Source organism: Dendrobates tinctorius, unplaced genomic scaffold (genome assembly GCF_039654945.1).
Source record: "Dendrobates tinctorius isolate UK_male_01 unplaced genomic scaffold, ASM3965494v1 ptg000175l, whole genome shotgun sequence".
NCBI lineage: Eukaryota > Metazoa > Chordata > Amphibia > Anura > Dendrobatidae > Dendrobates > Dendrobates tinctorius.
In genome coordinates this window covers 224447-1377879 of record NW_027361842.1, presented here as the reverse complement: position 1 = coordinate 1377879, position 1153433 = coordinate 224447, and the positions used below count along the sequence as shown (strand labels likewise).

At 45.8% G+C, this 1153433-nt stretch overlaps 3 protein-coding genes and 1 long non-coding RNA gene across 7 annotated transcripts in view; 1 reads left to right on the top strand and 3 right to left on the bottom strand.

The window, feature by feature from the left end:
• Nucleotides 1-191151: 191151 nt before the first annotated feature.
• On the bottom strand, nt 191152-244511 carry CILP2 (cartilage intermediate layer protein 2). Its single transcript, XM_073551328.1, has 8 exons — nt 244393-244511; nt 243309-243578; nt 230988-231173; nt 221432-221581; nt 215294-215566; nt 211230-211338; nt 193986-194143; nt 191152-193906 (listed from the first exon to the last, which is right to left on the bottom strand). Exons 1-8 carry the CDS (start codon nt 244409-244411, stop codon nt 191526-191528), a joined length of 3546 nt encoding a protein of 1181 aa, XP_073407429.1. The 5' UTR covers nt 244412-244511; the 3' UTR covers nt 191152-191525.
• Nucleotides 244512-414054: 169543 nt separating this feature from the next.
• On the bottom strand, nt 414055-1068535 carry YJEFN3 (YjeF N-terminal domain containing 3). 3 transcript variants are annotated; one of them, XR_012221368.1, is made up of 7 exons: nt 1068377-1068535; nt 746296-746404; nt 745787-745897; nt 581092-581205; nt 546034-546184; nt 545033-545249; nt 414666-414772 (listed from the first exon to the last, which is right to left on the bottom strand). XR_012221368.1 is itself a non-coding variant. In XM_073551326.1 (6 exons), exons 1-6 carry the CDS (start codon nt 1068430-1068432, stop codon nt 414573-414575), a joined length of 741 nt encoding a protein of 246 aa, XP_073407427.1. In that variant the 5' UTR covers nt 1068433-1068533; the 3' UTR covers nt 414055-414572. The 3 variants fall into 3 exon arrangements, 2 of the variants coding, with proteins under 2 accessions (XP_073407427.1, XP_073407428.1); XM_073551326.1 differs by lacking the exon at nt 545033-545249 and having other exon boundaries at nt 414055-414772; nt 1068377-1068533; XM_073551327.1 differs by lacking the exons at nt 545033-545249; nt 581092-581205 and having other exon boundaries at nt 414055-414772; nt 1068377-1068533.
• A 35072-nt stretch (nt 1068536-1103607) lies between these two features.
• LOC141054139 (uncharacterized) lies at nt 1103608-1107794 on the top strand. Of its 2 annotated transcripts, none has more exons than XR_012221366.1 (2): nt 1103608-1103960; nt 1105580-1107794. It is a non-coding gene; the product is annotated as an uncharacterized lncRNA (long non-coding RNA). The 2 variants fall into 2 exon arrangements; XR_012221367.1 differs by having other exon boundaries at nt 1105577-1107794.
• A 31747-nt stretch (nt 1107795-1139541) lies between these two features.
• NDUFA13 (NADH:ubiquinone oxidoreductase subunit A13) overlaps nt 1139542-1153433 on the bottom strand; it is a 74532-nt gene continuing 60640 nt past the window's right edge. Inside the window, exon 5 of the mRNA XM_073551325.1 lies at nt 1139542-1139706. Coding sequence (XP_073407426.1) covers nt 1139587-1139706 — 120 coding nt within the window. The 3' untranslated portion in view covers nt 1139542-1139586. The remainder of the gene's footprint in view (nt 1139707-1153433) is intronic.

Genomic DNA, 1153433 nt, shown 5'->3' with positions numbered 1-1153433 from the left:
GGACGCCCAGATCCTGAGTTCACCCCACCACTACCTGACACTTCAGGTTAATGACAAACGCACCGCTGGAATTGGCAATGATGTTCGTTCTGGAGGCACCACTCATCTCCACAGTGCCGACCTGGGGAACGAGGTTATGTATGTATATGTTTGCTATGAGCTGATCAGACTCCACAACACACTTCTACCAGATGTTTTTTGGTGGCCATCATACATGCTCGTTCACACACAGGTCCGGACCTGAACGTTTATTGCACACATTCGTTTGTCATACTTTGGTGAACTCATTCTGGACTCGACAACAGAGGCGTCCCCCCGCTGTCACCACACTCACACCCCCGCTATTCACCAGGGGACACCACCCTCCAACCCTTTCACCATGAGGTCTGCACCTCCCAGGGTTGGTTAATGGCGAGGGTTGAGATTTGTCCCTACTCCCCCCCAGCACACCTGCAGCTCACACCAGGAGGAGAGGGAACGGATATGGAGGAAATATACACTCACTGGTCGCCTCCACACGACCAGGAGGGGACGGCATTAAAGATTTGGGGTGAGCCCCGCGGACTCTACACCAGTCTGCTCATCACTGGAACGTACCCCTTCACCTCGGGGAATACCAAGCAGCTCCGTGGGGCACCATTCCTCCAACCTGCCTGGGTACGCCCGCGTGCATGAGCAAGTCCCGCTCCCCAGCAGCGACTCTAGGGGCTTTTAGCCAGATCACAGCCGCCATTTTGATTTTCTGGTTGAGCCAAAGGAAAGGCCCCAGACCCTGATAATTGCTGCCGCAGCTGCTTCAACACCATGCAGCTCCTCACTCACATCAGTGAAGCCCAGCAGCAATTGCTCACAGGTCTCCACATGGCCAAAAGCTCACCAGAAAAAAGGTAAGGCTGGTGATAATGTCACGGTCACTGTGTGTCTGGACGCAGATGTTACCGCAAGGCGAACCCATAACACACGTGACCTTGGATACAGCGCCTCCAGTGGGGCGAATTTAAATAATAAAGCGTGCAGATGGATACACCGCCTCCACCTGGCGAATTTAGGCATTGCACGTTAATATAAATTCTGGAAACCCCGCCTCCAGTACGGCGAATTTAAATAATAAGGGGGACCTGGGAAACATTAACAATGGTGGGCCCTGTGATAGGGAAAAGGGAATTGGAGACCTCCTGAGCTCCCCTGAGCCAGTGTCCCTGCACTCCTAACGTTCCCTATGCCGGTTCCGCACCGGGCGCCGCACGTGTACCTCAACGCCCTTGCTCGCCCTGACCCTAAACCCTCACTAGGGAATAGGGCGATGCAGAGACTAATCCCACCACTGCACTAACAACACACATGAGGGAAAGAGACAATACAGGGGGACACCACTTAGCTTTATGCTCTGTGCTTATGCTCCTGCAACAGAGCCCTCCACCTGCGTGCGTCTTCTCCTCCACCCGGATCCATCACCATAACAGGATCCTTCACCATAGTGCAGCCTTGGAGCAGAGTCCACCACCAGTTGCTGCTGCTTAGTAACAGAGTCCCAAAGATGAGTTCAGCTTCTGCCACGAAGGCAAGCATGCTTGAGTCCAGCTCAGCAGCCAAGTCCCACATGGTGAGTGCCACTCTCCATAGTCGCCACTCCACCAGTCCATGCAGACACTTCCTGCCGACACCATCACTGCGACCCCACCACGCCATGCCAGCCCTTCGTCCAGACACCATAGCTGACACTCTTCCCCCTGGCTAAGCTGCACAGGACTCCTCCTCAGCTCCATCCTACCACCAGGCTCTCACCAACTCAGAATCCATGAAAGAATGAATCAGTATCACCAGCAGTGATTGCACACCCTGAGACTCATTTATAGAGCTCCACACCTGAATCATAATTACAGAGAACTTTAAACTGAAAACCTAAGGTGCGATACCACTAACCACCACCGGGGACAGTCAAGTCACCTTGGCAACTTGCCAAAAGGAAAAAAGTTCACTCTGTGCTTTTAAAACTGTCAGATCACTTTAGATCATGACAACAGCCCTGGGTGGGCGACCCATATGCCGACTGCTGATCGGGCGGCGTTATTCCCACGAACCTCCAAACAGCGTCCCTGAAGGCAAAGTTTTTGGTTTCCGGGGGCAGTATGATTGCAAAGCTGAACCTTAAAGGAATGTCCAAAAGGGCACCACCAGGAGTGGAGCCTGTGGCTTAATTGGACTGCACCCGGGAAACCACTACCATACAAGCTACAGAAAAGATGGACAGATTGCAAGCTTTGTCGATTCTGTGTGTGGTGTGGTATGTCCGTTTATAGTTGTGCTAGCGATTTCTCAGCTTTATTCCGTTAACGACCGAGACTCCGGCATGGTCCCGCGGTACGCGTCAAGCTTACTAGAGGGATACGCGAGGCTGTGGCACGTGAGATCGAGCAATAACAGGTCTAGCATTCCAGTACATGTCCGGGGCTGCATGAACACTACACTGAGAAGACCAGCTTTTGTCGCTTACAGGTGCAGATAACCTGCTGAACTCCGTTAGTGATGGGGATCTGGGATTCAGATTATTCCCCGCGAACGATGATTTCCCAGTAAGTTCAGGTCAACCGCAATTCCGGAGTTAGGCCTAACCGTCATTCCTGAAAAAAATTACGTGTCCAAACCACAGGTGCTGTAGCTTGCTTAACAGCTCGGCAGCCGTTCTCAGGCCCAGTATGGATTCAACAACATTGTAGAAAGTTGATAAAGAGTACAGTTTCACCGGATAACACGTATATATGTAGCCTAGTTTACACATTAAAAATATATGTCTATAGATCAGGAGGCAGACTCAGATGTTCTCAGGCCCAGTATGGATTTGACCAGATTGTACAAAGTTGAGAAAGGGTACTTTATCACTGGATAGCAGGTACATATAGCATAGTTTAAACATGTAAAATCTCCGTGTTCTCAGTATGGATTACACAGCAATCTAAAAAGTGGAAAAAAGGAAATGCATTTGAGGCGTACACAACTATATACTTTTGGTGTTATTTTTAAATCTTCATATATATTTCTGTCTCAGTAATACAGTCCAGCCTCTCCGCAATAGGAAATGAGATGCATACAATTAGTGACATAAAGGCTATTGATTGCAGAAATCTAGGAATTATTATTCACGGGAAAAACTTCCATCACAATTCTCATAGGCGATGCTGACCCTCAATTAATTTGTGTGTTGAGACAATGAAAACATTTTTTTGTGAATAAAGTCTTGCTGTATCGCACTTCTGTTGATTCCATCACTGTTACTCATCTCAATCCAATTTTTATCACAGGGAGCGATGTAAACATGGTGCTCACTGACTATCATGATCTGTCACGTAACTTTGGAGTGCAAAAGACAGAAGCCACAGGCCATAGGCGATTCTATTTGATTGGCATGAGAGGGCACATTTTGAAATGTGCGCCGGAATGTCACACGTTTGTGAGTAGGAAAACTGTGAAAGCTGATGATAAACCACCACTGCATGTAATTGTGAGTCGACGTCCATAAGAAATGGAAGCCACTGATCATCTGGAGCTAGAGCCCGGCCAGCAGGACAGGGCATAGCTACATCTTAACCATCATCTTTCAGTTCAATCAATTTGTAGTGGCAGTCCCAGTGAAGGATTTGACAGCCCAGACTACACAGTGGAGGAGCAGGGAGAGGTAAACATTGCAAATGCTGGGGCCCTGCCCAAGCAAGAGGGGCACACTCGTGGGCGTCGGTACTGGCACTGGGCCCCTCATAGTATGGCGGTGTGTCTGATGGCGGGTGTGCACCACCACTGTCAGAGACACTTGATTGCACTATGAGGGACCCTATGCCAGTGCCCGCGCCCAAGAGTCGGCCTACCCACCTGTCCAGGGCAACGGCACTTGCACGGTTTTGTGCGCTAGGTGGTGGCCCCGGCCATGGGGGGGGGCCGCCCACTTAGGGAGGTTTACAAAGTGGCATATGTAGATGTGGGTCATTCAGCTGCTGCAAAAGGCGAAATAGGTCAAGTTCGCGGAATAGGAGGAGGACCAAAGCAAGCCATTTTTCTGGCAACCCATGTGTCATCAAGGGAAGGTGGGACAAAATCCTCGGAAACCCATGCATGGTTCATTTTAATGAAGGTTAGATCATCCACATTTTGGGTTGACAGACGGGTCCTTTTTTCTGTCAGGATTGATCCAGCTGCACTGAAGACTCTTTCCGATAGCACACTTGCAGCTGGGAAAGCGAGCTCCTGTAAGGCATATTGTGCCAATTCAGGCCAGGTGTCCAGTTTAGCAGCCCAATAGTCAAAGGGGAATGACCTGTGCGGGAGAACATCGATATGGGAGGAAAAGTAGTTGTTTACCATAGTTGACAACTGCTGTCTCCTGTCACTTTCCATCGATGCAGTATTACCAGTTGTGTGAGCGGTCCGTGAAAAATCAGTCCACAACATTGTCATGAAACCCCAGTCTCCAATGCCACTTCTGCTGTGTGCACCACGAACACCTCTGCCAAGCTGCCCCCGGCCCGTACGGCTCGTGTGAGAACCATCACCACTGCTGTGTGCTGGGAATGCCTCAACCAACCGGTTAACCAGAGTTGCTTGTTTAGTAGCCAATACTAGGTCAAGGTTCTCCTGTGGCATGATGTTTTGTAATTTGCATTTATAGCGTGGATCCAGGATGCTGGCCAACCAGTAGTCGTCATCGTTCATCATTTTGGCAATGCGTGGGTCTCTTTTTAGGATCTGCAAAGCATAATCTGACATGTGGGCCAATGTTCCCGGTGTCAATGATGCACTGCGAGTGCTGGGTGGAGGAGCACTTCCTGGCAAATCCACATCCCTCCAGTCACGCACAAACCCTGTACCAGACCTTACCACACCAACATTTTCACTTGCCCCACGAGATGCATCCTCCTCCCCTAAGTAATCATCCCCATCATCATCCTCCTCCTCCTCTTCTTCCTCCACCTCGTCCAGGAGAGGTCCCTGAGCAGACAATGGCTGAATGTCATCAAGGATTCCCTCCACCTCTTCCTCCTCGTCAACATTGGCTGCAGACGCCTGCTCCTTAAGGTGCCTCAAAGTTTGCATGAGCAGACGCATAAGTGGGATGCTCATGCTTAGGATGGCGTCGTCTGCGCTTACCAGCCGTGTGCATTCCTCAAAACACTGAAGGACTTTACAGAGGTCTTTCAGCTTCGACCACTGCACACCTGTCAACTCCATGTCTGCTCTCAAAGTGCCTGGCCGTGTATCCTCCCACAAATGCATTGTGGCCTGCCTCTGCTCGCACAGCCGCTCAACCATGTGCAGGGTGGAGTTCCACCTTGTTGCAATGTCGATAATGAGGCGGTGGTTGGGAAGGTGGAGCAATCGCTGCAGCTTCTGCATACGAATGGAGTGTACAGGCGACCGGCGGATGTGCGCGCACCTTCTGGAGCAGGGCTGTTAACTCCGGATAATTATTGAGGAAGCACTGCACCACCTGGTTCAGGGTGTGAGCCAAGCAAGGTATGTGGCTGAGTTTTGAAAGGGCTATGGCTGCCACAAAATTACGGCCGTTATCACTAACTACCTTGCCTGCCTCAAGATGTACACTGCCCAGCCATGACTCAGTTTGTCGCTGAAAGTACTCGGCCAGCACCTCGGCGGTATGTCTGTCGCCCAAACACATCATCTGCTACACAGCCTGCTGATGCTTTCCACTAGCTGCTCGATAGGAGGACACCTCGTGTGCAACAGTGGCAGCTGCAGATGGAGTGCTCGTACGACTGCGCTCTGTGGACGAGCTTTCGCTTCTGGAGGAGGAGGAGGAGGAGGAGGGTCGAACGCCTTCAGCCAACTGTTTCCTATACCGTGGGCTAGGCAGCACTGTCCCACCACCGCTGTCCCCTGTGGACCCTGCATCCACCACATTAACCCAGTGCGCAGTGATGGACACGTAACGGCCCTGGCCATGCCGACTGGACCATGCATCAGTTGTGAGGTGCACCTTTCCACTCACTGACTGCTTGAGTGCATGGACAATGTGGTCTTTCACATGATGGTGGAGGGCTGGGATGGCTTTGTGAGAGAAGAAGTGGTGACTGGGTAGGTCATACTGCATAGGCCATGAGTTCGCGGAAAGCTGCGCTTTCCGCCAACCGATAGGGCATCATCTCTAACGAGATTAGTTTGGCAATGTGGGCGTTCAAATCCAGTGTACGCGGATGAGAGACTGAGTACTTTCTTGACCTACTCATAGTGTCTGGGAGGGTGAGCTGGACTTGAGAGCTGCATAAGGTGGAAGTAGCGGTGGACAGGGCGGACTGAGAGAGGGTTGATGATGGTGATTGAGTTGGTGTTCTTTCTGATGGCCTAGATTCAGTCTTTCGTTGATATAACAGTGGGATTCCCTGACTGCTGTGGCCTTGCAACGACACCTCAACATTTGCTGCTGTGCTAACCGGTGGGCTTACAGTGGGGGAAACAATGTAGCGTTGCTGACTACCTTCTTTGTGATCAGTTGCACATGTGGTACTTGAGGTTTGGTGTTGTGTCCATGCTTGCAAGTGCATGCTGGTTAAATGTCTAAGCATGCAACTGGTATTCAAATTTTTCAGATTTTTCCCTCGGCTAAAGGTCTTTACGCACTTCTTACAGATAACCTTGGCCTGATCATGAGGATTTTGTTCAAAAAAGTGCCACACTGCACTCTTCCTACTTTGGCAGACATTTTGCGGCCTAGCACGCTGTGATATTTTGACCCTCTGGACAAGCTGTCCAGCAACTCTTTTGATTTTTGGAACCTGTCTTTGGAGTGCTCCGGGCCTGCCAGATAACAGCTGTTGCGATGTCGATGTCTGCTGTGGATGCTCCTCCTCCTCATCTGAGCTATTGGAAGCAGCACCCTCTTCCCCCAATGGATGCCAATCTGGGTCAACAACTGGGTCATCCATCACCTCCTCTTCAATGTCATGTGAACCTTCCTCTGTGTCACCGTGTATGGTGGTATAGTGTGCGGGAAGGGGCACCTGAGTCTCATCAGGGTCAGAATCTGGCTCTGTACACTGCGAGGACAATGTAGTGCTCTGAGTGAATGTACCAGCAGAATCATTTATCAGTGGCTGTGCATCAGTGCACTCCATGTCAGATTCATCTTGGCCTGGGTAATTCACCATTTCACTTGATAATCCAGGCATGGTATGTGAAAACAGCTCCATGGAGTATTCAGTAGTATGGCCTGCGTCATCCTTCAATCTTGGTTGGGGTGAAGGACACAAGGAAAGGTGTGGTTCATGAACATGAGCCTCCAATGACAACTCAGTGCTTTTATTTTTTACAACTTCAGAAGAGGAGGCGATAGAGCTGGAGGCTGAGTCAGCAATGTAAGACAAAACTTTTTCCTGAAGCTCTGGCTTTAAAAGCGGTTTGCCAACTCCTAGAAAACTAAGCCTTCGAGGCCTTGTGGAGCCAGACGATGACGCAGGCTCAACACCTCCTGCATTTGGTCCTATTTTGCTTTTGCCACTACCATCAGATCCACCACCAACACCATCATTACCAGCTGCCAACCCCCGCCCAATTCCACGGCCTCTTCCACCAGCCTTCCTCATTTTTGGTAGAAATGTAGACAAAATCCAACAAACTATATAGTAATGTAAAACAAGGTACAAGGTGTCTATAGGACAGGGGAGATTTTGAATTTCTGCACACACTTGTGGACACTGGACACTTTTGGATTGTGTGAGGCCCACTGAATATCACAGCGCTATGTCACAGGCTCGATGTCGCAGGTGTGAAAAATGTCACTAGAGGATAGCGGAGATTTTGAATTTCTGCACACACTTGTGGACACTGGACACGTTTGGATTGTGTGAGGCCCACTGAATATCACAACGCTATGTCACAGGCTCGATGTCGCAGGTGTGAAAAATGTCACTAGAGGATAACGGAGATTTTGAATTTCTGCACACACTTGTGGACACTGCACACTTTTGGATTGTGTGAGGCCCACTGAATATCACAGCGCTATGTCACAGGCTCGATGTCGCAGGTGTGAAAAATGTGACTAGAGGATAACGCAGATTTTGAATTTCTGCACACACTTGTGGACACTGGACATGTTTGGATTGTGTGAGGCCCACTGAATATCACAGCGCTATGTCACAGGCTCGATGTCGCAGGTGTGAAAAATGTCACTAGAGGATAACGGAGATTTTGAATTTCTGCACACACTTGTGGACACTGGACACTTTTGGATTGTGTGAGGCCCACTGAATATCACAGGGCTATGTCTCAGGCTCGATGTCACAGGTGTGAAAAATGTCACTAGAGGATAACGGAGATTTTGAATTTCTGCACACACTTGTGGACACTGGACACTTTTGGATTGTGTGAGGCCCACTGAATATCACAGCGCTATGTCACAGGCTCGATGTCGCAGATGTGAAAAATGTCACTAGAGGATAACGGAGATTTTGAATTTCTGCACACACTTGTGGACACTGGACACTTTTGGATTGTGTGAGGCCCACTGAATATCACAGCGCTATGTCACAGGCTTAATGTCGCAGGTGTGAAAAATGTGACTAGAGGATAATGGAGATTTTGAATTTCAGCACACACTTGTGGACACTGGACACTTTTGGATTGTGTGAGGCCCAGTGAATATCACAGCGCTATGTCACAGGCAGAAATTGGCTAGTGTATGACAAACTACAAGGTGTATATAGAATTGGGCAGAATAGGAATCTCCCTAGAGTGTAGGTCTGTAAGAACGGAACAAGTCCTCGACTTATCCTTACAGAGCGACACACAGATAGCTTCACTGTGGCAGTGATAACAGCCATTACACGGTACTGAGAGAGGAGCGTGCACGTACACGGCTGTCCGGTGTACGTAAAATTGTCAAGCTCCGTGTTTTTTAAGTATACGGACTGACACACGCTGTCTCTCTATAGTTTTGAATGTGATCAAACAGCAAATATATTTAACTGTTTGAAAACTAGACAAAACTAGAAGGTGCAGGTCTGTAAGAACGGAACATGTCCTCGACTTATCCTTACAGAGAGACACACAGATAGCTTCACTGTGGCCGTGATAACAGCCGTTACATGGTACTGAGAGAGGAGTGTGCACGTACACGGCTGTCCGGTGTACGTAAAATTGTCAAGCTCCGTGTTTTTTAAGTATACGGACTGACACACGCTGTCTCTCTATAGTTTTGAATGTGATCAAACAGCAAATATATTTAACTGTTTGAAAACTAGACAAAACTAGAAGGTGCAGGTCTGTAAGAACGGAACATGTCCTCGACTTATCCTTACAGAGAGACACACAGATAGCTTCACTGTGGCCGTGATAACAGCCGTTACATGGTACTGAGAGAGGAGTGTGCACGTACACGGCTGTCCGGTGTACGTAAAATTGTCAAGCTCCGTATTTTTTAAGTATACGGACTGACACACGCTGTCTTTCTATAGTTTTGAATGTGATCAAACAGCAAATATATTTAACTGTTTGAAAACTAGAAGGTGCAGGTCTGTAAGAACGGAACATGTCCTCGACTTATCCTTACAGAGCGATACACAGATAGCTTCACTGTGGCCGTGATAACAGCCGTTACACGGTACTGAGAGAGGAGCGTGCACGTACACGGCTGTCCGGTGTGCATAAAATTGTTAAGCTCCGTGTTTTTTAAGTATATGGACTGACACACGCTGTCTCTCTATAGTTTTGTATGTGATCAAACAGCAAATATATTTAACTGTTTGAAAGCTAGACAAAACTAGAAGGTTCAGGTCTGTAAGAACGGAACATGTCCTCGATTTATCCTTACAGAGTGACACACAGATAGCTTCACTGTGGCTGTGATAACAGCCATTACACAGTACTGTGTGAGGAGTGTGCACCGCTGTATGGTGTGAAAAAATGCACGCTCAGTACCTCACCAGGACAAAAAAAAAATTGGGATTGCTTTTAAAAAAGCAGTTTGCAGAGCAGTGGGTAAACAGCAATGCAGCCGTCAGGAAGCCTTAGAAGGCAGCCTAATAACCAACACCGCTGATCCAGCAAAATATAGCCTCCACTTGCACTGCACACACAGTGACTGGTGTGTTGTACAGGCAAAATCGCTAGCAGCAGAAGCAGTTTTTGGTGTCTTCTTCCCTGCCTAACGCTCTCCCTACAAAATCAGTAGCAGCAGCAGCTCTACCTATTCTGAGATCAGCATGAGTAACATGGCGGTCGGTGTGCACGCCCTTTTATACCCCCTGTGACGCCCACCAAAGGAAGCCAATCACTTGCATGCCCTTCTGAAAGATGGTGGTGACCCCTGCCTATGTCATCACGTTGCCCACAGTGTCCTTGGATCCTGATTGGCTGAAAAAGAGCGCAAAACAAACTTTTGAAACGCGACTTTGGCGCTTAAGTCGCCGACCTCGTGGCCGACCTCATCCTAGGGTCGGGTTTCGTTTCATGAAACCCGACTTTGCCAAAAGTCGGCGACTTTTGAAATTTTTCTACCCGTTTCGCTCAACTCTAGTTGTAGTTAATGGAATGGAATAGTTCGTGACGCCACCTGTGGTGCTCGGCAAGGGAGGTGTTAAGCTGATGCTGCAGACAGATCCTCTGGGACAGATGGTAGGATGCAGCAGTGATGGTATAGCCCTCCACAGGCAGGGCTGGTGTCCCAGGGCAGTGTAGTTGTAATGGTTGTGGAAAGGCGCAGGCATCGTAAAGGATGGTACCCAGATGTAGTGGTGCTGAGCGGGTTGGCGCAAGAATGAATGGAGGACACCAAGGCCTGCAGTTCCAACGCTTTACTCACAGTCTGTGGTACACAAGGATGCCTGCCTCCGGGCCGTGTCCTCCGGGTCAAAGACTCAGCCAACCTCCAGGCCAGATGGGAAGCTCCTCTCCAACACTCCGCCAACATGTACCTTTCCTGAACGACTTCTCTATTGCGCCTTAAATTGTGAAGATCTCCAGTACCGTGGTACTCTGGAGTTCCTCCTGTCAAATGTTCCTAACAATTCTACTCATATGGAAGACAGCTGTAGCCTCTCTCGGGGACTCCTCTCACTGGAGTCTTGGCTCACTATTCAATTGCTGTTGTGCCCCAAGTCTTAGTTGGGAGTAGTGCATTTACAGCCAGCTACTCCACCGGTGTCTGCTGCAGAACCATAAGTGTCCATACAACCTCGGGGACCGGGCCCCGGCCTTACGCTGAGAACCTATAGGCAGGGTTCCTCTTCCAACCCACGTCTCCTCTCTGTTCTCCTACTCCTTTGTTCCGTACTGATCCTTCTCTCTCTTATGGAAGCTAAGGTTGCAGTTCTACGTCTTTCTCCTTCTGTTCCTTTCCCGTGCCAGCTCGCTCAGATCACTGAGGCAGCTGCAGCACTCCTTCCTCCATCCCTTCTTCCAGGGATTCCCACTCCTCCCGAGTGGCTTCCTTCCTCACTGACCTTCTGTCAGACTGCCCTGACTGACTGTACTGTAATCCTACACTTTCCCCCTCTTTTATATATCTCAACTCCACCCACCTCCCAGCACATCCAGTGTTCCAAGCAGGGGTCCACCAGAGGTGGTCTGCTACTCTCTAAGCACTGAGCCACAATGTGGTTGTGCAGAACTACCCTGTTGTTTGGGGTGCGAGTGTTGGAGTGTGGAAAGGAGTTCCCCCCCCTTACCTAGATGGTGGGGCACTACACCTTAGGAGAAGGTGCAGTACCTCTGTGGCGACTGAGCCTCAGGGGCACCACAAACGCATTTCTCGTACTTAGCACACAGGCGTTTCTCAATGACTCTTTGCAAGTTTAGACGAACATTTATTCTATGAGGAGGCAGGTCAGGAGAGAACACCAAGATATTGTCTAGGTACACCACCACACAGGAGTAAATCAGATCTCTGAGGACATCGTTCACGAACTCATGGAAGACAGCAGGGGTGTTACTGAACCCAAATGGCATAACACGGTATTTGTAGTGACCGTCTTGAGTGTTGAAAGAGGTCTTCCACTCATCTACTTGGCATATATGCATCACATTATATACTCTCGTAAGATCCAGCTTGGTGAAAATCAAGGCACCTCTTAAGCGATCAAACAATTCCAAAATCAGGAGTAGCAGATAATTATTTTTAGTTGTAATCTGGTTGAGACCTCTGTATTAGATATGTGGTCGAAGAGAACCATCCTTCTTCTTGACAAAAAGAAGCCAGCCGCAGTTGGAGAAGAAGACTTCTGCATGAATTCCCTAACCAGATTCTCTTTTACATATTCAGACATGGCTAGGATAAATGCAGTCTCGAGGAGGTGAAGATCCTGGGAGCAAGTCAATGGAACAATCATATGGCCCCTGTGGAGGTAATGTCTCCGATTCTTTTTATCGAAGAGATCTGCGTAAGACTAGTAAGTGGACGGAAAACCCAGAAGATTAGATGGTGTTACATGCAGCCGCACAGGACATGCAGGTACAAAACACTTTTCATGGCAAGACTGTCCCTATCAGAGCATCTCTCTGGATCTCCAGTCTAAGACTGGTTCATGTACATGAAGTCACATTAGGCCCAGGAAAACAGGGTGGTTACTGGTTAATAATAACTGGAAAATTATAGGAGAACTGGTTAATAAACTGTCATGAGTGTGCTGCACCCAGCTGGAACCTGTGGTGCACCTGGAACCAAAAGATCACCGAGATTGGTTGATCACAGGTTCCCTTTGGAACCTATGAAATCATTCATGTAAGTGGTGCATCTTTAGTCTTTCTTTTAGTATGGACGGGGTTAAGGGTCCTTGGTTTAAGTCAGCTGAGATTCTATCTGTTTTTTTGTCTCAGCTGCTGCTTATTGGTACACTCCCCTTCACTATTTAAACTGACTTCTGGCTTCCTCCCATGTGAGCTATAGGTTTTACTATCCTGAGCCTTACTAATCTGGAATAGCTGTTGTGTTCCTGTAGAAGTCAAAGAGTTCCTGGAGAAGTTGTTGTGTTTCTATTGATTCCTGTGGATATTCTTTGTTCCATGTTTCCTGTCTGTCCCTTTCCATGAGTTGTCTTATTGTAGGAGTAAGAGACTAGTGTCTTGCTGCCAAAGCTTACAATCTAGGGCGGGGACCCAGGGTCAGTCAGGGTTTAGGCACATGACGGTGTGTGGGGGGAAGGACCTGTCTAGGGTGATAGGAAGCACAGGTCTCAGGATAAGGTGAGTGTTGAGGCGTCACCATCTTCCCCCTCTCCCTACCATCAGGGAATCCCCTTTATCAGTTCCCTCACCCCCTCCCCTTGCGTCACACACCAGGCTTCTCCTTGTGCTGGCGTGACCTAAATCCATGGCACTGCTTGGGTCCCTGTTGAAATGTGGTGAAGCAGACAGATGGGGAGCATGTCCTGATGCTTGAATTGCAGGCTGTGTAGCAAATTTTGCAAATTGGACTGGAGTGGCCTATGTCATCGTGCTCAAACAAGTATTCACTGTCCGCAGATAGGACAGAAATTTTTCCTGCTGATCACATGGCAGGGACATCTCTTGGAATAATTCTGAGAGAGGAGAGGTCTTTAAATCATCAGTGTCCATTGCCTGAGCAAACTGTCATGCTTGTGGATCATGGATGCACTGCGACACAGACCGGGGAGTGCCTGGAGGGACATTAGTAAATTCCCATCTGAGTTTTCACTGATGGTGGGGTTATACTTGGGTCCAGGTGGACATCAGGTGCTACTACAGGACAGATCCCGGTACAGCAGCAGCTGATCTCATGGGTCAGGACAGCAGAACAAACTAAGAGTCCAATGTAGGACCAGATACAGTGGATGTAGATGCAGCCGCTCGTTCAGATAGGATGGATACCGGTACTGGTACTGGCAAAGTGTGATTCAGGCTCAGGTACCGCGGTTTCAGGGTTAGATACCGTCAGAGCGGATTCAGCTTCAGGTATCGCCGGAGTGGTTTAGGGATCAGGTACCGCCTGAGCGGTTTGGGGTTCAGGTACCGCACAGACAGGATGGCAACAAGAAAGCAGAACTGGTACTGGTATAGATTAAACTGGTCAGGTACAGGGACCTGATCACTAGCTAGCAGCTTGCATACTGACTAACTACAATTGTTACTGAGGCACCTTCCAATGGGTGGAGGTGCCTTAAGTATTTATTGCCTTTCAGCTATTGGCTGGAGACACATTAGGAGTGTGTGCACAGTCTCTCTAAGAGACAGGAAGTACATGTGTGCCCTAAGCAGTCAGACAGAGAACCTGCTTGATGCGCGTTGACCATGGGACACAGAAGGCAAAGCGGGAGATACAGAAGGGCAGCATAGGCGGTGAGTGAGTCTACGTATCTGCCGGATAGAAGGCGCAGAGGCATGTAGGGACACTGGTGTTACACTAACAGCAAGAAAAAGTATAATTCAATCCATTATACTTCCTGCTCCTTTTCAATCCAATCCTGACTTTGGATTCAAAAATTGCACCAAAATACACATGTGTCTAATTTTAGATTAAACAGGATCAGCCATTTTTTTGCTTCATTTACCCACATGAATTGGATTACAGACTGCTTGAACAGTTATTTTATTTCTGAAAATATTGCACACGCATTTTTTCGGTATGGCTAAAGTAAGGATTAAATTACAAAGCTTCCGCTGTAGTTTGCACTTATAAACACATAAAGTACATGGATGGCACATGTATGCCATCTGTGTGCTGTACGTGTTTTTTACAGACCCATAGACTTGTATTGGCCCTTTTCATCCCTGCTGTCAAAAAAATGGACATGTTTCCGTGTGTGTTGAACAGACACACGGTCCGTGTAAAAACACATATGTGTGCATAGCAGCATGGGTTATAACTGGTACATGTGGTATCCATGAAAAAAACAAATGCCAAATGTACTGGAAACAGGGATATGTGGAGGAGACCTTAGTTCAGAAACTCCTGCCTTTCCCTTCTCTACCTCTATTTCTCCTTGCAACTTACCTAGAAAAGTGAGGATAACTCCCTTTCAAATTCATATTTGCCGACTGACAAATTTTCCACGAAAATTTGATTTGCAGTGAATAAATTTGCCTCAAATTGCAATGCTGCCAAACCTGCCACCTGAAAATAGCACTCAGGTCAGAGTCACACTAAACGTATGAAAAATCGGTCCAAGTCTTCCTGCCGAGAGTCGCACGAGAGTAATGCAAATGTCTTGCGAGTACAATCTGATTTTTGGCACCTAGCATCCGATTTACATCCGATTGCAGTGCAATTTTAACATGAGCTTTTACATAGAGCAAGTCCTTTACACATCGTTTTCAAAGGAAATATTCATGAAAACACACACACATATACAGGTGCTTCTCACAAAATTAGAATATCATCAAAAAGTTAATTTACTGCAGATCTGCAATACAAAAAGTGAAACTCATATATTATATAGAGTCATGGCAAACAGTGATCTGTTTCAAGTGTTTATTTCTGTTAATGTTGATGATTATGGCTTACCGACAATAAAATTCCAAAAGTCATTATCTCAGTAAATTAGAATACTTTATAACGCCAGCTTGAAAAATGATTTTAAAATCCAAAATGTTGGCCTACTGAAATGTATATTCAGTAAATGCACTCAATACTTGTTCGGGGCTTCTTTTGCATTAATTACTGCATCATTGTGGCGGGGCATGGAGGTGATCAGCTTGTGGAACTGCTGAGGTGTTATGGAAGCCCAGGTTGCTTTAACCCCTTCACTACCAAGGGTGGTTTGCACGTTAACTACCGGGCCAATTTTTACAATTCTGACCACTGTACCTTTATGAGGTCATAACTCTGGAACGCTTCTATGGATCCTGGTGATTCTGACAGTTTTCTCGTGACATATTGTACTTCATGTTAGTGGTAAAATTGCATTCAAATAACTTGCGTTTATTTGTGAAAAAAACGGAAATTTGGCGAAAATTTTGAAAATTTCGCAATTTTCCAACTTTGAATTTTTATGCCCTTAAATCACAGCGATACGGCACACAAAAAACTTAATACATAACATTTCCCACATGTTTACTTTACATCAGCACAGTTTTGGAACCAAAATTTTTTTTTGTTAGGAAGTTATAAGGGTTAAAAATTGACCAGCGATTTCTCATTTTTGCAACACCATTTTATTTTTAGGGACCACTTCACATTTGAGCCCACTTTGAGGGGTCTATATGATAGAAAATACCCAAAAGTGACACCATTCTAAAAACTGCACCCCTTAAGGTGCTTAAAACCACATTCAAGAAGTTTATTAACCCTTTAGGTGCGTCACAGGAATTTTTTGAATATTAAAAAAAAAATGAACATTTAACTTTTTTTCACAAAAAAAATACTTCAGGTTCAATTTTCTTTATTTTACCAAGGGTAACAGGAGAAATTGGACTGCAAGACTTATTGTGCAATTTGTCCTGAGTACGCTGATACCTGATATGTGGGGGGGAACCACTGTTTCGGCGCATGGCAGAGCTCAGAATGGAAGGAGCGCCGTTTGACTTTTTCAATGCAAAATTGGCTGGAATTCAGATCGGACGCCATGTCACGTTTGGCGAGCCCCTGATGTACCTAAACAGTGGAAACCCCCCCAAGTGACCCCATTTTGGAAACTAGACCCCCCAAGGAACTTATCTAGATATGTGGTGAGAACTTTGAACCCACGAGGGCTTCACAGAAGTTTATAACGTACAGTGGTACAATTAAAAAATCATATTTTTTCCACAAAAATGATCTTTTCACCCCCAATTTTTATTTTTCCAAGGGTAACAGGACCTAAAAGTTATTGTGCAATTTGTCCTGAGTACGCTGATACCCCATATGTGGGTGTAAATGACTATTTGGGCGCATAGCAGAGCTCGGAAGGGAAGCAGCGCCATTTGACGTTTTTGGCTAGAATTGAGATCGGACACCATGTCGCGATTGGAAAACCCCTGATGTACCAAAACAGTGGAAACCCCCCACAAATGACACCATTTTGGAATCTAGACCCCCCAAGGAACTTATCTAGATGTGTGGTGAGAACTTTGAACCCCCAAGGGCTTCACAGAAGTTTATAACGTACAGCAGTACAATTAAAAAATCATATTTTTTCCACAAAAATGATCTTTTCACCCTCAATTCTTATTTTTCCAAAAGTAACAGGACCCTAAAAGATATTGTGCAATTTATCCTGAGTACGCTGATACCCCACATGTGGGGGTAAACCACTATTTGGGCGTATGGCAGAGCTCGGAAGGGAAGCAGCGCCATTTGACGTTTTTGGCTGGAATTGAGATCGGACACCATGTCGCGTTAGGAAAGCCCCTGATGTACCAAAACAGTAGAAACCCCCCACAAATGACACCATTTTGGAAACTTGACCCCCCAAGGAACTTATCTAGATGTGTGGTGAGCACTTTGAACCCCCCAGTGCTTCACTGAAGTTTATAACGTCCGGGCGTGAAAATAAAAAAATCATATTTTTTCCACAAACATGATCTTTTAGTCCCCATTTTTTTATTTTCCCAAGGGTAACAGGAGAAATTGGACCCCAAAAGTTGTTGTCCAATTTGTCCTGAGTACGCTGATACCTCATATGTGGGAGAAAACTACTGTATGGGCACACGTCGGGGCTCGGAAGGGAAGTAGTGACGTTTTGGAATGCAGACTTTGATGGAATGGTCTGCGGGTGTCATGTTGCGTTTGGAGAGCCCCTGATGTACCTAAATAGTGGAAACCCCCCACAAGTGACCCCATTTTGGAAACTAGACCCCCTAATGAACTTATCTAGATGTGTGGTGAGCACTTTGAACCCCCCAGTGCTTCACAGAAGTTTATAACGACCGGGCGTGAAAATAAAAATATCGTATTTTTTCAACAAACATCATCTTTTAGTCCCCATTTTTTTATTTTCCCAAGGGTAACAGGAGAAATTGGACCCCAAAAGTTGTTGTCCAATTTGTCCTGAGTACGCTGATACCTCATATGTGGGAGAAAACTACTGTATGGGCACACGTCGGGGCTCGGAAGGGAAGTAGTGACGTTTTGGAATGCAGACTTTGATGGAATGGTCTGCGGGTGTCATGTTGCGTTTGGAGAGTCCCTGATGTACCTAAACAGTGGAAACCCCCCACAAGTGACCCCATTTTGGAAACTAGACCCCCTAATGAACTTATCTAGATGTGTGGTGAGCACTTTGAACCCCCCAGTGCTTCACAGAAGTTTATAACGACCGGGCGTGAAAATAAAAATATCGTATTTTTTCAACAAACATCATCTTTTAGTCCCCATTTTTTTTATTTTCCCAAGGGTAACAGGAGAAATTGGACCCCAAAAGTTGTTGTCCAATTTGTCCTGAGTACGCTGATACCTCATATGTGGGAGAAAACTACTGTATGGGCACACGTCGGGGCTCGGAAGGGAAGTAGTGATGTTTTGGAATGCAGACTTTGATGGATTGGTATGCGGGTGTCATATGCGTTTGGAGAGCCCCTAATGTACCTAAACTATTGAAACTCCCCACAAGTGACCCCATTTTGGAAACTAGACCCCCCACCGAGCTTATCTAGATGTGTGGAGAGCACTTTGAACCCCCAAGTGCTTCACAGAAGTTTATAACGCCTGGGCGTGAAAATAAAAAAAAACATTTTTTTCCGCAAAATTATATTTTTGCCCCCAATTTTTTATTTTCCTAAGGGTAACAGGAGAAATTGGACCCCAAAAGTTGTTTTGTAATTTGTCCTGAGTAGGCTGATACCCTACATGTGGGGGTAAAACACTGTTTGGGCACATGGCAGAGCTTGGAAGGGAAGGAGCACCATTTGACTTTTTCAACGCAGAATTGGCTGGAATTGAGATCAGACGCCATGTTGCCTTTGGAGAGCACCTGATGTGCCCAAACAGTGGAAACCCCCAATTATAACTCCAACCCGAACCTCAACACACCCCTAACCCTAATCTGAGCCCTAGCCCTAACCCTAGCCCTAACCCTAGCCCTAACCCTAACCCTAACCCTAGCCCTAACCCTAGCCCTAACCCTAACCCTAGCCCTAACCCTACCCTAACCCTAACCCTAGCGGGAAAATGGAAATAAATACATTTTCTTTTAGTTTTATTATTTTTCCCTAACTAAGGGGGTGATAACGGGGGGTTTGATTTACGATTTATGGCGGTTTTTATGTTTGGCGGCTGTCGCACGCTAAAAGACGCTTTTTATTGTAAAAATAGTTTTTGCATCACCACATATTGTGAGCTATAATTTTTCCGTATTTTGACCCACCGAGTCATGTGAGGTCTTATTTTTTGCGGGACGAGTTGACGTTTTTATTGGTACCATTTTCGGGCACGTGACATTTTTTGATCGCTTTTTATTCCGATTTTTGGGACGCAGAATGAACAAAAACCAGCGTTTCATGAATTTCTTTTGGGGGGGTGCGTTTACACCGTTCCGCGTGCGTTAAAATTGATAAAGCGGTTTTATTCTTCGGGTCAGTACGGTTACAGCGATACCTCATTTAGGTCGTTTTTTTATGTTTTGTCGTTTTTTTACAATGAAAACTATTTTATATAAAAAATAATTATTTTTGTATCGCTTTATTCTGCGAGCTATAACTTTTTTATTTTTTTGCGGATGATGCTGTATGGTGGATCGTTTTTTGCGGGACAAGATGACATTTTCAGCGGTACCATGCATATTTATATGCGTCTTTTTGATCGCGCGTTATTGCACTTTTTGTTCGGTGGTATGATAATAAATCATTATTTTTTGCTTCGTTTTTTATTTTTATTTTTTAAGGGGTTCGCTAAAGGGGTTAACTAATGGGACAGTTTTATAGGGCAGGTCATTACGGACGCGGCGATACCAAATATGTGTACTTTTATTGTTTTTGTTTTTTTTATTTTGAAAAAATGGATTTATTGGGGAATATTTTTTTTTTTTTACTGATTTATTTAGCGATTTTTTTTAAATTATTTTTAACACTTTTTTTTTTTTTTTTTTTTACTTTATTACCTTGTCCCAGGGGGGACATCACTGTCCTGTGACAGATCGCTGATCTGTCACATCACAGATCACTGTGACAGATCAGCGATCTGTCACAGGCACTGCTGCAGACTTCCTCATGCCTGCGCTTTGCAGGCAGTGAGGAAGTCAGCTCCCTGCAGGCCCCCGTCGCCATCTTGGATCCGGGGGCCTGTAGGGAAAGAGCCCCCTGTAGGGAAAGAGCCCCCCGCAGCAGCGCTGCACATTGCGCTGCCGTGGGGGGCTCAGGGAAGCACGGAGGGAGCCCCCTCCCTGCCGATGCTTCCCTTTAACCCCCGGTACACTGCGATCGCGTTTGATCGCGGTGTGCAAGGGGTTAACGTGTCGGGGGCGGTCCGTGACCGCCCCTGACACATTGTGCCGGGTGTCAGCTATGATAATTAGCTGACACTCGGCCGCGATCAGCGGCGCTCACCACGTGGGCGCCGCTGATCGCGATGACATAATGTTCCGTCCATGGTAATTAGGTCCATGGTCACATGGACGGAATATTACGTCAATTGTAGGTAAGGGGTTAATAGCAGCCATCAGCTTGCCTGCATTGTTGGGTCTGGTGTCTCTCATCTTCCTCTTGACAATAACCCATAGATTCTCTATGGGGTTAAGGTCAGGCGAGTTTGTTGGCCAATCAAGTACAGTGATAGTGTTGTTTTTAAACCAGGTATTGGTACTTTTGGCAGTGTGGACAGGTGTTAAGTCCTGCTGGAGAATGAAATTTCCATCTTCAAAAAGCTTGTCAGCAGAGGGAAGCATGAAGTGCTCTAAAATTTCCTGGTAGACGGCTGCGCTGACTTTGGTCAGACCCTTGATGAAATACAGTGGCCCTAGACCAGCAGATGACATGGCTCCCCAAACTATCACTGACCTCAAGCAGCTTGGATTGTGTGCCTATCCACTCTAAAGGGCCTGTCACACTAAGCGATATCGCTAGCAATATCGCTATAACGTCACTGGTTTTTGTGACGTTATAGCGATATTGCTAGCGATATCGCTATGTCTGATACTTACCTCCGACCGCTCCCCCGCTGGTTATCGCTGATCGCGCGAGAACGTCCTGGGCCGTTTCTCGTTGTCAGCTTCCTGCTGGGCTTCCTGCTGTGGAGACGAGCGACGCGTGGACGCGGGCGGGAGGACGTCAGGATCGCCTTGTCTGACAGGTAAGTAGCAACCCCCGACCCCTGCGATGTCGCTGGTGAGATCTGCATGTGTGGCAGCTCACTAGCGACCACATAGCGATGCACCATAATAATAATAATAATCTTTATTTATATAGCGCCAACATATTCCGCAGAGCTTTACAGTTGAACAGTTTCAAACACAACAGTCATGAGTAATAACGTTAACAATACAATAATTAAAGCGAAATAAGACGACCCTGCTCGTGGGAGCTTACAATCTACAATGAGGTGGGGGAGATACAAAGCACAGGTTTGTATTTACAATGATGTTTTTACAATGATGGTCCAGCCATCTTCAGGGGGTGGGGGATAGATGGAGATAGTGAATGGGCCACACACACACAAGCATAAAATGACTTTGATTACTGAATGTGATAGGCCGCTCTGAACAAATGTGTTTTGAGCGAGCGCCTAAAACTATGCAAATTGTGGATGGTCCTAATATCTTGGGGTAGAGCATTCCAGAGGATTGGCGCAGCACGGGAGAAGTCTTGGAGTCGGGAGTGGGAGGTACGGATTAGGGCAGAGGTTAGTCGAAAGTCATTTGCAGAGCGCAGTGGTCGGTTAGGCCGATAGACAGAAATGAGGGAGGAGATGTAAGGGGGTGCTTCATTGTGGATAGCTTTGTGGGTGAGAACAAGTACTTTGAATTGTATCCTGTAATGAATGGGCAGCCAGTGTAACGACTGGCGAAGAGCGGACGCGTCCGAGAAACGATTAGCCAGATGGACAACCCTGGCTGCTGCATTAAGGATGGACTGGAGAGGGGAGAGTCGAGTGAGGGGGAGGCCAATTAATAGAGCATTACAGTAGTCCAGGTGGGAGTGGATCAGGGCGACAGTGAGGGTTTTTGTTGTTTCCATGGTGAGAAAAGGGCGGATTCTAGAGAAGTTCTTTAGGTGTAAGCGGCACGAGCGGGCAAGAGATTGTATATGGGAGGTGAAGGAGAGATCGGAGTCAAACATAACGCCCAGACAGCGCGCCTGCTGACGGTGTGTTATTATGGTGCCACCCACGGAGAGGGAAATGTCAGATTTAGGGACGTTAGTAGATGGCGGGAGCAGAAGAAGTTCAGTTTTGGAGAGGTTGAGTTTCAGATAGAGAGCAGACATGATGTTGGAGACTGCAGACAGACAGTCAGTGGCGTTCTGTAGTACAGCGGGGGTAAGGTCAGGGGATGATGTGTATAGTTGTGTGTCATCAGCATAAAGATGGCACTGAAAGCCAAATCTGCTGATGGTCTGTCCAATTGGGGCTGTGTAGAGAGAGAAGAGAAAGGGGCCAAGGACTGAGCCCTGAGGTACCCCGACAGTTAGAGGAAGAGAAGATGAAGTGGAGCCAGAGAACAGAACACTGAAGGAGTGGTCAGAAAGATAGGAGGAGAACCAGGAGAGCAGTGTCCTTAATGCCTAGTGACTGGAGCCTAGAGAGTAGGAGAGGGTGGTCAACAGTGTCGAAGGCTGCAGAAAGGTCGAGAAGAATGAGCAGAGAGTGGTCACCATTACGTTTTGCTGTCAGAAGGTCATTGGTCACTTTGATGAGTGCAGTTTCTGTCGAATGTAGGGGGCGGAAACCGGACTGTGAAGGGTCTAGGAGGGAGTGAGTGGAGAGGTAACGGGTAAGGCGGGAGTATATCAGGCGCTCCAAGAGTTTAGAGATGAAGGGGAGATTGGAGACTGGTCTGTAGTTGTTTGTGCAGGATGGGTCGAGGGTGGGTTTCTTTAGTAATGGAGTAATGATAGAGTGTTTGAAGGAGGAGGGGAAAATGCCAGAGGAGAGGGAGAGATTAAAGATTGTAGTTAGGTGAGTTGTGACGTCTGGAGAGAGAGACTGGAGGAGATGTGAGGGAATGGGGTCGGTTGTGCATGTAGTCGGACGAGAAGAGGAGAGGAGCCTGGAGACTTCTTCTTCTGTGATGGGATCGAATGTGGAGAGTGAGCCAGGGGAAATGCAGGAAGGGATGGGAGTCACTGAACTTGGTGATTGGGAGCGGATTTCCTGGCGGATATTGTCTATTTTCTCTATAAAATGGGAGGCCAGGTCATCAGCACAAATGTCTGTGTTAGGGGCTTGTGCTTTTGGCCTGAGGAGGGAGTGAAAGGTGTCAAAAAGTTTCTTGGGGTTGTTGGATAGTGAGGAGATCAGGGTGGTGAAGTAGGTCTGTTTGGCGAGGTGAAGGGCAGAGTTATATGTCCTTAACATAAATTTGAAGTGTATGAAGTCTTCTGGTGTGCGTGTTTTCCTCCATAAGCATTCAGCACACCTAGAGCATCGCTGGAGAAATCGGGTTTGTGATGTGAGCCAGGGCTGTTTCACTCTGTGTTTGGAGGTTCTGAGGGTGAGGGGAGCTACATGGTCAAGGGTGCTTCGGAGAGTGTCATTGAAGTGATGTACAGCTAGATCAGGACAGGACAAAGAAGAGATTGGGGACAATGATGAGTGTAGGGAGTCTGAAAGTGTATGAGGGTTAATGGCTGGTAGATTTCTGACTGAATGGTCGGTAGGAGGGTGCTGGGGTGAGCGAGGATTTGTGAGTGGAAAGGAGAGAATGTTGTGGTCAGAGAGGGGAAGCGGTGAGTTATCTAGGTAGGAGATTGAGCAGAGCCGGGCGAAAACCAGGTCCAGGGTGTTACCGTCTTTGTGTGTTTCAGAGGTTGAGAGCTGTGAGAGGCCTAGAGAAGTGGTTAGTGATGTTGAAGTCTCCCAGGATAAGGGTTGGTAGTTCTGAGGACATGAAGTGCGGCAGCCAGGCAGAGAAATGGTCCAGGAAGTGGGTGGGTGAACCTGGGGGCCAGTATATGACCGCTACTCTGAGGGAGAGGGGATGAAAGAGCCTGATGGTGTGGACTTCAAAAGAAGGGAATGAGAGTGATGGAACTGGGGGGATGACCTGGAAAGTGCATTGTGGGGACAGGAGTATGACGACTCCACCACCAGGTCTGTTTGTCGATCTCGGGGAATGGGAGAATTGTAAGCCTCCATGGGAAATGGCAGCAGGAGAGACAGTGTCAGAATCCGGAATCCAGGTTTCCATGAGGGCCAACAGATTCAGAGAGTTTTTCAGAAAGTAATTGTGTAGGAAAGGAAGCTTGTTGCATACAGACCGTGGATTCCAAAGGGCACAATTAAAAGAAGGAGATGGAGGAGTGCAAGTAATATGAGTAAGATTATTAAGGTTTCAATGTGAGGTAGGGTAGGGGTTGAGGTTGGGGGATGGTGGACCGGGGTTGGGGGAGATGTCCCCTGAAATTAGTAGGAGCAGGAAGATAAAGAGCAAGTAGTTTTTGGAATTGTATGAAGATTGTTTGTGCAGAGTGTTTGGGCAAGATGGGCTGAGGTTTTTCAAGAAGGTGAGAAGTGCATGGGAGCTGTACATGGGAGAAGGAAAGAGAGAGGAGCGTCATATCGCTGGTCGGGATCGCTGGTGCATCGCTAAGTGTGACAGTACCTTTACTCCAGACTCTGGGACCTTGATTTCCAAATGAAATGCAAAATCAACTTTCATCTGAAAACAACACCTTGGACCACTGGGCAACAATCCAGTTCTTTTTCTCCTTGGCCCAAGTAAGACGCTTCTGGTGCTGTCTGTTGGTCATGAGTGGCTTTACACAAGGAATGCGACACTTGTAGCCCATGTCCTGGATACGTCTGTGTGTGGTGGATCTTGAAGCAATGACTCCGGCAGCAGTCCATTCCTTGTGAATCTCCCCCAAATTTTTGAATGGCCTTTTCTTAACAATCCTTTCAAGGCTGGGATTATCCTGGTTGCTTGTGCACCTTTTTCTACCACACTTTTTCCTTCCAGTCAACTTTCCATTAATGTGCTTGGATACAGCACTCTGTGAACAGCCAGCTTTTTTAGCAATGACCTTTTGTGGCTTACCCTCCTTGTGCAGTGTGTCAATGACTTCTGGACATCTCTCAAGTCAGAAGTCTTCCCCATGATTGTGGAACCTACAGGTGCTTTGCAGGTACAGCCTTTGCAGGTGCTTTTTGATAATTATTCTAATTTACTGAGATAATGATTTTTGGATTTTCCTTGGCTGTAAGCCAAAATCATCAAAATTAGCAGAAATAAACACTTTAAATAGATCACACTGTTTGTAATGACTCTATATAATATAGGAGTTTCACTTTTTGTATTGAAGAACTGAAATAAATTATCTTTTTAATGATATTCCAATTTTGTGAGAAGCACCTGTATGTACAGTGCCTTGCGAAAGTATTCGGCCCCCTGGAACTTTTCATCTTTTTCCCACATATCATGCTTCAAACATAAAGATGCCAAATGTAAATTTTTGATGAAGAATCAACAACAAGTGGGACACAATTGTGAAGTTGAATTAAATTTATTGGTTATTTTAAATTTTTGTGGAAATTCAAAAACTGTAAAGGGGGGCGTGCAATATTATTCGGCCCCTTAACGTAATACTTTGTTGCGCCACCTTTTGCTGCGATTGCAGCTGCAAGTCGCTTGGGGTATGTCTCTATCAGTTTTGTACATCGAGAGACTGAAATTCTTGCCCATTCTTCCTTGGCAAACAGCTCGAGCTCAGTGAGGTTTGATGGAGATCGTTTGTGAACAGCAGTTTTCAGCTCTTTCCACAGATTCTCGATTGGATTAAGGTCTGGACTTTGACTTGGCCATTCTAACACATGGATACATTTAGTTGTGACCCGTTCCATAGTAGATTTTGCTTTATGTTTGGGATCATTGTCTTGTTGGAAGACAAACCTCCGTCCCAGTCTCAGGTCTTTTGCAGACTTCAACAGGTTTTCTTCAAGAATGGTCCTGTATTTGCAAACGTTAAACGACACTTTTTATGGATATCTTTGAGAAATGGCTTTCTTCTTGCCACTCTTCCATAAAGGCCAGATTTGTGCAGTGTGCGACTGATTGTTGTCCTATGGACAGACTGTCCCACCTCAGCTGTAGATCTCTGCAGTTCATCCAGTGTGATCATGGGCCTCTTGGCTGCACCACTTGTCAGTCTTCTCCTTGTTTGAGATGAAAATTTAGAGGGACGACCAGGTCTTGGTAGATTTGCAGTGGTATGATACGCCTTCTATTTCAATATGATCGCTTGCACAGTGCTCCTTGGGATGTTTAAAGTTTTGGAAATCATTTTGTATCCAAATCCGGCTTTAAACTTCTCCACAACAGTATCACGGACCTGCCTGTTGTGTTCCTTGGTCTTCATGATGCTCTCTGTGCATCAAACAGAACCCTGAGACTATCACAGAGCTGGTGCATTTATACGGAGACTTGAATACACACATGTGGATTATATTTATCATCATTAGTCATTTAGGACAACATTGGATCATTCAGAGATCCACAATGAACTTCTAGAGTGAGTTTGCTGCACTGAAAGTAAAGAGGCCGAATAATATTGCACGTCCCACTTTTCAGTTTTTGATTTTCCACAAAAATGTAAAATAACCAATAAGTTTTGTAAAATATTCAGAATTGAGAGTCCTCAGTGGTTGATACCTTTTAATGGCTAACTGAAAAGATGGTAACACATTGCAAGACCACAACTATGAGAGTAAAAATGAGAAAACAAATCCAGAAAATCACCTTGTCTGATTTGGCAAGATTTATTTTTCAAATTATGGTGGAAAATATATCTTTTGTTGGCAATGACAGAGGTCAAACGTTTTCTGTAAGTCTTCACAAGGTTGGCACACACTGTTGGTGGTATGTTGGTCCATTCCTCCATGCAGATCTCCTCTAGAGTAATGATATTTTGGGTTTGTCGCTGGGCAACACGGATTTTCAAATCCCTCCAAAGGTTTTCTATGGGGTTGACATCAGGAGATTGGCTCGGCCACTCCAGGACCGTCATATGCTTCTTACGAAGCCACTCCTTTGTTGCCCTGGCCATGTGCTTGGGATCATTATCATGCTGAAAGATCCATCCACGTTTCATCTTCAATGCCCTTGCTGATGGAAGGAGGTTTGTACTCAAAATCTCACGATACATGGCCCCATTCATTCTTTCATGTACATGGCTCTGTTGCCACCCTCATGCTTCACAGTAGGTATGGTGTTCTTTGGATGCAACTCAGCATTCTGTCTCCTCCACAAATGATGAGTTTTGCTTCTACCAAACAGTTCTACTTTGGTTTCATCAGACCATATAACATTCTCCCAATACTCTTCTGGATAATCCAAATGTTCTCTAGCCTGGCTTGGACAATGTGGCGTAGCGCCTACTGTGTGTGTTGGGGAACACTCGCTTGGCAGTGGATTAATGTGGTCAGGCACAGGTTTTTCTTACAAAACAGTTCATATGGTTTATTTAAGCGTCATAAACCGCACCGTAAGCTGGGTTGCACATCACCGGATTACACATAGTCCATTACTTCATCACGTGTGGCTTTACAAAGCATTCACTAGACATGCCGGACTCTCTCCAGTCACCGGGTGACCGCACAGTTCAGTAACAGACCAATGTCAATGCACAAATTTCTTTCCCCATACCTGGGTTACCTATCAGGAGCTCCTGCTCCACAGTCTGACTCCTCGTCAGTCCAAGGTCCTCAAGAGGACATCGTCTTTCTCAGAGTGGAGCCGTCTCAGGCTCTGCACACTCATGTGTCCGGGTGCTATTCAGGACGTTCGTCCAACACCCAGGCCACCAAGTCCAAGGTCTTACCACATGCTCTAGGAATCCGATCCTACTCCCAGGATTTTCCAGCGCAGACCTTCCGGGACCTTGCACCTTGAACCATTCAGGTACACACACTCTTTCCATGTGACCAGACCTCAGTCACATTATATGGGTGTAACCACCCCCATGGATGGGCCGGTACATGTGTGGTTAGTCAATTCCCACCCAGCTCTTTGACTAATCCTATAAGCCCCCCTTATAAGTAATACACAACAAATACTTGTGGAACTATAAGTCCAAGCACAACCATTTAATTTTGGGCTTACAGCGTAGAGAACCTCTGTGACACATACTGGCCATTTACATTAATGCCAGTCCCTAATTCACCATATAACTATACCTCCAAGCGCATCCTGAAGCACATACAGAGCGCACCCTAGCTGTTACAGAGGTTACTGCATCACAACATGTACTGGCTTAAGCAGGGGGACACGTCTGGCACTGCAGGATCTGAGTCCCTGGCGGTGTAGTGTGTTCCTGATGGTAGCCTTTGTTACGGTGGTCCCAACTCTATGCAGGTCATTCACTAGGTTCCCCATGTGGTTCCCCAGTGGGTATGATGTTCTTTGGATGCAACTCAACATTCTGTCTTCTCCAAGCATGATGAGTTTTCTTTCTATCAAACAGTTCTACTTTGGTTTCATCAGACCACATGACATTCTCCCAATACTCTTCAGGATAATCCAAATGCTCTCTAGCAAACTTCAGATGGGCCTGGACATGTACTGGCTTAAGCAGGGGGACACGTCTGGCACTGCAGGAACTGAGTCCCTGGCGGCGTAGTTTGTTACTGATGGTAGCCTTTGTTACGTGGTCCCAGCTCTATGTAGGTCATTCACTAGGTCCCCCATGTGGTTCTGGGATTTTTGCTCACCATTCTTGTGATAATTTTGACCCCACAGTGTGAGATCTTCCGTGGAGCCCCAGATTTAGGGAGATTATCAGTGGTCTTGTATGTTTTCCATTTTCTTATTATTGCTCCCACAGTTGATTTCATCACACCAAGCTGCTTGCCTATTGCAGATTCAGTCTTCCCAGCCTGGTGTAGGGTTACAATTTTGTTTCTGGCATCCTTCAACAGCTCTTTGGTCTTTACCATAGTGGAGTTTGGAGTGTGACTGTTTGATGTTGTGGACAGGTGTCTTTTATACTGATAACAAGTTCAAACACATGCCATTACTACAGGTAATGAGTGAAGGACAGAGGAGCCTCTTAAAGAAGAAGTTACAGGTCTGTGAGAACAAGAAATCTTGCATGTTTTTAGGTGACCATATACTTATTTTCCACCATAATTTGCAAAATAAATCTTGCCAAATCAGACAAGAGGATATTCTGGGTTTATTTTCTCATTTTGACTCTCAGGCTATGTACACACGTTGCAAAATACCGGCGGAAATTTCCCGCACATTTCCCACGATAAACTAGCGTTTCACAAGCGTAATTAGCTTGCAGAATGCTAGCATTTTCCCAGCGATCTGTAGCATCGCTTGGAAAACTGGTTGATCACACTCGTCAAACATAGTGTTTGACTAGTATAACCAACTTTTTACTATTGAGACTGCCTATACAGCATCAGTAGTAAAAAGATATAAAGTTAAAAATAATAAAAAAAATAAAAAATCGTGATTTTCTCACCTTCCGGCGTCCCACACAGCGTCCCCAGGTCTCAGCGATGCTCCCGGCAAGTCCTGTTCCCAGCGATGCCTTGCGACAATGACCTTTGATGACGTAGCATCTCGCGAGATGCTACGTCATCTCGGGTTATTGTCGCAAGGCATCACTGGGACTGGAAGATGCCGGGAGCATCAATGAGGCCTGGGAACACTGCGGGGGACCCCGGAAGGTGAGAATATCACCATTTTTTATTTTAATTCTTTTTTTTTACAGGAATATGGTACCCAGGGCCTGGAGGAGAGTCTCCTCTCCTCTAGACCCTGTGTACCATCCACACATGATCCGCTTACTTTGCGCCTGGTGGCATAAAATCCGCGGGAATTCCAGACTTGTGCACACAGCCTTATAGCTGTGGTCTACCTATGATGTCAATTACCGGCCTCTCTCATCTTTTTAAGTGGGATAACTTGCACAATTGGTGGCTGACTAAATACTTTTTTTCCCCACTGTATTGTTGCTTACAGGAGCTATACACTGAAACCTCTCCATATTTTATCTGTTATATATTTTTGCAATGTTTTGTGTATATTTAATAAAGATGGTGACAGATAGCTTCATTCCTACTACCAGTGCTCCTACCACCACAGCTTGCAGAGCTAGTTACACAACTTGTTGTTAGTAATGGGTCCTCCATCTCTTCTGGCACCATGTCTTCCATGTACAAAGGTTGTCTTTTCATCTCTATCAATAAACCAACTGGAAGAAGTTGTTTTGGTGTAGTATGTTTCTTAGCCCCCAGGATGCTATGGAATAGGGGACTAAGGGGCAGAACAGAAACAGGTGTCATTGATGGAATGGAAATTCTTCTCTGTGACTATTGAGCAGTGTGTGATATGGTGCTAGTCATTTTTTATTCTTGGTTGATCCATGTAAATCGAATCACAAACTGCTTGACTTATCAATTTCAAGAATTTCAATAGGTTTTTAATTCTCCACGGTTTGATTTGATCATCTTTAGCTAGAACCTAATATTTCACACTGTTGGTGATGCTCGAAGACTTTCCTACTGTAATGCTATCAAGACTGCATCTTCTGCTGATCAAGTGTCAGGGTGTGTGCACATGCTGCGGACTCTGCTGCGGATCCGCAGCGGATTTGGCCCTGCAGAACCGCAGTAGAATCAGCTGCGTTGTACAGTACCATTAAAATGAATGGAAAATGGAAACCGCAGTGCAGATGGTGCGGAATTTTCCGTGCTGATTTGCTGCGGTTTGTCAATTCTTCCTGTGGATTCCGCTGCGGTTTGCCATCTGCTCCATTGTAGAGATGATAAACTGCAGGGCAAAACCGCAGCCTAATCCACAGATAATCCGCAGGTCTTCTGACCTGTGGATTTACCTGTGGATTTTACTAAATCCGCAGAGCATTCCGCAGTGCGTGCACACACCCTCAGATTTTAGCAGCAGGACCATAGAGGAGGACAATGAAAAGAAGTTGACAATCACGCCAGGTGGACAAAGATAGAGTTTCCAGCATGAATACACTTGGACTCATAATATACTGAGCAAATTCAGAAAGGATTATAGAGTTATTCTGGAAAGGATCTGTATACTAAGTACACCACCATCATCATCATCAGAGGTAAGAGATCTATTACATAATGTTATGGGGATTATATTGTTAGATTTGCTGACAGATCCTCTTTGATAGTAGTTCTACACAATCGCCAGTCTTATTAGGAACTTAGACATTACACATTGCTTTATTTTTGTAAACTTTTCTTAAAAGCTGTGTTCTTTAAGAAGCTGCAGTTCTTTGGGCAACTCTATCATTCCTTACAGTTTGCGACAGGAATTTACCACCTCATTCTGCTCCTACTGTCAGCCAGAGAATGCATTTGCATAACCTGGTTGGTAATCCGTTGGCCAATGTGCTGTATGACCAGGACAAGCAATTATCATTATTTCCAAAGAATGGAAAAAACAGGTTTCAAAATCAGAATTAAATTGTATTTTATTCCTAATGTGTTATTTACCTTGAAGATAGTATTGTAGCTAGTTTTGTGTGTATATGATCACTTTGTCTTTAGACATGACACAGGACATTGAATTCTTCCAAGGTTTCTGAAATCGCTACCGAAACATCAGGTTTCCTCTTTAGTACAGACATCCATATGGAGTAGACATATGGGCCATCCATCTGTCTACACTGTAACCCTACAAAACAATAGGGACTTTATTACACACAGTGTGCAGAGAAATTTGGTACTGATCATTCCAGCTTTTGAATTCCACGTTGTTCCCTTTGGTTTCATAGTATAAACACATTTCAACAATCTGTCAGTTAAGCAGTAACTATCACATGAAAATGCTATTAAAGGCCATCTATTTAAATTTTCACACATATTTTTGTGTGAAATTAGTTTGCTTTGATTCCATTCTGTGCAGTCTATGATTGACAGAACAAGTATACCTACTGCTACTGCATGAGTCCCATGTAGAGTTGAGCGAAACAGGTCGGTCAATTTAAAAAATCGCCAACTTTCATCAAAGTCGGGTTTCATGAAATGAAACCCGATCATAACGTGAGGTCGGCCATGATGTCGGCGACCCGAGCGCCAAAGTCGCATTTCAAATGATGCTTCCAGCGCCTTTTTTCAGCAAATGACGGAGGACGCACACTGTGCGCAACGCTATGACATGGGCAGCGGCCACCACCATCTTAGAGAAGGGCACTGAAGTGATTGGCTGGCTTTGTGTGGCGTCACAGGCGGTATAAAAGGCTGTGAACGCCGACCGCCATCTTACTTCTGCCGATCTTACAATAGGGAGAGGTTGCTGCTGCTGATTCTGAACAGGGGCAGCGTTAGGCAGGGAAGAAAAAAAAACTGCTTCTGCTGATAGCACTTTTCACTTTACAGTTAGTGTGCAGTGACAGGGGAGGATTTTTGTTGTGTGCAGCAGCGCTGGTGGTGATTAGGCTGCCTTTTAAGGCTACCTGATAGCTGGATTGCTGTGTGCACACTGCTGTTCAAACTGCTTTTTTCAAAGCACTCCAACTTTTATTATTTTGTCCCGGTGAGTTACTGAGCGGTCATTTTTTCATACACCGTCTAGCGGTGTACGCTCGTCACACACTACCGTGTATTCCGGCTGGTATCATGGACAAATAGAAACTATCTGGGTGTGACTCTGGAAGAAAAAGCCGAAGAGTTTGTCCGTTTTCGACACCTACACCTTAGAGTCGTGTCCGTTTTTCAAACAGTTTCAAATATCTGCTTTTTGATTACAGTCAAAACTAGACAGAGACAGCGTGTGTCAGTCCATATACAAATACACGGAGCTTGACAATTTTCCATACAGACATCTAAGGGGCACATTATACACTGGAGCATTAGAAATGGGGCCCATTATATATGGAGCATTATTGGAGCCCATCAGACACTGGAGCATCATCCATGAATCCATGAGGCCCATCATGTACTGGAGCAATGTAAATGGGGCAGATCAGACACTGGAGCAGCATCTAAGGGGCAAATTATACACTGGAGCATTACAAATGGGGCCCATTATATATGGAGCATTATTAGAGCCCATCATACACTGGAGCATCATCCATGAGGCCCATCATGTACTGGAGCAATGTAAATGGGGCAGATCAGACACTGGAGCAGCATCTAATGGGCACATTATACACTGGAGCATTACAAATGGGGCCCATTATATATGGAGCATTATTGGAGCCCATCAGACACTGGAGCATCATCCATGAATCCATGAGGCCCATCATGTACTGGAGCAATGTAAATTGGGGCAGATCAGACACTGGAGCAGCATCTAAGGGGCACATTATACACTGGAGCATTACAAATGGGGCACATTATATATGGAGCATTATATGGAGCTCATCAGATACTGTATGGAACATTATATGTGACCAATTATTCTGTATGGAGAAATATATGGGGCTCATTATTCTGTATGGCGCACAATGTGTTGGCCATAGCACTGTATGGAGTAATATACTGTCCTGTTTTTGAGCTATTGTACAATTTAAAATAGATCAGTCATGTCATGTAAGCAGTGAAGTATGTGTCATTGTACTATACCTATATTTCTGTGGCGTATCGGAGCATCATGAGTTGTGGTATGTGTTAAAGGGACGCACTGACACTCTTTGGCCAGGGCACACGAAAACCTGGAGCCAGCCCAACCCCCCCACAACTTTAGCCAAATAACCCCCAGTTTTCAATGTGTAACTATTATTAGGAAGTAAATTAAAGTTGACAAGCTTAAGTAATAAGAATTGATGTTTTTGGCATTGAAATGGGAACTGTAGGTGTGTTTACTGTCCTCCACTCCCTGCCGACTTTACTTCCCCATTGACTTGCATTGGGTTTCGTGTTTCAGTCGGCCTCCGACTTTTCCCTATAGTCGGCCGATTTCGTTCGACCCGACTTTTGCGAAAGTCGGGTTTCATGAAACCCGACTCAACCCGAAAAAAGGCAAAGTCGTTCATCTCTATTCCCATGTCATGTGTGGATTTATTTAGTGTATATATAAATGTGTTCTAGCTTCTGTCAGAACTCCGCTCTGTGATGTAAGCAGGGGCGTACATAGAAATCATGAGATCTAATAGCAAACGTTCTATCAAAGTCCATTTCCCCCAAAATAAATATTCAGTGGCATTATGGGCCCATAGCACTTAAGCGCAGTCACAGAACGGCATACTTTAAAACTTTTAGACACAGTAAATAGGGACAAGTATTGTGACACGTACGCAGTAATTGTACCCCTACAAAAGCCCTTTACTGCTCTCATCCACTGTAATACCCTTAAATCACCCCCATAGAGTAGTATACTCCGCAAAATGCCCCAACACAGACACTATGACACCTTCACAGTGAATTCATTCAAACAATTTGCTGCCACAGTACTCTCCACAAGCACAGGATAATGAACCCACAGCGCCTCCAGCAAAGTAAGATGTCCCCACAATGACACCCAGCACAACATAAGGCTCCCCACACAGGATGATGCCCAGACAGCCCTTCTACACAAAATAATGGACCACACAGAGTATGATGGCTCACATACTCCCCACACACAATATAATGTATAATATATGATGGCCTCTGCTGAAGCACATTGGTGTCCTCACCCATTCTAAAATCATTTTCTTGGGCCCCATAAAGTAACATACCCCCAAAATGCCTCCTCACAAAGTATAAAACCATCACATTAAATTCCTTAACAAAATGTACCCCACCGTAATCCCACATGAAAAATATAATGACTGCAAATTCCCCAAGTAAAATATCCTCACAATGTCTCCCAACACAGTATGATCCCTCCACAGCTCCCAACACACATTAGGGTCCCCCCACAGACAGTATAATGGCCACCACTGCCCCCTGCACAATATGAAGGACCCTACAGAATATGATGGCCACAAAATTGTTTGTTACAGCCCCCACACAATATTATGGCCTCCACATACAATATGATTGTCGCCACAGCCTTTCACACACAGTATGTTCCCACTGCTCACTACAGGTACTAACTGACATCTCTATATATAAAAATGAATGTGTGTGTGTGTGTGTGTGTGTGTGTGTGTGTGTGTGTGTGTGTGTATCACCAACCAATCACGAAGCATCTTTCATTTCAACAGAGCTGTTCAATAGAAGCTGAGCTGTGATTGGTTGCTATGAGCAACAGTTTTTCTTGCAAACAATCACTAAGCATCTCTCATTTCACCAGAGCTGGTTAAAAGAAGCTGAGCTGTGATTGGTTGCTATGACCAACAGTTTTCCCCCTTGACAACACCTCAGCAGACACTGACATGGTGGGAGAAATATAGCATCCCCGGGAACATAAGCTCCCAGCCATTGTCTGCCCCCCTGAAAGGAGCAGAGAGCACATGACAGAAATGAGTCCCCCTCCTGTGCCCATATACCATCACACATCCTCCATCCCGTAGGCACATCTTCCCTCTTAAAGGGATCATTGGTATGGAAGTCAGAGCAAATCCATCCAGCGCTTTGGTTTTGACCCCAGGCCTCTCTTAAAGGGATCCCCGGTATGGAATTTAGGGCAAATCCACTCTGCGCTTTGGTACTGACCACAGGCCTTTCTTAAAGGGATCTCCGGTATGGAAGTCAGGGCAAATCCATCCAGCGCTTTAATTCTGACCCCAGGCCTCTCTTAAAGGGTTCCCTGGTATGGAAGTCAGGGCAATTGCCTTCAAATGCTTTGGTACTGACCTCAGGCTCTCTTAGGCCGGTTTCACATTAGCGCTTTTTAAGCGCACGCACGGCCGGGGGTAGCTCCGCCCCCGAGCCGGCTCTCTGCCCGGCGTGCCCGCCCCTTGCTTGTATCGCCGCCTACTAGCGGACAGAGGCGCCTGCGATCGGCGCACCCTATCTTTAGCATAGGGTGCGCAGATCGTGCGCAGGCCGTGCGCTAGTTGCGCTTTGACCTGCGCTGCGCACTTTTGACGGTGCGCCGTGCGCGCCAAAATCAAACTTTTCGGATTTTGGCGCGCACGGCGCACCGTCAAAAGTGTGCAGCGCAGGTCAAAGCGCAACTAGCGCACGGCCTGCGCACGATCTGCGCACCCTATGCTAAAGATAGGGTGCGCCGATCGCAGGCGCCGCTGTCCGCTAGTAGGCGGCGATACAAGCAAGGGGCGGGCACGCCGGGCAGAGAGCCGGCTCGGGGGCGGAGCTACCCCCGGCCGTGCGCTTAAAAAGCGCTAATGTGAAACCGGCCTTAAAGGGATCTCCTGTATGGAAGTTAGGGCAAATCCCTAGGCGCTCTGATACTGACCCCAGGGTTCTATTAAAGGGATCATTGGTATGCAAGTCAGGGCAAATCCACTCAGCGCTCTGGTTCTGATCCCAGGCTCTCTTAAAGGGATCCCCGGTATGGAAGTTAGGGCAAATCCACTCAGCGCTCTGGTTCTGACTCAAGTCCCCTCTTAAAGAGTTCCTCGGTACGTAAGTGAGGGAAAATCCAGTCTGCGCAATGGTACTGACCCCAGGCCTCTCTTAAAGGGATCTCCGGTATGGAAATTAGGGTAAATCCCTCAGCGCTCTGATTCTCACCCCAGGCTTCTATTAAAGGGATCATTGGTATGGAAGTAAGGGCAAATCCACTCAGCGCTCTGGTTCTGACGCCAGACCTCTCTTAAAGGGATCCCCAGTATGGAAGTTAGGATCGTTCCACTCAGTGCTCTGGTTTTGACTCAAGGCTGACGGGATGATGTGGGATATTAGGGGTAGTTGTCCGGTACCTCTGGCTGACGGGATGATGTGGGATATTAGTGGTAGTTGTCCAGTAGCTCTGGCTGATGGGATGATGTGGGATATTAGGGGTAGTAGTCCAGTGGCTCTGCCTGAAGGGATGATGTGGAATATTATGGGTAGTAGTCCGGTAGCTCTGGCTGACGGGATGATGTGGGATATTATAGTGAAGGTGGCTATGTGGAGTGGGCCGGGCTCTACACTCAGCTTTATATATATAGAAATAATCATTATAATTTGTTATAACCGTAGTTAGATACTATGCCCAGGCAGCACCGAGCTCTTCAGCTAGTTAAAAATAAATCTCATTTAGCATTGTTCCCTGGATGTGCTGCTCTGGTCTGTGCAGTACTAAATCTCTACACAGCAGGTGCTATCTAGTGTTGTCATTACACCTGCTGCACCATGAATAATATACATGGGCTGAGTAGGGAACTACAGCTGCCCATTCCACGATTGTGCTTAACTGTATCTGCATCCTAAGAATGCAGATACTGTTGAAATTGAGACACTAGGTGGTCTGCTGCTGTTAGCTGTATGCAACATGGGTGTAAGTACTTGATATAGCATTGCCTGTAGCAAAAAAGTCTATGAAAAAGTTGCATAGAAGCAGGGCTGAATAGTGATGAGTGAGCATACTCATTACTCGAGAGTTCCTGAGCACGTGTAAGTGGTGTACCAGGAACGTGTAATACTCCACTCCCTTCCTTAATGTAAATACTCCCTTATTGCAAACCCTTCCTTGTGTATAGCTGTATATATATATATATATATATATATGTGTGTGTTCTCTGTTCTGCTATGTATAATATGGTTAACATAGGGACAGTGCAGTGCCTCAGTTCAGCCACTAGAGGGGGCACAGTGTAGCTTGTAGCCATAGCCCTGGGGGGTAAGGCAGGAACAGTTTCCTGGATACTGTTCCACATCGTTGTATCCAGCACCTGGAAGGCTACTAACCAGATAAGTTTATCCAATAAGAACTCGTTTCTACCTTGTTCCCTGTGTTGCTCCGTTCACTCTATTTCTTTGTTATATTCTCCCCCCATTACTGCAATAATCCTTCAAATGTTATTTCCTCACAAACAGGCAATCCCCACATGTATTCAGGCTGTATAGCAGCCGTTAATCATGCAGCTACGGCGACAGAAACTAAATCTCCGAGCACATCCAAATACTCAGATCACCTGAGCATGCTCGGGAAATCTCGAGTAAGGAGTATACTCGCTCATCACTATTACTTACCCATTTACACACATTTTCCCCCAGACTCAGCAATCTTATTTTTTCAAATTTCTCCTGTTACCCCTGGGAAAATAAAAAATTGGGAACTAAAAGATCATGTTTGTGGAATAAAATATGATTTTTTTTTATTTTTATGGCTTTACGTTATAAACTTCTGTGAAGCACTTGGGGGTTCAAAGTGCTCACCACACATCTAGATGAGTTTCATGGGGGGTCTAGTTACCAAGATGGGGTCACTTGTGGATGGTTTCTACTGTTTAGGCACATCAGGGCTCTCCAAACGCGACATGACACCCGCAGACCATTCCATCAAAGTCTGCATTCCAAAACGTCACTACTTCCCTTCCGAGCCATGACGTATGCCTATACAGTAGTTTACTCCCACATATGGGGTACCAGCGTACTCAGGACAAATTGGACAACAACTTTTGGGGTCCAAATTCTCCTGTTACCCTTGGGAAAATAAAAAAGCGGGGAGTAAAAGATAATTTTTGTGGAAAAAATATGATTTTTTTATTTTCACGCCTGGGCGTTATAAACTTCTGTGAAGCACTTGGGGGTTCAAAGTGCTCACCGCACATCTAGATAAGTTCCTTGGGGGGGGTCTAGTCTCCAAATGGGATCACTTGTGGGCGGTTTCCACTGTTTAGGCACATCAGGGGCTCTCCAAACGTGACATGGCATCCGATCTCAATTCCAGCTACTGTATATACTCGAATATAAGCCGAGATCTTCAGCCTATTTTTGGGGGCTGAAAGTCCCCCTCTCGGCTTATATTCAAGTCATATACACCGGGGGTCGAAGGGGAGGGGGGGTCGGGGTTGTCAGGCCATACTTACCCATCCTGACGCTGTCTCTTGAGCCCCCAGCTTGTCCGCGCTCTCTCTTCCTGCCTTCAGCGGTCACGTGGTACCGCTCATTAAAACTCATTAATATGCGCATATTCATGAGTTTTAATGAGCGGTATCACATGACCGCTGAACGCAGGAAGAGAGAGCGCGGAGAAGCTGGGGGCTCAAGAGACAGCGTCAGGATGGGTAAGTATACCGATACACACCTGTCCTGCGTCCATGGCTGCTTGCTGCTGTCTGTCATCGGTCAGTGACTTCAGACAGCAGAGGGCGCGGTGACGTGATTAGTGCGCGCCGCACCCCCTGCAGTCTGAACGTCACTGACCGATGACGTGGCAGATAGCGGTGAGCAGCCATGGACGCAGGACAGGTGAGTATCTGACACCCAGCGACGGAGAGGTGAGTACGTCATTTTTTTTATTTCTACATGCAGCAGCAGCAGCGGCAGCACATGGGGGAATAATCTAAGGAGCTTCTTATGGGGTCAGCACATGGGGGAATAATCTAAGGAGCTTCTTATGGGGTCAGCATAAGGGGGAATAATCTAAGGAGCTTCTTATGGGGTCAGCATATGGGGGAATAATCTAAGGAGCTTCTTATGGGGTCAGCATATGGGGGAATAATCTAAGGAGCTTCTTATGAGGTCAGCATATGGGGGAATAATCTAAGGAGCTTCTTATGGGGTCAGCATATGGGGGAATAATCTATGGAGTATTTCCCACCCTAGGCTTATACTCGAGTCAATAAGTTTTCCCAGTTTTTTGTGTCAAAATTAGGGGGGTCGGCTTATACTCGGGTCGGCTTATACTCGAGTATATACGGTAATTTTGCATTGAAAAAGTGGTTCCCCCTCACATATCAGGTATCAGCGTACTCAGGACAAATTGCACAATAACTTTTGGGGTCCAATTTCTCCTGTTTGGTAAAATAAAAAAATTTGGACCTGAAGTAATTTTTTGTAAAAAAAAGTTAAATGTTCATTTTTTAAAAAAAAACATTCAAAAAATTCCTGTAAAGCACCTGAAGTGTTAATAAACTTCTTGAATGTGGTTTTGAGCACCTTGAGGGGTGCAGTTTTTAGAATGGTGTCATTTTTGGATATTTTCTATCATATAGACCCCTCAAACTGACTTCAAATGTGATGTAAAAAAATGGTGTTGAGAAATCGCTAGTCAACTTTTAACCCTTATAACTTCCTAACAAAAAAAAAATGTTGGTTCCAAAATTGTGCTGATGTAAAGTAAACATGTGGGAAATTGTTACTTATTACGTTTTTTGTGTGCCATATCTCTGTGATTGAAGGGTATAAAATTTCAAAGTTGGAAAATTGCAAATTTTTCAAAATTTTCACCAAATTTACATTTTTTTCACAAATAAACGCAAGTTATATCAAAGAAGTTTTACCACTAACATGCATTACAATATGTCACGAGAAAACTGTGTTAGAATCACCAGGATCTATAGAAGCATTTCAGAGTTATTACCTCATAAAGGGACAGTGGTCAGAATTGTAAAAATTGGCCCGGTCATGAACGTGTAAACCACCCTTGGGGGTTAAAGGGTTAAACAGCATCAGAGGCATTCCTGTCTTTGCAGCATTTACCTGAATGCTGAGCCCAAAATTACAAATAGGAGGAAAGACAGAATATTATACACTGTGTTATTTTAAGTTGTAATTATACAACATAGCCCATGGTAATTATAGAAAATGGGGACCCACAGTAATGTATTAATTCACAGGCTTTGGGTATGCTAAGACCGATGGGATAATTCTATAGGAAATAGTAAAGTGCATATATTTATTTTATGTGCCGCTAAAGAAATTTGCCACATTTTAATTAATGTTTTTTGGAATAAGACCAATGTATGAAATGCTGTACTTATGTAAGAAGAGGGCAGGACGGTAGTCGCAGCCGAGGACACCGGGGCTCTGGTGTCCTGACCTCCTCCCACAGAAATACTTTCAGCATCTATCGGTGTATCTGTTCTTGTTGCTGGTCCCCACAGTCAGGGATTCCACTGCGCTGTGACCCAGCTCCTACACACTTGATTCCAGTGCATGAAGATGAAATAACGGACACAGATATTGGTTCTGATGCAAAATCAACGCTTTTACTTTCTTCTTCAATGGTCCTGGACACATCAATTACATCACAGTCCACACAGCATTCCTCCTGCTCTTTCCCTTTCTTACTTTCTTCACCCGCACGTACATTATGGGGCAGTAGCACACTTGGTGGCACCTCAGCTTCACTACTGTAGGACCTCAGTGCATAGGGGATCCCGCACATCCGTTTGGCCCCAGACTTGCCAACTTCATCCCTATTGAGGATCTGCCACATCATGAACATTCTGCGCCCAGCACGACTTTTGGACCACGTTTCCTTCTCTGTTCCTGCTGCTGACGTGAACTGTAACTTCCCCGGGTGCTCCTGTCTTATCCAACACCCGCCTGAATGTGCCCGTGCTTCTTCACTTGAACAACGTTACGTAGTTGTTATGTTGTCCTGGGCTTAGAACCCTTGTGGACCTGTCGGGTGTGCTCACCCTTCTGACTAATTCCTACAACCTTTACTTGCTTAAGGCCTGTTTCACACTTCAGTTTTTTTAAATCAGTCAAAATCCGCCAAGAAGTGAAAATGGCGGATCCGCAAAAATTGTGTAAAAACGGATGCCAGCTGATGGTACGGATACGTTTTTTTACGGATCCGCTATACTGATTTTTGTACGGATCTGTCAAAAAACGGATCCGTTCCATCCGCTGGCATCTGTTTTTCCACACCTCCAAAATGGGATGCTCCCAAATATGATTGGCTCTTGGAAAATGCTTCCAAATGTGATTGGATACTGGAAACTAGGGACAACTATATCTAGGGTGTTATTATACAAAATCTTTGAAAGGTTTTAGAGCTAGTGGCAGCGATGGAAGGAGTTAGTGCGAGTATGGAAGGAGTTAGTGCGAGTATTGACAGCTTCTGTGTGGAATTTGATCTTCACTGCAATCGGTTGGCAATTATTGCTCTCGAGAGGGAGAAAAGAAGACTGGAAATCCTGCGTCAGAGGAGACGACGGCAGTGGATTCATCCGATTAATGCGCAGAGGTTTACCCGTGGTGTGTTTTGTACACTATACCTGGAATTGAAGGATAATCCGGACAAGTTCTTCAACTACGTGCGCATGAGGCAGGACTTGTTTGAGCTATTGGTGGAGCGTGTTGGAGAACAAATCCGGAGAAGGGACGCCTAAATGTGGTTTTCTATATCACCGGCTGAGCGTTTGATGGTGACCATTCGGTAAGTTATCTACTTTTTAAAATGTTTCAGATTCTGCATGCTTTTATTGTTATGTTATGGCTTGTAGTATATATTAATTTTACTTTTTTCCCTTTGTTTACCAGATTCCTGGCAACTGGAGAATCATTCACCTCCCTCCATTACCAGTTCCGGATTGGGATTTCAACTATTTCTGGAATTATCCAACAGACCTGCCGGGCATTGTGGGATTCTCTACACGAGTAATACATCCCAGAGCCAACACAGGAGAGGTGTCTGGAGATTGCCGACAAGTTTCAACAAATCTGCCAGTTTCCAAATTGCATTGGTGCCGTGGATGGCAAGCATATCAGGATTGTGAAACCCATCGGATCTGGATCTGAATTTTTCAATTACAAGAAATTCTTCTCCGTTGTACTTATGGCCATTGCAGATGCCAACTGCAAATTTATTGCCGTGGACATTGGTGCGTATGGGCGTTCAAATGACTCTCAGGTCTTCAAGATGTCCGCAATGAGCTGTCGCTTGTATGGAGACAATTTTGACTTCCCACCTCCAAGACCACTCCCTGGAACAACAGGCCCACCAATGCCATTTGTTTGCGTTGGTGACGACGCTTTTCAGCTTTCCAAACACCTACTCAATCCAAATGGTAGTCGTGGATTGACACACACCAAAAAAATCTATAACTATCGATTGACCAGAGCGCAAAGAGTGGTGGAGTGGCATTTTAACTGCCAAATGAAGAGTCCTGTTAATCGCCATAAAGATGAAAACTGACACTGTGGATGAGGTGGTGAAGGCGTGTGTCATCCTGCACAACTTTGTATTTTCTAAGGAACCTGTTTCCATAGAAGAAAATCTTACTGAAACCACCTTGTGGGATTATCAGCAGCCAACTGTTAGAAGTACTGGGTCAGTGGCAAGAATGAGGGACACTTTTGCAGATTATTTTCTGACACCAGAGGGAAAACTTGACTGGCAAGATGAAATGGTCTAATTTATTTTTTTAAAATACCAATTGTGGGTACTAAGTGTTGTGTTTTTTTTTTTTACCTTTGACAACACCGGTATACTGTGAAATGTTATCAAGTGTTGGGTTATACCAAGCGTTGTGTTACCAAGTGTTGTTTTTTTTTCAACTTTTACACTTTGAAATGTTACCAAGTGTTGGGTTTTACCAAGCATTGTGTTACCAAGTGTTGTTTTTTTTAAAACTTTTACACTGTGAAATGATACCAAGTGTTGGGTTTTACCAAGCATTGTGTTACCAAGTGTTGTGTTACCAAGTGTTGGTTTTTTTTTTACCTTGTACACCACCGGTGTACTGTGAAATGTTACCAAGTGTTGTGTTACCAAGTGTTGTGTTTTGTTTACCTTTTACACCACCGGTGTACTTTGAAACTTTCCCAAGAAATAAGTAACAAAAAAGAAACAATAAAGTTCTTTGAAAAAAAAAAACAATGTTTATTAGTGAATTTTTCAAAGTTATTTTTTTTGGAAGCTTTGTTTTTTTTGTATATATTTAACTTTTTTGTTAAATTTTGTAAAACTTTTTTTTTGGTATATATATATATTTTACACTTTTTTTTTAGAAAAAAACAAATTTAAAACATTATAAATGCTGGTACTCTTGGGTGGAGATAGTATTGGAGGGGTTAACAGGGTTGACCACATCGAGGGGGGGGTAGAGGACTGGGAAGGGAGTTGGTGAGGATCAGAAGTGGAAGGGGGGTTGAAAACATGTGGTTGGGATGGGAGTGGATGGACAGACGAGGTTTGTGGGTACATTGAAGGTGTATGTGGGGGTGGGTATGGTGAGGGCATTGGGGTATAATGCAATGGGGAAGGAAGGTACTGGGAAGAATGGAATGGGGAACTAGAGAAAGGAGAGGGAGTGGTAGGAGGAGGGATGGTTGTATGATGGGTGGTGGTGGAAGGATGGACGGGGGAAGGATGGACGGTGGAAGGATAGACAGGGGAAGGATGGACAGAGGGAGGATGAACAGAGGGAGGATGAACAGAGGGAGGATGGTGATATAGAAGAGTTAATGGTTTGCTTTTATATCCCTTTAAATGCCTTTAAGACTTCAATTGCCTTTTGCCTTATTATTGCTAGAATTATTCTTATGTAGACTAGTAGTCTCTGTCTTCAAGGAGACTATACTTGTTATCATATTTGTTCTCAACAACGTGTTCTGGGTATATTGTAAACAAGGTACGACCCTGATGTGATGGTGGGGGCCAAATGAGCTCCATAGAGTCACATATTGTGGTAAATGGTATAAAAACATGTCTTGTATTTCATTACGTCAGATAAAGTGATTTGACCACGGCTTGTGTGTTGAAGTCTCTTTGCCTCCAAGCGCTTGCAACAGAAAGGGCGAAAAACCTCACAATTCGGACTCACTGGTGATCTGGACAGCTGACGCTTGGTCAGAACAAAAGCAGCTACGACAGTTTGACGCCCAACGGGGACCGTGGAAACCAGCCTATTCGGAATCCGTATGTGGGAGCTTCCTGGGAGGTTGAAAATGCAGAATCCAGGCTGCAGCAGGTGAGAACATTTATTCTTACATTGATTCTGCATCTGCAACCTTTCTAAGGATGTCTACATATCTCTGGGTAAGACTGTAACAGCACGGTTCAAAAGAACCCACATCACCAGTGAGTGGTGAGTATGTCTGTATGAGAGTTGAATAATAGAGTAATAAGATAATAATTGTCATCTGTATTATCTGTTAAACTGTTCTGGCAATATACTAATATACAAACTGGTTGTGTACTGGTGTACTGTGTAGCACAAAGTCTGGGATAGACTGTGCAGTTTTGTATGAGGCTGTGGTTTTATGGTTGCTCTGGTTTTCAATGTTTCTTGTTGTTTAAGAAGTTGGCTTTGGTGTTCTCGGAGTGTCAGTGGACACTGCTGTAGGTTAAAGTGTCAATCAAATCCAAAGTGCAAGATAGTCAGGCTGTGTGAATCCTTGTATATAGGTCTATGAGAACCTCTGAATAAGATGAGAGATGAGTAATTGAGTATAAAAAAATCCCTGAATGAGATGAGCACCTATGAATGAATCATCACACATCATTTTTGTGTCAAGAGATTTGTTACCTTTCTAGTTGTGGTGGAATCCCGGACAGATGCGTTATAGATATTTCAAATCTACATCTGAGACTGAATGAATTGAGTAATGATATAGTTCGTGTTATATGTGGCATTACATTGTAAAGTTTCCTGAATGCATTTGGCCAGAAAAAGGGCAAGACTCAGTTAATCTCATTATACAGTTATCTGCTCTTACAGTGAAATCCCGTGATTTTGAGTTTCTTTGTAGAAGTTGATTTTGATAAGTCTAAAGAACTACGGAATTAGTTGAAGTACAACACTACATTCTGATGGGAGGGGGAAGGATGGCGCTGCGCGGTTTCTTTTCTCCCCTTCTCTCGCTCCCCTCGTCTTATCTCTGCTTAGTGTCTAATGAGAGGATTCACAGAGCTGTGCTCAGATTCTCTGTGGTTGTCTTTGATGAAATGCTCGCTATTTGATTTGTGCATTTTAAAGCAACAGTACTTAATTGAAGTTGGAAGTTAAAAGTAAAATATGGTGCCTAATTTAGAAGGAAATTGTAAGTGATTGTTTGGTCATTATAAGTGATTGTTTGGTCATTGTAAGTGATTGTTTGGTAATTGTAAGTGATTGTTTGGTCATTGTAAGTGATTGTTTGGTCATTAATATGTTTGAACCTGCTTCTAGTTGTGTGATTGATTTGTATAGCAAATTGTGTATCAACAGAGGAGGTAGCCGACTGTACGGCTGATAAAGTAGGTCAGAGGCCTATCACACCTGGGCCTTCTTACTTTAGTCAGCGGGTTTTTTGTTGTGGGTGAGAGACGAGGGCGAGGAGCCCTCTGGATATACCTTGGCAGGCTCACTCTGACTTGCTATGTGTGGGCTGTAAGACAGAGGTCCAGACACACAGAAGGGCATTTCAGAAGAAAGGTGAGCTGTCGGCAGAAAAAGGTTGAAACCATGGCAACTTATTCTGTGTACAGTCGGTGCCCCCAATGAGATCCCAGACAGCTATGCAAATTGTAAAAGACAGAGATGAAAGGAAGCAGTGAAACAGGTTGGACCAATATTTAAAAAGGCAAAAATACCAGAGTGTGAATGTTTGGATGTACAAAAAGGCACAGACAAGGGAAGAAAATATCAAGTGAATAAATGATGCTTGAGAATGAATGTGCAGCAGTATGGAAGGTGTATTATGAATGTTTTGATTGACAAAATTTAACCAGAGACCCAGACAAAACAGATGGACTTGTAAACACTGTGATCAGACTCAGACAAACCCAGACTGAATAGCTACTTGTGTGACTTGTGCTACTGACCTAAGCGAGTTGCGCTAAATCCTATCCAGACAAGATCATAAGCTGACATAATAATGTGGATAGTGGGTAGTGGGGACATTGACCTTCGAGGAGTAAGCTGACAGTAGACATCAGACGACCAACCCCATCAGGACCTAGAAGTGCGACTAGAATAAGAAAGATGCAGGTGTATTATCCCTGGAGCCCCTCTGACCAGCTAGCTTTGTTGAAGCAGTTGCCTGACCCTGAAGACCAACCATTCCCGTTTTACAGACACATAAAGGAAGTACAGCAGACATATAAGTGTACCTGGGCAGACCTAGAGAGGTTGGTGAGACATATAATTAAGACACACACAGATGTGACAAAGAATCAGGCTTGGGGCATGGATGATAAATCTGCACGGTCTGGGGAGACGTACTGTGAGTCACTAAGACAATGGGCTACAGTGGAACAATCAGAGCAGTCCGTACTCCTGACTAATGTGACACAGCAAAAAGGAGAGAGGGTAGAGATGTACTTTGGACAGTTACAGCTGAAATGGGCAGACATGGGTACATTTGCATAAACCCACTTGATGTTAGAATACTGGTGAATGCATTCATTGATGGTATGAACAAAGACTTACGAGACGCAGTACAGACAGCCAGACCTGAATGGAGATATGTAGATCCGAAAAGGCCTCCTTAAGGTAGCTAAAGAAGTTGAGCAAACAAGGACAATAAGACGACCTGTCATGTATGCTGGAGTACAAGGAAAAAAGTGGAGACGTAATAAGGGACCTAAGGACATAGAAACAGTGAGGTGCTGGAATTGTGGTACTTACAAAACTTATTGTTAGTGACAATACCCCTATGAATTTACTGGGAGCAGATGTGCTGAGTGCGATCCCGGCCATCATACAGTACTCTTCTGAGGGTATTACAGTCACAAGTCCCCTCTCAGATAAACATTTGTGTAAGATTGCGGCAATGGTGTATATGACAAAAGCGGTGAAACTAACACCTGACACCAAAATGCCTGAGGATGAGGAAATGGGACAGGAAAAAAAAAAAAAGGAACCACTCCTCCTTGTTTTAAGCAATACCCCTTGAGCCTAGCCAAATCAATTGCCCCGAGCAGAGATATTAGAGAGTATGTTAAGGCAGGGGTTCTGGTGAAAAGAACCCTCCCCTGGACTGCAAAGATCTTCCCCCTTCCACACCACTTTGTATCCCATTAGGAAAAAAAGGACTCAAGGGTTTGCTGACACTTACAGAAAGGTTCATGACTTAAGGGCTATTAATGATGATACAGTGAGTGTGACCTCAATCGTCCCTAACACACACACACAATACTGTCACAGATCCCAGTAATGTCAAAATGTTTCACAGTCATTGATTTAGCAGGTGCATTTTTCTCTGTACCCTGCACCCTGACTGTCAGTATCTTTTTCCTTTACTCATAAAGGTGAACAATATTGTTGGACAGTCCTCCCACAAAGGGGGAAAGAAATCCCCTGCCATCTATTCAGCAGCAATGGCAGGGATCCTTGAGTAGTGGCAATCACCTCATCCGCTGATTGTACTATTACAGTACGTGGATGACCCTAAGGGTTGCAAGGTCTCACGTGACAAATTACAGTATTACAAACAAAAGGTGACATTTGTTGGGACATTATATTGCCGAAGGTACCAGACACCTGACAGGAAACAGGCAATTCAAGATCTCCCTCTACCCAGGTCACATCAGCATCTATGCACTTTCCTAGGTTTAGTGACCTACAGTAGGCCTTGGATAAGGTCCGCTTCACAAATATTCCAACCACTTTATGGCTGCTTGTCATCAGAACCGGGGCCTCACACAAAATTGATTGTGTCTGTGCGGTAGGAGCAGCTGCACTACTACTAGGAAAGGCATGTGAGATCACACTGACGTTTCTTTTGACAATCTATTCCCCACATGACATCCATGCCATACTCGTACAAGTTCAACCAAAACATCTGTCTATGGCCAGACAGCTCCGACTTGAGTGTGCTCTACTAATTCCTGAGTATGTCACCCTCAAAAGATGTAACGTTCTGAATCCAGCCACCCTCCTGCCTGTGGATTCAGAAAAAGGAGGAATTGGTGACCGTATTAGCGAGTGAGGAAGGATACTTTGACATGACGCATGAACATGTCTGCATAGAACTAATGAGTCAGGAGATAGTTGGGTTTGCACACGTTCATGAAAAACCTGTTCCTAATGCAGACTTTGAGTTTTTTTTGTAGATGGCTCCAGATACCACCAGGATGGACGATTCTACACTGGATATGCAGTAGTATCCTCACATGAGGTAATCCGAGCGGAACCACTCTCTCCTCACATGTCGGCGCAGGAGGCAGAGTTGAAGGCACTCACTGAGGCGTGTAGAGCCGCTGCAGGTAAAGTCGCTAATATTTTCACAGATTCGAAGCCCATTAAAAATGCAGAGCTGGTGAAACAATTGATGGAGGCATTGATGTTACCAGTCCAGGTTGGCATTGTCAAGGTAAAAGCACACACAAAGGTGACTCCGTGGAGGTAGAGGGCAGCAGAAGGGTGAACAAGGCTGCTAAAGTAGCACAAGGCGGCATAGAGAGAGCAGTGGACGGTGGCGGGGAGTCAGCGTATTCCAGCCACATTGGGTCTAGATGTCCTGAAATCCCTCCGGCAAAAGGCTGCCCAAACAGAGAAGGTACACCGGGGAGACTGGGAGCTGAGCTGAACTCAAATGGAGTATGGGAGAATAAGGATAAATTGTGCCCACCAAAGTCCCTGTTCCCAATCATGGCGCAAGCAGCACATGGCCCCACTCACACCTCAAAAAGTCACATGTGTGCCATGGTAGATGCCTTCTGGATCGCTCCTGGTTTCAGTTACGCAGCCGCGAAACTTGTACAATCATGCCTCATCTGTGCACAGCACAATCCAGGTAAAACAGTAAAAGTCCCTAAGAAAGCGACATCTAAGCCTCTCTACCCGTTTCAGAGACTGCAGATTGACGACATGCAGCTACCAAGGTAGGAGTGTATGCAAATATCCTAGTATGTGTAGATCTCTTCTCTGGTTGGCCGGAAGCCTATCCGGTAAAATGTGCAAATGCTAAAATGACTACAGACAAACTGATGAAAGAACTGATCTGCAGGTATGGTGTCCCAGAAGCCACAGAAACAGATAGGGGTACACACTTCACGGGAGAAATAATGAGGGAAGTCATGCAGGCCCCGGGTGTACAGCAAACGTTTCATACACCATATAGGCCACAAAGTAGTGGGAAAGTGGAAAGACTAAATGGGACACTTAAACTGAAAATTCAAAAGGCCATGGCAGACACAGGAAAGAGTTGGGTAGAGTGCTTGCCTCTTGCACTCTTTCCAGACACACTCCAAATAGAAACACAGGCTTGTCTCCTTCTGAAGTCCTGTTGGTAGTGCACCAAAGACTGGTCTGTACTTCCCACAGGTGCTACAAATGCAACACGGTGCTATGACAGCCTACGTCCAGGCCTTGCAGGAAAGACTTAATGTGGTGCATAAACATGTGTTCTCATACATTCCAGATCCTAATGCCAGTGCAGATGTGCATCAGCTGAATCCAGGTGATTGAGTGGTTATACGCAGATACGTGAGAAGGAGCCTGGACCCACGATTTGACGGCCCCTTCCAAGTCCAGCTGTCCACATCCACTTCAGTAAAACTTGAGGCAAAGCTCACCTGGATCCACGCCAGTCACTGCAAGAAGGTCCTGTCAACAGCAGAATGACTGTTCTCCTCATCACCTTGCTGGCAGTGACAGGGTTACTGCACTCTACAGAGACACAGGACAACCTCTTAAATGCTGATTGGGACAACAAACTTATTCGGCATCATGCTCTTCTTATAAAGGACATGGAAGGACAGAAACCGAAGGACTGTTGGATCTGTACACACAGCCCTGTATCTGCAAGGACTATGCCGTACTTAGCCTTACCTCTGGAGCCATGGGAGGTATTAACCCCACACTGCATACACAATGAGACTTGGACTCAATCTAGGTGTGCCCCAAGATATATCTGCCTCATTGGCTATAGTCGAATGGGCCGCTAATCCCTGGTTTCAGTTTAATATAACGCGGCCTAAAGGTACAAATGTGGTGGCGGGAATATGACTCAGATGTCGGAAATATGGTCGCCAGGAGGAGGACTGAAATCCCTCACTCAGACCCTATTCCCAATGATGGACTGTGGTTCAGTCTTCAACACACTGGAGCAGACACCTGTGGTGAGGACAATAATTGCTTCCGCATATACACTCGCGATCAAACACAGGTTAATGATACGGTGTACCAAGATGGTGTTGAAGGCTGTAAATCACCTACGGGTAAAATAATAAGGAAAGAAAGGGGTAAATGTACATCTGGTGTAAGTGGAAAACAAATGAATAATACTTGGTGCGCCCATAAGCCTATGTCAGGCTTTTGAGTTTATACCAATGTATACAGACCCCTGGTCACGTTTGTGTTCTCCCCAAAGGAGTATTCTTGGTTTGCGGACATCGTGCCTACAGGTGGGTGAGCCCGGACATAAGAGGGGTCTGCACTCTTGCTAAACTGACACCAGCCACTTTCATAGTTCCTCATAGTAAAATAGACACAGCAGCAGTTCCAATTCACACCTTGTATAGAAGGGCTGCAGATAATAAGCCCCGGCCAAATGGTAGGCCGCATCTAGTAGAAATGGGGATAACAAATAAAATATTCAGTAGTATGCTAATATACCCCTTCATAACCCAAATGTGGGATAAATTAGTGGAAGCTACCGACTACCTGGATGATCAGATTTTCCAGATTCTTGAAGTTCTTAATGAAACTAATACAATACAGAGACAATAAATCGTAGTTACTAACCAGCATACTATAGTACTAGATTACCTGACCGCAAAAGAAGGAGGAATGTGTCAAATAATTGGTCCCACCTGTTGTAATTATATCGACCCTGCTGGCAATCACCAAATCAGGGCCAGTATAGACAAAATAGGTGAACTTAGAGACCAATGGTTAAAGCAGCACAGTGCAAACAGAGACTCCTGGTGGGGTAACACATTCTCTTTCCTAAATCCAGCAAATTGGTTTAATAGCTTGGCAGGATGGATTTTTTTTAGCATTGTACAGACTTGTATGCAAATGTTGTTGTTTTGCTTATTATTTTATGTAGCCGTAAAAGCGCTAATATATGTATTACTTAAGCTACTGAATAATGTATGTGTGAAAAAAAGAATCTAAGGCTGAACCTTCTGTAGTGTATCATAGACCCCAGGTGGCCATTGCTGATGGGGAAAGTGAGTGTCCACACTGAGGGTGGATGGGCGAAGCAGATAGGAAGCCCCCTTATGGGTACTAGACCCATGAGAGAGTAGCTCCTTTGTGGACATCAGCTGACCCTGTGGCAAAGGTTATACCATTTACAAAAGGGGGAAATTGATATAGAAGAGTTAATGGTTTGCTTTTATATCCCTTTAAATGCCTTTAAGGCTTCAATTGCCTTTTGCCTTATTATTGCTAGAATTATTCTTATGTAGACTTGTAGTCTCTGTCTTCAAGGAAACTATACTTGTTATCATATTTGTTCTCAACAACGTGTTCTGGGTATATTGTAAAAAAGATATGACCCTGAGGTGATCCTGAGGTGATGGTGGGGGCCAAATGAGCTCCATAGAGTCACATATTGTGGTAAATGGTATAAAAACATGTCTTGTATTTCATTACGATAAAGTGATTTGACCACGGCTTGTGTGTTGAAGTCTCTTTGTCTCCAAGCGCTTGCAACAGAAAGGGCGAAAAACCTCACAATTCGGACTCACTGGTGATCTGGACAGCTGACGCTTGGTCAGAACAAAAGCAGCTACGACAATGGACAGAGGGAGGATGGGATGCTTCGGCTAGTACCTCCACTAGAGCATTCTGACAGGCTTGCATCACACGCATCTGCTGGTGAGTACTTAAACCTTCCATTTGCCGGACAACGGATTGAAAAAAAATATGTCTCGGCGTCTGGTTTGATTCTAAATTCATCTGTTCCATGTATCTTCTGAGTTCCATGATACTATGATTGATCATGGTCAACCCAGAAGATAACTGTTGTCCATAAGTCTGGAAACCATGCTGGACAGATGAGTTCAGACTCAAACAGTCAGACAAGGTCATCCTTTCCTGACTCCTCAGACGCTGCCGGCCAGAACCAAAAGTTGGTCGAGATGTTGCGGCAGTGTCTGAGGGGTGGGGAACAGGGAACAAGTTGTCACCAGCAGCTTCATGTGATGAAGTCTGCCCTGCTGCTCCAGTGCTGGTGGAGGGGATAGAGGGACGAGACAAGAGGGAAGGTAGAGAGGGGTCGGATACCTCGATGTGGTCACCGGGGGCGGTCTCACAAGGGATCACTCCGGAGGGAGGCAACTCTGATGCAGGCTCCTGAGTGCTGTGGATGGTGCTAAAAAAAGAGAAAAAAAAATATATTAAAGATATTGATATTTAATTTAACTGTGCTGAAAAAAAAATTGGTTAAATATGTAAACATTTCTACTACAGAAATTGTTTGTGGAATATTTACCTTCTGGACACCATAGTCGACCGGAGGAACCCCAGGGCTCTGTAATTCTTATACTGGGTTCCCCGGCATCCTCCCGATCCACTCGGGGCCTGCATCTCCTTGTTGAAGTCCCTCTTGAAGCGATCCCTGAGCGACCGTGTGATAACCCTGTCACCTTTGAAGAAAAAAAAAAAGGGTTTAGTATTCAACACTTCACATGCTGTAATATAAGTTACTGAATTTGTAATACTTACGCACTAAATCCCTGGCCCTCGCATTGAGCTCCTCCCAGTTCTCTATAACTGCGGAACACACCTCATCCCAGAGCCGTCGGGTGGTTGGTTGGTTGGCGTGTAAACGGTTTCCCATGTTCCACAGCGGCTCCCGGGTTTCAACCTCATGGATGAGGTCATCCGTGTCGATTATCACACCCTCCTCGAGTGGTCTCCGGGGAGCACGCTGTGAAACCTGTGAAGAAAAAAAAAATACAAAAAAAAAAAAATTACATTCTATTCAAACACATGATGTTCATTACTCAATTATCCAAATAGGGTTACTTTCCGTTTGCCGACCACCAGAGGCATCACCTCGATGACCCTGGGATGTAATGGGAATCGCTCTAGTGCGGGCACCAGATTGTGAAGACTGTAAAATAAAAAAATAAATTTTGTTTGGATGGATGCGTAGTTATTGTGTGTGCGCTGTGATGAATGTTTGTGTTGGGTGTAGCATTATGTATGTATGTCTGTATGTTCTAAACTTACACTCTGCGTGCCCCCTCCTTGTGTCTCTCCACCCTGCATGCCTCCTCCTGGAAGCTCCTCTGAATCAGCTTCCTGTGAAAACATAATACATGGATATAGGGTTTAAAAAAAAAGTAAATAAGAGTTAAAAAAAAAAAAAAAAAATGATTTACCTCAGTTCGCTGATGATGTGAGGGGGAGCTTTCAGGAGAAGACATTCCTGCGGTCTGTCTTGAGGGTCTGCTGCGGCCTTCCTGGCTGGATCTGCAAGTATAAAGACACTTGTTAAACTACTATACAAAGGATATCACAAGCTTTCAGGCCTTTATACTTACTGAGAAAATTTCACACTTTGGTGTGGGTATCCTGCGGCCTTCCTGGCTGGATGGGCTGCTGTGGTATTCCTGTCTGGATCTGCAAGTATAAAGAAAATTATTAAGCTACTATACAAAGGATATCACAAGCTTTCAGGTCTTTATACTTACTGAGAAAATTTCACACTTTGGTGTGGGTCTGCTGCGGCCTGGTGGTTTGGATGCAGCCTGGTGTATCCTACGGACTGGCGGGTGTACGGGACTTCCTGAAATGATAGATTTGAAAGTGAAAACAAAATTTAAATAGCATAAAAAAAATAAATCTTCATTGGTATTTAATGTGTGTAATTCCCTGAAACTGAGTATATGCAGTTTTAAGTGTTTGCATGTGTAAATTCCCTTACAATCTCACTGAAAGTGTAACCACACTGATTGCAGGTGTGTAATTGCTGTGTATACCCACACTGTGTGCTTGCATGTGTTTGAATTCCCAGAAAAACTCTCACCGAGAGTGTAACCACAGTGATGTAAGGTGTGTAATTGCTGTGTATACCCACACTTTGTGTTTGCATGTGTTTGAATTCCCAGAAAAACTCTCACCGAGAGTGTAACCACAGTGATGTAAGGTGTAATTGCTGTGTATACCCACACTTTGTGTTTACATGTGTTTGAATTCCCTGAAAAACTCTCACTGAGAGTGTAACCAGTGATGTAACGAGTGTAATTTCTGTGTATCCCCACACTTTTGTATTTGCATGTGTTTGAATTCCCTGAAAATCTCTCACCGAGAGTAAACACAAGTGCTTGAATGTGTAAATTGCAATTTCTCACTTGAGAGTATAGCCACACTTGTATACCAAAACCCAAAAATTAAAGTATCTTTATGGTTAATAACCATACTTAATTTTACCTGGTTTTAAAATGATACTACAGAGATTTTTTCAAAACAGTTTTTATTTTATTTTTTTTTAGTTTATAATTTTTTTTTTTTTTTACACAAATAGGAGCTACTCCGCTCTTTATTTTAAATACCACAATAAATGAAAAATAAAAAAAACACTGATATACAACAGATACACCACATACATTACACAACACAATCACACCACAATGGAAAATTTGAAAATAAAATACAATACACATGAAGCAGAAAAAAAACTAAAGTATGAAAAAACCACACACACAACACGCATACCACACACACACAGACAGACCACACACACACACAGACACATGCTCCAGGGGTCTTGCAGATGGAAGACTTGCAGCTGGGCAGGCAGGTTTTATAGCTCTAGTTCGGTCTTCTATCAGTCTGGCTGTTGTCGGATGTCTGGCTCTGTGTCTTCAGTGTGGCTGGTGCCGGATGTCTGGGCCCAAGTACACCACATACAATAGCAGCTACACCAAATACAATGCACACAGAACACAATCCAAGCATACTTGCAAATATTACAATAAAATTACAGTAGTATCAAAATAAAATTCTGTACACATGCAACAGAAAAACAATATGAAAAAAAAACACAAACATGCATGACACACACACACACACACACACAGACAGGCCACAAACACACAGACAAGCCACGGACACACACAGACATGCCCCACACAAATAGTTTTAATACACAATTGCAGGATTTTGGTGGCTTGGTAGCAAGCAGGCCTCTCTCTGTCCTGGCTTGTGGCTGGGCAGCTGGGCAGGTGCTGGCAGGCCTCTTGCAGCTGGGGTATGGCAGGCTGGAAGGCTTTCTTTCTTCTGGGCAGGTGCTGTATGTCTGTGTGGCTCTGGCTCTGTCTCTTCTGCCAGGCTGGTGCCGGATGTCTGGGCCCAATGCTTAATTAGCCCACCTTATATAGTTTTGGGACTGTCTGGAAAAGTATCTTTTTTTCCTGAGCATGCTCAGTGCGATTTAGCGGATTCCGCCGGCGGATTCCGCAAAATAGCGGATCCCGGCGGATCCGCCGCCCATAGGCGCCCATTCTATCGCTTGGCGGACGGCGGCAGATCCGCCGTTGTCCGCTATTTTGACGGCGCCAAAAAACGTTGCAAGCTCCGTCCACCGCAGACAAAATCCGCCAGAAATTTGGTGGATCCGCCGAATAGCGGACGTAATGGACGACCATCCGCTACAATCCGCCACTAATGTATCTCAGTGGGAAAAAATGGCGGATCCGCCACAAGAAAAGCGGATCCGCCATTTTCACTTTTTGGCAGATTTTGACTGATTTAAAAAAAATGAAGTGTGAAACAGGCCTAACCCATAGCAGCTCCTCCTACAGTTAACCCTAAGCAAACTTTCTAACATCTATACCTAATAAGGCCCACTAGTATGCCCCCATCTAGTGGCCTGTTTCAGAACTATGCTTACCCATTCTATGAAATCTATACTACAAGTGCCCTCCTCTAATGTTCCCAAAGGAAGCACTATCTTCCCCTAATCTGTACAGAAATACAATACAAAAGACATAATAAGGCATAATATCTTACAGTATGTACAATATGGTAATACATAATGTGGCAATACCAATAGGACAGTCGGTAATACACGGCCATGTAGCAGTACCGAAGTATAGCAGTGTATTTACATTAAAGCTCTTAAAGGGGAGGAGGCAATAAAGGGGTGTTCCAGTCCCCTACATTCACAGTAATATTCTCACGTTTCAAAGTTGTTCCCTATCCATTGGAAGGGGATAACTTTCCGATCTCTGGGGGTCTGAATGTCTTGCGTCTCCAGCAATCCCATGCGAATGGAGTAGTGGTCTATCACGCGTACTTATTGTGAGTTCATTCTCCCCTTCACCTTTCATGTCTGATGAACTCCCTCTGCTGGTGAAGAGAGGTAGTGAAATTGATTGGGATGGGAAGAACCTGTCATCTGAACAGGCGGAGTGTGATTGGACATCTGGAATTTCTGAGTGGATATAAAGCAGCCGACGCCCTGCAGGGCTGCTGGTGATCCTTTCTGCTCTGAGCTCTTGCATCCAGTTTAGTTCCTGTCTACTAAAAGCTAAGTTTTTGCCCTGCTATTATTCCATGAGATTTTGTCTGGTTTCCTTAGTGTTTGTATTCAGCCAGTCCTGGTTGGGACTGGCTGAATTCCATTTTTGTCTCTGATCAGTTGATCTCTTTGCTCTGTTTTCAGAATATACCTGAGTGCTGATATAGTGATTTTGAAGTCTAGCGACTTCAGGGCCTTTTTCCCTATCAGACGGTTGGGACATTTTTGGTAGGGTTTTTTGCGGATTGCAGTCAGCATCTTTTCTGTCCTGTCCTATCTAGTTAGTTGGGCCCCATCGTTTGCTCAGCCTGTCTTTCTGTCTGTGTTTGTGTTTTCATCTGTATTTCACCGACAATACATGTTGTGGGCTGTCTATTGCTTTGGGGTCTGCTCTGGGGCAGATTAGATTTACCTTTCCTTCTTTAGGCTTATGTAGTTCTCCGGCTGTGACGAGGGGTCTAGGTCACCGTAGGAACCCCCCACGGCTACTGTTAGTTGTGGTGTATAGGATCAGGGGTCTGCAATCCGATAGCTACCAACCTCTCCGGTTTTCTGGACTTAGCTTGTATTTTTGTTTTCTCCTCCTCCGGTGACTCATTCATAACAGAATCACCAGCCATACCACAGATTCTAGGGTACTCAATAGCAGGAGAGAATTGTAAAAAAAGAAAAAAAAAAGAAAAAGTGTCAGAATTTTTTTTTTGTGTATATTTTTTCCTCTATTTCTCTGAGGCCGTAGGGGGAATTTTTTCCCAATGGAGATTAAGCAATTGTCTGATTGTTTGGAGCAGCTTGCTGCTGAAGTGTGGGGAATTTCTGCCTATCTTGCTCATTCACATGCTGCTGAACCAAAGATTCCTACTCCTGATGTGTATTTTGGGGATCGGTCTAAATTCTTGAATTTCAAGAATAATTGTAAATTATTGTTTGCCTTGAAGCCTAACTCATCAGGGAGCTCCGCGCAGCAGGTTAAAATTGTCATCTCTTTGCTGCGCGGCGATCCCCAGGATTGGGCGTTTTCTTTGAAACCTGATGATCCTATTCTGACTGATGTGAATGCATTTTTTCAGGCCTTGGGGTTGTTGTATGATGAACCTAATGCTATTGATCAGGCTTATAAGGCCTTGTTGGCATTGAGCCAGGGTCAGGATTCTGCAGAGTTGTACTGTCAAAAATTCCGAAAGTGGGCGGTCCTTACTACCTGGAATGATGGTGCCTTGGCAGCTCTCTTTCGGAAGGGTTTGTCAGAAACCATAAAAGATACTGTGGTGGGATTTTCTGTTCCCTCTGGTCTTGACGATTCTTTGTCATTAGCCATTCAGGTTGATCGGCGTTTGCGTGAACGCAAAAATGCACGAGAGGTGTTGCCACCTGTTGAACAAATTCTGAACCTATGCAATGTGATAGAGTTTTGTCTAGGGCGCAACGTCAGGAGTTCGGAAGGTGTAATAAGCTGTGTTTTTTCTGTGGAGATGCCTCTCATATTATTTCTGTCTGCCCTAAACGAGAGAAACGATTTGCACACACATTTGCTATGGGTGGTGTTCAACCTAAGTTTCTTCTGGCAATTACTCTGATCTGCTCCCTGTCCACATTTTCCGCTAAGGCTTTTGTGGATTCGGGAGCAGCTCTGAACCTGATGGACTTGGATTTTGCTAAACGTTGTGGGTTTTCTATGACACCTCTGCGGACGCCTATCCCTTTGAGGGGTATTGATGCTACTCCTTTGGTGAAGAATAAACCTCAGTTTTGGACCCAGGTGGTAATGCGGGTCGCCCCAGACCATCAAGAAAATTGCAGATTTTTGGTGTTGCATAATTTGCATGATACCATCGTTCTGGGGTTTCCCTGGTTGCAAATCCATAATCCAGTTTTGGATTGGAAATCTGTGTCTGTGGTGAGTTGGGGTTGTCGGTGTGCCCTTAGTGATGCTCTTATTTTCTCCACCTCTCCCCAGTCGCATGATGTTCCTGACTATTTGGCTGATTTTTATGATGTATTTAGTGAGAATGAGTCTGCGTCTTTGCCTCCTCATAGGAGTTATGACTGTGCAATTGAGCTGAGCCCTGGGTGTAAATTTCCCAAGGGTCGACTTTTCAATTTATCTGTACCCGAGCACGAGGCTATGTGATCCTATATTAAGGAGTCATTGGAGAGGGGTCATATTAGACCATATTCTTCACCCTTAGGTGCTGGGTTTTTTTTTGTGGCCAAGAAAGATGGTTCAATAAGGCCTTGTATTGACTATCGTTCCCTCAACAAAATTACTGTTAAATATCAGTATCCGTTACCCCTGATTTCTGATCTATTCTCCAGAGTTAAAGGTGCTTGCTGGTTTACCAAGCTTGACCTCAGGGGGGCGTATAATCTTATTCGCATTAAGCAGGGGGATGAATGGAAGACGGCATTTAATACTCCGGAGGGACATTTTGAGTACCTGGTGATGCCTTGTAGGCTCACTAATGCCCCTTCTGTCTTCCAGTGCTTCATGAATGATATTTTCCGAGACTTTGTGGATAAATTTTTGATCATCTATCTGGATGATATTTTGATCTTTTCCAAGGATTGGGACTCTCATGTGGAACATGTTCGGACTGTGTTCCGGATTTTGAGGGAGAATTCCCTGTATGTCAAGGGATCGAAATGCCTTTTTGGTGTACAGAGGATTTCATTTTTGGGATTTATTTTGTCTCCGTCAACTATTGAAATGGACCCGGCCAAGGTACAGGCCATTTATGATTGGGTTCAGCCCACTTCTTTGAAGGCCCTCCAGAAGTTTTTGGGTTTTGCTAATTTTTATCGTAAATTTATAGCTAATTTTTCTGGTATTGCCAAACCATTGACTGATTTGACTAAGAAGGGGGCTGATGTGATGAATTGGTCTCCGGAGGCTGTTTCTTCCTTTCAGGAGCTGAAGCGAAGGTTCACTTCTGCTCCGGTTTTGCGGCAACCTGATGTCTCACTCCCGTTTCAGGTAGAGGTGGATGCTTCTGAGATTGGTGCAGGAGCTGTTTTGTCCCAAAAAGATCGTGTAACATCTAAAATGAATCCCTGTGCTTTCCTTTCCCGAAAGTTCTCCCCATCCGAATGTAACTATGATGTGGGGAATCGGGAACTGTTAGCCATGAAATGGGCATTTGAGGAGTGGAGACATTGGTTGGAGGGAGCTAAACATCAAGTCGTGGTCCTTACTGACCACAAGAATTTAATTTACCTGGAGTCGGCCAAACGCTTGAATCCTAGACAGGCTAGGTGGGCCTTGTTTTTCACACGTTTTGATTTTGTGGTCTCTTTTCTTCCGGGCACTAAGAATGTCAAGGCAGACGCCCTCTCTAGGAGTTTCTTTGCTGATTCTCCTATTGTGACCAAGTGTCAGTATCTAGTCCTGGAATCTGTTTCTCTTGCCCTTAGACTTGCCCTTAGTTAACATGGATCTTGATGTTTCCACGTCGGCCATCTTGCTTCCTGCCAAAGCTGTATATAAAGCCAGCACCTGCTCTGATTCATTGCTTGTGTATTATGTATTGGACTTTGTGCCTCTGCAGTCCCAAGCCTGGACTTACTATCCCTGTTGGTCCTCTCTTAACGGCGGAGTCCTCTGACAACCTGCACGTCTGGATCCCTGCCTGCTGACCGAGTGATTGCTGAACACTTGACTTCAGGAACCTCTGCCTGACTACACCTGCGGTGAAGTAAGAACTCCAGCCAGCTAGTGTGTTCCTCCGCTCTGCAACAGTCTGTGTCTTGTGCCCGCATTGCTCAGTGACTTTGCATGCTGTGTCGCAGAGTATCAGCTCTGCTATTACCTTTTATCATATTGACTGAACATTTATCTGGACTTATATGCTATATTGCATTCAGATCATTAATACAATATTGCTTGCACAACCCACTGTGTCTGTAGTCTCTTTGACCTAGCCACTGGTGTCCAGTTGTATCCACTAGTATCGTGACAGGATACACAAGCCTTAAAAATGGATGCCGCTGGGTCAGAGACTTTAGAAGTGCGTGTTAAGAAGCTAAATAATATCACTGCCACTGTACACGCTGAAGTGCAGACATGGAAGAGCAGAATAGAAGGCCTAGAGGGGCAGACTAAATATGATATACAAGTGCTCAGTCAGACCCTTCAGGAATTGCGTGGCCGAGTTGCGGCTCTGGAGGCACAATCTCAGGCTTCTGTTCCTACCATCCCCAAACTACCACCATTTAGGTTTGGTGGCGACCGAGACAAGTACCGTGGGTTTCTGAACCAGTGTCGTTTATACTTTGCTGCACATGTCACACAGTTTCCTACAGACCGATCCAAAGTATTGACTATCATCATGTTGCTGACTAATAAGGCCCTTGCCTGGGCAAACCCTCTGATAGAATCACAGGATGCATGTCTGAATGACTTCAATATGTTTATCGCCACCATGGGGCAGATGTTTGACGATCCGAACCGTGGCCTTACAGCTGAGACGGCCCTGCTGAATTTGCGTCAAGGTAAACGCCCAGTGACTGAGTATGCTATGGATTTTAGAAGGTGGGCTCAGGACACCACCTGGAATAGTGCAGCGAAGTACTCTATATTTAAGAAGGGGTTGTCCAGTTCTATCAAGGACGAGCTTGCACGTGCGGAGGCTCCCACTGCTCTAGGTGATTTCATCAATCACTGTATTCGCCTAGACGCTCGCATCTCCGAACGAAAACTAGAAAGGTGGTCTGAGATGAACCGCAGCAATAAATCGCTTCTTCCTTTCCTTCCTAAGGAGATTCCGGACTCAAGTCCTCAGGAGTCCACACCTGAGCCGATGCAGGTAAATTCCCTACGAAGTCGAGTAAGTGACGAACGGAAGGAATTTCGCTTCAAGGAGAATTTATGTTTTTACTGTGGGAAGTCAGGACATTTTATTATCAACTGCCCCAATCGTTCTCGCAGAACAACCGAAGCCGTGGTAGAACGCGACTTCTCTGAATCATACTCCATGACTTCCGAATCAGGGCCACCCGAAATTGCAGCAACCACTCCTGATTATGACTTTTCAGATATGAACTCTGTTACATCCGAAACGATACTACCCATTAATGCGGTTATTCTATCTTCTGCAGTTTCATACCCTTGCAATAAGAAAAAAGATTCACATTGTTACCTTACTATTAAGATCTGGATTGACTCCCGTTGGGTGAACAGTTCCGCCATGATAGACTCTGGGGCTAGCGGTAACTTCATGGACACTTCTTTTGCTAAGGAATATGGAATCCGATCACAGAGAAGAGTGTCTTCAATTCTGATGGAGACTGTGGATGGGTCCCCTTTGACCTCGGGGCCCGTAGACCAGCAGACTGAACCACTGAAGGTCCTCATGGGAGATGATCACCAGGAGAAATTGCCCTTCCTTCTGATTTCCTCTCCACATTTCCCTATTATCTTGGGTTTACCCTGGTTGCAGGCTCAAAATCCCATCATTGACTGGGAGACTAAGAGATTGCGCTTCCCAGCTAAAGAGGTAACTTCTGAGAAATCGACTGATCCATCTCCGGCCAACCCATCATCGGACCTAGAGTTACCGGCAGTTTATAAAGAATTTTCGGACGTGTGCGATAAAAAGAATGCAGATAAATTACCACCACACCGCTCTTATGACTGCCCAATCGAGCTTCTGCCTGCTGCTACCATTCCTTTTGGTAATATTTATCCATTGTCCGGTCCTGAGCTCAAGACTCTCAAAGAATATATCGACGAGAACCTGTCTAAGGGGTTTATACGCCCCTCATCCTCTCCAGCCGGTGCACCCATCTTTTTCGTTAAAAAGAAGGATGGATCCCTCAGACCCTGTGTTGATTACCGGGAAATTAACAAGGTAACCATCAAGAACCGCTACCCCCTGCCATTAATTCCGGAGCTTCTCGAGAGAGTTCATCAGGCCAAGGTCTTTTCAAAATTGGACCTACGCGGGGCATACAATCTAGTTCGTATAAGACCTGGAGACGAATGGAAAACAGCATTTAGGTCTCGATATGGACACTTTGAGTATTTGGTCATGCCATTTGGACTTTGCAATGCCCCAGCAACGTTCCAACATCTCGTAAATGATATTTTCAGAGACATTCTTGATATTTTTGTCGTAATCTATTTGGATGACATTCTGATTTTTTCTAGCTCCATGGAGGAACATCAGCAACATGTCAAGACTGTCTTACAGCGGTTGAGGGAACACCAGCTGTACATCAAGCTGGGGAAATGCGAATTTCACAAGTCGGAGATTCAATTCTTAGGTTATGTAATTTCTCCACAGGGTCTGAGTATGGATAACAGCAAGATCAAGGCGATTCAGGAGTGGCCAATCCCCAAGAACGTCAAGGAGGTCCAACGTTTCATCGGGTTTGCTAACTTCTACAGACGTTTCATCAAGAACTTCTCTGACATCGTCTCGCCCATCACCCGGTTGACACAAAAGAAGACAGCATTTATTTGGTCCCTTCAAGCCCAAGAAGCATTCTCTCGGCTCAAGACCAAGTTCACGTCAGCACCAGTACTGATCCACCCTGACCCGGAACTCGCCTTCATTATTGAAGTGGATGCCTCAAACTGTGCCACCGGGGCTATACTGTCCCAAAGAACAGGTGAGAAGAATTTACTTCATCCTTGTGCTTTTCTTTCCAAGCGACTGTCTCCTGCCGAAAAGAACTACGATGTAGGAAATAAAGAATTACTGGCTATCATCGCCGCCTTCAAGGAGTGGAGACATCTTCTGCAAGGAGCCTCACAGCCGATCGTGGTCCTCACGGATCACCGCAACCTTGAGTTCATCAGGTCAGCAAGATGCCTGACCCCACGGCAGGCCCGCTGGAGTCTTTTCCTTAATCAATTCAATTTTACAATCTCTTATAGACCAGGTTCTCGCAATGGAAAAGCAGATGCTCTATCCCGGATGTTCTCCACTGACGCTGTTCCAGATGCTCCACCTAAGACCATACTTTCTGATTTCAATTTTGTAGGAGTCATTCAGAATCAAGATTTGCTGCAGGTCATCAAAGAAGCTTACAACTCTGATCTTTTCCTGTCTCAGCCATCTGATGAGGTAAGCCTTCTTTTTAGGAATGGAGTTTGGACCCGGGAACGGCGCCTCTACATTCCTGAAGCCGTGAGGTTAAGAGTGTTGAGATTGGTTCATGATTCCAAGGTTGCAGGGCACAGAGGAATTCAGAAGACTTAAGAATTCTTATCTCGCTTCTTCTGGTGGCCAGGTTTTCGGAAGGATGTCCAGAAGTACGTTTCATCTTGTGAGGTATGTGCCAAATTCAAGGTTCCACGTGCCTCCCCTACTGGTCTGTTACAGCCTTTGCCGGTGCCGTCTTGCCCATGGGGATCCATTTCTATGGACTTTATTGTAGAACTGCCCCTTTCTGAGGGAAAGAGTACGATTTTGGTGGTGGTCGATCACCTGACCAAGGCGGCCCATTTCATCCCTTGTTCCGGTTTACCCTCTGCGAAGGACACTGCTGACCTAATTATCCAGAACATCTTTCGCCTGCACGGGGTTCCGGATGAAGTTGTTTCTGACCGTGGAGTTCAATTTACTTCAAAGTTTTGGCGAAGCTTTTGTTCAGCATTAGGCATAGAAGTTAACTTATCTTCTGCTTTCCACCCACAGTCCAACGGGCAGACAGAACGTACCAACCAAACACTAGAGCAATACCTTCGCTGCTATGTTTGCCATTTGCAAGATGATTGGGTAAGGTTACTCCCCTTGGCCGAATTCTCTTATAACAACTCCCAGAGTGCCTCCACCAAGCAGTCACCATTCTACGCTAACCTGGGATATCACCCTAGCATTCTTCCCAGATTACCGGTAGATACATCTTTACCAGCAGTTGCCGACAGGATCTCTTCACTTCAACAGAACCTTGAACTTCTGAAAGAGACTTTGGGTTCCGCACAAGAGAGGTACAAGAATGCAGCTGACAGATTTCGCAAACCAACACCAACATTTAAGGTAGGAGATTTAGTCTGGTTATCTACGAAGAATTTAAAGATGAAGATCCCTTCCCCTAAGTTGGGACAGAAGTACATTGGTCCTTATAGGATCAGTGGTCTGGTAGGTGCTGTTGCATGTCGCTTAAAACTCCCAAGAACACTGAAGATACATCCTGTCTTTCATACTTCCCTACTAAAGACTGTAGTACCAAATCCTTTTCCAGGACGTTCATCTCCTCCTCCCGATCCCGTTCTTGTGGATGGTCAAGAGCAGTTCATCGTTGAGAGGATTCTGGATTCAAGAATCTACAGAAATCGACTGCAGTATTTGATTAAATGGCAAGACTATTCCTCAGAGGAGAATTCCTGGGAACCCGTGGATAATATTAACGCCTCCCGACTGATTGAGCAGTTCCATCAAAGGTACCCTGGCAAGCCTGGTTTAGGGTCGTCCGGAGGCCGTTCTTGAGGTGGGAGTAATGTCAGTATCTAGTCCTGGAATCTGTTTCTCTTGCCCTTAGACTTGCCCTTTGTTAACATGGATCTTGATGTTTCCACGTCGGCCATCTTGCTTCCTGCCAAAGCTGTATATAAAGCCAGCACCTGCTCTGATTCATTGCTTGTGTATTATGTATTGGACTTTGTGCCTCTGCAGTCCCAAGCCTGGACTTACTATCCCTGTTGGTCCTCTCTTAACGGCGGAGTCCTCTGACAACCTGCACGTCTGGATCCCTGCCTGCTGACCGAGTGATTGCTGAACACTTGACTTCAGGAACCTCTGCCTGACTACACCTGCGGTGAAGTAAGAACTCCAGCCAGCTAGTGTGTTCCTCCGCTCTGCAAGAGTCTGTGTCTTGTGCCCGCATTGCTCAGTGACTTTGCATGCTGTGTCGCAGAGTATCAGCTCTGCTATTACCTTTTATCATATTGACTGAACATTTATCTGGACTTATATGCTATATTGCATTCAGATCATTAATACAATATTGCTTGCACAACCCACTGTGTCTGTAGTCTCTTTGACCTAGCCACTGGTGTCCAGTTGTATCCACTAGTATCGTGACACCAAGCCTGCTACCATCTTAGGTGAGGGGGTAGTTCTTTCTGCCATCTCGCTCGATTTGAGACGTGTTCTGGAAGAGTTTCAGGAGGACAAACCTGAGCGTTGTCCCATTGGAAAATTGTATGTTCCTGACCAGTGGAGGAAGAGAGTGATGTCTGAGGTTCATTGCTCCGCATTGGCTGGTCATCCAGGTATTTTTTGTACTAGAGATTTGGTGAGTCGGTCTTTTTGGTGGCCCGCCTTGTCTCGTGATGTCAGGAATTTTGTGCAGTCCTGTGGGACTTGCTCCCAGTCTAAACCTTGTTCTCGCTCTTGTGGGTTGTTGATGCCTTTGCCGGTGCCCTGGAGGCCATGGACCCATATTTCAATGGATTTTATCTCTAATATGCCTGTCTCTCAGAGAATGACTGTTATTTGGGTGATTTGTGATAGATTCTCTAAGATGGTCCATCTTGTACCATTCCCTAAGTTGCCATCTTCCTCAAAGTTGGTGCCCCTGTTTTTGCAACAGGTGGTTCGCTTGCACGGGATTCCTGAGAACATTGTATCTGACAGAGGAGTTCAGTTTGTTTCTAGATTTTGGAGGACTTTCTGTTCCAAGCTGGGAATTCAGTTGTCCTTCTCCTCTGCGTTTCACCCTCAGACCAATGGGCAGACGGAGAGAACAAACCAGACTTTGGAGTCGTATTTGAGATGTTTTATATCTGCTGATCAGGATGATTGGGTTTCATTTTTGCCCTTGGCCGAATTTGCTTTAAATAAGCTAGTTCTGCCACTTTGATGTCACCTTTTTTTGTAACTTTGGGTTTCATCCTCGATTCTCTTCAGGGCAGGTGGAGTCTTCTGCCTGCCCAGGTGTTGACACTGTTGTGGAGAGAATGCACCAGATCTGGGACCAAGTGGTGGATAAGTTGTCTCTCTCCCAGGAAAAGGCCCAGCGGTTTTCCAACCGGCATAGGACCATTGGTCCCCGGTTTAAGGTGGGTGATATGGTTTGGTTGTCATCAAAGAATATCTCTATGAAGGTGGCTTCTCCAAAGTTTAAACCTAGATTTATTGGACCTTACAAGATTTTGGAGATTCTTAATCCTGTCTCTTTTCGATTGGCTCTTCCTGTTACATTCAGGATCCATAACGTGTTTCATAAGTCTCTGTTAAAGAGGTTTGTTGAGTCAGTAGTTCCTGTGGTGGCACCTCCTGACCCTGTATTGGTTGAAGGTAATGTGGAATATGAGGTTGAGAAGATACTGGATTCTCGTCTGGTTAGACGGAGACTCCAGTATTTGGTTAAATGGAAGGGTTATGGCCAGGAGGATAATTCTTGGGTCCCTGCATCTGATATTCATGCCAAAAGATTGGTTCGTGCTTTTCATCGGGCCCATCCTGATCGCCCTAGTGGCGTGGATGAGGGTTCGGTGACCCCTCCTCAAGGGGGAGGTACTGTTGTGAGTTCATTCTCCCCTTCACTTTTGATGTCTGATGAACTCCCTCTGCTGGTGAAGAGAGGTAGTGAAATTGATTGGGATGGGAAGAACCTGTCATCTGATCAGGCGGAGTGTGATTGGACATCTGGAATTTCTGAGTGGATATAAGGCAGCCGACACCCTGCAGGGCTGCTGGTGATCCTTTCTGCTCTGAGCTCTTGCATCCAGTTTAGTTCCTGTCTACTAAAAGCTAAGTTTTTGCCCTGCTATTATTCCATGAGATTTTGTCTGGTTTCCTTAGTGTTTGTATTCAGCCAGTCCTGGTTGGGACTGGCTGAATTCCATTTTTGTCTCTGATCAGTTGATCTCTTTGCTCTGTTTTCAGAATATACCTGAGTGCCTTTTTCCCTATCAGACGGTTGGGACATTTTTGGTAGGGTTTTTTGCGGATTGCAGTCAGCATCTTTTCTGTCCTGTCCTATCTAGTTAGCTGGGCCCCATCGTTTGCTCAGCCTGTCTTTCTGTCTGTGTTTGTGTTTTCATCTGTATTTCACCAACAATACATGTTGGGGGCTGTCTATTGCTTTGGGGTCTGCTCTGGGGCAGATTAGATTTCCCCTTTCCTTCTTTAGGCTTATGTAGTTCTCCGGCTGTGACGAGGGGTCTAGGTCACCGTAGGAACCCCCCACGGCTACTGTTAGTTGTGGTGTATAGGATCAGAGGTCTGCAATCCGATAGCTACCAACCTCTCCGGTTTTCTGGACTTAGCTTGTATTTTTGTTTTCTCGTCCTCCGGTGACTCATTCATAACACGTACTGCTGTTCCATTCACTCATAGTAGGAGTGCCAAAGACTGCTGAGTGCAGCGCTTGGCTGGTCTTCTTCACTCCTATTACATTGTATGGAGTGGCAGTGCGAATTGAGTGGCGTGGCAATGCACATAATTGACCACTGCTCTATTTATACCGGCCTTGTTCTCGAAATCGCTGGAGGCCGCAGAGGTCAGATCCCCAGCTATCAAGAATAATTTTTGACCTTGATAATATCCCTTTAAGTAAATGTTCCACATAGATTCTGCTGAAAACTAGTATGTATAGGAACCTCACAAATGAAATCCTTTCTTACATTGGAAATAATGTAGTCACAAGTACTTGGCAGAAGAACCATTACAAATAAACGTGCACACTTAGCCAAACAAATCTAATGTAGACTGAATGCATCAGTGTGACGTACAAGTGATCGCTAACATTTAACAGTTATATTAACTTGCCTTATATAAAACAGGCCTGATCGCCCCATACTATAGTAATATTTTCCTTTGTAACTAAATGAGCTCAGTATGCTGCTGTTCACATACAGGGTGCAGTTTTTCCTCTAGAAATCATTCTTTTACTGCTACGTTGTTTTCCATTGTAAGCCAAAACAAGCATTTTTCCACCCTGACACTTCCATCTTCAGTCCAACATCAAAGCATTTGCTAAAAGTGAAGTAAACGTACAGTGAACCACAAAGCAATGAAGTGTGAAGTATTTCTGTGGTAAAGCATCTAGTGTTAGCCAGTTCATTCTTCCAAAACAAATTCAGCTATTTTACTAAGTACAATGGAATACAATGCTGCTTTCTTCCGTATACATTACCAAAGGATAAAAACATATGGTGAAATATTACATAAAGTTGGTTAGCAATTTCATTCGTGTTAGATATAGAAGAAAAGTATTTTGGCTGCCTGCTGGACAGCATATCACTATACATACAATTGTAAACTAAGTCCTCTCCCCAGTAGGTGGGGAGGGCATCTATCCAGGTGACAAAGCAGCTCTTTACATTGTAAGTTATTAAATATACCAAAGCGCTATATTTCTTTCAACTCTTATTACTATTGGTTGCCCTGGTCTTTACGCATATGCCGTTACACTGACACCTAGTGGTGTCCTTGGCATTTTCTTGGTAGGGTATGTGCACACTTAAGCGTTTTTTTTTCACAGTTTTACCAAATAAAATGCTTAAACGCTTAAAAGAAGCTTCCCATTCATTTTAATGAATTCTGCACTTTTTGTGCATATTGACACGTTTTTTGTCCGTGAAAAAAACGCATTGCGGAAAAAAACGCAGCATGCTCATTAATTTCGCAGAAAATTCCGCATTTCTAGCTATTTTCTATGAGGCTGAGACCGCTCTGGAAAAAACGCACAAAAAACGCGCTTTTTTTGCGCAAAAAACACGCAGAAAATGCTCAGAAAACGTGCAGAAAAAATGCGTGTTTTCTGGGAAGGAGTCCGATTTTCATGCAGATATTTTCTGCATACATGTGCACATAGCCTTATAGTGACACCTACTGGTGTCCTTTTGCACATGCACTTTATGTATATTTCATATCGTTCTGTGGTTTTGGTGCATGTATTTATATATTTTGATTAATAATTTTGATTGATTTTTAATATTTGATATTTATGAAAAGTACTATTTTTGTGCACATTTTTGTAATATTGCCTAACCATGTGATTTCATTATTTTTAAGCACATAATCACTTTGGTACACCATTTGTCTGGATTGTATTGCCACTTTTTGCATATACGCAATCTATACAATACATTGTTATTTTTCTTCATTATTAATTACCCATTCTTAATAAAATTTATATAATATTATGGGACTTATGGTCGATGTGTTTTCTTGTATGTTACTATAAGACTATGGGGGTGTATATGTATGTGACTATGGAGTCCATTATACTACTATATTTGACTATTGTGGTGTGAATATGTGTATATATATATATATATATATATATATATATATATATATATGTGTGTGTATATATATATATGGCAAAAATTAAGAGACCACTGCAAAATGTTCAGTTTGTCTGATTTTTCTCTTTATAGGTATTTTTTTAGTAAAATGTAAATTGCTCTTTTATTCTATAAACTACTGACAACATGTCTTCGAATTTCCAAACACTAAATTTTGTATTTATTTTCAGAAAATGAGAAATGGTCAAAAGAACAAAAAAAATGCAGTGCTTGCAGACCTCAAATAATGCTAAGAAAACAAGTTCATAATCATTTAGAAACAACATTACTAATGTTTTAACTCAGGAAGAGTTCAGAAATCAATATTTTGTGGAATAACCATGATTTTTAATCACAGCTTTCATGCGTCTTGGCATGCTGTCCACCAGTCTTTCACACTGCTTCTGGGTGACCTTATGTCACTCCTGATAGAAAAATTTAAGCAGTTCTTCTTTGTTTGATGGATTGTGACTTTCCATCTTCCTCTTGATTACATTCCAGAGGTTTTCAATGGGGTTCAAGTCTGGAGATTGGGCTGTCCATGACAGGGATTTGATGTGGTGGTCCTTCATCCACACATTGATTGACCTAGCTGTGTGTCATAGGTCATTGTCCTGCTGGAAAAAAAAGTCCTCAGAGTTGGGGAACATTGCCTGAGCAGAAGGAATCGACTGTTTTTTCCAGTATAACCTTGTATGAGGCTTGATTCATACGTCCTTCGCAAAGATTAACCTGCCCAATTCCAGCTTTGCGACACTGTGGCTTGTATGCCTCTCCAGGTCTCCGTCTAATCATTAGATGACCAGGTGTTGGGCAAAGCTGAAAATTAGACTCATCAGAGAAGATTACCTTACTCCAGTCCTCTATGGTCCAATCCTTATGGTCTTTGGCAAACTTCAGCCTGGCTCTCCTTTGCTTCTCATTGATGAAAGGCTTTTTTTCTAGCTTTACATGACTTGAGCCCTGCCTCTAGGAGCCTGTTACAATCTGTTCTGGCCGTGCACTTCACCCCAGCTGCCATTTGCCATTCGTTTTGTAGGTCACTTGATGTCATCCTGCGGTTGCTGAGTGACATTCGAATACGATGATGGTCAACCCGGTCATTATAGAGTCATTTTTGCCCTCTGCCGGTCTGTAGCTTTATTGTTTCCAATGTCTGATGCTTGACCTTGTTCTAATGGACTGCCATCTTAAGTTTTAAGGATGGAGGCAACATGACGCTCACTGTATCCCTCTGCCAGTAAAACCACAATTGAGCCAGAATATTACTTCTGGGATATTACTAGCACTTGTTTTGCAATCCAGCCTGTCCTAGTGCAAGAGGATTGTGAACACCACAGCTTTGCTTTTTAGGGTATATGCACACGTTGCGGATTCATCTGTGGATCCGCAGCGGATTTGGCCCTGCAGATCCACAGCAGTTTTCCATGGGATGTACAGTACCATGTTATCCTATGGAAAACAAAAACCACTGTACACATGCTGCTGAAAAATCCGCACAGAAACGCAGCGGTTTATTTTCCGCAGCATGTCAATTGTTTGTGCGTTTTTACACCTATTCCATTATAGGAATCTGCAGGTGTAAAAATGCAGGTGAAATCCACACTAAATCTGCTAGAAATCTGCAGGAAATCAGCAGCACAGCTGCAGGTAAAGCGCGGGCATTTTGACCTGCGGATTCTGCAGATTCCGTGCTGAAAAATCCGCAGACAAATCCGCAACGTGTGCACATATCCTTATACTTTCCTTTGTTAAATAAGATTTGGTTCAGGTGATCATCTAATCAGAAGCACATTAAGTAGAACGAGGTGTACTCTGGTTGGGATTCAGCTGACACTGGAATGGAATGGCTGTCAGACATGTAGAGAAGCTGATTTTTATAAAACTGTGTAGTGGTCTCTTAATTTTTGCCAGAGCTGTATATGTAATGTGTGTTTTGAAGAATATTTCATTTTAAAACGATGTGTAAAGGACAGAGAACTGCTGTATGTAAAAGCTCATGTTAAAATCGCATGGCATACGAATTGCATACGCATGTCATACGGATGTTCTGTTTAAAAATCGCTCAGAACTCGCATGGCACTCGTCCATTTTTTTTGGTCCGGAAATCGGACCGTATTTTTTCTCGCATACAGGTATGAGCCCTCTGACTGATATTCAACCACGTAGCTAAAAAGCTAAAATATGTGATACAGCAGGCTTTTTCACATTTAGGCTGCTTTCACATTTGCGTCTGTTTGCGCAGCGTTTCATCCGCAGCAATCCGTATGAGTCATGTTTCCCTATCTTTAACATGGTGTACGCAGGGGCATGCATTTGCATCAGTTCGCATGCGGCAGTGTACGCATGCGTTGTTTTTCTGCGTGTGGCGGGATCCGGCAAACGCAAAATGTTGGATTTTTGGAAGCAGCAAAAATCCGTCAAATATGCGCATTCATGCGCATGCGGATGAGTGCATCAAATAAATACATTACTGCAAGCGTACACAAGGACATGCATATGCACATGTATTTTATACGCATGCATTTTTTTAATAAGTTGGTCCAGGAAGTGATTCATCCACCTGATAATTGAGAGCTCTATAAAAGGAAGTGTGGACACAGCAAGGCTATAACTCTGTGGACTCTGGACGATACCACAACACTGGCTATGTAAGCAGGGCTGCCACTAGGAATTTTGGGGCCCCATACTGGCAAAATTTTCGGGGCCCCCTTGAGACTCCGCCTAGGCTCCACCCCAGCCCCGCCTCAACCCCTCGAACTGTCCACAGTCCCACCGCTCTCTCTTGGAAAAACTCCACTTCTCACCAATCACACATTAACAGTTCCCATCACCAGATCACACATATAGCCGGCAGCTCTTGCTTTGGCCAAAAGGTTTTTGTTTTTTTTTTTCTTTTCAAATAATTTTTTTGGTTTTCAGTCATTAAACAGGGTAAGGAAAGGAAGGTAGGAAGGGAGGAAAGGGAATGGGAAGTAAAGAACCTTGCACAGGTACGGAAAAAATTTAAAACTAGAGAACCCACAAATAGGCATTAAATAGCATATAGCAAATAATAACAAAAAAGGAAAAGAAAATCGACAATCCGTATTATCGGGTAACATTCTTGGAAGGAGATACGACATCCCGGTACTACAACGGCCATGTTTAGGCCTCAAAATATAATACCTCTTAATAGGTGTATTTGATATGGAATTTTTTGTTCCAAGTCTTCTATTTTTTTGTATATTTGTGGAAGTGATGAGGTTAATGTGCTGTGTGACCTGGAACCAGAGGTTTTTGATCTTTGAACAACCCCAAAATATATGGTAGAGGTTCCCTTGATGTCCACAGCCTCTCCAGCACAAGGAAGATAATTCTGTGTTAAAATGTGATAACCTTGTCGGGGTATAGTACCACCTATTTAACAGTTTAAAATAACCCTCGTGAAGACCCATTGATATGTTGGAATTGTAAGTGTTTTTGATGGCATCATTACAGATCTCGAGACGGATATCAGCACCTAAATCGGACTCCCAGCTCTTCATGTATATGTTTTTGTGGTTCGATAGGTCCTTGACGACAGATCTATACAAATTACGCAGACTCCAGAGGTTTTTATTTTTAAGGTTGCACAACAGGCCAAAAGGTTTTTAAGCTGCCATCATAACATGGTAGACACTTTTGACCGAGCTCTACTCTACTGTAACCTATTAAATATTTGTTAAAATATGCAATACAATTTATGTATATTTTTATTTCTTTTTCAATTTTTAAAATGACCAATAATATTACATACAAGGGACAAATATCGCCACACCATGTCCAGACCACATATTACCACCACAGTGACCGAATAATATCACGTACAAGGAACAAATATCACAACACCATGACCAGACCACATATTACCACCACAGTGACCGAATAATATCACATACAAGGAACAAATACCACCGCACCATGACCAGACCACATTTTACCACCACATAGTGACTGAATACTACAATACTGATCAGTAATAAAAAACACAATACTATCACCATAAGTGTCATTATACACAGGAGATCTGTACTTACTATGCAGTTTCTGTGTACAGGTAATACAGTGATCAATGACATTATACACAGGAGCTCTGTATATAATTTATAGGTAATACAGTGATCACTGGTGACATTATACACAGGACCTCTGTATATAGTATAGTGCATAGTGTCAGTGTATAGGTAACACAGTGACTCACCAGTGAACGTCTATAGGTGAAGTCATTCATCTTTGCTTTTCATCTCTCATCCAGCACAGACCGCCATCACTTCTTCCAGGCAGGGCTCGTCTCTGCAGGAAATAACACAGTTATCTAGAGCTCCGCTTGCAGAACACATTACTTATTTTTTTCCCAACTTCTACATTACACCACATGAAAAAAAGGCAACATAGCATCACTCTACACAGTAACAGGACCACCCCCCCATTTAAAACAGTATACTCAAAAAACAACTGCAGTAATCATCACTGCAGTAATAATATCCCTTAATTAGCCCCTAAGGTAATAATATCCCCCATCCTGGCCCCCGTGTGTCTCATTCCTGGCTTCAGCCATGTTCTCTCATCCCGCCTTCATGAGTATCCATTCTGCCCCATATGATCTTATGATCTCCCTATCCTGCCTCATCTGTCTCCATCATATCCATCCTGCCCCATGATCCTGCCCCATCTGTCTCAAACCGTGCCCCATCTGTCTCTAACCCTGCCCATCTGGCTCCAACCCTGCCCCATCAGTTTCCAATCCTGCCCCCAGTGTCTCCAATCATGCCCTCATGTCTTTCATCCTGCCCCCTGTGTCTCCAATCATGCCCCAGTGTCTTGAATCCTCCCCCTTGTGTCTTTCATCCTGCCCCCATGTCTTTCATCCTGCCCCCTGTGTCTCCAATCATGCCCCCTGTGTCTCCATTCTGCCCCGTGTCTCCAATCATGTCCCCTGTGTATACAGTCCTGCCCCATGTCTCCAATCGGGCTCAAATGTCTCCATTCATGCCCCATCTCCATCCTGCCCCAGTGTCTCCAATCCTGCCCTCTGTGTCTCCATTCTGCCCTGTGTCTCCAATCATGCCCTCATGTCTTTCATCATGCCCCGTGTCTCCATTCTGCCCCCTGTATCTCCAATCTTGCCCCTTGTGTCTCCAATCATGCCCCCTGTATTTCCAATCATGTCCCCTGTATCTCCAATCATGCCCCCTGTCTCCAATTCTGCCCCGTCTCCATCCTGCCCCCAGTGTTTCCAATCCTGCCCCAGTGTCTCCAATCATGCACCCAGTGTCTCTAATCATGCCCCCAGCGTCTCCAAACCTGCCCCCATGTCTTTCATTCTGCCCCGTGTCTCCAATCATGCCCCCATGTCTTTCATCCTGCCCCCTGTGTCTCCAATCATGCCCCCTGTGTCTCCATTCTGCTCCCTGTGTCTCCAATCATGCCCCTTGTGCCTCCAATCATGCCCCATGTCTCCATTCTGCCCCCTGTGCCTCCAATCATGCCCCCAATGTCTCCAATCATGCCCCCAGTGCCACAAATCATGCCTCGTGTCTCCATTCTGCCCCCTGTGCCTCCAATCATGCCCCCTGTGCCTCCAATCATGCCCCCATATCTTTCATTCTGCCCCAGTTTCTCCAATCATGCCCGCATGTCTTTCAATCTGATCCCAGTGTCTCAATTCTGCCCCCTGTGTCTCCAATCATGCCCCCTGTGTCTCCAATCATGCCCCCTGTATCTCCAATCATACCCAGTTTCCATCATGCCCCCAGTGTCTCCAATTCTGCCCCCAGTCCTGCCCCATCTCTATCCTGCCCCATCTCCATTCTGCCGGCCCTGGCTTGCCGCTAATTTAAAAAAAAAAAACTTTCCTCTTACCTTGCCGCTTTCCAGCGGTGAGCGATCTGTACCCCAACGAGAAAGCGCACACTCGCCGGCGACTGACAATGATGTCAGACACTGGCAATGTGCATGCTGACATCCTCTGATTGGCTGGCAGCTTTAACTATTGCTGTGCGGGCCCGCACGGCAATAGAGCAACTGAACCTGTGTCCTGGACGCAGGTTCAGTTACTTGATTGGCAGAATCCTGCCACTGGGGATGGGGAAGTGGGGCCCTATGGGTAAAGGTGACAGGGCCCGATGCTGGCCCCCTCTGCTGATAGGGCCCCATACGCCAGTCAGGGCAGTAATGCCCTGATGGCGGCCCTGTATGTAAGTATAGAACCTTAGAAAATGTCATCCTCTCTCACTGCTGTTTGTACATTGTATTAATTTTTTTTCTGTTTACTTTTAGACATGTCGACTGGCCTGGTACAGTGGCTGTCTCCTGGTTGGCTCCTGGTGCAGTGCTTTTCTCCATTACATCTCCTGTTGCTGCTTTCTGTCGTGATGAGGACAACACTGTCTATGTAAGTATAGAAGCTTTGGAAATGTCTGTCTCTCTAAATGCTTTTAATGTTCCTTGTAGACTGGCTGATTCTTTCTGGCGCAGTGGGTGTCTCCTAGTGCAGCGTTTTTCTCCATTTCATCTCCTGGTGCTGCTTTCTGTCGTGGTGAGGACAACACTGTCTATGTAAGTATAGAAGCTTTGGAAATGTCTGTCTCTCTGAATGCTTTTTCTGTTCCTTGTAGACTGGCCAATTCTCTCTGGTGCAGTGGGTGTCTCCTGGTGCAGCAGTTGGCTCTTGTTGCTGCCATCTGTCCCTGGCCTGTGCTGACTGCTGTGGTGTTGGACTACTGCCTGTAATTTAATTATTGCTGTTCTTTTTTTTCTTTTGGTCTACATTGTTTTTGGATCTTTACAAGTTTAATTTTTCTTCTGCTCTTTTCTGAAGAATTTCACTTGACTGCTGCCTGCTCTTCAAAATGTCCTCAAGTGAAGAACAGACTTCTTCCCAGGGTGGACTGGACAAAGATTATGTAATCACATTTGCTATACTGATTGGTATGTATTGACTGGCAATAATCCACATGTGTTAAATCATTTCATTTCTTTACAGGTACATGGCAGTGATGAAGAACAGGAGCAGTCCAATGGAGAGGATTCTTCCCAGGGTCGTCGGGCTCATGTGTCTCAGGAGGAAAGACGGAGTGTAAGTATTCCTTTCATCAGAGTTGTAATACAATTTTTTTTCAGTTTTACTTAAAATTCTTTTTTTCTATTTTATCTATAGGTTTCCTTACGGTAAGAAGCCACACAGGATATAGAGAACGAAAACTAATCCACCTTGTGCAAGAGCGAGTACTGTTGTGGGACACCCGTGATTCGACAGCTCTGGGATGTAGTGGCAACATCGCTGCTGCCTGGTTGGGACCGTGCCACTCCACGTGCCAGAAAGGATTTTGGTAAGTATTGCAATGTGGTCTGAAACAGCAGTGAACCTGTGAATGGATGTGCATTGTTTTCTAATTTTTTTGGCCCCCTTCACAGTGAAGCGAATCAAAATCCATTGGCGCTCAATGAAGGACCGCTTCAACAAGCACATGAGAGAGGAGGTTTGGGTTCAAAGTGGTTCTACTGCAAGGTTCCGCAAATACCAAGTACTACTAAGTATCACCAGGACCTTGCCTTTCTGATGCCTGCGCTTGCTCAGCGAACGTAAGTATAGAATTTTTTTTTCTTTTGACTAATGATTAATTTTTTTTCCACACACAGAACCAGGAGGAGCACAACACAACCTTGATTTTTGCACTAAAGTTTTTCTCTTTTCCACACAGAACCTGGTGCAGCACCACACAACCCGGATCATCCTCGGTTGAAGCGGCTTCTCATCTACCAGCCACTGAACATACGCAGTCCCATTAATCCACCAGTGATGGAGCAACCTTGCAGGCTTCACAGGCTGGGGAAGAGGCAGCCGGTCCATCAGGTTTTCCGCTCTCCCAGCCCTCTGCCTCTGCTTTTGCTGGATCTTCTCGTCAGCGGCAGAGGGCCTGGGAGAGGTCACGCATGCCCAAATTTCTGCAATTAAGCTCTGTCTTCCAGGATGGCGTTAGGTTGATTGCTGACAGAGTGAAGAGTGGGTTCAAGGAAGTCAACAATCGCCTTGACCACCTGGAAGCTGACCTTAGTAGACCGGCATGACATTTTTTTCTGCAATTGAGCAGATCATGTTGGAAAACCTTAGGCCTCAACTCCAGCTGACCATCATGCAGGCCTGCCAGGTTGCTTACAGCCACGCCTTACAGCAACAGCAGCAGCAGTCACAAAGCTACAATCAACAGGCCGGAGGATACTACCAACAGCCAATCTACTATCCAGCTCCCACAGCACCGAACTATCCGCCACCACCACCGCCTCCAGTTCACCGAGCAACCACGCTGACAAGTGTATCAACCCTGCAGCCGGCAGCATCCATCATGCTCCAGAGTCCAGCAACCATGCAGCCAGCAGTATCCATAATGCAGCTCAGTCCACCACCCCTGCCCAGTCCACCACCCCTGCCCACTACAGCACCCTTGCCATTCCAGCACCCCTGCCCACTACAGCACCCCTGCAGCCATCAGTATCCACAATGCAGCCCAGTCCAGCCAGATTACTGCTACAGAGCCCAGCACTCCCACTCAGCCAAGAAAAGCAAGGTCCAAAAAAAATCTTGGCACCAGCACCAAAACCAGGAGCCAAAAAAATCTGCCCACCTTGAACCCACCACCGGCACCGTCACCTACCAGTTTCTCACTACCTTCCCTTGTGTCTCTGTCTGTTCCTTCCAGTTTGTCTATCGATTCCCATGATTTCACTTTGTCATCTATCCTCAGTGTCTCCACTGCCATCCCTGATCCAATCCTTCAATTTGTTTCCCCTTCCCCTGTAGATCCTTCCCTGTAACCCCTTCCTCATCAACTACCACCCAATCCTCGCAGCTCCATACCCTCAAGGTCGTCCCCATTTCACTCTCACTTAAACCCCAAAGAAAAAACTAATCACCCCAACCTTAATCTTGTTTTTTTTGTAAAAGTGTTGAAAATAAAAGTTGTTTAAAAGAGTTGAAAATAAAAGTTGTATTTTGTTAGCACTATATCTTGTGTTTTTTTATCTTTATGCGCTGCCGCCGCCGCCGCAAACACACTTTACTTTTGAGGTAAGGTACGACACAAACACACTTTATTTTTGAAGGAAGGTAGTTTATATTTAACTCAGCAAACATTAGGAGCAAATTACATTACATGTACATATTAACACCACAGGTACATTTAAACATAACAGGTATGTAATATTTGACATTACAAGTGTAGGGAAGGTGGACTGACAGACGGACCTGTCTGCAGAAGGAAGGTAAAGGATGTAGGGCATTGTAGATCGAAAACAGGTAGAGATAAAGAGAAAGGGTGTAATAGTGGAGTTTGACCGTTAGAGGGCAGTGGAGACTGTAAGGATAGGACTAAACATCAGCCATCGGCTAGGAAAAAAAAACGTTGAGTCATGGGAGGCGGAGTTACCAGAGTAGAAGGTGATAAAAGGCAGATGGAAGGTTCTGGAAGAGTCAGTCAGCGCAGGGAGCACAGGAAGCAAGAAGCATGGCTGAGGAGGAAGGAAGTTCCTGAGAGGACTGACAGTTGTGCCTGTTACGGGGAGTGGCCCTGACAGGATTAGCTGCAGACATAGACAGCAGAGGCCACAGACGGAGAGCAAAGAGAGGCCACAGACAGAGACAGCCTGGGGTACCACTAAACTGAACGGACTCGGACTGGTGAAACGCTGTGGTGGTAGGCCTAGGGAAGCCACAGTGACAGAGCCGCGAGGGACGTCCATTTGTCAACGAAAGAAAGTGAAGGTACCCGGGCCTGTGTATGAAGTCAAGCAGCTACTGTGTGTAGCTGAGGGAATTGTCGAGCGGCTGCTGTTTGTGGCTGTGGAGAGCAACGAGCAGCTGCTGAGTGCAGCTGTGGAGAGTGATGAGCAGCTGCTGAGTGCGGCTGTGGAGATTGACAAGTAGCTGCTGAGTGCGGCTGTGGAGATTGACAAGTAGCTGCTGAGTGCGGCTGTGGAGATTGACAAGCAGCTGCTGTGTGTGGTGTCATGTAGCGGCTGTGGGAGGCCGCGGAGGCTGTCGAGCAGTCACGAAATGAGGCTGTGAAGTTGTTGCGTAGCTGCTGGATAAATAATAAAGAAGACCTGTTGGACACAATCCTGTCTCTGTCTCAAGTCTGTCTGCAGCCAGTAACGGACCACCGCCCGGTCGGTTGCCCTCACTCCTACCTTACCTACATTTGGCGTAGTCGGCAGGATCATTGCCGCAAATACATCATCTTCTGCGGCAAACCTGCGCCAGAAGAGCTAAAGGACCCAAGTTGCTTTTTGCCCTTGAGGATTATAAAAAAAAAAAACTGGACTGTGGATTGCTGGCTGTTAACAAGCGGATCCGGAGTGGAAAAGTGGTTTGTTAAAAATGGCTGTGGCGATTTGGCGTCAAAAAGAAGCACAGGAGTTTGCAGCCACCTTGGACTACCAGGAACAGCTGCTAGAGGAGATGTTGCCGACCGTCCGTGCGGAGTCATCGGACCTGGAGGCTGGCCCTGCAGGGTGAAGAACATCGGCTGCAGGAGGAGCTGCGGGATGGACTGTCGGGAGCTGCGGTGCCGGGGAAGGTGAGCGTTACTCTGGCTCAGCCGGCGGCACCGCAGGCAGACCCCGCCCCCATATCCCATGTACAAGACAGGCCCCAGGGCCCTGACACCGGCCTCCCCGCCTGACCTCCCGTTCTTCAGCGACCCCAGCCCTGGATGACTTTGCGGCTCCTGTCAGCGATCCCGAGCTGCCCCGCCCAGCGGCACCTTGTTCCATGTCGCCTGTGCGGAACCGACCTGTGGCCGCCCCTGCAATGCTCCATCTTCCGGCGGCGGCCTATCCATCGGGGCCTGCCGCCATTTCGGCCCCTGCTGCGGCCTGCTCCGGGGCCTACCCGCCGATGCCTGTGGCCGCCTCTGTCCTGTCTATGACTCTGGTTGCGGCCTTCTCCCCAATGTCCGCGGCCGCCTCTGCCCCGTTCTTGATCCTGACTGCGGCCCGCCCACTGGACTCTGCGGCCTACACCGGACCCTCTGCCTGGGATGCGGAGATTAGTGAACAGAAGGAGGCCAATGAGTGGGAGGTGTGGGCACCGTTACACGAGAAGGAAGAGGCAGCCATGACTACCCCTCAATCATATGGGTGGCTTGTATATACTAACACCGCAAAAGGCTATGGATTTATCCGGGACCTCACCACCGGCCACATAGACTACCTCACTGTGACCCCCATCAGACATGGACAGGCTCTGTGAGAGGGAGACCCAGTCTCCTATTACAAAGAATACTGCCCCTGCGGCTGCTATGCGGTAGCAGTCATCACCTACCCAGAGGGGTATGAGCTTCCCTAAAAAGAGACAAGGACTCCTGGGTCTCAGGCATCAGGGACACTCGAGGCCCAGAACATTTCAAGCATCCCGGGGACTTCACGGCTGTGGAGTTCCCTGCTAATTGGCGAAACATCGGACGCCAGGAGGTGGCCCGGAGTATCTTTCTAAATGGACTGCCGGGACTGTTGTGCGCTGTTGCATGACTTAGGGACAGTTTAAAGTCCTCAATTGGGTAATAAGTGCCCATCTTGATGTAGCGGGGATGCATACAGGGGAGTACTCTCTTCAAAGGAAGGGGGAGTTCCAATGTTCATAATATTTATGTTTCGGTTAAAAGGAAAGATGTTATGCCTTTAAAAAAAAATATTTGATAGAATTAAGCATGGCATAGTTAACTCTATAGTTGGTTTTGAAGCTGTTATTCTTTGAAAAGTGCTAAATGGAAAATTTACAGAGTGATAGCCTAGTACGGTTAGAAGAAAGCATAAGATGTATAGTTTAAAAAAAACAAACTGTGTTTAGTATATATAGCCAAGTTTGAAATGTTGAAGTGTTATCTAAAAAAATAAAATGTTCAACAGGTCCCGGGTAGTGCGAGCAAAGAGGAAAACGCCGACCATGACTGAAATTGATGGGATAGAAGAGACAGATGGAATCAGAGCAGACAACAGTCCCTAAGTCAGACCCCGAGTACCAGACGTACACCCCCGAAGGTTAGGAGGACGTTGATGATGACCTGGTAGGTCAGGTCCTTGGTCATGACATTAAGAGGGTGACAGAAGGGGAGAGCAGTGGGAGGTACACATCCGTAGAGTAGTCCGGATGGACCTAACCCAACCTGAAGGAATTGTCATGGTGGCGTATGCGCTGGTGAGTAAGCCGTGAGCTACTCAGAGCATGATTGCTCCCGGTTTGGTTCAGCCCCCATGTATCGCGGGCCTGGCTCAACAACCAGTCTGACAAAAGAAGGCGGGAAAGTTTCAGTATAGAAAAGAGGGAGACCAGATTGTCGAGGATGACAATGGATAAAGGAAGGGGGAGTGTAGGGAAGGTGGACTGACAAACGGACCTGTCTGCAGAAGGAAGGTAAAGGGTGTAGGGCATTGTAGATGGAAAACAGCTGGCGATAAAGGGTGTAATAGTACAGTTTGACCGTTAGAGGGCAGTGGAGACTGTAAGGATAGGACTAAACATCAGCCATTGGCTAGGAAAAGAAAAAGTTGAGTCATGGGGGCAGAGTTACCAGAGCAGAAGGTAATAAAAGGCAGATGGAAGGTTCTGGAAGAGTCAGTCAGCGCAGGGAGCACAGGAAGCAAGAAGCACGGCTGAAGAGGAAGGAAGTTCCTGAGAGGACTGACAGTTGTGCCTGTTATGGGGGGTGGCCCTGACAGGATTAGCTGCAGACATAGACAGCAGAGGCCACAGATGGAGAGCAAAGAGAGGCCGCAGACAGAGCCTGGGGAACCACTAAACTGAACGGACTCGGACTGGTGAAACGCTGTGGTGGTAGGCCTAGGGCAGCCACAGTGACAGAGCCGCGAGGGACGTCCATTTGTCAACAAAAAGTGAAGGTACCCGGGCCTGTGTATGAAGTCAAGCAGCTACTGTGTGTAGATGAGGGAATCGTCGAGCGGCTGCTGTTTGTGGCTGTGGAGAGCGACGAGCAGCTGCTGAGTGCGGCTGTAGAGAGTGACGAGCAGCTGCTGAGTGTGGCTGTGGAGATTGACAAGCAGCTGCTGAGAATGGCTGTGGAGATTGACAAGCAGCTGCTGTATGTGGTGTTGTGTAGCGGCTGTGGGAGGCCGCGGAGGCTGTCGAGCAGTCACGAAATGAGGCTGTGAAGTTGTTGCGCAACTGCCGGGTAAATAATAAAGAAGACCTGTTGGACACGATCCTGCCTCTGTCTCAAGTCTGTCTGCGGCCAGTAACGGACCACACCCCGGTCGGTTGCTCTCACTCCTACCTTACCTACACAGGTATGCTTTAAACATAACAGGTACAAAACATAACAGGTACATTTAACTTAGCGGCTTAAATCATTTCATCTTGCCATGCCACACATGCCATGTCCATTATCTCAAACAAAGTAAGCAGCAAACTTATCCCTCATCTGGGCAACTTCCACTGTGATTCTCATAGGGTGAAATTGGTAATCATGCAATGTAGCGGGTTCCTCAGGTTGTAAGCTTGGTCACTCTTTTTTTCCATGATGTAGTTGTGCAGAACTATAATAATAATATAATAATAAATTTTATTTCTATAGTGCCGACATATTCCGCAGCACTTTACATTTCAGAGGGGACTTGTACAGACGATAGACATTACAGCATAACAATAATCACATAGATCATAACAGATACCAAGAGGATTGAGGGCCCTGCTCGCAAGCTTTCAGTCTATGAGGAAAAAAAGGTAGACACAAAAGGTGGGTGGTAACAATTGCCCTGATTGTTTGGATAAGCCATAATGTTAAGTGTGTAACAGTACAGACACAGAGGGCTGATAGACACATAAAGCATGTGGAAACATGAGACGGGGAACCTGGTTATGGTAAAACTTTTGACTGTGCCACACAGGGATAGTTAGGTTAATGTGTTGAGGCGGTAGGCCAATCTGAATAAATGCGTTTTCAGGGCACGCTTAAAATTATAGGGATTGGGGACTAATCATATTGACCTGGGAAGTGCATTCCAAAGAATTGGCGCAGCACATGTAAAGTCTTGGAGACGGGAGTGGGAGGTTCTGATTATTGAGGATGCTAACCTCAGGTCATCAGCAGAATTGAGGGCACGGGTAGGGTGGTAAACTGAAGCGAGGGAGGAGATGTAGGGTGGTGCTGAGCCATGGAGTGCTTTGTGGGTGAGGGTAATAAGTTTGTACTGGATTCTGGAGTGGATGGGTAGCGAGTGTAAGGATTGGCACAAGGTAGAGGCATCAGTGTAACGATTGGCGAGGAATATGATTCTGGCTGCAGCATTGAAGACAGATTGGAGGGGGGAAAGTTTGGTAAGAGGGAGACCGATTAGAAGAGAGTTACAATAGTCCAGATGAGAATGAATAAGAGAAACCGTAAGAGTTTTTGTGGAGTCAAAGGTAAGAAAGGGTTGAATTCTAGAAATGTTTTTGAGATGCAGATAACAAGAGCGAGCCAGTGATCGGATGTGGGGGGCAAAGGAAAGCTCGGATTCAAGTATGACCCCAAGACAGCGGGCATGTTGCTGGGGAGTAATAGTGGAACCACACACAGAAATGGCAGTGTCGGGTATAGGTACATTAGTAGAGGGAGGAAACATAAGGAGTTCAGTCTTTGACAGGTTCAGTTTCAGATATAGTGAGGACATGATGTTAGACACAGCGCTTAGACAATCGCTGGTGTTTTCTAAAAAGGCAGGTGTAATGTCAGGAGAGGAAGCGTATAATTGGTTGTCATCAGCATAGAGATTGTACTGGAAAACAAATCTATTGATTGTTTGACCAATGGGGCAGTGTACAAAGAGAAGAGGACCGATCCTTGAGGAACCCCAACAGTAAGTGAAAGATGAGAGGAGGAGCCAGCAAAAGATACAGTAAAGGAGCGGTCAGAGAGATAGGAGGAAAACCAGGAGAGAACAGTGTCCTTGATGCCGATGGAGCGGAGCATAGTGAGGAGGAGCTGATGATCCACCGTGTCGAATGCTGCTGAGAGATCCAAGAGAATTAGCATGGAATAGTGACCATTAGATTAAGCTGTTAATAATAGATCATTAGAGACTTTACTGAGTGCAGTTTCAGTAGAGTGTAAAGAGCAGAAACCGGATTGGAGAGGGTCAAGAAGAGAGTTATCAGAGAACTACACATGCTTTCACAACCTCATCAATAGTGTCAATTTTTAGATGAATGGATGTGCACAAAATTCGCCATTTCGATACCAGCAATCCAAATGCACACTCCATGGTCCTTCATGCCCTTGTCAGTCTGTAGTTGAACATTTTTTGTGAGATTTAAGTTCCGACTTGAATATGGTTTAATGATGTTGGCGCACATTTGGAAAGCCTCATCACCAACGATAACAAAATGCATTGGCGGTCCATCAGTGTTGGGCAGAGGTCGTGGCGGCAGAAAATTAAAATCATTCCCATACAGACGTTGGCCCATGTCTGAGTTTTTGAATGTCTGCGAGTCATTGCCTCGTCCAAATGTTCCAATGTCCATGGCAACAAATCTACAATCGGCATCCGCAATAGCTATTAGAACAATAGAAAAATATTTTTTTATAATTGAAGTACTCTGCTCCACTTCCAGCTGGTTTCATAATCCTAATGTGTTTGCTGTCCACAGCCCCCACACAGTTAGGAAAATTGCAAATTTCCTGGAATTTGGAAGCATTTTCAATCCAGAGTTCACTTGTGGGTTGGGAGAGGAATTCTTGCCTCAGAATGCCAACTAAAGCATGACAAGTGTCTAAAATAATCCCAGAAAGGGTGGATAATCTAATCCGGAATTGGAAATGTAACAAAGACAATGTCTCTCCAGTAGCCAGGAATTTGCAGAAAAGAAAATGAAAAACAAAAATCAGTACACTGCTTAGGGTTAGGGATAGAGTTAGGGATAGGGTTATCTGTGACAGGAGTTTCTTTTTCAACACTACGTACCTCAGGGTGACCAAGAGACTTCCTCAGCAGGAATTGCTCAACGGAGCTGTGTGTCCTGCCTGGTGATGGATGTTTGGACACATAGCAGCAAGTCATGGAAGCTTTGTTGCAACATCCTCGTGTAGTCAAAAAACTTCTCCAGGTTTAGCTGCAGCTCGGTGTACAAAGCGTGGTAGGCTCCACAGCTCTCTTGGAGTTCAAGGATGGGGTGTTGCCAATAGCGACGACATCATCTTTTCAGTCTTTCTCTTCTTCTGTGTTCTTGACAATCAAAAGCAAAGGCAGCAGCCAACTTCAATTGTAAATCCAGATCTTCTAGGAAGCTGTCCAGGTCAAGATCCATCTTGCAGCTAGATAAAGCAGCCAAAGATGAGGATTTCCTCAGTGCAGTGTGTCTATATATATATATAGAAATCCCATGAGACACACCTACTGCATGTCTGATGTCAAGGAAAAGCTACTGGAAAAAATTGGAAATTGCTAATGCACGCGCATAAAAAAACACAAACGTATGCAAAAACGCATACACACGCATGTAAATGCTGCGTTTTTTGCCATCATCTATAAGATGATGGGGATAAAAAAAGCTGTATTAACATGCGTTTGCATGCATTTTTGCATTCATTTGAAAATGCAGATGATATGCTGCGGAATCAAACGCAAATGTGAGCATACCCTTAGTGAAAAAATATTATTAAGATTGCTATACTTGTGCATGGAGCACATTAGAAGCAGTGCACAACACGCTTGTCGGATATGTGCCCTGCTGGCTTTGTCTGTGGTCCTCTGTAATGGCAAAAAAAAAAGTGCTGGAAGGTAAATTTAATAGCCACACTGGACACTAGCAAGCTACACTATCTGACTGATATACAACTGCCTAACTAGCTTTAATCTTCCTACTAACAGTGCCAGCGTCAGAAGCAGCCTGTACTAGTGTAGTGTCAAAATGGCGCTAAAACAAGATCTACGCTATTTATATGGAGAGGGGCATGTGATTTCAGCAGCCAAGGACACAAGCCGTTGTGTAAGGACATTGTGGGTGTTTCCTGTGCCCTGATTGGCTAGCCGCAATGTGCACACATACAGTTAGGGAAAAAAAATGACTGCTTACAAGAACGCCATGCCACTGAGTGTTGCAATCCCCTCCCCTCAAACACATGCCAAACGCTCATGATACACTACCATTATTGTTACTAAAGTACTGAAAATACTTTTGTGGCAACGCAAATATTTTCCCGCACTTTTACTGAATCTTACCAATTTGTTCCGATTTTATAAAATTTTGCTCGTGTTTCTGATCACGAATGTGCCATATTCATGCTGAATTTATGTTTGATGATCGTTTTCTGATCAGATTCGCTCATCACTACCTTATGAGGAATTCTGGCACCTCAGGGGCTCTCCCAGTGCATCATGGCACCCGCAAACCATAACAATAAAATCTGCACTATAATATGGTGCTCCTTCCCTTCTCAGCTTTTTACTGTTCCTGAAAAGTTTTTCTCGTTTACATGTAGGGTATCGGCGCACTCAGGAGAATTTTTTGCAACAAACTGTGATCTATTTTTTCCTATTAGCCCTTAGAAAAATTTAAAACTTGAGGCTAAAACAACATTTTAGTGTTAAAAATTGAATTATTCTTTCTTCACTGCCCAATAGTCTTAAAATCTGTGATGCATAAGTGATTTTAAGATGATCACTGCACCCCTAGATGAATTCATTGTGGAGTGAAGTTTGTAAAATGAGGTCATATATGGGGGCTTCTTCTGACCTGGCACCTCAGGGTCTCTGCCAATGTGACATGGCATTCTCAAACCATTCCAGCAAAATTTGAACTACATCATGGCGCTTTTTCTCTTCTGAGCTTTGCCCTGTATCTCAAAGTAGTTTTTGACCACAAATGGGGTATCATTGTGCTCTGAAGAAATTACACAACAAAATTTGGGGTCCATTTTAAATTTGGGGCTAAATCAACAGTTGTGTGGCAAACTTTTTTATTTCATTTTCATAGATCAACGTTATAAAATTCTGTGAAACACCTGGGGGTTTAAAGTGCTCAGCACACATCTAGATAGATTTCTTGAAAGGTCTATTTTCCAAAATGGGGTTATTTGTGGGGGTTTTCCACTGTTTAGGCTCACCAGGGGCTCTTCAAACACAACATGACACCCCCACACTTCTTCCTTTCCAAAGAGTAGTTTTCCTCCACATATGAGGTATCAGGAGAAATTGCACAATAAATTAAAGTACTCTTATGAAAATGGAAAATTTGGGACTAAAAAACATTTTTGTGGGAAAAATGTGATTTTTTTTATTTTTACAGCTCAATGTTATAAACTTCTGAGACGCACCTGGGGGTTCAAGGTGCTTACCACACATTTAGACAAGTTCCCTGCAGGGTCTAGTTTCCAAAATGGTGTCACTTGTGGGTGGTTTCCACTATTTTGGGGATATCCAAACTCAACATGGTGTATGCTAATTATATCAGCAAATTTTGCTTTCAAAATGTCAAATGGCGCTCCTTACTCTTCCATGCCCTGCCATGCGCCCTAACAGGTTTTTTTTTCAGATATGGGGAATCAGCATGCTCAAAAGAAATCACACATCAAATTTTGGAGTCCATTTTTTCCTGATACCCTTATGAAAATAAAAAATGGGTCTAAAGTAAAATTTTTGTGAATAAAATTTAAATGTTCATTTTTTCCTTCCACATTCTAAAAATTCCTGTGAAGTACCTGAAGAGTTAATAAACTTTTTGAATATGGTTTTGAGCACCTTGATAGGTGCAGTTTTTAGAAAGGTGCCATTTTGGGTATTTTTTTGTAACTTCCTAACAAAAAATTAAGTTTCAAAAATTGTACTGATGTAAAGTAGACATGTGGGACATGTTATTAATTAACTATTTTGTGTGACATAATGCTCTGATTTAAGGACAAGCAAATTAAAATTTGAATATTGCACAATGTTCAACATTTTTGACAAATTTCTGTTTTTTTCCAAAAATAAAAGCAAATCCTTTCAAAGAAATTTTACCACTATCTTGAAGTACAATATGTCGCAAAAACATTCTCAGAATCAGTGGGATCCGTTGAAGCTTTCCATCATTATTACAGAATTGTAAAATTTGACCTGGTCATGCAGGTGCAAATAGGCTTGGCAGTAAAGAAGTTAACCACTGGGAGCTGCTATTTTCATTTTGGGAATGTAACTGCCTGAGCAGGTCTGTTACACACTTCACTTAAGGCATCACCAAGGCATTAGAGCCTGCTCTGAGATGGCGGCCACATTTCTTGTATTGAGGCTGCTCGTCCTGCCTCTAGCTGTCACCTGGGCATGCCCCCTGGGCATTCTGTATTCTGTATGCAACATTATATGTGGTCCAGTATTCTGCATGGAGCATTATATGAGGTCCAATATTATGTGTGGAGCTTTATATTATTATTTATTTATACAGCACCATTAATTCCGTGGTGCTGTACATGAGAAGGGGGTTACATACAAAGTTATAGATATCGATAACAGTAAACATATTTACAATGACAGACTGGTACAGAGGGGAGAGGACCCTGTCCTTGCGGACTTACATTCCACGGGATAGTGGAGAAGAAACAGAAGGTTGGGAGTGCAGCAGCTTTGGTGGTGATGAGGCAGCAGCTCGGGCGGTGGTGAGGCAGCAAAATGGTTATTGCAGGCTTTGCTTTCCTGAAAAGATGGGTTTTCAGGTTCCGTTTGAAGGATCCGAGGGTGGTGGATAATCGGACATGTTGAGGCATGGAATTCCAGAGGATGGGGGATATTCAGGACAAGTCTTGGAGGCAAGATTGTGTGAGGAACAAATAATTGTGGAGGAGAGTAAGAGGTCTTGGGAGGATCGAAGATTAAGTGAGGGAAGATATTGGGAAATTAGTTCAGAGATATAGGGAGGGGACAGATTGTGGATGGCTTTGTAGGTCAGTGTTAGTAGTTTGAACTGGATTCATTGGGGAATTGGGAGCCAGTGGAGGGATTTGCAGAGGGGAGAGACAGGGGAGTAGCGAGGAGAGAGGAGGATTAGTCGGGCAGCAGAGTTGAGGACAGACTGGAGTGGTGCAAGAGAGTTAGCAGTTAAGCGACAGAGGAGAGTGTTGCAGTAGTCTAGGCGGGAGATGATGAGGGCATGTACAAGAGTTTTAGTAGACTGACGGCTGAGGAAGGGACGGATTCTGGAAATATTTGAGTTGGAGGCGACAGGAGGTGGCAAGAGTTTGGACGTGTGGTTTGGAGGACAGGGCAGAGTCAAGAGTTACCCCGAGGCAGCGGATTTCAGGTGCAGGACAGTGCGAGATGCCGTTTACCATAATAGACAGATTGGGTAGGGTAAATACGCAAGATGGAGGAAAGATGATGACTTCAGTTTTGTCTACATTTAGGTCCATTAATCTATATGAGGCATTATATGGGTCCATTATTCTCTATATACAGTTGTGGCCAAAAGTATTGACACCCCTGCAATTCTGTCAGATAATACTCAGTTTCTTCCTCGAAAATGATTGCAAACACAAATTCTTTGGTATTATTATCTTCATTTAATTTGTCTTAAATGAAAAACACAAAAAGAATTGTCCTAAAGCCAAATTGGATATAATTCCACACCAAACATAAAAAAGAGGGTGGACAAAAGTATTGGCACTGTTCGAAAAATCATGTGATGCTTCTCTAATTTGTGTAATTAGCAGCACCTGTAACTTACCTGTGGCACCTAACAGGTGTTGGCAATAACTAAATCACACTTGCAGCCAGTTGACATGGATTAAAGTTGACTCAACCTCTGTCCTGTGTCCTTGTGTGTACCACATTGAGCATGGAGAAAAGAAAGAAGACCAAAGAACTGTCTGAGGACTTGAGAAACCAAATTGTGAGGAAGCATGAGCAATCTCAAGGCTACAAGTCCATCTCCAAAGACCAGAATGTTCCTGTGTCTACCGTACGCAGTGTCACCAAGAAGTTTAAAGCCCATGGCACTGTGGCTAACCTCCCTAGATGTGGACGGAAAAGAAAAATTGACAAGAGATTTCAACGAAAGATTGTGCGGATGTTGGATAAAGAACCTTGACTATCATCCAAACAAGTTCAAGCTGCCCTGCAGTCCGAGGGTACAACAGTGTACTGTTATACTATCCGTCGGCGTCTGAATGAAAAGGGACTGTATGGTAGCAGACCAAGGAAGACCCCACTTCTTACCCCGAGACATAAAAAAGCCATGCTGGAGTTTGCCAAAACTTACCTGAAAAAGCCTAAAACGTTTTGGAAGAATGTTCTCTGGTGAGATGAGACAAAAGTAGAGCTTTTTGGGCAAAGGCATCAACATAGAGTTTACAGGAGAAAAAAAGAGGCATTCAAAGAAAAAAAACACGGTCCCTACAGTCAAACATGGCGGAGGTTCCCTGATGTTTTGGGGTTGCTTTGCTGCCTCTGGCACTGGACTGCTTGACCGTGTGCATGGCATTATGAAGTCAGAAGACTACCAACAAATTTTGCAGCATAATGTAGGGCCCAGCGTGAGAAAGCTGGGTCTCCCTCAGAGGTCATGGGTCTTCCAGCAGGACAATGACCCAAAACACACTTCAAAAAGCACTAGAAAATGGTTTGGGAGAAAGCACTGGAGACTTCTAAGGTGGCCAGCAATGAGTCCAGACCTGAATCCCATAGAACACCTGTGGAGAGATCTAAAAATGGCAGTTTGGAGAAGGCACCCTTCAAATATCAGGGACCTGGAGCAGTTTGCCAACGAAGAATGGTCTAAAATTCCAGCAGAGCATTGAAAGAAACTCATTGATGGTTACCGGAAGCGGTTGGTCGCAGTTATTTTGGCTAAAGGTTGTGCAACCAAGTATTAGGCTGAGGGTGCCAATACTTTTGTCTGGCCCATTTTTAGAGCTTTGTGTGAAATGATCAATGTTTTGCTTTTTGCTTCATTCTCTTTTGTGTTTTTTCATTTAAGACAAATTAAATGAAGATAATACCAAAGAATTTGTGTTTGCAATCATTTTCAGGAAGAAACTGAGTATTATCTGACAGAATTGCAGGGGTGTCAAAACTTTTGGCCACAATGGTAGCAATACATGGGACCCATAATTCTGTATGCAGCATTATATGGGGCCCATTATGCTGTATGCAGCATTAATATAGTGCCAATTATTCTGTATGCAGCATTATATGGGCCAATTATTCTGTATGCAGCATTATATAGGGCCCATTATTCTGTATGCAGCATTATATGGGGTCCATTATTCTGTATGGCGTATCATATGGGCTCCAATATTGTGTACGGAGCATTATATGGAGTCCATTATTCTGCATTGAGCATTATATGGGGCCTGTTATTCTGTATGGAGCATTATATGGGGTCTATTATTCTGTTTGGAGCAAAATATGGGGCCATTTGTCACGGGTGTGTCATGTGTGACAGACAGTCATCCTTGATCCGGCTGTAGAAAGTCTTTGCGAATAGCTCAATCACCTTCTGGAATTTTTGCATCTTTGTTATGGAGAGATATCCTTCTCTCGCTAGGACCCAATACTTACTGTCATGGTCTGACAGTTTTAAATTGGACAAAGTGAATTTTTTTTACTTTGTCAAGTGCAATGTGTGACGTGATTGCCCCCGGTGGCCATTGGAATTATCACACGTGGTGTTTTTCATTCATAGTTGCCCGGTGGTGGGGTGTGGTATCGCACCTTAGTGGTAGGTTTAATTGTAATTATAAATCAGGTGTGGGGCTCTATAAATGAGTCTCAGGGTATTCAATCCGGGTTGGTGATAGTTGTTCATTTGCTACCAACCTTGGTGGTGGAAGGAGCTGGAGAGATTGCTCAGCTCAATCTGAGTTCTGATGTGGAAGGAGTCACCGAAGGGAGTTCTTTGCAGCGCTTACTGAACTTGGTGGCAGCTATTCAGGAGGAAGGCTGCAGTCGGTTGCTGGACTCTGTGCTGGAGCATTTGCACAGAGAGAGCTAAGTTTTCTATTTCCCCTGTTTGTGACTTTCCTTATGTGTGATCTAGTGCAGTGGTGGGATTAGTTTCCGCACTGGCCAATGCCCTAGCGAGGGACTAGGTTCAGGGCGAGTCAGGGCATAAGGTTCGCGCGGCGACAGGTGCGGAGCCTGTTTAGGGAACGTAAGGAGTGCAGGGACGCTTCCTCAGGGGAGCTTAGGAGGTCTCCACTTCCCTATTTCCTATTACAGGGCCCACCACTGTAATTGTTCCTGTGTTTCCCCTTATTATTTAAATTCGCCAGCTGGAGGCGGGGTATCCAGTTTTACGTGTACTTTTTAAATTCGCCAGCTGGAGGCGGTGTATTCGGCTGCACGTTCCGGTATTATTTAAATTCGCCCCGCTGGAGGCGCTGTATCCAGGGTCACGTGTGTCATAAATTCGCCCTGCTGGAGGCGCTGTGTCCAGTCACACGTTGATCATTACACTTACCTCCACTTTCTGCTGCTAATTACACAACTGTGCTGTAGGTTTAAATACATTCAATACACCAAAAAAAGAGAATGCATATCATCTCCAAAAATAATACATCGATTTAATGCCACTAGGCAAAAATATATACAAATGAACATGAGGTTCCCAGTCCAAATTCCGATCAGAGTGTATGAAGCCCTCTGCCACTTCACGGTGAACCTCTTAGTTAAACTGGAGTCACACTTAACGTATAAAAATATGGACCATATTGTACGGTTATAATACGCAGAAATGTTCCCTGAATAGTGATCCGTATGTCATCCGTTGTCAAGGTGTGGCTGCGTATTTTGCGCATGTAAGTATCCGTATGTAATCTGTAAGGCACCTGTATGCCGAGATTTTCTCACAGGCTTGCAAAATGGACATATCATGGAGCCCAATGACAGGTTAAAACTCAAACGAAATAATAGATATATACACATAGAATACATATATATATATATTGTACATGTCATTGAGACACATATATACAGTATGTATATATATTTAACTCATCAGTTCACCTCAGGTCAGCCAGGGACGTCAGTGAGGCTGCGCGGAGTCCCCTGGCTTACCTGAGGTGAACTGATGATCGTGGGAAAAAATTCAGAAACTTTCCCACGCTCATTAGTTCATCTCCGTTCAGTCGGGGAGGCTGCGCAGAGAGTAACTAATTCATTCTAGCAGCGATTTAGAGTGGGCTGATCACATTAGCATTGGTCCCATTCTAAACCATTTAACCCCTTCTGATGGATTGCAGCGGGGGGACTTGACAGACCAGCGGATAGGTAAGGATATTGTTGTTTTTTTTGTTTTATTTTTTTTTACAGGTCAATGGTTTATTTATGGATTAGCAGAGTAATAAATCTGGTCAAAAACTTGGTGCCTTTATTTCATTAAAATCATTTTTCATTAATGTCTGTGTGTTTTTTAACCCTTTAAGAGTCTAGGGTTAATAATGGATCGGTGTCTTATTGACACCTCTCCTTTATTAATCGGCTTAATGTCACCTTCTAATAGCAAGGTGACATAAACCCATTAGTATTAACCTATTAGCCACCGCTACGGGGCAATGGGAATAGAGAAGCTAAGTGCCAGAAAAGACGCATCTTATAGATGCACTTTTTCTGGGGTGTCTGGGGGCAGATTTTTGTAGCCGGGGGGGGGGGTCAAAAACAATGGCCCCTCTCAAGGCTATTAATATCTGCCCTCACTCACTGGCTTTCCCTCTCTGATTGCGCATTTACCGCAGGAGCCCACGCAATTTTTTTCGACAAATTAATCCCTTCATTTAACACCTACATGTCCCAAATTTTACCCACAAACCCTAATCTAATTATTAATCTGGGACATATAAAAAAAATAAATGAAATGAAATGGTTTACTGTATGTAAACCATGTGTCATTTCGTGTTGGGTTTTGGATTGATATTACAGAAGCCGGCAATTGAATTAGCGGCTATAATGCTATGTAGAACTCTATGAAATATAAATATATACAGTATATACAGTATATATGTATCTCAATAACATTTATATATATATATATGTGTATTCTATGCATATTTATCTTCTTTCGTTTCTTTATTAAACATGTCAGTGTGATTTTACTGTATCGCAAAATGAATTGCCGGCTTTTGTTAAAGGACACCGGGTGAGAATTTCTCGCAAGTCACATGTCTGGTCTGTGTGTAATCCGTATTTTTCTCGCCCCCATAGACATACATTGGTGCATTTTGGCCATAATATGATGACAATCGCAGCATGCTGCAATTGTCTCGGCCTGTAAAATATGGGCGAGAAATATACGGCTGATGGGAGCTGCCCCATAGAGAAACATTGGTCCGAGTGCAATGCACTGTTTTTACGCCTCTCACTCTTCCGTATTTCTCTCTAGTGTGACGCCGGCCTTAAACTAAGAATCTGTTCAGTTATATATATTTTTGCCTAGCAGCATTAGATCAATGTATGAATTTTTGGAGGTATGGTCCGGTGAGTCTGACTTCTATACCAGGAAAGATCTTTGAACAAATTATTAAACAACATGTATGTCAGTACCTGGATAAGAATGAAGTGATTAAACAGAGTCAGCATGGGTTTGTAACTAATAAGTCATGTCAGACTAACTTAATTTCCTTCTATGACGGTATCACTGATTGGGTGGATCAAAGAAATGCTGTAGATATAGTATATCTTGACTTCAGCAAAGCATTTGACAAAGTCTCTCATACAATCCTTATTGAAAAAATGACTAAGTATGGAATGGACAAGGCAACTGTTAGGTGGATTCATAACTGGCTTAGTGATCGGACCCAAAGAGTGGTCGTAAATGGCTGCACATCCAGTTGGAAGAATGTCTCAAGTGGGGTACCACAGGGCTCTGTCCTGGGCCCTGTATTGTTCAACATCTTTATCAACGATTTAGATGAAGGAATTGAGGGTAAACTGATTAAATTTGCTGATGACACAAAGCTAGGAGGGATAGCTAATACTAGTGAAGAGAGAGAGAGGATTCAAAAAGATTTAAATAAACTGGAGAAGTGGGCAGCAACTAACAGAATGGTTTTTAACAGGGAGAAATGCAAAGTACTACATCTGGGCAATAAAAATTAAAAAAGCATATATAGAATGGGAGGAATAGGGCTAAGTGACAGCACACGTGAAAAAGACTTGGGTATACTAATAGATCACAGACTGAATATGAGTCAACAGTGTGATGCAGCAGCAAAAAAGGCAAATGCAATTCTAGGATGTATTAACAGAAGCATACAGTCTAGATCACGTGAAGTCATTATTTCCCTCTACTCCTCTTTGGTCAGACCTCATCTGGAATATTGTGTCCAGTTTTGGGCACCACATTTTAAAAAAGACATCAACAAAATGGAGCAAGTTCAGAAAAGAGCGACCAGAATGGTGACCGGTCTGCAAACCCTGTCTTATGAGGAAAGGTTGCAGGATTTGGGAATGTTTAGGTTGCAAAAGAGAAGACTGAGAGGAGACTTAATAGCTGTCTACAAATATCTAAAGGGCTGTCACATTGTAGAAGGATCATGTTCTTTCCCCTTTCTTGGACCATCACTCCTCCCATTTGGCACAGGTGATTTAAATGAGCAGGAAGCTGCAGAGAAAAGGGTCCAGCTTATTTTTGCTCTCACTGGAGAGCTTAAGGGTGTGTGCACATGTTGCGGATTCTGCTGCGGCTCCGCAGCAGTTTTACTCCTGCAGATCCGCAGCAGATTCTTCTGCGTTGTACAGTACCTTTAAAGTCTATGGAAAACGAAAAACGCAGTGCACATGCTGCGGATTGAAAAACACAACATGTCAATTCTTTGTGCGGAATTCGCAGTGGTTTGACACCTGCTCCATTATAGAAATCTGCAGGTGTCAAAACACAGGGGAAATCCACAGTCTAATCCGCACTAAATCCACAGGTAAAACACAGGTCATTTTACTTGAGGATTTACCTGCGGATTTAGCCAAATCCACGTGGAAAAATCCACAGGACAATCCACACTGTGTGCACATACCCTTAGGAAGGTGAGTTTCAACGCTCCTTTCATTTGGTAACAAAACACTGGAAAGCAGTCATAGTCCCATTAAAAATGAACACTTTATTAAGTACAAATAGTAAAAAATATATAATGGTGGGGGCAGAAAAAATTGTACACATCATCAGGTGGTCGCACAACAAGTATGGGCATACAGACAAAACACCTCTGCAACTATATATGCTGCAAATTACCATGGAGCATGATGCAGGCAGTATTGAGTAAAGAAAATGCTCATGTGGCGCAAAAATGGTTAAATACAAGCATGCTGCAAACAATTATGAATAGAGAGCTAATGCTCATGTGGCGCAAAAATGGTTAAATATAAGCATGCTGCAAGCAATAATGAATAGAAAGCCAGTGCTCATGTGGTGCAAAGAGGGAGTTAATTTGCAAAAGGCAAGACCCTATATTGTAAAAGCACAGAAACTATATATGCAGGTTGTAGTATAATAGGAGACAGTGCTCATGAAATGACAAGCAACAATTGCATGTTATAACCAACAGCCATGCATGATACAGACCATGCTATACTCAGAGCGAATGCTTATTATGGTGCCAAATGAGTTGCAAGCATGAAAAAGCAGCCATACACCAAAAACAATATTACCTGGATAACAGGGAGATGTTGCAGAGGAGCATGACCTTCAGCCCTCCCCGACGCGCGTTTCGGAGTGCAAGGCTCCTTCCTCAGGCCCCCTTCATTTGGCGCCATAATGAGCATTCGCTCTGAGAACAGCACGGTCTGTATCATGCATGGCTGTTGGTTATAACATGCAATTGTTGTGTCACGATCCATGCTGGATTGTGACAGATAAAAGCACTTGTAACCTTTTTTTTCCTTTAACCCCTTCACCCCCAAGGGTGGTTTGCACGTTCATGACCGGGCCAATTTTTACAATTCTGACCACTGTACCTTTATGAGGTCATAACTTTGGAACGCTTCCATGGATCCCGGTGATTCTGACATTGTTTTCTCGTGACATATTGTACTTCATGTTAGTGGTAAAATTTCATTCAAATAACTTGCGTTTATTTGTGAGAAAAATGGAAATTTGGCGAAAATTTTGAAAATTTCGCAATTTTCCAACTTTGAATTTTTATGCCCTTAAATCACAGAGATACGGCACACAAAAAACTTGATAACTAACATTTCCCACATGTTTACTTTACATCAGCACAATTTTGGAACCAAAATTTTTTTTTGTTAGGAAGTTATAAGGGTTAAAAGTTGACCAGCGATTTCTCATTTTTACAACACCATTTTATTTTTAGGACCACATCACATTTGAAGCCACTTTGAGGGGTCTATATGATAGAAAATACCCAAAAGTGACACCATTCTAAAAACTGCACCCCTTAAAGTGCTCAAAACCACATTCAAGTAGTTTATTAACCCTTTAGGTGCGTCACAGGAATTTTTTTGAATATTTTACAAAAAATGAACATCTAACTTTTTTTCATAAAAAAAATACTTCAGGTTCAATTTTTTTTATTTTACCAAGGGTAACAGGAGAAATTGGACTGCAAAAGTTATTGTGCAATTTGTCCTGAGTACGCAGATACCTGATATGTGGGGGGGAACCACTGTTTCGGTGCATGGCAGAGCTCAGAATGGAAGGAGCGCCGTTTGACTTTTTCAATGCAAAATTGGCTGGAATTCAGATTGGATGCCATGTCACGTTTGGAGAGTCCCTGATGTACCTAAACAGTGGAAACCCCCTACAAGTGACCCCATTTTGGAAACTAGACCCTCCAAGGAACTTATCTAGATATGTGGTGAGAACTTTGAACCCACAAGGGCTTTACAGAAGTTTATAACGTACAGCGGTACAATTAAAAAATCATATTTTTTCCACAAAAATGATCTTTTCACCCCAATTTTTATTTTCCCAAGGGTAACAGGACCCTAAATGTTATTGTGCAATTTGTCCTGAGTACGCTGATACCCCACATGTGGGGGTAAACCACTATTTGGGCGCATGGCAGAGCTCGGAAGGGAAGCAGCGCCATTTGACGTTTTTGGCTGGAATTGAGATCGGACACCATGTCGCGTTTGGAAAACCCTTGATGTACCAAAACAGTGGAAACCCCCCACAAATGACACCATTTTGGAAACTAGACCCCCTAAGGAACTTATCTAGATGTGTGGTGAGAACTTTGAACCCCCATGGGCTTCACAGAAGTTTATAACATAAAGCCATACAATTAAAAAATCATATTTTTTCCACAAAAATGATCTTTTCACCCTCAATTCTTATTTTTCCAAGGGTAACAGGACCCTAAAAGTTATTGTGCAATTTGTCCTGAGTACGCTGATACCCCACATGTGGGGGTAAACCACTGTTTGGGCACATGGCAGAGCTCGGAAGGGAAGCAGCGCCATTTGACGTTTTTGGCTGGAATTGAGATCGGACACCATGTCGCGTTTGGAAAACCCCTGATGTACCAAAACAGTGGAAACCCCCCACATATGACACCATTTTGGAAACTAGACCCCCTAAGGAACTTATCTAGATGTGTGGTGAGAACTTTGAACCCCCATGGGCTTCACAGAAGTTTATAACATAAAGCCATACAATTAAAAAATCATATTTTTTCCACAAAAATGATCTTTTCACCCCAATTTTTATTTTCCCAAGGGTAACAGGACCCTAAAAGTTATTGTGCAATTGGTCCTGAGTACGCTGATACCCCACATGTGGGGGTAAACCACTATTTGGGCGCATGGCAGAGCTTGGAAGGGAAGCAGCGCCATTTGACGTTTTTGGCTGGAATTGAGATCGGACACCATGTCGCGTTTGGAAAACTCCTGATGTACCAAAACAGTGGAAACCCCCCACAAATGACACCATTTTGGAAACTAGACGCCCTAAGGAACTTATCTAGATGTGTGGTGAGCACTTTGACCCCCCCCAGTGCTTCACAGAAGTTTATAATGCCCGGGCGTGAAAATAAAAAATTTGTATTTTTTCCACAAACATGATCTTTTAGTCACCATTTTTTTATTTTCCCAAGGGTACCAGGAGAAATTGGACCCCAAAAGTTGTTGTCCAATTTGTCCTGAGTATGCTGATACCCCATATGTGGGAGAAAACTACTGTATGGGCACACGTCGGGGATCGGAAGGGAAGTAGTGATGTTTTGGAATGCAGACTTTGATGGAATGGTCTGCGGGTGTCATGTTGCCTTTGGAGAGCCCCTAATGTACCTAAACAGTGGAAACCCCCCACAAATGACACCATTTTGTAAACTAGACCCCCCAAGGAACTTATCTAGATGTGTGGTGAGCACTTTGAACCCCCCAGTGCTTCACAGTAGTTTATAACGCCCGGGCGTGAAAATAAAAAATTCGTATTTTTTCCACAAACATGATCTTTTAGTCACCATTTTTTTATTTTCCCAAGGGTACCAGGAGAAATTGGACCCCAAAAGTTGTTGTCCAATTTGTCCTGAGTATGCTGATACCCCATATGTGGGAGAAAACTACTGTATGGGCACACGTCGGGGATCGGAAGGGAAGTAGTGACGTTTTGGAATGCAGACTTTGATGGAATGGTCTGCGGGTGTCATGTTGCCTTTGGAGAGCCCCTAATGTACCTAAACAGTGGAAACCCCCCACAAATGACACCATTTTGTAAACTAGACCCCCCAAGGAACTTATCTAGATGTGTGGTGAGCACTTTGAACCCCCCAGTGCTTCACAGAAGTTTATAATGCCCGGGCGTGAAAATAAAAAATTTGTATTTTTTCCACAAACATGATCTTTTAGTCACCATTTTTTTATTTTCCCAAGGGTACCAGGAGAAATTGGACCCCAAAAGTTGTTGTCCAATTTGTCCTGAGTATGCTGATACCCCATATGTGGGAGAAAACTACTGTATGGGCACACGTCGGGGATCGGAAGGGAAGTAGTGACGTTTTGGAATGCAGACTTTGATGGAATGGTCTGCGGGTGTCATGTTGCCTTTGGAGAGCCCCTAATGTACCTAAACAGTGGAAACCCCCCACAAATGACACCATTTTGAAAACTAGACCCACTAAGGAACTTATCTAGATGTGATAGATGTGAGGTGAGCACTTTGAACCCCCAAGGGCTTCACAGAAGTTTATAATGCCAGGGCATGAAAATAAAAAAATCGTATTTTTTCCAGAAACATGATCAATTAGTCCCCAATTTTTTCATTTTCCCAAGGGTAACAGGAGAAATTGGAACCCCAAAAGTTGTTGTCCAATTTGGCCTAAGTACGCTGACACCCCATATGTGGGAGAAAACTACTGTATGGACACACGTCGTGGCTCGGAAGGGAAGCAGTGACGTTTTGGAATGCAGACTTTGATGGAATGGTCTGCGGGTGTCATGTGCGTTTGGAGAGCCCCTGATGTACCTAAACTATTGAAACTCCCCACAAGTGACCCCATTTTGGACACTAGACCACCCATGGAACTTATCTAGATGTGTGGTGAGCACTTTGAACCCCCAAGTGCTTCACAGAAGTTTATAACACTCGGACGTGAAAATAAAAAAATCATTTTTTTCCACAAAAATGATATTTTTGCCCCCAATTTTTTATTTTCCTAAGGGTAACAGGAGAAATTGGACCCCAAAAATTGTTTTGCAATTTGTCCTGAGTAGGCTGATACCCTACACGTGGGGGTAAAACACTGTTTGGGCGCATGGCAGAGCTTGGAAGGGAAGGAGCACCATTTGACTTTTTCAACTCAGAATTGGCTGGAATTGAGATCAGACGCCATGTTGCATTTGGAGAGCCCCTGATGTGCCCAAACAGTGGAAACCCCCCAATTATAACTCCAACCCTAACCCCAACACAGCCCTAACCCTAGCCCTAACCCTAGCCCTAACCCTAGCCCTAACCCTAACCCTAATGGGAAAATGGAGATAAATACTTTTTTTTTAACTTTATTATTTTTCCCTAACTAAGGGGGTGATATCGGGGGGTTTGATTTACTATTTATGGCGGTTTTTATGTTTGACGGCTGTCGCACGCTAAAAGACGCTTTTTATTGTAAAAATAGTTTTTGCATCACCACATATTGAGAGCTATAATTTTTCCGTATTTTGACCCACCGAGTCATGTGAGGTCTTATTTTTTGCGGGACGAGTTAACGTTTTTATTGGTACCATTTTCGGGCACGTGACTTTTTTTGATCGCTTTTTATTCCTATTTTTGGGATGCAAAATGAACAAAAACCAGCGTTTCATGAATTTCTTTTGGGGGGGTGCGTTTACACCGTTCCGCGTGCGGTAAAATAGATAAAGCAGTTTTTTTCTTCGGGTCAGTACGGTTACAGCGTTACCTCATTTAGGTCTTTTTTTATGTTTTTGTCGTTTTTATGCCATGAAAACTATTTTATATAAAAAATAATTATTATTCGGTCGTCCATGACAGCACCACCTGAGAGAGGGGATCCGCCCTTCAGGAACAGGAAACCTACAGATACAAAAGGGCGGCACCTCTCCCACGCATCAGTTGGTTTCCTGTTCCTAGAGGACGGGACTTCCTTCAGATCGTCCATCATGGAGTCGTCGAGCGATTCCCAGGCCGGCTGACCGACTCAGGTAGCGGGGGGATCTCCTACCTCGGTCAAGCTCGGGGTACCTGGAAGCTCCACGGTGGGGCCGGGTAGGTCGCCACGACAGTGGTTAGAGCAGGCGGAGCAAAGGGTCCGGTGGACAGCCGTCTCCAGAATGCGGGCACCAGGTATGTATGCAGGCCCCTCCTGATGCGTTTTCCCCCGGGGTCCGGTCTCAAACCCCCTCCGGCCGGGTCGGCGGTTGCGTCCGGTCGCCAAGTGCAGGCTGGCGCGCATGGGGGCGGCGGGCATACCGGAGCCGGGGGCGCCGTGCCGGCTCCTTTCTGCGCGCTCCCGCGGCCTCTGACGCGCGGCGGAAGTGATGCGGTGGAAGGGGCGGGGCCGGGAACGCCAAAACCGGAAGTCGGGTGCCGGCCGCCTTCCTAGTGTGCGCCGCGTGTGCGCGGCGATCCGGGGAGACGCGCGGTACCCGAGGCGGTGGGGGGGACGGTTCATGCGGGGGAAGGTCGCGGGAGGCTTCCTGGGGGAGGTGCCGCGCCAGTGCCCTGCTGACCGGATACTGGGAGGCCTTAAAGGGCAGGAGGTGATGCTGCCGGGGTGCTTCTGAAGGCCCAGCGATGGATGACAGAACCCCCATAGAGCAGCAGGACGTGCAGGAGCACCCACAGAAGGAGGCCTCGGTGAAGCCTCATACGAGTGGAAGCGGACGAGTGAGCAGAGCCGCAGAAGTTCCTCCAGTCTAAAGGATTCCCCCTGCCTCCCTCCGTGATCTGGTACCTGCCTCATCTGCATGGGTAAGAGATCTCCGTGAATGTACCCTGATGCAGTGTTCCCTTATGCTGGTTTCGCAGGGGAGGAAAGCTACGGTAAAACAGAAGCACAGGGAATGTGCGCTCTGTAGTTGCCCCTTACCAGACGGCCACCCCAAAAGACTATGTCAGCCATGTGTGCGACAGACGGTAGGGGTTGGAAGGGGATGGGGGCCCAGGCATAGACTGACAGGCCCTTGCACTCTCCCCCATCCTTACAGGGACAGAGATGAAAGCCCTATCTAAAAGGGACTCTTCTAGGGGGAGAGAATTTAGTTTCTCAGGGTCGGAGTCCTCAGCTGCCCCTAGGAACAATTACTCCTCGGATTCCCCGGCCTCCACTTCATCCTCTTCGGATGAAGACTCAAGCCGATTCTGCTTTCCATTAGACCAGATGGACAAGCTAGTTAAAGCAATAAGGTCCACCATGGCAGTAGCAGACTCAAAGCCAGAGCTTTCGGCACAGGTAATGTTCGGAGGTCTAGATCCCAGGAAACACAAAGCTTTTCCATTAAATGATAAGGTCCAGAGCCTGATAGAAAGGGAATGGAAGAGACCCGAAAAAAGGGGCTCCTTACCACCTGCCTTCAAACGGAGGTACCCATTTGATGACCCAGTGGTAAACAGATGGGATAAGGCCCCTAAGCTGGACGCGGCAGTAGCCAAAGCCTCCAAAAAGTCCTCCATACCGTTCGATGATATGGCCTCCTTAAAAGACCCGCTGGATAAAAAAGCGGATTCCTTTCTAAAGGGAACATGGGAGATGTCAGCATGCGCCCTAAGACCAGCGATAGCTGCCACTTGTATAGCCAGATCCGTGATGGTCTGGCTAGATCAACTAGATTCCCATCTGAAGGACGGAGCCCCAAGAGCATCCAGTCGGAAAACTCTACCGATCATCCAGAGTGCTGCGGCTTTCTTGGCTGATGCCTCACCAGACTCGGCAAGGATGGCGGCTAGATCAGCTGGGTTATCAAACGCAGCTCGAAGGGCCCTCTGGTTAAAATGCTGGCCAGGAGATATCCAGGCCAGGTCACGACTCTGCTCCATTCCATATGAGGGGAATATCTGTTTGGCCCCATCCTGGACGAACTTTTAGAAAAAGAAGTTCCCCAGCCTCCCGAATCCTTCTTATAGACGCCCCTTCACCAGGAAAGGATATTTCCATAGAAGGCCGTCCAGAGATCAGGACAGATGGGAAGACAAAAGAAGGAGAGTACAGGTTTCATGTTCGGAGGAGGGGGGCGCCAGGAATGTCCATCACGTGACACTAAAAAACCGCCCCAATAACTAGATGCTGTGGGGGGAGACTAGCTGCCTTCTACCCAGCCTGGTCGCTGATCTCTAGCAGCAACTGGATAATGGGGGTGATAGCTGCGGGTTTACGACTAGAGTTCACCCGGGTTCCCCTAGATCAATTTAAGGTCACCCCTCTCAGGTCTTCCACATCAGAACAAGCTGCCCTGGAGGCCGAGGTTCATGAGCTTTGCCACAAGAAAGTCCTGACTATGGTTCCAGAGGGAGAAAGGGGGAAAGGTTTCTACTCCCCTCTGTTCCTGGTCCGCAAGCCAGACGGCTCCTTTAGGACTATAATTAATCTCAAGTCCCTCAAACGATTTCTTGGTTATACGGCCGTTCAAAATGGAAACAATCAATTCAACAATAAAGTTGTTGTTTCAAAACTGCTTTATGGTGGTGTTAGATTTAATAGATGCATACTACCATATACCCATTCATACAGCCCATCAGCGCTTCCTCAGAGTAGCGGTTCAGTTAAATGGGTCAGTTGAACATTTCCAATATGCGGCCCTCCCCTTTGGGGTGGCAGTCGCTCCCCGGGTGTTTACTAAAGTGGTGGAAGGAAGTTATGGCCCATCTACGTGAATCTAACATTCTAGTAGTCCCCTACTTAGATGACTTCCTGATTATAGGGAAAACGGCAAAACATTGTAAGGAACAGCTACAGAGGGCAATGTCGGCCCTAGAGTGGTTAGGTTGGCTGCTTAATATCAAAAAATCTCGGTTACAGCCGATGAGAATTCAGCAATTTTTAGGCCTGATTCTAGATTCTGAGAAACAGGCTGCCTCCGGAGAAGCTTGTTCGCCTACACTATCAGATCCTAAACGCTGCCAATAACCCCACCATGTCCCTCAAGAAAGCCATGTCCCTTCTGGGTTCCCTTTCCTCCTGTATCCGGCGGTCCATTGGGCCCAGTTTCATTTAAGAACACTACAGGGGAGGTCTTACTGCATCAAAAAATCCTTGGAGGTTACTTGGAGGGCCAGCTAACCTTGTCCCGAAGCACAAGGGAGTCCCTAGAGTGGTGGCTAGAAAAGGATAATTTGTCCAGAGGGGTTCCCTCGGAGTGTGACATATCCCCCATAGTCACTACGGATGCTAGCCCTTCCGGTTGGGGGGCTCATATGGGTGAAGTCCTAGTCCAGGGCCTATGGGACCATCACCAGATAAAAATGTCATCTAATTTGAAAAGAACTGACAGCAGTAGAGCAGGCAGCTAAGATGTTACTTATGTATCTGCAGGGCCATCATGTGCGAGTGTTCTCCGACAATCAGGTCACAGTGGCTTATGTCAACCACCAAGGTGGGACTCGTTCCAAACCCCTGAGGAATGTGGCAGAACGGTTGTTCCAACTAGCAGAACAGCCATTCTAAGCTGAATGTGCATGCCCTCCTCAGAGCGCAGCCGTTAAGCAGCTTGAGGCCGGGCCAGTACCGGCATGGGAGACTGGCTGGGAATCCCTTGTCCTGTTGACATAAATGCCGCAACCTACTAAAACAAGGAGAATGGTCCCTAAACAATTCGATCTTCGACCTGATTATACAAAAATGGAGACAGCCAGAGGTAGATCTCTTCGCCACCAAGGAAATTAAGACTATTCTGCTCCCTAAATCCCAGAGAGAACCCCCTGGCGGTAGATGCCTTTCTGATAAAGCGGGACTTCAGGCTAGCATACGCCTTCCCTCCCCTATCGCTACTACCCTTGGTGTTGAGAAAAATCAAGAGAGACAGAGCAAGGGTCATAGTTATTGCTCCATTTTTGCCCAGGAGGGCATGGTTCTCATGCCTCAGGACCATGTCGGTGTCCGATCCTTGGGTTCTTCCGGACATCCCGGATCTCGTATCCCACGGCCCAGTCTTCCACCCTCAGGTGGCTGGCCTACATCAGACGGCGTGGAGTTTGAGCGGGCACTCTTAAAAGAAAAAGACTTCTCCCCAGACTTGATTAACACCCTACTTAAGAATAGGAAGGCCATTACTACCAAGATCTATGCTAGAATTTGGAAGAAGTTCCTGCAGCGCTCTGAAATAGTTGCTGGGGGTTCAACGCCAATAAATCAGATCTTAGAGTTTCTTCAGAAAGGTCTGGATATGGGACTTTCCACTAGTACTCTTAAAGTACAAGTATCAGCTTTGGGGGCTCTCTTTAGCTGCAACATCGCAGGTAATTACTGGATCAGTAGGTTCATTAAGGCAGCAGGTAGGTCCAGGCCAGTAGTGAAGGATAGATTCATGCCATGGGACTTGAATCTAGTCCTTACGGCCATGACGGAAGCTCCATTCGAACCTATTTCATCAGCTTCCATTAAAAATCTGTCCCTCAAAGTAGCCTTCCTGGTAGCTCTAACCTCAGCTCGCAGAGTAAGCGACATCCAGGCATTATTTAGGCGTCCTCCTTATATACAGGTTAGGACGGGTAATACTCAGACCTGATCCGGCGTACTTACCTAAAGTGGTTTCTAACTTTCATAGGACTCAGGAAATAGTCCTTCCATCCTTCCTCCCTAATCCAGCTAATGAGAAGGAAGAAAAACTACATACCCTGGATGTTAGGAAATGCCTCATAGAATATCTGGCAGCTACCGATCCTTGGAAGAAAGATAATGCCCTATTTATTTCCCACCAAGGCCCTAGGAAAGGTTGTAGAGTGTCAAAAAATACACTAGCCAGGTGGATTAGAGAAGCAATTTCTGTAGCATACACTTCAAAAGGCAGGTCGCCACCTGGGAAGCTGAGGGCGCATTCCACCAGAGCCATGGCGACCTCGTGAGCCGAGAGATCAGAAGTCTCCATCGACCAGATATGTAAGGCGGCTACTTGGTCCTCTCCGAGCACCTTTTATAGTCATTATAGGCTAGACCTGGGTGCTTCCACAGACCTCTCTTTTGGTATAATGGTGCTGCAGGCTGTAGTCCCTCCCTAAATAGTTATTACTCTCTGTAATTCTCTCAGGTGGTGCTGTCATGGACAACCGAATAAAGTCGTAGTTACTCACCGGTTAACGGTATTTTTCGGAGTCCATGACAGCACCCGTATATTCCCTCCCTTTTAGTCTATTTTGGGTGTGCACTCCTTCCTCTTATACGTACACGGGTAATTTAAATAGTCGTGTATAGTATTGTATATAAGTTATGCTATTAACCATTGTGGTCCTCTGTGCTCTGTAATCCAACTGATGCGTGGGAGAGGTGCCGCCCTTTTGTATCTGTAGGTTTCCTGTTCCTGAAGGGCGGATCCCCTCTCTCAGGTGGTGCTGTCATGGACTCCGAAAAATACCGTTAACCGGTGAGTAACTACGACTTTTTTGCATCGCTATATTCTGCGAGCTATAACTTTTTTATTTTTTCGCTGATGATGCTGTGTGGCGGCTCGTTTTTTGCGGGACAAGATGACGTTTTCAGCGGTACCATGGATATTCATATGCGTCTTTTTGATCGCGCGTTATTACACTTTTTGTTTGGCGGTATGATAATAAATCATTATTTTTTGCTTCGTTTTTTATTTTTATTTTTTAAGGGGTTCGCTAAAGGGGTTAACTAATGGGACAGTTTTATAGGGCGGGTCATTACGGACGCGGCGATACCTAATATGTGTACTTTTATTGTTTTTTTTTTTATTATTTCCAAAAAATGGATTTATTGGGGAAATATTTTTTTTTTTTTTCTAATTTATTTGGCGATTTTTTTAAAATTATTTTAACACTTTTTTTATTTTTTTTTTACTTTATTAAATAGTCCCAGGTGGGACATCACTGTCCTGTGACAGATCGCTGATCTGTCACATCACAGATCACTGTGACAGATCAGCGATCTGACACAGGCACTGCAGAAGGCTTCCTCATGCCTGCGCTTTGCAGACACTGAGGAAGCCAGCTTCCTCAGGCCCCCGAAGGCCCCCGTTGCCATCTTGGATTCGGGGGCCTGGAGAAAAGGAGCCCCCCGCAGCAGCGCTGCACATTGCGCTGCCGTGGGGGGCTCAGGGAAGCACGGAGGGAGCCCCCTCCCTGCCGATGCTTCCCTTTAACCCCCGATACACCGCGATCATGTTTGATCGCGGTGTGCAAGGGGTTAACGTGTCGGGGGCGGTCCGTGACCGCCCCTGACACATTGTGCCGGGTGTCAGCTGTGATAATCAGCTGACAACCGCGCCGCTGATCGCGCCGACGTACTATCTGTCACGGGGGCTTAGTTCAACTAAGGCTGAAATACCCGGGGCCCCTGTGGTGTCCCTTTACTAGGGGAAACCCTGTCTGACCCTCAACCCAGGGTTTTTGCTGAAGGTGCAAATGCCTGAGCCTCCGACCTTTCCTTATCTCCTGCTCAGCCCTGCACTTAACCCTCCACCCTCCACCCAGTGAGAAGTCACCACCAAAGCTCCCACACAAATAATGACAGACAGGGAGAACTTAAACTGCACTGCGCCGCACACACAGAGGAATAAACAGTAATGTGAACAGGGCACAACTAAACACAAATATGGGAAGGAGAAAGGATAACGACGGATCATACGACACCAGATATGAATCTCTCTCTCTTGAACACCTCCACTCCAGACCGGAACCACTTGGTATGAAACACAAGCTATAATCGGCGACGCCCATAGGCCAGCATGACTATTTAAAGACCGTGGGCGTGACTAACCATCCAACCTGGTCTCCAGCAGGATTAACCCCCGAGAGCCTGAAGATCAGGCCGGCGCCACTGAGGCTATAGTGGCTGGAGGTGGAACTACCTCTGCCTGCCGGATGCTGTGGTGTGAACAGCGTCCGACATGACAGTACCCCGTCTTCTACGAGGGACCCCAGGGCCCTCAAGACTCATAGGACCCGGCTTGTCCGGATGACGACGGTGAAAAGAACTGACCAGCCGATCCGCATGTATGTCTGAGGCTGGAACCCAAGACCTCTCCTCTGGACCATACCCCCGCCAGTGCACCAAATACTGAAGAGTACGGCGTACTACTCGAGAGTCCACTACCTTGGCGACCTCGAACTCTAACTCGCCATCCACCATGACTGGAGGTGGCATCGGCGTCGTGTCCACCAAGCCTACCACCTTTTTCAATAAAGCCCTGTGAAACACGTTGTGTATCTTGTACACCGCGGGAAGTTCCAACCGATAAGCTACTGGGTTAATGATGGCAGAAATCCTAAAAGGCCCAATAAACCTTGGACCCAGTTTTAAAGAAGGGATTTTGAGTTTTATGTTCTTCGTAGCTAACCACACCCATTCACCCACACACAGGTCCGGACCTGGCACGCGTCTACTGTCAGCCACCCGTTTGTACCTGGCACTCATGCTCAACAAACGCTGTTTCACCCGCCTCCAGACTGATGACAATTGGGCTCCTAGCTGATCCTCCTCCGGGACACCCCCGGAGTCACCCTGACGTAAGGTACAAAACTGAGGATGTTGACCGTACACACAAAAGAATGGAGACTCTCCTGATGACTCTTGGCGGTGATTATTTAATGCGAATTCGGCCAGAGGAAGGAAAGTAGACCACTCCTCCTGGTTGTCGGACACAAAGCATCGTAAATACTGTTCTAGATTTTGGTTCATGCGCTCAGTTTGTCCATTAGACTGTGGATGAAACGCCGATGAATGTGACAACTTGATCCCCAACCTTGAGCAAAAAGCTTTCCAAAACCTCGCCACAAATTGCGTACCCCTATCAGATACTATGTCAGACGGTACTCCGTGGAGTCTGACCACCTCCTTTACAAATACCTGAGCCAACGTCTTAGCATTGGGCAAAGAGGACAACGCCACAAAATGCGCCATCTTTGAAAAACGGTCAACCACCACCAGGATGACCGTGTTCCCTGCCGAGGCTGGCAAGTCAGTGATAAAATCCATGGAGATTTCTGTCCATGGCCTATTGGGTACCCCCAGAGGCTGTAGCGTGCCAGCAGGACGGGTTCGGGGTGACTTAGCCCTAGCGCACGTGATGCAAGCTGCCACGTACGAGACCACGTCCTGCCGGATTTTGGGCCACCAGAAACGACGCGATACCAGCTCTAAGGTGCCCTTCACCCCTGGGTGACCAGCCAGTACCGAATCGTGGTGTTCCTTCAACACCTTAGGCCGAAGATGCAGGGGTACAAATGATTTGTTGGCGGGAAGTCCTGGTGGTACCTCCTCTTGGGCCTCGGCAATCTCCGCCTCTACCTCAGTCGTGAGAGCCGAGACCACTACCCCTTTCTGGAGGATGGGTACCGGCTCTTCCCGAGGTTCTCCCCCCGGAAAACACCTAGACAAAGCATCCGCCTTGGTGTTTTTAGCCCCGGGACGGTACGTCACAAGAAAATTGAAACGAGTAAAAAACAATGCCCAGCGAGCCTGCCTAGGAGACAGACGCTTGGCCGACTCCAGGTAGAGCAGATTCTTATGGTCGGTGATAACTGTGACCTGGTGAGCCGCCCCCTCCAAGAAGTGTCGCCATTCCTCAAAAGCCAGTTTGATGGCCAACAACTCCCTGTTGCCGATATCATAATTCCGTTCGGCCGGCGACAACTTCTTGGAGAAGTAGGCGCATGGATGCATCTCGCTCAAGGACGAGCCTTGAGACAGTACTGCCCCCACTCCCACCTCCGACGCATCAACCTCTACCACAAAAGGTTTAGACACGTCTGGTTGCACCAGAATGGGGGCTGAAGCAAAACTATTCTTCAGACGCTCAAATGCACGTATAGCCACCTCAGGCCATTTCGCCAGATCGGCACCCTTTTTTGTCATGTCCGTGAGCGGTTTGGCGACAGTCGAAAAGTGTTTTATAAATTTCCTATAATAATTCGCAAACCCAAGGAACCGCTGGAGTGCTTTCAGACTCTCCGGCCTCTCCCATTGCAACACCGCTTGCACCTTAGCGGTGTCCATTTTAAAACCAGCTGCGGACACAATATATCCCAAAAAGGGCAACTCCTGGACAAAAAATAAACATTTTTCCAGCTTAGCATAGAGCTGGTTCTCCCGGAGCAACTGTAACACCTGCCAAACATGCTGCAAATGAGTGTCCCGATCGCTAGAATAAATGAGGATATCATCCAGGTATACAATCACAAATCTCCCCAGGACATGAGCAAAGACATCATTAATAAAATGTTGGAAAACGGCAGGCGCGGTGGTCAACCCAAACGGCATAACCAGACTCTCAAAATGACCCTCAGGAGTGTTAAACGCCGTCTTCCACTCATCCCCCTGACGGACCCTTATGAGGTTATACGCCCCCCTGAGGTCCAGCTTGGAAAACCATTTTGCCCCCGCTACCTGGTTGAACAAATCCGGGATCAACGGCATTGGGTAGGGATCACGGATAGTAATCTGGTTTAACTCTCGGAAATCCAGACACGGGCGTAACCCCCCATCTTTCTTCTTAATGAAGAAAAACCCCGCGGCTACAGGCGAGGACGAAGGCCGGATGTGACCTTTGCTCAGACTCTCCGCGATGTAGTCTTTCAGAGCTTGTCTCTCAGGACCAGAAATATTAAACATCCTGGCCTTAGGTAATTTGGCCCCGGGTTTTAACCTAATAGTACAGTCATAGGCTCTATGTGGAGGCAGTTCTGAGCAACCCTTCTCAGAGAAAACATCCGCGAAATCCTGCAAAGCCTCCGGCAGGCTGGGCGTCACGGCGGACACACATGTGGCCAAGCAATTGTCTTGGCAGAAACCACTCCATTGTACTATGTCCTGAGTTTTCCAATCAATTACCGGGTTGTGCCTGGACAGCCATGGAAAACCCAGGACCATTTGAGCTGGGAGATTACGGAGGACCCTACATGTAACCGACTCAGAATGTAGGACCCCAATGTGGAGTTTCACCTCTGCCACAAACTCAGTAATCTCCCCTTGAGGGAGGGGAACAGCATTAATGGTCACCACCTGTATGGGGTGAGGAAGTTTTTCAATCTTAAACCCGGCGGTGTGTGCAAACTCCTCATCTATGAGATTGGTGGTGGAACCGCTATCCACAAACACTGATATAGGTAGCTCTCTGCCGGCGACAATAACCTTGGCAGGGAGCATACATTGAGATACCATCATGGAGGATATGCATACGCTCAGTTGGGTCTCCTCCATACCCTCTGAGCTTAACAGTTTTCCGCCGGTGTGACTCTCTTAGGTAGTACCGGGCAAACGTTAACATAATGACCTCCCTTACCACAGTAGAAACATGCTCCGGACTTCCGGACTCCCGGAGCGCGAGGCTGAACCAGTGCCACGCCAGCAATCTGCATAGGTTCAGGGGACTCATCTACTTCAACCACACCTGCACCTCTGTTTTCCCCCAGAGGTAGCGTCTCCTGTGCCCCCTGACGAAAACGGCGATCAATACGTATCACCAAACTCATGGCAGACTCCAATGATGCCGGAGTCTCATACATCAGGAGGGCTTGTTTCACCCTCCCTGATACCCCATGAATAAACTGGCTCCGCAGTGCTGGGTCATTCCACTGTGTGTCTACAGCCCAGCGGCGAAATTCCGAACAATAGTCTTCTGCCAAGCGCTCCCCCTGGCGGAGGGCGCGGATTTTAGATTCCGCTAGAGCCAGTCGGTCAGGGTCATCGTAAATGAGCCCGAGGGCAGAAAAAACATTATCGACCGAATGAAATGTAGCAGAGTCAGGTGGTAAGGAAAATGCCCATGCTTGGGGGTCACCACTCAGTAATGACAACACCAGCCCTACTCGCTGGGCCTCATTACCTGAGGATATTGGCCGCATGCGGAAGTATAATTTGCAGGCCTCCCGAAATATGACAAATTTGCTGCGATCGCCTGAAAATTGTTCTGGCAGCGGAAACTTCGGCTCTGCACCGATACCTGCAGATGCCGTTTGCACCTTTGCTACTACCAGGCCCTGCTGCTGAACTGCCCCATTCAACTCGGAGACCTGTATGGACAGCGCCGCCAACTGGCGGGTTATGGAATCTAATGGATCCATGGACTCCTGAAAAAATGTGGGCCGATTATAATGTCACGGGGGCTTAGTTCAACTAAGGCTGAAATACCCGGGGCCCCTGTGGTGTCCCTTTACTAGGGGAAACCCTGTCTGACCCTCAACCCAGGGTTTTTGCTGAAGGTGCAAATGCCTGAGCCTCCGACCTTTCCTTATCTCCTGCTCAGCCCTGCACTTAACCCTCCACCCTCCACCCAGTGAGAAGTCACCACCAAAGCTCCCACACAAATAATGACAGACAGGGAGAACTTAAACTGCACTGCGCCGCACACACACAGGAATAAACAGTAATGTGAACAGGGCACAACTAAACACAAATATGGGAAGGAGAAAGGATAACGACGGATCATACGACACCAGATATGAATCTCTCTCTCTTGAACACCTCCACTCCAGACCGGAACCACTTGGTATGAAACACAAGCTATAATCGGCGACGCCCATAGGCCAGCATGACTATTTAAAGACCGTGGGCGTGACTAACCATCCAACCTGGTCTCCAGCAGGATTAACCCCCGAGAGCCTGAAGATCAGGCCGGCGCCACTGAGGCTATAGTGGCTGGAGGTGGAACTACCTCTGCCTGCCGGATGCTGTGAACAGCGTCCGACATGACACTATCCCGTCCATGGGCATAGGGGCCCAGGGCACATGGACGGGATAGTACGTCGGATGGCAGAAAGGGGTTAAGCTGTTTGCTTAAAGTTAGTTTTGCCCCCAGTGGCCATTAGGGTCATTACTCAGTGGTGTCTTTAGTTCTAGTTTTGCCCCCTGTGGTGGCTAGTATTATTACATGGGAATCACTAGCAGGTGTGATTGCTCTGGCTCTTGCCTATAAATGAGAGTCAAGTGGTCTCACTCACTGTTGGTGATATTGGTCATTTCCAACCATCCTTGGTGGAGGAAGGAGCTAGAGAAGAGTTCCTTTAAGCTCAGTCAGAGTCCTGGTGTGGAAGGAGATACAGTGAGGTGTTCCTTGCAGCTCTGACAAAGCTTTGGTGAAATAGCAGCTATTCAGGAGGAAAGCTGTACTCAGGTGCTGGACTCTGTTGCTGGGAGCAATAGCAACAGAGCAAAGCTAAGTGGTTTTTCACTGTTTTGTAACTTTCCTTATGTGTGTTTTAGTGCAGTGGTGGGATTAGTTTCTGCACCGTCCAATTCATTAGAAAGGGATAGGTGCAGAGCAAGCTAGGGTTAGTAGGTATCCTGCTTGTCGCCAGATGCGGAACCTGCCTAGGGATCATCAGGAGAGTAGAGACACTGACTCAGGGGAGTGCAGGAGGTCTCCACATCCCCGTTCCCTATTGCAGGGCCCTCCATTGTATTGGTTTCTCTGGTGTTTCCCTTAACTCTGTAAATTCGCCCTGCTGGAGGCGGTGTATCCAGATACAAGTGTAATTATTGAAATTTGCCTGCTGGAGGCGGTGTATCTGGCTGCACATTACATTATTTAAATTCGCCCTGCTGGAGACGGTGTATCCAGGGTCACGGGTGTCATAGAAATTCGCCCTGATGGAGGCAGAGTATCCAGTCACCCGTGACATCACATGTTGCTTGTCATTTCATGAGCACTGTCTCCTATTATACTACAGCCTGCATATATACTGTATTTTTCGGACCATAAGATGCACTTTTTTCCCAAAAAATTTTTGGGGAAAGTGGGGGGTGCATCTTATGGTCGCAATATACTTACTTGTGACCATGGCTGGTGGCTGGTGTGGGTGCCGCGGGGCTCTGTGGTGCGGTGGTGGCAGCGGGTTGTGCTCTGGTGCAGGGGTAGCGGCTCTCTGTGCTCTGTGGGGGGCTCTGCCGGCATTTCCTCGAAGCAACATGGCGGCAGCCAGCAACGGATGTGCGGGGGCCTCAGGGAACATGGATGCCGGGAAGATGGCCGCCGGTCCGGGGACGGCAAATGCGCAGGTTCAGATCTCGTCCCGAGATCTTGGGAGACGAGATTCAAGTCTCGGCAACGAGATCTCGTCCCCCGAGATCTCGGGATGAGATCTGAACCTGCGCATGTGCCATCCCCAGACCGGCGGCCATCTTCCCAGCATCCATGATCCCAGAGGCCACCGCAACATGGCGGCAGCCAGCAACGGATGTACGGGGGCCTCCGGGCTTTGAGGAAATGCCGGCGGAGCCACCGCCCCTGCACCGGAGCACAGCCCGCCACCACCCTCACCCCACAGAGCCCACCTGCCCCAGCCCAGCCCACCTGCCCCAGCCCAACACAGCTGCCCCAGCCCAGCACAGCCCACCTGCCCCAGCACAGCACTGAATGACCCCTGTGACCACTCCTCCACCTGTGCCGGATCCCTTCCCAGGTAAGCTGAATCCGGACTGTAAGACGGACCCCCATTTGACACATTATTATTTTTTTCCCTATTTTCCTTCTGAAAATTGGGGTGCGTCTTATGGTCTGGTGCGTCTTATAGTCCGAAAAATACGGTAGTTTCTGTGCTTTTACAATATAGGGTCTTACCTTTTGCAAATTAACTCCCTCTTTGCGCCACATGAGCACTGGCTCTCTATTCATTATTGCTTGCAGCATGATTATATTTAACCATTTTTGCGCCACATGAGCATTAGCTCTCTATTCATTATTGTTTGCAGCATGCTTGTATTTAACCATTTTTGTGCCACATGAGCATTTGCTCTTTATTCAATACTGCCTGCATCATGCTCCATGGTAATTTGCAGCATATATACAGTTAGGTCCATATATATTTGGACAGAAACAACATTTTTTTCTAATTTTGGTTCTAGACATTACCACAATGAATTTTAAACAAAACAATTCAGATGCAGTTGAAGTTCAGACTTTCAGCTTTCATTTGAGGGTATCCACATTAAAATTGGATGAAGGGTTTAGGAGTTTCAGCTCCTTAACATGTGCCACCCTGTTTTTAAAGGGACCAAAAGTAATTGGACAATTGACTCCATGGCTATTTCATGGACAGTTGTGGGCAATACCTTCGTTATGTCATTCTCAATTAAGCAGATAACAGGCCTGGAGTTGATTTTAGGTGTGATGCTTGGATTTGGAAGGTTTTGCTATGAAGGAAACATGCGGTCAAAGAAGCTCTCTATGCAGGTGAAACAAGCCATCCTTAAGCTGCAGAAACAGAAAAAACCCATCCGAGAAATTGCTACATTAGGAGTGGCAAAATCTACAGTTTGATACATCCTGAGAAAGAAAGAAAGCACTGGTGAACTCATCAATGCAAAAAGACCTGGGTTCCCACGGAAGACAACAGTGGTGGATGATCGCAGAATAGTCTACATGGTGAAGAGAAACACCTTCACAACAGCCAACCAAGTGAACAACACTCTCCAGGAGGTAGGCGTATCAATATCCAAATCTACCATAAAGAGAAGACTGCATGAAAGTAAATACAGAGGGTTCACTGCACGGTGCAAGCCACTCATATGCATCCAGAATAAAAAGGCTAGACTGGACTTTGCTAAAAAACATCTAAAAAAGCCAGCACAGTTCTGGAAGAACTTTCTTTGGACAGATGAAACCAAGATCAATCTCTACCAGAATGATGGAAAGAGAAAAGTATGGCGAAGGCGTTGTACAGCTCATGATCCAAAGCATACCACATCATCTGTAAAACACGGCGGAGGCAGTGTGATGGCTTGGGCATGCATGGCTGCCAGTAGCACTGGGTCACTAGTGTTTATTGATGATATGACACAGGACAGAAGCAGTCGAATGAATTCTGAGGTATTCAGAGCCAAACTGTGTGCTCAGATCCAGCCAAATGCAGCCAAACTGATTGGTCGTTGTTTCATACTACAGATGGACAATGACCCAACACAAAAAGCCAAAGCAACCCAGGAGTTTATTAAAGCAAAGAAGTGGAATATTCTTGAATGGCCAAGTCATTCACCTGATCTCAACCCATTTGAGCATGCATTTCACTTGTTAAAGACTAAACTTCAGACAGAAAGGCCCACAAACAAACAGCAAATGAAAACCACCGCAGTGGAGGCCTGGCAGAGCATCAAAAAGGAGGAAACACAGCGTCTGGTGATGTCCATGAGTTCAAGACTTCAGGCAGTCATTGCCAACAAAGGGTTTTCAACCAAGTACTAGAAATGAACATTTTATTTACAATTATTTAATCTGTCCAATTACTTTTGGTCCCTTTTAAAACAGGGTGGCACATGTTAAGGAGCTGAAACTCCTAAACCCTTCATCCAATTTTAATGTGGATACCCTCAAATGAAAGCTGAAAGTCTGACCTTCAACTGCATCTGAATTGTTTTGTTTAAAATTCATTGTGGCAAGGTCTAGAACCAAAATTAGAAAAATGTCTCTGTCCAAATATATATATAGACCTAACTGTAGTTGCAGAGGTGTTTTGGTCTGTATGCCCATACGTGTTGTGTGACCACCTGACGTGTACAATTTTTTCTGCCCCCACCATTGTATATTTTTTAGGCTATGTGCCCACGTAGCGTTTTATTCTGGACACTAAAAACCGGACTCCTTCCCAGAAATTGCGCGTTTTTTTCCCGCACGATTTCACCGCGATTTCACCGCAATTATGATCGCGATTTTGCAGCGATGTTCGCGTGCGATATTCAAGCACTTTCCAAGCGATTTGAAGCATCGCTTGGAAAGTGATTAACAGGTTGGTCACACTCGTCAAACATAGTGTTTGACAAGTGTGAGCAGCTTTTTACTATTGAGGCTGCCAATGCGGCCTCAATAGTAAAAGATAGAATGTTAAAATGCTAACAAAAATAAAAAAATCAGGGTATATTTACCTTCCGGCATCCCGCGCTGCATTCCCGGCCTCAGCGTTCCCAGTAATGCCTTGCGAGACCTGTGATACGTTGGTCTCGCGTTGCTGTAGAGGTCTCGCGAGACCGCTAGAGTCACGCGAGACTACGTCATCACAGGACCGTGCCGCAAGGCATTACTGGGAACGCTGAGGCCGGGAATGCAGCGCGTGACGCCGGAAGGTAAATATACCCCGATTTTTTATTTTTTATTCTTTTTTGTACAGGGGTATGGTTCCCAGGGCCTGGAGGACAGTCTCCTCTCCTCCACACCGTGGGTACCAACCGCACATGAGACGCTTAACTTCCCGCATGGTGGGCATAGCCACATGCGGGAAGTAAGCGATTCTCATGCATTCCTATGGGTGCGGAATCGCGGCAATTCTTTGCGATTCCGCACAAAAGAAGGACCATGCTGCGATTTTTTCCGCGATGCGATTCCGCCGCGGAAAAAAGCGCAGCATTAGCACAGCATGTGCGGAATGCCATAGGAATGCATGGGGGGCGTTCTTTACATGATTTTTAAACGTTTTCACAGCGTTTTTGCGCCAAAAATCGCAGCAAAAACGCTTAAAAATCGCTACGTGGGCACAAAGCCTTACTATTTGTATTTAATAAAGTGTTCATTTTTAATGGGACTCTATTACTGCTTTCCAGTTTTTTCTTAGCATGCTTTTTGCAGTTGGCCCTTCATTTGTCCGCATAATATACACGTTTGGGTTGTAGGTGACAATCTGCCTTGTAATTACTGTGATCATTCCCCACCTACATGTGTTATGTTTACCACAATTTGCTCATCCTTTCATTTGGTGTTGGTGCTGTGTGGCAGCCATTGATGCTGTGGTTTTGTACTGGTGGGGCGGCACGGTCTGTAGCCATACAGACTTTGTCTTGCAGCATGTGCGCTGTGGGGCACCAGGCCGTCCGTGTTGTCGGTGCATTATCGCTGCGGCGGTGGTCGGTGCATGGCTGTGCTCCGTTAGGGTGATAGGGACCCACTAAGAGGTTCGCCGTGACATGGCAGTAGGCTTCCTACAGTCTGATCAGAATGCTAAACTAAGAACCTCATGTTCAGTCATATATATTATTGCCTAGTGGCATTACATCAATGTATGGTTTTTGGAGGTGCTGTCCATTCTCTTTTTTTGGTTAAATACATTAAATTGCTGCAGCATGGTGCTAGTGTTATCTCATACAAAAAAGGGTTAACTATGTACTGTTTTGTATGTGTTTTATGAGCAATGGGAGTTATGCTTTCTCTGCTAGAGTCCACAACACACACCCACAATTCACCTCCCTCCCTCACTTGTCTGAAGCTTAGAGCTTTGCAGACACACCCTAACTGGGAGGGGGAGGAGCAGAGCTGTTGTTGTTTCAGTGAAGAAGAAAGAGGAAGAATGCTCTTGGAAGCCATGTTAAGACATGTGCTCGATCCAGGAGTACAGCTAAAGAAGCATCAGGGAACAGCCCCTAGATCATCCATGCTTTCAGAGCAGGGTGGTAAGCTGAGAGACTGCGTGGGATTATACAACCAGCAGTAAATTGTTTTCCCTCAGAAAAACTGAAACAACCCAGGATCAGTGAAGGATAGTGCAAGTGGGAACTTGAGCTGCTTCACAAAGGATTCAAGCTTCAAAGTTGCTGAAGGAGAAATACACAGTGAGTAGAGGCAATATTGGAAGTTCTAAACTCCAGGAAACCTTGGTACCAGAAGAGATTAGAAAAGCAGGAAGCTTACACAGAGTCACAGCAGAGAGGGAAAGATAACTCCCATTCTCCAGAGCAGACTGTAACCTGGTGAGAGTTGTAATATCTCCTCTGAACTGCACCTGAATTAAATGATAAAGTGACTTTCCTTGTCTCCTGCCTTATTACTTTGTGCCTTCTACTTCCATCACAATCTCTGGGGTCTGCCCTGGTTGGAGTGGGATTAACATCTGCACTGCCATCAACATCTACTCCCCCAGGGATCATCTGCAGTGCCGGCTATACTACAGTCGAACACTCCAACTGGCATCACGAATCACTACATAAACTTTATCCCCACTCAACTCTACCCCTTTTATATGATCGCCTTGGGCCACGGACCGGGTCACTGCCACTGTGACATCTCCCATTGAAGTTAACGGGCCTGGCACCGAGTATCCCACGGCCTCTGGGTCGCATCACATGCCTCTGTCTTTGGAAGTTCTAGCAGTCAGTTAGTGTCTTCCCTGAGGACCCTTGGAGGATTGCTGGCATGACATCTCGGTAGTCTTCTCAAGCTAAGGGTTTCCCCTCATTTGTCTACCCTCTCTGTGTTTAGTTTTAGTGGGAACTGACTAGCGCTCCCTATCCAGGGCTTATTGCTAGGGTTAGGCAGGGATTAGGTTCCTGCTCGGCGATAGTTGCAGAACCTATATAGGGACATTTAGAGCAGACAAGATAATAACAGATCTGCCTAGGTGTCTTTACTCCCCTCTTCTCTAGTGTTTGAGCTCCCCCTTCCCTCTTCCTGTTGTGCACATGCTTATCCTTCACCCAGCATAACACCATTATTCTGTATGGAACATTAAATGGGGCCAATTATTCTGTATGCAGCATTATATAGGGCCCATTATTCTGTATGCAACATTATATGGGGTCCATTATTCTGTATGGAGCATTATATGGGGTCCAATATTCTGTACAGAGCATTAGATGGAGTCCATTATTCCGTATGGAACATTATATGGGGCCCATTCTGTATGGAGCAATATATGGAGCCCATTCTATTTGGAGCATTATATCGAGTTCATTATTCTGCATAAAGCATTATATGACGTCCATTATTCTGTATAGAGAATTATATGGGGTCCAATATTATGTATGGAGCATTATATGGTGTCTATTATTCTGCATAGAGCATTATATAGGGTCCATTGTTCTGTATGGAACATTATATGGGGCCCATTATTCTGTATGGAGAATTATGAGGCCCATGATTCTGTATGGAGCAATATATTTGGGTCAATTATTCTGTATGGAGCATTATATGTGGTACATTATTCCCTATGGAGCATTATATGTGGGCAATTACTCTGTATGGAACAGTATTTGGTGTCCAATATTCTGTATGGAGCATTATATGGGGTCCATTATTCTGTATGGAGAATAAAATATATGGGGCCCAATATTATCTATAGAGCATTATAAGAGGTCCATTATTCCATATGGAACAATATATATGGCCCATTATTCTGTATGGAGAGCTACATGGGGCTCATTATACTGTATGGAGCAATATATGGGGCTCATTATACTGTATGCAGGACTATGTGGTGTCCATAATACTGTATGGAGGACTATACTGTCCAGTCTAAAATGAAAACTTTTGGATCCCCCCCCTGCAGAGCATGCACTGTACGCTGCGAGAATTCACCGGTTTCTGAACTATTGTAGAATTTACAATAGATATCACTCATGTAATGTAAGAAGTAAGTGAAATCTTTGGCATTGCACTATACCTATATTTTTGTGCCTTATCTATGCATCATAAATTGTGGTATGTGTTAAAGGGTCCCACTGAGAATCTCCCTCGGGGCCCACAAGAACTTGGAGCCGGGCCTGCTGGCATGCCAAACCTGGCTTATCACTCTCCACAAGGAGAAAAGTTACCCATAGGCCGGCGTCACACTAGAGAGGAATACGGACGAGAGGCGTTTAAAAAATGCATTGCACACGGACCAATGATTCTCTATGGGACAGCTCCCATCAGCCATATATTTGTCGCGTATTTTATACGGTCCGTGCCAATCGCAGCATGCTGTGATTGTCAGCGTACTACGACCGTAGTACGCCAATGCAAGTCTATGGGTGCGTAAAAAATACGCATTACACACGGACCACATGTGTGACTTGCGAGAAATACGCAGGACTTCTCCTGGTGACAGGAAATGTTCCAAGCAATTATCAGGAAGCTTAGACATGCTAATTAGCTCAAAAAGCGCTCCAGACATCCAGGAAGTACGCCTCCACGGAGTACAGCATCATGGCACCCTACCTGAATCTGAATGTGGAGATGCTAATTGTTCTTGTGCAGGATCGCCCGGAATTATGGGATCAACGGGATGCACATTATGCCGACCGGGCAAGGATGGAGGCTGCATGGAGGCGCATATGTCACCAAATGTTCCCTGATTTTGGTGATCGGCCACGTGAGGAGCAGCAACACATAAGTACGTGCCCATAAATTATGTATGTCAAATTACCTGCCATCAAAAAATTATTTTACAAGTAGGCACCCCACATCCTGTGCTTCTGATATTGGGCACTTGTAGCTTGTATTTTATTTTTGGACCCACTGTTAGACCCTGAGAGAATTTTACCCTGTCCCCAAGCTCAGGGCCGGTTTTAGACAAAGTGGGGCCCTAGGCAAAAGTTTAAAGTGGGGCCCCAAATGGTAACATTGTAAAAACACATATTTAGGTTACAATACATGAGCAGGATGCGGATACAGGTGGCAGAGGGGCCTGGAGCCAGTTCTGGCACTGTGGTCCCCATATTCAGGGGCTTTATATCAGCCAATGGGTCTTCCACTAATAGCATTACACAGGAGCATTGCTAGGGTCAGAAAAGATTGGGGGGCCCAACCCCAAGACAAAGCGTTGTCCCCCAACCCCCTCTTAAAGGGAATCTGCCACCTACTTTTGGCGGGCTATTTAAATGAGGTCGGTCCGGTCCAATGGTTGGTCCGGTCCAATGGGCGGTGTTTCCGATCTTTGCTGCCTCCCCATCCTTTGCCGCCGGCCGCAGTTTTTTCATGAATAGGATTAGGTGTCCGCCATATTTTGCGTGTGCGCTAAGCATTCTTGGCTCGTGCACGCGCAGTAAGCTTTGCCCAACTGCGGGCAAAAATGAAAAGCCTGACTGCGCATGCGCCAGTTAACTAAGCCCCAGAAGTATTTTGCTGTGTTCCTGGGCCCAATTAAGCGGCACATGCGCAGTCAGGCTTTTCGGCTTTGCCCACAGTTGGGCAAAGCATACTGCGCATGCGCGAGCCAAGAATGCTTAGCACATACACGAAAAATGGTGGACACCTACTCCTATTCATGAAAAAACTGCGGACGGCTGCCAAGGATGGGGAGGCGGCAAGATCGGAAACACCACCCATCGGACCGGACCGACCTCATTTAAATAGCCCTCCAAAAGTAGGTGACAGATTCACTTTAATTTGTTTTTTTTAACACTGCAGATAACACAGCAGGGCTCCCAACTGTCCTGGATCCAGCGGGACAGTCCAATTTTGACACTCCCACCCGCTATCCCGGCCGGGATTGCAGTTTTCCCGCGCTGCGAATCAGCCACCATGCCCACCTGTCGTTTCAGAAGGGGCTGTGTACCGATCGCCATATAATTCCCTCTATGCACAACATACTCCAGAACAGAAGCCCTCCCTGGCTCACGTGACCAGTCATATGACTGTGACCTCATCCTATGTAACACCAGAGATAGCAGAGATAACTCTTGGAGAACAGATAATATAGTAGATGTCACCTGTAGTCCTATGTAACACCACAGATAATCTTACTCTGAAACGCTATGGCTATGTTCACATGCATTTTTTTCAGTAGCCAAAACATGTTCTATTGGCAGTAAAAATGTTGCGTTCAAAATACCTGTTTTTCAGCTTGTTTCTGGTGTTCTTTACACTTTTTTCAGCTTTTTTTAAAGTGTGAATGTTTGCTTTGTCTACAGTATGTTAATGGCCACGTTCACACGTTCAGTATATGCAAGTCAAAACCAGGCTGGTGAGAAATCCAGAAGTGGTGACGTGTTTCTACTATACTTTTCCTCTGATTGCTCCACTGCTGTTTCTGCATTACAAATCCTGATGTGAAATCCTGACCAAATACTGAACGTGTAAATGAGACTTAATAGTTTAATTCACCAAAAACACTTAAAAAATTGCAGCGAAAAATGCCGTTGAAATATCTGCAGTTTTTTTTTTATTCTTTCATTGCTTTCTACGGGTGAAAACACACTGAATGAAGTGACAAGCTGCAGATTTAAGCGCATGCAGGAGAATTCGGAAATCTCATATGTTTCACTGGCACTTTATAAAGCAGCTTTTGACCGTGTTCATATGCAGAATTTCTGCAGCTTTTTCGATTGCAAATAAGAAGTTTACAGCATTTTACAGCACAAGCAAAGACTGAGATTTTCCGAGATCTCCTCACACCCTTTTATTTTCTCCTGACTGAATTTCACAACTGCAGCGTTTTTAAATCTGCAGCGTGTCACTTCTTTCAGCAATTTTTTTCACCCGTAGAAAGCAATGAAAAAGTTTAAGAAAAGCTGCAAATGTCGCAACGTTGTTTTCGCTGCGTTTTTGATGAATAAAACAAACTTTATTAAACATGTACTGTAGACAAAATGAACATTGTAAAATAAAAAACAGCAAAGCTCTTAGGGTCTGTGTCCACAATCAGTAAACTCTGGATGCTGCGTACATCCACAGCATCCAACCCGCAGCGGCCAGATGTTACAGCATAGTGGAGGGGATTTCTAGAAATTCCATGTCCACTATGCGTCCACATACGCCTGCACCTCACCCGCAGAAATGGACACGCAGCACGACTCTCCAGACTGCAGCATGTCAATTTATCTTGCATAGATGCGAGTCTCCGCAAGAGAAATCTCACCCGTACAATGTATTGGACGCAGTGATTCCGCACAGTTCAATGAGCACATGCAGACTCACCTGCGTTCAAAAGATGGTAGCACTTTAGATGGAGCACATGTCCGCTGCATCCAAAGTGCTGCCATTTCCGGATCGTCTGCACATACCCTAAAAAATAGGTGTTTTGAAAGCAGTGTTTTTACTGCCAAGAGAGCCGGCTTTGGCAGCAAAAAAAATGCACCAAAAACGCTGATTCCTATGCACACCTGTACTAGTACTATACAGTATATATATATGTATGGTTTACCCTTATTATTTCACATGGGAAATCATTTATTTCTATGGCATAAATCCCCTGATTCAGCAGACAATATCCCTGTCTTGTGTCATCCAGACAGTAGTGACAGGAGGTCGCCCTGTCACATTACAAGCAGTGATTAGTGACTGTGGTCAGAGCTGATGCTGATCGCTGCTGTATGTGTCTGTGAATCCTGATCCTGCAGCGATCAGCACAGAGCTCTAGGACCACAGTGAGTAAATCCATGTACTCTGACCTGTTATTGCTGCTCTTACCAGGTTCTGCGGCTTCACTTATGCACATCCATTCTCAGGACAGTGCTGGGAGCAGCCATGATCAGGACTATGGAGGAGACATACAGAGCTGCAGGCATCTCCTGGCTGTCATTGTGCTGTAATCGACCCCTCCCCCACACTCTCAACTTTTAACCTGACTGCAGGGAGAAAGAGACAGGGGGGGCTCAAGGGGATTTGCGAGAGACGCTCCAAGACTTCAGAGCAATGCACAACATTATTCACTGTTGTACATTGTGTCCAGTTTTGGGCACCACATTTTAAAAAAGACATCAACAAACTGGAGCAAGTTCAGAAAAGAGCGACCAGAATGGTGACCGGTCTGCAAACCCTGTCTTATGAGGAAAGGTTGCAGGATTTGGGAATGTTTAGTTTGCAAAAGAGAAGACTGAGAGGAGACTTAATAGCTGTCTACAAATATCTAAAGGGCTGTCACATTGTAGAAGGATCAACTTTATTCTCATTTGCACAAGGAAAGACTAGAAGCAATGGGATGAAACTGAATGGGAAGAGACACAGATTAGATATTAGAAAAAACTTTTTGACAGTTAGAGTGATCAATGAGTGGAACAGGCTGCCACGAGAAGTGGTGAGTTCTCCTTCAATAGAAGTCTTCAAACAGAGGCTGGACAGACATCTGACTGGGATGATTTAGCGAATCCTGCTTTGAGCAGGGGGTTGGACCAGATGGCCCAGGAGGTCCCTTCCAACTCTACGATTCTATGATTCTAAGCCAACATCCTCTGGGCACTTCATAAATGGGCAGCAGATGCAGGGGGCCCCCTTTGTAGGTGGGGGCCCCAGGCATCTGCCTGGTCTGCCTGGTGGAAACGCCAAAAACAGTTTAAAGAGTTGCTACTTGCCACATGAGCTACTGTGACCCTGTGCAACTGGCCTGGTTGCACCAATGCTATATGCCACCCTGGGTAGAACTCACACCCTAGTAGGTCACATGACTTTGATACTAGTTCAAAAACTTGTTTTAGGCAAATTGTAATTTTTCATTCTTTTAAGTCACATTGCAGTCAAAGATGTGATGAGACGCTGGCGCAGCATCCGTGACCAGTATCGCCGTGAGCGCCAGCAGCGAGCAAGAAGTGGTTCTGCGGCCCCCACAAAGCGGAAATATATTTATTTCGACCGCCTCTCGTTCCTCGCTCCAATTATGGATCTCAGACCGTAAGTATACCAAAAACACCACATGACGCAAAGCTTTATAGGGCCAAATTTTCCTTTTTTATACATTTTATATTTAATCAGAGAACTCAGTTTAACCTCACTGAAAGGGAGACAGGGTCTGATTCAGAGGCCATCCTCGATCCTGTAGGTGGAGGGGTTGAGGTGTCTGGCCCATCTTGTGACCTTCCAAGGAGCCAGGCCCAAGTGACTTCTGCTCGACCTGATCCTGCCCTAGAACCTGGCCCGCCACCAGAAACACCTCCACCAGGAACAGAGCCACTTCAAGGACCGTCAGCTGCAGCCCCACCCGACATCCAAGATGAACAGCGCAACAGCAGCAGCCCAACTGTTCGGCTAGAGGGCTCCCCCCAGCCTGCTGTGCCATACCAGCGAGGTAGACGAAGGCACCATATCCCTGCCACTGATACCAGGACCAATGTGGATACAGGGGACCAAAATTATCTTACCAGAGTTGCCACTGATGATGGGGAGGAGGAGTACTCACGCAGCCTTGCCCATTATCTTCGTTCCCTTCCCTGTGAGGTGCGGCTACGTGTGTGAGGAGCCATTCAGATCCTAATTGATGCAAGCACACCCCCCAATACCCCTTATGAGGTGTTTGAGTTTCTGGAGAGGTGGCAGCTGTCACCCAGGAATCTCATGCATCTTAACCCACACCCCCAAGTGCTTGCTCAATCAGGGTCTGAGGATCCTCCTACACGTGGGCCTACACCTCACCCCCTTCCCCCCCTACCCAACATTGGCAACATCATTCCCAAATGTCAGGGTATAACCCAGCACACCATTATGGCCACTTGTTCCCATCCAATCTTGGAGGCTGGTCCCAATCTGATTGGGGACGACATGGCCATTTTGGTGGTTTAGACTCACGGCCCTAACAGCCCCAACAGGAGAGTCGTCTCCAATATCACAGTGCCCAGTATCCACGTCAAGCCCATGAGCTGGCCCACTACCTCCATCATGGGCAAGTGTATGCCCCCACACAGGCCGAGGGACAAGTTGGCCAAACTAGCCATCAGGCAACACAGGCTGGGCTGCCGCCTTCTCCCCCCCTACATACTACAATTTATAAGTTTGTGTGTTTTTTGTGGTTAATGCTGTATTGTAACATTTTATCTTTTTTTTTGCTCTAAGGCCAATTATGGCCATTTTGCTAAATAACATATGGCTTCACAAGGCCTTGAAAAAAAGGATACATAAAAAGTTTTAACTTTCAATTGTTGTTGTCTTTATCAATGATGCACTTACATCACGCATGCTGCCATATGCTTACACAGTGATTTAGAAACAGAGAAAAGACATAAGGGGTTGTAATATATATAGTTTCCCAAAGGCCAAAAAGAAAAATTTACAACATAGACACAGCATGCTCTTGCCAAGAAGTTTCCCCCTCAGGTGACATAAAGTAATTTGTGAAAATATCACGCACTTTGAGCCCAGAGAGTGGTCTATGTTGAGGGTTGATAGGTGGTCTCACCCTACGTACATTGTCTGACCCACGCACAACACCAGCAGAGGGGGAACAATCATGTATCCTGGTGAAGTTATGAAGAACGCCACATGCTTTAATTACTTCATTTACATTTTGTTCACTCAGCTGAATGGCAGACTGTAGGACCCGCCATTTGGCCCAAAGAATGCCAAAGGAACACTCCACCAGTCGCTGAGCATGTGATAGGCGCAAGTTAAAAATTCTGCGCCGGTGGTCCAGGTTGCGCCGGGGATATGGCCTCATGACATTGCACATTAACTGAAACACCTCATCTGCCACAAGGACAGAAGGGACTGATTCTTGAGTGGAGTCTGGTAGCTGGCGTGGTGGTGGTAGATCCAACTGGTTGGTGCGTAGCCACCGACCCATAATGGATGTATTGGAGACTCTAGAGTCTCCCGTCCTTCCATAGGCCCCAATGTCAACAATTATAAACTTGTATTGAGGGTCAGCCAGAGCCAACAATACAACAGAAAAGTATTGTTTATAATTGAAGAATTGGGAGCCAGAGTTCCGCAGCTTACGCACCCGGATATGTTTGCCATCAAGGGCCCCAATACAATTAGGAAACTGGCATTCCTCCTCAAAGTCCCTTGATATCCTCAACCAGTCTTCCATCCTGGGCTGGGGCATGACGAGTTGATGTAGTCTTGACCATATTTGACTACATGTTGACCTGACTATGCCAGAAATGGTAAATCTTCCAATGAGAAACTCATGGTGGAGGGCGGCATAAGACAGGCCAGTGGACAGGAAGCTAAAGAACAACATAAATAGTACATTTTAGAATGCACAAAATAACAAAACACCAGGTACATACATACCAAACTTGTTAGTGATTCATATCTACTAACACACATATATTTGGTCGCACAATCACTACGTGATATTCAGTACATATTACACATAACATTCTGGTGTGTAAGTTTATATATATCTGGAATAAGATGAGGGCATTAAACTTAGTAAAAAAAAATACATACTTTGGGCAACACAACATGAACATAGAGAATGTGGTTGTGTAGTACATACCGTATTGTGAGTAGAAGTCGCTCCTCTGCAGATATAGGTTTGCGCATCCTTGTGTCCTGAAAGGTTTTCCCAGGGCGCACTGTCTCCAAGAGTAGATCAAATGTTGCAAGGCTCATGCAACAGTATTGGTAACATTTTTCCAGATGATCCCGCAGAGAAGAATAGAGGTGGTGAAAATGACCTCTTGTGAGTTGTTGCCTCAAAAGTGGATGGACCCACATGTGTCTCCTCCTCCTCGGATCCACAATCACTGGGTATGGCTGGCCAAAGCGGCGGGACAAAACCCAGTTGAAGAGAACATGGTCAGTTGGGGAGAACTGAATTGTGTCTGACATGTTTGCTACCAACCACCAAGACACCAACACAAGCATAGCACCAAAATGGGCAGATTGGAGGCTGCCATCTGATGTTGAGGGAATAAATAGGGTTGGTGCTGATGATTTAAATTATGTACAGGCCTCAAAACCGTTAAATGTCCATTTTGCAAGGTTGTGAGAAAAAAACACTATACGGATCACATACGGATTACATACGGATGCTTACATGAGAAAAATACGCGGCCACACCCTGACAAAGGATGACATACGGAGCACTATTTAGGGACCATTTATGCGTATTACGTCTGTAAAATACGGCTCGTATTTTTCTACGTTGTGTGTCACTCCAGCCTGAGATTGCAGTCTTAGACTCTCACCTAGCCAAATCAGATCTCATACTTTGCACTGTCAAAGAGCATTACACTGAAAAACCATGTCTGCAAACTGGGATTCTGGTTTGGCTTATATCCTATCCTGTCATATTGCAAGACTCGTTAAGCCTTTTGCACCAGAACCTGTTTTTGCCTTCGTGACCGGGCCAATTTTTTCAATTCTGACCAGTGTCACTTTATGAGGTAATAACTCTGGAACGCTTCCATGGATCCCGCTGATTCTGAGAGTGTTTTCTCATGACATATTGTACTTCATGATAGTGGTAAAATTTCTTTGATGTGACTTGTTTTTAATTGTTAAAAAAATTGAAATTTGGTGAAAATGTTGAAAATTTCACAATTTTCAAATTTTTATTTTTATGCCCCTAAATCAGAGAGTCATATTTCACAAAATAGTTAATAAATAACATTTTCCACATGTCTACTTTACATCTGCACAATTTTGGAAACAAAATTTTTTTGTTAGGAAGTTATAAGAGTTAAAAGTTGACCAGTGATTTCTCATTTTTACAACAAAATTTACAAAACCATTTTTTAGGGACCATCTCACATTTCAAATGAGTTTGGGGGGTCAATATGACAGAAAATACCCAAAAGTGACACCATTCTAAAAACTGCACCCCTCAAGGTACTCAAAACCACATTCAATAAGTTTATTAACCCTTCAGGTGCTTCACATGAATGAATGGAATGTGGAAGGAAAAAATAAGCATTTAACTTTTTTTCACAAACATTTTACTTCAGAACCAATTTTTTATGAGGCAGATCTCTGGGAAATTTCATTGCTACAAGAAACTTTCCCAGTGACCTCTCTTATTGGCTGGTGTGATGCTGACGTCATCAGGACCTGAACCAATCAGGTCTCGATGAGGTCGTGGGTCATAGGAAGCATTGTGCGCCGGGATCCCCTCGTTATATGGTACGTGGGGGTCCTGGTGGGCCCAAAACCGCCGACCGTAGACAAAGCCCAGCAAGCACCGACGTTTATCTACTGTCGGCGGTCAGGAAGTGGTTAAAGGGTTAATATTGACTTGAAGGATTATTCTACAAGTCTTGTAATTTGTTCAGATGCACCTTAACCCCTTAAGGACCAAGCCACTTTGTAGGTTAATGACCAGGCTTTAATTTTGAAATCTAACCACTGTCACTTAATATGGTAATAACTCTGGAATGCTTCAACATATCCCACTGATTCTGAGATTGTCTTTTGTGACATATTGTACTTTATGATAGTAGTAAAATTTCTTGCGTTTATTTGTGAAAAAAATGTGAATTTAGCAAAAAATTTTAAAATTTCACAATTTTTAAACTTTTAATTTTTATGCCCCTAAATCAGAGCGTTATGTGACCCAAAATAGTTAATAAATAAAATTTTCCACTTGTCTACTTTACATCAGAACAATTATTTAAACATAATTTGTTTTTGTTAGAAAGTTATAAGGGTTAAAATTTGACCAGCGATTTCTCATTTTTTTAACAAAATTTACAAAACCATTTTTTTAGCGACAACCTCACATTTGAAGTCACTTTGAGGAGTCAATATGATATAAATTACCCAAAAGTGACACTGCGACATCTGCTAGGGCCGGGGGTACTCGGTCCGGGCCGGTCAGTTCTTCAGGGGATGTCACAGCAGCAGTGACCCGGTCCGTGGCTCTGGGCATGCAATAAAATGAAAAGGGAGCAAGTTTATAGGGGATTAAGTTGTGACGCCAACCGTGGTGTTTGGCAATAAGAAGATGGCCGACGCTGCGATTCAGATCCACTGGGGCGGTTGATGTTACAGCTCTCCATGAGTAGAGCTAGGTCCCAGGGCAGATATAAGGTAGTAGATGATGGTAATGATTGTAGTGCAGGGCAGATGACACAGTAAATAAATCTGAGGACACAGTGGGGTGCAGTCTTCACACTTTTACTCATGGTCTTTCAAGTTACAATCCCCAGCTGGGATGTTGTGTCCTCCGGGTCGGTGGTCCAGCCAGCTCTCGAGTAATTTGGGGTACACTTTGCTAGAACCCCCCTTCTTAAGTTCCTTCTCTGGTCATCTCTCTGCACTGGCTCCCACCTCTCCTGCCTTGCGCCTCACACCCAGTGTCCCAAGCCAGCAGCCTCGGATCCTGTCGGGTGATGATATCCTGGTCCCCTTGACCCTATATGGCTGCCTTTTCAGCAAATGTGTGTGGATTCGGCTGTCATATATACAGATACTTCAGCCACTGGTTTTCTAGCTGAGTCCTACGGACTCTCCACTAGTCTGGGGCTGATCCCCAACTGCCACCTGGTCCTTCCACCCATCTATGGTCGGCGTGGATTCGGGCACCACAGGTGGATTTTCACTTCCCTGGCCCCTAGGACCCCTTCTTCACTCCACTTTACTCTCCAGTCCTGGGACGAGCTCCACACTCCTTCAGTCCCCTCCAACAACTGTCCTCTCTCTCCCGACTCCTCCTCCAACTGACTCCTGTTACCATGACAACTCTCCACTACCAACTCTCAGCTATCTCTCTAGCTATCCTACCCTTATCTAATTCCTCCACCCACACCTTCTACCTACTTCCTCCCTAGCCTAAAGAGGTCTTGTGTTGGGTGCTAGTGTGGGTACTGAGTAGTGCCCCTTCCTTACCCGAGAATGGGGTACCACACCTCTAGCTGAGGTGTAGTAGCTCTGTGGCGACTGGAGCCTCAGGGTCACCACAACACCATTCTAAAAATTGCACCCCTAAAGGTGCTAAAAACCACATTCAAAAAATGTATTAACCCTTCAGATGCTTCACAAGAATTGAAGCAATGTGACAGGAAAAGATGAACATTTAACTTTCTTTCACAAAAATTTTACTTCGGACACAATTTTTTTTTATTTTGTCAAGGGTACCAGGAGAAAACGAACCACAATATTTGTTGTGCAATTTCTCCTAAGTACACCGAAACCCCATGTGTGGATAATGACCACTCTTTAGGCACACAGCACGGCTCGGAAGGGAAGGAGCACCATCTGAGGTTTTGAACATAAAATTGGATGGAATCGAGAGCTGACTCCATGTCGCGTTTGGAGAGTCCCTGATGTGCCTAAACAGTAGAAACCTCCCACAAGTGACCCCATTTTGGAAACTAGACCCCCCAAGGAACTTATCTAGATGTGTGGTGAGCACTTTAAATCCCCAAGTGCTTCACTGAAGTTTATAACGCGGAGCCGTGAAAATAAAAAATCATTTTATTCCTCAAAAAATTATTTTTTAGCCCGCAATTTTTTATTTTCACAAGGGTAACAAGAGAAATTGGACCCTAATAGTTGTTGTCCAGTTTGTTCTGAGTACGCTGGTACCCCATATGTGGGGGAACCACTGTTTGGTCACACGTCAGGGCTCGGAAGGGAAGTAGTGATGTTCTGAAATGCCGACTTGATGGAATGGTCTGCGGGCATCATGTTACGTTTGCAGAGCCCCTGATGTGCCTAAAAAGTAGAAACCCCCCACCAGTGACCCCATTTTGGAAACTAGACCAACCAAGGAACTTATCTAGATGTGTGCTGAGCACTTTGAACTCCCAAGTGCTTCACAGAAGTTTATAATGCAGAGCCATAAAAATAAAAAATCATTTTTTTCCACAATAATATTTTAGCCCCCAATTTTTTATTTTCCCAAGGGTAACAGGAGAAATTCGACCCCCATAGTTGTGCGAGTTTTCCTGAGTATGCTGATATCCCCTTTTGTAGGGATAAATGACTGTTTGGGCACACATCAGGGCTCGGAAGGGAGGGAACCCTGTTTGACTTTTTGAATGCAAAATTGGCTGGAATCAATGGTGGCGCCATATTGCATTTGGAGACGCCATGATGTGCCTAAACAGTGGAAACCCCTCAATTCTAGCTCCAACCCTAACCCCAACAAACCCCTAAACCTAACCACAACCCTAACACCAGCACACCCCTAACCCTAATCCCAACCCTAACCCTTACCACAAGCCTAACCCTAATCCCAACCCCAACTCCAATGCACCCTAACCCTAATCTTAACCCTAATTCCAATCCTAACCCTAATTCCAACCCTAATACCAACCCTAATACCAACCCCATAGAGTTTTTCACAGTGATTAAAATGTATCTGCAATGAATGGATGAATCTGCTGGCCGGCAGATTTGGTGGGCGCGCTGCGCATGCACCTGCTATTTTGGAAGAAGCAATGCCCATAGAGGATGACGCAGGGACACCGGGACTCAGGAGGTACTGGGGGGCAAGGGGGGATCGGAAGGCAGGGGGAGCGGTAGGCAGGGGAGGAGGAGCATATACGGATGGCAGTGGCAGATCGCCGCCATCAGTCGGTGGAGGGGGCACATTGCCCCCGTCAGTCAGTGGGGTGGTCACATCATGGTCTCCAGCCATGGCCGATGATACTGCAGCATCAGCCATGGCTGGATTGTAATATTTCACCAAATTTCATTGGTGAAATGTTACAATCTCTCTGATTGGCTGTTTCACTTTCAACAGCCAATCAGAGCGATCGTAGCCATGGGGGGGCTAAGCCACCCCCCCAGGGTGAAGTACAAAGCCTCCTGTGCCTGTGGGTCGAGTGACCTTTCAGTGACCCCAGTCACCCGACCCGCAGGACTGCAATCTCCCCATGACGCCACATAGGCATCACAGGTCGGATTGGCACTGACTTTCATGACACCTACATGGCATCAAAGGTTGGGAAGGGGTTAAATCACAGAGATTTGTCACACAATTTTGGAACTAATTTTTTTATTAGGACGTTATAAGGGTTAAAATTTGACCAGCAATTTTTCAACAAAATTTACAAAACCCTCAAGGTGCTCAAAACCACATTCAGGAAGTTTATTAACCCTTCAGGACCTTCACAGGAATTTTTGGACTGTGGAAATAAAATGAACATTTAACTTTTTTCACAAAAAATTTACTTCAGATCCATTTTTTTTTAATTTGACAAGGCTAACAGAAAAAAATGGACCCCAAAACGTGTTGTGCAATTTTTCGGAACATGCTCTTACCCCATATAAGGGAGAAAACAACTGTTTGGACACACGGCAGATCTCAGAATTGAAGGAGCTCCATATGACTTTTTAAATGGAAAATTTGCTGGAACAATTGGTGGATGTCGCATTTGGAGAGCGTATTATGTACCTAAACAGTGAAAATCCCCCACAAGTGACACCATTTTGGAAACTAGACACCTCAGGGAACTGACGTAGATGTGTGGTGAGCACATTGAACCCTCAGGTGCTTCACAGAAGTTTATAACGTTAAGCCGTAAAAATAAAAAAAAAAAATCAAATTTTCCCACGAATATGTTTTTAGCCCAAGATATTGCATTTGATAAGGTTAACAGGAGAAATTCCACCATACAATTTGTTGTGCAATTTCTCCTAAGTATGCCGATCCCCTATATGAGGGAGAAAACTACTGTTTGTGTGCACGGCGGGGCATGGAAAGGAAGGAGCCTCATTTGACTTTTTGAAAGTAAAATTTCCTGGAATCATTAGCGGACCTCATGTCCCATTTGGAAAACCCCTGATGTGCCTAAACAGTGGAAACCCCCCCGCAGGCAACCCCATTTTGGAAACTAGATCCCTCAAGGAATGTATTTAGATGTATGGTGAGCACCTTGAGCCCACAGGTGCTTCACAGAAGTTTATAACGTTGACCTGCGAAAATAATAAAATCAAATTTTTCTCACAAAAATGTTGTTTTAGCCCCAAGTTTTTTAAGGGCTAAAAGGAATTTTTTTTATAACAAACTGAGGTCCATTTTTTTCCTGAGTGTGCAAATACCCTTCATGTAATTGGGAAATATTTTTCAGGCACAGTACAAAGCTCAGAAGGAAAGGAGTGCCAGATTTTACTGTTATGGTTTGCAGGTGTCATGACCCACTGGGAGACCCAATGAGATGCCAGAACAGCAGAACCCCCAATAAGTGACCCCATTTTACAAACTATACCTGTCAATGAATTCTTCCTGTCAAAATTTTGTTTTAGCCACAGATTTTACATCTTCACACAGGAAGTGGGTAAAAATGGCACCATAATTTGTCCCACAAATTCTACTGAACATGGCAATACCACATATGTGGCTGTACAGTACTACTTAGCCATACGGAGAAACTCAGGAGGAATTGAGCGCTATTTGCCTCCTGGAGCGTAGATTTTCCTAGAACAGTTTGCGGACTCCATATACAAAACCCATAATTGCTAGAAGAGCAGAATCCCCCCTCAAATGACCCAGTTTTTGAAATTTTATCCATTTGGGAATTTATCTACAGGTGTAGTGCTGATTTTGACTCCATAGGTATTTTCCAGAAACAAGCAGCAATGAATGTTGCCGAGTGAAAATTGCAAACTGCCATTGTAGTGACCAGTACGTTGGAGTCACCAGTATGTTATGCCCAGCCTGTGCTTCTGGAGACATGCACCTGTAAGTTAGGTGGGCTCTCATTGCTTCAGAAATGCCAAACATGTGGACACTATATGTGGTGTAGGTACATTGTGGAGCTCAGAAGGAAATGGGACATTTGGATTTGGGAACGCAGAATTTGTTGAATTTCTTTTGGAGGGTTATGGAGCATTTTGCTTTCACAGAGCCTTTGTACTACCAGTAACGTGGAAACCCCCTATATTTCTGTTAACAGATGACAGACCTGATTGAAGGCTTGTTTTTTTGTGGATTGAGTTTCAGCTTTTGTTGGGAACATTTTACATAATGTTTGGGATCACATTTATCCAGTGCTCTATGCTGACCACTTACTTTAGGGTTTCCATCTAAATCTCTGAGTGACATGATTCAGATGAAACCGCTAAGGGATTTATTCACTATAGAGTAAAGAGGCAGCAGAGTTACTCTGGATTCCGCCTCGCCTCTGTTTAGCTGTGTCCTTCTTTTCAGAAGTGCACAAAACTGTGGCCGACTGAACTTTTATGCAATCCTAAAAGGACGGACACCGCCGGATCACAGGTCAGACTGCATCCACAGTGCCTCCATCTGCCTCATTATAGGGAATCTTAATTCTGGGGTTCCATCTGAATCATGTATTTCAGAGATTTACACGGAAACCCCGGTAAAAGCGCTCAGCGCAGAGCACAGGATAACTGTGCCTTACTGCAATCTTTGGGAGGCAGAATGAAATAATCAACAGCAGGTGAAGTATTGGTTTTATTTATTTTTCACACCGTTACTCATGCAGTATAAGTGATTAGGCGACTTTATTCTTCTGGGGTTGCTCAGCGGGAGCTCGGGTCCTTACCCTGCATGTTTGGCGCTCTTTAGAGCGCCAATCATCTTGCAGGGATTGTCTGTCACTGTAATGCCGCAGCCATGTTAGTTGTGGCATTACAGTGATTGGCTGGCCGCGGAGTGTCATCAGGTTTATATCAGACCGGGTGCCGCCCTGCTCGTCCCAGTCCGGTCCATTCCATTACTGTCTGCTGCTGCTGTCTATTACAGATATTTACCTTATTTACAGGGTGGGTCATTTATATGGATACACCTGGATGGGCCATTTATATGGATAAACCTAAATTAAATGGGAATGGTTGGTGATATCAACTTCCTGTTTGTGGCACTTTAGTATATGGGAGGGGGGAAACTTTTCAAGATGGGTAGTGACCATGGCAGCCATTTTGAAGTCAGTGATTTTGGATTTCAACTTTATAAATGGCCCACCCATGTATATCCATATAAATGGCTCACCATGTATATAGCCCCAGATATAAGTGACCAGGAAATTTTTTTTTTGCATCTTAATCCTGATTATTTTCTTCAAAAGCATTCCAGAGCACACGGTTTATTTTTTCCATTTGCTTGTTGACACTGCAGAATACAGCCAGATCCTTCCATAGTACAGCGTGAAAATCCAGCTATTTTAAACAGGGGTTTGGACATCACATCTGAGTGCGCAGAAAATTCTGCCATTTCTGTGCTACTGTAAAATTTTGCTGGAGTGTGTGATACAATTTATTGACACCAGTTTGCTGAAAAAAAATTAGTTACCTACAGGTATTTTACACTGGGTTTGTCCACCACATAGGTTGCATATCAGTGCGCCAAAATTGTGCCATTTCAGGCCTCCATTGCATTTTTTGCTGTGTCTTAGCCTAGTTATTGACACCAGTTTGAGGCCAAAAAAAAAATACAGGCAAGATATTTTAAAGTTGTGTATCTCCGTGACAGGCCTCACATATTAGTGCGCTCAAAATTGTTGCATTTCAGGCCTCCATTGCATTTTTTTGCTGTGTCTTAGCCTAGTTATTGACATCCGTTTGCTGCGAAAAAAATACAGGCCAGATATTTGAAATTTGGGTATCTCCGTCACAGGCCTCACATATTAGTGCGCTCAAAATTGTGCCATTTCAGGCCTCCATTGCATTTTTTTTTACTGTGTCCTAGCCTAGTTATTGACACCAGTTTGATGCAAAAAAAATTGTTACTTACAGACCAGATATTTTAAACTGTGGTTTTCCCGCACACAGATCACATATAAGTTTGCTCCAAATTTAGCCATTTGTACTGAAAGTGTAAAATATTGTACTCCATTTAAAATGTACAAGGTGTGTGGCAAGGGACAGGGAAGTGGTCGTGATGGTGATGGTGCATGCAGAGGCAGAGACCAAGCTGAAATTGGGCCACAACAAACACCCACATCTTCTCGCCTGACCTTCCTGTCCCAATTACTAGGGGACCACAGCAACACACCACTATTAAACCCACCACCCTGTCTTCCACACCGTCAAGTCTGAGTAGCCGTGAGCCTGGACCACATATTCCTCAGCCTGATCCTCCTTCCTCCCACCATGCCGAGCGCCCGGAGACAACTGATCCCACACTTGGACACTACGAAAAACTGTTCACTTTTCCATTTATAGATTCTGGCCTCTTGCACGATCCACTTGAAGCGGGGCAGGAGATCACATGTAGCGATGCCCAAATATTTGAGCTGCCACGGTCACATGAATGCGACAGTGAGAAAGTGTCAGAAGAGGTGGACAATGAGACACAATTGCCAGAAAGTCAGGAGGAGGACCATGGTGCGGAAGTGGAGGACAAGGTGGTAGATGATATAGTAACTGACCCAAGCTGGCAGGAGGACATGCAGAGTGAGGACAGCAGCACACAGGAGGAGGGAGGCACAGCCATGGCTTCATCAGCAGGGGTAGCAAAACTACCAGCCTCACCACCACCAGCATGATCAAACACATGGCAGCAAAGCACCTGACTTTGTGGGCCAAACCCCAGGGTCCACGAACTGTGTCTGCAGGTGACACCTCTGCTTGTTCCACTGTTATGCATGAAAGCCAATCCCCTGTCCATGGTGCATGCGAAGATGTCTCCTGTCCTGCACCTATCGTTGCACACACTCAACTAGCACCATCATCAAGCACGTTCACGTCCTTGTCCCAGCGCAGAATTCAGTTGTCCATACTTCAGTCCTTGGAACGCAAGCGCAAATACGCAGCCAACGCCCCACAAGCCACACTACTAAATTCACACATTTCTCGTCTGTTTGCACTCAAAATGTTGCATTTTAGGCTCGTGGAGAAGGAAGCTTTCCGCAACCTGATGGAGGCAGCCGTCCCACAGTACTCGGTCCCCAGCTGCCACTATTTCTCCCAGTGTGCCCTCCCCATATTACACACGCACGTGTCCCACAACATTAGCCGTGCCCTCAACAATGCAGTTGCTGGGAATGTCCACCTAACCAAGGACACATGAATAAATGCTTGTGGGCAAGGATGGTACATCTCACTGACGGCACACTGGGTTAACATAGTGGAAGCCAGGATCCAGTCGGACCTTGGGATGGAACACATCCTCCTGACGCCGAGGATTGTGAGCCCTACATCAATCAGGATTGCCCCCACAGTCTACAGCTCCTGCACCTTATCCTCCTCCTCTTCAGCCTCCATCTCCGAAATGACCACATCAGTCACAAGCTGGAAGCACTGCATCACTGTCTCAGCCAAGCGGTAACAGGCTGTTCTGAAGCGAATATGCTTAGGTGACAAACCTAACAATGCTGAAGAGTTGTGGACAGCTAGGAAAGAGCAGGCAGATCTGTGGCTAACACCGCTGAACCTACAGCCAGGCATGGTCATGTGTGACAATGGCTGAAACCTGGTGGCAGTTCTGAGGGGAGGCGAGCTCACACACATACCATGCCTGGCCCATGTACTTAACCTTGTGGTTCAAATCCAAAAGGCAGAAAAAGGACGGGTTTAATAAACCGCGCTGACCAGAGAAACGCACCTGCCGCAGCAGATATAATAAAAACTTATTTAATGAGCCTACGCATTTCGTGGCTTAAACCAGCCACTTCATCAGGGCATCAAGAGTAATCACAAATTCAAGATATATATACAAACACAAATCGTTTTCATATACCTTCCTTTGACATCATTTCCTGTGAAAACGCCCATATAACATTTAAACATCTAGATATATATATAAAAACATTTTTTTACTTTAGTATACTACTATATTCTAAAAACCAGTAACATTTCTGTCAATAACATCACAATTTTATACACCAAAATTAAAATTAAATATAAAACAGAATACATCAATATATCAGCTCGAACCTACCAATTCAAAAAAAGGCTCAAAAGTATAATTCACATGCATTAACCCACTGGACCACACCAAATGTTTCAGAGTTTATATCCCCTAAAATCCCCACTCATAAATTAAATACGAATCTAATATAAATATCACATATCCCATTTTTTTTATTTTTACCTCAATATATCTAAAAACGGTCACTAATTTCATTTAAACCCATCGGTTGTAATGTATTTAATTTATATATCCAATATATTTCCTTTCTTTTTAAACTTTGTATTCTATTTCGGGTATGTTCACAGAACCCTGATGGATCACTGTGCAGTGACGGGACAAACCATGCTTCATGTATCCCTTACGGATGTTAAATCTATGGGAATTCATCTTCTTATGTAATGGCTGAGATGTCCTACCCACATATTGTTTCCTGTTATGAATGAGTCACCAAGGAGGAAAAAACAAAAAACAAGCTAAGCCCAGAAAACCGGAGAGGTTGGTAACTAGCGAATTGCAGACCCCTGATCCTATCCACAACAACTAGCAGTAGCCGTGGAGCGTGCCTACGGTGGTCCTAGATGCCTCGTCACGGCCGGAGAAAAAAATAAGCCTAAAGAAAGAAAGGGAAAAATTAAAATGCCCCAGAGCAGACCCCAAAGGAATAGACAGCCCCCAACATGTATTGTCGGTGAAACAAGATGAAAACACAGACACAGGTAGAAAGATAGGCTGAGCAAACGATGGGGCCCTCGCTAACTAGAAAGGACAGGAAAGAAAAGCTGCTGTCTGCAATCAAGCAAGAAACCCTGCCAAAAAGAATGTCCAACACGTCTGATAGAAAAAGGCCCTGAAGTCGCACTCAGGTATATTCTGAAGACAGAGCAAAAGAGATCAACTGATCAGAGACAAAATAGGGAATTCAGCCCAGTTCCAGCCAGTAAACCAGACAAAAATTCATATGAACAATAGCAGAGAAAACTTAGCTTTAGGAAGGCAGGAACCAAACTGGAAACCAGGAGCCACAGTCAGGAAAAATCACCAGCAAGAAACTAGGGAGTTGGCTGCCTTAAATTCAATCAGAAACGCCTGATGTCCAATTGCAGTCCTCTTCCTCAGGTGGCCGGTCTCTGCCATTTAGATCAACTTCATTACCTCCCTTCACCAACAGAGGGAGTCCAGATAGAGAACTCACTACTCCTCTGTCAGCACAGCCAGTTCCATAAACCTCACCAGAAGCCAGAGGCAAACCCGAAAATGAGCTCACAACAGTACCCCCACCTTGAGGAGGGGTCACCGAACCCTCATCCACGCCACCGAGCCGATCAGGATGGGCCCGATGAAAAGCACGAACCAATCTATTGGCATGAATATCAGAGGCAGAGACCCAAGAATTGTCCTCCTGGCCATAACCCTTCCACTTGACCAAATACTGGAGTCTCCGTCTAGCCAGACGAGAATCCAGTATTTTCTCTACCTCATATTCCACATTACCTTCAACCAATACATGGTCAGGAGGTGCAGCCATAGGAACTACTAGCTCAACATATCTCTTCAACAGCGACTTATGAAACATGTTATGGATCTTAAACGTAACAGGAAGAGCCAATGGAAAAGAAACCGGATTAAGAATCTCCAAAATCTTGTACGGTCCAATAAATCTTGGCTTGAACTTTGGAGAAGCCACCTTCATAGAGATATTCTTTGATGACAACAAAACCATATCACCCACTTTAAACCGGGGACCAATGGTCCTATGCCGGTTAGAAAACCGCTGGGCCTTTTCCTGGGAGAGAGACAACTTATCCACTACTTGGTCCCAAATCTGCTGCATTCTCTCTACCACAGTGTCAACACCTGGACAGGCTGAAGATTCCACTTGCCCTGAAGAAAATCGAGGATGAAACCCAAAGTTACCGAAAAAGGGCGACATCAAGGTGGCAGAACTAGCTCTATTATTTAAAGCGAATTCGGCCAAGGGCAAAAATGAAACCCAATCATCCTGATCAGCAGATATAAAACATCTCAAATAGGACTCCAAAGTCTGGTTTGTTCTCTCCGTCTGCCCATTGGTCTGAGGGTGAAACGCAGAGGAGAAGGACAACTGAATTCCCAGCTTGGAACAAAAGGCTTTCCAGAATCTGGAAACAAACTGAACTCCTCTGTCCGATACAATGTTCTCAGGAATCCCATGCAACCGAACCACCTGTTGTAAAAACAAGGGTACCAACTCTGAGAAAGATGGCAACTTTGGGGGTGGTACAAGATGGACCATCTTAGAGAAACTATCACAAATCACCCAGATAACAGTCATTCTCTGAGAGACAGGAAGATCAGAAATAAAATCCATTGAAATATGGGTCCATGGCCTCTTAGGCACCGGCAGGGGCATCAACAACCCACTAGAGTGAGAACAGGGTTTAGACAGGGAACAAGTCCCACAGGACTGCACAAAATTCCTGACATCACGAGATAAGGCGGGCCACCAAAAAGACCGACTCACCAAATCTCTGGTACCAAAAATACCTGGATGACCAGCCAATGTGGAGCAATGAACTTCAGACATCACTCTCTTCCTCCACTGGTCAGGAACATACAATTTTCCCATAGGACAACGCTCAGGTTTGTCCTCCTGGAATTCTTCCAGAGCACATTTCAAATCGGGCGAGATGGCAGAAAGAACTACCCCCTCACCTAGGATGGTAGTAGGCTTGGTCACAATAGGAGAATCAGCAAAGAAACTCCTAGAAAGGGCGTCTGTCTTAACATTCTTAGTGCCTGGAAGAAAGGAGACCACAAAATCAAAACGCGTAAAAAACAAGGCCCACCAAGCCTGTCTAGGATTCAAGCGTTTGGCCGACTCAAGGTAAATCAAATTCTTGTGGTCAGTGAGGACCACAACTTGATGTCTAGCTCCCTCCAACCAATGTCTCCACTCCACAAATGCCCATTTCATGGCTAACAATTCCCGATTCCCCACATCATAGTAGCGTTCAGATGGGGAGAACTTTCAGGAAAAGAAGGCACAGGGATTCATTTTAGACATCACCGGATCTTTTAGGGACAAAACAGCTCCTGCACCAATCTCTGAAGCGTCTACCTCCACCTGAAAAGGAAGTGAGACATCAGGTTGCCGCAAAACCAGAGCAGAAGTGAACCTCCGCTTCAGCTCCTGAAAGGCCAAAACAGCCTCTGAAGACCAATTCAGCACATCAGCACCCTTCTTAGTTAAATCAGTCAGTGATTTAGCAATACCAGAAAAATTACCAAAACAGTGGAAACCCCCCCACAAATGACACCATTTTGGAAACTAGACCCCCTAAGGAACTTATCTAGATGTGTGGTGAGAACTTTGAACCCCCAAGGGCTTCACAGAAGTTTATAACATAAAGCTGTACAATTAAAAAAATCATATTTTTTCCACAAAAATGATCTTTTCACCCTCAATTCTTATTTTTCCAAGGGTAACAGGACCCTAAAAGTTATTGTGCAATTTGTCCTGAGTACGCTGATACCCCACATGTGGGGGTAAACCACTATTTGGGCGCATGGCAGAGCTCGGAAGGGAAGCAGCGCCATTTGACGTTTTTGGCTGGAATTGAGATCGGACACCATGTCGCGATTGGAAAACCCCTGATGTACCTAAACAGTGGAAACCCCCCACAAATGACCCCATTTTGGAAACGAGACCCCCTAAGGAACTTATCTAGATGTGTGGTGAGCACTTTGAACCCCCAAGAGCTTCACAGAAGTTTATAATGCCCAGGCATGAAAATAAAAAAATCATATTTTTTCCACAAACATGATCAATTAGTCCCCAATTTTTTCATTTTCCCAAGGGTAACAGGAGAAATTGGACCCCAAAAGTTGTTGTCCAATTTGTCATGAGTATGCTGACACCCCATATGTGGGAGAAAACTACTGTATGGACACACGTCGGGGCTCGGAAAGGAAGCAGTGACGTTTTGGAATGCAGACTTTGATGGAATGGTCTGCGGGTGTCATGTGCGTTTGGAGAGCCCCTGATGTACCTAAACTATTGAAACTCCCCAGAAGTGACCCCATTTTGGACACTAGACCCCCCACGGAACTTATCTAGATGTGTGGTGAGCACTTTGAACCCCCAAATACTTCACAGAAGTTTATAACGCTCGGACGTGAAAATAAAAAAATCATTTTTTTCCACAAAAATGATATTTTTGCCCCTAATTTTTTATTTTCCTAAGGGTAACAGGAGAAATTGGACCCCAAAAATTGTTTTGCAATTTGTCCTGAGTAGGCTGATACCCTACATGTGGGGGTAAAACACTGTTTGGGCGCATGGCAGAGATTGGAAGGGAAGGAGCACCATTTGACTTTTTCAACTCATAATTGGCTGGAATTGAAATCAGACGCCATGTTGTATTTGGAGAGTCCCTGATGTGCCCAAACAGTGGAAACCCCCAATTCTAACTCCAACCCGAACCCCAACACACCCCTAACTCTAATCTCAGCCCTAACCCTAACCCTAGCCCTAACCCTAGCCCTAACCTTAGCCCTAGCCCTAACCCTAACCCTAACCCTACCCTAACCCTAACCCTAACCCTAGCCCTAACCGTAATGGAAAAATGGAAATAAATACATTTTTTTTATTTTATTATTTTTCCCTAACTAAGGGGGTGATAACGGGGGGTTTGATTTACTATTTATGGCGGTTTTTATGTTTGGCGGCTGTCGCACGCTAAAAGACGCTTTTTATTGTAAAAATAGTTTTTGCATCACCACTTATTGAGAGCTATAATTTTTCCGTATTTTGACCCACCGAGTCATGTGAGGTCTTATTTTTTGCGGGACGAGTTGGCGTTTTTATTGGTACCATTTTCGGGCGCGTGACATTTTTTGATCGCTTTTTATTCCGATTTTTGGGACGCAGAATGAACAAAAACCAGCGTTTCATGAATTTCTTTTGGGGGGGTGCGTTTACACCGTTCCACGTGCGGTAAAATTGATAAAGCGGTTTTATTCTTCGGGTCAGTACAGTTACAGCGATACCTCATTTAGGTCGTTTTTTTATGTTTTTTCGGTTTTATGCAATAAAAACTATTGTATATAAAAAATAATTATTTTTGCATCGCTTTATTCTGCGAGCTATAACTTTTTTATTTTTTCGCTGATGATGCTGTGTGGCAGCTTGTTTTTTGTGGGACAAGATGACGTTTTCAGCGGTACCATGGATATTTATTTGCGTCTTTTTGATCGCGCGTTATTACACTTTTTGTTTGGCGGTATGATAATAAATCATTATTTTTTGCTTCGTTTTTTATTTTTATTTTTTAAGGGGTTCTCTAAAGGGGTTAACTAATGGGACAGTTTTATAAGGCGGGTCGTTACGGATGCGGCGATACCTAATATGTGTACTTTTATTGTTTTTTTGGTTTTTTTTTTAAAAAATGGATTTATTGGGGGAATATTTTTTTTTGTTTTTGTAATTTATTTGGCGATTTTTTTAAAATTATTTTAACACTTTTTTTTAATTTTTTTTTTACTTTATTAAATAGTCCCAGGTGGGACATCACTGTTCTGTGAGAGATCGCCGATCTTTCACATCACAGATCACTGTGACAGATCAGCGATCTGTCACAGGCAGTGCAGAAGGCTTCCTCATGCCTGAGCTTTGCAGGCACTGATGAAGCCAGCTTCCTGCAGGCCCCCGAAGGCCCCCGTCGCCATCTTGGATTCGGGAGCCTGCAGGAAAGGAGCCCCCCGCAGCAGCGCTGCACATTGCGCTGCCGTGGGGGGCTCAGGGAAGCACGGAGGGAGCCCCCTCCCTGCCGATGCTTCCCTTTAACCCCCGGTACACCGCGATCATGTTTGATCGCAGTGTGCAAGGGGTTAACGTGTCGGGGGCGGTCCGTGACCGCCCCTGACACATTGTGCCGGGTGTCAGCTGTGATAATCAGCTGACACCCGGCCGCGATCAGCGGCGCTCACCACGTGGGCGCCGCTGATCGCGGTAGACGTACTATCCCGTCCATGGGCATAGGGGCCCGGGTCCCATGGACGGGATAGTACGTCTGATGTCAGGAAGGGGTTAAACGCCATCTTCCATTCATCCCCATGCTTGATGCGAATAAGATTATGCGCCCCCCTGAGGTCAAGCTTAGTAAACCAGCAAGCACCTTTAACTCTGAAGAATAAATCCGAAATCAGGGGTAACGGATACTGAAATTTAACCGTAATTTTGTTGAGGGAATGATTGTCAATACAAGGCCTTAATGAACCATCCTTCTTGGCCACGAAAAAAACCCCAGCAACTAAGGGCGAAGAGGATGGTCTAAAATGACCCTTCTCCAATGACTCCTTAATATAAGATCGCATAGCCTCGTGTTTGGGTACAGATAAATTGAAAAGTCGACCCTTGGGAAATTTACACCCCAGTCTCAACTCAATTGCACAGTCATAACTCCTATGAGGAGGCAAAGATGCAGACTTGCTCTCACTAAATACATCATAAAAATCAGCCAAATAGTCAGGAACATCATGCGACTGCAACTGGGGAGAGGTGGAGAAAACAGGAGTGTCACCAAGAGCACACCGACAACCCCAACTCACCACAGACACAGATTTCCAATCCAAAACCAAATTATGGATTTGCAACCAGGGAAAACCCAGAACAATGGTATCATGTAAATTATGCAACACCAAAAATCTGCAATTTTCTTGGTGGTTTGGGGCGACCCGCATTTTCACCTGGGTCCAAAACTGAGGTTTATTCTTCACCAAAGGAGTAGCATCAATACCCCTCAAAGGAATAGGCGTCCGCAGAGGTGTCATAGGAAAACCACAACGTTTAACAAAATCCAAGTCCATTAGATTCAAGGCCGCTCCTGAATCCACAAAAGCCTTCGTGGAAAATGTGGATAAGGAGCAGATCAGAGTAATTGTCAAAAGAAACTTAGGTTGTACACCACCCACAGCAAATGTGTGTGCAAAACGTTTCTCTCGTTTAGGGCAGATAGAAATAACATGAGAGGCTTCTGCACAGAAAAAACACAGCTTATTATGCCTTCTAAACTCCTGACGTTGCGCCCTAGACAAAACTCCATCACATTGCATAGGTTCAGACATTTGTTCAAAATGTGGCAGCGCCTCCCATGTAGTCTTGCGTTCACGTAAACGCCGATCAACTTGAATGGCTAATGACATAGAATCGTCAAGACCAGAGGGAACAGGAAATTCCACCATAGTATCTTTTAAAGTCTCAGACAAACTCTTCCGAAAGAGAGCTGCCAATGCACTATCATTCCATGTAGTAAGGACCGCCCACTTTTGGAATTTCTGACAGTATAACTCTGCAGGATCCTGACCCTGGTTCAATGCCAATAGGGCTCTCTCAGCTTGATCAATAGCATTAGGTTCATCATATAACAACCGCAAGGCTTGAAAAAATGCATCCACATTAGTCAAAACAGGATCTTCAGGTGTCAAAGAAAACACCCAATCCTGGGGATCGCCGCGCAGCAAGTTGATGACAATTTTAACCTGCTGCACAGAGCTCCCCGATGAGTTAGGCTTCAAGGCAAGAAATAATTTACAATTATTCTTAAAATTCAATAATTTAGACCGATCCCCAGAAAACACATCAGGAGCAGGGATCCTTGGTTCAACAGCATTTGAATGAGTGAGATAGGCGGAAATTCCCCGCACTTCAGCAGCGAGCTGCTCCAAACGATCAGACAATTGCTTAATCTCCATCAAGGAGAAAAAAAAAAGAATCCTCCTACGGCCCCAGAGAAAAAGTGGAGAAAATATACATAAAAAAAAATAAAAAATTCTGACACTTTTTTTTTTTTTTTAAAATTCTCTCCTGCTTTTGAGTACCCTAGAATCTGCGGCATGGCTGGTGATTCTGTTATGAATGAGTCACCGAGGAGGAAAAAGCAAAAAGCAAGCTAAGCCCAGAAAACCGGAGAGCTTGGTAACTAGCGGATTGCAGACCCCTGATCCTATCCACAACGACTAGCAGTAGCCGTGGAGCGTGCCTACGGTGGTCCTAGACGCCTCGTCATGGCCGGCGTAACATAAACTCAAATCCAATGTCTTTTTTGGAGGTCTATTCCCATGCAAATCTTCACACCCACACATAGGTATACGCTTCCTGATTTTGGCTATTTACTGTTTTCCTCCTGTTTCTCCTCATCCTCATCCTCCACCACCATATCCCCAGTTTGACCGTGGTCCGTGATGCAACACCCACATAATTTTATTAAAGGGTGTTTATGATGCCCGTAAAAAATGGTTATACAGTATGTTTAAGTATACCCCCCAGGGGTAAATGTTTGTCAGCCCATACACTTACTGCATGTGCATTACATGTATAGGAGACCTGCTACTTTCTAATGGGAACATTTTTTCATGAGGCCCTCCTCCACGTCTCTTCCAAAGGGAATTGGAGTGCCCCCAAATTTTTGGCAGCTCTTGCATTCACTGTATAGGTAAACACTATGGGAGACCCACTTCCTAATAATGGGAACATTTTTTCATGAGGTCCTCCTCTATGTCTCTTCAAAGGGGCATTGAAGTGCCTCCAAATTTTTGGCAGACCTTGCATTCACTGCATAGGCAAACAGTATGGGAGACCCACTTCCTAATGGGAACATTGCTTTCAGGAGGCCCTCCTGTACGTTTCTTTAAAGGGGTATTGGGGTGCTTCCAACTTTTGGGCAGCCCTGCCACTCACTGCATACACAATAACAGTATAGGAGACCCCCTGTTTCATAATGGGAGCAACAAAGCATAGCCGGCTGATGGCTCTCTAATAATAGTGAGGGCCGACTGCTGGCCCTTGAAGAATAGTAAAGGCTGCCTGATGGCCCTATAAAAATAGGTTTTGTGGCTTTCAGAGTCCCTCCTTCATAAATGAAACAGGATGTGTCTGATGAGGCGTCACATACCACATGGCCAGCTAAGGTTGTAAAATGTTAAAATGACATTTCCCAATGAATGTATTTGTCTTGATTGAAAGCAACGCTAAAGTTCAAAAACGCTACGTGTCAACATAGACCAAGGTGTGGAGGAGCATTTTTGATTTTGGTTATTTAATTTGCCTTATATACACGTCATTACCCTGGAAAGGATGTTCCTTACCATATTTCCCAGGAAAATCCTTTTTGCTTTAGTTTCTGTATGTGTTATTGTGAGTCTGTAAAAGTGGTGTAATACTCTGACAACATTGTTCACAGCAGTGACTTGGGAGTCAGAAATGCTTCCAGGAGCATTCCCCATGCTGTTCCCATGTCTTTTGAACACTGTTCCCATCGATTTCCGCAATTTCTAGTCCCTCTGCAGACGGTCGGGGGGCCACCGGGAAAATGCTTGAGTTTCCTATAGACTTACATTTTTAGGCCAAATTTTACAATTCTGACCAGCGTCACTCTATGAGGTGATAAATCTGGAAAGCTTCAATGGATCCCATCATACTTCCATATTGTACTTCATGATAGTGGTACAAGTTATTCAATATGACTTGCGTTTATTGGTGAAAAAAACGAAATGTGCATGAACTAGTCAAGATCACCAATAATAATATCTAATGATTTTTATTGATAAACACAAAAAACACCAAATTTATAAAAACAATTAAAAAGCCAAAAGAGGCTGAGAAATAACCACCATAAGGTACATGTAAGGACCAACAATCCTTCTCCAAGTGCTTGCTGCAAACAGGGAAACCACAATAAAATGGTTGTACAATAATAAAGTGATCACATAGCAATTAATTGGTGCTGGATCTAAATGAGCCCCAAAAGGCAACAAAATATATTATCTTAATACCTGCCATATATTCACATGTGACTCATATTCTGAGAAATCATGATTATAGCTTCTCAAAAAAATTAATTAATTATACAATAACGTATGGGAGCACAACTCAAATATCAGTATATATGCTGTACCTGGGAATACAAATAAGCAGAGCCAAAATTGAACGAACTGACATACTGTATATGTGTCATGGTTAGGACATGGTTAATGTCCTGTTCTCACAGGGTTAACTTTTGCCGGCCTCTCTTTGGATCTGGGAGGGGTATTTATACTCACTCCAGACTACCATTCACTGTCAGCTATACTGTTATTCTGGCTGTGTGTCTGACTGACCCCCCTGGTGTGTGTAGTCTGCATTGCTTGTTAGATTCCCGTGTATGACCCGGCCTGTTCCCTCACTCTGTACGCCGTCTCTCGTTTTGGTACTATTGTCTTCTCCGGTTCTGACCTCCTGGCTTGGCTATCGTTACTCTGTTACAGTTTGTCCCTATTGCACCGTCTATTGCCAGTTCTGGTTTTCTGATCTATTGCTACGTCCTGACTATTCGCTCTCGCTAACCCTTTCGTACTGTATTGCTATCTCGTGCTTTGACCTGGCTTGATCTGGTTTCTGTCTCTGTCTATGCCCCTTGGTAACATTGTCCTGTAGTTACCTTTCTAGGAGTTTCCCTGCAGCTCCTAGCTCTGTGGAGCTTAGGCCACGCCCCCAGCAGTCACGTGCTTCATGTCCTGGATCATGCATCGTCACTGCTGCTGCCCGCTCCACAGGTATCTTTGAGCACTGTTTTTGTACTCAGGACATGCGCACTGGCTCAGTGAGCAAGTGCAGTGCGGTGTTCCTGACAATATGCACATGGAATAAGTTGGAAATCAAGCTAGGTATTGTATATAAGAAAAGCCTAAAAACATCTTCTTCTTTTGATCTTCTTTCCTCTGAGGAATCCACTCTCATAGGTGGCGATACACGTGGGGCCCTCCATTTAACATCATGCTGCCAGCAGGTTGCAGTATTGACTCAATATTAGAATGAAGCTGATGATCTGTTCTATTATCTTTTTTGGTGTAGTGTGCTAAATTGTGCTTTGGCAATTAGGTCCTGATGTTCCTAAACAGTGGGAACCTCCAGCAAGTGACACCATTTTGGAAACTAGACCCCTAAGGGAACTTATTTATATGTGTGGTGAGCACCTTGAACCCCAAGGTACTTCACAGAAGCTTATAACATTAACCAGTGAAAATAAAAAAAAAATCAATTTTTTCCCTCAAAAATGTTTTTTAGCCCCAAGTTTTGCATTGTCACCAAAGGGTATCAGGAGAAATTGCACCATAGAATTTCTTGTGTAATTTCTCCAGAGTACGTTGATACCCAATATGTGGAGGAAAACTACTGTTTGGGCACACAATACACCCAATTCCCTTTGTCAAGACAATTAAGCAAGAACTAGGGATAAGAAAAGTTTTTGCAAACCAAATAAATTATATTACAATGAAATTGATGAACAGAGCATTACTGCTAATGCAGGCATACAAGGGCATAAATAACAGCAATTGCACCTTACAAATGAAAGTAGTCTGTACAAAATCTACTCTAAGCACAAAAAATTAATAACAAACAAACCCCCGTTTCAATTTATGACCTACTATAGGCAATTTAACCACAAGTGGAAAAACAAAGGGTAAAGTGTCCTAGTGCTGAAAAAAGTGCATCAGTGCTATACTGCATATACAACTAACCTATTAGCATAAGTAGCATGAGTAAGGCTGGTTTTACACTTGCGTTTTTTTGCGCTGCATTTTTGCGCATACATGCGCATGCGTTTTTTTCCTATATTTAACATGGGTGCGCATTGGTATGCATTTATATGCGTTTTTCGTGTGCTGTGTTTTTTTACCGTGTGCATCCATAATTTCCAGACGCTACATGTTGCATTTTTTGGTCCGCCCAACCGCTTTAAAAAAACGCATACGCACGTATGCACACATTTTGCGCAAAAAAATAACATTATAGTCTATGGGTGCGCATACGTACGCATTGGCATGCGCACACATGCGTTTTTTTGCGCATGCGTTTTTTAAGTCAACATTGTCTAGACACATGATAAAACCCCCCCTCCAAAAAAAGCATGTCTATATAAAAGTAGGTGTCTGCCAGAACTGTACCACAACTATAGAGACAGCCTGGAGAGCAGACAGACTGCAAAAGAAGACACCATTTTCAATTCCAGCTTCAGCAGCAAGAATGTGAGTATTATTACATCTAATGTATGCCTGTCCTTTTAAATTGTATATGTACTAATGCTTTGTATTATTTTTACATGCAGTATGTCTTCGGAATCTGAATATTCACCATCCTGGCAGAAACTGGCGCAAGCAGACCGTGAGGTGATTATTTTCGTGCATTTGGTAAGTATATCTGCTGCTTCTCAAAATATCTAACATTTTTTTTTTTTTTTTTCAGACATCGTCATCTTCAGCGGACGCGACTAGTGAGGGCGAACAGCATGAGCAGCCAAGTCCCGGTGGTGATACGGAATGTAAGTATCAAATGATTTGTAATGTCCTTTATTTTTTATCTTCTATCTTTCCTCTTTTCTGGATCTTTTTTAACTTTTTATTCACACAAAATTCAAATGTTCTAATGAATGTTTTTTCTCTAGGTTCCACAATGGGATGAAGACGCCTACCTGGATAATGAGCACCTTATCCGCCTGGTCCAGGAGCGTGCCCCGTTGTGGGACAGCCGTGACCAGCTGTACAAGGACAATGTGGTGATCCGGCGGCTATGGAATGAGGTGGCCGCAGCATTGATGGATGGCTGGGACAGCGCCCCTGCAACCTCCAAAAAGGCGTTTTAGTAAGTATTTCCCTGTTATGCCACAGTGACTATTGTCCTTGATGGCACTGTTGTGTTTCCTGCTAGATATATTCTAGCAGGAAACCCAACAGTGTCATCTGGCTCAACAGTGACTGCTTTGGGTATTGTATTGCTGTATTGTGCTGCATTGACGCTTGCTCGTGATGGCACTGTTGGGTTTCCTGCTAGATATATTCTAGCAGGAAACCCAACAGTGTCATCTGCCTCAACAGTGACTGCTTTGGGTATTGTATTGCTGTTTTGTGCCGCATTGACTCTTGTTCGTCATGGCACTGTTGGGTTTAATGATAGCATATATCGTGCATTATACACAATTGTTAAACGTTGTTTGTTTGTTTTTCCAACAGTGAACAAAGTCCGAACACGTTGGCGCTCGATCAAGGACCGCTTCAACACTGATGTTGGTGTGGAGGGGCAGGTTGGCAGTGGTTCAGTGGCAAAGACCAGAACAAAATACCGGTACTATCAAGCTTTGCAGTTCCTAAGACCGATCCTTGCCACCAGAGCATAAGTATTATAATTTTTTGGTTTTTATTTTTATTAGTCTGTGTTTTTCTATTCCACAGCTGATGCTTCTTGTAAATGCATGATAGTAATGTTTTCCCTTTCTTCCACAGCACCTGGAGCAGCACCCTGCAACCTGGCCCTGGAGCGGTCCTTTATTGGACGACCTCGGACCCGTCTCAGCCATTCGACAGCCAGGAAGCACCTTGCACATCTGCAACACGGACAGCTGCTGACCAGGAAACTGGTCAATCAGGTGTTTCCCTGTCCCAGGTCTCTGCCACTGGTTATTCGGGCACTACCCGCCAGCGGCAGAGGGCCTTGGACAGGAATGTCTTGCCCGAGTTTATGCACTTGAGCAAGGCCTTTAATGCCAGCCTCAAGTCGCTGTCAGACAGAGTGGAAAGCGGTTTTTCACTCATAGAACGTGGTTTTAACCACATGGAACACTGCTTCCAATCTGTCGAACAGCGCCTTGACCGTCTGGAGGCCGACCTCAACAGACCAGCGCACCATTTTTTTAGTAAAATTGAAAAGGGCATGGTGGAACACCTTAGTCCTGAGCAACAGCTGAGTGTGCTGCAGACCTGCAACAATGCTTTCTTGCAGGCTATACAGCAGAATCGGTACGGGCAGCAGTCAGTGGTGTCATTTCCAACTGTGCCACCATTGACTCGCTTCACCTCATTACCGACTTGTGCTGCATACCTGTCATGTCGGACACTGTTCACACCAGGGTGTCCGGCAGACAGCGGTAATACCCTATTCCACTACAGTATTGTCATGTCGGACACTGTTCACACCAGGGTGTCCGGCAGACAGCGGTAATACCCTATTCCACTACAGTATGCTCGGGGACTTTGTTGAGTATTCTGTTCCAGTCGGGATAGGGTTAACCAGGTTGTCATGCTGGCTGAGGGCTGGGCCACGCCCTTGGTCTTTAAATAGTCCGTCCTGACTATGGGCGTCGCCGACTATAGCTTTTGCCTAGTGCTAGCAATACCGGTCAGCAGTGGTGGTTTTGGAGCGTCTGATATCTGGTGCAGTATATCTCTCAGTTGTTCTTTCTCCTATCTGTTATATATATATATATATTTAGTTGCACTTGCACATTATTGTATTCCCTTGTGTATTAACGGTGTGGTGTTTCTTTTACCCCTGTCCATACGTATTTGTGGGGTCTGGTGTCTGGTCCCCTCACTGGGTGGAGGGTGGTGGGTTCAGCTTAGGGCTGGACAGGAGACAGGGACAGGGTGGAGGCCCAGGCAGGCACACCTTCAGTGTAAACCCTGGGTTGAGGGACAGACAGGGTTTTCCCTAGTCTCAGGGACACTGCAGGGGTCCCGGGGTTTTAGCCTAAAGTAACCTAGGCATACCATGACATTATAGTCGGCCCAAATACTAAAGTAAAAAAAAAAAAGAAAGTATAGATAGGGAATATAGGGGTTACTTACTATGGATCCTATACTTTCCCTAACCAAGCAGCTGGAGGCTCTATCCATACAGGTCACTGAACTTAGGGGGGCGGTCCAGCAACAAGGCCTGTCAGCTCCTGCGGTACCTGCTGAGGCTGCAGCCAGGACAGCTGAACCCAAGTTTCCCCTTCCTGAACGATTTGCTGGTGATCGTGGTAAGTTCACGGTTTTTCGTGAATCATGCAAATTGTATTTTCGTATGCGTCCACATTCCTCAGGTAATGAGGCTCAACGCGTGGGCTTGGTGATTTCTTTGCTGAGTGGTGATCCACAGGCTTGGGCCTTTTCACTCCCTTCTGACTCACCGGCATTTGAGTCTGTAGATTTTTTTTTCTCTGCTCTGAGTTTGATCTATGACGATCCGGATAGATTAAACTTAGCAGAGTCTAAGATACGCTCACTACTACAGGGTGAGCGACCAGCTGAGGATTACTGCACGGAATTCCGGCGCTGGGTAGTGGACACGCAGTGGAATGACCCTGCGCTTAGAAGTCAATTTTTGCATGGGGTTTCTGGAAGGGTTAAACAGACTCTCCTAATGTACGAGACTCCCGCCTCTCTGGAGGCTGCGATGGCACTTGTAGTACGCATAGACCGCCGTCTCCGTCAGGGGGCGCTGGTTTCGTTGCCTCCGGGAGGTGGGGGAGTTGTAGGTGAGGTTGCCTCGGGTGAATCCGTGGAACCCATGCAGATCGCTGGTATAGCACAGTCACCGAGTAACAAGCCTAAACGTCCTTGGCACAGAAGGCAGGGGGTTTGTTTTTTTTTGTGGCAAAGGAGGACATTTTATTAACGCTTGCCCCCTGGTACCTAAGAAGGGCGCGCCGGCGGAAAACTGATAGGCTCAGAGGGTTTGGAGGAGTCTAGTCTGAGCCTTTGTGTATCCTCCATCATGGTTTCCCAGTGTATGCTCCCTGCTAGGGTAGCACTTGGGGGGCAAATGCTCTCTATTACAGTGTTTGTTGATAGTGGCTCAGCTGCCAGTCTCATTGATGAGAAGTTCGCGCATACAGCGGGATTTCCGGTGGAGAAATTGCCGAACCCCATCCGGGTGGTTACCATCAATGCTTCCCCGTTGTCTCAAGGGGAGATCACAGAGTGTGTGTTGGATATATAACTCCACATTGGAGTATTACACTCAGAGCGGGTAACTTGTAAGGTGCTTAGTAACTTACCGGCTAAGATGGTTCTGGGCTTTCCATGGTTGTCAATGCATAATCCTGTTATTGATTGGAAGACCCAGGACATAATTCAGTGGAGCAGGGAGTGTCAGGAGAGGTGCCTGGCTACATGTATTTCCGCTTTGACTCCCAGTATCCCGGAGCCATTGCTGGACTATGCGGATGTATTTTCTGAGAAAGGTTGTTCAGAACTACCACCGCATCGCCCCTATGACTGTGCTATTAGGTTGAAACCAGGGGCCAAGTTACCTAAAGCTAGAATGTTTAATATCTCAGGTCCCGAGAGGCTAGCTCTCAAGGAGTACATTGCGGATAGTCTGAGCAAGGGTCATATTAGACCTTCCTCTTCTCCTCTGGCTGCTGGCTTCTTCTTTGTTAAAAAGAAGGATGGCGGTTTACGCCCGTGTCTGGATTTCAGAGAACTCAACCAGATTACGGTTTGTGATCCTTACCCTATGCCATTTATACCCGATTTGTTCAACCAAGTGGTTGGTGCCAAGTGGTTCTCCAAACTGGACCTCAGGGGGGCATACAATCTTATAAGAGTCCGTCAGGGGGATGAGTGGAAGATGGCATTCAATACCCCTGAGGGTCACTTTGAGAGTTTGGTAATGCCGTTTGGGTTGACTATGGCACCGGCGGTCTTTCAACATTTCATAAATGATGTCTTCTCTCATTTGTTGGGGAGATTTGTTATAATTTATCTAGACGACATCCTCATTTTCTCTCGCGACCATGATACACATATAGAGCATGTTAGACATGTCTTGCAGTTGCTCAGAGAGAACAGGCTCTATGTCAAGCTTGAAAAATGTGTGTTTGTCGTACAGGAGCTACCGTTCTTGGGTTATATAATCTCCGCCTCAGGGTTTAAGATGGACACCGCAAAGGTGCAGGCGGTACTACATTGGGATCGGCCTGATAATCTTAAGGCGCTTCAGCGATTTCTTGGCTTCTCCAATTACTATAGGAAATTTATTAAGAATTTCTCTATGATTGCCAAACCACTTACTGACATGACTAAGAAGGGTACCGACTTTTCTGACTGCTCTGAGCCTGCGGTACAGGCGTTTGAATTCCTCAAGAATAGTTTTGCCTCAGCGCCCATTCTGGTGCAGCCCGATGTCTCCTTACCGTTTGTCGTGGAGGTGGATGCGTCGGAGGTTGGAGTGGGGGCTGTACTGTCTCAGGGCCCATCTTGGGCCAAGTTGCATCCATGTGCCTACTTCTCCAAGAAGCTGTCGCCTGCGGAGCGTAATTATGATATTGGCAACAGGGAATTGTTGGCCATCAAATTGGCATTTGAGGAGTGGCGACACTTCTTGGAGGGGGCTGTTCATCAGATTACTGTGATAACCGACTATAAGAATTTGCTTTATTTAGAATCTGCTAAGCGCCTGTCCTCCAGACAGGCTCGCTGGGCATTATTCTTCACCCGGTTCAACTTCATTGTTACCTATCGACCTGGTTCGAAGAATATTAAGGCAGACGCTTTATCCAGGTGTTTTCCTGGTGGAGAGTTATGTGAAGAGCCGGTGCCTATTCTCCAAAAGGGTGTGGTGGTATCTGCCATCACGACAGAAATTGAGGCAGAGATTGGGGAGGCTCAGGAGGAGGTACCGCCGGGGTTGCCTGCTAATAAATCTTTTGTGCCACTACATCTACGCTCTAGAGTGTTAGGCGAACATCACGACACTGTACTGGCAGGTCATCCAGGGGTTAAGAGCACTCTGGAACTGGTATCACGTCGTTTTTGGTGTCCTAAAATCCGGCAGGATGTGGCCTCATATGTGTCTGCCTGTACCACGTGCGCACGGGCCAAGACTCCTTGTTCCCGTCCCGCTGGTAGGTTGCAGCCTCTCGGGGTGCCCAGTAAACCATGGACTGAGATTTCCATGGATTTTATTACAGACTTGCCCGCCTCGGCGGGGAACTCGGTCATTTTGGTAATTGTTGATAGGTTCTCCAAAATGTCACATTTCGTTGCTTTACCATCTTTGCCCAATGCTAAGACTCTTGCTCAGATATTTATTTGCGAGGTGGTCAGACTTCATGGTGTCCCGTCTGACATTGTGTCTGATCGAGGTACGCAGTTTGTGGCAAAGTTTTGGAGAGCTTTTTGTTCTCGCCTTGGGATCAAATTATCTCATTCATCGGCTTTCCACCCTCAGTCGAATGGGCAGACTGAGCGGATGAACCAAAACCTGGAGCAATACTTGCGCTGCTTTGTTTCCGACAATCAGGAAGAGTGGTCAGCGTTTCTTCCTCTGGCAGAATTCGCAATAAACAACCATTGCCAGGAATCGTCTGGGGAATCTCCTTTTTTTTGTGTGTATGGTCAACATCCTCAATTTTGTACCTTGCGTCAGGGGTGCTCGGTTGGCGTCCCTGAGGAGGATCAGTTGGGAGCTCAATTGTCGTCTGTTTGGAGGAGAGTCAAGCAGCGCTTGTTGAAGGTGGGTTCCAGGTACAAACGGGTGGCTGACTGCAGACGTGTGCCAGGTCCGGACCTGTGTGTGGGTGATTGGGCGTGGTTATCTACAAGGAACATCAAGCTCAAGATACCGTCACTTAAGTTGGGTCCCAGGTTCATTGGCCCATTTAGGATCTCCGCAGTGATCAACCCCGTGGCATTTCGTTTGGAGTTGCCGGCTGTGTATAAGATTCATAATGTGTTTCACAAAGCATTGCTAAAAAAGGTCGTGGGTTTGGTGGATGGTTCTCCCGGGCCACCACCTCCCGTCTTGGTGGATGGCGCGTTGGAATTTGAGGTGTCCAAAGTGGTGGACTCTAGGGTTGTGCGTCGCACTCTACAGTACCTGGTCCACTGGCGTGGCTATGGTCCTGAGGAGAGGACATGGGTGCCGGCCTCGGACATTCATGCTGATCGACTGGTTACTATGTTCCATCGTCACCATCCGGACAAGCCAGGTCCTCGACATGGTGAGGTTCCGGAGGTCCCTCGTAGAAGGCGGGGTACTGTCATGTCGGACACTGTTCACACCAGGGTGTCCGGCAGACAGCGGTAATACCCTATTCCACTACAGTATTGTCATGTCGGACACTGTTCACACCAGGGTGTCCGGCAGACAGCGGTAATACCCTATTCCACTACAGTATGCTCAGGGACTTTGTTGAGTATTCTGTTCCAGTCGGGATAGGGTTAACCAGGTTGTCATGCTGGCTGAGGGCTGGGCCACGCCCTTGGTCTTTAAATAGTCCGTCCTGACTATGGGCGTCGCCGACTATAGCTTTTGCCTAGTGCTAGCAATACCGGTCAGCAGTGGTGGTTTTGGAGCGTCTGATATCTGGTGCAGTATATCTCTCAGTTGTTCTTTCTCCTATCTGCTATATATATATATATTTGGTTGCCCTTGCACATTATTGTATTCCCTTGTGTATTAACGGTGTGGTGTTTCTTTTACCCCTGTCCATACGTATTTGTGGGGTCTGGTGTCTGGTCCCCTCACTGGGTGGAGGGTGGTGGGTTCAGCTTAGGGCTGGACAGGAGACAGGGACAGGGTGGAGGCCCAGGCAGGCACACCTTCAGTGTAAACCCTGGGTTGAGGGACAGACAGGGTTTACCCTAGTCTGAGGGACATTGCAGGGGTCCCGGGGTTTAAGCCTAAAGTAACCTAGGCATACCATGACAATACCACTGCATGGACACCTCTATTCAAAGCCAGGACACTCACCGTTACACCACCACAAGTCTGAGTGCTGCTGGTCACTTCACCGACACCACCATGACAAGCGCTGCTCCTGTCTGGAGCACCACCGCCACCCCCATGCATGCTTGGAGCACAGCCACTGTGACCACTCCTCAAACTTGAAACAGCCCTGCCGCCAACACTATAACATGTATTAGCCCTGCCCCACCACTCCGCAAACCTGGACCATCACTGCCACCACCAGTCCTCCTGCAAGGACCAGCACTGCCACTGCCACCACAGAGCATCAGCAGCAGCCACAGCAGCAGCAGCCACAGCAACAGCAGCAGGCACAGCAGCAGGCACACCAGCAGCAGCCACAGCTGCAGAGAGGGGACCCACATTCCTTATTTCCCCCAAGTTCCAGGTGGGGCCAACAATCAAGGCGGGCATTGGACCCAAGGAGGTCCAGGCAGGCCAGTTTAAGGAGACAAAAACAGTTAGGACCACTGTCACTGAACCTCTGTCCTCTCCTCCTAGTGTGTCTAGCTCCATTCCCATCACTGGCCTCCCATCCCCCACAAGTTTTGTTGCCCCTTCCCCTAGAACACCTTCATCCACTATAAGCTGTTCATCTTCACTGCACACCCCCAACTTGCAACCATCTGCCACCAAACGCAGAAAAAAATAAAGTTTTTTATAATTTTTTTGGTTAAAAATAAATTTAAATTTCTGGTTTAACTTAACAAAGTTTGATTAATATTTTTTGCGCCACCTACACACACTGCGCCGTACACACAATGCGCCTTAAACTTTGCAAGGTGTCATAAAAAGTGTTTTGAGCACGGGCTGTTTTTACCATCCCGATTTCACTTATTGTGATACTAGGCCAGGGGGATTATAGATATACCTTGTAATTAACAACATACTCTTACTAAGTGTGTGTTGAATCAACTGATGGGTAAAATACACGTCATACGGCCAATACCGAGGTCTATGGCCAATACCCAGGCCTAGTATCATAACTATTCATCAATCATGGGCAGGTGAATACACATATGATGTTTAACCTGCAGCGTCGCTTACGTACCAATATATTTCACGCAGACTAGCGATGCTGCAGTTTAACTCGTATGTGTATTTACCTGCCCAGGTGTGAGAACATCATGAATTCACAGGTATACATGGGAAGTTGTTTATTTTATTGGAGTCTAAAAAGACATAGTGCACTCGGTACAGGTATCAAAACAGGTTTTTTATTAACATACACACACAAAAACATTTTTACACCATTTCATCTTGCCAGTGCACCCGTCCTACATCAGAGATAAAGTAGGCCGCAAATTGGTCCCTCATTTGGCCAACTTCAACGGATGACCTGAGAGGGTGCTGAGTGAATTCAGGCAATGGGTTAGGAGCAGCATCATCAAGTTCAAAGGTCGGGTGCTCTTTAGCCATCACAAAATTATGAAGAACCACACACGCCTTCACCACCTCATCCACTGTTTCAAGTTTAAGATTAATGGCTGTGCCGAGAATTCGCCATCTGGAGACAAGAATCCCAAAAGCACACTCTACAGTTCTTCTGGCCCTGGTCAGCCTGTAATTAAAGATTTTTTTGGTGTGGTCCAAGTCACGGCTGGAGAAGGGTTTCAGTAGGTTTGCGCACATTTGAAAAGCCTCTTCCCCAACCATTACAAAGGGCAGTAGCGGAGCTTCGGTGTGGGGAAGAAGCCGTGGCATAGGGAAATTAAATTGGTTGCCATACAACCTGCAGCCCATGTCTGAGTTTTTAAAAGCCTGGGAGTCATTACCACGGCCAAATGCTCCAATGTCCACTGCTACAAACATACATCTGGCATCCGCAATGGCCATGAGTACTGTTGAAAAGTACTTTTTGTAATTATAGTACTCCGATCCAGTTCTTTTGGGTTTGATGATCCGTATGTGTTTACCATCAACAGCTCCCAAACAGTTGGGGAAATTGCAGACTGTCCAGAATTTGTCAGCAATTTCCATCCACTTTTCAGCGGTGGGCAGGGGCATAAATTCTGGACAAAGAACTTTCCAGAGAGCCCGACAGGTGTCCGCAACAATTCCAGACAAGGTGGAGATTCCAATACGGTACTGGAAGTGTAGTGAAGATAGGGTCTCTCCAGTCGCCAGGAATCTGTGAAACAGAGAAAGAAGTAAAATTAATATTTCTGTATATGGTTTCTTAAAACAATAAAATAAAAAATTAGTACATTCACGAAAAATAATTAGGCCAGGTTTTGAATAGTACATGTCACAAAAAAAAAAGGAGACCCCCCCTTTGTTTTTAAATATTACGTACCGTAATGTCACCAGGGGCCATTCCTCAGAAGGAATCGCACAACGGAGCTGTGTGTCCTGTGTCCGTATGGATTCTTGGACACGAGCAAGCAAATCCCTGAAGCTTTCTTGGGACATCCGGATATAATCTGTAAATTTATCCGGGTTTGCCTGTAGCTCGCTGTAGATGGTGTGGTACGCCCCACGGCTCTCCCGGAGTTCAACAATCGGATGTATCCACAAATGCCGCTGTCATCTTCGCTGTCTCTCTCTCTTCCTTTGTTCATGGCAAGCAACTGCATATGCCCTAGCCATCGTGATGACCAAATCCAAGTTGAAGTGAAAACTCTTCCAGCGCAGATCCATGTTGACACGAGAAAAATCAAGCAAATGTGAAGAATACGGCTGTAGACAGGGTCTATATATTACCATACCACACCGCCACTGATGTCCCATTGGTGGTGTGTGTTGCAAGATTGTTATCTATTTTTTTTTTTGGTGAAGACAAACAATGTGCAAAAAAACGCAAACGCATTGAAAACGCAAACAAACACTGCGCTTTTTTGCTTCATGCGCACAAAAATGCTGCAAAAAAACATAGCGTTTGTATGCGTTTTTTAATGCGTTTGTGTGCGCAAAAAAACACAAATGTGAAAGTAGCCTAAGGAGTGCACACAATAGTGGGAATTAGCCCACCATCATAAGGTGCAAAAAACATGTAAACAATATAAGGTGCTGGAATAACACTTACATGGAGTAAGGAAGAGTGCTGCCCCAGCCTGCCGCCCCTACGTGCGTTATGCCGCAGCTTCTTCAGGAGCTGAGGAAGCTGCAGTGTAACGCGCGTAGTGGTTGCAGGCTGGGGCAGCACTCTTCCTTACTCAATGTAAGTGTGATTCCAGCACCTTATATTGTTTACATGTTTTGTGCACCTTATGCTTATGATGGTGGGGTAATCCCCACTATTGTGTGCACTCCTTACTCATGCTACTTATGCTAATAGGCTAGCTGTGCACCTTATGTTTATGATAGTGGGCTAATCCCCACGATTGTGTGCACTCCTTACGCTAATAGGCTAGCTGTGCACCTTATGGTTATGGTAGTGGGCAAATCCCCATTATTGTGTGCACTCCTTACTCATGCTACTTATGCTAATAGGCTAGTTGTATATGCAGTATAGCACTGATGCACTTTTTTCAGCACTAGAACACTTTACCCTTTGTTTTTCCACTTGTGCTTAAATTGCCTATAGTAGGTTATAAATTGAAACGGGGGTTGTTTGTTATTAATTTTTTTGTGCTTAGAGTAGATTTTGTACATACTGCTTTCATTTGTAAGGTACAATTGCTGTTATTTATGCCCTTGTATGCCTGCATTAGCAGTAATGCTCTGTTCATCAATTTCATTGTAATAAAATTTATTTGGTTTGCAAAAACTCTTCTTATCCCTAGTTCTTGCTTAATTGTCTTGACAAAGGGAATTGGGTGTATTATGTTGAATTTTTGAGTTGTGCTATAATTTTTGGTTCCTATGATTGGGGAATTTATTTGTGTTTAATATTTGGGCACACAGCAGAGCTTGGAAAGGAAGGAGCCACATTTGACTTTTTGAATGCAAAATTTGATGGAATAATTAGTGGACACCATGTCGCGTTTGGAGAGCCCATGATGTGGTTAAACAGTAGAAAGTCCCCAAAAGTGACACTATTTTGGAAACTAGACCTCTTAGGGAACTTATCTAGATGTGGGCTGAGAACCTTGAACCCCCAGGAGCTTCATAGACATTTATAACATAGAGCCGTGAAAATAAAGAAATCACATTTTTCCCGTTTTTCTTCAAGTTCCAAATTTTGTATTTTCACAAGGATAACAGGAGAAAATAGAACCCAAAATTTGTTGTCCTTTATCTCCTGAATATGCAGATACCCCATGTGATGAAAAACTGTTTGGACATAGTACAAATCTCAGAAGGGAAGAAGCGCCATATTGGAGTTCAGATTTTGTCGGTCTGGCTTGAGGGTGCCATGTCACATTGGCACAGCCCCTGACGTGCTAGACACCATTTTACAAACTACACCTCTCAATTAATTCATCTAGGGGTGCAGTGATCATATTGACACAACAGGTGGCTTAAAGAATTTTATAACATTGGGCAGTGAAGAAAAAAATGATTACATAACATTATTACCAAAATTTTGTTAAAGCCTCAGATTTTAAATTTTCACACTTGGAAATGGGTAAAAATGTCACCAAAATTTGTCCAACAATTTCTGCTGACAGTAGAAGTGCCCTATATATGGCTGTGCAGTACTGCTTAGCCACACAACGAGACTCTAGAGGGATGGAACGCTATTTGCCTCCTGCAGTGCGTATTGTTCTAGAATAGGTATACAGAGCCCCTAAGTGCTACAAGAGCAAAATACCTCCTCAAGTGACCTCATTTTGGAAATTGCACCCCTTTGGGAATTTATCTACAAGTGTAGTAACAATTTTGACTCCATAGGTGTTTTCCAGAAAGAAGCAGCAAGATGTTGCTGAGTGAACATTGCAAACTGCCATTGTAGTGACCAGTATTTTGTAGCAACCAGTACATTGTAGTGCCCAGTATGGTATGCCTTGCTCATGCTTATGGAAAAATGCACCTGTAAATTAGGCGGGCTCTCATCGCTACAGAAATGCCAAACATATGAACGCTAAATGTGGTTTAGGCACACTGTGGGGCTCAGAAGGTTAGGGGGGGCATTTGGATTTGGGAGACAAAATTTGCTGAATTTCTTTTGGAGGGTCACGGAGCCATTTTGCTTTTCCAGAGCCTTTGTACTACCAATATGTGGAAGCTCCCTATATTTCCATTTACTTAAGTGGAGACTTTTTTTGTAGAATGAGTTGCAGCTTTTATTGGGAACATTTTATGCAATGTTTAGGATCATATTGATCCTGTGCACTATGCTGAGGACTTATTTTGGGGTTTCCATCCATCTAAGTCTCCAAATGACTTGATGCAGATGAAACCCCTGCTATTTACTATAATGAGGCAGCAAAGTTACCTCTGTTCATCAATGTCCTTTTTTTAGAACTGCACAAAACTTTGGCGGACTGCGTTTGTATGCCGTCTAAAAATACAGACTCTGCTGGCTCATAGGCCAGACGGTGTCCACAGTGTCTCCATCTGCCTCCTTATGGGGAATCTTGCACTTGGAGTTACATCTGAATTATGTATTTCAGAGATTTACATGGAAAATCTGGCTAAGCAGAGAGCGCAGATAAATGTGAGCCGAACCTTACCGCGAACTTTGGGAGGCAAAATGAACAAATAAATAGCAGGTGAAGAGTTGGTTTTATTTATTTTTTATGCTGTTCCTTGTGCAGTATAAGTGATGATGACTTATTTTTTGGGTCGGTGTCATTACAGCTATAGCAGATTGGGTTTTCCTGTTTGGTTGCTGTGACACACTAAAAGATGCTTTTTATTGTGAAAAACTAGTTTTTGCAGTTATATTTTGAAAGCTATAATTTTTCCATATTTTATACCACATTTATATCTATTTTTATAGAAAAAATGTCACAGTTCCACCCTTCAGGGTGTCTGGGATGCAGTTACTGACAGCTCGGCCATCCATTCCGGTACAGGGGCGTGCTGAAGCTGTCAGTACTGTGATTGACAACATGGCCATCCAGTCTGATTAAGGGGCATGCTGAGCTGTCGATATGTTTATTGACAGCTCAGCTAGCCAATGTGTGACTGCAGGGTGTCGGCTGTCTCATGTGTTCATTATTCCAATTAATGGCCATGCTTCTTAACTGAGCTGAGTTTCCCAGAACACTGCCAGAAGTACATTCATTTTGTGAGGTTTGTGCTTTGTGCTCTCCTTGTGCCTTGAGTTCTACATGCCTGATCTGTTGCCTGACTTTGGACTTTGTTCTGACAATCCGCCTGTTTAACCCCTTCAGCTCTGATCCATTATCCACATGGTACTCTGACCTTGGAACATTACCTGACTATGCTTTTGTCTCTTCCTTCTATTTATGACGTACCCTCCTGGCTTCTGACCTTGGACTACGTGACCACTCTGACTCACGGCTTGGCCGTGAGAAGTGACTAGCGTCACAAAACATATATAGTTTTGCATCTCTTTATTCTGAGAGCTATAACTTTTTCATTTTTCCAGTGATGAGCTGTATGGTGGCTTGTTTTTTGAGGGACAAGATGACATTTTCAGCAATACCATTTTTATTTACATCGTGTTTTATTCCACTTTATGGTCTGTGGTTTGAGGATAAAGCATTGCCTTTTGCCTAGTTTTTTGAGTTGTTCACTAAAGGGCTTAACTAGTGGAGCAGTTCTATAGGTCGGGTCAGATCGTTCTGGATGCTGCAATACCAAATATGTGTACTTTTTTTGTTTATTTTTTTCATAAAAATATTTATTTATGGGTAATATATAGCTCAATGGGAAGAATAAAATCTGTGCCATCAATACATATGCCCTGCCAGTTATCAGATACCCTGCTGGCATAGTGTGCTGGCCAAAAGAACAGATGGAAGCTGCAGATGTGAAGATACGAAATGCATGGAGGTCTCTACCCTAAGTCTAGCACCAACAGAAAGGAGGGTGGGCAAGTCTTGCTAAGCATCCAAGCCACCATCACGGATGAAACAAGAAATATCCAGGAATACATCAGGAAAATGGCACCAAAAGATGAGATGCTGAGAGAAAGCTTAAGACAGCAACAACAACAGATCTGGAAGGAAGAACAGGAACATGAAGCGCCATGGCAAGACAAGCCACTTTATGGGATGTACCATAGAAAGATAATGGATGTGGCTGACATGGAGAAATCCTACCAATAGCTGGAGAAAAGCTAGACTCTGAGACAGCACAGAGGCACTAATAATAGTAGCACAAGAGCAAGCACTAAGTACTAGATCCATAGAAACAGGAATCTACCACACAAGACAAGACCCCATGTGCAGACTATGCAAAGAAACCTCAGAAACCATCCAACACATAATGGCAGGATGCAAAATGCAAGCAGGAACAGCGTATACTGAGTGCCACAACCAAGCAGCGGGAATTGTTTACAGGAATATCTGCACAGCATATGGGCTAAGTCCCCCTAAGTCCAGGTGGGAGACCCCAGAAAAAGTGGTGGAGAATGAAAGGGCTAAAGTCCTGTGGCACTTCAAGATCCAGGTGGTTAAGCAGGTGTTGGCTAACCAACCAGACATTGTCATAGTAGACAAGGATCAGAAGACAACAATGATAATAGACGTGGCAGTGCCAAGTGAAAGCAACATCAGAAAGAAGGAATATAAGAAGATGGAGAAATACCTGGGCCTCAAAGGAGAACTGGAGAAAATGTGGAAGATGAAGGCAACAGTGATTCCAGTGGTGATAGGAGCACTTGGAGCAGTGACCCCTAAGTTGGAAGAATGGCTACAACAGATCCTAGAAGCAACATCTGTGCTCTCTGTCCAGAAAAGTGGAATGCTGGGAACAACTTTGATCCTGCACAGAACCCTCAAACTCCCAGGCCTCTGGAAAGAGGACCAAAGAATGAGGAAGGACAACAAAGACCACCCGACATCCACATAAGGGGGTTGTGCTCACAGCCCAACACTGTCCAGGATGTTTGGCATTTGCCACAGAACACCAAGATTGGCAAATTCACCACTGGTGCCCTGTGCTCTTCACAGATGAAAGCAGGTTCACACTGAGCACATGTGACAGACCTGACAGAGTCTGGAGACGCCGTGAAGAGTGATCTGCTGCCTGCAACATCCTTCAGCATGACCAGTTTGGCAGTGGATCAGTAATGGTGTGGGGTGGCATTTCTTTGGAGGGCTGCACGGTGTTGGGCTGTGAGCACAACCCCCATCTGTGGAAATCGGGCACTCAGACTATCCTCATGGAGTCGGTTTCTAACCGTTTGTGCTGACACATGTGTTGGCATATGCAACAGAAATGGACTTATTGTTTATGTAAAGGAGGACTTTACACTAGCCTGACAGCAGATGGCGATAAAATGTTAAATGTTTGCTGTATTGTGGGGAGGGAAGCTCTCTTGTTGTTGTTACATTTTACTTTTGACTGTATTATACCAGCAGTATGAGCTGTGTGCTTATCTCATGTTTACCCATAAGAAGTAAATGCTGTTTACTCAAGATTACTTGCTCAGTGAAGTTCTCCTGTGCACTGGTAGATTCTCAAAAGATACACTCTGCTACAGGTTATGGGCCCAGACACACAGGACAGAGACCCCCAGAAGATAACTCCAAGCAATAAAACCAGACACCAGAGAAGCAGATAATCTCTGTTAACAGAAGGAGATAAAACCCAGTGAATGGAGGCTGAAAAGAAAAAATCCAGGTACAGAGGGACAAAGGAATTTATGACCCAGGAACTGGAAGGCCGCACACTGGAGATAATTACAGAGAATCACCACACACAGGATATACAGGAACTCTCTGAAGAAGAAAAAAGAAAGAAGAATATCTTCATAAAATAAGTAAGATTATATAAAAATGATGTGCAGCACTGAGCTGAAACTCACAGTAGCTAAGCTGAACAGTGAATATTATCAGTTATGGAAATTCAAAGTAGAGATGTTATCTAAGGATGATTTATGGGAAGTAATCATTACAGAGAGACCTGATGAAGATAATCAGACATGGGATAGAAAGAACAGAAAAGCTAGAGCCACCATTAGCTTATTAGTGGATGATGCTCAATTAATACACATAAGAAATGAATAAACAGCAAAAGGAATGTGGGACGCATTAAGAAAATTACATGAAAGACCCAGTTTAAATCACAAGTTATTTCTGTTAAGAAAGCTTTACAGTATGAGATTGAGTGCAAATGACGACATGCAGAAGCACATATTCTCAATGATGAAAGTAATATCACAGCTAAGGTCTATTGGTGAAGACATTAAAGAAAATCATGTAGCAGCAATTGTTACCACGGCTGGTCAAGAGACAAATTTCCAGGAGTGCACCCTCTGGACCGTGGCACCGAGGGGCCCTGGGTGATCTGCCAGGTGGAGCCGACCCCTATACAAGGATCGTTAGGAGCAGGCCCAGGGTTTCGGGTACCATGATAGCCGGGACCGAGAGGGGCGGCACAGGATGGACTGGAGTAGGAGTGCAGGACTGGAGCATAGACAACAGAACGGAGCAGGAACACGGGAGGCAGGACTGGAGTAGGACTGTAGGACTGAAGTGTGGATAGCAGGATGGAGCAGGAACACCGGAGGTAGGACTGTAGTAGGGTTGAATGACTGGAGTGTGGATAGCAGGATGGAGAAGGAACACTGGAGGGAGGAGTGGAGTAGGACTGAACGACTGGAGTGTGGATAGCAGGATGGAGCACTTACACCGGAGGCAGGACTGGAGTAGGACTGTAGGACTGGAGTGTGGATAGCAGGATGGAGCAGGAACACCGGAGGTAAGACTGGAGTAGGACTGAAGTGCAGGAGTGTTTATAGCAGGAAGGAGCAGGAACACCAGAGACAGGACTGGAGTATAGATAGTTGGACCCACGGAGCACCGGACTACGGGGCTACTGGAGGGACCACGGAAGGCAAGACTGCGAGGCTATTGCAGGAATCACTGAAGACAGGACTGCGAGACTGCAGAGAGCACACGAGGCCCAGTGTGCTAGCAAACACAACGATCAGGCGCCTCCGTCAGGGGGAACGGCCTGATATGGCCCTGTCAGGTCTGCCATTGGCCTGTAGGTGCTTCTGGGTCAGGGCATTGCTGGAGCACAAGTAACAGGAGGGAGGCGCGGCCGCGGCCTATGGCGCATGCGCATTGCATGCAGAGACCCCTTCGGCCGCAAGCCTGTTAGAAGGGACCACCGTGGCTATCGGGTGGCGGGGGGCTGCGGCGTGGGAGCGGAGGCCGGGTGAGTATGCGGAGGCGGCGTGACAGTAACCCCTCCCCTCCCCTAAGCCGCCCTCCCCTGAGATTAGCAAAAAATCTCTTGAGGATACGGGGAGCATTGATATTCTCCCAAGGTTCCCAGGATCTCTGCTCAGGACCAAAGCCCTTCCAGTCAATAAGAAAGAGTCCTACCTCTAACCCTCTTCATGGCGATGATGTCCTCCACCTCAAAGACATCATCGGCACCAACCGGCTGAGAACCAGGATCAGACATGGAACGGAATCGATTCAGTACCACAGGTTTCAGGAGAGAGACGTGGAAGGTGTTCGGGACCCAGAGCGAAGCAGGCAACCTTAATTTGTAGGCGACTTCTTTGATACGTCCAAGAATTTCAAACGGACCGATGTAGCGTGGACCCAACTTGTAAGAAGGCAGTTTCAACCGGATAAATTTGGACGAGAGCCAGACTTTGTCCCCGATACGATACAGTGGGGAATCCAATCTCTTCTTGTCGGCATAATTCTTCATCCGATCAGCGGCCCTCTTGAGTAATGTGTTGGTCTCAGCCCAGATCTTGGAAAATTCAGAGGACAAGGCGTTGGCCGCGGGTACCTCAGAGGCAGGGGTTATCGGAAGGGGAACACCAGGATGTCTGCCAAACACAATGAAATACGGAGACTTGGCCGAGGACTCACCAGCATGGTTGATATAGGCGAACTCTGCTCAGGGGAGTAAGTCAACCCAGTCATTCTGGTGGGCGTTGGAGAAATAACGAAGGTACCCAGTCAACGTCTGGTTGGTACGCTCCACCTGCCCATTGGACTGTGGATGGTAGGCAGAGGAGAAGTCGAGGGAAACGTTCAGGAGCTTACAAAGTGCCCACCAGAACTTGGAGGTGAACTGAACCCCTCGGTCAGACACAATGCGTTGAGGTAGTCCATGGAGTCTGAAGATCTGATGGATGAAAACTTTGGCCAACTCAGGTGCCGAGGGGAGACCGGGCAGAGGGATGAAGTGGGCCATCATGGAGAACCGATCCACCCCCACCAAGATGACTTTACAGCCAGATGAACGGGGTAGGTCGGTGTTAAAATTCATGGCAATGTTCTCCCAAGGAACCGCAGGGACGGGCAACGGAAGCAACAAGCTGGACGGAGATCGTTGTGGCACTTTGTTTTTTGCACAGGAGGGACAAGAGGCCAAGAAATCGAGCACATCTTGGCGAAACGTGGGCCACCAGTAGTGACGCGTGATAAGGGCAAGGGTCTTCTAAGCGCAGGAATAGCCGGTCAGTCTCGAAGGACCTTAAGCTTGAGGTTTTCAGGCACAAGAGTCTTGCCAGGAGGTGGAGGAAGCCAGTTCACTGGAGCCACTGTGATGATTCTAGTGGGGTCAATGATATGCAAAGGTTCCTACACTGTTTCATGTGGCTGGAAGACCCTGGACAGAGCGTTGGCTTTGGTATTCTTGTTGCCGGTGCAAAAACGGAGATCGTAGTCAAATCTGGCAAAAAATAAGGACCATCTGGCCTGACGAGGGTTGAGTCTCTGGGCAAACTGGAGATAGGCCAGATTCTTGTGATCCGAGAAGATTACAAAGGAATGGACAGCCCCCTCCAGGAGATGACGCCATTCCTCTAAGGCCAACTTTATGGCCAGGAGTTCCCGGTCGCCGATCGAGTAGTTACACTTGGTTGGAGAGAAGGTCTTAGAGAAGAAGCCACAGGGGTGCAGACGACCGAAGGCGGATCTCTGGGACAATACTACCCTGGCACCTGTCGAGGAAGCATCCACTTCGAGTACAAAGGGTCAGTTGCTCTCGGGACGATGCATCACCGGGGCCGTGGAGAAAGCCCGTTTTAGGGTCTGAAAGGCCTCCTCTGCCTCAGGAGACCAATCATTGGGAGTAGTCCCTTTACGGGTGAGAGCAGAAATAGGTCTGGTTATTGCGGAAATGTGAGAGATGAATTGCCGGTAATAATGGGCGAATCCGAGAAACCGTTGTATCGCCCTTACTCCGATGGGGTGAGGCCATTTGAGAATGGCAGTCAACTTCTCGGGATCCATCCTTGTAATGAATGAGTCACCGTAGGAGGCAAAAACAGAAATGCTAGCTAAGTCCAGAACACCAGAGAAGTTGGCAGCTATCGGATTGCAGACCCCTGAACCTATCAACACAACTAGCAGTAGCCGTGGGGGGTTCCTACGATGCCCTAGACCCCTCGATCACAGCCGGAGGACTATATAGCCTAAAGACAGAAAGGGAAATCTAAACTTCCCCAGAGCAGACCCCAAAGCAAAAGGCAGCCCATAACATATAATGACGGTGAAGCAAGAAGAAAGAACACTAACACAGACAGAAAGATAGACTGAGCAAAGACGGGGCCCAAGCTAACTAGATGGGAAAAGACAGGAAGGCTGCTGTCTGCAATCCGTGAAAAACCCTATGAAAATGAGAGCCAACAAACTGACAGTGAAAAAGGCCCTGAAGACGCTAGGCTTCAAAAAGGCTATGTCAGTACTCAGGAATATTCTGAAGACAGAGCAACCGGCAAGAGGAGATTCAGCTCACCCCAGCAGGGAATGGCAGAATCCAGAAAAGCAAGGCAAACAAAAACAAAACACAAATGGTAACAGGCAAAGCAGAAAACTTAGCTTTAGAGGAGCAGGAATCAGACTGGTCTCCTAGAAGTCCACAGAGAAATCACCCGCAGGGCAGAAGGGCGTCGGCAGCCTTATATCCAGTCCGTGACTCCACTCAGCCAGTCATCATCATTAGGCTCAGGTGCCTGATAATCAGGCTCATTACCTTCCTTTACCAGAATAGGGAGTTCACCAGACCTCAGTGACGAAGGGGAAAATGAACTCACAACAGTACTTCCCCCTTGAGGAGGGGTCACCGAACCCTCAACCATGCCACCAGGGCGATCAGGGTGAGCCCGATGAAAGGCACTCACCAATCTTTTGGCATGAATATCAGAGGCAGAGACCCAGGAATTATCCTCCTGACCATAACCCTTCCACTTAACCAAATACTGGAGTCTCCGTCTAGCCAGACGGGAATCCAGTATTTTCTCTACCTCATATTCCATGTTACCTTCAACCAATACAGGGTCCGGAGGTGCCACCCCAGGAACAACTGGTTCAACAAACCTCTTCAACAAGGACTTATGGAACACATTATGGATCTTAAATGTGACAGGAAGAGCCAAACGAAAAGAGACCGGATTAATAATCTCCAAAATCTTGTAAGGTCCAATAAATCTAGGCTTAAACTTAGGAGAAGCCACCTTCATAGCAATATTTTTTGATGATAACCACACCATATCACCAATCTTAAACTGGGGACCAATGGTCCTATGTCGATTGGAAAACCGCTGGGCCTTTTCCTGGGAGAGAGATAACTTATTCACCACTTGGTCCCAGATCTGGTGCATTCTCTCCACCACAGTGTCAACACCTGGGCAGGCAGAAGGCTCCACCTGCCCTGAAGAAAATCGAGGATGAAACCCAAAGTTACAAAAAAAAGGTGACATCAAAGTGGCAGAACTAGCTCTATTATTTAAAGCAAATTCGGCCAAGGGCAAAAATGAAACCCAATCATCCTGATCAGCGGAAATAAAACATCTCAAATACGACTCCAAGGTCTGGTTTGTTCTCTCTGTCTGCCCATTGGTCTGAGGGTGAAAAGCAGAGGAGAAGGACAACTGAATTCCCAGTTTGGAACAGAAAGTCCTCCAAAATCTAGACACAAACTGAACTCCTGTGTCAGATACAATGTTCTCAGGAATCCCGTGCAAGCGAACCACTTGTTGCAAAAACAGGGGCACCAACTCAGAGGAAGACGGCAACTTAGGGAGTGGTACAAGATGAACCATCTTAGAGAACCTATCACAAATCACCCAAATAACAGTCATTCTTTGAGAGACCGGCATATCAGAGATGAAATCCATTGAAATATGGGTCCATGGCCTCCTGGGGACCGGCAAAGGCATCAACAAACCACTAGAGCGAGAACAAGATTTAGACCGGGAGCAAGTCCCACAGGACTGCACAAAATTCCTGACATCATGAGACAAGGTGGGCCACCAAAAAGAGCGACTCACCAGATCTCTAGTACCAAAAATACCTGGATGCCCAGCCAATGCAGAGCAATGAACTTCAGACATCACTCTCTTCTTCCACTGGTCAGGAACATACAACTTTCCACTGGGACAACGCTCAGGTTTGTCCTCCTGGAACTCTTGCAGAGCAAGTCTCAAATCGGGCGAGATGGCAGAAAGAACTACCCCTTCGCCTAAGATGGTAGCAGGTTTGATCACCACAGGAGAATCAGCAAAGAAGCTCCTAGAGAGGGCATCTGCCTTGACATTCTTAGTTCCAGGAAGAAAAGAGACCACAAAATCGAAACGTGTAAAAAAACAAGGCCCACCTAGCCTGTCTAGGGTTCAAGCGTTTAGCCGACTCTAGGTAAATCAAATTCTTGTGGTCAGTGAGGACCACAACTTGATGTTTTGCTCCCTCCAACCAATGTCTCCACTCCTCAAATGCCCATTTCATGGCCAACAGTTCCCGATTCCCCACATCATAGTTACGTTCAGATGGAGAGAACTTTCGGGAAAAGAAAGCACAGGGATTCATTTTAGATGTTACAGGATCCTTTTGGGACAAAACAGCTCCTGCACCAATCTCAGAAGCATCCACCTCTACCTGGAACAGGAGTGAGACATCAGGTTGCCGCAAAACCGGGGCGGAGGTAAATCTTCGCTTCAGCTCCTGAAAGGAAGCAACAGCCTCCGGAGACCAATTCAACACATCAGCACCCTTCTTAGTCAGATCAGTCAATGGCTTGGCAATACTAGAAAATTTTGCTATAAATTTCCGATAAAAATTAGCAAAACCCAAAAACTTCTGGAGGGCCTTCAAAGAAGTGGGCTGAACCCAATCATAAATGGCCTGTACCTTTGCCGGGTCCATTTCAATAGTTGACGGAGACAAAATAAATCCCAAAAATGAAATCCTCTGTACTCCAAAAAGGCATTTCGATCCTTTGACATACAGGGAATTCTCCCTCAAGATCCGGAACACAGTCCGAAAATGTTCCACATGAGAATCTCAATCCTTGGCGAAGATCAAAATATCATCCAGATAGATAATCAAAAATTTATCGACAAAGTCTCGGAAAATATCGTTCATGAAGCACTGGAAGACAGAAGGGGCATTAGTGAGCCCAAAAGGCATCACCAGGTACTCAAAATGTCCCTCCGGAGTATTAAACGCCGTCTTCCATTCATCCCCCTGCTTAATGCGGATAAGATTATACGCCCCCCTGAGGTCAAGCTTGGTAAACCAGCAAGCACCTCTAACTCTAGAGAATAGATCCGAAATCAGGGGTAACGGATACTGATATTTGATAGTAATTTTGTTGAGGGCACGATAATCAATACAAGGCCTTAAAGAACCATCCTTTTTGGCCACAAAAAAAAACCGGCACCTAAGGGTGAAGAGGATGGTCTAATATGACCCTTCTCCAACGCCTCCTTAATATAGGATCGCATAGCCTCGTGCTCGGGTACAGATAAATTGAAGAGCCGACCCTTGGGAAATTTACACCCCGGGCTCAGTTCAATTGCACAGTCATAACTCCTATGAGGAGGCAAAGATGCAGTCTCATTCTCACTAAATACATCATAAAAGTCTGCCAAATGGTCAGGAACATCATGCGACTGAGGAGAGGTGGAAAAAACCGGAGCCTCACTAAAGGCACACCGACAACCCCAACTCAGCACAGACACAGATTTCCAATCCAAAACTGGATTATGAATTTGCAACCAGGGAAACCCCAGAACAGCGGCATCATGCAGACCATGCAACACCAAAAATCTGCAATTTTCTTGATGGTCTGGGGCGATCCGCATGACCACCTGGGTCCAAAACTGAGGTTTATTTTTCGCCAAAGAAGTAGCATCAATCCCCCTCAAAGCGATAGGCGTCTGCAGAGGTGTCATCGGAAATCCACAACGTTTAGCAAAATCCAAGTCCATTAGGTTTAGCGCTGCTCCTGAATCCACAAAAGCCTTGGCGGAAAATGTGGACAGGGAGCAGATCAGAGTAATTGCCAGAAGAAACTTAGGTTGAACACCACCAACAGAAAACGTGTGTGCAAAGCGTTTCTCTCGTTTAGGACAAACAGAATGTAATGTTTTAGGTAAAACTACGTCAGAGAGTGGACCCTCTGGATCGCGGATCCGGAGCCCCTGGGCCGAGCACGCCATGTGAAGACCGACCCCTATACAGGGATCGTTTGGGGCAGGACCACAGAGGACGGAGGCGCGACAGCCGGAACCAAGAGGGACGGCTCCACGGACATAAGGGGCTCGGAAGACAGAGGGCTGAGATACGAGCAGGGACCGGAGGCACAGAGGAAAACACAATACGGGGAATGGCAAGAGGACAGGCCAGGGCTGACTGGAGACAGAGGGAAGGGGCACAGAGGATAGCAAGGAAGCAGCGCCTGGACAGACTGGGGAGGGCGAGGGAGACGAGGCCGAGGACGGCAGGGAGGCAGAGCCTGGTGGTCCTGGAGGAGGACAAGGCAGAGGACGGAAGAGCTACAGGAGAACTGTAGTGGCCAGAGGGTGCAGAAGCTACACAATCATCAGGCGTCCTCCTAACAGCGAGGACGCCTGAAATATACTAACCCCCGGAAGTGCGTCCCCCAGTCCAGCCCCTCAGCGCCGCCCACCGCTGGTGAGAGAGAGCGGGAGGGGGCGTGCGCGTGGCAGGGGGCGGGTGCCAGGAGCCGCAGTGAGGGCGAACGTGCGACGGGCGCGCGCCCGGACGGGGGCGCGCAGGTAAGGGGACGCTGCGGCGCGCGCTGCCGCTGGAGGGGCATCGGCGGGCATAGCCGCCGATGTCACACAGAAATAATATGCGAGGCATCTCCACAGAAAAAACACAGCTTATTACGCCTTCTGAACTCCTGACGTTGCGCCCTAGACAAAACTCTATCACATTGCATAGGTTCAGACGTCTGTTCAACCGGTGGCAACACCTCTCGTGCAATCCTGCGTTCATGTAAACGCCGATCAACCTGAATGGCTAATGACATAGAATAGTCCAGACCAGAGGGAACAGGAAATCCCACCATAGTATCTTTTACGGCTTCTGACAAACCCTTCCGAAAGAGAGCAGCCAAGGCATTATCATTCCAGGTAGTAAGGACCGCCCACTTTCGGAACTTTTGACAGTACAACTCTGCAGAATTTCGACCCTGGTTCAATGCCAACAGGGTCTTTTCAGCCTGATCAATAGCATTAGGTTCGTCATACAACAACCCCAAGGCTTGAAAGAATGCGTTCACATTAGTCAGAATAGGATCATCTGGTTTCAAAGAAAATGCCCAATCCTGGGGATCGCCACGCAGCAAAGAGATGATAATTTTAACCTGCTGCGCGGAGCTCCCTGACGAGTTAGGCTTCAAGGCAAAAAATAATTTACAATTATTTTTGAAACTCAAAAATTTAGATCGATCCCCAAAAAATACATCAGGTGTAGGGATCTTTGGTTCAACAGCATGCGAACGAGCAAGGTAGGCGGAAATTCCCCGCACTTCCGCAGCGAGCTGCTCCACATGATCAGACAATTGCTTTATCTCCATTGAGAGGAAAAAAAAATTCCCCCTACGGCCTCAGAGATATAGAGGAAAGAATATACACACTTTTTTTTTTTTTTTTAAACACAATTCTTTCCTGCTATTGAGTACCCTAGGATCTGCGGTATGGCGGGTGATTCTGTTATGAATGAGTCACCGTAGGAGGCAAAAACAGAAATGCTAGCTAAGTCCAGAACACCAGAGAAGTTGGCAGCTATCGGATTGCAGACCCCTGAACCTATCAACACAACTAGCATTAGCCGTGGGGGGTTCCTACGATGCCCTAGACCCCTCGATCACAGCCGGAGTACTATATAGCCTAAAGACCGAAAGGGAAATCTAAACTGCCCCAGAGCAGACCCAAAAGCAAAAGGCAGCCCATAACATATAATGACGGTGAAGCAAGAAGAAAGAACACTAACACAGACAGAAAGATAGACTGAGCAAAGACGGGGCCCAAGCTAACTAGATAGGAAAGGACAGGAAGGCCGCTGTCTGCAATCCATGAAAAACCCTATGAAAATAAGAGCCAACAAACTGACAGTGAAAAAGGCCCTGAAGATGCTAGGCTTCAAAAAGGCTATGTCAGTACTCAGGAATATTCTGAAGACAGAGCAAGCAGCAAGAGGAGATTCAGCTCACCCCAGCAGGGAATGGCAAAATCCAGAAAAGCAAGGCAAACAAAAACAAAACACAAATGCTAACAGGCAAAGCAGAAAACTTAGCTTTAGAGGAGCAGGAATCAGACTGGTCTCCTAGAAGTCCACAGAGAAATCACCCGCAGGGCAGAAGGGCGTCGGCAGCCTTATATCCAGTCTGTGACTCCACTCAGCCAGTCATCATCATTAGGCTCAGGTGCCTGATAATCAGGCTCATTACCTTCCTTTACCAGAATAGGGAGTTCACCAGACCTCAGTGACGAAGGGGAAAATGAACGCACAACACATCCTTAACCCAGCGTCGGAGATAATGTATCCCAGAAACGGCAGAGAGGTCTGTTCAAAGAGACATTTCTCTATTTTAGCATACAGGCGATTCTCCCGAAGACGCTATAACACCAGGCGGACACTCTTTCTGTGGGACGAGAGATCCGGAGAGAAGACGAGGATGTTGGCCAAGTACACGACCACACAGGAGTACAAGAGGTCCCAGAAGATCTCGTTGACGAACTATTGAAACACCGCAGGAGCATTGCTGAGACCAAATGGCATGACCAGGTACTCGTAATGATGGCCGTCTTGAGTGTTCAAAGCAGTCTTCCACTTGTCACCTGCGTGGATATGGACCAGATTATAGGCTCCCCTGAGGTCTAGCTTGGAAAAGACCCGAGCCCCTCTGAGGCGGTCAAACAGCTCCGGAATGAGTGGAAGAGGGTACCTGTTCTTGATGGTAATCTCGTTCAAGCCCCTATAGTCAATGCACGGCCGTAGAGATCCGTCCTTTTTCTTGACGAAGAAAAACCTGGCTCCCACGGGCGAGGAAGATTTCCGTATAAAGCCTTTGGCAAAGTTCTCCCAGACGTACTCGGACATGGCTACGGTCTCTGCGGGAGATTCTGCCCCTTGGGGGGGTTGAACCGGGGACTAGTTCAATTGGGCAGTCAAAAGGCCGGTGTGGAGGAAGAACCTCTGCTTCCTTCTTATCAAAGACATCCACGTAGGAACTGTAGGCTGAAGGAAGGCCCGGAAGTTCTGGAGGTGGCCAAGGAGCGTCCGCTAGAAAGACAGGAGTCAGACAGCGAGCTTGGCACGGGTGCCCCCAGCGGAGTATCGCCCCTGAAGACCAGTCGAGAACAGGCTGATGAGTCCTTAACCATGGAAGACCGAGTAGAATCGCATGGGAGAGCTTGGGAAGAACGTAAAAGGCTATCTTCTCTCGATGTAAGGCTTCGACTTGCAACTCCACTTCCTCAGTGACCAAGGTGACGGTCTCCTGTAGCGGTGTGCCATCCACTGCAGCAATCAGGCGAGGATTACATAGAGTAACCACGGGAATCTGGTATTTGTCCACCTCTTCATGTCGGATGAAGTTACCTGCCGAGTCCGAATCCACATAAGCCGCCTCGGACCCACGTCTCTCCCCTGAAACCTAAATAACAGATATGGTAAGAGGTTGAGAGGAATCATTAGCAGCTAGGGAGGACTCTCTTACCTGACCTAGGTGGAGGAGTTTCCCTGTTTCTCAAGACAGGTACGGACAAAGTGTGACGAGCCTCCGCAATAGAGGCATAGACCTTGTGCCCGCATCTCTCTCCGGCGCAACTCGGCCAACTTGAGGTGATCTACCTGCATGGACTCGAACGAGGAGGGAGACGAAGACCCAGCAGCATGGGGACTGACAGACCTGGTGGAAAAGGACGCTGGCTTGGTGGACCTCCTGTCTCTCGCTGACTCCCGGGCACGCTCCTGGAAGCGTAGGTCAATGCGGGAGGCCAGCAAGATAAGGTCCTCCAAGGTGGTCGGGGTATCCCGACCCACGAGTTCATCCTTTATTCTGCTTGAAAGGCCGCGCCAGAATGCCCCTACCAAAGCTGCGTTGTTCCAGCCAAGCTCAGAGGCGAGAGTGTGAAAGTGGATCGCGTAATGCCCAACCATGAGCGAACCCTGGTGTAGGTTAAAAAGAGACTCAGTGAGAGAGGCTAACCGACCCAGCTCGCCGAAAACCCTGCGAAAAGTATCCAAGAAGACCAGAAGACTCGTCACATTCCCAGAGAGTATTCAGCCAAGACAGGGCCCCTCCCTCCAGATGGAACATAATAAAGGCCACTTTGGCCCGGTCAGAGGGATATTGCTGAGGCAACCATTCAAAATGGAGGCTACACTCATTTAAGAACCCCTTGCTGAGTTTGAGATCACCAGTAAACCACGGCGGCTTGGCGAGGCGGGTCACCGAGAGAGCTGTAGACACGGGGGGAGGAGTCAGGATCGTGGCGGCAGACTGGAGGACCGACAAGCGGCTATCAAAGGAGGCCATGTAACTCAGAATATATGGGCTTGAGTATCTCGTTGCTGACCCAGCTCCTGTTGAAGACTGGCCAGTTGAGGGGCATTTCCAGGATCAGCCACCTGCAGGGCCGACAAACGAGTGTCCATACAGTAGACTTCATGACGGACATGATGCGTCCCTGATTCTCCCGCAAGAAGAGCAACTCCTTTTGGGTAGCAGCAGTAGTACCGGCAGAGTCCATGGCCTGATTGTACTGTCACCACGTCTGGTCAGGAGACAATTCTCCAGGAGTGGCCCCTCTGGACCGTGGCACTGAGGGACCCGGGGGAGCTGCCAGGTGGAGCTGAGCCCTACACAGGGATCGTTAGGAGCAGGCCCAGGGATTCGGGTACCATGATAGCCAGTACCGAGAGGGGCGGCTCTGGACGGACTGGAGTAGGAGTGCAGGACTGAAGCGTAGACAACAGAGCGGGATCACTGGAGACTGGAGCGGAGTAGAACTGCAGGACTGGAGCATAGACAACAGGACGGAGCAGAAACACGGGAGGCAGGACTGGAGTAGGACTGTAGGACTGGAGTGTGGATAGCAGGATGGAGGAGGGACACTGGAGGTAGGACTGGAGTAAGACTGAAGGACTGGAGTTTGGATAGCAGGATGAAGCAGGAACACTGGAGGCAGGACTGGAGTAGGACTGAAGGACTGGAGTGTGGATAGCAGGATGGAGCAGGAACACCGGAGGCAGGACTGGAGTAGGACTGGAGTGTGGATAGCAGGATGGAGCAGGAACACCGGAGGTAGGACTGGAGTAGGACTGAAGGGCTGGAGTGTGGACAGCAGGAAGGAGCAGGAACACTGAAGACAGGACTGGAGTATAGATAGCTGGACCCACGGAGCACCGGACTGCTGGGCTACTGCAGGGACCACGGAAGGGGGGAACGGCCTGATTTGGCCATGTCAGGTCTGCCATTGGTCCGTAGGTGCTTCCGGGTCAGGGCATTGCCGGAGCACAAGTAACAGGAGGGAGGCGCGGCCGTGGCGTATGGCGCATGCGCATTGCATGCAGAGACCCTGTCGGCCGTGAGCCTGTCAGAAGGGACCGCCGTGGCTGTCAGGCAGCGTGGGAGAGGAGGCCGGGTGAGTATGCGGAGGCGGCGTGAAAGCAATATTATTGTGCAGTTTACCAGATTCATATACAGCCTTGATAAATGCCCTAGAGACAAGACCAGAAAAATACATCACATTAGATTTTGTGAAAACCAGACTAAATATCAGAGAAGAAAAGAACAGACAAGTGATTCTTCTACTGAAAAAGACAGTGGAAACACTCTTAAAACTACAGAATTTAAAAAAACCCTATAATAAAGAGACAAGAGAATGTTTCAGATGTAAAAAAAAAGGTCACTTAAAGAAAGACTGTACCATATGGAAAGCAGAACAACAAAAATTACAACATAAAGAGCATACACAGAAAGTGAAAAACAATTTCCAATTCATGAGAGAATAATTGGAATAGCACATTTAAAGTAAGAAACAAGAAATCATCACTTGGCTGGTTTATTGATTCAGGAGCAACGAGTCATATGACAAGTGACAAGAATTTCTTCACTGAACTTGATTTAGATAGGAAAAAAGCCATTTATCTTGCAGATGGAAGCCAAATAACCGCAGAAGGTATAGGACAAGGTATGCTAAACTGTACAAACAAGTTCGGACAAGATTCAAAGATACTTGTACAGAATATGTTGTATGTTCCAAAATTGGAAGGCGGATTGTTATCTGTGAAGCGTTTAACAGCCTATGAACTCACTGTAAAATTCAAAGACAATGAGTGTGCAATTCTGGCAGGAAACAAGGTGATAACCAATGTCAAGGCAGATAAACAATTATATCATCTTGACACACCAAAGGAACAGATGAAGGTATGTACACATGATCACAAGAACTGTATTCACGTGTGGCATAGACATCTAGGACACAGACACCCTGACAGTATAAGGAAATTACAAAGAAAAGAATTGACAAAAGATCTAAAGATATCAGATTGCTCAATTACCGTAAGACGTGAATGTTGTATAAAATCTAAAGCTAATTGTCATCAGAAGTGATAATGGAGGTGAATTTACAGGTCACAAAATAGAAAACTACTTAAGACAAAATGGAATAGAACACCAGAAAACTGTTCCGTACACACCTGAACAAAATGGAGTAGCAGAAAGGAAAAACAGAACTCTGACAGAAATGATGAAATGTATGCTGCCAGATTCCAAACTACCAGAGAAATATTGGGCTGAGGCCGCAATGACAGCTACATATCTACAGAACAGACTTTTTCCAGAAAACTGAAGAAAACTCTATATGAACTGTGGCAAGGTATGAAATCAAGTGTCAATCATTTAAAAGTTTTTGGATGTAAAATTTTTATATTCATTCCAATAGAAAAACGTTCCAAACTTCAAAACAGATCCATGGAGGGAATATTTGTTGGATATAGTGGACATTGCAAGGGATACAGAATCCTAGATCCCAAAACAGACAGAGTCACGGTGAGTAACAGTGTGACATTCATTGAGGATCTAAATGAAGACACTATGATTTCAATTGACTCAAAAAATGAGAAAAACAGCAGTGGCATAGCTGAAGAAGTATCTGATGAGAAAGTAGTTGAAATTGATGATGAACAGAATACTGAAAATGAAGAAATACAACTACAAACAGACACAGAACCAAGACGTTCAATGAGAGAGAACAAAGGTAAACCACCAAAACATATCTCATACAAGACAAGCACAAGTAAAATTTATGAAACCTACTTCTTGGGAAGACATATCTAAACTCCCTAAAGAAGAAGCTAATAAATGGATAGAAGCAACAGAAACAGAAATGAAATCCAACCGTAGTTAGTTACTATGCCCGGGCAGCGCCGGGCTCTTCAGCTAGTGAGGTAATAAAGAGAGATCTGCTTTGATACTCAGTGTATTAGAGTGGCTCTTCAGTGCACGTACACACGTGGTCAAAATTGTTGGTACCCCTCGTTTAATGACAGAAAAACCCACAATGGTGACAGAAATAACTTGAATCTAACAAAAGTAATAATAAATCAAAAATCTATGAAAATGAATAAATGAAAGTCAGTCATAAAAAGGGTTAATATAATAATAACAACCCCTTAACGACCGCCGATACACCTTTTAACGGCGGTAGTTAAGGGTACTTAAACAACAGCGCCGTTAATTAACACTGTGGAAACAAGTGTATAGTGCCTCACAGAGTCGGATTTTCTCCGGGGTCTCGGCGACCAGTGGTAGCCGAGACCCCAGAGAACATGATTCGGGTCGGTTTTTACCGACCCCGCTTTTGCGATCGCAGTTATTAACCGTATAACGGCGACCGCAAAAAAAAAAGCAGCGATTTTGCATTTACTTTCTCTCTGCTCTGATGTGATCGCACATCAGAGGAGAGAGAAATTGGGTCCCTGATCTCCCCTGGTGGTCCTTGGGCCCTCCTGCATCCTCCGGTGGGTGCCGCCATCTTCTTCCGGGAAGAAAATGGTGAGCACATGAGCAGTGCGCCCGCCGTATCGACCGGACGGCAGATTCCATTCATTCATTCCAGGTACATTTTGATCACTGTGATAAACCCTATCACAGTGATCAAAATAAAAAAAATAGTAAATAACCCCCCTTTATCATCCCCTTAGATAGGGAAATATAATGAAATAAAGAAAATATATTTATTTTCATTTTTCCGTTAGGTTTAGAATTAGGCTTAGGGTTAGAATTAGGGTTAGGGTTAACCAATTTTTCGTTCAAAAAGTCAAATGGTGCTCCCTCCCTTCCGAGCCCAGACGTGTGCACAAACAGTGGTTTACCCCAACATATGGGGCATCAGCGTACTCAGAACAAATTGCACACCAACTTTGGGGGTCGACTTTCTCCTGTTACCCTTGGGAAAATAAAAGAATTGGGGGCTAAAGAATCACTTTTGTGGAAAAAAAATTATTTTTTAATTTGACGGCTTCGCGTTATAAACTTCTGTGAAGCATTTGGGGGTTCAAAGTGCTCACCACACATCTAGATAAGCTCCTTGGGAGGGTCTTATTTCCAAAGTGGAGTCACTTGTGGGGGCTTTCTACTGTTTAGGCACATCAGGGGCTCTGCAAATGCAACATGACGTCTGCAGAACATTCCATCAAAATCTGCATTCCAAAATGGCGCTCCTTCCCTTCTGAGCTCTCCCATGTGGCCAAACAGTGGTTCCCCCCACATATGGGGTATCTGCGTAGTCAGGACAAATTGCACAACAACTTTTGTGGTCCAATTTCTCCTGTTACCCTTGTAAAAATAAACATTTGAGGGTGAAAAATTCATTTTTTTTATTTTCACGGCTCTACGTTATAAACTTTTGTGAAGCACTTGGAGGTTAAAAGTGCTCACCATACACCTACATAAAGGGGTGTAGTTTCCAAAATGGGGTCACTTATTGGGGGTTTCCTCTGTTTAGGCACATCAAGGGTTCTTCAAACGTAACATAGTGTCCGATCTCAATTCCAGCCAATTTTGCATTGAAAAAGTCAAACGTCGCTCCTTCCGTTCCAAGCCCTGCTGTGCGCCCAAACAATGGTTTATCCCCACATATTTGGTATCAGCGTATTCAGGAAAAATTGCACAACAACTTTTGTGGTTCATGTTCTCTTTTTACTCTCGTGAAAATAAAAAAAATTGGTTCTGAAGTAAAATGTTTGTAAAAAAGGTTAAATGTTAATTTTTTCCTTCCACATTGCTTCAGTTTCTGTGAAACACATAAAGGGTTAATAAACTTCTTGAATGTGATTTTAAGCACCTTGAGGGGTGCAATTTTTAGAATGGTGTCACTTTTGGGTATTTTCTGTCATATTGACCTCTCAAAGTGACTTCAAATTTTATGTGGTCCCTAAAAAATGGTTTTGTAAATTTTGTTGCAAAAACTTCCTAACAAAAAAAAAATGTTGGTTCCAAAATTGTGCTGATGCAAAGCAGATATGTGGGAAATGTTATTTATTAAGTATTTTTTGTGACATCTCTCTGATTTATGGGTATAAAAATTAAAAGTTTGAAAATTGCAACATTTAAATTTTTTTTGCATTATTTCCGTTTTTTCATAAATAAACGCAAGTCATACCACTAACATGAAGTAAAATATGTCATGAGTTGCTAGAGTCCGATGGGCCCCGGTGCAAGATTTGGACTGGGCCCCCCCACCCTAGCATATATATAGTGTATATATACAGCAGCTAATTTCAGTGTGTAAGCAACGGAAGCGCATGACGTCACTGCCATGCGCCCCCAATCAAGTGAGCCTATACAGGTCTCCACGGCATTTTTGCCCCCCTCAATGGCTATGCTCCCCAATGGCTATACACTTTTTTTATAAAAAAAAAGTTAACTAAGTACCTCCTGTTTTTTAGAAGTATATAGCAATAGTGGAGTGCATGTATTCATTAATTGCAATGTGCTGGTGCATCGTGTATGTATATGTACAGGGGTTGGACAAAATAATGGAGACACCTAACGTTTTGGCATCATAATCTTCGAACATGTTATAAACATGCAAACCGTGACATATGGTAATGTTTTGTAGTTGATTATTTGTGTTATGTGATATGTGTATGTAAATTAACTGTTTGTTTTGCAGAATTGTAAGAACATTGATAAGAACCTGATACCAATGGCAGACCTCTCGAATTTTCAAAGAGGCCAAATTGTTGGTGCTCGTATGGCAGGCGCTAGTGTAACAGAAAGTGCCCGAATGCTTGGTGTGTCAAGAGGTACTGTCTCCAAAGTAATGACTGCGTTTGAAAGAGAAGGAAAAACGTACGCAGCAAAGCACAGGTCCGGCCGAAAGTCGAAGTTTACTGAGAGAGACCGTCGGACTCTAAAGCGAATTGTGAGAGAGGATCGCAAAACCATGGCTCCGAAAATCACTGCTGAGCTCAATGAACACCTACAGAACCCATTTTCCACAAAAACTGTTGGTCGGGAGCTGCACAAATCTGGATTACACGGAAGAGCTGCCATTCGAAACCCACTGCTCTCAATGACAAATGTTTCCAAGCATTTAGAGTGGTGTAGAAACCTCCAGAATTGGTCCCTCAAGCAGTGGAAACATGTGATATTCTCAGACAAATCATTGTTTACCCTATTTCTGACCTCCGGCCGAGTGTACGTTTGGAGACAGCCGAAAGAAGCATTCCATCCAGACTGCCTTCTCCCAACCGTAAAACATGGTAGAGGTTCTGTGATGATCTGGGGTGCTATTTCGTGGAGCTCCACCGTGCCAATGATACCCCTTCATGGAAGAATTAACAGCCGAGATTATTTAGGCATTTTTGGCAACCAAGTGCATCCTATGGTTCAAGCACTGTTCCTGGAGGGGAACACCATCTTTCAGGATGATAATGCACCAATTCATACAGCTAAAATCATTAAAGCATGGCACGAGGAACATTCTAATGAAGTTGAGCATCTCATCTGGCCCCCAAAATCCCCAGACCTCAACATTATTGAGCATTTATGGCCGATTTTAGAGATTCAAGTTAGACGCCGATTTCCGCCGCCATCATCGCTCAAAGAACTGGAGGGTGTTTTAACTGAAGAATGAGCTAAAATTCCTTTGGAAACAATTCACACCTTGTATGAATCCATACCTCAGAGAATTGAGGCTGTATTCGACGCAAAAGGTGGACCTACACCATATTAAACTAACTTTTGTTGATGTTTCCAGGTGTTTTCATTATTTTGTCCAACCCCTGTATGTATATTGGACACTTAGCCTATTTGTATACCTGTACATTAATTCAATACTAAAGGTTTGCAGACCCTATTCTGTTTCTTTTTTTGAAATATCATAATACAATTTCCCCCATAGTTTGTAAAAACAAATAGTAGAGTGTACTGGTTAGCATACACATTCACATATTTAACCTGTGCCAGGGCTATAAACTCCAAAACTGTTTGCCATCTAGAACATAAGTTTTGTCTTGCATAGTCTGGACAAAGACTAAGCTTTATTATTTAGAGATTTGATTATTCTGTCCGACATGTGCTGATGGGAACAGAATCATTGTTAATTCAATTGTCCTGCCCCCATACAAGATCTGAGGCTGCGTACCCAGCCGGGCTGAACTGCGGTGAACTCATTGACTTTTTCCCACGGTGCTGAGGTCACCACAGTTCGACCCAGCTGAGAATGCAGCCTCAGTGACCTGCGGTAACCTTGATGAGGTCAATGCTGCTCACTGATGCTGTGTTCGCAGCAGTTCATTCATCAATGGTTCTCAGCCTGGACGGTGGCATCTTGGCACCATACAGATTGAAAACTATTTATCCCCAGACAGATTGCGGCATGGGACAGAACAACGGTCAGATGAGGGATATTGTTGTTTTTTATTTTTGTTTTATTACAGGAGACGAGGGCTTCAATGGAATGGGTGTTGGGTGAGTATAACTGTGTTTGGTATTTTTAAATAAAAATGGAAAAGTATGTTTTGTTTTTATTTCAAATAAAAAACTTTATACTTGCTGTGTGTTTATTTACTATATAAATATAGGAATGGTAATGGAGAGGCATCTTATAGATGCCTCTCCATTACTTATCCGTGGGCTTGATGTCACCGGACAATACAAGGGTGACATCAACCCCACAAATATGAACCCCACTTGCCACTGCCACAGGTCAGGTGGGAAGAGCCAGGCAAAGCACCAGAATTGGCGTATCTAATAGATGCGCCTTTTCTGGGTGGCTGGGAGCTGCTATTTTTAGGATGGGGGAGCAATATCCATGGCCCCATAGCAGCCTGAGAATATCAGCTTCCAGCTGTCTGCTTTAGCAAGGCTGGTTCTCAAAAGTGGGGGGGACTCCAGGCCGTTTTTAAAATTGTTTATTTAAATCATTTAAAAAAAACAGAGTGGGGAGCCTTCTATTCTTGATAAACAGCTTTGCTGAAGCTGACAGCTGAGGGTTCCAGCCCACAGCTTTCAGTTTTGCCTGGCTGCTTATCAAAAATATAAGGGAACCCACTCTGTTATCAGCTGAATACAACTCTCAACATTTGCCCCTACTAGCACTGATCGCAGATCGAGCAGGGTAGAATGATGTAATGTCTTCAGGACCCTGCGCCAGGGAACAGCGTGAACAGTACCGCTGTTTCCCAGTTACCGGTACATGTGGTACTGATGTGGCACCGGTTGCCACACGTATTCCACAAGTATTACACACATGGACACACAAGTATTGTAATTGTATTTATACTATATAAGCAAGTATTAAAAGTTACAGAAATACAATCTTACAAGTATTACAAGTAATTTAGTCATTTTTTAAAGGAAGTGAAATGTTTTATTTTTTATGTAATCTTCCTTTATTACATTAAGCATCCAATGTTTCCTATTAGCTGTTGGTAAAAGTACAAAGTCACATCTTATATCATTTGAGAAGTTAATTATCAGTTTTAAGCAAGTAAATATATAAATTGTTCTTTAGAGCTCATGCACAATGGCATGAGGCTAGTTTGGCAGTGCATAGAACCTATACAGCTATCATAGGTTCTGTGTACAGACCCATACAGATTACATGCATTTCTGTATAGTCTACATTTGGCCATGTTTAACTGTGTATAGAGATATTCTCCCTTAGAAGAATGATGCTCACACAAATGGAGTCCATATAGAACAAAAATTTAACCTAAAAAAATGTATGCACCTCAGCATAAAAATAAAGGCAACACATGCACTAGTGGTCTCAGCGTCAGCATTACTGTATGTCTGAATTAATACAGCAGAAAAGGAACAGCAGCGTTAACTTGCCCCTTTTCTGCTGTATTAATTCTTGAATTTATGGAGGAATTTTAGTCCTCTTTTTGTTGTTTTGCTATTCAGCTTACTTTATCTCTGTACAAAACTATGTGCATTTCCATTCGGGGTCCATGAGGTATGAATTAAACAGAACTGTTGATAATTAATTGACTAGATTCTTTGTTAAGAAACCAAAGTCAAAGCTTTTGTATAGTAACTTAAACTCCAGGGCAAACAGATAAACAATGCACTTTGCTGAATTGTAACAGCGTGTAATATCTACACTATTAGGATTCGGCTTTGTTAATTGGTTCAAGCACTAGTCACAGTGGCCCCAAGTATACAATTTGCATGTAAGCGGTCATGCGCCAAGTAGATGCTCATTCATTTCTCTCAATGTTCTTTTGAGAGAAGGAGACGAAAAGCTAGTCAGCATGTGACAATATGTATGCAGTTCACATACCATATTTTGCGGTTTATAAGACACACCGGATTAAAAGATGCACACCAAATTTTGAGGAGAAAAATAGGAAAAAAACTTTTTTTAATGAAATGGTGGTGCTTCTTACAATCCGTGCATCTTATTTGTTACCGGGGGTGGTGGCTGCGGTGAAGTGGGGTCCCAGGTCGCTGCTGGCGGAGTAAGGAGTGGGGCGATGCTGCGGACTCCAGACTGGGAGAAAGGGGTGGGAGAAAGGGGTGTTCAGATGTGCGATGCTGCAGGTGTTCGGTGGTGCGGGGCTCCGTCGACATTTTGTGAAAGCCCGAAGTCCCCGTACTTCCATGGTTTACTTTGCGGTGGAGTAAATGGCCGCCGGGGGAGGTGCATGCACAGATGGAGATGTTGGCGCTGAGATCTCAAATCCCGCGATCATGGTGCCAAGATCTACATCTGTGCATGTGCTGCCCCTGGCAGCCATTTTCCTGGAGTCCACTGCAATGTAAACTATGGAAGTGCGGGGGTCCTGGGCTTTCACAACATGTCGGTGGAGCTCCCGCACCACCAAACACCCACAGTGTCTCACCTCCAAACACCCTGTCATCCCAGCCTGCGGTCTGCAGCAACGCGCCACTCTTGCATTGTCAGTGACCCTGGGAATCTGCTCCACTGCGGCCGGTAAGGTATATTAGAATTATAAGACGCACCCCCATTTTCCCCCAAATTTGGGTGAAAAAAAGTGTGTCTTATAATCCGAAAAATACTGTACTTACAGTCAAGTGACGATTTCTTGAACTGGCTAGCAGACTCGAATCCTAACACAGAGTATATTATACTCTGTTAGCATTTGGTAAGCTGTACTGCTTGCTAAAAGTTTGCCCTGGGGTGGAAAACCCATTTCATTGGTCATACATCCACATTAAATTATATTTGTCATTGTTTCTATGGTAGACGAGGTCTTCTCTGGTTGGTAGATGGCTGTCTACTACGTCTAGAAGAAGTTGAATTGGATGCTGGATAAGGTATAATGCGTGACGCCATCTCTATTTGTTCATTCTCTTGCATACCCTGTCGAATTTCACGCAGAGTTTCTTCTGGATTTTTAAGTAAACGTTGAAAGAAACTTTCTCTTGTAATTGGTTTCTCTTGGCAACGAAATATTAATGCAATGCCCACCTGGGATCTCATTTCTCTCGATAACCCATCAGAGGTACCATCAAAACATCTACCAATTGCAATTTCTTTGGCAAGCCTTGGATTCTGGTCAGTGACTGTGTAAATTCCATAGTTATGCCCAAGGGGATCAACTGGAGCCATCATATTGAATGACCCAGTGTCATTACCTAAAGCCAATGGAGGGTGGCGTTTAAGGTAGTCTTCTAAAAGTCTGTTTACCTCAACAATGCGGCAACTTCCTTGAGGAGTCACTGTTACTAAAGTACGATCTAGTAAATCTTGGTCATAAAGCTTTCCACTACACTTAAATTCCAGACAGGCTGCTGAACTGCCTTCTACTGACATATCCCTAACACTCCGGATATCTCTCAATCCATAGAGTTGACCTACAGTCTTTTCATGCATTCCTCCAATATTTCGTGACCGGACCATGTAGTCTTGTTGACCCTTTATTAGAACTTTTAAATAGCAGGCCCGAAACTCTTGTGGATTTGGCCACCAAGATAAATAACCACCAATCCATGAAGTCATGTCTGTTTCAACAAATGGGACAACATTGTACTCATACTTGTCTTCCTCTACTCTATAAAAGCGAAAATGATTATCTGAGACTTGGGCTTCTTCACATGCTCGCAAGTTTCTGTAAGCATATATTGGGCCATTTGTCTCTTCAAAATTATTTGGGTTTGGCTTGGCAATATTGAATTTGAAAGCTGTCTTTTTACCGTCAGAGCTTTCATGATCAGTTCGTTGATAGTTAAGTTTTGATAAATAAGGCTGAGAAACTCCTATTACATTGGGGTTTAATTTAGGGGAAGAAGGAACAGCTTCCAACTCCTCACCACCCATTGTTGCAGTAACATATGCAGAGTAGGCATCTGGTTGCTGAGCATCACAGAAAGCTGGAAGACAAGCTCCATTCCTTCCTGTTATTACGCTGTCAAATCTACCCCAAGCTCTAGGGTTTGATGAGAATCCTGGCATAGGTTCTAGATTTATAAGGGTCACCACAACTCCTTCTACCTGTTCGGAAGGTATAAATTTCTCAGTCATGTAAGCACGTACCTTAACAAAACACCTCCTAAACTCTGGCACATCCAAGTTGAAAAGTCTTCTTTCTCTTATTTCTAACTGTCCTATTAAAAATGACCTTTCCTCTCTCTTTCTCCTCTTACCATCTCCTGCAATGTAAAAAGTATTTTCCTCTTCCCATAATCCAGTGTGTGGATTCAAAGACCAAAGTTTCATTTCTTTCTGATGTTGAGGCATCTTTATTTGCTCTATATCCAACCTCACCTCTACTTTTCCAGTCTGGAGCACAGAGTTAGTGTCTTTTTCCCTGAAGTCCACAGCAAACATTCCATATGTCCTGAGTGGAGAGATATCTCCATTTCTATTGACAAAATTAAGATCACTTGATGCAGCAGATGCAGTGCTGATGTTTCTAGGGTCCAAAAAAGTTAAACTGGCCTTTACTGTACCATTGTAAGATTCCCCTGTGATTCTCGTAAAAGTATTTGGTGGTATTACTAACTCTCCAACTGGATTTTCACCAAGAACTTCTCCTAGGGTAATGATATTTGTCACCAAAGGGTTAAGATGAATTGGTTCTTTCTTTCTCATTATTTTTATATCCTGATAAATAGTATTTCCTTTTGGATCAAATGGAATGATTTTTATAGAGTCTACAAATTTCTCTTTAGGGTCCACAAAGGTAACAACCAATCTCTTTGTTCCAATTGGCACTTCCAATGTAAACTCTCCTTTGTAACCTGTAAAGCCAACATTTACTCCATTCATATAAATTTGACCAAACTGAAGTGGAGCACCTGTGTCATATGCGGTCACCCGTCCACGAATTAACACCTTGTGGTGTGTACACTGGGAACATCCACACTCTACAATAGCCATAATTGGAAGAGTATACCGTTGACACTTAACGTTTTGCAGTTTCATTCGCTTGACTCCACAGCAGTAATCTACTTTATCTTTACACTGTAGGTCAGAGTTCAGATGACCAGCACACTGGGAATTTGGACACTTGCCAACATTGTAGAAATTAGAGCCAGTTTTAGTTTCAGAGCAGTCAGTTGGTAACTTGATTAAATGTTCATGAGGTGACTTGTCACAGTAAGATTCGCCTTTGCCTTAAATAAAAATAGATCACATTTGCAAAAATAATAGAAAATAGAAACAAAGCCCATAATGTATTTATTGGTTTGTTACCTATGACTGTTAGATGAGCTATAGAAGACTTGATGACACCCAGTCCATTATCGGTCTTGCATTGGTATGTTCCAGTATGTGATGTTTCAATATTTCGCAATATTAAGCTTTTGTCATACTTGACTTTGCTTTTGTCCAATAGGGTACCATTGTGATACCTATAAATTAAATAATTCAAGTTAAATAAAATAAATCAAGGATGTAGAGTTTGTAGTCACACATGTGTCCTAGAGCTTAAGGGAGGAGGGTGAGAGAACAGAAGACCAATTCGGTTAGGAAATCTTGATATTTGGGGGCTCTATTGGAGATTTTGCAATTGGGCCCATGAGCTTCTACCCCTGCCTTTTTTTATTATTCTTTGCTTTATTGCTATCATTTTTTGCACTGTTCTAAAAGGGTTCTCAGTGAATAGAAAAAATAAATAACTAAAGGAAATGTCATTATCAACAAATTCCCAAATACCTTTAATTAGCAAATCACATTTGCTTTCCCTTGAGAGGTAATTTCAATAGAATTAAAATGGCTGCTGCTTTATTACAATGACATAAATTTGTCCTAGAATGTTAGGATGGGTACATGTATGTATTTTCAGTAGGAAGCTCACCCATCCCTGCATGTGTTGGAAGTAGTGATGAGCGAATTTCTTTGGAAAACGATCGCCAAACATAAATTCGGCATGAATATGACACATTTGGATTCGTGATCGGAAACACAAGCAAAATTTTCTAAAATTGAAAAAATTGGTAATATTCGGTAAAAGTGCGGGAAAATATTTGCACTGCCACACAAGTATTTTCAGCACTTTAGCAACGATAATGGTGGTGTGTCATGAGCGCTGGCACGTGTTTGATGAGGGGAGTGGGTTTGGAAAACTTAGAGGCGCGGCGTTCTTGTAAGCAGTTAATCCATGGCAAAGAATTATCATCCATCTTCTCTCTTCACACAGGTACAACTCCACATCTTTGCCTGCTGTCTCATCTGCTGCATACCACCTGCAATATAATTTAATTGTACAACTCCATATCTTTGCCTGCTGCCTCATCTACTGCATACCACCTGCAATATATTTTAATGAACTCTGCTTACTGAATATTTACTAAAGTTCATCTCTTGCACTGTTCTCAATACTCACTGTTGTATATCCATGGCTGGGGGGTCATTGTAGATGTTATCTTGGGAAAGGTGTTATAGCATAGAGATGGAGCCAGATCATCTATCCACACCAGGATGTGTAGAGCAGCTGTTGCTAATTTATCCCAAATCAGCTCCCACAATCCCTCTCTCCTGACCCTGTATTGTAGTCTATAAATTTAGAAGCATTCTAAGGGGTGCCCGCAGTTTTGGGTTCATGCACGCATCCCCTATGCAAAGCATACCATAAGCTAAGCATCTAGAAAAAGCAGTTAATCCATGGCAGTTAGTCAGGGCAGGAGACAGATAACCCACACTTTGCTCTCTATTTTAGCCATGTGCTTTATTTCTATCCTCCTGTGTTCCCTTGCCATCCACATTCACCGCCCCATTCCCCCTCCATCACGACTAATACACATCATACCTTCTATACTTCCCTCTCACATGTACAGCTCACATGCACTTCTCACCTTCTTGAAAAACATCAGCCCATCTTGTCCAAACACATAGCACAAAAAAACTTCTTACATTTCCAATAACTACTTGTTTTTTATCTTCCAACTCCTACTGATTTCAGGGGGCATCTCCCCCAAACCCGGTCCACCATCCCCCAACCTTAACCCCTACCCTATCTCATATCAAAACCTTACTAATCTTATTAATATTACTTGTGCTCCCTCATCCCCCTCTTTTAATTGTGCCCTCTGGAATCCAAGGTCTGTATGTAACAAACTTCCTTTCCTGCACAATTACATTCTGAACAACTGTCTGAATCTGTTGGCCCTCACTGAAAACTGGATTCAGGATTCTGACACTGTCTCCCCTGCTGCCATTTCCCATGGTGGCTTACAATTCTCCCATTCCCCGAGACCCACAAACAGACTTGGTGGTGGCGTCAGCATACTCCTGTCCCCACAATGCACTTTCCAGGTCATCCCCCCAGTTCCATCACTCTCATTCCCTTCTTTTGTGGTCCACACCATCAGGCTCCCATCCCCTCTCCCTCAGAGTAGCGGTCATATAGCGGCCCCAAGGCTCACCCACCCAATTCTTTGACCATTTCTCAGCCTGGCTGCCACACTTTATGTCCTCAGAACTAGCAACCCTTATCCTGGGAGACTTCCACATCCACATTAACAGCACCACGTCCACATCTGCATCCCAGCTTCTATCACTAACCACTTCTCTAGGCCTCTCACAGCTCTCAACCTCTGAGACACACAAGGACGGTAACACCCTTGACCTGGTCTTTGTCTGGCTCTGTTCAATCTCCTACCTAAATAATTCACTGCTTGTCCTCTCTGACCACAACATTCTCTCCTTCACACTCACAAATCCTCACCCACCACAGCACACTCCTACCTACCACACAGTCAGAAATTTTCATGCCATTAACAATCATACACTTTCAGACTCTCTACACTCACCACTGTCCCCAATCTCCTTTTTTGTGTCCTGATCTAGCTGTACACCACTACAATTTCACTCTCAGAAGCACCCTGGACCAAGTATTGCCCCTCACCCTCAGAATCTCTGAACACAGAGTAAAACAGCCCTGGCTCACATCGCAAACTTGACTTCTCCAGCGATGCTCTAGTGTTGCTGAATGCTTATGGAGGAAAACTCGCACACCAGAAGACTTCATCCACTTCAAATTTATGTTAAGAACCGATAATTCTGCCCTCCACCTCGCCAAACAGACCTACTACACCACCCTTATCTCCTCACTATCCAGCCAAAAGCACAAGCCTCTATAACAGATGTTTGTGCTGATGACCTGGCCTCCTACTTTATAGAGAAAATAGATAATATCTGTCAGGAAAATCCAATCCCAGCCACCAAGTGCTGCGACTCATAGCCCTCCTTGCATTTCCCCTGGATCTCTCTCCACATTTGATCCCATCACAGAAGAAGAAGTCTCCAGACTCCTCTCTTCTTCTTGTCCGACTACATGCACCCCATTCCCTCACATCTACTCCAGTCTCTCCAGTCATCACAACTCACCTAACTATAATCTTTAATCTCTCCCTCTCGTCAGGCATTTTCCCATCCTCCTTCAAACACTCCACCATTACTCCATTATTAAAAACCTGCTCTCGACCTATCCTGCACAAATAACTACAGACCTGTCTCCAATCTCCCCTTCATCTCTAAACTCGTGGAGCACCTTGTCTACTCCCGCCTTACCCATTACCTCTCCACTCATTCACTCCTTGACCCTTCACAGTCCGGCTTCCGCCCCTACACTCAACAGAAACTGCACTCATCAAAGTGACCAATGACCTTCTGACAGCAAAATGTAACGGTGACCACTCTCTGCTCATTCTTCTCGACCTTTCTGCAGTTTTCGACACTGTTGACCACTGTCTCCTACTCTCTAGGCTCCAGTCACTATTCATTAAGGACACTGCCCTCTACTGTTTCTCTTCCTATCTTTCTGACCGCTCCTTCAGTGTTTTGTTTGCTTACTCTACTTCATCATCATCTCCTCTTTCTCTTGCTGTTGGGGTACCTCAGGGCTCAGTCCTTGCCCCCCCTTCTCTTCTCTCTCTACACAGCCCCAATTGGACAGACCATCAGCAGATTTGGCTTTCAGTACCATCTTTAAGCTGATGACACACAACTATACACGTCCTCCCCTGACCTTACCCCCGCTGTACTACAGAACGCCAGTCACTCTCTGTCTGCAGTCTCCAACATCATGTCTGCTCTCTATCTGAAACTCAACCTCTCCAAAACTGAACTTCTTCTGCTCCCGTCGTCTACTAACCTCCCTAAATCTGACATTTCCCTCTCCGTGAGTGGCGCCATAATAACACCTTGGCAGCAGGTGCGCTGTCTGGGTGTTATGTTTGAAGTCAATATAGAATCACTGCACATGTGAATTATTCTTTAGTGAGCTTTTTTATTTAATTGACGGTGATGAAGCGACAGCTGTCGCTTCATCACCGTCAATTAAATAAAAAAGCTCACTAAAGCATAATTCACGTGTTCAGTGATTCTATATTGACTTCATATTTACGGGACCACAGGCTCCTTTCCACTAGCACCGTACATTCAACTTCCTAGTCGAGTGCTAACCATTTTCTGTATCTACTGGGTGTTATGCTTGACACCAGTCTCTCCTTCACATCCCATATACAATTTCTTGCCCGCTCTTGCTGCTTACACCTAAAGAACATCTCTAAAATCCGCCCTTTTATCACCATGGAAACAACAAAAACGCTCACTGTCACCTTGATCCACTCCCGCCTGGACTACTGCAATGCTCTATTAATTGGCCTCCCCGTCACTCGACTTTCCCCTCTCCAGTCTAACCTTAATGCAGCAGCCAGGGTGGTCCATCTAACTAATCAGTATCGTCCATCTAACTAATCAGTATTCAGATGTGTCTGCACTTCGCCAGTCATTACACTGGCTGCCCATTCATTACAGGATTCAATTCAAAGTACTTGTTCTCACCAACAAAGCTCTCTTACATCTCCTCCCTCATTTCTGTCTATCCACTTAACCAATCACTGCGTTCTGCAAACGACTTTGACTAACCTCTGCAATAATCCGTATCTCCCACTCCCGACTCCAAGACTTCTCCCGCGCTGCGCCAATCCTCTGGAATGCTCTACCCCCAGAAATTAGGACCATTCACAACTTGCACAGTTTTAGGTGCTTCCTAAAAACACATTTGTGTGTGTGTAGCCCATTCACTATCTCTATCTATCCCCCATTCCCTCAAGATGGCTGGACCATCATTGTAAATACACACCTGTACATCTCCCCTACCTCATTGTAGTTTGTAAGCTCTCACAAGGGTCGTCTTATTTTGCTTTAGCTATTGTATTGTTAACGCTGTTACTTATGATTTGTGTTTGAAACTGTTAGGCCGGGGTCACACTAACCAACGCAAAATACGGTCAGTATTTTACATGCGTAATACGGATGAATGGCCCCTAAACAGTGCTCCGTATGTCATCCGTAATCAATGTGTGGTAGCGTATTTTGCGCATGTCAGCATCCGTATGTAATCTGTATGGCATCCGTATGGCGAGATTTTCTCGCAGGCTTGCAAAATGGACATATAATGGAGCCCTATGACAGGGTTTCTAACAGAAACCAAAGATTAGATATAGACACATAGAATGCATATATATACATATTTATATATATATATATATATTCTATGTGTATATATCTATTCTTTTGTTTCTTTATTAAACCTGTCAGTGTGAGTTTACTGTATAGCGCACTGAATTGCCGGCTTTGCTAAAAGACACCGGGTGCGTATTTCTCGCAAGTCACATGTGTGGTCTGTGTGTAATCCGTATTTTTGGCGCACCCATAGACTTGCATTGGCGTACTACGGCCGTAGTACGCTGACAATCGCAGCATGCTGCGATTGGCACGGAGCCTAGAATACGGATGAGAAATATACGGCTGGTGTGAGGGACCCCATAGAGAATCATTTGTCCGTGTGTAATGCGTGCTTTTAGCGCCTCTCACTCGCCCGTATTCCTCGCCAGTGTGACCCCGGCCTTAAACTGTAAAGCGCTGCAGAATATGTTGGCGCTATATAAAATAAAATTATTATTATTATTATTAGTATTATTAAACAGTCATTTTTTCCCCCTAACTTTATGTGTGCACATTGCAGCTAGCCAATCACGGCTTGTGTCATTGGCTGCAGAAGTCACATGTCCCTCTCCATATAAATAGCGGACATCTTGATTTAGCACCATTTTGACACTGTAACAGCGCAGAGAGGCTGCTCCTGATGATGGCACTGTTAGCAGCAAGATTTTAGCTAGTTAGCTAGGCAGTTGTATATCAATCAGTCAGTGTAGCTAGCTAGTGTCCAGTGTGGCTGTTAAGTTTACCTTCCAGCACTTTTTTTTGGCCATTACTGAGGTCCACAGACAAAGCCAGCAGAGCACATGTTCTATAAGTGGGTTGTGCACTGCTTCTATTGAGCTCCATTTATGAGTATAGCATTCTAAATAATATTTTTTCATTAGGTAAATGTGAAACAGCCTGCTGTATCTTACCTTGTCATTTTGTGCTGTGGTGATATAAAACTGCAGACTTAAGTCACATTAAAAAAAAAATAATGTTTCAGTTGCAAAAAGTTAGACAACCCGCCGTATCACACTTTGTCATTTTGTTGGGTTGAAATTAAGCTGTAGCGGCCTGATCCATGGGCCACAAAAAATTCTTCTGTTCCTAGTGTCATACAATAGGAGACCTGACTTTCATATAGTTTGCAGCATCTATTGTGTTATAGAGGCCTGATCCAGGGGCCACCAAAAAGCCTTCTGTTCCTAGTGTCATACAATAGGAGACCTGACTTTCAAATAGTTTGTAGCATATCTTTTTTGTCATACAGGCTTCATCCACACTCAAACAATTCTTTTTTTTGTGACTAACACGACACAGCACGCCATATTTCAACTTGGAATTTACTTAGCTGAAATTCATCTGTTGCAGAGGTGGTGCAGAATTTAAATGGAACGTGTCACCCCCCAGGGCGTTTTTAAGTAAAAGAGCCACCTTCAGCAGCACTAAGGCTGCATTCTGTGAAGGTGGCTCTTCTGTTTCTTATCCCTAGGTCGCTGAAATAAATACTTTTATAACTTGTTCCCCATACTTTTATTGAGTCCCATAGGTATGTTGTCTCCCCTTGTAATAGCCGCCTCCCAGCTGTCCATCAGCCCCCTCTTGTGTCTGTGCGCCGCCGCCTGCATTGCTGTTACATGCCCAGTGCCTGTGCTGTGCAAACAGTTCTCGGGCATGCGCTGCGGGGCTGGAAGGCTGACGCTTGCGCAATGAGGATCTCTGTGCCTGTCCCCAGCTATAGTGAACTGTATGTGGGGAGCTCAGCTGGCAGGTCAGCTCATCAGATGCTGCCGAGGGAGGAAAGAGAAAGAGGAGGAGGGAGATGGGGGCAGGCACAGCTATAGTTGCTCACTGCACAGGTGCCAGATTCCCAGCCCCTCAATGTGACTACATCATAACACACTGCGGGGTGGGATCTGGGGCTTCCGCAACACACAGGCCCGATAGCCTGATGTCAGTTCCCGGGCAGCGTGCACGGCGCATGCCCGAAAACTGTCGGCACAGCACAGGCGCAGGGCATGTAACAGCAACACAGGAGGCGGCGCATAGACACAAGAGGGGGATGATGGATGACTGGGAGGCGGCTATTAAAGGGGGAGACACCATACCTATGAGACTCAATACAGGTATGGAGAACAATTTATAAAAGTCAATATTTCAGTGTTGCTAGGGATCAGAAGCATAAGAGCCACCTTCACAGAATGCAGCCTTAGTGCTGCTGAAGGTGGCCTTTTTACTTAAAAATGCCCTGGGAGGGTGACAGATTCCCTTTAAAATCTAATTTTTTGTTGCTAATACTGTGCTCCTACCACACTGAGCAACATGACTGGGAAAATGACCATGGTGGAAGGGCAATAAGGCTTGGTGTTCAAGGTGTACGTGGGGTAGGTGGTAATGTTTGTGAAATCACTAGTGATCCAACAATGTGATGTCCTATGCAAAGACAACTGACAACTTCTGTTATTGGTCTGGTTACACCACTACCTCTCTTTGGCAGATGCACAGTGGTACGCCTTGTCGATGATGCCCAAAAAGAGCATGTGCTCGAGTGGATGGCAAGCGCAGCTTCAAGTGGCCCCTCCTCCTTTTCCTCTACCTCAACATAACACCCAGTACAGTCCACAGAGGTGGCACCCAAATTCCCCTTGCTTCTCCCCACATCCCAACACTCCAACCGTACAACTGACTGTACGGAACCACAGATGGATGAATATGAATAGCTGCTCACACATTCTATGCCATGGTTATCAGAAGTGTACTCTAAAGCTTGACTCAAAAGTCAAGAGGAGGAAATCTGCACTGTTGCCCAAATTTTTTTTAGCTTGGTTCTGGGGCAGGACGAAGTAGGGTCCGAACAGCATCCTGACCCTTGTCCTTAGATGTAAACCCCTGGGGGGAGGTGATCCTGATGAGACTCAGATATCTGAGGCTCACGCAGACTGTACTGTGCTGTCAGGGCAGGAAGAGAAGAAGGGTGACTCCAAGGGTGAGGAATGTGATAACACAGAGGATGATGAGGAGTTAGATCCCAGTTGGCATGAACATAGAGGCACACAACTGAGTAGGTCATCTGAGGAGGAAGATGAGGAGGTTACGTTGCACCTTCGTCACAGACACGTAGTGATGCAGCTGTAAGGAGAAGTTCCAGAGCCAAGGTGTCTTTTACATGCCGGTGCTGGAACTGCCCCAGGACTGTCACTCGTGTTGCAGGGGGAGACTAAAAGCACAGGACAGACTGGGTCATGTGACTGACTTGAGGAAGGCGGGCAGATATAGAGCGCTGCGTGGGAAAGCAAACAGAGTCCGCGCGGGTAAGCTGAGTGGCAGATCGAGTGCTGTCACTGCTGAGAAGACAGAGTATCTTGTGGGTGCCGAGCATCCTGACAGACCCCCTGCAGTGGTACTCTTGGCTGATAGGCGATCCGCAAACAGACCTCCGCCCTCATCCCTGACAGCTTCCGAACTGAAGTCACTGACCGGACCATTGACTAAACGCCAGGAGAGATGCCAGGCGAGGACAAGTCTTAATAGGCTGGAACTGTTATATGCCGCAGAGCAAAGGCTCGTTCTAGCGGCATCTCATGCTGGACTCAGTACCGTGACAGATATCGTAAGGCAGGGGAAAACTGCCCATCACACAGAGTCTGCAACGAGACGACCTGCGCCGCTGTTGTCGGTGCCACCGTTGGACTCCCACCAAGTCAAGACGACCCGCACCGCTGTTGCCGGTGCCACCGTTGGAACCCTGAACCTCCTCATGTCTGAAGACTACAGTCTGATAAGTTTAAATTCTTTATTACTGAACTCTCGATCGTCCCTTACTTACCCTGTCATAATCCCAGTTCTGCCCCACACCTTTTCCACCCCCTGTCATCCTTTACTCCCTGCGAGGACTATCGTTCTTTGTTCAAATAAATACTTTAACTGTTGATCTGCCTCGTGTCCGTGGCAACATCCCGAGTTCCTGCAATTTCTACACAGCCACGAAGAGCAATGCATCCTCAGCCACAACTCTGCTTGTGACCAGCAGCATCCGCGGGTCTGCAGCTTGCATGAGTGGCAAGGGTTGCATAGCCTGGGCCTTTTTTGACACTGCAAAGGATGAGCCAACTTACGTAATCTGCCAACTTTGCAAAAAAAACTGAGTAGAGGTAAAAAGTGCAATAATTTGACTACAACATGTATGAACCTTCACATGCACAATCAACATGCTTTTCTGTAGGATTCCTAGTGCACAAAAATGCGAACCATCAATTGCATCTGCTGCTTCTTCCTCCTCCTCCTCTGTTACCGTACCAACTATTGAGAATCAGGTCTTCGACTGTAGAACCTCGGTTTCTTTACCTGTTCCAGTCACGCTGACTGAGAGCCCACCGTCAGCTATAACGGAAGTGAACATGCCTGCTGTGTTTGACTAATCTCAGAGAACAAGCACACCACAAGTTTCTCAATCCATCGTAACATCTCCGCCTGCACCTCTCTCATGGTCCAGCAGTTTGTCCGTTTCACTGTAGTCCGCCCTATCTCAGCACTGCAGCCAGTCCATGATTCCGCAGTTGTGGTCGTGTAAAAGATTGTTTCTTCCTACGCATGACAAAGCTAAGTAGTTGAACTCCACCATCTCCAATCTGTTGGCCACGGAAATGCTGCCTTTTCGCATGGTAGATACAGACGGTTTCCAAAAGCTGATGGCCATTGCAGTCCCCCAGTACCAATTGCCCAGTCGCCATTACTTTTCTAAGAAAGCTGTGCCTGTGCTACACCAGCATGTCGCAGACAACATCACCCATTCCTTGACTAAATCTTTGTCTGCCAGGGTGCATTTCACCACAGACACTTGGATGAGTAAGCATGACCAAGGGCGTTACATCTCACTGACTGGGCACTGGGTGACTCTGGTGGCTGTGGGGACAGGTGCTGCATCACAAGTTTTGAAATCCCCAAGGCTTGCAGGAAAAACCTCTACATTTAACACTTCCTCACTGGTTCTGTCTCCTCCTCTATCTCCTCTAGGGCCTCCACCGGCACCCTCAACCTCTGCCTTAACAAGACACGCATTTCAACAGTGCAGAGCGAATCCCCACCACCTCCGTACTGCGCAGCCAGGCAGTATTAAAATTGATACAGTATGCCTTGGAGATTGCAGTCAAACAGCTGAAGAGTTGTGGACAGCTGAGTTTGATCAATGGCTGTCTCCGCTGAACCTGCATCCAGGGAAGGCCGTATCCGATAATGGAGCAAACCTGGTGGCGACAGCATTTTCTCCATTTTATTGTGTCAGCCATGTTTCAGTGAGGCCAAGGAAGGAAAAGTTACGAGAGGTAAAGAGGTCATGAATCACATGGAGTTTATTGCAGACGGAGCGGGCATTCCAGAGTGATCCAGAGAGTGGGAGCAGGGTGGTGGTTGTCAGGGGCACGGATTTGAGGTGGGAAAGATTTCTGGTGTTTGTGTTGGTTTGGGAACGATAGAAGGGGGTAGTAATGAGAGGTATGCGCTGTGGGGGTCCAGGGTTGGGAGATATGTCACCAGCAGTGAGGAGAAGCAGAGAGAGGGAGAGCATGTGGGAGAAGGAGAGTGGGTGGCTCATTGACTTGCATCAATACAGAGGTCTTTGTCTGTGCCAGTTAACAGGTTGATATGTGATGTGCCGACACAGTGGAATTCCACTCTGCACATGTTGCAGCATCTGTGGCAGGAGCAACGAGCGCTGACGCAGTATGTCATGTCGTATAGCCTGGGCCAATGCAGGATGGACGTGGCACATATTATGTTTATAGAGTGGGCTCAGGTAAAGGACCTCTGCGCCATTCTGCACTGTTTCAAAATAGGTACTAAGATGGTTAGCTCTGATGCCGCCGTCATCAGCATCACTATTCCGGTCATCTATATGCTGGAGCAGACTTTGAATAGCCTGTTGGAGGAGATGGTGGTCCCAGAAGAAGAGGAGGAAGCACATGAGGATGCGGAAGGGATAACATTGTCTCTGAGTTCAAGACTGTCATCACACAGGCTGGTGCCAAGATAGGGTGAATTACTGTTAGGTGCAAGATCCGAGGAACACATGGAGGAGGAGGTGATGGGCAAGCAACTGTCAGATGAAGAGGAGAATCCTCTCCTCGTTGTTGTTCATGGTTGATGAGACGGGATGGAGGAAATGAGCTTCATTGTTACCCAGCTACTGATACAGCATGGGCTTGGACCTCATGGCAGAGCCGGACATATGAGTGCCTTCTTGCTGCACTATCTGCAACATGATCCCCGTATAGTTATGATTAGGAATACTGCTGACTACTGGGTTGCCACTCTGTTAGATCCACGTTATATAACCGAATTTTGCCAGATGCTTCCCGCCCTGGAAAGGGAACCGCAAATGCTGGAGTATCGAAACACGCTTTTACACAAGCTTAAGAGAGCTTTTCCCCAATATAGCAGTGAAGCACACAGTTCTCATTGTTGCTCTAGACTTCCAAGCTCCAGAACATCAATTCGTCAACGCCAAAACATTAGCAGCAGCAGCTGGTTTGGGCATAGTGGAAGACCTGTCAGTCCCTATTATACTATTTCTACTCTTGTGAAATTGATGCCACTTCTGTGGTGTAAGGCCCTCACTTGTTTAAATGTTAAAATTCCTGGTTGGGTGTCCATCTGCTGGATTGGGTGTAGTGGAAGACCTGTCGGTCCCTATTATACTATTTCTACTGTGGTGAAATTGTTGCCACTTCTGTGGTGTCTGGCAGTAATTTTTGTAAATGTGAACACTCCTGGTTGGGTGTTCATCTGCTGGATTGGGTTTAGTGGAAGACCTGTCGGTCCCTATTATACTGTCTATACTGTGGTGAAATTGATGCCACTTTGGTGGTGTCTTCCAATAATTTTTGGAAATGTGACCACTCCTGTTTGGGTCTCCTTCATGCGTGTTTTCTGTAGCAGTAGGCCTCCAAGACCGTCAGGCCTCCACTGCTTTGGACTCAACTACTCGTGTTACTATCCTTAAATTTTTCTGATAATGGTAGTCAACAAAACTGATATTTGAGCCACTTGAGTATGGCTCAGCATGAAAGCAGGTAGAGGTGTTGCATGTGATATCAGTGCTGCCAGCAAAGGGGCCCTACACAGATCCCTCACCCACCTCATCTTACTGTGACGTTCAATTGCAAGCTGTAAATGCTGTCCCATACCCCGATACCTCATGCCTAGCTGATTGCTGCAGTTCCATGCTAAAATTTGTACTGTGGGTGAATTGAGGCTACTTTCCTCGTGTCTGTCCCTCATTTGATGTGTTTTGGCAGCATTTGGGGCCGTTGTAAGGTGTTGTGCTTTCATTTGTTTTTGCCTCCCAATGACCTGAATGGCATTCGGTTATGTTCAGTGAATATTTGACAAATTAATAGGCGAATATTGCAGATTCAGCGATCGTAATCCGAACCAAACATTGAAATATTCGCTGATCTCAAGTTGGAAGATGTTCTACCAGTGAATATTCTGATAGAGCACTGGACATACCAGGAGTGCTAAGGTAAAAAGAGTCTGTTCACACTACTGTACACCTTGTCTCTCTGACCTAAAACTGGAGATACCAGGGTGAGCTGAAGTGTTAGGTGTCAGGTTCCTGCAGCAGTTCAACAGGAATCCAGAGCCTTACTTTCTGTGGACTTCCATTATCTTTCGACCACAGGGGACATTGCTCAGCAATCCCGATTTCCCAGATGCTCTGCCCAGACCTGCTCTGTGGGTTTGGCTATTGCTGCCACCTTTGGGTCAGCAGTGGCAATGCAGGCTGCTCAGCAGCAAATCACTCCAGAGGCTAAATCCCTCCATAGCTCTTCTGAGCATGCTCACGAGACGATCTCCCATTGGAGATCGGGAGCCACATGCCCAGGTCCTTCTCCAGATCTGATTGGTCCATCTCAGGGATCTGGAAGCTTCCGGAAGGTCCTGGCTATAAAAGGTTCGCATGGCCGCTCGGCCATGCGCTAGTATAGTCTCTAGTTGCTACTGTGTGAATGATGATGGATGCATGAACCTGCGAAAAACTCATTAAGATCCCCTCCCTCTGATATTATGAGTGTGTATAGAGTCAGCACCAGCCAGTGGCAAGCTATAGCCACAACAAGCATGTACACAGTACTAGCATCCGACAGTGCACCCCCTCTTGTGCATTGTTAACTAGCGGCAGTGTCTGTCGCTGCGCTGCAGTCAGCAGCTCCTTTTGGCGTCCGCAGTTGTGACGCTGCACGCACGGTAGGTCTAGACGGACGCTGACCCTCTGCCTAGGGCCCAGCTCCTGTGATCATATACCGTGCGTGCACTCCTCTGAGACCTGTGACGCTGACAGGCTCAGCCCTTTTGTGTTTTGCACTTAAGGCATCTCCGTGAGTAAAACACAGATTGCTCAGCGCACCTGGGTGACGTTCAACCCGCGTACGTTATACCGCCATATTGTATGTCCGCCTTCAGCTAGCAGCAGTGTTAACACCTTCTGCACGGTGGACCCCAGGTGGCGAACGCACTTTACGTTGTTTTATATTTAGTGTGTTCTGCCGTCCCTAGCAAGAAGTTACTCATACTGCTGTCCATCCTGTCTTTCTGATCTAATAATGAAGATACCAGGTGTACTGAAGTAAGAAGAGGCTGCACACACTGCTGTCCTACGTGTCTTTTTTATCTAATACTGGAGATATCAGGAGTGCTGAAGTAAGAAAATGCTGCTCACATTGCTGTCCACCCTGTGTTTCTGATCCAATACTGAAGTTACCATGCATGCAGAGGTAAGAAAAAGCTGCTCACACTCTTGTCCACCCTGTCTTTCCAATATAATACTTGAGATACTTAAGAATCTAGGTAAGAAGAGACTGCTCACACTACTGTCCACCATGTCTTTGTGAGCTAATACTAAAGATATCAGGAGTGCTGAGGTAAGAAGAAGATATTCACACTGCTATAAATGATGTCTTTCTTATCTTATAATGGAGATTCCAGGTGTGTTGAGGTAAGAAGAGACCATTCTCACTGCTGTCCACCTTGTTTTTCTGATCTAATATTGGAGATACGAGAGGTGCTGAGAAAATAAGAGGCTGCTCACACTGCTGCCCGCAATGTCTATCTAATCTGATATTGGAGATATGAGGGGTGCTGAGGAAAGAAGAGGCTGCTCATACTGCTGTCCACCCTGTCTTTCTGAATGGTAATTTATGGTATAGGTTATCCTCAGATCACTGCAGTGGAGATTTCTACTGCACGTGCTCCCAATAACGTGTCCTAACATTCTAGGACAAGTTTCTCTCTGTGTAAGAAGATAGGACCATTTTAATTCAATAGTGATTACCTCACTAGAAAAAATTATAGTGATTTGCTAGTAAAAAGTGTTTAAGATTTTATTCATATGACATTTTTTTCAGTTAATTATTTTAATTCCTTTAGAATCCCTTTAACTTTGAATAAATCTTTCAAACCAAATAGGGCAAATGTTTTGCATGTCTTTTAATTGATTATTTATCACAACTGTCTATATATACAGTGCCTACAAGTAGTATTCAACCCCCTGCAGATTTAGCAGGTTTGATAAGATGCAAATAAGTTAGAGCCTTCAAACTTCACACAAGAGCAGGATTTATTAACAGATGCATAAATCTTACAAACCAAAAAGTTATGTTGCTCAGTTAAATTTTAATACATTTTAAACATAAAAGTGTGGGTCAATTATTATTCAACCCCTAGGTTTAATATTTTGTGGAATAACCCTTGTTTGCAATTACAGCTAATAATCGTCTTTTATAAGACCTGATCAGGCCGGCACAGGTCTCTGGAGTTATCTTGGCCCACTCCTCCATGCAGATCTTCTCCAAGTTATCTAGGTTCTTTGGGTGTCTCATGTGGACTTTAATCTTGAGCTCCTTCCACAAGTTTTCAATTGGGTTAAGGTCAGGAGACTGACTAGGCCACTCCAACACCTTGATTTTTTGCCTCTTGAACCAGGCCTTGGCTTTCTTGGCTGTGTGCTTTGGGTCGTTGTCTTGTTGGAAGATGAAATGACGACCCATCTTAAGATCCTTGATGGAGGAGCGGAGGTTCTTGGCCAAAATCTCCAGGTAGGCCGTGCTATCCATCTTCCCATGGATGCGGACCAGATGGCCAGGCCCCTTGGCTGAGAAACAGCCCAACAGCATGATGCTGCCACCACGATGCTTGACTGTAGGGATGGTATTCTTGGGGTCGTATGCAGTGCCATCCAGTCTCCAAACGTCACGTGTGTGGTTGGCACCAAAGATCTCGATCTTGGTCTCATCAGACCAGAGAACCTTGAACCAGTCTGTCTCAGAGTCCTCCAAGTGATCATGAGCAAACTGTAGACGAGCCTTGACATGACGCTTTGAAAGTAAAGGTACCTTACGGGCTCGTCTGGAACGGAGACCATTGCGGTGGAGTATGTTACTTATGGTATTGACTGAAACCAATGTCCCCACTGCCATGAGATCTTCCCGGAGCTCCTTCCTTGTTGTCCTTGGGTTAGCCTTGACTCTTCGGACAAGCCTGGCCTCGGCACGGGAGGAAACTTTCAAATGCTGTCCAGGCCGTGGAAGGCTAACAGTAGTTCCATAAGCCTTCCACTTCTGGATGATGCTCCCAACAGTGGAGACAGGTAGGCCCAACTCCTTGGAAAGGGTTTTGCACCCCTTGCCAGCCTTGTGACCCTCCACGATCTTGTCTCTGATGGCCTTGGAATGCTCCTTTGTCTTTCCCATGTTGACCATGTATGAGTGCTGTTCACAAGTTTGGGGAGGGTCTTAATTAGTCAGAAAAGGCTGGAAAAAGAGATAATTAATCCAAACATGTGAAGCTCATTGTTCTTTGTGCCTGAAATACTTCTTAATACTTTAGGGGAACCAAACAGAATTCTGGTGGTTTGAGGGGTTGAATAATAAATGACCCTCTGAATAAACTTTTCACAATTTAAAAAAAAATTAAACAAAGAAATAACATTCTTTTTTGCTGCAGTGCATTTCACACTTCCAGGCTGATCTACAGTCCAAATGTCACAATGCCAAGTTAATTCCGAATGTGTAAACCTGCTAAATCTGCAGGGGGTTGAATACTACTTGTAGGCACTGTAGATATATTTTCTAAATAAAAAATAAAGAAGACAAACATATACTTAAATGTGCTGACGAATAAATTAAAAATGTCCAAAATCATGTATCGGTGTGAAGTATCGTTATGGTATTTTGGATTTTTTTTTATTTATTTATTAATATATGTATGTCTTCTTTATTGTTTATTTAGAAAATGTATGTAATATAGTAGGCGCTACTGTCTGCTCTGTTTTGATATGTGATTAGTATACACACTTCCATCTGACCTTGGCGTCCTTTTTTAATTTTCTTTATGTATATAAACCATGTATGTTTGTAATACCTTGTTCTGATGTATGGTTGTCCAGAGGAAGGAGTTGGTGTGACTCTGAAACGTGTTGACAATAAACCTACATTTTACTATACTATTGGATTCTCGTGACTCAAGAGAGCGCAGAATTACTTCCATTCCTGAAATGTAATTCTGAAAAATTCATGGAAGCTGCTGCATGTGGATTGCAGGCTTTTTAGGTGTTGTGTCTCACACAATCCTATACGGTAAGCGGTTCTTATCTTTTATAGTCTTTTACATGGGTAAGACGCTATTGCGCTTTTGCATCGTTTGTATATATACTCATAATGACAGATGAATAGTGCTAGATTTGGTGTTGAAACCATTGTGAGACTGTCTACTGGATGGAACCAAAGAGTGATGTATGTGTGCAGAACAAGATCTGCTGTGAGACTGGGTAAAGTAACACAGTCTGTGGTCCCCAGTTTATAGCTTGCAAAGTTGTTGTATGGGTCTGCAAGCTTGAATTATACTGCACATTCAATCCTTAGAATGTAATAATGAGACCTTAGAATAAAAAAATAACAAAAACAGCATTGGATTGAATTATTAGTTATAGTCTTATTAATACTCTTAACTCACCAGTAATACTTAGTTGGAACTGGATTCCCAATTGCTTCACAACAGAAGGTCACCTTATGTCCTTTTCTACGAATTTTGGAGTATGGATGTTGTACGATGTATGGTTTCTCTGAAAATGCACAAACAAAATCGAATAGAAATGGAACCATTAGGCTTGGCTTCATTGTTTAGCAGCCAGCACTCAAATTCTTTACTTACTCTTTCTCCATCATGCAACATAATAAGGTAATGCAATAGTAAATGGTACAGTCATAATCAAATTGGGGCAGTGCTGGTTTTGTGTCAAGTACTGTATGTATGATGTTCCTGTACTGCTCTTTTAAATTTCTGCACATAGTTTGCTCTGACGTACTGTGATCATATTTTACAATGCCAGACTAGCAGTGTCATACATGCATACGAGCATGAGTTCAGGTCAGAAGACTCGGAGTCTGGCCAAAAATTGCGGCTGTGACATAGACCCAAGAGGGGCCTGGAAAACTACAGGGAGGTTTAGTTGTTCTGTAAGGGCTCAAACTCACTAGCGAGAGACTTGCACGATTCTTGTGTGAGTCTCTCGCATGAAAACCTGGCACTGCTGCCAGCACTCGGACCGGAGCATGAGGCTACATGTATTTCTATGCAGCCGCACGCTCTGGTCCCAGTACCGGCGGCAGTGCCAGGATTTCATTCTCGTGTGAGTCTCTCGCAAGTGTGTATGAGCCCTAAGAGAGCTTTGTGATGCGAGATCAAAAAGTCATCCAAGGGTCCCGTCCACACATATGTTAACTTGTTCATTCAATCTAGTAGCAGTCTCACATTATGGAACTCGGGCCAAACGTCAGGCCATCTCCACCTACACACTCATATTACCATTAGGCCAGCAGTCCCAACTTTGTCCTGACTATAAAATGCTCCCATTGTTTATTCCAGTGAGTCCACTATAACTTAGAAATGAATTAACCCGCCACACTATAGACTTAGAGCTCATACTCACTTGCGAGAGACTCGCACGATTCTCGTGTGAGTCTCTCGCATGAAAACCTGGCACTGCTGCCAGCACTCGGACCGGAGCATGAGGCTACATGTATTTCTATGCAGCCGCACGCTCCGGTCCCAGTACCGGCGGCAGTGCCAGGATTTCATTCTCGTGTGAGTCTCTCGCAAGTGTGTATGAGCCCTAAGAGAGCTTTGTGATGCGAGATCAAAAAGTCATCCAAGGGTCCCGTCCACACATATGTTAACTTGTTCATTCAATCTAGTAGCAGTCTCACATTATGGAACTCGGGCCAAACGTCAGGCCATCTCCACCTACACACTCATATTACCATTAGGCCAGCAGTCCCAACTTTGTCCTGACTATAAAATGCTCCCATTGTTTATTCCAGTGAGTCCACTATAACTTAGAAATGAATTAACCCGCCACACTATAGACTTAGAGCTCATACTCACTTGCGAGAGACTCGCACGATTCTCGTGTGAGTCTCTCGCATGAAAACCTGGCACTGCCGCCGGTACTGGGACCGGAGCGTGCGGCTGCATAGAAATACATGTAGCCGTATGCTCCGGTCCGAGTGCTGGCAGCAGTGCCAGGTTTTCATGCGAGAGACTCACACGAGAATCGTGCGAGTCTCTCGCTAGTGAGTATGAGGCCTTAGGCTCTGCCAGAAGGTCTATCAGAAAATCTGTCAGCTTTATGCTGACAAGCATCAAACAGTAAAAAAAAAATAATGTATTGCATTGACACAAACAACAATCACGTGATAAAAATCCTAGTGGGTCTTAAAAAATGTAAACAAATGATTTAAATGTTTATTCATTTTCTCACACAGAATGTACTAGTAAGTCATATGCCTGTTTGTGCAACGGGCTGAGGAGCTGACACTGCTCCACACACTGCGGCTGCTGGCTGTGTAATATAGGTGACATCTGCCTCTAACAGAAGCGATTGGAGCTTAAAAACTTGCACCATTTCCCATGGGGACAATGGTATGCCAGACCTGCTGAAACCCCAGCTGGTGCCATCTTAGTGCTCCTGTGATATCTTGGAAATTTCACACTGGCCATAAGGCCTTATACTAGACTTAAACTTTCTGTTCTGTACAGATAACCTTTTAGCAGTCTCATTATCATCAAAGACAAGATTACAATAAAGCTGACACCACTATGCACAGCAGATAACACAGCATCCACCATTCACAATAAGTGCTGTCACAGTTTCCCTTCTACTTCACAATGCTCTGATAAGAGAATGTACATTAAAGGGGTTGTCTGACCTTGGGGTACAAGTCTGCAGTCACTCTCTCTGACTGCAGACATGAGAATCCTCACAATGCGCCCACTGCGCACTGTCAGGGTTCTCCGTCGCCAGTGCCTGCATACAAGCGGTTATGTGCCAACCAGACATGCGCGGCCTCAGTCTATACAAGTGTATTGGCCTGTTACAACTAGTCAGAATGCAACTGGAAGTATACATATCACAAACTTGCAGTCACATGATCGTCCACTCCCAGTGCCAACACCGGAGAATACTCACAGTGCCCAGTGCATGTGCTATGAGAATTCACAAGTCTGCGATGACTTGTATCCCAAGGCCAAACAATCTCTTTAAGTACTTCAAAACAATTCAGTTGGGTCTTTGTCTGCCTAATTTTGGAAATGTCCATAAGCCTAAAATGTCTAATATTAGGTTTAAGTCCCCTATACTCATTAGATTAATGTGGGATGAACCTGCAGATATCAATAGGTTCGGCCGACATATGGGGGTGCCAGCCAACTAATGGTCGGGAGAGATGTCTATCGCCCATGTCCGATTTCGATTGCCGACTGCATTGTCATTGTTCTAACTGAGATAAGTATCCTGCCGATATATCAGACTGGGATTTCTCATAGGGAACAAAGGAACGCTCTGCTGAGTACTTGAGTGTATAGAACAGTTGGCTGAGATGGCTGTTGGCAGAGTGATCAGCCAAAGCATTGTACGGTCAACCGCCATCTAAAGTGTATGGCCAGCATTATTGTTAAAATTGTGTTTGTATTTCAACATAAAGATGAAAAAAAAATTTTTTTTTCTAAATATATTTAACATAAAAATATGACTTACGGTAAATATTTTCTAATGACTGGCTAGTGAGGTTACAGTATTTCATTCTTCACTGATGGCAGTCGTGAACTACAAGACTTAGGAATTGTGCATACAAAATTTTTTTGACGTGATCAAAAACAACAAATTTTCTAGAAAAAAACTGCTTCAGGAAGCACTCATTCTTTTGGAAGTTTTTGGAGAATTTTTTTCATTACCTGAATAACTTTTGAAAAGTTTTTGAAGTATTTTAGGAGAGGTTTTTTTTTTTTAGCAGCCTTTTCATTGGCTAGTAGATAGTTTGGAGGGTTTTCCATCAAGTGACACTTCAAAGACCACCAGGTGGTTTGTAGAAACTGGTGGGGGAAAAGACACTAAAAACACTGAAACCACAGCATATGAATAGCAAAGTAGTTTTATCATAGAAATTATTAGGAAAAGTCTTTCAAGCTCTTTATTAAGTGACTTTCCGGTGGGTTTTTTTGTAGCTCACCTTCTTAAAAAAATATGTGTCTACATACCCTTAATAGTAAAGGCTTCTGCTTGTCTGAGACTTCCATAATGAAAAAATAAACATCTGCTCACTGATGCAAAATGTATAAATTACCAATGTATAGATTCAAGCATGTTTGCAAAATGAAATGGATAGTGTGAGGAGTCTCAGAGTTTGACTACTAGAGAGGCTTTTAGAAAGGAAAAAGGAAGGATCCTCCAGGTGGCTGAGTGAGAAAACAGCCTGAGATAGTATGAATGCAAGAAGTGACTGTCCAGTCTTCCATTGTCAATAAAAGAAGACAACATGCAGAATTAGGAAAAGAAGACAATTTGCAAAATTAGCAGAACTTTTAAAAGAAAGTTATATTTCCAATATGGATTGACTACCGCTACATAGCATAATGGGTACCTACCGTATTTTGTAAGCCTAGTTTTTCTACTGATTAAAACCATGTTTTATCATGCTGACATTCAATTATTTAAAAAAATAAATTTATATGTAACCCACCTAATCTCTTTAAAACAGACTCAAAATAAGAAATGTTGGACTCATTCTTCCAGCTTTGTAAGGTTCCAGTAGAGAATCCATCCATTGTCACTGTGACATTCCTGTACACATCTTTGCAGACTCCTTTCAAACTAAAAATTCCACGGTAATCCGTTGTACCTTGGATTTTGCCATTTATAAAAACTTTGGCATTCTGCTGGACAGATCCTTGTGTACTTTGAACTTTTCCCACCAAAGTGTGATTGGTACAAATGCATCCATGACATGAAGAATCTATGGGTTTAAAAAAAAAATAAAACATTATCAGTTTTATACATGTGTATAATTCACAGTTTACTACTTAACAACAAAAAGTTATTTGGGGGATTACAAAACTAGGTCTTCACATTTTTTTATTTTCCCACAAACAGCACGTTTCTTTTGTCCATAGGTATTATATGGTTTTGCACTGGCTGGACTGCGAGGCTTAAAGGGAACCCAACAAATGATACATGCTTCCAGTCCATGGGCAGCATGTATCAGGCACTGGCTGCATGATCTCATTCAGATATGTTTGACTTTGAAATTCTGCGGCGTGTCATAGAATGATATACTTTAATAGCTACTAGGGACCAAGCCGCACTAGACAAGTAGGTGGGTCCCAGACCAGTGACTAACAGGCTTCTCACTATACATACTTACAAGGAGAGACCTGTCACTGCAGGGGAATGGGTGTGGAGAAGCCACCAGAGACCCACCTGTCCAACTAGTCTACTATGCAGCTTGGTTTTCGGAGGCTTTTAAAATATGTTTTTCTCTGAAACTCCACAGTGTTTCGGAGTGAAACATACCTGGATAAAATCAGTCATCTACTGTCTGATACATCCTATCTGATCCATGGGTATTATGTATCAGCTGTCAGGTTCTCTTTAAGGAACCTCTCTGTTCCTTACTCTCAAAATCTATTATTAAACTTATAAAAAAAAGACTACACATACCATAAATAGTTTAGAAACATATAGCTTTATTATTAACATATAAAAACATTTTACCCTGACGAACGACATGCTACGAAACACATGTCGGGGAGTGCACCACACTTGAACCAAAGACCACCCAGGTAACCAAACATTCATCTGGATCACCCCCAGGGCGAGTGGGGTGGTTGGTTTCACACTTACTCGATACCGGTGTCTTAAAGGGGCGGTGTCACGGCGACGGTGACCCGGTCCGTGGCCCTGGGTGTCCATGTAAAATAGGTGGAATGAATAAAGTTTATGTATGGATAAGTTTGTGACGCTACCTGTGGTATCTGGTCAGAAGGGCGACCTGCGCTGCAGTGCAGATCCTCTGGGACAGATGGTGTGGTGCAGCAAAGATGTAATAGCTCTCCACAGGCAGAGCTCTAGTCCCAGGGCAGCAGTAGTAGATGTTGAGGTAGGTGGTGTAGTGTTAGGCACAAAGATGTAGCGTGTTGATTAACTTGGTGCAGGAAGACGGCAATGACACAGCTGAATGCAGTTCCAATACTTTACTCACGTTTCTGGCATAGGCAGGCGTCCGCTTCAGTGCCATGGTTTTCAGGTTAGGGGCTCAGCCAACTCCCAGGCAGATGGAATACATCCTTCCAGCATTCCCTTCCAAATGTGCCTTTTCTGAAGGTCTCCTTACTAGCACTAATCTGAAGTACTTGTAGTTATGAATTACACTCAAGTTCCTCTTTCTTGCTGTTACTCAGAACTCCACTCGCATGACAGGCAGCTGTAGCCTACTTCGGGGACTCCTTACAATCATGTCTCGACTCACACATGTTGCTGCTGTGTTGTTGAGTCTTAGGTGGGAATAAAGTGGACTCAACTTCTGTTCCTCCGGTTTCTGCTATAGGATAATTAGCATCACACACAACATTGGATACCGGTGCCCGGCCTTTGGCGCATTAAACTTAGAGAAGGGCTCTGCACTAGCCCTAGTCCCCAGTCGCTCTCCTCCTTACGTTCCGTTCTTATCTATCTTCCTTCTGAACAACTGATCTTTCCTTTTCTCTCTTTCCTTGCTAGCAGCTCCAGGACACAGGAAGCTGCTGCAAACACGTCCTCTCTCTCCATCCCCCTCGGGGATCTTCTGGCATTCTCCACCTCTCTGAGGATTCTTATCTAACTTCCTGTCAGCTTTCCCCTCTTAGTGCAATCTAAGCTCCACCCACGACCCAGCACCCTTCATGAACCAAAGCAGCTGCCATAAAGGGTGCTGTGCTGTTTTAAGGTGTCTGTGCTGGATGTAGGTGCTGGAGTCCGGTCAGGTGCTACCATCATACCTGAGGAGTGGGATACTATACCTCAGGAGGAGGTGCAGTACCTCTGTGGCGACTGAACCCTCAGGAGTGCCACACATCCACCTATCATAGGTTTATATGGATGTTGTTCTCATGCTTCATGTTTCATGTATACGCACCTATACCACTGCACAATATTGGAAGTGCCTACCTCTACTTCAGAGCTACCTTCCTAACAGGTAACTATACCTTCCTGGTGTTATACTAGTGTACTGTCACGATCCATTTTTGGATCTGTGTCTGAGTCTGGACTCTCTTATATAAACCTTTTTCCTTTCTGGCCCTCGTGGGTTATATGAGTTTTTGCCCCCGGTGGCCGCTGGTGTTACTACAACTGTAGTTGGTCAGCTGCTGGGTTTCCCCCCCGGTAGCCGCTGGTGTTACTACATGTTTAGTTAGTCAGCAGGTGGTGACTGCTCCCACTTCCCTTTATAAGGCAACCTGGTGCTGCAGATTACAGTTGGTAATAGTGGTCATTTGCTAACCAACCTTGGTGAAAATGTGGCGCCCCTGAGGGTTCAGTCGCCACAGAGGTACTGCACCTCCTCCTGAGGTGTAGTATTCCACTTCCCAGGTAAGATGGAACACCTGACCAGACTCCACCACTCACATCCAACACAAACACTTTAGAACAGCAGAGCACCCTTTGTGGCTCCCTGCTTGGAACACAAAGTGTGCTGGGTGGTGGGTGGAGCTGAGATGAGACAAGAGAGCGGGAGAATGTTAGGAAGTAGTCAGTTGGTGAGAGAAGATCCCCAGAGAGGGATGGAATGAAAGAAAGTGCTGCAGCAGACTTCAGTGACCTGGAGCTGCTGGCACGGGAAAGAGCAATACAAAGCCTGATTCTTCAGAAGGAAGAAAGATTAGTGCGGATTCCATCTGCCTGGGAGTTGGCTAAGCCCCTTGTCTGGAGACCGTGGCATTGAAGCGGGCACTTGTCTGTGCCAAGAACGTGAGTAAAAGAACTGGAACTGCACTCAGCTGTCTCATTGCTTTCTTCCTGCGCCAACCCACTCAGCACTGCTACATCCCTGTGCCTAACACTGCACCCTTTTCCTCAACACCTATTACTACTGCCCTGGGACTACAGCTCTGCCTGTGGGGAGCTTCAACATCATTGCTTCACAACACCATCTGTCCCAGAGAAGCAACCCTGCAGCGCTGGCCAAACTTACCAGAAACCACAGGTGGTGTCACAAATCATCTCAAAAACTTTATCCCCATCACTCTAACCCTTTTACATTGACTGCCTGAGGTAACGGACCGGGTCACTGCCACTGTGACATCTCCCATTGAAATCAACGGGCCGGGTACCGAGTACCCCACGGCCTCTGGGGGCGAGACAAAAACTGGACCTACCTGGTGCAGAGGGGGTTCAGCTTATCTGGAGCAGTGGTGTTGCTGCTGGATGCTGATCGGGTGCCTTACTCTGCTGCTTGGAGCATTGGCAGCAGATAAAGCTAAGTTTTGGTTTTTGGTTGCTTTCACCCCGTGGTGACTGTTTTATCTTTTCTTTGGTTTGTGGTGCAGTTCACTTTATTCCCTGTCTCACCTCCCGGGGGGTGGGTTGGGGGTTTAGCTCAGGGCTTAACAGGAGATAGGGACAGGTCAGGGACTTAGGACTACTATGAATTGTACCCCCAAGTTAAGGAAAGTCAGGCCACCTCCTTAGCCTGAGGGTCAGTTCAGGGACCCTGGTTCCTTGTCCTCTGTTTTCCCACTACTGCCCTGTGACATTATTACCAACCGTCCCATTTTTTCTGGTGAGCCATGGCCCAAATGCAGACCTTTGTCCAATTGCTGTAGACCCTCACTGAGGAGCGTGGGGTGCTGCAAGGTGTGGTGGAGCAGCAGTTGGTGGGGTTAGGGGCCTCAGCTCAGGTTCAGGCTCAACCAGAACCCAAGTTATCTCTCCCAGACAGGTTTTCTGGAGGGAGAGATAATTTTTTGTTTTTTTCAGGAGGCCTGCAAGCTACACTTCAGGCTCTGCCCTCGTTCATTAGGGAGTGAGGAAGAGCGGGTGGGATTCATAATATCTCTCCTTTAATGTGATCCCCTATCCTGGGCCTTCTCCCTGCCGGCCGATTCACCATCTCTACGGTCGGTGGATGAGTTTTTTGTGACTTTGGCGTATATGCCCCCTGTAGTCCTTGCTAGGGAGGAGGACTCATTGGTGCAGTCGGATGACCCCAGGCAGGTGGGAGGAGATGGTTCCCCAACGGTGTTGCCTGTGGTTCATCGTGGTTTGGGGGCATGTTTTTGTTGTGGGCAGACTAGACATTTTTTCAGGGTCTGCCCGGCTCACGCCAAAACTTCTGTACCGCCCAAGAAGCCGCGTCCCCCTAGCTGTGTGGAGGGAGACGACCAGGGAGTGTATATTTCCTCCATTTTGCCCTCTCAATGTACTTTATCAGCTGAAGAGGTGGTTGGCGGGGTACCTGAGGGCATACTGGTCTTTGTGGACAGTGGAGTGGGAGTCAATCTGGTGGACACTCATTTTGTCCAGACCCATGGCCTGAGGTGTAGGACGCTGGCCAAACCCCTAAGGGTCCTGGCCATCGACTCTGTCCCACTGACAGGAGGAGGTTGACCCAAGTCGTAGAAAATATACATCTGTGTATAGGGACTCAGCATGAAGAGTCCCTGTCATGCTACATCTTGGGGGGTATGCCATCACCTATCATTTTAGGCCTCCCTTGGTTGGAAAAACACAACCCGGTGATGGATTGGCGGTCCAGGGAAGTAGTCCGCTGGGGTCAGTCGTGTGAGGGCTGCTGCCCAGGGGATATTGTCTCTGCCGTCATTCTACAACCATCCCCTTCTTCTCTAGTGGGGGCAGCAGAGGTGCTGCCAGGGAGTAGGGGCAATTCTCAACCCTTGCCATTAGCCAACCCTGAGAGGCAGCGTCCTCGTAAGAGGAGCTGTCGGAGGAGGGTGGTGGCTTCCTCTGTGAATTGCGGGGGTGTGAGTGTTGTGACACAGCTGGACGCCTCTGTTGTCAGTTCCTGGAAGAGTTCACCGTCTTGTGGAAAACGTGTGCATGGCAATAAACGTTGAGGTCCGGACCTGTGTGTAAATGAGTACGTATGGGTGTCCACCAAAAGCATCCAGTGGAAGTGTGCTGCTGGGATCTGGAGTTCTCGGGTGATCGGGCCGTATAGGGTGTCGGCCATCCTCGGCCCGGGGACTTACCAGCTGGAGCTACCCCCAGTAATGCCCATACTCAACTCATTCCCCAGGTCGGTGCTCTGGAGTTTTGTGGCGCCTCCGGAGCATACGTTGTCACCTCCATCAGCCCACGTTTGCCATAAACCTGTGAGTCAGGTGGTTGCTGAGGTGAACTCTGGTGGATCTAGGCATCCTCACCGTAGGTGTTTTTCTGGTGAGGTGCAGTATTTAGGGTCCAGAGGCCCCTCATTGAAGGAGGGGTACTGTCACAGTCTGGACTCTCTTATATAAACCTTTTTCCTTTCTGGCCCTCGGGGGTTAATATGAGTTTTTGCCTCCAGAGGCCACTGGTGTTAATACAACTGTAGTACGCCACCTCCTTAGCCTGAGGGGCTGTTCAGAGGCCCTGGTTCCTCGTCCTCTGTTTTCTCACTACTGCTCCGTGACATGTACATCTTCATCCCTTTATTCTAACAGACACCTCTATTTTACCATTTACATATATAAAACAAGAGGGGATTATAGGGAGAAAAATGGGAAGCGCAAGCTTCTAAGTGTAGTAGTTAATTATCAAAGGTATATACCATTTACATATACTTTAGGTTAATTGAAGCCCGTGCATAATTGTAAGCATGCATAATTTTGTATGACTGGATTACTTGTACATGGAGATGTCCCACACTTTTCAATTTGGAATGAAGTACCAGAACAAGGAATTGTATTTCTGGGACACTTTCGACGTCGAACCCTCTTTCCCCCACCACAAGTTTTTGCACAAGGTGTCCAAGTGCTCCAAGAAGACCATTTACCTGTAAAACATAATATGAACAATGAAACAATTGTTAATCTGATTGAACTGTGCTTACAACTCATTTACCCTGACAGAGATATAGAATTTCTATCCTATCCTGGATTTTTTTTTATCTTTTAGTATTATTTGTTCAGGTTTATGTCATCTTTGCAGACATTTTTTAGGCTCTGTTCACATGTCCATTTACGGTAACTTTTATTTGTGTGTTCCGCTTAGAACCGTTAAATGAACAAAGTTAGGATCCAGTGCATTCATGTTCCAAGCGGAAGCAGAGGCGCCCAGTGATCTATTTTTTGTGTCCATCTGGTTTTTGTTTTTTTTTAGAAAAAAAAAGTCCTTCATGCAGAACTTCTCTTTCCTTCTAAAAATAAACAATCATTTATGTAAATCCTCTGTTTACATAGGTTTTACATACAGTTGTGGCCAAAAGTATTGACACCCCTGCAATTCTGTTTGATTATACTCAGTTTCTTCCTGAAAATGATTGCAAACACAAATTCTTTGGTATTATTATCTTCATTTTATTTGTCTTAAATAAAAAAACACAAAAAGAATTGTCCTAAAGCCAAATTGGATATAATTCCACACCAAACATAAAAAAGAGGGTGGACAAAAGTATTGGCACTGTTTGAAAAATCATGTGATGCTTCTCTAATTTGTGTAATTAACAGCACCTGTAACTTACCTGTGGCACCTAACAGGTGTTGGCAATAACCAAATCACACTTGCAGCCAGTTGACATGGATTAAAGTTGACTCAACCTCTGTCCTGTGTCCTTGTGTGTACCACATTGAGCATGGAGAAAAGAAAGAAGACCAAAGAACAGTCTCAGGACTTGAGAAATCAAATTGTGAGGAAGCATGAGCAATCTCAAGGCTACAAGTCCATCTCCAAAGACCTGAATGTTCCTGTGTCTACCTTGCGCAGTCTCATCAAGAAGTTTAAAGCCCATGGCACTGTGGCTAACCTCCCTAGATGTGGACGGAAAAGAAAAATTGACAAGAGATTTCAACGCAAGATTGTGTGGATGTTGGATAAAGAACCTCGACTAACATCCAAACAAGTTCAAGCTGCCCTGAAGTCTGAGGGTACAACAGTGTCAACCCGTACTATCAGTTGACGTCTGAATGAAAAGGGACTGTATGGTAGGAGACCCAGGAAGACCCCATTTCTTAGCCCGAGACATAAAAAAGCCAGGCTGGAGTTTGCCTAAACTTACCTGAAAAAGGGTGAACAGAAAAAGTACAATTACCAAATAAGTAAAATAAAATAGTTTTTATTGCATACACATTAAAAAATCACAATTGAGAATAAATAATAAAAATAGCAACCTCTATTGTGGGACATAAAAGGCTAATCACCCCTTTAAACACACAAATATGGGCAAAAGGTAGAGACAATCATACTATAGCAGCTAACCAGAATTATATGAACAATATTGGGCAAAGTTCTCTCTCACTTACATGCGCTCGGACAAAGCCACAATAAAAAGCCCAGCATCAGCCATAGCTTATACAGCGCTTAGGCTACTTTCACACATCAGGTTTTCGGCGTCAGGCGCGATCCGGCGTCGTGCCGGAACGCCGGATCCGGCAAATGTTTCGTAAAACCGGATGTGACGGATCCGGTTTTCTGGCGGATCCGTCTTTTTCTGGACAGACAAAACCGGATCCGTCTCATCCGGTTCATCCGTTTTTCTATCCGTTTTTCGACGGATTACGCCGGATCCGGTTTTTAAAATTGACCCTTGTGGCCTTCCGAACGGGATTGGCTACTGGAAAACTATATATAGCATGTTCCTACAGCCCTTCTTTGACAGGTTGTAGAGGAGAAAGTGCAGGTTGGAGAGAAGAGCAAGTTACTGGCGAAGATGGATGTTGTCATTGGAAATATTTTGAAGAATTTGGCGGATTTTACAGCGGAGGCAAATCGTTTGAGGGTGATTGTTCTGGAGAAGGAGAGAGCGAGACAGCAGCGCATCAGGCATCGTAGACGACATTTGTGGATCCACCCCATCACAGCCAAGAGAATGACGCGTGGGGTCTATTCTACACTATGCATGGACCTTCGACGAAACCCGGATAAATTTTTTGGATATGTTAGGATGAAAATGGAGAATTTTGATTACTTGGTGGAGCGCATTGCACACCTCATAAGAAAAGCGGACACCTATTGCCGCTTCTCTGTTTCACCCGCAGAGCGTCTGATGGTGACTTTAAGGTAAGCCACATTTATTGGATATGATCGCATCAGAGCACACTTTCACTGCAATCTTGTTGGTGGTAATTTGTATCTCCAAGTGTTATAGGTCAGTTTTGGTATGTAATGCTGTGATTTAAAACTAATTTATTGTTTTTTAATTCCCCACAGATTTCTTGCAACTGGAGAATCCCTTTCGTCACTGCATTTCCAGTACAGACTCGGGATTTCCACCATATCTGGAATTGTGAAGTACACATGCCGTGCACTGTGGGACTCCTTAGCTGAAGAGATTTTACCAGAGCCCACAACAGAGAGGTGGATTGAAATTGCTGACAAGTTTCAACAGATATGTCAGTTTCCAAACTGCTTGGGCGCTGTGGACGGGAAACATATCCGCATTGTAAAGCCAGCTGGATCGGGATCGGAATATTTCAATTACAAGAAATATTTTTCAATTGTCCTCATGGCCATCGCTGACGCGGAATACAAATTTATTGCGGTTGATATTGGGGCCTATGGCCGCTCCAATGACTCTCAAGTTTTCAAACTGTCTGCCATGGGGCGTAAACTGTATGGAAACACCTTCAAGTTCCCACCACCTAGACCGCTGCCGCAAACATCTGGTCCACCTATGCCATTTGTCTGTGTAGGGGATGAAGCCTTCCAGCTGTCAGAACACCTTTTGAAATCGTACTCTAGCAGAGGATTGACAAGACCAAAATGCATTTTTAATTACCGCCTCACAAGAGCAAGAAGAATGGTTGAATGTACCTTTGGTATTCTGACAGCCAAATGGCGGGTCCTATTGACTGCGATCAACCTCAAGACAGAAACTGTGGACGAGGTGATCAAAGCGTGCGTGGTACTCCACAATTTTGTTATCTGCAAGGAACCCATTTCCATTGAGGACACCTCTGAAGAAACCACCTTGCAAGATTACCATGACATTACCACTAGAAGTTCTGTGACGGTTTCAGTAATGAGGGACAATTTTGCACTATACTTTATGTCACCTCAAGGCAGAGTACACTGGCAGGATGACAGAGTGTGAAAGATTTGTGCCCTAACCAAACTTGTGTACCTTCTGTACCAACAGTATATACCTTTGCCAACCAAAGTTGGCTATCTTGTCATGGTCTCTATTTTTAGCTTTAGGCCACAGGTGTGTACCTGGTTGTGTTTTATGCAAAGTATTTCACCTTTTAACAAAAGTTGTGTACATTGTTAGGAAATCACCAACAATAAACACAACTTTTTAGGTGAAATACTTTGCTTCAAACACAACCAGGAACACAACTGTGGCAAAAAGCTAAAATTTACCCACAGTTATATACCTAGTTTTGAATACCATTTCACCTTTTAAATACCCTGTATTTAACCTTTTTCGCCGCAGAAAGAAATGACAGACAACCAGTGTAAAATAATTTAACTTTTATTGAAAAATGTTTTTTTTAGTAAACTTTTTTAAAATTTTAATAAACTTGTTTAATAAAACTTTGAAACTATAAAACTGAAACCATAAAACTGGTCATTTTTATTTAAATACACACATTATAAATCTGTGTAGTGTGTGGTGGAAATACTGCTGTAGGGGCTGCGGGACACTTCGACACTGGGAGTGTGGAGAGAGGACTGGGATCGTGGTGGGGAAGGAACAGTTAGAGGTGAAGGTGTGGAAAAAACTACAGAATGGGTGGACATGTGGGAAGCAGAAGAGGTGGTGGGTGGTGGAGTGGAGGGTTGGGCAGGGACTGTAGGAGCAGATGATGTTGATGGCAAGTTGTATGGGGAAGGAGTTTGGTACGGGGCAGGTTGCTGGAAGTGGGGAGATGTCTGGTACGGGGCAGGTTGCTGGAAGTGGGGAGATGTCTGGTACGGGGCAGGTTGCTGGAAGTGGGGAGATGTCTGGTACGGGGCAGGTTGCTGGAAGTGGGGAGATGTCTGGTACTGGGGAGGTTGCTGGTACTGGGGAGTTTGCAGGTACTGTGGAGGTTGCTGGTACTGGGGAGGTTGCTGGTGCTGGGGAGGTTGCTGGTGCTGGGAAGGTGGATGGTGCTGGGGAGGTGGATGGTGCTGGGGAGGTGGATGGTGCTGGGGAGGTGGATGGTATGTAATAGGAGGGGAGGATGGAAAGTGGCTGGAGGTGGATGGTATGTAATAGGAGGGGGAGGATGGAAAGTGGCTGGAGGGGGTGTAGATGTAATAGGAGGGGGAGGATGGAAAGTGGCTGGAGGGGGTGCAGGTGGAGGAACTACTGTGGTGGGAGGAGGAGGAGGTTGGAAGGTAACTTGCTGGAGAGCAGCGTGGCATGAATGCATTACATGCATCTGCTGGGCAGGAGAGAGCGTTTCCATGCGCTTCACAACAGACCTGAAAAAGGTGTGGTTTGGCGAAGATCTTGCTTCTGAATGCATGGTTTGCAGAAGTGTCTTCACCTCCAGAATGCTGGAGTTGATCTGCTGATAGCCTGCGGAGATTTGCTCTGACAAGACTTTTAGACAGTTCTGGAAAGATGCATTCAGATGCAAGAACTCTGGCGCATAAGTCTTTTCCTGACCCCTCTGCCGCTGCCGCCCAGTACCCGCAGGTGTACTAGAGGTGGCAGGGGCAGAAGGGTGGGGTAAAGGGAAAGCGATCTCCTCACCAGCAGCTTCATGTAATGTAGGCGGCCACGATGCTCCTGTGCTGGTGGATGGGACAGATGGGTCGAATGTGTGGGAAGGCTGGGAAGGTGCAGATGTACCGGGGCGGTCGAAGTGTCCCTCGGTGCCGGTCTCCTCAGGGATCGCCTCAGAAGGGTCCAATCGTGCCGGCTCCCGAGTGCTGCTCACCGTGCTGTGGAATAAAGAGAAAAAAAAACAATTAAAATACTGACATGGTATGGCCCTGGCTGAAAAAAAAATTTACATATAACATTTTTTTTCACATGTGGTGTGTAATATTTACCTTCTGGTGACCATTGTTTCCCGGAGGAACGACAGGGCTTCTGCGTACTTGTACTTGCTCCTGCGTCCTCCAGATCCACTCGGGGCCCGCATCTCTTTATTGAACTCCTTCTTGAAACGATCTCTCACAGACCGCCACCGATTCACAATTCTGTCCCCTGAAACGAGAAAGGAGTGGTTAGTATACAACATCAGTGTTTCCCAAACTCCAGTCCTCATGGTCCCCAGGGGTCATGTTTTCAGGATTTCCATAGTAAATAGAAATCCTGAACACATGATCCGTGGGGACCACGAGGACTGGAGTTCGGGAAACACTGGTTTACATCAAGCAACCGGTACCGTATATACTTACGCTCTTTAATCTGGGCCCGAGCTTCGAGGTCCTCCCAGTGGCCCACAAGGAGCGAACAGATTTCCTCCCAGAGTCGTCGGGTAACGATCAGGTCAGCGTGGCGGCGGTCAGCCATATTCCAGAGCGGCTCCCTTTCTCTGACGAGATCGATGAGGCGGTCCACATCAATCCCTCCATCCTCACCGTCAGAGTCGGGAGCACGCTGTGAAGGCTGTTAAAGAAAAAGACAAAAATAACATAATTAGCCTCCACAAAAGAAATGAAATAAAAAGTGCAAAAAAACAAAGCAAAAATATTTATACTTACACGCTGGTGACCGCCGCATTGCTGTCGCCGATGACCCTGGGAGGCACTGCGAGGACCTCTTGGCCAAGCACCAGATTGGGAAGACTAGAGAAGAAAACAAAAAATGTTATGTCTTTGGATGTAGGCATTTGTTTGCTGTGTGTGGTCTGCAGAACATTGTTTTCTATGTGTTGTGTGTAGTGTGATGTTGTGTTTCTGCGTTTGATGCAAAAAACTTACCAATTGTGAGCCCACTCCAGGTGTCTGTCCACCCCTTCCTTCTTCTTCTGGGAGCTCCTCTTCATCTTGTGATTCCTGTTTTGAAATAAAAGGCAATGAATAGACATATATTACAGAGAAGATGGATTTTGGAAATAAAAACTTACCGTCAAACGCTGACGATGCGAGGGAGGGCTCCCAGAAGATGATGTGCTGTCTTCCTGGTGGCCACACTCCATGCCTGTGGGTGGTGTTCCAGCTGCTGCCATTGCTGCTGCTGCTGCTGCATCTATTGGACGGCTGTTGAATAAAGAGAAACAAAGGGCCAATGAATATCTTGATATTCAATAGCCCTAGTTTGGAGGAATGGGTTATTTGATAATTACCGTCTCTCATCTGCTGCTGGCCTCCCCTCCTCAGCATGTTCTATTTGCTGCTCCATTTGGGGTGGTGGTGGTGCGGATGGTGCTGCAGTGGTCTCCTGCCTTCTCCTGCTTCGCTTGGTTGCTTTCTTGGGTGGCATGTTGGGTGTGGCTGTGGGTCCCACTGTCTTGCTTTTATATATGTCTTGTGGGCAGAGCTACTGAGCATGCTCAGACCAAAAAACCGGATCCGGCGCATTGCGGCGCTCATAGGCTTCCATTGTGTGAAAAAGCCGGACGCGCCGGATCCGGCGTGTCCGGCTTTTTCGCCGGAGACAAAAAACGTTACAGTCACCGTTTTTTCCAGACGCCGGATCGCGACACATTGCCGGATCCGGCGAAAACCGGATGAAACGCATGGCCATCCGGCGCGATCCGGCGCAAATGCAAGTCAATGGGGGGGAAACCGGATCCGGCATTGCATTTCGCCGGATCCGGTTTCTGTCAAAAGCGCCGGATCGCTCCTGACGGCGAAAACCTGATGTGTGAAAGAGGCCTTAGGAAAGAAACAAATGCACTAATTCCTGGCTTTTAGCCATAGAGAAAACTGCTCAAATACAAGTAACTATCCATCAAGATTTGTACCTAAGCTGCAAGTAAAATTATAGCTGTAAGAATATCTCACCTAGCACACTGAAATCGTGTGGAATGAAAGCCGCATCCCTCACCCCGACGCGCATTTCGTCCTCTTCTTACAGCTATAATTTTACTTGCAGCTTAGGTACAAATCTTGATGGATAGTTACTTGTATTTGGGCAGTTTTATCTATGGCTAAAAGCCGGGAATTAGTGCATTTGTTTCTTTCCTAAGCGCTGTATAAGCTATGGCTGATGCTGGGCTTTTTATTGTGGCTTTGTCCGAGCGCATTTAAATGAGAGGGAACTTTGCCCAATATTGTTCATATAATTCTGGTTAGCTGCTATAGTATGATTGTCTCTACCTTTTGCCCATATTTGTGTGTTTAAAGGGGTGATTAGCCTTTTATGTCCCACAATAGAGGTTGCTATTTTTATTATTTATTCTCAATTGTGATTTTTTAATGTGTATGCAATAAAAACTATTTTATTTTACTTGTTTGGTAATTGTGCTTTTTCTGTTCACCCTTTTAATATGGTGTAACGGACGGGTTTATTATGATTGTAGGTGGCACATTAATTTGTTGGATTATAAAGTGATTATAATACAGATGAGACAAAAGTAGAGCTTTTTGGGCAGAGGCATCAACATAGAGTTTACAGGAGAAAAAAAGGCATTCAAAGAAAAGAATACGGTCCCTACAGTCAAACATGGCGGAGGTTCCCTGATGTTTTGGGGTTGCTGTGCTGCCTCTGGCACTAGACTGCTTGACCGTTTGCATCGCATTATGAAGTCTGAAGACTACCAACAAATTTTGCAGCATAATGTAGGGCCCAGTGTGAGAAAGCTGGGTCTTCCTCAGAGGTCATGGGTCTTCCAGCAGGACAATGACCCAAAACACACTTCAAAAAGCACTAGAAAATGGTTTGGGAGAAAGCACTGGAGACTTCTAAGGTGGCCAGCAATGAGTCCAGACCTGAATCCCATAGAACACCTGTGGAGAGATCTAAAAATGGCAGTTTGGAGAAGGCACCCTTCAAATATCAGGGACCTGGAGCAGTTTGCCAAAGAAGAATGGTCTAAAATTCCAGCAGAGCATTGTAAGAAACTCACTGATGGTTACTGGAAGTGGTTGGTCGCAGTTATTTTGGCTAAAGGTTGTGCAACCAAGTTTTAGGCTGAGGGTGCCAATACTTTTGTCTGGCCCATTTTTGGAGTTTTGTGTGAAATGATCAATGTTTTGCTTTTTGCTTCATTCTCTTTTGTGTTTTTTTCATTTAAGACAAATTAAATGAAGATAATAATACCAAAGAATTTGTGTCTGCAATCATTTTCAGGAAGAAACTGAGTATTATCTGACAGAATTGCAGGGGTGTCAATACTTTTGGCCACAACTCTGTAGGTTCCCATTCAGATGAAGACTTCAGTCTAAGTGCGGATTGGCATTAGGTAGGGTCCTGGAAAACGAGAAATACCTTACCGTGGCTTCCAGATACTCATAACTTGGCCATTTTATGCGCTAAACTTTCTCAATTTCTCATACTTCTAATGCAGTAATGCAATTCATTTTTCATGTTTGCATGTTATGGTGCTACAGTAAAACATTTTTAAAACACAGGCAGGGAAATGCTTTACCTCACAGAAAGAATCAGCTGTGATCCTGTACTGTGATGTCTGTATACTCTTTTCTGCCCTGCCCAGGGCAGCAGGGATGATCCGGTCACCGCATACACTATGTAAGTTACTTCCTTTTCCCTTTTGCTCTGTTCATTTTTAGGTCTGTTTGTGACCAATTTATTTATATTGTAGTACTGATACACCAGAGCGTTGGGATATATTTTTTCTGAATACAACGATTTAGTCTCACTTATTTTGATGCACTCAGATTGGTCCATTTATGACCATGTTAAGATCAGCAATTTGGCTGTGTTGCACTTTGCAGTTTTTATAAGGGATGTTTAATATGATGACCTTGATATAGTCTGAGATGATTAATGCACTGTTACACTTTATTATGCTTATTTAATTTGACTGCTGTAATCATTTGTAAAATTAGTACTTGAGTCTGGTGACTTGTCCCTTTTTACTGGCACGCGGCAGCTTTTGTTTAAATGAAAAATTATTTTAGGTTTTTACTCCTTAGTGGTGGTTATTTTCCTCCACTGTTTCTGTGTGTTTGAATACTTATTTGAGTTTTTCCTATATAATTATTTTGGGACTTTTTGTGCTCATATCATACTTTACCGCTGCAGTGGCTACCACAAAGAGGCTCACTCGTGCTCATAGATGGGTGTCCTGAGTCGGAGACCCCTTTTTTGATTTCTATATGGTCATATATGGATTATGGACAATTATTAGCTTTATGAGACTCATTCTTTAACGGCATTTGCCTTTGTGGATTACCTAGTTTGCATGGCGGAGTTATGCAGACTCTTCGCTCAGTGGCTTTCCCTTTACATTTTTCTAAGCTCAGCAACGCTACAGGTTGCGCATTGATGCAGGTACGTTGTCTAATCTGGATACCTTTTGCTCCACATCCTGTATAGGAGCAAGTACTCCATGGAGACCAATGTGACCAAAAGAGAGGATCTGCAATGGCAAAAAGTTATAAAAAGCTGATTACCGTATATGGAACGTGTCAAAATTAAAATATTGGTTTTAATACAAGAGAAGGTTTATTTGCATTTTGAAGTTATAGTCCTGCATTTTACTGCCAGGTTATCCAGTTAGGATTCTCTATCGACTATTTTAGTTTTCCTTTTCCCCTGTGTAGGTCCCCCAGAAGCATCCAGAATTTTTAACGGCAATTTAACAGGAGGTCTGAAACATTATCTAATGATTATTGTAGTAAAACTAGGCTTTTTGGATGACCTGAAAAGAGAATTGTCTCTTTTAATGTAATTACCAGCTGGCCATGTAGTGACTCTAGAGCAGGGATGTCAAACTGAAACACACAGAGGGCCACAATTAAAAATTTGAGCAAAATCGCAAGCCAACCATAACCCATACATGACTGGAGGTATTTTCGGTTTTGTATTTTCATTTTTTGCTCCCCTTCTTCTCAGAGCCATAACTTTTTTATTTTTCCATTAATATAGCCATGTGAGGGCTTGTTTTTTGCGGGACTAGTTTTACTTTTGAACAACACCATTGGTTTTACCATGTTGGAAACTCCAAAATGGGAAAAAAATTCCACGTGTGGTGAAATTGCAAAAAAATTACAATCTCACACTTGTTTTTTGTTTGGCTTTTTTTTACTAGGTTCACTAAATGCTAAAATTGACCTGGCATTATGATTCTACAGGTCATTACAAGTTCATAGACACCAAACATGTCTAGTTTGTTTTTTATCTAAGTGGTGAAAAAAATTCCAAAATTTGTTTAAAAAAAATTGCGCCATTTTCCGATACCAGTAGCGTCTCCATTTTTCGTGATCTCATGTTGGTTGAGGGCTTATTTTTTGTGTGCTGAGCTGATGTTTTAATGATACCATTTTGGTGCCGATACGATCTTCTGATGGCCCGTTATTGCATTTTAATGCAATATCGCAGCGACCAAAAAAATGTAATTCTAGCGTTTTGACTTTTTCCTCGCTACGCCGTTTACCAATCAGGTTAATTCTTCTTTTTATTGATTTATCAGGCGATTCTGAACGCAGCGATACCAAATATGTGTGCGTTTGATTTTTTTTTTATTGTTTTATTTTGAATGGGGCGAAAGGGGGGTGATTTGAACTTTTATATTTTTTATGCTTTTTATATTTTTAAAAACATTTTGGTTTTTTACTTTTGCCATGTTTCAATAGTCTCCTTGGGAGACTAGAAGCTTCCATAACCCGATCGGCTCTGTTACATAGAGGCGATAATCAGATCGCCGTTATGTAGTAGAATTACTCACTTGCTATGAGTGCCAATCACCAGGTGGTGCTTACAGCATCCCGGCAGTGACAACCATAGAGGTCTCCAGGAGACCTCTGGTGGTTGTCATGCCAACAAACTGATGACCCGCGATCTCTTGACGGGGTCACCGGTGACAGCGGCATTTAACGGGTTAATAGCCTCGAGTGGATTGTGATTCCACCCGCAGCTATTCCAGGCACATGTCAGCTGTTCAAAACAGCTGCCATGTCCCGGGAAAGATATGGGTTCACTGCAGGAGCCCACATCAAAGGGAGGGAGTCCCACTTCGGCGTACTATTACGCCCAACATTGAAAAGGGGTTAATATTTATTAAAATGCCTACAATTGAGGACATTTTTCCTTACCATCAAATAAAACAATGAGCATTTTCATATGGAAACAAACTTAAACGTACAAAGCACATTTTAATTAGTAGATCTTAGAATAAAATAAATGCATAATCACAAATGGGGCATACTGGAATAATATAATATGTTATGTAAGAGAAGTAAAAAGCATATGCCATATATGCCACATAGTCCTCCATACTGTATAAAGATCCCACATAATTCGCCATACAGTATAATGACCCCACATTTATAGAAATCTCCTGTCTACTGCATTTTTTTTTCCTCAACATAAATTGACCTGCAGTGCGAGTTTCAAATCCGGAGCATGTCAATGTCTCTTACATGTACGATGAGTTTTATGTGCGGAATTTCCCAATAGACTTGCATTAGATGTGGAAAATCCTCATGTAAAAAACACATGTGGTTTAATGTGTTTCTGCTGCAGAAATACATAAAAAGGCATATAATCCGCACATAACTGTATCAATTAAGTTTTGTCAGAGCCAAATGCCAGGAAGTATTAAAAACAAAGCACCATTTTTTTTTTAAACATGACATACCAAAAAGAGACAAAAACGTAGAGTCAAAATGCATGTAAAAAAACTGAACACAAAAACGCATGCAACAAACCGCAAGTAATCTAATTTACATAGTAGGTAAAGACATTTTTTAAAATCAAAAACTCACCAAAATCTAATCATGAGAATGTATCCTAACACCTTCTGACAGATTAAAGGGAACCTTTCCCATATAAAGAAGAGCCACCACCTCAAAGCCCTTACACAGTATACAGGTATCCATGTATATACTGTATGTCCCCCAATGAGCTCGCCATAGCACAAAAAAGACCTTTTATTATACTCACCTTTGGGGCGGTCTTGTCAAATGGGCGTTGCTGGTCTTGATCCATTGCCTCCTCTCTTCTGCAATCGCTCTTCTCCTTCTGTGCAGGCATACTTCTTTCTGCCCTGTCGAGGGCAGAGCAAAGTACCTAAGTGCGCATGTGTCGGCGCTCTGCGGCCTTTCCCCACATTTGCGCATTACAAAACTTTGCTCTGCCCTCGACAGGGCACAGGTAAGTATGCCTGCGCAGGAGCATGATGGTGGACACTGTATGGATGAAGTAGGATGCATCAGCCACATAAAGCAAGATGGAGAATACAGAACATAACAAGAGAGGAGGAGCCTGATCAAGACCAGCGATGCACATCGGATCGGACTGGCCCGTAGGTCAGTATGATAAAAGTATTATTTGTGTTATGCAGAGCGCATTGGGGACTTATGTACAGCATTCTAAAATGCTGTCACATAGGGCTTACAGGTGCTGGACCTACTTTATATGGCAAAAACCTGGTGACGGGTTCTCTTTAATCCCCACAGCCATTTTTCAAATTTGACTTGTCACTTTTTTTGTGGCAATAATTTTGTAAGGTTTGTACTTAACCAAGTATTTCTGAGATTGTTGTTTTTTTAGTGAATCAGTGTACTGTATGTTCATAGGTAAATTTTGGTTGATATTAGTGATGACAGTGAAGGTGCTTGGATTACATCATATCCTAGCATGCTTGGGTGTTATCCGAGCATCTGGGAGTGCTTGAATATTATGTTCGAGTCTCAGTGGCTGCATGTTTTCATTCAGTTCATTTTTCATAACTGCACTCACAAGAGTTGAAGCAAATTGGAGATGAAATCACTTAATGGGTTTTTAGGCCCTCTTTTTATTATGATGTATTGGTTTTGCAGAAGCCTAAGGTTAATTTTTCATGATGAGTTTTTGATGCAACGTATTTACACTGGAAAAAAGAAATGGATCGTCTTAATGTTCCAGCAAAGTGGATGAGATTTATAGAAATCTCATGTCCACTGTGATTTATATTTCACCCTGCGTAAATTGATCCGCAGAGCATGTTTGAAGTCCATAATAAGTCAATTTCTGTTGCAGAGACACTGAGTTTTACAGTATGTGCAAATTTTCGGCATAGATTTGAATTACATGAGAAAAATCCACAGGTAAAAAAAAACCACATCTGTTTTTAGTACATTTCTACTGTGGAAATACCATGAAACATAACTGTATTAACCCCTTCACACCAGGGCCATTTTCCTTTTTTCCCTCTCCTTTTTCCAAGGGTCGTAACTTCTTAATTTTTACATCAATATAGCCATATGAGGGTTTGTTTTCTGCAGGACAAGATATACTTTTGAATGACAACATAGATTTACCATATACAGTAGTGTAAAACGGGAAAAGAATTTCCAAGTGTGATGAAATTGCAAAAAAGTGCAATTCCACAATTTTTTGGGCGGGGTTTCTTATTTACCATGTCCTGTATATGGTAAAACTGACTCAACAATATGATTCCCCAGGTCAGTTTGAGTACTGCGATACCAAACGTGTATAGTATATTTGTTATTTAAAGGGAACCTGTCAGCAGGGTTGTTCATAGTAACCTACTCACAGTGTCAGGTCGGAGCCGTTTTACTGAATAAAATGATACCTTTGTTGATGAAATCTGTCTTGTGCTTCTTTTTAATCCTTATTTTTAGTTTTTATGTAATGATATGCTCGTGTCCTAAGGTGGGGTTGGTGTATGTGGTGCTCTGATTACATATTCATAATGCAGACTGATGACAGGTCACTGATCCCTCTTATATATCTGCATGTCATCTACTCCTGTATATAGTATATACTTGTATGTCATCTCCCCCTGTATATAGTATATACCTGTATGTCATCTCCCCTGTATATAGTATATACCTGTATGTCATCTCCTCCTGTATATAGTATATAGCTGTATGTCATCTCCCCCTGTATATAGTATATACCTGTATATCATCTCGCCCTGTATATAGTATATACCTGTATGTCATCTCCCCTGTATATAGTTTATACCTGTATGTCATCTCCTCCTGTATGTAGTATATACCTGTATGTCATCTCCAGGTTCCGGTGGAGGTTCAATGTCCCTGTAGCACAGAGCATTTCAGTGCGGCGGCTCCGCCCCCTGAGTGTAATACCATTTAGTTAGAAATTGGAAAGAAGGACCAATTTAGAGTGGCATTAGCTGTAGCTGCATAAATAAGTTTAAAGCGAACCAGGCATTACCAGGTTGGTGCTGTTACACTGATTAAAATGATACCTGGGTTGGAGAAATCCATCTTGTGCTTCTTTTTTTAATCTGTGCTTGAAGTTTTAAGTTAATGAGATGCTTCATGCCAGACAAAGAGAAGTTCCTGATTCTGGACTTCTCCTGCAGTCTGTCAGAGGGTGGTCTGTGTCAGCACAGTAATAAATTGTGTAATTTCCAGCTTTACAGAAGGATGATTTTGGCACCCTAGGAGTTCGGTTGCCACAGTGGCCTTGCCTCCCTCCAGGGGGGAGTGATGTCATGCCTGAAAGCAAAGAAGGAATCTCCTTACCAAGTAGTTCCAGCATACAACACAGTTCCTTCTCCAGGCCAGCAGGGGGAGCTCTAAACCCGACTTCAGGGGAGCTGCTCTCTCTGGTCAGGAGGAGGAAGTTAGTGAAGTTAGTGCCTGAACAGGGTTGAGATAGGACGTGTGGAGAGGAGCTGAGGGACAGGAGCTATAGTTGAGTTCACCCCCAGGCTTGAGCGCCAGAGACCAGGCCATGGAGCCCGAGGCAGTGTGGGTACTAAAGCCCCAGCAGCAGAATCCGGAGGACATAAGACCGCAGATACTCTGTCCCCAACTGATACTCGATGACACAGCAGCACGTGTGAGCCGGAGATGCCAGATAGGAGAGATCCCTGAAGCAGGCTACAGTTGCCTGCGAGTTGTCAAGCGAGTGGAGTTCTACCTAAGTAGAAGACAGAGAGAGGAACTTGAATAGAGTTTACAGCAGCAAGTACCTCAGACAATAGCACTAGAAAGGAGGACTCACAACCCACCTGAATTTAGGAGATTCACAAATTGCTTTTAGGCTGACCGACTCCAGAACCATCTGTAACCTGAGTCCTGGACAGTACCTGCATTGCTCAGTAAAACGGAAACTGCAGCCAGCTGTGTCCTCTATTTATACCTCCGTCACCTACCCAACTCTGCTACATCTATCATCACCACCTCTAACATCTGCATACCAACTGCCCTGGGACAAATCTCTGCCTGTGGAGAGCTGCACCACCTTAGCTGCATTACCATCAGTCCCAGAGGATCTGCTCTGCAGCGCTGGTCACCTTTGACCAGAAACCACAGGTGGCGTCACGAACACTTTATTACAAACTCTTTATTTTTCCCCTTTTTCATCATTATCCCCTTTTATTGGATGCCTAGGGCCACAGACCAGGTCACTGCTGCTGTGACACTGCCCCTTTAAGAAGCGACCTGGTACCGAGTATCCCCACTGCCCTGGTGGGCGATCCACGATAACACCATAGAAATTATAAGAATAGGCCTCAGTTACCACAACTGTCTACAAGGAAAACTGTTGTTCATAGCAATCAATCACAGCTCAGCTTTCATCTTTTAACCCCTTCACCCCCAAGGGTGGTTTGCACGTTCATGACCGGGCCAATTTTTACAATTCTGACCACTGTCCATTTATGAGGTCATAACTCTGGAACGCTTCCATGGATCCCGGTGATTCTGACATTGTTTTCTTGTGACGTATTGTACTTCATGATAGTGGTAAAATTTCATTCAAATAACGCGTTTATTTGTGAAAAAAATGGAAATTTGGCAAAAATTTTGAAAATTTTGCAATTTTCCAACTTTGAATTTTTATGCCCTTAAATCACAGAGATGCGGCACACAAAAAACTTAATAAATAACATTTCCCACATGTTTACTTTACATCAGCATGATTTTGGAACCAAAATTTTTTTTTGTTAGGAAGTTATAAGGGTTAAAAATTGACCAGCGATTTCTCATTTTTGCAACACCATTTTATTTTTACTGACCACATCACATTTGAAGCCACTTTGAGGGGTCTATATGATAGAAAATACCCAAAAGTGACACCATTCTAAAAACTGCACCCCTCAAGGTGCTCAAAACCACATTCAAGAAGTTTATTAAGGTGCGTCACAGGAATTTTTTTGAATATTTAAAAAAAAATGAACATCTAACTTTTTTTCACAAAAAAAATACTTCAGGTTCAATTTTTTTATTTTACCAAGGGTAACAGGAGAAATTGGACTGCAAAAGTTATTGTGCAATTTGTCCTGAGTACGCTGATACCTGATATGTGGGGGGAACGACTGTTTCGGCGCATGGCAGAGCTCAGAATGGAAGGAGCGCCGTTTGACTTTTTCAATGCAAAATTGGCTGGAATTCAGATCGGACGCCATGTCACGTTTGGAGAGCCCCTGATGTACCTAAACAGTGGAAACCCCCTACAAGTGACCCAATTTTGGAAACTAGACCCCCCAAGGAACTTATCTAGATATGTGGTGAGAACTTTTAACCCACAAGGGCTTCACAGAAGTTTATAACGTACAGCGGTACAATTAAAAAATCATATTTTTTCCACAAAAATGATCTTTTCACCCCAATTTTTATTTTCCCAAGGGTAACAGGACCCTAAAAGTTATTGTGCAATTTGTCCTGAGTAGGCTGATACCCCACATGTGGGGGTAAACCACTATTTGGGCGCAAGGCAGTGCTCGGAAGGGAAGCAGCGCCATTTGATGTTTTTGGCTGGAATTGAGATCTGACACCATGTCACGATTGGAAAACCCCTGATGTACCAAAACAGTGGAAACCCCCCACAAATGACACCATTTTGGAAACTAGACCCCCTAAGGAACTTATCTAGATATGTGGTGAGAACTTTGAACCCACAAGGGCTTCACAAAAGTTTATAACGTACAGCGGTACAATTAAAAAATCATATTTTTTCCACAAAAATGATCTTTTCACCCCCAATTTTTATTTTCCCAAGGGTAACAGGACCCTAAAAGTTATTTTGCAATTTGTCCTGAGTACGCTGATACCCCACATGTGGGGGTAAACCACTATTTGGGCGCATGGCAGAGCTCGGAAGGGAAGCAGCGCCATTTGACGTTTTTGGCTGGAATTGAGATCGGACACCATGTCGCGATTGGAAAACCCCTGATGTACCAAAACAGTGGAAACCCCCCACAAATGACACCATTTTGGAAACTAGACCCCCTAAGGAACTTATCTAGATGTGTGGTGAGAACTTCGAACCCCCAAGGGCTTCACAGAAGTTTATAACATACAGCCATACAATTAAAAAATCATATTTTTTCCACAAAAATGATCTTTTCACCCTTAATTCTTATTTTTCCAAGGGTAACAGGACCCTAAAAGTTATTGTGCAATTTGTCCTGAGTACGCTGATACTCCACATGTGGGGGTAAACCACTATTTGGGCGCATGGCAGAGCTCGGAAGGGAAGCAGCGCCATTTGACGTTTTTGGCTGGAATTGAGATCGGACACCATGTCGCGATTGGAAAACCCCTGATGTACCAAAACAGTGGAAACCCCCCACAAATGACACCATTTTGGAAACTAGACTCCCTAAGGAACTTATCTAGATATGTGGTGAGAACTTTGAACCCACAAGGGCTTCACAGAAGTTTATAACGTACAGCGGTACAATTAAAAAAATCATATTTTTTCCACAAAAATGATCTTTTCACCCCCAATTTTTATTTTCCCAAGGGTAACAGGACCCTAAAAGTTATTTTGCAATTTGTCCTGAGTACGCTGATACCCCACATGTGGGGGTAAACCACTATTTGGGCGCATGGCAGAGCTCGGAAGGGAAGCAGCGCCATTTGACGTTTTTGGCTGGAATTGAGATCGGACACCATGTCGCGATTGGAAAACCCCTGATGTACCAAAACAGTGGAAACCACCCACAAATGACACCATTTTGTAAACTAGACCCCCCAAGGAACTTATCTATATGTGTGGTGAGCACTTTGAACCCCCCAGTGCTTCACAGAAGTTTATAATGCCCGGGCGTGAAAATAAAAAATTCGTATTTTTTCCACAAACATGATCTTTTAGTCACCATTTTTTTTATTTTCTCAAGGGTACCAGGAGAAATTGGACCACAAAAGTTGTTGTCCAATTTGTCCTGAGTATGCTGATACCCCATATTTGGGAGAAAACTACTGTATGGGCACACGTCTGGGCTCGGAAGGGAAGTAGGGACGTTTTGGAATGCAGACTTTGATGGAATGGTCTGCGGGTGTCATGTGCGTTTGGAGAGCCCCTAATGTACCTAAACTATTGAAACTCCCCATAAAAGACCCCATTTTGGACACTAGACCCCCCACGGAACTTATCTAGATGTGTGGTGAGCACTTTGAACCCCAAGGGCTTCACAGAAGTTTATAATGCCCGGGCATGAATATAAAAAAATCGAATTGTTTCCACAAACATGATCAATTAGTCCCCAATTTTTTCATTTTCCCAAGGGTAACAGGAGAAATTGATCCCCAAAAGTTGTTGTCCAATTTGTCCTGAGTACGTTGACACCCCATATGTGGGAGAAAACTACTGTATGGACACACGTCGGGGCTCGGAAGGGAAGCAGTGACGTTTTGGAATGCAGACTTTGATGGAATGGTCTGCGGGTGTCATGTGCGTTTAGAGAGCCCCTGATGAACCTAAACTATTGAAACTCCCAACAAGTGACCCCATTTTGGACACTGGACCCCCCACCTAACTTATCTAGATGTGTGGTGAGCACTTTGAACCCCCAAGGGCTTCACAGAAGTTTATAACGCTCGGACGTGAAAATAAAAAAATAATTTTTTTCCACAAAAATGATATTTTTGCCCCCAATTTTTTATTTTCCTAAGGGTAACAGGAGAAATTGGACCCCAAAAGTTGTTTTGCAATTTGTCCTGAGTAGGCTGATACCCTACATGTGGGGGTAAAACAGTGTTTGGGCGCATGGCAGAGCTTGGAAGGGAAGGAGCACCATTTGACTTTTTCAACTCAGAATTGGCTGGAATTGAGATCAGACGCCATGTTGCATTTGGAGAGCCCATGATGTGCCCAAACAGTGGAAACCCCCAATTCTAACTCCAACCCGAACCCCAACACACCCCTAACCCTAATCTCAGCCCTAACCCTAGCCCTAACCCCTAACCCTAACCCTAGCCCTAACCCTAGCCCTAACCCTAGCCCTAACCCTAGCCCTAACCCTAGCCCTAACCCTAACCCTAGCCCTGGACCTAACCCTAGCCCTCACCCTAATCGGAAAATAGAAATAAATACATTTTCTTTTAAGTTTATTATTTTTCCCTTACTAAGGGGGTGATACCGGGGGGTTTGATTTACTATTTATCGCGGTTTTTTGTTTGCCAGCTGTCGCACGCTAAAAGACGCTTTTTATTGTAAAAATAGTTTTTGCATCACCACATATCAAGAGCTATAATTTTTCCATATTTTGACCCACCGAGTCATGTGAGGTCTTATTTTTTGCGGGACGAGTTGACGTTTTTATTGGTACCATTTTCGGGCATGTGACATATTTTGATCGCTTTTTATTCCGATTTTTGGGACGCAGAATGAACAAAAACCAGCGTTTCATGAATTTATTTTGGGGGGATGCGTTTACACTGTTCCGCGTGCAGTAAAATTAATAAGGCGGTTTTATTCTTCGGGTCAGTACGGTTACAGCGATACCTCATTTAGGTCATTTTTTTATGTTTTGGTGGTTTTATGCAATGAAAACTATTTTATATAAAAAATAATTATTTTTGCATCGCTTTATTCTGCGAGCTATAACTTTTTTATTTTTTCGCTGATGATGCTGTATGGCAGCTCGTTTTTTGCGGGACAAGATGTCGTTTTCAGTGGTACCATGGATATTTATATGCGTCTTTTTGATCGCGCGTTATTACACTTTTTGTTTGGTGGTATGATAATAAATCATTATTTTTTGCTTCATTTTTATTTTTATTTTTTAAGGGGTTCGCTAAAGGGGTTAACTAATGGGACAGTTTTATAGGGCGGGTCGTTACGGACGCGGCGATACCTAATATGTGTACTTTTATTATTTTTTTTTTTTTTTATTTCCAAAAAATGGATTTATTGGGGGAATATTTTTTTTTTTTTCTAATTTATTTGGCGACTTTTTAAAAATTATTTTAACACTTTTTTTATTTTTTTTTAACTTTATTACATAGTCCCAGGTGGGACTTCACTGTCCTGTGACAGATCGCTGATCTGTCACATCACAGATCACTGTGACAGATCAGCAATCTGTCACAGGCATTGAAAAAGACTTCCTCATGCCTGCGCTTTGCAGGCACTGAGGAAGCCAGCTCCCTGCAGGCCCCCGAAGGCCCCCGTCGCCATCTTGGATTCGGGGGCCTGTAGGGAAAGAGCCCCCCGCAGCAGCGCTGCACATTACGCTGCTGTGGGGGGCTCAGGGAAGCACGGAGGGACCGGGGCGGAAGCACGTGACCGCCCCTGACACATTGTGCCGGGTGTCAGCTGTGATAATCAGCTGACACCCGGCCGCGATTAGCGGCGCTCACCACGTGGGCGCCGCTGATCGCGCTAGACGTACTATCCCGTCCATGGGCATAGGGGCCTGGGTCCCATGGATGGGATAGTACGTCTGATGTCAGAAAGGGGTTAAACAGCTGTGGAGAAATGAAAGATGCTTAGTGATTGGTTGCTATGGGTAACACAGGCAGTGTAACCTGTTGTGGTCAAGAAGATGCGCCTAAGAAATATATTTATATTAGATATTAGATATATATTTATTAGATTAGATATTTACTTTATATATATATCAGATACTTATTATACAGGGCTTTGCATGTGGAGTGAGTGTGGCTATGTGGCGTGGGTGGGGTTATGTAGAGTGGGCATGGCTTGATACACACACACATATACAATATATATATATATGAGTGTTTATGTATGATTTGTAGTGCTGCATAAGAAACATTTTTAACTTTCGGACTTCTGGGTTAAAACAAATAAATGAATGAGATAATCTCATCATAAATGTTTAAGCATAGAGAAAGCCATAAGATTTTGATTAGTGAGATTCTGACCCATTAAACCAATGCAGATATTGTGAATGATGGCATTCCCAGCAACACATTGTTCAAGGAAATACAACTTGGCTCTTTTCAAAAGATACATTTCCATGCACAATGGAAGCAGTTATTCATCACTTTGCTAGAAATGTGTCATGCCTTTTGTATGCAGAGAAAAACACTTTAATAAATTCCTTTAATCCATACTTTCTTTAGAAAATTCATGTTCCTTTATTTTCCATGTGAGAGAAATCCTGTAAGGCCAGGGTCACACTTGCGAGTGTGATGCGAGAGACTCACGCCAGTGTCTCGCATCACTACCCGGCGCTGCCGGCGGCACTCGGGACCAGAGTGTGCGGCTGCATAGAAATACCTGCCGGGTATTGATGTGCGAGTTTCTCGAATCACACTCTCAAGTATGATCCCGGCCTAAAAACAAATCTTGGCCTTGGATATAGTCATATCTTTCTTACCCAGTGGACATTGAAACCTAACATGATAGTTGGAACAATTTTGTCCTCTCTGTTGCTCTTTGTTGATGCACCAGAAGCCCTTTTCTGGATTAGAGTGTACAACCTCTTTGGTGTCTTTTGGCCTATTCCATTCGGTGGTTCTTGCTTCAAGAGCAATAGGTCTAATGCACAAACGCTGTGGGTAATAAAAGCGAATGGCCTCTACCGTTTCATAATCTCCATCACCTTCTGGATGGTCGACATTAAACCAAGATGTCCACTCTGAAGCACCTAAGAGAAAAAGATATCAAAATAATAGAACGTTACAGAAAGGTAATACTCAATCATTTAACCTTGTATAAATTACATTTCATCAAAACAGTGCTGGTAGCTGACATGAACCTGATCCATTCGTTCATCTGGGGTATGTTATGAAAGTAATGTTGTTGCCCCTGTTATGTAATGGCGCTCAACAGTATGCAGTGGGAGAGACAACTGATACCATTATTGAACAGTGGCTTCTGTTGTAGTTTTGAACACACGTGACTTACAATTTGTTCATATTTTGCACATTTTGTGAAAACAATAGCCTCCTGTTAAATGTCAGACATGAGATGTCTATTAAACAATTTTGAAAACAATTCGAACATTCATGCATGAAACACTTCAGCTTGGTTGCTCTCCATTAATCGATTCAGCCTGTAAACTGTAAGAGGAATTCATCACATTTCTGCTAAAATGTAACAGAATCTGTCAGCGCAGGAAAACATGAGTGACATTCCAGGTGCACTACACCAAGCATCAATAGCATCAGAAAAAAATACTTTCTCTATAAATTTATGACTTTTTTGTATTGTTTGAAATGTGGTGTGAGGTAACGCTGTCCTTTACTTAGGGAATTCTCGCCTGCAGCAAACAAAAACCAGTTCCGGCACAGGATTTTCCAACAAATCATACAGTCCTTGCATTTTATTCACGCCTCATAAACCACAGCAGCAACAGAAAGTTCACTTAACAGCATTACCAGCATAGCATCCATTATAATGCTTCACTCTGGTTACCAATGTCCAATACGCAGGCTCTCTTAGCCTCACAACTGTCTCACCCAAGTCAGGGCTCCTCATGCGGCTTCAGCATTCCGCACACGTTCATTCCCTCCAGGGAACTCTCAGGCACACATCGCCATTGCTCACAGCCACTTCACACGTGCTGCCAGGCAGGAAGTTCCATCTCTGCGGGACCTTCCACACTGGACCAACCAGGTCCCAGCATTCCTCACATGTGACCTACTCTGGCCACATTATATGGTCTATAGCCACACCCACCGGGTCACGTGACTATGACCTCATCACAGGTCCTTCACACACTCACATAGCTTTTTAATACAGGCATTTTCAGACACACCCCTGGGTGGGTTTGTAGGTAACCGGCCCGCCCAACTTCCGAGTTACCTGGAGACTTCTCCCTTATACCTTGAAATAACATGTCAGCAATAACATTGCTGATCAATACGCATAACTAAGTCTCCATCTCAAAGCCACCCACTTTGAGATACATAACCATCCTTCCGAATTCTGCCACACATCCTTTCATTTGGAACCTCCACACAGCACCCCCTAGCGGACACAGTGGTTACTACACCACAGTGGCTTCACTTGTAAAACTTATTCTTACAAATTATGTGGTGTCGCTACAAACTTCGAAACCATTATTACAATTATGCAGTGTTTATCCATGAAAGTGGTGGTCTTCCATTCCAGAAAAGGTTGACAAATCAATAGGACAAGCTAGCACTTTATGATAAGAGGCAATCTGACTGCCATTTTTTTTTTAAGTCAATGAGGGATTTTTGAAGTTTATTACAAAACTGGTGGTGGAAATACCAAAAATGCGGCCCCTTATGTTAGGGCATAGCCCCCAATTTTCCTGCATTCAGAGGAGCAGTAGCGGCTTTTAATACTCGCCTCTCTCCGACATCTTCAGCGCTCTGTAGCTCCTCCTCCTTGGGGCGGAGCCGCATCTCTCTGCATAAATTAAACTATTCCTTTCTTCTCTCCTCAAGACTCAAACTGGGGCTCTCATGTTTGCAGGTAGCAGCTGTAACGATGAGTCAGTCACAGGCCACAATGATGTAGATAGGAGAAATTGGTAATCTTGAACTGTACTGCAGTTCGTGAACCCAGAAGCAGATTATACATCTACAGTGTATACAGCAGGGCTTTTCTATGTATTTGTATTCTACAGGTGAAGAAAGTCAGATTTTTTTTGTTCCTCTAATAATACTAAAAATAATGAAAATCAGTTACAAAAAAGTAATTTTCTCCTCTTTTTATGTGAGTCTCCCTGGGGGACTTCATCAGACAACCTCTATAACTGCAGTTGGGAGCTAAAGCTACTGAACCACAGGCTTTGATAGTGTGAATAGGAGAATTTTGAATCCTTCTGTATTTCAGCCACTAGCACCACAAGCATATTATACTGAGTGTGGTGTAATGACCACTGTGTTGGCTAGGGGGCGCTGTGTGGATGTCCCAGGAGAGAGGATGAATGGCAGAGACATGAATGACCATTATGTATCTCAAGGTGAGTGGCCTTGAGATGGAGACTGATGTGTGTGTTGATGAGCAGTGATACTGCTGACATGTTGTATCAATGTGTCAGGGAGAAGTCTCCAGGCAACTGGGGAGACGGTCGGACCCAGTTACCTACAAACCCACCCAGGGGGTGTGTTTAAGAACGCTATTCCAAAGTGTCTGTGAATGGTTCATGGAGGTCATTGCCCTGTGACCCGGTGTGCGTGGCTACGGACCATATATGGTGGCCAGGGTAGGTCACATGTGGTGAATGCTGGGACCCGGTTGGTCCAGTGTGGAAGGTCCCACTGAGATGGGGCTTCCTGGCTAACAGCCTGTGAAGTGGCTGTGAGTAATGGCGACGTGTGCCTGTTAGTTCCATGGAGGGAATGAATGTGTGCAGCATGGTGAAGCAGCATGAGGAAACCCTGACAGGGTGAGATAACTTGGTGGCTGGAAAGTCTGCGCATTGAACAGTGCATAACTTGTATGACTACCGGATAACAGAGCTGAACTCTGTAATGGACGCTGTATGCCAAGGAAGAATGGGCAAGTATTTCAGTCTCTCGATGTACAAAACTGATAGAGACATACCCCAAGCGACTTGCAGCTGTAATCGCAGCAAAAGGTGGTGCAACAAAGTATTAAGTTAAAGGGGCCGAATGATATTGCCCGCCCCACTTTTCAGTTTTTGTATTTCCACAAAAATTTAAAATAAATTTCATTCATCTTCACAATTGTGTTTCAATTGTTGTTGATTCTTCACCAAAAATTTAAATTTGGTATCTTTATGTTTGAAGCATGATATGTGAGAAAAGGTTGGAAAGTTCCAGGGCGCCGAATACTTTCGCAAGGCACTGTATACTGCTCAAAAAAAATAAAGGAAACACTATTCAATTTGCAACATGCTGTTTGTGTTCCCTTTATTTTTTTGTGCAGTATATATCAATATATCAAGGGGCAGTATCATGGCAAACATGCCACAATAGCATACATTCTGCCATATGTGGGTACACAATGTAGTTATACAGCACAACAGCAACAACTTATAACTGTCCGGCACATATGACAGCAAATATAAAATGAGTGAAAATACACAGTATAGTTGTGCAGCACATCATAACGTATCTATAAATGTCCAAACCACATGGCAGTACAATTTAAGTCTCTATAGTAATAGTAGCATTTCCAAGCGAAATGGACGTCGGGTGTGGTGGGTTCCCGGTTTTGAGGTTTTTAAGGACTCTAAGACGGAGATTAACAGGAGCAAACAGTTTACCAAGTGGACAAGCAACAGGGGCATCCCCCTGAGAGTCAACAAACTCTCTTTCCAGATCGGAGCACATAGACACCATAACCACTCCTTTTTGAAGAATAGGTACAGGTTCACACTTATCTCCTCCCCCAGGAAAAGGCATTTACCTTAATGTTTTTGTTTCTCTTCCTATATGTGACAAAAAAGTTAAACCTGGTAAAGAAGAATGTACATCTTGTCTGTCGAGGTGTTAGATGTTTTGCCGATTCCAAATATACCAGATTATTATGATCCGTGACTACCACAACTGGGTGAACCGCTGCCTCCAATAAATGACGCCACTCTTCATAAGCCCATTTGATTGCTAAGAGTTCCTTGTTACCATTGTCATAATTTCTCAGCAGTTGTCAGTTTTTTTTAGAAAAATAAGCGCATGGTGGCCATTTACCAGGAGATGCACCCTATAACAATACAGCCCCCACTCCCACCTCAGATGCATCAACCTCAACGATAAAAGGATGAGAGATGTTGGCTCTATAAGAATCGTCGCAGAAGAAAAACACCTCTTCAATGTATCAAATGCCTCCCTGGCAGGACTGGACCCTTGGAGAAGTCCGTCCTCTTCCTTGTCATATCCGTAAAAGGTTTGGCTACTACCAAAAAGTTCTTTATGAATTTACGGCAGTTGGCAAAACTTAAAAAAACCTTTCTAACGCCTTCAAATCCTCAGGATAACCCCAATCCAATACCGCCCAGATTTTTGCCGGATACATGAGAAAACTGGTGGAAGACAACACATATCCTAGGAAAGAGATCTCCTCCTTTACATACAATTTATTGTCTCAGAGTATACGCAAGACCTGTCTGACATGTACCTTGTGGGACTCAAGTTCAGGTGAATAAATTAATTTGTCATCCAGATAGATAACCATGAATCTGCCTACCAGGTAACTAAAGATGTCATTTATAGAGTGTTAATTATAAAAAAGGGGGGGACAGAAGCGCACAATAGGGTCTTATCCAATGATATAAACGTTTCAACAGATATGGATCCACTCACCTGGTTCAGTTGTGTGGAACACAACAACCATAAGCACAAATGGGTAGGATCCGATGAACTGCAGCAATCAGCCGGTCACTAGAATTGCATATATAGGAAGGAGAGAAGTCCGGCTTTCAGGATCGCGCTGTTCCAGTCCAAAGTTCACAAGGAGTTAATCCAAGGACCAAGCAGTGATTATAACTTTCTTTTTAGAGTTTTTGGAATAAAAAGAAAGTTATAATCACTGCTTGGTCCTTGGATTAACTCCTTGTGAACTTTGGACTGGAACAGCGCGATCCTGAAAGCCGGACTTCTCTCCTTCCTATATATGCATTTATAGAGTGTTGAAAGACAGTGGGCATGTTCGTCAACCAAAAGGCATCACCAGATTCTCAGTGTCCCTCAGGTGTATTAAACACTGTTGAGATTATACGATCCTCCCCTGAGGTCCATCTTTGAGAACTATTTTGCCCCTACAATTTGATTAAAGAGGTCTGGAATGAGAGGGAGTGGATAAGGATTACGGACAGTGATCGTATTGAGTTCACGGAAATCCAGGCAAGGGCGTAACCATCTTTTTTCTTTACAAAAAAACACCATGTCAATGGGGGATGAGGATGGTCTGATATGACCTCTAGCCAGGCTTTCCGCAATGAAGTCCTTCATGGCCTGTCTCCCTTGGCCAGAGATATTATATAGTCTGCTCTTGGGCAGCTTGGCACCAAAAATGCGATTAATTGCGCAATCATAAGAACAATGGGGAGGGAGTTCTTGGCTCCCCTGCTCAAAGAACACATCCTCAAAATCTGAAAACTAACTGCACAGACTGGGTCTCCACTCTAGCAAACTGGGTACCCAAGCAGTGTCCTTGATAATACCCACTCCACTTTACTACTTCCCAAGTCTGCCAATCTACTACAGGATTGTGCAGAGCTAGCCAAGGAAATCCTAGTACCACAGGAGAGGGCAGACCCTCTAGCTCATAATGGTCTAACACCTCAGTGTGCATGGCCCCCACCTGAAGCTGTAAGTCTCGGACGACTTGAGTAAAATGCCCCTGTCTCAAGGGGGTGGAGTTGACGGCGATTATGGGTATGGACAGAGTATGTGAAATGAGGCCTTGGGCCTGGATGCACCTAGCATTGATCAAGTTAGACACCGCCCAACTGTCCAGAAATGCAGACACATCCACCTTAACCCATGTGGATTAGAGCTGGTAGGAAAAATGGTGTCCTACCCATGGAGGTAATGAGGACACCTAGGTTGCTAACCTCCCCGCAACCCAGACCACCTAGTTTTCCTGGCAGTTGTTTACTATGTGATAGGGAGGGACACATGCCCAATAAATGGCCCTTTTAACCACAATTGAAACAGTCGCCCCTTACTCTGGACAAAAGTTATTTTACCCGAGTGAGGTGCCGCACCCACCTGCATGGGTTCCTCAGTAGGCTCATTGCTGACCTCCCTTGACCCCGGACCTCCTGCACAAAGAGGTGACTCCCTATGTCTCTGGAGAAGATGACAATCAACCCAGATAGCCAGAGACTTGGCTGCCTCAAGGGAGTCAGGAGACTCATACAGAGCTAAAGCATCCTTCACCCTTACTGTGAGCCCCTCGCAGAACTGACTACAGAGTGCAGGGTCAATCCACTTGGTGTCCGTGACCGACCTCTGGAACTCAGAGCAATATTCCTCCACTGGATGGTATTGTTGCTGAAATTGGCGAAGTTGGACTCAGCTAAGGAGACGTGATTGGGGTCATCATATATAAGGCCTAGTGCCAGAAAAAAATCCATTCACCATCTGAAGCGACTGAAAGTCAGACAGGGGAAAAAATGCCCACACTTGGGGGTCCCCCTGGAGGAGTAACATTACTATCCCCACACTTTGCTCCTCTGTACCGAAGGAAACGGGACGCAACCTGAAGTACAGTTTACAGGCCTCCTGGAACACAGCAAACTTGTCTATCCCCCAGAGAATCTGTCAGATGAAGTGATCTTGGGCTCCACTATGGTTTGCTGAGGAGATAAGAGCCCTACACCACATGTATCAGGGTGCTGAAAAACCACCATGTGTAAATCTGCCACCTCCAGACTGAGGTACCGCAGTTGCCCTGTCAGAGCAGCAATTGGATCCATAATGGATCAGAAAAAAAGGGTACGGTCAGAGCTAATGTCACAACACAGCTGTCGGGTGACCGGGGACCAGGGGCTCCTTCACTGTCCTTAACACTAGGGTCACCCTAGATCATCCTACTACCAGGGATGCTTCTGCAGGTGAAGATGCCAGGGCCTCCACCCTTGTTTTATCTCTTAAGTTAGCCCTCCGTCTGTTTTCTTGCCCCACCCAGGGAAGAGGGGAGCTACTGTGCATTGTAGTACACCAACCCGACAATCAAGGCAACACAAACAAGGGTTAACAGAAAACTCCAGGCATACAAAATATTCACTCACATAACAGAGGAATTCACCAGGGCGTGGAGGTAAGGGAATAAACCAAAATAGAGAAGGATAGAGAATTTCCACACCTTCAAACCAAGCAACAGTCACTGATAACGCCTCCAAATCTCCTCATGAACTCCTCTTCCTCCATTAGCCATGCAGCAAATGCTAACTCTGACAAGAATTTGCAACAGAGCCCAAATTATAAAGGGAAAGGAAAGGCTAACCAAACACAACTGTAAGCACAGGGATTTCCAAAATGGCCAATTAACCCCTGTTCTGCCAGGAGAAATAAACTCTTAAAATGAAAGAGAAGTGCTTCTTCTCAGCGCCGGAGTAGGAGCCATCAGACACTGTGATCTTGTGGCTCCACACTGTTGCGGTAACCCCGTGACAGATGTCTCTTGTGGGAGCAGCGCTGGTCTCCGTTCAATCGTTTTCTCCTTACAATGTGCACCGACAGAGCTCTCTGCTGCTGACTCTTCACTTCTGATCAGAGCTATCGAGAGAGCGCATTGTCACTGTACACTAAGAAAAGAGCAGTGCACAGGGATCTACTGAAAATCCATTGGAATTGAAAACAGACGTGTGCTCAGTACAGCAGGGACCATCCCAGCCCCTGAAAAAGAGGTCTCTGAAGACAATTCTTTTGAGGGGGGGGAGGCTGAAGCAGTGACAGGAGCCTTGGCTCCCTGATGATGGTTCATTTCAGTATCGGGTGGCACGGTGGCTCAGTGGTCCTGGGTTCGAATCCCACCAAGGACAACATCTGCAAGGAGTTTGTATGTTCTCCCCGTGTTTGCGTGGGTTTCCTCCGGGTACTCCGGTTTCCTCCCACATTCTAAAGACATACTAATAGGGAATTTAGATTGTGAGCCCCATCGGGGACAGTGATGATAATGTGTGTGCAAACTGTAAAGCGCTGCGGAATATGTTAGCGCTATATAAAAATAAAGATTATTATTATTAGTATCCAACATGCACTGGGGATTCTCACATGAGCCATAATCAAAGAGGAAGTAGTTGAAAAAAAATAAAGCAGTTAGTGTAGTTAAGGAAGGATAGAGAATTTTAAATAAAAGTACATTAGAAAAAAAGATTAGATTATAGCATGAACTAGATTTTAGGATAAAAAAATTTAATTCAGTATTGGACCACCCCTTTTGATCAATCCCTCCCATATTATATAGCATTCCCTGTTTGTTCTATATAGCACTGTCCCTTATTACATAGCATTGCTTTCTGTTATGTATAGCACAGTCCCGTTTTATATAGAATCCTCTTGTTGTAGATAGTGCCTTTTTTATTCCATAATATACTCTATTATGTATAGTGCTATGTTTTTTTATAGTGCTGTACAGTGCAATACATCAGGGGAGATGAGGTGATACATCAATCACTTAGGGGTCCCACACTCTGTAAACTGCCCGGATCCAGGCAACTCTTAATCTGCCCCATACTGTTTAATCCTGTTGAACTTTGTCTGGCAGAAATAATTTTAAAGTCATCCGAATGTCTTAATCTTTTCAGAACAGTATATGAAAAGAACATTTCACATACTGTATTAGTTAGTTTTGTTGTTTTAGTCCATCGAAGTGAAACCAATTTATTACATTCATGAGATACCATCTGAGGGTTTATAGTGGCGTCAGTGCTTAAGTCTCTACAGATTAGACATTTTAGAAAGAGAACACAAAATTAATATTTCTGTTGTATTTAAAGAAAAGCTTTCCCCAGTTGAAAAGTGGTCAGGTCTTGCTCTTATTTTATTCCAGCTGCTCTCAGAGTTGAAGGGAGCTAGTATTTTAACAAGTAACAAAAGGTGGTGTGCAATTTCTTAGGGCTTAGTATGTCAATAAACAGATACAAGAGGCAAAGTCAGGAGAGACAGATCCTTAGAAATCATGCAATGGTCGCTAAATCACAGAAGAACATGTATTCAAATACACTGATATGGTCTCTGGGAATTGAAACCTAGTGGAGATTCACACTCTACCTCAAGCACCTTGACTCCTACTGCAGGCATATTTAAGAAAGTTGGCATCCAATTCAAGAGCATACCACGTGTTACGAGTATGCCACTAGGTTCAGATAGGGCAGGACAGGTCTCATTAATTCTTTGGTACTCTTGGGGAACCGTTACTCAGGCTGACCATGTACTGCAGCTTCCTCAGGCACAAGATGGATCCACTTGCTTACACTTATAAAATTGATAAAGTCCTCATGAACATGAACAGTATACAGTAGTTTAATGTCAAAGCACATTCAGTACAATTCCATTCTCTTAAGCACAGGCTTTATAACAGTACAGCTGCTTCTTAGAGGCACATTGACTAGCAGTCTGCTTTGTTAGCACTGTTCAGCACAGATCAAGACTCTACAAAGGCACAGCAGTACACAGCATTTCTTCTAGCACAGTGAGATGGAGGAGGGGGGAGGTGTTGTGAGTTCATTTTCTGGTCTACCAGTTGTGAGTTCTCCTTCCAGGCTCCCTCTGGTGGTAACAGGAGGTTGTGAGGCTGATTTAATCAGTAGAGATCTGCCACCTGATAATGAGGATGACGATTGGACCTCAGGAATCTCAGATTGGATTTAAGACAGCCGACGCCCTACTCTGGTGCTGGTGATTCCTTCTGCTTGTCAGGTCTTGCTTCTCAGCTCTGTTCCAGTCAGCTCAAGCTAAGTTTTCTGCTAATGTTCACACTTGATTTTGTTGGTCTATTCAGTTTTTTGTGTGGTCAGCCAGCCTCGGCTGGGGCTGTGCTGAATTTCCACTCTTATTTATCTGTATTTGCCAATTTGCTTTTTGTCCTTTATTAGATTGGCCTCTTTTTGCTCTGTCGCAGAATATTTCAGAGTGCTGATATAGTGGGAGAAGTCTGGTGACTTCAGGGTTAATTTTGTTATCAGAAATGTTGGACATTATTTTGTAGGGTTTTGTGCAGATTGCAGACAGTGTCTTTCCTTTCCTTTCCTTTCTAGTTAGTTTGGGCCCCATCATTTGCTCAGCCTATTTTCCTGCCTGTGTTTGTGTTTTCTTCTTGTTTCACCATCAATACATGTGTGGGGGCTGTCTATTCCTTTGGGGTCTGCTCTGGGGCAGTTAGTTTTCCCCTTTTCTTGCTTTAGGCTTATTTAGTCCTCCGGCCGTGACGAGGCGTCTAGGTTCATCATAGGTACGCTCCACGGCTGCTGCTAGTTGTGTGGTTAGGATCAGGGATCTGCAATCTGCATAGTTACCAACCTCTCTGGTTTTTCTGGGGCTTAGCTTGTTTAGGCTTTTTCCTCCTCGGTTAACCATTCATAACAGGGAGGGTTTGCTGAGAGAGATTATCCCTGTGACATGATTCCTAAGTAAGAGTAAGATAAGAGTACTTATCTCCATTCTCCTGATAGACTTTCCCAACCAGCAGTCCAGGGGTTAGCCCAGCTCCACTCAGTACTGGAATCCTGTGCCCCTATTGTTCACTTGCCTGAATGTTTTTGGCAGGGCTGTGGAGTTGGAGTCGTGGAGTCGGAGTCGGAGTCGGTGCTCATTTTGGTGGAGTCGGAGTTGGAGTCGATATAAAATGAACCGACTCCAACTCCTAAAACATATAATAAATTGGGTACAGTAGTTCAATGTAGAATGTGCTGAATATTTTTTCATAGGAATTTGGGAAAGTTATGAAATGTCCTATAGATGGCTGTTCTATTCCTGATCTAAGGCTACATTCACACACAGCGTTTTTCCTGCGTTTTTTGAGGATACGTTTTTCAGTTGCAAAAGCAGATCAGCTTTTCAAAAAAACGCATCACCTGAAAGGTTTTTGAGCTCATAGATAATGTTTTCAATAGCAAAAGCAGATTAGAAATCTGCTCTATCTATCTACCTATCCATTTATCCATATCTGACTATCCATATCATATCTGTACCAAAAAGAATGAAAGATGGATAGCACACAGACTAACACTCCTTTTTTTTTTTTTTTTAGCACCAGACAGGTACACCTCATAGCTGCCCAAAAGGACTCCCAGGACAGGCATTGCTCATCTTCAGTAACACATCAACATCAATTGATAGTTGGAATAAATAGAGTGCATTCATCAAGACATCTTCTTAAGGTGCAGGCTTTATTTTCAAGTGTAGGGGTGTGCAGTATGAGGTTCTGCAGCAGCTGAGGTGTGCAGTATGAGGTTCTGCGGAACAGTATGAGGTTCTGCTCCCCCCAGGTTTGATCCTGGCTATGCCCATGGTGTGAATGTAGCCTGAGGATCTAGGCTTTGTCTTAGCTGAGATAAGTCATAGTGTGTGTGTGTATATATATACATATACATACATACATACACATACAGTACAGACCAAAAGTTTGGACACACCTTCTCATTCAAAGAGTTTTCTTTATTTTCATGACTATGAAAATTGTAGATTCACTCTAAAGGCATCAAAACTATGAATTAACCCTGGGCCTCTGCTAACCACTCCCTGTCTCCTGTAACTGTGTTAATCCCTCTAGTTGCTGGATGCTTTTGAAGCAACAATATTTAGCACTATTTCTGCATGTCACACACGGCGTTGGAATATAGGTATTTAGGTGACCAAACTGGGTACAATCCACCTTTTTCCCCTTGTAATCTTTCATACAACTTAGGAGGTGCTTATAAATCTGCCTGTCACAATGATTTAAAATATCTGAAGGACACTTCCTTTATAAGGAAAGAAAGATTTTACTTTAAGATGATCATAGTAATTTAAGAAGATGAGAAGTGTTTAAAATCTAACAAAATATCTGTGGGGTAAATTGGCAAAAATGTCATATTTGTCAAAAACCTGTGTGTTCGAATCCTTCTTGGCTTCTTGTAAAATGGGCTTTAGAAACATAACGTAAAGGTTGCAAATTTTTACAATGAATCCAGATATTTCAATACATTCACCAAGTATACCAATTTATCTTCAATTGATACAATATATCAACATGATGGTAATTTTAAACATTGTCATAAATTCATAGCCTTCAGAAGTTTATGTATATGTCTTTAAAAAGGTTGTCCGGTCTTCTGCTAAAAGTCAGCAGACACTCTGTGACTGCAAACTTCTGAACTCATAGAGAGCATGACCACATGTCAGGATTCTTCAATGTTGATGGTGAGAACGGGCAGGCGACTTACGTACTTCCGGTGACATTCAAACTAGATGCGCTCAGCCTCTCTCACTACACTTTTATTGATTAGTATTGTGAGGAAAGAGGGAGACACAAGTGCAATATAGGGTCTTATCCCACAAATAAAGTAAGCGGTTTGACAAAAAACTGCTCACCTGGTAGTAGGTATTCAAAGCATATATAGATAAGGGCTGCTGCAGATCCACAAGTAGGTCACCTATATGAAACAGAACTCTGCAAAGGAATACGTGTATTTCGTCCGCGCTGCCCAAATGATGAAATTCCAGAAGGTTAATAAAGTTTGACAGTGGTTTATTCTATGCGTTTCAAGGTTTTTTGCAACCTCTTCTTCAGGAAATACCACCTGAAGAACCACTTTTCTTTTGACTAATGTTTAATTTTTTCCCCACACAGAAACTGGAGCAGCACAACACAAACTTTATTTTTTCACTAATGTTTTTCTCTTTTTTTCACTGAACCTAGTGCAGCACCACACAACCCGGAGCCTCCTCAGTTGAAGCAGCCCCTCATCTACCAGGCACTGAACAGATGCAGTACCAGTCATCCACCAGTGATGGAGCAACCTTGCAGGCTTCACAGACTGGGGAAGAGGCAGTCGGTCCATCAGGTTTTCTCCTCTCCCAGCCCTCTGCCTCTGCTTTTGCTGGGTCTTCTCATCAGTGGCCGAGGGCCTTGGAGAGGTCAGGCATGCCCGAGTTTCTTCAATTAAGCTCGGTCTTCCAGGACGGGGTTAGGTTCAGTGCTGACAGAGTGAAGAGTGGGTTCAAGCAAGTCAAGAATCACCTAAACTGCCTGGAAGCTGACCTTAATAGACCAGCGTGGCATTTTTTTCTGCAATTGAACGGAGCGTGTTGGAAAACCTTACGCCTCAACTCCAGCTGTCAGTTATGCAGACCTGCCAAGTTGCTTACAGCCACGCATTACAGCAGCAGCAGTCCCAATCCTACACTCAACAGGCCGGAGGATACTACCAGCTGCAAATCTACTATCCAGCTCCCACTGCACCGAACTATCGGCCACCACCACCGCCTCCAGTTCACCAAGCGACCACGCTGCAAGTCCTTCAACCCTGCAGCTGGCAGCATCCACCATGCTTTAGTGTACAGCACCCCTGCAGCCATCAGGATCTACAGTGCTGCCCAGTCCACCACCCCTGCCCACTCCAGCACCCCTGCCCACTACAGCACCCCTAATGCGGCCCAGTCCAGCACCATGGCCAATGACCGCTACAGACCCCAGCACTCCCACTCAGCCAAGAAAAGCAAGGTCTAAAAAAAAATCTTGGCATCAGGACCAAAATCAGAAGCCAAAAAAATATTCCCACCTTGAACCCACCACCTCCACCCTCACCTACCAATTTGTCACTAAATTCCCTTGTGTTTCTGTCTGTTCCTTCTGATTCCCATGATTCTACTTTGTCATCTTTCCCCAATGTCTCCACTGCCATCCCTGATCCAATCCTTCAATTGGTTTTCCCTTCCCCTGTTGGTTGTCCCTTCCCCTGTAACCCTATCCTCATCAACTACCAATCCTCACAGCGCCACACCCCCAAGGTCCTACCCATTTCACCCTCATATAAACCCCGAAGAAAAAATAAATCACCCCAACCTTAACCTTTTTTTGTTAAAAATGTTAATAATAAAATTTATTAAATTCTTGAAAATAAAAGTTGTTGTATTTTGTTACCACTATACCTTGTTTTTTTTATGTTTATGAGCCACCGCCGACACAAGCACACTTGTTTTTTGAGGTAAAGTACAACACAAACACACTTTTTCTGGGAGGGAAGGTACTTTATATTTAAATCAGGAAACATTAGGGGTAAATTATTACATGTACATGTTAACATCGCAGGTATATTTAACATAACAGGTATGTAATATTTGACCTTACAGGTACATAACAGGTACAAAACATAACAGGTATATTTAACTTAGGGGCTTAAATCATTTTGTCTTGCCATGCCACACGTCCATTATCTGAAACAAAGTAAGCGGCAAACTTATCCCTCATCTGGGCAACTTCAACAGAGGTTCTCAGAGGGTGAAATTGGTAATCATGCAATGTAAAAGGTTCCTCAGGTTGTAAACTGAGTTGCTCTTTTACCATTAATTAGTTGTGCAGAAGAACACATGCTTTCACAACCTCATCAATAGTGACAATTTTCAGGTTAATGGATATGCACAAAATGCGCCATTTCGATACCAGCAATCCAAATGCACACTCCACGGTTCTTCGTGCCCTTGTCAGTCTGTAGTTGAAAATTTTTTGGTGTGATTTAAGTTTCTACTAGAGTATGGTTTAATGAGGTTGGCACACATTTGGAAGGCCTCACCACCAACAGCAGCAAAAGGCATTGGCGGTCCATCAGTGTTGGGCAGAGGTTGTGGCGGCAGAAAATTATAATCATTCCCATACAGACGTTGGCCCATGTCTGAGTTTTTGAACGTCTGCGAGTCATTGCCTCATCTGAAAGAGCCAATGTCCATGGCAACGAATTTACAATCGGCATCCACTTCCAGCTGGATTCATAATCCTAATGTGTTTGCCATCCACAGCCCTCTAAACAATTAGAAAAATGTGCAAATTTGCTGGAATTTGGAAGTATTTGCAATCCAGAGTTCACTTGTGGGTTGGGGGTGGAATTCTTGCCGTATAATGCCAACTAAATCACGAAAAGTGTCTACAATAATCCCAGAATGGGTGGATACCCCAATCCAGAATTGGAAATGTAACGAGGACAATGTCTCTCCAGTAGCCAGGAAACTGCGGAAAAGAAAATGAAAAACAAAAATCAGTACACTGCTTAGGGTTAGGGATAGTAATAGGGTTAGGGATAGGGTTAGTGATAGGATTAGGGATAGGGTAGGGTGAGGGTTCAACACTACATACCTCAGGGTGACCAAGAGACTTTCCTCAGCAGGAATTACTCACCGGAGCTGTTTGTCCTGCCTGGCGATAGATCATTGGACACACAGCAGCAACTCTGTTGCGGCATCCTCATGTAGTCAAAAAACTTCTCTTGGCTATGCTGCAGCTCGGTGTACAAGGAGTGGTAGGCTCCATGGCTTTCTCGGAGTTCAAGGATGGGGTGATGCCAATAACGATGACGATGTCTTCTCAGTCTTTCTATTCTTCTGTGTTCTTGACAAGCAAAAGCAAAGGCAGCAACCAACTTCAATTGTAAATCCAGATCTTCTAGAAAGCTGTCCAGGTTAAGATCCAACTTGCAGGTAGATACAGTAGCCAAAGACGAGGATTTCCTCAGTGTGTATATACAGTGGGGAAAAAAAGTATTTAGTCAGTCAGCAATAGTGCAAGTTCCACCACTTAAAAAGATGAGAGGCGTCTGTAATTTACATCATAGGTAGACCTCAACTATGGGAGACAAACTGAGAAAAAAAAATCCAGAAAATCACATTGTCGGTTTTTTTTCATTTTATTTGCATATTATGGTGGAAAATAAGTATTTGGTCAGAAACAAGCAATCAAGATTTCTGGCTCTCACAGACCTGTAACTTCTTCTTTAAGAGTCTCCTCTTTCCTCCACTCATTACCTGTAGTAATGGCATCTGTTTAAACTTGTTATCAGTATAAAAAGACACCTGTGCACACCCTCAAACAGTCTGACTCCAAACTCCACTATGGTGAAGACCAAAGAGCTGTCAAAGGACACCAGAAACAATATTGTAGCCCTGCACCAGGCTGGGAAGACTGAATCTGCAATAGCCAACCAGCTTGGAGTGAAGAAATCAACTGTGGGAGCAATAATTAGAAAATGGAAGACATACAAGACCACTGATAATCTCCCTCGATCTGGTGCTCCACGCAAAATCCCACCCCGTGGGGTCAGAATGATCACAAGAACAGTGAGCAAAAATCCCAGAACCACGCGGGGGACCTAGTGAATGAACTGCAGAGAGCTGGGACCAATGTAACAAGGCCTACCATAAGTAACACACTACGCCACCATGGACTCAGATCCTGCAGTGCCAGACGTGTCCCACTGCTTAAGCCTGTACATGTCTGGGCCCGTCTGAAGTTTGCTAGAGAGCATTTGGATGATCCAGAGGAGTTTTGAGAGAATGTCCTATGGTCTGATGAAACCAAACTGGAACTGTTTGGTAGAAACACAACTTGTCGTGTTTGGAGGAAAAAGAATACTGAGTTGCATCCATCAAACACCATACCTACTGTAAAGCATGGTGGTGGAAACATCATGCTTTGGGGCTGTTTCTCTGCAAAGGGGCCGGGACGACTGATCCGGGTACATGAAAGAATGAATGGGGCAATGTATCGTGAGATTTTGAGTGCAAACCTCCTTCCATCAGCAAGGGCATTGAAGATGAAACGTGGCTGGGTCTTTCAACATGACAATGATCCAAAGCACACCGCCAGTGCAACGAAGGAGTGGCTTCGTAAGAAGCATTTCAAGGTCCTGGAGTGGCCTAGCCAGTCTCCAGATCTCAACCCTATAGAAAACCTTTGGAGGGAGTTGAAAGTCCGTGTTGCCAAGCGAAAAGCCAAAAACATCACTGCTCTAGAGGAGATCTGCATGGAGGAATGGGCCAACATACCAACAACAGTGTGTGGCAACCTTGTGAAGACTTACAGAAAACGTTTGACCTCTGTCATTGCCAACAAAGGATATATCACAAAGTATTGAGATGAAATTTTGTTTCTGACCAAATACTTATTTTCCACCATAATATGCAAATAAAATGAAAAAAAAAACAGACAATGTGATTTTCTGGATTTTTTTTTCTCAGTTTGTCTCCCATAGTTGAGGTCTACCTATGATGTAAATTACAGACGCCTCCCATCTTTTTAAGTGGTGGAACTTGCACTATTGCTGACTGACTAAATACTTTTTTTCCCCACTGTATATATATATATATATATATATATGTATATACACTCACTGGCCACTTTATTAGGTACACCTGTCCAACTGTGTGTTAAGACTTAATTTCTAATCAGCCAATCACATGGCGGCAACTCAGTGCATTTAGGCATGTAGACATGGTCAAGACAATCTCCTGCAGTTCAAACCGAGCATCAGTATGGGGAAGAAAGGTGATTTGAGTGCCTTTGAACGTGGCATGATTGTTGGTGCCAGAAGGGCTGGTCTGAGAATTTCAGAAACTGCTGATCTACTGGGATTTTCACGCACAACCATCTCTAGGGTTTACAGAGAATGGTCCGAAAAAGAAAAAAAATCCAGTGAGCGGCAGTTCTGTGGCCGGAAATGCCATGTTGATGCCAGAGGTCAGAGGAGAATGGGCAGACTGGTTCGAGCTGATAGAAAGGCAACAGTGACTCAAATTGCCACCCGTTACAACCAAGGTAGGCAGAAGAGCATCTCTGAATGCACAGTGCGTCGAACTTTGAGGCAGATGGGCTACAGCAGCAGAAGACCACACTGGGTACCATTCCTCTCAGCTAAGAACAGGAAACTGAGGCTACAATTTGCACAAGCTCATCGAAATTGGACAGTTGAAGATTGGAAAAACGTTGCCTGGTCTGATGAGTCTCGATTTCTGCTGCGACATTCGGATGGTAGGGTCAGAATTTGGCGTAAACAACATGAAAGCATGGATCCATCCTGCCTTGTATCAACGGTTCAGGCTGGTGGTGGTGGTGTCATGGTGTGGGGAATTTTTTCTGGGCACTCTTTGGGCCCCTTGGTACCAATTGAGCATCGTTGCAACGCCACAGCCTACCTGAGTATTGTTGCTGACCATGTCCATCCCTTTATGACCACAATGTACCCAACATCTGATGGCTACTTTCAGCAGGATAATGCGCCATGTCATAAAGCTCGAATCATCTCAGATTGATTTCTTGAACATGACAATGAGTTTACTGTACTCAAATGGCCTCCTCAGTCACCAGATCTCAATCCAATAGAGCATCTTTGGGATGTGGTGGAACGGGAGATTCGCATCAGGGATGTGCAGCCTACAAATCTGCGCCAACTGTGTGATGCCATCATGTCAATATGGTCCAAAATCTCTGAGGAATGCTTCCAGCACCTTGTTGAATCTCTGCCACGAAGAATTGAGGCAGTTCTGAAGGCAAAAGGGGGTCCAACCCCTTACTAGCATGGTGTACCTAATAAAGTGGCCAGTGAGTGTATATATATATAGAAATCCCATGAGACACGCCTACTGGGTGTCTGATGTCAAGGAAAAGCTATTGGAAAAAATTGGAAATTTCTAGAGCATGAGCATAAAAAACAAAAATGCATGCCAAAACGCATACACACGCATGTAAGCGCTGCATTTTTTTTCTGTCATGCGTAAGATGATGCGGATAAAAAACCCTGCATAAACATGCTTTTGCATGCGTTTTTGCATGTGTTTGGGAATGCAGATGATACGCTCCGGACTCAACCACAAATTTGAACCTAGCCTTAGCAGTTTACATATTTCACCCACAGACCATGGGGCAGAGTACCCCTACATTAGCAGCTTAGAAATTTCACCCACAGAGACAAACTTTTATCTTCAGTAGCGTACAGTAGAGCAGCCACAGATAAAAAAAAGCTTGCAGATTGATTCTATATACAGATATTAGTGATGAGGGAACATGCTCGCCACTACTCGTTACTCGCCTGAGTATCATGGTACTCAGTGTACTCGGTGAGCACCGAGAATTTCTGGGATTACTCGGTGGGAACTTGGGTCTCCACCCAGCTTTTTTGGCAGACTTTACAGACCCAATCACGATGCAGGGATTGTCTGCCAGGCAAAGAAATGCCGCAGCCATCTTTGTTGTGGTCGTGCAGTGATTGGCTGCCTGCACAGCATTATCAGGGGTATAAGAGACCGGACGCCGCCCTGCTTGGCGCATTCAACTCCGGATTTAGATAGTGTAGGGAGACTGCTGCCGAGATAGGGTCAGAATTGGGAATTTATTAGTCAGTGTGGGGTCTACCATCGTAAACTACTCAAATCCAGATAAACCAACAGTCCTTCTAAGGACTAATTCCAGAGTATATAGATTCCAGTGTTAGGTAGGCAGGGTAGTGTACGTCGTTCTATACACATCAGTGCAAGGCCTGCAGACACTGTATGTGTGTATATAGATCACTGCATACATCAAGAGGATCCATTCCCTTCCTGTGTTCTGGTGCTTCTGCTGCTACCTGTAGGATATATTGGCTGTATATACCTAGCCCCAGGTGTAATTGGCTTGGAAATTTTTTTGGCCAGGGCTAATAGAGTTTTTTTTATTGCAAAGCAATCCAGAGCACTTTTTTCCCTCCATTTGCTTTTTGACAGTGCACAGTACAGCCTGATCCTTTTCCTAGCACAGCGTGAAAATCCAGCAATTTTAAAGGGATCCCAAACATCCCTTCTGAGTGGGCAGAGAAAAATTTAATTTTTATGTGGTACGGTTGAGTAGATTTTTTTTGAGTGTCTTACACAATTTCTTGACACTATTTTGCTGTACCCCCCAAAAAATACATACAGGCCACATATTTTACAGTGTGGTATATCGGTGACATGCCTCATCCATCCGTCTGCTAAAAATTTTGCTCTTTTTAGCCCTAAATTCAATTTTTTTTGCTGTTTGGCACTGTACTTATATACAGCACTATTTACCCAAAAATTAAAAAAATTACAGGCCACACATCTCTGCACCAGCTGATATCTGTGCCTGCTCAAAGTTTGGCCAGTTTACGGCAGTTTTCTTTTTTTGTCCTGGGTGTCACTGTACTTATATACAGCAGTAGAGTTGAGCGACTTTTGGTTTTTTATGGTCGAGTTTCGTTTCGTGAAACCCGACTTTTCCAAAAGTCGGGTCGAGCAAGATCGGCCGATTATAGGGAAAAGTCGGGGTCATCCCGAAACACGAAACCCAATGTAAGTCAATGGGGAATAAAAGTCGGCAGTGAGAGGAGGACAGGAAACACACCTACAGTGCTCATTTGAATGTCAAAAGCATCAATTCTTCTTACTTAAGCTGGTCAACCTTAATTAACTTCATAATACAAGTTACACACTGAAAAATGGGGGTTATTTGGCTAAAGTTGTGGGGGGGGTAGGGCTGGCTCCAGGTTTTCATGTGCCCTGGGCGAAAGAGCGCCCCTTTAACACATAATACCACAACTCATCATGCTCTGATACGGCAGAGAAATAGCGGTATAGTACAATGAAAAATACTTCACTTTTTACATCTCATGACGAGGCCCATCTATTTCTCCATACAGAATCATTGGTCCCATATAATGTTTGAAACAGTATATGATGAGCTCCACATCATGCTACAGTATATGTTGGTCCCCATGGATGAAGCTCCACTGTCTTATGGGCCCAAATAATGCTCCAAACATAATGGGCCCCATTTCTAATGCTCTAGTGTATAATGGGCCCTGTAAATGCTGCTCCAGTGTCTGATGTCCACCTTTGGAATGTTCCAGTGTATGGTGGGCCCCATCTATCATTCTCCAGAGTATAGTGCTCCCCAAAAATTGCTGTCCCAACATTGAAAACAATGAAATAAGTCTCCTTGCTAGGGAATCCCTGTACTAGTCTGAACTCCTCGTCGTCCCCATCTTCCATCTCAAAGCACAGTATTTCAACCTTGCAAGTGCTGTGATCCTGAGCAAGCAGGGGGGGCCCACTCGTTGGCGACGGCACTGGCACAGGGCCTCTGATAGTACGGTGGTGTGTCTGATGGCGGGTGGGCCGAACCTGCACTTTCATCTGCAGCTTCCTCTTTGTCACAGTGTAAGATGGAACTGTATATGGGAAGGGTAACCTGAGTTTCATCAGGGTCAGATTCAGGCCGGGTAGTGTGCCAGGGGAATGTAGTGGTCTGGGTCAATGTACCAGCAGATTCATCGAGCAGTGGCTGGGCATCAGTGCACTTGTGTCGCACCCAGGAGTACGGTCGCCACAGTGGCATTACCTTCCTCCTAGGGAGTGTGATGTCATGCTTGGGAGCAACGAAGGATCTCTCTAGCAGGTTAACTGATTGGGCGGCGTTATTCCCATGAGTCATGACCCTCCAAACAGCGTTCATGAAGGCAAAGTGTTTGTTTTACGTGGGCAGTATGGTTGCAAAGCTGAACCTTAAAGGAATGTCCAGAAGGGCACCACCAGGAGTGGAGCCTACGGCGTAATTTGACTCAACACGGGCAACCTCAACCATGCCAGCTACAGAACAGATGCACACATTGCAAGCTTAATTCCATTAACGAACGAGACTCCGTCATGCCCCGCGGTCCGAGTCCGGCTTACTAGAGGGACACGTGAGGCTCTGGCACATGAGATTGGCCAATAACTGGTGTGTCATGCCCTTACATGTCCGTGGCTGCATGTGCGCTACACTGAAAAGGCCAGCGTTTGTCGCTTACAGGTGCAGATAACCCGCTGAACAACGTTAGTGATGGGGATCACTGATTACAATTATTACTCGCGAACGATGATTTCCCAGTAAGTGCAGGTCAACCGCAGTTCCGGAATTAGGCCTAACCGTCATTCCTGAAAAAAAATGAAAAACTTACGTGTGCAAACCACAGGTGCTGTAGCTTGCTTAACAGCTCGCCAGCCGTTCTCACGCCCATTATGGGTTACACGTGATTGCACAAAGGTGAGAAAGGGTACCGTATCCCCGGATAACATGTATGGATAGCGTACACATTCAAAAGATATGTCTATACATCAGGAGGCAGGCTCAGATGGTGTTAGGCCCAGTATGGCTTGCACGTGATTGCACAAAGGTGAGAAAGGGTACCGTATCCCCGGATAACATGTATGGATAGCGTACACATTCAAAATATATGTCTATACATCAGGAGGCAGGCTCAGACGGTGTAAGGCCCAGTATGGCTTGCAAGTGATTGCACAAAGGTGAGAAAGGGTACCGTATCCCCGGATAACATGTATGGATAGCGTACACATTCAAAAGATATGTCTATACATCAGGAGGCAGGCTCAGACGGTGTCAGGCACAGTATGGATTTGACGGCCCAGACTACACAGCGGAGGAGCAGGGAGAGGTAAAGATTGCAAATGCTGGGGCCCTGCCCAAGCAAGGGGGGCCCAATCGTGGCCGTCGGTACTGGCACTGGGCCCCTCATAGTACGGCGGTGTGTCTGACGGCGGGTGTGCACCACCACCGTCAAAGACACTTGATTGCACTATGAGGGACCCTGTGCCAGTGCCTGCGCCCAAGAGTCGGCCTACCCACCTGTCCAGGGCAACGGCACTCGCACAGTGTCATGCGCTAGGTGGTGACCCCGGCCATGGGGGGGGAGGCAGCACTGTTAGGGAGTTTTAGAAAGTGGCATATGTTGATGTTGGACATTCAGCTGATGCAAAAGGCGAAATAAGTCAAGTCCCAGGAAGAGGTGGACCAAAGCAAGCCATTTTTCTGTCACCCTATGTGTCATCAGGGGAAGGTGGGACAAAATCCTTGGAAACCCATGCATGGTTCATTTTAATGAAGGATAGATCATCCACATTTTGGGTTGACAGACGGGTCCTTTTTTCTGTCAGGATTGATCCAGCTGCACTGAAGACTCTTTCCGATAGCACACTTGCAGCTGGGCAAGCGAGCTCCTGTAAGGCATATTGGGCCAATTCAGGCCAGGTGTCCAGTTTAGCAGCCCAATAGTCAAAGGGGAATGATCTGTGTGGGAGAACATCGATATGGGAGGAAAAGTAGTTTGTAACCATAGTTGACAACTGCTGTCTCCTGTCACTTTCCATCGATGCTGTATTACCAGTTGTGTGAGCGGTACTTGAAAAATCAGTCCTCAACATTGTCATGAAACCCCTGTCTCCAACGCCACTTCTGCTGTGTGCACCATGAACACCTCTGCCAAGCTGCCCCCGGCTCGTACGGCTCGTGTGAGAACCATCACCGCTGCTGTGTGCTGGGAATGCCTCAAGCAACCGATTTACCAGAGTTGCTTGTTTATTAGCCAATATTAGGTCAAGGTTCTCCTGTGGCATGATGTTTTGTAATTTGCCTTTATAGCGTGGATCCAGGATGCTGGCCAACCAGTAGTCGTCATCGTTCATCATTTTGGCAATGCGTGGGTCCCTTTTTAGGATCCGCAAGGCATAATCTGACATGTGGGCCAATGTTCCCGGTGTCAATGATGCACTGCGAGTGCTGGTTGGAGGAGCACTTTCTGGCAAATCCACATCCCTCCAGTCACGCACAAACCCTGTACCAGACCTTGCCACGCCAACATTTTCACTTGCCCCACGAGATGCATCCTCCTCCCCTAAGTAATCATCCCCATCATCATCCTCCTCCTCTTCTTCCTCCAACTCGTCCAGGAGAGGTCCCTGAGCAGACAATGGCTGAATGTCATCAAGGATTCCCTCCACCTCTTCCTCCTCGTCAACATTGGCTGCAGACGCCTGCTCCTTAAGGTGCGTCAAAGTTTGCATGAGCAGACGCATAAGTGGGATGCTCATGTTTAGGATGGCGTCGTCTGCGCTTACCAGCCGTGTGCATTCCTCAAAACACTGAAGGACTTTACAGAGGTCTTTCAGCTTCGACCACTGCACACCTGTCAACTCCATGTCTGCTCTCAAAGTGCCTGGCCATGTATCCTCCCATAAATGCATTATGGCCTGCCTCTGCTCGCACAGCCGCTCCACCATGTGCAGGGTGGAGTTCCACCTTGTTGCAATGTCGATAATGAGGCTGTGGTTGGGAAGGTGGAGCAATCGCTGCAGCTTCTGCATACGAACGGAGTAGTGTACAGGCGACCGGCGGATGTGCGCGCACAGTCTTCGCACCTTATGGAGCAGGGCTGTTAACTCCGGATAATTTTTGAGGAAGCACTGCACCACCAGGTTCAAGGTGTGAGCCAAGCAAGGTATGTGGCTGAGTTTTGAAAGGGCTATGGCTGCCACAAAATTACGGCCGTTATCACTAACTACCCTGCCTGCCTCAAGATGTACACTGCCCAGCCATGACTCAGTTTGTCGCTTCAAGTACTCGGCCAGCACCTCGGCGGTGTGTCTGTCGCCCAAACACATCATCTGCAACACAGCCTGCTGACGCTTTCCACTAGCTGCTCAATAGGGGGACACCTCGTGTGCAACAGTGGCAGCTGCAGATGGAGTGCTCGTACGACTGCGCTCTGTGGACGAACTTTCGCTTCTGGAGGAGGAGGAGGAGGAGGGTGGAACGCCTACAGCCAACTGTTTCCTATACCGTGGGCTAGGCAGCACTGTCCCACCACCGCTGTCCCCTGTGGACCCTGCATCCACCACATTAACCCAGTGCACAGTGATGGACACGTAACGGCCCTGGCCATGCCAACTGGACCATGCATCAGTTGTGAGGTGCACCTTTCCACTCACTGACTGCTTGAGTGCATGGACAATGCGGTCTTTCACATGATGGTGGAGGGCTGGGATGACTTTGCGAGAGAAGAAGTGGCGACTGGGTAGGTCATAGCGTGGTACTGCATAGGCCATGAGTTCGCGGAAAGCTGCGCTTTCCTCCAACCGATAGGGCATCATCTCAAACGAGATTAGTTTGGCAATGTGGGCGTTCAAACCCAGTGTACGCGGATGAGAGACTGAGTACTTTCTTGACCTACTCATAGTGTCTGGGAGGGTGAGCTGGACTTGAGAGCTGCATATGGTGGAAGTAGCGGTGGACAGGGCGGACTGAGAGAGGGTTGATGATGGTGATGGAGTTGGTGTTCTTTCTGATGGCCTAGATTCAGTATTTCGTTGATATAACAGTGGGATTCCCTGACTGCTGTGGCCTTGCAACGACACCTCAACATTTGCTGCTGTGCTAACCGGTGGGCTTACAGTGGGGGAAACAATGTAGCATTGCTGACTACCTTCTTTGTGATCAGTTGCACATGTGGCAATTGAGGTTTGGTGTTGTGTCCACGCTTGCAAGTGCATGCTGGTTAAATGTCTAAGCATGCAACTGGTATTCAAATTTTTCAGATTTTTCCGTTGGCTAAAGGTCTTTGCGCACTTCTTACAGATAACCTTGGCATGATCATGAGGATTTTGTTCAAAAAAGTGCCACACTGCACTCTTCCTACTTTGGCAGACATTTTGCGGCCTAGCACGCTGTGATGTTTTGACCCTCTGGACAAGCTGTCCAGCAACTCTTTTGATTTTTGGAACCTGTCTTTGGAGTGCTCCGGGCCTGCCAGATAACAGCTGTTGCGATGTTGATGTCTGCTGTGGATGCTCCTCATCTGAGCTATTGGAAGCAGCACCCTCTTCCCCCAATGGATGCCAATCTGGGTCAACAACTGGGTCATCCATCACCTCCTCTTCAATGTCATGTGCACCTTCCTCTGTATCACCGTGTATGGTTGTATAGTGTGCGGGAAGGGGCACCTGAGTCTCATCAGGGTCAGAATCTGGCTCTGTACACTGCGAGGACAATGTAGTGCTCTGAGTGAATGTACCAGCAGAATCATCTATCAGCGGCTGTGCATCAGTGCACTCCATGTCAGATTCATCTTGGCCTGGGTAATTCACTTGATAATCCAGGCATGGTATGTGAAAACAGCTCCATGGAGTAATCAGTAGTATGGCCTGCGTCATCCTTCAATCTTGGTTGTGGTGAAGGACACAAGGAAAGGTGTGGTTCATGAACATGAGCCTCCAATGACGACTCAGTGCTTTTACTTTTTACAACTTCAGAAGAGGAGGCGATAGAGCTGGAGGCTGAGTCAGCAATGTAAGACAAAACTTTTTCCTGATGCTCTGGCGTTAATAGCGGTTTGCCAACTCCTAGAAAACTAAGCCTTCGAAGCCTTATGGAGCCAGACGATGACGCAGGCTCAACACCTCCTGCATTCGGTCCTATTTTGCTTTTGCCACTACCATCAGATCCACCACCAACACCATCATTACCAGCTGCCAACCCCCGCCCAATTCCACGGCCTCTTCCACCAGCCTTCCTCATTTTTGGTAGAAATGTAGACAAAATCCAACAAACTATATAGTAATGTAAAACAAGGTACAAGGTGTCTATAGAACAGGGGAGATTTAGATTTTCTGCAGATACTTGTGGACACTGGGCACTTGGATTGTGTGAGGCCCACTGAATATCACAGCGCTATGTCACAGGCTCGATGGCACAGGTGTGAAAAAAGTGACTACAGGATAAGGGAGATTTTGAATTTCTGGGAGATTTTGAATTTCTGCAGACACTTGTGGACACTGGACACTTGGATTGTGTGAGGCCCACTGAATATCACAGCGCTATGTCACAGGCTCGATGGCACAGGTGTGAAAAAAGTGACTACAGGATAAGGGAGATTTTGAATTTCTGCAGACGTTTGTGGACAATGGACACTTGGATTGTGTGAGGCCCACTGAATATCACAGTGCTATGTCACAGGCTCGATGGCACAGGTGTGAAAAAAGTGACTACAGGATAAGGGAGATTTTGAATTTCTGGGAGATTTTGAATTTCTGCAGACACTTGTGGACACTGGACACTTGGATTGTGTGAGGCCCACTGAATATCACAGCGCTATGTCACAGGCTCGATGGCACAGGTGTGAAAAAAGTGACTACAGGATAAGGGAGATTTTAAATTTCTGCAGACACTTGTGGACACTGGACACTTGGATTGTGTGAGGCCCACTGAATATCACAGTGCTATGTCACAGGCTCGATGGCACAGGTGTGAAAAAAGTGACTACAGGATAAGGGAGATTTTGAATTTCTGGGAGATTTTGAATTTCTGCAGACACTTGTGGACACTGGACACTTGGATTGTGTGAGGCCCACTGAATATCACAGCGCTATGTCACAGGCTCGATGGCACAGGTGTGAAAAAAGTGACTACAGGATAAGGGAAATTTTGAATTTCTGGGAGATTTTGAATTTCTGCAGACACTTGTGGACACTGGACACTTGGATTGTGTGAGGCCCACTGAATATCACAGCGCTATGTCACAGGCTCGATGGCACAGGTGTGAAAAAAGTGACTACAGGATAAGGGAGATTTTGAATTTCTGCAGACACTTGTGGACACTGGACACTTTTGGATTGTGTGAGGCCCACTGAAAATCAGAGCGCTATGTCACAGGCTCGATGCAGCAGGTGTGAAAAAAGTGACTACAGGATAAGGGAGATTTTGAATTTCTGCAGACACTTGTGGACACAGGACACTTTTGGATTGTGTGAGGCCCACTGAATATCAGAGCGCTATGTCACAGGCTCGATGGCACAGGTGTGAAAAAAGTGAATTGTAGAATTGGGCAGAATAGGAATCTCCCTAGAGTGTAGGTCTGTAAGAACGGAACAAGTCCTCCACTTATCCTTCCACAGTGACACACAGATAGCTTCACTGTGGCTGTGATAACAGCCGTTACACGGTACTGTGTGAGGAGCGTACACGGCTGTATGGTGTGAATAAATGCACGCTCAGTACCTTAGCAGGACAAAAAAAAAATTGGGATTGCTTTTAAAAAAGCAGTTTGCAGAGCAGTGGGGAAACAGCAATGCAGCTGTCAGGAAGCCTTAGAAGGCAGCTTAACAACCAACACCGCTGATCCACCACAATATAGCCTCCCCTTGCACTGCACACACAGTGACTGGTGTGTTGCACAGGCAAAATCGCTAGCAGCAGAAGCAGTTTTTTTGTCTTTTTCCCTGCCTAACGCTCTCCCTACAGAATCAGCAACCTCTCCCTATGCTAAGATCGGCAGAAGTAAGATGGCGGTCGGCGTGCACGCCCTTTTATAACCCCTGTGACGCCCACCAAAGCAAGCCAATCACTTGCATGCCCTTCTGAAAGATGGTGGCGACCCCTGCCTCTGTCATCACGTTGCCCACAGTGTCCGTGGATCCTGATTGGCTGAAAAAGAGCGCTAAACAAACTTTTGAAACGCGACTTTGGCGCGTAAGTCGCCGACCTCGTGGCCGACCTCATCCTAGGGTCGGGTTTCATTTCATGAAACCCGACTTTGCCAAAAGTCGGCGACTTTTGAAATTGTTCGACCCGTTTCGCTCAACTCTATACAGCAGTATTTTGCAAAAAAATAAAAAAGATACAGGCCACACATTTTTCGTACTGGTATCTCCGTGTCAGCTCATACCTGTCTGGATGGTGCCACCCCCTGACGAAGGTACGCCGAAACGCGCGTCGGGGCTGGCACATCCTGGGGACAGAGGCAGCAGAAAGGTATCCACACTGTGCTCACTTTTTTTATTTTTTATTTTACTATAAGCGCTGATTTACCGCATCACCTGTATCACCGCAGCACATCGCACTTTATGTGCGGCAGCTTATTAGTTTATTTATTTATTTTATTTATTATTAATTATTTCAGCACTTGGTCTTAAATATATGTGTATATATATATATTTATACAGGGATTTTTTGTACACTTTTTTATTCACTATTTTTCAACACATTGCACTTTATTTGTGGTAATATATTTATTATTCATTATTAATTAATCTTTTTCATTGTATATTTATTTTAGTTTTATTTTACATTTTTTTAATATATATTTTTTTACACAGTTCTTTTTTGCTTGCACTTATCATCTGTAGTTTTGCACTTGATATATATGTTTATATATTTATATATTATACATTTATTATACATTTTTGTTTTCACTAGATTTTGTATGACATTATTGTGGGTGCATTTTTACTAAGTATTTACAGCTGTCCCCTGGCTGTGCCTTCATTTTTGGCATTGACCTCCCCTTATTAATCTATTTTAATTATATATATAATGTATACATTTGTTTGTTAAATAATAAAATAAAGAAATTTTAATGATTGGACATTTTCCTCGGTTTTTTCGTTTGTTTTATCTTATTTGTCCGAGTTGTCTTTTTAATATTTTCCATGGGTGCATAACTATGATATTTAGGTGAATTTTATACTGCACTTTCCTTGAGTTATTTTATTTTAACAGCTCATATCTGTGCATGATAAAAGTTTGACTAGTTTACAGCGGTTTTCTTTTTTCATCCTGGGTATCACTATACTTATATGCAGCATTATTTAGCAAAAAAAAAAAAAATACAGTCCACACATTTTTCGGTGTGGTACCTCCGTTTCAGCTCATATCTGTGCTTGCTCTAAGTTTGGCCAGTTTACGGCAGTTGTCTTTTTTAGTCCTGGGTGTCACAGTACTTATATACAGCACTATGTTGAATTATTTTAAAAAACAGGACACATTTTAAAGTGGGGTCTAACTGTGACAAGCCTCATACATCTGTGTGCCAAAAATTGAGGCATTTTAGGCCTAAATTCCCTTTTTTGGGCAGTCTGTCACTCACGTTATATCTAGCAGTCTTTTGCATCCACCAAACAAAAAAAAAACACATATTTTACAGTGTGGTATATCTGTGACACGCTTCATACATCCGTGTGATAAAAGTTGGTGGATTTTACTCTAGTGTTTTCCTGTCTGGTACTCAAGTTATATGGAGCATTATGTTGCATTATTTAAAAAAACAGGCCACATTTTACAGTGGGGTCTATCTGTGACACGCCTCATACATCCGTGTGCCAAAAATTGAGTTATTTTAGGCCTAAATTCCCTTTTTTGGGCAGTCTGTCACTCTTGTTATATCCAGCACTATTTTTTATCCAAAAAAAAGAACATTTTTTACAGTGGGGTATGTTGGTAAAAAGATTTCTGTTTCAAGTTGTTATGGCAGCTTCACGACTGTGTAAAAAGCTCCAACTACTACCACCATCATCATCTTCAGTCACTGTGGAGATAGAAAGTCTGAGTAGCAGAGGGTGAATGCTTAGGCGGTGTTATACTCTGTATTGTACTCTGTCTCTGTATTACGAAGGCTAAATCGTCTTCATGAAATCATGCCTGGAAGAGCCATAGCAAGATAACGTTGAAGATCACGGGGACAGGACTCGCAACTACTGAAGCCTGGTGTTCCTGGGCAGGATTCTGGCAAGCCCTCACCTACTAATACTGAACTGGTTGCACGATGACGTTTAAAATTAGCCCATGCATTTTCTATAACTGAAGCTAGATATTTTGACATTTCGGATGCATTTCCAGAGATGTAAATTGGGGAGCGTGGTGGTCGGAGATGTGACTTCTACACCACCACACGAGCTGCCGCCTTTCTGTAGGAGGAGTCCCCGGTGTGTAACCGGGCCACAACCAAGGGAACTCTCACCAAGGTTCCTAGGAGGACTGTTTCCGGGGGACATAATTAGTGAACGGAGCACAGAGAGTTCTAGAAGGGTTGGGGGTGGAGCCAGTATAAAAGGGGCTGAGGATGCCCAGAGAGGGCATTCGACGGAGCAGGAGAGAAGGAGCAGGGAAGCTAGAGGGCGCCAGAGAGCCAGAGCAAGAGCCAGAGCAAGAAGAGAGCAGTGACTGGAGAGACTGAAGGGAAATGGCACCGAGCCGTCCAGTAGAGAGACACTGACCATCCTGTCTGCTGCCGCCCGCGGCTGCCACCGCTCCAATACAGCCCGTGGCTGCGGCCTGTCCGCTGCCACCCGTGGCTGCTGCTTCCCTCCAGCCCATGACTGTGGCCTGTCCACTGCCACCTGCGGCCCCCATGGCCCGGCTCCGGCCCGCGGCTGTGGCCTGTTCGCCGCCACCTGCAGCCATCGCTGCCCGTCCCCAGCTTGTGGCTGCGGCCTACACCTCCTGGTCCCCGGGCAACGCCGTCTCGCCTCCGCCAGGAGGTGCAATGCAGAGGAACTCTTCAGGGGCCTGATGTGTTCCCACTTCGCCTGGGCGTAGGAACGCCCGAAGTCTCCGCCAGATCCTCGTCGGCTGGGCCCAGCGGCTGAAATGCTGAAGCAGCACCGACAACCACTCTGCTGGATGTCAGAGAGGAAAAGTGACACATTGCAGTTAATATTCAGGACCCGTAGTCGGCCATACCGCGGCCCTATAATGACCGGTCTTGGCCAGGTTAGTCGTTTTCGTGTTACCAGTGTATTCTTGTTTTGATCCCTGCGAGGATAACTGTTGTTAGCTTGTTTGGTTGCTCGAGATAGCCATATAGGCATTTATATATATATATATATATATATATATATAAAAAGTCACATCATAAGTTCATCCCGTCTCCCGTCTCGTCACTGTGTCCCACGTACCTGTGAATACTACATTTGGCGCAGTCGGCAGGATGCAGTCTCCAAGAACGAGCGGAGATGCTGTGTACCAGGGGGGCAACGCTGGGCCCCAGTCCTGTCTATCCTTTGGAACTATGCTGAGTAATCTACCCAGATTCTCCGGCAGCAATACTATGCTGTGGAGCTGGACGGAGCGGATGCGATGGCTATTTAGGATGCATCCGCTGACCCCTGACCTAGAGGCAGAAGTGGCCCTAATGGCGTTGGACGGGACTCCATAATGTTGAGGCCCCCTGGACAGCGAAACACCTTCGTCAGGGTGTTACAGATCTTAGAGGAGACCCATGGGGACCCGACTGATGTGGGAGAACTGAGAACCCTGGATGTTTAGTCGCATGCAGAAAGAGAGGGAAACAGTGACGCAATATATGAATGTTCTGCAGGAATTGTTTGTAGCCATTGAGAGGAAGTATGGGGTAGGCGTGGGGACCGTGGACATTACGTGACTTTATAGTGACCGGGCTATGAGACACCCTGACAAAACAGGCTCTGCGAGAGCGGGTGTGAGTGGACCCGCATCTGACCTTTTCGGAGATAGGAAAGGAGGCACGTGCTCGGGAACAGAAGCAATGGGTGGCAGTCCCTGTGGGGATTGCCTGGAGTATCGAGGCATCCGTAAGTGCCCTGGGTGAACCCCACTGGATACAAGAGATGAGGCAAGAGCTACGAAGTATTAAAGGCGAATTGGCCGAAGTGAAAAAAGGGACCAAGGTCACAAGAAGTCAGCTAGGGCCGGGGAGGGAAAGCGTGAACCATCGTAGCCCTCACCAAAGTCGGTTCCCACAACCACTCGACTGTTACGATTGTGGAGGATTGGGACACTCCACCCGATAGTGCCCACGTTGCACAGGGAACCTGCCCCGCCGGCCTTTGAAACCAGAGGACCCTGAGCTGAGTGGATGCCACTCAGAGACAGAACCCACCACGCGGGGTGGTGGAAGTCACGAAGATCTGGTTGCGAAGTGTCCACTAATTTGGGCAGAGTTCGAAGGCCGTGCGGTACAATGCCTGGTGGATACGGGGTCGCAAGTGACGGCCATGCCAGAGACTTATTTTCGGCAGCACTTTCCTGAAGCAGTGAGACCTCAGTGGGGTCCATGATAAAGTTGTTAGCCGCAAAACCAGCTACCAGTCCCTGTTGTTGGAGAAGTCTGGATGCAGATTTCGTTATGCGGCAAACTGCTCGGCCGCCGAGGAGTGATCCTGACCCAGGGAGGTGCAAACGACAAACATCCGGTTACCCTGGTTATGAACATATTGCAAGAGTTCAGCAGCCTACTCCTCAATGAACCCATACAAGAGACTTTGAGTCAGTGGGGCTACCGCACGCCCCAAGGACAGGTCTTCCAAGAGTTGGTGCGGGGAGCGTGAGTCCTACAGGACTGCCAGGAGGGCGAAATGCTGGGGAAGGTGATCTCGCCGGTGGCCCCTCCACTCGTGCTGCCACCAGGGCAGACGGTAGTGGCTTTGCCTATCAAGGCCCCTGTGCCCCTGGAAGGAGTGGAGATGCAGGTGGAGCCGTGCTTCTTGGAGTGCCTACCCCCTGGAGTCCTGGTGGCCCGCACCTTGGCCACTGTTACAAAACCGGAGAAAGGAAGAAGCAAAACGATGATTACAAAAAATTCAATATTTTTATTTTTAAATATCGTATGAAAAGTGCAGACAGTCATATTAAAGTGCAAATGTCAAGCTGATGAAAACACACCCGACAAGTCCCTCATCCACCCAAGATGGAAAAGTTATCCTCATATACACATTCGTGACATAATGCACAAAGGGTGAAAGCCCAAAAGTATAATGCCACCCCACAAAAGGTTAATAACATGTGGCTCATACGCTCCAGAAGCAATCCCTGAGCAAGGCTCAAAGCAGTAAAGGGAAACCTAGGAGTCCATGGGGTGCAGAAAATCCAAGCACAAAAAAGGGGCGATCAACAATGAAAGACAGATGTATAATTGATACCAAATCTTACCAGAGGATGAGGGGGGAGGAGGGAATCATCTGGCAGTGACCCCCAACGCACGTTTTGCGGCACAGAGCAGCCGCTTTATCAAGGAGATGTCAGCCAAATCGCCACAGGACCTTTAAATACCCTTTGGCCGCTGTCATGTGACTGAGAGCGGCCAATCAGCGCGGCATCATCGGCGCATGCGCTCTGAGTCCGGCAGGCGCCGCTGTACAGGACAGGCATCATGCTGAACACAGGATACAGGTCAAAAAGACCAAAGTGCCCGTGTGCAGCATATAGATACCCCCCCTGCCAGCAGAGTCCATGCCACCGCAGAGAGATGCACACAGCCATCTGTATTTATATCCCATAAATGGGGTAAATAAAAGTCCCCACAATCCATACAACAGGGACAATGATTTCAGGGGGATCATGACCATACAATAACATTCATATAAAAATACAGATGTATAACATGAAAAATTCAACTCGTATATTAAGCATGTAAAAAAATCATCCTATATAGCCATGAATACAAAGATACAAGAAACTGCTGGATCCTAATCGCATAGACATAATATATTCATAATTATATCCCATACATGGGGAAAAGACATGCAAATAGTAAGAAGATTTAAAACAAGTCATGGCATACAGCAAGTAATAGTAATCAAATACATGCAAAAATACATATTACACAGGACATAAATAAATCTCACATGAAGAATGTATCAAAATGTATAAGACAAAAATATGGTCACGATTCCCACAGCTGTAAGGGTCTCTAAGTCCGGTCCACATAGGTATGGTGCAGGGCAATGGTCCAGGGAAAGATATGGTGTCCATAAGGTCACTAAATACAAATTATTGACATTCAGAAAAGATTAGTGAAGATTAAAATAATAAAAACAATAAAAACAACACACTGCCAGAGAAGAGACGATTGTGTAATATGGGCGTGCAGGGGAGGAAAAGACAGGATAGGTTCTTGTTACAAATATCTTATATATAAATATATATCCATATAGAGAGTACTATGGAAAACTGCTCAAAGAAGCAAAAAAACACAGAGGAAAATATATCAGGGATCCATTGATGCGAAATGATTACATCACCACAGGGACTATAAGAATGGGGCGAAACTCAAAGACTCATTGAGTCCATTGGGGGGTCATGGTGTCCAATTGGACAATCCACCTAACTTCCATCTATGACAAGATTTTTTTTATTGTCACCGCCCCTAATCTCCATATGAAGAGCATCAATCCCTCGAACCTTCAATAAAGTCTCATCACTATTGTGACATGATCTAAAATGTCGGGGAATAGTTTTTAAATCCCCAATGTCAGACGCCGTCTTGGCTGCGCCAATGTCCCGCACATGCTCACGCACTCGGATTCTAAGCTCTCTTGTGGTCAAACCCACATATATTTTGGGACAAGGGCACGTGGCATAATAAATCACGTTTGAAGTTCCACAGGAAATCCACTGTCTAATCTGGAATTCCCTTGTCCCATCCGATGAACTAAAGCTAGAGCAGCGCAGGACATTGGCGGCGCAGGCAAGACAACGGCCGCATGAAACTGTTCCCTGAAAGGGACCTCTAGTACCGAAAAAATTGCTAGGAGCAGGAACATAGTGGCTCTGAACAAGCAAATCATTAAGATTTTTGGATCTCCGGGGTGTCATAGAGGGGGAAAGGTCCAGAAAAGTCCCCAGAGCTGGATCAGTTCCCTAAAATCGACCAATGCCTATTTAATATGATCCGCATGTTATACCACTCGTGATTGTGAGTGGAAATGTACCGTATTGGTCCATCGCCCTCAGTATTTTTATTTCTCTTGGTAGAATGTAATAAACTGCCGCGCGGAGTGCGCCTAGCCCTGTCATAGCCCACTGTTGTGAGTTCATTTTCCCCTTCACCATTGAGGTCTGATGAACTCCCTCTTCTGGTGAAGGAAGGTAGTGAGGATGATTACAAAGCACCTGAGGAGAATGATGATGACTGGGTGACTGGAATTGCTGACTGGATATAAGGCAGCCAACGCCCTTCTGCCTTGCGGGTGATTTCTCTGAGGGATTCTAGGAGACCAGTCTGATTCCTGCTCCTCAAAAGCTAAGTTTTCTGCTCTGCTTTTTGCATTTGTGTTTTGGTTTTGTTTTGCCTTGTTTTTCTGGATTTATGCCATTCCCTGCTGGGGTGAGCTGAATTCCTTTTTGCTCTGTCTTCAGAAAATACCTGAGTACTGATATAATCTTTTTGAAGCCTAGCGTCTTCAGGGTTTTTTTCCCTATCAGTCTGTTGGCCCTTGTTTTGATAGGGTTTTGGCGGATTGCAGACAGCAGCTTTTCTATCCTGTCCTATTTAGTTAGCTTGGGCCCCATCATTTGCTCAGCCTATCTTTCTATCTGTGTGAGTGTTTTTTCATCTTGCTTCACCGTCATTATATGTTGGGGGCTGCCTATTGCTTTGGGGTCTGCTCTGGGGCAGTTTAGATTTCCCTTTCTGTCTTTAGGCTATGTATTTCTCTGGCTGTGATCGAGGGGTCTAGGGCTCCGTAGGAACCCCCCACGGCTACTGCTAGTTGTTGTTGTTAGGTTCAGGGGTCTGCAATCCGATAGCTGCCAACTTCTCTGGTTTTCTGGACTTAGCTAGTATTTGTGTTTTTGCCTTCTACGGTGACTCATTCATAACAGCCCGCTTTTATACATCTCCGGTTATAACCGCGTGCCAGGAATCGATTTTTCAAATCTGTGGCTTGTTCCTCAAATTTACTATCAGTGGAGCAGATTCGCCGCATCCTAAGAAGCTGTCCAACCGGGATGGCCCTAATAGTGGCAGAATCATGGGCAGATGTAGCATGTAATAATGCGTTGACAGACGTGGGTATCCTGAAGACGTCCGTCTGGACGTGCCGGCTAGAATCAACCTCCAGACGCACGTCCAGGAAGTCCACAGTCTTAGAATCAAACGCATAAGTCAAATGGATGTTAAAATTGTTGTAATTTAATACGTCCATGAAATCCCCGAGCTTGTCGGTCGTCCCATCCCACAAGAATATAATATCCTCTATATAGCGGTACCAGCACAGCACATGGGAGACGCCCTGCCAAAAATCATTCTCTCCCAGGCACTAAGAAACAAATTGGCATATGAAGGCACGCAGGCCGCCCCCATGGCTGTGCCCCACTTCTGTAAATAAAAGTTGTCCTTGAAGATGAAAAAGTTGTGGGTAAGGACAAAGCTGACCAGATCGAGGATCAAGTCACACAAAGGGCCATCCAGGTCGGAGGTCCCCAGGAAGCAGCGAACTGCATCAAGCCCTTGTCTAATGGTCTATGCAGGTATAGAGGCTCTCCACGTCGGCAGTGACCAAGAGAGTAGATGGTTCCACAAAGGCGCCATCAAACCGTGCCAGGGCGTCTGTCGTGTCACGCATATATGAAGGGAGTGATTCCACCAAGAGTTTTAGGTAAAAGTCAACAAAACAACATATTGTTTCACACATCCCTCCAATACCCAACACGATAGGGCTCCCTGGAGGGTTGAGGGCGTCTTTGTGGACCTTAGGTAAGAGGTAAAAGGTGGGGGTCCTGGGGGATCTAACCACCAAACCATCAAACACCTTCTTATTGATGGTATTGTTTTCCAAAGCCTTATCCAAAATCAGCTGTAGTTCATGCGAAAAAGAGACCTTAGGATCAAAAGCGAGTTTTTGGTGTCAGGATTTTTCAACTGACAAAAAGCCTCCCGTTCCTATTTGCTACTCTGCCAGACCACTATATTCCCCCCCTTGTCTGCAGGCTTAAATACAACATCCCTTAGGGATTGTAGTTGGGAAATCGCTTGTCATTGTTTAAATGTCAAATTATCAAACCTCCTTTTGGAGGAAAGTTTTTTAAAATCCTCACTCACCAACTTGGTGAAGATCTCAATAGAAGGAATAAGAGACAAGGGGGGGGGAATCGTGTCGACCTAGGCCGGATTGAAGGGGGAAATTTACTTGTATCGGGGCCACTCTGTTCCCCAAGCAATTCTTCCAAATCACGAAGTGCGATTCTCTCTTGATCACTCATGGCCTCAGAGGTGTAACTTTTCGCATGAAGCTTTTTCAAAAGAAGTTTCCGTGAAAACAGCTGTAGGGCTTTCAAGGCTGTGAAATAATTAAATGCGTTAGTTGGTGCAAATGTCAGACCCTTCCCCAGGACCTCCACCTGCGCCTCTGAGAGCGTGTGGGTCGAAAGATTGTGTACCTGCAAATCGCTCCGGGAACTAGCCTGGGTCGCTCCTGCCCCCGACGCCTTATTTTTAGAAGACTGACTAGTTTCAATCTTCTTAAAAAGCAGGGTTAGACTTGCCACTAAGTCCCGCATTCACAGGTATAGGATCCTCATCACTGGTGGAAAAATTTGAACGTATAGATGCTGATCTGGATCTGGAAATAGAGGTGTTTCTAGATTTTGAGTGGGAGCGACCAAGCCCATTCCGCCATCTATACACCCTGGACAGCTGTTTGTCATCTATATCTCTTTTAAATTTTTTTGCCTTTGTGGACTGAATGTCCTGGGCCCATTTTTGCAATTCAATATCAATTTGATTGTTAAATTTTTTGAGGGCATCACTTGACATGTCCTTTTGTAAGATAACTTGTAGTTCATCAATTTATTTCTCAATGGCGGTAAGGGAGTCATGGTTCATTTGTTTATGTAAAATCATGAAACCCTTTGAGCAAGTATTGGTCAGTTCCTCCCATTTGTTTTTAAAAATCTCATCTGACACCGGAAATGAGGGAAAGACCTGAATCCGGAGTCCCCTCGGGATCAGGTCTTTTTGAATATATTGATCCAAGAATTCATGATTCCACCAAATCCTGGTTTGTTTGCGCAATAATTCTTTGAAACGAAAAATAACCTCCTGTAGTTCTTTATTAGAACCTCCACATGCCCCATCTGCATTATCATGAAACACTTCTTTAAGTTGTGCCCGCCACGTGCGGTCATGTGCACGGAAATCCATAATAAATTGGGAAAAGCTGTGAAAAACACAGAAACAATTAATATTAACATAAGTCCCATGTAGTTTGCTAAATTGCCAGTTGGTGATATCAAAACAATTTGTTCACCCATGGCATAAGCCACATCAGCTCCAATAATCAGTTACAAAACTGGAGAAAGGAAGAAGCCAAATGATGATTACAAAAAATTCAATATTTTTATTTTTAAATATCATATGAAAAGTGCAGACAGTCATATTAAAGTGCAAGTGTCAAGCAGATGAAAACATACCCGACAAGTCCCTCATCCACCCAAGATGGAAAAGTTATCCTCATATACACATTTGTGACATAATGCATAAAGGGTGAAAGCCCAAAAGTATAATGCCACCCCACAAAAGGTTAATAACATGTGGCTCATACGCTCCAGAAGCAAACCCTGAGCAAGGCTCAAAGCAGTAATGGGAAACCTAGGCGTCGATGAGGTGCAGAAAATCCAAGCACAAAAAAGGGGTGAACACCCATGAAAGACAGATGTATGATTGATACCAAATCTTACCAGAGGATGAGGGGGGAGGAGGGAATCGTCTGGCAGTGACCCCCGACACGCTTTTCGCGGCACAGAGCAGCCGCTTTATCAAGGAGATGTCATCCAAATTGCCACAGGACCTTTAAATACTCTTTGGCCGCGGTCATGTGACCAAGAGCGGCCAATCAGCACGGCATCATCGGCGCATGCGCTCTGAGTCCGCAGGCGCTGCTGTACAGGACAGGCATCATGCTGAACACCGGACACAGGTCAAAAAGACCAAAGCGCCCGTGTGCAGCATATAGATACCCCCCTGCCTGCAGAGTCCGTGCCACCGCAGAGAGATGCACACAGCCACCTGTATTTATATCCGTGCTTCTCGGAGCGCCTACCCCCTGGAGTCCTGGTTGCCCACACCTTGGCCACTGTGCGGAAAGGGACCGTCCTGGTGTGCTGCGTCAACCTAGAAGACCAAGAGATCGTCCTGAAACCACGGCCGAAATAGTAAAGGTAGTGAGACCTCTAAAGGAGGTGCTTCCTACTCCGGTATTCCAGTTAAGAGTGCAGGCAGGGGACCCATGGGCAGTATCTGTCCGATCCCTTCAGACCATCGGGTCCTCGGCCGAAGAGAAGGGCCGAACTATCCTAGAGAAAATGCAAGCAGAACTCTCTGGCCTTACCCTGGCCCAAATACTTCAGGTAGAAGTGCTTTTGGGCAAGTACCAGGAGGTATTCACCACCCATGAGGACGATTTCAGATGTACCACAGCCATCACGCATGGCATACCCACTGCAGGAGTGGCTCCTATCAGAGAACGATATCGACAGATTCCCCCACAACTATACCAGGATGTAAAAACACTACTCGGCCAAATGCTGCAGAAAGGATTTATCCGAGAAAGCCAGAGTCCCTGGGTGGCCCCCCCATTGTGTTGGTCCGCAAGAAGGATGGCACTTTGCGGTTCTGTGTGGAATATCGAAAATTGAACCCCTGTACCATCAAAGACTCGTACCCGCTGCCCCGGATGGAGGAGTCCCTATCTGCCCTGGGAAAGGCAACATACTTCTCGACCCTAGATCTGGCCAGCGGGTACTGGCAGGTGCCAAAGTCAGAGGAAGACCGCGCCAAGACCGCGTTCATCCTACCTGTGGGACTGTTTGAATTTAATCGCATGCCGTTCATGCTGGCCATTGCCCCTGGGACCTTCCAATGGCTAATGGAGCGGTGTCTTGGAGACCTCAACTTCGAGGCCACATTAATATACCTGGATGACATTATTATCTATGCGGCCACATTTAAGGACAACCTGCGGCGGTTGGGGCAGGTGCTCGGTCGGCTGCAAAAGTACAGGTTGAAGGTAAAACCCCAGAAATGCCACCTGTTCCATATACAGATCAAATACCTTGGACATACCGTCTCCGCCGAAGGCGTTAGACCATCCATGGAGAAGGTCGTTGCTATCCAAGGGTGGCCTACTCCCGAGATGGTAAAAGACGTACGAGCCTTTGTGGGGTTGGTCAGATATTATCGTCGCTTCATAAAGAACTTCACCTGTCGAGCCCGAGCCCTGCAAGACCTGCTGAAGGGGTCCCCTGCCAGAGCAAATGGATGGAAGATTCAGTGGCGAGAACCGCAGGAGGAGGCCTTCCGAGATCTCAAAACCACACTTTCGGACACCCCAGTGTTAGCTTATGTGGATTTCTCGCAGCCATTCATACTGCACACCAATGGGAGCCTACACAGGCTAGGAGCTGAGTGGTCACAAACTCAAGATGGCTGGGAAAGAGTGATCACTTACGGCAGTCGATCACTCCACGACTCCGAACGTAATCCCGACAATTACAGCTCCTTTAAGCTCGAGCTCCTCGCGGCAGTGTGGACCATGATGGAGCGGTTTGCAGAGTACCTGGCGGGCTCTGAGGTGGTGGTTCGAACTGACAACAACCCACTGGCCCACCTCGATAATGCCAAACTAGGGGCCGTGGAGCAACGATGGGTGGCTCGAATGGCCAAGTTCACGCACAAGATCATCTACAAACGGGGAGCGGAGAATGTGCATGCTGACGCCCCATCCAGGATTCGACGTACAACCCTGGGGCGAAGTCGAGATGATGAACTAGAAGGAGAAGAGACACCGTTCGCTCTGGCCCCCGCTGGACTCACAGCTACAACCCGAGAACAATCCCACATAGGACCCACTAGGGGCATGTTAGAACAATCCCGGGACAAATGGATCCAGCAGAAACAAGAAGATGGAGAGAAGGGCCCCTGTGTCAATGGGTAGCCACAGGTAAAATACCTAACGACACTCAGAGGCAGACTTTGACTCAGGACACTTTGCTAATGCTACATCAAATGGGAGAAATTGGTAATCAAAGGAGGACTATTGTACCGAAAAGCAGTATCGCGGACGACATCAGCGATAGCTTGGCAGGTAGTAATACCGGGAGCCCAACTCAGTGAACTAGCTTGAGAGGCCCATGAAAAGGGGCTCATTTTGGGGCTCAAAAGACTTTTCAGTGGTTGCAACAAATGGCCTACCATCCTCGCTTGCAGACCGCAGAGGACGAAGCTTGCTGTGCATGCCGCCTGTGTGAGCTAAATAAACCACCCGCACAATGGGTCCCAGTACAGACAATAGTAACGTCAGCACCCCTCGAACTCTTGATGATGGACTATTTGATCATTGGCCCCGCGCACCAGGGGTATGAACACTGTCTCGTCATGGCGGAGTCGGCCGCCTACGTGATTTGTAAAAACTTTATTCAAGTATACAGCTGCCCCCAACGGATCCATTCAGACCAGAGTGTGTGCTTCCTGGGAAAAGTCATGGAAGAACTACACCGTCTATATCGATAAATCCCGGACCGCTCCATACCACCCTCAAGGTAATAGGGCCTGCGAACGATTTAATCGGACATTGATCCAAATGTTACGCACGCTGGAGAGTGACCGAAAGGCCCGCTGGCCTGAATACATCCCTGAACTGGTGTGGGTTTATAACAACCGGGTACACCGAGTCACCGGTTACACTCCTTACTCGCTGATATTTGGCTGGGAAGGCAAGGGAATCAGGGTGGAGTTAAATCCAGAAGAGAAACAACCATGGACAGGGGTCTCCTCGTGGGTCCGGAATCACCGGTATCGGCTGCAAACCCTGCACCGAATCGTCCACACAAAACTTCAGGACCTGCAACATCCAGGGGGGACTCTTCCTCAATCCATCGACCTCCAGGCCGGAGATTGGGTACTCATATGAGATCAGTGACCCCAAAGCAAGTTAGAACCCCGCTGGGAAGAAAATTCCTATCAGGTGTTGCGCCGAGTAAGCCTCGATGGACCAGTGTATGAAATACAATCAGAAAAAGAAGGGGACCACCCTACCCATACCGCACACCGTAATATGTTACTACCCTGTACCTCCACCGACCCCGCACGACCCGAGGCCCCTCCTCAGGTCTCAGAACCTCCACCTGCAGTATGGGATGAGGACGACGAGGAAGACCTCCCAGCGGTACAAGCGGACACTTTGCGAAATAATATTCCAGTGGACCCGGTCAACCCACCAGGCTTGGTCAACCTACCACCTTCCACCACCCCAGAGGACTCCACCACAGTCGAACCATGACATTCCAAGCGGTCAACAGCTGGCAAACCCCCCGAACGCTGCGAACAGGATCAGTTCGTGTGGCAGAAAAAACTTTTGTCTTAAAAGACTAGCCCAGACCTCCCCAAGCCCTCGCCCGAGGACTGGCGAGCATACAGTACAGGAGGAGGAGTCCCCGCTATGTAACTGGGCCGGAACCAAGGGAACTGTCATCAAGGTTCCTAGGGGGACTGTTTCCGGGGGACATAATTAGGGGACGGAGCGCAGATAGTTCTAGAAGGGTTGGGGTTAGAGCCAGTATAAAAGGTGCTGAGGACACCCGCAGAGGGCATTCGACGGAGTAGGAGAGAAGGAGCAGGAACGCTAGAGGGCACCAGAGAGCCAGAGCAAGAAGAGGAGAGGAGCGACTGGAGAGACTGAAGGGAGACTCACCGCAGACAGGAAGGAGAAGGCACCGAGCCGTCCAGCAGAGAGACACAGACCATCCGACCGCGCTTCTCACGGCCGCCACCGCCCGACTCCAGCCTGCGGGCGCCGCCGCTCCACTCCAGCCCACGGCGGCGTCCTGTCCACTGCCGCCCATGGCCGCTGCCGCTTCCCTCCAGCCCGCGGCTGCGGCCTGACCGCTGCCACCAGCGGCCCCCACAGCCCGACTCCAGCCCGTGGCTGCGGCCTGTTCGCCACCACCTGCTGCCGCCGCTGGCCGTCCCCAGCTTGTGAATGCGGCCTAGAACTCCCGGTCGCCAGGCAACGCCGTCCCGCCTCTGCCGGGAGGTGCGACGCAGAGGAACTCTTCAGGGGCCTGTTGTGCCCCCACTTCGCCTGGGCGTAGGAACACCCGAAGTCTCTGCCAGATCCTTGTCGGCTGGGTCCAGCAACTGAAACGCCGAAGCAGCACCGACCGGCGACCACCACTCTGCCGGACATCAGAGAGAATAAGTGACACATTGTAGTTAATACTCAGGACCCATAGCCGGCCATACCGCGGCCCTATAGTGACCGGTCTTGGCCGGGTTAGTCGTGTTTGTGTTACCAGTGTATTCTCTTTTTGATCCCTGTGAGGAAAACTGTTGTTAGCTTGTTTGGTTGCTCGAGATAGCCCTATAGGCATATATATATATAAAAAGTCACATCTTAAGTTCATCCCGTCTCCCGTCTCGTCAACTGCATCCCACGTACCTGCGAATACTACATCTCCACCACCCGAGGTGCCGCACTCACCACCTTCTGTCTCTTTCCCATTCTCCCACAGAATGAAAGTCTGCAAGGACAAGGTCCTCTCCCTGTAACTGTCATTGTAATTTTTTTGGGGGGTAAACGATATCTATTACTATGTATGTAACCCCTTGTCATGTACAGCACCATGGAATTAATGGTGCTATATAAATAACTAAATAATAATAAAAATATATGGGTGTTTCCACTAGACAATCTATCAAAGGATATTGAAGGATTTTTTTATTTTCTGACTACTCTGATCAGCTGTGCACAAACTATGTCATCTTGGTAGCTATACCCTAGTGGGTGTTGGCACAGTGTCATGTTGACTACAATCCCCAGATGTTATGTAGGTCCCTAATCTCACCTCGACTTCAGCAGCATGATGAATTAAGAGGAAAAGCATGTGGTATTGGTGTAGCTGTTGTTTTCTTGACAAAGAAACTCAATAACATCAATGAGGTGGTTAGCCGCACACAGAATGGAGAAATAGTAAAGATGACAATTGACAACTAGATTCACATTTGAGGTAAAACAAACTTCAACAAGTTGCTTTAACTCTTACAACATTATATTCCAAAGCCTTGAAGAAAAAGATTAATATATTGTGAACCAAGTAGGTATGAATAATTAATCACACAAATGATGTAACATAATTCTAAACATACATAAGCTATCAGTGGGGAAATTATTTTCTACCAAAAATTTTAAGTATGAGACTAGTGTCATCTTGTGGAATGATATGAGCCACACAGTCCTTCAAATTGAAAATCTGGATGTACTGTACAATTTTCTCTAGAAAATTGGAAGTACATGCCTTTTATGCTTGCATTAAAGAACTGATTTGACAGATATGTATGGAGTCAGGATGACCGGGCTGCAGGTACCTGTGCTGCGCCTTTTCTGGAATTGTCAAGGCTGCATCCCGTTTCCCAGCAGAAGGAATAGGGTGATGGACAGGCCCCATTACACAGAAAGAGGGGTCGTGTTTAGACAGGGAACCTGGCCGGAAGCTGAGGGAAAAAAAAGCAAAGCAGGAGTGAGCCTCCAGCTGTGACCGTGTGAGAAGCAAGGGGGGCAGTGCACTATGCACCCGAAGCGCCGACGCTGTGGCAAAATGCAGCAGACAGACCCAGTGACCTAGAAGCGTGGGGCCAGCTTAAGAGAAAGTGGGCAAGACATCAAAGATTTTTGGCGTTGAATAGCAGCACTTAGGAGGCTGAGTTGCGTGCTCCGTCTTTAGAGCAGTGGCGCTGCAAAGGACAGTTCCCATTGTCTCCCGCCACTAAAAGCAGTACTACCATTTACCAAGGCGCAGTAACCGCCAGAGAGCGAGGCGCCATGCGCTCCTTGACCGTGAGTACACCGCATGTGCGTAGTAGAGAGAGCCAGTTCATGCCACATGTTCAGCGTGGATAACCAATAATTAGAAGGCACAGAGGAATGTCAGAGGACGTTGGTACGGTCAGCAAGGTACTCTCTCAGCATTTTCAAAAACTTGCACTCCATGTGAGAGTCCCCTGCACCTCAGGGACAGGGCGATGGGAGGGTCTGAGAAAACTCTCCCCAAACTTTGCCAGTGTTCCACTGCCTTTGCTGGCTTGGAGTTGTGTCTCTCTCACCTGTACTCCTTGTTTGGCCAACAAACTTTTACCTCTGCTGCCGTCGTTTTCAGATGTGATTCTTTTTAATAATTCTGCAAGAAGGGCCCTCTGTTCCTCCAACGTTTTAGTACACCTGTCTGCCTCTGGAATAAGAGATGTAAAGTTCTCCTTGTAGCGTGGGTCTAGAAGTGTCACCAATCAGTATTGCCCATCACCCAAAATTTTGATAACGCGAGGGTGAAGGGAAAGGCAGTGTAACATAAACTCAGCCATGTGTGCAAGACTGCTAACAGTCAATACTTCCGTGTCCTCACCAAGAGGACGGCTGACCATGCTCTCCTCCTACTCCTTGTCCTTAGGCCTCAAACACTTAGAACTAACCTCAGTAATATCATTGTACAAACATCATTGTACATACCTTCTTGTAAATACACCACTGAATTTTTTATCTCCCCCACTTCATTTTAGATTGTAAGTTGTCACGAGCAGGATTGTTTTGTTTGGGTTTAATTATTGTTAACATTGTTACTTAGTGTATTTTGTAAGCTGTCACCAGCAGGGTAGTTTTGTTTTGGTTTAATTATTGGATTATTGTTATCGTTGTTACTTAGGACTTTTGTGTTTGAAACTGTTAAACTGTAAATATGTTTTCGCTCTATAATAACTCTATCTTCAAATTTAGAACACAGATAAGCAGGATGGAGACGTTAATTATGGTGTCATTGATGCTCTCCCTCTCTGTGGATTCATCAAAGTTTTGGAAGATGTTACATATGTCAGACATCCATGTTCACTCCTCACATGTTATGTGTGAAGACAGAACTAAATACCGACAACCTTGTTGATGCTGGTAAACTATTCACCAACTGCACTCTTCTGCTCACAAATCCTTTCCAACATCTGCAGTGTAGTTCCAAGACCTGGGGGCATCACATACCAGTCGTTGAGCCAGAATCTGCAAGCGCTGCTGAATCACGGCAAGGGTGGATAAAGCTGTAGCTGACTTTCTAAAATGGGTATTTAGAGCGTTGCACTTTTCCAAGCAGATCTGCCAGCTCCGTGTCGCTTTTCAAAAAACGTTGACCAATTTTGTTAAGCGCATGAGCCAGGCATGGCACATGTGTGAGCATGCCTCGCCACAAAGCAGCCACCAGGTTCCAGCCATTTTCACACACAACCATGCCTGGCTGTGGGTTCAGCCTTCTCAGCCATCGATCTACCTGCTCTTTCAGAGCTGTCCACAACTTTCCAAGTAACAGCATTGTGGAGGGCACGGGTAATGTGGGACACGTGCCTGTGCAATGCCGGGATGGCACACCGGGACAAACATTCCCGCATGTTCGTGCCCTCGGGGTGATACTCAATTCTGCCCTCTCTTTCAAGCTAAGATCCAAGCCCTTGCCTCCTCCTGCCCATTACAACTCAAAAACATTTCCTGGATCCGTGCATTCCAAGAAAAATAAAAAAAAGTTTGTGTATGCCCTCATGATCTCCCACCTCCACTATTGCAACCTTATACTCTCTAGCCCCCCTCTAGCACTCTTGCACCACTTAAATCTATCCAAAATTCTGCTGCCAGAGTAATCCAACTGTTCCTCCGTTATTCCCCAGCCTCTCTTCTCTGCCATGCCCTTCACTGCCTTCCTATTGCCCATAGACTACAGTTCAAAACCCTAAATATGACATACAAAGCCTTCCAAAACCTGTCTCCTCCATATATCTATGACATGGTCTCCCAATGTCTGACTGGGTCACGATTTCTTCTATGCAAACCCAGTGTGCCATCAGTGAGATGGACCGTCCCTGCCCACAAGCACTTGTACACGGGTCCGTGGTAAGGTGCACTTTCCCTGTAACAGCATTGTTGATGGCCCGGGTAATGCTGTGGGACACGTGCTTACACGTGTAATGTCGTGATGGCATACCTGGAGAAATAATGGCAGGTGGGGACCGAGTACCTTGTTACTGTCACTGCCATCAGGTTGTGGAAAGCGTCCCTCTCCCATGAGCCTAAAATGCAACATTTCGAGCGCAAGCAGACTAGAAATTTGTGAATTTAGTACCGTTGCCTGTGGGCCGTTGACTGCATATTTCCGCTAGCGGTCCAATTACTGGGGTATTCTCAACTGAAGGCTGGGCTGGGACAAGGACGTGGACATGCTTGATGATGGTGCTATTTTACTGTGGTCAACGGCAGGTGCAGGGCAGGAGGCATCTTTGCATGCACCGTGGACAGGGGATTGGCTTGCACGCACAACAGTGGAAGAAGCAGTGGTATCACCAGCAGACACTGTTCATCGAGCCTGGTGTTCAACCAGCAAAGTCGGGTGCTTTGCTGCCATGTGACTGATCATGCTGGTGGTAGTAAGGCTGGTAGTTTTACTACCCCTGCTGATGTGGCCATGGCCGGTGTTGCAAATGTCCGTTTTGGGGTTATCGGCAGAGTCTTTAAAAAAACAACAAGACTGGTAGTGGGACATTCACTGTCTCCCTCTCCCGCACCACCTCCTCACCTCGACACCTGTCTTTTGGTATTCCCCAAGGCTCTGTTCTAGGACCCCTGCTCTTCTCCATCTACACCTTCGGCCTGGGCCAGCTGATGTAATGGCACGGTTTGCAATATCATCACTACGCCGATGACACGCAGATCTACCTATCTGTACCTGACATCACCTCCGTACTGACCAAAATTACACGTCTTCCCTCTATATCATCCTTCTTTTCTGCAAGCTTTCAAAAAGTGGACATGGACAAATTAGAATACATCATCTTGCAAGCATCTCACGCTGAGTACACCTGACAGCTGTGTATGCTTCATTCGGTAGCACGTAAGAGGTAAACTTTGCCCTAGAGAAAATGATTTTCCAGACATTCACTGCCTTTTTCGCACATTTTTTGCAGCTGTGATCTTCATCTTATTGGTGTGGATGTGGTACATTTCTAAGTCGTCATCAATACCATCATCGTCCATATGTTGTAAAGAGGAAATCAGGTGTTTCCAAGGGTCATGGTTAAGTACGTTTTGTGCCATTCCTTTAACAGTGTTCATTACACTAGGACAATTTATTTTAGACTGGAACATTAGGATATTATTGATAATATGTATGAGTGAAGATGAAGAAGCTTGTGCCACGGGTGTGTTTCTAGTTACAAACGGTGTACTCCTCTTTAAACTTAGTTTTTCACGAGCATCCATTAGTTTGGTTGGTTTTCCTCCAACACTGATCTACTTTCTCTAATTCAGCATCTCACGAACTTGTTGCACTCTGCCCTTTATACAGACACGTGCGTCTTTGGCAACATATTTTGGATGGGCATTTCTTAGGCCGAGTCTCACACGAGCATCTGTTACACCAATCTTCAATTGGGCATGAAACCGATTCTGGTAATTGATGGTGGCTAAACGATGAATCATTGTTGGCTGTATCCTGGATCTCATACCTTCCATAGCCACTGCTGCTATTAATCATGTACTTTCCCATTCCTGTCATCACCATGCCCCTTTTCCAGATCACTTCGTTCGCCATATTGTTACTAAAAACATGCACCTTCCCAGCAGCAACTGCGCAGGAAACCACGTTACAATTTTGCATGGTGTTTATGATGCCCCTAAAAAAAGATTGTACACACTATGTTGATATCTACCCCAAGGGGGAAATGTTTTCCAGGCCATACACTTACTGTATGGGCATTCCAAGTATAGGAGAACTGCTCCTTTAAATTGGCCATAATTTTAATCATGCCTTCGTCCACATCTCATCATCTGCCACCACTAGATCACCAGCGTTAATGTGTTCCATGCTGCTACAGCCAGTGTCGAATTCCAAACAAGGGTGGGTGGTTTTGATGGGCCTGAAATACTAGTTATGGAAAAGGTTGAAGTGTACCCCACAGGGGAAATGTTTGACAGCTCAATACACTTAGTGTATGGGCATTACAAGTCTAGGAGACCTGCTCTTTTAAATTGGGCATAGTTTTTAATCAGGCCTTCCTCCACGTCTCATCATCCGCCACCACTAGATCAAAAGGGTTTATGTGTTCCATGCAGCTACAGCCAGTGTTGAATTATTAACAAGGGTGAGTGGTTATGCTGTGCATAAAATACTTGTTCTGAAAATGGTTGAGGTGTACCTCACAGGGGAAAATGTTTGTCAGCCCAATACACTTAGTGTATGGCCATTACAAGTCTAGGAGACCTGCTCCTTTTAAATGGGACATTTTTTGTTAAGAGGCCCTCCTATATCTTTCTTCCAGGGGGGATTGGGGTTATTTGGGTGCATATGACTTGGCAGCAGGGCAGGCCTTGCAGTCAATGCATGAGAAAAAAGAATGGGAGTAAAAAAGGAATAATGTGAAGTGGATTTTCCTGTGCCCATCTAGTACCTGGGTTCAAAGGCTTATTGAGGTGCATATTACTTGGCAGCAGGGCAGGCGTTGCAGTCAATGCATAAGAAAACAGAATGGGAGTACAAAATGAATAATGTGAAGTGGATTTTCCAGGGCCCATCCAGTACCTGAGTTCAAAGGCATATTGGGGTGCATATGACTTGGTAGTAGGGCAGGCCTTGCATTCAATGCAACATTTTTTATGGAAGCCCTCCTGGACTTCTCGTGAAAGGGGTATTGGGGTTCGTCGTAATTCTTGGCAGCCCATCCACTTACTTCATAGGCTATAACTGTTTAGGAGACCCACTGTTTAATAATGGCCCTTTAAGAATATTAATGCCGCCTGATGCCCTGGTAAAAATAGGTTCTGTGACTTTGAGTCCCTCATTCATAAATGATACAAGGTGTGTCTGCTTATGTGTCACACACCACATGGCCAGCTGGGGTTGGTAAATGTTACAATGATATTTCCAATTAAATGTATTTGTATTGGTTGAAAGCAGTGGCGGATTAAGTGGACTATGGGCCCGGGGCTGTTCATAAAACCTGGGCCCCTGTACCCCCCTTCCCACCTGAGCGCTGCGGTCCCCGTGCGGGAATTGACAGCCGTACGGACCGCAGCACTTGGTTTGCTGCGGGTCCATACGGAAAACCCGCCACCATTCCACCACGTGTGGACATGGCCTAAAAAGACGTTGCACATAAGCTGTAGGCCTACGGCCAATACGCACAAAATCGCCCAACGTGATCCTGGCCATAGGGGATCTACTTTAATGTCCCCACTTTAATTTGAAGTCCCCTTACTTCATCCATTGCAGTCCCCTATCACCCACTCACTTCATCTGCAGTGCCGCTTCATCATTTGCAGCACCTTATCCCCCCTTCCATTTCATCATGTGCAGTCCCCTTCCCCCCCATCATCATGTGCAGTTAATTTTACCCCCACATCATGTGCAGCCCCCCTTACCCCCACTTCATGTGCAGTGCCCCTTACCCCCAATTCATCATGTGCAGTCCCCCTTACCCCCAATTCATCATGTGCAGTCCCCCTTACCCCCAATTCATCATGTGCAGTCCCACTTACCCCTTAATTCATCATGTGCAGTCCCACTTACCCCTTAATTCATCATGTGCAGTCCCCCTTATCCCCCACTTCCTCATGTTCAGCCCCACTCACCCCCCTTCATCATATGCAGCCCCACTCACCCCCCTTCATCATGTGCAGCCCCACTCACCGCCCTTCATCATGTGAAGCCCCCACTCATCCCCCCTTCATCCTGTGAAGCCCCCACTCATCCCCCTTCATCCTGTACAACCCCAGTCACCCCCCTTCATCCTGTACAACCCCAGTCACCCCCCTTCATCCTGTACAACCCCACTCAACCCCCTTCATCCTGTGTAGCCCCACTCACCCCTTCATCATGTGAAGCCCCCACTCATCCCCCCTTCATCCTGTGAAGCCCCCACTCATCCCCCTTCATCCTGTGAAGTTCCCACTCATCCCCCTTCATCCTGTACAACCCCAGTCACCCCCCTTCATCCTGTACAACCCCAGTCACCCCCCTTCATCCTGTACAACCCCACTCAACCCCCTTCATCCTGTGTAGCCCCACTCACCCCCCTTCATCATGTGAAGCCCCCACTCATCCCCCTTCATCCTGTGAAGCCCCCACTCATCCCCCCTTCATCCTGTACAACCCCAGTCACCCCCCTTCATCATATACAGCCCCCAGTCACCCCCTCGTCATCATATACAGGCCCCAGTCACCCCCCCCTTCATTGTGTACAGCCCCCACTCATCCCCTCCCCCATTTAATTCATTTTATAAATAAAAAAAATAAAAAAAGTTCCCCATACTTACCTCACAGCCGGCTCGCTTCCCAGCAGCGCCTCTGCTTTCAGCATCCTCCGGGACATGTCGGCGCGTGCACGATGACGTCATCGCGCACGCCCGACATCTGACCCGGAAGTACAGCCGGAGGGAGCCGAAGCTGAGCAGCCGTCAAGGTGACGGCCGTGCACAGCTCCCGGCCCCGGCCTCATAGAATGTGACGCGGGCGGCTGTCTGCTGCCGGCGGCGTCATAGCACAGGGCACGGCCGGCACTGTACAGGTGCTGGGGGAGCGGTCCGGGGGGCATTTGCCTCTCTGACACCCGGCCCAGCCCGCCCCTGCCCCTGGGCCCCCAAAAAACCTTGGGCCCGGGGCGACCGCCCCATCCGCCCCTATTAAGATCCGCCATTGGTTGAAAGCAATGATAAAGTTGAAAAACACTTAAAAAATGCTGCGTCTGAACATAGCCTAAGTGAGGGAGGAACATTTTGGTCTGGGGTTAATTATTTTGCCTTATATACAAGTCATTAAATTGGAAAGGATGTACCTTTACATATTACCCAGCAAAATCCGTTTTGGTATGCTTTTTGGTGCATCGGTAAAAATGGCATGAAACTCTGACAACATTGCTTAAAGCTGTGAACTAGGATTCAGAAATGCTTCCAGGGGCGATCCCCATGATGTCCCCTTGTCATTTGAGCAGTGTTTCCATCATTTTCAGACGTTTTTAGACCTTAAAATGACCCCCGGGGATCGCAGTAAAAATGCTCGGGTCTCCCATAGACTTACATTGGGCTCGTTGTTCTGTCCGAGTACCCGAGTATTCTAATTTGCTCGACCCGAGCAGCGAGCATCCGAGCATTTCAGTGCTCGCCCATCACTAACAGATAACCGCGATGAGGCTTGGTACAACCAGTCGCAGCCTCTTTGCCTTGGAACGCCTCTCCAACGCTGTTGCCTTAGGATCTCTTACTTTAGTGCTTACTTCAAAAAAATTATTGTTCAAAGCAGGCAACCACGCCTGAATACTTCGGCTAGGGATAATGTACTGTAATTGTACTCCATTTCTATTTTTTCTTTGTTCGAACTGGGGCCATGATTAAGAGGGGACCTGGTGGAACACAAAGTGGAGGAACTAGTGCCACTTTCAGCCATCTCCTCTCAAACCGCCCACATGCGGGGTTTCAGAGTAAGCGTATAATGGAGAATCAGGTTTCTATTCCAGAGAGGCAACCTGCTAAAGGTGTACCGCAACCAAGGAAAGCAGCAGTCAATCAAATTAACCACTCCTCACCTGATTCAGCAGTTGATGTTGCTAGACAGAATAGTCATCCATGACAATTTAGAGTCTCTGTAACTGGAATGAGTAGTTAAATCCTTTAATGAGCATTAGGCTGGGCCACAAAGGTAGAGTACAAATAATTTTTAGGCACACTACTCATACAGACACAGCTGCAGAGTACACAAAGGTTTTTGGCCACAGTACCCCCACAGGTGATAACAACATATTTCACCCACAGAACATGTTTCCACATTTATCTCACAAATGCTGATAACAAATTTCACCCACGGAGAATGTTTCTGTAAGGGTGTAACCGGGGCTGTCATATGCCCCTCCCTCTGTAAACAGTGTTTGTACAAAAAGTGTGCTGACTTGTGACTGTTATAATATGTGGTGCTACGTTGAATTCTATGAACACTAACTAATGCATGTGGGTATTGTAATAAAACTAGTCCACACGATATAAGGAATTCAAGAGAGAACGCTTTAACTATATTTTATTCTTCTCCTTCTTCCTCCAGCACACAGCATAACATTTCTCTCCTCAGGCTAAACTGAAACTGAAACTCTCCCCACCCACTTCCTGTCTATATCCTTCTAGTCACATGATTTCCTTTCTTAATCATTTCATGTCAGAGCCTGTTTTTGTCTTCGTGACCAGGCCAATTTTTTCAATTCTGACCATTGTCAATTTATGAGGTCATAACTCTAGAACGTTTCAACGGATCCTGCTGATTCTGACATTGTTTTCTCGTGACATACTGTACTTCATGATAATGGTAAAATTTCTTAGATATGACTTGTGCTTATTTGTTAAAAATATCGAAATTTGGTGAAAATTTAGAAATTTTAGAAATTTTGAAAATTTTAATTTTTATGCCCTTAAATCAGAGAGTCATATCGACCAAAATAGTTAATAAATAACATTTCCCACATGTCTACTTTACATCTGCACAATTATGGAAACATAATTTTTTTTTGCTAGGAAGATTTAGAAAACCATTTTTTTAGGGACCACCTCACATTTGAAGTGAGTTTGGGGGGTCAATATGACAGAAAATACCCAAAAGTGACACCATTATAAAAACTGCACCCCTCAATGTACTCAAAACCACATTCAAGAAGTTTATTAACCCTTCAGGTGCTTCACATGAAAGAATGGAATGTGGAAGTAAAAAATAAACATTTAACTTTTTTTAACAAACATTTTACTTCAGAACCATTTTTTTTATTTTTACAAGAGTAAAAAAAGAAAATGAACTACAAAATTTTTTGTGCAATTTCTCCTAAATACGCCGATACCCCGTATGTGGGGCTAAACCACTGTTTGGGCACACTGCAGAGCTCAGAAAAGAAGGAGCACCATTTGACTTTTTCAATGCAGAATTGGCTGGAATTGAGATCGGACGCCATGTCGCATTTGGAGAGGCCCTGATGTACTTAAACAGTGGAAACCTCCCACAAGTGACCCCATTTTGGAAACTTGACCCCTTAAGGAACTTATCTAGATGTGTGGTGAGCACTTTGAACCCCCAAGTGCTTCACAGAAGTTTATAACATAGAGCCATGAAAATAAAAAATCATTTTTTTTCCACAAAATTGATCTTTTAGCCCCCAATTTTTTATTTTCACAAGGGTAACAGGAGAAATTGGACCCTAAAAGTTGTTGTCCAATTTGTCCTGAGTACGCTGATACCCCATATGTGGGAGAAAACTACTGTTTGGGCACACAGTGGGGCTCAGAAGGGAAGTAGTGACGTTCTGGAATGCAGACTTTGATGGAATGGTCTACGGGTGTCATGTTCCGTATGCAGAGCCCCTAATGTGCCTAAACAGTGGAAACCCCCAATACTAAATCCAACCCTAACCCCAACACATCCCTAACCCTAATCCCAACCCTAACCATAACCCTAACCACAAACCAAACACAAACACACCCATAACCCTAACAACAACCCTAACCTCAACACACTCCTAACCCTAATCCCAACCATAACCCTAGCCCTAACCCTTGCCCTAACCGTAGCCCTAACCCTAGCCCTAACCGTAGCCCTAACCCTAGCCCTAGCCCTAACCCTAGCCCTAACCTTAGCCCTAACCCTAGCCCTAGCCCTAACGCTAGCCCTAACCCTAGCCCTAACCCTAGCCCTAACCTCCATACCTGCTTTTTCTCTTTACTTTTTTTGTGACAAGATCGCTGCCCTGCGATCTGACACATAGTAACGCCATTTCTCCTTTGATCTCAAACTGACAGGAGATCAGAGGAGAAGCAGCGTTACTATGTGACAAGATCGCTGCCTGGCACATAGTAATGCCACTTCTCCTCTGATCTCGCACTGACAGATGATCAGAGGAGAAGCAGTGTTACTGTGTGACAAGATCGCTGCCTGGCTCAGCTGTGCCAGGCAGCGATCAGCTGTGCCAGGCAGCAATCTAGTTACACAGTAACACTGCTTCTCCTCTGATCATCTGTCAGTGCGAGATCAGAGGAGAAGTCGCGTTACAATGAGTCAGATCGCCAGGAAACAAGCAGCTTTCCCAGCGAGCTCTCTCATTGGCTGCTGTGACGCTGACATCATCAGGACCTGAACCAATCAGGTCTCGATAAGGTCGGGGGTCGCAGCAAGCAATGTGCATCGGGATCCCTGCATTATAAGGTATGTGGGGGTCCCGGGGGGCACAAAACCGCCGACAGTAGATAAACATCGGCGCTGCACAAAGCCCAGCAAGTGTCGACGTTTATCTACCGTTGGCGGTCGGGAAGTGGTTAAAGAGACAGGTCAAATCATTATTCATTACGTCATCCCTCTTTCTTTTTTTTTTTTACATGCTAACAACCTCAAAAAAAATATCGTCAAGGCAACGACACGAAAAGAAGAAAAAGAAAAGAGAATAGAACAAAAAAATAAGAAAACATCCAAGAAAAGACATATGTCTGTATTGTCTTATTTGTTCATTTCCAAATCAGGCATTTTAATTAAATCTCTTCAATAAGTCTCGATGGAGCCCTTCTTTATCATGTAGGGTAATGTCTGGGTTCATTGGGGGTGTCCATTGCTGACGGATCAACTACCCCCTGTTGGCCCTCTCCACCGTCGTGTACCAAATCTTCCACCTGTGGAAGTTCATTACCATTGTTCGGTGGTATGATTTTAAAATGTGAGGAATTTCGGGTTATAGAGTGTCCATCTCGCTCAGCCGGGACCATGTTGCCTCTTCTCTCAGTAATATTATATTTTGCTGGACTATATGCAGCTGAAGTTTTGTTGGTTGATCTTTGACGCACAACAACGATATCACCTCTTTTAATAGCACTTGGCTGTGCCCTTCGCCTTCTGTCTGCATAGTGTTTCATGGCTTGCTTGTTAGAGAAATCTGTTGAGCGCACTGAGGAGTCACTTGGTAGGGGATGGCTGGTCACATCAGGGATCCATATACGAAGAGTTCTGCTGAACATTAGATGCGATGGAGCAGCAATAGTGGTGGAATGTGCGGTAATTGCGCAAGAATTTGTATAGTGACTGTTTCAGTGGGGTGTGCTCCAGACTAGCTGCCTCGATTTATTTTCACATAGTGCGCATGAAACGTTCTACAATTCCATTGGCTTGCGGCCAGCAAGGTGTGATTTTCCTGTGGCTGAACCCAAAGTATTCAGAAAACTGTGTAAATATATGTCCATTGAATGGAGGTCCATTGTCTGTTTTAACCACTCTTGGAATGCCATATGCAGAGAATATGTCGTCCAGTTCTGGTATGACACTATTAGCAAACGTTGAAGAGATAAACAAAATAACAGGGTATCTAGAATATTCATCAATTGTTACTAGAATGTATTGGCCATTTGGTAATGGTCCATATATGTCGACTGCCACTTCCTCCCAGACAGCAGTGGGTAAAGGAGACATTTGTAGTGGCTCTAAATTTGATGATGGAGTAATTAATTGACAAGTGGAGCAGTGTCTAATCTTCTCTTCCACCAATTGATCCATATATGGGAACCACACTTTTTCTCTGAGTAACTTTTTTGTACCATCAATTCCCTATAGATGACCGTCGTGTGCTATCTGTATGACTAAGTTGCGCAAAGCCTTGGGTATAACCAGTTTGGTACCTCGAAGGATGAGGTGACTGACAATTCCTCACATTCATTTGAAAATAGTTTTAATTCCTTCAGATCAATCCCAGAATCAGGAAATTTTTCCTTTTGAATTTCATGCCACCTTCGATTTTGGATGATTTGTATTAAAACACAGAATGTCTTGTCACTTGTTGTTGTATTCACAAACTGATCAACTGAAAGTGCTTTAGGCACAGCGTGAGCTGCAACAAATTGTATGTATTCTTCCATGGAGGAATGCCCAGGTATATCATCATTCACAGGATGTCTTGAAAGATAATCAGCCGGATTGCTAAATTTTCCAAGTTTGTGAATTTTTTGTAATTGAAGTCCTGTAGAAGTAGACCCCATCGTTCCATCCGTGCAGGCATTTTAGCTTGGGGATTTCCAAAAATTGTAAGGAGAGCTTGATGATTCATGACAATGGTGAAGGGTGCTCCATAGAGAAATAAGTGAAAGTGTTCACATCCCCAGACAACTTGCCAAGCTTTCTTTTTCAGGCTTTGAATATTTTCTTTCAGTGCTTGTTAGGCTTTTGCTTGCATAATAAATGATGTGGAGACTTCGATTGTCATCCTTGTATTGTGCTAAAATAGCACCCAATACCACCGGACTGGCATCCACAATCAGTTCAGTTCGAAGAGGTGGGTCAAAATAGGCCATGGTGGTTGTTGAGCAGAGTTCATTTTTGATTGTTTCAAAAGAGGCCTGACAGTCCTGGGACCATTGTAAGACACAACTTTGTTTTGTAAGTTCCCTTAATGGAGTGCTGATTGTTGAAAAATTTGGAATGTATCTAGCACAGTAGCTGGCCATTCCAACAAAAGAGCGCATTTCACCGGCATTCTGTGGAATTGAGGCTGCTCTAATGGATTCCACTTTCTTGGGATCAGGTCGTACTCCTTCCGCCGAGATGATGTGACCTTAGAACTCCAATGAACTTTTATCAAATTCTCATTTCTCTTTGTTTAAAGTAAGTCCAACAGAGAGCAGGCATTCGAAGATAGCATATAGAGCACGATTGTGTTCAGCTTGAGTTTTCCCAGTATGTCATCACTATAATTAAAGGCATTTGGAATGTGTTGAATGATGCTCCTTATCGTGTCTTGAAAAATTTCTGCTGCTGAGCAGACCCCAAAAGTCAATCTTTTGTATCTTCTGAGACCCACATGGGTGGAAAATGTTGTCAAGTATCTGGATTCAGGACTCAATTCTAATTGATGATAGCCCTTATTGAGGTCAAGCTTTGAAAAAACAGTTGCTCCATTTAATAAATGAATGATGTCATCAATTTTAGGTGAGATATGTCTTTCTCTCTGAATAGCGGTGTTGGGCAGGTGCATGTCAACACATAGTCTCACCTGCTCTGGAGTCTTTGGTTTTGGAACTACCACAAGTGGAGAGACCTTTGGAGTGGGACCAGTAACAATTTCAATAACGTCCTCATCCATGAGCAATTGGAGTTCCTTTTCTACCTTCTTTCTCAGGTGAAATGGAATATGCCTGTCAGCCTGGGCTACTGGACGAACACTGTCATCTACATGAAGATGCACTTGAGAGTTCTTTAGTTTTCCCAAACCACTAAATAAGGAGGGAAAGCTGTTCACCATGGCATTTACATCCAGATCCACTGGGTCGGTTATAGTATGAATAATCTGGATGAGTCTTAGCTTCAGGGCAGTGTGATAGCTAAGAAGACAGCCTCCCCATCCTTGTAATGTGTGAAAAGTGGCTTTCTGCCTATTTTCTTTATAGCGAAGTTCAGCGTCAAATTGTCCCAGTGTAATTAGAGGTGTTTTAGATCCATATGGAAAGATTTTAGTTTGCACTTGCTGTAAGACTGGCTTTGTTTTCTATTGTTCATATGCATTGCTGTCTATGATATCCACTGAAGCTCCCGTATCTATTGTAAAGGTGAAATCCCTGTTTCAGATAGTGTGATGCAGGGAGACACACATAGTTCTCAGCCTCAGACATTTCTTCTGTATCCTGATTTACCATTTTTATGTTTGCGGGCTTTGTCATAGACAGAGGAGCCTTGTTGTGCGCTGATTTGCAGACTGCTGCAAAATGGTTCCCTTTTCCACATTTACTACATGTTTGTCCCATAGCTGGACATTTGTTCAGGTGGTGAGGGAAATCTTGTCCACATCTATAGCATTTCTTCTGCTTTGGGGCTTGCTTGTCTTGTGCACTTTTATGTTTGCGATTATGCACATGTAAATTATCCCCATTCTCCATTGCAGTGGCCTGATGATCTGCTATCTCCATAGCAAGGGCCATCTTGAGTAAATCATGCAGAGAGCGATCCTGCTGCAGAGCTTTACGCCTTATGTTATTAGACGAGCAGGTGACAATTACTTGAGTTAGAATTTCATCATCTACAACCGTAAATGCACATCCATGTGCTAGCTCTTTTAGCCTTGTGACATAGGTGTCTATGGATTCTTCTGGAAGCTGCTTAGCAATCCTGAACTTGTATCTTTCATATCTGATGTTCTGTTTGGGGTTGAAGTAGTCAGTGAGAGCTTTGGTGCAGTTGCTGTACGTGTCTGTCTGCTGCAGGTAATGTGCTGTATATGTCATATACTCCTGTGCCTGCGCAGTGCAGGAGCACAGCTCTCTTTCTTTTCTCCTCTTTTATGTCCATAGCTTCCCGGAAATTCTCAAACCGGTTTAGCCATTTTCTCCAGTTATGAGAGATTAATGTCATCAGTCATATCAAACTGGGGGAACGTGTGTAAGTAGTCAGCCATGATGGAGTCTCTCAGTGGCACTGGCCTGTGAAGCGGTAAAGCAGGGGTTAGTACTCAGAGCAGCAGGTGATTGAATCCCATCCTCGTCGCCAGTTGTAATGTCCACACGTTATAAGGAATTCAAGAGAGAACGCTTTAAATATATTTTATTCTTCTCCTTCTTCCTCCAGCACACAGCATAACATTTCTCTCCTCAGGCTAAACTGAAACTGAAAACTCTCCTCACCCACTTCCTGTCTATATCCTTCTAGTCACAATATTTCCTTTCTTAAAGAGACAGGTCAAATCATTATACATTACTGTTCTGTCTCCGACACTTAATTCACAACCTTTGACTGTCCTTTTGATAATAATTCCAATGATGTATTGAGAATATATAGGATGTCCAGTTTTCTACAGATTCAATTGTTTTCATTGTTTCTGGCTCCATCTAGTGGCCAGAGTCATAACCGCAGTGTTATTCTATTTTACTTTCATTTTTGCTTCTATTTTCCCTCCGTTCACAATGTATTCTTGGAAAGTTGCAAGGCACCATGGTAAGTTTTGCAAAGGATCTTGGTTAGTCCATCCCCCATTTTCCCTCCAGTTCTCCATTTTCTCTCAGCCTGCATCCTGGCAGCATCTAATTTCTGTTCTCCCCTTGTGACAGCATCGCTGGTAAGCAAACATGTTTCCTGTGTCTAATTTCTGTCTCAGATCAGCCTGCTCAGTTAGTTTCCCCCTCCTCAGCTAGTAGTGCAGATGTTGATTCTTAATGTGTTATGTATGATATGTATCCCTGATGTACCCTGTATTGACTCAGTGTACTGTATGTATATGTTTTATTTGTAGTTTCACCGCAGTTTGACTCTGGCCATTAGATGGAGCCAGAAGCAATGAAACCAATAGACTCTATAGAAAACTGAACATCCTATATATTCTCAATACATCATTGGAAATATTATCAAATAGATAGTCAAAGGTTGTGAATTAAGTTTCGGAGACAGAACACTCCCTGTCTGGCATCAAACGGATGTCACTATTGTTATTCTCCGAGGACAACAATAGGACCAGCTCAGTTAGTGTTCTGGAGAATGTCTTAAGTTCATTCCCTTTGGCCATCCTAAGTGGCCACTGGTTCCGATAGGCCTGACAGTCTTTCACAAGGAAAGGGCACCAATCCACAGATTAGGCCTGGTAGATTGCCACTTCGTCCGTGGCTGCAGGGTAGACAAATATTATTTGTGCCACCTGTCCCAGAATGTATTGGCAAGACTTTAAACCTGTCTCCATTGGCGCTTGTAGAGGTCCTTGGCATTGAATCCTCCTGGAGGGGCACTGGATAGTCCTGTTTTCTGGGTGAGGAGAGTAGCTGGAGTCAATAACAAGGGCTCCTCAGGCTCATTAAGGACTGGAACCAAGGGCTTTGCATTGATTATAGCTGCAGCTTCTGCCATGAAGGTGGTCAGGCTTTCGAGGGTAAGTCTTGCTGCTCCTTCCTGAAGAAGGGTAGAGTCAAGAATTCTCCGTACTAGACCAATCATTCGCTCCCAGGATCCACACATATGCGAGGAGTGAGGTGGGTTGAATGACCATGTGCAACTTTGATCACTGAGGAACCTCTCTAGAGTCTTATGGTCTAGATTTCAAGGTAATCCCAATTCTTTTGCTGCACCAATGAAGTTGGTACCTCTGTCTGAATGTACATGTTTGATCTGACAAGCCCAACCTTTACTATTAGCTTGTCCGCCTCTCGTGTGACGAGAAACATCTGACCAAGGCCCAAACACATCGAGACCAACGCTGGTAAAAGGAGGGTCTGGGCTGAGTCTATCTGCTGGTAGGTCAGCCATCTTTTGGGTTTGAGTGGAACCACGAAGCCTATGGCAGGTAATGTATTTGTAGATGTTTCTTTGCACTGACAATCCACAGGCCAGCAGTTCTGATGGCTCCTTCTGTAAATAGTCTTCCTGGGTGTTTGACTAGATTGTGGTAGTGTTGTACAATTACGTAGGTAACATGACATTTTCTGGGAATGATAAGAGGGAATTTCTCCTCAAACTCCAATTTAGCTTCTTTGAGTCGGCCTCCTACTCTCAGCAGGCCATTGTTCTCGATTAATGGGTCGAGTTTTCTTAGTTTTCTTAGTGCGCTGCTCGCTGGTATTGGAGCCTGGTATTGGAGCCTTGTTAATGAGACATTGGATTTCCACAGAGTAGGTTTCTCTCTGAACAGTGAAGATGATGTGGTTTCTAGAAGATTCCAAGTCGGAGGTAACATAGGTGTTTTTACAGAGATGCCAACCTTTACATATTTTTCTGGGTAACAAGCTCTGGTGATCTTGAATGAGTGAGCTATATGAGTCAGGCAGGTAATGGCTCGAGTAAGTGACTTCCAACTTGAAAATTTGTCAAATCTGTGGGATCCAAGCTGGATAGCAGAAGTCATTGTATGAAGTGTAGACACCTGAGGGTGGATTTCTGCATCTGGGTCCTCTCCTACTAGTTCAAAGGTGTCTGAACAACATTCCTCAGTGTACAATAGTTTTGGTCCTGAGAGCCATGTTGTTGTTGTGCTTCTTAGTTGACTTGCATCAACTGCTCTAGTTGCATGAACTGCAGGATTTTGTTCCGTGGGAATGTAATGCCACTGTCTTGGATGAACTGATTTCCTAATTTGTAGCACTCTGTTGTTGACATAAATGTAGAATTGTCTAGTTTAATTGTGGATGTATCCAAGGACTACTTTGCTGTCTGAGTAGAATTTGGCTTGTGTCAGGTCGATATCCATCTCGGATGCAATGAACTCTGCTAATTTGATGGCTAAGACTGCAGCACAAAACTCCAACCTGGGTATAGTGTGCTCTGGCTGTCGAGCAAGTTTGGCCTTCCCCATAACAAATCCAATGTGACTTTGACATTTGGAGTCCACAGTTTTGAGGTAGGCAACAGCAGCGATTGCTTTGACAGAAGCATCTGCAAATACATACAGTCTTTGGCTTTGTATTTCTGTAGACGGTACAGGGGTGTGTGGTCTTGGAACATTCAGGTTGGAGAGGGCTGCTAAAGAGTTCTTCCATACTTCCCACTGGACTCTCTTATCAGGTGGCAGAGGTGTATCCCAGTCAGATGTTTCCTTAGTTAAGTCTCTTAGCATGGCTTTGCCTTGTATAGTAACAGGAGCTGCAAAACCCAAGGGATCATACAGGCTGTTGATGATTAGAAACCGCAGCAAATCCGAGCGGAAAAATCTGCACCATCTGCACTGCGGTTTCCATTTCCCATATGATATAATGGTACTATACACCTCAGCAGAAACTGCTGCGGATTCACAGGACCAAAACCGCTGCGGATCTGCAGCAGAGTCCGCAGCGTGTGCCCACACCCTAAGAGAGGTGTTCACACTAGACACATAGGTTTCCAGCAAATCCAAGTTCACCTTGCTGTTGGCTACTGGACAAGCATGAATTGGCCAAATTATTTGCTAAGCGTCTCCATCTTTTCTTCTTATCTAGCGCAGTAATGCTATTCATATTTCATATATTACATATTTACATGCTTTAGCACAGCAGAGTGCAACTTTGTTTATGTGCTGTACTGTAACTGTCATGGAAGCTATGATCTTGTTGAGTAAAGTTAATATGTTAAAAATGGACTTGGAGTCTGTCGCTCAATGTGTGGTGTAGTCTAGATCTGGGGCTGTGGAACCCATGGAGACTTCCAGCGCAAAAGTGCATGTTATTCATTTCACAAAAGCCACTCAAAAGATTGGACACTATTTAATTGTGCGGTGTCATAGAGTGGGATGACAGCTGCTCCTAGACCCCTACTACCGCCATATGCCCCTTACAAATTGGTGCATTGTCTGTACATTTCCACATTTATCCCACAGAAGCTGATAAGAAATTTCACACCAAGACAATGGCCCACAGTACACCCACGGACAGGATTGCAAAATACACACAGCGGCTTTTGGCAAAGTAATCCCACAGATATGTGTTAAAAATACAGCGATTTTTGGTACAATAATATCACAGACATGGTTGCCAAAGAGCAGAAATATATATTTACACACATCTCACTCCATCCGACACAGTTAAAAATGATAAAAACATTTGTTTATGCACGGTAGCATCAAATACATGGGTGTAGATAGTGTTTTTGTAAAACTGTGGACACGCAAAACCTAATACTACTGCTCGCTACAGCTGCATAATTTATTTATGCTAAGCAGATTAGAAAATTAGGGTCTTGAAACAGGAGGAAGTGATCCAAGTAGAGAAACTGGCATAAATGGCATGCTTAGGCCATGTGTCCAGTTTGGAGACCTAGAAGTTAAATGGGGCAGAACCATCTGTTTGTACATGGAAATGTGTAGGCACTCTTCCGATGGTGGTGTTGGATGTTGTGGCGTGCTCGTAAAGTTTTCCACATTTCGGCTAACTCTGCCTTCCACGATGGTGGTGGTGTCCCAGCAACGTTGGTGACTTCCTCCACCTCTTGTTCCACTGAGGCCCCGCTGTCAGGTGGGAAAGCCATTAGTAGTTTTTATATCAGCGTGTGCTTGTATTTGCGCATTTTGCGATCCCGCTCCAGTGACAGAAGGAATGATAGTACATTGTACTTGCAATAGGGAACCAGAAGGGTGGCCATCAGTAATCTGCATTGATAACAATATGGGCAACTCGGCAGTCATTCTGCAGACACTTCAGCATGTATTGGCTCATATGTGCCAGGCTGCCCAGAGACAAATGCAGGGGGGTACGGAAGCTAGTTCATGCCCCACACTCCTTGCATACGTCCCTGAGAAGCTGGTATATGTTATATGTCTTATAATATTGCCACGTTGTGTAATCTATTGTATAAATATATATATATATTCTTGTGTTAAACAGATATAGGGAAAGTGTAGGGTTTAGATTTAGCCCACTAGGAGGGCACAATAGAGTAAGACAGGAGTAGGTTAGACTAGTAGGATTTAGTTAGGAGTGGCAAACTGGGAGTAGTTGGGGAGCTTCCTGGGGTTAGTCGGTAAGGGCTGGGAGCCAGGACAGGACAGTTGTGTCCCGTAACGTTCAAGCCGGGGAGCCCAGCCGTCCAGGGCCAGGGGCCAAAAGTCACACACAGTGGAAAAATACAGGGCAGCATCAAGATGGCAGCAGCTAACTTCGTGGGAACAACCCTAAACGTCCGGGGTCTACGACCTAGCAAGGAATGGAAGAGCCATACTTCAACTTCACCTTTGGAGAGGGAAGCTGGCGGGGGACCCCTAAAGCGGGTTAGTCTGACCAGTCAGGGAGCTGGGGTACCGAAGTCGACGGTACGACCCTGCGATTTTCCTCGAGAAGTGAGTGACAGTACAGGGAACAGAATGGTGATATTTTGTGAAGAACCTTGTGCTGTTTCTGTGACTAAACTGGATGAGCTGAGTAAAGTTGTTTTGTTGAACCTGGATTTGGACTCTGTCATTGTGTAGTGCTGAAGGAAATGAAGTCCCAGCAGTCCAGGGAGGACCACGCATGCACGCAAGTGCACTACAGAAGGGACAGTGTGCTTATGTGGCACCCCTGAGGCTTCAGTCGCCACAGAGGTACTGCACCTTCTCCTAAGGTGTAGTGCCCCACCATCCAGGTAAGGTGGGAACTCCTGACCACACGCCACACCTGCACTCCACACACAGGATAGTTCAGTGGGGCGACCTAACAGTTTCAGGCTGGGGGTTAGCAGAGCACCCCTCGTGGAACCCTGCTTCGTAACACGAGATGTGCTGGGAGGCGGGTGGAGTGAGATGATATAAAAGAGTGGGAAGAGTGAGAGTTAGGGGTTAGTTGGAGAGAGAGAGAAGAGAGAAGATGGGTGTCTGAAGGACGTGCTGCAGCAGGTCCCAGTGATCTGGGCTGCTGGCACGAGAAAGACCAGAGAAAGAGACTGATAAGATTGATAGCCTAACCTTCTATAAGAGAGATAGAACAGATCGGAACGAAGGAGAATAGAAGGATGGTGGGAAGCTGGTTGAAGAAAGATAGAGAACCCTTCCAGTCCAGGGGCCCGGTCCCTGAGGTGGATTGGATCTTTAAGTCCGGCAACAGACACGGGAGGAGTAGTGAGCCGCTAACGCCTTGCTCCCATCATAGACTTGGGACACAACAACAACTGAGCCGGGACGCAGTGAGGAGTCCCCGAAGCAGGATACAGCTGTCTGTCATACAAGGAGAGACTTGCAACACCTTGAGAGAGGCATTCCAGGGTAACTAAGTACTGGAGTGCTTCGCACCTAAAGGCGCATTGGAGGAGTCGTTCAGTAGAGGTACATGTTGGCGGAGTGTGGAAGGGAGAACCCTATCTGGCCTGGAGGTTGGCTGGAGCCCTGGCCTGGAGAACACAGTACGGAGGCAGGCGTGTGTGTGAACTGCAAACAGTGAGTAAAGCCTTGGAACCGCACACCCTGGTGTCCTCCAGTTATTCCATCACCGCTACACCTGGGTAACAACATCTATACCATTCTGCGTCTCTCCTCATCCATTGCACCTACACTGCCCTGGGACTACAGCTTCACCTGTGGGGAGCTACACCTTCTTTGCTGCACCACACCATCAGTCCCAGCAGATCTGCTCGCAGCGTTGGCTCAACATCTTACTTGCCAAACACCACGGGTGGCGTCACGAACTATCCATACAAACTATATTACAACATCACCGCCATTGATACTGGGTGCCCAGGGCCACGGACCAGGTCACTGCTGCTGTGACATGCATCCCCCTGACACCGGCCCGGTACCGAGTACCCCGCTGCCCTGGGAGAGACAGGGCGACCCATTTATGTGACGAAAGGCCAGGCAAGGATGTGACAGAGCAGCCACCGTTAGCCACGACTACCGACTGGCCTCCGTTTCACATTGACAAGCTGTCTTTGGGGGAGATATATTGTCTGGGTATTCTGCCAAGGTCCAGTGATGCCAGCCAGCTGATCTGAGTATCACCCTGGGTTGTTCCTCCCCTGCTCCCTCCTCCTCATCCTTCCAAACTGTCCCTTGGCTGTACAGTTGGGTACCTGGCTGATATTAGGACAGTAACCTACCCTCCAAGCCATGTGTGGATGACAGGCCTGATAATGGTGTGGATTGGCTCTCCTCCTCCTCTTGCTCCTTTTCCTCCACCTCATGGACTGAATTATTTTTTCCACAATGTGTGCCACAGCTGAATTTCCACTATTTCCTGAAGCTGCTTGCACAGTCACTCCATGTGCATAGTGGCAGGGACGGACACTGACAGCTTGGGGCCCCTGTCCAAGAAATGTGTCTTGGCCCCCCCTCCTTTTATGGCGACAAAGCTACATATATATAGCCACACACACATACATGTATATATACACTCACTGGCCACTTTATTAGGTACACCATGCTAGTAACGGGTTGGACCCCTTTTGCCTTCAGAACTGCCTCAATTCTTCGTGGCAGAGAGTCAACAAGGTGCTGGAAGCATTCCTCAGAGATTTTGGACCATATTGACATGATGGCATCACACAGTTGGCGCAGATTTGTCGGCTGCACATCCCTGATGCGAATCTCCCGTTCCACCACATCCCAAAGATGCTCTATTGGATTGAGATCTGGTGACTGAGGAGGCCATTTGAGTACAGTGAACTCATTGTCATGTTCAAGAAACCAATCTGAGATGATTCGAGCTTTATGACATGGCGCATTATCCTGCTGAAAGTAGCCATCAGATGTTGGGTACATTGTGGTCATAAAGGGATGGACATGGTCAGCAACAATACTCAGGTAGGCTGTAGCGTTGCAACGATGCTCAATTGGTACCAAGGGGCCCAAAGAGTGCCAAGAAAAAATTCCCCACACCATGACACCACCACCACCAGCCTGAACCGTTGATACAAGGCAGGATGGATCCATGCTTTCATGTTGTTTACGCCAAATTCTGACCCTACCATCCGAATGTCGCAGCAGAAATCGAGACTCATCAGACCAGGCAACGTTTTTCCAATCTTCTACTGTCCAATTTCGATGAGCTTGTGCAAATTGTAGCCTCAGTTTCCTGTTCTTAGCTGAGAGGAGTGGTACCCGGTGTGGTCTTCTGCTGCTGTAGCCCATCTGCCTCAAAGTTCGACGCACTGTGCGTTCAGAGATGCTCTTCTGCCTACCTTGGTTGTAACGGGTGGCAATTTGAGTCACTGTTGCCTTTCTATCAGCTCGAACCAGTCTGCCCATTCTCCTCTGACCTCTGGCATCAACAAGGCATTTCCGGCCACAGAACTGCCGCTCACTGGATTTTTTTTCTTTTTCGGACCATTCTCTGTAAACCCTAGAGATGGTTGTGCGTGAAAATCCCAGTAGATCAGCAGTTTCTGAAATACTCAGACCAGCCCTTCTGGCACCAACAATCATGCCACGTTCAAAGGCACTCATATCACCTTTCTTCCCCATACTGATGCTCGGTTTGAACTGCAGGAGATTGTCTTGACCATGTCTACATGCCTAAATGCACTGAGTTGCCGCCATGTGATTGGCAGATTAGAAATTAAGTCTTAACACACAGTTGGACAGGTGTACCTAATAAAGTGGCCAGTGAGTGTATATTACATAGTCTCCTTTATTGTGTACATTGCCATCCCTTATACAGTTCCATCTCTTGCTAATAACAGCACCGTCCCTTACATATTGGATTTTATAGAGCCCTGTTTTTTATCACATACAGTCCTCTCTTATTAGATATATAATGCAATGAAGGCTGATGCAGCATGGGAAAGCTCCACAAAAGAGGAAACTATGTAACTAAGGATGGTGTTACACATAATAAATGAGTACACTATATGCTAAGGGACTGTGCTATACATAAAAAGTGACCACACTATATACTGAGGCATGGCGCTATACATAATAAGATAGTAAGTACACTATATACCAAGGGAATCTGCTATACATAATAAGTGAGTACACTATATACTAAGGGACTGTGTTAAAAGGAACCCGTCACCTGTTTTGGCCACTATAAGATGTGGCCACTGCCTTTCAGAGCTTATCTACAGCATTCTATAATGCTAACATACAAAATCTCCAAATCATAATTTTAGTCTAATTATGGTGCAAAAAATTCCAACTCATATACAAAAAAATTGCATTACAGCAGCAACTCATATGCATATATTGAAAAAGCAGAGAAACTGAGTCTATGCTAGTTTATAAAAATATTACATTTTTTTCAGCAATATTAAAAAACATAGAAAATCAAAAACATGCAAGAAACATTTGTTAAGAATTTAGATGAGCTGAGGAAAATATAGGAAGTCTAGACATCAATAAGTGACCACTTTACCCTAGATGGTAGCATGAGTACCCTGTTTCCACATTCATACATGTGGGGTATAGAGATAATCCCTCAAAGTATATTGCACTCCACTAAACATTAAGGAACCAATGGTGAAAATCCCAATAGGGGAATATATATAAACACTTGTAAAGTGTTTCCTGGTTATTGGCTGCTGGATGTAACCTGATGGACCAGTATTTCTACATTGATCCTATATAGTAGTCAGGACAAACCAAAATCAAGGAATACACCATGTTATTAGGGGCAAAGCATACTGCGCACGCGCGAGATACCATTTCAATGCACACACGCAAAATCTGTATGCGATCTCCGATATTCACAGCAAAGAATGCGTACAGCAAGCTGAGGGCTGGAGTGAGGGAACAGAGGCAACACCTATCGGACCGGACCGAACAGATTACCATACAGCACAGGAGCAGGTTTTTATGGGTGATACACGGGAAGTCAGGGGGTTTCAGAAGTAGTTGTGGAATGCATAGCTGACACTGAATTAACTGTTTTTAGCTGGTAGGCAAAGGTTCCCTTTAAACATAATAAGCGATAATAACATTTTCCTTCACCTACCCCTGTTCCTAAATCCATTATAAATCCCCCTTCCTAATCCCCCACACCCCTCATTGTCCTCCTTCCCCCCACATCCCATTATTGTCCTCACCCCACCTCCATCATTGCCTTCTCCCCTAGCAGCCCATCATTGCCCTTTCCACCACATCTATCATTGCTTTCTCCCCCACCACCCCATCATTGCCCATTCCACCACCTCCATCATTTCCTCCTCCCCTATCACCCCATTATTGCCCTTTCCACCATCATTGTCCTTTCACTACCACCATCATTGCCTTTTCCCCACCACCCCCATCATTGCCCATTCCATGACCTCCATCATTTCCTAGTCCCCCACCACCCCATTATTGCTTTTTCCACCACGACCATCATTGTCCTTTCCACCATCACAATAATTGCCTTTTTCCCCACCACCTCCATCATTGCTTTGTCCCCCACCACCCCCATCATTGCCCATTCCACCACCTCCATCATTTCCTCCTCCCCACCACCCCATTATTGCATCATTCCCCTCTCCTTCACACACACACACTCACTCACCTCACCGCACGCTCAAACACAGCATCACCTTCACCTGCAGCTTCCTCTCTCTGGCACAGCCATCAGCTGTGGTGCTGGGTGACGTCATCCAGCTGCATCGCTGACTGCTGTGACAGAGGCAGAAAGCGCGTCCTGGCAGTGAGCAAGATGGATCGCTGCAGCTCCGCTGCCATTTTCTCTTGTAGGCAGCGGAGCTGCAGGAATCTCTCCCTGCCCACCGCACATGAGGGCAATATGGCCAGGGGTCCCCCGCAGCCCCGGGGCTGGATAAACAGGCCAGATTGCCCTCATTATTAGCCGCCATGCAGGAGCCCCCTGGAGCCTCTTGGCCACTGAGCAGCCACACTGGCTGCACATGCGATGTGTCCACCCATATATAGTCGAGTTCCACCTTGTTGGTACGTTTCATACCAGCCAATGACCGCAAAGTTAGAAATGACTAGTGTTGAGCATTCCGATACCGCAAGTATCGGGTATCGGCCGATATTAGCTGTATCGGAATTCCGATACTTAGTTCCGATACTTTTTTCATATCGAATACCGGAATCAGAAGTTCCCATAATGCTAGGAGCCCGCTCGATTTGATTCAGCCAATGGGGATCCTCAGAAGTGTGGGCATATCCTGTTAGGCATGTAGGCATGTTAACTACTGGCATGGCTGTGATTGGCTGCTGAAATGATGTCATGATGCACTATAAAAAGCGCTGCAGCCGCCATTTCTGGTCACTCTGCTGTGAATTCAGTTAGGGACAGGCTGCTGTTGAAGACTGTGAGGGACAGTTAGAAATAGCGATTCTAAAAACAATATTGTGCTTTATCCAGGCTACATAAACCACCACTGTAGCTTGCTTTTCCCTAGCAGCGCTGTTTTCACAGCTGTCTGCAAGGGCTGTGTGAGTGCAGACCCACGCTGTGTAGTGTGTCCTGCAGGCACGTCTGCTTGTAGGCCGGCCAGCGTTTGTCTCTGCCTCATACACATTTTTCTTTTATTGCTGTTTTTTTTTTCTCCTGTATAGTGTGCTTCCATACGTATCCATATACGTTGGTTGCAAACGCTAAAGGAGTGGACAGCGGAGCCTTTCAGCAGCCTTTCAGTGCTATAGCCCATTTCTCTGCACTGTTTTTGGCTGTCTGATAGGTCTCTCTGTGTGTGAGTGCAGCTCACGTTGCAGTGTGTTCTACAGCCACCGCTAGCTGTAGTCCGCTCAGCGTGCGTCACTGCCTCATACATAGTCCTTTTTTTGCAGCAAATTTAGCCAGATTTTTGCTCCTATTTTAGTGTGCTTCCAACCGCATCCATTGTCATTGGTTGGTTGCAAACACTATATAGGATTAGATAGAGGAGCCTTTTTGCTGGCTTGTGCCCTTCAGGGCCAGCCAGGCTAGTATCACCCTATTTTTTGGAGCCTCATCAATTGCATTGTAGGTTAGCTTCCTGCATTGTAATCGCTCCAAAAAGTTTGTGATACTATAGCTTTCAAACTTTGGTCACATCCTTTCCTTTCCCCCAACCCAAAAAAAAAAAGGAAATAAAGTTCACCAAACACTCCACTTTACAGTTGTCTAGGCCACATTAGATCATATTAAAGTGTAGTACACACACTCTTAGCCAAATTAGTGTTTCTTATACTGGTTAGCAGGTGTTCAGGAATAAGAACACTAAGCCACCCCTTTTTTACTTTTCTGCCTATCTTTATCAGTCTACCAAGATGAAGAAGGCAGGGAGTAAGGCACGTGGTCGTGGCCGTGGAGTTTCAGCAGGGAGAGGATGGGGGGATTCAGCAGGGAGAGGACGTGGGGATTCGGTATCTGCTGCGGCCACCAGTGACCCGGCATCCCCCACTTTTACCAGGCAACAGTCCTTCATGCACAGCTTTGTAGGACCTCGCCGTACCCCACTGCTGCGTGACAAACAAATTGAAGCCGTTGTCGGATGGATGGCAGCTAACACATCCACTTCAATGACTTCCGCATCCTCCCAAGGCCAGAGCACTGAAGAGCAACCATCTGTCTCTTCACCACCTGCCAAATTGCCCAGGCAGTCTGAGAGCCCTGTACAGGAGCCATCTCAATCTTTACTTCTGTTCTCAGAATCTGTTGGCTTGGAAAGAGGTGGCCAGCCAAGCAGCATTCTAGAGCGTGAAGAAGAGGGAGTATGCAGTGATGCTCAACTGCTTTGTCCCTCTGAATCTGAAGAGGCGGGTGGGCCAGTGCCTATGGTCAGCACACCTCAGTATGCATCAGATGATGATGAGACTCAGTTGCCAATTTCTGGTGCGTACGGTGCTGGCGAGACAACCCAGGACCAGCCGATGCTTGAAGAGGGGAGTGGAGATGATGAGGTCCTTGACCCATCATGGCGTCAGCCACAGGAAGGTGGTGGGAGCAGCTCTGAGGAAGAGATTCCCCGAACGGCCAAAAGAGGAGGGAGAGGGCGGGGGCAGACTTGGTTGCCTGTAGCCTCCACTTTGGCACCCGTGAGGAGCAATCCTCTTCCAAAACACAAAACGGGCGCTCCCAGGACTTGTAGTGCGTGGTCTTTTTTGACACAGTTGCAGATGACATTTGCTTTGTCAAATGCAAGCTGTGTCATCAGAAAGTGAAACGAGGCAAAAATGTGAGCAACCTCAATACCACAAATATGTGGAAACATGTGCGTACCAAGCACGAGGTGGAGTTACACAGACACACTGAAGATGTAGGCCAACCTTCAGCAGCACCTACCACCTTTTCAGCTCATGTGGGGCCTCTTCCTCCAGCTCACACACAGCTGGTTCGGCTTCCTCACTGGAACGCCATGGAAGAACCACTGCCACTGTTGTCCAGAGACCCAGTGAAATTCCACCCACTGAACCACGTTCGCAGTCATCAGCACCCTCCCAGGCCACTCACCAGCAATCGGTAGCACAGGCATGGGAGAAAAAGCGGCCATACTCGGCAAACCATCCCCGAGCACTGGCTCTGAATGCCGGCATTGCCAAACTACTGGCCCTTGAGATGCTGTCATTCAGGCTGGTGGAGACTGACACATTCCGGAACTTTATGTCATTGGCAGTTCCACAATACAATGTGCCCAGCCGCTTTTATTTCAGCAGGCAAGCTGTCCCTGCCCTGCAAAAGCATGTGGAGGGAAAAATTAAAAATGCGCTACTAAATGCCGTCAGTAGCAAGGTCCACCTGACCACCGATGCGTGGACCAGTAGCCATGGACAGGGACGATACCTTTCCCTCACTGCCCATTGGGTCAATGTTGTGGAGCCGGGTACAGATCTGGAGAGTGGCTCTGTACGTATTCTGCCAACTCCAAGGATTGCAGGAATGCAGTCTGTACATATTGAGTCCTCCTCCTACTTTAGTTCCTCGGAATCAGCACTGCATGAGCCTGTTAGGCCAGATATGAGCACAGGTGTGGCCAAACGTCAACAGGCCGTCCTTAAATTAATTTCTTTGGGGAATCGGAGCCACACAGCACAGGAGCTCTGGGATGCCATCAAGCAGGAGAGCGATGTGTGGTTTGTGCCAGCGAATCTCCAGCCAGGTTTGGTAGTGAGTGACAATGGCCTAAATCTAGTGGCAGCTCTGGGCCTAGGCAACCTCACTCACATACCATGTCTGGCACACGTGCTCAATTTGGTCGTGCAGAGCTTTCTGAGGGACTATCCGGATCTTGATGCACTGCTGCACAAGGTTCGCCTAGAGTGTGCTCACTTGCGGCGTTCCAGCATGGCAAGATCGCGCATTGCATCTCTGCAACGCCGATTCCGCCTGCCAGAACATCGCATCATATGTGACCTCCCCACCAGGTGGAATTCAACGTTACATATGTTGGAGAGGTTGTGTGAGCAGCAGGCAGCAGTAATGGAGTACCAGCTGCATCAGGCGCAAACAAGTCGCACTGTGCGCCGGACACACTTCACCACCACTGAGTGGGCCACTATGAGGGACATCTGCCAAGTTTTGCGTGCCTTCGATAACTCCACGCGGATGGCCAGTGCAGATGATGCACTAATCAGCATGACTGTCCCCCTCATCTGTCTGCTTCAAAAAACCTTACAAGCACTAAGTGAGGAGGTTTTTGAAGAGGTCGAGGATGAGCAGTCAGAAATGCCATCTGCTTCTGGCAAGTCTGCGCAACGTGCTTCCACACAAAGGTCCAGGCAGGGGACACTTAGTGAGGAGGATGACGAGGAGTCAATTTAGGAGGAGGAACACATCTCTCCAGAGGAGGGAGGTACACAAGGCTCTAGTAGTCAGTGTGTACAGCGAGGGTGGGGTGATGCTGAGCAGGCAGAGATGCCTCAAGCTGGGGACAGCATTTCCGGTCCAGTTGGCAGTCTGCAGCACATGGTTGATTTCATGCTGCAGTGCTTGTTAATTGACCGCCGCATCGCCAACATTCTCCACATGGCTGATTATTGGGTGTACACCCTCCTAGATCCTCGCTACCGGGACAACTTACAAAGCCTCATACCACAGTTGAACCGGGAGCAAAAAATGCGGGAGTACCAAAAAACACTTGTGCAGGCCATCATGTTCTCCATTCCCCCCACAAGTGTTGCTGGTAGTGCTTTTCAAAGCAGCCATGTGGGTAGAGGCAGTGGAGGAAGCTCTGCACAAAGAGGTAGCAGAGGCAGTGCCGCAGGACAAGGCAAGGCCAGAATGGCCCAAATGTCGAAAAGTTTTGTGGGACCGCCACTAACGGCTACACCATCACAGACGGCTCCAGTCAGCAGGAGGCAACGTTTCCGTCAGATGGTGACAGACTACTTGTCGTGCCCTGTTAGTGTTCTCCCAGATGGCTCTTCCCCGTTCAAGTAATGGGTCTCTAAGCTGGATACATGGCCAGAGCTTAGCCAGTATGCATTGGAGGTGCTGGCTTGCCCTGCTGCCAGTGTATTATCGGAACGTGTCTTTAGTGCTGCAGGTGGTGTGGTAACAGACCGTCGCACGCGACTATCCGCCGATAATGTTGACCGGCTTACTTTTGTGAAAATGAACAAGGCCTGGATCTCACCTGAATTTGCCAGTCCTCTTCCAGAATAAATAATTGGCTGGCAACAGGATCCAGGTCTCCTGTTGTGTTCATGTTTCTATGACCTGAACTTTATTTCCTGGGCTACAGCAACGCCCGTTGTTGCTCAGAAGTGCTGTCCGCACAGACAAAACACTCGCTCATGTGTAAGTGGGGTTCGGTAATGTCAGCTGATCCCCTGCTGTGTGTACGGCAAACTCTCCTGCTGCCTACAACTTCTGACTACCTCTGATTTAATATGTTCTCTGATTTGCCCTCTGTCTCCACTCTGTTTTGAGTATTTCCTCCGGCCTACAAGTGCCGTCTGCACAATCCACACTTGTTCCTGTAGTACCTGGGTCCTGTAACATCTGCTCATCTCCAGAGTTGAGCATGGCAATGTCTCCTGCTTTGTCTACATTCCCACTACTTGTAGTGGAAATGTGGACAGAGCAGGAGACATTGCCTGACTCACCTCTAGGGAGAAGCTGCTGTTACAGAACCCCAGTAACACAGGAACAAGTGTGGGTTGTGCAGACGGCATTTCAGAGCAGCAACTGGCGTGGTTGGAAGCCAGCGGAAATACTCGAAACAGAGTGAAGACAGAGGCCTAATTGGAGTACGTTGACAGTTTGTAGTAGTCTAGAAACAATCGCAAACTGCCACCAAGTAGGCCTCGGCCTACTACCTGATTTTCCCTGGGCTCCGACACCGCCAGTTGGTTCTCAGAAGTGCTGTCCGCACAGACAAAACACTCGCTCATGTGTAAGTGGGGTTCGGTAACGTCAGCTGATCCCCTGCTGTGTGTATGGCAAAGTGTCCTGCTCCCTCCACAGTCAAACAACCTCAGATTTACACCTGGCTCCAAGTAGGCCTCGGCCTACTACCTCATTTTCCCTGGGCTCCGACAACGCCAGTTGGTGCTCGGAGGTGCTGTCCGCACAGACAAAACACTCGCTCATGTGTAAGTGGGGTTCGGTAACGTCAGCTGATCCCCTGCTGTGTGTACGGCAAACTTTCCTGCTGCCTACAACTTCTGACTACCTCTGATTTAATATGTTCTCTGATTTGCCCTCTGTCTCCACTCTGTTTTGAGTATTTCCTCCGGCCTACAACACCGCCTGTTTCTGCTCTCAAGTGCCGTCTGCACAATCCACACTTGTTCCTGTGGTACCTGGGTCCTGTAACATCTGCTCATCTCCAGAGTTGAGCACGGCAATGTCTCCTAGTTTGTCTACATTCCCACTACTTGTAGTGGAAATGTGGACAGAGCAGGAGACATTGCCTGACTCACCTCTAGGGAGAAGCTGCTGTTACAGAACCCCAGTAACACAGGAACAAGTGTGGGTTGTGCAGACGGCATTTCAGAGCAGCAACTGGCGTGGTTGGAAGCCAGCGGAAATACTCGAAACAGAGTGAAGACAGAGGCCTAATTGGAGTACGTTGACAGTTAGTAGTAGTCTAGAAACAATCGCAAACTGCCACCAAGTAGGCCTCGGCCTACTACCTGATTTTCCCTGGGCTCCGACACCGCCAGTTGGTCCTCAGAAGTGCTGTCCGCACAGACAAAACACTCGCTCATGTGTAAGTGGGGTTCGGTAACGTCAGCTGATCCCCTGCTGTGTGTATGGCAAAGTGTCCTGCTCCCTCCACAGTCAAACAACCTCAGATTTACGTACAGCTCCAAGTAGGCCTCGGCCTACTACCTCATTTTCCCTGGGCTCCGACAACGCCAGTTGGTGCTCGGAAGTGCTGTCCACACAGAAAAACACACTCGTTCATGTGAAAGTGGGGTTCGGTAACGTCAGCTGATCCCCTGCTGTGTGGCGGGCAAACTGCTGCTGCCTCCAAATTGTAACTACTTCAGATTTAAACATTCTCTGATTTGGCCTCTGTCTCCACTCTGTCTCTAGTATTTCCCCTGACCTCCAACACCGCCAGTTCCTGCTCACAGTTGCCGTCCACGCATTCCACACGTGTTCCTGTGTTACTGGGGTTCTGTTACATCAGCAGATCCCCCAATGTGTGTCCGCCACTGTCTCCTGCGCTGTCCACCTTCCCACTTCAAGTGGTGGGAATGTGGACAGAGCAGGAGACATTGGCAGACAAACATCAGGGGATCTGCTGACATTACAGAATCCCAGTAACACAGCAACACGTGTGGATTGGGCAGACGGCTACTGTACGCATAAACTGGCGGTGTTGGTAGTCACGTGAAATCCTGGAAACAGAGTGGAGACAGATGCCTAATTGGAGCACGTTGACAGTCTGTTGTAGCCTACAAACAATGTAAAACTGCCACCAAGTAGGCCTCGGCCTGCACCCTGGTTCTCCCTGGGCTCCAACAACGCTAGTTGGTGCTCAGAAGTGCTGTCCACACAGAAAAACACACTCGTTCATGTGAAAGTGGGGGTCAGTAACGTCAGCTGATCCCCTGCTGTGTGGAGGGCAAAGTGTCCTGCTCCCTCCAAAGTCAAAATACCTCAGCTTTACATCTGGCTCCTAGTAGGCCTCGGCCTGCACCATGATTGTCCCTGGGTTCCAACAACGCTAGTTGGTGCTCGGAAGTGCTGTCCACACAGAAAAACACACTCGTTCATGTGAAAGTGGTGTTCGGTAACGTCAGCTGATCCCCTGCTGTGTGGAGGGCAAAGTGTCCTGCTCCCTCGAAAGTCAAAATACCTCAGCTTTACACCTGGCTCCTAGTAGGCCTCGGCCTGCACCATGATTGTCCCTGGGTTCCAACAACGCTAGTTGGTGCTCGGAAGTGCTGTCTACACAGAAAAACACACTCGTTCATGTGAAAGTGGGGTTCAGTAACGTCAGCTGATCCCCTGCTGTGTGGAGGGCAAACTGCTGCTGCCTTCAAATTGTAATTACTTCAGATTTAAACATTCTCTGATTTGGCCTCTGTCTCCACTCTGTCTCTAGTATTTCCCCTGACCTCCAACACCGCCAGTTCCTGCTCACATTTGCCGTCCACACATTCCACACGTGTTCCTGTGTTACTGGGGTTCTGTAACGTCAGCAGATCCCCCAATATGTGTCCGCCACTGTCTCCTGCGCTGTCCACCTTCCCACTGCAAGCGGTGGGAATGTGGACAGAGCAGGAGACAGTGGCAGACACACATCAGGGGATCTGCTGACATTACAGAATCCCAGTAACACAGCAACACGTGTGGATTGGGCAGACGGCAAATGTGAGCAGGAACTGGCGGTGTTGGAGGTCAGGGGAAATACTAGAGACAGAGTGGAGACAGAGGCCAAATCAGAGAATGTTCGCATAAACTGGCGGTGTTGTTGGTCACGTGAAATCCTGGAAAGAGAGTGGAGACAGGTGCCTAATTGGAGCACGTTGACAGTCTGTTGTAGCCTACAAACAATCTAAAACTACCACCAAGTAGGCCTCGGCCTACACCATGATTGTCCCTGGGCTCCAAGAACGCCAGTTGGTGCTCGGCAGTGTCTTTGGCACGGGGAATCCCTGTTGCCCAGCCTGGTTCCAGCACGCCTGCTGTTTCCGGGTAGTGTCAAGGTCACTATGCCACCAATCCGTTGACCTGTCGTCTTGCGGCCGGGTTAGCCGACTCTACGGTGCCTGCAGTTTAGGTGACTCCTATGTGGGCTGCGGGAACTGGCACTGAAGGCTGGATCCGTAGTGCCAATGGGACATGGACCCCCTGTAGGACTGTGGGTTTCGGTAACTGCGGCCGGCTTGCGGCCTGGCTACTTTGCTTTCAATGGGTACCTTCTGCTACCCACCCGGGTTCCAGCACTGTCTGCTGGTTCTCGCCAGAGCCTTTGGCCTAGGTGCCTCCATCTCGGTATCCGAGGTCCAGCACCGTCAGCTGGTCCTTGGTAGTGCTTTCTAGCACAGGTACCTCCTGCCTAGTAACCGTGGTCCAGCACCGTCAGCTGTTCCTCGGTAGTGCCATTGGCTCTTGTAGCTTTTGATACCCATCTGGGTTCCAGCACCGTCAGCTGGTTCTCGGCAGTGTCTTTGGCATGGGGACTCCCTGTTGCCCAGCCTGGTTCCAGCACGCCTGCTGTTTCCGGGTAGTGTCAAGGTCACTATGCCACCAATCCGTTGTCCTGTCGTCTTGCGGCCGGGTTAGCCGACTCTACGGTGCCTGCAGTTTAGGTGACTCCTATGTGGGCTGCGGGAACTGGCACTGAAGGCTGGATCCGTAGTGCCAATGGGACATGGACCCCCTGTAGGACTGTGGGTTTCGGTAACTGCGGCCGGCTTGCGGCCTGGCTACTTTGCTTTGAATGGGTACCTTCTGCTACCCACCCGGGTTCCAGCACTGTCTACTGGTTCTCGCCAGAGCCTTTGGCCTAGGTGCCTCCATCTCGGTATCCGAGGTCCAGCACCGTCAGCTGGTCCTTGGTAGTGCTTTTTAGCACAGGTACCTTCTGCTTAGTAACCGTGGTCCAGCACCGTCAGTTGGTCCTCGGTAGTGCCATTGGCTCTTGTTCCTTCTGCTACCCATCCGGGTGCCAGCACTGTCTGCTGGTTCTCGCCACAGCCTTTGGCCTAGGTGCCTCCATCTCGGTATCCGAGGTCCAGCACCATCAGCTGGTCCTTGGTAGTGCTTTTTAGCACAGGTACCTTCTGCTTAGTAACCGTGGTCCAGCACCGTCAGTTGGTCCTCGGTAGTGCCATTGGCTCTTGTTCCTTCTGCTACCCATCCGGGTGCCAGCACTGTCTGCTGGTTCTCGCCACAGCCTTTGGCCTAGGTGCCTCCATCTCGGTATCCGAGGTCCAGCACCGTCAGCTGGTCCTTGGTAGTGCTTTTTAGCACAGGTACCTTCTGCTTAGTAACCGTGGTCCAGCACCGTCAGTTGGTCCTCGGTAGTGCCATTGGCTCTTGTTCCTTCTGCTACCCATCCGGGTGCCAGCACTGTCTGCTGGTTCTCGCCACAGCCTTTGGCCTAGGTGCCTCCATCTCGGTATCCGAGGTCCAGCACCGTCAGCTGGTCCTTGGTAGTGCTTTTTAGCACAGGTACTTTCTGCTTAGTAACCGTTGTCCAGCACCGTCAGTTGGTCCTCGGTAGTGCCATTGGCTCTTGTTCCTTCTGCTACCCATCCGGGTGCCAGCACTGTCTGCTGGTTCTCGCCAGTTTCTCAGCCTTCTTGTACCTTCTGCTACATTTCCAAGATCAAGCTTTTTGAAATTGTCTTTGGTAATCCTTATTGATCTCCATGACGATGACCCTGATGATGACGACCCTGAAGACCACACCAAAGAAGACCAGAAATATGACCCTAAATAATAAGACCAAGAGGACAAAGAACATGAAGACAACCACCAAGATACAGAACAAAAGACAGAAGAACAAGAAGCAGAAGAAGCAAAAGCAGAAGAACAGAAAGCAGAAGAACATTAAGCATAAGACAAAAAATCAGCATAGAAGAAATCAAAATTATAAGCAGAAGAAGACTAAGCAGTAAATGGGGGTGAGTCCGTTCCTCCTCGTGGTGCCCCTGGAAAATGCCTGCTGCTGCAGGCCAAACTGAACGCGGACAAATCCTGTTGTAAATCTTTTGTGACAGGCAGAACGTAAGGTGTAATCTTATAACTTTTATAGATAAGTACTACAGGAATGCCTGTCACCATAAGAAAATGAAGAAAAAGAAGAATAGGAAGAAGATGAAGAAATAGCATATGAAAATTAATAATAGCTGAATAAGAAGAATATGAAGAATGGAAAAAAAAAATTAATGGGAAGAAGGTGAAGAAGAAGAAGATGAATAAGGTGAAGAAAAAGTTGATGAAAAAAATGCTACTGCTGCGGATCATGAAGGAGAAAGTGTGGGAGAAGTACAAAAGAAGGTGAAGAGCATGGAAGTTGCGAAACATACATATCTGACTAAATATAAAAAAGTTAACATCGTCAATATCTTTTTAACTCCGAACGTCTTGAAAAAAAAATTTGGAATTAATGCTATGCCATGTGATTTGAATAAACCACTATGCTTTTAATGTCTCCTCCACCTCCCACAATACATTCTACATGATTCTTATTTGTTTTCAATTATGTAGAATTAGCCAACAAGGAAATAAAGGCCTTTTTTTAATTCCGATACCGGAAGTCCCATTGACTTGAATGGGACTTCCGGTATCGGAATCGGCGATACCCGATATTTTTTTCGTATCGGGCGATACCATCCGATACGATATTTTTGGGTATCGAACGGTATCGCTCAACACTAGAAATGACACTGCAACACAGACAGATGAGCAGAAGCAGGGTGAGAATGACAAAAGTGCGCACACACTGCCAGCACTTTCAGCAGCAGCTACGACATGCATGGGTACTTTTTCAGGAATCTCTGCACCACCAAGTTTAGCCCATACGCTATGCAAGGGATGTGCATCAAACTGGCTAGGCCCAGAGCTGCTATGAGATTTCGCTTGTTATCACACACGGCCAGGTTGGGCTTGAGGTTCACCGGAACCAGCCATTCATCTATCTGCTGTTTGATCCCAGACCACAGCTCCTTCACATTGTGGGATTAGTCCCCCAAACAGAGGAGCTTAAAAACAAGCCTTAGGCCTGGTGCACACGATCTTGAACTAGCAGCACTTTGGACGCAGCGCATGTTCGCTGCGTCCAAAGCGCTGCCGTCTATTGAACGCAGGTGAATCCGCATGTTTTCACTGAACCATGTGCATTTGTGACACCCCAGAGTCCGGTTGTCACAGTGACATTACATCCCTCTAATGGGTAAAGTCATGCTTGGAAGCAGGAAAGGGACCCCATGCCAGGCAGCAGAGATTAAATCACAATTTTGTGCTGCAGGTCAGAAAAGGGAACTGCCTTATAAATTCTGGCCAGCAGAGGGGGTTGGTGAGTCAGCTAGAAGTCAGCTGAGGGGGTTGTCATGAAAACAAAACAGCTGTGAGCTGTGAGGAGAAATAACAGTTTAAACGTGAGGAGGTGAGGAGGAGATATCTTTCTGGAAGATCCTGTCAGATGAAGACAGGGAGCTGATCTGTGAAGAGGGAAATGACAAGAGCAGAGACTAAGAGACTCTAGGGAAGCTAAAATATTGCATATAGCAGACCCCTGAGTGAAGCGCTAATAAAGAGAAAAGGGACATCAGAGTCCTAGGCTGACAGGAACTGTACACCCTGATAGCCGAATCTGAAAGTACAGGGGATTGTAAATTCCTGTGCACATTAATCACCTGAGGGCACAGCAGCGGATAAAGAGCCCGGGGCTGACGGTGAAGAGAACGGTACCCATGGAATAGGCTCACACTGACAGCCGTACAGGTTAGTGAAACCATCACGAATAGGGGGTCGCAGCATAGTTATATACAGCGGAGACCCACAAACAAAGCGCAGAAAGGAAGGTCCTAAATCCCCACCTGGCAAGCTGGATCCCCTGAATGCCTCTAGGTGAGCCGGACTCATTCCATCACCTGTATGTGGTACTCTGGACTACAACCAATTACCAGTAAAAGGTAAAGGAACTGCACCTCTCTGTGTCTTTCTCTCATTTCTCTGCACCCCAACGTTCACAGCCATTTTTATTATTTATTTAACATCTTTGCCCTGGGACTACAGCCCTACCTGTGGAGGGCTACAACATCATAGCTGCTCCCAACATCCATCCCAGAGAAGCAACACCGCAGCGCTGGTCACCTCTGACTAGAATACCACAGGTGTGCCTTTCTCTCATTTCTCTGCACCCCAACGTTCACAGCCATTTTTACTATTTATTTAACATCTTTGCCCTGGGACTACAGCCCTACCTGTGGAGGGCTACAACAACATAGCTGCTCCCAACATTCATCCCAGAGAAGCAACACCGCAGCGCTGGTCACCTCTGACTAGAATACCACAGGTGGCGTCACGTATTTCGCCATCTAATAACTTTATTTTCATTTTTTTACCACATAAATACCACACAACTTTCCCCTATTTTATTATTGGACGCCTCTGGGCCACGGACCAGGTCGCCGCCGCCGTGACACCATCCCCCATTGATGTCGATGGGCCCGGTACCGAGTACCCCCAGGCCCTGCGGGGCGCTCCAACTGGCGTCACGAACAGGATTTAGTGAGCCTAGCAAAGTTGGGTACAAGGAGCCTGGCAAAGATGGGTACTGTGTGCCAGAGACTTTAATGCACTTTCAAATAACCGCCATAACTGCGTCACACAGTGCGTGCGAGCAGAGAGGGACATGCAATTGTGGACAGAGCCAGAAAGAAAGCACGACGCGAAGCCCCCTGCCTGTGCTTTGACGTTGGTGAGCAAGTGAAAAAGCAGGAAGAAAAATGCCCAACGTGGGTGAAGATTCAGCGGCGGTCACAGCCGCAGCCTCCATAATGCCGCTATCAATGCCATTTATACCAGGATCAGCCTGGTTACCTCAGTACTCAGGGGAGTCGCACACCCTGAGCAATTTTAAAGAAAGACTTTGTAGTTTGTTCAAAGTGTACCCCCTGTCAGAAAGCCAAAAAGTCAATATCCTCATTGGACAGTTAACTGGTGCAGCTCAGAGGGAAGTAAAGTCCTGGCCGGACCGGACACTGATAAAAGAACTGTCAAACAAATCTTAGCCAGACTGAAAGACATTTTGATACCCGTACTGCAACAGAAATAAAAATGAGATTTTTTGGGTGCAAACAGAGAGTGCAGGACAGTATATAGGACTATGCCCTTAATCTTCAGGAGGCACTACGGGCTGTAAAGCAGATTGATCCTGAGAGCGTGCAAGATGAAGATAGATTAACAGAGCAGTTCATAGAGGGACTCCAGTCTAACAACCAAAGGACACAGCTGCGCATAATGGCCCTACAAAATCCTGAATTGGACTTTGCACACTTTAAGGATAGAGCCATCAGAGTGCTGCGTGAACCGAACCCTAGCAGCACAGAACCCTAAAAGCATCCTGCAATTACATAGCAGTAGGAGACAGCATCCTTTCCAAAGACCCCTATTGAGACTGACAAGCTGTCCCAAGATGATGATTCTGCTGCAGACTTATATCTCCAAGTCGAGGAACTAACTAAAAGTGTGGCTACACTCACAAAAACTGTGCAGTCCCTGCAAGTGATTCCAAAGAAGAAGATCCAGCTGGCCTCCAGTCCAGAAGTCGTCCCGTGGTGACAGCAGAAGAGGATCCCGCTGATCAGAGGGAGAGACAGCGATCGCTACGAAGAGGACGGACAGCCCATCTGTCGCCGCTGCAACAAGGCAGGACACCTAGCAAGATACAGTCATTTAAACAAGCAACCCCTGGGGCAAAGGGCCAACCCCCAGGAGTAAGTTGACCATGCCCACCAAATTGGCGAGACAAGTACGTAGGAGGATGACCAGTCTTGCCTGTCGTGATTGACGGTTTTCCGATGAACGCTTTACTGGACACCGGTTCCCAGGTGACAACGATACTATATGTTCTTTTTAAGCAGTACTGGGCAGATTCAGACATTATTCATAGCCCAGATAAAGACCTTGTCATTTTTGCCAGCAATGATCAGCCCTTGCCTCAGATGGGGTATAAAGAGGTGACCATCAAGATTGGCCGAGTAGAATTGCAATCGCAAGGTTTGATAATAGTTGATATTGACAAACGAGAATGCCATCCTATGATCGCTTTAGGCACTAATGTAATTGAAAATTGTCTTGGAGAAATTATTGTTTTGTTACAACAGGAAGCCGAGACCGCCAGCTCCAGTCAGCAGCGGGTCCTGCAAAAGGAGATCAGTGCCCTGATGCAGAGACAACAGGTAGAGCTGTCTGGTGGAGAAGTCAGCAGTGTCAGAGTAAGCGATCCTTTCCCCATTGCAGTACCTCCCAGAAGTGAAATTTTAATTTGTTGTCGGGCAGCAATAGGCCTAAGGAGTCAAGATTACCAAGCCTTGGTAGAACCCATGTATTCTGATAGTAGGCCCACTATCCTGACAGCCAGAAGGGTAGTTGACGTCCACAAGGGGAGAGTACCAATACGCATCTTAAATTGTGGGGAGAGAGAGGTCCAGTTACCCCGGTATGCCACCCTTGCAAAATTGTTCGCAGTCAGTAACAATGCAATAGAGGCACTAGAACCCTTGCTTCCGTCTGACAAGGTGGAAGAGAATGGCTCTGAAGGGCAACAGGAGGATTGGTGTCAGCAGCTACACATAGGCACTGACTCCACCCCTTCACACCAAAAGCATGGGGCTTACCGGGTGGCTCGAGAATTTGAACGGGTCTTCAGCAAGCATCCTCTAGATTTTGGGCAGGCAAAAGGGGTTCAACATCATATCCCCACCGGAGATCATCCACCCATTAAATAGAGACACCGGCCTGTACCCCCAGCACACTACCAATGTGCCAAGAGTATGTTATGAGAGATGAAGGAAGCTGGGGTAATCAGAGATAGTTGTAGCCCCTGGGCAGCTCCATTAGTCCTCGTTAAGAAGAAAGACGGTACTATGAGGATGTGTGTAGACTACAGGTGGATTAACAGCATTACACATAAAGATGCGTACCCATTGCCTAGAATTGAGGAATCATTAGCTGCACTTAAAATTGCTAATTATTTCTCTACCTTAGATCTCACCAGTGGGTATTGGCAGGTTCCTGTGGCAGAGGCAGACCAAGAGAAGACGGCGTTTACAACACCAATGGGCCTCTGCGAGTTTAACTACATGCAGTTCGGGCTCAGCAATGCACCAGGAACATTTCAGCGGTTAATGTAATGCTGCCTTGGACATAAAAACTTTGAAACCGTTCTGCTGTACCTGGATGACATCATCGTCTTCTCCAAAACCTACGAAGACCATTTGAAGCACCTAGCCGAGGTATTCGAAGCCCTGTCAAACTTTGGCCTGAAAATAAAACCATCCAAATGTCACCTTTTGAAACCCAAGGTGCTGTACCTAGGCCATGTGGTGAGAGCGGAAGGTGAGGCACCCGATCCTGACAAAGTCACCGTTATCCAGGAATGGAAAAGACCCAGCAATATCCATGAAGTGAGGCAGTTTCTTGGGTTAGTAGGCTACTACCGAAGATTTATCAAGAACTTCACAAAGATAGCAGCACCGCTGCAAGATCTTCTAGTGGGCCAATCCAAGAAGGCCAAAAACAAAAATCTTCAGTTTGAGTGGAACAAAAGGATAGAAGAGTCTTTCACCAAGTTGAAAATGGGCCTTCACAGGAGATGAGGTCCTGGCCTACCCTGACTATGACCAACCATTTGTACTTTACACTGACGCCAGCAATGTGGGATAAAGAGCAGTGCTTTCACAAGTGCAGAAAGCCAGAGAGAGAGTGATTGCCTACGCCAGCAGGAAGCTTCGTCCCACTGTGAGGAACCCCGACAACTACAGTTCCTTTAAGCTGGAGTTCCTAGCCATAGTCTGAGCAGTAACAGAGCGCTTCAAGCACTACTTGGCTTCCACAAAGTTCACCATCTACACGGACAATAATCCGCTAACCCACCTTGAGACGGCAAAGCTTGGGGCACTTGAGCAGCGATGGATGGCCCGGCTGTCCAACTACGAGTTCACCATCAAGTACCGAGCCGGACATAAGAACGCTAATGCGGATGCGTTGTCCAGAATGCCTAATTCACCAGATGGGGGAGAAGATCCAAAAGAACTCGAAGAAATCGAGTTAACAGCCTACCACCGTCCAATTGCAGCCCAGCGCTCTCAAGGAGTAAGGAATAAGCGCTTTGTCGTACGAGAGGTAACGCTGAATCCATTACCCCATCAAGAGTGGGCAGAGACACAAGACAGTGACCCAGCTGTTCGCCTCGTAAAGGAGTGGCTGGCAGAAGCTGATGCACACCCTGGTCCAGATGACCCTCAGGAAGCACAACAGCTATAGAAGGAAAGAGACAAGCTGTTCATCTACGAGGGTAAACTGTGTCGGAGGAACATCAACTCGCGCACACACGAACTGGTCTGGCAGGTGGTAGTCCCAAAGAGGGATGCGCCAATGGTCTTGGAGGCGTACCACAATGGAGCAGGTTGGAAGAAGTTGGAGGACCTACTTCGTGAAAGATTCTATTGGGTTGGCATGAGGAGTTCCATTGAGAAGTGGTGCCGAGAATGTGGCCCATGCAACCTACGCAGAAAAGACCGAAACAGCCAGAGAGCCCCATTACAGCCGATCATCACAAAACAGTCGCTTGAACTGGTAGCCTTGGGTTACGTGAAGTTAACTCCGAGTAGGAATGGCTACACCTATGCTTTGACCATCATGGACCATTACTCAAGGTTCTTGGTAGTCGTACCTGTTAAAGACCAAACAGCGAAGACAGCAGCCAAGGCATTTCAGCAGCACTTTTGTTGACCGCACGGATATCCTGAACAAGTGCTCACCGACCAAGGTCCAGCCTTTGAGGCAGAAGTGTTCCAGGAGTTCTGTAACATGTACGGTTGCAAGAAAATCAGAATGACGCCGTACCATCCACAGACAAATGGCATGTGTGAGAAGATGAACCAGGTGGTAATTGACTTATTAAAAACCTTACCTCTGGAAGAACGAAACCAGTGGCCAGAGAAGTTGCCAGATCTGATAGATCTATGTAATCATATACCGGTAATCTCTACAAATTGCACTCCGGCATACTTGATGAGAGCGAGACCTGGCAAGTTACCTATTGATTTAGACATGGGAGTCTTAACACCTGAGACAATATCACCAGATGCAGATTGGGATACAGAGCGGCAGCAACAATATCGCAAAGTGCAAGAATGTGTGGAGAAAAGTTTGTCCCAAGCAAGACAGAGACAGGAAAGAAAATGAAACCAACACGCCCCTGCAGTTCCCTTGACACCAGGAGAACAAGTACTTAAAAGAAAGAGACATGTTCACAAACTAGATGACCAGTGGGATGCAGAGCCATACACCGTGATACCTTCAGACTTTAATAACACCAAGGTATGTATCATCAGCAAAGATGGAGGAGAAACCTTTGAAGCAGTTTCAAGAGATCATCTAAAGATGTTCCCTTATCAATTGAAGGACAAGAAAGGAGTCCAAGACACTCCACAACCCATAGTAGAAGTGGAAGAAAAGATTCAAACTATACTTGGAGAATTTCCTCGGACGTGGACACAAATAAATCAGGCAAAAGTAGTACAAGTACTAACCTTTCATCAGCCTACTGCACCAGATGAAGAAGAGACTCTAAATGAAATGGCTCCAGTAACAGATACCACATCTGCAGATAAATGCGGAAATCTGTCCCTTGCTAACAGCGAATCTGACAATCTCATGGTGAGTCTAGAAGTAGAAAGAAGGCAGTCTAGAAGCCTACAGAGACTTACTGTAAGAACATTTTTAAGTATTAACAATAACCGTTTAAAGGACAATTGGGCCACAGGATTATGTGTGGTCAGAAGTTTTATTTGTAAATAGTTACTCCAAAAGGCCTTTGAAATAAGGCCAAAAAACAGGCCCATCTACAGAGTGCCCTGTAGCCACGCCCAGGGACGGGACGACACACAAAGTGGGTTAAGGCGGTTCCCACCAACTAAACTCCAGGTACAAGCACAAAGACAATTCCTGGACAGCAGCGTAATGACTGGTCGCTGCAGTAACTATGCTATTGTTTTCTTTTTCTTGTCTGGTTTTTGATAATTTTTACATTTTTAAGACTTTGTAAATTTTCGTTAAATGTTGTTGCTAACAATTCTTGTTATGTTTCCTCAGTCCAGGAGTACTGAACTTAACTGGGGGGAATGTGACACCCCAGAGTCCGGTTGTCACAGTGACATTACCTCCCTCTAATGGGTAAAGTCATGCTTGGAGGCAGGAAAGGGACCCCATGCCAGGCAGCAGAGATTAAATCACAATTTCCTGCTGCAGGTCAGAAAAGGGAACTGCCTTATAAATTCTGGCAAGCAGAGGGGGTTGGTGAGTCAGCTAGAAGTCAGCTGAGGGGGTTGTCATGGAAACAAAACAGATGTGAGCTGTGAGGAGAAATGACAGTTTAAACGTGAGGAGGTGAGGAAGAGAGATCTTTCTGGCAGATCCTGTCAGATAAAGACAGGGAGCATATCTGTGAAGAGGGAAATGACAAGAGCAGAGACTAAGAGACTATAGGGAAGCTAAAATATTGCATATAGCAGACCCCTGAGTGAAGCGCTAATAAAGAGAAAAGGGACATCAGAGTCCTAGGCTGACAGGAACTGTACATCCTGATAGCCGAATCTGAAAGTACAGGGGATTGTAAATTCCTGTGCACATTAATCACCTGAGGGCACAGCAGCGGATAAAGAGCCCGGGGCTGACGGTGAAGAGAACGGTACCCATGGAATAGGCTCACGCTGACAGCCATACAGGTTAGTGAAACCATCACGAATAGGGGGTCGCAGCATAGTTATATACAGCGGAGACCCACAAACAAAGCGCAGAAAGGAAGGTCCTAAATCCCCACCTGGCAAGCTGGATCCCCTGAATGCCTCTAGGTGAGCCGGACTCATTCCATCACCTGTATGTGGTACTCTGGACTACAACCAATTACCAGTAAAAGGTAAAGGAACTGCACCTCTCTGTGTCTTTCTCTCATTTCTCTGCACCCCAACGTTCACAGCCATTTTTATTATTTATTTAACATCTTTGCCCTGGGACTACAGCCCTACCTGTGGAGGGCTACAACATCATAGCTGCTCCCAACATGCATCCCAGAGAAGCAACACCGCAGCGCTGGTCACCTCTGACTAGAATACCACAGGTGGTGTCACGTATTTCACCGTCTAAAAACTTTATTTTCATTTTTACCACATAAATACCACACAACTTTCTCCTATTTTATTACTGGACGCCTCTGGGCCACGGACCGGGTCGCCGCCACCGTGACACTGTCCCCCATTGATGTCGACGGGCTCGGTGCCGAGTACCCCCAGGCCCCGCGGGGCCCTCCACATTCACAGCGTCCAATACATTGTATTGGTGAAACTTGTCTTGCAGAGACGCTAATCTCCTCAAGAGAAATTGACATTCTGCGGTCTAGAAAGATGCATCACATGTCAGTCTCCGTGGGCAAGCCCCAGGCATCTGTGGACGCATTTTGGACATGGGAGGAAGAGGCCGATACCACATCATAAGAGGGAGCAAGAGGAGGCTAAGATCTGTCATGCTTTATAAAGTGTGTACTTCAGATTCCTTGTCATACAGGGGGTGCTCTGATTCAGAACATTTATACTTCATTTCAGGGTCTGACTGCACAGAGTGAAAAGCACCTGTTGCTTGTTGGCAGCAAATTCCCTGAAGAAGTGCCACGTGAGGGAAATCTTTTGAACAGTCTTTGGTATGCTTACTTCAGCGGCGTGGAGCAGCAGCCAATGTACTGTCTAGGGGCTGCCCACTGTGCCTTTGCACCCTGCTCCCTCTTTTGTTGTGCTGCTATGACAGCATAGCCACCTCTTTTTCCTTCAAACTGTACATGTCACTAGGATGGCCTCTGCTCCATGTGGGGTCTAGGATCTCATCATTCCCCACCAACTCCTCAACCCTGTCCCCCCTTGCCAGTCTGCAAACTGCAGAAAGATGCTCCAGTTGGCAACGGATTTTTGGCATCATCTGACATGTGCACTAGCCCTCCCACATACTCATCCTCCAAACTAACAAGTGGTTGGGCATCAGTGCAATCAGACTCTCAAACTTCTGAAGCAGGTGCATGTGAATGGGCCACAGAATTGCAGCCATCGGAGTCATCAAGAAGCAGAAGAGACTGCTGCATGACTTTGGGGTAAGACTGCTTGGCCGATCTGCAAGGAGGTGATATGGAAGCCAGATGACCATGGTCTTCAATTCTATCTGTGCACGTTCTGTACTGGACTGGATAGATGATAATGCAAAAGAACTGGAGCCACTCTCAACGATCCAATTAAACACCTTTTCAACATCTGGTGGCTTCAAAATTCAAGCAACAGTATTCAGGCCTACAAAGGATGCATAATGTCCTGTTGCTTGCATGGCAGATGTTGTATTTGAGCACGTAGCAGGTACAGAATGATCATGTCCTCTCCCTGCATCAGCTTCACCACCATCACTGTCAGCAGCTATACCAGCACTACCATGGCCACATCCATGCACCTTATTTGATGCTCGCCTCAATTTAGGAAGTTGATTTTCTAAACACTTCTTGCAAAGAGATGGCAGGAGAGTAGATTTATTTTTTGCAACAGTGCTAGAAAAAACACAGTGGACCTGAAAAATTATTTCTTTGGCCTAGAAATGGCAACAAGTTGGCTGATGCCAATTATTTATTTCCCTGACTAATTAAAAAACACACCAGCCCAGAAAAATTATTTTTGGGTTTTAGAAATGGCAACGAGTCAGCTGATGAAAATTATTTATTTCCCAGACTAATAAAAAACACACATCAGTCCATAAAAACATTTTTGGGGCCTAGAAATGGCAAAGAGATGGCTGATGTGATATATTTATTTGCAAAACTACTAGAAAACACACAGCGGTCCTGAAAAATTATTTATTTGGCTTACTAATGGTAATAAGATGGCTGATGTCAATTATGTATTTCTCGGACAATTAGAAAACACACACCAGACCAGAGAAATTATGTTTTAGGCCTAGAAATAGCAAGTACATGGCTAATGGCAATTATTTATTTTCCAGACTAATATAAAACACACACCAGTCCAGAAATATTATTTTGCGGACCTAGAAATGGCAATGAGACAAGCAGCAGATGCAATATATTTATTTGCATAACTACTAGAAAACACACAGCAGTCTCAAAAAATTATTTCTTTGACCTACTAATGTCAATGAGACAGCTGATGCCAATTATTTATTTATCAGACTACTAGAAAACACATAGAGGCTTAAAGTAACAGTACTCTCACAGGCAGGGGAGTGCAGAGTGCACTCAGCGGTTTAAAGGACAGTACTCTCACAGGCAGGGGAGGTGCAGATTACACACAACAGCTTACAGTATAAATGCTTGTTGATTGCCCATGCTTCAGCCTTTCAACAAGCTTTATTAGACTGCTGAACCCGAACAGGAAACCGAACATACAGTAAAAAGTCCATGTTCGAGTTTCGGTAATGAACACTACGAGCCCTGAACTTTCCAGTTCAGGTTCGCTCATCCCTTCTTACAAACTTAGCATCTTGTCTGTCAGCTTGCAATGTGAAAGTAAAATGTGCTCCAGCTACATACAGTGAGTGAACAGGATTTTCCTGCTTATTTTTTTAGCAATATACTGTATTATTGGCAATACACCACTATGGCTAGAGACAGAAGCTCATGCAGTAGTAAATAGTAGTTGGTGCAATATATACAGTAATACGCATTATTCCAACAAGGTTGCTATTTATTGAGTTCAAAAGCTGGACATACACACAATATTACTTTCATTGTTTACTTGGCAGTCAGAAATGTTATCTTTATTCACCATGTTGACAGAATTTCAAAAGCGAGAGAGAAATGAATGTGTCAGCCAGAGTCCTCTAAAAAATTAGCATCCCCAATCCCTCTTTCCTCCACATCTACCAATAGACCAGAGCAGGGAGGAGGCTCCCATACATGTGAAATTGTAGCACAATCTTGGTGAAATAGTTGAGTTTACTTTTCTTTTAAAGTTCTCCACGAAATAGTCAGTCACTCCAAAATTCTTATTAAACTAGCTCTACAGAGATGTAGGTGACGTAGCCCCTATAAAAATCATGCTAGCTATCATGTACATTGTAAGTGGTACAGTGCTTGAGAAAATTACCGTACTTTTAATTCAAATTCAAATGAGGGGGCTTTGATGCACACATGGTGTGGCCTGTGTGTGTGCACCAACACTGCTTAGATGTGGTCATACATACTGTGTCATTGCAGGCGTGTACACTGTGTGGACAAGTGCATTCTCTTTCCTGGCTTCTCTCTACTGCCACTGCTCACTACACTGATACACTCATAAGTGGAGCGAACGAGAGGCTTCAGCAATGAGCCAGAAAGAAGAACACTGAAACTGTGTGCGTATGGTCGGGCTCAGTGTCAGTGTAGACATGAAGACATGAAGGCTGACTTAAGGGATCTTGCTCACTTGCAATGAAATCGTACAAATTCAATCTAATAAAAAATCGGATTGAATTTGTACCAGTGTTAACCCCTTTATCCCCAAGGGTGGTTTGCACGTTAATGACCGGGCCAATTTTTACAATTCTGACCACTGTCCCTTTATGAGGTAATAACTCTGGAAAGCTTCCATGGATCCCGGTGATTCTGACAATGTTTTATTGAGACATATTGTACTTCATGCTAGTGGTAAAACTTCATTGATATAACTTGCGTTTATTTGTGAAAAAAACGGAAATTTGGTGAAAATTTTGAAAATTTCGCAATTTTTCAACTTTGAATTTTTACGCCCTTAAATCACAGAGATATGGCACACAAAAAACCTAATAAGTAACATTTCCGACATGTTTATTTTACATCAGCACAATTTTGGAACCAATATTTTTTTTGTTAGGAAGTTTTAAGGGTTAAAAGTTGATGAGCGATTTCTCATTTTTACAACACCATTTTTTTCTTAGGGACCACATCACATTTGAAGTCACTTTGAGGTGTCTATATGATAGAAAATACCAAAAAGTGACATCATTCTAAAAACTGCACCCCTGACAGTACTCAAAACCATATTGAAGAAGTTCATTAACCCTTCAGGTGCTTCACAGGAATTTTTTGAATGTTTAAAAAAATGAACATTTAATTTTTTTTCACAAAAAAATTACTTCAGATCCAATTTTTTTTATTTTACCAAGGGTAACAGGAGAAATTGGATTGAGAAACTGGATTGCAAATGTTATTGTGCAATTTGTCCTAAGTATGCTGATACCTGATATGTGGAGGAGAACCACTGTTGCGGCGCATGGCAGAACTCGAAAGGGAAGGAGCGCCGTTTGACTTTTTCAACGCAAAATTGGCTAGAATTGAGATTGGACACCATGTCACATTTGGAGAGCCCCTGATGTGCCTAAACAGTGGAAACCCCCCACAAGTGACCCCATTTTGGAAACTAGACCCCCCAAGGAACTCATCTAGATATGCGGTGAGAACTTTGAACCCTCAAGGGCTTCACAGAAGTTTATAACATACAATTAAAAAATCATATTTTTTCCACAAAAATGATCTTTTCACCCCCAATTTTTATTTTCCCAAGGAAAACAGGACCCCAAACATTATTGTGCAATTTGTCCTGAGTACACCGATACCCCATATGTGGGGGTAAACTACTGTTTGGGCTCATGGCAGCGCTCAGAAGGGAATGAGCGCCATTTGACTTTTTCAACGCAGAATTAGCTTGACACCAGATCTCATTTGGAGAGCCTCTCATGTGGCTAAACAGTGGAAACCCGCCACAAATGACACCATTTTGGAAACTAGACCCCCCAAGGAACTTATCTAGATATGTGGTGAGAACTTTGAACCCCCAAGGGCTTCACAGAAGTTTATAACGTACAGCCATACAATTAAAAAATCATATTTTTATCAAAAAAATGATCTTTTTACCCCCAATTTTCATTTTCTTAAGGAAAACAGGACCCTAAAAGTTATTGTGCAATTTGTCCTGAGTACACCGATACCCCATATATGGGGGTAAACCACTGTTTGGGCGCATGGAAGAGCTCGGAAGGGAAGGAGCGCCGTTTGACGCAAAATTGGCTGGAATTGAAATCAGGCGCCATGTCGCGTTTGGAGAGCCCCTGATGTGCTTAAACAGTGGAAACCCCCCACAAGTTACCCCATTTTGGAAATTAGACCCCCAAGGAACTTATCTAGATGTGTGGTGAGCATTTTGAACCCTCAAGTGCTTCACAAAAGTTTATAACGCCTGGGCGTGAAAATAAAAAATCATATTTTTTCCACAAACATGATCTTTTAGTCCCCAATTTTTTTATTTTCCCAAGTGTACCAGGAGAAATTGGACCCCAAAACTTGTTGTCCAATTTGTCCTGAGTACGCTGATACCCCATATGTGGGAGATAACTACTGTGTGGGCACATGTCGGGCTCGGAAGGGAAGTTTTGACGTTTTGGAATGCAGACTTTGATGGAATGGTCTGCAGGTGTCATGTCGCGTTTGGAGAGCCCCTGATGTGCTTAAACAGTGGAAACCCCCGACAAGTGACCCCATTTTGGAAACTAGACCCCCCAAGGAACTTATCTAGATGTGTGGTGAGCACTTTGAACCCCCAAGTGCTTCACAGAAGTTTATAATGTAGAGCCATAAAAAAATCATATTTTTTTCCACAAAAATGATATTTTTGCCCCCAATTTTTTATTTTCCCAAGGGTAACAGGAGAAATTGGACCCCAATAGTTGTTGTGCAATTTGTCCTGAGTAGGCTGATACCCCATATGTGGGGGTAAACCACTGTTTAGATGCATGGCAGAGCTTGGAAGGGAAGGAGCACCGTTTGACTTTTTCAACGCAGAATTGGCTGGAATTGAGATCAGATGCCATGTTGCATTTGGAGAGCCCCTGATGTGCCTAAACAGTGGAAAACCCCCAATTCTAACTCCAACCCTAACCCCAACACTCCCCTAACCCTAATCTCAGCCCTAACCCTAACCCTAGCCCTAATCCTAATGGGAAAATGGAAAGAAACATATATTTTTTTAATTTTATTATTTTTACCTAACTAAGGGGGTTATAAATGGGGGTTTGATTTACTATTTATGGCGGGTTTTTATGTTTGGCAGCTGTCACATGCTAAAAGACGCTTTTTATTGTAAAAATAGTTTTTACATCACAACATTTTGAGAGCTATAATTTTTCCCTATTTCGACCCACAGTCATGCGAGGTCTTATTTTTTGTGGGACAAGTTGACGTTTTTATTGGTACCATTTCGGGCATGTGACATTTTTTGATCGCTTTTTATTCCGATTTTTGGGAGGCAGAAAGAACAAAACCAGCAATTCATGAAATTCTTTTAGGGGGGCGTTTACACCGTTCCTTGTGGGGTAAAATTGATAAAGTGGTTTTATTCTTCAGGTCAGTACGTTTACAGCGATACCTCATTTATATTTTTTTTATGATTTGGCGCTTTTATACAATAAAAACAATTATAACAAAACAAACAAAACAAAATAATTATTTTTGCATCGCTTTATTCTGCGAGCTCTAACTTTAGTATTTTTTCACTTATGATGCTGTTTGGCAGCTCATTTTTTGCGGGACAAGATGACGTTTTCAGCGGTACCATGTTTATTTGTATTCGTCTTTTTGATCGCATTTTATTGCACTTTTGGTTCTGCATTATGATGATAAAGCATTGTTTTTGGCCTTTTTTTAAGGGGTTCACTAAAGGGGTTAACTAGCAGGACAGTTTTATAGGGCGGGTCGTTATGGATGCAGCAATACTAAATATGTATACTTTTATTGTTTTTTTTACAAATAAAAGAATTTATTAGGGAATTTTTTTTTATTTATTTAGGAATTTTAAAAAAAATTTACACTTTTTTTAAAATACTTTATATTGTCCCAGGTGGGTACATCACTGTAAAGTGTCAGATAGCCTAGAGAGGGATCATGGTTATCCCCCCCCCCGGCTAAAAACATCTTCCCCCAGCCACCCCAGAAAAGGTGCATCTGTAAGATGCACCATTTCTGGCACTTAGCCTCTCTCCCACTGCCCTGTAGCGGTGGCATATGGGGTAATAAGGGGTTAATGTCACCTTTGTATTGTAAGGTGACATTAAGCTCGGCTAATATTAGAGTTGACTTCTATTGGAGGATGCGATCTGATGTGATCCGTTTTGTGATTACAATTGTGTCATGCTGCAATTTTTTTCCAGCCTGGTCTTGAGCTGATCCGAGCTGGAAAAAAAACGCAGATGAACACACCATCATAGAGTAACATTGGTACAAATTCAGTCCAATTTTTTATCGGATTGGATTCATCCGATTTCACTGCAAGTCAACATGAGCCCTTAGGCAACGCTCGCTCTGAGAAAGCAAGTGTTGTCAATCAGAACCAGAGGAAGTCTCTAAAATGCAAATTGACGTGATAGTGTTCTGAGTCCTTGTCCTAGAAAAGTACAGTATTAGTGTGTTTCTCATAGGGGCTAAGTCCCCTATATACTGTACGGCTAGTTTAATATGCCTTTTGGGGAGCAAACTCCCTTGAAGTTCCCTTGCTGAGTGTTATTTAAGGAATAAACTTTTTTGCGAATTTTTCTGCAAACTAATTTCTAATTCATTAGGGGACACATTTATTAACCTTTTGCACTGGTCAGAATTTAGACACATTCATTAATCACCAGGTAAAAGTGTTGCCACGTTTTTGGACAATCTTAATTCAATAGGTAAGATTGTGATTATTCAGTAAGTAACTCTACTGCTTCTACTGCTACTTGTATAGTCTTATAGGAAATCTAATCCCGCAGGATAAATAATGTTAACTATAATAAAATATGAGGAATTCATGTGTCAGTTTTGTAAGGCTCAGAGTTACAGGATTATGTAAGCACTTTATAAAGTGTGGAAATAATAAGGTACTTCATTTTCTGTAACTCACTTTCCAACATGCAACCTAATTATTTTCTTCTCGTGTGCTAAATATACACATGATGCCAGCTGACTAAAGGTAAAAAAATGATATTATTCCAGACTATTTCCTACTCTTGATGGAGTGACAACTAAAAGGAATGTAAAAAAAAAAAAGAAATAGCCAATATATTGGAATAATCACACGGAAATTGCAACACCAAGAAGCAAAAGTTATGGACTTATGAAAATAAGAGGATGGATAGACAAGTTAATAATATGCAAATATTGAAACAATGGAAACAATATTTTCCAAACATCTTGATTTATTCAGCAATAAGTATGAGCACCACGTGCAGAAATACATGCACTGACAAGCCTTGGCATGCTATCAATCCCCCATCCATCACATACCCCATAGTAGTTACCTGATGGTTGCCCAGGTATGGGTACCAAGAGCAGGAGCTAACACGCATCCTGCCTGTGTCTATGTAAAATGCGCGATAGTGGTATTTATGACCGAACTGCTGTCTGGTTATGCTTTGGCATTTTACAGACAAACTGTGTCCCAGTCCTAGTGTGCTGTCAAGTGTGGAGTGCATCCCACTCACTTGTAGGCCACAGACCTCCATTGCCACCAGACTTCCATCTTCAGGAGTCACCATACACAATTCAGGGGACACTAAGCTCTTTAAAACAGGCAAACGTTTACTGGTCAGTTCAAGTTCATCAAGTGGTGACATGTGGGATAGGACACAGCAATTCATGTTTTCTTCCTTTTTAGCACAACTCATGTTCAGACCTACCACTCATTCATTCTGGACTTCCCTGGATTTTGCGCTGGCTTCATCAGCCTCAGGTATTTCCTGTCCACTTCAGCAGTGCACCCAGGACCGGCCACCTGCTCCCAACGTAATTCCACGTCCACCGACCTCGAGCTGTCAGAAGATCAGACCCACTCTTTGGTACCTGGCCCGAGCCATAGGCTCCAGACGTTACAGGAATGTCCATCAGGGATCTCAGTTCTGCCTACCACTGCTTCGAACGATTGGCCCATACTGCCCCTATTAGCTCACTGCACCTGAACTTGACCTTGACACCACACTTCTCTAACACACTCACAAACAGAAAATGACCCCTTTTAATAAAACTAGTTCCCACCCACTGGGATAGTTCTATTATTAACTAATTCCTATCCTATGGGCTAAACCTATTGTTCTTATCCTAATGTGCAATGGCCATTCACGCCATTGTCCTATCCCCTGATGACTCCGCACCTGTTGTGAAACATGTTTGTGGGACAAGTGCTATAATCCTGATTGCCCTATTCAGTCAAAAAGTGCTGACACCCTGGTGTTTAACCCTATGCAAATGTCCTAACTTCAAAGTACTAATATAATCTATAGGCATATTAGGGACAATCTTTTCAACTTTTTAATTTTTGTTTACCCTCAAAATTTTAACAGGTTAAAATAAAAGTTAATTTTATGGTTTAATAGAGAGGGATTTTCTTGGGGTCCTCTCTAATTTGGGATTATTATTGTTTGTATCCTTCCAAAACCAATTCGCTCCTCACTTTTTGGTTTAGGCCTTGTATAGTTCTGTTGACAAAAAGCTAAAAAAGTTCCAGCTATCAGAGAATGAGATGGAAGACAAATTATAGTTTGTAAAAAAAAATATTTTAAAATACACGAGACGCAAAGCATATAAAAGCTATATAAATCTGGTATCACTGCGACTGTAATGACTCGAAGAATAAAGTTGCCTGATCGCTTTTACCGCATTGTGAATGTCATGAAAAAAAAATAATAAAAACCATTTATGAATTTCAGGTTTTTGTTCACCCTGCCTTCCAAAATTCGAAAAAAAAAGAAATAAAAAATGTTATGCAGTCTAAAATAGTACGAATAAAAACTTCAACTAATCCAGCAAAAAACAAGCCCCCACACAGCTGGTTCAGCGAAAAAATATAAACATTATAGCTCTCAGAATATGGTGATGCAATAACAAATATTTTCAGTGTTTTGAGTACAAAAATAGAACATGATAAAAATACTAAATTACCTTGGTGTTACTGTAATTATACTGACCTGAAGAGTAAAGACGTCATATCACGTTTACTGCACAGTAACCAACGTAAAAATAAATGATAAACAATTGTTGAATTGCTTTGAATTTGTTCACTGTGTATCTCAAAAACTGGAGTAAAAATCAAATAAAAAATGTTATGTACAGGGCGACGCTGAAAAGAGATGTATACCATGCAATATGCGTCTATTTATAGTTGGTCCCTATGGTGGACGGATGCTTCAGGATTAAGGATTAGCAGACCTGTGGAAGTTTGGGTTCTGGTAACTGACACAATCTTTATTCCAAAGTTCAGTTTGAGTATCAGAATTGTACAAGAACTTGTTCTAGAACCCGAACCCCATTGTAAAGTTTTAAGTTATACTATATGGAGGACTATGAGCTTTGCAATATATTATGTGAAGGATATGGGCTGTGTATTATACTAACTTGGATGACTATGGGCTATGCATTATACTACATGTATACATGGATGACTATGAGATATGCAGCATATTATACGAAGGGCTAAGGGATGCATTATACTGTATGGAGGACTAAAGGGGGTGCAGTATACTTCTGCTGTGGAACCCCATGACTTCTATGAACACCCCTGGGGAGTATAATGTTTTTTTTCTGTACATTAAAGAACAGCGGCAGAATGGGGGACATATACCAAGATGGGGGTTATGCAGTATACACCAGGATGGGGCCCAGGATAAAGGACATATACCAAAAGGGGGCGATATATATACCAGGATGGGGCCAGGATGAAGGACATACATACGAGGATAAAGGGCACATATATACAGTGGGGAAAATAAGTATTTGATGCACTGCCAATTTTGCAAGTTTTCACACCTACAAAAAATTCAGAGGCCTGTAATGTTTGTCGTAGGTATACTTCAACTGTGAGAGACAGAATCTAAAAATAAAAAATAACAGTCAATCACATTGTATGATTTTTAAGTAATTAACCCCTTTACCCCCAAGGGTGGTTTGCATGTTAATGACCAGGCTAATTTTAACAAATCTGACCACTGTCCCTTTATGAGGTAATAACTCTGGAACGCTTCCATGGATCTTGGTGATTCTGACATTGTTTTCTCGTGACATATTGTACTTCATGATAGTGGTAAAATTTCTTTGATATTACTTGCGTTTATTTGTGAAAAAAATGGAAATTTGGAGAAAATTTTTAAAATTTTGCAATTTTCCAACTTTGAATTTTCTTGCCCTTAATCAGATAGGTCACATAAAATACTTACCATATATACTCGAGTATAAGCTGACCCGAGTATAAGCCGACCCCCCTAATTTTCCCACAAAAAAACTGGGAAAACTTATTGACTCGAGTATAAGCCTAGGGTGGGAAATGCTCCATATATTATTCCCCCATATGGTGTCCCCAGAAGAAGCTCCATAGATTGTTCCCCCATATACTGCCCCCATTAGAAGCTCCATAGATTATTCCCCCATATGCTGCCCCCATTAGAAGCTCCTTAAGATTATTCCCCCATGTGCTGCCGCTGCTGCAGCATGTAAAAATAAAAAAAATGACATACTCACCTCTCCGTCGCTGGGTGTCAGATACTCACCTGTCCTGCGTCCATGGCTGCTCACCGCTATCTGCCACGTCATCAGTCAGTGACGTTCAGACTGCAGGGGGCGCGGCGCGCACTAATCACGTCACCGCACCCTCTACTGTCTGAAGTCACTGACCGATGACAGACAGCAGCAAGCAGCCATGGACGCAGGACAGGTGAGTATCGCTATACTTACCCGTCCTGACGCTGTCGCTTGAGCCCCAAGCTTCTCTGCGCTCTCTCTTCCTGCGTTCAGCGGTCATGTGATACCGCTCATTAAAACTCATGAATATGCGCATATTCATGAGTTTTAATGAGCGGTACACGAGACCGCTGAAGGCAGGAACAGAGAGCGCGGAGAAGCTGGGGGCTCAAGAGACAGCGTCAGGACAGGTAAGATGACCTGACACCCCCGCCCCCTCTCCCCCTCTGACCCCCCGGTGTATATGACTCGAATATAAGCTGAGAGGGGGACTTTCAGCCCAAAAAAACGGGCTGAAAATCTTGGCTTATATTCGAGTATATATGGTAATAAGTAACATTTCCCACTTGTTTACTTTACATCAGCACAATTTTGGAACCCAATTTTTTTTTGTTAGGAAGTTATAAAGATTAAAATTTAAACAGCGATTTCTCATTTTTACAACACTATTTTTTTAGGGACCACATCACATTTGAAGCCACTTTGAGGGGTGTATATCATAGAAAATACCCAAAAGTGGCACCATTCTAAAAACAGCACCCCTCAAGGTGCTCAACACCGCATTCAAGAAGTTTATCACCTTCAGGTGCTTCACAGGAATTTTGAGAATGTTTTTTTTAAAAAAATGAACATTTAACTTTTTTCACAAAAAATTTACTTCAGATCCAATTTTTTTCATTTTACCAAGGGTAACAGGAGAAATTGGACCTCAAAATTTGTTGTGCAATTTCTTCTGAGTACGCTGATACTCCATAAGTGGGGCTAAACCACTGTTTAGGCGCATAGCAGAGCTCGGAAGGGAAGGAGTGCCGTTTGTCTTTTCAATGCAAAACTGGCTGGAATTGCGATCAGATGCATGTCGCATTTGGAGAGCCCCTGATGTGCCTAAATAGTGGATTCCCCCCAAAAGTGACATCATTTTGGAAAGTAGACCCCTCTAAGGATCTAGATGTGTGGTGATCACTTTGAACCCCCAAGTGCTTCACAGACGTTTATAAAGTTATTGTGCAATTTGTTCTGAGCATGCTGATACTCCATATGTGGGGTAAACCACTGTTTAGGCACATGGCAGAGCTCAGAATTGATGGAGCAAAAGATTTTACTATTATGGTTTGCAGGTACCAAGACCCACTGGGCGAGCCCATGAGGTGCCAAAACAGTAGAATCCCCCATAAGTGATTCCATTTTACAAACTACACCACTCAATGAATTCATCTAGGGGTGCAGTGATCATATTGACACCATGGGTGTGTCACAGAATTTTATACCACTGGGCAGTGAGGACAAAAAATGTCAACAAAATTTGTCCCACAATTTCTACTGAATGTGGCAATACCCCATATGTGGCTGTACAGTGCTACTTAGCCATGCAGAGATACTTGGGAGGAACGGAGCGCTATTTGCCTATTCAAGTGAATGGGTCTGTACACATGTCAGTGTGCTTCCATGGACTGTGTGTCCGTGGGCAAAGCATGCTGACCTGTTTGTTTTTTATGTCAGTACGGGCCACAAAACATCCAGCACATGTGCAAATGCATAACATACATGGATGTCATCCATGTGACACGCATCGGCGCCGGGGAAGAAGCGTTACAGCAAGCGCTGTTCCCCAGCGCCGGGTGCTGAACACGGCTCTCATCATTCTCCCCTGCTTGTGCCGATCGCTGGCAGAGCAGGGGAGAATGATGAGAGCCGTGTTCAGTACCCGGCGCCAGGGAACAGCGCTTACTGTAACGCTCCTTCCCTGGAGCCTGTCCTTGTGGTACTGATGAGGCACACACGCCACACGTGTGCCGCAAGTATTACACACACAGACACTGACATCTCCAGCACCTGAAATATCAGGATGTGTGAAAGAAGCATTATAGTGGGTTTTTCTGTTTGGCTGCTGTCACACGCTAAAAGACGCTTTTTATTGCAAAAAATAGTTTTTGCATCACCATATTTTGAGAGCTATAATTTTTCCATATTTTGGCTCAGAGTCATGTGAGGTCTGTTTTTTTGCTGAACAAGTTGACTTTTTCATTGGTTCCATTTTCGGGCACATGGCATTTTTTGATCACTTTTTATTTCAAATTTGGGAGGCAGAATGAACCATCATTTCATGAATTACTTTTGGAGGGGGGGGGGCATTTATACCATTCCGCCTGTGGTAAAATTGATAAAGCAGCTTTATTCTTCGGGTTAGTACGATTACAGCAATACCTCATTTATATATTTTTTATGTTTGGCGCTTTTATGCAATAAAAACTATATAATATAAAAAATTATTTTTTGCATCGCTTTATTCTGAGAGTTAAAACTTTTTTATTTTTCCAATGACGGAGCTGTATGGGGGCTTGTTTTCTTGTTTTTTGTGGAACAAGATGACGTTTTCAGCGGTACCATGTTTATCTATATCTGTCCTTTTGATTGTGTGTTATTCCATTTTTTGTTCAGCGGTATGATGATAAAGCATTGTTTTTTGCCTTTTTTTATGGTGTTCACTAATGGGGATAACTAGTGGGACAGTTTTATAGGTCGGGTCACTACAGACACAGCGATACCAAATACGTCCAGACAGAAGGAGCCATGAGTCATGTCATCCGTGTCTATGTGTACTTGACAAGCGACCTGTTGAGGTCACTAGTCTGCACACAAGTTGAGGGGGGGAGGGGTTGTAATCGAGTGCCCCCATCCTGTTTTCATCCTGTTTTCATGGATCATACTGTAATCAGGCCTACATTAGCATTTCCTGTTCTGCATCTGGTGGGAGCATGTGCACCTTGTTCCTCATTGCAAGGGGCTTCCCTAATACAAAGCCCTGAAGATAGGCAAGAGACTGGGCTTCTGGAACCTTCTTCATACTTTGAGCCACATGTAGCAAATGTTTAATGGGTGGGTGTGAGCACCTTTGCTAAACCAGGGGCTGATCACAAGAGAGGTAGAACAATCACACACATGTTTGGATTGGTAGTCAATGCTGTTTTTTGTGAAGAGCAAGGATCTGTTGCTATGGTCAGGCCCTGGTGTCAGTGTTTGGACTATTAGGGTATGTGCACACGTTGCGGATTCTGCTGCAGAATTTTCTGCGCAGAATTGTGTAAATCCGCAGGTAAATACGTAGGTCAAAAGACCTGCGGTTTATCTGCAGATTTATTGCAGATTAGCCTGTACTTTTCCCCTGCGGTTTGACAGCTGTCATGGAGCAGGTGCCAAACCGCTGTGGTTTTTCAGTTTACATAGACTAAAAGGGTGCTGTACCCAGGGGTGAACCTAGCCTCTCTGCTGCCTGTGGCGAACAGCAAAATGATGCCCCCCCCCCCGCACACAAAGTAGATTTTTATATCTATCCTGTAAAGCTGAGTACAATAGTGGACATTTTGATTTAGATAAATAGAAAAAAAAGGTGTCCAAACACACAAGGATGTCAGCGCCATCACACTCATATACAAGACCAACACAGAAGTATCCAGAACAAGGGTCATGGTAGGCCTGGCACAGGGCCGGACTGGGAAACAAATGCAGCCCTGCTGCACAAATCCCACAAACCCACAAACTATAACATTCCTCACCCCAATCAGTGAATTTTTGCTATACTTTGTCATCCCCTCATCACTCTCTTTAAGGAGTTATTTGAAGAGCCACATGTGAATGGCACTACAGTGCGTATGATTGACCACAGCTACATTTACATGGTGCTCTTCAAAGCTACGTTTCCCAGGATCATGGAGGTCCCAGCGGTCAGATCCACAACAAACAGAAAGTCATCCCCTATCCCCACATAATGCTCCATACAGTATTATGGGCCCCATATATTACTGCATACAGTATCATGGGCCCCATACATTACTTCATACAGTATAATGGGCCCCATACATTACTTCATACAGTATATTAGGCCCCATATATTACTTCATACAGCATAATGGTCCCCATATATTACTTCATACAGCATAATGGGCCCCATATATTACTTCATACAGCATAATGGGCACCATATATTACTTCATACAGTATAATGGGCCCCATATATTACTTCATACAGTATAATGGACCCCATATATTACTTCATACAGTATAATGGGCACCATATATTACTTCATACAGTATAATGGGCACCCCCACCATCCTGTAGTATATAAGCATGAAAGGGCAGGGTCCTCTCTCCCCTCTGTATTAGTCTGTCATTGTTAGTTTGTTTACTGTAAGTGATATCTGTAATTTGTATGTAACCCCTTCTCATGTGCAGGACCATGGAATCAATGGTGCTATATAAATAAATAATAATAATATATTACTTCATACAGCATAATGGACCCCATATATTACTTCATACAGCATAATGGGCCCCATATATTACTTCATACAGCATAATGGGCCCCATATAATTCTTCTCCCCATACCCCGCTGCTCTGGTCTCCTCAGTGTATTCTGATCCTCCGCACTGCTTGGCACAGGGACATCATTAACTTTACGTTTATAATTTTCCACTTGGACTGATAGTAATAGTGATTTGTTTGTACCCTGTTGTCTGGGGCTGGCCCACTTTATGGGGGTGCTCAGGGCATATGATTATACACCAGTAAAAAGTATGAGAAGCTCAATGTGACCAATGCCTCCTAGTTTCCTACCTCTCTTATTCTACTGGTACTGTGGGCACACTGACTGGTACTGAGGAAAAGAAAGAACGAACAAAGAGAGAGAAAAAAAAAAACAGAGAGAAAGAAAGAACAGAGAGAGAAAGAAAGAGGAGAAAGAAAGAAATGAAAGAAAGAACAGAAAGAGAGAGAGAGAAAAATTAGAGAGAGAAAGAAAGAACAGAGAAAGAAAGATTCTATAAAGATACTATAGCAGCCCAGCTCCCATTGTAATGCACACCTGAGCCTCCCGATGCAGGACATATCATGATCTGCTCACATGGCTGGCATCCCCGAGTCCAAAGCGATCCCGCTGTACGCGCTGTTGGAGGAGGACATGGTGATGGATCTGAAGCATTCCCTGAAGTGCCTCCATGGTTCCGTCACAATCTCCTCCCGAAATTACCTCATTTCAGGTCAGCTTCTAGCACGTCACTTCCGGTGGAACGTCACGTGCAAATTTTAAAGGGCTCCTCGGGGCTCCGCCGTGTACTCCTGTGTCCGTCGGAAAAGTAAGCTCTCGGCTGGGGCAGTGGGGAAGACTCTCTCTCAAAATCGGGACTATCCTGCTGGGAGGTATGAATGCTCCCCACCATACACCTTATACACGTATGGCTCCGCAGACCTCATACACACACGATTCCGCTTTTTATGCCTCGTACACACATGGCTTCGCTCTGTACACCTCGCACACACACGGCTCATTATAGGTGCGCCCCTGTGTACAATGCAGCAGAAACTGCTGTGGATCCACAGGGCCAATTCCACTGCGGATCCACAGCAGAATCCGCAACGTGTGCACACACCCTTAGAGATTGGGGATCAGTTTCCACATGAGTTTTTGATGTCTTGCCCATCCTGCTGGATTTGAGAAACTAGTCTAAGGACTGTTGTTCTCTTTTCCCCGGGTGGCACCCCCAGATTTGTTCCTTTTGCTGCAGCTGCATTGCAGACTTTATGGAATCCTCTGTTTAGTGTCATATTCTCCCAGTTTCAATAAAGGTCTTTTAGATTGTTTGCCTACCTGCTGTCCCTGCCTGATCTGTCACACACTCTGTCACAGTATAGCTATCTGATTTAGGCCACGTTAACATGTTCAGTATTTAGTCAGTATTTTCCATCAGTAATTGTAAGCCAAAATCAGGAGTGGAACAAGCAAAGGAAAAGTATATTAGAAACATTTGCACTACATCAGAAACCACCGGAGCAATAGCCGCAGGAGGGCATGACTTTGGGATGGGCAGATCTTTTAACGCCTGCAGTTTTGTGTGTATAGCGGTGTAGATTTTAAGCAAGATTTTGTGCTTGGTGTGCCACTGTGAGGAGGGTGTGGCCTATTTAGGTGGGTAACTCTTTCTCTTTTGTGAGGATGGTAGAGGCTGGTCTCTCTCTGTGAGCTGGGGGGTGAGGGTTTATATAGAGGAGGTAAATTGTCTTTTTACCTCTTTCTTTCACCAGATGAAATGGAGAAGACATGACCAGCCCTCCTGCCCCGTTATAATCCCGGTCATAAAACGTTTTTATTATTACTTGTATATTGATGAGTGCTTTATTGTATTTTTTGTTTTGAATTTGCTATTGTATATCTTTTACCAGGTTCAATTTTATCATGATTATAAAGAGTTAACATTGGCATTAACCTTCTAAGCCCATGGGAAGGGCCATCCTTCAGCCATGGTTCCCTAGAGGTTTCCTCCACAGGGTTTTTTCCTGTCCTGAGTGCTGTAGGATGACTCTTTGTGAGTCAGAGGTTTGCCAAGTTTACTTTCCTTAACCCCTTAACGACCAAGCCATTTTGTTGGTTAAAGACCGGGCCTTAATTTTGAAATCGGACCACTGTCACTTTATGTGCTTATAACTCTGGAACGCTTTAACGGATCCCGCTGATTCCGACATTTTTTTTCATGACATATTGTATTTCATGTTAGTGGTAAAATTTCTTTGATATGACTTGTTTATTTATGAAAAAAACAGAAATATGGCAAAAAATTTTAAATTTTGCAATTTTCAAACTTGTAATTTTCATGCCCTTAAATCAGAGAGATACAGTACAGACCAAAAGTTTGGACACACCTTCTCATTCAAAGAGTTTTCTTTATTTTCATGACTATGAAAATTGTAGATTCACTCTGAAGGCATCAAAAGTATGAATTAGCACATGTGGAATTATATAATTAACAAAAAAGTGTGAAACAACTGAAAATATGTCTTATATTCTAGGTTCTTCAAAGTAGCCACCTTTTGCTTTGATTACTGCTTTGCACACTCTTGGCATTCTCTTGATGAGCTTCAAGAGGTAGTCACCGGAAATGGTCTTCCAACAGTCTTGAAGGAGTTCCCAGAGTTGCTTAGCACTTGTTGGCCCTTTTGCCTTCACTCTGCGGACCAGCTCACCCCAAACCATCTCGATTGGGTTCAGGTCTGGTGACTGTGGAGGTCATGTCATCTGGCGCAGCACCCCATCACTCTCCTTCTTGGTCAAATAGCCCATACACAGCCAGGAGGTGTGTTTGGGGTCACTGTCCTGTTGAAAAATAAATGATGGTCCAACTAAACGCAAACCGGATGGAATAGTTTGCCGCTGCAAGATGCTGTGGTAGCCATGCTGGCTCAGTATGCCTTCAATTTTGAATAAATCCCCCACAGTGTCACCAGCCAAGCACCCCCACACCATCACACCTCCTCCTCCATGCTTCACGGTGTGAACAGGCATGTAGAGTCCATCCATTCACCTTTTCTGCGTCATACAAAAACACGGTGGTTGGAACCAAAGATCTCAAATTTGGACTCATCAGTCCAAAGCACAGATTTCCACTGGTCTAATGTCCATTCCTTGTGTTCTTGTGTCCATTCATCCATATTACGCCTGTAAACGACGGACCGTATTTTGCGTCGGTTAGTGTGACCCCGGCCTAACAGTTTCAAAACACAAGTCATAAGTAACATCGTTAGCAATACAATAATTAAAGTAAAATAAGATGACCCTGCTCGTGAGAGCTTACAATCTACAATGAGGTGGGGGAGATACAAAGTACAGGTGTGTATTTACAATGGTGTATTTACAATGATGGTCCAGCCATCTTGAGGGAGTGAGGGATGGATGGAGATAGTGAATGGGCTACACACGCACACTTACACATAAAATGACTTTGATTAGTGAACATGATAGGCCGCTCTGAACAGATGTGTTTTGAGAGAGCACTTAAAACTGTGCAAATTGTGGATAGTCCTAATTTCTTGGGGTAGAGCATTCCAGAGGATTGGCGCAGCGCCGGAGAAGTCTTGGAGTCGGGAGTGGGAGGTGCGGATTAGTGCAGAGGTTAGTCGAAAGTCTTTTGCAGAGCGCAGCGGTTGGCTAGGCTGATAGACAGAAATGAGGGAGGAGATGTAGGGGGGTGCCGCACTGTGGAGAGCTTTGTGGGTGAGAACAAGTACTTTGAATTGGATCCTATAATGAATGGGCAGCCAGTGTAACGATTGGCTAAGAGCAGACGCGTCCGAGTACCGATTAGCCAGATGCATGACCCTGGCTGCTGCATTAAGTATGGACTGGAGAGGGGAAAGTTGAGTAATGGGGAGGTCAATTATTAGAGCGTTGCAGTAGTCCAGGAGGGAGTGGATCACTGCACCCCTTGCCGTGCCTGATAGCTGTCATAGACAGCTGTCGGCACTGAACTGTCACTGTGTGTTTACACGCAGTGACAGTTCAAAGGCATGACGTGCACAGTCTGTCCTGGTGCGGTAAGTTACAACCGCTCAAGACGGACTGTGCCCCTCCATAGACTTTAAGGGGTTAATGCTTTTGCAGGGACTTTTAGTTTTTAAGTTTACAAAAAAAAATGTGACTTGGAATTTGTAACCCGTCACTGTTTTGCGGTTTAGGCGTCAGGTGACAAGTTAAGGTGGACTCATTTTAACTAATATAGGAGGTAAAAACCTCATGGTTGTGAACAGGTTAGGCTTTGGTGGCCTGTCTCAAAGATGTTGTAATGGTAATGTCAATCTGGGGCAGGCACAGTGGTTAAGCACAGGAGTGAGGATAATAGCATCATTGGTACCCTGAAAGTTTATTTGCTATGCTTGAATGGCAAGCCAGGGCGTGCCTCCCCTTTTATGGCTGTCTGTCCTGGTGCTATATGTCAGACAGCTGGGGGTATCACAGTACTTGTGAATTCCAATGTACAAGCACTTCACTTGACTCCTACTGTGGTTGTTTTAATCTTGTGATTTAAATAAAGCTGTGACCAGTTTGACACCCAAAATAGTGTGTTTTGTGTATTTATTCTAGTGCCTTGGTTTACTGTAGTTACGGTTGTTTTAAGATGGAGTGGGGATCCATCCCATATGCAAAAGTCATGCATTTTTCACCCACTCCTGGTTTTGGCTTACATACACTGATGTGAAATATTGGACATGTGAACGTGCCTTTAAGTGCATACCAATTCATTAAAAAAAATATTTTTTTCTAAAAAATTTTTACCAAAATTTATTTCATGAAAAGCAATCTCAGAATCACTGCAATTTGCTGAAGGATTCCAGAGTTATCATATAAAGTGACACTGGTCAGGATTGAAAAATTTGGCCTGGTCTCGACAGTGAAAACAGAGGCTAAAAAGGTGCATTAAAATGACATTATTGTAATTGTTTTTCTTTTTTTTTTGTAATTTTATAGGAAGAGAAAAACAATTACTTTTCTTTCTCTCTAGACTACAAGAACATAGAAATATACTGCTATGTACAGATGTATCTCTATGTATCAGTATCATCTGCCTGTGGGTTCAGAAGCTGCAATGCAGCTTGAAGTATAGAAAATTTTCCCAAACTTTTCAGTGCAGATTGTAGCCCATATCTTTAGCTGCTGCCTACAATGATACAGGTTATGGGTTCAATTTCTGGGGAGATAAGAAGAAAATTGTTTATTTAATCAATGTGTATATGATGAAGATGCTGGAGAGAAGACACTGCATGGAGAGAGTGAGTGGAAGGTCGGGACAAAGCCCTGACTTGCCAGGATAGGACTGCCTCCTAAAAATGGGACAGTCCCACTGGGTACGGGATGGTTGGGAGCTGTGGAGTGCCACATAGCTACACCACACAGGCTTCTCACAGTTGCACAAACAATATGAAAACTAGCATCATGTTGAACCAAACAAGTGCTCCTGGAACACTTTGGTGAAATGGCAATACCACTCCTTCAATAGATGCATTCTGCAAGTGAAATCGGCCAACACAAATCAAGCCTAAGAGCTCATTCAGATGTCCATTTTTCTTGCATTTGAGAAAAACAGACTGAAGACAAAGTGTGGTCAGATTGTCATCAGTTTTTCTTGTATATGGAAAAAAAAAGGTTTACCTACCTTTTTCTTTTCGGCAGAATGTGAAAATCAGATTGCACTCAGATGTCAATTGAATGCTGTCTGATTTTCTTGAGGACCTATAGACTTGCATTGCCATTTCTCTAAAGTGCCCACGTACATTTTTTAACCCAATGTGATGTTGCATGTGGCTTTTATTGCTGTGAGCAGCCTGCCTAAACATCTTCCATGGCACGCAGTATCTCCGGACTAGTCCCCCATCGTGCACATTTGAGATACCATTTGTCCGCAAGTGCAAAGGAGATGCCAACAGAAGATCTTGATGATTTGCTTATCTAAATGCATTCTGTGTGGCAGAACATTCCTTAGTTAACCATTAATACCTTCATTAACAGCAGCCAAGACATGCAAGTATGTGTATTTCGCTCATACTCTATACTGAAGAAATTGTGATGTTTTGAAAATTTGTTTTACATTTTTTCATAATTTGCAAATAATTATCATGTCTATAGATGCTAAGTTTCCAAAATTCCGTAACTTTTCCTTCTTGATGTTGCAACTTCAATGTTGAGGAGTATATACAGTGGGTGAAATAAGTATTGAAAACATCAGCTATTTTCTAAGTAAATATATTTGTAACGGTGCTATTGACATGAAATTCTCACCAAGTGTTGGTAATATCCTATCCAATCCACACAGGCAAAGAAATCAAACCATAGGTGTCCATAAATTAATGTGTAATAATGAGAAATGACAAAGGGAAGAAAGCATTCAACACATGAAGAGAGATGCAAAAAGATATGGAAATTCATGACACCAGATGATATGTATCAGTAATTAGTAGAAAGCAATGCTGTCACTTAGTGAAAAATAATGGCCTATAAAAAGGTCTCTCTTTACTTAGATTACACATAAGAAACACCTCATGATGGGTAAACCAGTGAGCTGTCTCAAGACCTCCTTAACCTTATTGTTGACCTACAGAAGGTTCCACTGAGCACTGTTGGGGCCATAATCCGGAAGTGGAAAGAACAATTTACCACAAACTGACCAGAACCAGGTGTTTCCCACACAATTTTATTCAGATGAGTGAAAAAAATTATCTGAAAAGTAGTCTAAAGGCCCTATCACACTAAGTTCGTCACTGGTTTTTGTGACGTTATAGCGATATTGCTAGCGATATCGCTATGTCTGATACTTACTTCTGACCGGCTCCCCTGCTGATTATCGCTGATCGCGCAAGAACGTCCTGGACCGTTTCTCGTCATCAGCTTCCTGCTGGGCTTCCTGTGGCGCCGATGAGCGACGCATGGACGCGGGCAGGAGGACGTCAGGATCGTCTCGTCTGACAGGTAAGTAGCGACCCCCGACCACTGCTATGTCGCTGGTGAGATCTGCCTGTGTGGCAGCTCACTAGCGACCACTTAGCGATGCACCAGCGATCCTTACCGCGTCATATCGCTGGTCGGGATCGCTGGTGCATCGCTAAGTGTGACAGTACCTTAAGATCCAAGGACCACCTGTGGAGCACTACAGAAAGACCTGTAATCAGCAGGTGCAGTTGTTTCAAAGAAAACAATAAGTAATGCACGCAATTTCCATGGCCTGCATGCACACTCACCACGCAAGACTCCATTGTTAAGCAAAAAGCATGTTCAAGCACGTGTAAAGTTTGCTCAACAACACTTAGATAAGCCTGCAAAATTCTTTGAGAATATAGTCTGGTCAAATGAGACCAAAATTGAACTCTTTACATACCATAATATACACTATGTTTGGAAGCTAAAAGGCATATCACAGGCGTACGAAGACATTCTTGAAAAAAATCTGCTGCTATCTACCATGATGATGAAGGTGAAATCAGTGTGGACATTTCAACAAGACAATGATCCCAAACAAACAGCCAATGAAATTCTCAACTGGTTTCAGAGAAAGGAAATAAAGCTGCTACAATAGTACAGCCAATAACATGACCTGAATCCAATAGAAAGTGCTGTATATACTCGTGTATAAGTCGACCCGAGTATAAGCTGAGGCACCCAATTTTGCCAAGAAAAACTGAGAAAACTTATTGACTCAAGTATAAGCCTTTCTTACAGCTGCTGGAAGCCGGTGGCTGCAGCTGCAACTGTGCGCACTATAAGAGAAATGAATTGCCAGTGCAGTGAATATTCATTTTTCTTTATCAGCATGCACAATTACTGCTGCAGCCGCCGGCTGCTGCCTCCTGTGACCCACTGCTCCACCGCTCCCCTACCAGCTTCTGGGACAATGACTCGTGTATAAGCTGAGTGGGAGGTGTTTTCAGCACAAAAAAATGTGCTGGAAAAACTCGGCTGATACACGAGTGTATACGGTATATGGAAGGAACTAAAGCTCAGCGTTTATAGAAGGAGGCTATGGAACCTTCAGGATCTGAAGAGTGTTTGTGTGGATGAATGGGCTAAATTCACACCTGAGCAATGCAGGTGACTAGTTTCTCCATACAGGAGGCATCTTGAAGCTGTCATCACCAACAAAGGCTTTTGTACAAAGAATAAATTTAATTTCAGTAAACGTGTGCAATACTTTTTCCTGTGTCATTTCTCATAATTGCACATAACTTATGGACATCTATGAGTTGATTTCTATACCCTTGTGAATTGGTTGGGTTCTGGTGAGAAATTCATATCAATAGCACTTTTAGAAATACATTTAATTAGAAATTTGGTGACGCGTTCAATACTTATTTCACCTGCTGTATATGCAGGACATGTAGTCCTATACATGTATGAATCTTAAAGATGGTGGTAATCTAGTAATATAGAATACATAATCTACAACTTTCATATATGCAGGATAACGGAGATTATATCACATTATTAGATGAAATAAGAAGACCATACAGAACAAGGATTCACTTGTACAGAAGTGTTCCAACCCTATTCAGATGAATTGGATAGTCTTACAATTTTCTGAAAGAAAACTGTTACCTGTGATAACATAGTCTTACTACCTTTCCATAGGTACATGCCCAAAACGTTTAGTAGAGAATACCTTGATCAAACATATAGTCATTTCGGAAGTTGCTACATTTAGAGTGTGGTCACCTGGGAATGATACTCTGACTCTGAAACCTTACAGTTTTTGTTTCTGATTTCTTTGACAAAAATGTTGCAGATATTCGGTGAAGCTTCACAAGCATAAACTGACATGTTGTGGATTTCATCTCCAACCTATTTGCTATACAGGAAAATACCCTAAACCATTCAAATCTCTATATTTTCAGTGCTATAAAAAAGTCGCTGTTACTTATATCGATGGAGGAAGTCAGTCCTACCCAGGGGCTGAGTAGGTGGCAGAAAAGTCAGAATGAAATTAGATTAAAAATAATAGAATGTTTTGTATCACTTACCAAAAGAGGCTGAGATCTTCAAAAGCACAGTTAGCAGCAGGGCAGGGTGGCAGGCTGGCATGTCTGCCCCAACTAACACATGAACCTTCCTCTCTGGTGCTGGACAGGTAGTGATCTGAATTTAAACCCTCTTCCAGCCCCAAGAAGAGGGGTCTGCTTACTAGAGAAGAAATAGGAACCCAACTAGAATGTGAGAGGAGCTGGATGCAACTCAAAATGTAAGCCAACACTAACAGTTTGTGTGCATCACTTCTTTTCTATTTAGTTGCTGTAGACAGTTCTTTTTTCAGTTTTTTTCCTTTTGCTTGCTGTCATGATTTACAAGACATCCTTTTACTTATTTCTGTATGAAATCTCCTAATTTACAGTAGCGCCACTTATTGGAACTTGTAAAATTCCTTACCCTGTCACCTGATCAATGCTGCCCAAACCACTGGCAGCATTAATTAGAGCCTGGCTGCACGATTCCAGCCAGGTATACGTTTCTTGTTTTTTTACAGAGAAAATTTACGTTAAAAGTCCAATGCTGGTAGAGGTGATTGGCAAGTCTCTTCCATAATGAGATTAAGCAGCAATGAGAAAAGCCATGCGGGGGTAGAGCCTTACTAGTATCATCTCTGGCTTTGTTTTCTGTAGATTTTCTCATAAACGCTGGGTGTTTCAGAGAATTGTATTCTTTGTAGGAAAACAAAGGGGAGTGGGCGCCACAAAAAAATAAAGGTAAGAGTGTTACTAATACTGTGCAAAAAGCAGATATGGGGGAGAAGAAGAGAAAAATTGCACAGAAAAATACATGTACAGATACACACGTGGTCAAAATTGTTGGTACACCTCATTAACCCCTTAGCGACCGCCTATACGCCTTTTAACGGCGGTAATTAAGGGTACATAAACCACAGCGCCGTGAATTCACGGCGCTGTGGAGTAAGTAAATAGCGCCCCCCTGTGTCGGATTTTCTCCGGGGTCTCGGCTGCAGGGGTAGCCGAGACCCCAGAGAACATGAATCGGGTCGGTTTTACCGACCCCGCTTTTGGGATCGCCGCTATTAACCCTATAACGGGGATGGCAAAAAATAAAAGCCGCGATTCTGCATTTAAATTCTCTTTCCTCTGATGTGATCGCACATCAGAGGAGAGAGAAATAGGGTCCCTGATCCCCCCCCGGTACCTATCCATGCTCCAGGGTCCCCTCCCGGTGGTCCTGCGTCCCGCCGGCGTCCTCCGGTGGGCGCTGCCATCTTGGATCCGGAGAAAATGGCGGGCGCATGCGCAGTGCGCCTGCCGGGAATCTGCAGGGTCCGGCTGGCAGATTCCATTCATTCATTTTGATTACTATGATAAACTATCATAGTGATCAAAATAAAAAAAATAGTAAATAACCCCCCCGTTTATTACCCCCTTAGTTAGGCAAACATAATAAAATAAAGAAAATATTTTTTTTTTCATTTTTCCATTAGGGTTAGGGTTAGGGCTAGAGCTAGGGTTAGGGTTAGGGCTAGGGTCATGGCTAGGGTTAGGGCTAAGGCTAGTGCTAGGGTTAGGGTTTGAGCTAGGGTTATGACTAGGGTTAGGGCTAGGGCTAGGGTTAGAATTAGGGTTAGGGTTAGAATTAGGATTAGGGATTAGGGTTGGGATTAGGGTTAGGGTTGGGATTAGGGTTAGGGGTGTGTTGAGGTTAGGGTTGGAGCAATAATTGAGGGGTTTCCACTATTTACCAACTTTGGAGGTCTAAAAATTGGGGGCTAAAAAATCATTTTTGTGGAAATAAAAAAGACTTTTTATTTTCACGCCTGGGCATTATAAATTTCTGTGAAGCACTTGGGGATTCAAAGTGCTCAACACACATCTAGATAAGCTCCTTGGGGGGTCTAGTTTTCAAAATGGGGTCACTTGTGGGGGTTTCCACTGTTTAGGTACATCAGGGGCTCTGCAAACGTACATGACACCCGCAGACCATTCCATCAAAGTCTGCCTTCCAAAATGGCACTCCTTCCCTTCCCAGCGCTCCCATGCGCCCAAACAGTGGTTCCCCCCCCCACATATGGGGTATCAGCGTACTCAGGACAAATTGCACAACAACTTTTGTGGTCCGATTTCTCCTGTTGCCCTTAGGAAATTAAAAAATAAAGGGCTAAAAAATCATTTTTGAGGAAAAAAAATTATTTTTTATTTTCACGGGTCTGCGTTATAAACTTCTGTGAAGCACTTGGTGGTTCAAAGTGCTCACCATATATCTAGATAAGCTCCTTGGGGGGTCTAGTTTCCAAAATGGGGTCACTTGTGGGGGGGTTCCGCTGTTTAGGTACATCAGGGGCTCTGTAAACGCAACATGACGCCCGCAGACCATTCCATCAAAGTCTGCATTCCATAATGGCACTCCTTCCCTTCCGAGCTCTCCCATGCACCCAAACAGTGGTTCCCCCCCACATATGGGGTATCAGCGTACTCAGGATAAATTGCACAACAACTTTTGTGGTCCAATTTCTCCTGTTACTCTTAGGAAAATAAAAAAATAGAGGGCTAAAAAAATCATTTTTGAGGAAAAAAAAAGACTTTTAATTTTCACGGCTCTGCGTTTATAAACTTCTGTGAAGCACTTGGGGGTTCAAAGTGCTCATCAAATATCTAGATAAGCTCCTTCGAGGGTCTAGTTTCCAAGATGGGATCACTTTTGGGGGGTTTATACTGTTTAGTCACATCAGGGGCTCTGCAAATGCAACGTGACGCCCACAGACCATTCCATCAAAGTCTGCATTCCAAAATGGCACTCCTTCCCTTCCAAGCTCTCCCATGCACCCAAACAGTGGTTCCCCCCATATATGGGGGTATCAGCGTACTCAGGACAAATTTCACAAAAACTTTTGTGGTCAAATTTCTCCTGTTAGCCTTGTGAAAATAAAAAATAGCGGGCTAAAAAAATCATTTTTGAGGGAAAAAAAATTATTTTTAATTTTCACGGCTCTACGTTATAAACTTCTGTGAAGCACTTGAAGGTTCAAAGTGCTCACCACACATCTAGATAAGTTCTTTAAGGGGTCTAGTTTCCAAAATGGGGTCACTTGTTGGGGGCTTTCCAAACGCAACATGACATCCGATCTCAATTCCAGCCAATTCTGTTGAAAAAGTCAAACAGGCTCCTTCCCTTGCGAGCTCTGCCGTGCGCTGAAAAAGTGGTTTACCCCCACATATGGGGTATCATCGTATTCAGGAGAAATTGCACAACAAATTTTGTGGTTCATTTTCTCTTTTAACACTTGAATGTGTTTTTGAGCACCTTGAGGGGTCTAGTTTTTAGAACAGTGTCATTTTTGGGTATTTTCTGTCATGTACACCCCTCAAAATGACTTTAAATACGATGTGGTCCCTAAAAAAATGGTGTTGTAAATTTTGTTGTAAAAATGAGAAATCGCTGATCAACTTTTAACCCTTATAACTTCCTAACAAAAAAAATTTTGCTTCCAAAATTGTGCTGATGTAAAGGAGATATGTGGGAAATGTTATTTATTAAGAAATTTGTGTGACACATCTCTCTGATTTAAGGGCATAAAAATTGAAAGTTTTAAAATTGCAAAATTTTCAAAATTTTCGCTATATTTTCGTTTTTTTCATAAATAAACACAAGACTTATCAAATAAATTTTACCACTAACATGAAGTACAATATGTCACGAAAAAACATTCTCAGAATCAGCAGGATCCGTTAATGCGTTCCAGAGTTATAACCTCATAAAGTGACAGTGGTCAGAATTGTAAAAATTGGCCTGGTCATTAAGCTGCAAACTGGCTCTGTCACTAAGGGGTTAAGGCTACTTTCACACTTGCATTTTTTGCGCTGCGCACCATGCGCAGTGCAAACGCAGATATAAAAAAACACACCATTCGTTTGTGTGCTTTTTTTGCGGTTTTGCGCATGGTTTTTTTGCGCTGACGTGCGCATTACCATGCGCACGTCAGCACACCCATAGACTATAATGGGTGTTTGGGTGAATTTTGTGCGCATTGCGTGCGCAGGCGGTTTTTTGGGACAAGTCGGATGCACAAAAAATGCAACAGGATGCATTTTGTGCGCCCGAGCGCACACTACAAAAAAACGCATGCGCATACAAACGTGTATGAATTCATGTGTATGCGCATTGCGCACCCATATACAGTATAGGAAAAAAAAGCATGCTTTTTTGCGCAAAAAAACGCAAGTGTGAAACCAGCCTTAATGACAGAAAAATCAACAATTGTCACAGAAATAACTTGAATCTGTCAAAAGTAATAATAAATAAAAAATCTATAAAAATGAACAAATGAAAGACAGACATTGCTTTTCAACCATGCTTTAAAAAAATAAAACTCATGACATAGGCCTGGACAGAAATGATTGTACCCTTAATTTAATATTTTGTTGCACAACCTTTTGAGGCAATTACTGCAATCAAACGATTCCTGTAACTGTCAATGAGACTTCTGCACCTCTTGAAAGGTATTTTGGCCACTTCTCAAGAGCAAACTGCTCCAGCTGTCTCGTGTTTGAAGGCTACCTTTTCCAGACATCATGTTTCAGCTCTTTCCAACTATGCTCAATAGGATTTAGTTCAGGACCAAGTTTTTTGACACTGGGCAGTTCATTTCTCGCTAGAATCCCTTGATAGTCTTGAGATTTCATTGTACCCTGCACAGATTCTAGACACCCTGTGCCAGATGCAGAAAGCAGCCCCAGAACATAACAGAGTCTCCGCCATGTTGCACAGTAGGGACAATGTTCTTTTCTTGATATGCTTCATTTTTCCGTCTGTGAGCATAGAGCTGATGTGCCTTGCCAAAAAGTTCCATTTTTGTCTCATCTGTCCATAGGACATTCTCCCAGAAGCTTTGCGGCTTGTCAACATGTAGTTTGACAAATTCTAATCTGGCTTTTTTATGATTTTTTTTCAACAATGGTGTCCTCCTTGGTCGTCTCCCATGAAGTCCACTTTGGCTCATTCAACGACAGAGGGAACAATCTGACACTGATGTTCCTTGAACTTGAAGTTCACTTTTAATCTGATTAGACGTTTTTCTAGGCACTTTTGTTACCATTCGTATTATCCGTCTCTTTGATTTGTCATCAATTTTCCTCCTGTGGCCACATCCAGGGAGGGTGGCTACAGTCCCATGGAGCTTAAATTTCTGAATAATATGTGCAACTGTAGTCACAGGAACATCAAGCTGCTTGGAGATGGTCCTATAACTTTTATCTGTTAAGGGGAGAATATATGGCATATGAATATAGCAGAACAATTAAGATGAGAACACACGCATTCTGTGTGCCATAACATACCTTTAACATGTTTGTTTATAATTTTCTTTCTAATCTCCTGAGACAATTCTTTTCTTCACTTTCTCTGGTCCATGTTGAATGTGATACATACCATGTCACCAAACAGCACAGTGAGCATTTGTAGCCCTCTGTACAGGCCCACTCACTGATTCCAAGATTGTAGACACCTGTGATGCTAATTAATAGACCCACCTTGATTTAACATGTCCCTTTTGTCACATTATTTTCAGGGGTACCATGATTTCTGTCCAGTACCAATTTCATGAGTTTTATTTTTTTAAATTCTGTGGAAGCATGGTTGAAAAGCAATGCCTGACTTTCATTTGTTCATTTTCATAGATTTTTTACTTATTTCTTTTGTCAGATTAAAGTTATTTCTGTGGCCATTTTGGATTTTTCTGTCATTAAATGAGGGGAACCAACAATTTTGACCACGTGTGTATGTACTGTGTAATGGCTGCAGGGCTGCCACTAGCAATTTTGGGGCCCCATACTGGCAACATTTTCTGGGTCCCCTTGAGAGTCCTCCCAGGCTTCTGTCATGATCCCAGTGCAGGTTTTTGAGCTGCACACCGGGGGTTAATGTCTGGAGCTCTGTGCAGGTTTTGACCTGCACACTTGGGGTTAATGATTGTGGCCTCTTTCTGGTTCTGGGAGAGCTTCTTAAACCCCTGGAAAGCTTCAATCCCTGACAGTTATACTTTTGCCTTTGGCCTAGTGTGCTGACCCCCGTGTGCCTGTTTGTTGCTATAGCTTGTTTATATGGTTCTGACCCGGCTCTGTTTCCCGTTGGGAGTTTGCCTATTGATTCTGTACTGTGTTATTATCTGTGTATGACTCATTGCCTGTGAACTGACTACTCTCTGCTCGCCCCTTTGGTACCTTGCAGCTATATCTGTGTGTGACTCATTGGCTACGTCCTGACTATTCTCCTTGTCTATGCCCCTTGGTAACTTTGTCTCGCAGTTACTCTGCTAGGAATTCTCTTGCAGCTCCTAGCTCTGCGGAGTTTAGGCCACGCCTCTAGCAGTCACGTGCTTCAAGTCCTGTGGCTCTGAAGTACGCATCTACTCGGTTGCTGCCCGCTCCACAGGTATCTTTGAGCACTGTTTCGCTTTACTCAGGACATGTGCACTGGCTCAGTGAGCAAGTTCAGTGCGGTGTTCCTGACAGCTTCACCCCAACCCTACCTCCACCCCTCGAACCTTGCACAGTCCCACCGCCCTGTCTTGGAAAAGCTCCACTTCTGCACCACATCCTCACCAATCACACATTTACAGTTCTCATCACCACATACATAACCAGCAGCTTTTGTTTTGGCCAAAAGATTTTTTAATCTGCCACTATGACAAGGTAGAATCTTTTGGCCAGGCTTTACTGTAACTTACCAAACATTTGTTAAACTATCCAATACAATTTCGGTATATTTTTATTTATTTTTCAATTTTTAAAATGACCAATAATATCACAAACAAGGAACAAATACCACCACACCATGACCAGACCACATATTACCACCATTAGTGATCAAATCGTACCACATTATACGCAGGACCTCTGTATATAGTGTCAGTGTATAGGTAATACAGTGATCACCAGTGACATTATACACAGGAGCTCTGTATATAGTGTTAGTGTACAGGTAACACATTGATCATCAGTGACCTTATACACAGGAGCTCTGTATATAGTATACAGGTAATACAGTGATCACCAGTGACATTATACACAGTAGATCTGTATACAGTGACAGTGTACAGGTAATACAGTGATCACAATACATGTGCTGCATGTATACTAACTCAAATCAAGCTCAATTTTTGTGTTTTTTCTTTGTATTATTGCAATCTGTTCAAACCGGGTTGTGACCTCCCTCTCCTGAGCTGGAAATTGTATTTAAAAGCTTCTCCTGACTGGTGTCCACTGGTTGGGACCTGGTCCTTTTGTCTGCCCTTATTCATACACTAAGGTCAACTTTGACAAATGGTAAGGTTTTTAATATTTGACAGTGTAGGACCGCCCCGATGAGAGTCATCTTGTTGATGGTGGGACGGCTTTTATGCTATTTTTTATCAAAAACAGTATTACTAAGAACTCTATTATTTAAATGCACTTTTACTTTTTACTTATTTAGCTACAGCAGGGTTTTTGCTCATTTTGTTTCTGGTAGGTTTTGAATTATATAACAGAGGTAAATGGATTTTATATGTGGAGCGCCCGACCAGGGTCGGCGGGGAACTCGGTACCGGGCCCGTTGATCTCAATGGGAGTTGTCACGGAAGCTGTGAATCGGTCCGTGGCCCTGGTGCTCCATGGCAAAAAGGGGTGAATAGAATTTATGAATAGTTCGTGACGCCACCTGTGGTGTTCGGCAAGTGAGATGTTAGGCCGACGCTGCATGCAGATCCTCTGGGACTGGTGGTGTGTTACAGCCAAAATGGTGAAGCTCCCCACAGGTGGAGCTGTAGACCCAGGGCAGAGTAGATGTAGGGGTAGCTGGGAGGCGCAGGCAATGTAGAAGCTGGTACCCAGATGTAGCGGTACCCGGTATGTTGGCGCAGGAATGAATGGAGGACGCCAGGGCTTGTAGTTCCAAAGCTTTACTCACAGTCTGTATTACACACAGGTGCCTGCCTCCTTGCCGTGTCCTCCGGGTCAGGGACTCAGTCAACCTCCAGGCAAGATGGAATGCTCCCTTCCAACACTTCGCCAACATGTGCCTTTCTGAACGTCTCCTCTATAGCGCCTTTAAGTGCCAGTACTGCGTTACACTGGAGTGCCTCCTGACAGATGTCACTATCCAAGTTGCTGTTGTGCCCCCAAGTCTTAGATGGGAGTAGTGCATTTACAGCCCACTACTCCACCAGTGTCTGCTGCAGAACCATTAGTGTCCATACAAACTCGGGGACCGGGCCCCGGCCTTGCACTTAGAACTTCTAGGCAGGGTTCTTCCTCTAACCCACGTCCTCTGTGTTCCCTTTTACTCCTACATTCCGTACTTGTCTTTCTTTCTTATGGAAGCTCAGGCTTCAGTTCAATGTCTTTCTCCTTCTTTCCTTTCCCGTGCCAGCTGGCTGAGATAACTGAGGCAGCTGCAGCACTCCTTCCTCCATCCCTCTTCCAGGGATCTCCTTTCCTCACTCCTCTCTGAGTGACTTCCTCCCTCAGACTGACCTGTAATTCTAAACCTCTCAGCTCTTTTATGTATTCTCAGCTCCACCCGCCTCCCAGCATGTTTCGTGTTCCAAGCAGGGAGCCACCAAAGGTGCTCTGCTACACTCCAAGCAGGGAGCCGCAATGTGGCTTTGCTGAACTACTCTGTGTGTAGGGAGCGAGTGTTGGAGCGTGGTCAGGAGCCTCCAACTTACGTGGATGGTGGGGCACCACACCTCAGGAGGAGTTGCAGTACCTCTGTGGCGGCTGAGCCTCAGGGGCGCCACACTAGCGCTTTTAGTATGCAGTGAAAGGGGAGGATTTTTGTTGTGTGCAGCAGCGATGATGGTGATTAGGCTGCCTTTTAAGGCTACCTGATAGCTGCATTGTTGTGTGCACAGTGCTGTTCAAACTGCTTTTTTCAAAGCACTCCAACTTTTATTATTTTGTTCTGGTGAGTTACCGAGTGTTAATTTTTTCCCACACCATATAACTGTGTACGCTCCTCACACACTACCGTGTACTGGCTGGTATCACGGACAAATACTAGCTATCTGTGTGTGACTCTGGAAAAACAAGCCGAGAAGATTTTCCATTTTTCCAGACCTACACCTTATGGAGCTGTCCGCTTTTCAAACAGTTTCGTATATCTGCTGTTTGATTATGGTCAAAACTATACCGAGACAGCGTGTGTCACTGCGTATAAAAAAAGCGGAGATTGACAATTTTCCATACAGACACCGTATAGCGGTGTACGCTCCTCTCACACTACCGTGTACTGGCTGGTATCACGGACAAATACAAGCTATCTGTGTGTTACTCTGGAAAAACAAGCCAAAGAGATTTTCCATTTTTCCAGACCTACACCTTATAGAGCTGTCCGCTTTTCAAACAGTTTCGTATATCTGCTGTTTGATTATGGTCAAAACTATACAGAGACAGCATGTGTCACTACGTATAAAAATAGATGGAGATTGACAATTTTCCATACAGACACCGTATAGAGCTGTCCGATTCTCAAACAGTATTGTATATCTGCCATTCGCATTACAGTCACATCTATACAGAGTCAGCGTGTGTGACACTCCGTAAATACATATACGGAGATTGTTAGTTACACAAAAAACGTATACAGCTGTACACTTCTGAAACAGTTCCGTATATCTGCTTGTTGTATTACGGTCAAATACATACTGGGAGAGTGTCATTGACTGAGAAAATATATACGTAGATTTAATTTTTTATTAATACACCTAACACAGCTGGACGCTCCTCATACAGTACCATCTCTCTGCTGGTATTTTTGGTACATTTTCCCAAACATGAGGAAGTATGGTGGAAGAGGCCGCGGACGTGGGCAGGGGGACGCAGCTGGTACTGATGGTGGTGGTGCATCGGCTGGTTCTGGCAAAAGCACAATAGCAGCTAAGGCAGGAGGTGTTGAGCCTGCATAATCCTCTGGCCCAAGAAGGCCTGTAAGGTTCCCTTTTCTTGGAGTAGGAAAACCGCTTTTAAAGCCAGAGCATCAGGAACAGGTTTTGGCGTACATTGCCGAAACAGCCACCAGCTCTATTGCCTCCTCTTCTGAACGTTCGAAACCTGCAAGCACGGACTCATCAGTGCAGGGTTCTGGTCAGGAAAAACACCTTTCCTTGTGTCCTTCACCCCCCACCAAAAATTAAGGACGCAGCAGCCCACACTTCAGATTACTCTATGGAGCTCTTTTCACATACCATGCCTGGGTTATCCAGTCAAATCCTGAATTCCCCAGTCCAAGATGAATCTGACATGGAGTGCACTGATGCACAGCCACTGCCAGATGATTCTGCTGGTACATTGACCCAGAGCACTACATTGCCCTCGCAGTTTACTGAGCCAGAATCTGACTCTGATGAAACTCAGGTGCTCCTTCCCGCATACTATACCACCTTACATGGTGACACAGAGGAAGGTAAAGAGGAAGGTGCAGATGACTTTGAAGAGGAGGTGATGGATGACCCAGTTCTTGACCCGGATTGGCATACATTGGGGAAGGAGGGTGGCGTGGCAATAGCTCAGATAAGGAGAAGGATCCGCAGCATTTATTGACATCGCAGCAGTGGTTATCTGGCAGGCCCGTAGCTGTCCAAAAACGTGGACCAAAAACCAAAAGATTTAAACAAAATGATACTCGCGCTATGAATCAATGGAGAATAAAAAAAAAAAAAAAAAAAAAAAATATATATATATATATATATATAGTTACCTGTAGGATCAAGGCAATAAACTCATAAACATTAGATGTTAGAGGGTACTGAGTATTGATGGATCAAACTCTGAATAGGAGTGCAGTGGGAAACGCCCGATGGTTCACTAATGTGAACAGACTTTTAAACAGTAGAGTATTTTTTATTCTCCATTGATTCATAACGCGAGTATCATTTTGTTTAAATTGTTTATTTTCACCCCTGGTGGTGTGGGGGTTCCTTACTCGCTGCTGAATCAACCCTGCACACTAGCGCCATTGGTATATTGTATATATATTTATATTTTATCCAAAAACCAAAAGAGTTGCAGGACAGCTTGGCCAGACGGTCAACTTAGCACAGTGTGCAAGGCCAGAAAATGTATACCATAGTAGGAAGAGTGCAGTGTGGCATTTCTTTGTCCAAAATCCTACTGATGAGGCAAAGGTTACCCATAAGAAGTGCGGAAGTACCTTTAGCCGAGGTAAACAACTCAGAAATTTGAATACCAGTTGCATGCTTAGCACAAAAACATTATATAAAGAGAGGAATATAACATAATATTTTAGTGAACATGTATTCCCATAAAATTTAGTTTTATTCAATTGAATTAAAGAACACCTATGCCCGTGAATAAATGAAAAAAAGACAAAAAATTATTAAAAAAAGCCCTATTAAAGGCTACAATAAACTATCTGTACCCTTCCTTGCCGTGGAGGTTGGCACCCTAATAGATACGATTGTTTGGCGCCCCCACGTCGACTGACCCTGTCTCCTCTGTCTCACCCTATTTTCACAGGTGGGAAAACAATGCCAAATAGATAAGATATGAAGTAAGGGAAAAAAGAATGGATAAAAAACCTAAATATACACAGAATGCAATGCGAGAGTCACCAGGGCAATAGGCCCACAAGTATGATTATAATAGAGGTAACCCTTAATTGGGGCTACTAATGCTAGCCCTCACAAAAAAGCAATAATAATTTGCCTATTATTACACAATGAGCCAAAATCACCATAAATTGCTACCAGCATGATTGATAATATAAACATGCAAAAAAGGACATAATGTCCAAGCAATATATTAGCAATATATGGCAGAAAAATAGATAATCGCCTCTATTAATATCATGAAGAGACCACTGATCGTGCATATAAATAGTCATAATATTACATTGTTCCATAGTGAACAAATAAATGAAAAAAATAGATAGGACACCACCCAGTGGTTTACTTATCATAAAAGTCGCCTTTTATGATAAGTAAACCACTGGGTGGTGTCCTATCTATTTTTTTCATATACTGCTCCTTATGATACAGTATATGTTGTTCACCATGGATGAAGCTCCAGTGTCTTATGGGCCCAAATAATGCTCCATATATAATGGGCCCCATTTCTAATGCTCCAGTGTATAATGGGCGCTGTAAATGCTGCTCCAGTGACTGATGTCCACCTTTGGAATGCTCCAGTGCATGGTGGGCCCCAGATATCATTCTCCAGAGTATCGTGCTCCCCAAAAATTGCTCCCAACCTTTAAAACAATTAAATAAGTCTCCTCACAAGGGAATCCCTGTACTCTGGACTCCTCGTCATCCCCATCTTCCATCTCTCTGCACTTGGACTGTTTAGGCAGAGGGCGTACAGACGTGATGTCATCGTGCTCTTTGACCAGAATGTCACTGTCAGGAAAAGTGTTTGGTTTCCGGGGGCAGTATGGTTTCAAAGCTGAACCTTAAAGGAATGTCCAGAAGGGCACCATCAGGAGTGGAGCCTGCAGCTTAATTGGACTCAACACGGGCAACCTCAACCATGCCATCCACAAAAAAGCTGCACAGATTGCAAGCTTAATTCCGTTAATGAACGAGACTCAGGCATGCCCCCGCGGTCTGCGTCCAGCTTACTAGAGGGACACGCGAGGCTCTGGCACGCGAGATCGGCCAATAACAGGTCTGTCATGCCCTTACATGTCCGGGGCTGCACGCGTGCTACAATGAAAGGACCAGCGTGTATCGCTTACAGGTGCGGATAACACGCTGAACTCCGTTAGTAATGGGGATCTGGGATTACAATTCTTCCCCGAGAACAAGCATTTCCCAGTAAGTGCAGGTCAACCGTAATTCTGGAATTAGGCCTAAACGGCATTCCAGAAAGAATGTGAAAAAATTAAGTGTCCAAACCACAAGTGCTGTAGCTTGCTTAACAGCTGGGCTCCTCTGCTGAGTAGCACACAGTTCTTACATAAACAGGCGGCATAGCTTGGTTCATGGGTGGCCAACTCTGCTGAGTAGCATACACAGTTACTATGCCCAAAGTATTAAGTGTTGTAAATGCAGTCAAAAAATGGTTCTTTCATAAACAGGCGGCATAGCTCGGTTCACGGGTGGGCTCCTCTTCTAAGTAGCAGACACAGTTACTAGGCCCAAAAGGTTTTTCAGGACAATATGCGGTAAAAAATTATTAGAAACACACACAAACCATTATTAATGTGAAAAAAAGATACGCTTTTGTTTAACAAAACGTTCTCGAACGTAAACTCGAACAGTCAAATTTTAATCAAAGTGTTGTAGTTCGACGAACGGATCTAACACCGCCCAAAACAGCTAGAATTTGAACTTGGCCAACAGTTCCACTCAAACACCACTCATCTGTAATCAGAAGGCAGACTCAGGCACAGTATGGATTCGACAAGATTGCAGAAAGTTGAGAAAGGGTACAGTATCACCGGATAACAGGTATATATAGCATAGTTTAAACATTTAAAATCTCTGGGTTTATTTCCGGAGTCCGACAAAGACACTCACAGCCTCAGTATGGATTAGACAACAATCTAAAAAGTAGAAAAAAGGAAATGTTTTTGAAGCGTACACCAGTATTCACCGTTGGGGTATTTTTAAATCTTCATATATATTTCTGTCTCAGTAAGACAGTCCAGACTCTCCGCAAGAGGAAACGAGATGGATAAAAGTACAGACATAAAGTCGAGTGATTGAAGAAATTTAGGAATTACTAATCACGGGAAAAACTCCCGGGAGAATTCTCAGAGGCGATGCTGACCCTCAATTACTTTGTGTGTGGAGACAGCGAAAACAGTTCTTTGTGAAGAAATGGTTGCTGTATCGTAGTATCGTTGATCCCATCACCGTTACTCATCTCCATCAAATTTTGATCACAGGGAGAGATGTAGACATGGTTCTCACTGCCTATCATGATCTGTCAGGTAACTTTGGAGTGCAAAAGACACAAGCCACAGGCTGTAGGCGATTCTATTGGATTGGCATGAGAGGGCACATTTAAAAATGTGGGCAGGAATGTCACACGTGTGTGAGTAGGAAAACTGTGAAAGCTGATGATAAACCACCACTGCATCTGATTGTGAGTCGACGTCCATAAGAAATGGAAGCCATTGATCATCTGAAGCTAGAGCCCGGCCAGCAGGGCAGGGCATAGCTACGTCTTAACCATCATCTATCAGTTCACCAAATTTTTAGTGGCAGTCCCAGGGAAGGATTTGACAGCCCAGACTACACAGCGGAGGAGCAGGGAGAGGTAAATAATGCAAATGCTGGGGCCCTGCCCAAGCAAGGGGGGCCCACTCATGGGAGTTGGTACTGGAACTGGGCCCCTCATAGTACGCCGGCGTGTCTGACGGCGGGTGTGCACCCCCAACCATCAGAGACACTTGATTGCACTATGAGGGACCCTGTGCCAGTGCCGGCGCCCAAGAGTCGGCCCACCCACCTGTCCAGGGCAATGGCACTCGCACGGTTGCATGCGCTATGTGGTGACCCCGGCCATGGGGGAGGGGAGGCAGCCCAGTTAGGGAGGTTTAAAAAATGGCATATGTTGATGTTGGACATTCAGCAGCTGCAAATGGAGGAATCGGAGAAGTCCGAGGAAGAGGAGGACAAAAGCGAGCCATTTTTCTGGCAACCTATGTGTCATCAGGGGAAGGTGGGACAAAATCCTTTGAAACCCATGCATGGTTCATTTTAATGAAGGTTAGATCACCAACATTTTGGGTCGACAGACGGGTCCTTTTTTCTGTCAGGATTGAGCCAGCAGCACTGAAGACTCTTTCCGATTGCACACTAGCAGCAGGGCAAGCGAGCTCCTGTAAGGCATATTGTGCCAATTCAGGCCAGGCGTCCAGTTTAGAGGCCCAATAGTCAAAGGGGAATGACCTGTGAGTGAGAACATCGATATGGAATGAGAAGTAGTTTGTAACCATAGTTGACAACTGCTGTCTCCTGTCACTTTCAATCGATGCAGTATTACCAGCCTTGTGAGCGGGACTTGAAAAACCCCTGTCTCCAACACCACTTCTGATGTGTGCACCACGAACACCTCTTCCATGTTTCCCCCTACGGCTCGTTGGAGAACCATCACCGCTGCTGTATGCTGGGAATGCCTCAAACAAACGGTTTACCAGAGTTGCTTGTTTGTTAGCCAATATTAGGTCAAGGATCTCCTGTGGCATAATGTTTTGAATTTGCCTTTATAGCGTGGATCCAGGATGCTGGCCAACTAGTAGTCGTCATCGTTCATCATTTTGGCAAAGCGGGGATCCCTTTTTAAGATCTGCAAGGCATAATCTGAAATGTGGGCCAATGTTCCAGGTGTCAATGATGCACTGCGAGTGCTGGGTGGAGGAGCACTTTCTGGCAAATCCACATCCCTCCAGTCACGCACAAACCCTGTACCAGACCTAGCCATGCCAACATTTTCTCTTGCCCCATGAGAAGCATCCTCCTGCCCCAAATAATCATCCCCATCATCCTCCTCCTCCTCCTCTTCCTCTTCTTCCTCCATCTCGTCCAGGAGAGATCCCGGAGCAGACAATGGCTGACTGTCATCAAGGCTTCCCTCCTCCTCTTCCTCATCCTCCTCGGCTGCAGACGCCTGCTCCTTAATGTGCGTCAAAGTTTGCATGAGCAGACGCATAACTGGGATGCTCATGCTTATGATGGAGTCGTCTGCGCTTACCAGTCGCATGCATTCCTCAAAACACTGAAGGACTTTACAGAGGTCTTTCAGCTTCGACCACTGCACACCCGACAACTCCATGTCTGCCCTCAAAGTGCCTGGCTGTGTATCCTCCCACAAATGCATTACAGCCTGCCTCTGTTCGCACAGCCTCTCAACCATGTGCACGGTGGAGTTCCACCTTGTGGCAACGTCGATAATTAGGCAGTGCTTGAGAAGTTGGAGCAATCGCTGCAGCTTCTGCATGCGACTGGAGTGTACGGGCGACCGGCAGATGTGCGAGCACAGTCTTCGGACCTTCTGGAGCAGGCCTGTTAACTCCGGATAAATATTGAGGAAGCACTGCACCACCAGGTTCAAGGTGTGAGCCAGGCAAGGTATGTGTCGGAGTTTTGAAAGGGCTATGGCTGCCACAAAATTCCGGCCATTATCACAAACTACCTTGCCTGCCTTAAGATGTAGACTGCCCAGCCATGACTCAGTTTGTCGCTGCAAGTATTCGGCCAGTACCTCCGTGGTGTGTCTGTTGTCGCCCAAACACATCATCTTCAACACTGCCTGCTGACGCTTACCACTAGCTGTTCGATAGTGGGACACCGAGTGTGCAACACTGGCAGCTGCAGATGGAGTGCTCGTACGACTGCGCTCTGTGGACGAGCTTTCGCTTCTGGAGGAGGAGGAGGAGGAGGGTCGAACGCCTACAGCCAACTGTTTCCTATACCGTGGGCTAGGCAGCACTGTCCCACCACCGCTGTCCCCTGTGGACCCTGCATCCACCACATTAACCCAGTGAGCAGTGATGGACACATAATGGCCCTGGCCATGCCTACTGGACCATGCATCAGTTGTGAGGTGCACCTTTCCACTCACTGACTGCTTGAGTGCATGGACAATGCGGTCTTTCACATGATGGTGGAGGGCTGGGATGGCTTTACGAGAGAAGAAGTGGCGACTGGGTAGGTCATAGCTTGGTACTGCATAGGCCATGAGTTCGCGGAAAGCTGCGCTTTCCACCAACCGATAGGGCATCATCTCTAACGAGATTAGTTTGGCAATGTGGGCGTTCAAACTCAGTGTACACGGATGAGAGACTGAGTACTTTCTTGACCTACTCATAGTGTCTAGGAGGGTGAGCTGGACTTGAGAGCTGCATATGGTGGAACTAGCGGTGGACATGGCGGACTGAGAGAGGGTTGATGATGGTGATGGAGTTGGTGTTCTTTCTGATGGCCTAAAATCAGTCTTTCGTTGATATAACAGTGGGATTCCCTGACTGCTGTGGCCTTGCAACGACACCTCAACATTTTCTGCTGTGCTAACCAGTGGTCTTACAGTGGGGGAAACAATGTAGCGTTGCTGACTACCTTCTTTGTGATCAGTTGCACATGTGGTACTTGAGGTTTGGTGTTGTGTCCACGCTTGCAAGTGCATGCTGGTTAAATGTCTAAGTATGCAACCGGTATTCAAATTTTTCAGATTTTTCCCTCGGCTAAAAGTCTTTGCGCACTTCTTACAGATAACCTTGGCCTGATCATGAGGATTTTGTTAAAAAAAGTGCCACACTGCACTCTTCCTACTTTGGCAGACATTTTGCGGCCTAGCACGCTGTGATATTTTGACCCTCTGGACAAGCTGTCCAGCAACTCTTTTGATTTTTGGAACCTGTCTTTGGAGTGCTCCGGGCCTGCCAGATAACAGCTGTTGCAATGTCGATGTCTGCTGTGGATGCTCCTCCTCCTCATCTGAGCTATTGGAAGCAGCACCGTCTTCCCCCAATGGATGCCAATCTGGGTCAACAACTGGGTCATCCATCACCTCCTCTTCAATGTCATGTGCACCTTCCTCTGTGTCACCGTGTATGGTGGTATAGTGTGCGGGAAGGGGCACCTGAGTCTCATCAGGGTCAGAATCTGGCTCTGTACACTGCGAGGACAATGTAGTGCTCTGAGTGAATGTACCAGCAGAATCATCTATCAGTGGCTGTGCATCAGTGCACTCCATGTCAGTTTCATCTTGGCCTGGGTAATTCAACATTTCACTTGAAAATCCAGGCATGGTATGTGAAAACAGCTCCATGGAGTAATGATTAGTATGGCCTGCGTCATCCTTCAATCTTGGTTGGGGTGAAGGACACAAGGAAAGGTGTGGCTCATGAACATGAGCCTCCAATGACGACTCAGTGCTTTTATTTTTTACAACTTCAGAAGAGGAGGCGATAGAGCTGGAGGCTGAGTCAGCAATGTAAGACAAAACTTTTTCCTGAAGCTCTGGCTTTAAAAGCGGTTTGCCAACTCCTAGAAAACTAAGCCTTCGAGGCCTTGTGGAGCCAGACGATGACACAGGCTCAACACCTCCTGCATTCGGTCCTATTTTGCTTTTGCCACTACCATCAGATCCACCACCAACACAATCATTACCAGCTGCCAACCCCCGCCCAATTCCACGGCCTCTTCCACCAGCCTTCCTCATTCTTGGTAGAAATGTAGACAAAATCCAACAAACTATATAGTAATGTAAAACAAGGTACAAGGTGTCTATAGGACAGGGGAGATTTTGAATTTCTGCACACACTTGTGGACACTGGACACTTTTTGATTGTGTGAGGCCCACTGAATATCACAGCACTATGTCACAGGCTCGATGTCGCAGGTGTGAAAAATGTCACTAGAGGATAACAGAGATTTTGAATTTCTGCACACACTTGTGGACACTGGACACATTTGGATTGTGTGAGGCCCGCTGAATATCACAGCGCTATGTCACAGGCTCGATGTCGCAGGTGTGAAAAATGTCACTAGAGGATAACGGAGATTTTGAATTTCTGCACACACTTGTGGACACTGGACACTTTTGGATTGTGTGAGGCCCACTGAATATCACAGCGCTATGTCACAGGCTCGATGTCGCAGGTGTGAAAAATGTCACTAGAGGATAACTGAGATTTTGAATTTCTGCACACACTTGTGGACACTGGACACTTTTGGATTGTGTGAGGCCCACTGAATATCACAGCGCTATGTCACAGGCTCGATGTCGCAGGTGTGAAAAATGTCACTAGAGGATAACGGAGATTTTGAATTTCTGCACACACTTGTGGACACTGGACACTTTTGGATTGTGTGAGGCCCACTGAATATCACAGCGCTATGTCACAGGCTCAATGTCGCAGGTGTGAAAAATGTCACTAGAGGATAACGGAGATTTTGAATTTCTGCACACACTTGTGGACACTGGACACTTTTGGATTGTGTGAGGCCCACTGAATATCACAGCGCTATGTCACAGGCTCGATGTCGCAGGTGTGAAAAATGTCACTAGAGGATAACGGAGATTTTGAATTTCTGCACACACTTGTGGACACTGGACACTTTTGGATTGTGTGAGGCCCAGTGAATTTCACAGAGCTATGTCACAGGCAGAAATTGGCTAGTGTATGACAAACTACAAGGTGTATATAGAATTGGGCAGAATAGGAATCTCCCTAGAGTGTAGGTCTGTAAGAACGGAACAAGTCCTCGACTTATCCTTACAGAGCGACACACAGATTGCTTCACTGTGGCCGTGATAACAGTCGTTACACGGTACTGAGAGAGGAGCGGGCACGTACACCGCTGTCCGGTGTCCGTAAAATTGTCAAGCTCCGTGTTTCTTAAGTATACGGACTGACACACGCTGTCTCTCTATAGTTTTGAATGTGATCAAACAGCAAATATATTTAACTGTTTGAAAACTAGACAAAACTAGAAGGTGCAGGTCTGTAAGAACGGAACAAGTCATCGACTTATCCTTACAGAGTGACACACAGATAGCTTCACTGTGGCTGTGATAGCAGCCATTACACGGTACTGTGTGAGGAGTGTGCACGGCTGTATGGTGTGAAAAAATGCACGCTAAGTACCTCACCAGGACAAAAAAAAAATTTGGGATTGCTTTTAAAAAAGCAGTTTGCAGAGCAGTGGGTAAACAGCAATGCAGCCGTCAGGAAGCCTTAGAAGGCAGCCTAACAACCAACACCGCTGATCCAGCAAAATATAGCCTCCACTTGCACTGCACACACAGTGACTGGTGTGTTGTACAGGCAAAATCGCTAGCAGCAGAAGCAGTTTTTGGTGTCTTCTTCCCTGCCTAACGCTCTCCCTACAAAATCAGCAGCAGCAGCTCTCCCTATTCTGAGATCAGCATGAGTAACATGGCGGTCGGCGTGCACGCCCTTTTATACCTCCTGTGACGCCCACCAAAGCAAGCCAATCACTTGCATGCCCTTCTGAAAGATGGTGGTGACCCCTGCCTATGTCATCACGTTACCCACAGTGTCCGTGGATCCTGATTGGCTGAAAAAGAGCGCAAAACAAACTTTTGAAACACGACTTTGGCGCTTAAGTCGCCGACCTCGTGGCCGACCTCATCCTAGGGTCGGGTTTCGTTTCATGAAACCCGACTTTGCCAAAAGTCGGCGACTTTTGAAATTTTTCGACCCGTTTCGCTCACCTCTAGTGGTGACCGCTGCCTATGTCATCGCGTTGCCCACACTGTGCGTCCGCCATCATTGGCTGAAAAAAGGCACTGAAGCACCATTTGAAACGTGACTTTGACGCCATGGTCGCCGACCTCGTGGCCGACCTCACGCTTTGGTCAGGTTTCGTTTCATGAAACCCAACTTTTGCGAAAGTCGGCGACTTTTGAAATTGACCGACCCGTTTCGGTCAACTCTACTGCCTAACCCACGGTATAGGAAACAGTTGGCTGTAGGCTTTCGACCCTCCTCCTCCATAAACGAAAGCTCGTCCACAGAGCGCAGTCGCATGAGCACTCCATCCGCAGCTGGCAGTGTTGCACGCGAGGTGTACCACTATCGAACAGCTAGTCGTAAGCGTCAGTAGGCTGTGTTAAAGATGATGTCTTTGGGTGACAACAGACACACCGCGGAGGTACTGGCCGACTACTTGCAGCGACAAACTGAGTCATGGCTGGGCACTCTACATCTTGAGCCAAGCTAGGTAGTCAGTGATAACGGACGTAATTTTGTGGCAGCCATAGCCTGTGCAAAACTCACACACATACCTTGCCTGGCTCACACTTTGAACCTGGTGGTGCAGTGCTTCCTTAATAATTATCCGGAGTTAACATCCATGCTCCATAAGGTGCGAAGACTGTGCTCGCACATCCATCGCTCAAACATCCACTCCACTCGTATGCAGAAGCTGCAGCCATTGCTCCACCTTCCCAAGCACTGCCTAATCATAGACATTGCAACAAGGTGGAACTCCACCCTGCACATGGTTGAGAGGCTGTGCGAACAGAGGCAGGCTGTAATGCATTTGTGGGAGGATACACGGGCAAGCAGTTTTAGGGAAGACATGGAATTGTCAGGTGTGCAGTGGTCAAAGCTGAAAGACCTCTGTAAAGTCCTTCAGTGTTTTAAGGAATGCAAACGGCTGGTAAGCGCAGACGACACCATCATAAGCATGAGTATCCCACTTATGTGTCTGCTCATGCAAAGTTTGATGCACATTAAGGATCTGGCGTCTGCAGCGGAGGAGGAACAGGAGGAGGAGGAGGAGGGAAGCCTTGCTGACAGTCAGTCATTGTCTGGTTAGGGAACTGTCCTGGACGAGGTGGAGGAAGAAGAGGAGAAGGAGGATGAGGGGGATGATTATTTTGGGCAGGAGGATGCTTCTCAGGGGGCAAGAGAAAATGTTGGCGTTCCAAGGTCAGGTACAGTGTTTGTGCATGACTGTAGGGATGTGGATTTGCCAGAAAGTGCTTCTCCACCCAGCAGTGGCAGTGCATTATTGACACCTTGAACATTGGCCCACATGTGCGATTATGGCTTGTGGATCCTAAAAAGGGACCCCCGTGTGGCGCCCCTGAGGCTCAGTCGCCACAGAGGCACTGCATCTCCTCCTGAGGTGTGGTACCCCACAATCCAGGTAAGGTGGAGACTCCCAACCACACTCCAACACCTGCACCCCACACTGCAAAGTAGTGTAGCAAAGCACCTTCGGCGGCTCCCTGCTTGGAGTAGAGCAAAGCACCCATTGGTGGCTCCCTGCTTGGAACACGAAACGTGCTGGGAGGTGGGTGGAGTTAGTTTATATTACAAAGAGCGGGAAGAGTTTAGGGATTCATTAATTCAGGCATTCAGTCGTTCAGTCACTGGGAGTGAGTGAGGATGCTGAAGGACAGAGAGTGAGACAGAGAAGATCCCCGGGAGAGGGATGGATGAAGGAAGTGCTGCAGCTGGCCACAGTGACCTGGGTCTGCTGGCACAGGAAAGAGACATAGAAAGGAAACCTGATTGTTCCATAGAAAGAAAGGATTAGTGCGGAACGTGAGGAGTAAAGGAGAACAGAGGACGTGGGTTAGAGGAGAACCCTTCCTAGAAGTTCTAAGCGCAAGGCCGGGGCCCGGACCCCGAGGGTGTATGGATACTAATGATCCTGCAGCAGACACCGGAGGAGTAGAAGTTAACAATACTTTATTCCCACATCAGACTTGGGGGCACAACAGCAACTGAATAGTGAGCCGGGACTAGGAAGCAAGGAGCCCCTGAAGCAGGCTAGAGCTGTCTGCCGTACAAGGAAAGTTCATAAGAACATTGGACAGGAGGAACTCCAGTGTAACTCAGTACTAGGAGTACTTCATATATAGGCGCTATAAGAGGAGACGTTCAGAAAGGCACATGTTGGCGGAGTGTTGGAAAGGAGTATTCCATCTGGCCTGGAGGTTGACGGAATCCCTGACCCGGAGGACACGGCATGGAGGCAGGCACCTGTTTGCACAACAGACTGTGAGTAAAGCTTTGGAACTACATGCTTTGGTGTCCTCCACTTATTCCTGCGCCAACACACCCGACACTGCTACATCCTGGTGCCCGACATTGCCTCACCTACTCCTTCCCTTTGCCTCTACACCTACACTGCCCTGGGACTACAGCTCTTCCTGTGGCGAGCTATAACATCTTTGCTGCGCCATACCACCAGTCCCAGAGGATCTGCATGCAGCGTCGGCTTAACATCTCCCTTGCTGAACACCACAGGTGGCATCACAAACTATTCATTTAATCCACTACATTCCACCATTCAATCTCCCTTTTCACTGCTGCTGTGACATTCCCATCTGAAGACCGGCCCGGTACCGAGTACCCCACAGCCCTGGGAGGGTGACCCAACTTGGCGTCACGAACAGGATGACGAGACCCGATGCTATCGGTTTCTGTGTGCCTAAGACTCAAAGTTTTTGAAAATGTGCAGAAGACCCAATTTAATAGACTGTAAAATGAACGCTAAAAATGGCCGCTGGCGCGGTGAAGAAGGGCGTGACAACATGGGTGGTCCTAAGAAAAGACCGCGAACTGTCCTGGGCCTCCCCTGTCTGAACTTCTATGCGACAGCAACATGGTCCACCCCCTGAGGGGTTCGTATACTGGCCTGGTATGGAGGAGTTGGAAGAAGACGCCGCCCCCAGAAGGAGGCGCAGAGGCCAGTGGCGGGAGAAGAGTCCAGACAGGAAGAAGAACGCCAGAACGCCATGATGGAAGGAGGAAAGAAGCCAGAAGAACAGGGGGAGGAAAGGCAGCTTGCTCCCAGGCCGCCCCTGCGGAGTATACGATCGCTGAGACACCCTCCGCAGCGCCTGTCACCACCTCAAAGCAGATATTGTCACTGGCTGAGGCCTGCCTGGAGGAGGTATATGAGGGTTCCAGAGCAGAATGGAAAACCGGGACCGCGTCCCCGTCTGGACCGGGCGCGGCCGCGCGGGCCCCTGCCGATGGCCTTGGCAGAAACCAACCTTGCCCCTGGCCGGATCCTGCTGCGACCTGCCCCGCCGGCAACTCCGGGAATTGCGGCCGCCACTGTGCACTACCATGCACCCGTACCGGGACCGGAGCCTCAGCAGGGAGCGCAAGGTATGATTACCGCTCTGGATATGACCTTGGTGTTAGGAATAGAGCCAATGAATCAGAATGGCCTGATTGACCCTTGCTGGCAGCCCCAGGCTACGGTACCCATCACTGAGGTCCCGATGGAGCTGGAGGAGGACGATCCAGTGGTGCCGGCGATAACACCTGCTGAACCGCTGACAGCAGCAGAGGTACCCCTGGAAAGTGCTGACACGCCATCCCCCGAGGCAGTCGATGTCTCCATGGCCCTTTCGATTGCCCTGACCGGTCCTAATCTTACCCTTTGGGAGGCGGAGTACCTGCGATTAGCAAGCAATCAATCACAAGAGGAGGACACCCAGAGCATCTCCTCTGGAAGCAGCCCAAGCAATCAGCTTCCAGACCCCCAGGAGGGGATCACCACTAACAATTTACAGTAAACTAACTTTGTTGCCCAGGAGGGTATTTGCACCATTGTGCCTGTTTTTCAGTTTTCTAATATTTTTCTATTTTTGATTATGTTCTCTGTTGATCCAGTTGTTGGCTAGGTCCATTGGTAGCCTTTACACTTGAACTGTGGAGATCATGGACGCTGAGTGATCCAGAACTGTACTTGTAAATAGTTTGCACCTCTTTAGGTGCTCTCTCTTGGTTTTACATAGGAACCTTCCCTTGAACAAGGATTACCTCATAATAAGGACATTCCAAGACATGATGGCCGGACCAGTGTCTACTCTTTGCACTTATTAATAATGCTTAATATTTTTAAATAAGCAGCTAGACAGTGATAGTGTGAAGTGAAAGTATTAATGACAGATTTAAAATATAGTGAATGTTTTACAGAATTCGAATAAAGATGTGAGCGTTAAATAAAAATGTGAAAGATAAACAGAAAAGGAATGTGTCGCTAGCAAATGTGTTTCTCAAGTTGATAGTGAATCTGTTGCTATAGCACTTTGAATTAGGTGGCATAACTTTAAATATAGATAGGCAGTTAACTTGTTTGTAACGTTCAAGAAACAGTGCCTCCCACATTGGTAAGTTTAGTATAAGGAATGTTCGTTATGCAATATAAAAATTTTGTATGTTCCTGTATTGTCAACTTTGTTTACCTTGCAGCCCGCGGACGTGCTGTGTTTAACGGGGGTGTATGTGGCGCCCCTGAGGCTCAGTCGCCACAGAGGTACTGCACCTCCTCCTGAGGTGTGGTACCCCTCCATCCAGGTAAGGTGGAGACTCCCAACCACACTCCAACACCTGCACCCCACACTGCAAAGTAGTGTAGCAAAGCACCTTCGGCGGCTCCCTGCTTGGAGTATAGCAAAGCACCCATTGGTGGCTCCCTGCTTGGAACATGAAACGTGCTGGGAGGTGGGTGGAGTTAGTTTACATTACAAAGAGCGGGAAGAGTTTAGGGATTCATTCATTAAGGCATTAAGTCATTCAGTCACTGGGAGTGAGTGAGGATGCAGAAGGACAGAGACAGAGAAGATCACTGGGAGAGGGATGGATGAAGGAAGTGCTGCAGCAGGCCACAGTGACCTGGGTCTGCTGGCACTGGAAAGAGACATAGAAAGGAAACCTGATTGTTCCATAGAAAGAAAGGATTAGTGCGGAACGTGAGGAGTAAAGGAGAACAGAGGACGTGGGTTAGAGGAGAACCCTTCCTAGAAGTTCTAAGCGCAAGGCCGAGACCCGGTCCCCGAGGTTGTATGGATACTAATGATCCTGCAGCAGACACCGGAGGAGTAGAAGTTAACAATACTTTATTCCCACATCAGACTTGGGGGCACAACAGCAACTGAATAGTGAGCCAGGATTAGGAAGCAAGGAGTCCCTGAAGCAGGCTACAGCTGTCTGCCATAGTGTTGGAAAGGAGTATTCCATCTGACCTGGAGGTTGATTGAGTCCCTGACCTGGAGGACACGGCATGGAGGCAGACACCTGTTTGCACAACAGACTGTGAGTAAAGCTTTGGAACTACATGCTCTGGTGTCCTCCACTTATTCCTGCGCCAACACACCCGGCACTGCTACATCCTGGTGCCCGACATTGCCTCGCCTACACCTTCCCTTTGCCTCTACATCTACACTGCCCTGGGACCACCTGTGGGGAGCTATAACATCTTTGCTGTGCCATACCACCAGTCCCAGAGGATCTGCATGCAGCGTCGGCTTAACATCTCCCTTGCCGAACACCACAGGTGGTGTCACAAGCTATTCATTTAATCCACTACATTCCACCATTCAATCTCCCTTTTACTTGGGCGCCCAGGGCCACGGACCGGGTCACCGCTGATGTGACATTCTCATCTGAGAGACCGGTTCGGTACCCAGTATCCCACAGCCCTGGGAGGGCGACCCACCCGCATTGCCAAAATGATGAAGGTTGATGACTAGAGTTGAGCGAAACGGGTCGGTCAATTTCAAAAGTCGCCAACTTTTGGCAAAGTCGGGTTTCATGAAACGAAACCCGACCCTAGGATGAGGTCGGCCACGAGGTCGGCGACTTACGCGCCAAAGTCGCGTTTCAAAAGTTTGTTTTGCGCTCTTTTTCAGCCAATCAGGATCCACGGACACTGTGGGCAACGTGATGACATAGGCACGGGTCACCACCATCTTTCAGAAGGGCATGCAAGTGATTGGCTTGCTTTGGTGGGCGTCACAGGGGGTATAAAAGGGCGTGCACGCCGACCGCCATCTTACTTCTGCCGATCTTAGTATAGGGAGAGGTTGCTGCTGATTCTGTAGGGAGAGCGTTAGGCAGGGAAGAAGACAAAAAAACTGCTTCTGCTGCTAGCGATTTGGCCTGCACAACACACCAGTCACTGTGTGTGCAGTGCAAGGGGAGGCTATATAGTGGTATATCAGTGGTGTTGGTTGTTGGGCTGCCTTCTAAGGCTTCCTGACATTCCTGCATTGCTGTTTACCCACTGCTCCGCAAACTGCTTTTTTAAAAGCAATCCCAATTTTTTTTTTTTGTCCTGCTGAGAAGACAAAAAAACTGCTTCTGCTGCTAGCAATTTGGCCTGCACAACACACCAGTCACTGTGTGTGCAGTGCAAGGGGAGGCTATATAGTGGTGTATCAGTGGTGTTGGTTGTTGGGCTGCCTTCTAAGGCTTCCTGACATTCCTGCATTGCTGTTTACCCACTGCTCCGCAAACTGCTTTTTTAAAAGCAATCCAATCTCCCTTATCCTCTAGTCACTTTTGTCACAGCTGTGCCATCGAGCCTGTCACATAGCGCTCAGATATTCATTGGGCCTCACTAGAGTTGAGCGACTTTTGGTTTTTTAGGGTCGCGTTTCGTTTCGTGAAACCCGACTTTTCCAAAAGTCGGGTCGAGCAAGATCGTCCGATTATAGGGAAAAGTCAGGGTCGTCCCGAAACACGAAACCCAATGTAAGTCAATGGGGAATAAAAGTCGGCAGTGAGAGGAGGACAGGAAACACACCTACAGTGCTCATTTGAATGCCAAAAGCATCAATTCTTCTTGCTTAAGCTTGTCAACCTTAATTAACTTCATAATATAAGTTACGCACTGAAAAATGGGGGTTATTTGGCTAAAGTTGTGGGGGGGGGGAGGGCTGGCTGCAGGTTTTCATGTGCCCTGGGCGAACGAGCGCCCCTTTAACACATACCACAACTCATCATGCTCCGATACGGCAGAGAAATAGCGGTATAGTACAATGAAAAATACCTCACTTTTTACATCTCATGACGAGGCCCATCTATTTCTCCATACAGAATCATTGGTCCCATATAATGTTTGAAACAGTATATGATGAGCTCCACATAATGCTACAGTATATGTTGGTCCCCATGGATGAAGCTCCACTGTCTTATGGGCCCAAATAATGCTCCAAACATAAAGGGCCCCATTTCTAATGCTCTAGTGTATAATGGGCCCTGTAAATGCTGCTCCAGTGTCTGATGTCCACCTTTGGAATGTTCCAGTGTATGGTGGGCCCCATCTATCATTCTCCAGAGTATAGTGCTCCCAAAAAATTGCTGTCCCAACATTGAAAACAATCAAATAAGTCTCCTCGCTAGGGAATCCCTGTACTTGTCTGGACAGGTGCTGTAGCTTGCTTAACAGCTCGCCAGCCGTTCTCACGCCCAGTATGGATTGCACGTGATTGCACAAAGGTTAGAAAGGGTACCGTATCCCTGGATAACATGTATGGATAGCGTACACATTCAAAATATATGTCTCAGGAGGCAGGCTCAGACGGTGTTAGGCCCAGTATGGATTGCACGTGATTGCACAAAGGTTAGAAAGGGTACCGTATCCCCGGATAACATGTATGGATAGCGTACACATTCAAAATATATGTCTCAGGAGGCAGGCTCAGACGGTGTTAGGCCCAGTATGGATTGCACGTGATTGCACAAAGGTTAGAAAGGGTACCGTATCCCCGGATAACATGTATGGATAGCATACACATTCAAAATATATGTCTCAGGAGGCAGGCTCAGACGGTGTTAGGCCCAGTATGGATTGCACGTGATTGCACAAAGGTTAGAAAGGGTACCGTATCCCCGGATAACATGTATGGATAGCGTACACATTCAAAATATATGTCTATACAGCATGAGGCAGGCTGAGACGGTGTTAGGCCCAGTATGGATTGCACGTGATTGCACAAAGGTTAGAAAGGGTACCGTATCCCCGGATAACATGTATGGATAGCGTACACATTCAAAATATATGTCTCAGGAGGCAGGCTCAGACGGTGTTAGGCCCAGTATGGATTTGACGGCCCAGATTACACAGCGGAGGAGCAGGGAGAGGTAAAGATTGCAAATGCTGGGGCCCTGCCCAAGCAAGGGGGGCCCACTCGTGGGCGTCGGTACTGGCACTGGGCCCCTCATAGTACAGCGGTGTGTCTGACGGCGGGTGTGCACCACCACCGTCAAAGACACTTGATTGCACTATGAGGGACCCTGTGCCAGTGCCCGCGCCCAAGAGTCGGCCTACCCACCTGTCCAGGGCAACGGCACTCGCACGGTGTCGTGCGCTAGGTGGTGACCCCGGCCATGGGGGGGGAGGCAGCACAGTTAGGGAGTTTTAGAAAGTGGCATATGTTGATGTTGGACATTCAGCTGATGCAAAAGGCGAAATAGGTGAAGTACCAGGAAGAGGTGGACCAAAGCAAGCCATTTTTCTGTCACCCTATGTGTCATCAGGGGAAGGTGGGACAAAATCCTTGGAAACCCATGCGTGGTTCATTTTAATGAAGGTTAGATCATCCACATTTTGGGTTGACAGACGGGTCTTTTTTTCTGTCAGGATTGATCCAGCTGCACTGAAGACTCTTTCCGATAGCACACTTGCAGCTGGGCAAGCGAGCTCCTGTAAGGCATATTGGGCCAATTCAGGCCAGGTGTCCAGTTTAGCGGCCCAATAGTCAAAGGGGAATGACCTGTGTGGGAGAACATCGATATGGGAGGAAAAGTAGTTTGTAACCATAGTTGACAACTGCTGTCTCCTGTCACTTTCCATCGATGCAGTATTACCAGTTGTGTGAGCGGTATTTGAAAAATCAGTCCACAACATTGTCATGAAACCCCTGTCTCCAACGCCACTTCTGCTGTGTGCACCACGAACACCTCTGCCAAGCTGCCCCCGGCCCGTACGGCTCGTGTGAGAACCATCACCGCTGCTGTGTGCTGGGAATGCCTCAAGCAACCGATTTACCAGATTTGCTTGTTTATTAGCCAATATTAGGTCAAGGTTCTCCTGTGGCATGATGTTTTGTAATTTGCCTTTATAGCGTGGATCCAGGATGCTGGCCAACCAGTAGTCGTCATCGTTCATCATTTTGGCAATGCGGGGGTCCCTTTTTAGGATCCGCAAGGCATAATCTGACATGTGGGCCAATGTTCCCGGTGTCAATGATGCACTGCGAGTGCTGGGTGGAGGAGCACTTTCTGGCAAATCCACATCCCTCCGGTCACGCACAAACCCTGTACCAGACCTTGCCACGCCAACATTTTCACTTGCCCCACGAGATGCATCCTCCTCCCCTAAGTAATCATCCCCATCATCCTCTTCTTCCTCCACCTCTTCCAGGAGAGGTCCCTGAGTAGACAATGGCTGAATGTCATCAAGGATTCCCTCCTCCTCTTCCTCCTCATCAACATTGGCTGCAGACGCCTGCTCCTTAAGGTGCGTCAAAGTTTGCATGAGCAGACGCATAAGTGGGATGCTCATGCTTAGGATGGCGTCGTCTGCGCTTACCAGCCGTGTGCATTCCTCAAAACACTGAAGGACTTTACAAAGGTCTTTCAGCTTCGACCACTGCACGCCTGTCAACTCCATGTCTGCTCTCAAAGTGCCTGGCCGTGTATCCTCCCACAAATGCATTATGGCCTGCCTCTGCTCGCACAGCCGCTCCACCATGTGCAGGGTGGAGTTCCACCTTGTTGCAATGTCGATAATGAGGCGGTGGTTGGGAAGGTGGAGCAATTGCTGCAGCTTCTGCATACGAACGGAGTGTACAGGCGACCGGCGGATGTGCGCGCACAGTCTTCGCACCTTCTGGAGCAGGGCTGTTAACTCCGGATAATTTTTGAGGAAGCACTGCACCACCAGGTTCAAGGTGTGAGCCAAGCAAGGTATGTGGCTGAGTTTTAAAAGGGCTATGGCTGCCACAAAATTACGCCCGTTATCACTAACTACCTTGCCTGCCTCAAGATGTACACTGCCCAGCCATGACTCAGTTTGTCGCTTCAAGTACTCGGCCAGCACCTCGGCGGTGTGTCTGTCGCCCAAACACATCATCTGCAACACAGCCTGCTGACGCTTTCCACTATCTGCTCGATAGGGGGACACATGGCTTTGCGAGAGAAGAAGTGGCGACTGGGTAGGTCATAGCGTGGTACTGCATAGGCCATGAGTTCGCGGAAAGCTGTGCTTTCCACCAACCGAAAGGGCATCATCTCAAACGAGATTAGTTTGGCAATGTGGGCGTTCAAACCCAGTGTACGCGGATGAGAGACTGAGTACTTTCTTGACCTACTCATAGTGTCTGGGAGGGTGAGCTGGACTTGAGAGCTGCATATGGTGGAAGTAGCGGTGGACAGGGCGGACTGAGAGAGGGTTGATGATGGTGATGGAGTTGGTGTTCTTTCTGATGGCCTAGAATCAGTCTTTCGTTGATATAACAGTGGGATTCCCTGACTGCTGTGGCCTTGCAACGACACCTCAACATTTTCTGCTGTGCTAACCGGTGGGCTTACAGTGGGGGAAACAATGTAGCGTTGCTGACTACCTTCGTTGTGATCAGTTGCACATGTGGCACTTGAGGTTTGGTGTTGTGTCCACGCTTGCAAGTGCATGCTGGTTAAATGTCTAAGCATGCAACTGGTATTCAAATTTTTCAGATTTTTCCCTCGGCTAAAGGTCTTTGCGCACTTCTTACAGATAACCTTGGCCTGATCATGAGGATTTTGTTCAAAAAAGTGCCACACTGCACTCTTCCTACTTTGGCAGACATTTTGCGGCCTAGCACGCTGTGATCTTTTGACCGTCTGGATAAGCTGTCCAGCAACTCTTTTGATGTTTGGAACCTGTCTTTGGAGTGCTCCGGGCCTGCCAGATAACAGCTGTTGCAATGTCGATGTCTGCTGTGGATGCTCCTCATCTGAGCTATTCGAAGCAGCACCCTCTTCCCCCAATGGATGCCAATCTGGGTCAACAACTGGGTCATCCATCACCTCCTCTTCTATGTCATGTGCACCTTTCTCTGTGTCACCGTGTATGGTGGTATAGTGTGCGGGAAGGGGCACCTGAGTCTCATCAGGGTCAAAATCTGGCTCTGTACACTGCGAGGACAATGTAGTGCTCTGAGTGAATGTACCAGCAGAATCATCCATCAGCGGCTGTGCATCAGTGCACTCCATGTCAGATTCATCTTGGCCTGGGTAATTCACCATTTGACTTGATAATCCAGGCATGGTATGTGAAAACAGCTCCATGGAGTAATCAGTAGTATGGCCTGCGTCATCCTTCAATCTTGGTTGGGGTGAAGGACACAAGGAAAGGTGTGGTTCATGAACATGAGCCTCCAATGACGACTCAGTGCTTTTACTTTTTACAACTGAAGAAGAGGAGGCGATAGAGCTGGAGGCTGAGTCAGCAATGTAAGACAAAACTTTTTCCTGATGCTCTGCCTTTAAAAGCGGTTTGCCAACTCCTAGAAAACTAAGCGTTCGAGGCCTTATGTAGACAGACGATGACGCAGGGTCAGCACCTCCTGCATTCGGTCCTATTTTGCTCTTGCCACTACCATCAGATCCACCACCAACACCATCATTACCAGCTGCCAACCCCCGCCCAATTCCACGGCCTCTTCCACCAGCCTTCCTCATTTTTGGTAGAAATGTAGACAAAATCCAACAAACTATATAGTAATGTAAAACAAGGTACAAGGTGTCTATAGGACAGGGGAGATTTAGAATTTCTGCACACACTTGTGGACAGTGGACACTTTTGGATTGTGTGAGGCCCACTGATATCTGAGCGCTATGTGACACGCTCGATGGCACAGCTGCCTGTGACCAAAGTGACGAGAGGATAATGGAGATTTTGAATCTCTGCGCACACTTTTGGACACTGGACACTTGTGGATTGTGTGAGGCCCACTGATATCTGAGCGTTATGTGACAGGCTCGATGGCACAGCTGCCTGTGACCAAAGTGACGAGAGGATAATGGAGATTTTGAATCTCTGCGCACACTTTTGGACACTGGACACTTGTGGATTGTGTGAGGCCCACTGATATCTGAGCGCTATGTGACACGCTCGATGGCACAGCTGCCTGTGACCAAAGTGACGAGAGGATAATGGAGATTTTGAATTTCTGTGCACACTTTTGGACACTGGACACTTGTGGATTGTGTGAGGCCCACTGATATCTGAGCGCTATGTGACACGCTCGATGGCACAGCTGCCTGTGACCAAAGTGACGAGAGGATAATGGAGATTTTGAATCTCTGCGCACACTTTTGGACACTGGACACTTGTGGATTGTGTGAGGCCCACTGATATCTGAGCGCTATGTGACACGCTCGATGGCACAGCTGCCTGTGACCAAAGTGACGAGAGGATAATGGAGATTTTGAATCTCTGCGCACACTTTTGGACACTGGACACTTGTGGATTGTGTGAGGCCCACTGATATCTGAGCGCTATGTGACACGCTCGATGGCACAGCTGTGACAAAAGTGACTAGAGGATAAGGGAGATTGGATTGCTTTTAAAAAAGCAGTTTGCGGAGCAGTGGGTAAACAGGAATTCCAGCGTGTCAGGAAGCCTTAAAAGGCAGCCCAACAACCAACACCACTGATACACCACTATATAGCCTCCCCTTGCACTGCACACACAGTGACTTGTGTGTTGTGCAGGCAAAATCGCTAGCAGCACAAGCAGTTTTTTTGTCTTCTTCCCTGCCTAACGCTCTCCCTACAGAATCAGCAGCAACCTCTCCCTATACTAAGATCGGCAGAAGTAAGATGGCGATCGGCGTGCACGCCCTTTTATACCCCCTGTGACGCCCACCAAAGCAAGCCAATCACTTGCATGCCCTTCTGAAAGATGGTGGTGACCCGTGCCTAGGTCATCACGTTGCCCACAGTGTCCGTGGATCCTGATTGGCTGAAAAAGAGCGCAAAACAAACTTTTGAAACGCGACTTTGGCGCGTAAGTCGCCGACCTCGTGGCCGACCTCATCCTAGGGTCAGGTTTCGTTTCATGAAACCCGACTTTGCCAAAAGTCGGCGACTTTTGAATTTTTTTGACCCGTTTCGCTCAACTCTAGGCCTCACACATTCCAAAAGTGTCCAGTGTCCAAAAGTGTGTGCAGAGATTCAAAATCTCCCTTATCCTCTAGTCACTTTGGTCACAGCTGTGCCATCGAGCCTGTCACATAGCGCTCAGATATCAGTGGGCCTCACACAATCCAAAAGTGTCCATCCAGTGTCCAAAAGTGTGTGCAGAGATTTAAAATCTCCCTTATCCTCTAGTCACTTTTGTCACAGCTGTGCCATCGAGCCTGTCACATAGCGCTCAGATATCAGTGGGCCTCACACAATCCAAAAGTGTCCAGTGTCCAAAAGTGTGTGCAGAGATTCAAAATCTCCCTTATCCTCTAGTCACTTTGGTCACAGCTGTGCCATCGAGCCTGTCACATAGCGCTCAGATATCAGTGGGCCTCACACAATCCAAAAGTGTCCATCCAGTGTCCAAAAGTGTGTGCAGAGATTCAAAATCTCCCTTATCCTCTAGTCACTTTTGTCACAGCTGTGCCATCGAGCCTGTCACATAGCGCTCAGATATTCATTGGGCCTCACACAATCCAAAAGTGTCCAGTGTCCAAAAGTGTGTGCAGAGATTCAAAATCTCCCTTATCCTCTAGTCACTTTTGTCACAGGCAGCTGTGCCATCGAGCCTGTCACATAGCGCTCAGATATTCATTGGGCCACACAATCCAAAAGTGTCCAGTGTCCAAAAGTGTGTGCAGAGATTCAAAATCTCCCTTATCCTCTAGTCACTTTTGTCACAGGCAGCTGTGCCATCGAGCCTGTCACATAGCGCTCAGATATTCATTGGGCCTCACACAATCCAAAAGTGTCCAGTGTCCAAAAGTGTGTGCAGAGATTCAAAATCTCCCTTATCCTCTAGTCACTTTTGTCACAGGCAGCTGTGCCATCGAGCCTGTCACATAGCGCTCATATATCAGTGGGCCTCACACAATCCAAAAGTGTCCATCCAGTGTCCAAAAGTGTGTGCAGAGATTCAAATCTCCCTTATCCTCTAGTCACTTTTGTCACAGCTGTGCCATCGAGCCTGTCACATAGCGCTCAGATATCAGTGGGCCTCACACAATCCAAAAGTGTCCAGTGTCCAAAAGTGTGTGCAGAGATTCAAAATCTCCCTTATCCTCTAGTCACTTTGGTCACAGCTGTGCCATCGAGCCTGTCACATAGCGCTCAGATATCAGTGAGCCTCACACAATCCAAAAGTGTCCATCCAGTGTCCAAAAGTGTGAGCAGAGATTCAAAATCTCCCTTATCCTCTAGTCACTTTTGTCACAGCTGTGCCATCGAGCCTGTCACATAGCGCTCAGATATTCATTGGGCCTCACACAATCCAAAAGTGTCCAGTGTCCAAAAGTGTGTGCAGAGATTCAAAATCTCCCTTATCCTCTAGTCACTTTTGTCACAGGCAGCTGTGCCATCGAGCCTGTCACATAGCGCTCAGATATTCATTGGGCCTCACACAATCCAAAAGTGTCCAGTGTCCAAAAGTGTGTGCAGAGATTCAAAATCTCCCTTATCCTCTAGTCACTTTTGTCACAGGCAGCTGTGCCATCGAGCCTGTCACATAGCGCTCAGATATTCATTGGGCCTCACACAATCCAAAAGTGTCCAGTGTCCAAAAGTGTGTGCAGAGATTCAAAATCTCCCTTATCCTCTAGTCACTTTGGTCACAGCTGTGCCATCGAGCCTGTCACATAGCGCTCAGATATCAGTGGGCCTCACACAATCCAAAAGTGTCCAGCGTCCACAAGTGTCTGCAGAAATTCAAAATCTCCCCTGTCCTATAGACACCTTGTACCTTGTTTTACATTACTACATAGTTTGTTGGATTTTGTCTACATTTCTACCAAAAATGAGGAAGGCTGGTGGAAGAGGCCGTGGAATTGGGCGAGGGTTGGCAGCTGGTAATGATGGTGTTGGTGGTGGATCTGATGGTAGTGGCAAGAGCAAAATAGGACCGAATGCAGGAGGTGCTGACCCTGCGTCATCGTCTGGCTACATAAGGCCTCGAATGCTTAGTTTTCTAGGCGTGGCAAACCGCTTTTAAAGCCAGAGCATCAGGAAAAAGTTTTGACTTACATTGCTGACTCAGCCTCCAGCTCTATCGCCTCCTCTTCTTCAGTTGTAAAAAGTAAAAGCACTGAGTCGTCATTGGAGGCTCATGTTCATGAACCACACCTTTCCTTGTGTCCTTCACCCCAACCAAGATTGAAGGATGACGCAGGCCATACTACTGATTACTCCATGGAGCTGTTTTCACATACCATGCCTGGATTATCAAGTGAAATGGTGAATTACCCAGGCCAAGATGAATCTGACATGGAGTGCACTGATGCACAGCCGCTGATGGATGATTCTGCTGGTACATTCACTCAGAGCACTACATTGTCCTCGCAGTGTACAGAGCCAGATTCTGACCCTGATGAGACTCAGGTGCCCCTTCCCGCACACTATACCACCATACACGGTGACACAGAGGAAGGTGCACATGACATAGAAGAGGAGGTGATGGATGACCCAGTTGTTGACCCAGATTGGCATCCATTGGGGGAAGAGGGTGCTGCTTCGAATAGCTCAGATGAGGAGCATCCACAGCAGACATCGACATCGCAACAGCTGTTATCTGGCAGGCCCGGAGCACTCCAAAGACAGGTTCGAAACATCAAAAGAGTTGCTGGACAGCTTGTCCAGAGGGTCAAAAGATCACAGCGTGCTAGGCCGCAAAATGTCTGCCAAAGTAGGAAGAGTGCAGTGTGGCACTTTTTTGAACAAAATCCTCATGATCAGGCCAAGGTTATCTGTAAGAAGTGCGGAAAGACCTTTAGCCGAGGGAAAAATCTGAAAAATTTGAATACCAGTTGCATGCTTAGACATTTAACCAGCATGCACTTGCAAGCGTGGACACAACACCAAACCTCAAGTGCCACATGTGCAACTGATCACAACGAAGGTAGTCAGCAACGCTACATTGTTTCCCCCACTGTAAGCCCACCGGTTAGCACAGTAGCAAATGTTGAGGTGTCGTTGCAAGACCACAGCAGTCAGGGAATCCCACTGTTATATCAACGAAAGACTGATTCTAGGCCATCAGAAAGAACACCAACTCCATCACCATCATCAACCCTCTCTCAGTCCGCCCTGTCCACCGCTACTTCCACCATATGCAGCTCTCAAGTCCAGCTCACCCTCCCAGACACTATGAGTAGGTCAAGAAAGTACTCAGTCTCTCATCCGCGTACACTGGGTTTGAACGCCCACATTGCCAAACTAATCTCGTTTGAGATGATGCCCTTTCGGTTGGTGGAAAGCACAGCTTTCCGCGAACTCATGGCCTATGCAGTACCACGCTATGACCTACCCAGTCGCCACTTCTTCTCTCGCAAAGCCATCCCAGCCCTCCACCATCATGTGAAAGACAGCATTGTCCATGCACTCAAGCAGTCAGTGAGCGGAAAGGTGCACCTCACAACTGATGCATGGTCCAGTCGGCATGGCCAGGGCCGTTACGTGTCCATCACTGCGCACTGGGTTAATGTGGTGGATGCAGGGTCCACAGGGGACAGCGGTGGTGGGACAGTGCTGCCTAGCCCACGGTATAGGAAACAGTTGGCTGTAGGCGTTCGACCCTCCTCCTCCTCCTCCTCCTCCTCCAGAAGCGAAAGCTCGTCCACAGAGCGCAGTCGTACGAGCACTCCATCTGCAGCTGCCACTGTTGCACACGATGTGTCCCCCTATCGAGCAGCTAGTGGAAAGCGTCAGCAGGCTGTGTTGCAGATGATGTGTTTGGGCGACAGACACACCGCCGAGGTGCTGGCCGAGTACTTGAAGCGACAAACTGACTCATGGCTGGGCAGTGTACATCTTGAGGCAGGCAAGGTAGTTAGTGATAACGGCCGTAATTTTGTGGCAGCCATAGCCCTTTCAAATCTCAGCCACATACCTTGCTTGGCTCACACCTTGAACCTGGTGGTGCAGTGCTTCCTCAAAAATTATCCGGAGTTAACAGCCCTGCTCCAGAAGGTGCGAAGACTGTGCGCGCACATCCGCCGGTCGCCTGTACACTCCGTTCGTATACAGAAGCTGCAGCGATTGCTCCACCTTCCCAACCACCGCCTCATTATCGACATTGCAACAAGGTGGAACTCCACCCTGCACATGGTGGAGCGGCTGTGCGAGCAGAGGCAGGCCATAATGCATTTGTGGGAGGATACACGGCCAGGCACTTTGAGAGCAGACATGGAGTTGACAGGTGTGCAGTGGTCGAAGCTGAAAGACCTTTGTAAAGTCCTTCAGTGTTTTGAGGAATGCACACGGCTGGTAAGCGCAGACGACGCCATCCTAAGCATGAGCATCCCACTAATGCGTCTGCTCATGCAAACTTTGACACACCTTAAGGAGCAGGCGTCTGCAGCCAATGTTGATGAGGAGGAAGAGGAGGAGGGAATCCTTGATGACATTCAGCCATTGTCTGCTCAGGGACCTCTCCTGGACGAGGTGGAGGAAGAAGAGGAGGAGGAGGATGATGATGGGGATGATTACTTAGGGGAGGAGGATGCATCTCGTGGGGCAAGTGAAAATGTTGGCGTGGCAAGGTCTGGTACAGGGTTTGTGCGTGACTGGAGGGATGTGGATTTGCCAGAAAGTGCTCCTCCACCCAGCACTCGCAGTGCATCATTGACACCGGGAACATTGGCCCACATGTCAGATTATGCCTTGCGGATCCTAAAAAGGGACCCCCGCATTGCCAAAATGATGAACGATGACGACTACTGGTTGGCCAGCATCCTGGATCCACGCTATAAAGGCAAATTACAAAACATCGTGCCACAGGAGAACCTTGACCTAATATTGGCTAATAAACAATTAACTCTGGTAAATCGGTTGCTTGAGGCATTCCCAGCACACAGCAGCGGTGATGGTTCTCACACGAGCCGTACGGGCCGGGGGCAGCTTGGCAGAGGTGTTCGTGGTGCACACAGCAGAAGTGGCGTTGGAGACAGGGGTTTCATGACAATGTTGTGGACTGATTTTTCAAATACCGCTCACACAACTGGTAATACTGCATCGATGGAAAGTGACAGGAGACAGCAGTTGTCAACTATGGTTACAAACTACTTTTCCTCCCATATCGATGTTCTCCCACACAGGTCATTCCCCTTTGACTATTGGGCCGCTAAACTGGACACCTGGCCTGAATTGGCCCAATATGCCTTACAGGAGCTCGCTTGCCCAGCTGCAAGTGTGCTATCGGAAAGAGTCTTCAGTGCAGCTGGATCAATCCTGACAGAAAAAAGGACCCGTCTGTCAACCCAAAATGTGGATGATCTAACCTTCATTAAAATGAACCACGCATGGGTTTCCAAGGATTTTGTCCCACCTTCCCCTGATGACACATAGGGTGACAGAAAAATGGCTTGCTTTGGTCCACCTCTTCCTGGTACTTCACCTATTTCGCCTTTTGCATCAGCTGAATGTCCAACATCAACATATGCCACTTTCTAAAACTCCCTAACTGTGCTGCCTCCCCCCCCATGGCCGGGGTCACCACCTAGCGCACGACACCGTGCGAGTGCCGTTGCCCTGGACAGGTGGGTAGGCCGACTCTTGGGCGCGGGCACTGGCACAGGGTTCCTCATAGTGCAATCAAGTGTCTCTGACGGTGGTGGTGCACACCCGCCGTCAGACACACCGCTGTACTATGAGGGGCCCAGTGCCAGTACCGACGCCCACGAGTGGGCCCCCCTTGCTTGGGCAGGGCCCCAGCATTTGCAATCTTTACCTCTCCCTGCTCCTCCGCTGTGTAATCTGGGCCGTCAAATCCATACTGTGCCTGACACCGTCTGAGCCTGCCTCCTGATGTATAGACATATATTTTGAATGTGTACGCTATCCATACATGTTATCCGGGGATACGGTACCCTTTCTAACCTTTGTGCAATCACGTGCAATCCATACTGGACCTAACACCGTCTGAGCCTGCCTCCTGAGACATATATTTTGAATGTGTACGCTATCCATACATGTTATCCGGGGATACGGTACCCTTTCTAACCTTTGTGCAATCACGTGCAATCCATACTGGGCCTAACACCGTCTGAGCCTGCCTCCTGAGACATATATTTTGAATGTGTACGCTATCCATACATGTTATCCGGGGATACGGTACCCTTTCTAACCTTTGTGCAATCACGTGCAATCCATACTGGGCCTAACACCGTCTGAGCCTGCCTCCTGAGACATATATTTTGAATGTGTACGCTATCCATACATGTTATCCGGGGAAACGGTACCCTTTCTAACCTTTGTTCAATCACATGCAATCCATACTGGGTCTAACACCGTCTGAGCCTGCCTCCTGAGACATATATTTTGAATGTGTACGCTATCCATACATGTTATCCGGGGATACGGTACCCTTTCTAACCTTTGTGCAATCACGTGCAATCCATACTGGGCCTAACACCGTCTGAGCCTGCCTCCTGAGACATATATTTTGAATGTGTACGCTATCCATACATGTTATCCGGGGAAACGGTACCCTTTCTAACCTTTGTGCAATCACGTGCAATCCATACTGGGCCTAACACCGTCTGAGCCTGCCTCCTGAGACATATATTTTGAATGTGTACGCTATCCATACATGTTATCCGGGGATACGGTACCCTTTCTAACCTTTGTGCAATCACGTGCAATCCATACTGGGCCTAACACCATCTGAGCCTGCCTCCTGAGACATATATTTTGAATGTGTACGCTATCCATACATGTTATCCGGGGAAACGGTACCCTTTCTAACCTTTGTGCAATCACGTGCAATCCTTACTGGGCCTAACACCGTCTGAGCCTGCCTACTGAGACATATATTTTGAATGTGTACGCTATCCATACATGTTATCCGGGGATACGGTACCCTTTCTAACCTTTGTGCAATCATGTGCAATCCATACTGGGCCTAACACCGTCTGAGCCTGCCTCCTGAGACATATATTTTGAATGTGTACGCTATCCATACATGTTATCCGGGGATACGGTACCCTTTCTAACCTTTGTGCAATCACGTGCAATCCATACTGGGCCTAACACCGTCTGAGCCTGCCTCCTGAGACATATATTTTGAATGTATACGCTATCCATACATGTTATCTGGGGAAACGGTACCCTTTCTAACCTTTGTGCTATCACGTGCAATCCATACTGGGCCTAACACCGTCTGAGCCTGCCTCCTGAGACATATATTTTGTATGTGTACGCTATCCATACATGTTATCCGGGGATACGGTACCCTTTCTAACCTTTGTGCAATCACGTGCAATCCATACTGGGCCTAACACCGTCTGAGCCTGCCTCCTGAGACATATATTTGAATGTGTACGCTATCCATACATGTTATCCGGGGATACGGTACCCTTTCTAACCTTTGTGCAATCACGTGCAATCCATACTGGGCCTAACACCTTCTGAGCCTGCCTCCTGAGACATATATTTTGAATGTGTACGCTATCCATACATGTTATCCGGGGAAACGGTACCCTTTCTAACCTTCGTGCAATCACGTGCAATCCATACTGGGCCTAACACCGTCTGAGCCTGCCTCCTGAGACATATATTTTGAATGTGTACGCTATCCATACATGTTATCCGGGGATACGGTACCCTTTCTAACCTTTGTGCAATCACGTGCAATCCATACTGGGCCTAACACCGTCTGAGAATGATAGATGGGGCCCACCATACACTGGAACATTCCAAAGGTGGACATCAGACACTGGAGCAGCATTTACAGGGCCCATTATACACTAGAGCATTAGAAATGGGGCCCATTATGTTTGGAGCATTATTTGGGCCCATAAGACAGTAGAGCTTCATCCATGGGGACCAACATATACTGTAGCATTATGTGGAGCTCATCATATACTGTTTCAAACATTATATGGGACCAATGATTCTGTATGGAGAAATAGATGGGCCTCGTCATGAGATGTAAAAAGTGAGGTATTTTTCATTGTACTATACCGCTATTTCTCTGCCGTATCGGAACATGATGAGTTGTGGTATGTGTTAAAGGGGCGATCTTTCGCCCAGGGCACATGAAAACCTGGAGCCAGCCCTCCCCCCCCACAGTCTGTAGCCAAATAACCCCCATTTTTCAGTGCGTAACTTGTATTATGAAGTTAATTAAGGTTGACAAGCTTAAGTAAGAAGAATTGATGCTTTTGGCATTCAAATGGGCACTGTTGGTGTGTTTCCTGTCCTCCTCTCACTGCCGACTTTTATTCCCCATTGACTTACATTGGGTTTCGTGTTTCGGGACGACCCCGACTTTTCCCTATAATCGGACGATCTTGCTCGACCCGACTTTTGGAAAAGTCGGGTTTCACGAAACGAAACGCGACCCTAAAAAACCAAAAGTCGCTCAACTCTATTGATGACTATGGCTGGCCAGCATCCTCGATCCATGCTACAAAGGCAAATTACACAACATCATGCCACAGGAGAACCTAGAGATAAAATTGGCAAACAAACAAGCAACTCTGGTAAACTGTTTGGTTGAGGCTTTCCCAGCACACAGCAGCAGTGCTGGTTCTCCCACGAGCCGTAGTGGGCACAATGGAAGAGGTGTTCGTTGTGCACACAGCCGAAGTGGCGTTGGAGACAGGGGTTTAATGACCATGTTGTGGAATGATTTCTCATGTACTGCTCACATGACTGCTAATACTGCATCGATTACTAGTGACAGGAGACAGCAGTTGCCAACTATGGTTACAAACTACTTCTCCCATATCGATGTTCTCCCTCACAGGTCATTCCCCTTTGACTATTGGGCCTCTAAACTGTACATCTGGCCTGAATTGGCACACTATGCCTTATGTTATCTGAAAGAGTCTTCAGTGCTGCTAGATCAATCCTGACAGAAAAAAGGACCCGTCTGTCGACCCAAAATGTTGATGCTCTAACCTTCATTAAAATGAACCATGCATGGGTTTCAAAGGATTTCGTCCCACCTTCCCCTGATGACACATAGGCTGCCAGAAAACTGCCTCGCTTATGTCCTCCTCTTCCTCGGACTTGCCCAATTCCGCCATTTGCAGCAGCTGAATGTCCAGCCTACACATCAACATATGCCATTTTATAAACCTCCCTAACTGGGCTGCCCACGCCCCCAGGGCTGGGGTCAACACCTGGCGCACCCGGGCAAGTACCTTTGCTGTGAACAGGTGGATGGGCCCACTGATGGCAGACGGCCCTGGCAAAGGGCCCCTCAAAGTACAATACAGTGTCTCTGACAGTGGGGGGGCCCACTCGCCGTCAGACACACCAGCATACTATGAGGGGCCCTGTGCCAGTACCGTCGCCCATGAGTGTGCCCCCCCTGCTTGGTCATGGCCACAGTACTTGCAAGTTGCAATACTTACCTCTCCCTGCTCAACCGCTGTGAAGTCTGGCCAGTTAAATCCTTCACAGGGACGGCCACTAGAAATTTGGTGTATTGATCGATGATGGTTAAGATGTAGCTATGGCCTGTCCTGCTAGCCTCTACCTTCAGATGATCAATGGCTACCATTTTAAATGGACGTCAACTTACAAGCGGATGCAGTGGTGGTTTATGATCACCTTTCACAGTTGTGATAGTCACAGACGTGTGACATTCCTGCCACCATTTTTCAATGTCTTCTCTCATGCCAATCCAATAGAATCGCCTATGGCCTGTGGCTTCTGTCTTTTGCACTTCAAAATGACCAGACATCATGATAAGCAGTGAGGACCATGTCTACATTTCTCCCTGTGTTCACAATTTGATGGAGACGAGTAGCGGTGATGTGATCCACACTTCTGTGATAAAGCAATCCTTTCTTCACAAAGAAACGTTTTTGCTGTCTCCAAAGACACAGTAATTGAGGGTCTGCATCGCCTCTGCAACATCTACCGGGAGGTTTTCCCGCGATGAGTAATTCCCAAATTTCTGCTAACACTCGACTTTCCGTCTGTACTTGTATCCATGTAGATTCCAGTAGCAGAGAGTTTGGACTGGCTTACTGAGATTGAAATATATACGAAGATTTAAAAGTACCACAACACTGTATACTGTTGAACGCTTCGAATACCTTTCCCTTTTTCTACTTTTAAAAAAATGGTGTAATACATAGTGAGCCTGTGAGTGTCTGTGTCTGACTCTGGAAGTATAGATGGAAATTTACAATTACCCCTAGACTGGATACACCTGGTATGTGCTGATACAGTACCTTTGTTCAAAAATTTTTGTTACGGTATAATCCATAGTGAGTGAGCGTGTGTGGTTTACGTCTTCTATATATATAGTGAATCGGAGATACCAATTTTTACACTATACTCGATACAGCTTGCATCTTGTTATACAGTACCTTTGTTCGACATTTAGTATTACGGTCAAATCCATATTGAGTGAGCGTCTGAGAGTGACTACGGGACTATGTATACGGAGATTTCAATTGTACCCTATAATATATATACTTGCTATCTTGTTATCCAGTACCTTTTTTACAACATTTTTTAATATGGTCCAACCCAGACTGAGTGAGCGTCTGAGGGTGACTCCAGAAATATATACCTAGATTTCAAATTTGGCTAACACTGTATACAGCTGTACGCTTCTGATACAGTAACCTTTTTTGCTATTTAGATTCTGGTGTAATCCATAATGAGCCTGTGAACGTCTGTCTGTTACTCTGGAAATATATTTGGAGATTTAAGATTACCCCAACACTGTATACAGCTGTACGCTTGTGTTACATTACCCATTTACAGCTTTTCATATTCTTGTGTAATCCATACTGGGCCTGAGAGCGTTTGTGTCTGCCTCCTGAAATATATATGGAGATTCATAATGTTTACACTATACTGTATATACAGTTGTGGCCAAAAGTATTGACACCCCTGCAATTCTGTCAGATAATACTCAGTTTCTTCCTGAAAATGATTGCAAACACAAATTCTTTGGTATTATTAGCTTCATTTAATTTGTCTTAAATGAAAAAGCACAAAAAGAATTGTCCTAAAGCCAAATTGGATATAATTCCACACCAAACATAAAAAAGAGGGTGGACAAAAGTATTGGCACTGTTCGAAAAATCATGTGATGCTTCTCTAATTTGTGTAACTAACAGCACCTGTAACTTACCTGCGGCACCTAACAGGGGTTGGCAATAACTAAATCACACTTGCAGCCAGTTTACATGGATTAAAGTTGACTCGACCTCTGTCCTGTGTCCTTGTGTGTACCACATTGAGTATGGAGAAATGAAAATAAGACCAAAGAACTGTCTGAGGACTTGAGAAACCAAATTGTGAGGAAGCATGAGCAATCTCAAGGCTACAAGTCCATCTCCAAAGACCTGAATGTTCCTGTGTCTATGGTGCGCAGTGTCATCAAGAAGTTTAAAGCCCATGGCACTGTGGCTAACCTCCCTAGATGTGGACGGAAAAGAAAAATTGACAAGAGATTTCAATGCAAGATTGTGCGGATGTTGGATAAAGAACCTTGACTAACATCCAAACAAGTTCAAGCTGCCCTGCAGTCCGAGGGTACAACAGTGTCAACCCGTACTATCCGTCGGCGTCTGAATGAAAGGGACTGTATGGTAGGAGACCCAGGAAGACCCCACTTCTTACCCCGAGACATACAAAAGTCAGGCTGGAGTTTGCCAAAACTTACCTGAAAAAGCCTTAAACATTTTGGAAGAATGTTCTCTGGTCAGATGAGACAAAAGTAGAGCTTTTTGGGCAAAGGCATCAACATAGAGTTCACAGGAGAAAAAAGAGGCATTCAAAGAAAAGAACACGGTCCCTACAGTCAAACATGGCGGAGGCTCCCTTATGTTTTGGGGTTGCTTTGCTGCCTCTGGCACTGGACTGCTTGACCGTGTGCATGGCATTATGAAGTCTGAAGACTACCATCAAATTTTGCAGCATAATGTAGGGCCCAGTGTGAGAAAGCTGGGTCTCCCTCAGAGGTCATGGGTCTTCCAGCAGGACAATGACCCAAAACACACTTCAAAAAGCACTAGAAAATGGTTTGAGAGAAAGCACTGGAGACTTCTAAGGTGGCAAGCATTGAGTCCAGACCTGAATCCCATAGAACACCTGTGGAGAGATCTAAAAATGGCAGTTTGAAAAAGGCACCCTTCAAATATCAGGGACCTGGAGCAGTTTGCCAAAGAAGAATGGTCTAAAATTCCAGCAGAGCATTGTAAGAAACTCATTGATGGTTACCGGAAGCGGTTGGTCGCAGTTATTTTGGCTAAAGGTTGTGCAACCAAGTATTAGGCTGAGGGTGCCAATACTTTTGTCTGGCCCATTTTTGGAGTTTTGTGTGAAATGATCAATGTTTTGCTTTTTGCTTCATTCTCTTTTGTGTTTTTTCATTTAAGACAAATTAAATGAAGATAATAATACCAAAGAATTTGTGTTTGCAATAATTTTCAGGAAGAAACTGAGTATTTTCTGACAGAATTGCAGGGGTGTCAATACTTTTGGCCACAACTGTACCTTGCATCTGGTGATTCTGTATCCTATTTCAACTTTTTATTTTATTGTGTAATCCATACTGAGCCTGTGAGCGTCTGTGTATGACTCATGAAATATACTGTATACGGAGATTTACTGTTATCCCTAGACTGTATAGAGCTGTACGCTTCTGATACAGTACCATATATCTGCTGGTATTTTGGGTCCATTTTCCAAAACATGAGGAAGTATGGTGGAAGAGGACATGGGCATTGGGGGCCTCCTGGTACTGATGATGGTGGTGGTGCATCTGCTGGTAGTGCCAAAAACACAATAGCAGCTAAGGCAGGCAGGAGGTGTTGAGCCTGCATCATGGTGTAGCTCTGGAAGGCCTGTAAGGCTCACTTTTCTGGGAGTAGGTAGACTGCTTTTAAAGCCGGAGCATCAGGAACTGTTTTTGGCTTATATTGCTGAAACAGCCTCCAGCTCTATCGCCTCCTCTTCTGAAGTTTAAAAAAATGCAAGCACTGAGTCGTCAGTGCAGACTTCTGGTCAGGAGCAACCCCTTTTCTTGTGTCCTTCACCCACACCAAAAGTGAAAGATGCGGCAGCACACACTTCAAATTACTCCATGGAGCTCTTTTCACAAATCATGCCTGGGTTAATTAAAAATGGGGCCCATCATATACTGGAGCATTCCAAATGGAGGACATCAGACACTGGAGCAGCATTTACGGGGCTCATTATACACAGGAGCATTAGAAATGGGGCCCATTATATATGGAGCATTATTTGGGCCCATCATACACTGTAGCATTATCTATGAGGCCCATCATATACTGGAGCATTCCAAATGGGGGACATCAGACACTGGAGCAGCATTTACGGGGCTCATTATACACTGGAGCATTAGAAATGGGGCCAATTATATATAGAACATTATTAGGGCCCATCATCCACTGGAGCATCATCCATGAGGTCCATCATATACTGGAGCATTCCAGATTGGGGACATCACACACTGGAGCAGCATTTACGGGGCCCATTATACACTGGAACATTAGAAATGGAGCCCATTATATATGGAGCATTATTAGGGCCCATCTTACACTGGAGCATCATCCATGAGGCCCATCATATACTGGAGCATTCCAGATTGGGGACATCAGACACTGGAGCAGCATTTACGAGGCCCATTATACACTGGAGCATTAGAAATGGCGCCCATTATATATGGAGCATTATTAGGGCCCATCATACACTGGAACATCATCCATGAGACCCATCATATACTGGAGCTTTCCAAATGGGGGACATCAGACACTAGAGCAGCATTTACGGGGCTCATTATACACTGGAGCATTAGAAATGGGCCCATTATATATGGATCATTATTAGGGCCCATCATACACTGGAGCATTCCGGATTGGGGACATCAGACACTGGAGCAGCATCTATGGGGCACATTATACACTGGAGCATTAGAAATAGGGCCCATTATATATGGAGCATTGTTTGGGCCCATAACACACTGGAGCATCGTCCATAGGGACCATCATATACTGTAGCATTATGTGGAGCTCATCATATACTGTATGGAACATTACATGTGACCAATTATTCTGTATGGAGAAATATATGGGGCTCATTAGTCTGTATGGGGACAATGTGGTGGCCATAATACTGTATGGAGTAATATACTGTCCTTTTTTTGAGCTATTGTGCAATTTAAAATAGATCAGTCATGTCATGTAAGCAGTGAAGTATGTGTCATTGTACTATACCTATATTTCTGTGCCGTATCGGAGCATCATGAGTTGTGGAATGTGTTAAAGGGGCACACTGACATTCTTTGGCTCAGGGCACACGAAAACATGGAGCCAGCCCTACCCCCCCACAACTTTAGCCAAATAACCCCCAGTTTTCAATGCGTAACTATTATTATGAAGTGAATTAAGGTTGACAAGCTTCAGTAATAAGAATTGATGTTTTTGGCATTGAAATGGGCACTGTAGGTGTGTTTTCTGTCCTCCACTCCCTGCCGACTTTGCTTCCCCACTGACTTGCATTGGGTTTCGTGTTTCAGTCGGCCTCCGACTTTTCCCTATAGTAGGCCGATTTCGTTCGACCCGACTTTTGCCAAAGTCAGGTTTCATGAAACCCGACTCAACCCTAAAAAAGGCAAAGTCGCTCATCTCTAGTGGTAATGTCTAGAACCATAATTAGAAAAATGTTGTCTCTGTCCAAATATATATGGACCTAACTGTATGTGGGGGTAAACCAGTGTTTGGGTGCATGGCAGAGTTCAAAATAGAAGGAGCGCCATATTGGAGTTCAGATTTTGCTGGAATATTTTGAGGGTATCATGTCACATTTTCTGAGGCCCTGAGGTGCCAGAACAGCATAAGCCCCCAATAGTGACTGCGTTTTACAAAATACTTCCCTGAATGAATTCTTCTAGTGGTGCAAGTGAGTATACTGACTCCACAGCTGTTCCATAGAAAATTATACCATTGGGCAGTGAAGAAAAATCTTACACTAGAAAATAGGTAGATAGGTAAATGGGCACTAAAACCATAGATGAATTCGCAGAGGGGTGTCATTTCCAATTCCCAGAGGGGTGTCATTTGCAATTCGCTGAGGGGTGTCATTTCCAAAATTCAGTCACTTCAGGGGTGATTCTGCAGTCAGAATGATTGGATGATTTCCAGAAACACGTAGTGGAAGTTTTAGAGCAAAAATGTGATTGTAGTGCCCAATATATTGTGCCCAGCTTGTGTCTCTGGAGACCTCCCCCCACCTACCCCTGGAAATTGTTAAGTCAGCTCTACTCAAATTTGTCTGTCACTAAATAAACCAAATTATTGAATGTAAAAAAAATTTAAAAATGTAGTTCTGTGTGGAAGATTTTAAAGCAGTCATGGAGGCATAAGGCTGGCAATGATGGGCATTGTGGGCAATAATAGCAGGTAGCATGCCTCATTCCTCTCTTGGAACATACACGACATCTTCTCTGGAGGTTCTTTTTTATTCCTGTTACTTGGATGAGTGCAATAAAATATCACTCAGTGAGTCTTCTGACATCTTCAGATTCTAAAGGATTGGCGGGAACAACATTTTTAAAAACAAGATGTTCAATGACCTTTTCCTGATAATCAAGGAAAGTATCTGCATTTCTGGCTTTTTTATACAACACAAAGAAATTATATGTGGCCACCTGAGACAAAAAAATGACTAACTTCTTATACCAGGTATATGATTTTCTTGATACCGGGTATGGCTGTAGAACCTGATTTGCAAGGTCCACACCACATATATATTTGTTGTAGTCAATGACAGGCACAGGTTTTGGAGTAGTGGATCCCTGTTCTTCAGTGGCCCTTGTAGCATCTGTGTGGATCGAGCTCAGGAAAAAAATTTTTTTTTTATCCTTATACTTAAGGGCAAGCAGCTCTCCATTGCATAAAACCCCTGACTGTGCCTTTCGGAACTTTTCGTTGACCAACGATTGTGAAAACCCCTGATGGTTTTTGCGAATGGTCCCACAAGCCCCTATGTTATGGTCAACCAGACTTTTAAAAAGGGGTATGCTGCTGTAGTAGTTGTCAACATACAGATTATAGCATTTTTGCAAAAATGGAATTATCAGCTCCCAAACAATTTTTCCAGATGTCCCCAGATAAGTAGGGCATCCTGGTGGGTTTGGTTGGCTATCTTTCCCCTCATAAATGCGAAAAGCTGGTGTGTATCTGGTTGAACTGTCACACATTTTATAGAGCTTTATTCAGAGTCTTGCCCTCTTAGAAGGAATAAATTGCTTGAGGTGCAGTCTTTCTTTGAATTTACAAGGGACTCATCAATGGAAATGTTTTCTTTTGGAGTGTAGAGCTTTAAGAACTTTTCTGTCAAGTCTTTGATGATGGGCCTGATTTTGAATAGTCTGTCATGTTTTGGGGCATCTCTGGGCAGGAATTGACTATTGTCGTTAAAATGCCAAAATCTCATGAGCATTTCATAACGGGTCCTAGGAAGAACGGCAGAAAACATAGGGATGGCTTGAACAGAGCGGTTGGACTAATAGGACCAAATGCTTGTTTTTTTTTAACAAGTCCCATAGCGAATGTAAGTCCTGAAAATGTTTTCATTTCTAGGACAATAGTTGGTGTCCATAAATTTGACCTAGCATAATAGGATCGTGGATTTTGACTGATGGATTGGGATGCATTTAAATTTGTTTATAGGACAATATGCTCTAGCAAGCTATCTGTCATAAACAAATTAAAAAAATGAATTGGTCCAAAACTTTCCACCTCCACATTTATACCAGGAATGGCATTAAAATTAGGAATGAATGGAGTAGCCAAATTGGAAGCCTCCCATCTGGGAAATGCTACATCAAGCGGCAAAGCCCCTTGGACATTGGCATGCGCCAATTCACGAGTAATAGGGACAGCGCTAGTACTGGCCATTGTTCCCTGAGTTGAAGACATTTCTCCAAAAGCGCTATTTGCCTTTCTTTTTGTACTGGTCCTTGTGTGTGAGGATGGACCAGAATCACTGCTCATTTCTGATCTATCACTGCCTCTGCTACTAAAGCCCTCGAAATCCACATTGCCATCTGACACTGCACTTTCTTCGCTGTCAGAACATAAAAGTGAATAAGCCTCCTCTGCACTATAATACTGACGGACCATTTTATTCTTTATTTTTTTTTTCCGGAAATAGAAAACTCTGACGTGACGTGACTGATGTGACTGATTGACGTGACTGATGTAGCCCTAACTTTAGCCTAACAGTAACCCTAACTTTAGCCTAATAGTAACCCTAACAGTAACCCTAACCCTAACAGTAACCCTAAGGCCGGAGTCACACTAGCGAGAAAAACGGACGAGTGCTATGAGATAAAAAAAATCGCATTGCACACGTCCCAATGTTAATCTATGGGGTAGCTCCCATCATCTGATTTTCTCTCGCTCGTTTTAAACGGGCTGAGAAAATCGCAGCATGCTGTGATTGTCACCGATTCTCGGCCGAGACTCGCCAATGCAAGTCTATGGGTGCGAGAAAAAATCAGATTACACACGGATCACAAGTGTGACTTGCGAGAAATACACACCAGTGTCCTTTAACAAAAGCTGGCAATTCATTTTGCGATACAGTAAAATCACCCTGACAGGTTTAATAAAGAATAGAAAAACTAGATATATACACATAGAATACCCATATATATATATATATATATATATATATATATATACATGTTATTGAGACACACATATATATATATATATACGCGTATATATATAATTCATAGAGTTCTACATAGCAGAATAGCCGCTATATCAATTGTCTGCTTCTGTAAAATCATTACAAAACCCGACATGAAATGACACATGGTTTACATACAGTAAACCATTTCATTTCATTTATATTTTGTTTTATATGTCTTTGACTAATAATTAGATTAGGGTATGTGTGCAAAATTTGGGACATGTAGGTTTTAAATTAAGGGGTTAATTTGTTGAAAAAAATTGCGTGGGCTCCCGCGGTAATTTCTCCGCCAGAGAGGGAAAGCTAGTGAGTGAGGGCCCCGTCACACATAGCGACTCACCAGCAATCCCGACAACGATATCAACTTGTCAGGATCTCTGGTGAGTCGCTACATGATCGCTGGTGAGCTGTCAAACAGGCAGCTTCACCAGCGATCAGCACCAGCGACGCCGAGCGCGCGGCATCGCTGTTTACGTTAGTTACCAGTGCGCTGATGTAGGAAACTGGTAACTAAGGTACACATCGGGTTTCTAAGCGGCGTGCGTCACTTAGAAACCTGATGTGTACTTTGGTTACCAGCTCCCTGCATCAGCGCGCTGGTAACTAAGGTACACATCGGGTTTCTAAGCACTGCACGTTGCTTAGAAACCCTGCGTTTACCTTAGTTACCAGCGCACTGATCGCTGGTCTCCTGCCTGTCACACACAGCAATGCGTGCTGGCCAGCGGGAGACCAGCGCTCAAAAAAATGTCCTGGCTATTCCAGGACGATCAGCGATAACCGGCAGGGGGGCCGGTCGCTGGTCAGTGTCACACACAGTGATCTCGCTGGTGAGATTGCTGTTGCGTCACAAAACTTGTGACTCAGCAGCGATCTCGCTAGCGATCTCTATCGCTATGTGTGACGGGGGCTTGAGGGCAGATATTAATTGCCTAGAGAGGGACCATTGTCCCCCCCCGGCTAAAAAAAATATGCCCCCAGCCAGCCAGAAAAGGCGCATCTATAAGACGTGACTTTTTCTGGCACTTAGCCTCTCTATTCCCATTGCCTTTAGCGGTGACTAATGGGTTAATAATACTGGGTTAATGTCACCTTGCTATTGAAAGGTGACATTAAGTTGGGTTAATAATGGAGAGGTGTCAATAAGGGTGTGTGCAGACGCTGCGGAATCCGCTGCGGATTCATCCGCGCGGATTTTGCAAAAACCGCAGATAAAACCGCAGGTCAAAAGACCTGCGGTTTATCTGCAGTTTAGCCTGCGGTTTTGTCCTGCGGTTTCACCATCTCCACAATGGTGGAGATAGGAAACCGCTGCGGATTCCGCAGAAAGAATTGACATGTCAATTCTTCTGCGGCTTCAAAACCGCAGGAAAACCGCGCGGATAAATCCGCACCGTCTACACAGCGGTTTTTGGTTACCATTCATTTGAATGGTACTGTACACCGCAGCTAAAACTGCTGCGGGTCCGCAGCGGCCAAAACCCACTGTGGAACCGCAGCGGAATCCGCAGCATGTGCACGTAGCCTAAGACACCTATCCATTATTAACCCTAGAATAGTAAAGGGTTAAAAAACACTCACACATTAATTAAAAATTCTTTTAATGAAATAACCACACAAAGTTTTTGACCACATTTATTAATCCGCTAATCCAAAACAAAGCCTATGTTCTGTAAAAAAAATAAAATAAAAAAACAACAATATACATTCCTCTCCGCTGTTCAGTCAGATCCCCCGCTGCAATCCATCACAAGGGACTAACTAGTTTACAACGCAGACTGGTGCTAATGCGACGTCTATGGGTGCGAGAAAAAAATCAGATTACATACACATGGACCAGTGTAAATTGCAAGAAATACACACCACTAATGCAACCGGCCCGCTGTAAACCACTGCAGAAAGAATGAATTCATCTCTGCGCAGCCTCCCCGGCTGACCGGCTGACTGGCTGACCGGAGATGAACTGATTAGCATGGGAAAGTTTCTGAACTTTTTCCCACGCTTATCAGTTCACCTCAGGTCAGCCAGGGACTCCGCGCAGCCTCACTCTCTATTTTATGTTTTCTCCCTGCTGATTACTGCTTGCGTCTCACAAAATTAGAATATCATCAAAAAGTGAATTTATTTCAGGTCTTCAATACAAAAATAAAACTCATATATTATATAGAGTCATTACAAACAGAGTGATCTATTTCAAGTGTTTATTTCTGTTAATGTTGATGATTATGGCTTACAGCCAATGAAGACCCAAAAGTCATTATCTTAGTAAATCAGAATAATTAGCAAAAAACACCTGCAAAGGCTTCCTGAACATTTAAAAAGGTCTCCTAGTCTGTTTCAGTAGGCTCCACAATGACTATATGAGTTTTATTTTTTGTACTGAAGAACTGAAATAAATTAACTTTTTGATGATGTTCTAATTTTGTAAGAAGCACTTGTAAGTCTGTGATTCTCACAGCTGACACCTGGCACTTTATCCCCCCGAACACTGCGAGCAAACAAGGTCACAGTATTTTGGTGCCAGCAGTAGTGATGTGTCGTTTATGAACGATCCGACACAAAGAACCAGCTCCCTGCTGTGAACAATGGGAGCCGGCACCCCAGTGAGAGCCACTAAAATCCCTGAATGGCTCTCACTGGGTGTAAAATCCCAGTGTTCAGCACACGTAACTCCGCCCACCTGAACAAAACTCCGCCCGTTCATCAATTTAATTGGATCCTAGAAAGTGGGCGGCGTTTGTGCAGTAGGTGGGCGGGGTTTCAGACCCCTGAACACATATGCAATAGGGATCCATTTAGGATCCAAAAAGAGCCGGCTCTTTTTGGTGAGCGGAGCCATGAGAGCTGGATAACCAAAAAGAGACAGACTGCCCATCCCTAGCCAGCAGAGGGGCTGACAGCTCCTCTGCCTTTGGATCAGAGACCAAAATATGGAAAAATTATAGCTCAAAATGTGGTGATGCAAAAACTAATTTTGGCAATAAAAAGTGTCTGCCATGTGCCCAAACAGTGGTTTACCCCCACACATGGGCTATCGGCGTACTCAGGACAAATTGCAAAGCAACTTTTGGGGTCCAATTTCTCCTGTTACACTTGGTAAAATAAAAAAATGGGGTGAAAAGATAATTTTTGTGGAAAAAATATGATTTTTTATTTTTACTGCTCTACGTTATAAACATCTGTGAAGCACTTGGGGATTTAAAGTGCTCACCACACATCCAGATAAGTTCCTTAGGGGGTCTACTTTCTAAAATGGTGTCACTTGTGGGAGGTTTCCTCTGTTTAGGTACATCAGGGGCTCTGTAAACGCATCCGATCTTAATTACAGCAAATTTTGCGTTGAAAAAGTCAAATGGCACTCCTTCCCTTCTGAGCTCTTCCGTGCGCCGAAACAGTGTTTTACCCCCACATATGGGGTAGCAGCATACTCAGGACAAATTACACAACAACTTTTGAGGTCCAATTTCTCCTTTTACCCTTGATAAAATAAAAAAACTGAAGTAAATTTTTTGAGAAAAAAAGTTAAATGTTAATTTTTTTTAAACATTCCAAAAATTCCTGTTAAGCACCTGAAAGGTTAATAAATTTCTTGAATGTGGTTTTGAGCAGCTTCATATTGACCCTTCAAAGTGACTACAAATGTGATGTGGTCCCTAAAAAAAAAATGGTGCTTTAAAAATGAGAAATTGCTGGTCAACTTTTAACCCTTATAACTACCTAACAAATACAAATTTTAGTTCCAAAATTGTGCTGATGTAAAGTAGACATGTGCAAAATTTTACTTATTAAGTATTGTGTGACATATCTCTGTTATTTAAGGGTATGAAAATTCAAAATTTTCGCCAAATTTCCATTTTTTTCACAAAAAAACGCAAGTCATATCAAATAAATTTTACCACTATCTTGACGTACAATATGTCATGAGAAAACAGTGTCAGAATCACCAGGATCCATGGAAGTGTTCCAGAGTTATTACCCCATAAAGGGACAGTGGTCAGAATTGTAAAATAGGCCCGGTCATTAACATGCAAACCACCCTTGGGGTAAAGGGGTTAATAAGTTCCTCTATCTCTGTTCAATATTTCCAGGTTTAAAATTCAAATTACCTAGTTCATATCATTGCTCTCCCTTCTAGTGGTGCTAATTTGATTATTCTGTTTTCTGTCTTCAGCTCATAATCTGACCATCTACTTGCATCCTGATGCTGTGTGACTTTGTCCTCCTAAAATGACCCTGCATGGTGACCCTTTTGCACTACCATCCAGCAGTCTATTCCATGGTCCTAATCCAGGAGCCTCTGTGTAAGTCCAGATCCCTATACATGAATTAAAGGATGAAGGCCCTGGAGTCTGTTAAATGAAGTAGCTAGCGCTAAATATGTCTGGGGAAGTGCTACTAAGAGTTGCCAAGCTAACTTGAACACTGCCCTTGTGACAGTGTCCTAAGATGTTATGTGACCTCAAAGTGCAGGATCCTAAGTCTTTGCACAGACTAAACAGTGGAATAGGGATCTGATGGTTCCCTGCTATACCATTACACACTACTGTTCATGTGTTCTAAGGATACAGGTACAACTGAATTTTTGAATTTTGGATGTACCCCCCCCGACACCCTGGCACAGTGTGCTTGCTCGCCAAATTCAGGATAGTGCTGTTGAATCTGTATGGAAAAAGAACAGCATTCCATCTGGGTGATTAAGAGTTTCATGAAGACTTTATTCTGCCATCATGCAACGTTTTGACCCTGACGGGTCTTTGTCAAGCATGTCAAGTGCTGTTAAATCCAGGACGGTTAGATGATATGCATTAGGCATTAAATACACTATCAGAGTGCATCCTAGACTACAATTCCTTTAAATTTCCTCACTGTACCATCACAAGGAGCACTGGAGTCAGGATGCCCATTCTAGTAGTGTAAGTCCAAGTTGTGTGAGTTACTGTGGTGATACATTTATTACTTGTTCTGTGGATAGGTGATAAATGTCCATTGTAAAAAAGATAATTCAACAATTTAGTTTTTTCAACATAGTAGTCCTTTTCTGTAACAACTTATCCCCAATATTTAATTGTCAGATCTAGAGGCCACACCCTTTATACATTGCACAAAAGAACAGTCTAAATTCTCTTTTTTATCAAGAAACACACCATATACAGAATAATACAGAAATTTGTATACATTTATTGACAGGTCATAGTTTTCAAAGCAGTTTAATCTAGAGTTCCATCACATATTCTGTCCCAGGATACTTTGGTAGGTTCAAGTCAAATTTCTTCTGTATATCATATGGCAAAAATCTCCCAGCAATAAAGTGGTGTTTGCCTGAAAAATGAGTGGCACACATCTTCGGAGCAGACAATGAAATGAGTACTTCAGGATTAATACCTTCAAAGTTGCCAGCCTCTATATCCCAGCCTGCAAGGTAGACCGAAAATGATTAGTAAATTATATTATTATTATTATTATTATTATTATTATTATTAATAAAGAGTATACAAATACAGCACATTCTTAACAAAGATAGTAAAACATTGACAAAAATAAATACAAACATGTACACAATGCAGATTACTTGTTACTCGCTTGAGCATTAGTGTGCTCGGGATGCTCGTTACTCGGTGAGTATTTTTTGAATGCTCGAACGGGAGCTTGAGTCCCCACCCCGCATGTTTGTTGCATTTTATAAAGCCACTGAAAATGTGGGGATTGCCTGACAGTCATTGAAATTCTGTAGCAATCTTGGTTGTGGTATTACTGTGACTGGCTGGCTGCATAGCGATTGATTATGACCCATGACGCTATGCCCGGCACACACTGTACTCCGGACACAGGCAGCGTAGTGAGAGGTGCTGATAAGAGAGGGACCTAATTGTAGCTGCATATTAGCCAGGGATTCAACCACATTTATATTTCTGTGAAATACAACAACAGCCCTTCTTAGGGCCAATTATAATCATTATTAATACTGCTGTTAGCATTACTTAGGGAGTGACTGTGATGAAGGGATTGAGCATTACAGGATAGGATGAATTGTACGTCCTTCATGCTGCAGCCTGCAACTGATAACAAAACCTCTTCCCAGGGCTAAAAATATTCTTTTTGTTCTTAATCATGCAAAATAATTTGAGCAGGGAAATATTATACACCATTTTTCTGTGGCAGCTGTGCGTCAAAAGCATACAGCCAGACTTGGTTGCATCTCAATGGCATTGCTATAATAGCAGTAGTCCCCTCAGCCGACACTAGTGACCAGAGGTAAACTTTATACCTCTGATCATAGCTGCAGGCTCACGCTGAACTGCGGCTCTCTAACCTCTGCACCATGTGAAAAAGTCTCAGGGTGTGTGCACACGCTGCGGAATGCTCTGTGGATTTGTCTGCACGGATTTAGTAAAATCTGCAGGTAAATCCGTAGGTCAGAAGACCTGCGGTTTATCTGCGGATTACCCTGCGGTTTTGCCCTGTGGTTTATCATCTCAACAATGGGGCAGATGGCAAATTGGAGCGGAATCCGCAGAAAGAATTGACATGTCATTTCTTTCTGTGGATTGAAAACCGCAGCAAAACCGCGCGGGAAAATCCGCACAGTCTGCACTACGGTTTTTGTTTTCCATAGGTTATAATGCTACTGTACACCGCAGCAGAAACTGCTGTGGATCCGCAGGACAAAAACCACTGCGGATCCGCAGCAGAATCCGCAGCGTGTGCACACACCCTCAGGCTATGTGCACACGCTTCGGATTCACCCACGGATTTGTATCTGCGGATCCGCAGGTAAAACCGCAGGTAAAATGACCAGCGGTTTTACCTGCGTATTGGCCCGCAGTTTGCCACCTGGATAATGGAATAGGTGGCAAACCACAGCAGAATCCGCAGAAATAATTGACATGTCAATTCTTTCTGCGGATTCAAAACCGCAGCTTTTCCACAGTTGAAAATCCGCAGCATGTGCACAGCAGAATGTAAATCACATAGACTTACATTGTACTGTACAACATCTGCAAAACTGTTGCAGATCTGCAGAGGCCAAATCCGCAGCGGATCCGCAGCAAAAACCGCAGCGTGTGCACATAGCCTCACAGTGCAGAGGCGAGTTCATCGCAGTTCACCAGGAGAATTTCACTGTGCTGAATTTGAACTGCGGTGAACTCGCCTCTGCACCGTAAGACTTTTTCCCACAGTGCTGAGGTTACTGCAGTTCATTTGTCAGCTGGGAACACAGCCTCATTGACCGGCTGTAACCTCAATGATGTCACCACTAGTCACTGATGCTGTGCTCATAGCAGCTAATTCATCAGCGGTTCTCAGCCTGGACGGTCGCATCTTGGCACAGTCCAGGTTGAAAAGTATTTATCCCCCAGACATGGATTACACAGCGGGACAGAACAACAGACAGGTGAGGTATATTGTTATTTTTTTATTTTCGTTTTATTACAGAAGAGGGATTCAGTGGAACTGGTATAACTGTTTGTTATTTTTAAATAAAAAAGTAAAACTGTTTATTTTATTTCAAATAAAAGACTTTATTCTGGCTGTGTCTTTATTTACCATATAACTATAGGATTAGTAATGGATAAGTGTCTCATAGATGCTTCTCCATTACTAAGCCGTGGGCTTGATGTCACCGGACAATACAAAGGTGACATCAACCTCACAAATATGAACCCCACTTAAAACCGCTACAGTTCAAGTGGGAAGAGCCGGGCAAAGTGCCAGAAATGGATGTGCCTTTTCTGGGCAGCTGTGAGCTGCTATTTTTAGGTTGGGGGGGCAATATTCATGGCCCCTTACCAGCCTGAGAATACCAGCCCCTAGCTGTCTACTTTAGCAGGGCTGGTTGTCAAAAATGGGGGGATTCCATGCAGTTTTTTTACTTATTTATTTAAATAATTAAAAAAAAAAAATAACATGGCACCCCTCTATTCTTGATAACCAGCCTTGGTGAAGCTGGCAGCTGAGGATTGCAGCCCTAGTTTTGCCTGGCTGGTTATCAAAAATACAGGGGAACCCATGCAGGTTTTTTAAAAAATAATTATTCATAGCACAGGAGCCGACTGATGAATACTCTCATCAGCCGCTCCTGCTCTCACTGTTATTAGCGGCAGCAGGCATCAGCTGATGGGAGCAGTAGTCCCATCAGCTAACACCACTGACCAGAGCTTAACTTTGGGAACCGCAGCTCTCTGACCATCGGTGTTGATATTACCGCCGATGACAGCGTGGCAAACATTGAATGTTCGGGCCCCCCATTCAAGTGAATGGGGTCTGGGTCCAGGTTTGGGTCCGGTTACTGTTCTGCTACCCCGACCCAAACTTTTTCTAACTGTTCTGTCGAACCCGCCAGACCCGAACATCCAGGTGTCCGCCCATCTCTATTATTGAATACATAGCAGATAATGCTTCCAGTCTCTTTGCCAGCACCACACAGTCTATCATATGGTCCAGTCTCACTAGCCAAGAGTCTAGAACACATAATGCTCACCATGACCCTCCTTCCTCCCACCATGGCGATTCCCAGGAGATGAATGATCCCACACTCAGACACTCTAAGGAGCTTTTTACGTTTCCATTTATTGGTTTCTGGCCTATCGCTCTGCTCAATTCAAAAAGGACATGAGAAGATTGAATGTAGTTATGCCCAAATATTTGAGCAGCCATGATCATAAGAAGTTAACAGTGAGAAACTGCAATTAGTATCTCAAGAAGTAGATGATGATGATGAAAACACAGTTGCGAAGAAGTGATGTTGTCAAGTCAACAAGTCAAGAGAACCAGAGTGCAGAAGTGGAAGACGAGGTGGCAAACGATGAAGTCACTGACCCAACCTGGGAAGGTGACATGCAGAGCGAGGACAGCAGTGCACAGGGGGTGGAATCCACAACACCACAACAGGCAAGAAGAGACAATGGGGTCGCTAGAGACAAGAGAAGGGCAACTGATCCCCAGAGCACTAACATGGGTGACGTTACCAAGTCAAGGGTTAGGTGTTTCCGAGTCTGGTACTTTTTTAAAGACAGTCCGGTTAACCCATTAAAGGCCTTTTGCAACATCTGCCATAACCTAAGCAAAGATGAATCCCACCCTGCACCTGTCGTTGCACACTTGCAACCACCATCAGCAACTTTGTCCACGTCCTTGTCCCAGTGCAGTTTTCCCTACCCCAGTCTTTGAAAAGCAAGCATAAATATGCAGCCACTCACCCACAGGCTACAACGATAAACTGCCACATTTCCAGACTGATTGTCCTGAAAATGTTGCCATTTAAGCTTGAGGAGATAGAACCTTTCCACAATCTCATGGCAGTGGCTGTCCCTCGGTATTTGGTCCCCAGCCACCAATATTTCTCCTGGCATGCTGACCTGGCCTTACACAAGCACATGTCCCATAACATCAGCCGATGAGGATGGCAAGAAAAAGAAGAAACCATGAACCCATATGCCCTCTTTTGGGTGGGAAGGTTTGAATGGGAGTACACCAAAAAAAGGAACATTTGAATTGGCTTTATGATTCACTGCTGTCATCTGGTGGGGTTGAGAAGCATGGGCCATTCCAGGCCTTGTTCATTTCAATAAGAGTCAGCCTGTCAGCATTTTCAATTGACAGGCAGATGCGCCTATAAATTATGCCTCTGACTGCACTAAAAACCCACTCTGACAGAACGCTAGCAGCAGAGCAGGCTAGCAACTCCAAAGCATTGAGAAAAAATTCATGCCACATGTCTAGCTTGAATACCCAATAGTTGTACAGCACAGAGGTATCACAGAGGACGCTGGTAAGCTTGGCTAGGTACTCCATCTTCAAAAACATTTCCCTCTTTGTCAGACTACCCCATACATCATAGTCTAATGAAATTGTTCCCCACCATTGTTAGTGTTCCCCTGCCTCTGTTGGACCTGGTGTTTGTCTCTCTCATCTCTCCTCCTTTATGACCTCTACCGCCAACGTTGTCAGATGGCAATTTTTGTACTAATTGTTCGATTAGGGCCTTCTGGTGTTGCATCATTTTACTACCCCTCTCCACCGCAGGAAGGAGAGATGGAAAGCTCTTCTTGTAGTATGCATTGAGAAAGCTGAACAACCAGTAATTAGTGTTGGCCAAAATGTGTATAACGCGAGGGTCACGAGAAAGGCAGCATGACATAAAGTCAATCATGTGTGCCAGACTTCCAACAGGCAAGACCTCCTTGTCCTCACCAGGAAGATGACTCTCCATCTCCACCTCCTCCTCCTCCATCTCTTTAGCTCATCCACGTTGTACATATGGGATGAAGCTGGTGTGGGTATTTGAGACTCATAAGGATGACGTGCTCAAAGATGACATTTCAGAGATGGAGGACGAGGAGAAGGACGGGGTGCAGGAACTGGTGTAGGAGGTGGAGGAAACTCTGATGGAGCTAGGGCATGTGGAGCGCCCGCTAGGGCCGTGGGGATACTCGGTGCCGGGCCGATATTTAAAGGGGATGTGTCACGGCAGCAGTTGACCTGATCCGTGGACCTGGGCATCCAATAAAAAGGATATAAGGTAAATAAAGTGTCAGGAACACCACACTACACTCGCTCACTGAGCCAGTGCTCGTGTCCTGAATACAGAAACAGTGCTAAAAGATACCTGTGGAGCAGGGCAGCAGCAGTGACAATGCGTGCTTCAAACTATCGGTGTCAGGATCCTGTCAGCGCCGGAAAGTAAAGATGCACAGGACCTGTGGACGCTGAAGTTAGCAAGCTGGCACAGGACCTACGGTCATGTGATTGCAAGGGGGCAGGGCTTAGCGTCCTGCTTTCAGAGATGGCAGGACACCATACAACAACTCAGAGTCAGGCAAAACGGAAGTCATACACAGTACGGGCGAATGAGGTACAGGAGGGAGATACAGATGGGAGGTCAGACAAAGCCAAAGGTCATACACAAGAGGGCGACGTGGTACCAAGGGGACGAGCAGAGAATAGTCAAGTCACAAGCAGAGAGTCATACACGAGAGAGCAGTGCGGTACAAAAGGGACAGGCAGAACTCGTAACAGGGACAGAACCGGATCACAACCAAACAAGCAACAAGTTATCAGGCACAAGGCACACGTACACCAGAGGTCAACTAACTCAGCCGAGGGCAGAAGTATAACGGACATCGGACCTAGGTCCAGTGTGCATTAAATAGCCGCCCTCTGCCAGAGAGAGGCAGAAACAATTAACACCCTGTCTGACCAGGACGGGCCAAAGCGAAACTCCGTCCTGGATCATGAAAGTACCCTCCTCTCAATGGGGGCCACTGGACCCTCAGGTTCTCAGGATACTTGGCGTGAAAGGCCCGGACCAACCGATCCGCATGAACTGATTGAGCAGGAACCCACGAGCGTTCCTCAGGACCATAGCCTTTCCAATGTACAAGATATTGAAGGGCACGACGGACCAACCTGGAGTCGACAATTCGTTCCACCTCGTACTCAGACTGCCCGTCTACCAAAACTGGTGGTGGGGAAGCTGATGGTCCTTCCCCACCGGACCTCGCAGGTTTCAAAAGGGCTCTATGGAAAACATTTGGGAACCGCAGAGATGGCGGAAGATGCAACCGAAAAGCCACCGGGTTAACTGCTTCGGTAATTTCATAGGGACCTATAAACTTGGGTCCATGCTTCGCCGAGGGGACCTTGAGCCTTATATTCTTGGTGGATAACCATACCTTATCCCCAACCTGAAACACCGGTCCCTCGGATCGTTTTTAGTCTGCAAAAAATTAAAATTTATCCTGAGCCTTCGTAATGTTACTCTGGACCTCCCGCCATACCTCCCCCAACCGCTGGATCGTCTCATCCGCCCCAGAACACCCAGAATTCAAACGGGAAAATTCTCCAAAATGAGGATGAAACCCATAGTTGCAGAAAAAGGGGGATGTACCTGTAGACTGGTTAATGCGGTTGTTAAATGCAAATTCGGCCAACGGTAACACAGAACACCAATCATCCTGTCGGGCTGAGGTCAAGCAATGCAGAATTTGCTCCAGAGACCGATTGGTCCGCTCGGTCTGCCCATTAGTCTCAGGATGATAAGTGGATGAAAAGGACAGACCAATACCCAACCTCTTACAAAAAGCCCTCCAAAATCTGGAAACAAATTGCACTCCTCTATCAACACCACATTCAAGGGTACCCAATGCAACTGCACCACATGCTCAACAAACAATCTGGACAATGTTTCCGCATTAGGTAGAGCTGCCAAAGGTACAAAATGTGCCTGCTTACTAAACCTGTCCACCACAACCCATACGACGGTATTACTCTTGGAGGGGGAAGGTTGGTGATGAAATCCATGGACAAGTGTGTCCATGGTCTCTCAGGAATTGGCAGTGGTACTAATTCCCCGGCCGGCCGGTTATGGGGGGTTTTCGCACGGGCACAAACATCACATGCAGACACATATTCCCCAACATCAAAGGCTAAAGAAGACCACCAGAATATTCTAGCAATGGCCTTCCGGGTAGCCGAGATCCCTGGATGTCCACCCAGAACTGAGTCATGGAACTCTTGGAGGACCTTGAGACGAAACTGAGCTGGGACGAAAAGTTTATCCACCGGCTTAGCCGGAGGTGCAAGAGACTGGGCTTCCCGAATCTCCTGTTCCAACATATTAGAAACACCTGCCACCACCACCCCAGGCTGAAGAATGGAGGATGGAGGTTCCGAGGGGGACACCGGATCTAGACTGCGTGACAAGGCATCAGCTCTGACATTTTTGGATCCTGGCCGAAAAGTGATCGAGAAGTTGAATCGGAAAAAAAAAAGTGACCATCTAGCCTGCCTGGGAGTCAACCTTTTAGCTGACTCAATGTAAGCTAGGTTTTTGTGGTCTGTAATTATGTTTATAGGATGGGCAGCCCTCTCCAAAAAATGCCTCCATTCTTCAAAGGCCAACTTTACGGCCAGAAGTTCTCGATTCCCAACATCATAGTTTCTCTCCGCAGGGGAGAATTTCTTCTAGAAAAAGGCGCAAGGTCTCAAATTGGTCAAAGTGGCGGGTCCCTGGGACAATACCGCTCCCACCCCCACATCTGAGGCGTCTACCTCGACAATAAATGGTTCTGATGGGTCCGGTTGAATAAGAATCGGGGCAGACATGAAACATTTTTTCAAAAACTGAAACGCCGCTACCGCTGGTCAATTCTTGATATCAGCCCCCTTTTGAGTCATGTCTGTGAGGGGTTTAACCACCTGTGAGAACCCCCTTATAAATTTGCGATAATAATTGGCGAAACCTAGGAAACGCTGCAGAGCCTTCAAATCACAAGGTTGAACCCACTCGACAATGGCCTGCACCTTATTAGGATCCATGCGATGCCCTTCAGCAGACACAATGAACCCCAGAAAAGACAGTTCTTGAACAAAAAATAAACATTTTTCAAGTTTAGCAAAGAGACAGTTCTCCCGGAGCCTTTGGAGAACTGCTCGAACATGACCAATGTGAGCTTGTATATCAGGTGAGTAGATCAGTATGTCATCCAAATATACCACCATAAAACGTCCAATAAAATCAGAGAACGCGTAGTTTATGAAATTTTGGAAGACTGCTGGCGCATTGGTCAGGCCGAAAGGCATGACCAAATTTTCAAACAACCCTTCAGTAATGAGAAAAGCAGTTTTCCACTCATCTCCGTTCCGGACTCCGATAAGGTTATATGCTCCCCGTAGATCTAGTTTCGAAAACCATTTAGCTCCCGACAATTGGTTGTATAAATCAGGAATAAGTGGAAGGGGATACGTATTCCTCACAGTTATCTTATTTAACTCACGAAAATCGAGGCATGGGCGTAAACCACCGTCTTTTTTCTTTACAAAAAAGAACCCTGCCACCACGAGAGAAACAGAAGGACGAATGTGTCCCTTATGGAGACTCTCGGAAATATATTCCTTCATTGCAGCCCGTTCTGGACCTGAAAGGTTATACAAGCTGGCCTTGGGCAATTTAGCACCTGGAGCCAGGTCAATGGCACAGTCAAATGGGCGGTGTGGTGGTAAAACCTCGGCCTCTTTTTCGGAGAAAACGTCCGTATAGTCTTTCAGGCACTCCGGAATACCTTCCAGACCCACGGATGACACAGACACAGTAACCAGACAGTTTTCAGAACAATAGGGACCCCATTTGACATTGTCCCGAGATTCCCAAGTAATCACTGGATTATGCACTTGTAACCAGGGGAACCCCAACACCAGCCCGCAGGCAGGTTGTCCATAACAAAACATGAAATATGTTCCTGGTGCAAGGAACTTACTTTAAGGAGAAACTCTTCTGTACGAAACATAACGTCATTTTTAACCAGTGGTGTTTTGTCAATGGCAACACTGTGAATAGGAGTCTCCAACCTAACTGTCCCTAACTTACACCTGGACACCAGGTCAGAGTCAATAAAGTTTAATGACGATCCGCAATCCACGAAGGCAGAAGTGAATGTGGAGACACTCCCACAACAAAGTTCCACTTGTAGCAACATTTTTGAAAATGCAGAAAAGGGTACCTGGGAGCCTGGCTGATCTTCACGACAATCACCCGGGCTCGGTCGCTTGTTGGTCCGAGGACAGGAGGGGCAATCCTTTTTCCAATGTCCAGAATCGCCACAGAAAAAACAGCATTTTCCCACACGTCGTTGTCTCCTTTCTTTCTCGTTGAGGTCGATGGTTCCCAATGTAGGACTGGCTCCCCTTCCTTGGGAGAATAACGGTGTCTCAATCTGCATCACTCCCCTCGCCCGTAGCCTGCGATCCATTCGGACGGCCTGTGTCATAGCCTCCTCCAGGGAATCAGGCGGAGGGTGGCGAGCCAAGGCATCTTTCAGATGTTCAGACAGGCCTCTACGGAACAAACCCCGGAGGGTGGCATCATTCCAGCAGACCTCAGCAGCCCAGCGTCTGAACTCTGAACAAAACTACTCGGCTGAGTGCTTCCCCTGGCACACACTCATCACCATGTCCTCAGCCATACATATCCGATCAGGCTCATCATAAATATGCCCCGGGGCCTCAAAAAAATGCATCCACAGTCATATGCTCAGGGGCCGTGGTCGGAAGGGAGAAAGCCCAAGCCTGGGGGGCTCCTCTTAACAGAGACATAAGACATAATGACCCCCACTCTCTGGCTTTCATCCCCAGAAGAGTGTGGTCTCAAAGAAAAAAAAAAAGCTTACAGCCCTCTTTGAAGACTCTGAATTCCTTTTTATCTCCAGAAAAGGTATCCGGTAACTTAACCGGAGACTCAGGGGAAACCAATGTAACATCCCGAGATCCCGAAGAAAAAACCCCCTGCACAGTGTCAGCGAGTAGCTGCTGAGACTGAGCCAGGACTTGTTCTCCAAGGAGTTTCTGAGACATCAGAGTCAGGTGCTTTACCTGCTCAGAAAGAGCGTGCATAGGATCCATCACACATACAGGAGAAGGGGAGCAGAGAAAAAAAAATGGTAAGGGTCAGTTATAATGTCGGGAACACCACACTACACTCGCTCACTGAGCCAGTGCGCATGTCCTGAATACAGAAACAGTGCTAAAAGATACCTGTGGAGCAGGACAGCAGCGGTGACAATGCGTGCTTCAAACTATCGGTGTCAGGATCCTGTCAGCACCGGAAAGTAAAGATGCACAGGACCTGTGGATGCTGAAGTTAGCAAGCTGGCACAGGACCTACGGTCATGTGACTGCAAGGGGGCGGGGCTTAGCGTCCTGCTTTCAGAGATGGCAGGACACCACACAACAACTCAGAGTCAGGCAAAACGGAAGTCATACACAGTACGGGCGAACAAGGTACAGGAGGGAGATACAGATGGGAGGTCAGACAAAGCCATAGGTCTTACACAAGGGGGCGACGTGGTACTAAGGGGACGAGCAGAGAATAGTCAAGTCACAAGCAGAGAGTCATACACGAGAGAGCAGTGCGGTACAAAATGGACAGGCAGAACTCGTAACAGGGACAGAACCGGATCACAACCAAACAAGCAACAAGTTATCAGGCACAAGGCACACATACACCAGAGGTCAGCTAACTCAGCCGAGGGCAGAAGTATAACTGACATTAGACCTAGGTCCAGTGTGCATTAAATAGTCGCCCTCTGCCAGAGAGAGGCAGAAACAATTAACCCCCTGTCTGACCAGGACGGGCCAAAGCGAAACTCCGTCCTGGATCATGACATAAAGTTTGTAATAAAGTTTATAATAAAGTGTTCGTGACGTCACCTGTAGTTTCTGGTCAGAGGTGACCAGCGCTGCAGAGCAGATCCTGTGGGACTGATGGTGATGCAGCAGAGTGCAGCAGAGTTGGTACAGCTGTCAACAGTTAGAGCTCTGTCCCAGGGCAGTTGTAATATGTAGATGTTAGAAGTAATGATTAGCGTTGAGTAGTGTTGAGCATTCCGATACCGCAAGTAGCGGGTATCGGCCGATATTCACTGTATCGGAATTCCGATACTGAGTTCCGATACTTTTAGCATATCGAATACCGGAATCAGAAGTTCCCATAATGCTATGAGCCAGTTTGATTTGATTCAGCCAATAACAGTCCTCAGAAATGTGGGCACATCCTGTTAGGCATGTAGGCATGCTAACTTATGGCATAGCTGTGATTGGCTGCTGAAATGATGTCATGATGCACTATAAAAGCCGCCGCCACCATTTCGGGTTCACTCTGCTGTGAATTCAGTTAGGGACAGGCTGTTGTTCAAGACTGTGAGGGACAGTTAGAGATAGCGATTTTCACAAACATAGTGTGCTTTACCCAGGCTACATAATCCACCACTGTAGCTTTCTTTTGCCTTGCAGCAGTGTTCACAGCTGTCTGCAAAGTCTGTGTGAGTGCAGCTCATGCTGAGTAGTGTGTCCTGCAGCCACGTCTGGTTGTAGGCCGCTCAGCGTGTCACTGCCTCATACATATTTTTCTTTTCTTGCTGCTCATTTTTCATTCTCCTATTAGTATGCATCCATCCGTATCCATCTACATTGGTTGGTTGCAAACACTATATAGGAGCCTTTTTTCTGGCTTGTGCCCTTCAGCTGCAGCCAGGTTAGTATTACCCTATTTTTTGGAGCCTCATCTTTTGCATTGTAGGTTACCTTCCTATATTGTAATAGCTCCAAAAAGTTTGTGATACTATCGCATTCAAATCTTTGGTCACATCTTTTTTGTTTTTTTGAAAAAAAAAAAAATAAATAAAGTTCACCAAACACTCCATTTGACAGTTGTGTAGGCCACATTAGCTCATATTAAAGTGTAGTCCACACACACAAACTTCATAAAATTAGTGTTTCTTATACCTGTTACCAGCTGTTCAGGAATAAGCACACTCAGCCCCCCCTTTGTACTTTTCTGCCTATCTTTATCAGTCTACCAAGATGAAGAAGGCAGGGAGTAAGGCACGTGGGCGTGGAGTTTCAGCAGGGAGAGGATGTTGGGATTCTGCAGGGAGAGGACGTGGGGATTCTGTGCCTGCTGTGGGCACCAGTGAGTCAGCATCCTCCAGTTTTAGCAGGCAACAGTCCTTTATGTGCAGCTTTGTAGGACCTCGCCATACCCCACTGCTGCGGGAGGAACAAATCGAAGCCGTTGTCGGATGGATGGCAGCTAACGCATCGACTTCAATGACTTCCACGTCCTCTCAGGTCCAGAGCACTGAAGAGCAACCATCTGTCTCTTCACCACCTGCCAAAGTGCCCAGGCTGTCAGAGAGCCCTGGACAGGAGCCATCACAGTCTCTACTTCTGTTCTCTGAATCTGTTGGCTTGGAAAGAGGGGGACAGCCAAGCAGCATTCAAGAATGTGAAGAAGAGGGAGTATGCAGTGATGCGCAACTTCTTTGTCCCTCTGAATCTGAAGAGGCGGGTGGGCCAGTGCCTATGGTCAGAACACCTCAGTACGCATCAGATGATGACGAGACTCAGGTGCCACTTTTTGGTGCGTACGGTGCTGGCCAGACAACCCAGGAGAAGAAGGTGTTTGAAGAGGGGAGTGTAGATGATGAGGTCCTTGACCCATCATGGCGTGAGGAACAGGAAGGTGGTGGGAGCAGCTCTGAGGAAGAGATTCCCCAAACGGCCAAAACAGGAGGGAGAGGGAGGGGGCAGACTTGGTTGCCCGTAGCCTCCACTTCGGCACCCATTAGGAGCATTCCTCTTCCAAAAGCCAAAACGGGCGCTCCCAAGACTTGCAGTGCGTGGTCCTTTTTTGACACAGTTGCAGATGACATTTGCTTTGTCAAATGCAAGCTGTGTCATCAGAAAGTCAAAAGAAGGAAAAATGTCAGCAACTTCAATACCACAAATATGTGGAAACATGTGCGGACCAAGCACGAGCTGGAGTTACACAGACACACTGAAGACGTAGGCCATCGTACAGCACCAACTACCACCTCTTCAGCTCGTGTTGGGGCCTCTTCCTCCAGTTCACACACAGCTGGTTCGGCTTCCTCACAGGATCGCCAAGGAAGAACCTCTGGCACTGTTGTTTGGAGACCCAGTGACATTCCACCCACAGCACCACGTTCCCAGTCATCCTCACACTTCCAGGCCACTCTACAGCCATCGGTAGCACAAGCATGGGATAAAAGGCGGCCATACTCGGCAAACCATCACCGAGCACAGGCTCTGAATGCTGGCATTGCCCTTGAAATGCTCTCATTCAGGCTGGTGGAGACTGACACCTTCCGGAACTTCATGGTGTTGGCAGTCCCACAATACACCGTGCCCAGCCGCTTTTATTTCGGCAGGCAAGCTGTCCCTGCCCTGCAAAAGCATGTGGAGGGAAAAATTAAACATGCGCTACTAAACACCGTCAGCAGCAAGGTCCATCTGGCCACCGATGCATGGACCAGTAACCATGGACAGGGACGATACCTTTCCCTCACTGCCCATTGGGTCAATGTTGTGGAGCCGGGTACAGATCTGGAGAGTGGCGCTGTACGTGTTCTGCCAACTCCACGGATTGCAGGAATCCAGTCTGTACACATTGACTCCTCCTCCTACTCCAGTTCCTCAGAAACAGCGCTGCAGGAGCCTGTTACAACCGATATGAGCACAGCCGTGGCCAAACGTCAACAGGCCGTACTGAAATTAATTTCTTTGGGGAATCGAAGCCACACAGCGCAGGAGCTCTGGAATGCCATCAAGCAGGAGAGCGACGTGTGGTTTCTGCCAGCGAATCTCCAGCCAGGCTTGGTAGTGTGTGACAATGGCCGAAATCTGGTGGCAGCTCTGGGCCTAGGCAACCTCACTCACATCCCATGTCTGGCACATGTGCTGAACTTGGTCGTGCAGAGCTTTCTGAGGGACTATCCGGATCTTGATGCACTGCTGCACAAGGTCAGCATAGAGTGCGCTCACTTGCGGCGTTCCAGCACGGCCGGATCGCGCCTTGCTGCTCTGCAGCGCCTATTACGCCTTCCGGAACATCGCATCATATGTGACCTACCCACCAAGTGGAATTCAATGTTACATAGTTGGAGTGGTTGTGTGAGCAGCAGGCAGCAGTAATGGTGTACCAGCTGCATCAGGCGCAAACAAGTCGCACTGTGCGCCGGTCACACTTCAGCACCACTGAGTGGTCCTCTATGAAGGACATCTGCCTCGTTTTGCATGCCTTCGATGATTCCACGCGAATGGCGAGTGCAGATGATGCACTAGTCAGCATGACTGTCCCCCTTATCTGCCTGCTTCAAAAAACACTGCAAGCACTAAGGGAGGAGGTTTTGGAAGCGGTGGAGGATGAGGAGTCACAAATGCCATCTGCTTCTGGACAGTCTGCGCTACGTGGTTCCTCACAAAGGCCTAGGCAGGGGACACTTTGTGAGGAGGAGGATGAGGAGAAGTCAGTGGAGGAGGAAGACATCTCTCCAAAGGAGGGAGGTACCCAATGTCAGTATGTACAGCGAGGGTGGGGTGATGCAGAGCAGGTAGAGATGACGACTCAAGCCGGGGACAGCGTTTCTTTGGCAGTTGGGAGTCTGCAGCACATGGTTGATTTCATGCTGCAGTGCCTGAGAAACGACCGCCGCATCGCCCACATTCTCAACACGGCTGATTATTGGGTGTACACCCTCCTAGATCCTCGCTACCGGGACAACTTACAAAGCCTCATACCACCGTTGAACCGGGAGCGTAAAATGCGGGAGTACCAAGACACACTGGTGCAGTCCATCATGTTCTCCATTCCACCCGAGAGCAGTGCTGCTAGTGCTTTACAAAGCAGCTCTGTGCGTCGAGGCAGTGGAGGAAGCTCTGCACAAAGAGGGAGCAGAGGCAGCGCCTCAGCACAAGGCAAGACCAGTATGGCCCAAATGTGGCATAGTTTTGAGTGTCTGCCACAAATGTCTACACCATCACAGACGGCTCCTGTCAGCAGGAGGGCAACGTTTCTGTCAGATGGTGACAGACTACATGTCTTGCCCTGTCTGTGTACTCCCAGACGGCTCTTCCCCCTTCAAGTTTTGGGTCTCTAAGCTGGATACATGGCCAGAGCTTAGCCAGTATGCATTGGAGGTGCTGGCTTGCCCTGCTGCAAGTGTATTATCGGAACGCGTCTTTAGTGCCGCAGGTGGTGTACTAACAGACCGTCGCACGCGTCTATCCTCCGATAACGTTGACCGGCTTACTTTTCTGAAAATGAACAAGGCCTGGATCTCGCCAGAATTTGCCAGTCCTCTTCCAGAATAAATAATTGGTTGGCAACAGTATCCAGGTCTCCTGTTGTGTTCATGTTTCTACCACCTGAACTGTAATCCCTGGGCTTCAACACAGCCAGTTGTCGCTCAGAAGTGCCGTCTGCACAGAGAAAAACACTAGCTCCTGTGTTAGTGGGGTTCAGTAACGCCAGTTGCTCCCCTGCTGTGTGGACGGCAAAGTCTCCTGCTCCCTCCACAATCAAACTACTACTGATTTTTAACCGTGCTCCACTTAGGCCTCTGGCTCCACTGTCTCTAGTATTTCCCCTGGCCTTCAACCCCACCAGTTGCTGCTCTGAAGTGGCGTCTGCACAATCCACACTTGTTCCTGTGTTACTGGGGCTCAGTCATGTCAGTTGATCCCCTGATGTGTGTCCGGCAATGTCTCCTGCTCTGTACACAGGAATTCCCATTACTAGTAGTGGGAATGTGGACACATGTGGAGCCAGAGGCCTAAGTGGAGCACGGTTAAAATCAGTAGCAGTCTACAACCTATATAAAACTTGCTGCAAGTTGGCCTCCGCCTGCTGCATGATTAGAGTTGAGCGAAACGGGTCGAAAAATTTCAAAAGTCGCCGACTTTTGGCAAAGTCGGGTTTCATGAAACGAAACCCGACCCTAGGATGAGGTCGGCCACGAGGTCGGCGACTTACGCGCCAAAGTCGCGTTTCAAAAGTTTGTTTTGCGCTCTTTTTCAGCCAATCAGGATCCACGGACACTGTGGGCAACGTGATGACATAGGCAGGGGTCACCACCATCTTTCAGAAGGGCATGCAAATGATTGGCTTGCTTTGGTGGGCGTCACAGGGGGTATAAAAGGGCGTGCACGCCGACCGCCATCTTACTTCTGCCGATATCAGTATAGGGAGAGGTTGCTGCTGATTCTGTAGGGAGAGCGTTAGGCAGGAAAGAAGACAAAAAACTGCTTCTGCTGCTAGCGATTTGGCCTGCACAACACACCAGTCACTGTGTGTGCAGTGCAAGGGGAGGCTATATAGTGATGTATCAGTGTGACAAAAGTGACTAGAGGATAAGGGAGATTTTGAATTTGAATTCAGTGGTGTTGGTTGTTGGGCTGCCTTCTAAGGCTTCCTGACATTCCTGCATTGCTGTTTACCCACTGCTCCGCAAACTGCTTTTTTAAAAACAATCCCAATTTTTTTTTTTTGTCCTGCTGAGAAGAAAAAAAAACTGCTTCTGCTGCTAGCGATTTGGCCTGTACAACACACCAGTCACTGTGTGTGCAGTGCAAGGGGAGGCTATATAGTGGTGTATCAGTGGTGTTGGTTGTTGGGCTGCCTTCTAAGGCTTCCTGACATTCCTGCATTGCTGTTTACCCACTGCTCCGCAAACTGCTTTTTTAAAAGCAATCCCAATTTTTTTTTTTGTCCTGCTGAGAAGAAGAAAAAACTGCTTCTGCTGCTAGCGATTTGGCCTGTACAACACACCAGTCACTGTGTGTGCAGTGCAAGGGGAGGCTATATAGTGGTTAGAGTTGAGCGACTTTTGGTTTTTTAGGGTCGCGTTTCGTTTCGTGAAACCCGACTTTTCCAAAAGTCGGGTCGAGCAAGATCGTCCGATTATAGGGAAAAGTCGGGGTCGTCCCGAAACACGAAACCCAATGTAAGTTAATGGGGAATAAAAGTCGGCAGTGAGAGGAGGACAGGAAACACACCTACAGTGCCCATTTGAATGCCAAAAGCATCAATTCTTCTTACTTAAGCTTGTCAACCTTAATTAACTTCATAATACAAGTTACGCACTGAAAAATGGGGGTTATTTGGCTAAAGTTGTGGGGGGTAGGGCTGGCTCCAGGTTTTTATGTGCCCTGGGCGAAAGAGCGCCCCTTTAACACATACCACAACTCATCATGCTCCGATACGGCAGAGAAACAGCGGTATAGTACAATGAAAAATACTTCACTTTTTACATCTCATGACGAGGCCCATCTATTTCTCCATACAGAATCATTGGTCCCATATAATGTTTGAAACAGTATATGATGAGCTCCACATAATGCTACAGTATATGTTGGTCCCCATGGATGAAGCTCCACTGTCTTATGGGCCCAAATAATGCTCCAAACATAATGGGCCCCATTTCTACTGCTCTAGTGTATAATCGGCCCTGTAAATGCTGCTCCAGTGTCTGATGTCCACCTTTGGAATGTTCCAGTGTATGGTGGGCCCCATCTATCATTCTCCAGAGTATAGTGCTCCCCCAAAATTGCTGTCCCAACATTGAAAACAATCAAATAAGTCTCCTCGCTAGGGAATCCCTGTACTTGTCTGGACTCCTTGTCGTCCCCATCTTCCATCTCACTGCACAGTATTTCAACTTTGCAAGTGCTGTGATCCTGAGCAAGCAGGGGGGGGCCCACTCATTGGCGACGGCACTGGCACAGGGCCCCTGATAGTACGGTGGTGTGTCTGATGGCGGGTGGGCCGAACCTGCACTTTCATCTGCAGCTTCCTCTTTGTCACCGTGTAAGATGGAACTGTATATGGGAAGGGTAACCTGAGTTTCATCAGGGTCAGATTCAGGCCGAGTAGCGTGCGAGGGGAATGTAGTGGTCTGGGTCAATGTACCAGCAGATTCATTGAGCAGTGGCTGGGCATCAGTGCACTTGTGTCGCCCCCAGGAGTACGGTCGCCACAGTGGCATTACCTTCTTCCTAGGGACTGTGATGTCATGCTTGGGAGCAACGAACGATCTCTCTAGCAGGTTAACTGATTGGGCGGCGTTATGCCCACGAGTCATGACCCTCCAAACAGCGTTCATGAAGGCAAAGTGTTTGTTTTACGTGGGCAGTATGGTTGCAAAGCTGAACCTTAAAGGAATGTCCAGAAGGGCACCACCAGGAGTGGAGCCTACGGTTAAATTCGACTACACCTGGGAAACCTCAACCATGCCAGCTACAGAACAGATGCACACATTGCAAGCTTAATTCCGTTAACGAACGAGACTCCGTCATCCCCCGCGGTCCGAGTCCGGCTTACTAGAGGGACACGTGAGGCTCTGGCACATGGGATTGGCCAATAACTGGTGTGTCATGCCATTACATGTCCGTGGCTGCATGTGCGCTACACTGAAAAGGCCAGCGTTTGTCGCTTACAGGTGCAGATAACCCGCTGAACAACGTTAGTGATGGGGATCACTGATGACAATTATTACCCGCGAACAATGATTTCCCAGTAAGTGCAGGTCAACCGCAGTTCCGGAATTAGGCCTAACCGTCATTCCTGAAAAAATGAAAAACTTACGTGTGCAAACCACAGGTGCTGTAGCTTGCTTAACAGCTCGCCAGCCGTTCTCACGCCCAGTATGGATTGCACGTGATTGCACAAAGGTTAGAAAGGGTACCGTATCCCCGGATAACATGTATGGATAGGGTACACATTCAAAATATATGTCTATACATCAGGAGGCAGGCTCAGACGGTGTTAGGCCCAGTATGGATTGCACGTGATTGCACAAAGGTTAGAAAGGGTACCGTATCACCGGATAACATGTATGGATAGCGTACACATTCAAAATATATGTCTGTACATCAGGAGGCAGGCTCAGACGGTGTTAGGCCCAGTATGGATTGCACGTGATTGCACAAAGGTTAGAAAGGGTACCGTATCCCTGGATAACATGTATGGATAGCGTACACATTCAAAATATATGTCTGTACATCAGGAGGCAGGCTCAGATGGTGTTAGGCCCAGTATGGATTGCACGTGATTGCACAAAGGTTAGAAAGGGTACCGTATCCCCGGATAACATGTATGGATAGCGTACACATTCAAAATATGTCTGTACATCAGGAGGCAGGCTCAGACGGTGTCAGGCACAGTATGGATTTGACGGCCCAAATTACACAGCGGAGGAGCAGGGAGAGGTAAAGATTGCAAATGCTGGGGCCCTGCCCAAGCAAGGGGGGCCCACTCGTGGCCGTCGGTACTGGCACTGGGCCCCTCATAGTACGGCGGTGTGTCTGACGGCGGGTGTGCACCACCACCGTCAGAGACACTTGATTGCACTATGAGGGACCCTGTGCCAGTGCCCGCACCCAAGAGTCGGCCTACCCACCTGTCCAGGGCAACGGCACTCGCACGGTGTCGTGCGCTAGGTGGTGACCCCGGCCATGGGGGGGGAGGCAGCACAGTTAGGGAGTTTTAGAAAGTGGCATATGTTGATGTTGGACATTCAGCTGATGCAAAAGGCGAAATAGGTGAAGTCCCAGGAAGAGGTGGACCAAAGCAAGCCATTTTTCTGTCACCCTATGTGTCATCAGGGGAAGGTGGGACAAAATCCTTGGAAACCCATGCATGGTTCATTTTAATGAAGGTTAGATCATCCACATTTTGAGTTGACAGACGGGTCCTTTTTTCTGTCAGTATTGATCCAGCTGCACTGAAGACTCTTTCCGATAGCACACTTGCAGCTGGGCAAGCGAGGTCCTGTAAGGCATATTGGGCCAATTCAGGCCAGGTGTCCAGTTTAGCGGCCCAATAGTCAAAGGGGAATGACCTGTGTGGGAGAACATCGATATGGGAGGAAAAGTATGTTGTAACCATAGTTGACAACTGCTGTCTCCTGTCACTTTCCATCGATGCAGTATTACCAGTTGTGTGAGCGGTATTTGAAAAATCAGTCCACAACATTGTCATGAAACCCCTGTCTCCAACGCCACTTCTGCTGTGTGCACCATGAACACATCTGCCAAGCTGCTTCCGGCCCGTACGGCTCGTGTGAGAACCATCACCGCTGCTGTGTGCTGGGAATGCGTCAAGCAACCGATTTACCAGAGTTGCTTGTTTATTAGCCAATATTAGGTCAAGGTTCTCCTGTGGCATGATGTTTTGTAATTTGCCTTTATAGCGTGGATCCAGGATGCTGGCCAACCAGTAGTCGTCATCGTTCATCATTTTGGCAATGCGTGGGTCCCTTTTTAGGATCTGCAAGGCATAATCTGACATGTGGGCCAATGTTCCCGGTGTCAATGATGCACTGCGAGTGCTGGGTGGAGGAGCACTTTCTGGCAAATCCACATCCCTCCAGTCACGCACAAACCCTGTACCAGACCTTGCCACGCCAACATTTTCACTTGCCCCACGAGATGCATGCTCCTCCCCTAAGTAATCATCCCCATCATCCTCCTCCTCCTCCTCTTCTTCCTCCACCTCGTCCAGGAGAGGTCCCTGAGCAGACAATGGCTGAATGTCATCAAGGATTCCCTCCTCCTCTTCCTCCTCATCAACATTGGCTGCAGACGCCTGCTCCTTAAGGTGCGTCAAAGTTTGCATGAGCAGACGCATAAGTGGGATGCTCATGCTTAGGATGGCGTCGTCTGCGCTTACCAGCCGTGTGCATTCCTCAAAACACTGAAGGACTTTACAGAGGTCTTTCAGCTTCGACCACTGCACACCTGTCAACTCCATGTCTGCTCTCAAAGTGCCTGGCCGTGTATCCTCCCACAAATGCATTATGGCCTGCCTCTGCTCGCACAGCCGCTCCACCATATGCAGGGTGGAGTTCCACCTTGTTGCAATGTCGATAATGAGGTGGTGGTTGGGAAGGTGGAGTAATCGATGCAGCTTCTGCATACGAACGGAGTGTACAGGCGACCAGCGGATGTGCGCGCACAGTCTTCGCACCTTCTGGAGCAGGGCTGTTAACTACGGATAATTTTTGAGGAAGCACTGCACCACCAGGTTCAAGGTGTGAGCCAAGCAAGGTATATGGCTGAGTTTTGAAAGGGCTATGGCTGCCACAAAATTACGTCCGTTATCACTAACTACCTTGCCTGCCTCAAGATGTACACTGCCCAGCCATGACTCAGTTTGTCGCTTCAAGTTCTCTGCCAGCACCTCGGCGGTGTGTCTGTTGCCCAAACACATCATCTGCAACACAGCCTGCTGACGCTTTCCACTAGCTGCTCGATAGGGGGACACATCGTGTGCAACAGTGGCAGCTGCAGATGGAGTGCTCGTACGACTGCGCTCTGTGGACGAGCTTTCGCTTCTGGAGGAGGAGGAGGTTCGAACGCCTACAGCCAACTGTTTCCTATACCGTGGGCTAGGCAGCACTGTCCCACCACCGCTGTCCCCTGTGGACCCTGCATCCACCACATTAACCCAGTGCGCAGTGATGGACACGTAACGGCCCTGGCCATGCCGACTGGACCATGCATCAGTTGTGAGGTGCACCTTTCCGCTCACTGACTGCTTGAGTGCATGGACAATGCGGTCTTTCACATGATGGTGGAGGGCTGGGATGGCTTTGCGAGAGAAGAAGTGGCGACTGGGTAGGTCATAGCGTGGTACTGCATAGGCCATGAGTTCGCGGAAAGCTGTGCTTTCCACCAACCGAAAGGGCATCATCTCAAACGAGATTAGTTTGGCAATGTGGGCGTTCAAACCCAGTGTACGCGGATGAGAGACTGAGTACTTTCTTAACCTACTCATAGTGTCTGGGAGGGTGAGCTGGACTTGAGAGCTGCATATGGTGGACGTAGCGGTGGACAGGGCGGACTGAGAGAGGGTTGATGATGGTGATGGAGTTGGTGTTCTTTCTGATGGCCTAGAATCAGTCTTTCGTTGATATAACAGTGGGATTCCCTGACTGCTGTGGCCTTGCAACGACACCTCAACATTTGCTGCTGTGCTAACCGGTGGGCTTACAGTAGTGGGGGAAACAATGTAGCGTTGCTGACTACCTTCGTTGTGATCAGTTGCACATGTGGCACTTGAGGTTTGGTGTTGTGTCCACGCTTGCAAGTGCATGCTGGTTAAATGTCTAAGCATGCAACTGGTATTCAAATTTTTCAGATTTTTCCCTCGGCTAAAGGTCTTTGCGCACTTCTTACAGATAACCTTGGCCTGATCATGAGGATTTTGGTCAAAAAAGTGCCACACTGCACTCTTCCTACTTTGGCAGACATTTTGCGGCCTAGCACGCTGTGATCTTTCGACCCTCTGGACAAGCTGTCCAGCAACTCTTTTGATGTTTGGAACCTGTCTTTGGAGTGCTCCGGGCCTGCCAGATAACAGCTGTTGCGATGTCGATGTCTGCTGTGGATGCTCCTCATCTGAGCAATTGATAGCAGCACCCTCTTTCCCCAATGGATGCCAATCAGGGTCAACAACTGGGTCATCCATCACCTCCTCTTCTATGTCAGGTGCACCTTCCTCTGTGTCACCGTGTATGGTGGTATAGTGTGCGGGAAGGGGCACCTGAGTCTCATCAGGGTCAGAATCTGGCTCTGTACACTGCGAGGACAATGTAGCGCTCTGAGTGAATGTACCAGCAGAATCATCCATCATCGGCTGTGCATCAGTGCACTCCATGTCAGATTCATCTTGGCCTGGGTAATTCACCATTTGACTTGATAATCCAGGCATGGTATGTGAAAACAGCTCCATGGAGTAATCAGTAGTATGGCCTGCGTCATCCTTCAATCTTGGTTGGGGTGAAGGACACAAGGAAAGGTGTGGTTCATGAACATGAGCCTCCAATGACGACTCAGTGCTTTTACTTTTTACAACTGAAGAAGAGGAGGCGATAGAGCTGGAGGCTGAGTCAGCAATGTAAGACAAAACTTTTTCCTGATGCTCTGGCTTTAAAAGCGGTTTGCCAACTCCTAGAAAACTAAGCGTTCGAGGCCTTATGTAGCCAGACGATGACGCAGGCTCAACACCTCCTGCATTCGGTCCTATTTTGCTCTTGCCACTACCATCAGATCCACCACCAACACCATCATTACCAGCTGCCAACCCCCGCCCAATTCCACGGCCTCTTCCACCAGCTTTCCTCATTTTTGGTAGAAATGTAGACAAAATCCAACAAACTATATAGTAATGTAAAACAAGGTACAAGGTGTCTATAGGACAGGGGAGATTTTGAATTTCTGCAGACACTTGTGGACACTGGACACTTTTGGATTGTGTGAGGCCCACTGATATCTGAGCGCTATGTGACAGGCTCGATGGCACAGCTGTGACCAAAGTGACTAGAGGATAAGGGAGATTTTGAATTTCTGCACATACTTGTGGACACTGGACACTTTTGGATTGTGTGAGGCCCACTGATATCTGAGCGCTATGTGACAGGCTCGATGGCACAGCTGTGACCAAAGTGACTAGAGGATAAAGGAGATTTTGAATTTCTGCACACACTTGTGGACACTGGACACTTTTGGGTTGCGTGAGGCCCACTGATATCTGAGCGCTATGTGACAGGCTCGATGGCACAGCTGTGACCAAAGTGACTAGAGGATAAGGGAGATTTTGAATTTCTGCACACACTTGTGGACACTGGACACTTTTGGATTGTGTGAGGCCCAAAGAATATCTGAGCGCTATGTCACAGGCTCGATGGCACAGCTGTGACAAAAGTGACGAGAGGATAAGGGAGATTTTGAATTTCTGCACACACTTGTGGACACTGGACACTTTTGGATTGTGTGAGGCCCAATGAATATCTGAGCGCTATGTGACAGGCTCGATGGCACAGCTGTGACCAAAGTGACTAGAGGATAAAGGAGATTTTGAATTTCTGCACACACTTGTGGACACTGGACACTTTTGGATTGTGTGAGGCCCAATGAATATCTGAGCGCTATGTGACAGGCTCAATGGCACAGCTGTGACCAAAGTGACTGGAGGATAAAGGAGATTTTGAATTTCTGCACACACTTGTGGACACTGGACACTTTTGGATTGTGTGAGGCCCACTGATATCTGAGCGCTATGTCACAGGCTCTATGGCACAGCTGTGACAAAAGTGACGAGAGGATAAGGGAGATTTTGAATTTCTGCACACACTTGTGGACACTGGACACTTTTGGATTGTGTGAGGCCCACTGATATCTGAGCGCTATGTCACAGGCTCTATGGCACAGCTGTGACAAAAGTGACGAGAGGATAAGGGAGATTTTGAATTTCTGCACACACTTGTGGACACTGGACACTTTTGGATTGTGTGAGGCCCACTGATATCTGAGCGCTATGTGACAGGCTCGATGGCACAGCTGTGACAAAAGTGACGAGAGGATAAGGGAGATTTTGAATTTCTTCACACACTTGTGGACACTGGACACTTTTGGATTGTGTGAGGCCCAATGAATATCTGAGCGCTATGTGACAGGCTCGATGGCACAGCTGTGACCAAAGTGACTAGAGGATAAGGGAGATTTTGAATTTCTGCACATACTTGTGGACACTGGACACTTTTGGATTGTGTGAGGCCCACTGATATCTGAGCGCTATGTCACAGGCTCGATGGCACAGCTGTGACAAAAGTGACGAGAGGATAAGGGAGATTTTGAATTTCTGCACACACTTGTGGACACTGGACACTTTTGGATTGTGTGAGGCCCAATGAATATCTGAGCGCTATGTGACAGGCTCGATGGCACAGCTGTGACCAAAGTGACTAGAGGATAAAGGAGATTTTGAATTTCTGCACACACTTGTGGACACTGGACACTTTTGGATTGTGTGAGGCCCACTGATATCTGAGCGCTATGTCACAGGCTCGATGGCACAGCTGTGACAAAAGTGACTAGAGGATAAGGGAGATTGGATTGCTTTTAAAAAAGCAGTTTGCAGAGCAGTGGGTAAACAGCAATGCCAGCGTGTCAGGAAGCCTTAAAAGGCAGCCCAACAACCAACACCACTGATACACCACAATATAGCCTCCCCTTGCACTGCACACACAGTGACTGGTGTGTTGTGTAGGCCAAATCGCTAGCAGCAGAAGCAGTTTTTTTTTCTTCTCAGCAGGACAAAAAAAAAAAAAATGGGATTGCTTTTAAAAAAGCAGTTTGCGGAGCAGTGGGTAAACAGCAATGCAGGAATGTCAGGAAGCCTTAGAAGGCAGCCCAACAACCAACTCCACTGAATTCAAATTCAAAATCTCCCTTATCCTCTAGTCACTTTTGTCACAGCTGTGCCATCGAGCCTGTGACATAGCGCTCAGATATCAGTGGGCCTCACACAATCCAAAAGTGTCCAGTGTCTACAAGTGTGTGCAGAAATTCAAAATCTCCCTTATCCTCTAGTCACTTTGGTCACAGCTGTGCCATCGAGCCTGTCACATAGCGCTCAGATATCAGTGGGCCTCACACAATCCAAAAGTGTCCAGTGTCCACAAGTGTCTGCAGAAATTCAAAATCTCCCCTGTCCTATAGACACCTTGTACCTTGTTTTACATTACTATATAGTTTGTTGGATTTTGTCTACATTTCTACCAAAAATGAGGAAAGCTGGTGGAAGAGGCCGTGGAATTGGGCGGGGGTTGGCAGCTGGTAATGATGGTGTTGGTGGTGGATCTGATGGTAGTGGCAAGAGCAAAATAGGACCGAATGCAGGAGGTGTTGAGCCTGCGTCATCGTCTGGCTACATAAGGCCTCGAACGCTTAGTTTTCTAGGAGTTGGCAAACCGCTTTTAAAGCCAGAGCATCAGGAAAAAGTTTTGTCTTACATTGCTGACTCAGCCTCCAGCTCTATCGCCTCCTCTTCTTCAGTTGTAAAAAGTAAAAGCACTGAGTCGTCATTGGAGGCTCATGTTCATGAACCACACCTTTCCTTGTGTCCTTCACCCCAACCAAGATTGAAGGATGACGCAGGCCATACTACTGATTACTCCATGGAGCTGTTTTCACATACCATGCCTGGATTATCAAGTCAAATGGTGAATTACCCAGGCCAAGATGAATCTGACATGGAGTGCACTGATGCACAGCCGCTGATGGATGATTCTGCTGGTACATTCACTCAGAGCACTACATTGTCCTCGCAGTGTACAGAGCCAAATTCTGACCCTGATGAGACTCAGGTGCCCCTTCCCGCACACTATACCACCATACACGGTGACACAGAGGAAGGTGCACATGACATAGAAGAGGAGGTGATGGATGACCCAGTTGTTGACCCAGATTGGCATCCATTGGGGGAAGAGGGTGCTGCTTCCAATAGCTCAGATGAGGAGCATCCACAGCAGACATCGACATCGCAACAGCTGTTATCTGGCAGGCCCGGAGCACTCCAAAGACAGGTTCCAAACATCAAAAGAGTTGCTGGACAGCTTGTCCAGAGGGTCAAAAGATCACAGCGTGCTAGGCCGCAAAATGTCTGCCAAAGTAGGAAGAGTGCAGTGTGGCACTTTTTTGACCAAAATCCTCATGATCAGGCCAAGGTTATCTGTAAGAAGTGCGCAAAGACCTTTAGCCGAGGGAAAAATCTGAAAAATTTGAATACCAGTTGCATGCTTAGACATTTAACCAGCATGCACTTGCAAGCGTGGACACAACACCAAACCTCAAGTGCCACATGTGCAACTGATCACAACGAAGGTAGTCAGCAACGCTACATTGTTTCCCCCACTGTAAGCCCACCGGTTAGCACAGCAGCAAATGTTGAGGTGTCGTTGCAAGGCCACAGCAGTCAGGGAATCCCACTGTTATATCAACGAAAGACTGATTCTAGGCCATCAGAAAGAACACCAACTCCATCACCATCATCAACCCTCTCTCAGTCCGCCCTGTCCACCGCTACTTCCACCATATGCAGCTCTCAAGTCCAGCTCACCCTCCCAGACACTATGAGTAGGTCAAGAAAGTACTCAGTCTCTCATCCGCGTACACTGGGTTTGAACGCCCACATTGCCAAACTAATCTCGTTTGAGATGATGCCCTTTCGGTTGGTGGAAAGCACAGCTTTCCGCGAACTCATGGCCTATGCAGTACCACGCTATGACCTACCCAGTCGCCACTTCTTCTCTCGCAAAGCCATCCCAGCCCTCCACCATCATGTGAAAGACCGCATTGTCCATGCACTCAAGCAGTCAGTGAGCGGAAAGGTGCACCTCACAACTGATGCATGGACCAGTCGGCATGGCCAGGGCCGTTACGTGTCCATCACTGCGCACTGGGTTAATGTGGTGGATGCAGGGTCCACAGGGGACAGCGGTGGTGGGACAGTGCTGCCTAGCCCACGGTATAGGAAACAGTTGGCTGTAGGCGTTCGACCCTCCTCCTCCTCCAGAAGCGAAAGCTCGTCCACAGAGCGCAGTCGTACGAGCACTCCATCTGCAGCTGCCACTGTTGCACACGATGTGTCCCCCTATCGAGCAGCTAGTGGAAAGCGTCAGCAGGCTGTGTTGCAGATGATGTGTTTGGGCAACAGACACACCGCCGAGGTGCTGGCCGAGTACTTGAAGCGACAAACTGAGTCATGGCTGGGCAGTTGTCACGGGGGCTTAGTTCAACTAAGGCTGAAATACCCGGGGCCCCTGTGGTGTCCCTTTACTAGGGGAAACCCTGTCTGACCCTCAACCCAGGGTTTTTGCTGAAGGTGCAAATGCCTGAGCCTCCGACCTTTCCTTATCTCCTGCTCAGCCCTGCACTTAACCCTCCACCCTCCACCCAGTGAGAAGTCACCACCAAAGCTCCCACACAAATAATGACAGACAGGGAGAACTTAAACTGCACTGCGCCGCACACACACAGGAATAAACAGTAATGTGAACAGGGCACAACTAAACACAAATATGGGAAGGAGAAAGGATAACGACGGATCATACGACACCAGATATGTATCTCTCTCTCTTGAACACCTCCACTCCAGACCGGAACCACTTGGTATGAAACACAAGCTATAATCGGCGACGCCCATAGGCCAGCATGACTATTTAAAGACCGTGGGCGTGACTAACCATCCAACCTGGTCTCCAGCAGGATTAACCCCCGAGAGCCTGAAGATCAGGCCGGCGCCACTGAGGCTATAGTGGCTGGAGGTGGAACTACCTCTGCCTGCCGGATGCTGTGGTGTGAACAGCGTCCGACATGACAGTACCCCGTCTTCTACGAGGGACCCCAGGGCCCTCAAGACTCATAGGACCCGGCTTGTCCGGATGACGACGGTGAAAAGAACTGACCAGCCGATCCGCATGTATGTCTGAGGCTGGAACCCAAGACCTCTCCTCTGGACCATACCCCCGCCAGTGCACCAAATACTGAAGAGTACGGCGTACTACTCGAGAGTCCACTACCTTGGCGACCTCGAACTCTAACTCGCCATCCACCATGACTGGAGGTGGCATCGGCGTCGTGTCCACCAAGCCTACCACCTTTTTCAATAAAGCCCTGTGAAACACGTTGTGTATCTTGTACACCGCGGGAAGTTCCAACCGATAAGCTACTGGGTTAATGATGGCAGAAATCCTAAAAGGCCCAATAAACCTTGGACCCAGTTTTAAAGAAGGGATTTTGAGTTTTATGTTCTTCGTAGCTAACCACACCCATTCACCCACACACAGGTCCGGACCTGGCACGCGTCTACTGTCAGCCACCCGTTTGTACCTGGCACTCATGCTCAACAAACGCTGTTTCACCCGCCTCCAGACTGATGACAATTGGGCTCCTAGCTGATCCTCCTCCGGGACACCCCCGGAGTCACCCTGACGTAAGGTACAAAACTGAGGATGTTGACCGTACACACAAAAGAATGGAGACTCTCCTGATGACTCTTGGCGGTGATTATTTAATGCGAATTCGGCCAGAGGAAGGAAAGTAGACCACTCCTCCTGGTTGTCGGACACAAAGCATCGTAAATACTGTTCTAGATTTTGGTTCATGCGCTCAGTTTGTCCATTAGACTGTGGATGAAACACCGATGAATGTGACAACTTGATCCCCAACCTTGAGCAAAAAGCTTTCCAAAACCTCGCCACAAATTGCGTACCCCTATCAGATACTATGTCAGACGGTACTCCGTGGAGTCTGACCACCTCCTTCACAAATACCTGAGCCAACGTCTTAGCATTGGGCAAAGAGGACAACGCCACAAAATGCGCCATCTTTGAAAAACGGTCAACCACCACCAGGATGACCGTGTTCCCTGCCGAGGCTGGCAAGTCAGTGATAAAATCCATGGAGATTTCTGTCCATGGCCTATTGGGTACCCCCAGAGGCTGTAGCGTGCCAGCAGGACGGGTTCGGGGTGACTTAGCCCTAGCGCACGTGATGCAAGCTGCCACGTACGAGACCACGTCCTGCCGGATTTTGGGCCACCAGAAACGACGCGATACCAGCTCTAAGGTGCCCTTCACCCCTGGGTGACCAGCCAGTACCGAATCGTGGTGTTCCTTCAACACCTTAGGCCGAAGATGCAGGGGTACAAATGATTTGTTGGCGGGAAGTCCTGGTGGTACCTCCTCTTGGGCCTCGGCAATCTCCGCCTCTACCTCAGTCGTGAGAGCCGAGACCACTACCCCTTTCTGGAGGATGGGTACCGGCTCTTCCCGAGGTTCTCCCCCCGGAAAACACCTAGACAAAGCATCCGCCTTGGTGTTTTTAGCCCCGGGACGGTACGTCACAAGAAAATTGAAACGAGTAAAAAACAATGCCCAGCGAGCCTGCCTAGGAGACAGACGCTTGGCCGACTCCAGGTAGAGCAGATTCTTATGGTCGGTGATAACTGTGACCTGGTGAGCCGCCCCCTCCAAGAAGTGTCGCCATTCCTCAAAAGCCAGTTTGATGGCCAACAACTCCCTGTTGCCGATATCATAATTCCGTTCGGCCGGCGACAACTTCTTGGAGAAGTAGGCGCATGGATGCATCTCGCTCAAGGACGAGCCTTGAGACAGTACTGCCCCCACTCCCACCTCCGACGCATCAACCTCTACCACAAAAGGTTTAGACACGTCTGGTTGCACCAGAATGGGGGCTGAAGCAAAACTATTCTTCAGACGCTCAAATGCACGTATAGCCACCTCAGGCCAGTTCGCCAGATCGGCACCCTTTTTTGTCATGTCCGTGAGCGGTTTGGCGACAGTCGAAAAGTGTTTTATAAATTTCCTATAATAATTCGCAAACCCAAGGAACCGCTGGAGTGCTTTCAGACTCTCCGGCCTCTCCCATTGCAACACCGCTTGCACCTTAGCGGTGTCCATTTTAAAACCAGCTGCGGACACAATATATCCCAAAAAGGGCAACTCCTGGACAAAAAATAAACATTTTTCCAGCTTAGCATAGAGCTGGTTCTCCCGGAGCAACTGTAACACCTGCCTAACATGCTGCAAATGAGTGTCCCGATCGCTAGAATAAATGAGGATATCATCCAGGTATACAATCACAAATCTCCCCAGGACATGAGCGAAGACATCATTAATAAAATGTTGGAAAACGGCAGGCGCGGTGGTCAACCCAAACGGCATAACCAGACTCAAAATGACCCTCAGGAGTGTTAAACGCCGTCTTCCACTCATCCCCCTGACGGACCCTTATGAGGTTATACGCCCCCCTGAGGTCCAGCTTGGAAAACCATTTTGCCCCCGCTACCTGGTTGAACAAATCCGGGATCAACGGCATTGGGTAGGGATCACGGATAGTAATCTGGTTTAACTCTCGGAAATCCAGACACGGGCGTAACCCCCCATCTTTCTTCTTAATGAAGAAAAACCCCGCGGCTACAGGCGAGGACGAAGGCCGGATGTGACCTTTGCTCAGACTCTCCGCGATGTAGTCTTTCAGAGCTTGTCTCTCAGGACCAGAAATATTAAACATCCTGGCCTTAGGTAATTTGGCCCCGGGTTTTAACCTAATAGCACAGTCATAGGCTCTATGTGGAGGCAGTTCTGAGCAACCCTTCTCAGAGAAAACATCCGCGAAATCCTGCAAAGCCTCCGGCAGGCTGGGCGTCACGGCGGACACACATGTGGCCAAGCAATTGTCTTGGCAGAAACCACTCCATTGTACTATGTCCTGAGTTTTCCAATCAATTACCGGGTTGTGCCTGGACAGCCATGGAAAACCCAGGACCATTTGAGCTGGGAGATTACGGAGGACCCTACATGTAACCGACTCAGAATGTAGGACCCCAATGTGGAGTTTCACCTCTGCCACAAACTCCGTAATCTCCCCTTGAGGGAGGGGAACAGCATTAATGGTCACCACCTGTATGGGGTGAGGAAGTTTTTCAATCTTAAACCCGGCGGTGTGTGCAAACTCCTCATCTATGAGATTGGTGGCAGAACCGCTATCCACAAACACTGATATAGGTAGCTCTCTGCCGGCGACAATAACCTTGGCAGGGAGCATACATTGAGATACCATCATGGAGGATATGCATACGCTCAGTTGGGTCTCCTCCATACCCTCTGAGCTTAACAGTTTTCCGCCGGTGTGACCCTCTTAGGTAGTACCGGGCAAACGTTAACATAATGACCTCCTTTACCACAGTAGAAACATGCTCCGGACTTCCAGACTCCCGGAGCGCGAGGCTGAACCTGTGCCACGCCAGCAATCTGCATAGGTTCAGGGGTCTCATCTACTTCAACCACACCTGCACCTCTGTTTTCCCCCAGAGGTAGCGTCTCCTGTGCCCCCTGACGAAAACGGCGATCAATACGTATCACCAAACTCATGGCAGACTCCAATGATGCCGGAGTCTCATACATCAGGAGGGCTTGTTTCACCCTCCCTGATACCCCATGAATAAACTGGCTCCGCAGTGCTGGGTCATTCCACTGTGTGTCTACAGCCCAGCGGCGAAATTCCGAACAATAGTCTTCTGCCAAGCGCTCCCCCTGGCGGAGGGCGCGGATTTTAGATTCCGCTAGAGCCAGTCGGTCAGGGTCATCGTAAATGAGCCCGAGGGCAGAAAAAACATTATCGACCGAATGAAATGTAGCAGAGTCAGGTGGTAAGGAAAATGCCCATGCTTGGGGGTCACCACTCAGTAATGACAACACCAGCCCTACTCGCTGGGCCTCATTACCTGAGGATATTGGCCGCATGCGGAAGTATAATTTGCAGGCCTCCCGAAATACGACAAATTTGCTGCGATCGCCTGAAAATCGTTCTGGCAGCGGAAACTTCGGCTCTGCACCGATACCTGCAGATGCCGTTTGCACCTTTGCTACTACCAGGCCCTGCTGCTGAACTGCCCCATTCAACTCGGAGACCTGTATGGACAGCGCCGCCAACTGGCGGGTTATGGAATCTAATGGATCCATGGACTCCTGAAAAAATGTGGGCCGATTATAATGTCACGGGGGCTTAGTTCAACTAAGGCTGAAATACCCGGGGCCCCTGTGGTGTCCCTTTACTAGGGGAAACCCTGTCTGACCCTCAACCCAGGGTTTTTGCTGAAGGTGCAAATGCCTGAGCCTCCGACCTTTCCTTATCTCCTGCTCAGCCCTGCACTTAACCCTCCACCCTCCACCCAGTGAGAAGTCACCACCAAAGCTCCCACACAAATAATGACAGACAGGGAGAACTTAAACTGCACTGCGCCGCACACACACAGGAATAAACAGTAATGTGAACAGGGCACAACTAAACACAAATATGGGAAGGAGAAAGGATAACGACGGATCATACGACACCAGATATGTATCTCTCTCTCTTGAACACCTCCACTCCAGACCGGAACCACTTGGTATGAAACACAAGCTATAATCGGCGACGCCCATAGGCCAGCATGACTATTTAAAGACCGTGGGCGTGACTAACCATCCAACCTGGTCTCCAGCAGGATTAACCCCCGAGAGCCTGAAGATCAGGCCGGCGCCACTGAGGCTATAGTGGCTGGAGGTGGAACTACCTCTGCCTGCCGGATGCTGTGGTGTGAACAGCGTCCGACATGACAGCAGTGTACATCTTGAGGCAGTCAAGGTAGTTAGTGATAACGGCCGTAATTTTGTGGCAGCCATAGCCCTTTCAAAACTCAGCCATATACCTTGCTTGGCTCACACCTTGAACCTGGTGGTGCAGTGCTTCCTCAAAAATTATCCGGAGTTAACAGCCCTGCTCCAGAAGGTGCGAAGACTGTGCGCGCACATCCGCCGGTCGCCTGTACACTCCGTTCGTATGCAGAAGCTGCAGCGATTGCTCCACCTTCCCAACCACCGCCTCATTATCGACATTGCAACAAGGTGGAACTCCACCCTCAACATGGTGGAGCGGCTGTGCGAGCAGAGGCAGGCCATAATGCATTTGTGGGAGGATACACGGCCAGGCACTTTTAGAGCAGACATGGAGTTGAGAGGTGTGCAGTGGTCGAAGCTGAAAGACCTCTGTAAAGTCCTTCAGTGTTTTGAGGAATGCACACGGCTGGTAAGCGCAGACGACGCCATCCTAAGCATGAGCATCCCACTTATGCGTCTGCTCATGCAAACTTTGACGCACCTTAAGGAGCAGGCATCTGCAGCCAATGTTGATGAGGAGGAAGAGGAGGAGGGAATCCTTGATGACATTCAGCCATTGTCTGCTCAGGGACCTCTCTTGGACGAGGTGGAGGAAGAAGAGGAGGAGGAGGAGGATGATGGGGATGATTACTTAGGGGAGGAGGATGCATCTCGTGGGGCAAGTGAAAATGTTGGCGTGGCAAGGTCTGGTACAGGGTTTGTGCGTGACTGGAGGGATGTGGATTTGCCAGAAAGTGCTCCTCCACCCAGCACTCGCAGTGCATCATTGACACCGGGAACATTGGCCCACATGTCAGATTATGCCTTGCAGATCCTAAAAAGGGACCCACGCATTGCCAAAATGATGAACGATGACGACTACTGGTTGGCCAGTATCCTGGATCCACGCTATAAAGGCAAATTACAAAACATCATGCCACAGGAGAACATTGACCTAATATTGGCTAATAAACAAGCAACTCTGGTAAATCGGTTGCTTGAGGCATTCCCAGCACACAGCAGCGGTGATGGTTCTCACACGAGCCGTACGGGCCGGGGGCAGCTTGGCAGAGGTGTTCGTGGTGCACACAGCAGAAGTGGCATTGGAGACAGGGGTTTCATGACAATGTTGTGGACTGATTTTTCAAATACCGCTCACACAACTGGTAATACTGCATCGATGGAAAGTGACAGGAGACAGCAGTTGTCAACTATGGTTACAAACTACTTTTCCTCCCATATCGATGTTCTCCCACACAGGTCATTCCCCTTTGACTATTGGTCCGCTAAACTGGACACCTGGCCTGAATTTGCCCAATATGCCTTACAGGAGCTCGCTTGCCCAGCTGCAAGTGTGCTATCGGAAAGAGTCTACCGTGCAGCTGGATCAATCCTGACAGAAAAAAGGACCCGTCTGTCAACCCAAAATGTGGATGATCTAACCTTCATTAAAATGAACCATGCATGGGTTTCCAAGGATTTTGTCCCACCTTCCCCTGATGACACAAAGGGTGACAGAAAAATGGCTTGCTTTGGTCCACCTCTTCCTGGGACTTCACCTATTTCGCCTTTTGCTTCAGCTGAATGTCCAACATCAACATATGCCACTTTCTAAAACTCCCTAACTGTGCTGCCTCCCCCCCCATGGCCGGGGTCACCACCTAGCGCACGACACCGTGCGAGTGCCGTTGCCCTGGACAGGTGGGTAGGCCGACGCTTGGGTGCGGGCACTGGCACAGGGTCCCTCATAGTGCAATCAAGTGTCTCTGACGGTGGTGGTGCACACCCGCCGTCAGACACACCGCCGTACTATGAGGGGCCCAGTGCCAGTACCGACGCCCACGAGTGGGCCCCCCTTGCTTGGGCAGGGCCCCAGCATTTGCAATCTTTACCTCTCCCTGCTCCTCCGCTGTGTAATCTGGGCCGTCAAATCCATACTGTGCCTGACACCATCTGAGCCTGCCTCCTGATGTACAGACATATATTTTGAATGTGTACGCTATCCATACATGTTATCCGGGGATACGGTACCCTTTCTAACCTTTGTGCAATCACGTGCAATCCATACTGGGCCTAACACCGTCTGAGCCTGCCTCCTGATGTACAGACATATATTTTGAATGTGTACGCTATCCATACATGTTATCCGGGGATACGGTACCCTTTCTAACCTTTGTGCAATCACGTGCAATCCATACTGGGCCTAACACCGTCTGAGCCTGCCTCCTGATGTATAGACATATATTTTGAATGTGTACTCTATCCATACATGTTATCCGGGGATACGGTACCCTTTCTAACCTTTGTGCAATCACGTGCAATCCATACTGGGCCTAACACCATCTGAGCCTGCCTCCTGATGTATAGACATATATTTTGAATGTGTACGCTATCCATACATGTTATCCAGGGATACGGTACCCTTTCTAACCTTTGTGCAATCACGTGCAATCCATACTGGGCCTAACACCATCTGAGCCTGCCTCCTGATGTATAGACATATATTTTGAATGTGTATGCTATCCATACATGTTATCCGGGGATACGGTACCCTTTCTAACCTTTGTGCAATCACGTGCAATCCATACTGGGCCTAACACCATCTTAGCCTGCCTCCTGATGTACAGACATATATTTTGAATGTGTACGCTATCCATACATGTTACCAGGGATACGGTACCCTTTCTAACCTTTGTGCAATCACGTACAATCCATACTGGGTCTAACACCGTCTGAGCCTGCCTCCTGATGTACAGACATATATTTTGAATGTGTACGCTATCCATACATGTTATCCGGGGATACGGTACCCTTTCTAACCTTTGTGCAATCACGTGCAATCCATACTGGGCCTAACACCCTCTGAGCCTGCCTCCTGATGTACAGACATATATTTTGAATGTTTACGCTATCCATACATGTTATCCGGGGATACGGTACCCTTTCTAACCTTTGTGCAATCACGTGCAATCCATACTGGGCCTAACACCGTCTGAGCCTGCCTCCTGATGTATAGACATATATTTTGAATTTGTACGCTATCCATACATGTTATCCAGGTATACGGTACCCTTTCTAACCTTTGTGCAATCACGTGCAATCCATACTGGGCCTAACACAGTCTGAGCCTGCCTCCTGATGTACAGACATATATTTTGAATGTGTACGCTATCCATACATGTTATCCGGGGATACGGTACCCTTTCTAACCTTTGTGCAATCACATGCAATCCATACTGGGCCTAACACCGTCTGAGCCTGCCTCCTGATGTATAGACATATATTTTGAATGTGTACGCTATCCATACATGTTATCCGGGGATACGGTACCCTTTCTAACCTTTGTGCAATCACGTGCAATCCATACTGGGCCTAACACCGTCTGAGCCTGCCTCCTGATGTATAGACATATATTTTGAATGTGTACGCTATCCATACATGTTATCCGGGGATACGGTACCCTTTCTAACCTTTGTGCAATCTCGTGCAATCCATACTGGGCCTAACACCGTCTGAGCCTGCCTCCTGATGTATAGACATATATTTTGAATGTGTACGCTATCCATACATGTTATCCAGGGATACGGTACCCTTTCTAACCTTTGTGCAATCACGTGCAATCCATACTGGGCCTAACACCGTCTGAGCCTGCCTCCTGATGTACAGACATATATTTTGAATGTGTACGCTATCCATACATGTTATCCGGGGATACGGTACCCTTTCTAACCTTTGTGCAATCACGTGCAATCCATACTGGGCCTAACACCGTCTGAGCCTGCCTCCTGATGTATAAACATATATTTTGAATGTGTACGCTATCCATACATGTTATCCGGGGATACGGTACCCTTTCTAACCTTTGTGCAATCATGTGCAATCCATACTGGGTCTAACACCATTTGAGCCTGCCTCCTGATGTATAGACATATATTTTGAATGTGTACGCTATCCATACATGTTATCCGGGGATACGGTACCCTTTCTAACCTTTGTGCAATCACGTGCAATCCATACTGGGCGTGAGAACGGCTGGCGAGCTGTTAAGCAAGCTACAGCACCTGTGGTTTGCACACGTAAGTTTTTCATTTTTTCAGGAATGACGGTTAGGCCTAATTCCGGAACTGCGGTTGACCTGCACTTACTGGGAAATCATTGTTCGCGGGTAATAATTGTCATCAGTGATCCCCATCACTAACGTTGTTCAGCGGGTTATCTTCACCTGTAAGCGACAAACGCTGGCCTTTTCAGTGTAGCGCACATGCAGCCACGGACATGTAATGGCATGACACACCAGTTATTGGCCAATCTCATGTGCCAGAGCCTCACGTGTCCCTCTAGTAAGCCGGACTCGGACCGCGGGGCATGACGGAGTCTCGTTCGTTAACGGAATTAAGCTTGCAATGTGTGCATCTGTTCTGTAGCTGGCATGGTTGAGGTTTCCCAGGTGGAGTCGAATTTAACCGTAGGCTCCACTCCTGGTGGTGCCCTTCTGGACATTCCTTTAAGGTTCAGCTTTGCAACCATACTGCCCACGTAAAACAAACACTTTGCCTTGATGAACGCTGTTTGGAGGGTCATGACTCGTGGGAATAACGCCGCCCAATCAGTTAACCTGCTAGAGAGATCGTTCGTTGCTCCCAAGCATGACATCACAGTCCCTAGGAAGAAGGTAATGCCACTGTGGCGACCGTACTCCTGGGGGCGACACAAGTGCACTGATGCCCAGCCACTGCTCGATGAATCTGCTGGTACATTGACCCAGACCACTACATTCCCCTCGCACGCTACTCGGCCTGAATCTGACCCTGATGAAACTCAGGTTACCCTTCCCATATACAGTTCCATCTTACACGGTGACAAAGAGGAAGCTGCAGATGAAAGTGCAGGTTCGGCCCACCCACCATCAGACACACCACCATACTATCAGGGGCCCTGTGCCAGTGCCGTCGCCAACGAGTGCCCCCCCCCCCCTGCTTGCTCAGGATCACAGCACTTGCAAAGTTGAAATACTGTGCAGTGAGATGGAAGATGGGGACGACAAGGAGTCCAGACAAGTACAGGGATTCCCTAGCGAGGAGACTTATTTGATTGTTTTCAATGTTGGGACAGCAACTTTTGGGGGAGCACTATACTCTGGAGAATGATAGATGGTGCCCAACATACACTGGAACATTCCAAAGGTGGACATCAGACACTGGAGCAGCATTTACAGGGCCCATTATACACTAGAGCATTAGAAATGGGGCCCATTATGTTTGGAGCATTATTTGGGCCCATAAGACAGTGGAGCTTCATCCATGGGGACCAACATATACTGTAGCATTATGTGGAGCTCATCATATACTGTTTCAAACATTATATGGGACCAATGATTCTGTATGGAGAAATAGATGGGCCTCGTCATGAGATGTAAAAAGTGAAGTATTTTTCATTGTACTATACCGCTATTTCTCTGCCGTATCGGAGCATGATGAGTTGTGGTATGTGTTAAAGGGGCGCTCTTTCGCCCAGGGCACATGAAAACCTGGAGCCAGCCCTACCCCCCCACAACTTTAGCCAAATAACCCCCATTTTTCAGTGCGTAACTTGTATTATGAAGTTAATTAAGGTTGACAAGCTTAAGTAAGAAGAATTGATGCTTTTGGCATTCAAATGGGCACTGTAGGTGTGTTTCCTGTCCTCCTCTCACTGCCGACTTTTATTCCCCATTGACTTACATTGGGTTTCGTGTTTCGGGACGACCCCGACTTTTCCCTATAATCGGACGATCTTGCTCGACCCGACTTTTGGAAAAGTCGGGTTTCACGAAACGAAACTCGACCCTAAAAAACCAAAAGTCGCTCAACTCTATGCATGATTGATCCTGGGCTTCAACACAGCCAGTTGTTGCTCGGAAGTGCTGTCCACACAGAGAAAAACACTAGCTCCTGTGTTAGTGGGGTTCAGTAACGCCAGCTGCTCCCCTGCTGTGTGGACGGCAAAGTCTCCTGCTCCCTCCACATTGACACAACATCCGATTTTCTACTTGTTCCAAGTAGGCCTCAGCTTGCTGCATGATTGATCCTGGGCTTTCATACAGCCAGTTGTCGCTCGGAAGTGCCGTCCGCACAGAGAAAAACACTAGCTCCTGTGTTAGTGGGGTTCAGTAACATCAGCTGCTCCCCTGCTGTGTGGATGGCAATATCTCCTTCTGCCTCCACATTAAAGCTAGATCATATTTTCAACTTGTTCCAAGTAGGCCTCAGCCTGCTGTATAATTGATCCTGGGCTTCAACACAGCCAGTTGTCGCTCGGAAGTGCTGTCCGCACAGAGAAAAACACTAGCTTCTGTGTTAGTGGGGTTCAGTAACGCCAGCTGCTCCCCTGCTGTGTGGACGGCAAAGTCTCCTGCTCCCTCCACATTGGCACAACATCCGATTTTCTACTTGTTCCATGTAGGCCTCAGCCTGCTGCATGATTGATCCTCGGCTTCAACACTGCCAGTTGTTGCTTGGAAGTGCCGTCTGCACAGACAGAAACATGCTCCAGTGGTAGTGGGGTTCAGTAATGCCAGCTGCTCCCCTGCTTTGTGGACAGCAATATCTCCTGCTGCCTCCACATTCAAACTACATCACCTATAAAACTTGGTGCAATTAGGCCTCAGCCTGCTCCATGACTGATCCTGGGCTTCAACACAGCCAGTTGTTGCTTGGAAGTGCCGTCTGCACAGAGAGAAACACATGCTCCAGTGTTAGTGGGGTTCAGTAATGCCAGCTGCTCCCCTGCTGTGTGGACGGCAATATCTCCTGCTGCCTCCACATTCGCACTACTACTGATTTTAAACGTGCTCCAACTAGGCCTCTGGCTCCAGTCTGTCTCTAGTATTTCCCCTGGCCTCCAACCCCACCAGTTGCTGATCAGAAGTGGCGTCTGCACAATCCACACTTGTTCCTGTGTTACTGGGGTTCATTAACGTCAGCAGAACCCCAGATGTGTGTCCGGCAATGTCTCCTGCTCTGTCCACTTTCCCACTACTAGCGGAAGTTGTGGAAATGGTTTTTGGTTCTCACTCTGGATCTCCCTGACGACGACCCTGAAGACGACGACCTTGAAGACCACACCGAAGAAGACCAAAAAGATGACCCTGAAGAAGATGACCAAGAGGACAAATAACATGAAGACAACCACCAAGATGCAGAACAACAAGAGACAGAAGACCAAGAAGCAGAAAAACCAAAAGCAGAAGAACATTAAGCATAAGACTAAAAATCAGAGCAAATGATATTATCTAAATTATAAGCAGAAGAAGACTAAGCAGTGTATGGGAGTGAGTCCGTTCCTCCTCGTGGTGCCCCTCGAAAATGCCTGCTGCTGCAGGCCAAACTGAGCGTGGACAAATCCTGTTGTAAATCTTTTGTGACAGGCAGAATGAAAGGTGTAATCTTCAAACTTTTATAGATAACAACTACAGGAATGCCTGTCATAAATAAGAATATGATGAAGAAGAATTAGAATAGGAAGAAGATGAAGAAGTAGAATATGAAGAAGAATAATAGTTGAATAAGAAGAATATGAAGAATGTAAAAAAAAAAATAATAGGAAGAAGGTGAAGAAGAAGAAGATGAATAAGGTGAAGAAGAAGTTGATGAAAAAGATGCTGCTGCTGAGGATGATGAAGGAGAAAGTGTGGGAGAAGTAAAAAAGAAGGTGAAGAGTAGACTTGAGCGACTTTTGGTTTTTTAGGGTCGAGTTTCGTTTCGTGAAACCCGACTTTTCCAAAAGTCGGGTCGAGCAAGATCGGCCGATTATAGGGAAAAGTCGAGGTCGTCCCGAAACACGAAACCCAATGTAAGTCAATGGGGAATAAAAGTCGGCAGTGAGAGGACAGGAAACACACCTACAGTGCCCATTTGAATGCCAAAAGCATCAATTCTTCTTACTTAAGCTTGTCAACCTTAATTAACTTCATAATACAAGTTACGCACTGAAAAATGGGGGTTATTTGGCTAAAGTTGTGGGGGGGTAGGGCTGGCTCCAGGTTTTCATGTGCCCTGGGCGAAAGAGCGCCCCTTTAACACATACCACAACTCATCATGCTCCGATACGGCAGAGAAATAGCGGTATAGTACAATGAAAAATATTTCACTTTTTACATCTCATGACGAGGCCCATCTATTTCTCCATACAGAATCATTGGTCCCATATAATGTTTGAAACAGTATATGATGAGCTCCACATAATGCTACAGTATATGTTGGTCCCCATGGATGAAGCTCCACTGTCTTATGGGCCCAAATAATGCTCCAAACATAATGGGCCCCATTTCTAATGCTCTAGTGTATAATGGGCCCTGTAAATGCTGCTCCAGTGTCTGATGTCCACCTTTGGAATGTTCCAGTGTATGGTGGGCCCCATCTATCATTCTCCAGAGTATAGTGCTCCCCCAAAATTGCTGTCCCAACATTGAAAACAATCAAATAAGTCGCCTCGCTAGGGAATCCCTGTACTAGTCTGGACTCCTCGTCGTCCCCATCTTCCATCTCACTGCACAGTATTTCAACCTTGCAAGTGCTGTCATCCTGAGCAAGCAGGGGGGGCCCACTCGTTGGCGACGGCACTGGCACAGGGCCCCTGATAGTACGGTGGTGTGTCTGATGGCGGGTGGGCCGAACCTGCACTTTCATCTGCAGCTTCCTCTTTGTCACCGTGTAAGATGGAACTGTATATGGGAAGGGTAACCTGAGTTTCATCAGGGTCAGATTCAGGCCGTGTAGCGTGCGAGGGGAATGTAGTGGTCTGGGTCAATGTACCAGCAGATTCATCGAGCAGTGGCTGGGCATCAGTGCACTTGTGTCGCCCCCAGGAGTACGGTCACCACAGTGGCATTACCTTCCTCCTAGGGAGTGTGATGTCATGCTTGGGAGCAACGAAGGATCTCTCTAGCAGGTTAACTGATTGGGCGGCGTTATTCCCACGAGTCATGACCCTCCAAACAGCGTTCATGAAGGCAAAGTGTTTGTTTTACGTGGGCAGTATGGTTGCAAAGCTGAACCTTAAAGGAATGTCCAGAAGGGCACCACCAGGAGTGGAGCCTAAGGTAAAAAATTCGACTCCACCTGGGAAACCTCAACCATGCCAGCTACAGAAAAGATGCACACATTGCAAGCTTAATTCCGTTAACGAACGAGACTCCGTCATGCCCCGCGGTCCGAGTCCGGCTTACTAGAGGGACACGTGAGGCTCTGGCACATGAGATTGGCCAATAACTGGTGTGTCATGCCCTTACATGTCCGTGGCTGCATGTGCGCTACACTGAAAAGGCCAGCATTTGTCGCTTACAGGTGCAGATAACCCGCTGAACAACGTTAGTGATGGGGATCACTGATTACAATTATTACCCGCGAACGATGATTTCCCAGTAAGTGCAGGTCAACCGCAGTTCCGGAATTAGGCCTAACCGTCATTCCTGAAAAAATGAAAAACTTACGTGTGCAAATCACAGGTGCTGTAGCTTGCTTAACAGCTCGCCAGCCGTTCTCACGCCCAGTATGGATTACACGTGATTGTACAAAGGTGAGAAAGGGTACCGTATCCCCGGATAACATGTATGGATAGCGTACACATTCAAAATATATGTCAATACATCAGGAGGCAGGCTCAGATGGTGTTAGGCCCAGTATGGCTTGCACGTGATTGCACAAAGGTGAGAAAGGGTACCGTATTCCCGGATAACATGTATGGATAGCGTACACATTCAAAATATATGTCTATACATCAGGAGGCAGGCTCAGACGGTGTTAGGCCCAGTATGGCTTGCACGTGATTGCACAAAGGTGAGAAAGGGTACTGTATCTCCGGATAACATGTATGGATAGCGTACACATTCAAAATATATGTCTATACATCAGGAGGCAGGCTCAGACGGTGTTAGGCCCAGTATGGCTTGCACGTGATTGCACAAAGGTGAGAAAGGGTACCGTATCCCCGGATAACATGTATGGATAGCGTACACATTCAAAATATATGTCTATACATCAAGAGGCAGGCTCAGACGGTGTTAGGCCCAGTATGGATTGCACGTGATTGCACAAAGGTGAGAAAGGGTTCCGTATCCCCGGATAACATGTATGGATAGCGTACACATTCAAAATATATGTATATACATCAGGAGGCAGGCTCAGACGGTGTTAGGCCCAGTATGGATTGCACGTGATTGCACAAAGGTGAGAAAGGGTTCCGTATCCCCGGATAACATGTATGGATAGCGTACACATTCAAAATATATGTCTATACATCAGGAGGCAGGCTCAGACGGTGTTAGGCCCAGTATGGATTGCACGTGATTGCACAAAGGTGAGAAAGGGTTCCGTATCCCCGGATAACATGTATGGATAGCGTACACATTCAAAATATATGTCTATACATCAGGAGGCAGGCTCAGACGGTGTCAGGCACAGTATTGATTTGACGGCCCAGACTACACAGCGGAGGAGCAGGGAGAGGTAAAGATTGCAAATGCTGGGGCCCTGCCCAAGCAAGGGGGGCCCACTCGTGGCCGTCGGTACTGGCACTGGGCCCCTCATAGTACGGCGGTGTGTCTGACGGCGGGTGTGCACCACCACCGTCAAAGACACTTGATTGCACTATGAGGGACCCTGTGCCAGTGCCCGCGCCCAAGAGTCGGCCTACCCACCTGTCCAGGGCAACGGCACTCGCACGGTGTCGTGCGCTAGGTGGTGACCCCGGCTATGGGGGGGGGAGGCAGCAGTTAGGGAGTTTTAGAAAGTGGCATATGTTGATGTTGGACATTCAGCTGATGCAAAAGGCGAAATAGGTCAAGTCCCAGGAAGAGGTGGACCAAAGCAAGTCATTTTTCTGTCACCCTATGTTTCATCAGGGGAAGGTGGGACAAAATCCTTGGAAACCCATGCATGGTTCATTTTAATGAAGGTTAGATCATCCACATTTTGGGTTGATAGACGGGTCCTTTTTTCTGTCAGGATTGATCCAGCTGCACTGAAGACTCTTTCCGATAGCACACTTGCAGCTGGGCAAGCGAGCTCCTGTAAGGCATATTGGGCCAATTCAGGCCAGGCCAGGTTTAGCGGCCCAATAGTCAAAGGGGAATGACCTGTGTGGGAGAACATTGATATGGGAGGAAAAGTAGTTTGTAACCATAGTTGACAACTGCTGTCTCCTGTTACTTTCCATCGATGCAGTATTACCAGTTGTGTGAGCGGTACTTGAAAAATCAGTCCACAACATTGTCATGAAACCCCTATCTCCAACGCCACTTCTGCTGTGTGCACCATGAACACCTCTGCCAAGCTGCCCCCGGCCCGTACGGCTCGTGTGAGAACCATCACCGCTGCTGTGTGCTGGGAATGCCTCAATCAACCGATTTACCAGAGTTGCTTGTTTATTAGCCAATATTAGGTCAAGGTTCTCCTGTGGCATGATGTTTTGTAATTTGCCTTTATAGCGTGGATCCAGGATGCTGGCCAACCAGTAGTCGTCATCGTTCATCATTTTGGCAATGCGGGGGTCCCTTTTTAGGATCTGCAAGGCATAATCTGACATGTGGGCCAATGTTCCCGGTGTCAATGATGGACTGCGAGTGCTGGTTGGAGGAGCACTTTCTGGCAAATCCACATCCCTCCAGTCACGCACAAACCCTGTACCAGACCTTGCCACGCCAACATTTTCACTTGCCCCACGAGATGCATCCTCCTCCCCTAAGTAATCATCCCCATCATCATCCTCCTCCTCCTCTTCTTCCTCCACCTCGTCCAGGAGAGGTCCCTGAGCAGACAATGGCTGAATGTCATCAAGGATTCCCTCCTCCTCTTCCTCCTCATCAACATTGGCTGCAGACGCCTGCTCCTTAAGGTGCGTCAAAGTTTGCATGAGCAGACGCATAAGTGGGATGCTCATGCTTAGGATGGCGTCGTCTGCGCTTATCAGCCGTGTGCATTCCTCAAAACACTGAAGGACTTTACAGAGGTCTTTCAGCTTCGACCACTGCACACCTCTCAACTCCATGTCTGCTCTCAAAGTGCCTGGCCATGTATCCTCCCACAAATGCATTATGGCCTGCCTCTGCTCGCACAGCCGCTCCACCATGTGCAGGGTGGAGTTCCATCTTGTTGCAATGTCGATAATGAGGTGGTGGTTGGGAAGGTGGAGCAATCGCTGCAGCTTCTGCATACGAACGGAGTGTACAGGCGACCGGCGGATGTGCGCGCACAGTCTTCGCACCTTCTGGAGCAGGGCTGTTAACTCCGGATAATTTTTGAGGAAGCACTGCACCACCAGGTTCAAGGTGTGAGCCAAGCAAGGTATGTGGCTGAGTTTTGAAAGGGCTATGGCTGCCACTAAATTACGGCCGTTATCACTAACTACCTTGCCTGCCTCAAGATGTACACTGCCCAGCCATGACTCAGTTTGTCGCTTCAAGTACTCGGCCAGCACCTTGGCGGTGTGTCTGTCGCCCAAACACATCATCTGCAACACAGCCTGCTGACGCTTTCCACTAGCTGCTCGATAGGGGGACACCTCGTGTGCAACAGTGGCAGCTGCAGATGGAGTGCTCGTACGACTGCGCTCTGTGGACGAGCTTTCGCTTCTGGAGGAGGAGGAGGATGGTCGAACGCCTACAGCCAACTGTTTCCTATACCATGGGCTAGGCAGCACTGTCCCACCACCGCTGTCCCCTGTGGACCCTGCATCCACCACATTAACCCAGTGCGCAGTGATGGACACGTAACGGCCCTGGCCATGCCGCTGGACCATGCATCAGTTGTGAGGTGCACCTTTCCACTCACTGACTGCTTGAGTGCATGGACAATGCGGTCTTTTACATGATGGTGGAGGGCTGGGATGGCTTTGCGAGAGAAGAAGTGGCGACTAGGTAGGTCATAGCGTGGTACTGCATAGGCCATGAGTTCGCGGAAAGCTGCGCTTTCCACCAACCGATAGGGCATCATCTCAAACGAGATTAGTTTGGCAATGTGGGCGTTCAAACCCAGTGTACGCGGATGAGAGACTGAGTACTTTCTTGACCTACTCATAGTGTCTGGGAGGGTGAGCTGGACTTGAGAGCTGCATATGGTGGAAGTAGCGGTGGACAGGGCGGACTGAGAGAGGGTTGATGATGGTGATGGAGTTGGTGTTCTTTCTGATGGCCTAGATTCAGTATTTCGTTGATATAACAGTGGGATTCCCTGACTGCTGTGTCCTTGCAACGACACCTCAACATTTGCTGCTGTGCTAACTGGTGGGCTTACAGTGGGGAAAACAATGTAGCGTTGCTGACTACCTTCGTTGTGATCAGTTGCACATGTGGCACTTGAGGTTTGGTGTTGTGTCCACGTTTGCAAGTGCATGGTGGTTAAATGTCTAAGCATGCAACTGGTATTCAAATTTTTCAGATTTTTCCCTCGGCTAAAGGTCTTTGCGCAATTCTTACAGATAACCTTGGCCTGATCATGAGGATTTTGTTCAAAAAAGTGCCACACTGCACTCTTCCTACTTTAGCAGACATTTTGCGGCCTAGCACGCTGTGATCTTTTGACCCTCTGGACAAGCTGTCCAGCAACTCTTTTGATTTTTGGAACCTGTCTTTGGAGTGCTCCGGGCCTGCCAGATAACAGCTGTTGCGATGACGATGTCTGCTGTGGATGCTCCTCATCTGAGCTATTGGAAGCAGCACCCTCTTCCCCCAATGGATGCCAATCTGGGTCAACAACTGGGTCATCCATCACCTCCTCTTCAATGTCACATGCACCTTCCTCTGTGTCACCGTGTATGGTGGTATAGTGTTGTGAGTTCATTTTCCCCTTCATTACTGAGGCCCGAGGAACTCCCTCTTCTGGTAAAGAAAGGTAGTGAGCCTGATTATCAAACACCTGAGGCTGATGATGATGACTGGCTGAGTGGAGTTACTGACTGGATATAAGGCTGCCGACGCCCTTCTGCCCTGCGGGTGATTTCTCTGTGGATCCTTGGAGACCAGTCTGAATTCCTGCTCCTCTAAAGCTAAGTTTGCTGCTCGGCCTTTTGCTTTGGTGCTCTGACTTTGTTTTGCTTTGTTTTTCTGGATTTCTGCCATTCCCTGCTGGGGTGTGCTGAATTCATTTAGCTCTGTCTTCTGAAAATACCTGAGTGCTGATTTAGTTTTTGAAGCCTAGCTGCTTCAGGGCCTTTTACATATCAGCTTGTTGGCTTATGTCTTTGATAGGGTTTTGGCAGATTGCAGACAGCAGCATTCCTGTCCTTTCCTATCTAGGTAGTTTTGGGCCCCGTCTTTGCTCAGTCTATCTTTCTGTCTGTGTTAGTATTTTCATCTTGCTTCATCGTCATTATATGTTGGGGGCTGCCTATTGCTTTGGGGTCTGCTCTGGGGCAGTTTAGATTTCCCCTTTCTTTCTTTAGGCCTATGTAATTCTCCGGCTGTGATCGAGGGGTCTAGGGCATCGTAGGAACCCCCCACGGCTACTGCTAGTTGTGTTGATAGGTTCAGGGGACTCCAATCTGATAGTTGCCAACTTCTCTGGTTTTCTAGACTTAGCTTGTATTTCTGCTTTTGCCTCCTACGGTGACTCATTCATAACAGAATCACCCGCCATACTGCAGATCCTAGGGTACTCAATAGCAGGAAAGAATTGTAAAAAAAAAAAAAAAGTGTGCATATTTTTTCCTCTATATCTCTGAGGCCGTAGGGGGAATTTTTTTCTCTCAATGGAGATAAAGCAATTGTCTGATCGTGTGGAGCAGCTCGCTGAGGAAGTGCCGGGAATTTACGCCTACCTTGCTCATTCACATGCTGCTGAACCAAAGATTCCTACACCTGAGGTATTTTTTGGGGATCGGTCTAAATTTTTGAATTTCAAAAATAATTGTAAATTATTTTTTGCCTTGAAGCCTAACTCGTCAGGGAGCTCCGCGCAGCAGGTTAAAATTGTCATCTCTTTGCTGCGTGGCGATCCCCAGGATTGGGCGTTTTCTTTGAAACCAGATGATCCTATTCTGACTAATGTGAACGCATTCTTTCAAGCTTTGGGGTTGTTGTATGACGAACCTAATGCCATTGATCAGGCTGAAAAGACCCTGCTGGCATTGAGCCAGGGTCGTGATTTTGCAGAATTGTACTGTCAAAAATTCCGAAAGTGGGCAGTACTTACTATCTGGAATGATAATGCCTTTGCTGCTCTCTTTCGGAAGGGGTTGTCAGAAGCCGTAAAAGATACTATGGTGGGATTTCCTGTTCCCTCTGGTCTTGACCATTCTATGTCATTAGCCATTCAGGTTGATCGGCGCTTGCGCGAACGCAAAGCTGCACGAGAGGTGTTGCCACCTGTTGAACAAATGTCTGAACCTATGCAATGTGATAGAGTTTTTTCCAGAGAGCAGCGTCAGGAGTTCAGAAGGCGTAATAAGTTGTGTTTTTTCTGTGGAGATGCCTCGCATATTATTTCTGTCTGTCCTAAACGAGAGAAACGCTTTGCACACACGTTTTCTGTTGGGGGTGTTCAACCTAAGTTTCTTCTGGCTATTACTCTGATCTGCTCCCTGTCCACATTTTCCGCCATGGCTTTTGTGGATTCGGGAGCAGCCCTAAACCTAATGGATTTGGATTTTGCTAAACGTTGTGGATTTCCGATGACACCTCTGCAGACGCCTATCACTTTGAGGGGGATTGATGCTACTCCTTTGGCTAAAAATAAACCCCAGTTTTGGACCCAGGTGGTAATGCGGGTCGCCCCAGACCATCAAGAAAATTGCAGATTTTTGGTGTTGCATAATTTGCATGATACTATTGTTCTGGGGTTTCCCTGGTTACAGATTCATAATCCAGTTTTGGATTGGAAATCTGTGTCTGTGGTGAGCTGGGGTTGTCGGTGTGCCTTTAGTGAGGCGCCGGTGTTTTCCACATCTCCTCAGTCGCATGATGTTCCTGATTATTTGGCGGACTTTTATGATGTATTTAGTGAGAATGAGTCTGCGTCTCTGCCTCCTCATAGGAGTTATGACTGTGCTATTGAACTGAGCCCGGGGTGTAAATTTCCCAAGGGTCGGCTCTTCAATTTATCTGTACCCGAGCACGAGGCTATGCGATCCTATATTAAGGAGGTGTTGGAGAAGGGTCATATTAGACCATCCTTCGTCACCCTTAGGTGCCGGTTTTTTTTTTGTAGCCAAAAAGGATGGATCATTAAGACCTTGTATTGATTATCGTGCCCTCAACAAAATTACTGTTAAATATCAGTATCCGTTACCCCTGATTTCTGATCTATTCTCCAGAGTTAAAGGTGCTTGCTGGTTTACCAAGCTTGACCTCAGGGGGGCGTATAATCTTATTTGCATTAAACATGGGGATGAATGGAAGACGGCGTTTAATACTCCGGAGGGACATTTTGAGTACCTGGTGATGCCTTTTGGGCTCACTAATGCCCCTTCTGTCTTCCAGTGCTTCATGAACGATATTTTCCGAGATTTTGTCAATAAATTTTTGATTATCTATCTGGATGATATTTTGATCTTCTCCAAGGATTGGGATTCTCATGTGGAACATATTCGGACTGTGTTCCGGATCTTGAGGGAGAATTCCCTGTATGTCAAAGGATCTAAATGCCTTTTTGGAGTACAGAGGATTTCTTTTTTGGGATTTATTTTGTCCCCGTCAACTATTGAAATGGACCCGGCCAAGGTACAGGCCATTCACAATTGGGTTCAGCCCACTTCTTTGAAGGCCCTCCAGAAGTTTTTGGGTTTTGCTAATTTTTATCGGAAATTTATAGCAAAATTTTCTAGCATTGCCAAGCCATTGACTGATTTGACTAAAAAGGGTGCTGATGTGTTAAATTGGTCTCCGGAGGCTGTTTCTTCCTTTCAGGAGCTGAAGCGAAGATTCACCTCCGCCCCGGTTTTGCGGCAACCTGATGTCTCACTTCCATTCCAGGTAGAGGTGGATGCTTCTGAGATTGGTGCAGGAGCTGTTTTGTCCCAAAAGGATCCTGTAACATCTAAAATGAATCCCTGTGCTTTCTTTTCCTGAAAGTTCTCTCCATCTGAACGTAACTATCATGTGGGGAATAGGGAACTGTTGGCCATGAAATGGGCATTTGAGGAGTGGAGACATTGGTTGGAGGGAGCTAAGCATCAAGTCGTGGTCCTCACTGACCACAAGAATTTGATTTACCTAGAGTCGGCTAAGCGCTTGAACCCTAGACAGGCTAGGTGGGCCTTGTTTTTTACACGTTTTGATTTTGTGGTTTCTTTTCTTCCTGGAACAAAGAATGTCAAGGCAGACGCCCTCTCTAGGAGCTTCTTTGCTGATTCTCCTGTGGTGACCAAGCCTGCTACCATCTTAGGCGAAGGGGTAGTTCTTTCTGCCATCTCGCCCGATTTGAAACGTGCTCTGGAAGAGTTCCAGGAGGACAAACCTGAGCGTTGTCCCAGTGGAAAGTTGTATGTTCCTGACCAGTGGAAGAAGAGAGTGATGTCTGAAGTTCATTGCTCTGCTTTGGCTGGTCATCCAGGTATTTTTGGTACTAGAGATCTGGTGAGTCGGTTTTTTTGGTGGCCCTCCTTGTCTCGTGATGTCAGGAATTTTGTGCAGTCCTGTGGGACGTGCTCCCGGTCTAAATCGTGTTCTCGCTCTAGTGGGTTGTTGATGCCTTTGCCTGTCCCCAAGAGGCCATGGACCCATATTTCAATGGATTTCATCTCTGATATGCCTGTCTCTCAGAGGATGACTGTTATTTGGGTGATTTGTGATAGGTTCTCTAAGATGGTTCATCTTGTACCACTCCCTAAGTTGCCGTCTTCCTCTGAGTTGGTGCCCCTGTTTTTACAACAGGTGGTTCGTTTGCACGGGATTCCTGAGAACATTGTATCTGACAGAGGAGTCCAGTTTGTGTCTAGATTTTGGAGAACTTTCTGTTCCAGGCTGGGAATTCAGTTGTCCTTCTCCTCTGCTTTTCACCCTCAGACCAATGGGCAGACAGAGAGAACAAATCAGACCTTGGAGTCATATTTGAGATGTTTTATTTCTGCTGATCAGGATGATTGGGTTTCATTTTTGCCCTTGGCCGAATTTGTTTTAAATAATAGAGCTAGTTCTGCCACTTTGATGTCACCTTTTTTTTGTAACTTTGGTTTTCATCCTCGATTTTCTTCAGGGCAGGTGGAGCCCTCTGCCTGCCCAGGTGTTGACACTGTGGTGGAGAGAATGCACCAGATCTGGGACCAAGTGGTGGATAAGTTATCTCTCTCCCAGGAAAAGGCCCAGCTGTTTTCCAACCGACATAGGACCATTGGTCCCCAGTTTAAGGTTGGTGATATGGTGTGGTTATCATCAAAAAATATTGCTATGAAGGTGGCTTCTCCTAAGTTTAAGCCTAGATTTATTGGACCTTACAAGATTGTGGAGATTATTAATCCGGTCTCTTTTCGTTTGGCTCTTCCTGTCACATTTAAAATCCATACTGTGTTCCATAAATCTTTGTTGAAGAGGTTTGTTGAACCTGTTGTTCCGGGGGTGGCACCTCCAGACCCTGTATTGGTTGAAGGTAACATGGAATATGAGGTAGAGAAAGTACTGGATTCCCGTCTGGCTAGACGGAGACTCCAGTATTTGGTTAAGTGGAAGGGTTATGGTCAGGAGGATGATTCCTGGGTCTCTGCCTCTGATATTCATGCCAAAAGATTGGTGCGTGCCTTTCATCGGGCTCACCCTGATCGCCCTGGTGGCGTAGTTGAGGGTTCGGTGACCCCTCCTCAAGGGGGAGGTACTGTTGTGAGTTCATTTTCCCCTTCATTACTGAGGCCCGAGGAACTCCCTCTTCTGGTAAAGAAAGGTAGTGAGCCTGATTATCAAACACCTGAGGCTGATGATGATGACTGGCTGAGTGGAGTTACTGACTGGATATAAGGCTGCCGACGCCCTTCTTCCCTGCGAGTGATTTCTCTGTGGGATCCTTGGAGACCAGTCTGAATTCCTGCTCCTCTAAAGATAAGTTTGCTGCTCGGCCTTTTGCTTTGGTGCTTTGACTTTGTTTTGCTTTGTTTTTCTGGATTTCTGCCATTCCCTGCTGGGGTGTGCTGAATTCATTTAGCTCTGTCTTCTGAAAATACCTGAGTGCTGATTTAGTTTTTGAAGCCTAGCTGCTTCAGGGCCTTTTTCATATCAGCTTGTTGGCTTATGTCTTTGATAGGGTTTTGGCAGATTGCAGACAGCAGCATTCCTGTCCTTTCCTATCTAGGTAGTTTTGGGCCCCGTCTTTGCTCAGTCTATCTTTCTGTCTGTGTTAGTATTTTCATCTTGCTTCACCGTCATTATATGTTGGGGGCTGCCTATTGCTTTGGGGTCTGCTCTGGGGCAGTTTAGATTTCCCCTTTCTTACTTTAGGCCTATGTAATTCTCCGGCTGTGATCGAGGGGTCTAGGGCATCGTAGGAACCCCCCACGGCTACTGCTAGTTGTGTTGATAGGTTCAGGGGTCTGCAATCTGATAGTTGCCAACTTCTCTGGTTTTCTAGACGTAGGCTGGTTTCACATTTGCGTTTTTTTTCGCGGTAATTTAGCGCTAAATAGCGCATGCGTTTTTTTTTCCTATACTTTGCATGGGATGCGCTTATGTGCGCATACACATGCGTTTGTACGCGTTTTACCGCGCATGCGTTTTTTTGCGGTATGCGCTCGGGCGCACAAAATGCAACTTGTTGCATTTTTTGTGCGTCCGATTTGCCTCAAAAAAACGCATGCGCGCGCAATGCGTTTTTTTACAGCAAGACACCCATTATAAGTCTATGGTGAGCATATGTGCGCATTGGCATGCTTATGTATGCGTTTTTTTGCACATGCGTTTTTTTTTTACCATTAGTTTAGACAATGGAATTTAGGGGTTTGGGTAAAGTTAGGGTTAGTTAAGGGGGTTTAGGGCTAGGGTTAGGGTCAGGGTTAGGGTTAGGGTTAAGTATGGTTTGGTTAAGGGTTAGGGTCAGGGTTAGGGTTAGGGTTAAGGTTAAGTATGGTTTGGTTAAGGGTTAGGGTCAGGGTTAGGGTTAAGTATGGTTTGGTTAAGGGTTAGGGTTAGGGTTAAGGTTAAGTATGGTTTGGTTAAGGGTTAGGGTCAGGGTTAGGGTTAGGGTTAGGGTCAGGGTTAGGGTTAGGGTTAAGGTTAGTTAGGGTTTGGGTTAGGGTTAAGTATGGTTTGGTTAAGGGTTAGGGTCAGGGTTAGGGTTAAGTATGGTTTGGTTAAGGGTTAGGGTTAGGGTTAAGGTTAAGTATGGTTTGGTTAAGGGTTAGGGTCAGGGTTAGGGTTAAGTATGGTTTGGTTAAGGGTTAGGGTCAGGGTTAGGGTTAGGGTCAGGGTTAGGGTTAAGTATGGTTTGGTTAAGGGTTAGGGTCAGGGTTAGGGTTAGGGTTAAGGTTAAGTATGGTTTGGTTAAGGGTTAGGGTCAGGGTTAGGGTTAAGTATGGTTTGGTTAAGGGTTAGGGTTAGGGTTAAGGTTAAGTATGGTTTGGTTAAGGGTTAGGGTCAGGGTTAGGGTTAGGGTTAGGGTTAGGGTCAGGGTTAGGGTTAGGGTTAAGGTTAGTTAGGGTTTGGGTTAGGGTTAAGTATGGTTTGGTTAAGGGTTAGGGTCAGGGTTAGGGTTAAGTATGGTTTGGTTAAGGGTTAGGGTTAGGGTTAGGGTCAGGGTTAGGGTTAGGTTTAGGGTCAGGGTTAGGGTTAGGGTTAAGGTTAGTTAGGGTTTGGGTTAGGGTTAAGTATGGTTTGGTTAAGGGTTAGGGTCAGGGTTAGGGTTAAGTATGGTTTGGTTAAGGGTTAGGGTTAGGGTTAGGGTCAGGGTTAGGGTTAGGGTCAGAGTTAGGGTTAGTAAAGTCATGGTTTGGGTTAGTGTGAGGGGCCACCTAATGTTGGAAAAAAACGCAAACGCGGTAAAAACGCACTAAAAACGCATACAAACGCATAAAAACGCTGCGTTTTTTTCATGCATGCTCATAAAAATGCTTGAAAAAAACGCAGCAGTTGTATGCTTTTGTATGCGTTTTTCAATGCGGTTTTTTGCGGGAAAAACGCGCTGCAAAAAAAAGCAAGTGTGAAACAGGCCTTAGCTTGTATTTCTGCTTTTGCCTCCTACGGTGACTCATTCATAACAGTATAGTGTGCGGGAAGGGGCACCTGAGTCTCATCAGGGTCAGAATCTGGCTCTGTACACTGCGAGGACAATGTAGTGCTCTGAGTGAATGTACCAGCAGAATCATCTATCAGCGGCTGTGCATCAGTGCACTCCATGTCAGATTCATCTTAGCCTGGGTAATTCACCATTAGACTTGATAATCCAGGCATGGTATGTGAAAACAGCTCCATGGAGTAATCAGTAGTATGGCCTGCGTCATCCTTCAATCTTGGTTGGGGTGAAGGACACAAGGAAAGGTGTGGTTCATGAACATGAGCCTCCAATGACGACTCAGTGCTTTTACTTTTTACAACTTCAGAAGAGGAGGCGATAGAGCCGGAGGCTGAGTCAGCAATGTAAGACAAAACTTTTTCCTGATGCTCTGGCTTTAAAAGCGGTTTGCCAACTCCTAGAAAACTAAGCCTTCGAAGCCTTATGGAGCCAGACGATGACGCAGGCTCAACACCTCCTGCATTCGGTCCTATTTTGCTCTTGCCACTACCATCAGATCCACCACCAACACCATCATTACCAGCTGCCAACCCCCGCCCAATTCCAAGGCCTCTTCCACCAGCCTTCCTCATTTTTTGTAGAAATGTAGACAAAATCCAACAAACTATATAGTAATGTAAAACAAGGTACAAGGTGTCTATAGGACAGGGGAGATTTTGAATTTCTGCACACACTTGTGGACACTGGACACTTATGGATTGTGTGAGGCCCACTGAATATCACAGCGCTATGTCACAGGCTCGATGGCACAGGTGTGAAAAAAGTGACTACAGGATAAGGGAGATTTTGAATTTCTGCACACAGTAGTGGACACTGGACCCTTTTGGATTGTGTGAGGCCCACTGAATATCAGAGCGCTATGTCACAGGCTCGATGGCACAGGTGTGAAAAAAGTGACTACAGGATAATGGAGATTTTGAATTTCTGCACACACTAGTGGACACTGGACACTTTTGGATTGTGTGAGGCCCACTGAATATCAGAGTGCTATGTCACAGGCTCGATGGCACAGGTATGAAAAAAGTGACTACAGGATAAGGGAGATTTTGAATTTCTGCACACACTAGTGGACACTGGACACTTTTGGATTGTGTGAGGCCCACTGAATATCAGAGCACTATGTCACAGGCTCGATGGCACAGGTGTGAAAAAAGTGACTACAGGATCACAGAGATTTTGAATTTCTGCACACACTTGTGGACACTGGACACTTATAGATTGTGTGAGGCCCACTGAATATCAGAGCGCTATGTCACAGGCTCGATGGCACAGGTGTGAAAAAAGTGACTACAGGATAAGGGAGATTTTGAATTTCTGCACACACTAGTGGACACTGGACACTTTTGGATTGTGTGAGGCCCACTGAATATCAGAGCGCTATGTCACAGGCTCGATGGCACAGGTGTGAAAAAAGTGACTACAGGATCACAGAGATTTTGAATTTCTGCACACACTAGTGGACACTGGACACTTTTGGATAGTGTGAGGCCCACTGAATATCAGAGCGCTATGTCACAGGCTCGATGGCACAGGTGTGAAAAAAGTGACTACAGGATAAGGGAGATTTTGAATTTCTGCACACACTAGAGGACACTGGACACTTTTGGATTGTGTGAGGCCCACTGAATATCAGAGCGCTATGTCACAGGCTCGATGGCACAGGTGTGAAAAAAGTGACTACAGGATAAGGGAGATTTTGAATTTCTGCACACACTAGTGGACACTGGACACTTTTGGATTGTGTGAGGCCCACTGAATATCAGAGCGCTATGTCACAGGCTCGATGGCACAGGTGTGAAAAAAGTGACTACAGGATCACAGAGATTTTGAATTTCTGCACACACTTGTGGACACTGGACACTTATGGATTGTGTGAGGCCCACAATAATATCAGAGCGCTATGTCACAGGCTCGATGGCACAGGTGTGAAAAAAGTGACTACAGGATCACAGAGATTTTGAATTTCTGCACACACTAGTGGACACTGGACACTTTTGGATTGTGTGAGGCCCACTGAATATCAGAGCGCTATGTCACAGGCTTGATGGCACAGGTGTGAAAAAAGTGACTACAGGATAAGGGAGATTTTGAATTTCTGCACACACTAGTGGACACTGGACACTTTTGGATTGTGTGAGGCCCACTGAATATCAGAGCGCTATGTCACAGGCTCGATGGCACAGGTGTGAAAAAAGTGACTACAGGATAAGGGAGATTTTGAATTTCTGCACACACTAGTGGACACTGGACACTTTTGGATTGTGTGAGGCCCACTGAATATCAGAGCGCTATGTCACAGGCTCGATGGCACAGGTGTGAAAAAAGTGACTACAGGATCACAGAGATTTTGAATTTCTGCACACACTTGTGGACACTGGACACTTATGGATTGTGTGAGGCCCACAACAATATCAGAGCGCTATGTCACAGGCTCGATGGCACAGGTGTGAAAAAAGTGACTACAGGATCACAGAGATTTTGAATTTCTGCACACACTAGTGGACACTGGACACTTTTGGATTGTGTGAGGCCCACTGAATATCAGAGCGCTATGTCACAGGCTTGATGGCACAGGTGTGAAAAAAGTGACTACAGGATAAGGGAGATTTTGAATTTCTGCACACACTAGTGGACACTGGACACTTTTGGATTGTGTGAGGCCCACTGAATATCAGAGCGCTATGTCACAGGCTCGATGGCACAGGTGTGAAAAAAGTGACTACAGGATAAGGGAGATTTTGAATTTCTGCACACACTAGTGGACACTGGACACTTTTGGATTGTGTGAGGCCCACTGAATATCAGAGCGCTATGTCACAGGCAGAAATTGGCTAGTGTATCACAAAATACAAGGTGTATGTAGAATTGGGCAGAATAGGAATCTCCCTAGAGTGTAGGTCTGTAAGAACGGAACAAGTCCTCCACTTATCCTTCCACAGTGACACACAGATAGCTTCACTGTGGCCGTGATAACAGCCGTTACACGGTACTGAGAGGAGCGTGCACGTACACAGCTGTCCGGTGTACGTAAAATTGTCAAGCTCCGTGTTTTTTAAGTATACGGACTGACACACGCTGTCTCTCTATAGTTTTGAATGTGATCAAACAGCAAATATATTTAACTGTTTGAAAGCTAGGCAAAACTAGTAGGTGCAGGTCTGTAAGAACGGAACATGTCCTCGACTTATTCTCACAGAGTGACACACAGATAGCTTCACTGTGGCTGTGATAACAGCCGTTACACGGTACTGTGTAAGGAGCGTACACCGCTGTATGGTGTGAAAAAATGCACGCTCAGTACCTCAGCAGGACAAAAATAAAAATTGGGATTGCTTTTAAAAAAGCAGTTTGCAGAGCAGTGGGTAAACAGCAATGCAGCTGTCAGGAAGCCTTAGAAGGCAGCCTAACAACCAACACCGCTGATCCACCACAATATAGCCTCCCCTTGCACTGCACACACAGTGACTGGTGTGTTGTACAGGCAAAATCGCTAGCAGCAGAAGCAGTTTTTTTTTCTTCTTCCCTGCCTAACGATCTCCCTACAGAATCAGCAGTAGCAACCTCTCCCTATGCTAAGATCGGCAGAAGTAAGATGGCGGTCGGCGTGCACGCCCTTTTATAACCCCTGTGACGCCCACCAAAGCAAGCCAATCACTTGCATGCCCTTCTGAAAGATGGTGGTGACCCCTGCCTATGTCATCACGTTGCCCACAGTGTCCGTGGATCCTGATTGGCTGAAAAAGAGCGCAAAACAAACTTTTGAAACGCGACTTTGGCGCGTAAGTCGCCGACCTCGTGGCCGACCTCATCATCATCAATTTTTCGACCCGTTTCGCTCAACTCTAGTGAAGAGCGTGGAAGTAGTGAAACATACATATCTGACAAAATATAAAAGAGGTTAACATAGTCAATATCTTTGTAACTCCGAACGTCTTTAAAATAAAAAAATAATTCCTGCTATTCCATTTGATTGGGCTAAACCTCTATGGCTTTAATGTCTCCTACACCTCCTACAATACATTCTACATTATTATTAGTTGTTTTTCTTCGTGTAGAATTAACCTACAAGGAAAGAAAGGGTTTTTTTTAATTCTGATATTTCTGTCCCATTTACTTGAATGGGACTTCTGGGATCGCAATCGGCGATACCCGATACTTTTTGGATATCGGCCGATCCAATCCGATCCGATATTCTTCAATATCGGGTGGTATCGCTCAACACTAGTAATGATTGTAAATGTAGCAGAGTTGGGTAGGTGATGCAGGAATAATCTGAGGACACTCCTGGGTGCAGTTCCAAAGGTTTACTCACAGTTCTGGTGCACACAGATGCCCGCTTGATACTGCGTCCTCCAGGTGAGGGGTCCAGCAAACTCCCAGGCAGATCAGGATCCACCTTCCCAGGACTCCCTTCAGTGTGTGCCTTTCCTGCCTGTCTCCCTGTGCTGGTTTCTACTCTTCTTCCTGCCCAACACCTCACAGTCAGCGTCCCAGGCCAACAGCCGCAGACTTTGTCGGGCGACGTCCTCTCTGCGTCCCCTTGCTCCCTTATGGCTGCCTTTTCCGGAGAAGATAACTGTGGCTTGTGGCTGAAGCACCTACAGGTGCCTCTGCCTCCAGCTTGCCAGCTGATTCTGATGATTATTCCACTGGACTAGGGGGCCAGTACCCCACTGCGACCTGATCCCTTCCCCCAACGTTAGTCGGCATGGAACGAGCCCCATGGGCAGTATGGTCACTGCGCCGTGCCTGTAGGATCCCTTCCCTCTTCAGGGAGCTTCCTTCTGTTTCTTTCCTTCAGTCTTTCCAGGGAGCTGCTTGTCAGCACGTCTGCTCCCTTTCACTTCCCCTTCAGTCTCTCTAAAACTCTCTTCTCCCGCTCTCTTCTTACTAGCTCCACCCACTTCCCAACCCCTTTATTACCCAGGCAGGGATGAGATCATCCTCCTGTAGGGTACATCCAGGGTGCCCTGCTGCTATAGGATGTGTTTTGGGTGCAGGTGTTAGAGTCCTGGGTCGTGCCCCCTCCTTACCTGAGAATGGGGTACCACAGCTCTGGTTGAGGTGCAGTACCTCTGTAGCGACTGACCCCTCAGGGGCGCCACACATGCAATCCTCAGCATCAGTATCACGTGTATCGTCTCAGGGTCCAACTTCGTCCTGGCCTTCACAAGCTTCACCCAGTGTGCCATCAGGGAAATGTAGCTTTCATGGCCACAAGCACTTTTCCACATGTCAGTCATTATGTGGCCTTTCCCAGTAAGTACTTTAGTCAGGGCATGAGTGATGTTATGGAACACATGCTGGTGTAGGGAAAAGATGGCACACCGTGAAAAATAGTGGTGACTAGGGACCGAGTATCGAGGAATGGTCGCCTCCTTGAGATTGCGGAAAGCCTCAGTGGCAACATTTTTAGGGCAAACAGTCTGGAAATGTGCCCTAAATGGGTGGGTAGGCCTGTTAGTGGGTGGCTTGGTATTTTTGTTTGCGTTCCAAAGCCTGAGGTAGGAACAGCAAAACGTTGTGCTGGGACAAGGAATTGGGCACGGTTGCTTATGACGTACTCGCTATGAACAGAGCAAGTAAAGTTATCTTTCACTGGGAGCGTGGAAGACCCAACCGGAACAGGAATTTCCAGGAACAGCTCAGTAAGGTCACAGTCAGTAGGCAAGGCAACCCACAGGGGGCTAGAGGATGAGACGTTCACAGTCGGAGCAGTAGGGAGGGAGTCAACCTTTTCCTTTTTCTCCTGTTGCCTTCCCGCCAAATCTCCCCCGTTCCCTTGCTCAGTCCCTTTTCTATCCCCCATGCCCCCTGCTGTCCAGTGCAAGGGTCCTCCCCACTCAGAAGAATGGTCGTCCGGCAACAGTGGTGACAGTCCCGATAGTTCCGGCCCCAAAGTGTACAGGGAACCGCTGACTCTGTCCTGGCTCATCTTCTTACAATCAGAATGTGACAAACATGCAAATGAATGGGAAATCAGGAAGGGAAACACTTTTCACAGAACTGTATTACTGCAGAGGATCTGTCCTTGAGAAATAAAGCATCTTTTAGATTAATTAAATACTAGGCCTCATTCAAACTATAGTAATACAACCACATTCTGGCATCGTGTCACTGATGCAAAGCCCAGACTTCCCACTCTTCAACTGAACTAAACATAAATCACAATTTAACACTATGATTACTCAAGTTTTGTTCAGTTGAAGTGCAGATGTGTAAGTGCAGCTGAACAGCAAAATGTCCAAGCCATTATATGGGTCGGACACGAAAATGTACTGTATTTTCCCCATCTGAATTAATAAAATCATACCCATTAGTGATGAGCAAGCATACTTGCCACTGCTCAATTGAGCATTGGGGTGCTCAGGTATTTTTGTTACTCAATCGAGTATTGCTGTTGCTTAAGCGTCATGCTCGAGTCCCCGCCCCGCATGTTTTGCACCTGTTAGACAGCCAATAAAGATGCGTGGATTGCTTGACATACACAGTAATGCCATAGCCATATATAAGACCTGGTGACGCGATACTCGGCACCCTGTCCTCAGAAAAGCTTGTTTTAGAGCACGCATAAAGACAGTATTTAATATTGCTATTGCAGCACTTGAATACCACTGGTGAATCATTAGAAAAGTCCTTTTCGGGGCATATTTTCCTTTCTCTAGTAAAGCCGCATTCAGTGGCGGGATAGTTTTGGATTCGAGGAATGTAGGCAGAGTTTAATATTGCTATTGCAGTACTTGTATATCGCTGCTGCACTAATAAAGGAAGATAATTTAGACCACATAATCCACACTCTTATCCTTCTTCCTCCCACCATGGCGAATCCCAGGAGACAAGTTATCCCACACACGGACACGCCAAGGAGCTCATTACATTTCCAGAAATTGATTCTGGTCTCTGCCACAATTAACTCAGCCACATTGAAGGGTTTCTGAGCATAATCCGCCTTTTTAGGGTCATGCCACAGCATTTCAATCAAATTAAGGTCAATCTTTGACTAGATGACTCCAAAGCCTTAATTTTGATTTTCTTAAGCAACTCAGAGGTGAACTTGCTAGTGTGTTTTGGATCATTGTCCTTTGTCCTGCTGCAAAACACAAGTGCGCTTCATCTCGAGGTCACGAGCAGATGTCCGGATATTTTCCTTCAGGATTTTTTGGTACACAGAAGAATTCATGGTTCCATTCCATCCACAACAAGTCTTCCAGGTCCTGAAGCAGCAAAACAGCCCCAGACCATCACACTACCACGACCATATTTTACTGTTGGTATGATGTTCCTTTTCTGAAATGCTGTGTTACTTCTACGCCAAATGTAATGGGACATACACCTTCCAAAAAGTTCAACTTTTGTCTTGTCAGTCCACAGAGTATTCTTCCAAAAGTCTTGGGATCAAGATGTTTTCTGGCAAAACTGAGAAGAGCCTTTATGTTCTTATTGCTCAGCAGTGGTTTTTGTCTTTGAACTCTGCCGTGCAGGCAATTTTTTTCCAGCCTCTTAATTATGGTGGGTGGAATCATGAACATGGACCTTAACTGAGTCAAATGAGTCCTGCCGTTCTTTGGATGTTGTTGTGGGGTCTTTTGTGACCTCTTGGATGAGTCGTTGCTGCGCTCTTCTTGAGGCCAGCACGGCCAGGCGACAATGATGTGAGTTGTATTCAGCAATTTTCTCACATCGTTCCTGCTCACTGAACTGAACGTAGGAATGAAACTTCAGTGACGGGCAGTAATCTCCACCATTCAGTTTGTGAACCAGATGTGACAGAGAAGATGGGGTGGGACAGTATGGATTGGCTTAAAATCGGACAGGTGAGGTATTTGGTTATTTATTATTTTTGTGTTTTTTTTGCAAGGGACATGGGCTTCAATGAATTTTAGGTGTAAAGGTGAGTATAATTTCGTTTTTTTATTTTTAAATAAATGTGTAAAGCAGGGTGTTTAGATTTATTTCAAATAAAGGATTTTATTCTAGCTGTGTGTTTATTTTAAAACTCACTATGGGGTTAGTAATGGGGGCATCTAATAGATGCATCTCCATTACTAACCTCTGGGCTTGATGTCTGCTGACAATACAAAGCTGATATCAACCCAAACACTATTACTCCACTTACCACCGCCATAGGGCAAGTGGAAAGAGTGAGGCTAAGCCCCAGATTTGGTGTATGTTATGGATGAGTAATTTCTGGAGTGGCTGAGGGCTGATATTTGTAGCTTGGGAGGGGGAACAATCTTTCTGGACCCTCCCTGGCAATTTATATCAATCCACAGCTGTCTGCTGGTTTGAATTTATAGGAGGACTCTACATCAATTTTTTTCTGGGGTGCTCCGTAAATTCACCTGTAAATGCTAAGCAAACAGCTGTGAGTTGTTAATAATAGCCTTTGAACTTTTTGGGATATTTTCCCTTTTTCCAGATTATTAACATCAGCCCCCAGATGTGGGCTTTCCATCTGCTGATTAACAAAATAATCCAAACCATTTTTTAAATTTAATTCTTAATTTTACACAGGAGGTACACAGTGAACACTGAATACAACTTCCATCATTGTCACCTTGTCGCAGTAATCTGAGGTAGACCAGGTGACAATGATGAGAGCTGCTTTGAGCAGCCAACATCTGGGATCAGCGTGAACGTTACTGCTTTTCCCAGGTGCGTGTATGTGTCACATGGACATATGGACGGCACGTGGATGTCACACACGGACAGCACACGAATGTCACACGGGTATCACATACATAGGGATGGCACACAGACACGGACCACAGATTTCACCAATACTGATTTTTCCTGTACAGGAATCACCAGGACATGTGAAGAAGGCGTAACCTGGTCTCCTGCGATGTTATTCTGTCCCATGTGACTGCAACAGTGTCAGATTGGTCACATACTTTAGGAGAGATTTCAGTGGAGAAATCCAGGTTATACTGGTTAATTTAGCAATCAAAAAAGGTAGTCCCCAACAAAATCCACAAGAATTGGAGTTTATTGCAAATTTTAATTGCCGGTTGCACTGAATGAAAATTCTTCAACCAATCAGCAAATATTCTGCCACATAAATTGATATGATATGGAGTTTGTAGGTTATATTTTTCTGCAGTGTTTTGACTGAAAATTGTTAGGCTATGTTCCCACAATCCTTAAGCAGCAGCGTTTTAGACACATGGCATGTTCGCTGCTTCCAAAATGCTGCCTTCTATTGAACGCAGGTAAATCCGCATGTGTTCACTGAACCGTGTGGATTTACTGCATTCAGAACATTCTGCCGATTAAATTTCTGTTGCGAAGACTAGGGTCTCCGCAAGAAAGATTAATATGCTGCGGTCTTGAAAGACGTGCTGCATGCCAGTGTCTGTGGGTGATTTGCAGGCGCACATTCATACATAGTGGACATGGGAATTCTAGAAATCATATCCGCTATGCTGTAACATCTGGCCACTGTTGGTTTGACGCTACATAAATACACAGCGTCAAACTCAGAGCAATTCCTGATCTTGGGTACATACCCTTAATATCTTTTAGGGTTGTAGATGGAAAATCTCAATCGTATCTGTGTTATGTGTACATATCAGAGGCGTATCTAGGGGGGCAGCCGGGGCATGTGCCCCGGGCACAGATGCCAGGGGGGTTACATTGATGTGTGGGGGGATTTGAAGTGGGGATGGGGGGTACTTTATGTGTGGGGATATTTGAAGTAGGGATAGGGGGTTAATTAATGTGTGGGGAGATTTGGAGTGGGTATGGGGGTGCTTAATGTGTGAAGGGATTTGGCATGGAAATGGGGAGGATTTAATGTGTGGGGGCTTTGGCATGGGGATGGAGGGATTTAATGTGTAAGGAGATTTGGAGTGGGGAAGGGAGATTTAATGTGTGGGGGATTTGGAGTGGGGATGAGGGAATACCCCTTGAGGAGGGGTCACCGAACCCTCATCCACGCCACCAGGCCGATCAGGATGGGCCTGGTGAAAAGCACGAACCAATCTTTCGGCATGAATGTCAGAAGCAGAGACCCAAGAATTATTCTCCTGGCCATAACCATTCCATTTGACCAAGTACTGGAATCTCCGTCTAGCCAAACGAGAATCCAATATTTTCTCTACCTCATACTCCAAATTACCTTTAACCAATACAGGATCAGGAGGCGCCGCCATGGGAACTGCTGGTTTCACAAACCTCTTCAACAAAGATTTATGAAACACGTTATGAATCTTAAATGTAACTGGAAGAGCCAAACGGAAAGAAACGGGATTAAGGATTTTCAAAATCTTATAAGGTCCAATGAATCTTGGCTTGAATTTTGGAGAAGCAACCTTCATAGGAATATTCTTTGAAGACAACCAAACCATATCACCCACTTTAAACCGGGGACCAATGGTCCTATGCCGCTTGGAAAAACGTTGGGCTTTTTCCTGAGAGTGGGACAACTTATCCACCACTTGGTCCCAAATCTGCTGCATTCTCTCTACCACAGAATCCACACTTGGGCAGGCCAAAGATTCCACCTGCCCTGAAGAAAATCAAGGATGAAACTCAAAGTTACAGAAAAAGGGCGACATCAAAGTGGCAGAACTAGCCCTATTGTTTAGCGCAAATTCGGCCAAGGGCAAAAATGAGACCCAGTCATCCTGATCAGCAGATATGAAACATCTCAAATAGGATTCCAAAGTCTGGTTTGTTCAGTCTGCCCATTGGTCTGATGATGAAATGCAGAGGATAAAGATAACTGAATTCCCAGTTTGGAACAAGAAGCACTCCAAAATCTGGAAACAAACTGGACTCCTCTGTCCGACACAATGTTCTCAGGAATCCCGTGCAACCGAACCACCTGTTGTAAAAACAAGGGCACCAACTAAGAAGAAGATGGCAACTTTAGGGGTGGTACAAGATGGACCATCTTGGAAAATCTATAACAGATCACCCAGATAACAGTCATTCTCTGAGAGAAAGGAGGATCAGAAATAAAATCCATTGAGATATGAGTCCATGGCCTTCTGGGCACCGGCAGGGGCATCAACAACCCACTAGAATGAGAACAGGGCTTGGACAGAGAATAAGTCCCACAGGAATGCACAAAATTCCTGACATCACGAGATAAGGCAGGCCACCAAAAAGACCGACTCACCAAATGTCTGGTACCAAAAATACCTGGATGACAAGCCAACGCGGAGCAATGAATTTCAGACATTACTCTTTTCCTCCACTGGTCAGGGACATACAATTTTCCCATAAGGCAACGTTCAGTCCTCCTGAAATTCCTCCAGGGCACGTCTCAAATTGGGTGAGATGGCGGAAAGAACTACACCCTCATTTAGAATGGTAGTAGGCTCGGTCACATCAAGAGAATCCGCAAAGAGACTCCTAGAAAGGGCGTCTGCCTTAACATTCTTAGTGTCAGGAAGAAAAGAGACCACAAAATTAAAATGCATGAAAAACAAGGCCCACCTAGCCTGTCTAGGATTCAAGTGTTTGGCTGATTCAAGATAAATCACATTTTTGTGGTCGGTGAGGACCACAACTTGATGTCTAGCTCCCTCCAACCAATGTCTCCACACTTCAAATGCCCTTTTCATGGCCAACAATTCCCGATTCCCCACGTCATAGTTACATTCAAATGGGGAGAATTTTCGAGAAAAGAAGGCACAGGGATTCATCTTAGAAATCACCAGATCTCTTTGGGACAAAACGGCTCCTGCACCAATCTCAGAAGCATCTACCTCCACCTGAAATGGGAGTGAGGCATCAGGTTGCCGTAGAACCGGAGCAGAAGTGAATCTCCGCTTAAGCTCCTGAAATGCCGAAACTGCCTCTGGAGACCAATTCACCACATCAGTGCCCTTTTTGGTCAAATCAGTCAGTGGTTTAACAATACCAGAAAAATTACTTATAAATTTATGGTAGAAATTAGCAAAACCCAAAAACTTCTGGAGAGCCTTCAAAGAAGTGGGCTGAACCCAATCATAAATGGCCTGTATCTTGGCCAGGTCCATTTCAATAGCAGATGGGGACAAAATGAATCCCAAAAAAGAAATCCTCTGTACACCAAAGAGGCACTTTGATCCATTAGCATACAGAGAATTTTCCCTCAAAATCCGGAACACAATCTGGACATGTTCCACATGAGAATCCCAATCACTGGAAAAGATCAAAATATCATCCAGATAAATGATCAAAAACTTATACACAAAGTCCCAGAAAATATCGTTCATAAAAGACTGGAAGACAGAAGGGGCATTAGTGAGCCCAAAAGGCATCATCAGGTACTCAAAATGTCCCTCCGGAGTATTAAACGCCATCTTCCATTCTTCCCCGTGCTTGATGCAAATAAGATTATACGCCCCCCTGAGGTCAAGCTTGGTAAACCAACAGGCACTTTTAACTCTGGAAAATAAATCAGAAATCAGGGGTAACGGGTACTGATATTTAACAGTGATTTTGTTAAGGGAACGATAGTCAATACATGGCCATAATGAACTATCTTTCTTGGCAACAAAAAAAACAGCACCTAAAGGTGAAGAGGATGGTCTAATATGACCCTTCTCCAACGACTTCTTGATATAAGATCGCATAGCATCATGTTCGGGTACCGATAAGTTGAAAAGCCGACCCTTGGGAAATTTACACCCGGACATTAACTCAATTGCACAGTCATAACTCCTATGAGGAGGCAAAGATGCAGACTTACTCTCACTGAATACATCAGAAAAATCAGCCAAATAGTCAGTAATATCATGAGACTGGGGAGAGGTGGAGAAAACAGGAGTGTCACTAAGAACACATTGACAACCCCAACTCACCACAGACACAGATTCCCAATCTAAAACAGGATTAGGAGTTTGCAACCAAGGGAAACCCAGAACAATAGTATCATGCAAACTGTGCAACACCAAAAATTTACAATTTTCTTGATGGTCCGGGGCGACCCTCATTATCACCTGGGTCCAAAACTGGGGTATTCTTCGCCAAAGGAGTAGCATCCATGCCCCACAAAGGGATAGGAGTCCGCAGGGGTATCATGGGAAAACCACAACGTTTAGCAAAGTCCAAATCCATCAGATTCAAAGCTGCTCCTGAATCAACAAAAGCCTTAGCAGAAAATGTAGACAAGGAGCAGATCAGGGTAATCGCCAAAAGGAACTTAGGCTGTACACTGCCCACCGCAAATGTGTGAGCAAAACGATTTTCTCGTTTAGGGCAGACAGCAATAGTATGAGAGACGTCCCTGCAGAAAAAACAAAACTTATTACGCCTTCTAAACTCCTGATGTTGCGCCCTAGACAAAACCCTATAACATTGCATGGGTTCAGACGTTCGTTCGAAAGGCGGCAATGCCTTTCGTGTAGTTTTACGTTCACGTAAACACCGATCAATTTGAATGGCCAATGACAGAGTCGTCAAGACCAGAGGGAACAGGAAATCCCAACTTAACATCTTTTACGGTTTCTGCCAAACCCTCCCGAAAGAGAGCTGCTAGGGCATCGCCATTACATTTAGTAAGGACCGTCCACTTTTGGAATTTTTGACAATATAACTCTGCAGAATCCTGACCCTGATTCAATGCCAATAAAGTTTTCTCAGCTTGATCAATAGCATTAGGTTCATTATACAACAACCCCAGGGCTTGAAAAAACACGTCCACATTAGCCAGAATAGGATCTCCGGGTGTCAAAGAAAAGGCCCAATCCTGGGGATCGCCGCGTAACAGGGAGATGACAATTTTAACCTGCTGCACAGAGCTCCCCGATGAGTTAGGTTTCAAAGCAAAACATAGTTTACAATTATTCTTAAAATTCAAAAATTTAGACCGATCCCCAGAAAACACATCAGGAGTAGGGATTTTTGGTTTAACAGCAGATGATTGAGCGAGATAGGCAGAAATTCCCCGCACTTCAGCAGCAAGCTGCTCAACATGATCAGACAATTGTTTAGTCTCCATTTAGACAAAAAATATCCTCCTACAGCCCTAGAAAAAAAAAAAAAGGAAAAAAAAAATATATATATATAAAAAAATTCTGACACTTTTTTTTTTAATTCTTTCCTTCTTTAGAGTACCCTAGAGTCTACATTTAGGCTGGTGATTCTGTTATGAATGGCCACTGAGGAGGATAGCAGGCCCAAGCTAAGCCACAGAAAACCAGAGAGGTTGGTAACTAAGCGGATGCAGACCCCTGATCCTGTCCACACAACTAGCACTAGCCGTGGAGCGTGCCTACGATGATCCTAGATGCCTCGGCACAACTGGTGAGCTAACTAAGCCTAAAGCAAGAAAGGGGAAATCTGAACTGCCGCGGAGCAGACCGCAAAGGAATAGATAGCCCCAACCATGTATTGGCGGTGAGACAAGATGAAAACACAAATGTAGGCAGAAAAGTAGACTGAACAAACGATGGGGCCCACACTGCCTAGACAGGACAGGAAAGGAAAGACACTGTCTGCAATCACGCAAAAAACCCTGCAAAAAGTCCAACACGTCTGATGCACAAAAACACTGAAGTCGCACGACTTCGCCCCCAACTTTATCGGCACTCTGGTATATTCTGAAAGCAAAGCAAAAAGAGACCAATATAACAGGGGACAAAACAAACTGGCACATGCAGTAACATATGGGCGGTGATTCAGCACAGCCCCAGCCGGAGCTGGCTGACCCGCACAAAGCAGAGATAAACAAAACCAGATCAAATGCAAACAGAATAACACATAAACCACTTAGCTGAACATGCAGGGAAAGAGCAGGAGACATCAGACCTCAGCAGGAAGAGGAAGAAAATCACCAGTAGTGATAGAGGGAGTCAGCTGTCTGAAATCCCAATCAGAAACCCCAGATCTCCAATTGTCTTCCTCATTATCAGGCGGCAATCCTCTGTCAATCAGATCAGCTCCACTACCTCCAGTAACCACCAGAGGGAGTCCAGAAAGAGAACTCACAACCCCTCTGTCAATTTGATCAGCTCCACTACCTTCAGTAAGCACCAGAGGGAAGCCAGACAGAGAATTCACAACAGGTAAATGCTTTAAATGATGGATGTTCCAGTAGTGAAGACGAGTTATGTAACAGCAAAAACTACCATTTTTCATTTTAATTGTTCCATGCATGGAGAAGAGAAAAAAGTCTGGAAGTGTCTGAGGCTACATCTCCACGGTCAGTAATCGGCAACGCTTTGGACGCACATGTCCACTGCGTCCAAAGCTCACAGCTGGGGGCTGCAGACCACAATGTTAGTTTTGCCCGACAGAGGTGACCCACATGTCTTTTTTTTTTACGCAGTGTGTGCCAGCTAATCAACGCCAAGTCAATACTTCACATGGCTGTGATAGAGCAGTAAGTGTGCATGCAATAAAGCTTGTTGATTAGCTGCACTGCAGCCTTTCAGAAAGCTTTGTTTGGGCTGCTGAATCTGAACAGTAACAAGGACTTCCTGGAGACTTTGTATGGACTTTGTATGGACTTTGATCTTTACCGTTCGGGTTCGCCCATACCTAGGAATAACCATTTAAATAGAGAAATAAAATACCACATGGTACTGTAAAAAGGAATTATCACTTGTTGAATTATATTCCCAACTCAACTTCTTAGCAGAAGGATGAGACTATAACTGTCACAGCAAGATCAGTCACCTAAGCCCTCTAGAATGGAAGCAGGGGACTATAACGGTGTGGGGAATTGTCCTCCTAATCCTTGATTAAGTTGGGAAATGAACTTTCACATATATGGGATGTATTATTGATGTATCAAATGGTAACAGTAAAGTTTAATATTAGATATTGCTGTACAGAGCTTACTACGGGAAAGACCAGCACACAATACACAGCAGACTAATGCTGACCATACACAATAGATGGCTGTCAGCCTGATCAGATCGCTGACAGCCCTCTTTGTGGACTCTCCTATACAAAGGAACACTCATTCGGCCAAGTGCTCATGTGTTCTTCATGAAAAAGCTGTCATCAGACACATGTTATTTTTGGGAGAACAAAGTGATCGTCAGTCAGAAATCGGATATGCAAAATCGATTTTGCCCCTCGATGACAAGCTGTCTGGGGCCCCTATAAACATTAGATTGTCTGTCAAATCCGCTGATAGTGGCAGATTTGGCCAACATTAGTCTATTGTGTTTGGGGGCTTGTAGGCCATGGGAAGAGGCTGCCGTCTTTTAGTAGTTGCTTTATGTGGAGACTCCAGCTAAATGCAGCCATCCATAGGGATTCAATGGCGCACAGTTGCCACCCTCATAGACAACATGAGTTGTAAAGTCATTTGGGATCAGTTGATAGAGACACCACTGCTGAGTGTTTAATGTGAGTCATCAGCTAATTCCTGCCAAGGGATTTAAGGAGGAGCACTAAAACCAATCATGGACACCATAAAGCTACCTGTTCCTTTCCCATTTAAGATAAATAAGATAAATCCAGAACACTACAATGTTCCACCAGAGTTTGCTAGATGTTGGCTGGGTTATTGGAGTGTGAAATGCTATGAACAGCTCAAGCAATGCATTTTTTGAGGCCATCAAGACTGCGCATTCACAGATACTTTTAACCTAGTACATATGCCCATAATATGCAAGTTTCCAAATGTGAATACCTCTTGTGGTTGAGAGATTATACCCCGAGAGGCCCTCAGTTATACAATCAATCTGAATGATCAGGCTATAATCATTGACTTATTCACTGCCAAAAAGAAAATTTGTCAGTGTTTCAGTTTCCTTGGGTGATTTCTGAAACCTGTCAGGTGGTCCTTTATTGCGTACTCCTATCTTAGAAGACCACATTTAACAGACCTTTCACAAATTAGGAATTTTCACTTTAGCTACAGATGCAAAGTTTCCACCCATTTTTAATGCAGAAACCTGTGGATATTGCCTTTTATATCTGACATAGAAGTGTTGGTCTTATTTTCTAGTGGATGAAAATATAAACAGTAGCATGACATAATCAATAGTTGAAAACATAACAGGTAGCATGGATGGAATGATGTCTGATAACTCATGCAGCAGTAAAAATAGAAAATGAACTAGACACAGGCGCGATTCATCATTGCCTTTGCATCTGTTTATTTTGTCTAGTTTTGTACCTTTTTTGTTTGCACCCAATTCATTATTCTATTTGCTTTTTTTTTTAGTCTGTTTTATATGTTCTCACTAGAGTTGAGCGACTTTTGGTTTTTTAGGGTCGCGTTTCGTTTCGTGAAACCCGACTTTTCCAAAAGTCGGGTCGAGCAAGATCGTCCGATTATAGGGAAAAGTCGGGGTCGTCCCGAAACCCAATGTAAGTCAATGGGGAATAAAAGTCGGCAGTGAGAGGAGGACAGGAAACACACCTACAGTGCCCATTTGAATGCCAAAAGCATCAATTCTTCTTACTTAAGCTTGTCAACCTTAATTAACTTCATAATACAAGTTACGCACTGAAAAATGGGGGTTATTTGGCTAAAGTTGTGGGGGGGTAGGGCTGGCTCCAGGTTTTCATGTGCCCTGGGCGAAAGAGCGCCCCTTTAACACATACCACAACTCATCATGCTCCGATACGGCAGAGAAATAGCGGTATAGTACAATGAAAAATACTTCACTTTTTACATCTCATGACGAGGCCCATCTATTTCTCCATACAGAATCATTGGTCCCATATAATGTTTGAAACAGTATATGATGAGCTCCACATAATGCTACAGTATATGTTGGTCCCCATGGATGAAGCTCCACTGTCTTATGGGCCCAAATAATGCTCCAAACATAATGGGCCCCATTTCTACTGCTCTAGTGTATAATGGGCCCTGTAAATGCTGCTCCAGTGTCTGATGTCCACCTTTGGAATGTTCCAGTGTATGGTGGGCACCATCTATCATTCTCCAGAGTATAGTGCTCCCCAAAAATTGCTGTCCCAACATTGAAAACAATCAAATAAGTCTCCTTGCTAGGGAATCCCTGTACTTGTCTGGACTCCTCGTCGTCCCCATCTTCCATCTCACTGCACAGTATTTCAACTTTGCAAGTGCTGTGATCCTGAGCAAGCAGGGGGGGGCCCACTCGTTGGCGACGGCACTGGCACAGGGCCCCGGATAGTACGGTGGTGTGTCTGATGGCGGGTGGGCCGAACCTGCACTTTCATCTGCAGCTTCCTCTTTGTCACCGTGTAAGATGGAATTGTATATGGGAAGGGTAACCTGAGTTTCATCAGGGTCAGATTCAGACCGAGTAGCGTGCGAGGGGCATGTAGTGGTCTGGGTCAATGTACCAGCAGATTCATCGAGCAGTGGCTGGGCATCAGTGCACTTGTGTCGCCCCCAGGAGTACGGTCGCCACAGTGGCATTACCTTCTTCCTAGGGAGTGTGATGTCATGCTTGGGAGCAACGAACGATCTCTCTAGCAGGTTAACTGATTGGGCGGCGTTATTCCCACGAGTCATGACCCTCCAAACAGCTTTCATGAAGGCAAAGTGTTTGTTTTACGTGGGCAGTATGGTTGCAAAGCTGAACCTTAAAGGAATGTCCAGAAGGGCACCACCAGGAGTGGAGCCTACGGTTAAATTCGACTCCACCTGGGAAACCTCAACCATGCCAGCTACAGAACAGATGCACACATTGCAAGCTTAATTCCGTTAACGAACGAGACTCCGTCATGCCCCGCGGTCCGAGTCCGGCTTACTAGAGGGACACGTGAGGCTCTGGCACATGAGATTGGCCAATAACTGGTGTGTCATGCCATTACATGTCCGTGGCTGCATGTGCGCTACACTGAAAAGGCCAGCGTTTGTCGCTTACAGGTGCAGATAACCCGCTGAACAACGTTAGTGATGGGGATCACTGATGACAATTATTACCCGCGAACAATGATTTCCCAGTAAGTGCAGGTCAACCGCAGTTCCGGAATTAGGCCTAACCGTCATTCCTGAAAAAATGAAAAACTTACGTGTGCAAACCACAGGTGCTGTAGCTTGCTTAACAGCTCGCCAGCCGTTCTCACGCCCAGTATGGATTGCACGTGATTGCACAAAGGTTAGAAAGGGTACCGTATCCCCGGATAACATGTATGGATAGCGTACACATTCAAAATATATGTCTATACATCAGGAGGCAGGCTCAGACGGTGTTAGGCCCAGTATGGATTGCACGTGATTGCACAAAGGTTAGAAAGGGTACCGTATCACCGGATAACATGTATGGATAGCGTACACATTCAAAATATATGTCTATACATCAGGAGGCAGGCTCAGACGGTGTTAGGCCCAGTATGGATTGCACGTGATTGCACAAAGGTTAGAAAGGGTACCGTATCCCTGGATAACATGTATGGATAGCGTACACATTCAAAATATATGTCTATACATCAGGAGGCAGGCTCAGACGGTGTTCGGCCCAGTATGGATTGCACGTGATTGCACAAAGGTTAGAAAGGGTACCGTATCCCTGGATAACATGTATGGATAGCGTACACATTCAAAATATATGTCTGTACATCAGGAGGCAGGCTCAGACGGTGTTAGGCCCAGTATGGATTGCACGTGATTGCACAAAGGTTAGAAAGGGTACCGTATCCCCGGATAACATGTATGGATAGCGTACACATTCAAAATATATGTCTGTACATCAGGAGGCAGGCTCAGACGGTGTCAGGCACAGTATGGATTTGACGGCCCAGATTACACAGCGGAGGAGCAGGGAGAGGTAAAGATTGCAAATGCTGGGGCCCTGCCCAAGCAAGGGGGGCCCACTCGTGGGCGTCGGTACTGGCACTGGGCCCCTCATAGTACGGCGGTGTGTCTGACGGCGGGTGTGCACCACCACCGTCAGAGACACTTGATTGCACTATGAGGGACCCTGTGCCAGTGCCCACACCCAAGAGTCGGCCTACCCACCTGTCCAGGGCAACGGCACTCGCACGGTGTCGTGCGCTAAGTGGTGACCCCGGCCATGGGGGGGGGAGGCAGCACAGTTAGGGAGTTTTAGAAAGTGGCATATGTTGATGTTGGACATTCAGCTGATGCAAAAGGCGAAATAGGTGAAGTCCCAGGAAGAGGTGGACCAAAGCAAGCCATTTTTCTGTCACCCTATGTGTCATCAGGGGAAGGTGGGACAAAATCCTTGGAAACCCATGCATGGTTCATTTTAATGAAGGTTAGATCATCCACATTTTGGGTTGACAGACGGGTCCTTTTTTCTGTCAGGATTGATCCAGCTGCACTGAAGACTCTTACCGATAGCACACTTGCAGCTGGGCAAGCGAGCTCCTGTAAGGCATATTGGGCCAATTCAGGCCAGGTGTCCAGTTTAGCGGACCAATAGTCAAAGGGGAATGACCTGTGTGGGAGAACATCGATATGGGAGGAAAAGTAGTTTGTAACCATAGTTGATAACTGCTGTCTCCTGTCACTTTCCATCGATGCAGTATTACCAGTTGTGTGAGCGGTATTTGAAAAATCAGTCCACAACATTGTCATGAAACCCCTGTCTCCAACGCCACTTCTGCTGTGTGCACCACGAACACCTCTGCCAAGCTGACCCCGGCCCGTACGGCTCGTGTGAGAACCATCACCGCTGCTGTGTGCTGGGAATGCCTCAAGCAACCGATTTACCAGAGTTGCTTGTTTATTAGCCAATATTAGGTCAAGGTTCTCCTGTGGCAGGATGTTTTGTAATTTGCCTTTATAGCGTGGATCCAGGATGCTGGCCAACCAGTAGTCGTCATCGTTCATCATTTTGGCAATGCGTGGGTCCCTTTTTAGGATCTGCAAGGCATAATCTGACATGTGGGCCAATGTTCCCGGTGTCAATGATGCACTGCGAGTGCTGGGTGGAGGAGCACTTTCTGGCAAATCCACATCCCTCCAGTCACGCACAAACCCTGTACCAGACCTTGCCATGCCAACATTTTCACTTGCCCCACGAGATGCATCCTCCTCCCCTAAGTAATCATCCCCATCATCCTCCTCCTCCTCCTCTTCTTCCTCCACCTCGTTCAGGAGAGGTCCCTGAGCAGACAATGGCTGAATGTCATCAAGGATTCCCTCCTCCTCTTCCTCCTCATCAACATTGGCTGCAGACGCCTGCTCCTTAAGGTGCGTCAAAGTTTGCATGAGCAGACGCATAAGTGGGATGCTCATGCTTAGGATGGCGTCGTCTGCGCTTACCACCCGTGTGTATTCCTCAAAACACTGAAGGACTTTACAGAGGTCTTTCAGCTTCGACCACTGCACACCTGTCAACTCCATGTCTGCTCTCAAAGTGCCTGGCCGTGTATCCTCCCACAAATGCATTATGGCCTGCCTCTGCTCGCACAGCCGCTCCACCATGTGCAGGGTGGAGTTCCACCTTGTTGCAATGTCGATAATGAGGCGGTGGTTGGGAAGGTGGAGCAATCGCTGCAGCTTCTGCATACGAACGGAGTGTACAGGCGACCGGCGGATGTGCGCGCACAGTCTTCGCACCTTCTGGAGCAGGGCTGTTAACTCCGGATAATTTTTGAGGAAGCACTGCACCACCAGGTTCAAGGTGTGAGCCAAGCAAGGTATATGGCTGAGTTTTGAAAGGGCTATGGCTGCCACAAAATTACGGCCGTTATCACTAACTACCTTGCCTGCCTCAAGATGTACACTGCCCAGCCATGACTCAGTTTGTCGCTTCAAGTACTCTGCCAGCACCTCGGCGGTGTGTCTGTTGCCCAAACACATCATCTGCAACACAGCCTGCTGACACTTTCCACTAGCTGCTCGATAGGGGGACACATCGTGTGCAACAGTGGCAGCTGCAGATGGAGTGCTCGTACGACTGCGCTCTGTGGACGAGCTTTCGCTTCTGGAGGAGAAGGAGGGTCGAACGCCTACAGCCAACTGTTTCCTATACCATGGGCTAGGCAGCACTGTCCCACCACCGCTGTCCCCTGTGGACCCTGCATCCACCACATTAACCCAGTGCGCAGTGATGGACACGTAACGGCCCTGGCCATGCCGACTGGACCATGCATCAGTTGTGAGGTGCACCTTTCCGCTCACTGACTGCTTGAGTGCATGGACAATGCTGTCTTTCACATGATGGTGGAGGGCTGGGATGGCTTTGCGAGAGAAGAAGTGGCGACTGGGTAGGTCATAGCGTGGTACTGCATAGGCCATGAGTTCGCGGAAAGCTGTGCTTTCCACCAACCGAAAGGGCATCATCTCAAACGAGATTAGTTTGGCAATGTGGGCGTTCAAACCCAGTGTACGCGGATGAGAGACTGAGTACTTTCTTGACCCACTCATAGTGTCTGGGAGGGTGAGCTGGACTTGAGAGCTGCATATGGTGGAAGTAGCGGTGGACAGGGCGGACTGAGAGAGGGTTGATGATGGTGATGGAGTTGGTGTTCTTTCTGATGGCCTAGAATCAGTCTTTCGTTGATATAACAGTGGGATTCCCTGACTGCTGTGGCCTTGCAACGACACCTCAACATTTGCTGCTGTGCTAACCGGTGGGCTTACAGTGGGGGAAACAATGTAGCGTTGCTGACTACCTTCGTTGTGATCAGTTGCACATGTGGCACTTGAGGTTTGGTGTTGTGTCCACGCTTGCAAGTGCATGCTGGTTAAATGTCTAAGCATGCAACTGGTATTCAAATTTTTCAGATTTTTCCCTCGGCTAAAGGTCTTTGCGCACTTCTTACAGATAACCTTGGCCTGATCATGAGGATTTTGGTCAAAAAAGTGCCACACTGCACTCTTCCTACTTTGGCAGACATTTTGCGGCCTAGCACGCTGTGATCTTTTGACCCTCTGGACAAGCTGTCCAGCAACTCTTTTGATGTTTGGAACCTGTCTTTGGAGTGCTCCGGGCCTGCCAGATAACAGCTGTTGCGATGTCGATGTCTGCTGTGGATGCTCCTCATCTGAGATATTGGAAGCAGCACCCTCTTCCCCCAATGGATGCCAATCTGGTCAACAACTGGGTCATCCATCACCTCCTCTTCTATGTCATGTGCACCTTCCTCTGTGTCACCGTGTATGGTGGTATAGTGTGCGGGAAGGGGCATCTGAGTCTCATCAGGGTCAGAATCTGGCTCTGTACACTGCGAGGACAATGTAGTGCTCTGAGTGAATGTACCAGCAGAATCATCCATCAGCGGCTGTGCATCAGTGCACTCCATGTCAGATTCATCTTGGCCTGGGTAATTCACCATTTGACTTGATAATCCAGGCATGGTATGTGAAAACAGCTCCATGGAGTAATCAGTAGTATGGCCTGCGTTATCCTTCAATCTTGGTTGGGGTGAAGGACACAAGGAAAGGTGTGGTTCATGAACATGAGCCTCCAATGACGACTCAGTGCTTTTACTTTTTACAACTGAAGAAGAGGAGGCGATAGAGCTGGAGGCTGAGTCAGCAATGTAAGACAAAACTTTTTCCTGATGCTCTGGCTTTAAAAGCGGTTTGCCAACTCCTAGAAAACTAAGCGTTCGAGGCCTTATGTAGCCAGACGATGACGCAGGCTCAACATCTCCTGCATTCGGTCCTATTTTGCTCTTGCCACTACCATCAGATCCACCACCAACACCATCATTACCAGTTGCCAACCCCCGCCCAATTCCATGGCCTCTTCCACCAGCTTTCCTCATTTTTGGTAGAAATGTAGACAAAATCCAACAAACTATATGGTAATGTAAAACAAGGTACAAGGTGTCTATAGGACAGGGGAGATTTTGAATTTCTGCAGACACTTGTGGACACTGGACACTTTTGGATTGTGTGAGGCCCACTGATATCTGAGTGCTATGTCACAGGCTCGATGGCACAGCTGTGACAAAAGTGACTAGATGATAAGGGAGATTTTGAATTTCTGCACACACTTGTGGACACTGGACACTTTTGGATTGTGTGAGGCCCACTGATATCTGAGCGCTATGTCACAGGCTCGATGGCACAGCTGTGACAAAAGTGACTAGAGGATAAGGGAGATTTTGAATTTCTGCACACACTTGTGGACACTGGACACTTTTGGATTGTGTGAGGCCCACTGATATCTGAGCGCTATGTGACAGGCTCGATGGCACAGCTGTGACCAAAGTGACTAGAGGATAAAGGAGATTTTGAATTTCTGCACACACTTGTGGACACTGGACACTTTTGGATTGTGTGAGGCCCAATGAATATCTGAGCGCTATGTGACAGGCTCGATGGCACAGCTGTGACCAAAGTGACTAGAGGATAAAGGAGATTTTGAATTTCTGCACACACTTGTGGACACTGGACACTTTTGGATTGTGTGAGGCCCAATGAATATCTGAGCGCTATGTGACAGGCTCGATGGCACAGCTGTGACCAAAGTGACGAGAGGATAAGGGAGATTTTGAATTTCTGCAGACACTTGTGGACACTGGACACTTTTGAATTGTGTGAGGCCCACTGATATCTGAGCGCTATGTGACAGGCTCGATGGCACAGCTGTGACCAAACTGACTAGAGGATAAAGGAGATTTTGAATTTCTGCACACACTTGTGGACACTGGACACTTTTGGATTGTGTGAGGCCCACTGATATCTGAGCGCTATGTGACAGGCTCGATGGCACAGCTGTGACAAAAGTGACTAGAGGATAAGGGAGATTTTGAATTTCTGCACACACTTGTGGACACTGGACACTTTTGGATTGTGTGAGGCCCAATGAAAATCTGAGCGCTATGTCACAGGCTCGATGGCACAGCTGTGACAAAAGTGACGAGAGGATAAGGGAGATTTTGAATTTCTGCACACACTTGTGGACACTGGACACTTTTGGATTGTGTGAGGCCCAATGAATATCTGAGCGCTATGTGACAGGCTCGATGGCACAGCTGTGACCAAAGTGACTAGAGGATAAAGGAGATTTTGAATTTCTGCACACACTTGTGGACACTGGACACTTTTGGATTGTGTGAGGCCCAATGAATATCTGAGCGCTATGTGACAGGCTCGATGGCACAGCTGTGACCAAAGTGACTAGAGGATAAAGGAGATTTTGAATTTCTGCACACACTTGTGGACACTGGACACTTTTGGATTGTGTGAGGCCCACTGATATCTGAGCGCTATGTCACAGGCTCGATGGCACAGCTGTGACAAAAGTGACGAGAGGATAAGGGAGATTTTGAATTTCTGCACACACCTGTGGACACTGGACACTTTTGGATTGTGTGAGGCCCACTGATATCTGAGCGCTATGTCACAGGCTTGATGGCACAGCTGTGACAAAAGTGACGAGAGGATAAGGGAGATTTTGAATTTCTGCACACACTTGTGGACACTGGACACTTTTGGATTGTGTGAGGCCCAATGAATATCTGAGCGCTATGTGACAGGCTCGATGGCACAGCTGTGACCAAAGTGACGAGAGGATAAGGGAGATTTTGAATTTCTGCAGACACTTGTGGACACTGGACAGTTTTGGATTGTGTGAGGCCCACTGATATCTGAGCGCTATGTGACAGGCTCGATGGCACAGCTGTGACCAAAGTGACTAAAGGATAAAGGAGATTTTGAATTTCTGCACACACTTTTGAACACTGGACACTTTTGGATTGTGTGAGGCCCACTGATATCTGAGCGCTATGTGACAGGCTCGATGGCACAGCTGTGACCAAAGTGACTAGAGGATAAGGGAGATTTTGAATTTCTGCACACACTTGTGGACACTGGACACTTTTGGATTGTGTGAGGCCCAATGAATATCTGAGCGCTATGTCACAGGCTCGATGGCACAGCTGTGACAAAAGTGACGAGAGGATAAGGGAGATTTTGAATTTCTGCACACACTTGTGGACACTGGACACTTTTGGATTGTGTGAGGCCCAATGAATATCTGAGCGCTATGTGACAGGCTCGATGGCACAGCTGTGACCAAAGTGACTAGAGGATAAAGGAGATTTTGAATTTCTGCACACACTTGTGGACACTGGACACTTTTGGATTGTGTGAGGCCCACTGATATCTGAGCGCTATGTCACAGGCTCGATGGCACAGCTGTGACAAAAGTGACGAGAGGATAAGGGAGATTTTGAATTTCTGCACACACTTGTGGACACTGGACACTTTTGGATTGTGTGAGGCCCACTGATATCTGAGCGCTATGTGACAGGCTCGATGGCACAGCTGTGACAAAAGTGACTAGAGGATAAGGGAGATTTTGAATTTCTGCACACACTTGTGGACACTGGACACTTTTGGATTGTGTGAGGCCCACTGATATCTGAGCGCTATGTGACAGGCTCGATGGCACAGCTGTGACCAAAGTGACTAGAGGATAACGGAGATTTTGAATTTCTGCACACACTTGTGGACACTGGACAGTTTTGGATTGTGTGAGGCCCACTGATATCTGAGCGCTATGTCACAGGCTCGATGGCACAGCTGTGACAAAAGTGACGAGAGGATAAGGGAGATTTTGAATTTCTGCACACACTTGTGGACACTGGACACTTTTGGATTGTGTGAGGCCCAATGAATATCTGAGCGCTATGTGACAGGCTCGATGGCACAGCTGTGACCAAAGTGACTAGAGGATAAAGGAGATTTTGAATTTCTGCACACACTTGTGGACACTGGACACTTTTGGATTGTGTGAGGCCCACTGATATCTGAGCGCTATGTCACAGGCTCGATGGCACAGCTGTGACAAAAGTGACTAGAGGATAAGGGAGATTGGATTGCTTTTAAAAAAGCAGTTTGCAGAGCAGTGGGTAAACAGCAATGCCAGCCTGTCAGGAAGCCTTAAAAGGCAGCCCAACAACCAACACCACTGATACACCACAATATAGCCTCCCCTTGCACTGCACACACAGTGACTGGTGTGTTGTGCAGGCCAAATCGCTAGCAGCAGAAGCAGTTTTTTTTTCTTCTCAGCAGGACAGAAAAAAAAAAATGGGATTGCTTTTAAAAAAGCAGTTTGCGGAGCAGTGGGTAAACAGCAATGCAGGAATGTCAGGAAGCCTTAGGCCATGTGCACACGATGCAGATTTGCAGCGTTTCCGCAGCGGATTTTACCGCGCAGAAACGTTGCATATCCGCATTGTGATGTACAGTACCTTTAAAATGAATGAAAAAAAAAAACGCTGTGCAGACGCTGCGGATTTTTCCGCATGGTTTTCCTGCGGTACAAAATCCGCAGCATGTTACTTCTTTTGTGCGGTTTTCTATCTCCCCTGTCACCAAATCCGCAGGGGGAAGACCGCAATGGAAAACCGCACAAAAACCGCATGAAAACCGCTTGAAAAATGGAAGAAATCCGCAGGAAAAATGCAGGTCATTTGACCTGCGGTTTTCTTCCATTCTGCACGGAAAAATCCGCAGGGCTCAAAACTCCGTCTGCACTCAGCCTTAGAAGGCAGCCCAACAACCAACACCACTGATACACCACTATATAGCCTCCCCTTGCACTGCACACACAGTGACTGGTGTGTTGTACAGGCCAAATCGCTAGCAGCAGAAGCAGTTTTTTTTTTCTTCTCAGCAGGACAAAAAAAAAAAATTGGGATTGCTTTTAAAAAAGCAGTTTGCGGAGCAGTGGGTAAACAGCAATGCAGGAATGTCAGGAAGCCTTAGAAGGCAGCCCAACAACCAACACCACTGATACACCACTATATAGCCTCCCCTTGCACTGCACACACAGTGACTGGTGTGTTGTACAGGCCAAATCGCTAGCAGCAGAAGCAGTTTTTTTTTCTTCTCAGCAGGACAGAAAAAAAAAAATGGGATTGCTTTTAAAAAAGCAGTTTGCGGAGCAGTGGGTAAACAGCAATGCAGGAATGTCAGGAAGCCTTAGGCCATGTGCACACGATGCAGATTTGCAGCGTTTCCGCAGCGGATTTTACCGCGCAGAAACGTTGCATATCCGCATTGTGATGTACAGTACCTTTAAAATGAATGAAAAAAAAAAACGCTGTGCAGACGCTGCGGATTTTTCCGCATGGTTTTCCTGCGGTACAAAATCCGCAGCATGTTACTTCTTTTGTGCGGTTTTCTATCTCCCCTGTCACCAAATCCGCAGGGGGAAGACCGCAATGGAAAACCGCACAAAAACCGCATGAAAACCGCTTGAAAAATGGAAGAAATCCGCAGGAAAAATGCAGGTCATTTGACCTGCGGTTTTCTTCCATTCTGCACGGAAAAATCCGCAGGGCTCAAAACTCCGTCTGCACTCAGCCTTAGAAGGCAGCCCAACAACCAACACCACTGATACACCACTATATAGCCTCCCCTTGCACTGCACACACAGTGACTGGTGTGTTGTACAGGCCAAATCGCTAGCAGCAGAAGCAGTTTTTTTTTCTTCTCAGCAGGACAAAAAAAAAAAATTGGGATTGCTTTTAAAAAAGCAGTTTGCGGAGCAGTGGGTAAACAGCAATGCAGGAATGTCAGGAAGCCTTAGAAGGCAGCCCAACAACCAACACCACTGATACACCACTATATAGCCTCCCCTTGCACTGCACACACAGTGACTGGTGTGTTGTGCAGGCCAAATCGCTAGCAGCAGAAGCAGTTTTTTTGTCTTCTTCCCTGCCTAACGCTCTCCCTACAGAATCAGCAGCAACCTCTCCCTATACTGATATCGGCAGAAGATGGCGGTCGGCGTGCACGCCCTTTTATACCCCCTGTGACGCCCACCAAAGCAAGCCAATCACTTGCATGCCCTTCTGAAAGATGGTGACCCCTGCCTATGTCATCACGTTGCCCACAGTGTCCGTGGATCCTGATTGGCTGAAAAAGAGCGCAAAACAAACTTTTGAAACGCGACTTTGGCGCGTAAGTCGCCGACCTCGTGGCCGACCTCATCCTAGGGTCGGGTTTCGGTTCATGAAACCCGACTTTGCCAAAAGTCGGTGACTTTTGAAATTTTTCGACCCGTTTCGCTCAACTGTAGTTCTCACCATTCTTTTTTTTCCACTTTGTGGGTGAAGTTTAGTGATTACAGATGTTTTCGCCTTATTCTTAAACTGCGATTTTTTAAAGAGTCACAAAATTTGGGGCAACTCTATTTCAGTTCCCACCTCCCTGTGTGGTTTTATACATCTTTTTACTGCATTTTGAAAAAGATGTGAATTTTTACTTGAAAAGTCTCAAAAACGGTTAATGACAAGAAAGGAGCACTTTTGAGAGCTTCAAAGCCACGAACCTCCAGACAATAAAAGAAAAGTGACTTCAAATGATGAATCAGGGCCAAAAAATTTAGGTAAGGAAAGGTAAAAGGAAAGCAAAGGATTCATCCCTGTGAGTGGTGAGCAAAATGCAAATTGTTCATGCCAGGTCAACCTTGAAAACAAGTGAACATAGCAAAGAATATGTGATCTACATTGTCTAGATCTGAACAAGTTTGTCATGTTTATCTAATAAAATGCTGGACAATTTTTCATTTATCATAAATTTGTCCATTTTGGATATGACTTGTAGGGCAGCAGATCATTTCTTCCATGCAAGTGCAATAGTCTATTTGGCAGCCAGAAACAAGAAAGTAAGGAGTCAAAATTTGTGCTCAAGTCAGGTTATTTGTAGGAGGAAGAACCAGGGATCATGTTGTAGTATGACATTAAAGAGCATTTGTATATGTAATATCATAGATTCTAGGCCAAAATCTGGTTAGTTTAGTGTATGTCTACCAGGTATATCGCCCGGGTTCTGGGTAACCTCTAAAATAGGAAGATCAGCCAGATACGAACTACGGTAAGCAATCTGGATAGGTCCCAAACACCACTTCATTATGGTGCTGTAGTACTCAGAGGTCACATTTCTCCCACTCAGAGTGGTCCCTGCTTCCCACCACATCCATCTCCCAGTTGCACACATATGCAAGCTCTTCATGGGACCTTGGTTTATTCAAACTGCCATATAGAAAATAAATTAGGCCAGGAGTGTGGAGATTGTAAATGCATATTTATTCAAAGACAGAATTTCTGAAAGTCATCCCAATTTTGCATAAGGGAAACAGACTAATGCTCTACAAGTATTTGGAGGAAACAAAATATTTCTGAGCTGGTGATATCATGAATATTAATAGAGTTGGAAATATGGTTATGGGTTCGTTCACACAGGTGAGTAGTCAGCGTGTAACTCAGATGAGTGCAATCTGATGTTTCATTGAAGCAGTTGCACCAATGTTATACTATGGAGCAGTGCCGACTAGTGTTAATTTTCTCATGTCGGATCAGCATGAGAAAAAAAAACCGCTGCATGCTGCAAATGGCAGAGTATATGAGAGAATCAAATCACAGTCAAATGACACCCGGCTCACACTAGCAGCAGAGTTTGAGCAGAGGGTTATTTGCACATAGCATCCGATTCTATTGCATGAGCCAGAGTGAGCGAGGTCTAATCCTGATTCTGTATATAGATTATGGAAACTAATATAGTGCCACCACTGAAATGAGGAGGAAGATATGAGTCCTGTTTTTAAACTGGTGTTTGCCTATATGTGAATGGGAGGTAGATGGGGGGGAATATGTGTTTGCTAGAAATGTTTAGCGAGTCCCAGACAGAGTCTGCTCTTAGATCTCATAAGTGGGCCAATAGCCATATGAAAAAGTCATTATGAATAGGATCTATATTTAGCATTTATACAAGAACCCAGAATGGAGCCATGTTGGTTCAGTGAAGAAGGGCCAGTTGGAATATTGCTTCCACTTCCACTTTAACACTAAGGCCGGCGTCACACTAGAGAGGAATACGGATGAGTGAGAGGCGATAATAAAACGCATTGCACACGGACCAATAATTGTCGATGGGGCAGCTCCCATCAGCCGTATTTTTCTACCTTGTGTGTGACTCCAGCCTAAGTCTGTGGCCCTGATTCATCGAGGCTTGTGTGAGCAACACATTCTTGATGAGTAGGTGTGCCGGATTCGGGCGCTTCTCATTCATTAATGAATCAGGAGTTTTGGGCAAGAGCGTGTTCCGCCGTGCTTCTTGCCACAACTCTTACTCCATTCAGGAATGGTGGTAAGATTTCTAATGCAAGTTACATTGCAGCTCCTCAAGAATTAACATCATCATTTTCCCCCATTCCGCCCTCATGCCACCACAGCTCCACTGATTTTGAGGGAGCTGGAGAAACTTGCATGAAAATACCAAAAGTAGCAACATTTTTGCGCAACTCCAAATTGCAAAAAAAACGTTGCGACTTTTCAAATTGATTTGCACCAGATTTCTGGCTTAATTACTTTGATGAATCAGGACCTTTGTGCATATATATCTAAAGTATTCCGCCTGGCTATTTTGGATATGAAGGAAACAATTTTCCTCTGTAGATGGAGAAGGATACAGGTTAGAACAGGCAATGGAAAAGCTGCTAATAGATATAGTAGTTTTGGTAATCATGTCATTTGATCGCATTTATATGGCCAAACCAGCATATCAGAAGGGAACATAGAAGTATTTTTAAGCATAGTACAATACAGGTAGAGACGGAATTAGCAATCCTCTCTCTCTGAGATTCTGCTGATCCATCCTCTCTATTCACCCTTTCTTCCTTCTATTGAATGGATTTCCAGATGTAGCCTGGCAGACGTTTAATGTTTTCACATGACATCATGTCTGCTGCCTCTCATCTCATAGTTCTTTACTCCAGAGAGAACCATCAAAGCCATGAAAAGAAGAGGTCCTGTGATATTCACTTGTGCACTCCTAAATGAGTAAAAGTGTAAGTCCTACATGAAGGGTGGCTGTGCCGCCTTGGTTAATAATACTTTAATCCAAGTTGAATATTTGAACTTCACTGTATGCATTGAGCGATAATTCATGCACAAATTTCCCTCGTCACTAAACAGAGCTCTGTAGCAAAAAATAAAATACTAGTTTATTTTTTATTTCTGCTGCGCAGCTGCTTGCCTAGAGCTAAGAGTGTAAAAACAACATATAAGCAATATGTCCGTTTCAAGGAACTATTGTAAAAAAAAGCCTTTTTTGTAGAAAAAGGCCCCAATTATTTCAAAGTGTTTTCGTTCAAATATGGCCTGCTTTATTCAGAGAAAATTGTAGCACAATTTTAAAACACTAAACACATATAATATAATAATTAATTGATTTTTATCAAAGTTCTTGGGGAAGGATTAGGAGAAAATGAGTAATCCATACAGGGCTTCTCACACTACTATTTATTCAAATTTCACCAACCAAGGTGATGTTGGGCCTCATGTGCGAACAACTACATCTACTACTGTACAGCACCCATATTACCTCCTTATCCCTATGTTACACCAAATACTACATTTCGGCTTACCATGCCTCCCCAGTGGCGCACATGAGCCAAGAAGTAATTTTGCTAAACTGGGAGCCTTACTTCTGGATTCAGGGGCCCACTGGGGATTCATGTTTTCCCCTTAGATCACGCTGACTTTCCAAGAAAAGTTCTGACACTTAATTTATATTTTATTTAAGTTCAATCGGTTAACCATATATTCACCATATGATACTGTATATTTACTAAGAGTTTAAATTAATGAAGACAAGGCAGCATATTGATTAATGCAATTGATACACTTTTTATTGCAATTGCATTAAGTAGAATGGCTTTCAGACTGTCACATTTGTCACACCCTTTACAGTTTGTTTCTAAAAGTTGCAATGACTGAAATGGGGATGGGGCGTTTCTTACAGTTGTACGCGATGTGACGTAGTTACAAAAACTACCAAAACTGTACAGATTAGTGATGCTGAGCTTGAGAAGTGAGGGATAACAGAGTACACTGCAATCACATTACCTACTGGTTTACTATCCTCATTGCACTAGCTGGGCACACTAATCATGATTGTAGGGGGAATGACTATGTACAGTACAGGCCCACTTGTGGTGAGCACTATTTTCAACTGGATAAGCATCCTCAAATGCACTTCCAGCTTACATCAATTGGCCATTGGCTCTTTGTCATACACTCCCTGCTCTGCACCAGCATACCAAACACCAATCACAGGCCACAGCACCAGAGGACCTTGGCAGGAGGTGCAATAACATCACTGCACTCCACCACCTCAGGGAGGCAAAGGGTGGAGAAGACCGAGTTACTCATTATGGGAACAGGGAGACATGAAAGGCAGGGTTGTGTTTTTTCCAAGTGAAGTCCCACTGTGTAGGAGTTTATGTTACTAGCACTATGAAAGAATTAATACTTGATGGGGGCGACAAACGGGCATGTTATTAATGTATGGTGTAGTGCAGCGGGGTTGGTGCAGTGTGACAGACAGGAAGAGACCCAGCAAAGCTCAAAACAAAACGTATTTAATGTCCAAACTCACAGAAATAAACAGCACACAGTATCCTTTGTATTGCAGCCTGGAAAACAGACAGTCCACATCCAAGACCTGTTGTCATGGGCGACTGCACCACTGTGCTACGCTGAGGTGTGCCAGGCCTTTTGGCTCCGCTTGGCTCTGTGTTATCTCTCACAGGCTGAGCCTCCTGCTCTGCACGCTTGCAAATCAAAAACCGACACACCCAACCCTTTGCTGCAGGGTTTTTTTGACAAGGAACCTGTGGCCATACATCACTTGGAAAACATGTCCGGAAGGAAGTGGACCGCCCTACTACCATCCTGTGGTCCGCTTCAAAGTAAAACCACATGGCAGGTTTTCTTAAATCTGCCATGGGCAAATAGCCAGCCCAAGGCCAACACTTACTTTTATTTTGCATTGCAATCACAGCTATGCCTGTGACTGCAATGCACTCCCATGGCCTCAAATTGCTTCTGTGCGCATTCTGGGGGACACATAGCGACCATCGCATGTAACAACGGTCACTGCCTCACAATGGGAACACAAAGACACTACTTTATGGGGACTACACAGGTTCATGGAGCCACAAAAATAGAATCAACTAGTGAATGCAGGCATAAAAAGTGGACGTTGTTACTATGTAGGTGCACAAAAGTTAAACATTGCTGCATAACTACTGTGTATGTGCAGAGAGGGCAATTTTAATATTGTGATTTTAGTTTTAAGAGTACAGTTACTGTGACGGGAACAAAAGGCAGATATTGTTTTTGCGAGTGCTCCAGGGTGGCATTATGAAGTTTGTTTAGAAGTGGGGGTAAAAGTCAAGAGCATTCTCTAGAACAGGGATGTCAAAACTTAAAATCAACCTTTGTATCCATTAAAAAAATGTCTGCAATTGAGGAAATTTTTGCTTAACATCAATTAAACGAAGGAACGTTTTCATATGGAAACAAACTTAAAAGGGTTGTTCCATGAGCAAAGTACATTTTAATGATTCGATCTTAGAATAAAATATTGAAATAATACAATATACTGCAGAATTATTAGGAAAATGAGTATTTTGATCACATCATCCTTTGCATACTGTACATGTTTTCCTACTCCAAGCTGTATAGGCTTGAAAGCCAACTGCCAATTATGTAAATCAGGTGATTTGCATCTCTGTAATGAGGAGGGGTGTGCTCTAATGACATCAACACCCTATATAAGGTGTGCTTAATTATTAGGCAACTTCCTTTCCTTTGGCAAAATGGGTCTGAAGAAAGATTTGACGGACTCTGAAAAGTCAAAAATTGTGAGATGTCTTGCAGAGGGATGCAGCAGTCTTGAAATTGCCAAAATTTTGAAGCGTGATCACCGAACAATCAAGCATTTCATGTCAAATAGCCAACAGGGTCGCAAGAAGCGTGTTGATAAAAAAGGCACAAAATAACTGCCCATGAATTGAGGAAATTCAAGCGTGAAGCTGCCAAGATGCCATTTGCCACCAGTTTTGCCATATTTCAGAGCTGCAACGTTACTGGAGTATCAAAAAGCTCAAGGTGTGCCATACTCAGGGACATGGCCAAGGTAAGGAAGGCTGAAAAACGACCACCTTTCAACAAGAAACATAAGATAAAATGTCAAGACTGGGCCAAGAAATATCTTAAGACTGATTTTTCTAAGGTTTTATGGACTGATGAAATGAGAGCGACTCTTGATTGGCCAAATGGATGGGCCCAAGGCTGGATCAGTAAAGGGCAGAGAGCTCCACTCCGACTGAGACACTAGCAAGGTGGAGGTGCGGTACTGGTATGGGCTGGTATCATCAAAAATGAACTTGTGGGACCTTTTCGGGTTGAGGATGGAGTGAAGCTCAACTCCCAGACCTACTGCCAGTTTCTGGAAGACACCTTCTTCAAGCAGTGGTACAGGAAGAAGTCAGTATCGTTCAAGAAAAACATGATTTTCATGCAGGACAATGCTCCATCACATGCATCCAAATACTCCACAGCATGCCTGGCCAGTAAATGTCTAAAAGAAGAAAAAAAAATGACATGGCCCCCTTGTTCACCTGATCTGAACCCCATAGAGAACCTGTGGTCCCTCATAAAATGTGAGATCTACAGGGAGTGAAAACATTACACCTCTCCGAACAGTGTCTGGGAGGCTGTGGTGGCTGCTGCACGCAATGTTGATCGTAAACAGATCAAGCAACTGACAGAATCTATGGATGGAAGGCTTTTGAGTGTCATCGTAAAGAAAGGTGGCTATATTGGTCACTGATTTTTTTTGTTTTGTTTTTGAAAGTCAGAAATGTTTATTTCTAAATTTAATGTTGCTCTATTGGTTTACCTGGTGAAAATAAACAAGTGAGATGGGTATATATTTGGTTTTTATTAAGTTGCCTAATAATTCTGCACTGTAATAGTTACCTGCACAAACAGATATCCTCCTAAGATAGCCAAATCTAAAAAAAACCCACTCCAACTTCCAAAAATATTAAGCTTTGATATCTATGAGTCTTTTGGGTTGATTGAGAACATAGTTGCTATTCAATAATAAAAAGAATCCTCTCAAATACAACTTGCCTAATAATTCTGCACACGGTGTATGTTTTGTAGAAGCAGTAAAAAGCATATGGCCCAATGGCTAATTTAAATATATAATAACAAAAGATATAAAACCTTGAAGAATACAGATCATAAAGTATGATGCAAACAAAAGTGCTACCAAATACAGTATGACACTCCCACAGTGAATTACTCCACATTATCCTTCACATGCACAGTATTATGACCTTACTGTCTGCCCCTAACTCCCCCGATAAAGAATGGTGACGCATCACAGCATGATTCTCCAACTCTAATCCCCACAAAGACCTCCATGCAGTATAATGGCCACAAAAAATGCTCCATACAGTATAATGGGCCCCACATAGTCCTCCATACATTATTACAGGCCCTGCATTGCCTTGCATACAGCAAAATGGCCCCACATAGTGCTCCATACAGTATAATGCCCTCACATAGGGCCCTATACAGTATAATGGGCCTCACATAGTGCTCCATATAACTGACACCACATAGTGCTCCATATAATTGGCACCACATAGTGTTCCATATAGTATAATGGCGCTACATAGTGTTCCATACAGTATAATAGGCCCCAAATAGTAGTCCGTACAGTGCTCCATACAGTATAATGCCCCCACATAGTGCCCCATACAATATAATGGTATCACACAGTGCTTCCTACAGTATAAAGGCTTCACATAGTGCTTCATACAGTATAAAGGGACCCACATAGCGCTCAATACAAAATGGCTCCACAAAATGCTCTACACAGTATAATACGCCCCACATTAAAAAAAAATACTCACCTCTGTCCATTCCCCAGCTGCTTCAGTCTCTTCACACGTTGTAATAAGGTTATTGTGCCCACTGCGCTGAGACGTCAGATGCACGAGGGGGAGGGATGATGTAAGAGGAAGCATCAGCTGACGTTCCTTCTTCCATAATAAATAATAATCTTTATATAGCGCTAACATATTCCGCAGCGCTTTACAGTTTGCACATATTTTCATCACTGTCCCTGATGGGGCTCACAATCTAAATTCCCTATCAGTATGTCTTTGGAATGTGGGAGGAAACCGGAGTACCCAGAGGAAACCCACACAAACACAGGGAGAACATACAAATTCCTTGCAGATGTTGTCCTTGGTGGAATTCAAACCCAGGACTCCAGCGCTGCAAGGCTGCAGTGCTAACCACTGAGCCACCGTGCGGCCCATCATTGCTATTAACTGTATTGGCATATAAGATGGTGACCCGCCAGCCTAAGGGGCCAAATGTTCTCAGGGGACCCACCTCGTTCCCAAATATTCTCATCCTGCTGACCAGATTTTGACATATGTGCTCTAGAAGCATACAGTGGGGCAAAAAAGTATTTAGTCAGTCAGCAATAGTGCAAGTTCCACCACTTAAAAAGATGAGAGGCGTCTGTAATTTACATCATAGGTAGACCTCAACTATGGGAGACAAACTGAGAAAAAAAAATCCAGAAAATCACGTTGTCTGTTTTTTTTTCATTTTATTTGCATATTATGGTGGAAAATAAGTATTTGGTCAGAAACAAAATTTCATCTCAATACTTTGTGATATATCCTTTGTTGGCAATGACAGAGGTCAAACGTTTTCTGTAAGTCTTCACAAGGTTGCCACACACTGTTGTTGGTATGTTGGCCCATTCCTCCATGCAGATCTCCTCTAGAGCAGTGATGTTTTTGGCTTTTCGCTTGGCAACACGGACTTTCAACTCCCTCCAAAGGTTTTCTATAGGGTTGAGATCTGGAGACTGGCTAGGCCACTCCAGGACCTTGAAATGCTTCTTACGAAGGCACTCCTTCGTTGCCCTGGTGGTGTGATTTGGATCATTGTCATGTTGAAAGACCCAGCCACGTTTCATATTCAATGCCCTTGCTGATGGAAGGAGGTTTGCACTCAAAATCTCACGATACATGGCCCCATTCATTCTTTCATGTACCCGGATCAGTCGTCCTGGCCCCTTTGCAGAGAAACAGCCCCAAAGCATGATGTTTCCACCACCATGCTTTACAGTAGGTATGGTGTTTGATGGATGCAACTCAGTATTCTTTTTCCTCCAAACACGACAAGTTGTGTTTCTACCAAGCAGTTCCAGTTTGGTTTCATCAGACCATAGGACATTCTCCCAAAACTCCTCTGGATCATCCAAATGCTCTCTAGCAAACTTCAGACGGGCCCGGACATGTACAGGCTTAAGCAGTGGGACACGTCTGGCACTGCAGGATCTGAGTCCATGGTGGCGTAGTGTGTTACTTATGGTAGGCCTTGTTACATTGGTCCCAGCTCTCTGCAGTTCATTCACTAGGTCCCCCCCGCGTGGTTCTGGGATTTTTCTCACCGTTCTTGTGATCATTCTGACCCCACGGGGTGGGATTTTGCGTGGAGCACCAGATCGAGGGAGATTATCAGTGGTCTTGTATGTCTTCCATTTTCTAATTATTGCTCCCACAGTTGATTTCTTCACTCCAAGCTGGTTGGCTATTGCATATTCAGTCTTCCCAGCCTGGTGCAGGGCTAAAATTTTGTTTCTGGTGTCCTTTGACAGTTCTTTGGTCTTCACCATAGTGGAGTTTGGAGTCAGACTGTTTGAGGGTGTGCACAGGTGTCTTTTTATACTGATAACAAGTTTAAACAGGTGCCATTACTACAGGTAATGAGTGGAGGAAAGAGGAGACTCTTAAAGAAGAAGTTACAGGTCTGTGAGAGCCAGAAATCTTGATTGCTTGTTTCTGACCAAATACTTATTTTCCACCATAATATGCAAATAAAATGAAAAAAAAACAGACAATGTGATTTTCTGGATTTTTTTTTCTCAGTTTGTCTCCCATAGTTGAGGTCTACCTATGATGTAAATTACAGACGCCTCTCATCTTTTTAAGTGGTGGAACTTGCACTATTGCTGACTGACTAAATACTTTTTTGCCCCACTGTATATAACATATCTGTTTATGACATTCTGCAGCGATGAGTCATGACTGGAAGAGGTCATAGCAGTCTGCATTGGATGAAGAAGAGAGGTGAACATAAGTAGAATGTAGCTACGTCTATGTGAACCAGCATTAGTAACTATGCCCCTATGGGTAATAGGCCAAATTATATAAGCAGATACACCGAATCACACAGAGGTGCGCATACAACTCTAAAACACTGCATGGTTATCAGACACCCTTAACATCAACTGTTATTTTATTGATGTCAGAATTAAAACAATGTACATTAGAACAGTGAACATTAAAACATCAGTAAGGGAGATGTCATAGATATGGCTGTAGACTTTTTTTTAATTAAATGACACCATTAGTGTAATTGCATTGATAAATCTCCCCAAATCTATCTGGCAACAAATCTTGCTTAGATTCACATGAGAGGATGGCAAGGAAATGACCATTATTTATATCTGGGAAAACTCCCTATGATTTTTTTTTGCTTTATTCTTATTCTACAAAACAGGAAATTAGTGAAAAGACTCCTGTATTTAATTCATGAAAGACAGTGAAGGCAGGATACCTATTCAGGCTGATAATACTCAAAATTCCCTACTAAAGGCAGGATCAAAGATGTTCCAGCAGATAAGCAAAAAGTGATATGCAAAAATGATAAAATATCACACTCAAAATCTTTGTCTCGTGTTCATTACCAAAGATAATATTTTTAATAAAAATGAATTGCAAATATGAATTCTGAATAGAAGGAAGGATAAAAGAAGCTAGACAGTTGTGTAACTGGAGCAGGGTAGGGGTCTAGCCGTGGCCCAGAGTCATTGGTGGATAGAAACAGAAAAAGACTGCTGTGCAAGAACAACATATGGGCACTTTGCAATCCAATAGCTTATCAGAATGCATAATTCCAACTGCTTTGGAGGTGGAATTGGGTCCCATTACCTCTTGGGCCCCTGTGCAGTGGCACAAGTTGGTCTGTCCACCCCTGCTTGCAGGCACATTGGGTGACAACAAGCCAATCTGCTTTGGCCTGTCTATTTAATACAAACAGATTTTTTAAACTCTGGTGAGGAAAAGCATTGCCAGAGTCTTGTTAAGTGACATAGGGCCAATCACGTGGGGATGGAGCCATAAGGGTATCTATGTAATGCATGTGTCTGAATGAAATGCACAGAGATAGGAGTATTCATCAACCGCTGTCTGTGCGCTAAATAAATAATTTAGAAAAACGGCGTGGGTTCCCCTGTATTTTTGATAACCAGCCAGGCAAAACTCACAGCTTGGGACTGCAACTCTCAGCTATCTGCTTTAGCAATGCTGGTTATCAAGAATAGAGAGGTCCCCACCCAATTTTTTAAATTATTTATGTAATTAAAAAAAAACTGCATGGGGCCCCCCATTTTTGACAACCAACCGAGCTAAAGCTAACAGCTGGGGGCTGGTATTCCGAGGTTGTAAGGGGCCATGGACTCCCACCCCCCCCGCATCCTTGCAGCACTGGAGTCCTGGATTCAATCCCACCAAGGACAACATCTGCAAGGAGTTTTTATGTTCTCCTCGTGTTTGTGTGGATTTCCTCTGGGTACTCCGGTTTCCTCCCACATTCCAAAGACATACTGATAGGGAATGTAGATTTTGAGCCCCATCAGGGACAGTGCCAATAATTCCTATAAAGTGCTGTGGAATTAATGGTGCAATATAAATGAGTAAAATAAATAAATATTAAAAACACTTTATTCACTGCTGTCATCTGATGGGGTGGAAAAGTGTGGGCTAAACCAGGCTTTGTTCATTTTTATGAGAGTGAACCTGTCTGCATTCTGTGTTGACAGGCGAAAGTGCTAAAAACTGGCTCAAACAAGATCCTAGTGGCAGCACAGCACAACACCTCCAAGGCATAGAGGGACAGCTCATGCCAGGTGTCCATCTTTGAAACCCAATAGTTGAAAGTCTCAGCGTAACTAGGGAGTTCACTGGTTTAGTCAGCCAGGTATTGCCATCTTTAAAAACTTTTCCCTCCTTGTTAGAAATACTTGGTCATCAAACCCTGGGTGCTGGGCAAGTGTCATGAAATTGGCCCATGCCTTTGCCAGTGTACCCCTGCCTCTGCTGTGTGTCTCACTGGCCTCTCCTCCTTGGTTGGGCAAGGAAGCTTGCCCTCTGCCCCTAGCTTCTGATGGGAATATTTTCAACATATTTTCCACAATGTTCTTCTGGTATTGCACCATTTTTGAAGAACTTTCGGAAGTCCATTTCAGAAGACCTCAGGAAGAATAGATGCAAAGTTCTCCTTGTAGCGTTGGGTCTAGCAGGGTAAACAACCAATACTCTTTTCTTGCCAAGATAAATGTAACGCGACGGTCACGGGAACGACAGAGGTACATAAAGTCTACCATATGTGCCAACACTTCCCTGTCTCCACCATAATGACGACTATGTCCTCCTCCTTCCTCTCTTCTTCCTCATTCCCATTCTCAGCCAATGCACGTAGGAGAGACTGGATGAAGGTTGGGTGGCTGATATTCAGCCACTTTCCTCTTCTGCTCACAAAGCCTTGCCAGCATGTGCAGTGTGGTGTTTCAGCACGTAGAGACATCTCACACCAAATCAATTTGCTGGCACTTGTGTAAGGAGGTGGCAGGGAACTTCACATGCCTCCTCTCGCCTGGAAGCTGTTCACACAATTATGTGGCACCTCATTGTTTATTATTGTGAAATGTAACATTTATTCACGGTAACGTCATGTACTATGTTTAGGATTAGTAATAAGAGTTAGCATAGAGTAATAGAGGGGTTAGAGGGGGGCACAATAGAGAATAGATAGGAGTGTTAGTTAGATGCAGGCAGCATAGGGGTTAAGCAAATGGGAGGGGCCACAGAGCAGCACAGAGCAGGGAAGTATAGGACGGGCACTTCCTGATTAGAGGCAGAGCCTGGGCAGCCTTGCCCAGAGCAGGTTGTGTGAAAAGCAGTGGAGTAGACAGTTACTGACAGTGGGGATAAAGTTGTGATGGCAGTTAGGGGCCCCAAGCAGTACTAGTGCAGTCGGGCACCAGCATAACAGGACCATCCCCAGGAAGGACCAGGTCTATGACCAGGGCAGGAGTAGCGGAGACGGCACTTTTCCCAATTTTAACTGGACAAGGAGCTTACAGGGAGCTGGTGATGTTGGCAGCTTGGATGGGACACGAATTGTCCAAGGAGGCGACTGGGATTGCCAGAAGGAAAGAGAGAGAGATTACGGAAACAGTAGAGTCTGCCTGGTAGGCAGGGAAAGCGCAGCATGCGTGGCTCTGTGTGAATTGTGCTACCAAGCCCATCACCACAACTACCACCCTGGCTGCCTTGCACTTGCATGTGCTGCCTCAGGACTGCCAGAGCGGCGGCAGCTGTAGCAGACTTGCGGAAATGGGCGCTGATGCGGCATACCTTGACCAGAAGCTCTGGCAAATCTGGGTATGTTTTCAGAAACTGCTGAACTACCAAGTTGATCACATGATACATGCATGGGCTTGCCAAGCTTCACAGCCGCCACCATGTTACACCCATTATCACACATGACCATGCCTGGTTGGAGGTTCAGCGACAAAAACTCAGATCTGTCTGATCTGTTATTCTTTTAAGTAACTCTGCGGTTTGTCTCCTAGACAAATTAGCTTCAGCAGAGCCTGTTACCGCTTTCCTGCAGCAGGGCTCTAAGATACCACATCAGAGATGGAGGATGAGGAGGAGCAGGAGGGGGGGAGGAACTTCTGTAGGAGGTGGAAGAAACCCTGATAGAAGTAGGGCCAGCAAATCTCAGCATTCACCCACTGTGCTGTCAGAAAAATGTAGCGTTCTTGGCCAAAAGAGCTTGTCCACGCATTGGTCGATAAGTGGACAATGCCAGTAAGTGCATTGGTAATGGCACTGGTGATGTTCCTGAACATGTGCTGGTAAAAGGTAGGGACGCCACTCCATGAGAAAAAGTGGCGGCTGTGGACCAAATACCAAGTGTTGTCTGCTGCCATGAGTTGGCGGAAATCATACTTGTCTACTAGCCTAAATGTGGCAACATTTCCACAGCAAGGAACCTGGAAATGTGCCCGTTTAGCATTTGGGCCTGTGGTTGGGTGGCTGGGAACTTTATTTTTCCATCCAAGCCTGCAAGGTGGGCTGGAACAAGGAATTGGAAGTCCCTGATGATGGTAAATCAGAATGTGCAAGGATCGGTGCAGGGTAGGAGTCGTCTGCGCCAGTGTTTTTGACTGGGGGTTGGGAATCACCAAGCACAGGGGAAGAGGCAGTGTCACGTGATGGCATCAATCGTGGACCGAGGCGTTTGACCCACCGCGCCAGGGGCTTAGATGACATGTGACTGATCATGCTGGTTAGGTTCTTAGTGTTCCGGCACCTGCTAATCTTGGCACAAGTTGAAAATGTTCATTTTATTTGTCTCAGAACTCTCTTTAAAAAAGTCCCAGACTGGGGAACACCTAGCATTGATGGAGAAATTCTGGACTGTCGATGCTCTGTGGAACAGTTTCCTGCCCTGTCCCTCTGGTCACACCACTGCCTCTTCCGGTCTGTTTCGGTGCCGACAATATCTCTCTCAGCGCTGCTGGCCTCGCTCTGCATGCCATCTTCCCAGGTTGGGTTGGTGACTTAACAACAACAAGACTTAGCAGTAACTGTGTCTCATCATCATCTTCCTCCTCCTTATCCCAAATTTGCCATTCCCCACCATCATGTTTTTGTGGCCGTGGCTGTACTAAGTTTTCTGAATCATTAAATAGCTTGTTGTCCTGTCTCTCTTGGAGCATGAGGGTTGAGAAGCCACAATCAAAAAATTTTGTAAAGAGCTCCTCAGAGTGTCTTAGTGTGGGATCACTAATCACCTGGGACTCAACATGGTGGAAGGAAGGAGGATCAGTGTGAGGATTAAGTGATTCAGACTTTAGGCTAGTGAGACTGGACCATGCAGAAAACTGGGTGGTGCTGCCAAGCCTTCTGGAAGCATTATCTGCTATCCAACAGACCATCTGTTTGCACTGTTCTGGCTTCAGAAAAGGTGTACCATACCTCGTTTCAAAGTGGAACAGGAACCCATGTGTCATGGATGGGCGTGTTTCTTGTTCTCCAGAAACAAGCATAGTCACACCTGCCCCACATCTTCGGCATCTGCATGCATACACCATCATCAGCACTTGCACTTCCCCATCCCTTAATGCACGGCTTACGCATTTTGTAATTGCTATGTCTTGAGACCAAGTTTATTTTTACTAAAAGAAAAAAAAATTGTTACCTGTAGCTGTAGGAGAGAGAGCCCCCACTGTGTAACCGGGCCGGAACTAAAGGGGCTGTCACCGAGGTTCCCAGGGGGTCTGTTTCCAGGGGACATAATTAGAGGATGGACGGGACACTCTTCTAGAAAGTGTGGAGGTGGAGCAGTTATAAAAGGAGCACAGGGAACCAGCAGGGGGCACTCGATGAAGAGAGAGAAGGGACAGGAAGCAGGAGCCTAGGTGGTGCTGGAGAGCAGGAGTGAGTCAGCATCTCCCAGCGAGACAGGACGGGAGCTCACCTGATCCAAGGAGAGGATGGCGCTGAGTACCACGAGGGAGTAACACAGGCCTGACACCCGCTGCTGCACCCCAGAGACAGAGACCCTCGACCGCCGTAGCCCCACTCCATCCTGCGGCTGCGGCCTGTATGCTTCCACCCACAGCCGCCACTTCCCCGCTCTGACCCGCGGCTGCCACTGCCCCGCTCCGTCCCGCGGCTGCGGCCTGTACGCTGCCACCTGCGGCCGCCACTGCCTCACTCCGTCCAGCGGCTGCAGCCTATACGCTGCCACCCGCAGCAGTCACTGTCCTGCACCAGACTGCGGCTGCAGCCAATACATCCAATCCTGCGTCTGTAATTATCTTGCCTCCACGATGTGCCCCAACGCTGAGGAATCCTCCTGGGGCCTGTTGTACCCCTTCTACACCCGGGCGTAGGAATGCCTGAAGCCTGCGACAGCTCCTCGTCGGCTGGGCCCAGCGGCTGAGACGCCGAACGGATATCTCTCGGACAACAACTCTGTAGGACATCTGAGAGGATAAGCGATACTCTGTTAGTTAAATATCATTCCAGGACTCGTCATTGGCCAAACCGCGGCCATATAGTTACCGGCACCAACCGGGTAGGTGATATTGGGTTGTTTGTGTGTATTATTGTCTAACTCCCTGCGAGGAAAACTATTGTCAGCTTACCAGTTATCCATATAACCCATACATAAAGGTTGAATTTAAGCTTGCTCCGTCTCCGTCTCGTCACTGCATCCTGCGTACCTGCGAGTATCACATAGCGATCAAAACTTTTTTTTTTTATTTACTCCACCGTAATGTAACAGAAAGAAAGCAAAAGTGTATGGATGACAATCAAATTCAATCCAGAAAATTGTTTCATGCTTTTTCTCAGTTTTAGAGATCAGAGAAATGTTCACAGACCATGTGACACTGTCTGAGAAATGGAGGCCTACAACATTTTTAAAAGCTTTTTAGCAGTTTAATGGATCACGGAAATGTTCACAGATCAAATAATACTGTATGCCTGAGAAATGGAAGTCTACAAAATGTTTAAAAGCTTTTTAGCAGTTTTAGAGATCAAAGAAATGTTCACAGACCACGTAACACTGTATATGTCTGAAAAATTGAGTCCTACAAATTTTTCAAAGCTTTTGTTCACTTTTAGAGATCACATAAATATTCATAGAAAAAATATCACTGCATGTCTGGGAAATGGAAGCCTACAAAATTTGTAAAAGCTTTTTAGCAGTTTCAGAGATCACAGAAATGTTCATAGACCACGTAAGGGCAGTCTCACATGTCCAGATAATTCCGGTGCTAGAAAAACGGTACCAGAGCTATCCGTGTCTGTGTCCATGTGAATAACTGGTACATCCGTGTGGCAACCATGTGCCACACCAGGACCATACGAACAGCCATTGGGGAAAAAGCGCTATAGTAAGCGCTGTTCCCCGGCGGCTGGTGCTGAACGCCGCTGTCATTCTTCTCTCCTGCTCTGCCAGCAACAGCGAGCACGAAAGAAAGAAAGAAAACCAGACATGGGGTCCCCCTCTGTTTGTGAGCCAACGAGGCAAAACTCACAGCTGGGGGCTGGTATTCTCAGGCTGGTAAGGGGCCATTGATCTTGCCCCCCCCAGCCTAAAAATATTAGCCCGCAGCTGCCCAGAAAAGGCGCATCTATTCCATATCGATGCCAGGATTCTCCTGTAAAAAATTATAAAATAATAAACCAACAATATCCATACCTGTACGGCACTCAGTCAAGTCCCATGGCGTAAATCCATCTCAGGTAGAGTTGAGCGAAACGGGTCGAAAAATTTCAAAAGTCGCCGACTTTTGGCAATGTCGGGTTTTATGAAACGAAACCCGACCCTAGGATGAGGTCGGCCACGAGGCCGGCGACTTACGCGCCAAAGTCGCGTTTCAAAAGTTTGTTTTGCTCTCTTTTTCAGCCAATCAGGATCCACGGACACTGTGGGCAACGTGATGACATAGGCAGGGGTCACCACCATCTTTCAGAAGGGCATGCAAGTGATTGGCTTGCTTTGGTGGGCGTCACAGGGGTTATAAAAGGGCGTGCACGCCGACCGCCATCTTACTTCTGCCGATCTTAGCATAGAGAGAGGTTGCTGCTGCTGATTCTGTAGGGAGAGCGTTAGGCAGGGAAGAAGAAAAAAAAACTGCTTCTGCTGCTAGCGATTTTGCCTGTACAACACACCAGTCACTGTGTGTGCAGTGCAAGGGGAGGCTATATTGTGGTGGATCAGCGGTGTTGGTTGTTAGGCTGCCTTCTAAGGCTTCCTGACAGCTGCATTGCTGTTTACCCACTGCTCTGCAAACTGCTTTTTTAAAAGCAATCCCAATTTTTTTTTTTGTCCTGCTGAGGTACTGAGCGTGCATTTTTTCACACCATACAGCGGTGTACACTCCTCACACAGTACCGTGTAACGGCTGTTATCACAGCCACAGTGAAGCTATCTGTGTGTCACTCTGTGAGAATAAGTCGAGGACATGTTCCGTTCTTACAGACCTGCACCTACTAGTTTTGTCTAGCTTTCAAACAGTTAAATATATTTGCTGTTTGATCACATTCAAAACTATAGAGAGACAGTGTGTGTCAGTCCGTATACTTAAAAAACACGGAGCTTGACAATTTTACGTACACCGGACAGCCGTGTACGTGCACGCTCCTCTCAGTACCGTGTAACGGCTGTTATCACGGCCACAGTGAAGCTATCTGTGTGTCACTCTGTGAGAATAAGTCGAGGACATGTTCCGTTCTTACAGACCTGGACCTACTAGTTTTGTCTAGCTTTCAAACAGTTAAATATATTTGCTGTTTGATGACATTCAAAACTATAGAGAGACAGCGTGTGTCAGTCCATATACTTAAAAAACACGGAGCTTGACAATTTTACGTACACCGGACAGCCGTGTACGTGCACGCTCCTCTCAGTACCGTGTAACGGCTGTTATCACGGCCACAGTGAAGCTATCTGTGTGTCACTGTGGAAGGATAAGTGGAGGACTTGTTCCATTCTTACAGACCTACACTCTAGGGAGATTCCTATTCTGCCCAATTCTACATACACCTTGTAGTTTGTGATACACTAGCCAATTTCTGCCTGTGACATAGCGCTCTGATATTCAGTGGGCCTCACACAATCCAAAAGTGTCCAGTGTCCACTAGTGTGTGCAGAAATTCAAAATCTCCCTTATCCTGTAGTCACTTTTTTCACACCTGTGCCATCGAGCCTGTGACATAGCGCTCTGATATTCAGTGGGCCTCACACAATCCATAAGTGTCCAGTGTCCACAAGTGTGTGCAGAAATTCAAAATCTCTGTGATCCTGTAGTCACTTTTTTCACACCTGTGCCATCGAGCCTGTGACATAGCACTCTGATATTCAGTGGGCCTCACACAATCCAAAAGTGTCCAGTGTCCACTAGTGTGTGCAGAAATTCAAAATCTCCCTTATCCTGTAGTCACTTTTTTCACACCTGTGCCATCGAGCCTGTGACATAGCGCTCTGATATTCAGTGGGCCTCACACTATCCAAAAGTGTCCAGTGTCCACTAGTGTGTGCAGAAATTCAAAATCTCCCTTATCCTGTAGTCACTTTTTTCACACCTGTGCCATCGAGCCTGTGACATAGCGCTCTGATATTCAGTGGGCCTCACACAATCCAAAAGTGTCCAGTGTCCACTAGTGTGTGCAGAAATTCAAAATCTCCCCTGTCCTATAGACACCTTGTACCTTGTTTTACATTACTATATAGTTTGTTGGATTTTGTCTACATTTCTACAAAAAATGAGGAAGGCTGGTGGAAGAGGCCGTGGAATTGGGCGGGGGTTGGCAGCTGGTAATGATGGTGTTGGTGGTGGATCTGATGGTAGTGGCAAGAGCAAAATAGGACCGAATGCAGGAGGTGTTGAGCCTGCGTCATCGTCTGGCTCCATAAGGCTTCAAAGGCTTAGTTTTCTAGGAGTTGGCAAACCGCTTTTAAAGCCTGAGCATCAGGAAAAAGTTTTGTCTTACATTGCTGACTCAGCCTCCAGCTCTATCGCCTCCTCTTCTTCAGTTGTAAAAAGTAAAAGCACTGAGTCGTCATTGGAGGCTCATGTTCATGAACCTCACCTTTCCTTGTGTCCTTCACCCCAACCAAGATTGAAGGATGACGCAGGCCATACTACTGATTACTCCATGGAGCTGTTTTCACATACCATGCTGGATTATCAAGTGAAATGGTGAATTACCCAGGCCAAGATGAATCTGACATGGAGTGCACTGATGCACAGCTGCTGATAGATGATTCTGCTGGTACATTCACTCAGAGCACTACATTGTCCTCGCAGTGTACAGAGCCAGATTCTGACCCTGATGAGACTCAGGTGCCCCTTCCCGCACACTATACCACCATACACGGTGACACAGAGGAAGGTGCACATGACATTGAAGAGGAGGTGATGGATGACCCAGTTGTTGACCCAGATTGGCATCCATTGGGGAAAAGGGTGCTGCTTCCAATAGCTCAGATGAGGAGCATCCACAGCAGACATCGACATCGCAACAGCTGTTATCTGGCAGGCCCGGAGCACTCCAAAGACAGGTTCCAAAAATCAAAAGAGTTGCTGGACAGCTTGTCCAGAGGGTCAAAAGATCACAGCGTGCTAGGCCGCAAAATGTCTGCCAAAGTAGGAAGAGTGCAGTGTGGCACTTTTTTGAACAAAATCCTCATGATCAGGCCAAGGTTATCTGTAAGAAGTGCCCAAAGACCTTTAGCCGATGGAAAAATCTGAAAAATTTGAATACCAGTTGCATGCTTAGACATTTAACCACCATGCACTTGCAAGCGTGGACACAACACCAAACCTCAAGTGCCACATGTGCAACTGATCACAAAGAAGGTAGTCAGCAACGCTACTTTGTTTCCCCCACTGTAAGCCCACCGGTTAGCACAGCAGCAAATGTTGAGGTGTCGTTGCAAGGCCACAGCAGTCAGGGAATCCCACTGTTATATCAACGAAATACTGAATCTAGGCCATCAGAAAGAACACCAACTCCATCACCATCATCAACCCTCTCTCAGTCCGCCCTGTCCACCGCTACTTCCACCATATGCAGCTCTCAAGTCCAGCTCACCCTCCCAGACACTATGAGTAGGTCAAGAAAGTACTCAGTCTCTCATCCGCGTACACTGGGTTTGAACGCCCACATTGCCAAACTAATCTCGTTTGAGATGATGCCCTATCGGTTGGTGGAAAGCGCAGCTTTCCGCGAACTCATGGCCTATGCAGTACCACGCTATGACCTACCCAGTCGCCACTTCTCTCGCAAAGCCATCCCAGCCCTCCACCATCATGTAAAAGACCGCATTGTCCATGCACTCAAGCAGTCAGTGAGTGGAAAGGTGCACCTCACAACTGATGCATGGTCCAGTCGGCATGGCCAGGGCCGTTACGTGTCCATCACTGCGCACTGGGTTAATGTGGTGGATGCAGGGTCCACAGGGGACAGCGGTGGTGGGACAGTGCTGCCTAGCCCACGGTATAGGAAACAGTTGGCTGTAGGCGTTCGACCCTCCTCCTCCTCCTCCAGAAGCGAAAGCTCGTCCACAGAGCGCAGTCGTACGAGCACTCCATCTGCAGCTGCCACTGTTGCACACGAGGTGTCCCCCTATCGAGCAGCTAGTGGAAAGCGTCAGCAGGCTGTGTTGCAGATGATGTGTTTGGGCGACAGACACACCGCCGAGGTGCTGGCCGAGTACTTGAAGCGACAAACTGAGTCATGGCTGGGCAGTGTACATCTTGAGGCAGGCAAGGTAGTTAGTGATAACGGCCGTAATTTTGTGGCAGCCATAGCCCTTTCAAAACTCAGCCACATACCTTGCTTGGCTCACACCTTGAGCCTGGTGGTGCAGTGCTTCCTCAAAAATTATCCGGAGTTAACAGCCCTGCTCCAGAAGGTGCGAAGACTGTGCGCGCACATCTGCCGGTCGCCTGTACACTCCGTTCGTATGCAGAAGCTGCAGCGATTGCTCCACCTTCCCAACCACCGCCTCATTATCGACATTGCAACAAGGTGGAACTCCACTCTGCACATGGTGGAGCGGCTGTGCGAGCAGAGGCAGGCCATAATGCATTTGTGGGAGGATACACGGCCAGGCACTTTGAGAGCAGACATGGAGTTGACAGGTGTGCAGTGGTCAAAGCTGAAAGACCTCTGTAAAGTCCTTCAGTGTTTTGAGGAATGCACACGGCTGGTAAGCGCAGACGACGCCATCCTAAGCATGAGCATTCCACTTATGCGTCTGCTCATGCAAACTTTGACGCACCTTAAGGAGCAGGCGTCTGCAGCCAATGTTGATGAGGAGGAAGAGGAGGAGGGATTCCTTGATGACATTCAGCCATTGTCTGCTCAGGGACCTCTCCTGGACGAGGTGGAGGAAGAAGAGGAGGAGGAGGATGATGATGGGGATGATTACTTAGGGGAGGAGGATGCATCTCGTGGGGCAAGTGAAAATGTTGGCGTGGCAAGGTCTGGTACAGGGTTTGTGCGTGACTGGAGGGATGTGGATTTGCCAGAAAGTGCTCCTCCAACCAGCACTCGCAGTGCATCATTGACACCGGGAACATTGGCCCACATGTCAGATTATGCCTTGCAGATCCTAAAAAGGGACCCCTGCATTGCCAAAATGATGAACGATGACGACTACTGGTTGGCCAGCATCCTGGATCCACGCTATAAAGGCAAATTACAAAACATCATGCCACAGGAGAACCTTGACCTAATATTGGCTAATAAACAAGCAATTCTGGTAAATCGGTTGATTGAGGCATTCCCAGCACACAGCAGCGGTGATGGTTCTCACACGAGCCGTACGGGCCGGGGGCAGCTTGGCAGAGTTGTTCACGGTGCACACAGCAGAAGACAGGGGTTTCATGACAATGTTGTGGACTGATTTTTCAAATACCACTCACACAACTGGTAATACTGCATCGATGGAAAGTGACAGGAGACAGCAGTTGTCAACTATGGTTACAAACTACTTTTCCTCCAATATTGATGTTCTCCCACACAGGTCATTCCCCTTTGACTATTGGGCCGCTAAACTGGACACCTGGCCTGAATTGGCACAATATGCCTTACAGGAGCTCGCTTGCCCAGCTGCAAGTGTGCTATCGGAAAGAGTCTTCAGTGCAGCTGGATCAATCCTGACAGAAAAAAAGACCCGTCTGTCAACCCAAAATGTGGATGATCTAACCTTCATTAAAATGAACCATGCATGGGTTTCCAAGGATTTTGTCCCACCTTCCCCTGATGACACATAGGGTGACAGAAAAATGGCTTGCTTTGGTCCACCTCTTCCTGGGACTTCACCTATTTCGCCTTTTGCATCAGCTGAATGTCCAACATCAACATATGCCACTTTCTAAAACTCCCTAACTGTGCTGCCTCCCCCCCCATGGCCGGGGTCACCACCTAGCGCACGACACCGTGCGAGTGCCGTTGCCCTGGACAGGTGGGTAGGCCGACTCTTGGGCGCGGGCACTGGCACAGGGTCCCTCATAGTGCAATCAAGTGTCTCTGACGGTGGTGGTGCACACCCGCCGTCAGACACACCGCCGTACTATGAGGGGCCCAGTGCCAGTACCGACGCCCATGAGTGGGCCCCCCTTGCTTGGGCAGGGCCCCAGCATTTGCAATCTTTACCTCTCCCTGCTCCTCCGCTGTGTAGTCTGGGCCGTCAAATCCATACTGTGCCTGACACCGTCTGAGCCTGCCTCCTGATGTATAGACATATATTTTGAATGTGTACGCTATCCATACATGTTATCCAGGGATACGGTACCCTTTCTCACCTTTGTGCAATCACGTGCAATCCATACTGGGCCTAACACCGTCTGAGCCTGCTTCCTGATGTATAGACATATATTTTGAATGTGTACGCTATCCATACATGTTATCCGGGGATACGGTACCCTTTCTCACCTTTGTGCAATCACGTGCACTCCATACTGGGCCTAACACCGTCTGAGCCTGCCTCCTGATGTATAGACATATATTTTGAATGTGTACGCTATCCATACATGTTATCTGGGGATACGGTACCCTTTCTCACCTTTGTGCAATCACGTGCAAGCCATACTGGGCCTAACACCGTCTGAGCCTGCCTCCTGATGTATTGACATATATTTTGAATGTGTACGCTATCCATACATGTTATCCGGGGATACGGTACCCTTTCTCACCTTTGTGCAATCACGTGCAAGCCATACTGGGCCTAACACCGTCTGAGCCTGCCTCCTGATGTATTGACATATATTTTGAATGTGTACGCTATCCATACATGTTATCCGGGTACCCTTTCTCACCTTTGTGCAATCACGTGTAATCCATACTGGGCGTGAGAACGGCTGGCGAGCTGTTAAGCAAGCTACAGCACCTGTGGTTTGCACACGTAAGTTTTTCATTTTTTCAGGAATGACGGTTAGGCCTAATTCCGGAACTGCGGTTGACCTGCACTTACTGGGAAATCATCGTTCGCGGGTAATAATTGTAATCAGTGATCCCCATCACTAACGTTGTTCAGCGGGTTATCTGCACCTGTAAGCGACAAACGCTGGCCTTTTCAGTGTAGCGCACATGCAGCCACGGACATGTAAGGGCATGACACACCAGTTATTGGCCAATCTCATGTGCCAGAGCCTCACGTGTCCCTCTAGTAAGCCGGACTCGGACCGCGGGGCATGACGGAGTCTCGTTCGTTAACGGAATTAAGCTTGCAATGTGTGCATCTTTTCTGTAGCTGGCATGGTTGAGGTTTCCCAGGTGGAGTCGAATTTAACCGTAGACTCCACTCCTGGTGGTGCCCTTCTGGACATTCCTTTAAGGTTCAGCTTTGCAACCATACTGCCCACGTAAAACAAACACTTTGCCTTCATGAACGCTGTTTGGAGGGTCATGACTCTTGGGAATAATGCCGCCGAATCAGTTAACCTACTAGAGAGATCCTTCATTGCTCCCAAGCATGACATCACACTCCCTAGGAGGAAGGTAATGCCACTGTGGCGACCGTACTCCTGGGGGCGACACAAGTGCACTGATGCCCAGCCACTGCTCGATGAATCTGCTGGTACATTGACCCAGACCACTACATTCCCCTCGCACGCTACATGGCCTGAATCTGACCCTGATGAAACTCAGGTTACCCTTCCCATATACAGTTCCATCTTACACGGTGACAAAGAGGAAGCTGCAGATGAAAGTGCAGGTTCGGCCCACCCGCCATCAGACACACCACCGTACTATCCGGGGCCCTGTGCCAGTGCCGTCGCCAACGAGTGGGCCCCCCCTGCTTGCTCAGGATCACAGCACTTGCAAGGTTGAAATACTGTGCAGTGAGATGGAAGATGGGGACGAGGAGGAGTCCAGACTAGTACAGGGATTCCCTAGCGAGGAGACTTATTTGATTGTTTTCAATGTTGGGACAGCAATTTTTGGGGAGCACTATACTCTGGAGAATGATAGATGGGGCCCACCATACACTGGAACATTCCAAAGGTGGACATCAGACACTGGAGCAGCATTTACATGGCCCATTATACACTAGAGCATTAGAAATGGGGCCCATTATGTTTGGAGCATTATTTGGGCCCATAAGACAGTGGAGCTTCATCCATGGGGACCAACATATACTGTAGCATTATGTGGAGCTCATCATATACTGTTTCAAACATTATATGGGACCAATAATTCTGTATGGAGAAATAGATGGGCCTCGTCATGAGATGTAAAAAGTGAAGTATTTTTCATTGTACTATACTGCTATTTCTCTGCCGTATCGGAACATGATGAGTTGTGGTATGTGTTAAAGGGGCGCTCTTTCGCCCAGGGCACATGAAAACCTGGAGCCAGCCCTACCCCCCCACAACTTTAGCCAAATAACCCCCATTTTTCAGTGCGTAACTTGTATTATGAAGTTAATTAAGGTTGACAAGCTTAAGTAAGAAGAATTGATGCTTTTGGCATTCAAATGGGCACTGTAGGTGTGTTTCCTGTCCTCCTCTCACTGCCGACTTTTATTCCCCATTGACTTACATTGGGTTTCGTGTTTCGGGACGACCCCGACTTTTCCCTATAATCGGCCGATCTTGCTCGACCCGACTTTTGGAAAAGTCGGGTTTCACGAAACGAAACTCGACCCTAAAAAAACAAAAGTCGCTCAACTCTAATCTCAGGCGTTAATCAGTTTACAGCCGGAGCGCTGCTAATGCAACCGCTCCAACTGTAAACTACTGGGGAATGAATGAGAAGTCTTACAGTAGCGCTTTTTCCACAGCGGATGTCCATCCGTCCGTGAACACGGAGGACAGTGTGAACTGTTCTCCGTGTGCAGTGTTCAGCACGTTGTGCGGACCGTGTGCTCCCAGAAACACTGACACGTCTCCGTGTTTTGCACACGGACGGTGAAAACACGCTGACATATGCAGAGAACCATTCATGTTAATGTGTCTACGTGTGTCAGTGTCTCTGGTATGTGACAAAACTGTCACTACATGTACGAAACGGAAGCCTACAAAATTTTAAAAGCTTTTGTTCACACTATTCTCACAGTTCGGGTGTGAATTTACTATACTTGGCTGATGAATTGTCAAGTTTGTCAGGACTCTAATGTCAGGACCCTGTCAGCGTCGGCAAACTGCCACGCAGAGCAGGGTGACTTACCCACACTGTGGGAGAGCACGGGGTCCAATACTGTAGTGATGGTTCAAGCAGACAGGACCTGCGGCACTGAAAATAGTAAGGAGTGGGGCTTAGCGTCCTACTGCTGCAGATGATGTAATGTACCTACTGCAGGGCAACTGTTGTAGAGGAGAGGAAAATGCAGGTCAGACAAGCGAGGGTCGTACACGGAGAGGGCTGTGCGGTACCAGAGGGACGAGCAGAGAATAGTCAAGTCACAGGCAGAGGGTCATACACAGAGAGGTAGCGCAGTACAAGAGGGACAGGCAGAACTCGTAATAGGGACAGAACCGGATCAAAACCAAGCAAGCAACAAGTTATCAGGCACAAGGCACACATACGCACGAGGTCAACTAACTCAGCCGAGGGCAGGAGTATAACGGACACCGGACCTAGGTCGAGTGAGCATTAAATAGCCGCCCTCTGCCAGAGAGAGGCAGAAACAATTAACCCCTGTCTGACCAGGATGGGCCAAAGACAAACCCGATCCTGGATCATGACAGTACCCACCTCTCAACGGGGGGCCACTCGACCCCCAGTCTCTCAGGATACTTGGCATGAAAGGCCTGGACCAACCGATCCGCATGAACCGATCGAGCAGGAACCCACGACCGGTCTTCAGGACCATAGCCTTTCCAATGTACAAGATATTGAAGGGCACGACGGACCAACCTAGAGTCAACAATTCATTCCACCTTGTACTCAGACTGCCCGCCTACCAAAACCGGTGGCGGGAAAGACAATGATCCCTCCCCACAGGACCCCACAGGTTTCAAAAGGGCCCTATGGAAAACATTGGGGATCCGTAGAGATGGCGGGAGACGCAACTGAAAAGCCACCCGGTTAACCGCTTCGGTAATTTCATAGGGACCAATACATTTATTTCCAAGCTTCGCAGAGGGGACCTTGAGCCTTATATTCTTGGTAGACAACCATACCTTATCCCCAACCTGGAACACCGGCCCCATGGACCATTTTTTTGTCTGCAAAAAACTTATATTTATCCTGGGCCTTCATAATGTTACTCTGGACCTCCCGCCATACCTCCGCCAACCGCTGGATAGTCTCATCCGCCCCAGGACACCCAGAGTCCAAACGGGAAAACTCTCCAAAACGTGGATGAAACCCATAGTTGCAGAAAAAGGGAGATGTACCCGTAGACTGGTTAATGCGGTTGTTAAACGCAAACTCGGCCAAAGGTAGCGCAGTACACCAATCATCCTGGCGGGCTGAGGTCAAGCAACGCAGAATTTGCTCCAGAGACTGATTAATGGGCAGACCCAGTGGACCAGTCTCTGGATGGTAAGCAGATGAAAAGGACAGACCAATACCCAACCTCTTACAAAATGCCCTCCAAAATCTGGAAACAAATTGTACTCCCCTATCAGACACCACATCAACAAACAATCTGGACAACGTTTCCGCATTAGGTAGAGCAGCCAAGGGTACAAAATGTGCCTGCTTACTAAACCTGTCCACCACAACCCAAACGACGGTATTACCTTTGGAGGAGGGAAGGTTGGTGATGAAATCCATCGACAAATGGGTCCATGGTCTCTCAAGAATTGGCAGTGGTACCAATTCCCTGGCCGGCCGGTTATGGGAGGTTTTCGCACGGGCACAAACATCACAAGCAGACACATATTCCCCAACATTAGAGTCTAAAGAAGACCACCAGAATATTCTAGCAATGGCCTTCCGGGTAGCCGAGATCCCTAGATGGCCACCCAGAACTGAGTCATGGAACTCCCAGAGGACCTTGAGACGAAATTGAGCTGGTACGAAAAGTTTATCCACCGGCTTAGCCGGAGGTGCAAGAGACTGGGCTTCCCGAATCTCCCGTTACAACATATTAGAAATACCTGCCACCACCACCCCGGGCTGAAGAATGGAGGATGGAGGTTCGGGGTGGGACACCGGATCTAGACTGCGTGACAAGTAGTGTTGAGGGATACCTTCCGATATCGTGAAATATCGGATCTGATTGGATCGGACCGATACCCAAAAAGTATCAGATATCGCCGATTCTGATACCGGAAACCAATGCAAGTCAATGGGACAGAAATATCGGAATTAAAATAAACCCTTTCTTTCCTTGTAGGTTAATTCTACATGAAGAAAAACAACTAATAATAATGTAGAATGTATTGGGGGAGGTGGAGGAGACATTAAAGGGCCTGTCACACTAAGCGATATCGCTAGCAATATCGCTATAACTTGTGACGTTATAGTGATATTGCTAGCGATATCACTGTGTGATACATACCTACGACCCACTCACCCGCTGGTTATCGCTGATCGTGCGAGAACGTCCTGGACCGTTTCTCGTCGCCAGCTTCCTGCGGCGCTTCCTGTGGAGAGACCAGCGACGAGCGTGGAGCCGGGCGGGAGGACGTCAGGATCGCCTAGTGTGACAGGTAAGTAGCGACCCCAGACCGCTGCGATGTCGCTGGTGAGATATGCCTCTGTGGCAGCACACTAGCGACCACTTAGTGATGCACCAGCGATCCTGACCGCGTCATATCGATGGTCGGGATCGCTGGTGCATCGCTAAATGTGACAGTACCTTAAAGGCATAGAGGTTTAGCCCAATCAAATGGAATAGCAGGAATATTTTTTTTTTTTTTAAGACTTTCGGAGTTAAAGATATTGACTATGTTAACCTTTTTTATATTTTGTTAGATATGTATGTTTAACTACTTCCGTGCTCTTCACCTTTTATACTTCTCCCACACTTTCTCCTTCATGATCCTCAGCAGCAGCAGCATCTTTTTCATCAACTTCTTCACCTTATTCATCTTCCTCTTCTTCACCTTCTTCCTATTATTCTGTTTTTTTACATTCTTCATATTCTTCTTATTCAACTATTATTCCTCTTCATATTCTGCTTCTTCATCTTCTTCTTCTTCATCATATTCTCACCCCATACACTGCTTAGTCTTCTTCTGCTTATAATTTAGATAATATCTTTTGCTCTGATTTTTAGTCTTATGCTTAATGTTCTTCTGCTTTTTATTCTTCTGCCTCTTGTTGTTCTGTATCTTGGTGGCTGTCTTCATGTTCTTTGTCCTCTTGGTCATCTTCATCAGGGTCATCTTTTGATCTTCTTTGGGGTGGTCTTCAGGGTCGTCGTCAGGGAGATCCAGAGTGATTACCAAAAACCATTTCAAAAAGTTTGAACTTGGAAATGTAGCAGAAGGTACAAGAAGGCTGAGGAACTGCCGAGAACCAGCTGACGGTACTGGAAGCCGGATGGGTAGCAGAAGGAACAAGAGCCAATGGCACTACCGAGGACCAGCTGATGGAACCCGGTTACTAAGCAGGAGGTACCTGTGCTAGAAAGCACTACCAAGGACCAGCAGACGTTGCTGGAACTCGGATACCGAGATGGAGGCACCTAAGCCAAAGGCACTGCCGAGAACCAGCTGATGGTGCTGGAACCCGGATGGGTAGCAGAAGGTACCCATGAAAAACAAAAGTTGCAAGGCCGTGAGCCGGCCGCAGTTACCGAAACCCACAGTCCTACAGGGGGTGCTTGTCCTATTGGCACTACGGAACCAGCCTTTATTGCCAGAACCCACAGCCCACATAGGAAGCACCTAACCTGCAGGCACCATAGAATCGGCTAACCCGACCGCAACACGACAGGACAACGTATTGGTGACAAACTGACGTTGCCACCTCCCGGAAACAGCTGGCGTGCTGGAACCAGGCTGGCCAGGAAGGACTACCTGTGCCAGAGACACTTCTGAGCAGCAACTGGCGGTGTTGGAGCCCAGGGATTACAGTTCAAACAGAGTGGAGGAAGAGTCCTAATTGCAGCAAGTTTAAAATCTTTAGTTGTGTGAGTGTGGACAGAGCAGGAGACATTGCCGTACACACAGCTGGGGATCAGCTGACATTACTGAACCCCAATAACACTGGATCATATGTTGACTGTGCAGACGGCACTTCTGAGCAGCAACTGGCGGTGTTGGAGCCCAGGATCAATCATGGTATAGGCTGAGGCCTACTTGGAGGAAGTTTAAAATCTGATGTAGTCTGATTTTGGAGGGAGCAGGAGATATTGCCGGACACACAGCAGGGGAGCAGGTGGCGTTACTGAACCCCACTTACACAGGAGCTAGTGTTTTTCTCTGTGCAGAAGGCACATCCGAGCAACAACTGGTGGTGTTGGAGCCCAGGGTCAATCATGGAGTAGGCTGAGGCCTAATTGGAGCAAGTTTAATATCTGATGCGGGGTGAATGTGGGGGGAGCAGGAGATATTGCCGGACACAGCAGGGGAGCAGCTGGCGTTACTGAACTCCACTAACACAGGAGCTAGTGTTTTTTTCTGTGAAGACGGCACTTCTGAGCAACAACTGGCAGTGTTGGAGCCCAGGATCATCATGGTGTAGGCTGAGGCCTACTTGGAACAAGTTTAAAATCTGATGTAGTTTGAATGTGGAGGGAGCAGGAGACATTGCCGTACACACAGCAAGGGAGCAGCTGGCGTTACTGAACCCCACTAATACAGGAGCTAGTGTTTTTTTCTGTGCAGACGGCACTTCTGAGCAGCAACTGGTCATGTTGGAGCCCAGGGATTACAGTTCAGGTGGTAGAAACATGAACACAACAGGAGACCTGGATACTGTTGCCAACCAATTATTTAATCTGGAAGAGGACTGGCAAATTCAGACGAGATCCAGGCCTTGTTCATTCTCAGAAAAGTAAGCCGGTCAACGTTATCGGAGGATAGTCACATGCGACGGTCTGCTAGTACTCCACCAGCGGCACTAAAGACGCGTTCCGATAATACACTAGCAGCAGGGCAAGCCAGCACCTCCAATGCATACTGGGTAAGCTTTGGCCAGGTATCCAGCTTAGAGACCCAAAACTTGAAGGGGGAAGAGCCATCTGGGAGTACATTGAGAGGGCAAGACATGTTGTCTGTCACCGTCTGACGGAAACGTTGCCTTCTGCTGACTGGAGGCGTCTGTGATTGTGTAGACATTTGTGGCGGGCACACAAAACTTTGCCACATTTTGGCCATACTGGTCTTGCCTTGTGCTGAGGTGCTGCTTCTGCTCCCTCTTTGTGCAGAGCTTCCTCCACTGCATCGACGCACAGAGCTGCTTTGTAAAGCACTAGCAGCACTGCTCTCGGGTGGAATGGAGAACATGATGGAATGCACCAGTGTGTCTTGGTACTCCCGCATTTTACGCTCCCGGTTCAACGGTGTTATGAGGCTTTGTAAGTTGTCCCGGTAGCGAGGATCTAGGAGGGTGTACACCCAATAATCAGCTGTGTTGAAAATGTGGGCGATGCGGCGGTCATTTCTCAGGCACTGCAGCATGAAATCAGCCATGTGCTGCAGACTCCCAACTGGCCAAGAAACGCTGTCCCCTGCTTGAGGCGTCATCTCTGCCTGCTCTGCATCACCCCACCCTCGCTCTACATACTGACTACTAGAGCATTCTCTGGAGAGCTGTCTTCCTCCTCCATTGACTCCTCCTCATCCTCCTCACAAAGTGTCCGCTGCCTAGGCCTTTGTGAGGAACCACGTTGTGCAGACTGTCCAGAAGCAGATGGCATTTGTGACTCCTCATCCTCCACCTCTTCCAAAACCTCCTCCCTTAGTGCTTGCAGTGTTTTTTGAAGCAGGCAGATAAGGGGGACAGTCATGCTGACTAGTGCATCATCTGCACTCGCCATCCGCGTGGAATCATCGAAGGCACGCAAAATGAGGCAGATGTCCTTCATAGAGGCCCACTCAGTGGTGGTGAAGTGTGACCGGAGCGCAGTGCGACTTGTTTGCGCCTGATGCAGCTGGTACTCCATTACTGCTGCCTGCTGCTCACACAACCGCTCCAACATATGTAACGTTGAATTCCACCTGGTGGGTAGGTCACATATGATGCGATGTTCCGGAAGGCGGAATCGGCACTGCAGAGCTGCAATGCGAGATCTTGCCATGCTGGAACGCCGCAAGTGAGCGAACTCTATGCGGACCTTGTGCAGCAGTGCATCAAGATCCGGATAGTCCCTCAGAAAGCTCTGCACGACCAAGTTGAGCACATGTGTCAGACATGGGATGTGAGTGAGGTTGCCTAGGCCCAGAGCTGCCACCAGATTTTGGCCATTGTCACACACTACCAAGCCTGACTGGAGATTCGCTGGCATAAGCCACACATCGCTCTCCTGCTTGATGGCATTCCAGAGCTACTGCGCTGTGTGGCTTCGATTCCCCAAATGAATTAATTTCAGTACGGCCTGTTGACGTTTGGCCATGGCTGTGCTCATATCGGTCGTAACAGGTAAGCGTTCATGGGTCCATGTGGAGGTAGACCATGACGGCTCCTGCAGCACTGATTCTGAGGAACTGGAGTATGAGGAGGAGTCAATGTGTACAGACTGGATTCCTGCAATCCTTGGAGATGGCAGAACACGTACAGCGCCACTCTCAAGATCTGTACCCGGCTCCACAACATTGACCCAATGGGCAGTGAGGGAAAGGTATCATCCCTGTCTATGGTTACTGGTCCACGTATCAGTGGTCAGGTGGACCTTGCTACTGACGGAGTTTAGTAGTGCATGTTTTATGTTTGCCTGCACATGTTTCTGCAGGTCAGGGATGGCTCGCCTGCTGAAATAAAAGCGGCTGGGCATGGTGTATTGTGGGACTGCCAATGCCATGAAGTCCCGGAAGGTGTCAGTCTTCACCAGCCTGAATGACAGCATTTCAAGGGCCAGTAGTTTGGCAATGCCAGCATTCAGAGCCTGTGCTCGGGGATGGTTTGCCGAGTATGGCCGCCTTTTCTCCCATGCCTGTGCTACCAATGGCTGTAGAGTGGCCTACGTCTTCAGTGTGTCTTTGTAACTCCACCACGTGATTGGTCCTCACATGTTTCCACATATTTGTGGTATTGAGGTTGCTGACTCTTTTCCCTCTTTTGACTTTCTGATTACACAGCTTGCATTTGACAAAGCAAATGTCATCTGCAACTGTCTGGACCAGATATCACCTCCCTACTAACCAGAATCCCTCAATGTCTGTCCACTATTTCATCCTTCTTCTCCACTAGATATCTGAAACTCAACATGGACAAAACAGAATTCATCATCTTTCCCCCATCTCACGCGACCCCCCCTACGAACCTATCAATTACAGTAAATGACTGCCCACTCTCCCCAGTCCCACAAGCTCGCTGCCTCGGAGTAATCCTTGACGCTGATCTCTCCTTCAAACCACATATCCAAACCCTTTCCACTTCATGCCGACTTCAGCTCAAAAATATTTCACGCATCCGTTCATTCCTCACCCAAGAATCTGCAAAAACCCTAGTCCATGCCCTCATCATCTCTCGCCTTGACTACTGCAACCTCATGCTCTGTGGCCTCCCCTCAAACACTCTCGCACCCCTCCAATCTATTCTAAACTCTGCTGCCCGACTAATCCACCTGTCCCCCCGCTATTCCCCAGCTTCTCCCCTCTGTCAATCCCTTCACTGGCTCCCAATTGCCCAGAGACTCCATTACAAAACCCTAACCATGACATACAAAGCCATCCACAACTTGTCTCCTCCATACATCTGTGACCTCGTCTCCCGGTACTTTCCTGCACGCAACCTCCGATCCTCACAAGATCTCCTTCTCTACTCCCCTCTTATCTCCTCTTCCCACAATCGCATACAAGATTTCTCTCGCGCATCACCCCTACTCTGGAACTCTCTACCACATCATATCAGACTCTCACCTACCATCGAAACCTTCAAAAAGAGCCTGAAGACCCACCTCTTTCGACAAGCCTATAACCTGCAGTAACCACCGATCGACCAAACCGCTGCACGACCAGCTCTACCCTCGCCTACTGTATTACCACCCATCCCTTGAAGATTGTGAGCCCTCGCGGGCAGGGTCCTCTCTCCTCCTGTACCAGTTATGACTTGTATTGTTTAAGATTATTGTACTTGTTTTTATGTATACCCCTCCTCACATGTAAAGCGCCATGGAATAAATGGCGCTATAACAATAAATAATAATAATAATAATAATAATAATAATAATAATAATAACTGTGTCAAAAAAGGTCCACGCACTGCAAGACAAAGCAGTTGCGCATCATTGCATACTCCCTCTTCTTCACATTCTAGAATGCTGCTTGGCTGGCCCCCTGTTTCCAAGCCAAGAGATTCAGAGAACAGAAGTAGAGATGGCTCCTGTCCAGGGCTCTCTGACTGCCTGGGCAATTTGGCAGGTGGTGAAGAGACAGATGATTGCTCTTCAGTGCTCTGGCCCTGAGTGGATGTGGAAGTAATTGAAGTCAATGCGTTAGCTGCCATCCATCCGACAACGGCTTCAATTTGTTTGTCCTGCAGCAGTGGGGTACGGCGAGGTCCAACAAAGCTGCGCATAAAGGACTGTTCCCTGGAAAATTGGGGGATGCTGAGTCACTGGTGCCCACAGCAGGCACAGAATCTCCACGTCCTCTCCCTGCTGAAACTCGACACCCACGACCACGTGCCTTACTCCCTGCCTTCTTCATCTTGGTAGACTGATAAAGATAGGCAGAAAAGTACTAAGGGGGGCTTAGTGTACTTATTCCTGAACAGCTGCTAACTGGTATAAGAAACACTAATTTTATGAAGTGTGTGTGTGGACTACATTTTAATATGAGCTAATGTGGCCTACACAACTGTCAAGTGGAGTGTTTGGTGAACTTTATTTACATGGTTTTTTTTAAAAAAAAAAGACAAAAAGGATGTGCCCAAAGATGTAAAAGCGATAGTATCACAAACCTTTTGGAGCTATCACAATGCAGGAAGGTAACCTACAATGCAATAGATGAGGCTCCAAAAAATAGGCTAATACTAATCTGGCTGGGGCTGCAGGGCACAAGCCAGAAAAAAGGCTCCTCTATCTACTCCTATATAGTGTTTGCAACCAATCTAGCTGGATACAGATGGAAGCACACTAATAGGAGAAATACAGGAAAAATAAGCAGCAATACAGCAAAAAAGGACAATGTATGAGACAGTGACGCACGCTGAGCGGACTACAACCAGAGGTGGCTGCAGAACACACTACAGCGTGAGCTGCACTCACTCACAGAGACCTCACAGACAGCCGTGAACAGTGCAGAGAACTGTGCACTAGCACTGAAAGGCTGCAGAAAGGCTCCGCTGTCTACTCCTAAATAGTGTTTGCTACCAATGTAGATGGATACGGATGGATGCACACTAAGAGGAGAATTAATGAAAAATGAGCAGCAATAAAACAAAAATAAGTATGTATGAGGCAGTGACTCACGCTGAGCGGCCTACAACCAGAGGTGCTGCAGGACACACTGCAGCGTGAGCTGCACTCACACAGACCTTGCAGACAGCTGTGAACAGAGCCTGGGTAAAGCACAATCTAGCAAATCGATATTTCTAACTGTCCCTCAGAGTCACAAGAGCAGCGTCCTGTCCCTAACTGAATTCACAGCAGAGTGAACCCAAAATGGTGGTGGTGGCTTTTATAGTGCATCATGACATCATTTCAGCAGCCAATCACAGCCATGCCATTAGTTAACATGCTTACATGCCTAACAGGATGTGCCCACACTTCTTAGGATTCCTCATTGGCTGAATCAAATCAAACTGGCTCATAGCATTATGGGAACTTCCGATTCCGGTATTCGATATGCAAAAAGTATCGGAACTCAGTATCGGAATTCCGATACCATGAATATCGGCCGATACCCGATATTTGCGGTATCAGAATGCTCAATACTAGTGACAAGGCATCAGCTCTGACATTTTTGGATCCTGGCCGAAAAGTGATAGAGAAGTGGAATCGGGAAAAAAAAAGTGACCATCTAGCCTGTCTAGGAGTCAACCTTTTAGCTGACTCAATGTAAGCTAGCTTCTTGTGGTCCGTAATTACAGTTATAGGATGGACAGCCCCCTTCAAAAAATGCCTCCATTCTTCAAAGGCCAACTTCACGGCCAGAAGTTCTCGATTCCCAACATCATAGTTTCTCTCCGCAGGGAAGGATTTCTTCGCGAAAAAGTCACAGGGTCTCAAATTAGTCAAAGTGGCGGGTCCCTGGGACAACACCGCCCCCACCCCCACCTCTGAGGCATCCACCTCAACAATAAATGGTTCAGACGGGTCCGGTTGAATAAGAACCGGAGCAGACATGAAACATTTTTTTAAAAACTGAAACGCCGCTATCGCTGCGGTTGACCAATTCTTGATATCGGCCCCCTTTTGAGTCATGTCTGTGAGGGGTTTAACCACCTGTGAGAACCCCCTTATAAATTTGCGATAATAATTGGCGAAACCTAGGAAACGCTGCAGAGCCTTCAAATCACAAGGTTGAACCCAATCGACAATGGCCTGCAACTTATTAGGATCCATGCGATACCCCTCAACAGACACAATGAATGAATGAAAAGACAGTTCCTGAACAAAAAATAAACATTTCTCTAGTTTAGCAAAGAGACAGTTCTCCCGAAGCCCTTGGAGAACTGCCCGAATATGACCAATGTGAGCCTGTTTATCAGGTGAGTAGATCAGTATGTCATCCAAATACACAATCATAAAACATCCAATAAAATCAGAGAACACGTGATTGATGAAAATTTTGAAGACCGCTGGAGCATTGGTCAGACCGAAAGGCATGACCAAATTCTCAAACAACCCTTCAGTAGTGAGAAAAGCAGTTTTCCACTCATCTCCTTCCCGGACTCGGATAAGATTATACGCTCCCCGTAGATCTAATTTTGAAAACCACTTAGCAGCCACTCACTATTCTGATCCGAGCTGAGAAAAAACTTGCAGATGAGCACTGAGTCATTGAATAACATTAATCAGAGTGCAATCCGATTTATACACAGATGAGAATGAGCCGTTAAAGACAGTCTCATTTCTATCCATGATTTGTGCCTGGACTGCAGCAGCTCACTTTGATGATTTATGAGATGCAATTTCAGACATAACCCAGGGACAGTAGCAGTGCTGTCTCTGGAAAAAGTATTATTTTTCTTATATTGAACAACCACATCATTTTCTTAAGGTTCCAAGGTTTTTCACTTCATTTAATTTTGATTTGTATTTTATCATATTTAATACAGCCTGCTTACTTTATCCCATTTGACACTTGGCTTTTTATCAGGCTCAGCTTTTACCTCTCATCTTGAGTTAATTGTCCTGTATACCTAATGTCCCCAATGCCAGTTGTGAATACCAGCAGCATTCACACATGGTGTTATTTTCCCAAAATGCGCACACAGCACTTTTTACACCAACAATAATAGGTTGTAAGATTGCGTGGATTACACAGCGGTAAAGCCTGTAGTTGGAGACAAGAGTAAAGCTATACTTAGTCTAACCTTTAAGTTATGAAAGCCTGTGTGGGATAAATGGTTTTAATTAAATTCTATCCTTCCAGCTAAGAGCACTGTGACCATGCGACCATTCAGTTAATGATAGGGAGGGAAAAGCATGATTGCTATGTTTTTATATACTGCAGGAACTGCATGATCAACTTTATATTATTTCAAAATATGGTCATTTTATCAAAAAGACTATTCATGACAGTAACCGATTACTGAATATTCCATTGTGTTTCTTTAGGTTGTATACTAATTATGCAAATTGTCTCTTCAGAGAGGAAGAGGACTAGAACTCTAGTGCCACCTATTGGAGGTAGCAATCCTAAAAGTCAATGTTGACCCTTTAACGAGCCTAGTTACATGACTTAGGATAAAAGCCAAGCCAGAATCTCCATTTGCAGACACTGTGTTTCGGGGTACTGCCCCTCATCAGTGCAAAGTGGGAGAAGATCTGGTTTGGCTGTGAGAGAGGCGTCTGACCGATATCCAAGAAGTATCATTTCTCCTTGTGGAGAATGACATGCTAAGCATGTCGAGGTGAGGAGAATTAAAGCCGCAATGCTCCTCTGGGAAATATGCTAATTATGCAAATTGTCTCTTCAGAGAGGAAGAGGACTAGAACTCTAGTGCCACCTATTGGAGGTAGCAATCCTAAAAGTCAATGTTGACCCTTTAACGAGCCTAGTTACATGACTTAGGATAAAAGCCAAGCTAGAATCTCCATTTGCAGACACTGTGTTTCGGGGTACTGCCCCTCATCAGTGCAAAGTGGGAGAAGATCTGGTTTGGCTGTGAGAGAGGCGTCTGACCGATATCCAAGAAGTATCATTTCTCCTTGCGGAGAATGACATGCTAAGCATGTCGAGGTGAGGAGACTTAAAGCCGCAATGCTCCTCTGGGAAATATGCTAATTATGCAAATTGTCTCTTCAGAGAGGAAGAGGACTAGAACTCTAGTGCCACCTATTGGAGGTAGCAATCCTAAAAGTCAATGTTGACCCTTTAACGACCCTTTTAGGTTGTATAGCCACACTCGAAATTGGTTCAGGTTCACTTATAATTTTATGTAAAAGTAAAAAACAAATTAAAAAGAACTATTCATATACCCAAAATCTGGGAACTTCACAACCAAACAAATGTAAATTACATCTGACTTGACACCAATTAGGGTGGTTTCACATTAGCGCTTTTTAAGCGCACGCACGGCCGGGGGTAGCTCCGCCCCCGAGCCGGCTCACTGCCCGGTGTGCCCGCCCCTTGCTTGTAGCGCCGCCTCCTAGCGCACAGCGGCGCCTGCGATCGGCGCACCCTATCTTTAGCATAGGGTGCGCAGATCGTGCGCAGGCCGTGCGCTAGTTGCGCTTTGACCTGCGCTGCGCACTTTTGACGGTGCGCCGTGCGCGCCAAAATCAAACTTTTCAGATTTTGGCGTGCACGGCGCACCGTCAAAAGTGCGCAGCGCAGGTCAAAGCGCAACTAGCGCACGGCCTGCGCACGATCTGCGCACCCTATGCTAAAGATAGGGTGCGCCGATCGCAGGCGCCGCTGTGCGCTAGGAGGCGGCGCTACAAGCAAGGGGCGGGCACGCCGGGCAGAGAGCCGGCTCGGGGGCGGAGCTACCCCCGGCCGTGCGTGCGCTTAAAAAGCGCTAATGTGAAACCACCCTTAGAGGGTAAAACTACGTTTATACTGAATGAGAAATCTTAAAAACGCATTTCGTGAATATTTTGCAGCATAAACAGGTTGCCGAACATCTGATGAATGAGCAAAACGTTGATTAATTGGGGGAAATAATTTTTTGTCAAGAGCATCCTTCCTGAGTAAACAGGACTTACACTTTCAAAAACTATGGCAGCCTATGTGCACTTAGTGATCAACTGAAGATTTGTTACTGCGAATCGTCAACTTTGGCCCGCTTGTGGAAGCAGGCTATTAAACGAGGGCCAAAGGTTTGCCGATTGGAGGCACTTTCATTTAAATGGACCCATAGAATGTTGGCTTGTACAAGAAGGAATTCTCCTTGATATTAATAGCTGATTTTGATATTGTCAGATCAAATACAAAATTATCCTCAATAGCCTTCTCAACAACAATGGATGAATTTTATTGCTACTGGCATAAGAGAAAAGTGTCACCTGTAGCAACTATTACTTTTCCTTAAATTCTGCCCTGGTATCAATGGCACCTATACAAAAATGTTTTTTCCAGAACACATATGTACTAATTCAGGAGTAGGATGGGTCTTCAATTGTATGCAGAATTGCAGTAATTCCTAAAGGGGTTGTCCAGGCTTGGGATGAAAGCCTCCAAACACTGTATGTGATTGCAAACTTCAGATTCATGACAGTGTGTGGTGTGCATGCTGCCAGGACTTTCCAGTGTTGCCAATGAGAGTGGGCAGTCACATGACCGAATTTATGCGATTTCATATATGCAGTGACATGTGACCTAGATGTGCTCGTCCTCTCTCAGTGCACCCCTATTGAGAGAGTACGCACTCGTCTGGTCAACAACTATGCAAAACACAAGCTTTCAGGATTCAGAAGCCTGCAGTGAAATAGAGTTATTTTCATCCCAACAGTATGTTTTTATTTTGGCACAGAGGAAGACACACATGCACCATTTTAAACAATTTCTATGACTCTCGTGCTAGAAAGTCACAAAGACTGCTAAAAAAAGAGCATAATTATTTTCCACCAAATTCATAAACCACGTACACCATTTTAATTTATTTGGCTAAAAATGTCAGCGAATACCATAAGACAAAAAAAAGAAAAAATGACTTAGAAAAATGTTAAAATGATGAGTTTAGCTGTCATAGGATCATGCAGAAAATGCAGCAGATAAAAAACACTGAAGATATTTACTGTTTAATCACTTCAAGACGGGGCATTTACCCCCATTCTTGACTAAACACTTTTGGGGAGTTCTCCACACATGCGATTTAAAGAGCTGTAAAAAAAAAAATCATTTGGATATTTAAGTTCTTTTTGTGTCTTTTTTCATGATGCTTGGGGCTTCATTTTTATGTAACTGTCATTTTTGTATTCTATTTTGCTATTATTGGGCAATATTGGTGGCAAAATAAAGGAAATTGAAAAAAAAAAAAAATTTATGATCACAGAGCATTACTTAAATGCATAATAAAATGTATTGCCCATTCTGTAACAATTTTTTTATGTTGGATTTGTTTTCTTACAGAGCGGGATTAGTAACAGTAATTTGGATTGACAGTGGAATTTTTAATATTTTTTTTATTTATTTTTTTATCTGTTATTTTTCATTTATTTTACACATTGTGACCCCCATAACGTCATAATAGACCTTTGGGGTCACTTAAATATGCAATTATTCCAGGATGATGGAATGCGATCAGCGATACCCGGCAGGGGGGGCAGTCGCAGATCCATGTCACACACAGCGATATCGCTGGTGAGATCGCTGTGGTGTCACAAAGTCAGCGATCTCGCTGGCGATATCGCTGTGTGTGACAGGGCCTTATCTGTGCAGCATCTACAGCAGGCTGCTTCTCTCATACACAGACACAGGAAAAACAGGAAATACAGTCACATGCTCTCCCTGTGTGAGTCTCTGGGAATTGTTTTTAACTTTATAAACAGCATACAAATCTAGCAATTAAACACTCAGACAGAAATGGAGTTGTTGCACCAAACATATTTCAGCACTCCCACTCAAAAACTACTTATCCTGTTAGTCCCATTGCGGTTCTAAAGTCCACAAACTTGGCTGTTGATAATGGCTTTGCCATACCATCAGCTACCATCTTGTCAGACTCACAATAAACAAATTCGAGTACACCACGTTCCACTAAGTCACGTAAGTGATGATGTTTTACATCAATGTGCTTAGTCCTTGCACTAATCTTCTCACTGCTGGAAAGTTTAATGCATCCTTGATTGTCCTCACAGATAACTATTGGTTGAGCTAATGGCTTGCTGAAATCTTCCAAAAGTTGTTTCAGCCAAATTACTTCTTGACTTGCATAAGCAGCAGACATATATTCTGCTTCAGTAGAAGATAATGCGATTGACACTTGTTTTCTGCTGGACCAAGAAATTGAATTTTCTCCTAACTTGAACAAGTAACCACTTGTTGATTTCCAATTACTTGAATCTCTAGTTCAGTCTGTATCCACATAACCTCTGAGAGTGAGATCTCCTGATGCAAATATCTTAAGTTTTAGCCTTTAAGTTTCTTTAAGATATTGAAGAATTCTCTTAATTTAACTCCAGTCTCTTTGGCGTAGCTTGCTTACACGTCAGCAGAGAATTCCAACTGTGGCTGTGATGTCCGGACGAGTTGTGGTTGCTATGTACAGAAGAGCCCCCACTGCTTGTCTACAACTCTCATTGCTGGGTATGCCATACAATAAGGCCTGTAAATAACTTCCTATTAATCAACCTTCAAGCAAAAACAAAGGAAGTGTATACCACGATTTTGGAACAGACATTCAAATTTGGTTAAAACCAACATTTATTTGGTAATATATAAAATGCATACTCATTGTATAAGTCACAGATAATAGAGATACACAGTGCACAATATAACCACCAGCAGGGGGTATCACAATACACAAATTCTGGGAGAAATAACACTAGTATAGTGTACTAGATATATGTTTATAAAACGAAGAAGCTCACTCGAAACGCGTGTCGGGGAACCTTTGCCACTCACAGGTCAGGTATCTTCATTCAGCTGCCATGTTTATTTTATGTGCTGGTCTCTCACTGCAGTATTGGGCTTCTCTATACAGAAACACGATCACCATGTCTGGGTATGACGGAGTTTAGCTAAATAAAGGCTGTTTATTCATATATATCCTTGGTGGCACTTATTGCCTATATATTTATATAAGATATATATTTATATATATATTTTTGTACTCTGCACATAGCACTTTAAAAGAGTATATATTTGATAGCTAGTTCTCAGCCTGTCTTTTTATGCCCTTATGCAGTTTTTTTAGAGAACATTCAGCATAAAAATTGTACGAATTACGTTTTTGGCATTTTTTCTACAATTAGCCTTTTGTCTGGCAGTAAAACTTTAGTTATTGGGTCACATGATTTGGGAAAATTTTTTTATCAAACTCTACATTTTTGAGTAGTGCATTGATGTCTAAAACTGAAATAAGCCGCATGATGTTACTATCAGCATATATTGTGTTATAGGCTTATATCTTGTACACTATACTAGTGTTATTTCTCCCAGAATTTGTGTATTGTGATACCCCCTGCTGGTGGTTATATTGTGCACTGTGTATCTCTATTTTCTGTGACTTACACAATGAGTATGTATCTCATTACTGGGTAGCAGATATTCTTCTCCTTCCAACTTTAAGTAGGACGGATCCATTGGTGTGGTGACGCACCTTTGGCTTCTGATATTCCAAACTGGTTTAGGATTGCGTAAATTTTAGAACTTTGGTTGAGAAGAAAACTCCCATCTTCCTCCCTCTGGATTTGGATTCCCAAATAATATGTCACATTTCCAAGGTCCTTAGTCTCAAATTGCTAGTTAAGAATTTCACCTAGCTTTGCAATTTCCTTTTCATTGTGGTAGCTCAGTAAGCTTGTTACTGTGTTGGTCTTTGGGTGCTGGATTCTACAGTGTACAGTATATCCCTTTTGAGTTTCGCTATAGCCCACCAGGACTCCTTGCTTTGCATGTGATTCCCACTTAGAACGTTTTTCTTTGGGAACATACACAAATGTTTTGCTTCCAAATATCCTGAGGTGCTTCAGGTTAGGCTTCTTGCAATTCCATAGCTCATATGGAGATTTATTTGTGGCTTTACCTGGCACTCTGTTTTGAAGAGTGCAAGCTCTCATGATGGCTTCTCCTTAATACATTAATACGTTGTAGGTAAAATCAAATCATACAACATACTTCTTCCACTTTCACAGAGAGTACGGTTCTCTCTCTCTCTGCAATGTCATTCTGCTGTGTGTTGTATGGAATGGTAGTCAGGAACAGGATTTCATACATTTTCAAAATGGTTTGCACCTTACCAATTGTATATTCAATTCCATTATCTGCACACAGGGCTGTTGGCATTCTTCCAAATTTGTTAAACACTACAGCAAGATATTCTTTAAGTTTCTGTGGAACTTCATCCTTACTGTGAAGCAGGTAGGCGACTGTACAGTTGTGGCCAAAAGTATTGACATCCCTGCAATTCTGTCAGATAATACTCAGTTTCTTCCTGAAAATGATTGCAATCATACATTTTTTGGTATTATTATCTTTATTTATTTTGTCTTAAATGAAAAAACACAAAAGAGAATGAAGAAAAAAGCAAAACATTGATCATTTCAAACAAAACTCCAAAAATGGGCCAGATAAAAGTATTGGCACCCTCAGCCTAATACTTGGTTGCACAACCTTTAGCCAAAATAACTGTGACCAACCGCTTCCGGTAACCATCAATGAGTTTCTTACAATGCTCTGCTGGAATTTTAGACCATTCTTCTCTGGCAAACTGCTCCAGGTCCCTGATATTTGAAGGGTGCCTTCTCCAAACTGCCATTTTTAGATCTGTCCACAGGTGTTCTATGGGATTCAGGTCTGGACTCATTGCTGGCCACCTTAGAAGTCTCTAGTGCTTTTCTAGTGTGTTTTGGGTCATTGTCCTGCTGGAAGACCCATGACCTCTGAGGGAGACCCAGCTTTCTCACACTGGGCCCTACATTATGCTGAAAAACTTGTTGGTAGTCTTCAGGCTTCATATTGCCATGCACATGGTCAAGCAGTCCAGTGCCAGAGGCAACAAAGCAACCCCAAAACATCAGGGAACCTCCGCCATGTTTGACTGTAGGGACCGTGTTTTTTTCTTTGAATGCCTCTTTTTTTCTCCTGTAAACTCTATGTTGATGCCTTTGCCCAAAAAGCTCTACTTTTGTCTCATCTGACCAGAGAACATTCTTCCAAAATGTTTTAGGCTTTTTCAGGTAAGTTTTGGCAAACTCCAGCCTGGCTTTTTTATGTCTCGGGGTAAGAAGTGGGGTCTTCCTGGGTCTCCTACCATACAGTCCCTTTTCATTCAGACGCCGACGGATAGTACGGGTTGACACTCTTGTACCCTCGGACTGCAGGGCAGCTTGAACTTGTTTGGATGTTAGTCGAGGTTCTTTATCCAACATCCGCACAATCTTGCGTTTAAATCTCTTGTCAATTTTTCTTTTCCGTCCACATCTAGGAAGGTTAGCCACAGTGCCATGGGCTTTAAACTTCTTGATGACACTGCGCACGGTAGACACAGGAACATTCAGGTCTTTGGAGATGGACTTTGTAGCTCATGCTTCCTCACAATTAGGTTTCTCAAGTCCTCAGACAGTTCTTTGGTCTTCTTTCTTTTCTCCATGCTCAATGTGGTACACACAAGGACACAGGACAGAGGTTGAGGCAACTTTAATCCATGTCAACTGGCTGCAAGTGTGATTTAGTTATTGCCAACACCTGTTAGGTGCCATAGGTAAGTTACAGGTGCTGTTAATTACACAAATTAGAGAAGCATCACATGATTTTTCGAACAGTGCCAATACTTTTGTTCACCCTCTTTTTTATGTTTGGTGTGGAATTATATCCAATTTGACTTTAGGACAATTCTTTTTGTGTTTTTTCATTTAAGACAAATTAAATGAAGATAATATTACCAAAGAACTTGTGTTTGCAATCATTTTCAGGAAGAAACTGAGTATTATCTGACAGAATTGCAGGGGAGTCAATACTTTTGTCCACAACTGTATATCTGGCATTATCTAATATATAAAGCTCAAAGTGTGTATGTATGTATGTGTGTGTGTGTGTGTGTATGTGTGTGTATGTGTGTATGTCCGGGATAGGCATCCGCGCTGTCGCAGCTACAGCCACAAAATTTGGCACAGTCACACGTCTGGACCCCGAGAGCGTCCTAAGCTATGTTGTGAGGCGAAATTTTAACCCCACGCATTCCAATTCACCAAACAATTTTGCCCCTATCTGCATACTGGGGAAAAAAGTGTGTGCGCGTCAAGCCCCGCCCCTCATTGTGATGTCACAATGCCCCTATTTGCATACTGGGGAAGCAGTGTGTGCGTATCAAGCCCCGCCCCTCATTATGATGTTACAATGGTTGCCATGGCGACGCTGATGTCATCAAAGGTTGCAAGCCCTGCTGCCGCTCATTATGATGTCATAATGGTTGACTATGGAATGGAGGATGTGTGATGAGTATATGGGCACCGGACTATGGGATGGAGGATATGTATGATGGGTATATGGGAACGGGACTATGGGATGGAGGATGTGTGATGGGTATATGGGCACTCGACTATGGGATGGAGGATATGTATGATGGGTATATGGGCACGACCTATGGGATCGTGGATATGTATGATGGGTATATGGGCACGGGACTATGGGATGGAGGATAATTATAATTTTCTATGACTAACCACAGTTAGTTACTATGCCCGGGCAGCGCCGGGCTGTTCAGCTAGTTATCAATAAATGTGAGAAAATATCTCTTCTTGCTAGGAGTTTGAACACTCATTGGACCACATACATCTGTATGTATGTATCAGATCCAGAGGCTGTGCAGATCTAGTGGTGCTTATTTTAGGAAAGGATTTTCTGGACATTGTCCCTTTAAGACAGCTAGTGCACTTCATCATTAGACTACGCTAGTTGATTTCAGTACATTTGCAAGTTGAGATAGCTTTCTTACTGTTTCTGAGTCTCTGTGCCCAAGACGTCTGTGCCACATATGGATATATTTCTTATGTAGATCTTGTCTAGCATTGTACACTCTTTCTTTGCATTTTCGCTGATAAAATTCATCTTGGATTTTTCCTTATGCAAGAGTGTGACCCTTCTTTGAGATGATGATGCAGCTGTTATCTTTAAAAGTAACCACATTCCCCTTTTGCTTGAGCTTCTTTACTGACAGAAGATTGCTTTCAAGGCTGGGGACATAGAGAACATCCTTTATTGTGATTTTTCAGCTTTGTGCTGAGGAAACTGGACAGTGGAGGTTGCAGTCTCCCTCTCCTTCTGAAGTCATATAGTGACCATTAGCTAAGATGACCTTTTTTTACTTGCTTTCATTAAGGTCAGTGAAGAAATCCTTGTTATTTGTCATATGACTGCTTGCACCAGCATCTATACACCATATATGCTTTGCAGATGGGCCTGTACTGGCATTAAATGCAGTTTCAACACCTGCAGATTCTTCCTTTACAGCTGTTTAAACCCTTTGATGACTGTTCTGCTTTTTAAGCTGACTCATTCTTGCTTTCCAAATTCTACAGTCTGCTTTAAGGTGGCCAGGCTTTTTACACAACAGAACATTCACGAGTTTCTCTTAGATTGCTCTTATATTTAGGGAAATCCTGTGTCTTTAATGCTGTTTATGCTCTGGATTAATTACTGCTGCTTATATGCTGCGGGCTTTCTCTTGAATTCATCCACAAGTTTTCCTTCAACATACTCTAGTGTCAGCTCACAATCTGGACATGAATCTAGTGCAGTCACGAGTGTGTCATAGCTTTCTAGAAGACCACTTATTAGAAGTGCAGCAACATGAAAATCTTTACTTTCTTCTCCAATACCCCGTGACGCTTCACAATCTCTAAGGTGTTTCTTATGTAGTCCTGCATATTCTGTCCATCACTTAGCTTAGACTGATACAGCTTTCTCATGAGATAAAGCTTATTGCTGAGATATGATCTTTCATGCACTTGTTCCTGAGTATATTTCCACATACCTTTTCTTATGAGCAGCATCTTCACCTTGGTTAATGAGGCTTTGCACTGAGAACTTGACAGGATTGCTGCTAATGGATATCTTCTCTGTTGCTCTATGCCGCTTTTGCTCTGTGCTTCTTTTAGTGTGTTACACTGGGGTTCTGTGTCCCACTGGGCCCATGACCTGTTGGCAGCGGATTATTCGGGATACTCTCCAAGCATGTGACAACAGAACTTCTTTATTCAGGAACAAATAGGAACAATATATGATAAGCTTAATAGATCAGGAATAAATTATTTTTGTGTCTCTATCTGTGCAGCATCTACAGCAGGCTACTTCTCTCATACACAGACACAGGAAAAAGAGGAAACACAGTCACATGCTCTCCCTGTGTGAGCCTCTGGGAGTTTTTTTTTAACTTTATAAACAGCATACAAATCTATCAACTAAACACTCATAGACCCATTTATGGGTTGGTCAGAACCTGATGTGATTAGATGTAATTAAAATCACTGCATGTGAAGGGCGGAGTGCTCAGTCAGAAAGCTAGCATACAAATAACAGAAAACTGACTGGCACATCAACCATGCAGTGATTTTAATTACATCTAATCGCATCAGGTTCCGACCAACCCATAAGTATAGGCTTTACCAAGATGTTAGCCATAGGTTCATACTGGGCAGTTAGGTCAGGGACCTATCCGATTCATAAGATTACCATGACCTTGATGGATGGGCTCACATTTTTTGGGCAAATTTTGTGCTAAGCATCTCATGTGCTTTTTCCTAAATTTCAAAAGCCTTTATGCTATTCACACTTCATGTATTTCACATTGACATGCCTTAATGCAATTGAGTGCTACCATTTCCTTATTTTGATGTTTAAAATCATTCACTTGGAGATTTAGTGTAACTTTAGGAGGAGACTAGTATGATGGTTTGGGTCCTGCCAGTGTACATTTTGCAACTTCTTTTCAGAAACTGCACAAAAAGATATTGAAATACCATTTCATCATCTTACCTGATGGAATGTCCAGACTAATGATTGGCATCTTTATCTGCTTCATTGTTGCTAAAATTGTTGCCCATGGCTCTTTTAATTCTCCCATGTCTTCTTCAACACCCAATACTGCATCCACCACAAAATTGTATGCATCATTGATTAGCTGTACCTGAAATATTGAAGAAAATGTAAAGACTCTCACTACATCAAAACATCTAGGGTGGCAGTCGATCACAGCGGTTCTCTTGTTTTTTAAGTAAGGATACTCTTAGATCATATGAATAGCAATGCCAAAACTACCTGCTGTCCATATGTTCCATCTGTTTTCTTTTAGCCGCTTCAGACTTCGACGGCCCTGAAGAAGCCTAAAGAAGAGACCCGACCATTGTTGAAAGCCACAAGTGTCTTATAAATGAAAAAAGAAACACTGCAAAAATGGCATAAAAGAGGTCAAAGAAGATTTTTCAGTAAAAATATGAGCAGGTGGTGGGATGTTGTAACGGACAGGAGGCAGAGCAAGGGTTAACGTTAATTTTAGTTGAACAGGGGTATACTCCACGCAGGGAGGAGAAGGGAGAGACAGGGGTATTACGGACTATATGAGCACAATAGATGTGCAGAGTGAAGCAACAATGGTAATAAGTATAGCAACTGTTCATTAAGGGTTAACTTATCAGTCCGACAGCTTACTGACTGCAGAGTCCTAAGTTCCAACGGTGGGGCCAGCGCTGTTAGCGCGTGACGGGTCTGGTGTCGCCCTGCAGGCATTGATGATCCGGTTCCTGGCTGTGACGGTGAGTCCTTGACGTCTTGTGCAGCGTCTTGAGTCCAGGATTCATGATGCAATGTGAAGTGCAGTCTCTAACACTGCCGGAGCTTGACGAAGCTCGGCAGAAGTATGCAGTTGAGAGTGGGTACAGTTATCGGTGAGTCACCCGGTCTTTCTTAGATGGCACGCGTGCTGTATCTACTGACCCGGAGCGTTGGGTACCTTCTGCTGTGGGAGCCAACGGGCATATGGCATTTCTCTGGTCACAGTCTCTGTAAGTGGCAGCAGGGATTCTATAGCGCAGGCCTGCGCTGTCACGGTGCTCAGAGGACAGACCACCAAACTTCCCCTGCTGCGCGCTGCATGTTCCTGCCAAGTCTGTATGCTTTTTCACGCGCTCTGCCCTTTTTAGCTTAGCTATGCCCCCTGCTGTTGAGTGCAAAGGTCGGTCCGGACCCGGCGCAAGAGAGGTACCCCCAGTCCGGTCCTTCTTCTTACAAAAACACCGCTGGTGTTTTCATGAAACATCTTACACTTCAAAAATGAAGCAGGTATGCCCAAGGGGTTTGTGCACACATTAAGTATTTGCTGTGCTTTTGTTGCATTTTTTGGGCAGATTTGTTACAAAAACTTAAGCATTTCCTAATGCCAGCAAAGTAAATGAAATTCCTAACGTCTGATGCTCACATTGCTTTCTTTTTGCTTGCAAAATTGAATCAGTGTCAGCTCTTTCAGCCTTTTTTCAGCGATTTTCACCGATTCTAATGACTGAGGAAGAAAACGCAAAAACGCAAGGATAAAACATGCCATATTTTATGCAGCACTTTTCCAGCCTATACATTTGGTTTAATCTTACTGACCTAGAGAATTATGTTAACAAATAAATTTTACATTAAGCACCATAAACGAAGCCCAACCAGCATGAGTAGAATAGCATTTTTTCACCATTTCATCCCACATGGATTTTTTTTCACAATTTTTATATTATATTATATGGTAAGGTAAATAGTGTCATTCAATACTACAACTTGTCCTGCAAAAAAAAAAATCAAACCTTCTTATGGCAATGTTAACACAAAAATAAAAACGTTATGGCTCTTGGAAAAGAACAGGAACCAACAAAAGGTCAAAAGTGTGTTGCTTCATAACTGGACAGATTGATTTCACAGAAGTGTGAATGACTTGGAGCTACATTGTGTTAAAGGCCTCATACTCACTTGATAGCGACTTGCACTATTCCCGTGTGAGTCTCTCGCATGAAAACCTGGCACTTCCGCCTGCACTTGGACCGGAGCATGCGGTTACATGTATTTCTATGCAGCCGCCTCTCCGGTCCGAGTGCTGGCTGCAGTGCTAGGTTTTCATGCGAGAGACTCACACGAGAATCGTGCGACTTCCTCACAAGTGAGTATGAGCCCTAAGTGTTCCCTTTAACCCCTTCATGACCCAGCCTATTTTGACCTTAATGACCAGGCCATTTTTTGCAATTCTGACCAGTTTCCCTTTATGAGGTAATAACTCTGGAACGCTTCAATGCATCTTAGCGATTCTGAGGTTGTTTTTTCGTGACATATTGGGCTTCATGTTAGTGGCAAATTTAGGTCGATAATTTTTGCGTTTATTTGTGAAAAAAAAATCAGAAATTTGGTGAAAATTTTGAAAATTTCGAATTTTTATTCTGTTAAACCAGAGAGTTATGAGACACAAAATAGTTACTAAATAACATTTCCCACATGTCTACTTTACATCAGCACAATTTTGGAAACAATTTTTTTTGTTAGGAAGTTATAAGGGTTAAAAGTTGACCAGCGATTTCTCATTTTACAACAAAATTTACAAAACCATTTGTTTTAGGGACCACCTCACATTTGAAGTCACTTTGAGGGGTCTATATGGCAGAAAATACCCAAAAGTGACACCATTCTAAAAACTGCACCCCTCAAGCTACTCAAAACTACATTCTAGAAGATTATTAACCCTTCAGGTGCTTAACAGGAACTAAAGAAACGTGGAAGGAAAAAAAATGGACATTTTAATTTTTCCAACACAAATTTTCTTTTAGCATCATTTTTTTCATTTTTACATGGGCAACAGGATAAAATGGATACTAAAATTTGTTGGGCAATTTCTCCTGAGTACACCGATACCTCATATGTGGTCATAAACCACTGTTTGGGCGCACGGCAGGGCTCAGAAGGGAAGGAGCACCATTTGACTTTTTGAATGTAAAATATGCTGGAATATTTAGCGCTTGCCATGTCGCGTTTGTAGAGTCGCTATGTGCCTAAACACTGGAGCTTCCCCACAAATGGCCTCATTTTGGAAACTAGACCCCCCAAGGAACTTATCTAGATGCATAGTTAGTACTTTGAACCCCCAGGTGCTTCACAAATTGATCTGTAAAAAAAAAAAAAAAAAGTACTTTTTTTCACAAAAATTATATTTTAGCCTCAATTTTTTCATTTTCACATGGGCATCAGGATAAAATGGATCCTAATATTTGTTGGGCAATTTCTCCTGAGTACACTGATACCTCATATATGGTCATAAACCACTGTTTGGGCACACAGCAGGGCCCGGAAGGGAAGGAGCGCCATTTAACTTTTTGAATAAAAAATTAGCTCCAATCGTCATCGGACACCATGTCGCGTTTGGAGAGCCCCTGTGTGCCTAAACAGTGAAAACCCCCTACAAGTGACACCATTTTGGAAACTAGACCCCTTAAGGAACTTAATCTAGATGTGTAGTGAGCACTTTGAATCCCCAAGTGCTTCACAAAAGTTCATAACGTAGAGCAGTGAAAATAAAAAATAATTTTTTTTCCTCAAAAATGATTTTTTAGCACGCTATTTTTTATTTTCACATGGCTAACAGGAGAAATTGGGGGGGAACCACTGTTTGGGCGCACAGCAGGGCTCAGAAGGGAAGGAGCGCCATTTGACTTTTTGAAATAAAAATTAGCTCCAATCGTTAGCGGACACCATGTCGTATGCCTAAACTTTGGAGCTCCCCCACAAATGACACCATTTTGGAAACTAGACCCCCTAAGGAACTTATTTAGATACATAGTGAGCACTTTAAACCCCCAGTTGCTTCACAGAAGTTTATAAAGCAGAGCCGTGAAAATAAAAAAAAAATTTTCCTAATATTTTTTATTCCGCAGTTTTTTATTTTCACAAGGGTAACAGGAGAAATTGGACCCCAAAAGTTGTTGTCCAGTTTGTCCTGAGTACGCTGACACCCCATATGTGGGGGATGACCACTGTATGGGCACACGTCAGGGCTCGGAAGGGAAGTAGTGACATTTTGAAATGCTGACTTTGATGGAATGGTCTGCGGGCATCATGCTACATTTGCAGAGCCCTTGATGTACCTAAACTGTGGAAACCCCCCACAAGTGACACCATTGTGGAAACTAGACCCCATAAGGAACTTGCCTAGATGTGTGGTGAGCACCTTGAACCCACAAGTGCTTCACAGAAGATTATAACGCAGAGCCATGAAAAGAAAAAATCATTTTTTCCCCTCAAGAAATTATTTTTTAGCTTGCATTTTTTTATTTTCACAAGGGTAACAGGATAAATTGGACCACAAAAGTTGTTGTCCAGTTTGTCCTGAGTACACTGGTACCCCATATGTGAGGGGGAACCATTGTTTGGGCACACGGCAGGGCTCAGAATGGAAGTAGTGACGTTTTGAAATGCAGACTTTGATGGAATAGTCTGCGGTCGTCGATACGTATGCAGAGCCCTTGATGTGCCTAAACAGTGGAAACCCCCCACAAGTGACCCCATTTTGGAAACTAGACCTTCCAAGGAACTTATCTAGATGTGTTGTGAGCACTTTGAACACCCAAGTGCTTCACAGAAGTTTATAATGCAGAGACGTGAAAATGAAGAATGGTGTAAATGCACCCCCCAAAAGAAATTCATGAATTGCTGGTTTTTGTTCATTCTGCGTTCCAAAAATCAAAAAATGTCACGTGCCCGAAAATGATACCAATAAAAACGTCAACTCGTTCCGCAAAAAATAAGACCTCACATGACTCTGTGGATCAAAATACGGAAAAATTATAGCTCTCAAAATGTGGTGATGCAAAAACTATTTTTACAATAAAAAAGCATCTTTTAGCGTATCACAGCTGGCAAACATAAAAACCCGCCATAAATAGTAAATCAACCCCCCCTTTATCACCCCCTTAGTTAGTGAAAAACAATAAAATTAAAAAAAATGTGTTTATTTCCATTTTCCTATTAGGGTTAGGGCTAGTGTTAGGGTTAGGGCTAGGGTTAGGGCTAGGGATGAGATTCGGGTTAGGGGTGTGTTGGGGTTAGGGTTGGAGTTAGAATTGGGGGATTTCCACTGTTTGGGCACATCAGGGGTTCTCCAAATGCAACATGGCATCTGATCTCAATTCCAGCCAATTCTGCATTGAAAAAGTCAAACGGTGCTCCTTCCCTTTCATGCTCTGCCAAACACCCAAGCAGTGGTTTACCCCTACATAAGGGGTACCAGCGTGCTCAGGACAAATTGGACAACAACTTTTGGGGTCCAATTTCTCCTGTTACCCTTGGGAAAATATAAAATTAGGGGGAAAAATATCATTTTTTATTTGTATGGCTCTACGTTATGTGACACACATGGGGGTTCAAAGTGCTCACCACACATCTAGATAAGGTCCTTGGGGGGGTCTAATTTCCAAAATGGGGTCGCTTGTGGAAGGTTTCCACTGTTTAGGCACATCAGGGACTCCCGCAGACCATTCCATCAAAGTTTGCATTCCAAAACGTCACTACTTCCCTTCCGAGCCCAACGTGTGCCCATACTGTAGTTTTCTCCCACATATGTAATATCAGCGTACTCAGGACAAACTGGACAACAACTTTTGTGGTCCAATTTCTCCTGTTATCCTTGAGAAATTAAAAAAAATTAGGGGACTAAAAGGTCATGTTTGTGGAAGAAAAATTATTGTTTTTATTTTCACGCCTGGGCGTTAAAGTTCAGTGAAGCACTTGGTGGTTCAAGGTGCTCAACACACATCTAGATAAGTTCCTTGGGGGTCTAGTTTCCAAAATGGGGTCACTTGTGGGGGGTTTCCACAGTTTAGGGACCTCAGGGAATCTCCAAATGTGACATGACACTCGCAGACCATTCCTTCAAAGTCTGCATTCCAAAACGTCACTACTTCCCTTCCGAGTCCTGACGTGTGCCCATACAGTAGTTTTCTCCCATATATGGAATATCATCATACTCAGGACAAATTGGACAATAACTTTTGTGGTCCAATTTCTCCTGTTATCCTTGGGAAAATAAAAAAAATTGGGGACTAAAAGGTCATGTTTGTGGAAGAAAAATGATTTTTTATTTTCACGCCCGGGCGTTATAAACTTCTGTGAAGCCCATGGGGGTTCAAAGTTCTCACCACACATCTAGATAAGTTTCTTGGGGGGCTTAGTTTCCAAAGTGGTGTCATTTGTGGGGGGTTTCCACTGCTTAGGCACATCAGGGGCTCTCTAAATGCAACATGGTGTCCGATCTCAATTCCAGCCAAAAAAGTCAAATGGCGCTGCTTCAGTTCTGAGCTCTGCCATGCGCCCAAATAGTGGTTTTCCCCCACATATGGGGTATCAGCGTACTCAGGGAAATTGCATAATAACTTTTGGGTTCTTGTTTCCCTTGGGGAAAATAAAAATTGGGGGTGAAAAGATCATTTTTGTGGAAAAAATAGGATTTTTTAATTTTACAGCTGTAGATCATAAACGTATGTGAAGCCCATGGGGGTTCAAAGTTCTCACCACACGTCTAGATAAGTTTCTTGGGGGGCTTAGTTTCCAAAGTGGTGTCATTTGTGGGGGGTTTCCACTGCTTAGGCACATCAGGGGCTCTCTAAATGCAACATGGTGTCCGATCTCAATTCCAGCCAAAAAAGTCAAATGGCACTGCTTCCCTTCCGAGCTCTTCCATGCGCCCAAAAAGTGGTTTACCCCCACATATGAGGTATCAGCGTACTCAGGGCAAATTGCACAATAACTTTTGGGGTCCAACTACTCTTGGTAAAATAAAATTTGGGGGTGAAAAGATTACTTTTTTGGAAAAAATATGATTTTTTTAATTTTACGGTTGTACGGTATAAATTTCTGTGAAGCCCTTGGGGGTTCAAAGTTCTCACCACAAATCTAGATAAGTTGCTTGCGGGGTTTACTTTCCTAAATGGGGTCACTTGTGGGCAGTTTCCACTATTTAGGCACATCAGGGGCTCTCCAAATGTGACATGGCACCCGATCTCAATTCCAGCCAATTTTGCGTTGAAAAAGTCAAACGGCGCTCGTTCCCTTCCGAGCTCTGCCATGCGCCGAAACAGTGGTTCCCACCCACATATCAGGTTTCAGCGTACTCAGGACAAAATTGCACAATAACTTATGCAGTCCATTTTCTCCTGTTACCCTTGATAAAATAAAAAAAAATGGACCTGAATTAATTTTTTTTTCTGAAAAAAAGTTAAATGTTCATTTTTTTAAACATTCAAAAATATTCCTGTGAAGCACCTGAAGGGTTAATAAACTTCTTGAATGTAGTTTTGAGCACCTTGAGGGGTGCAGTTTTTATAATGGTGTCATTTTTGTGTATTTTCTATCATTTAGACCCCTCAAAGTGACTTCAAATGTGATGTGGTGCCAAAAAATAAAATGGCGTTGTAAAAATGAGAAATCGCTGGTCAACTTTTAACCCCTATAACTTCCTAACAAAAAAAAAATTTTGGTTCCAAAATTGTGCTGATGTAAAGTAAACATGTGGGAAATGTTACTTATTAGGTTTTTTTGTCATATCTCTGTGATTTAAGGGCATAAAAATTCAAAGTTGGAAAATTGCGACATTTTCTAAATTTTCGCCAAATTTCCATTTTTTTCACAAATAAACACAAGTTATATGAATGAAATTTTACCACTAACATGAAGTACAATATGTCACAAGAAAATAATGTCAGAATCACCGGGATCCATGGAAGCGTTCCAGAGTTATTACCTCATAAAGGGACAGTGATCAGAATAGTAAAAATTGGCCCGGGAATTAACATGCAAACCACCCTTGGGAGTAATGGGGTTAATACCCGTAACTCAGGAGTGGAGCGTGCGGCTGCATAGCAATACATGGAGCCACATGCTCCGCTCCTGATTACTGGCAGCAGTGCCGGGTATTAATATGCGAGACTCAGCCATATTCCTCGCATGCGTGATCCCGGCTTTACTGGTTGGGTGAAGCCATTTATTGTCTACTGTGTTTTCTCTTTTTAAATCATTATGACATCCCAAAACATCCAAATGACCCTGATCAAAAGTTCACAAACCCTGGTGATCTTGGCCTGATAATATGCATAGAAGTTGACACAAATGGGTTTGAATGGCTACTAAAGGTAACATCCTCACCTGTGACCTGTTTGCTTGTAATCAGTTTGTGTGCATTAAAGCTGTGAGGGTTTCTGGGATCCAAACAGACTGTTGCATCTTTCATCCAGACACTGACGTTTCTGGATTGTGGGTCATGGGTAAAGCAAAAGAATTGTCAATGGATCTATGGGAAAAGGGAGTTGAACTGTTATGAACGAGTCACCGTAGGAGGCAAAAACAGAAATGCTAGCTAAGTCCAGAAAACCAGAGAAGTTGGCATCTATCGGATTGCAGACCCCTGAACCTATCAACAACAACTAGCAGTAGCCGTGGGGGGTTCCTACGGTGCCCTAGACCCCTCGATCACAGCCGGAGATGTTATGATTGAGTCACCGTATGAGGCAAAAACAGAAATGCTAGCTAAGTCCAGAAAACCAGAGAAGTTGGCAACTATCAGATTGCAGACCCCTGAACCTATCAACACAACTAGCAGTAGCCGTGGGGGGTTCCTACGATGACCTAGACCCCTCGATCACAGCCAGAGAGATACATAGGCCTAAAGAAGGAAAGGGGAAATCTAACTGCCCCAGAGCAGACCCCAAAGCAATAGGCAGCCCCCCACATATAATGACGGTGAAGCAAGATGAAAACACTTACACAGACAGAAAGACAGGCTGAGCAAAGACGGGGCCCAAAAACTACCTAGATAGGAACGGATAGGAAGGCTGCTGTCTGCAATCTGCCAAAACCCTATCAGAGACAAAAGCCAACAAGCTGATATAAAAATGGCCCTGAAGCAACTAAGCTTCAAAAACTAAATCAGCACTCAGGTACTTTCAGAAGACAGAGCTGACGGAACACTGCACACTCCAGCAGGGAGTGGCAGAATCCAAAATGCAAGAGAAACAAAAACAATCTTAAATGCAAAAAGGCAAAACAGAAAACTTAGCTTTAGGAGAGCAGGAATCAGACTGGTGTCCAAGAGTCCACAGAGAAATCACCCACAGGGCAGAAAGGGCGTAGGCTGCCTTAAATCCAGTCAGAGACTCCACTCAGCCAATCGTCTTCATTAGTCCCAGGTGCCTGATAATCAGGCTCACTACCTTCCTTCACTAGAATAGGGAGTTCACCAGGCCTCAGTGACGGAGGGGAAAATGAACTCACAACACGGAGAACTACATAGCCTAAAGACAGAAAGGGAAATCTAAACTGCCCCAAAGCAATAGGCAGCCCCCAACATATAATGACGGTGAAGCAAGAAGAAAAAACACTAACACGGATAGAAAGATAGTCTGAGCAAATGATGGGGCCCAAGCTAACTAGATAGGACAGGATAGAAAAGCTGCTGTCTGCAATCCGCCAAAAACCCTATCAAAACAAGAGCCAACAGACTGACAGGGAAAAAGGCCCTGAAGACGCTAGGCTTCAAAAAGACTGTCAGTACTCAGGTATTTTCTGAAGGCAGAGCAAAAAGACACAAAGGAATTCAGCTCACCCCAGCAGGGAATGGCAGAATCCAGAAAAGCAAGGCAAAATAAAACCAAAGCACAAATGCAAAAAGCAAGGCAGAAAACTTAGCTTTTGAGGAGCAGGAATCAGACTGGTCTCCTAGAATCCCTCAGCGAAATCACCAGCGAGGCAGAAGGGCATCGGCTGCCTTATATCCAGTCAGCAATTCCCGTCACCCAGTCATCCTCTACCAGCTCAGGTGTTTGGTAATCAGCCTCACTACCTTCCGTCACCAAAAGAGGGAGTTCATCAGACCTCAATGGTGAAGGGGAAAATGAACTCATAACATTGAACTGTATAAAACAGGAAAGTGATGCAAAAAGATATCCAATGAATTGATATGCCAGTCAGCAGCATTAAAACTGTGATTAACAAATGGAAAATCAGGGGCTCTGTAAAAACAAAACCACAGTCAGGTAGACCAACAACTGCCAGGGAAATTGTTGCAAAGAAAAGCACACAAATAACATCACCTGAAATACTGGACTCTTTGAAAACTAGCGGTGTGGCTGTTTCAAGATGCACAATAAGGAGTCACTTGAAGAAAAATGGGCTGCATGGTCGAGTCGCCAGAAGAAAGCCATTAATGCGCAAATGCCACAAAATATCTCACCTACAATATGCAAAACAGCACAGAGACAAGCCTCAAAACTTCTGGAACAAGGTAATTTGGAATGATGAGACCAAAATTGAACTTTTTGGTTACAACCATAAACATTACATTAGGAGAGAGGTCAACAAGGCCTATGATGAAAGGAACACCATTCCTACTGTAAAGCACGGAGGTGGATCACTGATGTTTTGGGGATGTGTGAGCTACAAAGGAACAGGAAACTTGGTCAAAGTTGAAGGAAAGATGAATGCAGCACGTTATCAGCAAATTTGCAATCATCAGCCTGGAAGCTGCGCATGGGACAAACTTGGACGTTCCAACATGACAACGATCCAAAACACAAGGCTAAGCCGACCTGTCACTGGCTAGAGTAGAGCAAAGTGAAGGTTCTGGAGTGGTCATCTCAGTCTCCTGACCTCAATATCATTGAGCCACTCTGGGGAGATCTCAAGCGCACAGTTCATGCTTGACAACCAAGCAATTTACAGGAACTGGAGGCTTTTTGCCAAGAAAAGTGGGCCGCTTTACCATCTGAGAAAATAAAGAACCTCATCCACAAGTACCACAAAAGGCTTAAAGCTGTCATTGATGTTAGAGGGGGCAATACACCGTATTAAGAAATGGGGTATGTGAACTTTTGATAATGGTCATTTGGATGTTTTGGGTTGTCATAATAATTTAAAAATAGATAACACAGTAGTCTGACAATAAATGGCTTCACCCAAACACTAACCATGAGTGGAGAAAAAAGTTTGGTGTTATCATTCATATTCTCTGAAAAAAGCCAAGAAAGCAAACATTCTGTATGTAAACTTTGAGCACAACTGTATATACAACGATATATACACTGTATATACACTCCAACGAGCACTTCATCGCATTCAAACAGTCCATCACTACTTTCAAGACCACACTCGCCACAGCTAAACAAACCTACTTCTCATCTCTCATATCCTCCCTGTCTCACAACCCTAAACAGTTATTCAACACCTTCAATTCTCTCCTCCGCCCCCCAGCACCTCCTCCCTCCCCACTCATCTCAGCTGAAGACTTTGCCTCATTTTTCAAGCAGAAAATTGATAACATCAGGGACAGTTTTGGTCAACAACCCCCAGAGCCCTTCCTCCCGACTTCCCAGCCCTCCACCTTCAAAACCAACTTCTCCACCATTACAGAAGATCGACTCTCCACTCTACTCTCAAGATCACATCTCACCACCTGTGCACTCGACCCGATCCCATCCCACTTCATCCCAAACCTCACCACAGTCTTCATCCCAACCCTAACCCATCTCTTCAATCTATCACTAACAACTGGTGTTTTCCCCTCAAGCTTTAAACATGCCTCCATCACACCTATCCTCAAAAAGCCCTCTCTTGACCCATCCTCTGTATCTAGCTATCGCCCTATATCACTTCTCCCATACGCCTCCAAGCTACTGGAACAACACGTCTACCTTGAACTGTCCTCCCATCTCTCTTCTTGCTCCCTCTTCGACCGCTTACAATCTGGCTTCCGGTCACACCACTCCACTGAAACTGCCCTTACTAAGGTCACCAATGACCTCTTAACTGCCAAGAGCAAGCGACACTACTCTGTCCTCCTCCTCCTGGACCTGTCGGCAGCCTTTGACACAGTGGACCATCCCTATTATTACAGACCCTCTCATCCCTCGGCATCACAGACTTGGCCCTCTCCTGGATCTCATCATACCTAACAGACCGGACATTCAGCGTCTCCCACTCACACACCACCTCCTCACCTCGCCCCCTATCTGTCGGAGTCCCACAAGGTTCAGTCCTTGGGCCCCTGCTGTTCTCTATTTACACCTTTGGCCTGGGACAGCTCATAGAATCTCATGGCTTTCAGTATCATCTTTATGCTGATGACACACAGATCTACATCTCTGGACCAGATATCACCTCCCTACTAACCAGAATCCCTCAATGTCTGTCCACTATTTCATCCTTCTTCTCCACTAGATATCTGAAACTCAACATGGACAAAACAGAATTCATCATCTTTCCCCCATCTCACGTGACCCCCCCTACGAACCTATCAATTACAGTAAATGACTGCCCTCTCTCCCCAGTCCCACAAGCTCGCTGCCTCGGAGTAATCCTTGACGCTGATCTCTCCTTCAAACCATATATCCAAACCCTTTCCACTTCCTGCCGACTTCAACTCAAAAATATTTCACGCATCCGTTCATTCCTCACCCAAGAATCTGCAAAAACCCTAGTCCATGCCCTCATCATCTCTCGCCTTGACTACTGCAACCTCATGCTCTGTGGCCTCCCCTCAAACACTCTCGCACCCCTCCAATCTATTCTAAACTCTGCTGCCCGACTAATCCACCTGTCCCCCCGCTATTCCCCAGCTTCTCCCCTCTGTCAATCCCTTCACTGGCTCCCAATTGCCCAGAGACTCCATTACAAAACCCTAACCATGACATACAAAGCCATCCACAACTTGTCTCCTCCATACATCTGTGACCTCGTCTCCCGGTACTTTCCTGCACGCAACCTCCGATCCTCACAAGATCTGCTTCTCTACTCCCCTCTTATCTCCTCTTCCCACAATCGCATACAAGATTTCTCTCGCGCATCACCCCTACTCTGGAACTCTCTACCACAACATATCAGACTCTCACCTACCATCGAAACCTTCAAAAAGAGCCTGAAGACCCACCTCTTCCGACAAGCCTATAACCTGCAGTAACCACCGATCGACCAAACCGCTGCACGACCAGCTCTACCCTCGCCTACTGTATTATCACCCATCCCTTGTAGATTGTGAGCCCTCGCGGGCAGGGTCCTCTCTCCTCCTGTACCAGTTATGACTTGTATTGTTTAAGATTATTGTACTTGTTTTTATGTATACCCCTCCTCACATGTAAAGCGCCATGGAATAAATGGCGCTATAACAATAAATAATAATAATAATAATAATTAGAATATCATCAAAAAGTTAATTTGTTTTAGTTCTTCAATACAAAAAGTGAAACTCATATTATATACAGTCATTAGCTCATTACCAACAAAGTTATCTATTTCAAGTGTTTTTTCTGTTAATGTTGGTGATTATGGCTTACGGCCAATGAAAACCCAAAAGTCATTATGTCAGTAAATTAGAATACGGTACTTTATAACACCAGCTTGAAAAATGATTTTAAAATCCAAAATGTTGGGCTACTGAAATGTATGTTAAGTAAATGCACACAATACTTGGTCAGGGCTCCTTTTGCACAAATTACTGCATCAGTGCGGCGTGGCATGGAGGTGAACTGCCTGTGCCACTGCTGAGGTGTTATGGAAGCCTAGGTTGCTTAAAAGCAGGCTTCAGCTCATCTGCATTGTTGGGTCTGGTTTCTTTCATCTTCCTCTTGACAATACCCCATAGATTCTCTATGGGATTAAGGTCAGGCGAATTTACTGGCCAATCAAGCACAGTGACACTGTTGTTCTTAAACCACGTATTGGTACTTTTGGCAGTGTAGACAGGTGCCAAGTCCTGCTGGAGAATGAAATTTCCATCTCCAAAAAAGCTTGTCGGCAGAGGGAAGCATGAAGTGCTCTAAAGTTTACTGGTAGATGTTAGCGCTGACTTTGGTCTTGATAAAACACAGTGGACCTACACCAGTAGATGACATGGCTCCCCAAACCATCACTGATTGTGGAAACTTCACAATAGACCTCAAGCAGATTGGATTTTGTGCCTCTCCTCTCTTCCTCCAGACTCTGGGACCTTGATTTCCAAATGAAATGCATAATTTAATTTCTTTTGAAAACAAAACCTTGGACCACTGAGCAACAGTCCAGTTATTTTTCTCCTTGGCCTAGGTAAGACACTTTTGGTGTTGTCTAATGGTCATGAGTGGCTTTGCACAAAGAATGTAACACTTGTAGCCCATGTCCTGGATACGTCTGTGTGTGGTGGCTCTTGAAGCAATGACTCCAGCAGCAGTCCACTCCTTGTGAATCTCCCCCAAATTTTTGAATGGCCTTTTCTTAACAAACTTTTCAAGGCTGCAGTTATCCCGGTTGCTTGTGCACTTTTCTACCACACTTTTTCCTTCCACTCCACATTCCATTAATATGATTGGATACAGCACTCTGTGAACAACCAGCTTCTTTGGCAATGACCTTTTGTGGCTTACCCTCTTTGTGGAGTGTGTCAATGACTGCCTTCTGGACATCTTTCAAGTCAACAGTCCTCCCCATGATTCTGGAGCCTACTGAAACAGACTAAGGGATCTTTTTAAACCCTTAGGAAGCCTTTGCAGGTGTTTTTTGTTAATTATTCTAATTTACTGAGATAATGACTTTTTGGTTTTCATTGGCTGTAATCCATAATCACCAACATTAGCAGACACAAACACTTGAAATAGATCACTCTGTTTGTAATGACTATATATATATGAGCTTCATTTTTTGTGTTGAAGAACTGAAATAAATTCACTTTTTGATGGTATTCTTATTTAGTGAGAAGCACCTTTATGTCCATCATACTGGCCCCATCCTGGTATATCTATATAACACCCATTCTGGTACGTGTCTCTTATCCTGTGCTCCATCCTGGTATATATTCCCCCAGCTTGGTATATGACCCACGTTCTGCCGCTGTTCTTTAACGAATAGAAGAAAATAAACTATTATGCTCATTAGAGGAATACATAGAAGTCATGGGGCCTCATAGAAGAAATATAAAGCACTCCCCATAGCCCTCCATATAGTATAATGCACAGCCATCATAGTCATCCATGTACTGTTAGGAGTCGGATTTCTGCATTTACTCAGCAGAGATCCAGATCCTCACATTCTGCACTCTCCTCCTATTTATCCACTGCAGAGGAGATTGCAGAGGAGATTTGCCTTGCAGCAAATCTCTCCTGAGGCTAAGTCCTTCTGTCCTCTTATTGGGCATGCTGATGGGCCGATCTCCCATTGGAGATCGGGAGTCATGTGCTCAGGTCCCGCTCCAGTTCTCATTGGTCCATCTCAGAGAGCTGGAAGCATGCAGAAGGTCCCGGCTGCTATAAAAGGCGCGCATGGCTGTCCCGCCATGCGCTAGTATAGACTATACTGCTATGTGTGAATGGTGACGGATGTATGATTCTGGTGACTGACTCATTTGAAACCCCTTCCCTCTGATATTACGCATGGTGATAGGGTATTAGTTTAGCAGTCAGCGCCAGTCAGTGGCAAGCCTTAAGCCACTGGGCACACCGCACCGCTACGCTAGCGTCCGATCGCGCTTGCTATCTGGCTTTGTCGTCGAGCGGCTGTGTCCTACGCCGCGCTGAAGTTGCAGCCCTTCTTGGTGTTCACAGCAGTGACGCCGCACACACGGTAGGTCTAGAGGGATGCAGCTCCTCTGTCTTGGGTCCTGCTCCTGTGACCAGATACCGTGTGTGCATTTACCTGAAGACTGTGTCACTAACAGGTTCAGCGTTTTGTATGCTACCTGAAGCCTGTGTCACTAACAGGTTCAATGATTTGTATGTTTTTGCTGCAGCACCTCTGTGTGTGAACAGAGCCCGTTCTGCATTCTCCGGGTGAAGTTGAACCCGTGTGCATCATACCGCCATATTGCTCCGCTGTCATCACTCAGCAGCGGTTGTTTCACCTACTGCACGGTGGACCCCGAGCGGCGAACGCACTTTATTATTTATTTTTATTTAGTTCCTTCCGCCATTCTTAACATTATACTAGCGCCAGGGTCTGGCTAGTGGTGGCAGAAAAGCAGCAACTGTTAGTGTATTCGGCAGCTTGAGGGCCAGTTGGCCACTCTTGAGAGAGCTCTCTCAGCTGCACAATCCACCGAAGCTGCTATAAAGGTAATCACAGACGCGGTTTCCCGTATGTCCACGTCCTCCCCCGTGCCGACAGTTACCGGCCTCCCGTTGCCTGATAAATTTTCTGGTGATGGCGCCTCCTGTAGGGGTTTCATCAGCCAGTGCTCCACTCAGCTGGAGTTACTGGCTGCGTGATTCCCTACGGAACGGGCCAAGGTGGGGTTTATTGTTTCCCTACTGTCGGGCAAGGCGTTGGAGTGGGCTACGCCACTGTGGGAGCGTGGTGACCCAGAGGTTCGGACTGCTGCTCAGTTTTTAACAGCTATTAAGCAGGTCTTCCTCGGTCCACGGGTCACGTACGATACCTCTCTACAGCTTCTTGCTTTGACCCAGGGTTCTCTCTCGATTAGTCAGTATGCCGTCCGTTTTCGGACACTGGCTTCCGAGTTGGAGTGGTCTGATAAAGCCCTCATCCCTGTGTTTTGGAGAGGTTTGGCGGAGCACGTTAAAGATGCTCTCTCCACTAGAGGTTCCTGCCAGTTTGGAAGAGCTGATTGCCATCTCGACCCGCATTGATCTCCGTTTTTCGGAGCGCGGTATGGAGCGTGCTCAATCCAAATGGAAGGTTACTCCGGCTCCCAATTTTTGAGCCTCTGGAATTACCCGAGCCAGATGTTCCACCCCCAGAGCCCATGGAGGTGTCTCGCGCCGTTCTCCAGGCGTGTCCAGCACAAGACTCCAGTTGCGGTCATATTTGTCAACACGCGGTGTCTCAGAACAACAGGGCCCCGCAACGGCCAAATTCTGTACCGCTGGGTAAGACCCTTGTTCCTCCCAACCTTCGGCCGAAGGTTTTTGCCAGTAGGGGTGGTCACTGCGGCTATATGCAGACCACAAAACTCCTGGCAGGGTCTTACTGGTGACCACACAGAGCTCGGGATGTTAAAAAAAATATATTCAGGCCTGCGCCTTTTGTGCTCGGAATAGCCTCCTTAAGCGAAGAGCGGAGACGCCTGCCGACACACGGTGGCGCTCCACTTTATCTTCCGCTCCCGCTGTCTCCCACGGGTCCCTTCTCAAACCTGGAGATCTTGCCACCCCTGAGGCCTTCCACGTGTCCCGGGTCTCTCTGTCACCTACCAGGACATCAGACTTGCCTGCGGATGAGTCTGAGGCCTATACCTCTTACGGGCACAAGTTGGTGGATCCTAAGGCTCAGGGAGGGGGGCCCTAGGAGGGGGGGTAATGTTAGGAGTCGGATTTCTGCGTTTACTCAGCAGGGATCCAGATCCTCACATTCTGCACTCTCCTCCTATTTATCCACTGCAGAGGAGATTGCAGAGGAGATTGCCTTGCAGCAAATCTCTCCTGAGGCTATGTCCTTCTGTCCTCTTACTGGGCATGCTAATGAGACGATCTCCCATTGGAGATCGGGAGTCACATGCTCAGGTTGCGCTCCAGTTCTCATTGGTCCATCTCAGAGATCTGGAAGCGGGCAGAAGGTCCGGGCTGCTATAAAAGGCGCACATGGCTGTCCCACCATGCGCTAGTATAGACTATACTTGCTATGTGTGAATGGTGACGGATGTATGATTCTGGTGACTGACTCATTTGAAACCCCTTCCCTCTGATATTACGCATGGTGATAGGGTATTAGTTTAGCAGTCAGTGGCAAGCCTTAAGCCACTGTGCACACCGCACTGCTACGCTAGCGTCTGACATCGCGCTTGCTATCTGGCTTTGTCGTTGAGCGGCAGTGTCCTACGGCGCGCTGCAGTTGCAGCCCTTGGTGTTCACAGCAGCGACGCCGCACACATGGTAGGTCTAGAGGGACGCAGCTCCTCTGTCTTGGGTCCTGCTCCTGTGACCAGATACCATGTGTGCATTTACCTGAAGCCTGTGTCACTAACAGGTTCTGTCATGAACTCATTTTCTGCTCCACCAGTTGAGAGTTCCCCTTCCGTTCTCCCTCTGGTGGTGACAGGAGGTAGTGCGGTTGGTTTAAGTAGTAGTGATCTGCCACCTGATGAGGAAGATAACGATTGGATCTCTGGAGTATCAGACTGGATATAAGACAGCCGACACCCTATCCGGGTGCTGGGGATTCAGTCTGCTTCTCAGGTCCTGGACTTTAGCTCTCTTCCAGTCTTCTCAAGTTAAGTTTGTTTTTTGCTAATGTTCACACTTGCGCTTGTTGGTCAATCCAGTTTTTTGTGTAATCAGCCTACCCCTGTTGGGGCTATGCTGAAATTCCACTCCTATTAATCAGTATTTGCCAATCTGCTTTTTGTCCCTTATTAGATTGGCCTCCTTTTTGCTCTGTCTCAGAATATTTCAGAGTGCTGATATAGGTTCAGAAGTCTAGTGACTTCAGGGTTAATTTTGAAGTGTTGGACAATATTTTTGTAGGTTTTTGTCACACCATGCTCACCTGGGGGTGGGACCTCGGTCCCGACGTCATCTCTTCCGGAGCTGCGGTCACTCCGGGGGTCCCGTCGGGTACGCACGCGCAGCTCTCGTCCCCGGGTCTCCTCCTACATGTCACATTTGCGCTTGCGCACTCCTGTCAGTGCTGTATAGGGCTCAGTCCTCTCTATGGTAATGGAGGACCTGACCCGGAACCTGTAGTGGTCATGTGCTTTCTGGCTAGGTCCTGACCGGGAACCAGTAGTAGTCATGTGCTATATCAGACAACCTCCCCCTAGGGGAGGTGCCTGATTACTGTTGTGCTTCCTGGCTTGGTCTGCCGTGTCCCTGCCTGGCTGTGCGCTGTATTCAGGTCCTCTGCTTTGTACTTGGTTGTGCCTCCTGGCACACCCTCTGACCCTGTGCTCTGTCTCGTACTTGGTTGTGCCTCCTGGCACATGCTCTGACCCTGTACTCTGTCTCATACTCAGTTTTGCCTCCTGGCACACACTCTGATTCCGTTCTCTGTCTTATACTCAGTTGTGCCTCCTGGCACACACTCTGATTCCGTGCTCTGTCTTATACTCAGTTGTGCCTCCTGGCACACACTCTGATTCCGTGCTCTGTCTTATACTCAGTTGTGCCTCCGGGCACATGCCCTGATCCTGTACTCAGTCTCTTACTCTGTTGTGCCTCCTGGCACATTATACTAATCCTGCGCTCTGTCTTATGCTCTGTTGTGCCCTCTGGCACACACCCTGCTCCTGTACTCTGTTACACCTCCTGGCACACCTGCTGCCTGACTCAGTGCTCTGACGTGCGCCTTGCACAAATCCTGCTTCACTCACACCCGGACGAACGTAGTCTCTGTATACCACGTGTTGCCGTGTCCACGCTTTACACGTTCCTGCAGACACACTCACCCACTCGTGTCTCCTGTGAGCCGGCCGCCTGGTGCCAGCAGTCGTGGTGCATCACCCCCTGGGGCTTGCCCCTGACACTCCCTGTATAGGGGGTGGTCTTCACTAGGTCAGCTCGCCCTGGGAGGGTTGGTGTCACGACCCAGAGGGTCCACTCCAGGAGTCGTCACAGTTTTTTTTTGGCAGATTGCAGACAGTGTCTTTCCTTTTCTGTCCTTTTTAGTTAGCTGGGCCCCATCGTTTGCTCAGCCTATTTTCCTGCCTTTGTTTGTATTTTCATCTTGTTTCACCGTCAATACATGTGGGGAGGCTGTCTTTCCTTTGGGGTCTCCTCTGGGGCAGTTAGATTTCCTCTCTTCCTGCTTTAGGCTTATGTAGTTCTCCGATTGTGATGAGGCGTCTAGGACCAACGTAGGAACGCTCCACGACTGCTGCTAGTTGTGCGGGTAAGATCAGGAATCTGCATAGTTACCAACTTCTCTGATTTTCTGAGACTTAGCTTGTTGTCTTTTTTTCCTCCTCGGTTTCCCATTCATAACAAGGTTCAGTGTTTTGTATGTTTTTGTTGCGGCACCTCTGTGTGTGAACAGAGCCCGCTCTGCACACTCCGGGTGAAGTTGAACCTGTGTGCATCATACCGCCATATTGCTCCGCTGTCATCACTCAGCAGCGGTTGTTTCACCTGCTGCACGGTGGACCCCGAGCGGCGAACGCACTTTATAATTTATTTTTATTTTGTGCGTTTCGCCGTTCCTAACATGTACAATAACGCAAAGCTCATAGCCCACCAACAAGTATAATGCACCTCATAGTCATCCATAAAGCATAATGCACTCCCATAGTCATCCATAAGTATAATGCATTCCATAGTCATCTATAAAGTATGAGGTCACTGATATGCACTCTGTCACATGCACACCGACGTCAGCTACTTGCCTCTGATTGGTCGGCAGCTTGTATTGTTGCGCACGTATCCAAGCAGTCTGTGCCCCAATACACTTTAATTGGATGTGCATTTAAGGACGCACATCCAGTTGAAGTTTCTGCTGGCGTCGGTGGCCCCCGACCCATCAGGCCGAATTGCATCTGCGACCATGGTCGTTACACACCTGAATACACCACCTAATAACAGGATCCATTGGGAGGGATAGGGAAATTCTCTAGTATTCCTATCAAAGCTGAATGTGCCAACACTATAGGTCTCCGTGCCTTCCATAAAGTTATGATAAAAAAAATCTACATATTCTTAGATGCAATTGCTGCTGTTACCTATATTAAGACTGTGGACTCTAAAAGGTTAGGAGTTACATCGGATTCGTTATGGGGAAAGCCAAACATGCACTGCTCCCAGAACACACTATACTCAGGTTAAAGTTTGTGCTGCAGTATTAGCTGTCAAGTACGCTTAATTCATTACATGTGAAGTTGAAATTGAACTGGAAAAGACAGTTCTATGCAGACAGTTAAGTAGTCCAAGGTTTTATCCATATCTAAATGAGGCAGTTCTATGTCTACGTTAACAACAGGGTGCTTTGAATTAGAAAATCCATCCATTTAAAGAAATGGCACTACGTATCTACAGATCAGAATCCTGCAGATCACGCTACTAGAGCAATAGATGCAAGTCGACTAAAAAGCACAACATATGGCTCTCAGGACAAAAACTCTTACAAACATTTGTTTTTCACAATGTAAGTCGAACACCAGAGGAGACAAATCCAAGACGTTCCTCAGACCAATACCAAAGTTATACTTCTTCAACTTTAAAGGACTAGGATGCCATTGATGCCAGAGAGAGTGTCATGTTGTCAGCATTGTTTCATTTTTTTAGTTTGTTTGCATTACACAGGCTCCATCTAGGGCTTAATTATCAACACTACTTTTTGTCCCTCTGCTCTTCCTATGCAATGCTCTGTAGTGGTGCATTTTGAGAAGAAGAAGCTCATTACCTAACAGACTGGTATTCAGAGGACATCGACCATTTTACTTCCCATCATGATAGCATAGCTGGTAAAAGGATTATGTGGCAATTGTTTGCAGCCACCAGATACTTAAGACTCTCACCCCTAGCCTGTTGCATTTATAAGACTGGGTAGCAGGCTGGTTTAAGGCTGTGTGCACACGCTGCGGATTTTGCTGCGGTTCCGCAGCGGTTTTGGCCGCTGCAGACCCGCAGCAGTTTCTGCTGCGGTGTACAGTACAATGATTCCCTATGGGAATCAAAAACCGCAGTGCAGACGGTGCGGAATTTTCCGCGCGGATTATCTGCGGTTTTCAATCCGCAGAATGAATTGACATGTCAATTCTTTCTGCGGATTCTCCTGCGGTTTGCCATCTCCTCCATTGAGGAGATGAAAAACCGCAGGGCAAAACCGCAGAGCAATCCGCAGGTAAAACCGCAGGTCTTTTGACCTGCGGTTTCACCTGCGGATTGTACAAAATCCGCGCGGATGAATCCGCACCTTTTCCGCAGCGTGTGCACACAGCCTAACACATATTGTTTATAAACTGTTCAGCCATTTGCCTCATGTATTTCTGTGTTACCGGTACACATTGTGGTAGATCGGCTCTCTCCGCTGCACACGGAGGTAGACACAGGTACACTGTCTCTTTAAGATTCTCAATGTTTTTTTTTAAGGGTGCTGCATAAGCCAGTGCCGAGTTATCAAACATAAACAACGCCTTTATGGCCTAAGAAAAAACAAAGCAAAACATACAGCACAGTCTGTGTGTGTGTACAGTAGCGTGGATCCGCCCTTTCAGGGAATTCACATGCAATGGTTCAGCTTCGTAGTCAGGTCACACAGCACTGGACTTCCACTCTCCAGGCCTACAAAACCCTGAATGCCTCAGTCGGCCGACTATTTGAACCCCAGACCATACCCTGGGATGGAGATACGTGGATAATCTCCCACCCTCTCTATGGTTGTCCACAAAAATTCAGCCCTTAAAATGGCCGATTAATCCCTCTCAACACATAGTGTGTTGAAGCAAACTTCTGGGTTTCAAATCACTGAAGCCAATAGCCTCAGGGAAATGTATCTCCCCTACAGCACTTTGTCACATATCCCCCCCTATGCCCAAAGCTGGGGACTTTGACACCTACACTCACTAAACAAGGAAGTCCGGTCAGGGCATCTGTGCTACCATGTCGTTTTCTGCGCTGGTGTTTCACATGAAAACTAAAGTCCTGGAGCACTAAAAACCACCTAGTCATCCAGGCATTCTTCACCTTCCTTTCGCTCATCCATCTCAGTGGTGTATTATCTGACACTAGCCTGAACTTCCTGCCTAACAGGTAGTATCTCATTGTGTCGATTGCCCACTTGATGGCCAAGCACTGTTTCTGAACTGACCTCAGAGACGTCCGTCTAGACCACAAAGTCTTTAGTGAAGTCATGTGGCCATCAACATCTTTGTGTCCTTAAGGAGATCAGTCAGAGGCGTGGCTATCATGGTGAAATTCGGGATAAATCGCAATAGTATCCCACAATTCCCAGAAACGCCCTAACTTGTTTCTTCCTGACCGGTTGCTGCCAACTTTGATTTGCCTCCACCTTATTTACTTGCTGCTTTATTTCACCATGTCTGACGATGTAGCCCAAGTATTTTGCTCTTCTTTACCAATGGGGCCCTCTTTGGGTTTATGGTAAACCATGCCTTCCTCAGTGCATCCAGTACCGCCTGGACCTTCTGCAGGTGACTTCCCAATATGTACTGAAGATCACAATGTCATCCAGATAAGTTGTGGTGTACTTTTTATGAGCGGTTAGGATCTGGTCCATGGCCCTCTGCAAGGTAGCTGGGGATCCCTGCAGACTAAACGGCATCCTGGTATACTGAAAACACCCATCAGGTGTAGAGAAGGCTGTCTTCTCCTTGGCACTAAGGGACAGGAGAATTTGCCAGTACCCTTTCACTAGGTCCAGGTTGGTGATATATCTGGCTGACCTTAGCCTCTCAATGAGCTCATTGACCTGGGGCTTCAGATATGCTCCAAACGTGGACAACTCATTTAGCTTCCTGTAGTCATTACAGAAACACCACTTTTCATCCGGCTTCGGAACAAGGACAATGGGGATAGACCAGCCACTCTTTCACTCCTAGATGACACCCAGGCTCAACATTCTCCTCATCTCCGTAGAGATCACCTCACAAAGGGCTTCTGGAATCCAGTGCGGCTTTTGGTTTTTCAATTTTGGTTCCGTCTAATTTAAGGCTCCACAACCTGTGTACATTCTGGCAACTCCGAAAACAGGTCCCGGTTCCCCTGAAGCAGTTCTCAGCACTGTTGTTACTGGGCGGATGACAGGGTCTCTGCCACTGTGACATCCTCGGGAAGCAGGGTATCCCGATCGCAGGGGAGCGCATAGGAATGGGAGAGGATGGAAAGGTTTTCTTCTTTATTAAGTTCCACTACGCTTTTCGATGGATAACCTCCGTCTTCATCAGGTGGCAGGTGCAGGAAGTGGGGAAAAGGGAGCATAGAAAGGGCTGACAGCCAATCACAATTAAGGTGCAATCATTAGGGACACTTGAGTAGGAGGCATATTTAAAATAAAAGGAGGAAAAGAGGCATCCGACAGGAGCAGCATCGGATTACATTTACCAGCGCCCTGAGACCTGTCAGCCTAGCGCTCCATATATCTGTCTCACTCTGACTATTTCACTGTGACATCCTCGTCCATGGCTTCAGGATTGGCCCTCAGTTGCTTACACCAGTTCTCTGTCTCGCTACGGTTTGAGCAGATTGATGTGGTACACTTGGCAAAACTTTCTTCTTAATTCTTCTTCTTAATTATCACTTAATTTTTCTACCACCTTGTAAGGCCCCTGCCACTTGGCCAGTGGGAACCAACACCAATTCCCAGTCTCCAAGGCTAAACTCCTGGTGGAGGAGTTTCTCAGTGTTACCACCTCAGGTTACCGAGTTGCAAAGACCATCACCACTAGGATGTATTGGTGACCCGTGAAGGACTTAAATAGGAGTCCTACAAGGTCCATGGAAATCCGGTCAAATGGGATCTCTATAATGGACTGTTATGAATGAGTCACCGGAGGAGGAAAAAACAAAAACACAAGCTAAGTCCAGAAAACCGGAGAGGTTGGTAGCTAGCGGATTGCAGACCCCTGATCCTATTCACCACAACTAACAGTAGCCGTGGGGGGTTCCTAGACCCCTTGTCACAGCCGGAGCGATAAATGAGCCTAAAGAAAGAAAGGGGAAATCTAAACTGCCCCAGAGCAGACCCCAAAGCAATAGAGAGCCCCCAACATGTATTGTCGGTGAAAAACAGATGAAAACACAAACACAGACAGAAAGACAGGCTGAGCAAACGATGGGGCCCAACTAACTAGATAGGAAAGGGCAGAAAAGATGCTGGCTGCAATCCGCAAAAAACCCTGCCAAAAATAATGTCCAACACATCTGATAGAAAAGGCCCTGAAGTCACTAGACTTCAAAATCACTATATCAGCAATCAGGTATATTCTGAAGACAGAGCAAAGAGATCAACTGATCAGAGACAAAAATGGAGTTCAGCCCGTCCCAACCAGGGAAGGCTGAACACAAACACTAAGTAAACAGACAAAATCTCATGGAAAAATAGCAGAGCAAAAACTTAGCTTTTAGTAGACAGAAACTAAACTGGATTCCAGAGCTCAGAGCAGAAAGGATCACCAGCAACCCTGCAGGGCGTCGGCTGCCTTATATCCACTCAGAAATTCCGTATGTCCAATCACACTCCACCTGTTCAGATGACAGGTTCTTCCCATCCAGATCAATTTCACTACCTCCTTTCACCAGCAGAGGGAGTTCATCAGACATCAGAGGTGAAGGAGAAAATGAACTCATAACAATGGACAATGGCACTAGGCGACTCCTGAAGTGGGATAAGGGATTAGTTAGCTGATAAGTAGGGCAGGACCAGCAGTAGTTAACAATCTCTCTCTGTGACATTCAGGCCAGTAGAACCTTTGAAGGACCTGTTCTTGGATTTTGTCTACTCCCATGTGACGATCCAAGACATGAGAATGGGCCATTTCTAGTATCCTAAGCCTATAGGAATCCAGTACTGAAAACTGCTCTGCCACTTCCTCTCTTAGTTTAGTGACCCGATATAGCAGCTCCTTATTTAAAGCAAAATGTGGAAACCTGATGTCACCTCCCGGCTCTTGAGCGACATTTATCACAGTTACATTGTCAAATGCCCCTTTTCGAGTAAGATTCCGCATTTGAGCAGTCCCAAAATGTCCCAAAGAAACCGTCCCCGTCACCAGCAAGGACACACAGGGGGAACTCATCATCATGGTAGAAACAGATCCTCTCAGAGACACATAGCACTTCCGCCTTCCGCTATAAGTCCCAAAACAAGCTAAAGTCCCGCCCTATTATCACCGGGTGTAGTAGGTCCTTAACCACCCTAACTTCATGAGTCTCAGCCTCAGTTTGTTTTATAAACACCCTGGCAATGGGGTAGTCCTTTATGTCCCCGTGAATACAGTAGATGACCACGTGTTTTTTTAGTATCAACTGGTGGGGGAGTGTGGCCCTTACCAGGGTCACCATCTCCCCAAGTCCAAGAGTCCTTACACCAGTACCCCATCTATTGTTACAGGACTTGCCTGCGGCCCTCACTGGGCTGACAGTCCACACTGCAGGAGGGGTAGGCTGTTGTGAGTTCATTTTCCCCTTCGTCACTGAGGTCTGGTGAACTCCCTATTCTGGTAAAGGAAGGTAATGAGCCTGATTATCAGGCACCTGAGTCTAATGAGGATGACTGGCTGAGTGGAGTCACTGACTGGATATAAGGCTGCTGACGCCCTTCTGCCCTGAGGGTGATTTCTCTGTGGACTTCTAGGACACCAGTCTGATTCCTGCTTCCCTAAAGCTAAGTTTCTGCTTTGCCTGTTTGCATTTATGTTTTGTGTTTGTTTTCCTTGCTTTTCTGGATTCTGCCATTCCCTGCTGGGATGAGCTGAATCTCCTTCTGCCGGTTGCTCTGTCTTTAGAATATTCCTGAGTACTGACATAGCTTTTTTGAAGCCTAGCGTCTTCAGGGCCTTTTTCACTGTCAGTCTGTTGGCTCTTATTTTCATAGGGTTTTTCACGGATTGCAGACAGCAGCCTTCCTGTCCTTTCCTATCTAGGTAGTTTGGGCCCCATCTTTGCTCAGTCTATCTTTCTGTCTGTGTTAGTGTTTTCATCTTGCTTCACCGTCATTATATGTTGGGGGCTGCTTATTGCTTTGGGGTCTGCTCTGGGGCAGTTTAGATTTCCCCTTTCTTTCTTTAGGCCTATTTAATTCTCCGGCTGTGATCGAGGGGTCTAGGGCATCGTAGGAACCCCCCACGGCTACTGTTAGTTGTTGTGATAGGATCAGGGGTCTGCAATCCGATAGCTGCCAACCTCTCTGGTTTTCTGGACTTAGCTAGCATTTTGTTTTTGCCTCCTACGGTGACTCAATCATAACAGAATCACCCGCCATACCGCAGATCCTAGGGTACTCAATAGCAGGAAAGAATTGTGTTTTAAAAAAAAAAAAAAAAAAAAAAAGAGTGTGTGTATATTCTTTCCTCTATATCTCTGAGGCCGTAGGGGTTTTTTTTTTTCTCTCAATGGAGATAAAGCAATTGTCTGATCGTGTGGAGCAGCTCGCTGCGGAAGTGCTGGGAATTTCCGCCTACCTTGCTCGTTCGCATGCTGTTGAACCAAAGATCCCTACACCTGATGTATTTTTTGGGGATCGATCTAAATTTTTGAGTTTCAAAAAAAAATTGTAAATTATTTTTTGCCTTGAAGCCTAACTCGTCAGGGAGCTCCGCGCAGCAGGTTAAAATTGTCATCTCTTTGCTGCGTGGCGATCCCCAGGATTGGGCATTTTCTTTGAAACCAGATGATCCTATTCTGACTAATGTGAACGCATTCTTTCAAGCTTTGGGGTTGTTGTATGACGAACCTAATGCTATTGATCAGGCTGAAAAGACCCTGTTGGCATTAAGCCAGGGTCGGGATTCAGTAGAGTTGTACTGTCAAAAATTCCGAAAGTGGGCGGTCCTTACAACCTGGAATGATGGTGCCTTGGCAGCCCTCTTTCGGAAGGGTTTGTCAGAAACTGTAAAAGATACTATGGTGGGATTTCCTGTTCCCTCTGGTCTTGACGATTCTATGTCATTAGCCATTCAGGTGGATCGGCGTTTACGTGAACGCAAAACTACACGAGAGATGTTGCCACCTGTTGAACAAATGTCTGAACCTATGCAATGTGATAGAGTTTTGTCTAAGGCACAACGTCAGGAGTTCAGAAGGCGTAATAAGCTGTGTTTTTTCTGTGGAGATGCCTCGCATATTATTTCTGTTTGTCCTAAACGAGAGAAACGCTTTGCACACACGTTTTCTGTTGGTGGTGTTCAACCTAAGTTTCTTCTGGCAATTACTCTGATCTGCTCCCTGTCCACATTTTCTGCCAAGGCTTTTGTGGATTCGGGAGCAGCGCTAAACCTAATGGATTTGGATTTTGCTAAACGTTGTGGATTTCCGATGACACCTCTGCAGATGCCTATCCCTTTGAGGGGGATTGATGCTACTCATTTGGCTAAAACTAAACCTCAGTTTTGGACCCAGGTGGTCATGCGGGTCGCCCCAGACCATCAAGAAAATTGCAGATTTTTGGTGTTGCATGGTCTGCATGATGCCGTTGTTCTGGGGTTTCCCTGGTTGCAAATTCATAATCCAGTTTTGGATTGGAAGTCTGTGTCTGTGGTGAGTTGGGGTTGTCGGTGTACCTTTAGTGAGGCTCCGGTTTTTTCCACCTCTCCTCAGTCGCATGATGTTCCTGACTATTTGGCGGACTTTTATGAAGTATTTAGTGAGAATGAGTCTGCGTCCTTGCCTCCTCATAGGAGTTATGACTGTGCAATTGAACTAAGCCCGGGGTGTAAATTTCCCAAGGGTCGGCTCTTCAATTTATCTGTACCCGAGCACGAGGCTATGCGGTCCTATATTAAGGAGGCGTTGGAGAAGGGTCATATTAGACCATCCTCTTCACCCTTAGGTGCCGGGTTTTTTTTTGTGGCCAAAAAGGATGGTTCTTTAAGGCCTTGTATTAATTATCGTGCCCTCAATAAAATTACTATTAAATATCAGTATCCGCTACCCCTGATTTCGGATCTATTCTCTAGAGTTGGAGATGCTTGCTGGTTTACCAAGCTTGACGTCAGGGGGGCGTATAATCTTATCCGCATTAAGCAGGGGGATGAATGGAAGACCGCGTTTAATACTCCGGAGGGACATTTTGAGTACCTGGTGATGCCTTTTGGGCTCACTAATGCCCCTTCTGTCTTCCAGTGCTTCATGAACGATATTTTCCGAGACTTTGTCGATAAATTTTTGATTATCTATCTGGATAATATTTTAATCTTCTCCAAGGATTGGGATTCTCATGTAGAACATATTCGGACTGTGTTCCGGATCTTGAGGGAGAATTCCCTGTATGTCAAAGGATCGAAATGCCTTTTTGGAGTATAGAGGATTTCATTTTTGGGATTTATTTTGTCTCCGTCAACTATTGAAATGGACCCGGCCAAGGTACAGGCCATTTATGATTGGGTTCAGCCCACTTCTTTGAAGGCCCTCCAGAAGTTTTTGGGGTTTGCTAATTTTTATCGGAAATTTATAGCAAAATTTTCTAGTATTGCCAAGCCATTGACTGATCTGACTAAGAAGGGTGCTGATGTGTTGAATTGGTCTCTGGAGGCTGTTGCTTCCTTTCAGGAGCTGAAGCGAAGATTTACCTCCGCCCCGGTTTTGCGGCAACCGGATGTCTCACTCCCGTTCCAGGTAGAGGTGGATGCTTCTGAGATTGGTGCAGGAGCTGTTTTGTCCCAATTGGATCCTGTAACATCTAAAATGAATCCCTGTGCTTTCTTTTCCCGAAAGTTCTCTCCATCTGAACGTAACTATGATGTGGGGAATCGGGAACTGTTGGCCATGAAATGGGCATTTGAGGAGTGGAGACATTGGTTGGAGGGAGCTAGACATCAAGTTGTGGTCCTCACTGACCACAAGAATTTGATTTACCTAGAGTCGGCTAAACGCTTGAACCCTAGACAGGCTAGGTGGGCCTTGTTTTTTACACGTTTTGATTTTGTGGTCTCTTTTCTTCCTGGAACTAAGAATGTCAAGGCAGACGCCCTCTCTAGGAGTTTCTTTGCTGATTCTCCTGTGGTGACCAAGCCTGCTACCATCTTAGGCGAAGGGGTAGTTCTTTCTGCCATCTCGCCCGATTTGAGACTTGCTCTGCAAGAGTTCCAGGAGGACAAACCTGAGCGCTGTCCCAGTGGAAAGTTGTATGTTCCTGACCAGTGGAAGAAGAGAGTGATGTTTGAAGTTCATTGCTCTGCATTGGCTGGTCATCCAGGTATTTTTGGTACTAGAGATCTGGTGAGTCGCTCTTTTTGGTGGCCCACCTTGTCTCATGATGTCAGGAATTTTGTGCAGTCCTGTGGGACTTGCTCCCGGTCTAAATCTTGTTCTCGCTCTAGTGGGTTGTTGATGCCTTTGCCGGTCCCCAGGAGGCCATGGACCCATATTTCAATGGATTTCATCTCTGATATGCCGGTTTCTCAAAGAATGACTGTTATTTGGGTGATTTGTGATAGGTTCTCTAAGATGGTTCATCTTGTACCACTCCCTAAGTTGCCATCTTCCTCTGAGTTGGTGCCCCTGTTTTTGCAACAGGTGGTTCGCTTGCACGGGATTCCTGAGAACATTGTATCTGACAGAGGAGTTCAGTTTGTGTCTAGATTTTGGAGGACTTTCTGTTCCAAGCTGGGAATTCAGTTGTCCTTCTCCTCTGCTTTTCACCCTCAGACCAATGGGCAGACAGAGAGAACAAACCAGACCTTGGAGTCGTATTTGAGATGTTTTATTTCTGCTGATCAGGATGATTGGGTTTCATTTTTGCCCTTGGCCGAATTTGCTTTAAATAATAGAGCTAGTTCTGCCACTTTGATGTCACCTTTTTTTTGTAACTTTGGGTTTCATCCTCGATTTTCTTCAGGGCAGGTGGAGCCTTCTGCCTGCCCAGGTGTTGACACTGTGGTGGAGAGAATGCACCAGATCTAGGACCAAGTGGTGGATAAGTTATCTCTCTCCCAGGAAAAGGCCCAGCGGTTTTCCAATCGACATAGGACCATTGGTCCCCAGTTTAAGATTGGTGATATGGTGTGGTTATCTTCAAAAATATTGCTATGAAGGTGGCTTCTCCTAAGTTTAAGCCTAGATTTATTGGACCTTACAAGATTTTGGAGATTATTAATCCGGTCTCTTTTCGTTTGGCTCTTCCTGTCACATTTAAAATCCATAATGTGTTCCATAAGTCCTTGTTGAAGAGGTTTGTTGAACCAGTTGTTCCTGGGGTGGCACCTCCAGACCCTGTATTGGTTGAAGGTAACATGGAATATGAGGTAGAGAAAATACTGGATTCCCGTCTGGCTAGACGGAGACTCCAGTATTTGGTTAAGTGGAAGGGTTATGGTCAGGAGGATAATTCCTGGGTCTCTGCCTCTGATATTCATGCCAAAAGATTAGTGCGTGCCTTTCATCGGGCTCACCCTGATCGCCCTGGTGGCGTGGTTGAGGGTTCGGTGACCCCTCCTCAAGGGGGAGGTACTGTTGTGAGTTCATTTTCCCCTTCGTCACTGAAGTCTGGTGAACTCCCTATTCTGGTAAAGGAAGGTAATGAGCCTGATTATCAGGCACCTGAGTCTAATGAGGATGACTGGCTGAGTGGAGTCACTGACTGGATATAAGGCTGCCGACGCCCTTCTGCCCTGTGGGTGATTTCTCTGTGGACTTCTAGGACACCAGTCTGATTCCTGCTTCCCTAAAGCTAAGTTTATGCTTTGCCTTTTTTGCATTTATGTTTAGTGTTTGTTTTCCTTGCTTTTCTGGATTCTGCCATTCCCTGCTGGGATGAGCTGAATCTCCTTCTGCCGGTTGCTCTGTCTTCAGAATATTCCTGAGTACTGACATAGCTTTTTTGAAGCCTAGCGTCTTCAGGGCCTTTTTCACTGTCAGTCTGTTGGCTCTTATTTTCATAGGGTTTTTCACGGATTGCAGACAGCAGCCTTCCTGTCCTTTCCTATCTAGGTAGTTTGGGCCCCGTCTTTGCTCAGTCTGTCTTTCTGTCTGTGTCAGTGTTTTCATCTTGCTTCACCATCATTATATGTTGGGGGCTGCCTATTGCTTTGGGGTCTGCTCTGGGGCAGTTTAGATTTCCCCTTTGTTTCTTTAGGCCTATTTAATTCTCCGGCTGTGATCGAGGGGTCTAGGGCATCGTAGGAACCCCCCACGGCTACTGTTAGTTGTTGTGATAGGATCAGGGGTCTGCAATCCGATAGCTGCCAACCTCTCTGGTTTTCTGGACTTAGCTAGCATTTTGTTTTTGCCTCCTACGGTGACTCAATCATAACAGTAGGCATAGTATGAACAGCACCTCCCCATAATACAGTCCATCTGTTCTTAGGATAAATGAACAGGGCTGTAACATCTGCAGCAGAGCAAGTCTTTACCAGCAGCCTTTGGCAACCCGTCACCGCCCCCTTGGGACCTTGGACTCCCCCAGCGGTGGCTCTGCTATGCCTCTTTTAGGATTTGGGCTCCCTCTGGGTAACCCAAGTATGGAGATGCAACACCACCCGGCTTCCTTAGGGGTCCACCTGAACTTTCTACAAGGCCGACCAGGTTATCCACATTTCGGGTATCTCCCTGGGCAACCCAGGTCTGCATTGGCCTGGGAAGGGAGTGGATAAATGTGTCCATTACCATCTGCTCTACCATCTGGGCTGGGTTGGAATACTCCAGCTGCAACCACTTCTTTACCAGATGCAACAAATGGAACATTTGGAAGTGAAGTAGTTAATCAACTCAATACACTCAGTGGTGAACCCTTTGCGCTCAGACATACATGGTCACCCCTGAGGGTGCCAGTATCTCAGCTTTTAGTTTGGCATATTCCCAGGGATCTTTTAAGGCCAGGTCATAATAAGCCTTCTGGGGCTCGCCAGTTAGATAAGGAGGCCAGCAACTCCGTCCATTGGTCTGCCAGTAGTTTGTTCTGCTCTGCTACATTTTTAAAAACAGTCAAAAATGCTTCCACATCATCCCCCAGGGCAATCTTTTTCATAACTTGTCTTACCGCCTTTCGGATGTACGTGTCATCACCTTGACTTGGGGGAGGGGCTGCCGGTCTCTCACAAATGGCCTCTGTGAGAAACTCAATTTGCTGCTGCTGCTGAATCTGTTGCATGAGCAGCTGACTTGTCTCCTGCTGGGCTTTCACAAGGTGCTTAATCGGGTCTTCCATGCTGTCTGATGTTGCTTCCCGTCTTATGACAGCCTTCACTCAGGACATGCGGTTTGTCCACAGCCATCACACGTGCTTCCTTGGGAAATTGCTCACACTTTTAGCACCCACTGTGGTAGACCCGCTCACTTGGCTGCACATCGAGGTAGACACATTTACACTTTCTTTTTAAGACTCTCACTGGTTTATAAAGGATGCTGCATAAGCCAGTGCCGAGTTAGCGAAAATAAACAAGGTCTTTATGGCCTAAGGAAAAATAAAACATAACATACATCACAGCCCATGTTGTTGCAAGGATCCGCCCATTCAGGAAATTCACATATAATGGTTCAGCTTCATTGTCAGGACTCACAGCACTGGTGTTCCACTCTTCAGGCCTAAGGAACCCTGAATGCATCAGACCACACACTGAGATGGAGATAAGGTGGACAACCTCCCACCCTCTCTATGATTGTCTACAAAAACCTAGCCCTTAAAATGACCAATTAACCCCTCTCAACACATAGTGTGCTGGAGCAACCTTCTGGGTTTCTAATCACTGAAGCTAATAGCCTCAGCGAAACGTATCTCCCCTCCAGCACTTGGCTTTGTCATAACATGTACTGATACCTTGTTATTTCATTACTCCTATTTTCACTGACTGTATTTATTAATGTTCAATAAACTGCAATGACTTCAAGATACAGTCTTCTTATTGAACTACAGTAGATCGGTTTAGTTGCCTGTCAGACTACTCACACACCTCAGGGTAACATGTAGCAAGGACAGAACAATTCCATTTAAAAAAGTTAGTGAAATTTTTAAAGTGTGAAACAAAACAGCAATGATTAACTTGACTGAACATATTGGGGGGCAATTCATTAAATGTTTATGCCAGAATTCTGATATAAGACACTTTAAATGCTTGCAACTTTTTGTGCAATGCAATGTTTTCATGCTAATTTTGACCAGCTCTACCAAAGTGCCCCTCTTGACAAATTCATCAAAAGTGGTAGCATATACTGTATATTGCCAGAAATGTTACTCCAGTTCCAAATTCACTAAGTGTTGTATGCTTCTTAAGTAGTGTACAGTTCCTACACGCCACTCATTAAGAGTTGATGATATACGGCAATTTTTCATTTTGTTATGTCTTTTTTTTTTTTAAAGGGAAACTGTCTGCAGATATTTTCTATGGAATCCAAGAGCTGCATGATTCCTGTGAGACTTACAGGGCTGCTTGGTGTAGTTTTGATAAAATCCCTATTTTCTCTGCTCTAGATGTAACAGTAGTCAGAATGTGGAGTGCTGTATAACCCCGCCCACACCCCTGATTAGCAGCTTCATGTGTACACTGTACATTATCAGCAAGCTACCATTCAGTGGTGAGGGCAGGGTTATGGAAATTATCTGGTCTGACTTGTACACAATGCTTAGTCCTGCAGTGATAATCTCCTGCAGATAAAACACTGATTGTATTGAAACTTCAACAAGCTGCTGAGCAAGTGACACATTCATGGAATTAGACTCCCTGCCTCTACATTACGCTGCTCTCAAATTTAATAGCAAAAATGTGCTGACAAATTCCCCCCAGGACGTATATGACCTGTATAGGCATACAGGTAACATAAATGTTACACTAGTCCTACCTGTATGCCTCATATTCATGGTCTTGTTGCTGAGAAAAGTTATATTTTTTCTTTATGCTAATGTTTTATTCCAGGCTCAGGGGAGTGCGGGGCCTGGAAGAAATCCCTGCCCCCTGTCTTCATTCTAATGCCACCCCCTCCCAGCAGCGTTAGTTACGTCCCCGGAATCCTGTACCTGCGCCCAGCACTCTCTCAGAAATACAAATACAAATTCTATGGGTACTGCATTCAGGGATCTTCTGAGCAGGCGCCAGCGAGTCACTGTGATCTATGGAGTGTGCGACGATAAGGTGCTCTCCCCACTTCCTTCTTGCATAGTCATCGTTAGGAACCATGTGTACATAGGGATGACTATGCAGGGAGGAAGCGGTGAGAGCACCTTACCGGCGCATACACCAGAGGACACTGGAGTGGATGTCGCCGGTGCTTACGTAGAAGATCACTGAATGGCGGTTCCCACAGTATGATGCATTTATTTGTGAGGGAGTGCAGGGCACAGGATTCTGGAGCTGTAACTGACGCTGATGGGAGGGGGTAGTATTATAATAATTATTATCTGTATGCTCATATTAATAGGTCATATACAGTACGTCCCGGGGGGGGGGTGACAGATTCCCTTTAAAGAGGTGCTTGTATTAAACCACTCACTGAATCAATATTACTAATTCAGCTAATCTCTTACTTCTGTTGGAAGGTAAGACAGGAAAGGGATGTCCATCTTCTCACACTGAATTGTTAAGTCCTTATAGACACAATTTACTGATCGCTTAGGGTAGAATATGGTTGGTTCATAGTCCTAGAAAAGAATATTTTTACATGTAAAAAGTAATGTATTCATATAAAATATACAACATATTTATATTGAACACTGTCTTCTCATTGTCTTTCATAGCCTTCATAGAAAAGTTTCCATCCCAGCTGGTGTCTAATTGTAATATATTTTTTTCAATAAAAAGGTAAAAAACACATGTTGTATGTGAATATAGAGCAATTTTATGCTCGTGGAGCCCAGTCGATATGCATTCCAGTTTACTTTGATTTAGACATTTGTCTTTGTCTTATGTTGCTTGTTACTGCCAAACACTGCTGAGTGCTGACTATTAACATAGAAAAAAAAATATACTTACTAAATACTTACTGGAATTGCTGCAGAATATCCGGATAGACCTGTGGAGCTGCTGACTAGTATTAAGAGGGAATAGGCAGAATGGTTAAAAACTTAGTATAGAGATTTAAAGAGGACCTGTCACTTGCTCAAAAAATTTAGTTAAAGGGAACCTGTGACGTGCTTTTCTTCTTTATATTAAATTGCCCCCAATGTCTTGCTAGTGATGCAATGTGCATCACTAGCATGGTCTTCTGAAGCATAACTTCCTACTATTTATCTAACAAAAATCAATTCTCAGGTGATTTCATCACATACCTTCTCTTTCAAATAGAGAGAAACATATGTCTACAGCACCTCATAGCAACACAGGGTTAACTTTACCCACAATAGAAGCGCATGTCAGGTCCAAGGAGTCCCTCTTGCAATACGTTCAAACTTCACAAACAAAATAGAGACAGCCCTTTACAGGTTGGTGGATCTTACATTTCCTAAATTTTGCCTTCTGTAGCAACGTTTCGATAACACAGGATCGCCACAGAAGGCAGAATAAGGCTATGTGCACATGTCTGGAATTCCCGCTGAAATTTCCGCTGCAATTCCGCAACTCCCTGCGGCGGGAAAAACGCGAGAAATCCGCATGCATAATTCCCGCGTATTTCCTGCGAAAAACTAGCGTTTTGCAAGCGTAATTAGCTTGCAAGAATACTAGCGTTTTCCAAGCGATCTGTAGCATCGCGTGGAAAACTGTTGGACTGGTTGGTCACACTTGTCAACATAGTGTTTGACTAGTGTGACCAGCTTTTTACTTTTGAGGCTGCCTATGCAGCTTCAGTAGTAAAAAGATATAAAGTTAAAAATAATATATATAAAAAAAATCGTGTTATTCTCACCTTCCGGCTTTCCACGCAGCTTCCCCAGGCCTCAGCGATGCTCCCGGCGAGTCCCGTTCCCAGCGCTACGTGGCGGTCTTGCAATACCGTAGCGGGAACGGCATCGCTGGGAACGGGACTCGCCGGGAGCATCGCTGAGACCTGGGGTCGCTGCCTGGGACACAGGAAGGTGAGATTAACCCGATTTTTTTATTTTAATTCTTTTTTTACAGGGATATGGTCCCAAGGGCTTGGAGGACAATCTCCTCTCCTCCAGACTGTGGGTACCATTCGCACAATTTCCGCTTACTTTGCGCATGGTGGGCATAGCCACATGCATAAAGAAAGCAGTCCTATGTGTGCGGAATTCCCGCGATTCTGCAAAAATAATGAGCATGCTACATATTTTTCTGCAATGCAATTCCACCGCAGAAAAATTCGCTCAGCATCTGCGGAATGCCATTGAATTCAATGGGTTGCTTATTTTATGCGTTTTTGCTGTGTTTTTGTGGTGAAAAAACGTGGCAAAAACGCATAAAATTCGCAGGAATTCCGGACGTGTGCACATAGCCTAAAGGAGATGTAAAATCCACCAACCCCTGAAGCGCTGTTTCTACACCTTCTCTTTTAGTCATAGGTGTGGTGATTTCTATCCTTCCAGTCAAGGTCCTCTTCAAATTACGCCCATCACAGCCTGATGGATTGCCTGGACTGCCCAGATGTCACAGCAATCACAGCAATCGCCCATCGAATTTCGGGTGCCGCACTGACTCACCGCAGCTCCAGAGCATGTGCGGATGTGAAGTGAAGCTGGGAATGTACACACAGATTCAATGCGCATGCATGGGGCTCTGATAGTCAATGTGCAAGCGCAAAATTTACTGGGCAATTGCCGTGACATCCAGGCAATTAATCAATCTGCGATTAGCATGAATAATTTAGAGATGAACATGAATGACCGCGACTGAAAGGATAGAAAGCGCCTCCTCTATGACTGATACAGAAGGTATGTGATGTAATTACCTATGGATAAAAAGTGGGTTTTTTAAGATAAGTAGTGGGAAGCTTTGCTTGAGAAGACCATGTTAGTGATGTTCATATCAAAAAGGTTAATGGAATGTTCCTTTTAAATACCTTTTGAAAATCCCAAGCTCCCCTTAGGCTACATTCACATGTAGCGTAACTCCCACGGAAGTTACCACGAGAATTCCGTAATTCCGCGGGAAAATCGCATTTTAAATTCCCGCGATTTTCCTGCAGAAAAACTAGCGATTTGCAAGCTTAATTAGCTTGCAGAATGCTAGTGTTTTCCAAGCGATCTGTAGCATCGCTTGGAGAACTGATTGACAGGTTGGTCACACTCGTCAAACATAGTGTTTGACGAGTGTGACCAACTTTTTACTACTGATGCTGCCTACACAACTGCAATTGGTCAGTGTGAAAATAAAGCATGATGAGGCAACCCACAGATATTGTAAATAGGGCAGAGCAAATCATGTATGGATAAAGATAACATAACTACAAAAGTGCAAATATGTCATTACATGGGGATTATAAGAGTAAAATCAATAATATAATAATGATTAATGTGAAAACAAATAAATTTTGTTTTTGAATCAATTAAGTCCAAAAAAATAAATAAATAAAAATGACATGTGTCATAGTGAGATTCACACACAGAAAAGGTTTTCTGTGTATATTGACCGCCTAGACACAAAGTGAAGTGCTAATGGAAGAGAAAATTATATGGGCAGTTACTTAAAAGCAGGACTGAGTCCCAATTAAAGTGTTACAGAGAACAAAAAAACCCCTAAAAAAACTCTTAGGCTATGTGCACACGCTGCGGTTTTTGCTGCAGTTCCGCTGCGGTTTTGGCCCTGTGGAACTGCAGCAGTTCCGCAGACATGGTACAGTACCATGTAACCCTATGGGTTTTCAAAACCGCAGTGCTCACGCTGCGGTTTTGCTGCGGTTTTTTTTCAGCAGCATGTCAATTGTTTCTGCGGATTCTGCTGCGGTTTCACACCTTTAACATAGAGGTGTGAAACCGCAGGGCAAAAACGCAGGCCAAACCACAGCAAAACCGCAGGTCACTTTACCTGAGGTTTTACCTGCGGTTCCGCGGGAAAAAACCTGCAGGTGAATCTGCAGAGCTTGCACTTAGCCTTAGGGTGTGTGCACACGCTGCGGATTCTGCTGCGGGTCCGCAACAGTTTTTGCTGCGGTGTACAGTACCATTATTCCCTATGGGAATAAAAAACCACAGTGCAGACGGTCCTGATTTGAAACTGCAGAAAGAATTGACATGTTAATTCTTTCTGCTGATTGCGCTGCAGTTTGCCATCTCCTCCATTGAGGAGATGAAAAACTGCAGAGCAATCCGCAGGTAAAACCGCAGGTCTTTTGACCTGCAGATTTACCTGCGGATTTTACAAAATCCGCGCGGCCAAATCCGCACTACAATCTGCAACGTGTGCACGTACCCTTACATGCCACTGTATGTGTGTGCACTTCTGCATATGGTTAAGGTCTCTTTCACACATCAGTTTTTTGGCATCAGTTGCAATCCGGCAGTTTTAGAAAAAAGTTTTTATGTTACTGTTTGATCTCTAATGTTCTGAAGCAAATCTCTGATGCCATCACAGGACAGCTATTATACTGAGAATAAATTACACACAGGTGGACTCGTTTAGGCAGAGGCCTGTCAGCCACTGTCAGCAGCGGCGAGAAGCTGCTGAGGACCCATGTGTATGACTAGTGCACAGCGCGGCTCGGTCCCCAGGAGCTATCAAATGTATGTTTTTCTCTGAAAGTTGCCTTCTTTCAGAGTCAAACATATATGGCTGAGATCGTACAGCCAGTGGTTGATACATGACTTTGGACAGCATGTATCTGTAGCGCCCCTGAGGGTTCAGTTGCCACAGAGTTACTGCACCTCAACCAGAGGTGTGGTATCCCACTTCCCAGGTAAGGTGGGGACACCTGACAGTACTCTAACACTTGCATCCAACACACTCCCTAGAGCAGAAGGGCACCCTGGATGGACCCCACGGGAGGAGGATCTCAACCCTGCCTGGGTAGTAAAGGGGTTGGGAGGTGGGTGGAGTTTGTAGGTTCAGAGCTGGAGAGTAGAGTTATAGTTAGGAAAGTCTTCCTGTGGGGGAAGAGGTGAACAGAAGTGAGTGTGGAGCAGCTCCTGGTCAGAGGATCTGCTGGAAGGAAAGAGACAGAGGGAAGCTCCCTGAAGAGGGAAGGGATCCTAGAGGCACGGTGCAGCAATCATACTGCCCGTGGGGCTCGTTCCACGCTGACGGACGTCGAGTGGAGGGATCAGGTCACAGTGGGGAACCGGCCCCCTAGCCTAGTGGAGATATCTAGCAAGCCAAAGGTAGAGGCACCTTTAGGTACCTTAGCCACAAGCCACAGTTATCTTCGCCGGAAAGGCAGCCATAAGGGAGCAAGAGAACACAGTGAGGATGTTACCCGGCAAGGTCCACAGCTGCTGGCCTGGGACACTGACTGTGAGGTGTTGGGAAGGAAGAGGCGAGAATGCAACACAGTGAGACGGCCAGGAAAGGCACATACTGAAGGGAGTACTGGAAAGGTGTTCTCCATCTGCCTGGGAGTTGACTGAGCCCCTCACCTGGAGGACACAGCACCAAGCGGGCATCTGTGCACACCAGAACTGTGAGTAAAGCTTTGGAACTGCACCCAGCTGTGTCCTCTGAATTCTTCCTGCAACACTCAGTCAGCACTGCTACATCTATCATCATCAAACACAACATATTTACTGCCACAACTGCCCTGGGACAAAGCTCTGCCCGTAGAGAGCTGTACCAATGCTGCTGCATCACCATCAGTCCCAGAGGATCTGCACTGCAGCGCTAGTCACCCCTGACCAGAAACCACGGGTGGTGTCACAAACACTTTACAAACTCTTTAATAATCCCTTGTAAATATACCCCTTTCATTAGAAGCCCAGGGCCACGGAACGGGTCACTGCCGCTGTGACACATCCTTTTAAGAAGCGGCCCAGTACAGAATATCCACACCGCCCTGGCGGGCAATACATATCACCTGTCAGATTCCCTTTAAGATGCTTTCTAAAATTTTAATGAGATGAAAAAAAGACAGCATTTAACCCCTTACTGCCATGTGACATACTATCCCGTCCATGTGCCTTGGGACTTAATTCCCAGGGACGGGATAGTACCGTCACAGCGATCAGCGGCGCCCACGTGGTGAACGCCACAGATCGCGGCCGGGTGTCAGCTGATTATCACAGCTGACACCCGGCACAATGTGTCAGGGGCGGTCACGGACCGCCCCCAACACGTTAACTCCTTGCACACCGCAATCAAACACGATCACGGTGTACCGGGGGTTAAAGGGAAGCATCGGCAGGGAGGGGGCTCCCTCCGTGCTTCCCTGAGCCCCCCACAGCAGCGCAATGTGCAGCGCTGCTGCGGGGGGCTCCATCCCTGCAGGTCCCCGAATCCAAGATGGCGACGGGGACCTTCAGGGGCCTGCAGGGATCTGGCTTCCTCATGCCTGCAAAGCACAGGCAAGGAGGAAGCCTGTGTAGTGCCTGTGACAGATTGCTGATCTGTCACAGTGATCTGTGATGTGACAGATCAGTGATCTGTCACAGGACAGCGATGTCCCACCTGGGACAATGTAATAAAAAAAAAGTGTAAAAATAATTTTAAAAAAATTGCTAAATAAATAAAAAAAAAAATATTCCCTAATAAATTCATTTTTTGGAAATAAAAAAAAAAAAAAACAATAAAAGTACACATATTTGGTATCGCCAAGTCCGTAATGACCAGCCCTATAAAACTGTAAAAACTGTCCCATTAGTTAACCCCTTTAGCGAACCCCTTTAAAAAATAAAAATAAAAAACGAAGCAAAAAATAATGATTTATTATCATACCACCGAACATAAAGTGCAATAACGCGCGATCAAAAAGACACTTATAAATATCCATGGTATCGCTGAAAACGTCATCTTGTCCCGCAAAAAACGAGCCACCACACAGCATCATCAGCAAAAAAATAAAAAAGTTATAGCTGGCAGAATAAAGCGATGCAAAAATAATAATTTTTTATATAAAATTGTTTTCATGGCATAAAAGCGCCAAAACATAAAAAAGACATAAATGAGGTATCGCTGTAACCGTACTGACCCGAAGAATAAAACCACTTTATCAATTTTACCGCACGTGGAACAGTGTAAACGCATCCCTCAAAAGAAATTCATGAAACGCTGGTTTTTGTTCATTCTGCGTCCCAAAAATCAGAATAAAAAGCGATCAAAAAATGTCACATGCCCGAAAATGATACCAATAAAAATGTCAGCTCGTCCCGCAAAAAATAAGACCTCACATGACTCAGTGGGTCAAAATCTGAAAAATTATAGCTCTCAATATGTGGTGATGCAAAAACTTTTTACAATAAAAAGTGTCATTTAGCGTATGACAGCTGCCAAAAATAAAAACCGCTATACATAGTAAATCAAACCCCCCATTATCACCCCCTTAGTTAGGGAAAAATAATAAAATTAAAAGAAGATGTATTTATTTCCATTTTCCCATTAGGGCTAGGGTTAGGGTTAGGGCTAGGGTTAGGGCTAGAGTTAGGGCTGAGATTAGTGTGTTGGGGTTAGGGTTGGAGTTATAATTGGGGAGTTTCCACTGTTTGGGCACATCATGTGCTCTCCAAATGCAACATGGCATCTGATCTCAATTCCAGCCAATTCTGCGTTGAAAAAGTCAAATGGTGCTCCTTTCCTTCCAAGCTCTGCCACGCGCCCAAACAGTGTTTTACCCCCACATATGGGGTATCAGCCTACTCAGGACAAATTGCAAAAACAACTTTTGGGGTCCAATTTCTCCTGTTACCCTTAGGAAAATAAAAAATTGGGGGCAAAAATATCATTTTTGTGGAAAAAAATGATTTTTTTTTTTTTCACGCCCGGGAGTAATAAACTTCTGTGAAGCACTTGGGGGTTCAAAGTGCTCACCACACATCTAGATAAGTTCCGTGGGGGGTCTAGTATCCAAAATGGGGTCACTTGTGGGGAGTTTCAATAGTTTAGGTACATCAGGGGCTCTCCAAACACACATGACACCCGCAGACCATTCCATCAAAGTCTGCATTCCAAAACGTCACTACTTCCCTTCTAAGCCCCGACGTGTGCCCATACAGTAGTTTTTTCCCACATATGGGGTATCAGCGTACTCAGGACAAATTGGAAAACAACTTTTGGGGTTCAATTTCTCCTGTTACCCTTGGGAAAATAAAAAAAATTGGGGACTAAATGATCATGTTTGTGGAAAAAATAAGATTTTTTTTATTTTTATGCCCGGGCATTATAAACTTCTGTGAAGCCCTTGGGGGTTCAAAGTGGTCACCACACATCTAGATAAGTTCCTTAGGGGGTCTAGTTTCCAAAATGGTTTCATTTATGGGGGTTTCCACTGTTTAGGTACATCAGAGGCTCTCCAAAGGCAACATGGCATCTGATCTCAATTCCAGCCAATTCTGCATTGAAAAAGTCAAACGGTGCTCCTTCCATTTCATGCTCTGCCATGCACCCAAACAGTGGTTTACCCTACATATGGGGTACCAGCATACTCAGGACCAATTGCACAATAACTTTTAGGGTCCTGTTACCCTTGTAAAAATAAAAATTGGGGGTGAAAAGATCATTTTTGTGGAAAAAATATGATTTTTTTAATTGTACCGCTGTACATTATAAGCTTCTGTGAAGCCCTTTCGGGTTCAAAATTCTCACCACACATCTAGACAAGTTCCTTGGGGAGTCTAGTTTCCAAAATGGGTCGCTTGTGGGGGGTTTCCACTGTTTAGGTACATCAGGGGCTCTCCAAACGTGACATGGCGTCCGATCTGAATTCCAGCCAATTTTGCATTGAAAAAGTCAAACAACGCTCCTTCCCTTCTGAGCTCTGCCATGTGCCGAAACAGTGGTTCCCCCCCACATATCAGGTATCAGCGTACTCAGGACAAACTGCACAATAACTTTTGCAGTCCAATTTCTCCTGTTACCCTTGGTAAAAATAAAAAAAATTGAACCTGAAGTATTTTTTTTGTGAAAAAAAGTTAAATGTTCATTTTTTTTAAATATTCAAAAAATTCCTGTGATGCACCTGAAGGGTTAATAAACTTCTTGAATGTGATTTTGAGTACCTTAAGAGGTGCAGTTTTTAGAATGGTGTCACTTTTCGGTATTTTCTATCATATAGACCCCTCAAAGTGGCTTCAAATGTGATGTGGTCCTTAAAAATAAAATGGTGTTGCAAAAATGAGAAATCGCTGGTCAACTTTTAACCCTTATAACTTCCTAACAATTTTGGTTCCAAAATTGTGCTGATGTAAAGTAAACATGTGGGAAATGTTACTTATTAAGCTTTTTGTGTGCCGTATCTCTGTGATTTAAGGGCATAAAAATTCAAAGTTGGAAACTTGCGAAATTTTACAAATTTTCACCAAATTTCCATTTTTTTCACAAATAAACGTAAGTTATTTGAATGAAATTTTACCACTATCATGAAGTACAATATGTCACGAGAAAACAATGTCAGAATCACCAGGATCCATGGAAGCATTTCAGAGTTATTACCTTATAAAGGGACAGTGGTCAGAATTGTAAAAATTGGCCCGGTCATGAACGTGCAAACCACCCTTGGGGGTTAAGGGGTTAAAGGTTGTCTCTCAAGGGAGAAACTTAGTGAGTACTATGTGGTCCCAAAGTTCTATACTAAGGCCTGGGTCACACTTGTGAGAAACTCGCACGAGTCTCGCGTCTCAATACCCGCCTCCACCGGCACGCAGACCAGAGCACTCAGCTGCATAGAAATACATGCAGCTGGACACTCCAGTCCTGAGTGCCGGTGGCAGTGCTTGGTATTGAGACACGAGACTCGTGCCAGTTCCTCACAAGTGCGACCCCGGCCTATAGCTGGATCTTATAGGCTACCATGCCCTGGGGTCATCACATGACCTAAGGATACCATGCAATGAGAATTGAGGGTCCTGATGGTTACTAAGGGGGTCTTGTGACAACTTAAATACCGCTGTCGTTACTGCAGGATGTCAGTTGTCATGTGCTGCAGTTTTAAAATGGCAATTACGGAATATGTACTGTTATGAGCTCATTTTCTGCTAAACCAGTTGAGTTCTCCTTCCGTTCTCCCTCTGGTGGTGACAGGAGGTAGTGAGGTTGGTTTAATTGGTAGTGATCTGCCACCTAGTGAGGAAGATAACGATTGGATCTCTGGAGTATCAGACTGGATATAAGACAGCCGACGCCCTATGCTGGTGCTGGTGATTCAGTCTGCTTCTCAGTTCTTGGACTCAGCTCTGTTCCAGTCTTCTCAAGTTAAGTTTGTTTTTGCTAATGTTCACACTTGCTCTTGTTGGTCAATTCAGTTTTTTGTGTGGTCAGCCAGCCCGGCTGGGCTGTGCTGAATTTCCACTCTTATTTATCTGTATTTGCCAATTTGCCTTTTTTTGTCCCTTATTAGATTGGCCTCTTTTTGCTCTGTCTCAGAATATTTCAGAGTGCTGATATAGTGGGAGAAGTCTAGTGACTTCAGGGTTAATTTTGCTATCAGTTGTGTTGGACATTATTTTTGGTAGGGTTTTTGGCAGATTGCAGACAGTTTCTTTCCTTTCCTGTCCTTTCTAGTTAGTTTGGCCCCATCGTTTGCTCAGCCTATTTTCCTGCCTTTGTTTGTGTTTTCATCTTGTTTCACCGTCAATACATGTGGGGGGCTGTCTTTCCTTTGGGGTCTACTCTGGGGCAGTTAGTTTTCCTCTTTTCCTGCTTTAGGCTTATTTAGCTCTCCGGTTGTGACGAGGCATCTAGGACCACTGTAGGAACGCTCCACGACTGCTACTAGTTGCGTTGTTAGGATCAGGGGTCTGCAGTCTGCATAGTTACCAATGTACCCTTAACAACCGTTGTTTTAAGGTGTATTGGCAGTCATTAAGGGGTTAAATGCACTTTTTATAGTTATTGTGGCAGTTGTTGTTAGTTTTTGTTGTCATTCTTTATAAGCATCTGTGAGGCAGTGACCGGTGTCATATGTGAGGGTCGCTATGTGTCCCCCAGGATGTGCTCTGAAATGTATTAGATCCGCTGGAGTGCCTTGTGATCACAGCAATGGACCTGTGACTCACAGGGCGGAATAAAAGTAAGTTTGATCCTGGTCAAGCTATTTGGACCAAGGAGTTTGTTTAGGAAAACCCGGTATGGGCTTTTATTTTTGAAACAGGCTGCAGGAAGGTAGTGGGGTCCGGTCCGTTTCCTCCAGCCCAGGTCTTATGAGTGGCCTATGGCCACAGGTTGGAAAAGGAAAAAAAAAAACCCTGCTGGGGGGGTTGATTTGTTCAAGGTTGCTCTGGTGAGGAAAGAGAGCAGGTGATCTGCAGAGCACGCCCTGTTTGCGTTAACACAGGGCCAGTGAAGCCAAAGGGACTGGCAACCCTCACTGCATACCCGGCAGTACGTCGCTCCTGGCAACTGCCCTGGACTGGTGTTTTGTTTACCCGGCTGCGATCCGTAAGATACAACGTGCTGTGCCCTGAGTGAGTTTTTGTTGGACATTAAAAACTTTTTTGCTTTGAACATGCTTGGGTCATTGCCTCATAACCGCACAGTGTGGACACCGCTGCTTTACATATGGTTGGAGAATGCGGGCAGTATGAACTGAGGCATACCCAAAGCGTGATGCATGTCGTATATTAGGTGTTGTGAGTTCATTTTTCCCTTCACCAGTGAGGTCAGAGGAACTCCCTCTTCTGGCGAAGGAAGGTAGTGAGGCTGATTACCAAACAGCTGAGCAGGTAGATGATGACTGGGTCACAGGAACTGATGACTGGATATAAGGCAGCCGACGCCCTGCTGCCTTGAAGGTGATTTTCTTGCTGGATTCTTGGAGACCAGTCTGATTTCTGCTTCTCAAAGCTATGTTTTGCTCTGCCTTTTGTACACTTCAGTTCTGGTTTTGTTTGCCTTGTTTTTTGGAGTTCAGCCATCCCCGGCCGGGGGTGAGCTGAATTCCATTTTTGTCTCTGATCTGTTGATCTCTGGCTCTGTCTTCATAATATACCTGAGTGCTGATATAGTCTTTTTGAAGCCTAGCGACTTCAGGGCCTGTTTTTCCTATCAGTCTGTTGGTTCATTTTTGGATAGGGTTTTTGCAGATTGCAGACAGCAGCTTTTCTATCCTGTCCTATTTAGTTAGCTTGGGCCCCATCATTTGCTCAACCTATCTTTCTATCTGTGTTAGTGTTTTTCATCTTGCTTCACAGTCATTATATGTTGGGGGCTGCCTATTGCTTTGGGGTCTGCTCTGGGGCAGTTTAGATTTCCCCTTTCTGTCTTTAGGCTAATTTAGTTCTCTGGCTGTGATCGAGGGGTCTAGGGCACCGTAGGAACCCCCACGGCTACTGCTAGTTGTTGTGGATAGGTTCAGGGGTGTGCAATCTGATAGCTTCCAACTTCTCTGGTTTTCTGGACTTAGCTATTATTTTTGTTTTTTCCTCCTTCGGTGACTCATCCATAACAATTAGGCCTGCAAAGCTGCAGCTTAAGTCGACTGATAAGATGGAGGAAATACTGAGACAGTTGGCTGCCTCGCAAGTGCGGCAGCAAAAGCTGCAAGAGGCACAGCAGCAGCAGCTACATGAGCAGCAATAGACCAACAATTTAATTCTGCAGCAGATTGTGGCTCTGCAAGAGGCAGGATCCCCAGCCACCACATACTGATCGGAAGCCCTTTACAAGGTCCGTTCAGCGCTGATTGAAATGGCACATGAGGACGACATGGAGGCTTTTCTCACCATTTTTGAATGCACTGCAGAGCGGGAGAACTTGCCGGTGGCTCAGTGGGCTGAGGTGGTCTCCAACTTCTTGACGGGAGATGCACAAAAGGCCTACCTGGACCTCAGTCGGGACGATGTCCTGGACTATGGGAACCTGAAGATCCCGAGTCAGGGATTCCTGCCTTAGGGGTCACCAATATAGGGACAAAGTGTAACCCCGATAGGTTTCCCCTAGAGGTGTTGGCAGCGGAAGTTGAGGGGAACTCACCGATTCCTGAACTAGAGTTGTCCTCTGGTAAGTTCAGGACAGCTCAGCGCCAGGATCCCACTTTGGCATTTGCACGGGAAAGAGTAATTGAGATAAATGGGGTGGCTCAACAACTGGGTGCGGAGATGGAGTTCCCCCGGATGGTAATCAACCATGAGCTACTGTACAGGGTGGATAAAATCAGGGGTGAGGTGGTAGAACAGCTGGTAGTGCCCCAGCCCTACCGCCGGGTGGTGCTCGACATGGCTCACACTCACATGCTGGGAGGGCAGTTGGGAGCCAAAAAGACTCAGGAGCGCATACTGCAGCGGTTCTTCTGGCCAGGAGTCTACGCTGAGGTCCAAAGGTATTGCAAGACGTGTCCGGAGTGCCTACTGACCTCACCCACCACGAACTACCGGAGCCCATTGGTGCCTCTGCCCATCATAGAGGTACCTTTTGAGCGGATTGAGATGGATCTCGTAGGGCTGGTAGTAAAATCCGCCTGGGGTCACCAACACATATTGGTAGTCGTAGACTACGCTACCTGGTATCCAGAGGCGATACCACTCCGCCACACCTCGGCTAAATTAATAGCCAGGAAACTGTTTGCCATGTTTTGTCGCCTTGGGCTACCCAAGGAGATCTTGACAGATCAGGGAACCGCTTTTATGTTTAAGGTGACCAAGGAACTGTGCAAGTTGCTCCAAATTAAACAGCTACGTACATCGGTGTATCATCCACAAACCGACGGGTTGGAGGAGAGGTTTAATAAGACTCTCAAAGCCATGCTAAAAAAAAGGTGGTCGCCAAGGATGGAAGGGATTGGGACATGTTACTGCCCTCTCTCATGTACGCCATCCGTGAGGTACTGCAGGCGTCCACGGGGTTCTCCCCATTTGAGCTACTGTATGGCAGGCACCCAAGGGGACTGCTGGATGTAGCCAAAGAGACGTGGGAACAGGAGCCCACTCTCCATAAGAGTGTCATCGAATATGTGGCAAAAATGCAGGATCGGATTGCGGTCGTGCGCCCATAGTAAAGGAGCATCTGTTGGATGCGCAGGCCGCTCAGAGCCGTACGTATATTAAAAGGGCCATGGTCAGGACCTTTAAAGAAGGGGACCGGGTGTTGGTACTAGTACCCACCCCAGAGAGTAAACTCATGGTCAAGTGGCAAGGGCCTTATGAGATACGGGGGAAAGTGGGGGAAGTGAACTATAAAGTTTACCAACCCGGAAAAAGGAAACCAGAGCAGCTGTACCATGTAAACCTGCTAAAGGCCCGGAAGGAGCGGGAATGTTTGGTCACAGAGGCGACTCCGGTCGTACCAACAGAGGGCCCTCTGGCACTGGACAAGGACACAGCCGGGGGACAGGTTAAAATAAATGACTCTCTCACCAAACAGCAGCGGCGGGAGGCTCGGGCCCTCGTGCAGAGGAATACGGACGTATTGTAAGAGCTGCCAGGCCAGACCTCGGTGATATAACATGACATTATCACTGAGCCCCAGGTAAGCGTGCGGATGAAACCATATCGAGTGCCAGAAACCAGGAGGCAAGCGATAGCGGCTGAAGTGAAGCAAATGCTTCAATTGGGAGTCATTGAAGAGTCCCGGAGTGAGTGGGCTAACCCCATTGGGCTAATACCGAAACCGGTCGGGTCGTTACGCTTCTGTAATGACTTCAGGAAGTTAAATGAGGTGTCAAAATTTGACCTCTACCCAATGCCTCAGGTGGACGAGCTAATTGAAAGACTGGGAAAGGCCCACCACGCTCGACCTCACTAAAGGGTACTGGCAGGTTCCCCTGAATCGGCTAAAGAGAAGACCGCATTTATCACGCCAGAGGGTCTGTTTCACTATGTTGTCTTACCCTTTGGGTTACATGGGGCTCCGGCTACATTCCAGAGGCTGATAGACATAGTATTAGAACCTCATCGGAAGTACGCATCGGCCTATTTAGATTACAGTCATCTTTAGTACCAACTGGGAGACCCACCTGTCCCAGGTACAAGCCGTGTTAGACTCGCTCCGAGTCGCGGGGTTAACAGCAAAACCAAAGAAATGTGTGATGGGGCTTACGGAAGCTCGGTACTTGGGTTACGTGATCGGTCGCGGGGTGATTAAACCCCACGTAAACAAGATTGAGGCCATCCAAAACTGGCCCAAGCCCTTAAGTACTAAGCAGGTGAGGGCATTCCTTGGCATCATTGGTTACTACCGCCGGTTTATAACCAATTTTGCGGGGGAATCAGCACCCCTAACGGACCTCTTAAAAGGTAAAAGGACAGTGATGGTCCGATGACATCCTCAGGCGGAAAAAGCATTCGAGTCCCTGAAGTCGGCATTTTGTGGACAGCCAGTCCTCATCAGCTCCGACTTCAAAAAGACCTTTATTGTAAACCGATGCCTCGGAGGTAGGTCTAGGAGCGGTGTTGTTGCAAGAGGTGAACAGGGATGAGCATCCAGTCACCTACTTGAGCAGGAAACTGACCGAGGCAGAGAAAAATTATAGCGTAGTGGAGAAGGAGTGCCTGGCGTTTAAAAGGGCCTTGGAGTCCCTACGCTATTTGCTTGGGCGCCAGTTTCGTTTGGTAACAGACCATTCCCCCCTCATCTGGATGAGAAACTCAAAAGAGAGGAATGCCCGAGTCACCAGATGATTCCTGTCCCTACAAAACTTCAGTTTCTCAGTGTAACATAGTGCGGGGAAGGCACAGGGAAATGCGGATGCCCTGTCACGGGCCCCCTGTATGGTGACAAATGTTCAACCCCACAAGCTTGACCAGAGGGGGGTATGTGAGGCAGTGACCGGTGTCATATGTGGGGGTCATTATGTGTCCCCCAGGATGTGCTCTGAAATGTATTAAATCCGCTTGAGTGCCTTGTGATCACAGCAATGGACCCATGACTCACAGGGCAGAATAAAAGTGAACCTGGTCAAGCTATTTGGACCAAGGAGTTTGTTTAGGAAAACCCGGTATCGGCTTTTATTATTGAAACGGACTGCAGGAAGGTAGTTGGGTCTGGTCCGTTTCCTCCAGCCCAGGTCTTATGAGTGGCCTATGGCCACAGGTTGGAAAAGGAAAAAAAAACCCTGCTGGGGGGGTTGATTTGTTCAGGGTTGCTCTGGTGAGGAAACAGAGTAGGTGATCTGCAGAGCATGCCCTGTGTGTTAACACAGGGCCAGCGGACCCAAAGGGACTGGCAACCCTCACTGCATTCCCGGTAGTACGTAGCTCACGGCAACTGTCCTGGACTGGCGTTTTGTTTACCCGGCTGTGATCCGGAAGATACAGCGTGCTGTGCACTGAGTGAGTTTTTATTGGACATTAAAAACCTTTTTGTTTTGAACTTGCTTGGGTCACTGCCTCATAACTGCATAGCGTGGACACCGCTGCTTTACACATCATATATACTCTCCCACTTAAAGGCGGTTTCTGGTTTAGAAAACCCATTTTCAAATAAAAGGTCTTATTTTGGACCTCCATCAATGTAGCCAGAGCCAAGATTTGATGCTTTTACCGAAATGGGCATCATGTAAATTCATTTGATTGATGGGGGTCCCAGAAGAGGTTCATTCTAACGTTATAATAACTATTGTAATTTTTTCAGGTAAAAACTTTAACGAATTAGGGTTAGTTAAAAGTAAATAGGTCCTTAAAAGTCTCTTTCTCAACAGAGGTCCACTTTGTCATGACTATGACACAACATTCATTAAGAAACTTACAACAGAAAACCTATGACACCCAAGTGTCAGAAATATGGGATGCAATTGTTTTGTAATTAAAAGATGAAGAACATTGACAACGGTTATTTTTAATTATGGTATTGAAGAATACCCTCACGTGATGTCCTAGTTTTTATGCTGCAATCTCTAACGTCAGGTGCTGATTTCCCAAGGCATGGAAAAATCTAAAGAGTTTTTTTGTGTTTTTTTTCCCTTGAGACTGTACTGGTAATTCAGCAGAGTTTTTGACTCATGATCAAGTAAAGCTGTGTTTTTTCTGTTTGTGCTTTTTCATATTATTCCCCACCACTGATATGATTTCAATACCAGAAATTAAAATAGTGCCAAGACCATTTGGTAACTGGGTGGAGTGAAAAAGACCAAACATATATTGACGAATTAGAATTTTCCATTTTGTAAAGCTGAGAAGAATTTATAGACAAAATAGGACAATCAAACCATGTTTCTTTGTAAACAGAGCCAAAAAAAAATTATAACGTGGAACAAGAGATTTCCAAGAAGTGACTAGTGAAAGGGCAACAAAAATGTCTTAATAGTATAATTTGCTGTACACCAAAGCAGCTTCTTTTTCCAAAATAATTCTTATTGCTCACGGTCAGTCACATTTGTCTGTGGTTTCCCTTAACTAGGAGACCAGAAGAGCACCCAAACATCTGCCATTTCAAGTAACAAATCTAACGCTATATTTGTCCTTTTCTTATAACATTTTCACCTCTTAGAAATATCTATATAGTACTTGAAAACAGCGTCAGACTGGGGTGTCTGGAGCCCACCAGGGGAATGGACTCTAGGGGCCCACCCTACAGCTATATGCAAATATCTGTAAGCAGCTATCCCTGTTAGGCTACTTTCACACATCAGGTTTTCGGCGTCAGGCGCGATCCGGCGTCGTGCCGGAACGCCGGATCCGCCAAATGTTTCGTAAAACTGGATGTGACGGATCCGGTTTTCTGCCGGATCCGTCTTTTTCTTGACAGACAAAACCGGATCCGTCTCATCCGGTTCATCCGTTTTTCTATCCGTTTTTCAACGGATTACGCCGGATCCGGTTTTTAAAATTGACCCTTGTGGCCTTCCGAACGGGATTGGCTACTGGAAAACTATATATAGCATGTTCCTACAGCCCTTCTTTGACAGGTTGTAGAGGAGAAAGTGCAGGTTGGAGAGAAGAGCAAGTTACTGGCGAAGATGGATGTTGTCATTGGAAATATTTTGAAGAATTTGGCGGATTTTATAGCGGAGGCGAATCGTTTGAGGGTGATTGTTCTGGAGAAGGAGAGAGCGAGACAGCAGCGCATCAGGCATCATAGACGACGTTTGTGGATCCACCCCATCACAGCCAAGAGAATGACGCGTGGGGTCTATTCTACACTATGCATGGACCTTCGACGAAACCCGGATAAATTTTTTGGATATGTTAGGATGAAAATGGAGAATTTTGATTACTTGGTGGAGCGCATTGCACACCTCATAAGAAAAGTGGACACCTATTGCCGCTTCTCTGTTTCACCCGCAGAGCGTCTGATGGTGACTTTAAGGTAAGCCACATTTATTGGATATGCTCGCATCAGAGCACACTTTCACTGCAATCTTGTTGGTGGTAGTTTGTATCTCCAAGTGTTATAGGTCAGTTTTGGTATGTAATGCTGTGATTTAAAACTAATTTATTGTTTTTTAATTCCCCACAGATTTCTTGCAACTGGAGAATCCCTTTCGTCACTGCATTTCCAGTACAGACTCGGGATTTCCACCATATCTGGAATTGTGAAGTACACATGCCGTGCACTGTGGGACTCCTTAGCTGAAGAGTTTTTACCAGAGCCCACAACAGAGAGGTGGATTGAAATTGCTGACAAGTTTCAACAGATATGTCAGTTTCCAAACTGCTTGGGCGCTGTGGACGGGAAACATATCCGCATTGTAAAGCCAGCTGGATCGGGATCGGAATATTTCAATTACAAGAAATATTTTTCAATTGTCCTCATGGCCATCGCTGACGCGGAATACAAATTTATTGCGGTTGATATTGGGGCCTATGGCCGCTCCAATGACTCTCAAGTTTTCAAACTGTCTGCCATGGGGCGTAAACTGTATGGAAACACCTTCCAGTTCCCACCACCTAGACCGCTGCCGCAAACATCTGGTCCACCTATGCCATTTGTCTGTGTAGGGGATGAAGCCTTCCAGCTGTCAGAACACCTTTTGAAACCGTACTCTAGCAGAGGATTGACAAGACCAAAACGCATTTTTAATTACCGCCTCACAAGAGCAAGAAGAATGGTTGAATGTACCTTTGGTATTCTGACAGCCAAATGGCGGGTCCTATTGACTGCGATCAACCTCAAGACAGAAACTGTGGACGAGGTGATCAAAGCGTGCGTGGTACTCCACAATTTTGTTATCTGCAAGGAACCCATTTCCATTGAGGACACCTCTGAAGAAACCACCTTGCAAGATTACCATGACATTACCACTAGAAGTTCTGTGACGGTTTCAGTAATGAGGGACAATTTTGCAACATACTTTATGTCACCTCAAGGCAGAGTACACTGGCAGGATGACAGAGTGTGAAAGATTTGTGCCCTAACCAAACTTGTGTACCTTCTGAACCAACAGTATATACCTTTGCCAACCAAAGTTGGCTATCTTGTCATGGTCTTACTATTTTTAGCTTTAGGCCACAGGTGTGTACCTGGTTGTGTTTTATGCAAAGTATTTCACCTTTTAACAAAAGTTGTGTACATTGTTAGGAAATCACCAACAATAAACACAACTTTTTAGGTGAAATACTTTGCTTCAAACACAACCAGGAACACAACTGTGGCAAAAAGCTAAAATTTACCCACAGTTATATACCTAGTTTTGAATACCATTTCACCTTTTAAATACCCTGTATTTAACCTTTTTCGCCGCAGAAAGAAATGACAGACAACCAGTGTAAAATAATTTAACTTTTATTGAAAAATGTTTTTTTTAGTAAACTTTTTTAAAATTTTAATAAACTTGTTTAATAAAGCTTTGAAACCATAAAACTGGTCATTTTTATTTAAATACACACATTATAAATCTGTGTAGTGTGTGGTGGAAATACTGCTGGAGGGGCTGCGGGACACTTCGACACTGGGAGTGTGGAGAGAGGACTGGGATCGTGGTGGGGAAGGAACAGTTAGAGGTGAAGGTGTGGAAAAAACTACAGAATGGGTGGACATGTGGGAAGCAGAAGAGGTGGTGGGTGGTGGAGTGGAGGGTTGGGCAGGGACTGTAGGAGCAGATGATGTTGATGGCAAGTTGTATGGGGAAGGAGTTTGGTACGGGGCAGGTTGCTGGAAGTGGGGAGATGTCTGGTACGGGGCAGGTTGCTGGAAGTGGGGAGATGTCTGGTACTGGGGAGGTTGCTGGTACTGGGGAGGTTGCTGGTACTGGGGAGGTTGCTGGTACTGGGGAGGTTGCTGGTACTGGGGAGGTTGCTGGTACTGGGGAGGTTGCTGGTGCTGGGGAGGTTGCTGGTGCTGGGGAGGTTGCTGGTGCTGGGGAGGTTGCTGGTGCTGGGGAGGTGGATGGTATGTAATAGGAGGGGGAGGATGGAAAGTGGCTGGAGGGGGTGTAGATGTAATAGGAGGGGGAGGATGGAAAGTGGCTGGAGGGGGTGTAGATGTAATAGGAGGGGGAGGATGGAAAGTGGCTGGAGGGGGTGCAGGTGGAGGAACTACTGTGGTGGGAGGAGGAGGTTGGGAGGTAACTTGCTGGAGAGCAGCGTGGCATGAATGCATTACATGCATCTGCTGGGCAGGAGAGAGCGTTTCCATGCGCTCCACAACAGACCTGAAAAAGGTGTGGTTTGGCGAAGATCTTGCTTCTGAATGCATGGTTTGCAGAAGTGTCTTCACCTCCAGAATGCTGGAGTTGATCTGCTGATAGCCTGCGGAGATTTGCTCTGACAAGACTTTTAGACAGTTCTGGAAAGATGCATTCAGATGCAAGAACTCTGGCGCATAAGTCTTTTCCTGACCCCTCTGCCGCTGCCGCCCAGTACCCGCAGGTGTACTAGAGGTGGCAGGGGCAGAAGGGTGGGGTAAAGGGAAAGCGATCTCCTCACCAGCAGCTTCATGTAATGTAGGCGGCCACGATGCTCCTGTGCTGGTGGATGGGACAGATGGGTCGAATGTGTGGGAAGGCTGGGAAGGTGCAGATGTACCGGGGCGGTCGAAGTGTCCCTCGGTGCCGGTCTCCTCAGGGATCGCCTCAGAAGGGTCCAATCGTGCAGGCTCCCGAGTGCTGCTCACCGTGCTGTGGAATAAAGAGAAAAAAAAACAATTAAAAGACTGACATGGTATGGCCCTGGCTGAAAAAAAAAAAATTTACATCTAACATTTTTTTTCACATGTGGTGTGTAATATTTACCTTCTAGTGACCATTGTTTCCCGGAGGAACGACAGGGCTTCTGCGTACTTGTACTTGCTCCTGCGTCCTCCAGATCCACTCGGGGCCCGCATCTCTTTATTGAACTCCTTCTTGAAACAATCCCTCACAGACCGCCACCGATTCACAATTCTGTTCCCTGAAATGAGAAAGGACAAAGTGGTTAGTATACAACATCAGTGTTTCCCAAACTCCAGTCCTCATGGTCCCCAGGGGTCATGTTTTCAGGATTTCCATAGTAAATAGAAATCCTGAACACATGATCCGTGGGGACCACGAGGACTGGAGTTCGGGAAACACTGGTTTACATCAAGCAACCGGTACTGTATATACTTACGCTCTTTAATCTGGGCCCGAACATCGAGGTCCTCCCAGCGGCCCACAAGGAGCGAACAGATTTCCTCCCAGAGTCGTCGGGTAACGATAAGGTCAGCGTGGCGGCGGTCAGCCATATTCCAGAGCGGCTCCCTTTCTCTGACGAGATCGATGAGGTGGTCCACATCGAGTCCTCCATCCTCACCGTCAGAGTCGGGAGCACGCTGTGAAGGCTGTTAAAGAAAAAGACAAAAATAACATAATTAGCCTCCACAAAAGAAATGAAATAAAAAGTGCAAAAAAACAAAGCAAAAATATTTATACTTACACTCTGGTGACCGCCGCGTTGCTGTCGCCGACGACCCTGGGAGGCACTGCGAGGACCTCTTGGCTGAGCACCAGATTGGGAAGACTAGAGAAGAAAACAAAAAATGTTATGTCTTTGGATGTAGGCATTTGTTTGCTGTGTGTGGTCTGCAGAACATTGTTTTCTATGTGTTGTGTGTAGTGTGATGTTGTGTTTCTGCGTTTGATGCAAAAAACTTACCAATTGTGAGCCCACTCCAAGTGTCTGTCCACCCCTTCCTTCTTCTTCTGGGAGCTCCTCTTCATCTTGTGAATCCTGTTTTGAAATAAAAGGCAATGAATAGACATATATTACAGAGATGATGGATTTTGGAAATAAAAACTTACCGTCAAACGCTGACGATGCGAGGGAGGGCTCCCAGAAGATGATGTGCTGTCTTCCTGGTGGCCACACTCCATGCCTGTGGGTGGTGTTCCACCTGCTGCCATTGCTGCTGCTGCTGCTGCATCTATTGGGCGGCTGTTGAATAAAGAGAAACAAAGGGCCAATGAATATCTTGATATTCAATAGCCCTAGTTTGGAGGAATGGGGGATTTGATAACTACCGTCTCTCATCTGCTGCTGGCCTCTCCTCCTCAGCATGTTCCATTTGCTACTCCATTTGGGGTGGTGGTGGTGCTGATGGTGCTGCAGTGGTCTCCTGCCTTCTCCTGCTGCGCTTGGTTGCTTTCTTGGGTGGCATGTTGGGTGTGGCTGTGGGTCCCACTGTCTTGCTTTTATATATGTCTTGTGGGCAGAGCTACTGAGCATGCTCAGACCCAAAAAACCGGATCCGGCCACCGGATCCGGCTTTCGCCGGATCCGGCGCATTGCGGCGCTCATAGGCTTTCATTGTGTGAAAAAGCCGGACGCGCCGGATCCGGCGTGTCCGGCTTTTACGCCGGAGACAAAAAACGTTACAGTAGCCGTTTTTTCCAGACGCCGGATCGCGACACATTGCCGGATCCGGCGAAAACCGGATGAAACGCATGGCCATCCGGCGCGATCCGGCGCAAATGCAAGTCAATGGGGGGGAAACCGGATCCGGCATTGCATTTCGCCGGATCCGGTTTCTGTCAAAAGCGCCGGATCGCGCCTGACGGCGAAAACCTGATGTGTGAAAGAGGCCTTATAGTGGAGCATCGGCTGTAAAACACAGGCAGCTCCTGCACATCTACTGTGCACCCCCATAATTGGGACAATATTAAAAATATCCCTACTTGGATCCTAAAGAAATTATGTTCCTCACTTGACACTATAAACTAATTAAGCATGTTTCTTATTCTGGCCCCCAAACAGTAATCAGGTCCCTCCCCCTGGCCCTCTTTATTTAATAATCTTGCCCAGCCTGGCACCCTTTGTTTTATAACATGCCCTATCCTGGCTGGCCCCCCATGTCCCTTGTCTAGCCTGGCCCCAATATCTGAAGCTTGGGCCCCAGATATCCATCCTGCCCCCCAGCTATCCATACAGGCCCCCATATATCCGTCCCTTGTGCTTCTCCCCTCATATATCAATCATGGGCCCATGTGCTGCTCCCCTTACATATCCATCCTGGTCCTTTGTGGTGCCCCCCCTATGTAACAATCATGGACTCATGTGCTGCTCCCCCCATATATCAATCATGTGCCCATGTGCTGCTCCCCCCCATATATCCATCCTGGTCCCTTTTGCTGCTCCCCCAATACATCAATCATGTGCCCATGTGATGCTCCCTCCAATATATCCATCCTGGTCCCTTGTGCTGCTCCCTCTATAGATCAATCATGTACCCATGTGCTGCTCCACCCCCTTATAGCCATCTTGGCCTGTTGTGCTGCTCCCCACATATATCCATCCTGGCCCCTTGTGTTGCTCTCCCCATGTATCCATTCTGGTCCCTTGTGCAGCTCCCCTCCATATATCCATCCTGGTCCCTTGTGCTGTCACTCTCCCATATATCAATCTTGGTCCCTTGTGCTTCACCCCCATAAATCCATCCTGGCCTTTTGTGCTGCTCCCCCCATACATTCATCCTAGTCCCATGTGCTGCTTCCCCCATATATCCATCCTGGTCCCTTGTGCTGCTCCCCTCCATAAATCCATCCTGGTCCCTTGTGCTGCTCCCCCCATATATCAATCATGTGCACATATACTGCTCCCCCCCCTCATATATCCATTCTGGTCCCTTGTGCTGCAAACCCCATATATCCATCCTGGCCTTTTGTGCTGCTCCCCACATATATCCATACTGGCCCCTTGTGCTGCTCCCCCCATATATTCATCCTGGCCCCTTGAGCTGCCACCCCCCATGTATCCATTCTGGTCCCTTGTGTTGCTCCCCTCCATATATCCATCCTGGTCCCTTGTGCTGCCACCCCCCATATGTCCATTCTGGTCCCTTGTGCTGCAACCAACATATATCCATCCTGGCCTTTTGTACTGCTCCCTCCATATATCCATCCTGGTCCATTGTGATGCCACCCCCCCATATATCCATCCTAGTGCCATGTGCTGCTCCCCCCATATATCCATCCTGGCCTTTTGTGCTGCTCCCCCCATATATTCATCCTGGTGCCATTTGCTGCTCCCCCAATATATCATTCCTGGCCCCCCATATATCCATCCTGGCACCCCCATTTATCCATCCTGGTCCGCCATATATGTGTATCCCGGTCCCTTGTCCTGCCCCACCCCCCCCAATAAATCCATCCTAGCCCCCATATATATGCATCCTGGCTCTACCATATATATGCCTCCTGGTTCACCCATACATATGCATCCTGGACCCCCATACATCTATCCTGGCCCTCCATATGTATCCATCCTGGCCCCTTGTCCTGCCGCCCCATATATCCATCCTGGCACCTTGTCCTGCTGCCCCATGAGTCTCCATTCTGGCCCCCCCATGTGTTTCCAGCCTGGTCACCCCAAGTGTCTCCATCCTGGTCCCCCTTGCGTCTCTATCCTGGCCCCCCATGTCTCTCCATCCTGGCCCCCATGTCTCTCCATCCTGGCCCCCCATGTCTCTCCATCCTGGCCCCCCATGTCTCTCCATCCTGGCCCCCCATGTCTCTCCAGCCTAGTCCCCCATGTGTCTCCAGCCTGGTCCCCCTATGTGACTCCATCCTGTTCCCCCCGTGTGTCTCCATCCTGGCCCCCCCATGTGTCTCCAGCCTGGCCCCCCATGTTTCTCATGTTTCTCGAGCCTGGTCTCCCCATGTGTCTCCATGCACACACACAGAGGAGAAAAAAAAATTCCTCTTACCTTCCTGCGCTCCCAGTGCTGGGTGGCATCCTCCTCCTCTGCAGGTGTAAGGGGGAGTACAGAGACTGATACATGCCCTTACCCCCTTACTACTGTTTAATTACTGTATATGTGTATGCCTTGCTGCTATGTTGTATAGTTATGTATATACATAGAGAAGGAAAAGTGTAGTACCCCAGATTGGACACTAGATGGGGGCACATTAGTATACATAGTTACTTAGGAGGAGCTAGGCGTGTTAAGAGGAAAGTGTCTTCCTCTTAGTTAGTAAGGGCCTAGAGCCCGTGTTGGGTGCATAGCTCATTAACGATAAGCAGATGCCCAGTCATTCGGAGTCCTTAAGGACAGAAGTGCAGCTGAAGCAGCAGCGTGACTGCAGTTGAGAGCAGGAGCTTGAGAAGTGGTCCTGGACCAGTACAGGGACACAGGTCACTCACCATGTGGCAAATCATTGCATGGGCTGACGCCCTCCATTTTGGGGCGAAACAGACAAGGGCATTCCCAGGAATTCCTAGGAGTAGTGAGCTTGTACAGGGAGGATGCTGTGTTATCGCAAGAGGCGGTACGACCCAGATAATGTACTGAAGGACATAGGAGAAAGCGTAGGGAGAGCGGAGAAAGGTGGACTGTGTGGAACCTAATGCTGATGATGTAACTGACAAGAATGTGCGTGTCCAGGAGTGCGCTGTGCCGGTAACTTGATGGTCTTAAAGGTAAACACCACAGATATCGATCCCATCTTAGCACTTAATTGCACTGAGACACCTTCTGCTTTCTGCTTGCATTATGATACTTTAAAAATTCTCATTTCCTATATTGATGGGATTTCTTTGGTACACATTGCACTTATAAGTGTAATCATAAATTTATTTATTTTTAAAATATATTTTTTCACTTTCTGCTCATGAATTATTGTCACTGTTGGCTAAATATTGTTTAAGTTTTTTATTCACGTCTAATTTGTTTGGGATCTTTATACCTTGATCATATACAGATTCTTGATTGATTTTTACCTTATTAGGACTGTCCCATATATATACATTTTTATATCGTATTAAGCTTAATGTATATGCTCGAGTATAAGCTGAACCTGAGTATAAGCCGACCCCCCTAATTTTGCCACAAAAAACTGGGAAAACGTATTGATTCGAGTATAAGCCTAGGGTCGACAATGCAGCAGCTACTGGTAAATTTAAGAAATAAAAATAGATACCAATAAAAGTAAAATTAATTGAGATATCAGTAGGTTGAATGTTTTTGAATATTCATATTGAATCAGGAGCCCCATATAATGCTTCATACAGTTCACAATAGCCCCATAAGATGCTCCATCTAATATATAAAGCTCAAAGTGTGTATGTATGTGTATGTCCGGGATTGGCATCCGCACCGTCACAGCTACAGCCACAAAATTTGGCACAGTCACACGTCTGGACCCCGAGAGCGTCCTAAGCTATGTTGTGAGGCGAAACAAAACAAACAATTTTCCCCTATCTACATACTGGGGAAAAAGTGTGTGTGCATCAAGCCCTGCCCCTCATTATGATGTCATAATGCCCCTATTTGCATACTGGGGAAACAGTGTGTGCGTATCAAGCCCCATTATGACGTCACAATGGTTGCCATGGCGACGCTGATGTCATCATAGGTTGCAAGCCCTGCCGCTGCTCATTATGATGTCATAATGGTTGACTATGGGATGGAGGATGTGTGATGGGTATATGGGCACTGGACTATGGGATGGAGGATGTGTGATGGGTATATGGGCATTGGACTATAGGATGGAGGATACAGTATGTATGATGGGTATATGGGCACGGGGCTATGGGATGGACGATATGTATGACCGGTATATGGGCACGGGACTATGGGATGGAGAATGTGTGATGGGTATATGGGCACTGGACTATGGGATGGAGGATATGTATGACAGGTATATGGGCACGGGACTATGGGATGGTGAATGTGTGATGGGTATATGGGCAAGGGACTATGGGATGGAGGATGTGTGATGGGTATATGGGCACGGGGCTATGGGATGGACGATATGTATGACCGGTATATGAGCACGGGACTATGGGATGGAGGATGTGTGATGGGTATATGGGCACTGGACTATGGGATGGAGGATATGTATGACGTGTATATGGGCACGGGACTATGGGATGGCGGATATGTATGATGTGTATATGGGCACTCGACTATGGGATGGCGAATATGTATGATGGGTATATGGGCATGGGACTATGGGATGGAGGATGTGTGATGGGTACATGGGCATGGGACTATGGGATGGAGGATGTGTGATGGGTATATGGGCACTTGACAATGGGATAGAGGATATGTATGATGGGTATATGGGCACAGGCCTATAGGATGGAGGATGTGTGATGGGTATATGGGCACGGGACTATGGGATGGAGGATAATTATAATTTGTTATAACTAACCACAGTTAGTTACTATGCCCGGGCTGCGCCGGGCTCTTCAGCTAGTATAATATACCCCATATGCTGCTCCATAAAGGTTATGGCCCCATAAGATGTTCCATAGACTATGTCCCTATATGCTGCCCCTATAAGATGCTCCATAGATTATACCCCTATATGCTGCCCCTATAAGATGCTCCATAGATTATGCCCCTATATGCTGGCCCTATAAGATGCTCCATAGATTATGCCCCTATAAGATGCTCCATAGATTATGCCCCTATATGCTGCCCCTATAAGATGCTCCATAGATTATACCCCTATATGCTGCCCCTATAAGATGCTCCATAGATTATACCCCTATATGCTGCCCCTATAAGCTGCTCCATAGATTATACCCCTATACACTGCCCCCATAAGGTGCTCCATAGATTATGCCCCTATAAGATGCTCCATAGATTATGCCCCAATATGCTGCCCCATAAGATGCTCCATAGATTATGCCCCCATGTGCTGCTGCTGCATTTAAAAATAAAAAAAATGACATACTCACCTCTCGGTCGCTGGGGCCAGGTGCCGGTGTCACTGCTGGCACCTGAGATATTCACCTGTCCCCCGGTCCATCGCTGCTTGCTGCTGTCTGGCACGTCATCTGTCAGTGACGTTCAGACTGCAGGGGGCGCGGCGCACACTAACCACGTCGCCGTGCCCTCTGCTGTCTGAACGTCACTGACAGATGACGTGCCAGACAGCAGCAAGCAGCGATGGACCGGGGGACAGGTGAGTATCGCTATACTTACCTGTCCTGGCATGGCCTCTGCAGCCCCCAGCTTCTCCGTGATCTCCCTTCCTGCCTTCAGCGATCACATGGTACCGCTCATTACACTCATGAATATGCGCATATTCATGAGTGTAATGAGCGGTACCATGTGACCGCTGAAGGCAGGGAGATCGCGGAGAAGCTGGGGGCTGCAGAGACCGTATCAGGACGGGTAAGTATGACCTGACACCCCTGCCCCCCTCCCCCTCAGACTCCCTGATGTATATGACTCGAATATAAGCCGAGAGGGGGACTTTCAGCCCAAAAAAGGGCTGAAAATCTCGGCTTATATTCGAGTATATACAATATTTTTGTTTTATATCAATTTTTGGTTATCTGTGCACAGGCACTTGTTTTTAACATTTTATACTACTAATTGACATTGTATAAATAAAGGTATTTTATGTGGATCTTCTTGTGGATTGACATTATTTTTTTTGGTACTATGTCTTTGGGCAAATTCTTTTTGCATCAAGAAAAGAGTAAAGTTCTTCATTTTAAGTTTGAAATGGACTGTCTCTTATTGTACAACCATGGAAGCACTAGAACTTCAGTCAGCCCGATGGGACCCTGATGGTGCAGAAGGTGAAGCAGAAGGTATGCTGCAGAGGGGACATTGCCTTCATGTGATGGGAGGCCAGGGTGCGCCAGAGCCATTAGTCCCAGCCACAACTACAGCCCTGGCCCTTCCTCACACAGGTCCGGCGCGCACATGGTAAAATGGCCACTGATTAGCAGAGACCGGCAGTGAATTTGTGCATCCGTCGCATGGGCGCATGACACTGACGTCATATGCCACTGACGGGGGCACACTTGCCAGTATAGATCGGGACGTGTGACGCAGCGGTTCAGGTAATGAACACTGCGTGCGCGCGCCCCTGCACATACTCAGCCTGCGCTTTTAAAGGGCCTGGCTCCCCATAAAACCGCAGAATTTTTTTTTTTTAATTCTCCTTCTCTCCATCCCTGAGCCAAGGGCCCACCGGGGATTTCCCCAATACATCACCAGGCGCACCACGTGACTTGGCCTATATAAATTATCACAGTTGATGCTGCCATTCTGTTCTAATTAGTGTAGTGTCAGGCCACAGCTGGAGTGAGGGACAGTATTAAACTTTTTGTGTGCACACTCTGCAAAACAACCTTTGCGTGTGTACTCTGCTGTCTGAGCACTGTGCCAAAAATCTGCTGTGTGCACTCTGCATTCATATATGTGTAAGTACTGTGCCTCTAAGCCTCTCTGTGTACTCTGCTCTCGGCACCTGTGTCTGTGAGAGTACTGTGCCAAAAAGCTTCTGTGTATTCTGCATCTGTATATGTGTGAGTACTGTGCCAAAAAGCCTCTGTGTGTACTCTGCACCTTTGCCTGTGAGAGTAATATGCCAAAAAGCCTCTGTGTGCACTCTCCAACCCCTCCTATGAGAGTACTGTAGTAAAAAGCCTCTGTGTGTACTTTGCACCACTGCTTGTGGGAGTACTGCACTCTTATCCTCTGTGTGCACGATGCACCCCTGCCTGTGGGAGTACTGAGCTTGTAAGCCTGTGTGTACTTTGCACCACCACCTGTTGGAGTACTGTGCCTTTAAGCCTCTATGTGTACTCTACACCCCTGTCTGTGGGAGTAGTGTGCCTTTAAGCTTCTGTGTGTACTATGAACCCTTGCTTGTTGGAGTAGAGTGCCTTTAAGCCTCTTTGTGTACTCTGTAACCCCACCTTTGGGAATAGTGTGCCAAAAAGCCTCTGTGTACTCTGTAGCTGTGTCTGAATGAGTGGGCCTAAAAATATAATTATACTTTATTGCTGTGTCTGTACAAGTTGTGGCTGGGTCTGAAAAATAATTTTACTCTGCCTTGTCCTGCCTCAGAAGTGGAAGAGACCGAGTGCACTGATGTTCAACCACTTGTTAGATTACAGGATGTGTACGTCGAAGTGAAAGTGCACATGACGAGTAGACCACTACAGCACATCTCAAAAGGTGATAAAACACAGTTGCCAATGGCAGTGTCTTTCTACAGTGTGCAAACGGGCAAGGAGAGCATAAGTCAGGTCTTCTTGGAAGATGATGTGGGGATGATGAGGTCCTAGACCCCACATGGAGCGAAAGCCATCCTAGTGACATGCACAGTTCAGAGTAGGAGGTGGTCACATTGCCCCAGCAGCGCAGCAAAAGAGAGAGCAGGATGCAAAGGCACAGAGGGATCCCCTAGCCAGTACATTGGCTGTTCCTGCACACCACACCGCTGAAATGAGCACACCAAAGCCAGCTCCAAAGAGCTCCCTGGCATGCCATTTCTTCAGGCAATATGCCGATGACAAGTGACGGGTGATTTGCATGCTGTGCCGTCAAAGCCTACAGTAAAGCGAGGCATAAATCTTCTGCTCAGGGCACCACCTGTTTGAAGAGGCATATGAATTCCAAGAACGAGGTTCAGTGGCATACACACCTTAAAACCATGACAGATCTGAGCCTCCTCCTGCATTCTCTTCTACTGTGGTCTTGGTCTCCTCCTCCCACTCACGATCAACAGGGCCACCTGCCTCTCTGCAAAGAGAGCATGTGACATCACCACCACCAGTGTCATTGAACATCTCCACACCATCCCATAGAAATGGTCAGCTTCCATTCACCAAACTCTTGAGAGAAAGAGATACCCCCTACCCGCCCACAAGCCATGGATCTGAATGACAACATTTCCAAATGACTCTTTGAAATGCTGCCGTTCTGACTGGTGGAGATGGACAGTTTAAAAAAACTGATGACAGTAGCTGTCCCGCAGTACGTTGTTTGCAGTCACCACTACTTTTCCAGTCATGGCATCCCTGCCCTGCATACACATGTTGCAGACCAAATCAGACTCCATCAGTGGCAAGGTCCACATAACTACTGATACGTGGACCAGTAAGCACGGTCAGGTACGTTACAGCTCCCTAACTGCCCACTGTGTAAATAAAGTGGTGGCTGGGACAGAGGCGGAAGACGTTGTAGCCTGTCCTAACGCCACCGAGGATTTCTGCCTCCCCTTCCAACTTTGCTTACTTCACCGCTTCCTCATTTGATCACAGTAAGACCTGCACCACCAAATTCAGCACATCCATGGGGAAACGACAGCAGGCTGTTCTGAAATACATCCACACTGCGCTGGAACTGTGGATGGGGATCAAACAGCAGCCAGATAAGTGGTTGGTGGCAGAGAACCTCAAGCTCGGCCTGGTGGTGTGTGACAATGGGCAAAATATTGTAGCAGTTCTGGGCCTAGCTAGTTTGACACACATCCATTGATGGTGCACGTGCTGAATATGGTAGTGCAGAGCTTCCTTAATAATTACCCACATATGTCAGAGCTGCTGCTGTGGACATTGTATGCGGACTTTTGGACTTTCTCACCCTGCTGTGGCTCGCCTGCCTGCCCTGCAGCCTCACTTCTGCCTTCCTGCTCACCCCTCATATGCGATGTACCAACAAGGTGGGAGTTATGAATGGGTCACCGAGGAGGACAGCAGGTCCAGGCTAAGCCACAGAAAACCAGAGAGGTTGGTACCTAAGTGGATTGCAGACCGCTGATCTTATCCACACTACTTGCAGTAGCCGTGGAGTGTACCTACGATGATCCTAGATGCCTCGGCACAGCCGGAGAGCTAACTAAGCCTAAAGCAAGAAAGGAGAAATCTAAACTGCCCCAGAGCAGACCCCAAAGGAATAGATAGCCCCCAAATATATATTGTCGGTGAGACAAGATGAAAACACAAACACAGACAAAAAAATAGACTGAGCAAATGATGGGGCCCACACTGACTAGACAGGACAGGAAAGGAAAGACACTGTCTGCAATCACGCAAAAAACCCTGCAAAAGGTTCAGCACTCTGGTATATTCTGAAAGCAGAGCAAAAAGAGACCAATCTAACAGGGGATAAAACAAACTGGCACAAGCAGTAACATATGGGTGATGATTCAGCCTGACCCACACCAAGAGGAGATAGACAAAACCAGATCAAATGCAAACAGAATAGCAAATAAACCACTTACCTGAACATGCAGGGACAGAGCTGGAGAAATCAGACCTCAGGAGGAACAGGAAGCAAATCACCAGCAGGGATAGAGGGAGTCGGCTGTCTTAAATCCCAATCTGAAACCCCAGATCTCCAATCGTCATCATCATTATCAGGTGGCAAGCCTCTGTCAATCAGATCAGCTCCATTACCTCCAGTAACCACCAGAGGGAGCCCAGAAAGAGAACTCGCAACCCCTCTATCGATCTCCCAGCTCCACTACCTTCAGTAATAACCAGAGGGAGGCCAGAAAGCGAATTCATAACAGTGGGACTCCACTTTGCATATGCTGTAGGGACTGTGCATGCAGCAGTAGGCAAAAGTGGAATAACAGTTGCAGCATGCACGGCTGAATCGCTCTGCAGAAGAACACGGGAATAGGCCACACCAAGGGGATCACCTGAGGCAGGACTTAGCAAATAATAACTTCATCCTTTATTTAGACCCAAAAGAAAAAACATCCCACAAAGTTAAAACATTAAAATTTGTCACACATGTGACATACAAACATCTGTGGCTCAAAATAGAACCAAACTCTCAAAGTACACCACTATAAGATACCCCTATAGGAAACCATATATGCATATAAATAGCATACCATAATATAGAAACCCACCATATGATGTGCAGAAAATCTGCATGAGGATTTCCTCATTAATTAGAATGCATATACACTCCGTAAATACAAATGTGCAGATGTTAAAAAAACACATTCAGGAAATGTCACTGAAATAATATATGGTATACACATAGTCAGAGGGATATAAGGCATTATCAACACAAGCAGATAATCCATAAAAGACATGCATATATATTCAAAAAATCAGCAGGCTCAAAAAACAAGCTAATGGTTTATCAATAATGGAATCCCAGAGGATTATACACACTTCCCTGTACATATGTCATAATGCCAGACCTAACTAGGCATACTGGGTTGAATAATGGAGGATGAAATAGCCACCTGACAAAAATGACACAACCCTACAATATCTGTACCAGGGACGAAATTTAACATGGAGTGGAGCCCGAGAGTGCTGAGACCCAACACGTGTCGCCACCCATTGTGGCTTCGTCAGGGGTACTGAATGTCAGTCATTTGTGTATTTTAATAGACTAGTTAATTAGTAATAAGACACAGCTACGCTATTACTCACCAAAGTAGCGGCAATAAGCATAGGCGGCATATGGCCAATAGCGACAATACATGTCCCATCACGGGGATGGATTCTGCCCAGAGCGCAGGCGCCGGCGTCTGCAACCCAGAAGTAGATGTCTCGATGTCTAATCAAAGGTTGTGACCATCAGACTTAATGCACATGCGCAAAATACCAACCACTCATAGCTCGAGCTAATGACATAGATATCCATCCACCGCGCATGCATTAATGAGCAGAGAAAAGAAGAGGAATGGAGTCCGACTACATGCAAAATATACTTTATTGTGTACAAAGACACACAAAGGAGCAGAACAAGATACACAGGTGTTAAAAACAGATGTACAAGACCAGTGTCATGCATAGCCGGTGTGATAAAACACTCCGGGATCGCCTTTGCTGGGGTCAAAGGTCACGTGCGTTCAGCATTAAACTCAGGCGCAGAGCTGGGATTCGTGTATAACTGACCCTGGGTCAGGTTTATTAACGGTGAAAGCAATGCAAAAGGAAATAAAACATCAAACAAATCCTTGCCTGTCCGGCACTAACTAAACAATGGACAACCTAACTACCAACTGGCGGGCTTCTCCCGTCCAGCCAAACCACAGTTGCAATGGGCACTGCTTCCACTCACGTGTGTCTCTCACACAGACAGGCTCTCTGTGTTCCCAGGCTGAGACACTCACACAACCACCTTGCATCCTTTTATATCCACCTCCCATTATTCATTAGCAAGCAGGTGCGATACTGACCAGACTAGGCCACATAGGAAAGGAATCTGGGCGAGATATACCTGCCCTCATCCACTATTCCCACATGATTCTCACATATCCCCCCCCTCTGCTCAGACCACTCTGGTCGAGCAATGACACCCGCCAAACAGTGCACTCGGGACAGGGCATCTGCATTCCCCATCTGTACCCCTGGGCGGTGCTCCACCGTAAAAGTGTAGGCCTGCAGGGCAAGGAACCACCTGGTCACCCGGCTATTCCGTTCCTTGTTCAAGTGCATCCACTTGAGAGGGGCATGGTCAGTGATCAGCCTGAACCTTCGGCCCACCAGGTAATATTTGAGGGCCTCTAGAGCCCACTTAATGGCGAGGCACTCTTTTTCTACGACTGCATACCTTTGCTCGTGTTTATTCAGCTTCCTGCTGAGATAGAGGACTGGGTGTTCCACTCCGTCCCTCACTTGTGAGAGTACGGCCCCGATACCGGTATCAGAGGCATCCGTTTGTACCACAAACTCGCTGCGGAAGTCCGGAGTCACCAGTACGGGCTGAGAGCAAAGTGCCCGTTTTAGGCTATGGAAGGCTTCTTCAGCCGCTAAACTCCATTTAATCATGACGGAGTCTTTCCCTTTTGTAAGATCCGTCAGGGGGGTAGCGATGGCTGCAAAATTGGGTATGAACCGACGATAATAGCCGGCGATCCCCAGGAAGGCTTGCACCTGCTTCTTGTTGACAGGTTGTGGCCAGTCCTGAACCGCCTGAATCTTATCAACCTGGGGTTTAACAACACCCCTCCCAATTACATACCCCAAATACCGGGCTTCTTCTAGCCCGATGTGACATTTCTTGGGGTTCGCGGTTAGACCTGCCTCCCACAGGTCGTCAATGACAGCTTGTACTTTCTGGAGATGAGTCTCCCAGTCCAAGCTGTAAATGACAATGTCATCCAAATAGGCCGAAGCGTACCGCCTATGTGGCCTCAAGACTCGATCCATCAGTCTCTGGAAGGTCGCCGGTGCCCCGTGCAGTCCAAACGGCATATACACATACTGAAATAAACCTTCCGGCGTGGCAAATGCCGTCTTTTCTCTGGCAGCCTCAGCCAGAGGGATCTGCCAATACCCCTTTGTTAGATCTAGGGTCGTAATATACCGGGCTTTTCCTAACCGAGCTATTAACTCGTCGACCCGGGGCATAGGATAGGCATCAAATTTTGAGACCGCATTCAGTTTCCTGAAGTCATTGCAGAACCGGATGGTGCCGTCCGGTTTAGGAATTAGCACAATCGGGCTGGACCACGCACTGTGCGATTCCTCAATGACTCCTAACTCTAACATTGCCTTCACTTCTCGGGAAACGGCTTCACGGCGCGCTTCCGGGATTCGGTAGGGCTTTACGTGAACTGTGACACCAGGTTCCGTTACGATGTCATGTTTCATTAGCATAGTCTGCCCGGGTTTTTCTGAGAAAAACTTTTGGTTGTGAAGTAGAAACTGCCTGACCTCAGTCTTTTGCCGCTCCGAGAGAGTCTCTGCAACCCGTACCTCTGGCACGGTATGCGGGCAGACAGGACGGGCCAGCTCCGCTGACAAGGCAGACCGATCCTTCCAGGGCTTTATCAGATTTACATGATAAATCTGTTCAGGTTTCCGTTTACCTGCCTGGTATACTTTGTAGTTTACTTCACCAACTCTTTCCTTGATCTTAAAGGGGCCCTGCCACTTTGCCAGGAACTTACTGTCCACCGTGGGGACCAGGATCAACACCCTATCTCCGGGTGCAAACGTACGGATCTTGGCGCCCCTATCATAGATTCTTTTTTGGGCTCCTTGAGCCTGTATCATGTGTTCTTTGACGATAGGCATAACAGCCGCAATACGGTCCTGCATTTGTGTGGCGTGATCTATCACTGTTTTAAATGGAGTGACCTGACCCTCCCAGGTTTCTTTTGCAACGTCTAACAGTCCGCGAGGACGTCGGGCGTACAATAACTCGAAAGGCGAGAATCCCATGGAAGACTGGGGTACTTCCCTGATGGAAAAAAGCAAATACGGAAGTAAATAGTCCCAGTTCTTCCCATCCTTGTCTATCACCTTTCTCAGCATCTGCTTCAGAGTTTTATTGAACCGTTCAACCAACCCGTCTGTTTGAGGGTGATACACGGATGTGCGTAACGGTTCGATTTGTAACAATCGGCAGAGCTCCTTCATTATCCTGGATCCTGGACATAAAGGGGGTCCCCTGGTCGGTGAATATCTGTTTTGGTATACCGACCCGACTAAACACATGCACCAGTTCCTTGGCAATCATCTTGGTGGCCGTGTTACGCAAAGGGATGGCCTCCGGGTAACGAGTGGCATAATCCAAGATGACCAGGATATGTTGGTGTCCACGTGCAGACCGTGGAAGGGGCCCAACTAAATCCACCCCAATCCTCTCAAACGGGACTTCAATAATAGGTAGGGGTACCAAAGGGCTACAGAACCGGGGCTTAGGTGCAGAGGCTTGGCAGTCAGGACAAGACTCACAATATACACGAATATCGTGATGCATACCTGGCCAAACAAAACAGTGTAATATCCTTTCGGTGGTTTTCTGGACTCCCAGGTGACCTCCCATCACATGTCCGTGGGCCAGGTCCAGCACCTGCCGCCGGTAGGGTTTTGGCACGACTAATAGTTGCACCGTATCTTCCCCTTTTTCTCTATCTGATAGAGTAAATCATTCTCCAGAACCATGTAAGGATATGCCAGCCTAGAGCCAGGTTCTATGGGTACCCCATTTATCACTTTTACATTTGTCCTAGCCTGAGAAAGGGTAGGATCCTTTATTTGCTCGCTTTGGAAGTCATCTTTCTGAACTTCTAAATCCGGCAAACGGGGAGGTGGACGGCTGTCGGCCTCCTCCTCTTCCCCGGTCTCCTCCGTATCACCCGCCATGACTGAAAACGGGAACGGCAGGTCATTTCCCGCAGACTCTTCCCCAGAGTCTTCCGGAGAGACCTCTTCCAGGGGTTCGGGACCCACACGCGCCCTGGGAGAAGAATCATGTACACTATTACCCTGGGGTATCAACTGATTCTCCCACAATTGCCAGAAGTGGGGAAAATCCCGGCCCAGGATAACATCATGCAATAACGCCGGGACGAGTCCCACTTTATGTTGCACAGACCCATAGGAAGTAGTAATGCATATGACCATGGTGAGGTACGAACAGGTGTCTCCATGCACACATGTTACAGAAAATTTGTCTGATGGTCCAGTCGGGGCTGACACCAGACTGGCCTTCACCAGAGTCACCACACTTCCCGAGTCTAACAATGCCACCACATTTTTGCCATCAACAGTTAAATCACACAAGTGTTTTTCCACATCCTTTTGACCGGCATTCACACTCACCACCCGTGCAACCATAGACATGCGGTTTTTAGAGTCTGTGACGTCGCACTGCATGGGTTCAGTAGTGACCGGACAGTTCGCAGCAATATGTCCCATCTCTTGGCAGCAGAAACACCTAACGGGCCCCTTGCTTAGACCATAGTTCGTTACTCTCGGCCTCGCAGTGCGGGCAGTCCCGTTTTCCTCCCCCACTGTCTTAGGGATTTTTCCATCTCCCCTACTCCCTGGAACAGTCTTACCGGTTCCACGTGGAGATGATGAAGAACGAGGTGGGGTAGCGTCATCTCGGAGTCCTTCCGCCACGGAGTAACGTTCAACCAGATCCACCAGTTGATCTGCTGTCGTAGGATTTCCATGGCTTACCCACTTCCTCAGTGCTGGCGGTAGAGCTCTCAGGTACTTGTCCATGACGACTCTCTGGATTATCTCTGGCGCTGTCAACACCTCGGGTTGTAGCCACTTCTTTGTCACGTGGATCAGGTCGAACATCTGGGACCGCGGTGGTTTATCCGGCTGATAAGTCCATTGATGCACTCTCTGTGCACGGACAGCGGTCGTCACTCCCAGCCGGGCCAAGATCTCTGCTTTCAATTTGTCAAAGTCCTGCGCGGCTTCAGGCTCTAAGTCATAATAAGCCTTTTGGGCCTCACCGGAAAGAAACGGGGCAATCAGGCCGGCCCATCGTGCCTTCGGCCATTTTTCTCGCACCGCCGTCCGTTCAAACGTGGTCAGGTATGCCTCGACGTCATCTTCGGTCGTCATTTTCTGCCAGTACCGACTCACGTGAATCACTCTCGACTCGGCTTCCAGGTTAAGCTCAGGTAAGCTTGCCAAGCGCTGCGCCACCTGCTGGAGAAGCGAACGATCGTTAACTGTCATGTCCACCAACTCCTTCAGCTGGGCCATCATCACCCGATTAGCTTCTTGCTGGACGGCGGTGGACTGTACCAGCGCTTTCACCACGTCCTCCATGCTCATGCTTGCAACGTGATGCCCGCGTTCTCCACCACAATGTGATAAAACACTCCGGGATCGCCTTTGCTGGGGTGAAAGGTCACGTGCGTTCAGCATTAAACTCAGGTGCAGAGCTGGGATTCGTGTATAACTGACCCTGGGTCAGGTTTATTAACGGTGAAAGCAATGCAAAAGGAAATAAAACATAAAACAAATCCTTGCCTGTCCGGCACTAACTAAACAATGGACAACCTAACTACCAACTGGCGGGCTTCTCCCGTCCAGCCAAACCACAGTTGCAGTGGGCACTGCTTCCACTCACGTGTGTCTCTCACACAGACAGGCTCTCTGTGTTCCCAGGCTGAGACACTCACACAACCACCTTGCATCCTTTTATATCCACCTCCCATTATTCATTAGCAAGCAGGTGCGATACTGACCAGACTAGGCCACATAGGAAAGGAATCTGGGCGAGATATACCTGCCCTCATCCACTATTCCCACATGATTCTCACACCGGATACAAAGAAAGAACCCAGAGCGGCACGATCAAAGTTTGCCAGGGATAGATGAATACATGAAAATAGAATGGGAAGCCAGCACTGCTTAAGGTTAGAACGCATAAATTGGAGTGCATATGCACATAATGTCTAGCTGTATTCAAAAATGAGATATTTAGCAAAAAAAATTGATCAATTCAATTGAGCCACCCCGCCGCGCCAAGGCAATCTCATATGGGGGGTCCTACTCTATATATTTTTAATAAATGCTGTGCCATTACGGCCTCCTAAATACATTTAGAGCATGACCACATCAAGTGCAATCTGTACCTGAACATTGCTGGATCGCTCCCATGAAGCCAGATGAAGCAAGTGCAGATGAAGGCCAACCAGGTCTGAACACAGACATATCAGGAATGGCCTCCACACATTGCCTGACCAGCAAACATAGATGAAGGGCGATGGTGGTCCAGACACAGGTGCACAATTAAATAAAGCTTGGGGCAGGGTGGGGCTGCCGTGTGTGTGCACAGCAGCCTAATCCATCACAATGAACACAGAAAAATTATGGCGGACATAACCAAGCGTGCACGGCAACAGTGGTGGTGAGCCACAAACCAACAACAAGAAAATAGAGGGGGAAGCCAGCACTGCTTAAGGTTAGAACGCATAAATTGGAGTGCATATGCACATAATGTCTAGCTGTATTCAAAAATGAGATATTTAGCAAAAAAAATTGATCAATTCAATTGAGCCACCCCGCCGCGCCAAGGCAATCTCATATGGGGGGTCCTACTCTATATATTTTTAATAAATGCTGTGCCATTACGGCCTCCTAAATACATTTAGAGCATGACCACATCAAGTGCAATCTGTACCTGAACATTGCTGGATCGCTCCCATGAAGCCAGATGAAGCAAGTGCAGATGAAGGCCAACCAGGTCTGAACACAGACATATCAGGAATGGCCTCCACACATTGCCTGACCAGCAAACATAGATGAAGGGCGATGGTGGTCCAGACACAGGTGCACAATTAAATAAAGCTTGGGGCAGGGTGGGGCTGCCGTGTGTGTGCACAGCAGCCTAATCCATCACAATGAACACAGAAAAATTATGGCGGACATAACCAAGCGTGCATGGCAACAGTGGTGGTGAGCCACAAACCAACAACAAGAAAATAGAGAGGGAAGCCAGCACTGCTTAAGGTTAGAACGCATAAATTGGAGTGCATATGCACATAATGTCTAGCTGTATTCAAAAATGAGATATTTAGCAAAAAAAATTGATCAATTCAATTGAGCCACCCCGCCGCGCCTAGGCAATCTCATATGGGGGGTCCTACTCTATATATTTTTAATAAATGCTGTGCCATTACGGCCTCCTAAATACATTTAGAGCATGACCACATCAAGTGCAATCTGTACCTGAACATTGCTGGATCGCTCCCATGAAGCCAGATGAAGCAAGTGCAGATGAAGGCCAACCAGGTCTGAACACAGACATATCAGGAATGGCCTCCATCTGCACCTGCTCCATCTGGCTGCACGGGAGTGATGCAGATATGCTTCAGGTATGGATTGCATTTGATATGGTCTTGCTTTTAAAACATTTAGGAGGCCGCAATGGCACAGTGAATAAATAAAAATGTAGAGTAGGACCCCCCATATGAGATTGCCTTGGCGTGGCGGGGTGGCTCAATATATTGATCAATATTTTGCTAAATGTCTCATTTTGAATGCAGTAAGATATGTGCATATGCACCTCATGTTATGCGTTCTGACCACTGGCAGTGCTGGCTCTTCTCTCTTTTTATTGCAAATTGGTTTTGTGGCTGACCACCACTGTTGCCGTGCACGCTGGGTCATGTTCGTCATCTTTTCTGTGTTTATTGTGATTGATCTAGGCTGCTGTGCACACTCACGGCAGCCCCGCCCTGCCCCAGGCTTTATTTATTTTTGCATCCATGTCTGAGCCTGCATTGCCCTTCATCTGTGTTTGCTGGTTGGGCAGTGTGTGGAGGTCAAACCTGAGATGTCTGTGTTCAGACCTGGTTGGCCTTCATCTGCACCTGCTCCATCTGGCTGCACGGGAGTGATGCAGATATGCTTCAGGTATGGATTGCATTTGATATAGTCTTGCTTTTAAAACATTTAGGAGGCCGCAATGGCACAGTGAATAAATAAAAATGTAGAGTAGGACCCCCCATATGAGATTGCCTTGGCGTGGCGGGGTGGCTCAATATATTGATCAATATTTTGCTAAATGTCTCATTTTGAATGCAGTAAGATATGTGCATATGCACCTCATGTTATGCGTTCTGACCACTGGCAGTGCTGGCTCTTCTCTCTTTTTATAGATGAATACATGCAGTATATGTCACCACAGTAATGTTAACATGAAGCATACACAGTGCTGTAAAAACTCTCTAATATTCAATGAAGTTAGTTTACAGGAGACATAACGCTCCACAATAGTAATGAGACGAATAAAAGAGAGAAATAATCTAATAAAGTATTGCACAATTGCCCGGTGTGAGTATCATAGAAGATTATAACATACCCATCATGTTTAGCAAGAGAAAGTGCCGCTCAGGGAGACCCCAATGCGCATTTCGCGGTGAAACCGCTTCCTCAGGGGGTCCCTGAGGAAGCGGTTTCACACCGGGCAATTGTGCAATACTTTATTAGATTATTTCTCTTTTATTCGTCTCATTACTATTGTGGAGCGTTATATCTCCTGTAAACTAATTTCATTGAATATTAGGCTGTGTGCCCACGTAGCGATTAGGCATTACTGGGAACGCTGAGGCCCGGGAATGCAGCGCGGGACGCCGGAAGGTAAATATACCCCGATTTTTTATTTTTTTTAGCATTTTAACATTCTATCTTTTACTATTGACGCCGCATAGGCGGCCTCAATAGTAAAAAGCTGGTCACACTTGTCAAACACTATGTTTGACGAGTGTGACCAACCTGTCAATCACTTTTTTTGGAAAGTGCTTGAATATCGCACGCAAAAATCGCGATCATAATCGCGGTGAAATTGCGCGGAAAAAAACGCGTGATTTCTGGGAAGGAGTCCGGTTTTTAGTGTCCGGAATAAAACGCTACGTGGGCACATAGCCTTAGAGTTTTTACAGCACTGTTTATGCTTCGTGTTAACATTACTGTGGTGACATATACTGCATGTATTCATCTATCCCTGGCAAACATTGATTGTGCTGCTCTGGGTTCTTTCTTTGTATCCGGCTAACCATGACACTGGTCTTGTACATCTGTTTTTAACACCTGTGTGTCTTGTTCTGCTCCTTTGTGCTCTTCTTTTCTCTGTTCCTCTCGAGTCGTTCCTACTCCTGATTTTTGGGGCATTATGTGCATTTGCACAGCATGATTTATATGCATTATGAGGGGTTTTTTTGTTTATGCGTTAATGAGTAGCCCGGAGTCACATGACCAGATAATAGACAAACACAAATGTGCCAGTATTAAACACTACAACAATAGTCATAACTGTCATATCATCATATTATTGAGATACACGGCCCATATCGGTGATGGTTTGGACCCAGCGCAAAGCGCCGATACCTGAAGTCTTAAAACAAATGGCTGCGCCTGCAATGAAAACAGGCATATGATCAGATAAGAGGACAAATGCACCAATGTTAACCCCTAAAAGGGCGATCTACATGGCTATCAAATCAACAGATGGCCAAGATACACTGCTCATATCTGTAAAAGACGGCAATGCATATTAGTGGCAAGACACCGCTAATGTTAATGGTATAATAAGCTTAGTGCGCAATTGTCGGTACTGATGTTAAATATAACGGTGGCAATACATGTTGATAGTAAAACGTCACTCACCATAGTACTAAGTCCATGGTAAGTGGTAAAACATGGTAGGTAGTAAGACAACACTGGCAATGATGCCAAGGCCAATGTTAATAGTGTAATAAGCCCAATGCGCGAGCGCTATAAATAGAAGAGGCAATACAGGTTAGTAGTACAACGTCACTGGCCATAGTGCAAAGACTATGGTAAATGGTAAGACATGGTAAATAATAGGACACCACTGGCCATATTACAAATGCCAATGTCAATAATATGAAAAAGCCCAGTGCGCAGGCGCCAACACTAATGTTATATATAGAGGCGACAATACACATTAATAATACGACGTCACTGGCCATAGTGCAAAGCCCATGTCCATAATGGAATAAGCCAGTGTGCAAGCGCCGGAGTCCACAGACCCATAGATATAAGGCTCAATGTACGATTAAAAAGCCATAATAAGCGGACACAACATGTAGGCGCATAATACTCAAACCAAGATCCCTGTTCATTTGTCAGTGGTGTCCCCGTGTGCATTTTTTGAACTGCAGAAGAACACCACTTCACCACCAATAAGAGGGGCCTCCATGTGGGACATGTGTGCTGTGTTGTGCTATTTCGAACATTTCATCAATATAGTCAACGCTGATTACACCTGTCACAATCCAATTTTGGATTTGTGGCAGCTCTGGTTCCACTCAGTTAAAACTTTTTTCCTTTCAGGCCAGCGGCAGTTAATGTCAGTTTTTCTCCTCTGGCAATCTGTTGTAATCGCAGCACTGCTGGGTCAGCTGATGTGGCCGGTGACCACTCCCACCATCCTTTAAAAGGTCACATGATGCATCAGCTGACTGTCGGTGATAGAGCAATCTTCAGTGACCAAGTAGTTATTTCCTCCTCCCTTTCTTGTTGGTCACTGTCCCCTGTGTGGTAATATCTGCAGTGGTGAGGCTAGTGCCCCTCGCTGGCCAGTGCACTAGCCAGGGAGAGTTAGGTGACAGTTAGGGACAAGGTATCCTGACAGCGGTGGGGGGGAAGGACCCACTTAGAGCATTAGGGGAATGCAGTGACAGGCTCAGACTTTAGCACAGGTGGTGACCGTCCCTCATTTCCTATTGATAGGGCCTTCCTCTCCCCAATGCCATCCCGTTGTGTGAGTGTTGCACCGTTCGCTGACCGACCACCTGTTGGGTCGAGTCACATTGTTACAACACCATTATCAGCGTTACTATACCACTTATAAATATGCCTGCTGTAAAAAAACAATTCATGGATGAGGTAGTGGCAGAGGAGGAAGAAGAGCAGGGCCAATTCACACCATTATCAGGCCTGTCGTACACACATGGCTTGGAGAGTGGGTTAGTGTCCCAACAGCGACCAGGTATCAACTGTCCAGCCCGGGGACAGTTTGGGAGGATGAGGAGGAGGAACAACCATATTCACAGCAGGATGGTACTCAAAGTAGCTCATGGGCAGAGCATGACTGGTTTGAATACAGAGAACCTAGACGATACAACTCTCATTGAGGACAACTTGACGTTGCCGCTGTCAAGCCTGGCACACAGGAGCCAATACTTGCTGCTGGACCTGTGCAATGACCTTCAAGTTGCACGTATTGCTACCATTGCTGATTACTGGGTGGCCACCCTGCAGGATCCCTACCGTCATTACTTCCGTTACTGGAGTAGGATCACAAAATGCGTAAATAAAAATGCACGCTGGTAGAGAAACTACTGATGGCTTTTCCACCTGACAGAGGGGGCTCAGTGTAAGAACAGGGCAGAGGAAAACGTTGTCAAAGCAGCTGGGGCACCGACACCACATAGGAAAGAAGGGGTAGCATGGCAAAAATGTGGCAAAACAATGAGCATGCCACAACATGCAGCACCACTATCTCATATTGTTCGTAGTAGGCAGAGTTACAACAACATGGTGGAAGAGTATGTGTCCACATGTCTCCGTGTATTAACTTATGGGTCTGCCCCACTTAACTTCTAGGTATCAAAACTGAACACATGGCCTGAGCTTGCCCTTTATGCCTTGGAGGTGTTGGCCTGCCCTGCAGCAACTGTACTTTTGGAACATTTGGAACATATGTTTAGCATGGCAGGGGGTGTGATCACATACAGGCGCTTGTCCACATCCAACGCTGGGAAGCTAACATTCGTTGATATGAACTAGGCGTGGATCTCACAGGACTTGGTTGACTATACCAGCTGCACCCAAGCTTTGTTGGCTATCTCCTCCTCCACCTCTTCCACCTATAGTGTCCAAATTTGAGAGCGCATATAGCTGCCCTGGCAATTATTTTTTCTGGCTATGAGGCTTCTGGGTAGTTGATTCCCCACAAATCCAACCACCTCTTCTGTCATGTCCATCCTCGGTTTCTACACAAATGTCTGTGATTAACATCTTTACGATATCCACCGTACATGTATGACACTGCGGGAGGTACATTCCTGCAAACTGCCGTATATTTACAGCGGGACGATCACAGTGGTTCACTCACAGAGCCTGCATGATCATCAGCACGTTTCAGCTTTATGTTATAGCTGAAAGGATCTCCCTCTCTGCTCTGATTGGCACAACGCGATTGAGATTGCATTGAACCAATGGTCAAAAGATGGGCACGTGTCTCTAAAAGCTGGGCATATTGTACTGAGCACTACAACTTACTGTTCACTACAACATACTGGGCATTACAATGGCTGATTTACAATTTTCACTCAATCACATCTATTATTGCTTGTTTCTTGAAATCACCCATTGAGTCAAAATTGTCACTATACCTGCAGATAAATTCCCAGAGGGTTGTAATTTCCAAAATAGAATTACTTGAGGGGTGATTCTGCTATTCTGGAACTTTGGGTCGCTGTATATGGAGTCTACAAACTATTCTACATTTTCATCATGGAGCACAAAGTGACAAGTGCTCATGATGAATATGTATGTCATATTGCATTAAGCATTTAAAAGGAGTATCTTATTGATGCACCCAACATATAATAATTGCTTGCGAATCTTGGTGGACAGTCTTTCCATACACATGGTAGGACTTTGGTTCTTTGGTCCACAATAAACCAAAGGACCAAACTTCTATTTGTAAACTTTACTTAATTACATTACTGTATAGCCTGTTATATTCCCATCCTCCACAATTGTGGATTGTGTTTGTGGCTTATTTAATTTCATCTACACAACTGTATCATAAACTATGTATGGCATTATTAATTATTTCTATTTTTGTATGTTGAAAAATATAATAAAACGCTGATTCAGGCATCCCATGGTCCTGGTAGCAGAATCCAATGACAGGTTCTTTAGTTTAGAGCTAGTTGTGATGTTTGGAATCATGGCAAACTCACAAACCAGGAATTGGAACCAGGGATTGAAGCTTGAGGAAGATAATTTGCATATTCCAGGTGCCTTCTGGGAAAAGCGAAGAGTGTCCCTAAGCAAGAGGATCGTTGGATACAGCTGGGACCAGCTGCTTGGAAAGCATCGCCGAACCAGGGATTGAAGCTTGAGGAAGATAATTTGCATATTCCAGGTGCCTTCTGGGAAAAGCAAAGAGTCTCCCTAAGCAAGAGGATTGTTGGATACAGCCGGGACCAGCTGCTTGGAAAGCATCGCCGAACCAGGGATTGAAGCTTGCCTCTAGGACATTATTGCAAGAAAGCTTGCCTGATTGAGTAGATTACACAAGAAGGAAGACACGCAGCAAGTCAGCAGGATCTAGGAGCAGCATGGCAGATGTGACAACCTACATGGTGAGTTGCAACATGTGCTACATGTTCACAGATCGACCAGAAGAAGAATCCAACTTCACCTGCCAGAAGTGTAGATTAGTGGTCCTTTTAGAAGAAAAGGTGCGTGGTCTGGACAAAAGAATTGCAACTTTGAAACTCATCAAAGAAAATAAAGACTTCCTAGACAGAATAGAAGCATCTCTACTGGTCACAGAAGGTGAAGAAAGTGTCAGAGAACCTCCAAAAGCAGACAAGTGGAAGCATGTGACCAAAAGAAGCAAGAAGACCATAGAGACATCACCAACCACACAACTGACAAACCGATACCAAGGCCTTGCGGAGGATGACGATGGTACACCTAAGGATGAGGCACAACCAGCAAGCAAAGAAGAAAAGGGTACACAGCAACACCCAGAAGTGACAACAAAAAGTACAGCCAAGAAGCGAAGAAGAGTGGTAATGGTGGGAATCTCACTAATGAGAGGCACAGAAGCAGCCATCTGCAGACCGGATATAACCGCAAGAGAAGTATGCTGCCTCCCAGGTACGAAGATCAAGGATGTGACCGATAGGATACCAAAGCTCATCAGTTCCAAGGACGTCCACCCATTTCTTCTGATACATGTTGGCACCAATGACACGGCAAGGAAGGACCTACCGACAATCTGCAAGGACTTTGAAGAGTTGGGGAAGAAAGTAAAGGAACTGGATGCACAGGTAGTTTTTTCTTCTATCCTTCCAGTAGACGGGCATGGCACCAGGAGATGGAACAGGATCCTTGATGCGAACAACTGGCTAAGACGATGGTGCAGACAACAAGGATTCGGATTCCTGGACCACGGTGTGAATTACCTGTACGATGGACTCCTCGCCAGAGACAGACTACACCTCAAAAAACCTGGGAAACACACATTCGCCAGAAGACTCGCTACACTCATCATGAGAGCGTTAAACTGGAAGAGGAGGGGATGGGAAGAAAAACGTTAGACACGAACATGAAATCAGATATTATACTGATGAATGATATGAGGTGTGGCAAAGAAGATCCAAGACAACATACTCAGAAGGGAGGTAAGAAAATTTCTAAAACAATCAACAGGGAGGAGATTGGAACAAAGCAAAATTCTTTAAAATGAATGCTCACAAACGCCAGAAGCCTGACAAACAAGATGGAAGAACTAAAAGCAGAAATATCTACAGGTAACTATGACATAGTGGGAATAACCGAGACCTGGTTAGATGAAAGCTATGACAGGGCAGTTAACTTACAGGGTTACAGTCTGTTAAGAAAGGATCGTAAAAATCGGAGAGGAGGAGGGGTTTGTCTTTATGTAAAGTATTGTCTAAAGTCCACTTTAGGCTATGTGCCCACGGTGCATGTTAAAACGCACACCAAAAACCGGACTCCTTCCCAGAAATCGCGCGTTTTTTTCCACGGGATTTCACCGCGATTTTGCCGCGATTTTCGCGTGCGATATTCAAGCACTTTCCAAGCGATTTGAAGCATCGCTTGGAAAGTGATTGACAGGTTGGTCACACTCGTCAAACATAGTGTGACTACGTCATAGTGAGACTACGTCATCACTGGACCGTGCCGCAAGGCATTACTGGGAACGCTGAGGCCGGGAATGCAGCGCGGGACTTCGGAAGGTAAATAAACCCCGATTTTTTATTTTTAATTCTTTTTTTTTACAGGGGTATGGTACCGGGGGCCTGGAGGACAGTCTCCTCTCCTCCACACCGTGGGTACCAACCGCACATGAGACGCTTAACTTCCCGCATGGTGGGCAGAGCCACATGCGGGAAGTAAGAGATTCCATGCATTCCTATGGGTGCGGAATCACGGCAATTCTTTGCAATTCCGCACAAAAGAATGAGCATGCTGCGATTTTTTCCGCGATGCGATTCCGCCGCGGAAAAAAGCGCAGCATTAGCACAGCATGTGCAGAATGCCATAGGAATGCATGGGGGGCGTTCTGTACACGATTTTTAAACGTTTTCGCTGCGTTTTCGCGCCGAAAATTGCGGCAAAAACGCTTAAAAATCGCTACGTGGGCACACAGCCTTAAGGGAAGATATTAGTGAAGGGAATGAGGATGTCGAGTCCATATGGGTCGAAATACATGGAGGGAAAAATAGTAACAAAATTCTCTTTGGGGTCTGTTACAAACCCCCAAATATAACAGAAATCATTGAATGTTTACTACTAAGGCAGATAGATGAAGCTGCAACCCATAATAAGGTCCTTGTTATGGGGACTTTAACAACCCGGATATTATCTGAGAAACAGAGACCTGCAAAACCCATAAAGGCAACAGGTTTCTGCTAATAGCCAAGAATAATTATCTTTCACAATTGGTGCAGAATTCAACCAGAGGAGCAGCACTTTTAGACCTAATACTATCTAACAGACCTGACAGAATAACAAATCTGCAGGTTGTTGGGCATCTAGGAAATAGCGATCACAATATTGTACAGTTTCACTTGTCTTTCGCTAGTGGGACAAGTCAGGGAGTCACAAAAACACTGAACTTTAGGAAGGCAAAGTTTGACCAGCTTAGAGATGCCCTTAATCTGGTTGACTGGGACAATGTCCTCAGAAATAAGAATACAGAAAATAAATGGGAAATGTTTAAGAACATCCTTAATAGGCACTGTAAGCGGTTTATACCTTGTCGGAATAAAAGGACAAGAAATAAGAAAAACCCAATGTGGCTAAACAAAAAAGTAAGAGGGGCAATTAACAGTAAAAAGAAAGCATTTAAACTACTAAAGCAGGATGGCACCGTTGAAGCTCTAAAAAACTATAAGGAGAAAAATTCTTTATCTAAAAAAATAATTAAAGCTGCCAAAAAGGAATCAGAGAAGCACATTGCTAAGTAGAGTAAAACTAATCCCAAGCTGTTCTTCAACTATATCAATAGTAAAAGAATTAAAAGTGAAAGTGTAGGCCCATTAAAAAATTGTGCGGAAAGTATGGTTGTACATGATGAGGAAAAAGCTAATATATATTAAACACCTTCTTCTCCACGGTATTCACGGTGGAAAATGAAATGCTAGGTGAAATGCAGAGAGACAAAGAAAACCAAATATTAAGGGTCACCAATCTAACCCAAGAAGAGGTACAAAATCGGCTAAATAAGATTAAAATAGATAAATCTCCGGGTCCGGATGGCATACACACACGAGTACTAAGAGAACTAAGTAATGTAATAGACAAACAATTATTTCTTATATTTAGAAACTCTATAGCGACGGGGTCTGTTCCACAGGACTGGTGCATAGCAAATGTGGTACCAATATTCAAAAAGGGCTCTAAATGTGAACCTGGAAATTATAGGCCAGTAAGTCTAACCTCTATTGTTGGTAAAATATTTGAAGGGTTTCTGAGGGATGTTATTCTGGATTATCTCAATGAGAATAACTGTTTAATGCCATATCAGCATGGGTTTATGAGGAATCGCTCCTGTCAAACCAATCTAATTAGTTTTTATGAAGAGGTAAGCTATAGACTGGACCAAGGTGAGTCATTGGATGTGGTATATCTTGATTTTTACAAAGCGTTTGATACCGTGCCACACAAGAGGTTGGTACACAAAATGAGAATGCTGGGTCTGGGGGAAAATGTGTGTAAATGGGTAAGTAACTGGCTTAGTGATAGAAAGCAGAGGGTGGTTATAAATGGTATATTCTCTAACTGGTCGCTGTGACCAGTGGGGTACAGCAGGGGTCGGTGTTGGGACCTATTCTCTTCAACATATTTATTAACGATCTGGTGCATTAAGAGTTCTGGATACACGTGATGAGAGCATTATACTGCCTCTGTACAAATCTCTGGTTAGACCGCACATGGAGTACTGTGTACAGTTTTGGGCACCGGTGCTCAGGAAGGATATAATAGAACTAGAGCGGGTACAAAGGAGGGCAACAAAATTAATAAAGGGGATGGGGGAACTACAATACCCAGAGAGATTAGCAAAATTAGGATTATTTAGTCTAGAAAAAAGACGACTGAGGGGCGATTTAATATCCATGTATAAGTATATAAGGGGACAATACAAATATCTCTCCGGGGATCTGTTAATACCAAGGAAGGTGACGGTCACAAGGGGGCATTCTCTGCGTCTGGAGGAGAGAAGGTTTTTCCATCAACATAGAAGAGGATTCTTTACTGTTAGGGCAGTGAGAATCTGGAATTCCCTTCCTGAGGAGGTGGTGATGGTGAACTCAGTCGAAGGGTTCAAGAGAGGCCTGGATGTCTTCCTGGAGCGTAACAATATTGTATCTCACAGTTATTGTTAGGTTCTTTAGAACGACGTAGATCTGGGGATTTATTCTGACAGAATTTTATAGGCTGAACTGGATGGACTAATGTCTTTTTTCGGCCTTACTAACTATGTTACTATGTAGGTTACAAAAGAACTATACACAACAAAAAGGATCACATATAGGGATTGTCCCTTGCCAATCTACAGGCTAGTTTATTTGTTCCCATATATTTTCTAGAATAAATTCAGTCTACAAATAATGACCATTTTGCAGTTATTAATATACAGCTCTGGCAAAAATTAAGAGACCACTGCACAGTTTCATAAAAATCAGCTTCTCTACATGTCTGACAGCCATTCCATTCCAGTGTCAGTTGAATGGAAGTGCTCCCTGGTACCTCTACTTTTTTAGCCAGAACCTGTGGGGGTGGACCCCGAGGAGACGGAAAGGACACAGAGGTGGTAGGAAACACAGAAGAAGGGAACCAGGGTTTGACGACGAGGTCCAAGATGAAGAAGAAGTGATGGAGTCTAATTCTTTAGTGGTAAATATCTCCTGTGCTTCTTTGTCTGATATTCAGATACAAGTATTATGAAAAGGACTGTCGTTTTGCCCCTCGAGTAAGATTGATTGGTTTAACCTCGATAATGATCTCTTCATGTTTTTTAGACATTTACGGCTAACTACATTCTTTTCAGACAAAGTTAGATCCATGGTTGTAACAACAGCAAGTGATCTTTCTCTCGATGGTTTGGGATTATATAACAGGAGCGACTTTGTCCCCCCTGATTATGATCCCATTATTGAAACATTTTCTAGATTTGTTAAAAATGATGTAGCAAAATTAAGAAAGAGTAATCTGAGGGTTGGAAGGCCTAATTTGAACGCTTCTGAGAGAGAGGCGGTGAAAATGTTGAAGGAGGATAAGTCCATCACCATCAAGCCCGCTGACAAAGGCGGGGCTGTGGTGGTGATGGGCACTTTCCTTTATCGTAATGAAATTATGAGACAACTGTCTGATCTTGATTTGTATGAGAAACTGTCTGTTAACCCTACTCAGAAATTTAAAGTGGAATTGGAGGGTATGATCAATGATGCCTTATATAGTGGATTGATAGACACGAAGCTGGCCAGTTATCTGAAAGGTGAGCATCCCAATGTTCCCATTCAGTACACCCTCCCTAAGATCCATAAAGATCTATATAACCTGCCTGGACGTGCAATCGTCTCAGGAAGAGGTTCTTTATTCAACAAAGTGTCGATCTTTCTGGATCGTCTGTTATGTAGATTTGCTATGGAGACACCATCATACGTTAGAGATACTGGTGATTTTATTAAGTCTTTGGAGGGTGTACAGGTGGAGGAGTCCACTTTTTTAGTTTCCTTTGATGTAACATCATTATATACCTCAATTGAACATTCCAGGGGAATACAAGCGGTCGGTGTGATGCTGTCCAGCTCTGACATGGCGCCAGACTATGCACGGTTCGCCCTGACGCTGTTGGAATTCATCCTGGGGAGGAATTTTTTTCTCTTCGGTGACGATTTTTACCTGCAGCGTCGTGGGACAGCCATGGGGTCCAATGTGGCCCCTACATATGCTAACATCTACATGGCTGTCCTAGAGGGTGAACATGTGTACAGGTCTGCTCATTGGTGCCATGTTAGGGGCTGACGGCGTTACATTGATGATATTTTTCTTTTATGGGATGGTAGCAGGGAAGTACTGGATGCTTTCCATCAATTTCTTAATGGAATTTTTCCTGAACTTTGGTTCACCATGGATTGCTCACAGGAGAGGGTGCAATTTCTGGATACATCTGTATATAAAAAAGATGGGATCCTGCATATGGATCTTTTTGTTAAGAGCACAGACAGGAACAATCTATTGCACTTCTCCAGTGAGCATCCTAGGCGAATGGTGGAGTCCTTGCCTTGGAGTCAGCTGTTGAGTGTAAGAAGGGTGGTGGACAAACGTTTAGATGAGATGTGCAAAAAAATTTTGGCTAGAGGATACCCTAGAGCTGATCTGGTGGAGTTTAAGAGGAAGGCCTTGTAAAAATGTAGGGATGATCTTTTGGTACCTAAAACACCAGTTCTGTCTAGCAAAAGGATACCATTTGTTATATCCTTCAACAGCATGAGCAGTAGGGTTTCTGGGATTATCAGGAGACACTGGTCATTGCTGGGGAAGGGTCATGCAAACATTAAGGCGTTTAAATTACCACCAATTTTCTCCTATAGAAGAAAAATAAATTTGAAGGATAAATTGGTTTCCTCTGATATTGGCAGCTCTAAAAAAAAGTATACAGACGACATTCAGCCATCCGAGTCTTGGTAACTTTCCCTGTCTTGGTTGTGCTTGCTGCAATAACATGCTAAAAGGTGGGCACTTTTTTCACCCTCATACGGGTAGGAGGTATGATATCTCCAAACGATGTAAATGTACTAGCAGTTTTGTGGTGTATATCCTGAGCTGTCCTGGTGGTCTCTTCTATGTGGGAGAGACCACAATGGAAGTGAAGGCAAGAATTAGCAAGCATAAAAGCACAATCAGGACAGGGTTAGTGGACCTTCCGGTACCAAAATATTTCAAGGAGCTGGGACACTCCGTAAACCAATTACGGTTCAGAGTCATTGATGATGTGCAGGTTCTAAGACTGGGAGGTGACAGGGTTGCTTTCTTGAGGAAAAAAGAACTGAAATGGATTTTCGAGTTGATACCTTGAGGCCTAGGGGTATGAATGTTGATTATAATCAGGGTTGCCTATTATAAGGTATCTGTGGGTTGAAGGCTTGGGGATTGTTCTTATTGTGCGCTTCTCTCAGTATATTGTTTTTAACCTTTTTTGTGTGTGTTTTATAGCTCCCCTTTAATTGTCTATTGAAATATGGACTGGTATATATGGTGGGAATATGGGCATTAATATGTGTATTTATATTTATTGTATGTACTGTACTGCACTGTACGGATGTATGCACCTTGGGGTATCCAATCTGTGCATTGGTTGATATTGTATATAATCTGGGTTACTGGTTAATTTTATAGGATTACCCAGGGTGCATTATTCCCTAAAGATGTTTTTGTGATCTATATTGCCTATTATCCACCTATTTTACTGTACCATGGATGATTGTTATGATTGAGTCACCGAGAAGGAAAAAACAAAGCACAAACTCAGCCCAGAAAATCAGAGAGGTTTGAAACTAGCGGATTGCAGACCCCTAATCCTATCACACAACTAGCAGTAGCCGTGGAGTGTTCCTACGGTGATCCTAGACACCTCGTCACAGCCGGAGATCTAAATAAGCCTAAAGAGAGAAAAGGGAAAAACTGACTGCCCCAGAGCAGACCCCAAAGCAACAGGCAGCCCCCAACATATAATGACGGTGAAACAAGATGAAAACACTAACACAGATAGAAAGATAGGTTGAGCAAACGATGGTGCCCAAGCTAACTAAAAAGGACAGGACAGAAAAGCTGCTGTCTGCAATCCGAGAAAACCCTGTTAAAAATATTACCAACACAACTGATAAGCAAAAAGGACCCTGAAGTCACTAGACTTCAAACCCTATATCAGCACTCAGAATATTCTGAAAGCAGAGCAAAAGAGAACACTGATCAAGGAATAAGAATCCATCACACCCCCGGCCGGGGATGACTGAACTCAAAAAACAAGGTAAACAAAACCAAAACTAATAAGTTCAATAGCAGAGTAAAAACTTATCTTTGGGAAGAAGGAATCAGACTGGTCTCCAAGAATCCAGCAGAGAAATCACCAGCCACTCAGAAGGGCGTCAGCTGCCTTATATCCAGTCTGAAGTTCCTGTTACCCAGTCACAGTCCACCTGATCAGGTGTTTGGCTTCTTTCATCCAAATCAGCCTCACTACCTTCCTTCACCAGAAGAGGGAGATCCTCGGACACAAAAGGTGAATGAACAGATGAGCTCACAACAGTACCTCCCCCTTGAGGAGGGGTCACCGAACCCTCATCCAAGTCACCAGGCCGATCAGGATGAGCCCGATGAAAAGCACGCACCAATCTTTCAGCATGAATATCAGAGGCAGAGACCCAGGAATTATCCTCTTGACCATAACCCTTCCACTTAACCAAATACTGGAGTCTCCGTCTAGCCAGACGGGAATCCAGTATCTTCTCTACCTCATATTCCATGTTACCTTCAACCAACACAGGGTCAGGAGGTGCCGCCATAGGAACCACTGGTTCAACAAACCTCTTCAACAACGACTTATGACACACATTATGAATCTTAAATGTGACAGGAAGAGCCAACCGAAAAGAGACAGGATTAATAATCTCCAAAATCTTGTAAGGTCCAATAAATCTAGGTTTAAACTTTGGAGAAGCCACTTTCATAGAGATATTCTTTGACAACCAGACCATATCACCCACCTTAAACCGGGGACCAATGGTCCTATGCCGGTTAGAAAACCACTGGGCATTTTCCTGGGAAAGAGATAACTTATCCACCACTTGGTCCCAAATCTGCTGCATTCTTTCCACCACAGGGTCAACCCCTGGACAGGCAGAAGACCACCTGCCCTGAAGAAAATCGAGGATGAAGCCCAAAGTTACAGAAAAAGGGTGATATCAAAGTGGCAGAACTAGCTCAATTATTTAAAGCAAATTCAGCCAAGGGTAAAAATGAGACCCAATCATCCTGATCAGCCGATAGAAAACATCTCAAATAAGCCTCCAAAGTCTGGTTTGTTCTCTCCGTCTGCCCATTGGTCTGAGGGTGAAATGCAGAGGAGAAGGACAACTGAATTCCCAACTTGGAACAAAAGGTCCTCCAGAATCTAGAGACAAACTGAACTCCTCTGTCCGATACAATGTTCTCAGGAATCCCGTGCAAGCGAACCACCTGTTGCAAAAACAAGGGCACCAACTCTGAGGAAGATGGCAACTTAGGGAGTGGTACAAGATGGACCATCTTAGAGAATCTATCACAAATCACCCAAATAACAGTCATCCTCTGAGAGACAGGCAGATCAGAAATAAAATCCATTGAAATATGGGTCCATGGCCTCCTGGGCACCGGCAAAGGCATCAACAACCCACTAGAACGAGAACAAGGCTTAGATCGGGAGCAAGTCCCACAGGACTGCACAAAAAATCTGACATCACGAGACAAGGCAGGCCACCAAAAAGACCGACTCACCAAATCTCTGTACCAAAAATACCTGGATGACCAGCTAACGCGGAGCAATGAACCTCAGACATCACTTTCCTCCTCCACTGGTCAGGAACATACAACCTACCACTGGGACAACGCTCAGGCTTATCCTCCTGAAACTTTTCCAGAGCACGTCTCAAATCAGGCAAGATGGCAGAAAGAACCACCCCCTCACCTAAGATGGTAGCAGGCTTGGTTACAATAGGAGAATCAGCCAAAAAACTCCTAGAGAGGGCATCAGCCTTAATGTTCTTAGTGCCCGGAAGAAAGGAGACCACAAAATCAAAACGTGTGAAAAACAAGGCCCACCTGGCCTGTCTCGGATTCAAGCGTTAAGCCGACTCAAGGTAGATCACATTCTTGTGGTCAGTGAGGACCACAACTTGATGTCTAGCTCCCTCCAACCAATGTCTCCACTCCTCAAATGCCCATTTCATGGCCAACAGTTCTCGATTCCCCACATCATAGTTGCGTTCCGAAGGAGAGAACTTTCGGGAAAAGAAGGCACAGGGGTTCATTTTAGATGTTACAGGATCTTTTTGGGACAAAACAGCTCCTGCACCAGTCTCTGAAGCATCCACCTCCACCTGAAATGGAAGGGAGACATCGGGTTGTCGCAAAACCGGAGAAGAAGTGAACCTCCGCTTCAGCTCCTGAAAAGAAGAAACAGCCTCTGGAGACCAATTCAGCAAATCAGCGCCCTTCTTAGTCAAATCAATCAATGGTTTGGCAATAACAGAAAAATTGGCTATAAACGTACGATAAAAATTGGCAAAACACAAAAATTTCTGGAGAGCCTTCAAAGAAGTGTGCTGCACCCAATCATAAATGGCCTGTACCTTGGCCGAGTCCATTTCAATAGTTGACGGAGACTAAATAAATCCCAAAAATGAAATCTTCTGTACACCAAAAAGACATTTCGATCCCTTAACATACAGGGAGTTTTCCCTCAAAATCCGGAACACAGTCCGAACATGTTCCACATGAGAGTCCCAATCCCTGGAAAAGATCAAAATATCATCCAAATAGATGATCAGAAACTTATCCACAAAGTCCCAGAAAATATCATTCATGAAGCACTGGAAGACAGAAGGGGCGTTAGTGAGCCCAAAAGGCATCACCAGGTACTCAAAATGTCCCTCCGGAGTATTAAACGCTGTCTTCCATTCATCCCCATGCTTAATGCAAATAAGATTATACGCCCCCCTGAGGTCAAGCTTGGTAAACCAGCAAGCACCTTCAACTCTAGAAAATAGGTCAGAAATCAGGGGTAACGGATACTGATATTTAACAATAATTTTGTTAAGGGAGCGATAGTCAATACAGGGCCTTAATGAACCATCCTTCTTGGCCGCAAAAAAACCCCCAGCACCCAAGGGTGAAGAGGATGGTCTAATATGACCCTTCTCCAACGACTCCTTAATATAAGAACACATAGCCTCATGTTCGGGTACAGATAAATTAAAAAGTCGACCCTTGGGAAATTTACACCCCGGACTCAGCTCAATTGCACAGTCATAACTCCTATGAGGAGGCAAAGACGCAGACATACTCTCACTAAACACTTCATAAAAATCAGCCAAATAGTCAGGAACCTCATGCGACTGGGGAGAGGTGGAGAAAACAGGAGCGTCATTAAGAGCACACCGACAACCCCAACTCACCACAGACACAGATTTCCAATCCAAAACTGGATTATGGATTTGCAACCAGGGGAACCCCAGCACGATGGTATCATGCAAATTATGCAACACCAAAAATCTGCAATTTTTCTGATGGTCTGGGGCGACCCGCATTACCACCTGGGTCCAAAACTGAGGTTTATTCTTTGCCAAAGGAGTAGCATCAATGCCCCTCAAAGGAATAGGCGTCTGCAGGGGTGTCATAGGGAAACCACAACGTTTAGCAAAATCCAAATCCATTAGGTTCAAGGCCGCTCCTGAATCCACAAAGGCTTTAGCAGAAAATGTGGACAGGGAGCAGATCAGAGTAATTGCCAGAAGAAACTTAGGTTGTACACCACCTACAGCAAATGTGTGTGCAAATCGTTTCTCTCATTTAGGGCAGACAGAAATAAAAGGAGAGGCATCTCCACAGAAAAAACACAGCTTATTACGCCTTCTAAACTCCTGTTGTTGCGCCTTAGACAAAACTCTATCACATTGCATAGGTTCAGACATTTGTTCAACAGGTGGCAGCATTTCCCATGTAATTTTACGTTCACGTAAATGCCGATCAACCTGAATGGCTAATGACATAGAATCGTCAAGACCAGAGGGAACAGGAAATCCCACCATAGTATCTTTTACGGTTTCTGACAAACCCTTCCGAAAGAGAGCTGCCAAGGCACCATCATTCCAAGTGGTGAGGATCGCCCTCTTTCGGAATTTTTGACAGTACAGTTCTGCAAAATCTTGACCCTGGCTCAATGCCAACAGGGTCTTTTCAGCTTGATCAATTGCATTAGGTTCATCATACAGCAACCCCAAGGCCTGAATAAATGCATCCACATTAGTTAGAATAGGATCATTTGGTACTAAAGAAAATGCCCAATCCTGGGGATTGCCGTGCAGCAAGGAGATGACAATTTTAACCTGCTGCGCAGAGCTCCCCGATGAGTTAGGCTTCAAGGCAAGAAAATAATTTACAATTATTCTTAAAATTCAAAAATTTAGGCCGATCCCCAAAAAACACATCAGGAGTGGGGATTTTTGGTTCAGCAGCGTGTGAATGAGCAAGATAGGCAGAAATTCCTCGCACTTCAGCAGCAAGCTGCTCCACATGATCAGACAATTGCTTAAACTCCATCAGAAAAAAAAAATATTCCTCCTACAGCCTCAGAGAAGAAGAGGAAAAAATATACAGAAAAAAAAAAATTCTGACACTTTTTTTTTTTTAACAATTCCTTCCTGCTTATGAGTACCCTAGAATCTGCGGTATGGCTGGTGATTCTGTTATGATTGAGTCACCGAGGAGGAAAAAACAAAACACAAACTCAGCCCAGAAAATCAGAGAGGTTGGAAACTAGCGGATTGCAGACCCCTAATCCTATCACACAACTAGCAGTAGCTGTGGAGTATTCCTACGATGATCCTAGACACCTCATCACAGCCGGAAATCTAAATAAGCCTAAAGAGTTAAAAGGGAAAAACTGACTGCCCCAGAGCAGACCCCAAAGCAACAGGCAGCCCCAACATATAATAACGGTGAAACAAGATGAAAACACTAACACAGATAGAAAGATAGGTTGAGCAAACAATGGGGCCCAAGCTAACTAAAAAGGACCGGACAGAAAAGCTGCTGTCTGCAATCTGAGAAAACCCTGCTAAAAATATTACCAACACAACTGATAAGCAAAGTGGACCCTGAAGTCACTAGATTTCAAACCCTATATCAGCACTTACAATATTCTGAAAGCAGAGCAAAAGAGAACACTGATCAAGGAATAAGAATCCAGCACACCCCCGGCCGGGGATGGCTGAACGCAAAAAACAAGGTAAACAAAACCAAAACTAATAAGTTCAATAGCAGAGCAAAATCTTATCTTTGGGAAGCAGGAATCAGACTGGTCTCCAAGAATCCAGCAGAGAAATCACCAGCCACTCAGAAGGGCGTCAGCTGCCTTATATCCAGTCTGAAGTTCCTGTTACCCAGTCACAGTCCACCTGATCAGGTGTTTGGTTTCTTTCATCAAAATCAGCCTCACTACCTTCCTTCACCAGAAGAGGGAGATCCTCGGACACAAAAGGTGAATGAACAGATGAGCTCACAACAGATGATCCTGATTGCCTGCTAATATGTTGGTGTATTCCCCTTTGATTTTTTTGCACTGTGGATGTTTTTTCTATGTGTATATTTCTTGTCATTTATGAGGTGTTCGTTACTGTGTGTCGGCTCATTTTGTAAAAGCACAGCCGCATCGAGCTGCTTGTCTATTATTAGAATATGCAACGCCCACTGTGTGGCAGCCCGTGTTCCCACTAATGATCTAAGCCAGGGATGGGGAACCTCAGGCCCCAGGGCCATTTACAGCCCTCGATGACTTTTTATCTGGCCCCCGGGCAGATTCTCAGGGACCACATTCTTGGGCAGGGAGCTGTATTTTGATTGCCACAAGCTCATTAATTTCTTCTTGCTCTGTTACCACACACATGCAGTGTTCACTAATGAACATTGAAGGGCATGCAATGAAAGATTACTTCCTGACACCAGTGCCAGAGTCAGGATGTAATTTGTGGGCGGAGTTTGTACGGCCCCCGAAGGATGGTATAAATATCCAAATGGCCCTTGGCAGAAAAAAGATTCCCCACCCCTGATCTAAGCTGTAGGAGCCTGTGTTTGGAGACCTGTGGTGTCCAATGACGTCCAGACGCCGAAGCATGCTCAGATGGAAGGAGACTGGATTGGTCCAGAGCCATTTGGACTAGTGCCTTTTGCCCACGTCAGATTGTGGATACTATGACAATGGAGGAGCTGCATGCAGATTGGTGCTGCTAATGTTTACAAACATTTTTCATGGTGAGATGTATCTGCAGTTATATTATTTGTCTGTTTGTATATTAGCAATCAGGGTTGATGTATTTTCTGGTGATTTGTTAGCAGGCAGCCTGGAGAAATGTGGGGCTATTTTTAACTGTTGAATGTCTATATGTGTATAGAGGCTTATTATGTCTACTTTTCATTGGTGCATGTTAAAGTGAGGGGAGGGGTTTGCACTATATAGTTTGGGTTGAAACACTCCTGTACTGTGCTTGAGAAAGATCTTTGGATCGAAACGCTGCCACAGGAGGCAGAATAAAATGGGAATTATTTTTCACCAACGTTTGAGGCGCTGTCTTTTCTACTACTTGATATGGACTTTTTTCCGGGATGAACTCCCTGGATATGACGTGCGTCTTACTTAGTGTCCTGTAGGACTCTGGCTATATGAGGTGCGGTTTAACTTATTAATTTTGATTGAAAAATGAAAAGTCTTGAGTGAGAAAGGAAGGGCTCAATTCTGGCTTTACTAACAGAGGGATACAGTGAGCGTCATGTTGCCTCCATCCTTAAAATTTCTAAGACGGCAGTCCATTACAACAAGGTCAAGCTGCAGACATTGGGGACAACAAAGCTACAGACCGGCAGAGGGTGAAAACGACTCTCCACTAACAGGGATGACCATCATCTTATTCGAATGTCACTCAGCAACCGCAGGATGACATCAAGTGACCTACAAAAGGAATGGCAAATGGCAGCTGGGATGAAGTGCACACAAGAGCAGATCATAACAGGCTCCTAGAGGAATGGCTCAAGTCATGTAAAGCTGGAAAAAAGCATGTCATCAATGAGAAGCAAAGGAGAGCCAGGCTGAAGTTTGCCAAAGACATTAAGAATTGGACCATAGAGGACTGGTGTGTTTTGAATGAGTCACCGGAGGAGGAGAAAACAAAAATACAAGCTAAGTCCAGAAAACCGGAGAGGTTGGTAGCTATCGGATTGCAGACCCCTGATCCTATACACAACAACTAACAGTAGCTGTGGGGGGTTCCTACAGTGCCCTAGACCCCTCGGCAGAGCCGGAGAACTACATAAGCCTAAAGAAGGAAAGGGGAAATCTAAACTGCCCCAGAGCAGACCCCAAAGCAATAGACAGCCCCCAACATGTATTGTCGGTGAAAAACAGATGAAAGAACAAACACAGACAGAAAGACAGGCTGAGCAAATGATGGGGCCCAACTAACTAGATAGGACAGGACAGAAAAGATGCTGGCTGCAATCCGCAAAAAACCCTACCAAAAATGTCCCAACCGTCTGATAGGGAAAAAGGCCCTGAAGTCGCTAGACTTCAAAATCACTATATCAGCACTCAGGTATATTCTGAAAACAGAGCAAAGAGATCAACTGATCAGAGACAAAAATGGAATTCAGCCAGTTCCAACCAGGACTGGCTGAATACAAACATTAAGGAAACCAGACAAAATCTCATGGAATAATAGCAGGGCAAAAACTTAGCTTTTAGTAGACAGGAACTAAGCTGGATGCAAGAGCTCAGAGCAGAAAGGGTCACCAGCAGCCCTGCAGGGCGTTGGCTGCCTTATATCCACTCAGAAATTCCAGATGTCCAATCACACTCCACCTGTTCAGATGACAGGTTCTTCCCATCCCAATCAATTTCACTACCTCTCTTCACCAGCAGAGGGAGTTCATCAGACATCAAAGGTGAAGGGGAGAATGAACTCACAACACTGGTGTAAGGTAATCTCCTCTGATGAGTCCAAATTTCAGCTTTTTCCAACACCTGGTCGTCTAATGGTTAGATGGAGACCTGGAGAGGCGTACAAGGCACAGTGTCTTGCACCCACTGTGAAATTTGGTGGAGGATCGGTGATGATCTGGGAATGCTTCAGCAAGGCTGGAATTGGGCAAGCTAATCTTTGCGAAGGACATATTAATCAAGCCGCATACAAGATTATCCTGGAAAAACAGGTGATTCCTTCTGCTCAGGCACTGTTCCCCAACTCTGAGGACTGTTTTTTCCAGGAGGACAATGCACCATGCCACATAGCTAGGCTAATTCCTGTCATGGCCAGTCCAATCTCAAGACCTGAACCCCATTGAAACCTCTGTAATGTAATCAAGAGGAAGATGGATAGTCACAAGCCATCAAACAAAGAACTACTTAAACTTTTGTACCAGGAGTGGCATAAGGTCACCCAAAAGCAGTGGTGGAAAGCATGCCAAGACGCATGAAAGCTGTGATTAAAAATCATGGATATTCCACAAAATATTGATTTCTGAACTCATCTTGGGTTGAAGCATTAGTATTGTTGTTTCTAAATGATTATGAACTTGTTTTCTTAGCATTATTTGAGGTCTGCAAGCACTGCATTTTTTTTGTTATTTTGACCATTTCTCATTTTCTGAAAATAAATACAAAATTTATTGCTTGGAAATTCGAAGACATTTTGTCAGTAGTTTATAGAATAATAAGAGCAATTTACATTTCACTCAAAAATATACCTATAAAGAGAAAAATCAGACAAACTGAAAATTTTGCAGCGGTCATTTAATTTTTGCCAGAGCTGTATATTATGTACATAATCAATAAAAAAATAATTTAAGATGCTGGGTTTTCATCACATTATAGCTCCAATAAAACCCAAGATAGCATTTCCAGAGCACTGACAAAATAGACAGGAATGTTGTGTCTACAGGGATATTTGCCAGGTAGTGTGTCTGCTTCTTAGGTTATTTTTCAACACAGGAAAATTAAAATAACTTTTAAAAGAGGAAATTGTCAGCATAAAGGATGTGGCAACAAAACCCAGAGAATATAAGCAAAGGGCTTAAAATACAGATCTGTTGTGGTTCACTTTTTTAACTGATGTATCATAATAGCTTCCAGCTTTGTCTTATTTGTAAAGATGCTGAACTTTCTTGTCATACCATTGTTTTAACCCCTGAAGGACAGACATTTTTCTTTTTTCTCCCTTTAATTTTTTCTTCCCAGTGCCCACTTTTCAAAAGCGATTTTTTTTTTTTTTCATTAAGGCCTGTATTTGAGGGACAAGTCATATTTTTTGGTGGCAACATTTAATTTGTTATATATTGTATTGTAAAACTGAAAAGATGTTTGTAGGGTCAGTTAGGGTATGGTGATATCAAACTTCTTTATACGGCATATTTTTTAATATTTTACCACTATAAAGAGAACAAACTCAAACTTTGGTTGGTGTTGCCATATTCTGAGAGCTATACTTTTTGATTTCTCCTTTCAATTCATTGAGTTCTATAAAGGCAATTTTTTGTATCAAGAGCTGTAGTTTTTATTGGATATTGCATACGATTTCTATGTTTTGTTAGGGAAAGGAATTTTGCTTAAAAACACTGATTCTGGAATTTGGATTACCTTTTCGATTCAAAATAAAATATTGTAATGTGATATTTTCTTGCTATGTCACACTAGAGCCTTTATCCCCTTCATGCCAAAGCTCATTTTCATTTTTTGCATTTCTGTTTTGTGCTCCCCTTCTTCCCAGAGCCATAACTTTTTTATGTTTCCATCAATATCACAATGTGATGGCTTGTTTTTTGTGGGACGAATTGTACTTTTGAACAAAACCATTTTTTATCATATAGTGTACTGGAAAACAGGAAAAAAATTCCAAGCGCAGTGAAATTGCAAGAAAAATACAATTCCACACTAGTTTTTTGGATTTTTTTTTTACCATGTACACAAATTGCTAATACTGAGCTGCCATTATGATTCCTCAGGTCATTACAAGTTTGTAAACACCAAACACATATCAGTTCTTTTTTATTTAAGTGGTTAAAAAAAATCCAAAATTTGTAAAAAATAATAAATAAAAAAAATAATAAATTGTGCCATTTTCCGATACACGTAGCGTCTCCATTTTTCATGATCTCAGGTCTGGTGAGGGCTTATTTTTTGCGTGCAGAGCTGACATTTTTATTGATACCATTTTGGTGTATATATGATCTTTTGATCACCTGTTATTGCATTTTAATGCAATGTTGCGGCGACCAAAAAAACCTAATTCTGGAGTTTTGACTTTTTTTTAATTACGCCATTTACCGATTGGATTAATTCTTTTTATATGTTGATAGATCGGGTGATTCTGAATGCGGGGATACCAAATATGTGTATTTTTTCTAATTGGAATGGGGCGAATGGGCGGTGATTTAAACTTTTACCGTATATATTTTTTATTTTTTTAATATTTATGAAAATTTTTTTTCTCATAGTACACTTTTTTAATAGTTTCCATGGGAGAATAGAAGTTTCAATCATCCAATCTCTTGCTCTACACACAGCTATGTATAGCAGAAATGCTCACTTTACAGTCCAGTCTGTTGGATTATAATATTCACAATATAGGTTATTTATATTTAACATTTATGTATACCCATCACTAGACCCAATGTTTTCCCTTGTCTTATGCTCTCAGAAATGCTCACTGTATATCAGAAATGCTCACTTGCTATGAGCGCAGACTGCTCATAGCAATCCGGCAGGTGTTTCCTGCAAACCCCGGGTTGTCATGCCAACTCATCGGAAGCCTGCAGTCATGTAATACAGGTGCCGATGGGCTGGATTACTGATGCACTTCCGGCACAATTGTGTTAAATGTTGCTGTCAGAGATTGAAAGTCACCCAGCCTATGTCTGACATAGGCCCCCCGAAGAAGCCGATGCGAAACGCAGTCTCATCTCATGTGAGTCACTTTACACCTGATTCAGGGTCTAGCATGACTTAAAAGGATACTTTGGCTCTCATATTAGAGGAATATACAGTGCTCTCTCAACCCTCTCCCTCAAATACTGGCATTGTTGGTCACTTTAATGTGACTTTCACTAAACCATTGTTTCTATTAAAGGGAATCTGTCACCTCATAGAGCTTTTCGGCTTTGCCCGCAGTTGGGAAAAGCATACTGCGCACGTGCGAAATATGGACGAGAACTCCGGAAATTACCTGAAATATTGAGTACAGTGGCCAAGGAGGGGTGGAGGGAAGGAGCAAAAACACCGCCCATCGGACCGGACCCAACTAATTTACATACAGCGCGAAAATGAGGTGACAGATTCACTTTAATGAACATCTACACTACCATGAATCATTGTTTGCCTATGTGTACTGTAACATTTTGTGTCTTCACCATTTTACTGATATTTCTACTATCCTTCATTTATACATATATTTTTGTGTCATTTTTGTCTCAACTATTTTTAATATGTTTAATAAAATGTATACTTTTTATAAGAATCTAATTTCTTGTCTGGGTTTACAAGCTCTATTTTTTGGTCTTTTGACATTGTCCCTAATCCTGAGATATGTCAAATATTTTATTAACAGCCATGAGGATCTGAGAAAATGTATCACAAATGAAAAATAGAGATATGCCCTTAAAGATGATACATCATACCACCTATGATTTTAATTTCCCTCAGGCATTAAAATAAACCCAGTAAACAGACAGTCTGCTTAAAGAATGGAGCATGTAAATAACCTCTTTAGAGAGGAAAAGGACAGTAACTCTAGAGCCATCTACTGGAAGTAGAATTCCTAAAAGTCAATATCACCCTATAGAGGGCATTGCCATTTCACAGAATAAGGCCACCTTCAGTATTTGTTCAGTATTTTATACATCAGTATCTCTGCTCTGTGTTCTCATCCCCCACAGAGGGCTCTGCAGCCCTCTCCAGCTGATCTCTGCACTATGTGGCTGACCTCCTACATGGCTCACCTGAACACCTGAGGTTATAAATTAGTATGTGTGTTTGTATATGTACATTTCTGTGTATGTACAGTATATGTGTGTGCATCTGTGTATGTGTGTATGTATGTACAATATATGTATTTGTGTATCTATGTATGTGTGTACATCTGTGTATGTATGTGTGTATCTATATGTAAGTATGTACAGTATATGTTTCTCTATATGTATGTATCTATGTACAGTATATGTGGGTATCTATGTGTGTGCATGTGTCTGCACATCTGTGTTTGTGTGAGTATATATGGTATATGTGTATGTATATGTGTGTATGGTATGTGTATACCATATATGTATATAAGTGTGTGTATGTACGGTATATGTATGTACAGTGTATGTGTGTATATATGTATGGTATGTGTGTATGCACAGTATATGTGTGTGTATGTACGTTATATGTAGATGTATGTACGGTATATGTATGTGTATGGTGTGGTGTATGTGTGTATTTATGGTGTTTGTGCATCTGTGTGTGTATGTATGGTGTAGCTATGTACGGTATAGGTATGTGTGGTGTATGTGTGTACAGTGTATGTACGGTATATGTATGTAAGGTATATGTATGATGTGTGATCCATCGGATAGTGGATATCTTGCTGATCATTGGGGATTCGACAACTGGGCCCCTCAGAGATTGTGAGAACAGGGGTCTGCAGTTACGTCCTGGATAGAGCAGAATTGTGCATGCTCAGCCTCTTCTCTGTTCATTATCTATAGAGCTGCCGAGTGCTGTGCTTGGCTATTTCCATCAGTTCCATAGACAATGAATAGAGTAGATACCAGATAATACAGATACCTATATATGGTCGGATTCTGCCGGTTCCAGCAGTAATCACGTAACCACAAGGAGGCACTCTGCACACTTGCTGTTATGTGCCAACTAGAGTGTCAGCCACGTCTGCAGTGTTCTAATCATAGCGGACACTAGTTGTCACCTGACTGCAAATATGAATGCGCTGGAGCCAGGAGAACCGCATTTGATTGGATATATATATATTTATGTATTACACACATAGTGTATATATATCTCCATCTCAGTGAATGTATATATATATATCTTTTAGAGGTGTGGGGAGACCCAAATCGAACTTTTGCTATTGGACTATGTACGCCCCTGCTTGCAGAGCAGTAATAATGAGGGCAACCTGTCTTGTTTCTCGGAGCCCGAGCTCCAGGGGTCCCATTGCCAGATTGCCCTCATCATAAGCAGCTTGTCAGGAATACCGCACTGCACTTGCTCACTGAGCCAGTGCGCGTGTCCTGAGTACAAAGACTGTGCACAAAGATGCCTGCGGAGCGGGGTCTCAGTGGTGACAATGCATGCTCCAAGCTCACAGGACCTGAAGCATGTGACTGCTGGGGGCGTGGCCTCAGTGCCACAGAGCCAGGAGCTGCAGGGAAACTCCTAGAAAGGTAACTACTGGACAGTGTAACCAAGGGGCATAGACAGAGACAGAAACCAGATCAAGCCGGGTCAAAGAACGAGATAGCAATACAGTACCAAAGGGTTAGACAGAATGGATAGTCAGGACGTAGCAATAGATCAGAAAACCAGAGTGGGCAATAGACGGTACAATAGGGACAAACTGTAATGGAGTAACGATAGCCAAGTCAGGAGCTCAGAACCGGAAAAGACAATAGTGCTTTTTGGTGGCCTGCCTTGTCTCGTGATGTCAGAAATTTTGTGCAGTCCTGTGGGACTTGCTCCCGATCTAAGCCTTGTTCTCATTCTACTGGGTTGTTGATGCCTTTGCCGATGCCCAGGAGGCCATGGACCCATATTTCAATGGATTTTATTTCTGATCTGCCTGTCTCTCAGAGGATGACTGTTATCTGGGTGATTTGTGATAAATTCTCTAAGATGGTCCATCTTGTACCACTCCCTAAATTGCCATCTCCCTCAGAGTTGGTGCCCTTGTTTTTGCAACAGGTGGTTCGCTTGCATGGGATTCCTGAGAACATTGTATCGGAGAGAGGAGTTCAGTTTGTCTCTAGATTCTGGAGGACTTTTTGTTCCAAGTTGGGAATTCAGTTGTCCTTCTTCTCTGCATTTCACCCTCAGACCAATGGGCAGACGGAGAGAACAAACCAGACTTTGGAGGCTTATTTGAGATGTTTTCTATCTGCTGATCAGGATGATTGGGTCTCATTTTTACCCTTGGCCGAATTTGCTTTAAATAATAGAGCTAGTTCTGCCACTTTGATGTCACCCTTTTTCTGTAACTTTGGGTTTCATCCTTGATTTTCTTCAGGGCAGGTGGAGTCCTCTGCCTGTCCAGGGGTTGACACTGTGGTGGAAAGAATGCAGCAGATTTGGGACCAAGTGGTGGATAAGTTGTCTCTTTCCCAGGAAAAGGCCCAGCGGTTTTCTAACCGGCATAGGACCATTGGTCCCCGGTTTAAGGTGGGTGATATGGTCTGGTTGTCATCAAAGAATATCTCTATGAAAGTGGCTTCTCCAAAGTTTAAACCTAGATTTATTGGACCTTACAAGATTTTGGAGATTATTAATCCGGTCTCTTTTCGGTTGGCTCTTCCTGTCACATTTAAGATTCATAATGTGTTTCATAAGTCCTTGTTGAAGAGGTTTGTTGAACAAGTGGTTCCTATGGCGGCACCTCCAGACCCTGTGTTGGTTGAAGGTAACATGGAATATGAGGTAGGGAAGATACTGGATTCCCGTCTGGCTAGACAGAGACTCCAGTATTTGGTTAAGTGGAAGGGTTATGGTCAGGAGGATAATTCCTGGGTCTCTGCCTCGGATATTCATGCCGAAAGATTGGTGCGTGCTTTTCATCGAGCTCATCCTGATCGGCCTGGTGGCTTGAATGAGGGTTCGGTGACCCCTCCTCAAGGGGGAGGTACTGTTGTGAGCTCATCTGTTCATTCATCTTTTGTGTCCGAGGATCTTCCTCTTCTGGTGAAGGAAGGTAGTGAGGCTGATTTAGATGAAAGAAACCAAACACCTGATCAGGTAGATGGTGACTGGGTAACGGGAACTTCAGACTGGATATAAGACAGCCGACGCCCTTCTGAGTTGCTGGTGATTTCTCTGCTGGATTCTTGGAGACCAGTCTGATTCCTGCTTCCCAAAGATAAGTTTTTGCTCTGCTATTGAACTTATTAGTTTTGGTTTTGTTTACTTTGTTTTTTGCAGTTCAGCCATCCCTGGCCGGGGGTGTGCTGGATTCTTTTTCTTTGATCAGTGTTCTCTTTTGCTCTGCTTCCAGAATATTCTGAGTGCTGATATAGGGTTTGAAGTCTAGTGACTTCAGGGTCCTTTTTGCTTATCAGTTGTGTTGGTAATATTTTTAGCAGGGTTTTCTTGGATTGCAGACAGCAGCTTTTCTGTCCTGTCCTTTTTAGTTAGCTTGGGCCCCATCGTTTGCTCAACCTATCTTTCTATCTGTGCTAGTGTTTTCATCTTGCTTCACTGTCATTATATGTTGGGGGCTGCCTATTGCTTTGGGGTCTGCTCTGGGGCAGTCAGTTTTTCCCTTTTCTCTCTTTAGGCTTATGTAGATCTCTGGCTGTGACGAGGTGTCTAGGATCACTGTAGGAACACACCACAGCTATTGCTAGTTGTGTGATAGGACTAGGGGTCTGCAATCCGCTAGTTTCCAACCTCTCTGATTTTCTGGGCTGAGCTTGTGTTTTGTTTTTTCCTCCTCGGTGACTCAATCATAGCAGGATATATTATGTCCTTGCTTTCTTGCTCGCCCCTGTACCGTATGCTCTGTTTGACGTAATGTTTTATTGACGTATTTATTGTTGCTGCTATGTGTACGTTTACTATTGTAAGTGTTTAGTAAATAGGGAAAGCGTAGTGCCCCTATTTGACCACTAGATGGGGGCATTCTAGTATACATAATAGAACGCTATAGAGAGGTACAGAGAGTTAGGAACTAGTTAACATAGGAGGGGTCAGCTTCAGTTAAGAGAGGGAGAACTTCCTCATAGAATACAGATGGACCATGGTGCCCAAACAGCCTGCATGGGCTTAAGTGCCCAGAATTATAGCACGGACTTAAGTGTCCTGAAATGTAGTAGTGACCATGCAACATTTAAGGGAGAAGCCCAGCCATCCATGGTTACTGGACAGAGCAGCGGGAATCACAACAGGCTTGGAACAGAAGCATAAGGCAGAAACAGGTGGCTCCATTATGTAGAAACTTATAGCTTGGGCTGATGCCCTCAGATCCGGGGTGAAATGGCTGAGGAAACCTCCAAATGCAGTAAGTGTGGACTGGAAGAATGCTGTGTCACCACAGGAGACAGTACAGAAGGGCAGGTCTTTCGCCATGTGGCAACTGACATCGGGAACAGGTGATCTTATGTCTGAGGTGAAACAGGCAGAATAGTGTCTAACCTTGGCAGAGCTAAACAGGGAGGACGCTGAGGAATCGTATGAGGTAGTCCAACCCGGGAGCATGCTGTGTGACATTGAGAGAAGTACAGGGAAAGAGGAAGAGATGTGTAATGTGAAACGTGATTAATGCTGTGAAATACTTGGATGTGCTGAGAAGTGAATACAGTAAAGCTGTTGTTTTGAAAGTTGAAATAGATTGTGACTCAATTCATACAAAACCATTTGCAGACAGCCTTCATTGGTGCAGAAGGGATCCGGATGATGCTGGATCTGAAGTCATAGGTATGCTGACTAACGGACATTGTTTTCATGTGATGGGAGGCCAGGGCACAGAAGCCCCGGTGTCCTCGGCCATGGTCCTCCCTCACAGGTGCAGGGTTTTAGCATGGAATCTGTGGCCATGGCCACTTGTAAGACCTGTCCTGGAGGAAGCGGACCGCCCCACTACCATCCTGTAATACGCTTCAAAGATAAAAGTCCATAATGGGTTTTCCTGAACACTGAATTGGCCAAATAGCTTTACCAGGTCCACACTTTCTTTTATTTTGCCCTGTAACTCACAGGCGTCCTGCTGTGGACACAAGGCACTGCACTCCAGCGGATCTAATTGGACTCCGTCCGTGTCCTGTGTAGGGATTCGCTTTGGTAGGTAATGGCAGGGCTGCAGTAACGAGGCAACACACAGGCTTAAAGTCCAATTTCAGTGGATTAATGTCATGTTGCAAACAGCAAATTAACAGAAAGTAAGAAAAAACATAAATATACTCCAGCTTGAAGAACCACTGGTCCCAGACTCACCCCTTGCACGGGACGGGCTTAACTAAGCGGCTGCCAGGTCCGCGGCATCTGTCAAGTGCCATTCCCAGGGTTGTTGAGAGTCTTGCTGCTATCGTCCTGCAGCACGGGGATCCTGTATACAAGTTCAGGCTAAGTCCAGCCAAGTTCCTGTAACTTCCAGACACACTCATCATGTGCCAAACACCAACCTCCATTACATAGCCCATAACCCCTCCCACAAGTGAGGTAGACATCACATGGGCTGATCACGTGACCATGACATCATCGCAGGTCCTGTCTTTAGGGAAAAACCCGGCCAAACATTAACCTGCTGGGAGAAATGTATCTCCCATCCAGTAAAACACCCTTTTCTGTACCTCATACCTCCTTCCTATGTTCAACATTAAGGGGGTGAACACATGACATACAGTGAACTCTGGACAGGGCATCTGCATTCCCCTGTAGTCTGCCTGCCCGATGTTCTACTGAAAACTTAAAATTTTGCAGGGACAGGAACCACCTGGTGACTCAGCCATTCCTCTCCTTAGCTTGACTCATCCACGTAAGAGGGGAATGATCTGTCACCAACCGAAATGTTCTCCCCAGCAAATAGTAGCGCAATGACTCCAGTGCCCATTTGATGGCCAGGCACTCTCTCTCCACAATACTGTACCTGGTTTCAGCTAGGGTAAGCTTCCGGCTTAGGAAACTAACGGGATGCTCTTCCCCGTTAACCTCCTGAGACAGCACGGCCCCGAGTCCTATCACAGAGGCATCCGTCTGCGCAACAAACTCTTTTTTTGAAATTTGGAGTGATCAGGACTGGTGTACCACACAGTACCCCTTTTAACTTTGTAAAGGGCTCCTCTAACTGATCATTCCAGTGGACCATCACAGATTTCCTCCCTTTTAAGCAGTCTCTTAAAGGCGTGGACAGGGTTGCAAAGTTGGGAATGAACCGCCTGTAATATCCCACAAAACCTAAAAAGGCTTTTACCTGTTTTGTTGTGAGGGGACAGGGCCAGTTCTCAATTGCCTCCACTTTGTTTACTTGAGGCTTAAGAACTCCTCTCCCAATGACGTAACCCAAGTACCGAGCTTTCTCCAACCTTATGGAACACTTCTTTTGGTTGGCAGTTAGCCCTGCTTGTCGCAGAGAGTCTATCACTGCCTGTACTTTTGCTAAGTGACTTTCCCAGTTGGTGCTGTACACAATAATATCGTCTAAATAGGTTGAGGCATAGCGTCGATGGGGATGGAGAACAATATCCATTGATCGCTGGAATGTTGCTAGTGCACCATGCAACCCAAAGGGCACCACCTTATACTGGAACAGCCCCTCGGGTGTTACAAAAGCCATTTTTTCCTTCTCCGCCTCTGTTAGGGGTTCCTGCCAATAACCTTTTGTGAGGTCCAGAATTGTAAAATACTGTGCCTGCCCAAATCGCTCTATAAACTCGTCAACCCGAGGCATAGGGTAGGCGTCAAACTTTGAAATGTCATTAAGTTTTCTAAAATCATTACAGAATCTTAGAGACCCATCAGGCTTGGGTATTAGGACTATTGGGCTGGCCCACTCACTTTGGGACTCTTCTATGACCCCTAACTGTAGCATAGTTTTTACCCCTTCCGAGATGGCTTGTCGCCGGGCCTCAGGCACCCGATATGGCTTTAGTCGGACTTTGGCCTGTGGCTCCGTGACAATGTCATGTTGGATTAGGGAGGTGCATCAGGGGAGCTCTGAAAAACATCTGTATTTCGGCTAATGAACTCCCGGACCTCCTGAACCTGTCTAGGAGACAAAGCGTCTGCAATTTTGACTGCGGGTTGGGCTTCTCCTGCCTCGCCCCGAGGTGATGGAGCCTTCTCCATCTGAAACGCAGGCAGCGGACTATCCCCACCAAGGTTTTCTCTATCTTTCCAAGGTTTACACAAATTAACATGGTAAACCTGTTCTGGCTTTCTCCGTCCTAGGGCGTGTACCTTGTAGTCTACTGGCCCCACCTTTTCTATGATCTCATAGGGTCCCTGTCACCTTGCAAGAAATTTGCTATCTACAGTAGGCACAAGTACCAACACCCGATCCCCAGGGCTAAAGGTTCTTATCTGAGCCCCCCGGTTATAGACCCGACTCTGTGACTGTTGTGCTGCCTCCATATGTTCCCGGACTAAGGGTAGGACTGACTCCATTCTTTCTTGCATTTTTGCAACATGTTCTAGCACACTTTTGTGGGGGGTAGGTTGGTTCTCAAAGGCCTCTTTGGCTATGTCGAGTAAACTCCGTAGATGTCTGCTGTACAATAGTTCAAAGGGCGAGAACCCCGTAGATGCCTGAGGCACCTCCCGCACTGCAAACAACAAATATGGCAATAAGAGATCCCAGTCCTTCCCATCTTTGGAAACTGCCTTTTTTAACATGTTCTTCAGCGTCTTATTGAATCTTTCTACCAGACCATCTGTTTGTGGAGGGTAGACTGATGTGCGCAACTGTTTAACATTTAGCAAACGGCAGAGTTCCTTCATAATTTTTTACATAAAGGGGATTCCCTGGTCTGTTAAAATTTCTTGAGGAATTCCCACCCGCGAAAATATACCTATGAGTTCCTTAACTATAAGCTTAGCTGATGTGTGGCGCAGAGGAATGGCCTCAGGATATCGGGTAGCATAATCTAGAACTACCAATATGTGTTGGTGTCCCCTTGCCGACTTATTGAGAGGCCCGACCAGATCCATTGCCACTCTCTCGAAGGGTACCTCTATGATTGGTAAAGGCACCAAGGGACTCCGAAAGTGAGGCTGGGGACTGGTTACCTGGCACACTGGACAGGAATTACAGTACCGTTTAACTTCTTCATGGACCCCTAGCCAGTAGAACCACTGCAGAATTCGGTCTAGGGTTTTCTTTTGGCCCAAATGCCCCCCAAGTACATGCGCATGCGCTAAGTTCATTACCAGCCTACGATATGCCTGAGGTACAAGTAACTGTTCTACCATTTCCCCACGTATTTTCTCCACTCGGTACAACAAATCTTGGTTCAGCTCAAAGCGTGACAACACTGTAGCTGCCCCAGGTTGTTGAGGTTCCCCATTAACAAACGGTACATTTTCTCTGGCCCGGGCCAAAGTAGGGTCTCGAAGTTGCGCCGTACCAAAATTGTCAACTGCAACAATCAAGTCTGACAACTCGGGTCCCGGCGGCAAGTCTTCCACTTCTCCAGCCAATACTTCTATGGGAGAATTCTTCCCCTCCTCCACCGAAGGGAAGGTTACCCCTACCGCCAGCACTTGTTCCTCCGGGCCACCAGGTTCATGCCCTACTTCTGGAGAATGTAACCTGGTTGCGTCTGGTGCCGGCAGTTGCTCTGTGGGTGGGACAACTGATGGCCACAGCACAGAAAATAAAGGAAAGTCTCTTCCAATTATCAGTTCATAATGCAGATTAGTCACAACCCCCACCTTGTGGCACTGCCTTCCCGCTGGCGTGTTTATCACCACTAGTGCGGTGGGATAGTCTTTTAAGTACCCATGTATACACAACACCCCTATTTTCTGACCCGTATACTCGCTGGTTTGTATCCAGCTGTCTCGTACCAGGGTTACAAGACTCCCTGAGTCCAATAGGGCCACAGCCGGGGTGCCTTCCACTTCAACCCGACACAAATGCTCCATATTGGGCATCCCCCATTGCACACATCAGTTCAGCATAGTGAGACTGGCGGTACCCAAAGTTTGTGTCTATGGGCTCAGCCAGGTGGGGGCAATCAGCTCTCATCTACCCTGGTTCCTGGCAACGCCAGCAGATTATGGGGCTCCTTACTTCCCCAGATAAGTCCTGAGTGGCCTTCCTGGACTCCGCTCACCAAACCAGGGGTGGAGACATAGGGAATCTTCCTGTTACCTTCCGGGGAGTCCCTCCCTGTAGCTCTTTGGTAGCCCCATACCTTTCTATGAGGTCTATCATCTGCATGGCATTAGTAGGGGATGCCTGTCTGACCCATGTCTGGAGGGAGGGGGCAAAGCCCTCCCAAACTTATCAGTCACAATGCGGTCCAGCATGGCCGTGGGGGACAACACCTCAGGCTGCAACCACTTTTGTAACAGGTGCATCAGGTAATAATACTGGGACTGAGCCGGCTTGGAGGGGGTAAACTCTCACTGGTGTACCCGCTGGGCCCGAACTAACACATTTACCCCAAGATCTGCCAGTATCTCACCCTTGACGACCGTGTATTCTGCCCTTTGCTCCGTGGGAAGGTCCTGATATGCTTTCAAAGGTCCTGGGGCCAGAAATGGAGCAATGATTTATGCCCACTGGTCCCGGGGTAGCTTCTCTTTCTCAGCGATTCCTTCGAACATCTCCAGGTACGCCTCCACATCGTCCGACTTCTCCATTTTGGGAACCGCTGTATGAACCGCTTTCCGGACATCATGGATTCCCCGGTTAGTTCCTTTTGTCTGTGCTGTCATGATATGCTGTATCAACAGCTGATTGGTTTCTTGCTGCTGTATAGCCTGCTGCATGGCCTGCTGTCGCGTGGCCTCTTGCTGCTGCTCCGGCATGGCCTCCTGCTGCTGCATTGCCTGCTGCTGTGTAGCCTGCTGCTGCATAACCTGCTGCTGTCGCATGGCCTCTATGAGCGTTTTTACCATGGCCTCCATTTCTGGAAAGTTCCCCGCCTGGGTCTGTACCACTCGTTTCACCCAGGACATAGGCTGAGGTACAAATCAAAAATAAGAAAAACAGCCTGGCCTCACTGCATTTGCCCGCATTCTCCACCAATTGTAGGGATTCGCTCTGGTAGGTAATGGCAGGGCTGCAGTAACGAGGCAACACACAGGATTAAAGTCCAATTTCAGTGGTTTAATGTCACGTTGCAAACAGCAGATTAACAGAAAGTAAGGAAAAACATAAATATACTCCAGCTTGGAGAACCACTGGTCCCAGACTCACCCCTTGCACGGGACGGGCTTAACTAAGCGGCTGCCAGGTCCGCGGCATCCGCCAGGTGCCATTCAAAGGGTTGTTGAGAGTCTTGCTGCTATCGTCCTGCAGCCTGCAGCACGGGGATCCTGTATACAAGTTCAGGCTAAGTCCAGCCAAGTTCCTGTAATTTCCAGACACACACTCACCATGTGCCAAATACCAACCTCCATTACATAGCCCATAACCCCTCCCACAAGTGAGGTAGACATCACATGGGGTGATCTCGTGACCATGACATCATCGCAGGTCCTGTCTTTAGGGAAAAACCCAGCCAAATATTAACCTGCTGGGAGAAATGTATCTCCCATTCAGTAAAACACCCTTTACTGTACCACACCTGGGAGATACATAGCGACCCTCGCATATGATACCTGTCACTGCCTCACAATATACATATATATACTGCTCAAAAAAATAAAGGGAACACTTAAACACCAAAATGTAACTCCAAGTCAGTCAAACTTTTGTGAAATCAACACTGATTGTGATTCAATTTCTCCTGCTGTTGTGCAAATGGAATAAACAACAGTTAGAAATTATAGGAAGGTCACTAACATCCATGAGTCTGCTCAGTAAGACGGTCCAGGGTTCCCTTTATTTTTTGAGCAATATATATATATATATATATATATATATATATATATATATATATATATATATACTGTATATCTCATATATAAAGCTCAAAGTGTGTATGTAGGTATGCGTGTGTGTGTGTGTGTGTGTATATATATATATATATATATATATATATATACACATATATCTAATATATAAAGCTCAAAGTGTGTATGTATGTATGTACAGTCATGGCCAAAAGTTTAGAGAATGACACAAATATTATATTTTCACATGATCTGCTGCCCTCTGGTTTTTATGTGTGTTTGTCAGATGTTTTTATCACATACAGAAATATAATTGCAATCATATTATGAGTAACAAAGGGTTATATTGACAGTTAGAATGAGTTAATGCAGCAAGTCAATATTTGCAGTGTTGACCCTTCTTCTTCAGGACCTCAGCAATTCTCCCTGGCATGCTCTCAATCAACTTCTGGATCAAATCCTGACTGATAGCAGTCCATTCTTGCAAAATCAATGCTTTTATTTGATCTGAATTTGAAGGTTTTTGTTTGTCCACCCGTCTCTTGATGATTGACCACAAGTTCTCAATGGGATTAAGATCTGGGGAGTTTCCAGGCCATGGTCCCAAAATCTCTATGTTTTGTTCCCTGAGCCATTTAGTTATCACCTTTGCTTTATGGCAAGGTGCTCCATCATGTTGAAAAAGGCATTGTTGATCGCCAAACTGCTCTTGGACGGTTGGGAGAAATTGCTCTTGGAGGACATTCTGGTACCATTCTTTATTCATGGCTGTGTTTTTAGGCAAGACAGAGAGAGCCCATTCCCTTGGCTGAGAAGCCACCCCACACATGAATGGTTTCTGGATGCTTGACAGTTGGCATGAGACAAGACTGGTGGTAGCGCTCACCTGGTCTTCTCCGAATAAGCCGTTTTCCAGTTGTCCCAAACAATCGAAAAGGGGATTCATCAGAGAAAATGACTTTACCCCAGTCCTCAGCAGTCCACTTCCTGTACCTCTTGCAGAATATCAGTCTGTCCATGATGTTTTTTCTGGAGAGAAGTGGCTTCTTTGCTGCCCTCCTTGAGACCAGGCCTTGCTCCAAGAGTCTCCGCCTCACAGTGCGTGCAGATGTACTCACACCTGCCTGCTGCCATTCCTGAGCAAGCTCTGCACTGCTGGTAGCCCGATCCCGCATCTGAAACACTTTTAAGAGATGGTCCTGGCGCTTGCTGGTCTTTCTTGGCCGCCCTGGAGCCTTTTTGGCAACAAGGGAACCTCTCTCCTTGAAGTTCTTGATGATGCGATAGATTGTTGACTGATGTGCAATCTTTCTTGCTGCGATACTCTTCCCTGTTAGGCCATTTTTGTGCAGTGCAATGATGACTGCACGTGTTTCTTTAGAGATAACCATGGTTAACAGAAGAGAAACAATGATGCCAAGCACCAGCCTCCTTTTAAAGTGTCCAGTGGTGTCATTCTTACTTAATCATGACAGATTGATCTCCAGCCCTGTCCTCATCAACACCCACACCAGTGTTAATGGAGCAATCACTGAAACGATGTTAGCTGGTCCTTTTAAGGCAGGGCTGCAATGATGTTGAAATGTGTTTTAGGGGATAAAGTTAATTTTCTAGGCAAATATTGACTTTGCAAGTAATTGCTGTTAAGCTGATCACTCTTTATAACATTCTGGAGTATATGCAAATTGCCATTAGAAAAAATGAAGCAGTAAACTTTGTAAAAATTAATATTTGTGTCATTCTCTAAACTTTTGGCCATGACTGTGTGTATGTCCGGGATAGGCATCCACACCGTCGCAGCTACAGCCACAAAATCTGCCACAGTCACACGTCTGGACCCCGAGAGCGTCCTAAGCTATGTTGTGAGGCAAAATTTTAACCCCGCGCGTTCCAATTCACCAAACAATTTTGCCCCTATCTACATACTGGGGAAAAAGTGTGTGCGTGTCAAGCCCCGCCCCTCATTATGATGTCACAATGGTTGCCATGGCGCCGCTGATGTCATCATAGGTTGCAAGCCCTGCCGCTCATTATGATGTCATAATGGTTGACTATGGGATGGAGGATGTGTGATGGGTATATGGGCACTGGACTATGGAATGGAGGATATGTATGACGTGTATATGGGCACGGGACTATGGGATGGAGGATGTGTGATGGGTATAAGGGCACTGGACTATGGGATGGAGGATATGTACTAGCCTGTCTCATGGTAGCACTTCTAGCCTCTGGACACTACGCTGACAGACATAGCAAACCATCTTGCCACAGCTCGCATTGATGTACCATCCTGGATGAGCTGCACTACCTGAGCCACTTGTGTGGGTTGTAGAGTCCGTCTAATGCTACCACAAGTGTTGAAATCCTTGTAGAAAAAAGGTCGCACTCGACGGGATGAATTCTCAAATTTGTCAATAAATATAATATATAATAAATATATATACAGTGGGGCAAAAAAGTATTTAGTCAGTCAGCAATAGTGCAAGTTCCACCACTTAAAAAGATGAGAGGCGTCTGTAATTTACATCATAGGTAGACCTCAACTATGGGAGACAAACTGAGAAAAAAAAATCCAGAAAATCACATTGTCTGTTTTTTTTCATTTTATTTGCATATTATGGTGGAAAATAAGTATTTGGTCAGAAACAAATTTCATCTCAATACTTTGTGATATATCCTTTGTTGGCAATGACAGAGGTCAAACGTTTTCTGTAAGTCTTCACAAGGTTGCCACACACTGTTGTTGGTATGTTGGCCCATTCCTCCATGCAGATCTCCTCTAGAGCAGTGATGTTTTTGTCTTTTCGCTTGGCAACACGGACTTTCAACTCCCTCCAAAGGTTTTCTATAGGGTTGAGATCTGGAGACTGGCTAGGCCACTCCAGGACCTTGAAATGCTTCTTACGAAGCCACTCCTTCGTTGCCCTGGCGGTGTGCTTTGGATCATTGTCATGTTGAAAGACCCAGCCACGTTTCATCTTCAATGCCCTTGCTGATGGAAGGAGGTTTGCACTCAAAATCTCACGATACATGGCCCCATTCATTCTTTCATGTACCCGGATCAGTCGTCCTGGCCCCTTTGCAGAGAAACAGCCCCAAAGCATGATGTTTCCACCACCATGCTTTACAATAGGTATGGTGTTTGATGGATGCAACTCAGTATTCTTTTTCCTCCAAGCACGACAAGTTGTGTTTCTACCAAACAGTTCTAGTTTGGTTTCATCAGACCATAGGACATTCTCCCAAAACTCCTCTGGATCATCCAAATGCTCTCTAGCAAACTTCAGACGGGCCCGGACATGTACAGGCTTAAGCAGTGGGACACGTCTGACACTGCAGGATCTGAGTCCATGGTGGCGTAGTGTGTTACTTATGGTAGGCCTTGTTACATTGGTCCCAGCTCTCTGCAGTTCATTCACTAGGTCCCCCCGCGTGGTTCTGGGATTTTTGCTCACCATTCTTGTGATCATTCTGACCCCACGGGGTGGGATTTTGCGTGGAGCACCAGATCGAGGGAGATTATCAGTGGTCTTGTATGTCTTCCATTTTCTAATTATTGCTCCCACAGTTGATTTCTTCACTCCAAGCTGGTTGGCTATTGCAGATTCAGTCTTCCCAGCCTGGTGCAGGGCTACAATTTTGTTTCTGGTGTCCTTTGACAGCTCTTTGGTCTTCACCATAGTGGAGTTTGGAGTCAGACTGTTTGAGGGTGTGCACAGGTGTCTTTTTATACTGATAACAAGTTTAAACAGGTGCCATTACTACAGGTAATGAGTGGAGGAAAGAGGAGACTCTTAAAGAAGAAGTTACAGGTCTGTGAGAGCCAGAAATCTTGATTGCTTGTTTCTGACCAAATACTTATTTTCCACCATAATATGCAAATAAAATGAAAAAAAAACAGACAATGTGATTTTCTGGATTTTTTTTTCTCAGTTTGTCTCCCATAGTTGAGATCTACCTATGACGTAAATTACAGACGCCTCTCATCTTTTTAAGTGGTGGAACTTGCACTATTGCTGACTGACTAAATACTTTTTTGCCCCACTGTATATATATTACATGTCAGAGTCGGGAGGGTGACATCTAGAGTGCAAAAAGACTGACAACGGCCGTTTCGCGCTGCTCAACTTCTTGAGCAGCGTGAAACGGCCGTTGTCAGTCTTTTTGCACTCTACATTAGATGTCACCCTCCCGACTCTCACATGTAATATATGTTTCAATAAATTTGAGAATTCATCCCGTCAAGTGCGACCTTTTTTCTACAAGGATTTCAAGTCGTGATTACTTCGAGGTCAAGCACCCGGGATCCTTTGTTGTTGGTCTTCTGATTGCCGCACATCACCAACACGTTCACGGTAAAAGCGGTGCCGTCCGCGGTTTCTTTTGTGGTTGCTGCCACAAGTGTGAAAGCACAACCATCATTCAAAAGTGACCAAAACATCAGCCAGAAAGCATTGGTACCGAGATGTGGTCTGTGGTCCCCACCTGCAGAACCACTCCTTTATTGAGGTTGTCTTGATAATTGTCAGTAATTTCCATCTGTTGTCTATTCCATTTGCACAACAGCAGGTGAAATTGATTGGCAAACATTGTTGCTTCCCTAAGTGGACAGTTTGATTTCACAGAAGTTTGATTTACTTGGAGTTATATTCTGTTGTTTAAGTGTTCACTTTATTTTTTTGAGCAGTGTATACAGTGGGGAAAAAAAGTATTTAGTCAGTCAGCAATAGTGCAAGTTCCACCACTTAAAAAGATGAGAGGCGTCTGTAATTTACATAATAGGTAGACCTCAACTATGGGAGACAAACTGAGAAAAAAAATCCAGAAAATCACATTGTCTGTTTTTTTTTTCATTTTATTTGCATATTATGGTGGAAAATAAGTATTTGGTCAGAAAAAAGCAATCAAAATTTCTGGCTCTCACAGACCTGTAACTTCTTCTTTAAGAGTCTCCTCTTTCCTCCACTCATTACCTGTAGTAATGGCACCTGTTTAAACTTGTTATCAGTATAAAAAGACACCTGTGCACACCCTCAAACAGTCTGACTCCAAACTCCACTATGGTGAAGACCAAAGAGCTGTCAAAGGACACCAGAAACAAAATTGTAGCCCTGCACCAGGCTGGGAAGACTGAATCTGCAATAGCCAACCAGCTTGGAGTGAAGAAATCAACTGTGGGAGCAATAATTAGAAAATGGAAGACATACAAGACCACTGATAATCTCCCTCGATCTGGTGCTCCACGCAAAATCCCACCCCGTGGGGTCAGAATGATCACAAGAACGGTGAGCAAAAATCCCAGAACCACGCGGGGGGACCTAGTGAATGAACTGCAGAGAGCTGGGATCAATGTAACAAGGTCTACCATAAGTAACACACTACGCCACCATGGACTCAGATCCTGCAGTGCCAGACGTGTCCCACTGCTTAAGCCTGTACATGTCCGGGCCCGTCTGAAGTTTGCTAGAGAGCATTTGGATGATCCAGAGGAGTTTTGGGAGAATGTCCTATGGTCTGATGAAACCAAACTGGAACTGTTTGGTAGAAACACAACTTGTCGTGTTTGGAGGAAAAAGAATACTGAGTTGCATCCATCAAACACCATACCTACTGTAAAGCATGGTGGTGGAAACATCATGCTTTGGGGCTGTTTCTCTGCAAAGGGGCCAGGACGACTGATCCGGGTACATGAAAGAATGAATGGGGCCATGTATCGTGAGATTTTGAGTGCAAACCTCCTTCCATCAGCAAGGGCATTGAAGATGAAACGTGGCTGGGTCTTTCAACATGACAATGATCCAAAGCACACCGCCAGGGCAACGAAGGAGTGGCTTCATAAGAAGCATTTCAAGGTCCTGGAGTGGCCTAGCCAGTCTCCAGATCTCAACCCTATAGAAAACCTTTGGAGGGAGTTGAAAGTCCGTGTTGCCAAGCGAAAAGCCAAAAACATCACTGCTCTAGAGGAGATCTGCATGGAGGAATGGGCCAACATACCAACAACAGTGTGTGGCAACCTTGTGAAGACTTACAGAAAACGTTTGACCTCTGTCATTGCCAACAAAGGATATATCACAAAGTATTGAGATGAAATTTTGTTTCTGCCCAAATACTTATTTTCCACCATAATATGCAAATAAAATGAAAAAAAAACAGACAATGTGATTTTCTGGATTTTTTTTTCTCAGTTTGTCTCCCATAGTTGAGGTCTACCTATGATGTAAATTACAGACGCCTCTCATCTTTTTAAGTGGTGGAACTTGCACTATTGCTGACTGACTAAATACTTTTTTTCCCCACTGTATATATATATATATATATCTATAATATAACGCTGTAAGCGTCACTCTGTCCAAAGCCTTTATAGACAGTGAAAGCGCGACGCGCCTGCGCAGTCTGGCTCCACACAGAAGACGGCATCGAGCGGTACAGGGAGTGTGTATGGCACTAGAGATCGCAGTACGCATAGAAAATAAATGCATACGGCGAAGTCCGGCGCCATATTTGCATACTTACCTGACCGAGAGGAGCGTTGCCGCGGGGCATCTCTTCTCGCTGGAGACCGGGGCAGGAGTGCGCGTAAGAATCACGCATGCGCATAGTCCAGCGCCATTTTATGAAGACACATTTGCAGTGTGTCTTCAGCAATATGGCGCCGGACAGCGCGGTATGGCCATGCGCGTACTCCGGCGCCACACTCCTCCTCCACACTCCTCCCCTGGCCTCCGGCAGAACGGGACAGAGCTGGAACACAGGAAAGAAAGGTGAGTATAAATATTTTTTTGTGTGTGTGTGCAGTTTAATAGGGGTGATGGAGAACCATACATATCAGGATAGGGGGGTGAGAGGTAGCATGCATGCCAGGATAGGGGGTGAGGGGACCATGCATATCAGGATTAGGGGTGGAGGGACCATACATATTAGGATAGGAGGGTGAGAGGTAGCATGCATACCAGGATAGGGAGGTGAAAGGACCATGCATACCAGGATAGGGGGTGAGGGGACCATGCATATCAGGATAGGGGGGTGAGGGGTAGCATGCATACCAGGATAGGGGGGTGAAATGACCATGCATACCAGGATAGGGTGGTGAGGGTATCATGCATACCAGGATTGGGGGGACCATGCATTCCAGGATAAGGTGGGTAAGAGGACCATGCATACCCCGATAGGGGGTGAGGGGACCATGCATACCAGGATAGGGAGGTGAAAGGACCATGCATACCAGGATAGGGGGTGAGGGGACCATGCATATCAGGATAGGGGGGTGAGGGGTAGCATGCATACCAGGATAGGGGGGTGAAATGACCATGCATACCAGGACCTCAACTATGGGAGACAAACTGAGAAAAAAAAATCCAGAAAATCACATTGTCTGTTTTTTTTTCATTTTATTTGCATATTATGGTGGAAAATAAGTATTTGGTCAGAAACAAAATTTCACCTCAATACTTTGTGATATATCCTTTGTTGGCAATGACAGAGGTCAAACGTTTTCTGTAAGTCTTCACAAGGTTGCCACACACGGTTGTTGGTATGTTGGCCCATTCCTCCATGCAGATCTCCTCTAGAGCAGTGATGTTTTTGGCTTTTCGCTTGGCAACACGGACTCTCAACTCCCTCCAAAGGTTTTCTATAGGGTTGAGATCTGGAGACTGGCTAGGCCACTCCAGGACCTTGAAATGCTTCTTACGAAGCCACTCCTTCGTTGCCCTGGCGGTGTACTTTGGATCATTGTCATGTTGAAAGACCCAGCCACGTTTCATCTTCAATGCCCTTGCTGATGGAAGGAGGTTTGCACTCAAAATCTCACGATACATGGCCCCATTCATTCTTTCATGTACCCGGATCAGTCGTCCTGGCCCCTTTGCAGAGATACAGCCCCAAAGCATGATGTTTCCACCACCATGCTTTACAGTAGGTATGGTGTTTGATGGATGCAACTCAGTATTCTTTTTCATCCAAACACGACAAGTTGTGTTTCTACCAAACAGTTCCAGTTTGGTTTCATCAGACAATAGGACATTCTCCCAAAACTCCTCTGGATCATCCAAATGCTCTCTAGCAAACTTCAGACGGGCACGGACATGTACAGGCTTAAGCAGTGGGACACGTCTGGCACTGCAGGATCTGAGTCCATGGTGGCGTAGTGTGTTACTTATGGTAGACCTTGTTACATTGATCCCAGCTCTCTGCAGTTCATTCACTAGGTCCCCCCGCGTGGTTCTGGGATTTTTGCTCACCGTTCTTGTGATCATTCTGACCCCACGGGGTGGGATTTTGCGTGGAGCACCAGATCGAGGGAGATTATCAGTGGTCTTGTATGTCTTCCATTTTCTAATTATTGCTCCCACAGTTGATTTCTTCACTCCAAGCTGGTTGGCTATTGCAGATTCAGTCTTCCCAGCCTGGTGCAGGGCTACAATTTTGTTTCTGGTGTCCTTTGACAGCTCTTTGGTCTTCACCATAGTGGAGTTTGGAGTCAGACTGTTTGAGGGTGTGCACAGGTGTCTTTTTATACTGATAACAAGTTTAAACAGGTGCCATTACTACAGGTAATGAGTGGAGGAAAGAGGAGACTCTTAAAGAAGAAGTTACAGGTCTGTGAGAGCCAGAAATCTTGATTGCTTGTTTCTGACCAAATACTTATTTTCCACCATAATATGCAAATAAAATTAAAAAAAAACAGACAATGTGATTTTCTGGATTTTTTTTTCTCAGATTGTCTCCCATAGTTGAGGTCTACCTATGATGTAAATTACAGACGCCTCTCATCTTTTTAAGTGGTGGAACTTGCACTATTGCTGACTGACTAAATACTTTTTTTCCCCACTGTATATATAAAATCTAGATTGTGAGCCCCATTGGGGACAGTGATGATAATGTGTGCAAAATTATAAAGCGCTGCAGAATATGTTAGCGCTATATAAAAATAAAGATTATTATTATATATATATATATAATCTTGTGGAAGGTCGGCTCACTCAGTTGCTCCCCGAGGTAGACACAGGAACACTTTGTATTAAAGTATATTAAAGGATGGTTTATTGCTTCATAAGCCATGAAGCCAAATAAGTAACAAAAACATAGCCTTTCTGGCACAAATGAAAATAAAAAAAACATACAAATTCCTTCCCAGTGTGATGATCCAGGTTGGATATGACAGAGATAATGCACAAGTAACCTTTTTTCCCTTTGGCTTTGTGATTCTGTTCTTGTTTGCCCCCGGTGGCCTTTGGGATTATTGCACTGTGGTGTCTTTGGTTCTGAGTTTGCCCCCCCGGTGGTGGTCAGCGTCATTGCACTCAGTTACTTTAGTTTTGTGCACATAATTATAAAACAGGTGTGTTTACTCAATAAAGGTGTGTCAGTTGTGCTCACTGACGTTGGTAATCACTGTTGGTGATAAGTCCTCAGTTACAAGCAAGCCTGGGTGAAGGATGGAGCTGAAGAAGAGTCCCGGGCAACTCACTGAGAGTCCTGGAGTGGCAGCTATGGTGTCTGCGAGGTGGGCTGGCATGGCTTGGTGGAGTTGCAGCTATGGTGTCAGCAAGGAGTTCTTGCATGGCTTGGTGGAGTGGCAGCTATGGTGTAGAGCTGCACTCATGATGCTGGACTCTTTTGCTGGAAAGCTGGACTCATATGCTGGACTCTGTTTCTGTTTGCTCAAAGGCTGCACTATGGTGTTGGATCCGGTCGGAGGAAAAGATGCATGCAGGTGGTGGGCTCTGTTGCTGGGAGCGTAAGCAGCAGAGCAAAGCTAAGTGGTGTTTCCCTGTTTTGTCTCTTTTCCTTATGTGTGTTTAGTGCAGTGGTGGGATTAGTTTCCGCACCAGCCATTACACTAGAAAGGGGTAGGTGGAGGGCGAGCTAGGGTTTAAAGGTATCCTGAGCGGCGCCCGGTGTGGAACCGGCCTAGGGAACGTTAGGAGTGTAGAGACACTGACTCAGGGGAGTGCAGGAGGTCTTCACTTCCCCGTTCACTATCGCAGGGCGACCATTGTTATTGTTACCCAGGTTTTCCCTTTTATTGTTTAAATTCGCCTTACTGGAGGCGGGGTTTCCAGACATTCATGTATTTCCGAAATTCGCCTGTTGGAGGCGGCATATCCAGCTGCACGTTATATTATTTAAATTCGCCCAACTGAAGGCGGTGTTTGCAGGGTCACGCGTGTCATGTAAATCCGCCCTGCTGGAGGCCATGACACCCAGTATGGCTCCAGCCTTCTGGGACAAAACACTGCGACTCCCACCAGAGGGTCAGCCTGGAGGTTTCTGTTGTGAGCTCATATTCGGGTTTGCCTCTGGCTTCTGGTGAGGGTTATGGAGCTTTCTGTGCTGACAGAGGAGTAGTGAGTTCTCTATCTGGACTCCCTCTGTTGGTGAAGGGAGGTAATGAAGCTCATCTAAATGGCAGAGACCGGACACCTGAGGAAGAGGACTGCGATTGGGCATCAGGAGTTTCTGATTGGATTTAAGGCAGCCGATTCCCTAGTTTCTTGCTGGTGATTTTTCCTGACTCTGGCTTCTGGTTTCCAGTTTGGTTCCTGCCTTCCTAAAGCTAAGTTTTCTCTGCTATTGTTCATATGAGTTTTTGTCTGGTTTACTTAGTTTTTGTGTTCAGCCAGCCCTAGCTGGGACTAGGCTGAATCCCAATTTTGTCTCTGATCAGTTGATCTCTTTTGCTCTGTCTTCAGAATATACCTGAGTGCTGATATAGTGATTTTGAAGTCTAGCGACTTCAGGGCCTTTTTCTATCAGACGTGTTGGACATTTTTTTTGGCAGGGTTTTTTGCGTGATTGCAGACAGCCGCTTTTCTTTCCTGTCCTTTCTAGTTAGTGAGGGCACCATCATTTGCTCAGCCTATCTTTCTATCTGTGTCTTTGTTTTCATCTTGTTTTACCGACAATACATGTTGGGGGCTGTCTATTGCTTTGGGGTCTGCTCTGGGGCAGTTTAGATTTTCCCTTTCTTTCTTTAGGCTTATTTAGTTCTCCGGCCATGACGAGGCGTCTAGGACCACCGTAGGCACTCTCCACGGCTACTGCTAGTTGTTGTGGATAGGATCAGGGGTCTGCAATCCGCTAGTTACCAACCTCTCCGGTTTTCTGGGCTTAGCTTGCTTTTTGTTTTTTCCTCCTTGGTGACTCATTCATAACAGAATCACCAGCCATACCACAGATTCTAGGGTACTCAAAAGCAGGAGAGAATTGTAGAAAGAAAAAGAAAAAAGGAAAAAGTGTCAGAATTTTTTTTTTATATATGTATATTTTCTTCTCCTTTTTCTCTCTGGGGACGTAGGAGGATTCTTTTTTTTTTCTTTTTCTCCTTGATGGAGATTAAGCAATTGTCTGATCGTGTGGAGCAGCTCGCTGCTGAAGTGCGGGGAATTTCCGCCTATCTTACTCATTCACATGCTGTTGAACCAAGGATCCCTGCTCCTGATGTGTTTTCTGGGGATCGGTCTAAATTTTTGAATTTTAAGAAAAATTGTAAATTATTTCTTGCCTTGAAGCCTAACTCATTGGGGAGCTCTGCGCAGCAGGTTAAAATTGTCATCTCCTTGCTACGCGGCGAACACCAGGATTGGGTGTTTTCTTTGACACCTGAAGATCCTGTTTTGACTAATGTGGATGCATTTTTTCAAGCCTTGGGGTTGTTATATGATGAACCTAATGCTATTGATCAAGCTGAGAGAGCCCTATTGGCATTGAACCAGGGTCAGGATCCTGTAGAGTTATACTGTCAGAAATTCCGAAAGTGGGCGGTCCTTACTACATGGAATGATAGTGCATTGGCAGCTCTCTTTCGGAAGGGTTTGTCTGAGACTTTATAAGATACTATGGTGGGATTTCCTGTTCCCTCTGGTCTTGACGATTCTATGTCATTAGCCATTCAAGTTGATCGGCGTTTACGTGAACGCAAGACTACACGGGAGGCGCTGCCACATTTTGAACAAATGTCTGAACCTATGCAATGTGATGGAGTTTTGTCTAGGGCGCAACGTCAGGAGTTTAGAAGGCGTAATAAGCTGTGTTTTTTGTGTGGAGATGCCTCTCATGTTATTTCTGTCTGCCCTAAACGAGAGAAACATTTTTCACACACATTTGCTGTGGGTGGTGTACAACCTAAGTTTCTTTTGGCAATTACTCTGATCTGCTCCTTATCCACATTTTCCACGAAGGCTTTTGTGGATTTAGGAGTGGCCTTGAATCTAATGGACTTGGTTTTTGCTAAACGTTGTGGTTTTCCTATGACACCTTTGCGGACGCCTATTCCTTTGAGGGGTAGTGATGCTACTCCTTTGGCGAAGAATAAACCTCAGTTTTGGACCCAGGTGATAATGCGGGTCGCCCCAAACCACCAAGAAAATTGCAGATTTTGGGTGTTGCATAATTTACATGATACCATTGTTCTTGGTTTTCCCTGGTTGCAAATCCATAATCCGGTTTTGGATTGGAAATCTGTGTCTGTGGTGAGTTGGGGTTGTCGGTGTGCTCTTGGCGACACTCCTGTTTTCTCCACCTCTCCCCAGTCGCATGATTTTCCTGACTATTTGGCTGATTTTTATGATGTATTTAGTGAGAGCAAGTCTGCGTCTTTGCCTCCTCATAGGAGTTATGACTGTGCAATTGAGTTGAGACCTGGGTGTAAATTTCCCAAGGGTCGACTTTTCAATTTATCTGTACCCGAACACGAGGCTATGCAATCTTATATTAAGGAGTCGTTGGAGAAGGGTCATATTAGACCATCCTCTTCGCCCTTAGGTGCTGGGGTTTTTTCGTGGCCAAGAAAGATGGTTCATTAAAGCCTTGTATTGACTATCGTTCCCTCAACAAAATTACGGTTAAATTTCAGTATCCGTTACCCCTGATATCTGACTTATTCTCCAGAGTTTATTCTCCGTATAATCTTATTCGCATCAAGCATGGGGATGAATGGAAGACGGCGTTTAATACTCCGGAGGAACATTTTGAGTACCTGGTGATGCCTTTTGGGCTTACTAATGCCCCTTCTGACTTCCAATCCTTCATGAATGATATTTTCCGGGACTTTGTGGATAAGTTTTTGATCATCTATCTGGATGATATTTTGATCTTTTCCAGGGATTGGGATTCTCATGTGGAACATGTTAGGACTGTGTTCCGGATTTTGAGGGAGAATTCCTTGTATGTTAAGGGATCGAAGTGCCTTTTTGGTGTACAGAGGATTTCACTTTTGGGATTTATTTTGTCTCCGTCAACTATTGAAATGGACCCAGCCAAGGTACAGGCAATTTATGATTGGGTTCAACCCACTTCTTTGAAGGCTCTCCAGTAGTTTTCGGGTTTTGCTAATTTTGTCATGATCCCAGTGCAGGTTTTTGAGCTGCAAACCGGGGGTAAATGTCTGGAGCTCTGTGCAGGTTTTGACCTGCACACTTGGGGTTAATGATTGTGGCCTCTTTCTGGTTCTGGGAGAGCTTCATAAACCCCTGGGTAGCTTCAATCCCTGCCAGTTATACTTTTGCCTTTGGCCTAGTGTGCTGACCCTCGTGTGCCTGTTTGTTGCTATAGCTTGTTTATATGGTTCTGACCCGGCTCTGTTTCCCGTTGTGAGTTTGCCTATTGATTTTGTACTGCGTTATTATCTGTGTATGACTCATTGCCTGTGACCTGACTACTCTCTGCTCGCCCCCTTTGGTACCTTGCAGCCATCTCTGTGTGTGACTCATTGGCTATGTCTTGACTATTCTCCCTGTCTATGCCCCCTGGTAACTTTGTCTCGCAGTTACTCTGCTAGGAATTGTCTTGCAGTCCTAGCTCTGTGGAGTTTAGGCCACGCCTCTAGCAGTCACGTGCTTCAGGTCCTGCGGCTCTGAAGTACGCATCTACTCGACTGCTGCCCGCTTCACAGGTAGCTTTGAGCACGCTTTCGCTTTACTCAGGACACGCGCACTGGCTCAGTGAGCAAGTTCAGCGCGGTGTCTCTGACATTATAACTGGCCTACAATTTTTTTTTCTCTCCTCACTTCTGCAGCATGGACCCAATGTGTGCTTTATCTGAGCAGGTGAAATGCTTGACTCAGTCGCTGCAGAAGCTTAGTTTGGAACACCAAGCTCTGGCTCAGTCCCAACGGCGGGTTGAGGACTCAGTTCAGGGGGTGCTTTCCGCAGGCTTCCAGCAGGTGGGGAATAGAGATGTCATTTTAGTCCCACCTGAATCCCCGGTTAAATTGCCAGATATATTTTCTGGTAACAAGGATGATTTTAGGGCATTTAAGGAAGGCTGTAAGCTTTTTTTTTCTTTGAGACCCCGCTCCTCAGGGGATGAGAAACAGAGGGTGGGGGTGGTGATGTCCCTGCTTAGGGGGTCCCCACAAGCCTGGACATTCTCGCTTTCCTCTTCTGCCCCTGAGAGAATGTCTGTGGATGCATTTTTTGAAGCCTTAGGGCTTATTTATGATGAGCCTGATAGAGTGCGGTTGGCTGAGGACAAAGTGATGAGTGTCTGTCAGGGGGAGCACTCGGCCGAATGGTTCTGTACTGAATTCAGACGTTGGGCAGCGGAGATTTCCTGGAGTGATGCCGCCCTTCGGGGGCTGTTCCACAGAGGCCTGTGTGAACGTCTGAAGGATGCTTTGGCACTTCATCCTCCGCCTGACTCCCTGGAGGATGCCATGGTCCAAGCGGTTCGCATGGATCGCAGGCTGCGGGCTAGAGGCATTATGCAACAGGAAACGCCCTTATTCTTCAGTGGAGATGAGACCCGGACTATTCCTATGGCTATGGAGGTGAGCGCTGTCACCTGTGAGGGAAAGGAAAGAAGACACCGCCGGGAAAAGCAGTTGTGCTTCTATTGTGGGGAATCTAGACACTGGAAGAAGGACTGCCCCTCCTGTCCGTCATCCTCCAAGATGGCGGGAAGCGACTAGGTCTGGGTAGTAATCGAGGAGGCTACCCAGACCTTCAGGTACAATTTTCCTCATGTGCAAAAATGGTGCTGCAGGTGGAACTGGAACTTGGTTATGGTCCTGTTCAGACTACTGCTTTTATTGACTGCGGTTCTGCTGTGAACCTGATTGATACCAAGGTTATGACTCTTAATAAGATAGGGACAGTCAGGCTTCACGATCCTGTTAAACTTGTGGCAATTGACTCATCTCCTCTTACCCAAGACGGTATCTGTTGCAGGTCTGAACTTTTTTCTCTAAAAGTGGGTTCCACTCATGTGGAGAAACTAAGCTGTCTGGTGCTAGATAACTTGCCTGCAGGACTGGTACTGGGGATGCCTTGGCTTCAACGCCATAATCCTACCATTGATTGGGTTACAGGGGAAATCACTCAATGGGGATGCAATAATAAATGTGGTAAAAGGGGACAGCTTGTTAACGCTGTTAAATCCGTGTCTGTGTCGTCTGTCGATCTGGAAGGTATTCCGGAGTACCTGAAGGATTTCGAAGACGTTTTTTCCGATAGTGAGGCTGAGGCGCTGCCACCACATAGACCCTATGATTGTGCCATTGATTTAGTACCCGGAGCCAAGTTACCTAAGGCTCGATTGTTCAATTTGTCTGGGGCTGAGCACCAAGCCATGAAGGAGTACATAGCTGAGAGTCTCCGCAAAGGGCATATCAGGCCTTCTGTGTCACCTGTGGCAGCAGGGTTCTTCTTTGTGAAGAAAAAAGATGGTGGTTTGCGGCCGTGCCTCGACTTTCGGGAACTGAACAAGATAATGGTTAGGAACTCTTACCCGCTTCCCCTCATCCCAGACTTATGTAACCAGTTAGCTGGGTCCCAATGGTTCTCCAAGTTAGATCTGCGGGGGGCCTACAATCTGATAAGGGTTCGGGAAGGGGACGAGTGGAAAACGGCATTCCTCACATCAGAAGGACTCATTTGGGTTAACTAATGCACCCGCTATTTTCCAAAATTTCATCAATGTTGTGTTTTCTGATCTGATAGGCCATTTTGTTATAATTTATTTGGATGATATTTTGGTGTATTCCCCGGACAGTCAATCTCACTTGCAACATCTAAAGACAGTTCTCCAGAGACTCAGGGAGAACCAATTGTTCGCTAAATTGGAAAAATGTTCGTTTTTTGTACAGGAGCTGTCTTTTTTGGGGTTGATTATGTCCTGTGAGGGGTTTCGCATGGATCCTAAGAAGGTGCTGGCGATCACTGACTGGGTTCAGCCTCGAGATCTCAAGGGGCTCCAGCGCTTCTTAGGATTTGCAAACTATTACCGGAGATTCATTAAAGGTTTCTCACAAGTGGTTAAACCACTCACGGATCTTACCCAGAAGGGAGCTGATGTAAAAAATTGGTCTGTACGCGCTAAATAATCCTTCTCAGCGATTAAGAAATGTTTCATGTCTGCCCCGGTGTTGGTGCAACCTGACCCGTCCAAACCATTCTTTGTGGAGGTGGATGCTTCTGAAGTGGGGGTGGGGGCTGTGCTGTCCCAGGGTCCGGCCACCCTTACCAATCTCAAACCCTGTGCCTTCTTCTCCAAGAAGTTCTCTTCAGCTGAGAAATACTATGATGTAGGCAATAGAGAACTTCTTGCGGTCAAGCTGGCGTTTGAGGAATGGAGGCACTTTTTGGAAGGGGCGGCTCACCCTATCACGGTTGTCACGGATCACAAAAATTTGGCATACCTTGAATCTGCTAAGAGGCTTACTCCTAGACAGGCCAGTTGGTCACTTTTTTTTTTCACGATTTCAGTTCTCAATTACTTTTCGACCGGGGTCCAAAAATGTTAAAGCGGATGCCCTGTCCAGAAGTTTTGATCCAGTGTCTCCCCCTGAGCCGTCGTCCTCCATTCTTCCCCCAGGGGTGGTAGTGGCGGGGGTCTCAACTGAGTTGGAACAAGAAATCCTAAGGGCTCAGGCCCTAGCTCCAGCAACCAGGCCAAGCGATAAACTGTTTGTTCCAGATTCATTGCGGCCTAGACTTCTGCAGGAGTTTCATGATTCTAGGCTGAGTGCTCATCCAGGTATCACGGCAACTAGAGAGGCAGTAGCCAGGGGTTTTTGGTGGCCTTCAATAAGGTCCGATGTCAAGGAATTTGTTTCTGCTTGTGGCATGTGTGCCCGTTCCAAAAGCTCGCATAACCGACCGGCTGGGGAACTCATACCTTTACCGGTTCCTGATAGGCCATGGACTCATCTTTCCATGGATTTTATTACCGGCCTTCCACCTTCCAGGGGCAATACCGTGATCTATGTGGTGGTGGATAGGTTTTCTAAACAGGCCCATTTCATTCCCTTGGCAGCATTACCTTCAGCAGAAACATTGTCAAGGTTGTTTGTGCAGCATGTGGTCCGATTGCATGGGGTACCCCTGAATGTTGTGTCTGACAGAGGTGTGCAGTTTGTGGCCAAATTTTGGAGGGCGTTCTGTATGAAATTGGGCATCTCACTCCCCTTCTCGTCGGCATATCACCCGGAGAGCAATGGTCAGCCAGAACGCACCAATCAATCCCTGGAACAAATTCTCAGGTGTCTGACCTCCGCCAGACAGGAGGATTGGTGTGATGTGTTACCGTTGGCTGAATTCGCTTTTAACAACCGGGTGAGTCAGTCCACCAACATGTCCCCATTCCTGATTAACTATGGCTTTAATCCGCATTTTGGGGAGTTTTCTCGGGTGGATTCCGGTTGTCCAGGCGCTGAGGGGTCCGTTCAACGTTTAAAAAACCTCTGGGCTGAAGTCCGGCGTAATATCTCTCGGGCCCAGGGGAGATACAAATATTTTGCGGACAAAAAGAGAGCCTCGGGAGACATGTTTCAGGTGGGAGAGAAGGTTTGGCTCTCCACGCGTAACATCAACTTAAAGGTACCATCAGTTAAGCTGGGACCAAAGTTCATTGGTCCGTACGAGATTATGGAGATAGTCAACCCTGTGGCATATAGGTTGCGTCTCCCCGCCTCCTTAAAAATATCTAATGTGTTCCATAAGTCTCTGTTGAAACCAGCAGGATCTGTCAAAGAGAACTCTGAGACTGTTGTTCCTCCAGTGCTGGTGGAGGGTCAATTGGAGTATGAGGTCGGACATATTGTGGACTCTCGGCGGGTGCGCCACTCTTTGCAGTACCTGGTCCACTGGAAGGGATATGGACCAGAAGAGCGCTCATGGGTCCCTGCTCGTTCGGTACATGCAGATCGCCTGGTTCGGGCGTTCCATGCCAAGTACCCGGGGAAGCCTGGGGGTCCAGAGGCCCCCCATTGAGAGGGGGGTACTGTCATGATCCCAGTGCAGGTTTTTGAGCTGCACACCGGGGGGTTAATGTCTGGAGCTCTGTGCAGGTTTTGACCTGCACACTTGGGGTTAATGATTGTGGCCTCTTTCTGGTTCTGGGAGAGCTTCATAAACCCCTGGGTAGCTTCAATCCCTGCCAGTTATACTTTTGCCTTTGGCCTAGTGTGCTGACCCCCGTGTGCCTGTTTGTTGCTATAGCTTGTTTATATGGTTCTGACCCAGCTCTGTTTCCCGTTGTGAGTTTGCCTATTGATTTTGTACTGCGTTATTATCTGTGTATGACTCATTGCCTGTGACCTGACTAGTCTCTGCTCGCCCCCTTTGGTACCTTGCAGCTATCTCTGTGTGTGACTCATTGGCTACGTCTTGACTATTCTCCCTGTCTATGCCCCCTGGTAACTTTGTCTCGCAGTTACTCTGCTAGGAATTGTCTTGCAGTCCTAGCTCTGTGGAGTTTAGGCCACGCCTCTAGCAGTCACGTGCTTCAGGTCCTGCGGCTCTGAAGTACGCATCTACTCGACTGCTGCCCGCTCCACAGGTAGCTTTGAGCACGCTTTCGCTTTACTCAGGACATGCGCACTGGCTCAGTGAGCAAGTTCAGTGCGGTGTCTCTGACAAATTTTTATCGTAAATTTATAGCTAATTTTTCTGGTATTGCTAAACCACTGACTGATTTAACTAAGAAGGGTGCGGATGTGCTGAATTGGTCTTCAGAGGCTGTTTCGGCCTTTCAGGAGCTGAAGCGGAGGTTCACTTCTGCTCCGGTTTTGCGGCAACCTGATGTCTCACTTCCTTTTCAGGTGGAGGTAGACGCTTCAGAGATTGGTGCAGGAGCTGTTTTGTCCCAAAAAGATCCGGTGACTTCTAAAATGAATCCCTGTGCCTTCTTTTCCCGAAAGTTCTCCCCATCTGAACGCAACTATGATGTGGGGAATCGGGAATTGTTAGCCATGAAATGGGCATTTGAGGAGTGGAGACATTGGTTGGAGGGAGAAAGTTGTGGTCCTCACTGACCACAAGAATTTGATTTACCTTGAGTCAGCCAAATGCTTGAATCCTAGACAGGCTAGGTGGGCCTTGTTTTTTTACGCGTTTTGATTTTGTGGTTTCCTTTCTTCCAGGCACTAAAAATGTTAAGGCAGACGCCCTTTCTAGGAGTTTCTTTGCTGATTCTCCTATTGTGACCAAGCCTACTACCATCCTAGGTGAGGGGGTAGTTCTTTCTGCCATATCGCCCGATTTGAGACGTGCTCTGGAAGAATTCCAGGAGGACAAACCTGAGCGTTGTCCTATGGGAAAATAGTATGTTTCCGACCAGTCGAGGAAGAGAGTGATGTCTGAAGTTCATTGCTCCGCATTGGCTGGTCATCCAGGTATTTTTGGTACCAGAGATTTGGTGAGTCGGTCTTTTTGGTGGCCCGCCGAATGACTGTTATCTGGGTGATTTGTGATAGATTCTCTAAGATAGTCCATCTTGTACCACTCCCAAAGTTGCCATCTTCCTCAGAGTTGGTACCCTTGTTTTTACAACAGGTGGTTCGGTTGCATGGGAATCCTGAGAACATTGTATCGGACAGAGGAGTTCAGTTTGTTTCCAGATTCTGGAAAGCCTTTTGTTCCAAGCTGGGAATTCAGTTGTCCTTCTCCTCTGCGTTTCACCCTCAGACCAATGGGCAGACGGAGAGAACAAACCAGACTTTGGAGTCCTATTTGAGATGTTTTATATCTGCTGATCAGGATGATTGGGTTTCATTTTTGCCCTTGGCCAAATTCACTATAAATAATAGAGCTAGTTCTGCCAACTGCCTCCAAATAGACACCAGAAATTGCGAGTAAACATTCGGAACATCTCTTACACCTACTCACTATGAAAACCAGACCCTGGAAACAACTGGTTTGCTTTCAGCACATATCATGCTGGAGGATAACTTATAGGTTTCACATCACGCAGGATATCAACCTTTGCAACACATATCACCTTTTACATACGGCGCCAGTGACCCTGTCACATAACCTCCCCCTCTGCCCAAAGCCAGGGGCTTTGGCAACTTTGGACACCAAACAGGGAATTCAGGAGAGGGCATCTGCATTACCGTGTAACTTCTCGGGTGTATGTTCTACGTGGAACCTGAAATTCTGGAGGCCTAAGAACCACCTAGTCATGTGGGCATTATTATCCTACTTTTCCTTTAACCATCTCAGAGGGGCATGGTCTGACAAATTTGAAACTCCGGCCTAGTAAGCAATTCTTCAGCGTATCCACAGCCCATTTTATAGCTAGACACTCATTCTCCACAATTGCATAATTTTTCTCGTATGACGAGAGTTTTCCTGCTCAGATGCAGGATGGGTGGTTCTTCTCCATTTACTTCCTGTGACAAGCCGACTTCTGACTCATCTGTCTGGGCCATAAATTCTTTGCTGAAGTGTGGTGCAACCAGAACTGGATGTTTACACAGAGTCTGCTTCAGCTCATGGAATACCATCTCTGTGTCAGCAGTCCATTTAATTACCATCGATTTAGTGCCTTTAAGGAGATTCCTCAATGGTGCGGCGATTATGGTGAAACATGGGATGAATGGCCGGTAATACCCCACAATTCCAAGAACGACTCCCAATTGCTTCTTGGAAAGCGGTTGTGGCCACTTCTGAATAGCCCCAATCTTGTTTATTTGTGGTTTGATTTCGCCCCTCTCAACGACATACAGTAACCTAAGTACTTGCCATCTTCATTTCCTATGGCACATTTTTTCAGATTTAAGGTGAACCCCACATTTTTTTAAAGCATCCAGAACTGCCTGTACTTTTAGCATATGACTAGCCCAGTCACAATGTCATCAAGGTACTCTATGGCATACTTCTTATGCGATGCGGAGCTATGATCCAATCCATAGCCCTCTGAAAGGTTGCTGGCAGTTGGAAGGGCATTCTGGTGTATTGAAAACACCCATCTGGCTTCGAGAAGTCCATCTTCTCCTTGGCTCTTTGGAACATGGGAATCTGCCAATAGCCCTTTGTTAGGTCGAGGGTTGTAATATACATCGCGGGTCCAAGTCTGTCAATTAGTTCGTCAAAGTGAGGCATTGGGTATGCATCAAAACTGAATACTTCTTTCAGTCTGCGGTAGTCGTTACAAAATCTCCACTCACCATCGGACTTCGACACGAGGATGATGGGATTCGACCATCCACTTTTTGAGTCCTCTATCACCCTGAGTTCTAGCATCCTCTTCACCACTTTTGATATCACCTCTCAACTTGCTTCTGGAAATCTATAGGGCCTGAGGTTCATCCTTACATGCGGTTCTGTTAACACGTCATGCTCCACCACCTGCATATGCCTTGGCAACTCTGAGAACAGGTCATGGTTCCGCTGCAACAGCTCCCAACACTGTTGCCTCTGGGCCGGCATTAGAGTCTCTGCAAAGATGACATTGTCCACTCTCTTTTTGGAACTGGCTTCCAGGCAAGGGGTTTCCAGTAGTGATGGGCGAGCACTAAAATGTTCGGGTGCTCGTTGCTCAGGTCGAGCAAATTGGAATGCTCGGGTGCTCAATTCAAGCAATTAGCCCAATGTAAGTCTATGGGAAACTCGAGCGATCTTTAGATGGTCTAAGCGTATTCCCATGTGTGGGTATGAAGAGGTGCATGGGAATAGACCTCCCAAAAAAAGACACTGGAAATGAGTTTATGTTACGGTGCTATCATTCGTTGGTGTTTAGAAGTCTGGCCCAATCCAGCCCTTGTTCATTTATATAAGAATCAGCCTGTCAGCATTTTCAGTTGACAGGCGGATATGCTTATCAGTTATAATTCCCCCAGTGGCACTAAAAACCCACTCTGACAAAAAACTAGTGGCAGGGCAGGCCAGGACCTCCAAGGTGTAGAACCAGTTCATGCCACATGTCCAGCGTGGATACACAATAATTTTAAGGCACAGAGGAATCACGGAGGATGATGGTACGGTCAGCCAGGTACTCCGTCAGCATCTTCCAAAACTTTGCACTTCTTGTGAGAGTACCACGCCCCCTCAGGGCCTGTGCAATGGGAGGGTCTAAGAAAACTCTCCCAGAACTTTGCCAGTGTTCCCTTGCCTCTGCTGGATTGGAGTTGTGTCTCTCTTGCCTGTACTCCTTGGTTTTCCAACGAACTGTGACATCTGCCGCCATCATTTTCAGATCGGAATTTTTTTAATAATTCCGCAACAAGGGCCCTCTGGTATTGCCCAATTTTAGTAGACCTTTCCGCCTTGGGAATAAGAGAAAGTTCTCCTTGTAGCGTGGATCTAGAAGTGTCACCAACCAGTAATGACAGTCACCCAAAATTTTCAGATTACGAGGGTCATAGGAAAGGCAGCGTAACATAAACTTAGCCATGCGTGCCAGACTGCTAACAGGCTAGAACAGACGATATGACAGTTGTGCAGGTAGTACCATCTATAGCGCATGAAACTAGCTCCTGTTCCTCCTCCTCTTCCTCATTGTCACCCAATCCACGTTGGGATGAGATAAGGCTGGGCTGTGTATAAACACCCTGTATGGTTCCTTGCTCCATCTCATAGTCCTCTGCCTGAAATGCATACTCTTTGATTTTGAGCAGAGAGCGTTTCAGAACACAGAGAAGTGGGATGGTGACACTAATTATGGCATCATCGCCACTCACCATTTTGGTGGAGTCCTCAAACTTTTGGCAGATGGAGGATGGTACATCCATGTCCATTCCTGAGGTCTTAAGTGTGGAGTCTGAACTGAATACCGACAGCCTTCTTGATGCTGGTAGTCAACAACTGCCCTCTTCTGCTCACAAATCCTTTCTAACGTCTCCAGTGTAGAATTCCAATGCATGGGGACATGACACACCAGTCGGTGAGCCGGAAGCTGCAAACGCTGCTGAAGCACAGCAAGGGCGACGGAAGCTGTAGCTGACTTTCTAAAATAGGCACACAGGTGGCATACCTTGACAAGCAGATTCGGCAGCTCCGGATAGGTTTTCAGAAACCGCTGAACCACGAGTTTAAGCATATGGGCAAGGCATGGTACGTGCATGAGCTCGCCTCGCCTCAGAGCTGCCACCAGATTCCGAACATTGTCACACACGACTATGCCTGGTTGTAGGTTCAATGGTGTCAGCCACAGATCTGCCTGCTCTTTCAGAGCTCTCCACAACTCATCAGCATTGCACAGTTTGTCACCTAAGCATATTAGCTTTAGCACAGCCTGTTGCTGCTTGGCTGAGGCAGTGCTGCACTGCTTCCAGCTTGTGACTGATGTGGTCATTTCACAGATGGAGGCTGAAGAGGAGGAGGAGGAGGAAGATGAAGTTCTGGAGCTGTAGACTGTGATGGCATCCCTAATTGACGTAGGGCCCGTAATGCTCGGCGTCAGGAGGACGTGTTCCATCCCAAGGTCCGACTGGGTTCCGGCTTCCACTATGTAAACCCAGTGTTCTGTCAGCGAGATGTACCATCCCTGCCCACAAGCACTTGTTCATGTGTTGTGGCTAGGTGGACTTTCCCAGTAACTGCATTGTTGAGGGCACAGCTAATGTTGTGGGACACATGCTTGTGTAATGCTTGAGGAAATTGTGGCAGCTGGCGACCATGTACCGAGGGACGGCCGTTGCCATCAGGTTGCAGAAAGCTTCCATCTCCACGAGTCTAAAAGGCAACATTTTGAGTGCAAGCAGTCGCAAAATGTGTGAATTTAGTAGTGTGGCCAGTGGGGTGTTGGCTGCGTATTTGCACTTGTATTCCAAGGACTGGGGTATGGACAACTGAATGCTGCACTGGGACATGGACGTGGACTTGCTTGCTGATGGTGCTATTTGACTGTGTGCAACGACAGGTGCAGGGCAGGAGGCATCTTGGCATGCACCATGGACAGGGGATTTGCTTGCCCGCACAACAGGGGAAGAAGCAGTGGTGTCACCTGTAGACACTGTTCCTGAACCCTGGAGTTTGGCCCACAATGTCAGGTGCTTTGCTGCAATGTGCCTGATCATCCTGGTGGTGGTCAGGCTGGTAGTTTTTCTACCCCTGCTGATGCTGGCTGGCAGGTGGTGCAAATGGCCTTTTTGGGGTTATCAGCAGTTTTTAAAAAACAACCTGACTCGGGAAGACCTAACAGTTGGACTGGCAACTTCCATCGTGTTGGTGTTACTGGGAACGGTTACCTGCCTTCTGTCTATGGTCACTACACTACTTCTTCCTGCCTGTTATGGTGCTACGCCTCCCTCCCCCTGTGTGCTGCTGTCCTCGCTCTGCATGTCCTCCTGCCAGCTTGGGTCAGTCTCTATATGATCCACTACCTTGTCCTCCACTTCCGCACCCTGGTCCTCCTCCTGCTTCTGCAAGCACCATCACCATCATGTCCAGTTCCCCATCCCCTGCCACACGCCTTGCCCATTTTAAATGGAGGACAATATTTTCCACATTCACTACAAATGGCTGAATTTGGAGGGAACTTGTATGTGATCCGTGTGACGGACAAACCCCAGTTTCAAATATCTGGCCTGTAGGTAACTATTTTTTTTTAAGCAAACTGGTGTCAATAACTTGACTAAGACACTGCAAAATCATTTAAATGGAGGACTGAAATGGCACAATTTTGAGCACACTGATATGTGATCCATGGGAAGGACAAACCCCAGTTTAAAATAACTGGATTTTTAGCACTGTAATATGGAAAGGATCTGGCTGTATTCTGCAGTGCCAACAAACAAATGGAGCAAAAAAAAGTGTTCTCTGGATTGCTTTTAAAGCAAATAATCAGGATTAAGATCCAAAAAAATTATTCCTGGCCCCCGATACCTGGGGCTATGTCTACAAATACTGTATCTGTATTAGGCAGCAGCAGACAGAACTGGAATGGACACTCTTGCTATATGCACTGCAATCTGCCACATACACTGCATGCCTGCCTAGCACTGATATCTATGGAGTTTTATTAGTGCTCAGATGGACTGTTAGCTGAGATAGATATTTGTATTAGATATGGTATACCCACACTAATTACGAAGCAAACAAATCTCTCCCTAGATCAGTAGCAACTCTCCCTACATTGACTGATTCCATAGCAGACTGTGACGAGCATGGCGTCGCCAGGTCTGATATAGACCTGATGATGCTGTGCGGCCAGCCAATCACTGTAATGACACAACCAACATGGCTGCAGTATTACAGTGTGTGGCAGACAATCCCTGCATGTTCATTGGCTCTCTAAAGAGCGCCAAACATGTAGGGTGGGGACCCGAGCTCCCACTGAGCAACCCTGGAAATACTCGCTCGCTCATCACTAGTTTCCAGCGATTCCTGGTCTTGCCAGGGCTTGATCAAGTTCATATTTGGTGCGGCTTCCTTCGACCTGGCTGGTGTACCTTGTAATTAACCTCCCCCAGTTTTTCCACCTCCTCGTATAATCCTTGCCACTTGGCTAGGAACTTGCTCTCCACTGTAGGGATAAGCACTAGCACACAGTCCCCATGCTGGAACTGCCTCAGCCTCACTGACAGGTTATACACCCTTGCCTGTTCCTCCTGTTCCTGGAGAAGATGTTCCATCACGATAGGCATTACTTTCGCCATCAATGGTGTGGCGTGACCTCGGCTTCCCAGGTTTCCTTTGCGTTTCCTTAGCGATGTTCAGGCGCACTTGCGGATGTCGACCATACAAATGGCGAGAAGCCAGTGGCAGCTTGAGGAAGTTCTCTGACAGACAAGAGCAGAAACGGAATCAGATAGTCCCAGTCTCGACTGTCCTTCTCAATGACCTTTTTGAGCATGGCTTTTAAGGTTTTATTGAAGTGCTCTAATAGGATGTCAGTCTGGGGATGGTAAACTGATGTTCGCAGCTGTGCAATCTGGAGGACTCTACACAGCTCTTTCTTTACCTTGCTCATGAAGGTGGATTCTTGTTCTGTCAAAATCACCTTCGGCAAGCCCATTCAAGCCAAAATATGCACAAGTTCCCGGGTGATACTCTTGGCTGAAGAGTTCCTTACTGGTACTGCTTCAGGGTACTGGGTCACATAGTCCATGACCACTAGGATATAATGGTGCCTTCGTGCAGATTTAACTAGCAGACCTACTAGGTCCATGGCAATTCTCTCAAATGGGTCTTCTATTACAGGTAACAGGACTAGGGGACTTTGGAAGTGAGAAGAGGAAGCGGTTATTTGGCAGGTGGGATAGGACCTACAATAATTCAGGATCTCCCAGTAACATCCCAGCCACTAGAACCTCTGCATTATTCTCTCCTGTGCTTTCTCTACCCTCAGATGTCACCCCCAAAAAAACATGCGAATGTGCCATGTCTAAAACCCTCTGCCAGTAGGGTCCTGGAACCAACAGCTGCTCTACTATCTCACTTGCCCTCAGTGTGGTCATCCAATACCATAATTCTCCATTGACTGGAAAGTGTGGGTACCTGGTGTCAGTCCCCGGCTCTTGAGAAACACCATCAATCACAGACACATTTTCAAAGGCCTCTTTCAGAGTAATCTTGCAATTGAGCAGTCCAAAAATTTTCCCCAGAAACCCCTAGTTCAGGAACCTGGGCCACACTGGTCACCCTTTCATCCTCATCACCAGCTAGGACACACAAGGGGAACTCCTCCACCTCTATCTACGACAGGGATTCATCAGGGTGGAGCTGGCTCCTGTCAGAGTCACTTGGTACCCCTGCTATTCCCCACAAGTGCCAGAACATGCTGAAGTCCAGCCCAATTATGTAACAAGTGTAACAAGTCTCTGACTAGCCTGACCTCATGATGCCATACCCCGACTCGTTTTTATCAACACTCTGGCAATAGGATAGTCCTTGGTGTCCCTGTGGATACAGTGGATGCTCACATGTTTCCCTGGGATCAACTGGTGGGGAAGTGTGGCCCTTATAAGGGTCACCAAGCTCCCTGAGTCCAAGAGTCCTGACACCAGTACTCGGTTTATTGTCATGGGACATGAATGCAGCCCCTCTCTGGGTGGACTATCAACCCACACTGATAGTCATAGTATGAAGAGCGCCTCCTTGGGCTGCAGTCCATCTGCTCGGAGGACATAGGACAATGGGCGGCTATGTATCCAGGCCTGTGGCATTTCCAACAGATCAGGTCTTTACCTGAAGCCTTTGGCCATCCCTCAGCGACTTCTTGGGATCTCGGACTCCCCCGGTGTAGACTCTGCTACTGCTCTTTTGTGACTTGGGCTCTCGCTGAGTACCCCAGTATGGAGATCACCACCCCCCGGATTCCTTAGGGACCTTTCGTACACCTGGTACCTTTCTATGAGGCTCACCAGGTCGTTGGCATTCCGGCGGTCTCCCTGGGCAACCCAGGTGTGCACCGGCCTGGGGAGGGAGTGAAAAAAATCTTTCCATGACCACCCGCTCGATCAGTGATGAACCTTTTGGGCTCTGACAGACATAGTGACCCCTGAGTGTGCCAATATCTCTGTTTTAACTTGGCATATTCCTGGGCATCCTGTAAGGCCAAGTCAAAATAAGCTTTCTGGGGTTAGCTTGTCAGATAGGGGGCCAACACCCCCCACCCACTGCTTCGGGGGGAGCCTCTCCCGCTCTGCAACCTGTTCGAACGCAGTCAAGAATGCTTCTATGTCATCCCCTGTGTTCATTTTTTGCATGGCTCATCTTACCACTTTCTTGACATGTTTTGAGTCATCACCTTGTGGGGGATGGGCGGTTTCTCTGCTACGGATATCCACCTGCTTTTGCTGTTGCTGAATCTGTTGTACCCAGAGTTTATTTGTCTCCTTCTATATCTGCTGCTGCTCACGGTACTGTTGCTCTTGGTGCTGCTGCTGCTCTCAATGCATCTGGTATTGCTACTGTTGGCTCAGGGTCAGGTGCTTGATTAGCTCCTACATTTTGTCCAACTTTTGTTCTATCCGTAGTAAACACCTCATGAAATACATTACACCAACAAGATCTAGAAGATAATCAAAGGTGTAATATTGGTACGGACATCATGTTGGAAAAATCGCAAAACAACATAGAAAAACAAAGGCAAACTGCGACCAAAAATTCCAATACTATATAAGTTTATGCAAAATTCAGTGCTTTATTAATTACAAGGGTATCTGGAGGAGAAGGGGTCCACCAAATGACACATGTTAAAAGGGAAGCTCACCGGACATCTATATGATGATCATATCAGTAAATGCATACATATATCCATTCTTAAGAAACCACAGATAGGATAATATTCATCTAATCAGAAAGATATATTGCACATATCCCATATGGCCTAAGAGGAACTAAGGAAGCATGTAAAACCCGCATAGATAATTAATGATCCTTATGTAAAATTACCAGATTATTAGGCAGGAGTATGTCCAGGAGCATCCACCCCCAATGCGCGTTTCGGCAGATTGTTCCTTTCTCAAGGGGTACAGGCAGTAAAGGAGGGGAAGGTATTAAAAGCCCCACCAACCAATGAACACAGCGATCGCCAATTACACACAGGTGCCCACAAATTCAGCGCATTATAATGGAGGCCTCTATGCGGATGTATGTCAAATTACCTCATATGAAGCGCCGGCGCTGCTAGATGATACAAGCGCTGCCATGGAAACCAAGCGCCCAACGGAGTCAGTGTCACATGTCAGTGGCATCACTCCACGCGACCATCGCTACACCCACCGCAGCCGCTCGATGACGCTGGCGATACCATGGTAACCGGACGTCCAGCGGCGTCGGCGTCACGTGCCCATGACGTCACAACACGTGACCGTCACTGCAGCAACGAGAGACGCCAAAAGCCGACAGGCGGACCGGGACCGTGACACACAAGCGTGCAGCAGCTGCAGAGAGGATCACTTGAAAGGGGGGGCACATGCATGACAGTTAAATAAAAAAATATCACGCATACAGCAGCACAAGAAGTTACATAAAGAGGACACCAGTTAGTACAATCTATGCATAACAATTGAATTAAGAATCAAACAGATATCCATACAATCCAGAAAATACATCAAAAAACAGATTGCAACATGCCAAAATACATAATTATATCAAAAGATCAAATACAGGCAATAGTTGTAACGTATCTTCATATCTTGATGACACATGGCGACAATCCAGTAATAAACTACTGTATATAGACTGTATAAAATCTGCAAGGCCAACTGGAAAATCCATACAGGAATAGCTGATCGCATGACATATGATGGATGAGGCTGAATAAAAGCATAAAATAAAATTAAAAACAGAACATGTACATTCTGAACTAAAGTGGATCACAGAAATGGGACGAAGCTAATATTCTCATTGAGTCCTTTGGGTTGCACAGTATCCAAAGCCCAAATCCACTTGATCTCACGTTGGGCTAATCTAGAGGAAATCCTCCCACCGCGAATACCAGGGTCAACCATATCAATTCCCCTGAATCTCAAAAGAGAACTGTCACAGTTATGATGTTGCTTGAAATGGCGGGGCAGGGTCCTAAGCATAGATATATCATCCTGAGTGGCTGCCGCCTCAATTCCTAGTACGTGTTCGCGGACACGTACCTTAAACTGTCTAGTGGTTAGTCCAATGTAGATTAAATTGCATGGACAGAGAGCAAAATAAATGATATTCTTAGAGGTACATGTAATGTATCTCCTAATCTCATACGTCCTAGATCCTGCCGAATTAAAAAATGTATTAGCCCGATCGATGTTAGAGCAGGCAACACATTTACCGCATGGTCTGCAACCATGTTCAGGCCCAACACCATGAATAAATGCAGATCTAGGGTCACCATGATAGTGGCTCCGAACAAGACTGTCCCTAAGATTTTTAGAGCGCCGAATAGCAATACCAGGTGTTTTGGGAAGGAATTGTTTGAGAACTGAATCAGCTTGAAGGATGGGCCAAGCTCTCTTAAGACAATCCTTCATTCTAGAAAATTGTGCGTGGTAATTGGTAATGAACCGTATTTGATTGGTCAATTTACAGTCATTTCGATTGTATAAAAGAGAGTGACGAGAAGAGTATTTGGCTCTATGATATGCACGCTTAATTGCGCGCCTACCATAACCTCTTTCACGAAACCGTTCAGTGAGATCACGTGCCTGCATTTCAAATTCATGATCACTTGAACAGATCCGCCGCAATCGGAGGAGCTGTCCAGTGGGGATTGAATTGATCATATATCTCGGGTGGGCAGAGGAGGCGTGCAGCAACATATTTGTCGAAGTCTCCTTTCTAAAGATTGTGGTTTGTAATATACCATCATTATCCTTTCGAACAGTTACATCAAGAAAGTTAACTACATCCATGTCACCATGATAGGTGTTGTGAGTTCATTTTCCCCTTCACCGTCAATGTCTGATGAACTCCCTCTTCTGGTGAAGGAAGGTAGTGAGGGTGATTACCAAACACCTGATCTGGTAGATGATGACTGGGTAACAGGAAATTCTGACTGGATATAAGGCAGCCGACGCCCTTCTGAGTCGCTGGTGATTTCTCTGCTGGATTCTTGGAGACCAGTCTGATTCCTGCTTCCCAAAGATAAGTTCAATAGCAGAGCAAAAACTTATTAGTTTTGTTTTCCTTGTTTTTTAGAGTTCAGCCATCCCCGGTCGGGGGTGTGCTGATTTCCATTTTTGTCTCTGATCAGTTTGTCTCTTTGTTCTGTCTTCAGAATTTACCTGAGTGCTGATATAGTCTTTTTGAAGTCCTAGCGACTTCAGGGCCTGTTTTTCCTATCAGACGGTTGGGACATTTTTTGGTAGGGTTTTTTACGGATTGCAGACAGCAGCTTTTCTATCCTGTCCTTTTTAGTTAGCTTGGGCCCCATCGTTTGCTCAACCTATCTTTCTATCTGTGTTAGTGTTTTCATCTTGCTTCACCGTCATTATATGTTGGGGGCTGCCTATTGCTTTGGGGTCTGCTCTGGGGCAGTTTAGATTTCCCCTTTCTTTCTTTAGGCCTATTTAGTTCTCCGGCTGTGATCGAGGGGTCTAGGGCATCGTAGGAACCCCCCACGGCTACTGTTAGTTGTTGTGGATAGGATCAGGGGTCTAAAATCCGATAGCTACCAACCTCTCCGGTTTTCTGGACTTAGCTTGTATTTTTGTTTTTTCCTCCTTCGGTGACTCATTCATAACAGAATCACCAGCCATACCGCAGATCCTAGGGTACTCAATAGCAGGAAAGAATTGTAAAAAAGAAAAAAAAAAAAAAAGTTTGTCAGAATTTTTTTTTTTTTGTGTATATTTTTTCCTCTATGTCTCTGAGGTCATAGGGGGAATTTTTTTTCTTGCTCAATGGAGATGAAGCAATTGTCTGATCATGTGGAGCAGCTCGCTGCGGAAATGCGGGGAATTTCCGTCTACCTTGCTCATTCACATGCTGCTGAACCAAAGATCCCTACTCCTGATGTGTTTTTTGGGGATCGGTCTAAATTTTTGAATTTTAAGAATAATTGTAAATTATTTTTTGCCTTGAAGCCTAACTCGTCAGGGAGCTCGGCGCAGCAGGTTAAAATTGTCATCTCTTTGCTGCGCGGCGATCCCCAGGATTGGGCGTTTTCTTTGAAACCTGATGATCCTATTCTTACTAATGTGAACACATTTTTTCAAGCCTTGGGGTTGTTGTATGATGAACCTAATGCTATTGATCAGGCTGAAAAGGCCCTGTTGGCATTGAGCCAGGGTCGGGATTCTGCAGAGGTGTACTGTCAAAAATTCCGAAAGTGGGCGGTCCTTAATACCTGGAATGATGGTGCCTTGGCAGCTCTCTTTCGGAAGGGTTTGTCAGAAACCGTAAAAGATACTATGGTGGGATTTCCTGTTCCCTCTGGTCTTGACGATTCTATGTCATTAGCCATTCAGGTTGATCGGCGTTTGCGTGAACGCAAGACCGCACGAGAGGTGTTGCCACCTGTTGAACAAATGTCTGAACCTATGCAATGTGATAGAGTTTTGTCTAGGGCACAACGTCAGGAGTTCAGAAGGCGTAATAAGCTGTGTTTCTTCTGTGGTGATGCCTCGCATATTATTTCTGTCTGCCCTAAATGAGAGAAACGTTTTGCACACACATTTGCTGTGGGTGGTGTTCAAGCTAAGTTTTTTCTGGCAATTACTCTGATCTGATCCCTGTCCACATTTTCCGCTAAGGCTTTTGTGGATTCGGGAGCAGCTCTGAACCTGATGGACTTGGATTTTGCTAAACGTTGTGGATTTCCTATGACACCTCTGCGGACGCCTATCCCTTTGAGGGGTATTGATGCTACTCCTTTGGCGAAGAATAAACCTCAGTTTTGGACCCAGGTGGTAATGCGGGTCGCCCCAGACCATCAAGAGAATTGCAGATTTTTGGTGTTGCATAATTTGCATGATACCATTGTTCTGGGGTTTCCCTGGTTGCAAATCCATAATCCAGTTTGGGATTGGAAATCTGTGTCTGTGGTGAGTTGGGGTTGTCGGTGTGCCCTTAGTGATGCTCCTGTTTTCTCCACCTCTCCCCAGTCGCATGATGTTCCTGACTATTTGGCTGATTTTTATGATGTATTTAGTGAGAATGAGTCTGCGTCTTTGCCTCCTCATAGGAGTTATGACTGTGCAATTGATCTGAGCCCTGGGTGTAAATTTCAAAAGGGTCGACTTTTCAATTTATCTGTACCCGAGCACGAGGCTATGTGATCCTATATTAAGGAGTCGTTGAAGAAGGGTCATATTAGACCATCCTCTTCACCCTTAGGTGCTGGGTTTTTTTACGTGGCTAAGAAAGATGGGTCATTAAGGCCTTGTATTGACTATCGTTCCCTCAACAAAATTAATGTTAAATATCAGTATCCGTTACCCCTGATTTCTGATCTATTCTCCAGAGTTAAAGGTGCTTGCTGGTTTACAAAGCTTGACCTCAGGGGGGCGTATAATCTTATTCGCATTAAGCATGGGGATGAATGAAAGACGGCGTTTAATACTCTGGAGGGACATTTTGAGTACCTGGTGATGCCTTTTGGGCTCACTAATGCCCCTTCTGTCTTCCAGTGCTTCATGAATGATATTTTCCGAGACTTGGTGGATAAATTTTTGATCATCTATCTGGATGATATTTTGATCTTTTCCAAGGATTGGGACTCTCATGTGGAACATGTTCGGACTGTGTTCCGGATTTTGAGGGAGAATTCCCTGTATGTCAAGGGATGGAAATGACTTTTTGGTGTACAGAGGATTTCATTTTTGGGATTTATTTTGTCTCCGTCAACTATTGAAATGGACCCAGCCAAGGTACAGGCCATTTATGATTGGGTTCAGCCCACTTCTTTGAAGGCCCTCCAGAAGTTTTGGGGTTTTGCTAATTTTTATCGTAAATTTATAGCTAATTTTTCTGGTATTGCCAAACCATTGACTGATTTGACTAAGAAGGGTGCTGATGTGCTGAATTGGTCTCCGGAGGCTGTTTCTTCCTTTCAGGAGCTGAAGCGAAGGTTCACTTCTGCTCCGGTTTTGCGGCAACCTGATGTCTCACTCCCGTTTCAGGTAGAGGTGGACGTTTCTGATATTGGTGCAGGAGCTGTTTTGTCCCAAAAAGATCCTGTAACATCTAAAATGAATCCCTGTGCTTTCTTTTCCCGAAAGTTCTCCCCATCCGAACGTAACTCTGATGTGGGGAATCGGGAACTGTTAGCCATGAAATGGGCATTTGAGGAGTGGAGACATTGGTTGGAGGGAGCTAAACATCAAGTCGTGGTCCTTACTGACCACAAGAACTTGATTTACCTGGAGTCGGCCAAACGCTTGAATCCTAGACAGGCTAGGTGGGCCTTGTTTTTCACACGTTTTGATTTTGTGGTCTCTTTTCTTCCGGGCACTAAGAATGTCAAGGCAGACGCCCTCTCTAGGAGTTTCTTTGCTGATTCTCCTGTTGTGACCAAGCCTGCTACCATCTTAGGTGAGGGGGTAGTTCTTTCTGCCATCTCGCCCGATTTGAGACGTGCTCTGGAGGAGTTTCAGGAGGACAAACCTGAGCGTTGTCCCTTTGGACAATTGTATGTTCCTGACCAGTGGAGGAAGAGAGTGGTGTCTGAGGTTCATTGCTCTGCATTGGCTGGTCATCCAGGTATTTTTGGTACCAGAGATTTGGTGAGTCGGTCTTTTTGGTGGCCCGCCTTGTCTCGTGATGTCAGGAATTTTGTGTAGTCCTGTGGGACTTGCTCTCGGTCTAAACCTTGTTCTCGCTCTAGTGGGTTGTTGATGCCTTTGCCGGTGCCCAGGAGGCCATGGACCCATATTTCAATGGATTTTATCTCTGATATGCCTGTCTCTCAGAGAATGACTGTTATTTGGGTGATTTGTGATAGATTCTCTAAGATGGTCCATCTTGTACCACTCCCTAAGTTGCCATCTTCCTCAGAGTTGGTGCCCTTGTTTTTGCAACAGGTGGTTCGCTTGCACGGGATTCCTGAGAACATTGTATCTGACAGAGGAGTTCAGTTTGTGTCTAGATTTTGGAGGACTTTCTGTTCCAAGCTGGGAATTCAGTTGTCCTTCTCCTCTGCGTTTCACCCTCAGACCAATGGGCAAACGGAGAGAACAAACCAGACTTTGGAGTCGTATTTGAGATGTTTTATTTCTGCTGATCAGGATGATTGGGTTTCATTTTTGCCCTTGGCTGAATTTGCTTTAAATAATAGAGCTAGTTCTGCCACTTTGATGTCACCTTTTTTTTGTAACTTTGGGTTTCATCCTCGATTCTCTTCAGGGCAGGTGGAGCCTTCTGCCTGCCCAGGTGTTGACACTGTGGTGGAGAGAATGCACCAGATCTGGGACCAAGTGGTGGATAAGTTGTCTCTCTCCCAGGAAAAGGCCCAGCGGTTTTGCAACTGGCATAGGACCATTAGTCCCCAGTTTAAGGTGGGTGATGTGGTTTGGTTGACATCAAAGAATATCGCTATGATGGTGGCTTCTCCAAAGTTTAAACCTAGATTTATTGGACCTTACAAGATTTTGGAGATTCTTAATCCAGTCTCTTTTCGTTTGGCTCTTCCTGTTACATTTAAGATCCATAACGTGTTTCATAAGTCTCTGTTAAAGAGGTTTGTTGAGCCAGTAGTTCCTGTGGTAGCACCTCCTGACCCGGTATCGGTTGAAGGTAATGTGGAATATGAGGTTGAGAAGATACTGGATTCTCGCCTGGCTAGACGGAGACTCCAGTATTTGGTTAAATGGAAGGGTTATGGCCAGGAGGATAATTCTTGGGTCCCTGCATCCGATATTCATGCCGAAAGATTGGTTCGTGCTTTTCATCGGGCCCATCCTGATCGCCCTAGTGGCGTGGATGAGGGTTCGGTGACCCCTCCTCAAGGGGGAGGTACTGTTGTGAGTTCATTTTCTCCTTCACCGTCGATGTCTGATGAACACCCTCTTCTGGTGAAGGAAGGTAGTGAGGCTGATTACCAAACACCTGATCTGGTAGATGATGACTGGGTAACAGGAAATTCTGACTGGATATAAGGAAGCCGACGCCCTTCTGAGTCGCTGGTGATTTCTCTGCTGGATTCTTGGAGACCAGTCTGATTCCTGCTTCCCAAAAATAAGTTTTTGCTCTGCTATTGAACTTATTAGTTTTGTTTAGTTTTCCTTGTTTTTTGGAGTTCAGCCATCCCCGGTTGGGGGTGTGCTGAGTTCCATTTTTGTCTCTGATCAGTTTGTCTCTTTGCTCTGTCTTCAGAATTTACCTGAGTGCTGATATAGTCTTTTTGAAGTCCTAGCGACTTCAGTGCCTGTTTTCCCTATCAGACGGTTGGGACATTTTTTGGTAGGGTTTTTTACGGATTGCAGACAGCAGCTTTTCTATCCTGTCCTTTTTAGTTAGCTTGGGCCCCATCGTTTTCTCAACCTATCTTTCTATCTGTGTTAGTGTTTTCATCTTGCTTCACCGTCATTATATGTTGGGGGCAGTTTAGATTTCCCCTTTCTTTCTTTAGGCCTATTTAGTTCTCCGTCTGTGATCGAGGGGTCTAGGGCATCGTAGGAACCCCCCATGGCTACTGTTAGTTGTTGTGGATAGGATCAGGGGTCTGCAATCCGATAGCTAGCAACCTCTCCGGTTTTCTGGACTTAGCTTGTATTTTTGTTTTTTCCTCCTTCGGTGACTCATTCATAACAATAGGTGACAAAAATATTCCTGTCATTTATATTCAGATTACTCATGAACTCACTGAGCTATTCATTGGATCCCTGCCAGATCAGGAAAATGTCGTCGATGTACCGCATCCAAAATGGGATGCGGTCCATCGACAACTGATCTGACAGGGAGAGGTCCCTCTCCCACAGTCCCAGGAATAAATTTGCATATGACGGAGCAAAAGAGGCCCCCATTGCAGTGCCCTGGAGCTGCAGGTAGAAGGAGCCCTTCTACCTGCAGAAGTGTTGATACACGTGGGTTTCTCTCATTGACTCTTAACATCACCACTGACCGCACCGCTGCTATTCAGATGACGGGACAACTGACTGGTTCCCCTAATCACTATTATACAGGGTGACGTATTCAGCTTCTGTAGCCCAGCATGCAGGATGCATTGGGCATCATTGCGTATTTACTATTAACCCCTTTCTTGTGGCATTCAGCCGTTTGGCTTATGGTAATAATCAGGGTTGAACTTTTGCACTGCATGCTCCATATATGAGGGCTACACTGATTTATAATCTAAGATTGTTGGTTATATGCTAGCAGCATTTATTCAGAGTTATTTTTCTCTGTGCACTTTCAGCATTTGCGGTCTACTTATATACTAAAATCTATTATGTTATATTTTGTCATCTTTTGGAGAGTCCATTTATGATCTTTTGGATGTTTTAAATGTTTTTAAATGTGTGCTGTTTTTTGGCTTGTCATTAATAAAATTTGCTCTTAGTTTTTACCTATTGATACTGTGTGGTGATCCTATTTTTTTGCATGATTCTTTTCCTCTTTTTGGTTTCTATATATGTCATGCAAGAGATCCCCCAGTGAATATAGACTCTAATTATTACTGTTGTGATAGTGCCCGCTTTTTCTTTTTTTATATAAGGTAGAAGGTCCCCTTAAAAACAAAAAAACTATGAGTCAGTGAGAACTCGAGGAGCTCCAGAATAAGGCCAACAATACCCCTAGGTAGACTGGACATCTCAAGATAATATTTTGCTGCTGTTAGGCCATCACTATGCTTGATATTAGTATAGAGAGATTCAATGTCTCCCGTTACAAGCAATATGTCCTGTCCAACATGGAGACCGTCGACCCTCCTCAGGAACTCACTCATGTCGAGTACAAATGACGGGAGATTTTCAACCAGAGGTTGTAATTTGGAGTCTATCCAACGATTGATATTCTCTAAAAAGTTCCCTGACCCTGAAATGATTGGACGACCGGGCGGGCACTACAAGTTTTTGTGTACCTTAGGCAGAAGGTACAAAGTTGATATAGCAGGTTCATGTACCTGTAATGCCAAAGCTAGCTCTTTTGTTATGACACCATCCGACACTGCGGTATCTAGAATCTTAAGTAGTTGCCCAGTGTAGGATGAAAGGGGATTAAACGTTAGACATTTATAACATGTTTTATTGTTTAACTGTCTAAACGCTTCCTTCTCATAAATGGCCTTAGGCCAGATAACTACATTGCCCCCTTTATCAGCCGGCTTTAGTACTATATCCGGGAGTGACCGCAAAGTGTCCAATCTAGATCGCTCATCCCTGCTCAGGTTGTCACGTGCGATCCCCCCAGGAATCCTGAGAAAGTCATCAGTGACAACCCTAACAAAGAGGTCAATACTAGGGCAGATGGAAAATGGAGGGAAATTCTTGGACTTAATTCTAATCGACGGAGGGATCTTACCTCCCTCACTTGAAAACTGTTCTGTGGACAACTCCTCCATATCCTGTAATGCTAGTTGTTCTTCCTCTGTTGGAAATAAAGTATACAGATGAGGGTCAAAAAAGTGCCTTTTAAATAATAAAGATCTAGCAAAAATATGAAGATCTTTAATGGCAGTGAAAGAATCAAAACCAGCCTTAGGAGAAAAACTAAACCCCTTACTCAAAAGTGAAATGTCACTCTCTGTGAGTATATGAGAACTCAGATTGATTACCTTGTTGTTAGTCTTTTTACGTTCAGATGATCTATGTTGCATACATCTGTATGGATGAAAATTGGCATCCCTCATCCATCCCAATCTAAGATCCAGAGCGGGTCATAATGGACGAGGTAGACCATTCAGAAGAATCACTTACATTAGACAGGGAACTTTCTGAGGGTACTCGAGGGGTACGTGGAACCTGCATATTTGGTTTCGTCCACTGATATACACACTTGGTTGCAAAGTCTTTCAAATCCCTCTGCATTTTAACTCCCTGAGTTTCCTGGATTCTTTTCACACATACGTAGATCAAGGTTTTTATCAATCCAAGATTCATAACTCAAGATTTTATCGGCTGGACAATTGTTCTTAAAGCTTTTTAGACACTCATCTATAGACTTGTCAAAATCAGTAATTTTCTTGGTATTCAACTCGACCAATAACTGCATAAGAGTCAGGGAGCATGTGCTGTACGTCTTCTCCCACCGAGAGATAAATTCCAAATCCTCCACAGGAAATGCAGGAATAACACGGACTCTCAAACCACGTGGAATAAGGTTACGAGAAATATACTTTCCTAAAGGGCCAGTCACACTAAGAGATATCGCTAGCAATATCGCTATAACTAGTGACGTTATAGCGATATTGCTAGCGATATCTCTGTGTGTGATACTTACCTATGACCCGCTCCCCTGCTGGTTATCGCTGATCGCGCGAGAACGTTCAGGACTGTTTCTCGTCGTCAGCTTCCTGCGGCGCTTCCTGCTGTGACGACGAGCGACGCGTGGACGCAGGCGGGAGGACGCAGGATCGCCTGGTGTGACAGGTAAGTAGCGACCCCAGTCCCCAGCGATGTCGCTGGCGAGATCTGCCTATGTGGCAGCTCACTAGCGACCACTTAGCGATGTACCAGCGATCCTGACAGCGTCATATCGCTGGTCGGGATCGCTGGTACATCGCTAAGTGTGACAGTACCTTAAGAAGGCCCGGTTCCACCTTGGTCCGCTGTATTAATAATTTTTCAATGTCAGAAGCCTGATCATCCCAAGTGTGGTCCACCATAGGTTGCGGATCACCCACACCCACTCCAAATACCTGGTCAATTTGACCGAGCCAGGTCCTATCTTTGGCACGGAAATCCATGATCATAAGGAAAAAACCTGTGCAAAACACAGTAAACGTAAATAGTAAACACCTCATGAAATACATTACACCAACAAGATCTAGAAGATTATCAAAGGTGTAATATTGGTACGGACATCATGTTGGAAAAATCGCAAAACAACATAGAAAAACAAAGGCAAACTGCGACCAAAAATTCCAATACTATATAAGTTTATGCAAAATTCAGTGCTTTATTAATTACAAGGGTATCTGGAGGGGAAGGGGTCCACCAAATGACACATGTTAAAAGGGAAGCTCACCGGACATCTAGATGGTGATTATATTAGTATGTACATACATATATCCATTCTTAAGAAACCACAGATAGGATAATATTCATCTAATCAGAAAGATTGCACATATCCCATATGGCCTAAGAGGAACTAAGGAAGCATGTAAAACCCGCATAGATAATTAATCATCCTTATGTAAAATTACCAGCTTATTAGGCAGGAGTATGTCCAGGAGAATCCACCCCCAACGCACGTTTTGGCAGATTGTGCCTATATCAAGGGGTACAGGAAGTAAAGGAGGGGAAGGTATAAAAAGCCCCACCAACCAATGAACACAGCGATCGCTAATTACACACAGGTGCCCACAAATTCAGCGCATTATAATGGAGGCCGCTATGCGGATGTATGTCAAATTACCTCATATGAAGCACCGGCGCTGTTGTTCTATCCCTGTAGACGCCTTCACCCAAGACATATGATGTGTCCACAACTGCTTCCTGTGTTCCTGGAACGCTGCCCGCAACCGAAACACCACTCGTGGAAGGTCGGCTCACTCAGCTGTTCCCCGACGTAGACACAGGAACACTTTGTATTAAAGTCTCTGGGTGGTCTTCCTTATTCCAAACAGATCAGACAGAAAAAAAAACAGTGGCTGGACATTTAAGGCTATGTGCACACGCTGCGGATTCTGCTGCGGATCCACTGCGGATTTGGCCTCTGCGGATCCGCAGCAGTTCTGCAGACAGTGTACAGTACAATGTAAGTCTATGTCATTTACATTCCACTGTACACATGCTGTGGTTTTTCCACTGCGGAAAAGCTGCGGTTTTGAATCTGCAGAAAGAATTGACATGTCAATTCTTTATGCGGATTCCGCTGCGGTTTGCCACCTATTCCATTGTCCAGGTGTCAAACTGCAGGGGAAAACCGCTGGCCAATCCGCAGGTAAAACTGCAGGTCATTTTAGCTGCGGTTTTACCTGCGGATCCGCAGATAAAAATCCGGCTGGTGAATCCACAGCGTGTGCACATAGCCTAACTCTCTCCAACCACACCCTTGAAGTGGAGAAATGGTGAATAGGTGTCCCGCCCATCTCTTACACATACTGACCATGAAACCCAGACCCTGGTAACGACTGATTTACTCTCAGCACATTTCATGCTGAAGAGAAACTTATGGGTGTCGCATCATGCAGTATAACAACCTTTGCAACACATATCTTCCCTCACATACGGCGCCAGTGACCCTGTAACAATTTATATACAGGGTGGGCCATTTATATGGATTAACTTAAATAAAATAGTAATGGTCGGTGATATCAACTTCCTGATTGTGGCACATTAGTATATGGGAGGGGGGATACTTTTCAAAATGGGTGGTGACCATGGCAGCCATTTTGAAATTGGCCATTTTGGATCTAACTTTATTCTTTTCAATGGCCAAACTTACAGAAAAAAACGACCAAAAAGTCCCAGAAAGATAATGTATTTATTGAGTCATTATAAAAAATATTTAAAAAACATACAGTTAAAATGTATAATACATATACTGAACAAAAAAGAGGGGTTATGCTACCCAGATATGAGGCATAAAGTATATACGACAAAATTGTGTAAACAAAAATAGTGATTAAACAAAATAGGTATTGATATTTATAAAAAATAATAATAGATAGTAAACAATATAAAGTGCACAGACACCAAAAAGTATATACTAGAAACCATAAACATAAGTGTAAACCACTACCACCGTAAACCTATATATATCAATATACCAATATAGTGCATCTGTGTGGTAAGCTGAAAAAGGACACAATGTGTGTCACAATACTACAATGTCTGCCGACCAGGAAAGGGGAAAATGGTGTAAAAATAATAAAAATAATGTGAAAATACATACAACCTCTCCTGGTCTCCTGGGAAAGCAACCCGGTCCCGACGCGTGTTTCGGCGCTAAGCCTTCATCAGGGGGTGGCGTCTCACAAGGTGAGGTAAGTATAAATACTAGCACTAACCAATAACAAATGTGGGTGTGTAAAAAAGGACCAATCACTACAAGGGGCATATGCAAAAAAATACAACCGTCATAGCGCAACTGCGCAGAAGCAAAGACTGAATGCTGGTAACCCAGAACCAGTAATCAGTATAAAACCGGAAGAAAATGTCCGCCAACCGGAAATTATCGTTACCCGGCAACCAGACGCTAGAATTGTCATGTGACTAGGAGAATAAAGCCAGCGTGCAATAACCATCATAGTTGCTAAGGGACAAACGATCCCATGACAAAAAGAAACATTACTAAATGGCCACCAAGATTCCGTAAACCGGAAGTGACCATTACCCGGCACCAAGACGCATACATTATCATGTGACCAGGGCAATAAAGCCAACATTCAAAAGCGTCATGGTTGCTAAGGAGCTAGTGGTCACATGACCGGAACAGAGATGAACGGTATAAACTATCCTCACCAGAAAACCGGACATATAAATTGTAATGTGACAAAAACCATATCACCAATTCCAGGATCATTGAAATTAGCAGGTAATAAACAATCATAGATCCGGAAAAAAATTTTTTATCACATAAAGCAAGCGATCACTTGGCCGAACCATTACAGCTATCAGGTCATCCCGGTACTAGATATATAACTACCATCTGTCAATTGGCATATGAATAAGGATTACCTAGCATTAAAAACATGGCCAACTAAACTATATGAAAAAGAAGCATTTCGTCAGCTAAATAATCAACAATGTTATAAAAAACTGACATTTAATCCCTCTGGTAGTTTTTGTCTTGGGTTGTCAAAGATCTTAACACAGGCTCACAACGATGGTGTTATATCGAAAGAACTCTATACAATTCTGCAAGTTCCTGAACCCATTATTCCCACATTTTACTTATTGCCTAAAGTTCATAAAGATATGAGGAACCCACCCGGTAGGCCGATTGTATCAGGGACAGGTAATTATTTGGAAAAGGTTAACCGGTTTATAGATAGCAAATTACAGCCATTAGTAGAATGTCTTCCCTCTCATGTGAGAGACACTGCTGATATATTAAAAAAGATTGATGGATTACATGTGGATGAAGATACTATATTGGTGACTTGTGATATAGAATCATTGTACACTAGTATACGGCATAGTGATGGATTAAAAGCAATTCGATTTTTTTTGGAGTCCTCCGATCTTGGAATCAGTATGGTGTCATTGATTTTGCAATTGTTGGAATTTTCTTTGTCCCATAATTTTTTTATATTTAAGGGGTCCTTCTTCCTGCAGCTCCAGGGGACAGCTATGGGCGCATTGTTTGCACCATCTTATGCCAATCTGTTCCTGTGGTTGTGGGAGAGGGACCTCTTCCTGTCGGATCAGCTGTCGTCGGTGGACCGTGTTCTCTTTTGGGCACGGTACATCGACGACATCTTTTTGATCTGGCAGGGTTCCTTTGAGACATTGGATGTATTTATGAAGAGTCTCAATAACAACGATATGAATATTCGATTGACTTATAATGCAAATCCCAATTGTGTTGATTTTCTTGACATTACTATTAAACGTGATTCGAAAAATGTGCTGCAGACGAATATTTTTCGTAAACCAACGGCAGTCAATTCATTATTGCATGCATCATCAGCCCATCCACAATCTGTAATCAGAGCAGTGCCTATTGGACAGTTTCTTCGGTTGAGAAGAATCTGTTCATCTGATGAAATGTTTGAAGAGCAGGCACTTGATCTAAAAACAAGGTTTTATGCTCGGGGGTATAGTCACCGGATAGTTAAACGTGCCTATTTAAGAGCCAAACATTCGTCACGTAATTCGTTGTTATATTCCAACAAGCAAAAGGAGACAACGAATAAGGTTAGATTTTTTACTAAATATAATGCTCAAGCTGAGCAGATTAGAGAATGTCTGGACAAATTTTGGCCTATTTTATGTGCTGATTCAACTCTGGCCAACTATCTTTCGAATAGGCCTCAGATTACGTATAGGCGATCAGACAATTTGCGTGATCAATTGGTAAAAAGTCACTATATACCGGCATCGATACCTACTTTTTTGAATAATTTCCCAAAAAAAGATCTTGGGTGTTTCCCGTGTGGCAATTGTGTTGCCTGTGTTAATGTAGAACGAACTAAAACATTTTTTAATCAAGGTGAAACACGTACATTTGAGATTAGACATCATATTACCTGTACCACGAAAGCAGTGGTATATTTCGCAATATGTCCATGCCGGAAAATTTATGTGGGTATGACCACAAGGCAATTTAAGGTGAGGGTTCGGGAGCATATCTTAGGTATTAAAGCTGCAGCAACGGAAAATGATGTGAATGCCCTAAAAACAATTCCAAGGCATTTTAAACAACATCATAACTGTGATAGTACTAAATTATATTTTCGTGGGATTGACATGATACCCACCAGTGTTAGGGGTGTGGATGTCAGTCGTAAGCTTGGACAACGTGAGACCAGGTGGATTTGGACTTTAAATACAGTCCAACCACATGGTCTCAATGAAAACAATAGCTTTGTTCCATTTATCTGATTTTTATATAAACATATTACATATATATATATACTGATTTTACTTTATTTGTGTGTCTTTTGGAGACATTTTAACATATGGTTTGTATAGTTAATAAATGTAAAATTTGCTATATGGGTATGATATGGGATATATTATGTGAGCATGCTGTCTGATTGATTATATTTTACATTTATACTTTTTAATAATTGTTTATTTGTATTTACGACAGTTTTAGGGCAAGGCTTCATAAAACATTGAATTTCTGATCTGTCCCTCTACATGGAATTTTTCAAGCGTGAATACAAGAATGGAATAGCAGAATTTCTTGTGTTTTAATGTATTGTGGTTTGATGTAATATATATTTTTCAATATTTGATATCAATATTTATATGGATGTTATTTCTCACTATGTATATGTTATTTGTACACTTTTATATAATTGGTATATGTACATGTTCATCACTTTATATGTGGTTTTAATCAATATTTTTGCACTTCATGCTTATTCATGATTAATTGATATTTTATATTGGTATGGTTTTCGTGCTATCCTGACCTATGCAGGTACGCGCATGTGGCGGTGGTATGCGGTTTTGCCCTGGTGGGGTCGCGTTTTTTGCCGTTTTTGCGGCTTGACGCGCCCTCCCCTGTGCTCCCGCCTCCCCTGCTCTATGTGCGTCGGTCTCTGCTGTGGTTAGGTTGTGCACGTTATGTTTTTAATGCTAGGTAATCCTTATTCATATGCCAATTGACAGATGGTAGTTATATATCTAGTACCGGGATGACCTGATAGCTGTAATGGTTCGGCCAAGTGATCGCTTGCTTTATGTGATAAAAAAAATTTTTCCGGATCTATGATTGTTTATTACCTGCTAATTTCAATGATCCTGGAATTGGTGATATGGTTTTTGTCACATTACAATTTATATGTCCGGTTTTCTGGTGAGGATAGTTTATACCGTTCATCTTTGTTCCGGTCATGTGACCACTAGCTCCTTAGCAAGCATGACGCTTTTGAATGTTGGCTTTATTGCCCTGGTCACATGATAATGTATGCGTCTTGGTGCCGGGTAATGGTCACTTCCGGTTTACGGAATCTTGGTGGCCATTTAGTAATGTTTCTTTTTGTCATGGGATCGTTTGTCCCTTAGCAACTATGATGGTTATTGCACGCTGGCTTTATTCTCCTAGTCACATGACAATTCTAGCGTCTGGTTGCCGGGTAACGATAATTTCCGGTTGGCGGACATTTTCTTCCGGTTTTATACTGATTACTGGTTCTGGGTTACCAGCATTCAGTCTTTGCTTCTGCGCAGTTGCGCTATGACGGTTGTATTTTTTTGCATATGCCCCTTGTAGTGATTGGTCCTTTTTTACACACCCACATTTGTTATTGGTTAGTGCTAGTATTTATACTTACCTCACCTTGTGAGACGCCACCCCCTGATGAAGGCTTAGCGCCGAAACGCGCGTCGGGACCGGGTTGCTTTCCCAGGAGACCAGGAGAGGTTGTATGTATTTTCACATTATTTTTATTATTTTTACACCATTTTCCCCTTTCCTGGTCGGCAGACATTGTAGTATTGTGACACACATTGTGTCCTTTTTCAGCTTACCACACAGATGCACTATATTGGTATATTGATATATATAGGTTTACGGTGGTAGTGGTTTACACTTATGTTTATGGTTTCTAGTATATACTTTTTGGTGTCTGTGCACTTTATATTGTTTACTATCTATTATTATTTTTTATAAATATCAATACCTATTTTGTTTAATCACTATTTTTGTTTACACAATTTTGTCGTATATACTTTATGCCTCATATCTGGGTAGCATAACCCCTCTTTTTTGTTCAGTATATGTATTATACATTTTAACTGTATGTTTTTTAAATATTTTTTATAATGACTCAATAAATACATTATCTTTCTGGGACTTTTTGGTCGTTTTTTTCTGTAAGTTTGGTGTTTGTAACACGACTGTCCTACTAACTGTCCAACACTCTCCAGCGATATATTATTGTTTATTCACATTACTATTTTAATATAGTGTAATTTCGCTGTTTCTCCTTACTTTGTTCTTATTCTTTTCAATGGGAAGAGGGTCATGTGACACATCAAACTTATTGAGAAAGAAAAACAATGGTGTGCTTGGTTTTAACGTAACTTTATTCTTTCATGAGTTATTTACAAGTTTATGATCACTTATAAACTGTGTTCAAAGTACTGCCCTTTGTGCTGTATTGTCAATGCAACCCTCTTCTCCCACTCTTGACACACTGATAGCAACACCGCAGAAGAAATGCTAGCACAGGCTTCCAGTACCCATTGATTCAGATGCTGCACATCTCATATCTTCACAACATAGACAATTGCCTTCAGATGACCCCAAAGATAAAAGTCTAAGGGGGTCAGATTGGGAGACCTTGGTGGCCATACAACTGGCCCACAACGACCAATCCACTTTCCAGGAAACTGTTCATGTAGGAATGCTCGAACCTGACACCCATAATTGATGGTATGGTGTGGTATATGGGGTACAAAGATAGTGGGGCTATTCTTCATCAATGAAAACCTCAGTGCCACTGGATATCTGAAATTGCTACATGATGATGTGTTGCCCTCTTTATGCACTGAAGATGGCACATTCCCTAAGTTTTCCCAGCAAGTTGGTGCACCACCACATTATGGGTGTCAGGTCCGAGCATTCCTACAAGGAATCTGACCGCCTTAGACTAGCATTTCTTCTGCGGTGTTGCTATCAGTGTTTCAAGAGTGGGAGAAGAAGGTTGCATTGACAATCCAACACAATGGGTAGCACTTTGAACACATTTTATAAGTGGTCATAAACTTGTAAATAACTCATGAAAGAATAAAGTTACGTTAAAACCAAGCACACCATTGTTTTTCTTGTGAAATTCTCAATAAGTTTGATATGACCCTCTTCCCATTGGAAAAAATAAACTTGGATCCAAAATGGCCAACTTCAAAATGGCCACCATGGTCACCACCTATCCTGTAAAGTTTCCCCCCTCCCATATACTAACGTGCCGCAAACAGGAAGTTGATATCACCAATCATTCCCATTATATTTAGGTGTATCCATATAAATGGCCAACCTTTATTCAGAAATCACTTCAAACAGTTTTGCCCTTGCAGACCTGTGCAATCATTGTTAATGGCAGCAAATCTCCTGTTTACATAGAACAGAACCATTGGCTTCTGAGAACAATAAATTCATGCTGGCATGAATAAGCCAATCACCCAATGAACAAATGTTTAGCTTGTTCATTAGGCAATTGCTGACATGTCTACATAAGCCAATTGATGAACTAGCGTTCTAATGAAAGTTGAATCTTATAACTTAATTCAATCTTAAGATTGTAGCTCAAAGTGTTTGGAAGGAGAAAAGAACACAGTTGTAGAATATTTTTCATTTTTTTTTATTGATGAGCTATCCTTACGGTAGGTTACATTACCATTATAATATCAGTTGAGTCCAAAACTGTATTGTTTTGTTCTGTACACTGTTTACATCCAGCTGCTGCCAAAGGCCATCAGTGGTGTTGCTCAGTGGTGGACCTTCACTGATCTTATATTGATGACAAATCCTGTGAATATGTCATCAATATAAAAGTTCTCCAAAACCCCCTTAGTATATTTTTGCTTGCAAAAATATTTATGCTGTATAAGCAATTCACTTTGCTTTATTTGCATACGTTTACCTTGTATCCTACTACTTGAAGAACAAGGCATGAATCATAATTATGTGACAGGAGCAAGAATGGCAGGCAAAAGAAAATATTTTTCTGTATGAGCCACCACTGAGAAACGGGACACTTGAGTCACACATTCCAGTACCATGTAATTTTATTTAAACAGAATAGAAAACAACACGATCTGTGACCCTGTAATGTCTAAAGCAGGAACCAACAGTTCTGTAAAATCGAACTACTACAGGCAAGTGTAACATTAAGATGAAAAATCCAATGTCCTGGTAAAAATACATTGGTTAATTATTCAGTGAAAAGAACCTAAATCCTGTAGGTACTGCTACTGTGCCATGTGGCATTACTTGCTCAGAACAAGATCTCCCTGCTGACATCCCGTGGAGACTGCATCTGCTCCCGGAAACCTCAGGTTTGCTTAGGTCATTCACACTGTGCCAAGCATGATAGCTTTCTATAATTCTCCACAATTATGAGACTTTTAACCATTCCGTATATTGTTGTATATAACCATAGTATTTTAGTAAAACAGAAAATTATATTGTTTAGTAAAAAAAATGGAGAAAAAGAGCAGTGAAATGGAGAATACAGAGAATGATCACTGAGAACCCGCTCTTCCTACAAGGAATTTTAATAGCCTTTAGAAGAAATATGTTTGCAGTTAGCTGTTCCAATGGGATGCTATTAGATTTCTTTGTCTGGAACTTTTGGTAGGGACTGCCACTCTACCAGTTCATGTTGTAACTGTGATCCTTTGTAAGTTATTCTGTGGGCTCCTTTTGTAGCTTGTTCCATTGACTGTAGTTTATTAGATTCTATATATTTTAACAATGGATCATTCTCATTACTGACAGCACACAACTATTAAAAAACCCCGCCGGTTCAGTGTCTGTTCAGGACAACTTAGTGTTCCCAAACTATGAAACATAGTTTGTAACAGTGCTTTCCAAAGATGGAATAATAAGAAAAGCAGAAAAGCAGAAAAGCACAAGCAAAATATCCACATTCATGTCACAGGATGGTAGTCATGGTCACAGTATTACAAGATGGACATTGCAGCGGAATATCATAAAATTAGGGTAACATTACTGCTGCGTCTCTTGTTTCCCGTGGGAAGGCAAAAAGGCCCGGACAGGTGCTCTGACCCGGATGATAGGGGCGCACTTAAAAGTGGAAGTGCACGCAGTGTCTGGCAGTTTCCCTCCAGCCATGAGAAAGGTCAGGTGTGTGCGCAACGTGTTCTGCTGGGTGTGCAGCCTGGCCGAGATGAAATGGGGCCGGCCATATGCCAGGACACTGCCGGAGCCTGCCGCAGTAACATGTAGAGAGCCGGCAGCCCGATTCGGCTGAGCACAGCATGAAAGCTTAAGAGCTTGAGAGAGCGAGGTGCCGTGTGTCCGGTAGTTACCAGTGAGCAAGGTGACGTGTGCTCCGTGATCGTGAGTACTGTATCCATGCCACATGGAGAAAGCTGAGTACTGGTCAGACATTTGCAGCCCACCTTGCCAGTCCACGTTGGAATTTGTCATTGCTGAGACCAAAGCAAACAGGGTTGCAGCAATCTATGGACTAGGGGCTCAGCGGAAGGTGCCGGAGACCGACTGCTGCCGCCAGAAGACGGACCACCGTTACCAGCAAGACCTTCTTGGACAAGCACCGCGCCAGCCGTTGTTGGCGCAACTGACTTCGAAGCTTCAGTTGTGGACTGGGAAGCTTCTGACAGGATAAGGGATTTAAAGAACTGCCATTATCTTGTTTATTGCTCATTAACTTTGACTATTGCTTGCCATTGATCTGTTTAACCCTCATTAAGGCCTCTTTCACACATCAGGTTTTCGCCGTCAGGCGCGATCCGGCTCTTTTGACAAAAACCGGATCCGGCGAAATGCAATGCCTGATCCGGTTTCCCCCCCATTGACTTGCATTTGCACCGGATGGCCATGCGTTTTGTCTGGTTTTCGCCGAATCCGGCAATGTGTCGCAATCCGGCGTCTGGAAAAAACGGCAACTGTAACGTTTTTTGTCTCCGGCGAAAAAGCCGGACCCCCTGGATCCGCCGCTTCCGGCTTTTTCACACAATGAAAGTCTATGAGCGCCGCAATGCGCCGGATCCGGTTTTTGGGTCTGAGCATGCTCAGTAGCTCTGCCCACAGCACACATATATAAAAGCATGACAGTGGGACCCTCAGCCACACCCAACATGCTACCCAAGACAGGAACCAGGCGCAGGAGAAGGCAGGAGACCACTGCAGCACCATCAGCACCACCACCACCCCAAATGGAAGCAGCAAAGGGAACATGCTGAACAACGGGAGGGGAGTCCACCAGCAGATGAGAGACGGTAATTATCAAATCCCCCATTTCTCAAAACTAGGGCCATGGAATATCAAGATATTCATTGGCCCTTTGTTTCTCTTTATTCAACAGCCGCCCAAGAGATGCAGCAGCAGCAGCAGCAGCATCACCACCCACAGCCATGGAGTCTGGCCAGCAAGAGGGCACCACATCTTCTTCTGGGAGCCCTCCCTCGCATCGTCAGCGTTTGATGGTAAGTTTTTATTTCCAAAATCCATCATCTCTGTAATATATGTCTATTCATTGCCTTTTATTTCAAAACAGGAATCACAAGCTGAAGAGGAGCTCCCAGAAGAAGAAGGAAGGGGTGGACAGACACCTGGAGTGGGCTCACAATTGGTAAGATTGTTTCATGAAACGCAGAAACACAACATCACACTACACACAACACATAGAAAACAATGTACCGCAGACATCACACAGCAAACAAATATGCCAACATCCAAACACATACATTTTTTTCTTTTCTTCTCTAGTCTTCCAAATCTGGTGCTTGGCCAAGAGGTCCTCGCAGTGCCTCCCAGGGTCGTCGGCGACAGCAACGCAGCGGTCACCAGCTTGTAAGTATAATATTTAAGTTAAATTTTGGTACACTTTTTATTTCATGTCTTAAAGTGTGGTGACTAATTTTGCTATTTTTCTCTTTTACTTTAACAGCCTTCACAGCGTGCTCCCGACTCTGACGGTGATGATGGAGGAATAGATGTGGACCACCTCATTGATCTCGTCAGAGAAAGGGAGCCGCTATGGAATATGGCTGACCGCCGCCATGCTGACCTGATAGTTACCCGACGGCTCTGGGAAGAAATCTGTTCGCTCCTTGTGGACCGCTGGGAGGACCTCGATGCTCGGGCCCAGATTAAAGAGTGTAAGTATATACAGTACCGGTTGCTTGATGTAAACCAGTGTTTCCTGAACTCCAGTCCTCGTGGTCCCCACGGATCATGTGTTCAGGATTTCTATTTACTATGGAAATCCTGAAAACATGACCCCTGGGGACCATGAGGACTGGAGTTTGGGAAACACTGATGTTGTATACTAACCACTTTGCCCTTTCTCGTTTCAGGGGACAGAATTGTGAAGCGGTGGCGGTCTGTGAGGGATCATTTCAAGAAGGAGTTCAATAAAGAGATGCGGGCCCCGAGTGGATCTGGAGGACGCAGGAGCAAGTATAAGTACGCACGAGCCCTGTCGTTCCTCCGGGATACAATGGTCACCAGAAGGTAAATCTTACACACCACATGGTAAAAAAAATGTTTAGATGTAAAAAAAAATTCAGCCAGGGCCTTGCCATGTCACTATTTTAATTGTTTTTTTTTTCTCTTTATTCCACAGCACGGTGAGCAGCACTCGGGAGCCTGCACGATTGGACCCTTCTGAGGCGATCCCTGAGGAGACCGGCACCGAGGGACACTTCGACCGCCCCGGTACATCTGCACCTTCCCACACATTACAGCTATCTGTCTCATCCACCAGCGCAGGAGCATCGTGGCCGACAACATTACATGAAGCTGCTGGTGAGGAGATCGCTTTCCCTTTACCTCACCCTTCTGCCCCTGCCACCTCTAGTACACCTGCGGGTACTGAGAGGCAGCGGCAGAGGGGTCAGGAAAAGACTTATGCGCCAGAGTTCTTGCATCTGAATGCATCTTTCCAGAACTGTCTAAAAGTCTTGTCAGAGCAAATCTCCGCAGGATTTCAGCAGATCAACTCCAGCATTCTGGAGGTGAAGACACTTCTGCAAACCATGCATTCAGAAGCAAGATCTTCGCCAAACCACACCTTTTTCAGGTCTGTTGTGGAGCGCATGGAAACGCTCTCTCCTAGCCAGCAGATGCATGGAATGCATTCATGCCACGGTGCTCTCCAGCACGTTACCTCCCAACCTCCTCCTCCCACCCCAGTAGTTCCTCCACCTGCACCCCCTCCAGCCACTTTCCATCCTCCCACTCCTATTACATACCAGCCACCTCCCCAGTACCAGCAACCTCCCCAGTACCAGCAACCTCCCCAGTACCAAACATCTCCCCACTTCCAGCAACATGCCCCGTACCAAACTCCTTCCCCGTACCAAACTCCTTCCCCATACAACATCATCTGCTCCTACAGTCCCTGCCCAACCCTCCACTCCACCACCCACCACCTCTTCTGCCTCCCACATGTCCACCCATTCTCTAGCTTTTTCCACACCTTCACCTCTAAGTGTTCCTTCCCCACCATGATCCCAGTCCTCTCTCCACACTCCCAGTGTCGAAGTGTCCCGCAGCCCCTCCAGCAGTATTTCCACCCCACACTACACAAATTTATAATGTGTGTATTTTAATAAAAATGACCAGTTTTATGGTTTCAAACCTTTATTAAAAAAGTTTTTCTAAAATTTAAAAACAGTTTACTAAAAAAAAAAAAAATTAAATAAAAGTTAAATTATTGTTTACACTGGTTGTCTGTCATTTCTTTCTGCGGCGAAACATGTTAAAAAAAAAGGTTAAATACAGGGTATTTAAAAGGTAAAAAGGTATTCAAAACCAGGTATATAACTGTGGGTAAAAGGTAAATAAATTTTAGCTTTTTGCCACAGTTGTGTTCCTGGTTGTGTTTGAAGCAAAGTATTTCACCTAAAAAGTTGTGTTTATTGTTGGTGATTTCCTAACAATGTACACAACTTTTGTTAAAAGGTGAAATACTTTGCATAAAACGCAACCAGGTACATACCTGTGGCCTAAAGGTAAAAATAGTAAGACCATGACAAGATAGCCAACTTTGGTTGGCAAAGGTATATACTGTTGGTACAGAAGGTACACAAGTTTGGTTAGGGCACAAATCTTTCACACTCTGTCATCCTGCCAGTGTACTCTGCCTTGAGGTGACATAAAGTATAGTGCAAAATTGTCCCTCATTACTGAAACCGTCACAGAACTTCTAGTGGTAATGTTCTGGTAATCTTGCAAGGTGGTTTCTTCAGAGGTGTCCTCAATGGAAATGGGTTCCTTGCAGATAACAAAATTGTGGAGTCCCACGCAAGCTTTGATCACCTCGTCCACAGTTTCTGTCTTGAGGTTGATCGCAGTCAATAGGACCCGCCATTTGGCTGTCAGAATACCAAAGGTACATTCAACCATTCTTCTTGCTCTTGTGAGGCGGTAATTAAAAATGAGTTTTGTTCTTGACAATCCTCTGCTACCGTACGGTTTCAAAAGGTGTTCTGACAGCTGGAAGGCTTCATCCCCTACACAGACAAATGGCATAGGTGGACCAGATGTTTGCGGCAGCGGTCTAGGGGATGGGAACTGGAAGGTGTTTCCATACAGTTTACGCCCCATGGCAGACAGTTTGAAAACTTGAGAGTCATTTGAGCGACCATAGGCCCCAATATCAACAGCAATAAATTTGTATTCTGCGTCAGCGATGGCCATGAGGACAATTGAAAATTATTTCTTGTAATTGAAATATTCCGATCCCGATCTGGCTGGCTTTACAATGCGGATATGTTTCCCGTCCACAGCGCCCAAGCAGTTCGGAAACTGACATATCTGTTGAAACTTTTCAGAAATTTCAATCCACCTCTCTGTAGTGGGCTCTGGTAAAAACTCTTCAGCTAAGGAGTCCCACAGTGCACGGCATGTGTACTTCACTATTCCAGATATGGTGGAAATCCCGAGTCTGTACTGGAAATGCAGTGACGAAATGGATTCTCCAGTTGCAAGAAATCTGTGAGGAATTAAAAAACAATCAATTAGTTTAAAATAACAGCATTACATACCAAAACCCAAATATAACACTTGGAGATACAAACTACCACCAACAAGATTGCAGTGAAAGTGTGCTCTGATGCGAGCATATCCAATAAATGTGACTTACTTTAAAGTCACCATCAGACGCTCTGCGGGTGAAACAGAGAAGCGGCAATAGGTGTCCAATTTTCTTATGAGGTGTGCAATGCGCTCCACCAAGTAATCAAAATTCTCCATTTTCATCCGAACATATCCAAAAAATTTCTCCGGGTTTCATCTAAGGTCCATGCAGAGTGTAGAATAGACCCCACGCGTCATTCTCTTGGCTGTGATGGGGTGGTTCCACAAATGTTGTCTACGATGCCTGATGCGCTGCTGTCTCACTCTCGCCTTCTCCAGAACAATCACCCTCAAACGATTCGCCTCCGCTGTAAAATCCGCCAAATTCTTCAAAATATTTCCAATCACAACATCCATCTTCGCGAGTCACTTGCTCTTCTCTCCAACCTGCACTTTCTCCTCTACAACCTGTCAAAGAAGGGCTGTAGGAACATGGTATATATAGTTTTTCAGTAGCCAATCCCGCTCGGAAGGCCACAAGGGGCGTTTTTAAAAACCGGATCCGGCGTAATCCGTCAAAAAACGGATCGAAAACCGGATGAACCGGATGAGACGGATCCGGTTTTGGCTGTCATGCGCAAGACGGATCCGGCAGAAAACTGGATCCATCACATCCGGTTTTACAAAACATTTGCCGGATCCGGCGCTCTGGCACGACGCTAGAACGCGCCTGACGGCGAAAACCTGATGTGTGAAAGTAGCCTAAAACATTTATCTCCCTGCAAGGAGTTAACCCCCTGTTAAATTAAAACTGTTAAATCTGTTAACCCTTACTCTGCCTCCAGTCCGTCACTGCATCCCGCAACCTGCTCACATCACAATAAACACAGATGTAATAGGAAAAGGTAGATGCTCATAGTGATGTCGGTGTTGGCAGTGATGTAAATGGTGATTTCACAGAAATAATAGTGATGTTACAGATGCTGAGAACCACAGAGATGTCACAGCACAGGTATCGTATATACTGCATCATAATACAAGGAGATGCACAATGCTACAGAGATAATAAATGCAGTGATATCATAGAACAGAGTTAATAAAGTAATGAAGCAAAAAGATAAGCTGTCACTAAAAGAATAATGCATACTGTTAAGTCATATCCTAGTGGAAGAAAAGTGGACGTGGAAGACAAGGCTTTGGGCTCTCTTGGGCACCAAGGCAAATGTTACCTTTGTTACCCAAATAGATGAAAATTCCTACTAACACTCTCTATAATGGCACAACATGGTTCTTAGCCTTTGAAAGTGGGGGAAAAGTACCAGACTCTCTACCTTCCCTAGTAAGACATATATTTTTAATGTAAGACGAAGGAACAAGCCGTGGGTACCTGCTTTGCGCCGGATCTGGGTGCGTCCCTGCCCTCGCCCATTCAACCTGTCTCCACTACCCAACCTGACTCCACTACTCAACCGGCTTACGCCACACCGAACAGACAACAGCTGGAATGCCACCCAACCGATACCAACAAGACCAATTTATTTGGCAACGAATTATACAGAAGATGGAAAAATGTCAACGTTTACTACAAGAACGCTCGTCCATGAAATGGCGAGCAAAAGGAGAGGGGGAGTGTAAGAAGAAGGACCGGGTCGTGGGTCCCTACTTTGCGCCGGGTCCGGAACTGTCGGGGCTGTCTCCTCTGTTGTCCGGGGGAAAGCTTAAGAACCAGACCTACTCTTGCATCCGGGAACAGGAGGTGTGGTGGCTAAGCTAAAAAAAACCACAGCGCGGGCAGAAACGGTCAGAATTGGTGGAAAAAGACAGCATGCAGCACAGAGAAGTGAGTGCTCCAGCCCTCGAGCACAGCAGCAGCACAGGCCTGTGCCCAAGCATTCCCGCTATCACCCACAGAGACTGTGCACAGAGATGAGCAGCGTGCCAGCTGGCCTTCACAGAGCAAGGCGCAGAACGCTTCAAGCCCGTGAGTACTGTGCGTGTGCTGCTTGAGAATGACCGGGTGTGTGACCGTTATCTGCGTTCTGACCCTCCACTCTATATTTGTTGAGCCAGGTTAGGCTCAAGCTGTGCTGTGACCCATACCCTTTCTACCGCACCCGTATGGACTAGGAGCTCAGTGGAAGATATCAGAGACTAACCGCTGCCGCCAGAAGTTGGATTATCGTTACCTGCAGGACTTCACCAGACCAACCCCATGCCCGCCGTCATTGACACCATCACTTGCTTTGCAACCCCACAGACTGAGAACCAACTGACTGGATAAGTTAATCCTACCTGAATTATTAGTTCTACTGCATTTGTTGTTCCTCCAACCAGAATATCCTTCACATCTGAATTGCTTATTTTCCCCCATTTAACTATTTACCTTCCTGCATGGAGTATCCCTGTGATAAGTAAAGTTGTTAACTCTTGCTCTGTCTCTTGTCCGTCATTGCATCCCGCAACCTGCTCACACTGTCAGGAACACCGCACTGCACTTGCTCACTGAGCCAGGGCGCGTGTCCTGAGTACAAAGACTGTGCACAAAGATACCTGCGGAGCGAGCAGCAGTGGTGACAATGCATGCTCCAGGACCTGAATCACGTGACTGCTGGGGGCATGGCCTAAGCTCCACAGAGCTAGGAGCTGCAGGGAAACTCCTAGAAGGGTAACTACAGGACAATGTTACCAAGGAGCATAGACAGAGACAGACACCAGATCAAGCCGGGTCAATGCACGAGATAGCAGGACAGTACCAAAGGGCTTAGACAGAAAGAATAGTCAGGACGTAGCAATAGATCAGAAAACCAGAACAGGTATTAGACGGTACAATAGGGGTAAACTGTAACGGAGTAACGATAGCCAAGCCAGGAGGTCAGAACCAGAAAAGACAATGGTACCAAAAACGAGAGACGGAGTACAGAGTGAAGGAACAAGCCGGGTAATACACGGGAAGCAAACAAACAATGCAGAGTACACACACACCAGGGGTCAGACACACCAGAATAGCAGTATAACTGACAGAGAATGCCAGTATGGAGTGAGCATAAATACCCCTCCCAGATCCAAAGAGAGGCCGGCAATGTTAACCCTGTCAGAACAAGACATTAACCATGTCCTAACCATGACAGTACCCCCCTCTTAATGGGGGGCCACCGGACCCCCAGGTTTCTCAGGGTACCTGGCATGAAAAGCCCGCACCAGTCGATCAGCGTGCACCGAACTGGCCGGAACCCACGATCGATCCTCAACGGAATATCCCTTCCAATGGATAAGGTACTGAAGTCTCCGGCGCACCCACCGCGAATCAATGATGCGCCCTACCTCATACTCCAGTTGACCCTCTACCAACACTGGTGGAGCCACGGATGAGGGATCTTCTCTAACTGTCCCCACAGGTTTTAATAGGGACCTGTGGAAGACGTTAGAGATTTTGAAGGAGGTGGGCAACTGTAATCTGTATGCCACCGGGTTGATCACCTCTACAATCTTGTATGGGCCAATAAATTTGGGGCCCAACTTCATAGAGGGTATTTTAAGTTTGATGTTACGAGTGGACAACCAGACTTTTTCTCCCACTGTCAACGCAGGAACCACCCCCCTCCTCCTGTCTGCAAAATGTTTGAACTTCTTCTGGGCTTTGGAGATGTTCCCCTGTACCTCCTTCCAGAGGGTTTTTAATTGTTGTACCATCCCCTCGGCACCAGGGCAATCCGAATCCATACGGGAAAATTCCCCAAACTGCGGAACAAACCCATAATTGACCAGAAAGGGAGGCTTTCCGGTAGACTGATTAACCCGACAGTTGAATGCAAATTCTGCCATGGGCAATACCTCACACCAGTCTTCCTGTCTGGAGGAGGCCAGGCATCTCAGAATCTGCTCCAATGACTGATTGGTGCGTTCCGTTTGTCCGTTAGATTCCGGGTGATAGGCAGAGGAGAATGACAACGTGACCCCCCACTTCATACAAAACGCTCTCCAAAACCTGGCCACAAATTGCACACCCCTGTCCGACACCACGTTCACAGGCACTCCATGCAGTCGAACAATGTGCTGTATAAACAAACGAGCCAAGGTTTCAGCAGATGGTAACGCAGGTAATGGCACAAAGTGGGCTTGCTTAGAAAATCTATCAACCACTACCCATACCACTGAATTGCCCTTGGAAGGTGGAAGGTTAGTGATAAAGTCCATGGACAGGTGTGTCCATGGTTTATCCGGAATTGGCAAAGGCACCAATTCCACGGCCGGCCGGACCTGAGAGCATTTCGAGCGCGCGCACACCCCACAAGTATTCACAAACCTTTTTATATCAGTACCCATAGAGGGCCACCAAAAACCCCTAGCTACTGCCCCCCGGGTAGCTGCAATACCAGAGTGTGCACTTAACATAGAGTCATGAAATTCTTGGAGGAGTGTGGGACGGAATTGTTCGGGTACAAACAATTTACCTCGGGGTTTATTCCTGGGAGCTTGTGCTTGTGCTTCCAGAATCTCTCTCTGTAACTCAGAGGAGATTTCGGCTATAACCACTCCCGGTTGAAGAATGGAGGAAGGAGGTTCTGTAGGGGATACAGAATCAAAACTTCGGGATAAGGCATCTGCCTTTACATTTTTAGACCCTGGTCGGAACGTGATGGTAAATTGAAATCGAGAAAAAAAAAAGTGCCCACCGAGCCTGTCTGGGGGTCAATCTCTTAGCAGACTCGATATAGGCCAGGTTTTTATGATCAGTGACGACCGTAATGGGATGAGCGGCCCCCTCCAAAAAATGCCTCCATTCTTCAAAGGCCAATTTAACTGCTAATAGTTCCCTGTTACCGACATCATAGTTTCTCTCGGCTGACGAGAACTTCTTAGAGAAAAAGGCACAGGGTTTGAGGTTAGTCAGGGTAGAGGGACCCTGTGACAATACTGCCCCCACCCCCACCTCCGAAGCGTCGACCTCGACGATAAAAGGTCTTGACGAATCGGGTTGTACCAACACAGGGGCTGTAGTAAAACACTTCTTTAATGCCAGGAAGGAATTTTTTGCGGCCACAGACCAACTTTTTACATCTGCCCCTTTAAGAGTGAGGTCCGTCAAGGGTTTTACCACCTGCGAGAACCCTTTAATGAACTTCCTATAATAATTAGCGAAGCCCAGAAATCGCTGCAACCCCTTCAGGTCATGAGGCTGCACCCAATCTGTAATGGCCTGAACCTTCCCTGGATCCATGCGGAATCCCTCCCCGGATACAATTACACCCAGAAAAGACAGTTCTTGCATAAAAAATGAGCACTTCTCCAGCTTAGCATACAAATGGTTCTCCCGGAGTCTCATAAGCACCGTACGCAGATGATGCAAGTGTGACTGATTGTCCTCAGAGTAAATCAAGATGTCATCCAGGTAAATGACTACATAACGTCCAATCAAGTCAGAAAAAACAACATTAATAAAGTTCTGAAAAACCGCAGGAGCATTAGTGAGGCCGAAGGGAATAACCAGGTTTTCAAACAGCCCCTCAGTTGTCAGGAACGCTGTTTTCCATTCGTCCCCCTCCCGGATCCTTATAAGGTTATAAGCCCCTCGTAGATCGAGCTTAGAAAACCATTTGGCCCCCGTGAGTTGATTGCATAGATCAGGAATCAACGGGAGAGGGTACGTGTTCTTAACAGTAATTTTGTTCAGTTCTCGAAAGTCGAGGCACGGTCGCAACCCACCATCTTTTTTCTTTACAAAGAAAAACCCCGCTGCCACGGGTGAGACCGAGGGCCGAATATGCCCCTTGCGAAGGCTTTCTTTAATGTACTCTTTCATAGCTTGGCGCTCAGGCCCGGACAAATTAAACAAACGAGCCTTGGGTAATTTGGCTCCAGGTACTAAATCGATAGCACAATCATATGGTCTATGTGGTGGGAGCGCCTCGGCCTCGCTTTCGGAAAACACATCTTTAAGGTCTCTCAGGTACTCCGGAATACCCTCCAGACCGACAGATGACACAGATACAGATTTTATCAGATTGACAAAAGGAACCGGGTTACAACACAGACCATTATCATTACATCCCCAACGGGTGATCTCCCCCTTCACCCAATCAATAAGAGGATTGTGGCGTTGCAACCAGGGCATTCCCAATACCAGTCCTGCAGGCAGATTATTCATAACGAAACAACTTAAATTTTCCACATGAGTGGAACCCACTTTCATAGAAAAAACTTCAGACATAAAACAAATTCCATCCCGGGTAAGAGGGGATGAATCCACAGCCACAATTTTAACAGGGTCTTTTAACCTGACTGTCCCTATCTTATTAAGAGTCACAACTTGGGCATCAATCAGATTAATGGAGGAACCACAGTCAACAAAGGCGGTGGTCATAACAGGACCGCCAGCAATTTCCAATTCAACCTGGAGGACCATTTTTATACGTGAGAAAAAATGTACCTGGGAGTCTGGACAACCTCCTTGATTGTTGCCCAGACTCAGTCGTTTCTCTGAAGGTTTCTCTGAAGAAGGGCAGGAGGGACAATTCCTTTTCCAATGTCCAGAGGCTCCACAGTAAAAACATAGTAGGTTGTCTCTGCGGTGCCTTCTCTCTTTCTCCTTAACCGAGACTGACCCAACGTTCATGGGCTCAGATACGGGTGAAGTGTCACACAATTTGGGGTACAAGGGAGACTCTTGTTGCATCATTCCTCTAGCACGGAGTCTCCGGTCCATATGGACCGCCTGCATCATGGCGTCCTCCAGGGTATCAGGAGGCGGATGTAATGCCAGAGCGTCCTGCAGATGGTCAGAAAGGCCCCTGCGAAACAACCCCCTCAGGGCGGCGTCATTCCAGGATACTTCGGCGGTCCAACGTCTAAACTCTGAGCAGAACCATTCAGCAGAGTGCCTTCCCTGTGTCACACTCATCACCATATCCTCTGCCAGACGCACTCTATCAGGCTCGTCATAAATGTGCCCCAGAGCCTCAAAGAACAAGTTCACTGACATACGTTCAGGAGCAGAGGAAGACAGCGAAAAAGCCCATGCTTGCGGAGCCCCCCGAAGTAGGGAAATAATGACCCCCACCCTCTGGAACTCATCCCCGGAGGAGCGGGGCCTTAGAGAAAAAAAAAGCTTGCATCCTTCTCTGAAAGACCTGAACTCCTTTTTATCCCCTGAGAAAGGATCGGGCAATTTGACTGGAGATTCGGGGGACGCTAATGACACATCCCTACCCCCAGAACTAGAAGCCCCTGCATCGACAGCCCCCTGCACAGTAACCACCAACTGTTGCTGGGTATGGGCCATCGTGCGCTATTCCACATTGAGTTTATGGAACATTTGGGTCAGGTGCTTGACCTGATCAGCCAAGGCTTGTATGGGATCCATGAAGATAACACACACTTTTTTTTTTTTTCTTTCAGAGGAAAAAAAAACTGAAACGGTCAGTTATAATGTCAGGAATGACACCGCACTGCACTTGCTCACTGAGCCAGGGCGCGTGTCCTGAGTACAAAGACTGTGCACAAAGATACCTGCGGAGCGAGCAGCAGTGGTGACAATGCATGCTCCAGGACCTGAATCACGTGACTGCTGGGGGCGTGGCCTAATCTCCACAGAGCTAGGAGCTGCAGGGAAACTCCTAGAAGGGTAACTACAGGACAATGTTACCAAGGAGCATAGACAGAGACAGACACCAGATCAAGCCGGGTCAAAGCACGAGATAGCAGGACAGTACCAAAGGGCTTAGACAGAAAGAATAGTCAGGACGTAGCAATAGATCAGAAAACCAGAACAGGTATTAGACGGTACAATAGGGGTAAACTGTAACGGAGTAACGATAGCCAAGCCAGGAGGTCAGAACCAGAAAAGACAATGGTACCAAAAACGAGAGAAGGAGTGCAGAGTGAAGGAACAAGCCGGGTAATACACGGGAAGCAAACAAACAATGCAGAGTACACACACACACCAGGGGTCAGACACACCAGAATAGCAGTATAACTGACAGAGAATGCCAGTATGGAGTGAGCATAAATACCCCTCCCAGATCCAAAGAGAGGCCAGCAATGTTAACCCTGTCAGAACAGGACATTAACCATGTCCTAACCATGACACACACTTGGCGTGGTCGCAGGGGTGGATTAAGGGTAGCCAGGGCCCGGGGCAGTTCAGACTCTGTGGGCCCCCCTCGTCACGTGACGGGGGTCACGAATCGTAGAGCCACACTCTACATAGAGAATAATGGGGCCTCCAGCACCGACCTCCACCCGCAGAGCCACACTCTACATAGAGAATAATGGGGCCTCCAGCACCGACCTCCACCCGCAGAGCCGCACTCCACATAGAGAATAATGGAGCCTCCAGCACCGACCTCCACCCGCAGAGCCCCACTCCACATAGAGAATAATGGAGCCTCCAGCACCGACCTCCACCCGCAGAGCCACACTCCACATAGAGAATAATGGAGCCTCCAGCACCGACCTCCACCCGCAGAGCCACACTCCACATAGAGAATAATGGGGCCTCCAGCACCGACCTCCACCCGCAGAGCCGCACTCCACATAGAGAATAATGGAGCCTCCAGCACCGACCTCCACCCGCAGAGGAACACTCCACATAGAGAATAATGGAGCCTCCAGCACCGACCTCCACCCGCAGAGCCGCACTCCACATAGAGAATAATGGAGCCTCCAGCACCGACCTCCACCCGCAGAGCCGCACTCCACATAGAGAATAATGGAGCCTCCAGCACCGACCTCCACCCGCAGAGCCGCACTCCACATACATGGCTGCTCTCTGTGCTGTGCGCACAGGACCTGTGATGAGGTCACAGGAGGGGAGGAGACAGGGGTCACATGATCGGGGGCCCTGACACCTTACCTCCTGTGATCTCATCACAAGCCTTTGCACGCTACCAGCAGCATCAGCGTTCAGGCTACTTGTAAATGCTGCTGGTAGCAGAGCACATAATGCCGCCCCCACGGTCACTCACTTTTAGGTGGGGAGAAGATGGAGTGCCATTGCAGCAGCCAGCAGGAATGTGGTGGGGGCCCCCTTAGAAGCTCTTGTGGTGGGGGCCCCGGGGCTGAAGCCCCGCCTGCCCTGCCTATAATCCGGCCCTGCGCGGTGGCGGATTATAATGGGGCAATTTACTGGCCTGGGCTGTGGGCCCCTTAACCCCACTGGGCCCGGGGCAACTGCCCAAATTGACCTCATTATAATCCGCCACTGCGTGGTCGGCAGGATGCAGTCCACAGGCACCCAGGAGACAGACCAAGTGGTTGGGGATGCACCAAGGGCCAGCATCTCACTGGGAACAATGTTAAGTAACCTGCCAAAATTTACAGTGGACAGCACCCTACTATGGGACTGGACTGAACGGGTCAGAGGTATGTTGAGGATGCACCCCATGACCCCCACAATGGAGGCAGAGATTGCCATGATGGCCCTGGATGGAGAGGCAAGACGCTCTGTCATGTTCCGTCCCCCCCATGAGCAAGACACCTTCAACAATGTGTTACAAATCTTAGAGGAAATGCACGGACACCCACAGATGTCGGAGAATTATGCGTGCGCTTGTTTAGCCGTGTCCAAAGGGAGGGGGAGTCCGTGACACACTACATGAATGCACTGCAGGTGATCCACGCTGTGATCGCTAAACGAGACAGCGTATGTGTAGGACCCCCTGATATAGTTCTGCGAGACCAGCTAGTGGCAGGCTTTGGAGATGCGCTGCTTAAACAAGCTTTGCCAGAGCATTTGTGAGAAAATCCGCGTATGTCATTTTTAGAAGTTGGGGCTGAAGTGTGCACATGAGCAAGAGCAGGGGGTGACAGTCCCGACAGGGAAGGTCCGGAGTGGGGAAGTATCCGCTTCACCAGCCACAGAACCAAGTTGGGTGAGAGAGCTTCGGAAAGAGATCCAGGATATGCGAGAGGAATGCTCTGATTTGAAGAAGAAACCTTCAGCACATCTGGGCCCCTCTGGAGGCAGAATTGACCACGAGCCTTGCCAGGAAATGAGAACGCCTCACATAGAAGAACAGCTGACCTGTTACAACTGTGGAGGCACTGGCCATTTTGTTTGGGGATGTGCACGATGGGGAACACCTCTCCACCGCCATCCATTAAACCAGGAGGCTCCGTGGCTGGGTGACGCCACCCTGAGCCTGAGCAGTCAAGGAGGAGAGCAAGAAGTCCCACAAGTTTAGTTTCCTTGAGTCCTCTTGTTTGGGCAGAAATGGATGGTCGGGCCGTGTGCTGTTTGGTTGATACCGTTTCTCAAGTGATCACTAGGCCTGAGACCTACTTCAGAAGTCATTTCCCCCAGACAATGTGACCTGAATCGGGTTCCGTGATCAAGTTGACAGCTGCTAATCAGTTGACCATCCCGGTCGCAGGGGTGGTCTGGATGCAAATCAGTGTGTGCAACAAAAATGTGGGCCAGAAAGGAGTTGTGTTGACCGTTGGGGACCCTGGCAAAGGCCCCGCTGTGACTTTAGGGATGAACGTGTTGAAAGAACTTGGGAACATCCTGGTCAACGAGACAGCCAATGTGTTTTTGAATTGGTGGAGCCCTCGCACTCCTCAGAGGAAAGTGTTCCAGCAATTGATCCAGGTGGCCCAGGCCCAAGAGACCTTGAGTGAAGGAAAAAACGTGGGTAAAGTGATCGTCCCAGCCGCCAGCAACCTTGTCGTACCACCAGGTCAAACTGTGCTCACTCTGCTTATCCGAGCCTGGACCACCCTCGAAGGAATCGAAGTCCAGATAGAGCCAGCTTTTATGGAGCAGCGATGGGTGGCCTGCATGGCTAAGTACCGATATAAGATTGCCTATTGGAAAGGAGCTGAGCACACACACGCTGACAGTTTATCCTGAGTGATGCACGAGCGACCTGGAGCTAATCGAGATGGAGAACTGGAAGCTGAAGTGATCCCTGAATTCCGTAATTCTGTCAGGACGGTGGTGGCCACGCAGGGACAAATCGAGGAGATGTCTAGAGCAGGGCCGGCTCCAGGTTTTTGAGGGCCCCGGGCGAAAAAGTCTCAGTTGGCCCCCCTTAACACATACCACGACTCATGCCGTGTGACATCCGTGGTGACTGCCAAAAACGGACTTCTCTCTGTGTGGATCACACGGACACGCATGTGATCCACACGGACACTCGCTCTGTGGCAAAACACGTTCATGTGATGGAGGCTACTGATTAGTAGTGTACGCATGAAAGAAAGAAGAGGGGAAATAAAGAACAGAGAAAGAAAGAGAAAGAATGGAAGGAAGAACAGAGAAAGATACAGAGAGAGAAAGAAAGAAAGAACATAGAACGAACAGAGAAAGAAAGAAAGAGAAAGAAAGAAAGAAAAGAACAGAGCGAAAGAAAGGAAGAACAGAGCGAAAGAAAAGAACAGAGAGAAAGAGAAAGAAAGAGGGTAAAGAAAGAACAGAGAGAAAGAAGAAAGAAAGAAAAAGAACAAAGAGAAAGAAAGAGTGGACAGAAAAAAAGAACAGAGAGAGAAAGAAAGAAAGAAAGAAAGAAAGAAAGAAAGAAAGAAAGAAAGAAAGAGAAAGAAAGAAAGAGGAATGAAGAACAGAGAGGGAGAGAAAAAAGGGGAAAGAAAGAACGGAGAGAGAAAAAGAGTTGACAGAAAAAATAACAGGGAGAGAAAAAGAAGGAGGGGAAAGAAAGAACAGAGAGGTAGAGAGAAAAAGAAAGAGGGGAAAGAACAGAGAGGAAGAGGGGAAAGAAAGAACAGAGAGAGAGAAAGAAAGAGAGGAAAGAGAGAACAGACAGAGAGAAAGAACAGAAAGAAAGAGAACAGAGAGCGAAAGAACAGAGAGAGAGAAAAAAAAGATTAGAGAGAAAGAACAGAGAGAGAAAGAAACAGAGAAAGAAAAATTCTATAAAGATACTATAGCAGCCCAGCTCCCATTGTAGTGCCTACCTGAGCCTCCTGGTGCAGGACATATCATGATCCGCTCACATGGCCGACATCCCCGATTCCAAGGCGATCTCGCTGTCCGAGGAGGACACGGTGATGGATCTGAAGCATTCCCTGAAGTGCCTCCATGGTTCCGTCACAATCTCCTACTGAAATGACCTAATTTCTGGTCAGCTTCCAGCACGTCACTTCCGGTAGAACGTTACGTGCAAGTTTTAAATTGCTCCTTGGGGCTCCGCTGTGTACTCCTGTGTCCCGCGGGGAAAGTAAGCTCCCGGCTGGGGCAGTCTCTCTCTCAAAATCGGGACTGTCTCGCTGGATCCGGGACAGTTGGGACTCGGGAGGTATAAATGCTCCCCACCATACACCTCGTACACGCACGGCTCCGCTTTGTATGCCTCGTACACACACGGCTCCGCTCCGTACACCTTGTACACACGCAGCTTCACTCCGTACACCCCCGGCTCTGCTCCGCTTCATAAACACACGGCTCAGCTCCGTACACACAGGGCTCCGTTCCGTACATCTCGTACACACACGGCTCAGCTCCGTACACCTCGTACACACACGGCTTCGCTCCGTACACCTCGTACACACACGGCTCTGCTCCATACACCTCGTACACTCACGGCTTCGCTCCGTACACCTCGTACACACACGGCTCTGCTCCATACACCTCGTACACACAGGGCTCCGTTCCGTACATCTTGTACACACACGGCTCTGCTCCATACACCTCGTACACACACGGCTTCGCTCCGTACACCTCGTACACACACGGCTCTGCTCCGTAGACCTCGTACACACACGGCTCTGCTCCGTACAACTTGTAAACCCCTCCTGACCCCACCCAAGAACACACACGGCTCTGCTACATCCACCTTGTTAAACCCCTCCCTGACCCCACACAAGTACACACACGGCTCTGCTACATCCACCTTGTAAAACCCCTCCCTGACCCCACACAAGTACACACACGGCTCTGCTACATCCACCTTGTAAACCCCTCCTGACCCCACACAAGTACACACACGGCTCTGCTACATCCACCTTGTTAAACCCCTCCCTGACCCCACACAAGTACACACACAGCTCTGCTACATCCACCTTGTAAAACCAATCCCTGACCCCACACAAGTACACACACGGCTCTGCTACATCCACCTTGTAAACCCCTCCTGACCCCACACAAGTACACACACGGCTCTGCTACATCCACCTTGTAAACCCCTCCTGACCCCACACAAGTACACACACGGCTCTGCTACATCCACCTTGTAAACCCCTCCTGACCCCACACAAGTACACACACGGCTCTGCTACATCCACCTTGTAAACCCCTCCTGACCCCACACAAGTACACACACGGCTCTGCTACATCCACCTTGTAAACCCCTCCTGACCCCACACAAGTACACACACGGCTCTGCTACATCCACCTTGTAAAACCCCTCCCTGACCCCACACAAGTACACATACGGCTCTGCTACATCCACCTTGTTAAACCCCTCCCTGACCCCACACAAGTACACACACGGCTCTGCTACATCCACCTTGTAAACCCCTCCCTGACCCCACACAAGTACACACACGGCTCTGCTACATCCACCTTGTAAACCCCTCCTGACCCCACACAAGTACACACACGGCTCTGCTACATCCACCTTGTAAAACCCCTCCTGACGCCACACAAGTACACACACGGCTCTGCTACATCCACCTTGTAAAACCCCTCCCTGACCCCACACAAGTACACACACGGCTCTGCTACATCCACCTTGTAAACCCCTCCTGACCCCACACAAGTACAAACACGGCTCTGCTACATCCACCTTGTTAAAACCCCTCCTGACCCCACACACAGTACACACACGGCTCTGCTACATCCACCTTGTTAAACCCCTCCCTGACCCCACACAAGTACACACACAGCTCTGCTACATCCACCTTGTAAACCCCTCCTGACCCCACACAAGTACACACACGGCTCTGCTACATCCACCTTGTTAAACCCCTCCTGACCCCACACAAGTACACACATGGCTCTGCTACATCCACCTTGTTAAACCCCTCCTGACCCCACACAAGTACACACACAGCTCTGCTACATTCACCTTGTAAACCCCTCCTGACCCCACACAAGTACACACACGACTCTGCTACATCCACCTTGTAAAACCCCTCCTGACGCCACACAAGTACACACACGGCTCTGCTACATCCACCTTGTAAAACCCCTCCCTGACCCCACACAAGTACACACACGGCTCTGCTACATCCACCTTGTAAACCCCTCCTGACCCCACACAAGTACAAACACGGCTCTACTACATCCACCTTGTTAAACCCCTCCTGACCCCACACACAGTACACACACAGCTCTGCTACATCCACCTTGTTAAACCCCTCCCTGACCCCACACAAGTACACACACGGCTCTGCTACATCCACCTTGTAAACCCCCCCTGACCCCACACAAGTACACACGGCTCTGCTACATCCACCTTGTTAAACCCCTCCCTGACCCCACACAATTACACACACGGCTCTGCTACATCCACCTTGTTAAACCCCTCCTGACCCCACACAAGTACACACACGGCTCTGCTTCATCCACCTTGTTAAACCCCTCCCTGACCCCACTGTCCCACACATAAACGTTACCTCATCCATCCAGACCAGCACCATAATGAAAAGCGACCAGCACAGCAGAGTCCTGCAGCCACCCTGATCATGTGACCCGACTCCTCCCCTCCTGTGACCTCATCACAGGTCCTGTGCTGGCACCGCACACAAGATTACAGCCGCAGGAAGCGATGATCATTGCTGGCTGTAAGGGGCTGCGTCACTGCGTGGGTCCCTCGCGGAGGGCGCAGGATGGGGTCAGTACATGGGGGGCGTGGCGGCGGCCGGCGGGTATCCCAGACAGCGTGAGTGGGCCCTCCCATCTCGCCAGGGCCCCGGCACTTGCCCGGGTGCGCCGGGTGCTGACGCCGGCCCTGGTCTAGAGGATGCAACCTGGGACGATCCTGTGATGACTGGGTACGACTTCAGCAGGAAGATAGGGAACTCACACAGATAAGGCAATGGGTGGCTCTGAAACATCTTCCCAACCTAAGGGAGAGGGACGCCCTATCTCAGGGAACTCTGCAGATCCTTTGGCAGTGGGAAAGACTCTGACTGGAAGATGGTCTATTGTATTGGAAAATCCAGTTGACTCCAGAATTGGTAGTCACCTGGCAAATGGTGCTCCCTGAAACACTGCTTCACCAGGCGGCCACAGAGGCTCACGAAAGAGGGGCTCACTTTGGCCTGAAGAATACGTTCCGGTGGCTGCAGAAGCTAGTGTATCATTGTTGGCTGAAAGCTGTGGTAAATGAGGCTTGTTGGCAGTGCAGAAGCTGTCAGCTAGCGAAACCTCTGGAACAAAGGGCTCCTACGCAGACCATTGTAACTTCTGCTCCCTTAGAGGTATTGATGATTGACTACTTGACTATAGGCCCGACTCACCTTGGATATGAACACTGGTGATGAGAGATCACGTCACCAAATTTGCTGTGGTGACCCCGACATGGGAGTAGACTGCTGAGTCCGCGGCAAAGGCCATTTGCAAAGACTTCATTCAAGTGTACGGCAGTCCGAAGCGAATTCATTCTGACCAAGGCACCTGTTTTCAGGGACAAGTGATGGAAGAACTGTATCGCCTGTATCAGATTGAGAAATCCCGGATGATAAACTTACCACCCCCAAGGAAATGGGGCCTGCAAACGTTTCAATCATACATTGATTCAGATGCTGAGGATATTAGAGGAAGACAGAAAAGCTTGCTGGCCTGAGTTTGTGGCTGAATTAGTTTGGGTGTACAACAACCGAGTACATCACACCTCGGGATACACCCCATACACCCTGCTGTTTGGCTGACAGGGGCGAGAGATTGGAAGCGGAGGAGGACTACCCACAGACGGGGGTGTCCACCTGGGTCCGTGAGCATCAATACCGGTTGCAGACCTTACATCGCCTGGTGCAGACCAATTCCGAAAGCTTGAACATGCTGAGACAGCTCCCCTGCAAGGGACAGCGCTTAAGGCTGGGGACCGCTTGTTGGTCTGAGACAAGCATCCTGGAAACAAGTTGGAGTATCAGTGGGAAAAGATCCCGTAGAGGGTGAAACGCCGGATTGGGACCGAATGTCCTGTTTATGAGATTCAACCTGAAGGGGAAGAAAGGGCTCCCACTCGAATAGTGCATCTGAACATGCTACGTCCTTGCTTTTTACAAGACCTTGACCAACCAGAAAGAGCACAAGTTGCTCCTGAGCCACCCCCTACTACAGCCTTTGACTATGACGAGGAAGAATTCTCTGATGCATCACCCATTGGCTCGGCAGAGGAACAGTAGCCTAAAGCTCCCGAAATGGCTGCTCCATTGAATCTGAGCGCGTCCCTGCCCTCGCCCATTCAGCCTGACTCCATTACCCAACCTGATTCCTCTACCCAACCTGACTCCACTACTCAATCCGGCTTAAGCCACACCGAACAGACAACAGCTGGAATGCCACCCAACCGATACCAACAAGACCAATTTATTTGACAGCGAATTATACAAAAGATGTAAAAGTGTCAACGTTTACTACAAGAACTCTCGCCCATGAAATGGCGAGCAATAGGAGAGGGGGAGTGTAAGAAGAAGGACCGGGTCCTGGGTCCCTGCTTTGCGCCGGGTCCGGAACTGTCGGGGCTGTCTCCTCTGTTGTCCGGGGGAAAACTTAGGGGACCGGACCTACTCTTGCATCCGGGAGCAGGGGGTGTGGCTAAGCTAAAAAAAACACAGAGCGCACGGAAGCGGTCAGATTTGTTGGGAACAGACAGGGCGCAGCAGGGAGAAGTGAATGCTCCAGCCCTCGATCACTGCAGCAGCACACGCCCGTGCCCAAGTATCCCCACTATCACCTACAGAGACTGTGCACAGAGACGAGCAGCGTGCCAGCTGGCCTTCACAGAGTAAGGTGCAGAATGCTTTGGGCCCGTGAGTACTGCGCGTGTGCTGCTTGAGAATGACCGGGTGTGTGACCGTTTTCTGCGTTCTGACCCTCCACTCTATATTTTCCAAGCCACATTAGGCTCAAGCAGTGCTGTGACCCGTACCCTCTCTACTGCACCCATATATGTACTAGGAGCTCAGCAAAAGATATCAGAGACTAACCACTGCCGCCAGAAGACGGATCATCGTTACCTGCAGGACATCACCAGACCAACCCCGTGCCAGCCATCGTTGACGCCATTGATTGCCTTGCAACCCCACAACCTGAGAAACAACTGACTAGATAAGTTAATCCTACCCGAATTATTAGTTCTACTGCGTTCGTTGTTCCTCCAACCAGTATATCCTTCACATCTGAATTGCTTATTTTTCCCCCATTTAACTGTTTACCTCCCTGTGTGGAGTATCCCTTTGTTAAGTAAAATTGTTAAACCTTGCTCTGTCTCTTGTCCATTACTGCATCCCGCAACCTGCTCACACTAAAATGACTACTTGAGTGAAATATTAATGATGTTATTATACACTTGACATCAATTAATTTTGGCACATGCACCGAGATGCAAAATGTCAGTACAAGGAAGAGAACATCCCCACTCTTCATACGAGCAGGGTGAGGTGAGGTACAGAGGTTGCCCTATTATAATGTTGGGGCACTTTGAGTATGCAGAGGCTTAATGGGGGCAACAATTACCATATGGAGACACAATAAAGATGCTATTACTGTGTGGACACTCAGTGGGGGCACTATTACTATGTGGAGGCATAGTTTGGTCATTATTATATAGAGGCACATAGGGGCACCATTGCTATAAAATTACTATGTGGAGTCATAGATGGAGCATTATTTTTGTTAAGGTACAATGGGAATTAATACAAAGTGGAGAAGCAGAGGGACCGCTATTACTATGTTGAGGCACAATGTAGAGCACTATTTCTGTTAGGCAAAATAGGAACACTATTACTGTGTGGGGCATTATTACTATGTGGAGACACAGAAGGGGGCACCATTACTGTATGGAGGCTCAAAGGTTGCATTATTAATTTGAGGCCCAATGAGGAACTGTTACTGTGTGTGAATACTACTACTGTGCTGAGGAATATAGGGTTACTATTACAGATAAGATGCATAATAGGTAGTGTTGAGCATTCCGATACCGCAAGTATCGGGTATCGGCCGATATTAGCTGTATCAGAATTCCGATACTTAGTTCCAATACTTTTTTTCATATCGAATACCGGAATCGGAAGTTCCCATAATGCTAGGAGCCCGCTCGATTTGATTCAGCCAATGGGGATCCTCAGAAGTGTGGACACATCCTGTTAGGCATGTAGGCATGTTAACTACTGGCATGGCTGTGATTGGCTGCTGAAATGATGTCATGATGCACTATAAAAACCGCTGCAGCCGCCATTTCTGGTCACTCTGCTGTGAATTCAGTTAGGGACAGGCTGCTGTTGAAGACTGTGAGGGACAGTTAGAAATAGCGATTCTAAAAACAATATTGTGCTTTATCCAGGCTACATAAACCACCACTGTAGCTTTCTTTTTCCTAGCAGCAGTGTTCACAGCTGTCTGCAAGGGCTGTGTGAGTGCAGACCCACGCTGTGTAGTGTGTCCTGCAGGCACGTCTGCTTGTAGGCCGCCCAGCGTGTGTCTCTGCCTCATACACATTTTTCTTTTATTGCTGCTTTTTTTTTCTCCTGTATAGTGTGCTTCCATACGTATCCATATACGTTGGTTGCAAACACTAAAGGAGTGGACAGCAGAGCCTTTCAGCAGCCTTTCAGTGCTATAGCCCATTTCTCTGCACTGTTTTTGGCTGTCTGATAGGACTCTCTGTGTGTGAATGCAGCTCACGTTGCAGTGTGTTCTACAGCCACCGCTAGCTGTAGTCCGCTCAGCGTGCGTCACTGCCTCATACATAGTCCTTTTTTTGCAGCTAATTTAGCCAGATTTTTGCTCCTATATTAGTGTGCTTCCAACCGCATCCATTGTCATTGGTTGGTTGCAAACACTATATAGGATTAGATAGAGGAGCCTTTTTGCTGGCTTGTGCCCTTCAGGGCCAGCCAGACTAGTATCACCCTATTTTTTGGAGCCTCATCAATTGCATTGTAGGTTAGCTTCCTGCATTGTAATCGATCCAAAAAGTTTGTGATACTATAGCTTTCAAACTTTGGTCACATCCTTTTCTCCCCCCCCCCCAAAAAAAAGGAAATAAAGTTCACCAAACACTCCACTTTACAGTTGTCTAGGCCACATTAGATCATATTAAAGTGTAGTACACACACTCTTAGCCAAATTAGTGTTTCTTATACTGGTTAGCAGGTGTTCAGGAATAAGAACACTAAGCCACCCCTTTTTTACTTTTCTGCCTATCTTTATCAGTCTACCAAGATGAAGAAGGCAGGGAGTAAGGCACGTGGTCGTGGCCGTGGAGTTTCAGCAGGGAGAGGACGGGGGATTCAGCAGGGAGAGGACGTGGGGATTCGGTGTCTGCTGCGGCCACCAGTGACCCGGCATCCCCCACTTTTACCAGGCAACAGTCCTTCATGCGCAGCTTTGTAGGACCTCGCCGTACCCCACTGCTGCGTGACGAACAAATTGAAGCCGTTGTCGGATGGATGGCAGTTAACGCATCCACTTCAATGACTTCCGCATCCTCCCAAGGCCAGAGCACTGAAGAGCAACCATCTGTCTCTTCACCACCTGCCAAATTGCCCAGGCAGTCTGAGAGCCCTGGACAGGAGCCATCTCAATCTTTACTTCTGTTCTCAGAATCTGTTGGCTTGGAAAGAGGTGGCCAGCCAAGCAGCATTCTAGAGCGTGAAGAAGAGGGAGTATGCAGTGATGCGCAACTGCTTTGTCCCTCTGAATCTGAAGAGGCGGGTGGGCCAGTGCCTATTGTCAGCACACCTCAGTGCTCATCTGATGATGATGAGACTCAGTTGCCAATTTCTGGTGCGTACGGTGCTGGCGAGACAACCCAGGACCAGCCGGTGCTTGAAGAGGGGAGTGGAGATGATGAGGTCCTTGACCCATCATGGCGTCAGCCACAGGAAGGTGGTGGGAGCAGCTCTGAGGAAGAGATTCCCCGAACGGCCAAAAGAGGAGGGAGAGGGCGGGGGCAGACTTGGTTGCCTGTAGCCTCCACTTTGGCACCCGTGAGGAGCAATCCTTTTCCAAAACACAAAACGGACGCTCCCAGGACTTGCAGTGCGTGGTCTTTTTTTGACACAGTTGCAGATGACATTTGCTTTGTCAAATGCAAGCTGTGTCATCAGAAAGTGAAATGAGGGAAAAATGTGAGCAACCTCAATACCACAAATATGTGGAAACATGTGCGTACCAAGCACGAGGTGGAGTTACACAGACACACTGAAGATGTAGGCCAACCTTCAGCAGCACCTACCACCTCTTCAGCTCGTGTTGGGGCCTCTTCCTCCAGCTCACACAGCGGGTTCGGCTTCCTCACTGGAACGCCATGGAAGAACCACTGCCACTGTTGTCCAGAGACCCAGTGAAATTCCACCCACTGAACCACGTTCGCAGTCATCAGCACACTCCCAGGCCACTCACCAGCAATCGGTAGCACAGGCATGGGAGAAAAAGCGGCCATACTCGGCAAACCATCCCCGAGCACTGGCTCTGAATGCCGGCATTGCCAAACTACTGGCCCTTGAGATGCTGTCATTCAGGCTGGTGGAGACTGACACCTTCCGGAACCTTATGTCATTGGCAGTTCCACAATACACTGTGCCCAGCCGCTTTTATTTCAGCAGGCAAGCCGTCCCTGCCCTGCAAAAGCATGTGGAGGGAAAAATTAAAAATGCGCTACTAAATGCCGTCAGTAGCAAGGTCCACCTGACCACCGATGCGTGGATCAGTAGCCATGGACAGGGACGATACCTTTCCCTCACTGCCCATTGGGTCAATGTTGTGGAGCCAGGTACAGATCTGGAGAGTGGCTCTGTACGTATTCTGCCAACTCCAAGGATTGCAGGAATGCAGTCTGTACATATTGAGTCCTCCTCCTACTCTAGTTCCTCGGAATCAGCACTGCGTGAGCCTGTTAGGCCAGATATGAGCACAGGTGTGGCCAAACGTCAACAGGCCATCCTTAAATTAATTTCTTTGGGGAATCGGAGCCACACAGCACAGGAGCTCTGGAATGCCATCAAGCAGGAGAGCGATGTGTGGTTTGTGCCAGCGAATCTCCAGCCAGGTTTGGTAGTGAGTGACAATGGCCGAAATCTAGTGGCAGCTCTGGGCCTAGGCAACCTCACTCACATACCATGTCTGGCACACGTGCTCAATTTGGTCGTGCAGAGCTTTCTGAGGGACTATCTGGATCTTGATGCACTGCTGCACAAGGTTCGCCTAGAGTGTGCTCACTTGCGGCGTTCCAGCATGGCAAGATCGCGCATTGCATCTCTGCAACGACGATTCCGCCTGCCAGAACATCACATCATATGTGACCTCCCCACCAGGTGGAATTCAACATTACATATGTTGGAGCGGTTGTGTGAGCAGCAGGCAGCAGTAATGGAGTACCAGCTGCATCAGGCGCAAACAAGTCGCACTGTGCGCCGGACACACTTCACCACCACTGAGTGGGCCACTATGAGGGACATCTGCCAAGTTTTGCATGCCTTCGATGACTCCACGCGGATGGCCAGTGCAGATGATGCACTAATCAGCATGACTGTCCCCCTCATCTGTCTGCTTCAAAAAACCTTAAAAGCACTAAGTGAGGAGGTTTTTGAAGAGGTCGAGGATGAGCAGTCAGAAATGCCATCTGCTTCTGGCAAGTCTGCGCAACATGCTTCCACACAAAGGCCCAGGCAGGCGACACTTAGTGAGGAGGATGACGAGGAGTCAATGGAGGAGCAGGAACACATCTCTCCACAGGAGGGAGGTACACAAGGCTCTAGTAGTCAGTGTGTACAGCGAGGGTGGGGTGATGCTGAGCAGGCAGAGATGCTGCCTCAAGCTGGGGACAGCGTTTCCGGTCCAGTTGGCAGTCTGCAGCACATGGTTGATTTCATGCTGCAGTGCTTGTTAAATGACCGCCGCATCGCCAACATTCTCCACACGGCTGATTATTGGGTGTACACCCTCCTAGATCCTCGCTACTGGGACAACTTACAAAGCCTCATACCACAGTTGAACCGGGAGCGAAAAATGCGGGAGTACCAAGAAACACTTGTGCAGGCCATCATGTTCTCCATTCCCCCCCCGCAAGTGTTGCTGGTAGTGCTTTTCAAAGCAGCCATGTGGGTAGAGGCAGTGGAGGAAGCTCTGCACAAAGAGGTAGCAGAGGCAGTGCCGCAGGACAAGGCAAGGCCAGTATGGCCCAAATGTGGAAAAGTTTTGTGGGACCGCCACAAACGGCTACACCATCACAGACGGCTCCAGTCAGCAGGAGGAAACGTTTCCGTCAGATGGTGACAGACTACTTGTCGTGCCCTGTTAGTGTTCTCCCAGACGGCTCTTCCCCGTTCAAGTATTGGGTCTCTAAGCTGGATACATGGCCAGAGCTTAGCCAGTATGCATTGGAGGTGCTGGCTTGCCCTGCTGCCAGTGTATTATCGGAACGTGTCTTTAGTGCTGCAGGTGGTGTGGTAACAGACCGTCGCACGCGACTATCCGCCGATAATGTTGACCGGCTTACTTTTGTGAAAATGAACAAGGCCTGGATCTCACCTGAATTTGCCAGTCCTCTTCCAGAATAAATAATTGGCTGGCAACAGGATCCAGGTCTCCTGTTGTGTTCATGTTTCTATGACCTGAACTTTATTTCCTGGGCTACAGCAACGCCCGTTGTTGCTCAGAAGTGCTGTCCGCACAGACAAAACACTCGCTCATGTGTAAGTGGGGTTCGGTAACGTCAGCTGATCCCCTGCTGTGTGTATGGCAAAGTGTCCTGCTCCCTCCACAGTCAAACAACCTCAGATTTACACCTGGCTCCAAGTAGGCCTCAGCCTACTACCTGATTTGCCCTGGGCTCCGACACCGCCAGTTGGTGCTCAGAAGTGCTGTGCGCACAGACAAAACACTCGCTCATGTGTAAGTGGGGTTCGGTAACGTCAGCTGATCCCCTGCTGTGTGTACGGCAAACTCTCCTGCTGCCTACAACTTCTGACTACCTCTGATTTAATATGTTCTCTGATTTGCCCTCTGTCTCCACTCTGTTTTGAGTATTTCCTCCGGCCTACAACACCGCCTGTTTCTGCTCTCAAGTGCCGTCTGCACAATCCACACTTGTTCCTGTGTTACCTGGGTCCTGTAACATCTGCTCATCTCCAGAGGTGAGCACGGCAATGTCTCCTGCTTTGTCTACATTCCCACTACTTGTAGTGGAAATGTGGACAGAGCAGGAGACATTGCCTGACTCACCTCTAGGGAGAAGCTGGTGTTACAGAACCCCAGTAACACAGGAACAAGTGTGGGTTGTGCAGACGGCATTTCAGAGCAGCAACTGGCGTGGTTGGAAGCCAGAGGAAATACTCGAAACAGAGTGAAGACAGAGGCCTAATTGGAGTACGTTCACATTTAGTAGTAGTCTAGAAACAATCTGCCACCAAGTAGGCCTCGGCCTACTACCTGATTTTCCCTGGGCTCCGACACCGCCAGTTGGGCTCAGAAGTGCTGTCCGCACAGACAAAACACTCGCTCATGTGTAAGTGGGGTTCGGTAACGTCAGCTGATCCCCTGCTGTGTGTACGGCAAACTGCTGCTGCCTCCAAATTCAAACAACGTCTTATCTTAAACTGCCTCCAAGTTGGCCTCAGCCTACAAAATGACTATCCCTGGGCTCCAACATCGTCAGTTGTTGCTCGGAAGTGCTGTCCACACAGAAAAACACACTCGTTCATGTGAAAGTGGGGGTCAGTAACGTCGGCTGATCCCCTGCTGTGTGGAGGGCAAAGTGTCCTGCTCCCTCCAAAGTCAAAATACCTCAGCTTTACACCTGGCTCCTAGTAGGCCTCGGCCTGCACCCTGATTGTCCCTGGGTTCCAACAACGCTAGTTGGTGCTCGGAAGTGCTGTCCACACAGAAAAACACACTCGTTCATGTGAAAGTGGGGTTCGGTAACGTCAGCTGATCCCCTGCTGTGTGGAGGGCAAACTGCTGCTGCCTCCAAATTCAAAATACCACAGCTTTACACCTGGCTCCTAGTAGGCCTCGGCCTGCACCCTGATTGTCCCTGGGCTCCAACAACGCTAGTTGGTGCTCGGAAGTGCTGTCCACACAGAAAAACACACTTGTTCATGTGAAAGTGGGGGTCAGTAACGTCAGCTGATCCCCTGCTGTGTGGAGGGCAAAGTGTCCTGCTCCCTCCAAAGTCAAACAACGTCTTATCTTAAACTGCCTCCAAGTAGGCCTCAGCCTACAAAATGACTATCCCTGGGCTCCAACATCGTCAGTTGCTGCTTGGAAGTGCTGTCCACACAGAAAAACACACTCGTTCATGTGAAAGTGGGGGTCGGTAACGTCAGCTGATCCCCTGCTGTGTGGAGGGCAGACTGCTGCTGACTCCAAATTGTAACTACTTCAGATTTAAACATTCTCTGATTTGGCCTCTGTCTCTAGTATTTCCCCTGACCTCCAACACCGCCAGTTCCTGCTCACAGTTGCCGTCCACGCATTCCACACGTGTTCCTGTGTTACTGGGGCTCTGTAACGTCAGCAGATCCCCCAATATGTGTCCACCACTGTCTCCTGCGCTGTCCACCTTCCCACTGCAAGCGGTGGGAATGTGGACAGAGCAGGAGACAGTGGCAGACACACATCAGGGGATCTGCTGACATTACAGAACCCCAGTAACCCAGCAACACGTGTGGATTGGGCAGACGGCTGCTGTACGCATAAACTGGCGGTGTTGGTGGTCACGTGAAATCCTGGAAACAGAGTGGAGACAGATGCCTAATTGGAGCACGTTGACAGTCTGTTGTAGCCTACAAACAATCTAAAACTGCCACCAAGTAGGCCTCGGCCTACACCATAATTCTCCCTGGGCTCCAACAACGCTAGTTGGTGCTCGGAAGTGCTGTCCACACAGAAAAACACACTTGTTCATGTGAAAGTGGGGGTCGGTAACGTCTACTGATCCCTTGCTGTGTGGAGGGCAAAGTGTCCTGCTCCCTCCAAAGTCAAAATACCTCAGCTTTACACCTGGCTCCTAGTAGGCCTCAGCCTGCACCCTGATTGTCCCTGGGTTCCAACAACGCTAGTTGGTGCTCGGAAGTGCTGTCCACACAGAAAAAAACACTTGTTCGTGTGAAAGTGGGGGTCGGTAACGTCGGCTGATCCCCTGCTGTGTGGAGGGCAAAGTGTCCTGCTCCCTCCAAAGTCAAAATACCTCAGCTTTACACCTGGCTCCTAGTAGGCTTCGGCCTGCACCATGATTGTCCCTGGGTTCCAACAACGCTAGTTGGTGCTCGGAAGTGCTGTCCACACAGAAAAACACACTTGTTCATGTGAAAGTGGGGGTCAGTAACGTCAGCTGATCCCCTGCTGTGTGGAGGGCAAAGTGTCCTGCTCCCTCCAAAGTCAAACAATGTCTTATCTTAAACTGCCTCCAAGTAGGCCTCAGCCTACAAAATGACTATCCCTGGGCTCCAACATCGTCAGTTGTTGCTCGGAAGTGCTGTCCACACAGAAAAACACACTCGTTCATGTGAAAGTGGGGGTCGGTAACGTCAGCTGATCCCCTGCTGTGTGGAGGGCAAACTGCTGCTGACTCCAAATTCAAACAACGTCTGATCTTAAACTGCCTCCAAGTAGGCCTCAGCATACAAAATGACTATCCCTGGGCTCCAGCATCGTCAGTTGTTGCTCGGAAGTGCTGTCCACACAGAAAAAAACACTTGTTCATGTGAAAGTGGGGGTCGGTAACGTCGGCTGATCCCCTGCTGTGTGTATGGCAAAGTGTCCTGCTCCCTCCAAAGTCAAAATACCTCAGCTTTACACCTGGCTCCTAGTAGGCCTCGGCCTGCACCATGATTGTCCCTGGGCTCCAACATCGTCAGTTGTTGCTCGGAAGTGCTGTCCAAACAGAAAAACACACTCGTTCATGTGAAAGTGGGGTTCGGTAACGTCAGCTGATCCCCTGCTGTGTGGAGGGCAAATTGCTGCTGCCTCCAAATTGTAACTACTTCAGATTTAAACATTCTCTGATTTGGCCTCTGTCTCCACTCTGTCTCTAGTATTTCCCCTGACCTCCAACACCGCCAGTTCCTGCTCACAGTTGCCGTCCACGCATTCCACACTCGTTCCTGTGTTCCTGGTGTTCTGTAACGTGAGCTGATCCCCCAATGTGTGTCCGACACTGTCTCCTGCGCTGTCCACCTTCCCACTGCAAGTTGTGGGAATGTGGACAGAGCAGGAGACATTGGCAGAAAAACATCAGGGGATCTGCTGACATTACAGAACACCAGTAACACAGGAACACGTGTGGATTGGGCAGACGGCTACTGTACGCATAAACTGGCGGTGTTGGTGGTCACGTGAAATCCTGGAAACAGAGTGGAGACAGATGCCTAATTGGAGCACGTTGACAGTCTGTTGTAGCCTACAAACAATCTAAAACTACCACCAAGTAGGCCTCGGCCTACACCATGATTGTCCCTGGGCTCCAACAACGCCAGTTGGTGCTCGGCAGTGTCTTTGGCACGGGGACTCCCTGTTGCCCAGCCTGGTTCCGGCACGCCTGCTGTTTCCGGGTAGTGTCAAGGTCACTATGCCACCAATCCGTTGTCCTGTCGTCTTGCGGCCGGGTTAGCCGACTCTACGGTGCCTGCAGTTTAGGTGACTCCTATGTGGGCTGCGGGAACTGGCACTGAAGGCTGGATCCGTAGTGCCAATGGGACATGGACCCCCTGTAGGACTGTGGGTTTCGGTAACTGCGGCCGGCTTGCGGCCTGACTACTTTGCTTTGAATGGGTACCTTCTACTACCCACCCGGGTTCCAGCACTGTCTGCTGGTTCTCGCCAGAGCCTTTGGCCTAGGTGCCTCCATCTCGGTATCCGAAGTCCAGCACCGTCAGCTGGTCCTTGGTAGTGCTTTCTAGCACAGGTACCTCCTGCCTAGTAACTGTGGTCCAGCACCGTCAGCTGTTCCTCGGTAGTGCCATTGGCTCTTGTAGCTTTTGCTACCCATCTGGGTTCCAGCACCGTCAGCTGGTTCTCAGCAGCGTCTTTGGCACGGGTACTCCCTGTTGCCCAGCCTGTTTTCAGCACGCCTGCTGTTTCCGGGTAGTGTCAAGGTCACTATGCCACCAATCCGTTGTCCTGTCATCTTGCGGCCGGGTTAGCCGACTCTACGGTGCCTGCAGTTTAGGTGACTCCTATGTGGGCTGCGGGAACTGGCACTGAAGGCTGGATCCGTAGTGCCAATGGGACATGGACCCCCTGTAGGACTGTGGGTTTCGGTAACTGCGGCCGGCTTGCGGCCTGGCTACTTTGCTTTGAATGGGTACCTTCTGCTACCCACCCGGGTTCCAGCACTGCCTGCTGGTTCTCGCCAGAGCCTTTGGCCTAGGTGCCTCCATCTCGGTATCCGAAGTCCAGCACCGTCAGCTGGTCCTTGGTAGTGCTTTTTAGCACAGGTACCTTCTGCTTAGTAACCGTGGTCCAGCACCCTCAGTTGGTCCTCGGTAGTGCCATTGGCTCTTGTAGCTTTTGCTACCCATCTGGGTTCCAGCACCGTCAGCTGGTTCTCGGCAGTGTCTTTGGCACGGGTACTCCCTGTTGCCCAGCCTGTTTTCAGCACGCCTGCTGTTTCCGGGTAGTGTCAAGGTCACTATGCCACCAATCCGTTGTCCTGTCATCTTGCGGCCGGGTTAGCCGACTCTACGGTGCCTGCAGTTTAGGTGACTCCTATGTGGGCTGCGGGAACTGGCACTGAAGGCTGGATCCGTAGTGCCAATGGGACATGGACCCCCTGTAGGACTGTGGGTTTCGGTAACTGCGGCCGGCTTGCGGCCTGGCTACTTTGCTTTGAATGGGTACCTTCTGCTACCCATCCGGGTGCCAGCACTGTCTGCTGGTTCTCGCCACAGCCTTTGGCCTAGGTGCCTCCATCTCGGTATCCGAGGTCCAGCACCGTCATCTGGTCCTTGGTAGTGCTTTTTAGCACAGGTACCTTCTGCTTAGTAATCGTGGTCCAGCACCGTCAGTTGGTCCTCGGTAGTGCCATTGGCTCTTGTTCCTTCTGCTACCCATCCGGGTGCCAGCACTGTCTGCTGGTTCTCGCCACAACCTTTGGCCTAGGTGCCTCCATCTCGGTATCCGAGGTCCAGCACCGTCAGCTGGTCCTTGGTAGTGCTTTTTAGCACAGGTACCTTCTGCTTAGTAACCGTGGTCCAGCACCGTCAGTTGGTCCTCGGTAGTGCCATTGGCTCTTGTTCCTTCTGCTACCCATCCGGGTGCCAGCACTGTCTGCTGGTTCTCGCCACAGCCTTTGGCCTAGGTGCCTCCATCTCGGTATCCGATGTCCAGCACCGTCAGCTGGTCCTTGGTAGTGCTTTTTAGCACAGGTACCTTCTGCTTAGTAACCGTGGTCAAGCACCGTCAGTTGGTCCTCGGTAGTGCCATTGGCTCTTGTTCCTTCTGCTACCCATCCGGGTGCCAGCACTGTCTGCTGGTTCTCGCCACAGCCTTTGGCCTAGGTGCCTCCATCTCGGTATCCGAGGTCCAGCACCGTCAGCTGGTCCTTGGTAGTGCTTTTTAGCACAGGTACCTTCTGCTTAGTAACCGTGGTCCAGCACCGTCAGTTGGTCCTCGGTAGTGCCATTGGCTCTTGTTCCTTCTGCTACCCATCCGGGTGCCAGCACTGTCTGCTGGTTCTCGCCACAGCCTTTGGCCTAGGTGCCTGCATCTCGGTATCCGAGGTCCAGCACCGTCAGCTGGTCCTTGGTAGTGCTTTTTAGCACAGGTACCTTCTGCTTAGTAACCGTGGTCCAGCACCGTCAGTTGGTCCTCGGTAGTGCCATTGGCTCTTGTTCCTTCTGCTACCCATCCGGGTGCCAGCACTGTCTGCTGGTTCTCGCCACAGCCTTTGGCCTAGGTGCCTCCATCTCGGTATCCGAGGTCCAGCACCGTCAGCTGGTCCTTGGTAGTGCTTTTTAGCACAGGTACCTTCTGCTTAGTAACCGTGGTCCAGCACCGTCAGTTGGTCCTCGGTAGTGCCATTGGCTTTTGTTCCTTCTGCTACCCATCCGGGTGCCAGCACTGTCTGCTGGTTCTCGCCACAGCCTTTGGCCTAGGTGCCTCCATCTCGGTATCCGAGGTCCAGCACCGTCAGCTGGTCCTTGGTAGTGCTTTTTAGCACAGGTACCTTCTGCTTAGTAACCGTGGTCCAGCACCGTCAGTTGGTCCTCGGTAGTGCCATTGGCTCTTGTTCCTTCTGCTACCCATCCGGGTGCCAGCACTGTCTGCTGGTTCTCGCCACAGCCTTTGGCCTAGGTGCCTCCATCTCGGTATCCGAGGTCCAGCACCGTCAGCTGGTCCTTGGTAGTGCTTTTTAGCACAGGTACCTTCTGCTTAGTAACCGTGGTCCAGCACCGTCAGTTGGTCCTCGGTAGTGCCATTGGCTCTTGTTCCTTCTGCTACCCATCCGGGTGCCAGCACTGTCTGCTGGTTCTCGCCACAGCCTTTGGCCTAGGTGCCTCCATCTCGGTATCTGAGGTCCAGCACCGTCAGCTGGTCCTTGGTAGTGCTTTTTAGCACAGGTACCTTCTGCTTAGTAACCGTGGTCAAGCACCGTCAGTTGGTCCTCGGTAGTGCCATTGGCTCTTGTTCCTTCTGCTACCCATCCGGGTGCCAGCACTGTCTGCTGGTTCTCGCCACAGCCTTTGGCCTAGGTGCCTCCATCTCGGTATCCGAGGTCCAGCACCGTCAGCTGGTCCTTGGTAGTGCTTTTTAGCACAGGTACCTTCTGCTTAGTAACCGTGGTCCACCACCGTAAGTTGGTCCTCGGTAGTGCCATTGGCTCTTGTTCCTTCTGCTACCCATCCGGGTGCCAGCACTGTCTGCTGGTTCTCGCCACAGCCTTTGGCCTAGGTGCCTCCATCTCGGTATCCGAGGTCCAGCACCGTCAGCTGGTCCTTGGTAGTGCTTTTTAGCACAGGTACCTTCTGCTTAGTAACCGTGGTCCAGCACCGTCAGTTGGTCCTCGGTAGTGCCATTGGCTCTTGTTCCTTCTGCTACCCATCCGGGTGCCAGCACTGTCTGCTGGTTCTCGCCACAGCCTTTGGCCTAGGTGCCTCCATCTCGGTATTCGAGGTCCAGCACCGTCAGCTGGTCCTTGGTAGTGCTTTTTAGCACAGGTACCTTCTGCTTAGTAACCGTGGTCCAGCACCGTAAGTTGGTCCTCGGTAGTGCCATTGGCTCTTGTTCCTTCTGCTACCCATCCGGTTGCCAGCACTGTCTGCTGGTTCTCGCCACAGCCTTTGGCCTAGGTGCCTCCATCTCGGTATCCGAGGTCCAGCACCGTCAGCTGGTCCTTGGTAGTGCTTTTTAGCACAGGTACCTTCTGCTTAATAACCGTGGTCCAGCACCGTCAGTTGGTCCTCGGTAGTGCCATTGGCTCTTGTTCCTTCTGCTACCCATCCGGGTGCCAGCACTGTCTGCTGGTTCTCGCCACAGCCTTGCCTCCATCTCGGTATCCGAGGTCCAGCACCGTCAGCTGGTCCTTGGTAGTGCTTTTTAGCACAGGTACCTTCTGCTTAGTAACCGTGGTCCAGCACCGTCAGTTGGTCCTCGGTAGTGCCATTGGCTCTTGTTCCTTCTGCTACCCATCCGGGTGCCAGCACTGTCTGCTGGTTCTCGCCACAGCCTTTGGCCTAGGTGCCTCCATCTCGGTATCCGAGGTCCAGCACCGTCAGCTGGTCCTTGGTAGTGCTTTTTAGCACAGGTACCTTCTGCTTAGTAACCGTGGTCCAGCACCGTCAGTTGGTCCTCGGTAGTGCCATTGGCTCTTGTTCCTTCTGCTACCCATCCGGGTGCCAGCACTGTCTGCTGGTTCTCGCCACAGCCTTTGGCCTAGGTGCCTCCATCTCGGTATCTGAGGTCCAGCACCGTCAGCTGGTCCTTGGTAGTGCTTTTTAGCACAGGTACCTTCTGCTTAGTAACCGTGGTCAAGCACCGTCAGTTGGTCCTCGGTAGTGCCATTGGCTCTTGTTCCTTCTGCTACCCATCCGGGTGCCAGCACTGTCTGCTGGTTCTCGCCACAGCCTTTGGCCTAGGTGCCTCCATCTCGGTATCCGAGGTCCAGCACCGTCAGCTGGTCCTTGGTAGTGCTTTTTAGCACAGGTACCTTCTGCTTAGTAACCGTGGTCCACCACCGTAAGTTGGTCCTCGGTAGTGCCATTGGCTCTTGTTCCTTCTGCTACCCATCTGGGTGCCAGCACTGTCTGCTGGTTCTCGCCACAGCCTTTGGCCTAGGTGCCTCCATCTCGGTATCCGAGGTCCAGCACCGTCAGCTGGTCCTTGGTAGTGCTTTTTAGCACAGGTACCTTCTGCTTAGTAACCGTGGTCCAGCACCGTCAGTTGGTCCTCGGTAGTGCCATTGGCTCTTGTTCCTTCTGCTACCCATCCGGGTGCCAGCACTGTCTGCTGGTTCTCGCCACAGCCTTTGGCCTAGGTGCCTCCATCTCGGTATTCGAGGTCCAGCACCGTCAGCTGGTCCTTGGTAGTGCTTTTTAGCACAGGTACCTTCTGCTTAGTAACCGTGGTCCAGCACCGTCAGTTGGTCCTCGGTAGTGCCATTGGCTCTTGTTCCTTCTGCTACCCATCCGGTTGCCAGCACTGTCTGCTGGTTCTCGCCACAGCCTTTGGCCTAGGTGCCTCCATCTCGGTATCCGAGGTCCAGCACCGTCAGCTGGTCCTTGGTAGTGCTTTTTAGCACAGGTACCTTCTGCTTAGTAACCGTGGTCCAGCACCGTCAGTTGGTCCTCGGTAGTGCCATTGGCTCTTGTTCCTTCTGCTACCCATCCGGGTGCCAGCACTTTCTGCTGGTTCTCGCCACAGCCTTGCCTCCATCTCGGTATCCGAGGTCCAGCACCGTCAGCTGGTCCTTGGTAGTGCTTTTTAGCACAGGTACCTTCTGCTTAGTAACCGTGGTCCAGCACCGTCAGTTGGTCCTCGGTAGTGCCATTGGCTCTTGTTCCTTCTGCTACCCATCCGGGTGCCAGCACTGTCTGCTGGTTCTCGCCACAGCCTTTGGCCTAGGTGCCTCCATCTCGGTATCCGAGGTCCAGCACCGTCAGCTGGTCCTTGGTAGTGCTTTTTAGCACAGGTACCTTCTGCTTAGTAACCGTGGTCCAGCACCGTCAGTTGGTCCTCGGTAGTGCCATTGGCTCTTGTTCCTTCTGCTACCCATCCGGGTGCCAGCACTGTCTGCTGGTTCTCGCCAGTTTCTCAGCCTTCTTGTACCTTCTGCTACATTTCCAAGATCAAGCTTTTTGAAATTGTCTTTGGTAATCCTTATTGATCTCCATGACGACGACCCTGATGATGACGACCCTGAAGACCACACCAAAGAAGACCAGAAATATGACCCTAAATAATAAGACCAAGAGGACAAAGAACATGAAGACAACCACCAAGATACAGAACAAAAGACAGAAGAACAAGAAGCAGAAGAAGCAAAAGCAGAAGAACAGAAAGCAGAAGAAGATTAAGCATAAGACTAAAAATCAGCATAGAAGAAATCAAAATTATAAGCAGAAGAAGACTAAGCAGTAAATGGGGGTGAGTCCATTCCTCCTCGTGGTGCCCCTGGAAAATGCCTGCTGCTGCAGACCAAACTGAACACGGACAAATCCTGTTGTAAATCTTTTGTGACAGGCAGAACGTAAGGTGTAATCTTATAATTTTATGGATAAGTACTACAGGAATGCCTGTCACCATAAGAAAATGAAGACAAAGAAGAATAGGAAGAAGATGAAGAAATAGCATATTAAAATTAATAATAGCTGAATAAGAAGAATATGAAGAATGGAAAAAAAAATTAATGGGGAGAAGATGAAGAAGAAGAAGAAGATGAATAAGGTGAAGAAAAAGTTGATGAAAAAATGCTACTGCTGCGGATCATGAAGGAGAAAGTGTGGGAGAAGTACAAAAGAAGGTGAAGAGCATGGAAGTTGTGAAACATACAGTACATATCTGACAAAATATAAAAAAGGTTAACATAGTCAATATCTTTTTAACTCCGAACGTATTGAAAAAAAAAATTGGAATTAATGCTATGCCATGTGATTTGAATAAACCACTATGCTTTTAATGTCTCCTCCACCTCCCACAATACATTCTACATGATTCTTATTTGTTTTCAATTATGTAGAATTAGCCAACAAGGAAATAAAGGGCTTTTTTTAATTCCGATACCGGAAATCCCATTGACTTGAATGGGACTTCCGGTATCGGAATCGGCGATACCCGATATTTTTTTCGTATCGGGCGATACCATCCGATACGATATTTTTGGGTATCGAACGGTATCACTCAACACTAATGATAGGACATGGCAATGTTTTCCTGCATAAATAGAGGGCTCTTAACATGTCGTTATGGATATGTATTGCAAGTTGAGTAACTGGAGATTACACTCACCATCTCGGTTAAAAAATACTCCTCTAAAATGCTAAGAGGAGTACTCCTCTGTGAAATATGTAGTCTGACCTCTTCTCAGAATATCTATCCATTTATAAAATTATCACAAATAATTTCATGAAAATTATGTTACGCACCATTAGTTCTACAAAAGATGAATAATGTACAACAGTTATGAATATACTATATAATCATGTAGGGTCAAGGTTATTCTATGTTAACTCTATGAGTGGACGCATTCCATGCATTAATCACAACTTTGGATGTGGCTGAATATGAGCCACCTCCTTCCTATAGACATTACATGATGGATCAGTGGAAGAATATAGCTGTGTGTAAATGTAAGTGAAAAAGAAATTGGTTGATAAAAATTTCCCTTTCCTTTTTATGGGTGGTTAAAAGTTAATAATATGCATTTACTTATTTGGATGGATACTTACAAATGCACGGAGATTTCGAGCACAAACCAAGCCAATAGCGCCATTCTGCTCGGGGCCACAAATGATCAAAACTGTTGGTTGTTTTTTGGGAAGTGCTTTCAATGGATACACCTGTCAAATAAAAGTAAATCTTTTAGGTTATACTTTCTACACTTCATATATACTTCCAAATATTGATATATTGTATGAACTTCTCTGGTTTTGCGGCATTTTTCGTTAAAAATTATATTTAAATTCTCAAGAGAGATCCAAGTTACAGGGTTGAAAATTACCGCAAACTGATATCAGTCAGTCATCTGACCACCACAAATATTGCATGCATAGCTGTAATCATTGGAAGATCACCATATAATATTATATTTCTCTTTTGGCAATTGAAATAGTAGCTTAGGTTTCCATACGTTTGTTACAAAATTATTTCATTGCGTCCCCCTTGCTGCTCTAACATTCTGTACATATTGTACAGGACAGTAACTAGTGATCGGATTAAATTTCTCTGCGATACAGACCTTGGTTACCGCCATTGCACAGCTGTGGCCTAGGATCTCAATAAGTTGTTGCTTCCCAAAGCGGTAATCTTCCAGCAATTCTCTTTCTAAGGCTTCAGCTTCCTGTTTACTGAGAGAGAAGACATATTAATATTCGAAATGCAGGAGCTATTTTTGCTTCAGTCATTACAACGACACCCAAAAGTACAGTAGATCAGTTAATAAAACTTTACATTTTCTTTCCAGTTGTTCATAGGCTAGCCCACAAAATCTCTAATTTTATACACAAATATCTATAGAAACAAAGCAATGGGAACCAATTTGAGAAAAGGAAGGAAGAGGTAAAGTATCCTTTACAGCCTGCTTCTATAAACAAAGGAATCCTTGAAATTATATATAGATAGCTAGAAATAGTAGAGCTTTAACGGATTTTTCACCTTGAATATACATTTCTTCAGTGACGGTAAATTACTGAATCCTGACCATGTGCATTATGCTCAAGGTGGCATCAGAGGGGAATCCTGACAGTGGGCATAAATTTGTGCTAAGCCCGAAAAGTCCTTCAGTTTTGTACATTAACTTACATTGCTAGATTTACAGTTTTGTTTATATGTAAGAAATAAAAGTGCTTTCTGGTTTCTTTGAAAATGATTGCCTGTCCTGAGCTGCAATACCAGGTACAGCCGCCACTAAAAGTAGGAAGATGTACTGCCTGAAAGAGTGTGAGTAATGAAGGGGATGCGGTGTTCACATGAGTTCTGTGGCCAATTCATGCTACCAAATGGTGAGAAGGCTAAGGCCTGTTTCACACATCAGTTTTTGTCCATCAGTCAAGATCCGCCGTTTTGCAAAAAAAACGGATCCGTCATTTTGTTTGGCGGATCCGTTTTTTTCCCCATTGACTTGCATTACCGGCGGATCTTGACGGATGGCCATCCGTTGGATCTGTTTTTTTGCGGATCTGCCAAAATTTTGCCATCCACCGACATGCCCAAACGGAACATGTAACTTTTTTTCGGGCGGCAGGATCCGCACTTCACACTGCGCATGCCCGAAAGACTTCACTCAGCCGGAAATTTAACCCTAAAGTTTGTTCTGGCGGCTGGAAAAAAAAATCTCTCTCTCTCTCCTCCCCGGGCTGCGACGGTCCGGTGGCATCCATTCACATCAGTTAGCAACGGATCCGCTTTCCGATTTTAACTGACACAAAAAAACTGAAGTGTGAAACAGGCCTAAGCGCTAAACCCCCACTCAGGGCCATATTTATAACAAGGCGCTTGTAATCTAAACTGTGTTCCAAATTATTATGCAAAAAGAGTTTAGGAGTGATAAGGTTAGAATTTTTTTGTTTGTCATTTAAACTCATTTATGGTGATGTGTGTCAGGGCTCTTTATATCACTGAAAGCAATTGCAGATACCTGTGCAAATTAGTTTGGCAGGTGTGTCCAAATAAAGGCAAGACTACTTAAGAAGGCTGTTCCACATTATTAAGCAGCCTACATTTTTTGCCAAAATGGGAAAGAAAAAGGATGTGTCGGCTGCTGAGAAGCAACAAATTGTGGAGTATTTAGGTCAAGGCATGACTACAATCAACATTGCCAAGACACTTCATCGTGATCATCGCACAATCAAGAAGTATGTAGCTGATTCCCAGCACATACGTGTGCGTGCTGATAAGGAAATATTGAGGACTCTTTCCAACAGGCAATTGCGTCAGGTTAAAAGAGCAGCTGCAAAGATGCCTTGTCATAGCAGCAGACAAGTTTTTGAAGCTGCTGGTGCCTCCAACGTCCCCCGAACAACAAGATGCAGGGTCCCTCAGAGGTTTGCAGCTGTGCGTAAGCCATCCTGTCGACCACCTCTATCCACTACACACAAGCAGAAACGGCTCCAGTGGGCCAAACAATACATGAAGACTGACTTCCAAACGGTTTTGTTCACCGATGAGTGCCGTGCAACGCTTGATGGTCCAGATGGATGGAGTGGAGGATGGCTGGTTGATAGACACCCCATGAAAACACGGCTAAGGCGCCAACAAGGAGGAGGTGGAGTATTGTTTTGGGCTACAATCATGGGGAGAGAGATTGTCGGCCCCTTTAGGATCCCTGAAGGGTTAAAGATGAACTCCATAATCTATGTGGAGTTTCTAAAACAGCACTTCCTGCCATGGTTCAAGAGGAAGAACCGTGCTTTCCGCAGCAAGATCATTTTCATGCATGATAATGCACCGTCTCATGCTGCAAATAGCACATCTGCATCTCTGGCTGCTATGGGCATAAAAGAGGACAAACTTATGGTGTGGCCACCATCTTCCCCTGACCTCAACCCCATTGAGAACCTCTGGAGCATCATCAAAAGGAGTGTCTATGATGGCGGGAGGCAGTTCACATCTAAGCAACAGCTCTGGGAGGGTATTCTGTCCACATGCAAAACAATTGAAGCACAAACCATCCAAAAACTGACAAATTCAATGGATGAGAGAGTTCAGAAGCTTCTTTCGAACAAGGGGTCCTATGTGCAAATGTAACATCACCTAGAATAAAGTTTTGACTTGAAAACTGTTTGATTTCATTTTGTAATAAGCTAATAATGCTTATAATTTCACAATTGACCATTTTTTTGTTCAAAATAAAAATAAAAAGGTTGAAAACTCTGCTGTGCATAATAATTTGGAACATGCATTTTGAGTGTTTCTTATTTTTAAAAATATACTGTTTTCATAGGCAGTTTGTTCAAAAACATTGCAATTATACTAGAATATTAGATGACTGGAAAATAACTATGACTGCAATTCATATAGGTAATTTAGAGAAAATATGAGGAAATATTTTTTGCATAATAATTTGGAACACAGTGTAGAGATTAGGGTGGTGCATAGCAGTGGCGGTATCAACTTTGAACAATAAAATTTCAATCTATTAGTTTTTCACAATCCATCACCGCAGCACCAGATTTTACACTAAAATTAATGTCTGTCCAGGGGAGAAGTGGGGAAGGCATGAACGCTAGGTCTGTTCAGCAGAGGGATGGAGGGAGAGAAAATTGCTGCCTCCTCTCATTAAATTGTAATGTCAAGAGAATGCAAATTGGTGGAGGAGCAACTCCTCTCTGCTGGGCTGGCAACTAGCACAGCCAGAAAGTGGTGGAAGGCACACTGCCAAGGAAGGACTGAGTAGCTCACAACAAACATCCTTAACCGTCGTTAAAATCTCTGGTTACCAAGAGAGAGTGGAAGGCAGAGGCCTTCAGGCTGAGTGCAGACGGACTTTTTAGCCCTGCGGATTTTTCCGCGCAGAATGGAAGAAATCCGCAGGTCAAATGACCTGCATTTTTCCTGCGGATTTCTTCCATTTTTCATGCGGTTTTTGTGCGGTTTTCCATTGCAGTTTTCCCCCTGCGGATTTGGTGACAGGGGAGATGGAAACCCGCACAAAAGAAGTAACATGCTGCGGATTTTGTACCGCGGGAAAACCGCGCGGAAAAATCCGCAGTGTCTGCACAGCGGTTTTTTTTTTACATTGATTTTAAGGCTACTGTACATCACAATGCAGAAATGCAACGTTTCTGCGCGGTAAAATCCGCTGCGGATCCGCTGCAAATCTGCATCGTGTGCACACAGCCTAAATGTCCAGTTGGCAGTAATGCCTGTGACGCATGAATACAGTGTGTGTTGTAAAAGGCACAAGATGGGGAGGTGTCAGAAGGAGGTATGAAGACAGGAGCATAATAGACATATTATCCCCTAACCAACTTCCCCATCATCACTTAAGATAAGGCTAATATTTCGCCAAGTAACACAGCCCTTCTGGTATCTTTCCTTCCTGTTTCAAACATGAAAATGTAAGAGTGGTAGTGCATACTATTGCATTCCAACCCCTAAAGACGCCAAAAGTGCTGTGATGTATACTATAATGTGAATAGTGTCATGAAGTTTTACATACTGTATATTCTGCCATGTATAATGTATAGATTATGATAAGCATTATTGGTGTAAACTGGTTACTGTATCGTTGGGAAAAAATATTGTTAGTATAATAGGAATAGGGTGCAGAAAGCATACAGAAAGTGTGAAGCATAAGATAAGTGATATAATACATAGGTTAGGTTTTAGGAGATAAGGTAGAGACTATAGGATAAGAAAGACTTTGGTGATCAGTATAAGTGTAATATGTTTAATATATGCAAATGCCATGCATATTGTTTGTAAAGGTATATCTGTCAGCTACCGACATAGAGACAGACATAGTTATAGTTTGGGACTAGCCCATAGTGGGAGTGCAAGGCCCAGTAAAGATAGACTGCTTTCTGATAGCAGATCAAATAGGGAAGTACAGTAACAAAGGTCAAGTTGCACTGGACAAGCATCTATCTTTGTGGGCAGTGGGAAACCTTACTGGAATCCCTTGGGGACATTCATGCAACGCCTGCAGTTCAAGGCTCTAAGGCTCGATACGGACAGTAATCCAAAGTGTGCCTTATTCTCTTGCGTACAGGGTACGATGGACGTGGTTAAGCTAGAAGTGAAAGCAACCGATCCTGTGTGCACTACCAGACGGCATGGGAGAGGCTGGCAGCTGACGTCAGCGTGTCCATGACTGGGGTGCATGGCAGTGAAGTCATGTGCCATGGCGTGCATGCCAAACTCAGCTACCGGCTTCTGCACTGGCTGTAGAAGAAAAGACCGCGTGATAGGGGAGAGTGGGAGAAGGTGAGAAAAATCTTTTTTTTAAATGTGTTGGAGAGGAACAGAACCTTATACCAGGAATTGGACCTGGATAGGGCAAATTAACCCATGAAGGGGACAAGGATGGGACACATTACCCCATAAAAGCAACTAAGACGGGGCACAATAATCCATGAAGAGGACCAGGATGGGACTAAGCATACACACCTACTTAAAGCAAAGCTACAACTGACAATCTGCTGCTCACTGCAGGCCAGCTAAATACCTAGCAAATCATCTGAGGATGGGACGCACCTGGGGTAACGCATGCAGACCAGAACAGATTGAGCAGCAGGGCTGTCAATCAAAATGCTAAGAGCCCAGCACGCCCCAGGATCAGATTAGATGACGACTTGACTGTCACTCACAAAACTGACAGTGCCGCACACTCCAAATTTCATAGGGTGGCCGAGCTAACACTCACAGCATCCCCAGGCCACACTCGGTTATAAAACTATGACACATATTATGTAAAGCACAGTCCCTTATAATATAGTGGACTTTCTTGTTATATACAGCTCCGTCCTAAATTACATAGTTTATTTTTTTCATTATGTATGACAATGTCCTTTATTACATATCATGCTGTGTAGTTGTGTATGGTGTCGTCCCTAATTAAATAGCGTCCTCTGTTATGTACAGTGCCATCCATTATTACATAGTATTTTCTCTTGTCATAAATAGCACTGTCTCTTTCATAGCTGATTCTCATTATTTTTCTTAATCACAGTTAATCATAGTCTTCTCTTGTTAGATGTAAATTAAAATGACTGCTGATGGAGCAGCATCTGACCAGAAGTCCAGTCCATCATCCTCCTCCATGAGAAAAGAATTTCAGCGTGGTCCATCAGCATTCATCCCACATCTAACAAGAGAAGTAAAAGACAGGGTGCCATAAATAACAAGTGAATCCGATATGTAAGGTACGGTGCTGTACGTAACAAGAGAGGGCACTATGTAATAAGAGGCGGTAATATTCATGATGAGAGGAGGCGGCTACATTATATATATCTATATATATATATATATATATATATATATACAGCATAAACAGCTCTGGTAAAAATTAAGGGACCATTTCAAAATTTTCAGTTTGTCTGATTTTTCTCTTAAGGCTAAGTTCACACGTACCGGAACTCTTGCGGAAATTACCGCGAGAATTCCGGAATTCCATTCCGCGGGAAAATCGCATTTTAAATTCCCGCGATTTTCCCGCGGAAAAACTAGCATTTTGCAAGCGTATTTAGCTTGCAGAAAGCTAGCATTTTCCAAGCGATCTGTAGCATCGCTTGGAGAACTGATTGACAGGTTGGTCACACTCGTCAAACATAGTGTTTGACAAGTATGACGAACTTTTTACTACTGAGGCCGCCTATGCAGCATCAGTAGTAAAAGATATAATTAAAAAAAAAATAAAAATGGTGTTATTCTTACCTGCCGTTGTCCCGCGCAGCCGTTCCCAGTAATCCTTTGCGAAAATGCCCGCGATGACATCCGTTCTCGCGGGATCGCGATGTCTCGCGGTAATTCGCAATGACATCGCGCGAATGACCGCAAGACTTCGCGATCCCGCGAGAACGGACGCCATCGCGGGCATTTTCGCAAAGGATTACTGGGAACGAGAGCGTGGAGAGAGGCGGGAAGGCTGCGCGGGACGTCGGAAGGTGAGGATAACAATATTTTTTATTTTACTTTCTATTTTTTACAGGGATATGGTACCCAAAGCCCGGAGGACAGTCTCCTCTCCTCCGGACCGTGGGTACCATCCGCAAATGTTCTGCTTACTTTCCGCATGGTGTGCACAGCCACATGCGGGAAGTAAGCGGAACAATGCATTCCTATGGGTGCGGGATCGCCGCGATTCCGCAAAATTAATGAGCATGCTACGGTTTTTACCGCGAAGCGATTCCGCCATGGTAAAAACCGCAGCATTAGCACAGCATTGCGGAATCCCATAGGAATGCATGGGATGCTTATTTTTCGCGTTTTCGCGGCAAAATCGCGCGGTTAAAACCACCGCGGAAACGCGAAAAAAACGCCACGTGTGAACTCAGCCTTATAGGTATATTTTTGAGTAAAATGTAAATTGCTCATTTATTCTATAAACTACTGTAGGGATTCTACTCGCTTAGGTGCGACGGGAGACAGTCAGGAGGCAGGTTCCCTTGAAGTTCATGCGGTTTATTACGTCATAAACCAAACAGCATGTCACCAAAATAAACAGCCTTCAGTTCAGGCGACAAAATAACATCAAAATGTCCTTTCCTTCAGGCTCAGTCCGCGAGCCTCAGCGCACACAGGAGGTGTATACCCCCCTCACATACAGCTGCCTTGTTCATGAGCAGGCCGCATTATAAGGGTGTAGCAACACCCACGAACCCAGCAGCTGACTGGTCACATGACTGTGACCTCACCACAGGTCCTTCAAAATAATAATAATACAGCAATATTTGTTATGCCTTACATTATGGAGACAAGCCATTTATGAGACACATATCTCCCATTGATTACACAACCCTCAGCCCTGCCACACTACTGACAATATGTCTTTGAATTTCCAAGCACTAAATTTTGTATTTATTTTCAGAAAATGAGAAATGCTCAAAATAACAAAAAATGCAGTGCTTGCAGACCTCAAATAATGCTAAGAAAACAAATTAATAATCCTTTAGAAACAACAATACTAATGTTTTAACTCAGGAAGAGTTCAGAAATCAATATTTTGTGGAATAACCTTGATTATTAATCACAGCTTTCATGCGTCTTAGCATGCTTTTGTAAGGGGATGGACCAAACCGCGGGTACCTGCATGCTGGGTCCAGAACTGAAGAGGCTGCATCCTCTGTTCCCGGGGGACAGCCTTGAGGAGGCGGACCTTCCCCTGCAGCCTGAGGGAAGCCCAGGGGGAAACCACCTTCCTGTTGACCGAGGGAAGTGGGAGGAGACCGTGGAAAAGGGCGCACAGCAGCTGGCAGATAAGAGGGCAAAGCGCGCGAAACAGGGGAGTTTGGTGCCAGAACAGAGCAGAGTGCAGGAGCGCAGTGAGGGTCGCACTCAGCTGCCCCTTCCCCCACCGGGTACCAGCATTGCGGCAGGGTCCGACCATTTTGAGCGGGACCGCTACCAGGAGAGAAGCCGGGTGCAAAACAGGGCAGAGCCACTGCATGACAGAGCAGAGCCGGTCGTGCTGCAGCCGGAGAGAAAGAAGGGCTTTGTCCGGGAGGTACCAGTGCCCCGCAGACCAGTGACTGTAATTTCCTGCCGCCAGCAGCCGGGGACAGAGAGCGAGAGGGATGAACAGTGTGTGCCTGTGACTTCCAGTAAGCGAGACACAGGACAATCCTTGTCCGTGAGTACTACACACGTGCCCCATAGTAGTGACCGAATACTGGACAGACCTTTGTACCCTGACCGTGCTGTTAAACAACTTCTGAGCCACGTGGGGCCCGTATTAGATCGTGACCCCTTTTTTAATCAGCCACTTTGGGTTCACTTGACTGTCACTGTGAGGAGAGTGGTGCAGGAGTCTCGTCGAGTTTAGAGCGTACCGTGGCCCTTACTGTTGCTTGGCCACTACAGAATATGGACTAGGGGCAGTGGAAGGTACCGTAGATCGACCATTGTCACCAGAAGACGAGGGGGGATTATTGTCTGCTTGACCCCATTAATGAGGACACTGCGTCTGCCGTTGCTGACACTATTGAGTTCGCAGCAGGAGCTGGAGTATTAGGACTTCCTTATACGTTTGCTAATATTTGAACCGTTGTATTGTACCGTACCTTTAATACTGTTTAACTCTTCACCTCCTTGTGTGGAGTATTTCCCCTTTAAATAAATCCTGTTAATCCTTGCTCTGTTGCCTGTGTACCGTCACTGCATCCCGTGTTCCTGCTTAATACCCTTTACATTTTGGGGTAGTTGGCAGGATGTAGTCTCCGGATGCAAAGGTGGCAGACCTAGTGGTTGGGGGTGCTCACAGGGCCATTATACCTCTGGGCACAATTTTGAGTTTTCTCCCTAAGTTCACAGGGAGCAATGTACTGTTATGGAGCTGGACTGAGTGGGTCAGGTGGATGATGAGGATGTACCCCATGACTCCTGCGTTAGAGGCGGAGGTTGCCCAGATGGCTCTAGACGGAGAGGCCCGAGATTCCGTCATGCTACGACCTCCCCATGAGCGAGATACCTTTGACAAAGTACTGCAAATGCTTGAAGAGACACGCACGCATTTATTTAGGTGTATTCAAAGAGAGGGGAAGACAGTGACACAGTACATGAACAAGCTACAGGAGCTACACAATACAATCCTTAGGAAAGACGGCATAGGCATAGGACCCACCGACGTAGTGCTGCGAGACCAGTTGGTGACTGGCCTGAGAGATGTGCTGCTTGGGCGGGCTTTGCATGAGCACCTGTGAGCTAACCCCCGCTTGACTTTTGCAGACATCGGGGCAGAGGAGCGCATAGGCGAGCAGGAGCAGGGGGTTGCAGCCTTGACAGGGATGGTCCAGTGTTGCAGCGTACCCAGCCCAAGCGAGGAAGAGCCAACGTGGTCCCACGAGTTACATCATGGGATGCAGAAGATATGGGAAAAGGTCGAGAAACTAGAGGAAGCTCTTACAGCTGCCTCGAAGCCCGTACCATACCCCAGGGTAACGTGCAGCAAAAGGAGAAGGAAGTTGGAGGAGAGGTGTGGAGCATAAGAAGTGCCCCAGCAGTTGCCTCAAAGTTGGTTTCCAGGTTGTGGAGTGGAGACCATTCATGGATTGGATGCATCTTCCGCAGAGGCCGGCGATCCAGATTGAGGCTTCCACCAGACAGGCCCAGAAGTGGGTGTTGGACGAGTGGAGGAAAGGGACACCTGTCAAAAAGTTGCCCTACCAGAGACAGACGTGTTGTGAACTCCCTTGGTCCAACTTTTGAGGCAGGGCTCCCTCTGGTGGATACTGCTGGTAGCGGAGCTGGTCAACATGATGTTAACCAACAGCTGCAGAGGATAATTGGAGGAGTAGGGGTAGTGACTGGGACTGCATAAGCGAGCAGACTTCTCTCAGTGGCTGCCGGTGATACTCCTTTCTTTGCTTATTGAGGATTCCTGTCTCCTGCCTGATCCTGCATTTTTCAGCTACAGTAAGTGTCATTTGCTAAACCCTTTGCATCTGATTTTGCCTTGCTGTCAGGTGTCAGCTTGCTCCCCCTGGGGCTGCTGGCTCCTGCCCTGTATTTTTGTATTTTGTGCTTGTTTGCTCAATCCCCTGCTGTATTAGCCTGTTGCTAGCCACCAGTTCACACCTGAGTACTGATATAGTGGGGGCGAGGTTGTGCAATCCTCAGTATTTTTGTACATCAGTCGTGTTGGAATTGTTAGGGTTTTTGCGTGATTGCAGACAGTGCCTTTTCTGTCCTGTCCTATCTAGTCAGTGTGGGCCCCATCATTTGCTCAGTCTATTTTCTGTCAGTGTTTGTGCTTCACCTTGTCTCACCGACAATATATGTTTGGGGGCTGTCTATTCCTTTGGGGATCTGCTCCGGGGCAGTTTAGATTTCACTTTTCTGTCTTTAGGCTTAGTTAGTCCTCCAGCTGTGACGAAGCGTCTAGGGCATTGTAGGAACGCTCCACGGCTACTGCTAGTTGTGCTGTTAAGATCAGGGGTCTGCACTCCGCTGAGTGACCAACCTCTCTGGTGTTCTGCTGGCATAGCCTATTGCGCTCTCCTCCTCGGTGACCCATTCATAACACAGATGACAGAGAAAAACCGCTCATCCCTCTGAAGGACCTGCTAACTGGAGAGAACGTCGCCCCTGGGAGAAAAGTTATGGCGAGAAGAGGGGGGCAACACCCAGAGTCAGACAGGGTCATGATGTCGGATGTCAAGTAGAGAAGGAGAAGATGTCGGCAGTTCGCAGTGAGATGTCTGTGTTGGTCAGGCACGTGGAGGCGAGTCTGGTAGAACTCCCACCGGGATCCAAAGGTGCCATACGTGAGGATCAACCCAAAAGGATGCAAGGGTCCAGTGTTCCTGAAACACCCACTCCCACGGTTCCCGAGGATGAGAGGGCAGAGACACATTTCTCATCCTCTGAAGTGCAAAGCTTGCCGCCTGTCAGCTCAAAAGACCCTGATCCAGTGAAAGAGTCACAAGGTGCCTCTGAGGTACCCCTACCAGAAGTGGTAGACCGTGAAGAGGAAAAAGGTCCTGAGACATTACCTTCATCAGCTCTGGAGTATGGAGAAGGAGAGTTTCTCGACTTGTCAGATGTAGACCCAGAAGAGATTGCTGATCCATGGGACCTGGCTGGACCCCTGTTCCCTGCCACTCTACCTGAAGTACGGAGTGACCCTAACCAGCTTTACTGGCAGCACGTGATGCGGGAGAGGCAGGAGCAGATGCGGAAATTGTGGGCAGCTGTCAGCCCTCAGAAAACCATCTTGGAGTACGATGACTCCTCGTCTGTGGAATGGCGAGTTAAAGAAGAGGAGGAGTGTAAGGGGATGGACCGAACCGCCGGTACCTGCATGCCTGGTCCGGAACTGAAGAGGCTGCATCCTCTGTTCCCGGGGGACAGCCTTGAGGAGGCGGACCTTCCCATGCAGCCTGAGGGAAGCCCGGGGGGAAGACACCTTCCTGTTGACTGAGGGAAGTGGGAAGAGACTGAGGAAAAGAGCATGCAGCAACCAGCAGAAAAAAAGGCAAAGCGCGCAAAACAGGAGAGTTTGGCGCCAGAGCAGTGTGCAGGAGCTCAGTGAGCGGCGCGCTCAGCTGCCCCTTCCCCCACCGGGTACCGGTATTGCGGCAGGGTCCAACCATTTAGAGTGGGACCGCTGCCAGGAGAGAAGCCGGGTGCAGAACAGTGCAGAGCCACTGCAGGACAGAGCACAGCCAGTCGTGCTGCAGCTGGAGAGAGAGAAGGGCTTTGTCTGGGAGGTACCAGTGCCCCGCAGACCAGTGACCGTCATTTCCCGCTGCCCGTAGCCGGGTCAGAGAGCGAGAGGGACGAACAGTGTGTGCTGGTGACTTCCAGTAAGCGAGACGCAGGGCAATCCGTGTCCGTGAGTACTACACACGTGCCCCATACTAGTGACCGAATACAGGACAGACTCTTGTACCCTGCCGTTAAATACTTCTGAGCCACGTGGGGCCCATATCAGATTGCAAAACTTTTTTCCGTCAGTCACTTTGGGTGCTCTTAACTGATACTGTGAGGAGAGTGGTACAGGAGCCTTGTCGAGCTTAGAGCGTGCTGTGGTCCTTACTGTTCCTTGGCCACTACAGAATATGGACTTGAGGCAGTGGAAGGTACCGGATACCGACCACTGTCACCAGAAGATGGGGGTATTGTTGTCCTCTTGACCCCATTAATGAGGACACTGCATCAGCCGTTGCCGACACCATTGAGTTCGCAGCAGGAGCTGCAGTATTAGGACTTCCTTATACGATTGCTAATATTTGAACCGTTGTATTGTACCGTACCTTTAATACTGTTTAACTCTTCACCTCCGTGCGTGGAGTATTTCCCCTGTAAATAAATCCTGTTAACCCTTGCTCTGTTGCCTGTGTACCATCTCTGCATGCCGCGTTCTTGCTTGATACCCGTTACACTTTCCACCAGTCTTTCACACTGCTTTTGGGTGACTTTAGGCCACTCCTAGTACAAAAATGTAAGCAGTTCTTCTTTGATTGATGGCTTGTGACTATCCATCTTCCTCGTGATTACATTCCAGAAGTTTTCAATGGGGTTCAGGTCTGGAGATTGGGCTGGCCATGACAGGGATTTGATGTGGTGGTCCTTCATCCACACATTAACACTAGAAGTCCCAGAAATTTCGAGCTCCCCCCTGAAGTCCCGAAAGAGGGTCAAATGACCCTTAGTCCGAACTGACGACTCTGATGGCTCCAATTAGCATCCTTTCATTTGTAAATGTAGCCATTGTCTGAGGAATCTGCAGGGGGGAGTAGAGCTGAATTCATCCTCAAAACACTGTGTGAAACACAGGTCAAGAGACTTTGCATTTTGAGGGAACTGACAATTTGTATAAACCACACATTTTGTTCGATAACATCTGGTACAAACAAATAGAGGGTACAGCGATGGGTACTCCCGTCGCTTGTACCCTAGTTAATCTTTTTTTGGCTGTTTTAGAAGAGAAAGTAGTATATGCGATAACTAATCCATATCAGAAACATATAAAGCTTTTTATTCGCTCGGTGGACGACATTTTTGTAGTATGGGATGGGTCTAGAACAGATTTTGATTTGTTTGTGGATTTTTTGAATTATCATAACCATATGAATATGAAATTTACATCTCAGTTTGGGGGTTCAAAAATAGAATTTTTGGATATCAAATTGTAACTGGAAAATGGAATTTTACGTACAGAAATTTTTCGTAAACCATCAGTCAGCAATTCCCTTTTACATTACAATAGTGCACAGCCTCACTATGTTAAAAACGCTTTACCATTCAGTCAATTTCTTAGACTTAAAAAATTTAATTGACCTAGCTGTGTGGCATGACGCATTGTCTTGCTGGAAAAACCAGTCCTCAGAGTTGGAGAACGTTGCCTGAGCAGAAGGAATCAACTGTTTTTCCAGGATAACTCTGTATGCGGCTTGATTCATACGTCCTTCGCAAAGATTAACCTGCACAATTCCAGCCTTGCTGAAGCATTCCCAGATCATCACCGATCCTCCACCAAATTTCACAGTGCATGCAAGACACTGTGGCTTGTACACCTCTCCAGGTCTCCAGGTGTTGGGCAAAGCTGAAAATTAGACTAATCAGAGAAGATTACCTCAAGTTATTTTTTCATTCCTATTACTTTTGGGATATTACTAGCAATTGTTTTGCCATCCAGCTTGTCCTATTGCAAGAGGATTGTGAACACCACAGCAGGGTTTTTTATACTTTCCTTCCTTAAATAAGATTTGGTTCAGGTGATCACCTAATCAGAAGCACATTAAGTAGAATGAGGTGTACTCTGGTTGGAATCCAACTGCCACTGGAATGGAATGCCTGTCAGACATGTAAAGAAGCTGATTTTTATAAAACTGTGCAGTGGTCTCTTAATTTTTGCCAGAGCTGTATATATATATATATATATATATATATATATATATGTAACCTAAAAGGCCATACATAGCTACACATCTACCCCTGATGAAGCCATGGTTCAGAGTGGCGATACGCATGGGGTGTAATATCCATGTCGGCCTAAGCAGGTTACCTTTTTAAGCCTTCATATCCTTACCAGTATTATGTGCATGTTATTAGTATTGTGTCAGCAGTATATACCATTTCCATGTCTGGTGTGCACCGTATTTTTCGGACTATAAGATAACAGACCATAAGCTGCACCCCAAATTTTCAGAAGGAAAATAGGGAAAAAAAATATAATGTCTCAAATGAGGGTCTGTCTTACAGTCCGAATTCAGCTTACCAGGGGTGGGATCGGCACAGGTGGAGGAGTTGTCACAGGGGTTGTTCGGTGGTCCAGCCTAGTGCGGTGGCCTCCGAGAAATCCCATCCTAGGCTGGTGTGGTGGTGGTGCTCTGTGGTGAGGGGGCTCCGCCGGAAGTTTGCGACAGGTTCGGCGGTGGTGGTGCTCTGTGATGCTGCCCTGTGGTGCAGTGGGGCTCTGCCAGATTTTTGCAACAGGTGTGGTGGTGGTGCTCTTCTGTGGGGTGGCGGTGGTGGTGGTGTTCTTTGGTGCTCCTCTGTGGAGCGACAGCAGTGGTGCTCCTCTGTGGGGCAGCGGTAGTGGTGCTTTGTGGTGCTCTTCTGTGGGGCGGTGGCAGTGGTGCTCCTCTGTGGGGTGGCGGTGGTGGTGGTGCTCCATGGGGCAGCATTTCATGAAAGCCCAGAGGTTTTTGGAACGTCCGCCAGGGCAGTGGGGATACTCGGTACCAGGCCACTTCTTAATGGGATGTGTCACGGCAGCTGTCACCCGTCTGTGGCCCTGGGCTTCCAATAAAAGGGGATATTTACAAGGGATAAAGTTTATAATAGTGTTTGTGACACCACCTGTGGTTTCTGGTCAGAGGTGACCAGCGCTGCAGGGCAGATCCTCTGGAACTGATGGTAATGCAGCTGAGTTGGTACAGCTCTCCACAGGCAGAGCTTTGTCCCAGGGCAGTTGTGATAGAAAAGATGTTGTATTTGATTATGATAGATGTAACAGAGTTGGGTAGGTGACACAGGAATAATTAGAGGACACAACAGAGTGCAGTTTGCTTTACCTTTTACAGAGCTGTGCAGGAACAGTCCGGGGCTCAGGTTACAGATGGTTCTGGAGTCGGTCAGCCTGTAAGCAATTTGGGAATCTCCTTATTCAGGTGGGTTGTGAGGCCTTATTTCTAGCGCTGTTCTCTGAGGTACTTGCTGCTGTAGACTCTATTCAAGTTCCTCTTTCTGTCTGATGTTTAGGTAGAACTTCACTCGCATGACAAGCAACTGTAGCCTGCTTCAGGGATCCCTCCTATCTGGCGTCTCCGGCTCACACATGCTGCTGTCATTGACTATCAGTTGGGGACAGAGGATCTGCGGTCTGCTGTCCTCCGTTTTCTGCTGCTGGGGCTTTAGTACCCACAGAGCCTAAGGCTCCGGGGCTTGGTCTCTGGTGCTCAAGCCTGAGGGTGAGCTCAGCTATAGCTCCTGTCCCCCAGCTACTCTCCACACATCCTGGATCAACCCTTTTCAGGCACTAACTCTCTCCACTAACTTCCTGCTTCTGACAAGAGAGCAGCTCCCCAGAAGTCGAGTTTAGAGCTCCCTCTGCTGGCCTGGAGCAGGAACTGTGCTGTGCGCTGGAACTACCTGGTAAGGAGATTCCTTCTTTGCTTCCAGGCATGACATCACTCCCCCCCTGGAGGGAGGCAAGGCCATTGTGGCAACTGAACTCCCCACTTTATTTACCTTTTATTTACCTTTCCTTGTTATAATTGATCCTGCACACAAGTAACAATTTATAACTTGCCAGATCACATGAGACATGACTAGGTTAATAAAGTACTGTATTCTGTTGTATGACAAGTTAAGGATTATATTACATCTGTTTTTAAGTTAGGGGCATTAATCTAAAGTTAAGCCTTGTAGCATGCCCAATCCTAACGGCGTGTAATATACTCACTATTAGACCGGGGTCACACTTGCGAGAAACTCGCACGGAGTGTGTGGCTGCATGTATTTCTATGCAGCTGCACTCTCCGGTCCGAGTGCCGGCGTTAGTGCCGGGTTTTGAGATGCGAAACTCATGCAAGTTTCTCTCAAATGTGACCCCAGCCATAGAATTTGGCTCTGCTTGCTGGTTCCCGTGGTCATCACATGACCACTCATACGCCTTTTTCATTCTCACATTCATGTGCTAACTAACTTCTCTTTCTGCTTTTTCTCAGTCAAGCAGGGACTGTAGGTTTTCCTTGAGAGAATTGAGAGAATCTGGAAGAAAATCTAGATTGCACATGACTGAAAGTGTGCAATTCACCTATGAGAGGTCACATGATGACTACGCAAACCACTTAAAGCTGTGTATAGTAGGGAACACCAAACTGATTTTTCACCCCAGATTCAGTAGAACTTCTGGTCTGCTGCTTCACCTCTGGTACAGAGCGAACATTTTTGAGGTGTAGAGGGGGCACAGTTATTGTGTGAGGCACCACAGGAGGGTAATATTACTGTACTGGGCCCAGAAGGGCATTATTGCACTCTTTGGCACTGGTTTTAGTACTATGTGGTTTGAGCAGAGGAGGTGGAATGTGAGGAAGGGGCTGGAAAAGCAGACAGCCAAAGATGTCTCTGTGTTACATTTTGCACGGATAGGTTTTGGATTGTAGAAGTGGTGTGGGCCAAATGGAAAAGAAGAATAAATATGATCAGCACAGCGAGCACACACTGGTGAGAACCTGTACAGTATACACATACAGTGGTACGGGGCATCATGATTGACAGATCGTGGGCGGCGACGAGGCCTCGGACAGGCATGATTGACGGATGGTGGGCGGCTGATACTGGGGGACACAACATACCTGTGGGACACATTACAGGTATGAGGAACTAATTATAAAAGTCAATATTTTGGCATTACTGGGGGTCAGAAAAAGAAGAGCCACCTTCACAGAATGCAGCCTTAGTGCTGCTGAAGGTGGCTCTTTAACTGAAAAACGCCCTGGGGGGGTGACAGGTTCCCTTTAAGTTGTGGCACATTGTTCTGTTTGTTCAGAGACTCCTGCACAAATGAAACAAATGAGGAAGGGGAAAGGGGCAAGTTCAGCTCACCAACTGTGGAAAGAATTGCCTCCATTAACAAAATGCAGCACACGGACTCCAGACCGGCTTCAGGGCAGAAAGATTCCAGCATCCGTGGTCGTATGGAAAAATGTTAAAACATGACTTTTACTGTGTAAATTTAAAATTGTATAAGAACAAACAAAAAAGGGAGGGAGTGGGGGGACAAAGGGGAAACAGAACTTTGAGCTTCAAGCTCGAAACGCACAGACCTGTGCCCCCTTTGTTCCCCCACTCCCTCCCTTTTTTGTTTGTTCTTATAGAATTTTAAATTTACACATTCAAAGTAATTTTTTAATATTTTTCCACACTACTGCAGATGCTGGAATCTTTTTTCCTTATTCTACTTATGCACAAATATTGCCTTTATGGAAGAGTCATCAGAAGAAAACTTCTCCTGCAACCTCACCATAAAATTCAGCTTCAGAAGTATCAAAAGAGCATCTAAACAAATCTTATGCATTTTGGAAACAAATCCTGTGGCCGATGAGGTTAAAACAGAACATCTCTCCAACCATTAAGCATGGGGGTGGATCAATCATGCTTTGTGGTTGTGCTACAGCCTATGGCACGGGGAACATTTCACGAGTAGAGGAAAGAATGGATTCAATGAAATTTCAACAAATTCTTGATGAAAACATAACACCATCTGTAAGAAAAACTGAAGTTGAAGAGAGGATGGCTTCTATAAATGGATAATGACCATAAACACATGTCAAAATAAATCCACAATAGACTAACTCAAAAAGTTGAAGGTTTTACAATGGCCAGTCCCCTGATCTGAACATCATTGAAAATCTGTTTCTATACCTCAATATAGAAGTGGATGCAAGACGACCCAGGAATCTCACAGAGCTGGAAGAATTTTACAAAGAAAAATGGATGAAAATCCCTCAAGCAAAAATTGAAAAACTATTGTCTGCGCTACAAAAAGCGTTTAAAAGCTGTGATACTTTCAAAAGGGTGCCTAAACTTTTGCATTGTCCCATTTTCCTTTTTGTAATTTTTAAAAAGTAAAAGATGAAAAAATATATATATATATTTTTGCCTAAAATTCATATGAAATGTGTCATCTTATACGTTAGCCCTTTTAGAGATCATTTCATCTTCAACTTGCTTAACTGTTCAAAATAGATGTAATTTTGACCAGGGGTGCCCAAACTTTTACATGCCACTGTATATGGTGAAAAACTATATTACCATTACATTGTCACTGTTTGATGGTAATGTAAGTCATAGTAAAGTGATTGATCAGTATGGTGGTATTATCACTACTGTGTATGCTTTTAATTTTTGGTTATGGTCTGATGGTATTTGTCTGATATATTGCAATATAAATTTTGTGGCAATATTATCAGTATTAATTTTAATATAGTTGTATTATTGGAAATGTAGGCCTTAAAGTAAATTTTGTTTTTCTCCAGCAGAATAATAATCTTATTATATACTTACCTAAAATTGTCCGTCATCCACTTCCGTCCGGACGTCCTCGAATCCCACAATCCACTGCACCACAGTGGAAGTACGCCGACCGCCATATTGGAATACCCAAGTGATTGGTATTCCAATATGGCAAACGCTGGTGGTACCAGGCCCTTCCCCAGTACCATCAATGGGACACCACCGGGACACCCACGCCGGACTCCCCTGCTGCCGCTGGACCCTGCCAGGACCCGCCGTATTATTACTAGATGTATCGGGAGGGCAGTGTGTGTGTGTGGCGCCGCACCCCATCTCCAGCACAGGCTGCAAACCACCGTCTTTCCTTCCGACTGTGACTGCACGGAGGTGGGTGGGTAGGCAGCGGCGGGACACACACACACACTGTCCTCCCAATGCGATAGCATTGGGCCCACATCTAGTAATAATAACAGAGACCCCAATCTTGGGAAGGGGACAGGGACAGCATGAGCCTGCGTGCTTTCAAATGCCAGGGCTGAATTTTTATCCCATTCCATTCCTGCCAGTAGCATAGCACAGAGGGTGTGGCCACACTGGGACCCGTCCTCTGAGGGGCCCACTCTGAGCTACGCTACTTTTAACTGTATCATCATTTGCAGCCCACCTATACAATTAAACTCTGCACAAAGCAGGAAGGCCTCATAGCACCAGTGAGCCGCGGGGGCCTGGTGCCAGCATCGGGCCCCCCTGTATCGTCATCTGCCAATATAGTTGAAAGCAATGATGGAGGAGGCGAGTGTCAGCTGATGCTTCCTCCCCCATTATGCTGTCTCAGCGCTATGACGTCACTACACGGCGTCCTCTACGCTGAGATGTGCGACGCTTCACAAAGGAAGCTGCTGATATTTAAACTGTGAATCTTTAAGCTAATGAAATAATGGAGCAAAAAGGATGATAAAACATAACCGTTACATGTGCTGTAGATGCTAGGTGCAGGGGATGTTTGTTTCTTTCAATGAGATTAATGTCTTATCTCTTCCCAGATATGTAAAGGTAAGATGGAGCAGGAGAAACATGGGTTAACTGCACTGCTGACGAATAGGAGCCCGAAGAAATATTCAATGTGGTTTATTTGTAAATGCGTTTCAAAGCCATCATCAGGGCAAACAACACATAACCTACATGCGCCCTTTATTGCTCAATCCTCGCATAAGACCCTATTGCACTTTTCATTGTGACTCCAGTTATGTTTTTCAGATATGTAAAGGAACACATACACATAGACATATTTACAAAAGGAGTAAGGAAAAGATTATTACAGAAACATTCAAATCATATACAAACACTCTTGTTATTAATTTGTAAATAACTAACACCACACTTCACATCCCGATGAATGAGTTGACAATAGTAGCATTTAAACATAAAAAATAAATTGCATAAATTACTTTTAGCTTTGCCTTGCACTCACCAATGAAATTTGTTTGCGCTAATAATTACATGCAGCCTTTCGAAATGAAACACCCCCCTCCTGTGGCAAGGAAGAGGAACAGCATTCAATATTCCCAAGCCACATTATATTGGGAAACAAATGAAAAAACCCTTGTGGCTGCGGTCATACGCCTTCGATTCTCTTATGTCAGAGAACAGGGCCGATTATGCCAGTGTCAATTAGATGAAACTCTGTCAGAATTTCAGTGTGATCTTAGTGTGATCCGATTCTCTCACTAGAGAGAATTGTATCACAGGTACGAAGAAGATAAAGAACTTCATTTCTCCATGTTCTCCATTGTCTCTATCCGTGGATGTTAGACTGCACTTGGATGACATCCGAGTGCCATCCGATGTTTCCCGCGCACCCATAAACTTGTATGGGTGCATGTGATCCGACAAGAAATACGGTCCATATTTTATATGCGTAACACGCAGAAATGTCCCCTAAATAGTGATCTGTATGTCATCCGCAATCAAGCTGTGGTCGCGTATTTTGCGCATGTAAGCATTTGTATATAATACGTATGGCATCCGTATGGGGAGATTTTCTCGCCACCTTGCAAAATGGACATTTAACGGTTTTGAGGCCTGCTAACTATTTAAATCATCAGCCTACATCCTATTTATACACTCAGAAACAGGTGCCTGCCTCCAATCTGTCCATTTTTGACCTTGCCTTCACTAGGTGTGTTGGTGTTGTATGGCCAACATGACAGACACACTTAGTTTCAACCCAACTGAGCAGGTTCTCTTCAACTGGCTTTTGTCACGCCGCTTTGGTCACCCATACCCAGTGATAGTGGATCCGCGGAGGAGGAGACGCATGTGGGTACATCCACTTTTGAGGCAACGACTCACAAAAGGTCATTTCCACCGGCTCTATTCTTCTCTGCAGACTAATCCAGAAAAATTCTTCCAATATTGCTGCATGAGCCTCGACACCTTTGATCTACTGTTGGAGACAGTGCGCCCTGGGATAACCTTTCAGGACACCAGGATGCGCAAATTCTCTCACATTACGGTATGTATTCCTCAACCACATTCTCTATGTTCATGATGTCTCACCCAAAGTATGTTTCTTTTCTTCTTTAACATTTTGTGCCCTCATCTTTGGCCACATATCTTGTACATGTCATACCAGAATATTATGTGTAGTATTATATGTATAGCATATAGGCATTATTCTTAGAAAAAGGTGTGTGTTTTAACAGATTTAAACTGATACTGTGTTCTATTGATGTAGCTATTATTTTGCAATTTTTTAATACATTTCACCTTTTTTTTGTTATCCAGCTTCCTGTCCACTGGCCTGTCATATGCCGCACTCCATTATGAGTTTCTCATTGGAAGATCTACCATTTCTGGCATAGTCAGGTCGACATGTATTGAAATATTGTTAAGACTACATCAACTCGTCATGCCCAAGCCCAGGGTGGAAGACTGGTTGAGGATCTGAAGGGACTGGGCCCTTGATGGGAAACATATCCGGGTGCGTAAGCCGCCGAACTCTGGCTCCCAATTCTTCACTTATAAACAATACTTTTCTGTTGCTTTGTTGGCTCTGGCCGACAGTGAATACAAGTTTATAATTGTAGACATTGGGGCCTATGGAAGGACGGGAGACTCTAGAGTCTTCAATACTTCCATTATGGGTCGGCAGCTACGCACCAACCAGTTGGATCTACCCCCATCACGCCAGCTACCAGGCTCGAATCAAGAATCTGTCCCTTATGTCCTTGTGGCCGATGAGGCCTTTCAATTAATGCGCCATGTAATGAGGCCATATCCCCGTCGCTACCTTGACCACCGGCGTAGAATATTTGACTGGCGTCCATCATGTGCCCGGCGACTGGTGGAGTGTGCCTTTGGCATTCTTTGTGCCAAATGGCGTGTTCTCCAGTCAGCCATTCAGCTGAGTGAACAAAATGTCAATGAGGTAACCAAAGCATGTGTGGTCCTACGTAATTTCACCAGGTGTTGTGAGCTCATTTTCTCATTCACCTTTGATGTCCGATGAACTCCCTCTGCTGGTGAAAGGAGGTGGTGAAACTGATTTGGATGGGAGAAACCTGTCACCTGGACAGGTGGATTGCGATTGGACATCCGGAATCTCTGAGTGGATATAAGGCAGCCGACGCCCTGTAGGGTTGCTGGTGATTTCTCTGCTCTGAGCTCTTGCCTCCAGTTCAGTTCCTGTCTTCTAAAGCTAAGTTTTCCTCTGTTATTGTTCCATGAGATTTTGTCTAATTTGCTTAGTTTTGTGTTCTGCCAGCCCCGGCTGAGGCTCTGCTGAATTTCCATTTTTGTCCCTGATCGGTTAAATCTCTTTTGCTCTGTCTTCAGAATATATCGGAGTGCTGATATAGGGATTTTAAAGTCTAGGGACTTCAGGGCCATTTTTCCTATCAGACGTGTTGGGACATTTTTGGTAGGGTTTTTGCGGATTGCAGCTAGCATCTTCTCTGTCCTTTCCTATCTAGTTAGTTGGGCCCCATCATTTGCTCTGCCTGTCTTTCTGTCTGTGTTTGTGTTTTCATCTGTTTTCACCGGCAATACATGTTGGGGGCTGTCTATTGCTTTGGGGTCTGCTCTGGGGCAGTTTAGATTTCCCCTTTCTTGCTTTAGGCTTATTTAGTTCTCCGGCTGTGAACAAGGTGTCTAGGACCACCGTAGGAACACTCCACGGCTACTGTTAGTTGTTGTGAATAGGATCAGGGGTCTACAATCCGCTAGCTACCAACCTCTCCGGTTTTCTGGACTTAGCTTGCATTTTTGTTTTTTCCTCCTCCGGTGACTCATTCATAACAGAATCACCAGCCATACCGCAGATTCTAGGGTACTCAATAGCAGGAAAGAATTGTAAAAGAAAAAAAAGTGTCAGAATTTTTTTTTTAATGTACCCATTAAAAAAACCCAGACCCCAAAGCAATAGACAGCCCCCAACATGTATTGCCGGTGAAAACAGATGAAAACACAAACACAGACAGAAAGACAGGCAGAGCAAATGATGGGGCCCAACTAACTAGATAGGAAAGGACAGAGAAGATGCTAGCTGCAATCCGCAAAAACCCTACCAAAAATGTCCCAACACGTCTGATAGGAAAAATGGCCCTGAAGTCCCTAGACTTTAAAATCCCTATATCAGCACTCCGATATATTCTGAAGACAGAGCAAAAGAGATTTAACCGATCAGGGACAAAAATGGAAATTCAGCAGAGCCTCAGCCGGGGCTGGCAGAACACAAAACTAAGCAAATTAGACAAAATCTCATGGAACAATAACAGAGGAAAACTTAGCTTTAGAAGACAGGAACTGAACTGGAGGCAAGAGCTCAGAGCAGAGAAATCACCAGCAACCCTACAGGGCCGTAGGAGGAATTTTTTCTTAATGGAGATTAAGCAGTTGTCTGATTGTGTGGAGCAGCTAGCTGCTGAAGTGCGGGGAATTTCCGCCTATCTTGCTCATTCACATGCTGCTGAACCAAAGATCCCTACTCCTGATGTGTTTTTTGTGGATCGGTCTAAATTTTTGAATTTTAAGAATAATTGTAAATTATATCTTGCCTTGAAGCCTAGCTCATCGGGCAGCTCTGCGCAGCAGGTTAAAATTGTCATCTCTTTGCTGCGCGATGATCCCCAGGATTGGGCGTTTTCTTTGACACCTGATGATCCTATTCTAACTAATGTGGATGCATTTTTTCAAGTCTTGGGGTTGTTGTATGATGAACCTAATGCTATTGATCAAGCTGAAAAAGCCCTGTTGGCATTGAGCCAGGGTCAGGATTCTGCAGAGTTGTACTGTCAAAAATTCCGAAAGTGGGCGGTCCTTACTCCCTGGAATGATGGTGTTTTGGCGGCTCTCTTTCGGAAGGGTTTGTCAGAAACCGTAAAAGATACTATGGTGGGATTTCCTGTTCCCTCTGGTCTTGATGATTCTATGTCATTAGCCATTCAGGTTGATCGGCGTTTACATGAGCATAAAATTACATGAGAAATGTTGCCACCTGTTGAACAAATGTCTGAACCTATGCAATGTGATAGAGTTTTGCCTAGGGCGCAACGTCAGGAGTTCAGAAGGCGTAATAAGCTGTGTTTTTTCTGTGGAGATGCCTCTCATAATATTTCTGTCTGCCCTAAACGAGAGAAACGTCTTGCACACACATTTGCTGTGGGTGTGTACAACCTAAGTTTATTCTGGCAATTACTCTGATCTGCTCCCTGTCCACATTTTCCGCTAAGGCTTTTGTGGATTCAGGAGCGGCTCTGAACCAGATGGACTTGGATATTGCTAAATGTTGTGGGTTTCCTATGACACCTCTGCAGACGCCTATCCCTTTGAGGGGTATTGATGCTACTCCTTTGGCGAAGAATAAACCTCAGTTTTGGACCCAGGTGGTAATGCGGGTCGCCCCAGACCATCAAGAAAATTGCAGATTTTTGGTGTTGCATAATTTGCATGATACCATTGTTCTGGGGTTTCCCTGGTTGCAAATCCATAAACCAGTTTTGGATTGGAAATCTGTGTCTGTGGTGAGTTGGGGTTGTCAGTGTGCTCTTAGTGACACTCCTGTTTTCTCCACCTGTCCCCAGTCGCATGATGTTCCTGACTATTTGGCTGATTTTTATGATGTATTTAGTGAGAATAAGTATGCGTCTTTGCCTCCTCATAGGAGTTATGACTGTGCAATTGAGCTGAGCCCAAGGGTCGACTTTTCAATTTATCTGTACCCGAGCATGAGGCTATGCGATCTTATATTAAGGAGTCGTTGGAGAAGGGTCATATTAGACCATCCTCTTCACCCTTGGGTGCTGGGTTTTTTTTCGTGGCCAAGAAAGATGGTTCATTAAGGCCTTGTATTGACTATCATTCCCTCAACAAAATTACTGTTAAATATCAGTATCCGTTACCCCTGATTTCTGATCTATTCTCCAGAGTTAAAAGTGCTTGCTGGTTTACGAAGCTTGACCTCAGGGGGGCGTATAATCTTATTCGCATTAAGCATGGGGATGACTGGAAGACTGCGTTTAATACTCCGGAGGGACATTTTGAGTACCTGGTGATGCCTTTTGGGCTCACTAATGCCCCTTCTGTCTTCCAGTGCTTCATGAATGTTATCTTCCGGGACTTTGTGGATAAATTTTTGATCATCTATCTGGATGATATTTTGATCTTTTCCAGGGATTGGGACTCTCATGTGGAACATGTTCGGACTGTGTTCCGGATTTTGAGGGAGAATTCCCTGTATGTTAAGGGGTTGAAATGCCTTTTTGGTGTACAGAGGATTTCATTTTTGGGATTTATTTTGTCTCCGTCAACTATTGAAATGGACCCGGCCAAGGTACAGGCCATTTATGATTGGGTTCAGCCCACTTCTTTGAAGGCCCTCCAGAAGTTTTTGGGTTTTGCTAATTTTTATCGTGAATTTATAGCTAATTTTTCTGGTATTGCCAAACCATTGACTGATTTGACTAAGAAGGGTGCTGATGTGCTGAATTGGTCTCCAGAGGCTGTTTCTTCCTTTCAGGATCTGAAGCGGAGGTTCATTTCTGCTCCAGTTTTGCGTCAACCTGATGTCTCACTCCCGTTTCAGGTAGTGGTGGACGCTTCTGAGATTGGTGCAGGAGCTCTTTTGTCCCAAAAAGATCCGGTAACATCTAAAATGAATCCCTGTGCTTTCTTTTCCCGAAAGTTCTCCCCATGTGAACGCAACTATGATGTGGGGAATCGGGAACTGTTAGCCATGAAATGGGCATTGGAGGAGTGGAGACATTGGTTTGAGGGAGCTAGACATCAAGTCGTGGGCCTCACTGACCACAAGAATTTGATTTACCTTGAGTCGGCCAAACGCTTGAATCCTAGACAGGCTAGGTGGGCCTTGTTTTTTACACGTTTTGATTTTTGTGGTCTCTTTTCTTCTGGGCACTAAGGATGTCAAGGCAGACCCCCTCTCTAGGAGTTTCTTTGCTGATTCTCCTATTGTGACCAAGCCTGCTACCATCTTAGGTGAGGGGGTAGTTCTTTCTGCCATCTCGCCCGATTTGAGACGTGCTCTGGAAGAGTTTCAGGAGGAAAAACCTGAGCGTTGTCCCATTCGAAAATTGTATGTTCCTGACCCGTGGAGGAAGAGACTAATGTCTGAAGTTTATTGCTCCGCATTGGCTGGTCATCCAGGTATTTTTGGTACTAGAGATTTGGTGAGTCGGTCTTTTTGGTGGCCCGCCTTATCTCGTGATGTCAGGAATTTTGTGCAGTCCTGTGGGACTTGCTCTCGGTCTAAACCTTGTTCTCGCTCTAGTGGGTTGTTGATGCCTTTGTCGGTGCCCAGGAGGCCATGGACCCATATTTCAATGGATTTTATTTCTGATCTGCCTGTCTCTCAGAGAATGACTGTTATCTGGGTGATTTGTGATAGATTCTCTAAGATGGTCCATCTTGTACCACTCCCTAAGTTGCCATCTTCCTCAGAGTTGGTGCCCTTGTTTTTGCAACAGGTGGTTCGCTTGCAGGGATTCCTGAGAACATTGTGTCTGACAGAGGAGTTCAGTTTGTCTCTAGATTTTGGAGGACTTTTTGTTCCAAGCTGGGAATTCAGTAGTCCTTCTCCTCTGCGTTTCACCCTCAGACCAATGGGCAGACGGAGAGAACAAACCAGACTTTGGAGTCTTATTTGAGATGTTTTATCTCTGCTGATCAGGATGATTGGGTCTCATTTTTGCCCTTGGCCGAATTTGCTTTAAATAATAGAGCTAGTTCTGCCACTTTGATGTCACCTTTTTTTGTAACTTTTGGATTTCATCCTCGATTCTCTTCAGGGCAGGTGGAGTCTTCTGCCTGCCCAGGTGTTGACACTGTGGTGGAGAGAATGCACCATATCTGGGACCAAGTGGTGGATAAGTTGTCTCTCTCCCAGGAAAAGGCACAGCGGTTTTCCAACCGGCATAGTACCATTGGTCCCCGGTTTAAGGTGGGTGATATGGTTTGGTTGTCATCAAAGAATATCTCTATGAAGGTGGCTTCTCCAAAGTTTAAACCTAGATTTATTGGACCTTACAAGATTTTTTAGATTCTTAATCTGGTCTCTTTTCGATTGGCTCTTCCTTTTACATTTAAGATCCATAACGTGTTTCATAAGTCTCTGTTGAAGAGGTTTGTTGAGCCAGTAGTGGCACCTCCTGACCCTGTATTGGTTGAAGGTAATGTGGAATATGAGGTTGAGAAGATACTGGATTCTCGTCTGGCTAGACAGAGACTCTAGTATTTGGTTAAGTGGAAGGGTTATGGCCAGGAGGATAATTCTTGGGTCTCTGCATCTGATTTTCATGCCGAAAGATTGGTTTGTGCTTTTCATCGGGCCCATCCTGATCGGCCTGGTGGCGTGGATGAGGGTTTGGTGACCCCTCCTCAAGGGGGTGGTTCTGTTGTGAGCTCATTTTCTCGTTCACCTTTGATGTCCGATGAACTCCCTATGCTGGTGAAAGGAGGTGGTGAAACTGATTTGGATGGGAGAAACCTGTCACCTGAACAGGTGGATTGCGATTGGACATCCGGAATCTCTGAGTGGAGGCAGCCGACGCCCTGTAGGGTTGCTGGTGATTTCTCTGCTCTGAGCTCTGGCCTCCAGTTCAGTTCCTGTCTTCTAAAGCTAAGTTTTGCTCTGTTATTGTTTCATGAGATTTTGTCTAATTTGCTTAGTTTTGTGTTCTGCCAGCCCCGGCTGGGGCTCTGCTGAATTTCCATTTTTGTCCCTGATCGGTTAAATCTCTTTTGCTCTGTCTTCAGAATATATCGGAGTGCTGATATAGGGATTTGGAAGTCCAGTGACTTCAGGGCCGTTTTTCCTATCAGACGTGTTGGGACATTTTTGGTAGGGTTTTTGCGGATTGCAGCCAGCATCTTTTCTGTCCTTTCCTATCTAGTTAGTTGGGCCCCACCGTTTGCTCTGCCTGTCTTTCTGTCTATGTTTATGTTTTCATCTGTTTTCACCGACAATACATGTTGGGGGCTGTCTATTGCTTTGGGGTCTGCTCTGGGGCAGTTTAGATTTCCCCTTTCTTTCTTTAGGCTTATTTAGTTCTCCGGCTGTGAAGAGGCGTCTAGGACCACTGTAGGAACGCTCCACGGCTACTGTTAGTTGTTGTGAATAGGATCAGGGGTCTGCAATCCGCTAGCTACCAACCTCTCAGGTTTTCTGGACTTAGCTTGCATTTTTGTTTTTTCCTCCTCCGGTGACTCATTCATAACACCAGGATTCATGATTGCTGAGCCTCTGATGGTGTGGTGCGTGTGACGGACAATGTGCGCAGGGTGAGACCACATGTCAACCCTCACTGTCCTCCGCTCTCTGGTCTCAAAGTGCGGGATATTTACACTAATTATTTTCTGTTACCTGAGGGGGAAACTTCATGGTAAGAGCATGCTGGGTCTATGTTGTAATTTGTGTTTTTTTGCCTTTGTAAGTATATATATATTTCAACCCCTTATGTGTTTCTCTGTTTGTAAATCAATGTTTAAGCATATGGCAGCATGTCGTGCTGTAAGTGTATCATTAATAAAGAGCCAAAAAAATTGAATTTTAGAACTTTTTATGTAGCTTTTTTTGTTTTTTTGCCCTTGTGAAACCATATTCATGCCATATGGCTTTTGGCAAAATGGGCCTAACTGGCCTTTTTACATAAAAAACAGGATAAATGTTACATTACAGCATTACCCAAAAAAAACAACAACAACAAAAAAATTACAACAAAATTATGAATTGTGTTATGTAGGGGGTGGAGAATGTGGCAGCCCAGCCTGTGTTGCCTGCTGGCTAGTTTGGCCAACTTGTTCCTTGGCCTTTGTGGGGGCCTACTTTTGCCCATGATGGAGGTACTGGGCCGGCTCATGGGATTGTGATGGATACTGGGCACTCTGATATTGGAGACGACTCTCCTGTTGGGGCTGGTAGGACCGTGACTCAAAACCACCAAATGGCCATGTCATCCCCAACCAGATTGGGACCAGCCTCCAACTCTGGCTGGGAACAAGTGGCCATATTGGTGTGCTGGGTTATACCCTGAAATTTGGCGATGATGTTGCCAATGTTGGGTGGGGGGGAAGGGGGTGAGATGTAGGCCCACGTGTAGGAGGATCCTCAGACCCTGATTGAGCAAACTCTTGGGGGTGGGAGCTAAGACGCATAAGATTCCTGGGTGACAGCTGCCACCTCTCCAGAAACTCAAACACCTCATAAGGGGTATTGGGGGGTGCGCTTGCGTCAATTAGGATCTGAATAGATCCTCGTACATGTAGCCACACCTCATAGGGAACGGAACGAAGATAACGATCAAGGCTGTGCGAGTACGCCTCCTCCCCATCATCATTGTCAACTCTGGAAAGATAATTTAGGCCCCCTGTGTCCTGGTATCTGTGGCAGGGATATGGCGCCTTCGTCTACCTCGCCGGGATGGCACAGCAGGCTGGGGGGAGCCCTCTAGGCGAACAGTTGGGCTGCTGCTGTTGCCCAGTTCATCCTGGATGTCGGGTGGTGCTGCAGCTGACGGTCCTTGTAGTGGCTCTGTTCCTGGTGGTGGTGTTTCTGGTGCAGGTCCAGGTCCTAGAGCAGGCTCAGGTCGAGCAGGAGAAGTCACTTGGGCCATGCTCCTTGGAGGGTCACAAGATGGGCCAGACACCTCAACCCCTCCACCCACAGGACCGAGGATGGCCTCAGAATCAGACCCAGTGTCCTTTTCAGTGAGGCTAGACTGAGTTCTGTTATTAAATATAAAATGCAGAAAAATGAAAATTTGTATCGGGCCCTCTAAAACATGTGTAATGTGGTGTAATTTTTATACTTACGGTCTGAGATCCATAATTGGAGCGAGGAAAAAGAGGCGGTCAAAATAAGCATATTTCCGCTTTGTGGGGGCCGCATCACCACTTCTTGCACGCTGCTGGCGCTCACGGCGATACTGGTCGCGGATGCTGCGTCTCATCACATCTTCGACTGCAATGTGACATAAAATAAAGAAAAATAAAAATTATGTTCAAACAAGTTTTGGAAGGAGTGTCAAAGTCATGTGGCATACTAGGGTGTCAGTTTTACCCAGGGTGGCATATATCATTGGTACAACCAGGCCAGATGCACAGTGTCACAGTAGCTCAGGGGGCAAGTACCAACTCTTAAACTGGTTTGGCTAGGCATTATGAGGAGCTTGTGGACAGGGTCAAATTCTCTCAGGGTAAAACAGTGGGTCCAAAAAGAATATACAGGCCAATATCACAAGCACAGGATGGGGGGCCTACTTGTAAAATCATTTTTTGATGGCAGGTAATTTGACATACATAATTTATGGGCACTTACTCATGTGCTGCTGCTCCTCACGTGGCCGATCACCAAAATCAGGGAACTTTTGGCGACATATGCGCTTCCATGCAGCCGCCTCTTTTCTGGCCCGGTCTGCATAATGTGCATCCCGTTGGTCCCATAATTTCGGGTGATCCTGCACGAGCACAATTAGCAGCTCCACATTAAGGTTCAGGTAGGGTGCCATGATGCTGTACTCCGTGGAGGCGTACTTCCTGGATGTCTGGAGCGCTTTTTGAGCTAATTAGCATGAATAAGCTTCCTGATAATTGCTTGGACAATTTCCTGGTACCTGCCAAAGTCATGCGTATTTCCCGCAACTCACGTGTGGTGCGTGTGTAATGCGTTTTTTTTGCGCACCCATAGACTTGCATTGGCGTATTTCGGGCGGAATCGCAGCATGCTGTGATTGTCTCAGACCATAATGGTGCGAGGTACCCCATAGAGAATCATTGGTCCGTGTTCAATGCGTGGCTTTTACACCTCTCACTCGTCCATATTTCTCTCTAGTGTGACCCCGGCCTTAGGCTGAACCCCTGATTTATGTGCTCATTGTACAGGATAACTGCAAATGGAGCATTAAAAGGGATTCAAAATGTTATTTACCTCAATAGCACACTTGGAGCTCCTTCGCTTCCAAGGTCGGCTAGGTCCTCAAACTGTAGTGTACTACATTCTTGTAGGGCATTGGCATATTCAGAAGAAATTGTACTTTCCCTTTTAACTTATTGCTTTTTGTGAAGAGGAAAATCTGAGGCTAAAACAAGATTTTAGTAAAAAGAAAAAAGTAAATTAGCATTCATAATTTATTCCAGCCAAAATTGTGCTCCAATAGTCAAATAGTGCTTCTTTTCGTCCAAGCCCCACCATGATCCTAAACAAGGAATTTTGATGTCTATGAGTTTTTGGCAAGTTAGAGAAAAATTGTTTAACAAATTGTTGAATTAATTTTCTCTTATTTCCATTTGAAAAATGAAAAATTAGAGGATAAAGCAACATCCGAGTTAAAAAAAAACATTATCTTTAATTTTAAAGCCTATGTTAAAAAATTCTGTGAAGAACCTTTCGGGTCAAAATGCTCTTTACATGCCTAGATGAATTCCTTATAGGGTGCCGTGTCTGGTCTTTTGGCATCTCAGGAGCTCTGCACATGTGACACAGTGTCCGCAATCTGTTCCATCCAAATTTGTGCTCCAAAAGCAAAATGGTGCTCCTTCCCTTCCACAACATATAAATTATTACCAGGTGTAGGAGAAATTGCGTAACAAAAAGTACATTTCCTGCAATTCCTCATAGTGAAAATGAAAGAATGAAACATTTCAATGTGAAAAAGTACTTTTTCATTTCACTTTGATTGAATACTTGTGTATTAGCTGAAGGAAAGAAAATCATAAGTAAATTTAAAATTTGTGAGGGGTGCAGTCTTTAAAATGATATATTGTTTTTTGACATGTAAGCGTCTCAAAATCATTTCAAGCTCTCATTCAGAAGCTTGCGAATCATGTCCATACTTTTCATTTAGGACATTTACCCATTATACTTAATAATGCATTTCACAACTCCGTATATTTTTGCAAACTGTGTGTCCACAAAAAATCATGGCGACATGTCCATTTTTGATCAGAGTCACAGATCAAAATTAAACATACAAGTCTATGGGTCTGAGAAACTCAGTGTGAAATCAGTGTACTGTCCATGATTAACATTGTGATGGATAGGAGACGCTTTGTAATTAATTAATTTATTTTTTTCATACATGAAGATCACTGATGACATACTAATTGTAAAAACTGACCCTTGATGAAAATTATGATGAACACTGATACCACTTGGACCATTTATTGCATAAATGAGAAATCTCGAACATCTGAATGAGGCCTAAAAGTGAACTGGTCCCTAAAAAAATAGGTTTTGCACATTTAGTTGAAAAAATTAAAAATTGCTGCTTTAATTTTAAGACTATTAATGTAAAGGCTAACAAGCAGGGACACGGGATGCAGTGGCTGGACGCAGGCAGAGCCGGGGTTAACAGGTTTATTTAGAGGGGATATTACTCCACGCAGGGAGAAAAAAGAGTTAACCGTATTAATGGCACAGCACAATAATAACGGTACAAATACACGGTATATCAGGAAGTCCTGACTCTGCAGCTTCTGCTGCGTACTCAATAGCGCCGAGAACGGCGGGCGCTACGCCTCCTCCTGGAGGATGTTGTAGACGTTGGTCTGTCTTCTGGTGACAGTGGTTGGTCTACAGCACCTTCCACTGCCTCTTGTCCATATATTAACGTGGCTAATTAAAGGCACAGTCCTGTATGGGCGCAAGGTGGCTCCTCAACTATTTCCACTAGTAACGTACAGTCAAAAATGTCAGGGCAACTATCTACTGACCCAGTCAGGGCGCAAGGGTCAGTCTGGTATACCGTCTCTCTTGTGCAGCACGTGTGTGGTACTCACTGTCCCGTAGGGCACAGCACCCGGTTCTCTGGCAGTCACTGGACACACTGTACGTCCTGCTCTCCCTGGTCCCCACTGTTGGCGGCGGGCAACGGCGGAAGCTGGTCTGCGTTGCACTGCTCTGTGTGCACAGCTCTGCACTGCTCTGCATGACTCTGCTCTCTCTGGCTTGGCTCCACACAGCTGCGCACTCTCTGGTTCGGTGGCACACGGCTCTGCACTCTCTGGCTCAGTGGCACACAGCTCTGCACTCTCTGGCTCAGTGGCACACGGCTCTGCACTCTCTGACTCGGTGGCACACAGCTCTGCACTCTCTGGCTCAGTGGCACACGATTCTGCACGTTTGGTAAAGGTAATTTATTAACAATTCTGGGTATTTAGGCCACATTCACATATTCCTGTATCACAGTTTGAGTTTTCAGACCATGATTCACTGACCAGGCTCAGGTATCCTGACCCAAACTTGACAGCCTTATATGAGGCTGTCAAGTTTGGGTCAGGAGATTGCAGTTGGTCTGTCAATCTAGGCCCTTACTCGGACCATGGCATACAAATGTGTTAATAACATAAAAATTTAAATTTAAATTTTTAAAATTTCACGTTTTTAATTTTCAGCAAAAGTTAGTTAATTGACCTGGATTTACCACTAACATAGGGTACAGTGCGTCACATAAAAAAGAAACACTGGAATATGTAGGAGCATTCTAAAGTTATTACCACATAGAGTGACGCATGTCTGATTTGAAGAATCTGATCTGGTCAAGAATAGACATGGTACCTGAATATGTTGCCGTATGACAGAATTTCTATAAAGAGGTTTCCACTGAGGTTCATATATCATTATGCTTACTATAGTCAAGGAAAGTATGAGTTTTATTGAAAAGTGTGTTGAATAGATGTCATTAATTGATGGTTAACCTTGGCTTAAATATCTGAGAATTGCATTAATAGCTATTGCCTGGCATATGCCTGTTACGAAAATTTATTTAATTAGTGTTAACCATAAAATTAACTTACAAAATAGATGGGTTGTAAGGTTTGAAAATTGGAATGTGTTTGCCTAAAATGCCAGTTCATATGCAACTGTTGGTTGTAATTTAAGGCCATGGACTAAGCTGATTACATGGTTGATCCAATGAAAAATACATTACTGGGAATCAACAGCTGTAAACGTAGTTTCAAAATGACATTACTATTACATGCAATCTTCTCCTGCTCCATTGTCATGGTACTTAAGTGTATTTCCAAAGACCTTGTAGAAAATACCCTCAGCACACAGAAGTCACTGCACAGTACCCCCTAACCTCTCTGGCAAAAGCTAATTGACTAGCAACATACATGTTTATTTTTTATGTTTTAACCTAAGTTTAATTAACAAGAAAATACTGAGAAGCAAAGTTTCTAGGATTATTGCAAATCACTTCTTCTTCCAATTATATTCTCTGGCATGCTTGAAAACGATTGCCTTGATTTCATAAAAATAAATGCAAAGAGACTTAGTGGCCTTGCTGCTTTATTAAGTCATCTTTACCAAATTAATGTAATAAAATTTGCTATGTATGGACCCCAGCGCTGCAAGGCTGCATTTCGAACCACCAAACCACTGTGCTGCCTGTAGGGTTGAAGGCAAGGCTCTTTGTGGGCTAGTCAAGTTTGTCCACACCAAATTTGCCATTATGGACAGTTTTTGTGAGGTTATGGAACACTGCATTTCCTGACTTAGCAGAGCGGTAGTGACTTTTACCCACCACGTACCCCAGTGCTCGGTGATCCAGCTTTGTAACTTTACATAATCTGCCATTTTGTGGCTGCGTTGCTGTGGTTCATAAATACTTCCATTTTTCAATAATATCACTCAAAGTAGATCATGGAATATATAGAAGGCGAAATTTCACACATTGACTACTTACAAACATTTCTTTTGATCGACTGTGAAATCATCCCCGCCGGTCAGAGAGCCACAGTTCCCACACTGTCAAAAGACAGCATGAGTGCTTAGCTGTGATCAGAGGTATAAAGTTACTTCCGGTCATTGGTGTCAGTGGATGGGACTACACCTCCCATCATCCAACACCTGCTGCCGCTAATAACGAGAGCAGGAGCTGTTGATGGTTGTATTCATTAGCAGGCTCCTGCAATGTAAATAAATAATAAAAAAAAAAACGACATGGATTCCCGTGTATTTTTGATAAACTGTTTTTTCAAAACAGCTGACATGTCCTGGGAAAGATGTGGGCTCACTGCCAAGCCCACATTAAAAGAAGGGATACCGATATTGGCATATTAATACGTCAGATGTCGGTAAGGGGTTAATGTCCAAAAGAAACTTACAAAGGGAAAACAACAGTATCATCCGGATCGTAGCATGGTGTCATAACAGTCTGTCTCCGAGACCGGTTCCTGTGAGCGTTCACTTCCCTTGGCTTTGTGTTACTGCACACCTTAGCTGGACGTAGCAGAGCCACCTACTCTGCAGTCTGAAATAAATTCTAACACACCCAAGACTTTGCTGCAGGGTTTTTAAATGGAATCTGTGGCCATAGGTCAATTGTAAGAACCGGCCTGCAGGGAGCAGACTGCCCCTTTACCATCCTGTAGTTTGCTCCAAAACTAAAAGCCCATGCCGGGTTTTCTTAGATGTGCCTTGGACAAATAGCTTGTCCAAGACAAAACTTACTTTTATTCTGCATTGCAACCACAGCTATATCTGTGGCTGCAATGCACTCCAGCAGTCTCAATATGTTTCACCCTGGGGGACACATAGCGACCCACGCATATAACACCTGTCACTGCTTCACTATATATATAATGCTGGAAGCGTCATTCTGTCCGAAGCCTTTATAGACTGCACAAGCGCGACGCATCTGTGCAGTCTGGACCCCACAGAGTTACGCATCCGGGATGAGGATTGTGGCCCAGGAGATCGCGGTATGCGTAAGCACTGAACGCATACCTCAATCTCCGGCACAACTTACCTATTTGGTATTGCTGCAGGGTCACTTCGGGCCGGAGGCCGGGACATGAATCCTCCATCAGAAATGGCACATGCATCTAGTGAACTTCAGGCGCCATTTTGTAAGTTACGTATCCGGGGATGAGGATTGTGACCCAGGAGGGTTGTGGCATATGACAAAATGGGGGCACAGGATGGGAGCAGCACATGACAGAATGGGGCGCAGGATGGGAGCAGCACATGACAGAATGGGGGCGCAGGATGGGAGGAGCATATGACAGAATGGGGGTGCAGGATGGGAGCAACACATGACAGAAAATGGGGGTGCAGGATGGGAGCAGCACATGACAGGATGGAGACGCAAGATGAGAGCACCACGTGACAGGATGGGGACGCAGGATGAGAGCACCACATGACAGGATAGGGGCGCAGAATTGGAGTAGCACATACCAGGATGGGGGCAGCACATACCAGAATGGGGGTGCATGGTGGGAGCAGCACATGACAGCATGGGGGTGCAGGATGGGAGCACCACATGACAGGATGGTGACGCAGGATGGGAACACCAGTGTGCAGGATTGGAGCACATGACAGGATTGGGGCGCACGATGGGAGCACATGACAGGATGAGGGCACAGGAAGAGAGTAGCACATGACAAGATGGAGGTGCACAAAACAGGATGAGGGCGCAGGATGGGTGCTGCACATGAAAATAAGGGGACGTAGGATGGGAGCAGCATATTATAGGATGGAGACCATATACCAATATAAATGCTTGCCACCCGGGCGTAGAACAAGTTCAATAGCTAGTATATATATACAGCTCTGGCAATAATTAAGAGACCACCACAACAAAACCCTGTCATGGGCAGCCTATTTTCCAGACCCGATTTCCATTGAAAACCTCTGGAATGTAATCAAGAGGATGATGGATAGTTACAAGCCATCAAACAAAGAAGAACTGCTTAAATTTTTGCACCAGAAGCAGTGTGAAAGATTGGTGGCAAGCATGGCAAGACGCATGAAAGCTGTGATTACAAATCATGGTTATTCCACAAAATATTGATGTCTGAACTCTTCCTGAGTTAAAACCTTAGTATTGTTGTTTCTAAATGACTATGAACTTGTTTTCTTTGCATTATTTGAGGTCTGAAAGCACTGTTTTTTTTCCATTTTGACAATTTCTCCTTTTCATTAAAAAAAAAAAAATTATTGCTTGGAAATTCGGTGACATGTTGTCAGAAATTTGTAGACTAAAATAACTATTTACAGTTTACTCAAAAATATACCTATAAAGAGAAAAATCAGACAAAGTGAATATCTTGATTTTTGCCAGTGTGTCTGATTTGGCAAGATTTATTTTTCAAATTATGGTGGAAACGGTGGAAAATAAGTATTTAGTCACCTAAAACATGCAAGATTTCTGGCTCTCACAGACCTGTAACTTCTTCTTTAAGTGGCTCCTCTGTCCTCCACTGATTACCTGTAGTAATGGCACCTGCTTGAACTTGTTATCAGTATAAAAGACACATGTCCACAACCTCAAACAGTCACACTCCAAACTGTCGAAGCTGTCGAAGGACACCAGAAACAAAATAGTAGCCCTGCACCTGTCAGGAACACCGCACTGCACTTGCTCACTGAGCCAGTGCGCGTGTCCTGAGTACAAAACCAGTGCTCAAAGATTAGAGATGAGCGACTTTTGGTTTTTTAGGGTCGAGTTTCGTTTCGTGAAACCCGACTTTTCCAAAAGTCGGGTCGAGCAAGATCGGCCGATTATAGGGAAAAGTCGGGGTCGTCCCGAAACACGAAACCCAATGTAAGTCAATGGTGAATAAAAGTCGGCAGTGAGAGGAGGACAGGAAACACACCTACAGTGCCCATTTGAATGCCAAAAGCATCAATTCTTCTTACTTAAGCTTGTGAACCTTAATTAACTTCATAATACAAGTTACGCATTGAAAAATGGGGGTTATTTGGCTAAAGTTGTGGGGGGGTAGGGCTGGCTCCAGGTTTTCATGTGCCCTGGGCGAAAGAGTGCCCCTTTAACACATACCACAACTCATCATGCTCCGATACGGCAGAGAAATAGCGGTATAGTACAATGAAAAATACTTCACTTTTTACATCTCATGACGAGGCCCATCTATTTCTCCATACAGAATCATTGGTCCCATATAATGTTTGAAACAGTATATGATGAGCTCCACAAAATGCTACAGTATATGTTGGTCCCCATGGATGAAGCTCCACTGTCTTATGGGCCCAAATAATGCTCCAAACATAATGGGCCCCATTTCTAATGCTCTAGTGTATAATGGGCCCTGTAAATGCTGCTCCAGTGTCTGATGTCCACCTTTGGAATGTTCCAGTGTATGGTGGACCCCATCTATCATTCTCCAGAGTATAGTGCTCCCCAAAAATTGCTGTCCCAACATTGAAAACAATCAAATAAGTCTCCTCGCTAGGGAATCCCTGTACTAGTCTGGACTCCTCGTCGTCCCCATCTTCCATCTCACTGCACAGTATTTCAACCTTGCAAGTGCTGTGATCCTGAGCAAGCAAGGGGGGCCCACTCGTTGGCGATGGCACTGGCGCAGGGCCCCTGATAGTACGGTGGTGTGTCTGATGGCGGGTGGGCCGAACCTGCACTTTCATCTGCAGCTTCCTCTTTGTCACCGTGTAAGATGGAACTGTATATGGGAAGGGTAACCTGAGTTTCATCAGGGTCAGATTCAGGCCGTGTAGCGTGCGAGGGGATTGTAGTGGTCTGGGTCAATGTACCAGCAGATTCATCGAGCAGTGGCTGGGCATCAGTGCACTTGTGTCGCCCCCAGGAGTACGGTCGCCACAGTGGCATTACCTTCCTCCTAGGGAGTGTGATGTCATGCTTGGGAGCAACGAAGGATCTCTCTAGCAGGTTAACTGATTGGGCGGCATTATTCCCACGAGTCATGACCCTCCAAACAGCGTTCATGAAGGCAAAGTGTTTGTTTTACGTGGGCAGTATGGTTGCAAAGCTGAACCTTAAAGGAATGTCCAGAAGGGCACCACCAGGAGTGGAGCCTACGGTTAAATTCGACTCCACCTGGGAAACCTCAACCATGCCAGCTACAGAAAAGATGCACACATTGCAAGCTTAATTCCGTTAACGAACGAGACTCCGTCATGCCCCGCGGTCCGAGTCCGGCTTACTAGAGGGATACGTGAGGCTCTGGCACATGAGATTGGCCAATAACTGGTGTGTCATGCCCTTACATGTCCGTGGCTGCATGTGCGCTACACTGAAAAGGCCAGCGTTTGTCGCTTATAGGTGCAGATAACCCGCTGAACAACGTTAGTGATGGGGATCACTGATTACAATTATTACCCGCGAACGATGATTTCCCAGTAAGTGCAGGTCAACCGCAGTTCCGGAATTAGGCCTAACCGTCATTCCTGAAAAAATGAAAAACTTACGTGTGCAAACCACAGGTGCTGTAGCTTGCTTAACAGCTCGCCAGCCGTTCTCACGCAGTATGGATTACACGTGATTGCACAAAGGTGAGAAAGGGTACCATATCCCCGGATAACATGTATGGATAGCGTACACATTCAAAATATATTTCAATACATCAGGAGGCAGGCTCAGACGGTGTTAGGCCCAGTATGGCTTGCACGTGATTGCACAAAGGTGAGAAAGGGTACCGTATCCCCGGATAACATGTATGGATAGCGTACACATTCAAAATATATGTCTATACATCAGGAGGCAGGCTCAGACGGTGTCAGGCACAGTATGGATTTGACGGCCCAGACTACACAGCGGAGGAGCAGGGAGAGGTAAAGATTGCAAATGCTGGGGCCCTGACCAAGCAAGGGGGGCCCACTCGTGGGTGTCGGTACTGGCACTGGGCCCCTCACAGTACGGCGGTGTGTCTGACGGCGGGTGTGCACCACCACCGTCAGAGACACTTGATTGCACTATGAGGGACCCTGTGCCAGTGCCCGCGCCCAAGAGTCGGCCTACCCACCTGTCCAGGGCAACGGCACTCACACGGTGTCGTGCGCTAGGTGGTGACCCCGGCCATGGGGGGGGAGGCAGCACAGTTAGGGAGTTTTAGAAAGTGGCATATGTTGATGTTGGACATTCAGCTGATGCAAAAGGCGAAATAGGTCAAGTCCCAGGAAGAGGTGGACCAAAGCAAGCCATTTTTCTGTCACCCTATGTGTCATCAGGGGAAGGTGGGACAAAATCCTTGGAAACCCATGCATTGTTCATTTTAATGAAGGTTAGATCATCCACATTTTGGGTTGACAGACGGGTCCTTTTTTCTGTCAGGATTGATCCAGCTGCACTGAAGACTCTTTCCAAAAGCACACTTGCAGCTGGGCAAGCGAGCTCCTGTAAGGCATATTGGGCCAATTCAGGCCAGGTATCCAGTTTAGCGGCCAAATAGTCAAAGGGGAATGACCTGTGTGGGAGAACATCGATATGGGAGGAAAAGTAGTTTGTAACCATAGTTGACAACTGCTGTCTCCTGTCACTTTCCATCGATGCAGTATTACCAGTTGTGTGAGCGGTACTTGAAAAATCAGTCCACAACATTGTCATGAAACCCCTGTCTCCAACGCCACTTCTGCTGTGTGCACCATGAACACCTCTGCCAAGCTGCCCCCGGCCCGTACGGCTCGTGTGAGAACCATCACCGCTGCTGTGTGCTGGGAATGCCTCAAGCAACCGATTTACCAGAGTTGCTTGTTTATTAGCCAATATTAGGTCAAGGTTCTCCTGTGGCATGATGTTTTGTAATTTGCCTTTATAGCGTGGATCCAGGATGCTGGCCAACCAGTAGTCGTCATCGTTCATCATTTTGGCAATGCGGGGGTCCCTTTTTAGGATCTGCAAGGCATAATCTGACATGTGGGCCAATGTTCCCGGTGTCAATGATGCACTGCGAGTGCTGGTTGGAGGAGCACTTTCTGGCAAATCCACATCCCTCCAGTCACGCACAAACCCTGTACCAGACCTTGCCACGCCAACATTTTCACTTGCCCCACGAGATGCATCCTCCTCCCCTAAGTAATCATCCCCATCATCATCCTCCTCCTCTTCTTCCTCCACCTCATCCAGGAGAGGTCCCTGAGCAGACAATGGCTGAATGTCATCAAGGATTCCCTCCTCCTCTTCCTCCTCATCAACATTGGCTGCAGACACCTGCTCCTTAAGGTGCGTCAAAGTTTGCATGAGCAGACGCATAAGTGGGATGCTCATGCTTAGGATGGCGTCATCTGCGCTTACCAGCCGTGTGCATTCCTCAAAACACTGAAGGACTTTACAGAGGTCTTTCAGCTTCGACCACTGCACACCTGTCAACTCCATGTCTGCTCTCAAAGTGCCTGGCCGTGTATCCTCCCACAAATGCATTATGGCCTGCCTCTGCTCGCACAGCCGCTCCACCATGTGCAGGGTGGAGTTCCACCTTGTTGCAATGTCGATAATGAGGCGGTGGTTGGGAAGGTGGAACAATCGCTGCAGCTTCTGCATACGAACGGAGTGTACAGGCGACCGGCGGATGTGCGCGCACAGTCTTCGCACCTTCTGGAGCAGGGCTGTTAACTCCGGATAATTTTTGAGGAAGCACTGCACCACCAGGTTCAAGGTGTGAGCCAAGCAAGGTATGTGGCTGAGTTTTGAAAGGGCTATGGCTGCCACAAAATTACGGCCGTTATCACTAACTACCTTGCCTGCCTCAAAATGTACACTGCCCAGCCAAGACTCAGTTTGTCGCTTCAAGTACTCGGCCAGCACCTCGGCGGTGTGTCTGTCGCACAAACACATCATCTGCAACACAGCCTGCTGACGCTTTCCACTAGCTGCTCAATAGGGGGACACCTCGTGTGCAACAGTGGCAGCTGCAGATGGAGTGCTCGTACGACTGCGCTCTGTGGACGAGCTTTCGCTTCTGGAGGAGGAGGAGGAGGGTCGAACGCCTACAGCCAACTGTTTCCTATACCGTGGGCTAGGCAGCACTGTCCCACCACCGCTGTCCCCTGTGGACCCTGCATCCACCACATTAACCCAGTGCGCAGTGATGGACACGTAACGGCCCTGGCCATGCCGACTGGACCATGCATCAGTTGTGAGGTGCACCTTTCCACTCACTGACTGCTTGAGTGCATGGACAATGCGGTCTTTTACATGATGGTGGAGGGCTGGGATGGCTTTGCGAGAGAAGAAGTGGCGACTGGGTAGGTCATAGCGTGGTACTGCATAGGCCATGAGTTTGCGGAAACCTGCGCTTTCCACCAACCGATAGGGCATCATCTCAAACGAGATTAGTTTGGCAATGTGGGCGTTCAAACCCAGTGTACGCGGATGAGAGACTGAGTACTTTCTTGACCTACTCATAGTGTCTGGGAGGGTGAGCTGGACTTGAGAGCTGCATATGGTGGAAGTAGCGGTGGACAGGGCGGACTGAGAGAGGGTTGATGATGGTGATGGAGTTGGTGTTCTTTCTGATGGCCTAGATTCAGTATTTCGTTGATATAACAGTGGGATTCCCTGACTGCTGTGGCCTTGCAACGACACCTCAACATTTGCTGCTGTGCTAACCGGTGGGCTTACAGTGGGGGAAACAATGTAGCGTTGCTGACTACCTTCGTTGTGATCAGTTGCACATGTGGCACTTGAGGTTTGGTGTTGTGTCCACGCTTGCAAGTGCATGGTGGTTAAATGTCTAAGCATGCAACTGGTATTCAAATTTTTCAGATTTTTCCCTCAGCTAAAGGTCTTTGCGCACTTCTTACAGATAACCTTGGCCTGATCATGAGGATTTTGTTCAAAAAAGTGCCACACTGCACTCTTCCTACTTTGGCAGACATTTTGCGGCCTAGCACACTGTGATCTTTTGACCCTCTGGACAAGCTGTCCAGCAACTCTTTTGATTTTTGGAACCTGTCTTTGGAGTGCTCCGGGCCTGCCAGATAACAGCTGTTGCGATGTCGATGTCTGCTGTGGATGCTCCTCATCTGAGCTATTGGAAGCAGCACCCTCTTCCCCCAATGGATGCCAATCTGGGTCAACAACTGGGTCATCCATCACCTCCTCTTCAATGTCATGTGCACCTTCCTCTGTGTCACCGTGTAGAATCATAGAATCATAGAATCGTAGAGTTGGAAGGGACCTCCTGGGCCATCTGGTCCAACCCCCTGCTCAAAGCAGGATTCGCTAAATCATCCCAGTCAGATGTCTGTCCAACCTCTGTTTGAAGACTTCCATTGAAGGAGAACTCACCACTTCTCGTGGCAGCCTGTTCCACTCATTGATCACTCTAACTGTCAAAAAGTTTTTTCTAATATCTAATCTGTGTCTCCTCCCATTCAGTTTCATCCCATTGCTTCTAGTCTTTCCTTGTGCAAATGAGAATAAAGTTGATCCTTCTACAATGTGACAGCCCTTTAGATATTTGTAGACAGCTATTAAGTCTCCTCTCAGTCTTCTCTTTTGCAAACTAAACATTCCCAAATCCTGCAACCTTTCCTCATAAGACAGGGTGGTATAGTGTGCGGGAAGGGGCACCTGAGTCTCATCAGGGTCAGAATCTGGCTCTGTACACTGCGAGGACAATGTAGTGCTCTGAGTGAATGTACCAGCAGAATCATCTATCAGCGGCTGTGCATCAGTGCACTCCATGTCAGATTCATCTTGGCCTGGGTAATTCACATTTCACTTGATAATCCAGGCATGGTATGTGAAAACAGCTCCATGGAGTAATCAGTAGTATGGCCTGCGTCAGCCTTCAATCTTGGTTGGGGTGAAGGACACAAGGAAAGGTGTGGTTCATGAACATGAGCCTCCAATGACGACTCAGTGCTTTTACTTTTTACAACTTCAGAAGAGGAGGCGATAGAGCTGGAGGCTGAGTCAGCAATGTAAGACAAAACTTTTTCCTGATGCTCTGGCTTTAAAAGCGGTTTGCCAACTCCTAGAAAACTAAGCCTTCGAAGCCTTATGGAGCCAGACGATGACGCAGGCTCAACACCTCCTGCATTCGGTCCTATTTTGCTCTTGCCACTACCATCAGATCCACCACCAACACCATCATTACCAGCTGCCAACCCCCGCCTTCCTCATTTTTTGTAGAAATGTAGACAAAATCCAACAAACTATATAGTAATGTAAAACAAGACACAAGGTGTCTATAGGACAGGGGAGATTTTGAATTTCTGTACACACTTGTGGACACTGGACACTTATGGATTGTGTGAGGCCCACTGAATATCACAGCGCTATGTCACAGGCTCGATGGCACAGGTGTGAAAAAAGTGACTACAGGATAAGGGAGATTTTGAATTTCTGCACACACTAGTGGACACTGGACACTTTTGGATTGTGTGAGGCCCACTGAATATCAGAGCGCTATGTCACAAGCTCGATGGCACAAGTGTGAAAAAAGTGACTACAGGATAAGGGAGATTTTGAATTTCTGCACACACTAGTGGACACTGGACACTTTTGGATTGTGTGAGGCCCACTGAATATCAGAGCGCTATGTCACAGGCTCGATGGCAAAGGTGTGAAAAAAGTGGCTACAGGATAAGGGAGATTTTGAATTTCTGCACACACTAGTGGACACTGGACACTTTTGGATTGTGTGAAGCCCACTGAGTATCAGAGCGCTATGTCACAGGCTCGATGGCACAGATGTGAAAAAAGTGACTACAGGATAAGGGAGATTTTGAATTTCTGCACACACTAGTGGACACTGGACACTTTTGGATTGTGTGAGGCCTACTGAATATCAGAGTGCTATGTCACAGGCTCGATGGCACAGGTGTGAAAAAAGTGACTACAGGATAAGGGAGATTTTGAATTTCTGCACACACTAGTGGACACTGGACACTTTTGGATTGTGTGAGGCCCACTGAATATCAGAGCGCTATGTCACAGGCTCGATGACACAGGTGTGAAAAAAGTGACAACAGGATAAGGGAGATTTTGAATTTCTGCACACACTAGTGGACACTGGACACTTTTGCATTGTGTGAGGCCCACTGAATATCAGAGCGCTATGTCACAGGCTCGATGGCACAGGTGTGAAAAAAGTGACTACAGGATAAGGGAGATTTTGAATTTCTGCACACACTAGTGGACACTGGACAATTTTGGATTGTGTGAGGCCCACTGAATATCAGAGTGCTATGTCACAGGCTCGATGGCACAGGTGTGAAAAAAGTGACTACAGGATAAGGGAGATTTTGAATTTCTGCACACACTAGTGGACACTGGACACTTTTGGATTGTGTGAGGCCCACTGAATATCAGAGCGCTATGTCACAGGCTCGATGGCACAGGTGTGAAAAAAGTGACTACAGGATAAGGGAGATTTTGAATTTCTGCACACACTAGTGGACACTGGACACTTTTGGATTGTGTGAAGCCCACTGAATATCAGAGCGCTATGTCACAGGCTCGATGGCACATGTGTGAAAAAAGTGACTACAGGATAAGGGAGATTTTGAATTTCTGCACACACTAGTGGACACTGGACACTTTTGGATTGTGTGAGGCCCACTGAATATCAGAGCGCTATGTCACAGGCTCGATGGCACAGGTGTGAAAAAAGTGACTACAGGATAAGGGAGATTTTGAATTTCTGCACACACTAGTGGACACTGGACACTTTTGGATTGTGTGAGGCCCACTGAATATCAGAGCGCTATGTCACAGGCTCGATGGCACAGGTGTGAAAAAAGTGACTACAGGATAAGGGAGATTTTGAATTTCTGCACACACTAGTGGACACTGGACACTTTTGGATTGTGTGAGGCCTACTGAATATCAGAGTGCTATGTCACAGGCTCGATGGCACAGGTGTGAAAAAAGTGACTACAGGATAAGGGAGATTTTGAATTTCTGCACACACTAGTGGACACTGGACACTTTTGGATTGTGTGAGGCCCACTGAATATCAGAGCGCTATGTCACAGGCTCGATGACACAGGTGTGAAAAAAGTGACTACAGGATAAGGGAGATTTTGAATTTCTGCACACACTAGTTGACACTGGACACTTTTGCATTGTGTGAGGCCCACTGAATATCAGAGCGCTATGTCACAGGCTTGATGGCACAGGTGTGAAAAAAGTGACTACAGGATAAGGGAGATTTTGAATTTCTGCACACACTAGTGGACACTGGACACTTTTGGATTGTGTGAGGCCCACTGAATATCAGAGTGCTATGTCACAGGCTCGATGGCACAGGTGTGAAAAAAGTGACTACAGGATAAGGGAGATTTTGAATTTCTGCACACACTAGTGGACACTGGACACTTTTGGATTGTGTGAGGCCCACTGAATATCAGAGCGCTATGTCACAGGCTCGATGGCACAGGTGTGAAAAAAGTGACTACAGGATAAGGGAGATTTTGAATTTCTGCACACACTAGTGGACACTGGACACTTTTGGATTGTGTGAAGCCCACTGAATATCAGAGCGCTATGTCACAGGCTCGATGGCACAGGTGTGAAAAAAGTGACTACAGGATAAGGGAGATTTTGAATTTCTGCACACACTAGTGGACACTGGACACTTTTGGATTGTGTGAGGCCCACTGAATATCAGAGCGCTATGTCACAGGCTCGATGGCACAGGTGTGAAAAAAGTGACTACAGGATAAGGGAGATTTTGAATTTCTGCACACACTAGTGGACACTGGACACTTTTGGATTGTGTGAGGCCCACTGAATATCAGAGCGCTATGTCACAGGCTCGATGGCACAGGTGTGAAAAAAGTGACTACAGGATAAGGGAGATTTTGAATTTCTGCACACACTAGTGGACACTGGACACTTTTGGATTGTGTGAGGCCTACTGAATATCAGAGTGCTATGTCACAGGCTCGATGGCACAGGTGTGAAAAAAGTGACTACAGGATAAGGGAGATTTTGAATTTCTGCACACACTAGTGGACACTGGACACTTTTGGATTGTGTGAGGCCCACTGAATATCAGAGCGCTATGTCACAGGCTCGATGACACAGGTGTGAAAAAAGTGACTACAGGATAAGGGAGATTTTGAATTTCTGCACACACTAGTGGACACTGGACACTTTTGCATTGTGTGAGGCCCACTGAATATCAGAGCGCTATGTCACAGGCTTGATGGCACAGGTGTGAAAAAAGTGACTACAGGATAAGGGAGATTTTGAATTTCTGCACACACTAGTGGACACTGGACACTTTTGGATTGTGTGAGGCCCACTGAATATCAGAGTGCTATGTCACAGGCTCGATGACACAGGTGTGAAAAAAGTGACTACAGGATAAGGGAGATTTTGAATTTCTGCACACACTAGTGGACACTGGACACTTTTGGATTGTGTGAGGCCCACTGAATATCAGAGCGCTATGTCACAGGCTCGATGGCACAGGTGTGAAAAAAGTGACTACAGGATAAGGGAGATTTTGAATTTCTGCACACACTAGTGGACACTGGACACTTTTGGATTGTGTGAGGCCCACTGAATATCAGAGCGCTATGTCACAGGCTCAATGGCACAGGTGTGAAAAAAGTGACTACAGGATAAGGGAGATTTTGAATTTCTGCACACACTAGTGGACACTGGACACTTTTGGATTGTGTGAGGCCCACTGAATATCAGAGCGCTATGTCACAGGCTCGATGGCACAGGTGTGAAAAAAGTGACTACAGGATAAGGGAGATTTTGAATTTCTGCACACACTAGTGGACACTGGACACTTTTGGATTGTGTGAGGCCCACTGAATATCAGAGCGCTATGTCACAGGCTCGATGGCACAGGTGTGAAAAAAGTGACTACAGGATAAGGGAGATTTTGAATTTCTGCACAAACTAGTGGACACTGGACACTTTTGGATTGTGTGAGGCCCACTGAATATCAGAGCGCTATGTCACAGGCTCGATGGCACAGGTGTGAAAAAAGTGACTACAGGATAAGGGAGATTTTGAATTTCTGCACACACTAGTGGACACTGGACACTTTTGGATTGTGTGAGGCCCACTGAATATCTGAGCACTATGTCACAGGCTCGATGGCACAGGTGTGAAAAAAGTGACTACAGGATCACAGAGATTTTGAATTTCTGCACACACTTGTGGACACTGGACACTTATGGATTGTGTGAGGCCCACTGAATATCACAGCGCTATGTCACAGGCTCGATGGCACAGGTGTGAAAAAGTGACTACAGGATAAAGGAGATTTTGAATTTCTGCACACACTAGTGGACACTGGACACTTTTGGATTGTGTGAGGCCCACTGAATATCTGAGCACTATGTCACAGGCTCGATGGCACAGGTGTGAAAAAAGTGACTACAGGATCACAGAGATTTTGAATTTCTGCACACACTTGTGGACACTGGACACTTATGGATTGTGTGAGGCCCACTGAATATCACAGCGCTATGTCACAGGCTCGATGGCACAGGTGTGAAAAAAGTGACAGGATAAGGGAGATTTTGAATTTCTGCACACACTAGTGGACACTGGACACTTTTGGATTGTGTGAGGCCCACTGAATATAAGAGCGCTATGTCACAGGCAGAAATTGGCTAGTGTATCACAAACTACAAGGTGTATGTAAAATTGGGCAGAATAGGAATCTCCCTAGAGTGTAGGTCTGTAAGAACGGAACAAGTCCTCCACTTATCCTTCCACAGTGACACACAGATAGCTTCACTGTGGCCGTGATAACAGCCGTTACACGGTACTGAGAGGAGCGTGCACGTACACGGCTGTCCGGTGTACGTAAAATTGTCAAGCTCCGTGTTTTTTAAGTTTACGGACTGACACACGCTGTCTCTCTATAGTTTTGAATGTGATCAAACAGCAAATATATTTAACTGTTTGAAAGCTAGACAAAACTAGTAGGTGCAGGTCTGTAAGAACGGAACATGTCCTCGACTTATTCTCACAGAGTGACACACAGATAGCTTCACTGTGGCTGTGATAACAGCCGTTACACGGTACTGTGTGAGGAGCGTACACCGCTGTATGATGTGAAAAAATGCACGCTCAGTACCTCAGCAGGACAAAAAAAAAAATTGGGATTGCTTTTAAAAAAGCAGTTTGCAGAGCAGTGGGTAAACAGCAATGCAGCTGTCAGGAAGCCTTAGAAGGCAGCCTAACAACCAACACCGCTGATCCACCACAATATAGCCTCCCCTTGCACTGCACACACAGTGACTGGTGTGTTGTACAGGCAAAATCGCTAACAGCAGAAGCAGTTTTTTTTCTTCTTCCCTGCCTAACGCTCTCCCTACAGAATCAGCAGCAGCAACCTCTCCCTATGCTAATATCGGCAGAAGTAAGATGGCGGTCGGCGTGCACGCCCATTTATAACCCCTGTGACGCCCACCAAAGCAAGCCAATCACTTGCATGCCCTTCTGAAAGATGGTGGTGACCCCTGCCTATGTCATCACGTTGCCCACAGTGTCCGTGGATCCTGATTGGCTGAAAAAGAGCGCAAAACAAACTTTTGAAACGCGACTTTGGCGCGTAATTCGCCAACCTCATGGCCGACCTCATCCTAGGGTCGGGTTTCGTTTCATGAAACCCGACTTTGCTAAAAGTCGGCGACTTTTGAAAGTTTTTGACCCGTTTCGCTCAACTCTATCAAAGATACCTGTGGAGCGGGGCAGCAGCGGTGACGATGCATGCTTCAGACTATCAGGACCTGAAGCACGTGACTGCTGGGGGCGTGACCTAAGCTCCACAGCGCTAGGAGCTGCAGGGAAACTCCTAGAAAGGTAACTACGGGACAAGTTACCAAGGGGCCTAGACAGGGACGTAAACCAGATCAAGCCGGGTCAAAGCACGAGATAGCAGGACAGTACCAAAGGGTTAGACAGAGCGAATAGTCAGGACGTAGCAATAGATCAGAAAACCAGAACGGGCAATGGACGGTACAATAGGGACAAACTGTAACGGAGTAACAATAACCAAGCCAGGAGGTCAGAACCGGAGAAGACAATAGTACCAAAACTAGAGACGGAGTACAGAGTGAGGGGACAGACAGGGTCACACATGGGAATCAAACAAGCAATGCAGTATACACGCACACCAGGGGGGTCAGACACACAGCCAGAATAACAGTATAGCTGACAGGGAATCCTAGTCTGGAGTGAGTATAAATACCCCTCCCAGATCCAAAGAGAGGCCGGCAAAAGTTAACCCTGTGAGAACAGGACATTATCCATGTCCTAACCATGACAGTACCCCCCTCTTAATGGGGGGGCCACTGGACCCCCAGGTTTCTCAGGGTATCTGGCATGAAAAGCCGGCACCAGTCGATCAGCGTGCACCGAACTGGCCAGAACCCATGACCGATCCTCAACGGACTATCCCTTCCAATGAATAAGGTGCTGAAGTCTCCGGCGCACCCACCGCCAATCAATGATGCGCCCTACCTCGTACTCCAGTTGATCCTCTACCAACACTGGAGGAGCCACAGATGAGGGATATTCTCTAACTGTTCCCACAGGTTTTAATAGGGACCTGTGGAAGACGTTAGATATTTTGAAGGAGGTGAGCAACTGTAATCTGTATGCCACCAGGTTGATTACCTCTACAATCTTGTATGGGCCAATAAATTTTGGGCCCAACTTCATAGAGGGTATTTTAAGTTTGATGTTACGGGTGGACAACCAGACTTTTTCCCCCACTGTTAACGCAGAACCCAACCCCCTCCTCATGTCAGCAAAATGTTTGTACTTATTCTGGGCTTTGTTCCCCTGCACCTCCCTCCAGAGGGTTTTTAACTGTTGTACCATCCCCTCTGCACCAGGGCAATCCGAATCCATACGGGAAAATTCCCCAAACTGTGGAACAAACCCATAATTGACCTGCAAATTCTGCCATGGGCAATACTTCACACCAGTCTTCCTGTCTGGAGGAGGCCAGGCATCTCAGAATCTGCTCCAACGACTGGTTGGTGCGTTCAGTCTGTCCATTTGATTCCGGGTGATAGGCAGAGGAGAATGACAACGTGACCCCCAACTTCATACAAAACGCTCTCCAAAACCTGGCCACAAATTGCACACCCCTGTCCGACACCACGTTCACGGACACTCCATGCAATCGAACAATGTGCTGTATAAACAAGCGGGCCAAGGTTTCAGCAGATGGTAACGCAGGTAATGGCACAAAGTGGGCTTGCTTAGAAAATCTATCAACCACTATCCATACCACTGAGTTGCCCTTGGAAGATGGAAGATTAGTGACAACAGTGAGGCTACAAGAACATATACAATTACGCACCATGTTACATGCACTACAGACATGGTAGTGTGTTATGCCTATTGTCTGTCATGATCCAGGACGGGATTTCGCTTTGACCCGTCCTGGTTAGACTATGGGTTAATTGTGCTGCCTCTCTCTGGCAGCAGGAGGCTATTTAGTGCTCACTGGACCTGGGTCCGGTGTCAGTTATACTCCTGCCCTCGGCTGAGTTAAGTGACCTCTTGTATATGTGTGCCTTGTGCCTGATATCTTGCTTGCTTGTTCGGTTGTGATCTGGTTCTGTCCCTGTTACGAGTTCTGCCTGACCCTCTTGTACTGCGCTACCTCTCGTGTATGACTCTCTGCTTGTGACCCGACTTCTCTCTGCTGGTCCCCTTGGTACCACGTCGCCCTCTTGTGTATGACCTTTGGCTCTGTCTGACTACCCGTCTGTTTGTCCCTCCTGTACCTCGTTTGCCCGTACTGTGTGTGACCTCTGTTTTGCCTGACTCTGAGTTGTTGTATGGTGTCCTGTCCTATCTGAATACAGGACGCTAAGCCCCGCCCCCTTGCAGTCACATGACCATAGGTCCCGTGCAGACTATTCAGTTTCAGTGTCCGCAGGTCCTGTGCCTCTTTACTTTCCAGCGCTGACTGGACCCTGACACTATTAGCCTGAAGCACGCATGGTCACCTCTGCTGCCCTGCTCCACAGGTAACCTTCAGCACTGCTTCTGTACTCAGGACATGCGCACTGGCTCTATGAGCAAGTGCAGTGCGGTGTCTCTGACAGTATAACTGACCCATACCATTTTTTTTTTCTCTGCTCCCATTCACCTGTGTGTGTGATGGATCCTATGCACGCTCTTTCTGAGCAGGTTAAGCATCTGACGCAGATGTCTCAGAAACTCTTTGGAGAACAAAGAGTCCTGGCTCAGTCTCAGCAGCTGATCGCTGACACTGTGCAGGGGGTTCTTTCATTGGGGGATCGGGATGTTACATTAATTTCCCCTGAGTCTCCAGTGAAGTTACCAGATACCTTTTCTGGAGATAAAAATGACTTCATAGTTTTCAAGGAGGGCTGTAAGCTTTTTTTTTCCTTAAGACCACACTCTTCTGGGGATGAAAGTCAGAGAGTGGGGGTCATTATGTCTCTGTTAAGGGGAGCCCCCCAAGCTTGGGCTTTCTCCCTTCCTACCACGGCCCCTGAGCGTATGACTGTGGATGCATTTTTTGAGGCCCTGGGGCATATTTATGATGAGCCTGATCGGGTGCGTATGGCTGAGGACATGCTGATGAATGTTTGCCAGGGGCAAATGTTCACAGTGGCGAGTCTGGACATGGGAAAAAGGATTGCCCCTCCCGGCCACTAACCAACAAGCGACTGAGCCCGGGTGATTATCGTGGAGGTCACCCAGGCTTTCAGGTACCCTTTTCTGCATTTTCTAAAATGTCATTTCAAGTGGAACTTTGTTGTGGGGGTGTCTCCACATCCACAACTGCCTTCGTGGATTGCGGTTCATCATTGAACTTTATTGACTCTGACTTGGTGGCCAGGTGTAAGATAGGGACAGTTAGGTCGGAGACTCCGATTCACCTTGTTGCTATTGACAAAACACCACTGGTTAAGAATGACATTGTGTTTTGTACTGAAGAGTTTCTACTTAAAGTGAGTTCCTTACACCAGGAACGTATTTCATGTTTTGTAATGAACAACCTGCCTGCGGGACTGGTGTTGGGGTTCCCCTGGTTACAGCTGCATAATCCTGTGATTAATTGGGAATCTCGGGATATTGTTAAATGGGGTCCCTATTGCTCTGAGAAATGTCTTGTTTCTGTGTCTGTGTCGTCCGTGGGTCTAGAAGGCATTCCGGAGTGCCTGATAGATTATACTGACGTTTTCTCCGAAAAAGAGGCTGAGGTTTTACCACCACACCGCCCATTTGATTGTGCCATTGACCTGGTTCCAGGTGCTAAATTGCCCAAAGCCCGCCTGTATAACCTCTCGGGTCCGGAACGAGCTGCGATGAAGGAATATATTTCTGAGAGCCTCCGTAAGGGACATATTCGTCCTTCTTTTTCTCCTGTGGCAGCAGGGTTCTTTTTTGTAAAAAAAAAAAGACAGTGGTTTGCGCCCATGCCTCGATTTTCGTGAGTTAAATAAAATAACTGTGAGGAATACTTATCCCCTTCCACTTATTCCTGATTTATACAATCAGTTGTCCGGAGCTAAGTGGTTTTCGAAATTAGACCTACGGGGAGCGTATAACCTTATCCGAGTCCGGGACGGAGATGAATGGAAGACCGCCTTTCTCACTACTGAAGGGTTGTTTGAAAATTTGGTCATGCCCTTCGGCCTGACCAACGCTCCAGCGGTCTTCCAAAATTTCATTAATCATGTGTTCTCCGATTTGATTGGACGTTTTATGGTGGTGTATTTGGATGACATTTTAATCTACTCGCCTGATAAACAGACTCACATTGGTCATGTTCGGGCAGTTCTCCAAAGGCTCAGGGAGAACTGTCTGTTTGCTAAACTTGAAAAATGTTTATTTTTTGTTCAGGAACTGTCCTTTCTGGGGTTCATCGTGTCTGCTGAAGGGTATCGCATGGATCCTAATAAGGTGCAGGCCATTCTCGAGTGGGTTCAACCGTGTGATTTGAAGGGTCTGCAACGTTTCCTAGGGTTCGCTAATTACTATCGGAAATTTATAAGGGGGTTCTCACAGGTGGTTAAACCCCTCACAGACATGACTCAAAAGGGGGCCGATATCAAGAATTGGTCAACCGCAGCGGTAGCGGCATTTCAGTTTTTGAAAAAATGTTTCATGTCGGCCCCGGTTCTTATCCAACCGGACCCCTCTGAACCATTTATTGTTGAGGTAGACGCCTCAGAGGTGGGGGTGGGGGCGGTATTGTCCCAGGGACCCGCCACTTTGACCAATTTAAGACCTTGCGCCTTTTTCTCAAAGAAGTTCTCTCCGGCGGAGAGAAACTATGATGTGGGGAATCGGGAACTTCTGGCCGTAAAATTGGCTTTTGCAGAATGGAGGCATTTTTTGGAGGGGGCTGTTCATCCTATAACGGTAATCACGGACCACAAAAACCTAGCTTACATTGAGTCAGCTAAAAGGTTGACTCCCAGACAGGCTAGATGGTCACTTTTTTTTCCCGAGTCAACTTCTCGATCACTTTTCGACCAGGATCCAAGAATATCAGAGCGGATGCGTTGTCACGCAGTCTTGGTCCGATATCCCCCCCGGAACCTCCATCCTCCATTCTTCAGCCTGGGGTGGTGGTGGCAGAGGTTTCTAATGTGTTGTAACGGGAGATTCGAGAAGCCCAGGCTCTTGCACCTCCAGCTAAGCCGGTGGATAAACTTTTTGTGCCAGCTCAGTTTCGTCTCAAGGTCCTCCAGGAGTTCCATGACTCAGTTCTGGGTGGACATCCAGGGATCTCAGCGACCCGGAAGGCCATTGCTAGAATATTCTGGTGGTCTTCTTTAGCCTCTGATGTTGGGGAGTATGTGTCTGCGTGTGAGGTTTGTGCCCGTGCGAAAACTCCCCATAACCGGCCGGCCGGGGAATTGGTACCACTGCCAATTCCTGAGAGACCATGGACTCATCTGTCCATGGATTTCATCACCAACCTTCCCCCTTCCAAGGGTAATACCGTGGTCTGGGTCGTAGTGGACAGGTTTAGTAAGCAGACACATTTTGTACCTTTGGCAGCTCTACCTAATGCGGAAACATTGTCCTGATTGTTTGTGGAGCATGTGGTGCAGTTGCATGGGGTACCCCTGAATGTGGTGTCTGATAGGGGAGTGCAATTTGTGTCCAGATTTTGGAGAGCTTTTTGTAGGAGGTTGGGTATTGGTCTGTCCTTTTCATCCGCCTACCATCCAGAGACTAATGGGCAGACTGAGCGGACCAATCAGTCTCTGGAGCAAATTCTGCGTTGTTTGACCTCAGCCCGACAGGATGATTGGTGTTCTGTGTTACCATTGGCTGAGTTTGCTTTTAACAACCGCACTAACCAGTCTACGGGTACATCTCCTTTTTTTTGCAATTATGGGTTTCATCCTCATTTTGGAGAATTTTCCCGCTTGAATTCTGGGTGTCCTGGGGCGGATGAGACGATCCAGCGGTTGGGGGAGGTATGGCGGGAGGTCCAGAATAACATTACGAAGGCCCAGGACAAATTTAAATTTTTTGCGGACAAAAAACGATCCGTGGGTCCAGTGTTTCAGGTCGGAGATAAGGTATGGTTATCCACCAAAAATATAAGGCTCAAGGTCCCCTCTGCGAAGCTTGGACCCAAGTTTATAGGTCCCTATGTAATTACCGAAGCAGTTAACCCGGTGGCTTTTCGGTTGAGTCTTCCGCCATCTCTAAGGATCCCTAATGTTTTCCATAAGGCCCTTTTGAAACCTGTGAGGTCCAGTGGGGAGGGATCATCATCTTCCCCGACACCGGTTCTGGTAGATGGGCAGGCTGAGTACGAGGTGGAACGAATTGTCGACTCCAGGTTGGTCCGTCGCGCCCTTCAGTATCTGATACATTGGAAGGGCTACGGTCCTGAGGAACGCTCGTGGGTTCCTGCTCGATCAGTTCATGCGGATCGGTTGATCCGAGCCTTTCACGCCAAGTACCCTGAGAGACCTGGGGGTCCGGTGGCCCCCCATTGAGAGGAGGGTACTGTCATGATCCAGGACGGGATTTCGCTTTGACCCGTCCTGGTTAGACTATGGGTTAATTGTGCTGCCTCTCTCTGGCAGCAGGAGGCTATTTAGTGCTCACTGGACCTGGGTCCGGTGTCAGTTATACTCCTGCCCTCGGCTGAGTTAAGTGACCTCTTGTATATGTGTGCCTTGTGCCTGATATCTTGCTTGCTTGTTCTGTTGTGATCTGGTTCTGTCCCTGTTACGAGTTCTGCCTGACCCTCTTGTACTGCGCTACCTCTCGTGTATGACTCTCTGCTTGTGACCCGACTTCTCTCTGCTCGTCCCCTTGGTACCACGTCGCCCTCTTGTGTATGACCTTTGGCTCTGTCTGACTACCCGTCTGTTTGTCCCTCCTGTACCTCGTTTGCCCGTACTGTGTGTGACCTCTGTTTTGCCTGACTCTGAGTTGTTGTATGGTGTCCTGTCCTATCTGAATACAGGACGCTAAGCCCCGCCCCCTTGCAGTCACATGACCATAGGTCCCGTGCAGACTATTCAGTTTCAGTGTCCGCAGGACCTGTGCATCTTTACTTTCCAGCTCTGACTGGACCCTGACACTATTAGCCTGAAGCACGCATGGTCACCTCTGCTGCCCTGCTCCACAGGTAACTTTCAGCACTGCTTCTGTATTCAGGACATGCGCACTGGCTCTATGAGCAAGTGCAGTGCGGTGTCTCTGACATTGTCCTTGTAAATTTATTTACATTGGAATGACAACTAGACAATTAAAAACTAGGATTTTAGAACATGTGAGTTATATCAAAAACGCGGCAACGGTGGAGGATCTGTCTATCCTTAAAACGATACGGAGATATTTTCGGATGTGTCACAACAGCAATCCCAAATGCCTCAAAGTTAAAGGTATAGATAGGGTTCAGTTAGGCATTCGGGGAGGTGACTACAAGAAAGAGTTACTAAAAAGAGAAACCAAATGGATGGTTGTTCTAGACACATGCGCCCCAAAGGGCCTAAATGAAACATTGAGCTTCAAGTCCTTTCTTTAAGTAAGCGCGAATTTTATTGTACATAGTTTAGTGCTTTACTCATTTTTTATGTTGAATGTATTTGGCACATTTGGGTTCTGATCCCTATACTTTTGCATGTATACTCACTTACATTTACCTGTCCATCTAGTGATCGATATATGGACCTAATTGATGGGGGATGGTTCCTGATGGGAGGACTGGGTGAATGAATATGTTGGTTATCCTGGAATTCTTGCCATGGAAGAATTTTTCTACAGACTATCAGTGCAATATATGTGATGACTTGTGATTCTTGACAAAGGTGGTACCACATGCATCTAGATCTCAATGTTAATTATGAGCCTTTATGGCAATTTTAGTGGATGCCTATCTATTTATGTCATATATTCCTAAATTATGGAGATTTGGCATATGATGTATGTGATGCATATTTAAATATTAATGCTAATCATGACCTTTTATGGCAATATTAGTGGATGTCTAGTACTCCTAGTATATGGAGATTTGATATGTGATGGATGTTATATTTGATGCATATTAAGTAGTACCATGGTATATTTATTTTTATGTAATACCATGATTTTCATTGATGTGTCTGCTAAATATTGATCTATCTATATGTATTTTTGATATATTTTGCCTATATATGCATTTATGTCTTTCCTTCTTAGAGCCAAAATTTCCCATTTACTTATTTGGATAGTTGATTTTTATGGTCGTCCTTATTAATGTGATGGATATATAATTATCTGAGCTGAACAGTTAATTTCTATTAACCTACACAATAGATATCTAGCTTCGTTTGATAGCGATACTTATGTGTGATATCTGGCCTTTAAACCCTTCACCCCCAAGGGTGGTTTGTACGTTCATGACCGAGCCAATTTTTGCAATTCTGACCACTGTCCCTTTATGAGGTTATAACTCTGGAACGCTTCAACGGATCTAGGCGATTCTGAGATTGTTTTCTCGTGACATATTGTACTTCACTTTAGTGGTAAAAATTTTTCGCTATAACTTGCGTTTATTTATGAAAAAAACAGAAATATGGCGAAAATTTTGAAAATTTTGCAATTTTCAAACTTTGAATTTGTATGCCCTTAAAACAGAGAAATATGTGACACAAGATAGTTACTAAATAACATTTCCCACATGTCTACTTTACATCAGCACAATTTGGGAAACAACATTTTTTTTGTTAGGAAGTTATAAGGGTTAAAATTTGACCAGCGATTTCTAATTTTTACAACAAAACTTACAAAACCATTTTTTTAGGGACCACCTCACATTTGAAGTCACTTTGAGGGGTCTATATGGCAGAAAACACCCAAAAGTGACACCATTCTAAAAACTGCACCCCTGAAGCTACTCAAAACTACATTCAAGAAGATTATTAACCCTTCAGGTGCTTCACAGGAGCAGAAGCAACGTGGAAGAAAAAAATGAACATTTAACTTTTTAGTCACAAAAATAATATTTTAGCAACAATTTTTTTATTTTCCCAAGGGTAACAGGAGAAATTGGACCCCAAAAGTTGTTGTCAAAATTGTCCTGAGTACGCTGATACCCAATATGTGGGGGGAACCACTGTTTGGGCACATGGCAGGGCTCAGAAGGGAAGGAGCCCCGTTTGACTTTTTCAACCTAAAATTGGCTGGAATTGAGATCGGACGCCATGTCGCGTTTGACGAGCGTCTGATGTGCCTAAACAGTGGAAACCCCCCACAAGTGACCCCATTTTGGAAACTAGACCCCCTAAGGAACTTATCTAGATGTGTGGTGACCACTTTGAACCCCCAAGGGCTTCACAGAAGTTTATAACGCCCGGGCGTGAAAATAAAAAATCATATTTTTTCCACAAACATGATCATTTAGTCCCCAATATTTTGTTTTCCCAAGAGTAACAGGAGAAATTGGACCCCAAAGGTTGTTGTCAAATTTGTCCTGAGTACGCTGATACCCAATATGTGGGGGGAACCACTGTTTGGGCACATGTCAGGGCTCAGAAGGGAAGGAGCCCCGTTTGACTTTTTCAACCTAAAATTGGCTGGAATTGAGATCGGACGTCATGTCGCGTTTGATGAGTGTCTGATGTGCCTAAACAGTGGAAACCCCCCACAAGTCATAGAATCATAGAAACAGAGTTGGAAGGGACCTCCTGGGCCATCTGGTCCAACCCCCTGCTCAAAGCAGGATTCGCTAAATCATCCCAGTCAGATGTCTGTCCAGCCTCTGTTTGAAGACTTCCATTGAAGGAGAACTCACAACTTCTCTTGGCAGCCTGTTCCACGCATTGATCACTCTGTCAAAAAGTTTTTTCTAATATCTAATCTGTCTCTCCTCCCATTCAGTTTCATCCCATTGCTTCTAGTCTTTCCTTGTGCAAATGAGAATAACGATGATCCTTCTACAATGTGACAGCCATTTAGATATTTGTAGACAGCTATTAAGTCTCCTCTCAGTCTTCTCTTTTGCAAACTAAACATTCCCAAATCCTGCAACCTTTCCTCATAAGACAGGGTTTGCAGAACGGTCACCATTCTGGTCGCTCTTTTCTGAACTCGCTCCAGTTTGTCGATGTCTTTTTTAAAATGTGGTGCCCAAAACTGGACACAATATTCCAGATGAGGTCTGACCAAAGAGTAGTAGAGGGCAATAATGACTTCACGTGATCTAGACTGTATGCTTCTGTTAATACATCCTAGAATTGCATTTGCCTTTTTTGCTGCTGCATCACACTGTTGACTCATATTCAGTCTGTGATCTATTAGTATACCCAAGTCTTTTTCACATGTGCTGTTGCTTAGCCCTATTCCTCCCATTCTGTATATGCTTTTTTCATTTTTATTGCCCAGATGTAGTACTTTGCATTTTTCCCTGTTAAAAACCATTCTGTTAGTTGCTGCCCACTGCTCCAGTTTATTTATATCTTTTTGAATCCTCTCTCTCTCTTCTCTAGTATTAGCTATCCCACCTAGCTTTGTGTCATCAGCAAATTTAATCAGTTTACCCTCAATTCCTTCATCTAAATCGTTGATAAAGATGTTGAATAATACAGGGCCCAGGACAGAGCCCTGTGGTACCCCACTTGAGACATTCTTCCAACTGGATGTGCAGCCATTTACGACCACTCTTTGGGTCCGATCACTAAGCCAGTTATGAATCCACCTAACAGTTGCCTTGTCCATTCCATAATTAGTCATTTTTTCAATAAGGATTGTATGAGATACTTTGTCAAATGCTTTGCTGAAGACAAGATATACTATATCTACAGCATTTCCTTGATCCACCCAATCAGTGATTCCATCATAGAAGGAAATTAAGTTAGTCTGACATGACTTATTAGTTACAAACCCATGCTGACTCTGTTTAATCACTTCATTCTTATCTAGGTACTGACATACATGTTGTTTAATAATTTGTTCAAAGATCTTTCCTGGTATAGAAGTCAGGCTCACCGGCCTATAGTTGCCTGGGTCCACCTTCTTCCCCTTTTTGAAGATAGGAACAACATTTGCTCTTCTCCAGTCTTCTGGGACTTCTCCTGTTCTCCAAGAATTTTCAAAGATTATGGAGAGGGGTTCAAAAATTTCTTCTGCTATCTCCTTCAGTACTCTGGGGTGTAATTCATCTGGACCTGGAGACTTGAATTCATTTACGTTAGCTAAGTGTTTCCTCACTATCTTTCTGTTTATAGATATCCTGGATTCTTCTATTCCCTTAATAGGACAGTGAAGAACAGTTGAGGTTACATTTCCTTTCTGAGAGAAAACAGATGCAAAATAGGAATTTAAAAGGTCGGCCTTCTCAACATCCTGTCTTACCATTTCATCATTTTCATCCTGTAAAAATCCTATAGCATCTTTGACTTTTCTTTTACTTTTGACATATCCCCAAAATCCTTTATGATTGCCTTTGACATCTCTTGCAAGCCTCAATTCATTGTCAGCTTTAGATAATCTGATTTGTGCCCTGCAGGTTCTGCAGACAGCATTATATTCTTCTTTAGATATGCCTCCCTCTTTCCATTTTATAAACATTTCTTTCTTCCTTTTTAGCATGTGCTTAAGTTCTGTGTTCATCCAACCTGGTTTCCTTAAATGCTTCCTATTCTTCCCTCTTTTCGGAATTGTTAACAATTGTGCTTTGAGAATTTCATTTTTCAAGATTTCCCATCCTTCCTGGACATTTTTGTCTTTAAGGATATCCAGCCATTGGATCCCTCCAATTTTCTTTCTGAATCCCTTAAAATCTGCCTTTCTGAAATCTAACCTTGACATCTGAGTCTTCACAGGTCTTCCTCCTCTAGTTATCCAAAATTCTAAAATAGCATGGTCGCTACCTCCTAGGGTCCCAGCCACTTTTACCTCCTCAACCATTTCCTCCCTGTTTATAAGGATTAGATCCAAGGTAGCAGTTCCCCTTGTTTTCTCCCCTACCTTTTGGAAGATAAAGTTGTCAGCAAGAGAGGATAAGAATTTCCTTGACCTGTTAGTTTTCCCTGAGAGAGATTCCCAACAAATGTCTGGATAGTTGAAATCTCCCATGACAACTATGTCATATTTTTTGGAGAACTTGGCCATTTGATGCATAAAGAGTTCATCCATATCTTCAGCTTGCACAGACGGCCTGTAGTAAATGCCTACAATGGTGTCCTTTCCATTGTTCTGTCCTTGTATTCTTACCCAAACAGTTTCCACAGAATTCTCAGTCTCAGAAGCTTCAATCTATGTGCAGATATATGTATTTCTAGCATACAATGCGACACCTCCTCCTCGTTTATCAAGTCTGTTTCTTGCAAATAAGTTGTATCCTTCTAGCCTTGCATTCCAATCATGTGTATTGTCCCACCAAGTTTCAGTGATTCCAATGACATCATATTTCTTTTCCTGTGTTAGTAGTTCCAATTCTCCTTGCTTGTTGCCCATGCTTTGTGCATTAGTATAGAAACATTTTAGTTTGTGATTGTTTTCTCTTTCTCCAATATTTTTATTATTTAGATTCTTTTGTCTTTGTTCTTCCTTTCCACTTCTAATAGCAGAGTTCTCCATAGCATTTGTCATCAGGTGTATGGCTTTTTCTGGTCTTTTGCTTCCCTTCCCACGTTGTTCTAGTTTAAAACTCTCCTTACAAGTGTAGCAAGGCGACTTCCAAATACATGTTTTCCAGTCTTCGTAAGGTGCACCGCATCTCTAGCAAGTAATCCATCATATAAGTAATTCACTCCGTGATCCAGAAATCCAAATCGTTGCTGACGGCACCATCGACGTAGCCAGTTGTTCACCTGCAGAATCTTATTCCACCTCCTTGTTCCATGGCCATCCACTGGGAGGATGGAAGAGAAGACCACCTGCGCTCCCAGTTCTTTCACTTTCTTGCCTAAGTTTTCAAAGTCTCTGCAGATGGTTTCCAGTTCGTTTCTTGCGGTGTCGTTTGTCCCCACCTGTAGTAGCAGGAATGGTTAGTCATCTGTAGGCCTGAAGAGTCCTGATATCCTGTCAGACACATCTTTAATTTTTGCACCTGGAAGACAACACATTTCTCTTGAAGTTATATCCGGTCTGCAGATAGCGGCCTCTGTTCCTCTCAACAGGGAATCCCCCATGACCACCACTCTCCGTTTCTTCTTCACGACATTTTTCTTTCTCCATCCAGGAGGACTCTGAACGCGTACTAGGTTGCTGTTTGTGGGCAAAGTCTTATTCTGATGTATTTCTTCATCGTTCTCCTGCGTGAGAGCATGGTACTGGTTCCTGAGCAGTATGGGTGCTGACTGCCTCCTGCTTCTCTGGGTCACATGTTTCCATTCCTCTGTTTCTTCAGGTGCACTTCGAATTTCTTCTCTTTCTGCAACATGAAGAGATAATTCTGCTTTGTCTAAGAACTCTTCACCTTCCTTAATGATCTTCAACGTAGCTAACCTCTCTTCGAGCGTTTGCAATTTTTCCTCCAACAGGGACACAAGCTTGCATTTGTGGCATGTGAAGTTTGGCTTTTCCACTGGTAAGTCTGTGAACATGTAGCAAGAAATGCAGCTCACCAAATGGCTCCTGGCCTCTTCCATGTTGAGATTTCTTAAAAACGATGAAAGATGAGCCAAAATTCGCGCGCCGTCAGCTGCAGCAGCCAAAACCCAGTGATCATTGAGCTTGCCGAGACTCTTCACTTATCCCAGAAGGCACTGGGAATATGCAAATGATCTCCTCAGGACTCTTCCCCTGGTTTTCCGATTTCCTCTTTTCAGCTGCAACAGCCAAAACCCAGTGATCGTTGAGCTTGCGGAGACTCTTCACTTACCCCAGAAGGCACTGGGAATATGCAAATGTTCTCCTCAGGACTCTTCCCCTGACCCCATTTTGGAAACTAGACCCCCTAAGGAACTTATCTAGATGTGCGGTGACCACTTTGAACCCCCAAGGGCTTCACAGAAGTTTATAACACCCGGGCGAGAAATAAAAAATCATATTTTTCCACAAACATGATCATTTAGTCCCCAATATTTTGTTTTCCCAAGGGTAACAGGAGAAATTGGACTCCAAAGGTTGTTGTCAAATTTGTCCTGAGTACGCTGATTCCCAATATGTGGGGGGGAACCACTGTTTGGGCACATGGCAGGGCTCAGAAAGGAAGGAGCCCCGTTTGACTTTTTCAACCTAAAATTGGCTGGAATTGAGATCGGACGCCATGTCGCGTTTGACGATCGTCTGATGTGCCTAAACAGTGGAAACCCCCCACAAGTGACCCCATTTTGGAAACTAGACCCCTAAGGAACTTATCTAGATGTGTGGTGACCACTTTGAACCCCCAAGGGCTTCACAGAAGTTTATAACACCCGGGCGTGAAAATAAAAAATTATATTTTTTCCACAAACATGATCATTTAGTCTCCAATATTTTGTTTTCCCAAGGGTAACAGGAGAAATTGGACTCCAAAGGTTGTTGTCAAATTTGTCCTGAATGCGCTGATACCCAATATGTGGGGGGGAACCACTGTTTGGGCACATGGCAGGGCTCAGAAGGGAAGGAGCCCCGTTTGACTTTTTCAACCTAAAATTGGCTGGAATTGAGATCGGACGCCATGTCCCGTTTGACGAGCGTCTCATGTGCCTAAACAGTGGAAACCCCCCACAAGTGACCCCATTTTGGAAACTAGACCCCCTAAGGAACTTATCTAGATGTGTGGTGACCACTTTGAACCCCCAAGTGTTTCACTAAAGATTATAATGCCCAGGCGTGAAAATATAAAATCCTGTTTTGTTCCCACATAAATGATCATTTAGTCCCCAATTTTTAATTTTCCCAAGAGTAACAGGAGAAATTGGACCCCAAAAGTTGTTGTCCAATTTTTCCTGAGTACCCTGATACCCCACATGTGGGAGAAAACTACTGTTTGGGCACACGTCAGGGCTCGAAAGGGAAGTAATGACGTTTTGGAAAGCAGACTTTGATGGAATGGTCTGCGGGCGTCATGTTCCATTTGCAGAGCCCTTGATGTTCCTAAACAGTAGAAACCCCCCATAAGTGACCCCATTTTGGAAACTAGACCCCCTAAGGAACTTATCTAGATGTGTGGTGAGCACTTTGAACCCCCAAGTGTTTCACTAAAGATTATAATGCCCAGGCGTGAAAATATAAAATCCTGTTTTGTTCCCACATAAATGATCATTTAGTCCCCAATTTTTAATTTTCCCAAGAGTAACAGGAGAAATTGGACCCCAAAAGTCGTTGTCCAATTTGTCCTGGGTACTCTGGTACCCCACATGTGGTAAAAAACTGTTTGGGCACACGTCGGGGCTCGAAAGGGAAGTAGTGTTGTTTTGGAATGCAGACTTTGATGGTCTGTTGGCGTCATGTTCCATTTGCAGAGTCCCTGATGTGCCTAAACAGGAAAAAAACCCACATATGACATCATTTTGGATACTAGACCCCCAAAGAACAAATCTAAATGTGCCCCCAACTAATCTAATGTAAATTAGCAGTGCATGGAGGTGTGGTACAATTTGAAGCAATCATTCATGCACAGGCCAGGTTTTTCGGGGCAGGTGTCGCATTGGTAAGTGGTGTCCCTGCGTATTCCTTTTTTGTAACACACTCGACACCTTTTTTGCGGCTTACCTTTTCTTGGGGTTGGCGGGACCACCCCCGGAAAATGCTGACCTGGGACAATACGAGCACCTTCAGTACCAGAAGTACTGGGGCCCGCTCCTTCCTGAGCGCCAAACATCAGGGCCTTAACCACTACCTCCTGGAAATGAAGGTACGTCGTATCGCTGGGGCATGCACATTGTGACAGCAGGAATGCGTTGAGCATTGCCATTTGGACGATGTGCACGGCCTGCTTTTTGTACCACGCCTTGGCCTTCCTCAATGCATTGTACGGTTGGAGGAGTTGATCGGAGAGATCAACTCCCCCCATGTTTTTGTTGTACCCCACTACACATGTCGGTTTGCGGACCTGTGTAGAGGTACCCCGTACAGTGCAGAGGGTACTGCCATCACCGTGTATGGTGGTCAAGAGATGGACATCTCTCTTGTCCTTGTACTTGACCACCAGCAGGTGGTCGCTACATTGGGCTCTGCTCTCACTTTTTCGGAGCATCTGCCCAAGTAGCATCTTCGGGAGGCCTCTCTGATTTCTGCGGACAGTACCGCAGGCTGCGGTACGTCGCTCAGAGAGGGATTTGTAGAGTGGGATGCTGGTATAAAAGTTATCAGTGTAGAGGTGATAACCTTTATCCAGCAGTGGGTGCACCAAATCCCACACAATTTTCGCACTCACTCCCAGGAAAGGAGGACACTCAGGGGGTTCAATCCGGGTGTCCTTCCCTTCGTAAACTCTAAACTTGTGGATGTACCCTGAGGTACTCTCACACAACTTAAAGAGTTTGATTCCGTACCTGGCCCTCTTACTGGGCAGATATTGACGGAATCGCAGCCTTCCCTTGAAGTGAACCAAGGACTCATCCACGCAGATGTCCCTTTGGGGCACGTACACTTCAGCAAACTTTTTGTTGAAGTGTTCGATGACCGGCCGAACTTTGAACAGACGGTCAAAGTTGGGGTCATCTTGTGCGGGACACTCTGCATTATCAGTATAATGCAGAAACTTGTGGATGGCCTCAAAACGCGTCCGGGCCATGACCATTCGGAACACTGGAGTGTTGTATAAAATATCAACACTCCAATATTGCCGAATTTCCGGTTTCTTCAGTATCCCCATATGGAGGACCAGGCCCCAAAACTGCGTCATTTCAACTGCGTCTACAGGAGACCAGTTTGAAAATGTTGAACGCGGGTTTTGCTCCAAAAATCGACGAGCGTACAAATTAGTTTGCTCCACCATGAGGTTAACAAAATCCTCAGAGAAAAAGACTTTGAAAAAGTCAATTTCTGTGAGGCCGGTGGTGTCAAACTTGATTCCTGATTCTGCCACAAAATCAGGAATCAGTGGCTCGTAATTTTCGGGGGGCGAGGTCCATACGGGGAGCACTGGGTCAGCTGCGGGCATGGTGGGCGCTGCCTCATCTTCTGTCCTGGAGCGTCTGCGTGGCGGTTCCGCAGGACCCGAGGAGGAAGATGAGGAGGGGGAAGAGGAAGAAGAAGAGGATGAAAAAAAAAGGAAAACGGCAGGCACAAACTCTGATAAGTGAACTGTGTCACTTATCCAAGTTTCGCAGGATGTGTGTACGGAGGGGCTAAGGAAAAAAAAGCGAGCTCGAGTGTTGATCGGTGAACTGCGTCACCAATCAACGCTCGGCGGCTGCGCACGGAGGTGGCGCAAAAGTGGGGTGGAGGGGGGTAAAAATAGGGGGAAGGGGGATGGGGGGATTGGGGTGGATGAAGAGAGATTGGGCAGGGATCAACAGTTAGGGTTGTAGTTAGGTGGCACAAAGGGGGGTGAAAAAAATGAAAAACGGCAGGCACAAGCTTGGATAAGTGACGGGTGTCACTTATCCAACTTTTGCGGCTGCGGGATGTGTGTACGGAAGTGGCGCAAAGGGGCTAAGGAAAAAAAAGCAAGCTCGAGTGTTGATCGGTGAACTGCGTCACCGATCAACGCTCGCCGGCTGTGCACGGAGGTGGCGCAAAAGTGGGGTGGAGGGGGGTAAAATGGGGGGGAGGGGGGTAAGGGGGGGGTGGAGGGGGGATGAAGATAGATTGGGGGGGTGAAGATAGATTGGGCAGGGGATCAGGGATCAATTAACACTTACAGTTGTAGTTTTCTTTCTTCTTTCTTCTTTCTTCTGCAGGGATTGTGATGCTACAAGCTGTGGCACCACAATACCCAGCACAGGAGCTCTTGCTGCGTCCGACCTCTCTGCAGGAATCCTCAGCTAGAGTGAGGACCCCTGCAGACAAGTCAGACAGGTCAGAGGCAGGCCGGTGGGCAGGTCACAGAGCGGTCACATTGCTGCTGTGACCTGTCATTGGTGGGATCGAATGATTACATCGATCCCACCAATCCCTGATCTGCCTGGTGACCATGGCAACTGCCTAGAATCGGAGCTCACAGCTCCGATTACTAGGCAGGTCATGCCCAGGTCACCAGCAGGGCACAGAGCGGTCACATGGTGACTGCAGCTGTGCCCTGTGGTTGGCGCGATCGCCGATCTAATCGATCGCGCCAGGCAACTCCTGCAGGCCCTGCTGGGCCTGCATCAGGCTCCAGCCTAGGATCGGTGCTAATATAGCACCGATCCTGGCCGATACTGGCAGGGCACAGCGGCGATATAGCGCCAATGTGCACTGCAATTGGCCCGATCGATCAGATCGGCGATCGTGCCAATCCGGGTGCTTTTTGCCGATGCCTGGCATTGCCAGGCACCGGCTCTAGGATCGAGTACATCAGTTGATTGGCTGAAACAATGAGAAACGCTGCGATTGGCTGTTCAGAATTGAACAGCCAATCACAGCGCTCTGGATGCCGGGGGGGCGGAATCGCAGCCTGGGATGCCGACGCCATCTTTTGTAAGGTGAGATGGCGTCGGAATTTTAATGCGATCACCGCGACTTTAGTCGCGGTATCGCATTAAAGGGCCCGACGTAGTATCCCGTCCACGGTCATACGGGCCCGGGTACCGTGGACGGGATAGTACGTCGGATGTCAGGAAGGGGTTAATACTTGGTTGAGGCCATTATTATGGATCTCTCTGGGATCGCATGCTTGAGCGCACACCGCGCATGCTCTGTGCTGTGGTGAGGTGGCCGGCGTTCTTGTGGGTGACATGTTGCCTGGTTACATGCCCGGTCATGTCGCCGCCCTCCTCGCCGCGTCACAACATGGCGGTGATGCGCCGCACACAGCTGTGGATGCTCAGAGACATATGCAGGGGCTATTTAAAGGGGTCAGATACAACACTTACATACCTCCTGATGAAACTGCAGAGGCGGTGAAATGAGCGTCGGGTTGCGTCACGGGTCCACAACCAGGCGGCAAAATGACTACAGGTATATTGATAATTTATGTATGGTGAATTTTGCGATACTTATACCTGACAATTTATCTATTTATGCCATATGGGACTTTTATTCATTCCCATATGGTGCACTAGGAGGATTGATATTATGTGAGCGATGGTTTTTTGCTCATGAAGGGGTAATGTTATTTTATCCTTCCTTATGGTGCACAATGAGGACTTGTATTATATGAGTTCATGCTGCTTTTGACCTATATGTTGTGACCCTGTACAATTCGTGTTATTCACAACAATGCTTTTTTATGTATCCAGGTGAGGTATTTACCTCTTCATATGTGCTCTGTATCTATTATATGTACTTTATAGTGTTCATGATATATTTTTGTATTTATTGAAATAAAATTTTGCATTTTTGGATCTTTTGATCCTTTTTGTTTTCTCTTTTGGTGGTTTAGATTAGTGATAAAGTCCATGGACAGGTGTGTCCATGGTTTATCCAGAATTGGCAAAGGCACTAATTCCCCGGCCGGCAGGACCTGAGAGCTTTTAGAGCGCGCGCATACCCAACAAGTATTTAAAAACCTTTTTATATCAGTACCCGTAGAGGGCCACCAAAAACCCCAAGCTACTGCCCCCCAGGTAGCTGCAATACCAGGGTGTGCACTTAACACAGAATCATGAAATTCTTGAAGGAGTGTGAGATGGAATTGTTCGGGTACAAACAATTTACCTGGGGGTTTATTCCTGGAAGCATGTGCTTGTGCTTCCAGAATCTCTCTCTGTACTGTAACTCAGAGGAGATTTCAGCTACAACCACTCCAGGTTGAAGAATAGAGGAAGGAGGTGATGGAGGGGACACAGAATCAAAACTTCTGGATAAGACATCCGCCTTTACATTTTTAGACCCTGGTCGGGACCTGATGGTAAAATGAAATCGGGAAAAAAAAAGTGCCCACCGAGCCTGTCTGGGGGTCAAGCTCTTAGCAGACTCGATATAGGCCAGGTTTTTTTGATCAGTGATGACCGTAATGGGATGAGCGGCCCCCTCCATTAAATGCCTCCATTCTTCGAAGGCCAATTTAACCACTAACAATTCCCTGTTACCGACATCACAGTTTCTCTCGGCCGAAGAGAACTTCTTAAAGAAAAAGGCACAGGGTTTGAGGTTAGTCAGAGTAGAGGGGCCCTGTGACAATACTGCCCCCACCCCCACCTCCGAAGCGTCGACCTCGACGATAAAAGGTCTTGACGAATCGGGTTGTACAAACACCGGGGCTGTGGTAAAACACTTCTTTAATGTAAGGAAGGAATTTTTTGTGGCCCCGGACCAATTTTTTACATCTGCCCCTTTAAGAGTGAGGTCCGTCAAGGGTTTCACCACCTGCGAGAACCCTTTAATGAACTTCCTATAATAATTAGCGAAGCCCAGAAATCGCTGCAACCCCTTCAGGTCATGAGGCTGCACCCAACCGGTAATGGCCTGAACATTCCCTGGATCCATGCGGAATCCCTCCCCGGATACAATTACACCCAGAAAAGACAGTTCTTGCATAAAAATGAGCACTTCTCCAGCTTAGCATACAAATGGTTCTCCCGGAGTCTCATAAGAACCGTACGTAAATGGTGTAAGTGTGACTGACTGTCCTCAGAGTATATCAAGATGTCATCCAAGTAGATGACTACATAACGCCCAATCAAGTCAGAAAAAAACAACATTAATGAAGTTCTGAAAAACAGCAGGAGCATTAGTGAGGCCGAAGGGCATAACCAGGTTTCCAAACAGCCCCTCAGTTGTCAGGAACACTGTTTTCCATTCGTCCCCCTCCCGGATCCTTATAAGATTATAAGCCCCTCGTAGATCGAGCTTAGAAAACCATTTGGCCCCCCGTGAGTTGGTTGCATAGATCAGGAATCAATGGGAGAGGGTACATGTTCTTAACAGTAATTTTGTTCAGTTCCCAAATGTCGAGGCACGGTTGCAACTCACCATCTTTTTTCTTTACAAAGAAAAACCCTGCTGCCACGGGTGAGACTGAGGGCCGAATATGCCCCTTGCAAAGGCTCTCTTTGATGTACTCTTTCATAGCCTTGGGTAATTTGGCTCCAGGTACTAAATAGCACAATCAAATGGTCTATGTGGTGGGAGCGCCTCAGCCTCGCTTTCGGAAAACACGTCTTCAATGTCTCTCAGGTACTCTGGAATACCCTCCAGACCGACAGACGACACAGATACAGATCTTATCGGATTGACAAAAGGAACCGGGTTACAACACAGACCATTATCATTACATCCCCATTGGATGATCTCCCCCTTCACCCAATCAATGAGAGGATTGTGGCGTTGCAATTAGGGCATCCCCAATACCAGTCCTGCAGGCAGATTATTCATAATGAAACAACTTAACTTTTTCACATGATTGGAACCCATTTTCATAGAAAAAACTTCAGACATAAAGCAAATTCCATCCCTGGTAAGAGGGGACGAATCCACAGCCACAATTTTAACAGGGTCTTTTAACCTGGCTGTCCTTATCTTATTAAGAGTCACAACTTGGGCATCAATCAGATTAATGGAGGAACCACAGTCAACAAAGGCAGTGGTCATAACAGGACCGCCAGCAAGTTCCAATTCAACCTGGAGCACCATCTTTGTACATGAGAAAAAATGTACCTGGGAGTCTGGACAACCTCCTCGATTGTTGCCCAGACTCAGTCGTTTCTCTAATGGTTTCTCTGAAGAAGGGCAGGAGTGGCAATTCCTTTTCCAATGTCCAGAGGCTCCACAGTAAAAGCATAGTAGATTGTCTCCATGGTGCCTTCTCTCTTTTTCCTTAACTGAGACTGACCCAACCTCCATGGGCTCAGATACAGGTGCAGTGTCACACAATTTGGGGTACAAGGGAGACTCTTGTTGCATCATTCCTCTAGCACAGAGTCTCCGGTCCATACGGACTGCCTGCATCATGGCATCCTCTAGGGTATCAGGGGGAGGATGTAATGCCAGAGCGTCCTGCAGACAGTCAGACAGGCCCCTGCGGACCAACCCCCTCAGGGCGGCGGCGTTCCAGGATACTTCAGTGGTCCAACATCTAAACTCTGAGCAGAACCATTCAGCAGAGTGCCTCTCCTGTGTCACACTCATTACCATATCCTCTGCCAGACGCACTCTATCAGGCTCATCATAAATGTGCCCCAGAGCCTCAAAGAACAAATTCACGGACATATGTTCAGGAGCAGAGGAAGAGAGAGAAAAAGCTCATGCCTGTGGAGCCCCCCGAAGTAGGGAAATGACGACCCCCACCCTCTGGAACTCATCCCCGGAGGAGCAGGGCCACAGAGAAAAAAAAAGCTTGCATCCTTCTCTGAACGACCTGAACTCCCTTTTATCACCTGAGAAAGGGTCTGGCAATTTGACCGGAGATTTGGGGGCTGCCAATGACACATTTCAATCCCCAGCACTAGGAGCCCCTGCAGCGACAGCCCCCTGCACAGTATCCACCAACTGTTGCTGGGTATGGGCCATCGTGTGCTGTTCCACATTAAGTTTGTGGAACATTTGGGTCAGGTGCTTGACCTGATCAGTCAAAGCTTGTATGGGATCCATGAGGATAACACACTTTTTTTTTTTTTTTCCATCAGAGGAAAAAAAACTGAAATGGTCAGCTATAATGTCAGGAACACCGCACTGCACTTGCTCACTGAGCCAGTGCGCGTGTCCTGAGTACAAAAATAGTGCTCAAAGATACCTGTGGAGCGGGGCAGCAGCGGTGACGATGCGTGCTTCAGACTATCAGGACCTGAAGCACGTGACTGTTGGGGGCGTGACCTAAGCTCCACAGAGCTAGGAGCTGCAGGGAAACTGCTAGAAAGGTAACTACGGGACAAGTTACCAAGGGGCATAGACAGGGACGTAAACCAGATCAAGCCGGGTCAAAGCACGAGATAGCAGGACAGTACCAAAGGGTTAGACAGAGCAAATAGTCAGGACGTAGCGATAGATCAGAAAACCAGAACGGGCAATGGATGGTACAATAGGGACAAACTGTAACGGAGTAACAATAACCAAGCCAGGAGGTCAGAACCGGAGAAGACAATAGTACCAAAACGAGAGACAGAGTATAGAGTGAGGGGACAGACTGGGTCATACACGGGAATCAAACAAGCAATGCAGTATACACGCACACAAGGGGGGTCAAACACATAGCCAGAATAACAGTATAACTGACAGGGAATCCTAGTCTGGAGTGAGTATAAATACCCCTTCCAGATCCAAAGAGAGGCCGGCAAAAGTTAACCCTGTGAGAACAGGACATTAACCATGTCCTAACCATGACACTACCAGCCTGAGATGACTGAATAGGTAAGCAGCTTGGTGTTATGAATCAACTGTGGGAACAATAATAAGAAAATGGAAGTCATACAAGACCACTGATCATCTCCCTTGATCTGGAGCTCCATGCAAGATCTCACCCCATGGAGTCAAAATGATCACAAGAACGGTGAGAAAAAATCCCAGAACCACAACGGGGGACTTAGTGAATGACTTGCATAGAGCTGGGACCACCGTAATAAAGGCTGCCATCAGTAACTCACTACGCCGCCAGAGACTCAGATCCTGCAGTGCCAGACATGTCCCCCTGCATAAGCCAGTACATGTCCGGGCCCATCTGAAGTTTGCTAGAGAGCATTTAGATTATCCAGAAGAGTATTGGGAGAATGTCATATGGTCTGATGAAACCAAAGTAAAACTGCAAAAGGACCAGGACGACTGATCCATGTACATGAAAGAATGAATGGGGCCACGTATCATGAGATTTTGAGTGCAAACCTCCTTCCATCAGCAAGGGCATTGAAGATGAAACGTGGATGGGTCTTTCAGCATGATAATGATTTCTCATTTTGACGCTCATAGTTGTGGTCTACCTATGATGTCAATTACAAGCTTCTCTCATATTTTTAAGTGAGAGAACTTGCACAGTTGGTGGCTGACTAAATACTTTTTTCCCCACTGTATAATACTGTGCAAAAGGTTTATAGCGAATCAGCAGGTTCATCCACCTTTTTGCTGGATGTTAATTTTTTTTTCAACAATATTATATTCATCAAGTACAATAAGAGGCAGGTCGCTTAAGGATCAGTGACCTATCATAAGCCCATATTGATACACATGCAAGCAGAGCACTATATAAAGATCCACCCACAGGCCGCCCCGAAGCACAAGAATCTCATTAACTGAAAACTGCAAATACAGATTAAATACAGATAAAATACAGATTAAATGACAACAACAAGATGGATTTCATCAACCCAGGTATCATTCTAATCAGTACCACAGCGCCAACCTGACATTGTCTGTAGTTTACTTAGCAAAATCCTGATGACAGGTTCTCTATAAGAGGGGGTGGAAAATGCTGCAAAGTAAGAATTTTAAAATATAGAAAATATCAAAATGCAAGTAAAATGAAACAAAAATTCTATAAATCTAAGAAATATTTGGTGCGACCACCCTTTGCCTTCAAAACATCTTGGAGAACTAAGCACAGATCTCATGATGATATAGGTTTGTGCAAATTCTTCTGTCTCTTCATGTTTTCCTGCAGACACAATAATTTTGAAATTATGACTTTGTGGAAGTCACTTCATTACTTCCAGGTCTCCTTTTCCTTCTTTATGGTGAAGACAGTTCTCTGTGGACCCCATAGAGATCTGATCTCAACATAATTAAGTCTGTTATTCTATGAAGAGAGGAGGATTTGTGCAAGCCTATATCGACAGAAGATCTGTAATAATTAGTTGTTTGGAACAACGTTACTGCCAATTTCGTTCAAAAACTGTATGTACCTAAAAGAACTGATGCTTTCATATCATTTTGAATGAAAAAGGTAGGTCACATACAATATTGATTTGACTTAGATTTCTCTTTTGTCATTCACTTTGCATTTTGTTAATTAATAAACATAAACTATTAACACTTCTATTCTTACTTTGCTGGATTTTTCCACACCTGCCTAAAACATTTGCATAATACTGCATATTGATACATTTGATTGGACCTATTTCAGAGATCACTGCAAGTGCAGCTGGAGTATTCACTATGTAAACCAATGTGTATGGCAAGTTTAGGTACATTCGCATTGGGTGAAAATACTTGCAAAGATTTGTTCCAAAGCAGAGGATTATAACTGCAGAGGTATATGCATGTAACATATAACATGAATACAGAGATGATGGTAAGGGTCCTTTCACACTGTGTTCTTAGCCATGTTCAGTGGTCCCGTTGGGTCCTACGTCGGAACCCCCCACAGAACAGGATTCGTAGTCAACGTGCTCTGCTGTGCATAATTTTCTGGCTTATACAACTACTAGAGGAGAATACCCAGACATAGTATACTGAGTCTGAGTGTGCGCTTCCTGTAGGCATATAAGCCAGAAAATGATGAATGACAGAGCACATGTTGACTCCGAATCCAGTTTTTGACTTCGTCGGCACCATTATAGTCACTTTGCGGGTGTTTGGATGTGAGCCACAACAGGGCCAACCAACAGAGGACAAAGCACAGTGTGAAAGCATTGTTATATTGGGGCCTCCACAGTGATATGGTAAAATGTGACAAACAATTTTAAGGGTCCTTTACACATAGCGATATCGCTAGCAATATCGCTAAAGCGTCACCGATTTTGTGACGCAGCAGCAGCGATATCACTAGCAATATCGCTACATGTGATACTCACCTCCGACCGACTCCCCCGCTGGCTATCGCTGATTGCACAAGATCGGCCTGGTCCATTTCTCGTCGTCGGATTCTTGCTGGCGCCGATGAGCGAGCCATGGACATGGGCAGAAGAAGACATCATCGCTGCGTCTGATGGTAAGTATCGACTGCCGACCACTCCTGCATCGCTAGTGAGATCTGCTTGTTTGGCAGCTCACTAGCGACCATTTAGATATGCACCAGCGATCCTGACCGGGTCATAGCGTGGTCAGGATGGCTGGTGCATTGCTAAATATAAAGGGGGCTTTACTCCTGGAGCAAAAAAAAGCTCTGGTCTTGTAACTACGCTGATAACAATTTAACCCCTTCCTGACATCCGACGTACTATCCCGTCCATGGGACCCGGGCCCCTATGCCCATGGACGGGATAGTACGTCTACCGCGATCAGCGGCGCCCACGTGGTGAGCGCCGCTGATGGCGGCTGGGTGTCAGCTGATTATCACAGCTGACACCCGGCACAATGTGTCAGGGGAGGTCACGGACCGCCCCCGACACGTTAATCCCTTGCACACCGCGATCAAACATGATCGCGGTGTACCGGGAGTTAAAGGGAAGCATCGGCAGGGAGGGGGCTCCCTCCGTGCTTCCCTGAGCCCCCCACGGAAGCGCAATGAGCAGCGCTGCTGCCGGGGGCTCCTTTCCTGCAGGCCCCCGAATCCAGGATGGCGACGGGGGCCTTCGGGGGCCTGCAGGAAGCTGGCTTCCTCAGTGCCTACAAAGCGCAGGCATGAGGAAGCCTTCTGCACTGCCTGTGACAGATCGCTGATCTGTCACAGTGATCTGTGATGTGACAGATCAGCGATCTGTCACAGAACAGTGATGTCCCACCTGGGACTATTTAATAAAGTAAAAAAAAATTAAAAAAAAGTGTTACAATAATTTAAAAAAAATCGCCAAATAAATTACAAAAAAAAAAAAAATATTCCCCCAAATAAATCCATTTTTTGAAAATAAAAAAAAACCAAAACAATAAAAGTACACTTATTAGGTATTGCCGCGTCCGTAACGACCCGCCCTATAAAACTGTCCCATTAGTTAACCCCTTTAGCGAACCCCTTAAAAATAAAAATAAAAAACGAAGCAAAAAATAATGATTTATTATCATACCGCCAAACAAAAAGTGTAATAACGCACGATCAAAAAGACGCATATAAATATCCATGGTACCGCTGAAAACGTCATCTTCTCCCGCAAAAAACAAGCCGCCACTCAGCATCATCAGCGAAAAAATAAAAAAGTTATAGCTCGCAGAATAAAGCGATGCAAAAATAATTATTTTTTATAAAAAATAGTTTTCATTGCATAAAACCGACAAAACATAAAAAAACGACCTAAATGAGGTATCGCTGTAACCGTACTGACCCGAAGAATAAAACCGCTTTATCAATTTTACCGCACGCGGAACGGTGTAAACGCACCCCCCCCAAAAGAAATTCATGAAACGCTGGTTTTTGTTCATTCTGCGTCCCAAAAATCGGAATAAAAAGCGATCAAAAAATGTCACGTGCCCGAAAATGGTACCAATAAAACATCAACTCGTTCCGCAAAAAATAAGACCTCACATGACTCGGTGGGTCAAAATACAGAAAAATTATAGCTCTCAATATGTGGTGATGCAAGAACTATTTTTACAATAAAAAGCGTCTTTTAGCGTGCGACAGCCGCCAAACATAAAAACCGCCATAAATAGTAAATCAAACCCCCCCGTTATCACCCCCTTAGTTAGGGAAAAATAATAAAATAAAAAAAATGTATTTATTTCCATTTTTCCATTACGCTTAGGGTTAGGTCTAGGGTTAGGGTAGGGTTAGGGTTAGGGTTAGGGTTAGGGCTAGGGCTAGGGTTAGGGTTAGGGCTAGGGTTAGGGTTAGGGCTGAGATTAGGGTTAGGGGTGTGTTGGAGTTCGGGTTGGAGTTAGAATTGGGGGTTTCCACTGTTTGGGCACATCAGGGGCTCTCCAAATGCAACATGGCGTCAGATTTCAATTCCAGCCAATTCTGAGTTGAAAAAGTCAAATGGTGCTCCTTCCCTTCCAAGCTCTGACATGCGCCCAAACAGTGTTTTACCCCCACATGTAGGGTATCAGCCTACTCAGGACAGATTGCAAAACAATTTTTGGTGTCCAATTTCTCCTGTTACCCTAAGGAAAATAAAAAATTGGGGGCAAAAATATAATTTTTGTGGAAAAAAATGATTTTTTTATTTTCACGTCCGAGCGTTATAAACTTCTGTGAAGCACTTGGGGGTTCAAAGTGCTCACCACACATCTAGATAAGTTCCGTGGGGGGTCTAGTGTCCAAAATGGGGTCACTTGTGGGAAGTTTCAATAGTTTAGGTACATCAGGGGCTCTCCAAACGCACATGACACCCGCAGACCATTCCATCAAAGTCTGCATTCCAAAACGTCACTGCTTCCCTTCCGAGCCCCGACGTGTGTCCATACAGTAGTTTTCTCCCACATATGGGGCGTCAGTGTACTCAGGACAAATTGGACAACAACTTTTGGGGTCCAATTTCTCTTGTTACCCTTGGGAAAATGAAAAAATTGGGAACTAATTGATCATGTTTGTGGAAAAAATACGATTTTTTTATTTTCATGCCCGGGCATTATAAACTTCTGTGAAGCCCTTGGGGGTTCAAAGTGCTCACCACACATCTAGATAAGTTCCTTAGGGGGGTCTCGTTTCCAAAATGGGGTCATTTGTGGGGGGTTTCCACTGTTTAGGTACATTAGGGGCTCTCCAAAGGCAACATGACACCCGCAGAACATTCCCTCGAAGTCTGCATTCCAAAACGTCACTTCTTCCCTTCCGAGCCCTGACGTGTGTCCATACAGTAGTTTTCTCTCACATACGGGGCGTCAGCGTACTCAGGACAAATTGGACAACAACTTTTGGGGTTCAATTTCTCCTGTTACCCTTGGGAAAATAAAAAAATTGGGGACTAATTGATCATGTTTGTGGAAAAAATACGATTTTTTTATTTTCATGCCCGGGCATTATAAAATTCTGTGAAGCCCTTGGGGGTTCAAAGTGCTCACCTCACATCTAAATAAGTTCCTTAGGGGGTCTAGTTTTCAAAATGGGGTCATTTGTGGGGGGTTTACACTGTTTAGGTACATTAGGGGCTCTCCAAAGGCAACATGACACCCGCAGACCATTCCATCAAAGTCTGCATTCCAAAACGTCACTACTTCCCTTCCAAGCCCTGACGTGTGTCCATACAGTAGTTTTCTCCCACATATGGGGCGTCAGCGTACTCAGGACAAATTGGACAACAACTTTTGGGGTCCAATTTCTCCTGGTACCCTTGGGAAAATAAAAAAATGGTGACTAAAAGATCATGTTTGTGGAAAAAATATGAATTTTTTTATTTTCACGCCCGGGCGTTATAAACTTCTGTGAAGCACTGGGGGGTTCAAAGTGCTCACCACACATCTAGATAAGTTCCTTGGGGGGTCTAGTTTACAAAATGGTGTCATTTGTGGGGGGTTTCCACTGTTTTGGTACATCAGGGGTTTTCCAATTGCGACATACCAATTCCAGCCAAAAACGTCAAATGGCGCTGCTTCCCTTCCGAGCTCTGCCATGTGCCCAAATAGTGGTTTACCCCCACATGTGGGGTATCAGCGTACTCAGGACAAATTGCACAATAACTTTTAGGGTCCTGTTACCCTTGGAAAAATAAGAATTGAGGGTGAAATGATCATTTTTGTGGAAAAAATATGATTTTTTAATTGTACGGCTTTATGTTATAAACTTCTGTGAAGCCCTTGGGGGTTCAAAGTTCTCACCACACATCTAGATAAGTTCCTTAGGGGGTCTAGTTTCCAAAATGGTGTCATTTGTGGGGGGTTTCCACTGTTTTGGTACAACAGGGGTTTTCCAATCGCGACATGGTGTCCGATCTCAATTCCAGCCAAAAACGTCAAATGGCGCTGCTTCCCTTCCGAGCTCTGCCATGCGCCCAAATAGTGGTTTACCCCCACATGTGGGGTATCAGCGTACTCAGGACAAATTGCACAATAACTTTTAGGGTCCTGTTACCCTTGGAAAAATAAGAATTGAGGGTGAAACGATCATTTTTGTGGAAAAAATATGATTTTTTAATTGTACGGCTTTATGTTATAAACTTTTGTGAAGCCCTTGGGGGTTCAAAGTTCTCACCACACATCTAGATAAGTTCCTTAGGGGGTCTAGTTTCCAAAATGGTGTCATTTGTGGGGGGTTTCTACTGTTTTGGTACATCAGGGGCTTTCCAATCGCGACATGGTGTCCGATCTCAATTCCAGCCAAAAACGTCAAATGGCGCTGCTTCCCTTCCGAGCTCTGCCATGCGCCCAAATAGTGGTTTACCCCCACATGTGGGGTATCAGCGTACTCAGGACAAATTGCACAATAACTTTTAGGGTCCTGTTACCCTTGGGAAAATAAAAATTGGGGTGAAAAGATCATTTTTGTGGAAAAAATATGATTTTTTAATTGTACCGCTGTACGTTATAAACTTCTGTAAAGCCCTTGTGGGTTCAAAGTTCTCACCACATATCTAGATAAGTTCCTTGGGGGGTCTAGTTTCCAAAATGGGGTCACTTGTAGGGGGTTTCCACTGTTTAGGTACATCAGGGACTCTCCAAACGTGACATGGCGTCCGATCTGAATTCCAGACAATTTTGCATTGAAAAAGTCAAACGGCGCTCTTTCCCTGCTGAGGTCTGCCATGCGCCGAAACAGTCGTTCCCCCCCACATATCAGGTATCAGCGTACTCAGGACAAATTGCACAATAACTTTTGCAGTCCAATTTCTCCTGTTACCCTTGGTAAAATCAAAAAATTTGAACCTGAAGTATTTTTTTTGTGAAAAAAAAGTTAGATGTTCATTTTTTTTTAAATATTCAAAAAAATTCCTGTGACGCACCTAAAGGGTTAATAAACTTCTTGAATGTGGTTTTGAGCACCTTAAGGGGTGCAGTTTTTAGAATGGTGTCACTTTTGGGTATTTTCTATCATATAGACCCCTCAAAGTGGCTTCAAATGTGATGTGGTCCGTAAAAATAAAATGGTGTTGTAAAAATGAGAAATCGCTGGTCAACTTTTAACCCTTATAACTTCCTAACAAAAAAAAATTTTGGTTCCAAAATTGTGCTGATGTAAAGTAAACATGTGGGAAATGTTAGTTATCAAGTTTTTTGGGTGCCATATCTCTGTGATTTAAGGGCATAAAAATTCAAAGTTGGAAAATTTTCAAAATTTTCGCCAAATTTCCATTTTTCTCACAAATAAACGCAAGTTATTTGAATGAAATTTGACCACTAACATGAAGTACGATATGTCACGAGAAAACAATGTCAGAATCACCGGGATCCATGGAAGCGTTCCAGAGTTATGACCTCATAAAGGTACAGTGGTCAGAATTGTAAAAATTGGCCCGGTCATGAACGTGCAAACCACCCTTGGGGGTGAAGGGGTTAAAGAATGCGATCATTCAACTCAAGGTAAGCATAAGGAAGTAGCTGTAGATGGCATCATAAGGAGCAATTAAGAGAATGAGCAAGTTATGGAATAAAAAGAAATACCAAGATACAATGAGTGCTTCCATTTACAGTGGAAGAAATTTTTTTTTTTTCAAAGCAGTCTAACTGATCCATTAGTATTTTGCTGTACAGTTTGGCTGCAGTCTATGCATTGATGAAGATTCACATGAAAGAAGCACTGAATATTCTGTCTAACTCTTGCTAGGATGAAGCAATGTGCGTTGTGCTCCTTGATATATTGAGCTTTGCACGATAAAGTAGGTGCCGGACAGCATTGCAAAACACCACTGAAAATACCTCTCACCAATAACAAATTCAAGATAAAAAAAATTTGGTGTATGGTGCACAAAGTCTCAGATGCAGATGACAGTCCCCATTTTCTTTAACACCACCATGAACACCGGAATGTACTTGTACAGTTCATGAATCAACTGGATAATTATGAGTTAACAGAAAGTTACTTCCAGCAAGATGAAGCAATGTATCACACATTGGCAAAAATCATGGAAAATTTTGAGTCTTTTTTCAGCAACAATGTAATTTCAAATGGGCTCTAGTGACCATGGTAGCTGGATATGACACTATGAAATTGCTGCTATTCCCCAAGATATGCTGGCTGATACAGTTAGGATCATGGAGCACCACGTCAAAGTGTGTCTGGCAGAAAATGGAGATCACTTCAGCATCACATGTAATACAATTGAGTACACATACGTCAAGGCATGTAACATAGTAACACAGTTATTAAGGTTGAAGGAAGACTTTAAGTCCATCTAGTTCAACCCATATCCTATCCTAACTTGCCCTAACATGTTGATCCAGAGGAAGGCAAAAAAACCCATGTGGCAAGCAGTAAGCTTCACATTGGGGAAAAAAATTCCTTCCCGATTCCACATACGGCAATCAAACTAGCTCCCTGGATCAACGCAATATTAAGGAAACTAGTGTATATACCCTGTAATATTATACTTTTCAAGAAAGGCATCCAGACCCTTCTTAAATATTAGTAGGGAATCACTCATTACAACATCATATGGCAGAGAGTTCCATAGTCTCATTGCTCTTACATGAAAGAATCTGCATCTGTGATTGTGCTTAAACCTTCTTTCCTGCAGACTTAGAGGATTCCCCCTTGTCCCCGTCACAGGTCTATGAGTAAAGAGATCATTAGAAAGGTCTTTGTACTGTCCCCGCATATATTTATACATTGTAATAAGATCACCCCTAAGCCTTCGTTTTTCCAAACTAAATAACCCCAAGTGTAATAACCTGTCTTGGTATTGCAGACCCCCTAGTTCCCTAATAACCTTGGTCGCTCTTCTCTGCACCCGCTCCAGTTCAGCTATGTCTTTCTTATACACCGGAGACCAGAACTGTATGCAGTATTCTAAGTGTGGTTGCACTAGTGACTTATATAGAGGTAAAATTATGTTCTCCTCATGAGCATCTATGCCTCCTTTAATGCATTCCATTATTTTATTTGCCTTTGCAGCTGCTGCCTGACACTGGCCACTAAATGTGAGTTTGTCGTCCACCCATACACCCAGGTCTTTTTCAGTGACAGTTTTACCCAGTGTTTTACAATTAAGCACATAATTATACATCTTATTTGCTCTACCCAAGTGCATGACCTTACATTTATCCCCATTAAAGCTCACTTCCCATTTATCACCCCAAGCTTCTAGTTTACATAAAGTTTAGTGTCATCTGCAAATATTGAAATGCTACTCTTTATGCCCCCTACAAGGTCATTAATAAATATGTTAAAAAGAAGCGGGCCCAATACTGACCCCTGTGGTACCCCACTGCTAACCGTGACCCAGTCCGAGTGTGCTCCTTTAATAACCACCCTTTGTTTCCTATCCCTGAGCCAGCTCTTAACCCACTTACACATATTGCCTTTTGTGTGGCACCATATCAAAAGCTTTTGAAAAGTCCATATACACTACATCCACTGTGTTCCCTTGGTCTAGTCCGGAACTTACCTCTTCCTAAAAGCTTATCAGATAAGTCTGACAGGAACGGTCCCTCGTAAACCCATATTGATATTGGGTCATGAGGTTATTCTTCTTCAGATACTCCAGTATAGCATTTCTTAGAAAACCTTCCAGGATTTTACCGACAGTAGAGGTTAAGCTTACTGGCCTATAATTTCTAAGTTCAGTTTTTGTCCCCTTTTTGAATATTGGCACCACATTTGCCATACGCCAGTCCTTTGGTACAGACCCTGTAATTATGAAATCTTTTAAGATTAAAAATAATGGTCTATGTATGACTGTACTTAATTCCTGCAGTACTCGAGGGTGTATCCCATCCGGGCCCATGGATTTGTTAATTTTAATGATTTTTAGATGCCGCCGTACTTCCTGCTGGGTTAAATAGGTGATATTTAATGAATAATTTTTTTTATCACTGATCATATTGTGTGCCATGGGATTTTCTTGTGTAAATACTGTTGAAAAAAGTCCTTTGGCATATTGGCTTTTTCCTCATCCTCATCCACCATTTCACCCAGACTATTTTTAAGGGGACCAACACTATCATTTTTTTAGTTTCTTACTATTTATGTAGTTAAGGAATATTTTGGGATTATTTTTACTTTCTCTGGCAATGAGTCTCTCTGTCTCAATCTTTGCTGCCTTGATTTGCTTTTTACAGAATTTATTTAATTTTCTCTGTTTATTTAATGCCTCATCACTAGTGTTGAGCTTTCCGATACCGCAAGTATCGGGTATCGGCCGATATTAGCTGTATCGGAATTCCGATACTGACTTCCGATACTTTTTTCATATTGGATACCGGAATCGGAAGTTCCCATAATGCTATCAGCCCGCTCACTTTGATTCAGCCAATGGGATTCCTCAGAAGTGTGGGCACATCCTGTTAGGCATGTAGGCATGTTAACTATTGGCATGGCTGTGATTGGCTGCTGAAATGATGTCATGATGCACTATAAAAGCCACTGCCGCCGCCAATTTCTGGTCACTCTGCTGTGAATTCAGTTAGGGACAGGCTGCTGTTGAAGACTGTGAGGGACAGTTAGAAATAGCGATTCTCAAAGCAATATTGTGCTTTACCCAGGCTACATAAACCACCACTGTAGCTTGCTTTTCCCTAGCAGCAGTGTTCACAGCTGTCTGCAAGGGCTGTGTGAGTGCAGCTCACGCTGTGGAGTGGGTCCTGCAGCCACGTCTGGTTGTAGGCCGCCCAGCGTGCCTCACTGCTGCCTCATACATATTTTTCTTTTTGAGCTGCTTATTTAAAAAAAATTCTATCTAGTGTGCTTCCATCCGTATCCATATACGTTGGTTGCAAACACTAGTAGTAGACAGCGGAGCCTTTCTGCAGCCTTTCAGTGCTAGTGCCCACTTAGCTGCACTGTTCATGGCTGTCTGAGGGGTCTCTGACTGTGTGTAAGTGCAGCTCACGCTGAGTAGTGTGTCCTGCAGCTACGTCTGGTTGTAGGCTGCTCAGCGTGCGTCACTGCCTCACACATATATTTCTTTAATTGCAGCTCATTTTTTCTTCTCCTATTAGTGTGCATCCAGCCATATCTATCTACATTGGTTGGTTGCAAACACTATATAGGAGTAGATAGAGGAGCCTTTTTTCTGGCTTGTGCCCTTCAGCTGCAGCCAGATTAGTATTACCCAATTTTTTTGGAGCCTCATCTTTTGCATTGTAGGTTACCTGCCTGCATTGTAATAGCTCAAAAAAGTTGGTGATACTCTGACTTTCAAATCTTTGGTAACATCCTTTTAGTTTTTTTTCCCCCAAAAAAAAAAACAACAAAGTTCACCAAACACTACATTTGAAAACTGTGTAGGCCATATTATCATCTATTAAAGTGTAGTCTGCACACACACTTCATAAAATTAGTGTTTCTTATACCTGTAACCAGCTGTTCAGGAATAAGCACACTAAGGCCCCCCTTTGTACTTTTCTGCCTATCTTTCTCAGTCTAGCAAGATGAAGAAGACAGGGAGTAAGGCACGTGGCCGTGGGCGTGGAGTTTCAGCAGGGAGAGGACGTGGGGATTCTGCAGGGAGAGGATGTGGGGATTCTGCAGGGAGAGGACGTGGGGATTCTGTCCCTGCTGTTGGCACCAGTGAGTCAGCATCCCCCAGTTTTAGCAGGCAACAGTCCTTTATGCGCAGCTTTGTAGGACCTCACCGTACCCCACTGCTGCGGGAGGAACAAATTGAAGCCGTTGTCGGATGGATGGCAGATAACGCATCGACTTCAATTACTTCCACACCCTCTCAGGGCCAGAGCACCGAAGAGCAACCATCTGTCTCTTCACCACCTGCCAATGTGCCCAGGCAGTCAGAGACCCCTGGACAGGAGCCATCACAGTCTCTACTTCTGTTCTCAGAATCTGTTGGTTTGGAAAGAGGGGGCCAGCCAAGCAGCATTCCAGAATGTGAAGAAGAGGGAGTATGCAGTGATGCGCAACTTCTTTGTCCCTCTGAATCTGAAGATGCGGGTGGGCCAGTGCCTATGGTCAGCACACCACAGTATGCATCAGATGATGACGAGACTCAGTTACCACTTTCTGGTGCGTACGGTGCTGGCGAGACAACCCAGGAGAAGCAGGTGTTTGAAGAGGGGAGTGTAGATGTAGAGGTCCTTGACCCATCATGGCGTGAGGAACAGGAAGGTGGTGGGAGCAGCTCTGAGGAAGAGATTCCCCGAACGGCCAAAACCGGAGGGAGAAGGAGGGGGCAGACTTGGTTGCCTGTAGCCTCCACTTCGGCACCCGTTAGGAGCATTCCACTTTCAAAAGGCAAAAAGGGCGCTCCCAAGACTTGCAGTGCGTGGTCCTTTTTTGACACAGTTGCAGATGACATTTGCTTTGTCAAATGCAAGCTGTGTCATCAGAGAGTCAAAAGAGGGAAAAATGTCAGCAACCTCAATACCACTAATATGTGGAAACATGTGCGGACCAAGCACAAGCTGGAGTTACACACACACACTGAAGACGTAGGCCAACGTACAGCACCACCTACCACCTCTTCAGCTCGTGTTGGGGCCTCTTCCTCCAGCTCACACACAGCTGGTTCGGCTTCCTCACAGGATCGCCAAGGAAGAACCTCTGGCACTGCTGTCCGGAGACCCTGTGACATTCCACCCACAGCACCACATTCCAAGTCATCCTCACACTCCCAGGCCACTCGGCAGCCTTCAGTAGCACAGGCATGGGAGAAAAGGCGGCCATACTCGGCAAACCATCCCCGAGCACAGGCTCTGAATGCTGGCATTGCCAAACTACTGGCCCTTGAAATGCTGTCATTCAGGCTGGTGGAGACTGACACCTTCCGGGACTTCATGGCATTGGCAGTCCCACAATACACTGTGCCCAGCCGCTTTTATTTCAGCAGGCGAGCCGTCCCTGCCCTGCAGAAACATGTGGAGGCAAACATAAAACATGCGCTACTAAACGCCGTCAGTAGCAAGGTCCACCTGACCACCGATGCGTGGATCAGTAACCATGGACAGGGACGATACCTTTCCCTCACTGCCCATTGGGTCAATGTTGTGGAGCCGGGTACAGATTTGGAGAGTGGCACTCTACGTGTTCTGCCAACTCCACGGATTGCAGGAATCCAGTCTGTACACATTGACTCCTCCTCCTACTCCAGTTCCTCTGAAACAGCGCAGCAGGAGCCTGTTACGACCGATATGAGCACAGCCGTGGCTAAACGTCAACAGGCCGTACTGAAATTAATTTCATTGGGGAATCGAAGCCACACAGCGCAGGAGCTCTGGAATGCCATCAAGCAGGAGAGTGACGTGTGGTTTCTGCCAGCGAATCTCTAGCCGGGCTTGGGCTTGGTAGTGTGTGACAATGGCCGAAATCTGGTGTCAGCTCTTGGCCTTGGCAACCTCACTCACATCCAATGTCTGGAACATGTGCTCACCTTGGTCGTGAAGAGCTTTCTGAGGGACTATCCGGATCTTGATGCACTGCTGCACAAGGTCCGCATAGAGTGCGCTCACTTGCGGCGTTCCAGCACGGCAAGATCGCGCCTTGCTGCTCTGCAGCGCCGATTACGCCTTCCGGAACATCGCATCATATGTGACCTACCCACCAGGTGGAATTCAACGTTACATATGTTGGAGCGGTTGTGTGAGCAGCAGGCAGCAGTCATGGAGTACCAGCTGAATCAGGCGCAAACAAGTCGCAATGTGCGCCGGTCACACTTCAGCACCACTGAGTGGGCCTCTATGAAGGACATCTGCTTCGTTTTGCGTGCCTTCGATGATTCCACGCGGATGGCGAGTGCAGATGATGCACTAGTCAGCATGACTGTCCCCTTTATCTGCATGCTTCAAAAAACACTGCAAGCACTAAGGGATGAGGTTTTGGAAGAGGTGGAGTATGAGGAGTCCCAAATGCCATCTGCTTCTGGACAGTCTGCGCTACGTGCTTCCTCACAAAGGCCTAGGCAGGGGACACTTTGTGAGGAGGATGAGGAGGAGTCGATGGAGGAGGAAGACATCTCTCCACAGGAGGGAGGTACACAAAGCTGTAGTCAGTATGTACAGCGAGGGTGGGGTGATGCAGAGCAGGCAGAGATCACGCCTCAAGCAGGGGACAGCGGTTCTTTGGCAGTTGGGAGTCTGCAGCACATGGTTGACTTCATGCTGCAGTGCCTGAGAAACGACCGCCGCATCGCCCACATTCTCTACACGGCTGATTATTGGGTGTACACCCTCCTAGATCCTCGCTACTGGGACAACTTGCAAACCCTCATACCAACGTTGAACCGGGAGCGTAAACTGCGGGAGTACCAAGACACACTGGTGCAGTCCATCATGTTTTCCATTCCACCCGACAGCAGTGGTGCTAGTGCTTTGCAAAGCACCTCTGTGCGTCAACCCAGTGGAGGAAACCCGGCACAAAGAGGGAGCAGAGGCAGCGCCTCAGCACAAGGCAAGACCACTATGGCCCAAATGTGGCAAAGCTTTGTGTGTCCGCCACAATTGTCTACACCATCACTGATGGCTCCAGTCAGCAGGAGGCAACGTTTCCGTCAGATGGTGACAGACTACATGTCTTGCCCTGTGAGTGTACTCCCAGATGGCTCTTCCCCCTTCAAGTTTTGGGTCTCTAAGCTGGATACAGGGCCAGAGCTTAGCCAGTATGCATTGGAGGTGCTGGCTTGCCCTGCTGCCAGTGTATTATCGGAACGCGCCTTTAGTGCCGCAGGTGGTGTACAAACAGACCGTCGCACGCGACTTTCTTCCGATAACGTCGACCGGCTTACTTTTCTGAAAATGAAAAGGCCTGGATCTCCCCAGAATTTTCCAGTCCTCTTCCCAACTAAATAATTGGTTGGCAACTGTATCCTGGTCTCCTGTTGTGTTCATGTTTCTACCACCTGAACTATAATCCCTGGGCTTCAACACAGCCAGTTGTTGCTCAGATGTGTCGTCTGCACAGAGAAAAACACTAGCTCCTGTGTTAGTGGGGTTCAGTAACACCAGCTGCTCCCCTGCTGTGTGGCCAGCAAAGTCTCCTGCTCCATCCACATTCAAACTACTACTGATTTTTAACCCTGCTCCACTTAGGCCTCTGGCTCCACTGTCTCTAGTATTTCCCCTGGCCTCCAACCCCGCCAGTGACAGCTCTTAAGTGGCGTCTGCATAATCCACACTTGTTCCAGTGTTACTTGGCCTCAGTCACGTCAGTTGATCCCCTGATGTGTGTCTGGCAAGGTCTCCTGCTCTGTCCACATTCCCATTACTAGTAGTGTGAATGAGGACAGAGCAGGAGACCTTGCCAGACACACATCAGGGGATCAACTGACGGGACTGAGGCCAAGTAACACAGGAACAAGTGTGGATTGTGTTGACGCCACTTCAGAGCTGTCACTGGCGGGGTTGGAGGCCAGGGGAAATACTAGAGACAGTGGAGAAGTGGAGCACGGTTACAATCAGTAGTAGTCTACAACCTCTATAAAACGTGCTGCAAGTTGGCCTCAGCCTGCTCCATGCCTCATCCTGGGCTCCAACAACGTCAGTTGGTGTTCAGAAGTGCCGTCTTCACAGAGAAAAACCACACTAGCTCCTGTGTTAGTGGGGTTCAGTAACGTCAGCTGTTCCCCTGCTGTGTGGACGGCAATGTCTCCTGCTGCCTCCACATTCAAAAAACAGCTGGCCTAAGCCTTTCCATGCCTCATCCTGGGCTCCAACAACCTCAGTTGGTGTTCAGAAGTGCTGTCTTCGCAGAGAAAAACACACTCGCTACTGTGTCTGTGGGGTTCAGTAATGCCAGCTGTTCCCCTGCTGTGTAGACGGCAATGTCTCCTGCTCCATACACATGCCAACACCATCAGGCCTCAGCCTGCTCCATGCCTCATCCTGGGCTCCAACAACGCCAGTTGGTGTTCAGAAGTGCCCTCTCCGCAGAGAAAAACACTCTAGCTCCTGTGTCAGTGGGGTTCAGTAATGGCAGCTGTTCCCCTGCTGTGTAGACGGCAATGTCTCCTGCTCCATACATATGCCAACACCATCAGGCCTCAGCCTGCTCCATGCCTCATCCTGGGCTCCAACAACGCCAGTTGGTGTTCAGAAGTGCTGTCTTCACAGAGAAAAACACACTAGCTCCTGTGTTAGTGGGGTTCAGTAACGTCAGCTGTTCCCCTGCTGTGTGGACGGCAAAGTCTCCAGCTGCCTCCAAACTCACACTACAACGCTTTTTCAACTCGCTCCAAGTAGGCCTCAGCCTGCTCGGAGCATTGATCCTGGGCTACAACACAGCCAGTTGTAGCCTGGACGTGCCGTCCGCACAGATAGAAACACTCGCTCCTGTGTTAGTGGGGTTCAGTAACGCCAGCTGTTCCCCTGCTGTGTGGACGGCAAAGTCTCCTGCTCCATCCACATTCAAACTACAACTGATTTTTAACCCTGCTCCACTTGGGCCTCTGGCTCCACTGTCTCTAGTATTTCCCCTGGCCTCCAACCCCGCCAGTGACAGCTCTGAAGTGGCGTCTGCACAATCCACACTTGTTCCTGTGTTACTTGGCCTCAGTCACGTCAGTTGATCCCCTGATGTGTGTCCGTAAAGGTTTCCTGCTCTGTCCACATTCCCATTACTAGTAGTGTGAATGAGGACTGAGCAGGAGACCTTGCCGGACACACATCGGGGGATCAACTGACGGGACTGAGGACAAGTAACACAGGAACAAGTGTGGATTGTGCTGATGCCACTTCAGAGCTGTCACTGGCGGGGTTGGAGGCCAGGGGAAATACTAGAAACAGTGGAGCCAGAGGCCTAAGTGGAGCACGGTTACAATCAGTAGTAGCCTACAACCGCTATAAAACATGCTGGAAGTTGGCCTCAGCCAACTCCATGCCTCATCCTGGGCTCCAACAATGCCAGTTGGTGTTCAGAAGTGCCGTCTTAACAGAGAAACACACACTCGCTCCTGTGTCTGTGGGGTTCAGTAACGCCAGCTGTTCCCCTGCTGTGCGGATGGCAAAGTCTCCTGCTGCCTCCAACATCACACTACGTTATTTTCCACTTGCTCCAAGTAGGCCTCAGCCTGCTCGGAGCATTGATCCTGGGCTTCAACACAGCCAGTTGTAGCTTGGAAGTGCCGTCCGCACAGATAGAAACACTCGCTCCTGTGTCTGTGGGGTTCAGTAATGCTAGCTGTTCCCCTGTTGTGCGGATGGCAAAGTCTCCTGCTGCCTCCAGCATCACACTACTACTGCCTTTTAACCGTGGTCCACTTAGGCCTCTGGCTGTACTGTCTCTAGTATTTCCCCTGGCCTCCAACCCCGCCAGTCGCTGCTCTGATGTGCCGTCTGCACAATCCACACTTGTTCCTGTGTTACTGGGGCTCAGTCACGTCAGTTGATCCCCTGTGGTGTGTCCGTAAAGGTTTCCTGCTCTGTCCACATTCCCATTACTAGTAGTGTGAATGAGGACTGAGCAGGAGACCTTGCCGGACACACATCGGGGGATCAACTGACGGGACTGAGGACAAGTAACACAGGAACAAGTGTGGATTGTGCTGACGCCACTTCAGAGCTGTCACTGGCGGGCTTGGAGGCCAGGGGAAACACTAGAAACAGTGGAGCCAGAGGCCTAAGTGGAGCACGGTTACAATCAGTAGTAGCCTACAACCGCTATAAAACGTGCTGGAAGTTGGCCTCAGCCAACTCCATGCCTCATCCTGGGCTCCAACAATGCCAGTTGGTGTTCAGAAGTGCCGTCTTAACAGAGAAACACACACTCGCTCCTGTGTCTGTGGGGTTCAGTAACGCCAGCTGTTCCCCTGCTGTGTGGATGGCAAAGTCTCCTGCTGCCTCCAACATCACACTACATGTTATTTTCCACTTGCTCCAAGTAGGCCTCAGCCTGCTCGGAGCATTGATCCTGGGCTTCAACACAGCCAGTTGTAGCTTGGAAGTGCCGTCCGCACAGATAGAAACACTCGCTCCTGTGTCTGTGGGGTTCAGTAACGCCAGCTGTTCCCCTGTTGTGCGGATGGCAAAGTCTCCTGCTGCCTCCAGCATCACACTACTACTGCCTTTTAACCGTGGTCCACTTAGGCCTCTGGCTGTACTGTCTCTAGTATTTCCCCTGGCCTCCAACCCCGCCAGTCGCTGCTCTGATGTGCCGTCTGCACAATCCACACTTGTTCCTGTGTTACTGGGGCTCAGTCACGTCAGTTGATCCCCTGTGGTGTGTCCGGCAAGGTCTCCTGCTCTGTCCCCATTCCCATAAATAGTTGTGGGAATGTGGACAGAGTAGGACACCTTGCCGGACACACATCAGGGGATTAACTGACGTGACTGAGCCCCAGTAACTCAGGAACAAGTGTGGATTGTGCAGACAACTCTGCAGAGCAGCAACTGCCGTGGTTGGAGGCCAGGGGAAATACTGGAGACAGTAGAGCCAGAGGCAAAAGTGGATCACGGTTACAATCAGTAGTTGTGTACAACCAATATAAAACTCGCTCCAAGTTGGCCTCAGCCTGTTGCCTGATTGACCCCTGGGCTTCAACATCGCATGTTGCTGCTCAGAAGTGTGTTTGGCACGGGTACTCCCTCCTGCCCAGCCGGGGTCCAGCAACGTCAGCTGTTTCTCGGCAGAGCCTTTGACCTAGGTGCCTCCTTCATGGTATCCGAGTTCCAGCAACATCTGCTGTTCCTTGGTAGTGCTTTTTAGCACAGGTACCTCCTGCTTAGTAACCGTGTTCCAACAACGTCAGCTGGTCCACGGTTGTGCCATTGGCTCTTGTTCCTTTTGCTGCCCCTCCGGGTTCCAGCACCGTCAGCTGGTTCTCGGCAGTGTCTTTGGCACGGGTACTCCCTCCTGCCCAGCCTGATTACAGCACGCCTGCTGTTTCCGGGTAGTGTCGACGTCACTTTGCCACTGATACGTTGTCCTGTCGTGTTGCGGTCGGGTTAGCCGAGTCTATGGTGCCTACAGTTTCAGTGCTTCCTATGTGGGATGGGGGTTCTGGTAACAAAGGCTGGTTCCATAGTGCCAATAGGACAAGCACTCCCTGTAGGACTGTGGGTTTCGGTAACTGCGGCCGGCTCGCGGCCTTGCAACTTTGTTTTTCATGGGTACCTTCTGCTACCCATCCGGGTTCCAGCACCGTCAGCTGGTTCTCGGCAGTGCCTTTGGCCTAGGTGCCTCCTTCTTGGTATCCGAGTTCCAGCAACGTCTTCTGGTCCTTGGTAGTGCTTTGGAGCACAGGTACCTCCTGCTTAGTAACCGTGTTCCAGCACCGTCAGCTGGTCCACGGTAGTTCCATTGACTCTTGTAGCTAATGCTACCCATCCGGGTTCCAGCACTGTCAGCTGGTTCTCGGAATTGTCTTTGGCACGGGCACTCCCTCCTGCCCAGCCTGGTTCCAGCACGCCTGCTGTTTCCGGGTAGTGTCAACGTCACTTTGCCACCGATGCGTTGTCCTGTCGTGTTGCGGTCGGGTTAGCCGAGTTTGTGGTGCCTGCAGTTTCATTGCTTCCTATGTGGGCTGCGGGTTCTGGTAATAAAGGCTGGTTCCGTAGTGCCAATAGGACAAGCACGCGCTGTAGAACTGTGGGTTTTGGTAACTGCGGCCGGCTCACGGCCTTGCAACTTTGTTTTTTTCCTGGGTACCTTCTGCTACACATCCGGGTTCCAGCACCGTCAGCTGGTTCTCGGCAGAGCCTTTGGTCTAGGTGCCTCCTTCATGGTATCCGAGTTCCAGCAACATCTGCTGGTCCTTGGTAGTGCTTTTTAGCACAGGTACCTCCTGCTTAGAAACCGTGTTCTAGCACCGTCAGCTGGTCCACGGTTGTCCCATTGGCTCTTGTTCCTTCTGCTGCCCCTCCGGGTTCCAGCATGTCAGCTGGTCATCGCCAGTGTCATTTGCTCTTGCAGCTTCTGCTACCCATCCGGGTTCCAGCACAGTCAGCTGGCTTTCAGCAGAGCCTTTGGCCATGGTGCCTCCTTCTCGGTATCCGAGTTCCAGCAATGTCTGCTGGTCCTTGGTAGTGCTTTGGAGCACAGGTACCTCCTGCTTAGTAACCGTGTTCCAGCACCGTCAGCTGGTCCACGGCTGTGCCATTGGCTGTTGTTCCTTCTGCTGCCCCTCCGGGTTCCAGCACCGTCAGCTGGTTCTCGGAAGTGTCTTTGGCACGGGCACTCCCTCCTGCCCAGCCTGGTTCCAGCACGCCTGCTGTTTCCGGGTAGTGTCAACGTCACTTTGCCACCGATACGTTGTCCTGTCGTGTTGCGGTCGGGTTAGCCGAGTCTATGGTGCCTGCAGTTTCGTTGCTTCCTATGTGGGCTGGGGGTTCTGGTAATAAAGACTGGTTCCGTAGTGCCAATAGGACAAGCACCCCTGTAGGACTGTGGGTTTCGGTAACTGCGGCCGGCTCACGGCCTTGCAACTTTGTTTTTTTCCTGGGTACCTTCTGCTACCCATCCGGGTTCCAGCACCATCAGCTGGTTCTCGGCAGAGCCTTTGGCCTAGGTGCCTCCTTCTTGGTATCCGAGTTCCAGCAACGTCAGCTGGTCCTTGGTAGTGCTTTGTAGCACAGGTACCTCCTGCTTAGAAACCGTGTTACAGCACCGTCAGCTGCTCCACGGTTCTCCCATTGGCTCTTGTTCCTTCTGCTGCCCCACCGGGTTCCTGCACCGTCAGCTGGTCCTCGCTAGTGTCATTTGCTCTTGCAGCTTCTGCCACCCATCCGGGTTCCAGCACCGTCAGCTGGTTCTCGGCAGTGCATTTGGCCTAGGTGCCTCCTTCTTGGTATCCGAGTTCCAGCAACGTCTGCTGGTCCTTGGTAGTGCTTTGGAGCACAGGTACCTCCTGCTTAGTAACCGTGTTCCAGCAACGTCAGCTGGTCCACGGTTGTGCCATTGGCTCTTGTTCATTCTGCTGCCCCTCCGGGTTCCAGTACCGTCAGCTGGTTCTCGGCAGTTCCTCAGCCTTCTTGTACCTTCTGCTACTTTTCCAAGTTCAAGCTTGTGGAAATGGTTTTTGATTCTCACTCTGGATCTCCCTGACAATGACCCTGAAGACGACGACCCTGAAGACCACACAGAAGAATACCTAAAAGATGACCCTGAAGAAGATGACCAAGAGGACAAAGAACAGGAAGACAACCACCAAGATGCAGAACAACAAGAGACAGAAGACCAAGAAGCATAAAAACCAAAAGCAGAAGAACATGAAGCATAAGACTAACAATCAGAGCAAATGATATTATCTAATTTATAAGCAGAAGAAGACTAAGCAGTGTATGGGGGTGAGTCCGTTCCTCCTCGTGGTGCCCCTGGAAAAGGCCTGCTGCTGCAGGCCAAACTGAACGCAGACAAATCCTGTTGTAAATCTTTTGTGACAGGCTGAACGGAAGGTGTAATCTTCAAACTTTTATAGATAACAACTACAGGAATGCCTGACACAAATAAGAATATGATGAAGAAGAATAGGAAGAATAGGAAGAAGAAGAAGAAGAAGAAGAAGAAGAAGAAGAAGAAGAAGAAGAAGAAGAAGAAGAAGATACTGCTGCTGAAGATGATGAAGGAGAAAGTGTGGGAGAAGTAAAAAATAAGGTGAAGAGCATGGAAGTAGTGAAACATACATATCTGACAAAAAACTAAAGACTTTAACATAGTCAATATCTTTGTAACTACGAACGTCTTTAAAAAAAAAAAAACATACTGCGATTCCATTTGATTGGGCTCAAGCTCTATGGCTTTAATGTCTCCTACACCTCCCACAATACATTCTACATTATTATTAGTTGTTTTTCTCCATGTAGAATTAACCAACAGGGAAAAAAGGGTTTTTTTTAATTCCGATATTTCTGTTCCATTGACTTGAATGGGACTTCCGGGATCGGAATCGGCGATACCCGATACTTTTTTTAGATCGGCCGATCCATTCCGATACGATATTTTTCAGTATCGGGTGGTATCGCTCAACACTACTCATCACTACCTACTTGCTTTAATTCTCTAAATGCTTTACTTTTGTTACTTATTGCGGCTTTTACAGATCTATTTAGCCATAGTGGTTTCCTCCTATTTCTAGCATGTTTATTCCCATAGGGTATATATTGTGCACAGGTCCTATTCTGGATGCTAATAAATGTCTCCCATTTTCTTTGTGTATTTTTATGTGTCAGGATATCATCCAAGTTTATTGCACAAGATCATCTCTCATCTGTTGGAAATTTGCCTTCCTGAAGTTTAGTGTCCTTGTAACCCCTCTACTACACATCTTATTAAAGGATATATGAAAACTTATTATTTTGTGATCACTATTACCCAAGTGACCCCAACCCTTATATTTGATATGCGGTCTGGCCTGTTGGTTAATATTAGGTCTAGTGCCCCCCTTCTTGTTGGGTCCTGAATCAGTTGTAAAAGGTAATTGTCTCTCATAGTTGTCAGAAACCTATTACCTTTGCTGGAACTGCAGGTTTCTGCTCCCCAATGTACAGTATTTCAGGGTAGTTGAAGTCCCTCATAATAATGACTTCTCCTGGAGTCGCAGCTTCATCTATTTGCTTTACGAGGATATTCTCCATTGCTTCCATTATTTTTGAAAACTTATAACAAACCCCTATCAGTAATTTATTATTTTTCCCCCTCCCCTTATCTTCACCCACAGAGACTCTACACTTTCATTAGACTCACAAATAGGATAGGTTTTAAAGGGAATCTGTCACCCTTTTTATCGGCTTGCAGCTGCCGGCATAGACATCGGGGGCTAATCTACAGCATTCTGTAATGCTGTAGATAAGCATCCGATGTAACCTGAAAGATAAGAAAAAAACGTTATATTATACTCACCGGGTGGGCGGTCCGGTGGGAGTGGCGGTCCGGTCCGACGCCTCCCTTCTTCATGCGATGAGGTCATCTTCTCCAGTCCTGTAATGGCTGCGGCGCAAGTGCACTGCTTTGTTCTGCTGAGGGCAGAGCAGAGTCCTGCAGTGCGCAGGCGTCTGGAGAGGTCCGGCGCCTGTGCACTGCTGAATTCTGCTCTGCCCTCAACAGGGCAGAGCAGTGCGCTTGCGCCGCAGCCATTACAGGACGGGAGAAGAGGACGGCATCGTATGAAGATGGGAGGCGTCGGACCGGACCGCAACGCCCACCGGACCGGACCGCCCACCCCGGTGAGTATAATATAACGTGTTTTTCTTATCTTTCAGGTTACATCTGAGGCTTATCTACAGCATTACAGAATGCTGTAGATAAGCCCCCGATGTCTATGCCGGCAGCTGCAAGCCGAAAAAAAGGGTGACAGATTCCCTTTAAGGATGATTTTACATATAGACACACACCCCCTTGCTTATTTGTATGGTCATTTCTGAACAGACTATAGCCCTGTAAATTAACCGCCCAGTCATGGCTCTCATCCAGCCATGTCTCAGATATCCCCACCATGTCATAATTATACTCCAACAAAATTAATTCTAATTCCTCCATTTTGTTGGTGAGGCTTCTGGCATTGGTATATATGCACTTTATGTATCTCTCTGTATCTCTATTCTTTCTTAAATTATTAACTGTTCTATACTGTCTTGTGGTATATGAGGAGGCTGTGTGGGGCTCATGCAGAATATAGGGAGGCTGTGTGGGCCTCATGCAGTATATGGGAGGCTGTGTGGGCCTCATGCAGTATATGGGAGGCTGTGTGTGGCCTCATTCAGTATGTGGAGAGACTGTAGGGCTCATGCTGTATATAAGAAGGCTGTGTGGGGCTCATGCAGTATATGGGGATGCTGTGTGAGGCCTCATGCAGTATATGGGGAAACTGGGGCTCATGCAGTACAAGAGGAGGCTGTGTGGGGCTCATGCATTACATGGGGAGGCTGTTGTGATGGTTACGTGTGACTGGACACACTGCCTCCAGCAGGGCGAATTTCTCTGACACACGTGACCCTGGATTCACCTCCTTCAGTAGGGCGAATTTAAATAATATAACGTGCAGCCAGATACACCGCCTCCAGCAGGTGAATTTCAGTATTACACCTATAACTGGATACACCGCCTCCAGCAGGGCGAATTTAAATAATAAAGGGAAAACACCAGGGAAACTGATACAATGGAGGACCCTGCGATAGGGAACGGGGATGTGGAGACCTCCTGCACAACCCTGAGCCAGTCTCTACACTCCTAACAGTCCCTATACAGGCTCCGCACCTGTCGCCGAGCTGGAACCTAAGAACCCTAGCTCGCCCTGCACCTAGCCCTTTGAAATGGACGGTGCAGAAACTAATCCCACCACTGCACTGAAACACACAAAAGGAAAGTTACAAAACAGGGGTAACACCACTTAGCTTTGCTCTTTTGCTCTTGCTTCCAGCAACAGAGTCCAACACCAGAATGCAGCTTTCCTCCAGAATAGCTGCTCCTTCACCAAGCTTTGTCAGAGCTGCAAGGAACTCCTCTCTGGCTCCTTCCACACCAGGACTCTGACTGAGCTGCCAGGAACTCTCCCTATATCCTTCCTCCACCAAGGATGGTTGAAATGACCAATATCACCAACCGTGATTGCAACACCTGACACTCTTTTATAGGTAAGAGCCAGCAATCACACCTGCCTCATAATCACGTGCACTAAACTAAAGCAACCAGAGTGCCAACCTGGATCATGACAGCTGTGTGGGGCTCATGCTGTACATGGGGAGGCTGTGTCGGGCCTCATGCAGTATATGGGGAAACTGGGGCTCATGTAGTACATGAGGAGGCTGTGTGGGGCTCATGCTGTACATGTGGAGGCTGTGTGAGGCTCATGCTGTACATGGAGAGGCTGTGTGGAGCCTCATGCAGTATATGGGGAAGCTGGGGCTTTTGCAGTACATGGGAGGCTGTGTTGGGGTCATGCAGTACATGGGGAGGCTGTGTGGGGCTCATGCTGTACATGGGGAGACTGTGTGAGGCTCATGCTGTACATAGGGAGGCTGTGTGGGGCTCATGCTGTACATGGGGAGGCTGTGTGGGGCTTCATGCAGTATATGGGGAAACTGGGGCTCATGCAGTACATGAGGAGGCTGTGTGGGGCTCATGCAGTACATGGGGAGGCTGAGTGGGGCTCATGCAGTGCATGGGGAGGCTGTGTGGGGCCCATGCTGTACATGGGGAGGCTGTGTGGGGCTCATGCTGTACATGTGGAGACTGTGTGGGGCTCATGCTGTACATGGGGAGGCTGTGTGGGGCTCATGCTGTACATGGGGAGGCTGTGTGGGGCTCATGCTGTACATGGGGAGGCTGTGCGTGGCTCATACTGTACATGGGGAGGCTGTGTGGGGCTCATGCTTTACATGGGGAGGCTGTGCGGGGCTCATGCTGTACATGGGGAGGCTGTGTGGGGCTCATGCTTTACATGGGGAGGCTGTGCTGGGCTCATGCTGTACATGGGGAGGCTGTTTGGGGCTCATGCTGTACATGGGGAGGCTGTGTGGGGCTCATGCAGTACATGTGGAGGCTGTGTGGGGCTCATGCAGTACATGTGGAGGCTGTGTGAGGCTCATGCTGTACATAGAGAGGCTGTGTGGGGCCTCATGCAGTATATGGGGAAGCTGGGGCTTTTGCAGTACATGGGAGGCTGTGTTGGGATCATGCAGTACATGGGGAGGCTGTGTGGGGCTCATGCTGTACATGGGGAGACTGTGTGAGGATCATGCTGTACATAGGGAGGCTGTGTGGGGCTCATGCTGTACATGGGGAGGCTGTGTGGGGCTTCATGCAGTATATGGGGAAACTGGGGCTCATGCAGTACATGAGGAGGCTGTGTGGGGCTCATGCAGTACATGGGGAGGCTGTGTGTTATGCGGGGCTTAGGTCAAAGGAGGCTGACAAACCCGGGCCCCTGCGGAGTCCCTCAAACTAGGGAAAACCCTGTCTGACCCTCAACCCAGGGTTTTTGCTAAAGGTGCAAATGCCTGAGCCTCCAGCCTCTCCTTATCTCCTGCTCAGCCCTAAGCTGAACCCTCCACCCTCCACCCAGTGAGTTGTAAAACCACCAAAGCCCACACAGTAATGACAGACAGGGAGAACTCAAACCACACCGCGCCGCATACACACAGGACAATACTATAATGTGAACAGGGCAAAACAAAGCACAAATATAGGAAGGCGAAAAGGTAACAACGGATCATACGACACCAGATATGAAATTCTCTCTCCAACACCTCCACTCCAGACCGGAACCACTTGGCACAAAACACAAGCTATAATCGGCGATGCCCACAGGCCAGCACGACTATTTAAAGACCATGGGCGTGACCAAAAATCCCACCTGATTTCCAGCTAGATTAACCCCAGATAACCTGAGTAAAATCAAGCCGGCGCCACTGAGGCTATAGTGGACGGAGATGGAACTACCGCTGCCTGCCGGACGCTGTGGTGTGAACAGCGTCCGACATGACACTGTGTGGGGCTCATGCAGTGTATGGGGAGGCTGTGTGGGGCCCATGCTGTACATGGGGAGGCTGTGTGGGGCTCATGCTGTACATGTGGAGACTGTGTGGGGCTCATGCTGTACATTCAGAGGCTGTGTGGGGCCTCATGCAGTATATGAGGAAACTGGGGCTTATGCAGTACATGGGGAGGCTGTGTTGGGCTCATGCAGTACATGAGGAGGCTGTGTGGGGCTCATGCAGTACATGAGGAGGCTGTGTGGGGCTCATGCAGTACATGAGGAGGCTGTGTGGGGCTCATGCTGTATATGGGGAGGCTGTGTGGGGCTCATGCTGTACATGGGGAGGCTGTGCGGGGCTCATACTGTGCATGGGGATGCTGTGTGGGGCTCATGCTTTACATGGGGAGGCTGTGCGGGGCTCATGCTGTACATGGGGAGGCTGTGTGGGGCTCATGCTTTACATGGGGAGGCTGTGCGGGGCTCATGCTGTACATGGGGAGGCTGTTTGGGGCTCATGCTGTACATGGGGAGGCTGTGTGGGGCTCATGCAGTACATGTGGAGGCTGTGTGGGGTTCATGCTGTACATGGGGAGGCTGTGTGGGGCTCAGGCTGTATATAAGGAGGCTGTGTGGGGCTCATTCCGTATATAGGGAGGCTGTGTGGGGCTCATGCCGCATATGTAGTAGGCTGTGGGAAGCTCATGCCGTATATGGGGGAAGCTGTGTGGGGCTCATGCCACATATGGGGGAGGCTGTGTGGGGCTCATGCTGCATATTTAGAAGGTTGTGTGAGGCTCATGCTGTATATAAGGGGCTGTGGGAGGTTTAAAGATATATAGGGTGTGTCAGTATACTTAATTCTGCTCAATATTAAGTGATACAATTAATATTAACAAATTAATATTGAGCAGAATTAATTTCAAGCTATTGATTCGGCCTTCCACAACAGTCAAGGTCTCTTATGTGGCCCCTTGGGAAAATTAATTGTCCACCCCTGGGCTAGAAGATCAAGCAAAGAGTCATCTGACTTGGGCATGTGAGAGCAGGATTTATATTTTATCTATCCTGACTTAATCTTAGTTTCTTTTTACATGTATTTCTTTCCTTCCAAGATGGAGTCCATGATCAGATAAGGGCGCCTCAGGAATGACTTTGTGTAAAGACATAGAAATCCGAGAAACAAAACTTAGTGGCTAGTATGACACCTAGACCACAAGCTGGGTGTTAACAGTGTTAACTTAGGGCCCCGTCACACACACAGCGACAACGCTAGCGAGATCGCTGATTTTGTGACGCATCAGTGCTGGTATCTAGGGTAAACAGCTGGTATCCAAGAGCCGTGCGGCTCTTAGATACCCGCTGTTTACATTGGAAACCAGCTTGCTCGCTGGTCCTGATCGCTGGAGGGGCTGTCTATGTGATAGCTCACCAGCAATCAGCCTAACGATGTCCCAGCGATCCCATCCATGTCGGATCGTTGGTGGGATCGGTGGGACATCGTTATGTGTAACCGGGCCTTTAGTCATTTAGAAGTATGTATGCTAATGCCAGCACATATTTAGAGATAAGCTGAGCCAATTATATTATTACAATGCATGAACACTAATAACCTATATAAAAACTAACCGGATGATGTAATAAGGAGAGATCTTGTCATGGTCCAGTCCGGAGTTTATCTTCTGCTGTCTTCACTCCGGACTGGTCATGCGGGGGTTAATCTCCTCAGCCTCGTTCTGGAGCTAGCTGGGCTATTTCAATCCCTCACAGCCTGCTGACCAGTGTTAGTGATAGCTCAAGCTTGCAGTTTAGAGCCGCTGACCCTTGTACCCTGGTGATCCTCCTGCCTTTGACTGATATTCACATGTATGACCCGGACTGGTTTCTGACCCCGTCTCTTGGTATTCGTCTCTGCTGTTACGTTCCCTCTCTGGCATCTGACTCCCTGGCTTGTACCCTGACCACGTATTTCGTCTCACGTTTTGGACCCCGTGCTCGTGTTCTGGCTTTCTGACTCTCGGCTTTGGTATTTTGACTACGTGTATTGCTACTCCTTCCGGTACGTCTGCTCCTGTTAGTTTCTGACTCGGTTCGTCTGACTATTCTCTCTCATTACCTGTGGCACCTGTGCTGTTGCTCAGGGTTGCTGCTCTTAGTGTATAACCTCTCTTCCCTCACCAGCTCCCCCTGGTGGAGGTTTCACTACATTATCACTAACCCCACATTTAAACGGGATTTTGCATTTTTTTTTTCTCTGGCCATGGATCTGCTGCATAACTTGGCAGATCAAGTGTCCAGTTTGACACAGATGGCGCAGGACTTTTCTGTGAATCATCAGACCCTTGTCATGTCTCAGACCCACTTACAGAAAGAACTGACTGAGACTATTAAGACCATGCAGGGAAACACCTCTCATATTGTTTGTCCACCAGGTGACTCTGTAGATGTTATTTTGCACTCTCCTGAACCCTCAGTTAAACTTCATGACACATTTTCTGGCGAAAAAGATAAATTTCACATATTCAAGGAGAGTTGTAAATTATGGTTTTCTCTTAGACCCTGATCGTCTGGGGATGAGACTCAGCGGGTGGGGATTGTTATCTCCTTACTTAGGGAGGGTCCCCAATCCTGGGCTTTTTCATTGCCCCCTACTGCCCCTGAACGGATGTCGGTAGATAGGTTCTTTGAGGCCCTAGGACTTATCTATGACGAACCGGACCGTGTTAGGGTGGCAGAGGACACTATTTTGGGTCTGGGGCAAGGGAAGCACTCAGCCGAATGGTACAGCTCCGAATTCCGTCGATGGTCCACTGAGGTGTCCTGGGACGACTCTGCACTGAGATGTCTGTTCAGGAAGGGACTGTCGGATTGCTTGAAGGACGCTCTGGCTCTCCATCCACCTCCCAGTTCATTGGAGGAGGCTATGACTCAGGCTATCCGTATGGATCGGAGACTGCGGGAGAGAAGTGTTTCTCAGCGAGGGGTTCCGTTTTTCCCTGCTAACCCTGATGTTTTGCTTCCATCTGAACCTATGGAGGTGGGAGCCACCAACCCCCAGGAGAAAGAGAGGAGACGGCGACGCGATGGAAAATTGTGTATTTACTGCGTTAGATCCCGGACATTGGAAAAAAGACTGCCCCTCCTGTCCTCCGACTAACAAACGGCTGAGTCTGGGTGATAATCGTGGAGGTCACCCAGACTCTCAGGTACCTTTTTCTTCCTTTTCAAGAGTACTGCTAAAGGTGGAACTTGGTGTTGAGAACGGCTTTTTCCATACTTCGGCTTTTGTAGACTGTGGGTCATCTCTGAACCTGATTGACTCTAAGCTGGTGGCTCGCTGTAGATTAGGGACAGTTAGGTTGGAGACTCCCTTAAAAATTGTGGCTATTGATTCTACACCTCTCACTAAGGGTGGTCTCCATTTCAGTTCTAAAGAATTTACCCTCAGGGTGGGGGCCCTACACCAGGAGCGCATGTCATGCTTTGTTTTGGATAACCTCCCTGCTGGCCTGGTGTTAGGGTTTCCTTGGTTGCAACGGCATAACCCAGCTATTGACTGGGGGTCCCGGGATATTGTTAAATGGGGACCTGGGTGTTCTGAAAATTGTCTTGCTACTGTGTCTATGTCATCCGTCAACCTGGAGGGTATTCCGGAGTACCTAAAGGGTTTTAAGGATGTGTTCTCCGAAAAGGAGGCTGAGGTTCTACCACCACACCGCCCATTCGATTGTGCCGTGGATCTTGTTCCCGGTGCCAAATTGCCCAAAGCCCGGCTGTACAATCTCTCCGGCCCTGAGCGGGCTGCTATGAAGGAGTATATCTCTGAGAGCCTCCGTAAAGGGCATATACGGCCATCTATCTCTCCCGTGGCAGCGGGGTTCTTTTTTGTAAAAAAAAAAAGGATGGTGGTTTACGCCCATGCCTCGATTTTCGAGAACTGAATAAAATAACCATAAGAAACGCCTACCCTCTCCCACTGATACCTGATTTGTACAATCAATTGTCGGGGGCCAGGTGGTTCTCTAAGTTGGACCTCAGGGAAGCATACAATCTCATCCGTATGCGGGAGGGGGATGAATAGAAAACTGCGTTTCTCACCTCTGAGGGTCTGTTTGAAAATTTGGTTATGCCCTTCGGTTTGACTACCGTACCAGCGGTATTCCAGAATTTCATCAACCATGTTTTTTCTGATTTTATTGGACGTTTTGTAGTTGTTTATCTTGACGATATACTTATATATTCTTCTGATAGACAAAGTCATATGGGTCATCTTCATGCGGTTCTCCAGAGGCTCAGGGAGAACTCACTCTTTGCCAAATTGGAGAAGTGTTCATTTTTTACTCAAGAAGTGTCCTTTCTAGGGGTCATCCTGTCTGCTGAGGGGTTTCGTATGGACCCTAGGAAGGTACAGGCCATTGTGGATTGGGTGCAACCCAGAGATCTCAAGGGTCTTCAGCGATTTCTGGGTTTCGCAAATTATTACAGAAAATTCATCAAGGGGTTCTCTCAAGTGGTCAAACCCCTCACTGATCTCACCCAAAAGGGAGCGGATCTTAAAAACTGGTCAGCTCCAGCTGTGGCGGCGTTTTCTTTGTTAAAAGAACGTTTCATGACTGCTCCGGTACTGGTGCAACCTGACTTGTCTAAACCATTCATCGTAGAAGTGGATGCCTCTGAGGTGGGAGTGGGGGCTGTGTTGTCCCAGGGGCCCACCACATTAACTAACTTAAGACCCTGTGCCTTCTTTTCTAAAAAATGTTCCTCTGCTGAAAGGAATTATGATGTGGGTAACCGAGAGTTGTTGGCCATTAAATTGGCTTTTGAAGAATGGAGGCATTTTTTGGAGGGGGCTGTCCATCGTATCACTGTCATTACAGATCACAAGAATCTGTCTTACATCGAATCCGCCAAACGTCTGACTCCGAGACAGGCAAGGTGGTCACTTTTTTTTTCCCGATTTCAGTTTTCCATCACTTTCAGACCAGGTTCCAAGAATGTGAAGGCGGATGCCTTGTCTCGCAGCCTAGATCCGGTATCGCCTCCGGAGCCTCCTTCCTCCATTCTTCAGCGCGGGGTGGTGGTGGCCTTGGTGTCCCAGAGATTGGAGCAGGAGATTCGTGAGGCCCAATCTCTTGCTCCCCCATCCATACCTGAAAATAAGCTCTTTGTGCCTGTCCAGTATCGGTTAAGGGTGCTTCGGGAGTTCCACGACTCAGCTCTGAGTGGGCATCCAGGAATCTCGGCCACTCGTAAAGCCATCACTAGGCTGTTCTGGTGGCCCTCGTTGACTTCTGACGTCACTGGTTTTGTGTCCTCCTGTGAAACTTGTGCCCGCGCTAAAGCCTCCCACAACCGGCCGGCCGGGGAATTGGTGCCACTGCCAATTCCGGATAGACCGTGGACTCACCTGTCCATGGATTTTATCACCGATCTCCCACCCTCTAATGGCAAAACCGTGATCTGGGTAGTTGTGGATAGGTTCAGTAAACAAGCACATTTTGTACCCTTAACGGGCCTTCCTAATGCTGAGACTCTATCTAAGCTATTCATTGAGCATGTGATTCGGTTGCCTGGTGTGCCTGTCAGTGTGGTGTCTGATAGAGGGGTGCAATTCGTGTCAAAATTCTGGAGAGCTTTTTGAAAAAGGCTGGGCATCAGTCTGACCTTTTCATCGGCCTACCATCCCGAGACCAATGGTCAGACTGAAAGGACCAATCAGTCTTTAGAGCAGATCCTGCGGTGTCTTGTCACATCCAGACAGGATGATTGGTGCTCTATGATACCTATGGCGGAATTCGCCTTCAATAATCGTGTCAATCAGTCTACTGGTACTTCTCCTTTCTTCTGCAACTATGGGTTTCACCCTCATTTTGGTGAATTCTCCAGACTAGATTCGGAATGTCCAGGGGCTGATTCAGCCTTTTTGCGGTTGGAAGAGGTTTGGAGGGAAGTTCAGAGAAACATTGGGGAGGCTCAGGGCAAATATAAGTTTTTTGCAGATAAACGACGCTCGGTGGGGCCGACTTATCAGGTGGGGGATAAGGTATGGTTATCCACCAAAAACATAAGGCTGAGAATTCCCTCTGCTAAGTTGGGTCCCAAGTTTATTGGTCCGTATGAGATTTTAGAGGTGATTAATCCTGTGGTCTTTCGCCTGTGGTTGCCTCCGTCATTTCGGATTCCTAATGTGTTCCATAAAGCGCTTCTGAAGCCATCGGTGCCTTCCTCTGACGAGTCTCCCTCGCACCCGCCGCCTGTTATGGTAGATGGGCAGACCGAGTACGAGGTGGAACAGGTGGTGGATTCTCGTATGCTCCGTCGTTCACTTCAGTACTTGGTCCATTGGAAAGGATACGGTCCTGAGGATCGGTCATGGGTGCCGGCGCGTTCGGTCCATGCGGATCGGTTGGTCCGGGCCTTTCACGCTCGTCATCCAGGGAAGCCTGGGGGTCCAGTGGCCCCCCATTGAGAGGGGGGTACTGTCATGGTCCAGTCCGGAGTTTATCTTCTGCTGTCTTCACTCCGGACTGGTCATGCGGGGGTTAATCTCCTCAGCCTCGTTCTGGAGCTAGCTGGGCTATTTCAATCCCTCACAGCCTGCTGACCAGTGTTAGTGATAGCTCAAGCTTGCAGTTTAGAGCCGCTGACCCTGGTACCCTGGTGATCCTCCTGCCTTTGACTGATATTCACGTGTATGACCCAGACTGGTTTCTGACCCCGTCTCTTGGTATTCGTCTCTGCTGTTACGTTCCCTCTCTGGCATCTGACTCCCTGGCTTGTACCCCGACCACGTATTTCGTCTCACGTTTTGGACCCCGTGCTCGTGTTCTGGCTTTCTGACTCTCGGCTTTGGTATTTTGACTACGTGTATTGCTGCTCCTTCTGGTACGTCTGCTCCTGTTAGTTTCGGACTCGGTTCGTCTGACTATTCTCTCTCGTTACCTGTGGCACCTGTGCTGTTGCTCAGGGTTGCTGCTCTTAGTGTATAACCTCTCTTCCCTCACCAGCTCCCCCTGGTGGAGGTTTCACTACAGATCTGGTTTGATTCTTAATGTATTATAGTGGCTCCTTCATGTAAGTATTAGAATTTTACAATTTAATTTAGAACAGGCACAATGGCTCAGAACGTCCCACATTATGTGGTGACGACAGGCACTAAAAGAGGTTGTCCCACTCCTTAGTAATGAAAAAAATGTATCTTTTACCATGAAAGCTAGTGGGGAACAAAACAAAATGAATATGAATTACCAGACCTCCAAAGGGTTAAAATACACTTAACCATGTTTCTGTATAAGTGTCACAGTGACTACAAAATGAGCTTTTAATGGCATTACTGCCCACACACATTAACAAGATTTCAGCTGATTATGAAGCCACTTTGTAAGACCCTCCAGAGAGAAAGCAATATTATTTTTATTTATCTGTGTTTGTCTCCCCAAGGCACATTTACATTATAAAGGGCTTGAACAGAAGCAGTATCTGTGCTATGATTTTTGTAGATGTTGAATACATTAGAGTATGTTATTAAAATGATCATTTCAATACAAAGGACGTTTACCTAAATCCAATATATAAGCAAATAATTTTCGGCTGTTTTGTCATTATCAATATTAAATGGATTAGTGTAATAAATAATTCTGAATTTCCTCATCTTCATACTTTATGGATAGGTCACAGGGTGGGCAAAGCAGAACATTTATTAATAGAATCATCTGCCTCATGTGCATGTATAGTAACAAAATAAATAATATGCACTGTATAATCTTAAACTGATTTATTTGGGAAGCAAAGACACTGCCTAAAAGCCCCTTTACATTTAGCGATGCACCAGCGATCCCGACAACGATACGACCCGGTCAGGATCGCTGGTGCATCGCTAAATGGTCGCTAGTGAGCTGCCACACAGGCAGATCTCACAGTGACATAGCAGCGATACAGCAGTCGTTACTTACCTTTCAGACGTGGCAATCCTGACGTCCTCCCATTCGCGTCCACGCGTCGCTCGTCGGCGCCAGCAGGAAGCGCCCGACAAGAAATGGAGCTGCACGATCAACGACAGACAGTGGGGGAGCCGGTCGGAGGTAAGTATCACACATAGCGATATAGCGATATCGCTGCTGTGTCACCAAATCGGTGATGCTTTAGCGATATTGCTAGCGATATCGCTATGTGTAAAACCCCCTTAAGTTGATAAATTTGCTGTCAATGGTAGTGAATTGCCCAGAATTTTACTGTGGCGCCTTAAAAAAAAATGTAGCTTGTATAAGAAATCCACCCAAAAGTGATCATCATAGATACAGCATATGAGTATTTAAGTAGATCAAATTCTAAAAGCCCTTATACAAATTACGGTAGATAGCTTTCATACATTTGATCATTCAACTGACAGCTATTTCTCCCAACTCCGCCATTACAGAGGAACTCTCGGCCTAGCTGAATGCTCCTGTGTTTTTATGACTGTTCCTGTATCTTCTTGCTGAAATAAAGGATCAGATGATTGAAAATCCTTTTCTTTCTTGACATAATCTGTTAGGGAATGTCCCATAAACACTAGACTGTCGGCTGATTCTGTCAATATCAGTGGTTTCGACCAACATTAGTCTAATGTATATGGAGGCCTTGAATCCATCCTTTGGTTTATATACATAGACAACATAGAAAGGTATGGGGTAGCATAATAGACTATGTTATTAGAAGCTGAGAAATCCAGTGAAAAATAGCATACAGTAGGCATATTTTTTTTTATTGTAGGAGCCTAGGGGTGGTAAACTTTATTGTATGGCTACTCACCAGCATCCTTTAAATCGGTAAGTCATTAGCTTTCCTGTGTCTCTGAAGGTGTGTTTGAAAACAGATGTCATTACATCCTAACTATGATGGGTGTCATTGCTAGGCATTTCTCACAGAATCTGTGTAATTTATACTTTGTGGCCTTTTGTCAGGGGAAAAGAAAGCAAATGGCTAACACAAAAAATATAATGTGAACAGGGCCTTAATGTTAGCATATTGGTAAACATCCACAATAGGAACATGAGTATGTCATACATGTTGCATCATCGTTACTAATGAGTAATACTGAACAACTAATTTGAAAATTAATGTAATACAGTAAAATAATAGTGAAATATTGATTAGCTACAGATACAATGAATATGAAAAATAGATCAGGCTTAGGGTTTGTTCAACTGACATCACAGATTCCTCAAAAAAATAGTTTGATAAATTTATGCAGTAAACTACTATAAATTTTGCAATGTAAAATTGCTCATTCAATCTCTCACAGTATGGAATGACAGGTATAACACCATATGAACATATATCTCCCTGTGAAAAGTGCAAGAAATAGTACTAACTGAACTTAATCAATTGGGTCCCTAAGTAATAGTCCTCAGTATAATCACCAGTTGGTCGCGAGAAGCAGCAGCAATAATGGAACTAGAGAAAAGTCAAAGGCAGCAAACAAATACAGAGTAAAAATTTAGGATGGAAGTAGGAAAATTGTGGATACAAAGAAAGCAACATTGCCATACTGTAGCAACACAAAACTCTTGAAAAGAAGATAAGTGGCCTTAAATTCAAAGAAATAATAATGTCTAGTGGTCTGGAAGTCTTTAGAAGTCTTTAGAAACCTGGAAAGCCCATTCAAAGCAAAAAGATATGAAATTATGAGAAGAAGGGAAAAAAATAGGATGGCACTCACCGTTCAAATAAAAACGATTATTTTATTTCACATGAACAAGGCATAGGCGTTAGCACAGGAGCAATGCTCTGAAAAGAAGGACGACAGCCGTTTCGCGCCCAATGCGCTTCAACAGGTCCTATGCTCAGACTGTGGGTAATACAAATTTAACCACATGCGTGGGTGATAACTCCTCCCCCACCTGAGCGTGTCTCAAGGCTCTTACAAAAAAATAATAACAATCAAAAATAACATAAAAAACATGTTCTAATAGCACTATATCCTGTTACAACAAAGTGAAATCTTAACTGTTCAAAGAAATACAGACATATCTACCTTTTCATTCCAACCAAGTGGACCTGTAGCTTTAGTATGGAGGATCCATTTAGCTTCCACCTGCAGGAGGCACTTGCCGTGATTCCCTCCATGCTGTGGTGCAGAAACTCTTTCCACACCAGCAAACCGCAATGCCTCTGCATTCCCTCCATGAATTTTCCTCATATGTTCTATGAGCCTAGGAACCCCTTTTCCTGTACTGATAGAGTTAAAGTGCTCTCTAAACCTCACATAGAGTGGTCGAATTGTTTTTCCGATGTAGAAAAAGCTGCATGGGCAGAATAGAACATAAACTACAAAAGCGGTTTTACATGAAATAAACTCCTTGACTTCGTGACAAATGGATCCCATCTTAATAGTTTTTCCACTCAGTTTAAAAGGACACCAAGTGCAATTCTTGCATTTGTAGTTTCCTACCGGGCTACTTAATTCTAACCAATTTTTTTGTTTATTCTGATATCTGTTCCTTACCAATAAATCCCAGAGATTAGTACTCCGTTTACTTGCAAATAACGGACCTCTTCTCACAACATCTGATAGATCCCTGTCACTTTCCAAAAGATGCCAATTCCGTCTGATTACTGTCCTAATATGTTTATCCATGGAATTAAAAGCAAAACAAAAAACAAAATGTTTTTCCTTTTCTTTTTTACTCTGGTTATTGATGATTCCAGCATTATTAACCCTCTGCACAGCAGAATCCAGAACAGAGTCGGGATAACATCTCCGTCTGAACCTGCTGTACAATTCACTCGCTTGTCTTTGAAAACCCTCATCATGGCTATTAAATTTTTTAAGTCTAAGAAATTGACTGAATAGTAAAGCGTTTTTAACATAGTGAGGATGTGCACTATTGTAATGTAAAAGGGAATTGCTGGCTGACGGTTTACGAAAAATTTCTGTACATAAAATTCCATTTTCCAGTTACAATTTGATATCCAAAAATTCTATTTTTGAACCCCAAACTGAGATGTAAATTTCATATTTATATGGTAATGAGAATTCAAAAAATCCACAAACAAATCAAAATCTGTTCTAGACCCATCCCATACTACAAAAATGTCATCCACATAGCGAATAAAAAGCTTTATATGTTTCAGATATGGATTAGTTATCTCATATACTACTTTCTCTTCTAAAACAGCCAAAAAAAGATTAGCTGGGGTACAAGCGACGGGAGTACCCATCGCTGTACCCTCTATTTGTTTGTACCAGATGTTATCAAACTGAAACACATTATGAGTGAGAATAAATCGAAAGGGCATGTCACACTAAGAGATATCGCTAGCAATATCGCTATAACTAGTGACGTTATAGCGATATTGCTAGCGATATCTCTGTGTCTGATACTTACCTCCGACCGCTCCCCCGCTGGTAATCGCTGATCGCGCGAGAACGTTCAGGACTGCTTATAGTCGTCAGCTTCCTGCGGCGCTTCCTGCTGTGAGGACGAGCGACGCGTGGAGCCGGGCGGGAGAACGCAGGATCGCCTGGTGTGACAGGTAAGTAGCGATCCCCGTCCCCAGCGATGTCGCTAGTGAGATCTGCCTATGTGGCAGCTCACTAGCGACCACTTAGCGATGTACCAGCGATCCTGACCGCGTCATATCGCTGGTCAGGATCGCTGGTACATCGCTAAGTGTAACAGTACCTTAAGACCATCAGTGATGAAATTAATGGTCTCTAAATCTCTTCCAGAACTCTCTAACACCAGTCTCACTCAATCCACCCCACTTTCATGGGGGATTCTGGTGTATAAGCTTTCTACATCTATAGACGCCATCTGAAAATTCTCCTGCCAATGCATTTCTTTTACAACTGCAATTAAATCTTTGGTATCTTTAATGTAGGAAGGAATTTCTTTCAAAAGAGGGCGTAACAGCCAATCACTATACTGGGATAGGGGTTCAGTAAGCGACCCTATCCCAGATACTATGGGATGACCAGGGGGATTAGAACTGCACTTATGTATTTTTGATATATAATACCAATGAGTAGTGTTGAGCATTCCGATACCGCAAGTATCGGGTATCGGCCGATACTTGCTGTATCGGAATTCCGATACCGACTTCCGATATTTTTTCAATATCGGAATTCGGCATCGGAATCGGAAGTTCAGTTGATTGACGGCCTGACGTCATCATGATGCGCGGTGTGTGCGCATCATGATGCGCCGTCATTTCGGGCCTTCCGGGGGTCTCTGCCGGCCTGCCGGGGGGCTGTGCCAGCCTGCCGGGGGGCTGTGTGGACTGCCCGGGGTCTGTACCGGCCTGCCGGGGGGCTGTGCCGGCCTGCCGGTGGTCTGTGCACCCTGTGGGGGTCTGTACCGGCCTGCCGGGGGGCTGTGCCGGCCTGCCGGGGGGCTGTGCTGATGTCCGGGGGTCTGTGCAAGCATCGTCCGATGGGACTACAAGTCCCATCGGGCGATGCCTGCTACCATGACAGTGATTGACACATTAGCCAATGATGGGACAGTAGTAGTCCCATCATCCGGCTAATGTGTTAAATGTTAAAAAAAAAAAAAAATACTACATACATACTACATGCATGCTACATACATACTACATGCTACATACATACTACATATATACTACATACATACTACATACATGCTACATACATACTACATGCATGCTACATACATACTACATGCTACATACATACTACATGCTACATACATACTACATATATACTACATACATGCTACATACATACTGCATGCTACATACATACTACATACATACTACATACATACTACATGCATGCTACATACATACTACATATATACTACATGCATGCTACATACATACTACATGCTACATACATACTACATATATACTACATACATACTACATACATGCTACATACATACTGCATGCTACATACATACTACATACATACTACATACATACTACATGCATGCTACATACATACTACATGCATGCTACATACATACTACATGCATGCTACATGCATGCTACATACATACTACATGCTACATACATACCACATACATACTACATACATACTACATATATACTACATACATACTACATGCTACATACATACCACATACATACTACATACATACTACATACATACTACATGCTACATACATACTACATATATACTACATGCATGCTACATACATACTACATGCTACATACATACCACATACATACTACATACATACTACATGCTACATACATACTACATATATACTACATGCATGCTACATACATACTACATGCTACATACATACCACATACATACTACATACATGCTACATATATACTACATGCATGCTACATACATACTACATATATACTACATGCATGCTACATACATGCTACATGCATGCTACATACATACTACATACATACTACATGCTACATACATACCACATATATACTACATACATACAATACATTCATACAATACATACATAGACATACAGTACATATAACATAGAGTAACATACTTACCAATACTTGTCACATTGTTCCCCTAACAAACCACAAAAATACTCACCCACGATCCGAAGCAGTCCACGAGTGTGTCCCACGACGATCTTGGGAATTTCCCACACAGCAATGGCATAAAGTGAGACTAGGGACTTTTTTTTTTTTTAAGTGGCGGAGGAATACAGTGCGGAAGGATACCTACCTTCCGTCATTGGATTCCTGCAGCCCGTAGAGAACGGCAGCAACAGCTGATGCTGCAGTTCTCTACCCAAGATCGTCGTGGGACACACTCGTGGACTGCTTCGGATCGTGGGTGAGTATTTTTGTGGTTTGTTATGTTAATATTTATTCCGGAAAAGACAATGGCTTCGGGGAACAATGTGACAAGTATTGGTAAGTATGTTACTCTATGTTATATGTACTGTATGTCTATGTATGTATTGTATGAATGTATTGTATGTATGTAGTATATATGTGGTATGTATGTAGCATGTAGTATGTATGTAGTATGTATGTAGCATGCATGTAGCATGCAGTATGTATGTAGCATGCATGTAGTATATATGTAGTATGTATGTGGTATATATGTAGCATGTAGTATGTATGTAGCATGCATGTAGTATGTATGTAGCATGCATGTAGTATATATGTAGCATGTAGTATGTAGCATGCAGTATGTAGCATGCATGTAGTATATATGTAGTATGTATGTAGCATGTAGTATGTATATAGCATGCATGTAGTATATATGTAGTATGTATGTAGCATGTAGTATGTATGTAGCATGCATGTAGTATGTAGCATGCATGTAGTATGTATATGGTATGTATGTAGCATGTAGTATGTATGTAGCATGCATGTAGTATATATGTGTTATGTATGTGGTATGCATGTAGCATGCATGTAGCATGCATGTAGTATGTATGTAGTATATATGTAGTATGTATGTAGCATGTAGTATGTATGTAGTATGTATGTAGCATGCATGTAGCATGCAGTATGTATGTAGCATGCATGTAGTATATATGTAGTATGTATGTAGCATGTAGTATGTAGCATGCATGTAGTATATATGTAGCATGTAGTATGTATGTAGCATGCATGTAGTATATATGTGTTATGTATGTAGCATGTAGCATGCATGTAGCATGCATGTAGTATGTATGTAGTATATATGTGGTATGTATGTAGCATGCAGTATGTATGTAGCATGCATGTAGTATATATGTAGTATGTATGTTGCATGTAGTATTTATGTAGTATGAATGTAGCATGTATGTAGTATGTAGTATGAATGTAGCATGTATGTAGTATGCATGTTGTATGTATGTAGCATGTAATTTTTTTTTTTTTTTTTTTTTTTTACATTTAACACATTAGCCGGATGATGGGACTACTACTGTCCCATCATTGGCTAATGTGTCAATCACTGTCATGGTAGCAGGCATCGCCCGATGGGACTTGTAGTCCCATCGGACGATGCCTGCACAGACCCCCGGAGCCTGCACAGACCACCGGCAGGCCGGCACAGCCCCCCGGCAGGCCGGCACAGCCCCCCGGCAGGCCGGCACAGCCCCCCGGAGCCTGCACAGACCACCGGCAGGCCGGCACAGACCACCGGAGCCTGCACAGACCCCCTGGCAGGCCGGCACAGCCCCCCGAAAGGCCCGTACAGACCCCAGAGAGGCTGTACAAGGGCAGGAAAGGGTTTTTCTTATTCCGATACCGGAAGTCCCATAGACTTGAATGGGACTTCCGGTATCGGAATCGGCGATACCGATACTTTTTTTAAAGATCGGCCGATACCATCCGATACGATACTTTGAAGTATCGGACGGTATCGCTCAACTCTACCAATGAGCCTTCTGTTGATATTCTGGAAATAATTTTTCAACTTTACGTTTGGACAAAACATTGCTTTCTACTTGTTTCTTTAAAAAGGACCGTAATTCTTCTTTGTGTTTACTGATGGGATCACCTTTAACCCCTTCCTGATATCAGATGTACTATCCCGTCCATGGGACCCGGGCCCCTATGCCCATGGACGGGATAGTACGTCTAGCGCGATCAGCGGCGCCCACGTGGTGAGCGCCGCTGATCGCGGCCGGGTGTCAGTTGATTATCACAGCTGACACCCGGCACTATGTGTCAGGGGCGGTCACGGATCGCCCCCGACACGTTAACCCCTTGCACACCGCGATCAAACATGATCGCGGTGTACCGGGAGTTAAAGGGAAGCATCGGCAGGGAGGGGGCTCCCTCCGTGCTTCCCTGAGCCCCCCACGGCAGCGCAATGTGCAGCGCTGCTGCGGGGGACTCCTTTCCTCCAGGCCCCCGGATCCAAGATGGCGACGGGGGCCTTCGGGTGCCTGGAGGAAGCTGGCTTCCTCAGTGCCTGCAAAGCGCAGGCATGAGGAAGCCTTCTGCAGTGCCTGTGTCAGATCGCTGATCTGTCACAGTGATCTGTGATGTGACAGATCAGCGATCTGTCACAGGACAGTGATGTCCCACCTGGGACTATGTAATAAAGTAAAAAAAAATTTAAAAAAAGTGTAAAAATAATTTAAAAAAAATCGCCAAATAAATTAGTAAAAAAAAAAAAAAATATTCCCCAATAAATTCATTTTTTGAAAATAAAAAAAAACCAAAACAATAAAAGTACACATATTAGATATTGCCGCGTCCGTAACGACCCGCCCTATAAAACTGTCCCATTAGTTAACCCCTTTAGCAAACCCCTTAAAAAATAAAAAACGAAGCAAAAAATAATGATTTATTATCATACTGCCAAACAAAAAGTGTAATAACGCGCGATCAAAAAGACGCATATAAATATCCATGGTACCGCTGAAAACGTCATCTTGTCCCGCAAAAAACGAGCTGCCACACAGCATCATCAGCGAAAAAATAAAAAAGTTATAGCTCGCAGAATAAAGCGATGCAAAAATAATTATTTTTTATATAAAATAGTTTTCATTGCATAAAACCGACAAAACATAAAAAAACGACCTAAATGAGGTATCGCTGTAACCGTACTGACCCGAAGAATAAAACCGCTTTATCAATTTTACCACACGCGGAACGGTGTAAACGCACTCCCCCAAAAGAAATTCATGAAACGCTGGTTTTTGTTCATTCTGCGTCACAAAAATCGGAATAAAAAGCAATAAAAAAATGTCACGTGCCCGAAAATGGTACCAATAAAAACGTCAACTCGTCCCGCAAAAAATAAGACCTCACATGACTCGGTGGGTCAAAATACGGAAAAATTATAGCTCTCAATATGTGGTGATGCAAAAACTATTTTTACAATAAAAAGCGTCTTTTAGCGTGCGACAGCTGCCAAAAATAAAAACCGCCATAAATAGTAAATCAAACCCCCCGTTATCACCCCCTTAGTTAGGGAAAAATAATAAAATTAAAAAAATGTATTTATTTCCATTTTTCCATTAGGGCTAGGGCTAGGGTTAGGGCTAGGGTTAGGATTAGGGCTAGGGTTAGGGTTAGGGCTTGGGTTAGGGCTGAGATTAGGGTTAGGGGTGTGTTGGGGTTCGGGTTGGAGTTAGAATTGGGGGTTTCCACTGTTTGGGCACATCAGGGGCTCTCCAAATGCAACATTGCGTCTGATCTCAATTCCAGCCAATTCTGAGTTGAAAAAGTCATATGGTGCTCCTTCCCTTCCAAGCTCTGCCATGCGCCCAAACAGTGTTTTACCCCCACATGTAGGGTATCAGCCTACTCAGGACAAATTGCAAAACAATTTTTGGGGTCCAATTTCTCCTGTTACCCTTAGAAAAATAAAAAATTGGGGACAAAAATATCATTTTTGTGGAAAAAAATGATTTTTTTATTTTCACGTCCGAGCGTTATAAACTTCTGTGAAGCACTTGGGGGTTCAAAGTGCTCACCACACATCTAGATAAGTTCCGTGGGGGGGTCTAGTGTCCAAAATGGGGTCACTTGTTGGGAGTTTCAATAGTTTAGGTACATCAGGGGCTCTCCAAACGCACATGACACCCGCAGACCATTCCATCAAAGTCTGCATTCCAAAATGGCACTGCTTCCCTTCCGAGCCCCGACGTGTGTCCATACAGTAGTTTTCTCCCACATATGGGGTGTCAGCATACTCAGGACAAATTGGACAACAACTTTTGCGGTCCAATTTCTCCTGTTACCCTTGGGAAAATGAAAAAATTGGGGACTAATTGATCATGTTTGTGGAAAAAATACGATTTTTTTATTTTCATGCCCGGGCATTATAAACTTCTGTGAAGCCCTTGGGGGTTCAAAGTGCTCACCACACATCTAGATAAGTTCCTTAGGGGGCCTAGTTTCCAAAATGGGGTCATTTATGGGGGGTTTCCACTGTTTAGGTACATTAGGGGCTCTCCAAAGGCAACATGACACCCGCAGACCATTCCATCAATGTCTGCATTCCAAAACGTCACTACTTCCCTTCCGAGCCCCGACGTGTTCCCATACAGTAGTTTTCTCCCACATATGGGGTATCAGCATACTCAGGACAAATTGGACAACAACTTTTGGGGTCCAATTTCTCCTATTACCCTTGGGAAAATAAAAAAAATGGTGACTAAACGATCATGTTTGTGGAAAAAATACGAATTTTTTATTTTCACGCCCGGGCGTTATAAACTTCTGCGAAGCACTGGGGGGTTCAAAGTGCTCACCACACATCTAGATAAGTTCCTTGGGGGGTCTAGTTTCCAAAATGGTGTCATTTGTGGGGGGTTTCCACTGTTTAGGTACATCAGGGGTTTTCCAATCGCGACATGGTGTCCGATCTCATTTCCAGCCAAAAACCTCAAATGGCGTTGCTTCCCTTCCGAGCTCTGCCATGCGCCCAAATAGTGGTTTACCCCCACATGTGGGGTATCAGCGTACTCAGGACAAATTGCACAATAACTTTTACGGTGCTGTTACCCTTGGAAAAATAAGAATTGAGGGTGAAAAGATCATTTTTGTGGAAAAAATATGATTTTTTAATTGTACGGCTTTGTTATAAACTTCTGTGAAGCCCTTGGGGGTTCAAAGTTCTCACCACACATCTAGATAAGTTCCTTAGGGGGTCTAGTTTCCAAAATGGTGTCATTTGTGGGGGGTTTCCACTGTTTAGGTACATCAGGGGTTTTCCAATCGCGACATGGTGTCCGATCTCAATTCCAGCCAAAAACGTCAAATGGCGTTGCTTCCCTTCCGAGCTCTGCCATGCGCCCAAATAGTGGTTTACCCCCACATGTGGGGTATCAGCGTACTCAGGACAAATTGCACAATAACTTTTACGGTGCTGTTACCCTTGGGAAAATAAAAATTGGGGTGAAAAGATCATTTTTGTGGAAAAAATATGATTTTTTAATTTTACCGCTGTACGTTATAAACTTCTGTAAAGCCCTTGTGGGTTCAAAGTTCTCACCACATATCTAGATAAGTTCCTTGGGGGGTCTAGTTTCCAAAATGGGGTCACTTGTAGGGGGTTTCCACTGTTTAGGTACATCAGGGACTCTCCAAACGTGACATGGCGTCCGATCTGAATTCCAGCCAATTTTGCATTGAAAAAGTCAAACGGCGCTCCTTCCATTCTGAGCTCTGCCATGCGCCGAAACAGTCGTTCCCCCCCACAAATCAGGTATCAGCGTACTCAGGACAAATTGCACAATAACTTTTGCAGTCCAATTTCTCCTGTTACCCTTGGTAAAATAAAAAAAAATTGAACCTGAAGTATTTTTTTTGTGAAAAAAAGTTAGATGTTCATTTTTTTTTAAATATTCAAAAAAATTCCTGTGACGCACCTAAAGGGTTAATAAACTTCTTGAATGTGGTTTTGAGCACCTTAATGGGTGCAGTTTTTAGAATGGTGTCACTTTTGGGTATTTTCTATCATATAGACCCCTCAAAGTGGCTTCAAATGTGATGTGGTCCTAAAAATAAAATGGTGTTGTAAAAATGAGAAATCGCTGGTCAACTTTTAACCCTTATAACTTCCTAACAAAAAAAAAATTTTGGTTCCAAAATTGTGCTGATGTAAAGTAAACATGTGGGAAATGTTAGTTATCAAGTTTTTTGTGTGCTGTATCTCTGTGATTCAAGGGCATAAAAATTCAAAGTTGGAAAATTGCGAAATTTTCAAGATTTTTGCCAAATTTCCGTTTTTTTCACAAATAAACGCAAGTTATTTGAATGAAACTTTACCACTAACATGAAGTACAATATGTCACGAGAAAACAATGTCAGAATCACCAGGATCCATGGAAGCGTTCCAGAGTTATAACCTCATAAAGGGACAGTGGTCAGAATTGTAAAAATTGGCCCGGTCATGAACTTGCAAACCACCCTTGGGGGTGAAGGGGTTAAGGACAGAATAGGTAAAAGAATCCGATAATTGTCTATTTGCTTCAATGACATAACTATCTTTTTTTAACAAAACTACATTGCCCTCTTTATCTGCGGGTCGTATAATTACATCTGACCATCCTTGGATATCTTTGATGGCCAGTCTTTCATCTGATGTCAAATTGGCAGTCTGTTTTTCATATATCTGTGCTTCTAGGTCTTTTACCACCCTGGAACCAAACAGATCTACCACATTACCCGGTGATATAGGAGGCATATACGATGAACTGCAACCTCCCTGAGAAGGCTCATACACATTCATTATTACTGTGTTAGTTTTAGTCTCAGGATTAATGTCATCGTCTGTAATGTCAGCTAAGGAACCACAGCCTGCCATAAATCCTAAAGGACCAATGGTAGAGGGAATCTCCCCCGAACAAATACCAGTTTCAGAAGGAACGTTTGTCACAAAAGATTTATGTAAATGAATTTTCCTCAGGGCTTTGAACAGGTCTATTTGAAATTCGACCATGTCAAAGGCCCGAGGTACGCAGTAATTCAAGCCCTTTGACAACACTGCAAAATGTCGATCCTCTAAAGCATGGTCAGTTAAATTAATAACTGGATCACATGCGGAGTTCATTTCCTCTAAGTCTTCCATGACTCTTGCTTCCTTTTTCGTAGATTGCCGCTTGGGCCTCCTCTTTCCTCTGCGGATTCGGCATCTAAAGGGATCGATGTAGATTCAGAATCACTCCTCATGTCACCTGAACGTGTGAAGTGGGTAGTTTCTTCATTAGCACTTGAATCTGAATCTGTAGTCAGATAGTCTCTTTTATTATACCGAGATTTGAGATTTTGTATTTGCCTTTTTGAAATATCTTTTTAAAACGAGAATTTAACTTCGAAGATTTATTCTTATTCCATGTAAAGACCTGATTAGTCTCAAAGTCCTGCTTATCTCGAATGAATTTATCTCTTTTTCTTTGCTTGATCTCAGTTTGTAAGATCACCAACTTACTATCCAATTTTTTATTTAAAGTTGACCATTGCTGCTCTGTGAGTCTTGTTTTTAATTCTTCCTTAGTTTTATTCAAGTCAATTTTGACTTGTTCATAATTGCAAATATTCTGTTGTAGGACAAGATTTAAAAGGTCTTGTGAGCACTTTAGCAAAATCCGGTTCCACTCTTCAGAAAATTTGGCATTATCTTGGAACTGAGCCATTGGTTTAAAAACTCTCAATCCACACGGTACTCTGCCACAGTCTATATATGATTGCAAAGAGTTGTTTGTCCAAAAAAGGTTGATTTCTCGTTCAGCTGTCTCTTGCAATTTAAATTCCAATGCTTTAGTGCTGTAAGATAGAATGTTATCTAACTTCTCACATTCAAGAAAGTAAGAGTCCACATTCTCCCGGCCTGCTGTTGTGGAAAGAGTTTCTGCACCACAGCATGGAGGGAATCACGGCAAATGCCTCCTGCAGGTGGAAGCTAAATGGATCCTCCGTACTAAAGCTACAGGTCCACTTGGTTTGAATGAAAAGGTAGATATGTCTGTATTTCTTTGAACAGTTAAGATTTCACTTTGTTGTAACAGGATATAGTGCTATTAGAACATTTTTTTAGGTTATTTTTGTTTGTTATTATTTTTTTGTAAAAGAGTCTTGAGACACGCTCAGGTGGGGGGAGGAGTTATCACCCACGCATGTGGTTAAATTTGTATTACCCGCAGTCTGAGCATAGGACCTGTTGAAGCGCATTGGGCGCGAAACAGCTGTCGTCCGTCTTTTCAGCGCATTGCTCCTGTGTTAACGCCTATGCCTTGTTCATGTGAAATAAAATAATCGTTTTTATTTGAACGGTGAGTGCCATCCTATTTTTTCCCCTTCTTCTCATAATTGAAATTTCTTGTCTTTTCAACATGGGATTGAGCACCCGTTCTAAATGGGATTAAGGTGATGTGGATATGATATAATATGTGCTGATATCAAGGGTATTTTGTACATCATACAACGGTGCCGGATATCTGTTTCTCTTTACGTGTAGAAAGATATGAAAGCTGTTCAGAATGTGGAGAATAGACTAAAGATGAAGAATGTAGGTCACGTGGATGATGTACTTTGGGACCTAGACAGGATCACTCAAGGTGCCAATGAAGGAGGGTACTCAGAACCTGTTATTTTGGTTGACAACCAATCTCTAGCGAAAACAAGAAAAACCAGTTCACCCAGGCTCTAGGAGTATTGAATCACTGAATCCAAGGGAGCACTTATGGGATAAACAAAGAAAAGAAGATCGAGCTTTATAAAATTACAAATTTTACTAAAAATATTTTCATTACAAATTCTCTCAATCCATGATGTTTCAGAAGCAGCAAAATGTTTCTCATGCACACACTGCATACTTTATCACATAAAATGACAGCAAGACATTTACCGTATATACTCTAGTATAAGCCGACCAGAGTATAAGGCGACCGCCCTAATTTTGCCACAAAAAACTTGGAAAACTTATTGACTCATGTATAAGCCTAGGGTGGAAAATGCAGCAGCAAATAAAAACAGATACCAATAAAAGAAAAATTAATTGAGACATCAGTAGGATAAATGTTTTTGAATAGCCATATTGAATCGGGAGCCCCATATAATGCTCCATACAGTTCATGATGGGCCCCATAAGATGCTTCATACAAAATACACCCCATATAATGCTGCACAAGGGTTAATAATGGTCCCATAAGATGCTCCTTAGAATAATATGCCCCATATGCTGCTTCATAAAGGTTATGGCCCCATAAGATGTTCCATAGATTATGCCCCCATAAGATGCTCCATAGGTTATGCCCCATATGCTGCCCCCATAAGATGATCCATAGATTATGCCCCCATATGCTGCTCCATATATTAGCCCCCATAAGATGCTCCATACATTACACCCCCATATGCTGCTCCATATGTTATGCCCCCATATGCTGCCCCCATAAGATTCTCCATAGATTATGCCCCCATATGCTGCCCCAATATATTATGCCCCCATAAGATGCTCCATATATCATGCCCCCATATGCTGCCCCCATATATTATGCCCCATATATCATGCCCCCATGTGCTGCCACTGCTGCTGCTGGGTGTCAGGTGCCGGTGTCGCTGCTGGCTCAGGACCCGGCACCTGAGACATTCACCTGTCCTGCATCCATCGCTGCTCACCGCTATCTGCCATGTCATCTGTCAGTGACGTTCAGGCAGCAGAGGGCACGGCACGCACTAACCACGTCACAGCGCCTTCTGCTCTCTGAATGTCACTAACAGAGGACATCAGACAGCAGCAAGCAGCGATTGAGCAGGGACAGGTGAATATAGCCTATACTTAACCCGTCCTGGAGCGGTCTCTGCAGCTCTGTTCTCCCATTGTCTGCCTTCAGTGGTCATGTGGTACCGCTCAGTAAACTCATGAATATGCGCATATTCATGAGTTTAATGAGCGGTACCATGTTACCGCTGAAGGAAGGAAGGGGGACTGTGGGACAAGCAGGGGGGCTGCAGAGACCGCGCCAGGAGGGGTGAGTATGACCTGACACCCCCGCTCCCCCTCCAACCCCCTGGGTATATGACTCGAATATAAGCCAAGAGGGGGACTTTCAGCCCAAAAAATTAGGCTGAAAATCTCTGCTTACATTCGAGTATATACTGTATATAGCCAGGTGCTAATGAATGCACAAGAAGCAATCACATGACAAAAGATAAAAAATTGGTAAACGTGAAAAAACAACAAGATACAAGAAAATACTTGCATACAAGAAAATACTGTATATATGAGCAGAAACCACGTACATTAAACCATTTTAGTAATGAAACAAATTCTCTACGCATGTTCAAACCATTTAGATTACATGTGTCAGATTATATATCCAATATGCTACACAATCAATCAAGCGCTTCCTAATGTCAGATTATATATCCAATATGCTACACAATCAATCAAGCGCTTCCTAATGTCTCTGCCCCTTGAAGTTGCTGGCATCCTTTCTATGCCAAATACCTGCAGAGAGGAAGTCTCGCGATTATGCTGTTGGATGAAATGACTGGATGCATGAGAAATCACATGGTTAGTGTCAGAAGTATTATAAATATCAGGCAAGTGCTCAGAGACGCGTTTTGTTAGGTTTCATGATGTGCAGCTCACACACATTTTATCACATAGAGCACACTTGATGATATATACTACATTATCACTATTACAATTTATATAGTGCTTAATGTCAAATTGTTGCAACCTGTCTGCATTGGAATAATTTTTAGTTACATATATATGGTGACACATTTTACAGCGATTGAGTCCACTTTTAAAAAATCCTTTCCAATTAAGTGAGGTGTGATAATGTTCCTTGGGCCTAAAGGAAGTAGGCGAGAAAATTTTGCCTAATCTTTTTGCTTTTTTTGCCACAACTGAGCAGCCTCAACTAAGAATTTTCGAGAGGATGGTATCCTCATGTAATATAGGTAAGTATTTTAGAACAATGATCTTGTAGAACTGGGGGCTGAACTAGAGAGAAAGGACAGGTTTATTGACTAGGGAGTTAGCTTTTGTATGTGTGAACGCAGTTAATTTTTTTATGATCTTTATTGTAGACAACATTTTTAACCCTATTAAGAACCCATGATGGATACCCCCTATTTCTTAATTTCATTTTACGATCCAACAGCTTACCATCCAACCTGTTTGTATAGCTACAATTACGTTTAATTCTTCTAAACTCACCAACCGGAATTGCTTTAATAGTGTGTTTTGGGTAGCTGCTGGCTGCATGTAGGATTGTATTATGAGATATTGGCTTGGAGAAGGTAGAAGTAATAATGTCACACTCAACTCTCTACAATTTAAGATCTAAAAAAGAAATACATGTTGGATGAAAACTGGACGTGAAAGAAAAGATTGTATGAATTAATATTAATATACTACATAAATTTGGTCTTGGCAGATATATTACCCCTCCAAATGAAGAGGAGGTCCTCGATATATCTGCCATACCAGAAATGATCCACAAGGATAGGATTATTTGAAACATATACACAGTTTAACTCCCAATAAGACATCACCAGGTTGACAGTGAGTATTTAGCATCACTGGAGACACTTTTACACTGAAAAATTTGATCATACATAAAAAATAGTGTGTCATCAGAAAATTTAGATAAATCAAACCTCAAAACTGAATGGTATTCATGTATATAAAAAATTACGTCACAGCTTAGTCAAATGTACTTGGGACACCAAGACAAGTGGAACAGTTGATTTTTTTCTTGTGTGTCACAAGAAAAAAAATCAAGTGACACCACAACCACCAACTGAACAGTAATACACCACCAATCTAGAAACACATCACCAGAACCATAAACAGTACACAAATACAACATCTCAACCACCATCAGTACAGGAATGCATCATAAGAACCACCAGCAGTATATTAATATATCACCAAAGCCACCATCAGTACATGAATACATCATCAGAAACACCATTAGTTAGTACATAACTAAACCACCAACCATACAGAAATACATCACCAGTACCACTATCAGTACAGAAATACTGCATTACACCCACCAATCATCAGTACATAAATATACCACCAGAACCATCAGTATAGGAATGTATTATTAGAAACATCAGTACATGAATAAACCACCACAACCAAAAACAGTACCAGAGTCATCACCTGAGCCACCATCGGTACAGAAATACTACATCGCAACCACAATCAGTACATGAATGCATCATCAGAAATACCAACAGTACAGAAATACATCACCAGAACAACTAATAGTACAGAAATCCATCATCACGACTACCACCCGTACAGAAATACATCACCAGAACTACCAAGAGTAACAGGAATACAGTATCACAACAACCATCAGCACAAGAATGCATCACTAGATCCAGCATCAGTACTGACATACATCACCAAAATCACAAGCAGTACATTAATGTATCACCAGAACCACCAGCTGTAGACTAATACATCACCAGAACCATGATCAGTTTAGGAATACATCCCCAGAGCCACCATAAGTACATAAATACAACATCATATCCACCATCAGTACAGGAATACATCACTAGAACCACCAGCAGTCCAAGACTATACTATCAGAACCACCTTCAGTACAGGAATACATCACCAGAAACAGCATCAGTAATGAAATACATCACAAATGTCCTACTTTCGATATTATCATCTCACAATTTTTCTGCCCATACAGTCTCCTCATACATTCCCAGCCCCCCGTCCATACTGTCTCCTACATATTCCCCACTTTTCCTTAATGCCTATTCACATATTCCTAGTCCTCACTGCCCATACTATCTATTCATACATCCCTTGCCTCCATCCATACTCTCTCTTCACACATTTCTCTGCTGCCCATACTGACACCTCACACTTTCCCAGGCCCTCCTGCTCATATTGTCACCTCACACATTTCACCACCCCTGATCTGATCATGATACTAACATTGCCATGACCCAGAAGTGCCAGTTGTCAGGGCTTCAACGTCAACCTGACAGATGCGAGTACAGTAGAATGCTGGGAGCCAGAATTTTACACTGAGCTATGAGCTATGGTTATGAGCTTAGCAGCTGGCTCAGAGAGCGGCTGAATCTTTCTATGGGGGTGAGGGAAAATGCAGCCGCCTGTGATACACCTTGGACCACCTCATCAGAGAACCTGATGGCACCCCGATGCCAGCTGCGCCCAGGACAAATGCCCTGCTGGCCACCCTTCAGATATGCCACTGTATACATACATTTAAAGTTTCCTATGTATTATGACACTTTACTATGCCTTATACTTATAGCTGAGTTACTTGGTTTAAGGAAAAATTGACAAAAATTTGAATTTGCTTGGAACCTAAATTTTTTTGCAATTCAGTTTGTGTCAATCAAGCAAAATGGCACCTTGCTTGATTCTTTGTAGGGCAGGTAGGTGGTTAAAAATAAAACATGTCTGAGCACTGAAGCTCCACGCCTGCTGCTCCATTGGTCTCATACCCACCCTCTTGCTCCCATCTTGGTGCAGACTAGTCCTCAGGAGAAGTAGTGATGGGGCAGGACGAAGCACACATTATGATGTTGAGTGAAGCCAGGTCAGTCCTGTACATACTTTGCTCTTTGAAAATTTATTCTGTGACACATATTCTTATCTAAAGCACCAGTCCACCGTTTTTTTTTATTGCAATGCTGGAGTGGTGCTACTATTACAAATGCCCTACCCCTTGTCTTATATTAACCAGCTGCCATCTTCATCTTTTATCGGTGCCACTCCAGTTGATCTCCAGCAGTTTGTGACCAGCCAGATCGCTCCAGTATTTGCTGGAAGTCACAACTCAATGTAAGTCTATAAGAGCCATTTATTGGCTCTCATAGACTTACACTGGGAGCTTCTGGTCAGTAATAAATTGCAATCACAAGATGGAGGTGCGGGACCGGAGTAGCAAAGGACTGGTAAGTATATAAGACTAGGGTCAGGGAACTTAGATTAGTAGCACCACACTGAATTAAAAAAAAAGTACCTGTTACTAATTCTTCACCCAATTCTTCATTTGTGGGTTTGAATTCCAAAATCAGCCATTGGAGCAAATGCAGCATAAGTGTTCTACCCGGCCAACTGTAAATTATGTAGATTAATGAAATTAATAGTTCTCATGCAGTACTTGAGTGAACAGACTAGGGATTTACGGTATATTCACTTTGAGTTTTCAGTATATTCAAATTGGACAGTGGATAAACAATCAATTTTCTCTAATACATTTTAGAAGGCTTGGAATCTTTTAATTACATCTTGAAAGTTCCAGGATACAGTTTTCTTAAAAAGTAATGAAACTTTTTTATTCATCATTTTGTCCAGCATGTAACATTCTGAAACTTTGCAAATCACTTTATTGGGATATTTATTTTCATTCCTATGAAAAATGACATGCAATTGGTGTCCAAACCCTGCTTTTCCCAGTTTATTTGCCTGCCTTTAACTCTACTGATGTCAGAATATACTCATTTGGAGCACAGATGAAGGTAGTTGTCAGCTCAGCACCTGTGGATATTGCTGCTGAACTGACTCCTTTCAATGCCATCATCTGTACTCAAAATGAGTCTGTTTTGATATCAATATAGGAGGAGAAAGGCAGAGAGACTGCGGAATAGCAGGGGTTTAGAAGCCACTTGCATGCAACTTTTATGAAAATTCAAACAAACTGATTAGTAAAGTTTCGTAACTTTCCACGCTGGACAAAATTATTACAAAAATGAAAGTTTAATCGACAGGGAGCATAAGATAAAGAAATAATAAATTATAGACAAAATATAAGCGTGTACTCATTAGTGTGCTGCATTATTGCTCTCACTCATTTACCAGTCACTAGTGGGTATGAGAAAGAAGATAGTGTCAGATCGTGGCGTTAAAGAGGAGTCACTATTTCTAACATGAAAGCATGAAAAATGGGACAATTGAAATGCACGGACCTTTGAAAATGCCAAATGGAAATATTTAGAGATTTAGAAAACAGTCTTTTAAAATGACAGTTTACATTGATACTCAGATGATATGCAGTTTTCCCCACCGACTGCGAGTTCTACTGTCCATAAAATGGCTGCTGGTGGAGAATCATGTGACCCGACCTGTCTATCTTTCTCCTCTAATAGAAAAGCAGTTTTCTCATGTGAGGTTGTTAATTGGACAAGACTGATGGTCTGGTCATTGGCTCATCTACCAGCAGCCATTGTATGGGCAGGAAAGCTGTTCATTCTAAGGAAAGCTGCACTAACAAGAACCTGTCATACTAGTAAAATAGTAAGTGACACATAATCATGTCCCCAACACATCTAATAAAATAAAGATAATGTGGCTGACCCCATTATCGCATTCTGCAGCCATAAAGAGACAGTGTGATGGGAGGAAAACAGTGCAAAATTTTTAATGAAACCCAATTGAAAAAATGTTTTTTAGCCTCAAATGCATGCATTTAAGTGTGAAAAAAATTATCCCCAAAGTTGGACAACCTCTTCCTGAACTTGGGTGTACCCAGTACGTCATGGTTGGTAAGTTCTTAAAAACCTTGAACATACTGGGTGATGGCTAAAATGCAGTACCGCGCAGTGATTGTATTATGGTACCTGCTTATTTCTACTGCAGGGAACCTGGAGTTGCCATCCTGAGGGGTGAAGACGCCCCTCTTAACTACGAGCCAATCACAAAATTTTCAGTGTTTTAGGCAATTAAATTGCCTGAAGCATTGATGTCCAGCCTATGATCAGTGCTGTAAGGGCACCAATCATAGGCTGGAGCCTAGCAACCACAGCATCACTAGGGCCAGCTCTGATTGTTGCAACCGGACAATGATGTCGGTCACACAAATCAGAGTGCACAGCCCCGACTTGACCCCACAATGACCGCCCTGCATTTCTTCATTCTAGCTAAGGATGTGTACAGGGTGGTTACTGTGTAATTATGTTCCACTGTGCTAGGCCCCATGGTGCCACAGACTTTTTGGAGCCTCTGCCATCACTTCTGCTGGTGCTGCTGCTGAAGAAGAAAGAAGACAGTCCTGATTTTTCCCTGATTCATTCCTGATGAAAGGTCAGGGGACCTTTCCTAATCCACCCCGATCCCCCTCTACCCAATTCCCCCCTTTTTGTGATCAGTACTTGATCACTCAATTTTTGGCAAGTTTTTTCTTTTTAATACGTCCAAGCGCTGATCAGTAATGCAAATCACAGATCAACATCCATACTCACTATTTTCCAGGACTTTGTTTTGTCCCTGTCTATTCCCCACCAAGCCGCTGATCAGACACACATCAATGATTAGCATCTGTGCTTGCTTTTGGCAAGAACTTTTTTTCCTGTCTATTTTTTATCCCCTTTTCGTACCACATCCATGCGTGTGTTCTAAAGCTGTCGAGCGCTGATCACTGACACACAATAGTGATCAGCCTCCTGTTGTTTATTTTTTGTGTGTGGAAAACAAACCTAAATAAATAATTTACATTAGTTGATAGGACTAGATTAGGGACAGTAAAAATATACTATAGTAATCTGTGTCTACTACAGTATTTTTTACTGAATTTAATTAGGGTTAGTGTCAGCGTGGAAAATAAGAATCACATCCGTGCATGCATCATACAGTCATTGAGCGCTGATCAATCTCCAGTTGTTTTGCTATTTTTTTTAAAAAACTCATAGAAGGGGGTACTGCCACAGGTGTGTCAGTGGCTGCAGACCGTCGCACTGCATCTGACTGCAAAAGGTCTCAGCAGTTTGCTTTGCAGACTTCTTCCTTGTCCTTCTGACTCTATGACCCAGTGACAACCTTCCCCCGGCTCTAATGGACACACCTGGACCTGGGTGTTTATATCTCCCAGGAAAACACTAGATCCATCCCAATATTGCATTACTTGTGGGGGGGTTTCTACTGTTTAGGCACATCAGGGGCTCTCCAAATGCAACCTGACGCCCGCAGACCATTCCATCAAAGTCTGCATTCCAAAATGTCTCTCCTCTTCCAAGCCCTGTCATGCTCCCAGACAGTAGTTTTCCTCTACATCAGCGTTTTCAGGAGACGTTGCACAATATATTTTGGTGTCCATTTTCTCCTGTTAGGCTTATGCAAATAAAAAAATTGGGGCAAAAAGAACATTTTTGTGAAAAAAATGTGATTTTTTTTCACAACTCAACATTATGATTTTCTGTGAAGCACCTGGGGGTTCAAGGAGCTCAACACATATCTAGATAAATTCCTTGGGGAATCTAGTTTTCAAAACAGGGTCACTTGTGAGTGATTTCCACTGTTTACGCAAATCAAGTGGCTCTTCAAGAGCAACATGACGCCAGCATACCATTCCATCAAAGTCTGCATTCCAAAACATCACTCCATCCTTTCTGAGCCCTACCATGCACCAAAACAGTAGTTTTCCTCCACATATGGATTCTCAACATATTCAGGAGAAATTGCACAACATATTTTGGTGTCCATTTTCTCCTGTTACCGTTGTGAAAATACAAAAAATTGGGGCTAAAATAACATTTTTGTGGAAAAAAAATTGATTTTTTTTTATTTTTAAGATTCAACGCTAAAATTTTTTGGGAAGCACCTGGGAGTTCAAGGTGATCACCACCAAACGTAACATGGCATCCTCTCTTAATTACAGCTGTTTTTGCATTCAAAAAGTCAAACAATGCTCTAGAAACAGTGGTTTTCCCCCAAATATGGGGTATTGTCCTACTGAGGAGAAATTGCCCAACAATTTTCAGGGTCCATTGTCTCCTATAACCTTTGTAAAAATAAAATTATTTTTTTTAAAAGATAATTTTTGTGGAAAAAAGTGATTTTATATTTATCAACTTCTGTGAAGCACCTGGGGTGTCAATGTGCTCACCACACATCTAGATAAGTTCCTTGAGAGGTCTAGTTTCCAAAATGCGGTTACTTGGTGGGGGCTTCACATTTTAGGCATATCAGGGCTTGCACATCAATTTTTGGGATCCATTTTCTCCTGTCGCTCTTGTAAAAATAAAAAAATGGGGTAAAAGATCATTTTTGTGGAGAAAAGTGATTTTTTTTTACAGCTCTACATTTTAAACTTCTGTAAAGCACCTGGATGGTCAAGGTGCTCACCACACAAGTTCCTTGAGGGATCTAGTTTCCAAAATTGGGTCACTTGTGTGGGGGGGTTCCACTGTGTAGGCACATCAAGGGCTCTCCAAACACGACATGGCGTCCACTCTCGATTACAGCCAATTTTGCCTTCAAAAAGTCAATCGGTGCTCCTTCCCTTCCAAGCCCAAACAGTGGTTTCCTCCGATATATGAGTGTCAGCATGCTCAGGAGAAATTGCACAGCAAATTTTGTAGTTCTGACCTTCTCAGACTTATTACTGGGGTCTCACCAGACTAATCAACATAAGGCCTGTGTCTCACCAGAAAGAGAGAGACGAAATATTGGTCTCGCCATTGGAAGTGGAAGTTGATGCTCAAATTAAAAGTTTCTTGATCCAATATAACATTACAGGTGAAGTGAGCCGCACAGTACAAGAAGCAATGAAATAGATGGAATGCAACTGAAGCCAGTGCTGGTAATATATTTTTGCAATTTTTAGTATGTTCAAGAAAAGAAATTGACAAGCATTAGATTAATAGAGACTGAATCATTTGTCCAAGAACTGAGGGTCACCTGTGCTGCTCTTTGATAACATTTCTTCACTCTCTTCTCCCTTTCGCCCATGAAATTACCCCAATAAGGCAGATTTAATATGGCTGATCTTCGTGATCCAAACAAAGACCACGATATCCTGTTGCTGGACCCACACTCAACAGCCTCATACAGAATGTAAAATTTCACTCAGACTAATCCCCAATTCATCATTTGTTGTTTTTTTACATTGCTTTTCTTCTTTTGTCCTATAATATTCATTGCTGGGTGGTTTTTTTAGCACCATACTCTTTAAAATTGCACACACAGTTCATGCATTTTGCGCAAAGCAGGAAAATTGCCTTTATTTTTGTTTTTAAAGTGGAATAAACACTACATTTTAATTCTATAAATCAAAAGTACACATGAAAATAAGGCAATTTTTAATATATCTTGCTACAGAAATCTGCTTCTTTCTGCTCATCAACTTATTATTCATTCCCCAAATTCTCAAGTCACGGTTAAAATCTGCTTTCAGTGAATACAGATTTCTCCATTACTAAGTATCTGTCATTGTAAGGAGGAAGATTGGGCTGCGGATACATGTCTTGAGACAGGTCCGGAACTGTCAAGGCTGCATCCCATGTTGCCCGGGGGAAGAAATAGGGGACCGGACAGGTTCCATGACCCGGGAAGAGGGGGTGTGTTTAAGCCGGAAACAGAGCCAAAAGCGTGCAAAGCAAGAGTGAGTTTCCCGCCGACAGCGTGAGTAGAAGCAGGTGTGCGGCGCCCTCTGCAGCGTGACAGACAGCGTGGAGATGAGCAGCAGCAGAGATTAAGCAAGTGCTCCAGACAGACAGTGAGTGTGCAGAGCGCAGTGCACCCGGCTAGGCAGAGGGCTGTGCTCGTGCGAAGGAGTGTGCAGGATCCCAAAGTGCGCCCCGACGAGCAGCAGCAGCAGCACAGGTGTTGGGCAGAGACTCCTGCAGCGTGTCACATGGACCAGTCCTGTGTGACGCTACCCCAGCAGGCCGGTAACTAAAACAACAAGACACGGGGAAAACGGTTACAACGGTGGGCCCTGCGATAGGGAGCGGGGACGTGGACACCTCCTGCACTCCCCTGAGTCAGTGTTCTCACACTCCTAACGTACCCTAGGTCGGTTCCTCATCGGGCGCCGAACAGGATACCTGTCACTCTAGCTCACCCTACACCTATCCCTTGCTAGGGAGCTGGGTGATGCAGGCACTGGCCCCACCTGTGACGTCCGCCTGCGGGTCTGGGCTGCAGCCAGGCAACACCCCGAGAAACACTGATACCCTTTACCCCTATACAGGGATCTGGATTTATAGCAGAGCCCAGGAGGCGCTGTCTGAGTAGGAGCAGTGACCAGAGCAGGACGGTCGTCAGAAAGGTGTTCCAATACAGGACACAAACGTGGAGATATGCGGGTCTAAACCAGTCGGGCAGCAATGGTACAAAAACGGTAGACAGAAGCAGAGTCAGATTCAGGCCGAGAGTCATAAACCAGGAGAGTAGCAGAGGTACAGAATCGTTAGGCAGAAGCAGAGTCAGATTCAGGCCGAAAGTCATAAACCAGGAGAGTAGCAGAGGTACAGAATCGTTAGGCAGAAGGAGAGTCAGAAGTCCAGGCCAAAGTCAGTCAGTCAGAAAGTAATTCACACAGCAACACACAGGGGAACCAAGAATATATCCGGCGGCTTGCAAGACCAGTCCCAAGGTATTTCAGGGATCAGGTCACCCCTCATAGGTTCCTGGACTGATGATGTCATCAGTACCGCCCCCAGGACCAGGCCAGATGGAGATGCAGTAACCTCTTGATGACTGACAGAGGGGTGGAGCCTGCGTCCACCAGATGCCTGCGCAGGTGCCCTTACTCTGTCAGCACCATAACTCCCGGGCGAGCCATGGCGCCTCCTAGTGACCGCGACAGGAGCAGCAGACCCAGAATTTAACGGCGACGTGACAGACCGGCGCCTCCTAGAGGCTAAAGCCGGGACAGTAGGCTCTGAGCCTGATGTGACAGAACCACGGCCCCTTCCAGTGGCCGAGGCAGGAACAGCCGTCCCTGAGTCTGACGATAAAGTGGCGGTCCGGCGCCTCCTAGTGGCCGCGACCGGAACAGCAGGCCCTAAGTCTGGCGGAAACGTGACAGTACCCCCCCTCCATGAGGGGCCTCTGGACCCTCAAAACCCGGTTTATCAGGGTGAAGGAGGTGAAACCTTCTAATCAACCCCTTGGCATGAATGTCACTAGCGGGGACCCAGGACCTCTCCTCTGGGCCATAGCCTTTCCAATGAACTAAATATTGCACAGACTTTCTCACTAAACGGGAATCAAGGATGCCCTGGACTTCGTACTCCAAGGCACCCTTGACCAAAACTGGAGGAGGAGGGGACTGGACGGGATGAATTGGGGAGCGGTACACCTTGAGAAGGGATTTGTGGAAAACATTAGGAATTTTAAAAGACTGAGGGAGCCTTAAACGAAAGGCTACCGGGTTAATTACTTCTAATATCTCGTAGGGACCAATAAACCTGGGCCCCAGTTTGGCAGATGGCACCTTAAGCTTAATGTTTCTGGTAGACAGCCAAACTTTGTCCCCAACTCCTAGGTGCGGCCCTGTGGACCTCCGTTTATTTGCGGCCGAAGCCTGCCTGACCTGGGACCCTTTCAAGTTTGTGTTCACCTCTGACCAGACTGTCCTTAAGTGACGTATGGAATTCTCTACTCCCGGAAGCTCCGACATCTTGGCCGAAAATGAACCAAAACGTGGGTGCAAACCATGATTGCAGAAGAACGGGGTGGTTTTGATAGATTCCTGGTACTGGTTATTTAGAGCGAACTCAGCTAATGGGAGATGTTCCGCCCAATCAGACTTATGTTCCGAGACATAGCAGCGAAGATATTGCTCTAGAGCCTGGTTGGTGCGCTCCGTTTGACCATTGGTCTCAGGGTGGTAAGCGGAGGAGAAGGATAATTCAATACCAATACGTTTGCAGAATGCTCTCCAGAATTTGGAAACAAACTGGGTACCTCGGTCGGACACGATATTCTCTGGAGCGCCATGCAGCCTTATTACATGAACAATAAACAACTTACTCAGAGTTTCTGAATTAGGTAATCCAGAGAGGGGAACGAAATGACATTGCTTACTGAACCTGTCCACCACCACCCAGATGCATGTCTTCCCCTCTGAGGTGGTAGGTCAGTAATGAAGTCCATGGAGATGTGGGTCCATGGACTCTCTGGAGCGGGCAAGGACTGGAGCCAGCCGGCAGGCCGATTGTGAGGGGACTTGGCGCGAGCACAGATTTCACAAGCTAATACATAATCCTTGCAGTCCTTAACTACCGTTGGCCACCAAAAACTCCTAGTCACAAGTCTGGCGGTATTATTGACCCCAGGATGGCCTGCCAGGACGGAGTCGTGCGACTCCTTCAGAACTTGTAGGCGAAACGGCGCTGGAACAAACAATTTCTGGGGGGCGTCGAGTCAGGGGCTGGTTCTGGGGACCTACGGATCTCCTCCAGAAGGTCCAGAGACACAGCCGACACAACAATACCATTGGCCAGTATTGGAACTGGCTCCGAGTCCTCAGCCTGTGAGGGGCAGAAACTTCGAGAGAGAGCATCAGCCCTCACATTTTTGGTACCAGGATGAAAGGTTATTAAGAAATCAAACCTAGAGAAGAACAAGGCCCACCTCGCTTGTCTAGGATTTAATCTTTTAGCTGACTCCAGGTAAGTCAGATTCTTGTGATCTGTAATCACAGTGATCTTATGTTTGGTGCCTTCGAGGAAGTGGCGCCATTCCTCGAAGGCCCATTTGATCGCCAATAACTCCCGATTACCTATATCGTAATTCTTCTCAGTGGCAGAGAATTTGCGGGAGAAAAAGGCACATGGGCGAAGCTGAGTGAGTGATGCAGTGCCTTGCGACAGCACTGCTCCAACTCCGACCTCAGAGGCGTCCACCTCTACAATAAACGGGCGGTCCAGATCAGGCTGAACCAAAACTGGGTTGGCTACAAAGCACTCTTTTAACGTAGCAAAAGCCTGAATTGCCTCAGGGTTCCAATTGGTCACGTCTGCCCTTTTTCGGGTCAAATCCGTGAGTGGTTTAGCAATTTCGGAGAAACCCCTGATGAATTTTCGGTAATAATTTGCAAACCCTAAAAATCGCTGCAGCGCTTTTAGCGACTTGGGTTGCACCCAAGTTTTAATAGGTTGGATCTTTGCAGGATCCATACGGAAGCCTGTGCTTGAAACCACATATCCTAAAAATTGTACCTCCTCCGCAAAAAAAACACATTTCTCCAGTTTAGCAAACAGGGAGTGTTCTCGCTGTCTCTGCAGTACAGAGCGAACGTGCTGAGCATGTGTCACAGGGTCAGCAGAATAAATCAAAATGTCATCTAAATACACGACGACATACACCCCACAAATGTTCCTGAAAATGTCATTTACAAAGTGCTGGAACACGGCAGGTGCATTACTGAGTCCGAAGGGCATTACCAGGTACTCAAAGTGGCCAAGAGGGGTATTAAAGGCTGTTTTCCACTCATCCCCGTCTCTTATGCGGACTAGATTGTATGCCCCCCGGAGGTCCAGTTTAGTAAACCAACGGGCTCCCATTAGCTGATTAAAAAGATCAGGGATGAGTGGAAGCGGGTACTGGTTCTTTATAGTGATTGCATTCAATTCCCGGTAATCAATGCAGGGTCTGAGACCACCATCTTTCTTTTCTACAAAGAAGAAGCCAGCTCCAACTGGTGAAATAGATGGTCTAATAAACCCCTTTTTTAAGCTATCTGCTATGTACTCGTTCATAGCCTGACGCTCTGGACCTGAGAGATTAAATATTCTCCCTTTAGGGAGACGGGCATCTGGAATCAGATCTATAGGGCAATCATACTTTCTGTGAGGGGGTAGCTTTTCAGATTTTGCAATAGAAAAGACATCCTCAAAATCTCTGAAGGCAAACGGTATGTGGAGGGGTTTAACTTTAACTTGGTTTACTGTTAGCGACATGCAGTTTTCCTGACAGTGTGAACTCCAGCGTATAACATCGCCTAGGTGCCAGTCGATGACTGGATTATGCTGGCGTAGCCATGGCATCCCCAAAATGAGTGCAGCAGACAAATTATCCATCACAAAAAATGACATAACCTCGGTATGCAATGCTCCCACCGACATAGTGATTTTGTCAGTAACAAATTTAACCCCCTCCTGGACAATAGATGTGCCATTAATAGCCGTAGTTTTTATAGGGGCATTAAGTCTTAATAGGGGTACACCGAGACTTTTAGCAACCAAAGAATCCATAAAATTCCCTTCAGATCCACAATCCACATATGCGTTCACACACTGAGATTTCTGACCAAAAGAAAGGGCAATAGGCAATAAAACTTTAGCCGCATCTGCGGGCAATACCTGTGCCCCTGGGCAACCATAGCCAGAGTTGCCCAGAGGCCGATGTCTCAGTAGTATGGATCTCTGACGCTCAGCTCTTTCTCTGAAGGCTCCAGATTGCAGCATACTGGTGCAGGAAGATGAAAGTGCTCCTTCAGGCTGTGCACTGAACCAGGTGTTTAGGCCAGAAATCAGCTCAGTCAGAAGAAGGGAGAGAAAAAAAAAGTTCAGGGAGACTGCTTTTGTATATGCTGGATATATACACAAGAAGCAGTTTTTTTTTTATATGGCCGGATATAATGTGACGTCCGCCTGCGGGTCTGGGCTGCAGCCAGGCAACACCCCGAGAAACACTGATACCCTTTACCCCTATACAGGGATCTGGATTTATAGCAGAGCCCAGGAGGCGCTGTCTGAGTAGGAGCAGTGACCAGAGCAGGACGGTCGTCAGAAAGGTGTTCCAATACAGGACACAAACGTGGAGATATGCGGGTCTAAACCAGTCGGGCAGCAATGGTACAAAAACGGTAGACAGAAGCAGAGTCAGATTCAGGCCGAGAGCCATAAACCAGGAGAGTAGCAGAGGTACAGAATCGTTAGGCAGAAGCAGAGTCAGATTCAGGCCGAAAGTCATAAACCAGGAGAGTAGCAGAGGTACAGAATCGTTAGGCAGAAGCAGAGTCAGATTCAGGCCGAAAGTCATAAACCAGGAGAGTAGCAGAGGTACAGAATCGTTAGGCAGAAGGAGAGTCAGAAGTCCAGGCCAAAGTCAGTCAGTCAGAAAGTAATTCACACAGCAACACACAGGGGAACCAAGAATATATCCGGCGGCTTGCAAGACCAGTCCCAAGGTATTTCAGGGATCAGGTCACCCCTCATAGGTTCCTGGACTGATGATGTCATCAGTACCGCCCCCAGGACCAGGCCAGATGGAGATGCAGTAACCTCTTGATGACTGACAGAGGGGTGGAGCCTGCGTCCACCAGATGCCTGCGCAGGTGCCCTTACTCTGTCAGCACCATAACTCCCGGGCGAGCCATGGCGCCTCCTAGTGACCGCGACAGGAGCAGCAGACCCAGAATTTAACGGCGACGTGACAGACCGGCGCCTCCTAGAGGCTAAAGCCGGGACAGTAGGCTCTGAGCCTGACGTGACAGAACCACGGCCCCTTCCAGTGGCCGAGGCAGGAACAGCCGTCCCTGAGTCTGATGATAAAGTGGCGGTCCGGCGCCTCCTAGTGGCCGCGACCGGAACAGCAGGCCCTAAGTCTGGCGGAAACGTGACACCACCGCTGTACTAATACACACCAGGAAAAATACAGACAGGGAAACACCACTTAGCTTTGCTCTGTTGCTCTTGCTCCCAGCAACAGAGTCCATCACCAGAATGCAGCTTTCCTCCTGAATAGCTGCCACCAAGCTCTGTCAGAGCTGCAAGGAAATCCCCTCTGACTCCTTCCACAAAAGGGCTATGACTGAGCTGCCAGGACCTCTCTCTAGCACGGGCATATCACTGTGCTCGGTGTACTCGGCGAGTACCTAGTATTTTCCAGGATTACTCGGCGGGAACTCGGGTCTCCCCAGCCAAGTACTTTAGAGACCCAATCACAGTGCAGGGATTGTCTGCCAGGCCATGAAACGCCGCAGCCATCTTTGTTGTGGTCGTGCAGTGATTGGCTGGCCACACAGCATCATCAGGGGTATAAGGGACCAGACACCACCCTGATCGGCTCATTCAGTTCTGGATTGAGACAATGTAGGGAGAGCGGCTGCCTTGATAGGGTCAGAATTGGGCATTTCTTAGTTAGTGTGGGGTCTACCATCCTAAATACACACATCCAGCTAAACCAGCAGTCCTTCTAAGGACTAATTCCGAAGTATATAGGTATATAGGTTAGGTAGGGAGGGGAGTGTACATCGCTGTATACACATCAGTGCAAGGCCTGCAGGCACTGTATGTGTGTATATAGAGCATTGCATACATCAAGAGAGTCCATTCTCTTCCTGTGTTCTGGTGCTGCTGCTGCTACCTGTGGAATATATTAGCCGTATATAGCTAGCCCCAGGTGCAATTGGAATACAGGCCACACATTGTTTGGTATGGTATCTCCGTGACAGCTCATATCTGTGTGTGCTCAAAGTTTTGCCAGTTTACGGCGCTTTTCCTTCTTTTTCCTGGGTGAAACTGAACTTATATACATCACTAGTTAGGTCCAACAAAAACAAAAACAGAGCACACAATTGTCGTACTGGTATCTCTGTGGCAGCTCATATCTGTGTGTGCTCAAACTTTTGCCAGTTTTACGGCACTTTTCTTTCTTTTTCCTGGGTGAAATTGTACTTATATACAGCACTAGTTAGGCCATAAATCCCACCCCAAAAAAAACATTTTTGTCGTAGTGATATCTCCATGGCAGCTCATATCTGTGTGTATTCAAACTTTTGCCAGTTTACGGTGCTTTTCTTTATTTTTCCTGGGTGAAACCACTTATATACAGCACTAGGTTGCATTCTTTTAAAAAACATGCCACATTTTACAGTGGGGTCTATCTCTCACACACCTCATACATCTGTGTGCCAAAAATTGAGGCATTTTAGGCCTAAATTCCCTTTTTTGGGCAGTCTGTCACTCTCGTTATATCCAGCAATCTTTTTCATCCACCAAAAAACTAATAAACATATTTGACAGTTTGGTATATCTGTGACACGCCTCATACGTCCGTGTGATAACATTTGCGGATTTTAGGCTGGTACTCCAGTGATTTCCTGTCTGGTACTCAAGTTATATACAGCACTATGTTGCATTCTTTTAAAAAACAGGCCACATTTTACAGTAGGGTCTATCTGTGACATGCCTCATACATCTGTGTGCAAAAGGTTGAGTCATTTTAGGCCTAAATTTCCTTTTTTGGGAAGTCTGTCACTCTCGTTATATACACGCAGTGCCTGGGCTGACAAACATTTCCCCATTGGGGGTACATTTTTAAAAAAATATACTATGGGCATCATAGACACCCTTGGCAAAAATTGGACTGCTTATAGCAGCACATAACACGTTAACCCTGGTGATTTAGTGGCGGACAATGAGGAGACTGCATACTGAAATCAAACAAATAAATAAAAAATGTGAATCCACCCATGAAAGAAAAAAAGAAAAAGGAGGGGCGAACACAGGTTCATAGATATGAAGCCATAGTGTGTCCAACAAGATATGTATGTCCCTAGCAACAGCTCAGAGACAGGGATATAAATTAAAATATAATATAATAGTATTTCAATATTTTTCTATTGGAGAGCTATACACTAGGTCCTAGGAGGATGGTCCAGAGATAGTAAAACTGGAAAATATAAGAATAAATGGGAAGAATATACGTACATCTCATTTCTATGAGAGTTCCCCCCTGGGGGGAGTAACATTTTGTTTTTGTTTCAAATTTGTTACAGGTATCATAAAAACACCCTTTCCCCAAAATTGAGTGACTTTTGCATCACGGTATACGTTCACCCGGGTGTTCTACTGGTTGTGGATGATGAGGATGAGGATAAGGAGGAGGATGACACCAAACAGACCAAATCAGGAAGCGGATACCCATGTGTGGTTGTGAAGAGGTGCATGAGAATACTCCTCCACAAAAAAGACAATGTATTTGAGGTTACATTTCGCTGCTTTCATTTGGTGGCATACAGAAGTCTGTCCCAATCCAGTCCTTGTTCATTTTTATAAAAGTCAGCCTGTCAGCATTGTCAGTTGACAGGCTGATGCGCTTATCTGTTGTAATTCCACCAGCGGCACTAAAAAACCCCTCTGACAGAATGCTAGCAGCAGGGCAGGCCAGGACCTCCAAGGCGTAGAGAGCATGTTCCTGCCACGTGTCCAGCTTGGATACCCAAAAATTAAAAGGCACAGAGGAATCCTGACGGACGTTTGTACGATCTGCAAGGTACTCCCTCAGCATATTCCCAAACATTGCACTTCTTGTGCCAGCATACCTTGCCTCTGTGCCGGCTCGATTGGAGGGTCTGAGAAAAGTTGCCCAGAACTTTGCCATTGTTCCCCTGCCTGAGCTGAATTGTACTTCTGTCTCTGTGGCTTGGACTCCTTGGTTGTACAACAAACTCAGACGTCTGCTGCCAGCGTTCTCACATGGGAATTTTTTGCAGTCATTCCGCTTCAAAGGCCCTCTGGTACAGCAACATTTTTGTACACCTCTCTGCCTCTGGAAGAAGAGATTGAAAGTTCTCCTTGTAGCATGTGTCTAGTAGTGTCACCAACCAGTAATGAGTGTCACGAAAAATATTTATAATGCGAGGGTCACGGGAAACATAGCGCAACATAAAGTCAGCTAAATGCGTCCCTGACTGCAAACAGGCAAGACTTCCGTATCCTCACCAACAGGACGACTGACCATGCTGTCCTCCTCCTCCTTGTCCTCAGGCCTACAACACTTAGAATGAACCTCAGTAAGATCATAGTACAAACATCATTGTAAATACCTTCTTGTAAATACACCCCTGTAGTTTTACACTCTCCCCCCCGCATTTCAGATAGTAAGTTGTCACGAGCAGGATTGTTTGGTTTGGTTTAAATTATTGATATCGTTGTTACTTAGTGTAGATTGTAAGTTGTCACAAGCAGGGTAGTTTTATTTGGGTTTAATTATAGGATTACTGTTATCATTGTTATTTAGGACTGTTGTTTTGAAAATGTTTAACTGTAAATACGTTTTCGCTCTATAATAACTTTCAATATTCAAATTAGAACACAGATAAGCAGAATGGAGACGTTAGTTATGTTGTCATTGACGCTCACCCTCTTGGTGGATTTCTCAAAGTTTTGGAGGATGGTACACATGTTAGACATCCACGTTCACACCTCAGATGTTATGTGTCAGCACAGAACTGAACACCAACAACCTTGTTGATGCTGGATGGTAGATTAGTCACCAACTGCCCTCTTCTGCTCAGCAATACTTCCTACATCTGCAGTGTAGAGTTCCAAGGCCAGGGGGCATAACACACCAGTCGGTGAGCCAGAAGCAGCAAGTGCTGCTGAATCACAGCAAGGGCAGATGAAGCTGTAGCTGACTTTCTAAAATGGGTAATTAGAGCGTTGTATTTTTACCAGCAGATCTGCCAGCTCTGTGTCGCTTTGTCATTTTCATAAAAACATGCCTGGCTGTGGGTTCAGCGGTCTCATCCACCGATATGCCTGCTGTTTTACAGCTGTCCACAACTCTTCAGCATTGTGGTGTTTGTCACAGAAGCATATTAGCTTCAGCACAGCCTGTTCCCGCTTTGATTAGGCAGTGCTGCAGTGCTTCTAGCTTGTGACTGATGTGCTACCTTTTGGAGCTGGAAGCTGAAGAGGAGGCAAAGTAGAAGGAGGCGAAGCAGGTGCAGGAGCTATACACTGTGGGGGCAACCAAGATTGACGTAGGGCACCCAATACTCTGTGTTTATGAGGATGGCTACCATACCAAGGTCTGAGTGTGTCCTGGATTCCACTATATTAACCCTGTGTACCCTCAGTGAGATGTATCGTCCCTGACCACAAGCACTTATCCACGTGTTTGTGGTTAGGTGGACTTTCCAAGTACCAGCATTGTGGAGGGCACGGGTAATGTTGTGGGACATGTGCCTGTGTAATGGCGGGAGGGCACACCGGGACAAATATTCCCGCATGTTCATGGCCTCTGGATGATCTTCGACTCTGCCTTCTCTTTCAAACTACATATCAAAGCCCTTGCCTCCTCCTGTCCATTCCAACTCAAAAACATTTCCTGGATCCCTACATTACAAGAAACTTAAAAAATGTTTGTGCACGCCCTCATGATCTCCTGCCTCGAGTATTGCAACCTTATACTCTCTACCCTCCTATTTAGCACTGTTGCACCATTCAAATCTATCCAAAACTCTGCTGCCAGAGTAATTCAACTGTCTCCCCATTATTTCACAGCCTCTACTCTCTGCCAGGCCCTTCACTGACTTCCTATTGCCCATAGGCTACAGTTCAAAACCCTAAATATGACATAAAAGCCTTCCCCAAACTGTCTCCTCCATAAATCTGTCACATGGTCTCCCAATGTCTGACTGGGTCATGACTTTTTCTACGCAAACACAGTGTGCCATCAGCAAGATGTACTGTCCCTGCCCTCAAGCACTTGTCTGTGGTTAGATGCACTTTCCCTGTACCAGCATTGTTGATGGCACTGGTAATGTTGTGTGACATGTCCTTGCTTGTCTAATATCGTGACAACAGATATTAGAGAAATAGTGCCGGGTGGGGACCGAGTACCTTGTTACGGTCAGCACCATCAGGTTGCAGAAAGCGTCCGTTTCCCAAGAGCCTAGAATGCAACATTTTGAGAGCAAGCAGACAACAAATTTGTGAATTTAGTACTGTGTCCTGTGGGCCGTTTGCTGCGTCTTTCCGCTTACAGTCCAATGACTAGGGCATGGACAACTGAAGGCTTCGCTGGGACAAGGACGTGTATGTGCTTGATTATGGTGCAATTTGACTGTGGTCCATGACAGGTGCAGGGCAGGAGGCATCTTCACAAGCACTGTGGACAGGGGATTGGCTTGCACGCACAACAGCAAAGAAGCACTCTCCAAAGAGCAGCCCCCAGGTTACACCCATTGTCACCCACAAACATGCCTGACTGTGGGTTCACTGGTCTCATCCACTCATGGGCCTGCTGTTTCATAGCTGTCCAAAACTCTTAAGCATTGTTGCGTTTTCCACAGAACCATATTAGCTTCAGCACAGCCTGTTCCCTCTTTGATTAGGCAGTGCTGCAGTGCTTCCAGCTTGTGACTGATGTGCTACCTTTTTGAGCTTGAGACTGAAGATGAGATGAAGAGGGGCAGTGCACTATGCACCTGAAGTGCCGACGCTGCAGCAAAATGCAGCAGACAGACCCGGTGACCTAGAGGCATGGGGCCAGCTTAAGAGAAATCGGGCAAGATATCAATGATTTTCGGCGTGGACAAGCAGCACATAGAAGGCTGAGTAGCATGCTCCATCCTTACAGCAGTGGCACTGCAAAGGACAGTTCCCATTGTCTACCAGAACTAAAAGCGGTACTGCCATCTACCAAGGCGCCGTTTGGCTAGTAACCGCCAGAGAGCGAGGCACCGTTTGCTCCTTGACCGTGAGTACAGCGCACGTGCGCAGTAGAGAGAGACAGTTCATGACACGTGTTCAGCGTGGATAACCAATAATTAGAAGGCACAAAGGAATGACAGAGGACATTGGTACGGTCAGCAAGGTGCTCCCTCAGCATTTTCAAAAACTTGCGCTCCAAGTAAGAGTCCCCTGCACCTCAGGCACAGAGCGATGGGAGGGTCTGAGAAAACTCTCCCCGAACTTTGCCAGTTTTCCACTTCCTCTGCTGGATTGGAGTTGTGTGTCTCTCACCTGTACTCCTTGCTTGGCCAATGAACTGTGACCTCTGCTGCCATCATTTTCATATGGGAATATTTTTAATAATCCTGCAAGAAGGGCCCTCTGGTCCTCCAACACTTTAGTACACCTGTCTGCCTCTGGAATAAGAGATATAGAGTTTTCCTTGTAGCGTGGGTCTAGAAGTGTCACCAATCAGTATTGCTCGTCACCAAAAATTTTGAGAATGTGAGGGTGACGTGAAAGGCAGTGTAACATAAACTCAGCCATGCGTGCAAGACTGCTAACAGTCAAAACTTCTGTGTCCTCACCAAGAGGATGACTGACCATGCTCTCCTCCTCCTCCTCGTCCTCAGGACTCCACGACTTTCAGCCAACTTCAGTAATAGCATGGTAAAAACATCATTGTTAATACATTTTTTGTAAATACACCCTTGTTGTTTTTATCTCCCCCACCTTATTGTAGATTGTAAGTTGTCATAAGAATTTTTGGGGGGTTTCATTAATGTTATTGTTGTTACTTAGTGTAGATTGTAAGCTGTCATGAGCAGGGTCGTTTTATTTCTGTATAATTATTGTATTATTGTTATCGTTGTTACTTAGTGTAGATTGTAAGCTGTCACGAGCAGGGTCGTTTTATTTTGGTTTAATAATTGTATTATAGTTATCGGTGTTACTCAGGACTGTTTTGTTTGAAAATGTTTAACTGAAAATATGTTTGCGCTATATAAAGAATTATAAATATTGCTATTAGAACACAGAGAATCAGGATGGACATGTTAATTATGGCGTCCTTGCCACTCACTATCTTGGTGGATTCCTCACAGTTTGGGAGGATGGTCCATATGTCTGACATCCATGTCCACTCCTGAGATCTTATGTGTGAAGTCAAAACTGAATACCGACAACCTTGTTGATGCTGGTAGGCTAGTCACCAACTGCCCTCTTCTGCTCACAAATCCTTTTCAACATCTACAGTGTACTTTAGAGTTCCAATGCCTGGGGACATCACACACCAGTCGGTGAGCCAGAAGCTGCAAGCGCTGCTGAAACAAGGGCGGATGAAGCTGTAGCAGCCTGTTGCCGCTTTGATGAGGCAGTGCTGCAGTGCTTCAAGCTTGTGACTGATGTGCTACTTTGGGAGATGGCGGCTGAAGAGGAAGCGGAGGAGGAGGTGCAGGAGCTGGAGACTGTGGGGGCGACCCAGATTGACGTAGGGCCCGCAATACTCTGGGTTGGGAGGACGTGCACCATACCAAGGTCAGAGTGGGTCCCGCCTTCCACTATGTTAACCCAGTGTGCCCTCAGTGAGATGTACCGTCCCTGACCACAAGAACTTGTCCACGTGTTTGTGGTTAGGTGGACTTAACAAGTAACAGCATTGTGGAGGGCACGGGTAATGTTGTGGGACACGTGCCTGTGTAATGCCGGGATGGCACACGGGGACAAATAGCCCCGCATGTTCGTGGCCTTGGGGTGATCCTCCACTCTGCCCTCTCTTTCAAGCTACATATCCAAGCCCTTGCCTCCTCCTGCCCACTACAACTGTTAAACATTTCCTGAATCCGTACATTCCAAGAAACTTCAAAAATGTTTGTGCACACCCTCGTGATCTCCGGCCTGGACTATTGCAACCTTCTACTCTCTGGCCTCCCCTCTAGCACTCTAGCAACACTCAAATCTATCCAAAACTCTGCTGCCAGAGTAATCCAACTGTCCCTCCATTATTCCCCAGCATCTCCTCTCTGCCGGGCCCTTCACTGCCTTCCTATTGCCCATAGTCTACAGTTCAAAAACCTAACTATGACATACAAAGCTTTGCACAACCTGTCTCCTCCATACATCTGTGACATGGTCTGGGTCATGACTTCTTCTACGTTAACTCAGTGTGCCATCAGCGAGCTGTACCATCCCTGTCCACAAGGACTTGTCCATTTGTCCGTGGTTAGGTAAACTTTCACTGTAACAGCATTGTTGAGGACCCGGGTAATGTGGCGGACATGTGCTTGATTTCGTAATGTCGTGACGGCAGACCGGGAGTAACAGTTGCAGGTGTGTACCGAGTACCTAGTTATGGTCACGGCCATCAGGTTGTGGAAAGCTTCCGTCTTCCATGAGCCTAAAATGCAACATTTCAAGCGCAAGCAGATGAGAAATATGTGAATTTAGTACTCTGGCTTGGCTGCGTAATTCCGCTTGCGTTACAAGGACTGGGGTATGGACAACTGAAAGCTGCGTTGGGACAAGGACATGGGCGTGCTTGTTAATGGTGCTAGTTGAGTTTCTGTGCAACTACAGATGCAGGGCAGGAGGCATCTTTGCATGCACCATAGACAGGGGATTGGCTTGCACACACAACAGCAGAAGAAACAGTGGTATCACGTGCAGACACTGTTCATGGAGCCTGGTGTTCAACCAACAAAGTCGGGTGCTTTGCTGCCATGTGCCTGATCATGCTGGTGGTGGTAAGGCTGGTAGTTTTGCTACCCCTGCTGATGAGGGCATGGCCGGTGGTGCAAATGACCTTTTTGGGGTTATCGGCAAAGTCTTTGAAAACCAACAAGACTCCCTCTCCCACACCACCTCCTCACCTCGACACCTGTCTTTCGGTGTTCCCCAAAGCTCAGTTCTAGGACCCCTACTCTTCTCCATCTACACCTTCAGCCTGGACAGCTGATGTAATGGCACGGTTTGCAATATCATCACTACGCCGATAACACTCACATTTACCTATCTGTACCTGACATCACCTCCTTACTGACCAAAATCACACGTCTTCTCGCTTAATCATCCTGTAGGAGGTGCCTGATTATTGCTTTTGCTTCCTTGATAGGCCTTCTTGGTGCCTGCATAGTGGCTCTCTGTACTCAGGTCCACTACCTTGTACTCTGGTGTGCTTCCCAGCACGCGCTCTGCTCTGTCTTGTACTCAGGCGTGCTTCCCAGCACGTGCTCTGCTTTGTCTTGTACCCAGACGTGCTTCCCAGCATGCGCTCTGCTCTGTCTTGTACCCAGGCGTGCTTCACAGTATGCGTTCTGCACCATCTTGTACCCAAGCGTGCTTCCCAGTACGCGTTCTGCACCATCCTGTACCCTGCGTGGCCCCGTGTACACGCTCTACGCACTTCCGTACCCAGCGTGCCCCGAGTACACGCCTTACATATTCCTGTACCCTGCGTGCCCCCATCTTCACCCTGCTTAACACCATCTCTCATGCCTCCTTCGAGCCGGCCACCTGGTTCCAGCAGTCGTGGTACTTTATTCCCTTGGGCCTGCTCCTGATGCTCCCTGTATAGGGGTGATTCTCACTAGGTCAGCTCGCCCGGGGTGGGTTGGTATCACGGCCCAGAGGGTCCACTCCAGGAGTCGTCACACGAACAAGGGTGGATGGTTTTGCTGGGTTTAAAATAATTCTTATGGAAAAGGTTGAGGTGTACCCCACAGGGGAACATGTTTGCCAGCCAACACACTTAGTGTATGGGCATTACAAGTTTAGGAGACCCGCTCCTTTTTAATGGGACATTTTTTGTTAATAGGTCCTCCTCCATGTGTCTTCCAAGGGGGAGTGGGGTTATTGGGGTGCATATGACTTGGCAGCAGGGCAGGCCTTTCAGTAAATGAAACATTTTTTAGAGAAGCCCTCCTTGACATCTCGTGAAAGGGGTATTGGGGTGCGTCATAATTCTTGGCAGCCCATCCACTCACTGCATAGACTATAACAGTTTAGGAGACCCACTGTTTAATAATGGCCCTTTAAGCTGATTAATGCTGCCTGATGCCCTTGTAAAAATAGGCTCTGTGACTTTAACAGTCCCTCCTTCAGGACGTCGCTTCAGAGTCCCCAAATGCAGCACCAACCGCCATATGAACAGCTTCTATCCACACTCTGTTCAACAATTAAATCGTCATGTGTAGACTATATACTGTATCTGTCTTGTTAGATGTTACTTCTTGTATCTGTTGTTATATATTATGTTGCCTCTTTGCCACAAAGAATTCCTTGTATATATGTAATATGTACTTGGCGATAATAAATTTGATTGATTGATTGATTGATACAAGACGTGCCTCCTTATGTGTCACACAGCACATGGCCAGCTACGGTTGTTAAAGGTTGCAATGACATTTCACAGTATTGATTGAAAGCAATGTTAAATTTGAAAAACACTTCAAAAACGCTGCATCTGAATATAGCCCAAGTGGTGGAGGAACATTTTGGTCTTGGGTTAATTATTTTGCCTTATATACAAGTCATTAACCTGGAAAGGATGTACCATAACATATTTCCAAGCAAAATCCGTTTTGGTTTCGTTTTGGTGTGATTTTTTGGTGCACCTTTAAAATTGGCATGAAACGCTGAAAAAATTGTTTACAGCTGTGAACTAGGACTCAGGAATGCTTCCAGGGGCGATCCCCATGATGTCCCCGTGTCATTTGAGCAGTGTTTCCATTATTTTGAGACGTTTTTAGAGCCTAAAAGGACCCCTGGGGGGGATCGCGGTAAAAATGCTCAGGTCTCCCATAGACTTACATTGGGCTCGTAGTTCTGTCCGAGTACCCAATTTGCTTGACCCGAACAACGAGCACCCAAGCATTTTAGTGCTCGCCCATCACTAGCCATATACTCTGTAATCCCCTTTGCTTACTCCTCAGTCCTCACTAGTACGCTGGCTGAAAGCAAAGGAGACTAATTGTGATGTGTGTTTTACAGTACAACTGTCCAGTCAGTGAATTCCAGTGGTGGTCATGCTTCTGTTACTACTAGTTTACCCAGAGATATGTTTTTTCTTCCTTTACACTACCTTGAACATTGCCATTTCCACTTTTTCTTTTTCTATTCTGTACAATGTCAAATATAAATTGTGACTATCTTTTTAACCCCAAATTTTCTATCCTTGCAGAAAAGGCATAATAGGAAATACTAGGTAGGTAAGTATACATACAAAAACAAAATGTGTTAGCATGTACATGTACATGTACAATTTGGGCCCCACTGGTCAAAATTACTGTTATTATGAACAGTTAAGTAAGTTGAAGATGAAATCATCTCTAAAAGGCCTAAAGTTAAATTTGACACATTTCTTTTGTATTTAGGCAAAAAAAAAATATTTTCATCTTTATTATATTGAGGTCTAGCCACAGTTTTTTAACCCCTTCACTCCTGGAGCTTTTTTCAATTTTTCGTTTTTTTTTCTTTTTCGCTCCCCTTCTTTCCAAAGCCATAATTATTTTTATTTTTCCGTCAATATGGCCATATAAGGGCTTGTTTTTTTGAGGGACGAGTTGTACTTTTAAACGACACCATTGGTTTTACCATGTCGTGTACTCGAAAACGGGAAAAAAAGTGCGGTGAAACTGCAGAAAAAAGTGCAATCCCACACTTGTTTTTTGCTTGGCTTTTTTGCTAGGTTCACTAGATGCTAAATCTAACCTGCAGTTATGATTCTCCAGGTCATTATGAGTTCATAGACACCAAGCATGTCTATCTTCTCTTTTATCTAAGTGGTGAAAAAAAATTCCAAAGTTTGATTAAAAAAAAAATTGCGCAATTTTCTGAGACCCGTAGCGTCTCCATTTTTCGTGAAACATGAAACAAAAAATTTGCAAAAAAAGTCACAGTATACATCGAGTTAGAGGGTTACCTCAGGAGCTCGCACGTTTGCAACCTACATCACGCCTTAGTCATGCCCCCCCAGATCACCTGTGTGTGGGAAAAATGCTCACTTGCTATGAGCGCTGACCACCGGGTGGCGCTTATGGCAATCTGGCAATGACAACTATAGAGGTGGAGACCTCTGGTTGTCATCCCGAGCCATCGGAGATCACATGAAGGGGTAAGGATGGGTGGGATTTCTGACGCGCTTCCGGTAAGTGCAAGTTAAATGACGCTGTCAGAGATTGACAACGGCATTTAACGTGTTAACAGCAGTGGGCATACAGTATATATATACATATATATTAGTGTATGTGTGTGTGTTTTGAAGAATATTTTGTTTTATAACGATGTGTAAATGGCAGAGAATTGCTGAATGTAAAAGCTCATGTTAAAATCGCATTGCAATCGGATAGCAATCACACTGCATTCGGATGTAAATCAGATGCTAGGTGTGAGAAATCGGATTGCACTCGCATGACACTTGCACTACACTCCTGTGACTTTTGGCAGGGAGACTCAGACCGATTTTCCATATGGCAAGTGTGACGCCGGCCTTACCGCTGCAGTTGTATAATATTAGTGCTTGGATTACTTGTCAAAAGTTTTACTCTTCTTTACTCTATTGCTGAACAACCAAACTTTCACTATCTTAAATCAGCATAAGGCTAGGCTTTTATACAGGCTATGATAGTCTATTCTGATTCACTGCACTATATTATGTGATGTGATAGCTGCAAGACATCATGGGAAAACCCACGTAGTTGCATCTGAGGTCAAGGTAGCCTTATGTGATTGATGCAATCTTCTGTAATGTGAAAAAGATTATAGGTATTTTTTTTGGTAATTTACAAATTGTTTGAATTTGCCAGGTCCTGCGAAGTTAAAAAAAATTCAACTTAAATTCAATTCCCATTGAATCAATTCTCTCATAAGTTTCCTTCATTGGCCTCAGATATTAATCTGGTGAAGCACCTAAGGGATATGGTGGAACACTGACATGGATTGACAGCAGGAATATGCAGCTGACATATCTGTAACTATTCTCTAATGCTACCATGTCAACATAGACAGATCTGTCAAGGAATATTTCCAGAGGCTTCTTGAATCCATTCCACAGATACTGTAGAATGCATGCGTGTAATAATAATCTACAGTATAGTTATTAATATTAAGTGGATGGTATGTCATTACAATTTTCACGTGTTCATCTGTTCTGATCTTTTGCATTGAGACAGAAGTGCTCGCAGTAGAGTTGAGCGAAACGGGTCGAAAAATTTCAAAAGTCGCCAACTTTTGGCAAAGTCGGGTTTTATGAAACGAAACCCGACCCTAGGATGAGGTCGGCCACGAGGTCGGCGACTTACGCGCCAAAGTCGCGTTTCAAAAGTTTGTTTTGTGCTCTTTTTCAGCCAATCAGGATCCACGGACACTGTGGGCAACGTGATGACATAGGCAGGGGTCACCACCATCTTTCAGAAGGGCATGCAAGTGATTGGCTTGCTTTGGTGGGCGTCACAGGGGTTATAAAAGGGCGTGCACGCCGACCGCCATCTTACTTCTGCCGATCTTAGCATAGGGAGAGGTTGCTGCTGCTGATTCTGTAGGGAGAGCGTTAGGCAGGGAAGAAGAAAAAAAAACTGCTTCTGCTGCTAGCGATTTTGCCTGTACAACACACCAGTCACTGTGTGTGCAGTGCAAGGGGAGGCTATATTGTGGTGTATCAGCGGTGTTGGTTGTTAGGCTGCCTTCTAAGGCTTCCTGACAGCTGAATTGCTGTTTACCCACTGCTCTGCAAACTGCTTTTTTAAAAGCAATCCCAATTTTTTTTTTTGTCCTGCTGAGGTACTGAGCGTGCATTTTTTCACACCATACAGCGGTGTACGCTCCTCACACAGTACCGTGTAACGGCTGTTATCACAGCCACAGTGAAGCTATCTGTTTGTCACTCTGTGAGAATAAGTCGAGGACATGTTCCGTTCTTACAGACCTGCACCTACTAGTTTTGTCTAGCTTTCAAACAGTTAAATATATTTGCTGTTTGATCGCATTCAAAACTATAGAGAGACAGTGTGTGTCAGTCCGTATACTTAAAAAACACGGAGCTTGACAATTTTACGTACACCGGACAGCCGTGTACATGCACGCTCCTCTCAGTACCGTGTAACGGCTGTTATCACGGCCACAGTGAAGCTATCTGTGTGTCACTCTGTGAGAATAAGTCGAGGACATGTTCCGTTCTTACAGACCTGCACCTACTAGTTTTGTCTAGCTTTCAAACAGTTAAATATATTTGCTGTTTGATCACATTCAAAACTATAGAGAGACAGTGTGTGTCAGTCCGTATACTTAAAAAACACGGAGCTTGACAATTTTACGTACACCGGACAGCCGTGTACGTGCACGCTCCTCTCAGTACCGTGTAACGGCTGTTATCACGGCCACAGTGAAGCTATCTGTGTGTCACTCTGTGAGAATAAGTCAAGGACATGTTCCGTTCTTACAGACCTGCACCTACTAGTTTTGTCTAGCTTTCAAACAGTTAAATATATTTGCTGTTTGATCACATTCAAAACTATAGAGAGACAGCGTGTGTCAGTCCGTATACTTAAAAAACACGGAGCTTGACAAATTTACGTACACCGGACAGCCGTGTACATGAACGCTCCTCTCAGTACCGTGTAACGGCTGTTATCACGGCCACAATGAAGCTATCTGTGTGTCACTGTGGAAGGATAAGTGGAGGACTTGTTCCGTTCTTACAGACCTACACTCTAGGGAGATTCCTATTCTGCCCAATTCTACATACACCTTGTAGTTTGTGATACACTAGCCAATTTCTGCCTGTGACATAGCGCTCTGATATTCAGTGGGCCTCACACAATCCAAAAGTGTCCAGTGTCCACTAGTGTGTGCAGAAATTCAAAATCTCCCTTATCCTGTAGTCACTTTTTCACACCTGTGCCATCGAGCCTGTGACATAGCGCTGTGATATTCAGTGGGCCTCACACAATCCATAAGTGTCCAGTGTCCACAAGTGTGTGCAGAAATTCAAAATCTCTGTGATCCTGTAGTCACTTTTTTCACACCTATGCCATCGAGCCTGTGACATAGCGCTCTGATATTCAGTGGGCCTCACACAATCCAAAAGTGTCCAGTGTCCACTAGTGTGTGCAGAAATTCAAAATCTCCCTTATCCTGTAGTCACTTTTTTCACACCTGTGCCATCAAGCCTGTGACATAGCGCTCTGATATTCAGAGGGCCTCACACAATCCAAAAGTGTCCAGTGTCCACTAGTGTGTGCAGAAATTCAAAATCTCCCTTATCCTGTAGTCACTTTTTTCACACCTGTGCCATCGAGCCTGTGACATAGCGCTCTGATATTCAGTGGGCCTCACACAATCCAAAAGTGTCCAGTGTCCACTAGTGTGTGCAGAAATTCAAAATCTCTGTGATCCTGTAGTCACTTTTATCACACCTGTGCCATCGAGCCTGTGACATAGCGCTCTGATATTCAGTGGGCCTCACACAATCCAAAAGTGTCCAGTGTCCACTAGTGTGTGCAGAAATTCAAAATCTCTGTGATCCTGTAGTCACTTTTATCACACCTGTGCCATCGAGCCTGTGACATAGCGCTCTGATATTCAGTGGGCCTCACACAATCCAAAAGTGTCCAGTGTCCACTAGTGTGTGCAGAAATTCAAAATCTCTGTGATCCTGTAGTCACTTTTTTCACATCTGTGCCATCGAGCCTGTGACATAGCGCTCTGATATTCAATGGGCCTCACACAATCCATAAGTGTCCAGTGTCCACAAGTGTGTGCAGAAATTCAAAATCTCTGTGATCCTGTAGTCACTTTTTTCACACCTGTGCCATCGAGCCTGTGACATAGCGCTCTGATATTCAGTGGGCCTCACACAATCCAAAAGTGTCCAGTGTCCACTAGTGTGTGCAGAAATTCAAAATATCCCTTATCCTGTAGTCACTATTTTCACACCTGTGCCATCGAGCCTGTGACATAGCGCTCTGATATTCAGTGGGCCTCACACAATCCATAAATGTCCAGTGTCCACAAGTGTGTGCAGAAATTCAAAATATCCCTTATCCTGTAGTCACTTTTTTCACACCTGTGCCATCGAGCCTGTGACATAGCGCTCTGATATTCAGTGGGCCTCACACAATCCAAAAGTGTCCAGTGTCCACTAGTGTGTGCAGAAATTCAAAATATCCCTTATCCTGTAGTCACTTTTTTCACACCTGTGCCATCGAGCCTGTGACATAGCGCTCTGATATTCAGTGGGCCTCACACAATCCAAAAGTGTCCAGTGTCCACTAGTGTGTGCAGAAATTCAAAATCTCTGTGATCCTGTAGTCACTTTTTTCACACCTGTGCCATCGAGCCTGTGACATAGCACTCTGATATTCAGTGGGCCTCACACAATCCAAAAGTGTCCAGTGTCCACTAGTGTGTGCATAAATTCAAAATCTTCCTTATCCTGTAGTCACTTTTTTCACACCTGTGCCATCGAGCCTGTGACATAGCGCTCTGATATTCAGTGGGCCTCACACAATCCAAAAGTGTCCAGTGTCCACTAGTGTGTGCAGAAATTCAAAATATCCCTTATCCTGTAGTCACTTTTTTCACACCTGTGCCATCGAGCCTGTGACATAGCGCTCTGATATTCAGTGGGCCTCACACAATCCAAAAGTGTCCAGTGTCCACAAGTGTGTGCAGAAATTCAAAATCTCCCCTGTCCTATAGACACCTTGTACCTTGTTTTATATTACAAATATAGTTTGTTGGATTTTGTCTACATTTCTACAAAAAATGAGGAAGGCTGGTGGAAGAGGCCGTGGAATTGGGCGGGTGTTGGCAGCTGGTAATGATGGTGTTGGTGGTGGATCTGATGGTAGTGGCAAGAGCAAAATAGGACCGAATGCAGGAGGTGTTGAGCCTGCGTCATCGTCTGGCTCCATAAGGCTTCGAAGGCTTAGTTTTCTAGGAGTTGGCAAACCGCTTTAAAAGCCAGAGCATCAGGAAAAAGTTTTGTCTTACATTGCTGACTCAGCCTCCAGCTCTATCGCCTCCTCTTCTGAAGTTGTAAAAAGTAAAAGCACTGAGTCGTCATTGGAGGCTCATGTTCATGAACCACACCTTTCCTTGTGTCCTTCACCCCAACCAAGATTGAAGGATGACGCAGGCCATACTACTGATTACTCCATGGAGCTGTTTTCACATACCATGCCTGGATTATCAAGTGAAATGGTGAATTACCCAGGCCAAGATGAATCTGACATGGAGTGCACTGATGCACAGCCACTGATAGATGATTCTGCTGGTACATTCACTCAGAGCACTACATTGTCCTCGCAGTGTACAGAGCCAGATTCTGACCCTGATGAGACTCAGGTGCCCCTTCCCGCACACTATACCACCATACACGGTGACACAGAGGAAGGTGCACATGACATTGAAGAGGAGGTGATGGATGACCCAGTTGTTGACCCAGATTGGCATCCATTGGGAGAAGAGGGTGCTGCTTCCAATAATAATAATAATAATAATAAATTTTATTTTTATAGTGCCGACATATTCCGCAGCACTTTACATTTCAGAGGGGATTTGTACAGACAATAGACATTACAGCATAACAATAATCACATACAGTAAATTATAACAAATACCAAGAGGAAAGAGGTCCCTGCTCGCAAGCTTACAGTCTATGAGGAAAGAGGTAGACACGAGAGGTGGGTGGTAACAGTTGCCCTGATTGTATGGACCAGCCATAATGTTAAGTGTGTAACAGTACAGACACAGAGGGCTAATGGATGCATAAAGCATGTGGGAACATTATGCAGGAAATCTGGTTATGGTAAAACTTTTGGCTGTGCCACACAGGGATAGATTAGGTTAAAGTGTTGAGGCGATAGGCCAGTCTGAATAAATGCGTTTTCAGGACACGCTTAAAATTGTGGGGATTGGGGACTAATCGTATTGACCTGGGAAGTGCATTCCAAAGAATTGGCGCGGCACGTGTAAAGTTTCGGAGACGGGAGTGGGAGGTTCTGACTATTGAGGATACTAACCTCAGGTCATCAGCAGAACGGAGGGCGCGGGTAGGGTGGTATACTGAAACAAGGGAGGAGATGTAGGGTGGTGCTGAGCCATGGAGGGCTTTGTGGGTGAGGGTAATAAGTTTAATAAGTTCCAATAGCTCAGATGAGGAGCATCCGCAGCAGACATCGACATCGCAACAGCTGTTATCTGGCAGGCCCGGAGCACTCCAAAGACAGGTTCCAAAAATCAAAAGAGTTGCTGGACAGCTTGTCCAGAGGGTCAAAAGATCACAGCGTGCTAGGCCGCAAAATGTCTGCCAAAGTAGGAAGAGTGCAGTGTGGCACTTTTTTGAACAAAATCCTCATGATCAGGCCAAGGTTATCTGTAAGAAGTGCGCAAAGACCTTTAGCCGAGGGAAAAATCTGAAAAATTTGAATACCAGTTGCATGCTTAGACATTTAACCACCATGCACTTGCAAGCGTGGACACAACACCAAACCTCAAGTGCCACATGTGCAACTGATCACAAAGAAGGTAGTCAGCAACGCTACATTGTTTCCCCCACTGTAAGCCCACCGGTTAGCACAGCAGCAAATGTTGAGGTGTCGTTGCAAGGCCACAGCAGTCAGTGAATCCCACTGTTATATCAACGAAATACTGAATATAGGTCATCAGAAAGAACACCAACTCCATCACCATCATCAACCCTCTCTCAGTCCGCCCTGCCACCGCTACTTCCACCATATGCAGCTCTCAAGTCCAGCTCACCCTCCCAGACACTATGAGTAGGTCAAGAAAGTACTCAGTCTCTCATCCGCGTACACTGGGTTTGAACACCCACATTGCCAAACTAATCTCGTTTGAGATGATGCCCTATCGGTTGGTGGAAAGCGCAGCTTTCCGCGAAATCATGGCCTATGCAGTACCACGCTATGACCTACCCAGTCGCCACTTCTTCTCTAGCAAAGCCATCCCAGCCCTCCACCATCATGTAAAAGACCACATTGTCCATGCACTCAAGCAGTCAGTGAGTGGAAAGGTGCACCTCACAACTGGTGCATGGTCCAGTCGGCATGGCCAGGGCCATTACGTGTCCATCACTGCGCACTGGGTTAATGTGGTGGATGCAGGGTCCACAGTGGACAGCGGTGGTGGGACAGTGCTGCCTAGCCCACGGTATAGGAAACAGTTGGCTGTAGGCGTTCGACCCTCCTCCTCCTCCTCCAGAAGCGAAAGCTCGTCCACAGAGCGCAGTCGTACGAGCACTCCATCTGCAGCTGCCACTGTTGCACACGAGGTGTCCCCCTATCGAGCAGCTAGTGGAAAGCGTCAGCAGGCTGTGTTGCAGATGATGTGTTTGGGCGACAGACACACCGCCGAGGTGCTGGCCGAGTACTTGAAGCGACAAACTGAGTCATGGCTGGGCAGTGTACATCTTGAGGCAGGCAAGGTAGTTAGTGATAACGGCCGTAATTTTGTGGCTGCCATAGCCCTTTCAAAACTCAGCCACATACCTTGCTTGGCTCACACCTTGAACCTGGTGGTGCAGTGCTTCCTCAAAAATTATCCGGAGTTAACAGCCCTGCTCCAGAAGGTGCGAAGACTGTGCGCGCACATCCGCCGGTCGCCTGTACACTCCGTTCGTATGCAGAAGCTGCAGCGATTGCTCCACCTTCCCAACCACCGCCTCATTATCGACATTGCAACAAGGTGGAACTCCACCCTGCACATGGTGGAGCAGGTGTGCGAGCAGAGGCAGGCCATAATGCATTTGTGGGAGGATACACGGCCAGGCACTTTGAGAGCAGACATGGAGTTGACAGGTGTGCAGTGGTCGAAGCTGAAAGACCTCTGTAAAGTCCTTCAGTGTTTTGAGGAATGCACACGGCTGGTAAGCGCAGACGACGCCATCCTAAGCATGAGCATCCCACTTATGCGTCTGCTCATGCAAACTTTGATGCACCTTAAGGAGCAGGCGTCTGCAGCCAATGTTGATGAGGAGGAAGAGGAGGAGGGAATCCTTGATGACATTCAGCCATTGTCTGCTCAGGGACCTCTCCTGGATGAGGTGGAGGAAGAAGAGGAGGAGGAGGATGATGATGGGGATGATTACTTAGGGGAGGACAATGCATCTCGTGGGGCAAGTGAAAATGTTGGCGTGGCAAGGTCTGGTACAGGGTTTGTGCGTGACTGGAGGGATCTGGATTTGACAGAAAGTGCTCCTCCAACCAGCACTCGCAGTGCATCATTGACACCGGGAACATTGGCCCACATGTCTGATTATGCCTTGCAGATCCTAAAAAGGGACCCCCGCATTGCCAAAATGATGAACGATGACGACTACTGGTTGGCCAGCATCCTGGATCCACGCTATAAAGGCAAATTACAAAACATCATGCCACAGGAGAACCTTGACCTAATATTGGCTAATAAACAAGCAACTCTGGTAAATCGGTTGCTTGAGGCATTCCCAGCACACAGCAGCGGTGATGGTTCTCACACGAGCCGTACGGGCCGGGGGCAGCTTGGCAGAGGTGTTCATGGTAAACACAGCAGAAGTGGCGTTGGAGACAGGGGTTTCATGACAATGTTGTGGACTGATTTTTCAAGTACCGCTCACACAACTGGTAATACTGCATCGATGGAAAGTGACAGGAGACAGCAGTTGTCAACTATGGTTACAAACTACTTTTCCTCCCATATCGATGTTCTCCCACACAGGTCATTCCCCTTTGACTATTGGGCCGCTAAACTGGACACCTGGCCTGAATTGGCCCAATATGCCTTACAGGAGCTCGCTTGCCCAGCTGCAAGTGTGCTATCGGAAAGAGTCTTCAGTGCAGCTGGATCAATCCTGACAGAAAAAAGGACCCTTCTGTCAACCCAAAATGTGGATGATCTAACCTTCATTAAAATGAACCATGCATGGGTTTCCAAGGATTTTATCCCACCTTCCCCTGATGACACATAGGGTGACAGAAAAATGGCTTGCTTTGGTCCACCTCTTCCTGGGACTTGGCCTATTTCGCCTTTTGCATCAGCTGAATGTCCAACATCAACATACAGTATGCCACTTTCTAAAACTCCCTAACTGTGCTGCCTCCCCCCCCATGGCCGGGGTCACCACCTAGCGCACGACACCGTGCCCCCGATGTAACCTGAAAGATAAGAAAAATGAGTTAGATTATACTCACTGGGGGGTCTTTTGACCTGCGGATTATCTGCGGTTTTTGCAAAATCCGTGCGGATTAATCCGCAGCGGATTCCGCAGCGTCTGCACACGCCCTTAGGGAAACAGAGAGAAAGGCCGGCGTGCTGGAAGTGCCAGGCCAAGCCCCCTGCATTTGCATCTCATCAGCATAAATATTTGACGAGGGATTTCTCTGAAATGGAAACAAAGATAGCAAAAACAAATATATGGATTTATTCAGCATTATAGTGGCTTTACATGATATTAGTCTGGAGTGCAAAAAACTGCTGACCGGCTCCCTTTAATGCAAAAGGGAAGATCAATATGGCTGAGCTTCATGTTGACACCTTTTCAAAAATAGCTAAACAGAAATGGATCGCCCGCCAGGGCAGTGGGGTACTAGGTGCTGGGCCGGTATCTCAGAGGGAAGTGTCACAGTAGCGGTCACCCGGTCCGTGGCCCTGGGCGTCCATGTAAAAGGGGTTAAGCGTGGCTGGTTAAAGTTTATAAGTGGATGATACTTGATGCCACCTGTGATGCTCGGCAATGAAGGGGTTAAGCCGACGCTGCAGACAGATCCTCTGGGACAGATGGTATAAGGCAGCAAGATGTAATTGGGTCGCCCTCACACACCCAGGGCAGCGGAGTACTCGGTATCGGGCCGGTGTCAAGGCGGGAATGTGTCACAGCAGCGGTGACCCGGTCCGTGGCCCTGGGCGCCCAATATCAATGGCGGTGATGTTAATGGTGTTAAAGTTTATTAGAATAGTTCGTGACGCCACCCGTGGTGTTTGGCAAGTAGGATGTTGAGCCAACGCTGCATGCAGATCCGCTGGATCTGATGGTGTGGTGCAGCAAAGATGGTATAGCTCCCCACAGGTGGAACTGTAGTCCCAGGGCAGTGTAGGTGCAATGGATGAGGAGAGGCGCAGAATGGTATGGAGGCTGGTACCCAGGTGTAGTGGTGAGGGAATAACTGGAGGACACCCGAGTATGCGGTTCCAAAGCTTTACTCACTGTTTGCAGTTCACTCCACTGCCTGCCTCCGTACTGTGTTCTCCAGGTCAGGGCTCCAGCCAACCTCCAGGCAGGATAGGATTCTCCCTTCCACACTCCGCCAACATGTACTTTAGTGAACGACTTCTCCAATGCGCCTTTAGGTGCGAAGCACTACAGTATTTAGTTACCCTGGAATGCCTCTCTCTAGGTGTTCCTAGTCTTTACTTGTATGACAGACAGCTGTAGCCTGCTTCGGGGACTCCTCACTGTGTCCCGGCTCTCTATTCAGTTGCTGTTGTGTCCCAAGTCTATGATGGGAGCAAGGCGTTAACGGCTCACTACTCCTCCGGTGTCTGTTGCCGGACATAAAGATCCAATCAACCTCGGGGACCGGGCCCCGACCTTTGTGCTCTCTGGACTGGAAGGGTTCTCTATCTTTCTTCAACCAGCTTGCCACCATCCTTCTATTCTCCTTCTTTCCGATCAGTTCTATCTCTCTTATGGAATCTGTAGTCTCCAGTCTACGTCTCTTTCGCCTTCTCTTCCTTCCCTAGGGAGCTCGTTCCACTAAGACCAGTCCTCAGCCTCTCCTGACTGACTGCCTTCCTCCGCCTTGAGCTCCTCTCAGGTTGACCTGCTGTCAGCCTGCTCTCTCTCTCTCTCAGACCCTCGTCTGACTGACCTCCTTCTCTGGGACTCACCTCAGACTGACCTGAAATCCTACACCATCCCTATCTTTTATATTTAACTCCACCCTCCTCCCAAGCACCTCTCGTGTTACGAAGTCAGGGACCACAAAAGGCACCCTATGACCTTTCCAGCATAAAGCATGTATGGGTCCCTGCTGAACTATCCTGTGTGTGGGGTGCAGGTGTTGGAATGCGGAAAGGAGTTCCCAGCCTACCTTGATGGTGGCCACTACACCTTAGAAGGTGCAGTACCTCTGTGGCGACTGAAGCCTCAGGGGCGCCACATACCCCCCCATTAAACACAGCACGTCCGCAGGCTGTAAGACAACAAAAGGTACAATACAGGAACACACAAAAATTTTTAAATGCTATTCAACAATACTTATCTAATCTTCCTAATGTAGGAGGCACATTTCTTAAACGTTACAAACAGGTTAACTTCCTATCTTAGTATCAAAAATTTACTTAAGTGCAATTCTTAATTCTAAGTGCTATACTCAACACATTTTCTTTATTACATTTTCTATCAATTATTCTCTTTTTGTTTTTCTCTCTCTACTGGACGCAAGACACTGACCATCTACGCTTGGCCTGTCACCTGTCACTTTCAATTCTTCAGTCTTTATTCAATTCTCACATTCTAGCTCAAAACTTTTCTAATTCTCTGTATCAAATATTCTATGAAAGACATTTATTTTTCACAAGTCACAACATTATCAAATACGTTATCATAAAACATTCAAAGATTCTTGCAAAGTGCTGAACACTGCTCCCAGCCGGGCTTTCTTGCAGTGTCCCTTGAGGTAGACATCATTCTTCGAAAAGTGTCCATGCAAAAACATTATCTTCGCAAAGTGTCTTTATATGTAAAACCAAGAAAGGGCACCTAAAGAGGTGCAACTATTTACAATAAAAGTTTTTGGATCAATCAGCGTCTATGATCTCCACAGTTCCATTTCAAAAACAACGCTGCCAATCAAAAACTGGGCAACATGATGAGCAAAAAGACAAAGGCACAACTGGTGCAACAAACCCTCCTGGGTAACGAGATTTGGAAAATTATAATTCTTCTACTGGTGATCCCCTCCTGGGGTTCTGGAAGCTGAGCCATCACCATATTCGAGATAATCATTGACTATTTTTAGGTAGTCCTCTTCCCACGATGTCAAGCCAGAGATCTTCTTTTTAGGCTGCCTGGTTGGAATTGACGGGGTAATCGTTGGATTCCTAGGCACCTGAGCAGCTTGGGTGGTAACTGTAGGTGGAGGAGCATTAACAGGTCTCTTTGGCAGGTACTGCTCAATAAATTCTGCAGGGATATGTCGTACATTCAGGGCGTACCATCCCCTGAGCCCCTCATGGCGGGTGAAGGTGACATACTCCCCAGGCTGCAGGTTTCTTTTAGGGTGTCCTTTGGGCAAGTGGGATTCAACGTCCCTCCAGTTAAAGAATAAGTCACCTATCCTCTTGGGGTCTGCAATAAATCCGAACCCCTGTTCTTGATTGACGTTAAGGACCTGCCCCCATCCTGCGGCATCCTGGGAACTGTAATGCCCAGCACGGGTCCTTTCTTTCCTGCTCAAATCCGGGCCCAGTACAGCCAATCTCCTCTGCTCCCTCTCCCGGTACTCAGCTGCCAGTTTTTTAATGGTGGCTCGGCAATAGGCCTCATTCTGCTCCTCCCGAGACCTGCTTTTGCCTACTGGGGCCTGCGGCACCACCATTGGGGGTTCTGGTGTCTCCCCTCGGGGACTGGCTTCCCGGTCCCAGACCAGGTCTAGTACTACCTGGCCGGCCGCTGCAACGGTGGGGCAACCCCGGGTCTTCTCGGGTGAAGGGGCGCCGGACATACCTGAAGTCTCCCGGCGGCGCGGCCTCTACTCCAGTGCAGGTGATGAAGGAGCAGGTGCACATTCTGGATCCGCAGGGGTCTCGGTGGGGACCGGCGCAGCCGCGTCAGGTCCAGGTGGGAGCTCCGCTTCCACTCCCGGGTCCTCCGATAACTTCTCCGGGCAGGTGGTGCTCAACCGCACGGTCAGGGTAGATGTGTTGGTCAGCGCTGCCTGGGGACAGTCCGGTGTGGTAGCGGCAGGTACCGATGGAGGGGGTACCGCATGTGTAGGCCCCGCCGGGGCGCGCTGCCGTCTCAGCTTCTCCAAAGCTTCCTTCTTCTGCTGTAGGCGGGTGGTCAGTTCGGTGATTTCGTCTTCCAATTGCTGGCGGTTCATTCCGGAGCTTGGGTTGGAGCTGTCAGCCATGGCGCCGGGGGTTTGCACTTCCCCACGCTCCGCAGGCCTTCTTCCGTCACTCTCCAAAATGGCGTTCTGGCGTTCTTACTCTTGCTCCGCCCTTCTGCTCGCCACTGGCTTTCTTTGCCCCTCCTTCCGGGGTAGCGTCTTCTTCCAGCGCCTCCATACCAAGCCAGTATACGAACCCCTCGGGGGGGTGGGCCATGCATCGGTCACATAGTAATTCAGGCAGGGACGGCCCAAGACTCTTCGCTGTCTTTTCTTAGGACCTCCCATCTCTTCAAGCCCTTCTTTTCCGCGCCAGCGGCCATTTTACAATCTATTAAATTTGGTCTTCTGCACATTTTCAAAAGTTGTAAATCCAAGGCACACAGAACCCGATGGCATCGGGTCTCGTCATCCTGTTTGTGACGCCAAAATTGGGTCGCCCTTGCACACCCAGGGCAGCGAGGTACTCAGTACCGGGCCAGTGTCAAGGCGGGAATGTGTCACAGCAGCGGTGACCCGGTCCACTGCCCTGGGCGCCCAATATCAATGGCGGTGATGTTAATGGTGTTAAATTAGAATAGTTCGTGACGCCACCCGTGGTGTTTGGCAAGTAAGATGTTGAGCCAACGCTGCATGCAGTTCCGCTGGGACTGATGGTGTGGTGCAGCAAAGATGGTATAGCTCCCCACAGGTGGAGCTGTAGTCCCAGGGCAGTGTAGGTGCAATGGATGAGGAGAGGCGCAGAATGGTATGGAGGCTGGTACCCAGGTGTAGTGGTGCGGGTATAACTGGAGGACACCCGAGTATGCGGTTCCAAAGCTTTACTCACTGTTTGCAGTTCACTCCACTGCCTGCCTCCGTACTGTGTCCTCCAGGTCAGGGCTCCAGCCAACCTCCAGGCAGGATAGGATTCTCCCTTCCACACTCCGCCAACATGTACCTTACTGAACGACTCTTCCAATGCGCCTTTAGGTGCAAAGCACTACAGTACTTAGTTACCCTGGAATGCCTCTCTCTAGGTGTTCCTAGTCTTTACTTGTATGACAGACAGCTGTAGCCTGCTTCGGGGACTCCTCACTGCGTCCCGGCTCTCTATTCAGTTGCTGTTGTGTCCCAAGTCTATGATGGGAGCAAGGCGTTAGCGGCTCACTACTCCTCTGGTGTCTGTTGCCGGACATAAAGATCCAATCAACCTCGGGGACCGGGCCCCGGCCTTTACGCTCTCTGGACTGAAGGGTTCTCTATCTTTCTTCAACCAGCTTCCCACCGTCCTTCTATTCTCCTTCGTTCCGATCAGTTCTATCTCTCTTATGGAATCTGTATTCTCCAGTCTACATCTCTTTCTCCTTCTCTTCCTTCCCTAGGGAGCTCGTTCCATTAAGACCAGTCCTCAGCCCCTCCTGACTGACTGCCTTCCTCCGCCTTGAGCTCCTCTCAGGCTGACCTGCTGTCAGCCTGCTCTCTTTCTCTCTCCTTCTCTGGGACTCACCCCAGACTGACCTGAAATCCTACACCTTCCCTCTCTTTTATATCTAACTCCACCCGCCTCCCCAGCACCTCTCGTGTTACGAAGTCAGGGACCACAAAAGGCACCCTATGACCTTTCCAGCATAAAGTATGGATGGGTCCCTGCTGAACTATCCTGTGTGTGGGGTGCAGGTGTTGGAATGCGGAAAGGAGTTCCCAGCGTACCTGGATGGTGTGGCACTCCACCTTAGGAGAAGGTGCAGTACCTCTGTGGCGACTGAAGCCTCAGGGGCACCACATAATAGCTCCCCACAGGTAGAGCTGTAGTCCCAGGGCAGTGAGAATAGGTGATGAGGAAGAGGGTGTAGTGTTCTGCACAGAGATGTAGCAGTGCTGGAGGGTTTGCAGGAAGAATGCAATGACACAACAGGGTGCAGTTTCCGTTACCTTTACTGTGCTTTGTAAGTGCAGTCCAGGGTCCAGATTACAGATGGAACAGAGGCTGGCCAGCTTGGAAGCAACTTAGGAATCTCTCTATGCAGAAAGGTTGTGTAGTCTCCTTTCTAGCGCTTATCTGAGGTACTTGCAGTACTGTGTTACACTGAAGTTCCACTTGCTTGTTCTCTTTTAGAACTCCCTCGTATGGCAGACAGCTGTAGCCTCCTTCATCTGGCTCACACGTTGCTGTTGTGCCTCCGAGTCTTATGTGGGAACAGAGCCTTTACAACTTCCTATTCCTCCGGTTTCTGCTGCAGGAACATCAGTATCCGTACAACCTTGGAGACCGGACTCCAGACCATGCGCTACAGCTAGAAGTGAGCCTGAGCTCTGCTCAATCTTCCAGCTCCTCTCCTCACATCCACACATGTTGCCCTCCTCACACGAACTGACTCATTTCCCCTTCCTGGCCCCCAGAGAGCAACTCTTCCCCCAGTTTTAGTTCAGAGCTCCCTCTGCTGGCCTGGAGTGTGAACTGTGCTGTGTGTTGTGTTTAACTGATAGAGAGACCCTTCATTGCTTCCAAGCATGACACCACCCTCCCTAGGAGGAAGGTAATGCCACTGTGGCGACTATACTCCTGGGGGCGCCACAGAAACACGCAAATAGCTCTGTAAATAACATAGTAGCCAACAATTCTAAGGCATGGTACACACAATTTTTGCTGTAACAGATGACATTATCCAATATTTTACAAGTACAATTCTTGCCTTTTTCAGTGACTAGGAAAGTAAGTGTGGTTTACAAATTACAGACATTTTTAGGAGAAAATGCTGAAAATTTACTCATCATATTTATTGAGCTTTTCATCAACTATATTTTTCTAAATTTTATTACTTGTCTGTTTTCTAAGTTTGCCCTAATTGTCCTCTCTTTCATTGCTCGTCCAGGCTACTATAATTAAACAATTTTTTCCGGCAAAGCAAATTTTCCAAGGTCACAATCTTTCTTTAGGGTGTGTGCACACACTGCGGATTTGTTCTGCAGAAAAATCCGCATCGCTTGGCAGAAACCGCAGGGTAAAACGCATGCAGTTTTCCCTGGGGATTCCTATACTTTGTCCAGCGGAATTGGTGCAGATTCTATTGCGGTTTGGGCTGTGCGGATTGTGGAAGGAGAGAGAGAGAGCGACGAAAACTGCAGCTTTCGGTTCCACAAAAAAGAAGTGACATGCTGCATTAAATAACCTGCAGCAAGTCTGTGCGGAAATTTCCGCAGCATGTGCACAGCGGATTTGGTTTTCCATAGGTTTACATGGCTCTGTAAGCTGCATGGAAAACTGTTGCGGATCCGCAGGACCAAAACCGCTGCAGATCCGCAGCAAAAACCGCAACGTGTGCACACACCCTTAAAGTGTGACAGCGATTTGTGGTGATGCACCAATTTCCCCTTTATCTCTGATTGCGTCTCGGGTTTCATCAGCTGTGCAGTGTAGGTACATGGATTTGTGTAATGTATTTATATGTTGCAGTAGACTGTCCCTGCATTACAAGTCTACAGTGTCTCTTCATCATATGGGCAGTTACAACAAACATGTAGTCTGATCTAGGGTATTTATGCACTCTAGGAGCTGCAGCATCTCCAGCTCCTGCTATTGCAGGAGCTGGTCCTTCCCTTACAAGCTGGGTGGAAAGCTGTTTTTCCTGGCTTCTCCCCAGTAAACACAGGATTTCTAATCCACCACAGTAAGACCATAATCCTTGTCAGGGATGAAATATCCTATAGTTCCTTGCTTAAAAATATCTCACTTGGAATTTCAGCACCATTCACTAGAAAAAAATTTTTCCACCCTCTCCTCATTGCCGACTTGCACCTCTGTTTTTCTTCTTTTGCCACTTTAACTGAAAATTCCCGCTTCTTGTTTCTGGGCCTCTCTAACACCACTGTAACTGATTGCTTTCCCTGACCTCTGGCATTCATCAGCACCACCATTTTTTACACTGAGGAGGAAGACTCTCTCCCCTTGCACACTGACAGAGCTGTATGTGCTGTATGGCAGTGATCTTCACGAATCCACCTTCCCTCCACCTCCCTTTCCTGCTTTGGTTATGCCAAATGAAAAAGTGTCCTGACCCAGCAGGTGGGATTTAGGAGTCTCAGAAATCAAGTCCAAAAATTGATCACTTTTAACCTTTGAACTGAACAAAATGTCCATACAGCAAAATATGAGAGAAAAGGAAAAAGCACCTCTGCAGAAAGCGCACACTAAACTCAATAAGATAGAAAATATTTATTGATGCAAAAGAGATAATAAAAACATGCTAGGAAACCCACAATAATACAATATAATGGTTGAACATGTATGACATATATAACTAATGTAGTAATCCATATGCAGTCCAACCAATGAAAAAATATCTCAGCAACCACCCTAAGGCAAGGCTCATGGGGACCACCAGGCCCTAATATAATGGAGTAACTGACAATAATGCACTCCACATAGTCATAAGTGTTCTCTATTCAAGGCATATGGGCCACAATAGGCCTCAGAACAGGAAGGCCAGAATCCACCACCCAGTATTCCAGATGCCACACCAAGCACAATTGGCGGTAAAGCTGTGATGAAATAAACAACAAGTGGGTGCCCAACCCAGGACCATACCCGTGTGGCTCATAGTTTACTCCACTGTTGCGGCACCTATCCTCATATATTTGTTTTGTGATTGGCACAGCCAGTTCGCCCTATTTTGCTTAACATACAGGAAAATATGTCACAGACAATAAAGTTAAGGTGGGGAGCAATCTTGAACAGGGCCGCCATCAGGGCATGACAGCCCTTACAAGTGTATGCTGTGTGCGCACAGGACCTGTGATGAGGTCACAAGATGGGAGGAGTCCGGTGTCACATGATCAGGGCCCTGGACTATTCAGGACTCTGCTGTGCTTATTGTCGTGTACTGCTGGATGAGGTAAAGTTTCTGTGCGGGGAACCCGGTGATTAGGGGGGCCCGGTGCCCGCCCGGCGCCTGAGAACAATGGCAGCCCGGTCCACGCTCGGCCCCGGGCCCCCCTACGTTTTGTTCAGGCTCCTCCAGCTCCGTCTGCTGTGTGCACACAGGACCTGTGATGAGGTCACAGGAGGGGTGGAGTCAGGGGTCACATGATCAGGGGCCTCATGTCTGCAGGACTCTGCTGTGCTGGTTGTCATGGTGTACTGCTGGATGAGGTAAAGTTTCTGTGTGGGTTCAGGAGGGGTTTACAGGGTGGATGTAGCAGAGCTGTGTGTGTACGAGGTGTACGGAGCGGAGCCGTGTGTGTACGAGGTGTACGGAGCGGAGCCGTGTGTGTACGAGGAGTACGGAGCGGAGCCGTGTGTGTACGAGGTGTACGGAGCGGAGCCGTACGTGTACGAGGTGTACGGAGCGGAGCCGCGTGCGTACGAGGTGTATGAAGCGGAGTTGCGCATGTACGAGGTTTACGGAGAGGAGCCGCCTATGTAAGAGGAGTACAGAGAGGAGCCGCGCGTGTACGAGGAGTACGGAGAGGAGCCGCGCGTGTACGACGAGTACGGAGAGGAGCCGCGCGTGTACGACGAGTACGGAGAGGAGCCGCGCGTGTACGACGAGTACGGAGAGGAGCCGCGCGTGTACGACGAGTACGGAGAGGAGCCGCGCGTGTACGACGAGTACGGAGAGGAGCCGCGCGTGTACGACGAGTACGGAGAGGAGCCGCGCGTGTACGACGAGTACGGAGAGGAGCCGCGCGTGTACGACGAGTACGGAGAGGAGCCGCGCGTGTACGACGAGTACGGAGAGGAGCCGCGCGTGTACGACGAGTACGGAGAGGAGCCGCGCGTGTACGACGAGTACGGAGAGGAGCCGCGCGTGTACGACGAGTACGGAGAGGAGCCGCGCGTGTACGACGAGTACGGAGAGGAGCCGCGCGTGTACGACGAGTACGGAGAGGAGCCGCGCGTGTACGACGAGTACGGAGAGGAGCCGCGCGTGTACGACGAGTACGGAGAGGAGCCGCGCGTGTACGACGAGTACGGAGAGGAGCCGCGCGTGTACGACGAGTACAGAGAGGAGCCGCGCGTGTACGACGAGTACGGAGAGGAGCCGCGCGTGTACGACGAGTACGGAGAGGAGCCGCGCGTGTACGACGAGTACGGAGAGGAGCCGCGCGTGTACGACGAGTACGGAGAGGAGCCGCGCGTGTACGACGAGTACGGAGAGGAGCCGCGCGTGTACGACGAGTACGGAGAGGAGCCGCGCGTGTGCGAGGTGTACGGAGCAGAGCCGTGTGTACGAGGTGTACAGAGCCGCTTGTGCATTTTGGCATTGGGGGGCCCATTAGAAAGTTATTATGCAACGTCGGCGGCGGGCGCTTATGACCGTGTGAAGGGGATAAGGGAAACCGCGCTTCAGATAGGAGTTCTGCAGCAGCTGCGATATGACTACGGCTCTCATGCTGGGAGAGCAAGGCTCTGTGGGGCAGCGGTTCCGTCCAGCTCAATAAACCTGTCTCCCCCTGAGGGGCTGCATAGCCATTGTGGGGTTGGGAGCCTTAGGGTACATCCCCGTGTTGTACCCCACAGGGGCAGACTCCCACCCACCTGCCCTATTTTCTCTGCTGCAGAGCCGGCTTCTTCCCACTTACCCTACTGTTTCAGGTTGCCCTATGTGCATGAGATGTCATCTTCTAGGGGTCTTTCACTTGTCCCCAGATGACTCCCAATACAGTAAATAAAGCCCCCCAGTCCCCTCCCTCCCGTGCACTAGCTGAAGGGTTCAGAGTCAGACATAGGGGAGGGGGTAATATTATCTAGTCTTTTCTTACCTCAGGGATTTTTTGGGGTCACCTTTTGACAACTCTTATAAAGTCACCTGCTCTATTCTCACAATGTGCAAGGCAGCGGAGAAGTCTGCAGTGTAAAATTGACTGGGGGCTTTATAGTCCCACTGGTTCTCAGTCCACTCTGTGCCATTTTTAGGGTCAGGGCTCTTTTGCAGGGTTTTGACAGAACAGATTTGTGATGGTAATGTAACATAAAGCGCAGTCCTGGGACCATTAGATACTTATAAATATGCATTTCTATTCCTCCAGGAAATGTGTGAGGAAATACAAATGAGTGGGAGATTCCCACTCAAATGTGCATTTTAAAATCCACAGTGTGTCACTTGTATGTGACAAGATCCACACGTGCCACATGATTTTGTTGAGGAAAGTCCACATTGAATGTGCTGCTCGTGCGCTTACTCTTAGGGCTGACCCTCACTACAGGTCTAGTGCTGAACATTGGGGATTTTCCAGTTCCCCTATGTCAATGTCATTCAGGTAAATTGATCTGATTGGCAGTTCACTATCAGATCTGTAGCAGTGGGGACATATTAGTCAGGGACATGGCAGCCCCTCCATTCTCATCTTGTCATCTTTGACTGCTGGGACCTCGGATACCAGTGTCAGTGCTGATCACTGGCGATTTGTTAGCACAGTCCGTGTCTACAGAAGCATGTCTGGTCTGAAGTGCTGATATCTGCGATCTCATGTTTTGGGGTGCACATACACCTTACATAGCTGGCAGCCAAAAGCCCTTTTCTGAGAAGTTGGGGTCCTAAAGCCATGTTTGAATGGAGCATGAGGGATTTTGTGTGACCATCACCCATAGGCTGTGCCAGCGTGCCACGTGGTGGGACCAGGCTGGGAGCAGAAGATGGTGACCGTGGACGGCAGCGGGACGGTGGATGGCGAGGCGCAGACGGTAGGCACAGGCAGACCAGTCACGAGGCGGCGAGCGAGCAGGGTGAGTAGACTGTCTGTCTCTGACTCTCTCCGATGTCTCCGTCTCCGGAGGCATGGTGGCGGTGCCCAAAGAGCCATGACGGGAGAGGGAACAGAATCTGGGGGTCTCATGGGGGGTACAATTACATTGACTTAATATGTGACCAACCTAATATAAGGTACTGCCTTTGCCACCTTGCTGGAGTATGTTAGAGTTAGATGGGCACTGACTCAGTATCATCTGGTCATTGTCTGAAGATGGATGCACAATAATGGTTAAAAAAAGTTACCAAATGTTTAATAGGTTAGAGTAGAGTAGGGCCCTGTCAATAGAGTCTACCTTGTCATGGTGGCAGGCTTAAAAAATCTTTTGGTCAAAACTAAAGCTGATGGCTATGTATGTGATATGGTGTTGATGTGAGATTGGTGAGGGTGTGGTGTAGAAGTGAAGTTTTTCCAAGAAAGGGCGGAGGGATTTTGGAAGGTTTGCATGGTGGAGGAGGAGCTAGGGTGGAGGCGGAGCTGGGGGTGGAGCCTGGGCGGAGTCTCAAGGGGGGCCCCATAAATTTTGCCAGTATGGGGCCCCGAAATTCCTAGTGGCAGCCCTGATCTTGAACACAGAAGAAGTTCCAGAAAATATTATAGTAGTAGTATTGGCATATTTCAGGCATTTCAATGTTGCACTGGTGCAAGGCATAAGTGGTAGTGTGGTTCACATAGACGTTCCTACAGAATCCGCACTTGTGACCCAAGAAGCTGTTTTCTGATGGTGGGTTTTATTTGCAAGCAGAAACTAGGCTTTTAGAACGCAGATTCCGTTTGAATAAATTGCGTGTGCCATTACAGCCCCTGAAGTGCCTGAACAGCAGAAACCTCCCAAAGTGACCCCCATATTGGAAACTTCACTGCTTAAGGAATTCATCTAGGGGTGCATTGAGCATTTTGACGCACAAGTGCCTCACAGAATTTTAGAACATTGGGACATTGAAATACAACATTTCAGTAGTAAAAAAGTAATTATATTATTTGTGTCATGATTTCCACTCTGTTTCTGTCTTTTTTGTAACTTTGTGTTGGGGCTGTCAGTCTGTGCTGGGTCTGTGCTGCAATCACCTGTATTCATTTTGTTTAATCAGGCTTCAACTTAAACATGCTAGTTCCTCCCCCCATTGTCAATCGTACACTTGCTGTTGCCTGTGGAACATTGATCCCTCTGCGCTATGTGCCTGACCCTGCTTGACTTGATTCTCTTCCCGGACTCACACCCTTTGCTTGTGACCTGACTTTGCTTGTACCTGCTCTCTGTAAACTGTTTTGTCTCTCTGGCTTTCTTGACCTCGGCTCATGTATTGGACTTCATCTCTGACTTCCCTTTGTCGCACTGTGCCATTTCCTGGACCTGACCTCGAATTGTTTGACCTCCCTTTACTTACAGTAAGTAGTGTATATATTTACTGCCGTGACTCGCGTCACATTACGATTGACTGTTAAAATATTTTCAGGTTCCCACCTATGGATCCGTTACATACTTTGTGTGATCAGGTGGCAAATCTGATTCAGTTGGTCCAAGATTTAGCCTTGGAACAACACAAACTGGCGTCCTCTCATGCTCAGTTACAGGGCCAGATTTCTGGTACTCTTACTGCCCCTCAGAATCCCCTCTCCTCAGACCACTGTTATGACTCCTGTACCATCTGACTTCTCGTTCAGCCCCCCTAAAACCTGCTATTGCACTCCCTGACAAATTTTCAGGAGAAAAGGACCACTTCAGAATTTTTAAAGAGAGTTACAAATTATTGTTTACCTTGTGCCCCCGGTCATCAGGGAATGAGTCACAGCGGGTGGGAATTATAATGTCACTTTTGTGGGGGGTCCTCATACCTGGGCATTTTCCCTACCCTCTCCTGCTCCTGAACGTCCTTTGGTGGATGCCTTTTTTGACACTTTAGGACAAATCTATGACGAACCTGACAGGGTCAAGGTGGCAGAGACAAGGATTATGAACCTGACACAGGGGAACCACACAGCACAAGACTATTGTAATGAGTTTCGTCAGTGGTCTTCTGAGGTCCTATGGAATGATGCAGCTCTCAGATGCCAATTCCTCAGGGGTCTTTCAGAGTCTCTTAAGGACGCTTTGGCTGTACATGCTCCACCTGGTTGTTTGGTGGAGGCCATGACTCAGGCTATCCGCATGGATCGGAGGATGCGGGAAAGACGTGAGGTGCAAAAAGAGGCTCCATTTTGTCCATCTGGCCCGGATTGTGAGCCTGAGGTGGAACCTATAGAGGTTGGTGCTGCCAGCCCTAGAATTAAGGAGAGGAGACACCGGCGGAAACTTGGACTTTGTCTCTATTGTGGCCAAGCTGGATATTTCTTAAATATTTGTTTGGTACGACCTGCAGCAAACAAGCTGTCGGGAAACACCTAAGTCTAGGTTATTGTTGAGGAGGTCACTCAGACTTACAGGTACCCTTTTACTCCTCTGATAAGGTGTTGTTGAATGCTGAACTTCTTTTTCAAGATCAGTGTCTGTTCACATTTGCCTTTATTGACTGCGGATCTGCTGCTAGATTCATACATGCGGGACTGGTTCTGAAGTTAGGATTAGGGACAGTTAAGCTAGAAAGCCCTATTCAAATTGTGGCCATTGACAAACTACCATTGCTCAAAAATCTGGTTTGGTTAGTTACGGTGGAGTTCACACTCAAGGTGGAGTCTCTTCATATGGAAAATATCTCCTGTTATGTTTTTGACAATTTATCTGCTGGAATTGTGTTGGGTATTCCTTGGCTGCGTACGCATAATCCAATTATTGACTGGAATTGGATAGATATTGTCAAATGGGGTCCTTTTTGTATTGAAATATGTGTTAAACCTGTGCATGTTTGTTCCATTAGTCTGGAGGGTCTTCCGGAATACCTGAAAGACTTTGGAGATATTTTTTCGGAAAAAGAGTCTGAGATATTACCTCCTCACCGCCCCTATGACTGTGCAATTAATCTCATTCCTAATGTCAAATTGCCCAAGGCTCGCTTGTATAACTTGACTGACCCTGATCAGTCAGCCATGAAAGAGTATATTAGCGAGAGTTTACAAAAAGGTCATATTCACACTTCCTCATCGCCGGTAGCTGCTGGATTCATTTTTGTTAAAAAGAAAGATGGAGGTCTTCGATCCTGCCTCAATTTCTGAGAGTTAAATAAAATAACGGTTAAAAATATTTATCCACTTCCACTTATTCCCGATCTATATAATCAACTTTCTGGGGCCAAATGGTTTTCCAAACTGGATCTTAGAGGGGCATATAATCTTATACGGATTCATGAGGGTGATGAGCGGAAGACAGCATTTTTAATGTCCGAAAGTGTCTTTGAAAATCTCATCATGCCTTTTGGTCTAACAAATGCACCTGCAGTTTTTCAAAATTTTATGAATCATATTTTTCTGACTATATTGGGAGATTTATTGTGGTTTATTTGAATGACATTAATTTTCTCACCTGAACCGGATTCACATGATAAATATGTCCGTGTGGTTTTGCAAAGGTTGAGGGATAATTGGTTGCTCGCTAAAATTGAAAAATGTACCTTTTCTGTTCAAGAAATATCATTTTTGGGTTTCATTGTGTCAGCCCCCAGGTTTAAGATGGATCCTGGGAAAGGTTAGGCCATCATTGATTGGGTTCAACCCAGCTACCTTAACCATTTACCCCCAAGGGTGGTTTGCACGTTCATGACCGGACCAATTTTTACAATTCTGACCACTGTCCCTTTATGAGGTCATAACTCTGGAACGGTTCCATGGATCTTGGAATATTCTGACATTGTTTTCGCGTGACATATTGTACTTCATGATAGTGGTAAAATTTCAATGCTATAACTTGCGTTTATTTGTGAAAAAACGTAAATTTGGCGAAAATTTCGCAATTTTCCAACTTTGAACTGTTATGCCCTTAAATCACAGAGATATGGCACACAAAAACTTAATAAGTAACATTTCCCACATGTTTACTTTACATCAGCACAATTTGGGAACCAAAATTTTTTTTGTTAGGAAGTTATAAGGGTTAAAAGTTGACCAGCGATTTCTCATTTTTACAACACCATTTTATTTTTAGGGACCACATCACATTTGAAGTCACATTGAGGGGTCTATATGATAGAAAATACCCAAAAGTGACACCATTCTAAAAACTACACTCCTCAAGGTGCTCAAAGCCACATTCAAGAAGTTTATTAACCCTTCAGGTGCTTCACAGGAATTTTTTGAATGTTTAAAAAAAAATGAACATTTAACTTTTTTTCACAAAAAAATATTTCAGGTCCAATTTTTTTATTTTACCAAGGGTAACTGGAGAAATTGAAATGCAAAAGTTATTGTACAATTTGTCCTGAGTACGCTGATACCTCATATGTCAGGGGGAGCCACTGTTTCGGCACATGGCAGAGCTCAGAAGGGAAGGAGTGCCGTTTGACTTTTTCACTGCAAAATTGGCTGGAATTGAGATCGGACGCCATGTCACGTTTGGAGAGCCCCTGATGTGCCTAAACAGGGGAAATCCCCCACAAGTGACCCCATTTTGGAAACTAGACCCCCAAGAAACTTATCTAGATATGTGGTGAGAACTTTGAACCCCCAAGGGCTTCACAGAAGTTTATAACATACAGCCGTACAATTAAAAAAACATATTTTTTCCACAAAAATAATCTTTTCACCCCCAATTTTTATTGTTCCAAGGGTAACAGAAAACCAAAAGTTATTGTGCAATTTGTCTTGAGTACACTGATACTCCATATGTGGGGGTAAACCACTATTTGGGCATATGGCAGAGCTCGGAAAGGAAGCAGCGCCATTTAATTTTTTGCACTGGAATTGAGATCGGACACATTTGGAAAGCCCCTGATGTGCCTTAACAGTGGAAAACCCACAAATTACACCATTTTAGAAACTAGACCCCTAAAGGAACTTATCTAGATGTGTGGTGAGCACTTTGAACCCCCAAGTGCTTCACAGAAGTTTATAACGCCTGGGCGTGAAAATAAAAAAATCATTTTTTTTCCACAAGCATGATCTTTTAGTCTCCAATTTTTTTATTTTCCCAAGGGTAAGAGGAGAAATTGGACCCTAAAAGTTGATGTCCAATTTGTCCTGAGTACGCTGATATCCCATATGTGGGAGAAAACTACTATACGGGCACACGCCGGGGGTTGGAAAGGAAGTGGTGACGTTTTGGAATGCAGACTTTGATGGAAAGGTTTGCGGGGGTCATGTCGCGTTTGGAGAGCCTCTGATGTGCCTAAACTGTTGAAACCCCCCACACGTGAACACATTTTGTAAACTAGACCTCCCCAAGGAACTTATCTAGATGTGTGGTGTTATGAATGAGTCACCGTAGGAGGCAAAAAGAGAAATGCTAGCTAAGTCCAGAAAACCAGAGAAGTTGGCAGCTATCGGATTGCAGACCCCTGAACCTATCAACACAACTAGCAGTAGCCGTAGGGGGTTCCTACGATGCCCTAGACCCCTCGATCACAGCCGGAGGACTATATAGCCTAAAGACAGAAAGGAAAATCTAAACTGCCCCAGAGCAGACCCCAAAGCAAAAGGCAGCCCCCAACAAATAATGAAGGTGAGGCAAGAAGAAAGAACACTAACACAGACAAAGATAGACTGAGCAAAGACGGGGCCCAAGCTAACTAGGTAGGAAAGGACAGGAAGGCTGCTGTCTGCAATCCGTGAAAAACCCTATGAAAACAAGAGCCAACAAACTGACAGTGAAAAAAGGCCCTGAAGACGCTAAGCTTCAAAAAGCTATGTCAGTACTCAGGAATATTCTGAAGACAGAGCAACCGGCAAAAGGAGATTCAGCTCACCCCAGCAGGGAATGGCAGAATCCAGAAAAGCAAGGCAAACAAAAACAAAACACAAATGCTAACAGGCAAAGCAGAAAACTTAGCTTTAGAGGAGCAGGAATCTGACTGGTCTCAAAGAAGTCCACAGAGAAATCACCCGCAGGGCAGAAGGGCGTCGGCAGCCTTATATCCAGTCCGTGACTCCACTCAGCCAGTCATCATCATTAGGCTCAGGTGCCTGATAATCAGGCTCATTACCTTCCTTTACCAGAATAGGGAGTTCACCAGACCTCAGTGATGAAGGGGAAAATGAACTCACAGCAGTGTGGTGAGCACTTTGAACCCCCAAGTGCTTCACAGAAGTTTATAACAAAGAGCCATAAAAATAAAAAAATCATACTTTTTTTTCCACAAAAATGATATTTTTACCCTCAATTTTTTATTTTCCCAAGGGTAACAGGAGAAATTGGACATCAAACGTTGTTGTGCAATTTGTCCTGAGTAGGCTGATACCCAATATGTGGGGGTAAACCACTGTTTGGGCACATGGCGGAGCTTGGAAGGGAAGGGGCACCGTTTGACTTTTTCAACGCAGAATTGGCTGGAATTGAGATCAGACGCCATGTTGCGTTTTGAGAACACCTGATGTGCCTAAACATTGGGACCCCCCAATTCTAACTCCAACCCTAACCCCAACACACCTCTAACCCTAATCTCAGCCCTAACCCTAGCCCTAACTCTAACCCTAGCCCTAACCCTAACCCTAACCCTAATGGGAAAATGGAAATAAATACATTTTTTTAATTTTATTATTTTTCCTTAACTAAGGGAGTGATAAAGGGGGGTTTGATTTACTATTTTTAGCGGGTTTTTATGTTTGGCAGTTGTCATATGCAAAAAGACGCTTTTTATTGTAAAAATAGTTTTTGCATCACCACATTTTGAGAGCTATAATTTTTCCATATTTTGACCCACTGAGTCATGAGAGGTCTTATTTTTTGCGGGACGAGTTGTTGTTTTTATTGGTACCATTTTTGGGCACATGAGGTAAAATTGATAAAGCGGTTTTATTCTTCGGGTCAGTACGATTACAGTGATATATACTTACTCCCGTGACTCGCGTCCCAATTTGCTGAAAATTTGTCGCTTACACAAGGGTTAATAGGTAAAACTAGACCACACAATTTATTGCACAATTTCTCTTGAACGCAGTGCTTCCCCATATGTTGTGAGAAATTACTATTAGGCCACACATCAGGGCTGAGAATGAAGGATCCATATTTGGCTTTTGGAGCACAGATTTTGCTCACTTACAGTATAAGGTGGAAACACATTCTTGTGTTCTACGCTGAGCATTTCTGTTGGGGTTTCTGTGTAAAGTCCACAAAAATGAAATTCAGACAAAGCCCCCCGACTGAACCTTTCACTCTAATGAGGCAGATACAAACACTTTGGACTCCATTTGTCATCTGTTCCAGTGGTATCCATCTTTTAGGCATCCACAGAACTGTGCTGGACAACATTTGTGCTCTAAAAAGACACCTAAAATGAGGGACACTGCCAGAACACAAATCAGACGGAGTCCAAAGGGACTCCATGTGCCTCATAAGTGAGTGGCTCCATAGTGGGTTTTGACTGAATCATATTTTTGGAGATTTACATGGGAATCCTAAAGTAAGCGCTCAGCGGAGAACAAAGGATAAAAGTGAACTGAGCCCTATTCTGATTTTTGGGACGCAGAATGAACAAATAGACAGCATTACAAGAATAGTTTTTATTTTTATTTTTGCATGGTTAAACGTGCGGTATAAGTGATTAGATGACTTTATTCTTCTGGTCAGTGTAATTGCAGCAATATCTGATCAATTTCAGTTTTTTTTGTCATGGTTAGGACATGGTTAATGTCCTGTTCTCACAGGGTTAACTTTTGCCGGCCTCTCTTTGGATCTGGGAGGGGTATTTATACTCACTCCAAACTAGCATTCTCTGTCAGTTATACTGCTGTTCTGGTGTGTCTGACCCCTGGTGTGCGCGTACTCTGTGTTGTTTGTTTGCTTCCCGTATATGACCTGGCTTGTTCCTTCACTCTGTACTCCATCTCTCGTTTTTGTACAATTGTCTTTTCTGGTTCTGACCTCCTGGCTTGGCTATCGTTACTCCGTTACAGGTTACCTCTATTGTACTGTCTAATGCCCGTTCTGGTTTTCTGATTTATTGCTACGTCCTGACGGTCCTTTCTGTCTAACCCTTTGGTACTGTCCTGCTATCTCGTGCTTTGACCCGGCTTGATCTGGTTTCTGTCTCTGTCTATGCCCCTTGGTAACATTGTCCTGTAGTTACCTTTCTAGGAGTTTCCCTGCAGCTCCTAGCTCTGTGGAGCTTAGGCCACGCCCCCAGCAGTCACGTGCTTCAGGTCCTGGAGCATGCATTGTCACCACTGCTGCCCGCTCCGCAGGTATCTTTGTGCAGTCTTTGTACTCAGGACACGCGCACTTGCTCAGTGAGCAAGTGCACTGCGGTGTTCTTGACATTTTTATGTTTTGCTGCTTTCACACAGTAAAAATGCTCTTTTTTTAAAAACAAATATTTTTTTCGCCACCATATTCTGGGACCAGTACCTTTTTTATGTATTTAGCAAACAGAGCTGTGTATGAAAGATTATCTGTTGGAAATTGTTTTGGTACCATTTTCGGGCACATAACATTTTTAATCGCTTTTCAATAAGATTTTTCAGATGCACGATGAACAGAAGCCAGCAATTCAGTTGTTGTTTTTAGTTTTTGCACAGTTCACCGTGTGGTAAAAGTGATAAGGCCAATATGTTTGTTGGGTTAATATGATTACTGTGATTCCAGATTTATTTAGTTTTTTTTTGCTTTGCTACTTTTACACACTAAACACATATTTTACAAAAATTATTTTGTTCTTACACCATCATATTCTGAGAGCTCTAACTTTTTTATTTTTTTACCGAATGAGCTATATCAGGGCTTTTATGTGGCAGGATGGTTTGGTGTTTTCATTTATACAATTTTTATATACAAATGACTTTTTATTCAGTCTTTTTGTGTCAGTATGATGAAAAAGCGACATTTTTGGCATGTTTTTTCTTTTTATTCAGTCTTTTTGTGTCAGTATGATGAAAAAGCGACATTTTTGGCATGTTTTTTATTATTTTTTACAGTGTTCATTGTACAGAATGAATAACGTAACAGTTTTATACTTCAGGTTGTACTGGACCCAGCAATATTAATTAGGTGTATCTTTTTTTGTTTATTTTTTTAACGTACAAGCTACGTTTTTAGTGGCAAGATAGCGTTTTGTAATTTTTTTGCTTTTTTTTACTTTTTTACATATTTTCGTTTACTTTTTCCATTTTTTCACTAAGTGCCACTGTGGGAGAGGTTTAATTTTTACTTTGATCACTGGTCTTATGCAATACGGAACTCGTGTACTGGAGATCTGTCAGTGACTCACTGACAGAGCCTGTTAGACCAGCTTATAACAGGATTTTAATTCCTTTCTGAAATGTGACATACTATCCCGTCCACGGTACCCGGGCCCGTATGATCGGGGATGGGATAGTACGTCACTACAATCAGCAGCACTCACGCGATCACAGCTGACACCCGGCACTATGTGCCAGGGGCAGTCACTATGTGCCAGGGGCAGTCAAACATGATTGTAGTGTATCGGGGGCACAGGGAAGAGTCACGTAGGGAGAGGGCTCCCTGCATCCTTCCCTGAGACCCTCGGTACAGTGCGATGTGATCATGCTGTTCTGAGGGCCTCCTCCCTGCAGGGATCCAAGATGGCCACGGGGGCCTTCGGGGTCCTGCAGGGAGGTGGCTTTCTCAGTGCCTTCTGAGAGCAGGTGCTGGGAAAGCCTGCAGCAGTGCCTGTCAGATCAGCGATCTGACACTTTATTATATTGTCCCACACTGGGAAAATATAATAAAGTGAAAAAAAAAAAAAAAAACAAGTGTAAAAATAATTATTACAAAATTCCCAAATAAATTAAAAAAAAAAAATATTCCCTAATAAATTCTTTTTTTTGTAAAAAAAGAAAAAACAATAAAAACTGTCCCACTATTTAACCCCTTTAGTGAACCCCTTAAAAAAAAAAGCAAAAAACAATGCTTTATCATCACACCGCAAAAAGTACAATAACGCGCGATCAAAAAGACATATATAAATAAACATGGTACCGCTGAAAACATCATCTTGTCCTGCAAAAAACGAGCTACTATACAGCATCATCAGGGAAAAAATAAAAAAGTTATAGGTTGCAGAATAAAGCGATGCAAAAATAATTTTTTTTATATAAAATTGTATTTATTGTATACAAGCGCCAAAACATAAAAAAATATAAATGAGGTATCGCTGTATAATCGTACTGACCTGAAGAATAAAGCGGCTTTATCAATTTTACCACACGCGGAACGGTGTAAATGCTCCCCAAAAGAAATTCATGAAATGCTTGTTTTTGTTCATTCTGCATCCCAACAATCGGAATAAAAAGCGATCAAAAAATGTCACGTGCCCGAAAAAGGTACCAATAAAAACGTCAACTCGTCCCGCAAAAAATAAAACCTCAAATGACTCTGTGGGTTAAAATACAGAAAAATTATAGCTCTCAAAATGTGGTGATGCAAAAACTATTTTCACAACAAAAAGCGTCTTTTAGCGTGTGACAGCTGCCAAACATAAAAACCCACCATAAATCGTAAATCAAACCCCCCTTTATCACCCCCTTAGTTAGGGAAAAATAATAAAATTAAAAAATGTATTTATTTCCATTATCCGGTTAGGGTTAGGGCTAGGGCTGAGATTAGGGTTAGGGGTGTTGGGGTTAGGGTTGGAGATAGAATTGGGGGGTTTCCACTGTTTTGGCACATCAGGGGCTCTCCAAACACAACATGGCATCTGATCTCAATTCCAGTCAATTCTGCGTTGAAAAATTCAAACGGTGCTCTTCCCTTCCAGGCTCTGCCATGCACGCAAACAGTTGTTTACCCCCACATATTGGGTATCACTGTACTCAGGACAAATTGCACAACAACTATTGGTGTCCAATTTCTCCTGTTACCCTTGGGAAAATAAAAAAATTGGGGACTAAAAGATCATGTTTGTGGAAAAGATATGATTTTTTATTTTCATGCCCGGGCATTATAAACTTCTATGAAGCATTGGGGGTTAAAAGTGCTCATCACACATCTAGATAAGTTCCTTGGGGGGTCTAGTTTCCAAAATGGGGTCACTTGTGGGGGGTTTCCACAGTTTAGGTACATCAGGGGCTCTCCAAACGTGACATAACACCCGCAGACCATTCCATCAAAGTCTGCATTCCAAAACGTCACTACTTCCCTTCCGAGCCCCGACGTGTGCCCATACAGTAGTTTTCTCCCACATATGGGGTATCAGCGTACTCAGGACAAATTGGAAAACAACTTTTGGGGTCCAATTTCTCGTGTTACCCTTGGGCAAATAAAAACTTGGGGACTAAAAGATCATGTTTGTGGAAAAAATTTGATTTTTTTATTTTCACGTCCGGGCGTTATAAACTTTTGTGAAGCACTTGGGGGTTCAAAGTTCTCACCACACATCTAGATAAGTTCCATAGGGGGTCTAGTTTCCAAAATAGGGTCACTTGTGGGGGGTTTCCACTGTTCAGGCACATCAGGGGCTCTCCAAACGCGACATGACGTCCGATCTCAATTCCAGCCAATTTTGCGTCAAACGGCACTCCTTCCCTTCTGAGCTTTGCCATGCACCCAAACAGTGTTTTACCCCCACATAAGGGGTATCAGCGTACTCAGGACATATTGCACAATAACTTTTGGAGTCCTGTTTTCTTTGGGAAAGTAAAAATTGGGGTGAAAAGATCATTTTTGTGGAAAAAATATGATTTTTTACTTTTATGGCTGTACGTTATAAACTTCTGTGAAGCCCCTGGGGGTTCAAGTTCTCATCACACATCTAGATAAGTTCTTTAGGGGGTCTAGCTTCCAAAATGGTGTCATTTGAGGGTGTTTTCCACTGTTTAGGCACATCAGGGGATCTCCAAATGCGATATGACGTCAAGCCAATTCTGCGTTGAAAAAGTCAAACGGCTCTCATTCCCTTCCGAGCTAAGCCATGCGCCCAAACAGTGTTTTACCCCCACATATGGGGTATCAGCGTATTCAGGACAAATTGCACAATAACTTTTGGGGTCCTGTTTCCCTTGGCAAAATAAAAATTGGGGGTGAAAATATCATTTTTGTGGAAAAAATATGATTTTTTTACTTTTATGGCTGTACGTTATAAACTTCTGTGAAGCCCTCTGGGGGTACAAAGTTCTCACCACATATCTAGATAAGTTCTTTGGGGTCTAGTTTACAAAGTGGGGTTACTTGTGGGGGGTTTCCACTGTTTAGGCACATCAGGGCCTCTCCAAACGTGACATGGCGTCCGATCTCAATTCCAGCCAATTTTGCGTTGAAAAAGTCAAACGGCGCTCCTTCCCTTATGAGCTCTACCATGCGCCGAAACAGTGGTTCCCCCCATATCAGGTATCAGCATACTCAGGACAAATTGCACAATAACTTTTATGGTCCAATTTCTCCAGTTACCCTTGGTAAAATAAAAAAAAAATGGACCTGAAATAATTTTTTGGTGAAAAAGAGTTAATTCTTCATTTTTTTAAACATTCAAAAAATTCCTGTGAAGCACCTGAAGGGTTAATAAACTTCTTGAATGTGGTTTTGAGTACTGTCAGGGGTTCAGTTTTTAGAATGGTGTCACTTTTGGGTATTTTCTATCATATAGACCCCTCAAAGTGACTTCAAATGTGATGTGATCCCTTAAAAAAAATGGTGTTGTGAAAATGAGAAATCACTGGTCAACTTTTAACCCTTATAACTTCCTAACAAAAAAAATAAATTTTGTTCCAAAATTGTGCTGAAGTAAAGTAAACATGTGAGAAATGTTACTTATTAAGTTTTTTGTGTGCCATATCTCTGTGATTTAAGGGCATAAAAATTCAAAGTTGGAAAATTGCAAATTTTAGGATTAGGAAATTAGGATTTGGTGTTGAAAAGTAAGGGGCAACACTGTAAATGTTGACTCTTTGCATATACTCTTTATATTTGTCAATGAGAGTGGAAAACCTTATAAAATGCTTATTATTCTACTTCAGTAACAATGGAAACATCTGACCATAAGAATAAAGCAACAAACTTTGAAAAATACCACATTTTTATCAATCTCCAAACTTTTGACCGCGACTGTATAGCACAACATAAACCATATGCATTACATACAGGCTGGAAGAAGTACATGTGGCGCCCTGCGTCTTTACCTCCACAAAAGAGTTAAATATGTACTGTTTTGTATGTGTTTTGTGAGCAATGGGGGTTATGCTTTCTTTGCTAGAGACCATGACACACACACACACACACAATTTACCTGACTCCCTTACTTGTCTGAAGCTTAGAGCTTTGCAGACATGCTCTAACTGGGAGGGGGGAGTCGAGAGTTGTTGTTTTCAGTGAAGAAGAAGGAGGAAGAATGCTCGTGGAAGCCATGATGACATGTGGTCCCGCCACGAGTAAAGCTAATAAGAAGCATCAGGGAATAAGTCCCTAAGCCATCCATGCTTTCAGAGAAGGGTGGTAAGCTGAGAGACTCTGTGAGTTTATACAACCACCAGCAGAGTGTTTTCCCTTTCCCCAGGAAGACGGCCGCAAACTAGAATCAGTGGAGGATTGTGAAATCACACAGGAACCAAGCTGCAAGTTGCCAGAGGAGGAAAACACAGTGAGTAGTGGCTATACCGGAAAGTTTTAGACTGCGGGAAGCCTTGGTCCCTGAAGGGATTAGAATAGCAGGAAGCTTACACTGAGTCACAGCAGAGGGAATGATAACTCCCATTCTACAGAGCAGACTGTAACCTGGTGAGAGTTGTAATATCTCCTTTGAACTGCAACTGAACTACAGTAAACGATAAAGTGATTTTCCTTGTCTCCTGCCTTATTACTCCATGCCTTCTACTTCCATCACAATCTCTGGGGGCCAGCCCTGGTTGGAGAGGGTTAAACATCTGCACTGCCATCACCTTCTACTCCACCAGGGATCATCTGCAGTGTCGGCTATACTACAGTCAAAAACTCCAACTGGCGTCATGAATCACTACATAAACTTTATCTCTAATCAATACTCCCCTTTTACATGACCGCCTGGGGTCACGGACTGGGTCACTGCCACTGTGACTCATCCCTTTAAGATGACCAGCCCGGTACCGAGTATCCCACGGCCTCTGGGGTGCGTGATTTTGGTGTCACGAACAGGATTCCGTGCATGCCTAAATTCCTACAGGAGCAACTACCTGCAGCAACTGAAGCGGTGAGTCGCACCCCTGCAAGGGTTAACTAGGGGGGAAGATGTCTAATCCCAGCGACGCTCAGGGTGCAGCAGTTGCAGCTCCCATATTGCCTCTCACCATGCCTTATATACCGGGTGCGACATGGCTGCCACAGTACAATGGCGAATCACACACCTTAAGTGACTTCAAAGGGAAGCTGCGCAGCAGGTTTGAAATTTACCCTATGTCAGAGGAGCAGAAAGTCAGTATACTTACAAGTCAGCTCAGTGGCGCTGCTCAGAGAGAATTTAAATCTTGACCAGCGACTAATAAAAAGACTGTAAATGACATTTTTGCTAAATTAAAGGATACTTTTGACACCCGTACTGCTTCAGAGATAAAGATGTGATTTTTCAGCTGCAGACAGAAATCACAGGACACTATTAGAGACTATGCCCTTAACCTGCAGGAGGCGCTGCGGGCCATTAAACAAATTGATCCAGACAGTGTAAGAGATGAGAACAAAATGCTGAAAGAACAGTTAATTGAAGGTCTTTTGTCTGATTCCAGTAAGGCACAACTGCGCATGATATCATTGCAGAACCCTGACATGGACTTTGTTCAGTTTAAGAACAGATCCATCCGTATCTTAAGAGAATCTACCTATGTCTACTCTGAGCCAGTTAAACATCCAGCAGTTACATACCACCAGGGGGAAGTATCTTCACCCCAGGTGCCTGCAGTACAGCATGTGCAGATTCCAGTTGATGATTCTACTGCAGATTTATGGCTGCAAGTACAGGAACTGACTAAAAATATTTCTGCTGTATGTAAAACTGTTCAGACTCTCCAGACTTGTTACCCCACAGAGAGGAACCAACTAGCATCAAGCCCGTATGATCTGCCATGGCGACGGCCAAAGAGGATGCCGCAACATCAGCGAAAACTGACTCGCACCGGCGGGAGAACAACGGACCGATTTGACTCTTCTGGAAGACCCATCTGCAGACGGTGCCATAAGGATAATCATATTGAAAGGGAATGTCCTTTAAATGGGCAACCCCTTGGGCCAAGGACCAACCCCCAGAAGTAAGACAATCTGGTCCAACTAACTGGAGAAACAGGTATGCTGGAGGACGTCCACTTATACCCATGGTAGTGGATGGTATCCCCTTCCCCGCCCTCATGGACACTGGATCACAGATAACCACAATGCCTCACACACTGTACCAGATATATTGGACTGATGCTGATTTCACCCAACTTCATGATGGTAACTTGTAATTAATAGCAAGTAATGCTCAACCTCTGACACAGGTGGGGTACAAAGAGGTTGTCATTAAAGTGGGGAAGGTGGAGCTCAAAGCTCAAGGTCTTGTGGTGGTAGAGGTGGACAGAGCAGAGTGTCAACCTATCATAACATTGGGCACCAATGTGATTGAAAATTGGTTAAGTGAGGTCATCACCATTTTGAAAGACATAGCCGAGTCGGCCCCGTACAAAGAACAGCATGCCCTCAATAAAGATATCAAGGCCCTTGTGCAGCAACAGCAGGTGGTGTTAATTGGTGGAGAGATTGGTAGTGTAAGGGTGAGTGATCCCCACTCCATTATGCTTCCCCCTAGGAGTGGGAGTGAGACTCTCATCTGGTGCAGAGCAGCCATAGGTATTAGAGGACGGGACTACCAAGCTCTCCTTGAACCAGTCTACTCAGATAGCAGACCTACTGTGCTGATGGCCAGGGGAAGACTGTGTTGACCTAAGGGAAGGGGAAGGTAACCCCTTAGCACATTTCCTCAGCCCCTCTTAACCACTATTAATCAGACACGGAGACCGAATGATGGGTGAAAGTCGGTCACAGCTTTATTAAAACTTCTTTTATAAAATTTAACAACCATTTGAAAAACAGGCACTTAGCTTTCTTAACACGCACTAGCCGCCAAATGCCCTGCTCCATAGACGCAGGCAAGTCAGCCAGCAAGCCGTAGCTTCGTGCTATAACTTCTCCACCGCCACGGAGGATCCTGTCCTCAAACAGGACTCCGACCCCCACCCATCAAAAGCAATGCCTGGTCAATGCCATCTTGGAGACCAGAGAGGAGGATATCGAGCCCGATATCATTCAAGTGGACCCCCATTGGGTCTCAACAACTGTCTATGCCTAACAACTACCCCAAAACGCTTGCGAACAAACTTAGAAATACGAGCATTTATGTTCCTCCTGGTGTGCTCCACTGCCATACCATCCCTCGCTCCTTGCCACACTGCCCTTGGAACAATCTCTGACCAGACGAACACCAATTCTTGAAAAAAGCCATGGAATCGCTCCATGTCGGCTCGCATCGTCGTAAGAAGCTCTGCTATTTTGTAGGAACATAAATCATTTCCCACTGCGTGCAAAACCAAAATTGTCTGACCCCTGGTTCCTCTTGCAATTGACACCACTTCTGGGAGAACTTGTGGCCATTGTAAACCCCTGATGCCTCTCCACATACAGGACACGTCTCGAAAACCTAAATGCCTCCCACCAGGGCGGCACTCAGCTCGCTGTGCTGCCCAAAATATGTATGAGTGTCCTAGTAGCCGTACCGTTGGTCTAACCGAATCTGTAGAAAAAAAAAAATTAAAACGTTAGTACAATAAATCCGGGCGGATATACCTAGCAAAGCACGCTGAACGCCATCTCCCAATCCGCTGGACTTCAGCATCAGGTAAACCTTCCTTAGCTGCCTCCGTAGCAGCCCCAATGCGAAAAGAATGCGTGCCATAATCACGCACCGGCACTCCCACCCCCGTCAAACATTTATTGAACACTGTCTGAAACTGTTACCTAGTCAAGGGTGAAGAATCTGCGTGCGTGAAGAAAAATTCGCCACCGCATCTAATATCCGAGTTTGCAGTCAGCAAAGTGACCGGGCACGTTGGGGAGTCTGAGTCATTCAGCAAAACCCACGAACCCCGTCCCAATGGATCAGTTTTGGACTTCCTTATGCGTACCCGCACTGCTGTGTGTAAGAAAACCACATCCCCCACTAGTAAACCACACTCTGAACCGTGTTTCCCCCGCGGAACCAATTCCCCGATCCTTAAAGCGCCAAAAAATGCTAAACCGAACGCCGCTGATATGAGAGCCGCTTCAAACGGCGAACTACAGACCTTTTGCGAAATATCTATAAGTTGGCCCAGTAAGACTAGGGAAATAGGGCGCCTGCACTCGCTGGTAGGGTGAATCCTCTTCCACCCTTTAATGGCCTGCCAAATAATAAAGGATTTCGTAACATCCACCCAACCTAACAATTGAAAATGAAAAGCGATGCCCGCCAAACGCTGCTGCACTGATGTCCCCGACAAACCCCTCTCCCTCAACTGACATAGGTACTCTATTGTAACTTGGAATCTCGCATCCCTACAAATTTGCACCGGCCTGGAACCAGCCAATAAGCACCATTCCATCCACGCCTTACCATAGGCTTGCCACATAGACAAAGTCACCGACGAGCGAACCAGTGACATCAGCTGTTCGCGACCACCTCCCACAGGTGCAGCGGACATCGGAAAACCTCCGGAAGAGCATTGGGGCAAGTATCTGATAGCACCTGTAAATCAGGGTGAATGGAAAAATTAGACATGCAATGAACACTTTCTTGTACCAGTAGAGCTTGAAGCCAGATATTAAATCTCAGACACAATAAAGCCAACCGGCGCAGCAGGCTCAATACCGGCTGCGACTTGGACGACATATGATTGATACATCTAGCCACACGCAAATCAGCGGTCTGCATATGAATCTCCTGGTTACAGAGTAACTCACCCCAAAGCTCAATTGAAACGACAATCGCAAAAATCTCACCCAATGTCCCATCATGACATAACTCCGAACTCAGACAAAATTCCGGCCAAAACTCCCTGCACCTTCTGTTCTCGAAAACCGCCAGAAAACCATTATCTGCATCTCCTGTGAAACGTAACCCCAAATCCCGGGCCATGCGGCAAGGCAACATGAAACAGGTATGACCATTAAAACTTTCCAAAAACGACCGCCACACTTCCAAATCTGCCTTCATGGTCCTTGTAACCCGCACCCGGTGATGGGAGCTAGACGCACCTTTAGTAGCCAATGACAGCCATCGCAAAAAAACCCTGCCCACGGGCATGACTCTACTGGCAAAAACCAAGAGACCTAACAGCGATTGCATCTGTAAGAGGGTAACCTCTTTAACTGACATGAATCCTTCAATCAGCGACATCAATTTTTGAGCCTTCTCACTGGGAAGACGGTACACCATTGCGACCGTATCAATTTCAATGCCTAAAAACGACAAAACTTGCACCGGGCCGACGGTCTTTTCTTGGCACACCAAATCTCTCTGCAATTGACGTGAACGTCATAAGCAACCTGTGACATAAATCCGAGTCCTTTGACCAACAAAAAGAAAATCATCCAGGTAGTGGGTAACGGACCTGCTCCCCGATTCCCATCTCACTACCCATTCCAAAAATGAACTAAAAAGCTCAAAATATTAACAAAAGATAGAACATCCCATGGGGAGGCACATGTCATAGTAAAACTCTCCGTCCACTTGACAACCTAACAGATGAAAACAATCCGGGTGCACTTGCAGCAAACGAAAAGCCGAATCATTATCCGACTTTGCCAACCAAGCACCTTCACCCGCAGTTCAGATCAACGTTACCGCCCAATCGAGCGAGGCATAAGACACCGACGCATCTTCAGGCGAAATCCCGTCATTCACGGAACACCCTTTCGGATGCGATTAATGGTGTATCAGTCGAAAAGAACCCAGATCTTTCTTTGGAATAACCCCTAGCGGCGACACTCTAAACTCCTGAAACGGCGGAAATGAAAAGGGGCCAGCCATCCTACCAAGGCGAACCTCCTTCTGTATCTTCTCAACAAGAACCTCTGGATGTTCACGAGACGATTTCAAATTCGCCGGGAAACCACTGTATCTATGCAGTCGGAACGGGATGAAAAAACCATCAGAAAAAACAAAACGCAGCTGACCTGCTGCTTCTTTGTTAGGATAACGGTCTAACCACGGTCCCATCTCGACTACGCTCACCGGCGTCCTTCCTATCAGTTTGCTGCGGCTTAACTAGCAACTTTCCTTCTGGTCGAGAACATTTACATGCTGGATGGGAACTGCCACATGCCGAACATTCATGCTTAAACTTACAGAGGCCATAGAATCTGCAGTGCCCTTCATTGAATAACTAACAGGCACCGGGTCTCCGCACGACCACTGAACTGGAGCCTGTTGAGCTTTGTCCAGCAGCCGCTGATGGAAAGGGAGATTGCCTTTGTGTCATCATCAGCCGTAACCAAACCTCAGTCGCTTTCACCCCCCAACCAATATCTGGATGGAGAGCCAACCTCCTCCTGAATTCTTCGTCATACTGCCACCACGCCGATCCACCAAGAGCCTTATAAGAGTTGTAGATCATATCTTGGTAGATAAAAAGCTCCGAACAATGACCCGGATGCTTCTGCCCCATAATGCAACCCAGCACTGCAAAAGCCTGCACCCAATTGTTCATAGTTTTCGCCACCTTCTGGCGCCCTGTATCCGCAAATCTCTCAAACATTCTCCTTTCCTTATCCACCGTATGCTGATCCACTGAGATCAGAGACCAAATACCTATATAACCGTTGTTCCAAATTTTTGCTTTAGTTTCCTTGGCTATATGCGACCCAAGCGCACTGACCCCGCAAAACATGGTATCCTTATATACTCCCGCTGGCGCGGAATCGACTTTAGCGGTTTTCTTTTTAACACCAGATGTTAATGGCAATTGCCCAATCAACGCCTTCAGAGCCGAAATAACAGCGGCATTATCCGCACTTTGCAGTCCCAACAGGGAACACTCACCCGGGTCCACTGATGGAGGAGGGACTCCCAGCAATGGAGGTACTCCGGCTCCTGGACACAGCCCTTGGATGAACGTGCTGCGACTTGTAGCCCCGAGAGGTACGGCCATCTCGACCAGGCTGGACGGGCCCCGGTCATGCTCAGGACTCACAGACGTGCTGGACACCTCCGTCACCGAAGATGGGGAGCCATGCCTTGAGGACCGACGATGATGATGTCCGTGAGAAAGATCCCGCACCCCGAATGCCGGGACCTCTTCCTACTCCTCCGAGATGTGCGACGCTCCCGCTGCGAATGAGGGGATGAAGAATAAGAGGACAAGGATCTCCGGCGCCTATGCCTGTCCTCCCTCCTACTTGGGGAACCCTCCACCCCTTCTTAAGCCACTGCAACCCCTTCTGCATCAGCAACATTCGGGGCCTGGGCCGCCCGGGACTGGGCTCCATTATAAGGAGCCAGGGTTGCCCCTGTACCTACGCTACCCCCTGTGGCACTAAGGGGCGCGAGCAAGGGCGGCTGGACAGCGCCTGACCCTGGTGACTGCAAATTAGTGGCTTGGCCCAGCACCCCCCCAATGGCACCGTGGCCTGCTCTCTATTCATCTCCTCTGCCGACCCAGCGGAGGAGGTACTATTCCTACCCCCCCATAATGGGCCCCGCCGCAGTAACCTGCAGCTCTGCGCTGCGCTGAGCCCACACCTCCCTCCCTATGCCCGACTCTATGGACATCGCCCGCAATGTGCGCACACCTGCGCTGCGGCGTGTTGCTGCTGGGGACCGGGGCGCCACGCTCTGCAGTGCCGCCGCCGCCTCATGTGCATCGGCGCTAGACCGGAAGTGAGGGGGCGGCGACTTCCGCCTCGCCGCGCGCCACCCATGAACCCCGGCGGGCGCCGGCGAGGCATCCCGGAGATGCAGAGGAGGGCGGGTTCGGCGCTCGGACCGCCTGCCTCCTCCCTGCCCCGCCGCCGCCGGCTGCACACACTGAGCCACAGCGGCGGCGGCCGGGGCGACCGCCGTTTGGACCGCGCTAGGGGGCATAACCGCCGAGGAAAGGTGAGCGCTGATCCCCTCCACCAGTGTCCGAAACCAGGGCTCACCCTCCTGTAGAATACGAGCTCGCAGGGCCTCTATCAGAGGGTCTGCCATCTTCCTGCCAGACAGTGCTAACAAAGCACTTCCAGGACCGCAGTGAAACGGGGAAGAGGAAGGGCTGCCTACATCCAGGGACTTTATATACAGAGGAAGGGGTTGTGCTAGCCCCTTCTTCAACCCATTGGCTCCCCCATGCATAAACCCCACCCTACTAAATCATGGGAAAGGCAGCTGCAATGCCTGAACCAAACAGGTGTAAGGGGAGGGTAGGAAATGCACACCCAGTCATTGGCACTTTCCTTAATCAGATCAGTGCCCACCATTGTTGATGTTAAAAGAGGCAGGGTCCCGGCATGTGTTCTGAACTGTGGAGAGGAGGAAGCTCGCTTGCCCCATTATGCAACCGAAGCCAAACTGTTCACAGTCAGCAACAACGATATTCAGGCTGTAGAACCCTTGGATCCATCAGAAGCGACGGATGGCAATGGCTCTTCTGTTCAGATGGAGGAATGGTTCCAAAAGATGCATGTTGGCACCGACTCCACTCCTGTCCATCAGAAAAATGGAGTGCAGCGAGTGGTGCAAGAATACGAGAGGGTTTTCAGTAAGCATCCCTTGGATTTTGGGCAGCTAAAAGGGTTTCAACATAATATCCCCAAAGGAGATCACCCACCTATCAAAGAAAGGTATCATCCTGTACCTCCAGCTCATTATCAGTGTGCAAAAGGTATGCTAAGAGAAATAAAACAAGCAGGGGTAATCGGGGATAGCTACAGTCCTTGGGCAGCTCCCCTGGTGTTAGTCAAAAAGAAAGATGGTACCATGTGCATGTGTGTAGATGACAGACAACTTAACAAAATTACTCACAAAGATGCATACCCCTTACCGCGCATAGAGGAGTCTCTAGCAACTTTAAAATCAGCTAGGTACTTCTCCACTTTGGACTTAACCAGCGGGTACTGGCAGGTTCCTGTTGTTGAGGCAGACAAAGAAAAAACTGCATTCACAACCCCAATGGGGGTATGTGAGTTTAATTACATGCCATTCGGATTGAGCAGTGCTCCTGGGACCTTTCAGAGAATTATGGAATGTTGCCTGGGACATATGTACTTGGATGATGTGATTGTATATTCCAGGACCTATGTGGAAAATCTGCAACACCTGGCAGAGGTCTTGGAGGCGTTGTTCAACTTCGGCTTAAAGGTAAAACCATCTAAATGTCATCTCCTAAAGCCCAAAGTGCAGTATTTAGGCCATGTCATGAGTTTAGAAGGAGTAGCACCCGACCCAGACAAAGTGACTGTCATAAGAGACTGGCAGGTACCCACCAACATCCAAGAGGTCAGACAATTCCTAGGCCTAGTGGGATACTACAGACGCTTTATCAAAGATTTTACTAAATTGGCAGCCCCTTTTCAAGATCTCCTAGTTGGCCAACCCAAAAAGGCCAGAGGCAAGAGTCTCCTGATTGAGTGAAATGCTAGGTTGGATGAGTCATTCAACAGCCTTAAGCAAGCACTTACTGGAGAAGAGATCTTAGTGTATCCAGACTATGATCAGCCTTTTATCCTGCACACCGATGCCAGCAATGTTGGGTTAGGAGTAGTGTTGAGCATTCCGATACCGCAAGTATCGGGTATCGGCCGATACTTGCTGTATCGGAATTCCGATACCGACTTCCGATATTTTTTCAATATCGGAAGTCGGCATCGGAATCGGAAGTTCAAAGTTGATTGACAGCCTGACGTCATCATGATGCGCGGTGTGTGCGCATCATGATGCGCCGTCATTTCGGGCCTTCCGGGGGTCTCTGCCGGCTTGCCGGGGGGCTGTGTGGACTGCCCGGGGTCTGTACCGGCCTGCCGGGGGGCTGTGCCGGCCTGCCGGTGGTCTGTGCACCCTGTGGGGGTCTGTACCGGCCTGCCGGGGGGCTGTGCCGGCTGCCGGTGGTCTGTGCACCCTGTGGGGGTCTGTACCGGCCTGCCGGGGGGCTGTGCCGGCCTGCCGGTGGTCTGTGCACCCTGTGGGGGTCTGTACCGGCCTGCCGGGGGGCTGTGCCGGCCTGCCGGGGGGCTGTGCTGATGTCCGGGGTCTGTGCAAGCATCGTCCGATGGGACTACAAGTCCCATCTGGCGATGCCTGCTACCATGACAGTGATTTACACATTAGCCAATGATGGGACAGTAGTAGTCCCATCATCCGGCTAATGTGTTAAATGTTAGAAAAAAAAAAAAAAAAAAATACTACATACATACAACATGCATGCTACATACATACTACATGCTACATACATACTACATACATACCACATACATACTACATACATACTACATACATACTACATACATACCATATACATACCACATATATACATACATACTACATACATAACACATATATACTACATGCATGCTACATACATACTACATGCTACATATATACTACATACATACTACATACATACATACTACATATATACTACATGCATGCTACATACATACTACATGCTACATACATACTACATATATACTACATGCATGCTACATACATACTACATGCTACATACATACCACATATATACTACATGCATGCTACATACATACTACATGCTACATACATACTACATATATACTACATGCATGCTACATACATACTACATGCTACATACATACTACATACATACTACATGCATGCTACATGCATACTACATGCTACATACATACCACATACATACTACATATATACTACATGCATGCTACATACATACTGCATGCTACATGCATGCTACATACATACTACATACATACTACATGCTACATACATACCACATATATACTACATACATACTACATACAATACATTCATACAATACATACATAGACATACAGTACATATAACATAGAGTAACATACTTACCAATACTTGTCACATTGTTCCCCGAAGCCATTGTCTTTTACGGAATAAATATTAACATAACAAACCACAAAAATACTCACCCACGATCCGAAGCAGTCCACGAGTGTGTCCCACGACGATCTTGGGTAGAGAACTGCAGCATCAGCTGTTGCTGCCGTTCTCTACGGGCTGCAGGAATCCAATGACGGAAGGTAGGTATCCTTCCGCACTGTATTCCTCCGCCACTTAAAAAAAAAAAAGTCCCTAGTCTCACTTTATGCCATTGCTGTGTGAGTATTTTTGTGGTTTGTTATGTTAATATTTATTCCGTAAAAGACAATGGCTTCGGGGAACAATGTGACAAGTATTGGTAAGTATGTTACTCTATGTTATATGTACTGTATGTCTATGTATGTATTGTATGAATGTATTGTATGTAGTATGTATGTAGTATATATGTGGTATGTATGTAGCATGTAGTATGTATGTAGTATGTATGTAGCATGCATGTAGCATGCAGTATATATGTAGCATGCATGTAGTATATATGTAGTATGTATGTAGCATGTAGTATGTATGTAGTATGTATGTGGTATGTATGTAGCATGTAGTATGTATGTAGTATGTATGTAGTATGTATGTAGTATATATGTAGTATGTATGTAGTATGTATGTAGCATATATGTAGTATGTATGTAGCATGTAGTATATATGTAGTATATATGTAGCATGTAGTATGTATGTAGTATGTATGTGGTATGTATGTAGCATGTAGTATGTATGTAGCATGCAGTATGTATGTAGTATATATGTAGTATGTATGTAGCATGTAGTATATATGTAGTATGCATGTTGCATGCATGTAGTATATATGTAGTATGTATGTTGCATGTAGTATATATGTAGTATGTATGTTGCATGTAGTATATATGTAGTATGCATGTTGCATGCATGTAGTATATATGTAGTATGTATGTTGCATGTAGTATATATGTAGTATAAATGTAGCATGTATGTAGTATGCATGTTGTATGTATGTAGCATGTATGTAGCATGTAATTTTTTTTTTTTTTTTTTTTACATTCAACACATTAGCCGGATGATGGGACTACTACTGTCCCATCATTGGCTAATGTGTCAATCACTGTCATGGTAGCAGGCATCGCCCGATGGGACTTGTAGTCCCATCGGACGATGCCTGCACAGACCCCCGAAGCCTGCACAGCCCCCCGGCAGGCAGGCACAGCCCCCCGGAGCCTGCACAGCCCCCCGGCAGGCCGGCACAGACCACCGGAGCCTGCACAGACCCCCTGGCAGGCTGGCACAGCCCCCCGAAAGGCCCGTACAGACCCCAGAGAGGCTGTACAAGGGAAAAACAGGATTTTTCTTATTCTGATACCGGAAGTCCCATAGACTTGAATGGGACTTCCGGTATCGGAATCGGCGATACCGATACTTTTTTTTAAGATCGGCCGATCCATTCCGATCCGATACTTTGAAGTATCGGACGGTATCGCTCAACTCTAGTTAGGAGCCGTCCTATCTCAAGTGCAGCAGTGTAAGGAGAAAGTCATTGCTTATGCCAGTCGGAAGCTTCGTCCTACTGAGAGGAACCCTACCAACTATAGCTCCTTCAAGCTAGATTTCTTGGCTATCATTTGGGCAGTGACCGAGAGGTTCAAGCACTATTTGTCGTCATCTTAATTTTACCATCTATATGGACAACAATCCGTTAACCCATCTGGAGAATGCCAGGCTCAGCGCCTTGGAACAAAGATGGTTGGCTCGGTTGTCCAATTATGAGTTCATCATTAAATACCGAGCTGGCACTAAAAACCCCAATGCTGATGCCTTGTTCCGTATGCCAAATGCTCCTGATCTGGCAGAAGATCTAGAAGACCTGGAAGAAAAAGATCCCGGCCTTCCACCACCACGGTGCCTCCCAAGACTCTAATCACGTGACAGGGAGAAGTCTTGCCGTTCATGAAATTTCCCTTAATCCACTACCTCACCATGGTTGGGCAGAGACGCAGAGCAGTGACCCAGCTATATGTATGGTCCAAGAACTCCTTGGAGAAGCAGATTCGTCTCCAGCTCCTGATGCGCCTGCAGATGTCCAACAGTTGTGGAAAGAGAGAAAGAAGCTGTTCCATTTTTAAGGCAAGTTGATCCGAAGAGCTATTAACCCACGTATGCATGAACTGGTATGGCAGATCATGGTCCCCAGAAAAGATGTGCCCATGGTCTTGGAAGCTTACCACAATCAAGTGGGACACTTTGGGTGGAAAAAGCTGGAAGTGGTCATCCGCTTCTTCTGGACAGGTATGAGACGGTCCATTGAACAGTGGTGTAGGGAATGTGGCCCCTGTAATCTCAGAAGAAAGAAGTCTGCCAATCAAAGGGCCCCCTTGAAGCCCATCATCACTAAACAACCTTTGGAACTGGTGGCCCTAGACTACGTGCAACTAACCCCAAGCCGATCAGGGTATACCTATGCCTTAACAATAGTGGATCACTATTCCCGTTTCCTAGTGGTCATTTCGGTGAAAGCCCAAACAGCAAGAACAGCTGCAAAGGCATTCCAAGAGTATTTCTGCAGATCCCATGGCTACCCAGATCAAGTGCTGACAGACAGAGGTCCAGCTGTCGAAGCAGAGGTCTTCCAAGAATTTTGCTTCCTCTATGGATGTAAAAAGATCAGAACTACACCATACCATCCAAAAGGCAATGGTGGAAGAATCAGAAAACTTGCCCACAGTAAGCAGTGAACCTCTTGTACCCATGGTAGGTTCAAAGAGTCATAGGAAGTCGTCTAGTATACCTATCTTGCGCAGATCACAGCGTAGCACACAGGGCCAAACACCTTCTCGCTATAGAAATGATTCGTGAAATATTCTAAGATTAATAAGTTTAGTTTTGAGTTGTACTTATATTGAACTTTGCCTTAGGTAACGTTGCTAAAAATGTTAAAGAAGTTGTGCCCACAAGGACTAATTTGTGATTTCAGTAGTTATTATGCCTTTTTCTACTACAAGAACTCTTGTAAAGACTCATAAACTTGAGAAGAAAAACTTGTTCATCGTGCCTTGGCAGGAAGCCATCTAAAACAGCCAGTGCAGTGAATTTTATATTATGGTCTGTGTGCCCTGCAGCTGCACTGAGGGACGATCCAAACAATCAGAAGTGGTTTTGGGCTGTAATCCATGACTCAGCTCAGGTTAAGTGTGTCATTTTGTTGTATGCTTATGTTCCGTTTGTTACCCGAGAATGTGCTACCTTTAACTAGGGGGGAATGTGGCGCCCTGCATCTTTACCGCCACAAAAGGGTTAAATATGTACTGTTTTGTATGTGTTTTGTGAGCAATGGGGGTTATGCTTTCTCTGCCAGAGACCACAACACATACACACACAATTTACCTGACTCCCATACTTGTCTGAAGCTTACAGCTTTGCAGACATGCCCTAACTGGGAGGGGGAGGAGTCGAGAGTTGTTGCTTTCATTGAAGAAGAAGGAGGAAGAACGCTCCTGGAAGCCATGATGACATGTGGTCCCTCCAAGAGTAAAGCTAATAAGAAGCATCAGGGAATCGGTCCCTAGGCCATCCATGATTTCAGAGAAGAGTGGTAAGCTGAGAGACTGTGTGAGTTTATACAACCACCAGCAGAGTGTTTTCCCTTTCTCTGGGAAGACTGCCGCAAACTAGGATCAGTGAAGGATTGTGAAATCACACAGGAACCAAGCTGCAAGTTGCCAGAGGAGGAAAACACAGTGAGTAGTGGCTATTCTGGAAAGTTTTAGACTCCGGGAAGCCTTGGTCCCTGAAGGGATTAGAATAGCAGGAAGCTTACACTGAGTCACAGCAGAGGGAAGGATAACTCCCATTCTCCAGAGCAGACTTAACCTGGTGAGAGTTGTAATATCTCCTCTGAGATTTCAGGAAAATTCCACCTCGAAACCTGCCTCAAAAAGAGTTAACAAAATCTTGAGAAGAATGAACATATGCATTTCTATATAACAATGACTTGATTTTTACACATTCAGTCTTTTGACCATCTTTCAACCACTTCAGGTTTACAAAGACACCCAGCGATGAAAAGAAATGAACTGACCATTCTTGAGTCATCTTCCATTCTGAAGTCAATCTATACTTTATAACAAAAGTCAATGGAAAGGCTCAAAAGACATGTTAATATCTCTTTGAGCATTTTATCAGCATTTCTGCTTGAACAATGGCTAGTGGTTTCTTCATTGTTGAATCGAGTTTAAAAAAAGTACTGTGAAAAAACGTTAAAGAAATGAAAAAATCGCTCAAAATCAGAAATACCAGCATTTCCTAAAGCATTTTCTTCATGAAAAACTCGATGGGTTTGTCCACCTGAATAAAAAAAAATTGGATGGATTCATCAAGATTGGTGATCTTCATGAATCAGGAGAGTCAGATGAGTGGCATATACCTTTATTTGCACCACGCCATAAATCCTACTCCAGCCCTTGCTGGGTAAGAACGGTGGAGTAGAAAATGCCACCAGTTGTCACTACTTTGATGTGCGAGGTCACCACTCACCACACCCCCATTCCGCCCCAGCTGCGCCTATTTCAGCAGAGCTGGGAGAAGCTGGTGTGAAGACACGAGAAGTCGTAAAATTTAGACGCAGCTTCGAGTTGTACCTAAATTTTGCAACTTTTCAAAGCTTTTATGCCAGAATTCTGTCCTGAAAGCTTTGATTAACTAGCCCAATTGTGTGCATATACTTAAAACTCCATTCAAAAGTGTTGGCATACAATTCTGGTGAGGCACACAGAGGCACACAAAACTGATTTAGTGACATGTGCCTCTTAAAGAATTAGGAGCATCTTATTCCGGCAAGCCCCTTTTTGAGATTGGAGTTCGTAACGCCAGTCTTAATGAATTGAAGCCTTAGCATCTTAGCAATTCTTGTTATTACTCTCTTGATTCAGCACAATTTGTCCACTTTAGTTCAAACCTTGTGGAGTTGTAGGAACACACTATAATAACCTACGTACTAAGCACGACTGGAAGAAATAAAATATTCTCCTTTCATTATAATTCAGTTTGGAAGCCCATTGCCTTGGTTCATCTCAGATATCTTAGATCAGAGAGCAGGCGCCAAGAAACCGGAATCCATCTAATAAGATACATGCACATACAGGCGGGAAGATGTGCGTTAATTATATATTCATTTTCCAGACATCACATAGCGATGGATGGAGAGAGGCAGCAACTTGCTTTCAGTATCTCCGACTGAGAGACAAGGCTCTGCATTTAAGCATTTAAGGAGGGGCCTGGCCTCCCAAGTGTATTTATAGGGAGAAAATCATGTTCAATATGCACACTCTGTGACACCTGGTGAATTATGGTATGGAAATTAGAGTATGCAAGCCCATTATCCATCCTATAAGATGGTAGAACCATCTAGAGATTCCTGACATAATAGGTTTATTCCGTTCTTAAGTTTAAAATCAAAAATATCATTGTGCAGCTCCCTGCAAAATCCTTGCTTTAAAGAGAATCTGTCACCTCGCATGACAATTGGATATTCATGATACCTATGGGATTCCCTGCTCACCACCAGGGCTAGCCAACCAATTTACCCACCAATTACCAATCTCCGGCGCAGATTAACAAGCTGACTCCTTTTTGGATAAATTGGCCACAGCAGCCTTTTATTAATAACATAACAAATTAAACATTTTTAACGTTTATCAAGGAAGGGACGGTCCTCAAAGCCCCACAATTATAACACCTCATGTTAAGACCCAAATCTGGTCCAATACCGAGTCCTGCCTCCAGCTCAAAGACATGAAACTAGACTCGATTGGCCAGTATCCGCCACAAACCCACTGGTTCCAATTTAACAACTCTCCTTGTGACCAACACGTTCCCGTCCACTTGATCCACCTGAGGGGGAGTCCAGGACCTAGTGAGGTCCCTCCCTCCAAGCCACCATTTACTGATATCACCAACCTCCCTCCCACGCCAAGCTGCTGCGGCAAAATGGCAAAGATACAGATATGTAAACACACCCTTGCTTACTAAAAGGAAAACCTCATACTCTCCTCAACTGTATTGCCTACTCGCTATAAAAAACCTCCACGTCATTAATAATGGGGACAGCTGGATGGGAGCTTTTGTGCTGAAGTAGGGGCACCTAAAATGGTTGCCCCCTGTAAGATGACCCCCTTATTTATAGTACCCTGCTCTGGCTCCACCTATCCCCCCTACCTACACCACTCGGCTCTGACCCCTGCCCTAAAGTCCTTCACATCCATTAACTCCAACCGTGCCACCTCATTCCCATACTGTTACCTATAGGTCCCCTCAACTCTGTCATGCTGGCCTTCATTTTAGAGGCCTGCGGCCCAGTCCGGCCTTACTGGACGTTTATAACCTATTAATATGGGCATATAGGTAAAAGAAATGTTGCAATAGTCCTACCAGTATGCCTCATATTTGCTGTCTTGTTGAGAAATCGTATTTTATTTCTGTATGCTAACAATTACTTCCAGGCTTCGGGGCTTGTGGTGCCTGGAAGAATTCTCTGCTTACGGTCTTCATTTTCATACCACCCCCCTCCTATCAGTGTCACAGTGCCCTGTGACACGCAATGTTGACCCCAGAATCAGGGCCGGCACCAAGGAGGCCCACTCCGTCGAGGCCGCAGGCGCAGTATAGGCCCCCTGCTTTAAACTTTTTGCAATACTTACCTCTCCTCATTCCCGGCTGGTCGCAGTTCTGGGGTCTTCTGCATCGTGTGACTCAGTGACGTCTCAATGCATAGGGTGTGATGACATCACTACAGCGCGCCTTCTGTCCTGAGCAGTGCAGAGAGGCAGAAGTCACTGGAGAGACAGGACCGGTGGCCAGCAAGGAGAGGTGAGTGCTTGATTATTTTTTTTGTTTAACCCCTTCGTGACCTGAGCTTTTTTCGATTTTGTGTTTTAGTTTTTTGCTCCCCTACTTCCCAGAGCCATAACTTTTTTAATTTTTGGTCAATATGGCCATATGACGGCTTGTTTTTTGCAGGACAAGTTGTAATTTTGAACGACACCATTGGTTTCAACATATTGTATACTGGAAAACAGGAAATAAATTCAAAGTGCAGTGAAATTGCAAAAAAGTGCAATCCCACACTTGTTTTTTGTTTTGCTTTTTTCACCATGTTCACTAAATGCTAAAACTGACCTGTCATTATGATTCCCTAGGTCATCGAGTTCATAGACACCAAACATGTCTAGGTTCTTTTTTAAGTGATGAAAAAAATTCCAAACTTTGTTAAAAAACTAAAAAATTGCACCATTTTCCGATACCTGTGGCGTCTCCATTTTTCATGATCTCGGGCTGGGTGAGGGTTTAATTTTTGCGTGCCGAGCGGACGTTTTAAATTATACCATTTTGGTGCAGATGCAATCTTTTGATCGCCTGGTATTGCATTTTAATGCAATGTTGTGGAGACCAAAAACATAGTTCTGGCGTTTTGACTTTTTTTCTCATTACGCCGTTTAGTGATCGGTTAAATACTTTTTTTTATTGATAGATCGGATGATTCTGAACGCAGCAATACCAAATATGTGTATGTTTGATTTTTTATTGTTTTATATTGACTGGGCGAAAGGGGTGTGATTTGAACTTTTGTATATATATGTTTTTTAAAAAAAAACAAAACATTTTTTTTACTTTTGGCGTGCTTCAGTAGTCTCCATGGGAGGCTAGACGCTGCCATAACCCAATCGGCTCTGCTACATACAGGTGATGATCAGATTGCCTGAATGTGGCAGAATTGCTGACTTGCTATGAGTGCTGACCACCAGGTGGCGCTCATAGCAATCCGGCAGTGACATCCATAGAGGTCTCCAGGAGACCTCTGGTTGTCATGCCAACCTATCGGTGACTCGAGATCACATGACGGGGGTCACGGATGTGCAGATTTCCAGACCAATGGACGAAGCGTGAGTTAAATACCGCTCTCAGAGTTTCACAGTGGTATTTATTCCACCCACAGCTATTCCAGGCACATGTCAGCTGTTCAAAATGGAAAGATGTGGGCTCACCGCCGGGCATTGGCTTCAGCGTTCTTCTACGCAGGCGCCAGTGTGAATGGAGATATGTTGCTCTCCCCAATTCCTTCCTCCCTGCATAGTTAGGAACCGTACAGTTTCTGATGGTCCTGTCACCCATGTATGCATGGTGGGTAGAAAACCTTATCACGTCGTGTTAGATGCCCAAACGAGGTAGTCGTGAGTGAGCTTCGGTCTCTACTCGCTCAGGCGTCCTACAGACAAGGAGTGTCTCAGTCCTGGTGTGCTGCTGCGCATGTGGTGCTTCCCTCTTATTTCTGGCCGGCAGGCCTCTACTGGGTCCAGCAATCCCTCTTCTGGAACCAGGGCTACAAACAATCCAGGAGACACGTGGTTAATGAAAACCAAACTTTTAGTTAGCGAATGACAGTCTGTCACGTATTTACAAGCAGAATTAAAGGATAAGGCCCAACGGATTGTCATGTTTCCCACAGGTACCGGATACAATTTTAGCCCTGGTTCTCGGGATAGGCAGCATATCCCCCTTTCTGGCTCTCCTAGCCCTTGGGATCTTCCTCACCTCTAGCAGCATTACCTTCCACCACATGTAGTCTGAGTCCATCCTTTCATCTAGCTTCACAAGCTGAGTGTGACCTTGGCCCCTGACGTCCATCTCGAGGTAGCCCTTGGCCATTAGATGGAATCACATGGAAGGTATTTACGGCAATCTGCTGTCCCGTATATTGAACTCATGTTGCCCCTAGCAGCCCATTATTCCTGATGCATATGCACTCCTGCCCTCGCATTAACTGAACTATTACTCTCTGCCTCTAACACTCAGTACGCCCCTCCCATCTGGGTTGGCCACTACAGTTAACAGTGTCCCAGCTAACTGCAGCCCCATGGGGTATTCTATCTGTACCACATACAGCATACAGTAAGCACATTTAACCCTTGGTGGTCTTGGTGCAATCAATGGGTTTCCACCACTGTTACACTCGCACATCGGAGGTTACTGCACTGCAATGGAAGTAGTAGTGACTCGCCTGCACAGAAGAACGCTGAAGCCAATGCCCATAGAAGAGCGGAATCGTCACTGTATAATCGCACTATTGAAGGGTGCAGTCGTGGGTTTTCGGGACCACTGTTATGTATCACAAGTCAGTGTGATGCTGATGCTGATGGGAAGGGGGAGGCATGATAATGAAGACAGGAGGCATAGATTTCTTCCAGATACCGCCACACCCCAGAGCCTGGAAGAAATCATTAGCATACAGAAATAAAATACAATTTCTCAACAACAAAACCATAAATATGAGACATAGAGGTAGGGCTAGTCACTTAGTGTAACATTTCTATCACCTGTATGCCCATATTATTAAACTATACACGGGTGACAGATTCCCTATAACTCCAGATCTGCTGTGGCATTATCACCCATCTCCAGATCTTCTTAGGGACAGGTCACCTCTCTGATGGCTTTGCCCAGGAGAATTCGCTGTCAGTCTTCATTCATATGTGTCCATTAAGAATATAATGATGTCATTCATTCTCATTATATGGATTAGGATGGCTAGCATCCCCATACTGTCATATAAGTGACAGCTGTTATGTATGACTACTACGGACTAGTCTCTAATAAAGTCCAGTAAGAGACCGGTGTAGGTAGAAGGAAAGCCGCACATTATCTCAGTACATCTGAGAATGAGCTTGTGACAAGTACAACATTCAAAGTTCATCCCCATGCAACCTTTGCATTTTCACAGACACTCCCTCTAAGTCTGGGTATTGCTGAGGAGGTTTCTATGGTAACATATGTAATTACCACACTGGTTCAAGCAGGCGGCAGTGGAACAGATAGGAGGAGAAAACTCCCTGAGGTGCCTCACAGTAACTAAAAGAATGGGTCATCCCCACCAACCAAGCTATTTTTGGTTCATTATTTTCTATCCATTCAACTTCTATAATACATGACTGGGAGAGGATGGAGCATTGCTGCTAAGACAGCGGAACTGATGAGTGATGCAGATGTGGGGATAGTTAGGTTTCATATTTATCTTAAGCAAAGAGTGCTAAAAATTGAGCGTTTGCTCCCTGAAGCGACAGTTGATTATTCAGTGTTACAGCTGCAAGACCTCAGCAGGCAAGAAAACACTGGGAAATCCAGGTCAGACCATTAACATTGTCAATATTCCCAGAATTCATGTGTCATTGTAACTCGTACAAGGGTGTCAGCCCCAATGAACCAATGATTTATTCCTCTGCAATGACTTCAGTGTAAAACCTACAATAAATTACAATTGTAAGCGAATGTGGAAATGTTTTTTAGACTAATGTCTTAAAGCATGTACAGATTTTTTAGTAAAAGCCCTGAAGCTAGATGTATATGCCGTGTTATGCCACAGATCGTCTTAGAGCACTCCATGGTTAGATGTTCTGATCTTCTGAGAAGTACGGTAAATATGGATACGTATAGGGTCTCAAATCTGATATACAAAGAATATGTGTCCTGATGTGGTTGTGATGAGACACATGTTCTTTGTATATCATGCCTCCTGATGAGCCGAGAGAGGTGAAACGCGTTGAGGCACAAATTGATGTATGGCAGGTGGCGTATGACAAGATGAGTATCGGTTGGCTTTTTTGCATTATGTAATTATGTAGCTTTCCCTTATATATGGATTGAGTGCAGTAGTACGGGCACAATTTTGATACTATATATCATGGTGCAGTTTGCACATTATGAAAAGGATAAATGCTGGTACTATATGTGCATCTGGGGATCATAGTATCCTTATATAACATGAACATAAGCTCTTTATATTTGTAGTGCTGTCTGCACCAGTTTGAATATGAGATCAATCATCTAATCTAGTTCACTGGTTTGTGATATCAATTGAGTGCTTGTTGCACTGTGGTAAACAATCACATCAATAACCAGTGTTTTCTTATTTTATTGGGAACATTGCTACATGTGTATGACCTTTTCCACTGGGAAAGCCACGAATAGTGTGAACATATCCTATATTTAAAGGCTGTATTGCGGAAGTTTATCAAGATTTTTGCATTATATACATCACCGATTGCCAAATGTGTTCTATTTAATTGATTTTAATTATTGGGTCTATGGTCCTCTTATAGACACAGGAATGGTCTATGTTTTGTTGCTAGGGGTCCCTTTAGAACATCGGGTAGAAGGATTCCCCTAGTGGCTGTAGGGTGCATCAGGGTCACTAGGGACAGTCATCGTTGAGCGGGGGCGCCTCAACATTCCCCCCTAGTGTGCTAACCTCCGCAGTCAGCAAGGTGTGAGCCTAGTTTATATAGTAGGGACTTCTAGTAACTCCCCATTTTTTATCTTTCTGGTATTTTGGAACACCTTTTTGGTTTTTGTGCTTTTGTGTGGTCACTTTGTTGGTGTTGTTAACCAATTTCTTGGTTATTTTAAATTTTGTGATCAATAAAGTATAGTTTAATAGGTATTATATATGATTTATTTGATCTTCTGAGAAGTCCATAATTTTAGATTCTAGCCTTAGCCCCCTTAAGGACAAAGTCAATTTTGAACTTAAAGGGTTGTCCCATCAGACCATTCCCCTGTTCATATGTTGATGGTTCTGGACACTAATCCTACATCCAGGCTGTTATGTCTGAACTGGTGAGATGGATCTTTGAAACCTTTGTCCAGATGAGTTGTTGTTATGCAGCACAGACAGATGACAAGCAATAAGAGCCCAAAGGAACAATAGAAACTGTTATGCAGAATGACAGCAGGAGGGGCAAATGGGAATCAAGAGATCCAATAAGGCAGAGTTGTAATCCTCAAGAATGCAGGGATGACCTTGTGGAGTAGAGGCGAGATGCACAAATATACAGCGGAGTTGACTTTATAAATAGCTATATCATAGAGCTGAGTCTGTCAGAGTCCATTGCAATGCTGGCAGAAGTACAGCAGAGTTGACGCAGGGACATAGTACAGATGAATTTGTCACAGAACCTGACACATGAGGTGTCACAGGGAAGCAGTCTATTACAAAAACCCTAGTGAGGTAGGTTGGTTTTAGAAACAGACGGAGAAAGTAATGCCACTGAAGTGTGCAGAGTTGCCAATATGCAGAGGAGAAGAGGGACCTGTACGCTACAGAGGCCAGTATTTGCTTTCACAATACAGGTGCACAATGCACGTGTTGCCCATGTGTAAGACCAACCTCACATCGACCTAGCTGAATGACGTAGTTTTTTCCTTGCATTTTGGGGACCACAAAAGTCATCATTAATGTTTTATGTATAAACACATTGGCACTGATTCATCAAAGCAATTTCTCCAGAATTATGGCATAAATTACTTAGAAAAGTTGAAAAAAAATTTGTGCAACGTGGAGTTGTGCAAAAATGGTTACAACTCTTGGCGTTTTCCCCACCAATTTCTCCCAGCTCCACCAAAATTGGTGGAACTGGGAACGGATAGGTGCGCTGCGTCATTCCACAACTTATCTAATTCATTCCCTTACTGCCAGCCCTGATTGGAGTGAGATTTCTTGAGAGGCATTCACCTATGAACGAATCAGGAGCGTCTGACTGCATCACACCCCTCATCAAGACTGATGAGAAAATCATCAGTCTTGATGATTCCTGACCATTGGACCTCATTTAATAAAACTGTCAATAAGAAAAACTGTCTCTTTTGCACAAAGCAACTACAATAATTATAGTACAGCTTCCTTTTTCACACAGCTCTGGCAAAATGAAAGCTGCACTGTGATTGGTTGCTATATACAACAAAGTATTTCAGTTTTTCTTTTAGACATTTTGATAAATTTGCCCCATTAACTTTATTTAATTTTCATTTACTTTTTAAGGCTTTTTTCAAGCTGAAGAGAATCGTCTGTCATCACTCTACCTGACTGCAGACTGCGAAATGCAAGGCACACACTCTCAAAATTCTACTCTATCGCCAATGAGAGTGGGTGGTCATGTTACAGCAAGTATGTCATTGGCACACTAATTGTAGCAATTGGGTAATATAATGCAACCACTGTATATCAAGATTGTGTAACAACGAGTAGTAGCTTAAAACATAACTTTTAATATAGTACATTAAAATGAATATATATATACCTAATCCATAAAAAATGTGTCTAGTCAGACAGGGTGAATCACCTACAGATAGTAATTAAGGACAGGTGGAGTGCCACATCCCTTCCACTGACCAAGATATAGGAAGAAAAATATTTCCTGACAGTATTTTATGGTGACAAGCACAATCCCCCCTTACCTGAGTCCAATGATATACTATAGATAAAAGTGACCAATAAGTCACAAATATAAGTACTATGACACTCCTGTTCCAGAGTGACAGTTCATCGTAACCAACAATTGCAAATCTATACTGGAACACTCAATCATAGTGGAGACCAGGAGCCAGTTGCCCAAGTCCTTCATTGGTCCTATGCCAACCACTTTGGATTGGTCACTTATATAGACAGATCTTCGCATTTCTTTCACATCCTACTATTCACTTTCACTTCTGTTTTTTCAGATTTGTCATGGCTGGTTCCAAGTGACAAGCAGAAAATCAGAAGATCACTTCATTAGGATCAGGGAATGCTAACTACAACATACCCATTTACTGCTGATTAAAAAATTAAAATGCAATCAAGGGAAGCATGATAAAAACACAAAGAAGCATAATTTTTCATATTCCACTGCTATTTATGTAGCAGGTGTTCACAAGCTTATCTATCTATCTTTCTATCTCTATCTATTCTATCTATATATCTATCTCCTCGCTACTCGTCTGCAAATCCCATCATTGGCACCCAATTCCTCAACGTATCCAGTTCCACTTACTAACACTGTGTCCTCCATATATCTCTGAACTAATATCTCGATATCTCCCACTGATATCTTCAGTCGTCCCAAGACCTCGTTTTCTCCTCCACACTAACACGCTCCTCATCCAATTGTAAGAGGAAGAACAAGATACCAGGGTACCTTTCTCATTCCAGTTAAGGAACTGCCGGGACTGTCACCAATGTTGCAGGGGGGAAGACTTCCAAAGAGGAACCGACCCTTGCATGTGACTGAGGTAGGCAGGGCGGAGTTAAAAAGCCCTACACGTGGGAAGAGGGTCAGGGTGCAGGCGGGAAAACGAAGCAGGCAGTTGGGTACAGTGACGGCCATGAAGGCAGAACATCCCGTGAGCGCAAGCTGACATGACGGTTTACCTGCATTAGGTTTGCTGAAAGTAGCTGACGGACTGCCTGTTCCCCGCTATCCTCCGTGCCGGGAGTTGATTCACAGATGAGACCAGAGACTGGAATACTCTCGCTCCGCTCTAAGCCACAGGTGACTAGGCCAGAGCTCATCAGCCAAGTTCCCAATACACTGTAGAGTGAAGCCTCATTCCGGCAGTTACTTGTACTGGACTAACACAGTGTTTGGAGTTCCTGGGTACGGGAACTTCCCGCGCCCTTTTAAAGACTCTTCTCTTGCTCCGTGGATTGGAACCCGATCCTCTACAGATACCTTCAAGATATCACGTCCCGCTGTTGCCGATGCCACCGTTGGAGAACCGAGACGTTGTAATCAAGAAGACTACAGACTGATAAGTTTTTCCCTTTTCCTACTGAACTACCGTTCGTCCCTGTCCTACCCCGATCAAACTCCCAGTCCTGTCCATTGTCCTATCATACCCCTCTGTGTCCTGCCATTACCTGCGTAGAGTGTACTTGTTGTTAATAAAACCCTGTTAACTCTTGATCTGTCTCCTGTCCATGATGACATCCCAAGTTCCTGCAATTTCTACGCAATCACCTCCAAAACTTCAACCAAGTATACCCCTTGCTCTGGAATTATGTGACCCAAAATGTCCGCCACATTCGGAACTTTCAGACAGAACTTGGAAATCAATCTCTTGACGAAAGCTTGCAGTCTGCAATGTTCCCGCTTTCACCTCACGACCACTGGAACAGTGAAACCCCTTGAACCTACTGTCTCCTTTCCTGTTATTCTGTAGAATGTAAGCCCGGAAGTGCAGGAACCTCTCCTTTCTGTACCAGTCTGCTATTGTTAGTTTGGTCTTTGTAATTTATAATTGTATTTTATATTTAACGCCTTCTAATGTACAAAACTATGGCTTCAATGGCCCTCTAAGAATAATATGTTAATAATCGGGTGGCACATTGAGTTCCTGGGTTCAAATCCCACCAAGGACAACATCTGCAAGGAGTTTGTATGTTCTAACTGTGCTTGCGTAGGTTTCCTCTGGGTAGTCTCTGCAGGCTCCGCGCGGCGCTTAGAAACCCGATGTTTACCTTGGTTACCAGCTCCCTGCACCAGCGCGCTAGTATCTAACGTTCACATCGGGTTTCTAAGAGCCTCGCGGCGCTTAGAAACCCGATGTTTACCTTGGATACCAGGCTCCATCTCGCTGATCGCTGGTCTCCCGCCTGCCACACGCAGCGATGCGTGCTGGCCAGTGGGAGACCAACGATCAAAAAATGTTCAGCCCATTCGAGCACGAACAGCGATACCCGGCGGGGGGGCCGGTCGTTGATAAGTGTCACACACAGCGATCACGCTGGTGAGATTGCTGTTGTGTCACAAAACTTGTGACTCAGCAGCGATCTCGCTAGCGAGATCGCTGTGTGTGACGGGGGCTTTAGACATAGTTGAAGAGCAGCACAAGAAGGTAGCAACTGCCTGCTGATAAGTGCTTAGACCCATAGGGAAAAAAATAAGGCTCTGGATAACCCCCTTTAACTATAAGGTTAAAAAGCACAAAAGCAAAGACAACATAATATGCAACCAGGCTGCAAAGGTAATACCTGCAAAATTTTGCCATTGATATTTTAACCAGGATGAGGGTAAGGACAGATGATAAGCATGTTTTTTTACCACATGTCATTAGTACCACAGAAGCGCCACACTGCTCAAATTGTCCTATGCAATTTGGGTTAAGCAGTCAAATACCACACTGTCAAAGCATGTCTATGCACAAACCACATGTAATCAACTACATGCTTTTTTTTCAGACAAAGTCATGACCGCGTAACCACCATGCCGTTTAGGCTATGTGCACACGCTGCGGATTGGTCTGCGGATTTTTATCTGCGGAACCGCAGGTAAAACCGCAGGTAAAATGATCTGCGGTTTTACCTGCGGATTAGCCTGCAGTTTTCCCAGCGGTTTATCATCTCTACAATGGAGGAGATGGTAAGCCGCAGCAGAATCCACAGAAAAGAAGTGACATGTCATTTCTTTCTGCGGATTCAAAACCGCAGCTTTTCCGCAGTTAAAAATCCACATCATGTGCACAGCAGAATGTAAATCCCATAGGATAACATGCTACTGTACACTGTCTGCAGAACTGCTGCAGTTCTGCTCCGGCCAAAACCGCAGCGGAACCGCAGCATGTGCACGTAGCAAACTGCGAGACCTTCAACAGTGATTAACAAATAGGTGGTCATGTTGACAGGTGTGGACATACCATTCATGCAAGGGCCCAAGAGATGAGGATGCCCATTTCGACCTCCAAAACAGGTAGAATTGTGTATTATGATGACTTTCTGGATTGCAAATGGCCCATATATTTTTCATTTGGTTGGGTCCACCCCTGCATGTTGGTAATACTGCATAAATATCATCCTAATTGTGCAGCTGTTAAAGCACCACTCCAGAATTTGTTATTTTACCGCAGGAGTGGTGCTACTAATCTACAGTAAGTTCTCTGCTCCTAGTCTTATATTTATCAGAAGCTGTCTTTATGTGTGACATGTTGGATTGCTCCAGTGTTTGCATTGTGAGTAAAAAGTCACTTTTGAACTCAATATAAGTCCATGAGAACCAGAACAAGGCCAGAAAGACGCTTTCCTAGACTTACATTGAGAGCTTGTAACCGTTAACTCTGATGTCCGGGCAGTCAGAAGTTATGGTCACAAGGTGAAGGATAAGGACCAGAGTGGCGACGGGAAGAGTGGAAATTGTGGTCGGTGAGTATAATACTAGGGTCAGGGTCCTTAGACTAGTGGCCCCATTCCAGTGCTGAAATAAAAAAAACGCTGGAGTGGTGCTTTAACAATTAATTTAAAAACTATGCCTACTACATGAGACCATCGGTGTGGGTGTCCCTACCTTTTACAGCAGAAAACAGTTCATTAACCTATTGTACATTTATTTTTTCATTTATAGATGGGCTGGTATATAATGATGTCCATCATACACCACAGTAATAAAAAAGATTTTAAAAAACATGCTACGCTGACTTACTGTACATATTGGCTGGTTTATCTGGAACCCCAAGATCCAGAGTTTTAAAATTACTATAATGCTTAAAATAAATACATATGATCCCATGGTGCATTAAGAGTAGCCAGGGCCCTGGGCAGTTTAGAAAGCGCATCCCCCCCCAAGTACCCGATGTATCGCGTGACATGTCACATGACTATCTTTGATAGATCTTGTGATAGGTCATGTGAATAACACAGGTGTCCTGGCGCTGGTGCACATGAGTAGCTGGAAAACAACAGGAATAGCGACATGCTACTCACAAATTTTCCGTTATATCCTGCACTGTATATAACATAGCTCTATACAAAACAGAGCAGGGGTTGGAGATTGATTTTCCCAAGGGGCCACATGAGAGACTGTGACTGTTGTGGAGGCCAAATCAATAGGCTGAAATAAATTCTGCTCAATATTAATATTAACATTTTAATTATAATTTTTTTTTATATTAAAGGGGTTGTCCTCTACTTGGGCATCCCATTCTTTTCCCCCCGGTTTGCTCAATAAAATAAAAAAACCTTTACTGACCTCCCATGCCAGTGCCGTTCCTGCACTAATCAGCGCTGGTATCAATGTCACTGTCAACATCGGAGGTGAGTATAAGCTTTTTTATTTTATCAGGGCCAAGTGTGGGGTATGAGAAGGGATTGTTCTAGTAGTGGACAACCCTTTTAATTGTATGACTCAATACTGCGTAGAATTAAGTATGCTGACATCACCCTATATACAGTATGAACCCCCACCTAGCCCCCTACATACAATATGAACGCCCCCACACTGCCCCCTCAATCAACCTATGAGGCCCATATACATGTAAACCATAACAAAAAATAAAAATAAAAAATTCTTTATTTAGTTAGTTTTAAAACCCAATATATAAAGACTAGAGTTAAGCGAAATGGTCAAATTCAAAAGTCGCCGACTTTCGCTAAAGTTGGGTTTCGCCAAGCGAAACTCGACCATAGCGTGAGGTCGGCCATGCGGTCACCGACCCGAGCACCAAAGTCGCGTTTCCCATAATGCTTTCAGCCGCCTTTTCTCTGCCAATTAGCAAGGACGCACACTGTGGGCAACGTGATGACATGGGCAGCGGCCGGCACCATCTTAGAGAAGGGCATTTCAGTGATTGGCTCGCTTTGTGTGGCGTCACAGTGGCTATAAAAGCCCTGACCGCCGACCGCCATTTTACTTCTGCCGATCTTAGCATAGGGAGAGGTTGCTGCTGCCGCTGCTTCTCAATAGGGAGTGTTAGGCAGGAAAGAAAACAGATAGGCAGGGAAAAAAAAAGAATCTGTGCTTCTGCTGATATCAATTGTCCTGTACAGTTAGTGTGCAGTGACAGGGGAGGATTTTTTTGTGTGCAGCAGCACTGGTTATTAGGCTGCCTTATAAGGCTACCTGATAGCTGCATTGCTGTGTGCACACTGCTGTGCAGACTGCTTTTTACACAGCACTCCTACTTTTATTCTTTTTTTCTGAACAGTTACTGAGCGTTCATTTTTTCCCACACCGTATTGGGGTTGTACGCTCCTCACACACTACCGTGTACCGGCTGGTATCACGGACAAATACATGCTATCTTTGTGTGACTCCTGAAAAAATTAGACTGAGATTTACATTTTTGCATACATACACCGTATAGAGCTGTCCGCTTCTGATACAGTACCATATATCTGCTGTTTGGATACGGTCAAATCCATACTGGGACAGCGTCTGTGTGTGACTCCGGAAAAAAATAGACAGAGATTTACATTTTTCCATACATACACTGTATAGCGCTGTCCGCTTCTGATACAGTACCGTATATATGCTGTTTGGATTACGGTCAAATCCATAGTGAGTCAGCATCCGTAAAAAAATGACGGAAAGTTATGTGGCGACCCCTGAGGCTCAGTCATCACAGAGGTACTGCACCTCCTCCTGAGGTGTGGTATCCCACACCACAAAGTAGTGTAGCAAAGCACCTTCGGCGACTCCCTGCTTGGAGTATAGCAAAGCACCTATTGGTGGCTCCCTGCTTGGAACACGAAACGTGCTGGGAGGTGGGTGGAGTTAGATTACATTACAAGGAGCGGGAAGAGTCTAAGTTAGTCAGTGAGTTGGAGTCAGTAGTTGGTTGGAGGAGAGAAAAGAAGATCCCTAGAGAGAGGGATAGATGGATGGAGGTGCTGAAGCAGATCCCAGTGACCTGGGTCTGCTGGTACGGGAACGGGAAAGAGAGCAACGTAGACTGAAAGCCTGACTCTCCATAGAAAGAAAGGATTAGTACAGGAACGTGAGGAGTAAAGAGAACAGAGGACATGGGTGAGAAGAGAACCCTTCCTAGAAGTTCTAAGCGCAAGGCCGGGGCCCGGTCCCCGAGGTATGGATACTAATTGTCCTGCAGTAGACAACGGAGGAATAGAACTAGTGACCACTAGTGTTGAGCATTCCGATACCGCAAGTATCGGGTATCGGCCGATACTTGCTGTATCGGAATTCCGATACCGACTTCCGATATTTTTTCAATATCGGAAGTCGGCATCGGAATCGGAAGTTCAAAGTTGATTGACAGCCTGACGTCATCATGATGCGCGGTGTGTGCGCATCATGATGCGCCGTCATTTCGGGCCTTCCGGGGGTCTCTGCCGGCCTGCCGGGGGGCTGTGCCGGCCTGCCGGGGGGCTGTGTGGACTGCCCGGGGTCTGTACCGGCCTGCCGGGGGGCTGTGCCGGCCTGCCGGTGGTCTGTGCACCCTGTGGGGGTCTGTACCGGCCTGCCGGGGGGCTGTGCCGGCCTGCCGGTGGTCTGTGCACCCTGTGGGGGTCTGTACCGGCCTGCCGGGGGGGCTGTGCCGGCCTGCCGGGGGGCTGTGCCGGCCTGCCGGGGGGCTGTGCTGATGTCCGGGGGTCTGTGCAAGCATCGTCCGATGGGACTACAAGTCCCATCTGGCGATGCCTGCTACCATGACAGTGATTGACACATTAGCCAATGATGGGACAGTAGTAGTCCCATCATCCGGCTAATGTGTTAAATGTTAAAAAAAAAAAAAAAAAAAAATACTACATACATACTACATACATACTACATGCATGCTACATACATACTACATGCTACATACATACTACATACATACCACATATATACTACATACATACTACATACATACTACATACATAACACATATATACTACATACATACTACATACATACTACATACATACTACATACATACTACATGCTACATACATACTACATATATACTACATGCATGCTACATACATACTACATGCTACATACATACTACATATATACTACATACATACTACATACATACTACATGCATACTACATGCATGCTACATACATACTACATGCTACATACATACTACATATATACTACATGCATGCTACATACATACTACATGCTACATACATACTACATATATACTACATACATACATGCATGCTACATACATACTACATGCTACATACATACTACATATATACTACATGCATGCTACATACATACTACATGCTACATACATACTACATATATACTACATACTACATACATGCTACATACATACTGCATGCTACATACATACTACATACATACTACATACATACCACATGCATGCTACATACATACCACATACATACTACATACATACTACATACATACTACATGCATGCTACATACATAACACATATATACTACATGCATGCTACATACATACTACATGCTACATACATACCACATACATACTACATACATACTACATACATACTACATGCATGCTACATACATACTACATGCTACATACATACTACATATATACTACATGCATGCTACATACATACTACATGCTACATACATACTACATACATACTACATACATACTACATGCTACATACATACTACATATATACTACATGCATGCTACATACATACTGCATGCTACATGCATGCTACATACATACTACATACATACTACATGCTACATACATACCACATATATACTACATACATACTACATACAATACATTCATACAATACATACATAGACATACAGTACATATAACATAGAGTAACATACTTACCAATACTTGTCACATTGTTCCCCGAAGCCATTGTCTTTTACGGAATAAATATTAACATAACAAACCACAAAAATACTCACCCACGATCCGAAGCAGTCCACGAGTGTGTCCCACGACGATCTTGGGTAGAGAACTGCAGCATCAGCTGTTGCTGCCGTTCTCTACGGGCTGCAGGAATCCATTGATGGAAGGTAGGTATCCTTCCGCACTGTATTCCTCCGCCACTTAAAAAAAAAAAAAAGTCCCTAGTCTCACTTTATGCCATTGCTGCGTGGGAATTTCCTCAAATTTGCCCTGGTGTCCTCCACTTATTCCTGCGCCAACCTGTCCGGCACTGCTACGTCCCCTGCGCCTGACACTACACCATCTAAGTGTCACCATATCTACTCTGCCCTGGGACAACAGCCCTGCCTGTGGAGGGCTATACCATCACTGCTGCACCACACCATCTGTCCAAGAGGATCTGTCTGCAGCGTCGGCCTAACATCTACATTGCCGAACACCACAGCTGGCGTCACAACTTATTCATTCACAGTGAACATTTACATTGGGTGCCCAGGGCCACGGGCTGGGTCACAGCTACCGTGACAACTCCCATTGAGATCCACCAAGCCCGGTACCAAGTACCCCACAGCCCTGGGTGTGAGGGCGTCCCAACTTGGCGTCACGAACAGGATGACGAGACCCGATGCCACCGGGTTCTGTGTGCCTACGATTTATTGAACTTAAGAGTTTGTGAAGATGTGCAGAAGACCCTATTTGATAGACTGTAAAATGAACGCTAAAAATGGCCGCTGGCGCGGTGAAGAAGGTCGTGACAACATGGGTGGTCCTAAGAAAAGACCGCAAACTGTTCTGGGCCTCCCCTGTCTGAACTTCTATGCAACTGCAACATGGCCCACCCCCCGATGGGTTCGTATACTGGCTTGATATGGAGGATTTGGAAAAAGACACCGCTCTCAGAAGGTGGGGCGAAGGCCGGTGGCGGGAAAAGAGCAGAGGCAGGAAGAAGAACGTGAGAACGCCATCTTGGAAGGAGAAGGGAGGAGGCCTGGAGAGCGCGTGGAGGTTGAGTTGGATCTCCCCAGCGCCATGGCTGAAGGCTCCAACCCCGTCTCCGGGACGAACCACCAACAGCTGGAGGACAAACTAGCCCAGCTGACAACCCGTCTACGACTGAGGCAGGAAGCCTTAAGGACCTTGAACCTGCAGCATGCCCAGGAGGAGCCTGCACCTGCGGTACCTGCAACACCGGTATCCACCACCGCTGCACCGGCTCTCCCCCAGGAAGACCCAGTAGCCTCTGAGACGGCTGCAATGACCCTGGCAGTGTCTGTGGGCACTCCTCTGCCGCTCCATATTGCCGAGGGGGCCGAAGCGGAGGAAGAGGAGCTCCCTCCTGGGCTTAACGCGGCTGCGCAGAGCCCACTGGAGACCCCCGCAAACCGGGCCGCCATGACCATCGCCGCTGCCGCCGGGAACCCTGTTGTGCCCATACCGGACCTGAGACAACGCCGCTGGGAGGCACCGGGTATAGATCCGGGCCCTCCTAACGGGTTACCCCCTGAATTTACATTGTCGGAGGCTGGCCTACGGGAGCTTGAAATGGGGATGTTGGATGAGCCACCCAGGGGCAGCAGGCTGTCGGAAATGGGGAGGTGGAGGAGGTCCCTACTGAGAAGGGTCTGGCTGGAACAGGCGCGCACGATCTGACGCCTTCGGGTCTGGGAGGAATCCAGGCTGCTTGGAGATATCAAAATCCATTGGCCACAAAACCCCCGTGTGGCTGCTTTCCAACGCCAACAGGCCGCAGCGTCCAAAGATGTTGGGTCCCGACCCAGAACAACAGTACCAGCTGCTCCTTCTACTACACTCCCGGTAGCGGAGGCATCATTAACCACCGTTGATGTCATCACCCCTGCTGTGCCTCCAGCAGCAGTCATGTCAGATGAGAATCAGCTTCCAGAACCCCAGGAAGGGACAACTAGCCATAACCTGTAAAGTAACTAACTTTGTTGCCCAAGAGGGTATTTGCACAATAGTGCCTGTTTTTTCCAGTTTTATTTTTCTATTTTTGGTTACCATGTTTATTGTTGTTGCCCAGTTTTGATTGGCAGCGCTTCTACATTTGGAACTGTGTAGATCATGGACGCTGAATGATCCAGAACTGTTTGTAAATAGATGCACCTCTTTAGGTGCCCTCTCTTGGTTTTACATAGACACTTTGCGAAGATAAGGTCTACCTCATCTGGAGCATGACTCCAATCAAAGGACACTGCAAGAAATCCTGGCAGGGAGCGGTGTCCAGCACTTACAAGAATTATTGAAAGTTTTAATGTGAAGCATTTGATAATGTGTCTTATGAGAGTATTGATGACTAGAAAATAGCTTTATATAGGATTTAGGAATGTTTTAATAAAAAGATGAGAGATTTGAATAAAGAATGAAGATTTGGAAGATGTAGGTGATGAACCAGGTATCAGCGGTTGTCACTTAAGCTAATGATAGAAAATGTAGAAAATGTGAACAGGAAAGATGATAAAGAAATGCGTTGATAATGAAACTTGCACTTTTGAATAAGGACTTTAGATAGTTAATTAAGAATTGTTTGCAACGTTCAAGAATGAGTGCCTCTCACATTGAGAAGATTAGATAAGAATTGTTATTAAGCATTACAAAAATTTTGTATGTTCCTGTGTTTGTCAACTGTGTTTGCCTTGCAGCCCGTGGACATGCTGTGTTTAACGGGGGAGTATGTGGCGCCCCTGAGGCTCAATCGCCACAGAGGTACTGCACCTCCTCCTGAGGTGTGGTATCCCACTATCCAGGTAAGGTGGAAACTCCTGACCACGCTCCAACACCTACACCCCACACCACAAAGTAGTGTAGCAAAGCACCTTCGGCGGCTCCCTGCTTGGAGTATAGCAAAGCACCCATTGGTGGCTCCCTGCTTAGAACATGAAACGTGCTGGGAGGTGGGTGGAGTTAGATTACATTACAAGGAGCGGGAAGAGTCTAAGTTAGTCAGTGAGTTGGAGTCAGTAGTTGGTTGAGGGAGGAGACGTTCAGAAAGGCACAAGTTGGCGGAGTGTTGGAAAGAAGGATTCCATCTGGCCTAGGGGTTGACTGAATCCCAGACCCAGAGGAAACGGCACAGAAGCAGGCACCTGTTTGTACAACAGACTGTGAGTAAAGCTTTGGAACTACATGCCCTGGTGTCCTCTACTTATTCCTGCACCAACCTGTCCGGCACTGCTACGTCCCCTGCGCCTAACACTACACCATCTAAGTGTCACCATATCTACTCTGCCCTGGGACAACAGCCCTGCCTGTGGAGGGCTATACCATCACTGCTGCACAACACCATGTGTCCAAGAGGATCTGTCAGCAGCGTCGGCCTAACATCTACATTGCCGAACACCACAGCTGGCGTCACAACTTATTCATTCACAGTGAACATTTACATTGGGCGCCCAGGGCCCCAGGCCGGGTCACAGCTACCGTGACAACTCCCATTGAGATGCACCGGGCCCGGTTCCGAGTACCCCACAGCCCTGGGTGTGAGGGCGTCCCAGTTATATTTTTCCATACATACACCGTATAGAGCTGTCCGCTTCTGATACAGTACCGTATATCTGCTGTTTGGACACCGGTCAAATCCATACTGAGACAGCGTCTGTGTGTGACTCCGGAAATAAATATACACAGATTTACATTTTTTCATACATACACCGTATAGAGCTGTCCATTTCTAATACAGTACCTTATATCTGCTGTTTGGATAACGGTCAAATCTATACTGAGACAGCGTGTGTTTGTGACTCCGGAAATAAATATACATAGATTTACATTTTTCCAAACACCGTATAGAGCTGTCCGCTTCTCATACAATACCATATATCTGCTGTTTGGATTACGGTCAAATACATACTGGGAGAGCGTCTGTGACTAAGGAAATATATACGTAGATTTAAATTTTTAAGTACAACTTATACAGCTGTACGCTCCTCATATAGTACCATATATCTGCTGGTTGGATTATGGTCAAATACATACTGGGAGAACGTCCGTGGCTAAGGAAATATATACGCAGATTTAAATTTTTCACTACACCTTATACAGCTGTACGCTCCTCATATAGTACCATATATCTGCTGGTTGGATTACGGTCAAATACATACTGGGAGAGTATCTGTGACTAAGGAAATATATACGTAAATTTAAATTTTTCACTACACCTTATACAGTTGTATGCTCCTCATATAGTACCATATATCTGCTGGTTGGATTACGGTCAAATACATACTGGGAGAGCGTCTGTGACTAAGGAAATATATAAGGAGATTTAAATTTTTCACTACACCTTATACAGCTGTACGCTCCTCATATAGTACCATATATCTGCTGGTTGGAATACGGTCAAATACATACTGGGAGAGCGACTGGGTATGAGTAAGGGAATATATAAAAGGAGATTTAAAATTTCCCCTACACCTTATACAGCAGTCCGCTTCTGATACAGTACCGTATATCTGCTGTTTGGATTACGGTCAAATGCATACTGGGAAAGAGTCTGTGACTAAGGAAATATATACGTAGATTTTAATTTTTCACTACACCTTATACAGCTGTACACTCCTCACATAGTACCATATATCTGCTGGTTGGATTACGGTCAAATACATAATGGGTTAGCATCTGTGAATAAGGAAATATATACGGAGATTTAAAATTTTCACTACACCTTATACAGCTGTACGCTCCTCATATAGTACCATACAGTATATCTGCTGGTATTTTTGGTACATTTTCACAAACATGAGGAAGTATGGTGCAAGAGGACGCGGACATGGGCGGGGGGGCAGCTGGTACTGATGGTGGTGGTGGTACATCTGCGGGTTATGCCAAAAGCACAATAGCAGCTAAGGAAGGACATGTTGAGCCAACATCATCGTGTGGCTCAAGAAGGCCTGTAAGGTTCCCTGTTATGAGTTCATTTTCCCCTTCACCATTGAGGTCAGATGAACTCCCTCTTCTGGTGAAGGAAGGTAGTGAGGCTGATTACCAAGCACCTGAGCTGGGAGAGGATGACTGGTCGACGGGGATCTCTGACTGGATATAAGGCAGCCGACGCCCTTCTGCCTCGCTGGTGATTTCTCTGTGGAATTCTAGGAGACCAGTCTGATTCCTTCTCCTCAAAAGCTAAGTTTTCTGCTTTGCCTTTTTGCATTTGTGTTTTGGTTTTAGTTTGCCTTGCTTTTCTGGATTCTGCCATTCCCTACTGGGGTGAGCTGAATTCCTTTTTTGTCGGTTTGCTCTGTCTTCAGAAAATACCTGAGTACTGACTTAGTCTTTTTGAAGCCTAGCGTCTTCAGGGCCTTTTTCCCTGTCAGTCTGTTGGCTCTTATTTTTATAGGGTTTTTCACGGATTGCAGACAGCAGCTTTCCTATCCTGTCCTATCTAGTTAGCTTGGGTCCCATCATTTGCTCAGTCTATCTTTCTATCTGTGTTAGTGTTTTTTCTTCTTGCTTCACCGTCATTATATGTTGGGGGCTGCCTATTGCTTTGGGGTCTGCTCTGGGGCAGTTTAGATTTCCCTTTCTGTCTTTAGGCTAGGTAGTTCTCCGGCTGTGATCGAGGGGTCTAGGGCATCGTAGGAACCCCCCACGGCTACTGCTAGTTGTTGCTGATAGGTTCAGGGGTCTGCAATCCGATAGCTGCCAACTTCTCTGGTTTTCTGGACTTAGCTAGCATTTCTGTTTTTGCCTCCTATGGTGACTCATTCATAACAGTTCCCTTTTCTGGGAGTAGGTAAACCGCTTTTAAAGCTGGAGCATCAGGAACAGGTTTTGGCTTACATTGCTGAAACAGCCTCCAGTGGAGTTGAGCGACTTTGGTCGGATCAGGTTTCATGAAATGAAACAAAATTTGAGTCGGATGAAACTGGTCCGACTAGGGTAAAAAAAGTCGGAGTTTCGTCCGAAACACGACCCCAATGCAAGTCAATGGGGAATAAAAGTCGGCATTGTGCGGATGACATTCAGCCACTCAATGCCGACTTTTATTCCCCATTGACTTCCATTGGGGTCGGTTTTCAGACAAAACTCTGACTTTTTTTTGCCCTAGTTGGACCAGTTTCATCCGACCCAAATTTTGTTTCATGAAACCCGATCCAACCAAAGTCGCTCAACTCTACCCTCCAGCTCTATCGCCTCCTCGTCTGAAGTTTCAAAAATTGCAAGCACTGAGTCGTCAGTGCAGGCTTCTGGTCATGAACAACACCTTTCCTTGTGTCCTTCACCCCCACCAAAAGTGAAGGATGCGGCAGGCCACACTTCAGATTACTCCATGGAGCTCTTTTCACATACCATGCCTGGGTTATCAAGTCAAATCCTGAATTCCCCAGTCCAAGATGAATCTGACATGGAGTGCACTGATGCACAGCCACTGCTAGTTGATTCTGCTGGTTCATTGACCCAGAGCACTTCATTGCCCTCGCAGTCTACTGAGCCAGAATCTGACCCTGATGAAACTCAGGTGCCCCTTCCCACATACTATACCACCTTACACGGTGACACAGAGGAAGGTGCAGATGAAATTGAAGAGGAGGTGATGGATGACCCAGTTGTTGACCCGGATTAGCATCCATTGGGGGAAGAGGGTGCCACTGGCAATATGTCAGAAGAGGAGAAGGATCCGCAGCAGGCATCGTCATCCCAGCAACGGTTATCTGGCAGGCCCGTAGCTGTACAAAAACGTGGTAAAAAACCAAAAGAGTTGCAGGACAGCTTGGCCAGACGGTCAAATTAGCACAGCGTGCAAGCCCTTTATACCATAGTAGGAGGAGTGCAGTGTGGCACTTTTTTGACCAAAATCCTATTGATGAGGCAAAGGTTATCTGTAAGAAGTGCAGAAGGACCTTTAGCCGAGGGAAGAATCTCCAAAATTTGAATACCAGTTGCATGCTTAGACATTTAACCACCATACACTTGCAAGCGTGGATGGACTACAAAACCTCAGGTAGCACATGTGCACCTGCTCCGACTGAAGGTAGCCAGCAACGCTCCATCTCTTCCCCCACTGTAAGCCCACCGGTAAGCACACCAGCAGCAAGAAATGTGGAGGTGTTGTCGCAAGGCCAAAGCAGTCAGGGAAGCACAATGGTTTTGCAACAAAAGACTGAATCTAGGCCATCACCACCATCTCCAACCCCCTGTCAGTCCATCAGGTCCACCGCTAGTTCCCCCATATGCAGCTCTCAAGTCCAGCTCACCCAACCAGACACTCTGAGTAGGACAAGAAAGTACTTATCCTCTCATCCGCATACACTGGCTTTGAACGCCTACATTGCCAAACTGATCTCATTAGAGATGATGCTCTTCCATTTGGTTGAAAGCGAAGTGTTCCGAGAGCTCATGGCCTACGCTGTCCCACGCTATGATCTACACAGTCGGCACTTACTTTCTAGAAAAGCCATCTCTGCCCTCCACCTGCATGTGAAAGACCGCATTGTCCATGCACGCAAACAATCTGTGAGGGGAAAGGTGCACCTCACAACAGATGCATGGGCCAGTAGGCATAGCCAGGGCCGTTACATGTCCATCACTGCACATTGGGTTAATGTGGTGGATGCAGGGTCCACAGGGGACAGCGACGGTGGGACAGTGCTGCCTAGTCCATGGTATAGGAAACAGTTGGATGTAGGCGTTCGACCCTCCTCCTCCTCCAGAACCGAAAGCTCGTCGACAGAGCGCAGTCGCACGAGTGCTCCATCCGCAGCTGCCAGTGTTGCACACGAGGTGTCCCACTATCGAACAGCTAGTGGTAAGCGGCAGCAGACTGTTTTAAAGATGATGTCTTTGGGCGACAGCAGACACACCGCAGAGGTACTGGCTGACTACTTGCATCGACAAACTGAGTCATGGCTGGGCAGTCTACATCTTGAGCCAGGCAAGGTAGTCAGTGATAATGGGCGGACTTTTGTGGCAGCCATAGCCCTTGCCAAACTCACACACATACCTTGCCTGGGTCACACCTTGAACCTGGTGGTGCAGTACTTCCTAAATAATTATCCGGAGTTAAAAGCCCTGCTCCATAAGGTGCGAAGACTGTGCTCGCACATCCGTCGCTCGCCCATCCACTCCAGTCGTATGCAGAAGCTGCAGTGATCACTCCACCTCCCCAAGCACTGCCTAAACATAGACGTTGCTACAAGATGGAACTCCACCATGCACATGGTTGAGAGACTGTGCGAACAGAGGCAGGCTGTAATGCATTTGTGGGAGGATACACGGGCAGGCAGTTTGAGGGCAGACATGGAGTTGTTGAGTGTGCAGTGGTCAAAGCTGAAAGACCTCTGTAAAGTCCTTCAGTGTTTTGAGGAATGCACACGGCTGGTAAGCGCAGACGATGCCATCATAAGCATGAGTATACCACTTATGCGTCTGCTCATGCAAACTTTGACGCACATTAAGGATCAGGCGTCTGCAGCAGAGGAGGAAGAGGAGGAGGAGGGAATCTTGATGACAGTCAGCCATTGTCTGCTCAGGGAACTGTCCTGGACGAGGTGGAGGAAGAAGATGAAGAGGAGGAGGATGAGGGGGATGATTATTTTGGGGAGGAGGATGCTTCTCGGGGGCAAGAGAAAATGTTGGCTTGCCAAGGTCAGGTACAGGGTTTGTGCGTGACTGGAGGGATGTGGATTTGGCAGAAAGTGCTCCTCCACCCACCACTGTCAGTGCATCATTGACACCTGGAACATTGGCCCATATGTGTGATTATCTCTTGCGGATCCTAAGAAGGGACCCCCGCATTGTCAAAATTCTGAAGGATGATGACTACTGGTTGGACAGCATCCTCAATCCACGCTATAAAGGCAAATTACAGAACATCATGCCACAGGAGAACCTCGAGCTAACAAAGAAGCAACTCTGGTAAACCGTTTGTTAGAGGCATTCCCAGCACACAGCAGCGGTGCAGGTTCTACCACAAGCCATACTGGGCCAAATGGAAGAGGTCTTCGTGGTGCACACAGCCGAACTGGTGTTGGAGACAGGGGTTTCATTACCAGGTTGTGGACTGATGTCTCGAGGACCGCTCACACGACTATTAATACTGAATCGATTGCAACAGACAGGAGACAGCAGTTGTCAACTATGGTTCAAAATTACCTCTCCTCCCCTATCGATGTTCTCCCTCACAGTTCATTCCCCTTTGACTACTGGGCCTCTAAACTGGACACCTGGCCTGAATTGGCATAATATGCCTTACAGGAGCTCGCTTGCCCTGCTGGTAGTGTGCTATCAAAAAGAGTCTTCAGTGCTGTTGGATCAATCCTGACAGAAAGAAGGACCCGGCTGTCGACCCAAAATGTTGGTTATCTCACCTTCATTAAAATGAACCATGCCTGGATTTCAAAGGATTTTGTACCACCTTCCCCTCATGACACATAGGTTGACAGCAAAATTGCTCACTTTGTCCTCCTCTTCCTCCGACTTCTGCAATTCCTCCATTTGCAGATGCTGAACATCCAGCCCACACCTCAACATATTTCAGTTTTTCCACCTCCCTAACTGGCCTGTACCCCCCCCAGAGCCGGTGTCAGCACCTGGCAGACCCGGGCAAGTGCCGGGGCCCTGGGCAGGAGAGGGGGCCCACTCGTGGGCGACAGCACTGGCACAGGGCCCCTCACAGTACGCAAAAGTCTCTGACGGTGGGGGGCCCAATTGCCATCACAGACACCGTCGTACTATGAGGGGTCCAGTGCCTCTGCCGTCGCCCATGAGTGGGCCACCCCTGCCTGCACAGGGCACCAGCACTTGCAATACTTACCTCTTCCTGCTCCACCACTGTGACCTCTTCCGCTTTTCCTGACAGTGACATTCAGATCAGAGAGCGCGATGACGTCATGTCTGTATGCCATCTGCCTGAACAGTCCAAGTGCAGAGAGCTGGAATATGGCGATGCTGAGGAGTCTAGAGTAGAACAGTGCCCAGCGAGGAGAGGTGTTTCATTTTTTTTAATGTTTGGAGCAATATATGGGGAGCATTATACACTGGAGAATTATATATGGGGCCCATCATACACTTGAGCATCATAGATAGGGCCCATTATACACTGGAGCATCATATGGGGCCCATTATTTATGGAGCATTATACACTGGCGCATTATAAATGGGGCCCATCATACACTGGAGCATCATCTTTGGGGCCCATCATACACCTAAGCATTATAAATGGAGCCCATTATATATGGATCATTATACAGTTTGCATATTTAATTTTTTTATGTCAGGTAATTTTTTATTAAACATTTTCAAAAATTGAAAAAACAGGTAGTCATATACAGGATATTTACCAAATAGTGTATTACATAAACACAATAGAACCCCACAAAAATCCCTCCCAACTCACCCCCCACCCTCACCCGAAAAAACACCTCTCGTCTCTCCCGATGCATTTGGTCTCTCACAGCTACAATTTTTGGGTTATATCCTCCTCAATGCTCTCATCCATGTTAATCTATGAGGTGCCAACCCGGGTGTGTCCAACCAAGGTACATATCTTCCCATTTCTTAGTTGTTCTTCTGTTTTGATACACATATTTTTCCATATCTACAGTATATTATTATTAACTGCATCGGTAACTTCCGTGATTGTGGACACAGAAGATCCCTTCCAGTGAGCCGCCACCCTTTTTTGAGCTTGATATAATATTCGTGAGACTGCCAGCTGGTGCTCCTCCGAAAGCAGCAAAGTCTCCACCCGCCCCAGAAGAGCCATTTTGGGGTCTAGTACCATTTGACATTGATAGACAGTATTAAGTAAATCATTCACACCTCCCCAAAACCTACGTAACCGAGGACAGTTCCAGGTGTTGCTATCAGATCCGCATTGGGCGTTCCACATTTCCAACAATCTGCCTCTCTAGCATAGCCCATTTTCAACAGGGGTTCGATAAACTCGATGAAGCAAATAAAGATGCGACACTCGCTGCGCCTCGCTAACCAAGACTTTTGTGACTTCTTGCAATGCATCCTCCCATTCATCATCTGTTAAATCACCAACATCAACTTGCCACTTATTCTTCAGCGTCTCCAAACTTGCCACTCTCTTTTCCAACATGGTTGCATAAATCGTGGATATAATACCTCTTGATCCTCCTCCCATCACTACGCTATCCAACAGCGGAGTTTTAGCTGTATTACCTAGTGGAGCGAGTCGCTATTGTGCTCCACAAGCATGTCTCAGCTGGAGATATTGAAAAAATCTTTTATTAGGGATGGAAAATGTCTGTTTGAGATCCTCAAAAGATCGAAACTCCCCTTCAGAATAAAGCTGTGATACTAGTTTAAGCCCTCTCCTCTCCCATAGTTCAAAACCCACTAATTTATTTAGCTCTGTACATGGCAAGTTTCTCCAGATCAGGGAATGCGCCGTGACTCCCTGTATACCCAATATTTCTTTGGCCGTGTTCCATACCTTATCCATGCACTTCATTATCGGACTATTGATAGCTTGACCCTGACGGAACCGCCCTGAGTCTAGCGCCTGCACCAGTAAGTCCTTTCCCACTACGCATGTAAGCATACATCATCCCGAGGAACTTCGCATGAAGGAATCCTCCTCACCTCATCATCTGAAATGCTGCAACTGCGCTGCAAGATAATCCAGAAACGGGTCAGGAACTGCTAATCCCCCCAGTTCTTTAGATGTACGCAAAACCTCCAACCGAATTCTAGGAACACTCCTCTTCCAGATAAGTTCTCTAAATATTCTGTTTATCTGATAAAATATTCGACCAGGAATCCAAATGGGCGCATTGTGGAAGGCACACAAAGCATGTGGCATGAGAAAGATTTTTACCAGGTTTGCCCTTCCTACCATACTCAGGGGTAACTTGCACCAGTCCTTTATTTTTGGATGAAATTTAGCAAGTAGCGGGGTAATATTTAAATGCTCAAAATCTTGTATATTATACCCAATATGAATTCCCAAGTATTTAAACTCTTTGACTACATTTAATCGTCCGGCCAATTCCAAGGAGTTCTCGGGAGCACTCGAAGATTTCTCCCAGTTAAAACATAAACCAAAGACTTCCATTGCCACCCTCAGAGAAGACGGTCACTCTCCCAAAAATAAGAGCATGTCATCAGCATACAACGCTATTTTTTCTTGCAAAGACTCATACCCAAACCTCTTAATTTCAGGTGTCGCCCGAATTACTACTGCCAAGGGCTCAATTGCCAGAGCAAACAGTAGGGGAAACAGGGGGCACCCCTGTCTGGTCCCTTTGTGTAAGTTAATTGTATTTGAGATCTCCCCATTAATTCTACTTTTGGCCTCTGGACTCGAATACAACAGCTGTATCTAGGCAATAAAATTTTTACGGGAACCCATCTTGGCTAATATAGCCCACAGATATGGCCATTCAACGCTGTCAAATGCTTTAGCAGCATCCAAAGATGAAACAGCCCTAGGTTCCTTTCCCTTTGATGGAATATGTAAATTTAGATACAACCGCCGGATATTAATTGCAGTTGATTTCTCTGGCATAAAACCAGTTTGAGCTGGATGAATAATACTAGATATTACTCTAGACAGCCGCATCACCAGAATCTTTGCAAAAATCTTGACATCAAAGTTTAAAAGGGAGTTAGGCCTGTATGACTCTAGAAGACAAGGATCCTTATCAACCTTGGGGATCACCACTATGATTGCTTCATTCAAGGACCGGGGCAAGTGCCCATCTTCCCTAGCCACCTCAAACACCTTTAACAGCTGTGGAAGCATTATATTTGAGTACTATTTATATACCTCCACAGGCAGCCCATCAAACCCCGATGTCTTATTCCCTGCCATAGAATCTAGAGCCTCCTCTAATTCCTCCAGACTATTTGGTGCCTCCAGCCCAACAGCTTCCAATTCCGACAGAGTAGGCAGACCAGCAGTCCCCAAAAAGCTACTGAGCAACTCATCAGAGAACCCGCCCTGCGAATTATATAATGTCTCAAAAAACTCGCTAAAAGTTACTAGAATTGCCCAGAAGATCTTTCAAGTTCTCCATTTTTGTTTTTTATCTCCGCTACCATTACAGGGCCAGATTGAGTCTTGATCAGGGTAGCTAGTAGATGTCCAGTTCCCTCTCCCTCCCCGAAATAGACCTGCCGCCGGAAGTCTCGTTTATCTGCAGCTTTTGAAACTTATGTTGGGCTGATCGTTTTTCCGCATCTTTTAATGTGTTAAAATGTATATCCGACGGAGTTTTCAAATATTGCAATTCTGCAGAGATAGCTTCCATATGTAAAAGTTCCTCATATTCTCTAGACTTAGTTCTAACTCTGTTCACTTCTGAGATCAACAGTCCTCTCAGATAAGCTTTAGACGCATCCCATATTTTTTCCCTGGGGGCTGTACCCTCATTAATAACAAAAAATTATTTTAGCAAGTCAGGGATCCTAGCATCTGCTTGAATAATAGGTAACCAGAATGCGTTAAACGACCATGGTGCCCGTCCCCCTCTCCCGCCATTTTCCCATTTAAATTCTGCCATAACCGGGGAGTGATCTGACAAGGCCCTTGGTTGATACTTGTTTGCATAATTATTACTAGGCAAGTTGTATTTGAGAGGATTCTTTTTATTATTGAACAACAACTATGTTCTCAATCAACCGAAGAGACTCATAAATATAAAAGCTTAATATTTTTGGAAGTTGGAGTGAGTTTTTTTTAGATTTGCCTATCTTAGGAGGATATCTGTTTGTGCAGGTAACTATTACTGTGCAGAATTATTAGGCAACTTAATAAAAAACAAATATATACCCATCTCACTTGTTTATTTTCACCAGGTAAACCAATATAACAAGACAAAATGTAGAAATAAACATTTCTGACATTCAAAACCAAAAAAAAGGGACCAACAGAGCCACCTTTCTTTATGACACTCAAAAGTCTTCCATCCATACATTCTGTCAGCTGCTTGATCTGTTTACGATCAACATTGCGTGCAGCAGCCACCACAGCCTCACTGACACTGTCCCCAGAGGTGTAATGTTTTGACTCCATGTAGATCTCACATTTTATGAGGGACCATAGGTTCTCTATGGGGTTCAGATCAGGTGAACAAGGGGGCCATGTCATTATTTTTTCTTCTTTTATACCTTTACTGGGCAGCCACGCTGTGGAGTATTTGGATGCATATGATGGAGCATTGTCCTGCATGAAAATCATGTTTTTCTTGAACGATACTGACTTCTTCCTGTACCACTGGTTGAAGAAGGTGTCTTCCAGAAACTGGCAGTAGGTCTGGGAGTTGAGCTTTACTCCATCCTCAACTTGAAAAGGTCCCACCAGTTCATCTTTGATGATACCAAAACAAATCAGGACCCCACCTCCACCTTGCTGGCGTCTGAGTCAGAGTGGAGCTCTCTGGCCTTTATTGATCCAGCCTCGGGCCCATCCATCTGGCCCATCAAGAGTCACTCTCATTTCATCAGTCCATAAAACCTTACAAAAATCTGTCTTAACATATTTCTTGGCCCTGGCTTGACGTTTTATCTTATGTTTCTTGTTCAAAGGTGGTTGTTTTCCAGCCTTCCTTACCTTGGCCATGTCGCCGAGTATGGCACACCTTGTGCTTTTTGATACAGCAGTAACGTTGCAGCTCTGAAATATGGCAAAACTGGTGTCAAATGGCATCTTAACAGCATCATGCTTGATTTTCCTCAATTCATAGGCAGTTATTTTGAGCCTTTTTTTATCAACACACTTCTTGCGACCCTGTTGGATATTTGCCATGAAACGCTTGATTGTTCAGTTATCACGCTTCAAAAGTTTGGCAATTTCAAGACTGCTGCATCCCTCTGCAAGACATCTCACAATTTTTGACTTTTCAGAGTCTGTCAAATCTCTCTTCTGACCCATTTTAGCAAAGGAAAGGAAGTTACCTAATAATTAAGCACACCTTATATAGGGTGTTGATGTCATTAGACCACACCCCTCCTCATTACAGAGATGCAAATCACCTGATTTACATAATTTGCAGTTGGTTTTCAAGCCTATACAGCTTGGAGTAGGAACAACATGTATGAGAAGGATGATGTGATCAAAATACTCATTTGCCTTATAATTCTGCACACAGTGTATAGGCCCATCATACACTGGAGCATAATCCATGGGGCCCATCATATACTGGAGAATCCTATGGGGCCCATCATATACTAGAGCATCATATGGGGCCCATTATATATGGAGCATAATATAGGCCCATCATACAATGGAGCATCATCCATGGGGCCCATTATATACTGGAGCATTCTATGGCGCCCATCGCATACTAGAGCATCATATGGGGCCCATTATATATGGAGCATAATATAGGTCCATAATACAATGGAGCATCATCCATGGGGCCCATCATATACTAGAGCATCATATGGGGCCCATTATATATGGAGCATTATATAGGCCCATCATACAATGGAGCATCATCCATGGGGCCCATCATATACTGGAGCATCATATGGGGCTTATTATTTATGGGGCATCATATAGGGTATGGAGAATTATATGGAGCACATATGGGGCCTATTCTGTATGGAGCATTATATGGAACCAATTCTGTATGGAGCAATATTTGGGGCCCATCATATACTGTATGGAGCTTTATATGTGACTCATTATACTGTATGGAGCAATATGTGGGGCTCATTCTACTCTATGGGGACCGTCCTATACTGTATATGAGGACCATCATATACTGTAGCATTATGTGGAGCTCATCATATACTGTATGGAACATTATATGGGACCAATTATTCTGTATGGAGCAATATATGGGGCTCATTATTCTGTATGGCGCACTATGTGGTGGCCATAATACTGTATGGAGGAAAATACTGTCCGGTTTTTGAGCTATTGTAGAATTTAAAATAGATATCAGTCATGTCATGGAAGCAGTGAAGTATGTGTCATTGTACTATACCTATATTTCTGTGCCGTATCGGAGCATCATGAGTTGTGGTATGTGTTAAAGGGGCCCACTGACACTCTTTCGCCCGGGGCACACGAAAACCTGGAGCCAGCCCTACCCCCCACAACTTTAGCCAAATAACCCCCAGTTTTCAATGCGTAACTATTATTATAAAGTATATTAAGGTTGACAAGCTTAAGTAATAAGAATTGATGTCATTGGCATTGAAATGGGCACTGTAGGTGTGTTTACTGTCCTCCACTCCCTGACGACTTTGCTTCCCCATTGACTTGCATTGGGTTTCGTGTTTCTGTCGGACCTCCAACTTTTCACGATAGTCGGCCGATTCCGTTCGACTCGACTTTTGAGAAAGTCGAGTTTCATGAAACCCGAATCGACCCTAAAAAAGGCAAAATCGGTCATCTCTAATAAAGTCATAAATACCCTCGCATATGCACAGCAAAACAGTGATTTAAAAAAGAGCAGAAATAAGGGGAGATATTGACTAGTTTTGCCTTTCACATTTCCCTTCCTGACAGCGGAGGTTGGCACCCTAATTTGTAACGGTATGGCGCTCCTCAATGACTGCCCCTATGTAGCCCTACCACTACTCTATCTGACCAGGCATCTTCAATAGGTGATCAGATAATATGTAGTGAACATATATAAATATATACAATACAATATAGATACTAATGGGCTGAGGGGTATCATCAATATTTTTCAACAATCTGACAAGAAAAAAATTCCTAACAAAGGCCAAGAAGAAACATATATGATATCTTTGTCAAATAAATAATACCCCTTCAAAGTATAAATGGCCAGTCAAGTTTCAGTGCATTGACCCCAATTATTGTCCTCTCGGCACTCCCATCATTGTCCTCTCCCCACTCCCATTATTTTCCTATCCCCTCATCCCATCATTGTCCTCTCCCCACTCCCATCATTGATCTCCTTCACAACTCCCATTATTGTCCTCTCCCCCACTCACATCATTGTCCTCCTCCCAGTGTAGTGGGGAAAAAACACACTCAGCATTCCATCCATTTCTTTCTTCAACTTTCTAAATGACACAGGTGCACTGCATGTTGATGTCATTAAGCCACGCATACCTTTGTCACTGAGACACTGAGGACGGGACCCTGTAGCACCACTACCATTTTCTATTCTAGGCAGAGGAGCTGCAGGATCGCTCTTTAAGTGGCATGCTGCACATGATGAGGGCAATCTGTCGAAGGGCCCCCCAGAGCCTCAGACTCCGTGAAACTGGCCAGATTGCCCTCATTATTAGCTGCCCAGCAAGGTCCCCCCCCTCTACCTCCAGGCCCCAGTGCAGCTGCACTGGCTATATGTCCGCCCCTGCATTCTAGCGTCTACCCTAATGGGATATGTGCGCCGATGGTGGCGCCAAAAACATTATAATGAGGGCAATTGGGACATGGGCCCTACCGGTAGCCAAGATTGCCCTCATTATAATCCGCCTATGTATGGTACGCTTGACTAATAGAGTCAATTTGAGTTTATGAATGATCAGAATAGTGCTGGAGATAAGTGCTCCTTCCTGGGGGTGTTAGACTCTTAGTTGTCATGACTGTGTCAGGTATAAGCCTATCTCTGCTGTGTGATAAATGAGGTATGTCACACGAAACCAATTTTATGCACATTCCAATTGCTTTTGTGAATAAGGTTCTGTTCATTCGCCTATTTTCAGAACTAAATTACTGTATTTTTTTCTCACCATCAACACCATTCACTCAAGCCCCTCTCTTCCCAGATTGCTATTGTATATATTCAAGGACTGCTATTACACACCATTTCACAGTTAAAGCTATTACTTATGCAGGTCCTGAGACCCCCCTTTACAAGCACCTAGAGTAGTCATACACATAATGGTTGTTTCAGGGGGTAGAAAGGAAAGTGAATAAAAATCATGCTCAGGAGGAAGAGAAAACAATGTAGCTAGATTAAATGACATATTCCTAAAATACTATTTGTTGTCTACATATTTACCTGTTCAAAGTATACAATAATAAAATTACACTGCTCCAAAAATAAAGGGAACCCTGGACACTCTTACTGAGCAGACACATGGATGTTAGTGACCTTCCTGTCATTTCTACCTGTTTATTCCATTGGCACAACAGCAGGAGAAATTGAATCACAATCAGTGTTGATTTCACAGAAGTGTGACTGACTTGGAGATACATTTTGTTGTTTAAGTGTTCCCTTTATTTTTTTGAGCAGTATATAATATGTCAGGACTGAGTAGTTAATTTTCTCAATGGGCCACATGAGAGACCATGACTTTTTTGGAGGGCTGAACCAATAGGCTGAAATTATATTAATATTAGTTGTATCATTTAATATTCAGCAGCATAAGTATGCTGACATACCCCTATATATCGTATGAGCCCCCACATAACCTCCTATATACAGTATGATCCCATACACCATCACTATATACAGTATGAGGCCCAACACAGCCCTCTATATACATATGAGCATACACAACCATTCTGTATACATTATGAATACACAACCCCCAAGATACAGCATGAGACCCCACATAGCCCTCCTTCATACAACATGCTGCATTTCATTCCATGTGTCACACTGACAGCACAGAAACAGCACACGGACACACGGACAGCACACAGACGAATGGGTGTCACACGGATTAGCATACGGATGTCACATACCTACACACAGACCACCGATTTCACCAGTACTGGGTTTTCCATTACAGGAATCACAAGGCCTAAGAGAAATTGACGTTACGGATTCCAAACACTCACCGGAGGTAAGTTTATGCTGCGTTAAAAAAGCACTTGTAGAAATCCCATCTACTTTTCTGGAACTGTTTTTTTGCACAGCAAAATTTTGCAGCTTCAAATACTTACTGTGAAAATGTAACCTTAGATTTTAATCCTGGCCACCTTTCTCCAACCCCACTGTATTTCCAATACTGCAAAGGTTCAGCTTACTCATACAGCAGAATCGGAGTGCACACAACTCAGGCAAGTACAATACTGGCCTGAACTGTCAATCAAAGAAGTAGGAGCACCCATCCTCAGTCATCAGTAAATCAGGAGGCTGGGGAGCTGTGTGCTCCTGAAGAAGGAAGATAGAACCAATCCTTTAAGTTTTCCTTTGGAGACCATACAAAGGACATGGTACAAGAGATCAGCCAATGTGTGGATATTGTGGGTAGAGTGTTGTACACTATTCAGGGGCAGACATACCATTGGTGCAGCATGTGCAGCTGCATAGGGTCCCAAGCTGTAAGGGGGCCCACATATACCTCCAAAGCAGGTAGAGTTTTGCATTATAATGAGCTATTGGACTGCAAAGGGCCCAAATATTGTACTTATGTGGTGCACCGGAGGGTTCAGTTGCCACAGTTGTACTGCACCTCAGCCAGAGGTGTGGTAGTCTGCTCTCAGGTAAGGAGGGAGCACTACCCAGAATTCACACACTTACATCCAACACCAGACCTCTCAGAGAGGGACTGGGTAGAGAGTGTGGGTAGAGAAAGTGGTAGGGGAGTAGTTAAAGGAAGTGACAGTGAGGGGGAAGTAGTGAGTTGGTGCTGGGGACTGGAGCTGACAGGAAGCTTGTTCCTAGACCAGAAGACAGTAGAAGGAGAGAAAGGAAAGACAGAAGAACCGAAAGATAAGCTTCAGTGGAAAGGAGGAAGAAGGGGTCCTAGGGGCACGGGTAGTGAGGAATGCACCCGTGGGGCCCGTATCCACGCCGACCGTAGTCGGGAGGAGGGACCAGGTCACAGTAGGGGACCGGCCCCAGACTAGTGGAGAAACTATGGACTCAGCTAGCTAACCGGAGGTTGCAGTATCTGCATGTGCTGCAGCCACATCCAACACATTCGCTAAAAAGGCAGCTGGATAGGATCAAGGGGACCTAGAGCACGTCGCCAGACAAGATCCGGGGCTGCTGGCTTGGGACACTGTGTGTGAAGGCGCAGGGCAGGAGAGGAAGGAGCCAGAGCAGGGAGACAGCCAGGAAAGGAACATCTGAAGGGGGTTCTGACACGGTGTACCCCAATTTATTTGAGAGCAGGCTGGACCACGACCCGGAGGACACATATCCCTGGCTGGGGATTGTAACGGGAAGAACTGTGAGTAAAAGTGTGAGGACTGCACTCTACTGTGTCCTCTGACTTATTTACAGCATCACCTGCCTTGCACTACAATTACAAACACCATCATCACATTTATCACCACAACTGCCCTGGGGTCTAGCTCTACCCATGGAGAGCTCTACCAACTCTGCTGCATCACCAACAGCCCCAGCGGTCTCTTTTGCAGTGTCGGCTATCACCTTCCTTGCCAAACACCACGGGTGGCGTCACAAATTATCTTCATCTTTATTCCCTAAAATCATCATCCTCTTTATTTTCATTGCACACCCAGGGCTACGGACCGGGTCACTGCTGCCGTGACATCTCCTTTAAGAACTGACCGGCCCGGTACCGAGTAACCCCGGCCCTAGGGGGCGCTGCATTTACACAGGGACTCTCATCTGTCTGTGTTCGCTACTGATACTATTTGTGAATATATTAATTGGTGAGGTAAGAAAAGTATGTATTTGGATTGTACTGTATAGCAGGCAATAGATTGATGTTATAATGTCTTTCTTTTTCCTGTTTACTGAATATAATTTTTAGAAATAAATGGGTTTTTTTTCCTGAGGTGAAGATCCTATTTCTAGTAAAATATTAATGCCTCTGAGACTTATGATGCTGGTCTTGTGTTCTACGCTATTTCTCTAGCCCAGAAATGCCAATGTAAAAGCCACTTCTTTGCAAGCTATATACATCTAAAATAATTGGTTTATGGCAATAAATGGAAAATTAAGAGTTTGGGTTCATTTCTTTGTTAAAAAGGTATCACTATCAGCACTAGAACTTATGCACACTGCAACGCTTGCTGCATAATGCTGTGTGCCCATAGTATACAGCGTATGCTCTATGTGCAGAGCTATAGTATTCTCCCCCTGCCTAATGAAGCATGAAACGGTGCATGTCACAATTTCAATCTGCAATTTTTGTGGATTCTCACAGGAATTATGAAGCAAAAATCCTCATAATAGCTTAAAGGCAATGTGCCATCAGAAAACAATTCATTGTTTAACTCAAGATTTATTGTAAATGTATTTTTAACAAATGTCAAAATATTTTTTAGATTTAATATGCTACTGCCTTAAAACTATCCTTAAATCTTGCAATTTGTACACTTGCCTCTAAAGCTAATATTTAGCTCCTTCATCCTGCTCTGTAAAGTGCAGCAGTGATCACAATATTATCACAGGCAGGATAATAACAGATAAAATCTCTATCAGGGACATAACAATCATGGTCACAGAGTGTGTGCCCGACCAGGCCTAGCGATGGAGGGGGTCCGTCGACACCAGGGCATGTTTCAGCAGGATGTGTGTCCAAGGTGCCAGACATGAAACATCTTATGATGGGTGAAACCAGTTAGCTGTCTCAATACCTTTACAATGTTATTGTTACAAAACATACTGATGGCATTGGTTGGAGAATAATTTCTAAACTACTGAAGGTTCCAGTGAGCACTGCTGGGGCCATAATCCGGAAGTGAAAAGAACATAATTTCACCATAAACTGGCCACGACCAGGTGCTCCACGCAAGATTTCAGATTGAGGAGTGAAAAGAACTATCAGAAGTGCTGTCCAAGAGCCAAAGACGACCTGTGAAGAGCTACAGAAAGACTTGGAATTATCAGGTACAATTGTTTCAAAGACAAAAATTAAGTAATGCATTCAACCTCCATGGCCTGTATGCTTGCTCACCACACAAGACTCCTTTGCTAAACAAAAAGCATATTCAAGAGCATTTAATGTTTGCTCAACAACACTTACACAAGCTTGTGAAATACTGGGAAATATAGTCTGGTAAGAAGAGACCAAAACTGAACTCTTTGAATGCCATAATACACACCGTGTTTGGAGGACAAAAGTCACTGCTTGTCACCCCAAAAATGTCATACCAACAGTGAAGTTTGGAGGTGGGAACATCATGGTTTGGGGCTGTTTTTCAGCATACAGTACTGGCAAATTTAATGTGATTGAAGGAAGGATGAATGGAGAAATGTACCAAAACATTTTTGATAAAAATCTGCTGCCATCTACCAGGATGATCAAGATAAAATGAGAGTGGATGTTTCAGCAAGACAATGATCCCATTCCCAAACACACAGCCAAGAAAATTCTCAATTGGTTTTGGCGAAAAAAAATAAAGTTGCAAGAATGGCCCAGCCAATCATCTGACCTGAACCCATAGAAAATTTATGGAAGGAACTAAAGGTCAGAGTTCATAGAAGGAGCCCATGGAGCCTTGAGGATTTGAAGAGTGTTTGTGTGGAAGAATTGTCAAAAATCACACCTGAGCAATGCATGCAACTAGTTTTTCCACTCAGTAGGCGTCTTGAAGCAGTCATTATTAGCAAAGACTTTTGTACGAAGTATTACCTTTCAATAAGCATGTTCAATACTTTTTCCCTGTGTCATTTCTCATTATTACACATAACTTAGTTTATGGAAAATTATGGTTTGATTGCTTTGCCTGTATAGATTGGATGGGTTATTTCCGACATCTGGTGAGAAATTCATGACAATAGCACCTTTATGGATATATATCTACTTAGAAAATTAGTAACGTGTTCAATACTTACTTTAACCTCTGTATATACTAGGATAGGGGACATTTATATAGGGATGGGCCCAGGATGTGGGTCATATATACAGGAAGGGGTCCAGGATGGGGGGCACATATCTCTGGAAGGGGTGTAAGATGGGGAATATTGCTACCTAATGGAGGAGGAAGAGCAACACATACAGTATGTCCCTATAGGATTTATAATGCTACAAGGGCACATATATACAGGGCCTCCATCAGGGCATTACTGCCCTGACTGGCATATGGGGCCCGATGAGCAGAGGGGGCCCCCTCTCTTCTGCTCACCAGACCCAAGCGGCAGGACTCTGCCAGTGCAGCAACTGAACCTGTGTCCGAGACACAAGTTCAGTTAAACTCTATTTCAATGTGGGCATGCAAGGCAATAGTTAAAATGCAGATATGGGGCAGAGTGGAAACACATGGTACAGGATGGAGACATGGGGCAGGATGAAAACACATGGTGCAGGATGGAGACTTGGGGCAGTATGGAAACACATGGTGCAGGGACATGGGGCAGGATGGAGACATGGGGCAGGATGGAGACATGGAGCAGGATGGAGACATGGGGTATGATGGAGACAAGGATCAGGATGGAGACATGGGGCAGGATGGAGACATGGGGCAGGATGGAGACATGGGGCTGGATGGAGACATGGGGCAGGGTGAAGACATGAGGCAGGGTGGAGACATGGGGCAGGATGGAGACATGAGGCAGGATGGAGACATAAAGAAGGATGGAGACATGGGGCAGGATGAAGACATGGGGCAGGATGATGACATGAGGTAGGATGGAGACATGGGGCAGGATGGAGACATGGGGCAGGATGGAGACATGAGGAAGGATTAAGACATGGGGCAGGATGGAGACATGGGGCAGAATGGAGACATGGGGTAGGATGGAGACATGATGCAGGATGGAGACATGGTGCAGGATGGAGACATGGTGCAGGATGGAGACATGGGGCAGGATGGAGACATGGGGCAGGATGGAGACATGGGGCAGGATGGAGACATGGGGCAGGATGGAGACATGAGGCAGGATGGAGACATGAGGCAGGATGGAGACATGGGCAGGATGGAGACATGGGGCAGAATGGAGACATGGGGTAGGATGGAGACATGATGCAGGATGGAGACATGGTGCAGGATGGAGACATGGGGCAGGATGGAGACATGGGGCAGGATGGAGACATGGGGCAGAATGGAGACATGGGGTAGGATGGAGACATGATGCAGGATGGAGACATGGTGCAGGATGGAGACATGGGGCAGGATGGAGACATGGGGCAGAATGGAGACATGGGGCAGGATGGAGACATGAGGCAGGATGGAGACATGGGGCAGGATGGAGACATGGGGCAGGATGGAGATATGGGGCAGGATGGAGACATGGGGAAGGATGGAGGCATGAGGCAGGATGGAGTCATGGGGCAGGTTGAAGACATGAATCAGGATGGAGGCATGAGACAGGATGGAGACATAGGGCAGGATGGAAGCACATGGCAGGATGGAGACATGGGGCAGGATGGAAACACATGGTGCAGGGACATGGGGCAGGATGGAGACATGAGGCAGGCTGGAAACACATGGTGCAGGATGGTAACACATAGTGCAGGATGGAAACACATGGTGCAGGATGGAGACACATGGGGCAGTGTTATGATTGAGTCACCGTAGGAGGCAAAAACAGAAATACAAGCTAAGTCCAGAAAACCAGAGAAGTTGGCAACTATCAGATTGCAGACCCCTGGACCTATCAACACAACTAGCAGTAGCCGTGGGGGGTTCCTACGATGCCCTAGACCCCTCGAACACAGCCGGAGAATTAAATAGGCCTAAAGAAAGAAAGGGGAAATCTAAACTGCCCCAGAGCAGACCCCAAAGCAATAGGCAGCCCCCAACATATAATGACGGTGAAGCAAGATGAAAACACTAACACAGACAGAAAGATAGACTGAGCAAAGCCAGGGCCCAAAACTACCTAGATAGGAAAGGACAGGAAGGCTGCTGTCTGCAATCTGCCAAAACCCTATCAAAGACATAAGCCAACAAGCTGATATAAAAAGACCCTGAAGCAGCTAGGCTTCAAAAACTAAATCAGCACTCAGGTATTTTCAGAAGACAGAGCTAAAGGAATTCAGCACACCCCAGCAGGGAATGGCAGAAATCCAGAAAAACAAAGCAAACAAAGTCAAAGCGCAAATGCAAAAAGCCGAGCAGCAAACTTAGCTTTAGAGGAGCAGGAATTCAGACTGGTCTCCAAGGATCCCACAGAGAAATCACCCGCAGGGCAGAAGGGCGTCGGCAGCCTTATATCCAGTCAGTAACTCCACTCAGCCAGTCATCATCATCAGCCTCAGGTGTTTGATAATCAGGCTCACTACCTTTCTTTACCAGAAGAGGGAGTTCCTCGGGCCTCAGTATTGAAGGGGAAAATGAACTCACAACAGTACCTCCCCCTTGAGGAGGGGTCACCGAACCCTCAACCACGCCACCAGGGCGATCAGGGTGAGCCCGATGAAAGGCACGCACCAATCTTTTGGCATGAATATCAGAGGCAGAGACCCAGGAATTATCCTCCTGACCATAACCCTTCCACTTAACCAAATACTGGAGTCTCTGTCTAGCCAGACGGGAATCCAGTACTTTCTCTACCTCATATTCCATGTTACCTTCAACCAATACAGGGTCTGGAGGTGCCACCCCCGGAACAACAGGTTCAACAAACCTCTTCAACAAAGATTTATGGAACACATTATGGATTTTAAATGTGACAGGAAGAGCCAAATGAAAAGAGACCGGATTAATAATCTCCACAATCTTGTAAGGTGCAATAAATCTAGGCTTAAACTTAGGAGAAGCCACCTTCATAGCAATATTTTTTGATGATAACCACACCATATGACCAACCTTAAACTGGGGACCAATGGTCCTATGTCGGTTGGAAAACCGCTGGGCCTTTTCCTGGGAGAGAGATAACTTATCCACCACTTGGTCCCAGATCTGGTGCATTCTCTCCACCAGTGTCAACACCTGGGCAGGCAGAGGGCTCCACCTGCCCTGAAGAAAATCGAGGATGAAACCCAAAGTTACAAAAAAAAGGTGACATCAAAGTGGCAGAACTAGCTCTATTATTTAAAGCAAATTCGGCCAAGGGCAAAAATGAAACCCAATCATCCTGATCAGCAGAAATAAAACACCTCAAATATGACTCCAAGGTCTGGTTTGTTCTCTCTGTCTACCCGTTGGTCTGAGGGTGAAAAGCAGAGGAGAAGGACAACTGAATTCCCAGCCTGGAACAGAAAGTTCTCCAAAATCTAGACACAAACTGGACTCCTCTGTCAGATACAATGTTCTCAGGAATCCCGTGCAAACGAACCACCTGTTGTAAAAACAGGGGCACCAACTCAGAGGAAGACGGCAACTTAGGGAGTGGTACAAGATGAACCATCTTAGAGAACCTATCACAAATCACCCAAATAACAGTCATCCTTTGAGAGACAGGCATATCAGAGATGAAATCCATTGAAATATGGGTCCATGGCCTCTTGGGGACAGGCAAAGGCATCAACAACCCACTAAAGCGAGAACACGATTTAGACCGGGAGCACGTCCCACAGGACTGCACAAAATTCCTGACATCACGAGACAAGGAGGGCCACCAAAAAAACCGACTCACCAGATCTCTAGTACCAAAAATACCTGGATGACCAGCCATAGCAGAGCAATGAACTTCAGACATCACTCTCTTCTTCCACTGGTCAGGAACATACAACTTTCCACTGGGACAACGCTCAGGTTTGTCCTCCTGGAACTCTTCCAGAGCACGTCTCAAATCGGGCGAGATGGCAGAAAGAACTACCCCTTCGCCTAAGATGGTAGCAGGCTTGGTCACCACAGAAGAATCAGCAAAGAAGCTCCTAGAGAGAGTGTCTGCCTTGACATTCTTCGTTCCAGGAAGAAAAGAAACCACAAAATCAAAACGTGTAAAAAACAAGGCCCACCTAGCCTGTCTAGGGTTCAAGCGCTTAGCCGACTCTAGGTAAATCAAATTCTTGTGGTCAGTGAGGACCACGACTTGATGCTTAGCTCCCTCCAACCAATGTCTCCACTCCTCAAATGCCCATTTCATGGCCAACAGTTCCCGATTCCCCACATCATAGTTACGTTCAGATGGAGAGAACTTTCGGGAAAAGAAAGCACAGGGATTCATTTTAGACGTTACAGGATCCTTTTGGGACAAAACAGCTCCTTCACCAATCTCAGAAGCATCCACCTCTACCTGGAATGGAAGTGAGACATCAGGTTGCCGCAAAACTGGGGTGGAGGTGAATCTTCGCTTCAGCTCCTGAAAGGAAGAAACAGCCTCCGGAGACCAATTTAACACATCAGCACCCTTCTTAGTCAAATCAGTCAATGGCTTGGCAATACTAGAAAATTTTGCTATAAATTTCCGATAAAAATTAGCAAAACCCAAAAACTTCTGGAGGGCCTTTAAAGAAGTGGGCTGAACCCAATCGTAAATGGCCTGTACCTTGGCCGGGTCCACTTCAATAGTTGACGGGGACAAAATAAATCCCAAAAAAGAAATCCTCTGTACTACAAAAAGGCATTTAGATCCTTTAACATACAGGGAATTCTCCCTCAAGATCCGGAACACAGTCCGAATATGTTCCACATGAGAATCCCAATCCTTGGAGAAGATCAAAATATCATCCAGATAGATAATCAAAAATTTATCGACAAAATCTCAGAAAATATCGTTCATGAAGCACTGGAAGACAGAAGGGGCATTAGTGAGCCCAAAAGGCATCACCAGGTACTCAAAATGTCCCTCCGGAGTATTAAACGCCGTCTTCCATTCATCCCCATGCTTAATGCAAATAAGATTATACGCCCCCCTGAGGTCAAGCTTGGTAAACCAGCAAGCACCTTTATCTCTGGAGAATAGATCAGAAATCAGGGGTAACGGATACTGATATTTAACAGTAATTTTGTTGAGGGCACGATAATCAATACAAGGTCTTAATGATCCATCCTTTTTGGCTACAAAAAAAAACCCGGCACCTAAGGGTGACGAGGATGGTCTAATATGACCCTTCTCCAACGCCTCCTTAATATAGGATCGCATAGCCTCGTGCTCGGGTACAGATAAATTGAAGAGCCGACCCTTGGGAAATTTACACCCCGGGCTCAGTTCAATTGCACAGTCATAACTCCTATGAGGAGGCAGAGACGCAGACTCATTCTCACTAAATACATCATAAAAGTCCGCCAAATAGTCAGGAACATCATGCGACTGAGGAGAGGTGGAAAACACCGGAGCCTCACTAAAGGCACACCGACAACCCCAACTCACCACAGACTCAGATTTCCAATCCAAAACTGGATTATGAATTTGTAACCAGGGAAACCCAAGAACAATAGTATCATGCAGATTATGCAACACCAAAAATCTGCAATTTTCTTGATGGTCTGGGGCGACCGGCATTACCACCTGGGTCCAAAACTGAGGTTTATTTTTAGCCAAAGGAGTAGCATCAATCCCCCTCAAAGGGATAGGCATCTGCAGAGGTGTCATCGAAAATCCACAACGTTTAGCAAAATCCAAGTCCATTAGGTTTAGGGCTGCTCCCGAATCCACAAAAGCCTTGGCGGAAAATGTGGACAGGGAGCAGATCAGAGTAATAGCCAGAAGAAACTTAGGTTGAACACCCCCAACAGAAAATGTGTGTGCAAAGCGTTTCTCTCGTTTAGGACAGACAGAAATAATATGCGAGGCATCTCCACAGAAAAAACACAACTTATTACGCCTTCTGAACTACTGACGCTGCTCTCTGGAAAAAACTCTATCACATTGCATAGGTTCAGACATTTGTTCAACAGGTGGCAACACCTCTCGTGCAGCTTTGCGTTCGCGCAAACGCCGATCAACCTGAATGGCTAATGACATAGAATCGTCAAGACCAGAGGGAACAGGAAATCCCACCATAGTATCTTTTACGGCTTCTGACAACCCCTTCCGAAAGAGAGCAGCCAAGGCATTATCATTTCAGGTAGTCAGTACTGCCCACTTTCGGAATTTTTGACAGTACAATTCTGCAGAATCACGACCCTGGTTCAATGCCAGCAGGGTCTTTTCAGCCTGATCAATGGCATTAGGTTCGTCATACAACAACCCCAAGACCTGAAAAAATGCGTTCACATTAGTCAGAATAGGATCATCTGGTTTCAAAGAAAACGCCCAATCCTGGGGATCGCCACGCAGCAAAGAGATGACAATTTTAACCTGCTGCACGGAGCTCCCTGTCGAGTTAGGCTTCAAGGCAAAAAATAATTTACAATTATTTTTGAAATTCAAAAATTTAGACCGATCCCCAAAAAATACGTCAGGTGTAGGAATCTTTGGTTCAGCAGCATGTGAATGAGCAAGGTAGGCGGAAATTCCCCGCACTTCCGCAGCGAGCTGCTCCACACGATCAGACAATTGCTTTATCTCCATTGAGAGAAAAAAAAAATTCCCCCTACGGCCTCAGAGATATAGAGGAAAAAATATACACACTTTTTTTTTTTTTTTTACTATTCTTTCCTGCTATTGAGTACCCTAGGATCTGCGGTATGGCGGGTGATTTTGTTATGATTGAGTCACCGTAGGAGGCAAAAACAAAAATACAAGCTAAGTCCAGAAAACCAGAGAAGTTGGCAACTATCAGATTGGAGACCCCTGAACCTATCAACACAACTAGCAGTAGCCATGGGGGGTTCCTACGATGCCCTAGACCCCTCGAACACAGCCGGAGAATTAAATAGGCCTAAAGAAAGAAAGGGGAAATCTAAACTGCCCCAGAGCAGACCCCAAAGCAATAGACAGCCCCCAACATATAATAACGGTGAAGCAAGATGAAAACACTAACACAGACAGAAAGATAGACTGAGCAAAGCCAGGGCCCAAAACTACCTAGATAGGAAAGGACAGGAAGGCTGCTGTCTGCAATCTGCCAAAACCCTATCAAAGACATAAGCCAACAAGCTGATATAAAAAGACCCTGAAGCAGCTAGGCTTCAAAAACTAAATCAGCACTCAGGTATTTTCAGAAGACAGAGCTAAAGGAATTCAGCACACCCCAGCAGGGAATGGCAGAAATCCAGAAAACAAAGCAAATTCAAAGCGCAAATGCAAAAAGCCGAGCAGCAAACTTAGCTTTAGAGGAGCAGGAATTCAGACTGGTCTCCAAGGATCCCACAGAGAAATCACCCGCAGAGCAGAAGGGCGTCGGCAGCCTTATATCCAGTCAGTAACTCCACTCAGCCAGTCATCATCATCAGCCTCAGGTGTTTGATAATCAGGCTCACTACCTTTCTTTACCAGAAGAGGGAGTTCCTCGGGCCTCAGTATTGAAGGGGAAAATGAACTCACAACAGGGCAGAATAGAGACACATGGGGCAGGATGGAGACACATGGGGAAAGATGGAGACAGATGGGGCAGAAACATGGAGCAAGATGGATACTGATGGGGAAGTATGGAGACAGATGTGCAGGATCATGGGGCAGGATGTAGACAGATGGGGCAGGATGGAGACACATGGAGCAAGATCATGGGACAGTATGGAGAGACAGTGCAGGATGGAGATATGGGGCAGGATGGAGAGAGATGTGGCAGGAACATGGGGCAGGATGTAGACAGATGTGCAGGATCATGGAGCAGGATGGAGACATGGGACAGGATGGAGACAGATGGGGTAGGAACATGGGGCAGGATGGAGACAGATGGTGCAGGATTCATGGGGCAGGATGGAGACAGATGTGCAGGATCATGAGGCAGGATGGAGACAGATGGGGCAGGATGGAGACAAGGTGCAGGATCATGGGGCAGGATGGAGACAGATGGGACAGGATGAAAATAGATGGGGCAGGATGGAGTCAGATGGGGTAGGATCATGGGGCAGGATGGAGACAGATGGGACAGGATGAAAACAGATGGGGCAGGATGGAGACAGATGGGATAGGATCATGGGGCAGGATGGAGACAGATGGGGCAGGATGAGGATATCATATGAGGCGGGATGGGACATCACATGGTGAAAAATGGATATTCATGAGGGCAGGTTGGGAGAACAAATGGGGCCAGGATGGGAGAACATATGGCTGGAATGAGACACACGGGGGCCAGGATGAGGGTCTTTATTACCATAGGGGCTAATTAAGGGATATTATTACTGCAGTGATGTATTGGTTTTATTTTCTGAGGATACTGTTTTAAATGGGGGGCTGTCCTGATATTGTGCAGAGCGATACTGTCGCCTTTTTTTCTTCATCTGTTGTAGTGTAGAAGTTTGGAAAAAAATAAGTAATGTGCTCTGCAAGTGGTGCTCTAGATAACTGTTATTTCCTGAAGAGACATGCCCTGGCTTGAAGAAATGATGGCGGTCTGTGCTGGATGAAGATGAAAAGCGAAGATGAAGGACTTCACCTAGAGACGTCATTGGTGAGTCAGTGTGTTACCTGTACTCTGACATGGTACACTGTATACTATATACAGAGGTCCTGTGTGCAATGTCACCAGTGATCACTGCATTACCTTTAAACTGACACTACAGTGCGTTGCAAAAGTATTCGGCTCCCTGGAACTTTTCAAACTTTGCCCACATATCATGCTTCAAACATAAAGATACCAAATGTAAATTTTTGGTGAAGAATCAACAAGTGGGACACAGTTGTGAAGTTGAACGAAATTTATTGGTTATTTTAAATTTTCGTGGAAATTCAAAAACTGAAAAGTGGGTTATGCAATATTATTCAGCCCCTTTACTTTCAGTGCAGCAAACTCACTCCAGAAGTTCATTGTGGATCTCTGAATGATCCAATGTTGTCCTAAATTACTAATGATGATAAATATAATCCTCTCTTAGTGATAGAAAACAAAGAGTGGTTATTAATGGTGCATACTCAGATTCGGCCAGGGTTACTAGTGGGGTACCACAGGGTTCTGTATTGGGCCCCCTACTATTTAATATATTTATTAATGATCTAGTGGATGGCTTAGGCTAGTTTCACACTTGCTTTTTTTTGCAGCGCGTTTTTCCCGCAAAAAAACGCATTGAAAAAACGCATACAAAAGCATACAACTGCTGCGTTTTTTTCAAGCATTTTTATGAGCATGCATGAAAAAAACGCAGCGTTTTTATGCGTTTTTAGTGCGTTTTTACCGCGTTTGCGTTTTTTTCCAACATTTTTAGGTGGCCCCTCACACTACCCAAACCATGACTTTACTAACCCTGACCCTAACCCTAACCCTAACCCTGACCCTAACCCTAACCCTAACCCTGACCCTAACCCTTAACCAAATCATACTTAACCCTAACCCAAACCCTAAACCCTAACTAACCCTAACCCTAACCCTGACCCTAACCCTAACCCTAACCCTGACCCTAACCCTTAACAAAACCATACTTAACCCTAACCCTAACCCTAACCCTGACCCTAACCCTTAACCAAACCATACTTAACCCTAATCCTGACCCTAACCCTGACCCTAACCCTAACCGTGACCCTAACCCTTAACAAAACCATACTTAACCCTAATCCTGACCCTAACCCTGACCCTAACCCTAACCCTAACCCTGACCCTAACCCTTAACAAAACCATACTTAACCCTAACCCTAATCCTGACCCTAACCCTGACCCTAACCCTAACCCTAACCCTAACCCTGACCCTAACCCTTAACAAAACCATACTTAACCCTAATCCTGACCCTAACCCTAACCCTAACCCTAACCCTGACCCTAACCCTTAACAAAACCATACTTAACCCTAATCCTGACCCTAACCCTGACCCTAATCCTTAACAAAACCATACTTAACCCTAACCCTGACCCTAACCCTAACCCTGACCCTAACCCTAACCCTGACCCTAATCCTAACCCTAACCCTGACCCTAACCCTTAACAAAACCATACTTAACCCTAATCCTGACCCTAACCCTGACCCTAACCCTTAACCAAACCATACTTAACCCTAACCCTGACCCAAACCCCAACCCTAACCCTGACCCTGACCCTAACCCTAAACCCCCTTAACTAACCCTAACTCTAACCCAAACCCCTAAATTCCATGGTTAAAAAAAAAAACCGCATATGCAAAAAAACACATACATGAGCATGCCAGTGCGCACATATGCGCATCCATAGGCTATAATGGCCATTTTTAGCGCAAAACGTGCGCATATGTGCGCATGCGCTTTTTTGCAGGGCCAAAAAATGCAACATGCTGCGTCTGGAAAATACCAACGCACACCCCAAAAAAACGCAGCGCATGAAAATCGCATACATGCGCTTACAAGCGCGCAGGTATGCGCAGCCATGTTAAATATAGGGGAAAAAACGCATGCGCACATATGCGTTTTTTTCCAGCGCTAAAAAACGCAAATGTGAAACCAGCCTTACACAGTAAAATATCAGTATTTGCAGATTATACAAAACTATGTAAGGTAGTTAACAAAAAGGAGGACAGTTTGCAACTACATACAGATTTGAGTAAATTGGAGAATTGGGCTGAAAAATGGCAAATGAGTTTTAACACAGATAAGTGTAAGGTTATGCACATGGGAAGGAGAAACAGATGCTACAATTACTTACTAAATGGGAAACTGCTGGGAAATCAGACATGGAAAAAGACTTAGGCATCTTAGTCAATAAGAAGCTAAATTGGAGTGCCCAGTGTCAGGCAGCTGCCACCAAAGCAAATAGGGTCATGGGATGCATTAGAAGAGGTCTGGGGACACGAGATGAAAACATAATTCTCCCTCTGTACAAATCACTCGTCAGACCACACTTGGAGTATTGTGTGCAATTTTGGACGCCAGTGCTCAAGAAAGACATTACTGACCTTGAAAGGGTGCAAAGGCGGGCTACTAAAATGATAAATGGAGTTGGTTCACTACAATACCCAGAAAGGTTATCAAAATTAGGTCTATTTACTCTAGAAAAGAGAAGACTTAGGGAAGACCTAATATATATGTACAAGTATATCAGAGGGCAATACAGAGATCTCTCCAATGAACTGTTTGTACCAAGGACTGTGACAAGAACAAGGGGGCATTCTCTTTGTTTGGAGGAAAGACAATTTCTGCACCAGCATAGAAGAGGGTTCTTCATGGTAAGAGCAGTGAGGCTCAGGAATTCTCTTCCTGAGGAAGTGGTGATGGCCAACCCACTGAATGAACTTAAGAAAGGAATGGATGCTTTTCCTGTGAATAACAGTATAGAAGGTTACGAATAACATAATATTATAGGTAGATGGTTGACCTAGCTTAGAGGAAGGAATTTTTTTCCCTGTGGAGAAAATTTGCTTCTACTCTGTGGCTTTTTTGCCTTCCCGAGGATCAACAATGCAGAACAGCTGCACTAAAAATAGGCTGAACTAGATGGACATAAGGTCTTCCTTCAGCCTTCAAAACTATGTTACTATGTTACCTGTGTGTAATCAAATCTCCGTATAAATGCACCTGGGGTTCTGTTTAAAGCACAGAGCGCATCATGAAGACCAAGGAACACAACAGGCAGGTCTGTTATGAATGGGTCACTGAGGAGGAAAAAACCTAAACATGCTAAGCCCAGAAAAATACGAAGAGGTTGGTAACTATGCAGATTGCAGATCCCTGATCTTACCACACAACTAGCAGTAGCCGTGGAGCGTGCCTACGATGAACCTAGACGCCTCGTCACGGCCGGAGAACTAAATAAGCGTAAAGCAAGAAAAGGGAAAACTAACTGCCCCAGAGCAGACCCCAAAGGAATAGACAGCCCCCACACATGTATTGACGGTGAAATAAGATGAAAACACAAACACAGGTAGGAAAATAGGCTGAGAAAACGATGGGGCCCAGACTAACTAGAAAGGAAAGGACAGACTGTCTGCAACCTGCAAAAAACCCTACAAAAATAATGTCCAACACTTCTGATAGCAAAATTAACCCTGAAGTCACTAGACTTCTCCCACTATATCAGCACTCTGAAATATTCTGAGACAGCGCAAAAAGAGGCCAATCTAATAAGGGACAAAAAGCAAATTGGCAAATACAGATAAGTAAGAGTGGAAATTCAGCACACCCCCCAGCCGGGGCTAGCTGACCACGCAAAAAACTGAATAGACCAACAAAATCAAGTGTGAACATTAGCAGAAAAACTTAGCTTTAGATGACTGGAACAGAGCTGAAAACCAAGAGCTGACAAGCCAGAAGGAATCACCAGCAACTGAATAGGGCGTCGGCTGTCTTAAATCCAATCTGAGACTCCTGAGATCCAATCGTCATCCTCATTCTCAGGTGGCAGATCTCCACCGATAAAATCAGCCTCACTACCTCCCGTCACCACCAGAGGGAGTCTGGAAGGAGACCTCACAACTGGTGAACCAGAGAATGAACTCACAACAGTACCACCCCTTGAGGAGGGGTCACCGAACCCTCATCCACGCCACCAGGCCGATCAGGATGGGCCCGGTGAAAAGCACAAAGCAATCTATTAGCATGAACATCGGAGGCAGAGACCCAAGAATTATCCTCCTGACCATAACCCTTCCATTTGACCAAATACTGGAATCTCCGTCTAACCAAACGAAAATCCAATATTTTCTCTACCTCATATTCCATATTGCCTTCAACCAATACAGGGTCAGGAGGTGCTGCCATAGGAACCACTGGCTCAACAAACCTCTTCAACAGAGATTTGTGAAATACGTTATGGATCTTGAACATAACTGGAAGAGCCAATCGAAACGAAACAGGCTTAAGAATTTCCAAAATCTTATAAGGACCAATAAATCTTGGCTTAAATTTAGGAGATGCAACCTTAATAGGAATATTCTTAGACGACAACCAAACCATATCACCCACTTTAAACCGGGGACCAATGGTCCTATGCCGGTTGGAAAATCGCTGGGCCTTTTCCTGAGAGAGTGACAACTTATCCACCGCTTGGTCCCATATCTGCTGCATTCTCTTAACCACAGTGTCCACACCTGGGCAGGAAGAAGATTCCACTTGCCCTGAAGAGAATCGAGAATGAAACCCAAAATTACAGAAAAAGGGTGACATCAAAGTGGCAGAACTAGCTCTATTGTTCAGTGAAAATTCGGCCAAGGGTAAAAATGAGACCCAATCATCCTGATCAGCAGATATAAAACATCTCAAATAAGACTCCAAGGTCTGGTTTGTTCTCTCAGTCTGTCCATTGGTCTGGGGATGAAACGCGGAGGAGAAGGATAACTGAATTCCCAGATTGGAACAAAAGGCTTTCCAAAATCTGGAAACAAACTGGACTCCTCTGTCGGACACAATGTTCTCAGGAATGTTGTCAGGCCATGGTGTGGCTGTATTTGTTACTTCTACTGTATGTGGTATTATAGGTCATTATGTGGTGGTAATATGTGACCTGGACATTGTGTAGCAGTATTTGTTCCTTGTATGTGGTATTATTGGTCACTATGTGGTGGTAATTTGGTGTCTGGTAATGGTGCTGTGGTATTTGTCCCATGTATGTGATATTATTGGTCATTTTAAAAATTGAAAAATAAAAATATACCTAAAATATATTGCATATTTTAACAAATGTTTAACCCCTTCACCCCCAAGGGTGGTTTGAACGTTCATGACCGAGCCAATTTTTACAATTCTGACCACTGTACCTTTATGAGGTCATAACTCTGGAACGCTTCCATGGATCCCGGTGATTCTGACATTGTTTTCTCGTGACATATTGTACTTCATGTTAGTTGTAAAATTTCATTCAAATAACTTGCGTTTATTTGTGAGAAAAACGGAAATTTGGCGAAAATTTTGAAAATTTTGCAATTTTCCAACTTTGAATTTTTATGCCCTTAAATCACAGTGATATGGCACCCAAAAAACTTGATAACTAACATTTCCCACATATTTACTTTACATCAGCACAATTTTGGAACCAAAGTTTTTTTTTGTTAGGAAGTTATAAGGGTTAAAAGTTGACCAGCGATTTCTCATTTTTACAACACCATTTTATTGTTACGGACCACATCACATTTGAAGCCACTTTGAGGGGTCTATATGATAGAAAATACCCAAAAGTGACACCATTCTAAAAACTGCACCCCTTAAGGTGCTCAAAGCCACATTCAAGAAGTTTATTAACCCTTTAGGTGCGTCACAGGAATTTTTTTGAATATTTAAAAAAAAATGAACATCTAACTTTTTTTCACAAAAAAAGTACTTCAGTTTCAATTTTTTTTATTTTACCAAGGGTAACAGGAGAAATTGGACTGCAAAAGTTATTGTGCAATTTGTCCTGAGTACGCTGATACCTGATATGTGGGGGGGAACGACTGTTTCGGCGCATGGCAGAGCTCAGAATGGAAGGAGCGCCATTTGACTTTTTCAATGCAAAATTGTCTGGAATTCAGATCGGACGCCATGTCACGTTTGGAGAGTCCCTGATGTACCTAAACAGTGGAAACCCCCTACAAGTGACCCCATTTTGTAAACTAGACCCCCCAAGGAACTTATCTAGATATATGGTGAGAACTTTGAACCCACAAGGGCTTTACAGAAGTTTATAACGTACAGCGGTACAATTAAAAAATCATATTTTTTCCACAAAAATGATCTTTTCACCCCAATTTTTATTTTCCCAAGGGTAACAGGACCCTAAAAGTTATTGTGCAATTTGTCCTGAGTACGCTGATACCCCACATGTGGGGGTAAACCACTATTTGGGCGCATGGCAGAGCTCGGAAGGGAAGCAGCGCCATTTGACGTTTTTGGCTGGAATTGAGATCGGACACCATGTCGCGATTGGAAAACCCCTGATGTACCTAAACAGTGGAAACCCCCCACAAATGACACCATTTTGTAAACTAGACCCCCCAAGGAACTTATCTAGGTGTGTGGTGAGCACTTTGAACCCCCCAGTGCTTCACAGAAGTTTATAACGCCTGGGCGTGAAAATAAAAAATTCGTATTTTTTCCACAAACATGATCTTTTAGTCACCATTTTTTATTTTCCCAAGGGTACCAGGAGAAATTGGACCCCAAAAGTTGTTGTCCAATTTGTCCTGAGTATGCTGATACACCATATGTGGGAGAAAACTACTGTATGGGCACACGTCGGGGCTCGGAAGGGAAGTAGTGACGTTTTGGAATGCAGACTTTGATGGAATGGTCTGCGGGTGTCATGTTGCCTTTGGAGAGCCCCTAATGTACCTAAACAGTGGAAACCCCCTACAAATGACCCCATTTTGAAAACTAGACCCCCCCCAAGGAACTTATCTAGATGTGAGGTGAGCACTTTTAACCCCCAAGGGCTTCACAGAAGTTTATAATGCCCGGGCATGAAAATAAAAAAATCGTATTTCTTCCACAAACATGATCAATTAGTCCCCAATTTTTTTATTTTCCCAAGGGTAACAGGAGAAATTGAACTCCAAAAGTTGTTGTCCAATTTGTCCTTACGCTGACGCCCCATATGTGGGAGAAAACTACGGTATGGACACACGTCGGGGCTCGGAAGGGAAGTAGTGACGTTTTGGAATGCAGACTTTGAGGGAATGTTCTGCGGGTGTCATGTTGCCTTTGGAGAGCCCCTAATGTACCTAAACAGTGGAAACCCCCCACAAATGACCCCATTTTGGAAACGAGACCCCCTAAGGAACTTATCTAGATGTGTGGTGAGCACTTTGAACCCCCAAGGGCTTCAAAGAAGTTTATAATGCCCGAGCATGAAAATAAAAAAATCGTATTTTTTCCACAAACATGATCAATTAGTCCCCAATTTTTTCATTTTCCCAAGGGTAACAGGAGAAATTGGACCTCAAAAGTTGTTGTCCAATTTGTCATGAGTACACTGACACCCCATATGTGGGAGAAAACTACTGTATGGACACACGTCGGGGCTCGGAAGGGAAGCAGTGACGTTTTGGAATGCAGACTTTGATGGAATGGCCTGCGGGTGTCATGTGCGTTTGGAGAGCCCCTGATGTACCCAAACTATTGAAACTCCACACAAGTGACCCCATTTTGGACACTAGACCCCCCCACGGAACTTATCTAGATTTGTGGTGAGCACTTTGAACCCCCAAGTGCTTCACAGAAGTTTATAACGCTCGGACGTGAAAATAAAAAAATCATTTTTTTCCACAAAAATGATATTTTTGCCCCCAATTTTTTATTTTCCTAAGGGTAACAGGAGAAATTGGACCCCAAAAATTGTTTTGCAGTTTGTCCTGAGTAGGCTGATACCCTACATGTGGGGGTAAAACACTGTTTGGGCGCATGTCAGAGCTTGGAAGGGAAGGAGCACCATTTGACTTTTTCAACTCAGAATTGGCTGGAATTGAAATCAGACGCCATGTTGCATTTAGAGAGCCCCCGATGTGCCCAAACAGTGGAAACCCCCAATTCTAACTCCAACCCGAACCCCAACACACCCCTAACCATAATCTCAGCCCTAACCCTAGCCCTAACCTTAACCCTAGCCCTAACCCTAGCCCTAACCCTAGCCCTAACCCTAACCCTACCCTAACCCTAACCCTAACCGTAATGGAAAAATGGAAATAAATACATTTTTTTTTATTTTATTATTTTTCCCTAACTAAAGGGGTGATAACGGGGGGTTTGATTTACTATTTATGGCGGTTTTTATGTTTGCCGGCTGTCGCACGCTAAAAGACGCTTTTTATTGTAAAAATAGTTTTTGCATCACCACATATTGAGAGCTATAATTTTTCCGTATTTTGACCCACCGAGTCATGTGAGGTCTTATTTTTTGCGGGACGAGTTGACATTTTTATTGGTACCATTTTCGGGCATGTGACATTTTTTGATCGCTTTTTATCCCGATTTTTGGGACGCAGAATGAACAAAAACCAGCGCTTCATGAATTTCTTTTGGGGGGGTGCGTTTACACCGTTCCGCGTGCGGTAAAATTGATAAAGCGGTTTTATTCTTCGGGTCAGTATGGTTACAGCGATACCTCATTTAGGTCGTTTTTTATGTTTTGTCGGTTTTATGCAATGAAAACTATTTTATATAAAAAATAATTATTTTTGCATCGCTTTATTCTGCGAGCTATAACTTTTTTATTTTTTGCGGATGATGCTGTGTGGTGGCTCGTTTTTTGCGGGACAAGATGACGTTTTCAGCGGTACCATGGATATTTATATGCGTCTTTTTGATCGCGCGTTATTACACTTTTTGTTTGGCGGTATGATAATAAATCATTATTTTTTGCTTCGTTTTTTATCTTTATTTTTTAAGGGGTTCGCTAAAGGGGTTAACTAATGGGACAGTTTTATAGGGCGGGTCAATACGGACGCGGCAATACCTAATATGTGTACTTTTATTGTTTTTTTGTTTTTTTTTTTCAAAAAATGGATTTATTTGGGGGAATATTTTTTTTTTTGTAATTTATTTAGCGATTTTTTTTAAATTATTTTAACACTTTTTTTTAATTTTTTTTTTACTTTATTAAATAGTCCCAGGTGGGACATCACTGTTCTGTGACAGATCGCTGATCTGTCACATCACAGATCACTGTGACAGATCAGCGATCTGTCACAGGCAGTGCACAAGGCTTCCTCATGCCTGCGCTTTGCAGGCACTGAGGAAACCAGCTTCCTGCAGGCCCCCGAAGGCCCCCGTCGCCATCTTGGATTCGGGGGCCTGCAGGAAAGGATCCCCCGGCAGCAGTGCTGCACATTGCGCTGCTGTGGGGGGCTCAGGGAAGCACGGAGGGAGCCCCCTCCCTGCCGATGCTTCCCTTTAACCCCCGGTACACCGCGATCATGTTTGATCGCGGTGTGCAAGGGATTAACGTGTCGGGGGCGGTCCATTGTGCCGGGTGTCAGCTGTGATAATCAGCTGACACCCGGCCGCGATCAGCGGCGCTCACCACGTGGGCGCCACTGATCGCCGTAGACGTACTATCCCGTCCATGGGCATAGGGGCCCGGGTCCCATGGACGGGATAGTACGTCTGATGTCAGGAAGGGGTTAATAGGTTAGAGAAGAGTAGGGCCTGGCCAAAAGAGTCGTGGTGGCAGATTAAAAATTCTTTAGGCCAAAACAAAAGCTGCTACCTATGTTTGTGATCTGGTGATGGGAACTGTTAATGTGCAATTGGTGAGAAGTGGAGTTTTTCCAAGAGAGAGCTTTGGAACTGTGGACAGTTCAAGGGGTGGAGGCGGAGCTGGGGTGGAGCCTGCGTGGAGTCTCAAAGAGACCCCAAAAATTTTTCCAGTATGGGGCCCCAAAATTCCTAGTGGCAGCCCTGCATATGTACATCTGAGGAACAAAAGGGAGGTCCAGATCCAAAGTTTGCACTTGTGCCCATTGGACTCTAGTTACGCCACTGGTATCTCTACATAGTAGATAACAGAGGAAACATGACGACATATGCTTAGGAGTCAGCTATGAGGTGGTATAGGTTTTATGCTCAGTTTTCATGTCCCATAATCATCCGTTAGATCAGATTCAACATTGACAAAAAAGTTGTGCAAACTGGCTAAAAGTCACCATCTGCTTACATTTATGCACCTGGTGTCAAGGTTTACAGCTTTTAGACACAATGATATGAAATTTCCCCCAGTGTCCTGCAAATAAAGCATGTCAATTAGTAGTAGTAACGGGCATAACTATCCCCTTCAGAGCAGATAATGTCGCGTATACCATACTCTCGTCAAATTCATTTGTGTCCCTTTTATAAATATAGTTCTAAAACGCCATAGAAGTCAGGTACCTCTCCATCAGGATGACTTGAGCAACCACCTGACTCACATAAGTTCCCGGAATTCTCCCTAAAAAGATTTTATCTTCTGCATATGGAAACTTTTTGTAGATTGTGCTCAAATAAGAGATCTGCTTGTGCCAGCTGGAATCGGTGTCCCATTTTAGAGCAAGGATATGGGCAATTAGCTGTATCATGTTTATTTCTAGCCATAATAACACCACACAGAGGGCCAGGGCAGCGAGAGAAAGAGTCTTCTCTTTCATGCAGACAAACGCTTTTCAGCCCTTTTTTATATTGCCACCCTGATTCCCTCTATATAAGCACAATGAAGAGATTTAGTGATTAAAATGGTACGAATTTCACCTGATTTTTCATTTTCTATTCTTTGTATGTTGCAAGAATGAAATAATCAACAAGCTGCTGATGGCAGATCTTCTATCTATTTTGTACTATGAATACATAATGATTTTCCACTTGGAATAAACTATGGCTTTGACTAGCTTACTAACACATAAAGAGCATGTTCACATGGTCGGGATTGGCAAAAGGAAATATGTTGTGGATTTTCAGGGAAACTTTCATGCGGATTACCACCATTGTATGTGTAAGAGTTGGCCAGGATGGTAGTCGTGGCCGAGGACACCAGGGCCTTGGTCTCCTGGCCTCCTCTCACAGAAAAATTGTCAGCTTCTACAGGCGTACCTGTTTGTGGTTCTGGTTCACTGTCAGGGATTCCACAGCGGTGTGGCACAGCTTCTGTACACTCAGCTTCGGTGCATACGGTGTAAAGAACGGACACAGGTACCGGTTCAGATGCAAACAAACGATTTTACTTTTACGGTCCCGGGCACATCAGTTACATTACAGTTCACACAGCATTCCCCCTGCAATTTCCCTTTTCTGCTTTCCTTGTCCTCACGCACATTACAGGGTAGTAGTGCCCTTGGCGGTACAGCAGCATCACTTCTGTAGGACCTCAAGACATAGGGGATCCCGTTCATCCGTTTAGCCCCGGACTTAGAAGCTTCAGCCCTATTTAAGATCTGCCACTTTTCGACCACATAATTCTCTCATTCCTTTGTTGCCGTGGAACACCATAACTCCCGTGGTGCTTGGGTCTCATCCAGCACCCGTCTGACTGTGTCCGTGCACTTCTCTTCCAACAAAACATTTCGTAGCTGCTTTGTCATCCTGCGCCAAGGGCCCTTGTGGATACTTCGGGTATCCTCGCCCTTCTAACCAGTTCCTATATCCTAAACTGGCTTAACCCATAGGAGCTCCTTCTACATTTAACTCCCTATGAACTTCCTATAAGCTATACCTAACAAGGCCCACTAGTATACCCCCATCTAGTGGCCCACTGCAGAACTACACTTACCCTTATCTAGGAACTCTATACTAATAGTGCCCTCCTCTAATGAACCCAAAGGATGCACTAACTTACCCTAATCTGTACATAAATATGCAGAACTTTATACAACACAATATATTGCAATCTATACAGCATGGTAACACATATATGATGTGGCAGTGCCAATAAAGCAAAAAATGGTAATACACTGTAAGTGTAGCAGTACCAAGAATAATTACATATATACATTAGCACTTCTTAAAGGGAGGTGACATTAAAAGGACATCTTACTACACTCCCTTACATATGCAATTACGCTAATCTGCAGCTTTTCAGAGTGAAAAACCCATGAACATCCTGCAATTTCTTAAATCTGCAGCACGGTCATTACATTATTCTTGATGTATTTTGCTCTAGAAAGTGTGAATAGGCACGAAAATCTCCACGTATTGCTGGCAGACGGCTCAGACTAGCACCCATTCCCCTCCTCTCATAACAAAGCTATGCAAAGCTCAGCTAATCTGCACCCACAGCAGCACAGATCTATCACAGCAAGGGATGGAGGGAATATGTACTGGAGATGGACTGACACATCTGCAGGTAAGAGGGGAGATGACCATCGCCCATGTCTAGTGGCTTTCTCACAGAGGACACAGGAGAGCTCACCCAACCAAGCGCTTCCATGTAAGGGGAGTCAGCTAAGGTTTCTGTAGGCTGGCTGATGCATCGTTTAGCTGAAAGACATGTGTATGGCCACCTAAAGGGGGCCATTTATCAATCAATTTGCACCAGTTTTTGGAGTATGTTGCAAGAAAAATTAGGAATCATTTGCATGTGCCAAAATGTGCAGCTATTTAGTTGAAAGCTGTTAAATTCCCTCTTATTTATGTAAAAATAAAATACAGAATTGTCTTTAAAGTGAAAATTGCTACTCCAAAATAGAGATGGGCGAACCTGAACAGTAAAATTCGGTGCCCATACCAAACCCCTACTGTACGGGCACGGACACCGAATACTGACTTCACCAGGAAGTCCGTGTTGCTGTCGAGTTCGGCTGCCCGAACATCGGGTGTTTGTTGCTCTGTCATGTGCTTGGCAACGTGGCAAACACAGCTTCTGATCGGTGGTGAAATCATCCCCGCCGGTCAGACAGCCGCAGTTCCCACGCTGTCAAAAGACTGCATGAGCGCTCAGCTGTGATCGGAGGTATAAAGTTTACCTCCGGTCACTGGTGTCAGCGGATGGGACTAAGCGAGAGCAGGAGCGGCGGGTGGGAGTTTTCATTAATCAGCACCTGCTCTGTAAATAAATAATTTAAAAAAATGGTGTGGGTTCCCCTGTATTTTTGATACCCGGCCAGACAAAACTCACAGCTGGGGGCTGCAACCCTCACCTGTAAGCTTCAGCAAGGCTAGTTATCAAGAATAGAGGGATCTCCACCCTGTTTTTTTAATTATTTAAATAAATAAATTAAAAAAAATGGTGTGAGGGGTCCCCCCATTTTTGACAATCAGCTTTGCTAAAGCAGACAGCTGAGGGCTGGTATTTTCAGGCTGGTAAGGGGCCAAGGATATTGACCCCCCGTCCTAAAAATAGCAGCCCACAGCTGCCCAGAACAGGCACATCTATTAGTTGCTCCAATTCTGGCGCTTTGCCTGGCTCTTACTACTTGCCCTGTAGCAGTGGCAAGTGGGGTCAATATTTGTTGGGTTGATGTCACCTTTGTATTGTCAGGTGACATCAAGCGATGGTTTAGTAATGGAGAGGCGTCTATGAGACACCTATCCATTACTAATCCTATAGTTGTATGGTAAATAGAGACACAGCAAAAATATAGTTATACTCACCAAACACCTATTCCACCGAAGCCTTCGTCTTCTGTAATAAAACAATAATATCCCGCACCTATCCGTCATTCTGTCTCACGCCGTAATCCATGTCTGTGGGAAAAACAGTTTTCAACCTGGACGGTGCCAAGATGGAACTGACCAGGCTGAGAACCACTGGTGACTGAACTGCTGCGAGTGCAGCCTCAGTGACTGGTGGTGTCATCGTGGTTACCTCTGGTCACTGAGGCTGCGTTCCCACACCGTTTTTTATTATTATTTATTTACAGCACAGGAGTCGGCTAATGAATACTCCCATCAGTCGCTCCTGCTCTCGCTGTTATTAGCGGCAGCAGGTGTCGGATAATGGCAGCAGTAGTCCCATCCACTGACACCATTGACCCGGGGTAAACTTTATATGTGGCGCCCCTGAGGCTCGGTCGCCACAGAGGTACTGCACCTTCTCCTAAGGTATTGTGCCCCACCGTCCAGGTAAGGTGGGAACTCCTTTCCACACTCCAACATTCGCACCCCACACAACAGGGTAGTTCTGCACAACCACATTGCGGCTCAGTGTTTAGAGAGTAGCAGAGCACCTTTGGTGGTTCCCTGCTTGGAACACTGGATGTGCTGGGAGGTGGGTGGAGTTGAGAAACATAATAGAGTGGAAAGTGTAGGATGTGAAAATGAGGATGAATGAACTCATGGAGATCAACATCCAACACTGCGGAGACACCATCACATGTTTCTCAACGCAGTGATTCTAGAGCACTGCCCCATCCCTTATGGGAAATATGCAAAACATGCAAAACAGAAGCCGCGGAGACACCATCACATGTTTCTCAACGCAAGTAATGACCAGCCAGGTCTTTCCCCGGGAAGGAACAACCACGGGAAGGGCAGTCTCCAATGAAGGAAACCACCTATGCCAAAACATGGTATCCATCCACAGACAGCTGTTTCGGGTTATTGCCGCTCATCAGTGTGGAGTAGGAAACTGGCTGGTAGGAGCAATGCCTAGTAAAAGACTGTGAAAATGAGGATGAATGAACTCATGGAGATCAACATCCAACACTGCGGAGACACCATCACGTGTTTCTCAACGCAGTGATTCTAGAGCACTGCCCCCATCCCTTATGGGAAATATGCAAAACATGCAAAACAGAAGCCGTGGAGACACCATCACATGTTTCTCATCGCAAGCAATGACCAGCCAGGTCTTTCCCTGGGAAGGAACAACCACGGGAAGGGCAGTCTCCAATGAAGGAAACCACCTATGCCAAAACATGGTATCCATCCACAGACAGCTGTTTCGGGGTATTGCCCCTCATCAGTGTGGAGTAGGAAACTGGCTGGTAGGAGCAATGCCTAGTAAAAGACTGTGAACTGTGACTGTTTTGCATATTTCCCATAAGGGATGGGGGCAGTGCTCTAGAATCACTGCGTTGAGAAACACGTGATGGTGTCTCCGCAGTGTTGGATGTTGATCTCCATGAGTTCATTCATCCTCATTTTCACAGTCTTTTACTAGGCATTGCTCCTACCAGCCAGTTTCCTACTCCACACTGATGAGGGGCAATACCCCAAAACAGCTGTCTGTGGATGGATACCATGTTTTGGCATAGGTGGTTTCCTTCATTGGAGACTGCCCTTCCCGTGGTTGTTCCTTCCCGGGGAAAGGCCTGGCTGGTCATTGCTTGCGTTGAGAAACATGTGATGGTGTCTCCGCGGCTTCTGTTTTGGAAAGTGTAGGATGACAGGTCAGTCTGACAGAAGGTCAGTCGGGTAGGAAGTCACTCAGACAGGAGAGAGGATCCCTGGAAGAAGGGATGGAGGAAGGATTGCTGCAGCTGCCTCAGTGATCTGAGCCAGCTGGCACGGGAAAGGAAAAGAAGGAGAAAGACGTAGAACTGAAACCCAAGCTTCCATATGAGAGAGAAAGACAAGTACGGAACGAAAGAGTAAGGAGAACAGAGAGGACGTGGGTTAGAAGAGGAACCCTGCCTATAGGTTCTCAGCGTAAGGCCGGGGCCCGGTCCCCGAGGTTGTATGGACACTTATGGTTCTGCAGCAGACACTGGTGGAGTAGTTGGCTGTAAATGCACTACTCCCATCTAAGACTTGGGGCACAACAGCAACTGGATAGAGAGCCGGGACTCAGGAGAAGGGAGTCCCCGAAGAAGCTACAGCTGTCTACCGTACAAGTAGAGTTCTTGGGAACATCAGTCAGGAGGAACTCCAGTGTAACTCAGTACTAGGAGATCTTCACACTTTAAGGCGCTATAGAGGAGTCATTCAGAAGGGTACATGTTGGCGGAGTGTTGGAGGGGAGTGTTCCATCTTGCCTGGAGGTTGACTGAGTCTCTGACCCAGAGAACACGGCCCGGAGGCAGGCACCCTTGTGTACCGCAGACTGTGAGTAAAACTTTGGAACTACTAGCCCAGGTGTCCTCCATTCATTCTAGCACCAACCCGCTCAGCACCGCTACATCTGGGTACCATCCTTTATACTGCCTGCGCCTCTCCTCATCCATTGCAACTACACGGCCCTGGGGCTACAGCTTCACCTGTGGGGAGCTACACCATCTATGCTGCAACACACCACCAGCCCCAGAGGATCCGAATGCAGCATCGGCCTAACATCTCACTTGCCGAACACCACAGGTGGCATCACGAACCATTCCACATAAACTACATTACAAACTCCCATTGATTTTTGGGTGCCCAGGGCCATGGACCGGGTCACCGCTGCTGTGACAGATTCCCCTGACACCAGCCCGGTACCAAGTACCCCACAGCCCTGGGAGGGCGACCCAACTACCTCTGATCACAACTGAGCGCTCTCGCTGTCTTTTGACAGTGTGGGAACCTTGGCTCTCTGACTGACGGGGATGATTTCTCTGCCGATCAGAAGCGGTGTTTGCCACTCTGTAATGTACATTTCAGCGTGGCAAACCCTGGATGTTCGGGGGCATCCCATTCAAGGGAATGGGGTCCGGGTTCAGGGCCAAGTATTGTTCTGGTACCCGAACCCGAACTTTTTGCATTTGTTCGGCCGAACACACCAGACCAGAACATCCAGGTGTCTGCCCATCTCTATTCCAAAAATGTTTCCACACTTTTCATGTAGATAAAAGACCTTTTATTTTTTAGTCTTTTGATATCTCGCATTTAATTGTAACAGATCTGCATAATTACTTATTAATTTGCTCCATGACTGACATTATAAAAAATGGCATAAGCCCATCTGTCATGCCTAAAGTCATGGTGAAAGTCTCAGAAAAATCGTATTTTTTATAAGACTACATGGGTATGGCACTGTTGTAAGTCTACTGGCCAGGCTGGATCTGAGCGCTACATGAGTCCTAACTGCTACCTTTGGGGTGTTTCAACAGAAAAATAAATGGCAATATCAAGAATTTAAAAATAATACAAGTAAAAAGACACGTTATTTTTGCCCCCTCCCATTCTACATGCCCACAGCAACAACAGGCTGTACCGCTAAGTGGGGTCCATATAAAATTAATCCACATTTCTTAACAAATGGTTGCTCTAATCAGTGTTATAAGCAGGGGTGGGTTGGGCCGGGTGACAGAGAGACAAATGCCCCCTGGGCCGCTCCCTCAGCTGCTGTACAGGGCCGGCCGCACGGCAAACTATGCGCGGCCATGTCCGCTGTACAGTCTGTGACGTCGCTGGCAGCAGACACAGCCGCCCGCATCACAGGCCTATCACAGCGGGGTCGGGAGCTGTGCATGGCTGTCTAACCTTGATGGCTGTGCAGCTCCCACTCCATGTACAGAGTTCATCTGGGTCAGGTGTCGGGCGTGCACAATGGCGCTATTTGTTCCTTATATGTGGTATTATTCAGTCACTATGTGGTGGTAATATATGGTCTGGCCAAAGTGCGGCGATGTTTGACCTTGTATGTGGTATTATTCGGTCACTATGTGGTGATAATATGTGGTCTGGCCAAGGCGTGTTGGTAATTGTTCCTTGTATGTGGTATTATTCGGTCACTATGTGGTGGTAATATGTGGTCTGGTCATGGTGTGATGATAGTTGTCCCTTGTATGTGGTATTAATGGTTGTTTAAAAAAAATGTAAATGTATGTGACTCATTCCCTTATAGAGAAATACATAAATATATATTTATTTTTAATAGTTTAGCCTAGAGTAGGGACCGCCCTAAAGAGTCTACCGTGTCGTGGTATCAGCTTAAAAATTATTTTGGCCAGAACAAAAGCTGCTGGTAATGAATGTGATCTGGTGTTTGATGGGAACAGTTAATATCTGATTGGTGAGGATGTGGTGGTGAAGTTGAGTTTTTCCAAGAGTGGTGTGGGTGGAATCTCAAAGGAACCCGAAAATGTTGCCAGTATGGGACCCCAAATTTCCTAGTGGAAGCGCTGGTCTGTCTCATAAGCTGGAAAACTGATGCTAATGATCAACAGCAGCAAAGTGGATATAATATATGCAAAATGAAAACTCATAATCAGAAGGAAATAATTGCTGCAAGTCAAGGACTCAAATGTGGACCAGTCGCTTCAAAAGACTCAAAGACAAAGGGGGAGTGGTCTGTGAAAGACCACAAATACGACCAAAAGTTCATATATATTAAAATATATATCTTTATTAAATACAAGTATGCACAGAAAAAAGGTGAAAAAGGGTACAACCACTAGGCACTACTGCGCCGTAAAAACAACAGGCACGCCTGACCCAGAAATGGTAACAATATATCGCCACATATATGGTAGGTGACAGAGAGAGACACAACAGTATTACAAGTTTACAACCTATATCAATTAAACCTGAAACATCAAGTCACACCCTGATTCCCCTCCTGTATGATTCACATTTTAGGTAATACTCAGGATTTCTCTGGGCTTATTATGTACAATATGGTATTGTCATGATCCATGCTGGATCATGACAGATAAATGCACAAAGTAACCTTTTTTTTCCCTTGAGATGTGTGCTCGGAGTTGGTTTTGCCCCCGATGGTCATTAGTATTATTGCACTGTGTGTCGTTTGTTCTAAGTTTCCCCCCGGTGGTGGTGAGCGTCATTGCACTCTAGTTTCTTTTGCTTAGTGCACATGATTATAATGCAGGTGTGATTGCTGGCTCTGCTATAAAAGTCACAGGTGTTGCAATCAGTGTTGGTGATAGTGTTCATTTCAACCATCCTTGGTGGAGGAAGGAGCTGGAGAGCAGCTCTGACAGAGCCTGGTGTGAAAGGAGTCATAGGGGATTTCCTTATCTCTGACAGAGCTTGGTGGCAGCGATTCAGGAGGAGAGCTGCATGCTGGGGGTGGACTCTGTTGTCAGGAGCAAGTGTAACAGAGTAAAGCTAAGTTGTGTTTCCCCGTTTGTGTTTTCTCCTTAGTGTGTATTAGTACAGCGGTCGGACCAGTGCCTGCGCCACCCAGCTCCCTAGCAAGGGATAGGTGTAGGGTGTGCTAGGGCAACAGGTTCGCGATCGGCGCCCGGTGCGGAACCGGCATAGGGAACATTAGGAGCGGTAGGGACACTGACTCAGGGGTGTGCAGGAGGTCTCCACATCCCCTTTCCCTATCGCAGGGCCCACCGTTGTAACTGTTTTCCCTTCCCCTTGTCTTGTTGTTTTAGTTACCGGCCTGCGAGCCGTGACACACAGGACAGTATCACGTGCCGCGTCCTGTTGTTTTAGTTACCGGCCTACGAGTCGTGTCACACAGGACGGCTCCAAGTGACATTTATCACCAACTGCAACTTTTTTTCTGCTGAGCCATGGACCCAGTTCAGCCCTTTGCCTAATTGCTGCAGACCATTACTAATGAGATTAGCGGGCTGCGCGGAGGGTTGGTGCGGCAGCTGCGGCTGTTGGTGGGCTCTGGGGGCTTGGTACAGGAACAGGCTCAGCCAGAACCCAAGATATCCCTCCCTGACAGATTTTCTGGAGGGAGAGATCAATTCTTGGTGTTTCAAAAAGCCTGTAAATTGTATTTCAGACTGCGCCCTCGTTCATCAAGGAGTGAAGCGCAACGGGTGTGAATCATTATGTCCCTTCTTAAAGGGGATCCCCAATCCTGGGCCTTCTCCCTACCGGACGATTCTCCATCTTTAGAGTCCGTGGACGAGTTCTTTGCGGCTTTGGCGCTTGTGTATGAGGATCCTGATGGCGTCGCCCTGGCGGAATTTTGAATCTGTACGTGTAAACAGGGAGCCCGGGTCGCTGAGGAGTACTGCTCAGAGTTTAGGAGATGGGCCACTGATACTCAGTGGAATGACCCTGCACTTAGGAGTCAATTTGTGCAGGGTTTGTCTCCAAAGTTGCAGGATACTCTGGTGCAGTACGGCGCTCCCAGGTCGCTAGAGGCCACCATGTCCCTTGCTATCCGGGTGGATAGACGCCTTAGGGAAAGACATATACAAAAAGTGCCCCCTGATGTCCTCGCTAGGGAGGAGGACCCACCAGTGCGGACAGAGGAACCCAGACAGCCCGGTGTTGTTGATGCAAAAAAGGGGGTGTCTGCGGCTCGTCGTGGTGGGAGGGTATGCTTTTCCTGTGGGAAGCCTGGCCATTTTATGAGAGCCTGCCCAGTTCATGCCAAGTCTCCTGACAAACCCATGCAAGTAGGAGGAGCTAGTTTGTTTTCGGAGCTGCCTACGGTTCGGGGAGTGGTGTCGGCATGTTTTTACTGTGGGCAGACTGACAGTCAAAAGAAGAAAAGAGTAGGCCACAAATCGGGGATCACCCTGAATAGGAATTAGCAAAAATATTACAATTTTTATTTTATTAAATTGAGCACAGCAAACAACAACAATACATTAAAAACATCTAAAAATGGTCACACATGTGACACATTCAAAAGATATACATATCTCATAATAGAGAACCAAACCTGATAACCACTACCACTTTTGGCGGAGAAAATGTCCTATACCCAAGGTCCATGTAAACTAATACTTAATTAGAAGGTTTTGAAAGCACACTAATACACTGTAGCAATCACAAATGAATCATAGATATCAGTAATGCAGATATATATTAAGTGGATGTTATCACAAGCTCAAATAATGCCTTGAAGAAGTGCATACAATTATATAGCTCTGGCATACTCTTATTCACAATGCGGTACATAAAAAACAAACGTTTCTGGAATGTACTGAATAAACCCCATTTGGAAATACCTCAGCCTGAAATCAGGCTCCAAGAGCAGACCGGGTCATCCAGACCAGAAATGGGCTATAAGGAGTGCAAACAACCAAAGGACATCTACATGTCCACCTTCAACTAATATACACAGATGCACAGAACCCAACACATCACATGTGAAGTGGAGTGGAGTCTGGCAGGCTGGACCAATGACCCGACGCGTGTCGCCACTCTAGGTGGCTTCGTCAGGGGTTCCTTTTGCCAGTCACTGTGCTATTATATAGGCTTATCTAATTAATGAATAGGGAGCAGCTGCGTCATTGCAAGCCAATGCAGGATTAATGCCCGAACATACCTGCAAATCAGCGGTTTCTCATTAGACGTTAACCATAGCTGACAGACCTTAGCGCCAGCGTATGACGTCATATACTACCAGCTGTGCATGTGTCGTTGTCTAGGAGACGATACATATCGCTGATACAGGAAGTGGACAGACGCCTTAATACCATTGCGCAGGCGCCTGCAAAAAGATCATTGCACATGCGTGAACACCCCTCATCATAGGCAGAGAGTAAAGCGCCCGATTACTCAGGCGCTTACAATCAGAACTCAATCGCCAAGGTGATATACATTCTAGGTTTGCAGGGAGTTTGCAGGGAGCCTACTGCGCAGGCGTAAGTCCCGTGCGACACATGGAAGATAATCAGATTTTGCGGGAGCTTTCATTCATATGAACAGTTAAAAATAAACGCTCAATTGTAAAGTGATACACAAGTGCTTACAATCATATGACCATTTAAAGATACAGCTAGGTCACTACAATAATAAACGTCGCATGTCACAGGGTCACAATGATGAAAAGACCCCTTACAGAAGGCGCTTAGAAACATAAAGCTTATTCCATATAGATTACTACGATAAAAAGGGACACCAGCCAAGCACATGAAGCCAGATAAGATTTTGGCTACCTGTTGTATAGTTTGTTTATAAAATTGCCTTCATCTACAGCTGTATAAACTGCACTGAAAAAACCTGAAACACGAATAGCCATAAATTGATAAGGCGAGATGTGTATTAGTCCAAGGCCCAGTTGTCAGCAAGGGTAATTAGCAGTGCATGAAATGCTAATGCACAAACAAATGAAATCAGCCAAGTGGGCGGTTCTCGTTCACCCACAACTATCATGTGTCACTATGATAGAAAGAAGACACTTGCCAGGCGCTTACAATCAAATTAAATTTCAGATACCCATTACATAGTTTGCTATTAAGTTGAAAATTGTGAGTTGTTATGACAAAGTCTGTATTAGTCCAAAACACACTAGCCGTAAAGGCAATTATAAAGGCGCATGCGCAGAGTGCTATTATACAAACAAATATAATTGGTGAAGTGGGCGGTGCTCTCACACCCACAACTGACATAGAACACTATAGTTGTCACGGTCACGTGTGTCTGGACGCAGCGAGTACCGCAAGGCGAACCCATAAGACACACGTGACCCTGGATACACCGCCTCCAGTGGGGCGAATTTAAATAATAAACACGTGCAGCTGAATACACCGCCTCCAACTGGCGAATTTAGACATTGCACGTAAATCTGGAAACCCTGCCTCCAGTAAGGCGAATTTAAACAATAAGGGAAACCTGGGAAACATTAACAATGGTGGGCCCTGCGATAGGGAATAGGGAAGTGGAGACCTCCTGAGCTCCCCTGAGCCAGTGTCCCTGCACTCCTAATGTTCCCTATGCCGGTTCCGCACCGGGCGCGCAACAGGAACCTAAAAACCCTAGCTCGTCCTGACCTAAACTCTCACTAGGGAATTGGTCGGTGCAGAAACTAATCCCACCACTGCACTAAAACACACATGAGGAAAGATGACAAAACAGGGGAACCACCAAGCTTTGCTCTGTTGCGTACGCTCCTAGCAATAGAGCCCACCACCTGCGTGCATCTTCTCCTCCACCCGGATCCATCACCATAATCTGATCCATCACCATAGTGCAGCCTTGGAGCAGAGTCCACCACCAATTGCAGCAGTCCAGTAACAGAGTCCCAATGATAAGTTCAACTTCTGCCCAAAAAGTCAAGCATGCTTGAGTCCAGCTCTCAGCAGCCAGGTCCAGAATGGTGAGTGCAACTCTCACCATCGTCGCCACTCCACCAAGCCATGCAAACACCTCCTGCCGACACCATAAACTGTGACTCCACCACGCCATGCCAGCCCTTCTTGCACACCACCTAGCTGCCACTCGTCCCCTCTGGCTGGGCTGCGCAGGACTCATGTTCAGCTCCTTCATTCACCCAGGCTTCCTTGTGAATGACTAACACACAATCAATATCACCAACAGTGATTGAACCCACCTGGCTCCCTTTTATAGAGCCTAACACCTGATTTGTAATTGTGTGCACATTAACCCTAAAACTAAGGTGCGATACCACTCACCACCACTGGGCAACTTAGAATGAAACACCACGTGTAATAATTCTAATGGCCACCGGGGGCAATCAACCCACTTTGGCACCAAGCCAAAGGAAAAAAAGTTCACTTTTCCATTTAACTTGTCAGATCCAGCCTGGATCATGACAGTACCCCCTCCTTAATGAGGGGCCTCTGGACCCTCAAGACCACTCCTCATTAGGGAAACACCTACAGCGGGGATGACCAGATCCTGAGTTCACCCCACCACTACCTGACACTTCAGGTTAATGACAAACGCACCGCTGGTATTGGCAATACATGTTCTGGAGGCACCACTCATCTCCACAGCGCCGACCTGGGGAACGAGTTTATGTATGTGTATGTTTGCTATGAGCTGATCAGACTCCACAACGCACTTCCACAAGATGTTTTTTGGTGGCCACCCATACATGCTCGTTCACACAGAGGTCCGGACCTGAACGTTTATTGCCACACATTCGTTTGTCATATTTTGGTGAACTCATTCTGGACTCGAAAACAGAGGCGTCCCTCCGCTGTCACCACACTCACACCCCCACTATTCACCAAGGGACATCACCCTCCAACCCTTTCACCACGAGGTCTGCGCCTCCCAGGGTTGGTTAATGGTGAGGGGTGAGATTTGTCCCTACTCCCCCGCAGCACACCTGCCGCTCACACCTGGAGGAGAAGGGGACAGGAATATGGAGGAAATATGCACTCGCTGGTCGCCTTCCTCCAAACGACCAGGAGGGGGCGGCCTCTTCGGTGGTATAGAAGATTTGGCGTCAGCCCCGCGGACTATAACGCCAGTCTGCTCACTACAAGGACGTACCCCTTCACCTCGCGGAACCCCAAACAGCACCATGGGGATCACCAACTCCACCACCTGTCTGGGTACGTCCTCCTGTATGAACAAGTCCCGCTCCCCAGCAGCGACTCTAGGGGGCACTTTGCCAGAGCCGCAGGAATATGGAGGAAAAATACACTCGCTGGTCGCCTTCCTCCACACGACCAGGCGGGGCAGCTTCTTCGGTTGCATTGAAGATTTGGCATCAGCCCCGCGGACTATAACACCAGTCTGCTCACTACAAGGACGTACCCCTTCACCTCGCGGAACCCCAAACAGCACCATGGGGATCACCAACTCCACCACCTGTCTGGGTACGTCCTCCTGTATGAACAAGTCCCGCTCCCCAGCAGCGACTCTAGGGGGCACTTTGCCAGAGCCGCAGGAATATGGAGGAAAAATACACTCGCTGGTCGCCTTCCTCCACACGACCAGGCGGGGCAGCTTCTTCGGTTGCATTGAAGATTTGGCATCAGCCCCGCGGACTATAACGCCAGTCTGCTCACTACAAGGACGTACCCCTTCACCTCGCGGAACCCCAAACAGCACCATGGGGATCACCAACTCCACCACCTGTCTGGGTACGTCCTCCTGTATGAACAAGTCCCGCTCCCCAGCAGCGACTCTAGGGGGCACTTTGCCAGAGCCGCAGGAATATGGAGGAAAAATACACTCGCTGGTCGCCTTCCTCCACACGACCAGGCGGGGCAGCTTCTTCGGTTGCATTGAAGATTTGGCATCAGCTCCGCGGACTATAACACCAGTCTGCTCACTACAGGGACGTACCCCTTCACCTCGGGGAACCCCAGACAGCACCATGGGGACACCAATTCCACCCACCTGTCTGGTTACGTCCGCCTGTATGAACAAGTCCCGCTCCCCAGCAGCGACTCAAGGGGGCTTTTGCCAGACCTGTAATTTGTCAAAGCCGCCATTTTGCTTTCCTGGTTACCTGAGCAGAGGCCCCAGACCCTGATAACTGCTGCTGCAGCGGCTCTTACACCTTGCCGCTCCCCACTCACCTCAGTGAGGCCCGGCAGCAATTACTCACTGGTCTCCACATGGCCAAAGCTCACCAGAAAAAAAAATATAAGGTTGGTGATAATGTCACAGTCACGTGTGTCTGGACGCAGCGAGTACCGCAAGGCGAACCCATGACACGCGTGACCAACTTTGTCCATTTAAACTGTCAGATCCAGCCTGGATCATGACAATAGTAAGGAAAAAGCACTCGCCAGACACATATGATCAAATAGGATTTAAATACCCATTACTTAGTTTATTAAATTGCCTAAATCTGCAGTTGTGTAAACCAATAATACCATGAAAACCTTCAATACACAGTCTATCGGTTATAAATAGCCGTAAGTAATCATGGCAAAATCTGTGCTAGTTCAGGACATGAATTATTATGGAGACATCTCTATTAGTCTAAACCACAATTGCAATAAAAGGGCAATTAAAAGGACAAACGCACGGAATGTTATTATGCAGAAATATGAAATCAGTCAAGTGGGCGGCTCTCATACATCCACAACTGATCTTGTAAACAGACATATGTTATTATGCAGACAAGTGGGCGGCTCTCATACATCCACAGCTGATCTTGTAAACAGACATATGTTATTATGCAGACAAGTGGGCGGCTCTAATACATCCACAACTGATCTTGTAAAAAGACATATGTCATTATGCAGGCATAAGAAATCAGCCAAGTGGGCGGATCTCATACATCCACAACTGATCTTGTAAAAAGACATGTGTTATTATGAGGACAAGTGGGCGGCTCTCATACAACCACAACAGATCTTATAAAAAGACATATGTTATTATGCAGACAAGTGGGCGACTCTCATACATCCACAACTGATCTTGTAAAGAGACATGTTATTATGCAGACCTAAGAAATCAGCCAAGTGGGCGGATCTCATACATCCACAACTGATCTTGTACAAAAACAAAAATAGGACAATAGCTGATGTCCACTTGATAGTCCCACTGCAATAGCAATGGATGCCCGAAAGTCCAGAAAGATAGTACTGTACTGGACACTGTGTTATAAACAGATGTTATGATAATGGGCTTTTTCATTCGGTGTGGCCATTCATAAAACTGATCAAAAAGCCCCGATGTAATTACTTAGATTAAGCCTACCTATGACATAGCCGAGCAAGTGTGTGTATATATATATAATAATTCTACTACACAGCCCATTTCCGTAACTGGGACCATCGGTCCTCAAATCCCTGGAGGGTATCATGGCCAAATTAAGCCCAGAAAGCAAAAAAGCCACAGAGATCGATCCACTGTCATCCAAAATAGACGGTGTTTATTTCTTATATTCTATATATATTATCACACCAATCACATACCCCCCAAAAAAAAGGGTGCAATCCAAGGACGCCGTGGGGTTAATCATTAGAAGCCATCCTTGATAAGAAGGAAAACTCACATGATATAACAGTAACCACACTCTTAGAGGCAAATGAACCAAATATAGGAAGCGGTTAAACAAATGTAGTGTGTGGATATTCACCACACACTAACAAATACACCGCAATATGGTAGAAACAGTCAAGTATAGAAATCTTTTTGCCATAGACTTTGTTGTTATACAGACCGACAAAGTAACACAGTCAGGATTAAGTGTCTATTACCCGCAAATTACCTATTGTCATTTACATGGACCGGGGTAAGAAGAGTGGTGAACTAGGATATCAATTATCCGCAAATTTCCTATTGTCGTATTCATAGACCGGAGTAAGGAGAGAGGAGAAACAAAGTACAACTGATTAAATTTGTTTATAGAACCCAGTAAACAATAAGTCCTCATTTAAGCCCGACGGAGTCAGGCTTCCTAGATTGAAGATCCATCTTGATTCTCGTCTCAAAAGTTCCAGAGTGATGTCCCCTCCCCTTATGTCCGATTGAACAGCCTCAAGTCCCAGGATTCTTGTACCATTCCACCGAGATTCATGCCGATCCAAGTAATGTGATGATACCGAAGTGAGTGTTTTCCCTTTCTCCAGATCTTTCTTGGCCGTTGTGATGCCCGAAAAGTGATGTTGTATCCTCCTTCTCAATTCCTGCGTCGTTTGCCCAACATAAATCTTTGGGCATGGACATACCAGGGCATACACAATATTACGAGATTTACAATTAAAATAATTCCGTGTGATGACCTGGAATGGAGAGACAAGCAGAGTGAGAACGTTAGAGCCAAGGACAAAAGGGCAGATATTACAATTACCACATGGGTATGTGCCTATCAAACGTTCATCTCTACCCAATCTGGTAACTGGTCGCTTAAAGTGACTATGACATAACCGATCCTTAAGGTTGGTAGCCCTCCTTGCAACAAGGCTTGGTAGTGCCAAAATATAGGTTTTCAATCTCGGCTCACTTCGCAGGATCCCCCAATGTTTAGTGAGGATTTTTCTGACATCCTGCCACTGGTTATTGTATGTAGTAATGACCCCAAGTGGTTCGGGGGGTCCCTTAACCCGAGGCACTAACAAATCATCCCTATCAATATTCCTTGCTGCCATAAAGGCTCGTGATAGTACCTTTTTGGGATAACCTCTCTCCTTGAACCGTGTGGTAAGGTCTCGTGCGTGGGCCACAAAATCTTCATGTGTACTGCAATTCCTTTTAACATGGTAAAACTGTCCTTTAGGGATACCATTCCTGAGGTGCTGTGGATGAAAACTGGTGAAGTGCAGTAAATTGTTGGTAGCCGTCTGTTTGCGGTAAAGGGTCGACAAAATCCGTGAACCATCCAAGTGAAGCTTCAAATCCAAAAATTCCACTTCGGTTTTAGAGAAATGGGAGGTAAGCCGTATATTCAGAGCATTACTGTTCAATGTCTCAACAAATTGATGACATTCATCAAGTGAACCTGTCCAAAGAAACAGAATGTCATCAATATAACGATACCATCTGTTGACATATGTAGAGAAAGCCTCGAGTTTGTATACCATAGTGAGCTCCCACCACCCCAAAAAGAGGTTCGCATAAGCAGGCGCACAACGTGCGCCCATCGCGGCGCCAGTCACTTGCCTGTAATGGACCCGATCGAAGACAAAATAGTTCTTATCAAGCATGAAATGTAACAAATCCAACAGGAATGAGTCGTGTTTCCGATCAGCCGATGTATTCCGGTCCAAGAAAAAGGAGACTGCCTGGATCCCCAGGTCATGTTGTATACAGGTGTACAGTACATGGTGGAACATCAAGACATTAGAGGAATACAAAAAATGTGGTTTGGTCCCTAGAGGACTCCGGATACAAATCTTCCCTGCCTGGGAGGCAGATGAGGCCTTCCAAAAAACATGGGAAAATGGTCTATTGCAGTGTTCGGTCAGTATTATGGATATGCTTATTGAGCATGATCGTGGAATTCTGGTTACCATCAAGGATAAAATTAAGACCCTTGAGGTTGAGTTGGGCAGATTTGATAGGAAAACATTGGTTGAGCCCTTTCAAACATCACTTAAAACTATTATTGATAATTTTGAAAAAGAGGTGATTGGGGGCAAGAAACAAAAATTTAGAAAGGACCAAAATGATTTTAGAACTGAACTGAACGTAATATTGTGTATGCCCTGGTAAGTCCGTGCCCAAAGATTTATGTTGGACAAACGACACAGGAATTGAGGAGGATACAACATCTCTTTTCAGGCATCACAACGGCCAAGAAAGATCTGGAGAAAGGGAAAACACTCACTTCGGTATCATCACATTACTTGGATCGGCATGAATCTCGGTGGAATGGTACAAGAATCCTGGGACTTGAGGCTGTTCAATCAGACATAAGGGGAGGGGACATCACTCTGGAACTGTTGAGACGAGAATCAAGATGGATCTTCAATCTAGGAAGCCTGACTCCGTCGGGCTTAAATGAGGACTTATTGTTTACTGGGTTCTATAAACAAATTTAATCAGTTGTACTTTGTTTCTCCTCTCTCCTTACTCCGGTCTATGAATACGACAATAGGAAATTTGCGGATAATTGATATCCTAGTTCACCACTCTTCTTACCCCGGTCCATGTAAATGACAATAGGTAATTTGCGGGTAATAGACACTTAATCCTGACTGTGTTACTTTGTCGGTCTGTATAACAACAAAGTCTATGGCAAAATGATTTCTATCCTTGACTGTTTCTACCATATTGCGGTGTATTTGTTAGTGTGTGGTGAATATCCACACACTACATTTGTTTAACCGCTTCCTATATTTGGTTCATTTGCCTCTAAGAGTGTGGTTACTGTTATATCATGTGAGTTTTCCTTCTTATCAAGGATGGCTTCTAATGATTAACCCCACGGCGTCCTTGGATTGCACCCTTTTTTTTGGGGGGTATGTGATTGGTGTGATAATATATATAGAATATAAGAAATAAACACCGTCCATTTTGGATGACAGTGGATCGATCTCTGTGGCTTTTTTGCTTTCTGGGCTTAATTTGGCCATGATACCCTCCAGGGATTTGAGGACCGATGGTCCCAGTTACGGAAATGGGCTGTGTAGTAGAATTATTATATATATATACACACACTTGCTCGGCTATGTCATAGGTAGGCTTAATCTAAGTAATTACATCGGGGCTTTTTGATCAGTTTTATGAATGGCCACACCGAATGAAAAAGCCCATTATAATAACATCTGTTTATAACACAGTGTCCAGTACAGTACTATCTTTCTGGACTTTCGGGCATCCATTGCTATTGCAGTGGGACTATCAAGTGGACATCAGCTATTGTCCTATTTTTGTTTTTGTACAAGATCAGTTGTGGATGTATGAGATCCGCCCACTTGGCTGATTTCTTAGGTCTGCATAATAACATGTCTCTTTACAAGATCAGTTGTGGATGTATGAGAGTCGCCCACTTGTCTGCATAATAACATATGTCTTTTTATAAGATCTGTTGTGGTTGTATGAGAGCCGCCCACTTGTCCGCATAATAACACATGTCTTTTTACAAGATCAGTTGTGGATGTATGAGATCCTCCCACTTGGCTGATTTCTTATGCCTGCATAATGACATATGTCTTTTTACAAGATCAGTTGTGGATGTATTAGAGCCGCCCACTTGTCTGCATAATAACATATGTCTGTTTACAAGATCAGCTGTGGATGTATGAGAGCCGCCCACTTGTCTGCATAATAACATATGTCTGTTTACAAGATCAGTTGTGGATGTATGAGAGCCGCCCACTTGACTGATTTCATATTTCTGCATAATAACATTCCGTGCGTTTGTCCTTTTAATTGCCCTTTTATGGCAATTGTGGTTTAGACTAATAGAGATGTCTCCATAATAATTCATGTCCTGAACTAGCACAGATTTTGCCATGATTACTTACGGCTATTTATAACCGATAGACTGTGTATTGAAGGTTTTCATGGTATTATTGGTTTGCACAACTGCAGATTTAGGCAATTTAATAAACTAAGTAATGGGTATTTAAATCCTATTTGATCATATGTGTCTGGCGAGTGCTTTTTCCTTACTATTGTCATGATCCAGGCTGGATCTGACAGTTTAAATGGACAAAGTTGGTCACGCGTGTCATGGGTTCGCCTTGCGGTACTCGCTGCGTCCAGACACACGTGACTGTGATATTATCACCAACCTTATATTTTTTTTTCTGGTGAGCTTTGGCCATGTGGAGACCAGTGAGTAATTGCTGCCGGGCCTCACTGAGGTGAGTGGGGAGCGGCAAGGTGTAAGAGCCGCTGCAGCAGCAGTTATCAGGGTCTGGGGCCTCTGCTCAGGTAACCAGGAAATCAAAATGGCGGCTTTGACAAATTACGGGTCTGGCAAAAGCCCCCTTGAGTTGCTGCTGGGGAGCGGGACTTGTTCATACAGGCGGACGTAACCAGACAGGTGGGTGGAATTGGTGTCCCCATGGTGCTGTCTGGGGTTCCCCGAGGTGAAGGGGTACGTCCCTGTAGTGAGCAGACTGGTGTTATAGTCCGCGGGGCTGACGCCAAATCTTCAATGCAACCGAAGAAGCCGCCCCTCCTGGTCGTGTGGAGGAAGGCGACCAGCGAGTGTATTTTTCCTCCATATTCCTGCGGCTCTGGCAAAGTGCCCCCTAGAGTCGCTGCTGGGGTGCTGGACTTGTTCATACAGGAGGACGTACCCAGACAGGTGGTGGAGTTGGTGATCCCCATGGTGCTGTTTGGGGTTCCGCGAGGTGAAGGGGTACGTCCCTGTAGTGAGCAGACTGGTGTTATAGTCCGCGGGGCTGACGCCAAATCTTCTATACCACCGAAGAGGCCGCCCCCTCCTGGTCGTTTGGAGGAAGGCGACCAGCGAGTGCATATTTCCTCCATATTCCTGTCCCCTTCTCCTCCAGGTGTGAGCAGCAGGTGTGCTGCGGGGGAGTAGGGACAAATCTCACCCCTCACCATTAACCAACCCTGGGAGGCGCAGACCTCGTGGTGAAAGGGTTGGAGGGTGGTGTCCCTTGGTGAATAGCGGGGGCGTGAGTGTGGTGACAGCGGAGGGATGCCTCTGTTGTCGAGTCCAGAATGAGTTCACCAAAATATGACAAACAAATGTGTGGCAATAAACGTTCAGGTCCGGACCTCTGTGTGAACGAGCATGTATGGGTGGCCACCAAAAAACATCTTGTGGAAGTGCGTTGTGGAGTCTGATCAGCTCATAGCAAACATACACATACATAAACTCGTTCCCCAGGTCGGCGCTGTGGAGATGAGTGGTGCCTCCAGAACATGTATTGCCAATACCAGCGGTGCGTTTGTCATTAACCTGAAGTGTCAGGTAGTGGTGGGGTGAACTCAGGATCTGGTCATCCCCGCTGTAGGTGTTTCCCTAATGAGGAGTGGTCTTGAGGGTCCAGAGGCCCCTCATTAAGGAGGGGGTACTGTCATGATCCAGGCTGGATCAGACAAGTTAAATGGAAAAGTGAACTTTTTTTCCTTTGGCTTGGTGCCAAAGTGGGTTGATTGCCCCCGGTGGCCATTAGAATTATTACAAATGGTGTTTCATTCTAAGTTGCCCGGTGGTGGTGAGTGGTATCGCACCTTAGTTTTAGGGTTAATGTGCACGCAATTACAAATCAGGTGTTAGGCTCTATAAAAGGGAGCCAGGTGGGTTCAATCACTGTTGGTGATATTGATTGTGTGTTAGTCATTCACAAGGAAGCCTGGGTGAATGAAGGAGCTGAACATGAGTCCTGCGCAGCCCAGCCAGAGGGGACGAGTGGCAGCTAGGTGGTGTGCAAGAAGGGCTGGCATGGCGTGGTGGAGTCACAGTTTATGGTGTCGGCAGGAGGTGTTTGCATGGCTTGGTGTAGTGGCGGCGATGGTGAGAGTTGCACTCACCATGCTGGACCTGGTTGCTGAGAGCTGGACTCAAGCATGCTTGACTTTTTGGGCAGAAGCTGAACTCATCATTTGGACTCTGTTACTGGACTGCTGCAATTGGTGGTGGAGTCTGCTCCAAGGCTGCACTATGGTGATGGATCCGATTATGGTGATGGATCCAGGTGGAGGAGAAGATGCACGCAGGTGGTGGGCTCTGTTGCTAGGAACGTACGCAACAGAGCAAAGCTTGGTGTTTCCCCTGTTTTGTCATTTTTTTCCTCATGTGTGTTTTAGTGCAGTGGTGGGATTAGTTTCTGCACCGACCAATTCCCTAGTGAGAGTTTAGGTCAGGACGAGCTAGGGTTTTTAGGTTCCTGTTGCGCGCCCGGTGCGGAACCGGCATAGGATACGTTAGGAGTGCAGGGACACTGGCTCAGGGGAGCTCAGGAGGTCTCCACTTCCCTATTCCCTATCGCAGGGCCCACCATTGTTAATGTTTCCCAGGTTTCCCTTATTGTTTAAATTCGCCTTACTGGAGGCAGGGTTTCCAGATTTACGTGCAATGTCTAAATTCGCCAGTTGGAGGCGGTGTATTCAGCTGCACGTGTTTATTATTTAAATTCGCCCCACTGGAGGCGGTGTATCCAGGGTCACGTGTGTCTTATGGGTTCGCCTTGCGGTACTCGCTGCGTCCAGACACACGTGACCGTGACAACTATAGTGTTCTATGTCAGTTGTGGGTGTGAGAGCACCGCCCACTTCACCAATTATATTTGTTTGTATAATAGCACTCTGCGCATGCGCCTTTATAATTGCCTTTACGGCTAGTGTGTTTTGGACTAATACAGACTTTGTCATAACAACTCACAATTTTCAACTTAATAGCAAACTATGTAATGGGTATCTGAAATTTAATTTGATTGTAAGCGCCTGGCAAGTGTCTTCTTTCTATCATAGTGACACATGATAGTTGTGGGTGAACGAGAACCGCCCACTTGGCTGATTTCATTTGTTTGTGCATTAGCATTTCATGCACTGCTAATTACCCTTGCTGACAACTGGGCCTTGGACTAATACACATCTCGCCTTATCAATTTATGGCTATTCGTGTTTCAGGTTTTTTCAGTGCAGTTTATACAGCTGTAGATGAAGGCAATTTTATAAACAAACTATACAACAGGTAGCCAAAATCTTATCTGGCTTCATGTGCTTGGCTGGTGTCCCTTTTTATCGTAGTAATCTATATGGAATAAGCTTTATGTTTCTAAGCGCCTTCTGTAAGGGGTCTTTTTATCATTGTGACCCTGTGACATGCGACGTTTATTATTGTAGTGACCTAGCTGTATCTTTAAATGGTCATATGATTGTAAGCACTTGTGTATCACTTTACAATTGAGCGTTTATTTTTAACTGTTCATATGAATGAAAGCGCCCGCAAAATCTGATTATCTTCCATGTGTCGCACGGGACTTACGCCTGCGCAGTAGGCTCCCTGCAAACTCCCTGCAAACCTAGAATGTATATCACCTTGGCGATTGAGTTCTGATTGTAAGCGCCTGTGTAATCGGGCGCTTTACTCTCTGCTTATGATGAGGGGTGTTCACGCATGTGCAATGATCTTTTTGCAGGCGCCTGCGCAATGGTATTAAGGCGTCTGTCCACTTCCTGTATCAGCGATATGTATAGTCTCCTAGACAACGACACATGCGCAGCTGGTAGTATAAGACGTCATACACTGGCGCTAAGGTCTGTCAGCTATGGTTAACGTCTAATGAGAAACCGCTGATTTGCAGGTATGTTCGGGCATTAATCCTGCATTGGCTTGCAATGACGCAGCTGCTCCCTATTCCTTAATTAGATAAGCCTATATAATAGCACAGTGACTAGCAAAAGGTACCCCTGACGAAGCCACCTAGAGTGGCGACACGCGTCGGGTCATTGGTCCAGCCTGCCAGACTCCACTCCACTTCACATGTGATGTGTTGGGTTCTGTGCATCTGTGTATATTAGTTGAAGGTGGACATGTAGATGTCCTTTGGTTGTTTGCACTCCTTATAGCCCATTTCTGGTCTGGATGACCCGGTCTGCTCTTGGAGCCTGATTTCAGGCTGAGGTATTTCCAAATGGGGTTTATTCAGTACATTCCAGAAACGTTTGTTTTTTATGTACCGCATTGTGAATAAGAGTATGCCAGAGCTATATAATTGTATGCACTGTCTCAAGGCATTATCTGAGCTTGTGATAACATCCACTTAATATATATCTGCATTACTGATATCTATGATTCATGTGTGATTGCTACAGTGTATTAGTGTGCTTTCAAAACCTTCTAATTATTAGTTTACATGGACCTTGGGTATAGGACATTTTCTCCGCCAAAAGTGGTAGTGTTTATCAGGTTTGGTTCTCTATTATGAGATATGTATATCTTTTGAATGTGTCACATGTGTGACCATTTTTAAATGTTTTTAATGTGTTGTTGTTGTTTGCTGTGCTCAATTTAATAAAATAAAAATTGTAATATTTTTGCTAATTCCTATTCAGGGTGATCCCCGATTTGTGGCCTATTCTTTTCTGCTTTTGACTGTCATATGTAGTTTGCAGGCCAGGGTTGGATCCCTTTTTAATATTTTGGTGGTGCCCCCGTTAGCTTGCTTTACAGTACTGTGGGCAAACTGGTCATGTCCTGAAGGCTTGCCCATTGCGCGCCAAATTATCTGTGCCATCTGAGAAGCCACATTCCCCTGGTCGCTTGGAGGGAGGCGACCAGGGAGTATATATTTCCTCCAATTTGCCCTCCCAAAGTACCATGTCAGCAGAGGTCTTGGCTGGCGGTACCGGAGGTGATACCGGTGTTTGTGTACAGCGGAGCAGGAGTCAGTCTGGTGGATGCTCGCTTTGTCCAGACTCATGGTCTGAGGTGTAGGACGCTAGCTCAGCCTACTGTATAAGCGTCCGGGCCATAAACTCTGTTCCACTGAGCCAGGGGAGCTTGACCAAGGTCGTAGAGAATATCCATCTGCGTATAGGACATCATGAGGAATCCTTGTCATGCTACATCTTGGGAGGATTGCCAGTACCTATTGTTTTAGGCCTCTCTTTGCTGAAGAGACACAACCCGGTAATAGGAAGTGGTCAGCTGGGGGCACTCGTGTGAGGGCTGCTGCCTAGGAACTACTGTCTGCCATCTCTCTTCAACGGACCCCTTCCTCGCCGGTGAGGGCAGCAGATGTGCTGCATGAGAGTAGGGGCAGGTATCAGGTGCCATTGATAGTTAGTGTGACTTGATGTTTCAGGTTTAATTGATATAGGTTGTAAACTTGTAATACTGTGGAGACACTCTCTGTCACCTACCATATATGAGGAGATACAGTACATTGTTACCATTTCTGGATCAGGCGTCCCTGTTGTTTTTACGGCGCAGTAGTGCCTAGTGATTGTACCCATTTTCACCATTTTTCTGTGCCTACTTGTATTTAATAAAGATATATATTTTGATATATATTAAATTTTGGTCATATTTGTGGTCTTTTACAGACCACTCTCCCTTTGTCTTTCTGTCTCATAAGCTGCAGACCGCAGCTTCCTGAGACTTCGGTGTGGTCACACAGGCGGCGTGATAACATTATTGTCTCATGCCGCTCTGCGGACCGGAAGCAAAAATGGAGTCTGCAGTGCCAGGAATCAGGATGAGTTGAGTATAAACTTCATTATTTTTAATATGGAGAACTGATGCCAGCCTACTATATATGACACGCCCACCAGGGCCGTGGGGTGCCCAGAATTGGACCGGACAGTTCTATGGGGGAGGTCACGAGGCCATGATCCAATTCCGTGGCCCTGGCCGTGTCATAAAAATACAGAATAGATTTGTGGTATTTAAAGGGAATCTGTCACCTAATTTTTGGCCTATAAGCTGTGGCCACCACTATCAGGGGCTTATCTACAGCATTCTGTAATGCTGTAGATAAGCCCCCCCATGTAACCTGAAAGATAAGAAAAACAAGTTTGATTATACTCACCGGGGGGTGCAGTCCAGTCCGGCGCCTCCCATCTTCATACGATGACGTCCTCCTCCTTACTTTTGCCGCGGTTCCAGAACAGAGTATTGCAGTGCGCAGGCACCGGGAAAGGTCAGAGAGGTCCGGCGCCTGCGCACTGCAGTACTTTACTCTGACCTTAACAGGGCAGATAAAGCATACCTGCGCAGCAGCCACGGCAGAAGTAAGAAGGAGGACGTCATCTCTAGAAGATGGGAGGTGCTGGACCAGACTGCGACACTCATTGGACTGGACAGGATCCCTGGGTGAGTATAATCTAAATTGTTTTACTTATCTTTCAGGTTACATCTGGGGTTATCTACAGCATTACAGAATGCTTTAGATAAGCCCCTGATGGCTGTGGCCGCATCTTATAGGTCAACAGATTCCCTTTAATCGTGGCGGCAACCGTGGTGTTCGGCAATGGGTGGCCGATGCTGCGGTTATGGTCCACTGGGGGTGATGGTGACACAGCAGAGATGGTTCCGCTCCCCACGGGTAGAGCCGGGACCCAGGGCAAATATATTTGATTGTTCAGATGGTGGTGAACGTTGAGGTGCAGAGAATAAAAGAAAGACACAGAGAGGTGCAGTTTCCTTTACCTTTTACTTGAAAGTAGATGCAATCTGGGGTACCAATTACAGATGACGGATTGAGTCCAGCTTGCCTGGAGGCATGCAGGGGATCCACCCTGCCAGGTGGGGTTGGGGACCTTCCTTCTGCACTCTCTTTTCGGGTCCCTGCTGCTTGTAGCCTATATCACGGGCATTGTCCTTTTTACTGTCAGCCCCGGGATCTTGGTCTGCTGCCGTGCCTTCAGGTGTTTGGTGTGGCCAGGGTGCTTGCAGTGGCCTGCCCTCTAGATTTGGCTGTTAGGGCATACAGCACCCACCCAGCCAAGGACTCTGGCATCCCTTTTTGTCAGTGCTCCGCTCTGGGGTCAGCTATATGCAATTTTAGTTCCCTAGATCCCTTGTCTCTGCTCCTGTCCCTTCTTTCTCTACAGACCAACTGCCAACTCTCCTGTTTCCATGACAACTCTCCTGTTTACTCTCTCAGCTGACTTCTTTCTGACTCAATAACCCCCACCTGCTGGACAGAATTTATAAGGAAGCTCCCCTTTCTAGCCTGGAGCAGGAATTGACATGTACACTGTGTTACCTAGCATGGGGACCCCCTTGCCTCCGGACATGACATCACCCCTTAAAGGTGTCATGAACACCGCACTGTACTTGCTCACTGAGCCAGTGCGTGTGTCCTGAGTAAGACAGACTGTACTCAAAGACACCTGTGGAGAGTGGGGCAGCAGCAATGAAGATGCGTGCTTCAGACAAATAGGACCCGAAGCACGTGACTGCCAAGGGGCGGAGCTGGCCACAGGTCTCTCAGAGGAAGCAGAAGCAGATAGGACCTGAAGCACCTGACTGCTGGGGGCGTGGCCTAAATGCCGAGAGCTAGGAGCAGAAGGAAAACTCCTAGAGGGGTAATTACGGGACAAAGTACCAAGGAGCAAATAAAGAGACGTAAACCAGATCAGGCCGGGGTCAAAACACGAGATAGCATGACAGTACCAAAGGATTAGACAGAAAGGGTAGTCAGGGCATAGCAAGAGATCAGAAAATCAGAACGGGCAAATACACAGTACCAAGACAGTAGACAAACTCACAACGAAGAGACGGACCGGGTCAAAACCAAACAAGCAACAAGATATCAGACACAAGGCACACAAGGGGTCAACTCACTCAGCTGAGAGCAGGAGTATAACTGACACCAGAACTAGGTCAATTGGCAACTAAATAGCTGCCCTCTGCCAGAGAGAGGCAGAAACAATTAACCCCTGTCTGACCAGGATGGGAAAAAGACAAAACCTCATCCTGGATCATGACAAAAGGGAGGCAATGTCACTGTGGCAACCGGACTCTGGGGTGCCACATCCCCCTGCCAGTGAAATTCAGTACTCCCAGACTGAGGTAACATAACAAGAACTGTTAACAACAACAATAAATAAAAATCTACAAAGTCTTAAAAATGTAAAAGTTATCAAAACCTAAAAAAACAAAAACAGTTACTGCAGCGACCAGTCCTTACCCTGCCATCCAGGAATTGTCTTTGTCCTTGTACCTGGGGTTTGGTTGGTGGGAACCGCCTTAGCCCACTTTGTGTGTCATCCCTGAGCGTGGCTATAGGGCACTCTGTATATGGGCCTGGTTTTTCGGCCACGCCGGCGGCTTATTTTCAAGGCCAAGTTGGGGTAATTATTTACAAATAAAGTCCTGACCACACATAGTCCTGTGGCCCAATTGTCCTTCAACTGGTTATTACGAATACTTAAAAAGTTCATACAGTAAGTCATTATGTATTCTTTATAACGGACAGGGATCTGACCTCTGGTACTACAAGTGGATCTACGCAGTTCAGGTATCGCCGATGACCTGACCTGTTCTCTAGTGTCTACTGCTGGTGCAGCGAGTGCACTAGTCACTACGCTATAAGTGGACCTGTGTAGTATTGGTATTCTGGACTGCCTTCTCCTGACTCTTAGACTCACCATGAGACTGACAGATTCGCCGCTAGCAGGGGGAAGATTTCCGCATTCCACTGCAGATGTGTCATCTGTTACTGGAGCCGTTTCATTAAGAGTCTCTGCTTCATCCGGTGCAGTAGGCTGGTGAAATTTTAGGACTGTTATTACAATAGCCTTATTCACTTGTGTCCACGACCGAGGAAATTCCCCAAGGATAGTACTTATCTTCTCTTCTACCTCTACTGTGTGCTGAGGGGTGTCTTGGACTTCCTCTTTGTCTTTCAGTTGATCAGGGCACACTTTTAGATGATCTCTTGAGACTGCCTCTGAGGTTTCTCCTCCATCCTTGCTGATGAGGCATACCTTGGTGTTATTAAAGTCTGAAGGTAACACGGTGTATTGCTCAGCCTCCCACTGGTCATCTAGTTTGTGAACTCGTCTCTTTCTGTGGAGTACTTGTTTTCCTGGGTGTCAAGGGAACTGCAGAGGTGTGTTGATTGTAATTCCTTTCCTGCCTCTGTCTTGCCTGGGACAAACTTTTCTCCACACATTCTTGCACTTTGTGGTATTGTTGCTGCCGCTCCATATCCCAGTCTGCATCTGGTGATGTCATCTCAGGTGTTAAGACTCCCATGTCCAAATCAATGGGTAACTTGCCAGGTCTTGCCCTCATCAGATAGGCTGGAGTGCAATTGGTGGAGTTTATCGGTATATGATTATATAGATCTACCAGATCTGGCAACTTCTCTGGCCACTGGTTTCATTCTTCCAGAGGTCATCAATAGGCCAATTACCACCTGGTTCATCTTCTCACACATGCCATTTGTCTGTGGATGGTATGGCGTCATCCTGATTGTCTTGCAACCATACATGTTACAGAACTCCTGGAAAACTTCTGCCTCAAAGACTGGACCTTAGTCGGTGAGCACTTGTTCGGGGTAACCCTGCAGTCGACAAAAGTGTTGTTGAAATGCCTTGGCTGCTGTCTTCGCTGTTTGGTCTTTGACAGGCACGACTAACAAGTAATGGTCAACGATGGTCAGAGCGTAGGTGTAGCCAGTCCTACTAGGAGTTAACTTCACGTGATCCAAGGCTACCAGTTCAAGCGGCTGTTTTGTGATGATTGGCTGTAATGGGGCTTGCTGGCTCTTATGGTTTTTCCTCCACAGGTTGCATGGGCCACATTCTCGGCACCACTTCTCAATGGCTCTCCTCTTGCCAACCCAGTAGAATCTTTCACGAAGTAGTACCTCCAACTTCTTCCACCCGAAGACTCCGGCTCCATCGTGGTATGCCTCCAAGACCATTGGCGCATCCCGCTTCAGGACTACCACCTGCCAGACCAGTTCGTGTGTGCCCGAGTTGATGTTCCTCTGACACAGGTTACCTTCATAGATGAACAGCTTGCCTGTCTCCTTCTATAACTGATGTGGTTCCTGTGGGGCATCTGGACCAGGGTGTGAATCAGCTTGTGTCAGCAACTCCTTTACTAGGCGAAAGGCTGGGTCACTATCTTGCTTCTCTGCCCACTCATGATGGGGTAATGGGTTCAACGTTGCCTCTCATACGATATAGCGTTTATTCCTCACCCCTTTGGAACGCTGGACCTCAACTGGACGGTGGAAGGCGGGTAACTCGATTTCTTCGAGTCCTTCTGGGTCTTCTCCCCATCTCGTGAATTGGGTATCCTGGACAGCGCATTAGCATTAGCGTTCTTACGTCCCGCTTGGTACTTGATAATAAACTCGTAGTTGGACAGCCAGGCCATCCATCGCTACTCAAGTGCACCTAGCTTTGCCGTTTCAAGGTGGGTTAGCGGATTATTGTCCATCGAAATGGTGAACTTTGCTGAGGCCAAGTAGTGCTTGAAGTGCTCCGTTACCGCCCAGACTATGGCGAGGAACTCCAGTTTAAAGGAACTGTAGTTGTCAAGGTTCCTTTCGGTGGAACGAAGTTTCCGGCTGGCATAGGCAATCACTTTCTCTCTGCTTTCCTGCACTTGTGACAGCACTGCTCCCAATCCCACGTTGCTGGTGTCAGTGTAAAGTACAAATGGTTGGTCATAGTCAGGGTAGGCCAGGACCTCATCTCCCTTGAGGGCCAATTTTAACCTGATGAAGGACTCTTCTATCCTTTTGTTCCACTTGAATGGAAGACTCTTGTTCTTGGCCTTCTTGGATTGACCCACTAATAGATCTTGTAGGGGTGCAGTTATTTTGGTGAAGTCCTTGATAAATCTTTGGTAGTAGCCTACTAACCCAAGAAACGGCCTTACTTCATGAATGATGCTGAGTCTTTGCCATTCCTGTATAACGGTGACTTTGTCTGGGTCTGGTGCCACACCTTCTGCGCTTACCATATGGCCTAGCTACTGCACCTAGGGCTTCAAAAGGTGACATTTGGACAGTTTTACTTTCAAGCCAAAGTTGGACAAGGCTTTGAATACCTCGGCTTGGTGCTCCAAGTGGTCTTCGTATGTTTTGGAGAAGACGATGATGTCATCCAGGTACAGCAGAATGGTTTCAAAGTTTTTATGTCCAAAGCAGCATTCCATTAACCGCTGAAATGTTCCCGGCGCATTGCTGAGCCCGAACGGCATGTACTGTAGTTAAACTCGCAGAGGCCCTTTGGTTTCATAAACGCTGTCTTCTCTTTGTCTGCCTCTGCCACGGAACCTGCCATACCCAATGGTGAGATCCAAAGCAGAGAAATAGTTAGCGGTTCTCAATGCAGCTAGTGATTCCTCAATTCTAGGTAATGGTTAAGCGTCCTTTTGTGTAATGCTTTTAATCCTCCTGTAGTCTACACACATTCTCATATTACCATCTTTCTTTTTAACGAGGACTAATGGAGCTGCCCAGGGGTTAAAACTATCTCTGATTACCCCAGCCTCCTTTATCTCCCGTAACATACTCTTGGCACATTGATAGTGTGCTGGGGGTACAGGCCGGTACCTTTTTTTAATGGGCGGATGATCTCTGGTGGGGATATGGTGTTGGACCCCTTTTGCCTTCCTCAAAGTCTAGAGGATGTTTGCTGAAGACCTGTTCAAATTATCGAGCCATCCAGTAAGTCCCATGCTTTTGGTGCGAAGGGATGGAGTCAGTGCCTATGTGTAGCTGCTGACACCAATCCGACAGCTGCCCCTCAGAGCCATTGTCCTCCACCTGGTCGGACAGAAGCAAGGGTTCCATGGCCTCTATTGCATTGTTACTGACAGTGAACAACTTAGCAAGGGTGGCATACCAGGGTAGATGCACCTCTCTCTCCCCACAATTCAAGATGCATATTGGTACTCTCCCCTTGTGGACATCAACTACCCCTCTGGCTGTCAGGATAGTGGGCCTACTATCAGAGTACATGGGTTCTACCAGGGCTTGATAATCTTGACCCCTGAGGCCTATTGCTGCCCGACACTAAATTACCATTTCACTTCTGGAAGGTACTGCAATGGGGAATGGATCACTTACTCTGACACTGCCAACTTCTACACCAGACAGCTCTACCTGTTGTCTCTGCATCAGTGCTCTGATCTCCTTTTGCAGGACCCGCTGCTGACTGGAGCTGGCGGTCTCGGCTACCTGTTGTAACAAAACAATAATTTCTTCAAGACAATTTTAAATTACATTAGTGCCTAAAGTGATCATAGGATGGCATTCTTGTTTGACAATATCAATTACAATCAGATTGCAATTCTACTCGGCCAGTCTTGATGGTCACCTCTTTATATCCCACCTGAGGCAAGGGCTGACCATTGCTGGCAAGGATGGCAAGGTCTTTATCTGGGCTGTGAGTAATATCTGAATCAGTCCAGTACCGCTTAAAGAGGACATATGGCATCGTTGTCACCTGGGAGCCGGTGTCCAGTAAAGCGCTCATCGGGAAGCCATCAATCACGACGGGCAGGACTGGCCGTCCTCCTACGTACTTGTCTCGTCAACTTGGTGGTCCTGGTCGTCTTACTCCTGGGGGTTGGCCCTTTGCCCCAGGGGTTGTTTGTTTAAATAAAAGAATCTTGCTATGTGTCCCGCCTTGTTGCAGCGGCAACAGATGGGCTGTCCGTCCTCATCATAACGATCGCTATCTCTCCATCTGGTCGGTGGGATTCTCGTCTGCTGTTGCCACAGGACGTCATCTGAACTGGAGGCCAGCTGGATCTTCTTCTTTGGAGCCACTTGTGTGGGTGCAGCCACACTTTTGGTCAGTTCCTTGACCTGGAGACGTAGGTCTTCAGCAGAGTCATAATCTTGGGCCGGCGTATTGGTCTCAATAGAGGTTTGGGGAAAGAATGCTGCCTCCTGCTGGTATGTAATTGCTGGGCACCTAGAGGGCTCTGTGCTGCTAGGATTTGGCTCATGCAGCACCCGGGTGGCCCTATCCTTAAAGTGCGCAAAGTCCAGTTCAGGATTTTGTAGGGCCATTATGCGCAGCTGTGTTCTTTGACTGTTAGACAGGAGTCCCTCTATAAACTGCTCAGTTAGCAATCTGTCTTCTTCTTGCATGCTGTCAGGGTCAACCTGCTTTATGGCCCATAGCGCCTCCTGAAAGTTAAGAGCATAGTCCCTGTAACGTCGGCGGTCATGCCCGCCGCCGTCCCACCAGCATCGGGTCCCGCCGCTGCATCTTCTTACCCAGCCGCTTCCTGCTCATGCGCGTTCCCTCCTCCACCTTCCTCCTGGTCAGCTGTGGGCCCGCACATGCACCTTAGGCCGCGGGCGCGCGCCTGTCTGAGTTCTTAACCCTGCGGTGGGTGGCTGCTGGACCTCAACCAGCCAATCACCTGCCAGCAGGGGATATATCAGGCGTCTCCCATAAGGGGAGGACGTCTGGTTATCGGGTGCCTTTCCCTGCGCTAATCTGGCCACCTATAGCTAGTCTATAGTCTTTACCTCAGTCTCGTGTTCCCCCCTGTCCCAGCCTTCGTTGTCTCTGCCACTGTGTTCTATTACCTGCCTCCCTGCCTGTCTTCCGTCCTGCCTGGTCCTTGTTCCGCAGCCTATGTCCCCTCTGGTCTCCGTCTCAATTCCGTCCTCCAGTGTCTGTCCCGCTCCCTGTCCAGTTCTCCTGCCTGCTGTCTGCCTGTCGTCCTAGTTGTTCCTGGTGCTAAACCGCTCTGTGCCTCTCTCCGCGCTTACTGCATGGAGTCCTGTACCCTGGTTCCTGTCTGGTATCCCGGTCCTTCCTGAAGCCACTCCGGTCCTTCCTCCCTCCCTCTTGGTACCAGCTGTCGCGGTGTCTGACCCCCGCGGGCCTGCCCCTAATGGTCCCTGTATAGGGGTTGGTTCCACCTGGCGCACTTGCCCCGGGGGCCTCAGTTCCGTGACCCAGAGGGTCCACTCTCGGACGCTGCCAATCCCTGAAGCGTCACAGTGTAACCAGGCCATGGACCCCGCTGGAGCCGCTGCCACTTCGCTTTTCTTACGGGAAAACCAGACCCGGATAATGTCCTTCATGAAGTCCATGGACACCCAGTTTTCCGCCCTTCAAACCACCGACCCAGGGAATGCTCCCCTGTTAGCAGGTCTCCAGCAGGAGCTCGCGCAGCAGCGCGATGACCAGTCCCACATATTAAGTTACATGGCGTCCGTCGATGATCGAATACTTTCCCTACAGTCCTCTGCGGCCGCCTCTATCCAAACCCGGGATCCAGCATCTCACCCGCCATCTCACCTGAGAGAGCCCCCCAGGTATAGCGGGGATCCCAAGCTATGCCAGGGTTTCTTGAACCAGTGCAGACTGCACTTTGAGCTTCTTCCCCAGCAATACCCCTCAGATCGAGCCAAAGTGGCGTTTATAGTGTCCCACCTTGAGGGGGAGGCTTTGGCCTGGGTGAATCCTTTGTGGGAGAGGGATGATCCTGTGGTTTCCAGTATCCAGAATTTTCTGGATATTTTCCGCAAGGTATTTGACGAGCCCGGACGGTTGGCTTCTACTACTGAGGCTCTTTTTAACCTCCATCAGGGTTCCCTTACCGTAGGACAGTATGCCATCCGCTTCCGGACACTGTCTTTGGAACTTGGGTGGAATAATGAGGCCCAGGTTGGAGCCTTCTGGAGAGGTCTCTCTGGCAAAATAAAGGACGCGCTTGCCGGTTGGGACACCACCACCACCCTGGAGGATCTCATATCCCTGGCCACCTGTATAGATCTCCGGTATCTGGAACGTTCTCGAGAATCAGCTAGGGAAAAAAGGCCCTTTAGGCTGTATCAAGCTCCCATTCCATGTTCCTCCGCACCCTCTGCTAGTACCACTCCTGAGCCCATGCAGATAGATCAATTAAGATTGTCTGAGCAATGGCGCAGAGAGAGAATGACGCAAGGCCTTTGTCTGTATTTCAGCGGGGCCAACCATTTTCTGCAGACCTGTCCTGAGGGACCGGGAACCGCCTCCACCTAGGCCAGGTAAGAGAGGCCTCCCTAGGTGACCCTAATTCCTCTCTGCCCCTTACCATTTCGGCTTTAATTATTCTAGGTCGGGAGCGTAGATCTGTGGAGGCGTATGTGGACTCGGGTGCGGCTGGTAATTTCATTCGGCTAGAAGAAGTTGACAAGTTCCAGATTCCGGTGGTTACCCTGGAAAACCCGCGTGCGATTGCCTCTGTGGATGCCAGACCGCTACCAGAGCTCCTCACCATAGTTACTGCCGAAGTGGAGCTACAAGTTGGAGCTCTTCACCTGGAGAAAATAGCTTTTTATGTCCTACCTAATTTGTCCCACGCCGTTCTCCTTGGATTACCCTGGCTCAGGTTGCATGAGCCGGTTCTTGACTGGCGCTCAGGGGAGATTCTGCGCTGGGGTCCTTCCTGCCATGAACACTGTCTGCTGTTTGTTGTTCGTCCCCGTCCGCTACAGGGGCCAGCCGATCTTTCGGGACTTCCCGCACCGTATTACGCGTATGCCAACGTCTTCAGCAAGAAGGAGGCGGATTCCCTGCCGCCGCACCGGTTCTATGACTGCCCAATCGATTTGATTCCGGGAGCCACCCCTCCCAGGGGGAGAACGCATCCACTGTCTCCAGCAGTGACCTCGGCCATGACAGAGTACATTCAGGAGAACTTTGCTAAGGGTTTCATTCGGAAGTCATCTTCCCCTGCAGGCGCAGGTTTTTTCTTTGTCCGGAAAAAAGACGGATCCCTCCGGCCATGTATTGACTATCGAGGCCTGAACAACATCACCGTTAAAAATCGGTATCCTCTTCCGCTAATCCCAGAACTCTTTGACCGGCTGAGGGGAGCCCGGGTCTTTACCAAATTGGATCTACGAGGAGCTTATAATTAGATCAGAATCCGCGCTGGGGACGAGTGGAAGAAGGCTTTCAATACTCGGGATGGCCATTATGAATATTTGGTCATGCCGTTTGGACTCTGCAATGCCTCGGCAGTGTTCCAGGAATTCATTAGCGAGGTTTTTCGGGATTTGCTGTACTCCTGTGTTGTGGTGTACTTAGATGACATCCTCATCTTCTCACCCGATCTATCCTCGCATCGGAGAAGTGTTCGCCTGGTCCTGCAACGCCTTCGGGAGAATCATCTCTATGGTAAATTAGAGAAATGCCTGTTTGAGCAAACCTCATTGCCCTTCTTGGGTTACATAATCACGGATTCCGGGCTGAAGATGGATCCCGAGAAGCTCTCTGCTGTACTCAAATGGCCTCGTCCTGTCAGAGTGAAAGCCATCCAGCGCTTCCTAGGATTTGCCAATTATTACAGACAGTTTGCTCCTCACTTCTCCTCAGTGACCAAGCCCATCATGGTCCTGACCCGAAAAGGAACTAAATCGAACACCTGGTCTCCTGAGGCTGAAGACACCTTTCTTGCCCTGAAACGCTCCTTTGCGTCAGCACCAATCTTACATCACCCTGTAGCCAGTAGGCCCTTCATCCTAGAGGTGGATGCCTCCTCTACCGGGGCTGGGGCAGTTCTTTCCCAGCGGGCATCATCTGGACATCTGGTTCCCTGTGGGGGTTTTTGTAAGTCCTTTTCCCCTGCTGAGTGCAACTATTCAATCGGAGATCGGGAGTTGCTCGCCATAAAGATGGCTCTGGAAGAATGGCGGTATCTGCCCGAAGGGGCAGTTCACCCCTTTACTATCTTCACTGACCACAAGAACTTAGCCTATCTTGAGTCCGCCCAAAGACTCAATTCCAGGCAAGCCAGATGGTGTCTGTATTTCTCTCGCTTCGACGTCGACCCGGGAATAGGAACATCAAGGCGGATGCACTCTCCTGGTCTTTGCAGTCACCTGAAATGGAGGAGGTCCCATCTTATATCATCGAGCCTGCAAAAGTTATCACCATGGCTCCCATGAGCCTCTCCACCCTTCCGCCAGGCAGAACCTTTGTTCCACAGATCAAAAGACTGGAGGTGCTACGCTGGGGGAACTCGTCCAAAATTGCAGGATACGTCGGGAACTAGAAGACCCTCTTACTTCTCTCTCGCTACTATTGGTGGCCCTCTCTTCGCCAGGACGTGACGGATTATGTAGCTTCCTGTACTACTTGTGCTCAGAACAAGGTGCCGAGGTGCTTGCCCTCCAGTCTTCTTCACCCGTTACCTTTTCCAGAAGCTCCTTGATGGCAAATCGCCATGGATTTTGTGACAGACCGGCCTCGCTCTTCTGGGTGTACAACTATCCTAGTGGTAGTAGATCGCTGCCCCAAGATGGCCCATTTTATCCCATTGCCCGGTTTGCCTTCAGCTGTTGAGTTGGCCGAGATCTTAATCCATCACATTTTCAAACTGCATGGTCTCCCTCAACGGATTGTGTCTGATCGAGGAGTCCAGTTTACCTCTCGATTCTGGAGAGCTCTCTGTCGGCTTATGGGTACATCTCTGGACTTCTCCTCCACCTACCACCCTCAGACCAACGGGCAAGTGGAATGAATCAATCAAGTTCTGACGTCCTACCTGCATCACTTTTCCAACGCCCACCAAGATAACTGGGTCTCACTTCTTCCTTGGGCAGAATTTGCCCATAATAATCATCCCAATGAGTCCACCTACAAGTCGCCATTTTTTGTGGCCTCAGGCCAAAACCCTGGCATCCCGCTGCCCATTTCCACGTCTTCTGGGGTTCCTGCGGCAGATGCTCTCACCTCTGAGTTTTCGCAAGTCTGGAAAGAGACCAGGGAGGCTCTCGTGAACTCTAGTGCCCGGATAAAGAAACATGCAGACAAAAGACAGAGGGACCTTCCACCATACTATCCTGGTGACAAAGTCTGGCTTTCAACCTAACATATCCGTCTGAAAGTACCTTCGTACAAGTTGAGCCCCCGGTACATAGGGCCTTTTGAAGCACTTGGACGCATCAACGACGTTGCATACAAATTGAGGTTGCCGGCTTCACTCCAGGTCCCTAACACCTTCCATGTCTCGCTCCTTAAACCTGTCATTCTCAATCGATTTTGCCCTGCTCCTATTCCTTCCCCTCAGCCAATTGGGGCTGATGACGTCTTTGAAGTAAAAGATATTCTGGCCATGAAGGGTCAGGGGAAGAACCTTCTTCCTTATTGATTGGAAGGGATATGGTCCCGAGGAGAGGTCCTGTGAGCCTCGGGAGAATGTAAATGCCCCACGTATTCTGAAAAAGTTTTTAGCCAATCTCAGAAGGGGGAGATGTAAGGGGGGGTACTGTAACGTCGGAGGCCGTGCCCGCTGCCGTCCCACCAGCACCGGGTCCTGCCGCTGCATCTTCTTACCCAGCCGCTTCCTGCTCACGCGCGCTCCCTCCTCCTCCTTCCTCCTGGTCAGCTGTGGTCCCGCACATGCGCCTTAGGCCGCGGGCGCGCGTTCGTCTGAGTTCTTAACCCTGCAGTGGGCGGCTGCTGGACCTCAACCAGCCAATCACCTGCCAGCAGGGGATATATCAGGCATCTCCCATAAGGGGAGGACGTCTGGTTATCGGGTGCTTTTCCCTGCGCTAATCTGGCCACCTATAGCTAGTCTATAGTCTTTACCTCAGTCTCGTGTTCCCCCCTGTCCCAGCCTTCGTTGTCTCTGCCACTGTGTTCTATTACCTGCCTCCCTGCCTGTCTTCCATCCTGCCTGGTCCTTGTTCCGCAGCCTATGTCCCCTCTGGTCTCCGTCTCAGTTCCGTCCTCCAGTGTCTGTCCCGCTCCCTGTCCAGTTCTCCTGCCTGCTGTCTGCCTGTCGTCCTAGTTGTTCCTGGTGCTAAACCTCTCCGTGCCTCTCTCCGTGCTTACTGCACGGACTCCTGTACCCTGGTTCCTGTCTGGTATCCCGGTCCTTCCTGAAGCCACTCCGGTCCTTCGAGCCGCCCCTCTTGGTACCAGCTGTCGCAGTGTCTGACCCCCGCGGGCCTGCCCCTAATGGTCCCTGTAAAGGAGTCGGTTCCACCTGGCGCACTCGCCCCGGGGGCTTCAGTTCCGCGACCCAGAGGGTCCACTCGGACGCTGCCAATCCCTGAAGCATCACAGTCCCTTATACTGTCAACCAGACCGATATTCCTTTCATAGGCTTGGTGCAAGTGACTTTCCATCTCAGGGCCACAAAGAACAGCAACACCAACAAGCTTTTGGTACCTTTTCTTGTGACCGGTGATCAGAACGTGGCAGAGGATCCTATCCTGGGTTATAATGTAATGAGTGAGGTCATCACGAAACACAAGTCAGGAACACTGGTGGATGCAATTACCACATTGTTCGCCTTACCCAGCGCTGTGGCAGAAAACGTGATTCATAGAGTAAAGAAAGCACAGAACACAATGGACCTGAAAGAAGTCAAGGTAGGCCTGCGGCCAACCATTATCCCGATAGTAAGGTGTGGAGTCCGGGTGGAACCGGGAAGAAATGACCAGTAGAGGCTGTTCCTGCCAAAAGACTCCTCTGAACTTCCAGAAGGCCTAGTTCAAAGTGAGACTGTGCTTACGATTCCTACTGGTGGGTTTGCCGAGTGCCAGTGCCAGTGATGAATACCACGAAACATGAAATTAGACTGGATCCAAAGACTGTGTTAGGTCACATCGAAACCGTCAAAGCGGTATATCCAGCCAGTGTGAGACCTGCCCAGTGGTCTACCGTGAATTCAGTCCTTCCACCAAGGAACAGGAGTTTCCCAGGGGAGGAATTTGCACGACCCACCTCGGGATCTTGGGATCCCCCGGTACCCCTGGAACACTTGTGTGCTGAAGATCTAGAGGTGGAAAACAGGTTCTGAGAGAAGAGTGTCATGCATTCTATAACGATGACTCTGATGTAGGCAGTATTCTGTCGTTACAGTTGAAAATTAATTGAAAGACACAACCACAGTAACCAAAAGTTACTTGTCGGTGCCAAAACCATTACAACCTGAAGTGAAAGAATATTTACAAGATCTAATCAACAGAGGTTGGGTCCAAAAGTCGAAGTCATCTTATTCCTCTCCTATTGTCTGTGTTAGGAAGGACAGTATGTTGAGTCTCTGCTGTGATTACCGGGAACTTAACCGAAAGTCAGTACCTGATCAACATAAGATACCAAATATCTAAGATATGCTGGATAGCCTATCGGGAAGTACCTGGTTCTCTGTCCTCGATCAGGGTAAGGCATATCACCAAGGGTTTGTCCAGGAGTCCAGTAAACCCTTGACAGCATTCATCACACCATGGGGATTATATGGTTACCAAAAATCCTAGATTGAAGGAAAAGGAAGCAAGATTCTGTAGCAGGGGTTGCCCTGGACGAATACTTAAACAAACCAGCAATCCCCCATTACCTAAAAAAATTGAACAAAGATTAGCCTTTGTTAGCACATTTCACCCATTTAATCGTCTCATTAATAGATGTATTCTTAAAGATTGGGATATATTAAAAAATTTGTATCCCAACATTCCTGAATTTCTATCTAGACCCATTATGTGCTACAAAAGATCTATCAACATTAAGAATTTCTTGGTAAGGGCTGATGTTGGTTCCAGTCACAAAAAGTCTATTCAACGAACACTGGCCGCTCCTCGCAATGGTACATTTCCTTGTTTGGGATGTTTACAGTGTTCCAATATCACTAAAGGTGACTTTTTTACGCATCCTCGAACGGGGCGGCGCTATCTGATCAATGGGTATTTTACGTGTGAGTCTACATATGTAGTTTATTTCATTAAATTTCCTTGCGGTCTCGGATATGTGGGGGAGACTACCCAACATATCTGAGACCGCGTCTCTCAGCATAAATCTACTATTAGATGTGGACGCACCTTGTTGCCCATACCAGCGCATTTTCTCTCAATGGGCCATTCAGTCGCACAGTTAAGGTATCAGGTGATCGCTCATGTACCATTTTCCAGGAGGGGGGGTGATAGAATCAAAAGGCTTAAGGAGCGTGAATCCTTTTGGTTTCATACCTTGCAGACTCTCACACCATTGGGGCTTAATAGGGAATATGAAACTTGTTATTAGGAAGTAAGAATTGATCCACATTGCACTATTATGAACCTAATTACTACATAGGGATTTCCCTCTCCTTTTGACTATGATTGGTTTATTGCTAGATTATGATATTATAGCAGGTTCTTTACCTATGGTACACAAGATGGTAGTGATGGTAGATTTTTTATTTTTTATTTTCTATTATGTACAATGGTTTTGTCCTTTATTTTTAGTTTGCCTAAGAGTCACCCGAAAAATACATATATTTTTCTTAGTGACGGCGTCTTCTTTATGTGCATATGTATATATAATCATAAATTGATGGAGTTATCTTTTTTTATTAATTTTGCTTTATTAACATTTTTATTTATCATATACTTCTCTGCTTGTTGTTTTAATACATTTCCATTTTCTTTTAGTTTTCCACCAATAGTAATTGATCCACGGATTACTATGGCCTTATACAGTGTTCACTGGCACAGTCTGACCTCCTATACACTGCACTTTGGAATATTTCCTGGTATGGGGATACACGCCCCCTCCACTTCGGATTTCACCTCGGCGAGTTCTGCTGTTCATCAGGTGTTAAGCGCCGCCCTCACTCCTGGGATACTTCGGCACTTTCCGGCATTCGGGTATGGTGCATGCGCAGGGTCTCACAGGAGATGCTGACTTTCACCCCGGAAACACTTTTGTGACATGATACAGGAAAGATGTATATCTTTGTACCGTGTTAGCCAGTGGATAGAAAAATATTCAGGATTGAGAGTCCTCAGTAGTTGATACCTTTTAATGGCTAACTGAAAAGATGGTAACACATTGCAAGCTTTCGAGACTACTCAGGTCTCTTCATCAGGCTAGACTAAAACAAAATCTGAAGTCACATATTTATGCACAATACAGCCTAGAAAAAATGCAATAGATGAGACAAGTGACGTGAAGCAGAACTATCAATATGGGAGAGGGAGAAACATAAATATAAACATTGGACCAGTTCATAGATAAGGAGTCTGGATGTTTTATGGTCCTCTGATTGGGGTCTAGTTCTGTGTTGCCCCGCAAGGTTTTAAAAGGAAATTCCTTAATTGATGTAAAAAGACATAAATCCATGCGACACATTCATTCCAGCACTGAGAGTGTCAAAGTTCGCCATAAATTTGTACTCCCAAACTCGTCTCTCTCTCTGAGATGTGAAGTTACCTTTCAATGCCAGTAATTTCATATCCATGCTGCTGTGATCAGGGATACAGAAATGTTTTGCCACAGGTAGATCCATTCTTTTTTCTCTTATTGTGTGATGAATGCTCATCGTCACACAATACGGGCGGCACCGTGGCTCAGTGGTTAGCACTGCAGCCCTGCAGCGCTGGGGTCCTGGGTTCGAATCCCACCAAGGACAACATCTGCAAGGAGTTTGTATGTTCTCCCCGTGTTTGCGTGGGTTTCCTCCCACATTCTAAAGACATACTAATAGGGAATTTAGATTGTGAGCCCCATCGGGGACAGTGATGATAATGTGTGTGCAAACTGTAAAGCGCTGCGGAATATGTTAGCGCTATATAAAAATAAAGATTATTATTATTATTGCATTTTTTCTAGGCTGTATTGTGCATAAATATGTGACTTCAGATTTTGTATTAGTCAGCCTGATGAAGAGACCTGAGTAGTCTCGAAAGCTTGCAATGTATTACCATCTTTTCAGTTAGCCATTAAAAGGTATCAACTACTGAGGACTCTCAATCCTGAATATTTTTGTGACATGAATATTTAAGTGGCGCCGTATGTACTTGGCGGTCACGGAGCGCATTCATTCCTGCACGGGCTCTTGTCAGCACACACCGTAGACACCTTTTGGGTATGTTTCTTTTGTCATATATTGGTTGTTTTTTCTCCTGGAACCGAGCAATAGTACTCGGTATATAGTGTGATTCTTTTGCATATTTTCATCCCTTTGTTTGCATAGTTTTCTCTTCTTTGGACATAAGGTGGCGCTCATGAATAAACTACTTTTGAATGCCTTAATTTTGGACCTGATCTTTTGCAGGTAATTGAATTTACCAATATACTGTATGTGTAATTTTTGTGCACTTCCATTTATGTACTTGTGATCACAATAAGACATGAATTTATTTCTTGCATTTTTTGAGAGGAACTATATGGCCCCTTGTATACCTTGTATTGATTTTCTTTTCTCATTTTATTCTATATGAGATGTAATTATGCGGTGATTTTGTTATATTCTTCTAAGGATTAATGTATACAGTTATATGGAATTATGTAATAATGTACTGTATGGACCTACATGTGTTTCATTTTTATATGTGGAAAGAGTTGTAATTTGACTTCCCTTGTTATTGCCATTTTCTGTAATTTCAGATAAGTCTTGAAAAAGGCCGGTGGGCCGAAACGTTGATATATATTTTTGTCTGCTATTTGGTCCAATAATGAAATATTGTGTAAACACAAAATAAAAAAGACGTTTTCTTTGAAATTAATTTGTGTCTGAGTGCCGAGGTTATTTTTCCTATAGTTTATTTTTCCTATAGTTTGTATTTTACCTCAGAGCACCTATTTGTTTTGAAGCAGTGAGCACCCCATTATCTACACGATTATGAGTGGATCTGCATACCATTTAGGCTCAGTTCAGCTCCAGCAGAATTCCAGAGGAGCATGGAGACATGTTTAGAAGGATTGAAGGACGATATATGTCAGCCGTACTTGGATGTTAATGTGGTACACAGCAAAACCTTCCAAGAGCATGTTGAACACATGAGGACCATACTTCAGCGGTATCAACATCACGGAGTTAAGTTGACCCCAAAGAAGTGTGAACTGTTCAAAAGGCAAGTCCGATTTCTAGGGAAAATTGTGTCCGGAGAAGGATATACCATGGACCCAGCAGAAATCGCTTCGGTACTGGCCTTAAAAGATAAGCGGCCTTCTACTGTCAGGGAGGTGAGGCCACTCCACTATACTGTATCTCCTCTTGGGGGAATGACAGAGTCAGCAACACCCATGGAAAAAAGAAGAATGTGGGCTGGACCGGGCTTAAAAGAAACAACGCTGTTTCATCCCAGCAGCCCATTGACTGGACATCAGACCACCAGGAGGTGTTGGAACAACTAGTGGATTACCTGGTAAAACCACCCAAATTGGGATATCCTGATGTCAACTTACCATTTGTTCTTCATTGTGATGCTTCTCAAGTTGGACTGGGAGCGGTCCTGTATCAGCATCAAGATGGGAAATTGAGAATCATCGGTTATGGCTCCAGAACATTGACAAACGCCGAGAGAAATTACCATCTACATTCTGTAAAATTGGAGTTCCTGGCACTGAAATGGGCTATCTGTGAACAATTTGGAGATTATCTCTATTACAGCAAAGAGTTTGTGGTGTACACGGACAATAACCCTTGACCTATGTTCTCACTACAGCCAAACTGAATGCAACCGGTCAGAGATGGGTAGCTGAACTAGCTGACTTTAATTTCAGTATTAACTACAGGCCAGTGAAATGCAATGTGGATGCTGACAGATTGTAGAGAATGTCACTAGAGCCTGAGGAGTTCATGCAAGAATGCTCAAAGGAAGTCAGTTTGGAAGCTATTGAGAGCACTACCCAAGCAGTACAAGCTCATCAAGAGGAAGATACACCATTGTGATGTCCGTTGATGGTGGAAACCACCATAAAAGCGAAAGAACGAGGTCACCCCTAGTCCATTCAACAACTACCAAAAGGAACAATCCATAGAGCACAACAGGAAGATAAGATAATTGGCAGAGTACTTCCTTATGTGGACCAAAATCATTTTCCAAGCAAATGAGAGAGAGATAATAAGTCACCAGCAGTATCGGTTTTAGTTAAAGAACGGACAAAGCTCTACCTCAGTGAAGACGGCATCCTTTATCGTAATGGAGGACAAAAACAGAAGTTGGTGCTACCCATAGCGTACCATAGGTTGGTCTTCAAAGAACTCCATGAAAAGATGGGACACCTGGGAGTAGAAAGAACAACAAACCTGATCCGTGAACGTTTCTTCTGGCCGTACATGCAGAGAGATATTGAGAGGTACGTGAACAGGGAGTGTGGGTGTCTGAAAGATAAATGTCACAACACATCAACCCGGCCACCTTTGGGCAAAATCCATTCTACGTATCCGTTTGAGATGGTCTCAATAGACTTTTTACATCTCGACACGTGAAAGGGAGGTTACAAATACATCTTGGTGGTGATGGACCACTCGATTTTCTCAAGCATATGCCACCACTAATAAATCTGGTCGAACAGAGAAAATCTTCAATGATTTTGCTTTGGAGTTTGAGTTCCCTATGAGGTTACACCATGACCAAAGAAGAGAATTTAAGAACCAGCTCTTTGCCAAATTAGGAAAGTAGTGGAACATTTTAACCGGACATTATTGTCAAGGCTGCGCACTTTAACAGCTGACGAGAAGAAAAATTGGAAGAGTTCTCTGTCAAAAGTGGTACATGCATATAACTGTACCAAGAGCAAGGCAGCGGGTTACTCACCTTTCTTCGTATTGTATGGACGATCGCCAAGACTGCCAATTGACATGATGTTCGACATTCCAGTGTCAGAGAATTACAGAATGTATCGGGAGTACGTTCTGAAATGGAAGGAACAGATGACAGAGGCATACAACATAGCCTCCAAAGTGGCTACCAAAGGGAAGAGCAAGGGTAAGGGGTACTATGATCGAAAATGTTATGGAGCAGAATTACCATCTGGAAGTCGGGTGCTAGTCAAGAACGTACATGAAAAAGGTGGTCCAGGAAAACTTCATTCATACTGGGAAGACAAGGTGTATGTGTTAGAATCTGCTCAGTTTGTGACTATCCGCCATTTTCTTGTAGTGTTCTGGCTGCTGGTCTTTTTCCCCTGGTGCTGGGTTTGCCTTTTGTCAGGTGATTGTATCACCCTTTATTAGCCTGCACCTGTCTCCCATCCCTTGCTGGACAACAGTGTTAGGCTATGTGCATACACTGCAGATTCGTCTGCGGATTCATATCTGCAGAACCGCAGGTAAAATGACCTGCGGTTTTTCCTGCGGATTGGCCTGCGGTTTTGCCCTGCGGTTTGCCACCTGGACAATGGAATAGGTGACAAACCGCAGCAGAATCCGCAGAAACAATTGACATGCTGCGGAAAAAAAAACGCAGCTTTTCCGCAGGTAAAAATCCGCAGCATGTGCACAGCAGAATGTTAATCCCATAGGATAACATGCTACTGTACACTGTCTGCAGAACTGCTGCGGTTCTGCTGCGGTCAAAACTGCAGCAGAACCGCAGCAAAAACCGCAGCGTGTGCACATGGCCTTAATCAGCTTGAAATCTGGCTTGGAGCCTTGCTTTGCTTTCTGTGTGTTTAATTAGTGCAGTTCTGGTACCTCTGCTAGTCTAAGGCTAAGTGCACACACTGTGGATTGGTCTGCGGATTTTTATCTGCAGAACCGCAGGTAAAATACCTGCGGTTTTGCCTGCGGTTTTGCCCTGCACTTTGCCACCTGGACAATGGAATAGGTGGCAAACCGCAGCAGAATCCGCAGAAATAATTGACATGTCAATTGTTTCTGCGGATTCAAAACCGCAGCTTTTCCGCAGTTAAAAATCCGCAGCATGTGCACAGCAGAATGTTAATCCCATAGGATAACATGCTACTGTACACTGTCTGCAGAACTGCTGCAGTTCTGCTGCGGCAAAAACCACAGCGTGTGCACACAGCCTTAGGCTGTGTGCACACGCTGCAGATTGTGGTGCGGATTCATCCGCGTGGATTTTGTAAAATCCGCAGGTGAAACCGCAGTTCAAAAGACCTGCGGTTTTACCTGCGGATTGCTCTGCGGTTTTGCCCTGCGGTTTTTCATCTCCTCAATAGAGGAGATGGCAAACCGCAGCAGAATCCGCAGAAAGAATAGACATGTCAATTCTTTCTGCGGAATGAAAAACGCAGATAATCCGCGTGGAAAATTCCGCACCGTCTGCATTGCGGTTTTTGATTCCCATAGGGAAGCATGGTACTGTACACCGCAGCAAAAACTGCTGCGGGTCCGCAGCAGCCAAATCCGCTGCGGATCCGCAGCAAAATCCGCAGCGTGTGCACACAGCCTTAGTTTCTGTTTTCGGTTTGTTTCTGCAGTCTTCTTTGAGTTTTCTGTTAGAAGGTGACCCGTTCTTGTACCCAGTCCTTATATTTTTCAGGGACCCCCTTCCCCCTATCTATATGTCTTCGCTTGAGTTTAGCCTAGGATTGTCGATGGGTCTATTCACTAGGAATGGGTCGCCCACTCCATCGTAGGGCATCAGCCTAGTCGTAGTGCAGGGTCAGTTTTCCCCCTCCTACCCTAGTCCTGTGCTGCAGAACCGTAACAGTTTGTGCAGCCCGAGAAAGTATTTTAAAAAAAAAAACCCTCCCAGATTTTTGCAATATGAACAGCGTTCAAAATCTCGCTCATCGCCTACTACAATTAACATTGGAAGTTTCCGGCTTACAACAGCACATTACTAACTGCCCAGGGGTCCACCCCGAAGAGCCTAAGGTGAGCTTGCCTGAATTTTTTCATTCAAAAATGCATGTTTACTTTATTTTCGGCTTAGACCCAGGTCTTCAGGGGCTGAATTACAGCATATGGGGATTATTATGTCCTTATTGCGAGGGGAGCCACAAGTTTGGGCATTTTCATTGCGTCCAGATGACCCTTGTGGTTAATTTATGACGATCCGGATTGGGTCACTACAGCTGAGGCAAAACTCAGACGGCTGAAACAGGGTTCTGGTGACGGTGAGGGATATTGCACCCAGTTCAGACAATGGTCTGCAGAAATCAGCTGGAATGACCCTGCACTCAGGAGTCAGTGTTTGGCAGGTCTGAATGACAGGGTTAAAGACTTACGCATTGCATACCCTGCACCTGATACACTTGAGGCTGCAATGCAGGGTGGATAGAAGATTGAGAGAAAGGCAGAATGAGGATTCAATTCTACTGGGTCCTGTCTCTCAAGAGACCCCGTGGACTACGGGAAACCGATGCAACTTGGCACAATGTCCTCTCATTTCCAGGAAAGGGAGAGAAGGTTCTCTGAGGGGCTATGCCTTTACTGTTGTAAGACTGGCCATTTTATCAAGCAATGTGAAGGTCGCATAAATCAGGAAATGAAAAAAAAAGAGCTCAGAGTAACCCTCCCGTTCGTATTGCATTTTTACGGTTCGCAGGAGTTTCTTTTTCTGGTAGTTCTATCTGTCATGGTCATTCTATGGATTTTCAAGTGATGGTGGACTGTGGGTCTGCACTGAATTTGATCGATCAACATTTTCTTGACAAGTATAATATTGAGTCTGTACCTTTGTCATCCCCTTTTCCTGTAGTGGCGATTGATAACACTCCGCTAGAGCATGCGTGCGTTTCCCGAAAGGTCATCGGGTTTCCACTCACTGTGAATATGGAGCACCAGGAATCTTTAGATTTGTTTGTACTTGATAAATTGCCTTTTCCAGTCGTTCTGGGGTTGCCCTGGTTAAAAGTGCACAATCCTGTACTGGACAGGTCATCAAATACTATAAGATCCTGGGGTCAGGGGTGTTATGGGAAATGTTGTGATGTACACATTGCTGCTGTGGTGAAAAATGAGCTACCTGAACCCATTGAGGAATTCTGAAAACTATTTTCTGAAGTTGAGTCACAAGCTCTATCACCACATAGAAATTACGATTGCGCTATTGAGGTCGTCCCAGGTGCTACTCTCCCTAAGAGTCGTTTATTTAATCTGATGATCCCTGTGAGAGAGGCCTTAAAGGAATACCTGCAGACTAGTCTTGCTGCAGGTCATATAAGACCCTTCAAGTCCCCTGTGGCTGTGGGATTCTTTTTTGTCAAAAAGAAAGATGGGGGTCTCAGGCCGTGTTTGGATTTCAGGGAGATTAACAAGATCACTGCAGGCAATCCTTACCCCTTGCCACTGATTCCAGATTTGTTTAACCAATTGGTTGGAGCCAAGTGGTTCTCTAAGATTGATCTCCGTGGGGCATATAATTTGCTGTGAATTAAAGAAGGCTATGAATGGAAGGCGGCCTTTAATACCCCAGAGGGTCATTTTGAATGTCTAGAAATGCCTTTCGGCCTTACAAATGCTCCGTTGTTCTTTCAAAATTTCATCAACAACATTCTGAAACCATTGATTAGTAGGAGTATTATCGTTTATTTGGATGATATTTTGATCTAACTCTTTCTTTGCTAAACTGGAGAAATGTGAGTTTGCTGTACAGAAAATTAGCTTTTTGGGGTACATTGTTTCCAGTGATGGGTTTGAAATGGACCCGTGAAGGTTCAGGCGGTATTGGAGTGGCCAAGACCTGAATACTTGAAGGCAATTCAGAGATTCTTGGGGTTTGCTAATTATTACAGAAAATTCATAAAGAATTTTTCTGTTATTGCCAAACCCCTTACTGATCTGACTAAGAAGGGTGCCAGTACTGTCCAATGGTCCCCTGAGGCTGTCAAGGCATTTCAGCATCTCAAGGAGAAGTTTAGCTCTGCTCCTGTATTGATCCAGACAGACGAGAATAAGCCCTTTCTGGTAGAGGTAGATGCCTCATAAGTAGGAGTGGGGGGCTGTTCTGTCAGAAGAGAGAGAGGATGGGGTACATCCCTGTGTGTTCTTCTCTAAGAAATTTTTGGAGGCGGAACTCATCTACGATGTTGGGAACCGAGAATTGCTGGCTATAAAGCTTGTGTTTGAGCATTGGTGACAATTTTTGGAGGGCGCTAAACATCCTATACAAGTCATTACTGATCACAAGAATCTGATCTATCTGGATGCTGCCAAACGTTTGAATGCTTGTGAAGCCAGGTGGGCATTGTTTTTTGCCTGGTTCCATTTTTCTGTGACATATATCCCTGGGACAAAGAATGTTAAAGCTGATGCTTTGTCTCGAAGTTTCTCCCCTGCGGTTAATACTGAAAAGGAGGAATCTATTCTGCAGAAAGGGGTGGTGGTGGCAGTTTTAGTTTCTGAGTTGGAAAATAGCATTCTTAAAGCCCAAGATGCAGCACCAACCAACACTCCATATGGGAAATTATTTGTGCCTAAAGCCCTGAGGAGAGCTTTGTTTACAGAATGTCATGTGTCTTGACTGGCGGGTCATCCAGGGATTGCCGAAACAAGAAAGTCGATCGGTCGAAATTTCTGGTGGCAGGGGTGGCTAAGAGAAATCGTCAAGTGAGTGAGTCAGTGTACCACGTGCGCTAGGTCTAAAGCTTCTCATGCTCCAGCGGCAGGGTTGCTGTGCCCATTAGAGGTTCCTAGTTCCTCATGGACGCATCGTGCAATGGATTTTATCACCGACCTGCCGGTCTCTGAGTGTTTTTCTGTCATTTGGGTTGTGGTAGACTGGTTTAGTAAGATGTGTCATCTGGTACTGTGCAATAAATTACCCTGCGCTAAGACACTTGCCAGGGCATTCGTGAAAGAGATTGTCAGACTCCATGGTGTCCCCACGGACATTGTCTCCGATGGGGGACCACAGTTTGTGGCTTGATTTTTGGCGTGCCTTTTGTGGCAGACTTAAGGTTCATTTGTCATTTTCATCAGGGAACTTTCTACATGTGAAGATAGATGAATAAGGGATATATAAATTAATACATCTCTTTTGAAACAATAGGGCTATTTAGCTAGTATCCTTACCATCTGTAGAAGAGAAAAGAGCATTGACCATCTGCAATTTATGCCAAAAGAATTAGATTACACAATTCTTTCTTTCTCACCTACCTATTTCATTTCTTTATCACATCCCTGCCACTATAGGGCCCTATAGGGGTAGCAGGGTGAGCCGCTGTTGAGTAGGGGGTCCAATTGCGCAGGTCCTAGGGCTCCAACCTCCGCCGATAGGTAGGGAGAGATTAGCCAGTGCAGGGGAAGGCACCTCCCAGTGGTGTTCATTTCTGCTTGGTATGATGTAATGATATTTTTGATTTATTGAGTGGTTGTATCTTTGGAATAAAATATACGAAAAGCTCCAGCTGAAGAGATACTGTTTGTTTTAATTGTTTATTTCTTACAGGAGTCTGACAAGTAAAAGGTCATAAGAATAGGTTGTTATTAATGTTTTTGAATGTTATGCCAATACGTATATGAAGTGACATGACTTCCACCACTGTCTTAGGATTGCTCAGATCGATCAATTGAGGCAAATGTCGAGGACGACATTCAAAAAAGGAGGGAAGAGTGTGACATGCAGAAATAGTGCTAACTGCTGTTGCTTTAAAAGCATCCAGCAACTAGAGGGGTTAACAAAGTCACAGGAGACAGGGAGTGGTTAGGAGGAGCCCCAAGGGAATTGTGGAAGACTTGTTTACATTATGGCAGCAGCCGAAAGGGATGAGTTGTGTATGATCTGTCTCTAAAATACGTTCAGGCAAGTGAACCATAGGAACACAGGATTCCATTACAGAGTGGAGCTGGGCTAATCCCTATACTGCTACTGGAGAAAGTATATCAGGAGCAGGAAGATAAGTACAATAAGAGTTCTGTTACAAAGATAATCTCCCTCAGCAAACCCTTCACCCTCCTCCATCTCACTGTGCTAGAAGAAATGCTGTGTACTGCTGTGCCTTTGTAAAGAGTCTTGATCTGTGCTGAACTGTGCTAACAAAAGAGACTGTTAGTCAATGTGCCTCTAAGAAGCAGCTATACTGTTATAAAGCCTGTGTTTAAGAGACTTGCATTGCACTGAATGTACTCTGACATTAAACTATACTGTTCATGTTCATGAGGACTCTATTAGTTGTATCTGTGTGAGCAAGTGGATCCATCTTGTGCCTGAGGAAGCTGCAGGACATGGTCACCCTGAGAAATGGTTCCCCCAGAGTTCCAAAGAATTCATGAGATCTGTTCCGCCCCTATCTGAACCTAGCAGCATGCACGTAACATAAGCAGTCTGTTCTGAGCTATGGTGGGGGCATGTTCTTCCTTCTCCTGAGTGCTGCTGCCTGCTGATGATTGCTCAACTTCATATAGGAAGAAGAAATACACAACCCCACTGAAATCTCTCTGATAGCACATACAATTAACTTAGGTGCCAATATTGTCACAAAAAAGAGGAAACATTAAGAAAAAAAATGGTTCTATTTCTGCCCTGTTGCTACTATTGCTGTACATTGAATGTCCAATTCAACATGAAAAATTTAGTGTACAGTCCTCTTTAAAAATGTTGACTCTTGAATAAATTTCTCATTTGTGATCCCCTGCTGCATAAAGAATTACAAATCAAAAGCCATATTTCACTCTATAGTATTAAGCATTCTCTCCCTCTTCATATGGTAATATGAATAATAAATAATTAAAGACAATGTAAATATTCTATACTTTTTACCATTGAACCAGTGATTAGATCAATGTATAATTCCCTCATCATAGACACCAAGGATATAAATAATTTTTCTATGTTGTCTATAGAGTTGAAAAAATGTGATACGTTACAGTTCTACGTTTATATCCAATAGAGCTACTGTATATCTAGTTCTCTAATTAGTAACAGTAATTAGAAAAGTAGCTATTTGTTAAAAATACCTTTAGGGATTATGCTATGCCTGATATGTAACATAGTAACATAGTTATTAAGGTTGAAGGAAAACTTTAAGTCCATCTAGTTCAACCCATATCCTATCCTAACCTGCCCTAACATTTTGATAAAGAGGAAGGCAAAAAAAAAACCATGTGGCAATCAGTAAGCTTCACATTGGGGAAAAAAATTCCTTCCCTACTCCACATACGGTAATCAGACTAGCTCCCTAATCAATGCAATATCAAGGAAACTAGTGCATATAACCTGTAATATTATACTTTTCAAGAAAGGAATCCAGTCCCTTCTTAAATTTTATTAGGGAATCACTCATTACAACATCATATGGCAGAGAGTTCCATAGTCTCACTGCTCTTACAGTAAAGAATCCAAGTCTGAGTATGCTTAAATTTTCTTTCCTCCAGACATAGTGGATGCCCCCTTGTCCCCGTCACAGGTCTAAGAGTAAAGAGATCATTAGAAAGGTCTTTGTACTGTTCCCTCACATATTTATACATTGTAATAAGATCACCCCTAAGCCTTTGTTTTTCCAAACTAAATAACCTCAAGTGTAATAACCTGTGTTGGTATTGCAGACCCCCCCAGTTTCCTAATAACCTTGGTCGCTCTTCTCTGCATCCGCTCCAGTTCAGCTATGTCTTTCTTATACACCGGAGGCCAGAACTGTACACAGTATTCTAAGTGTGGTCGCACTAGTGACTTATATAGAGGTAAAATTATGTTCTCCTCATGAGCATCTATTCCTCTTTTAATGCACCCCATTATTTTATTTGCCTTTGAAGCAACAGCCTGACACTGGCCACTAAATGTGAGTTTGTTGTCCACTCATACACCAGGTCTTTTTCAGTGACAGTTTTGCCCAGTGTTTTACAATTAAGCACATAAATATACATCTTGTTTGTTCTACCCAAGTGCATGACCTTATATTTATCCCCATTAAAGCTCATTTGCCATTTATCAGCCCAAGCTTCTAGTTTACATAAGGGATTCAGAAAGAGAATTGGAGGGATCCAATGGCTGGATATCCTTAAAGACAAAAATGTCCAGGAAGGATGGGAAATCTTGAAAAATGAAATTCTCAAAGCACAGTTGTTAACAATTCCGAAAAGAGGGAAGAATAGGAAGCATTTAAGGAAACCAGGATGGATGAACACAGAACTTAAGCACATGCTAAAAAGGAAGAAAAAAATGTTTATAAAATGGAAAGAGGGAGGCATATCTAAAGAAGAATATAATGCTGTCTGCAGAACCTGCAGGGCACAAATCAGATTAGCTAAAGCTGAAAATGAATTGAGGCTTGCAAGAGATGTCAAAAGCAATAATAAAGGATTTTGGGGATATGTCAAAAGTAAAAGAAAAGTCAAAGATGCTATAGGATTTTTACAGGATGAAAATGATGAAATGGTAAGACAGGATGTTGAGAAGGCTGAACTTTTAAATTCCTATTTTGCATCTGTTTTCTCTCAGAAAGGAAATGTAACATCAACTGTTATTCACTGTCCTATTAAGGGAATAGAAGAATCCAGGATATCTATAAACAGGAAGATAGTGAGGAAACACTTAGCTAACCTAAATGAATTCAAGTCTCCAGGTCCAGATGAATTACACCCCAGAGTACTGAAGGAGATAGCAGAAGAAATTTTTGAACCCCTCTCCATAATCTTTGAAAATTCTTGGAGAACAGGAGATGTGCCAGAAGACTGGAGAAGAGCAAATGTTGTTCCTATCTTCAAAAAGGGGAAGAAGGTGGACCCAGGCAACTATAGGCCGGTGAGTCTGACTTCTATACCAGGAAAGATCTTTGAACAAATTATTAAACAACATGTATGTCAATACCTGGATAAGAATGAAGTGATTAAACAGAGTCAGCATGGGTTTGTAACTAATAAGTCATGTCAGACTAATTTAATTTCCTTCTATGACGGTATTACTGATTGGGTGGATCAAGGAAATGCTGTAGATATAGTATATCTTGACTTCAGCAAAGCATTTGACAAAGTCTCTCATACAATCCTTATTGAAAAAATGACTAAGTATGGAATGGACAAGGCAACTGTTAGGTGGATTCATAAATGGCTTAGTGATCGGACCCAAAGAGTGGTCGTAAATGGCTGCACATCCAGTTGGAAGAATGTCTCAAGTGGGGTACCACAGGGCTCTGTCCTGGGCCCTGTATTGTTCAACATCTTTATCAACGATTTAGATGAAGGAATTGAGGGTAAACTGATTAAATTTGCTGATGACACAAAGCTAGGAGGGATAGCTAATACTAGAGAAGAGAGAGAGAGGATTCAAAAAGATTTAAATAAACTGGAGAAGTGGGCAGCAACTAACAGAATGGTTTTTAACAGGGAGAAATGCAAAGTACTACATCTGGGCAATAAAAATGAAAAAAGCATATATAGAATGGGAGGAATAGGGCTAAGTGACAGCACATGTGAAAAAGACTTGGGTATACTAATAGATCACAGACTGAATATGAGTCAACAGTGTGATGCAGCAGCAAAAAAGGCAAATGCAATTCTAGGATGTATTAACAGAAGCATACAGTCTAGATCACGTGAAGTAATTATTTCCCTCTACTCCTCTTTGGTCAGACCTCATCTGGAATATTGTGTCCAATTTTGGGCACCACATTTTAAAAAAGACATCAACAAACTGGAGCAAGTTCAGAAAAGAGCGACCAGAATGGTGACCGGTCTGCAAACCCTGTCTTATGAGGAAAGGTTGCAGGATTTGGGAATGTTTAGTTTGCAAAAGAGAAGACTGAGAGGAGACTTAATAGCTGTCTACAAATATCTAAAGGGCTGTCACATTGTAGAAGGATCAACTTTATTCTCATTTGCACAAGGAAAGACTAGAAGCAATGGGATGAAGCTGAATGGGAGGAGACACAGATTAGATATTAGAAAAAACTTTTTGACAGTTAGAGTGATCAATGAGTGGAACAGGCTGCCACGAGAAGTGGTGAGTTCTCCTTCAATGGAAGTCTTCAAACAGAGGCTGGACAGACATCTAACTGGGATGATTTAGCGAATCCTGCTTTGAGCAGGGGGTTGGACCAGATGGCCCAGGAGGTCCCTTCCAACTTTACGATTCTATGATTCTTCCTGTAGTATAAAATTGTCCTCCTCTGTATTGATTACCCTGCAGAGTTTAGTGTCATCTGCAAATATTGAAATTCTACTCTGTATGCCCCCTACAAAGTCATTAATAAATATGTTAAAAAGAAGCGGGCCCAATACTGACCCCTGTGGTACCCCACTGCTAACCGTGACCCAGTCCGAGTGTGCTCCATTAATAACCACCCTTTGTTTCCTATCCCTGAGCCAGCTCTAAACCCACTTACACATATTTTCTCCTATCCCTATTGTTCTCATTTTATGTATCAACCTTTTGTGTGGCACCATATCAAAAGCTTTTGAAAAGTCTATATACACCACGTCCACTGCATTTCCTTGGTCCAGTCCAGAACTTACCTCTTCATAAAAGCTTATCAGATTAGTCTGACAGGAATGGTCCCTCGTAAACCCATGTTGATATTGGGTCATGAGGTTATTCTTCTTCAGATACTCCAGTATAGTATCTCTTAGAAAACCCTCCAGGATTTTACCCACAGTAGAGGTTAAGCTCACTGGCCTATAATTTCTAAGTTCAGTTTTTGTCCCCTTCTTGAATATTGGCACCACATTTGTTATACTCCATTCCTGTGGTACAGATCCTGTTATTATGGAATCTTTAAAGATTAACAATAATGGTCTATCTATGACTGTACTTAATTCATGCAGTACTCGGGGGTGTATCCCTTCCAGGCCCGGGGATTTGTCAATTTTGGTGATTTTTAGACGCCGCTGTACTTCCTGCTGGGTTAAGCAGGTGACATTTAATGAAGAATTTTTGTTATCCGTCATGAGATTTTCCTGTGTAAATACTGTTGAAAAAAAGTCATTTAGCATATTGGCTTTTTCCTCATCCTCATCCATCATTTCACCCAGACTATTTTTAAGGGGGCAAGCACTATCATTTTTTAGTTTCTTACTATTTATGTAGTTAAAGAATACTTTGGGATTATTTTTACTTTCTCTGGCAATAAGTCTCTCTGCCTCAATCTTTACTGTCTTGATTTGCTTTTTACAGAATTTATTTAATCCTCTTTATTTATTTAACCCTTTCGCACCAGAGCCTGATTTTGCCTTCATGACCGGGCCAATTTTTTCAATTCTGACCAGTGTCACTTTATGAGGTCATAACTCCAGAACGCTTCAACGGATCCTGCTGATTCTGACATTGTTTTCTAGTGACATATTGTACTTCATGATAGTGGTAAAATTTCTTAGATATGACTTGCGCTTATTTGTTAAAAAAATCGAAATTTGGCAAAAATGTGGAAAATTTTGCAATTTTCAAACTTTTAATTTTTATGCCCTTAAATCAGAGAGTCATATCGCACAAAATAGTTAATAAATAACATTTCCCACATGTCTACTTTACATCTGCACAATTTTGGAAACAGAATTTTTTTTGTTAGGAAGTTATAAGAGTTAAAAGTTGACCAGCGATTTCTCATTTTTACAGTAAAATTTACAAAACCATTTTTTTAGGGACCACCTCACATTTGAAGTGAGTTTGGGGGGTCAATATGACAGATAATAACCAAAAGTGACACCATTATAAAAACTGCACCCCTCAATGTACTCAAAACCACATTCAAGAAGTTTATTAACCCTTCAGGTGCTTCACATGAATGAATGGAATGTGGAAGGAAAAAATAAACATGTAACTTTTTTTCACAAACATTTTACTTCAGAACCATTTTTTTTATTTTCATAAGATTAAAAAGAGAAAATGAACCACAAAATTTGTTGTGCAAGTTCTCCTGAATACACAGATACCCTGTATGTGGGGCTAAACCACTGTTTGGGACACGGCAGAGCTCAGAATGGAAGGAGTGCCGTTTGACTTTTCCAATGCAGAATTGGCTAGAATTGAGATTGGACGCCATGTCGCATTTGGAGAGCCCCTGATGTACCTAAACAGTGGAAACCCCCCACAAGTGACCCCATTTTGGAAACTAGACCCCTTAAGGAACTTATCTAGATGTGTGGTGAGCACTTTGAACCCCCAAGTGCTTCACAGAAGTTTATAACATAGAGCCATGAAAATAAAAAATCTTTTTTTTTCCACAAAAATGATCTTTTAGCCCCCAATTTTTTATATTCACAAGGGTAACAGGAGAAAGTGGACCCCAAAAGTTGTTGTCCAATTTGTCTTGAGTATGCTGGTACCCCATATGAGGGAGAAAACTACTGTTTGGGAACACGTTGGGCTCGGAAGGGAAGTAGTGACGTTCTGGAATGCAGACTTTGATGGAATGGTCTGTGAGCGTCATGTTGCGTTTGCAGAGCCCCTGATGTGCCTAAACAGTAGAAACCCCCCCCACAAGTGACCCCATTTTGGAAACTAGACCCCCCCAAGGAACTTATCTAGATGTGTGGTGAGCACTTTGAACCTCCAAGTGTTTCACTAAAGTTTATAATGTAGAGCTGTGAAAATAAAAAAAAATCATTTTTTTCCACAAAAATGATCTTTCAGCCCCCAATTTTTTATTTTCATAAGGGTAACAGGAGAAATTGGACCCTAAGAGTTGTTGTCCAATTTGTCCTGAGTACGCTGGTACCCCATATGTGGGAGAAAACTACTGTTTGGGCACACGGTGGGGCTCGGAAGGGAAGTAGTGATGTTCTGGAATGCAGACTTTGATGGAATGGTCTGCAGGTGTCATGTTGCATTTGCAGAGCCCCTAATGTGCCTAAACAGTGGAATCCCCCAATTCTAATTCCAACCCTAACCCCAACACACCCCTAACCCTAATCTCAGCCCTAACCATAACCCTAACCACAACACACCCCTAACCCTAGTCCCAACTCTAACCCTAGCCCTAGCCCTAGCCCTAGCCCTAACCCTAGCCCTAGCCCTAACCATAGCCCTAGCCCTAACCCTAACCTGCATACCTGCTTTTTTTCTTTACTTTTTTTGTGACAAGATCGCTGCCCTGCGATCTGACTCATAGTAACGCCACTTCTCCTCTGATCTCGCACTGACAGGAGATAAGAGGAGAAGCAGCGTTACTTTGTGACAAGATCGCTGCCTGGAACATAGTAATGCCACTTCTCCTCCGATCTCGCACTGACAGGAGATCAGAGGAGAAGCAGCGTTACTGTGTGACAAGATCGCTGCCTGGCACAGATGTGCCAGGCAGCGATCAGCTGTGCCAGGCAGCGATCTAGTCACACAATAATGCTGCTTCTCTTCTGATCTCCTGTCAGTGCGAGATCAGAGGAGAAGTCGCATTACAATGACTCAGATCGCCGGGAAACACACAGCTTTCCCAGCGAGCTCTCTTATTGGCTGCTGTGATGCTGACATCATCAGGATCTGAACCAATCAGGTCTTGATGAGGTTGGGGGTCGCAGCAAGCATTGTGAGCCGGGATCCCTGCATCATAAGGTATGAGGAGGTCCCGGGGGGCACAAAACCGCCGACAGTAGATAAACGTCGGCGCTGCACAAAGCCCAGCAAGCGCCGACGTTTATATACCGTTGGCGGTCGGGAAGCGGTAAATGCCTCATCACTACCTACTTACTTTAATTCTCTAAATGCTTTATTTTTGTCACTTATTGCGCCCCTTACAGCTCTATTTAACCATCATGGTTTCCTCCTATTTCTAGCATGTTTATTCCCATACGGTATATACTGTGCACAGGTCCTATGCAGGATGCTAATAAACGTCTCCCATTTTTATGTCTCAGGATATCGTCCCAGTTAATTGCACTAAGATCATCTCTCATCCGTTGGAAATTTGCCTTCCTGAAGTTTAGTGTCCTTGTAACCCCTCTACTACACATCTTATTAAAGGATACATGAAAACTTATTAATTTGTGATCACTATTACCCAAGTGATCCCCAACCCTTATATTTGATATGTGGTCTGGCCTGTTGGTTAATATTAGGTCTAGCAGTGCCCCCCCTCTTGTTGGATCCTGAACTAGTTGTGAAAGGTAATTGTCTCTCATAGTTGTCAAAAACCTATTACCTTTGCTGAAACTGCAGGTTTCGGTTCCCCTATGTACTGAATTTCGGGGTAGTTGAAGTCCCCCATAATAATGACTTCTCCTTGAGTCGCAGCTTCATCTATTTGCTTTACGAGGATATTCTATGTTGCTTCCATTATTTTTGGAGACTTGTAACAAACCCCTATCAGTAATTTATTATTTTTTCCCCCTCCCCTTATCTCCACCCACAGGGACTCTACATTTTCATTAAATTCACATATATTATCATGCAGTATGGGTTTTAGGCTATGTACCCACGTATGCAGAAAATTCCTGACTAAAAACCAACTCCTTCCCAGGAAACGCACGTTTTTTGCACGTTTTCCATGCTTTTTTGCAAGTTTTTTATGCGTTTTTTTCCGGAGCATCCCCAGTCTCATAGAATATAGTTAGAAATGTGGATTTTTCCACGAAATTAATGAGCATGCTGCGTTTTTTACCGCGATGCATTTTTTTGGCGGAAAAAAACGCATCAATATACACAAAAAGTGCATAATTCATTAAAATGAATGGGATGCTTCTTGTAAGCATTTTTTAAGCGTTTTTGCTGGTAATAACGCTTAAAAACATGAAAAAAACGCTTACGTGTTCACACAGCCTTAAGGATGATCTTACATATAAACACACACCCCCTCTCGCTTATTTGTACGGTCATTTCTGAACAGACTATAGCCCAGTTATGGCTCTCGTCCAGTCATTTCTCAGATATCCCTACCGTATCATAATTATGTTCCAACAAAATTAATTCTAATTCCTCCATTTTGTTGGTGAGGCTTCTGGCATTAGTATACATGCACTTTATGTATCTCTCTGTATCTCTGTACCTCTATTCTTTCTTAAATTATTAACTGTTCTAACCTCACCCCCATGCCACCCCCAATTTCATTATTTGTGCCCAGGTCTCTATCTGCACTGTCTTCCCCTCCTATAAAATGAATACCCTCCCCCTGTTCCTAGTTTAAACACTCCTCCAACCTTCTAGCCATTTTCTCCCCCAGCACTGCTCCCCATTGAGGTGCAGCCCATCCCTAGCGTCGGCCCAGTGCTCCAGGAACCCAAACCCCTCCTTCCTACACCAATTCTTGAGCTACTTATTAACCTCCCTAATCTCCTGTTGCCTCTCTGGCGTGGCACGTGGTACAGGCAGTATTTCAGAAAATACCACCTTGGAGGTCTTTGCTTTAAGCTTGCAGCCTAATTCCTTGAAATCATCTTTAAGGACCTTCCACCTACCTCTAACTTTGTCATTTGTGCCAATGTGCACCATGACTGCTGGGTCCTCACTAGCCCCTCCCAGTAATCTGTCAACCTGATCATTGATGTGTCGGACTCGAGCGCCAGGTAGGCAGCACACTGTTCGACCATCCCTGTCTTTGTGACAGATTGCCGTATCTGTTCCCCTAATAATTGAGTCCCCCACACTACCAGCACCTGTCTGGCCTGCCCTGCTCTCCTATTTCCCCCCATACTGGAACAGACACTCCTCCGTCTTTCAGAGGACATGCCTTGCTGCAGCAGTGCTACCGATGTACTGACACTCCCCTCATCTGCCAACTTAGCAAACTTATTGGGTTGTGCCAGATCAGGACTAGCCTCCCTGGCACTCTTCCCTCTACCCTGCCTTCTAACAGTCACCCAGCTTGCTGCTTCACTGTCCTGCAGCTCCAACCTAGCATCCCCCTCATCTATTCCATTGAGCGTCTGCTCAGTGAGCAGAAGACGCCTTTCCATGTTGTCTATGGCTCTCAGTGTTGCCAGCTGCGCATTTAGATCCAGTATATGGGCTTCCAAATGCACAACATGCTCACATCTCGCACAGCAGTATGCACTCTCGACCAGCTGTTCAAGGATTGCACACATGTGGCAAGATGTACACTGGATGGCATTGGCAATAGTGGAGCACATTTCTAATGAGGATTGCACCAGACAGAAACGATAAGTAAAAATAAATAAAAATCATTAATAAAATATAACAGCAATTCAGTAATACCTCCCTTGGAAACTCCCTGAATCCAAAGTCACTGAATCACAAGTCACACACTTACCACCATTTGCACTTATGCTCTGATCACACTCAGCTCTATCACCCTCGCTCAGGCAGAAGATTTAAAGAAGTTTTTTTTTCCCCTTCACAAGCAAACCACCCTGCTGCTCAATGCACTTCCAAAAGGACTTGAGCCCAACCAGCTGCCCCTTAAAAACCCTTAATTATGAACCCCCACCCTTAATTAAACCCTTGTGAATATAGCTACACCTCAAGATTTAAATGCAATATAGTTAACCCTTAAACACACAAATAGTAAAATAAGAGATTAATCCTGTAGAGAGAAAAAATAGATTAAAAAGCCCCCCAAAAATTGAACAGGTAGAAAAGCACTCAGCAATCCACAATTCAGCAACTCACACCAATTCACACAGGTATTTGTTAAAGGTTTTCCAAATACCTCTTCACTGAATCACAAGTCACACACTTACCACCGTTCGCACTTACACTCCGGTCACACAGCTCATTCACACTCGCTCAAGCAGAAGATTTAAAGAGATATTTTTCCCCTTCACCAGCAAACCACCCTGCTGCTCAATGCACTTCCAAAAGAGCAGCTAGATCATTTCTTTTCTATAAGAAAAGTGTTATAAGTGACATTAGTATTAAAGGGTACGTGTCCTGCAGATATGGGGTTAATGTGCAGGTTAATAGCATTATTAAACTGCCCGGCGCCTGCAGTTAGAGCTTTACTGCCATGAAAATATTAACTTTACTCCTCCCATTAGCGTTTGGCTTCCAGTCAAAGGGGCCGTGTCAGCGCAGTTTGAGTCATTTTTCTGCGTATAGTTAGCGGCGGCTTTAACCGTGGCCCCACACTGACTGATAGCCAGCTCTAAAGCTGAGCCTCCTGTCTGTCAGTGCCAAGGGCACGTTTACAGCAGCCGCTCACCGTACAAAGAGTCGTGACTCAACCTGTGCCAGTGCAACCCCTGTGACTGGAAACCAAACACTGCTATTAACGCTATTAACCTGCAGATTAACTCCATATCTTAAGGTTAATAGCGTTTTTTTCACATGACAGGTTCCCATTAATATGCCCTAAGTTTATTAAATAGAAGTAGTGGTTAGCACTGTTGTGTTGCAGAGCTGGAGATCCTGGGTTCAAATCCCAATTTGTATCTTCTTCCCATGTTTGTGTGAGTTTCCTCCAACATGCCAAAGACATACTAATAGGGAATTTAGAATGTGAGCTCCAATGGGAACAGTGATGATAATACCTGTAAAGCGCTGCGGAATATGGATATATAAGCAAAGAGTAATAAATAAATAAAATAGAGGATACTGTAAGCTACAGAAAGTGGCATCGAGTATATTTATCAAACAGCTGAAACACTTTTTGAGATGCTTCTAAGGGTAGGTACAGACGATTAGTAAACACTGCTGGTTGGACGCTACATACTTGTGCAGCGCCCAGATGTTACAGCATAGTGGATGGGATTTCAAGAATTCCCATGTCCACAATGCGTCCACAGATGCCCGCGGCTCACCCCAGGAGACGGACATGTGGCGTGTCTTTCCAGACCGCAGCATGTCTATTTATCTTGTGAAGACGCTAGTCTCTGCAAGAGAAATTTCACTCATAGAATGCATTGGAAGGGGTGATTCCGCACAGTTCAGTGAGCACATGCGGAATTACCTGCGTTCAATAGCTGGCAGCGCTTTGGACGCAGCGGACATACACTGCATCCAAAGTGCTGCTAGTTCCAGATCGCCAGCACATACCCTAACACATTTTTGTTTTTTGAAAGGAGTATGCCACAGGTTCACACTGAGCACATGTGACAGCATATATAACAAAATAGAATGATATTTGATATATCTAGCCTAGGAATAACACATGATAATTTTAAAAAGTTCATGGAATTAATGGTTATCTATTATTGAGATATTGTAAAGATATGTTGCACAAAATGTTCAAACTAATGAAACTTTTATATTAACACAAACCATATCCCAAGAAGAGTTTTGACACATAAGCCTTTTCGGCACATTTTGTAGCCATGGCTGATAAGGGGCAAGAAACCATCAAGCCTGTACTTAATATATATAATGGTATAACGGATATCATTCTCTGTGAGTTTTTGATGCAGCAATTATGTATATCAGGAAGAGGAAAACGGCACATCATCCCATGTATAAAATGTAGAAAACTGTATTCGGCTATTGAGCCATATTAAAAGAGTGAAACAACCTGATGCGTTTCTGGTGCGCTGAAAGCGCTTTCAGCGCACCAGAAACGCCTCAGGTTGTTTCACTCTTTTAATATGGCTCAATAGCCGAATACAGTTTTCTACATTTCATACATGGGATGGTGTGCCGTTTTCCTCCTCTTCATATTCCTACTGTGCTCACCAGCTCCACGAGCACCCACCTGTGTAGGATTGGACTCAGTCCCAGAGTGGTTTCAATGTGGATACGTCGAAAGCTCCCAGACCTCTTTTCCAGCAATTATGTATACCATATAATATCATTTTTTATAGGGTCACAGTTAAGTCAAAAGCTTTAAAAGACTGTCTTTCATTTAAGAACCCCTATACGCAGTTGCAGCTGAGGAGAGAGAAAGCTCTTCAATCATTTGCCAAACCTAACAGCATGGGCTCTCCAAGTGCACAGCTCAATTATTCATCTCCATGACACTTGTAGAGTTATTGTCTTATTGTTCATTTCACTACGACAGCTCCAAGTGAGGATGACGACACTTAAGGCTGTCATTCCCAGAAGCAGAAAAACATTGTTACACATAATACATTGGAGGTATTGTTTTTGGCAACCATTTCAGTGAAATCTGCCTACAGAGCCCAGTTGAATACACACAACTATTGCTTGCTGAATGATTGAAAAACCCTTCTGAAAAGATGCACATTGGCTTCTGTAGACCCACACCCTATGAATTAGCCCTTTGCAGCTGATTCTCTGTAATTTCTCGCACAAAGGTTCTTACAGATACAGCAGATAATTGTCTTACCTTATGTACTTTAAAGGTTCCTGTCCATCCTTGTTTTCGAACCCTGAGTTGCTCATTTTCCTATATTGTAGCGATGTGAACGTGAATGTGTTTCTTGGCGTCTAGATGCACACAGCTGAGTGTCTCTGTGTGGCTGTGGGTAGAGATACAGGGAGACAAACTAGCCAGTAAGCAGCTAGAACCTCAGTCTGAATTCTTCCGGATTGGATCATACACAAAGGTACCCAACGCTCAAGATCATTTAACCCTTCAGAAGCAATACAGCCATTATACATCAACCTGAGCTGGAAAGCAGATGGAAATAACTGCTTTCGTTATTCATTTCAATATAATTGTAAAACAGAAAGAAAAAAGATGGCGCTAATCTATTCCTTTCATAAAAGTTAAAGGATAGAATCATATGTTATGGGAAGGTAAATCAGTCAGATGTGCGCAACATGGAATATTTGTTCCAATTAGTATGACAGTCCCCGATCAGAAGAGCTTTGAGATTTTTTCTGTTGTGTATTGATCACTAGTCACTAGATACTAAGAGGGTTTCACTGACCCTAGTGATCAATCGTGATACAAGTATGCATAGAAAAAACCTAGTGCTTCCTTAGGGTTTATGATGAAGAACTAACAGTGGTCTTCTAAGGGGTGTTCTTGTTAAAAACAATGGTCAATATACATATGTACTGTGGAAAAAAAAAGTCTGGTCTGGATAAGAGGTGGTATTCTCAAAGATGTGTTATGGACAGGTTTCACAGCATATTTTTGGATAGCAATTTAGCACATCAATATACACTGATCAAAAATATAAAGGGAACACTTAAACAACACAATGTAACTCCAAGTCAATCACACTTCTGTAAAATCAACCTATCAAGTTATGAAGCAACATTGATTGTAAATCAATTTCTTCTGCTGTTGTGCAAATGGAACATACAACAGGAAGAAATGATAAGCAATTAGCAAGACAACCTCTATAATGGAGTGGTTCTCCAAGTGGTGACCACAGACCATTTCTCTGTTCTCATCCTTTCTGGCTGTTGTTTTGGTCACTTTTGTATCTAGTAATTTCTCTCACCCCTAAAGGTACTTAACCTTACAGTAGCATGAGGTGGTGTCTACAACCCACAGAAGTCTCTCAGGTATTGCAGCTCATCCTGGATGGCACATCAATGCAAGCTATGGCAAGAAGGGTAGCTGTATCTGTCAGAAAAGTGTACAGAGCATGTAGCAGATAGCAGGAGACAGGCCAGTAAACCACGAGACATTGGGGGACGTATGAGGCAACAACCCAGTCGCTGGTCTGCTACCTCCTTCTTGGTGCAAGGAGGAGCATTGCCAGAGCCCTGCAAAATGACCTCCAGCAGGCCACTAACATCCATATGTCTCCTCAAACTGTCTGAAACAAACTCCATGAGGGTGGTATGAGGGCTCGACATCCACAAGTGAGTGTTGTGTTTAAGCCAACACCGTGCAGGGCGATTGGCATTTGCCATAGAACACCAAGATTGGTAGCTTCAACAATGGCACTCTGTGCTCTTCATGGATGGGATCAGGTTCACACTGAGCACATGTGACAGACGTGACATTCTCCAGCATGACCGGTTTGGCAGTGGGTCATTAATGGTGTGGGGAGGCATTTCTTTGGAGGGCCGCACAGACCTCCATTTGCTAGCCAGAGGTACCCTGACTGCCATTAGGTAACAGGATGAGATACTCAGGCGAATTGTGAGACCATATGCAGGTGCACTGCGCCTTGGTTCCTTCTGATGCATGACAATGCTAGGCCTCATGAAGCTGGAGTGTGTCAGCAGTTCCTGCATGTTGAAGGAAGTGATGCTATGGACTGGCCTGCCCATTCCCAAGACTTTATTCCAATTAAGCACATCTGGGACGTCATGTCTCATTCCATCCACCAATGCCACGTTGCACCATAGACTGTCCAGGAGTTGTCTGATGCTTTAATCCAGGTCTGAGAGGAGCTCCCTCAGGAGAACATCCGCCGCCTCATCAGACGCATGCCCAGGCATTGTAGGGAAGTCATACAGGCACCTGGAGGCCACACACACTACTGAGCATCATTTCCTTATTTTGAGGTATTTCCACTAAAGTTGTATCAGCCTGTAATTTGATTTTCCACTTTGATTTTGACCATCATTCCAAATCCAGACCTCCATGGGATATTCATTTTGATTTACATTGATCATTTTTATGTTTTATTGTTCTCAACGTATTCCACTATGTAATGAATAAAGATTTGCAACTGAAATACTTCATTTAGTGATATCTAGGATGAGGTATTTTAGTGTTCCCTTTATTTTTTTTGAGCAGTGTATTTATTGCGCAGTGGCATAAAAAACATATTAAATACATATAATGTTAAACTATAATGGTGATAACATTTTTATATGTAGCAATTTACTTGAACATATGCACATCTAGCAAGCAATTGTAATTTACAAGAGAATTTTGATTACTATGCTTCTATAATCACATGCAATCAGAAATGCCTACCAGTATTTATCAATGAGAATCTGAGAGAGGGAAGGGATTGCAATGTCTCTAGATGTTGTTATTGAAGGGAAGCACATACTGTAGCAAAATTAATCTGCAAATTTGTAGATAGGACATAAGCGCTCCTAATGAGATTATTTTCATTCCCAGCATCTAAAGCTGGAAAAATTATGCAAATTTCATTTTTTTCCACGTATTTGCATGAAAAATATACACGCATGTTCAGATTTTGGTTTCTGACACCTGGAGTCCAGAATATTAGTTGTTCACATGGGAGTGAGCTGCTGTTAGTTTAGAATGATCATGGCAGAAGGCTAAATGAAAAGAAAAAATCATATCTTTGTAAAAAATCATATCTTTGTAAAAAATCAAATCATTGTAGAAGGATCAACTTTATTCTCATTTGCACAAGGAAAGACTAGAAGCAATGGGATGAAACTGAATGGGAAGAGACACAGATTAGATATTAGAAAAAACTTTTTGACAGTTAGAGTGATCAATGAGTGGAACAGGCTGCCACGAGAAGTGGTGAGTTCTCCTTCAATGGAAGTCTTCAAACAGAGGCTGGACAGACATCTGACTGGGATGATTTAGCGAATCCTGCTTTGAGCAGGGGGTTGGACCAGATGGCCCAGGAGGTCCCTTCCAACTCTACGATTCTATGATTCTATGATTCTATGATTCTATGATCTCTTTAACAGCTTGTCATCAACAGTTGCATAGTTTGTGTACTTTGGCCTTGTGGGGACTGACGCACAAAGATTTGTTATATTGCAAAGCATAATCATTTATAGGTTTGAGTATATGGTAAGTTACTTAAATCTCAATTTTCCTTTAGGGTTTGTAATAATGTATTTAGTTGGAATTTTTTCCAGCAACACACAAAGTTCAACATAATTGAAGGGAGGAGGAAGGGATACATGATGTGGGGCCAGCAGGGTGGAGACATGATGTGGAGCCAGATGGATGGAGACATGATGGATGCGGGGCCAGGAGGATGGAAACATGATGTGAAGCCAGAAGGAAGGAGACATGATGTGGGGTACAGGAGAATGGAGATATGTTGGGTCCAGGAGGATGGAGACCTGTGGGGTTCAGGAGGATGGAGACATATGGGGCCCAGGATTGGGAAATGATTACATAAAGAGGCCAGGATGCAGGACATTACAGGAAAGGGTCCAGGATGGGGGACAATATTACAGAAAGGAGCCCTTGATGGAGGACTTTATTACAGAAAGGTGCCAGGATGGAGGACATTGTTACAGGAAGGTGCCAGGATGAAGGACATTGTAAATGTAGGGGCTAATTCAAGGATATTAAGGGATATTATTACTGGTATGATGTATTTTATTTTTTGAGGATGCCGTTTTCAATGGGGGGCACCTGTTACTCTGCAGTGCAGCACTATGTTGCCTTTTGTCTTCATGTTGTGAAGTGTAGAAGTCAGGGAAAAAGGGGGAATGTGCTCTAGAAGCTATCAACTATAGATGACTGTTATTTTCTGCAGAGACCAGTCCTGAATGGACACTGAGGTGTGGTGAGGAGAACAATGATGAGGGCTGGAGAGGACATTGATGAAGCTGGTGGTGAGGACACCGAGTTGTGGGGGAGGAGAGGACACTGAGTGTGATGTACTGTGCACGATTCATATGGCGTCTTGTGCTTGGGTGCGAGGAAAAACACAGGAGACACAGGTGTGGTTAGAAAGGATTTGTATTACTTCATACAAGTAAGCCAAAAAGGTTCACACAGTTTGCAGATACAGAGGCAGGAGGCACAGCAGGTCAGAGTAAACATTAAGCACAGCAGAATTTCCACAACAAGTTCATGGTCTCTCTCTGTTACTTCCATTGCAACTGTGGATTTATCAGGCAGCAGGTTTCCAGTGTAAACAAGTGTTCAAAAGTTCCTCAGCAGGAGATGGCTGGAGTACCAAGTCCAAGACTTTCAGGAGCAGGCCACAGGCTAACTGCAGACTTGATACTGAAGCACTGATTGCTCAGCTGAGGCTGCTTAAGAGGCAAGAGGGAGAGAATCAGGGTGGGAACATGAAAGCTGGAAACTCCATTTTTTTTTAAACTGAGGGCAAGATAGCTGAAGCAGGACAGAAAGCAAAATGGCCGACGGAAAAAACTGAATTTCAAAAATATGTCAAAAAAGACTGAGTGTCAGGACCACCGCACTGCACTTGCTCACTGAGCCAGGGTGTGTGTCCTGAGTACAAAGACTGTGCACAAAGATACCTGCAGAGCGAGCAGCAGTGGTGACAATGCATGCTCCAGGACCTGAATCACGTGACTGCTGGGGGCGTGGCCTAAGCTCCACAGAGCTAGGAGCTGCAGGGAAACTCCTAGAAGGGTAACTACAGGACAATGTTACCAAGGAGCATAGACAGAGACAGATACCAGATCAAGCCGGGTCAAAGCACGAGATAGCAGGACAGTACCAAAGGGCTTAGACAGAAAGAATAGTCAGGACGTAGCAATAGATCAGAAAACCAGAACAGGTATTAGACGGTACAATAGGGGTAAACTGTAACGGAGTAACGATAGCCAAGCCAGGGGGTCCGAACCAGAAAAGACAATGGTACCAAAAACGAGAGACGGAGTACAGAGTGAAGGAACAAGCCGGGTCATACACGGGAAGCAAACAAACTATGCAGAGTACACACACACCACGGGTCAGACACACCAGAATAGCAGTATAACTGACAGAGAATGCCAGTATGGAGTGAGCATAAATACCCCTCCCAGATTCAAAGAGAGGCCGGCAATGTTAACCCTGTCAGAACAGGACATTAACCATGTCCTAACCATGACACCGGCAATGTTAACCCTGTCAGAACAGGACATTAACCATGTCCTAACCATGACAGTACCCCCCTCTTAATGGGGGGCCACCGGACCCCCAGGTTTCTCAGGGTACCTGGCATGAAAAGCCCGCACCAGTCGATCAGCGTGCACCGAACTGGCCGGAAGCCACGATCGATCCTCAACGGAATATCCCTTCCAATGGATAAGGTACTGAAGTCTCCGGCGCACCCACCGCGAATCAATGATGCACCCTACCTCATACTCCAGTTGACCCTCTACCAACACTGGTGGAGCCACGGATGAGGGATCTTCTCTAACTGTCCCCACAGGTTTTAATAGGGACCTGTGGAAGACGTTAGAGATTTTGAAGGAGGTGGGCAACTGTAATCTGTATGCCACCGGGTTGATCACCTCTACAATCTTGTATGGGCCAATAAATTTGGGGCCCAACTTCATAGAGGGTATTTTAAGTTTGATGTTACGAGTGGACAACCAGACTTTTTCCCCCACTGTCAACGCAGGAACCACCACCCTCCTCTTGTCTGCAAAATGTTTGAACTTCTTCTGGGCTTTGGAGATGTTCCCCTGTACCTCTTTCCAGAGGGTTTTTAATTGTTGTACCATCCCCTCGGCACCAGGGCAATCCGAATCCATACGGGAAATTTCCCCAAACTGCGGAGCAAACCCATAATTGACCAGAAAGGGAGGCTTTCCGGTAGACTGATTAACCCGACAGTTGAATGCAAATTCTGCCATGGGCAATACCTCACACCAGTCTTCCTGTCTGGAGGAGGCCAGGCATCTCAGAATCTGCTCCAATGACTGGTTGGTGCGTTCCGTTTGTCCGTTAGATTCTGGGTGATAGGCAGAGGAGAATGACAACGTGACCCCCAACTTCATACAAAACGCTCTCCAAAACCTGGCCACAAATTGCACACCCCTGTCCGACACCACGTTCACAGGCACTCCATGCAGTCGAACAATGTGCTGTATAAACAAACGAGCCAAGGTTTCAGCAGATGGTAACGCAGGTAATGGCACAAAGTGGGCTTGCTTAGAAAATCTATCAACCACTACCCATACCACTGAGTTGCCCTTGGAAGGTGGAAGATTAGTGATAAAGTCCATGGACAGGTGTGTCCATGGTTTATCCGGAATTGGCAAAGGCACCAATTCCCCGGCCGGCCGGACCTGAGAGCTTTTAGAGCGCGCGCACACCCCACAAGTATTCACAAACCTTTTTATATCAGTACCCATAGAGGGCCACCAAAAACCCCTAGCCACTGCCCCCCGGGTAGCTGCAATACCAGGGTGTGCACTTAACATAGAGTCATGAAATTCTTGAAGGAGTGTGGGACGGAATTGTTCGGGTACAAACAATTTACCTGGGGGTTTATTCCTGGGAGCTTGTGCTTGTGCTTCCAGAATCTCTCTCTGTAACTCAGAGGAGATTTCGGCTACAACCACTCCCGGTTGAAGAATGGAGGAAGGAGGTTCTGGAGGAGACACAGAATCAAAACTTCGGGATAAGGCATCTGCCTTTACATTTTTAGACCCTGGTCGAAACGTGATGGTAAATTGAAATCGAGAAAAAAAAAGTGCCCACCGAGCCTGTCTGGGGGTCAATCTCTTAGCAGACTCGATATAGGCCAGGTTTTTATGATCAGTGACGACCGTAATGGGATGAGCGGCCCCCTCCAAAAAATGTCTCCATTCTTCAAAGGCCAATTTAACTGCTAACAGTTCCCTGTTACCGACATCATAGTTTCTCTCGGCCAACGAGAACTTCTTAGAGAAAAAGGCACAGTGTTTGAGGTTAGTCAGGGTAGAGGGGCCCTGTGACAATACTGCCCCCACCCCCACCTACGAAGCGTCGACCTCGACGATAAAAGGTCTTGACGAATCGGGTTGTACCAACACAGGGGCTGTAGTAAAACACTTCTTTAATGCCAGGAAGGAATTTTTTGCGGCCACAGACCAAATTTTTACATCTGTCCCTTTAAGAGTGAGGTCCATCAAGGGTTTTACCACCTGCGAGAACCCTTTAATGAACTTCCTATAATAATTAGCGAAGCCCAGAAATCGCTGCAACCCCTTCAGGTCATGAGGCTGCACCCAATCTGTAATGGCCTGAACCTTCCCTGGATCCATGCGGAATCCCTCCCCGGATACAATTACACCCAGAAAAGACAGTTCTTGCATAAAAAATGAGCACTTCTCCAGCTTAGCATACAAATGGTTCTCCCAGAGTCTCATAAGCACCGTACGCAGATGATGCAAGTGTGACTGACTGTCCTCAGAGTAAATCAAGATGTCATCCAGGTAAATGACTACATAACGTCCAATCAAGTCAGAAAAAACAACATTAATAAAGTTCTGAAAAACCGCAGGAGCATTAGTGAGGCCAAAGGGCATAACCAGGTTTTCATACAGCCCCTCAGTTGTCAGGAACGCTGTTTTCCATTCGTCCCCCTCCCGGATCCTTATAAGGTTATAAGCCCCTCGTAGATCGAGCTTAGAAAACCATTTAGCCCCAGTGAGTTGATTGCATAGATCAGGAATCAACGGGAGAGGGTACGTGTTCTTAACAATAATTTGGTTCAGTTCTCGAAAGTCGAGGCACGGTCGCAACCCACCATCTTTTTTCTTTACAAAGAAAAACCCCGCTGCCACGGGTGAGACCGAGGGCCGAATATGCCCCTTGCGAAGGCTTTCTTTAATGTACTCTTTCATAGCTTGGCGCTCAGGCCCGGACAAATTAAACAAACGAGCCTTGGGTAATTTGGCTCCAGGTACTAAATCGATAGCACAATCATATGGTCTATGTGGTGGGAGCGCCTCGGCCTCGCTTTCGGAAAACACATCTTTAAGGTCTCTCAGGTACTCCGGAATACCCTCCAGACCGACAGATGACACAGATACAGATTTTATCGGATTGACAAAGGAACCGGGTTACAACATAGACCATTATCATTACATCCCCAACGGGTGATCTCCCCCTTCACCCAATCAATAAGAGGATTGTGGCGTTGCAACCAGGGCATTCCCAATACCAGTTCTGCAGGCAGATTATTCATAACGAAATAACTTAAATTTTCCACATGAGTGAAACCCACTTTCATAGAAAAAACTTCAGACATAAAACAAATTCCATCCCGGGTAAGAGGAGATGAATCCACAGCCACAATTTTAACAGGGTCTTTTAACCTGACTGTCCCTATCTTATTAAGAGTCACAACTTGGGCATCAATCAGATTAATGGAGGAACCACAGTCAGCAAAGGCGGTGGTCATAACAGGACCGCCAGCAATTTCCAATTCAACCTGGAGGACCATTTTTATACGTGAGAAAAAATGTACCTGGGAGTCTGGACAACCTCCTCGATTGTTGCCCAGACTCAGTCGTTTCTCTGAAGGTTTCTCTGAAGAAGGGCAGGAGGGACAATTCCTTTTCCAATGTCCAGAGGCTCCACAGTAAAAACATAGTAGGTTGTCTCTGCGGTGCCTTCTCTCTTTCTCCTTAACCGAGACTGACCCAACGTTCATGGGCTCAGATACGGGTGAAGTGTCACACAATTTGGGGTACAAGGGAGACTCTTGTTGCATCATTCCTCTAGCACGGAGTCTCCGGTCCATACGGACCGCCTGCATCATGGCGTCCTCCAGGGTATCAGGAGGCAGATGTAATGCCAGAGCGTCCTGCAGACGGTCAGAAAGGCCCCTGCGAAACAACCCCCTCAGGGCGGCGTCATTCCAGGATACTTCGGCGGTCCAACGTCTAAACTCTGTGCAGAACCATTCGGCAGAGTGTCTCCCCTGTGTCACACTGATCACCATATCCTCTGCCAGACGCACTCTATCAGGCTCGTCATAAATGTGCCCCAGAGCCTCAAAGAACAAGTTCACTGACATACGTTCAGGAGCAGAGGAAGACAGAGAGAAAGCCCATGCTTGCGGAGCCCCCCGAAGTAGGGAAATAATGACCCCCACCCTCTGGAACTCATCCCCGGAGGAGCGGGGCCTTAGAGAAAAAAAAAGCTTGCATCCTTCTCTGAAAGACCTGAACTCCTTTTTATCCCCTGAGAAGGGATCGGGCAATTTGACTGGAGATTCGGGGGACGCTAATGACACATCCCTACCCCCAGAACTAGAAGCCCCTGCATCGACAGCCCCCTGCACAGTAACCACCAACTGTTGCTGGGTATGGGCCATCGTGCGCTGTTCCACATTGAGTTTATGGAACATTTGGGTCAGGTGCTTGACCTGATCAGCCAAGGCTTGTATGGGATCCATGAGGATAACACACACTTTTTTTTTTTTTTTTTTCCTTCAGAGGAAAAAAAAACTGAAACGGTCAGTTATAATGTCAGGACCACCGCACTGCACTTGCTCACTGAGCCAGGGTGCATGTCCTGAGTACAAAGACTGTGCACAAAGATACCTGCAGAGCGAGCAGCAGTGGTGACAATGCATGCTCCAGGACCTGAATCACGTGACTGCTGGGGGCGTGGCCTAAGCTCCACAGAGCTAGGAGCTGCAGGGAAACTCCTAGAAGGGTAACTACAGGACAATGTTACCAAGGAGCATAGACAGAGACAGATACCAGATCAAGCCGGGTCAAAGCACGAGATAGCAGGACAGTACCAAAGGGCTTAGACAGAAAGAATAGTCAGGACGTAGCAATAGATCAGAAAACCAGAACAGGTATTAGACGGTACAATAGGGGTAAACTGTAATGGAGTAACGAAAGAAAGAAGAAAAGACAATGGTACCAAAAACAAGAGACGGAGTACAGAGTGAAGGAACAAGCCGGGTCATACACGGGAAGCAAACAAACTATGCAGAGTACACACACACCAGGGGTCAGACACACCAGAATAGCAGTATAACTGACAGAGAATGCCAGTATGGAGTGAGCATAAATACCCCTCCCAGATCCAAAGAGAGGCCAGCAATGTTAACCCTGTCTGAACAGGACATTAAACATGTCCTAACCATGACACCGGCAATGTTAACCCTGTCAGAACAGGACATTAACCATGTCCTAACCATGACACTGAGAACCTTACATTACTCCCCTCTTAGGGACAGCCTCCGGATTACCTCAGACCAGGTTTGTCTGGGTACCTCTGATGAAACTGGTGGAGTAAGCGAGGAGCATTAATGTTATTGACTGGTTCCCATGAGTTGTCCTCCACTGTGTAGCCCTCCCATTTAATCAAGTATTGTAACTGCCTTCTGTACAACCTGGAATCTAGAATTCTTTCCACCACAAATTCTTCCTGACCATCGACCAGCACTGGGTCAGGGCGAGGAGAAGAATGTCCAGGAAACGTGTTAGGAGTTGCAGCCTTTAGTAGGGAAACATGAAAGACAGGGTGGATTCTCATAGATCTGGGCAGTTGAAGACAACAAGCAACGGCACTTATAATTTTATTGATTTTATACGGTCCAATGTACTTATGTCCCAATTTAGATGATGGAATTTTTAAGATAAGATTTCTGGTTGATAGCCATACCAAGTCTCCTACCTTGAAAGCTGGTGCAGGTTTACGAAATTTATCTGCTGCTTTCTTATACCTTTCCTGAGCCAATTCCAGATTTTCCTTTAGAAGATCAATATTCTTTTGTAAAGACGTGATTCTTTCAGCCACTGCCGACAAGGGCGTATCTATTGGAAATCGAGGAAGAATGTTAGGATGATAATCTAGATTGTCGTAAAAAGGAGACTGCTTAGTGGAGGCGCTCTAAGAGTTGTTATAGGAGGACTCAGCCAGTGGAAGTAGATCCACCCAGTCATCCTGTAGGAGGCAGATAAAGCAGCGGAGATACTGCTCCAGGGTCTGATTGGTCCGTTCTGTCTGTCCATTAGTCTGGGGATGAAAAGCAGAAGAGAGGTTTACTTTAATGTCCAATGCAGCACAGAAATTCTGCCAAAACCATGATGTGAATTGCACCCCTCGATCCGAAATGACCTCATCGGGTACTCCATGCAAGCGAAGCACATTCTGAATCATCAAATCTGATGTCTGTTTTGCAGTGGGTAGGCTAACACAGGGAATAAAAGGAGCTTCCTTTGTTAACCGATCCACCACCACTAGAATGGTGTTCTTACCTTGAGAGGTTGGTAACTCCACAATGAAATCCATAGAAATGGATCCCCACGGGCGGGATGGGGTGGGAAGGGGTTGTAATAGACCCGTTGGCGAGGAGCATGGTGTTTTGCATTTTGCACAGACTTCACATGAAGTGACATAGTTTAAAACATCCTTTCTGTAAGTGGGCCACCAAATAACGAGAAAGAAATTCTTGTGTCTTTAGAACTCCTCTATGCCCAGCTATCTTAGAATCGTGGATGAGTTGCAATACTCTCAATCTGACCATTTCGGGTATATACAAGTGTTGTCCCTGTATCCACACACCATTCTTAAAGACAAGACTTGCGTCCCTTGGAGGTTGTGCCAACAATGAATCCGAATGGTATGCTTCCTTGATGTCCTTAAGTAGGTCTTGATTATGAATCACTCCCAGGAATCTAGAGTCAGGAAGAATAGTCTTAGTAGTTAGTGGATGGGTCTCTGTTGAATGAATCCTAGAGAGTGCATCAGCCTTTCCATTGCGCGATCCTGGCTTATAAGAAATTACAAAATTAAATTGGTTTAGGAAGAGATTCCAACGAGCCTGGCGAGGAGTCAGGCACTTAGCCGACCTGATAAATTCAAGGTTGCGATGGTCTGTCAAGACGACTATTTGCTGTGCAGCTCCCTGAAGAAGGTGTCTCCATTCCTTGAAGGCGGCAATAATGGCCAGCAATTCTCTATTGCCCACATCGAAGTTCCTCTCAGCTGAAGACAACCGCTGGGAAAAGAAAGCACAAGGATGCAAGACATTCTTCTCACCTGTTCTCTGAGAGAGTATAGCTCCGACGGCACAGTCTGAAGCATCCACCTCTATTATGAAGGCAAGTTCGGGGTTGGGATGCACTAGGATAGGTGCGGTGGTAAATTTATCCTTTAGACGGGAAAATGCTTCTTGGGCTTGAGGGGTCCAGGAGAGCCTAGACTCTTTTCGGATAAGTTGTGTGATAGGTGACACTACCTCAGAGAAATTCCTAATAAAACATCTATAGAAATTGGCAAACCCAATGAAGCTCTGCACCTCCTTCACATTCCTAGGAACTGGCCAATCTTTTACGGCTTGGGTCTTGCTTCCATCCATACTAATTCCTTGTGTAGACATTACATACCCCAGAAATTGAATTTCGATCCTATGGAATTCAGACTTTTCAAGTTTGATGTAAAGATCTGTCTTAGGCGTTCTAAGACCATTCTCACATGTCCATGATGTTCTTCTGTGGAGTTAGAAAAAATTAAAATATCATCCAGATAAATCACCACGAATGTATCTAGGAGATCCCTGAAGATGTCATTCACCAAGTGTTTGAAAGTGGCTGGGGCGTTACACAGGCATGACGAGATATTCAAAGTGTCCCTTTGCGTGACCTGAACGCAGTCTTCCATTCATCCCCAGGTCTAATATGGACCAAGTTATAGGCCCCATGGAGATCTAGTTTAGAGAAAATTTTGGCATGCCTCACTCTCGCCAATAACTCCGGGATCAAAGGCAATGGATAACGGTTTCTAACAGTAACCTTATTGAGTTCCCAATAGTCTATGCAGGGTCTCAGAGAACCATCCTTCTTCTTCACAAAGAAGATGGGTGCACCTGCAGGAGATGAAGAGTGTCGTATGAAGCCCTTGGCTAGATTTTCATCTATATAGTCCTTCAAGGCCTTTAGCTCGGGCCACGCCAGGGGGTAGATCTTACCAAAAGGTATCTCTGCTCCAGGCAATAATTCAATTGGACAATCATATGGATGGTGAGGGGGAAGCTGGTCAGCGTTCTTCTTGTCACACACATCCGCTTAGCCCTGGTATACAGCTGGTAGTTCTGGGACTGACATGGTTCCTTTAGGAAAAGAGCAAGCTGAAACTTCTGGACTCCTCTGTTTCTCCGGAAAGTGTAGTTCCTTGGTCTCCCAGTTAATTGTAGGGTTCTGAGCCTGCAGCCATGGTAGCCCTAAAATAATGGGAAAATGGGGAGAAGAGATAAGCATAAAAGACAGTTTTTCCTGATGATCTTTACCCATAAGGACCTTCAAAGGCTTCGTTTCCTGATCCACTAGTCCAGAGGACAGCAGGGAGCTATCCACGGTCTCCATCTATACTGGGGTAACCTTCTTCACTGAACATATCCCATGTTTCAGAGCGAAGGAGATATCCATAAAATTGCCGCTTGCCCCTGAGTCGATCATAGCAGAGCTAGACACCCAGACAGAGTCAACCCAGAGTTTGATGGAAAGGATGCAATGAGAATTGTTCTTCTTACAGCCCAGCTGGGACACTGCTGAAAAAACTTGAAAAATTGCAGTGTTCACACAGTCATCAGCCTCAGAACTAATGGAGTTTAAGTCTGAGAAATCAATATCGATGGCTGCAGACCTCTCTGGAGCCTGAGGCTCGGACATGACAGACCTCCTCTCACAACACTCACAGTGAATGACTGCCGCAGTAGTCTTACGAAAATGGCTGGGGCAGTTTATAATGAAGTGCCCTGACTTACCGCAGTAGAAACATAGATTTTCTTTTAGGCGATGTTCTTTGCGTGCATCACTAAACGTCTCTGAACCGAGTCCACCTGCATGGGTTCAGGTGTCTGACGGCGGGTGGGCACTCCCTCTTGGCAGACGGCGGGTGGGTGGGGGTGGGTGGGGGTGGGCCCTCCCCTCCCACTGGCAGAGACACTTTTGCGTACTATGAGGGGCCCTGTGCCAGTTCCGTCACCCATGAGTATGCCCCCCCACCTGCTCAAGGAACCTGCACTTTCATCTGCATCTTCCTGTTTGTCACCGTGTAAGGTGGTATAGTATGCGGGAAGGGGAACCTGAGTTTCATCAGGGTCAGATTCTGGCTGTGTAGAGTGCGAGGGGAATGTAGTGGTCTGGGTCAATGTACCAGGAGAATCATCTAGCAGTGGCTGGGCATCAGTGCACTTGTGGCGCCCCCAGGAGTACGGTCGCCACAGTGGCATTACCTTCCTCCTAGGGAGTGTGATGTCATGCTTGGGAGCAACAAAGGATCACTCTAGCAGTTAAACCAACGCACAACACAGTTCCCACTCCAGGCCAGCAGGGAGAGCTCTGAACTTGACTGCTGAGGAGCTGCTCTCTGTGGTCGGTAGGAGGGAAGTTAGGGCAGTTTGTGAAGGGAAGGGGAAGTGTGTGGATGTGAGAAGGGGAGCTGGAGGATGAGCAGAGTTAAGGCTCACTCCTAGCTGAGCTCATGGTCCGGATTCCGGTCTCCGAGTTTGTAGGAGCAGAAACCGGAGGAAGTAGCAGCTGTAAATGCACTGTTTCCAACTAAGGCTCGGAGGCCCCAGCAGCGACTTGTGTGAGCCAGAAGGAAAAGGCTACAGCTGCCTGCCATACGAGAAAGTTTCAAAAGAGAGTCAACAGGGGGAACTTCAGTGAACTCAGTACTGCGAGTACTAGCGCTAGAACAGAGGCCACACTACCTATCTGCAGAGAGAGAATTCCTAATTTGCTTCCAGGCTGAACAACTCCTTCTCCATCTGTACTCTGGGTCCTGTACGGCACTTACCAAGTACAGGTAAAGGAACTGCACGACTGTGTCTGTCATCTTTCTCCTGCGCCTGGCGCACGGCTCTACTACATCCTGCACTGCACACCATCTACCAACTCTTTCATCTGCCCTGCGACTACGGCCCTACCTGTGCAGGGCTTCAACATCTAAGGCTGGTTTCACATTCGCGCTTTTTAAGCGCACGCACGGCCGGGGGTAGCTCCGCCCCCGAGCCGGCTCTCTGCCCGGCGTGCCCGCCCCTTCCTTGTAGCTCCGCCTCCTAGCGCACAGCGGCGCCTGCGATCGGCGCACCCTATCTTTAGCATAGGGTGCGCAGATCGTGCGCAGGCCGTGCGCTAGTTGCGCTTTGACCTGCGCTGCGCACTTTTGACGGTGCGCCGTGCGCGCCAAAATCAAACTTTTCGGATTTTGGCGCGCACGGCGCACCGTCAAAAGTGCGCAGCGCAGGTCAAAGCGCAACTAGCGCACGGCCTGCGCACGATCTGCGCACCCTATGCTAAAGATAGGGTGCGCCGATCGCAGGCGCCGCTGTGCGCTAGGAGGCGGCGCTACAAGGAAGGGGCGGGCACGCCGGGCAGAGAGCCGGATCGGGGGCGGAGCTACCCCCGGCCGTGCGTGCGCTTAAAAAGCGCGAATGTGAAACCAGCCTAAGCTGCACCACAACATCTGTCCCAGAGTAGCGACACTGCAGCGCTGGTCAATCTGATCAGAAACCACAGGTGGTGTCACGTATCATTCACCTATCAACGTTATTCACCCCTTTGCATGGACGCCCAGGCCCACGGACCAGGTCGATTAACCCCACTGCCCTGGCTGGCCACCCACACTCCATGTCAGATTCATCTTGGACTGGGAAATTCACGATTTGACTTGTTAACCCAGGCATGGTATGTGGGAAAGAGCTACATGGACTAATGTGAAGTGTGGCATGCTGCATCATTCACTTTTGGTGGGGGTGAAGGACACAAGGAAAGGGATTCTTCCTGACCAGGAGCCAGCACTTGACGACTCAGTGCTTGCATTTTTTGAAAGTTCAGAAGAGGAGAGCATATTTGCTGGAGTCTGTTTCGGCAATGTAAGCCAAAACCAGTTCCTGATGCTCTGGCTGTAAAAGCGGATAACCTACTCCCAGAAACGGTAGCTTTCCAGGCGTTCCGGAGCCAGACCATGACGCAGGCTCAATACCTCCTGCCTTAGCTGCTATTGTGCTTTTGCCACTACCAGCAGATGCACCACCACCATCAGTACCAACTGGCCTTCCCACGCCCACGTCCGCGGCCTCTTCCACCATACTTCAAAATTTTGGAGAAAATGTACCCAAAATAACATCAGATATATGGTACTGTATCAGAAGCGTACAGCTCTATACCGTCAAAGGATAATTGTCAATCTCCCTATATTTTTCATGAGTCACACAGAGACGCTCACAGGCTCGGTATGGATTAGACAAGAATATAAAAAGTAGAAAAAGGGTACAGTATCATCAGATACCAGGTATATATAGTATAGTTTAAACATTCTAAATCTCTGTATATATTTCAGGAGGCAGACACAGACGCTCTCAGGCTCAGTATGGATTACAACACAATATAAAAAGCCATAAAACGTTAATGGATCTGAAGTGTACAGCTGAACACAGTGTAGGGGTCATTGTCTATCTCAGTATTTATTTCCACAGTCAGAAACAGACTCTCACTTGGTCAGTTTGGATTAGATCAGAATATAAAAAGAAGTAAATGGGTAATGTATCACAAGCGTAGAGCTGTACACAGTGTTGGGGTAATTTTTAAATCTACATATAAATTGCAGGAGTAACCCACAGACTCTCACACGCTCAGGAGGGATCACACCACAATATAAAAAGAAGATCCACAAGAAATAATCACACATGTGGGCCAATGTTACAGGTGTCAATGATACACTTAGAGGGGTGGGTAGAGGAGGACTTCCTGGCAGAAAGGGTACAGTATCACCAGATACCAGGTATACAGTGGGGAAAAAAAGTATTTAGTCAGTCAGCAATAGTGCAAGTTCCACCACTTAAAAAGATGAGAGGCGTCTGTAATTTACATCATAGGTAGACCTCAACTATGGGAGACAAACTGAGAAAAAAAAATCCAGAAAATCACATTGTCTGTTTTTTTTTCCATTTTATTTGCATATTATGGTGGAAAATAAGTATTTGGTCAGAAACAAGCAATCAAGATTTCTGGCTCTCACAGACCTGTAACTTCTTCTTTAAGAGTCTCCTCTTTCCTCCACTCATTACCTGTAGTAATGTCACCTGTTTAAACTTGTTATCAGCATAAAAAGACACCTGTGCACACCCTCAAACAGTCTGACTCCAAACTCCACTATGGTGAAGTCCAAAGAGCTGTCAAAGGACACCAGAAACAAAATTGTAGCCCTGCACCAGGCTGGGAAGACTGAATCTGCAATAGCCAACCAGCTTGGAGTGAAGAAATCAACTGTGGGAGCAATAATTAGAAAATGGAAGACATACAAGACCACTGATAATCTCCCTCGATCTGGTGCTCCACGCAAAATCCCACCCCGTGGGGTCAGAATGATCACAAGAACGGTGAGCAAAAATCCCAGAACCATGCGGGGGGACCTAGTGAATGAACTGCAGAGAGCTGGGACCAATGTAACAAGGCCTACCATAAGTAACACACTACGCCACCATGGACTCAGATCCTGCAGTGCCAGACGTGTCCCACTGCTTAAGCCTGTACATGTCCGGGCCCGTCTGAAGTTTGCTAGAGAGCATTTGGATGATCCAGAGGAGTTTTGGGAGAATGTCCTATGGTCTGATGAAACCAAACTGGAACTGTTTGGTAGAAACACAACTTGTCGTGTTTGGAGGAAAAAGAATACTGAGTTGCATCCATCAAACACCATACCTACTGTAAAGCATGGTGGTGGAAACATCATGCTTTGGGGCTGTTTCTCTGCAAAGGGGCCAGGACGACTGATCCGGGTACATGAAAGAATGAATGGGGCCATGTATCGTGAGATTTTGAGTGCAAACCTCCTTCCATCAGCAAGGGCATTGAAGATGAAACGTGGCTGGGTCTTTCAACATGACAATGATCCAAAGCACACCGCCAGGGCAACGAATGAGTGGCTTCGTAAGAAGCATTTCAAGGTCCTGGAGTGGCCTAGCCAGTCTCCAGATCTCAACCCTATAGAAAACCTTTGGAGGGAGTTGAAAGTCTGTGTTGCCAAGCGAAAAGCCAAAAACATCACTGCTCTAGAGGAGATCTGCATGGAGGAATGGGCCAACATACCAACAACAGTGTGTGGCAACCTTGTGAAGACTTACAGAAAACGTTTGACCTCTGTCATTGCCAACAAAGGATATATCACAAAGTATTGAGATGAAATTTTGTTTCTGACCAAATACTTATTTTCCACCATAATATGCAAATAAAATGAAAATAAAACAGACAATGTGATTTTCTGGATTTTTTTTTCTCAGTTTGTCTCCCATAGTTGAGGTCTACCTATGATGTAAATTACAGATGCCTCTCATCTTTTTAAGTGGTGGAACTTGCACTATTGCTGACTGACTAAATACTTTTTTCCCCCACTGTATATAGCATAGTTTAAACATTAAAAACGTACCTCTATATATCAGGAGTAATGTTGAGCCACCCCGCTAGTGTTCGAGTTCGGTTCGGTTCGTCGAACAGGAGGCAAGTTCGTCGAACGTTCGACGAACACCGTCGAGCCCCAATGAAAACAATGGCAGGCAAACACAAACACATACAAACACATAAAAAACAATTACAAAACACCTTAAAAGGTGTCCCAAAGCAGACAAAATGCTCAGAAGACAAAAATAACATATGCAAAAGGGCAACTACATATAGAAATGAGGTGGAGGAGTAAAAGGAGGAGGAGGAGACACAGATATAGGCATGTCATGCCCTTGTAAAGTCAAGAAAGGCTGGAATAAAAATCTAAAATAAAAAAAAATCTAAAATTCTAAAATCGAAGACGATCATATACCGTCGGACTTCCCACCATAAATTATGCCAACTGCCGATCGGGCGTCGTTATTCCCTCCGAACAGCGTCCATGAAGGAAAAGTGTTTGGTTTCCGGGGGCAGTATGGTTGCAAAGCTGAACCTTAAAGGAATGTCCAGAAGGGCACCACCAGGAATGGAGCCTGCGGCTTAATTGGACTCCACACAGGCAACCTCAACCATGCCAGCCACGGAAAAGATGGACAGATTGCAAGCTTTGTCGATTCTGTGGGTGGTGGTGCATGGCCGTTTTTAGTTGTACTAGAGATTTGTCAGCTTAATTCTGTTAACAAACGAGACTCCGGCATGACCCCGCGGTCCTCGTCCAGCTTACTAGAGGGACACGCGAGGCTCAGGGCTGCATGCGCGCTACACTGAAAGGACCAGCGTGTGTCGCTTACAGGTGCGGATAACCCGCTGAACCCCGTTAGTGATGGGGATCTGGGATTCAAATTCTTCCCCGCGAACGAGGATTTCCCAGTAAGTGCAGGTTAACCGGAATTCCGGAATTAGGCCTAACCGGCATTCCAGAAAGAATGTGAAAAAATTAAGTGTCCAAACCACAGGTGCTGTAGCTTGCTTAACAGCTGGGCTCCTCTGCTGAGTAGCACGGAGTTCTTACATAAACGGGTGGCATAGCTTGGTTCACGGGTGGGCAACTCTGCTGAGTAGCAGACAGTGCTTACATAAACAGGCGGCATAGCTAGGTTCACGGGTGGGCTCCTCTGCTGAGCAGTAGGCACAGGTACTAGGCCCAAAGTATTGACAGGGCTAAATGGAGTTAAAAAATGGTTCTTACATAAACAGGCGGCACAGCTTGGTTCACGGGTGGGCTCCTCTGCTGAGTAGCAGACACAGTTACTAGGCCCAAAGTATTAACTGGGCTAAATGCAGTCAAAAACTGGTTCTTTCATAAACAGGCGGCATAGCTTGGTTCACGGGTGGGCTCCTCTGCTGAGTAGCAGACAGTGCTACAAGGCCCAAAAGGATTTTCTGGACAAGATGCGGTAAAAAATTATTAGAAACACACACGGTGTACCTCCTTGACAGGTGCACTACACCGCTGGCTACCAGACACCGCTACTATGCCATGAAACTGTCTATTAACATTTAAAACCATTATTAATGTGAAAATAAAGTTACGCTTTTGGTGAACGAACCTTTCTCGAACGGAACCTCGAACAGCCGAATTTTAAGCAAAGTGTTCGAGTTCGACGAACAGCTCGAACACCGCCCAAAACAGCTCGAATTTGAACTTGGCGAACAGGTCGACTCGAACACCGCTCATCTCTAATCAGGAGGCAGACTCGGACGGTCTCAGGCCCAGTATGGATTAAACAAGATTGTAGAAAGTTGAGAAAGGGTACAGTATCACTGGATACCAGGTATATATAGCATAGTTTAAACATTAAAAATCTCCGTGTATATTTCCGTAGTCCGACAAAGACACTCACTGCCTCAGTATGGATTAGACAAGAATCTAAAAAGTAGAAAAAGGGTTATGTATTCGAAGCGTACACCAGTATACACTGTTGGGGTATTTTTCAATCTTCATATATATTTCAGTCTCAGTAAGACAGTCTAGACTCTCCGCAAGAGGAAACGGGATGGATACAAGTACAGACGGAAAGTCGAGTGATGGCAGAAATTTTGGAATTACTAATCACGGGAAAAACTCCCGGGAGAATTCTCAGAGGTGATGCTGACCCTCAATTACTATGTCTGTGGAGACAGCGAAAACAGTTCTTGTGAAGAAAGGTTTGCTGTATCACAGTATCATGGATCCCATCACCCTTACTCATCTCCATCAAATTGTGATCACAGGGAGAGATGTAGACATTGTCCTCACTGCCTATCATGATCTGTCAGGTAACTTTGGAGTGCAAAAGACAGAAGCCACAGGACGTAGGCGATTCTATTGGATTGGCATGAGAGGACACATTTAAAAATTTGGGCAGGAATGTCACACGTCTGTGAGTAGGAAAACTGTGAAAGCTGATGATAAACCACCACTGCATCTCATTGTGAGTCGACGTCCATAACAAATGGAAGCCATTGATCATCTGAAGATAGAGCCCAGCAGGACAGGGCATAGCTACGTCTTAACCATCATCTATTAGTTCACCAAATTTGTATTGGCAGTCCCAGTGAAGGATTTAACAGCCCAGACTACACAGCGGTGGAGCAGGGAGAGGTAAGTATTGCAAGTGCTGGGGCCCTGAGCAAGCGGGGGGCCCACTCGTGGGCGGCGGTACTGGCACATGGCCCCTCATAGTACGCCGGTGTGTCTGACGGCGGGTGTGCACCCCCACCACCAGAGACCATTGATTGTACTATGAGGGACCCGGTGCCGGTACCGTCGCCCAAGAGTGGGCCCACCCACCTGTCCAGGGCAACGGCACTCGCACGGGTGGTGGCGCCAGGTGGTGACCCCGGCCCCGAGGGGGAGGCAGCCCAGTTAGGGAGGTTGAAAAAATGGCATATGTTGATGTTGGACATTCAGCAGCTGAAAATGGAGGAATTGGAAAAGTTCGAGGAAGAGGAGGACAAAAGCGAGCCATTTTTCTGGCAACCTACGTGTCAGCATGGGAAGGTGGGACAAAATCCTTTGAAACCCATGCATGGTTCATTTTAATGAAGGTTAGATCATCAACATTTTGGGTCGACAGACGGATCCTGTTTTCTGTCAGGATTGATCCAGCAGCACTGAAGACTCCTTCGGATAGCACACTAGCAGCAGGGCAAGAGAGCTCCTGTAAGGCATATTGTGCCAATTCAGGCCAGGTGTCCAGTTTACAGGCCCAATAGTCAAAGGGGAATGACCTGTGAGGGAGAACATCGATATGGGAGGAGAAGTAGTTTGTAACCATAGTTGACAACTGCTGTCTCCTGTCACTTTCAATCGATGCAGTAGTACCAGTCGTGTGAGCGGTACTTGAAAAATCAGTCCACAACATGGTCATGAAACCCCTGTGTCCAACGCCACTTCGGCTGTGTGCACCACGAACACCTCTTCCATGTTGCCCTCTACGGCTCGTGGGAGAACTATCACCGCCGCTGTGTGCTGGAAATGCCTCAAACAAGCGGTTTACCAGAGTTGCTTGTTTGTTAGCCAATATTAGCTCTAGGTTCTCCTGTGGCATGATGTTTTGGAATTTGCCTTTATAGCGTGGATCCAGGATGCTGGCCAACCAGTAGTCGTCATCGTTCATCATTTTGGCAATGCGGGGGTCCCTTTTTAGGATCTGCAAGGCATAATCACACATGTGGGCCAATGTTCCAGGTGTCAATGATGCACTGCGAGTGCTGGGTAGAGGAGCACTTTCTGGCAAATCAACATCCCTTCAGTCATGCACAAACCCTGTACCTGACCTTGCCACGCCAATATTTTCTCTTGCCCCCTGAGTAGCATCCTCCTCCCCTAAATAATCATCCCCATCATCTTCCTCCTCCACCTCTTCCTCTTCTTCCTCCACCTCGTCCAGGAGAGTTCCCTGAGCAGACAATGGCTCACTGTCATCAAGGCTTCCCTCCTCTTCCTCCTCGGCTGCAGACGCCTGCTCCTTAATGTGCGTCAAAGTTTGCATGAGCAGATGCATAAGTGGGATGCTCATGCTTATGATGGTGTCGTCTGCGCTTACCAGCCGTGTGCATTCCTCAAAGCACTGAAGGACTTTACAGAGGTCTTTCAGCTTCGACCACTGCACACCAGACAACTCTATGTGTTGTGAACTCATTTTCTGCTCCTCCTTCCGTTCTCCCTCTGGTGGTGACAGGAGGTAGTGAGGTTGGTTTAATTGGTAGTGATCTGCCACCTGATGAGGAGGATAATGATTGGATCTCTGGAGTATCAGACTGGATATAAGACAGCCGACGCCCTATCCTGGTGTTGGTGATTCAGTCTGCTTCGCAGGTCTTGGACTTCAGTTCTGTTCCAGTCTTCTCAAGTTAAGTTTGTTTTTGCTATTGTTCACACTTGCTCTTGTTGGTCAATTCAGTTTTTTGTGGACAGCCAGCCCCTGCTGGGGTTGTGCTGAATTTCCACTCCTATTTATCTGTATTTGCCTTTTGGTCCCTTATTAGATTGGCCTCTTTTTGCTCTGTCTCAGAATATTTCAGAGTGCTGATATAGTGGGAGAAGTCTAGTGACTTCAGGGTTAATTTGCTATCAGAAGTGTTGGACATTATTTTGTAAGGTTTTTGGCAGATTGCAGACAGTGTCTTTCCTTTCCTGTCCTTTCTAATTAGTCGGGCCCCATCGTTTGCTCAGCCTATTTTTCTGCCTTTGTTTGTGTTTTCATCTTGATTCACCATCAATACATGTGGGGGGCTGTCTTTCCTTTGGGGTCTGCTCTGGGGCAGTTAGTTTTCCTCTTTTCCTGCTTTAGGCTTATGTAGCTCTCCGGTTGTGACGAGGCATCTAGGATCATCGTAGGTACGCTCCACGACTGCTGCTAGTTGTGTGGTAAGATCAGGGATCTGCAATCTGCATAGTTACCAACCCCTCTGGGTTTTTGAGACTTGGCTTGTGTTGTTTTTTCCTCCTCGGTGACCCATTCATAGCATCCATGTCTGCCCTCAAACTGCCTGCCCTTGTATCGTCCGACAAATGCATTACAGCCTGCCTCTGTTCGCACAGCCTCTGAACCACGGGCAGGGTGGAGTTCCACCTTGTTGCAATGTCGATAATTAGGCTGTGCTTGGGAAGGTGGAGCAATCGCTGCAGCTTCTGCATACGACTGGAGTGTACGGGCGACCGGCTGATGTGCGAGCACAGTCTTCGCACCTTATGGAGCAGGGCTGTTAACTCCAGATAATTATTGAGGAAGCACTGCACCACCAGGTTCAAGGTGTGAGCCAGGCAAGGTATGTGTCTGAGTTTTGAAAGGGCTATGGCTGCCACAAAATTCCGGCCGTTATCACTAACTACCTTGCCTGCCTCAAGATGTAGACTGCCCAGCCATGACTCAGTTTGTCGCTGCAAGTAGTCGGCCAGTACCTCCGTAGTGTGTCTGTTGTCGCCCAAACACATCATCTTCAACACAGCCTGCTGACGCTTACCACTAGCTGTTCGATAGTGGGATACCTCGTGTGCAACACTGGCAGCTGCGGATGGAGTGCTCATGCGACTGCGCTCTGTGGATGAGCTTTCGTTTCTAGAGGAGGAGGGTCGAACGTCTACAGCCAACCATTTCCTATACCATGGGCTAGGCAGCACTGTCCCACCGCCGCTGTTCCCTGTGGACCCTGCAGCCACCACATTAACCCAGTGCGCAGTGATGGACACGTAATGGCCATGGCCATGCCTACTGGACCATGCATCTGTTGAGAGGTGCACCTTTCCACTCACTGATTGCTTGAGTGCATGGACAATGCGGTCTTTCACATGCATGTGGAGGGCTGGGATGGCTTTTCGAGAAAAGAAGTGCCAACTGGGTAGGTCATAGCGTGGTACTGCGTAGGCCATGAGCTCGTGGAAAGCTTTGCTTTCAACCAACCGGTAGGGCATCATCTCTAACGAGATTAGTTTGGCAATGTGGGCGTTCAAACACTGTGTACGCGGATGAGAGGATGAGTACTTTCTTGTCCTACTTAGAGTCTCTGGTAGGGTGAGCTGGACTTGAGAGCTGCATATGGTGGAACTAGCGGTGGACATGGCAGACTGAGAGAGGGTTGGTGATGGTGATGGTGTTGGTGGTCTTGCTGATGGCCTAGATTCAGTCTTTCGTAGCAATAACATTCTGATTCCCTGATTGCTTTGGCCTTGCGACGACACCTCAACATTTGTTGCTGGTGGTGTGCTAACCGGTGGGCTTACAGTGGGGGAAGCGATGTAGCATTGCTGACTACCTTCATTTGGAGCAGGTGCACATTCGGTACGAGAGACTTGGTAGTCCGTCCACGCTAGCAAGTGCATGGTGGTTAAATGTCTAAGCATGCAACTGGTATTCAAATTTCTCAGATTTTTCCCTCGGCTAAAGGTCTTTGCGCACTTCTTACAGATAACCTTTGCCTGATCATTAGGATTTTGTTAAAAAAAAGTGCCACACTGCACGCTTCCTACTATGGAAGACATTTTGAGGCCTTGCACGCTGTGCTAATTTGACCGTCTGGCCAAACTGTCCTGCAACTCTTTGGGTTTTTGTAAACCGTTTTTGGACTGCTACGGGCCTGCCAGGTAACAACTGTTGCAATGTCGATGCCTGCTGCGGATCCTCCTCCTCTTCTGAGCTATTGGCAGCGGCACCCTCTTCCCCCAATGGATGCCAATCTGGGTCAACAACTGGGTCATCCATCACCTCCTCTTCAATTTCATGTGCACCTTCCTCTGTGTCACCGTGTAAGGTGGTATAGTATGCGGGAAGGGGCACCTGAGTTTCATCAGGGTCAGATTCTGGCTCAGTACACTGCGAGGACAATGTAGTGCTCTAAGTGAATGTACCAGCAGAAAAATCTAGCAGTGGCTGTGCATCAGTGCACTCCATGTCCGATTCATCTTGGACTGGGGAATTCACGATTTGACTTGATAACCAAGGCATGGTATGTGAAAAGAGCTCCATGTAGTGTGGCCTGCCGCATCCTTCACTTTTGGTAGGGGTGAAGGACACAAGGAAAGATGTTGCTCCTAACCAGGAGCCTCCACTGACGACTCAGTGCTTTTATTTTTTGAAACTTCAGAAGCGGAGGCAATAGAGCTGGAGGCTGTGTCAGCAATGTAAGCCAAAACTTGGTCCTGAAGCTCCTGCTTTAAAAGCGGTTTACCTACTCCCAGAAAAGGGAGCCTTCGAGGCCTTGTGGAGCCAGACGATGACGCAGGCTTAACACCTCCTGCCTTAGGTGCTATTGTGCTTTTGCCACTACCAGCAGATGCACCACCACCCCCACCACCATCAGTACCAGCTGGCAACCCCCGCCCACTTCCACAGCCTCTTCCACCATACTTCCTCATTTTTGGAAAAATGTTCCCAAAATACCACCAGCTATATGGTACTGTAAAACAAGGTACAAGGTGTATATAGTATTGGGGAGAATTGGAAGCTCCCTAGAGATTTTAGGAGGCTGAACTATTATCTCAGGCCCAATATAGATTACACCTCAATTTAACAGGCTGAAATTGGCTGGTGTATGACAAAGTACAAGGTGTATATAGTATTGGGTAGAATTGGAAGCTCCCTAGAGATTTTAGGAGGCTGAACTATTATCTCAGGCCCACTATAGATTACACCTCAATTTAACAGGCTGAAATTGGCTGGTGTATGACAAAGTACAAGGTGTATATAGTATTGTGGAGAATTTGAATCTCCCTAGAGATTTTAGGAGGCTGAACTATTATCTCAGGCCCAATATAGATTACACCTCAATTTAACAGGCTGAAATTGGCTGGTGTATGACAAAGTACAAGGTGTATATAGTATTGTGGAGAATTTGAATCTCCCTAGAGATTTTAGGAGGCTGAACTATTATCTCAGGCCCAATATAGATTACACCTCAATTTAACAGGCTGAAATTGGCTGGTGTATGACAAAGTACAAGGTGTATATAGTATTGGGTAGAATTGGAAGCTCCCTAGAGATTTTAGGAGGCTGAACTATTATCTCAGGCCCACTATAGATTACACCTCAATTTAACAGGCTGAAATTGGCTGGTGTATGACAAAGTACAAGGTGTATATAGTATTGAGGAGAATTGGGAGATCCCTAGAGATTTTAGGAGGCTAACAATGATGCTCTCAGTCCAAGTATGGCAGTAGGCAGCCTAATAAGCAGGACTGCTGCACACAAAAGTGTGGAAAAATGAATGTTTGGTAACTGTGCAGAAAAGAGGAAGAAAAGTATTTTTGCTTTTAAAAAAGCAGTTTGCACAGCACTGTGCAAACAGCAATGCAGCTATCAGGGAGCCTTATAAGGCAGCCTAATAACCAACAGAGCTGATGCACAAAAAATATAGCCTCCCCTGTCACTGCACACAAACTGTTGTGTTGTGCAGTGGAAATCGCTAACAGCAGTAGCAGTTTTTTTGTTCTGCTTCCCTGCCTAACGCTCTCCCTTATTCAGAATCAGCAGCTGCAACCTCTCCCTAATGCTAATATCAGCAGAAGTAAGATGGCGGTCAGCGTGCACGCCCTTTTATAGCCCCTGTGACACCACACAAAGCAAGCCAATCACTTGCATGCCCTTCTCAAAGATCGTGGTGACCGATGCCCATGTCATCGCGTTGCCCACAGTGTGCGTCCTCCATCATTGGCTGAAAAAGGGCGCTGGAAGCATCATATGAAACGCAACTTTGGCGCTCTGGTCGCCGGCCTCGTGGCCGACCTCACGCTATGGTCGGGTTTCGTTTCATGAAACCCGACTTCAGCGAAAGTCGGCGACTTATGAATTTGACCGACCCGTTTCGCTCAACTCTACTATTGAGGTCTCAACCAGATCACAGTGAAAAATAAATACCCTATCCCACTGATTTCTGAGTTGTTTGACCGATTAAGAGGTGCCAGAATCTTCATCAAATAAGACTTAAGAGGCGCCTACAATGTAATTCACATTCACCGGAGAGACGAATGAAAGATGACTTTCAACACCAGGGATGGACATTATGAATACCGAGTGATGCCCTTCGGTCTCAGTAATGCACCAGCAGTTTTTCAAGAATTCGTCAAGGACATTTTCCGAGACCTGCTTTATTCCTACAATGTCGTGTTTCTGGACGATATTTTGGTATTTTGCCTGGATCTGGCCTCCCACAGACGAGCAGTTTGGCAAGTTCTTCAGCATCTTCAGCCTCTACGTCAAGTATGAGAAATGCATTTTTGAACAGTCCTATGTACCCTTCTTGGATCACATTATCTCAGATACTGGACTCAGGATGGATCCTGAGAAAATCTCTTCCATCCTTAAATGGCCACTGCCTGTGGGAGTCAAAGCAATGCAGCGATTCCTTGGCTTTGCTAATTATTACAGGTAATTCATCCCTCACTTCTCCACGCTGATCGCTCCCATCTCTGCTATGACCCGAAAGGGAGCCGATCCAAAGAACTGGTCCTCCGAGGCTAAAGAGGCCTTCCTCTCTCTTAAACAGTTCTTCTCCACCGCTACTGTCCTGCATCACCCAGATTTGAACAAGCAGTTCTTCCTAGAGGTAGAAATATCTTCGTTAGGGGCTGAAGCTGTGCTCACCCAGAAGTCCTCTTCGGGTTGCTGCGCGACCTGCGGTTTCTTCTCTAAGGCCTTCTCCATTCCTGAGCGTAACTACTCTATTGGGAACCGAGTGTTACTCGCCATTAAGATAGCTTTGGAGGAGTGGCGATACCTGCTGGAGGGCGCAGTCTATCCAGTGGTCACCTACACGGACCATAAGAATCTGGCGTATCTCCAATCCGCCGAGGGACTTGATCCACGCCAAGCTAGGTGGTCTTTGTTTTTTGCATGCTTTAACTTTCTTTTACATTTCAGGTCTAGTGACAAGAATGTCCTCTCTCGCTCTTTTCTGTCCGAGGATCAAAAGGAGGATCCACAATTTATCATTGAACCATCCAAAATGGTCACTGTCACTCCAGCCAGTCTGTCATAAATTCCCCCAGGGGAGACCCTTGTAATAATCTTTATTTTTTTTTATATAGCACTAACATATTCCGCAGCGCTTTACAGTTTGCACACATTATCATCACTGTCCCCAATGGGGCTCAGAATCTAAATTCCCTATCAGTATGTCTTTGGAATGTGGGAGGAAACCCACGCAAACACGGGGAGAACATACAAACTCCTTGCAGATGTTGTCCTTGGTGGGATTCGAACTGCAGGCTGCAGTGCTATCTGCTGAGTCTGAGAAGGAGCGAGTTTGGCTTGGGGCTACTCGTCCATGGTTGGCCATCCATGAGAAGGGAGATCTATGCTTACGTGGCTGCCTGTACGAATTGTGCCTGCAATAAAGTCCCCAGACGACTTCCTGCCGGTTCTCTTCTGCCGTTACCCATACCATCTGGTCCACGGCATCACATAGCTATGGACTTCATTATGGATTTGCCAGTATATGAGGGTTGCACTGTCGTCTGGGTAGCTGAGGATCGCTTCTCCAACATGGCGCACTTTACCCTGTTGTCTACTCTTCCGTCCGCTTCTGAACTAGCTGACAGATTTATCAAGCATATCTTCCACCTGTACAGATTTCCTCGTCACTTTGTGTCCGATCGAGGTTCGCAGTTCACTTCCAGATTCTGGCGAGCTCTCTGTAAACATCTGGATATTACCTAAGGTTTCTCATCGGTCTATCAACCTCGGTCCAATGGGCAAGTAGAGCGTGTCAACCAGGTCCTGGGCAATTAACTGCGACACTTCGTCAATACCCACCATAATGATTGGGTAAAATTGCTTCCTTGGGCTGAGTTCTTGTGCAATAATCACGTTTGTGAAGCCTCAGGAGAATCTCCTTTCTAAATTGTGTTCGGTCGTCAATCCGAGGTTCTCCTCCCGGTGACCATTCCTTCTGATATCCCTGTGGCAGATATCCTCTCCAAGGATTTTGTGAAGTTGTGGGAGAACACCAAAGCCACTTTAGAAGCATCCTCTGCTCGTATGAAGAGACTTGCGGACGAAAGATGTCTGGATCCTCCATGCTTCCGCTCTAGTAACAGGGTATGGATCTCGTCCAGGTACGTCCGGCTGAAGGTTCTTTCTTACAAGTTGGGTCCTGTTTTTATTGGGGCTTTCAAGGTGTTGAAGCGGATCAACTAGGTCTTCTATAAATTGAAGCTGCCTTCTTCTTTATGAATTCCAAATTCCTTCCATATATCTCTACTAAAGCCGGTCATCCTCAGTCCCTTCTTCAAGGATCCCAGTACCATGCCCATGTGTAACAACCCTGCTGGCATCACTGCATGGCCTCCCATCCCCGCACACCAACTTACTCACTGCTCCAGGTCATGCGATGATTTCTGTCTGCTGCCAGCTCCATGTGCTATGCCTCTTGTTTTCCTGCTTCATGTTTCCTGACTGTGTGTATAGGGGGGCGGCGCCTGAACTCTCTGCTTCTTATGCAGTCAGGGTGCACCGGTCTAAGCTGTCCCCGACCAATCACCTGGAGCCCTTTACTATATAGGGTCACTACACCCACTAACCCTGGCATGTGCAATGTCTCAACTCAGTTAGCGCTTTTGCGCTGAGGAAGCCAGGCCCTGTCCTATGTCTCACCTTCTCTGAGAGGCTTTTCTCCTAGCTTTGTCTAGTATTCTCTGGCTGCCTGCCAGTAGGCGTATATCCTGGTCCCTGTCTTGTCCTAGCCTTGTCTGAGTACTTGCCTGGTACTTCTCTGCTCGCCCTCCAGGAGGCAGAATATCTTGGTCCCTGTATCCTTCAGTCCCTGTACCTTGTCTTGTACTGTTTCTCTATCTGAACTCCGTCTTACCTCTGTCTGTCAGTCTCCTTGTCTGTGGTTCCTTTCCCTGCTGTGTCTTTCACTGTGTCTTCCCTGTCTTACTTTGCACTCTTGCAAGCTCTGCCTACTTTGCACTCTTGCAAGCTCCACCTACTTTGCACTCTTGCAAGCTCCACCTACTTTGCACTCTTGCAAGCTCTGCCTACCTTGCACTCTTGCAATCTCCGCCTACTTTGCACTCTTGCAAGCTCCGCCTACTTTGCACTCTTGCAAGCTCTGCCTACTTTGCACTCTTGCAAGCTCCGTCTACTTTGCACTCCTGCGGCTCCACCTACTCCGCACTTCTGCGGCTCTGCCTACTCCGCACTCCTGCGGCTCAGTTCCTAACCTGTTCCAACACACTCCACTCCTTCCTGCCTATACCGTTACCTGCATCTGCTGTGTAACAGGCGCCTGCCTGTTCCTTCCCATACCACGCCCGCCTGTCCTGTGTCTCCAAGCCGTGCCCGCCTGTCCTGTGTCTCCAAGCTGTGCCCACCTGTCCTGTGTCTCCAAGCCGTGCCCACCTGTCCTGTGTCTCCAAGCCGTGCCCGCCTGTCCTGTGTCTCCAAGCCGTGCCCGCCTGTCCTGTGCCTTCAGGCTGTGCCCGCCTGCCCTATGTCTCCAAGCTGTGCCCGCCTGCCCTGTGTCTCAAGCCGTGCCCGTCTGCCTTGTGTCTCAAGCCATGCCGGCCTGCCCTGTGTCTCAAGCTGTGCCAACTTGCCCTGTGTCTCCGGGTCGCCCTCGCACACCCAGGGCAGCGGGGTACTCGGTACCGGGCCGGTGTCAAGGTGGGAATGTGTGACAGCAGCGGTGACCCGGTCCGTGGCCCTGGGCGCCCAATATCAATGGCGGTGATGTTAATGGTGTTAAAGTTTATTAGAATAGTTTGTGACGCCACCCGTGGTGTTTGGCAAGTAAGATGTTAGGCCAACGCTGCATGCAGATCCGCTGGGACTGATGGTGTGGTGCAGCAAAAATGGTGTAGCTCCCCCCAGGTGGAGCTGTAGTCCCAGGGCAATGTAGGTGCAATGGATGAGGAGAGGCGCAGAATGGTATGGATGCTGGTACTCAGGTGTAACGGTGTGGGAATAACTGGAGGACACCAGGGTGTGCAGTTCCAAGGCTTTACTCACTGTTTGCAGTTCACACACACGCCCGCCTCCGTACTGTGTTCCCAGGTCAGGGCTCCAGCCAACCTCCAGGCAGGATAGGATTCTCCCTTCCACACTCCGTCAACATGTGCCTTACTGAACGACTCCTCCAATGCACCTTTAGGTGCGAAGCACTCCAGTACTTAGTTACCCTGGAATGCCTCTCTCTCTAGGTGTTCCTATTCTTTACTTGTATGACAGACAGCTGCAGCCTGCTTCGGGGACTCCTCACTGCGTCCCGGCTCTCTATCCAGTTGCTGTTGTGTCTCAAGTCTATGATGGGAGCAAGGCGTTAGCGGCTCACTACTCCTCCGGTGTCTGTTGCCGGACATAAAGATCCAATCAACCTCGGGGACCGGGCCCCGGCCTTTGCGCTCTCTGGACTGGAAGGGTTCTCTATCTTTCTTCAACCAGCTTCCCACCGTCCTTCTATTCTTCATTCCGATCTGTTCTATCTCTCTCTTATGGAATCTGTAGTCTCCAGTCTACGTCTCTTTCTCCTTCTTTTCCTTCCCTAGGGAGCTCGTTCCACTAAGACCAGTCCTCAGCCTCTCCTGACTGACTGCCTTCCTCCGCCTTGAGCTCCTCTCAGGTTGACCTGCTGTCAGCCTGCTCTCTCTCTCTCTCAGACCCTCGTCTGACTGACCTCCTTCTCTGGGACTCACCCCAGACTGACCTCAAATCCTACACCTTCCCTCTCTTTTATATCTAACTCCACCCGCCTCCCCAGCACCTCTCGTGTTACGAAGCCAGGGACCACAAAAGGCACCCTATGACCTTTCCAGCATAAAGCATGGATGGGTCCCTGCTGAACTATCCTGTGTGTGGGGTGCAGGTGTTGGAATGTGGAAGGAGTTCCCACCTTACCTGGATGGTGGGGCACTACACCTTAGGAGAAGGTGCAGAACCTCTGTGGCGACTGAAGCCTCAGGGGCGCCACATTTCAGTCATGCCTGCTTGACCTGTGTCTCAGCCTGCTTGTCACTCGCACCTGTCCAGGTGTCCTGTTCCCGAGTGGGATCAGCAGCCACAGCCAGACACCACTCTGGAGTGGCACCTGGCAGCTAGCTGCCGCACAAGCCTGACCTCACCATCAGAGACTCCAGTGAAGACCAAGGTAGCTGTCGTAGTCACGCCCCTTCCAGGGTAGTCTGGTTTGTGGCACAGTGGGGCCACAACCCCCCGGCTCACGCCAATCAGCCAAGGCGCGAGTGTGACACCAAGTCAACTGCCTCAGATGATGTTTTTGAAGTGGAGAACATCTTGGCCATGAAGAAGGTGAGAGGCAAGACCTTATTCCTTGTTGACTGGAAGGGATTTGATCCCAAAGAGAGATCCTGTAAGCCTGAGAACATTTACCCTCCGATTCTCGGCCCGGTACCGAGTAAACCACAGCCCTGAGGGGGTGTTCCAACCCCATTTGTAAATTCATTGATTTTTATTTGAAACTTCTTGTTGAAACTTTACCATCTTTCATTGGGGACACGACGGACGTCCTGACATGAATTGATGGAGTCCTTGTGGATAACAACACCCTTTTTGTCACGGCCGATGATGAGTCCTTGTACACCTGTATTGACCATACACAGGGTTTGGATGCGGTCCGCTTCTTCCTTGCTACTTCTGACCTGGATGGCTCGATGTGTGAACTGATCCTCGAGCTCGTGCGCTTTGTCATAACCCTCAATTTCCTTGTCTCCAAGGACAATTACTATCTGCAGAAGCACGGCACAGCCATGGGTGCGGCCTGTGTGCCTTCGTACGCTAATCTCTTCCTAGGTGCCTGGGAGAAATTCCTTTTCGGCAACGGGAGTGCGCCAGCCTCCTCCCATGTGCTGTGCTGGTTACGCTACATTGATGACATTCTATTTTTGTGGGATGGCACGGTGCACTAGCTTGAGGAATCATAATTCATCTAACATCATATTTACGTACAAGTTTGATGCTTGTACGATTGATTTCCTGGACATCTCTCTGACCAATGATACTAATCGATGTATTCAGACAGACGTATACAGGAAACCTATTTCAGTCAATTCCTTGATACGTGCTGACTCTTCACACAATCCTGCTACCATCAGGGCGGTCTCAGTCGGACAGTTTTTGAGGATGAGGCGGATCTGCTCCACCGATGACCGCTTTGAGAGACAGGCTTGTGATCTCAAAGGACAGTTTCAAAAAAGCGTGGTTACAGTAACAGGTGTGTAAGGAGGCGCTATGACAGAGCTAGGAGAACCCCTCGTAATGATCTGATATATCCACGTCAGGGGACTAATGTGAGGAAGAGAAGTGGTTGGGAGAAGATACGGTTGATCGCAACCTTTAACCACAAATGGGACATATGAGAGAGATTCTCTCTAAACACTTGGCCATTTTGGGTGCTGAGCCCTCATTGGGCTCTTCCATTGGCAATTTTCCATCTATGACTTCTAGAAGGTCCAAAAATCTTGGTGACCTATTGGTTAGGAGTCATTATATTCCTGAGAGAGTAAATCCGTTTGGCACTAGGGGTCCGGTACCTGGTACCTTTCCATGTGGCCACTGTCCTGCCTGCCCAAATGTTCTGTGCTGTTCTACCTTTCTATCATCTGATGGTTCAAAACAATTTCAAATCAGACAACAAATATTGTGTGGGAGCTCCAATGTCGTCTATTATGCGACATGTTGGTGCTCCATGATATACGTTTGTCTTACAACCAGAGAATTCAGGTATGTGAACATGTGCGGGACATTTGTGCGGCCAAGAAAGTGGCCGACCCCTCTGACCTAAAAACTATCCCCCGTCACTTCTGGATGCACCATGGATGTGATGCAAGGTCACTTAAAGGGAATCTGTCACCCTTTTTAACCACTATTAGCTGCCGGCATAGACATCGGGGGTGTTGTGAGTTCATTCTCCCCTTCACCTTTGATGTCTGATGAACTCCCTCTGCTGGTGAAGAGAGGTAGTGAAATTGATTGGGATGGGAAGAACCTGTCATCTGAACAGGCGGAGTGTGATTGGACATCTGGAATTTCTGAGTGGATATAAGGCAGCCGACGCCCTGCAGGCCTGCTGGTGATCCTTTCTGCTCTGAGCTCTTGCATCCAGTTTAGTTCCTGTCTACTAAAAGCTAAGTTTTTTGCCCTGCTATTATTCCATGAGATTTTGTCTGGTTTCCTTAGTGTTTGTATTCAGCCAGTCCTGGTTGGGACTGGCTGAATGGGTTTGCTCTGTTTTCAGAATATACCTGAGTGCTGATATAGTGATTTTGAAGTCTAGCGACTTCAGGGCCTTTTTCCCTATCAGACGGTTGGGACATTTTTGGTAGGGTTTTTTGCGGATTGCAGCCAGCATCTTTTCTGTCCTGTCCTATCTAGTTAGTTGGGCCCCATCGTTTGCTCAGCCTGTCTTTCTGTCTGTGTTTGTGTTTTCATCTGTTTTTCACCGACAATACATGTTGGGGCTGTCGATTGCTTTGGGGTCTGCTCTGGGGCAGTGTGTGTATTGGATACTATCTACTGTATGTGATTATTGTTATGCTGTAATGTCTACTGTCTGTACAAATCCCCTCTGAAATGTAAAGTGCTGCGGAATATGTCGGCGCTATAAAAATAAAATTTATTATTATTATTATTATTATTATTATACTATGGATTGTGACCAGAATCTGAACTTTTCCTACCATGAGGAGAGCACACACTCAGGAATGTGAAAAGCAACCACCTGCTTTCGCATTGTTGTGGGAGTTGGAAGGGAGGAATGTGAGAACCAAACCAACTGAGATAAAGGAGGAATGTGAAAAAAACAAGTTACTGCGCATGACAGCGCGTGATCAAGGTGAAACCTGATTCACTGCGCATGTCAGTGCGTGATCATTCCAATTAATATTATAAAAAGTACTGACCTCCTCAGCGGGTGGGGACTTTCCAGACGATTCAAGTGGACGCACTTAGTCTGTGATGCTTACCGAGGAAAACCCCTTCCCGCTGATCGAGGTCCCCCGATGTGAAGGGTGATGCTACAATAACTCGGTAATTATTATTGATGCTGAAATCTTTCATGTCATAACTGTCATTCTTAAATCTTGAGACTATTCATGTGCTATGTAAGACAAAATGATTGCTTGCTAAAATAAAAGATTGTCAATAATCTTTGCCTGGTTGGGATGCCAGTGAGCGCTACGTAAGTTAAGGTAAATAACCTAATTTGGGAGAAAATTTAGCAAGACATAAATTGGCGTAGTCGGCAGGATTTTTCAAATTTCAGGCTTTTGAGTAAAAAGATTTTTGTAGTTGTAACTAGGAAGGTTTTTGGTATGTTCTATAGTCTGGAGAAGTGATAATTGTAAAGTTGTGATAGGTTGCGTCTATTTGGCAGAAAGCCAATTTTGGAAAATCCTAAATAACTTTTTGCCTGAATATAATTTTGAAATTCTATTTTTGTCAAAATACGGAATATTAGTTAAGGTTTCTTTGTGCAAAAAATCAGCATTTGGCATTTTGCCAAATTTTTGTTACAATGTTCAGGCGAAGTAATAAAGAAAAGTTGAGGAAAAACCGGAGGTTCCTGGCTGGACCGAAGCTCTGTATGATATAATAGCGCATGAATTGGGGAGTAGTGGACTTGCAGAGGCATAGGATAATAAGCTCAAGGGCTCAGAGCCCCATGATGTTGTTAGTTTACTCATGGGGATCCCTGCAAAGGCAGGTGATGCAATTAACCCATGATGTTGTTGGTTTACTCATGGGGATCCCTGCAAAGGCAGGTGATGCAGATAACCCCTCGATGTTGTTTAGTTACTCGAGGTTTTCCCTGCAAAGGCAGGTGATGCAGTTAACCCATGATGTTGTTGGTTTACTCATGGGGATCCCTGCAAAGGCAGGTGATGCAGATAACCCCTCGATGTTGTTAAGTTACTCGAGGGTGTCCCTGCAAAGGCAGGTGATGCAGTTAACCCATGATGTTGTTGGTTTACTCATGGGGATCCCTGCAAAGGCAGGTGATGCAGATAACCCCTCGATGTTGTTTAGTTACTCGAGGTTTTCCCTGCAAAGGCAGGTGATGCAGTTAACCCATGATGTTGTTAATGTACTCATGGGTGTCCCCGCCAAGGCGGGTGATGTTGTGTCGCTTGGGCGACGAACTTGGATTCTGCTCAGTGCATATCGCGCAATGCATGAGCGGAATCAACAAATGCAGAGGAAATGCTCTCAGTTAAAACAAAAGATAACAGAAGTAGGAGGGCAGAAAGTGGTGTTAGAATGTAACACCTGGTTGTAAAAAGACAAGTGAGAACATTATCAGAATGTAGCTGGAAAAAAAAGCTGCAGTAAAAGGTCCTGGAATACTGGAAAAGAAAATGGAAAAGCAGTCAATATGCTGAATTATATGGGGTTTTTTTTTGGCTTTGAAACATGAACAAGTTTCAGAATGTTATCTGTACACTGATTCATGGTCAGTGGCTAATGGATTAGCTACTTGGATCATGGGATAAAAAAGCATAATTGGATGATTCATGGTAAAGAAATTTGGGGTAGGGAAGTGTGGCAATATTTGGAGGAAATGGTGCAAGAGACACCTACCACTGTCTTTCATGTTGATGCTCATATGCCAATTGACTCACTTGAACGTTTGTTTAACTCTGAAGCAGATAAAGCAGCTGCTATTCGACAAAATACTACTGAGATTGATGCTGGAGAAAAAGAAGCATGGCTGCAAGGTACAGCCGTTTGGGCTCATCAGAAAAGCGGACATCTTGGAGAAAAAGCCACTTACAGGTGGGCCCAGGAGAGAGGTGTGCCTCTGACACTTGACATAATAAAACAAACTATACAACATTGCCCAATATGTCAACATTCACAAAAACGAGAGGTACCACACACCGTAATGGGACACATAGGCAGAGGCCAGCTACCTGCTCAGATATGGCAAATGGATTTCATCGGCCCTTTGTCAGAGAGTAGGGGGTGTAAGTATGTCTGTACTGCGGTAGATACATATTCAGGACTGATGGTGGGCTTTCCGTGTAAAGCAGCCACCCAATGGAGCACAGAGCGGACCTTAGAGATAATAACACAGTATTATGGGGTCCCCTTACAAATTCAAACTGATAATGGATCTCATTTCACTGGAGATGCCATTAAAAAATATGCTCAGGACAATAATATACAATGGGTATATCATATACCTTACTATCCACAAGCAGCAGGTTTGGTGGAAAGAATGAATGGATTATTAAAATCCACATTGAGAAAACTTAATCAATCTGATACACAGTATGGACAATGGAGAGACAATTTGAGTGAGGCTTTACAGATAATTAACAACAGGCCTATCACAGACTCTATGACTCCTCTCATGAGGATGCTTACACCCAATCTCACCATACATGAGGCACACCTGATAAGGTCCGTCATATGGTGGAAAACTGATCAAGAAGCACGAATACCGGAACGAGCAACTCCACATTCAGCAGGTTTGGATTTGAGTGCATTGGAAACTGTTGTGATCCCACAGGGGAAAGTAAAACCAATAGCTACAGGATTGGGGTGTCAGATTCCAAAGGACCACTATGGACAGATAGCCACTAGGTCTAGTTTGGCATTAAAGGGGGCCATGGTGGTGGGAGGAGTCATAGATGCAGATTATCAAGGAGAAATCAAAGTATTAATGATAAATTTGGGGAATGAGCCTCTAATTTTGGAGAAAGGACAGCGTATTGTGCAAATGCTTTTGATTCCAATAAATTTGTCAGATGTGCAAGAGGGAACAGCCCCTTCAGAATTAACGATCAGAGGCGCAAAAGGTTTTGGCTCTTCTAACATCACTAATGTGGGAGCCAAAATCTGGGTTCAAAATACCCAAGGACCGCCTTCAGAGGCTGAAGTGATAGCAATAGGCAAAGACCATACCCTGTTAATTATGAGGCCAGGAGTAGAAAAATGGGAATATATCCCACAAGAAAAATGTTATTTGAGAGAATAATGTTGATTATTGATTTTATAGATTCCAAATCTTCAAATATGGTTAAGTGGAATCCTTGGGCTCGCGTGTTTGGACAGCATCGGTGCCTGGACTCCTGGAATCTGTCTGACTACAAAATTCAGGAAGGAATACGTTCCGAGGCCAGGAGTGGAAGTGTGATTTGCGGGAATAATACTGTTTTAGTTTTATTTTAGAATCAAAAACTGTTGACAACCCTTGGAATCCTTGGTATCGTGAATTTGGCAGTTCCTTAAAGTGACGCTCGGACGTCGGGGAAAAAGGTGACGAATACCAGAAAAGGAATGATGGGATGGGGATGGGTCAATTCGACCAAATCCAGGAATCAAGATAATTTTATTTGTGAAGCAAATCAAAGGTGTTACTTTCTAAATATTGCATTTGATGGAACTTTCTGGGCTGGAGCCCTGAAATCAAAGGAGATACCGATCTATATATGCGGTGCACAAGAATACTGGAAAGGTTGAAATAAATGATGTTGAAGATGTTTTGACTTTGCAAGATAAGCGGATGCCTACAATATGGCAGCCAGTTAGCATGCAGGTTGGAATAGACACTATTATGCTGAATTTACAGAATGTTACTAACAAATTTAATTTAATGAACAAGCGTGGAGGACCGTGATCAATACAATCCTCCAAAATGGTTTGCAATGATATATATTGTACTGGAGTAATTTATGTATGTAATGTTACCAAATCAGATGTAATGTGTAGATATGTAGTGGCCCCATTGATATTGGAGGTACCAGAAAATTTGTATTATTGAATGCCTCGATTTAATGGTCCATATATAGCTTACAAAATGTGTTGCAAGAAACCACAAGTGCTCATGGTGTCCTATAAAGATGGTGTTTAAAAGACTGCAATCAAGGACCGATTGTGATACAAATGGGATATGCATGAGTGAGAGACTGGTATAGATAGGCATCCAGTCAATAAGATAGTGATTGCAGTACATTGAAACATCCATTTGGATACTATGGATTGTGACCAGAATCTGAACTTTTCCTCCCAGTCTAAACCTTGTTCTCGCTCTAGTGTGTTGTTGATGCCTTTGCCGGTGCCCAGGAGGCCATGGACCCATATTTCAATGGATTTTATCTCTGATATGCCTGTCTCTCAGAGAATGACTGTTATTTGGGTGATTTGTGATAGATTCTCTAAGATGGTCCATCTTGTACCACTCCCTAAGTTGCCATCTTCCTCAGAGTTGGTGCCCCTGTTTTTTGCAACAGGTGGTTCGCTTGCACGGGATTCCTGAGAACATTGTATCTGACAGAGGAGTTCAGTTTGTTTCTAGATTTTGGAGGACTTTCTGTTCCAAGCTGGGAATTCAGTTGTCCTTCTCCTCTGCGTTTCACCCTCAGACCAATGGGCAGACGGAGAGAACAAACCAGACTTTGGAGTCATTTTTGAGATGTTTTATTTCTGCTGATCAGGATGATTGGGTTTCATTTTTGCCATTGGCCGAATTTGCTTTAAATAATAGAGCTAGTTCTGCCACTTTGATGTCACCTTTTTTTTGTAACTTTGGGTTTCATCCTCGATTCTCTTCAGGGTAGGTGGAGTCTTCTGCCTGCCCAGGTGTTGACACTGTGGTGGAGAGAATGCACCAGATCTGGGACCAAGTGGTGGATAAGTTGTCTCTCTCCCAGGAAAAGGCCCAGCGGTTTTCCAACCGGCATAGGACCATTGGTCTCCGGTTTAAGGTGGGTGATATGGTTTGGTTGTCATCAAAGAATATCTCTATGAAGGTGGCTTCTCCAAAGTTTAAACCTAGATTTATTGGACCTTACAAGATTTTGCAGATTCTTAATCCGGTCTCTTTTCAATTGGCTCTTCCTGTTACATTCAAGATCCATAACGTGTTTCATAAGTCTCTGTTAAAGAGTTTTGTTGAGCCAGTAGTTCCTGTGGTGGCACCTCCTGACCCTGTATTGGTTGAAGGTAATGTGGAATATGAGGTTGAGAAGATATTGGATTCTCGTCTGGCTAGACGGAGACTCCAGTATTTGGTTAAATGGAAGGGTTATGGCCAGGAGGATAATTCTTGGGTTCCTGCATCCGATATTCATGCCGAAAGATTGGTTCGTGCTTTTCATCGGGTCCATCCTGATCGCCCTGGTGGCGTGGATGAGGGTTCGGTGACCCCTCCTCAAGGGTACTGTTGTGAGTTCATTCTCCCCTTCACCTTTGATGTCTGATGAACTCCCTCTGCTGGTGAAGAGAGGTAGTGAAATTGATTGGGATGGGAAGAACCTGTCATCTGAACAGGCGGAGTGTGATTGGACATCTGGAATTTCTGAGTGGATATAAGTCAGCCGACGCCCTGCAGGGCTGCTGGTGATCCTTTCTCCTCTGAGCTCTTGCATCCAGTTTAGTTCCTGTCTACTAAAAGCTAAGTTTTTTGCCCTGCTATTATTCCATGAGATTTTGTCTGGTTTCCTTAGTGTCTGTATTCAGCTAGTCCTGGTTGGGACTGGCTGAATTACATTTTTGTCTCTGATCAGTTGATCTCTTTGCTCTGTTTTCAGAATATACCTGAGTGCTGATATAGTGATTTTGAAGTCTAGCTACTTCAGGGCCTTTTTCCCTATCAGATCGTTGGGACATTTTTGGTAGGGTTTTTTGCGGATTGCAGCCAGCATCTTTTCTGTCCTGTCCTATCTAGTTAGTTGGGCCCCATCGTTTGCTCAGCCTGTCTTTCTGTCTGTGTTTGTGTTTTCATCTGTTTTTCACCGACAATACATGTTGGGGCTGTCGATTGCTTTGGGGTCTGCTCTGGGGCAGTTTAGATTTCCCCTTTCCTTCTTTAGGCTTATGTAGTTCTCCGGCTGTGACAAGGGGTCTAGGGCACCATAGAAACCCCCCACGGCTACTGTTAGTTGTGGTGTACAGGATCAGGGGTCTGCAATCCGATAGCTACCAACCTCTCTGGTTTTCTGGACTTAGCTTGTATTTTTGTTTTCTCCTCCTCTGGTGACTCATTCATAACAGGGGGCTTATCTACAGCATTCTGTAATGCTGTAGATAAGCCCCCGATGTAACCTGAAAGAGAAGAAAAACACGTTATATTATACTCACCGAGGTGGGCGGTCCGGTCCGATGGGTGTCGCCGTCCCGTCCGGCGCCTCCCTTCATCATACGATGACGTCCTCTTCTCCTGTCCTGTAATGGCTCCGGCGCAGGAGCACTGCTCTGCCCTGTTGAGGGCAGAGCAGAGTCCTGCAGTGCGCAGGCGTCGGGAGAGGTTGTCCCTGTTGTCCCAATTGGAGACGAAGTGGATTGTGACCTTGGATACTATCACTCTTAAGGGCCTCAATGAGTCCCTTAGTTTTGCCCCTTTCTTATGAATTGTCAAATCTTTCTTTGATTCTTCCCTTCCATTCAATATATTCCCCACTTCCAGATGTTTTTGTTTATAATGCTGCTTTTCTTCATTGTTTGTTTTTTGTTTATTGTACAGTGCCTATTTATCCTTGGGAATCGTCTGTGTCCAGTTTCACCCTTTGATGCCCATCCTATCGATCCTATCTTCAAGCTATGATGCATCTGCCTTGGTTGATACCACTACAACTGGATTGATATTATTCTTATATTTATTATTATTTTTTTGTTTGATATGATATCAATTGTAATCATTATTGTTCTTGCATTACCATATATTATTGTCTACAATCCTGCCTCAGTTGTACGGTGGCATACACATCTTTCCAAGATTCCTTTACTATTAATATAGCCTTGCGCATGCGCGGTGCATCTCCCTTGTGTCCCACATGGGTTCGGACGTCTATTAACCTCCTGTGCATACACGGGGACTTCCATCTCCCCGCGCGTGCGCAGTGATGCTTCACGTCCTGTGCCTTCCACGTTGGGGCCGAGTGAGCACACTACGCATGTGCCAACAGCGCCGTGTTTTATTGGCTGATTATTACCATGTGATGGGCCATGTGATAAGTTTCCGTGGCTTCTTAAGGTCCTATTATTACATCCTTCTATATTCCCTTGAGAAAGCGACCCGGGTTGATGCGAAAAGCGCATTGGGACCTCTGGTTGTGGGATTGTGCAATCACTTTTTGGTAAGCTGCGCTTTCATTTGCACATGTTTTGTAATTTTTCTCTGGGGCAATTATTATGTCTTTTGGCTTCAATTTAGCTTACCATTTTACTTCTCATTCAGCCCATTGTGCTAATTACGGTTTACTTGCATACATCTTTGGGATGCACTATTTTTGATCATTGTTGCACATTTTCCTACTGAGTTGGGTACTTGTCTTGTACTAAGTGTCTTGTTATTGTATCTTTTATGGATTTATGATTTTCTAATAAAATTTATATATTTTTTTTACATACTGTATATACTCGAGTATAAGCCGGCCCGAGTATAAGCCAAGACCCCTAATTTTGCCACAAAAAAACTGGGAAAACTTATTGACTCGAGTGTTGTGAGTTCATTTTCCCCTTCGTCACTGGGGTCTGGTGAACTCCCTATTCTGGTAAAGGAAGGTAATGAGCCTGATTATCAGGCACCTGAGTCTAATGAGGATGACTGGCTGAGTGGAGTCACGGACTGGATATAAGGCTGCCGACGCCCTTCTGCCCTGCAGGTGATTTCTCTGTGGACTTCTAGGACACCAGTCTGATTCCTGCTCCTCTCAAGCTATGTTTTCTGTTTTGCCTGTTAGCTTTTGGTTTTGTTTTTTGTTTTCCTTGCTTTTCAGTATTCTGCCATTCCCTGCTGGGGTGAGCTGAATCTCCTTTTGCCTGTAGCTCTGTCTTCAGTATATTCCTGAGTACTGACATAGCTTTTTTGAAGCCTAGCGTCTTCAGGGCCTTTTTCACTGTCAGTCTGTTGGCTCTTATTTTCATAGGGTTTTTCACGGATTGCAGACAGCAGCCTTCCTGTCTATTTTCTATCTAGTTAGCCTGGGCCCCTCTTTGCTCTGTCTATCTTTCTGTCTGTGTTAGTATTTTCATCTTGCTTCACCGTCATTATATGTTGGGGGCTGCCTTTTGCTTTGGGGTCTGCTCTGGGGCAGTTTAGATTTCCCCTTTCTTTCTTTAGGCCTATTTAATTCTCCGGCTGTGATCGAGGGGTCTAGAGCATCGTAGGAACCCCCCACGGCTACTGCTAGTTGTGTTGATAGGTTCAGGGGTCTGCAATCCGATAGCTGCCAACTTCTCTGGTTTTCTGGACTTAGCTAGCATTTCTGTTTTTTGCCTCCTACGGTGACTCAATCATAACAGAATCACCCGCCATACCGCAGATCCTAGGGTACTCAATATCAGGAAAGAATTGTGTTTAAAAAAAAAAAAAAAAAGGTGTGTGTATATTCTTTCCTCTATATCTCTGAGGCCGTAGGGGGAATTTTTTTTTCTCTCAATGGAGATAAAGCAATTGTCTGATCGTGTGGGGAATTTCCGCCTACCTTGCTCGTTCGCATGCTGTTGAACCGAAGATCCCTACACCTGATGTATTTTTTGGGGATCGATCTAAATTTTTGAGTTTCAAAAATAATTGTAAATTATTTTTTGCCTTGAAGCCTAACTCGTCAGGCAGCTCCGCGCAGCAGGTTAAAATTGTCATCTCTTTGCTGCGTGGCGATCCCCAGGATTGGGCGTTTTCTTTGAAACCAGATGATCCTATTCTGACTAATGTGAACGCATTCATTCAAGCTTTGGAGTTGTTGTATGACGAACCTAATGCTATTGATCAGGCTGAAAAGACCCTGTTGGCATTGAACCAGGGTCGAGATTCTGCAGAGTTGTACTGTCAAAAGTTCCGAAAGTGGGCGGTCCTTACTACCTGGAATGATAATGCCTTGGCTGCTCTCTTTCGGAAGGGTTTGTCAGAAGCCGTAAAAGATACTATGGTGGGATTTCCTGTTCCCTCTGGTCTGGACGATTCTATGTCATTAGCCATTCAGGTTGATCGGCGTTTACGTGAACGCAGGATTGCACGAGAGGTGTTGCCACCGGTTGAACAGACGTCTGAACCTATGCAATGTGATAGAGTTTGGTCTAAGGTGCAACGTCAGGAGTTCAGAAGGCGTAATAAGCTGTGTTTTTTCTGTGGAGATGCCTCGCATATTATTTCTGTTTGTCCTAAACGGGAGAAACGCTTTGCAGACACGTTTTCTGTTGGAGGTGTTCAACCTAAGTTTCTTCTGGCAATTACTCTGATCTGCTCCCTGTCCACATTTTCCGCCAAGGCTTTTGTGGATTCGGGAGCAGCGCTAAACTTAATGGACTTGGATTTTGCTAAACGTTGTGGATTTCCGATGACACCTCTGCAGATGCCTATCCCTTTGAGGGGGATTGATGCTACTCCTTTGGCTAAAAATAAACCTCAGTTTTGGACCCAGGTGGTCATGCGGGTCGCCCCAGACCATCAAGAAAATTGCAGATTTTTGGTATTGCATGGTCTGCATGATGCCGTTGTTCTGGGGTTTCCCTGGTTGCAAATTCATAATCCAGTTTTGGATTGGAAATCTGTGTCTGTGGTGAGTTGGGGTTGTCAGTGTGCCTTTAGTGAGGCTCGGGTTTTTTCCACCTCTCCTCAGTCGCATGATGTTCCTGACTATTTGGCGGACTTTTATGATGTACTTAGTGAGAATGAGTCTGCGTCCTTGCCTCCTCATAGGAGTTATGACTGTGCAATTGAACTAAGCCCGGGGTGTAAATTTCCCAAGGGTCGGCTCTTCAATTTATCTGTCCTGAGCACGAGGCTATGCGGTCCTATATTAAGGAGGCGTTGGAGAAGGGTCATATTAGACCATCCTCTTCACCCTTAGGTGCCGGGTTTTTTTTTGTGGCCAAAAAGGATGGTTCTTTAAGGCCTTGTATTGATTATCGTGCCCTCAATAAAATTACTATTAAATATCAGTATCCGTTACCCCTGATTTCGGATCTATTCTCTAGAGTTAGAGGTGCTTGCTGGTTTACCAAGCTTGACCTCAGGGGGGCGTATAATCTTATCCCCATTAAGCAGGGGGATGAATGGAAGACAGCGTTTAATACTCCGGGGGAACATTTTGAGTACCTGGTGATGCCTTTTGGGCTCACTAATGCCCCTTCTGTCTTCCAGTGCTTCATGAACGATATTTTCCGAGACTTTGTCGATAAATTTTTGATTATCTATCTGGATGATATTTTGATCTTCTCCAAGGATTGGGATTCTCATGTGGAACATATTCGGACTGTGTTCCGGATCTTGAGGGAGAATTCCCTGTATGTGAAAGGATCGAAATGCCTTTTTGGAGTACAGAGGATTTCATTTTTGGGATTTATTTTGTCTCCGTCAACTATTGAAATGGACCCGGCCAAGGTACAGGCCATTTATGATTGGGTTCAGCCCACTTCTTTGAAGGCCCTCCAGAAGTTTTTGGGTTTTGCTAATTTTTATCGGAAATTTATAGCAAAATTTTCTAGTATTGCCAGGCCATTGACTGATCTGACTAAGAAGGGTGCTGATGTGTTGAATTGGTCTCCTGAGGCTGTTGCTTCCTTTCAGGAGCTGAAGCGAAGATTTACCTCTGCCCCGATTTTGCGGCAACCTGATGTCTCACTCCCGTTCCAGGTAGAGGTGGATGCTTCTGAGATTGGTGCAGGAGCTGTTTTGTCCCAAAAGGATCCTGTAACATCTAAAATGAATCCCTGTGCTTTCTTTTCCCGAAAGTTCTTTCCATCTGAACGTAACTATGATGTGGGGAATCGGGAACTGTTCGCCATGAAATGGGCATTTGAGGAGTGGAGACATTGGTTGGAGGGAGCTAAACATCAAGTAGTGGTCCTCACTGACCACAAGAATTTGACTTACCTAGAGTCGGCTAAACGCTTGAACCCTAGACAGGCTACGTGGGCCTTGTTTTTTACACGTTTTGATTTTGTGGTCTCTTTTCTTTCTGGAACTAAGAATGTCAAGGCAGACGCCCTCTCTAGGAGTTTCTTTGCTGATTCTCCTGTGGTGACCAAGCCTGCTACCATCTTAGGCGAAGGGGTAGTTATTTCTGCCATCTCGCCCGATTTGAGACTTGCTCTGCAAGAGTTCCAGGAGGACAAACCTGAGCGTTGTCCCAGTGGAAAGTTGTATGTTCCTGACCAGTGGAAGAAGAGAGTGATGTCTGAAGTTCATTGCTCTGCATTGGCTGGTCATCCAGGTATTTTTGGTACTAGAGATCTGGTGAGTCGCTCTTTTTGGTGGCCCACCTTGTCTCATGATGTCAGGAATTTTGTGCAGTCCTGTGGGACTTGCTCCCGGTCTAAATCTTGTTCTCGCTCTAGTGGGTTGTTGATGTCTTTGCCGGTCCCCAGGAGGCCATGGACCCATATTTCAATGGATTTCATCTCTGATATGCCGGTCTCTCAAAGAATGACTGTTATTTGGGTGATTTGTGATAGGTTCTCTAAGATGGTTCATCTTGTACCACTCCCTAAGTTGCCATCTTCCTCTGAGTTGGTGCCCCTGTTTTTTGCAACAGGTGGTTCGCTTACACGGGATTCCTGAGAACATTGTATCAGACAGAGGAGTTCAGTTTGTCTCTAGATTTTGGAGAACTTTCTGTTCCAAGCTGGGAATTCAGTTGTCCTTCTCCTCTGCTTTTCACCCTCAGACCAATGGGCAGACAGAGAGAGAACAAACTAGACCTTGGAGTCGTATTTGAGATGTTTTATTTCCGCTGATCAGGATGATTAGGTTTCCTTTTTTGCCCTTGGCCGAATTTGCTTTAAATAATAGAGCTAGTTCTGCCAATTTGATGTCACCTTTTTTTTGTAACTTTGGGTTTCATCCTCGATTTTCTTCAGGGCAGGTGGAGCCTTCTGCCTGCCCAGGTGTTGACACTGTGGTGGAGAGAATGCACCAGATCTGGGACCAAGTGGTGGATAAGTTATCTCTCTCCCAGGAAAAGGCCCAGCGGTTTTCCAATCGACATAGGACCATTGGTCCCCAGTTTAAGATTGGTGATATGGTGTGGTTATCATCAAAAAATATTGCTATGATGGTGGCTTCTCCTAAGTTTAAGCCTAGATTTATTGGACCTTACAAGATTTTGGAGATTATTAATCCGGTCTCTTTTCGTTTGGCTCTTCCTGTCACATTTAAAATCCATAATGTGTTCCATAAGTCCTTGTTGAAGAGGTTTTTTGAACCAGTTGTTCCTGGGGTGGCACCTCCAGACCCTGTATTGGTTGAAGGTAACATGGAATATGAGGTAGAGAAAATACTGGATTCCCGTCTGGCTAGACGGAGACTCCAGTATTTGGTTAAGTGGAAGGGTTATGGTCAGGAGGATAATTCCTGGGTCTCTGCCTCTGATATTCATGCCAAAAGATTGGTGCGTGCATTTAATCGGGCTCACCCTGATCGCCCTGGTGGCGTGGTTGAGGGTTCGGTGACACCTCCTCAAGGGGGAGGTACTGTTGTGAGTTCATTTTCCCCTTCGTCACTGGGGTCTGGTGAACTCCCTATTCTGGTAAAGGAAGGTAATGAGCCTGATTATCAGGCACCTGAGTCTAATGAGGATGACTGGCTGAGTGGAGTCACGGACTGGATATAAGGCTGCCGACGCCCTTCTGCCCTGCGGGTGATTTCTCTGTGGACTTCTAGGACACCAGTCTGATTCCTGCTCCTCTCAAGCTATGTTTTCTGTTTTGCCTGTTAAGCTTTTGGTTTTGTTTTTTGTTTTCCTTGCTTTTCTGTATTCTGCCATTCCCTGCTGGGGTGAGCTGAATCTCCTTTTGCCTGTAGCTCTGTCTTCAGTATATTCCTGAGTACTGACATAGCTTTTTGAAGCCTAGCGTCTTCAGGGCCTTTTTCACTGTCAGTCTGTTGGCTCTTATTTTCATAGGGTTTTTCACAGATTGCAGACAGCAGCCTTCCTGTCCTTTTCTGTCTAGTTAGCTTGGGCCCCTCTTTGCTCAGTCTATCTTTCTGTCTGTGTTAGTATTTTCATCTTGCTTCACCGTCATTATATGTTGGGGGCTGCCTATTGCTTTGGGGTCTGCTCTGGGGCAGTTTAGATTTCCCCTTTCTTTCTTTAGGCCTATTTAATTCTCCGGCTGTGATCGAGGGGTCTAGGGCATCGTAGGAACCCCCCACGGCTACTGCTAGTTGTGTTGATAGGTTCAGGGGTCTGCAATCCGATAGCTGCCAACTTCTCTGGTTTTCTGGACTTAGCTAGCATTTCTGTTTTTTGCCTCCTACGGTGACTCAATCATAACAGAACCGCGTAGTTCGGTCCTTTTTAGGGACGAGGACTACAGGCGAAGCCCACGCACTGTTGGACACTTGGATCACCCCCAGCTTCAGCATCTCGTCTATCTCTTGGCGCATGTGCTGCTGCACCTCAAGAGAGACCCGATATGCTGAACGCCGGATCGGGGGGTGATTGCCGGTGTCCACGTCATGGACGGCTGTCTCAGTCCTTCCGGGCAGGCTGCTGAACAGCTCCCGAAAGGGGTGTAGGGTGATCCCCAGCTGGGAACGTTGGTCCTCCGAGAGCTGGTGGCCAACCCCCCACATCCTCGATGGATCCACCTGCCTTGGCTTGGGTGAGCAGATCCAGGAGGGTTTCTACCTCTCCTTCCTCAGGAAGGTTGCACACTGAGTGGGCACAAGCCTCCCGCTCATGATGGGCCTTCATCATGTTCACGTGGAAGGCCTTCCTCCTTCCACGGGCGTGGTCCAGGGTGACCAGATAGGTGACAGCATTGAGCCGCTGGTGCACGAGGTATGGACCCTCCCAGGCCGCCTGAAGCTTGTTTTGAGGCACGGGGACCAGTACCCACACCTTTTGACCCACCTGGTAGGTCCACTCACAAGCATTCTGGTCGTACCACCGCTTCTGGTCAGCCTGGGCTTGGGCCATATTGTCATGCACCAGCCGTGTCAAGGCCATCATTCTGTCCCGGAAGCGCACGACATACTCAATGACCAACACTCCAGGGGTGGCCAAATCTCCTTCCCATGCTTCCTTCACCAGAGCAAGGGGCCTCCGTACACGTCGCCCGTACAGGAGCTCAAAGGGGGAGAACCCCGTTGAGGCCTGTGGGACCTCCCGGTAGGCAAACAGCAAGTGTGGGAGATACCGCTCCCAGTCTCTCCCATGGGAGTTGACCAACATCTTCAGCATCTGCTTTAAGGTGCCATTGAACCGCTCACACAGGCCATTGGTCTGTGGGTGGTAGGTACGGGCTGGCTACCAGATGTTGCACCTGTACCTGCTTACAGAGAGACTCCATCAGCTGCGACATGAACTGGGTCCCTCGTTCGGTGAGCATTTCCTGGGGAACCCCCACTCTGGAGAAAATCTCCAGTAAGGCAGTGGCCACTTTGTCAGCCCGAATGGATGACAAAGCTACCGCCTCCGGGTATCGGGTGGCATAGTCCACTACCATTAGTATGAAGCATTTCCCGGAGCGGCTGGGAGTGGACAGAGGTCCAATGAGATCCACAGTCACCCTCGAGAAAGGCTCTTTGATGATGGGCAGAGTCACCAGAGGGGCTTTGGGGCACCGCCCCGCCTTCCCCACCCTCTGACGGGTGTCACACGAACGGCAGAAGGCAATCACCTCGGTCCTCATTCCCGGCCAGTAGAAATGCTGAGCTAGCCTGACCCTGGTTTTAGTGATCCCTAGGTGTCCGGCCATGGGAATCTCGTGTGCGATCCGCAACAATTCTGCCCTGAACGGATAGGGAACCACTAACTGTCGGTCCCTGGGCCACGCCTCCGGTGAACCCTGCTGGACCGTTACCCGGTACAGCCGTCCCTGGTCCCAGACCACTCACTCACGGTTGGACTCCAGGAGAGGCTGTGCCGCCTGCTCCTTGAGAGCTTTCAGGCTAGCATCAGCTTCCAATGCTGCCTGAAATCCCTGAATCAATGTGGCAAGAATTGATGAAACTGCCACATCCTCTGTCGACTTCCCGTGATCTGTCTCCTGGCTGCTGTCTGACTCGGCAGCCACTTGGTCAGAGAGGGGGAAACTGTCGGACCTCCGCGAGGCTCCTTGGGCTCTGGCGCTCCTACCCCTGGTAACAGCAGCCACAACCGCTGAGACCACCGGTAGCGCCTGCTTCCCCTCGGCCCCCGACCAAGTTGCCGGGTCAGGCAGACTTCCCTGGCCTCCTGACATCCTGGATGCGGGGAACTCCTGCCCTGGGGTCTTACCTGGTGGCTCCTCTCCCGGGATGCCCCCTCCCCCATGGACTGTTCCTCTTTCTGCAGAGGCCCTAGACTCAGCAGGCTGGATTCACTTAGGGGCCCTACACTGCCCATAGCAGCCCCTCCCTCCACCTCTGAGCTCTCCCCTGTAGTCTTCTCACCTGTCCTCATTGTGAGCCCTGTGTGTGTAGTGTCAGTGCATAGCTTACCATCAGGTTTCACTCCCTCCTCCACTTTTGGAGGCACATTCAACACATTAACATTAGCATTCACAGTAGAGTCATGACATTCTTGGGGAGCCGGACTTGGGGGATCAGTGGCCACATACTGAGACACTAGCCGCCTCAAATCGGCATCAAGCAACACATTGGCAGGAATATTAGGCGTTACTCCCACCTCCACTGTTGGAGGCACATTCACATTAGCAGACACAGTAGAGTCATGACATTCTTGGAGAGCCGGACTTGGGGGTTCAGTGGCCACATACTGAGACACTAGCCGCCCCAAATCGGTTCCAAGCAACACATTGGCAGGAATATTTGGCGTTACTACCACCTCCCGCATTCCCCTCCCGGCGCCCCAGTCCAAAAACACCTTGGCGACGGGCAGCGCCGGTGCAACACCTCCAATTCCGGAGATGGAAAGGGTTTTCCCAGGCACCAAGTCTTGAGGGGACACCACCTCAGGACGTACCAGGGTTCGTTCAGCGCCTGTGTCCCGCACTCCAATGACCGCTGAGCGGCCGATGGGTAACTATCCAGGGATCTCCCACCACCCCCTCCCACACACAAAACAGTGGACAGTTTCTGGGACAGGGATGGGGCCTTCTGGCGCTGGGGACACGCAGCCTTAAAGTGTCCCAGCTGGTTGCAATAATGACAATGTCTGGGTTCTGCTCCTGGCCTGGAGAGGGCAGCAGGGGGGTACACCCCTTGCACTCTGGGGGCTGGGGGGACAGGGGCAGGATTGGGCTTACCCCCTCTCCAGGTGCTGCTGGCAGGCTTCTTTGGCTCGGACGCCCTGTTGTTGGCATACTCATCTGCCAGGGCGGCTGTAGCAGAAGCCCCCTTTGGTTTCCGGTCACTGAGGAACTGCTGGAGATCCTCTGGGCAGTTCCACCAGAACTGCTCTGTGACGAACAGTTCCTGGACCTCCTGGCGGGTGGTGAGCTCTAGACCCGAGGTCCAGTGCTCCGCAGCTCTCAGCAGTGCCCGCATGTGGTCGGTCCAGGTGTCCTTTGAGCCCCGCTGCAGGCTCCGCTACTTCCTGCGGTACGACTCCGGGGTGAGGTTGTAGTGCTGGATCAGGGCCCGCTTGATGCTGTTGTAGTCCTGCTCCTCCCCGGCAGGTAAGTCCCCCAAAACTTCCAGGGACTTACCCCTCAAACGGGGGGTCAGGTACCTTGCCCACTGATCCAGGGCCAGATGGTGTTGGAGGCAGGTTCTCTCAAAGGCCAGCAGAAAGGAATCCAGGTCTCCATCCTTTTCAAGCAGGGGGAAGTCCTCCGCCCGGACCTTGAAAGCCTTGGTCCCCGGTGGGGCTGGAGTGTCCAGCGGGAGCCCATGCTGAGCCATCTACAGTCGGTGCCGGCGCTCCGCAACTTCACGGCCTTTTGCAACCTGCAGCACACGTTCGGCATGCTCACGCTCCGCTGCTTTCTCTGCCACCACTTGCTCACACAGTCTGTCATGGGTGGTGTCGTTACCAGCCTCGAGCTGTGCCATAGCCACTTGGAAACGGGCCTCCAATCTGGACAGGCTGGGCGGGCAGGTGGTGGACAGTCCACTGCGGGACTGAGCACGGGGGTCTGGCTCCTGGGGAGCCCTGGCTGAGCTCCCCCTCGCCTTCAATGGTATTGTCCTCCACCACCTCCTCATAGACCATAGCATTGGCCTCCCCCTTTGCCTTACTCCTGGTGCCTTCCGCCATCTTGGGAACCTCTGGTTACTGACACAGCTGCAACCCTGACCTCGCACACAACTTAATATATTTGCACTCTGACCGTTTAGTGCTGGGCTGACCTTAAGACCCCAGCAGTGAAAGTTACCGCTGGTAGTCTCTAGTGTCTGGGAGTAGGGGTCCCACGCACACTATTACTCTGATCTACGCTGCCACCAATGTGGAGGAAACAGGGCCCGTTCCTCCCACGTCACCAATGTGACGTAACTACACAGGCACAGCTCTCCGGCGCCCCCTTTGTCTCTCAGGTCAGTAAGGGAACTGCACCTAGAGCAAATGGCCGCCGGGGAGGATGTCCTGTTACCCGCTGGGTATTCTAAGATTCGTAATCAGAGTAAAAGCATCAGACTAAGATTAATTTTATGGTTTAATTGCCTTAAGGGCGCACTAGATAATTACAGAAATATACAGTAAGCTATACAATGGAATTACAGTGGATTTGCAGTCAGAGTAAAATATAACAATAAGAGTACAAGAATTAGAGATATTAAGCTGGAGGTCAATTTACCAGATTGTAGGTTGCATGTGGGTGCCGGGAGCTCTGCAGTCCACAGGTACAAGAATCTTAGTTGCCGGACAGACCCCAAAGCATGGGCCGCTGCTCCCCTTGGCAGATCTGTCCCCAGTTCCTTCTTAGATCATCATCGTCTGTTTTTTTCTGTGAGAGAGACCCTCTGCCATGGGCTGCTAGTTCTTAAGCACGCTAGGTCCCTCCCCCTGTGTCAGAGGGTGGGCTAATAATCTCCACCCTGTAGCTCCATGCAGAACTTATTCCCAATATCTAAGAAAGGGGGTAACTTTCAACAGCATGATCGGATCAGGACATGAGAGGTACCAGTGAATGTGGTTTGTTTTGCCTGTCGTGTGGAGAGCAAACATGGCCCCATTGAGTCGCTGTGGAGGGCCAATCTATGTATCTCAGGCCCCAGAACCTTCAACACCTCAGGGTCACTCGGATATTTTTCATAAGTCCATAACTCGAAAGATGTGCTCATAATCCATGATCCTAGGATGGAGTTGGGGTGGTTGGGAGAGACAATAGATGTGTATTTCTGTGTCTAGCTGACAGGTATATTCTAATTGAAGCCCCCAGGCGCCTCCCTGCCCCATGCTGGCGTGACTCCTACTCAGCTTTGAAGTTCTGTTTTGGGCCTTATCTCATTATCATACTAAAAGGCCTTGCTATTCAACATTGGAGCCCTAAATTCTGCTTTGTTCAATATGCTTACAGGCCCTGGGGGGGTAGGAGCAGTTAACTCCTTCATCACAGGGGTGGAGGAGAAGGAAATGATAGAGGTGGGGGAGAAGGCAATGATGGGGTGGTGGGGGAAAAAGCAATGATGGAGATGGTGGAAAGAACAGTGATGGGGTGGTGGGGGAGAATGCAATGATGGTGGTGGTGGAAAGGACAATGATGGTGGTGGTGGAATGGGCAATGATGGGGTAGTGGGGGAGAAAGCAATGATGGAGGTAGTGAAGAGTGCAATGATGGGGTGGGGAGAGGACAATAATGGGATGCGGGGGGAGGAGGACAATGAGGGTCGTAGGGGATTGGGATAGGAGGAAGGGGGACTTATAATGGACTTAGGAACAGAGGGAGATGGAGGAAGACATTATCGCTTATTATGTAGAACACAGTCCCTTAGTATATAGTGTACTCACTTATTATGTATAACAACATCCTTAGTTACATAGTTTCCTCTTTTATTATGTATAACACCATCCCTTATTACATACCATCCTCTCTAGTTATATATGGTGCCGTCCCTTATTATATAGCTTCCTCTGCTGTTATGTACAGTGATGTCTCTTACATAGTGTATTCTTGTTAATTTTGTTATTCACTGCGCTCTCTCTTCTTACAAATAAAATGACTGCTGATGGAGGAGTCTGTGACCAGACGACCAGTCCATCAGCTCCTCCATTAGAAAAGAAGCTCCATCAGCCGTCATTGCATTGCATTATGCAACATGACAGGATTGTATGTAATAAAAAACAGGGCTCTATATAATCCAATATGTAAGGGAAGGTACAGTACATAACAAGAGAGGGCACTGAATAACGAGGGATGGTAATATAAATAATAAAAGAATATGTACTACATATACATGTATGTGTGTGGCTAATATATATATACCGCTGTGGCCAAAAGTATTGACACCCCTGCAATTCTACATAGTAACATAGTTATTAAGGTTGAAGGGAGACTTTAAGTCCATCTAGTTCAACCCATATCCTATCCTAACTTGCCCTAACATGTTGATCCAGAGGAAGGCAAAAAAAAAACCCCATGTGGCAAACAGTAAGCTTCACATTGGGGAAAAAAATTCATTCCCGACTCCACATACGGCAATCAGACTAGCTCCCTGGATCAACGCAATATTAAGGAAACTAGTGTATATACCCTGTAATATTATACTTTTCAAGAAAGGCATCCAGTCCCTTCTTAAATTTTAGTAGGGAATCACTCATTACAACATCATATGGCAGAGAGTTCCATAGTCTCACTGCTCTTACAGTAAAGAATCCGCGTCTGTGAGTATGCTTAAACCTTCTTTCCTCCAGATGTAGAGGATGCCCCCTTGTCCCTGTCACAGGTCTAAGAGTAAAAAGATCATTAGAAAGGTCTTGGTATTGTCCCCGCATATATTTATACATTGTAATAAGATCACCCCTAAGCCTTCGATTCTCCAAACTAAATAACCCCAAGTGTAATAACCTGTCTTGGTATTGCAGACCCCCTAGTTCCCTAATAACCTTGGTCGCTCTTCTCTGCACCCGCTCCAGTTCAGCTATGTCTTTCTTATATACCGGAGACTAGAACTGTACACAGTATTCTACGTGTGGTCGCACTAGTGACTTGTATAGAGGTAAAATTATGTTCTCCTCATGAGCATCTATGCCTCTTTTAATGCATCCCATTATTTTATTTGCCCTTGCAGCAGCTGCCTGACACTGGCCACTAAATGTGGGTTTGTCGTCCACCCATACACCCAGGTCTTTTTCAGTGACAGTTTTGCCCAGTGTTTTACAATTAAGCACATAATTATACCTCTTGTTCGTTCTACCCAAGTGCATGACCTTACATTTATCCCCATTAAAGCTCATTTGCCATTTATCAGCCAAGCTTCTAGTTTACATAAATCCTCCTGTAAAATAAAATTGTCCTCCTCTGTATTGATTACCCTGCAGAGTTTAGTGTCATCTGCAAATATTGAAATTCTACTCTCTATGCCCCCTACAAGGTCATTAATAAATATGTTAAAAAGAAGCGGGCCCAAAACTGACCCCTGTGGTACCTCACTGCTAACCGTGACCCAGTCCGAGTGTGCTCCATTAATAACCACCCTTTGTTTCCCATCCCTGAGCCAGCTCTTAACCCACCTACACATATTTTCCCCTATCCCCATTGTTCTCATTTTATGTATCAACCTTTTGTGTGGCACCGTATCAAAAGCTTTTGAAAAGTCCATGTACACCACATCCACTGCATTCCCTTGGTCCAGTCCGGAACTTACCTCTTCATAAAAGCTTATCAGATTAGTCTGACAGGAATGGTCCCTTGTAAACCCATGTTGATATTGGGTCATAAGGTTATTCTTCTCCAGATACTCCAGTATAGTATCTCTTAGAAAACCCTCCAGGATTTTACCGACAGTTGAGGTTAAACTTACTGGCCTATAATTTCCAAGTTCAGTTTTTGTCCCCTTTTTGAATATTGGCACCACATTTGCTATACGCCAGTCCTGTGGTACAGACCCTGTTATTATGGAATCTTTAAAGATTAAAAATAATGGTCTATCTATGACTGTGCTTAATTCCTGCAGTACTCGGGGGCGTATCCCATCCGGGCCCGGGGATTTGTCAATTTTAGTGATTTTTAGACGCCGCCGTACTTCCTGCTGAGTTAAGCAGGTGACATTTAACGGAGAATTTTTATCCCTGATCATGTTATCCGTCATGGGATTTTCTTGTGTAAATACTGTTGAAAAAAAGTCATTTAGCATATTGGCTTTTTCCTCATCCTCATCCACCATTTCACCCAGACTATTTTTAAGGGGGCCAACACTATCATTTTTTAGTTTCTTACTATTTATGTAGTTAAAGAATATTTTGGGATTATTTTTACTTTCTCTGGCAATGAGTCTCTCTGTCTCAATCTTTGCTGTTTTGATTTGCTTTTTACACAATTTATTTAATTTTCCGTATTTATTTAATGCCTCATCACTACCTACTTGCTTTAATTCTCTAAATGCTTTATTTTTATCTCTTATTGCACCCCTTACAGCTCTATTTAGCCATATTGGTTTCCTCCTATATCTAGCATGTTTATTCCCATACGGAATATATTGTGCACAGGTCCTATTCAGGATGCTAATAAACGTCTCCCATTTTGTTTGTGTATTTTTATGTCTCAGGATATCGTCCCAGTTAATTGCACCAAGATCATCTCTCATCCATTGGAAATTTGCCTTCCTGAAGTTTAGTGTCCTTGTAACCCCTCTACTACACATCTTATTAAAGAGGTCAGATAATACTCAGTTTCTTCCTGAAAATGATTGCAAACACAAATTCTTTGGTATTTTTATCTTCATTTAATTTGTCTTAAATGAAAAAACACAAAAACAATTGTCCTAAAGCCAAATTGGATATAATTCCACACCAAACATAAAAAAAGAGGGTGGACAAAAGTATTGGCACTGTTCGAAAAATCATGTGATGCTTCTCTAATTTGTGTAAATAACAGCACCTGTAACTTACCTGTGGCACCTAACAGGTGTTGGCAATAACTAAATCACACTTGCAGCCAGTTGACATGGATTAAAGTTGACTCAACCTCTGTCCTGTGTCCTTGTGTGTACCACATTGAGCATGGAGAAAAGAAAGAAGACCAAAGAACTGTCTGAGGACTTGAGAAACCAAATTGTGAGGAAGCATGAGCAATCTTAAGGCTACAAGTCCATCTCTAAAGACCTGAATGGTCCTGTGTCTACCGTGTGCAGTGTCATCAAGAAGTTTAAAGCCCATGGCACAGTGGCAAACCTCCCTAGATGTGGACAGAAAAGAAAAATTGACAAGAGATTTCAACGCAAGATTGTGCGGATGTTGGATAAAGAACCTCAACTAACATCCAAACAAGTCAAACAAGTTCAAGCTGCCCTGCAGTCCGAGGGTACACCAGTGTCAACCCGTACTATCCATCGGCGTCTGAATGAAAAGGGACTGTATGGTAGGAGACCCAGGAAGACCCCACTTCTTACCCCAAGACATAAAAAAGCCAGGCTGGAGTGTGCCAAAACTTACCTGAAAAAGCCTAAAACGTTTTGGAAGAATGTTCTCTGGTCAGATGAGACAAAAGTAGAGCTTTTTGGGCAAAGGCATCAACATAGAGTTTACAGGAGAAAAAAAGAGGCATTCAAAGAAAAGAATACGGTCCCTACAGTCAAACATGGCGGAGGTTCCCTGATATTTTGGGGTGGCTTTGCTGCCTTTGGCACTGGACTGCTTGACCGTGTGCATGGCATTATGAAGTCAGAAGACTACCAACAAATTTTGCAGCATAATGTAAGGCCCAGTGTGAGAAAGCTGGGTCTCCCTCAGAGGTCATGGGTCTTCCAGCAGGACAATGACCCAAAACACACTTCAAAAAGCACTAGAAAATGGTTTGAGAGAAAGCACTGGAGACTTCTAAGGTGGCCAGCAATGAGTCCAGACCTGAATCCCATAGAACACCTGTGGAGAGATCTAAAAATGGCAGTTTGCCAAATATCAGGGACCTGGAGCAGTTTGCCAAAGAAGAATGGTCTAAAATTCCAGCAGAGCATTGTAAGAAACTCATTGATGGTTACCAGAAGCGGTTGGTCGCAGTTATTTTGGCTAAAGGTTGTGCAACCAAGTATTAGGCTGAGGGTGCCAATACTTTTGTCTGGCCCATTTTTGGAGTTTTGTGTGAAATGATCAATGTTTTTTTTGCTTTTTGCTCCATTCTCTTTTGTGTTTTTTCATTTAATACAAATTAAATGAAGATAATAATACCAAAGAATTTGTGTTTGCAATCATTTTCAGGAAGAAACGAAGTATTATCTGACAGAATTGCAGGGGTGTCAATACTTTTGGCCACAACTGTATATATATAATATAAATGTGTGTGTGTGTAGCTTTGTCGCCATGAAAGGAAGGGGGCCCAGACACATTTCTTGTACAGGGGCCCCAAGCTGTCAGTGTCCGCCCCTGCTCTGTGGGAGAGGGGGTGGCAGTGGTTGGATCCTATGGATCAGAGATTGCTTGGTAAATAATCCTTTAAAGAGCCTGGTTGATTTTCCTATTCTTTACAATTTCAGTATCACGAACCAAACACGAGTATGTTGACACACTCACGCACACACACACACATACATACACTCATATACACATAGTTACACACACACACACGTACATGCATGCATACACAAGCATAAACACACACTTATACATACACACATATACACACACATATGCATACACACACATTCATAAACACTTAAGTACACAAACACATACATACACTCATATACACATAGTTACACACACACACACACATGTACATGCATACATATGCATAAACACACACTTATACATACACACACTTATACAAACACATATGCATACACACACATTCATAAACACTTTCGTACACACACACACATGCATAATCACATACATTCACATGCACAGACAGACCAAAAAGGGTTGTCTCCAAGTTTTCGTAGGCCTTGGGCAAAAGAGTCTCAATGGGCCCTTTTAACACGTACCACAATTCATGATACACAGATACGGCAGAGAAATATAGTTATAGTACAGTGCCAAAGATTTCACTTCTTACATTACATAAGTGATATCGTAATTTATACTATACCATACAGCAAAGGGGATTCAGGTAATCAACAGTCCACAGGTTTCAGGATTTCCCTACCTGTAGTATTAGAGGTAAGCGGTATATTGATAAATGTACCCAACCAGTTGAAACTGTCCTCAGCAGTGTACCATTTACAAAATTCAATTTCCTCTTGTATAGTCCTCTATACAGTATTATGGGCACCACATAGTGCTCTATACAGTACTATAGGCACCTTAGAGTGCTCCATACGGCATAATGGGCACCACATAGTGCTCCATGCAGTATTATGGGCACCACATAGTGCATCATACAGTATTATAGGCACCACATAGTGCTCTACACAGTATTATGGCCATTACATAGTGCTCTATACAGTAATATGGGCACCACATAGTGCTCCTTATTGTATTATAGGTACCACATAGTGCTCCATATAGTATTAAAGGTACCACATAGTGCTCCATGCAGTATTATGGACACCACATAGTGCTCAATACAGAATTATAGGTACCACATAGTGCTCCATACAGTATTATAGGTACCACATAGTGCTCCATACAGTATTATTGGTGCCACATAGTGCTCAATACAGAATTATAGGTACCACATAGTGCTCCATACAGTATTATAGGTACCACATAGTGCTCCATACAGTATTATAGGTACCACATAGTGCTCCATACAGTATTATGGGTGCCACATAGTGCTCCATACAGTATTATGGGCACCACATAGTGCTCCATACAGTATTATGGGTACCATTTAGTGCTCCATACGGTATTATAGAAAACCACATAGTGCTCCATACATTATTATAGGTACCACATAGTGCTCCATACAGTATTATAGGTATCACATAGTGCTCCATACAGTATTATGGACACCACATATTGCTCCATACAGAATTATAGGTACCACATAGCGCTCCATACAGTATTATAGGTACCACACAGTGCTCCATACAGTATTATGGGTGCCACATAGTGCTCCATGCAGTATTATGGGCATTACATAGTGGCCCATAGAGTATCGCCCCAATCCTCCTGTATGGCAGCGAAGTCTGGGGTCCTCACACCTACCCAGACTCGTCAAGGTGGGATTCCAGCCCAACAGAAATATTCCACCTAGAATTCTGCAAGCACCTTCTCCAAGTCCATCGGAGCACCTCCAACAGTGCTTGCCGGGCCGAGCTGGGCAGATTCCCTCTACACCTAACGGTTCTAAAGAGGGCACTGTCATTCCGGGCTCACCTACATAGGAGCAATCCAAGCTCCCATCACCATAAAGCCCTGACACATGTAGGTGAAACAGAAAAACCAGGACTCTTGGTACAGCTCACCCAAACCCAACCTGACCAGAACACCAATCAAAACAACCTGACAAAAGCCAGAATCAGGAAGATGGTAGACGAAGGCCAGGAGAGGTACGTAAGTGACTGGAATAAGGACATCATCAGCTCACAGAAACTGACCATGTACCGGAGTCTACAGAGAGACTACAGACTGGCCCCATAACTGGAGAAACTCCCAGACCCCAGAGACTGCAAGATCCTGAGCCGATAGACTCAGTGCCCACCGTCTGGCTATCAAATCCGGCCGACACAGGCAGAGCTACAAGCCCAGGGAGGAAAGACTGTGCCAACACTGCGACCAGAAGGCCCTGGAGGATGAGACCCACTTCCTGCTACACTGCTCCAAATACTCAGCAGCGAGGGACATTCACTTCAGAAGACTCTCACATCTCTTCCCATATTTCATCACCATGAAGGAGGAAGAGAAAACATATATCCTGCTGGGGGAAGAAGAGAGAGCAGTGGAGATAGCAGCGCGGTATGTGAGCGAATGTTATAGACTGCGAGAAAGAGAACTATGATATGCTATGGACTTCTATGGCCCCCACCCTGGATCTGCCCCATGCCCCCATCCACCTACCCTATGCCATGGACTTCTATAGCCCCACCCTGGATCTGCCCCATCCCCCCATCCACCTTCCCTATGCCATGGACATCTATAGCCCCATCCTGGATCTGCCCCCATCCACCTTTCCTACAGCCCCTACCCAACATCCCTACAGTCCCTATCCCTATTCCCTTTTGTACACTTGCTTTGGCAAAACTAATGTGTATTTAGTCCTGCCAATAAAGCTTCTTTGAATTAGAATTTGTATTATGGGTATGACACAGTGCTCCATACAGTATTATGGGCACCATATAGTGCTCCATACAGCATTATGGGCACCACATAGTGCTCCATGCAGTATTATGGGCACCACATAGTGCTCCATGCAGTATTATGGGCACCACATAGTGCTCCATGCAGTATTATGGGCATTACATAGTGCTCCATACAGTATTATGAGTACGACACAGTGCTCCATACAGTATTATGGGCACCACATTGTGCTCCATACAGTATTATGGGCATTACATAGTGCTCCATACAGTATTATGGGTACGACACAGTGCTCCATACAGTATTATGGGCACCACATAGTGCTCCATGCAGTATTATGGGCACCACATAGTGCTCCATGCAGTATTATGGGCATTACATAGTGCTCCATACAGTATTATGAGTACGACACAGTGCTCCATACAGTATTATGGGCACCACATTGTGCTCCATACAGTATTATGGGCATTACATAGTGCTCCATACAGTATTATGGGTACGACACAGTGCTCCATACAGTATTATGGGCACCACATAGTGCTCCATGCAGTATTATGGGCACCACATAGTGCTCCATGCAGTATTATGGGCATTACATAGTGCTCCATACAGTATTATGAGTACGACACAGTGCTCCATACAGTATTATGGGCACCACATTGTGCTCCATACAGTATTATGGGCATTACATAGTGCTCCATACAGTATTATGGGTACGGCACAGTGCTCCATACAGTATTATGGGCACCACATAGTGCGCCATACAGTATTATGGGCACCACATAGTGCTCCATACAGTATTATGGGCACCACATAGTGCTCCATGCAGTATTATGGGCATTACATAGCGCTCCATACAGTATTATAGGTACCACATAGTGCTCCATACAGTATTATAGGTACCACATAGTGCTCCATACAGTATTATAGCTACCACATAGTGCTCCATGCAGTATTATTGGCACCACATAGTGCTCCATGCAGTAGTGTGGGCATTACATAGTGCCCCATACAGTATTATTGGGATGACACAGTGCTCCATACAGTATTATTGGCACCACATAGTGCTCCATGCACTATGAAGAGCATTACATAGTGCTCCATACAGTATTATGGGTGCGACAGTGCTCCATACAGTATTATGGGCAGCACATAGTGCTCCATACAGTATTATGGGTACCATTTAGTGCTCCATACGGTATCATGGAAAACCACATAGTGCTCCATACATTATTATAGGTACCACATAGTGCTCAATACAGAATTATAGGTACCACATAGTGCTCCATACAGTATTATGGACACCACATATTGCTCCATACAGAATTATAGGTACCGCATAGTGCTCCATACAGTATTATCAGCATTACATAGTGGCCCATAGAGTATTATGGGTACGACACAGTGCTCCATACAGTATTATGGGCACCATATAGTGCTCCATACAGCATTATGGTCACCACATAGTGCTCCATGCAGTATTATTGGCACCACATAGTGTTGCACGCAGTATTATGGGCATTACATAGTGCTCCATACAGTATTATAGGTACCACATAGTGCTCCATACAGTATTATGGGAACCACATAGTGCTCCGTACAGTATTATGGGCACAACATAGTGCGCCATACAGTATTATGGGCACCACATAGTGCTCCATACAGTATTATGGGCACCACATAGTGCTCCATACAGTATTATGGGCACCACATAGTGCTCCATACAGAATTATGGGCATCACATAGTGCTCCATGCAGTATTATGGTCACCACATAGTGCTCCATATAGTATTACGGGAAACACATAGTGCTTCATACATTATTATAGGTACCAGATAGTGCTTCATACAGTATTATAGGTACCACATAATGCTCCATGCAGTATTATGGCCACCACATAGTGGTTCATGCAGTATTATAGGCATTACATAGTGCTCCATACAGTATTATGGGTACGACACAGTGCTCTATACAGTATTATGGGCACCACATAGTGCTCCATACAGTATTATGGGCATTACATAGTGCTCCATACAGTATTATGGGTACAACACAGTGCTCCATACAGTATTATGGGCACCACATAGTGCTCCATACAGTATTATGGGTACCATATAGTGCTCCATACGGTATTATGGAAAACCACATAGTGCTCCATACAGTATTATAGGTACCACATAGCTATAATACTGTATGGAGCACTATCACATAGTGCTCCATGCAGTATTATGGGCACCACATAGTGCTCCATGCAGTATTATGTGCATTACATAGTGCCCCATACAGTATTATGGGTACGACACAGTGCTCCATACAGTATTTTGAGCACCATATAGTGCTCCATACAGTATTATATGCGCCACTTAGTGCTCCATGCAGTATTATGGGCATAACATAGTGCTCCATGCAGTATTATGGGCATTACATAGTGCCCCATGCAGTATTATGAGCACCACATAGTGCTCCATGCAGTATTTTGGGCACCACATAGTGCTCTATACAGCATTATAGATACCACATAGTGCTCCATACAGTATCATAGGTACCACATAGTGCTCCATACAGTTTTATGGGCCGCACATAGTGCTCGATACAGTATTATGGGCACCACACAGTGCTCCATATAGTATTATGGGCACCACATAGTGCTCCATACAGTATTATGGGCAACACATAGTGCTCCATGCAGTATTATGGGCCCCACTTAGTCCTCCATATAGTATTATGGGCACCACAATCTTCCATACAATATAATGGGCCCCATATATTGTTCCATTCAGTAGAATGGGCCTCATATATTGCTCCATACAGTATAACGAGCCTCATGTAGTGCTCCATATAGTATAAAGGCATCATATAATGCACTATACTGTATAATGAGCCCCATATAGTGCTTCATACAGTATAATGACCTCATATAATGTTCCATACAGTATAATGAGCCCCATATAGTGCTCCATATAGTATAGGGGCCCCATATAATGCTCCATACAGAACAATGGGCTCTATATAATCCTCCATACAGTATAATGAGACCCAAATAGTGTTACATACAGTATAATGAGCCCCTATATTGCTCCATACAGTACAGGGTGGGTCATTTATATGGTTATACCTAAATAAAATGGGAATGGTTGCTGATATCAACTTCCTGTTTGTGGCACATTAGTACATTGGAGGGGGAAAACTTTTCAAGATGGGTGGTGACCATGGCAGCCATTTTGAAGGTGGCCATTTTGGATCCAACTTTATTTTTTTCAATGGGAGGAGGGTCATGTGACACATTAAACGTTTTGAGAATTTCACAAGACAAACAATGGTGTGCTTGGTTTTAACGTAACTTTATTCTTTCATGAGTTATTTACAAGTTTATGACCACTTATAAAATGTGTTCAAAGTGCTGCCCATTGTGTTGGATTGTCAATGCAACCGTCTTCTACCACTCTTGACACACTGATAGCAACACCTCAGGAGAAATGCTAGTCTAAGGGGTCAGATTCCTTGTAGGAATGCTCGGACCTGACACCCATAATGTGGTGGTGCACCATCTTGCTGGGAAAACTCCGGGAACGTGCCATCTTCAGTGCATAAAGATGCAGACTCTCTTCCTCTCCAACTTCCCTTGTTTACGTGTACTCCTCGTCCTGTAGTTGACCCGCCCCCTTTTAGCCTGGTCAAAGGTCGGTCATGGCCTAAAATCGTACCCACCGGGAACATGGGTGACAGCCCTCTTCGTTCCGGGCCAGACACACAGTGGGTTCTCTCTCCTGGACCCACTCCCCTACACACACACACATTCATAAACACTAACGTACACACACACATGCATAATCACATACATTCATACACACACACATGCACAGACCAAAAAGGGTTGGCTCCAGGATCTCGTAGTCCTTGGGTGAAAGAGTCTCAGAGCCCTTAAGTACCAGAAGAGCAGTAATCCCCCCTCAAGTGACCCCATTTTGGAATTTACACCCCTCTGGGAATTTATATATAGGTGTAGTGACCATTTTTAATCCATGAGTGTCTTTCAGAAACAAGCAGTAATGGATGTTGCTTAGTGAAAATTGCAAATCTGCCATTGTAACGCCCATATATTGTGCCCAACTTGTGCTTTGAGAGGCACACCTCGTAAATTAAGCAGGCTCTCATTGCCACAGAGATGCTAAACAAGTGGATTTTAAATGTGGCTTAGGCACACTGGGGCTTAGAAAAGAGGGGAGGCATCTAGATTTAGGAGGGGTGATTTTTATTTTTTTAATTTTTTTTTTTTGGGGGGAGGGGGGGTTCAGAATGTGCGCTTTTCCAGAGTCTTTGTGCTTCCAGTAACATGGAAGCCCCTAATATTTCCATTGACAGATGACAGACCCAAGTGGAGACTTGCGTCTTCTATTCGGAATATTTACCATCAAATTTTGGATCACATTTATCCTGTGCTCTACACTGTGGTTTCCATCTAAATCTCTGAATGACGAGATTCAGATGAAACTCCCGAGGGATCCACTATACTTCACTATAATTTTGCAACAGAAATACTCCACACTCAGGCTAGGTGTCTTTTTCAAAAGTGCATAAAACTATGGCCAACCATGCTTTAATGCACACTTAAAGGGAATCTGTCACCCCTTTTAGATATCATATAATGATATCATTCAATTGTGTGTTACGTAAGTAATGTAGTCGTATTTTCTTTCCCCCATGTCCCCGCACCTTTGTTGCATAAATACCTTTGTTATCACTCTTCAGATTTATGGAAATCGCCGCGGTCCGGTCCGATGGGCGTGGCTTATTCCCCCCACCTTGGCTTGCTCTTCGTATTTCATGTTATGATGTATTCACACTGCGGGGCTGGGAATCTGGGGCCTCCACAAGACGCAGGCATGATCGCACTGCACATGCCCGAGAACTGTTTTCACAGAGCAGGCGCTGGCATAGGAAACAGAAGGAGGCGGGGCACAGAAGCAGAGCAGTGGCATGATGGATGGCTATGGGAGGCGGGGCACAGACGGCAGAGCAGGGGCATGATGGAGGCTATGGGAGGCGGGGCAGACGGCAGAGCAGGGGCAAGATGGACAGCTATGGGAGGCGGGGCACAGACGACAGCACAGGGGCATGATGGATGGCTATAGGAGGCACGGCCCAGATGCTACAGAGACATGATTGATGGCGGGGAAGACGGCTGCTTCAGGGGGACACACCACACCTATGGGACGCATTACAGGTATGAGGACCTGTTTATAAAATTTAGTATTTCGGCATTACTGGGGGTCAGAAATGGAAGAGCCACCTTCACAGAATGCAGCCTTAGTGCTTTTAGTTAAAAACACCCAGGTGGGGTGACAGGTTCCCTTTAACCCCTTAACCCCCAAGGGTGGGTTGCACGTTCATGTCTGGGCCAATTTTTACAATTCTGACCACTGTCCCTTTATGAGGTCATAACTCTGGAACGCTTCCATGGATCCTGGTGATTCTGACATTGTTTTCTCGTGACATATTGTACTTCATGTTAGTGGTAAAATTTCATTCAAATAACTTGCGTTTATTTGTGAAAAAAATGGAAATTTGGCGAAAAGTTTGAAAATTTCGCAATTTTCCAACTTTGCATTTTTATGCCCTTAAATCACAGAGATACGGCACACAAAAAACTTTTCACATATGTTTACTTTACATCAGCACAATTTTGGAACCAAAATTTTTTTTGTTAGGAAGTTATAAGGGTTAAAAGTTGACCAGCGATTTCTAATTTTTGCAACACCATTATATTTTCACCGACCACATCGCATTTGAAGTCACTTTGAGGGGTCTATATGATAGAAAATACCCAAAAGTGACACCATTCTAAAAACTGCACCCAAGGTGCTCAAAACCATATTCAAGAAGTTTATTAACCCTTCAGGTGCTTCACAGGAATTTTTTGAATGTTTAAAAAAAAAAATGAACATTTAACTTTTTTTCACAAAAAAATTACTTCAGGTCCAATTTTTTTTTATTTTACCAAGGGTAATAGGAGAAATTGGACTGCAAAAGTTATTGTGCAATTTCTCCTGAGTACGCTGATACCTGATATGTGGGGGGGAACCACTGTTTCGGCGCATGGCAGAGCTCAGAAGGGAAGGAGCGCTGTTTGACTTGCAAAATTGGCTGGAATTCAGATCGGACACCATGTCACGTTTGGAGAGCCCCTGTTGTACCTAAACAGTGGAAACGCCCCACAAGTAACCCCATTTTGGAAACTAGACCCCCCAAGGAACTTATCTAGATATGTGGTGAGACCTTTGAACCCACAAGGGCTTCACAGAAGTTTATAATGTACAGCCATACAATTAAAAAATCATTATTTCCATAAAAATTATCTTTTCACCCCCAATTTTTATTTTCCCAAGGGTAACAGGACCCTAAAAGTTATTGTGAAATTTGTCCAGAGTATGCTGATACCGCATATGTGGGTGTAAACGACTATTTGGGCGCATGACAGCTTGGAAGGAAAGCAGCGACATTTGACTTTTTTAGCTGGAATTGAGATCGGACACCATGTCGCGTTTGGAAAGCCCCTGATGTACCAAAACAGTGTAAACCCTGCACAAATGACACCATTTTGGAAACTAGACCCCCCCAAGGAACTTCTCTAGATGTGTGTTGAGCACTTTGATCCCCTAAGGGCTTCACAGAAGTTTATAATGCCCGGGCGTGAAAATAAAAAAATCATCTTTTCCACAAACATGATCTTTTAGTCCCCAATTTTTTAGTTTTCCCAATGGTAACAGGAGAAATTGGACCCCAAAAGTTGTTGTCCAATTTGTCCTGAGTACACCGATACCCCATATGTGGGAGAAAACTACTTTATGGGCACACGTCAGGGCTCGGCAGGGAAGTAGTGACGTTTTGGAATGCAGACTTTGATGGAATGGTCAGCGGATGTCATGTCGCGTTTGGAGAGCCTCTAATGTGCCTAAACTGTTGAAACTCCCCACAAATGACCCCATTTTGGAAACTAGACCCCCCACAGAATTTATCTAGATGTGTGGTGAGGACTTTGAATCCCCAAGTGCTTCACAGAAGTTTATAAATAAAAAAAATCATTTTTTTCCACAAAAATGATATTTTTGCCCCCAATTTTTTATTTTCCTAAGGGTAACAGGAGACATTGGACCCCAAAAGTTGTTTTGCAATTTGTCCTGAGTAGGCTGATACCCCATATGTGGGGGTAAAACACCTTGCACATGGCAGAGCTTGGAAGGGAAGGCGCACCATGTGACTTTTTCAATGCAGAATTGGCTGGAATTGAGATCAGACGCCATGGTGCGTTTGGAGAGCCCCTGATGTGCCCAAACAGTGGAAACCCCCCAATTCTAACTCCAACCCTAACCCCAACACACCCCTAACCCTAATCTCAGCCCTAACCCTAACGGGAAAATGGAAATAAATACTTTTTTTTAATTTTATTATTTTTCCCTAACTAAGGGGGGGATAAAGGGGGGTTTGATTTATTATATATGGCGGGTTTTTATGTTTGGCAGCTGTCATACGCTAAAAGACGCTTTTTATTATAAAAATAGTTTTTGCATCACCACATTTTGAGAGATATAATTTTTCTGTATTTTGACCCGAGTCATGTGAGGTCTGAAATTTCTGCGGCAATTCCGCATGTGTGCACATAGCCTTAGGCTGGGCTGCTGTCAGACACTGAAGAAATACTTTTTGCAACTTAAAAAAAAGCTTTTGCATTGACATTTTAGAGCCAAATTTTGGTACCGTATATACTCGTGTATAAGCCGAGATTTTCAGCCCATTTTTTGGGGCTGAAACTCCCCCTCTCGGCTTATACACGGGTCATATACCTGGGGGTCGGCGGGGGAGCGAGGGTGTCAGAGATCATACTTGCCTGTCCTGCCGCAGTCTCTGCAGCCTCGCTTCTCCACGGTCTCCCTTCCTGTCTTCAGCGGTCACGTGGTACCGCTCATTACACTCATGAATATGCGCATATTTATGTGTAATGAGCAGTACCACGTGACCGCTGAAGACAGGAAGGGAGACAGTGGAGAAGCGAGGCTGCAGAGACCATGGCAGGACAGGTAAGTATAGCGATATTCACCTGTCCCCCGGTCCATCGCTGCTCACCGCTGTCTCTGCTGCATCCTGTGTCAGTGACGTTTAGGCAGCAGGGTGCGCGGTGACGTGGTTAGTGCGCGCCGCCCCTCTGCTGGCTGAACAGTCACTGACAAGAAGCGACAGACAGCGGCGATGGACCCAGGAGAGGCGAGTATGGCATTTTTTTTTTTTGCAGCATATGGGGCATATTCTATGGGGCAGCATATGGGTGCATACTCTGGGGCAGCATATGGGGGCATAGTCTATGGAGCAGCATATGGGGGCATAGTTTATGGATTCCACCCTCGGCTTATACACGAGTCAATAAGTTTTCCCAGTTTTCTGTGGCAAAATTGTGGGTCGGGGGGGTCGGCTTATACACAAGTATATATATACGGTATATTCCTGATGACCGTTATTGTGACTGCTTGTTTTTTGCGGGATGAGTTGACATTTTTATTGATACCATTTTCGAGCACATGACATTTTTTGATCGCTTTCTATTCTATTTTCGGGTGGCAGAATGAACAAGTGATACCAACACAATTGTTTTGTTTTGCTGCTTTCATATAGAAAAACTTTTTTGCATTGCTACATTCTTGGAAGGAATTGGTCCACAGTACCCGCTGAATCCCGTCACGTGACTGTTGACATCACGAAGGTCCTGCAGCTATCCTTGCAGCTGGCAGCATAACGCTGTGAACCGCGCTGCGAAGAACGCTGGCGAACCGAGGGAGCAGTGGGTAACTCAAGAGACTGTCACCAGCCGGGACAGTACTCTAGTAATCCATTGTTGGCAGTGACTTACCCCGCTTTATTTTAAAGAAAAATACAGAATCGCATGCAGGAAGGGCAGTTTTCCAATATCTGCCCAAGTGAAGAAGTTTTAATCCTGCCTAGCTCCAAACCAAATGTCACAGGTTTCTCCTCTTCATGTGAACTATAGCATTGTGTTGGACAAATTTGAGGTAAATTTCTAATTGCTCACCTTCTTAAGTGTTCCCATAACATATATTTATATGACGCCTCTGCATATACATATTTTCCTTACACCTTGGTAATTTATCTATCAATCATTAGTGTGGAGGCCCATAGCCCTGCTATTTGGTTTGGTTTTTTAAATTGTAGGAGGGAATATTGTGGATACTTCAGCGCAGACACATTTTAATGTTTTAATTTTGATTTACAACGGTGTGGTGTGTTGTCCTGTCGTGCGGCGGGTATCCCTTTAGAAGTACTAGCGCCCCGTGTTCACTTAAATTCCAATGTTTATTTACAGTCATCGGTCGGGAACATGTTAAACTGATTATTTGGAAAGAGATTATTTTAATCACAAGACAAAAAACTGCTTAAAGAAGGTTTTATTTTTAAATACATACTCCAGATATGGCTCAAACATGCCAGTGAAAATCATATGCTGCCTTATTCAACTCCTTCCGAGGACGGAGGTTGTAAAGTTCATTTAGTATAGGAGTCACCCAGCGGTCTGTGTGAAATGTAGATTCTCCAACCTGACAACACAAGAAAAAAAAAAAAAAACATTACGATATGAATACAAGTATGACAAATACTGCAACAATATTAAAAACAATTTAGCATAATAGCAAAGAATTACAAAAAAATGTAAGACCATCTACCAGAATAAATTCATACAAGGTTGTGGAAGAAGCCACACTTTACTCCTTAAAGGGAATCTGTCAGTAGGATCAACCTTCCTAAACCATCTATATAGACATGTAGGTCATAGGAAGCTGAATAAAAAGATGCCTCGATATCTGCAATCTGATGTCTTATTCCAGGGAAATCCTCATTTGTCTTATATGTAAATGACACCTTCCAGGCTATGGGGATCATGTTGACTGGAAGATAACTCTGCCTCCAAAGCTTATTTTAAATAAAAGGGGCCAGCATTGGTATGTGAGACAAATAACTAACAGAACAGCAGGATGAAGACAAATTTCAGTTTTTCTGTTGTTTGGATCTACTATACACTTATAATGTTACGGTCATTTTTGACCGGACCTATTAAAGTCTTGATTTTTAGCTACCGTATATACTCGTGTATAAGCCAACCCACCTAATTTTGCCACAAAAAACTGGGAAAACTTATTGACTCGTGTATAAGCCTAGGGTGAAAAATGCTGCAGGTACTGTTAGATTTCAAAAATAAAAATAGATACCAATAAAAGTAAAATTGAGATATCAGTAGGGTAAATGTTTTTGAATATCCATATTGAATCAGGAGCCCCATATAAAATGCTCCATACAGTTCATGATGGCCCCATAAGATGCTCCATACAAAATACACCCCATATAATGCTGCACAAAGGTTAATAATGGCCCCATAAGATGCTCCATAGAATAATATGCCCCATATGCTGCTCCATAAAGGATATGGCCCCATAAAATAATATGCCCCATACAATGCTCCATAGATTATGCCCCCATAAGCTGCCCCATAGAATATGCCCCCACACGCTGCTGCAAAAAAAACACACTCACCTCTCCTCGCTGGGGGCCAGGTGCCGGTGGTCGCCCCTCGCTCAGGACCCGGCACCTGAGATATTCACCTGTCCTGAGTCTATCGCTGCTCACCGCTGTCTGCTGCGTCCTGTCTCAGGGACTGTTCAGCCAACAGAGGGCACAGCGCGCACTAACCACGTCATCATGCCCTCTGCTGGCTAAACGTCACTGACACAGGACGCAGCAGACAGTGATGAGCAGTGTGGGAACGGGGACAGGTGAATATCGAATATACTTACCCCCCCCCGGCACGGTCTCTGCAGCCCCCCTGCGTCTCCTATGGTCTCCCTTCCTTCAGCGGTCAAGTGGTACCGCTCATTAAACTCAAATATGCGCATATTCATGTGTAATGAGCGGTACCACATGACCGGTGAAGGAAGGGAGACCGTAGGAGAAGCGGGGGGGCTGCAGAGATGCGTCGGGGGGGGAAGGGGGGGGCAGTATGATCTGACACCCCCGCTCCCCCTCCGACCCCCAGGTATATGACTCGTGTATAAGCCACGAGGGGGACTTTCAGCCCCCCAAAAAATGGGCTGAAAATGTCGGCTTATATACGATAATTTAAGTGTTTTTATCTGAATACCTGTTGCATTATTATACTGTACTAGCTGAAGAGCCCGGCTCTGCCCGGGCATAGTAACTAAGACACCAGAAACACATTGAGAACGCAAGCATATATATCATTTTAACCTCTACCCTGAATCGATTGAAGTGAATAAAAGAAATTTGTTTTCACTACATCGTGGAGCTGGACAACCTTTTTCCATGTCAGAACCAGAGCACTGAGTGGAACGGTCCTAACTTCCATACCAGGGATCCCTTTGAGAGTGGCCTGGGGTGAGAATCAAAGCGCTGATGGATTTACCCTAACTTCCATACCGGAGATCCCTTTAAAGGGAATCTGTCACCCTTTTTAGCCCCTATTAGCTGCCGGCATAGACATCGGGGGCTTATCTACAGCATTCTGTAATGCTGTAGATAAGCCCCCGATGTAACCTGAAAGAGAAGAAAAACACGTTATATTATACTCACCGGGGTGGGCGGTCCGGTCCGATGGGTGTCGCCATCCCGTCCGGCGCCTCCCTTCTTCATACGATGACGTCCTCTTCTCCCGTCCTGTAATGGCTCCGGCGCAGGCACACTGCTCTGCCCTGTTGAGGGCAGAGTCCTGCAGTGCGCAGGCGTCGGGAGAGGTCTGGCGCCTGCGCACTGCAGAATTGATAATAATAGGCTAGAAAGGGGCCATGGATATTGGTCCCCTGCCAGACTGAAAACATCAGCTCTCAGCCTCACCAGAAAAGGCGCATTCATAAGATGTGCCAATTCTGGCGCTAAGCCTCGCTCTTCCCACTTGCCCTGGTTCGTTGGCAAGTGAGGTTACAGTATTGAAGTTCATGTCAGCTTTGTATTGACAGCTGACATTAAGCCCAGAGGTTAGTAATGGAGAGGTGTCTATAAGATGCCTGAAAACCACAGAAAGAGGAAAAATCCTCCAAAAAATTCAGTTGCAAACCAAGCAGGCCCAAATGCATCTGCACTAATCAAGGGTGCAGCGGACCCAAGTAAAGTGGCAGCTGCACAGGTGCATAAATACCAAATGAAACAGCCAGCCTACAATCAGGGATTGGCCGTGTAGTACACCAGTGCAGAAAAAATAATCCGCATGTGGCAGTGTTCACACAGGGAATGCAGGGCTTCTGGCTAACAACCTCTTAGTAACACCATATAGGGGGGCTGCCCAGTGCCAACTAGAATGCATCCCGTGTGAACAGAGGCCACAAGTTTGCAGAACCATTTGGGCCCAACTGCACCCTGGAAAAAATATAAAAAGTGCACAACAAACATATCAATATATGTAAGGTATTGGTTGATATTAAGGCCTTAATACGGGAGCTGACAAACTGCGTCAAAGTTCCTTACACTTGTCAGTCCCTACTCTAACATGAAAACCACAGAAAGAGGAAAAATCCTCCAAAAAATTCAGTTGCAAACCAAGCAGGCCCAAATGCATCTGCACTAATCCAGGGTGCAGCGGACCCAAGTAAATGGCAGCTGCACAGGTGCATAAATACCAAATGAAACAGCCAGCCTACAATCAGGGATTGGCCGTGTAGTACACCAGTGCAGCTGCCATTTTACTTGGGTCCGCTGCACCCTGGATTAGTGCAGATGCATTTGGGCTTGCGTCTATAAGATGCCCCCATTACTAACCACATAGTAATATTGTAAATAAACAGTAATATTTAGTAATATATTGTAAATATTTCAGTAATAAAATACATGTACAGTAAGCGACACACGCAAAGCACTGACAAATATATAATATATAAAGCATATATTTCCTAGGAAATCTGTTTAAATTACAGAATTACTATGTAAAAGCTAATGTTAAAATCGCATTGCATACGGATTGCATTCTCATGTCATTCGGATGCTAGGAGAGAAAAATACTCGCATTGTACTTGCATGAAAATCGCATGACACTCGTCCGACATCGGACTGATTTTTTAAACTGAGATGAGTATGACCACTTATAAATTACACATAGCTCTATAGGGAGATCAGGGAAGCAGAAAGCGGCCACTACACATTACATTACAAAAATTTAACAAAAAAAGTTGAACACTTTGCAATTTTCACACTTTAAATTTCTAAGCCTTTAAACCAGATAGTTATACCACATAAAATAGATAATAAACATTTACCACATGTCTACTTCACAACATTTTTTATTACCAAACCTTTTTTTTTTTTTTTTAGGGACCACATCCCTTTTAGGCTATGTGCACAAGTTGCGGATTTTGATGCGGATCCGCAGCGTTTTTAGATGCGCGGATTTGCATCAAATCCGCAGTGTAGTGCACATGCAATGTTTGTGTATGGTAAATTAAGAATTGCTGTGCACATGCTGCGGAAAAATGTGCGCTGGATTTGCAGCGTTTTTTTTTTCATGTCAATTCTTTTTGTGGATCATCATCAGCGTTTTCCAGTCTCTCTCAGAAGAACAAGGGCGTAAATTTAAAGATCAAATACCACCTAAGGCTATGTGCACACGCTACGGATTGGTCTGCGGATTTTTATCTGCAGAACCGCAGGTAAAACCACAGGTAAAATGGTCTGCGGTTTTCCCCGGCGGTTTATCATCTCTACAATGGAGGAGATGGTAAACTGCAGCAGAATCCACAGAAAAGAAGTGACATGTCAATTCTTTCTGTGGATTCAAAACCGCAGCTTTTCCGCAGTTAAAAATCCGCAGCATGTGCACAGCAGAATGTAAATCACATATTTACATGCTACTGTACAAAACCGCAGCGGATCCGCAGCAAAAACCGCAGCGTGTGCACGTAACCTAACAAATCCGCACACTAAAAACGCATTACAATCAGTAGGAAATTTGCATGAAATCCGCAAGCGATTTCACCTGCGTTTTCTGCCAAAAGATGAGAATTTTGTGCAGAAACTTTCGCACACTAATCTGCAACGTGTGCACATACCCCTAAATTGATTTTGAGGTGCCTATGTGACAGAAAATACCTAAATGTGACACCATTTTAAAAAAAACTACACCTCTCAAGGTGCTTAAAACCACATTCTCAAAGTTTATTAACCCCTTTAGGGGCTTTACCAGAATTAAGGCAATGAGAAAAGAAAAATGAAAATGTTATTTTTTCCCACCAAAATATTGATTTAGGAGAAAATGGATCATCCATACAAATTGTTGTGCAATTTCTCCTGAACACATCGATACCCCATATGTGGTGGAAAACTACTGTTTGTGTACACAGCAGGGCTCTGAAGGGAAGGTGCAGCATTGGCTGGAATAGATAGCATTTACAAAGCCCTTCAAGAAACTTCTCTAAAACGGTGGTGAGCACTTTGAACCCACAGGTGCTTCACAGAATTTTATTTTTAAAAATTCTTCTAATTACACCGATACCCTATATGTGATGGAAAACTATTGTTTGTTTGCACGGCATAGCTTGGAAGGGAAGCAGAAGCAACTTAATTATGGAGTAAAATTTTGACTGAAAGATTGCGAATGCTGTTTCACATTTGAAGAGCCCCTAACATGTGTGACAAAGTCAGAGGTAAAGTGTTGGAGAGAAGATAAGTTTCACTACATTTAATGGCATCAGTAATGTAAAACCCAGAGTTTTGACCTAAAGCGTCACCAATTTTGTGACGCAGCAGCAATATTGCTAGTGATATCGCTATGTGTGATACTTACCTCCGACCGGCTCCCCCGTTGGCTATCGCTGATCGCGCGAGATCGGCCTGGTCCATTTCTCGTCATCGGTTTCCTGCTGGCGCCGACGAGCGAGCCATGGACACAGGCGGAAGACGGTTACTCTCGCCGCGTCTGAAAGGTAAGTGCGACCGCCACTACATCGCTAGTGAGATCTGCCTGTTTGACAGCTCACTAGCAACCATTTAGCGATGCAGCAGCGATCCTGCTTTTATGTGGACATCCATAGAGCGGGTGGGAGAATGTCCATCTTATCTCCATCCTAGAGTGAGATCTGGGGATTAACCCCATCATGAACCAGCCTATTTTGACCTTAATGACCTGGCCATTTTCTGCAATTCTGACCAGTGTCACTTTCTGAGGTAATAACTCAGGAACGCCTCAACGGATCCTAGCGATTCTGAGATTGTTTTTTCGTGACATATTGGGCTTGTTAGGGGTAAATTTAGGTCAATAATGTTTGCATTTATTTGTGAAAAAATGGAAATTTGGCGAAAATGTCGCAATTTTCAAATTTTGAATTTTTATTCTGTTAAACCATAAAATAGTTACTAAATAACATTTCCCACAAGTCTACTTTACATGAGCACAATTTTGGAAACAATTTTTTTTTTGTTAGGAAGTTATATGGGTTAAAAGTTGACCAGCGATTTCTCATTTTTACAACAAAATTTACAAAACTATTTTTTTAGGGACCACATCACATTTGAAGTCAGTTTGAGGGGTCTACATGGCTGAAAATACCCAAAAGTGACACCATTCTAAAAAACTGCACCCCTCAAGCTGATCAATTCCACATTCAAGAAGTTTATTAACCCTTCAGGTGTTTCACAGCAGCAGAAGCAACATGGAAGGAAAAAATGAACATTTAACTTTTTAGTCACAAAAATGATCTTTTAGCAACATTTTTTTTTATTTTCCCAAGGGTAAAAGGAGAAAGTGGACCCCAAAAGTTGTTGTCCAATTTGTCCTGAGTACGCTGAAACCCCATATGTGGGGGGAGGACCACTGTTTGGGCGCACGGCAGGACTCAGAATGGAAGGAGCACCATTTGACTTTTTGAATAGAAAATTAGCTCCAATCGTTAGCGGACACCATGTCGTGTTTGGAGAGCCGCTGTGTGCCTAAACTTTAGAGATCCCCAACAAATGACCACATTTTGGAAACTAGACCCCCTAAGGAACTTATCTAGATGCATAGTGAGCACTTTGAACCCCCAGGTGCTTCACAATTGATCCGTAAAAATGAAAAAGTACTTCTTTTTTCACAAAAATTTTCTTTTAGCCTCAATTTTTTCATTTTCACATGGGCAACAAGATAAAATGGATCCTAAAATTTGTTGGGCAATTTCTACTGAGTACACCAATACCTCATATGTGGTCATAAACCACTGTTTGGGCGCACGGCAGGGCTCGTAAGGGAATGAGCGCCATTTTACTTTTTGAATGGAAAATTAGCTCCAATCGTTAGCGGACATCATGTCGCGTAGAGAGCCCCAGTGTGCCTAAACATTGGAGCTCCCCCACAAGTGACCCCATTTTGGAAACGACCCCCCCCCCAAGGAACTTATTTAGATGTGTGGTGAGCACTTTGAACCCCCAAGTGCTTCACAGAAGTTTATAACGCAGAGCCGGGAAAATAAATCTTTCTTTTTCCCCTCAAAAAATGATTTTTTAGCACGCAATTTTTTATTTTCACAAGGGTAACAGGAGAAATTGGGCCACAATCATAATCCCAACACACTCCTACCCCAATTCCGACCCCTAACGGAAAAAAAAAAAGTTATTTTATTATTTGTCCCTACCTATGGGGGTGATAGACGGAGGGTTAATTTACTTTTTTTTTTATATTTTGATCGCTATGATAGGGTCCATCACAGTGATCAAAATGTAACTGAATGAATCTGCAGACAGTAGATTCGACGGGTGCACTGCGCATGCGCCCGCCATTTTCGAAGATGGCGGCGCCCTTGCAGGATTCAGCAGGGTCGCCGGGACTCAGGAGATATCGGGAGGGTGGAGGGGGGATCAGAAGGTGGGGGGGAGCGTAGGGAAGGGGGAGCAGATGCTGACGGCGGCGACCGATCGCTGCCGTCAGTGGCCGATTGCCCCCGTCAGTCAATAGTGGGGGGGGGGGGTGTCAGCTCTCGGTCTCCAGCCATGGCCGATGATATTGCAGCATCGGCCATGGCTGGATTGTAATATTTCACAAAATTTCATTGGTGAAATATTACAATTGCTCTTCACTTTTAACAGCCAATCAAAGCGTTCATAGCCATGAAGTACTATGCCACCCACCCCCCCCCGGGGTGAAGTACAAAGGGTCCTGTGCCTGAGGGTCAGGTGACCTTTCAGTGACCCAGTCACCCGACCCGCAGGAACGCGATCCCCCCATGACACAGCATATGCATCACAGGTCGGATTGGCACCGACGTTCATGACGCATACGCTGTGTCACAGGTCGGGAAGGGGTTAAGTAGTTGGCCTCCATTGGCAGCAGTGGTCAGTGTCTGTAGAGGAGCACTCCACAAAAGCATTTTTTGTTTTGTTTATGCCTGAACCGTGGGTCTTACTAAGCCTGAGTGGGCTCATCCCCGCTTATACAAGGACTGTGCCTAGTGCTACAGTCTTGTTTTTGTTTTGCCCAGAGGGTCGTGTTTACTTTGTGCTTCACCTTGGTTTGCGCCGCATCTAAATAAACCAACTGCAGTCCTAAAGCCACACTGTTCCCGTGTCTAGCTCCATGTACAGACGAGTCAGACGATCTACCACACGTGCCAAAACACCAGAAACAGAAAAATTTATCTAGGGGTGTAGTGAGCATTTTTAACCCTCTGGCGACTCACAGAATTGAATAACATTGGCTGTGTCTATAAAAAATATAATTTTTCTCCACTAAAATGTTACTTTAGCCCTAGGTCTAAGGGGTAACGTTTCTCCTTGTGGAGAGTGACATACTGGCTCTGGCATGCCACGGTAAGGAGGCTTATTCACCGTGCAATGCTTCTCTGGGAAATTTAATATGCAAATTGAGATTATGATTTGACTTTTATCCTAAGTCATATTGCAAGATTTGTTAAAAGGTTAATAGTAATTTGTGGGACTGCTGCTTCCAACAAATTTCAAGTCCTCTTCCTCTCTGAAAACGCATTTTGCACTTTAGCTCTAAGCTTTTAATTTTAAAAAGGGATAATAATTGGAGAAAACGGACTGTACAATTTGGTACTCAATTTCTCCTGAGTATGCCAATACCCCATATGTGGCCAAAAGCTATTTTTGAGGCAGTGGAAAGCTCAGAAGGGAAAAAGCGCTGGAGTTCAGATTTCTCTGGAATGATTTGAGTGTGCCATGTAACATTGGCAGAACCCCTGAGGTGCCAGGACAGCAGAAGCCCCATAAGTGACCTCACTTTACAGACTTACCCGGACTTTCCCACCCAGAGGAATCATACACGGCGTCACCTATCCAGATTTCTTCACACAGGTACTTACCGTCTCCTTTTGAATGTTATCTTCAGGCGCTGTTACAAAGCTTATTTAACCCTTTACTAGAATGATTCATTATATTGCCCTTCTCTGTTTAGTTTTAGTGGGATCCATACCACATATTGCTAAGAGGATTCTTCATATTAGTAATGTATACAAACCATAAAAGAAAAAAAGGTTTGTTTTCCTTTTGTCCTAGTTACTATGGCTTTCATATGGTATTTTCTGGCATCTGCATTGTATTATAATGCTGTTTTCCTGACTTGTTTTCAGCACAAAGGGCAATCTTTGTAGTATCCATTAATTTAATTTTGTGTATGCTCTTTGTAGTATTTTTCAACGGTCTGAAGTACGATTTATATATATTACTGTATATACTCGTTTTTTTGTGCTGAAAATGCCCCCTCGGCTCATACATGAGTCATTCAGCAGAAACCAGTGGGGGAGGGGGGAGCAGCGGCAGGAACCGATGGCTGGGAAGTCATACTCACCCCTCCTGTGCCTCGCTGAACGTCCCCTGCATTCTCCGTTGTCCCAGCACTGACAGCTTCTTCCTGCCTTCAGCGATCACATGGTACCGCTCATTAAGGCCATGAATATGGATGCCCATGGGCGTGGAAGCATATTCATGACCTTAATGAGCGGTACCATGTGACCGCTGAAGGCAGGAAGAAGCTGTCAGCGCTGGGACAACTGAGGATGCAAGGACGTTCAGCGACGGCACAGGAGGGAGAGTAAGAAGGAGGATGGGGGCTGCACAGAGGGCATTGGAAGCACAGAGGACGGGTGCAGCGCGGAGGAGGACGGGGCAGCATGGAGGAGGACGGTGGCAGCACAAAGGAGGACGGGGAGGACAGGGAGCTGAGCCATACATAGAAGGGGGAGCCAAGCCATGCATACTGGGAGGGGGGAGAGCCACACAGAGCAGGACAGGGATGAGGGGACAATGTACACCCGGCTTATACTAGAGTCATTAAGCTTACCCAGTTTTCCGTGGCAAAATTAGGGGCCTCAGCTTATACTCGAGTATATACGGTATATATGATTTACTATGTGCAATTTATTTTATTTACATATGGGAAATTTGATTTGTGTTTATATTTTTGTTCTGAAACGAGCTCTGTTATATTTCACAGAGACAGACATCTCTTGAAAAAGGCTCGCCAGCCGAAACGTTGAGAATGTGTGTCTGCATTCCTGAAAATTTGTGTCTACATCTTTACCTTACCTAAAGGAAAATAAACTTTAAAAATATATATTTTTGAGTGGCAGAGTTCTTTATCCTATTGTTTATATTTTTTTTTCTCCTGAGCACCGACTCGGTGGCAGTGAGCACCCCTTATTCACATTTATAGATCCCCTGAGGTGCCAGGACAGCAGAAGCCCCATAAGGGACCTCACTTTACAGACTACACCTCTCAATGAATTCATCTAGGGCTGCAGTGATCATATTGACACCACATCACGTGACTCACAATTTTATTCCATTGGGATGTGAAGAAAAAATAATTACATTTTTACAACTAAAATGTTGATTCAGCCTCAAGTTTTTAATTTTAATAAATTTTTATAGGAAAAAATGGACCTAATAGTTTGTTGTGCAATTTCTTCAGAGTGCACCAACACCATACATGTAATCAGGAAATACCTTTCAGGCACAGTCGAAAGTTCAGAACGGAAGGAGCCATATTGTAGTGCAGATTTGACTGTTATTGTTTGCGGGTGCCATGTCCCACTGGTAGAGCCACTGAGGTGCCATAAAAGTAGAAACCCCCCATAAGTGACCATTTTACAAACTAGACCTCAATGAATACAATTAAAGGAGCAGTGATCATAGTAAGGTAGGTAACAGCAGGTTCGCAGGATGCAGTGACGAGACGCAAGACTGGTTGAATTTTGAAAAGCAAACTTTTTATAATTTAAAGCCGCTAGGGCTATACTAAGCAACCAAAAAGGGGTAACAACAGTTGTCCTCGCAGGGACACAGTACAACCAAACACTATTTGAAAAGAACACGACTAACCCGGCCGAGGCCGGTTACTATGGGGCCACGGTATGGCCGTCTACGGGTCCTTATACTCTATGTCACTTATCCGTCCTGACGTCCCTTGGCGCCTCTGTGGAAGCTGCGTTGTTGATGAAGCTGCTTTGGCGTCTTTGATGAGGCTGCTGTGTTGTCTTTGATGAGGCTGCCTTGGCATAGCAGCCGCTGGGCCCAGCTGCTCAAGATTTGGAATAGTCTTTGGGCGCCCCAGCGCCCAGGAGGAGTTGGGGCACAACAGGCCCTGATGGAGTAACCCCCTGCTGTAACAGCGGGGTTGCGCTTTTTAGCGAGTTCAATGGGACTCCTGTCCCCAAGCAGGGTTGTGTCGCAGTGCTCAAGAGTGGCGGTTTACTGGCCGCGCGCACAGCCTGAGGCTGTGTGCAGAGTGTCTCTGTTGACGCGGAACAGGCCCCAACTGCCGACTGCAGCGGGGTGAAGGCGGCTGTGTGCGGTGATAGACAGGCCGCAACCACGGGCTGACGTGAACCGGCAGCGTCCGCGGGTGGCAGCGGGCAGGCCGCAACCGCGGGCTGAAGGGGAATGGCAGCAGCCGGGAGAGGGAGCGGACAGGCCACGGAGGGCTCAAGCTCAGCGGTAACGGCCGAGGATGACCAGGGGCAGATCGTAACCCGGGATTGGGGTGCAGAGACAGTCCCGTCGGTAAGCTCGGCGCCTCTTTCCTGAGGGCCACTGCGTATCTACCCTCTACTGCTGGTCTCTTCTCTGAACTGTCAGTGTCCTTCCCGCTTTCCCGCCTCCTCCGTCTCCTGCTCCGTGTCTGACATATCACCAACTGCCTCCTCTGCGCGCTCCCTGCCCCTTTTATACTTGCCCCTCCCCTTGCTGTCCTGTCACTCTCAACAGTCCACTTTCCTCCTCTGTCCCCCGGGTACTGTTTCCTTAGAAACTCAGATGGCGGTCCCCTTGGTTCCGGCCCGGACACTATGTGGGGGTCCTCCTCCCTACAGTGATCCCACAGGTGTGTCAGAAATTTATACCACTGGGTGGTGTAGAAAAAAAATAAATGTTTACCACAAAAATTTTGTTTTAGCCCCAGATTTTACATTTTCACATGGGGAAATGGGTAAAAATGGCATCAAAATTTGTCCTACAATTTCTCCTGAATGAGGCAATACCCCATATTTGTCGTTACAGTACTGCTTAGCCATACAGCAAAATTCGGGATGGACGGAGTGCTGTTTGCCTCTTGGAAAATGAAATATTGTAAAATAGTTGCCGGACTTCATATATAGAGCCCCTAAGTGCCAGAAGAGGAGAATCCCCTTCAATTGACCAAATTTCGTAAATTACACCCCTCTATGAATTTATCTGCAGATGTAGTGACAATTTTGACTCCATGTGTCCTGAGTGAAAATTGCAAATCTGCCATTGTAGTGCCCATACATTGCAGTGCCCAGTATGTTGTACCTAGCTCGTGCTTCTGGAGACATGGTCCCCGTAAATTAGGCGGGCTCTCATCGCTACACACGTGGATACCAAATGTAGTTTAGGCACACTGTACGGCTCAGAATGGAGGGGGGACATTGGGATTTGGGAGCGCAAAATTTGCTGAATTTCTTTTGAGGGCGAGGAGCAATTTTCCAGAGCTTTTGTACTACCAGTAACATGAAAGCCCACCATATTTCAATTAACAGACGACAGACCCGAGTTGGGACTTGCTATTTTTGTGCACTGAGTGGAAACTTTGTTGGGAATATTTTACATGACATTTTGGAAGACGTTTATCCTGTGCTCTATGCTTAGCTCTTACATTAAAGGCTTCCATCTAAGTTTCCCAGTGACGTGATTCAGATGACACGCCCGACGGATCCATTCCCTGTAACTAGGCAGCGGAGGTAGTCTGGACTCCATATAACCAGTGAGAAAATAAACCCCTATATAGTTTTTAATAACCATCTTTAAAATGAACTAAAAAAACACTCAAAAGAACACAACACTCTAAAAGATACAAAATTATAGAGGTGTGATTATCCAAAAGTGGAATATATTGGGTCCATGAAAAATATCTTTTGGTAGGACATGGATGGGAGGGGGGGAACGATTAAAGATTCCCTTAAAAAAACTCCCCCTAACATGCCGCAGAGGTTGGCATCCTAATAACTCCGATATAGAGTTGTTAGGATAAGTCACGTACTTCAGAGATTTACATGGAAACCCCGGTGTAAGGCTGTGTGCCCACGATGCGTTTTGTTAAGCGTTTCCGCAGCTTTTGAGCCGGATCAGACGCTGCAGAAATGCTTAAAAGATGCATCAAATTAATTAGCATGCATTTTTGGCTTTTTGTGCCAATGCATGCGTTTTTAACCGCTCAGGAATCGCTTAGCGGCTAAAAACGCAGTATACTCATTAATTCCCGCATTGCTCAGCGTTTTTAGCCATCCCCAATGTTCCAAGATGTCGCGTGTGAAAAAACGCGTCAAAAATGCGTCAAAAACGCGCAAGAAACGTGCGGAAAAAGACGCGCGTTTTCTGGGAAAGGGGATCCTTTTCCTGAGCGTTTAAAAACGCTAGCGTGGGCACATAGCCTAAGCGTTTAGCACAGAATAAATGTGAGCCAAGCCTTACTGTGATCTTAATACGCATAATACATTTTTCTAATGACGTCTGAAATGTTCCTTTGTTGTTTCTTCACTACAAAACAACCAAAAACATAGCAAAAAGTTGTCGGGTGAATTATAGCTATTTTGATCACATTGTTAGAAACAGAAGCTTAATCCACCACAACCACTAAATAGGAATGGTGGTAAGCACACCACCACACTCTTACGAACTTTGTCTTACAAAAAAATCTGCATTTGCTCCCTATAACAGCCAATCACAGAGCAGCTTTCATTTCTTATACTGCTGATGTAAAATAAAAGATATGCTATGATTGGATGCCATGGACACCACCACACTGTATGGAAGTTGGGTTAAGAAA

Bases quoted from the DNA above. Each gene is read 5' to 3' on its own strand.
- YJEFN3 (XM_073551326.1), bottom strand. From the start codon at position 1,068,432: ATGAGCAACTCAGGGTTCGAAAACAAGGATGGACAGGAACCTTTAAAG. The intron at 546,185-581,091 runs GTAAGAGATTAG...TCAATATTTCAG, and splicing joins TGTCTTACCTTCCAACAGAA to GTACAGCTAATCAATGATGC. The intron at 414,773-546,033 runs GTAAGATGATGA...TCTACCTTGCAG, and splicing joins TAGTCTGGACATTCCATCAG to GCTGGGATATAGAGGCTGGC.
- CILP2 (XM_073551328.1), bottom strand. The intron at 194,144-211,229 runs GTGAGTTAAGAG...TTTAATTTATAG, and splicing joins GTTCCAACTAAGTATTACTG to GTATCACAATGGTACCCTAT. The intron at 193,907-193,985 runs GTAACAAACCAA...TTTTTATTTAAG, and splicing joins AGCTCATCTAACAGTCATAG to GCAAAGGCGAATCTTACTGT.